At 37.7% G+C, this 1,153,433-nt stretch overlaps 3 protein-coding genes, 1 long non-coding RNA gene, 1 other non-coding gene and 1 pseudogene across 21 annotated transcripts; 3 read left to right on the top strand and 3 right to left on the bottom strand.

Annotated features, from left to right (window-relative positions):
* Positions 1–505: 505 nt before the first annotated feature.
* Positions 506–351,023, top strand: DCLK1 (doublecortin like kinase 1). Of its 5 annotated transcripts, none has more exons than XM_044249594.1 (18): positions 594–717; positions 5,340–5,734; positions 24,011–24,357; positions 180,938–181,037; positions 252,880–252,996; positions 270,002–270,096; positions 284,805–284,889; positions 287,721–287,829; positions 294,491–294,548; positions 295,055–295,174; positions 299,119–299,265; positions 310,825–310,958; positions 312,735–312,812; positions 313,183–313,279; positions 315,058–315,138; positions 326,549–326,662; positions 332,095–332,168; positions 345,243–345,384. In XM_044249594.1, the coding sequence occupies exons 2-18, from the start codon at positions 5,359–5,361 to the stop codon at positions 345,298–345,300; spliced, it is 2,190 nt and encodes a 729-aa protein (XP_044105529.1). In that variant the 5' UTR covers positions 594–717; positions 5,340–5,358; the 3' UTR covers positions 345,301–345,384. The 5 variants fall into 5 exon arrangements, with proteins under 5 accessions (XP_044105530.1, XP_044105529.1, XP_044105528.1 ...); XM_044249593.1 differs by having other exon boundaries at positions 595–717; positions 284,805–284,892; XM_044249592.1 differs by lacking the exon at positions 332,095–332,168 and having other exon boundaries at positions 595–717; positions 345,243–351,023.
* Positions 351,024–379,209: 28,186 nt separating this feature from the next.
* LOC122907433 lies at positions 379,210–379,900 on the bottom strand (annotated as a pseudogene).
* A 43,833-nt stretch (positions 379,901–423,733) lies between these two features.
* On the bottom strand, positions 423,734–1,091,713 carry NBEA (neurobeachin). 10 transcript variants are annotated; one of them, XM_044249587.1, is made up of 59 exons: positions 1,091,420–1,091,713; positions 1,011,347–1,011,578; positions 1,007,860–1,007,960; positions 1,007,524–1,007,619; positions 1,001,727–1,001,848; positions 999,765–999,891; positions 992,090–992,209; positions 989,285–989,431; positions 967,042–967,239; positions 966,265–966,398; positions 943,739–943,847; positions 932,887–933,039; positions 930,928–931,096; positions 924,204–924,283; positions 923,444–923,506; positions 923,250–923,347; positions 919,074–919,166; positions 891,427–891,535; positions 885,638–885,719; positions 884,640–884,763; positions 883,623–883,815; positions 880,646–881,662; positions 878,711–878,928; positions 875,054–875,207; positions 868,546–868,554; positions 866,024–866,204; positions 863,898–864,028; positions 860,680–860,787; positions 854,153–854,321; positions 852,593–852,688; positions 837,798–838,236; positions 825,560–825,714; positions 823,181–823,307; positions 808,056–808,183; positions 770,833–770,894; positions 749,692–749,756; positions 725,435–725,543; positions 721,604–721,770; positions 651,039–651,163; positions 633,762–633,905; positions 613,570–613,706; positions 535,800–535,917; positions 535,364–535,466; positions 529,168–529,283; positions 517,773–517,885; positions 501,115–501,255; positions 491,027–491,146; positions 479,114–479,266; positions 464,241–464,408; positions 448,819–448,881; positions 448,408–448,497; positions 445,820–446,012; positions 444,100–444,171; positions 442,045–442,200; positions 441,361–441,531; positions 430,669–430,770; positions 428,454–428,650; positions 427,328–427,479; positions 423,734–425,630 (listed from the first exon to the last, which is right to left on the bottom strand). In XM_044249587.1, the coding sequence occupies exons 1-59, from the start codon at positions 1,091,711–1,091,713 to the stop codon at positions 425,540–425,542; spliced, it is 8,904 nt and encodes a 2,967-aa protein (XP_044105522.1). In that variant the 3' UTR covers positions 423,734–425,539. The 10 variants fall into 10 exon arrangements, with proteins under 10 accessions (XP_044105522.1, XP_044105514.1, XP_044105515.1 ...); XM_044249579.1 differs by lacking the exon at positions 448,819–448,881; XM_044249580.1 differs by lacking the exon at positions 448,819–448,881 and having other exon boundaries at positions 445,820–445,997.
* LOC122907021 lies at positions 442,172–448,500 on the top strand. 4 transcript variants are annotated; one of them, XR_006384667.1, is made up of 4 exons: positions 442,172–442,256; positions 445,082–445,180; positions 448,148–448,227; positions 448,411–448,470. It is a non-coding gene; the product is annotated as an uncharacterized LOC122907021 (long non-coding RNA). The 4 variants fall into 4 exon arrangements; XR_006384669.1 differs by lacking the exon at positions 448,148–448,227 and having other exon boundaries at positions 448,393–448,500; XR_006384670.1 differs by lacking the exon at positions 448,148–448,227 and having other exon boundaries at positions 448,411–448,496.
* MAB21L1 (mab-21 like 1) lies at positions 609,520–611,625 on the top strand. Its single transcript, XM_044249590.1, has one exon. It carries the CDS (start codon positions 609,921–609,923, stop codon positions 610,998–611,000), a length of 1,080 nt encoding a protein of 359 aa, XP_044105525.1. The 5' UTR covers positions 609,520–609,920; the 3' UTR covers positions 611,001–611,625.
* Positions 688,588–688,729, bottom strand: LOC122907966. The gene has a single exon (XR_006384810.1). It is a non-coding gene; the product is annotated as a U4 spliceosomal RNA (small nuclear RNA).
* Positions 1,091,714–1,153,433: the final 61,720 nt, after the last annotated feature.

Raw genomic sequence — 1,153,433 nt, 5'->3', positions numbered from 1 at the left:
TAAATCATGAAGTCACATAAAGTGTGTGTCTGTGGGGTGGGGAGCTGTCAGGGGAGGAGAAAATAATTGTTTCCCTTGTCTCCCCTGGGGTGGGGTGAGGGGACTCTCCGTTGCGCCACCTCTCACCAATCCCCTCATCTCGCACTTTTCCTGGCTCTGACCTGGCCCCGTCCATGTTCTCTTCCGCTGTCCCCAGGCCCCCATCCGATCTTGCCCTATTTCCAGACAATTACTCCTGAGGAATGGGGAGCATGGGGGGTTCGTTCAGGCCAGCCGCACAGAGGTCGCTGCGGTCAGAGAGGGCGTGGGGGAGGAGGAGGAGGACCCCCGGCGCAGCCGTGGTAGGTGCGCCCTGCCAAGAAGGGCGGGGGCTCCGGAGCGCGCACGCGGAGGAGGAGAAGGAGGGAGCGGGGAGGGCGTGTGAGAGTGAGCCACAAGAAAAGGGAGCGCGCCCGCCGCCGCCGCCCTCCTCCGGAGAGAGGCTGGAGTGAGGCTGAGCGAAGCGCCGCATTTCAATGAGAGCCGGCAGAGGCGCATCCCTGCACTAGCGGCTGCAGCTGAGACGCCCGCGCTCCCCAGCTGCTGCAGCCCAGCCCCGGCCCCGCCGCCGCCCCGCAGCCCCACAGCCCCGGCCGCGCCCAGCCCGGTGAGGACAGCACCAGGAGGCGGCCCCGAGCGCGGCCACAAAGACCCCCGGCAGCGTCTCTCCGCGGACCGGTGCGTGGTTTGCCTTCGCTGGGGAAGGGAGCTGCGGGCAGGGCCGGCCCGGGCGGGTCCCTGCCGGGGGACTCGCAGCGTCCTCTGCTCCCGCCGCCGTGGGGTGCCGAGGAAGCCCGGGGCGTGCAGGGCAGGGCGGGCGCCCCCCTTGGCCCGGCGCCGCCGCCACCCTGCCCGCCGTTCCTCGAAAGGCGCTGCCCTGCGGTGGCCAGACTGGCCTCGGCCGGGGGCGGTGTGTACGGGCGGCTCCCGGGCTGCTGGCACCTGCCTCTTTTGTCTGGTGCCACCGGGCTTAAAACGGGAAATAGGGCGCGCCCCCTCCAACCCTCTCAGCCAGGCTTTTCGCCACGTTGTTAGTGGAGATGGAGAGCCAGGGCGGAGGAGCTGGGCGAGGTGTTTGTCATTGTCAGAACTGGCCGCGGAGGGAGGACCAAGTCTGCGCCTAGAAGGAGTGGCCGGGCCAGGCCTCTTATTGTGTGTGTGCTTTCTCGAGTGCCCGGGAGGGTGGTGTGCTTGAAGATGGGGCGATCTGTGCGTGGTGGGTGGCTGCAGTGTGGGTGTTACAAGTACATTTGCAGGGTCTCAAGTTCCTTCAGGGACAGCGAGGCTGCCTCATGTACAAATTAGTACCTGCAGTGCTAAAAGCATGCGGAGAGGAAATGGCATTTTCCTCCTAGTGGGAGCGCATGCACAGCCCTGCATTGCCCCACAAAAGAGGCTGCTTTTGAAAACCAGGTTTGCGCGGAATCACTGCTGAATTTGGAAAGCCAATGCTTGTAAGAGATGGAGCAAATGAAAGGTTTCGTTCAAACCGACTCCCTCTCTCCGCACCTGTGAGTGTGTGTCCAGGTTATGGTGCACACGCGGTGAGCGGCCACACTGCAAGGTGTTCCGTCAATATGCTTTGTGAATGTTCCTAAATATATCGCCTTTCCACTGGAAAGGAAAGTAGGACAGTCTTTTAAGTATGAAATGTCACATGAAGGCGGGTCAGAAGGGATTTTAAGAGGGGTTATATGTAGGCACATTATAAAAGATTGACACACATCCTGTGATGTCTGTGTCCACGGTGGTACATGCACTCTGAAGGTGTGTGTGCATGCCTCTTAGTCCACGCCTGCCCATGCACTTGCATCCTAGTCCCACTGGTAAAATATCCCTGGGGACTTACAGGTCCAGTGTCTGTTTAGATGTCGTAACCTTTATGCCAGATTATTTTTGGGGGTGTGTGTGTGTGTAGACCTCTGAAACAGGAACTCATATCCTTATCTAGAAAGGATGAACACAGAGGTTCCTCAAAATGGTGAGAAATCCCACAGAAGACAATTGAGGATGCTGATTTCTTGGCATGGCAGTGATTATAGGAAGATCTCAGATGGGAGCCAGGCCCCCTTCTTCCCTCTCAAGCGCCTGTGATTTCTGTGGCTCTGGCCCTTTGGTTACCTTCTTCGTACCATGACACCCATGTGCCCAGGCGCCTAGCCATTGATGGTCCGTGAATGTGTGTCTCTGTGCTTTAGCTATTTCCTGTGTGGAAAGCAAGAACCCGTAGAAGCCCAGGGAATCTTCTTTAGGAGCTGGTGGTTCAAATACGTGACTAAGCCAACTGGAGAGCTGAGCCAGCCAAGGCAAGAAAAGGAACACCTATTTTGATGTCGCACATAATTATGGAACATTAGGGTGTGTAGTGTGGTTTTTGACATTCCTTTAGTGGTAGCCGTAGCCTTGAAAACGATTTCACTTTGAGTGTGGTTTTTCTTTGTCCCCAGCATCATTACTTACTTTTGGGCAGGCTCAGTGAAGGGGGGTCAGAGATGTGCTTGTCCTGGTTGAACATATGATTAAGTTTGAGAAAATAAACAAATAAAACAAAATCAACTTTTATCTATTGTGAAATTGACTCCCCCCCCCTTTGGGGGTAGAACTCTTGGTTCCAGAAGCCTGATTTTTCTAGGGAATGCCAACAGTTGCTACATTATTTGCCTTTTGCAAATTGTGACTCGATAAAAGCCCCTTCACACTACATGGGCACTCTCTGCTGACACGGTTGTGCCATCCTTTGCTATGGTCCTGCCTGTTGTCCCTTGATTCATGTAGATTTGAGAGGAAACCCCTCAGGTTGGAAGATAGCTTACTGCCTTTAAAAATAAAACAGAAGCTTCAAAAGCCAACATGGCCTTCGTAATATGTGAAGTTTGAAGAGTTTAGTGAGGTGGTATGAGTACTCCTTCCTCCTCCACACACCCCTTTTAGAAGACAAAAGAGCTCATGTTAGGAGGAGATTAAGAAAAAAAGTGGGGGCAATGATACCATGGGCAAAATACTGGTTCTGTTATTCAGGTAGTAGCTGCCTGAGGAATTGGATCACTGTTTTGAAGTTAGCCAACTTCAAAATCAATGAAACCAGTTCCTATCTACCTACGTATGGTATCACTTTTTCTGGAAAATACAAATTTAGGCTATTATGAGTTATTAAGAGACATGACGTAGTTTTCATGTTTGGAGGAAAAAAAATACATTGAACTAATAATCAGTCCAGGTTTGAGGTCCCCCCCCCCACCCCCGCGGTCAGCAATAGAATGATGAGCAGGTGAAGATCTTATTGGCCGGGCCTGGTGACCACAGTCCCCTCTGTTTGCAGAGGAAGCCTTCCTCAGTTAAGTGGCCTCCTCAAGGTCACAGGCCTGGTTAAGAGTCAGGGCTTTAAAAACCCCTATTTTTATGGGGGAAGGGGTCTAGGGAGGGTCTCAGGGAGTCTGGCCTCTAAGACAAAGCACATGGGGCAGAAAGATGGGAGCGCCAGCCTCAGAGTCAGAGCCAACCTACTTTCAAATCCCAGCTCCCTCAATTATGACTCTGGGACCCTGCCTCTATCCCGTACTTGCCTTCAGTCATAATATTATTACTGACCTCACTGGGTTGTTGTGAGGGCTAGAAGGGAATTGTTAGCATATTACACAATTGATTGCTGAATAATAGTGTCAGGCATGCCATAGACATTCAATAAATTCTAACTTCTTCCACTTCATTTCAGGAGTACACAATCTCTAGCAGTGCTTTTAAACATGAACTTTGAGCCACTCTGAATGGATCAGACTTTAGTCTACTGGGGGTCAAGGAAAGGTCAGGAAGGCTTGGCAGTACTTTTGGTTAGTTTGGACTGACCTTCAGAAAGGCAGCATCATCTATGTGGTGGGATTTGGGGAGCACTCATAAGGTTCTTGTCCCATATTTTCTGTTTCGCTTATATTGTATTTCACCATGCCGGAAATTTTGTCATCAAAACTTCTTTCCTTTGAATGCTTTCTAGATTGACCTGTTAAAATCCGGATCCCCTGCAAGGGTCAACATCACAAGCCTTTCTCACCTAACCCCTTAGCAAGGATGCATTGATCCCACAGGCAGCTTGCTGATGACAGGGCTCTATAGAAAGTCCAATGGGGACCATGGGGGAGCAAGCATATCTGTCAGAAGGGTCGTGAGATGAAAACCAGCAGACTCCCAAGGAGCTTTCCTTACTAGAAGGGGGAGATTCAATTCCTACTAGTTCTTTCTGTGACAGAGTTAAGAAGAGAAAAGCAGATCTTATAATAAAAAACATTAATACTTAATACATGCTTGACACTCTCTCCAGTGCTTCATGTATTCACACTTAATATTAGTTAAGAGGTAGATATGCCTGGCGTTCCTATGTGTTGTTGAAGAAGCGAGGCTTTAAAGATGTTGATCCAAACTTGATACTGTACTAACCTTGAGAAATGTACTTGATCAACATCTCTAAAGTCTCAATTCCCTCAGCCATGAAAATAGAGTGGAAGGAAAGGCAGAGCCATCCCCAAAAGTAACTTTTATCCCTTCTGTTCTTTTTCTTCTTCCTCCGCAACCTTTTTCTGCTTTTTTTAACCCAGCTTATCCGAGGCACGAAATGTAAGCAAATGAGTTATGGTGAAATCATTTTTAAAAAAGCTGTTATCGAATATGTGAATATGTTGGAAAGTCTTAAGTTGGTGGAACCTGGGGATTGATTCAGTTGGCTCTCCATCTGGCAAGGGGGAGCACAAAACTTGGTGAACCGTTTTTAATCTGCTAAATGCTGACCCCCTCCTTTTGGTTCCCGGCCCACCACCCCGTCCTATCATCAGCCCTACGGTAATATGAAAGCTTATCTTCCATCTGCCACCAGAGTGAGCACACTGTAGGGAGGTCTGGACTTTGGAGTCAAGCAAACCTAGGTGGGAAGCTCTTGGTTCAAGCATTTCTCGATGGTACGACTTGGAGGAGTTTTTCCATGCCTTGTTTTCTTCATCTGTAAATAGGGCTAATACGACTTGGAAAGCTTTGCTGTGACTTGGAAGTAACAGCTATTCAGACCCCGAGAGGGGTTGGTGGTCCCTACATAGGAGCTGTTTCTAACTAAACTGGGGTTGACTGATAGGCTCTTTGCACAGAGCTGCCTCTTCTACTTCTTCCTTCTCTTCCAACTTGATCACGCGCATTAAATATACCATCAATTATGGCAGTATTTCCACCAGCTGCTCTTGAGCTGAGCCTTTCAAACCATGATCTTAAAATAACATCAGTATGTGTCTCTGTTTTTTCTTCCCCCCTTCTGTGCCTCCCAGGTTCCACTTTAACTCCATCATGTCCTTCGGCAGAGACATGGAGCTGGAGCACTTTGACGAGCGGGATAAGGCTCAGAGATACAGCAGAGGGTCGCGGGTGAACGGGCTGCCCAGCCCAACGCACAGCGCTCACTGCAGCTTCTACCGAACCCGCACACTGCAGACCCTCAGCTCTGAGAAGAAGGCCAAGAAAGTTCGTTTCTATCGAAACGGAGATAGATACTTCAAAGGGATTGTGTATGCCATCTCCCCAGACCGCTTCCGATCTTTTGAGGCCCTGCTGGCTGATTTGACCCGAACTCTATCGGATAACGTGAATTTGCCCCAGGGAGTGAGGACGATCTACACCATCGATGGGCTCAAGAAGATTTCCAGCCTGGACCAATTAGTGGAAGGTGAGCACTCACTCCTAAGGGACCCTCAAGGCTATGTTCTCGTTTTTTCCACCTGTTCTAGGCACCTGCCCTCGATTGATCTCTCAGAGGCAGCATTCAGCTCGAGGCCGTGATCCTGATTGTTCATACATTTGGGAGTTCACTTGGCTATACTGTGGTGTGGAAAGAGAAACAAAACAAAACAAAACAAAAACCACTAATGGTATTAGGTTGGGCATCTTATGAGAACAGACTGAGGGAAAAAGTGTCTTAATTCTCGAGCATTCTCTGTTCCTTTTGTCATTCTCCTAATACATTTTAAAAGTCCCTTTAATTACATTGTTCATTTCACATGAGCTTTTGCTGTCATGGTGTCTGAAATTACTTGAACTGAAAATAACAAATGGTTTGTGAAATTTCCGAGTGGAAAGGAACCTTAGACAGGTATCGAACCCATTAATTCTGTCACCGGAGACTGAGGCCCAGAAACTTCGAGTGACACGTCTGTGGTTATGTGGTGAGAGTGTGTTGATACTGGACTAGAAATTAGGTTTTCTGGCATTTCTTTCCAAGGTGGTGCTTCCTTTGAAGTTCAAAGGATTGTTGTCTTTCTGTGGTATTTGAAGATATAAAGGCATTAATCTGTTCACTGTATTGTTTTTCAAAATCGAGAAACTATCGATTTTAGCCATTTCATGTGGAAAGAGGACTGTTTGAGTCCACAGGTGAGGCCTGCTGTCTTATGCCAGCAGAGGATGTAGACCGCTTCAGAACCAGCCCCGTCTGAATGGCACGGAAAGCTCTAATCATCTTAGAAATCACAAGTAGAGTAAAATGATGTGGAGAGAGAGAATGGGTTGAATTCATGCCAAGGTGTAAATGAGGTTGGCTCATCCTCTTTGGAGAGTAGGAGTTCCTGAATCGGAGGTGTTCGGGTCATGACGGAGTAGCTCTAGCACAGAGGAGCATGGGAAAGGAGCTTAGAGTGTGGGGAGTGCCTGACTTCACCCTGAGTTCCTCTTTGCTCCACATACATGTGCCCGGGCCTGTTGTTTTTCTGGATCCTGGAGGAATGCCACGCACCTCATGTCTTCCCTCTCTGATGCAGGTATCAGGAAGCATCCCTTTCAGGGTCCCGTGGAGTCTGGGGTTCCTCGGCCCTGACCACACATAGGCGAACCCTCTTGTCCCTCTGTGGAACCAGGGTTTGTATGTGATTCAAGGCGAAGGGAGTCTTGTGTGTTTCTTCCTTCCCTTTATTCCTTGGCAGGGATGCCAGTCCAGTCACAGTATGACAGGACTTGAGAGGGTGTGGAGAGCCTGGCTTTGGTGTGTTTATTATGTGGGAATTCACATCTCTTTTCAATGACTTGTCACCCTGCCAAGATGCCTGTAGACTTGGCCTTTTTCCTTCTATTCAGATGTTGGCACTTTCAGTAAATTAAAGGGGAAGAATGCACGTGAAATCTTTCTGCATTAGCTTTGATTTTTGTGCTCTGCCCTTTTCCTGACCTTGGAAAATACCGGGATAAATAAAACATTTGGTGGGCTATTCTGAGGGGCCTGGATAAAGATGAAATGCAAAGTCAGGTGCACGATCAGTGACCAAGCCATCCCTTTGAGGACTGACGGTAGAAGAGAACAAAATAGGCCAGGATCTCCCAGCGCATTGGAAGGCAGCTGGGCTTGCCTTCTCACTCTGTTCTGGAGTCACTTGTGTGGCATCTAAGGGGCGGGGCCGTGTCTCTTTATCAATTTTCCGCCCAGAGCGGGTCTTTACTGAGAAGTGGCCGGAGATATTACCATGGTTCCTGTCCACCCAGGAGAGGGTGTGCGGGGTGGGAAACAATGGTTCTCTACACACAAGGATCAGCAACATCATGGCATGCTTGCTACCATCTTCTTTGTCGGTTTTTTTTAACACCATATAATGCCTGCTCTAAGAGACTGCCATCCTGAGGAGAATAATGACAGCTCACAGTCACAGAGCATGTGTCTTGCATGTATGAATATGTTTAGCTCACACAACGACCTAGGAGCTAGGTACGGTGACCATCCTTATACTGTGATGAGAAAAGCAAGGCACAGTGTGGTTAAGTGACCTGCTCAAAGTCACACAGCAAGAAGTGATAGAATTTGAACCCAGCAAGGCTAGTGCCAGAGCTTAAGCTCATAACTGCCACTGATAAGATACCAAGTGGGGTGTTCTTAGTGGCTTTTAAATGAAATTTTATGGTATTAGATTATTCTTGAAAACAGATGTTTTTAACCTTGACTTAATTCCGGGAATGACGGCTACAGCTACGACTCCCAGAAAAACCTTAATATTTTCATTTACCTCCAAATACTTTTCTCTCCAATCAATATGAAGCAACTGCCTATTGACAATTCTGATGTTCAAAAAAATGACTTTTTGGAAAAAAAAAAAGTGCTTTTTTTCTGATTGTATGAATGATAACTTCAGTACAGTGTGTAAGTTCACATATTGGCTGCGTTTTTTTTTTTTAAAGAAATCCAGTTTAAACATTTTTTCCTCGTTTATAATTCTGACAGCATGCAGCTGCACTTAGTGTTGAAGTAGCTGGAAATTCATTTAGATTGGCCTCTTTGTCAATTACATTTTTGCTTAGTCTGTTAAAATGCAAGCGGTTGCTTCATATTCATCATTAGGTTCATATCTCTCACTTTACATACTAATTTTATGTAAACGTCAATGCATGTTATTAGCTTCTCATTTCCCTTTCCAATATGCTGATGTTTGCATTTTAAATTAAATCCTTTTAGTGAATGCAGTGAAAAGTGTATTTGACTTGTAATTTTTTTTTTTTTAAGTTTGTTCTTTCTCACTTACCTCAGACTCCAAATTCTGAATTACAACGACATATGTGAGTTTCTTTATTTGTAACAGTTGCATGGTCATTTGCACTGTTATTATTATCCACAGATTATTATACCTAAATTTGGTTTCAGCTCATTGACGGAGCTGGTCTTTGCCTCAAGTGTAAATGTATGAGTGAGTGTGTATGTGTCTGTGTGTGCATGATTATAAGTGTGTCGCTTTATGCATGTACATATACCCACACAGACACACACACACATACGCAAGAGCAGACAATGGATTAGCAGTTTTAATTATTTGCTTTCCAAATGGCCTTAATACATTAAAAAAGTCAGGATAATTAATAAAGAAAGTGGAATTGCAGTCCTATTTCTGCAAGTGGTTCACCTTGAGACGTGGCCTCATTTTCCCAATATTGCCTCTTTTTTCCCCAATTTTACACTGTTTATGTTCCACCATAGGTATGTAAATGTTGTGAAGGATAAATGAAGAAATAACTTTAAAACCTTTAAACTCTTAGGAGAAAGATGTCCTGGGAATTCCAAGCATTGACTGATTGATTTTGTTCTTGATCAGATGCTGAAGCCTCAGTGACGTCTGTGTTGGGGGTGAGCCATCCATGCCCCCACTCTGAAATGGGCTTTATTTTTATTTTTTTAAATTCTATTTATTTATTTATTTATTTTTAAAGATTCTATTTATTTATTTATTTGACACATCACAAGTAGGCAGAGAGGCAGGCAGAGAGAGAGAGAGAGAGAGAGAGAGAGAGAGAGAGGAAGCAGAGAGCCTGATGCATGGCTCCATCCCAGGACCCTGGAATCTGACCTGAGCCAAAGGCAGAGGCTTTAACCCACTGAGCCGCCCAGGCGCCCCAAAATAGGCTTTATTTTTAGTTTAGTTTTAGGTTCACAGAAAAACTGAGCAGAAGGTACCGAGATTTCCCATATACCCCTTCCCTCAACACATGACCAGCCTCTCCCAGTGTCATCAGAGGGACTCATCTGTGATTGATGAAACTGCGCTGACTCTTCATTAGCACCAGAAGTCCAGAGTTTACATTCAGTCTCACTCTTGGTCTTGTGTGTTCTGTGGGTTTTGGACAACAGTGTAATGACATGTATGGACCATTATGGTATCATCCAGAAGAGCTTTATTGCCCTAAAAATCCTCTGTGCTCTACCGTTTCATCGCCATCTAATTCCTGCAAGCCACGAATCTATTTGCTGTCTTAAACAGGCATTCTTTTAACATCTTGTGTGAATGTAGGTATGAGAGGGCCAGGGCATTTCCTGTCAGCAGTAATATCAGGGCTATTCAGGTGTGCTGTCTCCTGGATATAAATAAGTTGATTTGTATGTCAGTTCTGTCTGTATTTGTAGTGAGTCCCTTTCTTTCTCAGCTCTCCTGAGAAAGAAAAACATAACAAACAGTAAAGGGGGGCAGTAAAGGTTAGACTGCCCCCCTTTACTGTGGACATTGTCTGACTCTGGAGCTGGAGTGTTTTGTTTTTAAAGGTTTTATTTATTTATTTGACACACACAGAGAGATTACAATTAGGTAGAGAGGCAGACAGAGAGAGAGGAGGAAGCAGGTTCCCTGCTGAGCAGAGAGCCCGATGCGGGGCTGATCCCAGGACCCCAAGATCATGACCTGAGCCGCAGGCAGAGGCTTAACCCACTGAGCCACCCAGATGCCCCCAGAGCTGGAGTGTTAGGGCTGTTCCCAAGTCCCCACCAGAGTTAACCTCTCAGGAACAACCCCACACTTCACCCCACAGTTAGGGAATCTCTAGCCACTATTTCCGGTCACCCAGTTCTCCTGGCAATATTTCTTCCCCTTGATGTGGTTTCATCGATTTCTTTCTGTAATTCACTGGCTTCTTCTGTGCCTCTTCCTACAGTGGTAAAAGTTTTAAATGAATTCTGGAATGGCTCTAATGCGTACTCTCTCTAAGGCTCCCTTCAGGCAAATAATTTACTTGTTTTGTTGTTGTTGTTTTGTTTTTGTTTCTGTTTTCGAGTATCAGCCTAAAAATACCAGCGCCTGTTAAGGATATACCTATGGTTTGCTCAGGAGGTAACTTACCATGCTTACAGTTCTGTGCCTTGCTTTGTGCACTTAACAATACATCCTATCATACAGCTAGAACTAGTGTCCTTTTTACTGACTTCATAGTATTCCTTCATATAAACATATCCTTGCTTATTTAACCTGTCTTTTATCAATGGGATTTTATTGATAGGTTATGATCAATATTTGTTATAAGACACAATTTTGCAGTGAATATCCTTGGATTTGAGTTTTCGACCCATGTAGGAGAGTCTTTGAAGGACAAATTCCCAGAAGTCATATTGCTGGATAGAGAGGTATAAGCATTAGATTCTTAAGAGCTGTGGCAGATCTTCATAGATGTGGTACCAGTTTATACTCCCATCAGTAACATATGAGATGGGCTATTTTCCTATACCCTCAACAAGACAGTGTTTTGTCTAATGTTTTGCTACTTGCCAACCTACTACGAAAAGAAAAGCATGTATCCACTTACAGTTTTAATTTTCATCTTTTCATACAATTAAAAATGCATTGGTATTTCTTTTTCTATGTTTAGTTTCTTCAGAGTTTTTGACCTTTTTTCTACCAGATTGGTTTTTTTTTTTTTTAATTGACTTGTAAGATTTTTTTTTTTTTTCTTTTAGAGATATTAGCTTTTTGGGATATTAATTGAAAGTTTTCTTTCCTGGATTGTTCTTTATCTAGTGATGTTGTTTGTTATGTTTTTTGCCATACAGATTGAAAAAATTTGAAATAATGAAATGTATCAGCCTTTTCATTTATGGTATGATTTTCTTTTTTTAAAAGTTTATTTATTTATTTGACATAGAGAGAGAGAGAGAGAGATCACAAGTAGGCAGAGAGGCAGGCAGAGAGAGAGGAAGGGAAGCAGGCTCCCCGCTAAGCAGAGCCCGATGCGGGGCTCGATCCCAGGACCTAAGACTATGACCTGAGCTGAAGGTAGAGGCTTAACCCACTGAACACACCCAGGCGCCCCTATGGTATGATTTTCATGCCTCCTGGGTCGTACTCTGAGATTATAAAGGTGTTTCCCTCATTTTCTTCTAGTATTTTTTGTTTTCACTTAAAAAAGTATTCTGATGAATGTCCTATTAGTACAGTGTGTGAGGTAGGGGTTCAATTTAAACTTTTTCCAGGCTACTTCCTCATTTTTGAAAGTTTATATTTTGAAACTAATGTAGACTTATTAGAAGTGTCATAAAAATAAGCAGTTCTCATATGCCCTTCCCACAATGGAACATCATATATAACCATCACACAATGATCAAAAATAGACATTACCTTTGGAACAATGGTAATAACTACAGGCTTTTTTTCAGCTTTCATCAGTTTCCCCCCACTGGCCTTTTTTTTTTTTTTGGTTCCAGAATCACATGTTGCATTCAGCTGTTCTGTCTTCTTTTTATCTGCCAAACTGTGACCGTTCTTCAGTCTTTCCTTGTCTCTAATGACTTGACCATTTTGACGAGTACTGGTCAGTCAGAGAATGTCCTTCAATTTGGGTGTAGCTGATGACTAGATTAAAGTTTGGTATTTGTGGCCAGAATTCCACAGAAGTGATGCTGTATTCCTTTTGGTGCATCATTTCAGGGTACAGGGTGTTGCCGTGTCTTATTACTGGACAGATTAGCCATGATCAGTTGGTAAAGATGGTATCTGCCACTTACCTTCATGCTGAAGTTACTATTTTCCCCATTTGCAGTGAATGCATATTTGGGGGAGAAACTTTGAGACTATGTGAATATCTTGTTTCTCCTTCAATTTTGCCCATGAATTTTGGCATTTCCTGGTGGGTTTGCCTATAGCAATCATTGTGGTGCTGTTTGAATGGTGAATTTCTATTTCCCTCTTTATTTGTCTCACCCTTAAACATAGATGTGCTCTACTTTTCCTGTCTTTGGAGCTACTGTGATGTCATCTAACTCTTATTATTCTAACCACTCTTTTAAGGCCCATTTCTTCCTAATAGTAATAAAACTTTTCTTCTTTACTCCTACCACCTGGATATACTTAACTGGTACTCTAGTCCTCAGTCCTTTCAAACTCAGCCAGCATAAATATGACCTCATTCTTTTCCACTACCCTGAATTCATTCCTCTTCTCATATTCCGGATCTTGTAAAATGGTGTCGCCATCTAACCTAACCTCCCTCTTGACTTCTCTTTCCCTTCATTTGTCAAATCAATGCTGTCACTAAATTGTGCTGGTCCTGCTTAAGACATTTCTTCAATCTGTCCTCTCCACCATCAGTGTCATAGTTTTCAAGTTCTCATCAGTGTTTTAGCAACTTTAGTATTTTTTCCTGCAGGGGTGATACATTCTTATACAGTGAGCATTGTAGAAAATTTGAAAGATGCAAGAATTTTTTTAAAATATTTTTATTTATTTATTTGATAGACAGAGATCACAAATAGGCAGAGAGGCAGGCAGAGAGAGAGGAAGGGAAGCAGGCTCCCTGCTGAGCAGAGAGCCCAATGTGGGGCTCGATCCCAGGACCCTGGGATCATGACTGAGTTGAAGGCAGATGCTTTAACCCACTGAGCCACCCAGGCACCCTGAAAGATGCAAGAATGTTTAAAAAATTCAATAATAACTCCTCATATTCCTACCACTTGAGTCTTGTGTGGTCTTCTCTTCCCTGCACTATTGCAATTGGCTCGTAAACTGAAAATACACATCTTAGTTTCTCTTTGACAATTTGTTTTTCTCTTCTTTATGCAACCTGTATTTGTTCCTGCTTTTCCATTCCAGAGTCTGTCTTAGGTCAGATCCTTTAGGACATACATGTGTCCCAGATGGTAGTGTTTTTTTTTTTTTTAAGATTTTATTTTATTTATTTGAGAGAGAGAGACAGTGAGAGAGAGCATGAGCGAGGAGAAGGTCAGAGGGAGAAGCAGACTCCCCATGGAGCTGGGAGCCTGATGTGGGACTCGATCCCGGGACTCCAGGATCACGCCCTGAGCCGGAGGCAGTCGTTTAACCAACTGCGCCACCCAGGCGTCCCCCAGATGGTAGTTTTTAAACCAGTTTTGTTGCCTATAACCCTGGCCACAGTCAGACCCCTTTGTGCCATACGTTTGCTTCATAGCGGCTCTCCACTTAGTTGTAGAACACAGCCCACAATCTTTAATGGATTTCTCTCAGTGACCCTGCTCTTCCTGCTCCTTCAGTTTTGTCCATTTCTCCTGTTACCCACTGAGAGGCTTAGCAGTGAGCTCAGCTGTATTCTTTGCTTGTGCTCTCCCATCTCTCCAGGCTCCCCTTCTCTCCTGTTAGGGCAGTAGATGGTGCTCTCCTGAAGGTGCATAATGTCATGGTTAAGTTATGGCTCTGGAGTCAGTCAACCTGCCTTTGAGTCCTGGCTCAGCCTTTGCTAGCCATGTGACCTTGAGCCAGCTGCCTCTCTCTCTGTACCTCATTGTACCCTGTGATAAGTGGTATATTAATACTGAGCTCATAGGATTGTGTTGAGGATTACAGGTTAAACAGCATGGGTTAGAACAGGATCTGTTGCATGGCAGACATTAACATAACTTCTTCTGCCAGTGGTGTCTGTATCCTCATCCCTCAGCCTACGGAGACACAAATCTCTCATAATCTAAAAAATTCTTGCCTTGCTCTTTCTGACCTGTCAAACCCAGAGGTCTCCTGTGCTTAGAAATATCTTATATGCCGTCTCTAGTTGTGTAGCTTCCAATCATACTTCAACTCCTTGATTAGCATCATGACATTATAATATACTTACTTAATTTATACCAAAGTCTTTGCAAGTCAGGGAGCCACTGGAATCCTCACCGCCTAGTGTGGTAGTTGTAAGTACACAATAAATATTTTGGGAAGAAAGCAGAAAAAGAATGAATGGATGGAAGAATGGATGAATGAATGAATGAAGGCGTGCCGGCATCACTACCCAAACAAAGTGGTCGTTATAGGGCCACACGTGGTCTTTTAGTGGCCACACCAGTGATCTCTCAGGAATCCTTATCATCATTGCTGAACCTGGAGCATTGGATGCTCGCATCTAGATCTCTTCCAGTCTCACACTTACCTTTCCATTTCCAAGGCATCAGGCACCTGATTTCTCTTCATTCCCTTCACTGGCTCCTCCATCTCTGGGCACTCTTTAGAGACTGGTGTCGCTCTGCATTTTTTCTTGTCCAATTGGGCTTGGTCTCCTGGAGTGTTCTTCAGTTCCATCTCTGCAGCTGCCATATGCATCACCCTTCAAACTCCAGGCTTATATTTCTAACTGCTTGCTGGAAATTTCCAACTAATTGGCTCCTAGGAATTTCAAATTTAGTATGCGCACAACCAAATTAGTATCTTCCCTTACCATCAAATCCAAACCTGGTTCCCTTCTTATTCTACGTATGGTGGTATATGAAAAGTCAACAAAATGGAAGTTCTGATGTCATCATTTCATTTTTGTCATTTTGACTCCAATTCCCTTGGTTCCCACATCCAGACAGTTGCCAATTCTACCATCTAGTCAACTGATTCTATCTGCTAAGTACTCCTTATTGTGCCCACTCCTCTCTGCTCCTGGTGCACATATGTAAAGCTCAATTCTCCGTCTCCTCTCCTGGTCTGTTATACCAGCTTTCTCATCTTCTCTCTTCCCACATCCTACCTTCACCCCTCCCTTTACATGGAAGCCAGTGCAAGCGTTCTGAATCCTGGTTCTGATCATGCACAAAAGCTTTGTCCTTGGACCCTACCACAGTCTTACTCTAACTTATTTGTCCATGGAACCATTTTTAATATCTCTCAGACTGTCTCTTTACTGTATCACGTGGAGGAGAATATTTTTATTTTATTTTTATCTGAATTGCTGTCCTCTTTCTTTTCTGCTACTGAAAAATCTTACCATCACTTCCAAGGCCAGCATGAATTCCATTTCTTCTTTATTGATTGCTCAGTGGGAAGTGGGAAGTGATTTCCTTCTCTCCTGAGTTAGGGTTGCCTGGACCCCTTACTTAGCAATTATTGCTTACTGCCTTGTGGTGAAGTCTTTTCATATATACATCTTGGTTTCTAAGCTCTTTTGAAGACAAGCTCTTGACTTAGGAGTCTTTTAACTCCTGGAGTGGTAAATTCAGATTTTGTACCTCCTATTGAAAATTTAGGAGTTTATAGTTCGTTTTTAGTTTTCATAGCTAATGCTGTATGTGCTTGTTGCAGTTTTGTTGTTTCTTAATTTTATTTTATTAAAACGTTTTTTTAATTTTTAAATTCTTTTGCAGTTTTGTTATTTGTTATTCTCTTATGTCCTTAGGAGAGTTTTAACAATGAGAATATAAATTTTCATGGTTCCAAATACAGTTGGCCATGTTGCTTTCAAAAAAGGTTTTTGCTGATTTATAATGGCACTAGTAATATATTCTAGTTTCTATATATTTTGTCTTTATCTTTTGTCATATATTTTGGTACCCTGTATTTTTGTAAATTATAACAAGCTTTGCCCAGTATAGTAACCCGTTGTTCTGTGTAGATCCTCAGTCTGTTTTTGCCTTTTTATTTTAGTTTCCCTACTTTTCAGAGTACTTTTAAATTTAAAAATTTGGATCTCTCATTTTTTTTAATGTTATTTTTCTGTTGCTTTGAATTTGAGAACTTGACATTTTCTATAGGTATGACATACACATTCAAATTTTATTTTCTGGAAGCTTATTTTTATATACTATGATATTATAAAAGAATTCCATGGACGAATGACCCAAAGTGCCTTTGAGGAATCTTTTCTCTTGCCTTTAATAGCACTATCAAAATTTTCTTCTTAAATCAGTGTCTTTTATTTATTTATTTTTTAAAGATTTTATGTATTTGTTTGACAGAGAGAGATCACCAGTAGGCAGAGAGGTAGGCAGAGAGAGAGGAAGGGAAGCAGGCACCCTGCTGAGCAGAGAGCCTGATGCAGGACTCGATCCCAGGACCCTGAGATCATGACCGGAACTGAAGGCAGTGGCTTAATCCACTGAGCCACCCAGGCACCCCAAGTCTACAGCTTTTAATGAGAAACTTTATTCCCTGGAAAAATGAAATTTTTATAGGTATCTCTCACCTAAGATTCTTCTGATTATGCCACGTTTGGAACTTAAAGAAGTCCTTGAGGAAGTAGCAACCAGAGATTAGGTCATTTTCAGACTGAGGTCAAGTGATGTTATATAGGACATTTACAAGTCCCTCTCTGAGCCAAAGAAAAAGCTCCAGCAGTAAGGGGAAAATGGAGCAAGCTTCTAGACTCTCCTAATATGTGATCTTGTGGAAGGATACCTTCCTAGCTCATTCATCATAGGCCTGGTCAACCAGGAAGCTGGTATCACATTCCTGGAAGTTTTCAGTAGTGACTTAGATAATTTCCTTTAAGTGGAAATTCTTTAATTTCATAATGGGAGCTCATGGCCAAATAGAATTAACTTTACAGGTTTTGAAATAATAAACTTTGTTAAAGAACATTTATTTCCATATTTTGAACTATAGCAATATAATAAATTTACAAATGCTTGTGTGATTTTTTGAAAACAAAGTTAAACATAGAACCTTCAGGATCTCAAAAATAATCTAATATGCTTACACAGAAATCATTCCATTTCTCCAAGATCCCCAAAATACTTAGATCTTTCAGGGAAGAAATTAACACATTCTGTTGTTTTAGTAAGCATTGGTTGGATCCAAACATAATATCATGCTTTATTTCCTTATTTTTTTTTCTTTTTAACTGTCATTTTCTTGATTTTTATCTCTGCCTAAAAGCAGATATTAGTTTTTTGACTTTCATAAATGCCACAGAAATCCAGACAGATGCTTCTTATACAGCTCTCTATTTGTTGGGGTGTCTTGGACACCCAGATTATGAAATTTCAAGTTGATAATCAGTCTTAACACAAAGATTTTTGGATTGAATAAACTGGAACAAAACCAGCAGTATGATAACCAACCAGCAAGTAAGTCACGATGTTTGGTAATTCCCAGCTTTACTTCTAAATAGACTGTTACACCATTTCCTTTAAACCATCTATGATCTTTCCATCTTGCCATCCTTATTAAGCTTCACCTACAGTAAATAATCCCAAACTTTCAAAGCACATTTGGGGTCCTAAAATGCTGGTCACCAATTCTGACCTGTGTGTGGGTCTTCCCCATATACCCACCAATCAAATCCAGGTGGTCACCTGTGCTTCTGATGGGTTGGCCAATAGATAAGAGGTTCCCATGACCCCTCTCCTTTGGTTCAATTAATTTGCAAGAGTGGCTCACAGAACTTGGGAAAACATTTTACTTCCTGGATTACCAGTTTATTATAAAAGTATATAATTTAGGAACAGCCAGATGGAAGAGATGCATCAGGCAAGCACTAGGGAAAGGGATTGGAGCCTCCATGTTCTCTGAGCTCACCACTCCCATTGAATATTCACCAACTGGAAGCTCATTGGACCCTGTCCTTTTTTTTTTTTTTTTTTTTAATGGATGCTTCATTTCATAGGCACAAGTGATTAAATCACTGGATTCAGCTACTAGCCCCTCTCCCCTCTCTAAAGTCAGGGAGGTGGACTGAAAGCTTCTATCCTCTCATCACACTGATGGTTCCCCTGGCATCCAGCCCCCATCCTCATGTGCTTTCCAGGCCTCCTTGTTAACATAAACTAAAATGTGGTTGAAAGGGGCTTGTTATGCATATCAAGATATCTTTATTTCTCTGATCACTTAGGAAATTCCAAGGGTTTTAGCAGCTCTGTGCCAGAAATAGTTTGAAGATCAAGTATAATTTTTTATTATAAATATAACATCAGACCATTTTGCTCAAATATACTTCGGTTTTGCTAAATTAACTTTTATTTTATTGTTGCAATATAAATTACACCATAAACCTTTGGGATGGCTTAATGTATATAGGAAGTTTATTACAGGGATTATAAGTATTACTTTATTTTTTAATTTTTCAGTGGCCTTTAATACCCGTATCTGTCAGGACTTGAATGCAACCTTTTGGTGATTTTCTAATCAAGAATATAACATATCCCTTAAGTTTTGGCCCCATTTAGGGAGAGATTAAACACTGGATACATAGAGCTATTTGACCAAATTAAGACGATATATTCTTTCCATTCAGAACAATTACTTTTGCTAATTTACAGTTGTTGATGATATTAGCACATTAATTAAAAAATTATTTTCTAACAAATTCAGAAAATCAACTTTAAATTGAGTTAAGACAAGGCAGTATCTCTAGAGGTGGGAAGAAGTTCAGAATTATCATGAAAAGAAAAGTTGTCAAAATGTGGGGTCAAATAAGTCTTTAATGTAAATATATTTGCAAAATGTAATAGAAGCTTTTTAGCATAAGGAAACCCATCTTGTCTTATTGAATTCCTGAGCAGTGTAGTAGATTCTAAATGGCAGCAGTGAGTGGTATGTGATCTTGGGTTTGGTGACCAGCTCTGTCCTCTTCTGAAAGTGCTGTCGCTTTCCATGTGGCACAATATCATTCTTTATTGGATCTCACACCCTTCCCCAAGATTCCTTTGCAGTCTTTGAATCTGGTAAGCCAGGCAGAGGAGACACTAAGGGACAGCACAGATTTAACACGTTTCTTCCAGTCGTTGTTGCTAAAACCAAATCAGCATTACCTTCTCAAAGATGTCATGCTTCAAATTTTTTCTCAGTGTTCTTTAGGAAGATGTAAAAAAAGTGTTAATATTCTTTTTTAACAAACCCACTCCACATTGTTAATGCAAGTACTTTAAATTCCTAGCTTTCCTAATTATATATTTTTTGAAGTTAAAAAGTTTTTTTGTTGTTGTTGGAGTATAAACTGTTGGGTCCCCCAATAATGGGTGCATGGTCAAAGGAGCGAGACTAATACAAAGCGAAGGTCAAGCAAAGCTTTATTTCACGCCAAGCATCAAGAATCAAACTGACCAACCAGGGACGTCCCTTGCAAAGAGGTGACCCCTCCCTGCCTTACAGACTAACGTTTATAGAACAAAGGCTATGTGGTTGGGCCTGGCCATACACAGGTGGCCAATGAAATTGTAACATACAGAGAAAGCTGCACAGTCATGCTAGGTCACACATGGGTGGCCAATTGAATTACAATTCACCCCATAGTAGCTATTTGAACTAACCTATCACTTTGGTCAGAATTGGCGCCCAAAAGGCGGGGCCCGCACTCCTTGGTAGCTGGGGAGACAGTATGCGTGCCCCATTGATTGGATGTCTCCACCTGACCCGACTCATCCCTGCATTCCCTGTGTTCCACCTGACCTGACCCACCCTTGTATTTGGGCTTTGTTACCTGGGGCTGGTTTTTTGGATTTGCTTTTAAGTAAGTTGGGAGGGAGAAAGGGGGAAGGGGGGACAGGGTCAGTTTAAGTTTTACTGCATAAACAAAAAAATGGCTGTTCAACCGAGGCAGGGCTGCTCTGGCTAAATAGGCCCTTACATAAACCACTCACTTTGTTTTGATATTAATTATTAGCTTAGGACGTAAACTTAGAAATAATCAGACAGTTGCATATCCCCGATTAGCACAGAATTCTGACAGATGGGTTTTGCCTGCTCTATTTTGGGCTGTGTCTGCTTTGTTGAGGACCGTTTGGGGCCCCCTCATATTGAGATGGACCCAAGGTGACATCTGCTGTAACTAGCTAGAAACAATTAATATCTTATAATGTACGACCTGCTCACAGATTTCTAGTAATTTTGTTTTTTAATTTTCCTTTCAGGCTTACTGCACAGTCAGGGTAATGCAGCCTTAGAGGGGGTTTCCATTTGTGTAGAAGTTTTGTATTTGAGATTACTCTGACCTCTGTCATCTAATTTGATCTTCACAAAAACAGAGTGAGATGAGTCTCCACTGAAATAGGCTTCATCAGATACACAGATAAACTACCACTGAGAAGACTAAGGGACTTGCCCAAGATCTTAAGAGGCCAGAACTCAGACTTCCATTTCTCTTCCCATCAGAACATTCCCCCATCTCCACAAAGCCTCAGAAGCACCACTGTCGTTGGGACCCCCCCATGCATATGTTTTTGATATCTACATACATCTTAAGAAAAGCATAGTTGGGACCCGTAATAACCTACTAGGTGAATAGAGAAGGGGTTTGCTGAATTTACTATGTGTGCAACTTATAGTAAGACACAATATATAAACACCCACTAGAATGTATTCTAAAAGCACTTACAGAGTAAATGTTTGAGAACATGTATAACAATGCTTTCTTATTTTTGAAACCCTGGTTCAATTATTTTTATGTGGATACTGTGGCTTTGGATGCTTGCATTAGTAATTTAAAAATAGAACAAGGATTTAGATAAAAGTAAATGGGCTGTGTAGGATTAGACCTAGGTCACTTTACCTGCAATTATGAAAGATTTTTAGCATTTTAACTACTCCTTATTATAAAGAATAACACACAAAAAAGCCATTATAAAATCTTTAACTTCAAAGTGCACCGACCTAACTTTATGAAATATTTACATATATACATATATATATATTCATTCATTTTATGATTTATCATCACTTGGTATGTGTGTTACTTTTCTTTTTTGTGCGAGCCACATCTATTTAATAGAGTATTTTCATTAAACAATTCTGTGTTAAGGAGCCATTTTTAATAAAATCTAATTTAATTAATTTCTTTCTTCCTTCTTCTTCTTTTTTTTTCTTTTTTCTTTTTTTTTACCCCAGCTTTACTGGAGTATAACTAACAAAACTCTAAGATATTTAAAGCCTACCTCGTGATGATTTGATATATGTATATATTGTGAAAGATTCCCTCCACCAAGTTAATTAACACATCCATTTATCTTTTTTCTTTTTTTGAGAAAACACTTAAGTTCTACTCTCAGCAAATTTCAGTTATACCACAGTATATAGTCACCATGTTATTCATTAGATCCTCGAACCTTATTCATTTTATGTAATTACATTTATTTTAGAGTCAGTTTCTGAAGCTACAGTTTATAAGTTAACCATGCTCAGAACTTTTTATCAGTAAACAAACATGAATTGGCTTCCTAGTGTATGCGGATCACTGCACTTGGCCCCGTGTAGATGGGAGGACATGCAGTGTGGTTGTTATGGGATTCGGGTCCTTGGATCCAGCAACAGTAGAAATGAGACCGGACCCAGTGTTTGAAAGCACAGGCAGATCAAAAGAAATCAAATCTTGCTATTTGCGACAACGTGGATGGAACTAGAGGGTATTATGCTTAGTGAAATAAGTCAATCGGAGAAAGACAACTATCATATGATCTCTCTGATATGAGGAAGTGGAGATGCAACATGAGGGGTTTGGGGGGTAGGAAAAGAATAAATGTAACAAGATGGGATTGGGAGGGAGACAAACCATAAGAGACTCTTTTTTTTTTTTTAAGATTTTATTTATTTATTTGACAGACGAAGATCACAAGCAGGCAGAGAAGCAGGCAGAGAGAGAGAGGGAGGCAGGCTCCCCGCCGAGCAGAGAGCCAGGTGTGGGGCTGGTCCTGGGATCATGACCTGAGCTGAAGGCAGAGGCTTTAACCCACTGAGCCACCTAGGTGGGCCCCCATAAGAGACTCTTAATCTCACAAAACAAACTGAGGGTTGCCAGGGGAGGTGGGGTTACGGACATTGGGGAGCGTGGGTGCTATGGTGAGTGCTGTGAAGTGTGTAAACCTGGCGATTCACACACCTGTACCCCTGGGGCTAATAATACGTTGTATGTTTATAAAAATAATAAATAAAAGCACAGGCAGCTGCAGCTGAAGGGACATACAGTCAGTACAAAGGTGTCAGACTGACTCCCCGAACAACAGCTTGAAAGGACACTGTTTAAGTGTGTAGGGCCAGAAATCCTGGGAATGGGGAACTCAGGCCCAGTGGACAGACCAGGCGGCTTCAAACATCAAATGTTTCATTTGCATGTTAAGTCTCCACCTCCTGGGGATGAATTTTTAGCATTGCAATGAGGTAAAGGTAACTGTGGGTCGCACCATTGTCCATCTGGGTGGGGGGGCTGATTTAGTGATTAAACTCTAACTGGTCTGGGTGGTTTGGATTTGGATGGCTCTTCTGGCAAACATCCATTATTGCTTGAGGGGCAGTTTTGGTTTCCTTCAGGGGATGCTGTGCTCCCTGGGGGCTTTTGCCTGATTAAGAGATAAGCTGGAAAGAAGTACTTAAGGAGGAACGTGGGACAGAGGATGGTGGGTCCAAGCAGGCGAGCAGCAGCAGGTGAGGTCTTGGGGTCTAGCTGGTGACAGAACTTTTGCTTGTTATTGGAATTTTACTTGAATTTACAAAATGTTCAGCACACATTCCCATCAAAATTATAAATTACATAGCTTTTTAAAAAAATTTTTTTAAATGTTTTTTTTTTTTTAAGATTTTTATTTATTTATTTGACAGACAGAGAGAGATCACAAGTAGGCAGAGAGGCAGGCAGAGAGAGAGGGGGAAGCAGGCTCCCCGCTGAGCAGAGAAGCCCAATGCGGGGCTCGATCCCAGGACCCTGAGATCATGACCTGAGCTGAAGGCAGAGGCTTAAACCACTGAGCCACCCAGGCGCCCCAACTTTTTAAAAATTTTTAAATTTGAGTATATTTGACACACAATGTTGCATTACCTCCAGGTGTACAACGTAGTGATTCAGCTTCTCCATACCTTTGTCATGCTGGGCTCAGCACAACTGTAGCTCCCATCTATCACCATACAGTGAATTACAGAACTATTCTAAGAAGCTGTTTTCTGATCCACTTTACGTTTTCAAATTGTGTTATTTACATTATTCCTAAATGTAGGTACTTCTGATTTTGAAGTTTCCTGCAAATATAAATAGCCCCAAATCCCAAAAAATACTTTCTTTTTTAAATTCAATTTTATTCTTGATGTCTATTCACTGTCTGTATTTCTGTCAGAAAAAGCAGTCGGTAAATGAAGAAAGGGAAGAATGATGATTTTTTCCCTCTCTAAGGTATCAATCTGGTGTTGACAGAGCCAGATTAGAAGTAAAAAAAAAAAAAATCATTCTTTTCATTAATTGTTAGTCATGCTTCCATTGTTCAGAAAGTCAAAACTTGCTCTCACTTCTGGTAGAAAAGGAAAAATCAGAGACTAGGAAAAAGGAAGAGTTCACCTTAGTGTAAATTTAAATATATTTCTCTCTTCCGGGGCACTTCAGTGACTCAGTGGGTTAAACCTCTGCCTTCAGCTCAGGTCATGATCTCAGGGTCCTGGGATTGAGCCCCTCGTTGTGGGGGGGCTGTCTCTGCTCAGTGGGGAGCCTGCCCCCCCACCCCCGCACTGCCTGCCTCTCTGCCTACTTATGATCTCTGTCAAATAAAGAATTTTAAAAATAAATAAAATAAATATATTTCTGTCTTCCATAGGAGAGAGCTATGTGTGTGGGTCAATAGAGCCCTTCAAGAAACTGGAGTACACCAAGAACGTGAATCCCAACTGGTCCGTGAATGTCAAGACCACCTCGGCTTCCCGGGCAGTGTCTTCACTGGCCACTGCCAAAGGGAGCCCATCAGAGGTGCGGGAGAATAAGGATTTCATCCGGCCCAAGCTGGTCACCATCATCCGAAGTGGGGTGAAGCCACGGAAAGCTGTCAGGATTCTGCTGAACAAGAAAACCGCTCATTCCTTTGAGCAGGTTCTCACTGACATCACCGATGCCATCAAGCTGGACTCGGGAGTGGTGAAACGCCTGTACACCCTGGACGGGAAACAGGTAAGAGGGGTGTCGTGGGAGGACTTCGACTTTACAGGAAAGAACCAGGGAGTTGGGGGATCTGTGTGGCACGGGGGGGGGGGGTCGGATGGGGGAGGGAATGTGAAACATGCATTTTGCTGACGTTGAGGAAGTTGGGTCACGTGCTTAACAAATACATAGCTGTTGATCTCCATCTAGACTGAGGATAGAGGTAGACAGGATTAACCGTAGGAATAAAGCGAAATACCTATCTCTGAAGCTTAAATGATTACTCACAGATTTCTGTTTTTTCAGTTATTAATTACTTAACATAAAGGTGCTTTTTTTGTCTTCTGTTTTAAATTTTTTTCATGTACTAATGTCTTATAGCCTTAAGCATGACTGAGACGTAAACTCTGACCATTAGAGAAAAATTTAATTTCCTTTCTTTGCTTTAAATAATACTTTATGTCTCATTAATGTTCACTAGAGAGATTTAAATTTTATGGATTTTACAGTACATATCAAAAGGATGAAATATTTCCATCTGAGTGGCTTTAAGAGGCATATTTCTAGAATATTATACATCTTGTACATCTTGTACTGAAAACAGTTTCAGAATTAATAGGGAAGGGGTGTGTTTCTTTAGCTATGGAATGGTCATTGGTTGACTTGGATGAGAGGGCATTTAAATGTGAGTTGCTCAGGTGAACTTAAAGGGAAGTCTTGTGTGGACTTTTATAAAGGTTTGACAGAACCCTGACAGTGGTATGTGTGTGTGTGTGTGTGTGTGTGTATCTATGTGTATATATATATGATATATAGATACGTACTGATACGTACTGATCACTGATACGTACTGATATATGTAGAGTGCAAGTTGCTGGTCTTTCAGAGTTTTTGTGTCTTTTTGTTTAAGATGATAATTTTTAGCGTACTCTCTTTGCTTGAAATTTAGTTTTCAATGTGCATCTGTCCACATGGTTTTTAAAAATTATTTTGAGGGATAATTTGTGTGAGGGATAATTTGTATGTAGAGTACATATTAAAAATCAATTCTAGATTCATAAATTAGAAGGTTAATCTTTAAAAAAATAAAAGATTAATCTTTATTAAATAGAAGACAAGTTCTTGAAGGCTAACAAGCATTCAAATTTTATGAATTAGAAATAGATGCAATTACTAGAAAGAGTGTTAGTCATGAAAGAATTCCTCCCCTAGGGAGCCATTCAAATGCTCTAAATTACAAAATTCATTAGGAAAGAAGGAATATCTGCCAGTTGTTCATTTATATTCACCAGTCTTCTGCTTGTCTCATAAAACTTGTCTCGTCTAAGTGTCATGTGAAGAAGAATGCTGAGGGATGAAATTCTCAGTCTTCTAGATCTAAGTGGGCGTAGCCTGAATGTCATTGATCAAGAAGTCCATTGCTAGCTTGTGAATTAGAGCAACGTAAGAGAGCAGGGCTCACATTTAAACATTTGAGCCCTTTGGTGGTTCCTTTCGTAACGAGTCACTCAACCATCCAGTAGTTCTGCATTTTTGTATATTGGAGTTTCTCAAGGTGACAGCTTACCTATTTTCACAAAAAGTAAAATATACAACAACGAATACAAATTGATATACATTCCTCTTCTCCCCTCGCTTCAGAATTTTGGGGGTTCCAAAGTACTACACAGTGAACCTAAAAACAAGCTTTAGCTACATTATAAGTTCTACCATCAGCTCATCATTTGCTTATTCCAAGAATGAATTCCTAAACTGGGTACGATGATGTTCTCAATCATTTTCTTCTTTTTAGGAGTTTAATCTAGTGTCTGTATTTTATAATAGTTGCTTTTGTTGTTGTTTACATGTAAATAATACCATGTAATGGAAAACAATCTAAGGTTTAGTGCCAAAAGACCACAATTCAAATCTTGGTTTGGCCAGATTATTTTTGTTTTCAGCAAATCACTTCACTGAGCCTCATACTTATCAATAAAACATAGATAAAATGATCATTTCTGTTTCATAGAGTGCTTGTGGGGACAACTATAATAATACATGTGAAAGCAATTTTGAACTATAATAATAATGATCATAGCTTTATTTGCATTATTCTAAATGTTTTGCATGTATTAACATGTTTAATCCTCATAACAGTTGATTCCAATCCCCATTTAACAGAGGAGGATGCCAAGGCACAGAACTTGTTATTTAAAAATAAAATGTCCAAGACCACACAGTTGTAAATGGCAGAGTTGTAAATGTCTCTGTCTAGAGATTATGCTCTTAACCACTGTACCACAGAAGATTATATTAAAACACTAAAGAGATGTGCATGTAATGTGCCTGTACTGAGAAAGAATTTTCAAGTGAGTAATTTGTCCAGGGACTATCATCTGAAAGTTTTCTGCTTTGTATTATTTTCCTGCAGTCATTCCGCTGATGGTTTTATTCAGAGGGTGTGTGTGTGTGTGTGTGTGTGTGTAGCATTCGATTGGCTGTTGTGGCATGTTCTCTTCATAGCAGGAGTGTGAAAAGCTGCAGAGGAATTGGAAGATAGAGTGGAAAGAATATAAAGACTTTTTGCTTGGGTTCCCAGTAGGAGCAAAGATGCTTCCTCCTGGAGCCCTGGAGTCTTGAGAATCATTTCTACTCATAATGGAAATCCACCCCCACGAGAGGTTTGTTAGAGTGCTTTGACAGCCTTGGCAGAGACCAGGGCTTGATAGGCCTCTGAGAATGAACCACTTTCCTCCCAGCCAGGTGGACTGGCAGCCCATGCCTCTGCCATTTCATCCTGCCCACGGTGGCGTCAGGGTCCGTGTGCTGTCGGCAGGATGTTATCCTTAAGATCACTCCTTTCACCTCTTTTTTGTTTGGATCGTGTAACAACTCTTGTATCAACTCCAAAAGCGCTATGGGAAATCCAGTGCCCAGTAAAGCTTTTAAAGGTAATTTTCTTTTTTGTATTGAGGAAATAGAACTGCTTAAAAATTAATAGGTTGAGTGTGTTGAATAAATGTGTAGAGAGCAAGCGATGTATGGGGCAGGGGTGGCTTTTCAGATCACCTTCAGGCAGCTTGTGGATGTATCTGTGGGATGGAGACTCGTGACTCTGGGCTCTTTGACAACAGAACAGTGACAAATGAACAGTGAAAGCACGTGCCTGCTGTTGCATCAGCCACCCAGGAATGGGCACTGGAAGGCGGAGACCACAGGCCCTTCTCACGTGCTCCTCCTACCACTGACCTCCCTGCCCAGTTGCCTTTGGGTGTGCTTTTTTTTTTTTAAGATTTTATTTATTTATTTGACAGAGAGAAATCACAAGTACACTGAGAGGCAGGCAGAGAGAGAGAGAGGGAAGCAGGCTCCCTGCTGAGCAGAGAGCCCGATGCGGGACTCAATCCCAGGACCCTGAGATCATGACCTGAGCTGAAGGCAGCGGCTTAACCCACTGAGCCACCCAGGCGCCCCTACTTTGGGTGTGCTTTAGGCCTTAACCAAGAGTTCATTATACAGTGCTTTTGTTGTTGTTGTTGAGGTTTTTAGGCCCAGATAAGGAAATCAACATATTGGAAACACTGCACCCTGTAGAGAACATTTTGTAGGAAGCTGCAGTTTCCCCAGCTGACCGTTGAGGCTCATAAGCAGCCTGCTGGTGCACAGACCCTTTCTAATCATTTCAAGTCCGTCCTTTATTCAGGGGCACTGAAGCTTCAGTAAATGGTTGCTGCAAACTTGCCTCCTCCTCCTTTTCACACCTTTCAGGGGGCTTCTGCTCACCCTGTGATCAGGCACTTTTGCCAGCACGGCTGGGAGGTCAAGGAAATGCTTGCCTTGTCTTCATTTCAGTGATGCATTATTTATCTGGGCCTCAATCAAGGGCCCCCAAAGAAAGAAAGAGGCCATTTTTCTAGCTGACAGTTCTAATCACATTCCTTTTCTCCATATTCGAAGGGAGCTTTTGCAGGGTATGAGTATCTTTTCCTCTTGCCTCAGTCCAGGCACTTGAAGGTGGGAATTTTCTGTGGGTTATTCACTTATCCGGCCAAGCAGCTACTTCCAGAGATCATTTAGGGTTTGACCATTTAGTGACTGAATTCAACCCAAAAGGTACAAAATTTGCTACAAAAGATACGGTCATGTATCTCCTGACTCCTTTTTTGGAACAGCTAATCTGGCTGTCTTGAGCTGTTCAGTCTTCTAAATCTGTGATTACTGGATCCTTGCTTAGAAATATAAACAACGGTAAGCAAGTCTTAGAATAGCCAGTGCCGAAGCAGGCAATTTATACTATCAAAATCACAGATAAGGCACTGCCCCGTGACCACCCCTTCCGCACTGAAATAGAGCAATGATAAATTGAGTTGCTCTTTAAGTAGAAAAGGTATGCACACGCCCATGCTGTCTGCCCTCGGTATTGCAGATCCACACAAAACAACAGCATCCATTAGTAGCCCAGGAGAAACTCACTGGAGATGTTACATTTTTATCTTACAGACATGTCACGTAGGTCGTGCACTTTGTAAAATCCCCCGTTGCTAGCGTGCTGGAGTGAGCAAGCCGCTTGTTGTCTTCCTAACAGAGAACACCCGGGGAGACACTGAGCTCGAGTGAAGGTACTCATAAACTGGTTTAGACTGGTCAACTGTGAGAACAGACATCATCACTGCTGCCTTAACTCTGCGTGGCTGTAGCGAAGGACCACAGATTAGGGGCTTATCTATAACAAAAGTGTATTTCTCACCGTTCTGGAGGCTGGAGTCCAATGTCAAGGTGCCAGCAGACCTGGTCTGGTGAGAACCCACTTCCTGGTTCATACAAAGTGCCTTTTGCAGTATCTTCACAGGGCCGAAGGGGTGAAGGTGTCCTTGGCCCTCTTTTGAGAGGGTACCAATCCCATACTTGAGAGCTTCGCCCACATGTCCTAATCACCTCCCCAAGGCCCCACCTCTTAACACTGTCCCCTAATGGGTTAGATCTCATTATATGGATTCTGGGCGGACACAAACTTTCAGACTTTAGTGCTGTGTAAAAGAAATCCCAGTGGCTTTCAGTAAGTTAATCAGTTACTACACTGTCTTCTCTGTGTCTTTTGATCCTTGAATCCCCTTGTCTACTACGAACACAAAGCTGGAAAGATGCTTATAAAGGAGTCATAATAATTGTAGCCATTTATTTTCAGTAATTGGTATATGACCTTATTGGAATTCAGGAAATGGTAATCTGGTCAATAGGAATCTATCAATCAGATATCACAAGGTAGTCTTTGATTTTTTCCTTTTTTTTTTTTTTAAGATTTATTTGTTTGAGAGAGAGGGCACACGTGCACATGCACGTACACGTGCACGTGCAAGAGTTGGGGGATGGGAGAGGGAGAAAAGCTCCAGCAGACTCCCTGCTGAGTGCAGAGCCTAATGTGGGGCTTGATCCCAGGATGCTGATACCATTACCTGATCCAAAGCCAGGATTCGGCCGCCTAACCAAAGGAGCCACCCAGGCACGTCTTCTCTCTTGGTTTTGAATACCTGTTTCTAAACCGAAGTAAGATTGATTTGGTTCAGCCTTAAGTTTGGAGACTTTAGAACGTTTCTTCCCCTTACACCTTAAAACAAAATGGTCTGTGTTGCTCCTGTATCTACCTTGACTATAGGAATGAATGAGCCTAGGAAATGTGGAAGCCGGACATTTTCAAGTGGAAAGGAAGGAATTGAGGATGTGTTGGGATTTGGTTGGACTAGAAAATGAGATTCTCTGTAGCCAGTAGTGCCTTTTCCCTTTTTTTAAAGAAATAAAACTTCTGTGACAGCTCTAATTAACTTCTTCGAGCATATTTAAAGCCTTCGTTCTTGGTGGACAGATTTTTTTTTTTTTTACTGTATGATTGGTATATTATCTATGTTGTGAAAGCGAATGTAACACCTTTTAGTTTTGTTTGCAATTGATATAAACACACAGTTGATACAAATAATTCAGCTTACATTTTAAAATGTCAAATTAAAATTTCCTGCAAAAACTCAGAGCACATGCTAAACCATCCTCGTGATTCGTTAGAGCTCTGAATTGATGGGAAATCTTAGCTGTTTTCAAAGAAAAAGGAGCTTAAGAGTAATTATGATACTTCACTTAGAGAATTAAAATGTCTGGGATTGAATGGGCTATTTTAGGTTACGTGCTTTCTGTTGGTATTTAGGATTTATAAGCTATACCTGTCCTTACATAGATGTTAACTCCATCAAATAGAGAAGAGTTAAGTCCTTTTGTTCCAGTTTGAGCAGCTCTGGTAATGTAACTGTGTGTTCTTGCAGTGATGTATATTTTAAGGCTTAGTCTCAGCAAGTCAGTTTTCTGTAAATTGAATACTGATTTTCTATAAAATGAATTCTGAGTTCCCCTGTGTCCCACTCTAGAACTGAAGATGTGTTCCCTGAGCCCTCTCTCCAGTATGCTGACGGTGCTTTGGGCACTTTCAGAGGACTCTGGGCTTGGGATTGTCTCCTAATGGTGACTTCTGCTTCACAAAGGCCAGTAGCCCTGATTTGGCAGTGAGTTTCCCATGCCCCGAGGGAGCATGTTGGAATGATATAAAGAGTCATTTAGTCAGCTGGGCCTGTGCTCAGGTTTCTGTCTGAGAAATTTCCCTTGATCTAGTTTCTTGTTTAGGCATGGAAAATTAACTTAGTTTCCCAGTTAACTGATTACTTAAGTTCAAAAAGTCTGTATATCCAATCTATTTGTAATGAGGAAATTTGCTTAGGTATGCTGTAATTTAAGCATGGATATGTGAAGTAACATAATATAGAGGAAGAACACTAGTTTTTATACACAGTTTCAAACACCTAGTTGTCTGTCCTGTACCCCTAGATACAGTGGAATCTATTCTGTCTCTGATTCTCAGTTTTCTCACCTTTACAATGGGAATAACAATACTGCTTTATTAATTGTCATAAGGATTAAATGAAACAATCCACATGACAAAACCCAGCACTGTGGTAGGTACTGAATTATCAGTATTTATTATACCTGAAAAGCTCAGGGTAAATTGTTTTTGAAAAATAAATCGTATTTTAAATGTGTTGAGGGAATGAACTATTTGAAATGATCTTTTGGAGTGCCTAGGTGGCTCAGTTGGTTAAATGTCCTGCTCTTGATCTCAGCTCAGGTCTTGATCTCAGCGTGGTTTGTTTGGGCCTGTGTTGCATGTAGAATCTACTTTAAAAAAAAAAAAAAGCAAGAAAAAAAAACCGCAACAGAAAACAAAAAAACAAAACAAAATGATCTTTTAGTAATGACTAATCATACATGAAAATGACTAATCATATGGCTTTTCACATGAAAATACTTCATAGTGTAATGAAAATAGCATGGAATTTGAGATAAAGTGCTTATAAGATCAAAATTCTGAATTTCTTACTCATTAGCTGTGTGGTTTTTGCAAGTCAGTAACATTATCTGAATTTCAGTTTCCTTTTTAAAATGGCAATGATAATATATAATAATATTGGTGGGATACTTAATTAAGAACATACACAGGGACGTCTGGGTGGCTCAGTTGGTTAAGCATGCATCTCTTGATTTCACCTCAGGTCATGAGCTCTGGGCTGTGTAACTGAGGCCCGCATTGGGCTCCATGATCAGCAGGGAATCTGCTGGAGATTCTCTCCCTCTCTCTCTGTCCCCTTCCCCCCCAAAGAAAGAAATAAAAATTTAAAAAGAAAATATGTATATAAAGGTCCTGGCTTGACCTGTGGTAGGTCCTTTGTAAATATTAGTCCTTCTCTTCTCTGCTTTCCTTGGCCAGGCTTTCTTAAAAGTATAAGACATGTATAGTTGCATAATTTTGTCAGTGTGGATTTGGTCATCTTGCATTGTTTCCATTGCCTGTACTATAACTAAAACTACTAACGACTATTTTTATCATTCCATTTATTGTCAGTCAGTTGTGAATGTAACCTAGATATTATTTTCTTTACTTGCTTCTTCAGTTGTTATTTCTTAAGAGTATCTTATTGGTGACCCATTATACTGATACAGTGATGGTAACATTACTATTACTATCACTGTATGAACACCTGTGTGCCTGGTGCTCTGAGCTAGTTGCTATATGTATATTTATCTCATTGAGTCATCACCACAGCTCTGCAGAAAGCAAGAACCGTCTCATTTGTCAAGATTCAATTCAAAGGTGGTCTCATCTACGAAACATTTCTTGACTGGCCCATGTAGAACTGACAGCTCCCTCTCCTTGGGAGAGGGCTCCATTCCTGTCCATTGTAGATAGCCCTACAGATCTCAATTATGCTGACATTTTGACTATCATGGTGTCATGTGTCATGTCTTCCCTTTAGAATTTAGAGATGAGAGTAGAGAAGGTGACTTCTTGGCCTCTGAGTCTCGAGGGCCTAACCTGGTAAATGCTTGTTCAATAAATGACTGAATGGGCCATCGACCAGTTGGCCATGTGCTGCGCATTTGGCATTCTTGCATTGCTTCCGGGGTTCTGTGTAGTATAGGTCATGGCCATTTAGAAACTCTGTGGCCATTGCAGGCTGTGGCTGTGTGTAGCTCAGCTGTGACCGTGCTGTCTGTAGTGAAACCACAGTTCGTAAGGTGCTCATCATGGTGCTTGTTTTCTTGCTCAGCGTCTTGCTTCCTTTAAGAGGCTAGGGTAATTAAATCCACCAATCGTAGAGCATTTCTGCTATTGAACAAACTTTTATGCTTTGGGAAAACAATATTTTGTTAGAGAATTTTCACTGTCTGAGCCAGGAGAATTGCTCTAAATCTTCCTGACATTGTCTCAGCCATCCAGTGAATAAAGAGAAGAGCTCATCGATTTAAAAATTGGTGACAGGCCAGTAAGAGATACAGATGAATAGCATCTGGCCCAGTTATTGCAGAGACGCAAACCTGCCGTGTTCAAGGGTGTTTGTGGTGGTCGAGGACACTATGTTGCAGCAGATTTTTCTGATTAGTTTAAATCCTTGAAACTAAATTATATGAAAGAAGGCAGTTTCAGAAATTAAGTGGAACTTAAAATATCCAATTTTAAATCTGAACCATGTTGTCAACAACATGCCATAGAAACAGAGGGAGAGATGGGAGATTTATGTTTTAATTGGCCTTTTCTGTTATAGGATTAATATAGATCATTGTAAAGAATTTTGAAATAAATGGGAAAATATTAAGATAAAATGGCCCACAGTCTCATTGATGAGGTGGCACTCATTAATATATTGGTTCTATTTCCTTTGCTCTTAAAAAAAAAATTCTGATCTATTCTGTATATAATTTTGTCTCTTGCTTATAATTTCTTATGATACTATGCACATTCATGTAGCGAAATACCTTGAAATTATTAAGCCATTTCCTCTCTAACTTTGTTATTGCCCAGTGTAAGATCCTTGGAAGACAAGTGGTCTAGTAAGCTTTCTGCTTTAGTAACTCATCTGCAGAACTTCTGTGTTCTGACTTATGGCTGAGAATAGTAGTGTTCTAAAGTCAGATTGAAAAGCAAACACGAGGGCACCTGGGTGGCTCAGTGGGTAAAGCCGCTGCCTTCGGCTCAGGTCATGATCTCAGGGTCCTGGGATCGAGTCCCGCATCAGGCTCTCTGCTCAGCAGGGAGCCTGCTTCCCTCTCTCTCTCTCTCTGTCTGCCTCTCCGTCTACTTGTGATTTCTCTCTGTCAAAAAATAAATAAAATCTTTGAAAAGCAAACACGAAATAGTGACTCTTGAGATGTTGTTCAATATAATCAGTTAATGGAGGTTCAAAGTGTCTCAGAATTCATCTACACTGTCTTGTACCCTCTTGGAAAAATCTACAGGCTTTTTCCAAAACCTGTCTGATGAAATAAGTCTAGTAGTTTTCCATAAATACCAGATAACTTAGGCTTATTAGGGCAGCGGGAACACAATAACCATGATCCTTTATGAGTCTTTCCCGGAGGAAAAAACACAAGGTAATTTTCCTTCCATGCCAAATCATTTCTTTTTTTGTGTTACAGCCATTTGTACACTTGTGTAAGACAGAAACGTCTTAGGGAAAGAACACAGTGCTTTATTGACTTCTGTATTCTTGGCTACCCTTGTGAGATGCTTAATATTTATTAAATGAAATTTCTTTCTTTTTTTTTAAATTTAAATTCCAGTTAGTTAATACACAGTGTATTATTAGTTTCAGATGTATGGTATCGTGATTCAACACTTCTTTGCAATACATGGTGCTCATCACAGGGAGTGCACTCCTGAATCCTCATCACCTAGTTAACCCATACCCCCACACACCTCCCTTCCGGTAGCCATGTTTGTTGTCTGTAGTTAAGAATCTGTTTCCTGGTTTGCCAGCCTGTCTGCCTTCCTTTCTTCTTTTCACTTGGCTCATTTGTTTCATTTCTTAAATTCCACATGTGATTCTTGATTTTTAACTTGTGGCTCAGAGTCTGATATTTATGTAGAATTACAGAACTTTAGGGCCGGACTGTCCCTACAAGAGATTGTTCTGCTCTTTCTTTTTCTCTACTTGGAAGACCATAAACTAAACTTACCTTGGCAGGTAGTAAGATAAAAATATCAATATTTTATTTTTAGAAAATCTTTTAGGAAGAAAAGAACTCAAGGTAAGCACTATCTTTTGTTAAAAAAAAAAAAAAAAGTAGCCATTTAATGTATTTTCAAAATAATAGCATGGGAACTTGTGTCCGCTTTCAAAGTAATAGTTTGGCAACTGGTAACTAGTTATACAATAGAAACAAGTTGTAAAAAGTCCTGCTGTATGCTCAAGTAAATGCTTTAGCCCTATTCTTAATAGCCTTGTTACCAAAAGTGGTCTCAGGACAGTGGCAGTAATGCCATCAGAGAGTCTGTAGAAATGCAGACTTTCAGGCCCACCCTAGACCTACTGAATCAGAATATGCATTTTAATAAGATCCTGGTGAGATCCATATTCACATTTAAGATGAGGAAGCAGTACTTAGGCCACTAAGCAATATGAATGGAACATTAATCCAAAGACCTAAGGATGGCAAATCCAGGCTGTTACTTGGTAGATGGAACGATGTCAATTTTAGCTTATTTAGCAGTTTTACTTGCATACTCTGAACATCAGTGTTAGCATCAACTAACAAGATACGACCACCATCCACAATGTTCTGGAGAGCAGCCAGTCCATTAGTATGAAATGTGTGCCCACTGCTATGTAGCCTCAGTGGGCTGCCAGTGTGCAGGGGATGGATGACTTCCTCTATGGAGAATAAATGAAAGTTAAGAGATTCGGAGTAGGCTGGGCAATTACTGTGGAAATGCTGATCCTGATGAGTGAAGAACGCACATGGTTGCCACAGAGTCCGTATGCGTGCTGTTAGAAGTTATCTCTATGCTTCCCTCCATGGGCTGCACAGATTTAATATTTTCCTCATGGTTTTTCTAAATATCTTCCACGGGGATGATTGGAAGTCATTAAAGCTCTTCCGGAGAGTTGGTTTTAGATCTCCCAACTATTGTCAGGCGGAATCTCTATGCACAGGAAAATTCTCAGCATGGACAATATCTGGAAGAACATGGGGAAATTTTTAATATGCACAGGGAATGGAGGGGTGATGTTGGAAAAGAATTTCTGTCTAGCATGCCTCGGGATTTAATGGCCAAGAGTCTTTTGTATCACAGACTGTGCTGCTGAGAACAACAAGGGATCGGGTAAACTAGTGTGAAGTAATCAGCTAGCAATCAGAATCATCCTGGTTTTCTTATAATACAGCCTGGGAGGTTAAGAGGCTGAGGTGATGTAATTCACTTGTCGCCTGGAATTGACTGCAAACCGCTTAGGCAGATATGGCTTTGTAAACAGTCGAACAATGCCCAGTGACCCCCATCAACAGGGGCTTGTTTGAATGGGAAGGTCAACTCTGTCTCTAGGGTTATGGCTCCAAATTGGGAGAAATAAATGGAGTCTCTATACCGAACCAACAGAAGTTGATTTTTGCCATTGGCTGATGCAGTGGATCTGGGAAAAATAAAATTACATATTTCTGAAGACTTTTCTGGAATTGTGTGCTGTGAAAGGAATAGCCTGGGCATATTGGCCATTTCGTCTTTTAGTAACCTCATTATTTCCTTCTGTAGCAAAAATTCCTTTTCTCCTTTATCTGCCTTTCATGACGAATTGGTAGATGAGGCCACCCTGTATTTAACAAATACATCTGTTCAGGGGTACCTGGGGGGCTCAGGCTGTTGAATGTCTGACTCTTGATTTTGGCTCAGGTCATGGTGTCAGGGTTGTGAAATCGAGCCTTGTGTTGAGCTTGTACTCAGCATGAAGGCTGCTTGAGATTCTCTCTTTCCTGCTCTCTCTGCCTCTCCTGCTCCACATGCCCATGTGTGCAGTCTCTCTCTCTAAATAAAATCTTAAAAAAAATACATGTTTATTAAATTCTTGTTGCATTTGGCTACAGTTATTAATCTTATAGGAAAAGAGAAGATCTCATGGCATGTACCAATGCCTCTGTGATGTTCTCAGGTAGAGGAAATTTAATCTCATACGTTATTTTATTATGTGGTGCCCATTGTTAATAGTGGTCAAAGAAGGGAGGACCTGTGGCAGAGTTGAATATCTAGGTGAATAGATTATTGACAGAGTAATCTTCGATTTTTGCAAAATTGAGTTCAAGAGTTTCACATGGGCTCTGTTGAGATGGTCATGCTTTAATGTATTATTTTAACTGCCTTCTAATATTAAAAATGTACATGTTCTTGTAGATTGGTGAGCTCAGTAGACATCTGTTGAGCTTGGGCTTTGTGCCAGGTGTTTTCTTTCACTGGGTAGCATGAGCACTTAGAAGAATTTCTCATGATAGGATAAGAGGTAGAGTCCTGGGGTGCCTGAATGGCTCAGTTATTAAGCCTCTGCCTTAGGCTCAGGTCGTGATCCTGGGGACCTGGGATGTGGTCCTGGAATCAAGCCCCACATCAGGCTCCCTGCTTGGCAGGAAGCCTGCTTCTCCCTCTCCCACTCCCCCTGCTTGTGTTCCCTCTCTCGCTCTCTCTCTCTGTGTCAAATAAATAAATAAATATATAAAATCTTTTTTTTAAAAAGTGAGATTTAAAAAAAAAAAGAGGTCGAGTCTTTTTAGGACTTTCTGGATTCACTCCTAGAAAAACACATTTTCATATTTTTGTGTTCATATAAATGGGAGATGATTGATATAGTTAATTTTATTTGAGGATATCCTTATATTCTTTGGAAATGTGATTGTCAAAAACCATTGTAAACAATATTGCCTTTGTATTTTAATTAACTAAAGGATGTATTCTATTTTATACTATAATAACACTTCTAGTACCTTCAGATTATAAATAATATTAAAAGCCTACTTTTGTGAGCCAGCATGTTAGTAAACGGCTTTACATTTAAATTAGTTCCTGTACTCAGAGCTTATGGCATATTTTTAGGAGCCTTGAAGCTAAGTAATAATGTATTAGCCCTCAGTTTTACCAGCCTGTACTTTGCTAGTGATGAGTACTAGGAGTCAGGTCTGTAAAATGACTATTTATTTCCTCTGTCAGTCAAAGTGAGATGGAGGTTATTGTCAGGACTTCACAAGATTGTCAGAATGTGTGGGAACTTGATTTGGGTTTTTTTTTTTTTAACCTGGACATGCAAACATTTTGGGGCACAACAGGAGAAGGAGAAGGACTAGGGGAAATATTAGTATGTTTTACGAATCATTGACAATAATAATACTGTTGTTCTCAAGGTTTTAAAATACTTTTTTTTTTTTCAAAAGGAAAAATGAGGCCTTACTCTGTGTATTTCAATGATTACATTAGAAATATAATATAGAAATAGAATATAGACAGAAATCCTCTGATGCTACTCCTCTCCTCTAGAAGGACCTCACTGGAAATGGATTCTGTCCATCTGACCTTTCTTTTGCCCTGTTTGCCTTGTAATTTGGTTTAACACCAGCTGAAGCAAGTGTGTCATACGCATTCTGGGATATAGCCCTGGCTCTGTGCCAGCAGATGAGCACTATTGAATTGTGTAATGAATCAACAGTTGGAAGATATTTTCGTTTAAAACAACTGGAAACAGTTGGCATGAGCTTTGCTGAGAAATTGGCCCTCCAGTGAGGTACAGGACTGGAGATGTTCCTGGGTGTGAGGCTTTGTAGGAAAGAGAACAAAATCGTCTTTCCATCCAACCCAACCCAGGGATAATACCATCAACAAGAACAGAACAGGAGCTAGCATCTCTTGAATGTTTCCTTTATGCCAGGCCCTCACCAAAGATTGCCCTTTTTCCATTTCAACAAAACTGTGTGATGGACACCATTGTTACCGCCATTTTACACGTGCAGGAACTGGGGAGGGGAAAGTAACAAGCCTACCCACATGGTTAATACTTGTTGGAGGCCAACCAACACTCACAGCCACAGTGCCATACCTGGCTTTCTGTGGTGTTTTGAAAATGTTTTGAGTATATAAAATTCATACGCATCCTTTTTTTTTTTTGTAAGAATGCTCATGATTCATTGCTGTTTGATCTACTTTTTGCATTGGAGTTTAAAAATACCTCCCTTCTGAAATTATCAAATTCTAGTGATCTGTCAATAGGAAAGATTGAGTGGGTTGCCAAGAGAGTAGTAAACGTTGAGAAAGCTACTGAAATGTCTTGCTTCCATTTCTTCTCAGTTTTTCTTCCTAGTTTGATAGTTGATTATGAAATTAATCCATTTCCAGTAATTTTAAAAAACATCCAAGACTTTTTTTTTTAAAGCTGTCATAAAGATTTTTATTCACAACAATGGAAAAAGAATGTTCTTAATGTAACTCATCACCAAGAAGTACAGCTATCTGATAGAATGGGAATACTGTTGAGTTTTTAAACATGTCAACTTCAAGGATTTAATTTATTTATTTGACAGAGGAAGAGAGAGAGAGTGAGAGGACAAGCAGGGGGAGCGGCAGAGGGAGAGGGAGAAGCAGGTTCCCCACTGAACAGGAAGCCTGATATGGGGCTCCTTCCCAGGACCCAGAGATCATGACCTGAGCCAAAGACAGACACTTAACCGACTGAGTCTCCCAGGTGCCCCAAACACGTCACCTTTAAGAAATATTTATAGCTTGGGGCACCTGGGTGGCTCAGTGGGTTAAAGCCTGCCTGCCTTCAGCTCAGGTCATGATCCCAGAGTCCTGGGATCAAGCCCCGCATTGGGCTCTCTGCTCCGTGGGGAGCCTGCTTCCTCCTTCTCTCTCTGCCTGCTTCTCTGCCTACTTGTGACCTCTGTCTGCCAAGTAAATAAATAAAATCTTTAAAAAATATATTTATAGCTTTATTAAGGTATAACTTATATGTCATAACATTTATCCACTGTAAGCATACTTTTCAATGATTAGAAATTTCGAGAGTAGTACAGCCATCCCCCCAGTCCCATGTTAGATTGCTTTCACCACAAAAGGTTCCTCATATGCCCACTGTCTGTCATCCCTCACTCCCAAACCCAGCCCAACAACCACGGAGCTGCTTTTAAATTGCCTTAGCTTCTAAGTGTTGACCTCACCTTTCAAGATGCATGTATAGAAAAGACTCTCTTTTACCTTTGAAGTCATGTGTATAATTATGGATTTACTAAGTACATCCTGCTTTAACCTTTCCCTGTGATCTTCATCCTCTGCAGCTCTGTGTGAAGAGACCTGGGTTTCACTGAGGTTTTATAAGTAATTTACAGCAGAGAAGATTATGTAGCCGGTTTTAGCACAGTGAACCATGTATTATCTTCGCACTCTTTGCACATATGGCCTTTCTGAATTAATTCCAAACTTAGGCAACTAAGAGGAAAAACAGTGAATGTTCATGGCAGGATGGAGTAATACTTGTCCTCCGATGCCCCCCGGGGTGCTCTCCTGCGGCTCGGCACGCCTGCGTTCTGCACGCTCCGTCTGGCAATACTTCGCTCTGGTCCAAAATACCATTTATAGTCTGATTAGATTTCAAATTATATTAACGTATTTCAAGCTGTATATCTTTTTGCTTTTCATAGTTAAAATATGCTTTCCATGTGCTTTGTCTGTTTCCTGGGTGAGATCCAATTACTTTTTAATCTCTGTCTTCTCTCTTCATGGAGGTTTTCCCACTTGTCCTTTCATTGCTTCACTGTTCAAGATCTTGGAGGGCTTTTTTATTACCTAGTTCTCTCTTCTCAAGGAAAGAGACTTCACTGTGAATCCCACTGTGCTGCCATACAGTAGAGCAACACCTGGGGGGCCGGGGGTGGGGCGGGATTCTGTTCACTGAACCATCATTGGGGGCTTTTATAATTCAGGGTTCAGGTGCTTTTGGCTTTTGGAGTGCAGAAAGGCTTTTATATTCACTATAATATTTAATATTTATTTACATATATTTATCTCCTAAACCATTTTTCTTGCTGTTCAAGGCCATCTCTAAACACAAAACAAGACTTAGTCTCCCCTGTGAGATTTCTTACAGGGTGGGGAAGTGAAGGGGCCCCTGGCCAAGATCTGGAGGCCCTGGGTTCATTTCTAGGCACAATTTTGAGGTGGATGAGATGTTCAGATTGCTATCCGGGGTTTTCTCACTTTCTTACCTTCTTGGTGATCTGCCCATCCACAATACCAAAGGATTTATGGTGCTGGGTGGCTACATTGGAAAGAATCATGTATAGAAACTGTAACTCTTTTACAGTTTTTAAGGTCCCCCTTTTTTGGCTCAGTCTGTTACTAAGATGAATGGTCTTTATTATAATTCCCTTCAGCCAAAGCTGACAACAAAGAATAACAATAAAAAAAAAAAAAAAAGAGTAATCCAATGATTTAAAGCAAACCAAAACCCTTTGTCTTTAACTGAGGTGTTTTTGTTTCATCGACAGCAGTGGCTCTTAAATTTGGGGGATCACCTTCCCCTTTGAGAATCTCATGAATGCCACAACCTGGGAATATTAACCCCAAGAGAATTGTACGTCCCAGGTGAGGTGGCATTAATTTTTCTATGTGCTTATTAGTGTTCAGTCTTTTATTCCTGTATCCTTTTGGGGGAAGAGAACTTATATGTATTTGATATTTACTGATCCTGTGATATAAATCAAATCTTATTTTAGATCACTTTTTTCATTTCCTTGCATTTAGTAGTTATTTCCTTGATACAACTAAGAGAGTGAACCCAAAAAGAGAGGAGAGGGTAAATTGTGCCATCTGCATTCTTTCATGCCTTCAATTACCCAAGGAAATTTCTGATTCTTGAGAAAACATTTCCTTTCATGGAGGGATTACTGAATTCAGTTGGGCAGGGATTTGCTTTCTTTGCCTCTTTATCAAAACAAAAAGTCTCATGCTTCTGTAGAAAGGAAGACACAAATGCAGTGTCCTTCTTAATACCATCTTCACTTTGTTTTTTCTTTTTTTAAAATTTAAAAATTGTTTTTTTCCTAAAGATTATTTATTTATTTATTTGACAGACAGAGATCACAAGCAGGTGGAGAGGCAGGGCGAGAGAGAGGAGGAAGCAGGCCCCTGCTGAGCAGAGAGAGCCTGATGAGGGGCTCAATCCCAGGACCCTGGGATCATGACCTGAGCCAAGGGCAGAGGCTTTAACCCACTGAGCCACCCAGGTGCCCTATTTTTTCTTTCTTTAAATATTTTATTTATTTATTTGAGAAAAAGAGCACAAATGGCAAGGGGAGAGACAGAGGGAGAGGGTAAAGCTCCCAATAGGGAGCTGAATATGGATGTGGGTCTCAATCCCACTACCCTGGGATCATAACTTGAGCCCAAGGCAGATTCTTAACCCACTGAGCCACCCAGGTGCCCCTCCACTTTGTTTTTTCTTCTCCATTTTCCTTCACACCTTAATTTTTTTTCCTTTTCTTCGAACCTTTAGTTTCTGTGAGATCATCTCATTTTTGTTCGCATCTAATTCTTGCCCTTCTAGGAAATTGCATTTCTGGCTTTAAATTGGACTTTCTCTTGCAACAGATGCTCACCAGGGCTCTTCATTTTGTTCTGGACAACACATTTTCAAAATGGTTAAGTGCTTCCCAGCTGATGGTTCTGGAAATCCTTAGGGGGCCCATGAATGTGTTCTAGTAATGGTGTTTGTTTTAGTATCTTAAAAAAAACTGCAAACATATTTACTACTTAAAAACTTTACTTATTTTTAAAAGAAGATTTTATTTATTTATTTGACACAGAGAGAGAGAGAGAATGAGCACATGCAGGGGGAGTGGCAGATAGAGGCAGAGAGAGAAGCAGACTCCTTACTGAGCAGGGAGCTGGGGCTCGATCCCAGGAACCTGTGATCATGACCTGAGCTAAAGACAGATGCTTAAATGACTAAGCCACCCAGGCATCCCTTAAAAACTTTACCCCTAAAAAGGAATCAGTTTTAGAGCCACTGAAGGTGTGTCCAGAATCCTTTCAGAGCGGTGAGTGGAGATCAGTTGAGAGTCCCCAGGACCTGTTTCTGAGTTGGCCTCTGATTCAGTGAAACGCTACCAGTGAATAGCACGATTTTGTCCGTTATATAACTTTAAACTGGCCTTATTCTAAACCATATATCATGAAATTTATATTCGTAATGAACCATTGGTTAATTATAGGCAGTTATTAATAAGGAGCAGAATATAAAGTGATAATAATACCACTTTTTATATAGTAACATTAAGGTGTTTCTAGTAGTTGAGCAAATGTAATGATAATTTTGTCCAATTTTAGTTTTTATTTACTGAAGTTAAAACTGTTGACTTTGACCATTACTAAACAGGGTGATATTTTTTGGTGCAAAATGTAAATCAGGTCACAAAGGCAGATATTTGTTTTGGGGGTTTTTTTGTAATGGATATTTTAATTTGTCTACATTATAATATAGAGTTGACTCTAATACCAAATAAGATATAGTCATTTTTTTGTGATCAATTATGTATTTACCTTATAAGTTTAAATTACTTGGAAACACATAACAAGGATTCATTGGGAAGAAAAAACCTTGTCTTCGTATTTCACAAGTATTATCCAAATTCTTTTGTTATTTCTTATTTACATTAAAACATTTTATTTAAAATAAGCATCATTCAAAAATGTCAAAATTATTTAACGCTTTCTTAGAGTGTTCAAGAAGTCGAATAGTTCTGGGAAGGGATTCTTGGGGAAAAAGGGATGGGTACATGGTAATGGATTTCAGAGTTGGCTGAATGTCGGGAAACTGACAGTACTGTGGGAATATCTTGAGCCTCGGTGTCTCTAACACGGTACTTTGATTTTATCATATGTTTGGTAAATGTTTATTCATGAAAGAAATTTATGTTTAACATGTGGTACTTAAATCATGTAGTACCATTTTCATTTAAAACATAGAAGTCACGCTACAATATATGGAAAGTTAACTAAGTGGCTCCGAGCCAATATGGGAACCCTCAGCTATAAGATGCGTGATAGCAAGATATCCTTTCACAGATCCCAAGACCTAGTACTGCTAAATGAGTCTTGGTTTTACACGCACGGTGACTTCTGTCCATCTAAAGGAAAAATATTTCTACTTTATTATTCCAGGAGATTTCCAAATAATTTGCCAATCTCTTGCCAACTCTTTAAAAATCAGCTATGTGGGCACTCTTGCCTCCCCTGTTTTCAGGGAATAGTAATGTGAAGCAATTATATATTTAAGGTTTGATACAGAAGTAAGAATTTCAAGAACTTCATGACCCATCATGTGAATAGTTTTGAAGCCCTATTATTGTTTCTGTCCCTTAGTCAATAAGACCTAATTATCAAGGATGTTAACTTTACCTTCCTATCTATAGCTGCTTTTTATCTTGACTTGTCTTATTTTCAAGGTCTCTTCTACTCGGTTCATGCCTATTTTGTGCGGCCTGGACTCCTGACTAGTATTCATGGGATGTTTAGAAGGTAGAGTTTATAGAATTTTGGGTCTGATTAGATGTGGACAAGGAGAGGGAGAAGTGAAGAAAAGGAAAAGGAAACAAAAGGCATCTCGGTGAGCGATGGCTCTGCTTTCGGCAGGAGGGTGGAGAGAGGTGGTATAAAAAGTTAAACAATAGGGCATGTCTAAGAGCTGCTGACACACAGTGAGCGGTTTGCTGCCTGCTAGGGACTGTGTTACCTGCTTCCTACCCATTATTAACTTAATCTCACACTAATCTTACGAAGTGAGTTCTATTTTTTTTTCTTTTATAGCTGAGGAAACTGAGCTTTAGATGGGTTTTGATACATTCAGTGTAACACAGCTAGAAAATCATTTAAAAGCCAGAGCTCTGACGTGCTCTTGCCTTCCAGTGGGAAAAATGAAGCAGGTTTGAAGTTGTGTATAGTCAACAGTATCACATGCTGCCAAGCAATTAAACAAAATAAAGTCTGCGGAATGTTGGCAAGAAGCACAGATAGAGGACGTTCTAGGCAAAAGGAACAGCATATGGTAAAGGCCTGGGGTAAGGAAGCAAGGGGACTGGCCTGGAATGATGAGTATTGGATTTGGGGAGACTTGGGAGCAAGTACAGGAAATAGGAAAGTAGATCAATAGGTGGAAAGTGAGAGCAGTCGGGGGAGGAATGGGTAGGTAGTGGTGAGAATGGGAAGGGGGAGCCGGAGTTACAAGACAAGACAGCTTTCTTAGTGTCTACGTAGACACTAAGAAATCATATGGAATCATATGGAACATTTCACACTAGGAGAGGTGACTGTTTTCTTTATGTACCTCGTTTCTTATACGTATTTGCACCTGGGGCATGTTGCGACTAAGGGAACTTTTCTAGGTTAACTTCACAAACATACAGAGAAGCAAACAGAAGATGTTTCTCTGAAGTTTGGGTTGGCATTTTCTGTGTTTATGGCCAAACGTGGATTCAAAGCTCAAGATGAGGCAGCTGTCACATAAGAAGATACCATGTGTCAGGCTTCGAGGATGCAAAGATGAGTAAGTTAGGACTCCTCCTTCCAGGTGGGGACCCTCTTCTTCCATCTCTTGCCTTTCTCCATGCACACCCTAAATTCTAGTTCTCTAAAAGCTCACTATTTCTAACCCCAGTGGTCTGTGCCCCCCTAATCCCTCTTCCTGAAGTGCCCTCCCGCTGGTTTTCCAAGTGACTCCTCTCTTAAGACAAGTTTCTATGGTGTATATACACGTGTCCTTTCCTTTTTGTCTCTTTCCTTCACCAGAGCAATAAAGTCCGAGTGCCTTTCCTTCCCACATCAGTAAATCAACAACTGTTTTATCAGCTGTAGGGCATCTGACGGTTTATCAAGACAAAGTGTGTTCCATTTCTTTAACAGCAATAGGTTGTCAATATGATGTTCATTCCCACAAAGCATGTGGCACATTTGGAGACTATGGTAATTGAAAAAACACAATCTGGATTGCTAATATTTGTTAATCCCCTCCAGTTGGAGCACAGTAATGATTAGTCACCAGCAGAGTAAAAAGCTTTGGTTCTTTCATGCTAGTAAGTGGAGATCAAAGTGTCATCAGCCTTTCCCACTAGCTATTGTGGTACTCTGGTACCAGAGGAAACAAGACTGTCTGGTTTCATAGCTTAACTGTTGGAGAGAAAAAAAAAATCCAATTGGGTTAAAGGTGTTATTGGTGTGCGGCAAGAGCCGGTGCCTCAGAAACAAAAAGGAAACTAGAGAAATAAGTGACCAGCACTGCCAGTTGGAGGTTTCTTTGTACAGAGAGGAAAAGAAAGAAAGAAAGAGAGAGAGATAGAGAGAGAGAAAGAAAGAAAGAGAGAAGGTGCTTTTGCCAGAGAATTGCAGCAGAAAGAGGTGGGTGATGGGAAACCTGAAGCAAAAAGGAACATTTCACAAATGTACGGCCTGGTGCTCTCATGACGGTCCTGTGGAGAAGGTTGTGAGGGAATGGAATAATTGGAGAGTGCTGCACAGGGAAGAAACATATACAGATTCTGTTTCCAGTAGGAGTTTGTGTTCTTATCAACTGCCCAACACACACTGGGGAAAGGCCTGTGTTTCTGTCCAGGGCTACCAGGCCAATGGGTTCCAGGCTGGTGGACCTGTTTCTCCTGCGTCACCCAACTATTTATAATATGGGTTTTTCCAGTCAAGCAGGGAGGAGCTTACCTATTTATTCATAAATAATAGGAGATTATGCAGAGGAAGAAGTGGGCCAGAAAGCAGGCCCATTAAAGATAGTTTTAGTAAAAAATATATAAAATCTACTCTAATTCATGTTAATGATTCTGGTAAAAGTCATTTAAACTGATTTTAGACTTTTTCTTTCAAACTTGCATATATAAGTAGCACCAATGACGGTAAATAAATTGGGAGTGTTTTTCAAAAATATAGACTAAAATTTTATTTCTTTTTTTTATTTATTTTATTGGTTATTGGTTATTGGTATTTTGTGTTTTTTAAAAAGTGTTCAGGGGCTCCTGGGTGGCTCAGTGGGTTAAAGCCTCTGCCTTCGGCTCCGGTGATGATTCTAGAGTCCTGGGGTTGAGCCCTGCATGGGGTTCTCTGCTCAGCGGGGAGCTTCCCCCCCACCCCCCACCTGCCTGCCTCTCTGCCTACTTGTGATCTCTGTCAAATAAATAAATTAATTCTTTTTAAAAAAAGTGTTCAGGAAAATGTAAAATCTATACAAACATGGGAATAGAGATGAGAGGTGAGAAGGAATATAACGTACTGAGGAAATGTTTGCACTGGAAAGCTGGGCTAAGAATCATTGGTGTTCTCCAGTTACTATGAGCTAAGACATAAACGGAAATGTGGTTGTCATAGGGCTCATTAACAACAGAATGAAGTATTTGGGTTTGTGGAGAGATACAGATATTTTCTTAGTGCCAGTGTTAAGATTCCACTCCCTCAGTATGCCCAGGTACCCCTGGGAACCCTTCCACATCCCGCAGGCCCCCTGGCTTTCTCTCCCCACCTCAGCTGCCTTCTGCGCGCCCTGCCGCTCTGCTCTCCTGCAGGGCGCTGCTCACCATCTTACCACCTGCTTCCCCAGATTGTGTTTCTCTGCCCTGCACTTCTTCCCCAGCATGGAAAAGAGCCCATCCTTTCACTCCACACAGCAGAGGGAAGGCCAAATGATGATATTTAACAACGCCTTCTGGAAGGCTTTTACATGAAAGAAAGATGTGGGAAAAGCCTTCAAACTGGACCCTCCACGGGACTGCCCCTGAAGTCCAGGGCCAGGTTCCTCTCTGGCATGGTGGGAGCACCTGCTCACCTGCTCAAAGAGGAAATGCCCTCCATCTGTCTGCCCATTCCTCCTGGGATGCAGGCCCCTGCCTGCAGACCCTCCCCTGCGAAGAAGAAGGAAATTTCCCTAAAAGCAAATGCTTTGTGCGGGGCAGCGCCTCACCTGACACCCTCTCGTTACCATGTGGGGCTGCTCGCTCCTTCCAGTCTTGACCTTTCTTCCAGGACAGAACATTGGCTTTGCCTTTGCACAGACACAGGCCCTTGAGGTGTTTTTCATTATATGTCAGTGATCAGTCTCCAGAAGTGAATTTGAATCTTCAATTCTGAAGAAACACCAACTTAATCATTTAACTGCATCACATTAAGAAAAAAAATGTTGGGCACTTGGGTGGCTCAGTGGGTTAATCATCTGCCTTCGGCTCAGGTCATGATTCCAGGGCCTTGGGATCGAGTCCCATGAGGGGCTCCCTGCTCAGCCTGGAGTCTGCTTCTCCTTTTCCCTCTGCCCTTTCCCCTTTCTGTGCTCTCTGTCTCTCTCTCACTTTCTCTCTTGCTTTCACACACTTTCTCTCTCAAATGAATGAATAAAATCTTTAAAAAAAAAATGTATTCAGACTCAGCCAAAGCATCCTATATGCATGGGCATCCTGGTGTTACTCAAGGGCTACCATACCATTTTTGCTAACATCAAAAAACCACAGGTTCTGTGTCTCTCTCTCTGATCTCTAACCACCTTCATTGCTTTCTCCTTATTTCCTGGGGACCTTTGTTCTGGACCCTGTTGGCGCCCTGGGAGAAGGGTGTGTCCGCAGCTGGACACAGTATCTACTTCACACTGCCAACCCCCAGCCAGGCCCTTCTCATGTTGGAAGAGAGTCAGGATAAGAGAAGAGCAAATGTCAGCCTCCAGGAGGCTTCTCAGTGGGACAAAGGTGTCGATATCCACAGAGTTCCTCCTGGCCCCAGCAGTCCACATGGCCTTGTCGGGTCACACATTTACACATCTCTATCTGTCATTAGACTGCAACTTTCTTACAGTCAGAGGAGGGGTCTTTTCATGTTTCTGTGCCCACCAATGCTTTCCCGTAGGAGATGCTCAGATATCGGTTACCCAATCATTACCTCACACCATTACCTAACACTTCATTGCCACACGGGTAAAGAAATCACATGACAAGAGCTTATTTCTTTGTGGCAACACCTTTGCTGGAAGATCAATGTCCTGTTTTGTTGCCCACTTACTTCCCACCTGGGTGATCTGCAAGCAGTCTCTATCACTTACACAGTGTTTCAAAAGCTGTCCAGAAAACAGTTTATTTCCAGCTGAAGTGTGAAGCACTGAAATCTTATGCAGACTTGTCTGGGGACTGTTTCTCTCTCCCCTGTGCTTTGTCCCAATTCCTGAGGCGTTCTGGAACCGAGGAGATCCTGGATTGTGCCAAGGTGAACTCCACACAGCTAGCACAGGTAGTGTTTTAAGTCACAGAAACAGCTCCCGACACTGACTTGATTTGTTGAAGGAACTAATTAAATAACGCTCATAACTGGCAAACCGTGATGTCGGGTGGGTAAACAGGGACCCTCGCTGCTGAGATGAACGGGGAATGAAAGAAACACAGGAAGAGGGTCCAGCTGTAGCTGGTGAAGGAGGAGCGCTTTCTACCTGATACAGAGTGGGAACAGGAATTTTTTATTAAAAGTGTCTGCTCTTTTTTTTTTTTTTTTTAAGATTTTTATTTATTTATTTTTTGACAGATGGAGATCACAAGTAGGCAGAGAGGCAGGCAGAGAGAGAGAGGGGAGGAAGCAGGCTCCCTGCTGAGCAGAAAGCCTGATGTGGGGCTCCATCCCAGGACCCTGGGATCATGACCCGAGCCGAAGGCAGCGGCTTTAACCCACTGAGGTTAAAGGTACCCCAAAAGTGTCTGCTCTTGAAGTGAGTGCCGCAGATATGGTTGTGTAGAGATTTTTCTCTTAAGTATTTCTTCACAAAAGTATCTTATTACTGGGTAACTCACTGAAAATAGACAATGTGCAAATGAAATATTCCATTTTGGGTTCCTGTCTATTCAGCGTCGCTAGAACATCGAGAAAATAAGAATCCAAAGGAATAATGAGGGGGCAGCTTCCAGAGTCAGTGCCAAGCGCTCATGAGATGCCCATTGGGCCTGTCTCACTCTCGGTTTGCCCTTTCCAGGCTTCATTAGCAACGAGCAAGCTTACTGTGCTTCATGGCAGATGGTAGCGTTCTTGGTGTATCCTGACTGTCATCTCACTTGATAGCGCAACAAAGAACAGTATGCAGGCATTTTGGGGCTTGAGGCACTGAGGGACAGTGTGAGGGTAAATGGTGGCAAACATGGGCGGTTATGGGAATTTTACTGTGGAAGCTTGACAGATGACTGTAGGTGGACTTTTACCTCTCTGGGGATGGTGGTACAGAGCTGGTGTCTAACCTTGGTTTATCAATAATTTTTACCTTTCAGGTGCCTGGGTAGCTCAGTCAGTTAAGTGGCTGCCTTTGGCTCAGGTCATGGTCTTAGGGTCCTGGAATCGAGCCCCGCATCGGGCTCCCCGCATATCAGAGAGCCTGCTTCTCCTTCTCCTTTCGCCTGCTACTCTACCTACTTATGTTCTCTATCTCTGTCAAATAATAAAAAAAAACCTGAGGCGCCTCAGTTGTTCAGTGGGTTAAAGCCTCTGCCTTTGGCTCAGGTCATGATCCCAGGGTCCTGGGATCAAGCCCTGCATAGGGCTCTCTGCACAGCAGGGAGCCTCCTTTCCCCCACCTTCCTCTCTGCCTACTTGTGATCTCTGTATGTCAAATAAATAAATAAAATCTTTAAAATAAATAAATAAAATATTTAAAAAAATAATTTCTACCTTTACTAAAGCAGTTTGTAGAATATGTGCAGTATGGTTTCCTTCATCATCATCATTATCATAATAATAATAAACACCCCTAAGAAGTGTATCCATGTGGAATAAGGTGAGAGAGAGAGATAGTGGGACTGAAGTCTATAAAGGGTTTATTTGTTTCGCATCATTTGATTTGTTTGCAATATACATATGTTTTAAGTACAAAGATAAAAAGTAAAATCTCCAAAAACAACTTTTAGGGCACATAGGCTTTCTTTCAGACTTTTCCAAGGGGTGGTGGAGAAATCAGTACATTTCATTTACATAAATTTTGAGGTAAAAAAATCATTATTTTAAAACATTGATAACAAATATTGCTTTGGGAGTCCTCAGGCATATTTATAGTATCGAGGTTTATCTAAAAGTGGATACTTCAAGAAAACATCAGTTATTAATAATTTATCTTTGGCAATAAGGTGATAATAAGACATTGGTTTTCCCTGACAGGTGGTATATATTTGTAGGGTAGTTTTGGCTTCAAAGTCTTATCTTGACTTATAGAACCATATAACTTTTTTTGAGAAAGGAATTGTAATTTGATTTAGTTTTTGATGGGAAAGTGGTATATGTAAATCTATGCTAGGCTTAGTTTAAAAAAAAATTAAACTAAGTGCCATATAATATAATCAATAGTAGTGAAGACTGTTTTGTATTGGTTTGCTGCTTTCACATCAGTTCTTTTTTTTTTTTTTTAAGATTTTATTTATTTATTTTTTTGACAGAGAGAAAGACAGGAAGAGAGGGAACACAAGCAGGGGGAGTGGGAGAAGGAGAAGAAGGCTTCCCACTGAGCAGGGAGCCGGATGTGGGGCTTGATCCTAGGACCCTGGGATCATGACCCAAGCTGAAGGCAGACGTTTAACGACTGAGCCACACAGGTGCCCCTCACATCAGTTTTTATTCCTTGTTTGGTTTATATTTTTCTTCAGGTGACACACCGATCCCTTGTTGTAATAGGGTTTCAGTGGGAACATAGATAATCACAGAATGATTGTAGCTTTCACAAGTGTAATTAACTTCTTGTAAAGTACAGTTCTACAGGACAAATCTTGAAATAGAATAACTATTTCTAGATCTGGGCTTTTATCCCCAGTCTTTATAAAGTTCCTCCCACCTCTCTGCTGTCAGCTTAGCAATTCTTCTAAGAAGACTTCCAGAGCCTCAGGTTGCTTTCTTGCCTCTGCTTTTTAACCATTTCTTTCAGCGGACGATACATAAGAATTTTTTCTTAAAGATTTCTGCAAGATCTGATTCCTGTGTTCCCAGTGACGTATATCAGACACTTGAAAAATCAAACATCCAGCTGTTGTCTGTGGAGTCCAGTTCCTAAATCCAAGGATCATGAACTGTAAAGGAATAAAGGAGTTGGAAGGAGGTGTCCCTAGCTACTATCCAGTGATTCTTGCATGTAGTCCTTTTCCTCGTACTTTTCATTCTGCCAGGGGAAAATCAGTCATAAATGTTTATCAACATTTCTGCATAAGTTTTTGAAAGCCTCAGGGATCATTTGACTTTTCCTTTGTGATAGTCTAATCCCAAGTGTCCATCTGCTTTAATCTATTTTTAATGTCAAGAGACAAATTTCGTTTTCCTTTAGATAAAAAGAGTTGTTTGAGAAAGGGGAGTCTCAATTTGACCTATCTCTCTGCTTTTCTAGCACATCCTAATTAGGTACAAAAATAACAACAGAGACATTTGGAGAAATCCAGGAGGAAACGAACCTGTTGACTTGGAGACAGCAGATGTATCTCACTAACTCTGTGCTTAATAGAATGCACAGAGCGTCTTAAAGAAACAAGTTTCCCATCCCCACTGTAGAAGACCAAGAGTAGGGATAAAAAGTCCAGATACTAAATACCACAGTGGATGACACATAAGTATCTGTTGAATTAGAAGAAAAAGGAATGAGAAAATGTAAGAGAAAAATACTCTTCGTAGGGGAGTTTCATGGATCATCTACTTGTTATGTGGTGATATTGTAGATTGGCTAGAATGTGAATAACACAATTGTACGTTTCTTAGAATCTATTCCATGTTCAGTCCTGTGGCATCACATTTGTAAAGTTTACAGCACCTGCGTTTTGATTATTGCATGGTCATTAATTGGCAGCATAGGCAATTGACATTTTATGACAGCCATTTAAATTTTCATTATCATCACAGACAGTGAGTCCCTCTTTGTTTGTTCCATAGGCTGGTCTGTCAGGCTAGGGGACTGGAGTTGAACTGACAAGGGGCCCAGCAGATTATTTAATTCTAACATGGCAGAAAAGTTGCAGAGACTTGAACACATGGGACAGTAGAAAACACACTAGAATTTTTCAGTATATTTTAGGTAGTTTTCTCACCCTTTGAGGTCACTGACCTAGGATTTATAGGCTTTGACGGAAACCACTTAGGGCTAGAGGCCACAATCTTAGTCTTTTACAATAACCTAGCCTTTTCCTCCTTGAATAAGATGCTTCCTTATGGTCTAATGAAGAATGCATTGTTCACTCTTTGAACTACCCTTCCGTAAAGACTTTCTAAATACCACTTTGGAATGTGTGGGTACATTGTTGAACATTGAATGTGTGGTTGGGAAATTCAGCTGAGATTTCAGAGGTTCTTATGTTCAGAATGTTTTTAAAGAAACAGCTTTTGTGGTCAGATCCCCTTTCCTATAACTGTGACTCACTAAGAGTTGGGTTTCTGAGGCAACTGTTGTCTTTCTAACTGTGGCATCTACTTGTATCCTGTTCTGTCCACATGGAAGCAAGGAAGAAAAGTGAAGGATTTAGAAGAAAAAATGCCATATGGGTAGCTGGAGTTTATCTGGATCAGGTTTTCATCTAATCGAGTACATGGATTTCTCTCTTTTTTATATGAAAATGTTTTAGTACCTTTAGTGCTTCTGGCCAATTTCCAATGCAGTGAGGTTTGAAAACTGAAAACTATGCTCTTAGGGTAGTCTAACCAAGAACTCTAACTGTTTGGCTGATGTTCTCAGAGAGGAGGCGTTTGATGACACCACCAGGCCTTGTTGATGCAGGGAGTCTGGGGAAATGGCTCGTCTGTATGCACTTTATGGAGAATTTAAGTGACAAATGACAAGTCTGAGTAATTGCTAAAATAGCAACGCTGGAGATAAGATCATCTAGAGAGGGCAGATTGCAAGCCTCTCCACCCTCATTAGCTAATGCTTACCCAGTGCCTGCTGTTGGTAGGATGCTACCACTTCTCTTCAAATCATTTTAATCTGATAGCTTTGCAGTTCCTTATCCCAGATGACTGGAGCAAATGCAATGATCAAGGAAACCAAGTTTGCTCTAAGGGATGCCTAAGTCAGTCTCTGCTTAATTTCTACAGTCTTTCTGCTTAAGTTGAATGAGTGTTATTTTTCCTGGAAGAGGTGAGAGCATAGTCAAACAATGGCTTGACGCTATCCTTTGTGCACCGTGTGCTTGTGTGGTGGGGATGGGAACAGGAAGTAGAGACCATGGTTCCCAGTGCCTTCCACCCAGACATGTTAGAATTCCTAGAACAATGAAACTTGCCAAGAAGGCCATTTCTGTGAAGTGAGGACCTACTTTTAAAGGCCACATTTTCCACATACGACTTTTAAATTGGAACTAGGAAAATTTGCATTTCAAAGCCACCCATTAGCCTTGTATACTTTTTTTTTTTAGATTTTTTAAATTTACTTAATTTGACAGAGAGAGGTCACAAGTAGGCAGAGAGGCAGGCAGAGAGAGGAGGAAGCAGGCTCCCCGCTGAGCAGAGAGCCCAATGCGGGACTCGATCCCAGGACCCTGAGATCATGACCTGAGCCGAAGGCAGCGGCTCAAACCACTGAGCCACCCAGGCGCCCCTAGCCTTGTATACTTTTGACCATTGGTGGTCTTCTTGAGTAGATATCAGCATACTTAATTTTTTTTTTTTTTTAATATGTGACTTTGAATGTTTTTCTGCTTCATTTGATCTTTTTATAATCTGGCCAAAAAGTTGTTTAATAAAATGCTGAGTAATGATTGTGTCTTCAAAATTCACATGATTTCCGTAAGGCTTTATGATATTAGACTCTATTAATGAGGTGTTAGGAAAAAAGGACTAATTTGAAGGAAAATAAATTTGAGTCAAATTGAGTGTTGGTTTCATGAATGTTAGCAATTATTTAATTCTATTTTTTCTCTTAAAAATAAAAAAAATATTGCTTTCATTCTAACCATTTAATTAATGTTATGCTCAATTTTTATATGCATTGAAATACTTATTTTGTGGTATGAGTGATACAGAGTTTCTACCAGAAGTCTCCAAATTTAAAGCAGGGTTTCGTGACCCCGCACTGTTGACATTTTCGGCCAGGTAAGTCTTTGTTGTAGGGGGCTGCCCTGTGCTTTGTAGGGTGTTTGCCAGTATTCACAATCTCTACCCAATGTAGTAAGAAAAGTCATGGAGATGCGTGGAGTCCTCACTGCTGCTATGCCAGCTGGCGCTAAAACCTTGCACTTTTTGTGAAATACCTTTTTATCTTGTACTGAAAATGTAGCTTTTATGTGGGTGCAGGATTCCTATAAGAAAGGCATATCAATAAACTCTGATATGATTTGAGACAAACTAAGGCCATTATAGGATAACTTAAAGCAAAATTGAGGTGAAGGAGCTAATGTTATCAAAGGACAGTTTGGTGATTTTAGTAAAAAGTTTGGCTTAAAAAATGTCAAGATGACCAGAGAAGCAGCTTCTGTAGACCAAGAGGCAGCTGAAGAGTTCCCAGATATCATTAAGGAAATCACTGAGGAGAAAGGATGTCTGCCTGAACGGTTTTTAGTGCAAACACAAGAGTCCTATTCTGGAAAATATTACCACAAATGATATTTATTAAAAGAAGAGAAGCAAGCAGCAGGATTCGAGGCAGGAAGGGATAGGCTGGCTCTAGTGTTTTTTGCCAATGCACTCAGGTTTATGATCAGCACTGCCCTTATTTATAAAGCTGTTAACATCTGAGCCTTGAAGGGAGAAGATAAATACCAGCTGCCTGTCTTTCGGTTGTACGACAAGAGGGCTTGGACAACAGGACCTCTTCTTCTGGATGGTTCCTTGGATGCTTGGCCTCCAAAGTCAGGAAGTACCTTGCCAGCAAGGAACTGCCTTTTGTAGTTCTTTTGATATTGGATGATTCCCCTGGTCACACAGAACTCCATAAGTTCACCACTGAAGGTGTCATCAAAGGGGTCTGCTTGTCCCCAAACACAATGTCTATACTACAGCCTGTAACTCAGGGGTTCATAAGGACCTTTAAGGCTCATTACACACTGTGCTCTATGGAGAGGATTGTCAACATTGTGAAACACAACCCCAGTAGAGAGAACACTGTGAAAGTCTGGAAGGATTACACCATTGAAGATGCTATTGTTGTTACAGAAAGAGCTGTGAGAGCTACCAAGCCTGAAAGAATAAATTCCCGCTGGAGAAAACTGTGTGCAGATGTGAATGGCTTCGCAGGATTTACGGCAGAGCCAATGAGGGAAGTCACGAAAGAGATTGTGGGTATAGCAGAAAAGGTTGGAGGTGGGGTGAAGGGTTTCAAGATATGGATTGTGTAGAAATTCAAATGCTAATAGACATCACACCAGAGGAATGGACAGAAGGCCGCTTGGTGGAGATGAGGGCTTCAGAACCAATGCCAGACGCTGAGAAAGAAGACACAGGAGAAGCAGAGCCAGAAAACAAATTGACATTAGAGTAATCCGGCAGAAGGGTTCCAATGATTCAAGGCCACTTTTGACTTCTTTTCGGACATGGGCACTTCTATGATATGGGCACTGAAATGAAAGCAAACCATAGAAGAAGACTTGGTGCCATGGAAAAACATTTACTTTATTGTAAGAATTCAATATACAAGACAGAAAACATACAAAATATGTGCTGATTGGCAGTTTATGCTATTAGTAAGGCTTTTGGTCAACTGTAGTCTATTTGTAAAGTTTTTGGGGAGTCAGAAGTTATATGGAGATTTTTTTGGCTGTGCATGGGGTCAGTGCCTCTAACCCCCACATTGTTCAAGGGTCAATTATAGTTGAACTTTGACTACTACTAAAGGATTACCTGACACATCAGATTCAAAATGCTATTGACCTTGATGACTCTTTCTTTGTAGTATTCTTGACCTAAGGAAGAGAATCCAAGATGGACTAGAAGCTTCTTGTTTTTCCTAATTTCTATGTTTTGATTTTTGACATTATCAGATATTTCTTCTTGATCTTCCTGCTTTGAGGTTTATTGGTGCCATATTCTCTTGGTTTTTACACTGTTCCTTTGATCTCTTGCTTCCCTTTCTCCCTCTCCGCCCTCCTATGGGGTATCCTCCACAAGCTAGTTAGCCCTGGTCTCCCTTTTCTTTCTTCCTTCTTCATTAACTCTCGGTCACCTTAAACACACACCCATTGATCCCTTTTGTGCTATTCCCAGTCCCCAAAAGCTGTGGAAACTGGAATTTTGTCATTACTCATTTGCTGGCAAAACTTGACCCCTGTTGATGTGAGGCTGTTTTATAGTCCTATTTCTCCCATCCAATGTTAATGTATACACATGTCCCTGTGGACTTTACTAATATGCCGATCATGGGAAACTGCCTCAGAAGTCACTGGCAGGGACAAGTAATGTGTGATATGTGTACTGTATCATTTTTTCTAAAATCCGAAAAATTCAGCTTCTCAAATGCTACGGGTTCCCCAAGTAGTGAATAAGGTGGACTGTATTATTTTCATGTGGAATCTCACGAATCAGTAGCTTTTAATGCATACTCTTTTTTTTTTTTTTTCCTTCATACCAAATCTCACTAAGATAATTTTGGACTATATCCTTTGAATGAGTATAACGGAAATTTTGGTTCATCGGTCCATTAACAAATGTGTAGCAGATGACATGGAATAGTACCAGATAAGCAACTTACTAGAGATGTAGGACTCATTTAAATGATTAAGAATTGATATTCACAAAATGAAGAAAGATATTTTATTCACCAAGGAGTAAGATCACGAGCTGAAGCTTGCCAAGAGCATTTACACCTGAAAAAGCTAAGACAGTCATTCATTCTACTGCCTTTCCAGTACATACTGATAAATGTAGGTTTATTTTTAGTTCTAGAACCCAAGAAGAAATTCTGTTTTAACTGACTCCTTTCTTCAAAGCTACTTAAACTTGTGCCACATTTTATATAAACTTGATATCTGGAAATCTAGATGTGGTCATAAGGAAAATGAGTGATCATTTATTTTCCAAAAGCATTCGTTGTAATCTCCCTTTAAATAGTAAGCTTCTTTAGTGTATTTTTTTAAAGATTTTATTTATTTATTTGACAGAGAGATTGCGAGTAGGCAGAGAGGCAGGCAGAGAGGGAGAGGAGGAAGCAGGCTCCCCACCGAGCAGAGAGCCCAATGCAGGGCTGTATCCCAGGACCCTGAGATCATGACCTGAACCGTAGGCAGAGGCTGTAACCCACTGAGCCACCCAGGCACCCCTCTTTAGTGTATTTTTAATTTGAGATATAATTGACAGAACACTATATTAGTTTTAGGTGTGCAACATAATTTGATAAATGTATATGTTGTGAAATGATGACTGTAGTAAGTTTTGTTAATATTCATCACCATATATTATTAATAATTTTTTTCCTGTGATGAGAACTTTTAGTATTTACTCCGTAGCACCTTTCAAATATTTAATACAATATTGTTGATAGTAGTCACCAGGCTACACATTATGTTCCTAGGACTTGTTTATTTTATAACTGGATGTTTGTACCTTTTACATGTCTTTTACTCCAATAGACTTTCAGCTGTCTGAGGACAAGAACTGTCTATTCACCTCTGCTTTCTCCAGCACTAGCAGCTTGGTTGGTATTTCATACCCTCTTAGTACACAGTTATGGAAATGCCTCAGTGACCCATTTCCAGGGGGATGTTGGTAAGCCAGTGTGCATTCAGAGGTGGGCGAGTAGACTGCTGAAAATTCCTGAATCCAAATTACATAGGAGGTAGTTGTGGAACTGGGATCATTTGGCCTAGAAAATAATTATGGGTACTCCATATGTTACAATTAGGGGAGCAAAGAACATGAGATACATAGGATATAAGGATAGGATATATAGGATATAAAGGATATAAAGCAAAGTGGTTACGAGTTAATAGCAGTGTGAGTCCAGGCAAATCTACGTATAACCTTTTGTAAAACAGGGCCGAACACGGTGAGCACCTCAGTAGCTGGTTGAGAAGTACTTAGCACTTGGAGAAGTCCTAGGACCAAGTGCTCAAGAAATGGCACCATTTTCTGTACTTCTCTGCCTAAATTCCTCTTGCCCTTTTCTTTCTCTTTCCTCCTTCACTTTAGCCCTCTATGGAAGGATTATTATATCTGTTTTACAGGCAAGAAAGATAAGGTTAGAAGGTTAAATGATTTGTTTGAGATTTCTTAAGAAGATGTGAAAGAAGGAAATGTAGTCTAGGTGTTGGTCCATTCTTTCTTTTAAAAGAAATTTCTTGGGGCGCCTGGGTGACTCAGTGGGTTAAAGCCTCTGCCTTCGGCTCAGGTCATGATCTCAGGGTCCTGGGATCGAGTCCCGCATCGGGCTCTCTGCTCAGCAGGGAGCCTGCTTCCTCCTCTCTCTCTCTGCCTGCCTCTCTGCCTACTTGTGATCTCTGTCTGTCAAATAAATAAATAAAATCTTTAAAAAAATAAAAATAAGTAAAAGAAATTTCTTTTTGGGTGGGGGGAGGAGGAGAGAGAGAATCTTTTTTTATTTTTATTTTTAAGATTTTATTTATTTATTTGACAGAGATCACAAGCAAGCAGAGAGGCAGCCAGAGAGAGAGGGGGATGCAGGCTCCCTGATGAGCGGAGAGCCTGATATGGGGCTCGATCCCAGGACCCTGAGATCATGACCTGAGCCGAAGGCAGAGGCTTCAACCCACTGAGACACCCAGGCATCCCCCCAGAGAGAGAGAGAATCTTTTTTTTTTTTTTTTTAAATATTTTATTTATTTATTTGAGAGAGAGACAGTGAGAGAGAACATGAGCGAGGAGAAGGTCAGAGAGAGAAGCAGACTCCCCGTGGAGCTGGGAGCCCCATGCGGGACTCGATCCCGTGACTCCGGGATCATGACCTGAGCCAAAGGCAGTCGTCCAACCAACTGAGCCACCCAGGCGTCCCGAGAGAGAGAATCTTAAGGAGACTCCATACCCAGTGTGGAGCCTGATGAAAGGCTCAATCTCATGACCCTGAGATCATGACCTGAGTCCCAATCAAGAGTCAGACACTTCATTAACTAAGCCACCCAGCCTAGGTCCATTCTTTCTTGGACAAGATGACCACCTTCAGATGTCTGAGAGACCAGTGCAGAAGATGGAGACAATTACAGCATGCTCTATCCAAAAAATCTAAGAGCAGATTTTTAACCCAGGTAAATATAGGGCAGCTAGTGCAATCTGAATTTCTCATCTTTGGCGCTGCTGTTGGAATCAGGAATTTCCTACTGTTAGGAAAGTGTACATGCAGTAGCTGGGGAAGCAGAATAATTGTCAACGGGGCTGGAATGAGGTAATTGACCCGGTGGGGCAGAGAACCATACTAGATGCCTCTAAGTCCCTTCTGAATTTAAACCTCTACTCTTATGTCTCTCTCTTTCCCTTGCATCTGGAATGGCACCGTGCCGATGACAGGGAATCCGCAGATCATTGAATTAATGTAATTTCAGTACTGATACAAGAACCGTGTCTTTTTCTATTCTGCTGGGGAGAACCAGGTTTGAAAAATATGTGGAGGAAGAATTCTCAAGACTACATGATGAGAATGGCATAGAATAGCAGAGATGGAAGGAGAACGCAAAGGCCATCAGAGCTTTTCAGGAATTGAGCAGATGACTACTTGCGTTAATTCAGATTGTTTTTGAGAATTGAGCCATCTGCACTTTTCACACACGGGTTCCATTCAATAAGGAAGACTAGGGAAGTGAAGATGATAGTTGAAAATAAGGTATGCGACAGTTGTGAATGTGCCCATAAATATTAGTGTAAGTTCTACCTATTCCAAAGAGACAGCAGAAATCTGACATTTTTTTACGTTACTGACATACTGAATTGATAATCCGATGTCAGCCAACATTTTTTTTTTTTTTAAGATTTTACTTATTTATTTGGGGGAGAGAGAGAGAGAGAGAGCATGAGTGAGAGGAAAAGGGGCAGAGGGAAAGGGGAAAGCAGACTCTCCACTGAGCGAGGAGCCTAATATGGGGCTTGATCCCAGGACCCCAGCCGGGATCATTGCATGAGCCCAAGGCAGACACCTGACTGAGCCGCCCGGGCACCCTATTGGTTAGCATTTCTTTGCATAAATTTCAAAACATGATTTTCTCCCTGTTGAACACTTGTTTTGTTTTGTTTTGTTTTTTTTCCCATGCAACAATTTCTATTCATTCTTTTTCCTTAAAAAAAAGAAAGTAGTCTTACGGATTAAAAAAAAAAGTGCGATAGATGTAAGACAACCAGGATCTATTGAGAGGGGGTCAGTAAGACGGCACTAGCATTTATTAAGCGCCTCCACTGTGCTTTGGCTATTATTCATACAATATCATTTAATTTTTATTAATCCCCTCCATGCTTTATGTCTGAGGACTTGAGGCTCACAGGTTAAATAACTCAAGGCTTTGCAATAAAGAAATGCTGATCTATCTTGAGAGGCAGACAATACAGAGAAATTTTTCATAAAAATGGTTCATTCCTTTGCCTTCATAAAATTGTGAGTTCTAAGTTATAAGGCAGTTGGTGGCATGTGACATATGCTTGATTTCCCAGAATAGTCAGATGTAGCTTATAAATAATGCCTCTGTTTATTGGTTTCATCCTCACTCATATTTCCCCTCATTCTGTGCTCCCATATACTACTCCCTACATGAGAAAAATGTGTTATTCAGAAAAACCATAGTAATAGTGTATAAAAAGTAATGGAAACAAACCTGACAATATATAACTCCTTGTTTTATACAGGAATGAAGTGTATAGAATTATTCTTGTGATATGGAAGGAATTTATATTTTGTAGATGATTCTAGAGATATTTTTTACCTTCAAAAACCATCTTTTTTTTAAACACAAATTTTTTATGCTATTCCTCCTTTGAATTCTAAAAATGTATTTGTCACCCTTTTTCAGAAAGATGCAGTGGATGAGGGTAATACTTGAAAAATTCACTTTTTCCCCTTAAACATTTAAAACTAAAATATTTGTGCCATTCCACTGGTAGGAATTCAGCAGCAATGATAAGAATAGAGTTACCTTCTGTGTCTAATATTGCCTTTATAGTTGCTTTGTTTCCTAGTTTTATAAATTGAGCTTTCTGGTTTCCATGGCAACCCAATTGTCGACATGGGTTGCTAAGGAGCAGCCTTTGCTGCACAAAGCATAAGGAGCTGTGAGTCTGCTACCGAGTGACTTCATTCTTGGCAGTGACAGGCGGTGGGAATCTAAGGACTTGTTCAAGTGAGGCCTCCATCTTGATTTTTAGCCTGGAGGATTCAGATGGATTTTCCTGACCTTTCTTAGCCTGACAGTGATGCTTAGGTATGGGTACTCATGGGAACTGACAGTTGTGTGGTATTCCAGAGCAGCAAAGCTCTCATCTCTGTTTCATCAGTCACTTGATGTCAATGACTTATTCAACAAAAGACAACCCACTGCTGCAGTTACAAGACACCAAAGAAGCTGTACGATCTTCTCTCTTAAATTTAGCATCGGGCCCTCATGAAAGGAAGCCAACTGGTCATTTCCGTAAATCAGTGTGATAGTCTGATACTGATGTTAGATTGTGTATGATCTACATCTTGTAATATTCCAGTTAGAAGTGGTATAAATTATAGTGCATGTACGGCTTTCCCAATTAAAAAAATAACCTAGAAACTCTAACTGACCTTTTCCTGTTGAGGTACAACAGATTGTAGTTCTTACAGAAATAATGTCTTAACTTGGCTTGTACAGATTCTTGACCATGATTTTAGAAACTATTTTAGGCAGAGTAATTCAGGTGCAGATCTGTCTGTCATGGTCCACATCCTTGTGTATTTCATGGGCGTGTGTTGCATTAGGACGGACATCAGCGATATGTGAGTCTTTGAGGTCAGAATTGGAGAGGTCCTCATTTTTAAAATAGATGCTAAGGACAAGTGCAGACTCCATTTCCATATCTCAGGTGTGAGTCAGCCAGAGCCACCGTCCTCAGCTGTCAGGCCTGGAGGGCTGATTTGTGTTATGGCAGGTGGTGATGCAATTAAATCCTGACCGAGCACCATTCACCCTCCTTGCTTGTTTTAGCTCATAGCATTCTGTAAATTCCTTATATTGTATTATCTGTCGGAGGCCCTCAAATATAAGCAAGTTATTCTGTGACCCCATGTAATTGAGACTGTGGGCCCTCATTGGACGCATTAGTTACCCTCTCACCCGCAAGTTCGTCATCTATAATGTTGGGCAAATAATAATATATTTATTGTGGGTTACCATAGGACTGAGTGAGATAATGTATGTGGAAGGTTTAGTTAGGTGTCTAGGCCATACGAGGACTTTAAAATTAGTATCTGTTTTCCAGAAGAGGCAAATCTATACCGATAGACCATAGATTAGCGGTTGCCTGGGTTTGGAGTTGGGAGCGGAGGATGACTGCTCACTGACATGAGGAATCTTTCTGGGCTGATAAAAGTGTTCTCAAACTGGATCATGGTGGTGGTCGCACACTGTATGTGTATTCACTGAAAGTCATTGTGCACTTACAGTGGGTGAATTTTATGGCCCCAAATCACTGAACTGTACACTTCAAATGGGTGGATTTTATCATGTGTAAATTAGCCTTAATAAAGCTGTTTTAAGAAGTTGTAACTATAAGTAATACCAGATCTGTTTTCCCCTTCCTTTTCTCATCAAGTTATTTGTTGCTTAACTTGAAATTATTTAAATGTAATTAAAGTGGAGATGGTATGTACATTGCTTTTTGAATGAATTTTAATGTGTGCATATATAAAAATGAATTTGAGGATGTTTGTATTTCTCCAACTATGCTAATCCCAAGGTGAGAAACAATTAAGGCATTTTAAGTTGACCAAATTCTTACTAACTTCTAAAATAAGTCACCTCAATAAGGTAAGATTCTTCCTTGTGTGAAGGGATAAGTAGGTGTGTCTGTGAATGATATCCTGACACAGTGGGAGGTCTTTGCTGTGCCGTAATTTGTTTCTCCTAGGCTGTCTTTGATGTCCTAATAATATCTTAGAGGCTGTTATTTAAGCCAGGGTGTTCCAGAATCCATGTAATGATGAGCATCGATAATAATGAAATTTGATTGTATATGTAAATATTATGCCACAACAGAACACAATTGCTTTCATGATTATCTTACAGAATTTCTAGTTATCTAGAAATCTTGACTTTTCATGACTGTGTGAGGGTAGCAAAATAATTACTGTGTTTTTATACCTGACTCAGATCAAATCCTTTTAAAGCAGTAGACCTGCTAGTTGCAGTGAATCTCACTGTCATTCTGCTTTTGACTCATGTTCCTTTGACTGGGCCATAGGTATTTATCCAGTGGCACCATTTTATTGCATTTCTATTATGTGTCAGTCAGTGGTTTTCTAGATGCTGTGGGTAGAGCTGTGAAGAAGATAGCAATTCAACTTTAGATGTGCTAAGTTTAAGACCTCAGCTAGTCCTTCAAAGAGAGATGCTTAAAGGGCTGTTGATTCAAGTCTGGAATTCAGGAGAGAGATGTGAGCTGAAGATATAAATTAGGAAGTGTTAGCAGATAATGTTTAAAATCATGGGGGAAAAAAAAAAACAGATGAGCTCACCAAAGAAATGAGAGTTACTAGAAAAGATTTCGAAGGAATAACCTTAATTTTGCTGTGCCCCAGAAACAACAGATCAAGAAAAAGACAAGACACCACATACAGGACTGAGGAGGGGTGACCAGCTAGATGAGGGAATCAGCAGATTCTGGAATCTGAGTGAAGACAGTACCCAGAGGGCAGTGACATCCGGACATAGGCTGCCAATGGCTACGAGAAGATGAGCCCCGAGAACCGATGACTGAATGTAATAACCAAGGGGTCACTGACAATCTTGATAAGAGCAGTGTGGGTGGAAAGGTAGGGCCGAAGCCTCATGTAGGTTGAGAGGCTACGAAGAAGCAAGATGGGAGAAACTGGAACAGACTGAGACAACTCTTTCTGGGAGGAATGGGGAGGAATCTAGTGAAGGAGGTTAGGTAATGTGGATGGCTTTAATCAGATATTTGAATCTGTGAACATTGAGCATTTGGTCTACATGGACAATGTAGATAATAATTTCTTTGTTATCCCTATCTCGATTACACATAATCACTAGTATTTTTTGAGTTTCAATTTGCAAGTTGTCAAATCCTATAATAAAATTCAAGTTATCATGTTGTATGTGGATTAATTCATATGAATATTCCCCACAACCAAAAAGCAGTATAATCTAGTGGTTGAGTCCATTTACCTTATGTCATTCAGCCTGGGATTTGGGTCTCTGTTCTGCTCCCTCTTGGTTGTGTGAGCCAGGAAAGTTGTTTAGTTGTTCTAAGTCTCGGCTTCCTCATCTGTAAAATTGCAGGGGCAGAAAGAAACCTTGTAGACTTTTGCGAACTGACATGAAATAATGCAGTTAAAGTACTTAGGCTCACAGTAGCACCCGTCCAAACTTCCCAGGAAAGGTTAACTGTTACTATAGCTGTTATTATTTTGACATGAGGTAACATAATGAAATAGTAGAAAGAACACAGGATTTGGAATTGGCCATCCTTGGGTTTCTACCCCATTTCATCACCCACCATCTGGGCATGTTCCTTCACATGGTGCGTTTCCTTATGTCTGATGATGATGATGGTGATGATGATGGTCGTGGTGATGATGATGATGATGATGACGATAATGATGATACTTAAAGGATTAAATGATATGTTTATAAGCACATTGTATCTTATAAAGTGCTGTACAAATATTAATTTCACTTATTTAAAATGAGATCGTCTTTTCAATGTATTTGGCTTCTTACTTTGATTTATATATTAAGAAAGAAAAAATCTTAACCGACTTCTGCAGTTTTAAGTGTTTAGTTTCAGGGGAGGTTTGGGTTCCAAAGAAAATGAAGGTATCCAATGGCAAGGTAAGGAAATATGTTAATATTATTTTTGGTAAAAAATTGTGAAATGTTAAAGATGCTACGAAAGAGAAGAATAGAAATGTGCCCTGTATTACACATATATGCAATTATATAAAATTTATTTCCCATGTGGACTGGCTCACGTGGGCTAGCCTACCTGGGGCCAAGCAGGCTGTCTTTTATCTTTCTATCAGAACACGACATCCCTTAGGCCTCTTTATAAAGATGGAGAAAAATGATACATAACAGCTGGTAAAAAAACAAAGATGGGAAGGGAGGTCAGCCAGTCCTCTAAGAAACCTTCCAAGTAAAAATAATCTAATGGGGAAAAAAAGAAGTTTAAGGAGCCTTGTTTGATAAAAATCTATCCCAACTTCATACAAATTCTCTGGGTGAAAACTGAAGTGATTCAAATCACTTTTGACCCCTCTTGGTCATCTTTCAGGAATGTAGAAGAGCTAATACTAGTGCTGTTACCACAAGTTCATGTTTATGTAGCACTCAAATCATATCAAGAACCACTTCCCTGGGCTGCGTTGCCCGAAATTCTCAGAACCACCTCATGAGATCATTTTTGGAGTTAGCATTATATCCATTTTAAAAGAAGCAGACTAGTTTCTATGGGAGATGACATTATTGTCTCTGGGTCAGAGCTGGGACTAAAGCCACTTGGGGAAGTTGGTGACCGAAAGGCTCGTGTTTTACCTTTTCAAGAGCTATGCAACAAATGGGAACTGTAAAGTTCTGACTTCCTTGGAGACTCAAGGATTTAATTTTTCTTAATAACACAAGTCTCCTGAGTCAAAATTACATCTAAACTCACTCTCTTTTCACCAGACACACAGTTGGTCCTCAAAGAACTCTGTGTTGACCATCTGAACGCAGTAGTCTCTTGGAGCCGAGGTGAAAATTCTAGTTCATTGCTGCTGCTGCTACTCAGCAACTTGTTTTAAAGGAGTAACTCCAGATTCTAGCATTTAAATCCTTGGAAATCGTGTATCCTGCAGGTCACTATGCAACTTTTTATTAACATAACAAGTTAAATACTGTGACTTTTCTGAGAGTGGTAGAGAGGGAACAAGAAGACAGCTGGATGGTAATCCTGAGGCAACATCAACAGACACTTTGAAGTGGTGACACAGCCTGAGTGAATGGAAGATCATGGTGGGAACAGGAGGCTGGTTGAGGGACAGGAGGCTGGACCTATTTTTCTGAAGGGGGTCGGAGTTGATGGGTGGAGAGGAAGGGAAAGGTGTTTCAGGGGAAGGGGACAGGGAAAGCAGTGGTGCCAGTGAAAGTGGGAAGGGGAGGTACGGCCATCTTGGAGCAAGAGTCATTTCCTATTACTTTCTCAGTGACTCAGTGTCACCTCAGAAGCAAACTCTGTGGCTTTCACATGACCTAATAACTTGGTGATAACCAAAATACATTTTAACATATTAAGTCATGTTCTCATTGAAGAAAGAGCGTTGAATAGCATTCTTGGCTTCTTCCTTTCTTGTCTTTATTTCTGTTGCATATTGGCTGAGTTAGATAGCTTAATTTGAGGTCAATCTAATATCATTTGGGCCCAGGAAGAGGATTGTATTTTAAAAGAATCAAAATCCCTGGGAGCTTTTCCCTCCATTTTAATTAGGCTTCAAAATAACCTTTTACAAGAATGATTTTCTGGACCCTACTTTTTCAATGAAACTTTGTGCTTGATTTCTTTCTCCATCATTCCTCAATTCTTATAGTACCTCAGTTTCTTCTGATGAATGGAGATTAATGCTAAGTATCTCATGTGAGTAAGAGGATGTTATTATGATGTCATGTACACTGGAAAGTGCTTTAGACTACCCTAAATTGAGACTTGACTGCTGTAGTTGACTAAACTACCCTAAAATGATACTATATTTTTTGATGTAAGTCAGATGAAATCTACACTTTTATTTGATTGCTATCTTTGGAAATAGTAGCATGCATTTTATTATTACTTTTTCCCTTGGTTCTATCTTATCTTCACATAATCCTGAAGTTTTTAGTTCATCCAAACGAGCTTAGTGTGTTTGAAAGACCATGTAACTTCATATCTTCCGTTACTCATGCTCTAAGAAAGAGGATTTGAAATACCCTGTTTTGAAACTAGTGATATGAATTATGGATTTTTCCCTGCATCTTTAAAAAAAGTAGTCCAGAAGGTTATTGTCAAGAACACATTTAATTTGAATTATTGTGTCTTAGGCCCTGTCATGAGAAGTGTTTTAAAAGCTTTCTTTGTTGATCAAGTTAACTGTTTGTTAAATATTGGAGTTTTCTTTGTAAAAGCATTATGAAAGTTTGTATAAAAGACTGCTCTGCCAAGATTCAGACAAAGAAAAAGCTTAAGAGCAGAATTAAAAAAACCCAAAAACCTAAGGATTTGATTTTTGGCCTGTAAAAACTGTATTATACAAGGGTTACATATAAGTCATTCAAAGCTGAATTGAAGATTTACTTAGAGTGGATTATATTCATTGAATACCAAGCAGTTCTTTTTATTTATTGTGGTTTTGTTTAAAGAGTTTAGGATTGATTTACATGGCCTCTTATTTATAACTTGAGACCAAGACAGTGGAGCCAGCCAAAATGATGTGCAGTGTCAAAAGCGTTTTAACTAGACATAGAGAAATTCATCTTTGTTGCCCAGCATGAAACAAACCAGGTCATCTGTTGCCAAAATAATAGGAACAATATGCTTTTATAGGCTTATCATCTTTGGCTGTGCTTTTTTATACCGTAAATTTTCAAGAATCACAATATAAAATGCTGGACTCCAAACTTGGTATTGTGGATTTTTTAAATGTTCATCAATTTGGTTATATTTTCTAATTATGTTCTTCTGAATATCTAATTTTTTTTTCTTTTTACACTTTAAAAATATGAACATTTTTTATGTAAGTAGTTCTGTGCTCCTTAATGTTCAGACTGGTAACCTTTTGTTTTCCACCAAAGCATATGCCCAGCATCCCTGCCTCTGACTGAAGAACAAAACTGATTTTGGGGAGCGAGGTTGGGGGATGGAGCTCTTCTCATTTAGCAGAGTGGTTTTGGATGAGGTAGCTGGGAATGTTTCATGTTGTCATCTCCTAGGGCAGAAGGGACAGCCTAAGAGAAGCAGATTGGAAATCTGATGGAAAGACAGAGCTCTGGTATTTTGGCTGCCCTGTAGGAGGTGGAGCTGTGGTATGGTACCAAGACCCATATTTTTCAAAGCTATTAGCCTTACTTGCTGAATTATGCAAAAAAGAAAGAAAGGATGAAAGGAAGGGGGGAAGAAGGAAGGGAGGGGAAAGGGAAAGAAGGAATGAAAGAAAGAGGTTATGAAGGAAGGAAAAAGAGAAAGAAAGAAAGAAAGAAAGAAAGAAAGAAAAGTCCAGAAGGGAAGGAAGGAAAGGAGGGACCGAAGGAGGGAAGAGAAAGAAGAGAAAAAAGAAAAGCCTTTTACCAGCACAGATGCTTTCCAGACCTCCCAATTTATGATGGAAGAAAGTGTAGGTGCCTGATTTATTTGAGCCATGCGGAGCTCATTCAGAGAGGAATGTACTAGTGGTTACTTCAAAGGCTAGTACAGTATCTCATTTCTTATTATGACAAGATGTGTTTGGGAAAGTAGTGCCATTTATTCCTGTTTTACAGTGCAGGAAAGTAATGTTGTTCCCAGTGATTGGCAAGGCAACTACAGCTGTGGATTCTAGTATTCTAGTATTCTGGGTCCATTCTGGTCCAGAATGCCCAGATGGGAAGAACTGTAACTTGGGTGTGTGCTTAATCTGCTTCTCTCTTCCTCTCTCTCTTAAATAAATTAAAAAAAAATCTTAAAAAATAAAGAAAATACAGAAAATAAAATTCTCATGATTGGAATTTCATTCCTTTTCTTTTTCTTTCTTTCATTTTTTCTTTGTTTTTTTTTTGTACAATAGACGCTGTTATTCCTTGTCCAGAGTAAGGACGAAGTTAGCCTTTTCCTTTGCTGTTTTCTGCCTTCTTATAAAGTTCAGTGGACCTTTGTCTTATCTGCAGCCTAGTGGCAGTAGTATTGCGCAAGAGCAAATTTATGATGAATAATTTGCTATACATGTTTCCCTCTAGCCCCTTGCTTCGTTGCGATATATTCAATGATGCTTAAAGCTTTGTAGGTTTTCAGATGAGTGGCTGCATTATTTTACCTTATTTGCTAAACCCAGTGAATGCCTCTAGCTAGTCTTGTTACAGCGGAAATGTGATATATGGATAGTATTCATGAAATGATGCGGGGCTCTTCTTGACATCCTCTTACTTTTTTTTGTGAGAAGTGTTTGGCATACTTTTATTACTTTTCATTTTACTAGATTATTACAGATTAATTACAGCTGTCAAAGCACCAAAACCTGCCCTGTAAGTCATGTTTTAAAAATGTAATCATCTGTTTAATGGATTTATGAAACTCTTTCTGGGGATTTCTTCCAACAACATCCACTAATCATTTCATGTATTGATGCAATAAAGATTTACAGCTTGTATTTTATGTGCCAGTGTGGATGCTGGGTCTGTGTTAATGAATAAGCCTGTAATTCAGATGCCTTTTAAAAAAGAAAGGAAGGGGAAAAAAAAAAAAGAAAGGAAGGAAGGAAGGTAGGCAGGCAGGTAGGTGGGAAGGGAGGGAGGGAGAAATGAGGGAAGGAAGGAAGCAAAGGAATGCTCACCTAATAGGAAAATCTTTATTGCAATCTTATTATCTTACTCATCAAACTTTCTTAAGATATTGATTATCTTAGGGGTGCCTGGGTGGATCAGTTGTTAGGCGTCTGCCTTCGGCTCAGGTCATGATTCCAGGATCCTAGGATCGAGCCCGTTATCTGGCTCCCTGCTCAGCAGGAAGCCTGCTTCTCCCTCTCCCACTCTCCCGTTTGTGTTCCCTCTCTTGCTGTATCTCTCTGTCAAATAAGTAAGTAAAATCTTTTTTTTTTTTAAAGGTGGGATTCTTCACTAGATACTCTGAAAATACACCAGATATTATTGTCCAATAAGAAAACAGTTCTCTTCAGCTCCTTCCACATTTTTTTCAAAAGGGCTGTGCCCTTCTTCCTATGAAACTAATCCCCTTATTACTGACCATTTCCCTAACTCCCATTTAGCAAGGTGGGCACGTTGGCAGGCCTCGCAACTTCTGAAATATTGGGCATACCTATACTCTTCTTAGACCTCCTTGCCCCTTTCCCGAGTGACTTATGCCACAACTTCTCCAAAAATAAGAGTCTCAGGGCCTTGATGTTGCTGGGAAGCAGAGCAACTGCATAATTTTTCTTTCATATATTTCGAAAATGGCCAGAGCCTAACTAAAGCCATAATCTGGTGATCTAACTTCCTCATGAGGCAGAGAAGTCATTTGGAGGGAAGACAATTCTGAATCCCCTTTGGTTTCTCCTTTCTTTTCTACCCTTTGTAACATCCCTGGGATGTCTGGGGGCACTGAACCTCCAGCCTGAGAAGGTGTCACCCAGAACCTCCCAAGGTATCTAAAAGTCAAATCTAAATGTCCTTTGTGGTATCCTCGTGACACTGGAGGACCTCTCTGTTAAAAGTTAATAATTTTTAGCTTAGCTTAGATGATGGAAATCATGATCAATATCAAAATCATTTTGTTTCCACATGCAGGAGGTGCCGTATTGGCTCCAGGCAAGTCAAATTAAACAGACATGGGCCCTGTTCTTACAACACTATTGGCAGCATTGTTACAGACAGGCAACCAAAGGACATCAGATGCAGACATCAGCAAACAAACGCATGAATGAAGACCTTGCATTGTTTGTGGTCATCTGAGGAAATGTACTCATTAAGTGTGTAGGTAACAGTTGGGTCAAGGTTATTGATTTTTGATATTAGGAGCTGTCAGAGTGAACATATTGGGAAATTGGAATGTCAAATTTGGACAACAGTTTGTATCTTCAACTTTCATTTAAGGTAGACCAAGGCTCGTCTCAAAGAAGTTTCCACATGGACTCCTAGCTGTGGCCAGTTCTCTTCTCTGTTGCTTTTTAATCTGAGCCATCAGAGTGTGCATTTGCCATTAGTCACCGTCAACAGCATCATCCTCACAGGCTATTATTTGGGTGTCTTTGTGCCTCAGGCAGGCACTTTATGTAATTACCTCTAATTCTCACAGAAGCTCTGCTGCAAAGTGTTATTATTTCCATTTTAACAATCAACCAATAGGTTTAACTTTCAAAGGGACATATTAAGTAATAGTTGAAACTTCCAACTGTCAGGACCCAGCGCCCATGCCCCTCTCATTCCAGCATGGATGGGGCTTCCTCACGCTTCCCTGTATTGTTCTTTCCTGGCTTTGTGTTTGCTCATGAACCCTGACTCTTCCTCTATGAGTCCAGAGATGATCCACTTAGGGAGTCATTTAGCAGTGATTCATTGGGTACTATTCTCAGCATTGACAGAAGGGCAACAAACAAGACAGCAAGTCCTTGACCCCACTATGGGTACCTACATTCCACTGGACGCCAGTCAACACCCAGGTGACAACATCCAAGTCAACATCCAAGCGATAGGAAGGCTTGGGGAAGGGGACATGATTAAGGGTTGTCTGAATCTTTCTATGTAGATCATTGATGAGTGAAGTTTAAAAGCAATTCTGTGACCCCTTGGGTTCTTAGAATTAAGTACAGTGTTTCTTAAACATCAAGACCACCATACAAATAAGTGAGGTTGAAAGAACTGGGGTGTTTCCAGACAAGAATGACATTTTAAGATGACGGGGAGATCAACTGAAGTGTGAATCAACCAGGACTTGAACAGAATTGTACCTGACAGAAGCATTCCAAATTTAGACAGAGTTCTCGGAGGGCTGCTTAATAGATGAAAAGTCTGGAAAATAGGACTTTTGGGTTTCTAAGGCATTGTGGTGATTTAAATGGTATTTTATGAAAGATGACACATTGATGGGGGACTTTGAAATTTACTATGGTATGATTTAGTGCCAAAAAAAATTCTCTGGCTGCCATTTAGTTTTGAGTAGATGCTAGGCTACTATATTAAATGTTTGGTTGTTTGGAATATTGATGTGTTGGGCTTCCTGTCAAGCACTAAACTGAGCCAAACCCTCACACATCGTCTCTTCACTTCTATCTGTGTTGTGGCATTTAAACTAGAAATTGTCTCTGCCAGTTCTTCCAGATATAATATTACTCTTATCAAGAGTTCTGCGGACTGGTATACCTACTAAGATTATTTGTCAGTCACTTTTTAGATGGAAGGAGAGTTGGAGAGACAGTAGCTAACAACAATAACAAGAACAAAACCAAAACCAACAAACAAAAGAATCCAACTTGAAATTTGTGGAGAATTGGGACTTTAAAATATTTTGGTTATACTTTAAGTGCTTTCTCAGTCATCAGAATGCATGGTGTGGACAACTAGCTGTTTAACCTAATTTCAGAAAAGAGAGTAAACATTTGTATTTAGATGCTTCTTATTATAACAAAAAGACACATGTAACAGGATACTTCTTCTTTTTTTTTTAATGTGCTAGGACTTATGTTAAGATTGGATCTTGCAACTAGCCATAGATGAAGAGAAATTTCAGTTCTCAATTCAAGAAAGTCACCGTGGAACTAGTTTGCTGTTGCTGGGTGTTGGTGGCCTCAGTTTTAAGACTTCTAACCAGCTTCCTGGCCCTATATGCCCTCCCTCAACCCTACCACCATGACCATCTCCACGTGCTTTTTCTTGGTTTTGTAGTTTTGCACCCGGTTTCTAAGCAGGTGCTGGATTCATCACAGCTGATTAATGATTACTTCCTCTTCTAGCCTGTGGACCATTTTTGCCAGTCCTTGCAGTCATTGTATCCTGGTATTTGCTGGACTCAAAGGAAATGCTCTATATATTTTCCTTCCTGCACTCTTGGCTATCTGAGCTATGGCCCCAGCTACATATTTCTTTGATTACCATCCTACCAAGTAAAATATGGAGTGTTTATGTTGGATGACCATCCAGAAGTCTGTATTTGCATACTCAAGGAGAGCTCAGTGATTAACTGCTCTGATAAATAAGGTTGGTAAAACAGGAAGAAAATATGCCTTCTGGTCATCGCACCACTGAAAGTGGGAAGTTTATTTTTATCTTTTAAAGATTTTATTTATTTATTTGACAGAGACAAAGCGAGAGGGGGAACACAAGCAGGGGCAGAGGGAGAAGCAGGCTTTCTGCTGAACAGGGAGCCCAATGCGGGGCTCCATCCCAGGACCTTGGGATCATGACCTGAGCCAAAGGCAGACACTTAATGACTGAGTCACCCAGGCTCCCAGGAAGTTTGTTTTTAAAAGGCAATCACCTGTAAGGCCATGTCAGAGTAACCTGATGCAAAGTAATTAATCAATGGTTGATTAATAAGCATTTTTTTATTAAAATGCTGGAATTCACCAGAAACACATTATGTACCTCATGTGAATTGAATATTGCTCTGATACCTCTAGGTGGAATTTTAAAATTAGGTCCTCTTCACTGCAGAAAACCTTATGTACTAATATGGAGTACTTCTTTAGACTGTGGGGTATTCTGAAAACCAGGGAATACTGGGTCAGCGCAATTGAAGCAAGAGTTTCCTCCTTGTTCCAACTACTTGCCGTCCATCTGTACAACTACCACGTATGGTGATGGAGTTAAGGATTACACTGTCAGAGCTCTCCTTCAGTTCTCCTTCCCTACTTCTGTTCAAGCTCTCCATGTTCTGGAGTTAAATCCCATAAGTAAAAACGAGGGTTTATCTTTTGTGTTTATATTTCTTTCCCCTGAAGCTGGTCGCTGGCCACCAGGATCTACTGGAAAACAGTTTCCTGGAACGACGAAGACCTTGATTTTATTTCCAGGCCCACTGTGATGGTTTCACAGAATACTGGCTTATATACTGCTTTTGGCTTTTTGGGAGAAAGGTATTACTTAAATGCCAAGTTTCTAAAACCAAGATTTCTCTGTGCAGCAGTAAAGTGTGTATTTGTGTTACTATGTGAAGGGAGAATGGATGAGTAAGTGGATAAGTGGAGCAGGACCATAGGGAATTAGAAGGAAAGAATGTTCCTAGTTTTTATCTTCATCTGATTTAAAGAATATTTTTATAGAAATGACCCCAAGCATACAGTGGCATCATTCTGGGGTGTAGCCCCTAGTTTTATTTGGTTTCTTGTTAGCAAATGAGGTTGTATGGCCATACCACCATGACTGATGGATTTTAATGATGGGTTTTGCAAAATGTGATTTACCATTTGATTTGGAGAGATCGTTCTAATAATTCTAATTTTTTTTAAGAAAAGTAATGGAATTAATCAAATATTACCATTATTGCCATAGGCACTAATTGAGAAATCTCCTAGATTTCCTAATCCTTAGTAATCTGTTTCTGAGAAAAATAAAGGAGACTGATACTATTTAGGGAGTTCAAACCCCGTATCATTGATAGACTGAAATAAATGTTGGCCTGGGGTTCAGATTCAACATAAATAAAATCAAAGGCTCAGTCAAGTTCTCTCAGTGGCCTTTCCTATCAGTAAGACCTTCATTCTTCTAAGGCTCAAGGCCTTGATATGATTCTTGCTGCTGTTTTTTCTCCAAATAGCCACTTAAGTACCAAGCTATGGGCCCAACTTTATATACTGCTTAAGTTTCTCCTGGCTGCCATCATCCCATTTTTTTTTTAAAAGATTTTATTTATTTATTTGACAGAGAGAAATCACAAGCAGACATAGAGGCAGGCAGAGAGAGAGAGAGAGAGAGAGAGAGGGAAGCAGGCTCCCTGCCGAGCAGAGAGCCCAATGCGGGACTCGATCCCAGGACCCCGAGATCGTGACCCGAGCCGAAGGCAGCGGCTTAACCCACTGAGCCAGCAGGCGCCCCTGCCATCATCCCATTTTATTTGCTGCTTATACCCATGGACCTCTAACATCCTCACCTTGTTCTCAGTCTACATCTAGAATTGCTTCACCCTTCCTCGATTCAAGCCTCACTCCAGACTAATTTCAGATATTCGCATCACATTTGTTAATTTGTTTTCTGGTTTTACCCTTCTCTCAGCCCTGGGTCCCGACACTGCCTTTGGCGCTGGTCTCTAGCTTTTAGCTCTTACTAAAACTCATCCTTGCTTCTCACACAGCCCTGCCCTTGGTTACTGTGGGAGAAGTTTACATTCTCGGTCTCTTGAGCTCCTAGAATTCTGTCCCAGCTCAGATATTTGTGACATTTGTGGCCAGTTTTGCAAGAAATTTGACTATGTCCACTGAGTGGAAATTGGACTTTATGGCCCTCCACAGAAATACCTCTACCCCATGTGTACTTGTATAAATTCTACTCTTTTTTAAAAACCTAGTTCAAATCCCATCTGTTCTATTAACTCTCTCAGTACCACCAGCCGGCCAGCCCACAGGTTTCCTCTCTCCTCTGAAGGCTTTCTGGCACTTAAGAATTGTCCTTTTGTATTGGCATTTATTGCTTCTGCTTAGGATATGTCTACGTACAAGGACAAAATGAAGTGACTATTTATATACAGCTTGTTTTACCCCCTCCCCCAATCTGTAAACATTTGGAGGGCAGAAGGCATGCCATGCATCTTCACATTCTATGTAGCCTTTATCACAAGGTTATACTTTTTGCAGACAGATATTCATGACTGGCTGACTCTCTAAGTTCTTCTCAAAGCCAAATGGTCATAGGAAGAAAGATAAACTCAGCCTGAATACAGAACTTTGAAATCCCCTTTTCCCTCGTGTTTTATTCTGCAAACGAAAACCCATGCTGTCTAAATAAAGAATATGGCTATAGTTCATTCCATAAATCCAATATAGTAATATTGAAGAAATTCAATCTGGTCCTCATCTGAACTCTATATGGGGTAAAAGTACAAATAATTTTTCATGGGTGCCTCACATAAAGCAAGGCCTGAGCAAAGATTTAATAAAGCAGGAAATGTTGTGGCTCGTTTTCCCTATACCAGGGGCTTTACAGTGGAAATTTTACACCTTACTTACCAACCTGATTGAATAATTGAGGCCTGCCTTAAGTCATGTTCATTTCCAATGTGTATGGTTTATAAACATAAATAAATGGATATAGTGTACATACATGTAAGTAAGCAATTGCTAATATTCAGGATTCACCCCTCTGGAACTTATTTAACCTTACCTATTTATGCAGGTCTTTTTGTCTTTTTTTAAAAAAATATTTTATTTATTTGACAGACAGAGATCACAAGTAGGCAGAGAGGCAGGCAGAGAGAGAGGGGAAGCAGGCTTCCTGCCAAGCAGAGAGCCTGATGTGGGTGGGGCTTTATCCCAGGACCCTGGGACCATGACCTGAGCCCAAGACAGAGGCTTAACCCACTGAGCCACCCAGGTGCCTGTCTTGTTTTGTTTTTAAAGGAAAGTGGAGATTGAGTGAAGTCACTCCTGTGAAAGGATAAATCTTTTTGAAGTGTTGGGAAAAGGGAGGGAAGGGTTGTGTTGCTGTCCATGGTCCTGATTCATGTTGCAGGAGAAGATAGATTCATTTGGCAAACACACCAATAGTAGTATACAGAGTAATAATAATGGTGGTGATGGTGATAAAAGATAATAAGAGAGAACTATTTTTTCTGTTATCACAATTTGTGTGTTTATTTTACACATTCTGATCTTATTTCATGTATTTTAATACCATCTCTCTAAACAACTTTTTAAAATTAATTTTTTAATAAACATGTAATGTATTTTTATCCCCAGGGGTACAGGTCTGTGAATTGCCAGGTTTACACACTTCACAGCACTCACCATAGCACATACTCTCCCCAATGTCCATAACCCCACTCCCCTCTAAGAGAGAACTATTTTAAAACAATATTAAAATTTTAAATTTGACCATATTTCACATGTACATATTTGTGTGTGTGTGTGTGTGTGTGCGCGCGCATGCACACACTATTTAGGCGTGAATTCGTGGAAGTGGTTATAAAGTAGTATTTTTGATCCTGAAGGTTTGAAAAGTATGCTGCCATTTATGTAAAAAGGGAAGATATAGGGGCTCCTGGTGGCTCAATCGTTTAAAGCCTCTGCCTTTGGCTCAGGTCATGATCTCAATGTCCTGGGATCAAGCCCCACACCTGGCTCTCTGCTCAGCAGGGAGCTTGCTTCCCCATCTCTGCTTGCCTCTGCCTACGTGTGATTTCTGTCAAAGAAATAAATAAAATCTTAAAAAAAAAAGGGTGGATATATACACACATAAGCATACATATATACACACATATGTAAGTATATATATATGTGTGTGTATATATATATACACACACACACACACTTGTATTATACATTTTTAGTATACTTTGATGTTTGAATGACATAACTTTATTACCTACTCAACATTAATTTAAGAAAGCTTATACCTTCTTGTATTTATGATATTCCCTATTTTTAAGATTCTGTGATAAACCAGAACTGTTTTAAATAGACATGAAATACCACCTACCCAACTTCAACCCCAGTGTGACCTGGCAAGCTTTACCAAAATTAGACTCAAGTGAAATAGTCCTACAGCTTACCCAAAGGGATAACATGTGACAAGGATTTATGACAGTGTGGTGTCTGAGTTTGTTAGACATATAGAAGTAGAGGAGAGAAATCAAACACGAGTATATTGGTGTTTTTAGGAACCAGTGAAGTGCTGAGAAAATTGTGTTTTTCTCCCTTATTATTATTCAGTTCCAAAGGGAAAGAAAAATGAAAATGCTAGCAAAAAATAGGCACTGAGCTCATACCTCAGTTTGTTAAAAGAAAGGGAGGAGGCTGATTAGGAACAACCAGCATGGGGCAGCTAATTTGCTTCTGCTGGTTTTCTAATAGGGTCCCATGCCCGGGATGCAGCTAGAGTTTGAAGTGATAAAATTAGCAGTAGAGAGCAAAGTCTGTGACACCTCAAATCTGAGGTAAAATTTCAAAACCTATTCTGCTAGTGCATCAAGCTTGGTATGCCAGAAATTGAATCATTATTTCTCCATTTTCCTATCTCTAGCCTGGCCTTTCCTCCTCGAACCTCTATGTCTGGTAATGGTTGTTCTCCCGGCCACTCAAGCTCAAAGGCTTCAATTCCTCTCAAACCTCTCTCTGTATTTGCCTTTCAAGTAGCCCTAGTGGCCAGTTTTGTGAAATCTGTCTCTCATACCTGCCCCTTTTCATAATTTCTACTGCATTTCCCATAGCTCTGGCCTTTATTACTCTTACAGGGATGAGTAGCGTCTCACCTGGTCCCCACACCAGGGAGAATAGTGTGGCAGTAGAAATGCTGGGGCTGCATCCAGATTCCTGGGTTCGTATCCCCACCCCATTACTCATTAGTAAGGATTTAATAGTGCCTTTCCTAGCTTCAGTGTCTGCAGCTCTCAAATAGACATAATGATAGTAGGTATCTCATTTTTTTTTTCAGGTCTCTTCTCATGGCCACCTCCTCTGAGAGGTTTTCTGTGACTCTCCTATCTCAAATAGCATTCCCGTCACTTTGTGCCTTCATGTCACTTTATTTTGCTTTATAATATTTATGACTTCTGGACATTCTCTCAACTCTTTGGTTGGTCGCTTGTCTGTCTATATTCACCCCTAGAATGTGAGTCCACAGACACAGATATCTTGCCTATGATTTTGTTTCTGGTTATAGCTCAATGCCCAAAGAATTCTCAGGAGATAGTAGGTACTCAATAATTACATGTTGAATGATTGACTAAATAAATATACAGTCTATTGTAAGGATTAATTGAGATCAAGCATCAAAGTGCATTACCCAGAAATTATGGCCCTTCACAGTCCTCATTGTCATTTTCTCTAGGTTATCCTAAACAACCCTGGTAATTTCATCTTACCAAACACTGCTCTGCTGAAAGCCCATCACTGCTCTCCCCTTGCCCTCTCCCAGGTCGGATGAATGTTCCTCAACTCTCAGTATAATAAAGACTCAGCTATGCTTTGAGGTTCTGAGATTTTACTTTACAGGCTAACAAGGTAGCCTGCAGCAGCTTCATAGAGGCGGGCTGAAGGCGAGCATCTCCTGAGTCACAGGCAGAGGGCTCTGTTATTCCCATCACAGCGGGCAACATGAGCTTCGTGTTCTCATTGGTTTCCCCACCAGTTCAGTGGAGGTGATGTGGAGTGGCCCAGGAGAAGGCTGTGCGTGCAGTGGCGTTGTGTCACTGCTGAGAAATCACAGGATTAGAAAACCCCCAATCTTAGAATAGGGCTGCTACCAAATTCTTGCTCCAGAAGGGGAGAGATATGCCGATCAGAAGCAAAGACATCACCTATCTCTTCCATGACTATTTTGCTCTATGAGTATTTTTGGAAAGATAGTTTATGACTAAACAGATGGCTAAAAATGTCATGGAGAATTGCTCCCCAATTCTCTCTTTCTATACTTATCTTCCGTGACTCTCACATTTCTCCTGCATTATACCAAATGGTAGCACATGCCTTTTTTTTTTTTTTTTTTTTGATTATGTGGTCTCCTTGCTTTATGCCTCTCTGTATAATTTTTCTTCTCAGTTCTTCCAGGTGAAACCTAGTCTAGTTTGCTGCCTGAAGGTCTGAGTTAAAGACCCCCTTAACAGAGAGGCCTTTCTCTTACTTAAAATAGAAGCCTGCCTCTGCCCAACAACACGATCCTCTTTACCGTTATCGTTCTGTGACATACGTTTCCTTGTTTGTGATCTGTCTTCCTCATCAAGAATCTAAGCTCCTTGGGCGCGTGGGTGGCTCAGTGGGTTAAGCTGCTGCCTTCGGCTCAGGTCATGATCTCAGGGTCCTGGGATCGAGTCCCGCATCGGGCTCTCTGCTCGGCAGGGAGCCTGCTTCCTCCTCTCTCTCTGCCTGCCTCTCTGCCTACTTGTGATCTGTCTCTGTCAAATAAATAAATAAAATCTTTAAAAAAAAAAAAGTTTAAAAAAAAAGAAAAGAATCTAAGCTCCTTGAAAATAAAGACTTTGAGTGTTTGGTATTCTGCTACAACCTCAGCCTCCCCACCCGCTTGCCCACAGCAAACAGTACCTGCCACATGTTTACCACCTGGTGAATAACTGTTGGTTGATTCTTTGAGTTGGTTTTTTATTTCATCCTCTCCATAGCTTTTTCTAGGTTTGCTAAGTGGAATGTGATCTCTCTGTCTGCTGAACCTTAATTCTATCTTTCTTATTCTTCTCGGTGATGATGATCCTTTTCTGCCTCTCATTACAGATATTTATTCTCTATCAGACTGAATTTGTTGAGCCTAAGCCTTTCTGTTACTTGAGTAGCTTTTTAGTACCTCACACAGTCCTTCTAATACCTTTTAATATAGTAGGCACTCAATAAATATGCATGGCATTTCATTATAAGTGAGGAGACCAAGTAGCCCAAAATACAGCACTCCTTTTGATCCTGGTTTACTTAGGTATGTGTCTTGGGTCATTGGAATGTTCTCTCTAACAGAAGTTCGAGGAAATAACTGATGTCAGTTGATAGAAACCAAGAGAAAAGAGGTTTTAGGTGAATATAAAACAAATGGAATTTTCCAAAGGTTGTGACTGCCTCAGAGCCAGCTGATGTCCTTGAATATGCTCAGTCACAGAACTCAAGCTAGGTGACTACTTAGCAGAAGACGGACAGCAGATTCAAGTACTGAATGGGGTCTGGGGAGTGGGCTGTGGTTTGACTAGGGTGTCAAGGAAGCCCCTTCCACCCACAGTTTAGATCCTGTGGCGTCTCTGGGATGTAATTTACCTGTTCATCACATAAGGATATGTAACCAGTTCCATACCATACCAGTTCCAACCAGTTCCATATCATACCTGTTCCATACCTGTTCGATGGAACCTGGCTCAATTCTGAGCCAGGAGGACAGTTGCTTTTGCATCTTTTAGGTGGGGCTTCAATTCTTTTGTATTTTAAATCCCACAGCACTTTGCATGTATCTCTTAAACTTCTCTCCTTTTATTTCAGTGTTTGTTTACATGCCTGTCTTTCTAGGAAACCATATACCCCTTAAGAGTGAAAACCGTGTCCTATTTAAATTCCCATTCCTCTTCTCTCACCTACAGTCTTAGGTGAGGTTCATTGGATTTTTAGTGAAGGAATGAATAATCATTTTGAGGCTGGCACTTTCTCTATCATTGATACTCAAGTTTTTGAGTTCTATTTTTACTATCTGGACTTGATGAATGACCCAAAAATAAAAGCTTTTCTTTCCCAAATGTCATCCCCAACTACTTTGCCCTTCTAAAGTGAATTCATCCTTGACTGTCTGTAGGATGATGATGATTTTTTTTTCCCTGCTGGTAGTGATGGCTTTCAAAGAGAAGGGTAGTTCTGTTGTCAGATCAAACAAGGACATTCAATAAAAGAAAGCATTTTAAAAGGCTATGAGTGGTAGAGTGATACTACAAAATTAATAACAATTGTACGGGCTACCTTTAAGGTGATAGGAAAGGAATAGCAGGTGAAATTGTATTCTGATTCACCTAGGAGACACAAGCTCCCTGAGAATAGCAAACTTTAATTCTTTGGAGGTAGTGGAACTTTCATTAAAGGTATTTTCCTCTTATGTAAGATAGGGTCCTTTTTTGAACAGATTAATTCCCTCCTAAGGGTCTTTTTTTTTTTTTTTAATTAATCTGTAAACATAGCTCTCTAGATCGCTATCACTATAATAAGGAAAGTATTGAAATTCAGAAAGCTGCTATTGAGAAAAAGAGGGCATTGTACTTTTCGTCTAAAGATGAAGGTGAACAGTACCTTAGTGTTCATTCTTGACGTTACTTTGATTTTTCACTTCTATAAAGCAAGCTGTCTTTCTTTTGCTCACATCTGAGTAATTTCAGAGGAAAAAAAAACATGGGCAGGATGAGATTTGGTGAATGAATGAGCAGAATGAAAAGAGCAGTGAATGTCAAAAAATTGTCATAATTATTAACAAATAAGCCTGCACTTGAGATTAGGAATGGAGATTAATAGACTATACAGAGGCTTTTATGACTTAACTGACAAGAGTCTGGTGAGACGAATGTACATATGTGTTGTTAAAGAAAAAGACATTTACTTGTCCATAAAGGGAAATAGTCTTTTGTTACCTGAATCTGTGACCTCGGTTGAGCAGCAAAGTGATCTGAGGTTCGAAGTGATCTGAGGTTCGTTATTCAAGTGGGGTGATTGGTGAGGTTTGGTAATTGAGGAATCACTGGGGCTTTTCATTCTGATGTGTTGGAGAACTGAGGAGTCTCTGGAGACCCTGATAACCAGATAGGCAAAAAATGAATCCTTAAAGATTATGCAAACATGAGCTAGAAGGATTAGTGTATAAGGTCAGAATATTATTTTCCCCCATTTTCTAAATTTCTGAAGTATCTATTTATTTATTTTGTAGCAAATGATATGAAAGGAAACAACTGGTGCTTTCTCATTAAACACAGGTCATGTTTTGGGTGGAGGCAAATGTGTTTCTGCCTCTGTAGCATCAGCCCGAGTTAGCTGAGTTATGATTGTTGTGAATGACTCGTGAAATATCACCGTGCTCACAGGCGAAATCTGGAGGCTTAACGTTTTGTGGTTTTTAATATGATCCCATTGGCATTTCTCACTCTGACGGGCTCACCTGGTTCACTAGACTTCCAGACAGCAGATGATCTGTCCTCCATCATCCTTCAGTCTCAGAACCTGATATAGTTCTTAACAGGCAGAAGATACTCAGTAAATGTAGAAATGAACTGAATTGGTTTAATCGCAAGGGACACTGGTCAAGATGGTGTGCACCAGTGCAAATCCCATAATTTGAAGGAAAACTCAAACCTCATGCATAATGGAGGAAGGGATTAACTTAATCCTTGGATATAAAGGGAAAGCACATTTAAAAGACAAATGAAATAATGGGGTCTAATCCTCACATGTCAAGACTGTTTGAATGTGTAGATTTTATGGCAGATAAAGGAATTGGCATTGGGATTCTTAAATGTTGAGAACAAAATTATGATTTTGACATTTTCAGAGATAGGTTTGTCATTACTCAGTGGTTTAGAAAGAGTATTAAAATTAAAATAAACTCTCCCTGATTTTCACTTTTGGATTTAATTTCTGCTCCATCATTGTTGCTGTTCAAGTCCATGAAGAATTTCACTTCCAAACGCGAACGGTCGGATTCATATGCTATGCCTGTGTTGAGACTTCTATTCGATGATGTGATTATTTAACTTGTGTGCTCTAAAGTAGCTTTTTTAGTATAGGAAGATATTTCAGGTTGACCAAGAAATCCTACTTTTCTCAACTTCCCAGATTCAATTATTTAAAAGTTATCATTAAGGAAGACCTGCTAATGGGCTAAAAGAGTCTAATGATGACACCAGACATGCAGTAAAATTTTATTCTGTGATACAGTGAAAGTTGAATGCTTTCAACACAATAGGCCCCAGTTATATAGTACAGCTTGCTAGAGCTGATTCTTAAAATTTCAAGGATTTTCTGAGCTAGTTGCTAAACAATTTTGATAGTTTGAAATTGGCCATAGCTTTCATGGTGGGAGTATTTGTATTACAGAGATCAGCAGTGACCATAAATCAAGACCCTTCACCCACACACCCCTACCTGGAAAATCAGTTGTTAAGCATTTACCAGCTCTCCACTGGTAGTTAAGTCCCATTTTTATTAAATGATTTTTAAATCAAGCATAGTATATTAGAGCACTTATTCTTTATTTTCATCATGACAACTCAACAGTTACTGCCGCGTTTGCTATCTTTACATGACCAACTTCTTTAAGGTAATAGCTTATACATTTTTTGAAAAGCACTTTTTAAAAACCACAAATATGATCTTAAAGAAAATTCGATTATAAAACTGAATAATTTAGCAGATCTTTTAAAGCATCTTTAGCTTAAGATAAAATTTTCAGGAGATAAAATCTGGTATACAAAAAATAATATACAAGGGCAATAGATGATGAAGGTAAAAAAATTTGAATTTTGATTTGATTTTTTAGATAATAATTGGCAAAGACTTCTTTTAGAGCACATGGGACAGTCAGGGATCTGCGTTAGGGGAAAGGAGCACTGGAAAGTAGGATGGACAAAGAATTGGAAAGTTTATTTTAGAAAATAATACTTTAATGGAAGGGATCTAGCAACAATCAGATTCTCACAGAGCATTAAATGTCTCCTGAAAGTTTGCTAGATACTTTCAAATATGCATCTGCTCTATCGGGTCATTAACGTTTGGGCATAGATTGGCGAATTCTTGGAAAATAATCAGAATATGGTCATGTTTCTTAAGCTGTGACACTTGCCCCAAATGGTCAGGTACAGCACAAATCAATCAAATAATTCAGTCTCTTCAGCCCAGCATCTTACAATCAGCCAGTGCAGACATGATGGCTTCCTTTCTTGCCAGTGCTTTGTTACATTTTCTTGGGCTCACTGTTGTCTTTGGAAAGTGTGGAGGAGAGTAAGATGCAAAGTGCATGGAAGCTATGAGATAAAGTTTAAAGGGAGAGGGGAGAAACAGAATGGGGTAAGAGGAGGAGAGTGAGTAAATAAATATGGGTAGGAAGTAATATGTGAATCCGCTCCCAGCCCCCTCGACTTACAGCCTGATGACCTTGCTAAATAGACCGACAAAGCCAGGGCTATTTCCATGGCAGGGGACAGAGGATAGAGTTCTGAGAACTTCGAAGTGATTGCTCACAGGTGCCATGACCCCTTGCTTACAAAAGCCTGATAATAAAGTTGTAAACTTGAACACTGTGAGGGCTCTTGGCCATCACAGACAAAGAAAGAGAGAAATGGACTTACCAAGAACACGCAGCTCTACACACAGAGTCTACAAATACCTGGAAATTCTTTTGGAGTTGAATGAAACATTCTGTCAAGTGGCTCTTACAGGCTCAGAACTTCACTTCTGTGAGGGAAAGACAAGACTGAGAATATGCAGTCTTTATCCACAGGGGAATATTCGGAGTCAGAAAGTCGAAATGTAATCTACATGCCGTAACCATGCAGAGGGAAATAGAAAGAGAATGACTCTATGTAAAGTAGAATAATACTGTCTTCAAGTATATATTGAGATATATAATAGTTGTTGATTCCTGAAGCAAAAGAAAAAGAATGTTTTAATCTTTTTAGTTGTTTCTTGGACTAAAATGTAAAATATTCTCAAGAGCTTTGTCAATAAATGCTTCTTCCCTGGTTCATGGTTTCCAGTTTTAGCCCCTACCCAGTGCTGAATATAACAGTTGGCTCTAGCTCAGCTACCATGGAATATTTAGCCAGAGAAATGTGTGAGTTTAGCAGTGAGGCATGGAGTTTAGCTGCCCATGCAAAATGCCGGTGGGCAGATGCAATTGCCTTCTCATTCTGAGAGCTGATTTTTCTGCACCTAAACTTGATTCTCGCTTTACCACCACTGCTGGCCTTTTTATGACATGTTTATGGGTTTGGAGTTTCAAGTTTCAATTTCATTCTGTTGGTCTGGTTTCATTAGTCCTAGTCTTTCTCCCTGAAGTTAGTTATGTTCTATTTTAAGTCAGGAGTTACTAAAAATAGAAAATGAAAAATCATTAATTTGAAAGGAATGGGGTCATCACACACTCCCCTGAGGGCTGTGAGTCTTGGATTTCTGTTAAAAGATTTGATGCAGGCACTTTGTAGGGTGTCCCACTTAATTTTCTTTGCCATCGCTTATCCCTCATATGCTCTCTGCTGGCAGAGCCATCAGATTTCAGAAAAAGGGTTAATGAAATTTCTAACTACTGGTTTACTTTTTGGCTTCCTAGAAGATGCGATTTATGGATCTGGGCAATGCCACAAAGTCATGGAATTATTTTAAGGGATGTGCTAGATTTAGCATTGTCTGTTAAGCCATATTCATAAAATTATCACTGTTCAGGCGCTTTTTGGCTGTGTATGTTATAATTTGCATTAATTTAGACATTATTGAATGATTAGAGAACGTAAAGTGCCATTAAAATTACTTCAGCAGTTTGCATTGTGACATTCAAATTAGTCACATTTTTCTAACTAAATGTTAGGCCACAAAAAATTGTGTGTTTGCTATTGCAAGCTTACTAGGGAAGGAGGGAAATATAAGAAAAGTAAGTAAATATTCATCCCAGCCACTTCTGCTAACTTCTTTTACTAAATCAATATCTAGGTTGTTGTGATAACACTTGAGGAACCTTATTATTTAATTATAAACTTAGGATTTGTTTAAAAATGCCACACTGCAAAATGGGAGCTAGTAATCTCTCCTAGAATTGGGCCATGAATTAACTAAACTGTGCTCAGACAGTTGAAATTTCAATTTACTTTAATATACATATACTGGGCTCCTTTATTGAGGATTGCATTTGACTCTGAGGAATACTTATTGGATGGGAAAAAGTTTAAAGCTGAAATATGCAAAGTCAGATTATGATGGAGAAGATTGGTACCTTACTGCATTCTCGTTAACCTCTATTTTGTTCATTAGTTTAATTGTTAAATTACAAATTTAAAAAATACATATATATGCTGAAGTGCCAAGAGGAAGTCTACTGATGTCTGAAGCTTACTTTGAAATGCATCAAAAAAGAAGATGGATTTTGGACAGGTAGAGCAATGGATAGATGGATAGATATTCATGAGACAAGTAGGACCAAATGCCAGTGGAAGAATCAGAGGGTGGGGTATACAGTTATTCACTGTAAAAATTTTTTCAACTCTACTGTATGTTTGAAAATTTCCAAAATACAATTCTGAAAAAAGATGGTCTCTACCTATTCAGTTTAAGAAGCTGAATATTATTCCTGCCTCTGAAGCCAGTTTAATTTAACTATAAGGGATATATCTATTTTTATTTGTGACAAAGTAATAAATACCTGTACTTAGAAATCAACTGGTGCTAAAAGATTTATTGCAAAACAAACATCTCCTCACCTTTTTGTCCAAATGTGGTACAACAGAGTTTTTTTTAAAAAGCTATTTTGGGGGCACCTGGGTGGCTCAGTGGTTTAAGCCGCTGCCTTCGGCTCAGGTAATGATCTCAGGGTCCTGGGATCGAGTCCCGCATCGGGCTCTCTGCTCAGCAGGGAACCTGCTTCCCTCTCTCTCTTTGCCTGCCTCTCTGCCTACTTGTGATCTCTCTCTGTCAAATAAATAAATAAATAAATAAATAAATAAGCTATTTTGGGTATTTACCTCCATACTTCTTTTAAAAAGGTGTTTATTCTGCTACTTCTTCATTTATCAAGTTTTGACATTTTTTTTTACTTTTTTGATAAGTGCAGATTTATTTTCATTATATTTCTCTTTATTTCCCTCCCTCCCTCTGAGTCATCCACATCACAAACTTTATTAAGTCAGGGGTCAGCATTTACATTTTATTCCTGAGTCAAGAAGTATAGTGTCACTGTTTCATTGCTTACACAATTTCCTTTTCTTATTTGGAGTTATTAATGGTTTCATTTTTAAAAATTTGCCTGGTTTACTGTGTACCTATCCACATGTTTCTGAGATATGTCAAACACTAACCAAATGATTTCCATATGCTTATATGCATCAGAGTTTCCACTAATCACATTTCTTTAGGAAGTTTCTTGGAAGCCTCCATTCTCCAATTCATTATGGCATTGAACTTTGGCTTTCAGCACAACCATCTTTCCCTTCACCATTTCTTAGGACCCTCCTTTTGACCTTTCAACTGCTCTATAGTGAAAAGGGATGTAAAACAAATTTAACTACCTAAATATTAAGCATGGCTATATTACTCCATCTGAATTTTTTAGGAAAGATTTTGTTTACTTATTTTACAGAGGGGGAGGAGGGGCAGAGGGAGAGAGAATCCCAAGCAGACTCTGTGCTGAGGGCAGGGCCCGACACAAGGCAGGATCCCAGGACCCCTGAGATCATGACCTGAGCCGAAATCAAGAGTCGGGTGCTCAACTGACTGAGCCACCCAGGCGCCCCATCTCCATCCAAATTTTAAATTGACTGCAAATTTAGTATGAGTTAATAAATATATGCTTTTATGGAAGAAAGTAAATAACTAATCTCAATAATTGAATATTAAATACATTAAATGTGTTTGGATGTTTTCTCACCAGAACTCAGTAAGCCCTAATCACAACATTGTTATTTGAACATTTTCTTTCCATTCTTCTAGAGGGGTTTCTGGGAGCCACCCGACCTTTATCAGTTCTTGATAAAGCTAAGTGCATATATTGAACAATGGATAGTATTTTTGATGGAAAGTAGAGACTGTTCGCTAAGGATGGGTAATTGTGACTTTCTAAGGCTAGGTGGTAGTGGTTACAACTCTGGCCACTGGTTTCCCAACCAAGTTAATAAACAAATATCCTTTCTTTAAATCAGGTTACAATTTTTAAAAAATGAAATATGAAAGTGATTTTAGGCATACTTTATTATGTGAGACATAGGTAGACACACATAATTGAACACTTATGTTTGGAAAATTTGGGTATGTTGAAAATAGCCTGTGACACAGTCACATAGATGACTGTCTTCAGTAAGTATATAAGACTGGACAAAGTTCCAGATGTGCTCGCTGTGTGGCCCTTGTTTATTTTGTATGTCACCATCCCTTATGGGGGTACAGACCTGAGCCCCTGAAGCAAAGCTCTGGCTTTGCATTTTGTTCACAGCCCTTCTCTGTCCAGTCTTCAACTCAATGTGTTCCAGCAGTGAAGAGAACAGAGTAGCCAAGGCGTTTCCCCTGCTCTAAATTTTTAAAGTAGGGAGAGAAAATCAGGAAAATCCTTATAGATGGAGCCATCTCTCAGAGAGTGTGTTTATATTCTTACATTCTTTCTAATGCAGAATTCTTTTTTTTTTTTTTCAGCTTTTCATTTATTTTTATTTTTTATTTTTTTTAATTAATGTATTATTAGCCCCAGGGGTACAGGTCTGTGAATCACCAGGTTTATACACTTCATAGCACTCACCATAGCACATACCCTCCCCAATGTCCATAACCCCACCACCCTTTCCCTACCTCCAACCCCCCACCCCCGCATTCCCTGCACAATGCTCTGAAGCTAGAACTCAATCACAAGAATTCTTTTCTTAAAGATGCAGTTTATCTCACTAGAATCTAAAATGTGAAATGCTCTAATGTGTAGATTTATAAAAGATTTATTATATTAACTAGGTTTAGTTACGGTATATGTGTGTGTATGTGTGTGTGAGAGAGAGAGAGAGAGAGAGAAAGAGAGAGCGAGCGAGAGAGAGAGAGAGAAAGAGAGAGATAAGCACCATGAATAAACTTAATGGCTGGAGAGATTAAACAGTGTTCAAAAACCTGGGAACCTAGAATAAAATAAATCCTATTTCAAATTCAGTAAAATTTAAAGTTACTGGCTTATAGGATAAAATAAAACAGCTTGATATATTTATCTTCCTTTTCTTTTTAAAGGACAATGGATATGACAGAACAATCTAACTGTATTACAAATGTGTGGAACAACCTCACTGCAGGGAGTGGGGGAAAGGTGCTGACCTCAGTGACTTGAAGAATGAGGGAGTCTGTAAGACTGAAGGCAAAAGAAATAGTGCATAAACACTGTCCTGTAGTTGATAAAATTGTTGCCTATTGGAGTACTGGTTAAGAATTCTGATACGGGGGGTGCCTGGGTGGCTCAGTAGGGTAAGTCTCTGCCTTCAGCTCAGGTCACGATCCCAGGGTCCTGGGTTCGAGCCCCACATAAGGCTCTCAGCTCAGCAGGGAGCCTGCTTCCCCCCTCCGCCCGCCTGCCTCTCTGCCTACTTGTGATCTCTGTCAAATAAATAAATAAACTCTTTATTAAAAAAAAAAGAATTCTGATACAGCTATACATATGTAGTGGAATCAAACAATTAGGTGAATGGATGGCAGATGGTGAGAGCCAGGTCTCTCACTATTGGCTTGGAATTTTACAGATAAGCAAGGGTAGAAGGCTAAAATGACCCAAGGACTTATGGATTAGAGTTAGAGACATCAGTATAACTCACGTTGAGCTTAATATAGATACAGATAATACATACAGAAATATTTATAGATATGTATATTTATGGGGGATACTATGCACACATGTATTTCCTTGATCTTTTAGTTAAGAAGCCTTAGAAACAACAACAGCCTAGTAATAATGAGTATATCTACTGCCCAATCTTGGATTTAATACCATTGTCCAATAAAAGGAACCAGGGCTTCTTAGAGAAATGGCTGATTCTAAGACTGGAACAGAATATACACAGATGAATTTGGAGCATCTTGTAGTGCCAGAAAGTGATGACACTTTAAACACAAAACAAATCCACAATGTCAGAGGGACAAGGAAGCCAACTGAAAGAGCTCCCAATGGCCAAATTGTAACAATTTGAACAATACATTAAATAGAGTAGTATTGGATTATAACCAAACATAGAAAGTAAATATACATGATTCTACACTGATATAAGTAATTGACTGAATAAGTAAATTAATCGTAGAGGAAGAAACAAATCTTTCATGCAGAAGGATTCTAAAAAAACTTATGGGGATATTCTGCTCTCAAGAAAATGGAGCATAACTCCCCAGTCCTTAAGTGTGAGCTGCAAATAGTAACTTCCTTTTAAAGAGGACAGTATGGAAAGAAGAATAAAAGATTAACTTTATGGTTAAGAAACCTGACAGGCACTACTTCAGCCAGGTGATCAAGGTCAACATCCACAGTGGTAAGTCATGTTGATAGTATATACTCTTAATATAATGTGGTAAGAACTCAACTGCTATGGTCTTCCTCCCCCCAAAACCCATTCCCCAGTCTAAACACAAGATCAACATCAGGCAAATCCTAATTGAGGGATATTCTACAAATATCGGCTAGTATTCCTTAAAACTGTCAAGGTCATCAAAACAAGGAAAATCGAATTAACTGCCATATCCAAGAGAAGGCTTTGAGTGACATAATGACTAAATATAATGTGGCATCATGTAGAGAACTTAGAGAAGAAAAAGTGGATAAGGTAGAAACTAAGAAAATTAGAATAAAGTCTGTACTTTAGTTAAAAAAGTTTGGTGTATTCATTGTAATACTCTAAGACATAATATAGAATATTAATAATGGGGGAACTGGAAGAGGGGCATATAGGAATTATCTTTGCATTATTTTCTATAACTCTCAATCTGTTCTAAAATAAAGTTTATTTTTTTAAGATTTTACTTATTTATTCGAGAGAGAGGAGCATGGCTGGGGGTAACAGTTGAGGGAGAGGGGGAAGCAGGCTCCCCACGGAATAGGGAGCCCTATGTGGGGCCTGATTCCAGAACCCAGAGATCATCACCTGAGCCAAAGGCAGATATTCAACTGACTGAAGCGCCCATAATAAATAAACTGAATAATAATAATAAACTGAAGTTTATTTATTTATTTATCTATTTATTTTTAAAGATTTTATTTATTTATTTGACAGAGAGAAATCACAAGTAGATGGAGAGGCAGGCAGAGAGAGAGAGAGGGAAACAGGCTCCCTGCCGAGCAGAGAGCCCGATGCGGGACTCGATCCCAGGACCCTGGGATCATGACCTGAGCCGAAGGCAGCGGCTTAACCCTCTGAGCCACACAGGCGCCCCTATTTATTTTTTTTCTTAAGTGGGTGTTTGGATGTTCATAGCAAAAGTCAAACTAATAAACAATGGTGTACATGTTCAGTTTACATCCGAGACTATCTCATTGAACACTAGAAAAAGTTGGGGCACCTGGGTTGCTCAGTTGGTTGAGCAGCAGACTCTTGATTTCAGCTCAGGTCATGATCAGGTCATGATCAGGTGATGATTTTAGCGAGGTTGTGGGGTTGAGCTGAGCCCTGAGCTCCAAACTCAGTGTGGAGTCTGCTTGGGATTCACTCTCTCCCTCTCCCTCTGCTGCTTCCCCTCCCTCTCAAATGAATTTAAAAAAAAATAAAACTTAAAAAAAAAACAACTAGTAAAAGTTGTTAAAGGATATTGGGGGACGTCTCATCTAAAAAATCCTATAGACTCCAATAGATGGAAATCCCTTCTAGATAATCACTTTTCTGAAGATACTCTCAGTCCAATAGATGTAGTGATTTAAATATTGTCATTTAGATGAACTAAAGGGCTGGTAGAGTACTGAGTTTTATGAAATTAACTTTGGTGCCCGAATCTAATCTCATAAATTTAAGGAAAAGGAAAGTTATTTGTGTTATATAAATCTTGCTTAGTAGAGTTACCTCAATTTTAAATTTAGGGCAATAATATATGCATTATTAGAGACTAAGTTCAGAAGCATTTTGCCAGTAAAGGATTTACTTTATGCAGCAATATGTAAATGGTTCTCAGGCATAATTTCAGAATTTTGTGATAAAATTAGATCTTTATTTAACTGAGTCAAAGGTCATTTTTTGGACTTGTAGCTTGTTTTGAAGCTAGAAGGGCAGTGTATCTGTGTGTGGACATGTGTGTGTACACACATGCATACCAACCTTGACTATGCCGCACTGTAAATACAACATTTTACCAAGAAAAATGACAGAATTTTAAATATAAAAAAGGAATTTTTAAAAGACTATGTTTGCCTCCCTAGTTTAGCTATAGAAGAAAGCAGTGCCGAAAAAAAAAAAAATCACCAATGTTCACACATTTTGAAGAGTGTGAATTTTATTCACCAATTTGCTTTTTATACCAGAGGCCAGCTGCTGCTTTTTGGAAGAGTGAAACATTTCCACCAGAATTGTCTGCATCTCAGTATAGTTCTAATGGCAGAAGAAATCCTACCAGATTATGTCCTTTGATTTTCACAGATTTTATTCAAAAGATCTAGCCATGAGTTACATTTTCACACTTCAGAAATACATGGTTGGCCAAGAGTTATTTCTGGAATTTTCTTTTAAAACCTTAATGTTTTTGAGATTCTCTGTGTTTCTAAATCAATTCCCTCGTCACTCCTTACCTGAAGTGAGATATTTGTGTCTTTCTAAAGTCACTTTTAAAGTTGAAAATGCATTTGCTAGAACTAAAGACCAAAAAGCCAGCTGAACAGTTGAAAGGGTTCTCCTTCCATAGGCACCTGCACTGATGACTGCTGAGTCACGTATAGGACCTTCTTTCTTCAGGGAGTATGGGATATGAGTTGTAAAATGTAAGACATAAATTCTGCCCACAGGGGTTTACTTTCCAAAATGGATGACAGAGATCATTGGCTCTGGAGTCAAAAAAACTTCTTTCAAGTCTCAAACCTGCCACTTCCTAGCTACATGGACTTGGGCACCTTTTCCTTAACTCCTCTACACTTCGGTTTCCTCATCTGCAGGGTGAAAAGAAAAAATAGTATCTAACACCCTGGGTTGGTTTTTAGTATTAAACGAGGTAGCTTTCTACTGTGCTTCTCATGGTACTCAGTAAAAATTAAGTAGATATCACCTCTTTTCATTATTACCCTGGCATTTATAGAAGACACACCAGGACCTTCCTGATTAGTGCCACCAAATACATGGCTTCACAAAGATCATTGTGTGTAAGTTGCATAAGAACACATACCACAAAAGCCTCCAAGATTATATGTTTGTTTAAATGAAAAAATGTCTGTGCCAAGAAATGCCAGTGCCTCTTTGGTCCTTAACCAAAGAGGTCCTCAGTATTTTCATTTCCCTTCCCCAATCAGAAACAGGCTCTGGAGTTCTTGCCACTGCGTTTGGATCTTGGGATTCTCTGCCTCTTGCCAGGAAGCTCTTAGTCCTATAACCGCTGAGCAGACAGACTCACCATCCTATGGTTCTAGCATAAGCCTCCGGGGGCAGGAGTGAACCGTTGCCCATTGCCCACTACCTTGGCTCTTGCTCCTCAGTGCACAGAGCCCTCCTCTACCTCTCTGAGCCATCCTGTCCCTATGGGCCCGGCCTTAGGCAAGCCACTGAACTTTTCTGGGACTTGGCTTTCTCCTTCAAAAGATGAGAAGGCTGCAAAAGATAATGTTGATGGCCTCTGGCCTCTCTTTCATTCTCTCAGGTTCAGTAAATTATTGGACTTCTATTAAGTAAAAGTAAATGGCACAGTGAACTCCTTCACGAGGCTTTCCATCTCCATGAAACCCTCCTTTCTCTGCCATTCCAGGCTACAGGTCACTCTATCTTAAGATTCTTTCTGTATACACAATTTTGTACTTTCAATGTATATTTCATTTCTCTAGTTCTTTTATGCATAGAAGCTGCATTTCCTCAGCAACACTAGAAGTTCTTTAAGGGAAGGGATAACACTTTTTTTTTTTCTTTACCTCCCTAAGGAGCTATACCAAAATGACATTCAAAACTAACTTATTCATTAAAATTATAATCCTAGGGGCGCCTGGGTGGCTCAATGGGTTAAGCCTCTGCCTTCGGCTCAGGTCATGATCTTAGGTTCCTGGGATCGAACCCCGCATCAGGCTCTCTGCTCAGCGGGGATCCTGCTTCCTCCTCTCTTTCTGCCTGCCTCTCTGCCTACTTGTGATCTCTGTCTGTCAAATAAATAAATAAAATCTTAAAAAAAATAAAATAATAATCCTATATAGTATGTAATGTTTAACATATGTGAAATGTGATAGCTTAACATGTAAATGAAATATGATTCTACACACATACACTCTTTTTGGTTCAAAACCACATAAAAATATAGGGAGTCATTGTTATTAAAATCTGTAGCAGATGGTATGGTATTTTGTAGAAAATCAAGATATTATTAGGTTTGCCATTCAAGAATTCCAAGAAACAACATATTATAACCATGGAAATAGTATCTATTTGGACAATATTATTATCTTTATAAGTGTCAACATATAGCCAAGGAAAGAAGTGATCCCTAGTCTTGCTGTACCACTTTTAGGTGGTATGTAACTCAAATTGCCCTAAAATCCGTGCTGACCGTAGTTGACTACTGCTTTTTTGGGAAATAAAAGGATACAATAAAAATAGTCCGTGGCGGAAGTAGCAATCTGATTTCCTTTTACAGCAAAATGATCAAAGCACAGACTGAATGTTAAATAAACAATTAGATTCAAGCTTTAAATTATTTGGAGCCCCCAATACTACTTGGAGCTCTATCAATGAAAAATGCTGGGAGAGGCAGAACAGGATAATTAAAAAGAAACTAGTTATCAGATAGTTTATGTAAGTAATAAAACTTAGGTCTCTGTTCTAAGTTAAGTTTTCAATCTTGGGAGGCCAGGAGAGACCTGAAAAGATACTCAAAGTATGACTCTATAAACATTGTGTAATAGATGTTGTCCAAAAAAGTGAGGGGAGCCCTTTGAGCAGAGACTGGGAAAGGAAGAGAAGGCCAGAGCAGCAGGCTTAGAAAGGGAGAGGAAACAAAGCCAAAGATGGACACCCAGAGAAACGAGTGAAGGTGGACAGATGGATGAATGGGGAAACAATGAACTAGATTCACACAGTAATGGGAAAAGAGGCAGAGATGGAGAGCAGCTGACTTTGGTGGGCAGAAGTACTTGAAGATGGCAGGGTTTTGTGGTGCCCCCTGACATTTGACTGATATTTTCATATTTTCCTACACTTGTACCCTATTTAGCAACACCTTTTATTTGAAATGGCAAGTGGTAGTGGTGTGCTTGCCCCCGGCCCACATTAAATATACAGTCATTAAATTTTTAGTAGTTTGGAATCAGCCAAGGTGGGAGAATATCCACCTTGGAAATTGGCAAATGAAAGTTTTTGTTTTGTTTTCTTTTGTTTTTTGTTTTTCTTCCCCTGGAGGGCCAGTGTATCAGCATACCAGTGAGACAAGGATTTGGCTGGGTAAAATTTGCATGAAACTCATTTTATTTTCCTGCTCACTTGTATGTGTGATTAATGTCAGGACTTACATCCTTCAAAATTTAGGGGATAGAATTGATTATTGGGCCAATTTTACAATTTAAAACAGCAATTAGGATTAACATTAGAGGTGTACTTATCATCACTTCCAGGAGATCGTCTCCAGGAAAACTGGATAAATTGAGGAGAACTGACTTCTGTTATTTCAGAAATAAAAACAGAAGTTCAAGAAAAGTATATTGTACAAGAGTTATCCATATTTATTTTGATGCGAGGATGTATTTAGTACTTTGGTTGTGGTGATGGTATCATAGGTGTATGCATATGTCCAAAGTCATCAAGATATGTACATTTAATGTAGGTAATATTTTGGGTATCAGTTATACCTCAGTAAAGCTAAAGAAGACTTACACAGTTTAAAATTAAACTCAAAATGCTAATGTCACTAGGCAATGACTTAAAAATTCTGATTTAATTATTGTTGATTCCATGTTGGGGGAATGCCCCCAGGAAGTCTTATGTTTGTTTGTTCGTTCTTATAGTTGCATTACTACATATGATACTTCTTTCTAGACTGGAGTTTGTTTCCCATTTTTAATAATCATGATTTCAGTGATAGCATCTTGAGTTGGCTTTAAAATATCTTGTTCAGGGATGCCTAGGTGGCTCAGTCAGTGAAGTGTCTGCCTTCAGCTTGGGTCATGATCCCAGAGTCCCGCCTCTGGCTCTCTGCTTAGCAGGGAGCCTGCTTCTCCCTCTCCCACTACTTTCCCTCTTGGTTATGCTCTCTCTCTCTCTCTATCAAATAAACAAATAGAATCTTAAAAAAAAAGTTATATAAAAAATAAATAAAATAAAATACCTTATTCACTAGCGGGCATGCCGGGATCAGTACCTTCACCTTCTGGTTCTTTGCTTTTTTCCATGATGTGTCACATAGATATAAAGGATGACTAGTTTGCTCATTTACTTATTGCGCTTATATTATTTTCAGGGAATGTTCAAAATACTTTATATTTGATGAAGTTTTGTATTTTAAAATAGAACTAGTGGTTATTGTCTGCTAACTCTAACAGGCTCTAGCTGACACTTGCATCCATTTTGTCTTTACAAAACTTCCCAGCAATCCCATATAGTAGGTATTATTATCCCCTTTTCCACCCCCAGAAAGTTAAGTTACTTACTTAAGGTCACACCCACAGTAAGTTTAAGTGGTTTAAATTCTAAAGCTTAAATTCTTTGCACTATAACCGGCTGCCTCCCATGTATTATGTGACCTTAATCTTCCTAATACCTCGTGAGTTGTTGTCACTGTTTTATAGATTAAGGTTTTACAAAAGCTTAGAGGCAACAAGTGACTTAAAATCAGAAAGCTAGTAAGGTCTTCTGACTCACTTCCAGTGCTCTTCCCCACAGGGCCAAAACGACAAGAGCAATAACAAAGTTAAAATGAGGTCATCATCACTAACTTAATGAGAAATTTCAGTAGGACATTATTTCAGACTCAGAAAAGCTTCTTCTGGATTGAGACTCATAAAAGCTTCTTCCCGTATAAATGTCTTTAATCGGTTCATATTTCAAAAGCAAGTGTGTAGGCCAAGAAAGAAGCATTTAGTTGCTGTTTGCCTGCTTCAGTCAGAGTATGCTTGGCACATAGTGTGTTGTGTTCATCAATCCTGTTGCTTCTGGGAAATACTCAGTTCTCAGCCATCTACACTCCCCTGGTACTGGGCCCCTGCAACCGCCTTAGGAAAAAGAGATTTTTTTTTTTTTTTTTACCAGGGATTATTGTTAGGGAGTTGAAAAGAATTCTCCTTTCCCAAGGAACTTTGAGTCACCTCAGTTCATACCTTGCATTTGTGACAAAAGGAAGTGGGAAGTAGAGACAAAAATGCATTGGACATCAAGAGTGTTTACTAAGATGGTTACTTCCCAGTGGGGCTGAACTAAGAGGAGCCCCTTCTCTGCTTTCCTTTCCTGGCATGGATCAAGGGATCGCTGGACACTGGGAGAGGGGCACTGGTTCTCCCAGGGAGTGTGACAAGGCCAAGTTGGAATCCGCTTGGCCAGTATCCCTCAGAACTGCTCAGCTGATGCTGGTGAGGGGGAGGGGGTTGTTGCCAAAGTGGTTAAGAGAGCCACAACTCATCGTCATGGTAGGAATCTTCAGATTTACTTTTTTTTCAGACTATAAAAATGGTTGTAGACATTTGGGCTTAAAAACTGATTTTTAGGGGCGCCTGGATGGCTCAGGGGGTTAAAGCCTCTGCCTTCGGCTCGGGTCATGATCCCAGAGTCCTGGGATCAGGCCCCATATCGGGCTCTCTGCTCGGCGGGGAGCCTGCTTCCTCCTCTCTCTCTCTGCCTGCCTCTCTGCCTACTTGTGATCTCTGTCAAATAAATAGATAAAAATCTTAAAAAAAAAAAACAAAACAAAAAAAACTGATTTTTAGAAACATAGTACCTAATTTCTCGTTGACAGCCCACTGTGGGGTTCTGAGCCACCCAGAGCACTGGAAGAAAGATTAATTGGTGGCTTAAAAGGGGCCGGCCCCCACAGACCCGTCCCCTGCCTTTTGTTTTCTTCTACTTCTGCCTCTCACATTGGGCTGCCTAGCCAGCCCCATGCTCAGCTTTTAACCCCTCCTGTCTAACAGGTGGGCCCTCCAGGGAGCCGACAGGGTGGTTCTTTCAGAAAAGAAGAGCAGCCAGGCTGTGCCGGAGTCACATGCAAAGCTGTTCATTACCCTGGACGAGATGACAGCCACAAATTTCAATAACAACAAAAAATTGCAGGGGAAACCAGAAGATCATGCCATGGAGTTTCATACTACCATGGAGTTCACACAGCACCCTACGGTTTAATGATCATCTGGTTATGTCACTACGAATAATACTGTGGTGACAAAATTCATTTTTGCAACTTAACAAATGATATTCTTAGTTGTCTAGTAATAATAAGGAACCTCCTTATATTATAAATTCATTATTGGGAAATAATTTAGGGTCTAGCAACAATAAAATGCATCTGATTTTTTAAAAACAAATTTGATGATGATGATGTGTGTGTGAATGTGTATGTATACACATGCATATAGCACATATTCTATATACATATGTATAATATACATACACATACATGTCATCTAAGCGAGCCCTGATTCTTTTGAAACCATCACCACCGCAGAATTTTAGCTTCTTGCAGCCGTGTTATAGAAAAGCAAAATAATTTTGAAGGTCCTCCTTTTCTGTGGTAAACATTGGAGTTGACCTCCCAAGGTCAAGACAACTGAGGGCCTCCTCAATTGAGACTGCCTAGACAATTACTATTTTGTATATTTATTCCTTTAGCCTAACTGGAATTATCCAGCTTGATCACACATATTATTTGCTAATTTGATTTTGGCTATTTTCCAAAGTCAAATCCATATTTAAAGGCTGATGATTCACCACTCTTCAGGGTTTTGAGGAAATGTGCCCAGCCTAGGAAGGCCTAAAATCCAGAGATGAGGCTTGAGGAATCGTAGTGGTATTGAGATAAGCGTAGGGGTGACTGGTTTGTATAGATCATAGCATATTTGTAATCATAAGTTGTTTAGAAAGAAGTCCTATGGCTTTTGAGTTATAATTGGAGAACACAGGGTAATTTTCTTTCTTTAAGGTGCTATGGGAACAGTACCTTCAAAGACAATAAGGTCTAAAATTTTAAGGTACTATCAGGGTATTATAAGAAGACTGGTGTAGCAAGATCTCACAAATGAATTAATAGAGTGAACTGATTCAGTGGTGAGGTTCCCAGGGACCTGTATTGTACTGCAAGCCAAAAATTGTGGAAAATACGTGGAAAGAAGTGTTACTAAGGCTAGCAGTCTGACTTCCCTTCCGTCAGATGTACAGCAGGCTGGGTGCCTGGTCAGGTTATTGTAGAAAAGGGGTTGGTCTCTGGGGCAGGTTGCTGTGGGCTTGGGGTCAGACTTCCGTTTTGTTTTTGTTTCTTTGTTTTTTTTAAAAGATTTATTTATTTATTTATTTGACAGAGAGAGATCACAAATAGACAGAAAGGTAGGCAGAGAGAGAGAGAGAGTGTGTGAGAAGCAGGCTCCCTGCTGAGCAGAAAGCCCGATGTGGGACTCGATCCCAGGACCCTGAGATCATGACCTGAGCCGAAGGCAGTGGCTTAACCCACTTAGCCACCCAGGTGCCCCCAGACTTCCATTTTTATATTTGTTCTAGCCAATGTCTGTTCAGCTGTTCAGTCTCTCACTGGGTCTCTCTGTCTGCTTCCGTCACATTCCCTGGTGTCTGGCGCTGAACAGGGCAATACTTGTTGAATGAATATGTATATCTAATAGTGGTTTACTATGTTCAGGTTTGTTTGTCAGCATTATGCCAAGGTATATTCAATGTTGTTTTAATAGTAAATGTTAGACTCAGCTAAACAAATAACTGCATATTGCTTTTATTTGAGATATAGGCAGAATTCCAACTATTTCAAAGAAGCTGATTTTGAGACACAACCATACAAAAAGAAAAACATAAAAGAATGGGATTGAGAGAGAGCTATTAGGAGAGCCCAGTGCTTTTTGGGGCCACCGTATTTTAGTTCTAAGTTTATCTACATTGTGTATTGGAAACAGAAAAACAGGAATTGCTAGATAGACTTTCCATTCCAAATAACGTTTTTAGGCATTCGTGTGTTTAGTGATGGCCACATTCTGTTTTCATGTTGGGGAAATATTGTCTGAAAGCCTCCTCCATGCCAGGCATTGTCATGTGCTTGCACAAATTGTTAAATTTTATGCAATCCCCACAATAACCTGGGGCCCCAAGTGATTAACCCAGTTCTAAAGATGTGGCTTAGAAAGGTTAAGTAACTTGCTCAAAAAAACATAGCTAGTGCCACACTTGAACTAAGTAAGTAAGGCCTTGATTCAGATCTACAAATGCAGAGGCCAGAAACTCTTTAATGAGTCATAGGTGATTGAAAATGGGATGCATTCAAAGGAGATGTCACCCATTCAAAAGCTTGCAAATATTGACTGAAGTAGAGAGTTAAACAATCACTAGATTTAAAAAATAATTTAGCATCTCATTTAGATCAAAAGAATGTACTTGTTTGAACCATACTTTCAAGCTCCCAGAGTTCATATTCAAACCTTTAAGAGTTATTAAGTGACCCAATGTCTTTTACTTTGTTTCTGTTTCCTGCTTCTTTCAAACAAAGTGAATCTGGATAGTGCTTAACCATTAGCAGAAGAGTATCTTAGTTTGTTTACACTTAGAGGAAAGTACCTCTCTAGAAGGAGATGTTAAATTCCAAAGCTGCCTTTTCATCAGAGAAAAGATTCCCTCTAAAGCTTTCCCATTCTTCAGCCTGCCATGGAGTTTTCCCAAAACACAAATGACAAGGGCTGACATTTTTTCTATAGCAAGCTCAGGATAAATGGTCTTTGCTTTTCTCATTTGGTTGGTCTTCCTTTAGTTTCACATCAGGCTCTCCTGCCTGGGGCACCGACATCCATTCAATACACGAATAAATGCATAGCTGTCACTGTGAGTGATGGGAAGGCTGTGAACCTGGTGCTGTCAGAGTGTGCAGTCCAGAGTTGGGACATGTGCAGGGAGGTCAGGGAGGGGATTCTTGAAATGAGGACTAAGAAAGGATAGGCATCAACTGGTTGAAGAGAAAGGAGTATTTCCCAAGCCAAGGGAACAGCATGTGTGAAGGCAAGAGGAAGCAAGGCACACAGAGGGACCGGGGAGTGTGGCAGAGTGGGTGAAGCAGGTGACTGGGGAGGGGGAGGGGCTCTGGTGCAGCTGGGGTGGGTGAGAGCCTGGCTGTAAGGGGCTCTGGGAAGGAGCAAAAGAAAGCCAGAGAGCCTTTCCGTTCATGAGTGATGTGGTCAGATCAGCATTTTTAGAAGACCTATCTGGAGTTTTCACTAGGGCTGTTGGGATTCTCATAGCAAAATATGTTTTGAATTTAACCAATCACTAAATAATAATTTCACTATGCAGTTGGAATTGAGAGAGATCAGATTGGAATTGAATATGGTTAATTCATTACAGATAGCCCCAGAGCTGTTTCTATAGTCAGTGGATAGGTCCCCAAAGAAATGTAAATTATATCTCATAGTAATCTAAGAATACCTAGAAAATTGAAAACAAGTCTTTAAAACACATAGTTTAAAACTGGGGCGCCTGGATGGTTCAGTCCATTGAGCATCTGACTCTTAATTTCCCCTCAGGGCATGATCTCAGGATCCTGAGATTGAGCCCTGCTTCAGGCTCTGTGCTCAGTGGGAGTCTGTTTGAGATTCTCTCTCTCTCTCTTTCCCTCTGTCTCCCCACCCCTGTACTCTCTCTCTCTCTAAAATAATAAATAAATCAAATAAATCTTAAAAAATAAAAATAAAAAATCGAATGTCAATCCATATCACCATGACCATCAATAAAAGATAAGTAGTTGATTGTCCCAGCCAAGGTACTAGTAAAGAAATATTTTTCTTCACATGTAGAAATTTGAGGGACTTTAGGGGCATCCGGGTGGCTCAGTCAGTTAAGCATGGACTCTTGGTTTCTGCTCAGGTCATGATCTCAGGGCCCTGAGATTGAGCCCCTGGGCGCTCTGTGCTCAGCGTGGAGTCAGCTTGAGGTTCCTTCCCCCTCCCTCCCTTTTCCCCTCTCCCTCTGCTACTCCCCCTGCCCATGTGTGCTCCCCCTTTCTCATATTAATAGATAAAATCTTTTAAAAAAGAGAAATCTGTGGGACTTTAAATATTGAACTCACTTGCTCTACATGGACCCCAGAACTACAGTAATTATCCTGGAGGGTCAGCCCTTGACACATTGATCCCAGTGGGCACATGCTGAAGCCGTCAAATTTATGCATTCATCCGAAGCTCTGTAATATTTCGGAGGTCATGCCTTAGCTATACATGTCCAATCTCATTACATTTAATGTTATCACAGAGAATGATGGTGCAGTGAAAAATCTTGCTGGGTGAAAACGGTTTGAAGACTTTGATAGTATCCCTGTTATTTTTGCTATTGTTTGAAAGTATAAAATTAGAAAACCAGTAAAGGAATCTTAATACCTCTTAAAGTTTTTTATTAAGTATTTGATTTTTATATAAATATAGCTCATTTTGGGTTAATGAAGCAAGCTTATATATTTTCTCTAACATATTAATAAATTATAAGGTAATATATTATTTCTGACAGTCAAGTGAATTGTCCTAGTTTGTTATAATGCCCAAGAAGCTGTTGACTAAGGATATTCCTGCTTATATTGAATTTTGAGTAGTTTCGTTTCCAAGGAAACTAGTTCGTTGTCAAGAAAAGATGCACCCAAAGCAATGCAAAAATATTTGTCAAAAGTAATCAAATCTGTTATAAAATGTGAATTCAAATGTCCCCTACAGCCCTAAAGCAGCAATTAGAAGAAGTTTTAAATTTCTTGCCGAATTGACTTCATTTAATAAACTCGCCATAAAATGTGTTTCAAACAAACATTTATGTGGTACAAAGTAAATGGTTCACCTTTAGGGTATATCTATAGTTTTCTGAAAGTTAACATCTTAGGTTTGGTATTGATCTGCTAATGAAGAATCAATTACAGAATTTTGCTTTCTTTACCAATAAATATATTTACCAATAATATATATTACCAATATATATATTATATATATCATGGTATATAGTGAAATCTCATTTGTCTCAAATTTGTGGAATTGGATGTGGGCTGAGTTATAATTTGTTTTGCCTTATGTTATAGAAGGTCTTTTGTTAATGTAAAGCTCTTGACATGTTTGAAGATATTTTTTTGCATGGCTAGTATTCAGTAGTTATGGCTCTAGGCATATTTAAAAAGAGAAAGAGAGCTGACAAATGTTGGGTTATTTCTAACTTGGATAGAGCTGAACTAGCACATTATTTCCTGCCCAGAGGCAAAAGATCAGAGAATTCTCAAAATACCTGGTTCACAAGCACGATCTCATAGGCTTCATAGTTTATGTGCAGTCATATATGTAATATGAACAGATGTGTTGGTAACATGATAGTTTCATTTAAATGTGCTTACACTCAGACAGATTTACCAATTAAATAGAACTGGTGGGAATCTACAGAAGGAAACCCACATTTCCAAATTCATTCCTTTCTTCTCCACCCTGCTGCCACCCTCGCTCAGGCCCTAATTATCTCTGATTTAGATTTTCAAATTGTAAGAATTGTCTTCATGCTTCTCCATGTTACTCCCAGAGTGATTATTTTTGAAAATATAGATTAAGTCCTGTCACTTTTGATTTTTTTTTTAAAGATTTTATTTATTTATTTGACAGAGAGAGATGACAAGCAGGCAGAGAGAGAGGAGGAAGCAGGCTCCCTGCTGAGCAGAGAGCCCTATACGGGGCTCGATCCCAGGACCCTGAGATCATGACCTGAGCCGAAGGCAGCAGCTTAACCCACTTAGCCACCCAGGCGCCCCTCACTTTTGATTTTTAAAAACAGTTCAGTTTTTCTTTAGAACAGTATCATCAAAGTTTGTAATCATGGTGTTCAAAGCTTGTCCCCACCTATCTTTTCCTCCCCTTTCCTTTGTCATCATTAGCACGAGCTATGCTATAGTTTGTCCAAATATGCCTTAACACTTTGCCTCTTCTGGACATTTCATATACATGGAGCTATGCAGTATGTGGTCTCTGGGTTCTTCTACTTAGCATAATATTTTCACAGTTTGTTCGTGCTATAGTCTACACCTGTACTTCAGTTTTTATGGCTGAATAGTATTCTATTGAATAAATTTACCTCCTTTTGTTTATCCACTAATCAGCTGATGGACATTTAGGTGGATTTTGTCTATGAGGAATGGACATTCTATTAGGAATGGATATTAGGTGGATTTTGTCTATTAGGAATTATGCTATTGTGACCAGCCATGTGCATGTTTTTGTATGACCATGGATTTTAAATTCTCTTTGGAATGTACCTTCATTCTTTTGCATGTGGGTATCTAGTTGTCCCAGAACCATTTGTTGAAAAGACTGTTCTTTTCCCCCAATGAATTGTCTCAGGAGTGTTATAAAAAATTAATTGACCACAAATGTATGTGTTTATTTCCAGACTCTCAATTCTGTTCCATTGAGTTATATGTCTCTGCTTCTGTCTTAATTGCTGTAGCTTCATAGTAAGTTTTAGACTTCTAAGTCTGAATCTCCAATTTTATTCTCATTTTTCAAGATTGTTTTGGCTATTCTAGGTTTCTTGTGTTTCCGTAAGAATTTTAGGATCTGTTTGAAATTTCTACCAAAAATATAAGAGAGGTAGGTTTATGGGGATTGTGTTGCATCTGTAAATCAATTTGAGGAAGTATTACCATCTTAGCAATAGTACATCTTCAAACCCATGAACACAGTCTGTCTTTCCACTTATCTAGGTCTTCCTTAATTCTTTCAATTATGTTTTATAATTTTCATTGTATACATTTTGCACTGCTTTGTTTTAATTTACATCTGGTTGTTTTTGTTTTGTTTTGTTTTGTTTTTTGGTGTCATTATAAATGGGATTGTCTCCCTAAATTAATTTTTGAATTGTTTATTGCTAGTTTAGAGAAATATGGTTGATTTTTGACTTACGATTTTCTATGTACAAAATAATGTCATCTACAAATAGAGATAGCTTCATTTCTTCCTTTCCAATCTGGATGCCCTTCACATCTTCTTCCTCCCCCCCCCCACCCCAATTGGCCTGGCTGAAACCTCCAGTCAAACAACTAAATAGAAATGACAAGAGCAGACATCTTTGTTGTGTTCCTGATCTTAATTGGAAGATGTTTTCCTAATGATGTCTGTAGTGGGTTTTTTTTGTAGATGCTCCTTTATTAGGTTGTTAAAAGTCCCTTCTGGTCTTCTTTTTTTCTTTAACATATTTATTATGAAAGGGTGTTATGTTATGTCAAATGCTTTTTTCCTACATATATTGAAATGATCAGGTGGATTTTTTCCCTTATTCTATTAATATGGTAACATATTGATTGATATCTGGGTGTTAAACCAATCTTGCATTCCTGGGCATAATTGCACTTGGTCATGATATACGGTCTTTTTATATGTTGCTGGATTCAGTTTGCTAGTATTTTCTTGTCATTATTGTATTTTTATATTCACAAGAGATTATAGTTTGTAGTTTTCTTGTGGTACCTATGTCTTGCTTTGAGATAAAGGTAATACTGGCCTCGTAGAATGAGTTGGGAAGTGTTCCCTCCTCCTCTCTTTTTTTTTTTAAGAGTTTGTGAAGAATTGATATTAATTCTCTAAATGTCTGATACAATTCATTAACGAAGTCATGTGATCTGCAATTTCCTTGTTTTTTTTTAATTACTAATTAATTCTCTTGTGGATCTAATGAGAATTTCTGTTTACTTGGTAGTTTTGTTGCCTAGGATTTGTGCATTTCATCTAGTTTATTGGCATACACCTGTTTTTAGTATTCCATTATAATCTTTTTTATTTCTGCAAGACTGGAGTGATGACCTAGAAATTTGAGGCTTCTTATTTTCTTGATAAGTCTAACTAGAGCTTTATCAATTATATTGATCTTTTCAAAGAATCAACTTGGTTTCACCAATTTTCTACCCTTTGGGAAATCCTCTATTTCATTTATATCTACTCTGAATCTTACTGTTGTGTCCCTTTTTGCTCTGAGTTTATTTTGTTCTTTTTTCCATTTTCTTTAAGTGGATGGGTAGGTCATTGATTTGAGATCTTTCTTTTTTTTAAGTATAGGCTTTTATGGCTATGATTTTTCCCTAAGTACTGCTTTATCTCCATCCCATAAGTTTATGTTGTTTTATCATTTCCATTCATCTTGAACCATTTTCTAATTTCCTTTGTGATTTCATTTTTGATACTTGGTTATTTAGGAATGGATTATTTAATTTTCACATATGTGTAAATTTCCTTCTTTATTAATTTTTCAATACCATTCCAGTGTGATCAGAGAAACTACTATGTATGATTTCAATCCTTTTACAGTTGTTGAGGCTTATTTTATGGCCTAGATATAGTCTGTCCTGGTGAATATTCCATATCCATATATGTTTATTCTGCTTTTCTTTGGTGGAATGTATTGTTAGGGACATGCCTATTAGGTCTAACTTTTATAGTGTCCAAGTTTTCCATTTCCCTTTTTATTTTCTGCCTAGTTCTATCCATTATTGAATGTGAAGTACTGAAATCTCAAAGATTCTTGCTGAATTGTCCATTTCTCCCTTCAATTCTGTTCATGTTTGCTTGTAGTTTGGGGTTCTAGTGATAGATACATGTATGTTTATAATTGGCATATCTTCTTGGTGGATTGACTCTTTTATCATTATAAAATGTCCTTCTTTGGCTCTAAGAACAACTTTTCTCTTAAAGTTTATTTTGTCTGATGTTAGCATAGCCACCCAGCTCTTTTGGTTACTGTTGGCATATTATATCTTTTCTTATTTTTTTACATTCAAACGTTCTTCATGTCTTTGACCCTAAAATATATTCCTTATAGACAGTATATAGTTGGATCATTTTTTATTATTAATCCATGTACCATTCTCTGCTTTTTGATTGGAATGTTTTGTTCATTTACATTTAATGCCTTTTTTTGTTCTATTAATCCATTACTGCCCTCTTATGTGTGAAATAGATATTTGCTAATAAATCATTTTAATTTCTTAATGTTTTTACTATACTTTTAGTCATTTTTATAGTGGGTGCCTCAAAAAATACACTTATTTTAACTTAAAACAATCTTGTTTAGTATAATGCCAACTTAATTTGAATTGTATAAAGAAATTTTGCTTCCATATATCTCTTATCCTTTTTCCTGCCTTTGTGCTATTATTGTCATACAAATTACACCTTTACACATATCAGCCTCATTAAGACAGTTTTATAATTGTTGCTTATGCAGTTATATTTTGAATCAGGTTGAAGAAAAGTGTTATAATCAAAATACATTTATAATTCTTTTTTGTTATCTATCTACTTTGATATTTAACTATGTACTTACTTACCTTTGCTGGTGCTCCTTATTTCTTCATGTGGATTTGAGTTAATGTCTTATGTCCTTTCATTTCAGCCTGAAGGACTCCCTTAGTATTTCTTTTAAAGCATGACTACTAGATTCTCTTGGTTTTTGTTTATCTCCTTTTGTTTTTAGAAGGTTGTTTGCCGGATATAGAATTTTTAGTTGACAGTTTTTTTCAACACTGAATATGTCATCCCACTGCCTTCTGGTCTCCATTGTTTCTGATGAGATGTTAATCTTATTTAGGATCCTGTTACATGATGAGTCACTTTTTTCTTGCTGCTTTCAGGTCTCTCTTTGTATTTGGCTTCTGACAGCCTGATTATGATCTGTCTGGATATTGAACTTTTTAATATTATTCTAGTTGGGGCTCACTGACCTTCTTGGATATGTAAATCAAAGCTTTTTGTCAATTCTGGAAATTTTTAACCATTATTTTTTCAAATATTCTTTCTGCCCTCTCTCCTTTTTCTCAGGCTCCTGCTATGAGGATGTTGGTATGCTTGCCATATCCCACAGATCATTGAGACTCTGTTCATTTTATTTCATTCCTCTTTTCCTTTCTATTCTTGAGACTGTATCTTCTCAGTTGACCTGAAGAAAAGTGGATGGGAATAGGGCCAAAAAAAAAAAAAAAAATTGACTCTCAGTTCTGACTGAGAGTCAGCCATTTTCTCTTAATCCTGCAAGCCTTTGGTTCATTTCCAGGCTTTTGAGAAAAAGTTGATTTTGATCATTTTTGTTATTGTTTTCCTTTGCTATGGAGGAGTCATTCCAGAAGTGCTTCCCCACCATACACTTACTATACTCAATGTCTGTTCTCATGATTCTCTCAATCTAAAGGCTGTGGCTATCTTTTATGTAAGTTATTCAATAATTATTTATTGCATAATACTACAAGCCATATACTGGATGTTGAGGAATACAGTGTGTCTGTCACTGGCTTTTCAAGCTAGGTACTTCTTACATTAATTCTTTTCATAGTTGTCTTTGTATATTATTAAGAAAGAGGAGGCACTGAATAAGAGGAATGTAAAGGAGTAGTAGAAAAATAAAATTTCTAGGGTAATATAGACACAATTTCTACATGAAATTTCATTAATCGTGTTGGGATTTTGATAACTGTTATCAGGTGCTTGAGTGCTTTATGCTATGAAAAAGAGCTGTAATGTGAACAAAGAAATGAGGTCGTTATTATATAAACCTAAATGCATAGATACACACTTTAGCGATGCATATATACTGTGCAGTAAAGCAAAGAAATTGGTTGACTTGATACTTTTGCTAAGACTCAAGATAATTATCTGTTCCTCTATCAGTTATACTTATTCAGGCCTAGCATTTGAAACTAGAAAAAGATCTATTTCAATAGAAAGCTTCAAAGCTTAAGATGCCAGTGGCCAAGAAAACGGAGTTCAGTTTGAAAACTGAGTTCAGTTTATTCTATGGGTCTGGACCTTGAGAATACAGAATACTTTGTTTTTAATCATGGAAATCATCTCATCAGTTCTTATGATAGCAAAAAGAACACAATCTGAGAAGGGAAAGAAGCAGTTTAATTAACATTTTGGAGAAAATGACAGAAAGAAATTAATTCAGAGGGTATCTTTGACATTAATCATGGAAACATACAGCTCATTTCTCATGGATCACTTAGAAAAAAGCAAAATGAGAATAAATTTACATGTCAATTTGATAAGAAGATACTACATATACCTCAAGATAAATTTAAAATCCAGAAACAAGCAATTGATATTATAATGTTCTAGAATATAACCATTTGAATATGTGCTATCTGCATTTTTAGTGAAAGGAAATGCATTCAATCAAGGGCATATAGAAACTGTTATCAATAATATTCTAAGAACTAAACTGAACTTGGAGAGGTTTGTGCAAGTTCACTTATAATTTATATGAGACTAAATTAAAGATGAATAAAGAAGCATGTGGGTGGGAAAGGGATAAAACTTAAATAAATTGTTCAATATTGATAGCTTATATTTTTCCTCTAAAAATATCTTAATTCTTTCATAAGTAATTCCACATGAGAAAACTTTTACATACAGCCTTTAAAAATGTCTGTAGTGGGGTGCCTGGATGGCTCAGTGCGTTGAGCCTCTGCCTTTGGCTCAAGTCATGATCTCAGGGTTCGGGAATGGGGCCCCGCCTCGGGCTCTCTGCTCTGTGGGGAGCCTCCTTCCCTCCCCGTCTGCCTCTCTGCCTAATTGTGGTCTCTCTCTATCAAATAGATAAATAAAATCCTTTAAAAAAATGCCTGTAGTAAATTTGCATATTTGAAATCAAAATTGAAAAGATCTGGTTTATATAAAAGGGAAGTATAAATTTTGAGTCATGAAATTTGTTCAGTTTAACAGCCGTGAAAAAAAGAAACAAACCTTTAACAGACTCAATTTGAGATTATTAAAATATGATTAACAATTTTTATAAATAGTCATGGAAAGATTTTTTAAAGATTTACTTATTTATTTTAGAGGGAGAAAGAGATAGTGTGAACAGGGGTAGGGGCTAAGGCGGGTGGGGGGAGAGAGAGAAAAGCAGACTCCCTGCTGAGCATGGTCCCATCATGGAACCTGATCCCACGACCTCGAGATCATGAGCCCAAGAGTTGGGCACTCAACCAACTGAATCACCTAGATGCCCCCGTAGAAAAATATTTTAAACTTACTTTTTAGGAATGCTTAAAATAATTATTAGTTAACTTAAAGTTACAGACTGCCCAAGAAAATAAATTACACATTTAAGCCATAAATCAAATTTGTTCCCTTAAAAGAGAAGTTTTATTTCTATTTCCTTGAAGAAAGATAATATAGGATCAGTAGAAAGGTTATATACAAAATATGATTTATATGTAGGGATATGTATAAACTCAGTCTGTGGGGCACACATGACAATTGATTGTAATTTTTTTTTTAAGATTATTTATTTATTTATTTGACAGAGAGAAATCACAAGTAGGCAGAGAGGCAGGCAGAGAGAGCGAGAGAGAGGAGGAAGCAGGCTCACTGTTGAGCAGAGAGCCCGATGCGGGACTCGATCCCAGGACCCTGAGATCATGACCTGAGCTGAAGGCAGCGGATTAACCTACCGAGCCACCCAGGTGCCTCTGATTGTAATTTTATAATCATTATTGTGTAGAGAAATCACAGGAATAGAAGAACTACCTTTAAGTATTAGAGTACTTGCTCAAATACATGAAATTCTTCTGTTGAAAAATAGAATTTAAAAACTTTCAAGTGGCAAGAAACATTATTAAGTTTTCCTGGCCATGGCAGAAGTAATGACCAAAAGTAAACTACCCCTTCCCTTATTAGTGGCAAATAGAATAAAAGTTGCCAATATCCTGACATTGACCTAGTGTACCTGTAAACAGAATCTCCTGGTTCTAATAACTCTCCCAAGTTAGGGAGAGGATGTCAGTGATGGGTCAGTGTTTAAAGTCTTTTCTTATGGCAAAGATTTTTTTTATTTTAAAGATTTTATTTATTTATTTGACAGAGAGAGATCATAAGTAGGCAGAGAGGAAGGCAGTGGGAGAGGAGGAAGCAGGCTCCCCACAGAGCAGAGAGCCTGATATGGGGCTCCATCCCAGGACCCTGAGATCATGACCTGAGCGGAAGGCAGAGGCTTTAACCCACTAAGTCACCCAGGCGCCCTGCGACAAAGATTTTTTAAGTGTGTGTGTGTGTGTGTGTGTGTGTGATGGGAATGTTCAGATGGTGAAGTATAAGAAATAAAATGCAGGAGCTATTTGTATAGAAAATCAAACACTGAATAAACATTAAATGCTGGTGCTTGGCAGGGTAGGTAAGAGGGAGTTCTAGTAATCCTTTGTTATGATTAGTGAAACATTATCATAAATAGCAATGACCAGATTCAGAGGTTGAGAAAACAATCAAATACCTACTGTAATATGACAGTGAACATCATTATATTTTTAAATTAAATTAAATGATTCTAAACTCACATTTGGCCCATTTATGCCTCAGAGTAATCACTATCAAATTAGTTGTTGAGTGGCACATTTTTGTAGATGTGTTGGTTAAAAGAGAATTCTGGCTTTCCAGAAAGCTGGATATCAAACTGTCTACTGCGCTGGGTTTTATTTAATTTCAAAGGCTGTGGACCTTCCTGGTTGTGTTACATTCAGTCTTCTTCCGTCTGAAATGACATTTTGTCCATGACATTCATTCTATGTCTAGCCTTGGAGTTCTGTCTTTCAGTTACCTAAGGATATGATCACTTCCTTCTGGAAGGTTGTGGAAACCATTACTCCATGTGTAGAACCTGCAGTTTGGAGATAAGTTCTTATATCATGAGCTCCAGTTTTGTATTAAAGATTACTATGATCGTTTTCAAAGACCGAGAATACGATTAAAAATTGTAATTGGTAATTGTTTTCTTCCTTTTTTTATTAATTCTGAAAAATTTATTACCTTTCCAAAAGACTTTATCTTCGCTTTCACTGGTATTAATGTGCTATTTTATCTGGTTTCTTGATATTAACCTTCTTAATGTGCTGTGCAGTTGCTGGTATTTTTTTCTGTAAAGGCAAAAAGAACAACCTTTTTCACTTTGCCAGATATTTTTGTGCAGAATTTCCTTCTCCAGTATGGTGGCCATTAGTCACTGTGGCTGTTGAACACTTGAACTGTGCCTTGTCTGAACTTTAAGTGCAATGTATAGACCAGATGTCACATGCTTCGTACAGGAGTGAATAGAGATGATTTCAATATAATAAAAAATATAAGAAAAGAATATAAAACATTTCAGTAATTTTTCTATTGATTATGTGTTACAATGATAAAATTTAAGATACATTTGGTTAAATAAAATGTATGTTCATAATTGATTTCATCAACTTATTTTTACTCTTTTAATGAGGCTACTAGAAAATTTTAAATCACATATATAGCTTACATTATGTTTCTACTGAATAACTCAGGTTTAGAGAATAATGTATTTGGGTTATTAAGAGAAAACCATGATAAAACTCATCGATTCACCTCTTTAATGCACACACTTCCACTGGCAGTCTCCTTCAGTGAGATGAATGCTAGGGAGGAGGGAGACCTAGTAAAAGAAGGTAATTATTGGCCATTCTTTTCTTTTCTACTGTTATATTTGGCCAGGATCTGCTTTGTTTAATTACTGGCTTGGGAAGCTTCTCTGTAGAGGAGGGAGTGGAATCACTGGGTTCTTTAGGGCTACTTTTAAAAATAACCCTTTGATTTTTTTTGGTCATGACTGGTTGACTCCTATGACTCTGAGAAGCATGATTGCAGAAGAAGAACACAGGTTAGCATTAAAATATGGCTAAATCACAAGTAAAATACACTACATTTCCGTGTATTATATAGAAGTTCAATTTGTCAGCTTCTTTTTTTTTTTTTTAAGATTTTAGTTATTTATTTGAGAGAGAGAGAGAGAGAGAGAGGAGAATGAGTGGAGGGAGGGGCAGAGGGGGAGGGAGAAGCACATTCCCCACCTAGCAGGGAGCCAGATGCCTGGCTCAGTCCCAGGACCTTGAAATAATGACCTGAGCCCAAGGCAGACGCTTAACTGACTGAGCCCCCCAGGTGTCCCTACCAACCTGCTTTACAGAAAAAATGTGTAGCAGTTTGCTTAATGATATCCAGAGGCTGAATTATATTAAATGTAGGAAACAGTAGTTTGACCAGAACAGTAGTTTTAGCCATTTAACATGAAATATGAGTTTTACTCACAACTGATCTGGTTGTTTCTATTACTATCTGTTGGGACGGCATCTGAAAGAAATAAACTACTGGTTGCTATGTAGGTGTTACCCAAATAAATATATGAAAAGTATTCAGTGTATTAATATTCTGATTTCTAAACACATTTAGATTTTCACAAGTGTGCCCAAATTTATGTGATAATGAGGGACAGTCTTCTAACCAATTGATATTTTTCATTTTTGATCTCAGTAAATACAACCAAGTCCTAAACTAGGCAGTGAGAAAGATGGAAAGGGTAATTGGATCAAAATCACTTAGAGAGTAGAGTCAGCTATTTTGGGACCAATTAGCTGTGAGAGGCTAAGAGTAAAGACTAAATCCCAGGTAAACCCCAGATTGGTAGCACTGGCTCAACAGTGAATGCTGAACCTTTTACAGAGTAAGGGCAGCTTTAAGGGGAGCAGGATTAGAGAGAGATTTGTGACACTCTTGGTGTTAGGCATGTTGAGATTTTAAAATCATAGAAGCTCTGCATTGGAAGAATACTTAAAGTTTATCTAGTCCCATGACTTACGGTCATATTGGTAGCTTAATATGATAAATACTAAATGCCCTGTTTCCAAAGTTCTGTGCCAGGCACTGGACTCCACCTTGGAGAGGGGGGAGCTGTGTGATTTGAGGCTTTCATTTAGTGAAGTGCTAGTTAACTGGGATTTTATTGTAAAACAAGTTTGGATGCTCCCTCCTTCCTTCTTACAGCACTGAGACTTGTCAGTAAAGAAGGAATCATACATGGGGAGTCTTAGCCCTCCAGCTAGACAGGAAATCTTTAGAATCTTTAGAAAACACCAGCTTCAGACGTCTTGCAGATGGGAGGTGATACTTCATGTTTAGGGATATGAGATTTGGAGGGTACTGGTATCATTAATCTCTATAAATGTATTGAGTATCTGTTACATGCTAAGGGCTGAGAATATATTGATGAGTGAAACAGACATAATCAGTGGCCCATGGATCAGATACAATCAAATAAAGAAAGTGTGTGTGTGTGTGTGTATAGAAGAGAGGTAGGAGAGAGGATAATTGGACATTAGAACTTGGTAGAGAAAGGTGATGTTTGAGCCAAGATCTGAGGGATTAGAAGAAGCTACCCACAGATGTGAGTGTGGGACATTGTTCTGTGGGTTACTGAAATGGGGCAAGGTTGAAAACCTGTGAGTTTTACTCGAACCATTCTGATGAATCTATAGTTTAAATTGAAGCATCCATTTTCTTTTTAAAATATAAATGAACATGGTCTTATACTGAATAATTTGATTATTTCTCAATAATATGTGTTCTTACTGGAAGATTTTTTTTTTTTTCAGGATAGTAAAAGATTGAGAATTATGGTCAATTTATACCTGACTTACCTGATGCTTCCTTGTCCCTCCCCCCCACAACAACCCCTCCCCGGCCACCAACTCCAAGAGATGGCAAATGCTTTGATAACATTTCTCCTGCAAGATCAATTTTTGGAAAACAGTTAATGAGGATTGGTCTTTTATCTCTGTTAGATTCATTAGTCATTCACAGGTTATTAGCTTACAGTCCTAGGTTACAAGCCTTTCAGGTGTGACAAAATAAGGTAAACAGCTTATCAGCTTAATTTAAAATTATAAGTGCAGCAAAATAGTTGCTCTCTGAAATACAGCTCTGAAGGAGAATGTGAAACAAGTTCTATTTAATGAGAAGTCTTTCAAATGGCAAAAATCAAAGCCTTTCATTCTTTCCAACATTTTGACCTTGAGCTCTCTATAAAATATTGGGAAGTTGGTTGCTGTTAAAAATAGTATCCCATTAGTGGTTAGGTGATTAGAAATGATCAGAATTGCAAATAAGTTTAACTGGAAATGTATTAGCTCATGAGAAGAATCCTAACTACATATGTGGATTTTCATAAAATAATGATTCTATCAATGACTCATGAAGGATTGCCTGTATAGTATAGATATTCAGGGTTTACAAATGACACCCAAAACAATTATTCCCAACTTCTTGCAAGTCAAAGATGAATAAACATACACTATGACACAGTTAAGTATTTTATCATATACCAAATGATGGGATGTGCATGCTATTTAGAACAAATCTGTTTCATTAGTTATTTGGAGGTAGTAATTGCTTATAGTTACATTTCAGGTTTTTTTTTTTCCTTTCTTTTGCTCTTTCTTTCTTTAAGAGTTTCTTGACCCATTAATAGAATGGATTTGGAAAGTATTTTAAGGGAGGCCTGGCTTTAGAGAATAGAATATATTCAATATCAATATTCAATATCCTTCAATACAGAATATATTCCACTTCCTTTTGTGAAGGACATCTGTCTTTGCTTGCTACTCTTCTTTTTCTTTTGTAAGATTTATTTATCTTAAAGAGAGAGAGAGAAACTAGGGGAGGGGAGTGGGTAGAAGGAGAGGGAGAGAGAGAATCCCCAGAAGGCTCCATGCCCAGAGCAGAGCCCAACATGGGGCTCGATCTCACGACCTTTGAGATCATAACCTGAGCTGAAATCAAGAGTCAGATGTTCAACAGACTGAGCCACCCAGGTGCCCCTGCCATGCTTCTTTAAGACTATTTAGATCCTTTCATTATGCAAAGTCCATGTCTACTCACAACCCCCTGACATTACGAGGATTCACGGATGGTGTATGGCTGGGATTTTGCTGGGAACATGCAGAGCTTGGATAAAGATTTTGTCAATTCAAGACTGTATGATTCTACCCTCACATGTGTTAATACAGCTGTGTACCCCTCTCATAAAACTCTAAAACACTCAAATTGCATTTGTTGGCTGAAGCTTCTGCCTGTGAAATAATTAAAAAAACAATTTCCATCAAGCCTCATTGATAAGAAGGCACTTCCGGAATTCATGGATTTGATATTCATGACCTCAGGTGTCTGAGTCTTTTCCCAAAGGTCCTTGGTATATAGGAATTTGGAATTTCTTTGAGATGCACCTGGAGTGGTGAGCAGTCAGCCCACGACTTTGTAGGCTGACACATGACACCCAGTTGACAAATGAGCCTTGCTGGACGCCAGGCATCCTCCTCCTCATAGGTAAGATTACTACTCTCCATGAGTGGTAGAAACTTGATGTCTTTGTGTTAACTTCTCATCAAGTGAAATAAAAATCACTGTGGAAGTTGAAAAGAATAATGTTACGGATATAAGTAGAGGAAGCAGCAAATCAAACATTTCCATATTTACAAATATTTCAATGTAAGAGACTGAGACATTCTTTTGAATATAAGCGCTCTTACCTGATTCTCATCATATTATCATTATTCCACTGTTACGGTTGGAGAAACTTAAGCTATGAGACTATAAATTACTTGACTGGGATCAGCTAGCTTTATGTACCAAAGCCAGGTCCCCTGGTTCCAAGAGTTTTTCCACAGTTGGTCCTGGATCCACGTCACTTCAGGTTCAAGGTTTTTCACTCAGGAGGCTGCAAGTCAATTTCTCAGACAAAAAAGTCAAGTAATATATTTCTCTTCTGAAGCATCTGCTCTTGGGTTCTGACCTTCCCTTTTCCCTTTTTTTGGGGAACCCTGTCCTCCAGTGTCCTGAAACCTGAGAAGCTGCAAAGCAGTTTTTATACAGCAGGCAAAAACGGTTTCACTATAGACTCATGAATTATTAAACATAAATCTAAACATATATACAAATTTGCTGATGTCATGGTATAGTGTATTATGTTTCTTGCTTGATTTGATCTGGTTTCCCACATAGATATGGTTTTTGTGGCCCTTCCTTGTTCTGTTTGCCAGTGTAAACTACAGGTTTCCACAGAATTTCTCAAATTTGAGTGTCTGTCTACACTCCCTACCCCACCTTTACTAGGATCTGCTCCTTGGTATTGCTCCCTGAAAGATGCACTTGCCTTTGAGCTTTCCTGTTCTTTACCCATGGTTTCTCTAAAAGTTTCTGCATCATTCAAATGTCCCTTCTCTCCTCCAACCTCACAAGTGGGCTGCTGTGCTGTGGGTCATTCATTTTAACAGTTACACCTTTTGCCACTGAATAGCATATTTTGTTGCTTTCTTTTATAACGTTTTATAACGTTTTCAAAAGGTACTTGACAAAATGCTAGCAGATACCCTTATAAAAGCACCTTGCCATCTTCTTAGTCTTTTGCTGTTGTTTCTGCTTTGACCTTTATTTTTTTTTAAGATTTCATTTATTCATTTGACACAAAGAGAGAGAGATCACAAGTAGGCAGAGAGAGAAGCAAACAGGCTCCCCACTGAGCAGAGAGCCCGATGTCGGGCTCCATCCCAGGACCCAGAGATCATGACCTGAGCCGAAGGCAGAGGCTTTAACCCACTGAGCCACTTAGGCGCCCCCTGCTTTGACCTTTAAAAGAAGTTGTTAATAGACATGTGCTTCTTGTGATATGAGGTTAAGTACTGAATTTTTAATGTATGTGATCGTAGTTACGTCTCCCTCTCGGGTTATGTCACTGGTCTCTGCAATAGGAAGGTTAATACGCAATAATGGCTTTTAGTGAGTTCTTTTCACACGTACATTTGTATTTGTTACTCTTTACATTGAGGGTAACAGTGAATGTGAGTCAGGATGGCAAAGTGGTGTCAGGTACAGCATTCTAGATTTGGGTGCCCCTTTGGCTCAGGATGATCCCAGAGATCTGAGATCAAGTCCTGCACTGGACTCTCTGCTCAGTGGGGAGCCTGCTTCTCCCTCTCCCTTTGCGCCTCCCTATGCTTGTACTTCCTTTCTCTCTGTTTCTCTCAAATAAATAAAAAAATCTTTTTTTTTTTTAAAGGTTTTTTTATTTATTTGTTAGAGAGAGAGAGATACAGAGCGCAAGCACAGGCCGACAGAGTGGCAGGCTAGAGGCAGAGGGAGAAGCAGACTCCCTGCTGAGCAAGGAGCCCGATGTGGGACTCGATCCCAGGACGCTGGGATCATGACCTGAGCCGAAGGCAGCCGCTTAACCAACTGAGCCACCCAGGCGTCCCATAAATTAAAAAATATTTAAAAAAAAGAATCATTTAAAAAGATAAATCTCCTTCGTCACAATATTTGTTACCTTTTCATATACTTAGCTCTTAGCCAGCGCTTCTAAATTATAATCTATTAAAATCAGCCACCATTCAAACTTCTTGTTTAGGTTTCATGATGTATAGGACAGTTATCTAATTTAGAGTCTCTAAATCAAGGTAGCTTTTGAAATTTATGTTCTGTTTTTCTATTGAAAGAATCATACATGGTGGCATTTCACTTAAGTTCCATTGGGTTTAACAGTCTCGGCAGTAGTTTTATGCTGGTTTTCAGTATTTCAGTGCCACAGTTTTCTTCTTAAATATTTTACATAGTTGTTGTGACCATTAAATTAGATAAAGTAAGTATAGCATTTGGTGTACAGTAGACAATAAATGGTAGCTGTAGGGGCACCTGGGTGGCCCAGTCAGTTGAGCGTCAGACTCTTGGTCTCAGTTTAGTCTTGATCCCAGGGCTGTGAGTTCAAGCTCTGCACCGTGTTCCACACTGGGCACGGAGACTACTTAAAAATAAATAAGTAAGTAAATGAATAAATGTAGCTATTATTACTGCTTAAAACTTATGAGTAGTTTTGTTCATTTCTGACTGTGTTCTTTTTAAGAGCTGCTTTTTATTTGTCTCCTTTTTTCTTTGGGTTTTTCTTAAATTCCACATATGAGTGAAATCATGGGGTAGTTGTCTTTTCCTAACTTATTTCACTTAAAGACTTTAATTTTTAATTGCAAAGCAGTATGTGCTCATTACCAGAAAAAAATAAGAAACATTTAGAAACTACAAATAATTGCATTTTTTAAAGGTTTTATTTATTTATTTATTTGGAGGGAGAGTACACATGTGAGTGGGGGGAAGGGCAGAGGGAGGGAAAGAGGGGCTGAGAAGCAGACTCTTTTTTTAACAATATAGCTCCTCTTGGCCTGGCGCCTGGGTGGCTCAGTGGGTTAAGCCGCTGCCTTCGGCTCAGGTCATGATCTCAGGGTCCTGGGATCGAGTCCCGCATCGGGCTCTCTGCTCAGCAGGGAGCTTGCTTCCTCCTCTCTCTCTCTGCCTGCCTTTCTGCCTACTTGTAATCTCTCTCTGTCAAATAAATAAATAAAATCTTAAGGGCGCCTGGGTGGCTCAGTGGGTTAAGGCGCTGCCTTCGGCTCAGGTCATGATCTCAGGGTCTTGGGATCGAGTCCCGCGTCAGGCTCTCTGCTCAGCAGGGAGCCTGCTTCCCTCTCTCTCTCTGCCTGCCTCTCCATCTACTTGTGATTTCTCTCTGTCAAATAAATAAATAAAATCTTTAAAAAAAAAAACAATATAGCTATTCTTTTTTTAAAATTCATTTACTTGACAGAGAGAGACACAACAAAAGAGGGAATATAAGAAGGGGGAGTGGGAGAGGGGAAAGCAGGCTTCCCACTGACCAGGGAGCCCGATGCGGGGCTCAATCCCAGGACCCTGTGCCGAAGTCAAGAGTTGTAACTTAACCAACTGTGCCACCCAAGTGCCCGCAGATATTTACATTTTTAAAATCATAACTACTTACACAAAAATCTCTGTTTTATCCTTTCACAATTTTCAGTGCATCCACACCTCTTTTTTAAAAATAGAATTATAGTGTACATATTATTATGTTACTTTTTCATGTATTGATGTATTATGCAGCTTTTTCTGCCAACAACCAATATGGTTTAATGTAATTTTTATAGGCTTTAGATTTTTATATGAATCTAACTTAACTTAGTTTGTCAATCATATTTGTTACCTATTGAATTTATTTCCAGGTATTTTCATTTTTATAAGCAATCTTGCCATGAATTCTAGTCTCATAGCAAATATTTTATATATGTTTAAATATTTCCCTCCAGTAAATTGTTAAAAGTTAAATTGGACATGTTTTTATGGTTCTTGTCATGTATCACAAAATTGCTTTTCACACAGATTTCTAACATTTACATTTTTCCAGCAATGTAGGAGAATATATTTCTCCTAATCCTTAATATTTTGACGAATATCAAGTACACACACACACACACACAGAATGGGAAATGCAGTTCCTCATCCTGCCTTTTTTTCTTCATGGCTATCTGTGGCAAAATGAAAAAAAGTCTTCAAGGTCATTTTTTGCTCTCTGGTCTCTAAGGTTTAACTCTGGGAACATTCAGAGCCTGGGAAATTGAGCTCATGGTCACCAGTCACATGACATTTTTTGGAATCAGTTTGGCATCAGAATATTCATTCAGTAGTTTATGCAACTGCTTCTCCAATATCAGATGAGATTAGATTGATTAGAAAGTCTGGGCAGAGAATTGAGAAGAGGACCCAGTAGTGCTGGCTAGCCTGACCTCCTTGGCTCGCACCTACCAGCTTTGGTCCCAAGGTGACCAGGAAAGGTTATGAAGGGGCAGAGGCCACAGCAGGGATCTGTCAAGCAGGGGTCTGTATCCCTTGAGGATACAGCTAAAGCTTTTCTTAAAATTGGAGTTGCTCCCTTTTTGATTTCTTAAGACCTGTGGGTCTTTTAGAATTTAGAATTCAGTCAGTTAATTTCCCACAGGATTTAAAACAATAGACAACGAAATCATGAAGTTAGTTGCCACAAGGGTGGGGGATTGTTGAAAAGAGCAACAATCCTAAAAACACACATGTACACATACAGTCACATGCACAGACACACATGCATACAATCATATGTAGGCCTGCACCCATGCATTTGCATTTTTGGCATATTTGGCAAAATATGGCATTTTTCTACTGACCTCCATATTTATTTTGCTATTCCTAATCCTAAGCCAGTATCATTTTCCCTCTACACTCCAATATAAAACTGCACTTGAATTTTCCCTATTGATTGCTTAAAATGCTTCATTGGAAAAAAAAAATTTAACATGGCATCGGCATTTCAATGATTTTTCAAATCTTGAGAAAAAAATAGCTTTCCATCTCTTCAAAGGAATATGTTGGTTCTTCATTGGAGAGTAAGCTTCAGGACACCTGGGTGGCTCAGTTTGTTAAGTGTCTGCCTTTCGCTCAGGTCATGATCTCAGGGTCCTGGAATTGAGTCCCACACTGGGCTTCTTGCTGGATCCTGCTTCTCCTGCTATCCCTCTCCCAGCTCATGTGCTCTCTGTCTCTCTCAAATAAATAAACAAAATTCTAAAAATAATAAGCTTAGCTATATGGATTATTTTGGAATGTGTTTCAAACTCATTTTATTCTCTAGAACATATTATTCTAGCAAATATTTGTTGCTCCATTTTATTAAAGAAATCCTGTGACTTAAGTTTGATGATACCAAATTGAAATTCAGTTTAATCGACTATATTTAATCATATTTAATCAATCATATTGTACATGGTTGGGAGAAAATATTTGTTATCTCACTTGCTAAGAAAAGGATGAATCTTGAAAAGACCAAAAAGCCTGTACTTAGGTATTTTGGTTCTTGTCTATACTAAGCCTTGAGTTGCCCAATGCCAAGAATAAAAATTGGATGTTCCTTTTCACACATACATTATATCTGGCCTTGTGAGTACAGCTTTTGTCTTTAAAAAGAGATTTTTTTTTTCTCCAAACTCATCATACTTCTAAAAAGGGATAAGGTAGATAATCAAAGCTAAACTAGTCTTTGTACAAAAACAAAAAGGCAAGAGTGCATCCAAGCTTCATCTAGCTAATACTGCAAAGAAACCAAGCAAAGCTTCCAATTAGTTTGATCCGTACAATGATGTGCTTTCTTTCCCAGTTAATTAAGAGAGATTCAATAAGATCCAGACCATGGGTTCTGACCTTTCATCTTCTAAGAAAAAAAAAAAAGTTACCCCAGTAAATCAAAACAAACTAAAAGGAAGGCTTTGTTGAAAGATTCTCCAGGGTGATGAGTCTTACATTTTTTTATCTTGTTTTCTCAAAACAGTTCTTTTGTGTCTTGTTAACTCTGACATTTGCAGAGAACGTAGCATATTCTATGTCACACATCTTCTCCATTTAAAGCCCAACGTCAATGCGATGTCTTTTTGCAAATGAAGAATGCATTATTAGTAATCCATGCTAAAGGAGTAAGACAGTCTTACAGTGTCAGAGACAGAGGGGACCAGATGTGGAGACTGCGGCCCAGGGAAGTGACATGACCAACACAGGATCACATTAAACCAAGAAGGTGCTGACACTCAGTCTCCTGATTCCTACTGCATGCAGTTTTTTCCACTAAACTCGCTTTGATGATGCTGAAAGAACCATTGTCCACTCAGACAGCAGCACTCTTCTCTGCTGTACACGTTTCTTTCAACATTGTGTTTTGTTCTGCTACTAAAGTGTCCCTGAGGTATACCTTTACTTTTATAGTAATGTGTAAGTATAGTAAACTTACTGTATTGAAAATACGGGTTATGTGAATAAATTCATATTTGCTCATCCAGATAATTAACAGGTACTGAATGGCATCTGTGTGCTAAGTGCTGGCAATAGCAAATCAAATGACAGATGATCTCTGTACTTACATAGAGGAAAAAGATTTTTTAGGGAAAAGGGAGTTTATTTCTATAAAAAATCCAATATGGTTAATATGATATGACTTTTCTAGAAGATTTTATTTTATTTATAAATGTCTAAATTTCTCAATGTGTTTCAAATCTCTTATTTTTATTATTTATTTATTTTAGAGGGGGGAAGGGGTAGGGGGAGATGGAGAAAGAGAATCTGAAGCAGGCTCCATGCTCAGCACAGAGCTTGATCTCAGGACCCTGACTGAGATCATGACGTGAGCCGAACTCAAGAATCGGATGCTTAACTGCCTGAGCCACCCAGGCACTCCTCCTATGACCTTTTAAAGACTTAGAAGTTATGTCATTTCCAGTAATTCCAAGAATGGTAAAGAATGGTATATAAATGGAATATAATGCTAACTTAATAGTGATATTTAAAAATGAGTTCTTTTCAGATATCAGCATGTGGCATCCTTCTCTTAGTGCAGCTTTGTACATGTGAGTTCTTACAAATCAAACAGTCTTCAGTTCCGGAGCTTGTCCTCCGCAGTGTCTGGTAGCTGCCAACGTATGGCTCAGTCAGATCAAGCCAGGCCTCTGGCTTCTTCCTTCATCCTCACCTTGGGACGGCCATCAGTGGGACATGCCAGAATCTGTGGTAGGACCAAAGAAAGCTGACTTGTGTCTGCCCTCAAGTCATGAAACTCTGGGAGTCCCAGGCAAAAAGAAAAATGTCAGGAGAGTAGAAGTGTCCAGTGAGGGCTTTAGAAGGAGGAAGTCATCACTGGGATGGGGACTGAGGGGTACATGTGGGATCAGAGATTTGCTTTGAGGATTAAATGGAAGAACTGAGGGAACAGGGTGGGCTAGACTCCTGGAATGGAGGGATGATGGTGGTCAAGGTTAGGAGTGAAATGGGGAAAGACCTTGCTCCCCTTGAGGCTAACAATTACCTCGTGTCCTTTCTTTGTCAGCCACAGCAAGTAATTGGCTGCTCTTCCCAGTATCACTGTCCCAGATGTAAAAGCTTTGTGCCCTGGAGTTTAAGACATTTGGGGGGTAGATTGGGAGATTTCAGCAATTACTGCTGTTAACTTTTGTAAACCAGTCAGCATTTCTGTAAGGAACATTCTGGGATTAGCTCTGACTGGAGGCCCCCAAGCGTCATTACCATTCCAGAAGACCTTCAAAGAGGTCTTCTTTTACTAATTTCTTTCTTTCTTTCTTTCTTTCTTTCTTTCTTTCTTTCTTTCTTTCTTTCTTTTTTTTTACTTTTATTAATTTCTTTAAGAAGAGTTCGGTCCTAGGACATGAGGTATCATTCACAAGAAGAAAGGAATTTAGTTTGTTTTAAGACTACTGTTTTAAAATTCCAGCCTCAGAATGGCTGTCTGCTTATGAGAAGAAAAACAAAGCCAGAAAGAATGAAAGTCAAAGGGCTCAGGATAAATGTTCTGTCTCCCTGACAGCAGAAGGAAGGCCTTGAAGGGTCAGGTGCAAGGAATACATTTTTGTGTGGGGCCTGAGATTAAAAAGCAGTGTTTTTCTATTTTGAAATGTTCTTGAAGGGAGAAAGACAGAGAAGAGAAGGAAAACAGCTTGAGGCCACCGATAACACCACTGACTTTGACCCCATGAAAAAGTGTTTTGACTTTTGAGAGATGGGAGGTTTGGGTCTAGCTCACCACAGCTATGAGCGTAATGACCAGGTTCCCCTTATGCTGAGTGAATCCAGTGTCCACACAACACGTCTAATCTTGGTAGCAGAGATTTGTTTGGGGCAATTTAAAAATCATACCAGAAAATCAAAATCCTCTATCACCATTAAAGTTTGTAGTTACCTTGTTCCCATAGATTTTGGATTTACTGTGGTAAATCCAGAAAGTGGTAAATGTTCGGTAGTAAAACCTTTACTAATTGCAACTTCACTTAATGCAACTCTTTCTGCAATGTTCATTTCATCTGGAAATATTTCACAGTGTATCTTAAAATTATAGACACCTTCTCTGTTAAAGCCTAACTACGAAAACTGAATAATCTCAGTTCGTACACTGCACATTTAATAAAAATATTAGTGATTTTTAAAAAAAAAACCTTATGAGAGATTTTCTTATAAAGCAAACTTAATAATGTATCATTCATTCAGCAATCCTTAAGTACATGCTCTCTCAAGCCCTATTTTGTATAACCAGTTGTAGGGGTGAAGCCCCTCACTGTATAATTATTTCATCATGATGGAGCTCACTGAATTTTTTTATACCTTCTGTAATACTATTATTTTTAATGTGATATAACATTTTCTAATATTTTAATAATGTCATTATTTTTAATGTTCATAGTTTGATATAAACCCCACAAGATACTTAATCAATATACTAAAAATATACCTGTGTTTACTTCAGTAGCTATTTAATGTCTATAATGTATTAATGATACGTTACTAAACGAGGTATTAACCTAGTTTCTATAGGAGGAGGGGAAATTGTAGTCGAAAGGATAGAGAGGAAAGAATTTTTTTTGGTTGCTCAGAAAAGATCAAGAAAGAGCTTTCCCTGACACCTAGACATTCAGTAAAATCTTTGTCACAAAGTGCTTGGAGACAAAGCAGACAGGCTCCCAAAGGGACCAAGAATGTGGAGCAAAAAAAAAAAATCTTTAAAAAAAAAAAAAAACAGTGGGTTAAGCCTCTGCCTTCGGCTCAGGTCATGATCTCAGGGTCCTGGGATCGAGTCCCGCATCGGGCTCTCTGCTCAGCAGGGAGCCTGCTTCCTCCTCTCTCTCTCTGCCTGCCTCCCTGCCTACTTGTAATCTCTCTCTGTCAAAAAAAAAAAAAAAAAAAAAAAGAATGTGGAGCAGGAGCCTGGGAGAGGGACGGGTGGGAAGAAATGGGGCAGGGAGCGCTTTAAATTGCCACGTGGTGGGGAACTGTGTTCAGTCCCAATTCAACCAGCCGGTTGGATGGAAGGCTTCTAGCTGGTGAGGGTGCAGGAAAAGTAGTGCAGAAGGAAGCCTGGATTTTAGAGGTTGAGAGGTGGAATGTAGATGAGGGAAATGGACAGTGTGCCCTGAGGGCTTGGTAGATGGAAGGAAACTTTAGGCGCAGGCCAGACTGAGGGTAGAGCTCTTCTTTAGGATAAGGGAGACGGAAGCAAGTTCAATGTCCGAAGAAGAAAGAGAAGAGAGAAAGAGGACTGCTGGTGAATAGAATAAGGGGACATTAAGGCACAGAATAAGGCTTTCACTTTTGGAAGGTGGGGGACATGTCATTTCCCAAAATCGGAAGAAGGGAGAAGAGAGAAGAGGGTAAGTTAGAATCCCAGGAAATTCCAGGAGGAGAGAAGGCAAATTTATGAAGATTAAGCTGAATCATCAGACTTACTTTTTGAGGGTAGGTAATAGAGGCTGTTATTTTTTTTTTTTAAAGATTTTATTTATTTTATTTGACAGAGATCACAAGTAGGCAGAGAGGCAGGCAGAGAGAGAGAGAGGAGGAAGCAGGCTCCCTGCTGAGCAGAGAGCCCGATGTAGGGCTCGATCCCAGAACCCTGGGATCATGACCTGAGCCGAAGGCAGAGGCTAAACCACTGAGCCACCCAGGCGCCCCTATAGCGGCTGTTATTTAAGCGAAAATGCTTAAAGAGTTGGTCAGTAACTAAAGTCAGTGAGAGGACAGTACATCAAAAGAAGAATTTATTGAGTGATGCTACCAGAACAATGGACTGAATCAGAGATTGGAACAATAGTGTTGATCTTCCTTAGCAAGGAAAGAGACTGATTGCTTGCTTGCTTGCTTTATTTATTTATTTTTAGATTATTATTGTTTTTTAAGATTTTATTTATTTATTTGAGAGGGAGACAGAAAACATAACAGAAAGAGTGAGCACCAGCAGAGGGAGAGCGGGAAGGGGTGCTCAGCTGGGATCCCAACGCGGGACTCTATCCCAGCTCCCAGAATAGATCCCAGGCTCTATTCTGACCTGAGCAGAAGGCAGACGCTTAGCCGACGGAGCCGTCCAGGCGCCCTTAGACTGGTTGTATTTTAGATAAGTTTTCAGTAATAATGCTTGGAGCAGGGATGCCTGGGTGGCTCATTTGGTTGAGCAACTGCCTTTGGCTCAGGTCATGATCCTGGACTTCCAGGATCGAGTCCCGCATCAGGCTCCCAGCTCCTTGGGGAAGTCGACTTCTCCCTCTGACCTTCTCCTCTCTCATGCTCTCTCTCACTCATTCTCTCTCAAATAAATAAAATCTTTAAAAAAAAAAATGCTTGGAGCAACAATGCTGAACTTCAGACTGTTGTCCTGAGCTAATCAGAACATCTCAGACCTGTGCATTTGATTACTTGAGGTATTTCTTTGTAACGGAGCAAAGCCATTGACAGTAATTGGTCTACGAAAAGCATACTTGTTCTTTTGTTTGTTTGATTTTTTTTAAAAAATCTGATTTAAATATTATTTCATGGCAAGCCTCATGACTAATAACTTTATTTGAAACTTTGTGTATTAGAATGTCTTTACTACAAACCAGTCATTTTCAGTCCAGTCAGAAAACCTAATCAGGCCAACACTACCTCATGACCAGTGATATTAAAAACTACTGATAGATATAAACATGTGATTGGCTGTTGAACTGTTTTGCTTTGTCAGAGTGAAGTCAACCCTTGAAATTAGAGCCATATTTGTTCTCTTCACAGTGGAAAAAGTCAGGAAAGTGAAAATGTCCTTTAGCCTTATATCAAGTTTTCAACCTTCTGCTCTACCATGATTTTTTTTACCCCTTAAAATGGAAGAGAAGAGAAGAGATTAAAAATAACCATATCTGTCTAGGTTTGGGTTGCATTAAGGCCTGTCTTCATCAATAATACATCTCATATTCCCTCATCGTTAAGAGGAACCTGACCTAGACAATATGCATTCATAGTTCATGGAGAGGATCATGAGATCAGCTATTCTTGGCTTTGCGTTTGTATGTGGATGGGTCTGATCTTGGAATTAATTTCAAATCAGAGATGTAACCCCAGGAGAGAGAAGCTGCTATGGAAACTGATTGGCTTTTTCCATCCTACCTTTTATTCATTCGCAGTTTCATTAAACTCCTTTTCTAGCTGAAAGGAAACTCTTCTCCCTCATGCAAATGCAGAGAAGTGGTTAAGGGGTTTTAAAGAATTTAGCTGCATGCAGAATACATAGCACAGGAATCACAGTGTTTGAAAAAAAAAAAGAAGAAGAAGCTCTAAGTATAGGTATACAACTTTGTGGCCAAGAGGTTAAATGCTCACTCTTAGTATTAAATGTGCAAAAATAAAGTTATGCTGTCCAAATAGATAAAAGCAACAGGTGTATAGAGGAGTTACAGAGTGGGTAATAATCCTTCAGATAAGTGATGTATTACTCAGGGTTCCCCAGAGAAACAGAACCAATAGGATAAGTATATATATAGAGAAAGAGATTTACATAAGCCTCACGTGCTTATGGAGACTGGTAAGTTCAAAATCTTCATAAGGGGCCAGCAGCCTTGGGACTCAGAGCCAATGCTGCAGTTCAAGACCAAAGTTGTGGCTGGCAGAATTCTCTCTTGCTCGGGGAGGTCAGTCTTATTCAAGCCTTCAGCTGGTTGGATAAGGCCCACCTGCATTAAAGAAGGCAATCTGGTTTGCTCAGAATCACCTATGTAAATCTCATCCAAAACTCCATCCCAGAAACATCCAGAATAGGGTGTGACCACATATCTGGGTACCATGGCCCAGCCAAGTGGATGTATGAAATTAACCATTACTAGTGGGAATGGAAGGTATTGGGCATGGTACCGTTTGCGATACTGTCAAATCTACTGAATTTCAAGGAAGAGAAGTTTCCCTCTATTTCTCCTACTTTGAGTACTGATGACTTGATTTAAATATCAAGTCGATCAAAAACACGATTGGCCTTAAGAAAAAGTCTAGTTTAGAAGATATTTTAGGCAAGCTATCTTAGTCTGGTTGTTCATTTTTGAAACATTTCTGCTAGGTTTACATTTATAATACCAGTGAGGAAACAGAGGTTTATGGAAAATACTTATGATCTCATACCTGGGCTAATTTATGTTCTTTCAAGTTTTGCGTCACAGCTTTTGCCACTAAAAGTAAGCAACTTCTTCTGTTTATTTGCCCACCTGGGATTTCATCAGAAAAGCCAGTGTATTCTGTCTAATGATTTAGGAAAAAGGGAAATTTTTATTACAAAAGATAATTTCCTGTTAATCACTGATGAACTGGGAGATCCCTTCAGACTGTTCCTCAGTGTTTGAATTGGTCTCAGTAAAAATAAAGGAAGACAAAGGAACATTTATAAAAAAGCAAAAATGTTCTTACTCATTCTGATTCGGTTAATAAAGTTACCAGATTAGGGTACCTGGGTGGCTCAGTTGTTAAGCCTCTGCCCTCGGCTCAGGTCCTGGGATCAAGCCCCACGTTAGGCCCCCTGCTTGGCAGGAGGCCTGCTTTCCCTCTCCCACTCCCTCTGCTTGTGTTCCCTCTCTCACTGTGCCTCTCTCTCTGTCAAATAAATGAATAAAATCTTTAAAAAAAAAAAAAAAGTTACCAGATTTGTTCCTCCTCTTTATTCCCTGAGTTCTTTTCATTCCTTTCAGTGTATTTTGATGTGTGTGTTTCATTAAAAAGATTGTCCCACATTAACTAGGCTGTTGAAAATGTATAGCATTTATACACTTGTAATGAGCCCTGAGTAATGGATAGAACTGTTGACTCACTAGATGGTACACCTGAAACTAACAGAACACTGTATGTTAACTATACTGGAATTAAAATGAAAAACTTAACACAAAATAAAATAGTTGACTTTAAAAAATAAAAAGAGATTCCTTAAAAAAAAAGAAAATGGAAAGCATTAGATTTACTAATAAAATGAGCTTCGTTCACTCAAACATTAAGTAATTTCCCTCATTTAATTCTTTTATATACAGGCACTTTTTTAAAAAATATTTTTATTTATTTATTTGACAGAGAGAGAGATCACAAGCAGGCAGAGAGGCAGGCAGATAGAGAGAAGGGGAAGCAGGCTCCCTGCTGAGCAGAGAGCCTGATGCGGGACGCGATCCCAGGACCCTGGGATCATGACCTGAACCGAAGGCAGCGGCTTAACCCACTGAGCCACCCAGGCGCCCCAGGCACTTTTTTTTTTTTTTAAAGATTTTATTTTACTTATTTGGCAGACAGAGATCACAAGTAGAGAGGCAGGCAGAGAGAAAGGGGGGAGCAGGCTCCCCGCTGAGCAGAAAGCCCCTCGATCCCAGGACCCTGAGATCATGACCTGATTTGAAGGCAGAGGCTTAACCCACTGAGCCACCCAGGCACCCCTACAGGCACTCTTTTATCTCTCCAAAGTGATACTGGGAAAACAGGGAATATCAGCAATTTGATATGAAAAAGAAAACCCTTGCAACTGAACACAGAAGCTCTATCCATTTTCTTGATCTTATTCCATTGGAGCAGAGATTTAAAAAGATAAGGAACAAACCCTGTGACTACCAAGCTACCTTTGAAAATACTTGGGAAAAAATTGCTCAGAGCATATGCTATTTGATGGAAATCCACAAATTACTCTTTATAAGCTTTCTGAATTTGTGGTGTATCTGTGTTTTCAGTTACAACCTGTGTGCTTTTGAAGGGATCTTAATGATGGGCCATTTCTTTCTGCTGTCCTCTGTGCTCTTCTTTGCTGATTTATGTCACTGGCTTTAAATGCATTGTGGTATTTGGGCAGTGGATAAGATAGTAATGCCATCACTTGCTGGTTGCTTAATGATGCAATTTCTTGAAAATTTTAAAGCCCATAATAGCTTCAGGTCAGGTTCAGAAGTTCATGTACAGTGCCAGTCATTTGAAGACTGAAATAGATCTTGAACTCTGCCAAAATAATGCCACATTTGTCAAGCCTGGTCTTGGGCAAAAGCTGCTGGAAGCCTCTCATTCATCTGAGCCAATCAGTGATAATGAAGCTTGAAGGAACATGAAATATCTTTTCTAAAGGAACAGACAACTCGCCAGTTGGCTGCCTTCTTTTATTTTTAGTATAATTACCAGGGGCAAATTGTCTTGCAAAATTGGTATCTTATATTAGTTTAGAGTCTGTATCTTTGCCAGTTGATGCAAGGTTGTTTTATTAGTTAAAAGTATGTGGCTTGAGGTCAGCTGAGCATTATTCTTTTAAGATTTTTCTTGTGGGCCATAACGTAATTGATGATTCTGTGTTGTGGGAAGCTTACAGAAAGAAAAGCAGCTTCAGAAGAACCACTTCCCTGCTTTCATGCTTGCATTTTATCTGACTAATTTGCTTGAGTTGTGCCACAAACACTCATCAATGCATAGGTTTCTGTGACGTGGAATGTTCCAGAAGAGCTGTGTAGTTGGAATACCTCAATCAAGCAAGGCACTGAAATTATAAAGTGGGGTTCATTCCAAAATTACATGCCCTCAATCTATCCCCGCCAAATGGCTTAGGGGTTTTTGTTGTTTTTTTGTTTTGTTTTGTTTTGGGTTGGCTTTTTTTTTTGGAAGCTGCATGCTACTTTTACCCCTCTTTCTTCTTTTCAAAGGGCTCATAGTACTGGTTCCAACCTCTCAAAAGGATGTTTTGCAGATGAGAGAAAAAAACTTGAAAGTAAGTCTGAAATGCTACAAGAACTGACAAGTGAGCTGGCCCTTTCCCCCCATTCTTCCTGCCTTTCATATTCCACAGTCAGCTCTTAAAAGACTTCAGCATTGAAAGAGGAAATGAGATATGGTAACCTTAAGACTGACACATTTCCTAGCGCCTTTCTCGTGAGTGTTCAGAGAAAGCAATTGAACTCAAGTGCTGTGATGCTTTCCCAGGAGGCTGTCAGCTCAGGTCTGAATGACCCCTCTTTGAGGCATCATGGGATAGGGCTTCTGATTAGGTTGTGGTTAGGTGTCCTTATTATTACCATTATCAAAAAACATTGGATTCATTCCCCACGTGCACAGGACCTTTTAGTTTCTACCAGGCTCACTTTATTGGCTTCCTCACACAACCTGGTAATGAAGGCAGGATGGGTATTATTGTCATTGTCACCATCCCCATTGTATCGATGTGGACTCAGAGACTGAGAGCTTAAGCCCCCTTCCTGAGGTGTCAGCATTGGTAATCAACAAATCTAAGACCAACCATGTTAGATCCTGTGCTTTTCCTGGCTTTCATATCGCCTCCTTTGTGCTGAACAGACTTTGGTGCCTGTTGAGAAGAGAACATTACAAGGTCCTTGCTCTCGCTGAGCTTAAGATGTACTTGGAGAGGCCAGATAGAAACATGGAGGAGACCAAGCAGGGTGTGAGGTAGGCTATGCTAAGTGCTAACCAAATTGTTCTTTGCTACAAGAATGTCATCTAGGAGAGGTGACTGAAGGCAGGGGACAGGAGAGAAAGCTTTAGGGAGCAATGAGATTTGAGTTGGGTCTTACAAGGAGAATCAGTCACAGATAAGGTCTGGGAGGAGCAGGATCACTCTAGCTGATCCTTATGATGGGGGAAAGCTGAGCAGCCCTTTTGTTGGACTCACATGTTATGTAAAGAAGTAATTAGAAACAGCCTAAGGGCCAGAATGGGAAAGATCTGGAATGCCTGGGTGTGCCCCTCATCCATCAAATAATGCAAAGACGATGAGGGCTTTAGAGAAGCAGATTCATGTGTGTAATTGATGAGAGGTTGGAGACCATACACAAGGGAGTATTAGTGCAGTTCTTAAGGATGGGGATTTGAAATGGAAGAGTGGGTGACCAAGTGTTGCAAGGGAAAGATCAATAAGATTTTTGGGGAAAAGAGGAAACCTAGAGTGATCATATAGTTTGTGGTCCAACCTGGAACTTTTTCCAGGACACATGCTTAAACTGGTCAGGATGCTGAGGAGAGAGGCATAAACCAAGACCATCCCAGGAAAACTGGACCTATGCTCATACTGGGCAAGAAAGATGCTAAGGTTTTGAGATAGGAACAGTTATGCTGGAGAGAAGGAAAGTCAGCAAGGAGACTTAAGTTTGTGGAAAGGCGAGCAGTCTTAGAGTTTAAGCTTTGGGGCGACAGTGGGATTTCTAGTAGAAAGTTAGAAATGTACAAACATTGTATATCCTTTTGGTTTCACCTTCCATTCCTCCTTGTTCTAGACCTAAAAGAACATTTTTTCTTAAAGCAGGAGAAGTTGGAAATGATGGCTTTTTCCTGGTGCTGCCGAAGTGTTTCACACTAACTCATTTTAGAAACTTGAGCCTTAATGTCCTATCAGGAGCTTGTCATTTGTGCGATGCTTCAGATTGCTAAAGCAAAGCCACGCACATTTTCCCACATGGAAGGGGCTTATTTGTCTCCAAAGTGGATTCAGACAACTTGGAGTTTCTAAACTGCAGAATTGAATGTGACCTGTGTCTACCTGTTTACTATGGAGGGTCCTTAGGAGGAACAAGTATGAACTGGAGAGATAGAGTGTAGGAACCAAGTTATTGGCTGTGATTTATTTGCAGATCAGAAAGGATCCGGCCGTTTGTTGTCAGTTGCCTTGGGACTTCTCACAGTGACAACTAAACCAACATATATTCACGCCACTGAACTTCTAAAACACAATGTCCTTGATTAGAAATATCATTTAGTTTGGTGTGTGTGTGTGTGTGTGTGAAAGAGAAAGAGAGAGACATTTTAGGTGACTTATGTGGCACTTTCCAGGCATTTTAAAAAAGCTTTACCAATGCCATGTTTAAGACCTTAGCATTTTTTCCGAATAGATGAGTAGCTTGTTACCTGAGGCTAGGGCAGGGAAGGCAGTTTCAAACTCACAGAAAGTTCTCGAACCTAGACCTAGATTTGCCAAGGAGAGGATATGTCCTCCCCACCTTCAGGAGCCTTGCTCAGGGAGAAAACAGAAGCAGTCATGACACATTGCAGGAATTTGAAAATGTCATTCTCCTTAGTGTTCTTTTTTCCTCCAGGCCTACTTTTTAGCCATCATATGTGAGAGAATCCTTCAAATTTGGAATAACTTGGTTGGAATATTCAGAAGTATCTCCCTTAAAAAAAAAAAATTCTAGCAATTGGTTATCTGTTTAAAAACCAGCAAATGAGAATGACAACAGCTACAACATATGCAAGTCTGCTTGGAGTTCAAAATGAGTTTAGAAACCATCTGCCATGGGGGCGCCTGGGTGGCTCAGTGGGTTAAAGCCTCTGCTTTCGGCTCGGGTCATGATCCCAGGGTCCTGGGATCAAGCCCCACATCGGGCTCTCTGCTCAGCAGGGAGCCTGCTTCCTCCTCTCTCCTCTCTCTGCCTACTTGTAATCTCTGTCTGTCAAATAAATAAATAAAATCTTAAAAAAAAAAAAAAGAAACCATCTGCCATGGTTTAATCGGGAATGGTCAGTGAGCATGGACAGGTGCTGTGAGGATTTCAGAGGTGGCCAAGCTTGGCCTTAAGGAATCCCGTAATTGCTTGACATTATGGAACTGCGTCAAGGAATCAGAGGGAACAGAGGTGTCTATGACACCAAGAGCCACTGTCTCTGAATACTTGACAAGGAGAGAGAGAAGGAGAGAAGGAGAAGGAGAACAGCACGGGGTTGGAAGGGCCCCCGGCTAGAGGCAGAAACTAGGGGCCCTGCAGGAGAAAATAGGGAGAGGAACTACCAAAGGCCCTTCAGGCAGGGTGGAGAGCAGTGGCAAGGGAGCCAAATGAAGCTGATGTTTAAGGAGGCATGGAAGAGTGTCCCTCTGTGGGGCAGGACCTTTCCCAAGTCCTGGGACATTTGGAGGTTTTTTGCAGGATGCCGGCAACTTTCCCACCTTAACCAGGGGTGAACAGTGCCTTCTTTCTCAAGAAGAAAAGGGCCCATTTCCTTTTCTACCTGTTGCCAAACCCTTTCTGTTGTCTTCCAGAACTTTAATGTCTGATGCTGAAGTTTAAACCCCTTTATTACTCAGAAATGGTCTCTGGCTTTGATTTATTAACAAAGCTGCTGAGCTCTGGAAAATCTTAGGCTGCCTTTAAAAGCCATGCAGCCTTTAGTACTCTCCAGGGCAGGATGTGGAAAGGATTAGTCCAAAATAGAAAGACTGGTGGCTGTGGGGCTGTGATGTTTTAAAATACAGGTGATGAGTAGATGCTATAATTTTTCAGTTTCGTGTGAGAAAACATGTTACTTACACTCAAATGTTAGGTTTTTAAAAATTGTGTATTTTGGTATTGAGTATTAGTACAGATTGTACTCTGATATTAAGCCTATTTAATGTCTTAAAGGGACAATTAAAACATGGTTTTAAAAGGGAACTTGGACCTCAGACCATGAACATGGTTTCCGTGCTTATTAGTGTCTTCACAAGTGTGAATTCAGGTATGATTTTCATATTTTTATTAGACATATATAAAAGGACACAAGACTGGCTGCCTCAGAGTTCTACTTCCTTTTAAAAAAAAAGGTAATTTATGATGTCATCATTTCCCTTTTTAAGTACGATGATTGTATCTGGTACCTATCCACTCTTTACTTATCATGTATCAGGTATTTTTTCAAGATTAAAGATTTTCTTCAAAGGTGAAAAATAGAAGGGTCATGTTTTGAAATTTCGGAGTGTGCATCTTTTACAAAAATTAAGTTCACATAAACTCCAGCAAACATAAATTGTGAGGGAGTCACTGGAGGGCAGAGAGTTGACTCAGGGTAGAAACACACAATCAGCATTAGCGACAGCAAATAGGAAATGGATACCTTACCCCATATCCCTAAATGATGGGGTAAATGTGTAAAGTTCCTAATCTATTATTCGTTGAAAATTTCGATTTACATTGTGGGGGATGTGACCACAGGCAATTGAGGGCTGGTGTGTCATTTCCGACGACTCTTTAAATCCTGAACTTGGCTTCCCTCCTGGCCACGTGCTGTCTGTGACCCGTGTGTGGGTCTGGGTGACCACGCAGATACAGGTCTCCTGAAATGCTTTGGGCCGCAGCCATTTCCTCACTGCACATGAATAATGAATGAGCTGTGGGGAAAGCTAATGGTTCAAGATAAAATCAGAGGCTCACTGCAAAATGGGTAATGTTCCTTTGTCATCTCCATGGAAACTGCTATTTATCAAGACATGCTAGTATTTCAGAAGACAGTGAGGAGGAACCGGTTTCTGTAACTTCGGGTCAGCTGTTGAAAAACAGACTTGCAAACCACAGATCAAGACCAGAATGCATAAAGGAAAAGACATCGGCAGGCTGTTCTTTTCAGATTTTCATAAATGGTGAAACAAATATTAAGCTGTAAGATGTGACTCAAAAAATGAGTTAATAATCAGCCCCCCCCCCCACCTCGAACACTTTGACTTGGCATCTGGGTGGGTTGCAGAGTGAATGAGAGTCAGACATCCTCCAGGTGGCTCTCCTGGGACGCAGGCAGAGGGCGGGGCAGTGGGGGGGGTGGCACAGGTGGCGGGAATGCTGAGAGCAGCTGGCTGCAGAGCGCCTGTACAAATCCCCCTCCCCGGCCTCCTGCGTGAATGACATGCGTTGCCTGCGGCCTGGCTGCGTTGTCCCCACTGCAGGCGCTGATGTCAGCCTGCTGCTCTCACACCGGGCGCTGGTCTGATGCAGCAGCCCAGCCAGACTGTGGGGAAGGCTGAGGCAGCAGAGCCCTGAGGACAGCGGTGCCCTAGTCCCTGAGAGATGAAGGGAAGAAGAACAGGGCTGGCTGAGCCCGGAAGTGCCAGGAAACTGATGAAGAAGGGGGCAGGGAAGACCCAGAAGTCCATCCAGGGGGAGATGAACCTGCCATCACTAGCCCGGTGTGCAGTGGGCTGGGCCAAGACCAAAGGCTCCCGGGGTGGGATGCTCATCGGTCCTCAGAGAAAAGAAGTGGCAAACAATGAGGAGACCATGCAATAAGAAATATGGAAATGTTCAGACAAGAATAATATTTTAGAACATTGGCTCTGCACACTGAACTTTTGGCCTTTGGACCATGTAGCTTTGGGTTACCTAAAATCTGAGAGAACAGAGCCAAGTTTAAAAGGCTTAGATTCTGTGTTGCCCCCCGCACCCCCTAACTTTTGGCCTCATCACTCAGGGTGGGTTATGTGTCTTTTCTCAGTTTCTTTCCATTTGGTGTGTGAAAAAAACAGGGCCGTGATCCTCCTTAGGGTCATTTTAAGTATGAAATTAGACAATGTGTGCAGAAGGGCTTAACACCGAGTCCAGCACTAAACTGCTATGAGTTTAAAACAAAACAAAACAGAAAATAAAAGGTATCTGCATAGGTGTCCCCCTCTCTGGAAAAGGGGGTGAGGGAAGAACCTCAGTTTGGTGCAGGAAGCAACTGGACCAGACAGATTCTGCAGGATCTTACTTTGTGGAGGAAGGAAGAGTGGGGGTGCTTTGACCCTGGTCTCTCAGGGACCTGTCCAAGTCCTTCTGTAGGGTTTGGCCCAGCTGCCCAAGGGTCCAGGCACCTGGCGATCTGTTGCTTGGCCATCTGCATGCATGCCACCTGCTCCGTGGAGAAGTCACCCTCAGTGTTTTGTTCTGATCGAGGCTCCAGCTCTAACTGGGCCCAGTCCCCACCCCTCTTCTCTGCTCAGTGAATGCAGCACAGGGAAGGCAAATAATTTTAAGGTTTTTCTGTACAAAATGCTGTAGGCAAATGGAACTTTCGCAAAAACCTGAAACATCTTAGTGCAAACGTAAATGACTTTTTACAAATGATTACCCAGACCTCCATGGGGCAGCAGAACGTGCCTTCCTATCGTGTTTCCCTTTACTCTGTAGGTCTCCCCTCTCTGTGTGTCCTGGGCTCAGTACACATTGAACACGTGATTATTGGCTAGTTTGTATACTGAAACACCAAGACGTAGGTCTACTTACAAAGGCAACCTGTTGCTTAGGGAGGGATCTTGGTCTTGGTATGCTATTAAGATCACATGGGTCCCAATGGTGTCTCTATTTCTCCAGCTCCTATCCCCGATCATTTACTTAGAGAAGGACAGTAGTGATCCCCACAAGAAACCATCCCAAGAAGCCAATCTCAGCCAAATAATAAAAAATTACCCTTTTTTTGTGAAAGAAGTGATCAATTCTGCCTTGCTATGTGCTTTTGACTTTAGCTGGCTATTCAGATCTGATTAAAAGTCTATATACAGGCTGAAATATAGCAATGAAAGCCAAATGCCTACCTGTGAAAAAGGTGTAATAGGAATAAACTATAGAAGAAAGGAAGGGGTCACTTGTAAGGCAGAGTTCGGGAATAAATCCTCAACTTCCTGGCCTTTGCTTGCTTCCTCTTGGAAAGTGGGAATAATGTACTTTATCCATCTTCGGAGTACAGCTAGACCTTATGAACTCTTTATGTCTTCTCCAGCTCTCTGATTATGATTCTTCAGATTTTTTTTTAACTTCTCTTTAAACCTAAGCATAAATACAAATACTGATGCTTCTGTGCTGAGGATGTGAATATCTTTCTGATAAAATATGTTTTTTTTTTTTCCATTGCAATAGATTATTTTGGGGTCAGCTGTGGGTTTTAGAATGAACTCTTAATGTTCTGCTGGTTGGCATTCCAGCGTAGCCAAAGGGAAGGAAGAGTCTGGAAAAGGAAGAATGGGGAAGAAATGGACAGCCTGACTAGACAGCATGGACTCGGGGTGGCCCATCACAGGCAGCGTGACCTTGGGCCTGCAGGCCACCAACTTCCTGACCCCCCGGGACCAAGGCTGCCATGCTTTCTCCGTTCAGTAACCACTTTACTGGTGCCTAGAGAGCTGTCAATTACCTTTTAGTCACTTACAACTTTGCTAATCACAGAATAAACAGATCCGGAAGTCAGCTTTCTTTCCCAGCCTCCTCCTCTACTTCCCTGGTATTTATGATTTAGTTTCTTTTGAATTGCATTACCCTTATCATTTCCTAAGTACTGTCTCTTCTCCTCATTTTGTATTTTTAAGTGTCCTAATTTTTTTTTTGAAGCAGAGAACAGGGATCAGTGTCAGATTTTCTAAAGGGACTGATGGTGCCACACCTGCTATTGTTGATCCTCATAACCTAAAAATCCCTAAGGAAGGCTAATCCCCCTCGCAGGAGGCATTGTTTCCAGGGAGAGCTGGCTTACTGGCTTTCCACACCTCTGCTGAGGAACAACAGGGAGAGATGATGTGAAAGGGAAGTCAGCTGGCAGCAGGACTAAATGAATCTGTATTCAGAAAAGATTTCCAGATTTCCCTAATTGCTGTTTTTATTCGCAGAACTTCTATTTTAAGCACACACACTCACATGTGGATTGACAAGCACTAGCCTCCGTAATGGCTGTGTCTGTCTGTAGTGCCTGCAAGTGCTCGTTTCCATGGTGATGGATGGCACTGCAGTGTCTTGATTATGGTGCTGCTGGGACCAGGGTGCTGACACACAGGGAGGCTTCTCGTCTGTGTGTGTGTGTGTGTGTGTTTGGGGGGGGGTGCTGTCGAGTGTGAGAGCCAAAGGAAGAAGGGACTGGGAAAGTAGGATAGGTTTGCAGGGGGCTGGGGGTGGGGGTGGTTTGTTCACTGAACAGCACTGGGGAGATGAAGAAAGGTGATACCTGGGTCAGGGCAGGTCTAGAAAGTCAAAGCAGACAGTGAATACAGATGGAAAAAGTAAAAGCAAATGGAGAATCTCCCTTTTGGCAGAGCATCTTTGCCTTCCTTTGAAAGGGTTACAGTGGCAGAATTATCCTACGTAAAGATGGAAAAGAGAAAAATCGAATTCAGCGAGCAAAGGCAGACAGTGCAGGTGGTTTGATGATCCATGTTTCTGGAACTCCAGAGTCAGTGGGTTGCTGCTGCCAGCCCTGTGGCACAACAGGGAGAGGAGGAAAACTGCTCCTCACCCACTGCAGGATTGGGGGGAGGGGGTGTGTGAAGCCATTACTTGGCCACCCCAACACTGGGGGAGAAACAGCTGCCAAGGTGGGGAGCACCCAGTGCTGGCTCACCCTGGTCTGAGTGAATGACATCATGGCTTCGTCTAGCTCTCACATGCGGTATGACTGTTAATCACAGAACTTGAAAAGATGTCCAGAGAATTACATTATATTAACATTTGTTTTCTGGGGGCGCCTGTGTGGCTCAGTCATTAAGCGTCTGCCTTCAGCTCAGGTCATGATTCCAGGGTTCTTGGACTGAGCCCTGTGTTGGGCTTCCTGCTCCGCGGGAAGCTGGCTTCTCCCTTTCCCACTCCGCCTGCTTGTGTTCCTTCTCTCGCTGTCTCTCTCTCTGTCAAATAAATAAATTTTAAAAAATCTTTTAAAAATGTTATTTTGTGAACACTGACTGAACCATCTCTTCAGGTAAAAGACAGATATCTACCCTAGGGGTCAGGAGCTGAAAGGGAACTTTCTGGGATTATTCATCTAGTCTCTGGCTGACTTTTGAGCATCTGTTGACAACCAGTTGTGTGCCAGAAGTTTTCACATAATGCTAAGATCTGTACCACTAGGGTTAAGTGGTATCTACCCCATTTTACAGTTGGGAATATAGAGGCACAAAGAAATTGAGATTTTTGCCCACTGTCAAGGAGGTCAAGTCAAACCTGGATTTCCAGATTGCAGTTCATTGCTATTTTCTGCATTTGTTAGTTCTTCTTTCCAAATCCTTATCTTCCTGATGGAAGGATTCAGGCTAAGGAATCTTCACTGACTAGACTTGGTTCCACTTATGGGCTTGTTAATGGAAGAACTAAGAGGTGGGAACCAGACCCAGCATGGGTTTGGCTTGGCTCCATGGCAGAAGTACTTTCCAGAGATGAACTCTCAACAAACCTTGGAAAAAGCTCTTGGGGTCGGGGGTGGGGGCTTCTTCTGTATCTCTGGACTCTTTAAAAGACTTCTGGACCTTACAGGAGGCTGAATAGATAAAACAGATGAAGAAGCCAGACACCCTAAAGAATGGACTTTGAAAACCAAACACTCCTAAATCATTTGTATCTCTCCTAAGTATGCGTGGATTTAGCAATCTGGTTTTAGATTTTTGAAAAATTGTATTCCAGATTTGAAGATTGATGAAAAACCATTCACTTGTGTTGAGTCATTTTTAGCGATTTTTGTTCAGTCTTGTTCATATCCACATTGTGCTTTTATTGTGGGCCCATTCTGGGCTTAGAAATTAGTGGAACTTGGGGCACTGGGGTGGCTCAGTGGGTTAAAGCCTCTGCCTTCGGCTCCGGTCATGATCCCAGGGTCCTGGGATCGAGCCCCACATCGAGCTCTCTGCTCAGCGGGGAGCCTGCTTCCACCTCTCTCTCTCTGCCTGCCTCTCTGCCTACTTGTGATCTCTATCTGTCAAGTGAATAAATAAAAATCTTTAAAAAAAAAAAAAGAAATTAGTGGAACTTTATGAATTCTGACTTCACTAAGCAGGAATTCACTTAAATTGTTTGTCCTCATGTAGGTGGTCAGATTCATGGTTCCTTCTTTCCCTCATGAGAACTGCACATGGGAGCTAAGACCCACCCTAACACTCCTCCATTTGGACCCAGCATCCTTTCAGGGGGTGTGTATAATCCGGAGGCAATAAGTGATTTAAATTTTAAATGTGTGATGTATTTCTGTAACCATTAAATACTACTGCAATGTTTTATAATCAGGACTTTTTCCTAGAATATCAGCCTTAGAAAGAGGTGGATTTATTTTTAAAGATTTAATTATTTAATTAATTAAGTTTTTAAAAGATTATTTATTTGACAAAAAGAGAGAAAGAGAGAGTGAATGCAAGCAGGGGGAGTGGCAGACAGAGGGAGAGGGAGAAGCAGGCTCCCCTTGGAGCAAGAAGCCCCTTTCAGGGCTCAGTCCTAGGACCCTGGGATCATGACATGAGCTGAAGGCAGATTCGACATGAGCTGAAGGCAGATTCTTTACTAACTGAGCCACCCAGGAGCCCTGAGATTTATTTATTTATTTGAGAGAGACAGAGAGAGAGAAGAGCAGAGGGAAGGGCAGAGAAAGAGAATCTTCAAACAGACTCTTTGCTGAGTGTAGAGCCTGATGTAGGGCTCGATCCCAGAACCCTGAAATCATGACCTGAGTTGCAATCAAGAGTTGGCTGCTTAACCAACTGAGCCACTCAGGTGCCCCAACCTTGAAAAGAGTTTTAAAAGGTCCACCTTACATCCACCAGGATGGCTGCTATCAAAGGAAACAACAGAAAATAACAGGCATTGGCAAGAACATGGAAAAAGTGGAGCCCTTATGCCCTGTTGGTGGGGTTATAATATGGTGCAGTTGTTATGGAAAACAGTATGATAATTACTCAAAAAATTAAAAATTTTTTTGATACTAAAATTCATTTACTTAATTAAATTTAATCCAATCTTAGCTAGCCCTGACCAGAGAAAAAAAATCCCTTTTCAAGGATTCATTTTCCACAGATCATCTATAACTTTTTTTTCTCAACAAGATCCATCTCCATTCCTGATGCTTTTTTTTTTTTTTTTTTTAGATTTTTTTTCTCTATTTATCTGACAGAGATCACAAGTAGGGAGAGAGGCAGGCAGAGAGAGAGGAGGAAGCAGGCTCTCTGCAGAGCAGAGAGCCCGATGCGGGGCTCGATCCCAGGACCCTGGGATCATGACCTGAGCCGAAGGCAGAGGCTTAACCCACTGAGCCACCCAGGTGCTCCTCCTCATGCTTTCTTTAATCAAAAACACACATCCTTTATTCCTTGCATACATAGATGTTTCCCTTACTATTTCTAGTAGCTTTAAGTATATATATTAGAATTTTTTTTTTTTTTTAAAGATTTTATTTATTTATTTGTCAGAGAGAGAGGGGGAGAGAGCGAGCACAGGCAGACAGACAGGCAGGCAGAGGCAGAGGGAGAAGCAGGCTCCCCGCCGAGCAAGGAGCCCGATGTGGGACTCGATCCCAGGACGCTGGGATCATGACCTGAGCCGAAGGCAGCTGCTTAACCAACTGAGCCACCCAGAATTTTAACCCTTAATATTTAATGAAAATAAAGATGAATTATGAATTATCTTTTGTATTAGCATTCTGTAGCTTGACAGATGTAAAAATACTTCTTGTAATTCTTAAGAGTAGATTTTCTCATAGTAAATTTTTCAGTATGGCACAGGACATGTCAACTAATGGAGGTAAATATCTTTGGTTCCTCTGTAAAAGGAAACCTATGTTCGGTAATTAGTGTTTTGGTATTCTGTCTTATTTGGAAATGATCTTAGATATTTAATGACTGTCCATCATTTAATTTAACTTAGCAAAAGCCTAAGCCTTCAGTTTGCCAATATATGGGTAAACTTAAAAAAATTTTCACCTAAATTTCTTTTATTCTATTACATCTATTTAATGTACTTGTTCTTAATAATTATGTTTAGATGACCCACAAAACCTTCATGGTGGTGAAGTTTTAGAATATAGGTGAGGTTCTGTAGGGTGAGGTCCAGAGTTGACGACCCAGAAAGAATTCTTGAGACATCTTTGGTGCAAAATGGTGGTTTATTAAAACCCGGGGACAGGACCGGTGGGCTGAAAGAGCTGCTGCCCCAGGTTGTGAGGGATGGCAGGTTATGTAGGAAGGGATTGGGGGAGGTAAGGAAAAAGGGAGGTTTCAAAAGAACTTTCATAGGCTAAAGAGGACCTACAAGAGATGGAAGGCCTTGAGGCCTCATCATTGTCAAGGGTTTTCCCTCTAACAAGGTATTAACACTAAGATAGTTGGGAGATTCCTGGAGCCCCTGGGTGGCTCAGTGGGTTAAGCCTCTGCCTTCTGCTCACTCAGGTCATGATCTCAGGGTCCATGATCTCAGGGTCCTGGGATCAAGCCCCGCATCAGGCTCTCTCTCAGCAGGGATCTTGCTTCCCTCCCCCTTTCTCTGCCTCCCTCTCTGTCTACTTGTGATCTCTGTCAAATAAATAAATAAAATCTTAAAAAAAAAAAAAATAGTTGGGAGATTCCTAAAGAATGTCACATGTCCCACCCAGGAGTGAGGGTGGGGGAAGGTTGCAGGGTGTCAGTTTTGTTTTGTCCTCAGCCAGTCTACCTTTTTAATTTTTTAAAAAAGATTTTATTTACTTATTTGACAGAGAGAGAGAGATTGCAAGCAAGTAGAGCAGCAGGCAGAGGGGAGAGGGGGAGGCAGGCTCGGGCTCGATCCCAGGACCTTGAGATCATGACCCGAGCCAAAGGCAGAGGCTCAACCACTGCGCCACCCAGGTGCACCGACTCAGCCAGCCTTCTGTTCCCTCATCAATGAGACATCAAAGTCAGCCATTATTCTAAGTTACTTTTTGACAAATTTTGTAACAGAGATAACATGAGCTTATTAGACTGATAAACCCAGGAAGAAGAAGAGTTGTATGTCTGCATTATATTTAATGCTGGTCACTCTGAAGACATGGCCTGTTTTAATGAAGCTAAACTTAAACTAGCTTTTCTTTGCCAAAGATTATACCAAATTGTGTGAAACTGAAAATTGGTTATTTTCTATTCTACTTTGGAGAATTTTTTAAAAGTTTTTATTTATTTATTTACTTGAGAGAGAGAGAGAGAGAGAGACAGAGACAGAGATAGCCAGAGAGAGCATGAGTGGGGAGGAGAAGGAGAAGCAGGCTCCCCACTGAGCAGGGAGCCAGACATGGGGCTCCATCCCAGGACCCTGGGATCATGACCTGAGCCGAGGGCAGACATTTTACCAACTGAGCGACCCAGGAGCCCCTATTTTTGAGAATTTTTATGAATACTTAATTTATATTAAGTGCTTGATTTTCTTTAAGCCAATTAAATAGAGCTCTTCTACAAATTAATTTGGGTAATACCATCCAGATGTAGAAAATACCACACATTTATAACACACACACACACACAGATGTAAACAAAGACCTTATAGCTTCCTTACACTTAAGATTTCCCATTAGTCCAGATTCCAAATGATCTTTCCCCCTTGTTTTTCTTCTAATAAGAATTGCCTCTCTAAAGTTTGTAATTTAACACTTAAATCTCAAAGGCATGGGGGAGAATGCAAGGCACATGCCTTTTTCAGATAAATCCAGGAGTTTTGGGGATTGGTAAAAAGGGATCGGTGAACTTTGAACTGTCCCTAGAGCTGCATTTCTCCTTTTGCAGAGATTTGTAAGATGAGGACTGTTGCTCTTAATTCCTCAAAGAACTGGTTTCAGCATAAATGACATCATATGTTGATCCACCCATAAACCCTTTTATTTAGAAGGTTTTTCTTTCCCTCTGGGTACAGTTAAGCTTAGGAGGCTGAAAAAACATTCCCATCAGGCTGTGAGTATCAGTTTCCAGTTGGGCCAAATTTCTGATCATAGAGTTAGAGTCATCAAATCCTTTCAACTATCTTGTCAGGTTTCAGCCAGAACTCACAGTAAATTATTTCTGGTAGTCTTGAAAAAACTCCATGAACCCCAGAGGCCTCCTCAAAGAGGGTGTAAAGGTTATTACCTTCCCAAAGTCCAGAGTCACTCCCAAAGACAGCCAAAGGAAAGGACTGACTTTATGTTCTGGGCAAGCAGAAAGCCACGTCAAGCTTTTAGAACACAAAACAAGACAAGCAAGAAGGCAGTAACTGTCCTTGGGAAAGAAAGGAGCAGTAACCAGTGGGTGTGGATTTGGAAAGGAAGGGACAACATGAAATTTATTTTTCCTTTGTAACTGGGCACTACTGACAGAGGTTTGGGAGAGCTGACTCTGGTAAGAATGCTCCCCCATCACGCGCTTCTGTTAGTTTTTCCAGGATCCCCTCTACAGACTAATTTTAAGTTCAGCTTTCCTTAACTGCCTAAGGGCCTAGCATAGCAGTTTACCAGAAAATCCCTCCGAATTTTGTCAACTCTGAAAAGGGCCACTTTAGGGCCCCTCCATTGAAGGTAGATAACATTGTTGTCTCTGAAGTATTAACTGGGTGGTTTTTTGTTTATGATCCTGTAAAGGCAATTCAGAGAGAGAGGATTAGTAGAATGAGTACTTGAATAAAGGGAGTAGGGGGAGTGGTAGGAGTCCTATCCCTCTTATAGTCCCTTCTTTTAGATACTTCGTGTCTTTAACTTCTCACTGGCTTTTTGCAGTAGAACTTTCATGAAGCTCTTTTGGCATTCTGAAGCCTTTTGGAAGCTTCTGCATACCGATTATGATAGGTATCCCATTCTGTTTGTTCAGTTTTGGAATGCTTACTTTTAAGTGTACTTCTTAAATGATCTTATCTAACTGGAAACTTCCTGCCAATGGCCATTGTCATTCTACTAAAGACTAGCAGCAGGATGAGACCCTAGCTGCAAATAGAGTTCAACCCACATTTCTGTCCAGCAATGTCTAGCCACAAATGCAGTCCAATCTGCATATTTGTCTGTCCATATTTTAGGGCCCCCAGCCTAACCATTACCAAGCCAGATTCTCAGGACACAGAATAAACTTGGTAAGATTTTGCCATTCTTGTAAATATTTATAACTTCTAGGACAGTATTTCTTAGATAGAAAATAAGCATGTGTACCAGAAAGTGGTAAAATTAACTCTTTAGATTTTAAGGATCCTATTTCTTTTAGCTAAGCCTTGGAATCAAGCTAATACCTAAGAGGGACATGCTTCTATGTCAGGGAGTATGCAGTGTTTTACAGTGTACCTCCCTGCACACAAATTTTCTTGAGGTTGATGGTTGACCTAGTGTCAGTCTGACCCATTCTGTGATCAACTTATCCTAACAGGAATCTTTGGGTTATGTAGTGAGTGTTCCAACAGCTTTTATTATTTTTTTTTCAAAGATATTTTTTATTTGGTAGAGAGAGAGAGGGAAAGTGTGGGGTGGAGGGGGGTAGAAGGTGAGAGAGAGAATCTCAAGCAGACTCCCTACTGAGCATGGAGCCTGATCCAGGGCTTGATCTCAGGACCCTGAGATCATGACCTGAGCTGAAACCAAAAGCAGGACATTCAACTGACTGAGCCACCTACATGCTCCCCTCCCCACCCCCGCCAACAGCTTTTAAATGCTCAACCTATGCTCAACAATTTTTCAAGTTTTTTACTTTTGAGGTTCCCATTAACAGTTAACCTGTATCTCCATAAAATAAGACAAACACATGCACCCTAACACACCAGCAGTAAGCAGTTATTGTGCCTAGTCAAGAAAAGGTCCTGTGCTCACTTCCAAAAATTCCCAATATAGAACCTGGGACTGCAGAATGGGTTGAACCAGCAGACCTCAACAAATGGGCACTGCAGACTGATTCCAAACAAATGAGGAGCTGCAGCTGCCACCAGCAGTCCCCAGTGTGGAATCTGGGGAAGAATTCCAAACAAATGGGGAACTGCAGCCAGCAATTCCTAATATGGAATCCAAAGGCTGGAGTTTCCAATCAAATGAAGAACTGTGGCCCAAACTACCAGCAGTTCCCAGTGTGGAACCAGTGATTCTAAATAAATGAGGGCTGACTGGAAAGCCAGTTAGATCGGGAGCTTGGCACAAAGAGATCAGAGTTCAGAACCAGGAGAAACTTACCCATGGCCCTCAGAAACAGCAGGAGAGACAGAACTCAAAAAGGTGTTTGCAGGTACTAAGTTATGCCTGTGTTTCTTGCTGTCCCCAAAGGCCATCTCAAGATTGCTTCAGATTCTACCACTGCCACCAAATCTGTTAAATAACAAAAATTTACCTGAGTAAATTTGAAGATTTAAGTACATTTATTCAGCAATTCGTGAATCAGGCAGCATCCCATCCAGCAAGTAGAAAAGAGTTCCAAGGAACTGTACAAAACAGAAGACTTTTATGGGCAGAAGAGAAAACGAATGAGGAAAGACTGGATTATGTCACCTTCCTTTGGGGGATGGGAAGAGTCTATGTGGCACATGACCTCATTGATCCTTGCTGGAAAATTCTAGACCTAAAGACTACATTCCTGGGGAAGGCTGAAACTACAATTAGGCTAGGGATTAAGCCCTAGCTTTGTGACATGTCCTGTAGCACAAGTGACTCCATTTTGGGTTTTGTGTTTCTTTTTAACAGCTACCACATGGGTGAAACTTGTAAGCATTATACTAAGTGAAATAAGCCAGTTTTGAGAAGACAAATACTTTTTTTCCCCACTTACATGAGGTATCTTAGTATATTCCAGTTCCGGGAGACAGGAAGTAGAATAGAGGTCAATCAGGGGCAGGGGAAAATGGGGAGTTCTTGTTTAATGGGTCCAGGGTTTCAGTTTTACAAGACCAAGAGTTCCGGAGATGGATTTAGTGATGGTTGCACAACAGGGTGAACATACTTAACACTCCCAACTCTACATTTGCAAAAGTTTAAGATGGTAAATTTTATATTACACGTCTCTTACCAGAATTAAAAACAAAAATACATGAAGAGGTTTCTCCTACTAGCCCTAAGCATATGAGATTTCATTATATTCCCAACAACAAACTTTCGGTTGTGAGAGGGTTTACCCAGCAGGACAAAAGAACCAGTGTGCTCAGAGCCAGCTGATCCGCTGCCAGAGTCGCTCAGAGAATCCTCCGCATCTCATAAGAGGAACCCACCGCCCACATGCGGTTGCCGCTGTGGAGACAAAGGTCATTTTCAGCCCGACGGCCGGGTAACACGTTGTAGACACTTGCAGCTCTCCAGCTGTTAAGATTTGAATGAGGTAAATGACCATGATTGGCCTTTCACCGCCAGCATTTGTTCCCAGTGAATCATCATCATTTGACCGAGGAGCCAACTCAGCAGCTTTTGGGGGGGAAAAAAAATTCAGTCCATTCTCTTTCAGCCCCAGATGCTCTGAGTCAGTATTTTGGCACTGGGAGTGGAAAGCAGCAAGCGATGGGTGGGCCTTTGGGGATCTACCGGGAAAGGAGAACTCTGGGAACAGTACCACACTCCTGCTCGGACTGTTACGCATCTGTCAAGCAGGGGCAGTGGCTGGCTGGCAGGCTCCTCACCCGAAGGCATGTTCTGTCTGGGTGTCTTAGTTCTGAACCCCCTGTGACGATCCCTTGGCATCCTGTAACTTCCAGGACGCCTCCGTGGTTGGCGCCAGGGGTCCTTGATCATGGGATGAATTATCTGGGTTCTAACTGTCATTGAGCAGTCTCTCAGCACTTGGTTTATAAACCTTGGACCACTGCCTTTTCATGCGTGAGCCTGCCTCTCAGCTGGACCCTTGTCTTCCAGGTCCGGGATGTGGCTTGCCCCTTTCTGTGGCCTCATTGCTTAGCAGCAAAGATTGGGTGTTGGAAAAGGTTCAGTAAATTACAGAATTCTGGGGGGCTCAGAGTCCTCGTTTTAAAAACAGGTATAACTAAGGCAAAGAAGGCAGTCTTATTAGGCTTAGATAAGACACTATACATAAAGCTTTTAGTACGGTGCATGGACTAGTATTATAGGTCATAGATGTGTATGGTGTTTGGGAATTAATTTGACTTTAGAACTCTCTTAGAAGACAATTTGTTATTCTTTTAATTCATGCCATTCTCACTTTGTAATCATTTTTCATGGAATGGGGGCATTTAAAGGAAAAAAAAAAAAAAATCCCTGGCCCAGAAGTCTGACGTAATCTCTCGGGTTGAGAATGTTCGACTTTCATGGGGTTCTAGTGACACCATGTGGACAAATATATTATATATCGTCTAGTGTTATTTTGCTGGTTTTCAAATTGCATTGCATTGGGAAATGGCAAATTATTTTGCTATGTATTATTTCTAATTTTTTCCTTCTTAAGTATCATCTTGTTTTAAGGAGTAAGGTTAAAAAATGTAAAACTGGTTAGGAAAGTAGGGTATGTAGACTTAACTTAAGAGAGAGAGGGAATGCTGAATTGTAGGAAGCCGAAAATCCATTGTCAGGTGGGCACGTGTTTTCTTCATGTATTATTTGTATCATGTAAATACAGTGATATATCTGAAATGGACACCAATTTATTATGAATCATTAATACAAGTCATTATGATTTCATAGTCTCTGTTTCATATTATCTACCTCAGTCTGCCCCTGGAGCTGGCAACTTGAGTTCTCACAAAATTATTGGCAGGGCAGTTGGCCTGCGGTGTAGAGTGGGTTAACCTATTCTCTGAGTTGTTTCTAAATTCCTTCTTCCTTCCTTGACCTTCCTTGTGGGGAAGAGAAATGAACACCTCTCTGTCTTTTCTACATACCTAGGATGACATCTGGGCATAGAGTAAGTCATCAAACATGGAACCATACTCATGGGCTTATTATTGCTTTAGTTACCAAAGAACCAGTCTGGGTGAACTGGATTTTTCTAAACCCGCTCATTTGTTCTTCTCGACCCCTTTTTACCTTGTCTCTGTCCGCACCTGTCTGTGGCTGTGTTCTGACCTCATGGGGGTTTCCTCTCTCTTGTTACTCAAGGTGCCCTGGAGAATAAAAGAGATATAGGTCCTCAGAACACATGTGGTGATCAGTATTCAATGCATGCCTTCAATCAGCAATCTTAATATTGGGGTCGTCAGGCAGTATGCTCAAGTCATCGGTGTTTTACAACCCTCCTCCATTAAAATGTAAATGGTTTATCAGGAAGAGGTCCTCAGACACATGACTCCTTTGCTTGCTCTCCGGTAACTTATGTGGGGTGGGCTGTGAGTGGCTAACACACCTTTCCCTCCTGCCAGTCCCCCATGAAGGAGTACAGAAGTGCAGAGGGAAAACTTGTTTGATTTGCTCAGACACTTTTAGAGGGACCGGAACCAATTGGAAGTTACAAACATGGTTTTGCATCTGCCTTCTTGGCATGCACGGAGTAGTTTATATATTTGGAACAGCTAATATCTGAACTCATATATATTTATGAAATACAGCATCTTTTATTTGTCATTTTGTAAATATCTGGAGAAAGTGTGAATTTCACAAGTGAGCCTTTTTTAATATTACCGACACAACTCTTTAAATAGTAATATCCAGATTCTACTAAAGACCCTTCTCCAGCTTTGTTCATTGTTTTAGGACGTTTCACTGAGGACTGGTCGGCTCATTGGAACTGCCTGAAAGAGTCGTGTAGTACAATTTCCAACAAAGCCTCATTCAGAACCTAAGAGAAGTTGAAGTACTGGAGAGCCTTTCTTATTACCACTCATGGAATTTGGCCTCAAGCTCATGGCTAAAGGTTCATCAATAACAGTGCACAGAAATGTCGCTGAGGCTGTGAGGGAGAGGAGGTAAACACTCTGCTAGCCTTGCACGGTGCTGATATAGGAGAGGCATCCCAGAACTTTCTTTTGGGCTCTGTTGCTGCACCACCCACCTGCTTTACTTATCTGTGCAGTCATTCCTTACCCACTGGGCCCCTCCTGTCATCCTGGGACTGACCAGAGCTAGTCAGGACAACTCCTCCCTCTTCTACTCCAGCCTCAAAACTCATCCCTTTCCCTGTTTCAGAAAGAACCTTTTCCATGTCTCCTCCTTTGGGGGCCTAGGGAAATGATTGACTTAATTGGATAAACAATTCATGCTATAGGGTGCCTCAGGGGCTCCCTGGAAGGCTGTCTCCTTGTCATTAACAAGACCGTGTCCCAGTTAACCTACTGGTGCCACTCTGGGTGGGGAAACTCAGGCTGGACTTGTGAGGCCCCCCAACACATTGCAGGAAGGAACACTTCAGGTTTAAGGCTGGTGTCCATTGTGAAAATTTCCAAATCATATTGAGTAAATGGCCACTGACTCTCAGAGTAGATAGGGCTTCCTGCCTTGGTGAGTTGGCACAAGAAGGGCTGAGAAAGGTTGCCTCAAATGACATTAGACACTGGGTTTCCACTTAGGCCTTGTATGAAATCCGTGAAGTGATTTCAGTTGAGTCAGGCTAGAGCAGTGGAAAGCAAGAGAAGAAACATAAGCAGATCTGTGTGATGCTTAAACTCAGGATATCAAAAAGCAAGCTCACCCTCTTGCTCATGGGTTACAGACCCCCCCTTCCCTTTTTCCAGTTTCAGAACCATTTTATACAAAGTGACAGTGTCCGCACTCTGGTAGAAAATGGGGTAGGGGTCAGAGTGACAGCCGGCTCAGGAGGTGTCCCTGGTTTCACCTTTGAGTTTGTTGACAAGATAGGTTCCCTGGCACTCCTTCACATACTGTGTGGAGCAGGCATCGTCTAGAAGTGGTGACTAAACATCTTGATGTCACATCCCTGCACTTCTGTGTCCTTGTTCTTCACAGCATGCAAGGATGGTGCCCTGATGGGCTGGATGTTGTAGTTAGCGGGGTCTCCAGCCCCATGTAGGTCAGAGCGCTCATCTCCTTGGTCATCTCTGGCTCTCCACCATGGCTCTTATGTGTCCTTTCCTGTGCATGCTCCCACTCACCTGATCCGTGACCCCTATGCCCCTTGCCTGGCCCACACCATAAGCCCCATCTGCCTTTTCTGTTCCTGTTCCTGGCTGGAGAGGTAGTTAATGATGGAGATTGATGCCTTTCAAAGCTGTGGTTTTCAACCAAAGTTGACTTGAGATATGCCCTGAATCAGCCTTTGGGCATGGAGCATTTAGTAAGGATTGAGACCCCTAGGGTGCGTCTCATGGGATCATACACAGCTTCTGTGTCCTTGGAGACATTACAGAGCCTCTTCCTCATGGCCTCACTGCAGACCAAGGATGACACCTGCCTCATAGGACTGTTGATTTAAATTAGATAATTGTGATAAAGTTCTTACTTCCATGCCTGGTGTATTTGTGAGCTTGGGCCGCTGGGACAAAATACCAGAGACTGAGAATTTATATCCTCATAGTTCTGGAGGCTAAAAAGTCCCAGATCAAGGTGTTGGCAGGGTTGGTTTCTTCTGAGCCTCCTCTTCTTGGCTAGGGGATGGCCATCTTCTTTCTGTCTTCTCATGGTCTTCCCTCTATATGTCTGTCCAAATTTACGCTTCTTATAAGATCAAAAGTCAGATTGGATTAAGGCCCACCCTAATGACCTCATTTTAATTTAACTGCCTCTATAAATCCCTATCTCCAATTACAGTCACATCCCCAGGTAGTAAGAAGTTACAACTTCCACATACCACTTGGGGCCAGGAGACACAGCTCGGGCCATAATATATAGTATATACCATGTGCTCAATCAATATTTTCTCCTGGGTAATTATTCTGAACTTCATCACTACTTCTACTTGTTATTTAAAAAAATTTTTTTTCTGTTTCAATTTGCTATTTGATATATGACTTTTTCTTTCATTTTACTCAGGGGTACCAGAGCATAAACTCATTCAACTTCCAGACCGTTCCTCATTCTCCCTCCCACAAAAACCTTATGTACATTTCCTCCTTTCCTTTCAGTCTCAGAAAGTGAGGTTTGGCTCTTCCTATCCCAGGCTTGCTTCTACCCCTGGGTGCCCTTGGTCCCTTTCCTGTGGGCCAGCTATTGCTCCCTCTTCCTTGTATCTTCAAACTCCTAACATCTTCTCCTTCATTTTAGCCTTCGAATGTGTTCCTCCTTGCACAAACATGTTTCCTTGGCACTGCCTCCTTCTATCTGTTGAGCTCTCTCTTCCTTTCTTATCCAAGTCTTTGAGGAAAGTTTCTATATTCATTTTCTTCTGTTCCTCATGTATTTCTTCATTTTTTGGAGCACCTTCTCTTTGCCACGCATGGGGCAACGTGTTGGGAACACAGTGATGCCCATTTGTAGTCCCAAGACAGAGAAAAACAGATCGTCACCATTTTGTGAGGTTTGTGCCCTGGTGAAGAAGAGCCCAGTGAGCCCTGTAGGAGACATGGGCACATCCAGTCCAGTCAGGGAGCGGCAGAGGTGTTGGGAAGAGCTTTCCAGAGGAAGAGAGCCTTGAATCCAGAGGAATTAGGTGGGTCTTGGGCATGAGGAGAGGTCTTTCCTACAAGCAAATGGACTTGGGTTCCTCTGGGTGGGTAGAGTTTTCTCTTCTCCCATTTATTCCTCAACTCACTGGACTGTGCATGTGCTACTCCACTGAAGGGATTTTCGTGGGGTCCCATTGGACCCATCGGTGGAGTCCAGAGGATTTTGTATGTTTTAATCTTGCTTGACCATCTTTTCTCCCTTGGCCCCATGCCCATTTGGCTGTCCTCAGCCCTTTCACATCTTTCTTTTGCTGTGTTCTCCATGGATATTTTGGGAGCTGATGTGGGCAAGTGGGTTAGTAATGATATTCCCAAGAGATGGGGAAGAGCAGGCACTGGATGGTGGGAAAAATCATGCATTTATTCAGTTTGGGGACTGCGAGTCCTATGACTGGTGATGTTTACTGGACAGAGGAGAGAAGGGAAGGGGTCAGACTTATAGCAGAAGGTGGAAGGTTATCAGTTTATAGAATGTGTGCTTGATGGGACGCCTGGGTGGCTCAGTTGGTTGGGCAGCTGCCTTCGGCTCGGGTCATGGTCCCAGCGTCCTGGGATCGAGTCCCACATCGGGCTCCTTGCTCGGCAGGGAGCCTGCTTCTCCCTCTGTTTCTGCCTGCCATTCTGTCTGCCTGTGCTCGCTCTCTCTCTCTCTCTCTGACAAATAAATAAAATCTTTAAAAAAAAAAAAAATAGAATGTGTGCTTGAGCCCCACTCAGCCTCCCTTTACTTTGTCCCTTATGCCTAATTAACCACAAAGTTCTTTTGTTTTTGAACTCTGGCCATCTTTTGAAGCTTCCTTCTCATTTCCATCTTCACAGCAGTATTCATCATTGCTTCCTTCCCAAATCTGTTTCAGTGGCACCTACTGCTCCTCCCCTCCCACCTCTGCCACCTGCTACCTCCATCTCCCTGACATCTTTGTAAAATGATGTCAGTTTACATCATCTGGTCACTGGCTGGTCACTTCTTTGCGTTTGGCAACCTACAGTGACTCCGCAACCCACACCGTATTAATATGGAGTGCCTCTCCCAGGCTTTCTTGAACCTTCATAACCTGGCCCCATCCTAATTATTTGCCTATAAATTCATTAGGAAATACTTATTAGCACCATGTGTGTAGCTCTGAGCTTAAGGCCTTTCTCTCTCTCCCTCTCCTGCATTCCCTCCTTCACTCCCTCCCTGTCTACACAGACAGACAGACACATACACACACAAAATACATGCTGAGCACTTAGTAGGCAGTCAATACCACATGTCCAAGGATTGATAGATCTGCATGACTGATCTATGGAGGAAGCATTTGTCAAAAGTTGTTTGGGAAAAAAAAAAAATAAATAAAGGTCCTAAGGGAAAGAAAGGGGAGAAGAATGTGGCCCGGGTTGTGGGCAGGATCAGGCTAGAGGTGTGCTGGTGCCAAACCAAGTGAAGGGCAAAACCTGTAGAAACATTTGAGCAGTGGAAAGGAGATAGGCGTCCAAGTCTGTGGTCAGCAGTCTGTGGATAAGAATTTTAATAATGTGGATGAAAAAGGAGACTCTCCTGAGAGTGCAGCAACGAAGAACTGGAAGGATTTAGTCTAGACATCGAAAGGAAGTCCAAGGTAAGACTATTATTAGAAGATAGGCATAGCTTGTACCTGGATCCCTGTCCTGGTGCTAAATGGGAGCGACATGCAATGATGGGATTTCACCCTTGTGTCCTGTAAGCAGCTCCAGAACCCAGCACTGGGCCCCCGGGAGAGCGCCTTTATTATGACTTCTCCATCAAAGCACACGTCTCCTGTCTCCTCACCTCTCAGGGACTTTCATCAAGGTCCGAGTCTGCTTCGCGGCCATGTCGTTCAGCGTGCGTGCGTGCGTGCGTGCGTGTGTGTGTGTGCGCGTGCGCGCGCGTCTTGTCCCTGACTGATGGTAGAGCTCCCGTCTGGGGTCCGGGGAACCCCCTTTGGCTCCTTTCCCTCCCTGTCCGTGCTCCAGCTACACTGCCGTCAGTTGATTATTCTCTGCCCGCCTCATTGCAGACGTCGCGCAACAAATTGTGGAAAGAGTGGAAATCCTATCATTTCAGTTGGCTGTGTGAGCTACAGGAGGCCGAACAGCTGGATTTGACCCACTTTTCTTTTTAACCGAACTCAGCGTATTCCTGGCACATTTGCTTTTCTTTACCCTACTGGGAATATAAATTGTTTCTCCATGACTTGGGAGCCCTCCTTCTAGTTCCATTCCCGTGGCCTGGAAGCTTCCCATACTGCCCAGTCTCCTCTCTGCTCTGCCACTGCCCTCTGTGTAGCCTGAGGCCCATCAGTGACATCTGGGGCCCTGAAATGGGCCACCCCTCTCCTGTTTCCCTACCCTGCCAGTTCTCGCCTCGCTAAAACACCGCTGAAATTAACTGTTTGTATCCTTTGGCAAAATATTAGAAGTAGGATTATTGGGTGCCGTGAGGCCTGGTCGAGGGCATTGCCCCACTAGGTTAAGGTTTGAACTAATGCAGGCCTAACCCTGCGGAGGGCGGAATCACCCCGCAGGCAACTGCCAAGGGCCGGGTAGCCCTGCAGATAAGCATGGTCTGTAATCTCTTGCCTTTTCCTCTGATCCCCATATCTCAAATAAAGAGCCCCTTGCTAATCTGCTGCAAACATCTCTCAGGCTTGTGGGCGGGAGCAACTCCAAGGAGATAAATTATTCTGTACCTAGGACGATGGAGAACTTTAAATATGTACCGCAATAGACAGTTTCCTACCTAAATTGATGTTTGCCCAAGGCTTTCACAAACCGAGCCATTAAAATACACCCTGCCTCCTACAAAGGTAACGCCTTCTCGTTCCTACTTCTCCCCTCCATACTTAGTTTCTTCAGAAAGCTTCTCGTTTTCCATTAACCTATCTCTTGTTTTCCGACAGTTCTTTGCTATCTAGTTTATCCCTAAAGCTCCTTGTTTTCCATTAACCTATATCTTGTTTTTCTGCAGACCCCGGAATAAGTTACCAGAAAACACACATTTGTGCTACCTCCCATGGCTTTCTGAGGGGCATGATTACTCAAGAAGCAAGACCCTGTCCCCCATCCTTGGCACCCATCTGTACCATTATGACTTAACTAACATGTGGTGAACAAAGAGAAATTATCTGATGAGTGCTTGTAACCCCTTATCCAAATTAAACTGCCTATATAAGAAGCTCGATAATCAGGGGTGCCTGGGTGGCTTAGTGGGTTAAGTCTCTGCCTTCAGCTCAGGTCATGGTCTCAGGGTCCTGGGATTGAGCTCCACATCGGGGTCTCTGCTCAGTGGTGAGCCTGCTTCCTCCTCTCTCTCTGCCTTCCTCTACCTACTTGTGACCTTTCTCTATCTCTGTCAAATAAATAAATAAATAAATAAAAATCTAAAAAAAAAAAAATAAAAAGAAGAAGAAGAAGAAGCTTGATAATCAGAATAAAATGGAGATACCTGACTACTGACCAGAACTTGCTGTGTAAGAAGAAGAAGAAGAAGCTTGATAATCAGAATAAAATGGAGATACCTGACTACTGACCAGAACTTGCTGTGTCGCTCTCCCATTCATCTCACTGATACCACCGTCAGGGACACCCGGACCTGCCAAGGCTCGACCCCAGCATAGGATTGTTTGGGAAATTCCTACCTTTCAAAAAAATGCAAATACCATTAGAGGACTGTTCACGTATTTAAAGAGAAATAAATAGTCTCAAATGTGGGAATGTGGATCATTTTAATCTAATACTGTTCTCAGCGAATTTATGGAGGAAGTCATGGTGGTTTTTTTTTTTTAACTTGCCAGAAAGACCAGAAAAAGCTGGGAAAGCTAAGCAGTTTTATAAAAAATAAAAGTGAGGGGTTTGGTCCCCTGAAGGAAAGGAAAAGGGGATCTGTATGGGGTGAGACAGGTCTCAGACAGTGACGTCATAACCGATTTTGCTCCTGTCACAGCTGAGTGAATGCGGGTTGGGTGGAGGCAAACACTTCTGCAGCTAAGAGGGACCCCGTGAGGAGATGTCCAGGCTCTGGTGCCCAGACTGTGTCCATTATCCAGGGCTGCCGCTGTCAGTTACCACAGACTTGGCTTCAAACAAGAGAAATTCATTCTCTCACAAATCTGGAGACCAGACGTCTGAAATCAAGATGTTAGTAGTGCCATACTTTCTCCAAAGGTTCTAAAAAGAGAATGCTGCTTGCCTCTCCCAGCTTCTGGTAACTCCAGACAGTCCTTGGCTTGTGGCCACATCACTCCCCACTTGGTCTCTGTCTTCCTATGGCCTCTCCTCTCTGTCTTCTCCGCTGTCTCTAGTAAGGACACCTATCCCTGGGCTTAGGATGGATAATCCCAGGTAATTCAGAGTGATGTCATCTCGAGATCTGAAATGGGTCTGAATAGGGTCTCATGCACAGTACTGAGGGTTAGGATTTGGACATGTCTTTTCGGGGCCACCACTCAACCCACAGCACAGTCATGACTTCAGACACTCAAATTATGTGTCCCCAATGTTAATTCCAGCACTAAACTCCTTATGGGCATAGGAGAAGTAAAAATTCCTTGAGGCACTGCTCATTTACCTGGTGTGATGATGTCCCCACTTTTACTTTCTTTTAACTTCTAGCATTTCACTGTAGACCCTGAGAAATTTAAACTAGAGGGTTTGCATTGTGTTGAACTGGTGAGGACTGTTTTCTTTCTTGTTGGCTGACTGTTAAGACTGCAGGTGGGAGAAGGTCTGGGGTTTGGGTGGTCTGTACCATTCTGAAAAGAAACTTCTTCTGTTTGTTTTAATTTTTAGATTTTATTTATTTATTTGACAGAGAGAGGGAGAGAGCACAAGCAGGGGGAATGGCAAGCAGAGGGAGAGGGAGAAGCAGGCTGCCCACGGAGCAAGGAGCCTGATGTAGGGCTCGATCCCAGGACCCTGGGATCATATCTGAGCCGAAGCAGACCCTTAGCTGACTGAGCCATCCAGATGCTCCTGAAAAAAAACTTTTTCTGCAGTGTGCGTGGAAGGGCAATAATTTGCAGAGATGTCCTCTGTACTTGATGTGGGTAAGGTGGCTTTTTTCCCCTTTCTTATTTTGTTCTTTTCACTCAGTAAGGAAGGCTGAGGATCTGTACTCTACTAAAAAACTAATTTGTGACTCAGAAACTTGGTATGGCACTAACCACACTTGCAACCCACCTATGTAAGAGAAGACCGTCAGCCGTCCCCTATTATACCTGTGTTTCAGAGAAATTCCAGTAGATTGACAGCCATGTGGGCCATAATAGAATGTCCTCTGTCTATGCTCAGTATGGCAAGCTGTTACTGTGAATTTGACTTTCTACCAAATACCATAGACACTGGTCATCGCAAATAGGAGCAGATTCATCTTGTGCTTGGGAAAGGGAAGCAAAGGGAAAATCTGCCAGGGAAGCTATGAACAGAGGTACTCTTGGCAGATGCCTGAGGGCCTTAAGCTTCCCACAGGACAAACTGTATCCCCACATCTTTCCTTTCAGACTGACCCCTTTCAGCACAGTGGTGGCGGTGCTGCTGTGGGAACTGTGGGAGGTATTCATCAAATTTATTTCCTGGTGCTTTAAAAGGGGGAGGGTGCTTTCACTTTTGAGATTTAAACAGAAATGTTTCATTCCCTCCAACTATATATATATATTTTTAAAGTTCACAGAACCTTAACAACTATGTCATATGATTTTCTTTTTTTTTTTTTTAAGATTTTATTTATTTATTTGACAGAGATAGAGAGATCACAAGTAGGCAGAGAGGCAGGCAGAGAGAGAGGGGAAAGAAAAGGAGAGAGCCCAACGTGGGGCTTGACCCCAGTACCCTGAGATCATGACCTGAGCCGAAGGCAGAGGCTTAACCCACTGAGCCACCCAGGTGCCCATGTCATATGGTTTTCTTATTAGAACTTATTCTGCAGCTTTGACTACAGTTTGGGAATTGATTTTCTTGCCAGTATCTTTTTTTTTTTTTTTTTAAAGATTTTATTTATTTATTTGACACAGAGGTAGAGACAGAGCACAAGTCAGCAGAGTGGCAGGCAGAGGGAAAGAGAGAAGCAGGCTCTCTGCTGAGCAGGGAGCCTGATGCAGGGCTCGATCCCAGGACTCTGGAATCATGACCCGAGCTGAAGGCAGCCACTTAGCCAACTGAGCCACCCAGGTGCCCCTTTGCCCATATCTTATAGCCATGTTGTATTATCATCCAATATTTATATGGTTAGGTATTTGCTCGAAATGTCTAGTTCAATCATTCAGACCTGTGGAGGCTGTAAGCATCTGTTTTCCTTCTTTTTCAGACTCCTATTTTAATGTAAGAAGACTATTATCTCTCAGAGAACTGTAGGGAGGTGTAGATCAAGTTCCCACTTGGCGGCTCCCCCATGCCGGCCAAGGGCAGAGGTTGTGTGGTTCAGCAGACTTCCAGAGCAGCACGTGGGGACACAGCCTTCTGCTTCTCTTTCATCGAGATCACACTTGAAAAGACTACTCAGACTGTTATTCATATGTCTTCATGATTTTGAAGTGAAAGCGTCTATTTCAGATTCTAGAATGTGCACACTAAATCCTACCTTTTATGGGTCTCTAATGCCAGGGCTGAAATACAGTGTGACTAAACATGGAACAAAACAACATAACACAGAAATTACCTATGAGAGAAAAAGAATAATGAGTGCAGAGACAGGGTGAGAACACAAAGAACTGTCTCAAAGTAGGTGCAAAGCTTATGTCCAACTTTCTATAGCTCCTGGCTGGCCTTCAGTGGCCTGCTTTATACATAACCCTGAAGAAGTCCCCAAGCCCACCCCTGGGCCAGTGGCATTCCGTTCTGGAGCCCTTGTTTCAGTAAAATTTTCTTTAAGATTTTATTTATTTATTTGTCAGAGAGAGAGAGAGAGGGAGCACAAGCAGGGGGAGAAGCAGGCTCTCTCCACTGAGCAAGGAGCCCAATGCAGGACTCGATCCCAGGAACCTGGGATCATGACCCGAGCTGAAGGCAAACACTTAACTGACTGAGCCATCCAGGAGTCACCGGAGCCCTTGTTTTTAAAAAAAACAAAAATCCCCCCAAAAAAATACCACACACACACACAAGGCTCAAACCTCAGAGCAGTGGTTGTGGTCCTCTGTGCCTAAGGGTCCTTTAGTCAGGTAGACAACGAGCTGATTCCCGGGCCCCATCCAGCAAGGTGAGTTGGCAGCACAGGGCGCAGGAAACTGACATTATCCAGGAGTCTACAGGAAATGCTGATACACATTTTAGAGAATCTGTAACGGGAAGAAGCTGCACGGTCTTGGGGAGCCGGTCTGGAGTTGACTCAAGGGCGACCAGAATTAGCACCGGGGCGTGAAGTGTCTTCTCACCTCCTTCCAAATTGTCCTCCCTTCACGTTGTTGCCTGGGAAGTTTTCACAGTGAAAGATGTGCTCAGCTTAATAAGCTTCCTTTTCTGAAAGTGCTGACGCTGGAGGGGATCGAGGGGCAGGGGAACAGGAGCATTCACATTTAAGATAGATGTTCCCAGTCAGTTTTCTTTCTTTCCTTCCTGACTGAGAGGTGCCTGAGGGGAGCCCCATGGGCCAGGTCAGGGCAATGGGGGCGGGGGTGCTAGGCCTACGGGCCCTGGACGGAAGATGGGGTGTCCAGGGGTTGGCGGAGCATATAAAACAATACCCCCTCAGATGCCTGTGTCAAAGCTGTGTAAGCCGCTGCTCCAGGAAATGGAGAAGGTTCTGTGGGCCTCTGCCCTCCTGTCATAGGGGACCACTTTTCAGTCCCCGGAGCATGGTTCTTGTGGTGTATTCACAGACCTGAATTCTGAGGGGCTTTGGGGGTGACCCTGATGCCTCCTTGAAAATGTGATGTGTTTTTAATAGGGATGCAGCTCTGCTCAAGGCCATCAAGGCAGGCCTCGTGTTCACTTCATTGTCCGAATTATAAGGTGCCAGGAGCAGGATCCCACACACGTTAGCTCATGCAAATTGGAGCTTGATACAGGAAAATCACTCAGAACACAACTGTGGAGCTGTGGGCTGGCGTCAGGAGGTCTGGCACTCAGAGCTAGTTAGAAGAATCACACTCTGTGTTTTCTCTCTGCCCCTTTCTCCTCCTCATTCTCCTGCCTACACTGTCTGTCTCCTGCATCACCTTCCCTCTCACCTTCCTGTTCTTTCTCTCTTCCCACACTTTGCTCATTCTCCTGCCTCCCACCTCCATCCCTGGGTTCCAGCTCTGCTATGGACCAGCCCTGTGATTCAGCACCTCTTAGCCTTGGTGGCCATATTCTGAATTAAGGAGATGCTGACACCGGGACTGGAAAGCTGTAGAATTAGATAAAACAACACCGTGCCCTTGATCACATTGGATTCTCAGTCAATGCTACCTCCTTTCCTGCCTTTGAGACCTTCAGGGGAGGAAAGCCCAGCAGTTGTTAAAATCATTTTATGAATTATGTTCATTTTAACATTCACGCACTGGCGGCTAACCATTTAGGTCAGCCCGGGACTCAAGGGTTTTTTGGGATATGGAACTTTCAGTGGCAAAATCTAGTAACAGCCTTCTCTCCTGGGAAGCCTGGACAAGTCAGTCACTTTTTTTTTTTTTTTAATTTAAAGATTTTTATTTATTTATTTATTTGGCAGAGAGAGATCACAAGTAGGCAGAGAGGCAGGCAGAGAGAGAGAGAGGAGGAAGCAGGCTCCCTGCTGAGCAGAGAGCCCGATGCGGGACTCGATCCCAGGACCCTGAGATCATGACCTGAGCCAAAGGCAGCGGCTTAACCCACTGAGCCACCCAGGCGCCCTTTTTTTTTTACATATACCATCTTGAAAAACACAGCTTTCCTTTATTATTAATTTTTTTTTGTCTTTCTCAATCATAAATAAATCAGTGAAACTTTTCCTTATATATATATTGCTTGCTGGGCATAACCACTATTTTGTCCAGCAGGTGGGGGTATACTAATGTTTCCTTGGAGGCCAATTTTTTTCTTGTTTGGTAAAAATATATGTAATATAAAATTTACAGTTTTAGCCATTTTTAAATGTATGGTTCAGTGACATTAAATACCTTCACGTTATGTAACCAGCACTACCACCCATCTCGAGAATTTTTTCATCTTCTCTAACTGAAATCCTATAGTCATTAAACAATAGCTGTGTATTCCCCTCCCCCAGGCCCCAGAACCGCCACGATTCTACTTTCTAGCTCCAGGAAATTGACTATTCTAGTTACTCATGTAAGTAGAATCATACCATCTTTATGACTTTGTAACTGGTTTATTGCACTGAGCATTATGTCTTCAAGACTCATCTATGTTGTAGCATGTGACAGTCTTTCCTTTTTAAGATTGATTATTTTCTGGGGCACCTAGCTGGCTCCGGTGGGTTAAAGCCTCTGCCTTTGGCTCAGGTCATGATCTCAGAGTCCTGGGATCAAGCCTGACGTAGGGCTCTCTGCTCAGTAGGGAGCCTGTTTCCCCATCTCTGTCTCTGTCTCTGTCTCTGTCTCTCTCTCTGCCTACTTGTGATCTCTGTCTGTCAAATAAAATAAATAAAATCTTTAAAAAAATAAGACTGATTATTCTCCATTGTATGGATATGCTGTATTTGTTCATTCATTCTTCGGTTGATGGACGCTTGCTTTATTTCTGCCTTTTGGTTGTTGTGAATAATGGCTGTGTCCATGAGTGTGCAAATATCTTTTCAGCTCTCTGCTTCTACTTCTTTTGAGTAGATACACAGAAGGGAAATTGCTGGTCATATAGTAAGTCTGTGTTTCCATGAGGGGGAACCCCCATACTGTTTTCCACCGGGGCTGCACCATTCTATATTTCCACAAGTAATGCACCCCTTACAGGTGGGTGGGGGCTTGGAAACAGGAATTGAGTTGTGGGTTGATTCTCAGTGGCTTCCAGTCGGTCCTTATAGAAAAAGAGAACAGTATGGGTTTTGAACTAGGAGGAAATTTCAAGGTTTCACTGAATAGGAATTTTTCTTTCTGTGCTTTGCACAGCAACTGGTAAACTAAGATATATATAGAGAAAGATATATAGATATATAAGAACATAAGATTATATATATAGATCTATCTTCTTATATTTTATATGTATGTGTGTGTTTGTGTGTGTGTGTATATATATATCTTATCTATCTATATATCTTTATATTAACAGGAAAACATCACTTACAACCAAAAGAATGAAATTCAGCTAAAAAAGAGCATGTCAGTGTCAGATGGAATTAGGGCTGTGTGTACCCAGTACAGAAGCTCCAGATGCTGGTGTTAATTCAATTAAATTGGAGTCAGAGCAAGGAATGCGTGTCAGTGATGGATTAGCTTGCCGTATGGATACAAATGGCCAGTGCTTTCCTAGCCTAGATCATTGGCCTGAACAGAGTAGCAAGGTATTGGCATCTACAGGATTATTCCTGTGATGCTCGCTGAAAGACAGTTGTGTGTATTTTTTTTTTTAAATTATTAGCAGTATGAGTGACACATTCATGAAATACCTACCTGTATTGAGGAGACTGCTAGGTTTAGAATGTTTATCAAACTACACCAGAGACGTAAGACCTGGTTATGGGAAATAAAGGAACTTACTGGTTTCATGTCAAAGCAATCTAAGTTGTGACTTACATTAGAGGTCAGCAAACTTTTTCTGAAAAGAGTCAAGATTTTGGGCTTTCTGAGCCATATGGTTTCTGAGGTAGCCACTCGACTCCGCCATTGTAGTTAGTGCAGTCTATAGGGAAACAAATGAGCATGGCTGTTTTCCAATAAAACTTTATTTGTGAACACCAAAATTGGAATTTCACCTGCCACAAAACGTTATTCTTCTTTTGATTTTTTTTTTTTCAATTTACTTTAAAATGTAAAAACCATTCTTAGCTCATGGACTCTCTAGAAACAGGCAGCAGGGACAAATCTGGCCCAAAAGTCTCAGTTTACAAACCACTTGGAAGACACAAGAATGTTTATCTTTGATGCTCACATTTTTGTATGTGTAGAAAAACTTGGATGCAAAAACGTTAAGAAGTATGTTCTGGCAAGTCATTAGTGAAGATTTAAATTTACGATATGAAGATAAGTATTTCCAGCCACATGCCTCAGTGTAATTTGGTTAGCTGCTTGTAATGGCTTCAAGGAGGCAGAGGTTTACGTAGCAAAGTGAACTGGCCAAATAGGAGAGGAATGCGGAGAGTTTTAAAACCCTGGTACTGTCTCTGAATTCTTAAATCATGCATTCATATAATTTGCAAGTTCATTTCTTCTTTTACAAAATGTTTGCTCCTGGAATTCTTATAGTTTCATTGTTAGTGAAAGTGGTTTCTTTTCTTTTCTTTTCTCTTCTCCCCGTACCCCCCAACCCTGTATTTTAAATTCTTAAAACCTGGCACTTTGCAGCATTATTCCTTTGAATGTCTTTAGTTCTGTAATTTTACACACCCCCTTATAATCTAAATTTAATTCGTTTTCAGAAGTTCTTTGCAGAAAAGGACCCATAATAAGTCGTGATCATTCCCAATTATCTTCTCATAATTTGATACAACAGGATTTTACTGCTTTCTAAAAAGTACTTCTTAATTTAAAAAGGACTGTTACCCCCAAGTTTAACTTTATAAAACAGTAGCCATAATTTAACAATTTCCTAGTCTTAGAAGTATTATCATATCTTTAACAAAAAAATGGTTCTTCCCAAGTTGTTATAATGCTGCAGTGATAATTTAACTATTTCACAGTTCTAGAAACACTTGGAACATTGAAGTTTTAAGCTTATCATTGACTAGAATATGCCAAATTTTAGTAATAGCCTTTCACTTCTCAGCATAAAATCAGTTCTTCACAATCACATCTTCCTACTCATAAATCATGCCCAAAACAAAGCTTCCTATTGGTATCCTACCCTAACAAAACATTCAATGAGCATCTAATAAATTGTAAAATCAATGATATTTTCATTGTTCCCCACTAGCGTCACTCTAGAGGCCCCTCAGTCTGGTGATAAACATGCCTTTTATCTTTAGGACCTTGGGCATAGTATGCTTGCAGTAAACATTTGCCTTCCCAGTTTGTCTATTGCTTGTGGTCCTTTCTAAATCTTGAGACATTGTTGCCATTCATTTAATATAATCCCTCTTTGGAGAAGACAAAATGGCAGTCAAGAGACATCAGGATCCCACAAGAGCAATTCAGAGCCAGGATTAAGGCAATCCAGTTCTGATTCAGCTCAGTCTGAGGTCTTGCCTGTTACCCACTTGTTCTTGGGAAATTGTCATGACTTGTTCTCTCCCTGCTTCTGTATTTGAAGTCAAGGAGGTGCCCCATAAAGGCTTTCCTGTCCTTAATACTCTATCCTGCATATATAATGTAAAACAACTGGCTGAGGATGAACAAAGCAGAAAAGGCAAAGAGAAAATAAGATTCTATATAATCCAGGGTCTGCACAACTCTCATAGAATGAGGAATTGGTCGTTGTGGCCTCAGAGCTGACGGGCATACATGAGAAAGGAATCAGAACCATGTGTTTGCCTTTCTTTCAGGTTAGTACAACATCTATAATATTTTAATAAAATGTTCTAGGCTTAGAGTTTGTCTCTAAAACTCTCTAGAACTAAACAATAGAAAAATGAAGCCATTGACAGTTGATGTTACTAAAAAAAATCTTCAGGTTAAAGTTTAAACAATAATGTTTTGAACCTTCCTTCTTGAACGCTCCTTGTAGTCAAAGTGAGATGAGTATGTTTTGTGGGAAAAGTTTATGTAATTCTTTATTTTTGTGGGCATGAAAGATATACACCTGTAATAAAGTACCATGAAGTGGGGGGCTTAAACAGCCAAAATTTATTCTCAAAGTTCTGGAGGCTAGAAGTCTGAAATCGAGGATCAAGCAGGATTGATTCTTTCTGAGGGCTGTGAAGGAGAATCTGTTCCATGACTTACTCCTAGTTTCTGGTGGTTTACTGGCAGTGTTTGGCATTCTTTGACTTCTAGGAGCATCTCTGCCTTCATCATCACATGGTGTCCTTCCTACGTGCATGTCTGTTTCCAAATGTCCCCTTCTTAGAAAGCCAACAGTCAGTTTAGAGGCCCACCCCATTCCAGCATGACCTCATCTTAACTAATTACATCTCCAATGACCATCATTTCCAAATAAGGTCACATTTTGAGGTCCTGGGAATTAGGATTTCAACATATGAGTTCAGGAGGGAGGCACAGTTTAAACCATAGCAACACCCCTCACTGAGACCATGTAGAAAATAACTATTCATTCCATTCACTGAAAAGATTCATACAAAGACATTTCTTGAGCTCAAAAAATACTGTTAACAGTTCATGTGTTTGGACACTGCAGGGCAGTGTAACCCTGCAAATAATGCAGAAAGAAGTTTTTAGCTCGTTTCAGAAATTAAATTATGGTGATGGCTTTGTTTAAGTACATTTAATGAGAATAACTGTTGTATATGGTGATTTTAACCTTACTTCTCTCTGAAGAGACTAGGAATAGGGGCAGATTTCAAACTCGAAGTTGTCTAAGTGACACATAAGGAGAGGACCTCAGTGTCGAGATTCCTGTTGAACGGTTATGCCTCTTTCATGGTTTTGAAGCTGTGAACGGCTGCTCTTCATGGCAGTTCATGCTTAGATTTCATGTCCCTTAACATCAAGGAAGTTGTGATTGGCATGGACAAATGTTTCAGCAGGGAGGGAATGTTTAGTCATCTACTTGTCAGGCACTTTCAGAGGATGTAAGGAGATAGCTTATATTAATAGAGCTATTGCATTGTCCTCTTCACATATGAAAGAAAAATGGATAATACACAGAGGGAAAGAGAATGTTATTTTCACACACTTTGGTTAGTGTTGATTGCAATTCTAATGTCTTATGTTTGTCTGAAGTCTGACATCCTTTAGATGGGATAATTTTCAGCAGAAACGCAGTACAAGGGGAGACAAATGAGGAATTGCTGGTTTATTCTGCCTTCTAGTCCATGATCATTGACTTTTCTGAGTGTAATCTTGGAAGTTTATGCTTCAGCAACATTAACTTAAGGCCTGTATACTGTTTTTTGCCTTTTTTACTAAACACATCCTCTGCCTGCCACAGGACCGCACATTATCTCAGTGAATTCTTTTTGCCGTCTTGTGGGGTGGATATATTATCCTCAATATCCGTATGTAGAAAAGGAGGTTTCCAAATGTTGAGTAATTGACCCAAGCCACCCAGTGAGTAATTAATGGAATTGAGATTTAAACCTGACTTTCTCTGGTTCTAGAGCTATTAGGCAAAGCTGTTCAAGGCCACTATAGTCTTTGAAAGCCCCTATTATGTGCCTTTCTGTACTGGTGCATTGTTAAATGAAAACTAGAACATTAGAAAGTGTAAACATGAGTATGTTCTCATCCAAACATCTAGAGAATCTCCCTGTGCTAGTATAAATGGGCCTAACCCTTTAAATACCATGAAGGATATTCAGAGCTAATCATCACATTTTGAGGGAAGGCCAGCAATATTAGACAAGTTTGGGAAAGGAAGGAAGAATCATGTCAACTTACTCCTGACTTGTAGAAACCTAATAAATTAGAAATTATTAGAAATTATTAGTGAAAGGCTTTGAGTTTTTCTTCTCACTTTGATGTCCTAGGCTGTTTCCCTAGATGGTTGAGTTTTATTTACTCTGCCCCTTTCCAACTAGAGCTGACATTTCTAATAGTTTTTAGTAACCATGGTTGTTTTTTGCAGTTGGTCAGAGCAGATGTGATCAAAAAGAAAACTACTGCTTATGATTGATTTTCCCTTTCTTTCTTTCTTTTTTTTTAAGAGACCTTTCATTTCTAAGATGAAGCTGGTAGCTATTGAAACCGTGATTAGACCTTGTAGTGTAGCTGGGAGATGACATAAGGGGTGGGAGAGAGAAGTGAAAAGTGCTTCTTCTCTTTATTACAGGGAGTTAATTTAGTTCCATCTCCACTGAGCTGGTAACATTTGCTCTGAAATTTCATGTTACTGATTCTCCAATGCTATTTCACTCCTCTTCTCTCCCAGGAAGGGGGAAAGGAGATGGTTGAAGAGAGAGGAAGGCACAAAAGGCAAGTTCAGCTGGCAAATCCACCCTTTGCCCAGGATACCCGTGTAAATGTATGTGGATGTGCTCATAGTATGCGTGCGCGCGCACACACACACACACACACACACACACACAGGTTGAGTTGTGTCTTTCATAGGCTCTAATTTTCAAGACATGTTGGGTCTTACCTATATCCTACCCTACCTTTGGAAATTATAGGTATCACAGTCTGCAGGGAAGCCTGGCTGCCTTCCTTGGGCCCTGGGCACTGCCATGGAGACCAGCCTTGAGCACATTAACCATGGCTAATGGCCACTTAGTGTGGAATTCTCCCCCAGAGATTGCAAACTGCCTGCCCACGGGTTGAATCCAGGACACAGGTGTGTTTTATTTGGAATGCACCATGTGTTTTTTTTTTTTTTAATAAAAAAAATGAATTTATTGCCAGCTTTTAAAAATCAGGGACTTTCAAATAAGAATCTGATTTCACTTTTTCTTAAAAACTTAGTAAGTTTAGTAGCCCTGGGCTTACTTTGCTACATGCCAAGTGTCAAGTAACTGCTGCTGCCCCATTTAGGGGAAGGGAGACTTCCAGTTTATTACATTCCCCACCGATTTCCTATTGTCTGCCTATGTTAATTATTGTTTATCGCCCCATTTGCACTGTGTTTTATTATGCTGACCTGCTTCACTTTATGTTACCTTCTAGGCCTCTAGGTATTAGAAGTCCTTATGTTTTACACTTAACCGCATTGTGTGGAAATGGCAACCAGCCCTATGTTATTCACTCAACTGTAAATTTAGATTAAAAAAAAAAAGAATAATGAAAACTCTAATATACATGATATAAGATGAAGACAAAGAAGAACTATTGGCCTAGAGTGTTTTGGTCACCATCTATGATTTTCTAAAAGACCATTGAGTAAGGGATACCCCCAAGTATGTATTCACAGTTGTATACCCATTTATTTATAAAAACAGTGTTTTAAACCAAGCCTTCAGTTTGGATCGTAGAACTTTCTATCTTACCACTGCCATCTCTCACTCTCTCTCTCAGTCTTTTATTAGCTGTGCTTGGATCTAAATACAATTATGCAAAAAATGGTACTATTATTCAGACAGTTCCAGGGAATGTTTTTATTGGCAGTTTTAAAAGCTGACTTACTCTAAAGTATATTTTTGGAAGAAGTGCTTTTCTCCAGTAATATTTTTGATGCTACATAAATGTTTTTATTAGCTACATTTGAGTTAGGATAAAGAAAAAAAGTAATTTTTCCACTTAATAGTTTTAGAGTGTAATTGTAGGTTGCATTTGTGCTAAGTACTCCTGGGGTTGTTATTCTCATTTAGAAGTGGTCAAGTATCTGAGGAGTAGAACCCTGACCAATACTGAACCCCCAGGAGATAAAAGGCTCTGTCCTCAGCTAATGTAAGAAAAACAAACAGGGGCGCCTGGGTGGCTCAGTGAGTTAAAGCCTCTGCCTTCAGCTCAGGTCATGATCCCAGGGTCCTGGGATCGAGCCCCACATTGGGCTCTCTGCTCAGCGGGGAGCCTGCTTCCTCCTCTCTCTCTGCCTGCCTCTCAGCCTACTTGTGATCTCTGTCTGTCAAATAAATAAATAAAATCTTAAAAAAAAAAAAGAAAAGAAAAGAAAAACAACAACACAACAAAAACTTCCTGAGTTTATGAGGGCCCCCACCATGGAGGTAGTGATGGTGACGGTGACCATGCTGTTGATGGTCAGGGGACAGTGCTTACGCTCATGCCAGTGTTGGTAATAGTAGCAGCAACCATTTTGGAGATTTTCACTCTACAGGATTGTCATTAGAAAACATCATTTGCTTGAGAAGACTAGTCTGAATCCTATTTTAAAACATTCCTTTTAATGTCAAGCCGTATATCCAGGCAAGTGGATTGGAAATAGATATAGAAATGTTTAAAGTGACGAATTCCATGCCTCAATGTCAAGCAACATTTACAAATGTTCCTGGCAGACACATACTTCCATAGGTTTGGGAATATCATTTTCTGCTTCCAACTGTAAGTGACAAGCCAGTGTGCAAGAATAGAAAAGACGGAGTGATTATCTTTATGTTTTTAGCCCCAGATACCCATTCTTTGGGGGGTGATTTTTCTTGCTAAACTTTTTAAAAACCAGGTTTCACCAAAGGGTCCTGATGAGGAATCAGTATAATGATGTGAGTGAGTCCAGTGTCTTCAGGGCATGGCACATCATAGATCTTGGCACTGGCCTCAGGCTCCTTTGAAAATACTGGAAGGAAATTCACAGCACTGTGATTCACTGGTCAGTGCAAGTTGAGTAAGAGTTAACAAAATTGCAAGATAGCAACTGGTTGCTTTACCAACGTTTCAACTCCTGATCCAGAGAAACTGTATCCGAGGGTGTTGGCCTGACACAGGTTTTGAGGGTCGGGTTTATTTTTCTGGGTTCGAAGCCCAACCATTGTAATGCACGTGTCCTAACTTTACTTGCTTGCCAAGAACCCTGACACATGCCTTACATTAGCTCATGTTTTAGTGCCTCTTTTTCTCTAAGGAAAGTGTGTTCTGTCAGAGTATGTCCCATGACATGCTGCCCTAGCTGCATGTTCATGTAGACCAGCAGCTGAGAACACGATCAAGGAATGAATGTACTTTTCCATTTCATAATTGTTGGTTGTTGTTGTTGTTGTTGTTGACTCAGCAAATTAAATGCTTGCATTTCAAAAAAGGATATTTTCTTTTTTCTAGTTTTTAAGCATCAGCATATTCTTTCAGTGTTAAGTACTAGCCATTTCAGAATTTCAACAGTATTATTTGCTTCTGCAAAAAAAGAAAAAAGTGTCTTAGACCTTCAAACTTGTGAAAAGTAGTTTGAGGATCTTTATTTTTCTCTCTCTGTTATTATTTGAGTAATTTATTTCTGTTCTTAATGGCTTTATTGTTCTCTGGGTGATAACCAGAGTTTCTTTAAGAGATTTTTCTTTATCAGAAATTTTTTTTTTTTAAAGATTTTATTTATTTATTTGAGAGAGAGACAGTGACAGAGAGCATGAGAGGCGAGAAGGTCAGAGGGAGAAGCAGACTCCTCATGAAGCTGGGAGCCTGATGCGGGACTTGATCCCGGAACTCCGGGACCGTGACCTGAGCCAAAGGCAGTTGCTTAACTAACTGAGCCACCCAGGTGCCCCTATCAGAAATTTCTTGCTAGAAGAACAATTGTAGGATAAATAATCATTTGCTAAGTTTATCATCAAAGAAATAAAAAGGTGATAAAGTAAGGGAACAATAGAGGATGTGGTTTTTTTTTTTTATTTTATTTATTTATTTGACAGACAGAGATCACAAGTAGGCAGAGAGGCAGGCGGGGGGGGGGGGACAGGCTCCCTGCCGAGCAGAGAGCCAGATGTGGGGCTCGATCGCAAGACCCTGAGATCATGACCTGAGCTGAAGGCAGAGGCTTTAACCCACTGAGCCACCCAGGTGCCCCGAGGATGTGTTTTTAATGACAATAACATGGCAACACATTCCTGATATTTGGCTATAAAACAAATTATAGACATATTTTAGAATCAGAAATGTATAGAATTACATGATTATAGAACAGAAAAATTCACAGTGTTTGACTTACAGTATCTTGTGAATAACAATGCTCAACGCTAAGAGTAGAGAAAAGAAGCCAAGTATGGAATGAATTTGGAAGAGAAACCTTATCAGAATTAGGTTTTGGCAGGATGAGAAGACCCACATGTGCCAAGTTTTAACTGAAAACTAATTATAATGGTCACATTATGAATTGTGCAGAAAAAGAAGTTATTGATTCTGATGCTTTTAGAGGCACAGGTGATTGGATTTTTTAAGTCTTTTTGGAAAAGAGCATTTCCTTAAAACTGAACCTTTCAGTCTGTTGCCTTTAACTGATATCAAGAAGAATGAGAAATTATAAATATTTTTAAAAGAAATTAAAATAGAAAGGGTATCCTGTACTCAGTGATTCCAGTACATGGACTGAATTTCTTGGCTTTTACTTCTGTGATCATAATCTCACTTAAATACATTAGGTAGGTGATGGTAAAATATGTTGGTGTTTCACGGAAGGGGAAATTGTGATAGGGACACAATGACTTGTGTGGCTTCAAAAAAAAATGAGGCTGTGGCTGCAGAGATATTCCATTTTGTTGGTAGAGGGCGCTCTTGTAAAGTAAATATAGCGACCGCTGAAACTCTCCCTGACTCTGTGATGTCAGCGTCACCATGGAGATCTCATTCCAGTGAGGGGGACTGGATTCCACAGTCCTGCTTTGGAAATGTGTAAATAGCAGATGCTTTTATTGCCTTTGTTTGAATCTCTGTCCATGCACAGCAACTCAAACCGGAAGCTCAGAGGAGGGGAAGTCCATATTTGTCTATAGTGGCTTTTTACTCCCTGGAAGCAGCTCAGTCTCTCCTGGGACAAGTGTGTGTAATGACAAGTTAATGGAAAAGATATAAATTCATGTTTTACATAAAAAGAGTCAGAAAGCCGAATATGTTTTCCTAGGATCAAAGAAATAATTCAAACTTCCTTTCTAAAAAACTCATTAGACACTTTTTGCTAGAAACAATTTATGTGCAGTATATGTGATAAGTATTATTAAAATGGTTTTATTAACTGAAATTTATAATGCACAAATGTAAGGATACATATTCCTATGCTTGGAATAGATTTGTTTTCCTGTAGCTTGGTATTTAAGAGCCTGCTTTTGAATTGTTTCAAACTTCTACACATCTTCTGTTGTATGTGGCTAAGTTGTTTTTTAAATGTGTACAGTTGGGATGTAAGTAACATCTAACTATGATAGAGTCTGTCTCCTTTACAGCAGGGAGGGTTCAATGCAATAATGTATACTGAGGATTACATATAATAATGTATGTAACTATTCTTTTAAAAAATATTTTATAAAAAAGTATTTTATTTATGTTTTGGAGAGTGAGAGAGAGAGAGAGAGCAGGGGGGAGGGGCAGAGAGAGAGGCAGAGAGAGAAGCAGCCTCCCCACTGAGCACAGAGCCCAACTTGGGGCTCAAGGTGGGCCTTTATCCCAGGACCCTGAGGTCGAAACCAAAGCCAAAGTCAGATGCTTAACCAACTGAGCCACCCAGGTGCCCCTATAGAACTCTTCTTATTGCTGTTATCACATCAAGAAGAATTTTCATCTTTTCTTTATAGCTTCACCATATAAATGGCTGTGGTAAAACATAGTAGAACCAATGTAGAAACTGATAACCAAGAGAACTTAAGGAACTGTTCCAAATGTCTACAATGTTTATGTCAAATCTAGTCTCAGAACCCAGGTATCCTGATTCTCAAAGGGCTTTTTCCAACACATCTGGCAATTATAACTACCCATATTTTTTGAGGTACAGTGGGTGTGGCATTATGCTAAGTGCCATCAGAGATAAACTCTGATGCAACAAATGGTGTGTCTTTCTTTGGGGTTTTCCTATAATAATCCAAGTGTTTCATATAATGACCAAAGAACTGGGTAAGAACTGCCAATTAATTGATAGAATATTAAGCATTGTATGCCATAAACTCCCTCCTTTATGAACTGCATATATTACACACACACACTTTCTTTTCTAATGTAGGGACATTTTGACAGGGATAGTATTTTCAGAGGAATACAAATTTCCGGAGCCCACGAAACTAAAAGTTGTGACAGATCCCAGGGGGTCCTGAGTTCAGACACGGTTTATAGAACCAGACCTGTGCTGGCAGGTGACCATAGTCATTAATGACATTCACGGCATCATTTCAGTGGAAGCCCGATGGAAAGCGTGTACCTTATCCCAGCTTCTCTGTTAGCAACTTCCACCAGCCTTGCACCATTTCTGTGATGCTAATTCAAAGTATGCTTTTCACCACAGTAATTATACTAGTAGAATTCCTATTTCCCTAAGTGAAAAGGGACACCTATATGCTGTATTTTATCCAAATTCACTTAGGAAGGAAGCCTGTTGTTATAGTGCCCAGGAACAGCATACTGTTTTATGTTTTATTTGTTTATACTAAGTATACATTTGGCTTATACTTATTTGGAAGTAAAAATGCATATGAGCTAATAAAAATAATGAAAATGGATTGAGGACTTATGCCCTTTTGAGTCACAGTCTTAACTCATCTAATCTTTAAAGCAACCAGTATGATGAACATATTTGATATGAGACACAAAGAGATGAACGCCTAAGTGACAGAGTTGCGTTAATTCAGAACCTGGGCTTCGATGACAGAGTATGCTCTTGGGAAATTGTGCCAGAGCAGATGTCTCTCTGGTGCTGAAGAATCCCACCCAACAGGAGGCCCTACCTCTGCCCTGACTAAACATGGGGTCTTTAGAAATGAGATGTGTTTCAAGATAGCTGACTGGGATTTTCTAACTCGACCAAGTCGGAGGTAGTCACCGTGCAAAGACTGCAGCTGAGCCACCTGATTCCAGTCCCATAACATAAACCTCTGGTAGAGAATGCAGTTTACTTTCTGCTGAATTAGTAATTCACAACAGTGTGCTGGGATTCTTTGGAGTGTAAGTCTATACACATATGTACTGGAAGAGAAGAGACGAAGGATGAGAACAGTTGTATTCTCAAGGCCCAGCACTGTGGTTAATAAATAATATGTGTTTAATAAACATTTATTGAATGGTGACTAGGGTTTCAGGGCAGGGGTAAGTCACTTTGGATTGGTGTGGATAGAAAAGGTAAGGCTTGAATCTTCAACTGAGCCTTGAGTCATAGCAGAGATTTGAAGAGTTAGGTAGGGGATACCAAGTGAAAAAAAAAAAAAAGTCATACAAAAATCCTTAAAAGTAGGAAGGAAGAATCCCTTTTTTGAGAAGAATATATAAAGCAGCTAAATTGGAATGTGTTTTAGGTGAGACCATAGTCTTTGCATTTGTCCTTATATCCATTCATCCATGCATCTATATCTATCCAAACATCCAGTCATCCATCCATCCATCTATCCATCTAAACGTCCAATCATCCATCCGTCCATCCATCCATCTAAATATCCAGTCATCCATCCATTCATCCAACCATCCATCCATCCATCCATCCAAGCAACCATCCATGCATCCATCCAATAAATGTTTATTAAGTACCAGGTACATGGCATGACTCCTATAGACTTGAAAAGTAGGTTGGAACCAGATAGAATGTCAGACTCAAGATGAACTTTAACTTGATGATGGCAAGCCATTGATGTTTTTCTGAGTCATGAACAGAGATTTTGAAAGTTTAAAAGAAAGAGTAGATTAGCAGAATTAAACAGGATGGATTGGAGAGAAAGGAGGTAGGAGTGAGAAAAATGGCACCAGAGGGAAATGCCAAGGTCCACAGGTAGGAGGATAAGCTCTGGACTGATGTGGTAATGGGGGTAAAGAGGAGGAGGACAGGAAAAGGCCTAGGTTTGAGAGATGTTAATACATAAATGGAATTTGTTTTTCTCAGCTGGTAATCCTGAATTTTGAGAACCTCAGATTTAAAAAGGAATACACTTATAGATATATAAAATCAGATCTTTATGCAAAACATTGGTAATCCTTTGATATTGTGTGTCCGGTAATGCCAAAGGAAACTCTCACAGTATACTGGCCTACAGAAGAGGGTTATACATCTTCTTCTGTTACTTTTTTTTATTAGATGGAATACATTACAGCTACCTTTGAATCAATGATAGAGAGTGAAAGCATGGATAATAGAAATGCATAGATTATCCTAAATCCATCTTTAAGCCTCCTTTTCTATCAAATCTTCTATTGAAGTTTCTAACAAGGAGCAGGTTTACAACTTTGAATTTGATTTACTGACCACACGCACCTTCTGTGCTGGGAGGTTGTGGGCAGGGAAATGGCTAAATGATGCCAGAGCAGAGAGCACAGAAGACATTACAGTTTCTGATAGTTCAACACATTCTTTGATTTTAGTCACTGAAGATTGAGAGGTAAATGAATACATGTTGCTTGGCACTGAAATGACTTTTCCCTGTCTTTCTGTGCTGGGTGATGACAGTTACTTTTCTTTAACAATTGCTGCATTCCTTTTATGGTCTTGGAATCCTGGAGTTGGAAACAACATCAAAAGTTCATCATGTTTCATTTCCCACTTGCCAACAGAATTAAACCTAAACTGTCCAAGCTGGATCATTGGCTGTTCTGTTCTTTGAGTCTCAGGCTTAGAGGACAGTCCTGGGTATATGATGAAAGGGAGTTAGTTAGCTGGCAACCTGCTTATTGTGTGCTGGAGTTTTGAGGATAGTTATCAGCCTGCTTAGCAATAGCATAAAACATGCCCACATAGATGAATGTGATCTGTGTGGCAATCTGATGTTCTAGAATACAAATGATGGTAATATGTGGAATGAAAGGACAATTGCCTTTGGAAAACAGTATTTTTCATCTATTAGAGATTTGTTTTCATAATGTTTGGCACACAGCATAGCCCAGAGCAGGCCCATGATAAATGTTTATCAGCTAGGGAAATATGGCTGCCCGGGAGAGTGCGTTATGTTAATTTCCATTGTGTGGTCCCTGAGCTCTTTTCCCTTCTGCCCATCACTGCAGAACCAAAAGGAGCCCCATCATGCATTAGTCCATATGATGCTGTGAGGAGAGAGTTCTAAAATCAAATAAGGTTGGGAAATACTGTATTTTCTATCTTCTCTTTGGAGTTGTGATATATGTGAGCACATGAAGGGTTTGCAAGGACCAGAAATAAAGAAACCTGTTTATATCAGATGAATTCAGTATTTGCCAAATCTATTTGGCCAGAGGACCCCCCTCCTTTTTTTGCACAAAACATATTAACCATTCATACTCGAAGAAATACTGCCTTTTAAGTTTAATTTTTCACATTTTTTGCCTGAGGGAGAGATCATGTTTTATTCATTTTTGTGTGTATATGCTCTATGTTAACTGGCGCATAGTAGGCTCAGTAAAGTGAGCTCAGTAAAGTCTTCAGTAAGGTGAAAATGGCCTGTGTGGGGTTGGTGGAGTTGGTATCAACTGCTGTTCATGAAGGCTGGGGTGGGGTGCTTGTCCTGAAGATAAAGATGGACAGGGCCATAGCTGGGATCAGACAGAAAGGGAGGAGTGACATAGAGTGGATTCTGAATTCAAAGGGCCTGGGTTTTTTTTTGTTTTTTTTTGGGTTTTTTTTGCTTTTTAAAATTATAGTGAGAGGGGGAACACAGCAGGGGGAGTGGGAGTGGGAGAAGCAGGCTTCTTGCGGAGCAGGGACCCGAATGTGGGCCTCCATCCCAGGATGCTGAGATCATGACCAAAGGCAGATGCTTAGCCTCTGATTCACCCAGGTGCAAAGGGCCTATTTTTTTAACTTTGTTTTGTTTTAAAGATTTCATTTATTTAACAGAGAGAGAGAGAGAGAGAGAAAGAATGCACAAGCAGGGGGAGTAGGAGAGGGAAAACCAGGGTCCCTGCTAAGCAGGGAGCCCAGTGCAGGGCTTGATCCCAGAACCCTGGGATGATGACCTGCACCGAAAGCAGACACTTAACTGACTGAGCCACCAAGGCACCCACAAAGGCCCTCTTTTTATCTCAAGTAGAAGATCGGAACTTCTGACACCACTCCTGAAGATCTTTATAGTCCATTTTCCTTAATTGTTACAACATCCCTCTTAAACCACCTATTTTTTCAAACTTTCCAGAAATACGTCATGGATGTACCTCATTGATACTTAGTGTTTATTATCAAACTATTCTAGAAATGTCATTCTTAAAATTTCAGCCAAGCGATTATTTGGAAATGAGAGCTTATTTGGAAAAACTATCTGAAGGCTACACATCATTGTCTTTGGGACCTCTAAGTCATGCAGTGTTCTCCCAGCTTACTGCTGTAAGTCTTACATTACCTTCCGTGTGTCAGGACAGTGCTACCAAGCATTGACCTAGAGCAGAACCCCCAGAGACGCCTTGCAGCCGACTACAAACCAATGAGGAAGGATCTGATTGTAAACCCAGGCCAAAAGGCTCTAACACGCCAGGGGGCGTTGTCTGTCGGCCTCAGACATTCCTGGGAAATGCTATTAGAAAGTCTGTTTCAGGGGCACCTGGGTGGTTCAGTGGGTTAAAGCCTCTGCCTTCCCCTCAGGTCATGGTCCCGGGGTCCTGGGATCGAGCCCCGCATTGGGCTCTCTGCTTAGTGGGGAACCTGCTTCCCTTCCTCTCTCTCTGCCTGCCTTTCTGCTTACTTGTGATCTCTGTCTTTCAAATAAATAAATAAAATCTTAAAAAATAAAAAAAAATAAGAATTCTCAGTTTTCTATCTTGTATCTAAGGTCTACTCATGTCTCTTTAAAAAAAAAAAAAAGAAAAAAAAAAGAAAGTCTGTTTCATGGCTGCTTCATGGTGTGCTCCAAGCAAAGGAAATTGAAAATAGAAATCAGCAGTGTTCCAGTGCCTTCTGTTGGCATCATACATTTTGCGAACAAAATATTTCACCATGTATCCAACAACAGAGAGCAGTATGCTGGAAATTACTCCTTTTGACCACATGTACCTGAAAAACAACAGTGAGCTCTCTTAAAGTTCTCATTGGAGAATAAGTTGAATAAATATCAAAAGGTGTTTTAAAACTTTGCTTTTGCCAATCTATGAGACGCTGGGTAGCACAGGAGTTTTCAAGTTTAGCCTAACTTGAGTGGTGGGCATACGGTTGCCTAGTGTCTATACCTCCGTCTCAGAAATAATCTATTTTGTTATTCCTTTTACGAGGACTTCTACTTTTCTTTCAACTGGAGGTAGAATGAGTCTAAAGGAGATCATTGTATTTATATTATGATACAGATAATTTTCTTCAGTTGTTATCCCAAACGGAGATCGCCGCATGTCTACTGTATTTGTTGCTAAAATCAGGCGTTGGCTTTTATTGCCATCGAGGAATATTACATTCAAATGGATAAAGGGGTGTTCCTTTCCCATGTGTCGTACTGCTGCATCCACTCTGTTATGAAAATAGAGAGCTCTTACCTCATGGCCTATTGATATGTCAAGTAATAAATGTGACAGTTACTGGTTCTATTTTCCCTATCCCGTCTTCCTGCACAACTTAAATGTAACATGTTTCTTACTAGTAACAGATGCTGGAAACCTTCTTTTGAAATTCCTCTGGAGAAGCTTTCCTGTTGATTCCATTAGATGTGGGGAAGTGGCTTTATGCAGATGTGGGCTTGCAGGGATGCAATGTTGTAATTGCTGTTCTGCCGACCCCTTGCTGAGTGCCATGCTTTTCTCTTGTAGGTGATGTGCCTTCAGGACTTTTTTGGTGACGATGACATTTTTATTGCATGTGGACCGGAGAAGTTCCGTTACCAGGATGATTTCTTGCTAGATGAAAGTGGTAAGGAAAAAAAAAAGTTCAAAACCAAGGGAAATTTGAGGCAGCTTTCCAAAATGAGCTGCACCAGGCCAAGATTATGTCAACCCCAGAGCTACCAAATCAGTTTCAGATCCTCGCCCAGCATGTCTTTTTCATATCTCGAATTTCTTTGATTTTTTTAATATAGAAAACAGATGAAATGATAATTGGAAAGGTTAAATCATTCAGAAGAGTAAATTACCAATGGCTAATTTATAACCACTTAATAACTAAATTGATGTTTTATAGAAAACCAGGATGCAGATTTCTACGTTTTTAATTCTCTGTTTTTGTCAACATGTGTAGTTGAGAGATTTGTGATCATAAAATTATTGCGTGTGTTTCTAGGTGGAGCTTTCCCTAGCCTCTTCTGGTTCCTAACTGGGAGGGAGAGTGGCCTGGCATCATCCCCTTTCCTTTAACTACTACCGAATTTGTATGTCATTAGCATCTGTGAGGGAACAAAGAGGAGGCGGGTAGCATCCTTTGGTTCAAATTGAAATGTGATTGTAATAGATGAAGAGGAGACAGTTGAGTAAGAGGGAAAGACCTGTCTCAAGAAGTGAATATGAAAGGTTGTGACTTCAAGAAAGATTCTTTTCTGATGCTATAGTCATTTCAGAATCTCACCAGCATCACAGGAAAGATTATTGCCCTGACAGAAGAGACCTCTCCTTAATCACATTACTTCTAATTTAATTAGGGGAATATCACATATTTATGGACAATTCAGACACTAGGTGGTTGGAAATGCTTTTTGAAGTGGTAATGAATTTTCTGCTTAAATGCATGCAGAAACAAATTAGTGAGCTTTTGATGAAGGGGATGGGAAACACTTGAGCACTGACAGGACTGGATAAATGATGGGATGTCAGGGGTCCCACCCTCCCACAGCTGAAGCTCGTTCCTTCAGTATCTGTATTAATACATATGTATGTAGATCATCTATATGCATTTAAACCTAGTACAATCATTTTATCATTTAAAAATGACTTAGAGTGTGTGGGGAGGGATAGGAATAAGAGAGATTGCCCCTGTTTGTGAAAACTTCAAATGCCCGATGAAAGTACATATATGACATAATATGTTAGATAGATAGATAGTTAATATGACAGAAGTGTCATTTGAAGAGATTTAAGTTATTTTGGTTCAAAGAACCTAACTGGAAGGTATCTCTTTCTCTTGAAAAAACTTTAAATACATTCCATCGTTATCTCTAGTTGATGTGCCCTTTGGGAGCAAAGATACTATGAAAATACACCAGCACAGGGAGCCCTCAGGGAGGGCTCTCCCCAACCCACCCCTTCCTTCTTCAGAATGAGACAGCCTTGCCATTTTGTGTAGAACAAGAGAATGTTAGGAGTCAGGCGGGAACCCACAGCACAGTTTTGAGGAAAATAAACTGCCTTGACTTTCAATTTAAAGAAAATATCTGCCTCTGATAGAACAATCTGAAGGAACCATGCGTTCTGAAATGAAAGTTTCATTTGTTGCTTTGATAGGAAACAACCTGTCAAATTCCAACTGGAATATAGTTGAGTTTCAAAACATCACTGTGGACCTGAGGATGCCAAGGCCTCTATCCAGCCCCCAGGGAAACTTGGGGCCTCTCCCCAGCCTAGCGCCCTGACAGTGAAGGCCCTGGACTGGGCTTTCCCTTCCCTACCCTGTGCTCTCACACCAGACACGGCAGCCTGTCCTATTCCCCGCCGACAGCAGGCAGACGGGCTTTCTGGAAAGTACAACAGAAAAAAGTACCAGAAAATCCACTGTGATTTCCCTTGAGAATCCTTTCTCATTAAAAAGAACGCAGGCAGAGAGATAGACAGATTGATATCCGCACGCATGCAGAATGGCGCACTGCAAACACGTGAATCGCAACACCTAGCCCATCGCCCGTGGTTTGGCACTTGGAAAGACCACTTCAAACTATTTCAGTGAAAAAGTCAGGACTTCACGTTCTTACCCCTGATGAATATACCCTAACCATTTCTTGGTGTGAAATCCATTTGCTGAGTAACAGTGTCCTCCCGCATCCTGAGAGAAACACGTGGATTGGGGGAAGGGGGTAGAGAAAGAATCTAAATTGAGATTTTACTTCCTTGGATGAACTTACTCTGAGACTAAATTCACACATTGACAACTGCAATTTCCCTGTTGCTTGTACAGCATGTTCTAGTGCTAATGTATTAAAATTTGAATCTTTTTTTAAGTGCTCTGAGATGATTTATCCCAGCTTATCTGTACTTGCTAAATGGTATTTGCACATTGAGGCTTCATTTGGCCTGTTCCATAGTAGCTTCCTAAAAGGAGTATCGGCGGGGGGTACAGACATCTTTGGAATTAATACTCAAGCAGGGCTGTGCTTGATTTAATGGCATCAAGAAATGGCCTTTTGCCACAAGGCAGCACTTTTATTTTATCTTTCAAAATTAACCCAGCTCCCGGTGTGCTCAGGATTAGCAATAATACATCCCCCTAATTACTGCTGGGAAAGCTCCTGGAGACTGCTCATAAGGTCTTTCCAATGAGGAATTCTGCCTTCATAGACTTATATTTCATGGGCTACACTGGACCCAGATCAATATTAGAAGCTACGAGGGAGGAAACTTCCTCCCCTAAATTTTCACATGGGAAGGAAAAAAAAAAAAGCCTTCCTTTTTCCATCTTGAACTGTAACTCATTTTAGCGATATCGTCATCAATCAGTGGAATCTTAGCACCTTCGAAAAATGGTGGCTACAGAACTATATATAGAGACAGACAGGCCAACAGCTCCTTCCCTTGCATGGGCTGCTGTCTCATTTAGAACGATGAAGCACAGGCAAGGAAAATGCCAAATTGGAGACAGGAATCTTAACATAGTTTTGCTTATATATTGATGATAAACTGACAAATTTGTGACTTTTGGTGCCATTAAAAAGTGACAGGATTTTGTTGAGAAATGCCTATCTCTCACCTGGGAGGAGAGGACGTTAAGTCCTTGGTGAGGAGCCTGTGGCAGCATATCACCTTCTGTCTGCCTGCCCCCGCCCCCAGCCTCAAGCCAGCACCCCCAAACTTGCTTGGCCAGTTTATTCACTCATGTACCTCACCCCTGCTGGGCCTGCCACCTGCTCAGGAATCTAAATATATCTCTCACTCTCTCTTTTTACCAGTTCCTGAGCGCTCTTGATTCTGATGTTAATAAGTATTACTTCAAACTTACACATTTCTGCATAGATGTTGTATGAGTTTCCTAAGCCTGCTATTAACCAATCACCATGAATTGGGTGGCTTCCAACAACAGAAATTGATTCTTCAACAGTTCTGGGGGCCAAAGTCCAAACTCAAGGTATAGGGAAAATCTGTGCTCCCTCTGACGGCTCTGAATAAGAATCCTTCAAAACTATAATACTAGCTCCTGCTGGTAGTTGGCGTGGAATCCTTTGGCTGCTACTGCAACATTGTTCTAGTCCCTTCCTTCAACCTCATGAGGCCTTCTCCATCTGTCCGAATTTCCCTCTTCTTATCAGGACACCAGTTATTGGATGAAGGTCCATCCTAACCCAGTATGACTTCATTTTAACATGGTTACATATGCAGAGACCCTATTTCCAAATAAGGTCACATTCACAGGTACCAGGGTTCGAAGCTCAACGTATCTTTTGTGGGGCACAATTCAACCCACAGAAAGATGTTGGAGGTTGTCTGGATTTTAGTTGAACTTGAGTTACAAGTAAACTCACTTTTATTTGTTTGTTTTGACCCGTCTTTCGATTTGTGCTGTTATAGTTTTTTATTAATGAGTAGAAGACATAGACAAGATTGCTGTGACAAGACTGTCCCCTCTTTTGGCCTTTTGTAGGTAGGGTCACTCACCTGGGATGTCAGAAGAATGCCCTGAAATGGTCTGAGAAGTGTACTGGTCAGCAGGGCATTTGATAGAAACTCTCTTGAAATCCTTCTGAATAAGATAAAAATATATGGTCTGAAGGCCATGGGATGGCTATATTTTTAGTTCATAGAACTGGCCTGTCCAAGAAGTCCTCATTTACAGGTTGATGTCTCTGTGTTGGAGGGGATGGCTATTGGAATTGACCCATGAGGTCCCTGAAGGGAAGGACTGTTTGTGTGCTAAGAGTCATGGCAATAGGGTTATTCTTTGGATTCTGTGTAGTTTAATGTGACAAGAAATGGCCATTTGAGAATGCGGGTGGTGTGTGAATGAAATTATCTGGTAGGAAAGCAAGGATCCACAAGGATTTTAGCGAAATGGATTGTATCCAAGAAGATAAAATTGAATTGGTATTAACAAAGAGTAGTGCTTTAGGTATTTTTTCATTGAAAAGAAACCAGTTTTAAACCAGCTTAGTCAGGAGTAATGTAGTTCTAACAGGAGAACATGTGAACATTTTAGTTCACTGCAGGCTTCTTGTGAGGTGTGACTCATTTTCGGTCTGGAATATAGGCATGTCCAATGTGATAATACCTTTCAGCCCCTCTGACTGAACATGGCAAATGTTGACTGAAGAAAAAAGTTAAAATGAGTAAATGTTCTTCAAAATTCACAAAACTACTACAGAAGTCTAGTAAGTATAGTGTAGAAGAATAGACCAAAAAAAATGGGTTTTCCCATGATTTTTGTAAGTTGGTAGCATCCATACTTTCGAAGTTATGAAAGTTCACAAGTGCACTAAGACTTTCAGGATACAGTAAATGTGTGTCCATGTGTGTGAATAATGTCCTGTTCCTGGGGAATGCCAGTCCAACTTCTCCCTGCATTAGACACCCCCATCTGGAATGCAATGTTCTTCTTGGGTATGTGATTCTAGTAAGAACATTTCCTTGGCTTCTCTTATGGACCCCCTGGTATCAGGTGCCCAGAATCCACTTGGTAAACATCTCTAAAAATACTCCATCATGACTACATTCCAGGGACCCATGTCCTCAATGAGAGGAGACAGAAGTTGTATTAGGCGCCGTTCACCGAGCAATGATCCCTGAGTGTTTTCCCACTTCTGGGTGGTAAGAAAATGGAGTTAGAACCAAGAATAGTAGAAACAGCATGTGAGTAGAGTTAGAAGACTGGTGTAGTGAAGCTCCATGTCCTTCTTGCTGTGTGGTCTTTGTATCTCCCAGCCTGCTTCCCATTCTGTGAAACACCTTTTTTTCCTGGGTTGTAATGGACCTCAAATGAGATAATAAATGTCAAAGCACGTTCAAAACTGTGTTCCTTATTACTTGGTGAATGATGATATGAATGACACTTCAGTTGAAATCTCCCTCCTAGCGGACTGCAGCTGGGCTCAGCCACATACATTCATTTGCAGGGCTTAATTGGAGGCAGATGTCACCAAGATTTGGTTTGGGTGCTCTTTAGAACCAAAAAGCAATTATCTATCTATTCCTTTCTTCCCTCTCTCAACTTTAATTCCTGTGGAGGAGGTAAGAGGGAGTAAAAGGACCTTGGAAAATTTCCACTCTTCTCTGGAGGGAATCTCTGGAAGATTTTTAAACCAAACCACGTTTAGATCCAGTCATACTTTGCAAATGGACCACGTTTAGGGATCCCAGCCTGTATGTGCCAAAGGACTTGTGTCAAAGGGATTTTGGGTGGCCCGCTGCCCTGTCCTGGGGCTGGCAATGCTGGGAAACCATGAGGTCATTGTGAATACCAGGAAAATGCTCAGAGTCTGGATAGAGACCAGGCCTCCTCACACAGTGGGTTTTGAGTTACTGCTAACAAAATTCATTCATTCTTTTATGCATCCATTCATTTATTCAATAAGCTAAGCTAACTTAGCCTGTGCCAGGGAGTATAGTAGGCGCAAATAACTATCAGCCTTGGCACATGAAATATGACCCGTTGTATGACTTTTAATATTGCCTGTGTCGAAAGATGTCAAAGGATCTCTGGTACTGAACTTTGACTCAAAATATTACTTGGTGCTCCTTGCTGTAGTGTATTTTATTCTTTTGGGAAAATACTGTGGGGAATAACTAATGGGGTCACAACAGATGGACTTATCTTTTTGGATTTAAATTTTAATTGAATTATGTGACCAGTTTAAATTGAGTCTGGGGGCAGATTTCCTTGAGGTGCATAGTACTTCGTGCTAGAAAATTTTATTGTTTCAGTAAATGTTAATTCTGGGAATGTGTAGTTCTTACTTAGAAAAACAAAACTAAGTGATAATTGTCTTATTGAATAATGGCCAAGTTTCTGTGACATTTCATTGTCGCGCAGAAAATCTGGTGTAATCTTAACTGCACTGATTTATAGAATGCATGCTGATGCTTGAAATAGAGGGTTTTATGGGTTTTCGTATGTTTGTTTGGAGCCCCGGAGAGCACATCGGTAATGTGCTCTGCTCTCGTTAGCAGGTTCCCATTCGCCTCTCAGCCGTGGTAAAGCTCAAGGGGTTTGTCCACGAGAGCTACACTTCAGCTCATGCCTAAATATAAAGTTCCCCAGAACATAGTGATATTTCCAAATTTCATAGCTGCCAAGCTACGGAGACATATAGAGTATTATCTTTTGGAGACAAGCTCTAACTCCAGCACAAGCTAGTTCCTTTGCTACAAAGAGATGATTTTCTACTCAGGAAACCAAGACATTGTATAACGCATACAGTCTTTCCTTTACACCTTCTCTTCTGGTCCGCACAGGCTTCCTTTTATTGTATTTAGTCACAGTGACACCTGAATTGTTGACGCAGAAATACCCCGCACATAGAATATTGGCAATGAGTGCCACGCAGTAGGAGTCTTGGAGGCCATCAGCTGGCAGCCCTGCCCGGGGCAGAAATCCCCCACACGCCATTGCGACAGCTGCTCATCCTTCCACAGCTAGAACCCTCTGTTTTGCAGCTTACATCCATATGAGAAGGCCAATCCCCCTGTCCCCATGGGGACGATCCAAGTCATTACTGTACACTATTTTATTTGCCTTCCCTTCTAAACCGAAATGTCTCTGTAACTTCTTCCCTCCTTCTCTCATGTCAAATGCAATGCTCTTGATTTTGTCTTCACTCTTCTTTGTGACCATGTCTTATCAGTGTTCCTTTCCTATCCTCCATGGGAATTTGTTATTTTACCCTATCTTCACGGTCTCTTTCTTTTCAAACTGCAGCCATGACTAAATTTTCCCTCTCCTCAAAGGGCCTTCAGTCATCTCTATCATCTAATCAAGCCGTAGTTCCCTTTCTCTCTCTGTCAAACAGCTTTAAAAGGAAAAATTTTTAAAAAAAACTTTTAAAAAAAATTTTTTTTAAAATTTTATTAAAGAGCAAAATTACCGCCCTTGAGGCCTCCACGTCCTCATTCTGACTCACTTTTTTTTTTTAAAAGATTTTATTTATTTATTTGACAGAGAGACATCACAAGTAGGCAGAGAGGCAGGCAGAGAGAGAGGAGGAAGCAGGCTCCCTGCTGAGCAGAGAGCCCGATGCGGGGACTTGATCCCAGGACCCTGAGATCATGACCTGAGCTGAAGGCAGCGGCTTAACCAACTGAGCCACCCAGGCACCCCTGACTCCTTTTTATACGTCTTTTTTTTTTTTCATTAAAAATTGTCCTCCACTAGCCTTTTAAAGGTATGTAGTAGTAGAAGTTCTTTTGCTACTGTATGATGCTGAGGCACAAATCTCAAGACTTTTCTCTTCCCTCCTGAGATAGCAAAAGGTATTATGGACTCTTCTAGCTACAAATCACCATCTCAATCTAGAAATGAAAATCACTAGTCCCAGGCAATAGTCATTCAAAACTGGAGCTCTTTTCCCATACCCACCCAGGGCCCAATGTAGTGAGTCCTTTCTCTGAGGGAAAAGGTAGGGTTCTCCTTTTTCACTTACCTCCTCCTTGTTGTTTTGATCCTTTCAGGGTTGGAACAGAGAAGGGTAGAAAGGAGCAGGGTGATGAGAAAGGGGAGGTGGGGAGTCCTTACATGACAGCACTGTTGTAAGATAGCTTCAGCCTGTCTGGGTTCCACAGATGTTATATTAAGCCAACTTCTCTTCTGGGTGTTTTTATGGGTTCTTCAGGGACTCTCACTGGGAACATTCCTCTCTTCTTTGATGTAGTCAGTTCAGTTTCTTCCAGTTTTGGGTGTTTCTCCCTTAGTCCTTGTTTTCCAGAACTCCCCCTGTTGGCCTCAGATGATCCTCTTAGGAAGAATTTAAATTAGCTCCTTGCCAGCTCACACCCTCAGATCCATCAACACACTCACATGTCCTCCCCCCCCAACCCCGACAACAACACTCCATGCAACCAGGCGTCCTTTACTCTGCTGTCAGTATTTCTCCAGTCAGAGGTGAACACTCAGCCGCCAGAATGCTGTTCCCCTCTCTCTGCAGATGACACCGACCAGTCTCTTCCGATCTGCAGTGAAGCCCTACCTGAGAGGAAGAGAAGTATCTCCCCTCTTTTGGAATGAGGGAATTCATAGCATAGCTCTCTCTGAAGAAGTCCTTCTTACAAATCCCCTTTCTCTCTGAGAACACGATGCCTTTTCCACTTTTGAAATGGGTCAGAAAACTAAGGCATGTAATTTGTTCAGATCTACTTTGAAATTTCTAGAAAGTGATCTACCTCACAGTTTACTTTAGTGTCTGAGACACATCCCCTGGCAGGCTGGGCAAAATTTCCATTTGGAATCCTGTGACGTTGGTGACTCCACTCCTACCATATAGGTAATAGGTCCATAAACAAGGATAACCTTCAAATCACTATACCCAATGCCCTTTTTTTTTTTTTTTTTTCTCTTTTTCCTCCCCAACTTCTTTGTGGCGTTAGACACTTTTAAGGATTCCCTCCTTGAAATTCTCCTCTCTTGTCCTTTATGGGATTTTGCTGTTCTGGTCTTTCGCCTCCCTTCATGACGGCTCCTGAGCTCCTTTCTAGCTCGTTCTGCCATGTATCCCTTAGTAACTGTTCCTGAAGATTCATTCCTCAACCCTTTTTTCTACTTAATTACTTTCAATTCCTAGCCAAGTTCATCTACCTTAATGGTTTCAGCAATGATGGTTATGGTGGACAGTGACGGTGACAAATGGTAACCAGATGGTACGCAATAAGCAAAGTCTTTGAAGTATGTATAATTCTCCCAATTTTATAATTAAGGAAATTAAAGCTTTGATGATAAATAATTTGTCCAAGGCCACACAGCTAGTTCGTGTTGAAGGCAGAGTTCAAACCCAAGTCTGTTTATGTTTGACAATACACTCTTGCTCTCTAAGATCTCCATCTCTAACCCTGATGCCTCTCAGGGGCTCCAGAACTATCTTTCCAACAATGCTGGTGGGAATTTCCTTATGGGTTATTCCACAGCCGACTGAAATTCAGCATTTCCCACAATTGAACGCATCAGCTTCTGAGTCAGTTTTATCCCTCCTTCTGTGTTTCCTATATTAGTTCATGGCATCAACATTCTCCTTAATACCAACGTTACAACACATGGAGGTGTCTTTACTTCCCCTCACCTTTACTGCTCACCTCCCACATTTTGTCGCCTGCTTTCAATGCCACCACCATTATTTTAAGTCATTTCCTCATAATCTCTTGCTCAGACTCCTACAGTGATGCGTTCACTTGCTTCCCTGGCTTCAGTCTTTAATTATTCCATGAATTTGTACACAGGTTGACTTGCCTATATTCCCTTCAATAGCCGTCCACTGCCCAGAGACTCCTTGGCATATCATTCTAGGGCAGTTGTAATTCAGTGTTACTGTATTTTTCCAGCCTTATCGTTCTTTATTCCTCTTCTGCATTCCAGCCTCGGTATTATTTGCTGGCCTCCCAAAAGCCATTTATTTTTAGTATCTCTGTCTCTGCTCATACTGTCCCATCAACCTGGAATGCTCTTCTTCCTTTTCCCCATCACCACCCAGCAAACTCCCTTTTGCCCTTTGAAGTTCCGTTCCAAAGTTCCCTTCCCCCATCTTGTTGGTTTCCATCAATTACTGACTTCTCATTCTTTTGACAGATACTTATCTCATTTAATCCCCAGAAAAATTCTGCACTGCTGCTTTGTAAATAAAAAACACCAAGTTAGGTGAGTTAAGAAGCTGCTGAACACATGCCCAGTGGGTAACAGGGTTGGAATGAAAACTAGAGATCCCAGACTCTTTGTTTTCGTCTTCCTTAATTGTTAGTGCCTTGAGGTTGGCCCTGTATCGCCAGTCTGTGTATCCCACAGCTCCTATCACAGTGCTCTGAATCTCGCAAAAGCTCATGAGATGTTAGCTGAGCCAGTGAATGCAGAAAGGATCTACTCTACCTGTCAACCTTGTAGATGCTTGAGGACTGAGGCGCGACACTTCCCCAGAGCTGGTTTTTCCAAATCTATTAGGGAAGTTCTTTCAACTGTTGCTCTTAAGACCCTCCACTCTCCTGATTTCTTTTTTCTGAATACTCTTCGGTCAGCAATATCCTCCTCAAAATAAACCCAGAACTGAATGCAGTACTCCTTAAAGGTTTCCAGTAGCATAGAGAATACAACTTTACTTAATAGAGGCATCAAAGTTGTTCAAATGCAGCTGAAATGTGATTATGGTCTCTTTAAGCACCAACCAAGCAATGCGAGCTCATGGTTAACTTGCGGTCAGCTGAGCTCTCTGGGGCTTTCTGATGTGATGTCAAGCCAGGTTCTACTTGTTTAAATGCATAGCTGCACCTCCATCCAGTACTTTAATTGTATTCATGCCGGAGAGCACCTTATTAATTTTAGTCATTAATTCTGGCCATTTAAGAGCCTTACGTATCCAAATTCTGCCTGAGGACAAATAACAGCAGAGGACAGAGTTGAAATAAGGTCTCTCTGATTTCTAGGTCCTTGCCCTTCCCAATAGGTTATGCTGCTGGGGACCTTTCTAGCTAAAGATCAGTAGCATAGCTTTCTGAAAGCTCTCAGGCAAGAAGATAAAGAAATGAAAAGCTATAATAACCTTTCTGTGTGTCCTCAGAGACGACAGTGGTGGGGCACCCTCAGGCCCAATGGCCAGCTTTGGCTGGGCCATTCTCTTTCCTCAGCAGGTAACAGTCCTATAAATGAGGAGAGGTTCTTTTGTCCCCTGCACTGACCAGCACATGCCTCCTCCCCATGCGCCCCCAGTACAGGAGAGTGCAGATAGGACTTTCCTTGTAAGGTGTGTCCATGGACCACATGCACTGAGATTTTTGTGCGGGTTTGAAATCTGCCAATTCAATCCCCCAAACCAAGCGCATGTGAAGAGCCCATTATGTGTCAGGCATTCCTGGGGTTTAAACAAAGGAGTTCTGGAAGGTTAAATATCTACTTAGGGAAAGCAGATGAAGTGAACATTATTGTAGAAAAAGACTTGATGTGAAAGTAATTCTGAAATCTAGTCCCACACTTGAGTAATAATTTGATATGTGTGTGGATATAGGTTGACTCTCTAGATTTTCATTATTGTGAGTGTTCTGAGTAACTGGAATATAATAAGATATTGATGTTATAGGACTCTTTGCTGCCTATAACTTAATTTTCTTTCACGATAGCTCTGGAAAAGAAACAAATGGATAAAACTTCTAGTAAAAAAAAAATGATCATGCGGGTGACTTATCTTTATGTTTCAGTAGGCAGAATCACTGAAATCATGAGTCCAACTTTTCTTGGAGACCTAAAACCGAGCTGAATAAGAATTTGTCTAAATTCATATGAGTCTTAATCAAATATTCAGAACAAAGCCAAAGAAAAGCAGCAGCCTTGTCAAGAAGTGCCAGGAATGAAATTGAAAGAAGCCATACCTGTAAGCTCAGGGCAGGGAGGTGAGAAAGCAAACTATTGTCAAGAGGTTAGGGTGAGGGACGCCTGGGTGGCTCAGTGGGTTAAAGCCTCTGCCTTCGGCTCAGGTCATGATCCCAGGGTCCTGGGATCGAGTCTCGCATCGGGCTCTCTGCTCAGCCGCGAGCCTGCTTCCCCTTCTCTCTCTGCCTGCCTCTCTGCCTACTTGTGACTTCTCTCTCTGTCAAATAAATAAATAAAATCTTAAAAAAAAAAAAAAAAAGGTCAGGGTGAAAACTGGCATCGTCCTGATCAAAGACAAAATCAAGCTCAGCATTTTGTTTCACTGTTAAGGTACTCGAGGGCCAACTGTTTCAGTGAATGCCTTTTGTTCGCTTTTGGGGTATCGCATCGACACGACAGCTGGGACATCTCACTGATATGACCAGTTTTCACTGATATTGAAAACTGAGGTAATAAAGCTTTTGAGTTTATTAGGTCTGGAGGACACAAAATTTCTTCTTTTACAGGTTTGCCTCTCAATCTTTGTGTCAACTTAGATAAACTTACATCTTAATACCTTTTTTTGGTGTCCATTTCATACTTGATAGCCTTTCAACTGAATTATTTTATTTTATTTATTTATTTTTAAAGATTTTATTTATTTATTTGACAGACAGAAATCACAAGTAGGCAGAGATGCAGGCGGAGAGAGAGAGAGGAGGAAGCAGGCTCCCCGCTGAGCAGAGAGCCTGATGCGGGGCTCGATCCCAGGACCCTGGGGTCATGACCCTAGCCGAAGGCAGAGGCCTTAACCCACTGAGCCACCCAGGTGCCCCTCAACTGAATTATTTTAAAAGAATAACATTAGAAGTCAGAAGTTAGCTTACATATAATTAGTTTTAAAAACCTATGGAAAAATGAATACTGTTCTTTCTTCTTACTTAAGTGAGATATAAAATCTTCCCATTTGCAGTGGGTTTTCTAAATATAAAGATCAGGATAGCTTAATATACTAAGTAGTGAGTTAATAGACAGTTAACATGAATTCAGTTTATTGTATCACTTATAATAAGTGTGTGTGTGTGTGTACATAGGTATAGATTCTACCCAATTTGGTTAATATTTAGTGAATACCTACTATGTGCCAGATGCTGTTCTGAGCATAGGCATTTAACAGTGAACTAAAGAGAGAAAAATTCTTGCTCACTTGGAACTTATTAGAAGAGGAAAATATTTATTAAGCAAGATCATAAGCAAATTACATAGCGTATCAGAAGAGAAGGAAAGAGAATGAAATAGAGAAGGGAAGTATGGATTTGGAATGTGGGAGGATGGGGCGGGGGGTGCAGTTGTAGGTAATGTAGTTGGAGAAGACTTCAGTAAGAAGGCAGCATTTGAGCAAAGGCTTGAAAGAGGTGAAGGAGCCAGCCATGAAGACCCCAGAGGAAGAGTGTTCCAGGCTAGGGTTAACAATGCAAAGAGCCTCAGGTGGCCAGGTGCCTGATGTACAGCTGGGAAGAGCCTATAGTAGTAGGTGGTCTGTAGGACTGAACTGTGATTCTGACAATAATGACCCAGAGTCAGCTCAGACTTCACAAGGTTAAGGGCACGGTCCTTAATCACAGCAAGACCATTCTAATTTCAGATGCTAGCTGCCAGTTCAGGGGTCCCCAAGCCATCCACACTTCTGACCAACTGGCTACAAATTCAGGGGTTCCCACACTCCCCTCAGGTTTAATAGTATGGTGGAACAACTCACAGAACTCAGGAAAGTGCTATGCTGTAGTTATGATTATAGTTTTATTATAAAGGATGTGATGAGGACCAGCCAAATGTAGAATACATAGGGCAAGATCTGAATGGGTCCCAGAGGAGAGCTTCCATGCTCTCTCCCTGAGGAGTCAGGCCACATCACCCTCCTGGCACACTGATGTGTTTACCAACCAGGAAGCTCCACTGAATTCAACATATAGGTTTTATTGGGGATTCATTACCATAAGCCTGGTTGATTGACTTCTTGACCACATGACTGAACTCAGTCTGTAGCTCTCCTACTCATAGGACGTCATATGGTTATCACATGGCTCAAAGCCCACCCCACCCCTCATCACAGGGTTGGTATGACCAACCCCCACCTCGGGTCATCTTTATAGCTTAAATTCAGATGTGACTTGAGGAAACTGTCATGAATGACATGGACATTCCTATCACTTGGGAAATCCCAAGGGTTTAGAATCTCCCTCCCAAGAATCCAGGAAGAAAACAGACACATTTTTAAAAATTATTTTTTTAAGAATTTATTTATTTATGAGAGAGAGAGAGAGAGAGGAGGAGCATGAGCAGTGGGAGGAACAGGGGGAGAGGGAGAAGCAGATTCCTTGCTAAGGAGGGAGCCCAACATGGGACTCAATCCCAGACACATTTTTTTTTTTTAAGATTTTATTTATTTATTTTTCGATTTATTTATTTTCAGAAAAACAGTATTCATTATTTTTTCACCACACCCAGTGCTCCATGCAAGCCGTGCCCTCTATAATACCCACCACCTGGTACCCCAACCTCCCACCCCCCCCCCCGCCACTTCAAACCCCTCAGATTGTTTTTCAGAGTCCATAGTCTCTCATGGTTCACCTCCCCTTCCAATTTACCCAAATTCCCTTCTCCTCTCTAACGCCCCTTGTCCTCCATGTTATTTGTTATGCTCCACAAATAAGTGAAACCATATGATAATTGACTCTCTCTGCTTGACTTATTTCACTCAGCATAATCTCTTCCAGTCCCGTCCATGTTGCTACAAAAGTTGGGTATTCATCCTTTCTGATGGAGGCATAATACTCCATAGTGCATATGGACCACATCTTCCTTATCCATTCATCTGTTGAAGGGCATCTTGGTTCTTCATTTTTTTTTTTTTTTTTAGTGTAACACGGACCCTGTCAAGATCTCAGAAAACATTCTTGCTAATTGTGTAGTGATAACTACCCCAACCACTTATAATGAGGAGAAAATGAGCAGAGAGTAGCAAAAACAATAAGCTTATCGAAGACTTTGGATCTTTGCAAACAGAGAAAGGCAACATGACCAGCTCCCAACCCAGAAGGGGCAGACCGACCCCTCTCATGGGACAGTCCCATCTCAGAAGTTGATTTCTATACAGGAAGTCATTGAAATATTTTAATAACTGTGTGGATGGTCCGTTCTTGCTGAAACCTGCTAAATGAGAGGGGCTTGGGGCATGCATCATCTGAAAATGTGCATAGTGCAAAAATCCCTTTCATCTTCTTGTTGAGCGTACTTTGTATCTCACACTGTACATTCCCTTCGGACAGATCATTTGGGAAGATTATTCTGCTCGGTAAAATTCCTAGTGGTTACATTTGAAAGAATCTTCGGGAGTGTCTTGTTCAGTTCCTCCACTTCCTATGTGAGGAAGTGGAGGGGAATTAAGTTGACTGGCCTAAGTCAACCAGCATGCTCATGTTAGAGCTGAGGGAGGCTTGGAGCCAGGCTGCTCGAGTCTAGTCTCGGACTGGTTCCATCGTGTGAGCTTGCTTCAGTTAGGTGGCCGGTGCCTCGACCTCGGCCTTAAATGCATCCTCAAAAGAGCACCAGCCTTGGAGAAGAAGGGTCCTGCCCTTACCACCTGAGTGATCCTGAACAAGTACTTACCCTCTTAGAGTCAGTGTCCACTGGAAAAATGGAGACCAAAGTAGCACCGTCAGAATAAGTTGCCATGAGGATTAAATGAGATGATGTGGGTGAAAATCACGTTGCAGAGCTGTAACGTAATAGGCAACTGTTACGATGTGGTATTATCATTATTATTTGGGTGCTTGGAAACCCTCATCTCTAGGTTAAAGTGGAACAGATTTTATTTATTTATTTATTTATTTATTTATTTAAATTTTATTTTATTTTTTCAGTGTTCCGAGATTCAACTGTTACGATGTGGTATTATCATTATTATTTGGGTGCTTGGAAACCCTCATCTCTAGGTTAAAGTAGAACAGATTTTATTTATTTATTTATTTATTTAAATTTTATTTTATTTTTTCAGTGTTCCGAGATTCATTGTTTATGCAGCACACCCAGTGCTCCATGCAATATGTGCCCTCCTTAATACCCACCACCAGGCTCTCCCAACCCCCCGGCCCCCTCTTCCTAAAACCCTCAGTTTGTTTTTCAGAGTCCACAGTCTCTCATGGTTTCCCTCCGATTTCTCCCAATTCACTTTTCCTTTCCATCTCCTGATGTCCTCCATGTTATTCCTTACATGGAACAGATTTTAGTCTTTATTTTAAGCTATTGAAAAATATTTATCTGAACGTATGTTAGTGGATATGGGAGATGCCAATTTATGATAAAACAAATTTCACCACCAGCAACCCCCTCACAGAACGAGGCCATCCACAGTCAGCAGCAGCACTTACTAGGATCAGACTGGAAAACTGTATGAGGTCTGTGTAGCAACCAGAAGAGGAAGGTTCAGACTTCAAGCATGTAATGATGCACTTTTGAGTAGAGTAAGACTCTTGAGGTTCCCTGACATTGAGATTAGATTTGCAAATAGTTCTTTCCATCTGGCTAAGAGACTCTTATGTTGTGCAGCTCTCTCTCCTAGCTCAAGGTATCTAACTTCATAGAGAAACTGCAAGTTCAGGTCAAGCATACCATTCTTCAGGTTTCTAGCATGGAATACAATAATGCAGAAGAGGGCTACATAGCTTGAGGTCCACGTATTGTCATATAAGCTATGGTATCTGCTTGCTTTGTTCTTCACACACATACAATTAAAGCTCACGTACATAAACTGACCTGCCAGGAAATGTAACAGAACGATGAGAGCTATCCAAACATCAACAGCAAAAAATATGCAAAAAATTATTTTTGACTTAATGATTAAAAAAATCACATACTTTTAATCAAAAAATGCATTGGACGTGGCTGTATACAACTTAAAAAACATTTTAGAATGGCATTCAACTTTTTCTTAATCTATTTTGCAGCCCAAGAAAAGTATTCTATCAAACTGAGAGATATCATGATTTTTTAAATGCCCTTAGGATGTCTCTCTTTATTTAGACTAATCCTATAGTCTAGTTAATAGATGGCATTGTTTCTGTACCTTTGCCTTAACATGGTGAGAGCATTAACACATTTTATATAGTCTTTTAAATCTGCTGCAGCTAATTATGTAATTTCTCATCTTTGGTTTGAAGCCAGCAGCAGGACTCTGTTTGAATTATTTAGAGTGATGTTAATTCTCTTGCTTAACTATCTCTTCTCTAGCAGTTTGCAAAGGAAGCTGGGCCCAAGATGCCCGTGGCAGGGTCACTTTGGAAGAATTCTAGGCAGCATCTCTCAGTCACTCCTCTGTCTAGCGGACTTCCAAGGAGGACAGAAGGAGGGCCAGCCTCTAGCACATTCGCTCATCTATGAGGTTGCCAATTAGGGCAAGGGAAACTTTGAGTCTAAAATTATTTGCTTGCTTTAATTTTTGATGGTGAATTATTAGCAAGCAACCGCTCGATTGTAGTGGATGGTTTTAAAAAATATTATCTAAATTGCGGGTCAACATCTTTGTCTGTAAAGCACCAGACTGAAAATATTTTTGTTGTAACAAATTATACGGTTTTTGTTGCAGCTTTTTGGCTCTATCGTTGTAGTGTGAAGACAGCCACGTAAACACGTGAGTGTGGCTTCATTTTAAGAAAACTTTGTAAGAACAGGCTGTGGGCTGGATTTGGCTTACAGGCTGTAGTTTGCTGAACCCTGGTCTGAAACCATTGAAGTTTAGTCTTCTGGGGAATGTGCTTTTTGTCAGATAGAATATTTTCTCTCCTAGAAAAATAAGCATTTCTTGCCAGGTATACACACATACACACACAATTCACACCCATAAACCTTCAATCTTAAGAAGTTCTATATCCCCAAAACTCCTCTGTGGATCCAGGTCAAGAACTCTTGATCTAGGTGGTATTTTCCTGACAAGAAGCCTTTCTAGTGACCTCCTGGATACTCCGGGACAACCATTCCTTTAAAAAAAAAAAAAAAGATTTTGCTTCTACTTCCCTCACATCAGAAACTCTAGACTTTAATCAGACTCTAGAGTTTATCTGGAAACACGGAAGTCCTGCACTGGAAGGAGCAGTGACATGCACTGAGAGCTTTGAAGGGAAGAAGTCACGGATGTGTTGGAAAAATGGGGGATATATGTGGAAAGAGATGGGGGTCAGAGGCAGTCGACGTGTGACACTGAAGTAAAGAGTAGGAGACTTGAGCGTAGGCCTGTAATTTTAGACATGGATGCAATATCCATACTCCTTATGACCCCTCTGGCTCTGTCCTGGCCCACATTGTTCTCTCTTTTAGTTAGAACAGGGGCTGGTCTAACATCTACATTTGTTCTACTTTTTCTTTTTCTCTCATTGTCTATGGGTATTCGTGTCAAGATTCCCTGACTTTATTGTGATATTCTTGAAGGCAAAGGGCTAGTATTTTTTTTTTTAGTCCCCCAATGTGGGGCTCAAACTCATAACCCCAAGATTAAGAGCTGCATGCTTTTCCAACTGAGCCAGCCAGGCACCTTAAGGGGTAGTATTTTATACTCTCTTTTAGCTCCCGAGTACCCAATGCTATTATCTTTGTGCCTCACCTCCCCTTCCCCAGTCTCTGCTCTATACCCAAACTCCCAGACATACCAGACCCTTGTTGTGCATGTGGCGTCTGTGTGCTTGTCCCCACTGTTCACTTGGCTCCCCCCTCCCACTCAACCTGGTGAATTCTTGGTCATCCTTTAAGAGCCAGGGCAGGAGGGCCTTCTCTGAGCAATCTCCTGCAACTACCCCAACCTCGACATGGCACTCATGGCTGTTCCTTGTGTTATTGCAGCACTTGATGCTCCAAAGTTTGTGACCCAGTCACAGTGGATTGTCATTGTTTGCATCCCTGTTGGTCTACTTGAGGAGCCCACGAGCAGAAACACAGCCCAGGCACTCACTGTCCGTAGAATAAATGGCTGGACAGACTAATGGTGGGTCCTCAGTAAGCAAGTACTTATTGGTTGAGGGTAACTACAAGATAGGAGGAAGGAAAATAGGAAAATAACTTTAAAAGAGGAGAAAATGGATAAGTATATTTATTTTCTAAGTATTTTCTAAGACTATCGCATCAACATTTCTCCTTTAATGACTTAAGGGTAATTATTTTTTAAAAGATTTTATTTATTTATTTAAAGGAGAGAGAGTGAGAGAGAATGAACAGGGGAAGGGGGAGGTGCAGACTCCCCGCTGAGCAGGGAGCCCGATGTGGGGCTTAAACCCAGGACCCTGAGATCATGACCTGAGTCGAAGGCAGTTGCTTAACCAACTGAACCACCCAGGCACCCCAACATAGCGGTAATTATAAAGAGAAATGTGTTGGACCAAGTAGGATGCAAGTGAGGCTGTGCTGTCCTCATGAATTAGCATCGCTGAGGCAATATCTGCCCTCTTCTGCACAGACACTCCTCACACAAAGGCTCCCACGTCCTGGCCACCCGGTGATGTTGTCGCTGTAAACTAAAGTGGTACAGCTTGCTGAAGGAGACAGGAGGCGAGATGTGGGAATCAGTTTTCCAGAAGTGATGGTCATGGGGTGGTGATTTGTTCATGCTCTGTGGCAGGTGGCCCAAGCCTCGGCATGACTATTAGGTGACTACTACACTTGGCTCTGAGGGAGGTCTCCCTACTTGAATCTGTTTGACTTCAAAGGGACTGAACCTAAGACCAGCTAAGATGGTGTTCTATCATCATCACTACCGACTACCACCAGGGTTGGATGGATACAAGCCCTAGTGTCAGTTTACAAACAGGTAGGCTTGAGTATGGGTCTTCATGGTACAGGCTTCCTCCCAAGCCAAAGGCTAGTGGTAGAATGGCACAGTGGCTAAGTTCATGGGCTCTGGATTAACTGGTTTCAATCCCAGCTCCAACACATACCAGCTTAACAGCTCTGTGCATCAGTTTCCCCCTCTCTAAGTTATGGCTCCCAACAGTCTGTACCTCATAGGCTTTTTGAAAGACTTAAATAAATAGACTGCATAAAGAAGAGTGCCAAGTCAAAGGAATGCTCAATAAATGTTTATTCTTGTTAATGCTATGTAAACTTGAATTTGGTACCTCTAGAGTTCTGCTTCTTAGAAGAACGCTGTAATAGCAAATGCAGTGGACAGAGGGTATGCTGATAGAACTCTCCAGCTATAACCACTGGCCTACTTAATCTACAAGGATTTGAACCTAGACACACAAACCTTTAGGAACATGAAGCGTTTGTAGACCCCCCAAGGGCCTAGTCTGGCTTTCAAGGGCATACTTCACAGAACTGGAACCCTTCTTAGACAGTTATAGGAGACTTCTGTCTAACACACTGATGCCCTGGAAATTCAGCAATTGCAACATATAGAAATACATAGCATGGAAACAATGTTGCTACCACTACTTCTAATAATAAAGTAGCAGCTGCCCTTTACTGATTGAATATGGTGCTAGGCGGTATGTATTCATTTATCTGTGGTATCTCTAATTTTCTCAAGAAGATAGGAATGAGGAATTTGAGGGTCAATAAAAACTCCCCCAAGAACACACAGTTAGTATATGGCAAATTGGGGTATGATCCCAGATCCATCCACCCCCACTCCCTAACACATTGTCTTTGCCATGAGGCCATCTCTTACTGGGATCAATTATAGCTCTCAGGGATTTAAAAATTGGCCAAAATATTTATTGCATGGCTTTTAATTAATACAAAAATGTAGCCTCTGTTTAATTATTGTTCTTTTTGCTTCTGATGTTCAAAGAGAACACAGAGACCTGAAAGATACCTCACTGTCCTTTTCCACAACACAGTCCAAGGCTGTGCTTCCTGCTCACAGACTATGACTCACTGGTGAATCAGGGGGCTGAGCCAGCCCGTGTCCTTTATGTTTAGTGCCACCAGCTTTATCATTTGTCTTCTAGACTCCCTGCCCCCCCACTGCTCTCTCGTAATAGTCCCGACGCCCACAGCATCAATTGTCTCCTCCTCCATAATGTTTCTGAGGCCAAGGGCAGCCCACCAGGTCCTGGCTGTCTTCCTGGTGACTCAGATGCCCTTTAAACAGCTCAGGGGAAAGGTCATGAAATAGTCAGGCTTGGTGGGGGGCATCTTGGACTCAGCTCTGGAGCTAGGTTAGGAGTCTGGGTTCTTTTCTGAAGCAGACTAGAGTGTGACTTCACACAGGTTCCTTGATCCATTGTCTAAGATCCTTCCTGGCTGTCCTCATCTGCTCACACTTCTCTTTGATCCTAGTGCAGAACTTCAGGAGATCTTCCAAGCTGTTTTCCCTTCCTGCAATCTTTTCGCCCTTTCACAGGTTAATTTACTGGCTTATTCCATTTCTTATTTCTTTTTTTAAGAAAATACTTTATTTATTTGACAGATAGAGACACAACAAGAGAGGGAACACAAGCAGGGGGGAGTGAAGAGGGAGAAGCAGGCTTTTCACTGAGCACGGAGCCCGATGCCGGGCTCGATCCCAGGACTCTCGGATCACGACTTGAGCTGAAGGCAGAGGCTTAACAACTCAGCCACCCAAGTGCTCCCGAGCTTTTAATTCTGAAGTCTGGTGTTGGAGCTCCACTCCTGTGTGTCGGTCCATGAGGCAGCTTCTCGTCAGGTCTGAAGCAGTTGGTGCACTGGGACAAGCCAGGAGGTGCCTGGAGATGACCATTGGCTTTGATGTCACTGGGGCAACTTAAGGCTCTGTGACTTCAGGAAGGTATCTAACAGCTCAGAGCCCCTTTCTTTGTAGAGTTTTATGGGGATTGAAAAAGGTAACACACAACCAAACATTTGGTGTAGTCCTTGATCTGGATCAATGCTTAATGAATGTCAATTTCCTTCCATCTCCTTCCATTCTCTTCCCTTGTTAAAGTTCCATGCTATATTAACAATGGAAAGCATGAAGTTTTATGTTCCTTACAACTTGGGAAGTGCTTTTATGTGTGTTATTTCCTGGTGTCCTCACCACAACCTTGTATAGAGATATGGAGGGTTTCGGTTACATTGTACAGCTGAAGAAATAGATTCAGAACCCAGATCTGACTTTAGGTCAGTACTCCATTCTGTGTCAAACAGTCAATTGATGGATATTTATTGATCATCTGCTAGAGGTTCAACTCTGAGTTTGGTGCTATGCAGAAGGTTTAGAGGACATAGTCCCTCTCCCCCTGGAGATCATGGGTGATAGGGGCCGAGAAGATGACAGATAGAAGATAGGTAAAACATGCTGCCATCACCCCAAGAAATATTTATGTGTGCAAGGCTGTGAAATTACAGGACGTAGTACTTACTTTTGAAAATGTGAGTCCTTTTTTCTGACACTTTTGTTCATATGGATCTTAAGAGAAACAGAGTTTGAATGCGAGGCTTGATTCAGCTCAAGTCATGATTGGAAGAAGCAAACAAACAAAACCTCCAGCTGTGTGTTTCAAGGGCAGAGCAGGGGTTCCAGGCTTGATAAATTTTTTTGGTGGATCGAGTTCATCTTCATTAACAAGGTCATATGAAATATTCAGGGCGGTGGACACACTATTCCTCTATTCATTTTTACCTCCTACCCAACATATTCAATTCCAAAAATCAGTTTCTAGTCCAGAAATCTGGTGCATTCATGAATACCATTTTCTCTCAGTTCCAGGAGTGGCAACTTTATCTCTGGATCTTCCCAAATGTTTTTAAATTCTTCTTTCGTTCTCTGAGTCACACTGCAGGAGCCTCTTAAATATCTTTATTCCTCTCTTCCTTCATTCACCAAGTATCTGTTGAGCATTCATTTGAGGTAGGCACTGTTCTAGGGGCTGCTACCACATTACTTAAAACAGGCATGCCCTTTGCCTGGGGGAATTTAAAGTCTAGTGTGAGGGACAGACATTAAAAGAAATAACTGTAGGAACAATGTGTACTATGATAAAGCAAATACAAGGGCTATGAGACCTTGCAGTGTGGACTAAAAGTCTGGGTTTAGGAAAGGCTTTTCTGAGGATGTGGAAGGTGAGCTGAGACCTGAATGAGTAGTAGGTGTCAGCCAGGCCACCAAGGGGGATGAATCAGTGAGTACAGTGTGGGCGTGGTATGGTGTTGGGGAGCAGTGGGGGTGGGGTAACATTGAGTGATTTCAGGAGGAGAGAAAGCATGTTTCAATACCAGAATTGAGGAATGGAGAGAAATCCAGAATGGTTGGAGTGGAGGGAAGAAAAGAAAAAATGGCAGGAAATGAGTTTGGGGCCAGATTGTGGTGTATCTTCTAAAACCATTCTAAAGACTTGGAACATCCTGGGAGTAATAGAAATCAAGGTAATGGGTGGCTCAGTCGGTTAAGTGGCTGCCTTTGACTCAGGTCATGATCCCAAGGGTTTGGGATCCAGTCCCACATCGGGCTCCCTGCTCAGCAGGAAGTCTGCTTCTCCCTCTCCCACTCCCCCTGTTTGTGTTCCCTCTTTCTCTGTGTCTCTGTCAAATACATAAATAAAATATATATTTTTAAAGATTTTATTTATTTATTTGACAGACAGAGAGATCACAAGTAGGCAGAGAGACAGGCAGGGGCAGGCGGGGGTGGGGTGGTGGCGGGAAGCAGGCTCCCTGCTGAGCAGAGAGCCCAATGTGGGGCTTGATTCTGAGATCCTCAGGACCCTGAGATCACAACCTGAGCTGAAGGCAGAGGTTTTTTTTGTTTTTTTTGGTTTTTGTTTTAAAAATTTTTTTTTTAGGGACGCCTGGCTGGCTCAGTTGGTTGGACGACTGCCTTCGGCTCAGGGCGTGATCCTGGAGTCCCGGGATCGAGTCCCGCATCGGGCTCCCAGCTCCATGGGGAGTCTGCTTCGCTCTCTGACCTTCTCCTCGCTCATGCTCTCTCTCACTGTCTCTCTCTCTCAAATAAATAAATAAAATCTTTAAAAAAAAAATTTTTTTTTTTTTAAAGATTTTATTTATTTATTTGACAGAGATCACAAGTAGACAGAGAGGCAGGCAGAGAGAGAGAGGGAAGAGGGCTCCTTGCCGAGCAGAGAGCCCGATGCAGGACTCGATCCCAGGACCCTGAGATCATGGCCTGAGCCGAAGGCAGTGGCTTAACCCACTGAGCCACCCAGGCGCCCTGAAGGCAGAGGTTTTAACCCACTGAGCCAACCAGGCACCCTCCCCCACCACCTCTTTTTTTTTTTTTTTTTTTAAGTTAAGTAGGATTTGAAGAAAGGCTCTCTTGCTTTAAAAAAAAAAAAAAAAAAGTTTGACATCACTAGGATTTCAGTTGTTTGGCTTGTTGAGGGAGTTAAAGAACTGGTACCAGGTGCTACTTAAGATGCTATAAGCCTAGGGGCACCTGGGTGGCTCAGTGGGTTGGAGCCTCTGCCTCAGGTCGTGATCCCAAGGTCCTGGGATCGAGCCCCATGTCAGGCTCTCTGTTCAGTGGTGAGCTTGCTTCCTCCTCTCTCTCTGCCTGCCTTTCTGCCTACTTGTGATCTCTGTCTGTCAAATAAATAAAATCTTTAAAAAAAATGCTATAAGCTTAGAAGGAAGGGTTATTTTATTATTCCCAAAGAAACGAATCCACTAACTCTAAATGTTAAGGCATTTTTTTTTTTAATATAAACCAGCAACAGAAATTGTTTACTTGTATTTGAAACTCTTGGGAGAGAAAATTAATAGGAGAACTTGCATGGCATCAACCTTGACCATTTTCAGAATGCTTTCATGAATTTATTTATTTGAGTCTTACAGCTGCCTGTGAAGTGGGTCAGGCCAGCCATTAGCCTGTTTTGCCCAGCCAGTACTAGACGTAGAAAGGTGAGGCAATTTGCTCAGAGGTGCTGCCTGTCTTATTCGCTGCTCTAATTCCTGCACCTAGCACAGAGTCATTCCCCAACAAGTGTTTGTTGAACCAGCTGAATGATTGAACACAGACAGTCAGTGATAGAGTTGGAATCCAAGCCCTTCAAAATGGAGGCTTGGGGAACCTATTAAGCATCCGACTCTTGATTTCAACTCAAGTCATGATCTCAGGGTCATGGTAGCCAGGCCCTGGGCTTGGAGCCTGCTTGAGATTCTCTCTCTTCCTCTCCCTCTGTCCCTTCCCTGCCCCTCCCACTCTCACTCTCTCTCTCTCTTTAGAAAACAAAAACAAAGGAAAGAAAAATGGAGGCGAGTTTTATTATCCCCCTCTGCCTAAAGCATGGTCAGTGTCCAGTCGATGCGAAGCCACCACTGCTAGTGAGGTTAAATACAACAGTGGAAGTCAATTAACTTTTCAGGTTTCATCTATCAATTTGATGTTTAGAACGCCCTCTTCCGAGGGCGCCTGTGTGTCCCAGTCAGTTAATGTCTGACTCTTGATTTCGACTCAGGTTGTGATCTCAGGTCATGGGATCAAACCCCATGTTGGGCTCTGTGCTCAGCATGAAGTCTGCTTGTCCCTCTCCCTCTGCCCCTCCTCTCTCTCTCTCTCTCTCTCTCTCTCTCTCTCAAATAAATAAATAAATAACATCTTAAAAAGAAACAAACAAGGATGCCCCCTTCTGTCACATGAGCTTGACAAATCTCTCTGACAGACGTGCTCACTCTTCTGCATTTCAGGTTGGAACCTGTACAGTGCCTCAGACAATCTTTCTGCCAGGTATTAGCTCTTACTGTTACCCCCTCTAACAATGAAATGTTCCTTTGATTAAAAACCTTGATGCAATTTATGGAGCAAATTTTATCTTGATTTAGAGGAAAGAGTCTACTTATTACAAATCTATTCAGTACATTTTTAGAAAGAAAAATCAAAATGTCATATATGAGTTCTGTGAGGATCTAGAATGGATTCATTCTTTCTGCTTGTCACTTGAAATTATTGCATTTTAGTACGCCTGTTAAGAATAAGCGTAGCATTTGACTGTAAGAATGTTTGGAGAAGAGAATAAAGATCTGTGGCAGGATTTGGACATGATCTCTGTTTTCTCGTCGGTCTGGCTTTAAGGAGCATGAGCTGGCTTCACTACTTCTCGTTCTGGTAATCTCCACAAAATCTGAAATGTATGTCGGGCCAGTTGGACAGTCTCCAGCCATCCGGAGAACCCCTCTCAACTGATGACTTCCCCTAGGAAAGTCTACTCCAATCTCTGCTGAAAATACTCTCAGGATAACGAATTACTTTAAAAAAAAAATTACTTTAAAAAATTACTTTAAAAATTACTTCCGTGATACATGGAACATATGGGTGGAGGGTCATGCAGTTGGGATTTAAATGAGGTCTCCAGGTTCTAAGCTTTCATTGTCTTGCTGTTTTCAGTTTGTGCTTCGTTTGAAACACAGTGAGAAAACCACCTCGCCAGGCTTGGCTGGCTTGCTCTTTTGCCTTTCCTCCTCCTGGCAGCTCTGCCCTCTACCTCCTAAATTCCCACTGGTGTCCTGTTTTAAAAGCAGGCTGGGAATTGCTGGGGAGCTTTCCCACGGGGGGGCACCGGGTGTGACCCCTGTCAAGCGCCACTGACCACAGGAAACGTGGACAGGTGATCTGAGAGCCACCACCTCAACAAACAGAGAAAACCAAACAAAAACCCTGCCCCACTGGGCAGACTAGCTGTTTTAGTTTTGTTTAGTTATAGTTATAGACAATCCAGTGATCATTTTCCTAAAAGTAGGGATAGATGGACTGTCATTCGTGCACACACACACATGAAATTTAATTTTATACTTTGGCCTATTAAGGAAAGACATCTAGAAGATTGTCGAGGGAGAGAAGGAGGGGAGCATCACTGTAGAAGAGGTGAAAGGGACCAAAGGGAGAAGGAGAAGGTAGGATTAATGATGAAGCTCAAATGTATTGACTGTCTACTATACACCCCTTGCTAAATTTAGGGGGCTGGGCATCTTACAGGAGAGGGAATTACTCCCAGTACTCAGGGATGGGGAGATAAGCTTAGCCAGTGAGGAGCAGGAAAGAGCTGGATTTCAAATGCAGAAGTTATTTATGGTGTGTTTTTATGGACGTTTTGTTTGCCTTTGGGATCCTCAGGATTTTGCTTCTTGCTCTTCTAGAAATCTAATGTGGCTTTCCCTGTAGTTGTCAGTTCATTTACCAACTGGGACCTGAAAGCCCATAGGCACCTCATCCCAGAGCCTGCAATTTAGATTTGAGTAAGGAGTGCATTGACCCACGACCCCCCTCCCCGACTCCCATCCTTATAATCAAACTGCTTGGATTTGCTTGCTTTTTTGTCTTAAAACACTACTTATTTCCTTCACTGTGGTTTTTATTGTTGACCTAGAACTGTTGAATTTCTGTGACTTTGAAAAAAAAAGGAAAAGAAAAGATCTTTCCTTTACTTCAGTCTGCAAAGTTGGGATATGTTCTAAGGATTAATGAATTAATTGCTTTAAATTCTTAATATGATACTATTATACTTAGGCTTAACTTATTATTATGTTTTCTCATTCAGGGAATAGAGCATTTAAATTCCTTATGGGAATTTGGGTACAATTAGTAGAGATTGCAGAGCATAATGAGACCATAAATGTTTCTTTTCAGTATTTATTTGCTCCTTAGTGCCTTATAAAACAATTCCTAAAATCACTGGCTTTCTTCAGTTATCTTCACCTTCTGAGTAATCTCTTTCTTACATATATTTGATTAAATTATGAGATATTATTATTTGCCAGGGACTAACCTGGATGCTGGAGGATATAATAATGAATAAGCTATTAGGGTGGCCTGGTCACTCAGTTGGTTAAGTGTCATACTCTTGATTTCTGCTGAAGTCACTGAGATCCAAGTCCTGCTTTGGGCTCTGCGCTGAGCGTGGAGCCTGCTTAAAGATTCTCTCTCCCTCTTCCTCTGCCCCTCCCCAACTCCCTGCTCTCTCTCTCTCTCTCTCTAACAAAACAAAACAAAACAAAAGAAACCTATGATTCTCGCCCTCAAAGAATTCCTGTGGTCTTTTTGTTGTTTGTTTATGAGATAATGCCTAATCAACCCTGAATTTGGCAACCTCAGAAAATGGTACATTAATCTTTTCATTAACAACCATTTTGCTACTATATCTTTTTCTTCTGTAAAAATCCCTTTCTCTTTTCTAAACTGACATTATCAACTTGGAATTAAAATAATCCAGGCTAGAATCAAAGGCAAATTAATCCCTTTCTCCAGTCATTCGGCTGTTGGGCTGAATGGTCACCTGCCAGTCACTAGTGTTGTTCTAAGCTATAATATTCTAGCCAACAGATTCTTCTATTGTGCCATATTTCTGAAACCTTATTTTCCTAGAAGCATGAGCTTTAACTTTTCAACGTTTCTAAAATTCTCACACACCCAGCATCACAGTTTTTGCTGGGTAAAACCACTTAGCAACAATTTATAACAAGAATTATATTTATCTTGTTTTTGCTTCACGTTGTGAGGAGCGTCTGGGCTGCCAGAGTTTTAAGATAAGAAAAAAAAAAGTGATGGAGTAGGCAAATTAAAACTATGATAGCCAAGGGGATATGCATATAACCTTTTTCTCTGTATCTCCACTAAAAATAATTTATTTGAGAAGTCGGTTAGGAAGAAAAAAATGAAAAAAAAAATTTAAAACTCTTATGAAACAAAAGTGACTGGGTAGCTCAGTCACTTAAGCGTCTGCCATCTCCTCGGGTCATGATCTCAGGGTCCTGGGATGGAGTCCCACATCCGGCTCAGTAGGGAGCTTGTTTCTCCCTCTACTGTTGTAGCTCCCCCTGCTTGTGCTCACTCTCTGTCAAATAAAGAAAAATGAAATCTTAAAAAAAGAAAGAAACAACAAACAAAGGTATTAATGGCAGTACCAGGTGATAAACACTGTCATGGTTGGACATGGTTTCACAAAAGTATTTATTCAGATGTGAAGTCAAGTGGAAATAATTTTTTTTTAAAGATTTTATTTATTTGAGAGAGAGAGAGAGAGCATGCATGGAAGAGGCGGAGAAGCAGACTCCCTTGCTGAGCTGGGGGGCTCTCAATCCCAGGACCCAGAGATCAGGACCTGAGCCTGAGGCAGATGCTTAACCAACTGAGCCACCCACCCAGGTGCCCGAAAGAGAAGTAATATAACATGAATACTGTATACTAAGGGACAATACATTTTATATGGGCTCTGGTGAAAGAATATGCACTCTTCTCCCTTTTTCCTTCTAAGTATCCGGGAAAATATCTGGGGACTTTGCTTTGAGGATGTTTTAGGGATCCACTTGGGTTATGTTTTTCAGCTGAGTCTGATGTGACACCAGGCCTGTTAGGCAGACATTAGTAAAAGCCATGGTCAGGACAGGTTCACATCTCCCTGCGTGGTCGGGAGCACTTCCTGGTATAAGTCACACACAGTCCCAGCTCACCACAGTCAGCCAGGCATGTCCAGAGAAACCCCTGCTGCCCAGCTCTATCCATGCTGAGGACTATGCAGAGGATGCCAAGATGTCCAGGAAGTCTTTAGGAAATAAAGGTCCTTGTGGAGTAGGTTTCACTGTGGGACAGACCCTGAGGGAAATGTATTTCGTTGCATTCCCATGACCACCCTGGAGGCAGGGACTATGATCCTCCTTTGCTCAACGTGGGAGTGTGGTTGGCAAGGCGAGGGGTCTGTGCAAAGATGCCGTGGCTGTGAGGGGGCTCCTGGGGTGTGCCGTCATACCATCCTGCTCTCCTAACAGTAAGCTTGTCAGCCCTCTGCAGGGGCTAGACACTGTTTTACCCTGTTGGTCTACTGGATGCCCTTGTTAGTTAAGGCATTCACGAACTCTGAGATGGTTGATCTGTATGGCCCTAACACATTTCCCATCTGATTAACATCGACACAAGAAACCATCCAGATCTGTTCTGTATCCTGGTCTCTACTTCAGAACACACAGCGCAGCTGAAATCGAGAAATTAGTTTTCTGTGTGGCAGAGGTCCCGGTCCCAGGAACTACCCCTCAGCCCCCTACTTCAGGCACAAATACTGCAACAGCAGGCTCATTCTAGAGTCCACGCCAGTAGGATGTGACCCCATGTGTGGGATACTCCCATATCTGAGGCTTGGGCCCCAGGGGAACATCATAGATACTCACCATCTTCTCTCAAAGAGCAGATCTGCCATGGGGGTCCCATGAGGGCCTGGAGAGGTGGGGCCGTTGCATGGGGCACCTTTCTTTTCTTTTCCATACCGCAGTTTATCTCAGGAGAGGTGGCCACTACCGACAAAACCTTCCAGTCTCTATAGATCTCTGTTCTAAAATTTGAAACCACTGATGATTTTTCACATAGTTAAATTTGAAAAATTTCATCAATGCTCACACCCCCCTATTGGCAGATTATGAAGCAGTGTCTTTTGTTAATCTCTTTAAAAAAAAAAAAAAAAGGTGATTAATAACACAAGGGACAGAGATAGCATTTTTTTTTTAAGATTTTTTTATTTCTTTATTCAACACAGAGAGAGGTCACAAGTAGGCAGAGAGGCAGGCAGAGAGAGAGGAGGAAGCAGGCTCCCTGCTGAGCAGAGAGCCCCATGTGGGGCTCAATCCCAGGACCCTGAGATCATGACCTGAGCCGAAGACAGAGGCCTTAACCCACTGAGCCACCCAGGCGCCCCCAGAGATAGCATTTTTGTGTGAACTATACACTTCTTTCTGCCTCCCCCGCTGCCCCCACCACCTATTTGTGGCCTATTCCCTAGAGGTTGGCTTATTGCCCTATTAGTGGGTCTTCTCCGCACCTTCCATGCCCGGAGGATACTGCCACAGTGGTCCCCCCAGAATGTCCTCACAGTGCCAGTTTTCTCTCTAGATCTACCCAAGATTGATCTGAGGGACTGAAACGGGATTAGATCCTTCAAGAAATGGTCTCTTCTAAGGAAAGAGTTATCGACCTTTTTTCCTATTTCCAGTATGGAAGGGAAAAGGAAAAAAAGGAAAGAGATATTCAGACTCTTTTGAAGATACCCTCTCATTTCTGTTCAGCACAAAATCAGTAGTTCCTTTTCAAATGGCTACTGACTGTGCAAAAACACTGTGTATACCCAGGCTAAATGATACCTGTGATTTTACCAAATTCTGTTGTCTTCTGTGCTCTCTCATTCATCTCCTGTAAAGAGGCAGATCACAGACTGATTTTAAAGGATGTGACAATGTCACGACCTCTGCGGAGTAATTTTATTGCTGCGGTGCTATTAGTGCCTTTCAGTTTATTATTGCTGGTTTCCATAGCATGTCATTTGCATCGGAAAGAAGGTTACAGACAGGTGAGGGAGCTGCGGGTCGCCTGTCCAGTTGTGTCATCATAGTAAACCAAACTCTGTGAGAAGAGCTGGGACCATGCACTGGGGTCAGTAGTTGGGCTGTGAACTCTGAAAATAGCATCCGGAGAAGACAAAGGAGAAGCATATGGATGTGGGTGTTTTTACCAAGGTAGAGGAAGCAAAATGACAGGTGGGACAGGGCCGCAGGGAGAGCCCAGGGAGGAAGGCCCTGGTGGCTGGCAGCTTCTCCATATGGAGCTGGAGATGCAAGCTTGTTTCTGGTGGGAGTAGCCAAGCCTCATTCCCAGAGGAGATTTTGTTTTCTTTTGAGGAGTAATAAAGTCTGGGGTAGTTCATGAATGTCATTTCACCCTTCCTGGAAGTTAAAGAGCACACTAGTTTTTACCCCAAATGCCTCCTTGCCCTCTGAATCTGTCGATACTCCCCTCCTTCCTCACCCTGGATTTTAAATTCCCTGCCAGATGCCTTCCTTTAAAGCCTTTGGCATCCTTTCCCTCTGTGGGGGGAAAAATAACAATAAGAATTAATAGCAGGAGTTAATTGAAGGTTTCCAGTGTGCCTGGCATTGCTTGATTATATGCACAATCTCATTAAACTCACCCCAAATGCTAGATGTTGGTTTTATCCTGCGTTGCAAGTGAGGAGAGTGAAGAAGTCTTGGAGAGGCCAATAAGGTGCTTGAGGTTACACAGAGGAGAGCCCAGATTCCCAGCAGGCCAACCAGGCACCAGGGCTAAGGGTTTTAAGCATTGGGGAGGGTGGGGGAGGGGTGTGGCTTTCACTGATAGCTTGTCTTCAGTTTCTTGTGCAAGTATTCGTTTCTAACCCTTTGAAGAAAGATGAAGTACAGAGTATTAAAAAAAAAAAAAAATCCGCAGAGTAAATTTGAAGTTCTAGTTTGCTTTATTAACTAATTCATGAATTGACAGATAGCATCCCATCTAGCAAGGAGAGGGGAGCTCTGAGGCATTATAAAAAATGGAAGGTTTTTATAGGAACAAGGGGGTGGGGGCAAGGAGTTCTCAGTAAAAGAAAAGAAAGGATTGTTTCAGGCAAGGTCACTTTTCCTCAGGAGGAAGAGCAGGGAGTCTTATCCTGCAAAGTACCTCGTCCTCTTGTGGGGCACAGAGAGGGTCTGTGCGGCAGATTACCGCTCTGAGGCTAATCAGGATATTCCTGACTGACAGTTAAGACATTTCTGGGGGGAGGTTGGAAGTGCTGTTAGGTTAGGTATTAAGGCCCAGTTTGATGACTTGGCCATTTTGAGCCTATGGTTTTCTTTTTAACTAACGAGAATTTGTAGGTGTTTAAATAGGAGCACTGACATTCAGGAGTAAATGGTCCAGCCGCCCTCCAGTGGGGGGGCAGTCTCAGCAGGAGAGCAAGAGACAGAGGGTCAGACCCAGGAGCTGCCAGCAGCCATGTTGTCCATCCTTGGACCTCATTTACTTTCCTGCAGCATAAAATCCTCTATGATCTCGAAAATGTATTATCTAGTGCTGACACAATAGAACATTTGTATTAGGGGTGCTCATGATGACTCAGGAGCCCCTGTCTCTGCTTACTGAAATATATATGCAAACTTGTGTAAGCAGGTTTCTTTTTCCTAGTACTTTGAAGAGATAATGTATTTTTTACCGCATAAGCTTTAGGGTTTCTTGTTCTGTGCATCTGAATATCTCTCAGCACACAATTGTAAGAAAGAAAAAAAAGCCCTTTTTTTGCTAACTCAACAATAGGAGTTGATTGCTTACATCATGCCCCCACAAATTATAGGACCACAAGAAAGGGCAAATTGAGAAGGCTATTGTCTTAAGCTAGTTTAGAATTAGCATAATACATGTTCTTTTTCTTTGTCCTTCACCCAACATTTTCTCCTGCCTGATTTGAATAATAAAATGGCCTGTCCTGTTTGGATGATAAGAAATGTCTTATCTTCTACTGAGAAATGATAGATAGCATTGGCCGAGACTTCCTAATTTCTATGCCTTATTCAAAATGTCTTAGATCTTTTATACTAATACCTATAACACGTTTTATTTCCTTCCATAATTTATCTGTTCCGTATTATCCATCTCCCACTAATTCAGACCTCATCAGGAAAAGAGAAACAAAGCTTATGCTAACCATTATTCCTTCTTGAGTTGTATTAGAATGTCAGCACAGTTCTATTTTAAGATCCTAAGCTCAAAAGCTCATTTTTAAGGGTGTGAATATGTCTAGACTACAAGCTCAAAGAGGCCCTAGAATGTAGAGAAAAAATTTAGTGTTTAACATTTCTTAGAAATGTTATTTTTAAACTTAAAAGATAATTTAAATAATAATAATCATTAAAGTCGGTAACTCCTACGTATAAATTAGGTAATCTCTAAAATTTTGTTTTTAAGCTATTCTTCTAAAAGTTAAAAAAAATAGTTTTTCTGTAGAAATGACATTAAAGGTGATGGTAAAGGTTTCAGGGTAGTTCACAAAAGGCTGTTTAACCTACACTGAGCCTGAATCCCGGTTTCCTCTGAGCCCTGATCTGCTGGGGGCAGAGGGAAAGGGAGTGGGGCAGAAGTCTTTCTGGTGTCCACAAAATCTCCCCATGCACCCTAGTTTAGGCTTCTGTGACTTCTTCCTTTGATTATTCTTCAGGCCACTGCCAAGTCAGTCTTTCCTGAAACTCAGACCTGGTTATGTCACTATCTTGCTAAAAAACCTCCAATGTGTTCCCAGGGACACCTGAATTGAGATAGGACTTCAGAGTCCCACACATGCTCTCAACCCACATTTCTAGACTTTATCAGTGGTTTCCTCCCCCCAACTAGCACGTGTTCTGTGTTCGTCTCCAACAGGGTCATCTCAGTTTGGTAGGGATAATTAGGGGTTTCATTGTTTTCCTTCAGTTCTGCCTGTGACTAGTTCCTGTCCTTCAAAATTTAGCACAAATGCAGAAACTGAAGTCTTTCTAATCTTTCAGGTCAGAAGTAATCATTCTGTCCTCAGAAATCTCTTAACACTTTAAATCTATTTCTTATGCATTGCTTGCATTCAATTTTATATTTCTTCAACCAGCTGTGCAAAACTTTGCTGTAATTCTATTATTCCTTGATTTTTATTTTTAAGTGGGTTATTTGCCCAACTAATAAAGTGAAAATTAGATAACGTCTATTTCTTTTTTTTTTTAAGATTTTATTTATTTATTTGACAGACAGAGATCACAAGTAGGCAGAGAGGCAGGCAGAGAGAGAGAGAGGAGGAAGTAGGCTCTCTGCCAAGCAGAGAGCCCGATGTGGGACTCGATCCCAGGACCCTGAGATCATGACCTGAGCTGAAGGCAGCGGCTTAACCCACTGAGCCACCCAGGCGCCCAGATAATGTCTATTTCTTAAATTTACTCCAGGGACTTTGTCTTTCATGAATCCCACTTATCAAGGTGAAGACAGGAATTCATGCTTTGTGGTTGCAATGCTGATTCTGTTCTCCTCTCTGGACCATTAGGTTATTGGGATGAGTGGAGTGGTTCTGGAAGCTAGCAGTGATGGTACTTAAGGAAGGAAGAGAACAATGAAACACAACTGTGTGTATTTGTTTCAATTTTTAGGTAAAAGCACTCTCTGGGGGAGGTAAATCTTGTTTGCACTGTGCTTCATTCAGTTAGTCAAATGATACCTTGCTGAAATTTGTTGTGGGAAATGGGACTTCTGACTGGGATAGGTATCAATTTAGAAATCTCACCAGTGACAGGCTTAAAAGCAAAAGAATGAATGAGCTTACCTAAGTGGAAAATCCAGAAGTGGCGCTAAGGGTGGATTTGAGCCAGAGGTTTATGAGGTCTCAGCACTGTGGCTTTATTTCTTTGAAAAGCTCTTGACTTTGTTGTCCTGTGTGTGCCATCTTTGACCTCATGGGAGTAAGATGGCCACCAAGAGATCCCAGGGCTTTTGTATGTTTCCAGCTCCTGTGGAGGAGGAGGAAGAGGAAGGGGGGAAGCTTCTCTTTGCCCAACTATTGAACAAAATCCCTGAGCTTCTCTCTAATTGTATTAAATTATACTACATGTCTACCTCCACAGCATGCGGGGAGAAAACAGTTGGCTTCAGCTAATCAAACCTGCCTTGGCACTGGGGCTGCTATTGATCCTCCAAACAACAGAGATACTGATATGGCAAGCACAGGGTCTGTCTGCCCCAGGCTGGTTTGGAGGTCAGGATGGATGGGGAGACTTGGACTAGCCTGAGGGCAGCAAGAAGTCATTGCCCTTGTGAGTTCCCCAACTGGACCAGGACGAGGCACGGAGGAAGCAAGGGACGCATTTATCTTTTAACAACCTCTCTTCTGCTCTGGCCAGGCATTTGTCCAGGAGCCGGAGGTCTGAGGTGAGCAACACAGACCACGTTGCTGCCCCTCACAAAACTTATAATCTTTGGAAAAGGAAACAAATTAAGTGAACAAGAGAATTTCGGATTGTAACTTGTGCTGTGAAAGGAGATGACAGAATGCCTTACAGAGATAGGGGTAGAGGGACTTTAGGAAAGATGACTAGATTTCAGAAAGAAGGGGGTGGGAAAAAACAAGCTTTGCCTGTTTACAGTTTTGCTGAGGGCATTGGCTGGCTTGCTGTCCTCTTGTGGCTGCCAGAGCAGAAGCATCCAGATCAATCTAGAAAGTCACAAAGGGAACTTCCCCGAGTTCACCTGGGTCTTCAGTTCCTGCTAACCCAGATCAGCCTTCTCCGCTCTCCCACTCTCTCTCCATCTTGGTCCACACTTTCTTTCTAAAAGGCAGAAGTGGCTCAGTGGGTTAAGCTTCTGCTTTCCACTCTGGGGTCATAGTCTCAGGATCCTGGAATCGAGCCCCGCATGGGGCTCTCTGCTCAGCAGGGAGCCTGCTTTCTCGCCTCTGCCTCACGCTTTGCCTACTTGTGATCTCTCTCGCTGTGTCAAATAAATAAATAAAATCTTTAAAAATAAATAAATAAAATGCAGAAGGGAAGGAGGTAGGTGTAGAAGAGAAGCTGAAACCATAGATAGTCCTTACCAGCCAGTCAGTACCCTGCCACTTCCCCACGCCCTTCTTATTAGAGCAGCAAGTTCAACGTTCAGTAGAGACCCCTGTTGAACAGACCTTTTAGAGGAGTCCCCTCCTAGAAATACTGCTTACTTACTTACATTTCCTCACTCCTGGAAATGTCACATGATATTTTGAGCTGCTCAAAATGCTATTTCCATAGTATTTTTCTTAGAATATATACATAGCTTTTTGATGTTATTTGTACCCTCAGCACGTAGACACACAGCTTTAAGCGTTTCAAAAATATGTGTAATGGAGTAGTCTTTCTTGGATTTGTATCTGAGAGTAAATATATAGACCCTGTTTGATCTTTGCTTCACTGGCAATGAATCTAACCATATGAAGAATTTTTAAGATCAAAATATTCTTTATATATGTATAATTCATGAACATACAGAGAAGAATTGATACTGGTATGTTCATCAATAAACTTGAGGGGAGTTTTGTTGTTTTTATTTTTGGCAAATGGATCACTAGTGATTTTGTGCTTTTGTATGGAAATTATGTTGTCTGAGGTTTAGTGGTTGGTTCCAAGACCATATTTGAATCGGTATTTTCTTAGGCCATGTTTCAAAGCTTGGGCTTTGGAGGGGTTGGATAGTCTTCACTGTAAAACATTTGTGTGTGAGTGTAGCCTTCAACATTTTTTAGATTGAAAGTAGTTCTGATTGCACTAACTGTAATATCTTATTTCTTAGAAAATATTAAAAGCTCTTTGTCTGACATTAGCCATATGGTGCCACATATGATCATTATAACTTGATTTTGTAACTTGACCAAACCATTCATAAAGTGGATGGCAGTAAAATGGGAATAAACAAGCTAAAGACCAAAAAAAAAAAAAAAAAAAAAAGGCCAAGATGAAACATACTAAATAATAGAAAACATGTTTGTTTTAAAGTTAGAAAATTTTTCAACAAGTTGTATTGAGGTTTCCATAAGCAGTATTCCTGCCTCTGAGTTATAACCAGACATTTTCCACAGCTTTCTCTTTAATTTGCCAAGTGTGTGTGACACAATGAAGTTAAATAACATCATGGGGCCAATAGAAGGCCTTGCATTTTTTTTTTAAGATTTTATTTATTTGACAGACGGAGATCATAAGTAGGCAGAGAGGCAGGCAGAGAGAGAGAAAAGCAGGCTCCCCGCTGAGCAGAGAGCCCGATATGGGGCTCGATCCCAGGACCCTGAGATCATGACCTGAGCCGAAGGCAGAGGCTTAACCCACTGAGCCACCCAGGCGCCCCACCTTGCATTTTTAATATTATGTTGAAGGACAACTGATAGAAGCAACTCAGCAAGACTCCCTTTAGGTAAAAATATCGTGTGATTAAGCATTTAAAGTGTAATACTTAATTTAGTTTGCAAAGTTCTACAGGAATTGTTTATAAATCTCATTGAGAATTGTAAGGTGCCAAGGAGAAATTTTCTTTTCACTATCCCTCTCTTCCCATATAAAAGGAACCTGGCACAGAGGAATTCAATTTTATATTTATTATTTGGTGATTATTTAAAATGTAAGAGAATTTTCTTGCATTACAAAATGATTCATAGCAATGTCTTTTATTTATCTTTTTAAATTAAAAAAAATTTTTTTATTAACATATAACATATTATTAGCCCCCGGGGTACATGTCTGTGGATTGCCAGGTTTACACACTTCATAGCAATCACCATAGCACATACCTTCCCCAATGTCCATAACCCAACCACCCTCTCCCTACCCACCTCCTCCGGGCAACCCTCAGTTTGTTTTGTGAGATTAAGAGTCTCCTATGGTTTATTTCCCTCCCGATCCCATCTTGTTTCATTTATTCCTTTCCTAGCCCCCAAAACCCCCACATTGCCTTTCCACTTCCTCATATAAGGGAGATCATATGATAATTGTCTTTCTCTGATTGACTTAATTCGCTCAGCATGATACCCTCTAGTTCCATCCATGTCGTCGCAAATGGCAAGATTTCATTTCTTTTGATGGCTGCATAGTATTCCATTGTATATATACACCACATCTTCTTAATCCATTCATCTGTTGATGGACATCTAGGTTCTTTCTATAGTTTGGCTATTGTGAACATTGCTGGTATAAACATTTGGGTGCACGTGCCCCTTGGGATCACTACGTTTGTATCTTTAGGGTAAATACACAGTAGTGCAATTGCTGGGTCATAGGGTAGCTCTATTTTCAACTTTTTGAGGAACCTCCATGCGGTTTTCCGGAGTGGTTACACTAGCTTGCATTCCCACCAACAGTGTAGGAGGGTTCCCCTTTTTCCGCATCCTCGCTAGCATCTGTCATTTCCTGACTTGTTGATTTTAGCCATTCTGACTGGTATGAGGTGGTATCTCATTGTGGTTTTGATTTGTATTTCCCTGATGCCGAGTGACGGGGAGCACTTTTTCATGTGTCTGTTGGCCATGTCTTCTTTGCAGAACTGTCTGTTCTGTCTTCTGCCCATTTCTTGATTGGATTATTTGTTCTTTAGGTGCTGAGTTTGATAAGTTCTTTATAGATTTTGGACACTAGCCTTTTATCTGATATGTCGTTTGCAAATATCTTCTCCCATTCTGTCAGTTGTCTTTTGGTTTTGTTAACTGTTTCCTTTGCTGTGCAAAATCTTTTGATCTTGATGAAGTCCCAGTAGTTCCTTTTTGCCCTTGCTTCCCTTGCCTTTGGCGATGTTCCTAGGAAGAAGTTGCTGCGGCTGAGGTTGAAGAGGTTGCTGCCTGTGTTCTTCTCAAGGATTTTGATAGATTCCTGTCTCACATTGAGGTCCTTCATCCATTTTGAGTCTATTGTCATGTGTGGTATAAGGATATGGTCCAGTTTCATTTTTCTGCATATAGCTGTCCAATTTTCCCAACACCATTTGTTGAAGAGACTATCTTTTTTCCATTGGACATTCTTTCCTGCTTTGTCAAAGATTAGTTGACCATAGAGTTGAGGGTCTATTTCTGGGTTCTCTATTCTGTTCCATTGATCTATGTGTCTCTTTTTGTGCCAGTACCATGCTGTCTTGATGATGACAGCTTCGTAATAGAGCTTGAAGTCTGGAATTGTGATGTCACCAACTTTGGCTTTCTTTTTCAACATTCCTCCAGCTATTTGAGGTCTTTTCTGGTTCCATACAAATTTTAGGATTATTTGTTCCATTTCTTTGAAAAAAATTGATGGGATTTTGATAAGCATTGCATTAAATGTGTAGATTGCTTTAGGTAGAATAGACATTTTCACATTTGTTCTTCCAGTCCATGAGCGTGGAACATTTTTCCCTTCCTTTGTGTCTTCCTCAATTTCTTTCATGAGTACTTTATAGTTTTCTGAGTATAGATTCTTTTCCTCTTTGGTTAGGTTTATTCCTAGGTGTCCTATGGTTTGGGGTATAATTGTAAATGGGATTAACTCCTTAATTTCTCTTTCTTCTGTCTTGTTGTTGGTGTAGAGAAATGCAACTGATTTCTGTGCATTATTTTATATCCTGACACTTTACTGAATTCCTGTACAAGTTCTAGCAGATTTGGAGTAGAATCTTTTGGGTTTTCCACATAAAGTATCATATCATCTGCAAAGAGTGATAATTTGACTTCTTCTTTGCCTATTTGGATGCCTTTAATTTCTTTTTGTTGTCTGGTTGCTGAGGCTAGGACTTCTAGTACTATGTTGAATGACAGTGGTGATAATAGACATCCCTGCCACGTTCCTGACCTTAGCAGAAAAGCACTCAGTTTTTCTCCATTGAGAATGATATTCGCTGTGGGTTTTTCTTAGATGGCTTGATGATATTGAGGTATGTACCCTCTATCCCCACACTTTGAAGAGTTTTGATCAAGAGAGGATGCTGTACTTTGTCAAATGCTTTTTCAGCATCTATTGAGAGTATCATATGGTTCTTGTTCTTTCTTTTATCAATGTATTGTATCACATTGATTGATTCACAGCAATGTCTTTTTTTTTTTTCAATTTATTTATTTTCAGAAAAACAGTATTCATTATTTTTTCACCACACCCAGTGCTCCATGCAAGCACAGCAATGTCTTTTAAATCAAGACTTTGAAGGGAAGCCTGGGTGGCTCAGTCAATTGGGATACTGCCTATTGATTTTGTTTTTGTTTTTTTGAAGATTTTATTTATTTATTTGACAGAGAGAGAGAGAGACACAGTGAGAGAGGGAACACAAGCATGGGGAGTGGGAGAGGGAGAAGCAGGCTTCCTGCAGAGCAGGGAGCCCGATTCAGGGCTGGATCCTAGGACTCCAGGATTATGACCTGAGCCGAAGGCAGATGCCTAACAACTGAGCCACCCAGGTGCCCCTGCCTCTTAATTTTCATTCAGGTCATGATCTCAGGGTTGTGGGGTCACCTGTCTCCAGCTTCATGCTCAGTGGGGAGTCTGCTGGAGATTCTTTCCTCCTTTCCCACTGCACCCCGCCCCCACTCATGTGCACTCTCCCTCTCTCTCTCTCTTTCAAATAAACAAATCTTAACAACAACAACAACAAAAATCAAGACTTTGAATAGTCCCTATTTCATCTCTCCCAAAAATGTCTGGCCAGTATCTTTTGGACATACACCTTTGGGATCCACAATTTCTATGGTTTGTGGAGCTGAGATCACTTGGAGATCCTGCCTTTTTTTCCCTTCCTCACAGACTCCTTCAGCTGTGATTGTGACAATTTTTCCCTTATTACAGATCAGATACATCTAAAACCACATATGATATATGGACACCAGCTTTATTATTTCTGGTAGTAGTGCCATGGTCCCCTTTGTCACTATGCCTAATGCCTTAGTCATTCCCGAGGTACATCCTTTTTTTGCTTCTGAATCAATTCCCATAGCTACCAGGTGGTAATAGTTCTGCCAGCAAAGCGTCTCTACTTTATTATCTCTCCTTCTGTTGGGTGAGAAGCCTGGTGCACTGCAGGATACAGAGAAGTTGGTTCGGGGGAGCTCTCTGGAGCCCTGTGTTCAAAGTATTTTGAGGCCATATCCAAGCTCTTGGGAGAAAATCAGCGTTTGCAGTGGTAAAGAAGTAGAGAGGATCAGCACATATGCCACAAGTTTGTTGCAATTAATATAGTGAATAAAGCCTTGGGTTTTGGAATTAAGGAGACCTAGGTTTTATCCATGGCTACAAAACTTAACCAACCGTGTGATCATGGGCAAGCCATTTAGTTTCCTTACATTAAACAGAGATCATAGCTTAACTTCAAATGAATTGAATTAAAGTCACCTGAACTAGTATTTATTAAACATTTCCTGTGCATAAAGCAAATCTGAATTTGTTGTTGATTGTTATAAGGAACCAATAACAGCTATTACCCTCCAAAGTATTGTACAAAATGTTAATGGTTCTATTGTGTTCAGTGTCTTCTGCCAGCACCCTAACTTAGCTCTCATTACCTTAGGATCTTCCTCACTCTTTTCCATGCACTTCCTCAAAAAAAAAAAAAAAAATGTTCTATATGATAAAGCAAGGCATTGATCATGCCACCCCCCAATTCCCAAACCTTCTGTGACAGTCATTGTTCCTTTCCTGGCAGTGACTCTCCCTTGTTTTCTAGTCTCTTATCTACACATCCTCCTTCATGGACATGGGGAGCAGCTGGTGAACCTGAAGAGAAGGATCTTGGCAGCCTGGGTTGAGGGGCTGGGCTCGGGGTCTAAAAGGAGAAGGCTAGGAGAAAGTAGAGTGGGAGCGAGGAGAAACTCCACTTTTAACTGCCAATCCACCAGTCTCTCCTTCTTCTAAAGTTCTGCCCCATTTCCACCTCCATTGCCACCCCACCTCCGCCATCTTATCTATTCTGTGTTCTCCTACTTATGTCTCCTCTGTTTTATCTTTCAGTTTTCATCTCTGTATTTAAAGCATAACATGGAACTCAAGTATATTTTTATAATCTGTGTTTACTGAATTAATTTTATGTCCTCTGTTCTTAATTTTACAAGCAAGAGAGAACATTTCCTTATTTCTGGTTTCTTTCTCACTCTCTCAACACCTACCCTAAAAAAAAAAAAAAAATACTTTGTTGAGTTTTTGCTTTTACTGAGTTTAATTTTTTCTTGTGGCTTGATAATTTTCGTCAAAGAAAAATTTCCCTATTCTTGTCTAAAATAGGGAATTCGACTAGTGTATTTAAGTTATGACTACATTAACAGAATTTTTTGTTTGTGTACATCTTTCCCCGTTCTGTAAAGCAGTAGTTCTCAACAAGGAGCAGTTTGACCTTCTAGGGTACATTGGACAATATATGGAGATATTTTTCTTGTCATTACTAGGGGTGGAAGGGAATGCTACTGGCATTTGCTGGTAGGGGGTAGGGATACTACTTACTGTCCTACAATACACAGAGCAGCCCCCACAATAAAGAATTATCTGGCCCAAATTATCCATATGCCAAGGTTGAGTAACCCCATTATAAAATCAGGTCAGCCTAGAGTACTCATATGGAAAGCTTGGTTAATAATTTCTATTAAATCTTTATTTATTTGAATCTAAAATCTCTTGAAGCTAAAGGAATAAACTCATGCTTTCCCCAAAGCCACATTTCTTTAGTCATATATTGAATTACTCAAATTATCTAGATTTTTCCATGGCTGGTATTTGGTGATTTCTTCTTCCCATTCCTGTGACATATTTTTCCATGATGTTGTATTCTACTTAATGAAGAAAGAAGATATTTAGTCAGTGGATTTAGTACTATTTATTGTAGAATAGGTATGATTTTAGAGAAAGATGAAGGTATTTTTGATGTTCTTTAAGAATTTGATTATAAAACTTACTAGATATTTACTCCAATGTGTCCCTATTTCCCCTCTCAATATATCTAAGGTAGATTTCATAGATAAACAACGTGTGATATAGAACGGCCAGCATATTTATTCCTAAGAGCCTCCTTCTTGTCCATATTTATAGATGCCATATTTCTAAAATTATTATTACTTAAAATATTCATTTGATTCCTTCTTCACCTTGTCATTTCATATAAGCTTCCAAGATTTTAAATTATGGGCCAATGAGCATTATAGAGGAGTGATAAATTATAAAGACTGACTATACATTAGCAGAGTTCAAGGTTGTAGTTAAAATGTGCACAAGTTAATCCGACATATAGTTAATGATTTACATATTCATCACAGAGCTGCCTGGTAATTAGGCATGTGGTAAGCAGTTCAGAGAAATTACTGTAATTAGTATTCCTTTTACACAGCCAAACTACATTTTTGTAAGGGTTTTTTTTTTCACCCTCTGCTTGCTTAGTTATTTCTCCAGTGTCTGTAATCAATGTCAGTGTTGACATTCGCCGTCCTGTGGAACTGTGGAACTGTGTATACTCTTTTTGTATACTTTAATTGTCTGATTGTCTTCTCTCTCTTACACACACACACACACACACACTTCTTTTTCTCATTCAGACATACTTACAGGAAAGATTACCATGTTCAAGCTGGTCCCACTCTCGTATTATCCTGGGGCTTGGGAATGTTAAGAATAAGGAAATGTTTAGGAGATGACACTAGTCACTCCTCTGTTTATCATAATTTCTGATAATATAGATGAATTCATCATTTTTGTTTAAGAAAAAGAAGGCATAAAAGATAGAAGGAAAAGGGCATGAGCCAGAACCTGTAGTAGACTTTGGTTCCAGTCATTGGATATGTGTGTCTCCCCATAAGCAGGGCATCATTTTCTGCCTGTAACTTAAGGAAATAAAACACCATGTTCTAAAGCACAAGGACTCAAAGCTGTAACTAGACCGTGGGACACAAACAAAATGGCACCATCGGTCATGTGTACCAAACAAGAACTGTCTTTTGCTTATTTTATCTATTGATGCTTGTAATGTAGGCTGGCTGGGTCCAAGGCTCAGAGGGAGTCCCAGAGGACCAGCCAGGAGGCCGTTGGCTTTGCACAGGATAGAAATCAAACTCGAGCTGAGAGGAAGTGAGAGCAGAGTTTATTGAATATATAGAGAGAGGTGCAGGTGCAAAGTATCTGGAAGACTCAGAAAAGGAAAGGAGATGGAGTCTCATTTTTGCTTGGAGTCTAGGGTTTTTATTGAGGATGCTGGTCTGGTATATGTTTCCTCTCAGGCATCTGGGAACTGGTTAGAACAAAGATGAGTGCCCAAATGTTCTTTATAAGTCACTTGTGCCCTGGAGCCAAGGGTGTTGGTGAGTCATTGGTCTGGAAAACATACATGATGACCCCACCTAGTCACTCCTTAGGTGTTAATTTTGTGCTGGAAGACTTAAAGAAATCATTAACTCCTTGCCCTTTACAAGGAGGACATACATTATCTGTACTACAAGGCAGGTGGAAAGTGGGGGTGCAGGTCCCAGCAAGAAGAGAGGCAGCAGAAAAAGCTGTCCTTTGTGGGGTCCCTTCAGTCTCCCTCTCTCAGCTGGACAGGAAGTTTTAAAATTATATTTCAAAATTTCCTCCAATCAGACTCTACTAAATTTTTTTCTTCCCTGTCATTGCAAATACGCTAAAATGGTGACAGAATAGTCAATTTTGATTCTCATTATTTACTAATCAAATCTTGGTAGTGTAGGAAATGTTTACTGCTAATGCGTCCTCTCACTCATTCATAAGAGCACGTCTTTCAGACCTTTCTATTTACACACACAAGACTTATTTAAATATCTTCTCAAGGACTTGGGGTAATGGGAAATATGTTTCATTTCTTTTGCAAAGCTTTTCCTGGAAAACCAGGCAGGGACCACTATTTAGCTGACAATTGAAGAGACTGTCCATTGTGGCCTACTTTCCCAGGATAAGACATTTATAGGCATTTTGTAGTTCCAGGAAATAATCTTGTACCTTTAACTGGAACTTATTTGGGCTTTCCCAGACTTTTATTTTTATTTTTTTTTTAAGATTTTATTTATTTATTTGACAGACAGAGATTACAAGTAGGCAGAGAGGCAGGCAGAGAGAGAGAGAGGAGGAAGCAGGCTCCCCACTGAGCAGAGAGCCTGATGTGGGGCTCGATCCCAGGACTCTGGGATCATGACCTGAGCCGAAGGCAGAGACTTTAACCCACTGAGCCACCCAGGCGCCCCTTTCCCAGACTTTTAAATGTGAGTTCAGTTAACCTTTGGAAGCGATAATGGAAGGGCGTAAAAATAAATAAATAAATAAATAAATAAAAGAACAAGCTTAACCTACCCAGGCATATCTGCCGCACTTTGGTGCCTTGTGCTGTTTGAATTGTATATGTTAGATCCAGTTAATTTAATGTTTTCATATATATTTGAAGACCTCTACAATATTAATAATCTTGGGGCGCCTGTGTGGCTCAGTTGGTGGAGCAGCTGACTCTTGGTTTCAGCTCAGGTCTGATGTCAGGGTCCTGAGATCAAGGCCCATTTCTCGAGTAGGGCTCTGTGCTCCGTGGGAAGTCTGCCTGTGCATTCTCTCTCTCTCTCTCTCTCCCTCAGCCGCTCCCTCAGATCCCCCCCTCTCTCTTCCTCTCTAAAATAAAGGAAGAAAGAAATCTTTAAAAAAAATAATCTCACCTGTTTCTTATGGAAATAGTCTCTCAGTTCTGAATGAATTGTAATTATTATGAACAAAAATTTAAGAAAAATTAAAATGTTTAAGATATACTAAGCCAGTCATCTAAGTACTTACATGTCAAATACAATTTTATCGATTACACTCTCCTTTGTCAGGTGTATCTGCTTTTTATAGTGTTTCCTAAGTCAAGTTCATTGTTGTTCTCAGTTTCACTGTATTTTTAAGTAAGTAATTTATAGAGTTTTTATGTTTCACTTACATGGGAGGGGAAGACTTAGCCCACCACCAACAAAATCCCCCAGTTAACTAATTATAAAAGTTAGTTGATGCAATACTTTAAAAATGTATTTATTTCTCCTTTTCCCTCTATGGTTTAATAGTCTTTGACAGGAGAAAAAAAAAAGTTTTCCTAAAAAGTTCATTCTTGGGGCTCCGCTTGCCTTAGTCCCAGCAATATCATCAAAGTGTTGCTTGTACACATCAGCTCATTCATCCCTTTGATATTCACTGAGCTCCTGAAGAGTCATATTGACTTTTTCTCACCCACAATCCAATCCAGCTAGTTTTACTCACAGATGGTCCCTGCCCTCTATTCTTTCTACAGAGGCTGGGTCAAGGCAGCCCTCATTTCTCATGGCACTGGGGGTAGAGTACGGTGGCTGGTTTCCTTGCTTCCAGCCTTACACTTTTCTTTCCTTTACAGTGCCTCGAATGTTCTCTCTAAAACGCAAACCTGATCAAGTCACTCTCATTCTTTAAAAGGCAGGACTTTAATAGAGCAAGGACCCTCCTTACTACCCTTTCCCAGTCCTCTAAGGATGAAGTCTGTGCTCCGTTAAGCGGTCCCAGAAACCTACATCTTCTGGCCTCTACCTGCGTCTCCACATTCCTCTTCCTTCATTCCACTGTTCCACTGAACTACTCAGTAATGACGGGCTTTAGTTCTCCACTCTGGGCTGCCTTTGACCTCCCCTGCCAGTGACTTTGTGTTCTATAGCCTGGAATACATCATCCTCTTTTTGGCTACTTTATTTCTACAAGTTCTTTACATTTTACCTAATTTGACCTCTTCTGTGAGCCTTTAACCCACACCCAGAACGTGTCCCTCTTCTGAGCATCCAAGCTCCTAGACGTGCCTGTGTCTTCTGTCCCTGCACCCTCACCACCTCGTGTGGAAATGATCTGTGTGTAGATTGGTCTTTCCCTCTGGCTGGAAAGTTCACCGAAGCTAAGGACCATACCTCTCTCTTGACATGCAAATGTTGAACTCATAAGCGATACAGGAGAATTTCTCTGTGGAGGTTTACTAGATTCCTTGATGAGAAGAACATTCCTGTTTTCTGTATACTTTTTTTTTTTTAAGATTGATTGATTGATTAATTGATTTAGAGAACATGTGAGTGGGGAGGGGCAGAGGGAGAGGAAGAGTAATTCAAGCAGCCTCCCCGCTGAGCTCAGAGCCAGATGCAGGGCTCTATCTTATGACTCTCAAATCATGACCTAAACCGAAGTTAAGAGTCAGAGAGCCACCCAGGTGCTCCTGTTTTCTGTATGCTTTCAAAGAAAATAGATCATCTTCACTTGTTTTTTTAAGTTCTCATAGCATATTAAAATCGTTTCACTTGCTTTTACTTTTCTTTATTGTTGCTATATACAGTTTAACCAAAGTCTCCCAGAGACCTGTGTGTTCTAGAACCAGATTTCATCAATTTTCTATCCTGTTTCAAAATAGATATTTAAAATATTTCTTTCCTTTGGGGGAACATATATGTTTAACCTCTCGTCTCTCAAGTTTTTCTGAAAGATGATTGATGTTAAAGTACAGTAAGTACTCTGGAGCTATTCTTCTAAGAATGTTTGGAAGTAATGGAATGTGATTAATTAAGTTATGGAGGAGAAAAAGAGTACTTTTTTAAAGAGAGCTTTAGGTTTGTGTGAACCAGGAAAAGAACATTCATGAGAAAGTCGAGCAGCAACTCACAGTAATCTGTAATCTTGGTAGTGCTTTGGAGTAAAGTGTTTTTTGGTATTTGTAGAATTTTTTAAAATATTTTTTATTCATTTGGGAAAGCGAGAGTGAGAGGGAGCACGGGGGTGGGGAGGGGCAGAAGGAGAGGGAGAAGGGAGCCCAATATGGGGTTTCATTGTAGGAGCCCAGAATCATGACCTGAAGGTGGATGCTTAACTGACTGAACCACCCAGGCATTGCTAGATTTCTTTAAATATGTATTGGTAGTACTAGATGTAATAACCCCCTTTTTTTTTTCATTAAGACTAATTTATTTTGCTTTCCCTAGAAAATGTATTTATTATGTTACTGTAGGCTTATTTGAAAGTTTATGCAGTGTCAGCAATCCTTGATTTTTTGGTATACTATATGGATACCAAGTTATGAAGATCACTGTAAAATAGTTATATTTTCTCATAAGATGGATGCTTTATTTATTTATTTATTTATTTGACAAAGAGAGAGAGAGAGAGTGAGTGAGAGAGGGAACACTAGCAGGGGGAGTGGGAGAGGAAGAAGTAGGCTTCCCACTGAGCAGGGAGCCTGATGTGGGACTCGATCCCAGGACCCTGGGATCATGACCTGAGCTGAAGGTAGACGCTTAACGACTGAGCCACCCAGGCACCCCAAAATGGTTGCTTTCTTATGTTCCTCTGTAAAATCTTGACATAAAATACTTCATAGAAATAGCTAACCGTGTGCTGTAAATGTGAAGATGTGAGTAACCCTCTCTGATACCATTTCAAGAGGACACCCAACCCAAAGGAAGTGAGACTAAGGGTAGTGTGTACCTTGATTATATAGAGGACTTGCTGTACTTTAGAATACATAGAGCTTACAAAAATACACCCATGTGGTAACTTAAGGGGGAGCCAATCCAAAATTAAATACTGTCTCCACAAACCATGAAACTTCTAGCCATAATTGATCTTCTATTGTTATATTTATAAATTCATATTAAAGATAATTCTGAATGACCAAAACATATTCAAGAATAACTGAACATGCCTGACTTTTTAGTCACTCCCCAGCTTGGAACGACTGTTTCCCATTAATCATCCTTGCAGCATTGAAATATTTGAAAATGAAGGTTATTGTTTGGTAGAGTTTGGAGATGAAACATTACTGAAATCTGAGGTCTTAGCCATCTTCTCTCTGTCCTCTCCGCTTCTCTGAGGGCCCATGTCAGCTGCAAGCTTAAGGTCTGGAAGAATCACAAAGGAAGAATGCAAGAATAGGAGCAGCAGGACCCCCAGCACTCTCCAGTGCAGGCACTTTGAACTTCACACCACTTTCCTGCACATTTTGGTGCCTCTGTCCCTTTCCTCGTCCTGCTTCCTCTTTTTCTTGAGCAAGTGCTTAACTCCTAATTCTAGGCACAGCTCAGAGATCAGCATGCAGGGAAGAGGCAGTGCTGTATGCACACTAGCTATCTTCTCTCCTTGCCCCCAGACTGGAGGAGCCCCACTCCTTTCTGCTAGGAGAGCCCTTCCCAGTGCAGGACTCTCTTGGGTTCTCACATTAGAGTGCACCAAGTTCAAGTTCTGGCTCAGACTTTTGTGGCTGTGTGGCCCCAGGTCCTTTGCCAGGCAAAGCCTTAATTTCTCCTGTATAACTAAGTCATACTTAATTCAATACTACATCATAGTGTTGAATGAAATCCTGTATATAAAGGAATTCACATCTTCCCTGGCACATAAGAAGCACTCAGTGAATGGACATTATTAATGACATCAAAGTTTATAATGTACACAGCCTTGTTTAAGAAGAGAGACAGGATTTTACTCTTTCAGTATCTACCATGTCTGGTACATAGACACTGGAGAAATGCTTACCAAGTGGATGACTTAGTGAATAAATTTGGAGTGGTGGTTGTGAACAAACAGCAAGACTGTTCCATATCTTTCTGGAAGAGCTGCCTTCCCCCTTCACCTCTTCTCCCTTTGTCTGCTGGAGTTTCTGTGGCCTCCTGGTAGTCTGGACCCCTTGAAAGAAACTACCGAGACAGAGTAGATGTCCTGGTTTTGAGTCCCGTCTGTTCATTGAGCGTTTATTAAACAAATACTGTTGAACTCCTCCTTTGTGGGCAGACACAACTTTACATCTGAAAGCAAAGTTTCACTTTTACACTGCTGCAAAGGAATCCACCTGGGCTGGTGTGTAGTTATATACATAACTCTATACAGTTATATACATGAATGCACCATGTTTTAGCATGTTTCAATTATGGTGGTCTCCCTCAGATGTCAGGGGCCTTCTATTTATCTTTCCAGCCAAGAAAAATTTCCTTGAATCATCCAAGTCTACTTACCTTATGCCTAAATCTCCAAAGAAGAGATAAAGATCCTAAGATGTTTAGGATGCCGGATATGGTTCCATGTGTGGAACAGGGAAATGAGAGGGGTCAAAGCAGAAAATTCCCATGTTAGGGAGACAATTGACTGTCCCCTTATCGTAGGAAAAACCTTTACATGGCAAGGGTGGACTAAAGCTCTTGATGGACAATGAACTCCTTGAGGTTACAGACTGTATCCTGGACGCTTTGTGGGATCCTGCAGAATACTTGACAAAAATCGTATTGTTTGGTCACTTTCTATTGGATACTAACTGACATCTGGCTAACATTTTCTGAAGTATAAGGTGTCACAAATATATTAGTAAATGGGATCAAAAAATATGACAGTGTTGCCCAGTCACGTATATTAAGGAGGATTCCACTGAATTAAATTAGTTTTAGAGATTTTTGCTCATCACTGACTCACTTCAGATTTGTGCAAAGAGAGAAAGGCAGTTTACATTGATTTTGACTCATACTCTGGGGGTTAAGAGTATAATGATTAAGTTTAAGAGTCATCGAGAGCTGTTAGAAATAATGTTATAATGTCTATAGTTGTATTCCTTGAATTGCATTTTAATGAACGATCCTAATGAAAAATATGTCAAAAGCAAAAGACTTTACCTCTGAATAATCAGTAAAGGTAATTAAAGGAGACGTGAGATTCTCCAAGAAACAGTGATTGTGTAACAGATTATGCCACACTCCCTTCAGCACATCAGAGCATTAAAGTCCCTTCTGATATGCTCCAGCTGGTGCTCGCCAAGATAAGTTTCCTTGAATCCTCCAAGGTGATTTACCTTCTGCTGAAATCTACACTGTAATGGGAAATGTTATCGAGCATCTACAGTGAGGTAAAATGGTATAATCTCAGGAATCAGAAGGAATAACAAAGACATGGAAGAGAACGTTGGAAAGGCCCCTCTATCTGCCTTGCCCCTTATCCCAATCAAGAGGATCTGAAAAGGGAAATAGGGTAGAAGAAAACAGACAAGGAGAGAAGGGAGTCTCCAAAGTCGAGCCCACTGGAAACCTGCTTCCCAATGAGGCTGCTTCCTAGCAGGTGTGGAAAATGCTGTGAGCAATGTGGTGACCCACCCGCCCCAGGGATTTATTTTGCACACAGATGTACTCAAAACGCGTCACAATTTTTTCTTCATAGTAGCTTTATTGAGATACGAGTCACATACCATACAATCCACCTACTTAAAAAACCAGTTCACTGGTTTTTAGTATATTCATAGCATTGTGCAACCATCACCACAATCAAGTTTAGACTTTCATCACCCCAGAAATAAATGCCATACCCATTAGCAGTCCCACAGTTCATTTTTATTCAAAAGGAAGGAGAAAAATCCTATGTTTCTAAACCTGGGTTTATAGCATGGTCATTTTGTTTTACAAAATACTGTTGTAATTGGGGATAAAGCAAGAAATGGCAATTTTAAAATTATGTAGATAATCCAGTTTAGTTTTTTGGTAAACATTTTTCTAATTAAAAAAAAAATTTGTAAAATTCAACATTTTATACTGTTTCCTTGGGATAGTCTACCTGAGTCATGATTGGTCATTTCCAGTACCTCTCGTGTCACCCATCTAATGAGAACTTTCTTTGAAAACACTTCGTGACCTTTTGTTTAATTATTATGTTGAATCAGTTCCTTATAAAGATTAATTCCCAGAACATGTAGAACACAAGTGTGGCCATTCAGAATGCAAAACAAGGAATTCTGTTTGGCAGAAGTGCCTGGATGGCTTAGTCAGTTGAGTGTTTGATGCTTGGTTTCGGCTCAGGTCATGGTCTCAGGGTTGTGGGATCGAACCCTGTGTCGGCTCCACACTCAGTGTGGAATCTGCTTGAGACTCTTTCCCTTTCCAATTCCCCCGCTATCGCTTCCCCTGCCCCTCCCCCACCTCACCTCTCTCTCTCTCTCTCTCTCTCTATCGTGCGCGTGCGCGTGCGCGCGCTAATAAATACATAAAATATTTTTTGAAAATTCTGTATGGCAAAAACATTACAAATTTCAAGTTAGGAGACAAAATATACTGTATGTAAAACATGTCTTAGGACTACATTTTATAACACAGAGTATGTGCTGATTAATAAAGAAAAGGGCAAATAATAGGAAAATGTATGGAGGGATGCCTGGATGGCTCAGTTGCTTAAGCGTCTGCTTTTGGCTCAGATCATGATCTCAGGATCCTGGGATCAAGCCCCACCTCAGGGTCCCTGCTCAGCGGGGAGTCTGCTTCTTTCTCTCCCTCTGCCCCTCTGCCTGCTTATGCTCGCGCTCTCTCTCTCTCTCGGATAAATAAAATCTTTAAAAAGAAAAGAAAGGGGCGCCTGGGTGGCTCAGTGGGTTAAGCCGTTGCCTTCGGCTCAGGTCATGATCTCAGGGTCCTGGGATCGATTCCTCCATCGGGCTCTCTGCTCAGCAGGGAGCCTGCTTCCTCCTCTCTCTCTCTCTCTCTGCCTGCCTTTCTGCCTACTTGTGATCTCTCTCTGTCAAATAAATAAATAAAATCTTTAAAAAAAAAAAAAGAAAAATGGATGTATATGAACGGTCAGTTCATACGAGCAAAAGCCCAAATGATTAATGAGGAAAAAAATTTTCAATTCAAGTAGTAGCAAAATGTAAAGTAACACAACAGCAAAATGCCATTTTTACTCAACAGGTAAAGAAGGCAAGAAGAAATTCATTCTCATACAAAGTTGTTGAAAATGTGCATAGTGCCAAACAACACAAATTTATAAGAATTTTAAAGACACATCTCTCTTTGATCATTGATCCAGCAACTGTGTCTCTAGAAATTTTATGTACAAAAGTTTACGTATAAAGGTTGTTGCAGTTTGTATAACCACAACAATCTAGAGAAAAAAGTAAAAGCTGTTAACAGAGGTCTGGCTAAATAAATGAAGATCTATCCATTTAGTGTAATACTACATTGTCACTAAAAAATATTAAGTCAACCTAAATGGGCAAGTATGGAAAGTTGCTCAATATGTATTGTTAAGTGGGGAAAAAAAAATCAAAATATCATTATTATATATTCTATTCCATTTGAATACAAATGGAATATATTATATAATATGTATGTTCATATAATATATATAATATATATGTTCACATATGGATCTTTCTGCATACTTATATATGCACTGACACTTTATGACAGATGCCCAAGAAGTTATCAGTGATTACTTTCTGGGTACTGAACTAAGAGGGGGAAGTGCGAGAGAGACATTTTTACTTTATGCCTTTCTTTACCATTTGGATTCATTCTAAGAAATCTAATTTTTGTAAAATTTAAGAGCATTTTCACATTTAAAAATCAATGTTCATATATTACAGAAAATTTAAAATCAGGAAAAAAAAATTTTTTTAAGTACAATTCTTTGACCTGGGGGAAAAACACTTTTAAAACCTTTTCATAAATATCCTTTTGAAACATTTATTTGCATACACATGCACACTCTACTCTTGATTTATAATCCATGTTTTTCACTCAGACATTCTATGTCATGAGATACTATTTTGTAGCATATTTTAAATAGATGTGTCCTTATTTAATTACATGGCTGCGATAGCATGTTTGTGCATTTTCTCTTAATTTCCTTTCATAAACAGAAAAAGGTTTGGGGAAAACAGTAATCAAGGTAGGAAGAGGTTTGTAAAAGTAAAAATGTTTTAGATGAGGATTGAACAATGACTCTGAGAATCAAAAGCCAAGTTCTTTCTTTCTTTTTTTTTTTTTTTTCTTTCTTAAAAAATAGCATGTATCACCAAATCTTAGAGTGGGGGCAAGGGGAGATGAGGAAATGAACCAGAATCACAAGATGCCTTACTATATTCCTAACAAAATTAACAGAAAGAAATTTAAATAAGTAAAAGAAAAACGAAAAAAAAAAATCAATAAATCTTCAGCTGTATCCAAAAAAAGAAAGATGACCAAGTCTACTTTAAAATGTTGTTGGCAAGGAAGGACATGGAAAATTCTAGTGTGGCCCAGCATGACTTACTCCTAATTTGAGAAGATTTATTGCTTTCTTTTAACTTTTTTTGCAGTTTGGATTCTTATAATGGGTATATATCATCTCTTGAAAAACAATAAATCCATTTAAAACATTTTGATGGATTACATTCAAAGAACAAGAGGAAAATTATGCATTAACTGTTTATATTTGGCATGTATGAACATGCTTTCCTCCCTGAGTAGAGCCCAGTAGACCTCATGTAGAATCGTGTGGTTGCTAAGAGATCATCATGTTTGATATCATCTCTGTTAGCCTACATGATGTTTAAGTCTCTTTAATTTTTGTCAGGTACGTGATGTGCCAGGAAGGCTGAGGAGAATGAGATGATTTTTCTGTTTTCTAACGAGAACAGGTTTTTAGCAATTATTGAAATGCATTTCTGCTAATATTTTCAGAAAGGAAAAAACAGTCCTCTCTATGTGAAATTGAATGTCTTTAAGTATGGCTTGACATGTTTTCTTTGTTTTGGAAATAAAGGGCCAAATTTACCATAAAAATACAAGTTTACCTTAGCTCAGCATTTCCATTTATTGGGTAAATATTTGAAGATGATAAGTCTAGCCACAAAAAGAAGTTATCTACTGAAATCATTCTGTCAATTACTCTACCAGAGATAACTACTGTGAGGATTGCGGTAATGACTCATTTGTCTGATGGCTGAGGGCCAAGTGCAAAGAGACTATCATCTCATTTCAGACAGCTTCCCTGCAAGTTAACTATATTATCTCCCTTCTAAGGAGACCCTTTTCACTAAAAGACCGCAATCCCTCTAAAATCCTATATGCTGTCATATTAGATGGCTATTTTCCTATAACTACAATATTTATTAGCCTTGAAATGTTATAACTCAGGGACTTACATAAGTATTGCCCAGGGAATTCATTTCAAGCTACATTTGACCCCTTGTCTTAAAGTTGATCTTCAAATAGGTTTAAGAGAAATAAATCAAATTTTCAACCCATAGTCTGCTTTCTCCTAATAAAAAAAGAAAAGAGGCTTTAAATGTTTTCTAACCTTTTTCTTCACTTTGGAACAGAAGATTAATCACAACTACACAGAAATGTAATTTAATGTCTGTCATTTGGAATAGAAGGGAAAATAGATAAATACCTCATGAAGAGAGTACTTGAAAATTAAACTATACAACTAAGGATTTGATTAGGCCGTTGATGGGGAGGATACTTCCTATTTAAAAAAAAAAAGTCAAGTAACAAGGAAACATGAGAAACAGGATAATAAATATTACACTTTTTGGCAAAAGTGAAGAAAGGGAATTTTGAGTTTTCAGGGTAAGAGATGGAGAATTACCCATTAAGAATTAATTCCCCCTTAAAATATGCCTCTCACATTGTATGACTGTGAAAGAATCTGGAAAGAAAAAATTGTCCAGAAGTTTGTCTGTCTAGGAAAACTTAGTCATACCTAACTTCACATGCCGTATATATGCGTAGGCATGTGTCCCTGCAAAGGTTTCTGTTTGTATGTGATATAACTCTGTCCTTAACAAAAAACATAGTTACAAGATATAAGTGATTATGTTATGCTCATGAGGTCAGTTCCTAGGAAACGGTCTACCTCAGGTTTTCACAGAATAAAAAACTGGGAGTTTTGTTTTAAAGATGATATTATTGACAACTCTCCCCACATTCCCATCTTCTCCTTCTTTCCTACACACAGCATCCTTTGTGATCTGTGAGCAGCCCAGATCACGCAGCCAGAAATCCAGTGATTAGCATAACAGGTCACAAAAATAATGGCAGCTATCTTGTCTGCTTGCACACTGTTTTAACTGTTCCCTCCAACACTCAAAGACCCATCTGAGTGGCTGAAAGTGCAGGTCTGACAACAGCTGGGGTATTCACCAGGAAGGTCCGTTCCACATTGGGTCAGCCATTTTCCGGGGTTCGCCTCCCTACCTTGTCCATTTGAACAGGTCATCTGCAGCCCTTGGACAACCTGTGATTTCCTCCCAAGACTTGAACACGTCACAGCATGAGCTGTGTGTGACAAGTGTGTCGTGTAAGTGATTGCTGACTGTAGACTAGCAGGATTTATCTACTAAGGCAAACTCACTCTGTCAAAGGTAGAAGCAACCCAGAAACATTTCTTCTTTCCAATCATATTGCAAGGTAGTGCTTGGGGAGTCACCATCCAACTGAAAACACAGTTGCGATCTCAGTATGGATGGTAGTACGGCTGAAGGTTGGGGGGGAGGGGGGCGGGGAGGGGGGAACCCTGGAGAAGTTGAGAATATATTATTGAAGCACAATATCTAGAAATTTATCTCTGACTCATATTAAACCTGTGAAATTTTGTCTCTGGGTTTTCAAAAAATTTTTTAACTTTAAAAGAAATAAACTGACTTGCTGTTTTCCCTGGAGCAGTGAAATAGTCAGGAAAACTAAGACTAAAAAAGTGGTCCTCATGTGGGTGTTGTCTGGTTCATGTACTGAGTTATTTTAAAAAGGAAAGAATTTATTTCATCCCTGTTCCCTGAGTTCTTTCATGCCACTATCTTCAAAGAGTATCCTAGAAACCCATAGGCATAACTGATTCACAGAAAACTAATTTATATGCAGCACTTAATTTAATTTTTCCAGTAGATCTCCCTGGTGGTGCTCTTCAGAGAACTTTAGAAAGAAGTATGGCTTGTGTGGCACCAATGGGAGACTCTTCCTAAGATCTTGTTTTCTTCAGGGCAGGTACTTCCATAATACACCAAGAAGTCACTAATTCTAAAGCTTTCTCATAGTTAGAACAACAGTTAAAACATTGCAGAAAAACGTAATTGGCTGCCAATGCTTTTAGGTATTACCTTGGAAGGAAATGAAAACGTTCCTTTTTTTTTTTTTTTTTTAATATTTTATTTATTTGACAGAGAGAAATCACAACTAGGCAGAGAGGCAGGAGGAAGCAGGCTCCCTGTGGAGCAGAGAGCCCGATGCAGGGCTCCATCCCAGGACCCTGGGATCATGACCTGAGCCGAAGGCAGAGGCCCTAACCCACTGAGCCACCCAGGCGCCCCAGAAATGAAAATGTTCTTAAGAACCTATTCAGCCTTTAGATAATATGTCTAGAGAACTTATTTTGTTTTGTTTTTTGTTTTTTTAAGATTTTTTTATTTATTTGAGAGGAGAGAGCACACAAGCAGGGGGGAGGGCCAAGGGATAAGCAGTCAGCGGGGAGCCCAACACGGGGCTCAATCCCAGGACCCTGAGATCATGACCTGAGCCAAAGGCAGATACTTAACTGACTGAGTCACCCAGGGGCCCCTGTCTTGGGAGCTTCTGCTATCATTTTAATTCCCTTTTTTAGGTGGCATATTATTTTAGATACAGAACACTTCTTTGCTATCTCCATAATAATTGTTTATGATGGAAAAACAACCACAATATATTTACAAAGTTTTATTTCTTCTGACTACAGAATCATTACTCTATCATTACTTTTGCATTCTAAGGCTCTGATTATTTTAATTTTGATTATGGGGTCACAAACTAGTGGCAGAATTACATATTAAAAAATGAATTTGAAGGGTTTAGGTAGGGTATGACTAATTCAATTCCTGATTTTTTTGCGCTCTGACAAATGTACACATTTGTGTTACCTGTTTCTTCCCCTGAAGTAGCTGAGTGTTATCAACCCCTGTGATTGTCCCTATTCCTTGAAGGCAAAACCTCTAAATTAAATTCTATCCCAATGAGACTTTGCTCAGAAGTAGGTTTGCATCACTGTTCTTGAGTACCAGAATAGCTTTTTCAATCCCTTTATAACCACGTAAGTTCAGCTTGTCATTTTTCGTGACAGCCTGATTATTTTATTCTATACCAGGATTGGAATATTTATTCCTGGTCCTACAGTTAGGGGTTTCCCCCACCCCGGTTTCCTTATTGAATTTTGATTTTTTTTTTTTCCTCTTTGAGATGGCAGTGCAGGCTCAAAGATGATTTTGGTTGGAGAATTATCTTCTCAAGTCTTGACTTTACCTCCAGACAAAAAGCAATGACTCCCAAATCTCCTTTACTCATTAGGGAATCAGGTTTGGATGTCCTTTCTCAGAATGGGGCTCTGAAGATTTCTCTTAAAATGCAGGCACCCCTTCCTGGTGGACAATATCTGTTCCCAATCAGGCTTCATATCCACTTCACAGAACATCTAGATGAGGGTTGGTGACTTTCTGGAAACTTCCTTTGTATGTAAGATCCTCCTTCACCAAAAACCTGGTCCTTCTGCTTTAACTGACTGGGTAATAAGCTGGATAGGACAGGCTCACCTTGCACAGTGCCATTCTTAACTGTACCATAGATATTTTTCTTGAGCTATGTACCTTCCAGTAAAGCAGTTCTAAACCTCTCTAGTTATTAAAAACAAAACAAAACCCAAAATACTTATTAAAAATATAAGTTTCTAGACCCATTGCATCAAAACATCTGGGGAAGGGATTTGGGAAGTTGAATGTTTACCAATAACTCTGAAGTGATTGTTATCTTTAGAGAAGTCCAAAAATGCTACCATAAAATATTGCTCTCTCAATAAGGTATAGGGCTATGTCTGTTATTTAATCCTTCTTAGAGCTACTAATTCTTACTTATTACCATCTACAGCCCTGTTTCTTAAATTATTCCTCGAGTGTTAGAATCACAGTCAGCTAAAGTGTTTGCTCGATATCTAGATGCCTGGCGTATGGGATTGGAATCTCTGGGGACTTGGGCTCAGGAACCTGTTGTTTTTTCACATGCTCCCTCAGATCAGAGTCACTGATTAAGGCTGCCCCTGTATAGTGTTAGCTTTAATTTGAATACAGACCACCAGGAACATTGGTAAAATGTGTATTCTGATTCAGTACATCTGGGGTGGAGCTTAAGATTCTACAAACTCCCATGTAATGCGAAGGCTGCTGGTCCATGGATCACACGAGCACAAGGTACGAGAGAACTTTCCTGAATAAAATGGCCCAAACTATTGGACAGCATAGAGCCTGTGACCTTGTTTTAATGGGAGAAGTATAGACCCCATGGTTATCCAAACTGTACTAGTCCTAATCTCATTCAGGGGCATAAGACAATTCAGAATGAAACCTTATCCTTTGTGAATGACATACCTGGCTTTCTCAACTGTCATTACTGTGTGTTGCCCACCAGCTCCACATCTTCACCTTTCCCCGTGAGCCTCTTCCAGACCTCCTGGCCCTGAACCACTCAGACTGTGCTAGACCATAAATTCTTACATGTAAGAATTTATCTTTGTTTCTGTGTGGCTGAGATAAAGTCCGGCACAAAGGAGACTTACCCAAGGAGAGAACTATCAAATTTAATTTCAGTTGATACTTCTATGTTCTTTTTTTTCTTTTGGCTTCTTTTACTTCTTTTTCTTTTCTCTAGGAGTTCATACTCATTTCCTAGCTTTCAGTTCTTGAGTAATTTATCTGTTTCTTATTTCTTATCTATCTTTCAGATCCTTTCTATTTTGTAGCTAATGGAAACCAGGTGGTGATGAGTTGCTCATAAATGTGAACTCTTATTCTTCTCCCAAAGTCTGCTTTCAGCTAGGTCTCAGGATGTTAGTTTATTGTTTTTGAACATTTGAGTTGGGACCAGATCGAAAGTGGGACAGATATTTGTTGCTTTTTCAAGACTGATTTGTCTTGCTAATTCATTTCATTGTTAGTTTAATCTTTCTTTCCAAATGCCACATTTCACAATTAACTTCAAACTCTGAGCCTCTGGATTTCCTTCAGTAATTTTCTTATCTGTATACCAGAGAATAGCAAAAGCTTTCTGGTCGATGGACCCACACCATTGGGATCGCCAGGGGATTTTTTTAAAGCCCCGGGTCTCACTTCTACTGATTCCAGCTGAGTAGGTCAAGCAAAGGACAAGGATTTGTGAAGAGCTGGAAAATCTGTTTTTTATCCTGCAGGAAGACCATGGGCCTTGGTAAGCTCTCACTGTCTCTTGCCCTTTTGCACATGGTGCTACTGCATGTGTAGGACTCAGCAGCACACCCGCCAAAGATCGTGTAGGCTGAGATTGTCCTGTCTACCCACACCCCATCTGGTCCATCCTTGAGTTTTATGGACTCGATCTTCGCCTCACTCCCCACGTTATTCTCTTCTGTCCATTTCCATTACCTCCACCATGGTCCAAACCACCATCCTTTCTTGCCTAGATTAGACCCTCTGAAAACCTTCCTCTACACAGCAACCAGGCTGACCTTTTGGATTCATGAATTAGATGCCTTTGCCTAAAATACTTCTATAACCCCCCCATCTTACATCATGTATAACCCGAAACTCTCCCTTGGTTTTCCCAGTCCTGACTTGGTCTGTCCCCTGCCTCCCTTTCTTTCCTCTACTCTACACGTGGTTGGCTCTGTCTTGTGCTCAGAGCTGCAGTGTCCTCTCTTCCCAGACACCTTCTCTGACCACCAGTAGAGAGAAACCACTCACTCAGCCACTCACTGTCCCATCATCCTTTCCATTCTTGCCTTATAAAGTGCTTAGAAAACCAGAGCTTCTCTTTGGTTTTGCTTTTTAAGACCGGTTTCCTCTGCTAGAGGATAAATTCCATGAGCCGGGTACTCTATACCTCGACTGACTGCTCTGTCTTGACACCTAAACAGCAGGGATGTGGCAAATATTTTCATAATGAATGAATTTCCTTCATACTTCGAGCAGGAAGTATGAGCAGCGGTTAGCCAGGTGAGGTGGTGGGGAGCCAACTTGATTCTTGTGGCACCGATATTTAGGTTCTAATGCCCAAAGAGAGAAAGATATTTAGGGCATGTTAAGAAACTGAAAGAATGTGTCCAAAACAAAGAAGAGACAGAGGCTGAGGTAGACAGGAGTCTTACAGAGCATGCTAAGGATGTTCTCGAAAAGCAGCAAGGAGTCATGGAAAGGTTTTTGGCAGGAGAATAACAACAGATTTCCTGACAAAACTTCTCAGGAAAGGCTTGGCCTACAGTTGTGTCTGTCACACGTGATGTAGCAGATTGAATAATGGCCACCCAGAGATATCAGCTCGGAAACATTACCTTGTTTGGAAAAAGCATCTCTGCAGATATAATGAGGTTAAGGATCTGGAGATGAGGAGATTTCTTTGGATTATCCAGGTGAGCCTGAACCCAAACGTCCTCCCATGAGCCAGGCAAAAGGGGATAAAACAGGGGCACAGAGCAGATGTTCATGTGAAGATGGAAGCAGAGATGACAGCGATGTGGCCCCGAGTCAAGGAATGGCTGGAGCCACCAGAAACCGGAGAAAGCAAAAAAGAGATTCTTACCTGGAGCCTTTGGAGGGACCACGGCCCCGCAACGTCTTGATTTTGGTCTTCTGGTCTTTAACACCATGGGTAGCATCGGTCAATTTAAACTACCACATTTGCGGTACTCTGTTACAGCAGCCTTCGGAAATTAACACACGCACTTTGCAAAAAAAGAGAAATAGAAATAGAAATTCAGATGATGTGCACTGTCACGCATGGGAAGCCACCCCATCAGTGTAGGCCCAGAGTGTGAGACTGGAGATGCTTGTTCATCTGCTGTTTCTTCAGTCAGCCTTTTTCCCTTGTGGATGTTCCCATGACTCTAATGGATGAAGGTAAGCCTGTTTCATGCAACATGATGCTTGACTCAAGCCGGCTACTTCATTCTATACTGGGAAGGGAGAGCTGTGTGTGTTGTAGAAGCAAAGACCAACCGAGCAAGACCATGCTAAGGCTATTTTATCATGAGTTTGCTAGAGCAAAAGTGTCAGCCGCCATCATTTGCATTTTGGCAGAGACTGAAAGCAGGCAGAGGAGTGGGAGAGCTGTAGAAATGGCGAAAAGGGAAGGCTTCAGGTGTGGGCTGATTGTTGGCGTGGGGAAGCTGTGGGTGGGCTAGCTATGTGACTGGCTGGGGTGCATATTAGCTTTTTTGGTTCAGAGATGGAAACAGGGACAAAAATTAGGGGACACTGTCAATTATTAATGAAGTCTTGGCATTTTGGGGCCAATTGTTGTGGGAATACCTGGTTAACTTCTTGATCGTTACTGGGGAATGCCACCCGACTTGTGGCTAGTGTAACTTACAGCAGGCTGGCTTCCTGGCTGGGTAGTGTAGAGGAGGCTTTGTCTTCCTGGGCAGCTTGGGGCAAGTAGTGGGTCAGAGTGCTCTTTTTACATGGTCCAGCCATTGCCCATATGTATACCCAGTCACTCAGAGTTGTCAGATTTCAGCGAAGTCCAAGAAGGCATCCCTCTTGAGCCGGAGGACATGTATGCATCCGTCAACAGGAACACATTGGGAGAAGAGCCCTCAGCATCTATGATTGTTTAAACCTCCCACCAAAGGCACACGAGTCTCTCTTTTTCTTTCTTTCTTTCTTTCTTTCTTAAGATTTTATTTATTTATTTGAGAGAATGAGAGAGAGAGAAAGCATGGTGGGGGAGGGTCAGAGGGAGAAACAGACTCCCCACTGAACGGGGAGCCCGATATGGGACTCGATCCTGGGACTTAAGGATCATGACCTGAGCCAAAGGCAGCCCCTCATCCAACTGAGCTAGCTACACAGCCGCCCCGACATGGGTTTCTGATGAGAAGCTCCCAGCCAGCCAAGGGGAGCTTCTCAGTTTTAGTAACTGCTTTACCTTCAAAAAGATGAAGATTGTTGGTAAGGTTGCATGGGCTAATGAAGAGGCAGCAGATCTCGGGCAAACAGCTGAGCACTGTCATGGAAAAAAAGGCTGTCATCAGGGACAAGTTTTCATGCTGACGAGGTTGGGCTTTTATGGAGAAAGGAAGTTTACCAACTACACTTATATTTTAGACTTCCAGAAAGACAAGATCCTGACTTCATATCAGTGAAAGGATACATGATTGTGTTGTTTTGAGGCAGTCCTGCTTGGCTTAATGCATAGGGTTGCCTATTCCCAGTCTCCATAGGTAACAGCAGGTACCCGTTGCACTCAACTAAAATGGCCCGGGTAGCACTATTTGGGGATGGGTTTCAAAAGCCTCACTGTGAGGTCAAGTGGTCTCAGCAAGGGGAATGATGACTTGGAGAGCAGCTGAGTATGGGCAGTGCTCCCAGCCCTTCTCCAACACTGAGATTCGTACAACACAGAGTGGAAGGCTTCTTTCTCAACACTGTGCCTCCGCGACCTTGTCCATTCTCCAAACTCTGAAGTGAGAAACCCCCAGTGTTGCAAGGCCCCGGGTCTCCATGTTCTCAGAGGTGGGTAAAGCAGTGGATACTGACCCAGGTTTAGCAGACAATTGGAAAACCTTCCGTGCCACTTGGACCATCACCACCGCAGTGAATGCACGGGAGCCTGAAACTATCAGTTCGTGTTGGCCAGAGCTGTAGAAAGAATGTGCAAAGTGCATTGTTTCGGGGACCCAGGCACGGGATTAACGATAGCTTCACGAACACCCTCAAGGAAGACTTTAAGAATTGATTGAAGACCGTGGGAAACATGCCCTAATGAAGAGAGCCCACAGGGCTCTCAGCCAGGCACAGTATGCTCCTGGGGGATCTTTGGCAATGTGTGGAGACATCTTCGGTCATCGCAACTAGGGAGATGCTACTCGCCTCTAGTATGTAAAGACCGGGGAGCACTAAGCCATCCAGTTGACAGGAAGGACAAAGAGAAACACAAAATCAGTTTCAGGAAATGAAGACTTGGTGGAACAAGGCATAGTGCAGCTTTTCTTGCCTAGCGTCTGGAGGTCTCCCTCTTTTTTTCCTTCCCCCCCGTGGCTGAAACTCAGAGACTGCACGACAGGCTGGCTGGGACCATATGGATGAGAACACTCTTGGGGGACAGAAATGAGACAGCAGGAACCTGGGTAACCAGGCGAATCTCCCAGAGCAAAACTGCCCCCCACCTAGACCCCCATATAACTCTCAGTTGTTAATGTAGGGAAAATTAACTCTTACTGGACTATGAGGAAGAAGGAAAGTATTTGGAGAAGAGAATCCTTCTGAGTGGTGACTCGTGCAATGTTAGTGCAGAAAATCCCAGCGCCATCAAGCCCTCTGCAGAGGTTACATAAAGGAGTCTCAGCCGGCGAGTGCTTCCAGAGCTGGTTGGTGTTAGTCTCGCAGCGAGCAGCCCGGCTGTGGGAACACGTGTGCGCCATCTGGAGCGCTTAGCCGGGTGTTCTGGAAAGTTGTGGTGGGCCAGTCTAGGTGCTGGGTTTAGACACGCGTAGCTGTATTTTTAGAAGGTCCTTTAAAAATCTCAATTTCTGGGACTTGACTCTCCAGCTAAACAACTCCAACCAGTGCCTTCACTTTCAGCTCAGTCTGCTACATACTTTGTTTTTTAAAAAACTATGTTTTAGAGTGTTTCGGTCTTGACGGCTTTTGTTCCAGACAAGCTGCATATGGAGCGGCGGGAAGTAACACTGGTTCCAAACCCCACAGCCAGTAGGGATGGGAATTTCGCTGTAGTGCTGGGCTTGTCTCAGAATCCAGGTGGCACAGAAATGAGAGAACGGGCTTCCTTCCTTGCTGGGGAGATGCAGACTGACCCCGCAAGGAGCTTCCATCTGGGTATCCGATGAAGCTGCCGTGAAGTGTGAAAGTCACGTTTCTACAGAAGTAAACCTTAGTTTGTGGGACGGAACCAGGAGCCAGCGCTGTTCATTCAGTTCACCCGCACTGACAAGCAGGATGGTGAAGGCTTCAGGACCATGAGACAGACATGTGAGCCCCGCAGGCCCCAGGGGCTCCTGAGAAAGCTGGACAACCACTTCTAGAGATAGGAGAGGATATTCATGAATTGAGTGAGGAGAGTGAGTTGATTTGGTAAGCACTGGTAACCTTGGGATACTCAGAGGACTCCTTCCGACTCAGAGCATAGGAACATGTAAGGACAACTCGTAGAGGTACAGAGTCCCAAGTTTTCTCGGTCATTGAGCTTATGCCATTTTTATAAAAAGTCTCTAGAACCAAATGTGCTTCCTGACTCTCTTTTGCATATCACCAACGAGAGGAATGTTATTCCATTTGGAGGCTTTGTGCCTGTGCCAAGCTGAGAGGAAGCTTGTCTTTGTAATCAGGATGGGGAGGAGAGCACAAAGCGTCGACTGCTCATGATGGATTCTTCCAGATGAACTTGCTCATCTCCTAAACAGATCTGAACAACTGAATTTAGAGCAGGTAGCAGTTTGAGAGGCCTCTGCCTGACGGGGCTTTTATTCTGGCTGGTTTTGAAAAGAGAGTAGAGGAGTAGAAACCTAGCTTGTTTAAAGAATATTCCCTAGGTGGTGTGTAGCATGTCACCGAGGCTGGCTGGACACTTGGGAGCTTCCCCTTTGCTCTTCAAGATTCTCCAAAAGGCACAGGTGGGCCCATTTGAATGCATGAATGTCCTTACTGTGCGAGCTCAGGTGAGGTGTTGGTTCCTGTGGTGGCTTTCTGTCACCATTTCTCTTCTTTAGCACTTTCCACAACACTACAGCCTACCTACCAACTGTTTCCAAGTGGGGGGGAGAGTCTGCATAAGGTTCTCATGCCACTGGGAACATGGCCAAAGAATTTATTCCTTTTCTAGTCTCTTCCTTCTACATCTGCATCTGGGTTGTCTTTCTAAATCTGTCCATTACAGGAGGCTCATTTCTTAAATTGGGGTCCAGGGTGAAGGTGGGAAATGTTTTAACTTCTGTCTTACCTAATCTTGAGGACATCTGTAAGGCAAACATTAGTCTAGACCTTATGGAGAATGATGCTTTTCCCTCTCACTGAACTGTGACTATAGGGACTTTCCCAAACAGAGATTTAACTAAAACTTGCTTGCTTACTATGGTAGGTCCAGTCTCCAGAGACCCATTTAATGTGTTTGATCTGATGTTCTATACTCTGGGGAGGCTTCAACGTTTAGTAGCAAGAGAAATTCCTATCTCGAAGCTTCCTTCAAGTGACTTACCTACATTCCTTCAATATCATCTTTTTTAAAAAAAAGATTCATGTATTTATTTTGGAGAGAGCATGAGCAAGCATGAGGGGGAGAGGGAGAGAGGATCAAGCAGGCTCCCTGCTGAGCATAGAGCCTGACTCGGGGCTGGATCTCAGGACCCTGAGATCACAACCTGAGCAGAAACCAAGAGTCTGACACTTAACAGACTTCACCACCCAGGTGTCCCCAATATGGTCTTTCTTAAGGAGTATCTGTGCTGCCCATTATCTCCATTACTAAAGGAAATGCATCCCTCAGAATACAAGGACGCCAAAAATATCAGAATGAATTGGTTACTCCGCAAAACAAATGACCCCGCAAGAGAGGGAGAATGGAGGGTGCTGTTTTCTTCCTTGCCAGAGGCTATGAAAATGTCTTTTTTGAGAACAAATAAGAGTTTCTGTTTTACTGGCCATTTAGATCACATTATTCATGATGTTTCTAAGTTGTGGTTTTAAGCTGACAAAGATTTTGGCATTCTCTTTAAAATAATGAAGCATTTGTCCTTCTTCACTGCATTTTCCTCCATTATAAAACACGATTCCCATTTAAACTAATTAAAATCTAAACTTTAATGGGAAAGATGGTTGGAGTCTTTTGTATTTTTTTTTCCCTAATTTATGGCTTGGAGCTACAATTTTCTTCAATTGGCTTTATTTTGACCCTAGGGAAAAAAAGCAGTTGCTGTCATTGTTTTGTTTCTGTTTTCTGTTATAGTCAACCCTAACCTTTCAGAATTATTCTAATTCTTTATATGACTTATGAAGCTTTATGCTTATTCTGAAGACAAGAGGTATGAGATTTGTAATATTCATAATGATCTTTCAGACTCGATGACCAACGCCCCCCCCAACCTACTACTTCACTGTAAGTCCACTTCCAAAAGAGAGTTCATTGTTTTATTTTGTTTTCTTTTAAGATTTTATTCATTTATTTGACAGAGAGAGTGAGAGAGAGTACAAGTAGGCAGAGCAGAAGAGTGAGAGAAGAGAGAAGCAGGCTTCTGACTGAGCAGGGAGCCCAGTGCGGGGCTCCATCCCAGGACCCTGGGATCATGACCTGAGCCAAAGGCAGATGCTTAACCCACTGAGCCACCCAGGCACCCCTTGTTTTGTTTTCTGATGCAATAGGCATCCTGATAGAGTTGTACCTTTAGTATCTTCAGCTTTTAATTGAAATGGGAACTGGTTGTTTCCCAAGCTTCCCATTTCCCTCCGTCACTCACTCAGTCTATCTGCCCCAACCCTGGGCACTGATAGAAATTTGTCAGCCCTTATGCACAGTGGGCCAGCTTGCTTAAGCGACGTCCGATCCTGGGGTTCTGAGGAAGCCCCCACTCTGAGACCAGGGTTTGGTCTCAACACCCAGTTGGGTCCAACACCCAGTTCCGCCCTCTGTCGAGTGAGATGTTGGAGAGGTCAGTAAATAATAAGAGTTCACACAAGTGGTTAACAGGATTGGTAGTAACTTGGGCCAATATTTATGGAGGAACTTTACATGATTTTTCCTGTGCCAGGACTAGTTAGTACCAAATGGAGTAGGAGACAGCGGCCGGGGGTGGGGGGTGCAGACTAATAAATGATGACTTTGGATAGATTAATAATATGGTGAGAACTAAGTTCAAGAGACACAAGAGGAGCTCTAGAAGCGTGGCGTGAGCCCACGAGTTCTTTTCAGTGCTTTGAAAATCAAACAAAACGCCTACACTGGCTCTGAGAAGGCTGAGCCGCCCGACTATAAAATGCCTGGTTTCTTTGCGGTAGCTGGAAAATGTCAACTGAGTGTGGTAAGACTGGTTCCACGATACCCATCCCGAGCCCTGGTTGGTAGTTGGAACCCTAACTAGCAATTCTGGCACCTGTGGCCAACAGCGTGCGACAACCCCTAAAATCAACTTTTTAATTCATGTTGCAGCTCACAGATGGGTGTTATTACCAATGTGCACCATCTGGTGGCTTTCTATTTTAACTTTTCATTCTTGCCCACTAGACACAAAGCTTTTTGAGTTATTATTTTAAATGTGGTGACCTCTAAACATTCATGACTTGGGACAGAAAGTCCTGGTCATCCTGCCCTCATTATGGTCCTGATTTTGAGTTCAAATGCACAATGTATTATTACTTAACAACAGTTGGTTTCCTAACCAATGTTTTTTAAGCATGAGATCCATGAAATAAAAATTAACAAACGAGAGCCTTCAGTTGCAAAAATGATTTTGTTAAAAATGGGTGTTGGCTAAAAGACTCTAGGCTGCACTGCCAGGTGGCAAGTTTTTTGAGTCCCCAAACTTTATGTGTTCTTCATTATGTCTGCCATGCTCAGCACTTAGCACATGTTGGACACCTGAAGCCTGCCAATGGACCAGCAACATCACAGCCATCCGATTTGGTTGCTAATATGTTTCCAAAAGGCCAGGACAGTATCCAAGGCTAGGACAAACTCCAGGATTCATTGTCACTTGTGTGGCTGGAGCCTTGAGCTAGTTGGGTGTCACCTTCACATGTTCCAAAGATCTGTTTTCTGAATTAAAACCCCTGTAGACACACCCATAGACACCATCACTCCATGAGAACACTTTTTGCGACTCTGGTCATATCTTCATTGTTACTCTGTTATATATCTTGCTTACTTCTGTCTTTTAATTTTTGCTGATATGGCCATATGGATAGAGTTCTCTCTCTTTCTCTTTTTTAAGAAATAGAATATATCAGGACCATCTGGCCAGGCTAAAGCAGCCAACAATGGCCCAAGTAACTATCAGGGAAGCCTGGGCACAGTAATGCCCTGACTCATTTCCTCTCTGCTTTTGACTGTGAAGCCACAACTACTAATACCTCAAGTGCAAGGAATTTCTTTCCTCTTCTTTTTCCATCTGAAATCCTTTCTCTTCTTTATGCCCTCCCCACCCCCCACACCAGTTCAATACATTAGGCTCTCCAGGAGACACTCTCCATTATCTCCTATTTGCAGGCTTGCAACACTTATATTTTATATATACTTACATGCCTTCTTTACTAGACAATATGAACAACTTTGTTGGTTTGGGAAAAAGAGGAAGCCATTCAGAAGTGTATGAAGTTAAAAAAAAAAAAAACATGTTATAAGCTTAGAAAATTAGATGTTGCATGAGAAGGGAAGAAAATTTCAAAGCCAAACTATGGAAAGAACCAAGATGCCCTTCAATGGATGAATGGATAAGGAAGATGTGGTCCATATACACTATGGAGTATTATGCCTCCATCAGAGAGGATGAATACCCAACTTTTGTAGCAACATGGACGGGACTGGAAGAGATTATGCTGAGTGAAATAAGTCAAGCAGAGAGAGTCAATTATCATATGGTTTCACTTATTTGTGGAGCATAACAAATAGCATGGAGGACAAGGGGCGTTAGAGAGGAGTAGGGAATTTGGGTAAATTGGAAGGGGAGGTGAACCATGAGAGACTATGGACTCTGAAAAACAGTCTGAGGGGTTTGAAGTGGCAGGGGTGTGGGAGGTTGGGGTACCAGGTGGTGGGTATTATAGAGGGCACGGCTTGCATGGAGCACTGGGTGTGGTGAAAAAATAATGAATACTGTTTTTCTGAAAATAAATAAATTGGAAAAAAAAAAGTCAAACATCAAAATTAGATCTGGAAGTATTATGATTTCTTTGTTATTGAAACATAAAATGATTAAAAAATGCATAAGGGGAAAGCTAATCAATTAGACTTCAATTTTAAACTACTATATTTAAAAAGAATACCACACAGGGTGCCTGGGTGGCTCAGTGGGTTAAAGCCTCTGCCTTCGGCTCAGTTCTTGATCCCAGGGTCCTGGGATCGAGCCCCAAGTCGGGCTCTCTGCTTAGCGGGGAGCCTGCTTCCCTTCCTCTTTCTCTGCCTACTTGTGATCTCTCTCTTTCTCTCTGTCAAATGAATAAATAAAATCTTAAAAAAAAAAATAAAAAGAATACCACATTTAAAGCTAACATGGTTCAACAACTACTTACACAGATAAATATTTATGACATGATAGACAAAGGGGAAGAACTTTAATAGAGAGTGCGTTCTTACAGACCAATAAGAAAAAGAACATCCCAAATGCAAATGGCCAAAAAGACATGAGCAAATAATACCAAAGGATACAAATGGTTAACAAGCATATGGGGGAAAATATACAACTTTACTGGTAATCAAACCAATTCAGATTTAAGGCAACAAAGTCCAATATTTGTGTAGAAATTAAAGATTTTTTGAGACGACAGAACGTAAACTGCGTGAGGGGGTTAGGCTAATGACGACTTTCATACTCCGAGGAAGTATGGTTTGAGTCAGCCTGTCTAGCGGGCAGTTGGTCAAAGCTTTTCAAAAGTGCTTCCCCTTGGGGCGCCTGGGTGGCTCAGTGGGTTAAGCCGCTGCCTTTGGCTCAGGTCATGATCTCAGGGTCCTGGGATTGAGTCCCGCATCGGGCTCTCTGCTCAGCGGGGTGCCTGCTTCCTCCTCTATCTCTGCCTGCCTCTCTGCCTACTTGTGATCTCTGTCAAATGAATAAATAAAATCTTTAAAAAAAAAAAAAAGTGCTTCCCCTTTAGACTCACAATCCCGCTTCCTTCAGCAGAGTTTGTTAAGCATCCAAAATGTGCCCCCTGGTTTCCAGTAACTAGAAACTAAATTTCAAGTGCTAGGGGCTAAATCTGTCCTAAAGAAATAATCAGGTACCTGCATGCTCATTTAGAAGGGTGTTATTCATGGAATTATTTATGATGGTGAAATACTGAACCCAAGTTTGATACCAAGCGGTAGGAATTTGGTTAAGCAAATTATGGTAAATCCATGTAGTAAAACGTTCCCTTGAAGACAGGGTGAAAATGCTCACAATATATCATGGTATGAAAAGGTTAGTAGCAGATCAACATATACAGACTAATCCCGAAGTTGTTTAAATAGAAACTGAGTAGAAAAAAATTCTAGAAAACTTTAGTCTGTATACCACCCTCCAAAAAAAAAAAAAAAAGTATCACCGGAAAGGGCTTTTTTAATATCCTCTATACTTTTCTACCCACAGTGAACACTGATTATCAGTACAAGCATAAAAATATTTTTTAGTTACTAAAAGTGGTTTCTTCAGAATAAGATGGGTAGATTTACACAACATTGTGATTGGTCAGTGCAGCTCACTTGGAAGGAAATAAAAAACTCTCTGCTATTTAAGATGTTTAGTGTTAAATTTCAAGAACACAAACACCGAAGATTTAAATCCAATAAAAGTAAAGTTGTTTTACATCCTCAGGCCAAGAACCGTCCTATAAGCACAGTTGTGAGACGGCGCACACTCCCACGGTGTCCTTGTAGCTGGGTGAAGTCATCGCTTCACCGAGTTTACCGCTTTTGAGTGAATGCTGTCATTTCTCACATAGGGTTAAAAAAAAAATCCATTGCTACCACTGCACGGATTCCCAAGAGCAGTACGTTGGGACCTGATGGGTGGAAGCCTCCATCAGCATATCTTGGTTTATGAGATTGACCTTTCGTCTAACATTTTTCTTGGAAGAAAAAACGATCTATCCTGAAAGAAACACATGTACCCAAATAACGCAGGAGGTGGGTGGAGAGAAACCAACAAATGCACCCTTCTACCAAGCTATTACCCCTAATCTCTCCAAAATATCATTGTAAACAAGGTAAACTAGAAGGCTTAGAATATTATTTACTTCAATGTCTAAAATGCCCACTGTGCCCTTTTCTCATTGTTTTCTTGGTTCTTTTGTTCTAGATAAGCAGTGGGCTGGCAGGAATTCGATAGGACTGAGAGGGGCCAGATATGTCTGTCTCCAGGTTTACTGTGCATTTTGAATGATTTGTTCCATGATCCTGTAATGACCTGTGGTTGTTGTTCTTTCCCCCAGAATGTCGAGTGGTGAAGTCCACTTCCTACACCAAAATAGCTTCATCATCCCGCAGGAGCACCACCAAGAGCCCAGGACCTTCCAGGCGCAGCAAATCCCCTGCCTCAACCAGCTCAGGTAAAACGTCAACAGAGATGAAGAAACCGTCTTGTTTCTAACGTGTGATGAGCAGAGGGTGTGTGAAGCCCAGAGTATGAGGTTTTTAAGATAGAGGAGATTCTGGTTTACAATTTTAGAACAAGTTGGAACAAGTTGGTGGAACAGATTTGCCAGAGTCTAACAGGTTAGCTTTAAGAAAAAGCACCGAGCTTGGGAAAACTTTACTTAGCAAAGACTTGGGAAACCCCGATTTGCCCACAAATAGAAGTATACCACTGACTTGCTTCATTTCTACTAAAAAAAAAAAAAAAGAAAAAAAAAATCAGTTTTTCAGGTTAAGAGCCCCCAACTCTACAAGTCTCCGGTCAAGACATTTATTCTGTGTGGGTCTGGCTTACGAGGAGTTTCCAATCTGTCTTTGCTAAACTTGCGTGTAACACCTGTTTTACTTTGGACCCCAACACGACTCTGGAGCTAAAAGCAGTGAGAACGCGAGCCTGGGGCAAGGAAAGCGGCAGCGGCTCTGGTCTGTGTCCTGCCTCTCAGTGGCTCTGGTGCTAGAACAGGAGGTAGACTCAGGAAATGACCATCTCAGCCCTGCATCTTTCTTCTTTGGTCTTAAAAATGACATGCGTCCATTAGGTGTCTGTTGGGTTTGGTTTGGTTTTTCCTTTTTTCTGTCTGATTTCAGGAATAAGGTGTTTTTCACTGTCGAAGGGAATTATTTATTAAATCATATAAACTGTTAAATGGGAAATTTTTTTAAGATTTTATTTATTTGACCGATAGAGATGACAAGTAGGCAAAGAGGCAGGCAGAGAGAGAGAGGAGGAAGCAGGCTCCCTGCTGAGCAGAGAGCCCGATGTGAGGCTCGATCCCAGGACCCTGGGATCATGACCCGAGCCGAAGGCAGAGGCTTTAACCCACTGAGCCACACTGGTGCCCCTAAATGGGAATTATTAAACGATACATACATCCAGGTGATTGTCCCTAATCTCCTGCAGACAGAGAAGCTCTTATAAACAGAGGCAAAGACCTTTGGGGCCTACATAGAGGCCTTCTTGTAACCACCAGTGTGGCCCCAGAGGCACATCCAAAGATTTCTAAGTTGGGGCTCCGAGGCCTGCCTCTGGCATCCTTCACCAGCTCTTACACTACAGTGTACGTTATACCTCCAGCCTTAAAAATAGAGGAGCTATGATCTGTTTTTCCTAATAAAAAATAATACTATAACCTCCAAAGTGAGTCTTGGAAAAAGGAGTTCTTCGTAAGCTGGCTAGCCGGAACACCCAGCTCAACTTGGTTCTCTGAGATTTACCTTCTCTCTGGACTTTTACTGGTTATAGCTCTTCCCTAGACAGGTGTCCAAAGATCTTCTCTTTTGCGTCTCCCGCAAAGGGTGGTAACAATGGGCAGCCACTGCCTCCTCACAGCGTGTCCTATGTTGTAACCAGCCAGGGAATGTGTCTCATATCATAGCTGGTGCTAAGATGCAGATTTTTGGCTCCTCCTCGTGTAAGGGTGGGCTGAGAACTCCTTCCTTAGTATGACGTAGCTCACCCAGACTGGATGGAACCCTGAAATGAGACTTGCTAACGGGTAAGGTATTGAGACTCAAAGTTCAGAGTGCATGAATGTCACCTGGGAGATCAGTAAAGTGCCATTCTGACGGCCGCCCCAGATTCTGACCGAGGGCCATAAACTTCCACAAACCTATGTTTTAAGCAAGTATTTTAGACGATTTTTAATCAGATGGTCTTTGCACCATATGATGAGAATCCGTGGGTTCAGAAAGTGGTTCCCAAAATGGGTCTCCCTGGACCAGCAGTAGCACCATCCCCTGAGCACGTGTTAGAAATGCAGTCTTGGGGCACCTGGGTGGCTCAGTCAGTTAAGTGTCTGCCTTCGGCTCAGGTCATGATCGCGGGGGGCCTGGGATCGAGCCCCACATCGGGCTCCCTGCTCAGCAGAGAGCCCGCTTCTCCCGCTCCCTCTGCCTGCTGACCTGCCTACTTGTGCTCTCTATCTCTCTGTCAAATAAATAAATAAAGTCTGAAAGAAAGAAAGAAGACAGAAGGAAGGAAGAAAGGGAAAGGAAAGGAAGGAAGGAAAGAATGAAGGAAGGAAGGAAAAAAAGAAAAGAAATGCAGTCTTGATGAGCCTCTTCGCAGACCCACTGAATCAGAAACTCTGGAGCAAGGGCCCAGCCATCTGGGTTTTCATAAGCCCTCCATGTGAATCCGATCGATGCTCGTCCAAGTTTGAGAACTAATGAATTACAGATATCAAGAGGGAAATAAATACATGGAGTCATCTGACTGTGCATAATCTAGTGAAAGATACAGCTTGCTAATCCTCCTTTATTGGCATGACAGGGATGACTTCCTTTCCACGCCTCTGCTTGCTTCCAAGGGGCAGTGTCCATCTTTAACCCTTGCAACCCAAGAGCAGAGCTCTAGACACCATGAAGTGTAGACCCAGGTTACAATGACCCACTTTCAGAGAACCGATTACCTGCGGCAAGAGAGAGTTTCGGTCTGAAGACCACCCTTCCCTGGAAACAGATATGGGGGAAAGTCTTTGCCTTCAAGAGAGATACCACCTACACACAGACCACATTTGTAGAGGTCCACAAATTAACCTTGTTGATTAAGCTTGTTCATAAACCAGCCCATAGGTTAAAACTGAGCTCTTTGGAACAGGTTCAGTCTGGACCAAAGAACACTGCTCATTTCCTTTGAGCAAACCTGGGCTATCCAGTGAACCCGCATGGAGCAGTAAGGAAGAAAGAGATCTTGGGCCTAGCCAGCCGGTTGCCCCTAAAATCTTGGCTCTTTAGTATAACATGGAAAGGAGAAAGAAGCTCCATAGTACCCAAAACATTAGCAATACTATTAAAAATAATGATATTAAAAAAAAACAAAATTAGTCCCCAATCCAAAACAAGTCTGACATTGACAAATTGTTTTTGGCTTTTCTCTCTTTTTTCTTAGTATATACCAGGTGTAATGGGGTAAATATCTAATAACACATGATTAGCCAAATTTTTCTGTCTTTTACAGTATAGCTATTTCAACGGAATCAATATGCATTATTTAAGCACTATAGCTGTTGACTTCTTGTTGTGATTTTTTTTTTTAAGATTTTATTTATTTATTTGACAGACAGAGATCACAAGTAGGCAGAGAGGCAGAGAGAGAGGAAGGGAAGCAGGCTCCCTGCCAAGCAGAGAGCCCAATGTGGGGCTTGATCCCTGGACCCTGGGATCATGACCTGAGCCAAAAGCAGAGGCTTAATCCACTGAGCCCCCCAGGCGCCCCTGTTGTGATTGTTTTTAACAGTTTTTAAAATGTTGATTTAGTTTTATTTTTTTTAATTGAAGTAGGGTTGACACACAATGTTGCATTCATCTCAGGTGTAGAGCATGGTGATTTGGCAAGTCTATACATTGTGATGTGCTCTCCACAGTGTGGCTCCCATCTGTCACCAAACAACACCATACAATGCCATTGACTACATTGCCTGTGTTGTGTCTTTTATCCCCATGACTTATTCGTTCCTTAACTGGAAGCCTGCTTCCCCCACTCCCCTTCACCCATATTGCCCATCCCCCAACTCCCTCCCTCTAGCAACCATCAGTCTGTTCTTGGTATTTATGGGTCTAGCTCTACTTTTATTTTTGTTTGTTTATTCATTTAACAGGTTTTATATTTAAGACCTGTGGGCTGGCAGTGAAGTGCTCCTAGGTTTGGGCAGAATTTTATTTTTCTGTTTCTATTTAGTCCTTATAAGTCAAGAAAGAGGGATAAGTCAGATTATCGTACACATGTTGAAGAATGTTATCATGAGATCTGGAGTAGTTACGGTCTGCTGCTGAGTTTTCTACTATAGATGCAAAAGAAGTGTCCTTGCATTTTCTGTCTGATTTGTGGCAGCCAAGATTGAATGAGGGAACGCAAGAGAAAAACATGGAGAGAGAATTTTTGCGACTCAGAAATAACTTTGCAAATAGTGAAAAACCTGTTCTACTCCAAAAATGAATCTAAAATTTGAGTTTACAAAAAAGAATTATGAATCTAATTTTAAGAAGATAATTATGAATACAGGACGTTTATTGCACTTTAGGATTAACGGGTAACATAATCACTACTCAGCATCTCTAAGATTATATAAGTCTTATAAATATAATATATCTAATATATCTAATTATAATCTTATAAATATAGATGAATGTATCATTTACCAAAAGTAATTTCAGAAACTCTAAAAAGCAGACAGGCAAATGTAATGAATGTATTTCTATTCGTCACTGCCAACAGTTGTAACTATCCTTTTTAGAAGTTTAAAATGGGAAGGATGATGGGGTGCCTGGGTGGCTCAGTGGGTTAAACCTCTGCCTTCAGTTCAGGTCGTGATCTCAGGGTCCTGGGATTGAGCCCCACATCGGGCTCTTTGCTCAGCAGGGAACCTGCTTCCCACTCTCTCTCTGCCTGCCTCTCTGCTTACTTGTGATCTCTCTTTCTCTCTCTCTCTCTCTGTCAAATAAATAAAATATTTTTTAAAAATTAATAGTCTAAAATGGGAAGGATGCATGAACCTCAGAATCAATAGATTTTTCTCAAACAAGCATTTTTCTTTTGTTTCCCTGCGCCCTTTCAACTTTAGTTAAAATCTGGTTGATCTGACCAGCACTAACTTGGAATTTATGATAGGTGTGCCCCTGCCGGGTACTGTCATTTCCATTAAGAGAGTAGAATCTGAATCCATTCTACCAACAGCAATCCGACAACAAAAAGAAATAAAAGGTATTCAAATGGGCAAAGAAGAAGTCAAACTCTCTCTCTTCGCAGATGACATGATACTTTATATGGAAAACCCGAATCCATTCTAAAATTAAACTTCACTCGAGGTATTTTTTACCTTCTAGGTCAAAATTAATTAAGGGGCACTGGTCGCATTTTGTTTAACGTAAGGCCTTTATGCATAGAAAGTTTTGTATTTTGATCTAGAAAGTATGCCATGCAACCATTTCTTTGTTGTGTAACAGCTTATAATAGGCAATGACTGTCCCTTGACTCTGACTTGCTGCCAAATCTTATCACCTTCCTCTGGATGATTCTAAAGAGAGAGGTTTACAGAGCAGCAATACCCAGTCACAAATTTGTGGCTTATGTCAACGTTCCCAAGACCACTCTATTTCCCTGAGCCCAGAGTTTAGGAAGTCCAGTTTCCATTTCTTTTCTGGGCAGTCACAGATGATAGGTATCAAGGGAATGCCTGCCTCAGTGCCCTCCACTGTGCTAGCCTAAGACTCCCAGCTCCACTCAAGCATGGCCCTTAAACCAGCAGAAAGGAACACTGAATTATCTCTACATTAATTGCATCACCATTTTCTTAAAATGGCCTATTCCCTGTTTTTCAGAAATCATAAAGACTAGAACGTAGATAATTTTACTTTCATACCCCTAAGTGCTGATGTGGCCCCAAACCCAATTATCACCAATGAACCTGACTTTCGAACATTAAAGAATCTAGGTTTCTCCCCCTAAAGCATCAACTCAAAGTTTGAAATCATTTTTGTTTCAGTTGTTCAATTTCTACTTCCAATATTCATCATCCTACATTATACAGAGATTAGAGCATAGTACAAAGTTGGGATTTGCTCAGTTTTTTCATGCCATGCTACCGTTCATGATAATACTCTTAACTTATATTTAAATACATCAGAGTTTACATGGGATTTTTCTGTCTTTGATCTTTTTTGGTTCTCCTAACCAACTTCCAACTACAATCAAGACATGATAATATTATTTGTTATATAATAATATAGCCTGTTTTTAGAAATGAGGAAAGAGTGAGGGCTGGGGTAACTGCTTGGTCCAGAGTGATAAGAGTTAATCATGGCAGCTCCGGGCTGGTGCCTGGGGCTGCCAGTGCTTCAGACCAGGCAGGCTAGCCATCCTTGATATCTGTTTATTCACCTCTATTTATGAGAGACTTGATCTCCAGAAAATCACTAATACAGTACCTAGTTTAACAGTGCAATTTACAACAACATAACACTTTGCAATAGAAGCCCAAGTATTCGTCCCAGGACCAGCATGCAAGGAGGTGAAATGAATTCACTCCAACCTCATGATGTATGGTCAGTGGTAGACAGAAACTTTCCCTTGTAAGTCAGTGGTAGAACAAGAATGAGAATCCCCTGTAAATCTTCCCTTCGTCCCTTACTCATTCTTCTTCTTGGAACTGAAAGAAGCTAGAGATGATTTATTAATGTAAGGTGTTCATTGACACATCAGAAGCAAGAAGTACAGGCATTTGCTAGGCACTGATAATGCAGAGATGAAAGAGACAGCCTGTATGCTCAAGAAGCACATAGGTCAAGCCCCCTAAATAATTTATAGATAGCATAACTCACATACCTGTTGAATTATTATTAATCTCCTTCACAGAGAGAGTCTGAAAAGGCAATTGAAACGCGAAGAAAAAGAGAGACCAGGAGACTTAATAACACACACGAAGAGTAATGAGCCCCCAGACGATTGAATGTGGTTATCACTAAGGAATGGGAAAAGTAGTTTTTAGTTGCTTCTTAAAGAAACAAGAATATATAAAAGTACCATAAAGAGTATTTAATATGGGTTGAATCTTTATTCATGTGTGTTTATCTTTGGAACACAGACGTCTCATAAAATGTGTAATTTAAAAGTGAAATTCTTTTAAACAAATTCTTTTATCTGCACAAAGAAGTTAAAACAAAATAACTCCAAAATAAAAGTATACTATGCACTAATTTTTTCAGTAAAAATGGATGTTTAGTTTTGCTTTATATTGGTTTCTTAATATTAAAGATAAACATTAAAAGTAAAGAAAACCACATTTACCTACCTTGAATTTTCATTATGGCAGTCCTTAAAACTTACAGATTTAAAAATTTTGACCTCTTCATGGATCACTTCTAAGAACTTCGGGGTTTTATGTTTGCTTTAGAATTTTTATTTCCATTTAAACAGATGGTCACCTTTTTATCATAAAATAACACCTCTTTAGATTCTCTGTAAAGCCAATGGCAAACATAGTGGAGACCCAGTGGGTGCCATCAATTCAAGCACAAGCTGATGCACTTTCTTGCCCTTTACAAGTTTGTCGTTTAAGCCAGGAACCCTCCTGCAACAACCATTCATTCATCCAATATGCACTGAGATTCCACCCTTGACCAGCTGTGCTGCGTGCTGGAGATACAAGGGTAAATGTAGGATGGAGGGAAAAGTTGAGTGACTTAGTTAATAACCTTCTACCATGACTGAAGCATCATCCTGTTCTCCCTGGGCTTCACACTTGTATATGACTCTGGAAATCCTGAAGTTTTCTTATTTATGCTATTCAGATTTTCCTTTTTTACAGTTATATAAAAATATTTTATGCAACATATGTAGATAAGACAGGAATCAAAGCTGGGGAAGCAAAGAGAATTTTAATCAGCTTCTAGTCCAATATGTCAACTTTTTTTGATCTGTATCAAACACCTTCAAAGGCAGATTTCTGACTATTATTTTTTGTTAGCTTAATCCTTTCCTACAATGTAGATTTCAGTCTTATACATTCTATGGAGGATCTTGGCTGTTTTAGAGTTCTGAGGGAATTCTTGAAAACCAAATTCACCAAGAAGATCAAGGGGGATTGATGAGTCATCCCTTGTGTTTTTAGAATTTTCTCTTGCATGTAAAGCTCAGTCCTCCTTCCATTCTCTTTCCCTGCACCTATCAATTCCTGCTAGTGCTCACCCTCAGCTGGTGAGTGTCTCCAAAGGTACTCTTCAAAGCTTTGAACCATTATCTTGACCCACTCTCTGTAGGGGGCAGGCAGCAGCCTATAGCAGTTGCCTTTATGAACTCCTCACTGGAAAAGCCCCATATTTATTAAATGAATATTTCCTGAACATCTGCCGGTTCCAGGTGTGTATCCGGTCCCAAGGATACAAAGATGATTAAACCACTGTTCTTGTCTTCAAGTTGCTTATACTCTGGCCTTCAAGTTGGGAGATAAGCATATATATATACACCATATAACTGTAATAGTGTAGAAAGTGCCATGACAGCCCAGAGGAGGAAAGGGTTAGGTCTCATTCGTGGGATCAGGGAAAACTTCCAAGAGAAAAGGACTTAACAAATTGAAGGATCCTGCCAGGATGGCATCACCACTTGAAGAAACAATGTGAGGTAAGGCCCAAAGGCATGAAAGTGTATGGCGTACTTAAGGAACAGTGGCTAGTCCGATAAAAACAGATGATAGATTGGAAGAAAGGGTTGGAGAAGATGGTGGTAGCCACGTTGGTTATGGATTGCGTGGGCTCATGAAGGCATGTCTTGTTGTAGATATTAGGGGATGAATGAGAATTTTAGTAAGACCATGATTTGATTTTTATTTGAATTTTAGGAACAGTGGTACAGTAGTAGAGAGAATGGCTACAGTAGCAAGGGGCCAAGTGTCATGGAAGGCTACATGAGGTCGCTGCAGTTATCCTGGAAAGAAATTGTCGGGCTGGAATTTAAAGAGCAATGATGGGAATGGCGTAGACTTTGAAAAGGAAATGAGTAGCAACATGGACGGGACTGGAAGAGATTATGCTGAGTGAAATCAGTCAAGCAGAGAGAGTCAATTATCATATGGTTTCACTCATTTGTGGAGCATAACCAATAGCATGGAGGACAAGGGGCGTTAGAGAGTAGTAGGGAATTTGGGTAAATTGGAAGGGGAGGTGAACCATGAGAGACGATGGACTCTGAAAAACAGTCTGAGGGGTTTGAAGTGGCGGGGGGGTGGGAGGTTGGGGTACCAGGTGGTGGGTATTATAGAGGGCACAGCTTGCATGGAGCACTGGGTGTGGTGAAAAAATAATGAATACTGTTTTTCTGAAAATAAATAAATTGGGAGAAAAAAAAAAAAAAAAAAAAAAAAGAAAAGGAAATGAATCGGGAATTTAACTGGGCATGAGGCCAGAAGAGGAGAAAGGAATCAGCGCTGAGGAGCAGGTTTGAGCATTGAGGCAGAGTGGTGGGTGAGTCCATTTCAGATGTGTGGAGTGTGAGTTGTTTTGGAAACATCAGTAGGCAATTAGGAATAAGGAGCTATGTTTGAGTCAGATTTGAACCAATGATAGATATTTGGGAGATCGTGGCTTATAATAATGATTTAAATACTAGAAATGCAGGATGCCTCTCCCTCCATTTCAGTGAAAGGTTCGTAGAGTAAGGATGGACACGGAAGCATGGTGACCGTCTGCAATTACAAGAGCACATCAGAAGAGACAGGAGAATCCTGACAGAGCAGTGACAGAAGGCACAGGGCAGAAAGTTTCAAGATGAAGGGAGAGGCCAGAAATGATGTTAAGTCTAGTAGCATGAGAACTGAGAGGTGGTCATAGGACTTAGCAGCAAGGACATCACTGGTGACCCGTGAAAGATCCATTTTAGCGGGCAAACCCATATGGCAGTGGAGGACCCTCCAGGCACGTTGTCCCTGGTGGGGGAGAGGGGGTCACTATAGAATTGCTCCAGGTCTGACTCCCAGGCTCAGCTGTCAGGGCAGGCCATCCTACAGAACCCTGTAGTGTGGGGGGCGGAGCACCCACTTGGGGACCAGAGGAGCTGAGAGCCCTTCGGTCCCAGGACCCTCATTCACCTTGATCTAAGGTACCCTTACACACCTAGTTCCTTCAAAATAACCACAGCCTGTTCTGGGATCCCAGCTGATGCATTTTCATAATTTTAACTTGTATTATTATTATTTTTAAAGATTTTATTTATTTATTTGACAGAGAGAGATCACAAGTAGGAAGAGAGGCAGGCAGAGAGAGAGGAGGAAGCAGGCTCCCTGCTGAGCAGAGAGCCCGATGCGGGACTCGATCCCAGGACCCTGAGATCATGACCTGAGCCAAAGGCAGCGGCTTAACCCACTGAGCCACCCAGGTGCCCCTTAACTTGTATTATTTTAATGATTCATTCATTTACTTTAGAGAGAGAGCATGCATGAGTAGGGAGAGCGGCAAAGGGGGAGAGAGAGAGAGAGACTGAAGCAGACTCTCCACTGGGCACAGAGCCCGACGCAGGGCTCCATTCCATGACCCTGAGATCACGACCTGAGCTGAAATCACAAGCCAGATGCTCAAGCTACTGAGCCACCCAGGTGCCCCACATTTTCATAGTTTTAAATCAGAGGTCTCCCAATGACCCTATTTTATTGCTGAATTAAATTTTTCCCCTTTTCCCCTGAAATCCTTTTCAACTCTCCCCTCCTCTTCTATATTCAGTTTGTCACTAATCTTCCTGGCTTCCTCTTTGCAGTGCTGTCCTAGAGCTCCAACTTCTCACAGGCTACAGAAACTGCTTGCTAGGTGGCCTCCTCCCTGCTTTTTTCCTCTGTCCTTTACATCTGCTTTGCACACTGATGTCAGACTCGTTGCCATGACTTAGTGTCTGCCCAATAAAGTCTAAACTCCTTATTCTCATAGGAAGAACTTTCTTGATTTGGCCACAGTCTTCTTTTCCAGCTCTCTCTCCCCCTTTTCCTCTGGACGTAAGCTTCATCCTGTGAGCTAATTTACATTGCTACCAGATACCCCTGGGGCTTTTGCACTTGCACCTTTCAGAATCCGAGGAGCCTTCTTCTGCCCCTTTAGCTGTCCAAAGGGCACACACCCAGTTGGCCCAGATGACCTCCATTGAAGGTGATCCCCTGATCACCTTGCTGTTTAGGTTCTTCTCCACCTGTGACATCTGTGACAATTGATTTGGCTCGTAGTCTGTAGGTGACATATCATATCACCCTCCTAGGTATAAGGTTTCTGAGAACAGGAGTTCTTTACACACTCTATGTTCTGTGTGCTTCCAAGTTCGCAGTAAGTACTGATTAAATGGACCAGATGAGTGAATTGAGAAGTACTAGGATCTGTTTAAGTTGCCTAGGTTTCCTGGTGTTCAAGGGCCTTTTTACAAATACTTATTAAAAAAAATTAATTCATAGGGACACCTGGGTGGCTCAGCCAGTTAAGGGGCTGCCTTTGGCTCAGGTCACGATCCTAAGGTCCTGGGATCAAGTCCTATATCAGGCTCCTTGTTTAGCGGGAGTCTGCTTCTCCCTCTGCCTGCCACTCCCCCTGCTTGTGCTGTCTCTGTCTGTGTCTCTTTGATTAAAAAAAATAATAATAATTCATAGAGCCAGGTCACTTCCCATATCTCCACAGTATCTGTGGACTCCCCAATTCCCATTATTCTCAGCAGACAGTCCATTTGAATTGGACCCATTGTTTCAGTTTAAGAAGGAAATGTAGGGGCACCTGGGTGGTGCAGTTGGTTAAGTGACCGACTCTTAGTGCCAGCTCAGGTTGTGATCTTGGGTCATGAGATCGAGCCTCAGGCTGGGCTCTTTGCTCAGCGCAGAGTCTGCTTAAGACCTTCTCTCTCTCCCTCTGTCCCTCCCCCACCCAAATAAATAAATACATCTTAAAAAAAAAAAAAAAAGAAATGTAGATATACAGAGAAATTTAGAGATCCACCTCACCTGTGGGCTGAGCATGTATGAAGATAGAATTAGGAAAAATCATCTTCCCCAAGAGTCCCCCAACCCTCCACTCCATGAGATAGTTGTCTGTTTTCTCTTGGCCTTATTTGACCCCATCTGCCTTTTGTTTCTTTTTCTTCTTCTCAATAATGTGGCAAGCAATGGACAAGGGCTGGGGAAAGAGAACTTAGAGTATCTATAGCCTCCTCCATGATCAGGGAATGAGAGAAAGTCTAAGGCGAGCAGTTAGATCTCAAAAACACGCCTGAATCCCTGCCCCCTAGATCCACAGCCGGGTTCCCTGTGCTGCAAGGGCAGCAGCCCAAATACACGAGCCACCTTATGTGCAGAAAGGAGGTAGGGGAAGGACAAGGTAGGTGTTTGTGTCTAAAAAGTGACCTTGTAAGGGGAAATGGGTGACTCCGTGGGTTAAAGCCTCTGCCTTCAGCTCAGGTCATGATCCCAGGGTCCTGGGATCGAGCCCCACATCGGGGCTCTCTGCACAGCTTCCTTTCCTCTCTTTCTGCCTATCTGTGATCTCTGTCAAATAAATAAATAAAATCTTAAAAAAAAAAATAAAAATTTTAATCTCACGAAACAAACTGTGGGTTGCTGGGGGGAGGGGGGTTGGGAGAAGGGGGTAGGGTTATGGACATTGGGGAGGGTATGTGCTTTTGGGTAAATTGGAAGGGGAGATGAACCATGAGAGACTATGGACTCTGAAAAACAGTCTGAGGGGTTTGAAGTGGCGGGGGGGTGGGAGGTTGGGGTACCAGGTGGTGGGTATTATAGAGGGCACAGCTTGCATGGAGCACTGGGTGTGGTGAAAAAATAATGAATACTGTTTTTCTGAAAATAAATAAATTGGAAAAAAAAATAAAAATAAAATAAAAATAAAAATTTTAAAAAGTAACAATAAAAAGTGACCTTGTAATTAGGTAATCTTGCTTGGAGATTGCTGGGATTTCAGAACCAGTTTGAGACATTTAAATATTTAGCTTCCACATGTGGTCTGAGACTTTTAAGACCAAAACTGTAAAGAGAGGAAACCCTTTAAGTTCACAAAGGCATTACTAAATTAATACACCTGTGGGTCTACTCATTTAAAAGGAACAATGAATTAGTAAAAATAAACCAATTTTTCTGAATTCTAGAGATTTTTTTTAAAGTAACTTTCTACTCAGTAAGTTTTGGGAATCAGGGGCCGATGAACAGAGTCGGACACCTAGTAAGTATGTGGTGCACACTGTGTGTGCTAACTGATTGATTATAGGGCCCCGAATTATGACTTCAGTGAGTAAAATAGAGTAGGATCATCTCTCTGAAATGATAAAGGGAAAGGTATGGCTGGATCCTTGGGGAGGAGTAACATCCAGTGACCAGTTCATGCTGTTGTGTCCCCAGTGGGCCCCGTTGGACAAAAGGCAGGGGCACAAACTAGGGCTTTTCATACACAGCTCTTTGGGGCCAGTTGCATGATTGATCATCATGGGATCTGTGAATAACCCAGCCTAAAGTTTAGCCCTTCTCATTCAGGATGTAACGAGAAGAGTGAGGGATTCAGGACTGACGGAAAATGAACCCAGACATACCCTTAGACCTGCTTGCCCACTTAAAAACAACCACACTGAGTTGACGTTTTCCCCCTTTGAAATACGGAATCCTTTAATAAAGGAATACTTAACTCTGTAAAGTAATGCCATTTGTTTCTTGAATTTTTAATAAGTTCTACTAAATAGGTGGCAAAGCCGTCTCTTTTGGCATTTGGACACTTTGGGTAGTACGGGACGAAAAACAACTGAACTCAATCCATGTGTCAGCCGTACTTATGAGATAAAGTTACGTATTCCGGCAGTGATTCAACAGTAAGGTGTGTGGGAGTGTCTGGATGTCAAGAACCGTTTTTCAGAGGTTGCAGATGCTTTTTAGGTGGCCAAGAGGAAGAGTCTGAATAGAAACTCTGACCCTAAGAATACAGGCCGTTCCGACTTGGAAGCAGGTTGTGTTCCAAGACTGGCTGATCGTAAATGGCTTGTTTGGCACTTGAGCTTTCTCTTTCTGGAGAGAGGGCAACAGAAGGAGAAACCCTGAGTCCAGGGGCTTTAGAAGAAGGAGGCGTCCCAGTGAGAGGAGAAGAAAACCCAGAGGTCCTTAGCCCTGAAGAGGGGGGACAAAAGTTCTAGACACAACCTGACGTGTCAGGACAGGCCACTCATGGAGAAAGTGTGCAGTTCTTTGAGAAGATATAAATGAGATCTTTCCAAATGTTCATCTTTGGGCAAGTTACTGCATTGAAAACAGGACAAATTCTACCAACCTTCCCTGCGTGATTGATGTCACATACATCATTTCAGTCCCACATGTCCAAATTCTCTGTGTCCTTCCCAACTTACTCCCTCTCTTCTTGCCTTAATCCTCTTCAACCAACTGACTACCACGTCTTACACTTTTGAACCTCTAAAATCTCTCCTGAATGTTTCCATTTCCCTCTACCCCCACGGCACTACCCTCGACCCCGCCACACTGTCCCTACAACTATGGGACACTTAAATGTGCCATACTCCCTCCTGCCCAGACGGTCTCCTTAGGGATAGCTCCCAGCCCATTTATTATTCTCCCCTAATCCATTCTTGACAGGCAAGAGCTCTTGAGAGCTCTTAAAAATACAAATCTAATCTCCTGGCTCCTGCTTAAAATCATTCAAGAGTATGTCATTGCTCTTTGGATAAGAATCAAACATGAGTTTTAAAGCCCTGCATTATGGGACCCCTACCAACTCCTTCACCTTCATTAGTAAGTTTCTTTGCCTCCTGCCCATTTCCCAGCTAGTGCAACTTCTTCAGGTCTTTTCAGTGCACCACACTCCTCCCTCCCCCAGGCCCAGCCACAAAACAGTCCCTGGCTTTGGAACACTTTTCCCTCATTGTGCCCTCTTTCACCTGCAAAATCCTACCAATACTTAGCTTGGGTTTCCTTACCCTCTCGATAGGGTGTAGGATGACTTTGACCCCATTGTTTGTTAGGATTTCAGAGGCAACACCCAAAACCTCCCCCCTCAAAATACTTTATTGTGGTTACTAGTTCTGTTTTCTGATTTCCCTGCAGACTAGCAGGCTGGCGCCTTAGGAAATGTGGTGGTGAGGAGTGCCAATTCTGGGTTGTGTTAGTTATATTTGGGGCTCTGTCCCCATATTTGTTGGTCAAGTTGCTTACCATTTTATGCCCCGGTTTCCTCTTCTCTAAAAAGAATAGTGCCCGCCTCATAGTTACTGTGTTAAATGAGCTAATGTATACACATATGCTTGTAAGTGCACTCGTAAAAGCCCTGCTTAATTAAGTGCATTTACTGCTGCATAGAAAATAAGTCTTTGATAAATTGAGATGCACACAGAACAGGTACTTAAACAAATGCAAACATGTTGCAGTTTTGTTTTGCTTTTGGAAAAGGCTAAGGCTGTCATCCTGGAAGCCACTTTCTCTTTTTCTTTGTTTCCCATTAGCTTTATAAAATTTGTGAATCAAAAGTAAAAAATGTTAATTATCTGCTTGCTTCCCCATTTGCTCCCCCCCCACCTCCTCCCAGTCTGGGTTACCTTTAGGTGTGATGTAGAGATGTAAAGTGGAGAAATGGACAAAGAAAATCTGACTTTCACAGAACCTGCTTTTCTGTCAACTCAGAGGGATCCCTTGCCTTGTTAGTTGTAAATTCTGCCCAGGCGCCAGGGTCCTCAGTCCTTGCCTGTGTCCCAGCCTGCCCTTGCAGAGGCCGAAGGCTGGAAGTCCAGTACGAGGAGGCCTGAGCACCCTGTTCTTTAAACAGAGACAGGGCGGTAGAAGGCAAGCAAATTAAAGCCTTCTCAGTGCTTCCCTGCCCCCCCCCATTGTTGTTTGTTGTTGTTTTGAAGGCTTTGCTAAAGGGAAAAGGACACATGAGGGCAGCATGGGTTCTGTGACATTTTGAAAAGATCTTTAGAGGAGATGACAAAACAAGGAGCTTCCCACGCTCTTGGGCACTAAGTTTTTGTGCAAACGTTGTGAAAACCCAATAAACACTGTACGGGACCACTGATGGTGTGCCGGTGTCCTAAGCACCTAGGTAGTTACCAGGTCTTAGAAGTTATTGTCATTTTGATTTTCGGATGAGTCACTGGGCCTCTTGCCCCCCAGGCACTTCATTCTGATTCAGAGCCAAGGACGGAGAGCTCCAGCTTCCGGGAATCCGTGGTGTCGGGGGTGGGGGCTGCCGGTGGCTCTGCTGTGGTATGAGGCTTAATTGACACCTTTGATGTAGCCTAAGACAGAACCCGCACCTCCCACTGCTGCTTGGAAGACGTCAGCCTTACGCAGAGAAGGCATCTGCTGATGAATCCTGCATCTCATTCAGCTTGCTCTGGGAGCAGCCTTAGCCATCCTTAACTAATCCAACTGCCTCCCCGTTCCGCGGGCGCTCGGCTTAGTGCTGAGAAGGGATCTCGCCTCTTGCTCTTGCCAGGTTAAACCCTAAGACTGTGTCCATGTTAGAACTCATAGAAGGTAAGTTCAATGCATTCTTGCTCTCCTTCATGGAAAAGATTTCTCGTGCACCCTCAACAGTGTGTGTGTGTGGCTCGTGGCTAATCATTCTCCTTCGTGGACTGTGGATATAAAACATGTGAAAATGTTGTCCTGTGTATGGGTGGCAGAGGGGCAACCTCATTTAGCTTTAAAAAAGCCATGTCTCCGGAGTGTGTGATCAGTTCCTAGAGGTGATGGGACTCAGAGAAGAGAATTGCTTACTTGAGTTCTGTGGCTTTGATGGCATTTAGTGATCATGTTGTATAAAAGTCTGGAGAGTCGGGGAGAATTCCAGTGATTTAAACCTATCAGAAAGCAGCTTTTCTTTTCAGGAGCAGTGAAGACAGACTGTAAGGAGTTCCTGAGTGTCTGTGACAATTAGTTTGTCCCGTCGAAGGCAGGTCCTTCAGAGTTAGGCCAGAGGGGTATATAGGGCACAAGTGGATACGGGAGCTTCTAGAAGTGAGTTCTTCACTGTAAAAAGAAAGGGTCTTTTTTTTCAACAAGGCACTAGGAAAATCACTTGTGAGCTTTTCTAATATTTACTCCTACTGGGTGGTGCTGGGAAGCTAAACTACAGAATTAAGGGTGAATCCCACTGAAAATGTCTCAGGACCTTAACCACATCTATCAGTGCAGTTAATAGATTCATCGGGAAAGTTGTCCCGAGTACGTGTTTAAGCATTTTTGTGTAACCTGATGCTATAATTAGCACAGGATTAGCAAAACCATGAACTTCTGAAGAAGATTATTCCCGGAAGCTGTTTTTCAGGACAACAGATAGAAAGGTGTCTGGAATTTTAGCAAATGTCCCTCTATAATTGCTTGTTTCTCGGAGAAGACGATGTGTCATGAAAATTTTTTAACAAGCCGTTTTTTTTTTCTCTCTGTGATTCTTCGCTTCTAGTTAATGGAACCCCTGGTAGTCAGCTGTCTACTCCACGCTCGGGCAAGTCGCCAAGCCCATCACCCACCAGCCCGGGAAGCCTGCGGAAGCAGAGGGTAAGGAACTAAGCAAGCTCCTTGTTTAAGACCTGCCTGAGCTTCCGTGCAGTATGACACAGGGGCCAGCTCCCAAGAGCCCTGCTTGTCCCTAAGTAATAACCAGGTGAGGGCAGGCGGTGACCAGTGGCGGGTCACTTACTGTGACTATGGTTTCTCTTAGCTAGAACTCGGGGTTTTTATTTTCTCTCAATTTGTCCGTAGCTTAACTCTGTGAAGAGCCAACGGTTGCTGCCTCACTTTTAAGCGCGGCACCTCTTTTTTGTCCTGAATGGGCAAAGACATTATTGGCACTGGTTTTTAAGCTTCCGTGGTTGTGATGAGTTTCATCAGACCTCATCGCTGACCATTAGCCTTCCTGAAGAAGGGAAAGGAAAAAAGGTGTCATTTCGGAGAAGGGGGCCATGGTGGGGAATTGCTTTCTGGCACAGAATGGTGGTCCAAGTGGCTTAGGGTCCGTGGCTCAGGGGGATGGGTACAGATGACATGTGTATTTGTGAATGAAACCCTCATCGAGCGCCTTCTCTTTCATCATTTATTTATTTATTTATTTGGCTTTTTGTGTAATGTTAGAGAAGTTGACTGAGCTTAGCTTGGAGACCAAAGTCAAAAAGTTACTGGAAAGAGTGTTCGTTTCTCCACGCCTAGAGATGGGGAAGAACTACAGTTCTTATCTCCTCGCACTTGCACTGTGTGTCTTCCCCAGTAATACCACGGCGGGATTAAAGGGCTGGGAAGGTGCCGAGGAGAGGAAGGTGCAGAGGAGGGAACAGAGGGCCTTTTACTGTCCTGATTTCACGAGCAAGGTGGGGAGGAACACGTGCTCTTGGGAGGTTTTCTGATGGCGCTCGCTGAACATTTTAATAAGAAAGGGCTCCTCGGAGGCTTCTGAACCCAGAGACTGGATTCTTAGTTTGCTTTCTTTTATTATGTGCTTTTAAATGAAACTTCTAAGTTCCATAACTTTAAACTGCATCCAGAATGGAAGCTTTTCTCTTAAAGCCTCCCGCAAGCTTGCGTCCACGTGCCGCCGTCTAAAAGCAGGGGCAGGGGACTCGGTCGGACCCTGGTCCCTTTGGCGCCTGGCCCACCAAGTGTCAGGTTGTGCTGTCTTTCTCCACGGAGCCTCCTGGCCTCAGGTGTCGACGAGGGTTTAGATTCTCTGACGAGGCCTGAGCTTTGGCACCGGGTCCTCCACTAAAAGACTGTTACCTTCGCTAAGTCTGTTATCCTCTCCGAGTCTCAGTTGGAAAAACAAAATGAGAAAGAGGCTCTCTCCAGATAGAAAACACAATTCTTCCATTCCATCTGAGTGTTTTCACTATGAGTTTGTTGTTGGCCACAGTCTGGTTTGGCGTTTTCAAGTACAGGAATCATTAGTGAACTACTAAAAGAGGAACTGGCAGAATTCATGGAGGCCCCTAAGCGTCTACCCTTGAGTGGAGGAAGGGGAAGGGGAGGGTATTCTTTTCTAGTAAATGTTACCCTGCAGGACCCTCCTCTGTAGGGGCAGTCATATACAGCACAGGTCATGCTCTTCCCAAGAATAGTCTCTCTTTTGAAGTGTCTGCTTTAGGACACCTGGCATACTAATCCCTCTCCATCCTTGGAGCAAATTAAACTCAGCTTCAGGATCACGTTCATGTTTAGTTGCTGAAACTAAATTATGGTGACTGAGAGTCCTTGCCATGGATTTGAGCTTCTCTCCCTGCTTGCTCATTGTGGAGACCTCCATCGTGGGGATACAAAGTGCTTTGCCCAGCTGTCCCTGGGTTGGCAGAATGAGGCTGGAGTTTACTTCTTCTGCCCTCGGTACTCTCGGCGTCACTGTGATTTTGTCCAGGTGAGGCAGGAAATTTCTCTCCGGTGACTAGCAGCTGTGTGGCCAGTGGCTTCTATAACTAACACTGCCAGCACTTGGGAAATGATTATAAGGGGTGGTTCTCTTGTAGCTTCTTCACTGTGGCATTTAAACTACCAGTGCAAGCATCTACTTGAGAGGGAAAAATAATCCCATTTGTTTCAGGGAGACAAAGGGTTGATCCCCATCTGAAAACATTTATTGAGCACATGTTGTAAGCAGAGCATTGGATAAGTCAGAGGTGGTTCAGTTTCCAGGCTTTTAAATTTAGGCCATAAATGAACATCCTCCATCTATGTACCATGTCAGTGCGCAGAGACATTCCCAGCTGCTTTAGCAAGAGAAGCTTTCATCTTGGTGTGGAGGCAACTACATCAAATAACCCCGCCCAGTTAAAATGGGCCTAGAATATCCCTAAAAACTGATCCTGTTTCAAATTTGGTTAATGTTCTTCTCAAATGGTTGGCTATACTCCTATGCAGGAAATACTGAAATAAGTGAAAGATGGCAAGTGCTAAAAGAAGAGACTTCAAAGAATAAATTAACTCTTTTTATTGCAAATTGGAAAACAGTAGCTAGTTCTATTTTTTCTTCTGTGTTGCCTAGCAACATGGCCAGGAAAATGAGTTGGCTGTGCACCTCCCAACACACACACACACACACTCACACATACACACTCTTACACTGCCTACTTCGCTTTAAAAAATAAAAATGTATTTTTTAACTTTTAAAGGACTATCAAGACATTTGATCACTTTCTTCACAATTAAGAAGAAACTATTTTATCTATGTTAATTATGATGACTTAATCAGCTTTTTTTTTTCCTTCAAAATCGTATTTTTATGTTACAGCTTTGGGGATTTTAGAGTAGTCATATACAATAAGAGTCTGCAGGCCAGATATTTTTCTTCATAAAAGCATTAGTGGCAATGTACCAAAGAACCTCCCTATTTTTCCAAAACACTGTTATTTAAATTGCTGTCCAGAAGCATTTAACTGGTCACAGAAGCAGGTCTTAGAGGATCTTTTCCATCCATGTATTTTCTGGGGTCTTATTTCTTAATACATCAGGAAGAAATGTGGTGTGGTGTGTAGGTTGAATGAAGCTCCCCATTATACTCCCACATGGCTGACTTGTGTAGATTATCTGATCAGTCAGATGATGTGAGGAGTGGGTGGTACAAAATAGAGAAGAAGCCAGGATTCTAGACCGTCTGCAGATCTGAGCTGGTTGCCTGGCTACCAACTGAGAGATCTCCTAGCAGAAGGGGGTGGAGGGAGAAAAAGGGAGGTGATTGGTAAGTGCTTGGAAAACCGGAAGAACATTGAGAAGGGAAGGCGAGGTCAAGCTTGCATTTTTTCTGTCTTCCAAATACAAAATTTTGGAGAGGCAGTTTTTACTGGGATAATGTTAACGCGCAAGGCAAATGAACACTTGGGTTACTGCTCTGTGACCAGAATTTGCTGAATGCCTTCTGGGGTTCCTGACATTATTTTGTGAGGTAAGCATACTCCTCTTACCCCCTACAATGGGAAGAAAATGTTCAAGGAAGAATTGGCCTAGACACGTAGTAGTGGAGTTGGCTTGGATAGCCATCAGGGGTTATAAAACTCAGCAGGACACAGAAGGCAATAGCTCAGAAGCAGTTCAAGCCAATAAGGCAAAATAAGCACCATTTATATCTGTTTAAATGGTTTCTCAGTCATTACCTTTCCTCTGACCCAGATTTGGAGATTAAAAGATCTGATGACATTAGAAACCAAGGATGCTCATTCATTGTAGCTCCACTCCTAAGAGAGCCCCAGGGCACCCAAAAAAGCCAAGTAAACAAATCTATACCGCCCTTCATCTTACAGGACCTGTATCGCCCCCTCTCTTCGGATGATTTGGATTCAGTAGGAGACTCAGTGTAAAAGAGACAATGGAGCAATGTATATGGTTTGTGATTGGGTGAAGGTGTTTCACATTTTCTAAGAAAAGTCTAACAGCAAAATACACAAAAGAGTTTTGCATACCTTGAAATTATGAACTCAAATCAGAGAAAAGTAAATACACACACATTTTATAGTCATGATGTTAATCCTTGGAGATTTTTTTATATGTGTATTTCCTACATTGATTTGATTGGGGGAGCTCAGTTGTTTAGGTTTTTTTGTTTGGTTTGGTTTGTTTTTTTTTTTTGCAAGACCTGGCTTTTGATGAATTTCAAGTATGGACCCAATATTGAGTACAAGAACAAGCTAATGATATAATATAAGTTCATAATTTCTGCAGATAGGGTTTTCAAAAATTTTCCTGTACTTTTGGTCAGGCAAATTAAAATGGCACCAACAGACATGTTTTTTTCCTTAAAGCTATTTTCTTTTGAAAATTTGGATTGCTGATTTTTTTAAGCTACTTCTATGGCAAAATAATTAAAAATACTCAAGTCGATTTTTTTTTTTCTTCCTGGACAGTAGACAAAGCTACCTAACGTTTTGTGAGTTGATATATCTGAGGAGAAACACTCATGTTAAGGACATATCTCATGAAGACTCTAACATTAGGTGTTAGGAACTTTCCTTGTTTTTTTTGCCAAGCAAATTTTCTTAAACTTACCTTTTTATTGGAAGCAGCATAAATATAGATTAAACAATATACCAACATGAAGAACTTGTTCAGTGCCATTGCTATGAATTACAACCACATATGTAATTTTTCAAATGTGAAATGGCTGAAACTAGAAAAAAAATTTTTTTTAAACACCAGGCTTTTTGTCTGGATTTTTTCTAAGAAGAATCAATTTAAAAGCAAAATTCTCTTAAATGGTGCTATAGAAATCAGGCCTTCAATATCCAAATCTCCATTTAGAGAAGTCCTGATGTTTTGGAAATTTTCGTATGCAAAACTCCCTTTGTGTTAAACCAAGTAAGTCTATGATTATAACCCACTGTCTAACATTAACCTACTAATTCTGCTCTTCTGGTCCTCTGTTTTAAAAATCATAGTCAGCTTTGTTTAAACATAAAATAATTATTTTAAAATCTGAATGTTAAAAATTAATTTAATGTGTATGGTCTATTGTATGTAAGCCATACCCTAGTGATCATTTAGTTTTACTAGTTCAAACACTAACAATTTAAGACTTGTGAAGCATGGTTTTGATATTCTACGGGCTTGACATATCTCAGTAGGTGATAAATTTAAAATGTATGATGCCATTTGGAGGCCTTTCCTTGAGTTTTTTGGGTTTTTTTTTTTTTTTCAAATTTTACTTGAAAACTGAATTTAAAAACAAACTGTTTGATTCAAGATGGAGAGAAATTCAGTTGTCATATACTGTTTTAAATGGTATCAATTTATCTCCTTGATAAATTGCTCAACTATCAAATTTTACCATCTGGTTTATAGTTACATATGTTACCATCTCACTTTCCAACTGAATAAAACATTTCAACCAAAAGAAAAAAAAAAGAAAGAAAGAAAAGAGTCCAGGCAATCTAACAGCATCTGAAAACTTAGCCTTATAATAATTAGTGCCTCATTATCCTGTCTGTTGGAGAGAAAGACAGTTCCCTGGCAGGTTATTCCAACCGCAGACTGAATCATTCCATCTTGAAAGAACAGTTCATAATAATACCTGTTCCAGACTTCAGGTTTTAAAACTGTTTCCAATAGAAATGAACAGAGACTCCTGCTGAGATCAAAAGGCTGCTTTGTTTTAGCTGAAACAGTAAACATCTGTGGAGTTGCCTATGCTGGTGTCTGTTCTAGTTATGTCTTTGTAAAATGCATTACTTAATACAGTTGAGTCCATAAAAGATTAGTATGTATTTGACTGAACTGTCAAAAATGCAAAGAAGGCAGTGGAACGGTTAACTTAAATCTGGCAAGGTCAGATGGTCCAGAACAAAAATAAATTCCAAAAATTTTAACTTCCCTGTACTGTCAATCTTAGGGACAAGTACTGCTTAGAAAGGTCCAATAAGGGCTATTTGTTCTGGATAAGCGGCAGATATTGCCAACTGATATGAAGCCCACGGCTTTGTTTAGACATGGCAGAAAGAAACTGTACTTGTGCTAATTGCCGATAGATATGGCCAGCTTTCCATTCAAGCAGTTCCAAAGGAAATGCTGTTCCACAGCGTTCAATCTCTTGAACATATGACTTTTATTAAAGGACTGTTCAGAGGCAATATATATCATTTACTTTTTGAAACTGAAGTCCCTCGGAGATGGAAACAACACACCATTTATAGACTTTAAGATCTCTTTCTATGCAGAGCGTAATTCCATTATACTAAAGCAGAAATTTTAAAACACACACACACACACACACACACAAAAACTCTTAGCAACAAAGCAGAAGTTTTCAGTTCATTTGTGGAATCAAATTGATGATTTATAGGCACTTAAGATTTACTTACGTACAGAATTCTTTTTCAAAAATTAGGCACTGAACTTTAAAATTGTTCTACCGAACTGGAGAGAGCTCCAGCAAAAGTCATGCATTTTTGTCCTTACGGTAAACCTTAAATGTGCTAGGAAGACAGTGTGCTCTAGTTAAAAGTTTGATACCTCTTCATTTGCACTCACCTTTTTTTCCCTTAGACATCGTAGAAAAAGATAGGATAAGTATTTCCCTGCTTTCAGCATTTTAGAAATGCAAACCAATAATATATCAAGTGTGAAGACTGGTTCTAAAAGCCGCGTGGTTTATTTCTTCTTTGTCTTGCTTCATCAGTCAAGTCGGGCCGGGGCAGGGTGGGGGGAATATCCACAATAATGTTTCTATGCCAAGTCATAGGCGTTTAAGATGTTTCAGGTCCACCCATCTGTACACATCCCTGTGTTCTTATATGGGCTTATCTAAATATTAAAAAATCAAATAATGCCTTCTAAAACTATTTGTGTATGTTATGTCCTCCCTATTGTTAACCAGCAGGGGTATTTCCTTGCATCCACTGCAAATCCACACATGATTGGGCTCGCTTTTTGTTTTTGGTTTTTTGTTCTCCATTTAAAAACAATGAAGCCTGAAAGCATATTTCTTAATGAAAATAGAGAGTGATATTCTTGAAAAATAACCCATATATTTGAGCTATTGGACTGCTAAATTTTTCATATGTGGCCATATATCTATACAGGCATGTGGGTGTCTGTGTAAATTTTGAGGGCTCAGTGTGTATATGGGTGTGCTTATATATCTGTGTACGTCATAGACCGTAAATAGTAAAATATGGTGTTTGTGACACAGCCTGATGAGTTACTGGCTCTTGAGGAATTGTATGTAAAACCTTCATGTCATAAGTTGTTAAATGTGATGTATTAGTTGGGGCGTTTTTAAGTTCAAAAGCAGTATGCTAAATTAGTATGCTAAACTAATAAGGCAAAATGGTTCCAAATAGACGTACTGATTTATTTAACAAACAAAAAAATTGGAATCTAGATACACAAAAAATGTGAAATCCAAACAAATCCAATATTGTGTTAATTATGAAATACAATCACACATTTATGTTTGTATTGTTATGTCTTGACATTCAGTTTTCAAAATGGGTGAATCCTGTCACTGATGTTTTCTCTAACGTGTATGTATTGATGACATGTATTGATTGTCAATCAATATTCACTAAAACATGAAATCTTGATTTATAGAGTCGTGAGTAGCTGAGTGTTGTATTGAAACATAAATATAAAAGAATCCAAACTGTGCTTCATTTGAAGTAAGTTGGTAACAAGGCCAGATAACCTGTAAGGCAATTTTGTATGTTTTCTCAAAACACTATTCTAACTGTTGATATTTTCAGTAGTAACCTTCCTATACTTGCTATATGTGTGTATATATCTATATAAATATATACACACTTGAAAATGTTAATTGAATGAATTTACTCTCTGCAGACATTTGCCCATTTATACCTATTTGCCTTAGCCTTGCTAGCATCTTTAATCATGCATGTGAGTGAGAAATGTATTTGTTTGAGATATCTGCAAGAGTGTAGTGTAAAAATTAGAGATATATTGGATTCAATATGCCAATTGCCTGATGCGGTTTGTTATACTGTCAGCTGAAAAATATTTGTAATTTTGTGCCTGTAACGCATGTGGAAAAGATAGGAAATCTGGGGCCCTAGCTGTAATTTCCAAGAGTGCATGATATATAGTATCTTCAAAATGTGGTTCATTTTAGTAAGGATGATGGATAAATTCCAAGATAGTATAAATGGTGCATGTAATACATGGGTGTTTGTATTATATATGGCCACCAAAAACGTTTTGAAGCTAGGACAGTAGGCATCTGAAAGGTCACAGGCAAAGACTTTTTTCTTGCAATGTGTACTTCTTAGTTTATATTCATCAACAAGCAAGGAATTGAGTTATTTGTTCTAAGGACTTTTCACTTCAAAATACATTATGAATGTAAATTTGGGTGAAATTTTTACAAAGAGGTTGACATACTTTCTGCATACAGTTTGAGTTGCTTGGATGTATATTCTCTTAAAAAGAGCATTTGGTGTTAAAATGTTTTAAACGGCACTATATTTTAAAAATCTACCAATTGAGGCCATCCGCAGAGTTTTATAGAGCTAAATGATGAGATGTTTCCTTGAACTACCCAGTTTTGAAAGTTCCATCACTTTGTGTTGTGGTTTCATTGTAAAATGTTATAGCTTGTATTTCCTGATGGACCATGTTATTCCCCTCAAAGTTAACTTTGTGACACTTACCACCTTAGAATAACTATGTAATAAACAGGAAAAACCACCTATGTTGTTCAGTGAGTTTCTTTCAGAAAACTTGTAAGTAGACATTGACATTGAAATGACTGTGAGGGGTAACGGTTACTTTTGGTTATTTTCATAATGATGGTTATGGCCTTCTTGTGATGTGATTAGCATCATGGCTTGGTACTGCACAATGGCATCCCAGGCCATCTAAAGTACAAAATACTGGCAATACAACAAAATAAGACTATCTGATGAAGTATTCTGTTTCAGCTGCTTATATTAAAATCATTAATACATTAAAACTCTCAGGGTTGTCTTAAGGGTGAATTTGTCAGACAAATGGTCAACTGATTGAAAAAAAGAAATTGACATGCATTTTTAAGACATACTAGCTGTCTCCTGGGTTTGAAGGCATCTTTCTCAAGGTCATCTCATATAAGATGAGGGGAATGATCATGTAGATACATATACGTGGATATCTATACAATAAAATAGTGATGATAATAAAATACTTGATCACCCAACTTCAAACCAGAACAAAAATCCATACTTTATTCCATTCAGAATGTGGTATAGGGAATACAGAAAATTCTGCTTAGTTAGAAAAACATTTTACATTAAAATTATTATAGAAGTCCAGAATTCTAGTTTTAAATCTAACATTTTTGGTAGGTTTATTTTAACTTTAAAGTTTTAGTCTGCTTTAGTTCACTTTATTATTTCCATAACCTAAATGTAAACAATGCCCAAAGCAATAATGGTACAAATGGAAGGAGTATTTACAAATGCATAAAATTCCAAATTGTATTTATGCTTTCTTAATATAATAGAGTTTAAAATAAACTGTAGCAGGTACCTAGGAGAGTAGTGAACTCCCTTCGTCACAGACTAGGAATCTCATTTGAGGAGTAAATCTAAGGATAATTATTTTATAGAGAATTGGTAAACTAGATGACTTTCTGGTCCCCTTCCAAACCATGATTTCATGAAGAGTAACTCGTAAGAGGAGACATTGTGTCCATCCCTTCCACCCCCAACACAGCAGTCTTCTCAAGACAAATGGTTCAGATTTTGAATGTATAGATCTTGGCTTAAGTGAGTATAGAGACTGAGGCAAGAGGCAAGAGGGCTGCCTGATAAAACAAAGTTGTAACTAAATACATTTATTTTTGAAATCTTGGCTCCCGTGGGTGGCTTCACCAACATCGATTTAATGCCAGTATTCCCATTTTCATTTTTCCTTCTTCTGAGTAAACCAGTTTCTGCAGCCCTTTAAAAACATTGACCAAATCTCTAAGGTCTACTCCAAATCTCTATGATACCATTTTACATTTTTCAATATTGATTCTTGTTAGGCACATGATTGCCTGTCCCATAAACTGTATTTGGACTAAACATGCTATGATGAATGCAGACAAGAATTTGGAAAAAGGAATTCCCTTTTCCTTGTTTCACATAATAGAACTTTATTAGTTATTACATATTGATGTCACCAACTTATTATTATTCTATACACACTTGGAAAGCAAATGAATGTGTGTTTTTTTTCTAGATACACATGGACTCCTCAGGTTTCAAACTTTCAATTTCTAAAGTATGATTTAATTTTTTTTTTTTTTTTTTTTTTTAAGTGGAGGTCATCTTTAGAGATTCTGTAGACCTCAAGTCAAGGTCACCAAGACAGTGTTTGAATTTGTTGAATATTTACTGGTTTCCTTTCTAAAGTTAATCCACTTGATTTTCTTTTCTTTTTTTTTTTTTAGCACATTTTTAAATCAATATTAACAAAGTAATAATTGTGCCAAGACAGAATCTGAAGGGGAAGTAATACAATTAACCAGTCAAAGCTAAAGCTAAACTTATCTGGTGAGGTTTTTCTACCTTGAGTAGATCAGTGGGATTAATTGTGTATTTTTGAAAACTTGATTCAGTGTAGTCCTCACCTGAGTGACACCATTAATACAAATGGCAGGGGTAACTAGTACCATTATACTTAAAATGAACTGGTTTTAAGTACATAGTCATCAGATACATCTTGGTAAAATGTGGTTAGAGCTGTTATGTCAGCTTTCTCACTTCCTTCAAAAAGTGTGATATGTTCTCCATCTGTTATATGATCCCAGGCTAAATAGCTACACTTAGGATGTGTTCTTACTTAGGGCAGTACTTTTATGAAGGTGTGTCATAAAACCATCCAGGTGCCAGCAACCTGCCCAGCTGGTTCCCATTTAATCTGCTTGGAGGCGATAACATTTCAAATGTCACAATGTCTCTTAGAGCACCTAATTGTATTAAATTCTAAAACAACTGTGTGTTCGGTACTATACACACCCAGATGCCTTAGAATTAGCAAACTGAAGCAAACACAAAATCTTACCATTATATATACTATAAAATGGTGTACCTGTTTAGAAAAAACAAGTAAGCAAACTGATTTCACTTGTAAGCATGCAAAAAATGCAAGTCGGCTTTTCAGCTTCTGTTTGTCATTGATAAAGACTGATTAATCTCTTTGGGTTAATTTTAAAGAGCAAGGATTTACACGTTATTCCCTTTACTATTTTCAAAATCCTTCAATCAGACTTATGAGCAGTAATCAGAGTACTCCAGCACTGTCTAAATTAGTATATTTAGGATTAGTAACTAGCATACACAAAGAGCCATACTGATTACTGAATCACTTGAACTGGGAGAGAGGACAAAAACATTAGGTGACAAAATCAGAGTCGACAAAATAACAGTCTGCAAGGATATCAATGTAATAAATAGGACATTTCACGTGAATAAATAAAAAACACCAAACCCCCAAATGCAGACTAGGGAGACCTGACATAACTGTGAGCTCAGTGTTAGGCTAAAAAGTTACGGAGCTATCTATCTATCACGAGGCCAGTGTGATCTTAAAAGTGCATTAATATTCCATTCACAAGGGGAAGGCTCTATCTGCTAGGGCATGCCTAGAATATTACATTTCTTTTCAGCCCTAGCATTAACAAGAGATTGGGAACTGGAGTGTATCCCCAAGATGGTAAAAGGGTCATGGAGCCCTGTTGTACGATGAACAATCAAAAAAAAAAAAAAAAAAAAAAACCTGGGCATATCCAAGTTGAAAAAGAGAAGATACTGAAGGGGTCCAGTAACTATTTCCAAATTCCTGAAGCACTGTCATAGGAAAAATGGATGAGACCTGCACTGGGTAGCCCCAGAGGTGAGAGCTAAGGCCAATAAATCAAAAATGTAGAAGGACATCATTTCAGCATAAGGAAGAACTTTTTTAGTCTCATATGAATAGTTAAGGGGTCGCTTTAAGAAATAATGTGTTCAGTAGTGGAAGTGGTAGAACTGAGGCCATTTGACTAAATGGCTGGGATTTTTGTAGTGGGAATTTGGCCTCTGGATGGAAGTAAGCTGGAATAGGAAATATTTAAGGTCTACTCCAATCCCTGAAATTCTTTGAATACAGGAATAATTATTGTCTTGGAAAGTGTATAATGCTAACTATCTTACCTCTTTGGGAAAAAGAAAAAGATAACACCATTAGGAATCTAATACATTTATTTTCACTCTATTTGAGCATAATAAAATGACAACTTTTCACTCTGTGTTCTCTATTTGTAAGGATATAAATTTTTCTCTTAAAATGGTCTGTTACCCTCAGCATGAAATTTGAAATTACTTGGGGGGTACATTTTCAAACCTAAAGTTGAAAATAAGCAATTCTAAATGTAAGCAAATTTGTGTTAATTCTACCCTCCCTTTTTTTTTTTTTTTAAACCGGAGTCTAAAAACCTTGAGGGGTTTTTGTCCATAAGGCAGAGAAAACACAGCTGGCATTGTGGCAAGCATTCAGGGCATCAGACGTTTGGTGGCACTGTTGAAAATGCAATTTGTTAGTTGATAAGGCACTTTAGTGAATAATATCCAGTCAGTTGATTGAACATTACAGTTTAAAAGATGTTTTCACATACTTTGGGTCAGAGTTCTGTTTTGAGTATCTGATGTTCTTATTAAAAGAACCAGCTTTTGGAATTGAGTGCATGAATGTGGACATCTTTGCTAGGAAACATGCTACTGGTCTATTAATTCGAGCGCTTGATGAAAGAATGTGTCTTTGTATACTAAAATTTAAAACACCATATGACAAGATAGCACCTGCCACCCCAAACCACAATGTGTCTCCATTATTAAACACCACTTGCTATGCTGCTGGAAGAAAGTCAAGGATCAGAAAGCCCAGAAGAGAAGGTCTACGTTTTAGACATTTACTTACTGCTTATCTGCTTGGAACAACATTACGTCTACAGCAAAAGCAATCACACAGGGGATAAAAGATCTCACTTTCTGAAAACACACACCTTTCCCTCAAAGTGGTAATGTTAATGTTTATTTTCTCCAGACAACGACATCATAAATCTGCCTTCTTTAAGCCTTGTATTCCAGTATTACAAATACAAGTTGTTCACAAACAGACATCCGTGAAAGTCAGCAAAGCATGACTTAGAAGCTCATACATTTCCAGTACCTTCGGCAGAGTTGGTTATGACCACATAGTTAGGGTCACTTCCAGAGAAAACTGTTTCAGGGTCCCAATCGGAATCCCTCTTTCTAGCCCGAGAGAGGAAAAATGTGTGCTCCTCATCACTAAAGGAGGCTGGATGAGAAAGATTGAAGAAACACCGTTTAAGTTGCCGCTGATTGGTGGCAGACTCTTACCATACAGGAACAGAAAGGACACAGCCCACAAACTACATGGGCTTCAAGGGTAGCCTAGAGTAACCCCAAAACTTGTAGAATGTCCTGTAAGGAAGCAGATGCAACCCAGCTGTGAATGTACCTTTCACCCCAACATCAACAGTCAGCTTTGACGAACTCAGCCAATGAAACGTGTGTGTCTTTGCCACACCCAGGAAAGCAGGCAGTGGACTTAGATGGCCTGCAATGATTTAAGTAGTATTTACCCAGTGATACTCATCTTTTTGGTGAAAACTAAGAATCTTTGCTTTTTTTTCTATGCAAGATACTGTTGGGGGTAAAGAAATTATATAAAATTTTCTCTTCCTACTTTGTGTACAGTTAAGGCTGGATGGAATGGGGAGGAGGTTGAAGGGAAACAGGTAAGCAGAGAACAAATAGGTCAACTTTGCTTCTCGCCACCTCTTCATTATTAATTCAACTACAGATGCTCTTTCCCTTCTCTCTGCTCCACAGACAGCCAGCACCATGAGCCAATGCTGCCCCCTCACCGCCTCCTGCTCCCATCAGGCCAACCAAGTGGATAAACCCAGGGAAACAGAAGGAAGATCTTTTAGGACAAGCTGTGTTCACTGTTTAGAAATAGCATTGAAATATGCAAATTGTGTTCTCAAGGAATAGAAGCAGAGATGGAAAGGTTCATTGTTTAAGTATTGCCCCGTAGCTAATCATAGTACTAAATATTTGGTATTATTTCATCCTCTGAGCTTTGTCATATAGTTGTTCTCCTGTCTGCTCTCACTGGTCTTGGGTCAAAATACACCAAAATGTGCAAGGGCATCACCAGGCTTAGGCTTTAGTTCCTGTCCTTGCCTCAGACTTGTTTTGTAACATTTAACATATTGATAACCTGCTTAGTGCTTGTGTCTTGATCTCAAAGTGGAATTAACAGACCCACTCTTTAACCTTGCTCCAAGAATGTGGTAAGCCTCCATGTTTTTCTTTTAGGCTATTCTGTTAAAGTGAAGAGATTTTCTTTTCCTATGGTAAGAATAGAAAACATTTTGGGTGAGATCAGAGTGGCGCCATATTTGAGGCCCGTTTGCAGATAGACTGTGGAAAAGTGAGGTGAGAGGCTTCAAATCTGATGAACCTGAAGAGTGAGCTAAGGGAGGCTGATTTTGAGAAAAAGGACTAAACAGTCCAGAAACATCCATATTTAGAATGATTATCCAGACACAGTTAAATTATCTATTAAGGTTAATAGGGTGGGAAAGAGAAGTAATCTAATTGAGTAGTCTAAGAACCTCCCCCTTCAAGTATTAAGAGCAAATCCTCCCTGGTGATGGTGCAGTTATACCCCAAGATTCTGGGCTGGGCATAGCACCTGCAGACTGGCGCTCTGACCGAGTGTTTTTATCCTTTGTTTCTGTTCCCTCACAGAGCTCTCAACATGGAGGCTCCTCTACTTCCCTGGCATCCACCAAAGTCTGCAGCTCAATGGACGAGAACGATGGACCTGGAGAAGGTGGTGAGCTTGGGACTTGGTGTCTGAGGAGAAGGGTTTCAGGGGGCAGAGGATGAGTTGGCTGAATTTACCTCAGGAAACTGTAACTTCTCAAGGATTATGAAGTAGAAGCCTAAAGCAACTCAGAGGGTTAGGATTGTATATGGTTTCCCCCAGGGACATATCTACTCTGTGGGAACAGGAAGAAGGAATTATTTTACATCCTTGGAGGCCATAACTGTTCTAAGAAGGCCAGATATTGCCTACTTTGAAAACAAAAGGAAGTAATTGCTGCCTTTGTTTTCCCAAATTCTGTTCATTTAAAGTACATTAAAGATAATTTACTCTCTTGATTGACTGTTATAGCCCTACAGATGTACTCTAACTAACGTGAGCTCAATATGTGAAAATACGGCTTTACAAAAAGAATTACTTGATGACAATTGCAAAAATATTCTTTGTACCTTAAGCTAGTTCATTTTAGAATTTCTCTGTGATGTGGTCAGATGACCTAGATTCTGGAATGGACTTTTCTACTAACTCACTGGATTGTTTTGGTTTTATTTATTTATTTGGGAGGGGGTTTTAGGGGAAGAGGAAGAGAGAGAATCTTAAGCAGTCTTCACCCCCAGCACGGAGCCTGACACAGGTTTCGATCTCAGGACCCTGAGATCATGACCTGAGCTAAAATCAAGAGTCAGAGGCTTAACTGACTGAACCACCCAGGCACTCCTCCCTGGACTGTTTTGGATAAGCCTCTTCAGCATTCTACATCTTAGTTCCTCTTCTATAAAATTGTATAAGATTGGAATATATGCCTATTTCCTCTCTGGGGGTCATTTTCAGACTCAAATCAATTATGAGAAAGTATTTAGAAAAGTGTAAGACTTACAAGATCAAGCCACTGTTAAAGAATCAGCATCCCTTATTTGTTTGAAGTGATATGATTAGATTTTCCCAAAAAAGTACCTTTTATTATGTCAAGTGAGATAAGTGATTTGCACATGAATTATTTCCTGACTACCGTGCCCTATCAGATTTTTTTTTCTTTTTTTTTGTATTTCCAAGAAGTATGAAATTCAACCACCTGGAAGTCTCTCTTGTTCTGCTGTGTTATATTTACCTAATGAAATGAAATGGTCTTTGGCTAAGATTTTGGCACAGCCTTCTTAGCCCAAAGTCTAAAGGATACATTTTATCAATACGGGGGGAAAAAAAAATCCCAAGCCATGCGCTCCAAGCAGTTATGCCCCCAGTAGAAGGAAGCATGAAGAACCACCTTTCTTTTCCCATCTGGAGTCAGCCTTGCTTCTGACAGCGAAGGATTGTTCTTTTTATTATCTATGTAGTAAAGAGCCTTAAGACCATGTCATCTGAGAGATGTTTTACAAATATGGGTGCTTTGCAGTGGATTTGAAACTTCTCCAACGTTCTCCTCTCATTCCCATGGAGTAGACAAAAATCCCCAGGCTGAGTCTTTCAAACAGAGGCAAAATTATTAGCTTCTTGGGGTGTGGGATGGTGGGGATTAGGGAGGGGGTGTTAATCGGCTGCAGCTCTCACATTTTATTCCAGAGACCACTGGGATAGCTTCTAGTGGGTAAAGACTAAAACACCACCTATGAAGCGGTAAGGAGACTACCTAGATCCCAAGGCCAAAAGAGCAGCAGCAAATGTCCCACATTTGTACAACCCTTTCCAGAAATCCCATCCACCCTAGAATCCAGAGTGGTGCAGATCACAGAACCAGCATAAGGGTCCTAAAGCAGATGTGTGATAATTGTGAGTTTCCATGTGTCATTCCCTAGTGTTGCAGGCTAATGGAGAAGACAGAAACCTAGGCACCACCTAAGGTTTTAATTTTATTTTGAGAAGAAATGTTTAGTCTCAGTTTATGATGAAAGGTCAGAATAGGAGCACATTTAGAAAGCACACTAGGTTTCCATCACATTTTGTATTCAGGTTGCCTGAGGGAGCGCTAGGATTTATAACTTTAAAGCATGTAAATTTTAGAGCCCAGCTATAAAAGGCTTTTTACACCGAAGATGTTAAAGGTTATCCAGTATATTTATGTGACCTACGTGTGGCTTATTTAGTTTTATGGCCTTAGATATTTAAAGCATTATTAGGCATTTGTAAAATATTTCAAAATGCATTTTAAGGGGGAAAATGTGTTATGTTAGTGGCACTAACATAATTGAAACTACAAAACTGTTCTGTTCACAGACATAATAAATATTGCAATTTTAACTCAACATCTGCTATGCAGGTTGCTGGTGAGAACATTTGTCTAAAATCTGCTCATTGATACTGGGGAGTTGGGGTTGGGGGGGCAATCAGGGCTTGGTTCCTAAGGAATTTTACGGAGATCTCCGTTTCAGGATGCAGTAACACTAAGCGTCCAAACAGCAGGCAGGCTTCATGCTTGTACCATGTCAGGCAGAGTCCCCCAGAAGCTCCATTTTTCCTCCTGAGCCATACCCAGGAAGGTCATGTCTCTCTAGACAGTGGGTAGTCCATAAACACGACGGATCAAATTGGCATGAAACACAGAGCGAAATTTCCTCCTCGGAGTCCCCACGGCCACAGAAAGTGTTGTTTGCCTTCCCATCGGTTTAAGTGGACTCCATAAGTCTTAGGTTTCCTTTCAGTTTATCATTCGTCTTGGTAAAAACTGTTGAGTATACAGCGTCTGCAGAGGGAGGGGAGGCAGGGCTTGTCCCACTGCATGGAACATAACATATCGATTCTGAATCAGTTCCAGTCTATTCGATGATCCTTCTAAATGTCTCTCTGGTGCGACATCTGTGTTCCCTTTTCTACCAATAAAAATGTACTAATGATTCTTTCAGAAGTGTCGGAGGAAGGCTTCCAGATTCCAGCCACAATAACAGAACGATACAAAGTCGGAAGGACAATAGGGGATGGAAATTTTGCTGTTGTCAAGGAATGTGTAGAAAGGTGAGAAGGATATCGTTTGCATTGCACTCTAAAGGAAGCATTTGGCATTATGTTTTCCAAGATTGTGTCTTTATTTGCCGTCTGTGGCACATATGGAATAGGTTAAGGTCTCAACTCCAGATGTAAAAAAAAAAATTTAAAGAAAGAAAAGCCCATCTCACAACAGATTTGAAAAATGTAGTGATTCCTGGGACAATCTATAAATTAAGTACTTTGATTTTTCCTTTTTAATGTACTCAGCAAAACTTTGCCAGATCTTTCAGGTGAGCCCTTTTATTGTTTAAAAAAACACAAAACATATTGAACGGTTTTTTCCGATGCTTTTCTGAGATATTTTGTAGAGGTCAGAACATTCTTGCATAGAGTGGATTTTAACTTACTATCATCAAATTAAATATAATAACCTTGAAAAGCTTTATAGTGTGTAGGTACTGATCTCAACAAAAACGGTGTTTTAATATATTAAAATGTTTTCAGATGAATGTGCTTGGTACTCTTGGGGGCCAAAGGCAGGAGGTTTGGAGTAAAAGGTTTATCCCTGAGGTCTAGATACCTAATCAAGGATAGTGACTGGTGGCAATTAGAGGAAATGACAACTAATAAAATCATATCCCAGACTAAGGTGGCCTCCAACCATCAGCCCGCTGTTGAATTTGGAGCTCTCTTCCTGAGCAGCTTCTTGCTCTAAGGGACCTGGTCAGCCCGCAGCTCCTGCTCAGAGCTGGTGAGCAGAGCATTGAAAAGTCGGGGGTAACCCAGTTCATTCCTTGAGGAAGGTTTCACTGCTGGCCTCTGGGGACTGGTTTCCCCATCACTCTTCTCTGCCCCCAGGAGGCTGGGCGCCCACCAGTCAGCGCTGTAGGAGAATAGCGCGCTACCCTTCGGAGAGAATGCCTTGGATTAGAAGCTTTAGCTGCGTCAGATCCAGAACTTGTTTTTCTCCAAGAGCTTTGATTTAGAAGCCCAGTACGCTGGAGCTGCAAGTCTACACAGGGCCTCAAGCATCACCAGGGTCCGGAGTTTGGCCAGTGTCCTCTCATTTGCTCCCCCGCCCCTTTGCCATCCTTAGGAAGATGTCTCCCTGACTGAGGTCGCAGACCCCTTGGGAAGATACCCTTGGGCACTAAATTTCAAACTTGCTTCCCTGCAGCAGGGCAGCTAGGATGAGATAGTCCCACCGGGACCAGCAATCCACTGTAGCAGCCCGTCCTGGAGGGACAGGCATGAGAAGAGGAGGGTGAAAAACCCCTTAGGAGTTACTGTGAGGCCACCTTTTCCCCTCGCTGCCCCTCAGTCACCCCACTGCCACCAGTTTGACCATTTGTTGCATCTCTGCCAAATACAGAAAGTTCTCCATGACTTTCCTAGGCCTCACACCTCCAAAAACAGAAACAACCACTATTTCCTGAGCATCAACTATATACAAAGCCCATAGGATATTTCTTGTAATTGTCATAATGATCCCATAATATCAATATTGTCTCCATTTTAAAGCAAAGAACCCCTTAAGAAGTTAAATGCCCAGAGTTGCTCAGTTAGTAATTACTTAGGAAGGCCAGGGTCCAAAACCCACACTCTTTTGACCACTCTGTTGTCGCCAACGAAGAGTCTCTCAGGAGAATGTAGCTTCGCTGGTCTAGAGTCACGCACACTGCATTTGTGTCCGTACAAAAAAGAAATCAAATCAGAAAAGCCACTGTTAAAGCAAAGGATGCAAGTATGTGTGTGTTTATATAATTTTATGTTTCATTTATACTTTTACAGAGAGTAAGTCAACTCTTTTAAACTTTTTTTTCACTGTAGCAGAAAATCCCATTTTTAGCAGATTGCCCGTGCCCTTCCTACATGGGGTGTCTGGTGATCTGCCAGCATGCGTCATCTGTTGAGACTGGTGTGGCAGCCACGTGCCGTCTCTCCCAGCTCGCACAGGGATCACAAGGGCGGCTTGGCCCAACAGTCACTGGTCTTCCCACAGTGAAAATGTCTCATGTCTCCGTCCAGAATTAATGTCTTTCTTTCCAGTTTGAATTGTGTTTATACTGCATGAGTTTGCATCTTGGGTTTCATGGTACGAACCTCCCAAGTCTACACACCAGATTGCTCCACCAAGTTTTCGTATTCCGCTCCTGCTGAATGAGGAAATGGGGCGTGTGACCTCTCTCCGTGGAGGCATCATGAGACATTCTTTGACAGAGGTCCAAGAAAATATGCAAGCTAAGCATGTGGTTAATGGCACACGTTGCTCGTGGGTACGTACCACCATATTTTGAAGGATACGTGTGTCTTAATGACCACATAAACATGTCCCTCCTCTGTTAAGAAGCCGCCGTCCCAGGGAAGGTCTTCCTACAGCAAAGGACGCAATGGTAGTGTTGCATAGGCTTTTTGTTCCATGGCCCTGTCCCAACATATCCTTTGGTGGTGGCTGCTGGGTCCATTATGATATATGCCTCTTCCCCAGTAGCAATTTCTCTAGTGGCCTCAGGAGCCCCTAGGACATGGCAGAGGAAGTGGGTGAATGGAGACTTGCTCTATTCCGAAGCTGTTTTCTAGACTACTTGGGGCCCCAAAGAAAAATAGAGTTGAAATGCACTAGCGAGAGGTCAGAGTATGAGTAGAGGGCTCCCAATGAGGGGCCCTTTGTCTTTGGCTTTCCTGTTCTTCATGGATTATTAGCACACAAACCAAGGGTCCCAGCGGCGCAGTTAAGAGCAATGACAGTGTCTCCTGTGGTTCTTGGCCCCCTCACCACCTGCACTGCTTTTCAGCATTGCATCTTTTAGCAATGTATGCAGCAGAATTGTATTAAAGTTCTACCTGCTCTTGATTCCGCTTTCCCTCCCTCCCCTATAAAACTGAGGATCTGCTCAAGGAAACCATTGGCTTAAGCAGTGAGTGTAGGTGGGCTCAAACCCATCCAAACATCCAAATGAGCTGAGACTTCAGGGCCACAAAACTGGGTTGCATCTACATAGAAAGTCTCCAGAATTCTCAAAAAACTCCAAAACCTTGTACCTGTAATTTGAAGGCATTACCTTCTGAAGTGTGATTTGGAAGCTGAGTCCGGATGGAGTCAAGCTGGGTCTCAGCTAGCTGGTGGTGTTCTTCCTTCTTTCCTTCCTGAGGATGCCCTGGTGCGGGGCTTGTGCTCAAATTGAAAATCAAACTCTACTCCAGAGATGTCCGAGGAGACAGTCTGGGAGCCCTCAATTCTCTGCTCTCCACAATGACCTCCTTAGGAAGAGGCTGAGATGGGCTTTGTTATGAATGACTCTGTAGCAAACAAAGGGTGGTGTTTACTAACTCCCCTTTGTTGGGGGCTCCTAACTGCCATCACCCTCTGGCATCTCCACCACTCAGCCAACATGCTTGGAGCCCCTGCTAGTTCAGGCCTACCCTGGACTCATACGGGGCTACAGAGAGGGCCAAGACCCCAGTCCCTCTGCTTGAGAACCTATCACAATGGAAGCATTGCCGTGAAATTCATCAAATGCTATGATGGGAATGCCCGGGAAGCTGTTTTTCCTTTTCCACATAATTTTTTTAGTACCTTGAAAACCTAGCAAACTCCTCATAACAGCAATAGCAAAAAGCACACTAGTCCCAGAACCCCAATCGATAAGCATTCTGCTACCCGCCTTCCCAGGGTAAGGGAGAAGGGTGGTCAGCATATTGGCCCTGGGCTGAGAATCACTAAGTTTAAACAGGAGAGCTTTCTCCAAACCATTGTTGTTGTGTTTTGTTTTGTTTTCCCAGCACAAACATTAAAAATTGGATTTAGTTCAAGTTTGTAAAATTTGGAAATTTCGGTCTTAATAGTTCAGGCTCTAACCTTGGTTCAAAGGTAATAGGAAGGAGACCTTACAAATTGAATTCCCATATAGGAGGGAAAGAAGCAAGCAAAGTTTGTCCCACTGCTGCTGCCTTTGCTGCACCATTCAAGGCTCTGTGATTCCATGCAGAGTCGTTTCAGGAACAAACAAGCAAATGACCTATAGTTTGACCCAAAATCCCAGTATCTAGTATTCTCACCACAACAAGCTGTAGACTCGGTGGGAACAAGGACCAGATTTCGCTTACCTGTGTCTAAAATGCCCGAGTTTTTCTCACCTCTATAGCCACCAAAGAACTACGCTTGTAACCACTTGCTGAATAATTACACGGGTACAGTGGTCCTTAGAGTTAGGGCACGCAGGAAGGCAAATACTTTAAGGTTTTATTTCATGCCAAGTGTTTTCATTTACCAACTTAAAGCAAGATATTAAACTTTCATTCTTACGGAATACATTTAGTACTAACTCCTGTTTTCAGGCTTATTTTCCAGACTCAGCTGCTTTCCTATAAACATATACTTCCAATAATGAAGGCTTATATTATGACTTTATAGTCTGTCCTCAAGGAATCAAGAAAGAAAACTTGCAGTATTAATTTTGGTGGTCCTCTACAGGACTCACTGTCTGATTAAAATATGGGTCAGTCTAACTTAGTGGTGGATCCTATTATTTAAGGTTCTGGGTTCGGAACCCATAAAGTCCCTTTTCCTAGTAAATCCTGAGGCCACTACTGCCCAGGCTTGCTTGCATTTTCCCTTCAGCCCGAGGCTCAGGATGTGACCTAGTTTGCCTGGTGTCCTGGGAGCCAAGGCATCCACTTGCTCCTTGGAAATTCTGCTCCTTGCTTGGCTGGCTCACAGGGAGACTTGGCCTTCCCAGTCCCACGCCAGCCCTTTGCTTTGAGTCCTGTGATGTTACTTATTCCAGGGAATCAAGAGGATCAAATGGCAACATGGGGAATGACAAAACTAAGAAAGCCCCTTCTCTTCTCATCAACACCATCCCGTCATCTGTCCCCTTCACTGGGGCCCGGAATAGAAGTGCCACCTCCACCCCAGCTCCTTGGTGCTGCCTGAGATCGCAGGCTTTGATCACAGTAGTCATTCCAATAGTCTAGTATTCTTATCACCTAAAACGTTCTAAACCAGATGGGAAAGGGATCATGGATTTGAATCTCAGATTTGTTTTATTTTATTTATTTATTTATTTTAGCGATGTGTGAAAAGTAGAACCCAGAAATTCTTCAGCGTTTAGTTTTCCTCTTGATTAAGGGTTTTCAGATTTGCAAACAAACTCTTGAGAAACCTCTTCAGAAGAGACACTTAAAAGGACCCTGTATTCCTTCTCTGATGGGAAGACTCCCCTTGCGTGTGCCTGACTTCCCTCTCCCGTCCATCCACACAGGGGCCTGGGAGTCTAGTGGGAGAAGTTTTAGCAAATGATGTGAATGGTGTCCAAAATGCCCTCAGGACACACTGCTAATACCTGCCCTCTTAATGTATGGGCAAATCACTCATACTCTAAACATGTAACTAGGAAGTCTCCCCTTTGATTCTTCATACTGAAGATTTTTAAATTTTTTTTTAAAGATTTTATTTATTTATTTGACAGAGAGAGATCACAAGTAGGCAGAGGGGCAGGCAGAGAGAGAGGAGGAAGCAGGCTCCCTGCGGAGCAGAGAGCCTGATGCGGGACTCGATCCCAGGACCGTGAGATCATGACCTGAGCCGAAGGCAGCGGCTTAACCCACTGAGCCACCCAGGCGCCCAATACTGAAGATTTTTAAAACTCTATTTTAAACTTCCATTCGTAATCAACCCCACTCCCACTGTATTCATTTGGATCTCTGAAGTTGGCTTTTATCGATGGGTAAAAAGCTAAGCTGTTTTGGTTTCCCACCAGAAACGAAGTGGAAATGCTTGTAAAATGGTTGTTTCTTAGGATTATTAAGTACACACCCTTCGACAATAGAGCTGTCCGTTTTGGCACTGCAGGATCTTGGAAATGTTAACACAAGTTAGGAAGCTATTTAAAGGTAGCTATATGACTAACACTCCCTCCCACACCCATCACAGAGGAAGGGCAGTGTTGGCTGGGCTGTATATATGAACAGAGTCCTCAAGAACTCAAAAGAGTCCTGTTTTATTTTGTTTTTAGGACTTATTTATTTATTTGAGAGAGACAGAGAGAGCATGCAGTGGGATGAGCAGAGGGAGAGGGAGAGAGAGGGAATCCTGAGGCAGACTCCCCACTGAGCATGACACCTGGCACGAGGCTCCATTCCAGGACCCTGAGATCATGATCTGAGCCAAAATCAAGAGTCGGACGCTCGACTGACTGAGCAACCCAGGTGCCCCAGTAGTGGTGGTTTTATTACAAGTATGGTAACATTAAACAGCTCAGGATGGGACACCTGGGTGACTCAGTTGGTTAACCATCTGCCTTCAGCTCAGGTCATGATCCCAGGGCCCTGGGATCGAGTCCCGCATTGGGCTCCCAGTTCAGCAGGGAGCCTGTGTCTCCCTCTGCCCCTCCCCCTGTTCATGCTTGCTTTCTCTCTCTCTCTCTCTATGAAATAAATAAATGAAATCTTAAAAAAAAACAACAAAAAAAAACCAGCTCAGGATGTTTCTATGCCAGCATAGGTGTTGTCCTTACACTTGGTCAGCCCTTTAAGGTTTACATATTTCTCTGAAAAAAGGAAAGAGTCTTTTACAAAATATATCAGTTTGATACAAGGTCTAGGGGTTAAGAAATTAGTCCTTAACAAAATGACTCAACAGATTTGAAATTAAGTTTGTTTCTCACAAATAACTTTCTCATTGCAGGTCAACGGCTAGGGAGTATGCTCTGAAAATCATCAAGAAAAGCAAATGTCGAGGCAAAGTATGTATAAGGCTTATTGTCATGGAAATACAGTGTTATGGCGGTGGTGGGGTGGGGTGGGGAGGTAGAAACACAGAGATCAGTTCCCAAATAAACATAAATTTACCCTAGGACTTGCATTTTGGTGGAATACAATGTTATATATTTAATGGAATATAACTTTATAAATATTCTTGGAATGAAAGTTAGGAGGAATGATTGCATGTTATTTCTGTTCCTTATTGTTGGTTTGCTTGTTTTACTTTCTTAATTTACTTTTGTGATCTGAGTTTCATTCCATCCTTCTATATGCAGTTTTAGTTCTACTGATAAGTCGCAAGCATCCTCTGAGGACCTTTAACCACTGTTGGCAATTCTAGGCTGAGTATCAGAATCTCAGACATACTCATTGTATTTTACCCAAACATAGCTCCTTTGATCCTCAGATAACACAGCTGCACTCTTGGAGTTAGCTCCTCATGTGTTGTGATGTGTATATTAATTAAGGTAACTTTTCGCTTAAACAGGAGCACATGATCCAGAACGAGGTGTCTATTTTAAGAAGAGTGAAACATCCCAATATTGTTCTTCTAATCGAAGAGATGGATGTGCCAACAGAACTGTATCTTGTCATGGAGTTAGTAAAGGTGTGTATCTTGGAAAAAGAATAAACCCATACAAGGCACCGCGCTTTCCTATCTGATAAAGGGAGCTGTTTCCTTTGTTTCCTTCCACCAAAGTTGAGTCTCTCCTTTCTGTGTATTGGCCTAACGGTTAAGAGTATGAACACGAGGGGGGCGTCTGGGTGGCTCAGTGGGTTAAAGCCTCTGCCTTCGGCTCGGGTCATGATCTCAGGGTCCTGGGATCGAGCCCCACATCGGGCTCTCTGCTCAGTGGGGAGCCTGCTTCTCTGCCTACTTGTGATCTCTGTCTGCCAAATAAATAGATAAAAATCTTAAAAAAAAGAGTATGAACACTAGAATGAGACCGCAAGCATTCAAGTCCCAGCCTAGACCATTACAGCTTTCTGACCTTGGGTATACCTCTCTGTACCTTAGTTTCCTCAATTGTAAAATGAGATGAATAATAGTACCTACCAGGAGTGTTATGGTGAAGATAAGATAAGAGGGATGACTTATACCATGTACTTCTTTTTTTAAGGAAGGTGGAGAGGGGCAGAGAGAGGGGGAGAGGAAGAGAAGCAGACTCCCTGCTGAGCACAGCACCCAATGTGGGGTTCGATCTCATAGCCCTGGGATCATGACCTGAGCCAGAATCAAGAGTTGGACGCTTTACTTGACTGAGCCACCCCGGTGCCCCCACTAATGTACTTTCTAATCCAACAGAAGTACTAGGTACCAATATGATCATTGTTTTTAATCATTGCTATAGAAATTGTGCCCTTTTTTGTGAACTACATCCAAAGGTATCAATCATTCTTATTTAAAAAAAAAAAGCTTTAAACTTTCACTCACCAATGTCAGAAAAATTGCACTAGAAAATACTCAGCTGCCTTTCAGTAGATGTTACAACCATGTCTTGTCGCATAAAATTACCTCTGTATTTTATTAGATCATAGAATATAGATATATTGATAATGGCTGTATCGACGTGAAAGGTGACTCACCTATTCCCTCTATTTTTATATTTAAAATTTTCAGTAACTAAAAGTTTTTACAAATTTAATATGTAGGATTCATGACGTGCTATTTTTCTCAAGCCTTTTTTCTATCATGTTAATCTAACTGAAGGTGTAACTAATTTCTACTTTAGTTGTAAAATGTCGTAAATTAGTCACACCACCCTCTGCATCAACTGTGTGCACCCCTCAGTGAGAGCCTCGGGCTCCAAACCGTGTTTGGAATCACACGCCCCAGCTGGTGGCAGGAATCAGCTCTGGGGAATGTGGCATTTCCTGCTGTAAAGACTTAAGACAAAATCAGCATGTAATAAACTAATCTGTTACTATATAGAAAAATGTTCATTCCAGGATCCTTTAAGCTTTTATTATTCAGAGTTGTTTTACTTTAGATCTGTTGGCCTTTTTTTTTTTTTTTAAGTGGTTATTCGTATTTACAAATGAAGCTTGCTTTTTTCCTACTTCCTGTTAGGATTTGTTTCTTTTGGAGGAGTGGGGCTTTATGGTGACACAAAGGTATTGTCACCCTTTGAGACCAAGGGAGATAAATATGGAAAACTGTTATTTTAACAAAGAAAGATTGCTTTCAATTATTCAGAAGATTGTCATATTGGTGCCTTATGGCCAAATAAAGTTTGGTAATTACCAATATTGTAAAATACACTTTCTCTAGCACCCAGGATAATATTTTTTACAGTGACTTTAATTTTGAGGGCAACAAATTCCCATCATTCCTGTTGCCTTTCTGTGTGCTGTTAAAAATTGATTAGTCTCCTTTTATTGGCTGATCTTTGAAGAGTGAAGACTAACTTAGATTTGAAACTGAGAAATGAAAGAGGTAAAGGCTTAAGAGTTCAGAACACATTGTGGTGGGAAAGCCTAGTCTATCACTCATGTGTAGCCAGGCGACAATAGCTAAGTTACCACTGGGAGGTCCTCGCTTCATTCAACAGGCTTTTGCAAATTCCCTCTGGGTGACCAAGAGAGCCTAACAAGGCCAGAGAGTGTCCAGCTTCCGGACTCCTCCATTGTACCACCAGATCATACCCTCAAATCTGGCTGACCCAGAACTGCTGTGAGGCCAGGTCTGGAAGCACCCCAAGAAGTGAAGGCCAACACCAGGCTTGACTTGAAAGGCTCCCACAGTGTTTCCCAGCCCCCTGAGAAATGTAGCAGAGGCCATGCTTCTCAAGAGTCCAGTGGTGTCCACGGAGTGCCTGCAGCTATAGGATAAACAAGGCCTGTATTCTGGAAAACAGTGAAGTAACAATAATTATGAATGAAATTCCGTAATTAGTAAGAACAGGTCTTTGTATTGCCGCCTGCAGCTGTGTGCACATGCACATTACATATGTGTTCAGAGGAAGGCAGGCTACATGGAGGAGGCGGCCCTGCGGCCAGGCCCTCACCGATCAGCAGGGTCACTGTCTAGCTAGTGGCAGAAGACTCAGTGAGAAAGGTTGGCATGAAGGGGGGGCACCAGGACATGGAGAGCCACAGGAAAGGAACGCCCACTTCCTGAAGGGAGGAGCAAAAGACCAACAACGGCGCGTTCGCTGTAAAGAGGTCGGAAGCAGCGTAGGGTCGGAGGCTGCCTGAGAACCAGCGAGGGCGAGCGCAGCCGAACCTCTTTGGCAGCAGATGGGGCGGACTGGCTGTGTACGCGGTTGGCTGTGTCGTCGGGGATGCGGGAGACTTGCAGTGCCAGGATGCCTGGAGCCGCCCTCCACGGCTAGGATGGCTGCGGTGTCGTGGCGGGGTCACCACCCACAGCTGCACCCCCAACCCGCTGCGCTGCGGTGCTGTTCATGGAGACCCCGGTGAAAATGCCACCTCCAGGCGAGGCCCGCAAACAACCTGGAAACCCGCCCCTGGCAGCCTTGCCTTTGAGAGAAACCGCGGAGGACGCGTCCCCCGTGACTCACGTGTGTGTGTTCAGGCTGGGGACTGCGGAGGCCGAGCGGACCGCGGGAGACGCCTCCCAAGCGGAAGTGGTGCGGGGCCACGGAGGACAGGCCGGCTAAGTGAGATCCGGAAACTGCCACCCACAAGGCCTGTATTTTGCTCTTGCTATTTAAAAAACAAAAATGAAACCCCTCACATTAGGCAACAGATGAACACAATTGGCTCCCGTGCTCGGCTGTTTGGCGCATTGTGTCCAAGAATGATGCAAACGTTGTTAGTAAATCGGACCACCTTTTCTGAAAGGGTTTCCAATAAAGAGAACTAAAATTGGAGCCTAAAATTGTTCTGTTTCTCCAAATAACAAGAAGTTAGCCAGGAACAAGGGAAACAAAAGTTCAGATGAATAATGGTCCTAGAAAACTTCCTTTGAAATTTCTCCACCCTCCTCCCTCCTCTCTTTTCTCTCTCATCTTTGGAATGACAGTTTCTGGTCCTTTGCTCCTTACAAAGAAGCACATTATTGGAAAAGAAAACACTACACCCACTCCAAGAGAGTGCAGTTTAGGGAATGAAGGGAATGGAGTGTGTGTGTGTGCGTGTGTGTGTATGCGCGCGCGCGCACGTGCGCGCGTGCGTGAACTTCATAAAGCAGCTGCGCATTTTGTTAAGGGTGTGGTCTGCTGGATTACCCGTTTCTCATTTGGGGAGACTTGGGGTTATGAACTTTTGCTCACCGTTGGTATGAGGCATGTCACACATGCCAGCAGGGCACCCCAGGGGCACCAGACCTCTGCCCTGGAGACCTGGCTCCATCTCTCCTCCCCAGCTGGGGCCGAAGAGATGACTGCATGTCCGATGGCATTACAGCAGGCAGACAATCACCAGATGAGGGCTGTGGGCCTTCAAGGGGAAAGTGGCGGGGACAGCCCTAGGAGCCCAGAGATGCTGCGCGCTTCTCTGTCTCCTTGAGAATGTCTCAGTTGCCTCTCCAGGCGGCCCCCCTGGACCATCTGCTAATAGCTGCTCCCCCTGCTGTTCTCTTCTCAGGGAGGAGACCTCTTTGACGCCATTACTTCAACCAACAAATACACGGAGCGAGACGCCAGCGGGATGCTATACAACCTGGCCAGCGCCATCAAGTACCTGCATAGCCTGAACATCGTGCACCGGGACATCAAGCCAGAGAACCTCCTGGTAAGAGCAGTTCGAACCTCACACATCTTGGGTCCCAAGCATTCATGAGTAAATATGATTTTTTTTTCCTTTCCTATTTTCTTTTCTTTTCTTTTTTGAAAAGAAATATACTTTAAAGGCTACTTTCCAGCTGGACTGAAGTAGCTGGAAATGAACCTCAAGTGTATCCATAAGGGTTAATGTGCCGTTAGAAGGACTTGACTAAATATTAGCAAATAAGAACCAGAGACAGGGTTGAGGGAATAGAGCTTGGGAAATCTAGGGCTGTGGGTAACAACACCCTAGGCTAGACCAGGATGCTCAGGAGGAACATTTATGTGTAGGTTTATTTCTCTACAGTACTTCGATGTCCAAAGTTTTTACTTGGGGGAGGGAGGAAGCTCTCAGTCTCCCAAATGTACTTTCCAATAGTGTGATCTAAAAGCTAAGACAATAAGTCATGAGTTTTAAAGATATCCGCCTTTCAACATAAAAATAATCATGATGACAGATTTTAAAAATCAGGGACACCCCTATCCCCCTTTATGACTATTTATTTTGCTTTTCATGAACTCCATGTCTCTGGGGGAAACACTTAGTGTTCTTTACGCAAATGGGGATGCTTTCATAGTCCAGTTGTTAAGGGGACAGTACTGGAAAGAATTGAGGAGACAGGGACTGGGCATTGGGGAGCTGTCACTGGTGAATATGGGAGTCACATCAATTTTGCTGGCTATCCAGGCTGGAATTTTAATGAAATCTATTCATTTTCTTCCCCCACTCCACCCAGCCCCAAGATGCTAGTTTTCTTTTACTATCATTACCCAGGCCTGAGAGTCATGTATTATATATGACTGTTAGTTTGTCCATCTCTTCAGAAATCCGGGAATTGAGGATTCTCTTTCAAAGGCAGCGTTTCTCCAAGGGTGGTCCAAAGACTCCCTGCATCTCAACTACTCCCAGATGCCTGTTAAAAATGCAAATTTCTGAGCCTCCCTGCAGCCCTAGCAAATCAGAATCTGGTGACTGGTGACAGGGTACAGATCTTCCTTGAAACAAGCTCCTCCACATGACCCAAATGAGCATTCAGGTCTAGAAGCAGATGAGCAGCCAACTCCCCCACCACAAGAAGGGCTGATGAGGTCTGCTAAGATGGCGACCCACCCAGGTGCTTGCCGTGAGTTCCTTTACCCTCATGATCTCATTTAATCCTCACAACAGCTAGATGGGGTAGGTTCTGTTACCGTTCCATTTTACAGGTCAGGAAACTGAGTGCCTACAAGTTTAAAGACCTATGTAAAGCCATTATAACTCATCTGTGGAAGAACAAAGATTTCAACCTAGCTCTGTCCTACTTCAGAGCCCCACATTTTAACCACTAGATGACATGAAGCTGTGCATTAGGGAGATTTATGGTGGGCTGGCTCTGTGCCAGGTTGTGACAGGGAACAGAGAGACCGATGCCTTCATGAAGTTGACATTCAAGTAGGAAAAATAGGCATTCAGGAAATAAATACGCAAGCCATTAGTTTGCTGTAATTATGTTCGTAACCTTGCATCTACTGGCTAATGAAGGCAGTCGAGGTCAAGCAATGGAGCTCTGACTTAATTGCCCCTCAAATTCCACATCTCTGCAGTAGCCCGAACATTCTCTTCTGCATAGTTGCCTCCGTAATCTGCAGCAATTTTCTCTTGTCTGCATTCATTATTCCTGTGTCCTGAATTATGTAGGATTGTCTCGTGGGAACAGACTCACAATTGGCCTTTGTTTCAAAACTTCTTTAAACCCCCAAAATTCAGTGATTGAAAATTAAAGTTTTGTCCCCACCCCACCCCACCCTGCTTTACAGTTTGGTTTTGCATGACATCGCCCCCTTATTTCTTACTGGAGCGTGGTCTGTTTCTGTAAATCCCATACAGGATTACTTAGCAATGTAGTTTTTCTAAAATTATAGTTTTTTTACAAAGTGCTGGACACTTCGAAAATATTGTGCTCATTCTAACATATTTTACTTTTTAGATTATCCAGAAAGAAAAAAAGTTCACTCTTTTCTTTTCCTTTCTCTCCTAATGTGAGAATGTGAAACACACACACAATATTAAAGACATTTACAATATTGGTTTAAAAAGTATATATGAGGGGCTTCTGGGTGGCTCAGTTGGTTAAAGCCTCTGCCTTCGGCTCAGGTCATGATCCCAGGGTTCTGGGATCGAGCCCCACATCAGGCTCTCTGCTCAGCAGGGAGCCTGCTTCTTTCTCTCTCTCTCTCTCTGCCTGCCTCTCTGCCTACTTGTGATCTGTGTCTGCCTAATAAATAAATAAAATCTTTAAAAAAAATTAAAAAAAAGTATATATGAATGAAAGTAATTCTGCTTCTCCAATATAGTAATTTTTACTCTCAGGAAGTATTAAGAGTTGGTGAGCTTTGCAGGGATAAATCTATTATAGTATAAAATAGGTAGAAGAATGGAAGAACTTGAACAGAATTAGTACTACATTACTAATTGAACTTGAGACTTCTGTTAATTTCACATTCTGTTGAACTCTATGTGGAAGTAAGAGAAAATTGTCATGGGAGGCACATTCACATCCCAAGGATTTATAGTCAGATAGACCAAAGTTCAAAACCAAGCGCTTCACTCTTCCAGTGGCTGGTCTTATGACCTTGAACAAGTTTCTTAACTCCTTCGAGTCTCCTTTAGGGGGATTTTATGAAGATAAAGAGATAACAAGGAACTATTAGCTTCCCACCTTTTTATTCCCTTTTATATGTAATAAAAATTAAATTATTCCTAAAAATAAAACTGTTTCACAACAAATTATGTTGTAAAAATCATCTTGCATCTTTTTTGACATTGCTTTTAAAATTTTACTGTTCACTCATGCATGGATTTGACATCTCCTCACAAAATGTAAAACTGGAGACTATTTTTGAAAAATGCTATGACAAATTTCATGTAAAGATTTCAAGTCCATTTTCTTACTATCAAATAAATAAACATACCAAATAAATAAAAAGGCCTCACTACACACTTTGCATTACTCTTTTATTAAGACACCTCAAAAAAGCCTAAGTTGTTGGATTGCTAATAAGATTTTTGCCAGTTAAGTGTTGTTTGTTACAGCTAGCAAAGTATTATTTCTAAGTGTCTAATTCAGCTGTAAATTCCATTTTATGTAGTATCATATATGTAGAACTTCCAGAGTTTTTTTATTTTATTTTATTATTTATTTATTTATTTATTTTTAAGATTTTTTTTTTTTATTTATTTGAGAGAGAGAGACAGTGAGAGAGAGCATGAGCGAGGAGAAGGTCAGAGAGTGAAGCAGACTTCCCATGGAGCTGGGAGCCCGATGCGGGACTCGATCCCGGGACTCCAGGATCACGCCCTGAGCCGAAGGCAGTCGTCCAACCAACTGAGCCACCCAGGCGTCCCCTGAGTTTTTTTATTTTTAATTCTTATAGAACTATATAAAAATATTGTAGCTGGCGTTAAGGATCTATATGGATCTATTGAAGTCTAAATATTTGTCAGGTCAAGGTCTTTTAATTAGAAAACATGATTTACAGTGATGTCCAGCCACATATGGTGTGAAAACTGGGAATTGACCCAATATAAATACCCGCTATAATTTTATTATTGTGTCACTTATAAGTTTTTGTCTGGTTTGTTTTGTGCTTTTCTTGTCACAAGTTATGCCAATGACCTTACATGGTTCTTTCTGCTCTGTCAGGCCTGGAGCTTAATGATCATATGGATGAGTGGCCAGTGGGATGAGAGGGTGGGTGAGATAAAAGAGTGAGTGAATGAGTGACACTTCTGCACAGACTAGAGGACAGACCCATCATGACAAGGTCCAAGTCATTCTTCAACTCATTCATTACACGGAGGGTTCACATGGGCCTTAGTCTAAATGCCACTGACTGGGGGAAGTGCAGTGTTTCCCCAGCTTTGCTTACACCCAGGACCTGTGTGTGTGTGTGTGTGTGTGTGTGTGTGTGTGGTGGTGGTATATAACTAAAAGAGACTTTCTGTTTTTTAAAAAACAAAACCACCAAAACTGTCCTACTGAGATCAGCCGCCTTCAGTTTGCAGCAGTCACCACTAGATGGCAAGCTTGCACCCTTGGCAGGAAAAATTCTCAGAAGCATCCTGAGTTTTCTCCTAAGGAGCTGGGAGGGTCTTTTAAAATGTATACGCAGGTGCCACCTCCTTAGGAAAGTTAAAGTATTTAGTGGCAAAAATATAACTTGCATCACTAGTTTTTACTAGATTCTAGAAATAAACAGTAATTCTCTTTTATATAAAAGTTTATGTTCAAAAAACTTTTTCCTTCTACACTCCCCAATACTCTCTGAGAGAAAACAGTTTCTCAGAGAATCTGCCTATCTTGGTCAGAAATTTTCTTTTAGAAACTTTCTGTCCAGGTGTTTGTACCTGCTCCTGACTGCCCATCAAAATGGCATGCCTAGCACAGAACCCTCATTTTCACTAAATGGATTGTACGTGGCAATAAGATATTGTGTTCTCTCCAAGTGATGACCGTGCATGACCTAGGGATGATGTGCTCCAGCTCCTCTTGGTTTCCAGATCAAGCCAGCCCCAAGCCCATGGGATGGCAGATTTCCTTCAGCCCATGACCCTTAATCTCCAAATAAATCCATTTTGTGGCAAAGGAGCTAACTGCACTGGTACACAAGGCAAGTGCCACAGATAGACTGCATCTAGAAGTCATAGGCAGAAGCACAGTTGAGTAGATCTATAGTCGATCCACTTATGATCTTATGGTCTTATGATCTTGAGCCAGCAGAGTGTTGATTAATGGTTGGGGGACCCAGAAGCAGGGAGCCAAGGCCCCTCAGGATTCTGTCACTGGCCCAACCCCAGTCAGCACTAGTGATGTGAAATGAAGATGTATTATAGCAAATGACAGACTTGACAACCAAAAGTATCTTTGGCTCTGTGATGGTCCAAAATCGGTAAGATGAAATTTGACAAGAGAGACATATAAATCCCAATGGACTAAGTGGTTTTGGTGTAGTTGTTTTAATGATCATTGTAGAAAAGCAGTAATGGAAAACTTGGCCAGACCATGTCAAAGGCTATTAGCTGAGCATAAGTTCAGGGTGAGCCTTAGTGGGATATAATTGCTAAAGAAGTACCCCTCGATTCCTTTCCCTGGAAGAGTGCTGCCATCAAGAGGGTCCTCTGCCTTGCTCATGCCAGTTACCACTATGCGGAGGAATGTGAGCACATCATGTCAGAGGTCTGGAGTTGAGCCCGCAGAAGGGAAGGAGAAAATGGAGCATGGAGGCTCTGGTCAAATATATGAAACACTGCCAGATGGGAAATGGGAAACCTTTTCTGTGCTGTATTGAACTCCAACTAAAGAGAAGACATTCATGGTTGAGAGATTCGAGGTTGATGTAAGAAAAAACTTTCAAACAGTTGTACCTGTTTGCAAATTAAATGGCCTTTATTATACATAGCTTGTGGTCATTGAAAATGTCTAAGCAGAAATTGAATCATTATTTTTTATAGGTGTTTAGGAAAAAAACTCCTCTCTGAATTTGGATAAAAGTTACAGGAAAATAGAAGAAAAACACTACTTTCCCAAGACATTATTTACTATAGTAATATACCAGTTACTTTACTGGCACCTTTGCTGAGGGACCCTCTTCCAAAGACCTGTGATTGCACATAGGAGAATCAGGAAAGTGTAGTGTATTGTCTTGTTTGGCCTGGGTATGTCTGCCCAATACTCATCCCTTTTGTCATTAAAGACTGAAATAATATCACTCATCTCAATTAAGATGACATGGTCTTATTGGACTAGCAAAGATTAATAAATAATAACATATAGTATTGGAAAAGTTATTAGGATACCAGTCATCTTCTATGTGTTGGTGCAAGAGTAACTTCGCAGAAAGTTTCTGAAAGGTACCTTGGTAATAAACAAGGAACTCTTAAATATTATGAGTATCCTATGGCCAAGTAATCCTACTTCTGGAAATGTCACAAAGAAAAAAATCAAATCTGTACACATATATAGGGATGTTCATCTCAGTAGTTTTTAGTATAAAAATATACATACATATATATGAAAACTTATGTCAGGGTACTAATTAGTTAAATAATGGCATGATGCGGGGGGAGGAGGACATACTGGTTAAAATCTTGGACTTAGACTTACATAAGCTTAAGTTCTGGCTCTGCCACTTAGTAGCTGTGCAACATTGGGCAACAGTGCAACATCTCTGAGACTCCATTTTCTCATCTACAGAATATCAGTAAGGTGATTTAATAGGTTGTTGTGAAGATCCACTAGGATAATGAGCATGAACTCCTCAACGGGAAGCCTGACATATCCCGTATGCTCAGTAAATAGCAGCCATAGTCATTGGAATTATTATGACGCTGCATCCATACAGTAGAATATCCAGTAACCACTGAAAATCGTGATGCAGATACACATGTCCTCACTCATGATATATTGTCCCGTGGAAAAAGAAAAGCAGGAGAGAGAGGTAAAGCAAGGGCTAGAAGTTCATACCCCAAAATGTTAGCGATGGTTATTTCTAGGTCTCAAGAATATGGGTGGGCTTAATTCCCTTCCCTCTATAATTATCTGTCGTTTCTAATTTTTCTACAGTGACATGTTGGATATTACTTGTGTGACAAAAATATAATATGAGTTTTAAAAATGTCAATGACATTGAGTTCCCATCGTTTTCGCCAAAGGCTAGTATGTACAATGGTTCCCAGATTCCGGAACATGCCTGTTGTGTGAGTCTCATTGCAGCTGTGTAGACCTCCTCTTTAGATAGTTTCATGACTATTTTAAAGTGAGGATGAGAATCGGGTTTCCTGGAGTTCTCACTCACCCTCCATCTTCCCAGATCTCTCTAGAGTAACATTTTGAAAGCTATTTTATTTCTTCCTCTGATATTGTTACTCCTCTTCTGACTTGGGCTATACAATGTTGACTCTTATTTCATTTAACCTTTGATTTCACAAAGATTTTACACCTGGGTACAAAGTGGGTTTGTTTTTTTAGGAATTTTTTTTTTCAGGAGATTTCATTTTAAAGTATGTGGACACTAACGTGCATTTTGTAAAATAATTTTCTGCATTAATGTCGCTTTGCTTCACTTCTTAAAGAGTAAAGATTTAAATTTAATTCATTTTCCTTAGAAAGGACTATAAAGACCATATACCATGGCCGGAGGAAGATCAATGTCTTTTTAAAGGAATACCATAGTTGAGAAAAAGTGAATTGACTTTTTTTCATGGCTTTGTCAATTTCATGCCACTTTTGTTCAGTTCTGTTCAATTTGGTGAAATTATTTTTTAGTACCTATTGAGCTCCTCTGTGAAAAATATTTCCGTGGATATTAATGATTCATTAGCCAGCATTTCAACAGGGCTATCCTTGAATTCACAGCAACGTTGAGAATTATGTTTGTTCCAACACATCTGTTATATTAGTCAGCTTTTAGTTTTCTATTATGGGAATCTCAGAAACCATTTGCTTGGGTTCAGGTTATCTGTGAATTTTCATATTATTTTATGGCCACCAGCTGCATTTTATGACTATATATTAAATCTTTTATTTTTTCAAATAACTTTTCCAAATGGTTTCAGTTTCTAATCCAGAGGAAATCAAGCTTATGCCCAGACATCTACTGTTCAGCAAGTTACAGCTACTGCAAAACCCCAAATAAACGAAAAAGAAACAAAAAGAAAACTCTTCCTCAAAAAGGAAAAACCCTGCGTAAAATGCCAGTGTGCGAAAAACTTCATACCTGACCTTCCCGTCTGTCTGTTCTTGGGGGACATGCCTTCAGCTTTTAATTGGAACCTTTTTCATAATTGTTGCCATTTAACACATTTAGTCTGTCAAATCACGGGATGTCTTTATAGCCATATAATAAACCCTGGAGAACAACTTCTCTGACTGTAGCCATCTGCAATGATCACAAGAGTAGCTTACAAAATACTGACAATCTTTATGGTAATAGGATACATATGGCAGGCCACAATTACGTGTAGCTGCATTCAATTAGTGTTGTACAATTACACAGTTTTATTGCTTAGTTAAAACAGTGAAAGCACTACATACTGGTAATTTGCACTAATCCCCGTCTCTTTAATAGCCCCTCAGTGTTTAAAATGTGGGGGAACATCTATAGTATTTAAAGGGCTTGGGATGAACATTAAATTATATCTCATGTTGTGAATACTCATTGACTGACAATCAGTGGACTCCCACTTCACTTGTGGGTCCTGTTTTATGGAGGCTTTAAAATACAGTTATAGCAAAAAGCACTTTTTTTTTTTTAACACCAGAACCCCACTTGCCAGATCGGGTTGCCCAAGCCTGTGCTTGCAGCCTGTTAAATGTCCCTCCTGGAAGATGGTCAGGACAGGGGGACAGCCAGAGGAACAGAGTCAGAATTGATTCAGGGGCGGTATAAGCCAAGGACTCCATATTTTAAATGTGAACTTGTTAGAAGCTTTTCCCATTCCTAACTTTTAATTAAAAACTTAGTTCAAAGTAAATTTATAGCTGCCATTTGGGAAAATACTTTCTGGAGATGGTTTTGTGAGTGAGTGTGTGTGTGTGTGTGTGTGTGTGTGTGTCCATGCGCACATGTGTGTTTGAAACAGATGTATGTAGCAATCTGTGATTTTACCAGAATTTTAATTACATTTTTCAGTGGCCTTCCTTGTGCCCTTCTGTAAGTGGCTTGGTAAGAGATAAGGCTGAGCCCAACTCAGGTTGCCCCAAGGGCTAACAGGGAACCCCAGTTGTGAGGCAGGCTCATTATACTGCTTGGGCAAGGTGTGCTCCCATTGGAGGCAAGGATACTCTGGAGTATGTTCTTCTGTATCCTTCTCCCAAAGTGTTGACAGAGAAAAACCCAGAGCAACCTTGTTTCCTGCCCTGCCTGACAGTAAAAAAGTTAAACAGAATTCCAATCGAGAGTCCTGGACATTCATTCACCCACAAAAACATTTTGCTGAAGCATTGCTAACATAGTGGTGTCTAGAAGTGTTTTCAGTTACGTGGATCAGGCCTTTGTCTCTCATTCTTCTTGTCTGTCATAAGCATCACGTTAACCTCTTTATGTCCATGAAAATTCTGTGTGCTTTTTCAAAGCAGAGGAGGGGGACATGGTGGAAGTGATAGAGATAAAAAGAGCATTAAGATGATGGATTCTGTGTATTTTATTTAAATGTTGTTGGTTTATTTGAAAGAATTATTACTTTTATGTAATCCTAATTTTCATTATTTTAGTTAAGGTTTTTTGGTGCTTTTTTTCCCCTTAGGAATAAAAACTTTGAACTTTATTGCTCAGTCTATTAAATGTAACTGGCATATGGCTGTCTGTGAGGTAGAATTCCTAGTCAAATGTAGATGCTCAAAAATAAAACCTTTGCTAAAGGAGAATTACATGGTCATTTTAAGAACCAAAACGGGACTTACGACTCCATCTGCCAACATCGCTTTTCGCCCAACTTTTACACTAAGTTAGGTGATCATAGATACTATGTTTAGAGGAAAACCACAGAATTCCTGCATAAATGGAGTTGTGTAAATTGAAATCTACACCACCTCCGAAAATAGGCACCATGGATGTTTGGACCTGTCAGAATATCAAAACCGGAGATGATTTTACATTTTAGGAAGTAACAAATGGAATTAAAGTAACAAAATGGAATTAAGGACGTAAACAGTTCTGCTCTGTCTGGGGAAATAAGCTAGATGATCTTCTAGATGTTTCCATCTCGGGTTTCTGTTCATGAAAAACATTTGCTTGTCACCAGGATGACCAGAATGGCTGAAGTGCTAAGATTATGATTTAGGGATTTCTTTTGCCCGTGAACGCGTAGCCTAAGAATGACATACATTGTGCTCTGCAGCCCCAACACCTCAGTTGTTCGGGCTGATGGGCTGGAGAGCTGCTTTCTGAAAGGAGGGAGGACCCTGTCCATCCCAGATGACTGCTGGGCAAAGCCACACCTAAGAGGGACACATGGCCATTTTTGCCCTAACAGCCTACGTGCAGGTGACTCCACCAGCCTCCGGACACCTGCCCGAGGGCTCAGACTAGATGGTGGTCAAGCCCTTAAGGAGAAGACTCCATGCACTGAGTGTGGAGAAAATGGAAAAGGATATTTTCTGCCCAGAAAAGACCTGGTCTCTCCAGAAGGGAAAACTCGAACTCCCTGCCTCTGCCAAAACAGTTAGATGCAAATGATCGATGCTGATGCTGCGGCTTCGCCAGCCAAACATCTGCACTTGAAGCTGCAGGGACAGGAGAAATTAATCTACTTTCCCCAAAGAAAGGGAGACGTGGTGTGTGAGCGGTCGTGGGGCTCCTGATGTGTGGAGATGTGTCTTGCTGTGTGAGAGGCTCCGACCGCTGTGTCACATACACGATCACAAGGAGGCAACAGAAGAACATGCAGGCTTCTCCTTGCTGGATGAATTATTTTGATGTACACGGAAAACTTCACCGTGTCCTCCAGGCATCTCCTGCGCCTTTGCTGGGAATACTAGCTTTTAACTGTGGTTTTCTTTCTCCTATTGATTCCAGTGGAGGGCCCTGAATTAGAATTCTGAATGCCCTTTGATCTTTTCTTTGAAATAGTAGAAGTGGATACTCTTTGGAGCAGACCCATTTGGTTTGATCATGGGCTGGAATTAAAGCGGTATAAATACTTGCCTATGGTCCCAAGCATCCTTTTCTTGATTTGTTGGGTGAAAGACTAGAGGCTTTTACTGCCTTAATAAGGAAACCTGGACCGATTGCTGACTCTGCACCTGATAAATCTTTCCAAATTGCCACAGGTGAAATGAAATGTTAATATTCCTTTCAATTATTAATAAAAAAATGTAAATAGATTTTGTTGGAAATGTGGGCCACTGGAAATGAAGTATTTTAATATACGTGTAGATTTTTTTTGTTCAATTACTAAAGAACTGTATTTTTAAAGCTTCTTACATATTAAAATGGAGAGGTAATTCTTTTCATAAACTGGAGGTACTGCATTGGAGACTTTCTGTATTTGTATTACACAAATCAATTTTAATTGTAGAAAACATTAAGTACAGATAAGCAAAGAAAAAAAGTCTCCCATAATCCTAACACCGAGAGACAGACACACTAACACTGTGTTCTTTCAGACATTTTTCTTGGCACATATTTTTTTTTTCTTTAGTACCCATTTCATGCAAACCAGTCTGAAATCTGCCCTTATTTCCCCCAAATAATTTATTTCAATAGACATAAATTCACATCACCACATTAAGGGTCATGTAGAGTCCCACTGAATCAACGTACCATCATCGATTATCGAATTTCCATTTGCTGGCTGTTCACCATGTATCCAGTTCTGCAGTAATCTAAAAAAAGATATTCTTGTATGTATATCGTTGCATAATTGCCTGGGGTTTTTTTTTTTTTTCCACTTTATGATAAACTTAAACCACAGTGCCCATCGTCCCTTCAAGAAAGATCTTCTGAGCTCTTGGTGGTAAGGCGATTTCACTCTTTACTTTTACTTTAGGTATACGAACACCAAGACGGCAGCAAATCGCTGAAGCTGGGTGACTTTGGACTGGCCACCATTGTAGACGGCCCCCTGTACACGGTCTGTGGCACCCCAACATACGTGGCTCCAGAAATCATCGCTGAAACTGGGTAAATGCTTTCCGCGGTTTATTGGAGTGCTGTGCTTGCCAAAGAACTAGTCTGCTTCGAGAATAGGAGAAAACAGCCCTGTCCCATCCAGACAGAATTAGCTATCAGATTTCTTTTAACTCCTTTTTTTTTTTTAAACTTTAAAGTGAGAGCCATTTTCTCTGTTTCTCCAATCAAGTTGCCAATTACCGCAATCTTGTTCAAGGCTTCCATGTGGCCTTTGTTAAAGGTAGAAAGAACAGCAGTTATTAACCCCAGAGTAAAAAAAAATGTTCGGACGAACAGAGAAACATACAGCGATGGTAATTAACTTGCTTTTGGATAAAAGAAACAGACACTGCTGTGTGCGGTGATTACAGTCTCCTGTGGTTATTTCTCTCCGCTATCCTTATTCTCCTGCCCCACTCTCATTTTGGCTCTCTTGGCAGTCCATTGATTATCCGTGCAGTACAAACACCCTTAGGCATCAGAGGGCCACTGGGAATTTTCTGGTGTCTATGTGCAGCGGTATCAGATGAATGAAAATCTCTAGACTGGGGGGAGAAGGCGGGTGGCCCAACACTTAGTAAGGACCTACTCTCTGCCAGGCGTAAGCTCCTTTGCTTGATTCTGAACTCTTCCAGTAGACAGTATGATTCCCATTTTGCACATGAATAATCTTGCTGCCGTGGTTGGGTATCCTGGAAGCTCATGACTGGATAGTGGCTGAGTCAGAATTTGAACTCAGGGCTGTGTGAATAAAGGGCTCTTTCCATAGAGAGCCCTATATCTTGCCAGGGATCATGGGCCAAGTTCTGAAGCACTAGCCTCACATAGAAGGACGGGGGAAGGGTCGTGCACCAAGGGGAAATGGCCTTACTTTTTCCCCTCCATGAGTGGCACCAACCCACACCTGAGGGTCTAGGTTGTATCCTCCCCTGTGACCCGTGGAAGATAGTTTTACTGCTTGACCTTTGACCAGAAAGGCAGAGGAACAGAATAGATGAGAAGGAATGCCAATTGGGAGATCCCTAAGGTGGGACTGGGGGTAAATGAGGACTTTTTTTCATCAAATTTGAGTGAGTTGGGAGCCAACATCTGTAAACTTGCCGACCTCCCTCGGGGCATGCTGCCTCCGGTATAGCCAGCTACATTTCCTAGTTTTCTACCCTGAATACTCTGACAGCCTGCTGGGAGGGAGGAGCCCAGGGGAGAAAGAGGATTGAATCAGGCTCTTGGAAACCCTGCTTGGAACCCTGCTCTGCCACTCACTAACTGTGTGATCTTGAGCAAGACTACCCCTCTGATCCTTGGTTTTCTCCTCTATAAAATAGCCAACAACACTTATCCCGTGTAATGTAGAGTGATGGAAAAACAGCATAAGATAATGTACATCAGTGCTTTACGAACTGGAAAATGTCCTAGATGTAATTATGTTTTTTAACATTGGGACTTAGATCGTTTCAAGGGTCCATCCCCATCTTAATACTGATATGACCGTAATAAACCTTTTCGATGAAACCTCTCTCCCTTACTGATACTTGGAAATGATCCTAGACATGCTTTACTTTTTTATTCATATGTCTTAGTCTCTCTCTCTCTCTCTCTCTCTCTTTTAATTATTCTTTCCTTGAATTCTGTTTAGCTGGTGGGTTTTCATTTAGTGTTTGTTGTTGGGTTTTAAATTTTGTTGAGTTTGGTTTTTGATTTAGAATAGTAGAGTCATCTATTTTGCCAGTGCCCCATAATTTGTCCCGGCTTGACTTGTGCTAACTCTAACGTCACTTACTTTTGCAGATATGGCCTCAAGGTGGACATCTGGGCAGCTGGTGTAATCACTTACATCCTGCTGTGCGGTTTCCCTCCGTTCCGTGGGTATGGGCAGTCATCTTTTATTCAGCACCAACAAAGCATTTCTGTACTCTCTGAGTGATCCATTCTGCCTTCTTGCACAAAAGAGCCTGAAGCAGGAAGTGGATGGAAGAACCTGACTTCCAGTGCCTGTTATTTTTTCTGTGTTGTACACACTCATTTACATGCCTTCCATAAATCTCCCTCATAGAATTTAAAAACTCATTCTTTCCTTGTCCAAAACAGTTCCATATTGACATTTTGAATAGCTTAAAAACACACATTCTACACACTTACGGGGAAAGGAAGGGCTCGAATGCAGAAGAGTGGAGAGACATGCCCTGGGTTAACATTTTAGTGCTGTGTTTTTCCTTGTTGTGGTTCATGTAAACAGAAGCGGTGATGACCAGGAGGTGCTTTTCGATCAGATTTTGATGGGGCAAGTGGACTTTCCCTCTCCATACTGGGATAACGTTTCTGATTCGGCGAAGGTAGGTTTCCAGTGCCTTTCTTTTTCCCGAGACCCTGTCTGTCTGAATGCAGTTATACCTAATGATGTTGTAGATAAAATTTCTGTCCATTTTTGTTTAATTACTGGGTTTGCCAGGAGTCCACGGTCATCAGTCATCTGTTTGTCGCCATCCGAACTTACCAAGCATCTCTGTTTTCTGGCTTCATTGCTTCCTGTTCTCACTCCAGTTACACTGTGTCTTGCCATACCAGCCAACCTTAAATTTTGATGTTGCTTGTGGCTTTACCTCTTTTGGGTCTCAACTCAATGTCATCCTCTCAGGGAAGCTATCCCAGACCACTCTGTTTTCAGATGCATTTTTAATCTACCTAGTTTGCCTAATGTTCCTCATCTGCTCTGTTTTTCTCTGGTAGCCCTTACACCCATGTGTCCTTCTGGTATACCATCTACCTACCTTTCTCTATCTGTTTATTTTCTGGACAGGTAGATATAGGTAGGTGTATACTCTTACTTATGTCATTTATTTCCTAGTTTTCCCTCACTAGAACACAAATTTCATCAAGACAAGGATTTTTGTGTGTTTTGTTTATTGCTGTATCATCAACCCCGATGTAGTGACCAGTATAACTAGTGCTTAGCCAGTATGTATACATGCTTAACATGTATTAAAATGAATGAATAGGAGATCAGCCTCTAAGAAAACTGCAAAAATCTTACGTGGAGACATTGGTAGAACTCGAGATAAAAAAGAAAACCTTTTAATTGACTCCTTAATGTCTCCAAGCATTGACTTAAATTTTTAACAAAGGGATGTTGATAAATAATTGACTTTTGATTATTCAGTGTATAAGCCTTACCTTTCTCTGTGTCCTGAGTGTGAGTTCAGTTCAAAACCTGACTTTTTCTGTGGGGGTAGAGGTATTTCTGCCTGTGAGCAGTCTCTTCAGAAACCTTTCTACCTCTCAGTGCCTTCACTCCATAAACGAGGGCTCCAAGTCATTGACAGATAGGACCATCTCCCACATCCCCATGCCATCTGCAAAGGGCATCACACCAGCTCATTGCTTGAATAAGTCCTGGCCCATGTTGGAAAATGAATGAATGCCTTCTTGCACAGAGGAGCCTGAAGCAGGAAAAGAACATAATGAGAACTTTATGGTAGAATCTCTACATCAGTGAAAATAAATCATCCTCATCACAGAATGGTAGTCAGACCCCATGACTGTAAGGACCTGGATAACACATATCTAACCATTTTGTTACACGGGAACTTCTCTTCCAAAGTGGACAAGTGTGTGACAGACTCATCATTAAAACTCAAGCTGTGCTTTCCTGGTTCAAATCATTTTGAACTCATGAGGAAGTCTCATTAATTTCCAAACCATTAAATCATTTGCCCCTTAATAGTTCCATTTTATTGGTATTGATTGATGTGGAAATTTTTGAAGCAATGTTAACAGATTTCTGTATTAAGCTAACCTAGAAATCTCCGTTAAAGTACGAAATTCTAGACAAAGGAATATTAATCCTTTAACTTGTTTAATTTATTTCTTCTCTACTAAATGCACTTCAGTGAAATTTATTCTAATCTTTCTTTTTTTTCTCACCATATGTTTATAATTCTAAGTATTGACCTTTTCTTTAACTTCTAAGGGTGTTAGATTCCTGTGGGTAAGCTGAGTTGATATATTTAAAACGTAGAGCTTTTCTAAACTAAAAGAGAACTTCGGCGTAGGAAAATGCTCAGAGTTTTGCCATAAAAATGAGACAAATGGAATCAAATGTTCCCTTCCACAGGAGCTCATCACCATGATGCTGTTGGTCGATGTCGATCAGCGATTTTCAGCTGTGCAGGTCTTGGAGCACCCCTGGGTTAACGTAAGTGACTTCCTCCTTTCCCCATGCACACTTCTAATGTTCCTTTCTAAAACCACCCATTTCCTAATGATATCGCCTCCTTTGTAAAGTGCTGTGTTCGTATTTATTCCGCACCACCACCCCCCCCCGCAAACATGCTGGAACAGTGACGGCATCTCAGACTTGCTCCTCTGAGTCCGTGCTGACGGATGCTCTCGCGGTCCCTTGCACATAGCCTTTTGATGCAGAAGGGGCTGCTTTCCGACTGGGGAGGCGCACGCACATGGACAGCCCCCCTGCCTCCAAGCTACATTCCGAATGCAGCAACAGCAGCAGATTTTCTGAGTCAGTCCTGCTTTTGCATGATGCCTACTAAAAATACCGTTGACCCAAGGGTTCCCCAAGAGGCTTGGAGTACTCCAGTGCAGCACTACTCAGTCTGGAATGCACTCACGAGTCACCGGGGGGGTCTTGTTAAAATGCAGATTCTGATGTCGTAGATGTGAGGCTCTGAATTTCTAAAAGCTCCCAGATGCTGCTGCTGCTGCCATTTGAGTGGTAGAGTCTAACAATATGAAATTCTTTATGAAAGAATTCCCCAGAGCACAGTCATTGTATGTTGTCCCTCTGTCTCTCCAAAACGGACTGATCAGGGTTTGAATCCTAATAAATATGCAAAGAGCGCTTCACTGACAAAGTCTGCCCAGGACTCTTCTAAGCCCCTCACATATGTTAACATCGTGTTCTTCCCAACAACTGGATAATCTAGGTCCTACTGTAACCCTCACGGACACGTGGAAGCTCTAGCATTAGGTTAATGGTTCTTACCTCCAGAGTAGAAGACAGACAGAGATGCACTTCTAGAGAGATGGACATGAGCACAGACAGGGACAAGTATAACGTGCTTAGCTCTCAGATAGAGATTTTGCCAGCCTTCCTACAGCTTCAAGTAATCTGGCTGTGAGTTGAAGGCAACAAAACATCCCACTTCTCTAAATTATCACCATAGTGATTAGTTAAGTAAGGTTTTTTTTTCCCCAAATCACTAATTTTAAGGATAAGGTATGATTGAAAGCACAGTGTTGAGACAGACTACATCCAAGGTGACAAGAGTGTAGGATCTTGTTCATGTTCTGACATGCCATGGCCATGGTCCAAGATTCTAGCACTTTATTTTATTTATTTTTTGTTGTTTTTAAATTATTATTAACATATGATGTATTATTTGCTTCAGGGGTAAGGTCTGTGATTCATTAGTCTTACACAATACACAGCAATCACCATAGCACATACCCTCCCCAGTGTCCATCACCCAGCCACTCCCTCCCTTCCAGCAACCCTGTTTGTTTCCTGAGATTAAGAGTTTCTTCTGGTTTGTCTCCCTCTCTGGTTTTGTCTTGTTTCATTTTTTCCTCTCTTTCTCTATGATCCTCTGCCTTTTTTCTTAAATTCCACATTTCAGTGCGATCATATGATAATTGCCTTTCACTGATTGGCTTATTTTGCTCAGCATAATACCTTCTGCTTCCACCCACATCGTTGCAAACGGCAAGATTTCACTTTTTGATGGCTGTGTAATATTCCGTTGTAGATATATATATATATATATATACACACCATATCTTCTTTATCCATTCCTCTTTTGATGGACATCTGGGCTCTTTCCATAGTTCGGCTATTGTGGACAGTGCTGCTATAAACATTGGGGGTACAGATGCACCTTCAGATCACTATGTTTGTATCTTTGGGGTAAATACCCAGTAGTGTGATTGCTGGGTTGTAGGACAGCTCTAACCCAGCATTTTATACGTAGAGAAGTAAAAACAGGAGAATATTTATAAATGTTGAATGTGTGTATAGACACACAACTAAGGTTTGTTTTAAATATTTTCATAGAGCAGAGCTTCCCGATTAGTAAACAAATGTATAAAGCTATCAATCCCCTTTTCCCTTGGGATAGTCAGGTAGGGCAGCTAGAATCTAGAAGTGATCACCTCCAACCTCAGAACCTTTGCATTTACCTCAGGGTGCTAAACAAAAGTTATCCTCGTCTATGAAATGGGCAAAGTTAGGAAGCATCTCAGGTAAGCCTAATAATAAACCTACAGGATAGGCAGAGTGGGTATTACTGTATGCATTTTACAGATGTGGAGCCTAAGTCTATGGTAAGTGACTTGCTCGAAGTAGCAAAATTTATGATTGAGCCAAAATTTGCAGCCAGGTCTCCTCACTCCAAGCCTATTTGCTTTCAAGTCCTATGTACCACATTATACCTACCCATCCTTTGTTATACATGAAAGTACCATGAATATTGGAAAAGAATGCATGTATTTATTGTATCATTATAATGATTGTTCATACAAGTTAGCAACATCTTCAAAGGAACTTACCTAGGTGATGGCACCTTTCCCTTAGATTTACAGAGAGGAAGAGGCACAGGTCAGCTGCTGCCTTTGTTGGTGGAAGCAGTTGATTCTGATTGATCTACATGCTAATTAAAAGCCCATGATCTACAAATTGTCAAATTGCATGATAGCACTAATAACAGTGGGACTATGATCCCACAGAATAAGCCAGAAAATCTGAATCTGAAACATGGCCTTTGAAGGCTCACAAAGCGCCACTGGGAAAAGAGATTTCACAGACTGCAAATAGCCATTTTAGATTTTTAAATACATTTTCTTTTTTTGAAGATTTTATAAATTTATTTGTGAGAGAGAGATAGAGAGGGAGAGGGTACAAGCGGAGGGAGCAGCAGGAAGAGGGAGAAACAGGTTCCCCGCTGAGCAGGGAGCCCAATTTGGACCCCAGGACCCTGGGATCACGACGTGAGCCAAAGACAGACACTTAACCGACTGAGCCACCCAGGTGCCCCTTTAAATACATTTTCTTCAGAGGACCACTGGCAGGCCTGCCCTCTAGAAGCCCTGATTCAACCAGACAGTCACAGGACAACAGGGGTGGGGGTTGAGAGTTGGGGAAGGCTACCCCAGCCAGCCTCTGGGTGGGGAGAGCAGTGCTATAAAGGATTTCCTGGAGAAGGAGATGCCACAGTCCCAACCTGAAGGAGGCCGGGAAGTAGGTGTCCCGCAGAGGATCTCTGGCAGTATATACATATTTGTTTTAAGATAACTTTGTGGATGTGAGCAAATTTGTCTATATATTCAAGGGGGCCAGAATGCAATGCGAAACAGCCTTACCCTGATTCCAAACCAAATGAGCCTATATCCATATATATCCCAATTCCATGGGATAAAGAAAAAATTAGGAAGACTTTCAGCTATACCTTTGAAAAACTAGGTTGCTCCTTTTCCTAAAGCAGCATGTACATGTCTCAGCATAACTTTCTGGCTTCTCAGCCTGCTTTGTACACATTTTTACACATGGTCCCACTTTGCTGGTAATTAGGGTCTACCACTCCCTCTAAAACAGGACTTCTGCTGTCATTTTAGTTTTCCCTCTCCGATTCCCTAAAGACATTTCTTCCCCCCCCCTACAGACATTTCTTAGAAGTGAGGATAACATTTAAGGAATTATCTAGGAGATTTAAAACTAAAAAGTACCCTTTATATCATTCTAACAGACCTTAGATTCTGAGGGAGAAAAATACTGAAGTTAGCAGAAACTTAAAAAAAAAAAAAGCTAAAAAACCCCGAAATGTATGAAATGATTGCTTAACTTTTGAAATTGTATTTGTGGTAACTAAATCAGAAAAATGATTATTGTCTCAAAACATAAATGAAAAACCATATATAAGCTTTCACAACCAGCATTTAGCATTTATCAAGATCTCCAAGTGCAACAAATGAACAACCAAGCAATCAAAATAAATAGATTAGGCATTTAAACGGAAGTCCATTTAACAAGACATTTTGCATTTGGCTATCAAATTATATCTGATCACCGCAGAGAAGTCTACCTCAGGGGGAAGAGGTAATAATAATTATCTGAGCCCTGAGGAAATCGTCAGAAAGCATTTCCTGTACTCTCATTTGTCCTAATTTTCTCTGTTGCTTATACAGTGACCTTTTCACTTGCTGCCCTTGGAATTGAAAAGGCAGTCTCTTATGAAACAGAGAGTAGACCAATAGAATCAGAAAATCTAGTCAGCCAAAGTCACTTGTTTAAACCTCACTCTAGGTTCATTTTTCCATTCATCCTGCCTGGGAATCCCACTGTGCACCTTGGTGTTCTGGGCTGCTGCTCTGTTTTTTGGTTTTTGTTTTTGTTTTTTTTGTGTGTGGGTTTTTTTGTTTGTTTTAAGATTTTATTTACTTGAGAGAGAATGAGAGGGAAGAGAGGGTCAGAGGGAGAAGCAGACTCCCTGCTGAGCAGGGAGCCCGATGCGGAACTCGATCCCGGGACTCCAGGATCATGACCTAAACTGAAGGCAGTCACTTAACCAACTGAGCCACCCAGGCACCCCTCTGCTCTGTTATTGGAAGATCCATGAGTCCTCAAGGCATCTTGGTGGATTGTTCTAACAAACCAGCTGAACAAAGGGAGCATCAGTGTGCAGCCAGGTGCTAGGAGTGGAACGTGGGCTTCCAGAAGGAGCAGCAGCTCACCCTCCTGTTGTAACCTTGGAACAGTCATTTCACTCCTTTGAACCCATTTTTGTGTCTGTGAACCCAAGATAATAGAATCAGTCTCTTAGGTTGTTACGAGGTTGGAGAAAGGAATATATATTTGAAGGGTCTGAGAAGACAGTCTTTAAGCACTAGTACTGTGTAGGTACTTGATAAATATTTGGGGAATTTGGGTCTGAGCGAGGCAACAACTCTGTCATCTGTTGCTATGTGCTGATGAAATGCAAATTGTGATGGATGTTGGCATAAGAGAAATTTGATTAAGAAGGAGAACCTTCTCATCCTAGCCCCCAAAATTCCATTAGTGTACCCTCAGCTCCATGTAGATAATGTGTACGTTATCTGTTGTCTTCTTTAGTATCACAGCTGTTTCCTTTACTGTGACTACAGAATATCAACGGGGATTGTCCTGGCTTAAGCTGATTTACCTTAGCACTCATCTAGTGGGGAACCACAGATTTTAGGCACATAGGAGACTGAAGTAAGCATTAATACATCTTGATCCTTCCAGGGATTGGGGAGAAGGTTGGGTCACTTTCCCTGAAATGATAATTTGTTGATAAAAATCATAGGTTAGTGAGAAGTTTCTAAACATAATTGACCTGCCCTCCCCAAATTCTCATTTATAAATAGGATTAAATTATCATCATTGTAATAATCCAGATATATTACTATTATTGCATTTTTGTTTTCAAAGTGTTAACCCACTTTATCCCATGTTATTCTCCCGATATGAGGGTAAAGGTCCATCTCAATGCTGCAATTCTATGGGTTTATGTTTTACCTCCAGTTATTTTCCTGGTTTTATTGATGAGGAAACAACCTTAGAGAAGTCTCCGGCATAAAGCTCAGTGGAGTTTCTAGCACAAGGTCTGATGCCTGGGTTTGCCTCTAGAGATTCTGATTTAATTCTGGCCTGGCATCTGAGCAGGCGGCAGGAATTTTAAGAGCTCTCAGGTGATTATTAAGGTGAAACCGAGTTTGAGAACCTCTGTCCTACTGGAAAAAATGGGTTTAAGTCAAGTGTAGGTATTTAGCCAATTCAAGACTTCCTATCACCTTCCTGGCCTTTAAATTTTATTTTTCTTCATTTATCTCACCTGCCCACTCTTTTTAAGAAGATAGTACTATAAATAAACAAACAAACAAACTACTAAGCCAAGATATTAAAAAAGAATAAAGAGAGGAAGAAGAAGAAGAAGAAGAAAAAATTATAAGAGGCTGGATAATCTACAGACATACTCCGTGCTAACTAAAAGCAACTCTCCCCACACAAAATTTATATGCATTCATCTTGGGCTGGCAGAATTTGTTAGAAATTAAGAGAGCCCCCAGTGATACTGTAATAAAATAAAACCAGCTATTTACAGTCATAAATTAGAAACGATGACATGGAAATCCACCTTCCATTTGGGCATCTTACCCTCTCCCTTCTCCAAGCTAGATCTCGATTTACTTCACATTTTCTCCTCCAGTGTGGTGTCAGGTATAGACAGAGAGGATGCCCCGGCCCCTCTGAACTGATGCTGAACTGAGTCAGAGGTGCTGGGTGCTGTGCAGCTGGAGATGGTTAGCAAGTCAAGAGGCCAAACCCTGGGATGCGGGATGGAGCCGCCATTCAGGAGTACTCTGATGTACCTGAGATTATCTAAAACTAGATCAGGATAGTCTGGTAGTAAACGTCTCAAGACTGCCGTACTTCTCATAAATTCACAGATATTACTAATAATGGAGTCTGGTAATGAATTGACTGCAAATGAGATCCATGAGTCGAAAACAAAAATCCACGAGGGGAGGAGGGTTTTTCTAAAGCGTGACCCCTGGAATGGTTTCCCTGAGGAAAGAGGGGAATTCACTGCACTGAGTGACTTCACATCCAAGCCCCCGCACCTCTCCCCACAGCTGCTCCCCAACATCCGCTGCAGAAATGGAGACCAGGAGGCTAGGTCTCCTACAGACAGCTGTGAGAGTTCATTTTCCATTTTGCAAACTAATTTCATTCTTGTCAGTTGCAATGCTCTGCCAAGTGGTAGATGGGAATTTCTAAATCAAAAACCACTAACCTCAAACCACAACCAGCCCATGTCAAACTTCAGAAACTACTCCCAGAAACTACATACCAGAACGTATGGTAATAATACTATAACTATTTGTAACATACTGCCAGGTTTGTCACGTTTAGAAAATTCATAGCACATTTTTGGCACACAATCTATTCAGAATAGCGGTGATAAAGATGTATATATAAAAATGTATGTTTTTAATGGCCCTATTTATTTTATTGATGCAAGACAGTAAGTTAGCTAAATCTCCATCATCCGTCTGTATGCTTCAGGTACAGATTAGGTCCCTGCAAAGCCAGTTGTTTATGTCTTTAATCCAATTATGCTCAAAGCCTTCAAAATTGATATAGAAGCTCTGCAGACTTTTAGTTGCTGTGACGGGTGTGTGTGTGTGTGTGCGTGCACGTACATGTACCCGTGCCCATGCTCACACACCCTCTCTACCTTCTCTGAATCACTTACTTCATTGGGGGGGGACCCTGAAATGCTTTAAGATTTATGAAGTCAGAAGCATCTCTGACAACTTGCGAGGGTTGTTTCAAGACTTTCATTGCTTCAACATGAACTAATAACCCAAGGGAAGCTGAAACCTTCACTAGAATTTAAAGCTGGAGGTCTGAACCCTCAGGACCCAATATCTAAAAGAGTTGCTAAGAGTCTTGACAGGAGATCAGGACCAGGACAGAGCTGGGAAATAATAACAAAGTCCATTCCGAAGGTGGTGAGGAAGCAGACTCTTAGCTCAGGAACTGGCAGGGGAAGAAAAGGCAGGTAGAGGAAAGTTCTGGCTGGGATGGCAGCGCTGATGGGGAAGTGAGGCCATGGTGGGACTGTGAGCAGGGGAGGAACCGCTCTCAGTAAGTCAGGATGGGGCTGTTCCTACGGAATTTCTTGTGTTTATTCTCTCTCTGTTTGCGCCGAGCCTGGTCTTCATAGCCTGCATGGCTCATAGGACCACGCTGTGACCCAGTGCAATTTCATGTCACCCAGGGTCAGCCAGGCCTTCTGGGGCTGCTTGCTCCACGGAGGATTCAAGAGCCGGGCCAGTGTGTGTCACATTGCCACATTTTGGCTTCACGAACACCCAGTCTTCTCCTTGACCTCAAAGTCAACTGCATTCCTCTGGGCCGTCTGAAGCGCTCAGCCTCCCGTTTACTGACCACCATGCAAACGCTTCCCCGGGCTCCACTGAGGCCTGTCCGGATAGTCTCTGGTTTTTTTCAGTCTCTAGGGCGATCCTTCTTTCTCCTTACCATCGTACCACTTTCGTCATGGGAAAGATGACTCCTCAAATCCTACCATTTAACTCTTACGGAGCCCTTCTGTAACCCATACTCTGAATGAGTGCTCTGAGTGTGATTTCCGTGTGGGGCTGCGGAAAGGATACTTTCAGATCCGCTTCAGTCCTGACTCAACCACTTTCTAGCTGTGTGACTTTGAGCAAATTAACTTAACTTTGCTAGGCCTCAGTGTGCTCATCTTCGAAATGGTCCTAATAATGCATATCATCATAGAGGATCATCTGAGACGTCAGGGGCTTATACGTGTGAATCGCTTGCCCGGGACCACACAGCAGTTAACTCCCGTGTCCCCTTCCTCTCCCTGGCTTTCTCTTTTATCTTTGCCCCACTCCACCTTCAAACTCGGGCCTTCCCTTTTCCCTCCTTACTTCATGGTGCCTCAGCTAAACCTGCACCTCCCCAGGACAAACAGCTTCATTTCCCTTACCTCCCTACCCCTCACTTGGATTAGCCCATCTCTTGTCTTTCAGCTCTTCCTTTCCAGCAGCTTCTGATCCCGAGACAGCAAATATGCTCAAAGTGGTATTGTCCTAAAGAGAAAAACCTTCCTTCAGCCTACTTCCCAATGATGTCTTTCACATTTGTTGATCATCTAAACCTCATACAAATCACTGCCCTAGCTAGCCTAAAAGTCTATTAAGAGATGATTACACATACAGGTATAATCTTGGGGGTGAGGCCCAATCGGGAACCCCAGTCTCAAGCTGCTCCCTTGTCCTTAGACAGAGCCCCAACCTGTGCCAGATACATGACACTAATATTTGGAAGACTAAGTAAAGGCCATCATTTCATCCCTCGTCCAATGTTTTGGTGCTTCTAAAATTCTAATTTAGGTTCCAGCGGCCTATTGTTTCCTCCACCATTAAAAAAAACATTTCACCCTTGTGTTTAAAGCTCTGGATCGCATAATTCTAATTCTTCGTGAGTTAAGGGTAGTTAGTCCTCTATACTTCCTGCTTATTAAAAAGCATTGTTTTTCTCCCTAATGGAGACTAAGGCTTCTATTTCTGGATCTTTCTGGTAGTCCTTTGTGGCCAGTCTTTTCCTGTTTTTTCGTTGTTTTTTTTTTTTTTTTTTTCCCAGCTTTCTCCATTCTTATCCTCTTAACCACAGCTAAACTGGTTAACTCACTATTTGGCAAACAGGCCCTGAGGTTTCCCACTCGCATCTGTGCACCGAAACAGCAGTTCTCTCGTCTCCAAGCCTCAGTGGCTCTTCCTCTTTAAGGACCGGGCTGAATCGCGGAGTCCTCCTCAGGTCCGCTCTGTTTGCAACTAAAAATACATCCTCTCTCCTCTGAAGTCCTTCCTTGTTCATAGCTCAGCCACAAGGCTCCAAGCCTTACGACAGCTCTTTCTTAAATTGTTGATCGGCTTTATTATTGGATCGTGTGTGTAAATACTTTGTCTCTCAGTTAGCCCGCAAGGTTCTGATGGGCAGAGACCATTTTTCTCCCATCCGCTGCCATCCCCGGCATAGCCCGGGACAGAGTAAGTACTTCATATGTCCCTTAACATTCCCTCCCCAAGTATTATCCCACTGTTACCCTAATTGACCTTCACTTTATTTCTGACTCTTTTCGCAATACAGATTTTTTTAAAATTCTGAAATCACTCTGCAATTCCTGGAAAGCATCCTTCTTCCAGATTTGATTTCAGATGTGACTTGATAAGCCTAATAATGGTTCCTTCTCTTAGCCATTAACAAATCAGTCCAAGAATATCACAAGTTCAGATCCACTGTGAGCAGGGCACTGAACCAAGGGCTTATATTAAACATTACAGAAAATGTGGAAGATGTGATACAAAAGAACAGGAGTTCAGAGTTGATGCTATATCATGTGTGTGTGTGTGTGTATCCCTAAACTCTCTCTATACATTTATTTATATGTTATATATATACGAAATCACTTAACACCGGAAAGAGTGTAAAGAGTGCAAATACATATAATGAAAAACGATTAGGAGTTTACAGAAGAACTATTCTACTGAATTATGCCTTTTTGGGGAAAAATATTTTGGAACAGGTGATTTGGAGAGGCCGTAGAGTCCATAAGAGCAAAGCCCATGGGGCACCTGTGTGGCTCAGTGGGTTAAAGCCTCTGCCTTTGGCTCAGGTCATGATCTCAGGGTCCTGGGATCGAGCCCCGCATCGGGCTCTCTGCTCAGCACAGAGCCTGCTTCCCCCTCTCTCTCTGCCTGACTCTCTGCCTACTTGTGATCTCTCTCTCACTCTCTCTGTGTGTCAAATAAATAAGTAAAATCTTTAAAAAAAAAAAAAAGAGCAAAGCCCATGCCTCTTTTTGCTCACCGTCTCTCCCCACCACTTCCTGCAGCCCCTGGTCCACGTTCACAGCACCTGAAGGCACGAATAGCCAAATGCTGAGAGAAGGGAAGGCTAGGTTACGTAGCAGAACGAGTGTGTTATGCTAGGGACACAGCCATTTATTTTCCTGGGTGGAGCCAAGAAATAACATGCAAAATGATGGAAGGGAAAAAAGAGAAGGAAAATGATGAATGGCATTGAAGTCTTGCCAGGAATTTTGGTTTTAACAGATAGTAACAAACACTTTATTATCCCTTCATTTATTTATTCTGCAAATATGTCTTAAGCATCTACCGTCTTCTAAGCACCGTGCAAAGAGCCGAGGGGTCTGTAGTGAACAGAACGCAGTCTCTGTCTTCAGGGTTGGGCAGCCTTTCCACCATGAGTGGTGTGGCAGCTCGCACTTACGGCTCTGGTTATTGTTGTCCTCATAGTATTTAGCAGAGGGGAGCAATCTTTCCAGCCTCCATCATAGACGGTGCCGGCGGAGAGCAGAAGCCTTCGTTAAAATGAGCCTCAATGTGAAATACGTCAAAATAACAGATGATTTGAGGGCAGTAAGGAGGATTGGAAACTTAGGGAGGAACTGTTTGCCTGGAAGGTTGTCTGGGATGATAGAATGGTCGATTGAGGACCCGTGGAACCAGCCCGAGTTTATTTACAGGCGCTTGCATGAGCCCAGGACTGTCAGTTGCCTCGTGTCGGGGCCTGAATGATGGGCTAAGAGGATAAAACTCTTGGTTCAGGAAAAAAAAAAGAAGATGTTAACATTGATTTTTTTTTTCTTTTGGTTTTTCAGATTTAACTTGCCCTTTGGCATATGTCCCTAGAGAGCCCTGGCTGAAATCAATTTTATTAGAAACCAAACACAGAAATAACAACTTTTATTTAGGGACAGAACTCTGGGAGTCAGAGGACACAGCAAATTAATTTTAGGGCAAATGTGGAAATGCACGAGACCTCAGAGCCCTACTTCCAACAATGATGTTTAATGAGAAGACACTGGTTCCTTTATTTCTGAGATCTTAGGAATTCCAGGATCCCTACTTGGTACTAGAAGATCTTGGCCTCATTTTCCATTTATCTCATTTTTTCCTCCCTTTTCTCCTTTTTTTTCATTTCTTTCTTTTTTTCTTTTCTTTTTTTTTTCCAGGATGACGGCCTCCCTGAAAATGAACATCAGCTGTCAGTAGCTGGAAAGATAAAGAAGCATTTCAACACAGGCCCCAAGCCGAACAGCACGGCAGCTGGAGTTTCTGTCATAGCAGTAAGCATCTGAAATATCCACCTATGACTTTTTAAAAGCCATCCACCTAAGAGACAGGCATTACTCAGGAGATTCCACCCAGAGACAGCAGAATGGGTCATTTCTTTAGACAGTTCGACCACTGAACGCGCTGGGGGAGGTTTGGGGCTTCTATATATGATGTGTTTTTGCCGAACATTTCCCTAGTAGTCATCTCATTATCCAACACCTCCAGGGTGTCTTGCAGTATATATTAATCTCATGATTTATTTTTTAAAGCTGAAAACCTCCCCCACAGTGGACTCTGTGCCAATGCAAACTTTGGGGCTCGGAGAAAAAGAGTTCCTAGTGTCCTTTTGCCAGAACCTGGAGGGAGAGGGAAGCCAAGAGAGACGACACTGCAGAGAGAGATTGGAACACTAAAGATCTTTGTTCATGCAAAAACCCAAATGAAAGCCAAAACATTAGCAGAAGGCTTACACATAAGATTTTCAGTGAGACTGAGCTGCTGCGAACACCCAAAGAAAAAAACGGTGTCTTGCTCCTTAGAAATTTCTGTTTTTAAAGTCGAAAGTCTTTTACCATTTACCATTTTATTGATGTGGCTGCACAAGGATTTTTTTTTTTTTCCTGTTCTATACATGCAGACATACACTATATGCAATTTGATAGCAGCTCTAGGCAAAGATTAAATTGGGCAGAGAAATAATGAAACCTCATACTTCCTGGTGTCATATTCTAGAGTAAATATATTCAAGTCCCAGATTACTTGAGTTTTTAATAATTTCCTCTTTTTTCAGAGTATGTAAATTTGAACAGCATATTCCATGTGAAATCACTTGGGCTGTTTTTCTTTTCTCGACAAAGAGTTAGACACTGCAATGTCGAATTTTAAAAAGTATATATGCTACAAAAGAGTATCTTGTGCTCAGGAGCAATACTGAATGTTTTACCACTTTTTCGGGTGTTTTATCCCCTTCCTCTTTTTCTTTTTTGGTTGTACAAGAGCTGCAGATAAACGAAAGGTAAATAGGTGACATATTCGATCCAATCCATTCCGGAGCTGGGTTACTATCTGATAGGAGTTTCCAGAATTTGCAGGTGGCACAAATGTACGCATACACTTTCTGGTACTGTTTGCATTCCGTGTTTGGAGTTACGAGTGAGTAACTGGCTCCTGAGCCCACTCACGGTGTTAAATCGAATGTAGGCTTTCGGATGCTCCTCAGTGCTGCTAAGGGTTTAAAATTGAAAGTCGTTCTTCCTTCCCTCTCTCTCTAGTTTGTTCTAAGGAAATCCAGTGTAGAAGTACATTGTCCTTCATGTCCTTCTAGATGTCAGCGTTCTTTGTTCTCGGCTAATATTCAGTCAGTAATTTGGGGAAGTAATAATCTCATGGCAATTCTCTACGAAATCAGACCTTCTACACTCTGTTTTCATCATTCATTCAAGATATAAGTCTATTCCAAAATGTTCGATTCCACAATTTGCTTTTGGAATGGACTGCCAGCACGCTTGTCCATGAAAAGGACTGCTTTCCTGCTCCCGCTGAGGGCTTACGGCTGTAAGAAGGGTGCTTTTCCACCTCTGTCATTTTGGTTTTTTTGTTTCTGTTTTTCTTGGTCTTTTATTTTAATTAGTCTCTGGTTAAGTTTGCCTTGGTTGCTCAGTAATGGTTTGTTCACAGTATTCTGGGAGTCTTATAATGACTAAGGGTAGGAACTTCAGGGCAATTTTCCCAGGGATAGACACCACAGATTTGAGGAGAAATCCTACTTTAATCAAACTGGGATAAATTCCAAAACCTAATCCATGCGGTTTATTAAAACTTTATCTAAGTAGATCTCCAAAAAACTCCAACTAGTATTTAAAGATCAAGGTCTATGGATTTTTTCCCCCCTAACTATCATGATTGGACCATTTTGAATACAATTCCATTATCAGTTCCTCCGTTCATCACTAACATGTTCCCATGGAAACTGTAAAAACTAGCAGTATTCTTATATATTGCAAAATGCATGGTGTAGGCCTGATTATGCATTAGTTATGTGTGTATTAAATCTTCTTTATTCACTACAAATGTAAAAAAAAAAAGTATCAACTTAACTGAGACTCAAAATAATTAACTATTTGGGGAAATACCTGGAAAAATGCCTTGTCCACTCTAAATCACGATTCACATGTTAATTAGTATTGTTGGTGTTTCAAGCTTGAAAGAGCACAACTGTAAATTTCAGGGGTTGTTTCGAAAGACTCTGGCCTGCCATGCACTCTGTCCAGAATGTTTCTCTCTCATAAATGTCCACACCCTCCATTAGAAGCTGGGAGAGGTCGCCAGTGGCAGGGAGGGGCTGGGGATCAGAAGTTGGCCAGTTTGGCTGCCTTTGTGATTAACTTCCAGAATAGCCTTGGTTAAGTCAGCTGATAATCCACAGCAGTTTTCCCATTCTTACAGGGGAAAGACTAAGTCTCAGGGGACCACCACAAGAGAAAGGAGCCCTGGCATTGAATAATACAGTTGACCCTTGAACAGCACGGGTTTGCACTGTGCAGGTCCACTTAGACATGGACTTTTTTAAAGTAAATAAATACAGGACTGTAAGTGTGTTTTCTCTTACGATTTTCTTAATGACATGTTCTTTTCTCCAGCTTACTTTATTTATACAGTTTGTAATACATATCCAAAATATGTGTTAATCGACTGTTTATGTTATCAGTAAAGTTTCCTCTGGTTAGCAATAGGCTCTTAGTAGTTAAGTTTTCGGAGGTCAAAATTTATACATGGATTTCCATGTGCTGGGCGTCAGCATCCCTAACCCTCTCATTGGTCAAGAGTCAACTGTATTCCAATTCAAACTAAGCTTTATCTGCAAAAGAATGATATTCTGCTGTAAGGCAGAATATAAGTGGTAGGTCAGAGGAGGAATCTTCACAAATGGTGCATTCTGTCCACACCATTTGGCAACTTAATAATGCAATATAATTATTAATTCACTATGTGAATATTCCTATAATTAATATAATTTTGTAATGACTTCTATTGATAGATATAGAAAAAAACTGAGTGCAGCATAAATTTCATTCAGACAGAATTTTGTCCCACGGGCATGTATGCTCTCCCCAGAGGCTATCAAATAATGTATTTTATTTTAAACTGTCTCTATGGGACTGATTGCTTGGAAATTACATACACCCTTTAAAATGAAAATTACATACACCCTTTAAAATGAAAAATTCTACTATTTTAGAATGTAGTGTCCATCACCTTGTATTTTCAGGAAATGAACAGTTAAATCATTAGTCTGTAACTGGCACTTCTCCTTCCTCAGTTAGAAATCTAACTACCCACTGGAGATGAGCAGTGCTTATAAAGGAATTCAGGGCGCCTTTTCTTTCCTAGAGTGACAAAGGAAAAAGAGGATACTGTCATAACAAACAGAATCTAGTCACAGATGTAAATTACGACATGAGCGCAGTTTAGCATGCGCTCATGGTTCTGAACCTCAGTGTTTTCTGTTCCTGTTGTCATTTTTTCCTTCTCTGCTCTCCACGCCCTCCATCATTAAGACCAAAGAAAGGACAAGTGATAACTTTATATGAAGGTTGCAAGAGGTCCTTAAGTTGACCAGGAGAGTAATTACCAGCTGGAGGCTGGCTGGGATCATCCAGTCCTTCTCAAAGGAGAAAGGGTGTTCTGACATTGAGGTCAGGGAATGTGATTAGGGGGAAACCCATGGCCGTCCTTGAAACTGCAACACTGCCTCTCAGAAAGACTCCTTTGTCCCTTTACTACCTTCCCCAGTAGTTGGGGGATTAAAACACACACACACACACACACACACACACACACACCCCAGAACAGAGAAAGGGAAACAAAAGGTTATTAAAATGCAATTTATAGACATAAAATGGAATTAGAGATGACATTTTAACGGTGGACTTCTTGGGAGCTGAGGAAGGGAGGGAGGCATTATTAGATTTGCTCAGCTTGATGAAGAACCGATGACTAAGATGTCAGTTCCAATTTATTTTTCCTCATTTAATTCTGTTTATTATTTTAACCGATAATTTTCCTAATGCTTTAAAGTTCTTCTTTTGCATTTTGCTCATGCAAATGGAGCATTTCCGTCTAATTGAACAAATCCATACTAATCAGTGTGCAAACAACAGTGATTCTGGGAAGCTGAGTTTACCCAGAGAGCCAGTCGTACTAGCACATTCCTGTGTGTCCTTGTTATGGGACAATTTGCCTGTAGATGGCAACAGAGGACTAGTTATCAAGTGGCCAACTCCACGAACCAAAATAGAAGCGTGGGATTTCATATATGACTCCCTAACCGCAAGGGGACTTGGATTTTTCTTTTCCCCCTAAATGAAACGAAATGCACTCCTTTTTTTTTTTTTTTTTTTTTAAGGATTAAAATCTCACATTGTTCTTCTGTGAACACTGGGATAGCCTAGTTTATTATCATCGAAACACCAAACCCTCCAAGCAGTTTTTAGTTCAAATGCCTGGTGCCCCCGCATGTTTTTGCAATGCCTTTGTGAATTCAGAAGTAGGGACTACAGGCATGGCACCGTTATCACACTTGAAAGCACTCATGAGCGTCTCTCGAAAGAAAAGCGTGCGAGGTGCATCCTGTCCTGGGTGGGATGGGGGAGTGGGCCTACAGCATGATGACTGTTTTCCGATTGGGGGGGTTGAATCTTTCATTCCTAGGTAGCCAAAGGCTGACATCTTATTCCAGGATGAACAACTTTGAGAACTTACCCTGTCTTCTATTTACCGTACCTTTTGTGGTTCATAAGCGCTTAACTGTACATACGCATTTTTAATATACAGTGAAAACTTTTTCCTTTTCTTTTCTATATTTTCAGAGACAAAACTGACTGACTGTTTTATATTATATCTTTTTATTAAGATTCACCTTTAAGAGTAGCTCTGCTTTTGAAGATTAACTCTTAAAGAAATCCAAACTGTTGTGTCTTGTGAGGGTCCTTTTCATCTTTTATTTCATATGCATGAAGCCCTCCGATTTAAGCCTGGTGGGGTGAGATGGGGAGGAGGGAGTCCAATCTGCTTTCTCTTAGGTGGCTAAAACGGATTTCAGTACCTTATTTAACTGTAACGCATTTTCCATTCTATGGCATATGAAGAGGTGTTTATATCTTTTGAAATTGAGAGGACATTATTAAATGTGCATTCAAAACCTTGTCTGACAAATTAGATCTATTCTAACAAATTGGCCTCTGAGATATTCATGAGGGATTAGTGCCTTTTCTTGCCTTTTTATTTTCAATGTGCAGATTTTAGGCTATTAGCTAGTCACCCTGCAAAAGAGGCATGGTGACTGTATCTCAGTGTATAGTCGGTGAAGAACGGCTTGGTCTGGAGTCGTAATTCTCTAGCACAATGTCGATCCACTGAGTTGCCCCCATTTCTCTCTGCTCAGCTGGACCACGGGTTTACCATCAAGAGATCAGGGTCTTTGGACTACTACCAACAACCAGGAATGTATTGGATAAGGTATGAGATGGTGCAGCTCAACAGTCAGTGTTTCCATGGCAACGTGCTGGCAGTCTCCATTAACCAGTTCCTTCAGTGGATAAACATGCTTTTGATTTGTTATCCAGTCCATATGCTGCTTTATCGGTTTCATTTTAATCTTGATTGAGATGCCACACCCCCTCATTCCTTTTTTTCACCCATTATTCACACTGACATTTGCCAGCTTTCTTTCCATTGCACATGCTCAGTATCAATTTTCCTTACAGTTAAAAGGACAGTATATTTAGCATTAATGCCAAAGCCTTTTCTTGATGTTGCTAATTAAAACCATGATTTCTGGTGCTCTTCTGTCCTGTAACAAATGGAAGAACAATGGCGCCTCAGTGTGCGTTCTATAGAAGTATATACTGTCATTTTAAAGTCATCAAGCCCGACCTTGACCTTACTAGATGGATGAAACAATGCATTTACACGTTAGCAGTAGAAGCTCCTCCAAGTACAATGAGCTATAGAATGCATTGTGTGTGTTGGTAAGCTTGTGTTTTCAAATTCTCCACCTTCTTGTTTTGTTTTGTTTTCGTTTTATTGTTCCCTCCCTCCCCCTGGAAATCCCTTTATGTACTAGCTATTGCATGAATTTATTTCTCAATATTTTGTAACTGTCAGATTACTTAGCTGGCTTATCTGCAGAAGCAAAAGGGACTGTGTATGGGAGGTATTGATTTTTTTTTTTTTTGAAACTGGGTTCAGAATTCTATCCCAATCATTTTCTATTCTAGTCAACTGCCCTGGCATTTCCTTCAAGGGGCATTGTTTGTGTCTCTTTAAGTTATCCACAGGCAGGATGGTTTCTGATGATTTGAAAATTTTACTGTGAGAAGTCCCAGGGAACTTTTCTCCTCCATCTTAATGTTTCTGAAATGATCTCCTGGTAAAGCTCCACATCTTTGTGTTTGCAAAGAAAGACTCCCGTGGTTTTTGTATTTGTTTCCCCCAAATGATGGAGTCCACGTGCAGTAATGTAGTGGCTACCTAATGTTTTTCATGGGTTAGACTACTAAATTTTACAGAAAGAGAAATATATATGTGCGTGTGTTTATACATGTGTGTATATATGCACTCACACATATAATATATAATTTTAACCCCCAATTAATTATTCCTGATTTTTGTTTCTACACTCATAACAAAGGACTTAAGGAAGCAGTACAGGGCACACTTTGACAAACCATCCAGTATACTAAAACCATGATAATTCCCAAATCTGTTTAAAGCAAGAACACACCTAAGCATAAATGAAATGTTTCACCATCAGTTTTACACAGAGCCCGTTTGTATCTTCTAGATTGATAAACATGCCAGAGTTGCAACACAACCTTTTTCTTTACTTTAGTAAAATAACTTTATAGGTATAGCAAGAACTTTGTTTTATTTTTAACCTTTCGGGGTGGGGATTAATCACGATTTGCCTTTATGCAGACTCTTTTTTGACGTTTTAACATAGAAATGGGTCCCTCCGACTTTTACTTTTTACTGAGAGATCATCTGCATTCAGAAGGGTGCAGATACCACAAATGCACGTTCCAGTGAATTCTCAAAAACGGGACCCAGATTGGGCACAGAGCTTTTCTAGCACCTCCAGAGATCCCCACCGCCTCTATCAGGGCCCTCCTGGGAGGGTCACATAGCCCTGAGGGTAAACACTGACCCGGACCAGGACTCTAGCCACATTAATTAGCTTTGCCTGGTTGTGTACTTTATATAAATCGAATCACACCATGCTCTGCCCTTATTTTTTTAATTGTACGCCTCCTAACCTCAGGCATAGTAGCCAAATACATATGAGTAAAGTTGATCTACAACTAAAAATATGCATCAGCTATGTCTAATTACAGTTGTGCATGTTTGTGTAATAAAAATGGCACATACAAATATCGAATTTCAAAAAGAAAATGCTAGAAAATGATGTTGTTCAATGTGAGGGAGTAAGAGTGGGAGCAAAATGCCAAGTAAACACAATAATTAATAAATGTAGCCGAGTATAAAAAGGCCATTTGACTAAGATCCTAGTGATGGTTCCCATCAGCAGACAAAATGACACATCCTTGAATAATGGGCAGGAGCAGATGGGAGATAATCTCTTTTTTCTTCCACACATAAACTGCTCTGTTTTCCAGCTGGGGGCAGTAACAACAATGTTTATAGTTAATGCTGTAGTAAACAGCACACCCAGTATGTAAAGTTAAATTGGAGAAACGATGCTAAAAACTCATCGGCATATATGCTTAATTAGGAAGTTTTATAATGCCATTTAGCCTCAGAACGAACACAGTCTCCTCACTGATTGCAAATGCTTGCCTTTTATCTCCACGGAAGTGGGAGCATTTGTCTAACCACGGTGGCAGCCAACTTGCAACATAAACAATCATTACAGGCAAACATCCCCACTCCCAATTGTTGTGTTTACAAGGGCTCATGGCTGTTTTCGCTACTCTGAGCAGAACACTTGGGAGTCCCGGTTCCTTTTTGTAAAGCAGCTCACATCAGGGCATAGGCTGGAAAAAAGCATCTCTTCGGGGTGCCCAGAATTGTCATGTCCCTCTTAATAGGCTTTTTGGTGATGGTGGAGAAAGGGCGGGTATCCATTTTCCTCTTTCTCCTTGGTTCTCTTGCCTCTGGACAGAGAGCTGCTGCTTCCAAGCTGTAGCCAAGGGAGCAGCACCATGCTTGGCCTGTTTTTCCAGGAGACCTTGCTCCTGTCTCCTTGAGTCCAGAGGGGACCCTGCCCCAAGAATGAGCTGCCTGGGCCATTCCACTCCCTCATGGCCTTCCTGCAAGCAGCTGGAAAACATTTACATCTCATTACATTCCCCCCCACCCCTGTCCTGAAGATGCGTCCTGATCCAAAGGGGCTGTGGTCACACGGATTTTGTGCCTCTCTCTAGTGAAGGTGTCCCTGTGGCAGGTGTCGTGGCCAACAGCACATGGAGAAGAATCCTGCATCTTCTACAGCGGCCAGAACGGGGGAACCCAATTAAATAAAACAAATATCAAAACAAGACAGAAGCTAAAAATGCTAAATGAGATAAAACGCGGAGGTGAGCTAGGACAAAAGGGTGGTTGAGTTCCCAGGCATGACGTGACTAAAATGTGCATATTGGATTCAAGCACCGTCCTGAAACAGTGAGTAATGAGGCAGAGCGGTAGCAGCCGTGCGCAGTCTTTGCGAGGCTATTAAACACTGTCATGCTCGGCTGTTAAAAGGAATGGGGTCAGTTAAATGCATCTTGCTTGGTGCGGGTTTGAAAGAAGAGTTCCCACGAAAACCAGGGTGGAACCCCAGCCTGGTGTCAGGAGGGCTCCCAGGCTAGCCTCAGCCGGCAGCCAACCGCCCACAGCCAGTTGCATGCCTTGCGGGTCGTTTCACTGCACGTTGCCTTGGCCTTGCTCTGCCATTGAGAAAGTGCTCCCCGGGGAGCGTCAGAGCACTGCCAGAAGGACGAGCAGATTCCCCTATTCCAGCAAGGGATTAACCACCCAACTCCACGCCTGACCCGAGGCTCCCTCTGTAACAGAGGGTAACACTTAAGAGAAGGCAGAGATTTAAACTTCAGAACCCACCCACGCTGTGATTACAGAGAAAAGGATCAGGCAAGTAGGAGGTATGGGTTTGCAGCCTTGATGTTAAAAAGTGAAGCCAAGAGGCTCAAAAGATGGGCACTGCTTTGCCCTGTCGTTCCACGAATGGTACTGAGAGAAGCCTGGGAAGAGTGAGACGTCTGCGTCCTTTCCCCACGTCAAACAGGTGGCTCACTGTTGGAGAGTTCCATCCTTAAGAGAGGATGCCCGCCACATCTCTCTGTCTTTTAAAAATGTCACTTTCTTGTTACTGAAATGAGCAGTGGCCATGGCATTCCAAGACCTACTGATTGGCTCTGAACCAAAGTGAGATTTTATACCTCTCCTGACATCCTCGATGATTCAGTATTGATCGGAAACTTGGTGGTATCCTATTTATTTTTGACCTTGCTTAGGAATCTCTTTTCCTCTTTTTGATTTAAAGGAAAAAAAAAATATCTGCCCTCATCTTTGTATTTATTCATGCCATACTTTGACTCCGAACGTTCCCCAGTGATGGTCACTGATGTACTACAGATTTTATTAGGTGTCTGCTTGTAGGAAAGAGGAACTTAATCATAAGTATTGACAGACTGTTATTTATCCAGAAAGAGTGTACATGTCGACCTGCTAAAGTTAGATGGTTCTCGAATCCGTGTCAGCCACATGATACTTAAACCAGAAAGTCTTGGAAAGTGAAGTGAATGAAGTAGGGTCAAGAATGGCAGCACAGCGCAAGGAGAGTAGGCGACTTGGCTGTCAGGAAGCCCAGGTGCCTGTCCAGGAAGCCCATGGTTCTTCCCACCCATGTGACCTTAGGCAAGTTACATGGTTTTCTCTGATTCTCCCTTTCCTCATCTATATGCACGAGAAGAGTATTACTGATCTCCCAAATCTGTGGTGAGAATTAAATGAGCTGCCTGTGCCAACGAGCTTTCACAGACCCCAGCCCAAAGGAGGTGCTCAGAAAAGATGGCTTCCCTCCCAGGGTCTCCCTCACTTCCATGAGAAAACCAGCCACTCCACACAGCAGACAGATTTTCCTGAGCAAGAGGATCTTACTGCAGGTAGAAGCATTTGTGATGAAACTTAAACATGAACTTTTTGATGCTCTGATTGGGAGAAACTGCTGAGGAACTTACAGGATTCATGAGGATTTGTGGCATTAATTTTACTTAAGGTAGTCTCTTCCAAAAATCCTAGGAAAGCCTAAGTTTTAAATGTAACCTTCTAGGGCGGAGATTGGCACACTATAGTCAATGGGTCAAGTCGAGCCCGCTGCCTTTTTTTGTGAAGAAAATTTTATTGGGGCACAGCCGCACTCATTCATTTATAAATTGCCTAACGCTGTTTTTCCCAGACAGTGGCAGAGTTGAGCAGTTGGGTTGAAGAACTGAATGTGCTGCAAAGGCTAGAGTATTATTAACTATTTGGCCTTCCCAGAAAAAAATTTTTGACTCCTAGGGAGAAAATGTTTCCAAGTTAAAAGATACCATCTGGTGGGCTTGTTGAAATCTGTATCTCTACCATTTACTGGAATGCCTGGCACATAGGGCACCCTCAATAAATATCTGTTAAATTAATGAACAAACAGTTGAACTGTATAATCAAGTGACCATTAATATAGAAGACCTTAATTTTGAGGATAAACGTGTTTGTTTTTTTTTTAAGATTTTATTTATTTGACAGACAGAGATCACAAGCAGGCAGAGAGGCAGGCAGAGAGAGAGGAGGAAGCAGGCTCCCTGCCGAGCAGAGAGCCCGATGCGGGGCTTGATCCCAGGACCCTGAGACCATGACCTGAGCCCGAAGGCAGAGGCTTAACATACTGAGCCACTCAGGTGCCCCAAGGATAAACGTGTTTTTGAGGATAAATGTGTTTTTGAAGGATTTGGAGTAAATTAAAGTGTGGATAATCAAATTACATAGGACAGGATTCCACTTATAGCAACTTGGGAGTAAGACTTTAAGTAAAGCTAAAAAGTTTTTTGTAAAAAAGGAATTACCCATAACTTACCTCCTTTAGTAAATTCTAAATTTTCATAGATTTCCATCAGATTAGTTATGGTTGTGGTTGTGCTTTAGTTTACTAGGATGATGAAGGAAAACCAAGATGGCAGCTCAGTTTAGCTTCCATTATGAAAAAATCAAGGTCTGTAGGGCAGAGGAAACACATGAATTTTGACCTCTAGAAGGCTGAGCTCAGTAAATGGCTCTAATTTTAACCCTCTGGTGGGAGGCCATCAGAAACCCATTGTAGAGAGCAAGAACAACTTGGGATTCTATTAAGAAGAGCAGCAGGAAGAGCCTGTGTTTAAGAAGATGATGGAGAACCAGGGGGGGGTGCTCCTTCCCAGAAAGTAAGGAATACTTTAAGAGAGACACCTAGAAATTAGCTTAGAAGCTGACTAGGTTTCATTCCATGAGATGTCCTTTTGCCATTTTAACAATCTTCACTTCAGGGAGAAATACCCTGTCGTAATGTCCAGATTCAGTGCAGTTCCTGGCGTGGCCCCAAAAGGGTATTAAAGCGAAACAAAACAGAATCATAACAAGCATAAAAGTAAGCCAAATAAAATGAGGAGGGTGGATATCTCAATTGATTCGGCAGTTTAATTTTACTAGCAGGCAAAACATTTCCAGAGTGGCAAGCAACTCGTAACTCAGTCCTTACAGAGTGAGGGCGAGCAAGGGGAAGGGTTCCTTAGATTAATGCCCCAACAGCTGTATCCTCAGTTCCGTCTCCTTGGTGGTATGAATAATGGATGGGCTAAAAGGCAAAATGCGCAGTAATGTTCTTTTATTAATGAAATGAAGACTACTTGTGATGGCCAGCAATAAATTAAGAAAAGCAAAAGTGGAAAAGCAGTCAACGTTTGCCTCAGAAAAATGCAGTTACTTAAAGGCAATAATTACGGCCGTGACAGAAGACATTGCCTCACAACCTAAATGAGGTGCATCTCTTGCAAGCCCTGCGCATACGTTGCAGAACAGAATTATTTTTGATCCACAGACTGCAAGGCCTATTGTTTGCCAAGAGAGGAATGTAATCCATTATGTAGACTGATGGCGATATTAAGCATATTCATAGTATTTCGGAGGTGAAAGTTTCCCTAGGGATCACGCACTGTACTTCCCCTTTAGTCTACGGACCAGGGAACTGGGGCTCAGTGTGCTTGAGAAACATGTCCAAGGACACATCATCAGCTGAGCTAGGACAAAAAGCTAGTTCTCCTGACTTACCCCTACTGCTGCTTCCAAGGGGATTAAGCCAACGCCAACCAGACGAGACAAGCGCAGCAAACATGGAGGTGTTGCAGACGGGCAGAAACAAAGCTGAAGTTCTCATTCATATTCTTGATTCATTCCTGACTTTCCTCCCGCATGCTCTGTTTTTCCCCTTCAACATCGCATAGATATGTAGATGGGTATGTCCTCCATATATATGCTGATTTCCAAATGTAACGTCAGAGATAAAGATTTAAAATATCTGAGTACTCTGTGGAGGATAGTATCATTTCATGGTAATACAAGAGGCCACTGACCGATTTCATTAGACGTCTCTATCGTCGGAATGTATTTCCTCAGTATTAGGCAAGGGCTGTCTTTCATTCGTGTGTGCCTGATATCACGGCAGGCACCAAAACCTGATGGTTATTAATTTCTCTTAAGATTCCCAACTATTACGTGTGCAGCCACCTGAGTTGCCAAAGTAACCGGCATGATTTTACCATTCCTCAGTTTTCACACTTGATCTACAGCTCATAAGAACATTGTGAGAACCAAGGGCTTACAGTCTCAGGTAGGGATATACCGTTTCTTCTGTGTAGGATAGCTTTATATTAGTTCCTCCTTACCATTTTATTTGGTCAACTATTCGTACTGTTTTCCAGGATCCCCCAGTACACAATTATTTAGCTGTAACTCAGTACACAGGATAGTTGTCCTTATTGGGTACGTATTTTACGTAACTAGATTAGAACTACATATTTGGTTCCTACTGGTCAACTCCAGAATCTCAAGAGATTTCTTGCTCACCTCTAACCTGTGGTAATGAGCACCAAAATGTGATAATGCAGGTTTCAGATTCTCTTGTGAGTTCTTAACAAAGTGATAACTTACTGAGAAAACACTTGGGAATTCTGTTGCAAGTCCATTCATGTCAACTCTAACAAACCTACAAACCATGAGCGAAATAAACTAATAAAATAATGAATCTGTTAGGAAGTCTTAAGTTTTAATGGAACATCAAAGCTCTACCTGAGGACGACTTTCCCTTACAGAGATAGGCAGTAGGAAGAAGAGACCCCATTTTCTTGATACTGGGAATTTTGGTAATTGATAAAGAGGACAGCAGACTTTCAGAAAAGATTGAAAGAGCCCAGAAATTAAACTTGTAAGGCAGCACTTCAGAGGAGAAATAATGTTTGGAATGCTTTTTTAGGGGAAAATAAAAATGATCAGTTGGAAAAAAAATACATATACATATATATTTATAGCAGTACCTTTATAAAAATTATGGAATAGCACTTTGTTCTATTTCCTTGCTGAATTCATCTGTCCTAAACTACAAATGGGGACTACAGAATTCAAGTGTAAAATTGGAACTGTACATACTCTAGAGGCAAGTTCATTTTATAGCCACAATTAAAATTTTTAAAATGTGGTATATGACAGTACTTACTGTGCTGAGAATTTCACGATAAATGGTTACTGAACAGATAAATATATAAGAGAATATTATGGGATGCAACCATTTGGTCACATACATCATATCCTTAAATATTGACTTGTGATCCCTTTAAGTTCTTAATTTTTTTGGTATTTTACAGTTGCATTGGATTCTGTTGTTGTTGTTGTTGTTATTCAGAAGTACATCTGAAAAAGTTTAATCCTGTATTAAGTAAGAAATGTTTAATATGTCTCTAATACGTGTGCCATAGTCTGCTAGGCATTCTAGAAAATGCAAAGAAGTTTCAGATTCTGCCATTGAGGAGCTTCATAGGGGTGGGGGGGGCATATTCACAGAAAGTTAAGTAGGAGGCAAATGTGCAAAAAGTACCAAAAGTTTGGTCAAGACAATACTTGCCTGAGAAATTTAGAAGGAGAAAGTGTGATGCAGGAGGTGAAATTTGATCAAATCTTGGAACATAGATAGATTTGAGTGGATGGGAAGGAGGAGAAGTAATTTCAGATAGGTGAGCACCTTGAACCAAGATGTGGGGCGAGAAGGATTGAAGTGTGCTCAGAGACACATCAGTTAAGACTTTTTTGATTGCAGGTGACAAACACCCAAACCAAACTGGCTTAGACAAAAAAGAAATTTATTATTTCATTTAATCCGGAAGGTTCCAGGGTGGGTCTGTCTTCAGCGACGGATGGATTCAGCACTAAGTCAGGGCCTGGTTTTTTTCCATCTCTCCACTCTGCCTCCCAATGTTGGCTTTAGTCTGGAGCTTCACATGTTACAAGGATGTGGGAAGCAATGCCAAGCCTACTATCCTTCAAAAATGGGGATTCATTGTAAAAGTGAGGTCCTGGTGAAAATCTCCTTGTATCCTATTAACTGGGTTTGATGCCCATCCTGAACCAGTAGTGGGTATCGGGGAATGCAGTAAGCTCACGCTTGCTTCTTTCATAAACCCATCCCATCCTTGCCTCACTCTCAAAGATGAGACTATGGTCATCTTCATTGGAACCACACAGTACAGGAATGGGGCATGTCCAAAGGGAAAGTGAGGTATGGTTAACTGTAACCGGAGTGGATGGGTACCATGTAAGAAAACCAAGTGTCCACTAATGGAGGATAAGTCTGCAGGTCATTTTGAGTAATTACAAGAACGAGACACTGGAAGTTCTTCCTGTGAGCACATAGTGAATGGTAGGACAAGGAGTTGGGCTTTACAAGGAATTGTAAATAAATTGGACCTGGGGATAATTGACCTGTCAGGATGAACTGGGGGTTGGGTGCTCAAGAGGGAGATAATGTGACCTCTGTGGTACTTCCCCATATTTCAAAAGCTGCCATGTTTACAGAGTATTTGTTGTGTGCTGTGAAGTATGGAGAACACAGAGGAGATGCCCAAGACTTGATCCTGCCCCTCAAAGAGTCTACAGTGTGGCAGAGAAGACAGTGAATTGGGGGCAGTTGTGGTGTAGGCAGGGTGCACAGGGGTAGGAAAACTGGGTTTCATGGAGCACAGAGAAGGAAGACGTTCTTAAAATGAACCAGAGTCATGGAGCTGGAAGCAGAGTGAGCAGGAACCCAGGGAAGAGAGGCCTATAGACAGGGACCCCCTCTGGAGCCTCTTTGAAAGCAAGTTGGTTGGGACCTCAGTCATTAGTTGTGTAGCCTTTGCGAATATTAGGAGGACATGGGTGGGTAGGAAACTGCCTCTCTGTCATCAGACTTAGGCCTCCCTTGGAGTTAGCAGACCCAGAATGGGATTATACATGCAGTGGACCCTGGCTTGCTCTCCCTGAAAGAGAGGGGTTCTCGGGCCATCGGCATGGGAAAGCCCTAGTCTTTGGGCATTTGATGCTGCCTGTGGCCAGTGTCTTCTCCCCAGCTCACTCTGGTTGGTCAAAGGAGTGAGCTACTGGCATGTGGTAGCTTCATTTTATTGTTTCAGTAGACGTCAGAGTAAATGGGGAAAAAATTCTCAGGCCTTCTGCAGGAGGAGAACTGAGTTCTCTTCCTGGTGAGCAGTGCTATTCAGGCAAGTCTCTCCACATGCCTGGGCCTCAGTCTCCCTGTTTATAAAGACAGAGCATTGGACAAAGAATACTTGATACATTTTTTTACAATTCTAAGAGTCTATAAATCCAACTGAAACAACCTTCACACCCTTATATTCCATGACATAGGGTCATGACATGATCTATTTCCAAAAATAACTGCTCTGAAATTACTGTTTAGTGGCACAACTGAAAGCGAGGGAGATTGGAACACCACGATTCACCCACTGAGGCGGCGAACATTTAGAAAGCTGCTAACTAGAGGAAGTGCCAGGAGTAGTGAGAACTGACTGGTCCAAGGGGTCAGGGCAAGTGTTGTTCAAGAAGAAGGATGAGTCAGGGAGAGAATGTGGTTGCCCTTAGGAGGATCTGGAGAAATAGAAGTGAAAAGCAGGGGAATGGAACCATCCAAGCATGGACTCGGCATTGAGTGCTACCAGCCCCCGCATTAGCTGTCTTGCAGAATTTATAGGGAAATGGCCCATTTCAGTGGCTGTAGCCAAGAGCATGCCTTGAAGGGATCACGTAGATTATGAGGAGACACAGTAAACATGGAGAAAGTGCCAAGGAGAGGAAGGAGGGAGGGAGGGTGCGCGAAGTTCTGATGTGAGCTTTGTTTTGCATGTTTTCCTCTGACCTGCAGTTATTTAATTTTAAAACTGTCTCTTACATCCAACTATGAAGGGGGAAAAAACAAAAACCAAACAACAACCAGGGCCTTCCATTTCTGAGCATCGCAGCCATTTAAAAAACATTTGCACATCCATGTTTACCTACAGCAACTCGAGGACAATGGGAAGGGATTATTCCTGTTCCTTATTTAACTGAGAACCGAGTAAATAGTTCCCATAGCCAGTGATGGACAGAGCAGAGTCACAATTCCTGATGACAATCCGGGTGTGCTTTTTTTCCCCACACCGGAAAGTCTCAGTCCACTACTTAGTATTTCGTCCAATGCCAATGACTTTTTTTTTTTTCTCAAGAAGATAGAAATAGAAATATTTTTTATGACCAAGAGGAGAGTTTATATTACTCTTGGATTAACTACAGAATGGTTTTTATGTAAGTCAGACTAAATAGACGTCTGTTTTTTTACAAACATCCAGCTCTACGCGCACAGAACATTTTCAGTTTGCTTTGAAAGCAAAATACCATGTGTCGTAACTTTACAATGTTTTAAATAAAGTTAGGAATTTGGGTTTATGATGCTGAAAATACCATAAAATCAGAGGGTAGAAGACCAGGAACTATATGTGTGTGTGTGTGTGTGTGTGTGTGTGTGTGTGTGTGTCCTTTAAAAAATTCTGCAAATAGAAGAATCAAAGATAGACATTTCCACAAGCCAGTTATTGAATCATTGTATTAACAATCTAGTGAAACGAGAAGTAAATTATTAAAGTTTATCTTCCTCGTTGATTTGTAACGCTGTTCTTCAGTCTGTGGATAGTTTTTAAAGCAGAGCAGTTCACCCTAACAAAGCCATTTACTGTACTGGTCCTATACTCTGGCACTCTTTTTCTCTTTATTACTTCATTTTGGAACTTTGATTGCCCTATTTGAGATCTAAGATTGCTCTAATGCTATACTGCAATTGTATGAGGGGCTTGGTTTTCACTTTGTTCTCAGAACCAGGCTGGCTATAAATTTATCTCTGTTCTTTGAAGAAGCTAACAGTAAATTTTCAAGAGGAAAAATGGTGGTATATATCCCTACAGAGGAAAAGTAATCTCTTAAAAGCAGAATAACCTCCAGGCTACATCCTTTTAAAGAGAGACTTTCAAACAAGGACGCCTTCAACTTTTATATGTGTTCTATATTTTTCTTCAGGCTTTGTACCTACTCTTCGCTCTGTGTAAGGTTTCTCCGTAATGACCCCGTTCCTCCCCACACCCATTAAATCTGTAATGAAGTCATGCCGTTCCCAATTCTGATGTCATAATAACTTCCAGAGCCACGGCTGGGTAGCACATCCTGGAGATGATCTGAGGTTTCATCAGGAAAAGAGGCAGAGAGACCCCGGAGTTGGAATACCCACATAATTGAATCTCTGTTTCATAAATTACCACATACTACAATGAAAATGAACTTTGTAAAGTTAAATCCAGGGGAGGCTTTCCGTTTGGTTTACTTGCAGTCAAAGCAGTCTCCAATTTCAGGGCACTGGTTCCCTTCAAGTTACAGCAGTCCTTCCCAGAGATGTGGTCACCCTCCCTCATCAACAGATCATAAGATCATTTCGAATGAGGAGGTGCTAAAAGAACGGGATGAGCCTGTGGCTCTGTTTCCATGTCTGACGACTTCATCACCTCTCATCTTGATTGTACAGCCGCCTGGAGCTGGATGTTGATGAATGAGGCATGCCTGGTGTCCTCACGTGTCAGACACACGGGCCTGGGGCTCCCGTTCACCGGGGGCTCTCTGGCTCGCCTGGGAGCGACCGAGGGGAATAGATGTGGAGCTTGGGGAAGGCCGGGGAGGGCTGGGGAGAGGTTGAACCCATCACATCATCCATCCTGCCTGTGTCTCCTGAGGTCATGACCAGGCGCTCCTAAGAGCTGCCCTGGGAGGGAGCAGAGAGCTCCGCCCCTGTGGTGACTGTTGTCCACACAAGTGAGCCAGAAATGGGCAGTTCAGTTGGCCAGCCTATGTTTCGGACCTCAGAAAGTTCCCGAAAGCGTTCCTTTCGCCCTTTCCTTCAGCCTAATTGTCCTCTTTCTCATTTTATGCCCCTGCTAGACCACCGCTCTTGATAAGGAGAGGCAGGTTTTCCGACGAAGACGCAACCAGGATGTGAGGAGCCGGTACAAGGCCCAGCCAGCTCCGTCTGAACTCAACTCGGAATCAGAAGACTACTCCCCGAGCTCATCTGAGACTGTTCGCTCCCCAAACTCGCCCTTTTAATAAGACCCTTTTACTCGAAGTCCTAGCTTAACCCTTTGAGACTCTGAGGTTGTTTTCCAAATTTATGTGAAACAGTTTCATCTGCTCTATCTAGCACTCAGTGCTTGAATGGCAGAACAGAAAGTGTGTTTTCTGGTATCTTTGTAGTGATTTCTCTTTGCTGAACGAGATGACCACATGGTGTTTGCGAAGATGGCAACTTGCTGCTAATAGGGTCCTCAAAGGGTTAAGGCTAATTTGCAACTTTTTTAAACATAGAAGCAATGAATGTGTTCGTCAGTCAAACTAGGATCTGCAGTATTGTAATATCGCACGTTAACCCTCTGAGTGCATAGGATTTTATGGAGAACCCCTGGGGAAGTTTTCAGGCCTTTGGATGTATACACACACGCTTCTTGATTTTGCTGCAGATCAAGGATGTTCTTAGATGCTGAGATGTCCAGACAAGAAGGACATCTAGAACGATAGCTCGCTTGTCGTTTTTTTGTGGGTTTAGAATCTAGCAGGCTTATAACTTAGACATAAGACCTCTCTTCTTCACAAATCCCATTTTGAAAGGGACTTTTTTCACTAGAGGTATGACTGTCCGCGGCCGCGAGTCCTGCATCCCGAGTGGAGGCGACTGGGTCTGTGGCCAACGGCCTGACCCAGGAAAGAGCTGGCGCCCCCTCCCCCACATCGCCTCCACATGAAGATGGGCTGACGACGCCCCAGAAATGCTGCTTCCACATCAGTTGCTGCTAGTGACAGCGCAGACCCTCGGAAGTCACCATACTTTGTCTTGTGCGTGGTGAGTGAGGGTCTGCCTGCTCAGTATGAGACATCTATAGAAAACAACAACAACAACAACAACAACTGGGGGAAAAGAGCAATAAATTGCCAGGTGCTCTATAGGGCTGGGATTTCAAACAGAAAGAGGAAACAAGATCCTGTTCCTTTTCTCACCTGCTTTTTGCGCACTGCAGTCTTCAGCGTGAAATCCATGTAGAGTACAGAGGGGTGCTGGGGCACAGGGAACTAGAGGCAAGTGCTTTGCAAGGTGACTGAGGAGAAAGCGCAAGGGAAGGCACACTCCAGAATGTTCTAAAAGTGGGTTTTAAGGAAATAAACCATCGGTAAGAGAATTACATGTGCACCTTTAGATTACTTATGTACAACCTCCCCGGAAGAACAGGATGGAAGACCTAGAAGATGCCCCTGAGAATAAAACTTATGTTCCCTAAGATGACCTTTTGATATGACTGCCTTTAGCTGTCCAGAGAGACATGTTTTTCTCCCTTTGGGCCAAGTCCTGTCTGAGACCCGTGTTTTCACTCCTGTTACCAAACCTTCCTGCCTAGTCCTGAATCCCCAGTGAATTTCTTCTGGAATGGTGTCCCATTTCAGAAAGAGGGCCTGTCGCCTCCAGTGTGTCCTGCTGGGCTTAGAGAAGAGGCTGGTCGTGACGTCTTGGAGACAAGGTCCGACCCAAATGTCCTGCTAAGGTTTGCTCAGTTCTCTGACCCAGGAGACAACCAGTGAGTGATGTCTCATGAAATTTGCATCTGGACAGCCGAACAGCACTCACGGTCTCTGTTTTAAATATACTTAGGTATCTGACAGTCTTCAAATTTGTATAGTCAGGTCTTTATTTTTGAATACATGTTGGTCTTTAATCACTGTTTTTCACTCTTCAACTCATAAACTTTGGTCTCTATCAATACACATTTTAAAAATCCCGACATCTCATGGCTTTTGCGACAGAGTTTCCCTGGTTTTTTGTTTTGTGTGTGTGTGTGTGTGTGTGTGTTTTTTTTTTTTTTGCTCTTCCACATTTTGGTTTGTCCTTTTGGTCTGTGTTGTCCTGACATGTAAACAGTAGATCATTTATTCAGAGGTTTCCTCGTTTCAGAGAGTTCTGTAATGGTAGCACATAACATCATGAAGTAGCACAAATCAGCTGGGTTTTTTGGCGGGAGGGGGAGGGCAGAACACCAAGAAGGGGGTTGGTGTGTAGTTAGATTTCATGTTGGTAAAACACCTTGAACCAGTCAGAAATTACTGCTTTCTCTAGAACTACGAAGCAAAGCACTGTTCTAAGACTAAGGAGTGGCTCTGTCGCTTGGCCTCAACTTTAAATGTGTGACTACAAAGAATCCTATGGGCAGAGACCTACCTGCCAGTAGCTTGTCACTTTCCTTTCTTTTCGCCGAATTACTGTCTTTCCTGTGGGCATTACGTACATTGCTACAGCATCTATGTACCGAACTTCTAGTGCACAGCTCAGGCCTTTTTCCATCTGAGTCTAGGGGGACCGCGGACCCTGTAAAGTTGGGGAGTGTTTCCCAGCACACCGCAGAGGGACATTCAGCATGGGATCCCAGCGTATCGTATCGCTGTAGAATTTGAGTGATCTGTGCTGAATAAACAGTGGAATGTGACCTGTCAAGTAGAAATATTGAGTAATCAGATGGAATGCAATCTTTAGCATGAAGCTATTGAGATTCTGAATGTCAGAGATGTACTCAGAGGGTTAACAGACAAGCACAAGGCATGCTGATTACATTGGTGTATCCAGACTGCTCTGCTTTTTAGCCAGTGCTTTCTAATTTTTTTCACAACATTCTTGGGATAGTTCAAGTTTGAAATAATTAAGTGGTGGTGTTCTTTAAGGAATTTCTATAACCAAATTGATCTTATTTTTTATTTCACTTTATCATAGAATAAATTATGTACCATTATGGCAGTGTATCTCTGTAACTATCGATTTCATCATTGCCACAGTGTTTCCATATTTTTTTTCCTAAGTATTTAATATAGCTCTTATGGTGGTGGCCTGGTGATGGGGACTGTCTTTCCTTTATTGATACATGACCAACCAGATGGTATTTTCAAGGGAATTTTTAGATTCATCATTTCAGTTGGATAGTAGACTTACTAAAGAAGAACTCCTTCATGACTTGCATCGTGTAAATCATCTCTGTAGATGAGAACTGTTCTTATTGATGAACACATTTTTTTCTCGGCATTGTAGCAGAAATCATTTTCTTCGTCATAATCGATGAATATGCGATTTGCTCCACATCATTAGAAGGAAAACTAAGGTTTCAGTCACTGAAAATGTTTTTACCGTAGCCCCCATCTAACTTACACGTGGTGCATATAAAAATAAGCAGAGAAAACAAAATACAAATAAACTGCTGAAAACACTTGGTGTTTTGTATTCAGTGAGCCCCTCCTGCAACGCTTAGCACCCCCGTGGGTGGTGGTTAACAGGCCCGTCAGATATTGTTGAAAGAAAGCAATATATCCATGAATGAAGGCTAAAATTGCAATCCTTTACCCTTTGAGGCATATTTCAGTTGGAAAAAAAAAAAAAGAAGAAGAAGAAAAATTGGTTTAGCTTAGAGGGTCATGGAGCTACCCTATGACCAAGGCTCGTGCACATTAAATCACCATTGTTTGCTGGCCAGCGGTACCCATTAGACAGCTCTGTTCCCTGCGCTGAACTGCGATTGTGCTTGAGGGACAGCTTTCCTAATGTTATTGTGTTGCCTGCCAGCCCTTCTCAGGGTAAGGATCTGTCAGCATTTCCATGATAAACTTCTGTTTTCAAAGGTTTTTAATTTGACCATAAAAAGGTGCCCCGGGCTGAAGTTTGCTATATAGGGCCTGTACCAAAGAGTGTGAAGGTTCACTTCCTTCTCTTTTCTGCCCAATTCTCCCTAGAAAAGGGCAGCAGCACAACAAATTTGGTGTGTCCCCTTCTTCACTGTAATTGCGGAACTGTGGAAAGCACCAAGATCCAAGGTGGTAGTTTCAGTGTAATGATTCATTTGGATGTGGGTTTGAAAAAAAACACGAGTGAGTCACCTGGCATATACTGTAGATAGCATATCTTTTCTATAATTTGTAAATTGTTAATTTTTTAAACTGCTACATGATCTTTTCTTTTCTTTTCTTTTTTTTGTCCAAAGATCTTTAAGAAACTTGAAGTTGGTCATTTCAAAGGTTAGCCTTTCCTGCGTGTTGTCTGCCATTTCCATTAGGAGTTTGGGAAAAATCCTCTCAGACTGACCCTTACTTTGCATGTGGTGATAGAGGGTCAGATAAACACTTCTTCTGGAGATACGGATTTCTTTATTTAATCATCAGGTTTCAGGAAGCCATTCATGTCTGTTGGGAAAAATGGTGATTAAAAGCACTTCCAAAACTAACATTTTTGTCAATTCAGATGTGAAAAGAGCATAAATTATCACACTTTACATGTTTTCTTTTGTTTGTTTAAAGGCAAATAAATCAAGAAAACTTGAAGACACTAAACATTTGATTACTCCAAATGTGCTTTAAAATTGGCTCAATGGTGCTTATACATAAAACAGTAACAAATGGGGTTCCTAGGACTGTCAGAAGGAGTCTTTAATTTGTGTGTAATTACATACTGAGGAGGAGGTGCTTTTAACCCCGTCTTTTATTTTTTAATCATCTCAAATATGCAACCATCCATCCAGTAACATTAAGGGTCATAAACTGGTGAGAAAAAGGAAATTCAATGTAGAGGCTTAGAATGCCTCTGGTTAGGGTGGGCTTTTCTCCCCTCTTCAGTTTTGATGTTATTGTTGATGGGCGTCAACACTGAAGCTGCCGTGATCATTTTTCAGTGATCGAGCTTTTAACTGGCAGGTGTTTTGATCATGAGGTTTGCAGTATCTTGCCCTTGGAGACAAGTGAGAAACCTAGATTCCTTCTTTTTCCCTAAAGGAAGAGTGATCTCTATAATTAAACTATACCTGTAAATTGCCTCAACGTTCTTTTTTGGTCAACCGAAATGAGACCCTTAATGTTGCTTAAATGTAAAATTGTATATTTTTGTCTGTGATATACTTTATTAATTTAAAGTAAATAATAGTTCTAAAAGCCTTCACCGTCGGTATTAAGAGAAAGTAGGATTTTAAAAGTGATGATAAAGATACTATAATGTCAATTCATTCCAGTCCAATCGAATGTGGTAAGAAAAAGACCTTAAATATTTCTCTAGGGACAATTTCTCACTTGCCATTGACATTAATCTTCGATGTAAGCTCAGAAAAAATAAAAAGAAATTGAAACTGGTCCAAGGTTAGAGTCATATCCTTGATAACTATTTTTTTTATTTTATTAGGAAATTAATAATAGCCTTTTTCATTCTGGCTGAAAGAAAATTATTAAAGGATTAGTTGAGTGTGAAATTAAATAGTATTTTGCTCATGCATACTAAAAAGATGGGCTAGGTACTTGATGCGTTTAAACAAGTTTCTGAAAGGTTTCAATTTGGTGCGAGGGAAAAAAATTCAATGTTTCCTTTGAAAATACTGAATTTATCAATGGCTGCATGGATCAGATGGCATAGGTTAATCTTTGATTTTCAGAATCTTAATGAAGTAACTTTCAAACAATTTGTATCCACGATTAAAGCTGGAATGAGATCCAATTTTTTCCCCTAATCTCTCAGTTTAAGCTAATAAATGTAGGTTAATGTGGAATGAAATCATCTGTGATATATTATGTTTATTTATCAACTGAGCTTTTTTGATGTTGCCTGTTTTTATGTAAAACATGTTCTTAAAGTTAATAAAATAATAGTACTTGGTGTATGAACTACTATGTAATACCCTAGATGCAGCGTCCACTCCTTGATTCCCTTTGCCATAATGGAAGAAAATTTCATTTTAGTTCAATTCATAATTGACACATTCAGTCCACGAAGGAATAACCCAGCTGTGTTCTTTGGGGGGGCATTCTCTCTATGCAAGGCTTTAAAAATTAGTCATGCGGTCAGAGTGTAGCTTTCCCACATGTCCCCCACAGCAGAGTGTATATTTCATGGGCATAATTCAAAAAACAACTATTTCAAAAATGTCCCTTTTCATATATTACCTTCCTGCCTGGGCCAGTGACTTGGATAAACACAAAGAAATCAAATACCATTCAGCCCTGTTTTATCCTTCAGCCTATGTGCACAAGCTCTCCAGAGAAGAGTGTTGTTTTATCCACTAACCTGTAATTAGCTGCCATTTTGATAGCAGTTCCCCATTAGGCATTCCACGTGCAATATTGACTTTCAGGAAAACTGCAAAACTGTACAGTGGGATCAAGTTCTTTTCTGCGTTAGGTTTTCGCTGCCGGGAGACTGAAGAGTCCGCCGGCCACAGAGCCTGCGGGTTCCCTGGTGTCCTGTGAAGGCACCAGGACCTCTCGGAGCGCTCCTAACGTTCACCGTCACCTTCCCTGCCGTCCGCAGGCTGTCAGGGGGGCTACTGTTGTTTCCCTTTTGTTCCTCCGGGTCCTTTCGGGGCTCTTAGGACACTGCGGTGAAACGCCAGCTAAAGTGATTGCTTCCTCAGGACCATTACCTTGTTTTATGAGGCTGGCAGCCCCGCCAAAAATCTGCCATCAGAAAAATGGGCCGCCGATGCGGAAGCCTCAAACAGCAGCAACTCGGGAACTGGAGATGAGAAAGCGGCCACAGGAGGAAACTGGGAAACGAAGGCTTCCCACGACCCCACAAGGGATTGGGAGGTGGGGAGGGGGGGCTTCTGCTCAGATAAGGAGATTGATGCAAACGGAAATTAAGGCGTAACAAGAAACGGGGAAGGAAGCACCCTGAGACCTGTCTTCTAACATCTCTTTACATGGAAGAAAAGCTTTGCTGTATCTTAGAAGGTAGCCGGCTCCGCCAGCTCCTGGAGGAGCAGGGAGGGAAGACGAGGAACCCCGCCCAGCCAGCTGGACCAGCCAAATCCACGCTGGCCATCGGCGCTGTGACAGATGTCCCTGCCAGCTTGCCTGCACATCCAAATCATTCATTCAAATGTGTCTTGAGTAAGTGCCAACGACATGGAAGGCACTTCATTTGGGCTTAGGAAAGAAAAGGGAAACTCTGCAGTCCGTTTTTATTTTTACTATGGATCAGAAGACTTCAAAGGCGAGAAAATATCTCCGGCTGGAAGGGTAGCCATTCATCCTGAGGCTCCTGGTCCAGAGGTCAGATAACGTAGACGGACACACCCACCCACGTCCGGTGAGACCTTGTGTTCATGGCAACTTGGATTTTCTCACTTGAAGATGTGTGTTTACCATCTGCCCGTTCACGGGGGCACACACCCTGTGGTACTCTTGGCTTTGCTCCTGGCTCCTGAGGTAGAGGGGCTTCCAGAGTCCTCTCTGTCATCTGTAATTAGCATGTGATTTTAAACCCTGTCCTGGACTAATACTGAACTGTGTCCATTTATGCAACAAGCATTGTCAAGGACCGACTGCGAGTGGTATGTTGTGGGGGCTAAGAGGAGTAAGTCATAATTCCTGTTCTTAAGACTCTCAGGTCTAGTGAGAAATCTTCTACTTTGGATGTCCCTGGATGGAGGAGACTGATTTATCACCCACAGATGGTGGAATACCCATTTGTCAGGGGCGCAGTGTCCCTACCAGCCGCCACTGGCCCTCTCAGCATGTGTAGACTGGGGCTGTCTGCAAGCCAACCGTCAGCCACATGCAAATACATTCGTGGCCCGCTCTATTATGATTCATATGTCACCCTTAGAAAACGCTAGAAGGAGGGGGAAAAGGATTGGGGGAGAGAAGAGAGGGAACGAGGGAGGGAAGAAAGGAGGACCTGAAGGCTGTTGGGATCAAAGGTGCCTCAGTCTTACCACCTGGTGTCTTATCTGGGGAGCTTAAAAGGAAAAATAATGTATTAATGGCTCACAGTGTGCTCCTTGAAACCAGTCTCGGGAGATGGTCTGTGGGAATCACAGAACATACCTTGGCAACATAGCTTTTTTCTCTTCCACATTCTTTAGCCAAGTGAATGGTCCCCTGTGATAGGGTGAGTAATAGTAAGATCTCATCAATGGCACCATCCCTGCATTTCTGTAGGAAGCAGGAGGTGGGGTATTTCCCAAGAATGTTCTAATTCCCATACTGTGCTCTCCATTCTTTCCTTGACTTCCAAGATCCCCTTGGAGGACCCATTCCTCCCCACCTGGAAGAGCGGTTTCTGAACCTTCATAACAAACGAAAATTTCAGCCTGAGGGATCCCCCTCCCCCATCTGCCATCAAGAGCAGGTCATCTCCCATCTCCAGCAATTTCTTATCAGGTCAATCCCTCTGTTGGATCCTAGTTCACAAAGTAAAACCCGTCACTACTGCCTCTGCCATGCTGGAGGTCCTGGGTAGGAAAGAAGGAAATAGAGAGGTACCATCCAGAACAATCAGGGCTGTGATAAAGAAAAACACAGGATGCTTAGGGAGCATCTGTGATGGCAGAATTCAGAGGAGGCTTCCTGGAGAGGACGCCCCCGTTGAGGGCCCGAAGTATAAGTGGGAGTCATCCAAGACAAGGAGGAAGATACTCCAAGCCATGAGAACATACACAGAGAACACAGAGGAGCTCAGAATTGGTAAGACAGAGGCCTAGAGTCTGCCCAGTGAAGCCAGGGTACAGCCCAGGGATCCGGGTCTCTGGATCTGCAGTTGTCGTGCCGGAGGACAGGCAGGGGGACTGACACATCCCCTCATCGTGTGTGCTAGGTGAACTGAAATATGAAACAGGTCCCAATGCAGGTCCCCACGACTTGGCTAAGGAGGAAGTAGGACAGGGCAAACGGCCCTTAAGGGCATTAAAGACACTTTCATAAATAATATGGACCCAAATCACCTTCCCCCCTTAACAACAATAGCAGAGGGCTACCTCCCTTTGCCAGCAAAAGAGCTGGTCACACATTAATCCTGTCCTATAAGGAATAGGATCTCCACCTCACAAAGCTTATCAGCTCATTGCTCACAGGGCAAAATCATTTTTCTCTCCTATGTTGCTCACTTCTGAAAAAAAGAAGAAAAGAAAAGAAAAGAGAAATTCACTGACCCTGAAAATAGCACTCTCTCTCTCCTTCTTCCTGGACAAATCCACATTGTCACCTCTCCCTACAGCAGGGTGATAATTAGCGTTCCACCCAAGAGAGGTTTCGTTATTCCATCAAAATTACCTATTAATTTGCTGGATTTTTCTGATTAAGTAGTGAACTTGTCACTGCCGGCACGTGGTTCAGAATGTGAAACACTCTTCCATTTTCAACAGGTAAATCAAGGCCCCAAACAACCCAGACATTTTCAATTTCCTCTCTCGACATGGTTCCCATTCTTCTCACCATTGTAGACGTTCCATTTTTTAATAACATTTTCCAAACCCTCTGGCCCCCTGCCGAGTAAAGTATTTTTGCTTCATCAGTAGCTTCTGTTGTTTCTACTTTTCTTATAGAGGAGGGTTAATGGTTTACAAGGTTTCTTAAATTGGAAGACTGAAAATTTTCTGCTCAGGTCGGGAGGGGAGCCTCATTTGCACACTTGTACGCTCTGATTTGCTCAAGGAACTTCTCCTTTCTCGTGGGTTTGTGGGTTCTTCTGACTTGCCCATACCTGGGAGTGTTCTTCTGCAAAAAGGTTGGCAGGTTACGTGTGCTTCTCACCTTCCTCTCTCAACATGCTTGCACTGAGATATCTGATGAAAATACACCATGGTGGAGAACAGGAAGGAGGCAGATATCACCTAGGCAGCCTGAGTCTCTAGAATGCCCAGAGCTGCATTCATAAAAATGGGAAAGTGAAGATCCACGGCCTGGGTGACCGAGTCACTGGAGGATAATTGCTGCTGAGCCTCGGGTCTCGTTAGCATCAGCTGAGCAGAGCCTCTCGGACTTGCTCTGAACTGGAGCCCTGTGTGCCGCGCTGGTGCTTACAGGAGCAGGGGATGCCCTTGGGCCCAAGGGGTCACTCCTGTGAGTCACTCAGGATTATCCTACTCAGCTCCAGCCCCAGCCTGACAGCAGGGCTTGCTTTCACAGATATGAGGCTGGCCAGGGTTCATGGGGCCAAGCGAGGCCTCCTGCCACAGACTATGCCCCCTCCCAGCGCCCAGCTTCTCTAGTCAGTGTTTTAGCCAAAACAGCCACGCAAGCCCCGATGTGACATAACTTCCTCCTGCTCTCCTCCCTCAGGGGCCCATCTGCCCCCGAAATCCATGTGGCTCCCCACCCCCCATCCCCATAAATACACATGGTTTCCACTTCTCCTTAACGTGGTCCTCAACCCAGATTGGCCTTTGGGCAACTCTGGCCTTGGCCTCCACCATGCCTCTGACAGTCTGGAGACTTGGGAATCATTTCCAAGAAGGTTAGCTTTCACGAGGGAGGCCGTGTACCCCAATAAGAGAAACAGGTACCATATCCAGGTAGTCAAAAGCACAGTTGGTGAGGAGGCTCTCTGCTGTTTCCCGCCCGGTGGGGCACGAGTATGTCCTGAGAAATGTCCCAACTACAGCCACTCATCACGAACCTCGTGTGAGCCAGGCAACCTGTGACAAAGCAGTGGAGCGTTCCCGCTCTGAAGTCTGTCGCACCAGCATTGAGGTTTAGAGCTTCCCGCTTCTGAGCGACTGGAGTTAGCTGGCTCATCTCCCCGCTCCGGGGGCTCAGTGGTGCAGGGGCTGTTACTAGAGTCCCCAGGGGTGCTGTGAACTAGTTCTCCTTAAAGTAGGTGTATGTGTGTGTATGGGAGGTGTATGGGGATGTATGTACATGGTGTGTGTGTGTGTGTACATGGTATATGTGCATATGGGGTGTGTGTGCACATGTGTGCATGTGTGTGTGGTGTCTGTGTATGCCTGTACGCATGCATGTGTTTATGTGTGTGGTGTATGTTATATATATGTGAATGCATATCAGTGGCGGGTGTGTATGTGTGTGGCGTAGGTGGTGCATATATGTATAGTGGTGTATATGTGTATGGCATAAATGTATGTATGTGTGCATGTGTATGCAGTGTGTATGTATGTGCTATGTGGGGTATGCATGTGTATATATGTATGGTGTATATGTATGTGGTATATGTGATATATACATATGTATATGTGATATATACATATGTATACAGTTGCATATGTGTGTGGATTATATGTATGTATATATGTGTGGTATATGTGATATATATTTATGTATATGGTTGCATAGGTGTGTGGCGTATATGTATGTATATGTATGTGGTATATGTGATATATATATGTACATATACACATATATATGTGGTATATGTGATATGTATATGGTTGCATATGTGTGTGGTATATATGTATGTATGTGTGCAGGTTGTGCGGTGTTTGTATAAGTGGGTGGTACATGTTGTGTATATATGTCCATATAGTGTGTGTATCTATGCATGTGGTTTATATGTGGGCACACACCTGTGTGCATGTAGTATGTGTGTATCCATGTGTGTGGCATGTGTAGTTGTATAGTGTGTGTGTGCTGTGTGGTGTGTGTGTAGGGGGGCGTGGTGATTGAAAAATGTGAGTTCACCTCCTACAGTGCGGCAAGCTTCCCGCTGGGGACAGCTTAACAATCTAAAAGTTTGCCATCTTATTATCCCCCATAAAGATGATCCTCGCTCTCCCACAGTGTCATTCCTGATATCTGCTCTAACAGGGGACTGAGCCCCTGGCCGGAGCCGGCCCCCTAGAGCTCTATTTACTCTCCTACGCTGTCTTCCACTTCATCATTTGCCACAAGCATGGGAGGCAGCTGCAGTAACTTTAGATTTGAGTCGTCAGCCTCAAAAGTCTTGCCGTAAATCAGGAAGGCACAATCTGGCACTTGGAAAATGAGTCGCTCTTCTCTTCAATACAAGTTACTATATTTTCCGTCCAGGGTAAGAGTTTCCTGTCTCCCTGCCTTCCCCAGGGCTGATGCTCTTCACAGATATCTGATGTGAAAGGCTGCCTGCTGGCTATTGGCATCTTAAAAATGTTTACATGTGAAATCACCAGACCATTATCTTTCTTCCACACGAGGCCCAGCTTTAACAATCTGCCAGTTGCCCTCGATATTGACTTTCTTTCTTCCTGTTGGTCTGGCTGACACTAGCATGCCTGCTGGGAAGGCTCCCGGCGTCTCCGCAGAGCGGAGGGAGCCCGCCAGGCCCCCTGTCTGGTGATGGGGTCACGGGAGGGAAAGGGCCATATTTGTAAGTATAAGCAGAGACTCACTCGGTGCAGCAGATGAAAACTTCGGAGGGCAAGGGTGTGAAATTCCCCTTCGCCTGAGAAAACCTAGATTCCTCCATTTGGTTTCGGCTACACCTGAGAAGCTGTGCCTTACAGGGAATGCCGTTTCTGAAAAGTGACAGATCCTAGAAGCCAGATTGCAAAGGGGGTTGGGGAGTGAGAAGCAGGACGTCCCCTCCTGTCCCATGAGTGCACCAATCTCCTTGTATTCTGGAGTTGTGCAAATGGCAGCGTGACAAGGGGTGAGTATGAGATAAGGAAATAAAGCCAGTCAAATACAGCTAACTCTTTAGAGAGCATTGGCTGAAAATAGGTAGCCAGAGATTTAAAAAAACAAAATGAGGCTAAAAGGGAATGAGTTAATTGTATCAACTCTTTTAAAATCCAGAGAAGAATGTATGTATTAAAAAGCTAAGCAGACAGATATATTGAGAGAAAGGAAATGACTATACAAAAGAGTCTCAACATCATTACTCACTAGGGCAATGCAAATCAAAATATCAATGAGATATGCCCCTCCACACCCAGTGGGATGACTAAAATAAAAAAGGCAGACACTAACAAGTGTTGGAGAGGATATGAAGAAATTAAACCCCTTATACATGGCTTGTGGGATATGAAAATGGCACATCCACTTTGAAAAACGGCTTGGCAGTTCCTCAGAATGTAAAAGATAGAGTTACCGCAGAACCTGGCAACTCTGCTCCGACATGTATGCCCAAGAGAATTGAAAACACGTTCACGCAAAGACCTATACACAAATGTTCACAGCGGCATTATTCATAATTGCCAAAAAATGGACATCATTCAAATGTGATTCACTGTTGAACAGATAAACAAAATTTGGTTTTGTTTATGTATATTCAAAATATCCACACAATCAATAGTATTCTGACACAATAGGAGAGGAAGTACTGATTTGCACTACAACACAGATGAGTTTGGAAACAATACATTGAGTGAGAGAAACTATTTACCAAAGGCTCCCTATTGTAGGAGTCCATTTATATTAAATACCCAGAACAGGTGAATCCAAGGATCAGGCGGAGCTGGTAGTAGGGAGAGACTGCTGGCAGGTATGGGGTTTCTTTGGGAAATGATAAAGGCATTCCAAAATGATACTGGGCTAAAAGTTGCACAACTCTATAAATATACTAAAATCCCTAAAGTGTACACTTTCATGGGGCGACTCCTATGATATGTGAAGGGAGACAGAGCTTCCTAAGGCAGCTGCTGATTTGCGTGAGGGAATTTCCACACAACTGGAAGCTCCACCTCAGTGACATGGGGGCCCCACTGGTCAGTCTCAGGAGGGCCCAGTGGCAACAGACATGGAAATGCCACTGCACTCAACTAAAACCATTATATTCTAGAAAAGCTGTTATTTTTCAAAATTAAGACTTTCTGTATCCCTGTTCTCGTTCTCTCCTGCCTCAACTGCTGCCTATGCCCCTCCCTTGCCCCAACACTCCCTCTTCCATCGGGTCAAGTTCTAGTATTCCTGTAAGACCCACTAGTGCAACTCCATTTGGTGAAGTCTTTGCCAACCACTCCCACCCTCACCCCCAGTAAGTCAACTGGGTCATTTCTGCTTTGAGCACCAGTGTACTATTTCACACTATTTATTATTAAAATTCACCTTGCTCTAGGGCAAGTGTGTGTTTGGATGCCTGTCTCACCTCTTTGGAAGGCCAGTTCGCCTATCTTCTCTCACCCACATTTTTCTCTATAGCTCTTAGTACTGCTTCTAAAAAGAATAGGTGCTTACCAAATGTTTGGGAGCAAAAGGATGGAAGGATGGAAGGAAGAAGAATGCCTTGATAAGCAACTGGGTTTTCAGTGAAAAAGAGAACGCTTTCAGATGTTAAAAAGTCCTGTAGCCCCTAAGTGAAATAAGTCAGAGAGGAGGACAATTACTATATGGTTTAACTTATATGTGAAATCTTAAAAAAACCCAAACAAATGAATGAACAAACAAGCAAACAAACAGAAAGCAGAAACAGACCCATAAATACAAAAAACAAACTGATGGTCCTGAGGGAGGGTGGGAGGGTAGATAAAATGGGTGAAGGGGAGTGGTTGATACAGGCTACTGGTTATGGAATGAATAACTCACAGCGTAGAAAAGCTAGTCAATGGTATTGTAATAGCTTGACTGGTGGCAGATGGGAGCTCCACTTATGGTGAGCACAGCAGAATGGATAGCCTTGTCCAATCACTCTGTTGTCCACCAGGAAGGAAGGTAACATTGGTGTCAATTCTACTTCAACTAAAAAAACGGACTCTGACTTTTGCATTAAGATACATAAAGAAATAACAACTCATGTGCCTACACACTGGTGAACATTCATCAATACTGTCTATTTCTTCACTACTAATGAATGTTCACCAGTGAGTAGGCACATGAACCTAAGGGTTATCTTGTTAATCTGAATCTGACTTTTAATAGCTATATAGAAAAGATGTTCAAGAAATGCATACGAACCCTGAGACAAAAAAAGTAAATACAGTCAAGATCTTGATTCTCCAACCAACAGACACCATTTCAATGTGCTAATAGCTGTGAAGAACTGGAGTGATCAGTTAACGCTAAGGAAAGGTGTTAACTGAATTTTAGCATGTATGGAACTGAAATAGCAGATCAGGAAAAGTTTTTGGGTGACAATTTCCATTGACCCATGCCCTAATGTAGGACGTTGTTCAGAGTTGATGTTTTCCTCTTGGCGGTGAAAATGATCAAATGTTTGTATCATTAACCCTAGAACTCCCAGATGCCACAAACATGAAAATACTTGAGCCCACAGTGTGGCAATGAGAAGGTATATCTCCCTAAGGGTAGTGTCTAGATGAGTCACATTTGCCAGGTTTGAGTATCCAAATGTTTTTTGACAAAAGGAATACATGTTCATTGTTGAAAACTGAACATTATGGGTAAACAAAAAGAAGGGGGGAAATCATTTGTAATTCTACCACTAGAAGATAAGTACTATGAAGATGTCAGCATGTATCCTTCCAATCTTTAAAAAAATAAGATTATCCCATATATACATACATTCGAGACATTTAACTACTATTTTTTGAGTCTTCTGGGTGGAAGAGATGTACCCATCAGTAAAAAAAGAGCTCCCTCTTGAAGCTTCTATTTTACTTGGAGGGGAATATACTATAAACATAATAAGAAAATTATTCATGTATCTCATTGAATTTCAGGCACCATTGGTATCAGTTATTATTACCTAATAAAAGACATTAAGTCACTATTCTGTGGGTCAGTTTTGTCTGGGCTCAGCTGGATGGTTCTTCTGATCTCTTCTGAGATGATTCCTCTAATCCACCATCAACTCCCCAGGAGCCCCCAGCTCTGCTTTCAGCATTTTATCTGTCCACTAGGATAGTAGAAGCACCCTGGGCCATTTGTCTGTCATCATCCAGCAGGCTAGCTTGGGGTTGTTCATATGGCAGAAGCAAAGTTCCAAGAGAGATCAGGCTTCTTGGGGACCAGGCTAAGAAGTGGCCCCTCACTCCTACCACAGTGTCTCTATCAAAGCAAGCTACTATACCAGGCAAGCAAGGAAATAGAGGAACTACAAAATAAAAGGGGGATATGCAAATAAGGGAATAATCACAACCATTTCTGCAAACAATCCATCACATGTCAACTCATGATGCACCATCATCCTATGCATGACTCTAAAAAAGAAAAGTGGGGCTGGCTCAGTGAGTGGAACATGTGACTCTTGATTTCAGGGATGTGAGTTCAAGCCCCACATCAGGTATAGAGATTACTTGGGAAAATTTAAAAAAAAGAGAGAAAAGCTGCCAGCTAGTTGTAAGACATAGTGACCGTCAGCTGCATCTCCAGATCAGAAATGTTTAACTATAGAAATCATAATGCATCATAAATCAATGAAAAATGGAATTAGAAAGTCATAAGTCTATGGGAAAAATATAGAACTGGGAAAAGTAATTGGGAATACTGGCAGTGAGGGAGGCAAGGTGCAGTTTTAAGTAAGGCAGTCAAGGTCACCCAGAAGGTCTGAGCAAAGATAAGGCTTGAAGCTAGAGTTTGGCTGGTGTGCCCAAGAAATGAGAAGTGTGTTGTGCTGAATCAAGCAAAGGGGAGAGCAGAGAGAGAGGTAATCTGAGAGGTAATAAGAGAAGAGTGAGGTGTGGAGGGCTTTGTAGGCTATTTTATGTGTTGGATTCTGAGTGAGCCAGGAAGCTATGAGCAGAGGAGCTCCGTGATGAGTTCTAATGCCTTAGCGGGGTCACTATGCCACTGTGTTGAGAAGAACTTGTGAGGCATAACAGTGAGAAGACCAGAGGAAAGACCACTGTACCCATCCAGCTGAGAGCCAATGGTGGCTCATACTAGGGCAATTGCAGTGACTCTGGTGAGATTCAAATTCTGGGTACACTTTGAATGTAAGGGCCAAAGGATTTCCCGAGGGATTGGATGTGGGCTGTGACGATCAAGGATAACTCCAAAGTTTTGTCCCGAGCAATTGGAAGGAGGGAGTTGCCATTCACCATGGTAGTGGCTACAGTAAGCATAGTTGGCAAATGGCTGGACATCAGGACTTCATATTTTTTAAAGAGTCGAGATTAACTTTTTAAAAGATTTTATTTATTTATTTGTCAGAGAGAGAGAGAGCGCGCGCACCCGGGCATGTGTGCTCACAAGCAGGGGAGTGGCAGGCAGAGGGAGAAGCAGGCTCCCCATTGAGCGAGGAGCCTGATGCGGGGCTTGATCCCAGGATCCCAAGATCATGACCTGAGCCGAAGGCAGATGCTTAACAGACTGAGGCACCCGGGTGTCCTAATCAAGATTAATTTTTGTCTATTAAATATCCAAGTGCATTTTAACCATCTTTCCTCAATTAAAATGTTATTATATCATGCTTGTCATTCAGTGTTCTTTTACATCTTTTTAAATAATTATACTATTCCTTGCATGGATATATCATGATCTTTTTAATTATCCCCTATTGATAAACATTTAGATGTGTCTAATATTTTATGAATACAAACAAGGACTCAGTGAATATCCTCGCAGCAAAATCTTTGTGCAGTTCACTGAATTTCTTAGTATAAATTCCTCAAATTAGAATTGCTGGTACAGAAAGTTTACATATTTTTAATATGTTTAGTATATGTGGTAAAATTTCTCTGTAGAAAAGTACCAATTTGTGTTCCTACCACAATGAGTGACTGTTTTCTTACACTCATGTGCAGTTTTAACTTCAGAGATTCAGATCAGAGAAAACATTTCCTGAGATAAAAATAGTTTTACTGTAAACCTAACAAACATTTATGGCACACCTACTACCTCCCAGATGTATTTTCTGTGCCTGCCCAGGCATAACCTTACCGAATTCGCACAAACTATATTAAAGAGCGATTAAGAAATGAGCCCAGAATTAAAAGGCCAGTAAGTGACAACATCAGGATATGAACCACTGAAGAGCAGTCATAAACTTAAATGCATTTGGGGGGCGCCTGGGTGGCTCAGTGGGTTAAAGCCACTGCCTTCGGCTCAGGTCATGATCCCAGAGTCCTGGGATGGAGCCCCACATTGGGCTCCCTGCTCAGTGGGGAGCCTGCTTCCTCCTCTCTCTCTGCCTGCCTCTCTGCCTACTTGTGATCTCTGCCTGTCAAATAAATAAATAAAATCTTTTTTTTTTTTTTTAAATGCATTTGGGACTCACTGAGAGTCACAGAACACCCTGGTGAGGGGTGAGCTGCAGACACACCAACACACAAAACATCAGAGTGTGAATAGTAAGGAGAAGATCAAGACAGGAGCAAAGGCTCATTTTGTGAGCACGGACAAGTAAGTGTTGTTGAACCAGAAAGAAAGGAGTAGTTCAGGGAACTAAGAACAAAGCCTAACCATTCCCTCAAAGAAAAGAAACAAGAGCTTAAAGGCATCTTAGTTCCATTGTCTTCCCACAATCGTATGGAGGAGAAGAAACAGAACAGTTGGCCAGAAAATACACATTATGTTGTGAAAAGAGATGATGATGTTACTCAGGCCATAGACACGAGGTCAACGAGGCTGGGTGATTAAATTGCCGAGGCCTAATCCCCCAGCTGGAAGGAATCCAAGAGGAAGAAGGAGGTGGGTCCGTATGTGTGAAAATAAAGCATTACCCTTAAAGTAAAGGCATTTTCAGAAGGCCTTCAAAGGGCAAATGGAAACAACAACGTGATAAGACCGATGTTACGTCGCACATGGCCTTGCATTTCACACCTAGAAAAAGTTAATAGATTGGGCAAAAGGAGTGCTGAGACAAGAGAGAAATATGCTATTGTCTGGTAAACGTTGAGTCACTCTGAGTGAGGCGGGTAGCAATAATCAAGTCCGCCTGCCCCGTCAGACACCTGGCGAGTTTGGTGGTCAGGTGCAGGCCAGACCGGCTGAGGACGGGCTCCTGCTGACGGTCCTTGAGGACCAGACTGGTGCAGACGTGAGCTCCTCCCGCCTCCCTTCTCACTGGACACGAGGCCCTTCTGCAGTGATACAGAGCGACCTTCAGGCCTTGACCTTGTGAGTTCCCTCTTCCTCTCTGGTGGCAACGTTCAGCCTTGAATCTCAGGTGTTTAAGTCATCTTACCCCAGCCTAGGGCCTGAGTGGCAATTAGCTGTTGTTGTTTTATTTTAAATTGAAGTGACATTCGCCTAGCACAAAATTATCCCCCTGAAAGCGTCCAGTTTGGTGGCAATTAGTACATTCACAGCACTGTACAACCACAACATCTCTCTAGTTCCGAAATGGCCGCTGGCTTTCTCTGAGTGTAGTTGCGGCTCCCATGAGCCCCTTGCTAAATGCATTAGATACGTTCATATCCGAATGTGTGTTAACTTAATACAGGTAAACAATGCCTGCACTTAGACTGGGAGCCGGGCACTGTTCTCTGCTCTGCTAAAACACACTTGGCATTTGTTCATTCGTTTTTTCAGAGGCTTAAAATTGAGACATGCCTTATAAATGAGGGAGGGAAAGGAAGAACAGAACATCGCTGTAGTTCATTCTTCTTTTTTTTTTAAGCTTAAGATAAAAAGGAACACCAATCATTTGAATGTTTTCTAGTGTATTCTAAACCCCTGAAAGTAGCGACCTTCTTATTTGTCTTTGTGTTCCTAATACCCAGCACAGCAGTGTCCCTGCTGTTAGGTCAATTCACGCCCACACACCTGTGTATACTATACCTGCTCAACATTTCAGGAAAACTCGACTCTCATGTGGTTGGTTTTGTTCTTTGGTTCCGAGATTTTTTTTTCCCCCCTTAAAAAATGATATCTCTTACAAAGATGAGTAAGAAGAAATACTACTGGGGGAAAAGTGGGTTTAGAGCTGGAAAGGACCCGAGAGAATTTTATGCCCTTCCCTTAATTTACACCTGAGTCCTGAGAGAAACGAAGTCCTGCGAGCTGGAGAGCACACTCCATCTGCCCATGGTAAGCAGAACTCACCTGGGAAATCAAAACCCGCATCTCCCTCCGCACGGAGCGGGGAGGAAGAGGAAGAGGAATTGGGCTTGTTGAGTGCAATCCCCCAGCAAGAAAGCCTCATCGGAAACATTCCCACCTGCAAGCATCTCCCTTGACTGGGGGGTTATAGTCAGCAACCCCGCAGGTGCTCTGTCACCCATGGCAAAACCGAGGCCAAGTTGGGTCAAGGACGCAGGACTGAGCAAGAGTTCAAGCGCACCCTGCCCCCAGCCCTCCTGCCGGGCCCCCGTTTCTCCAGTGTGTTCACCCGCTCGTTCTGCTGCGGCAATACCGCAGACTGGGTTGCTAACAACAAAATATATTTTCTCGAAATCAAAATAAGTAAGTTTATTTTTCAGGAAATGTTATTCTTGGACTTCGTGGAAAGTCCAGATTCAAGTTGCTGGCAGGTTGACGCGTGGTGAGAGCTCTCCTCCTGGGTGTCAGGGGGGTGCTCACCGAACCTTTCCTCTGCGCATGCTCCTGGAGCAGGGGCGAGGAGAGGGGGGAAGAGAGCGCTCTGCTTAAAAGCGAGCAAGAGTCCATATTTCAGGCGGCAGAAAGAATGTTTCCCAGTGTAGCGCAGTGGTGCCGTTGCAGTTTTACTCCGGCGCGGGTAGGGGATGGGGTATCGCTCAACACAATGGATTTTGTCTGCACTTGGGTTTTGGTTTGATTTTCTTTGCTTTGGCTTTAGTGTTTACAGCAGCACACGTGCATTCGATGGGCCCAGGGCCTTTTGTCCTCATAAAGCAGAGGCACAGGATCCATATCCCCTCAAGGCCCCTTCCACCAAATTTGAAGCCAAATTCCAAAGTGTAGACACCAAGCCCAGGCTTGGAAATGTTACAGTGAGATAGATGTTCCTTGTTCTGCTGAGTGCGGCTGCTGATATGAGTAAGGGACTGTCTTTCCTCCAGGTCAGTGACATCTGGGCCTCACTGGTCAGCCCCAGGGAGGGGGCAGAGACAGGGGACCCTGGAATGCCACTACACTTGGCCATTAGGCAAAGAGCTGGCAGCAAGCTTCTGGCTCAGGGAAAGACAATCCTGCCCTGACCTTGGCCCTGCCCATTACCCCTTGCCATTGTGGTGGGGGCTTCCAGTGCCATTGCGGGAAGCTGGGATGGTTCTTATTTTGGCAAATAAAAATCTGGTAATAAATAATAGGAAATGAAGATGAGAGCTATGTTTATGCTCACATGTATATGAAAAAAGAAACAGAGTAACCCCATCTTCCAGCTGAATGCTTTTTGCCAGGTCAGCCTCCCACACCAGAACTATCTGGAATCGACTGTGCCAGGTCAGCCTCCCACACCAGAACTATCTGGAATCGACTGCCTCCTTGTCCTAGGAGTCTGTCTCTTAAATACTAAGCACACATTTGGAGGGAAGATCGACAAATGCTCCCTTCGGTGGAGTAACCCTGAGCAACTTCCTCAGAATACTGGATCCATGTCACAAACATTTCCTCACAACCCTGTCCCTGGAGCTGTTTCCACCTCTGGACACAAACTCAGAATGTTACTCCCAGATCTGAGGATGATTTTCAAACAGTGGAATGCCAAATGCATGACTGAATTCAGTCTCTCCTTTCCCCATGGTCTCCTCAACTTTAGAAAGAAAAGAAGTCCTTTTCTTAGCCCTTTACAACAATGGTAACTTCTTTACACAATGGGAAAAACGCTTTTTATGCAGAATTAATCATTCTGACCAAATATGAAAAGTGCACAGTGATGTAAAGCCACTGACTCGAAGACTAGAAATTGAGGAGACTTTTTTTTTTTTTAAGATTTTATTTATTTATTTGAGGGAGATAGCTTGTGTGTGTGTGTGAGAGAGAGAGAGCGAGTTATCACAAGCAGGGGGGTAGGGACAAAGGGAGAAGCAGACTCCCCACTGAGCAGGGAGCCCAGTGTAGAATCCGATCCTAAGACCTGGGGATCATGACCTGAGCCGAAGGCAAAAGCTTAACTAACAGAGGCACCCAGGCTCTCAAGAAGATTTTTTTTTTTTTTAAGATTTTTAAAAATTTATTTGACAGACAAAGATCACAAATAAGCAGAGAGGTAGGCGGGGGGGTGGGGGGCTCCCTGCTGAGCAGAAAGCCTGATGCGGGACTTGATCCCAGGACCCTGAGATCATGACCTGAGCTGAAGGCAGCAGCTTAAACCACTGAGCCACCCAGGCACCCACAAGGAGATATTTTTTATGAAGGACTTTAAAGCAGGGCAGTTAATAAACTGCAGAGCCAGAGAGTGAGGGTTGAGTACAGGCCATAAGATCAGGACTTTATAGTCACATAGACCTAGGTTCAAGGCCAAACTCTGCTACCTACCAGCTACAAGATCTTGGGAAAATTACTTAAACCCCCAACTTCAGATTCCTCTTTGGTGAAAGGAAGATAATCCCTTGCAAGGCTGTTGAAAATACAACAAGGTAACATGATAGTTTCCTTAGCCCACAGGGCATGGAACAATCAACTGGGAGCTGTCAGAAATAGAAGTACCTAGGTTCCTGTAGTGATTGGAATAATGTCCCCCTTTGCCTCCCAGAATTTATGTCCACATGGGAACTCTGAATGTGACTTTATTTGGAAAAAGCGTTTGTGCAGATATAATTAAGGCAAGGATCAAGAAGAGATCATCCCACATTAAGATAGACCCCAATTCTAATGAGAGTGTCCTTATAAGAGACAGAGAAGAAGACATAGAAAAACATAGGAAATAAGTCCATGTGAAGATGGAGGCAGAGAATGGAGTGATATGTGTACAAGCCAAGAAATGTCCAGAATTGCCCCCAGAATCTGGGAGAAAACATTGGAGAGATTATTCCTGGGGTACCTGGGTGGCTCAGTCAGTTGGGTGTCTGCCTTGGGCTCAGGTCATGATCCTAGGATCCTGGGATTAAGCCCCAAACCAGGCTTCCTGCTCAGCGGAGAGTCTACTTCTCCCTCTGCCCCTACCCTTTCCTAGGGCTCTCTCTCTCTCAAATAAATAAATAAGAATCTTTAAAAAAAGGGGGGGGGGGAATTATTCCTGTGAGTCTCCAAAAGGAACAAATCCTGCTCACACCTTAACCTTGGACTTCCAGCCTCCAGAACTCCAAGAGAATACAATTCTATTGTTTTAAGCCTCCAAGTTCCTGGCAATTTGTTACAGCAGCCCTAGAAGACCCAGAGACCTTCGTTTAATTGTAGTCTTTAAATACGTACAGAGTCCTTGCCATGTGCCGATATTCTAGCTCTGCAGCACAATACAGTAGCCACTAGCCACGTATGGCGTTTGAGCACTTGAATCGTGGCCAGTGTGGACTGAGCTATGCTCTAAGTGTCGCTCTCGCCATCAAGAATGACCCAGGGGCACACAGGGTGGCAAGCTTCTTTATTGCGCCCTCTTCATAGCCTCTCTTCCTGCGCCGCGATCTGGGGGCAGCTCTGTCCCTGGGACGCCGCGCTCAAAGCAGCCCCGTCCGGGGGCCCCGGGGGTCTCCGCTGCACGCACCGCACCGCAGCGCCGGGAACCCGTGCTGGTCCACCGCTCCCACGGCCCCGCGCTCCTCCCCTCTTACATAAGCTGTCAGCCAATCACATCTAGTTCCTCAAAAGCACATGCGCCATCTTGTTCTTGTTCTGCCAGCGTGGCTCCCGACACTAAGTGTAAAATACACCTGGATTTCAAAGACTCTGTACCACAAGAAAAGTAAAATGTCTTACAATAACTTTATATTGACTACATGTTAAAATAATATTTTGAATATATTGAGTTAAATGATAATAGTATGGATTATACATTAAAATGAACTTCATTGGTTTCTCTCACTTTTTAAGTGTCTCTACTGGAATATATATGTATATATATATTAAGATTTTTTTTAAAAAAATTTATTTGACAGAGAGAGACACAGTGAGAAAGAGAACACAAGCAGAAGGAGTTGGAGGGGAAGAGCAGGCTTCCCGCTGAGCAGGGAGCCTGATTCGGGCCTCGATCCCAAGACCCTGGGATCATGACCTGAGCCGAAGGCAGACACTTAACTGACTGAGCCACCTAGGCACCCCTTAGAAGATATTTTTTAAATTACACATGTGACCAAAATCATATTTCTCTTTGACAGTGCTGTTCTAGGCATTGGAAATACACCAATGAATAAAATCCCTGCTGTCAGGGGCCTCACATTCTAGCACTTTCCCCTGGGTCAGGGCAGTGGGGAGTGATCAGGGAAGAATTCCCTATGGAGTATGTGCTGCACCTGGCAGGGCCTCTAAGACATTTTCTGAGCACCTGCTGCCTTGTGCTTCCAAACCCCCAAGCGGCAGCCCTCAGTAGGGACCATCATCTCATTCCAGGGACCATTAACAGCCAGTAACAGCCCCAGGACCAGACCCAAGCAAGACATCAGTCACTAACTCAGGTCTCCTTCCAGGGTGCCTGGAAGCAGAGTAGGTCCTACCTGTGGCCTCACTTCAAAACTCTGCGGGGCCTGCTTCTGGCTCAGTCAGGAAAACCTGAGGGCAGAGTGATTTGCCTGTTCGATTTCCTTATCAGTTACATGAAAATTTTAAGAAAAGAAAAGGACAGGGAGGCGTTATGTTTTAGTATTGTTTTGCCAATTGCACTCCAGAATGTATCGGAAAGAAACATTATTCAAATGTGAGGTGAACGAGGATAAGTCATGGGAATATTGTAAGGCAATTACATCACCTGCAAATAAAGTTTTACTTCTTCCTTTTGGGAAGTGCTTTTTATTTCTGGGGTGCTTTTTGTTTCCCTTTCTTGCCTCATTTTCCTGGCTAGAACCTCCTGTACTCGCTGAATGCAAACTTGGGCCAGGCGCGGGGCTAGTGTTTTACCTGCTTCGTTTCATCAAATTCTCCAAACAACCCTATGAAGTAAGTGTCACTATGGCCCGCGTTTTATGGATAAGTGAACTTGGCCTTCAAAGGGCTGAATGACCTACCGAGGTTACCAACCTTGTCAAGTGACCTACTTAGGTGACCTAGTCAGCAACTCAGCCTGGGGATTTGAACCTGCCTCTGTTGGATTCCACAGCCCAGGGTCTTAAATGACACTGGCCATGCGTTGCCGAACCAAAGCTCCCTGTGAGCTAGGAGGGAGCGACTCTGGCCCTTCTGGTGGCGACATGGCAGGAGGGCCCCAGCTGCCTTGCCTGACCGGCTGGGTTGCCAGGACAGTACTCCAAGCTCCACGGTACCGGACCTCGGTGAAAGGGACGTGTTCCACCCTCTACAGCCATGGGTCGTGCGATTCCTAAGAACTAAGAAGGAAGTGGGAGGAGAAGAAGGAAAACCCCACAGAGAGAAGGAGCTGAGGGCAGGCCTGGCTCCCCAAAGGTGTCCGATGCAGTAAGTCAAAGGGATGTGGACACACAAAGGATATTCTCTGAGTGGTACTGACTCAGTCCTGGTAGCAGAGGACTGTTGTGAGGTGTCTTGTCCCTAAGAGTTCTAGAGTAGACAATAAATGCCCCTGTAGCTAAATCCCAATCATCAATATTTCTAGAGTAGGAAAGGCGATTGTAGGCACCGAGCGTCCGCTCTTACACACAGGAGTCCTTAATACTTTCAGGAGCCCTGTGGGGGGAAGCAGCTTTAGCAAAACATCTTATTTTATTTTTTAAAAAAATCTTATTTATTTGACAGAGAGAGAACACAGGCAGAGGAGTAGAAGAGGGAGAAGCAGGCTTTCTCCAGAGCAGAGAGCCCAGTGCAGGGTTCGATCCCAGGAACCTGGATCATGACCTGAGCTGAAGGCAAACGGCTTACGGCTTAACCGGCCAAACCACACAGGTGTCCCTAACGAGCCATTTTATTTTATTTTATTTATTATTTTTTTAAAAAGATTTTATTTATTTATTTGACAGAGAGAAATCACAAGTAGATGGAGAGGCAGGAGGGAAGCAGGCTCCCTGCTGAGCAGAGAGCCAGATGCGGGACTCGATCCCAGGACCCTGACGTCATGACCTGAGCCACCCAGGCGCCCCCCTAACGAGCCATTTTAAAGACGAGGCAGCTGAGGGTCAGAGACCTTGGTTTCTCATCTGCCGAAGCCACACAGTTACCGAGCAGTAAAGCAAGCTTGGCGGACACCTCCACTCTCAACCCTGAGCTTTAAGATCCAGGCCTCTGACTCCCAGAGACAGAGGAAGTGTCGGTCCTCCCAGGACGATGCAGGACAGTCATCATCAAGCTGAAGAACACGTCTCCCTCGGGCTGCTGCAACCAAACCTTCCCGTTTGGTGCCTGCATGCGGATAATTTCAAGGAAATCTATCTCGACTCCTCAGCTTGCACGAATTCTCGCTCCTAAAAATTAACAGAGAACAAGCCTGTGTGTTTTCCCTCTGCCATTTCACCTGCCCACTATTCCTTCTTCTATTTTTTTTTGATATTTCTTTTTTTTTCCAATTTATTTATTTTCAGAAAAACAGTATTCACTTCTTCTATTTTTATAAGAAACAAAACCAAAAGCAGGCAACCACAACAAAATCGTCGTCTGCCGTGTTGTCCCAGGTTTCAAAACCTCCACGGCACCAAACAAAGAACGGGTCAAAACACCATAAATCTCTCTCATCTCATTAAGAAATATGTCCAGTAAAAACTTCTAATTTTATGCTCATTCTTATTTTTTAAGACGTGTGAAATCTTTATTTGGTTATGAACAATTGCTTATTCGTAATCATAATAACATCTCAATCCTGAAGAAACTTTTAAGCCTATAAACTTAATAGACAGAAACACATCCGTATTTATCACAGAAGCACAAGAAAGGGTATTTGTAAAAGATAAGCACACAAATTTAATGCAGTCTGATGGGTCTTTTTTTTTTTTTTTAGATTTATTTATTTATTTGGGAGAGAGACAGCGAGCAAGAGCATGAAAGGGGAAAAGGTCAGAGGGAGAAGCAGACTCCCTGTGGAGCTGGGAGCCTGATGCGGGACTTGATCCCGGGACTCCAGGATCATAAACTGAGCATAAGACAGTTGCTCAACCAACTGAGCCACCCAGGTGCCCCAGTCTGATGGGTCTTAAAGGGAACTAGAATGGAAATTTGATGTCAAAGAGAAGCACCTATACTTCTATTTTTAAATGGATGTTGGGGGGGCGGGATTCAATCTTCCAGTTGGACAGATTTAAAGAGTTCATTACAGTTTAACTTGAATTGTCCAATTTTACAATCTGCCCGAAGTTACCTCCTTTGCATTGAACACAAGCTTCTGATCAAAAAAGTCTCCAGATCATTGCCATAGCCTCTTCCCATCCTCTGAAAACTTGTCATCTATGAAAAATATCTGACTGCCTATTAACCACACACTCCCTACCCTTAGGTATTCTGCAAAGAGAGAGCGTGGAGAGAGAAGGGGGTGAGTGACCTCATCTTTCCCGAGACCACACTGAAAATTCCCCACCCACTGGCAAAAAGAGCACCCAAGCTGCTGCTGAGTTGCGCTCTTCCCAGGTGGCTTTGGAGCCTAATCCCTTCGAGGCTGGGAATGCAGTCATTGTGTCCTTGCTTTTTTACCATTGTCAGTGACCAGGTTCACTCCAGAGCACCCTGCAAATTATAATGCCTCACAGGTGTATGGCAATGGATTCCCCCCTGACTATTTGCAAAGATCTTTGAAGGACCCAAAGCAGAGCGTTCTCTTTATTATTCTACTCCATTAGGCGTGTTTTCTTTTGTTCTCTACAAGCACTGGGCTTTAACTTCTGGAATATTGAATTTCGTTTGCTTCTTCTCTCCTTCCCCAGGCTACTGAAATCGGTTGCTATCTTCAGCTGCTCTCCCCACCCCCTGTTCTTCTCCTGGTCATGGTGAATTTGGATCCGTAAAAGCCTTGTAGCAGCGTCAATTATTTTTTTAATAAAAGATAATATTGGTCTTGGCACCAAGGCTTGTCAGAAACGCTCCCTTTCGCTTTCTCTGAATGAACGACTTGCTCCTAATTATAGACCTCTTTTTTCTTGCTTTCTCAGGCTGAGTTCAGCTTGGTATGAACATCTTTTCTCAGGCCTTTCTGGTTCATGCTCTGGAGTGATGCAGAAGGATCACGTGCCTGGTCACTTCTTGTCCTCTTCCGAGGACATTCCAGAAAGACTTGTTTTGATAAACCTGCTGAGCCAGGCTCTTAAGTCTACTGTGAGCACGGGGCTCCCAGGTGGCTGATCACCTTGGATTTTTGGCAGAAGACCCAGGATTTCCCCTGGGACTGAGTTAGGCACCGGCCTGGGCTGGGATATTGGCCGCTCCACATGCCAACAGCATGCTCTCAGGGCCAGAACTCCCTGAACCTCCACGTCCCCATTCGGGGTCACGAGACTTAACCAAGACAGTGCTTGTCAAATACCCGATTTAGTGCTGAGAGGGCCAACAAATGGCCCCGTGCATTCCGAGAGTTTGTCCAGCAGGAGAGCTGTGACTTAAAAGGGTTCCTGTTCCATTTAGTGAAACTGTTCATGTAACTCGTTCCTCAACCAGATGCCATGACCTCATATTTCACTAATGTCACTTTTTGTTATATTTAAAATTCTCAACTGGAAGCCTTTTATATCCCGTTCTCTAACTTGCATAATGAGTTTCTGCGGAACTCGAAAATTAAAGTAGCATTTGCTTTCTTTTAACTGCGCTAAGCAAAATCATTTGTTTTATTTCTGCAATTTGAGTCTCTCTTTCAAAGGCTCGATTTTTGCCGATTCCCCCTGGGGTTTCCTTTCATCAGCGCATTCCCGGAGTGCCCCCCTCCCCCCCTCCCCAGCTTAGAAATCACAGGACACACTGGTCATCGTGTACATATTCAATTTTCCAAAAGGCGGCTGAGAAATCTCGGCCTCGGAGATCGGCTCTTCTCAGCTTTCAGCTTTGGTTTCTCTCAGCCCGAGGACCGTTTGGACGCGGGCCTAAGAACATAGTCACACAATGTCAGAGTATTAGCATTAAGTGGGCGATGCCCCTCTTCCTGCCTCGCGGCCTCATTTAGAAAAACACGAGAAAATAAATCTAATCTCCTCACGGTTCCCTTGCGCTGCACCACAGCCGGAATGTTATATGATTTCAAATTACTTATTAGAAATATTCCTGTGGGTATCATGTTGAGGATTACTTTTCCAAGGTTATTATAGTGCCTGTATCGTTAGGAAAATGAGGTGTAATTCTACCTGCTATCTCATTCCAAAGGCTTCCTCTACCTTTGGACAAAAACCAACTTCCAAGTCAAGGAGTGGGACATTTATCTTCTGTTTCACCCTTGCTTCCCATCACATTTTGGATGACAAGCAGAGGGTGGGAAAAAGGGCTTTCTCGAACCATTTGCTTCCAATAATAGAGTGCAGGCTTATCTCTTCTTTCAAAAGAGCTGATGTGACACCCAGAGGGAGCTTAGCGTTAGAAAAGGCCAGTGCCCCAGAGTTGAATTGTTGAAGTTTTTGCACTCCTGATCATTTGTGAGTAGAAAAACAAGGAAAATGCTTGTGGAAGGAATTCAGAGCAATGCAATGCAAATATGGGTGCCAGAGGGCAGCAGTCACGGAGACTCCTGCTGGGACTCCCTGAGAACCAAATCCCTGAGTGACCTTGAGCAAGTCACTTCACTTCCTTAAGTCAAACCGGAAACTGCCCTCCTTGTACCTACCGGGGGTGTGGCTGTGTCACGAATGCATGTATCAATTATCTGCATTTGGATTTACCTGAGGCAAATCTTTCAAATTCATTGACAGCACTCACCATTTAATTATTTTCCACAGTTGACAGCTCCCTCATTCTGCAAGAAACACTAACATTTCCACTCTTACTTTTCTGACATGCAGGTCTCTTGTAGTTCTCGCTTCCTCTATCTCATTGGTGTCGGGAAGCCCCTTGCAACATAAATTACATTGTCATTTTTGCTCCAGGGACATTTGGAAGGGCCGTACGTTCAGCTTTTCCTAGAACCTTCCAGAGAGCCTACAAAAAAGCCCTGTTTTCCGCCCAGGTTTTACTGAGGTATAAACAAAGAGAGGAGATGGGAAAGGAAATCTCTTCCCAGCATCTTCTAAATCAGTCTTCAAAGCAAGGGTCCTTGCTTTGTTGGAAGGGAACGTCCACAAAATTTTAAAGCACTGAATTTGATGAAAAGCACAAACCCAGTTCCAAACCAAATACCAGTGAGTTTTGAATAGCCTTCTCTTCTCCTGGTGCAGAAAATGGAAGGTTGACTTCATTTGCATTCACACATTTTTGTCCTTCGAGTTTGAAAGATGTAATTGCTCTCTGGCTATGCAAACACGGCTGATTTTGACCTGTCCAAAACGAATAAATCAAACTTTGAAAAACGTTTGGAGACCCTGAACAGATCAACCACATTTGTTTTACTCTCATGACTAAGTCTCCACAGCTAAAACAAAGTAAGAACATTATGCAATTATTTAGAGGAAATTCGGGACCTTTGGGACAGTCAATCATATAATTCAGGCGAAAGTGGATTTGGGGCCCTGACATTTGCAGATAATTGCGCAACCCTCAGCTGTGTGAGCTGGTCCTGGGAGAGCTCGCACCTTCGATTTGCCCCTTTTCTCCCATTCTGCTTCACTTTGTGCCTCTTGATTAGCAATAAAATGAATAAATCACACACAGACCCTGTCTTGGCTCTTGTGACATACGCTAAGAGAGACGAATACGAAAACTATAAAATACCAAACTAAAGGTGTCCTCCCCAACCTCATTTCTCATTTAAAAAAAAAAAGAAGAAGAAGAAGAAGAAGAAGAGAGACTCGTTCAGCAAACATGAGCTTCGAAACTAAGGCTCAGCCCAGATGTTATTAAGTATAAATATTTATAAGACCCATAAAGATCCTGGCTAAGCTCAATTTTGCCTTAATGTGGCAAATGTTTCAAATTCGGCTCTTTCACTGTTTGAAGCCTTTAGAAGGCAGGATACAGTAGAAAACGCATTACTGCTGGTGAGAGCAGGGGAGTTTCTCTTTTATGTTTTATGACCGGTTTTTCATTGGGGGGTATTGCTTTTCTCAGGAATCACTTCTCGAAGCCTGTCTTTTCCAAGAAGCCAGAAGAAGGTATGTTTGCTGTAGTCATGAATTCAAGCGGGCACTGAGTGAGGCCCCCACATGGTGAAACGTGCATCCTCGACACGAACGGGTGGAGGAAAGCCAGGTTCTCTTTGTTCTTTCCCCGTCTCGTTTATTATGAAACATACAGCAAGAGCCTAAAAGCCTCAGTGTAGTCATCCATTCAGTGGGTATGTGCTTATCACAACAAGCAGTGCACAGTTATCTCACGGTTTTAAATCTTGAATTTGGCTAATTAGTGCATGCTTTTCCACACAGAAATGTTGAGCCACACTACGAAAAATCACTGCTCTGATAACTTTTAGAGGCCTAAGTGAAAGAACTGTGGGCACAGAAGCTGTGATTCTGTGACGAAACAGACTTAACTCCATGATGGTTGGGGCTCCAGATTCTTGAACAGGGCTCGATGTATGAAATCATTATTATTTTTCATCCTTTTGTTTTATGGTAACTAAAATCATCTGCCCACAAGTCTTGTCCACCAACGAACTATGCAATGCCTAGTGATCTCAAACCCCTTTGGTTAAACACACCGTGTTAAGATCACACCCACCCACCTGCTGCAAAAAGGTTTATTAATAAATAGGAGGATTCATCTGTGGGTGGGGATGAAAAGAACCTTGAGTTTCCCCCTTAGAATAAGTCCTAATATGTGAAATAATTCGTACTTCGTTGGGAAAGTCTTGAGGCTCTTTCAGCCAACTAGGCCCAGCCCAGGTCTGGAGCCTATCCCTGCACATGCGGTGACAGGAGGCCTTCCTGTTGCTGAGAGCTCAGGAATGGAGGCCCACGGCCCTTCCCCAGCACCTGGCTTCCACTGTTTTAGCAAGTTCTCCAGGCGTGTCCATGCCAGCCCACCCTGTTCCCTACCCCCATTCTCACTGCTCAGCCCTTTTTGGCTCCTCAACTTGGCAATTTATGTTGACCCTGGGTGCGCTGTTCTCCTCCATAGAGGCCTTCATCTGCTGGACACATCTGGAAAGTGCTCCGTGGTGCTTACCTGGATTCCCTGATTAATGTAGATGTAAAGATTTTATCAAGGCTCCTGGCGGCTGGACTTCAAGATGTAATCACAAAATCAATCCACATAGACTAACTGGGCAGAGACTCACTAAGAAGACATCCCACAATGTCAGGCACTTAATTAAGGCACTCGGGCTCCCCTGCCCCAGATTGATTCTTTTCTCTGCCTAACAGGTGATACTGCTCCTCTAGGTGGACAGGCCACCAGGGGCTGGAGCCCTGCCTTCAGAGTCTTGCAGTTCATAGGACTGCCACCAGGGGGCACCTGCACATCATCCCACTCCCCAGGGAATGGACCAGAGAGGACCCACGAGATCCCTCTTGCAGTTGCAGCCCCCCAGCAACCTTCAAGAGGCAACTCACGGGGTTTGTAACATCTGCTCAGCTGCATTTTGTTTGCTGAGCTCCACGATTCTTCTCTTAGCTTCAGGCATCTACTGAGGATATGCAGAGGCTCCTCCCTTCCCCCTGCCTCCCCTCCCGTTCTGTGGGGTCCACTCCCATGAGTGGACACTAGGACAGAGGGATTGTCTGACTCCTGGGCACTCAGCCTGCTGCTCTGGCCTTAGCATCTGGGAACACCAGCCAGGCTGGCTTGCTTGGCATCGACGTTTCTATTGGAAATTCAGAGACTTCAGACATAGAGGTTATTAACAATGTAAGCACCTTGTGAAAAGTAGCGCAGATCAGAGATTATCAATTTCCTGCTGCTTGACGATACTGAGCTCAGTCTGTGCAGCCATTGCCTGGCCTTGATTCGTCAGGCTCATCTGGCGTGATTTTAGCACATTATCATTTAATTCCGCAAACATTTGCCAGGCATTGTGCTGGGGATATACTTGTCATGCTCCAGTAATTTACGGACTAGTGAGGGAAGAAAGTTAAGTCAACAGGCCATGATAAAACAGGGCGTTCTGGCAAGAGCTGAGGGTAAAGGGCTTCCAAAATCAGGCACTGTCTGACTCAGTCTTGGAGGATGAGTCCCCTCGCCGGCCCTCAGTGGCATCTGAGTAGCTCTGGGCCAGCTCTGGTGCCTGGGCCCCTGGGCACCTGGCTATAGAGGAGCATTTCTATTCCCCTGTAGCAGCAAGGGACTGGAAGGCTCCAGAGAAGTTCAGACTGTCATTTATTCATTCAGCATTTGCCGGAGTACCTACTACATGCCAGACAACAAAACCGGTCCAAACTAAGCCAGGCTGGACAGCACTCTTCATCAGGAGGCTCCTGACCCCACTGATGCCCACATGAGACACCAAAATCTTGAGTCCAATAGTCAGGTAGAATCCACCCAGTCCTGGCCTGAGAGACAAAGCTTCCAGTTCTTCTTCTCTGGATCCAGACCTTTGGCCATCCTGGGGGATTGTCTCTGCTGTGGCCAGAATGTGTCTCATCCACAATTCAGTGGTCTAAGAAATACAAATTTTTAAACATTTTCCATAACTTTATTTCTGTTTCACGTTCCTATTCCCCTGACAGAATCAGGTTTTCCATTTATTCTGGATTTCGTCTCCCCATGTTTTCCAGAGTGGCGTTGATGTTCCATGGACTTGGTTATACTGAGGCAGGAGAGTTGGGGGGGATTTAGTACAGTCTGAGGTGTCAGCTGAGCCTGTCCAAATAGCCCCTCAAGTCAAGGCTGTTTCACCGAGGAGAGACATTGAGTTAAGTTCCTCCCACTGCTCCCATGGGGCCCTGGCTACCTGCAAACTAGCTCTGCAGTCTTCACTTTCAAGACTCTGTCCTGGAAAACGATCAGGGCCTCCTCTGAGGCAGCCAACCTGGGACTCTATTCTCATTCCTGGGGGGCATTTTTTTTTTTTTTTTAATAAGCTAGAGGGGGAATCCTTTCTCTTTCTTGACGTTTTTCTCTCTGAGAGATTTCCTGTACCTTTGGGTCTGCTTTGGAGTCATGGAATAATACCTTTATTGGGTTAGGCTTTGAAAAACCAAGGTAAGAGACAGGTTTCCCTTCTCTCTCTCTCTTTTTTTTTTTTTTTTTTAAGGAAAATGCTTTATTTCAACTTTATTTCTGTTTTTTGTTGAAGAGTCTGTGGGAGAATAGACTGGAATGGTTCCTACCCCTCCTGTGACCTGAGCAGTGGGAGCCACAGACCAGGCTTCATGGCCAGCAGAACGCTCTAGGCGGCAGCCTCGGACAGGCTCAGATAGCCTGCACGGTCGGACAAGTCTGTGACCTTGGCTTGAGTAGCAGTAAACCTGGGGGCTGGAACAGTCCATTTGCCCTGAAGCTGCTCCTTGGTCCCAGCCTTCTCAGCAGCAGTCTGCTCTTCCTGCTCCGTCTCCTCCGGATCTCTGTGAAAGCAGACATCCGGCATGACCACGCATGGGTGTTCAAAGGAGACAGTGTTATGCATGCACTAGACTTTGCCCGCCAGCACCCAGCACAGCAGACCCGCTGCATGAGCTCCCTTTATGTTGCATGGGATGGCAATGTCTGCAGAGCACAGAGGATAGTCTGTATCATACAGAGCAGTGGTAGGCAGGCTAACATACAGTGCATGGGAGAGAGAAATCTCAGCTCCTTGAAAAGGCAGGATCTCATGAGTGAGGGTTCCAGGAGCAAAGCCTCCAGCGATGGGAGCAGATCCCATGGCAGCAGCAAAATTCAGCTTAGGCCACTGGCCAGTATTCCTGGAGCGTGTGACAACTGACATCAGCCAGGTTTTCAATGGCAGCAGTCGCTCAAGCTGTGAGCAGAAACTTCTCCCAGGTTCTCTTCTTATTTATGACATAGAGGCCATCACTTTTCCTTTTGTAGATGTACTGATCTGTTTGGAAGTCAGGGTTGGTGCCATCTAAGGGGGACATCCTCCCCTTTTGGTTGTAGGACATCAAGAGATCTGGACACTGTGAAAGAGACCCTCTACCCAGAAGAACACTGCGTGGCCTCCTCTCTGGGCATTGCAAAAGGGTGCACTTGCGGCTGTGCCATCCGCCTGGCCCTCGGGCAATGCAGTGAGGGGACACAGGGGAAGAAGGACGATTACCAGGAGAGAAATTTTAAAAATCAGTTAATATCTCCGTGAAAGTGTCAAAGATGTTATTCTACCACATCAAGGCATTCTTAGTTTTTAATCCCTGCCTAGACCAAGTTCCCAGTTCCCTTTAAGAACGATCTTTCATCCACCAGCTCTGTGTGGCTCCAATGTGCGCTGCAAAAAGGCTGCCTCCAGATTTATTTCTGCTCCTCCAACCCTGTGCCTGTCTCCCTGAGGGTAAGTCTCCCAGCACTGAGGCAAACGGAGGGGTGGATATAATATAGCTTGGTGGGAAAGCCTCAATGCCAGAGAAATTTGGGCTAACCAGATCCCCACACTTCTCTGGGTAAATCAACCAGTCTCTAGACTACAGTCACTTTGGAACGTCGCTAGGCAACTATCTCACTACGCACCCTCCCCCCCCAACAATAAAGAGAATTGACTAGTAACGAACCATAGGAGACTCTTTTTTTTTTTTCTTTTTTAAGATTTTATTTATTTATTTATTTATTTGACAGAGAGAGACACAGTGAGAGAAGGGACACAAGCAGGGGGAGTGGGAGAGGTAGAAGCAGGCTTCCCTCTGAGAGAGAGCCCAATGTGGGGCTTGATCCCAGGACCCTGAGATCAGGGCCTGAGTTGAAGGCAGATGCCTAACAATTGAGCCAATAACAGACTCTTGGATAGAAAGCAAACTAAGGGTTGATGGAGGTAGGTGGGTGGGGGATGGGCTGGAAGGGGGATGGGCATTAAGGGGGGCACTTGTGATAACCTCCTGGCGCTGTATGTAAGAGATGAATCACTGAATTCTAATCCAGAAACCAATATTGCACTATATGTTAACTAACTAGAATTTACATAAAAATTTGAGAAATACAAAAACAAAACAAAAGCATTGAGTTGGTCTGGAAAACACAAAAATCAAAGCCACAGACAGGCCTGCCCTTAAAGAGCTTACAGTAGAGGAAGAAAGGACACAGAATGTGTGTTTTGATCTAAGAAAAGGAGCTGAGGTTTGAACATGCACTGTTTTGAGTTAACTGGCAGAAATTTCTGGAACTAAGGATGGAACCAGTAAGGTATAGATGATGACTCAACACTGACAGGAGACAAGATCATAACAATTAAGAAGAGCTACTATATTGAACACTCTATGTCCCGGGTCACATGATACCCTAATGTCTTCACATGCATTATCTCTTTTAATGAGGTTGGTATTATTATTATTATTATTATTATCCCAAATCAAAAGTGAGAAAACTCTGCAAAGGTTGAAGAACTTGTCCAAGGCCTTGGGGCTGACAGGCGGGGATGATAGGAGTCAAGGTCAAGCCGAAGGGCTCGGAATGCATGGAACCAGGGTGCCACGCCTTTGACCAGTGTTTCCCTTAGGTGTCTCTACCATTCTGTTTGAGGGAAGCAGCGCCATCGTTTGTCTCTCAGATTTTCCCCACAGCACCTCGCACACCTGGCCTCCAGTTAGTGTCTTTGACCAACTGACTTTTTAAGTCTCCTCCTTTGTGAGGTGGCTGTGAAGTGTTATCCGAGACATTGAACTTTTTCCACACACTCGCATTGAGTATCTAAAGCAGGCAGGTGTGAGAGTAGGATTCAAAGATAAGTAAGATGTGATTCCTAGCCTCTAGGAATTTCTGATTTGTGTGTGAGGAGGAGGGAGAGAGAGGAAGAGAAAAACAACTCAAACCAGCTCCTGCCACAGTGCAGGCCCTGGGAATCTTCTGGGCTCCAGCCAGCTCACAGAGATACTATGACCTCGGAAGCAGCCTCAGGGAGACTTGATACAGGACTGACTTCCCACTAGGCACAGCGGGAGGAGTGCCTAGGACCCTTGATAGGTTTAGGAGTACTGAAAATGTTTCTACTTTTCTTTTAAATCAAAAAAACAATGGATAATAGTAATGAACTCAGCCTGGATTATGCTTATCTTCTGCCAACACAGGTATTTAAAATTTTTTATCTATTTAATTAATAATTAATTAAATTAATTAATTATTTGCTTCTTTGTTTACTCATTTGTTTATTTGCTTGCTTTCTTGCTCACTGACTTCCTTACATGGAGGTAGAAGATCACGAAAGCAAAAGTGTCCGAGACCCATGAAAGTCATGCCTCCACTGTGGGGGCCAGATTAGACGCTCAATGCATGCTGGTGCTGGATTTGCAGGTACTGGATTTTATAAGGTGCTAAAAATTGCCCTTGACTCTGAAACTTGGGGTAACGTTTTATCATCGATTAACATCTCAAGGTCCAAAGTTGATAGGAAAACAAACTTTAAACCATGAAATTTTGTCCTTATAAGACTAGGATGGGGGAAAAAAAGATCCAAACACTGGCATCCCTTTCCTAGACCCCAAATAACACCCCTGTGTGCCCCCAACCCTAGAATTATTCAGAATCAATTGCTAAGAACGAGGTCCCATCTCTCTCCCTGCCCCGAGGATGCAAGTGCCAAGAGCAAAAGCCACATTCTGGAAACACAGATGTAACCCACGCATGCTGCCGGTGACTGAGAAGGGAAGCCACGCCAACCCGCCTGCTTCAGTTTTGCTGCTCATCAGTGGGCATGGGAGGCCCTGCCGGCTACTGGCTGGGGAGTCAGACTGGAGCGGGCACCAGAGCTGGAGTCCAGAGCGGCAGCTGGTCTCAGGAAGAGGTGACTGTGGAGAGGGGAGTGCAGTCCCTGTGGGGCCACTGGTAGCAGAGCTGGCGGGAAAGGCAGGGCAGTCAATGCAACGCCAGAGCAAGGGTTAGCCCAGAGGCGGCCTGTTCCCCAAGCCACTCAAGGGACGGCTCTGGGTGTTAAGCTTCTTTCAAAGCCCCACAAGGACTTGGAAATCAGGGTGAGGGCAGTTAGACAAATTCTGTGAACGGTTAAGAAGAGACAGTGACTCATGCTTGCAAACGCTGACCGATGCTACCTCATACCTGAAGCGCAAAGTGACATTTCTCGCCCTTTCCCCAAATAAATCTTCCCTGTGCTGCATTCTCTGAGGACCTCAAGGCCTGTCAAGGACTTGGCCCCGAGCTCATTGAAACCATAGTAGATTGCCAAGTTTTGCAGATGTTTGCACTGACTGCTTTATGTTTTGCAATATTCTAGATCTGTTCCCAAGTGATGTTCATCCATTCACCAAGTTAATGCTTAATAAGAATGATCTACAAAGGGTGACAGCTCCAAAAGATGAGGAGAGGGAAAAGCACCTCCAAAGAGAATGGATGGGCAAAATAAATAAATAAAAACAGCGCAGTTCCCAATAGCTTGAGGTGCGGAAAAGGGAACTTGAGCAGGAAAAGAAAAGAAGACAACGGGGTTTATTTATGGACACATGGGCATGTTTCTTTTTCTCAGAAGAGCTGTGAGACCCCACCTGGGCCAGGAATGTTCCCGCTGACCCGATCCCGAGGGGGGATGTTGATACGGATGAGCACAGAGGAGCTGTGCCTGAACTCCATGATGTGGGCTCTTACGGAAACATGGATCTAGTCAGTGGCCAAGGAGGGGTTAGTTCCCAGGGCAAGGAAAGTTTGGCTAACTTTGAAGGAAGCAGAATGAGCCCAACCTCCAAAACTTGAATTACAATTCCTGCTTTTTAGCCCGCTTTTATCTACAGCATCTCATTTAATGCTGGCAAAATCCTGTGGGCGTCCATATTAGTATCTCTGTGGAAAGGCAGAGAGTTAAAGGCCAACTGACAAGTTAGCAGCAGACCGGGGATTAAAGGACAGGCCTCTTTTCCTTCCCTGCATTTTGTGTGATGTATAAAACACTAAGTATGCTTTATGGCTGCGATGTGCCGTATGGGCCACACATAGTGTCTCCAATCCTTCCCTCGATGCTACGGGAGTGGTGTTATCATCTTCATTCAAAGATGCCAAAATTAATGCTCAGGGAGAGATTATGCAACAGACCTGAGGTCACAATCCATTCGACAAAAAGATGAGGCCTCCGTTTTGTGCTAAGCCTGGGCTTTCTCAGATACCAAGCAAGGCAGGTAAAATTGAGAAGAAGGAATTACTAAAAGGTCTCAGTCAAAGAGAGTTGTATTTGAAAAAAAAAAAAAAATTTAAGGCAAAATAATCATTGGGTGCACTGTGGGTTTTGGTTTTTGGGGGGTTTGTTTTGTTTTTTTTATTTTTTGTTTTTTGTTTTGTGCTAACAGGCTGAATTCCATGGTGGAACGGGAGAAGAGCTGTAATTGCTTGGAAAGATTGCAGATGTACCCAGACTCATTTTATTAATTAAGCAGGCCTGGATGCTAATTCAGTTGCTGTGCACCAGAGCTCCCGGGACATGCACGCAGAAGCGGAACCTTTAAGGAGATTTATATATAATGCAGGTGGGAATTTTAGAAGAGGAGAGGAGGAATGTGGTTGCACAGCAGCGCTATGCTAAGCACAGAATCCAGTTTCTTAATAGCGTCGGTGGCTGATGCCACCCCAGCTCTCCACAGGCTGGAGGACATGAGGAGGGACATGGACAATTATAACAGTATATATAATAGTAATAATCATAGTAAGAAAGCATTCTTAAACAAACACAATTCTGGATCTACCCTCTTTGTAGGACCCCAGCCCGCCTCAGTGTCCCCCCAGCTTGCGACGGGGCCCCAGGGACCCCGGCAGACTTGCTGTCTCACAGTGGGCACCAGCCTCCTGCTGCCCCAGGTCCCTCCTCCCCCCATGGCAGCTTCTGTCTCTGAGCGGCCAAGCTGCTGATGCTGCGGAGGCCTGACATAGCCCTCCAGCTGGAGGCTGCCCCGGCTGACCCCGGGCTGCCCTGTCCCTGTCCCCGCTCCGGAGACTGGCCTCAGGGGCAATCTTGTCTTTAACACATGGCCTCCTCTGTTCCAGAGGTCACAGAAGACTGCGCCCAGAGCTCCCCACGTCTTACGGAGATTTTAATGAAACAGCTCTCCTATTTATTTGTGTTGCTGCCTCCATTGCCCCGGGGCCATGGCACCAGGCCAGGAGCAGGGGGGCTGAGCTTTTGGGGGTGGGGCTCAGCACAGCAGGGACAGCACACTTGCTGTCCTGTCCCTTAGCTCCCGGCTCTGCCGCTCAGCCCAGCATCAATTCTTTATCGTCCCCTCTGTTTCTCCCAGGCACGTCTGAATCCGGGGGTGAATACGGTTTAGCTTGTACCCTGCGACACTCACTAAAGCTAACCAGGTTTCCCCCCAACGTAGGAGATTCCGCCAGAAGGAGAACAAAGGTCAGTGCGGTCGTGTGGAATCTGATTAACACAAAGCTGCAGAAACACACTCCTGGATTAAATGCTTTCCCCAGCCACCCCAGCCCCTTGGGCAGCAGGAGCAGTTCTCGCTCTAGTGGAATATGGGTCAGTGTGCTTTGCTTGCCCAGTGGGGTGGGTTCAGCGCCCACATTTCAAGTCGGGTTCTCCTATTGTTATTTAAAAATGGTGTATGTTCAAGAAGGATGCTGTTGCTTGAATTTAAGAGGAAAGGGATTTAAACAAAGTTTATTACATTGGGATAAAGAAGAAAATGTTGCCTTTTTTTTTTTTTTTTTAAATCAAGACTACTAAGGCATAATGTACAGACCTCCTCTCCAGTATATAGTTGGGTGACAGATACACACAGTTGGGCATTAACCATGATCGGGTTTCCACTCCTTTCCCCCCAAAGTTTCCCCGTGTCCCTTGGCATACCCACAGCCTATACCCCAGCCCCCCACAACTATCAGTCTGTTTTCTGTCCTTACAGTTTTACCTTTCTGAGGATGTCATCTGAATGGAATCATACACTGTATATAGGGCTTTGTGTCTGGTTAATTTCACCTAGCACAATGCCTTTGAGGTTCATCCCTCTGGCTCTCTGTACCAGCCTTTCATTCCTTTTTACTGCAGAGCAGGATCCCTTATTTGGAGGCTCTGCAATTTGTATGTACATTCACCAGTAGACGACTATTTCGGTTGTTTCCAGTTTTTAGCTGCTATGAACACTTGTTTACAAGTCTTTGTGAAAACATATGTTTTCACTTATTTGGGGGTAAATACCTAAGAGTGGGATTGCCGGGCCGTTTGGCAAGTATATATAGAAGATTTTTTGGAGCTGAGGGGAGTCTAAGAATGTTGCTTGGGTGGCTTACACAGGGAGTAACATATCAAGGTGATGGATTTTAAGAAGAATTAGCTCATCTCCGGGGTCTGTCCTGCCTTCCAAGGCCCGAGGTGAGTCTGTTGACTGCTTTGTTGGGCTGGACACAAGGGACGGGGCAGGTGTCTTTCATTATTATTAGGGGGCTTCACCACTTACAAAGTTGTGACCTTGGGCAAGTACTGAAGTTCATGGTTCTTTTGTTTCCATTGCTTTAAAATGAGCTATAGCACCGTGCTTACTTCATAGAGACCTGTGAGCGTTTTTTAAAGTAAAGATTGGAGCGTAATGCCTGTCACCTAGCAAGGACTCAATAAACACCACCTATTTAAAGTCGACGGGGAAATCAGAACTAGCATTTAAACTGAAAATGATCATAGCAGGGATCATTTGTCTTCCTCAGGAGCTCTGGTATTTTGAACCAAATATGCTTGCCAGATACCACGAAGAACACATTCATGCATTCAGCACATATCGAGGGCCTGCTGAGTGCCATGAGAGGAAGACAGGCCCCGTTCCCATCCTTCATATGGAGTTTACAGTCTAGTGGGAGAGACAGGCCCATGAAAGGTATGTCTAATGTGTGTCATTATGACCCAGAATGAGTGCAACAAAAACCGAGAGGACAGGGGAGAGTGGACAACCCTGCAGGCCTGCCAACCCTACCCCTCTCCGGGCACAGGGATGACCCTTTACCACTTCCTTCCTTCTTTCTTTTTTTAAGATTTTATTTATTAACTTGAGAGAGAGCTTGTGTGAGAGAGAGCATGAGAGAGGAAAGGGTCAGAGGGAGAAGCAGACTCCCCACTGAGCAGGGAGCCCGATGTGGGACTCACTCCTGGGACTCCAGGATCATGATCTGAGCTGAAGGCAGCCGCCGTGCACCCCCCACCCCTCTGGCGCAGCCAACACTTGACAGTTTCTAACTGCAGCTCAGTGATTGCCTGTGCTTCAGAGGAAGGGAAGAGCAGCTCCTCCTGATCTCCTGCACTCATTTCCCCCTTGATTCATTATTCATCAGCAACCATTTGCCTGATGCCCTTTAGAATCAGGCTGCCGTCCTGGGCCACGTACACACAGGAGTAAAACAAGCTTCTCCTGCCAGGGGGCTTACAACAAAGTTGAGGACGGGACCAGGATGTATGCACAGTGACACCTCGTCTCCCCGCTGCAACCACTCCATGGAAAGGATCACGCAACTTTGATGAGTCCATGGGAGAGGGAGCTAAGCACGGTTTCCATTTCTGCTGGCCCAGATTTAGCAACAGGAGGATCCCGCGGGGATTTAAAGTTACAAACTTGCTGCCTTGGCTAAACATGACCCACAGACGTGGGGACTCGTCTCCTTGGGGGCCCGAGGGAGAAGTTAAAGCCCCTGAGGAGGAGGCGGTAGAGGACGTTAGACCCACCATCAGTCCTGTCCCTGAAGCCAGGTAGTGCTCGCCAAGACTTCCAGAGGAAACTGAGGGTAAACGAGCCACGGGGCTGCTGTGGAGATGGGGAACATGTCTTGGAAAATAACAACTGTTTCAGAAAATTGGAAAGGTACTAATGTGCTGAGAAGCCAGTCCTGACGTGCAGCAACCAGGACCTGCGTGGCAGTCTCAGGGACTAACAGATTGGCCTTTCTCATGGGTCTCATCCAGGCCCAGCCCAAGGCAGTGACTGGCCAAGTGGTGGTGTTAATGCCACCTGTGTGTTCCCCTTTTGTCCCTGCCTAAGTTTTCAGGTGCACCCACTGAATGCCTTCTGAGCGCTAGGCACAGTGCTTGGTCCTATGGGTAGATGTGGATTGCGTTGGCTTTTCCAGCACCCTCAATTCCCTTGGGTACCTGTTCCCTTCCCCCACCCCCAAATCATATGATCTTGCGGAGCTATCCATTTCAGGTTCATAGTCTCCTAGTCAAGAGATGGTCAATACATCCAGGCTCCACCATTCTACCCTTTTTTCTGGTGGCCAATATCATGTGAACTGGACCAGTTAGAGACTCTTCTGCAGCCCAGGTATGAAAGCTTTGTGGTGAACTATATATCCTAGAATTTCCTTTCCAGTATGTTTTTACACAGGGTGGGCTATAAGAGACATTCTGTTGGGAGATGTGAAGGACAGAAGGGAAGCGGTAGCCATTTCCTAAGATACACTTACCTTCTCCTACTTATTCCCTCAAACACTAATTTGGGTGCTGCTAAAAAGGGATTATACAGGGGCGCCTGGGTGGCTCAGTGGGTTAAAGCCTCTGCCTTCGGCTCAGGTCATGATCTCAGAGTCCTGGGATCGAGCCCCACATCGGGCTCTCTGCTCGGCAGAGAGCCTGTTTTTTCCTCTCTCTCTGCCTGCCTCTCTGCCTACTTGTGATCTCTGTCTGTCATATAAATAAATAAACAAAATCTGTAAAAGAAAAAAAAAAGGGGGGGATTTTACAGATGTAATTAAAGTCCCTGATCAGTTGACTTGAGGTTAGGGACATTATCCTGGGTTGGCCTAACTTAATCAGTTGGGAGTCCTTAAAAGAAGGCTTAGGCCTTCCCTGGACAGTGGCTTGCACCCATGCCTGTGGGTCCTGCCTGCTTCTGAATTTCCCCCTCTGTAGGCCCCCTCTCTGGATTTCTTATGTGCTTATCCAGCCAACTCCTCATGATAAATCTCCAAGGGTGTGTGTGTGTGTGTGTGTGTGTCCTATTGATTCTGCTTCCCTGGTTGAACTCTGACCAGTACAACAAAAAACAGGGTTTTATGTTTGGATTATTATTGCAGTCCTCCCGCTGTCCCATGCATCCGTTTTCTTCTCCTGTTATACTGGGACTTCTGATTTTCAGCTAGTCTCGCAGCCACCCTGAGGTTCAAAAGTCAAAAGGTAAGTATTGACCCAAGAGAAGTAAGAACAAATAGTCACAGAAAGATTTGTACACTGATATTTGTAGCAGCTTTTTAAAAATTATAGCTAAGAATGAGAAAAAAAAAAAACCAATTGTGCATCAAATAGGAAATGGATAAATGGACCACGTACATCCATATAATGGGGTATTACTCAGCAATGAAAAGGAACAACTACCATTCCCAAAGCAGCATGGAGGAATCTCAAAAGCACTCAAAAGCTAAATGAAAGAAACCAGTTTAAGGCCACATATTTGCAAATTATATATCTGATAAGAAAATTGCATCCAGAATATCTACATAACTCTTACAATGCAAAAATAAAGACATGTAATGTAACGGAAAAGCAGGTCTAACAAAATCTGAATAGAGATATCTCCAAAGATGATACATAAGTGCCAAGAAGCACATAAAAAGATGATTAACATCAATAGTCATTAGAAAATGCAACTTTAAAACCACAATGAGATACTATTTTACCCCCCCTAAGATGACTAAAATAAAGACAGACAATTACAAGTGTTGGCAAGGATGCTAAGGAAATGAGTACCTTCCCCAAGGCAGAAAGAGGACCTAGAGTTATCAACAAAGATAGGGAGTGGGGTAAGAGAGTCTTTATACTTCAGAAGAGGAGCAACTCTGGAGGAGAAGTCCACAGATAGCTACTTCAGGTGCTGCTAAGTGGTCAAGGAGGATCCAGACAAGTAAAGAGGGGCATGAATCAACCAGGTTGTCCATGTCCCCCAAGACAGCCCACTGGCTACACCACACCACTGTGACTTGCAGGGCTGGGTAAAGGGGTGGGAAGAAGACCTTGAAGAAGTCATAAGAGTGAGGCAAGCTCTTTAGGAAGACCTGGATGTATTTCTGGGTACAAGGGACTGCCCCAGAGAGTGCCGTGCAGTGTGAGGAGGCTGAGAGCCCAGGAGAATGGAGTGGGCTGGATGAGGAGTAGGGCTTATGGTCCTTTCCCCAAGCTACAACCCCTTCTCCTCTTTCTCCAGTCAGAATGAATAACAGACATCTTCACTGGATATTAGAAAACTTGGTTTCTCAGGCCAAAACCCTTTGGTATGATAATAATAATTTTAACTGATTTATTGGGGGCATAACTCATTGGATATAAACATGAAATGGTTTCTTCTTTCCAATAACTAGCCCTTGATAAAATCCATGTTGAACTCTCCCTTCTAACTAAGGACCAGATGCCCTCATCACACCAACCTGACCACATTCCATTAGTTTCCATCACTCTTGGTTACTAAAATGTTCAGTGTTGGCATCTAAAACTCAGTCTTCATCATGAAAATGTCTTCATTCTTGAACTGGGGCTATCACTGCTTTGAGAGGAGGAGGCAGTGTGATCCGGCGCTGAGACTCTCCCTTTCCAGTAAGACCTGGCTTTGCCACTGTCGTGCCCGAAGGAGACCGTCTCTGCTGGTCACTATGACGGTGGTACGTGGCTCAGTCTGGTTCCCTGTGCTCTGTGGGCAACCTCATCTGAGGTGTTACCCTCCACTTAGGCAGTGTGGGGGTCTCTTCTTGGAGAAATGTTCAGTTTCACCTCCACTCCTGAAAATAGTTCAGCTCCACTAGCAATGCCTATCTTCCACCCATCCTCAGATGTGGCGTCTCATTGACCTTGAAATGTCCCTGGCTCTCATGCCCTTGGTAAATGTTCCACTCTTTCATGGCCATAGAAACTGCTGGGCTCCTCTTCCATAACTTACGATGCTCAGGAATATTCACATCCTAACTCAACTGGGGCTCCCTAAGAAGTAGGGGAGCCAGCTAAAATAAGCCAAATATACTAGAAAATTATTCATTGTTCTTCTGAAATTCAAACTGACCTGGGTATTCTGCAGCTTTACTTGCTAAATCTGGCAATTGCTGCAGAAACAAACTCTGAGGTGAAGACTTGCATGCAGAAAGCTCATGGGGGAGTGCGCTGGGGATTGATGCCTGGGAGGGAGTGAAGCCAGCAGAAGTGGGCAGAGAAAGGAGTTGAACTGAGATGCAGTCACAACAAAGACCTCAACCCACCTTCCCGGGAGCTCTGGAGCACGGCAGATCCTTCAGAATTGCCCCGCATTGAGGGGAAGGTGGCTGGGGCTTTATACTCCCCAGATGACCCATCAGCAGATATGGGCTGCCCTGGGAAGGTGTGACCTCGGGCAGGGCAGGGCTCCTCAGCAGCGTCCAGTCTGGTATGAGAGGCTCAGCTGAGAGCTGTAAGCCGCCAGCCAGTCCGGCATAGAGAAGTTAGACCCCTCTATGGAGTGGAAACCACCTGCCAGTGGAACTCACCATACAGAGGTTTCACCTCCATCAAGCCGCAACTAGAATTTGAATGGTCATAGGGCAAAGGGCAAGAAGCCAAGGTAAGAAGAAGCTACACTGCCCAGACTGGACTATTTTTGTGAGGGAACCGGTGATTTTGTTTGGGCACCACACTCTTACCAGGAATATCGTGGGTATAAAATGCACACAACCGAGTTTAAAAGCTACGAGCCTAAAGTGTACAGCTTTATGACCACTTCAGAGTTAACAGTGGGGCTCCGTAAGCATCCTTCCCCTTTAACAGAGGTGCATGCGGGGCTCACATGTGCACCCACCACACAACGCACGCACCACACAGCGCAGGGGCTTTACAATACAGCAAACATCACGACAGAGCTCACATAGCTAAATACAATCAACAAGTTACAGAACTAAAAAAAAAAAAAGAAAGAAAGAAAATGCTGGAATGAAGCGAAGCTTTAAGGCACAGTGGGCCCTGAAGCCCTGTCCTGCGCTCAGTCCTGCACCCGTCCCCGCCCGGACCCCCTCCCGCTCGCTCTTTCCCACGGTCCCGGAGGGCAGGGGCTGACTTCTGACACACCGGACACTGCTTTGGCTGGCTTCAGCGAAGATCTCGGCGGTCAGGCCGCCCCCTCTGGTGTCCTGGAATGCCCCGCTCGGCCGCTCGGCTTCCTACACTCCTGCTGGCTCGGCAAATTCAGCCGCTCACACCCACAGCCGCACCCAGGCCTTGTCATCACCGGGCGGCTCTCGCAGACACTCCGCACTCCATCATCCCACTCGCTGGCCACAAACCCTGTTTTTCCAGTTGTCTCCTTCCCTCCCGTCCCCGGGCTGTTCTCCCAGCAAGGCAGGCTGCCCCGGGTCCCTCCCTACACCACAACTCAGCACCTCAGCCGCGCTCACAGCAGCGTCCTTGCCCCTTTCCTTCCATCCTGCCCACCTAGGGCATCGCACCTGGGGGGCTGCTGGAGCAGTGCCCACAAGATGGCGCTGCAGAGTGAGATCACACACCCCACCCCACCACCCCACCCCCTGCCAACCCGCGCCCCGCCACACCCCCATCCCCACCCCTGAGTTGGCTCTTCTTCCAAAGCTACTCAGTGGCCCTCTTCTTCCAGACAGTTCTCCCTCACTTCTCCAAGAACGTCCCAATTCCTCCTGCCCTCCTCTCCCCCTCCTTCCAGCCGGTGACCTCACCTGCTGCTTCACAGGAGATGGAGGAGGTCCTCAAAGGAGAACGCCCCAGCTTTCTGCTGCTTCCTCAAGCTCAGGCACACCTCTCCATTCCCTCCTCCTCGCTGGTCTCAGAGGAAGTTGCGGCCCTCCCTGTGGAGAGCCCTCTTCTATCTGGACTCCCAAACCTCTCTCCCCCCGTATCTTTAGTCTCCTGCTACCGTGGTTTCCTCTCTTACCAAATCACTTCCTTTCTGCAGTCTCCATCGGTCTGGATGTATAAATACACTCAAAATCCTGCCGGACTTTAAAACGAAATTACCAAATGACCCTAAAGTTCCAAGAAGAATCAGCAGGTTCCTGTTCTGTTGGCACTTAGATGACCTGAGAATGAGCGACGGGTAAAGTTTCCGTTTCCACATGCTCCACCTACAATTCAAGTCTCGGAAATATGGGTCCTGCCCCAGCCACATCCCTGCAATGCCTGCATCGTGACCCGTTTCAGTCTTAACTGGACCACACTCTAGTTCTTGGCTCTGTAGACTGTTCTCTCCTTGAATGTCTTCCCAGGATGCTCTTGCTCAGGTTCTCCCGTGGACATCTGACACCTTGGTGCTGTAAGCGTTCTTCTCTTTCCTCTTTGCTTCTTTCTCTGCTCATCCTCCTGTGGGTTAAACCCTTCTGAGCAGGCCTGTGACTCCCAAAGCATCATCATCTCCAGCCATCCGTCTCCTGGGACCTTCAACCCAGATGCGGAGCTGCCTCCCAGACTCTCCTCCTGAATTATCTGGAGAGAGGAGGTTCCTCAACCCATCACAGCCAGACCCACATGTCTTCTCTAGATAGGTCTGCAGGCTAAGTGTGCGTACCACCATTTACCAATGGACTCATAATCAGAAACCTAAGAAGTGTATTTGATTCTTCTCTTTCTCCTTCTATATCCAATCCGGACAGAAAACAAGTATACAGAACACCTGGCAACCACCTGACTAAACTTTTGAGTTTCTTAAGCAGTATTCTGATGAGTTTGCATCTTAGCATTCATTAGCAGTGTTTGTTCATGTCTTTATTCTTTCTCTCACTGCCTTATCCAGCCACAAACCAGAGCTCAGTGTCTTCTGGAACCAGTACAGCCTGGAGTGGCATAGGGGGTGGGGAGGGACTGCTAATGAGTACAGGGTTTCTTTTCAGGGTAATGAAAATACCTTGAAATTGGATTTTAGTGATGCTTGCACAAACCTATACATTTACTGAAAAACACTGCATTGTGCAATGTATGAATTATACCTCAATTTTTTAATTGGCTTACCTGTGTTTTAATTTTTGAGTTGTAAGAGTTATTTTATATGCAAGCTCTTTAACAGATGTGTGATTTGATAATACCTTTCCCCATTCTGTAGGCTGTCTTTTTACTTTCTTGATGGTATTGTTTGCAGTTCTAAATGTTTGAGTTTTGATGTCATCTTCAGTTCTCTATATATCTGTTTACTTATTTATTGTCACCTGTGCTTTCCATGTCTGGAAAACCATTTGCCTAATCTAAGGTCTTGAAGATTTGTTCCAAAGTTTTCTTTTAAGGTTTTCTAGTTGTAGCTGCTTTTCCATTGAGGCTTATGATTTCATTTATTGTGTGAAGTAGGGATCCAACTTTATTTTTTTCCCCCATTGAATTGTCTTGGCATCCTTGCTGAAAATCATTTGACTGTAAATGTATGAATTTATTTCCGAACTATCAGTTATATTCCATTACTCTAGATATCTATCCTTATGCCAGTATCACATAGTCTTGATTACTCTTTGTTAAAAGTCTTAAAGTTGGGAAGCATGAATCCTGCAACTTTTTCTTATTTTTCAAGGTCTGTTTGACTATTCTGGGTAGCTTGAACTTTCATGTGCATTTTAGGATCAGCTTGTCACTTTCTGCAAAGAAGCCAACAGGTCTTAGAAGATAACATAGGAGAAAAGCTACATGACCTTGGGTATGGTAATGACTTTCTAAATACAACACCAAAGGCATGAAATAAATAATTGACAACCTGGACTTCATTAAAATTAAAAACTTCTGTTTTGTGAAAGACAGTGTTAAGAGAATGAGAAGACAAGCACAAACTGGGAGAAAATATTTGCAAAAGACACATTTGCTAAAGGACTGTCACCCAAAATATGCAAAGGACTCTTAAAACTCAACAAGAAACAAAAATAACTCAATTAAAAAATGAGCCAGACATCTTAACAGGCACCTTGCCAAAGAAGATACACAGATGACCAAAAAGCATAGGAAAGGAAGCTCCATTTCCTTTCTATGTCATCAGGGAAATACAAATAGAAAAAACAGTGAAATATCATTATACATCTATTAGAGTGGCTATAATATGGAGCAATAACAACACCAAATGCTGGCAAATATGTAGAGTAAAAGGAACTCTAATCATTGCTGGTATGAATGCAAAATGGTACAGCCATTTTGGAAGACAGTGTGGCAGTTTCTTACAAACTAAACATGTTCCCATCAGTATAATCATCTTTTGTGCTTTTATTATGTACCCAAAGGGGTTGAAAACTTGCATCTATACAAAAATTTGCACATGGATGTTTATAGCAGCTTTTTAATCATTGCCAAAACTTGGAAGCACCCCAAAATATCCTTCAGCAGATGAACAGATAAACTGCGGTACGTTTAGACAGAGCAGTATTATTCAGTGTTAAAAAGAAATGAGCTGTCAAGCCATGAAAAGACTGGGAGGAACTTTAAGTACATATGACTAAGTGAAAGGAGCCAATCGGAAAAGGTTGCATATTGTATGATTCCATCTATATGACATTCTGGAAAAGGCAAAATGATGGAGACAGTAAAAAGCTCAGTGGTAGGGGGTAGAGGTGGGAAGGCATGAATGGGTAGACAATAGACGATTTTTAGGGCAGAGAAAAGACTCTGTATGATATTGTAATAGTACACACATTATCATCCATTTGTCCAAACATAGGATGTTCAATACCAAGACTGCACTATCATGTTAGCTATGGATTTTGAGCGATTGTGATGTATCATCATAGGTTCATCAGTGGTAACAAATGTCCCACTCTAGTGAGGGATGTTGAAAGTGGGGGATGCTAGGTGTGTGGGGGGCGGGGAATGGAAAATCAAGGTACCTTCCCCTCAGATTTGCTGTGAACCTAAAACTGCTCTGAAAAGTTGTTGTAAAAAAATAAAATACAATAAAAAGATGATGCCATGAGGAGTGTTGCTTTACAGCATGAGGAGGTATTGCTTTACAGTTGTAAATCAATTTTGGGACTATTGCCATCTCCGTAATATCAAGCCTTCTAATCCATGAACATCTTTCCATTTATTTAGAACTTTAATTTTTTTGTAACAATGTTTTGCAGTTTTCAGTATACATGTATTGTATTATTTTGTTAAATTTATACTTAAGGATTGTTAAATTTACATCTAAGCATGCTATTGTAAATGAAGTCGCTTTCTTAATTTCACTTTCAGATTGTTTATTGCTCAGGTATAAGAATGCAACTGATTTTTTCACATTGAGTATTATTATAGCAAAAGAGTGTTGGGGGGCGCCTGGATGACTCAACGGGTTGAGCCTCTGCCTGCGGCTCAGGTCATGGTCTCAGGGTCCTGGGATCGAGCCCCGCATCGGGCTCTCCTCTCAGCTCAGTGGAGAGCCTACTTCCCCCTCTCTCTCTCTGCCTGCCTCTGCCTACTTGTAATCTCTCTGCCAAATAAATAAATTAAATCTTTAAAAAAAAAAGTGTTGGATTTTGACAAGTATTTTATCTGTGTCTAATGAAATGATCATGTGGTTTCTGTCCTTTATTCTGTTAATATGATTTACTACATAGATTAATTTTTATATGTTGAGCCAACCTCGCATCCCCAGAATAAATCCCACTTGGTCGTGGTATATAACCTTATGTACATGTTGCTGGATTTGGTTTACTAGTACTTTGTTAGGATTTTTGCATCTGTATTGAAGAGAGATTTGGTCTCAGTTGATTTTCTTTTTAATTTGTGACGTCTTGGCTGGTTTTGGTATCAGGGTAATTCTGTGGCATTCTTGCCCAAAATGCATAACTTGAACTCCATCACGAGGATATCGGACATACCTAAATTAAGAATGACTCCACAAAAAAACTGGCTAGCACTCTTCAAAAGTGTGACAGTCATGGAAGAGAAAGGAAGCTTGAAAAAATGGGCCATAGTAAAGGCAACTAAGTTGACATGACAACTAAATGTGAGGTGTACTATTAGATGAGAAACTGGAACACAAAAACTACATCGGGGGGCAATTATTGAAGCTTGATGCAGGTATATAGATTAGATAATAGAATTGGATCAATGTTATTTTCCTGACACTGGTAATTGTACTGTTTCCTGTAAAATGTTAACATTTGGGGAATTCTTTTACTAGTTTCCCAACTTCTTTTATGTCTGAAATTACTACAAAATAGGGAGTTAAAAATTAAAAACGACAACAAAAATTTTAAGTGTATGTGTCTGAAGTGCCATTGGTTCAGTGAGGGAAAGAAAGTTTGAGAGCCAGAGAAGCATGAGAACCAAGGCCTGGTGTCTAGTATTTCTGGCACCTGTAAGTGACTGAGTAGTTTCTGGAACCCAGAGTGTGGAAGGGGGATGGGACCAAGGGCAGTGAGGATACCCTGAAGGCTGTGGGAAGTCATAATGGGAATGGACACGGATGCAGGGACAGATAGTAATACAGGAGCCAAGGGAGAGACTAAGGGATGGGAGTGATAGAAATAGAAAGAAATACAAAGACCCTTATGAACTTGCAAAGAGAAATTATTTTGCCCAATGGAGTTACAGTCCCCATAGTTTCATTGTAGATTTTATTGTAGATTAAAAAAAAAAATCTAATATTGGAGGGGTGCCTGGGTGGCTCAGTCAATTAAGTGGCTGAGTCTTGATTTCAGCTCAGGTCATGATCTCAGGGTCATGGGATCAAGCCCCATGTCAGGGTCCATGCTTAGCATGGAGTCTGCTTGTCCCTCTTCCTCCTCCTGCTTGTGTACTCTCTCTTTCTCTCTCAAATAAATAAACAAAAGTCTTTTTTAAAAAACATTAAAAAATGAAAATAAATAAATATAATACTAGAAAGAAAGAAAGACCATCCTGATGCCTGTATCCTCAACAATAACAATCTTTGACCCCCAATTCAATCTCAGAGAACTGAGGAGTGTGCTTGGGTAGGAATTAAAATGAATGGACTTTAAATGCAGGGAAGAGAAAGGACTTTCCTCACCATGCTAAAGAGATCTGGCTAATCGATCAGAAGATCCAATCTTGAGGAGCTACAGTTTCTTCCTTTGAGGATGGAGGATTCTCACAATGACCTCCAGGAGAGACTTGAGAAAATGTCTATCAATGGAGAGCTGAGGCAAACTGCATCTGGGTTGTGGTGACCTGGAGGAAAACTATTTTGACCAGAGAACTAAGGCGCTAGAAGGAAATGACAGTCTGTGATGGGAAGAGCAGGATAGGGAGGAAGAGAAGAAGCAGGGTGACTGTCTTCCTTCCGGTCAGTCCCTTGGAGTTCTAGAGACACCAGCCACTTTATTGGGGTCTCTGGTATACTTTTAAAAAGGAGGGGGAGGGGCACCTGGGTGGCTCAGTGGATTAAAGCCTCTGCCTTTGGCTCAAGTCATGATCCCAGGAACCTGGGATGGAGCATCGTGGGCTCTCTGCTTAGCAGGGAGCCTGCTTCCTCCTCTCTCTCTCTCTCTGCCTGTCTCTCTGCCTACTTGTGATCTCTGTCTGTCAAATAAATAAATAAAATCAAAAAAAAAAAAAGGAGGAGGAGATTTGAAACAAGCTTGCATACATTCTGCCATATTTAGAAATGTTTACACCCAATAATTATTTTTTTCACTAGCATGATTCCAACTGTATCTATCGGGTTGTACCATGTAACATTGAAAGTTGGCAGCAGTGTGTTGTGGGTAAAGTGGATGCTAATATGGGACTAGAAATAGTCTGAATAGGACACGGAGGAGATCAGGCAAGAGGAGAGCCTACATGGCTTGTTGGGTGGAATCCCTGGACCTGGCTCTTGAGCGAGCAGAGGGGAAGTGAGTCTCTAAGGAAGGGGGGTTCAAAGCACACAGTCGGCTGTACCAAATGCTTCTGCCAGGAGACGTGGAAACCGAAAGATAGCCAACAGATGTCTTATTGAGCAGTTCTTGAAGATTCTATTAGCTTCCTGTGGCTGCTATAACAAACGGCCAAAAACTTGGTGCCTTAAAATGTATTTTCTTGTAGTTCTAGAGGTCAGATGTCCAAAATCAGTCTCTTTGGGGGTAGGGACAGAGTGTCAGCAGGGCTGGGTCCTCTGGAGGCTCTAGCAGGGAAATGCATCCCTTGCTTCTTCCAGTTTATAGAGGTTGCTGGTGTTCCATGGCTGCCGGTGAACCTGGCCACTCTGGTGTTGGCTTCCGTTGTCTCAGTGCCTTCTCCTTCGGTGTCAGAGTTCCTTCTGTCTCACTCTTATAAGGATACTCATGATTGCATTTAGAGTCCATCCAGATAATCCAGAATAACCTCCCAATCCCAAGATCCTTGGCTAATCACGTCTTCAAAGTCCCTTTTGCCATGTGAGGTCACCTCCGCCAGGTCCAAGGTTTAGGATGTGGATGTCTTTGGGGGCCATTACTCAGCTTCCCACAAAGACCTTGGTGAGAACAGTCCCCTCACAGCCAGGGGTGTAGCAGCAAAATGCAGAGGGGCGATGTTGGCTGGGACCCTGGCTGGATGACTCATTTGAGACTGTGAGGAGATATATGGGTGGAGGGAACTAACACCTAGGAAAGGACTAAAGAACGGTTTATCCAGTTCTGGTACAGGAGCAGAGCTGAAGATGTGAAGATGGACATTGGTTATTTGTGAAGAGTGTGATTAACATGAAAATGGGAGCAAAAATCATGGCCAGGGTTAAGGATGAAGGGTCCCAGAACTTTAGCAGTGTAGGCAACACCAAAGCATGTGGAAAGTTGCCCAGCCTTCAGCCTTCTGGGTTAACAAAGACACTGATGGACGAGTCATGGTCCTGAATGATTCTATCTACCCTAACTGCTAAGATATTCTACTGTCTTCCATGCTCAGTTTCTTAAAGCTATGTACATCTGGAGCACAAAAGGACCAAGAAAAATTATGAGGGTTTCAGATTTGTGTGTGGTTCCTCTACACAGCCCCAGATACCAGGAAATGGCATGTGTGCAAGCCTGGGCCCAGAGATGGGATGAGATGACACCCTCTTCTCTGGGCAAAGAAGCTATTAAGTCAAGAAAGAGCTACTTTGAGAATAAAAGCTCACAGCAATGCCACTACATGGGCCAAACCCCTTTCTTTCTCCTTCTGAGTTTCCTTTTCTTCTCTTAATTGGCAAGAGCATGGCAGATGTTTGAAATGCATCTTCTCTGATTTGTCAGGAGGAATCACAATAATTTGATGTTGCTGTCCCTGGTCCAGCTTTCCTTGTGCCTTTTAAAACTGAAACAACTCTTGTCTTTTTAGTTTTCTATTCTTTTCTCTTCTTCCCCTGGCTCATCTCTCTGGTTCTAGCGAAGCTATTCTGGGGGTTGTGGTTGTTTGCATTATACCTTCTCTTACTTCTCCGTTCTCTACTCTCTTTGCTCCAGCCACAGCCCCCCACCGACTCCTCCCCACCGTGCTGGCCTCTATTGTCCCCCATTTTGAGAGGGAGAAGGTGCTCTCCAGTATCTGAAGCGGTGCTCTGACGAAAGCCTCAACATCCCCAGTGGCCTCCAGAGTCCGTTCCTGCCCAGGGAGGGAAGCTGGAGGCCAGTCAGGGCTCCTACCGGACACAGAGTAGGCAGAATCCCAGATTCCCAGAAACGCATTTGGGTCTGTCTTTGTGAAAGAAAATGATCCTTCTCCAGGCAGGTGGTACTATTTTGGGGCACATTTTAATGTGCAATTTCGAGTGCACATTTGACACACAGCTCAGACAGAAATAATCAGGTTAATGTGTGTCTGCACTGTCACGTGGTCAGGCTTGAGGTGAGAGCAGATTTACACACCGAAATCAAAAGGAAATAGCGGGAACCGTCTTCTGCTACATTCCATGACAATAAATGGTCGCGCGATGGAGGGCTGCCAACACCACTCTCCGCTCCTTTTACTCCCGCCCGGAACGTTCTTCCGTTTGAACGAAAGTGAGTTTCCGAGGTGCTTGAGTGCATCTGATAAATACAGATTTTTATTAACAGGGGCGCATGTAAACAAAGGCTACGTAAACAGAGAGACGCCTGGCAGCAAGGGAGACGTATGCTCACTGTCAGGAGATTTTCTTAAAATGAAGTGTAAGGAAGTTTATAGGAATTCTTGAGCAGATGTTTTGGTTCAAGAAGATATCCTGCGTCTCTGATGTCTGCTGCAGAACATGGTCAAACCAGAGGGCTTGAGTTCCACGGCGTCGGGCATTTTTCATTGTATGTTTTTGTTCAAGGAAAAGCGCTTTTTGTTTTCTTTTGTTTGGGGGGGGGGGGCTAGGATGCTAGAGAAACAACATATTAGATTCACAGCATGGTTTTTTTCTTTTCTTTTTTTTTTTGGAAAGTTCAACCTTCAAATGAAAGAATCGTATTGAGGGTTATTTTTTAAGTAAAACTGCACGGAAAGCGTCCGCCTGTGAACGCATGAAGAAGTAGAAGCTCCCCACATCCAGCCCACGGGGTAATATCCAAAATATGCGTGTGTCACCCTTTGGCTCCCTGAGTAATGAATCAGTGCAGACTTTGCAAAAGCAGCTGTATTGAGCCTGCAAGTCACCTCGGCCACAGCCTTCAGAGTTGAAGGGAAGAAACTTCGAGATTAAAGGGCAGCCTTTTCCCTCTGAAATGGAATAATTGTGATATGGGATTTGCTTTTTTCCCCCACGTTTTGAAGAAAAACAATGTTCTTCCTGCTGTGATGAATTTATTCAGGAGGTTTGAAAGGAAAGCCTAGTCCCAAGAGGAGGAGGACCCTGAGTCAAGAGGGTGAAGGCTGGGTTTTCAGCACATGTGTTCTCATTTATCAAGGGGCGGTGCTCGGTGTGAAGGGGGAAAATACCAGGGTGAAAAGATTCAAGGGGATCAAATTATTTTTCCATTTGTCTCAGAAGGAAAGGAAGAGAGGAAATAAAAGAGGGAAGGAAAATCATTTCATTATGTGGTAATCAAATGCAACGTGGGCTGGTCAGCGAGTGGCAACTTTATTTTTCAGAGAGGCTCACTCTAGGGTGTCCTGAACCTCCCAGGGTGAGGCTCTGACTGTGGAACTTGAAAACAGCGGGAGCACAAGAACAGAAGTTGCAGGGATGTCTACACTTGTCATCTCTCACATGACCTCTTGGCTACGGTCCTTCCTCGCCCCACCTGGATGAATCGGTTCGAGGGGGAAGAGGGAAAGGAAAACTGAGTTGAGCATTTACTACAAGCGAGGCATTGCGCATGCGTTTTCTCCCCCACGATAAACCTGCAAAGTAGACGCTATTATCCCTAGTATAGAGGTGAGCAAAAAGTGTCAGTATCTTGTGAGCCTTGTCCAAAGGGCCACTGCTAGGAAGACCTAGCCCCTATCAGAGCTCTTTTTAGGTATTCCTCACTGCCCTCCTGACAAGTGTCCCTGGCATGGGAGCTGCCGGACTGAAGGTCCCTTTGGCATCACAAGATAAAGTCCCAAACGATGTAACACATCACGCTTGCTGCTGGTCAGTTGCTTTGCCTGCTTTAGGGAACAACGGTGGTGTGAAAATCCCGGGTCCTGAAGCTATTTAGTCTTCCTGATCCCACACCCTTCCCATAAGCGCAGCACCTAACCTAGGGAATTTAGTCCCACATCCCCCCAAGGCCTTTCTCTCGGATCCTCGCACAGAGCGAAGGCCACTTATGAAATTCCTGCTAGCTGCCATGACCTTCCAGAATTCCTCAGGAAGGTCACAGATTGGGCTTCACCTTGACCGTGCACACTGTGCTCAGTACTCTGTACTCTGTACTCAGGCTCCCCAGAGCTGTGGGGAGAGAAGGAGAGAGTGGTCTAGAAGCTGAGCTTTTTGCAGATGTTTGAAACACAAGTCTCCTACTTTTAAGTTTAAATGTGGGCCTCTTGTTTTCTCCTGATAATAATAAACAGGGTAGGGAAAGAGAAAGACACAGAGGGAAAGAGGGGGAGAGGGCAGATGGCAGTCATGTCAAGCAAAATGATCCAAACTCAGTTCCAAAGAGGTGTAGATGCAGTTTTACGGCGTTTCCACAGTGTGGGCTCTTCTCTCTGTGGGAGTGAGGGCGAGCAGGTCAGATACCAGGAGGCCCCATCAGGGGGAGCAAACAGGCCCTCACAGGCCAGTTCCAGCCTCTGCCAAACAGCCAGCTCTGCTGAGAGGAGTGGACAGGGTAGATTTTGAAAAGAAATCCAGAGAGTTCAGAAATGCGATCACTAAGGGACTGGGGAGATGAGATCCTCAGTGTGAAGGCTCAGGGCCTGTGGTCCTTCCCGATGTGCAGGAGCCCAGGCTGGGGCCTCTCATCACAAATGTGATTACCCTGTCCCTCCTACCCAGCCAGGGCAGAAGAAAGTGACTTCTGTTCACAGGACCGCTATAGTCAGGAGGTGTCGCTGGCCTCTTGCAAATGGCCGCAAGCCGCAGGCTTGCTTGGTCTAGAACTTTCTCCTTGAAGTAACAGAAATAAACATTTGGAAAAAAAGATGCAATAAGCGTAACAGCTTGTGACCTGACTTCAGTGCCAGTGAGCCTAGGTGGCATGTGGGACTATGCCGTCGGGTCAGGCGTGATCTCTGCAGACTTACAGAGACAGGACAGCCCACCTCCGTTCACAGACAGACTCTCTTCCAAGGAGGACAGTGTGTGAATTGTCTGACAATAAAATGGGCCTCAGGGAACTAAAGCTGCTCCAGGCCAGGGGAAGATCAAAAGGCAGTAGAACACAAGCATCCTGGCATCAGGATGATGGAACCCAACACCAATTCCATACACAAAAAACAAGGTAGCTCTGGAAGTAGACAGACCCGAGTGCAAATCCATAGCCTCAGTCACCTTACTGTTTAGGGGATCTCCTGAATTTCAGCCAGTGGTTCCCCATCTATGAAGATGGAAAGAGTAACCCCTGCCTCTGGGGACTGAGGTTTGGATCAAATGAGACAACATAGAGGATTACTTCAATAGTCAGTTACCTGGCAATTATTAATACCATTATGCAAATAAAAATCAATGGAGAGGGGCACCTGGGTGGCTCAGTGGGTTAAAGCCTCCGCATTTGGCTCAGGTCATGATCCCAGGGTCCTGGGATCGAGCCCCGCATCGGTCTCTCTGCTCAGCGGGGAGCCTGCTTCCTCCTATCTCTCTTTCTGCCTGCCTCTCCCCCTACTTGAGATCTCTGTCTGAAAGAACTAACTAAATAAAATAACAAACAAAGAAACAAATGAATCTTAAATAAGTAAATAAATCTCTCTCTGATCTTAAATAAATTAAAAAATCTTTAAAAAAAAGTCTCTTAAAGAAAAAAAATCAATGAAAGAAGATTCATAAAGGTAACAGCCTTTCCCAGGGTCAGTCAGTGGAAAGTCAGGGATTTGAGCCCTATGTCTATTGTGGTAGGGGGCTTCCAAGATGGCACCAATGAGTCCTACCTCCCGGAAGTCACATCCTGGCTAATCTCCTCACGCACCGTATCCACAGGTACAGCAGAAGTTACAGCATGTCATGAGATGAAATTGTAAGAGGCTGTGGCTCAGAGTGGCGTGGTGGTTGCTGGGAGAGGGTGGAGGAAATGGGGAGATGTTCATCAAAGGCTATAATGTTTCACTTATACAAGATGAAGGAATTCTGGAGATCTAATGAACAACCTGTTGACTGTAGTTAACAGTACTATATTGTATATTTGAAATTGGCTTAAAGAGTGTATCTTAGGTGTTCTTACCACACATACACACAAATTAACTATGTGAAGTATTGTTGATTATCTTGATGGTGATGATTATTTTACAGTATTTATGCATATCAAAATATCAGTTTGTACACCTTAAATACATACAATTTTAATTTGTCAAAATACTTTAATAAAGCTGAAAAGAAGAGACTGTGGCTTCCATCTTGGCTCTGTCTCAGTTGCTCTCTCTAGGCGGAAGCCAGCCGCCATGTCCTGAGGGTGCTCAGGGAGGGAGCCCCACGTGGTGGTAAGATGTTCATGGCCAGCAAGAAGCTGGAGCCTTCCAGCAGCTACTTAAATGAACTTCATATTTTATTTTAGCCAGCCTCAGCCAATAGCGTGCCTGAAACCCAGCGGAGCTCCTTCCAATTCTTATTCCACAGAAACTGTGAGAGAATAAACTGTAAGATTGGGGGGTAATTCATAGCATAGTAGTAGATTAGTACATCTGTCTTTACATTACACCATTCAATATTATGTTCATTTATTTATTTTTTCAATGAATGTTAACTGAGTACCTGATACATGCCAGGATTCGAGTTAGGGGATCCAAAAAGACAGAATCTCTAGAGGGCTTGCAGGCAGCGTGTGTAGGAGTGAGGAAGACTTTTTTTTTTTTTTAAAGATTTTATTTATTTATTTGAGAGAGAGAGAGAACATGATCTAGGAGGAGGCACAGAGGGAGGAACAGACTCCCACTGAGCAAGGAGCCAGACACTAAGCAGGGAGCCCTACCTGGGGCTAGATCCCAGGACCCTGAGATCATAATCTGAGTCAAAGGCAGATATTTAACTGACTGAGACACCCAGGTGCCCCAAAGGAAGACTTAGAAAAGACAACTGAAAGAAAACCTAAAATGAGGAGTGAGGATAGCTGTGGGCATGGAGGGCACCTCTGGAGAGAGGAAGCTGAGTGGTCAGGGACCGAGCAAATCAGAGCCATTAGGTGTGAGGGTGGGGGAGAGAGGAGTCTGAAGAGATCTGCTCTTGTACTCCAAATATGTTAAGCCATCCAGCCTCACAGCTGCCTGGAACAACAGATGCTGGCTGGAGCACAAGGGGCTGATTCTCGTCACGTTTCCAGGAGATGAACAGAGAAACACTGCACAGAGAGGCTGTCATGGTGTCTTGGGGCTGCAATAATAACGTACCACAAACCTGGGGGCCTTAAACAATGGGAGTTTACTGTCTTGCAATTCTGAAAGTCCTAAGTCTGAGATCAAGGCGTCAGTGGGTTGGTTCCTTCTGAGGGCCATGAAAGAGAATCTATTCCATGCCTCTTGCCTAGTTTCTGGTGGTTTGCTCAAAATCTTTGGCCTTGGCTTGTAGAAACATCACTCTGATCTCAGCCTTTGTCTTCACGTGGCTTTCTGCTTGTGTTTGTCTGTGTCCAGATTTCCTCTTTCTAGAAGAACACCGGTGATATTGGATTAGAACACCTTTTTTTTTTTTTTTTGCTAATGACCTTATCTTAACCTGATTACCTCTGTAAAGACTATTTCCCAATAGGGTCACTTGCTGAAGTACCAGGAGTTGGAACTCCAACATATCCTTTTTTTGGGGCGGGGGGTGCCCACAATTCAACCCATAACAGGGACACTGCAGGTTACAAGAGTTAGTTGATGGACATCTTTGAGAATGACCCAGAAGTCCCTGAATAATTATACAGTTCCCAGATGGCTTTTACAACTCACCCTGGGCAGTTAAGGAGGTTGAAAACTAAGCAACTGCACTGGTATTAAGTTAAGAAGCCAACCTATTCCTTTCCTGTTGGGGCAGGCAAGAAAACTACCCACCTTTAGTGCCGTGGGAGTAGTTTTCCTCAGTAGTAAACTCATTTGCTAAAAGAGCCCTAACAAAATACCAATAGACTGTGGGACTTAAACAACAGAAATCTATTTTCTCTCTGTTCTGGAGGCTAGAAGTCCAAGATCAAGGTGCTGGCAGGCCGGGTTTCTCCTGAGGCCTTTCTCCTTGGCTTGCAAAAAGCTGCCTTCTTACTGTGTCCTCACATGGCCTTCCTTCTGCATGAACATATGACTAGTTCTAGTCTTCACCTTGTAAGGATGACAGTCCTATTGGATTAGGGTTAACACTAACAGGCTCATTTTTAACTCAGTTATCTCTTTAAAGACCTAATCTCCAAATATGGATACATTCCATGCTGGGGCTCGGGACCTCAACCTAAGAATCTGGGGCGGACACAATTCAAATTCTAACTAGTAGCTATAGGGAAAGTCACTGCTCTGACTTCTAGGAACAAGCCAGTAGTTTTAAGTTTGGTCTTTAAGATGAGCAGATGAATAGCTTTTCCTGGGGGAGGCTATGGGGAGGCTCCTGGAGAGATCTCTCTTAAATCCGGTCCATCCCCGAATATCTCCTGCTCCTTTAAAGTCCTGTCCCAGCCCAGCCCTTCACCTTGCAGTGCGTGGATCCCTTCCCTTCTCCCAGGTTCTGCCATCCGTCCTCGGGGCTGTGGGATGGCTCTCAGAAGGTGTCTTTCCCCCAATCCTTCAGCGGAGTGGCTGCCAGCCCCTGGGGGCCCAGCAAAGAGGACTTCTGTTTTGACTCTTCATTTTCTCACATTTTCCCTTTAAACCTAGTCTGTCTTATATCTCTCTTTCTTATTTTTGTTTCTAACCCCCTCTGTTCCTCTTCAATGTAATTTTAAAGTGAAAACACATGGCCGCAAAACCAGGTCTCTCCATTTACTCAGCTGCACCTACTTATTCAATTTAAACTGGAAGGCTAGTTTACAAACTTTCAAAAATAAGTCCTGGGCCAATGTGGAGAACTGTATAAACACAGGTCTAATTTCATTTCTACTTGTTTCGATCCCCCCCCCCCCCTTGCAAATAGCCTTCCTAGTATAAATGCCAGAACATATGCATGCACACACACATACACACTTTTTCTTTCTGGAAGTTCCTCCTTGATTTCTAATTCTGTAACAAAATAAACAGGTCTTGAACAGAAAATGAGAGTTTTTAAGAGACGGTTTCCAGCAAACTGTCAATTAACATTAGTGACATCATTCAACACAATATCAGTTTAAAGGGCTTCGGGATAGAGTGTTTGTTAGAAAAATGACTAACTGAGTAAGTGAATTCTGCCTTCTCTTCATGAAAGACACACATGCACTAGTTTTTCTAACTGTTAATCCTAATCCTTTTTCACTTTTGGAAGGAAAAGGAAGGCAGCTTTGGAAAATAGGGCAAAGAACCACATTTCTTGTAGTCCTGCTGTTCATGTTTTGGTACAAGGGAACCAAAATGAGAAAATTAACCCTCAAATACTCTGGGAATAGATTCACGTTGTTTTACCCTAAAATGATCGATAGTATAGCTTTAGAAGTTCCTTATTTGACCCCATCCAACCATACCATATTGATTATGCCCTTCTGAAACATATAGAATGATCAAGAAGGGTCATACCGAAGTAGAATGTTTTATTTATCTTCCACTTGTAGGGTTCAAGACCACACATTTTTTACACAGTGTCTTACGTGGCCCTTACAAAGACCCTGTGGAAGAACTTTCTCCCAAGACTGCTTTCACAGATAAGCAGTAGAAGATTCAAAATCATGTCTAGTGAAAGTAAAGGCAATGCATCTCTACTCAGCTGGGAGGGATACACAAGTCTGGGGTTTTGTCATATTCTCAAGTGTCACAAAATGACCCTCCATAAAGTAATATTCTTGCTGTGGAATGAATAGTGTTCTCCCAAAATTCCTATGTTGAAGCCCTAACCCCCAGCCCCTCAGAATGTGACTTTATTTGGAGATAGAGTCTGTAAGGACGTAATGAGGTATGAGTCTTAAGGTAAATGAGGTCATGAGAGTGGGGCCCTAATCCAGTAGGACTGGTATCCTTATAGGAATAAGAAGAGACAACAGAGATCCTCCACCCCTCCCCCTCCTCTGAGCACAAGAGAGCAAGGGCCATGTGAAGATATAGCAAGAAGGTAGCCATCTCCAGCCAGAAAGAGAAACCTCACCAGAAAGCATCCTTGAGGCTCCTAGCTTCCAGAACTTAAAAAAATTATTTTCTGTTGTTTAAAATACACAGTCTGTGGTATTTTTTTTAATGATAGCCTGAGCAGACTAACACAATTTTATTGGTGAATCTTGGTTGGAGGCTGCTTCCCTAATTTTATCCCATTTAGGGAACCAAACTCTTGTCCTTAATGGTGCCATAAATTTCTCTCTGTGCAGAGACCCCTGTAATAAAACCTGGAGAATTTCTTGAATTTAGGACTTTATGAAAGAAAGCAATGGTAAGACCCATGCTTGAAAATGTAAACCATAATTGCACAATGTGAAAAGTACTATTTCTTGCCTGACTGAAAAATTGGTGAAACCCTTCACGGGTGCAACTTAGGGAGTTACTCCAATGAGACTTGAGTTCTGCCCCTCTTGACTCTCTGTGAGGGTTCCCCACTCTTGTCCCGGTCCAGCCCATACCCCAAGGCATGCCTATACATCAGGATGTTCTTGCCCTGCAGGAAAATCTGATCCATAGATGTGCTATTATTAGGGTACATTTTCAGGATATCATCATATCAACATTGTCTCTAAGGAAATTTGCTCCTTGCTGTATTTTCAGCGAAACCCTTGAAACTGAATATCCACCATTTCCTTCTCAGTCAGACGGGTGATTCCTGTTCTTGCCACTTGATATTCTGCTTTACTTCTCCAGGTCTCCAGCAGAAGACCAACTCTTCACTGCCGTCCCCCAGAAAGCAGGACTCCTACCTGAGCCAAAGCCCTCCCTGTGTGATATCATTTCACATCCCTCCAGCTGCGTTCAGGAGTATTTTTTTTTTAAAGCCACTGCGTGCCCATTCTTCCATGGGGCACCCCCTGATGAAGTCCAGAAAGATAGCTATTCATTATTAATCCTGACTGCTTTCCAAACAGCTGTGGAAAATGTTACTTTTTCTACGGATACTTAGTCTTTGGATACTTAGTCTTTGAGTGTTTTCCTTACCCTGATCCTATAAGGACCTATAAGGATCTATAAGATCCTTAAGGATCTATAAGGACCTATAAGGATCTATAAGATCCTTAAGGATCTATAAGGACCTATAAGGATCCTATAAGGACCTTCTCTTTGTGTACATGGTCTCAGTCCTCTAGCTCTGAGTTTGGTAACAATTGGAGGTGACAGAACGGCAAGTACAATACCTAAGAATCTTCTTGTGAATTCATTACATTTAAGGTTTTTTTGCCTAAGGAAAACTTAGCATGTACAAGAGATGGCAAACGGAAGCCTGAACTTTGCTTTTTTTTTTTTTTTTTTTCCAACTAACAATCAAAATGGAATTGGGGGTGTGGTAGAGTGTGGTATGGTTTCAGTAACAGAGGTGTGGAAAGAGAGACGATGCTCCCTGGCAATTCTGAAGGCTCACTGATCCTGGGACAACGGTCCACTGAGATTCATCACTTTTTCTCATCTGATCAGCCATTTTAAACAAAGTCCCCAGAAAATAAACTTTGTGTTTATATTGCCTATCAGCTTTCTTTCTTTTTATTCACTTTTTTAAAAAGAAAGGAACAAAAGCAAGCTTTTTTTTTTTTAAAAAGAGAGATTTGATTTATTTATTTGTCAGAGAGAGAGAGAGAGAGAGAGCACAGTAGGGGGAGTAACAGGCAGAGGGAGAAGCAGACTCCATGCTGAGCAGAGAGCCTGACATGGAACTTGATCCCAAGCCCCCAAGATCACGACCCAAGCCCAAGGCAGACGTTTAACTGACTGAGCCACCCAAACAAAAGTTAATGTTATTCTTTTTGCTGCTCTATACACTGGAGGGGAGACAGTGGGTCTGTAGGCTAAGGCAAGGGATTAGGGATATTCATACCTCCAGGCAGGAAATGGCTTCTGCAGATGAGGGAGAAGTGGCTGGTCTCTTTGTTTTTGGTGATTCATTGTGTTTCCTGCTTTAGAAGATTTACGTTTTTCACCAATTTTGTAAGATTCTCAATGACTATCTCTTTGAATATTGCTTTCCTCCCATTCTTTGGAACTTCAGCAGGACATGTAGAACTTCTCATTCTATCTTAGACGTTTCCGTATCTTTTATCTCTTAGCTTTCTATTTTTAATTCTAGTTGATTTCCTCAGAGCTAAATTTCGATCACTAATTCTTTCTTTAGCCGAGTCTAATCTGCAGCGTAACCTGTCCATTAAGCTTTATATTTCACTAATTGCATTTTTCTTTCCTTGAAGTTTGATTTTTTTTTTTTTTTGAAACCAGCTTGGTCTTTTGGATAGTGTGTGTTTTTCATATTCATTCTCCTTTCCCCTTTGGGTCAACAAAATAACCATAAGAAATTCAGGATATAAAATACATATTAAAAGACACAGAACATATTAAACCATTTAAACTATTTTGATTTTGACAATTCCAATATCCATAATACTTAATACTTAGGTTGTAATTCTTCTGATGATTGATTCTTGTTTTTGTGGCATGCTTCCTGTGTGTCTGTGTATGCTTATATTCCATGCAAACTTCTCCATAGGAAGTTGGTGCAGACTCAGAGTCTGCTTGTCCATTTCTCCAGGAGTGATTTGGATTTATTTTTTGGTGCACAGGGAAATACCAAACCAGGACCTCTTTGTGTGTGCTTTCTTTTTAAGATTTATTTATTGATTTGAGGGGGGCAGGGGGAGAGGAAAAGCAAGTCTAAAGCAGATTTCCTATCATGTCCAGAGGCCAAGACGGGGCTCAATCTATCCACCCTGAGATCACAACCTGACCTGAAACCAAGAGTCAGATGCTCAACTGACTGTGACACCCAGGTGCCCCGAGGACCTCTTTGAATGGAAGAATTGGCTCTGGGCTTTAAGCATCAAACACCTAGTGGGCAGGGTTGTGATTACGAACTGTCCATGGAGACTTTTTTTCCCTCTCTACACAGAGCCAAGACAAGACAGAAAAATTTCTTGGCTTTTTGTTTGTTTGTTTGTTTTATTTTTATTTTTATTTTTTTCCTGGACATTTAAAGACTAGCCTTCCACTTTAAGAATTGGAATTCTGGCTTTATGGGAGGGTAGCTCTGGTCTAGCTCTTCACTTTGATGGGTCAAGGCCTTATCTTTTGTTCCCCATGGGGCCTTAAAAACTGGGGATTTACAAATGATCTTTGGGTCATTTGTAGAATTTACCTCTCTGGATTCATGACTCAGCTTTGTTTTTTGCCTTCTGGTGACCTCCCTAGGGTTTTTGTCAACTGCTGTATTTTTAGAAGTTTTGTAGTGCAATGGTGTTTAAATGGCTAAACCTCCATATTGCTAAAATAGAATCTAAATGATTTGCTCTGATTTTTGCCAATTTTTAAAATTTCTGTTTGCTCTTTTGATTCTGTACTTTTCTTTATAAAATAAAAGTGTAATTTACCCAATTTTCTCAAAGAGTTACCCCAATATCTCTGTGCCAATAGCTCACATGCCTTTTCGTTTACTTTACATAGTTTTTAGTTTTCTCCTCTAAACTTGTGCCAGTTTTCTCCTTAGAACTTCATGTCTGGATTTCTCATTATACTATATGAGGAACAACTGGATCTCATTTCCAAACAATGGCCACTTCCTTACTTCTTTTTACATTATGAAGAAATCTGGCAAGGATAATGCAACAACTATTTGCATTTTTCTTTGACCTGTCTGTGGACCAAACATCAGTGCCATTATAAAATCTGGATTCCACTTCTGTGATTCCACAAAACCAATATAGATACTCATGATCTCCTGACTTTGTAGATGGCCATTGGAAGTCCTCAGAAATAGGAATTTTTGGGTTTGTTTCTACCTCCCTTATTTTCAATTTATAAATAAGCGTTTGGGATTCACTTTTAGATGAACTGATTATGGGCTCCCTTGTCAAATTAGGTGGGGAGGTGGTATTCTACTAATTAATGGTGAGGTTTTTGTTGTTGAGTAATGTCATGTAAGCAATAGATGCTGTCCAAGGAAAATGGGGACTCCTGGTACTCCTGGTACTGCTGGAACAGCACTAGGTTTGTTCTCCTTTAAGGGGCAGAGCTATGGATAAGGTTGGAAGTCTCAGTGAGGTAGATTTATTTTTTAAAACAAGAAGAGGAAAACATTCCAGATCTCTCCAATCAAGGAGCCAGAGCTCTGTGCTCCCCATCCCTTACAGGACCGGATAGGAAGCAGTGACAAGGATGAAAACAGACTTTATAACGGGAAACACGGGGCTTGTTTCCAGCTGTATTATCACAGATTAGTGAAATTTAAGCATTAGGAAACAAACAACTTCCCACCACAACATAGGCAGCCACATACTGTGGCGTTCATTTCAGAGTCCCTAAAGGAAACCCACATGCTCAGAGTTGGGGGAATGGCAGAGACTCTGCTGCCTGAATGCAAAGTGTCATGGGATGCTCCTGAAATTCTGAAGGGCTGAGGTGGGCCCTGTACAATGTCTGCTTCCAGAATCATCCACATCGGAACCACCTCCCTCAGCTGCGTGTATGTAGCAGGTCAGCCCCTTAGGAACACCAGGCTTTGCCTGTGGTACGCCCCAAGTATGCTTCCCCAAGGGTGGGAGTCACTACTCTCTTCCTGTACATCCTCTTGGGGCTAAAATCCCCACCTGTCAGGCCCCAGCTTCCTGCTGCCTGTCTTCCAGGAAGGCTGCCCCAGCCCACACGGATCCCTGCTATGTTCCCCGTGCTCCTCCCACCACTGTCCTGAAGTAGTGATCACAGTATCTACTGGCTTCCAGCTTTCCCGATCCCTCGGTGATAGTTAAGGACAGGGTTACTGGAACTCTGGTTGGTGTAATACCAACTTCCCAGAATTTTCATCTGAAGTCACACTCATTTATACCTTGATATCCAATTATGTAAAATAAAGGCACTGACTTTCCATTTCAAGTTCAACAAAGGTTCTCCTGTGTAGAAAATGCTCTATCACATCCTTCCTCAGTGTCAAATGCTTTCCAAGAGATCTCTCTTTAATTCCCACCTTTCCTTCTGATGATCAGTTTGTTCATCCCCTGAACGCAGTTTTGGATTCCAACATACTTCACGTACTTCAGGAGGCTGGAGAATCATTCAGAATGAGAGTGGGGTGAAAAGGCTCAGCGCAGCAAGCAGGTGGAGGCTGCCTGGAGGGGATTAAGAGGCGGGAAGGGAGGGGGATGGGAGGGGGGAATAGGCTGTGGAGGGGAGGAGAGGGGAACGGAAGGGAAGGGAGGAAAGAGTTTCTAGGCTCACAGTCTTCACCGGGAGCCACCCACAGCCAGCCTTCTCCCAGAGGCGGGTTCCTTGCCTTCTCCACCTTCCACCCCGACCCTTCTGTTTTCCTTCTCAGCTGAAGCCGGTCCCCTAGGTCCCGATCTTTCCTGCCTAGGAACATTTAGTTTAGCCTGGACCTCTTCCCTGATCATCCTACATGAAGAAAGCTGCTGGGAAGGACCTCAGGCCTGGGCCCTAGACCTCTCTTGGCAGGAGTAGAGACTGAGGACTAATTTAGAGTATAATTATTTAGCTATTAGAGCACTGGTTTGGATTTGGCTTCTTTAAAAATAAAATAGCCTTACCATCGCTCTTTGACATCCATGACCCTCTTTGACACTCCATGACACAACGCTACAGAATGAGAGCTGTGTTGTCATTCTGCCTGTTTTGCCATCACGTTTCCAGCAGTGACACTTGATACGGAAACGGTGAGTGACTCCTTAGTTTCCCCACTGAACTGTCACCCCTGAGGGTTTGTTTTACTTACACTCTGAACCCAGGACCTTACATGGAAGTTGGCAAATGATAGAGGCTTAAAACTTCGTCACATGAATGAATAAACGGATGAAAGGGCGGCTTTCACTCCCAGCAAAGATACCAGTGAAGCTTCTAGACCCTCACGAGAGATCATGGTCCCCATTTCTTATATTCATGATTTTCAAAACCATCAGATGTGCCCTCACCACTAAATTGGGGGAGCACGGCCTCTGGCCCTGGTCCGGGAGGTCCTGGGCCAGGCAGGACTGAACTTTTCAGTGTGCCAGTGAGGGTGAGATTTCCAGAAGGCCGAAAACCTCAGTCCCGCTGAGTTAGTGCTTCCAAGGGTGACCCCTCATCGAGCTGCTTTCCCATTAAATCCTTGGACTTTACCCACTACCATCAGAGAGAAGGTCAAATAAAAATGGCATTTGCCCATGCTCCTGAAAAGGCAGAGCTCATTTGATTACTGGAGTTTTGATTTCTCAGTGTCTCGCACTGAAAGATGACTTAATTTCAGAATTTATGATGAGGGATCTCTTCTGTGTGTGCCTATGTCTCTGGGCCTCAGGTCTGTTATGTGAAAATAGGACGGATAAGGTTTCCTTACATGGCTGTTGCTGGGAGGGGAAGAAATAACACACTGAAGTGACCCAATGGTGTGGAGCCCCCACCACAGGCACTCAGTAGGAATATCTCCGTGTATTTCTTTTCTTTTTCTTTTTTTTTTTAAGATTTTATCTATTTATTTGTCAGGGATAGAGGGAGAGAGAGCGAGCAAGCACAGGCAGACAGAGAGGCAGGCAGAGGCAGAGGGAGAAGCAGCCTCCCTGCCGAGCAAGGAGCCCGATGTGGGACTCGATCCCAGGACGGTGGGATCATGACCTGAGCCGAAGGCAGCAGCTTAACCCACTGAGCCACCCAGGCGTCCCTCTCTGTGTATTTCTGATGATGCTTCTCCCCTTCTGCGTCTGGCTGGCCCCGCCTGAAAGCTCACCACGAAGTTAAGTCCAGTCACAGCAGCGACAACCCTCCTGGTTAGCAGAGCTGCTTTTTCTTCCCGGTTCCTATTGTTCTCTCTGTAAATCCCTGTGCTGTGGGCCTGTGCTTTGTGCCTGTTAACCAGCCTCACCCTCAGGCCTCTCTCTTTGAACCACTCCAGCTCTCCGAGGAAGCCATTGGTCTCCCGTTTCCTCACACAACACACAACAAAACCCAGCAACAGCCATAAACCAGCACCCCCACAGTCTCCTGCCACCACCGGGTCCTCGGTGCCTGGCAGGGCCACCCACTGCGCTGAGGACACTGCCTCACAACCTCCTGTCCTCCCCCCAACCCCACCCCCAAACAACCGGTGCCTTGTGGGCAACCTGCCTTCCCACTTTCACTCTGGGCTTAGCCTCTGGGGAATGTTCCTTTTGTGCCAACTCAGCAGATGCATTTCCACGAGAGCTTTTGTATTTGACCCAACATTCTCGTTGTTCCAATTTGAAAAGGGGGTTCTGGGCATCTGGCTTGCCACACGGCTTGAAACAGAGGAGGCTTTCTGACACTTCCATAAAACACTTTTCTGCTTTAATTCCCTAGAGCTGGATTCTTGCTTGTAAGAAGCCTGGCTGATGTGGAGGAGGCTCCTTCTCCAAGGCTTCTGGGGGCTCTTTCTCCTGCAGGTGACCCTGGGACAGAAGTGAGGGCAGAATTTATCAATGGAGTCAAGATTTGGAGGCTCACATCCCTTCTCCTGGCTCTGCACCTCTCAAGACTGGACTGGGGGAGCAGTGCAGACCGGGCGGGACCCCTTCGGAGGGGCAGGGGATTTTGGATGAACCCTATGTTCTCTATGGGCAGGGTTGAGCCAGTGGCTTGCTGCTGTGTCTGATAGACATAAACTTGGGTCTAAATGCTGTTTGCTAAGAGAGTTTGCTTTAGCTTAATTCTGGGCAGAGGATGGTACCCCTTGACCTCTGTACCTTTGGCCTCTGGGCCTTGGAACTGCTGCTTCCTGGATTTCTTTCATTTTCTTTTCTTTCTTTCTTTTTTAAAGATTTTATTTATTTGTCAGAAAGAACGAGAGAGAGAGAGAGAGAGAGAATGCACAAGCAGGGGGAGCAGCAGGCACAGGGAGAAATGGGCTCCCCACTGAGAAGGAAGGCCTAGGCGGGACTTGATCCAGTGACCCTGGGGTCTTGAGCTGAGCTGAAAGCAGACGCTTAACCCACTGAGACACCTGGGTGTCCTGCCTCTGTTTTGATTTCTGTGTCTGCTCTGTTTCTGAGGGCAAATGCCAGCTCTTAAATCAGGTGTTTGGGGATTTCAGGAAATAGCATTTCAGAAACATTCTGGATACCAACTTCATTTGATCAAGAAGGACTTGCACAATGATTGTTTACTGTTTCCTTAATTTCATTCGAAAGGAAATGTTTAGTGCACAGGAAGGCGTAGTCTCTGAGTAGGAAGGCTTGAGTGACTTAAGCTGGAGGACAAATCCCTTCCCTAGGTTTTATTTGTCTGATTTCACTTTAGACCAAACGTATCTTTTTCCTGGGCTTTCAGATCAGGCTTGGGGAGTGCTGATTTATTTCATGGGGTGTTTCCAGGCCTGCCCCCCCTCTTTTGCCCTCTGGGGGTACTGGCTACATTGTCCGTGGCTGGTGACCCTGGCAGTATGTACCCAGGGCCTCCCTCATCCCAAACTCTTCGTCTTCTGCACCCCCTAGCAGAGGATGGCCAGTCTCTCTCCAGCCTGCCCCATTCCCAGCTGTTCTGGGGTTTGGATGGTGGGCAGGGGAGCAGGGTGGGAACCTTGTCACTTTTGCCGAATGGATGGCTGAATGAGGCAGGGGTCATGACCTCTCTGGCCATCAGCTTCCTTGTAAGGCAAAGGGGGAGGGCTGGGAGGGATCTCTTGGGGCCACGGTCTGTCCCCCCAGCCCTCCCCAGGCATGGAGAACTCAACATTTCCCGAGGCTACCTGGGAAGTGCTCGCTCAGACCTGTCTAGCCAGAGCCCCTGGGCCTGCAGTAGCCACAGCCCGCTCTGCCCTCATAGCAGTTCTCATGGGAATCTTGCCACCAGAGGAGAGGACAGTCTGTCCAGAGGCGTCCAAGCTTCTAACCGCAGCTTTCCCTACCAGGGTTTTCGCTCTAGAAGCAAACAGGGAAAACATGTCATTGCCCAAGAGAATCATTGCTCAGAGAAGGTCTGGCTAAGAACTTGAATCTCCCAGTGGTGTTGAGTGGCTTCTTGTTTTTGTTTTTGTACTGACCAAGAAGGGGCATTATAAAAACAGACCAACCAGCCAGAATGAAACCAAACAAAATCTCTTGTTTCTTACCAGGTGCTAAACAGAGCTGAAATCCAAATTTATGTCTGCATGGGGTGTTGGGAAGCTGCCGCCTCAGCCTCTTCCATGGAGGGCTCAGATTCCATCCAAAAAGGTCCACAGTCCCTGCCTCCTCCGTGAGTTCCGCTCCTGTCATACGAGCCCTTGACTTGGTGCCTGGGGCTTCCTGGTCCGATAGTAACGCCTCACAGTTCTTTAACACTTCATGAACAGCAAAGCATACAACTGTGCAAAGGCTCTATCACATGCCTGAAAGCCCTGGCCTCAGGAACATTCAGTCACCTGCCCAAGGTCAGTCACCTGCCCAAGGTCACAGAGCTTGGACTCAGACCCAAGCCTCCGAATCCCAAGTCTATTATTTTTTTCCCAAACATGACCCATGCATTTACTTGTTCATTGGTTTATTAATTCATTCAATCAACATTTTCTTTTCTTTATTTCTTTATTAAAGAAAATATTTCTTTATTAAAGAAAGAGAGAGAGAGAGATAACAAGGAGGCAGAGAGGCAGGCAGAGAGAAGGGGGTGGGGAGCAGGCTCCCTGCTGAGCAGAGACCCCCCCCCCACCCCCGGACATGGGGCTTGATCCCAGGACCCTGAGATCATAACCTGAACCGAAGGCAGAGGCTTAACCCACTGAGCCACCCAGGTGCCCCTCGATCAACATTTTCAAGGGCCTAGCATGTAGGTTCACAGTCCAGTGGGAAAGACAGACACATAAATGACAGTGACAATACAGTTTTGTGCTCAATGTCCAGGACAGCAAAAGGAAAAATCCGCCAGTCGAGCTGTCTTGTAGTTAGGGAAGATGTGTGTCAGTGAGCAGTGAGAAGACGGGGAGATGGGTGCAAAAGGAGACGTGTGTGTGTAAGCAATCCTGTGCACAGAGATGGGCACCACCTGTGAGGGGAAGGGGATGTCCCTGAGGAGAAGGCATTGGAGCCAAGGCTGTCATTGGAAGAAAAACAGTGCTCATCAAGACAGGGCAGCCAAGATGGCAGACCTGCAAATCCCAGGAGAAAGAGGCTGCTGCTGGGTGCCAGGCTGGATCAGTTGTTAAGCGTCTGCCTTCTTCTCAGGTCATGATCCCAGGGTCATGGGATCGAGTCCTGATTCGGGCTTCCTGCTTTGCAGGGAGCCTGCTTCTCCCTCTCCTACTCCCCCTGCTTGTGTTCCCTCTCCTCTGTGTCTCTCTCTGTCAGATTAAATAAATAAAATTAAAAAAAAAAAAAAAGGCTGCTGCTGGAGGTGGTCGCCAGCTCTGACTTTGGGACAAGCTTATGTCTGACAAATCTGGAGTGGTCACAAGAGTCAGTGTGAGGCAGGGCACATTTTTTTTTTTTAACTTTTTTTTTTGTTGTTGTTGTTAAAGATTTTATTTATTTATTTGACAGAGAGAGATCACAAGTAGACAGAGAGGCAGGCAGAAAGAGAGGAGGATGCAGGCTCCCCGCCGAGCAGAGAGCCCGATGCGGGGCTCGATCCCAGGATCCCGAGAGCATGACCTGAGCCGAAGGCAGGGGCGTAACCCACTGAGCCACCCAGGTGCCCCCCCTTTTTTTTTTAACTTTTTAAAGTACGCTTTTACTCATGTATAACATACATATGGAGAAGTACACAAGTAATTACTGAACATACAGCTCAATGACTATCACAAAGAGAATGCCCCCGGGTAGCACACCCAGCTCACCAGAGACAACCTAAAGCCCCAAGATAGGACTCCGGCCCCCCAGGCTCCCCCTTCCAGTAACCCTTACCGGTTACAGTCTCCGACTGAGAGTAATCCCCGTTCTGATTTGTAACAGCCTGTGCCAGGTTCACCGGGTGTGGGACTTTGTGTAAACTCCGGTATATACTCTTTCGTGTCTGGAATTTTCTAGTCAACATCTATGTTCGGTCATTAGGAACAAAGTTGCTAAGGGCATTCCCCCTGCCCACCCAGATCTTGTTGATGGAAAAAACAGGCATTTCATTTGGGTCTTTACTTAAACATGGGATTGATGGGTCCTACTATAGGCTTGGAAGAGGCTTAGTTTTACTACCAAATGTAGACTGTGTCCCATCTTTTTCAGCAGAGGTAGGGAGCTTGGGACAGGGGGCTATATTAGTCAAGGGTGCTTTCATTTGCTCTCAAGCACCAAAAATACAGCTTTGATCAATTAGGGCAGGTGAAGGGGGATGTTTCTTGGTCATTGAGTAAAGCGGGGGTCCAGAATTGGGCCACCTATTAGAATGAGGGCAATTTAGGGGCTTGTGGGCTGTGGCTAATGGACGAGTGCACATAATCTTTCATTTCTCATGGCTTTATCCTCACCTATTGACAACAGGCTTTCTCTGTGTGATGGAGAACATGGTTGCTAGCAGTCACTGGTTTCTCAGTAACAGATTAGTGACACCAGAGGAGAAGACTTCTCTCTCTCACTTCCGCATATCCAAATTTCAAGGAAGGCTTTGGTCAGTCAACCCTTGTCCAATCACTGAACTCACCAGAATGGAGGTGATATGGACAGACGTGAATCCAGGAGGTCCCAAGGATTGGGGTCCAGTAAACCGTATCACAGGAAAGGGAGGAAAAGTATCCCTCCCAACCAGTGCATAGAAGACAAATGGGGGGGGTGCCTGAGTGGCTCAGTGAGTTAAGCCTCTGCCTTGGGCTCAGGTCATGATCTCAGGGGCCTGGGATCGAGTCCCACATTGGGCTCTCTGCTCAGCAAGGAACCTGCTTCCTCTCTCTGCTTACTTGTGATCTCTCTCTATCAAATAAATAAATAAAATCTTAAAAAAAAAAAAAAGAAGAAGACAAATAGGAAAAGGATGCCAAACAGATGAAATGAAACATGTTCACTAGACTGTGGAAGGCAATGTCCATCCGACCTCTACTGAGAGCCAGGTGTTCCACCAGGGGATAGATGTACGTTATGAAATCTGATTGTCAAAAACAGCTTGTAGGGGATGCCTGGGTGGCTCAGTTTGTTAAGCCGCTGCCTTCGGCTCAGGTCATGATCCTAAGGTCCTGGGATCGAGTCCTGCATCGGGCTCCTTGCTCAGCGGGGAGCCTGCTCCCCTCCCTGCCTCTGCCTCCCACTCTGTCTGCTTGTGTGCTCTCTCTCTCTCTGACAAATAAATAAATAAAAATCTTAAAACTACAAAAAAAACCCAACAACTTGTAGTGTAGATGCTATTATATCCATTTTAATTGATGAGGGAACTTAAAGTTTACTTCCGGAGTGAGAAGCCCCATTATTGTATCATGCTCTTCGGTGCTCGAACTGACCAGAATACCTCTTATCCCAAATCATGTCATCTCCCCCCCTTTTTTTTTTCCAACTGGATGAATGTGAGTAAAAAGCAGTAATTTAAAAATTTATTCCTTCTTTTATAGCTATGGGAATTGTTATAATCAGTGATTCCTTGAGCCCGGATGGATAAAGCCCATGACGGTGGTGATGACCACAGAGCGGGGCAGGAGAGGGCAATCCCAAGTAGTGGGGAGAAGTATCACATCCCAGCCAACTTTATCACTTTTATCTGGGGATCTGGTATTTGTCTGTTACGTTCAGCAAGTCTACATTTATTGAAATCTATGTGAATCCAACACTGTACTAAGGCTGTGGGATAAAAGGGTGCCATTGCCCAGGAGACTCACAGCCACCAGGGAAGAGAGACAAGTAAGCCATGACCACACACCACTCCGTGCTGCGAGAGGGACATACCAGGCTAGAGGAAGCTAACGCAGCAGGCAGGGAAAGCCTCACGGAGAAGGGAGCCATGAGCTGAATCTATAACAATAGGTAGAAGTATTATGATGTTGTAATTTACTTGAAAATATCCACGGTAGCCATTGTGATAGTATTTGCTAATTGATACTACATACTTTTTTTCTAAGATTTTATTTATTTATTTGAGAGAGAACGAGAGAGAGCATGAGAGGGGAGAAGGTCAGAGGGAGAAGCAGACTCTCCATGGAGCTGGGACCCGGACGTAGGACTCCATCCCAGGACTCCAGTAGGATGAACTGAGTCGAAGACAGTTGCTTAACCAACTGAGCCACCCAGGTGCCCTGACACTGCATACTAAGGGGTGGTCAGTTGCTCCGATCAGAGATTCACGCCCCCGATCATTTAATCAGTAAGGTCTCAATATATGTCAGGGCCTAGAGCTCCAACTTCCTTATTCCAAAGGAAACCAAAAGCTTTTGTTAAGTTAGGATAGTGAATGCCAAGAACTGCTTTTCAGTGGGGGAGATTTTTGCCGCCTTAATTAGCATAAGGGATGCTACAAATGGTCTCTCATTGATGAAATTAGTGGTAGTTAATATGTGTGAATTCAATATGCACTGGCCATGGTATTTTAGAGACCTTTCCTACCTCTTCACAACCAGGTATAAGAATCCACTGAAGACGTTAGTCTATACCCTTAGTTTGGGTGCCCGGAGCTGATACCCAAATGATTGGACTAGAGGATTCTGATGGCATCACAAGGCTGATAGGATCCTGCTCCTAAAATGTTGACACAAATGGTTGTCAGATCATCTAAAAAGGCATTGGAATTCACCACCCAGAAGAACTCTGTGCTTGGTTTTGTACTTGACTGCTAATGTATGTTTGTGAAAGGGGCCCTTGGGTGATGCCGTCAGTTGAGCACGTGACTCGTGATCTCCCCTCGGGTCTGGATCTCAGGGTCATGAGTTCAAGCCCCACACTGGGCTCCACACTGGTGAAAAGCTATCTCCACATGTGGCAGAATTTGGTCCTGAAAACTGTTTGCATCATAATATAGTGGGCACGTGCGGTTTGGGTGCTACCTTTCCCTGCCAAAAGACTGACCACGACCTAATTGATTTAGGTCAATTTGCAACAAGTTCAGATAGTAAACGCAATGAAGTGCTCTCTGGGTGGGGGAGCACTAGGGCCCAAGGCACAGGGAAGTTCTCAGGGATTTGGAAATAGGCGGGTGCCCCTGACGTATTGGGTGCCGGAGAGGGATAATGAGAATATTTCTCTCCTGAAGAACTTCTGTGCTCAATTACTGAGTTGGGATTTCATCCCTCCCATTAGTGATGTTGAAAACATGCCCAAGGATGGCCCACAGTGGAATCGCCTGGGAGAAAAGGGGCCTGGGTTCCACTCTTAAAAATAAGCTCCCCAGGCAATCTCCGCACCCGCTCCCCCTCGCCCCCCACCCCACCAGAGTTTAAGAATATAGAAAGCCTGTGCTAGGGTGCTCAGCAGTGGGGTGACTGGGTATGTGACTGGGTGGTAGTGAACCAGAGCCACCGGCAGCAGGGGCTTTGACTGGAGACGCCTCTACTGGTCAGGAGGTTTTGGTGACAGTTCAGATGATGGTTCTAGAAGCAGGGAGTTGGTTTAAAGAGCCACCAGTAGCCAGCCTGACTGAGTGACTGATGGGCTGCCAGAAGGCCGGTTTGAGGGAGCTGGTTGGGCTTATGATGACTGACAGATGTCTGGCTGGGGGACAGAGTGGAGAGTGATAGGAGCAAGCCTTTCTCAGGCTGCTGTTGGTTGTCCTTTTGGTCTGGAGTATGCAGATGGAAGCTTGCTTGCAGTTCTGTCGCTCCCTGGGCTGGCTGGGCTGCTACCCCACTGCCCGCGCCAAACCAGCCAAATAGAGTCCCCTCAGCACCTCCCTCCACCCCCCACCCGCACCCCCTCCTCTGCCCTGCTGGCAGCTGCTCAGCTCCTGCGGGTTGCTCAGTCCCTGCCCATGTCATGCCTGGTCCACGACAAATTCTAGAAAGCACGGATCGATTGAAAACAGCATTATTTGATAATATTCATGTAATGAGCAAATATACCCTTCACCATCACCTGCATTTAGTTCCTTTTAAATAAAATAAAAATAATCCAAAAAGTGGATTATGTGGAAGAAACAACCGGGCTGTTTCCCTCTGGTCACTGTTGCCCCAAATCCCTGCCAGATGGTCAAGCAGAGAAGCTCACGTTTCAGCAAATTACAGAACCTCATTAGGACTCTAGTTCATGTTTTGAGATGCCGTAGGCCTTTATATGAGGTGATGCTGATTTCTTAAACTTGTATGACAACATAATGAATGCATGTTAGTGAAGTGTCCAATGAAATGTGAAACAATCAGTGAATTCTTTGCATATTTTATTTTTCTTTTTTTGATTTCCAACTCACACACATCTGGCATATTTTACATCTTTGCAATAAAACATGGTTACAATAGCTTAAGGAATTTATATATCCAAAATATTTCACCATGATCTCAAGATGAAATGAACTTGTCTTCCAGATGTTCAGTATCCTCCCAATTCTAAGCTACAAACTCAAGATATTGCTTACAGCCTGGTGATGAATAACTTAATCATTACGCTGATCCCCCAGAATTTCAGAATATCATAAATACAAACAACAATGAAGAAGGAATTCAGTGCTAAAACTTACTAATACAAGGTGGATGACAAATAAGTAATCACGTCAATAAATAATGATATGTTTCCGGTGCAAAGTGCCAATACAAAGAACCCATTATCTTGTTGTATCTTTTTAAATAAATGACTGCAAGTGAGTATAAATTCTGAGAAAATTACATTCCTGGAACATGCCTCATAGCCCTACCGACACAATATGTACATCTATGACGATACAGCCACCAAATATACAAAGAAGAAACATGAATAAAGTGTATATACCCCTGGGCGTATAACTTGATCAGTACAAGGTATGGAAAATCATTTGATACCCATCATTTTATATCATAAAAGATGAAGTGCCTTAGGCTAAGAATGTGGCTTTAGGTGAGAATTGCACAAGAACCTAAAAGAATAACCTCAGTTATTGTTATAATAAAGCCAGACTCGTTATTAAAGAAACTAAGCTATTTGAGAACCAAGGAGGAAGAAAACAAACAAAAAAAAACCCCAAAAAACAAACAAACAAAAAAACCCCAAAAACAGAACCAAAAATAGTTAGCATCAGATTCTCCTCCCCTAATGTACACACACTAAGCCAGCAGGATGACTCTGGAAGAGATGTCCAGGAGTTGGGAAGTCATTACTATGGAACTAATGATCGTGACTCCTATTTATACAATAAAAACCAAGACCTCATCCCTAAGCCCCCTTTCTGCTGTGTCTTCAAATTATGAAGGGTAGGGCTGAATTTTCTTTGTATAAAGTAGCAAAAATGGCAAATAATGGCTTAGTATCCAAATGTTTTATGAGCAAATTTCACTTAGAAGGGATGAATTTAGATTAAAAAGTGCAAACCATATTTGGTGAGAATGTCAAAAATTACTGATTGAGCCCAAATTCAACCCTTTCATACAAGCTGTGTCCTTGGACAGATCTTTCTGTTTCATAGTGTGAATGCACCTGTTCCATCAAGACATCAGGATTAAAGAACATGCAAGTTGTAACTCCACAATAAAATTAAGAAACGTTTTGTTCTTTATACAAGGTTTTACTTTTACAAAAGTATCCCTTTAAATAAGATGCATCTGATGTACAAAGTATCAAACGTGTTTTTTTTTTTTTTTTCTCAGCTTGAAAAGAGGCTGGAAATGGGATGCAGGTTAGGTTCAAAGCTTAAACTTTGTAACAACTGGACACAAGGTTCCTCAGAATTGTCAAAAGTCTCTTGTGACGCGTCCTACTACCTTTTCTCAATAAACAACAATATATGAAATAATTACCAAAACATCTCCTAATTCATATAATTTACATGATATAAGCTTGCTTGGTAGCAGCTGGTGTTCAGTCGTGAAAAAACACACAAAGGAAAATGGCTGCTGACTACAATGTACAGCTATTGCTGGGTGTGATGGAATGTACAAACGGAGGTCGATGTAGACGAGTTTTTTCCACCAGAGATATTGCCTTTCCATGAAGCACTTGTGCTCTCAGCTTTGACTTGGCTTTTGGTTCTTCATTTGTCTTCAGTATCTGTTCTGATGCTCATAATGCCACCGATTAAAATCTATATTAAAAGCTACGATGCTCCCAGAAGCCATGCCAGTGATCAGCGTCCTGGAAGAGCAGAGACAGTCGTTAAGAGTGAGGTGAGCTCCCTGATGGGGTTGCTCCTTTCTACTAGACCCTGTTACCATCTCTGAGTTCCCCTTGGGTCTTAGTTTTGGGGCCATCGACACGGGATTACAACTTATTCCTGGTTCTCCCTGGAGAACTTGAATCGATCCTGCTCAGACCCAGACTGCCAGACTAGTGTTGTTTAGTTTTGGACCAGACGGCTCACCAGATAAGTATTTTTCGGGGAAGTAGCCTCAATGTGCGTATATCACTTCTGTGCATGTGCTTCTGCTCTAACATATCAGGGACAGTGTAAGACACAAAAATAACTGAAATTAGGGATGAGATTTACATAGAATTAGAAACCCGACCAGTGTCTTTCTTCACTCCTCTTTGGAGACACCGACCCTCTCTCCTGATGCCTAATGAATAAAGCCCTCCTCACCTCTCCAGAAGTCAGTCACCTCCTTCTCCTGACATGCCGTCCCTGCCTCCCTCATATACAGTTACTATGATTATTTGAGCTCCTAGGGGGTCAGTAATCTTAGTACCTGGTAGTGCTTACTCTATGATGATAGCGAATGTTGGCAGCATGAATACACGCGTGAGTAAGAATGTCAGGGAGAGCACTGAAACTACTGAAAACACAACTGCAATTACTTTATTTCAAGTACTTTAGAAACACTCAGGTATCCACACCTAATTACACAATAAAGCATTCCCATTTACTCATGAATAGGGACTGCAGCATTTTTGGAACATTGCTTCTTTTAAGTTTTCTTTAAAGACAGGCTAGGCTGCATATCAAAAATACCCCTTTCCCGAAGGGGTACTGTATTTTCTTGATGACTTCAGTACCATTTTACTAGATTGTGTAGGTGCTTTGTTAAGTTTGTGATATAGCCTTACTGTTTATAATATTTTGAAACTTCTATCTTTATAAAGAATATATATATAGTTTTAAAAAGTTGGTTAATAAGCTTTTCTTATTTCTGATAAATATACAGAAAAAAGAAGAAATTACATACCCCGTTAAGATTATAGAGTTCAAAATTGTTTAAATTGTTAGAAATTTTAGACTTCATATTCCAAGTATCCTTTTCCCTTTACAGTAAACCCCAAGGTGAGTTTTAGGGACTAGTAAAATCCTGTTGCCAACCGAGGGAAAATGGAAAATAACATAAATGAGGAATATGTGCATTAGAAAGTGGGGGGAGGGATGGTGTCAGTAACAGGTGAGTGTTTGTAGCTTTTCAAACAGAGGTCAGTTCTGGGGGCATTGCTAGCTACAAGCATGTCTTAAGCTGAAACACACCTGAGCAGAGAAGCATGGATCTCGTTTTCAGAATGGAAGCCAGGGGGCCTGTCTGAGATGGGGTGAGGATCTTAGAACAGAGACGTCGGTGGGAATAATTCTGTTTTGGGCAGTGTCTGCATGTGCCGATTCTTCCCGAGACCCATGTCTTCCTTTCTTGTTTCCACCCACCACCCCTTCTGACTTTCCTCCTCTGTTTCCTTCTGACCAGAATCCTTTCTTACAGCACTTCCTCCCCGCCTCCACGTACCCTTTCCGGTGCTAGTCTTTCTTCCATCTGGGTGCTGGAATCTTATTCACAGCACCTGTCACCCTTGGTAGAATGTAAAGAACTTTCAGTGACAGTCCTGACATGATTATGTTTCTCCCTGATGGGGCTCACCTCTGGTCATGGGACAAGTCCATTGCTCTAATGCCGGCATCACATCCGGGGTAAATGTACAGCTGCTTGAAGTCACAGGCCTGCCAGACCTCCACCACACCGTTGTCGCCTCCGGTCACCAGGTTCTGGCCATCACTGCTCAGGAGAATGGCCTTTGGAAAAGGCAAAGGAACAACAATTTCTCTCAGTTTTTCCCAGATGGTCAATGTTCATTACTGAAAAGCCCTCGATCCAGTTCTCTCGTAATTATTATCTACTTTTAGCCAGTTGTCCAAGTTGCCTGAAGTCCAGTCCACAAAATTTCCAATGTGGAATTCATCAGGGTTCTTACATAAACAAAGGGTCTTATTAAAACCAATTACGGTTACAAAATAACAGAGGTCCCAGAGAGAATATTATCAATCTAATTCAGGAAGAACTTGAGAATTAAGTAACATGATGTTTTGTTAAGTCCTGAACATTAACAATGTCAAGACTTTCAGAACAAATGGCAGAAGCATATTTCAAAACAGTTTCTAATAACGATAAAGCAACCATCACAATTCATTTCTGAGTGAACGGCAGTCTGGAACATGTAATTGTGGTCTGGGGCCCTAAAGGTAAGATTCTTTCTGGACAATCAACTCACTTTTAATGTCAGGGGTGCAGCCCTGTATATAAAGGAGCCAAAGAAAAATCTCCTTAGGGGTCTGACCTCTAATCAAACAAAAGCTATCATCTTTAAAACCCAATTCACTGAGTTAACTACTTGGGATTAAATGCACTTTGGGTTTGTTCAAAGCACTCATCTACATGAATTTACAGGCTTTTAAAACCAGCACACATTTGGGGCACCTGGGTGGCTCAGATGGTTAAGCTTCTGCCTTCAGCTCAGGTGGTGATCCAGGGTAGCCCCTTCCTCCCTCCATCCCCTCGCTCAGCGGGGAATCTGCTTCTCTCTCTCCTTCACCCCTTCACCCTGTCCATGCTCTTTCTCTCAAATAAATAAATAATATCTTAAAAAACAAACTAGCACACATTTATTTATCTGGATACCTGAGAAATTCTATTATAAATTGTTTAATGTAAGAAGGTCGGTCTATCTCTTGGCTTCAGTCCCTGTTTAGCACTGAATATGAAGATTTACCCTGGTTGAATCGTTGATCTCCATCTGAGCCAGAAGTTTCCCATTAATGCTGAAATTGCTGAATCGCCCTCGTTCATAGTATATGATACAGTGGCCTTCGCTAGAAACGGAAATCAAGCGCGGGAACAAGCAGTTTTCTGGTCCTTCAAGGGCTCGCAGCAAATCTCCAGTGATGGTGTGGACAAGGCAAGGGCCCTCTGCAGAAGGAAGAAATCCATGGCCACAGTCATTCGTGACAAGTCACATATGAACACTCACTAACCCACAAACCCTACCTGGCTATGTACACTCTGATTTGTTGCAAGAAGGCAGAAAGGAAAAGAGGTAAGGCTGGCAGAAGCCAAGCACAGATGGTATATTTAAACAGATCATAGATGCGACTGATGAATTGTTGAGCACTACATCTGAAACTAATGATGTACTATATGTTGGCTAATTGAATTAAAAAATATATATATATTTATATATTAAAACAAACAACAACAATAACAACAACAAAACCCAGATTGAATACAGGGAGCTGTTAACACACACAGATCTTCCCAACTTTTTATCTAGGGAAATACCTGGTCTTTTCCTTCATGAGATAATATTCATAAAAAAGGATACACCTCATAGATAATGTGACAAGAGAAGACTGTATGTCCCGAAGTTTTCTTTTTTAGTTTTTGTTTTTGGAAGTTTTCCTTTTTAGTTATGTTTCTCAAAAGTTTAGGAGAATGACCAAAACAACGGCTAATTTTCTTGAGTATCATCAAAACTTCAGCGTTGTATCATATAAATACATTGCTATCAAATGAATTTTACCTTCTCCATAATCCATACACAAAATGTAAAAGGCAAAATTAAGATACTTAATCAAGTAATTCAGACAACTGAAACACGTTTTGTCTGTAAATATAAGCAATGAAGCAAGAGTATAAAAGTCAGCTGGGGAGTGACTTATTTTCCTTTGACCCCCCCCGCCCCCGCCCAAGGAGAAATTGTGTTGATAAGATAAAAATTTCACTAGGCAAGTTGACAGAAATAACTGGTTCATATAGTTTGGTATTACCCGCCAACAAAACCACCTCACAAAGACAGTTAATGCATTCCATTTCTGTTCCAATTGACTCCAGTAGATATGTAGTTTACAAAACAAGTGGCATTACAAGGCTACGTTTTTTCCTGATTACCAAAAGAAAATTCGGGAGAAAAAGAAAATAGCAATCACCTCTAATATCACCTGCTGCCTTTAGAAAATACCATTTTTTCCCTATACTTACTATGTGTCTTTGTTTTCTTTTCCTTTTCACTTTACAGGATAGAATAACGTTACACATATTGTTGCTTTTTCCTTTTTTGATTAAAAAGACATTTATTGAAAATATCCTATGTGTCCACAGGGTCATTTACTCTTAGATACAAAAGTAAAAAAAAAACAGTCTCTAACCTTCAGGCATTACATCCATTTTCCATAAAGCAGCCAGGATAAGCTCCTAAAACCCAAATCTGATCATCACATCACTTTGCTTAAAAAAACTTTAGTGGCTTCCTACTACACCCAGAATAAAATACACATGGCAAATCCACCGGCCCGCCCGCCTGCCAGCCTTCTCTCTCCCTAGCTCTGCCACCACAAGTACCCACTCAGCCCCTCTGGTATTCTTGCCATTTCTCCTGAGCCCCAGGCTCCTTCCTGCCCCAGAGCCTCACCACGGAGAATTGGGCATCTGATCTGGGATGGGAATCTGAGTTTCCTGACTTTTCTTGACACAACACTTTTTCCACAAAAAGTCAACCCCCCCACCCCCAAGTAGTCATGTTTTCTTTCCTACAGCCCTGGGCCTTAGGAAGGAAGGGGCTCTGGTGGGAGGTGGGTCCAAGGTTTTGTCTGAGAAGCAACCTGATGCCCCCAGGACTCCCATTGCCTCATGGATACCTTCCCCCACCTTTTATATGTTCTTTTTAATGGCCGCATCGTAGGGATGTGCTGCAGTTTAATTTACCAGTGTCCTGGCTAGAATGCTGGTGACCACAAAGTACCACATAAAATTTTATGTATATTCCATATTAGTACTAGTAAATATTAATAAGAAAACAAAACAGTTACAAGGAACCCAAGGATTCCATTGTCTGTAGAGAGCCTCCCAAAGGCAATACATCATAAATCACGGTTAGCTTGAGAAAACAGTACCGTTTTAAAAGACCTAAAATGAAGGAAATGCCTTCTGACCTTTAGCACCACTGATAACAAGTCCAAGTTCGGCACAGACAGAAACACAGACAACTTCATGGTCATGGCCTGTGAGGACAGCTCTGGGTGCAGGATAGTCACCTGCAAGGAAACAGCAGCAGTGGGTTAGTACAGACCGATGCCAGAAACGAAGGGCTACACCATTAAATCAAACATTTAAAAATCGTTAATGCTTATTAAGAGCACTTACTAGCCGTGTGATCATGAGCCGGTGGCTTAACTTCTCTGCGGTTTTCTCACCTGTAAACTACTAACTACTACAGTAACCCTACAACATGGGTCATTCAGGTGACTTGAGTAAGTTAGCAGATATGTTGTAACAACATCATGACACATAGCTACCCTGCTTTCCCTATTGTTAAGAACAGACACCAAACCTGCCACAGCATTTATATGCATTATCTCATTTAATTATGGCAAAGGTCACACGAGACAGGTACTGTTATTATCTCTATTTTCTAGCGTAGAAACCAAGGCTTTGCAAGGTTATTCCACCTGCACAAATTCAAATAGCTAGCAAGTGCTGGAATTGAACCCAGAACTATCTAATTTTGAAACTCATGCTCTTACCCATTTAAAAATGTTCCCTACAATCTCCAACAACATAGGCTGAGGAGCTTTGATTTTGAGGGGAGGGGAAAGTAGTGAAGGGAAAGAAGAGATGATCATCTTAAGTTTCCACTTGACTTAATATTAAATCGAAGCTAGCCAACAAGTCCAGCTCTGTTACACGACGTAAGCATTTTCACTGCCAAGTGCTTTCACAATCATTAAGTAAATGATTTTTAAGTGACAGGCATTCTTCTAAGCAGGCTTGGAGCTGGAAGTGTAAAGAGGTGTAAGGCATAACATGGAACTCTTGCAAACTCATCAGTAACAACTACGGCCTTTCCCAGGCTTCCCACCGGATAATGCCAAGTGTGAGGAAGAACAGATTACGTGCACAGAGATAGCAGGGATCCAAAGACCTCTGCATAAAGAGCATCAGAATGTCTGGTGAGTAACCTGCACAAAGACAGTGTGAGAAGGATCAGCAAAGTTGAGAGGGCGGCACGCCCAACATTATCTTATTGGGTCAGACTGTTTGGAGAAGCCCATCTGGAAGAGAGATGAGAGGTCTCTACAGACTTGGGTGCAGACTTGTGAAGGGAAAGGAAACAATGGCAAGTCACAGAGGCACTGTGGAAGGCAAACGGGCTAATGGTGCCAACCTGTGTAGGGTTCTTGGTGGTTCCCTTCGTAGATGGGAAAAGAAAGCCCGTGTTGGCCATCCTGGGTGTGTGTGAGGACCTTTAAAAGACTCACTGTGGTGAAATTCTGCTGAAGGTGGGGTGATCAGAAAGGAGGATGTGAAACAGTAACAGTACAGTTTGGACCTGACCCACTCAATGAAATTCAACAAATTACTTATCAATGCCTTGTAATACCCCACTATTTCCATTTTGCATTAACATCACGCTTATTAATGTCTTATGTTGCCTATTTCTGTTTTTATTTGTAAACAGTTCCAGCTGACTCATATTGTCTGACATTGGTTTATACGGATGTGTGGTTTAGTTGACTCTACAGTATCAGCTTAGCAAAAATAAGGAAGTAGTACACATAAATACGCCTCTGCGCATATTTACAAATAAATTATTTCATCTTCAATGGATTATTGACCATCACTTTTTCTCCTTGAAAAGGCACGTTGGAACTTGATCTTGTAACTGCAACTCCCCCAGAATTCTTGGTATTCCTCACACTAGGGTCTGTGTACCGTGAGCTCTGTGGATGTTTTCTTGGGAGTGAAAAGTTCCATGGAAAATTTTAAATTCCAGATTTATACTTTGATGATTTTCTAAACATATTTGTTAACCAATTATTAAAGATGAGATCTCTCTTTGTTGTCAAAAATTTATGCTGTGGCGATTTAAAATTGACATATGCTTTAAAAATTAAGATGAACTAATTAATTCGGTATTTTTCAAACTTGTTTATGGGGTCCAAGAATACATTCTTCAGAGTCAGTTTTTTGTGGGGGTGGGGGAGGTTAATGACTACTTTGTTCTCCTTAAAAGGGGACAGTGTAATAGTGAAGTTTGAGGAACATTTTTGTAGATTAATTTTCTTCCTCTAAGGTCACAAATTCTTTTTGCTTTGGTAGCCTCCACAAAGCTACCTGATTTTCCTTTGTTTTCAGAAATAAATATTTAAAAACCAGTTATATAACATGTTAAATATTTATAACATATGTATAAAATTAAAAGAACAGAATAAATTCAGTTGTACTCACCTCCTAGTTTAAGAAATATGAAGCATTGCCAGTAACTTTGGTGCTCTTTCTTATATCTTGGACTTATGCCTTTATAGACACACACACACACACACACACAATTTTATTTATTTATTTGACAGAAGGAGAGGGACAGCGAATGAGGGAGAGAACACAAGCAGGGTGAGTGGGAGAGGGAGAAGCAGGCTTCCTGCCAAGCAAGGAGCCCGATGTGGGCTTGATCCCAGGACCCTGAGATCATGAGCTGAGATGAAGGCAGATGCTTAACAACTGAGTCACCCAGGCACCCCTATTTATACTTTTTTGAGAGAGAGTGAGAGTGTGCATGAGTGAGCTGGGGCTGGGAGAAGCAGAGGGAGAGGAGAGAGTGAATCTCAAACAGGTTCCATATTCATCATAGAGCGGCCTGGGGCTCCATCTCATGACCCTGAGATCAGACCTGAGCTGAAACCAAAATTAAGACGCTTAACCGACTGAGCCACCCAGGCACCCTAGATATGTGCCTTTAAAAAAAAAAAGTTCTGTATTTTTCTCTTTTGTTCATTCGGCTTCACCTGGTCGTTGAGTTTGTGATCTTTTTAAACAGTGCTTGCTTGCTTGCATGCTGACCTGTTTTTCCCTGTCAATTATATTCTGGATGGGGTGCGCCCCTCCCCCACTCCCAATTCTTGTCTCTCAGAAAGCCACCCTGTGCTTTGGGGATGGCACTGTTCTGAGCTCCTCCTGGGCTGTGATGTCTGGGCCTCACTGTGGAGGTGGGGGGGGAGGGGAAGCAGGGAGTGAATGTTCAGGGGCTGGTAACAGTGCCTGTCTCCTGGATAGCCCCTCCCTTGGCACCAATGTGACAGCTGCAGGGGCGCTACAGTTCTATGCCCCACAGTGCTGGAGGGAAGGCAAAAATAGATCTGGGGAAATTTTGGAGGAAAAGAGCTCCTCCTTAGCTCCTCTAACTAAGACAACTCATCCTGCAAAGCACGCAATGCGCTTCCCTCTGGTTTGCCAATACCTCCTTCTTCAGACCCACCCATCTTCTGTCTCTGCAGGAATTGCTCAGTTTTAGGTGAGCTTTCCCAGATCTGTCAGTTTCCATTTTGCTTTGGGGCATCTCTCTGATGGAGTATGGGAGAGAAGACAGCAGCCCAAGCGAGTGTGTCATCTTCTAAGTTTACGTACACAGCTATAATGTGTTTGCATATTGGCAAACTATCCATTTATATTGGTCAGCAGTCCTGGATTTGTCTGAAACGTATTTATAAAATTATGCTTCAAAGATGCCTTGCATTCCCTGGTAAAATGAGAATTAAGATTTTCTGTGTAATACCATCCTTAATTTTTCTAAGTGATTATTTTATGTTGGAGAGGCTGGTGAGCTGAAAAGTCCTGAAATTACATGCTTAATGAAATTTACATAAAGTAGAGTTGTCTAAACTTTTCCCTTATAGGCTACAGAAAAAAGTAGAAAGCAATTTAGTTCTCTTGCAGGGAACTGAAAAACATATATAAAGCTATTCCTTGTGTATGTAATCTATTTTCTATTAGGAAATAAGGTTTTCAAAGGCTTGCATATGATTTAGAAAGTTAAAAATTTTTTTTTCATTACAGTCTCCCCAGAGCATTTGAATGAACTGTGGAACTTAACTACTAGGGGCCATTGTTTAGGGCCCTGAAAACCAATGTTTCCCTCTTTAAACTAGAAGAAAGTAAATAACATGTTATTCAGGGGTTTCTGAGTTGGGAAACCTGCAGCAGGGGGAAAGCATATTTCCCGGCCAGGGACATTTCATTGCCAGGGACAGATGTCACATACCCCAACAATCATTCAAAATCTTGGGAATATTCTGTCACTGTCACATCACAATTGATGGATGTAGCTGGGGGTTAAAGGGCCTGTGCACAGGGAGGTGCAGGTGAGACCCCCCCAGGACAGCAGCGTTGTCACCCTTGTCCCCCCTCATCTCCTCAACACACGAGCTCTCCCTGTGATGGCATTACCACGTGTGACAGAGAACAAACACGCCCGACTTTGAGGTTGCTTAGAGGCAAGCATTTGGAAACTCCAAGTATCAAAGGCTTATTATAAACAGATTCCATCTCATTTTTAAGCAAAAGTCATTTCAATATTTTCAAAATGGATGGATGATGAAAACAGTACGAAGATATTAGATGTTGTTATTCACGTGGCACTGACGAGAACTTTTTCAGTGAGATGGTCTCTGCTTTTAGAGAAATGATCAAAGTAAAGATACTCATGGTTCTTATTATTTTAAACCTTATTTGTGGGACTACTAATACGCAGGGGGAAGCTTTGGTCCTTCTGAATTAAGATTTAAACAAAAACAGCCGAGTTTCTACAATCTGTGACCCTCAGCACAGTTCTGCTGGAGTCAGAGGATGAACGTCTCGATGATGTATGACATTCAGATTTTATCTGCCACCTTTGTTAGCTCTCTGCAGAATCCCTATGGAAGGTATTTTCACTCATGTTTATACCTACATAAAAACAGGATGACTTGAAATCCCCAAATACATATTTTAGTCAGTACTCCAACTTCAAGATTTATTAAAAAAAAAAAAAACAACTGTTAGACAATTGTTACGGTAGCTCAGAAGAATTGTGTCCATGAGCTGTCCCTTATGGAGACTCTGTCCTCAGCCACTTGTGGAGGTCTGGCCCAAGCACCAAGAATGCCTGGGCCCACATTTTCCACAGGTCACAGGTGACCCAAATAAAAACATCCCAGGGGTGGAAAATGCCCTTTAGTGTGGTTTCATTTTATTGTATACTCACACAGTACTCACTGAAAAGCAGAAGATAGCTATTCATTCACTCTAAGTTCTTTTTCTCTGGGAGAGAAGATACTGACCACCTTTGAGCATGGCCGCCGCAGCACCAATCTCTTCCCTTGAAGTCCTGAGCCTGGAGCTAGGTCAGGGACATTACTGTCCTGCCATTACCTTCCCCAAACAGTCAACCATATAATCCAAGGACGCAGAGCTTTGCATGATGCCCAGAGACACCTCCAACCCTCCTGGTGTGGATCTGAAGTTCTCTGATCCCGGAAACATATTAGTCAACTCCTGTGTTTTTCTATATTGCTTTTGACTCAAGCCAAAGAGCCTTCCAGCCTCAGTTCCATAAAGGGAGGAAAGGCACTGACCAAGGAGGCATTCAGCCCCCTTCTTAATCAGGAATCCTATAAAGTCTCCTAATGTTAGGCTGAGGGGATGCGAGGCTGGGAAAAGGATGTTATATTATAGACATCATTTTTGAAAGTCCTAGGAGTTAGGAATTGTTCACATATCACTATGCTCCCTCTGATACCTTTCATAAGCCCTAGATAAGATCCCTTGGTCTGGGAAGTGACGCAAACATACATCTATGTTAAAAATATCTGTGGGCTGTTCTTTGTCCAGGCTTTCATCTGGTACGATACCACCGGTTAGCGGTGGTCATGGAGCTGGGCACTAGGATAGCCGTAGTAAGAGAAGGCTGGATGCAAACAAAGAGAGGGGCAGGATTTGGCAGATGTTTAGTGACAGGCTGTGGCTGGCAGGACGGTCAGTGTCCAGAGCTGAAGCTCACACAATGGGAGCCTGGGGAAGGGATGTGTGCACAGCTGGAGTCTCCTTTTTAATGGGCTTCTCGTTTCATAGTTTGCATAACGCTCATACAAGAGCTAGAAGACTTATTTTTAAAAAGTGAAACTGAAAAGGCATAATAATGTCTTATTTGTGTCACTCGAATATCTGTAGATGTGATCTGAAAAGGCAAAAAGTAAATTCTCTTCCAAAGTTTCCTACGGCTAGGATTTTAAAAATGTCCTATGTATGTATCGGCAGACTCTCTACCAACCATCTTATGTCTGGTATAAACATTAAAACCACACACTTTAAAAGCAAATTGGATTTTGAGCTGAGGTCCTAGTGTATTTTAAGTGTCTGCTGAAGAGACAACAATGTTGACTTGCCCCTCTTGTGACTATCTTGTTGGAAGCTACAGCACGTAATGAGAAATGTCAAGTCCCAAGATCAATGAAATTTTGGGCTCCAGGGATTCAACAGGAATAGCATTGATCCTTTTAAAGAACACCAGTCAGAGATGGGTTGTAATATATTGCAAAGAGGGGCTCAGGAGGATAAGCGGCCAAGTCCAAGATACTTACCTGACAAAAAATTCAATCAGCTTTTAGCACAAATTGCCTGCTCTGCTCTCCTTTCTTTCATGCAGTAGGCTGCTTCCAATTAAAGTGCGCAAATTAATTTTTATCACTTCCAAATTAGTTTCAGAATTTGTGCAAAAGAGTGTTTCAGATGAAAGCATCTGTCCCTCACATCTCTGTGATTCTGTTATCTAGTCAGGGACCTATTTCAATCTCCAAGAAAATTTTCTAATGTCAAAGTCCCAAGTTTGAAAGAGTAACACTGGATATTAGCATTATAAAATATATTCATAAAACAACTGTAATTCAACTGAAACCTAGCTAGGTAGTACCTGCTTATTTCTTTTATGGTCTGAAACTCTTTTTAATGATCTGCCTCTAAATGTTCATTGTCTTTGTAGTGAATCCATTAAAAATATACAACTAATTAGGAAAAGACTTTCTGAAATGTCTGAATTAGCCACAATAATATATTTGACTCAAAGAAACCCTAAACACATTCTGCACCTACCTAAAAAAATCTACAAACATTACTCAGATTTTCCTCTGTGGTATGAAAAAGAGCTCTCCATTAAAAAAGAATAATGACAGTACAAAAGAGACACAAATATATTAGAGAGCCACTTGAATTAATCTTGAGAAAGTGATTAAGTGAATCCTTCCATTTTATGTTGTGCTGAATAAATATGATTCAGCCTCTGACATACAAAGAAATTCAATGTCCACACCAAGACCAAACCATGAATTCTAATGGCTACTGGCATGTTGTGTTTCACACTAGGACTTACCCCTTCAAGTCTAGGTTAATATATACAACCCTCAAAACCTAAGGGCATTGTGCTGCACACTTTAATATGAATTTAGATATAACCAGCTTTTTGGTCTTGAGTAGCAATGCATTAAAGATAGAAAACACATACAGCCCGATTCTCTGACCTGTGAATTGGTAGCTAGAATAGATTAAACTGGGACAGAAGAAAAAATCTTTTTCTTTCATGTTGTGAGTTTTCTGATGGCAAGGACTATGTCTATGTCAACACCCATGGCTGATCTCTGATGTGACAGTCAATTCAGTGTGCTTTTACAAAAAAAAAAAGAGAATTGACGAATGTATGTGGTCTCTCTCATCATGCGTATGTGTGTTACCAGGTTGGCTATTTTAACAGATTCAGGGAGACATGAATCAGTCAAGTCTACCAAATACTGGATATGACTAATGATTAATTTTTTATTATTATAATTATCCATATGGTAAAAAGCTGATACATTTTTAATGTAATTATTATTTGGTACCCAAGATGTTAAGATCAAACATTTTGTAGTATGATACCAAATATCATCTGATAGCAATTTATGATTCATGTGACAAGTATTCAATATGTTCAGGACATTCAAGCAGACAAAGCAGTTTGGTGATTAGTGTAATACTAGGCCAGAGACTCTGACTATCCCGCTTTCCCAGCGGCTAAGATCAGACCAGCACCCGGCAGGCCTTCAAGCATGTTTGCTGCTTGCCTAACACTTCAGGTGATCATCCTGTTTATTCTAAAAGAGCATTTTTCCCCCTTACATTAAGGATGATGGATGAAATAAAGCCATATGACGTAAGTCCATATTAAATGTCCAAAACTCTTGACAGGGTGGGTTTTACAAAGTCATTTACCAAGTCATGACAATAGTTTTGACCAAAAATAAATTCTTACAAATGGAGGCAAAAGTAAAAGATATGCATCAATAATATTCTTAATTTCTTAAGGATAATCTTGTCTTATAGAAAGCTTAAATAAAATCCTGCATCTTAACAAATATAATATTTATAATTTTGTTCTTAAGGGTCAATATAAAATTTTTATTTATATAGCTCCTGTTGTAAGGAACCTTATCCACTCTAAGTATTACTACATTTAATTTTTCTTGATAACCGTGGACTAAAGCAACCATCGTTAATCATCTTTTCATTTAAAAGATCATCAGAAAAATCACACAAATTAAGTAGCTAATACAATTACTATAATTTAACATGTAAAAAAAATTCTTTACCTCAGAGCAGTATGATATATAAAATATCTTATCTCAGCTACCAGATGGTAGCTTTCAAGAAATGAATCCTCTTTTTGGAAATATCATTTTCATCATTTCTGAGTGCCAGTTTGAAGATGTTAGTTAATGAGATTTAAAGCACTATTCTGTTTCTTAAAAAAAAAAAAACTGTTATCTAAAAACTTCTAATTTTTATCAATATAGATGGAAGATACTACACAGACCTGTTACTTAAGTTTTTCTAATGAATACTACACTACTACAAAAATGAAGATTTGTAAATACGCAATGATAAATTTACATGAAATACAGCTGATAATGTACCATGCTTGAGAATAAGAAAGCCATCCATGGTAGATCAAGGGTCTTATCCACACATGCATATGCACACACGCATACATACACACACTAGAATTCTGCTAAAAATGAAGTTTCTGGGTTTTTTTTTAAGGGTGTAGCTTTAGAAAAGAATAAATAAGGAGGTTAACTTTTTAGTAGTTAAGAGTATGATATTTGTTATAATGTGGATTTGGTAGCTAACTATTTGAGCTGGCTGGAAATCAAGCAACACTGAATATATTTTTCCCTTAAGCCAGTATCATATCTTAGTTCACAACTTAGAGCAGAGGCTGATGTGCATAACGCACACCCTTTCTCTTACTCAGTGTCTATGCTAAGAGCCGTTACTCCATGATGCACCTTGAGGTTCTTCATCTGCAGCAAGCGTGAAACCTTGCGTGATATTTGGTCTCATCTAGTTCATATCCCACTATCTTCATTCATATATATATATATATATATATATATATATATATTTCATTTCATTTTTTCTCTACTATGATAGAGAGTTTGTTCCTATCAATCGAAAGCCATTTCCTCTTTTTGCAATATTCCTGTCAAAATGTGTAAGAGCGGGGGCGGGTGGGACTTGAAGGACAGACAGACGTACACCTGGGCTTCCATCCTCAGCATTCTCACAGGCTGGAATGAACAGACCAGGGGTGGCAGCCTCCGACCACGCAGCTGAAAGAGAGTATCTTGCCCATTTGTCATCTACTCTTAAATATTTCAGTGGCAGACACACAGCATTCCTAGAAAACTCTTATTGCTGTCTTGTCATAAATAGAGCCAAACTCATGGTTCAGTTTGTTTCGGAAGTACTGTGTAAGCTGGGACCAATGTATGAATGGCCCTGGTTTATAGGTACTCACCATTATCAACACCTTACAGATACCATACTCTATTTCATAGGAAATATTTGCACTGAAACTACTGAAAGCTTGGTAATTAATAACAGCGATTATTTCTAGGCAATCTCTTATCTAGTCCTTCATTTAACAATGTTGAAAACCCTTTTATGTGTGTCACTATGCCAGGAACCAGAGATTTAAAATGGAAAGGGAGAGACTCATGATTCATTTTAGTGTTTCCTCAGAATAATAGTTCCAAAGAATAATTTTTAACTGTACTTCCATGAGCAAAAGATACCATGGAAAAACATGTTTGAGAAATTGGGGGTTAATAAACTTTCAATAGATATGTTTGTTTAAGTAAGACGTTCAGAACTTACCTAGAGAGTAAGAGTAAATGCAGTGTTTTCTAAAATTATTTTACTCTGCAGTCCCCCCATTTTTTTCTCTACAGGATATCTTAGGAGCATTGATGAATAAAAAATACTTAGGAATCATCACAAGCAAAGCAACTATCTTACTCAGTTTTTGCCAATCCAAAGCCTAGTTTGATGGGAGTACTCAATCATTGTTAAATGAATACACGGAGATACTAGACGTGTGGTAGAAAGTAATAAGTGTCCTCACTGAGACACAGATAAAACCTTTTAGGAATTCAGAGGAGAGAGAGAATATATTCATTTGAGAGAAATTATATGAAATTTAATGGACTAGATGATACTGAAGGAAATTTCTGAAGGATAGAGACATTTGGACACTGGGGGAGGGCTGCCAACGACAGGGTTGATGTGAGGGGACCTGGGACTTTCCCCAAGTTGAAGGTTACAGTAATTGCTCTTTTTTCACTTTGACCATAGCAACATTCTAACAAAGATTTTTGCCACTTAAAGCTTTCAGATTTTAAAATACTTACAACCCTAGGAAAAGCTGTTAGAAAAATTAAAAAAAGCAAAATATGTTTAAAGAAACTTGTAGTCTGATGGGATACTTCTAGACAAATACTCACTGCTATTAGGGTTGTCTCCTATGATATGGTGCCGCCCACTCCAGTACCAGAGAAGCAGGGTAGCATCTCGAGACCCAGACACAATGTAGCAGTCCCCACCTATGTAGGACTCAGACCTGGCCAGGCACGTGACCACATCCCAGTGGCCAAACACGATCTGAGTTAATTTCCCTGAAACACAGAAACACTAGGTTTAATTCATTTTGCCATTTTTCTTTAAATGGTAATAAGCTTAGCTTTATTTTACTAAATTTGTGAAAAGTAAATCTGTAAACATGAAAATTTATAAGCTAATTCAAACCTAGCCATGGATGCTTTCCTGAATTTCTTCTGGGAAATGATACAAGAGTGTTCCTTGGGATTTTTAAGGACATGACTTAGAAAACAACACAATCGTGATTTTCATACTTCAGGGGTTGGGCCAGACCAAGGGGAGGTTTAAGGTCATTTACTGGACTTGGTTTGGGGAAGGGACAACAGTCCCATTTGTCCTATGAAATCAGGACTCATGCAAAGGTCTGGAATGGATAGAATTATAATGGGTTACTTACAATGTGAACACTTAGTTTGAATCTTGGCACTCAAGATGAAAATGCCTACATTATTAAACATGATTTTATTTTAAGCCCTGGGTGTAACAACAGGCATTTTGAAGAGAATAAGGTACTTTGTGGTTAACCTTACCTGTTTCTGTAGAGTAAACTCTGAAGCTCTTATCCCAGAATCCACAGATGAGGATATAGCGATTATCGGCTGTGACCACAAAACAATGTGCGTTGATTTGTATACTCTGATCGACAAGGTCCGTGATCTGCCTTTTGTTCACACCAGAGTTATTGGCTACATAGACACAGAAAAAAGAATTTAAAGGAGGATTCCACAGGAGATTCATCAAGGTATATTTTTGTGCTTCTTTTACCTAGAAATGGGTTTTTAAGGTTATAAGATTATTAACATTTTAACATTCCCCCATGAGGAACAGAAGCTTAATTTTTAGTAGCTGTGGAAATTTATGAACCCTCTTACATATCTAAAAGTTGTCAGAAATTTCAGTTCTTTCTCCCCCAAGAAATAAAAACAATATGCAGACTTCAGGTAATGAATTGAAAATAAAAATATTTAAATGCCTTGAATTCTATCCACGTTCACTACACACAAGTTCATTAGTGTCCAACAAGTTCTGTAATTAGGAGGAAAAAATATTGTGTGAAGTATGGTATATAAGGGAAAAAAAAGTCTTACTATTTGCCCCAATCTGTCATTTTCTGATGGCATTTACAATTCATGTGGAAAAAAGAGGGGAGAGTTTTGAGCAAGGGATGTTGTTATGTGGGCAGCCCCACAGGGAGCTTTAGGTCAGCCGCTTTAAAGACCTGGATTGTCAACAAACAGAAGGCCTTTCCAGAATGGGCCGGCAGGGGAGGGGAGGGGAGGAAAGATGGGACTGGGGAGGAAGGAGACAGGCAGAGACTCCAGTGGATAGCACTGGGATTGAATCTGAACAAAGCCAGGAACTCGGAGACACCGTCTGATTTCCCTAGTGCCTGTCTGCATGCCAGCATGTCCCGTTCTCTGCGCTGTCCTTTCAGGCTAAGTCCCTGGGCTGAATTCTTAAGCAGGAGATGCAGACGGTCACCCACACTCTCTCACGCCAATTAGACTGAAGTGCTACTATTTGTAGAGTCCCACTAATGCTATAATAATAACAACGCTAGGGAGGTTAGCCAAAAAAATTATACAGAGAAAGGTAGCAAAGAAAAAGAAAATCAAAGGTTCTGAGTCACTTGAAAACTACATAATTGGTCCTTAATTAATTATAATAGAGCTGCTAATTGTTCCATGGTTGCTTTCCTGCTGTATGTGACACTGTTTATGTCTCTTGGACGGAGGAATAGCTGGACTAGACTCTAAAAATATTCCCAGTCCTGAATCTTATCTTCCCAAAGACATGTAAGTGTTGTTTTGTGTAGGGGTATAAGTAACTAACTCAAATGACTGCCCTTTAGCTTACTTCTGAGTTCAAAGATGAAGGGTGAATTAAGAAATATCAAAAAAGATATACCATAATTGGATATGCCTTTACACTTTTTTATGCCATTTTCATTTTTTTTTTCTAATTTAGTTCCCTACATGATCCCATGAAAAAGGCACGACACATATCCTGATCAGTCATTTTGCAGATAGGAAATTGAGGCCTAGGAAAATGAAGGGGCTTGTTCTGGATTATCTGCTTATTAGTGTGTATGTGATTTAAAAATATTTCCATTATCTGTTGCAAAGAGTTACAGTTCCTAAGTTTGCAATTCACATGAAATCTTTAATTAAAAAAACCTGGCCTTATTGAAAGGAGATTTCTAGAAAAGATGTCTTTCATGTTGGTTCTCTTTAATGACTTTTTTGAGTCCTTACATATTTTAAGTATTTTAAATAATATACAGTTATTAAAGAATTGTTCAGGCTGAAAGAAAGGACAGTTTAGAATGATTTTCCTTGTTTGGAATGAACTTAAATGACCTTAAATGAACTTAAACTTACTTAAACTTAAATGACCTCCTAAAAAATCAAGGAAATGCCAGATAGCATATTATGCTTTACACAGCACCTGTGGTAATTCAGTATTATTTACACATCAATTTGATGGCAGAAAAATTATCATTCAACTACCTTTTGTGATAAATAACTACATAGCAACCTGTGGACAGTCAGCATTCATGAAAATGTATTTTTTTGTTAACATACCAATCAGGGGGTCCATTTCAATGGGAAGATGATGAGCTTGATCCAAGGAGTATCCTGGAGCTCCTCTGAGGCCTAAAGATTAAACAGAAGGAGAAAACTAGCACAAAAGTCTGAGAGAGAAGGAACGTCCTAGTAAGCAGTGTTTTATGATGACTGTGGAAAAGGTGTACTGCTTAAAAATTATTTGGCAAATAGTTGTAAGCTATAAGAATGATGGTCATAGAAAACATCCTTGTGGATACTCTCAAAAGAAATCATCACAAAAAAAAAAAAAAAAAAAAAAAAAGAAATCATCACAACAGGGACTGCTAGCTTCCATGGAAAGAATGTTCGTATCCTAACAAGAAGAAGCCACATAGAATAGAAGACTATAACATTTCTTGAACACAACAAAGAGCTCAGATTTCTGGGCACCCACTAAGCTCGAAATCTACGAGGCTGTGCCTGCAAGCAGGGGTGGGTGTGAGCACAGCAGGGCTCACCTGAGCCAGGGCAGAGGGGAAGACAGGGCTTCCATCTTCTTTCACTAGATGGCAAGTCAACTGAAGGTTAAAACATGGAGCCAAACCTAAGACCTTAAGCTCAGGAGAAGCTGCTATCAGAGGATTAATATTTAGGGCTTGATTGAGTTCATTAGTCATAATATATTTACATGTGATTATATAACATATAAGATACTTTTGAACAATGCTAAAGAAAAATTAATCCTTTATAGTTTTTTTCTCAATGCAAATATTTCTAGAGGCTCAGACTTCTGTGAATAATAAAGTTATATTTTTTTTCTTAAGATGCTTGCTGCATCTTTCAGATCAAATGGGATTAGTTATACCTCATGTTGATAGTATCACCAATAAACATAAAATAAATGCATTTAGAAACTCTTAGATTAAGCTAGGATTTATATGATACTGTTTTTCAGAGCAATACAAAAGTTAGGAGAATAGAAAAGTTCAGATTAATTTACCACGGCTTATCCATTTAGTCCTAGAGACAGTGAGAGTCCTGGGGTTTCCGAGGAAATTGTAAGGGGTGAATCTGGCCAACTAAATCATTTGGTCATGTCAACTTCTGTCCTAGTTAGGTAAGTATCACTATGTCTAATTTTGATAATAGAATCCTATCACTTCAAGTTGCCAGTTGGAACTCTTGGGAATGAGTTTAAAGAAAACACACACGGAATCACTGAACAATTTAGATTTTGTCTTTTCTCAAAGAATCTCGGGTCCTCAAGGAGGGAGACCGTGTCTGTCTTGTTCATTGCTGTACTCCCGGTGTGCATGACTATTTGACACAAAGTGGCCATTCAAATATTTGCCAAATAAATTCGTGAAATGGAAGAAAGATGATTTGAAACCATTATCTAGGAAATCCAGATTTCAACTCACTTTTGTTTAATATAGCATAAAAGTGTTTTTTTTTTTTTTCCTTTTTTTTCCTGTGGGGCAGGCATAGAGTAGGGTGGGGGGGCAGAATTATTTGTAGACCTGCTTCAATTCATCGAATATTATTGAACATTTAACCCCCAGCCCAGCATTCTGTGAGGCCCCAACACAGAACAGCCGCGAACAAGACAGACAAGACTCCCCTCGTCAGGTCTGGCAGTGGTCTGCTCTGCCGCTGTCTGTAGATCTGGCATACGGCTAGACCCCAGCACACTTACCTTACCTTAACTGTAGCTCTTAAGAGCCCTCTAGCAAGTGACGCACTTGGACACACGTACCTACTGTGTTGTGCCACCGATTCACCGCAAACAGTCGGCTGCAGGTCACGGTCACCACCGCGGGGATGGTCAGGTGGGGCAGCGTGTTGGCTGCCACGTGGGTCACTGGAGAGTTTGATGGGAACTTCAGCACCATGATCACATCCTGTTGCATCTGATCTTTAAACATGAGTGGACTCTGTGGAAGGAAACACTGTTGAATAGAAAGGGAAGAGAGCGGAAGAAAACAGAAGGGATAACACAGTTAGTGAAAGCTCTGGGGAGACGGAGGTTAACACAGACAAGGCTAGCATGAGCAGCGAGCAAAGCAACCCCCACTTCCAGCCTGTGAGGATGGCACAGGGAAAGGGCCAAAGGCTCTCTCTGTGCAGCCGCTGACAGGGGACACCAGTTCACCAAGGACCCGCCTCAGTGTAAGCCTCGTGAGACAGCGGGGTGAGACGGGAGCTCAGAGACCGGTCTCATGACACAGCAGCATTGTTCAGGGCGGTGAAAAATCAGTGACCGACACTGTTTACATGAAAGATAACATGCATGAATTGATACTTTCATTTTTTACCTGGCTGATCTGGGGACATGACTCCAACCTAAGTAACTAAAATACACTAGCCTGCCCTGTCAGAGCTTTGCCCGAGTCTTGGCTGTGGCAATACTGACCGGTTGTGGTTGACGCCTCGTTTCTAGACTGTGCGCTTCCTGAGGGCTACCCCCTTTCCTTCCATCAGTCTTTGCTTTCATACCTCTAGCATGTGACTCGACAGAAGGCAGACACTATAAATGCTACTGTTCCAGCAACTATAAAACACCATAAATACTACCACACCAAAACAAAATGGGGATGCTGGAACTAGCCATTCTGTCGCGTTCATAACTGTTCTGTAACTGTTTCTACACAAGGAATCGTCTGCTCCACGAACTTAGAAGGGCTAGGGCTCCTTTATGAGCAGTTCCATGCCAATTTAGTCTCTCACCATTTTCCCCAGGAAAGCAATGAATCCTGCCTGGGCACTTCTCCAGGATAAGTATTTTTATTATTATTATTAAACAGAGACGACGAGCACGGGAATAAAACTCTTCTGCCAAAGCATTTCATAAAATAAAGTGTTAGAGATATTCTCCTGGACAGTTATTAAGCATACTTCGTCTAAGGCTTGGGGCTCCAAGGCCACATCCCCACGTCTACACCGTGACTACATGTTCTTACGGAACCGTGTGCTTGGTGTCAACCTCTCTGCTTCGTCACACGCGAGGACCAATTTCAATCACAAGAGATCATTAGTGACTAATCAAGGGGGATGAAGCTGTTGGAGCCATTGTAAAGAGAAAAAAACGTGTTTTCAAACAAACACATTTATTTATGTGTTTCACTAGGAGTTTGACTGTTGATTCCTTGACAGTCCCCTCTGTGTTGTCGGCGCTTAGCGTCATGCCTGACACACAGAAGGAACTCGATACGAATTTGTTAAGAAACTGAAAAAATAAATGAAAGGTCTCAACAGTACTTCTGCCACAAAATAACAGCTTATAAATTTGTTTGCAAATATACTGTGGACCATACTTCAGAGCTCTTTACTCTAAAATTAAGGTATTTGCTGCTTTGATAATTGCCTAGAAAAATGGATGAACTTTAATTCATTTTGAAAACATGTTCCTTTGCCTTCAAGCATTTTTCACTTCAGTAAAAAAAAAAAAAAAAAATCAGTGAAAAACCACAGCTTAAAAAATAAATTCCTTCTAAAGAAGTTTCTCAGGAAAAAAATTCACCATCTTCAAATTAAAGAGGGAAATGTTGTACATTTTGCTAATAAAATGAAAAAGGATGGTTTTGTTATGAAAACGAGCTTTTAAAATTCAGACTAAAATGAAAAGAATATTACCCTTCCCCTTGTAAAACAGGAATAAAAGTTTTAGTATGAGGAGCTAGCGGAGATGATGACACCAGCTAACATTTATTGAGAACGTATTGCACACCAGGTGCTGGTCTAAGTGCTCTACGGTATTAAGTCATGAAATTCTCAGGGCATATGCTTTGCTTTCATGGAACAGATGCTGCAACATAAACAGAGAGGTTAAACACCTTGCCCAAGTCATTCCCTAGCTAGAGGCAGAGCTGGTGTTGGACCCGAGTGGCTCTGGAGCTCTTTCTTAACTCTCCTGTCCTGGCGAATTACCTCTGTATTTCTGTCCTCTTCTTAAAATCAGCTAGTCCCCCTACCCGACCTTGCCCCAGAAGATTAAATTGGGCCATATCATACTGTGTTGATATTATATTTTCATCCTACTTTATAAATCAAATCTAATTCTGGTGCCTGGATGTGTCTGAATGAGTTTATGCAGGGGCATACAGAGTCAGAGAAGACCGCGATTTTTGTGAACCCCAAACTGGGCGAGCGTAGCAGGACTTAAAGGTAAGAACCGCACTCCCCTCTGTTTCTCCACAGGGTATAGGCATCCACTTAGCCTGGAGAGTTTAACCAGAAAATCGACAAGAAGCCTTTAAAAATGCTGCTGAAATGACGATTTTATTTGACGTGTTCCCAGGTACAGAAAAAGCAAAAAAACTTTTTGTTCAGGCGGCTCTGTCTTACCAGGTGCATGGCAGAGCTCCGAGGCGGATGTGGTTCGATAAGCAACTGAGAGGGCGTCTGTCCAAAGTTCTGTATCTGTGCCTCCATGGCCTGCAGGGGAAGGAGAGTGACTGTCACAATCGATATGCATCAACGAGAGAGGTCATCACGCTCCCTGCCAGTGCAAGTGGATCCCAAGTCAGCCATGAAAGACGTCCAGAAAATCCACCGGGTGCTCTTTCTCTGAGGGTGCAGAATCACCCACGTGTTAGTATGCTGTAGACAAGCTTTGCTTTCTCTTTCCAAACATGCTTCTGTTAACCAAGTGGCTATTCTTATGTAGAAGCCGGGGTTAAACGTGGGAGGGTTAGACGGTGAATGCATGCGGCTGAAGCCAAACAACACTTCTCACACTCACTACACCACGTGTACCTTCAGAAAGTCCTGTGTGAGGAGGAATGTATGGGGATCTCTAATGAAATAAGCTTCTGGGATCTTGGGGAAAAAGAATGATACATAAAATCCACCAGTGACAGGAAATAAAATTCAGGAAATCACATGTTCCAGTCAATACAGAGGGTAATCATTAAGACTGCTGTATAAGGATTGATTAATGCTGGCCAAATTTTCAGTACAAAAAAATATGTTTTAGCATGCTATGCTGTTTTAAGATCAATGCTGAAGTATTATCTAATGTTTATATGGTATGAATTCACATGTCTCAAAAATTCTTTGAAATTTTACAGCCCAAAGAGGAAATAATTCTTTGGGCATCTTGAGCTAGGAAATATTTCATTAAAACCTGTGCAGATAAGAAATATTAATGAGATTTTATGGCTTCCAATGAATAAAAATAACTTTGGATCTCAAGCTGTCTGGACTGTATAATATGCCTTTCTCTGTGTGTATGTCAAAGACACAATCTTACAGGAGATTTATGTATGTCTTCTATATATTAATCCTATAGGCAAAAAAATTTCAATATATTAAGCTAGACTAGCAGAAATATTTTTCCAAAATACTGTTAGCATGTAATTTAAGTCAACAAGGAGAAGCACAATATTTACAATGGTCATTACTCTGTTACCATGCTAATTTTTCCCCTAAAATTGTGTGCAATTTGGTTGCACATAAAAGTGAAATACGAAACTCATTGCTGAGTGCTTAGGAAGGCAGGTAAGGTGGTAGATGGCTCTCGACGCTGCGCTGCCACTAATCGCATCAGTATCTACAAATCTCATTTATAAAGTGCTTAAGTTTAACAATCTGTCTGCCCACACTGCATTTCAAGAAAATGTTTATCAATAAAAATGTGAATTTTCAAATTTATTAGCAATATTAAACATGAATGCATCGTTATCTGCCATATTTTAGCAATTGCACAAATGGGGCTTTGGTTCTTTTATTTGCAGAGGCAATAGGATGAATTATTAAATCTCTTTAAGTGCTGTCCAGTTTTAATGTGTCCATTTATTTGCATGGTGTCCACTCACATGCAAAGTGTGACTATTTAAGTAAATCGTATTCACATAGGTACCATCATACTTTATCTCCCCAGTGCAAGATTTACGATTATAAAAGAGGGAAGAGACCATTTCTGGTTAGGTTCACATCATGAACAATAAACTCTTGAGAATTACCTGGAAGAAAAAAAAAAGGTAATTTCATTGTTAAAGTTGCCCTAGCTAGAGACTTTACATAACATGAAGAGCTGAAGTTGCTCTAACAATAGGTCCTCTGGTTTGTGTTCCGACTTCTCCAGAAAGAGGACTGGGATGGGGTGGGGAGATGAGGGGTAAAATTAAACACAGTTTAGTCTCTAGGTCAGTGTCTGTACTTAGTAGGTAGCCTTTAAATGGCCATAGAAGGACTGAATCCACAAACATGCAGTTTGACTTGATTTTTGTTCTGAAAGGCAAGTATTAAAACTGTATCAGAAAATCTCTGGAGACTCACCTATTTTCCAGAAATCGGTACAGTTCTCTTTGGCAAGCCTACCCCTGTTCTCTTTGGACTGAGGCAGAGTACACACATGTATTTATTTTAAACTATTCTCATATGACATTAGGGTAAATATTAAGCTGTGATCAAGTTAATATTGTGATTTTTGCCCTCTCATTAAGACAGTCTATTTCCTACACTTACCATTTATTTATTTTTTAAACACTAAACTGAATCCCTCTTCCTTGTGATCCACATCACATGCCTTCATGACCTAAAAGTTCTTAGTCCAATGTTTACCTTTTGGCTCTCTTGTAATCCTGTCTACCAGTAATCCCTTAACCTCTGATTTAAAAATACACAGATCTTTCTGATCTTGAAAAAGCACGCTGCCTCTTCTAAGTGCTTCTTGGCACTACCAGCACTCGAGGAGTGAGCACCCACGGATTTTCTTCATTTCTCCCCGTCCCACGTTTTCTGTCCTCCCCACCTTTAGAAAGTCATCAATGTCTTCTTTCTGTTAAGAGGGATGTACTCTGGATGGGAGGGGGCCCGGGGATATACACAGGCTATTCTGTGATCTATGAAGCATAGCAGCTGAGTGGTTGTTCTGAGAACTACTCCCAATGTAGGAAAAAATGCCTCCCTTTCATGTGAACCTTGGGGCAGGTTTCTCAATTCCTCCCAGACTCCCTAAATCGCAGTGAATGTCCTCCATATTCTCATTGCACTTTTCTCCCTTCATCATGAAATGCAGTGCACAGCTCTTTACATAGGTCTGTTTGCTCAGACTGTTGATCTTCGCAGGTGAAGGCTGTGACTTAGTCCTAACAGAGTCCAAAAACATTCGCTGAATATGGAAGTGGGGCAACAGCGGGACTTTAGTGCAAAACTGAAAGGTGGCACAGAAAAGGAAAAGCACAGTACTAGAGAAAACATGGGAGTGCTTTACTTTTACAATTCAATACCATAAGAACAATGACGTTAACAAATACTATTAAATGCTTCTATCCCACTGTGTCAGGGATAAAAAATCAGATACCAGCCTGCCCTCAAGAAGTTTTCAGCCCATGAGGACATAAGATGAGTGAGTAATCAGGGCACACAGCAGGTGGAGGACCATGGCGATAGAGGGTAGAGGGTAGAGCAGGGCACAGGGACAGCAGAGCTGTTAGGAAAGGGGCTTCCTGAAAAGGGACATGAGCTGAGGTCTGAATATTAAGTCAGAATTGGCTAGCCAAAGGCAAAAAAAGACAATTGGAAATAGCATTTAAGAAAAAAACAACACATTTCTATTTTTCTCTACACTGTTCTGTGTGTGTCGAAGAGACTCAATACTAGCTTTATTTATTCATAAAATATTTACTTACTGAGCACCTACTGTGTACTGGGTACCATTTTAGATATTTGTGATATTCACCAAAGAAAACAGATAGAGATTTGGGCTCTTGGGAAGGTTAACACTCCAGCCAGGATGGCACACGAGCTTACATTCAGCCTGATGTCACAAGCCAGCAGCCCTTGGGCTACAATCAGCTCACAGGTATGGTTTCTATTTGAGCCAACATTTATAGGTCAGAAAATTTCATACAATAAATTGGATTTTTTTTTGGCTTCTCTCAAAAAAACCCAGAAGAGGTAGATCATCAGCATTCCTGCACAGCAACACCTGTCTGGTGCCAAGGCAAAGGGGCCCTTTTGTAATGCCCACTGGGCATGCATGCCTCGTGGCCCGCTTCACTGGTTTATTCTCTGACTCCTACACACTTTAGTATTAGTTAATCCTTTTAACATCTACTACCAAAATGTTAATTTGTATTACAAGGAAGCTATCGCTTTATAGGTCTACAGTAGTCCTGCCCTCTTCCTCGGGGTGTATGGTCCAAGACCCCAAAGAATGCCTGAAACTGGATGGTCCTGAACCCTATGTACAGTTTTTTTCCTATACATACACACCTATGATAAAGTTTAATGAATAAATCATGCACAGTGAGAGATTAACAGCAGTAGGTACTGATAAAATAGAATAGCAATAATATACTGTAATAAAAGTTACGTGAATGTGATCTCTCTCTCAAAATACCTTACGGTACCGGGCTCACCCTTCTCCTTCGGATGATGATGTGAGTAAAATGCCTGTCTGATGAGTGGGCACCTGGGTGGCTTAGGTAGGTGTCAGCTTAGACATTCAGTTAAGCGTCTGCCTTTGCCTCAGGTCAGGATATCAGGGTCCTGGGGTCAAGCCCTGCTTTGGGCTCCCTGCTTGGCAGAGAGTCTGCTTCTCCCTCTCCCTCTGCCCCACGTACCCCCACCCTGCTCATGCCCTCTCAAATAAATAAAATCTTTTAAAAATAGGATTAACTGATGAGATGAAGTGAGGTAATGAGGTAGTAGGCACTGCAACCTAACATTGAGCTACTGCTGACCTTCTGAGGCTAGGTCAGAATCACTGCTTCTAGAACATGGCTGACCTCGGGTCACTGAAACCATGGAAAGCCAAACAGTGACTAGGGAGCCTACTGCTCTGCACTTCCCACTGAAGCAAGAATGAAACGATAGTGTATGTGGGGGCCCACGACTTTTATAACATGTTTGACAGAAGAGCAAAACTTGGGATATAAGTCTGTCCATCTAGCTTCATGGAATCTCAGACGTTATCTATTGTGAGAAGCATCATTAATTTATATACTATTTAAGATGTAGAAAATGTTACTAATTAAACTATGATCCACTATTCATTGTAAGACACCCCACAATTTTGAGTGCTGAGATGCGGCAACGACAAGCATCTCAGAATCAGTAAGTGATCCTAACTTTTTACATATAATAAACAGTGACAGAAATCTTACACATGTCATATAAATCTAGCATGGATAATAGGCTTAAAACAGTAGATTTTTCAAAACAAATGTGACTGACAAAATCTTTGGTGTTTTACAAATAGGAAAGAAATTTTTTAGGGGTAAGCAAGAAGGAGAGAAAAATGTGACCTAAGTTATGAATAGCACCACAAAGTAAACCAGAACAGGACTTTCACATTTCATTACACACACAGGACACATAATTCAGTTTTACCTGCTTATATGTAATACAAAGCTCCCATTAGGGAAAGTTCCTATTAGGGACAGTTTCCTGTTTTTCCCCTCCCTACCTTCTAGTTAGGCCCACTTTGTAAAATCCTCCAGAACCCACCTGCCAAGTTACAAAATTACCCACATTTTCATCAAGCTCTCCTTTTTTTCTCACTTATTTTCAACAAGCTCTCTCTTAGTCTTATGCTACTCAAAGGTCAGGGCCAAGGGTACAACTGCATCAGCTATGTCCTGCACAGAGGTGCCCAGTTGGGGAGCAAATGAAGGACAGAATATACTTCAAATGCCAAAGGAAGGAGCACCTTTTATTATTCCTCTTTTAATGAGGGTTTCTTTTTTAATTTGCACAAAGGGGCCATCTGTGTTAGCGACCGCCGAGACACACACCTCACTCCTTCGACCTGCTGCACCTCTTGCTTAATTGCTTTTATCTCCTTCTTGCCTTCCCTCCCCGCCAAAAACAAAAGCTACCTCCTCTATAAATACAGATACATAGCTGGGATTTAATCCTCAGAAGAGGAAGTAAATATGCCGTGGCTAATACGCATTATGTGTATCCTGTTAATATGAACGTTTTCATAGCCAGGGTACAATTACATATGGGGACAGATAAGTGGTAGTTCAGAATGATGTTCAAATTACTGATAAATTCAAAATATTCTAAAAGAAAGATATTACTACTTAGGTGAATAAGCATGCTTTCTCCCTTCCCTTGTGTTTATTAGTTATCTAGAGTACACCTTCTTTGGTCTCCAAGAGATAAAAACTTCGGTTAAACTTGCCTTTTCCACAATGCAAAACTTTAACCCAGATACATTTTTCTCCTGTAGAATCTTTACAACTTCTCGTCTTTTTTGTAAATGTAATTTAGTATTGTCTTTCTGGTGAAGTGTCATAAGGTTTAAGTGATGAGAAAGACAGTGAGAGGAAGCTAATAAGGTAAAGCTGTCAAATGACCTAGTTCATCCATTTTGCTTGGTCTGTGTCATCTTTTAAATTGTTTTCCAGAAAAGTCAGCATTTTATAAAGTACGACAGGTTGTGCTACCCACAAGGCAAATATCAGACTATGCTGAAATTACTAGTTAATTATTGATAATTTTTCAGAAAATAAAAATAGCAAAAGTGATTCCTTGGGGACAAAGAAAAGGATTTTCTAAAAATTTCCTGTATTATCTCATTTTATAGCTCGTACTTAGCATGGTTTTATTTTAATGCTTTAAAGTGGATATTCCTTTTTTTAACCAGAAAATACACCTTTGATATACAATTAAAAATATATATGTGATTTATATCATCTTTCTGTGCTACCTCCAATTCTACCAATTCTATACCAAATAGGAAAAAGAAATGGAATTTTGAGAAGTCTGAAATGATAAAAGAAAAGATTACTTAATGGCAGACTGTATTTTAACTGATATGACTTTGCTTCTGGTTTATTGTTATAATAAAACAAGATCATATAAAGCATTACTTTTTAATGCTAGAAAAACAGGAGCAAAATAAATCAAGAAAATAATATCTGCATTTTATTATTTCTTGCTTTACAAACATTAAACTATATAAAAAATTAAAAATGCTATTTTATATTCAACTGCTTCTAATTTGTCATAGAAACTACACAATAGAAGAACAAACATGTTTCCTTTTGTTTTAATAATCAGCTGCATTAAGGCTAAGTCTGTACGAGCAAAATTTTTAGAATATTTCAGTAAGTACTTAATAACTCAAGTGAAAAAGAGAACCACATTTGCTGTAACTATCAGACTATGTTAGGCAATATTGAGGGAGAGGATTCTGGATTGTTCATTTACATGCTTCAGTGCTTGGTTTTATTCTTTCTTTTAAACCTAAAAGAAATAAAGAGGAGAATTATCCTCTTGCCGATTACTATTTCTGCCTTGGACTGATGAGTTATAATGATGATATTACATATCTCACTTAACAAATGAATGTGAACAGTGAAGGTGAAGAGCAAGCACCATATCCTTTGGATAAAAATAAATGCTCTGTCCCAAACATTTTTTCTTCAAATTAGGTCAGTGCCATTGGTGGCAAGCTCACTTAATTTTTATGTTTAAAGATAAGTATAAGTCAACTCAGGTAGGAAAAGTATATGTATTTTTCATGTGGCAGGTAGTGGCTGTTCCACCCTGGATGCCTTAAATAATTTGCCTAATGCAGGGCGCCTGGGTGGCTCAGTGGGTTAAAGCCTCTGCCTTTGGCTCAGGACCTGATCCCAGGGTCCTGGGATCTAGCCTCGCATCGGGCTCTCTGCTCAGCAGGGAACCTGCTTCCTCCTATCTCTCTGCCTGCTTCTCTGCCTACTTGTGATCTCTGTCTGTCAAATAAATAAATAAAATCTTAAAAAAAAAAATTTTGCCTAACACTGTGACTAACTCAGGGGGAACACAGTAGTGAGCGGGATCATCTTCCTTGCCCTGGGCAGACTGGCTTCCAGAGACTGCATCCTTGCTACTCTCTTGCTCCTCTATCTTCCCAATCTTTTTGGCCAATGAGAGTGCAGGATAGGAAATAGGAAGAGGACGCAAAACTTATCCTCTGGTCCTTCCTTGCTGGGTCCCAGTTTGCCAGTGTCTGGGTTGCAGGCCACAGCTCCACATTGTGGAGTCGACTGGGGCTCCATCTCATGACCATGAGGATCATGACCTGAGCCAAAACCAAGAGTCGGATGCCTAACAGACTGAGCCACCCAAGTGCCCATTGGGTTGACCATTAAGTAGTACCTAAGTAAAGGACTCAACCCAGAAATGCTTATGGAATGTGAGAAGAACCAGTACAATGTTCCTGCCTAATTCTCCCCAGTTGAATCAATGTATATAAAGAAATTCAATGCTGGCTGATGCAGGAAATGGAAGTTGGGGGAAGATGGTGGTGGAGGAGGAGGAACGAGAGACAAGTCGTAGTACCGGTGATGACCTTTCCTCACCATACAAAATAAGTTCACATGGAGTGTCTGATCATGGAAAGGAAATAATTTGAGAAGATTTGCCTGAAGTGGAATGACATCAAGACAAAGGTTTACCAGGTGGTGGTATAAACATTACAAAATGAAATCATATACTTTTATTAGGCTAAATTCAGATTAAAAAATAGTATTTCATTTATTTGGCAGAACAAAGTACTCTTTTTTGATCTTGACATAAATGGGAAACAGCAATTTAGATATACTGTATTGAGATTTCAAATGGCTTTAAATAGGCTCATTATCAATATGTTTAAAACCTTTAAAAATGAGCTCCCAACATCTAACTGAAATGCTTAGGTATTTAGATTGAGTAATATCTACTTCAACAAATTGAAGCATGCAATATGTTTTGAATAATTGTTAATTTATGCTAAGGTAACAACTGTGTAATATAACTGAAATCTATGTTAATAGAAGATAAGGAAATCCCTTCCAGCTATTTCTATTACAAACAGCAGGCTGCAATTTTCACCCTTCTTCCTTGTGTAAAATATGACTTTAGATTCTTGTGAAAGCATTTGCTGTTAATTTCTGAAAATCAATAATTAGCACTTCTCAACACTACGCAATAAAAATAACACAAAGATGAGAAAAAGCACATCTCACATAAATGACACACATTCCACTTGGACTAGCTGCATTATTTATGCTTTCCTAGTGGACGATTGATGACCATGGACTAGCTAAGCACTGCAGTAATTACAAGGAGAAAAGATAAACCTAAATTAAAGATTTATTCACTCATCAAAATTAAATGTGTGTCATTAATTTTCTTGATACTAATTTCTACATAGAAACTTCTTTATTCACTGATTCTCTGCAATGCAAGTCTCGCTGCTATGAGTGAGGAACACAACATACAAACAAACACATCTGAAACTACACTCTTTGTAGTTTTAGGGATTATAAAATTTTTCTTGCTCCCAAACGATTCTTTAAGCTTCAAAGAATACCTCATGTGTCTTTCTACTCCCATAGTTTAAAATGTAGGGGGTTTCTTCCTATTTTATTTTACTATTTTATTTTTCTTTCTTTTTATTTTGGCATTTGAATTTGCTGACATTTTTAAGTCAGTAAAACTTCCAGCAATTATCGGGCGAAAATGAAGATGGTTTTAAGAAATCTTTATCAGCCATTTTTTTGATCATTTGTTGCAATCACATCTCAGAATAAATGCCCAGGAGAAAAACCGCGAACATCCCCCACATGAAAACAATCAGGCATCATGGCCTTATAAATGGGCAACATTGTGCTACAACCCACTCAAGTGATCCACAAGGCAGGTGTTGCTATCCCTTGTTAGACAGTAGAAAGGAGTCAGATATGGGGGAAGGAAAAGACAAGGGATAACAAATTCACAGAAGGAATAAGCAATGACCAGACAGCCGTCAGTATCATCCCTACAAATACCTTCATTTACATCATTAGGATGAAAAGCGGATTCATTTTTTCCTTATAAATTTTATGAGCTCATCTTCTAGAAAAGCCAGCACTGTAACTGTTTTGGTTAAAGACACGTCTGTCTTGTGGTTCTTGACAGCCTTATCATGTCAGGTTTCTGTAGTAGCAGGAATGGTTCAGCAAGAAAATAAAGTGAAAACTGAAGGAATCTATCCTACTTCCTTTGGGCATATTCTCACTAAAGCAGGTCCAATGGAATGCTTTGCTATCCCTGTCAGATCAAGACTAAGAAATATTAGTAACAAGAAATTGGACTAAAAATGCCACACTTTTATAACTACTGGTAATATTAAAATTTAGTATTTAGTATTTTAATATTTCCAGCATAGATAAATGTGTACATATGCATTAATAAATAAATATCGCATGGCCCATATGTTCTAATAGTTTGCCAGAAAATAGCCTTTTGTGGTAGGCTTGTGTATATACCTCCCACTGTCAAAGAGAAGTCATTTAAGTCATTTTTCAGTTTGGCAGTATCGACGGCACATATGATGATATAGAGAAATGAATTATTAAAATGAAAGTTCTTCCAAGATAGTACATTTAATTATGCTTTTAGGTAATGATAGCCAGTATCTGTGTAGTGCTTTATGGTTTACAAAGTGTTTTCCCATATCTTTTCTGATATGATCCTCAAATATAGACTTAGGTATCATTTCTGCTGTCATTTTCTAGGTGGGAAAACCAAGGTACGTAAAAGTAAAGTGACTCACTTAATGTCTCATATTGTAACGACTAGCTGTGATAAAAGCTATTATCTGACTTCTACCTTTCTATCATCTTTTATTGCCTCTTACATACCATATAATCATACTTTAAGGAAGACAGGCTTGAGTAAGTATATCCATGATCAGAAGAGTGATCCATTTTAGAAACACTTGTAGAATGAAATGTTTTTCACTCATTATAAGAGTATAGTATATAAAAAAAGAATGTGACATTTAATTTGTAATCTCTACTAACCAACTATTGACTATGCCATAATCCCCTAGTGCCTTTAGAACTCTTAACACTGACAAAACAAGTTTTTCTGCAAAGTGGTTAAAATAAACAATGAATAAAACGGCTGAGAAAGACTTCCTTCTTCCTTCCTTCCTTCCTTTCTCTCTCTCTCTCTCTCTCTCTCTCTCTCTCTCGAGCAGGGGCAAGTAAGGGGAGGGTCAGAGGGAGACAGAGAATCTGAAGCAGGCTCCACACCCAGCGCTGAGCTCGATGGGGGCTCGATCTCCATAACCTGAGATCATGATCCGAGCCAAAATTAAGAATTGAACTTAGCCAACTGAGCCACCCAGGCATCTCACTGAGAAAGATTTCTTAAAACCACCTTAAAATTTGCCTTGTAATTCCTGGAAGTTTTACTGAGTTGAGAGTTTTAAGAAATTCAAAAGCACAAACAAAATAGAAAGAAAAACCTTACAGGTTAAATTAGTGAAATGGGAATACACATTAGGTGTCCCTCATTTTTAAGAATCATTTGGAAAGTAAGATGAATATCATCTCTAAAACTAGTTGTATTAGTAATTACTGTTATTTTAAAATCCCTAGGAAGTAAAGGGATTAAAGCAACCCCGACTTGAGAATCAGGAGACCTCACCCAAAGCTGACTCTGGCGCTACATAGACAGGTGTCCTTGGAAAAATTATTTTATGAGAGTGTTGGCCTAGATTAATGGTTTTTAACTGGGGATGTGTATGAAATGCTTGGAAAGGTTTTTGTTTTTCAAAATAAACCTGCTTGACCCCTCTCCCTGGATATCCTGAGATGCCTATGGGATGGAGGGACGGACAGTGGATACGGAGTTAGATGGGGTTAAATGGATATGGCAAGTGTGACTGAAAATAGTCAAGGGCTTAGGGATATAGAAGAAATCCAGTCAAAAGCTTGAAACTCGGTGATGGGTACATGGAAGTTCATCACACCATTCTCTCTCCTTTTATAGGAGAGAGAAGCTTTCCAGATCTTTTTTTTTTTTTTTTAAAGATTTTATTTATTTATTTGACAGAGAGAGATCACAAGTAGATGGAGAGGCAGGCAGAGAGAGAGAGAGAGGGAAGCAGGCCCCCTGCTGAGCAGAGAGCCTGATGTGGGACTCGATCCCAGGACCCTGAGATCATGACCTGAGCTGAAGGCAGCGGCTTAACCCACTGAGCCACCCAGGTGCCCTCCAGATCTTCTTATACACCTTATACACCTTAAACTTTAATGTCTCAGACAAGTCCCTGGGGATTTCCTTAAATGCATGTTCTGATTTATTAGGTTGGAAAGGCCTGAGAGTCTGAAGTTCTCACAAGTCCCAGGTGATGGTGTTACTACTGGTTTATGGACTATATTTGAGTAGAAAAGAATTAGAACACCATGGGACCTGATAATTACTAACTAGAATATTCTATTTCCTCAGTAGGTCATAGGATGGATGGACTTTCGTGGCCATCATTTGGTAAGTAAAAATATAAAGCAAATCACATCATTTTTATTAATATGTAAAATTAATTTTATATAGAGCTTAAAATTACTGCTCAAATAGTTGAGCTCATCTATGAAATAACATGTCTAGAAGATTATGATGTAAGCCAAGACTTAAGACAATTTAAATAATATCTAATATCCAACAGATCTAGTGTTTACATATTAAGAAAAGCTTTGTACCAGAACTGTTCTGTCATGTTTCCACCCAGAGGCTGTCATGATAAAGTTTATTATCAGTTACTGCTTTACAAGTATAAAATAAGTTAAGCTGTCATATTTTTCTCAGGCAAAGATCCTAAGCTGTCAGAGAATGTCAATTTTAAATCTGACATAGAGAAGAAAATTATCTGTTATTCTGACCTCTAATTTCTTGACATTTTAATGCCATAATTGCTGTGGTTAGTGCTGCTTCATGAGTTCACCTGTCAAGGAAGAATGAATCAATAACCTTAAGCCATTTCTCAAATTTTAGCCCTGACTTCAAAGCTCAAAGTTATACACAGATTAGAGGAAATACATATAATTTTTTCACAAGAGACATACTAATATTCATATATTAAATATTTATTGTTTAAATCAGTGTTTAATTTAAGCATCCAAAAAAATCACCTTCCTTAGGTTATTTGGAGTTCAGTATAAGATAACTATAACCTGGGGTGCCTGGGTGGCTCAGTGGGTTAAAGACTCTGCCTTCAGCTCAGGTCATGATCTCAGGGTCCTGGGATCAGCCCCGCATCGGGCTCTCTGCTCAGCGGGGAGCCTGCTTCCCCTCTCCCTCTCTGCCTGCCTCTCTGCCTACTTGTGATCTCTCTCTCTCTCTCTGTCAAATAAATAAATAAAATCTTAAAAAAAAAAGATAACTATAACCTTCCTCAGGTTTTACCTATATGAAATGTAATGATCTTAATATTTAAAAAATACAAAGACAAACATTATCAAATAAAGGAAATTCATTAAGCTACATAAGAGGGCTAACATTTTGAATAATGTTTTTTCCAAGAGTTTGTGTCCAACCATTTAGGTAGGTATCAACTTTCACAAGTCACGGTACCATAGCTAGTCCTCTGGGATCTCAACAGTGATGTTTTCATAAAAGATGCTGTGCCTCCTAGAGGGCCTCCTCACTGGGAAAATGTATATGTTAAGGGGATGCAAATGGCTACCAAATAATGAATATACTGCACTTCATTCCACATTATCTACATTATCTACAGAGTTCTCTTGGGTGACAGTAGATGCTAAACACTTCTCAGGTTGGCAAACATATGTCATGTATTAATCCTTCTTTATAGAGAGAGCACTTGACGTAGAGGGAGATCAAATGTCTTGGCCAACACTAGACCACTTACAGATTTTAGCTGGGTTCCCATCTGTGTGGATTCTTAAATGATAGTGCAGTACTTTTTTTTTTTTTCCCCACAGAATCTCAGTTTTAATTACTAATATGGTAAGAATGGAGAGCTATATCTCACTCAAGCCTTGAATCAGTGGAGGACGTTTTTGAAAATATGTTAGGTTTCTGGGGTAGAGGAGGTAAGTGTGGGGAATAGGAAGAAGGACAGTTAACTCATGTCCCTTGTTACCATTTAATCTGCTGTGGCTACAATGTAATAAGCATGTCTTAGCAGTCTTAAGGAGATAAAGTATCTTCCTAAGCAGACTTGAGTTGACAAAGGTCCATGCGGTCAGAGCAAATGTCTCTCTGTGCTGGTGTGTGCTTGGGGCTCTGCTGGCTGGCCGAAGAAAGGTAACCGTGTTCCAGGTGTGTGCTCCCTAAGGGAGTATTCTGAGAACGGATATCAGAGTTTTTGGGTCAGGGTGGCAGGCGAGGAGCTGGGGTAGAAGGACATATCTATCACAGAATGCCTCTGGAAGTTTTTCTGGTGGAACCTCCATATTCAACAATTATGTGCTTAGAATAAGAATGCTAGAAGGAGAGGGTCCTGAACTCAGGCTGCCTAGTGCTTGGCAACTGGCCTCACTATGAGGAAATCAAGAGCAGTAACATATTGTTCAGACCATCTTTATAATAAGCGAACACCATGGCTGAACCACTCTCATCCAATTAAAACTTTTAAAAAATTATACATTTTCATGTAGTATTTCATTGGGAAGTCCTATAATTTGATAAGTAAGGCCCATGCATAGTTTTTTCCCCCACTGTCCAAAGCAAGGATGTGAAATTTTACAGAAGCAGGTATTTTTATAGAATTCAAATAATAAACACAATATCTATGTAAAGAAAGTCTCAATTCTAATTCCATTTTCTTTTATTCCCATTTATCATTTTACTGACTCTCATATAAATATTAAAAACCTGCATATGTCTGTCAACTGTAATGCTGTCTTGTACTTTCATTACGTACAGTATGCTTAAAAATTATATTTTCCCCGAGAGGATTAATTGCAACTTTCTTTACAAGGACAGAACTCTATATTGGATAAAAAGGTATGATCAGCTATTCAGAAGTAAAAAGGTTTATGGTATTTAAATGTCAAAAACCAGTTTGGAGGTGGTCTTGGGATAAAAGGATAAGCTTACTCCAATCGTTGTTGTTTTTTTTTTTTTTTCTGATTCTAACGGTATTGGTTCTAAAAGGAGAATATAATTTGTAAGGTGTTTACGGAACTGGGAAAAGGTGTATTGTGAAAAAAGTAATTAAGCTCAGAATTATCTTCTATAAAATAATCTGATTACAATTTGTACAGGGGTTACTAAATCAGGCGAGTGTAATGGTTTGCAGGGAAAAAATCCCTTTTTTCACCCATGAATTTCATAATACCTGTCTTCTCTCTCATTCATTTATTCTGCATCTCTGCTCCCTTCTTCCAGCTTCAGGCACAATCCATTTCCTCACACGCACAACATGATCTAACACTGCACCTAATGACACGCTTACAATGTGTTCTCTGACTATTTAGCCCTAAGAGTCCAATGAGCACCGATCTCAAGTCTCTCTCCTCTCTTCTTCCCTGCTGGAAGCCATACAAATGGAGCCATTTTGTTTTTGTAGAGGTATGTAAGAAACAAGTTTATGGATGTAGATTTTTCTTGTAGAGCTTTACTTCCCAAATCTACAAGCTTTCCACTTCTAAAATTAAAAGTAAAAAAATAAAACAAGCATTCCACTGATGGGAAATGTAGACACGATTGCTTGTTTTGCATCCAGCAGATGGCCACTATCGGGGGAATGGAGGCTGGGACGTGGCTTCCTAGCAGCGACACTTACCCAGCAGCTGTTGCTCCGTTAGTCTTTCACCTCTCTGAAGTCATTTTGTGCAGTGGGGAAGTGATTTAAGTAATATTTTATATGAATATTTTCACTAAAAATACTTATGCACATAGTAGAGCACATAATTCCAAACTGTTAGCTATAAACTTTCAGGGTAAGAACATACAGGAATAAAAATACTCTATGCTCATCTATTTTATTGATGTATTTTGGAGAACATTCTGGAATAAAATACTATACCCTCATGTATTTTATCAGTGCATTTTTTTGAGCATTCTGTCTGGAAGTCTGTAATTTTGCTTTTATTAAGAAAATGCACACTAGCAGCTTATTTTAATGTGAAAAATTCTTTTTCAAATATTTAACTAGGTTTCATTAATAACATGCACAGAGCATTAAGCATTTTAATGAAGATGCTGAAATAAAACAAGTAAAATAGGAATACTGGAGTGCATTACATGTGTCTATAATTCAAAAGAGAAGAACACAGTGGTCTCATTACTTGGTTTTGACATATAATATTCATTTTCCTACATTTGTCAAAACTCTGAAATTTATGTATTATAAAAGTTTGTGTTTAAAGGAAGTTTACAGAGAAAGAGATGGAAAGCCAAATTTGTGTCTGAGAGATGACAGAAACTTTTGGAATAATATGGAACTTAACACCTACCTCCCTGAGCACCGGGTCAGTGATGCTATCCAGGTTCACAGAGCCTTCATAGGTTAAGTAGTGAAAAACATTCAGAGCACGGACGGCTTCTGGTCCTCGCTGTTTGTAGCCAAATATAAGGTCAATCCACTGATGGAGTTGGCAAGAAACAAATTCACTTTCCAGGGCCTGCAATGAATGAGTCAAGAAAGATGTAAGAGACTGTACAAACTTAGTAAATCTCCCTTTTCCTTAATTTGAAATACTCTATATAAAGAAGTACCATATGCTCTTTGCATTACATATGTTACACATATATTTTATCTGCACGTATTAGATGTCCGGTTCCTAGAAATGGTAAAATAATACAACACAGACCTGACTGAAAATTTTCTTTCAAAATGCTTAACTTTCTTGTGGCTCCATTATGTATAGGACACGATTTTTAAACATTAAATAGATTTCTTAAAAAGACACATTCATGTTTTCAACAAAACGAACTTGAAGTACCTGTTTTAATTTTACAGTAATTTCATTTCTCATTTTTAAATAATTTCATTAGAAACTTTGATATACACTTATTTTCCTGCCCAAAGTCTTCAAGTGTAATGCTAACACTACTAAAAGGGGATGCCTTCTCTTGGCTACAAATGAACTCTTGCTTTTACACAGCCTAGGAATCACTGGACAATTTTACATGTTGGCTAGCTAGTAGGAAATGAATGCAAATTACTGACAGGCAATGACCAGACGAAGCTTCTGTAAAGAGTCAGAAAAAAAAGAAGTCCTTTTCATTGCATAAGAAATATCATAAGCTTCCTGGAGGTATCCTGACATGTAGGCATGGAGTTCTGTTCATACCTGTGACATGAGCAGTGTCAATCACTTTATGGCTCTCTATGCCTCTCACTTACTGCATCCACTTGTCATCAATTTCTTATTGATTTTAAGAGCACACTGATTTCAGCAACATGAACAAAAGCTATAGAGATAGCTTCTTAAATTTCAACTAAGTGTAGCGTATTAAGCAATTTTCTAAATTACAGCTGTAACTAAATATGTGAATGAAGTCATTCTATGGCTCCATGACCCCGATTTCTAAGGCATTGACACCAATTTGGAATAACTTAATTAATAAATGATTTCTTAAATCAGCCCTCTGATAATTTCATTTCATTTTTTAATCTACAAAATGTCTGAATGATACTTTGTAACTTTTCCTATGATCATATTTTACTAGTAATTTTATTTCCCTCAACTTCTTGATTGACTTCTTTCAAAAATTTTGGTATTTTACTTATACCAATTACTGTGGATGTTTCTCATTCAGAAATATAACAGACTTTATTAAAGGTAGTTTCTGTACTAAAACTAAACATAATTCTATATTCTCTATCTTAGTTGTATTGATATAACAGCTCAGACTAGAATATAGGGAAGAAGACTAAAATATAAGAATGAAGTTGGTTAAAATTCTATATCTGTTATGTCAATACTGTTGATTTGGTCAATGTGTATAAATGATTCTATACATGCAGTGTAACTAGTTGATAAAGAAAAAAGTCAGTTTAATTATTTAGTAATGTTTTCAGTCCTCCGTACAATAAATGAAAGGACAAAAACAAAAAAATTATGGAGTAGCTATTGTCCAAATGTATTCATGGGAATTCAAAATAGTGAAATCAGATATGCTACTTAAAGAAGATTTTAGGGGCAACGGGGTGGCTCAGTCGGTTGGGTGACCGACTCCTGTTTTTGGCTCAGGCCATGATCTCATGGGTTTTGAGATCTAGCCCTGCCAAGGGCGACCTGTTCACCAAGGAGCTGACTTGAAGATTCTCTCCCTTCACCCCTCTCCACACTTGTGGCATGCTCTCTTCCAAATACATAAATAAATCTTTAAAAATAGAAACAAAGCATGATTTTACCAACACCATCACATAATCAGTTAAGCAGCAACCATTTCAAATAAATTTTATTGGTACCACTAGACATATTTGGAAAGTATTGATGAAACTTAATATTATTCTGTTACAGTAAAATAATCATTGACTAAAAGGCCAAATGTAGTTGTGAAAGGTAGAGGGAATAATAATTTTCACTAATTTGAATTTTAAAAATCGATTTGTTCTCTTTTATCTCCATCTCCTACTTTCACTTCCCTTCTCCACCAGAAGCAATATCTGTAATATGTTTGATGTTTCTCCTTTTGTTTGCCTGTGTTTTTATAAAATATTACTCTTTATATGTATGTATACATATTATGCATGTCTTTTTGATTCATAGCAACGGTACAGGGTTATAGATTTCACTTAGTTTCTTACTGTTTCCATGTAGCATTGCTTTTGAAGATCAGCCCAGGTCCCTGTGTTCATATGAAGTCCATGGTGCACAGAGCTGCCCCCAGCAATGAGCGCTAGACTGTCTCTAACTCCTTCAGACACAACGCTGGGATGAATGTCCTCTCTTGCATCTCATGTTGGATCTTGGTGAGAATTTCTTGGGGACTCATCATCTGGAGTACGACTGCTGTGTCACTGTAGTGGATGTGTACAGACTTAAGGACCCAGAAGTCAGTAGGGCTCAGATGCTCTTCAGGATGGCTGCCCCTGCCTCCACTCCCTCCAGCAGTGCATATAAGGTTCTATATGTCCACACCCCCATCAACTCTTAGTATTATCTAGATCTCTAATTTAGCCACTGTAAGATATATGAAACAGTATCCCATTGTTTTAATTTATAGTTCTCTAATTAATAAGGAGTTTGACATCTTTTTAATATAGCCATTTGGGTTTCCTCTTCTGTAGACTTCTTGTTCACATCCTTTGCTCATCATTTTATGGAGGGTCCTGTCTTCGTGTTGTTACTTTGCAGAAGTTCTTTATATATTTTAGGTAATAGTTCCTTGTTGGTGTAAAACATTGCAAATACATCCTCCAAATGTCACATGTCTATGAACTTTATCCATGTTGTTCTTTGTTAAATAGAAATTCTTAATTTTGAGTTAATCAAATTTTTTTCTCCTTATTTTTATGCTCTTGGGATTTTGTTTTGAAATTACAAAGATAACTTTCTATAATTTTGATGTATTGGCTTTACTTTTATGGTTTTACTCTCCAAATCTTGATCTTTAGTAGACCTAGAGTCTACTTTCACTCATATGTGGTATTAAATAGGGATCCAGTATTATTTTTGTTTATGTAGAAGTCAGTTTTTCCAGTACCGTCTATTAAATAAACACACCTTTCCTCAGTGGTATGTGATGCCATCTTTAGTGTGTGTATATTTGAAACAAAGATATAAAACTGCTAGGGTTTATAGATATGATAATCTACCTAGAAAAAGCAATACAACCAGCAGCCAAATTATTAGAACTAATACAAGGGTTGCAAGGTACCTTTTTCTTTCTTTCTCTCCTTTCTTCCGTCCCTCTTTCCTTCCTTCCTCTCTTTTTCCCATCCAACCATCCATTCGGATATGTATGAGTCTCTAGGTCTTTCCACTCTTTTTACTTCTTTTATCTTAGTTATCTTTATTTCTCATGTATCTTTACATTTGGTGAATTTCTTTTTTTTTCAGTCATTGCAGCTATTTCTGGACCTTTATTCTTCCCTATAACTTTTATAATAAGTGTACATAGATACATCTTAATTATTTTGAGAAGTCCAATAAACTTATGGATTAATTTGGGAAAATTGATGTTGGGTTTTCCCATCCAAGGTCCTAGAATGTCTCTCTACTAATACAGATTATTTTCTATGTTAAAAATTAGTATTTTCTTGGGATGCCTGGGTGGCTCAGTCATTAAGCGTCTGCCTTCAGCTCAGGTCATGATCCCAGGGTCCTGGGATGGAGCCCCACATCACGCTCCCTGTATGGTAGGAAGCCTGCTTCTCCCTCTCCCACTCCCCCAACTTGTGTTCCCTCTCTCTGAAAAATAAATAAATAAATATTTTAAAAAATTAGTATTTTCTCCATAAACGATGTGGGAATTCTTGCTTAAATTAATTTCCAGACAGTCCATAAGTTTTGATGTAATTATATCACTTCTAAAATTACATTTCATATTTGGTTACTAATGATGTAAAAAAATGCCATTGATTTCTTTAAGGTGATTTTGCTTCAGGCAAGTCTTATTAGTTGTAATGACAATTTCTTTATTTTCTCTTACAGAATTGTTCTTAACTTTGACGACTACATTAAACAATAGTGGTGATATGAAGCATCTTTGTCTTTTTCCTAATCTTAACAATTAGTCTTTTTGTAATACACATATATACACACAAATCTCATACATGCTATATATATATACACACCCACACACTTACACATTACATATGTACACACTCACAAATATTATATATATACATATATGTGTATATTTATGTATAATTGTACACATATATGTATATATGTGTGTATATATATATATAAAATTTGGGGGTTAGATAATATTTAACTACTTTTGGAATCAAGATCACACTAGCCTCATGGATGGCTTGTCATGTTTCCTGCAACTACTTTCTAAGAAATGACTTTATTATCTCTTAAAAGTTTGGGAGAATTTACCTGTAAAATAATATGGCCTTCGATAATTTAGAGATGGGAAGATTTTACCATTTACATTTCTTTAAGGCTTTTAAGTCTCTATTTCTTTTGGTGCCAATTTCAACATTCTCTATATTTTTCTCAGTATTTATTTCATCTCAGTTTAAAAAATTATTAGCTCATTCTTGTTTACAACACTCTTTAATTCAATTTAAAAAATCTCTAAGTCTATAGTTATTTATCCTACCCCAGTCTATATGTTAGACAGGCAGCAGAGGGAATCATTGAACAATTAATTATTTAAATAATTTTGCCCCAGCTTTTTGGGGGGATTATAAAAATTAAATGACAAAGAAACAATAAGATAGCAGATTCAACAGATAATGTCTTGTAGATTGCCTGTCTTGCTAGTCACTATGGGGAGAGAAAAGAAAATCTGGAAAATCTCTTTTCCAGAGAAAAGAAAAGAAAAGTCAGCCTTGGTACTAAATCAAATGCATACCTGAGAAGTGAATTTTAGATAGCCCGTGACAAAAGCATAAAGACCTATCTCAAGCTAAAGGCTGACACTGAGGCTTAACTATATTCTAACCAGTATCAGTCTGTTACTAAATACATGCTATCTGCTTATTTGTTCTTTACAGAAGTATATTTTCTCGTACAAACCCATTTTGGACTCTGAAACAAGATTTTATTGCAAATACTTACAATGGAAAAATATAAAGAAATACTTGATTACTAAGCTATTAGGGTTATAATGGTCTTAATAGCTTTCTTTTCCCTCTACTTGCATATCTAAAAGCAGAAGCAATTGTTTTAAGCCTAGATAAACCAATTCCCAATCCATAATTCTACCCTGGGGATCTGGGAGGAAGGAAATAAAGAGTGAGATTTAAGCCAGAGAGGATACCTCTTAGATGGGTAATAGTTACCTAATTCTAATTTCCATGTTGTCTCATGGGTATTCTGGAGACAGGTTTAGGATAAAGCATCTCCGAACTTATGAAAAAGGAAACTAGGCTAGGGGTATAAACTCTGAGGAAAAAAAATTTGTTTCTCCTGAATTCTTTTTATTTAGGAATAATGAATTTCCATCTCCTCTTCTAGATTAGAGCAAGAATATTTTCAAGCCTTTTCTCTTATTGCCTCAAAAATTTGCTTTTGATATTGAAAAAATTCTCTAAAGAGAGTTGCATCATGTAGTCAAGGGGATAACCAGAAATCATAGCACGACTTTTTCTGTAGGGGAACTTAAATTATTCTGGACTTGATTTCTTTCTTCTTCTTCTTTTTTTTTTTTTTTAAAGATTTTATTTGTTTATTTGACAGAGAGGCAGGCATTGAGAGAGAGAGGGAAGCAGGCTCCCTGCTGAGCAGAAAGCCTGATGCAGGACTCAATCCCAGGACCCTGAGATCATGACCTGAGCTGAAAAAAGAGGCTTTAACCCACTGAGCCACCCAGGCGCCCTGGACTTGATTTCTTACTGGATGTTTAACCCAGGGGATTCTTCTCCAGTCCCACTAGCCCTACCCTGGTCTTAGCTCTCATTGTTCTCTACATGGGTGGCTCCAATACATCTCAACCTCTCTCTCTAATCCAACTCATCTTGCACCCTGCTGGGGGAACAGACTTCTGAAACCATCACACTCACATTGTCCTCCTCTATTTCAAATATCCTAAGGTTCCTCCTAGCAAAACACATTAGGGTTAACTTTACTGACCCCTAAGGCCTTTTCAAACCTTGCTCCTACCTTCCCCCACTAGTTCTTAGAACTTCCGAATATACCTCATTGGCTCCAAGGAGCACAGACAATTCACAGTTACCAGCACAGAGCAGCTCATACAACCTTTGAGTCTCTGTTGCTCCTTTATCCCCTTATCCTCCTGCTTCTTTTTCAGGTCTTACCCATCCTTCTTACTCAGCTGCAAGGTTTGTCTCCTGAGTTCTCCAGCTCACACTCTATGAATTCTTCTATGACTTTCTATGATACTTGAAAGCCATACCCTCCTGTTTGATGGAGTAAGATAACGTATACACATTTACTTGTGAAAATCAATTTGCATATAAACTGGAAAGTGCTATACAAACAAATGGGGTTATTACCAATTAGCACTTATTGCAAACTGGCAACACTGTATCCTCAATTAGAATATAAGCTTTTTGAAGATAGGGATCATATCTAATGCTTCTTTTCCATTTGTCATAGCTCTTAACCTAGTATTAAATAATAAATATTTAATAAATATTATTGGTTAATGAATTAAGCAATGGGAAAGATATGTTGGTAACAAGAAGGAAGAAATGTCAGGGGTGGTAAAGAAGCTCATTCAGTCATTCAGCGAATATTGAGTGAGCATCTGTTATGCCCTGACACTATTCTAGATTTTAGGGTTATGACAGTAAATAAAAGAAACCAAGATCCCTGTTCAGCAGCGTTTACACTATAGTGGGGGGAAATCAACACAACCCCAGATAATTAGTAAGCTACAGAGAATGTCAGAAGGTGGTTAAGTGCTAAAGAAAAAAGAGTAAGGTAGGAAAGAGAGTTAAGGAGTATGTATTGATGGATTGGGGGGGGGCTGTTAATTTGGCAGAGGTGGTCAGAGAAGGCTTCTTTGTGGTTGTGACAATTAAGGACCACAATGAAGAAAGGAACTACAAAGATATCTGGGGGAAGAGGATTTCAAATGGAGGCCAACAGCCATTCATTCATTCATTCATTCAACCCTAATCCATTCATTATGAAGCATCTTATTATGTGCTAGAAAGTTATTTTAGGCAGGAGATACTATGATAACCAATACAAAAGCTCAGATCTCTAGGAGCATGCCCCACTGAAATGCAAATAAACAAGGTGAAAATACTGTAATCTCTCTCCAGCCCCAAATTACTAACTATCTACCCCAGAAACTAGCCTAGGAGAATATACAGATGAATAAGGATTCCATGTCCTCAAAAATATCAGTCTAGTGGGAGATAAACATGGCAGCTTGGGCTTTTCCTGGGCTCAAACTCTAAGCTGACAATAGGCACTAAACACCTAACCCCATCCCATTTCTAGCAGAAATTACTAAATATAATGATGCATCTCCACTGCTTTATCCATCACCACTCTGCACACTTGTCCCCTACCATTGACTTGCCTGTATAAGACTAGAGAAATCTGAGAGAAAATGGTCACAACTAGGAAGCTGCTGAGCGAGGCTATTGGCTTGAACTTTGTTATTTTTTAAAAATTATTTTTCTTTAAAAAATTTTTTTAATTTAAATTCAGTTTAGTTAACATCCACTGAATTATTAATTTCAGGAACAGAACTTACTGATTCGTCAGTTGCATCTAATAGCCAGTGCTCATCACATCATGTGCCCTTCTTAATGCCCATCCCCCAGTTACCCCACCCCCACCCCCAAGTCCCCTCCAGCAACGCTCAGTTACTTCCCCATAGTTAAGAGTCTCTGTGGTTTGTCTCCCACTCTGTTCTCATCTTATTTTACTTTTTCTTCCCTTCCCCTACATTCATCTGTTCTGTTTCTTAAATTCCACATAGGAGTGAAATCCCATGGTATTTGTCTGACTGACTTGTGTTGCTTAGCATTATATTAGCATTATACCCTCTAGCTCCATCCACGTTGTTGCAAATGGCAAGATTTCATTCTTTTTTGATGGCTGAGTAATATTCATTGATTAACTTCTTACTAACTTCACTGTTACCACCCTGGTCCAAGCCAACATCATCTCTCATAAAATCTGCTATCAGATATGCCTGATTCTACCCTGTGCCTCAACAGTTCATAACTACACTGTAGCCAGAAGGATCCTTTCAAAATGAAGTAGGATCACGGCAAGCTTCTGCTGCAACACTGCGATGACTATTTCACTCAGAGTAAAAATGCAAAGAGTTTATGATGGCCTTCGAGGCCTTCTGTGATCTGGCCTCATTGCTGTTCAGCCTTCTATTAGGTGCCCCCTGCTCACTCCACCCCAGCTCCCTGCCTTGCTTGGGAAGCACATCCCTGCCACAGGACCTTTGCTCCAGATGGTCCTTCTGCCTGCAATCGTCTCTCCCCAAGACAGTCACTTGGTCCACTCTCTCACCTCCTTCCAGTCTTTAATGCAAATCTCACTTCCACAGTGAGGGGATCCTGGCCACCTACTCTTGTATTCCTGGCCCCCTTAACCTTCCACTACTTCTTTTTTCCCATAGTATTGATTAATTTCTAATATACTATGTATTTTACTCATTTATTATTTTATTGTCTGTTTGATCAAAAGTAAGCTCTATGAGGGCAGGGATCTTTGTATGTTTCACCCATCTACTCCAAACACATGAAACAGCATGTGAAACACTCAATAATCATCTATTGAATGAATGGATTAGAGCACCTATCAGTGTTTGCTGGCACTGATGTGTACTTGTCAATGTTCCTACTAGAGTGTGAGCTCCTGAGGGCCATTCACTGTGTTGCTCATGCTTGGGTTTTCAGAGCCCCGAGCAGTGTGAACTGTGTACCAGGCCCTTCATGACTGGGATAAAAGAAGGAATTTCTCTACTTGAGTTTTCTTTCGAGTGGAATCCATGTTCAAGTCTTCTTTGTGTCTTCCATAATGCCTTCCTCAGAGCTGGTTCAAAGGTTTGTGGAATAAATAAATCCCCGGTTTTAGAGATAAGGAGGACCCTGAAGCTCCACTATATTAAGGGTGGTCTTAATATAGTGCATCCAAGGGGTCGCAGCTGGCCCGTGGCAGAGCAGAGCACGTAAGCACAAGAGCTCTGTTTCAGGAATTTGAGTTTGCCGCAGAACACTTCCACAAATTCTCATTTCCTGAAAATTCTTTTCAGGGCAGGGTGTGCTTTTTAGTATAAAGATATACCCCAAATGCAAATTGTTACCTATCGAAAAGAGACTTTTTCTTTCAAATATGAAAATCATATAAAGGATGTGATATAGCAAAAGCAAAACCACATTCGGTTCTGCTTTCTCTGCCTCAGTGCCCTGTGCTCTGCTCTGCAGATGGAGACTGTTCTACATTTGGTCCAGGAGCACCAGGGATCTGCTGGGCTGAGGGCCGGATGAGATTATCAGAGCACATCCGTGAAAGGCCTTTTTCTAAAACAAATTTTAAAAAAGGGCAGATTATGATTGATGAACCCAGCATTAGGGTAATGTTATCAGAGATACTTTCTCTTTCTGTCCTTTGTGGAGAGGTCAGATTATAATCACGTTAGAACCGAACACAGTGCTTTATTAATGTTTCATGAGTGAGTCGGCTGTAATCAGCCTAGCCGGGTGTGGGTAAATTAAACCAATTTTTGGTGTATGAACTCAGTGCACTTAGAATTTACTGAAATGTCTACCCAACGTGTCCATAACACTTTTCCTGTTTTTCTAATGAGATCAAATTTTGGATTTCACAGTTCTTCAGTAAAACACAGTCCTTGTCCCTGTATTTACAAAGTATAAACAACTGTAATTAATTATATATACTATTTCCCATAAGCAGAAAACCAATTAAGCAAAAAAAAAAATACATCCTTAAAAACCAAAGTACTGTCTCATTTTTAAAAATAAGAGAAGGAAATTAAGTTGTATACATATGCAAATTTCCACAAAATACATCAAATACCTTTTCGGTTGCTGCCACAAGATAATAAAACTGATTTATCATCAGTGATATCATCCCTTTTTATAGTATTACTTTTGTCTTCTTTGCTTGAATTTCTTAATGACAGCTTGAAAGAAGAAGGAGGGAATGCTCACGGATATAGAATACTAATCCATACAAAGAGATGAATGTTTTTTACCACTGTGAATGTCATTTCTTTGGGATATATGACATTTTCATTTTATACTTTAGGCTCATTACAAAGAACCCCTTCAAGTAACTGAAGATAATCCCAGCCCAAATTATACATATACTACAGTACATTTTCTCTAAACCCATTTCCTAAGAACTAAATCCTATATGAGCTACCCAGCTGGGACAAAGTTAGAAACTTTCAATGTTATAAAACAATTTGAAAACAATTTGCATTCATGGAATTTGTGGAAAATTTAAACCCTTCTGCACCTATATCTGTTACTCAGGCTTTGTATATTAGAGAAATGATCATCAAATAATGATTCCTTCAGTAGAAAAAAACAGAGAGAGAGGCACATGATTGATTAAGTTTCCTAGTGTTGACACAGGGGTCTTGACATGAATTCTGCATGACATCAGCGTGATCATTTCCCATCAGAATGACCCGAAAACTGACCAGAAGTTGGAGCAAAAGGTCCTGTGAAGGACAACGTGGGCTATGGAAAGCAGCGCAGGGGACACTGAGGGAGGACGGCAGCTGCGGAGACACGCAGCTACTCTTCAGAAGATGGCCTCTGACAGCGTGGCTCCCTAGCCCTGTTCTCAGGGGCAGCACCTCCCATTGCCCCTTCGCCGGAATTCTGACGCAACCAAGAATGGCAGCTATAGGTGCAGAGCCTTGTTTATACCAAGGCAGCCTTCCCTTCCCATTCTGCAGGGACCCTTCAAGGAAAACCCAGGCAAAGATAACAGGAAGAATAAACACCTCTCAAGCCACCCAGTCTGTGCTACAGGCACTGCCTACATATGGTCGATTTAACCTGGCCGTGCACCCCGTTGCTGCAGAGAAGCAAGATGGCGGCACTTTGATTTTTTTTCCAGAAGGCAGAATTTTGTGTAAAGCCTTTCATTCTATGGAGTAGAGATTTAGTTCAAGTCTTCACTGACTCATGAATGCTGATGAGATAACAGGAATTTGGTTTAAGATAGAGAAAACCCCCATGCCTTGCTTCTTTCATTTCTTCACAAAAGCAAGTTGGAAATTGTTATTATAATAAAAATGTAACATGTAATATGTATATAATTATACATGTAATATATAAATAAGAATATGTTATATGTCAATTACACCTCAATTAAAAAAAGAACTACAAATAAGTATGATGCATTTCTGAAAATGTTTTATGACATTTTCTGGAAAAGCACAAGTATTTATGTCTCATATTTCAGTCAGTTATAAAATTTACTTCTTTTGAATATGTAAGAGCAGATCTTTGAGGACAGTTAATTCATCATATCATATGCAATCTTTAAGTTCCTAGTACACTATATGTACTTGGCTTGACAACACAGTTGACTTGATAAATCCGTATTTGCAGTGACAGTAAATAGTGAGATTTATTTATTTTTTTATAAAGATTTTATTTATTTGACAGACAGAGATCACAAGTAGGCAGAGAGGCAGGCAGAGAGGAGGAAGCAGGCTCCCTGCCGAGCAGAGAGTCTGATGTGGGGCTCGATCCCAGGACTCTGGGATCATGACCTGAGCCAAAGGCAGGGGCTTTAACCCACTGAGCCACCCAGGCACCCCGTGAGATTTATTTTAAAGAAGCACTGCATTTTGTCTTAAAGTTTGCTCAGCAGCACTTGCGCTGATAGAAAGACAAGATACAGGAGGTATATAAACAGAAGTCAGGTAATTATCAGTCACGTGATAGTAACTGGTAAGGTTAGTATCAGGAGCAAATTATTTCTTGTATTTTATTTACATGCAATAGAGGTACTCTGGGCAACTACAGATATAAGTTATTACTGGAAAGTATTCATGGATCTAGGTAGATGAAGCCTTCTGATTTTTCTGCAAATTTAGTCAAGTGTATATGGTCTTTTTTATTTAGATTATATGAATACTAATTACCTGATGGCTTCTTATCCATAATAATTATCTTTCCCTATATTCACAAAGTTCTGTATTTGATGCTGTCTTGGGGATTTGCTTTTAGAAGCACAACTGCCTTTTCTTTTTCAATTAGGCATACTATTAATAAAATTATTAATTCTGGGGGCACATGAACTTCTTTCACTAATGAGGAACACAAAGGTTGTATCTATAATGAATCACTACTTAATGTTTTATTAATATATATGTAAAAATGTTCTAGCATCTAAAAAGCACATGAAGAGACACTCAATATCACTAGTCACTAGAAAAAAGGAAATTAAACTATAATGAGATTTTACTTCATATCCGCTAGAATGGTTATAATAAAAAAAAAAACAGGCAATAACAAGTGTTGGTGAAGATACAGGGGAGGTGAAAGAGTCACCCTTAGTAGGAATGTAAGATGGTACAATCACTTTGCAAAATAGGTAATTTTTTAAAAAGTTAAACATAAATTTACCATGGCTCAATAATTCTACTGTAGGTATATACCCCAAAACAATGAAAACCTATGTCCATATTGAGATTGGTATGTGACTGTTCATAGCAGCATTATTTGTAATGGCCAAAAAGTGAAAACCCACGTGTTCAACAACTGATGAATGGTCAACAAAATAATGGCCTATCCATCCATGGCTACCATTACAAAAAAGAGCCAACTACGGATATGTGCTACAACATGGACTAATCTCAGAAACTATGCTAAGTAAAAGAAGTCAAACACAGAAGAACACATATCATACAGTTCTAGTTCTATAAAATGTCCAGAAAAGGCAAGCCTATGGAGATAGAAAGTTGACTAGTGGTTGCCTGGGCTGGAGGTAGGCATGGGGAGTGACTTCAAATAGGCATATGATCTTTCTGGAATGACAGAAATTTTCTAAAATTAGACTCTGGTGATGGTCACACAACTCTGTAAATTAACTAAAAGTTATTAAATTGTACATCAAAGGAAAATGAATTTTATGGTAATGATTTAAAAAAATTTATAAGGTGGGGCACCTGGGTAGCTCAGTGGGTTAAAGCCTCTGCCTTTGGCTCAGGTCATGATCCCAGGGTCCTGGGATCAAGCCCCACATCGAGTTCTTGCCTGGGGGAGCTTGCTTCCTCCTCTCTCTCTGCCTGCCTCTCTGCCTACTTGTGATCTCTGTCTATCAAATAAATAAATACAATTAAAAAAATCTATAAGGTATCTATTCATATTTTATAGATGAGAAATATGAGGACCAGAGATGCTCCACAATCTACCCAGAGTAATGAAGCTAGTAAAGGGCATTGTGGTAATGGTTGTATAATTCTGTGAATAAATGAAACCCCTTTTATTTATTTATTTATTTATTTATTACTTTATATGGGTGAACTGTATGGTGAATTATATCTGTGTGACATATGTGAATTCTGTAAGTCTTACCAAAAAAATGGACTAAGGAATATGTGAACTCCATTGTAAATGTGGACTTTATTTGGATTCTGATTCAAATAAATTGGGTGTAAAAACAAAATAAAATATATTTACAGGACAGTTGGAAAAAATTGGGAGTGAGCGAACAGATTTATTTTGAGTCACTGACTTTCTTAATTCCTCAATTTACTAAGAATAATAGTATACTAGGGAGGTTGTTTGGCAAAGTGGTTCATTTCCATATACCATAACAACACTGAGATTAAAATCTTCTGAAATATGGTTCAAATATATAAAATCTTCTGAAATATGGTTCAAATATATCAAAATCTATAAAATACCCACATGCAAACATTCTATTTACACATTTTTTTACCTGAACACCTAGATATCTGCCAGATATCTGTCACACAGATTTAAAAAGTAATGACATTTTTCAATTTAAGAATGTTTACTAGATGGGTGTTCTCTTAAGGACAAGTATATTTTATATATATATTTATATATATATATATATGTATTTTTTTCTTTTTAAGAGAGAGAGAGAACGTGTGTTTGTGTGTGTGTGTGTGCGCGTGCGTGTGCACGTGAGTGGGGGGCTGTGGGGCAGAAGGAGAGGGAGAGAGAGAATCTTAAGCAAGCTCCATACCCAGCACGGAGTCCCGCAAGAGCATCAATCTCAGGACCCTGAGATCATGACTTGGGCTGAAATCAAGAATCGGATCCTGAACCAACTGAGCCACACAGGGGCCCCACGAGGATATTTGAAGATATGTTTCATAGCTTATGATTTCCTGCATGCAAATATGTTCTAAATGTAAATTATTTTGTTTTGAGTATTTTATGAGTAAAAAAGAGTCCAGATTTAGCTGGTAGACAAAAATAAGACGTGGACATTTATATCAAGCATTTTAGAATATATTTTCTTAGTCAACAGATGCTCATCTGACTGTCTTCTCCTAAGGGAGCAAATATAACTGAATTACCATTCCTTTATTAGTCTTCATGAAAGGAAAATCCACTCCACAATAAAGAACCATGTCAAAAGACAATAGTAAAATGCTTGCCTTCTTTTTTCTTAAAATTTTAACCTTGTATTTATAGATGTTAAATGGCAATTTGTTAATAGAAACAAAAAAGAACAACAGAATGTTTTTACTTCTTGATGACCACTCAAAGCAAAAATAAAATCTTTCTTACCATCCTGTTGATCCGTACAAAGTCTTCAGGTTTTTTTGCCCAAGGAGGAAGACCAACATCATTTACTACAACTTCATCTTCTCTGACTCCGAGATTGTATCCATTACTGTTGACAAACATCTCCGGTAGATAATAGAACTCTGGAATTAGTTCCTGCCAGGAATAAAAATGTGGCATGTTAAACCACTTTAAAAATGAGTTGAAGTAAACTATTATAACTTGTTAACTATGAACTGGATTAAATACTTTCTTTACTAAAATTCAATATTTTATTACCTAATTCTATTCTTCATTTGATTTTCTTTACATAAGAGGAAGAGAAGGAAGAGAGGAGAAGGAAAGAGAAAACAAATATTTTTCTTGAACATTTTATTTGATAGTTTATGTTTATAAGACTTTCAATCTTATCTTGCCAGAACTGGTTAAGAGAAATGGGTTACAGGACCCGGAGTAGTTCACAATATCATTCTTAAACAAATATGTAAAGCTATACCTACAAGTCTATGCCACTCACCAAACTTTTCTGAATATTATTAAGGAAAAATCCAATTAAAAAAAAAGTTGCTGCCACTATTGGTTAGAAATAATGTCATACCTTTTACTTTTATTTTTGATCACAAGGGCAATTACAATACATGATTTTTATAAAAAGATTCATAGTTTTATTTCATAATTTGCCAAAATTACTTTTGTACCTATCAGTAAACACAATGAAGAGATGACATACAGTGTGAGACTAATTTCTAAATATGTAACACAGCACCTGAATGGTATTGGTTTTTAATAAACTGGATGCAAAGACAACTTGTGTTACTTGGATACAGAGATGGCATAAACAACTTGATTCAAGGCAAAGTTCTGTTTGACACACAATGTCTAACATGAGGCTTCTGCTTCTGTGGAATAAATATGGTATAGAAATGAGCTGTTTTTATGACCCTTTTTGTTGTCCCTTTTTTTTTTTAAAGCAACTGGAAGAAAATGAAAACAAAAACCCACTATAGTTTTTATGTATACCATCTATACAATAATTTAAAAAACCCAACAACAATCTTCTCAAATAGCAAGATGAGGATTAAATTAACTTTAAATTATATTGTGAAAAGCATAAGATCATTTATTTGTGTCATGATCAATGTGGATAATGTAGTGCCTGAAATTCAACTCTCGCTTGGGTCTTCTCAAGAAATTCACAGAAAAATTAAAACAAAAAACAAAAAATACCACCAAACACTGATGTCTTCAAATAAATCAAATTATTAACTTTCAAAGAAAAGCGTACACAAAACCTTTCTCTCTATGGGTTCTCCTGCTAAAACCAACATTTGTCCGTGATAGCATAAGTGGGTGTTTATCTTTCTAATATTCTATGAGAATTTGGTTATTATCCATTCTGATGATGATAAATGTGAACCATAAAAAAAATAATAAAGTTTGAGTACAGGGCACTGTGACAGGTATGAAGAAGAACGAACAAGAGATGGTTTTATTTCAAGGAATTTATAATCTTGTCCACAGGGTAAATGCATAAACAGATGGTTATACTACATAATAATAATAGCTTGAAAGAAGTATGAACCAAGAACAAGGGAATGCAGAGCAGAAGGCAGGGAACTCGGGGCAAGTCTGGAAAGACTTCACTGGAGACCAGATATTTGAATTCAACTATGCCTGAAGATAAAGGCGGGGGGAAGGGGCAAGGGGACCATCAGGGAGTATTACCAGGAAGTGGTAAGGACTGAGTATGAGTAGAGTATAGGATATACTGGGGGATAAAGGTCAAGATGGGGGAAATGGGCTGGTAAGTGTTATATGGAAGAGGTGATGAAAGAAACTTCATGACAAGCTAAGCTGTTTGGATTTTATATTACTGGACAAATTTATTTTATACCAAGACTTTGAGTGTCAACATAAAGGATGGACTGGAGAGGAGAGACTGGGTGTCTATGTGTATGCAGGGAGAAGAGGAACCAGAAGCAGTAAGGGCAACGGGAGGGAAGGGGGAGAAGGGCAAGTGCAAGTGACAGTAATGGGACATGTTGTGGGACTTTACCAAGGAGGACAACCTGCAACAGAGGTGGGGATGGGTGTACAAAGAACAGACGGAATTAGGTGGCTCACACTGTGTGATACTCATTCATTAACAACAAACTATGTATAAGACATCGAGGCCATAACAGAGTGTGGGAAAGGAGAATTATGGTGAGATTAATACAAACTCATGTAAATTTTCGGTGACATGTATGTATAAGGGGAAAATGAGAAAGTGCTGAAAGAAAAACCAATAGGTAAACCAACACCCTTATTTACAAATCATGATATAGTTTAGTGGGTGGGCAAGGCAGGAGCTAAAGACTGCTTCAGAAATATTCTATCAGCAGTGACTATAACAAGCTGATTTCTGGGCTGGGTAAGCGCAATGGTGTATAGTATATTGCTTTGAAGGAGCAATTTGGTAAAGGCGTGTGTGGTCACAGACTAGAAGGTAGAAGTAAAGCATCATTCCAGCTCTCATTGATCTGTATGCAATCAGAAGTACGTAACTGTTATGATGTGATGTTTCTGTTCCTCTAAAATTCAAATGTTGAGGGTGCCTGGGTGGCTCGGGTTGGTTAAGCCTCTGCCATCAGCTCAGGTCATGATCCCAGGGTCCTGGGATTGAGTCCTGCATCAGGTCACCTGCTCAGTGGGGGGTATGCTTCTTCCCCCTCCTCCATCCTCCCGGCTTGCGATCTCTCTTTCAGTATCTCTCCCTCCCTCTCTCTCTGATAAACAAATAAAAAATAAAAAATTGGGTCACCTGGGTGGCTCAGAGGGTTGAGCCTCTGCCTTCGGCTCAGGTCATGATCTCAGGGTCTTGGGACAGAGCCCCGCATTGGGCTCTCTGCTCACCGGGGAACCTGCTTCCCTTCCTCTCTCTCTCTGCCTGCCTCTCTGCCTACTTGTGATCTTTGTCTGTCAAATAAATAAATAAAATCTTTAAAAAAAAATAAAATAAAAATAAAAAAATAAAAAATTAATTCAAATGTTGTAACTCTATCTTCTATGATGGTATTAGGAGGTGGGTCATTGGAAGTTAATTCGAATTAGATGAGGTCATGAAGGTGGAGCCATCTCGAATGAGATTAGTGTCCTTACAGGAGGGAGTCCACTTCTGCCACGTGAGACACAGCTAGACAATGGCCGTCTGTGAACCAGGAAGCAGACGCTCACCAGACATCGAACCTGACCATGTGGGCAACCTTAGTTTTGGACCTCCAGTCTCTACAACTGTGGGAAATAAATTCTGTTGTTTAGAAGCTTCCTCATTTATGGTAAAATATAGATGCCTAAGCTGACCAAGACAATATTTATTCACTTATTATTTCAGTGCATTAAGAGAAAACATAATTTTCTTTTGATCTTATTCTCATGGTTTGGGAAAGCATGAACAATTACTAAAAGATGTAGAGAAAGGTAAAGAATATCACTGTTTGCCCATTACCCATTCTTTATGTGACACAGCATGACAACAGCATTCCAAATGGTCCGGAAGGTGGGAAAGAATGTAAGCTCACAGAGTCGCTCTTTGTGGAGTGCGATTTATATGTCGTAGGCTAACAGGAGTCAGGGATTTCCCTTCCTGCCTTTTATCAGTTATTTGTGTTCATGTCCCATCTCTAGAACTAGATTGTCTAAGCTTCCTGGAGGGCACACAGAGAGATATAGCCACAAGGATAAAGCAATATAGATTTATTTTTTATTTAAACAGCTCAAAGAGTCTTAATTTATCTTCGACTATCTTGGTGCTTTATAATGTTTTCCAAATATATTATTTTCCATTCTTCCCTATGGCAAAGGGTCACATAAACTATATGGTTATTATTAACCTACTTACCACCATAATACTATTTTCCTAAATGTCATTAAATTAGATTCAGAAAGGGAACAAAGCCCTAGGATTTTACATTAACACCGATTTGGGTAAAAGCAGATTTTCAAGCCTGATTTTGTGAGGCTTATATTTTGTTGAACTCTCATAGTTCTTGGTGTTATAATTTGTATGCAGCAGGTACTCATTAAATATTAAGTTATTGATGATATTAGGTAAAGTTATTTTAATATAACTAGAAATCCCTTGGGGCAATATGCAGATGGTTGGGAAAATGCCTCAAGATCGGAAAAAAACCAATGAAGGACTTTATTAAATAAAAGAAAAAGGATGAACCCCATCATAAAATTTGTACCCTTTGAGGGGAAATGTTCGCAGTTTAAAAAAAAATGTTATCTTGCTTATCCTAGTTAGGTATAAAAGGTTTAATAGTGTAAAAGAGTTCACTTTAAAATACAGAAAAAGTTGGTTTTAAAGTTGCTGACGAAGTTGTACCCAAACTGCAGAAGTGGAAGAAACAAGACCTACTTTTTTTCAATTCAAACTCTCTAGCATAAGAAGGGGCTAAAAGCTGGTGGCCACTAAGGAGGAAAAGGAAGGCTAAGGAAGGTCACGCCTGATGATTACCTAGAAAGGTAGGAGGAAAAGTAAGGAGTTCAGCAGGAGGAACATTCTGGAAGGCTTTAATCAAGGCCAGTTACATGAAAAAGTAGCGTGACTAGGGTCTTCAGGATGATCCCTTGGTAAAGGCTGTGCTCTCTACTCCAGTCCGTCTGGGCAGCCATACTACGCTCACTAATCAGGGTGTTGATTAAGATGCTGGAAAAAGCTGTTAGACGCCTGATGTTTGAAGGGCTGAAGAAATGCTTTCAGATTTCTAATAGAGGGAACAGTCACAAACAGACACTTTTTTTTAAGGCAAATATAAAGAAATTCCTGAAGTTCAGCTTAACTGCAAGGTCCCTAAAAACTTCAAAAGACCAGAACCATGTGGGACTAAAGCTGTCTGCATGCTGAATCCTGAGCTGGGGAAGTTTTTGTTTTGTTTTGTTTTTTTCTTTTTCTTTTTCTGAAGGGGAAGGAACCGGTAAAATCACACAGTCTAGGGAGAAGCTGTTAAAGCAGTAGAGTGGGTGTAAATTTTAATTTTAATGCCTCAGTTTATTTTAAATCTTTAAAATTAAAAGATTAGAAGTTCTTGTTTCAAATAGCATTTTAAAATTTAATGCTGGCATATAAATACAGGACATTAGTATATCATTTATATTCATATTTATATAATTTAAAAGATTTGCTTATTTAAAAAAAGAAAAACCTCATGAATAAGTGAGTTTCATCTGGGATATTTAACTGTGAAGTCCAAGAAGATGACAATTACTCTATCTGTGCTCTAAGACAAGGAATGAGCTGAAATGTTACCTCTGGTCATTCAATCTTAAAACAGTACATAGAATTTATTTGTATCTTTTTAAAAATTTTATGTTATTTTGCATTTTATGTTTTTATTTATTTAATTTATTATTTTTATTATTTGTATCTTATGTTATGTCTTTGCACTGTTGTAAAGTGCTTTATATGGATTTTCTTAGTCATCACAAAAATTTTGTGAGGTAGGTATTCTCATTCTTCCCACTTTCTAGACATGAACACTGAGGCAGAGAGAACGTTAAGTAATTTGCTAATGACTACACTGGAAATAGGTGGTAAAGCCCCAAATCAAAACTGATTGCTTTAAATCCAGGGTCTCTGCTCTTATAGTCTCTCTTTTGCCTTCTGAAGAAGCGAGCCTATCATTCTGTATGACTTCATTCTGTTTTGGTTTCCTGCATAGCAACTATAATATATAATAATATAATATTATATATTCAATATATTCATATTCAATATTCATAAATCAATAGTCAATATATTCTTATCCATGAAATATACTATATATATAATATGTTATATATATATATTAGGCTCCTGTGTCACACTATACTGGAAATCTCATGACAATAGAGATCATTGTTTTGCTCACTGGTTCACACCACTCACTAGCTAGCAATGGTGTCTAGTACAAAAGAGATGCTCAATACAAATGTTTGAGATACAAAAAAAAAAAAAAGAAGAATCAATTACTGCTGTGTGTTTATCATCTCCTGAGTTTCAGGTATGAAATAGTAATAAAAACAATACTGAAGGCCACGGTTTTCAAGCTGTGTTAGATTAAGCAGAGGTCCTTCAGGTGAGTGGTTAGTTGAAGGTAAGAGGGAGGCAGGGCAGGGAGGCAGTTTTGGGATGGTCTCTTCTTCTACCAGGAAGAGCTATTTTATGTGCATCAGCATTAAATAGATATTAAACCTGGACTTTTTGCCAGCTTGGGCAAGATTTTTTTTTTAATAAAGATTTATTTATTTATTTTAGAGAAAGAGAGATTCCACGGTGCTGCAAATCAAATGTGGCCACAGGGTAAAAGGCGTGGCTATAAACCTCTTTATAAGGGCTCGGCAAAATTTAAGGTGGTGGTTTTAGAAACACTCAGCCACACAAAGGGATTCTGAGAATCCTAAGGGCATTGTAAACAGCATCTTAACTCATAGTCAGAAACAGAGGGGATCCTAACAAAAGGATTTTTTGGTGCACGTTTTTTCTCATAATGAACTATAATTTGATACATAGAAAGTCCACAAAATTTTAAAGGAGGTTAAAAGATGCCTTGGCCCCAACTTTCGATGATCAGGAAGCATTTGGAGAAAGCCACTCAGCTGCAGACAAGGGCTATTTTTTATGGAGAGGAAAGCTGATCCAGAGGGCAAAGCCAAGGTCTCAGAGGACCTGACCCCAGAGTCCAGGAAACTGGCAACAGGTGCCTGGCTGTAATTACCAAGAACCAGACGCTGTTCTGGACCTTCCACATCCCCTCCTTTGGAGTGGTCTGTTGAGGTTTACCTGGCTCACCACCCTATGCCGAGTGTACATGGGACCGCTAGGTTGCCTTTCCAGGTTCCAGGTGTCCAAATCAGAAATTTCTGCATCGTATCTGTATCTGGACCTGATACAGACCATGAGATACTAGATTTTGACCCTGATACAGTAATGTGGCTAACAAGTTGAGTATATTTTGCATCTAAGAGGAACGTGAATTGTGACCAGAGAAGGGGCTTTAGGAGACTATTTCCAAAGAGGGCCACCAACACGCCTCTAACCTCCATGTCCTATTGAAATGTGACTTTGCTGCTCAGCTCACTGGGAGGCAGAGTTCATTGCTCCCCTTCCTTAATTTGGGCTGGTCCTGTGACTTGTTTTGACCAACAAAATGCTGTTTTTCTCAAGTTTAGGCATTCAGCACCTTTGCAGTTTTTGTTTTGTTTTGTTTTAAACCTCTTATTAGCAAGCCACTGTGAAGAGAGTGTGATTTTCTTAGAAAGACTATTCAGAGAGAGAGTGCCAGCCAGGCTCCCGCAGTTCCAGCCATCCTTACTGAGGCAAAGGATAAGTGAGTGAGGTCACCTTGAATCCTCCAGACCCAGACAGGCCCCCCCAGTTGTCCCCAGGTGGATCAGAGTTGAGCTGTACCTGATGAACCTTACTCTGATTGCAGAATCCTAGGGAAAGAAACAGCTGTATTTTTTAAGCCCCTAGGGTTTGAGGTGGTTTGTTACACAGCAAAAAATGACTAAAGGAACACTTGATTGATCAGTGATTCCGAGCTAGTCCGAGGGGCTGGATGTGATGATACGGTCATGCAAAAGAATTAAAGCAGCATGCCAAGCAATGAAAAGGCACTACCAATAACTAAAGAGACCTTGGTGCTAGTTTTGGCTTCCTTCTTACCTACTGTGTGAACTTAGGCAGGCCACTTAATACCTGTGGATCTCCTTTACAAAACGAGAGCAATGATAGCTATCTCACAGGGCTGTTCTGAAGACTACCAAGTAAATGACCAAAAAGCATGTTTAAAAACTATTGAGAACCACTCCAAAAAACATGCATGCTCCTCTTGTAACTGGGAAGCATGCTCCTTCAGAAGGCACTTCAGAGACCAACTTGTCTACTTCATGTAAGAGCTCTCCTGCTTACTCTATTCCCACTGATAGATTTCTGTTAATTAGCTTCCCTTTAAGCAAACAGTCCAAGTAGTTTAAGGTTTCCTAAATGAAAAACAGTGCGGAAAGACACCAAATACTATCAAAGAAATGGCAAGATGAATATTATAACAGGCATTTTCTGTCCGTAAATGTGATTTCTGGTTTATTTTAACAGCTATACTAAAACCCTACGGTACAGTTAATAGTGCTATATGCGTTCTGTCAATAATAAGAAAATATCTTCAAACACAATTTCTAATTTACAAGCTTATGACAAGTTCAAGCTGCTGAGAAATTGGACTTGAAAGTATGTCTTAGAGTGATAGAAGACCACTATTAACACTATCATAATTGTATACCTATTGCATCAAATCTGACATTTCAGTTTAATATATTTTGCTGAGAGAGCATACCATTTTATGGCTTCCTAGTGAAATCAAATCCAACCCAGACGTTTTCACTTTTCTAATATAATTCACTGCAAGGTTTTAAAGCTGCCATCTCTTTTCTTCCTTTTTTTCAAAAGATTGATGCCCTGGCATTCGTTAATTCCACAAGAGCTCATAATGGGTCAATGAGTCAGTGGCGAGCACCTCCATTAACTGTATTAATTTACACTATGTCACCTTAATGACATTTTGTCACAGCTACCTTTCCTGACATCTACATAGCTATTCAAAAGTAATATAACAACTTTTGAAGGCATTAAGGAATCGTAGTGTGAGAACTCCAGTGAGTTGAATGTCATGGTTACCAAGACTACACGAGAGGAGAGAAATAAAAAAGAAAATAAAAATAAAGTAAAAAACTAACAAGTCTGACTTAACTCAGGGGACCTGGCTCCCGAAAGGTCACTTCACCAACACTCCGTCTCTGCCCAGCTTGTATGCATTACCACAGGAAGAGACTGAGGTTAATGAAGACAGACAGAATGAAACCAATCACTCCATTCTAGTTCTTTCTTATACGATTATCTAAGCTAGGAGATATATGGCAGACGTACTTTTCTTCATAAATGGAAACTCATTTCCTTAAAATGATATCCAATGCTTTATTTAACAGCTTGGGGATAAGAAATCAAAAGCTTAGGTTTTAACACACGGTTAGCAAAACTATTATTACTCTTGGTAACATATTCTTCCCTGCTAAATCGAGTATTATTTCAGACGGAAAAAATATCATGGGTTTTAATCAATATATTTAAATGTGAATTTAGAAAGTCTCAATTTACTACCAGTATTACCAAAAAACCTCTTTAACCTTTCCTTAATGAGAACCCTCAAATTCTGATGCCATACATGGAAAGACAGACACATTTGGACACATAGGCACACAGATACACACAACACAGAGGAAAGAAGACTGAGAAACCATACTTGTAATGCAGTTTGATGCGATTTCAAAGATCTTTTTCAAATCAATAAGAAAAAGATATTTGACCCAACTGAAAAATGGGAAAAAATATGACTAAGTTTAGGGGTCAATTATTGAAATATGAAACATGAAAAATGCTCAACTTCACTCACAATTAATGACATGCAAGCCCAAACAAAGACAACTCTATTTTCACTCACCAGATTAGCAAAAATTCCACTATTTATTATAACAATGATGAGGGGGGCGTGGGGAAGGAAGCATCTTCACACATGCTCTAGGGAGTGAATTATCATCTTTGGGAATAATGGTTTGGCAATATCTTTCCAAATTAAAAATGTATATAGCCATTTAGCCATTAATAGAAATTATCCTTTACACGTATACGCAAAGTTCATCAAGATCACGTGCAAGGGTGTCTACTGCAGCCTTGTGTTGAACAGGAACAATCGCAGAGAAAGACAAACTACCCATAAATAGGAGATTGTTTACATAAATTATCGTGTATGCGTGCAGTGTGCAGCCTTGAAAAAGAACGGGTCTACAAGGAAAGATATTCACAATATGTTATCATAAAATATGAAAGAGAACTGAATATGGGGGAAGAAAATCCCTGCAATGTCAAGCTGGGGAATGAGCTTCTTATGAACTAATTAAGTTCGGGGGTGGGGGAATAAGTCCTGTTTGTATTCGGCACAGCTGCTTGAAGATAAAAAATAAAAAACCTCCCCATCTAGCGACAGCCACATTGGTCTTTGTCTTTGATGATGTGACTCCCAGGAACCAAAGGAACACAACTGGTAACAACATGCAAGCGTTGCTTGAAAGTACCAGAACAGGAAAACTCTGGGAGAAATCCTAGCAGTTGTAGAGGGAAAAGCCTGATAGGAAAATATTGATCATTGGAGACTGACCTGCACCTTGGTGAGATATTTTTGGTGATGAGAAGCATCAATAAAGTTCTCAGTCTAGAAAGTAAAGTGTAACATTGTATTTACTCACATAAATTAGAATGATTAACTCTGATCTGTGTGTGGGTTTGTGTGGGTTTGTGAGGGTAGGTCTTTGAATTAAGCTGAAAAGCCCATTTTCTTTTTTGTGATGATGTCTGATAAGAGTGAGCAAGCATTTTCATTTGATATAATTTGGTACAATGTGGATACTGCTCTGAATTAAGATATGAATAACCTTAAATATGACAGGAAGCCTTAAAATATAGATAATAATATTTAATTCAAACACAAAATACTTATTAAGTGCTTTTTATGAACATTAGGCTAATTCTAGAAGCTTCTGGACTCCTCATTTTCTGTGTAAATTCTGAGTGTGTTACAAAAGAAAAAATGGACTCTCCCTGATTTCACTGGAAAGGAGTCAGTTTAAATGACAGTTCGCGGATGCTTTAGAGTTTAGAGTTCCTCAGCGAAGTTATAAGGCTGCTGGGAGAAAACTGTATGCCTTCAGAGTTTAGTATAGTAAGGATGCATGTTAAATTATCTTATTGTCAAATATGAATATGTTATATGCACAAATTAATATTCATTTATGCAAACTTTGATAGTAATCGGACAAAATACATGAAGAAGCCACACGGATCAATTTTGTTTGTTTTCTGCTTTCAAAAAGAACTGAACAAAGTTGTATTCAATCAGTTTTCTTACACTTCAGTAACACTGTGATTGCCTTTAAAAATGTTTGCAATAGATAAACACAAATATGAAAATGATAATTTTGACTCTAATTCACTGCCTTTTGTTGGATTAAGACCCTAAATGGAGTAACTCCGTAATATTTTTATATTTAATAATATGAATGGCAGTGACAGGGAAAAAACTGCCTTGAAGAAAGAGGCTTTAGGAACACGTATACGTGGTGCAATAACCTGATCAGATCAAGTATCAGAGAATAAATGAGAAAAAGGAGAGAACAAATGTATGTTACTGTTTTGAATAGAACCTTTTTTAAGAAACAAAAGCCCATATAAACGAATAACAAACATTAGTATCTAACAATAGTTAAATAGTACCAACTGTAAAATTACTCAGCGCTCTGGATGTTCCTGGGTATTGTGTATGTGTTGGTTTAATCTAATGTGTATTGTTGCATGGTATCCCCAGACACAGTCAAGTAAAAGCTAAGGCCGTACAGAAAAGCCTACATTTTAAATGGGTCTTGTCATTAATGCTTTATTAATTGCCCCAGGCTACGTAAACCCAAAGCTGGGCAAGCTATAACAATATGACACATTAAGGTCAAATCCAATTCCTGCTGTGTTTTATGGAATGGGCCAAATATTGAGTTAACAGCAGGAAAGGCAATTTATGGCCTTTTCTTTCCATCTCCAGATTATTCGATCTAAATTAGATAGGAATTTTTTGAAATTACGAAAACACCTTAACTGAATAATATAAATGAATTCTGAATCATTTTCTGTGATGCTCAAAATTATTTCCTCTAGTTTCCTTTTAGGTTAGATGTACCACATGCTTTTAAAATACAATGGAACAAAACTGTCTTATACATATAATTAAATTTTTAAAAATCAAGATTTCTGCATATTTTGAAATTAAATTACTATTATTGAATAAAGGAACCCACCTTTACATCAGAAGTATCTCTCTGACTAGTTCTCCAAGATCTTGCAACCGACGAGAAGGTTCGATCTGGATGGTCAAACTTTCCATCATTTGCATTGAGGAAGAAGGTTGTGAAAGGTTCCTAAGAGAAAAGAGGAAGAAGAATCAGGAATTTGACCCTCCTGAAGGCAGCTGCCTTTTTCCACTGAAAATATGATGGTCTTTGAAACCCCCGTGAGGTAGAACAGTGCAGGGTCCTGGAAAGATGCCTATGTTGAGGAGTCAGGGGGTGACTGACTGGGCCTGACTGGGCTACTGAGGGCCATTTTGCTTCTTGGGCTTTTATCTTCTGATCGGTAAGATGATGGCGTTCTAGTGCTCTAATGATTTAATGATGAATGATTTTGAATTATTATCAGTTTGTAAGTCAGATGTTCTTTCTCATAACTAAGGCCATACGTAATGTATTAATACCGCCGAAGAATATCACTCTGGCACTGATCACTGCACTGTGGAATTGGGTAGGGAATGGCCATCTTCTATTACCTATGAAAATCTATTAAAAGTACATGTACCACATCATGGTCTGATGATCTTTTTAAAATGCAAAGTTCTGCTGAAAATCTTTCAGTAGTTCTTCAGAGCTCTTCAGAGAAATTCTAAATCACTCAACTTGTCTTAAAAGATCCTGAATGATCTGGAAACTTACCTGTCACCTTCCCTTCTCCACATTCGCAGGTCGTGACACACTGCTCTCACTTTCTGTCCTTTGTAGGGGATGTTCCCTCTGCCTGGTACCAATTTATCCCTTCCCTTTACCATCCTTGCTTGGCTAAGTTCTTTCTATCCTTTATGTCTCAGCCAGAACTATCCTTTATGCCCCAGCCAAGATGTCACTTTTCTCCTGAAAGATTTTCCTTGATTTGCCAAGCTCTCCAGTATGCTCAAATACAACCTATATTTTCTAAATATATCACTACAACACTTGTCACACTGTTTTGTAAGTGATTTGTAACTTGTCTATCTCTGCCCCCACCACACAGAAACCTGTCATGCTCACTGTTTTATCTCCAACCCTTAGAACAATACCTGGTACACAGAAGTTGCTCCATGTATAATTTGGTGAAGAAATGAATGAAATAAAGTGAAGTGCAAATAAGACTAGATAACTCTAGTCCTTTTGGTACTCTGTCACTGTCACCTCATAGAAACACAGTATCTGCCACCCAGTACATGCCCATAGCAGGAAACCTAAGAATGACTATCACATGGTTCTAATGCACTTAGTTTTAATGCTTTCTGTATACTTTTTATGTTGGGAGAGAGGCATTATTTCTGATGCCATTAAGTTCACTTATGAATAACAGATTCTTACCAAGGATCTCTTACTTAACTACAAGTATAACACAGATAAATATCTATATTCTTTTCCATGGTTTCATTCTTTCTTAAGTCTGGGATGAATGACATGTCATCCCCTAGGTTCAATAATGCTAAGACGTCTACATGATGTTTTCCTGAACAGTTACATTTCTTCAGTATATAATCCCCATTATTCTTTTATACCTATAAGACATTACTGGGCCCCTTCAAACTTTTCTGGTTGTCATTGGCTGTAAGGGCCAGCTGCTGGCCAACAGGCATAACCATTCATCTTCCTCAGTCTCTTCCTGAAATTTAGTGTGGCTGGACATCAGTGTTAAAAGTTGGTAACAGATCACCAATTTTTTATGTTCACTATCAGATGACAGTAAGGTGTGATTAAAGAGATAGGATGAAGAATGATATAACAATATATGGAGAAGGTCTGTATTACTGATTCTCCTGAAAATCAGATCTGCATCCAGGAAGCCCATATTGCTGTCTAAGATTTTAAGTGATATGAAAGACAAATAGATGTCACTGAAATTAAGTTAGGAAGAAAAATCTTATGAGATGTCCTTCACTAATCAATTTGCTTTGCAGATTTTTTAGCTAACTAATAAACATTATGTAATTAATGTGGCATATCATGGCACAAAGTTCAAGTGGGGGTAAAAACCATGCTAAAAGTAGTAAATGGCAAATTGAATGAAATATGACAGATGTAAGTTGGAATCTTGGTGGAACAAACCATTAACCTCTTTTAGGCAAGTTATTTAACCTTAAGTTTCGTGTTAAGTAACTGCTTCAGGTCCTTCATCTATGCTAATTGGGAAGGACAACACCTACGGGATAATTATGGGCATTATAGACAATTAAATAATATTGAGAAAGCTTGAAGTGTCTCACCTGACACAGTTATAAAAATGACTACAGGTTTATGTACTGTGTCGAGTCCCCACTGCTGGGCTGGGCTTCACGCCAGACTGACAACCTGGCCAGACGCGTGCTGCCTTAGGTCCTATCCATGTCTGTATCCTTAGCACCAAGTACCTGGCTTGGCTCATAATCAGTGTTTAATAAAGGTTTCTCGAATGCACCTCAACATACAATTACTGTTGGGAGATTAGGTATGCCTTGGTAAGAGTAAGATAGTTTTTGTCAGTTTTTAACTACTTGTTTGACCAAAATGGTATAACTTCAGAATCCACTTCTTCATTGCTCTAGGATGCTGATGTTGGGTATGGGTTTTTTTTTTTTCCCCCTCTTTCTCTCTGCAGGTGTAGCCAGAGATTAATTTAGAAGAATGGCACTTGTCTCTACAATTTTTAACCTATTATACAGATGTGAGTGAAGACCCATTTATACATGCAAAGCCTTACTTTTTTTTTTTTTTTTTATCATCAGCCTGTAAAAGCTGATCTACCTCTATCCTGACCTAAATTATAAAATCCTTCCTGGTTTTCAACCTTAACAGAGGCATGCCAAAAATAGCACAGGTGTGCATAGTACAAAGAAATCTGAAATTAAAGAATTATTTTTCCTTCTGGTCATCAAGTTTATGAAACTGGTGGCACCCAAAGGTGGAGAAGATGAAAGAATTCCACATTTCACAGTTTTAAGTAGCTTTTAAGAAGATCTGATTAACAACTGTTTTAGGGTCACATACTACATTACTGACATATATTCTCATTATTCCTGAAGGCCTCCAGCTGCGACAGTGGTAGAATACGAATGGAAATTGATAACCTATTTGTTTCTAAGTGAGTATTGATCTTTCAAGCTCTGATTACTGTAGAGATTACCTTTTTCCATGTGTCTCCTTCTTACCTTCAAGGCACAGTGGAAGGCTTTTCTTTTTTCATTTGACTCACGCCTCACTAACAGAGACAATTAAGTGCTATATTATGCTTGAGAAACTTCTGTATTTTTTTACTTAACATATGCTGATTGAACTATTTTCTGTGTGTACATTAGCATATTAGATAATTTATCATTCTACCAGAAAAGCTTTTGGTTTGCAAGATGTACAAATGAAAAAAAAAATAAACAGAAATTTCAGAAATTAAAATGTGGGCATTTGTTGCATTTTACGAGCTTCCTGTTAGGTTCTGTCATATGAATGGCTGATGGACCTCCTCCTTCTAATTACATCTACCCTAAGGTCACTTCGTATCTTCCAGCCCTGTCTTAGTACTAGAAAACCCAACCAACCAGGCCTGCACTGGGTAGTTGTATCTGTCCTACTGCATTCTATCAGAACCTTATCCCCTGTGAGGACACTAACAACTTTTTTGGCCTTTCAATGATGACAGACCCATGAACTCTATCTTGGGCAATCTAACCTTCTTCCCTGCCCCTCTTCTCTTCGCTCAATTCCTCTATTCTTCTGTCTTCTATATTTGCAGAGTAATTTCATAAGAATCTTTTAAGTCCCTCTCTGCTATGCTTTTCTTCTTTGCCTTCCTTTATTTGGGGGGGATAGGCAGTGCTTGGAACACAATTCTACCAAAGAAAAATGTGTATCTTGGAGTGACATGAAGCGTAATAAAGATCAAAGGGAAGGGAACGAAGAAGACTGGGCACATTTTCTGTGCTCAGCCCTGTATTATTTCATTTAACTCATCCTTGTGATTATCCTTTAGAGTAGGTATAATTATTTCTCTTTAACATATGAGAAAATTCAGGGTCATATTCTAGGAAATGGAGGAGCTATTATTTGTACTGTGCATTCCTAATCCAGAAATTTGTTTTCTCCCATTCCTTTTGAAGGAATCCAGAAGTATCTTTCAGAATCTTCAAAAAGTCTCTTTTAATTGACCTACATACCTATTTTAAACCAGGCTTTTGGTTAAAAATTCCTTATCTGTTGGAGATTCTTCAAGAAATTAGGGATAGAATTACTATATAACCCTGCTCTTTCATTTCTGGGTATTTATCCAAGGACTACAAGGAGACTACTTTGAAAAGATACATGTACCTCTATGTTCATTGTGGCATTATTTACAATAACCAAGATATGGAAACAACTTAAGTGTCCATTGATAGATGAATGGATAAAGAAGCTGTGGTGAATTTATACAGAGCACTACTGTATAAAAGGATGAAAAAGGATGAAACCGTCCCATTTGTAATAGTATGGATGGGCCCTAAGTGTATTACATGCTAAGCAAAATAAATCAGATAGAGTAAGACAATATTGCATGATTTCACTCATGTGGAATCTAAAACACACACACACACACACACACACACACACACACACAAAACCATAAATGAAAAGGGTAAAACAAAACAAATTCGTAGATACAAGGAACAGACTCTAGTGGTTCTGAGGGGAAGAGCTTCGGGCAGTGGTTGAAGTGGGTGAAGAGGGTCAACTGTGTGGCAATGAATGGTAACTAGACTGCGGGTGGTGATCATTTTGCAGCAAACACAGATGTCAAATTATAAAGAAAGATGAAACTTGTATAATACCTGAAACTTATATAATAATTAAAAAATAATAAAAAACCAGAATTCCTCATCTTTAAGTAAATCTGCATTGTCCGTAAGCATCAGTATTCAAGATAAACATGACAACACTATTTTATTCAGGAGCATTATCTTTGGGCTTTAATTATAATACCTGCAGAAGTGTTTCTACTATTTTTTTCACTACAAACACATATTTTTAAAGATTCAGACTCTTGGGTAGGCTTTCCAAAAAACCCATAATTTATTTTTAAAAGTCTCAAATTCCACAACTGATTTATAAATGAACTTTTGTTGCACAACCTATTTAACTTCCTTAAAGATTATGATTAAATGTTTGACAAATGAGTTTTGAATAGTTCGGTGGAATATAGTGTATTTGGAAGGTGAACAGGTCGCTGAGGGATGTAAAGGTCAGAGGGTAAGATTTAATTACTTCTGTGTGTATGTTATATGCTATATATTCAGGGTAAGATTTAAAGTAAAAACATTCCAAGTAAAATGTGCCTTTTATACTAGTTAATATCTGAAGAAACTCCAAACTCCCCTCTAATATTTCATTCATCATTTGCCAATGGCAGCTACCAAGGAATCAGCCTTTTCAGAATCTTATAATTCAGATGAGTGATTTCACTGGTAGTTTGTCTAAAATAATATTTTTAATTAAAAGAAATGAGTTATGTAGTTGATTAACATTTTAAAACAGTTATTATCATTGTTGGTACTATATATATTGAGTAAAACTAATAGAGAGTTTAATGACTTTGGGTGCAAAAGGCTTGAAAGTTAAAAGGGCAAATACTTACTTACTCTGTATTTTGTTTTTATGAACAAATTCTAAGTGACATGAATTCTAATGCATTTTCTACTTCATAAACTCCATGGGATGGGAGTGAGGAAATCACAATTCCCTGGGCCATTAGGCTAAACACTTAGTAAGCTATTAGAATGGGATACTTTTATTTATAACAGCAGGACACAAGATGTGTTGGCTAAATGAGTCCCCATAAAAGCAATCCTATAGATCTTTTCTGTCTAATACAGTAGCCACTTGCCACTGTGACTATTGAGTACCTGAAGTATGGCTTCTTTGAACCAAATGTGCTATAAATATAAAAATACATTCTGGATTTCAAAGACTTAGAACCAAAAAAGAGTAGAATATATCTTCAAAAAATTTTATATCGGTTATGTGTTAAAAGTATAACATTCTGGGGTGCCTGGGTGGCTCAGTGGGTTAAAGCCTCTGCTTTTGGCTCAGGTCATGATCCCAGGGTCCTGGGATCGAGCCCTGTGTCGGGGCTCTCTGCTCAGCAGGGAGTCTGCTTCCCTTCCTCTCTCTCTGCCTGCCTCTCTGCCTACTTGTGATCTCTGTCTTTCAAATAAATAAAGAAAGTCTTAAAAAAAAAAGTATAACATTCTGAATATACTGGGTTAACAAATACATGTATTAATATTAATTCCACCTTTTTTTTTTTACTCTTAAATGTGGCTACTAGAAATTTTAGATTATGTAAGTGGCTAGCATTTTATTTCTATTGTGCAGCACTGTTATAGATAATACTGAAAGGGATTTATAGAATAAATAAGAACAGAATTTATGCCATATTCTTTTACTGATTCAAATTTGTACTCCATTTCACTGGAATAATAAATCAACTTAAGGATGAATTGTGATTTATGATTTGAGAAAGAATTTAACTTTATCAGGGATACACAAGTCTTAAATCAAGCTGTTGCTAGCAAGTATTTTTTTACAGATTTATTTATTTATTTCTGAGGGAGTGCACACATGCATGTGCAAGTTGGGGGGAGGGGCAGGTGGCGGGGGGAAGGGGGAACCCTCAAGCAGACTCCCTGTTGAGTGCAGAGCCTGACACAGGCTCAGCTCCAGGACACTGAGATTATGACCTAAGCTAAAACCAAGATTTAGATGCTCAACCGACTGAGCTACCCAGGTAGCCTAATAGCAAGTATTTTTATGGACTCACATAAGTAAGTAATAAATCTGACTTCAGACTAATTTGATTACACATAAACCATTGAATATCAACTTATATATGTCAAAATGTTATCACATATATACTCTCAATTAATTCTCAAACAATCCAGTTTTATGATAATGTTCTTTCTGAAATGATTTTGGACATTTTTTTTTTTTTAAATCACCAAAATAAGAGGTGTCTCACTCTCCCGATGGCCATGGTTCACTAGCAATGATTGTCCTTGATGGAACCCAAAGACATCCTTGATGTGAAAAGGCCTCCCAAGATGAGTATCTCTGGCTTCAGTGCTTTCTAAAAATTTCCTTCTCTAACAGTTTTGGAAGTCCCTTTGAGCATGAACTCTATGTCACCAAATAGCCTGGGCTGAGTAGGAAGTATATCTAAAAGGCAGTGTAAGCCTGGGTATGTCTTTCCTTGCCCTATAGAGTGAATTCTGGGCAGCAAATATAACTTGAACTTTACTGACACTCTTTTTCTCTAGGCTTTTTTTTTTTTAAATCCCTTCTGCTCATTTTGTTGTTTATAACATTTATAACATGCACTACTAATCACGCATTTCCCATTGGTGGTGGTAATGACCCAGAATTTGGTTTTATGATCTCACCATTTGGTGATCAGAGAATTTATTAGTCTTTTTGTTTTCTTGTCTGCCTATTTGTGAGCCCAAATCAAATAAGAAGATATTTTATGTCCATTGTAAAGGACACCAGCTCCTTGAGATCGTGAATGGTAATTTTTTGTCTTCTGTGTTTTGTTTTGGCCTGTGGCTGATATTACAGGATAGCAGCTATAAGTTCTCAATATACCAGTGTGTCTGTAATTCAGAAAAGCTTTTAACTCCTGTGTTAGTGTGAAGTATTTTCCTACATCTGGAGAGTATTTAAAAAATTATTACAACCCATAAACTAAAGTGCTCTGTTCTGATTGGTTTATAGGGGTAACCAGGGACCTATTTAAATCTTATATTCCTCAAAAATTAACAAAAATAGAAATTCTTATTCTTTAAAAGTGTTAGAGTTAAAAAATTTTCTTAAGAAACATTAGCTCAGAAACATTTTTATAAAAGAATCTAAGCTCGTGTAATTAAGGTGAACTTGTGGACAGATCAGACTAATAACTTCGGTCTAAAAAAGAAAGTTTTATGTATTTTCTTTTAGTTTATAATTACAGAGGTTATTTTTAAAATAAGACTTGGGCTTATTTTCTAATAGGCTAGTTAGATCTAAACTTTTTAAAACTACTTGTACTGCTTTAAGATGATAAAAATATAAAATTTCTGTTCAGTTAAACTGAGTCACAACTCTGACAAATCTTTTACTGTAATAACAGTAATTGTTTATAACATATTACCTTTCAGTGATTTAAAAGTTACTTAAAAGATACTCACACTTTATTTGTTTTAAGTCAATTTGTCCCCATAACAGAAAGAATATTTGAGAAGGACCTCCGAACTAAAGCTGTCAGTTAGGTAGAGGAAAAAAAAATCTTGGAAAATATAAAATGTGGTCTCACATACACACATTTTCATGTACTCTATCTATGTGTTTCTGAGGTAAAATCAGCCTCATGAAACAGAGTGGTCTAAGGTATATTTTGGTAAGGGGAGAAGACATTGTTGATTGCCCTGATTTATAGATTTGGTTTAACATTCTATAATACTCCTCAGTTGCTTATAGAAAAAAAAAATTCAGACCATCTGACTCCAGTAACTGTTCTTAACTAGACTGGTTTGAAGAAAGCAAGACTAAAGACTAAAGGCAAGAAGATTTGTTAAGGGCATTTTTCTCATCTAGATGAGAAAAATGGGAACCTAAACTAAGGAAATGCCAGAGTTAATAGAGCAAGGGGACAGATTGCAGACATACTTAGCTGGTAAAATCTAGCTGATGCGATGTCTGACTGGTAAAATAACGGGCTGGTAAAATAGAGAAAATATCTAGATCAGGCAACTGGGTGAATGATCACACCATTTATTTAGATTGGAAATGCAGGAAGAACCAAAGATGAGTTCATTTTTGGAAATTGTGTACATGGTCTTAGGAGGTGTTTAGGTAGAAATATCCAGTAGGCACTTTTGGAAATAAAAATAAAATGAGAATAAAAGCTGGGAGCCCAAGAAAAACGCTTGCAATGAAGACAGAAGCTGGATGGCGTTAGCTTATAATTAAATGGCATAGCCCAGATAAAGAATACAGAAAAATCCTGGGGCACACAAACATCGAGGGAAAAAAAAAAAAAACAATCTGAGCATGAGACTGAGTAGGGCAGTTAAGATGACAGGAAATGAACCAAGAGAGGATACTGTCTGAGAAGTCATGAGAAGGAAGAATTTTTTTTCAAGATTTTATTTCTTTCTTTGAGAGAGAGAGAGAGAACACAAGTGTTGGGAATGGGAGAGGGAGAAGCAGGCTCCCAACTGAGAGGGAGCCTGATGAGGGAGGGACTCCATCTTAGGACCCTGGGATCATGACCTGAGCCAAACGCAAACACTTAATCAACTGAGCCACCCAGGCACCTTGAGAGGGAAGAATTTTAAGAAGGAGAGAGTAAGGAATGGTGCCAAAAGCTTCAAATACACTGTGGTAAGAAATGGGAAGTTCTAGCCCCGTCACTTGTGACTTCCGCAAAAACAGTTCAGTAAAGGGGTGGGTGTGGAACCTAAATCAGCCCGGCTAAAGATTGAATGGGAGGTGATAAAGCAGAGAGGAGCACAGGACAGTGCAGTTTAGTGGAGGCTGTGCTGACATGTGGCTCTGAAGGAAGAGAACTGGAAAGTAACTGCAGGTTCAGCCAGGGTGCAAGGAAGCATGTCTGTGTGTGTGTCTGTGTGTGTACGTATGTATGCACGTATGTGTGTACATATGGATGTATACTTGTATTTGAAAGATCAGAGAGATCCGAATGTGTTAGGAGAAAGAGAAAGTCTTCAAAACATTTAGAAACTGTTCTTAAAGCATACTGCCCAAGAAGCAAGCTGGAGAGGGCCAGGGAAGAGAGCCAGCTTGCGACCATCGGTGAAAAAAAGAAACGGGACATTATGGATGCACTCCAAGAGTCTGGTTCCCTTTATAACTGGTTTAGGCTTAAGTAGCTCACAATAATCTATCTTCCTAACCCTGTTTTGTAAATGAGAAAACTCATTAAAAAAAAAAAAAAGGATTCAGGTTTTACTAGAGTTTGAAATCTCGTTTCTACTTCACTGGCCTCTAATCTTTGTTTAAAACAAATAACAGGTATAGTAACTTAATGAAGAAATGAAGAGACTCACAATTCGAACAAGCCAGGATAAAGTAGATGTTGCTGTTGAGTAGTGCGTATTATAATGGTAGGGGGGGCTTTGATCATCTTCCCATGTCTCATAACGCTCTGCATAAAATACAGCTCTCTTTGGGTTCAAAGCACCGATTGGCTGTAAGAAGAGAAAAGAAGCATTTCACTTAATACAGTTATATTAAGCATGCTATAACTCTTTATGCTAAAAGTACTTACTGTTAATTCATTTTAACCCTAGAGCATACAAAATTTTGTATTATATTTTATCAAATTTGATTTTAATATTAATTATGGATCATGACACATGTCAAAAATCTCTCAGGAAGAGACGTCTCTGAATTTTGCGAAGTTTCTGGATTTTACTAAAAGTTTCAGTAAACTGGATTACTAGGATGATCCAGTTTAAACTGTCAAGGCAAAACCAAAACTTTTACTGTCATTGTCCTGCCTACTTAGTAATAACCATAATGAACGTTTAGCTTGATCATAGGAAATCCAAGGAGGAGAAGTGAAGCAGTTGACCATGTGACAACCGTATTAGAGAAAACCTCCTTTTACCAGAGGGCCACTCACAGTGCGAAAGATAATAATCACCCACACGGAAACCCTGTTGGAATGCTGGTTCCATTTTTTTATTATAAAAATGGCGCATACATCTTCTTTATTAAGTGAAACTACAAACCTAAGGCTGATGAAAATAATCCAGACAATTCCCAATTTCCTAGAAAGCATTTTGTAAAGCCACTAAGACCTTCCTATCATCCCAATGATGACATTAATCCCTAGAGTGGAGCATACAGTAAAATGCTCAGGATACAATATACATAGATTTTTCCCCCCTCAAAAAAGTGTGGGTTAATTGGATCATTGCCTCAAACTTCTTAGCACACCTACCTAATTATTAAAAGAATTTCTAGCATATAGTCCTCATGATTTCGAATAAGAAACTGTTTTAGCTTCAATTTCTTGATTTTGGTTTATGGGACATGGAGTCCATTCTCATGATACCTAATAGCTACGTTATTTTGCTTTAGGATGCATACTATTATATATAAATATTTATAGAGAAAACAAGATGAACACTAAGTATAATATAGAACTCCTTTATTCAAAATTTAATATTACTAGTTAACTATGAAGTTTCCCCCAGGGCTTAATTTTAACAAGAGAAGTAGTAGAAAATTAGTGTTTCAATGGGACAAATAATGTTACACAAGAGAGAAAGATTCATTTATAAATTGTTTGTAAGCTTTTTCTTTTGGTCCTATGGGACTAATTCAAATAACACAATGATGTCAGCAGTTAAAGGTCTGTTAGAATTTCCATAATAAACTCTTATTTGCAAGGGCTCTTATCTTTAATACTAAAATTATTTGTAAACTACGCTCATTTTTCTTTAACTTAATTATGACTTAACAAAGACTAAACAATTTAATTATTTTTAAAAATTTTTGAAAATGTTTAATTTAAGTATTTAAAAATGTTTAAGAACTTTGGTTTAAATATACTTTTTAAATATTCTAAGGCTTACATTTTATTCTACATTAAATTTCACTGTTCATCTCTCAAATCTTTTTGCATAGATATCAAAAGGCAATATAATTTCATTAAATATCACATAGAATATTAATAACACTTAAAACAAATATATAAGTAATTTTTGGTAAAAGGATAGTTACCATAGTAGAAGGAATGTGAGCTGTTCCTGAATTAAAATAGTTTTTCATTTAAGAGAGCCAACATATCTTATACTTTCTAAATGTGCAGACATCTGTTTTTCTTTCTCAATATTAAAAGACTATTTTTTCAAAGCATTTAAAATGTTTAATACTTTGTTCTCTCTTGAATAGGCTAATGGGTCTTTCACATGCATAAAATGGCTTCCAATAGGTAAGGACTGACCTTATCTGATTTTTTGTTTGTTCACACAAATTTTCTTAAAAAAGGAACAAGTCCTCCCTTTAATCTTTTCCAGCTTCTCATCAACTACCAGAAAAAGGATAAAGTAAATATTTACACTTTTTATTTTACTTGAGTTTCATCAAAGTCATTGTTTTGGAGTGTTTGACAGAGAGTAATACTTTGTAGGAAACAGTTGCACAGTATTAAAGTATACACATGCCTCCATTAGTAAACTTCTTAAAATGAATTTCCAATTTTGAATTTTTATCTAATACATTTAGAAACTAATTTTGTATATAACAAGATGTAAATGATCTAGTTTGTACTTATTATTTTTCTATTATTTTGCTCTAGTAATCAGGAAGCAATAAATCATCTGAAGGCAAAATGCTTGAAAATGTCTGAAAAACAAAAATATCATCACAGATGATATATTTTCTTATGGGATCCAAACATACAATATCTATCTATTTATCTGCCCCCTGTCTACCTGTCCATCTATCATCTACCTGGCTATAGTGATCTACTTATCCTGTGTATAAACTGATATGGTTGTGTTTGTTATCCTTTTAAAATTTGAGCAAATAATGCAGTGTCAAAGCCATTTGGATATAGCAAACGAATAAGGTAGGAAATCCGGCGAAACAGTAAAACTCTGCTTAATAAAATGTAGAAGCTTATTTTGTAATCTTTTCCAATTTTTACCCTCATTACCATAGTAATGATTACCAGTTTTCTCTCAAAGAGTAGGCTTTTAGGAACAGCCACCTCTATGCTTTTTAAGTGTTCCCAGATGAAAAGGTTTACCTGAAAGTTTCGAACTTGCTATTAGATGTATTATGATTTTGTTTTTGTTGGTTTGTATGCCATGACTTGACACTAAGAAATAAAATAATGCAGATAACAAGGCAAAAATTAAAAACAAAAATTCCACCTATGTAGCATTTTTATTATAATTCAGTTTCTCAAACTACTACAAAGCCTACGTAGCTTCCAAAATAACTATTTTCAATATAAAATTGATGGAAAATCATACATACTAACATTACCACGTCTACATGAAGCAACAGAATTTATCGAAGAATCAGTGTTGAGGATATTCTCTACTTTATTACTCAATTTCCCCTGTTTGAATATTAAAGAGAGAAATTTGTCTCTGTCTTAAGTACCACAAAAAGCTTTGTTTTCCTGAAAACAAAAAAACAAACAAAAAGCAAAAAAACTGTGTCTTTATTATATGGAACAAAGATCCTGACAGATACTCATGGAGATTTACATTATGAAAGGCTCTGAGAAATGTTATAAACAGAATTAGTTAATCTTGTTCACTCCAGTGTTTACCATTTTTTATTTTTACTAGATCCTCATCATTTTTTGTTTTCATAATAACTATATATATATATATATATATATATATATATATATATATATGGCCATAGCACTAGGGATCCTTGAAAAGTTCTGGTTAGAATCCTTATGGTATGCATTTCTGAGTGTGAACTTTTTCTTTGATTATATTTTCCTATTTTCCTTCCTTTTCTGTTCTCTTAGTCTTGATTGATCAACACGATTCTCTTTCATGAAACCTTACAAGTTTTATCAAGTGCATTTTATGGGATAGGTATATAAATTAAAGAGGTGAAAACAACAAAGACGATTTAAATAAAAAATACTAATTGGGTAAATGGTACTTTATGAAGCATTCAAAGAACTTTAGGGGATGTGAAAGTCTGGGCACATAGCTGGATTATTTGAATAAATAAAGAAACCAAAAATAAATGTGGACTGACTTGAGGTGCAGTCAATGCCATTAAAATAGATTATAATTTCTAAGACTAAAAAAGGTTTTCAAGAGGAATCAGAGGTCCAATTAAAGTAATATTAATAAAACAATTCTGGTATTTCAAAAAAAACTTGAAAATGCTCACTATGTTGATGGTATTAGGATTCTACTTACATATATAAAATGTTTGTGAGCTCATTATTGCTAGTGTTTCTCTGCTGCAAATGCTGATGGTACTACATACTTATAACAGATACTGTTTTCACATCCATTTTCTGGATTGATTTTTGTAAGTCTTGAGGTGGGCAAGGCATTCATTCTGAACCTAATTTCATAAGAAGGAAACAGGTACGTGGGTCTCTACTCTTTCCACAACACTGCAGTGCCATTTCATGGCGAAATAGGAAATTCTGATCTTGATGTCGTTTTTTTCTTCTATAACCACGTACTTAATTCCTAAACCATCATGGATCTTCAGAAATTGGAGTCCACCCTACAGGCCTGCAAGTCCAGCTCCCTCACAGTATAGATGAGAACAATGAAGAAACGTCCAGTCAAGATTGCACTGCTAGTCAGAGGCTCTACGTTTTGCAGAACCAGCTGAAGCTTTGTGCCAGATACAGCTGGGAGCGGGATATAGCTGATTGATCTGTTTGACTTCATCTCAATACTCTCAACACATCTGAGCTTCTAACATATTGAAGCTATCTTGTTATCTTTCATTATAATAACCAAGGGCTTGGGAATCCAAAGATTCCCAAAGAATCCAAAGATTCCAAAGAATCCCAAAGAAGAGGCTTTAAGAATTCTTGTCCTTTCTTTTTTTTTTTTCAGTCATGAGCTATATATATGTATCATCATTCTTAAAATTCTCAGGACAACATAGAAATCATACCCACACATGCTTCTGTGCTCAAGGAAATTCCCTGCCTCTCTTCTTATCTGACCAGAGAATTTCAGTGTATTCTTCTCATAGCAGCTCAAATTTCATCTGTGAAGCCCTACATGACACTCTCTGGTAATAGGCAAATCTATAACTTCCTTTTACCAGTAGGCTAGCCCCTCAAGGCAATGGCTTTTACTCATTTCTATGTTCGGAGCACTTGATACACTACTTGGCTCTTTTCAGGTATGTAATAAATGCTGAATGAATGAAGATAGAACGATCTGATTATATAAGATTAATTAAGTATGTAATCAATTTCGTGGAGGACGAGGGGCTGAGGGAGAAGGAGAGAGAGAACCTCAAGCAGGCTCCACACCTAGTGTGAAGCCTGAGATCATGACCTGAGCCAAAATCAAGAGTTGGACACTTAACTGACTGAGCTACATGGGTGTCCCTGATGATATAACATTTAAATTTCAATAAGGAAGCTTCAAACAAAAATTTTAGGCAAAATCAAAAGACAAATAACAAAGTGAAAAATATTTATAGCGTACATGATAAAGGGCTAGTTTCCTTAAAAAGTGAGCTCTCACAAATCAGTAAGAAACTAATGAATAATCTAGTTGAATAAATGAGCAAGTGAGATGAACAGGCAATTTACAAAAGCAAATCTTCAATATATGTAGGAAAAATAGCACTAGCTCACACAATATAATTATATCCAATATAATGGATAGCTATTCTTTTTCTGTTCACCATACATTACTCTTTCTTCCTTTATGAACCACTCCTTCCCTACTCTTGGTATATCTGGTTCAGGTGGGCTGACTCCATTACCTGATTCCCTCAGTGGGCATGTGATCCAGATTTGGCAATCAGCATATTCTATCCACATGGCCACCAAGATTAGTAGAGAAATGGGCAGATGATTCAAGTTACTCCAATGAAACTCTGCTGAGACTCTCTGGGAAAGAAGCTTTCTCTTTTTCTATTGGAATTAGAAAGGCATCACTACTATAACATAGTGAAGCCTGTCTGAAAATGAAAAATACCATTTTTCATGGAAACGAAAAATGGAAAGGAAAAATACCAGAGATGCAGCATCCTATGACACTGGTGAGTTTCCTGAACAAACCAATCCCTGATTTCTAAGTTATGTGGGCCAATAAAAAATTTGTTTTTAAATTACAGCCAGTTTAAGTTGATTTTCTTTCCTTATAGTTAAAAGTCAGAAGTACATGGCAAGTTTTAAAATGTCAAATAAAAACGAGTTTTATTCATTAGGTTGTCAAAAATTAAGTTTCACAATACTCAGTGTTGGCCAGGAAATAGCAAAACATGATATGCCATAATACTGTTGGTGGGAATATAAATTGGTATACATTTCTCATGGGGCAAAGTGGTAATATTTTTTTAAAAATATACACTTGCTTTTGATCCAATCATTCCACTTCAAGAAATTTATAATATGGAAAGAATCAGATACAAGGATATTTATATTTCTTGCAACATTTCTCAAAATGGCAAAACAAAATGAAAACAGAAACTCCCCACAAAACTAGAAATAGTCTAATCCAGTAAGGCACTAGTTAAATAAGTGATGATATACTCATACTACTGCATACTATGCATCTAATTGAAAAGGCTGATTTGAAAAAAAACTCCCAGGTAAACTCATTCAATAAATATCGAGTGCCTACTATGTGTCAGTAATTACTCTAGGCCTTACAATAAGATAAATGAGGTTGCTGTTCTCATGATGCTTCCTGTGTGTGTGTGTGTGTGTGTGTGTGTGTGTGTGTGTGTGCGCGCGCGCGCGTTTGTGTGCGTATGGGCGCGCGCACGCCTTTAGAGACAAAGACAGAGGGAATCTAAATAAACAATTAGGTAAATGCGAAAAATACCAGAGGTAAGTGCTCTACCGGCAAAACAGAATGGGACAGTAGTGACTGGGCGATACAGACGGCATCTCCCAAGGAGAACCTCTAGGGCAGAGATTATATGCAGTTCAGAAATGAGAGAATTCAAGACAGAGGAAAAGCTAGTACAAAGGCTTCGTAGAGGCCTACCAGGCTCAGGGAACAGAAAGAGAGTGTGACTGAAGCACAGTAGACGAGAGGAAGGGATTAGGAGATGACATGAGAAAATAGGTAAAGGCATATCATATGGTTTTGCAGATCAGGGAAATAAACTATAAATGAAAATTTGATGGTAAGTGAAGGGGAGAGTCACTGAATGCTTTTAAGCAGAAGATAACCAAGATCTGAGTTAAGCTTTAAAAAGGTAACTCCAGGGGTGCCTGGGTGGCTCAGTGAGTTAAAGCCTCTGCCTTCCGCTTCGGTCATGAACCCCGGGTCCTGGGATAGAGCCCTGCATCAGGCTCTCTGCTTGGCAGGGAGCCTGCCTCCTCCTCCTCTTTCTCTCTCTCTGCTTGCTTCTCTGCCTACTTGTGATCTGTCAAATAAATAAATAAAATCTTAAAAAAAAAAAAGGTAACTCCAATAGTTTTGTGGAGAATGGGTTACAGGTAATATTAAATCATTGTTATGAGTACTAGGTTGAAAAAAGCTATTAGCATCATAGCAATATCAACACCGTAGTCTTATCAATGACTTTATAAAAATAGTATTATCACGCTTTCTAAAAATTCCGAGTACATAAGTAATATACTTTTGCTAACTATTCAGAGTAAAATTTTGAAGAATATACATAAAACATAAAATTATAAAATTAGTTGCCTCTACCTGTCCCTCTCCCTGGCTCATTTTCTCTCTCTCTCTCTGTCTCCCCCTCGCTAAATAAATAAATAAATAAATAAAATCTTAAAAAAAAAAAAAAAAGAATTTGGTTTATCCTGCATATAGAATGTTAAGGGCTTTTCTCAGTTATAGGACCCAGAAAAATCTTTCAAATATGAACATTTAAACTTTTATAAATTTTAGGGTTTTTTGTTTTGTTTTGTTTTGTTTTGTTTAGAAAAAGAGGAAGAGAGAGTGTGTGTAGGTCGGGAGGGGCAGAGCGATAGGGAAAGAGAATCTCAAGTAGGCTCCACACTCAGTGCAGAGCCTGATGTGGGGCTTGATCTCACTACCCTGAGAGATCAGAGAGAGAGAAGGAGAAACAGGCTCCCCAATGAGCAGGAAGCCTGATGAGGGACTTGATCCCAGGAGCCTGGGATCATGACCCAACCTGAAGGCAGACCCTTAACCTACTGAGCCACCCAGGGGCCCCAGAAAGGTTGTTATCTGAAACAGACAAAGTCCCCCTTTGCAATTTTATGCACAGAATGGCATCATCAGGTGAACTTCAGCTAATCACCATATAATTCCCACATACATGCATAAAAAATGGAACCTGAAGTAATGAAGTGTTAATAAAAGTCAGTGTTAAGATTTATACTTTGCTGGCTATCTTTGAGTGCAATTCTTTTCATATTTTTTCATAGGGTAAATAAAATGACTAGTTACATTATGGGGAAGCAGACTTTGAGCCAAAGTTGAATTTTGATGAGCATGACGTATTAGCATATTCACAGGTATGTCTGTTCCATGTAGGACTGAAGCCTTTGGAGGTAAAGAATCGCTGACTTGGTACATTTCTTTGCATCCTCTGCTTCTATCACATGGCTATCCATAGTGCAGGGCATTTAGAAAAGGTGGAGGGCACCTAGAAGATGAACTAATCACTGTAGTTTGGTTGTGTGTGTATTTTCTTAAAGTATATTCTACTTCCCTACTATAGAGAAATAATAGGTAACAAATGAAAGGAAATGCAACTTACAAAGCCCGTGCAATTCATCCTAATGTTGTGAAGATAAAATGAGAAGATCTATGGAAGATGCTTAGCAGGGTGCCTGGCTATATAATAAGTACCTGTCAGTAACTGGCTGGTGTTATCACTGTCCCAGGATAATTCCTAAGAAAATCAGTTTTAAATATTTTAGTGAAAAGTAACCAGTTTTGACATAAAAGTAATGGACGTATAATTAAGTACCTTAAATCTTCATGTGTCAGTTCTAAAAGCTTTCTAAATATTAAGTAGTACAATGATGAGCCTGTTGAGGAGTTTCAAGATCATCTCCACTGGATCTCCTGTTTCAGCTGGAAAGAAAGGTTAAAGGAGACGGACTCTGGCCTAGGTTTGCCTTGATGCTGCTGTACTTGAGATGTGACACCAAAGTGCACAAGCAAGCTCTCTTTCCTTCTCTGTAGGTAGTATCTAAGAGCAGACACTACAGAAACGCTCCTATTGTTTCCAGCTCCTCCTCTAACAGCTTAAAGTTTTCCTTTCTTTTAAAAATTTCTTTCTTTCTCTCTCTTTTCCGTCCTTCCTCCCTCCCTGCCCCTCTGTCTCTTTCTCTCTCTCCCTCTTTTCTTTTTCCCTTCCCCTTTCCTTCCCTTTCCCTTTTCTTTCTTCTTCCCTCCCTTCCTTCCTCTCCCCCTCTCTCTTTCTTTCCTCCTTTCTTTCTAAGTAATCTTTCACCTAACATGGGGCTCAAACTCATGACCCTGACATCAAGAGTCTCAAGTAGTACCAATACTGGGAGCCAGCCGGGCACCCTGACAGCTTCAAGTTTTGAAAGTAGTATGGGCCGTAGTATTCTCTCTCTCTCTTTCTCTCTCTCTGAAAGGGTAGAACAATTGGCTAAATGGGAAAGAACTAGAAAAGAGACTCTAAGGGAGGACCAGGCAGAGCAGGCGACCAGTTTGGGACTTCTGTGTAAATCCTCAAAATGCCCTATTACATATCTCCAACAAACAGTGGAGATAAAAACAAAGAGCACCTCGCTCTTTCTGGTTACCACAGTGTCTATGAACCAGCTCTGCTCTTTGTCTACACTTGGTTTTTTTCCTTTCAATTAGAAGGAAAAGAACTTAATATGCCACCAGGTAAACCAAACATGACTTGTAAACCCTTAAGAGCATGGACCAGTTCTTACTGTCTTTTTATCTCCTGTACCCGGCAAACACAGATGTGGAATAAAGGTTTGTGTAAGGAAAGAACAAATAAATGAATAAAATTATCTACTTCAAGAAATCCAATTTTGAAATTGGTACCTTTTTGCATTCCCCCCCCCAAGCTGGACCCTCGTCTTGGCTTGTTCCATGAGTTTAAGACAGTATTCAAATATTGCCAATCAATATTCTGTATTCAAAATTTCAATATAAGCAAGTCTAACAAAAACAGTTTTCAGGTTGGGTTGTATGTTAAGGGGACATTCAGCATATATTTAGAATATTTCAAATTTGGCAGTAGGCTTTTTGGCAGATGGTATAGAATAATTTGTCTTCTACCAGGTTTTCTATCATCATAGTCAGCTACTAATACACTTAATCATTTTGCCCATTCTTCACACGCTATTGTTAAAACCCAAGCATTAGGGAGATTGTTATACTAGGGTATATAGAATGAATTTCATTTTAGATACTGTTAGCCGAAGATGAAAAAGAAAGACAAAATAACTGCAGAAACTTGCACCACATTGCTGAATCGAGCACTCCCCACCTTAACGACGCACACCCTTCTCTATGTGGTATATAGACATTTGGCAGTAGTATCAGGGGTGGATGGCTGAAGAGTATTCACACTTCAGTGCCTCCATTTGCATTCTCACATTTCAAAGCCTCAAGGCATTATCACTTCCTTTTTTTAAGTGGCATAATAATTTGGGAAAATGGTTATGCTTATCATCATCTGTCAGTCAAACAACTCCTGTGTTAACAAAATATATTTTTTCCACTCAGTGAATGGGTGTGTGTGTGATGTCTTACGCTCATGTCAATATTAGCAGGACTTGGCTTTGTGATGAAACTATTTCATTTATCAGAGGGCATGACTGGGAAATAGGAAAATTCCATTTACACTTTAATGAGCAGAGGCTGCGCTTCACGTCAAAGTCTTGTAACCACTGTAATTTAAGAGCAAAGTTCATATGAGTATATGTAAATAACTCAAGCACTGGTGTGTATCATGTTTTAAGATACATTTCACCACGAGGTCACATCTCCATAAGGAAAATCTCGATACATGGAGGGGAAAATTGTCTACACCCACTGCTGGTTGAATATTGAAGAGATAAGTCAATGACATATTGTTTCATTTGCTGTCCATCATGCCAAACGAGAAACACAACCTCTAACCTGTACATGTAATAAATAAAACTTGAAAGTCTGAGGCCTAATCAAATGAGGGATCCAGTAAATTCTACTGATAAAGAATTTTCATTGTTCCTGTGCTCTTCATTCACTGAACTGGGTTAAGGAAAGAACATGAATATTATAAATATAATAAAATAGTTTAGTCTAAATAAATGTGCCTCTCAAGTTTCAATAAATATTTAACTTCAGCATCTCGATGTTTATAGTTCGGAGAAGTTGACAATTTAAAGAGATGCAAAAGCAATTACTTATTGCATGAAAATGTGACTTTATATTTTATTAAAAGGTATTGCTTTTTATTTTATTAGAGCAAAATTAAATCAAGCAATCTTTCCCTATATTTTTTCAGTTGCACAAACAACAGTGAACCCTCAACTGACAGTCACGGAAACTGGCTTTGTAGCTCCCAGTCACTGAATGCCACTAGCGAGCCACTAGGCTCGTGCCACTAGGTGCCTTTCCTACATTAGCGCATTTAAGTCTTTCAGAAACCGTGTTATGTAAGTACTACTGTGCTATGTTAAAGAAGAGGAGAAAGAAGTTCACAGAGCTCTCTCTAAGAGGGGCTCTCTAAGAGAATAAACCAGGACTGTGAACATAAAATGAGGGACAAGCTGTAAGAAGCCCCTGAAGCTTGAGGGGCTTTGAAGTTTAAGCTTCATGAGCTTTTTGGCAAATTTATCTCTGATTCCACCTAATATTCATATATTAAACTTGTATGTATGTAATAAAAAGCTACTGCCTATCGGCTATTTTTCCCTCATAACCAGTGACTATTCCTTGAGGGTTAGGACTATATTTTAAAGTCTTCTTAGCACCTTGCAAAGCTCCTTTTATGAAGTAGTTATGTGCATATAAGCCTGTAATTTATTTGCTATTCTCTAGATTATAGAAATTGGAAAGAAGAAGCTCTCAGATACACTATTTTTCACTTTATAACAGAGAGTTGTTTGCTGACCACAACTCAGTCCCCTTTCTTTAGGAAACAGAAACCCAAATTTCCTTTGGTCAACTCTCAGCCCATCCTTCTTTGACAGGTGTCTGGTGTGATCCTGACGACCACTGACTCCAACCATGGGAAATAATTGGCTTATCTCATCTCCAGTGAACATATTCTACTGCTGTTAAGCAGCATCAATGACACACTAGGAGGCATTTTTGGGGTTTCTAAAAAAGAAAAGTTTTTCTCTCTTCCGTGAGCTTGACTTTGGTGAGATGCTCGCTCTTTCATTGGGTTGTATGATGTGAGGTCTGGAACTGAAACACCTGTTTTACTTCTATACTGTCCACAAGTTCTAACTGATGACATAGAATTTCATGAAGCCAATGTCGTGTAGGGATATAAAGATGAAAATATTTTGACATTTTTTAGGATTGTATATTTTATTTATTGTATATTTCAAAGCTTCTTAATTTTTTATTCTTTCGAATAAAGAATAGATTCTAAAGATTTGAGAACATAAAAATTATTTGGGGCTTCAAATGTTGTTTAATGAAACAAATTCTAGAATTATTCATTACTAGAAATTATTCCATAGGTCACAATCTTTGCTTAGGAACAACTTCTTTTGCTCTTAGAAATCTTTTAGAGGGTTCCTGGTTAATAACATCATTCAGATATTTAAAATTCTTGCTTGAGCTTCTGAAGATTAACAAACTTTCCATTAAAAATTTCTTTCTGGGGGCGCCTGGGTGGCTCAGTGGGTTGGGCCACTGCCTTCGGCTCGGGTCATGATCTCAGGGTCCTGGGATCGAGTCCCACATCGGGCTCTCTGCTCAGCGGGGAGCCTGCTTCCTCCTCTCTCTCTGCCTCTCTGCCTACTTGTGATCTCTCTCTGTCAAATAAATAAATAAAAAATCTAAAAAAAAAAAATCTACCTATGAGTTTAAAAAAAAAAAATTTCTTTCTGTAGTACTGATTATACCTACAAGAATTTCATGTGCTTCTTAGTGGTCATCTCATTACATAATATTTCATTATTAATAGTTTGTCCTTCCAATTATATTATTATACTTCAAATGTCACTTTCCTGTTAGGTGTATAATATGACATATTTTCATACATTAAAATATTGTTTATTAATGATTTTTCTACAGGATAGTTTTGAGTTTCTAGCCCATTTGTAAGAAGTTCCTATTAAGAAATTCAATGAAGCATGGGAACAAAGCAAGAGTAATTTATTAACACATCAGGAGGCTTTAATTTGCTAACATTTTCCTATCATGTTAGTCTGACAGAATATAAAGAACAAATTACTAAAGCATGGAAAATAGCAGAACTGAAAAAAAAAAAGCTATCTATCTTTTAAGAGCTCATGGGTTCAAATGTTCACAACATGAAGGACTCCATGGTTAGTATTCACTCTGCCTTGTCTATTTACCTCTTCTACTTACTTAACATTATATAAACTCAGGAGAGCACACGTGAATTACAAATGGAAATATTCTGCCAAAAGGAACACAGATTAAATGGTTCAGCATTAAAAACCTGAAGAATGTTTACATATTCTAGTTACTTTAGAGTGATTTCCTCCTTTAGTTTATGTCATCTTTTCTATATGATATACTAAAATTTTCTGTATGATAAACTAAAAATCCATAATTACTAGTAAATACTTTACTGTATGCTTTCTCTTATCTATATTAATCATAATGAAGGCTGTACTTTCTTTGGTTGGGACAGTGTTGCAATAACACTGGAGTCCCGTGTCTTCGAGTAGTTAAGTATGAACTCTCCAATTTGGTACCGTCTCCACTACACTGTCGATATGCTGGCCTCAGATTTCTGGTAACTACCTGAGTTTTCATCTCAACTCTGGACTGGACTCTTCCCAAAAAGGGCTGTGACTAAGTCTGTTTTATTAACTCCTGTATATCGTTTCAGCTAGTACAGTGCTTGACATATAGGAAGTATGTAATAAACATTTATTGACTAAAAATAAGTAAATAAACAGAGGAAGTAAAGGAAACTTATTTGAGAATTTCCTATCACCACAATATTCTAGTTCATTTCAAAGAAAAAGACCTTCCTTCCCTGTTTTTAAAGTAATTAAAAAAAAAAATCTAACATAGCCATAGTGGTAGTCAGCTCTTGAGGTTTTAATACCATGTATCACGCTACTTGAGAATCTAAAAAATTGTACTGTATATATATTTTATAGTGACTAATGTGTAACAGTCATTTGAATAATGCTAAACAAGACTGTGTTAAAGAACTATTCTGACAGGGGCGCCTGGGTTGCTCAGTGGGTTAAAGCCTCTGCCTTTGGCTCAGGTCATGATCTCAGGGTCCTGGGATTGAGCCCCCATCGGGCTCTGCGCTCATCAGGGAGCCTGCTTCCTCCTCTCTCTCTCTGCCTGCCTCTCTGCCTACTTGTGATCTCTCTCTGTCAAATAAATAAATAAAATCTTAAAAAAATAAAACCCCAAAACCAAAAAACTAGTCTGACAGTTTTTATCCTCACACTGACGAGTTAGTTTGGTTTTGTTTTATACCCAAAGATTATACCGTAACTTTGGCAAGTCATTTCAAAAATGTCTATCTTCAAACATTAAGATCCTAATATGAATATAACAGTATGTATTTGTCATCAATATTTGAAAGGTAATTCAAAATATATGACCTCTATCAATGATTTACATCATTTTTAGATTTTTATTTATTTATTTGACAAAGATCACAAGTAGGCAGAGAGGCAGGCAGAGAGAGGAGGAAGCAGGCTCCCCAAGGAGCAGAGAGCCCGATGCAGGGCTCGATCCCAGGACCCCGGGATCATGACCTGAGCCGAAGGCAGAGGCTTTAACCCACTGAGCCACCCAGGCGCCCCTACATCATTTTTAAACATACAGTGTCGGTGTTCACTAATATTGATAGGCTAAGCACTATCCCAAGTTCTTTACACTTTTTTTGTTTAGTTCTTTATACTTATTAACTCATCAAATCCTCACAACAAGCCTATTATTATTGTCCCTATTTTAGGTGAAGAAACTGAGGCAAAGAGAAAATTAACCTTGTCTAAGACCCTGAAGCCAGTACGTGGCACAATTAAGACTTGACCCCAGTCCATCCAGCTCCAGCGTTCTCATTCCTAACCACTACTTACTGCCTCTTATGTAGATCTTCTATAAAATATCGGACCTTATTATTTTACTTTGCAGAGACTGGTTTTATGATTCAGATACTTTATAACTGGATTTGCTCCAGAGGGCAGACCCCATGAGTTACAATACTTCCATCTCTCTACCTGGGCCTGAATAATTAATTACTTGTCCATGGTAAATGACACAACATTTTTGTTCAGTTTATTTGAACTGGAAAAACTACTATATTTGAAAACCATATTGGAGTTCAGTTGCTCGTACTTTGTTTTCTCCCAGATGTGGGACTCTCAGTAAGGTGTGGACTAACCGACCTCTTATATCGTAAATAAAATTAGCAGTGAGCTAGCAACGGAGATTAGATAAGGAAGTCACATAAAATACAGAACGAAAGAGTGAATGATAGGTAAGGATATGCAAATATTAGTACACGGGCTTCAAAACGGGCTGAGAAATATTCCATGTGTAATACTAATAGCTAATAATCACGAAGTGCTTCAATGCGCCAAGAACCATGTCACATTCTTTATGCACATGTCATTTGACTTTTGCAACTGTGTGGCTTAGGAGAGTAGTGCTGTTCTCCTGTTACAAATGTGGAAACGCAGGCTAAGTGACTTCAGGTCACATAGCTAGTAAGCAGTGGAATACAAAACTTCAGCTTAGGCAGGTCTAGTTCTCAAAGGCAAGAGAGCAGGCAAGAGAAGGTGTGCGGAGTTAAAAACCATGTGCGGAATCATTTCTAAACCAGCTGCAATGGTTATGCTCTCAGCCCTCCCCCCACCCAACCCAAACATTCACCCGTACGCCTTGTATGGCCTTGTATGGCCACCAAGTATGTCCACCAAGTATGACAGAAAAGAGAATGAAGTGAGTTGGGAGAAATTGGAGGGGGAGACGAACCACGAGAGACTGTGGACTCTGAGAAACAAACTGGAGGTTTTGGAAGGGAAGGGGTGGAGTATGGGTGAACCTGGTGGTGGGTACTAAGGAGGGCACGTACTGCATGGAGCACTGGGTGTGGTGCATAAACAATGAATCTTGGAACACTGAAAAAATAAAATAAAATTTAAAAAGAATAAAATTCAGAGTGAATGGGGGCTGGGCTTAAAATGGCTGAAGTATACATATTAAACTTAATGGTCTGGCTCTGACATCAGCTTAGGCTACAGAGAAGTTTTTTGGGGGCTCATTTCCTAATCCTTTACTGCACTTTCAATAATTAAGTACTCCACTTAAGTCTCCTCTGGACAAATGAGGTAAACTAATAGCAAATTTGCTTTTTATTCTTATCCCCCATTATGTAATTTTTATTTTGCCAGTTTTAGGGCCAAATCTTCTCTCTTGTATCTTAACAGATCTGTGATGAATTATTGTGTCCTACTTTCTTTTCACTAGGATGTTCCCCTATGTAGTGTGTGTGTGTGTGTGTGTGTGTGTGTGTATGTGTGTTATGGTCAAGATTACATGTCTTATCACCTAAGAAATATATCACAGAAATAATTTGCAACCACACCTTGTTCTAATTTCAGGTTTTTTACCTTGACCTTTACAACGAAGGATATCTGAGCAACCTCCCCTTACATCTGCTTTTTCTTAAATACGTATTGCATTTTCCCTATACTAGTACTCATTTATCTTCTTGTAGCTTAATACCTATGCTAAGAATTGATGAGATTTAGATGTTGACCACAAAATGAGAAGACCCAGGTTTTCTTTCTTATAAAGATTAATTGGCTATATTGGATACATATACATACCTGGTAAAAATACTTCGAGAATAAAGTTTTATGAAGAAAATTGACTTCAATATATTTAAAAGTTACCTTTGATAGATCCCTGAAGTTTCCTGGAAGAGTCAAGTCCAATTCTTCTGATTCATAGTTTGTTAATACCCATGGAAACACGGGATATTGATTCAGGTCATTATATGTCCGTCCTAGTAATGAAAAAGAGAAATGAAAATCTGTATATGCACTAAGTGCTTATGAATTGTTCTTGTTCTTATATAAGGAAACTATTGGATTTCAGAAGAGAATAACTTATTTAATTGAACTATGTTTTGGTTTAATCAAAAGCACTCTAACAAAATGTATTTCAAGTGAATTCACTCAATAATAGTTAAGACACGAGTAACTAGAAGTACTTTTTAGAATATAGGCTTGTGGTAGAGACAGAGAGCTGTTTATTGTAATTCGTTTCTCTTCTTGGTCTGGACCACATTTCTCAGCCTTCCTTACAAGCAGCTATAGGCATGGTACTCCGTTCTAATTGATAGAACCCGAGCAGAAGTTGTATGTCCCACTCCTGGTCCTGACCCATTGCAACCTGCCACCTGGGGACCTCCATTTGTTTTTCTGTGGATTCTGATGAAGACATTACTGGCATCTGAAAGGCAGAGCTTCGTTGGTGAAGACCCCCAAAAGTGATCATGGATGAGGGATCCTGCCGATCTGTACATCTTCAGGTTATGTGATGGTATTCTACTACAATGATTATATATCTAGAAGTTACATCGCCAGTGTAAAGAATATTATATGAGCTTATACCAAGAATTACAAAAACAAGAATAACTTGAGAATGTACAAGTTAACAAGTCATCTGAAGCCAGTATGAGGAAGTTCAGAGGCAGATGTCTCATGTATTGCCTTTTCACTCTTTTAGGTTGGTTCACACATTTTCTTTTTGTGTTATGTTGTTTCACTTCAGTGGAGAGTTGCTGCACCTTAGGTTGGGTTTGTTGTTTATTTTCTGATAGAATGACTTAAGAGGCTCAGGTAGGTTATGGAAGCACAGTGGGAAGGTAGAAAGTTTAGGAAGCACATGGCACTGGCTCACTCCCATAAACTGGTACTGGAATACATAGGATGAAATTAAGAGAATCACTCTTAAAGAAACGGGGCCAAAGGAAACTTTTGTTGCACAAGTTTTTTGTTTTTTGGGTTTTTTTTTTGCAAAAATATGTTATAATCTGATCATGGGTAACTTTCTAAATTCCCATTTGAATTCATACAAAAAAGCGATTTCCCCAGTATTTAATGATACAGATTTCATCTAGAATGAATGCTTTGGTGCCCACAACACACAGAACCTAAGAGTAATATAGATATGCATACATTATCTCATTTGGCATCAAGAATTGTCATTAAATGATACCTACTTTTTTGTAGCAATTGGTTAACGTGGTTGTATAATAGGGAAAAAACCAACCCTGATCCAAGGGAGAACTAAATCTGCTACTACAAGCATCAGATAAAATTCATTCATTCATTTCCTAAACATTGTAGCAGGTGAATATTTTATCTGTTAATGATATATTAACATTTTATCCACATTTTATAACAAAGTAATATATTGCTTTAAATGTGTAAATTGATGGAGGTAACAGATAGAAAGCAAGACGTTCCTTCTACTTTGCACTTCCTGGACTGAGGTGAGAGGCAGGTTAGGGTCCCCTTTGTTCCCCTAGTACAGGGCTCATGCGGACACAACACAGGGGTTGCTGCTAATACACATCACTGTTTACTTGTCTGCTTCTGCATCACTCTGTGAACACGTGAATGCAGAGTCTAGAGTTTTGTTTCATTTTTAATCTCAAACATACCATCTGCCAATAGATGTTTGTTGAAGGAATGGATACAGAGGTGATAAAAATGGGATAAGATGAACCAAATTTTAGGTGAACAAATAGCCAAGTGAAAAAAAGGAAAATTGCAGGCTGAGGGCTATGTAGGGCGAGAGCAGTATATATGAGAGAGAGTAACTCTGTGAACCTGCATGATAAGCTAGAAGGAGACTCTGCAGCTAGACAGCTCAGCCAAAGAATGCACCTGTTTTATAAGTCCACTATGAAGATTCAGACTGATAAGAAAACACACAAGTTCGGAATCTTTATAAAGTCTCGTGCGTGAGAATGTTCTGGTAAAGCAGTATCACTGTAGAGTACAAAGTATAAAATTCTAAAATTTGGAATGTATTATTGACAGCTACATATATGTCAGCCTAGGATGCTTGATGACTCTCGGCAATTTTTTTTTTTTCTATATGTGTATGGATACAGAGAGTCCAGATTGGCTAGGCAGAACTATTTCTGGGATTCAAACTGGGCCCATGGCATTTTTAGGGCCCTGTCATTTTCTGGGTTACCATTCTACTTAAAAATCTGTAGGTTTCGGGGCACCTGGGTGGCTCAGTGGATTAAAGCCTCTGCCTTCGGCTCAGGTCATGATCCCAGGGTCCTGGGATCAAGCCCCACAGTCAGGCCTTCTGCTCAGCAGGGAGCCTGCTTCCCTTCTCTCTCTCTCTCTCTCGCCTGCCTCTCTGCCTATTTGTGATCTCTGTCTGTCAAATAAATAAATAAAATCTTAAAAAAAAATCTGTAGGTTTCAATGAAAAATAGGTCTTCCGGTAGGTAAGTGTATTTTTATAGAATAATGTTTTTATTATTTCTGTAACATATATTTATATTACTTATAGGAATAAAATAGTTGGAAATGAGATACCATAATTGTTTTTAAATTTTCTGATAAGGTTTAATTCCATATATACTAAGGGAAAAAAACCTATCAAAATAAAATAAATAATTGTCTTTCTCCGCTTGACTTATTTCGCTAAGCATGATACGCTCTAGTTCCATCCATGTTGTCGCAAATGGCAAGATTTCGTTTCTTTTGATGGCTGCATAGTATTCCATTGTAGTGAAATAAGTCAAGCGGAGAAAGACAACTATCATATGATCTCCCTGATATGAGGGAGTGGTGATGCAACATGGGGGCTTAAGTGGGTAGGAGAAGAATCCATGAAACAAGATGGGATAGGGAGGGAGACAAACCATAAGTGACTCTTAATCTCACGAAACAAACTGTGGGTTGCTGGGGGGAGGGGGGTTGGGAGAAGGGGGGTAGGGTTATGGACATTGGGGAGGGTATGTGCTTTTGGGTAAATTGGAAGGGGAGATGAACCATGAGAGACTATGGACTCTGAAAAACAATCTGAGGGGTTTGAAGTGGCGGGGGGGTGGGAGGTTGGGGTACCAGGTGGTGGGTATTATAGAGGGCACAGCTTGCATGGAGCACTGGGTGTGGTGAAAAAATAATGAATAATGTTTTTCTGAAAATAAATAAATTGGAAAAAAAAATAAAAAATAAAATAAATAAAAAACCCACTTATACTGTCTTAGTACTTAAATGTATCATATAACTACAAAGAGCATAAAAATAGAGACCATATTTGAAGACACCAGCTTCTTAAAAGAAGTGACTTTCTAATATAGGAAACAATATAATGGTATTTCTGCAAAACAGGCAAAGAAAGAAACCATCATCTTTAAAACACACACACAAAATTGATTGATGACATCAGTTACAGCTTATGGCAATTGCTCCGTCCTATGTTTTTTGCAATTCACTTTTACTAATCTATGGAAGTTTCCTTCAAAATAAATTCTAACAAAAATTTAGCAATATTTAAATTACTAAAGTTGATAGCACCATTCAAATTCTAATAAACAGAAGAAATTTTATCAATCAGTGTGCTTACATATAGCCAAACTTCTTTAAATAAAAATTTTCACATAAAACCTTTACTCCATGGATAGTCGATATAAATTTTTTATTTAAATTTAAAATGCACAATGTACTTAAAAATCACATGGAATGAAAAAGAATAAATGGTACTTTGGATTTTTAATTCAGGAATTAGCATTGTTACTTAATTATTTTACTGAACATCTTTGTGAAATGAACAAAAAAATGACTGTTTACTAAATTAGGAAAAGAAGTGAAGTATTTCCAAAGTAATACCTGTTACGTGGAGGTACCTATTTATCAACTGTTCTGTTCTTTGTTTTTTTATGTTTTATTATTTTTTTTTTTTAAGGATAATTTGAAGTTTAGTAAATAACCTTGTGCTATAATTGGTAGGGTTCTATCCTTTTTCAGCAGTGGTAAGTGAAGATTTTTTTTTCTTTAACCTAACTATGCTTATAAGGTTTTATCTTAGAAGATGAATATTAAATATTGCAAGCCTATGACACTAATCTACTCAAACAATAAAAGTGAAGCACAGTAAATGAGATCTCAGAAACATTGGATCTGTTTCTTCATTTAAAAAAAAAACTTTTTAATTAAACCATCCAATTTAATGTTTTTATATGGCACTTTAGTTTTGAAGGTAAAGTGATCTAGAGACAGCTGACAAAGAAATTATAACTGCAATTCCTTGGTGAAAATGTTAATGACAGCAAAATATTGTTTAATTAGATGATTGCAGCATCTGGATTAACACTCTTTAAGAGCGATGTTCCTGTGCTTGTCTGCTTCTTCACACTTTACAGACATTTTGTCATCTCTAGGTCATTAGGAAAGAATTTTTAATGATTTTTCTAGAAGCAAGCAGTTCAAGTTACATCTAATTAGATGACAATAATAAGCCCAACACATGCAGTAGCTAAATATATACATAATTAACCAGGGAGGGCTTGTACATCACAGAGTAAAAAAGTGGAAAATGCTAAACAGGAGAAAAAGGTTGGGGTTGGGGAAGTTGTGCTGAATTCATTAGCTGATCATATGAAACACAACTCGAAAACCTTAATTCTCAGACCTAACAGAATCATTTACACAAAGCTATGTTAGCAATCACTCTGCTATTTTCATAAATGCAAGAATGCCAGATTTTAACGTCTTGTTCATGGCAGTATCTAATAAGGTATAAAATGAAGCACAGGTTGTATTTTTCAGCACACAATGAACAAAAATTGGGTCTACGCCAGGAATTAGAGGTTGAAGCCACATTTTTATTTAAACTCTAAGCATCATTAAACTTCTTCTATGTGTAAAAGAAGAAGAAGAAGAAGAAGAAAGAAAAGAAAATAAATTATTCTACATAAATCTTCCAAAACTTAAGTTCTTTGAAAATAAAAAAAGGCATGGGTTTCAAGAATAGTTACATAGATTATTCCAGAGTCCTGAGCTAGACTTTCATGCAATTTTAAAAATCATGTCTTCCAAGAATATTTAATGCAATTAAAAAAGAAGAATCTGAACCTATAAGTGTAGCAAGTTCCCAATGAGATAGGACACATAGAAAAAGGAGAAAAACCACCAACACTGTTAAATGGGATGTATACACTGCTAGGCTTATGAGTAAGTTAATCTTTTAATTACTCTATCCCATATTTCCAATTTTTTTTTCTTTTTCTTTTTCTTTTTTGAGATTTTATTTATTTATTTGACAGACAGAGATCACAAGTAGGCAGAGAGGCAGACAGAGAGAGAGAGGAGGAAGCAGGCTCCTTGCTGAACAGAGAACCGGATGCGGGGCTCAATCCCATAACCCTGGGATCATGACCTGAGATGAAGGCAGAGGCTTTAACCCACTGAGCCACCCAGGCGCCCCCATATTTCCAATATTCTATAGTGAGTATTTATTAAATTTATAAGAAGGCCATGGAAATCAAAGGTCATGAAAATATGTATGGGCTTTTAGATGTCTTTAAGAAACAGTATGTTTTCTGAATTTTTGATAAACTTCTTTTACTATGTAAAGTAGTTTTACAAAACTCACCTATATAAAATAAAATGTTTATTTATATGTAATTATGTACATATACATATATCACATGAGGGTATAAGAAAATTTAATAATGCATCAATACTAAGACACTGCTGTTATATGCTTTATACAGAGTCTCATTTTTAAAAGCATCTAGAAAGAAGAACAGCAAAATTGGCCAAGATGATGGACCTCAAAATAATGGAGGGCAAGAAATGAGGCATAAATATACTTTGTATTTTATGTTAAAATAATATTTTGGAGAAAAAGGAAGTCTGAAAGTGTAAGACAGGAACCAAATTTTTTTTTTTTTACAGAAAATGTAGATTTACTAAGTGACAGCCTGTATTTTTAAAAATGTGAAGCCAAGGAAGATTGTTTCCTCTTTCCAGATTCCCATTCTGTAACCCTTCTCTTTAATCCAGGAAATGTAAAGAATTTCTCATCTAGCAATTCTAGTAAATTCACATAATAGATCACACAATCAAGCACAACACTTGCAAAGCCTAAATATTAAATCAGTTCAATTTGAGGGGTATTTACTTGGCAAAACTTTTTTTTTTTTCCTCTGTAGCATTATCGTAATCTCATTAGAAAGATGAAAAACAGACATAAGGGGTGCCTGGGTGGCTCAGTCGTTAGGCATCTGCCTTCGGCTAAGGTCATGATCCCAGGGTCCTGGAATCGAGCCCTGCATGGGGCTTCCTGCTCAGCAGGAGCCTTCTCCCTCTCCCACTCCCCCGGCTTGTGTTCTTTCTTTCACTGTCTCTTTCTCTCTGTGTCAAATAAATAAAATCTTAAAAAAAAAAGAAAAAGAAAGGAAGGAAGGAAGGAAGGAAGGAAGGAAGGAAGGAAGGAAGAAAGAAAGAAAATGCTAAGGCCACATTACCATAAATGTAATACAGACATGTGATACATACAGTGCCATAGAAGGTGTGAGTGCTATAGAAGATTAATACGATTATCTTTAGGTATGTCTTCTAAAGAATATAGATATAGTGCAGTGGTCCTCAAAGTGGGGACCCTAGAACAGTGGCATCAGCATCACCTGGGGATTTGTCAGAAATTCAAATTCTTGAGCCCTACCCTCAACCTACTGAGTCAGAACCTGTGGGCATGGGTCCCAACCATCCGAGCTGCAGCAAGCCCTCCAGGTGATTCTGGAAACCACGAGTATCCTGGATGCCGGGTTGGTGACCATGTTGCAGTCTTGTAGCTGGTGATACTCAGCTAAGTTCTTCTCCAGGAGTTGCCGTCGTCAGAAGAAAGCCCCCTCACCAGGGTCTGTCTCCTTCCCAGGAGCCTGCATCCAGTGACAGCAGTGTGGAGGAGGTATTGAAGGCCTGGCCCTCTTGTTTCAAGGCAAGATGACTCTGAAGAGATATCCTAGCTCCTGCATCCCTGTGGGACCTGCTGAGGCCTTTGCTGTACAACCCTGGGGTTCAGTTTCTCTTTAGTGAATCTTTATAAAACCATCACCTAAACCCTCGGTGCTGCTGCGCAATACAAGATGGCATTCCTACTTAAAATTTCAGAAGGACGGCCAGGGAAGAACTGGCAGGATATATCCACGGAGGGTTCCTTAGGATATTTACATTCATAACTCTTTCCAACTGTCCTTCTACTTCTGTATCAAGGTTCACGTTGCCTGCATCATCATTAACGTAGACAAAATCCTTGAAGAGCTAATTCAAAGCCCAGCATTTCTACAAGCTCCCCCTTGAGTAGACTGGCTCAGCCCATCTCCCAATTCTGTAAACTTTCAGGACAGTTAATGGCACATAACAGCGTGCCCTCTTGTATGTTCCAAATGTCTTTATATGCAAATAGTGTTCTGATAATCAGGCCTTAAATGGCTAGGGCAATGGTGCTCAAACTGCATATGCATCAAAACCACCTAGAAGGCTTGCTGAAGCGCAGAGAGCTGGGCCCCACTCCCGGGGTTTCTGAGTCAGTAGGGTTGAGGAGGAGGCTGAGGACAAGTGACACTGACACTGCCGTTCAGGGCGCCACACTTGTCAACCACTGAACTAGAACACCGCACTGTGATTTCTACTTTTTGTATAATGACACTGTCTACGGAGTCATGCACTTCTCTTTCCCTCTCTCTCTCATTCTCTTTTTGCCACACCTGCTGCCACTACTCTAACCCAGCTCTTCACCCCACATCTTCTTTTCTCTTGGAATGCCCTCTGTTGACTTTCCACTGAATTCTTTCTCATACTACATTTTCCAATTTAAGCGTTGTCTATGAGAAGCTTTTCCTGATCTCTTAGTTATAAGTAACGCCGTCTAGAACTGTGACTCCAAATGGCTTTGTAGATCCTCCCGTTCTAATAATGATCACTTCTCCTGGGATTTTGCTGACTACACTGCTCTCTCCAAAGGCAGAAACCATACCTTAGTTTTCCCTGCAGTGTCAGCACCAGAGTGTGTGTCCGGTAACTATTTACTAAAAGAACGGAACAAATTGACTTCGTATCTGGAGACCTGTCAAACTCTCCTACCAACAGCTCTCCCTAACTTTAGGCTATCTCATTCTGGTTCAGGCCATACACAGCTTAATTTTCCTAAAACTCCACCTGCATCCCCTTCTACTCCAAAATCACACTGACTCCTAAGATTCCAAGATCAGGCTCTTTACAATCTGGCTCTTTCTGATAGCTCCAATATTATCTGTTCTTATTCTCTGTTCCAGCCAAGATATGATTCTTATGTCCACTGAATACATCACATATCCGACTGGCAGAAATTTGTAAAGCTCTGCTCTTTTTTCCCTGCCCAGATAAACACATATTTAAAATTCCTCCACTCTACTTAGCTCTCACAGCATCCATTATTTACAGCTCTTATTCAGCACTTAATATCAGCTCTTAAAATGCTCTCTTATTTATGTATATTTCATTTACCCATCCAGTTGTAAGTGCTCTGCATTCCTAGTCCCGATTTTATACTTCTTTTTAATCCACTGTCTACAACAGACAGGCTTTAATGTTTAGTTACAATCACTGTAAAGGAGAAGCCTATTAAAAGTCTTTTAAAAAAAAAGCCAGAGGCCTCTACATTCTTTGTGTCATCAAAGAAAACAGACCCCAATGATCCAAAAGAGAGTAAAATGGCACTTAAATACCCCTATGACCTGCATGCTCTAGCTCCGAGACCCAAAGACTGTCTCAACCAGAAAAACAAGATGAAACAACAACAGTGTCTGTCTTGCTCAGGTGTAGCTTTCAGAAAGGATCACAATGTTATACCTCCCTCGACACTGCAATCTTTCCCAGCTTGACGGAGAAGCTCCCAGAAAGCAACAGGCCTGCGGCGGGCAGTGGCTGTAGGTGGTACTGTACCATTCTGTAAAGTACATCGGACACCAGTAAAATGTAGTGGGGAAGGACAGAAACCAGGTGAGTCCTTTAATACAATGAACTGGACCACATTCCAACCAGAAAGACGGCGAGAATCCCACTTTGGACTAGCAGAATAGCTTAATATGAATGCCAGCTCCACTGGAAACTGAGCCATGAGTGAGTCTGACCCTCGTCTTCCAGTTTTACATACGACAGCTCCAAGCAGCTTGCACAGCCAAGGAAAAAACCACATGACCATCTATGACACATGGTAGACAATGAGCATTGCTATATTTCTCGAGGATAAGACAAAAGCCTAACATATAGAATATGGAAAAATACTGCAGAAGACTGGAAAGAGAACATTATCCTAAAAATCAGGTTAAGTGCCATGTAGCTGAAAGTAATATACTGCACTACCAAGAAGAAAATTTAAATAGGGTTTGAAATCCTTCATAATATGCAAAATATATGGACTCCAAAAAGTAAGAGTTTAATAAGAATATGGATCCTGGGTAGTAAATCGTATTGACAGAGGTAGGCAAAGAATGAGGACTAAATTGAGTTAAAGTTGAGAATTCAATGTTGATTCGTTTTTGAGTTCAAAAAGAAGAGAAATATACTTTACAGGGTTTAAAAAATTTAAACCTGTCTCTAGGAGAATTAATAACAAGATGTCTACATTCTAAATCACTAACAAAGTGGGCAAAAATGTATAAGGTTAAAGAAAAACAAAATATAAAAACAAGGAAACATTTTAAAAACAATAATATAAAATGAGGTGATAGAAGACCAAACATACCACTTATTATGACAGAGGTGAACATAATTAAATATGGTTATGGAAAGACTGAAGTCCAAGATGGGGTCAAAACTTGACATTCCACCTGTGCTCTAGGACAAAGTTGGCACATCTGAGATTCTTTTTTCTCTTTGGCGCTGAAGCTTCTTTCTGCTACATTATGCTCTTAGCAGAATATGCTAATGAAGTTTTTTACATTTTGGATATTTAAGTTCACTCGATCCATGTAAGAAATGCTAATTAAACAGTATAACCCATTTCCTGTGTCTTTGAGTAAGTAAATAGGTTTCTTTAAGATATAAACATCATGCACACTGATATATATATATATATATATATATATATATACACACACACGTATATATACAAAATATGTGATGGAAATATCATAAAGATACGTGTGTATATATATATGTGCATAAAAATACTAAATAAATACTAATAAATACTAAAATTAAAATTTATGCAATAATCCTTTGGTTGTACTCTAGTTTCCTATTAGCAAAGGCATTAACATTACAATGTTTTAAGTGATTAAAGTGCAAAACCATTTCCAACAACTCTTTTATCCCTTTTTGTTCACAAATTGCGTTCTCCTGCCTATCTAATACAAATCTATATATCCCATATTTAACATGCATATCCCTAAAGCATCCATATTCACACATAGATGATCGATTTAAAGAGTGCTATTACACACTTATCCTTTTAAGCAATTATTCAGAGAACATGGCTCTAAATTCATGCTTCTGAGCCTTTATTCATAATAGAACAATAACCAAAGGGAAGCATGTGTATTTATGTAGTTACTTCAATTCATCTGATTCCAAAAAGTTTTTGTAGAGCCTGATTTATAGAAGTAAACTTCTTGTAATTCAACAAGAAGGGCTTCTGGAGCTTAATTTAGGAAAAAAGAAAGAGGTACTTAAATCTCATAAACATGTTTAACCACTGACAGCCTGTGATTTAGCAGAAAAACAAAGCCACTGCCTTCTTCTAATTTACAAGCATGGTACTGCTGAGGTTGATGGCAGTTACTCATCATTTAGAAATCCAATCTGATTTTATATTTTTATTTGAAGATTTTAAGAAAAAAAGATCCTGTAACCCAATCATGCCATAATCCAGGTGACATCTGTACTAGGCAGAATCCTGTTGTTATTCTCCTGTCTAGCTGCTATTGCTGAGAATGACAAAGTAGGGAAATTACATTTTCCCATTATTATTTCCAGACACTTTCTGGCAATGGTTTGTTGACTCTAATAAACCTTCAGACAAAGCTGTCAGCAAAGGAAATGGCAAAAGGAGAGCAAGGAAAAGCCTCTTCAACAACAAATGCATCTAAAACCTCAGTACCAGCCTGTGAAGTTTCTGATAACATTTAACGTGAGTGCTTCAATATTTATTCTAATGCCGTATTTGAATTCCAAGGGAAAAAAATGTAGTCCATCAAGTCATATTACCGTTGATTTTGATGAACACAAACATATTATGAAATGAAAGAATGAGATGTCTTACCTGCTATAGTGTTAAGGAACATCAAATATTCGAAGTTGGAAATTTCCCTTCTTTGCCAGCGCTGAGTCATGTTGGAAGATTTATAAAGCTGTCGAGGAGTGGCCAGTGATATCCTCCTAGCAATTAAGCAAACCATAACAAACGTAGTCTCTTTTAAGTAATGACTTTTAAAAATCAATATTAACTAATACATTGGTTTAATATCAATCCATTTAAGGTAATTTATGGTTTATCCTTAGGGAAATTTAAAATACATCTTAATTGCAGATATTAGCAATCTTCAAAAATTCTACTATAGAAAAGATACATTTAGAGGCTCAGGATAAACCACTATGAAAACACCTATTTGTATAATATGGCTGCAAATGGGTATTTTATAAGTCAACAAGAATGAAAAGGTAAAACTACACTCAAGATAATTAAGCAGGTTTTCAACAGTACAGCAAATCTTTTCCATGCTAATAAGCTAAGTAGGTATAGGTAGTCAGGTACCATCTTACAAGCATTTGACTGAAACTTCATAAAATCATGGCGGCCACTTCTACTCTTAACCACCGGCCCCCAACCCCCATACACAGAGTGTGCATCTGTGTACAGCCTCTACCCACACCACACATAGCCCTCTCATGATATAAACTACAAGCTGGGAACTTTGAAAACATAAGAATTCAGAAGGAGGGACACGGGAATAGCTTAAGGGAATAAAATCGGGACAGTTTGTGTAAATGATGAACGTTTTAAGGTTCACTGTGTTTATCTAAGAAATAATGAAAGTGAACTCTATTTGTAAAAGTATGATAAAGCTACTGAGTTTCTAGAATGATCATGTACCTATGACAAAGGTTCCTAAACTTTTTCAGTTCATTAGACCCTTAGTGTGTCAGGAATTTTTCATGTTATCCTGAGGTCAGGAGAAACACCCAACAGTTCTGTTTATTAATTAGTTATATCTAAATAATACTTAAGTCTTAACAACTCAGTAGCTGTTTGAAAATACTCCTAAACTGAAAGAAAAACAATACTTTTATTTTATTCTTAAATAACCACAATTACTAAAGGGCTGTGTGCCCCTGGTGGACACTGCAGAGCTTCTGAAGCCTCAGAGTCACATCAGACCCCACCACCTTCACCCCTGCTCCACATGGAGTTTCATGCAGCTCTTGTTTCTTTTCATAGCAACTCCCCAAAACTGGTCCACAAAGCTAAGATGTCACGGGAAAGAGTGCAGTGCTATCTAATGTTCAAATGTAGAACTAACTCCAGCTAATAGTCTGTGTATTGAGAGATGTTGCTGTGTTTCCTTGAAAAGGATGAATTGCCCTGCAGCACCCTGTGAATTCACGGTGACATCCCAGGCTTCCTTCATGCTCCGTTTGGGAACTGCAGACTTAAGACTATTTCTGTCTCATGTATTAGTAACAAATTTTTTATTCACATGGAATCCTAATAGGTACCATCTTGTACATAGTAGGAGTTAAAATATGTCTTAGCTGAAGAAAAAGAGGGATGGAAAGGAACTTTTTATCTCAAATTCAAATCTGAATTAAGAGTTTCAGAATAATTAGGAGTAACTTAATGTTTAAAATATTGACATTTTTGCAGAATTTTTTTAGCAACATATATTTGACTCCTACTGACTCCAAAGGAACTGTATGAGTTTAATGATTCACTTCAGTGCAATGGTAAATGATATGTATGTTTCATACTTCAATTCTAAAGTTCAGTACAGTCCTCAATTAATTTGCAATATGATTTTCACAGTGCTTCCAGATTTTGATCCATACTGGTACCGATATTCAAAATCTTCCCAGCTATACTTCCACTTACATAACTATTTCATGTTACAAATTTTAGCCCTGATCCTGATGTTGTCATGGCAACATGCAAAGCTAGTCTCTGAATTATCAAGGAATTAATAAGCTATGCTTAGTCCAATTTTCATTGTGCTACTATTATAACTGTATGCCTAGTCTAATTTGCACAGTATTACTATTATAATCATATTCTCACTATTCTGACTAAAATTTTTACCTGTGGCTAAAAGCAATGCATATAACAAAGTTTTGAATTCTTTTGTTGACATTTTGAACCCAAACAATTAAAGAAGAAAATTGTTGATCTGGAAATAATTCTGACCATCAAAAACACCACCAGATCAAAAATCAAACAAATCCTATCAAGTATAAATAATGGAAATTATGGGGGAAAGTTATTATGTCATTCTTAGAGTATGTGACGGTGAGGAGGAATGTGGCCATGGGAAACGCCTGGGTGGCTCAGTTGGTTGGACGACTGCCTTCGGCTCAGGGCGTGATCCTGGAGTCCCGGGATCGAGTCCCGCATCGGGCTCCCAGCTCCATGGGGAGTCTGCTTCGCTCTCTGACCTCCTCGCTCGTGCTCTCTCTCACTGTCTCTCTCTCTCTCAAATAAATAAATAAAATCTTAAAAAAAAAAAAAAAAAAAAAAAGCAGATCAGGGGAAAGGATCAGTTTTTCCTATTTACTGCTCCGTGTTTCCCACTATAAACTCATTGAGAGCAGGAGCCTTGTTTTACTTATTGTTATATGCTGAGCATTTAGCAATGCTTAGTATATAGTGGGCTCTCGATACTACATGACTTGAATTACTTGTCACCCTGAAAGAAAATATGGCTGAAGAGAAAGGTGATGATAAAAAATTAAATAAGTCAACCACATGAAGAAGAAAAATGGAAAACAGTAAATCAATAGGGCTTTCCCAAATAACCCATAACAACTTTAGATAGCAGAATGAGGATGGCTGGTATGTATTGGGGCTATAGTAGAATGCTTTTAGAAGCAGGGGATAAGGTGAAGACAAAATTGCCCTCCTGAGAATAAAATCTATTATGTACCATAACAAAAGGTGACCATTTAAAATCACCAATCCTATGGATACAACCAGGTGTATCCTTAGTGAGTGAAGAATCTGATTAGATCCAAAGTTAATTGATTGTACCATCTGAATAGAAAAATACATTAACCAAATGCTAATAATCAACATGGAATCTAGAATATGGGCATATTTTTGCCAGTATTTTTCCATCATTGTGCCGGGGTGAAGGTGTTGTTCTTATGACCAACATGGGAAACTGTGACAGATGACACAGGATAGAAATTGAGAATGAGCTATGATCTTGGGCAAGATAAGTAACTTATCTAAATTAAAGTCTTCTTCTCTGTAAAATGGGATACGAATCACATTGTTTTAGGAATGTGGTTGTTTTAAGAATTAAGGGCAAAGAGCTCCCTTTTGTCATGTAAGGACATGGGGAGAAAATGGTCATCTGTGAACCAGAAAGTAGGTTCTAGTCAGACCCCAAAATTGCTGGCATCTTGATCTTAGACTTCCTAGCCTCCAGAATGTCAAGAAATTAGTTTTTATTGTTTATAAACTAAAAATGAAGAAAGAAAGAGAGAAAGGAAGGAAAGAAAGAATGAACAAAAAGCAACAATCTGATCTGTAATGTGATCTCTTTGGTGGGCTTGCCCAAGAAGCGGCTTAAATGATAAGCGAAGTCAATTATTCAAGCAGTATACCTGCCTTTGAATTTGGTAAACTTTTTTTTTTGTTTATAAATCTTACAGATTTAGTTTAGAGTAAGTTCCCTAAAGTCTGATAAACTCTGTTTAAACTGCTATAACCCAATGTCAAGAAAACAAAACAGACAATGAAGCTCTTGGTGATTCTACCATGATACTCTCAGCTGGGAGGCTTCCACTGGTAGGATCCAGACATCGTCCCTTCTCTTTGACAATTCTCTAAATATAACAGGACTTACATATCACACACATGTTTATGGGACTGTGTGCATAGATCTATTTACCTACCCTCTTACCCACCTCCCTACTTATCTATATCTGTGTGTACATGTTGCATATACGTGTACAGAGTGTATGTGTTAATAGTTTATAAAATGTCTTCACTTTATGATCTCAAGACATTCACAAAACATCTCTTTTCAGGGATACCATCTCCATTTTATAGCAAATGAAAGTGTCATTCCTCTTGCCCAGTGTTTTTCATCCTTTCCACTAATATGAATGGAGTTTCTCCTAAGTACCAGGCTCTGTTAGTGTTACCCAGACAGTAAGGGGCAGGACTCAGCCTAGATTCAGTGTTTCTCCTTCCCCCATCTACTGCTTCTAAGGCTATATATCATAGGAAATATGTAAAATTGAACTTCTGAGAGTATCATTAGGAAACTAAGAATGAGTTGAGGGGAGGGGAACAAAGGACCAGAGGGGTTTATGATAGAATGGTTGTTTGAAGCCACAGCAAATCCCAAACTAATAACTATCTATTTTGTTTCCAGTTTTTCAGTCAAGAAGGATAATCTTCCAACAGCCAAAGGGAGACCAAAGGTGCTTAAAAGGGAATTACACTCATAATAGATAAGGGAGAGAAAACAAGAGCTTCCGTTGTTTTAAATGCACCCAGGTCCAGACAAGTCCAAAAGCATGGAAGGAACTTATACACATCATTGAGAAACCCCTACTGGTAATCTCTGAAGAAACATGATCATTAAGAAAGATGTCAGGAGGCAGAAGATCATTAAAAAAAAAAAAAAAAAAAGGATGAAATCTATTTGTCAGTTCTTAATGTCAATTCCCGGAAAAATTCTTGCATTGACAATTAAACAAGCAGTTTAAAAGCACTTGGGAAAGGAAGCAGTCATTACATGAGTTAGCTTCGATTCGGTAAGAACAAGTCTGGCAAAACTAACCTCATTTTCTTTTTTTTTTTTTTTTTTGGATAGATTAAATGCATTTTTCCTTTGACCTGTATTCTACAGAAGTACTTCTTCATTACCCACTAATGTCTTAATTTAATCTTGTCATTCTGCTAGTAAATAGCCGAGCATGTACATACACGTCAGTGAACTGGTCTTACACTGTGAGCTTAACACGAGAGCCGGTGCACTGAGATGGAAGGTAACTCCAGCTGAGTAGCACCTAGAAAGCACCTCAGCAATTAGGCACTGTGCTAGGTGCTTTGGATGAAAGAGAAGTAAGACACAGTCCGTGTCTTTTAAATGTCTGCAGCCTGTTTAAGGGAAGATGGACAAAGATTAGTTTTTCTTTCCCTCCATGCTGGGCTCTCCAATAATTCCCATGGAAACAGTGGGCCATGCAGAAGAAGACACTGCAGAAGAAGAAAGCTGGGTTCTTTCTTTCTTGCCACCAGGAAACCTATTTTGTTCAAGTAGGAGGTGGCAAGGAGTTCAGAGGTATAGTTTACCCTGAGTCTTACCCAGGGGATGATTGACCGAAGTCAGTCAACTCACTCTGCTTCGGCAGTGATTGTTTTAAGGACAGGAAGGTCACCCCATTCAGGCTGAGGGGACCTGAGATAAAGACTGTGGGAGGCATGTGACAAATATATTCTTTCCTAAAACACAGAAGTTCAATGAGAAATCCTTTGTGCCTTTTCCCCACCTAATGCATTTGGTGAAACTGTGGTGTCTGGAGCACTAGCGGTGATTTTGTGAATATGAAGTCAACTGAGGCTCCTCACATCACTGAACCTCTGAGCCAGGACTGACAACTCCCTAACTCCAGACCTTTTATAAAATAAGACTCAAACAGCAAAACATCCTTTTGTTTAAGCCATTTTTAGACAGGTATTCAGTTACTTGACTAACTGAATTTAGTGATACACATAATTACTGTGTTATCTATTAGATCAGTATCTTTCAATAAAATAAGATTTCAAATGATATTTTAAAATAATATGATGAAAGATTTAGGAAATGGCTAAAAGTACATAATCACTCACGACTATTAATCTCCATAAATTCTCATTTTCATAAAGAAGCATGTATACATAGCATTTACAAAAACAACTTACATGTGATTAAAGAAAATTTAATCACAAATACCATGAAGCTTTTGGCATATTTTTTGTAAGATGTTAAGCAAAAATGTGTTAATTATATGCTAGCTATGATATGCAATCAACTTTTTTGCTTTCTCATTTACATATGTGTTAAAGAAACCTATACACCAACTATTCTGTCATTCTTAAAATAGCTAATTTCTTTCCGTACAAATGGCTTACAGAGAAAAATTTCTTGGTTCTCAAAATAATTATAATGGTATAACCTTATTTATATTTGTCATATTGAGATTAAAGTATGTTAACGAACCACAGATAACGTGTAATATGATATAATTACCTGGCTTGTGGCAAACCATAGCTGGTCCCTACTCCAACCCGAGGCAAACTATAGACAACTTTTTTTACTGTTGCTTGGTCAGGGAAATTAAACATAACCGAGGCTGTGGTAAGAAGAAAAAACATGATTTAGAAAACCACAGGAGAGCTAACCATCAATTTCAGAAATCATTTTCAAGTTCAAGTGCCTCTTATGATTTATTTGTAGAGGTAATGAATCTTCATGGAAAATCAGTTTTCTGTATAACTTTATCCATGAGAAATCTAGGATTAACATTTTTAATTAAGCAAATTAACTTTTACTTTTATTTTTGTTTTAATGAGGGCATATCAAAGAGAGAAATATAGCAGGGAAAAATGAAGACTGTATCACACCATGTAAATAAATAACATCCAAATATGAGCACATTTATTTCCAAATACTTAAGGGGCCTTACTTCGGTTTGCCATAAATACTTCCAAAGCAGTGTTTTGTAGAAGATAACGTCTTGAAAATACAGCTCGTATCTCGCTGAACATCCATTTTCCATGAAGTCCTTCAGTGTACGCAAGAACCTAAAATAAATCGTTTAAAGGGAAGGGTCAATCAGTAAAATGTGTGTCTAAGACTTAGTCTGACAATATCTTAGACAGTACTCTATAAAAGTCAGTAAATTAGGGATTACCTTCCTGAATTCATGATAGATCACAACACTGTCAATCATTTGATTCTGTATAGAGTATTTGCAAAATTTCTACCTTTCTAAATTTTCTTAGTTGCCTCATGAAGAAATGAAGGAGCAGAAAAATTATATGTTCAAATTCACCCTGTGACTCAAGACAGAAAATATATTCTATTTTCATCTAGTATATAATCAGGTGGACAAGGTAACCTGACGTATGCTGTTGGTTCTTTTCCAACATTTGTTTTGTTCCTTCATCCTCACTTAATGGAAGCTCAGTTAGCCCCAGTACCCATGTGGTCTATGCCAGTCAATGGATCATGGTTGGTCTGTGGCAGGGGTAGCAAGTATTTTTGGTAAATGGACAAATAGCAAATATTTTTAGATTTTAAAAGCCATATGGTCCCTACCACGACTACTCAGCTTTGCCATTATAGAGTGAAAGCAGTCACAGACAATGTATAAATGAATGGATGTGGCTGTGTTCCCATAAAACTTTATTTATAACAACAAGGGTGGCCTGAATTTGGTCCTGGGGTCAATCTGTCTGATCCACAGTCTAAGCCAATCATGGCGAAGGCGTGCTTTCTGAAATTCCCTTGAAACTAGAGGTGAGGACATTTGACCCAAAACTGGCTAATGAGAACAAAACCAGAGTCACTTAGGGATGTATCAGCTGATAAAATGAGTTATTCGTAGCTGGGACACTCTTTTCCCCTTCTTTCTTGGTTGGAGATATAATGGCAGAAACTGTAGCAGCAGTTGTATAACCATGAGAGGAAAGCCAAGAATTACAGCGAGACTGGCCTGAGCACTGAGTTAGTGAAACATGCTCAGCAACCCCCACATCTGCACTTCCTGTTACACGATATAGTTAAGTCCATACTCGATAAAGGCACTGCAGTCAAAAATGCAACAAATGCATTCCCTCCTGATACACTGATATATAGTCACTATACAAAACACATTTCTACTTGCATTACTATATATAATCTACTACATTTACATTTGCTTCGGTGAAATCAAAACCGGTTGAATTCTACGTGCATGATATTTCTTAAGCTTTGCAAACAAGTTATGAATTCCCTTTTTACATTTCTTTTCTCTAGAAAAAAAAATATGATCCTTTAGTCTTGCATATTTTGAAAATTCCATTTTCTAACTCCTTAATTCAGTTTTTGTCTTTCCCTAGATGCTAGAAAGTTTTGGAGGCAGTCAGACATCTATTTAAATCCTGAAATGTTTTGGAGCCAGGCAGACTCCTATTGAAATCTTGGCTCTGCTATGCAGCAGTTATAGGACCTTGGAAAAACTATTTAACTCCATCTGATTTTCATCATCTGAAAAACAGTGATAATACTACTATTATTGGTTGGTCTAAGCAGAGACAATGAACCTTAAGTGCATGGTCTTAGTTATTATTTAAGTCCTGTTTATAAGTTTATGGATCTTTATGGTTGAGCATAAAACGACAACAACTGTTGCTTTGACTTCTAATGTAAAACTATACATTTCACAAACGGGTTATAGTGACTTGCCACAATTTATATCAATAAGTTCTTAATCTGATGCAATGTTCTCCAGACTTGAATTTCACAGACTGGTATAATTTTTTTTTTTTAAAGATTTTATTTATTTATTTGACAGACAGAGATCACAAGTAGGCAGAGAGGCAGGCAGAGAAAGGAGGAAGCAGGCTCCCCGCTGAGCAGAGAGCCCGATGCGGGGCTCGATCCCAGGACTCGATCCCAGGACTCTGGGATTATGACCTGGGCCGAAGGGCGCCACCCAGGCGCCCCTGGTATAATTTTCTTTTTAATGGGAAGAGTACTGATACAAGATTGATAACTTTTTTTTGTCAAGCAGGGAAAATTTTAAGACAAATAAAACACCCAAAACAACAAAAACAATCTTCCATATGAACATTACTTTGCTAAAAAATGTAACTATTAAGGTCTTTTGAAAACCCAAACAGTACAATGATAGTTTTGAACAGTTTTGAAAACCCAAACAGTACCATCTCAGAAAAAAGGAGAGAGCTTTTCACAAAAGCTGTGTTGGCATTCTAGGAAAGGCATTGTGCCAGGAGGATGGGGACAAAAGACCACACACACACACCCTTCACTCACATGTTTACTTCTTTTCCTCTTTGGGAATGATGCAATGTATATTTGGTCTGTATTCCTTCCCATTATTTTACTTCTAGCAGACAGGTAGTTCACAAACACATGCAAACACGCAGGAGTTAGTCTGACTCCTTAAGCACTCCCTGTAACCCCAAAGCTGGTCTCACCGACTTTGCCGGTTATCACTTGATTGTTTTCCAGCCTCACGTTCACCCTCAATTGCTCGTTCTCTGAAAATAAATCCGTACCCTTTGTTTTTGCTTTGCTAACTGGCATGATGTTAAGCTTTGTCTAAAGGACACTGAAGACACACTGCATGGCAGACAAAGGGGTTTTCAGTGCTGGTGCTGGCGAGCTCACTCGGCAGCTTCCGGCAGAACCTGGGGCTTCTCTGGGGCCTGGCCCCTGCAGCGTGTGATGGCCAACTGCATCCAGCCACTTGAAGGTTTTTCCTGTACTACCCTCTGCCCCGGGCAGTTTTGTAGCAGAGTGCCTCTGGTTAGAACCCCTCCCAAGAACAGTTTCAACGACTCCCTCGAAGGTAGATTTCTGTAAAGTTCTGGAGCGCACAGCTCCAGCAAGTACCTGAGCAGAGTCCTGGAGTGACTTCTCCATCCTTCAGTGAGCTACAGCCCCGCCTTCCCCAGGGAGGCCTGGGGGGCCGCTTCCTTGGGTTCAGCGACAGCTCTAAGGGTAGAGGCTGCTCCTTTCCAATACCCTTCTTAGAATCCTTCAGGTTCTTTTTGTTTCTTACTAACCATTCTCTGTACTCTAATCTCCTGGTATAATTTATGATTATTCATTTAACACTTTCCCTGTTTAAGTTGCTATGCAGTTTTCCTCTCCTGATGGATCCAGGCTGATAGACTCAATCAGTTCTCCCTCCAGCTGGGGCCACGACAGTGCTCAGGGGCCCTCAGAAGCCAGAAAAAAGGGAAACTGAGATAGTTAGAGGAACTCAGGAAAGTCTGATGCCAAGAAGGAAAAGGAGAATAAAACTAAACGAAAATTATTTTGCTAGTAGCTAGTAAACAGGAATTTGGAAGCAAATTCCAAAAAGACAGATCCAAAGGTACAAAGCTATTTCGAGTAAGGGCGGGATCACCTGAGTTAAGTGTTCAGCCCTTACCACAGGGACTGTGGGAAGAAAAATTATTTATATACATAACTACTTACAACTTTATAAAAAATCTTCCTAATTATTTTACAGTAACCTATGTTATATTTAAGCTTTTGAAATCCTTAACGACAGGCTGATAAAAGATAATGCTCTAAACTGGTCATAATTCCCTGCCAGGAAATCCACGAGAGCCTAGAGTCCTCTTCTTTTTTTATAACAAACCACCTCCTGCTTTCCCTTCTCATTCCCGTCAAAACTGCATATGTGATAAAACTCTCCTAAAATACTGTATTTAAACATTTTTATATGCCCTCGTGTGAGGTGCCTTTCCAGGCAAGCAATGTGGAATCACCACAGCTAACCTCTACTGTCTCTTCTATTGTATCACTATTTTAATTCTTTGCATAGCACTTATTTATTTTTATTTATATTTTTTATTTTTTTTTCTCTGTCCTCCCCCGTCACGTGAAAGTTTTAAGAGAACGGGACTCTGTCTGTCGCATTTATGGCTCAATACATAGTGCCTAAAACAGTGCCTGGCGTCGGGTGCTCCATACACATTTGTTTGTTGAACAAATCAATAAGAAAAATGGACAGAGATAACAAATATGGGGAAGGCCACAAAGAAATCTTACAATGTGTGGGCATTTCTGACTTCTTGGCTGAACTGGAAAAGCTTTCTATTTTGGCCCACAGACGTCTCAGGTACTATCTTCATGGTGGGACCCACCAAGCATCTCTCCTGACATGAGATTTAGTTAAGCTCCGAAAAAATAAAATAGGATAACTGGTTTCTCTTCTGTGGTAGTCTAATTTTCACTCTTGGGGAACCCTAGACTCAGTTATACCCCATCCTGAAAGACAACGCTCCCTCACAAAAAGGAGTCCTTCACGCTGGAGGGATTAGGGGAACTCTTTAGGCTGCAGTATTTTGACTTCAGTTTATACACTGACATCTCTCACTTTAAAAAAAAAATGTGTACTGAGGTGTGTCACGGAATATCACCCGGCACCCCTCTTGAGCATCAGTTTTATTTGTGGTAAGGAACAAAATTTTTTGTCATGAAATTCCTACAGACAGGATGGAAAGTAAAATGGAAAACAATGATGTACTATCAAGATAAAACACCAGCATTCTGGTAAATTTTCATTACCATGGGCACCCTTAGACTACACCACAAACTCCATTGCTCTTCCCAGCTCGTGGGCAACGAGAAAGCCCGCACACTCAGCAGAGGGTACCCTAGTGCGATTTTTATGACACAACGCTGTGTGGTACGCAGAAGCTGTGGTAAAAGGTTCTGGGACCGGAGGCAGAATGACCTGTTAAGATACTACTTCAGGCAAGTGATGAAGGGTTTAATCAGTTTGTACTCATTTCAGAAATGTAAAGAAACATCATTTATAGTTGGTTACATATTGAGTTTACAGCACGTTTCTATAAAAATTTGGGCCTCAAGCCCAGGTCTGAAATATGACCTCAGACTATAAAACTGATTGTATTTTATTTATACTTTTACTAGTTACATTATGTTCCATAAGTTTCAGGACCTGCCATAATAACTCTTGAAGTTCTTCATCACAGCCCCTGATGTCTTTCTATACTACATAGAACTTGTACTTTCTATACTATACTACATACATACTTGTACTTTCATCTCTGAGGTTTGTGGCTTTTGTTTTCTTTCCTAAATCAGCCTTCCTGTATCATCTGGTCTGTCCCTGCCTGCTTCTCCAAATTATTTAATGTACTATGAAATCTAATCAACAGACACTAACTACCCCAATTCAGTTTTGTTTTCTGAAAATTGAATAAATGTAATTTTCAGGACGTCATATAGGTCATAAACAAGAATATGAGAGCATCTTGATCCCAAATCTTAGGGAACTTTGTGGTTTTTTTCTTAACTGACCACTGAACCAGATTGAGCCACCTGCTTACCATCCAAAAGAAGTGAAGGGAGAAAGAGTTCATGCTGCCTCATACCCTGAGGTCTGCTCTTTTCACTTAGACTCTGAGGTGCTCAGGAAGCAATTTATAAAACAAATGTAATAGAGAGCCCTTGTAAGCCATCTCACCCAAATGTGTGCTTAACACAGATTATTTGATGATCCTGTTGAAGAAAAATCGGGTTGCTGTGCACTCATGTGTAACAGACATGTATATGTTGTCAGAAACATGTATACGGTTGTCAAATCAGTTTTCTCTTTTCTCCCCCCCTTTTAAGGCAGCGAATATTGTGCAACCTAAAAAAGTACTTGTTTAGTGGTATCTGTGCTGATCTCCAATCATCGAACACATCTGTTAGAACAAATACTACAAATACTTTATTTTTTGAATACAAAAGATCTAAATTTTGCTGCAGGTTTTATTTTCTGTTAAGAATTGATGAAAATGTTGCGGAAGGCTGGATAGACATGCCCTTTCCAGCGTTCATGAGGTCGTCATATCTACCCGACTGGCACTTGCAGCTTAATTAAAGGGGTTTAGTACAACGTAAAGTAACAAGTCCCCATTACTTTTCGTAATTCCGTATACGTGTTCAGTGATGTGGGCTATAACAGATATATTCAAGATGGAATAGTTCATACGTAATTTCAGGTTTACATTCCTACGTGATGGTGCATGTTCTTTTCCCATCCACCAGCTGAATGGAGAGAATTCTAAAGCCTGGAAGTAAAGCCGAATCACAAGACGGAGGAAGCTTGCTTTCTATAATGGCTGGAGCGCAAGATCATCTTGGACTGCTAACTGCTGTGGGGGCACAAGGGGCGAGGGCGTAGGGAGCGGCAGTGACAGTGAGACCTCTAACTGATACTCTCCCCTCTGTTTCCGCAACAATGTCTTGGTGATGCTACTTCCTCATTAAAGGCACGGAGAAATAGGAGATATAAGAAATAATCAGACATGCATGGAAGGACTGACAGAGAAACACAACGGAACAGCCTCTTCTCAATGGGCAATGCAATAACCTTCCAAGAGATAAGTTAGGTACACACGATTTAACAGAATAAATGTCCAAATCCTCATTTTTTTTTAAAAGGATTTTATTTATTTATTTGAGAGAGAGAGTGAGGGAGAGCACAAGCCAGGGTAGGCAGTGGGAGAAGCAGGCTCCCCGTTTAGCAGGGAGCCTGACTCTAGACTGGATCCCAGGGGGACCATGACCTGAGCCGAAGGCAGATGCTGAACCTACTGAGCCACCCAGGCATCCCCAGATTCTCAACTTCTTAAAATCTATCTGTCTAAGATTGAGCCTATCAGGGAAGTACAGGTTCTCTTTCTCATATCGTTTCTCCCCATTGTCCTTTCCTATTTAAAAAAAAAAAATGTTGTGAAGAAGACTCTCTCTGGTATACTGCCTGAGGTCTGAGATTTGTTGAGGGGGAAAGAGCCTCGAATAAGGGTAAGTTAAAATACTGACAGAGAGGTTGAAAAGCGGATGTCCTCAATGACCAGATTTTAAAAAATCCTTTTGCAAATTCATGATTTCTCGATTCACTTTCAAAGAGTGAAGGTGGATCTAACGGAGCTGACAATGGAGAGATAATTAAAAGTAATTTTTGATTACAGATCACTGGGTGATTTTTAGCATACAACTTAGAAGCAGTACAAAAAATTATACTATATTTTTATATATAATATATATATTTATATTATATACTTATTATATATTATATATTTATATATAATATATATTTATATATATATTTTAATTATACTACGATAATAAAACCTCAATATTCTATTGATTTATGTGAACGAGATTTTCCAACATATCTACAAAAAAGAAAACTAAGAGGAGCTATAATATCGATCCTAGTATTGTCCTAGCGATATCCATATGTGGATATATTAACCGTTCATCTCAATCAGAGATCAATTTCCAACAGCATTTTATTTTTGTGCTTAATAATTATTTTCCAAAGTTCATAATATGTTTGTGTTCTTCTATGGTTGTAAGCTCATGTTATTTATAATAACTTATTCTAGAATATAACTGTTAAATATTTAAAATTTTATGATCTTAGAAATTTAAAAATTAAAACTCTAATTCATAAATGTATATACTTTCTGCAGATTCATATAATATAGTAAGTAATAAAAGGCTTTCAAGAATAAGATATCTTAGATAAATTTTGGGGAGGGAATCAAATGAAAATATGAGCTCAAAGAGAAAGAGGAATTACATAAAATGTTCATTTGAAAAAAGAGGATTCATGTATTTTAACCGACTGAGCCACCCAGGCGCCCCTTATTATTCGTGTATTTTAAAATGGGTGATGACAGTAATCAAATCACTAGTTTATTGGATAGATTTGATTGTACTGAATCCATCTGAAAAGTGACTATGTGAACCAGACTAACCCATTCGGAGAAATCCCCCTGGACGACCATCCTGTGACCTGAAACCTTCCTGAAAGCAGCCCCCACCCACATTCTTTCTTTTTGTTTAACCACACCCTTAAGTACCTCTCTGGGGCATAACGTTCTTGATCTGCACTGGAGATATGACTATCACATACACACCTCTTCTTAAAGATCTCCTCCTGGGTGGTCCCTCACCAGGTACTCCCAGCCTCTAGGGCTATAAAAACAGGTGTTAGAGGGTTGTGGGGTTGCAGATCTAGTCCTCTTGCGGCTGCCCAGGACACTCTCTGTAAGTTTCCTTGAGAAACCATTTCTCAGGAAGCTGTATTGTTGACCTTTTTCTTCAGTCTTAAGGCTTCTTTGGCCTTTGGAAGTCATTTATTAGCTATCTCCCCTTCATGAAACAGTGATACAACATTTTACTTTAAAATAGCATTATTTGGAACATGTGGGATATTACATCTTTTAAAAATGTTTGAACTTACGACAAGATTTAGATATAAACTTAAACTTGTGCAGGGCGGTTTTTTATATTGAAGTGTAGCTGACATACAATATTAGGTGGTATATAGTCCTGTGAATATTTTTTACACAATAAATAAGAAAAAAAAAGGGGGGGGGGAGGGACGATTGCAATAGACCAGTAAAGAGAATAAAGAATAAAGAAACCTTCAAATAGTTGATGGAACAGTCTCACTTTAGCCTCTTGCCCAATTAATAATGAAAATAATCATCAAAATAAAACTGTCAAGGGCAGGCAGCATAATCAGTAATATCTAGTACAGACTGAAACATTGATCACAGACTCAAATCTTTTTGTGAATTTTTTCCTGATGAAAAGAAATAATTTGGTAATATAAAATTGAAAATGGGGCAAACTGTATATGGCTTAACTCCGAAGTAAGGGAAAATGCTGAAGAAATTAATTTGGCAAATGAGGAATTACAGAAAATATATTCTCAATGAAAATGAAACAATAGATCCTATTACTCCTATAGTTCTGAGGTTAAATATTCATAAACACAGCTATTATCCATATGTGGATTAAAACAGCAGGACTGCAACATCCTCCAACTGGGGGAAATTTAGGCAGCCCATCCACAGAGAGCTTTTTATTTAATAACCTTGCTTTTGTTGTAATTCATCAATGCACATATCTGCCTATCCTAGATTTAAAGTCACCCGAGGGTCGGTCTTTCTTACTAGTTGCGAGAGCTCAGGTAAGTTAGTTACTTTTCAATTCTTTAGTTTACTTAAGATTTGGGGGAAATAATACCTTACCACACAGGATGATCATGGGAATTCAATGGAATAAATCTTTTAAAAAATGCTTGGTACAGTGCCTGGCACACAGGAAGTGCTAGACAAATCTAACTTACAATTACTGCCCATCAGACACAGACACACAGAGACACACAACATTGCCAGCAAGGCAGTAGAAAAACCAGACCACAGTAAACAAACTTATACTAAGCTGACAGGTCACAGCTCTTTTTCCTTAGTGGCAGCTGGTACCCTAGAAATTCTCCAGAATCACAGAGCTAAGCTCTCATGAGAAAGCCCAGCTGTTTGGGACATGGAGCTACCACCATCAGTAGTGACCATTCTCAGAGGCTTCTTCCTACCTTCTCTTCCTGTCTATGGGTGAGGAGGCCAGCCCTTTTCTACCAAGCCTGTCCTCATGATGTATTTTATTTACTTTCAGCGACTTTCATTGAGCAGAGATGTATCGATTGACCTTCATGAGCTGATGGTGAGCAAGAGGGGAGGAATCCTTCACCTCCCATAATTCATGGTCTGCTGGAGGATCAGACAGTGGGAAGAGGGGGAAAGAAAAGGGTCTCAAGCAGAAGGAATAACACGTATGTAAGTATGGTGCTTTGGGGAATGGGTCCAGGCTGTCTGGAACACATACTGTAAAGAGGAGAAAGGTGAAAAATATAATTAGAATAATGAAGATGGGCAAGGAACCAGGACATGGGGAAATATGTGATTCATGTTAGAGTTGAACTTGCAGTCTGCAAGAAACAGATAGTCCTTATTGTTAAACAAAGAGCTGAGATGATCAAATTTGCACTTGAAATCCCTGCTGTGGCTACAGGGTAGACGAAGTCCCAAATAATCTATGCGAACGTTATTTTATAGTCATTAGTAGAAAACCGTGAACTCTTTCAAAAAGAGTATTGTTTGTACCTGGCCAATAGTGTCTCATATCATGGCAAATACTTTTAAATTTCCTTATTTTATTCCATACACCCCGTAAACAGTTGGAGACTTCTTGAGGGTAGAGACTAGGTTGTATTCTATTTTTTATTCCTTACAGAATCTGCACACGGAAGGAACTCAATCAGTTTTTGTTGAAGAAAATATTGAAAATTTAATTTACAAACAAACTTTGAGTTGCAGCTGGAGTCCTCTGTGACTACTTCATCCTCAAATGCACATGCTCAAAATTACGGTAAAATTCTTGAAATTAAAAAACGATATTGGCAAGGTTGCTTCATTTTTGTCCTACTCATGAATGTCCCCATGTGTAACTATTATATATTTGGCTGTGTTTTCTCATTTTCTCAAATTTGGCAAACTCTAAAATCTTGTATTTGTCTCTCTGCTGTTATTTAACAAAGGGGAGGAATGGAGTAGCGGGAGGGAGAACTCTACACTGTTGGAAAGAAGCTTATTTCTGGCTTCTAGAATTTCCTTTCTTTTACATACTGGATATTTTAACTTCCCCTGTATTATTCTGCATGGTGGCAAGTTTTAAACTAGTTATATATATATATACATACATGTGCATCCACTTGTACGTATAGCCTGTCATATGTATGTGTGTGTGTATATCTAGTATTTATGTATCTATCTATCTATATATATCTATATGCAGATCTTCTGTTTTTTAGCTTTATTTTCTTCTATGTGAGATCATCTGGTTTTCTGGATTACAGGTTTTTCTTTGAATCTTTTTGGTAGTAGGGTCTGATTTGTGGATACTATTAGTTGTTAGCACAAATTGTTTTCCCTTTTTTCAAATATTTCACATTCAAGTTCTAGGTGCAGTCAGAAATGATACAAGATTAGATGGGGTATTTGTATTAGCTGCATGTTGCATTAGTGAAATCATTCTTAACTTGCAGAGTAGACATAAAGGAGAATTGCTTTTGACTGGAGATCTAATTATGCTATGAGAGAAATCTTTTAACAAATTAAAATAATTTTATTTAAAATTTTTTTATCATAATAGAGTTTATACATAAAAATCATATATACTTATGGTACACAATATTTAATAAGTGCTAACTACTATGATTAGTAGTTAAAAATTAGTAGTTAAAAAATTCCATATTTAGCCACAATGTGCATTATGCCTGGTTCTTCTTCCTTTTTTTTTTTTTTAAGATTTTATCTATTTATTTGACAGACAAAGATCACAAGTAGGCAGAGAGGCAGGCGGGGTGGGAGCGGGAAGCAGGCTCCCAGCAGAGCAGGGGGCCCGATGCAGGCGAGGCTCAATCCCAGGACCCTGGGACCATGACCCGAGCCGAAGGCAGAGGCTTTAACCCACTGAGCCACCCAGGCGCCCCTATGCCTGGTTCTTAAGTCCTAACCATCTTGAACACTTTTCAGCTCCCAAATGTACCATGTTCTGTCATGCTTCTGTGTCCTCGTACATGCTGTTTCTTTTGATTAACTCCTATTAATGACTGAGCTAGAAGAGCCTGCTGCTACCTCTGAGGACCCTGTACCCACCTATGACACGTGCCAGACCGTTACTACAATTGATGGTTTACTTGTCCGTGTCTCTTGCTAACCTGTGAGCTCACTGAGGGCAAAAATTCTGTATTTTTGACATCTCTGTATTTTTCATACTTAGCACAGAGCCCAGCACACAGCAATAATTTAACAGTAAGTAGTAATAACTTATAAATGCCTCTGTTGATCAATGTTTAGTAATACACATGTGTAGGAAAGTTATCATTTATATGGTCTACATGAATTAAAAAGCAGTCAGGTTAAGACAGTCTAGAGTGATTCCCAATTCATTATATATTGGACAGGACATGGAAAGTTGCCCCCTCCCGAAAAGTTCCCTTTTACCATGTTGATTACCTATGACCCCACAACTCTGGCCATGGTGATTGAACTAGGATGGACCCCTAATATAAAAGTAGTATCTAAGCTGGATAGCCACAGTTCGTGGCTGTGAGAATCCTGTTGGTCTCTCAGAACCAGGCTGTCATGAATGTTGACTGGCTGACACCACTGATTATTTCTCTTGATGATGTGAATGTGAGACATTCAGAGACAACTCTCACAGGAAGGCGGGAAGAAGCCAAAAGACAGAGAAGGCAGTCAGTCACCAGAAATCATAAGCAGCAGGAGTTCTGTGAAGCAGAAGTCAAGACCAAAAGAGATGGGTCTAGTCGTCGATGTAACTATCTCTTATGCCAGACACATCTGGTACCACTTTGCTCTCCTGGCTCCAGCTTTCTTTTCCATACCATGTTGTTTCCTGTCACAGAGCCAATGCTCATATTCTTCCTTCTCTGGAAATATCTCCCCCTCCCCTCTTTGCCTACTTCATTTCTACTCATCCTTGAGCTTTCTTTACTTACTGTTTTCTCAGCTGACCTCTCTTGCTAGGTTAACCTCCCCCTAGCCCCCATGACATACTCTCATAGTTCCATATACAATAGAAGTTCTTTATAGCACGTACCACAAATTTTGCAAATTTATTATATATTTTATTAATGTAATGTCCTCCACTCTTTGACCACTTGTTTCTGCCCATTACTGTATCTCTACTGCTTGGCACAGTGCCTGTTACATTGTAGAAACTCAATAAATAACCTGCTGAATGACTGAATTAAAGGTGTATTTAGAGTGAGTTAGTCTGTAGGAGTGACAACATAAATAAAAATGTAGAGTACCTGGCACTGTAATGTTAATGGGTGTCTATGGTTTAAAGACATTAAAAGAACGGGGTCATGGAGCTTGGATGAAATTACAGTTTCTCTGAAGGCCTGATGAGAATTTTCCTTTTGAATATTACCATGCTTTCCTACAATAAACTCTGTAGTTGACGTTATTGCTTCCTCACTCAGAATCTACTTCTGCTTCCCCCATCTTCCACTTTCCTGATTAACAGAACACTGATTGTGTTTTATTGACTTCAACTCCATGCACTTCTGAGTCAGGACACAGTGACCCCCGGCCAGTCCCAGGGGCAGATCAAGTTAGTAAAAATGTCTCCATACTTAAAAGGAAACCAATGGAAGAGATACTCTCTCCATCCTGTGAACATTCCCGGGCTTACTTTGATTTGGAGAAATATTTGAGCCACACTGTTATCAATGTGAGAACGAGAACAAACCAAGGATGACAGAATGGAGATGGGGAACGAGCCTGGCTTCTTGAAAACATATAGAAGTATCTGAATCAATCAACCCTGGAGACCAGTATAATTCAGGACTTGCTATTTTATGATGCAAACACATCCATCCATGCATATAAAGCTATTTGAATTAGGACATGTGTTACTTGCAGCTGAAAATTTTCTGATACAAACTCTTACTGCTTGATGTAACCTTCGTGTCTGTTTTATCTGAAGAAGGAAAAAGACTAATACCACACACACACACACACACACACACGCACACGCACACACACACATACACCAGAAACACTGTACTCTCTGCTCAAGTATCTGTAAACCCAAATGGTTCAAAAAAATAAAGTGTACTAAAATTTCTTAAAAATATGCAAACATTAAATGTTTCCATATTAAATGTTTCCATATTTTGTATATGTTCTAGAATAGCTTTTCTTCCTTGATAGCCTGATGAAGTCCTACTTTTTACTAAAAGCTGACTGCTCAAAAAAACATCTCCTCAAAAGACATTGAACTTTTATCCTGTATCTGTCAGGTAGATACCAGGCTCATTGGGGACAGAAAAGACACTATGAATGTGAATTATTTTTCAAGTTTTAAAGACTTCTTTTTCAGTGATAATTGAAACTGAAAGCTATTTTCGTACTGCAGCTTTTAAGTATGTTTACCCTTGAAAACCCAAGTATTCTTGGGCACTCACAGGTACACCCACAGGGTTCATGAGAATTTTTCTTTTTCAAAGCTGGATCTCTTCTAGAATCAGTGTCTCTCAAAGAAGGGGTTAAAAAAATGAAGCCCAATCTTTACGTAGGGAATCTGCATTTGGGAAGTCCCAACTGGGGGTTATTTTCACATGTCTGCCTACTACAGTATTAGTGTTACCTTTGACAAATTTCCTTACATGACCAGTATGTACCAAAAAGTATGTGGTTTATTAGCACTTAGTCTGGTGGACTATGATCATTTTTTATAACCAGACTGGAGTTGAAAGAACTTAGACGTTTATAGAGGATGACAGAAAGACTGAGAGCTGAAGTAACCACTTCAGTGCTGTGTTAACACGAGAACATTCCTTAACATAACTGAGACACAGTTGGCACTCACATAAAATAAGAATGATCATGTCCACTTTACTGGGTTGCTGTATTAAGTGAAATAACATATAAAGTGTTTAGGGGAAAGGTCGGTACAAAAGAAGTACCACATAAATGTGCCAAACAAATGAACTCCCAATCCTTCCCCACCAGGACCTTCGTGAAACTCTCAGTCAGGACTGAATAGAGTGAGTCCCTGCTGTGGTCTTGGCCCAGGTCCTTCTCCAGTGTCCATTATTCTCTGCTTCTCCATCGTACACTGGTTCATCTAAATCTGGCTATTTCCAAGAATTGGTTCTAATATAACCCTTACTGGATGGCTTTGAGTGTTCTATGTTTGAAGTTTACTCTTAAAAAAAAAAAAAATCTTAACTGCTTCAGCTGGAGAGATTTCAGCACCTGAATTTCCTGTAGTATTTTTACTCCTACTCTACATTACCTGATAAATAACAGCTCCTCAAGAAATGCAACTCAATTTAAATGTAAACAGCTCAGTAAACATGCCTTGTTTGTACATGAATGTCTTTCACACAGATATTTGTAATTAGGGGGTAATAAGAGATTTTAGAGCCCTCCTAACTTTTATAGGCAATGAAAATTGTCCTTCTAGGGTTGGGTATTCCACCCCCCACCCCCGCAAAGTCTATTCTTCATTACCATAATGCTCCAAGACTATATTTATTTCTTCTATTTTCTTTATATTCCTTGGTTGTAAACCTATTTGCAGCAAATACTGTTTTGCTGAGAATTTGCCATTTATGTTCCACTTGAACAACATGAGAAAGTACTCTGTCCCCAGGGAAGGTTGTTAGCATCACATGTCATTTGTTTATCAAAGAACAACTTAGTCCACACCTACTAAGTTCCCAATGTTGTGCTAGGTGATGGAAATACACTAGTGAACAAGAGAAAGATGGTCGCTCCTTTTTCCCTCCTCCTTTTACATGGCTCATCCTATCTCTTTGTAGAAAGCCTTGATAATTGATTAATACAATTCGATTTCACTGGGTTGCTAAAAAAAACACCATTAAATAGGTTACTGTACTTAACAGATGTCTCCAGTATAAGTACTTGCTATAGGCAAGAGGCTGTCCAGAGCATTTACGGCAGAAAGGAATCACAGAGCCGTTGATTTTCAACTTAGTTCTCATTAAATGGTAGCTCTAACGATGACTGTGAAGCCATTAAAACCGGTGAAAGGAGCACAGGTATAGCATGAACTCTGCATTTTAGAACGACTGTTCTGGCAGTGGTGAGAAGGATCTGGAAGATGCTAGACTGGAAACTTGAACTCTGCCAACAGGAAGTAAAGGAGGTCCTATCTAAGAAAGATGCAGAAGAGAGGAAGAGGAAAGGAAAGATAGTAAACATATTTAGAATTAGGAAGACCTGTGTGTTTTTGTTTTGTTTAATACTGACACAAAAAAATGAAAGAAACTGAACCTTTGCAAGAGCTTCTGGCTCCAGGGACCGGGCGAATGGTGCTCTCCAGCACACTGTAGGTTTAGGGTTACTAGCAGACCACGACTGTTGTGAGAAAAGTAAGAGGTTCGGTCCGGTTCCAGATAACACAATCACTACGCTCATCATCACTCATTTAAGCATGAATTTGTGCAAATAAGATGTGTTAACAAAACAACCAACATTTGATCTACATTTGACTACTTAAAAAAAAGATAGCCTGTGAATAGCATATGAATAAATTAAAATAGCTAATTTTTATTAAAGTTTTGCTCTTCACTTAAAGTATAAGTAAACCCAATATTATTTACCCCAGAAACAGAGGTTATTTATAAGTCTCTATCAACACTGAATGTTTTCCCTGGCACTAGGCATTGTGTCTGGCACACAGCAAGTGTGTGTAGCTCCGTGGACGTCTACTGTATGTTTCTCCAATATTCATATCTTAGTAAAGAAATAAAAATGCATACCAGAGACATCCAGATAGCAAATTTATTTGCAAAGAAGATGGCCCGTGGGATATAGTATTCCATATAGTAAAAATACACAGATGTATTAATATACTTAACTATTATTTTTTATTTTTATTAAAAGATTTATTTACTCAAAAGAGAGTGAGAGCGAGCGAGAAAGAGCACAAGTGGGGGGTGGGAAGGCCAGAGGGAGAGGGAGAAGCAGACTTCCCACTGAGCAGGGAGCCGGATATGAGATTATGACCTGAGCTGAAGGTAGATGCTTAACCAACTGAGACACACAGGCGTCCCTAATTATATTATATTTCAAATAATGTCAGGCAGTTCATAATTTTTGTTTTTATGCCAAAGCAGAAAAATTCTTATTGGGTAGATAGGGAAATTTAAAAGATTCTGACCTTTATAACTAAAGCCACTAAAATGTGGGAAGGCATTCCACAAGAGGAATAACAAATTAATCTAGATGGGAAATTGGGGGGGGAAAGGATATATATATATATATATATATATATATTTTCATAATGTATAATAGAGGTCCATATGATGTCTAACACACAAAAATACATACATGAGACAAACTGTACTATTTATCAATACTTGCTTCCTATAGACATTGTGATACAGTACAATTTTGCTTAAAACATATTAAACAGATAAAGCCCAGAAAATACAGTACAAATGTCTCTTTGCTGGTTGAATACATGATTAACTTTACCTACAGAAGATTTAAAACTATACAGAGACATAGACATACTATTTTTATCTATGAGATTGACAAAAATCTAAATGTTCAATAATACTGAGCTTGCTGTGGGGAAAACAGGCACTCACTATATTGAGGGTGGGAATGTAAATTAGTGTAACTTATATCAAGGAGACTTTGGCATTAGCTATCAAGATTTCAAATATTTACACCCTTCACCCAGTAATCTCATTGCTAGGAATTTATCCTGTGCAAGATGAAGCAAGACAAAGTGTGTACTAGATTCTCGACTGCAGTACTGCTTATAATATCAAAAAAAAAAAAAAAAAAATGGAGGGAAATGCCCACCAATGGGGGGAAGGGGTTAATTCAGTAAAGTAATTAAATAAAATATGGAATAAGCTTACATTATTTAGGATGCTTTTTCAAAGAAAAAGAACACAAAGTTATAAATAAAAAATTAGGCATGTTATATAAGTGAATACTTATTTAGAATAAGAAAAAAAATCACAACAAATATTGGAGCCTTGGACATTACAGTGGTTTTCTTTTGAGGCCTCTTAAAACAGTTGAGTAAACAGCCCACTACACAATTCCCAGAAACTTGTCTTTCACAGGCTCTGTGGACTAAGGGACCCTGGTGCCTATGCTTCGTTAGCTTTACAGTAAAAACATAACAAAATCTAGAGGTATCTGTGATGATGTGTATACTAAACTAATTTCTAATTATTCTAATAATTTTACTTAATTTCTTAACATACATTTAAAATGTTTTAAAATGTGCCTATATATGTATATGACAGAATGACAGAAATCTCAGGTCTGTCATAAAGAGGTAATAATTTCCTCGAATTTACCTTATCTGTAACAAAGCTTTTTATCATCACAAGCATTATATTCAGTGTTCATTTAATTAATTAACATTGTGATTTTGTCATTTTTATTATAAATAAAATATCTAACGTATATTCAACATTATATTTCAAAATACTTAAAAGATCTTTGAAAAAACATGGAAAAATAAAAATTCATGCTTTCTTCATGAAGGATTGATGTGCCTGTGTTTGGCTGCTTTCAGCTTTGCCTGAAAGGCATTTTTCATGTGATGAAGAAAAGATATTTTAATGCATTTTGAAATAAAAACCCAAGCCTTTAATAAATGCCTAAGCATCTAAGCATTAAAATGAAATTCAATGGTAAATCAAAGCTAAATAAAAATTACACCACCCTCAACTTTTTAGCTCCAAGATAGGGTTTTACACAGTAATATTAAAAAGAAAGTTTAATATATGATAGCTGACAATTTCAAACTAATCCCTACTCTACCTTCTTTTTCTTTTATGAACCACTGAAGCAAAGTCCAACAGACAGCGCAAGATGAATCTCAGGTCCAGTACAAGCTTTTCAAGCCTAATCAAATGGGTGTAAAAACATATATAAAAAGATGAAAGTGCTTTGCTTTTACATATGGCAAAATAAATCAGTGAAAAGCTGAAGAAAGAAGTGAGATGTTCCATAGGGGCAGGTTAAGTCTGATGCTAATGCTTACTTAAAATGGTGACAGTCTGGAGTAGTGAAGCCTTGCTGGGCTGCTTTAATTTCTCCCTGGAATAGCTCCCTCCCAACCTTCTGCAGCACATCAAAGTCTCTGGAGCTCAATTAAAATTGGATTATATTGAAATGCTCTATCTATGGGAACTGTGTGCTCACTAACACTTTTCTCTCAGTAATACTCCAGATGACAGTTGCCCATCCCAATTTAAACAGTTGTCATAGAGACGGGGAACTAAAGCAGCAGAAACTAACAATACAAAGGAAAGGTAAGGGCTAAGATTTCTGTGAATGAGGAGCTTGCTTTTTTCAGCAACTCTGTTTATTACACCAATGACAAAGTACAGAGATACAAACAGTGTTACAGTTTGTATCTTGCATGAATAGAGAGCTAACCACAGTAGCACTAAGATCACATGAACATGTATGTCAAATGTTTTCTATCTGGGCATGTTCTGTTTTCTAAAAATTAAAGATCAAACGCTTCTCCCAACAGATAGCAGCTATCAGAAACTACAGATAGTAAAGGGACTATGGCTAGCAAGTTTATAAATAAAGATGTCAATATCTACTTTTTAATTGCAGGTACGACCCAGAAAGAAGAATTTCTTGGATGAAGATTATTTTTCCCTTCTGCAAGACTACGGATTTTAAAAGTTTAAATTTGGGCTTGAAAATGATAAATCATGACTCTGCATGCATATACGTTTCAAACGAGCACCAATTTTTGGCCCAGGCAGTTCACCTTAAAAGTGTTCTTATCGTTGACAAAGAAATACATTTCTAAATTTGATTTTGGAATTTATTTCTGGCTTTAATTAGCAAGTATTCTATAATCTTCTCTAATTTCTCTTCCTGACATCAAAGCGTATCAGCACAGGCGGAAAACTCTGTCAGCTTCCTAAAAGCCGAAGAATGAAGATTGCTTAAATTTGTGGCAGTTCTAAAGAGCAGTGTATCTGAGACTGTAGACTGCTAGTAACGATACTATGTTCTCACGGAGATGGCATGTTTCTGGCGGTAGAAAAACTCTTAACCTTTCTTGTAATTGGCTTATCCCAAGTCCTAAGATTGTTTTTCCTATCATTGTGCAGATCACCATGGAAATAAATGGACTATTGCTATTTTATAGAATATCGCACTGTTTTTCCTTTTAAGCTCTCAGTACCTGAGGTTCTTTTTCTCTTGGGAAGGCTATGTTGGGATTCTGAAGCAGCAACAAGGCAGAGTGCACAAAGTGCAGGCCAAAGGGGAAGGAAACAAAAATGTGTCAGAAAATCTAAAAACCGCACAGATCAAAATTTGTCAAAACAAGGCCCTGGTTTAAACCAACAAGAAGGGCCCCTACAGCTTGGGCCTTGACAAAGCACAGACTTTTTATTTATTTATTTATTTTTAGCCCAGCTGTAGAAAACACCATCTAATGAACCTGTCTGGGGCGGCTGTCCCCATCCTGTCAGGCATGTCAGGAAATGACAAGCACTGGGGACAGGCCGCCGCCAGTCATAGACAGGCCTGCCAGCTGGAGAGTCCAGCCCCAATCTAATCACACCACCAGAAAATAACTTTCATGCTTTCAGCTTGACAGGATGGACTTGAGGAAAAAAAAAAAAAATTAGGACTGGAAACAATGCTTTTGGTTTCAATTACGTATCATTTTTACACAGCAATTAAAAGTAATCTAACTAACACATGCAATCCCTGTTACTTCACATCGATGCAACAAAGTGTAAATGTCATTATTAGAGAGAAACACATATAAAGGTTACTTTGATAATATGGGCACGGTAAAAAAGGATATAAGACCACCTCTGCCTCTGTCCATAGAGAAGCTACAACATATCAGAAATTTAATATTTTTGATTCAGTTTATTGATATCATAATCCCTTATGTTCAAAGAATTTTCTTATAAAGATCACCAGGGAGCAGTAGTGCTGATTTTATTTCTTGTGTCTTGAGAACCAATAAATATGAAGAGAGAAACAGGATAAAACTGGCATTTTCAGATGGCTGTAACACATCTCTGCCTTTTGTGATGTTGGGAAAAAAGAGCCATTATGAATAAATACAACCCAATGAGAACATTACAACTTGGATCGTGTTTATATTATATAACCTGGCATAAAGAACTAAAGCATGAAGACTTGCAATTAAAAAATCATACTCTGATTAAATAATTTCCATGAATCAGATGGCTGTTTCAGCAGCATGCAGATCACCATATAAATGTGTCCGCCTTGCATGGAAGTATTTGGAATAAAGGTGCATGTAATATGTATAGGTTAACACTTCATTCAGTATATGCCCACATGTAAATAAATGATTATATAGTAAAATATACCTTACATTCATTAAGGTTTTTCACTCATTTTTTCCATAGAGTAACTGCTGGCATTAACACTGAGAGCAAAAAGAGCCAAATACAGCGCTCTGTGTGTGTTTCAGTCTACAAAAATGCATAGAACAGGCTTAAAGGACTACTTATTCTGTTATCTAAAGGTAGACTCCCACACCCCCTCACTTTTGAAGTCATGAATCATAAGATTCAATATGAATGGGAGCAATATCACATCACATAGTAATCTATTTGAAATATATTACTGAAAATAGGTGGCTGGTACATGATAACTGCCACTTACTGGCCTGGTCAATTTGGTCAACTTCTATAACCGTTCTGAGCCCATTTCCTCATCTAAAAAATAGTGAAAATGATGTCTGCCTCAAAGCATTGTTGTGGATTAGAGAGTGGATATAGAGTCTCTGTCTCCATGCCTAGAACACGTACATGATTTAAAAAGTTACTACCTTCACTTAAGAGAATGCAGCGAAGAGTAAACAATTTAAAATCAGGTTTACCCTCTACAAAATACTACTCCTTCTGAAGAGCATATGAGACTGGATATTGCTTCGATAGTATAAAGAACAGTCTTTCATAATAACCCAATCACACTGAAGTCACAGTAAGTATGCAGAACCCAGCAACCAAAACTATATATACCAAAATATATCCAAGTGATGGTTATGACCCTTGCCCCCAGAAAATGACCAGGAGATTCTTAACGACCCCAAGAGAAAGGGACTTAGTTTTCTCCTTAGACAATCGAGGTGAAGTGGACATGCATTTAAAATTTTATATTTTCTTATGCAAAATACATGTTTCTAACATATAATGATTTTATTCAAGCTCTCAGTATAATTTTGTCATTAGTTTGCTCAGTACTGCTTTATTGCTGCATTATTTAATTCATTTCAGTCATGTAGGAGCAAAGAGAGCTATGGCCTACTGACCTCAATTTTCACTTAAAGAAACAAATTTCCTTTTTGCAAACTAAGACAATTTTTCTCCTGTCAACCTTGTTTTAAAATATTAACCTTATTCCCATTACAGTAAATATTCATATTTGTCATCCAGATTTGCTTACAATTGCAACTTTAATCAAGTTATGAAATTGCTTCTGTTCTTAGTTTATCTATCCCCCAATACAGATGAAAATATACGTTTTCAATGAGCTATCTTTATTACTGTGTAAATGCACTTAAAAGAATGTGTTCTTTATTTTTGCTTAGCATCAACTAACATCTAGAAAGGGAACAAAACAAGCAAAATAGAGTCTGATTATAGGTTTTCTTGACAATGACTATATACAGTATTTCTGGAGATCTGTGTAATTGGCTTGCCCTCCTGTTAGAAGCCATCATAATGGATATACTTATTTCTGGAGTAAAACTGTTGGATGTATGAACAACTGTGAAAACTGAGGAAGTCTAAATTGAACAGGATCAAATTATTATAATGCATCCATAAAACAATGTGGAATTCCCAGGAAAGGGAAAAGAAAATGAAGCCACGATAGAGTACAACTTGTACTCATAAGGATTTCTTTCATAAAAAGGAACAGAAGGAAATATGGCAGAGTTTTATGACATGTTAAAGTTGGGTGTTGGGTACATGGCATTTGTTATATTATTCTTTGATTTTTTTGACTTGTTTGACTATTTCATAATAACATAATGTAAAATATTAACATAACAAAGTTAAAAGTATTGAATGTATGCTTTTATATCTGTATCTCTGTTTACTAAATATTGTCAAATATTCAACTTTATCTCATCATCACAGAATCACCATGTAATGCACAGAGATGAAGTTTTTATTCCCATTTTACCAGTGAGGAAGAAAAGACTCAGGGATGCTGATTTCCTCCCATCCAGTTCATAAGAAATCTGAATAATGGCAGAGCTGGGACTAGAACCCAAGTGCCCTGCTTCAGAGTTCTCAGAAAGTGACACTTCCCCATAAATATGGGCAAGTTTTCTCACATTTATTCATTCATATTGTAATATTTATGAACAACCTCTCTAGTCATTCACATATGTCTTTATAAACATTTGATGATTTGATATACAACTGTATATAATTTGATATATATATATAATTTGATATTATATGAATATAATTAATTTACGATAAGCATCAATTTGTTTTAAATACTTTCTGAAATATGGTAGGACCTTCAAAAAAAACAAAGAGTCACTAATAAATTTTGTGACTTGGCATAATTCTAAACAAAGGACATCAGGGGCAACTGGGTGGCTCAGTCATTAAGCGTCTGCCTTCAGCTCAGGTCATGATCCCAGGGTCCTGGGTTTGAGGGCCCTGCATCAGCTCCCTGATCCGCGGGGAGCCTGCTTCTCCCCTCTCCCATTCCCCTTGCTTGTGTTCCCTTTCTTGCTGTCTCTCTCTGTCAAATAAATTTTAAAAAATCTTTTAAATAAACAAATAAATAATATCAATTTTAGTTCTCCTTGTTAAAAAAAAAAACATGGGTCCACCTCAATGATTGGGATATATTATGCCCTACCTATATAGTGCTGTACAGATAAAAGCCTCCTACTCATTCATATAAGTAGTCTTCCTCAAAATACCTTGGGTACTGATGAGGAACATCTAGATAAATGTCTATAGTTCTGTTTACCATAGTGTAAAGGAAACTTTATTTGGAAGAGACATGTTTTATAGTTTTCTATGATACATCCATCAGTAAATTTAATTATATAATTTATATTTACATAGGCTATTTCATGTTATTTTTAATAATATAAAAATGAAATCTAGGTGGTGTATTACACCATTTTAGTTATCCTCGGAAAATATTTAGCTTTATTGTGTCTGCTGGTTGAGTATGAAAAACTCAATGTAATACACCAGGTCGAAATAAAGGGACTTAAAAATGACAATCCTGTCCAATGACACAGAACTTGATACAGAACTTTCTCTAACCAGAATAAATAATCTATGGAGTTCATAGGTTGAGGACAGTCCAACTAAATGGAGTTTACAGGAAACACTAGGAGGCACCTTGGGGAGGGGGTGGGAGAAGACAGTAAGTGGAGGTGAGGAGGTGAAGGGAGGCACTTCTGAGGCATTCCCTGGACCCTTTTCCTCACTCAGACTACACTGTTTATTGCTGACCATTTGTTTGGAATGTGTCCGAAAGATCTGGTTTGTTCTTTGGGAACAGATTCTCAAGGGAGGAATCCTTCTCTTCTGTTTTGACCTATGGCACAGATCTTCCTTATGGATTCTGTGTTGGCTGGCGGTGCACGGTGTACCTACAGGGAGCAAGTGAAACTCTGAAGTTTCCTCTGTCCAGTGCCCCCTAAAGAACTTATTACTAAAGACATCCTACCAAGGTTCATTTGGATTATTGCCACTGTTGGAATGAATACAGCAACAGAGCACTCAGGAAACAATAAATAAAACATTATACAAAATATGATGAATATGATGAAAACGTCAATACAAGTTCTTAGTTTTAAATGTTTCAACTGTCAAAAAAAGAGAAAGAAGATGGGTGAATGTGGCATTCAACTTAAATCTTTAAAAAAGGACAGAAAAACATATCGAAGGAAAAAGGCAGAAGGAAAATAGTTGAAGTAAAAAAATCATTAGAAAATTAAAAAGTGAAAATTTTATAAGTCTAAAATGGATTCTTTGAGAAGACAAGTGAAAAAGACAAATCCTTGGTAAATATCTTTTAAAAAGAAAAAAGAAAACCATAAAAAAGTAAAAAAAAATAGGGCTGCAATAACTAATACAGAAAGATGCTTAAAATTAAAAATGAACACTCTGAAGACTTGTATGTATTTAAGAATAATTTCTCTTTTACATTGTGAAGCAGCTCCCAGGAGAGGCAAGGATCTGCTTTCTCTACCAAGTAAGTGGCTATCCTCTCCCAGAGCGAGACCTTCCGCCCTCCTCCAGGAGTCCCCCTTTCAAGCCACCAACTCAAATCTGAGTGTCCAGCCCAGGCTCCTTGTAAGTTGCAATCCTCATTCCAATGTCCAAATGACCTCTTCAGCTGAATGTTTCATGGGAAACTCAATCCGATATGTCCAAAATAAAACTTACATTTTCCTTAAAACTTGCTCTTCTTTCTTAAGAAAAGTAAACGTCAGTGCTCCATCATTCCAAAGTCAGACAGAAATGAAGGTGAAAATTCACCTTGCATTTTTAGTTATATGAGCACGTGCAAAGTACCTAAATTCTTCGAAGTTTGTATTTACCTCTAAACTAGTGAAAATAATATAATATTCATAGATGAATAATAATCATTATGATGATTAAGTTAAATAACATAATAATAATAGAAAAGTCTTTAGCGTAGTACTTTTGGACAACACAAGCACTCACAGCAAGTGGTCACTATCATAGGGGTAAGTTCCTATCATTATCTCCGTGAATGGCACTACTATTCATGACGGAATCAAAGCTAAAATTTGGACTTATCTGTAAACACTCCTGTTCCTTCACTCCCTATTTCCAGTGGGTGGCTCGATCTTGATGATTTTAGCTCCAAACTAGGTTCCAAATCTACCCTTTCCTCTACACTTCCACTGGTAACACCCTCACCTGGAGCTTTTCAGATCTGGCCTCCATGGTGCCCTGGACTTGCCTGAGCCCCAGCCCTGGCATCTGATAGCTACACTGCCGCTGCCTGTCAGTTCCCTCCTCCAGGAACCCCTTAGTCCCCTCCAGCACCCACCCCTGTGCCCCTGCTTCACACACTCCATGGAAGCTCTGCTTCCAGAACCCATGTGCTTTGCCTCTCCCTGCTTTTGCAGCCTTGTTCCTTCTATCTGTTTGAAATGTCTTGCTTCCCTCTCTCTGACCCACTGCTGACAGCTCATGTTTGAATCCTGTCCTCCTCCAAACTGGGTTGCTTGTTCCTTCTTTCTTCTTGCATAGTATACCGAGGGAAGGAAGCACCAAAATAGTTAAAGAGAGGAACTTTCTGGAGCATGGGTCCCAACCATCCCCTTTTTCTCTGAGAAGTGCTCCCATATTGTCAGGAATATGCCCTGCAAATACATGGATGTGTGGCCCTGCCCCTCCTTACCCACAGCTGATTTAGACCAGGGTGAACACCGGTTGCGGATGCTAGCCTATGTGAGATCTCCTCTTGCTGGAATGTGAAACTGGAATTTTAGCTGGTGTTGGAGAGGCAGTGAACTGCAGAAAGCCGTAGTGGCTACTTTTGGGTTTTAGACAGGGAGATCTGGGGACACGGGATGTGTGGAGATAAGTGACAAGTAAGCAGCAGCAGAGACAGGAGACCATATCATCAAGAAAGGGAGAAATCTAGACCTTCCAATTCTTTGGAAATTTGGGTTTCCCAATTTTCAGTTCCAGTCTCTCGTCAAGCTCAGCTCTACTTGTCACTGGATTCTATGAACCACTCCTAACGGCTTAAAATAAATGATCTTTTAGATTAAGCTAGTTTGAGTTCTATTTCTCTCAACCAAATGCCCCCTGAAAGTTCATACTTGTGACAATAATGGAATTAGGATTAGAATTTCTCGGTGGCATTTTGCTGCCTAAATCCTATCATATTCTGCTTTCTCTGGTAGGGTTCTTGACTGAGAAAATATACAAGAGAGAATAATAACTAAATGCAAAGCTAAGATTTTTTTTTTTTAAATTAATAGCTGAGATTATCCTCCCCCCGCCCATTGCAAGGTTATTCTGCCAAGAGTTAGATTAAAGAATTTGGTATGGAGTTGAAGCCAAAGCAGGGCTTCCACCTCCCAGCATGAAAAGAGATCTTGGAGTATATGTACCTGAATATCCCTGTGGGGAAATATTTGGCTAGACTTCAAGAGGAATCTATTCAACTTAATGATTCTATGGAATAAAATGGAAGAAAACGGGCTGGCTAGCCTACCTTGAGGGATCAGTTCTGTCCAGATGTGTTTACCTCATGGGAGCACTGACAATTTAACATTATACCGACCCTACCAGTAGTGAATTTTTATGGCCCAGTGAATACTTCTGGCTCTGGAAAATCAGAGTAGAAATTCCTTTCCCATGGGAAGAGCAACAAAAGCTTGTGCCGAAGTTTCTCCTCTATGGACAAAGCAGAGATGTGAAGAAATAAAAGGATCCCTCCTTAAATTTGTCAAAAATCTAAAAAGTTGGCTTTATGGAATCTCATAAATAAATAATGAGTTTTAAGGGCAATGTCTCAAATTGAAACAATAAGGACACTTAGAAACTTCCAGAGAACTTTACTCATGTTTAAGGAAGAGAGTTGTGAGAAGCTAGAAGACTGTGTCCTTTTCCTCTGTGGGGTCAAGAGGGAAAGAAAATCAGGCTGAAAGTAATGTTTGGTCCAGGAAAACGGAGAGGAGGAGCCAATTCTTAGGGTTGTCAGGAGAAAAAAAAAGTCAACTGGTCATTTGGTTGATGTCCCTGAGAGCCTTACTGACAAGATGTCCTAGATTTATGGGCACTGGGCTCTTCTAACACTGGATGCCCTTACCTACTCCTCACTAGAGATACCACTGGCACATCTTCCCTGACAACCTCTCCAGGCCCTTATTCTATTCAGAATCCCCTGTCCTCAGTGCCACTGGAGCTAAGGGGAAGAAATATTCCAATCTTGGCAGTAACGGGAGAGATGGAGTTGCCTAATGCCTTTTATCACTGAAGCATTGTTATACATGGCGACTGTATCAATATTAGGCACTTGAGGCCTGACTTCTACCTAACGAAGTCATCAGATTAAGTTATGCTTTTTATTTCCTCTGCAAAGCATACTGACTCACGCTTACATTATACTGAATGCTACTGAAAAGGCTAATATTATTTTTTAAAGTAAATGAAACTGATATTTCATTCATGGATCCTTAGGAAATCTGAATATTAAAGGAGTCGACATTATCATCAAAAGCATTTCTGTAGAAATATTTGGGAATGTCAGTGTGATGGCCTCTATATAAAGCCCATTACAGAGACAGGAATGAGCTCACCTTTAAGTTTAAAAGTTGAAATATAAACTTAAAATAATCTATTAGTTACAAGCAATTAAATAAAACTAAAATCCTAATTTATCTGATAAAGAAGTATCATTTTGGGCCCTGCTAAGTAGACTAGAATTTTGAAATTTGGATAATGTGAGACCATGAGAAAATTACTACATTTTTTAAGAACATTAAAAAAAAAATTTATTTATTTTTGAGAGAGCATGCATGTATAGGAGCCCAGGATTGCAAGAGAAGGGGGAGGGCAGAGGGAGAGAGAGATTCTCCAGCAGACTCCTGCTGAGTACGGATCCTTACCTAGGGTTCCATCTCATACACCTGAGATCATGACCTGAGCTGAAACCAAGAGTTGGTCGCTTAACTGACTGAGGTGCCCCTCTATGTTTCCCCCCCCAAAAAGACCAGATTCATAAAACAGCTTTTAGGATGAGAAGACAAAAGAAGCCTTGAGAGTTAAGGGAAGTTTGAATTTAAATAGAAAGAAAAAGAAAGAGAAATCCAGGCATCCAATCTAACAAGCAGTTTGAAAAGTTGTTTAGAAGGCTAAGTAGCATTGTATTGGTCAATCCATTGATGTTCGTTTCTCCTCTTCACAGTGGAGTTCAAAATTTGCGAAGGTGAGAAAGGAGCCAATTCTGCTTCTTTTGTCATCTTCTGCACTTGATTTGGGTTTACAGTCACTTAAGAATTGCTTTCCTCCAGTTGTCGGAGTGGCAGCAAGTATAGAAGAAAGTGTCAGTTTCTATGAACTTCCCACAACCTGAGTCCCCCAAACGCTTGGTAGGACGCAGAGTACATTGTCCCTGACCCACATTACACCAGTAATCAGAATCAGGAGGCTAGTGCTAGCAAGAAGGGCAACTGGGTGTCCTCACCCTGACTGTGCATTTGTGCACAAAAGTAGTAAGTTGCTTTAGTTCTTCTCATAAAACCACAGGGGTGTGTTTTCCATAAGTGCAATAAGTATTACCATTCTACCTATTATGTAGTGTAATTATGACTAATGCTTCCTGCCTTCTCTAAAAGTCGAGGAACTAGATAAAGTCATGAGTCAAAGAACTCCCGTCATCTAACATCCCTTTTGCTAGAACAAAGACATGTAGAGTCCTGTGCCACAGGAGAAAAGCATGGACTTTGGCATTAAACAAACTTCAGTTCCACTCCTGGCCCTGCCGCATTACAGCTTTTGTGATTTGGAGCAAATGACTTGGACCCTAAGAGTCTGTTTCCTCATGTGTAAAATGAGGTTGTATAATATCCACATTTTAGGGTCATTATAAGGAATCAAGATTTAGGTATTTCTAAGTAAAACATAATAAAGTGCTCTATAGATCTGTATTCTTTCCATATCATAAATGTACCTGTAAGAGTTCAATGAAATTGATTCAAATGTCAAATGAAAAGAACACTAGTTCTTAAAGAACACTTAGTTTCCAACTAAGCAGGAAACTTCCTGAACACAGGGACGAGTTCACTTCGGCATACTCAGGACAGAACAAAGTGCCTGGTCCGTGTAAGCCACTCAGTAAGTCCATGTTCAACAAATGACAACTATATCAGGATGTACAGATGCAAACTCAACAAGAAAAAAAAAACCCTTGAAAATGTAAAATTAAAAATCACAAGGTTAATATTAAATTTTGACATGGGAAAGCCAAGTATAAGGAAAAGTGATATAAATTTAAAAATACCCGAGATTGTTAGGGACCTTGATTTATTTCAAGTCAACAAATATGACCGAGTTTCTTGTTAGGTTTCATGAACTTTGGAGCCAGGAAAAGTTGGGTACAACTTTTTTACATGTTTGGAAAGTTAAAGAAAAGAGAAATACGTACATCTGATGGGTTTGGGGAAAGCTTCCTATTAAAGATAATATTTGATGAGGGCCTTGAAGAGTGGCTGGTCTATAAAAGATGGAGAAGGGATCAGGGTGGACTTCAGCAGCCTAAAAGGGCAGGAGAGGTTTTAACTGGTTAAAAAATTTCTAGGGGAGGCTGGGTGGCTCAGTCCATTGAGCATCTGACTCTCGGTTTCCGCTTTAGTCTCAGGGTCATGAGACTGAGCCCTGCATCAGGCTCTGCACTCAATGTGATTTGCTTAAGCTCACCTCTCTCTCACTTCCTGTGCTCCCCCACCTCCATGCATGTGCTCTTTCTCTCTCTAAAATAAAAAAATAAAAATCCTGAAAAAAACAAAAAGCTTCTAACTAATTCCAATTGGCAATAATGCCTGGGTGATTAGAGGAAGATGGTATCTTCTAAAATCAGGAAGAGGAAATTTGGGAAGAAAAGGAAAATGATGAGTTTGGCTTGGGGCAAGCAAAGCATCCAGAGAGGGCTGTTCAGAGAGCAGGTAGCTAGTATATGTGCTGCCGAAGCGAGCACCAGAGAGCAGGTAGCTAATAAGGAAAAGGAACTACGGTGAGAAGACATGACTACAAAGAGGTATTTGGCATCATCTGCACAGAGAGACAGCTTACGGCATGGCGAGAGATTGAATCTCTACGGGAGAGAACGCAGGAGGTGGAAAAAACACACCTTGGAGAATGGGAGAATCACATGGAGGGCACAGCAGAAGGAAGAGCAGCTGGTGAGAAAGACTTCAGGGCCAGTGAATTAGCAGAGTAGCGCTCCTGAGGATTTTGGAAGCTCAGTGTCAAATACTGGGCAGAAATCAAGGAACGCTAGGACAGGAAAAAGCCACTGAATTTAAACATTCGGAAATCTAAAATATGGGATTGATGCAAAAAGACAGTATAATTTTGACTGCACATATATGATATAATGTCGACAAGAGTAAAGGGCCATATGGTGTTTGAAAGATCACGAGCTTCGGAGCCAGGAAAACCTGGGTTTGCATCCTTGATACTTCCTGGTTGTGAGCTTGACAAATGACTGAACATGTCTGAATTTTAGTTTCCTCTTTGGTGAAGGGGTGATAATGATATCTAACTCACTTAACTGTTGGTGAATATTAAGTTAGGTAATGTACGGCGTGTTTAAGTGTCTAACACAGTGTCTGGTATACATTAGGAACATGACAAATGTTAGTTTCTCTTCCTCACTCTATGGAAAACACAAGGCAGAGGAAGCTCCCTTAGTGAAGAAACACTTCAGACAGACATACATGAAAAGTAGTAAAATGTAATCAGAGTGTGGCATAAATAATGAATTTTAAAAAATCAAACAGCAAAAGGAAAGAACACTGGATCAGGTGTCTGAAGAGGTTGGGTCTATTCCTAGCAGCATCATTTACAATGGAATTATTTAGATAAACTCATTTAATTTTCTGCTCCTCAGTTTTCCCATTTAAAGAGCTGAAATAGGAATTCTGGTTCTGCTCATCAAAAGTGACTATTTCATGGATCAAATATGAAAAGTTGCATAGGAAGACAGTTTGGAAATTATTACACAATGAAAACATAGTAGTATTTGGTAACATTACTGCTCCGCACACCCGTATGTGTATGTACACAGTAAACTGTTGGTTGCCAGCTGCATTTTAACAATGAATAATTCTCAGTTCTCGCTGACACCCGAATCCTGACCCTTTGTTACCTTTCCTGAATATATGAACCCATTATGTAGACAAGGATGAAATTTAGGCTTCTTATACTCAAATTAGTCTTCAACTCTTGAGTACGTCCACTGGGTGCAGATTTAAGCATGTAATTTGATCATCTGACTCTCCTATAGGCTCAGTTCACACAAAAAAATATTTTTAAGGTTTCTGCAACATTTAAGGTTAACTCAGTACGAGGTGTAAATTACTATCAGAAGGGAATCCATGTCCCAAAAGGTTTCTCAGATTCCAGCAAAACACCTGTGCTACAGTTCTGCAACCAGAAGGGCTGTGGTTGCTAATATTATAATTGTACCTTAACTGCGTGTGATATACCGTGTGCTCTGGAATAATTGACCAAATGAGAAGTTATAAGAAACAGGTAATAGACGAAAATAGAAAGGAAGACGTTAGCATTTAAAATTTTTAATTACACCTTCACTTAAATGTATTTGCTCTTTACTGTTACCTAAGAGAAACCAGCATTACATGAAAGGGAAATGTGCTGAGAATATGAAAGGAACAGACAAAATGGATTATAAAAAGCATTATTTTCTTAACCTAATGATCTTAGGATGATCAAAATAACAACCTAATGGATTATGAAATGTTTCATCACTGAATGTGAATCTCTAAATTTAAAAGCACAATTTTGGGGGCAATACATGGAAAAATGCATTTTGAAATTCTATCATTTTTCTTTTTCAAGGTATAACTAATAATGAAAACTGCTGCTAACAGAAGGATAAATATTCTGCTGGATTTTTGTGGTGGCTTCAGAGCATTCAAAAGGTGATAGTGATTATGTGTTTTTTTGATAAGAGGGGAGGGGACTAAAAAGTGCCTTGTCAGTTCTCTTCTCCTTGCCAGCTGCATTAAAATGCAGCTCTGAGCACCTTCCCCCCCACCCCAGTCTGGAATTTCAGGAGCAAAGAGTACAAAAGAGCTGATGAGCAATGAATGCTTCACCCTTCCTCAATTAATCTTGTCTCTCTACCTTTGCTTTTGCTTTCCCTCTACATGAAGGTAATCATGACACCCTCATCCATTATCCTTTTATCCCTGTTATTCTCGTGAAATTGCTTAATAATATGTTACAGATTCGTCTTCACTCACATAATTCTTCCTGTCATTTGCAGTATATCATCCTACAAACATACAGCCCACTTTCACTGGCCGTTCTTTGAAGATTATTGTCAGTGACATCTTCAGGATGCGTTTAGAATCTGGAGCATCATTTCTGTTGCAACGGGGAATTACACTGACTTATCTGTCATTGCCAAAAGCACAACAAGCAATTCAGTGTTAATGCAAAGGTAACACAGGTTTTTATCCTGCTGCCAGAACGAGAGCTCTTGTAAATTTATGCTAATATAGCCCTTTTGGAGTTTAATAACCTCTTACCCTACTGGAAAAAGACCTCCCCCCGCCACACACATACACAAACACAGACGAACTCACACCCCCATATACTGCAACTAGAGCTGACCAACTGGTAATTACTCATTTTCAATCTTTTTTCTCCCGTGAATGTTAATTTCACTTGAGTATCACATAGACCGGCGACAGAAAATAAGGGAAATGGAAAGATGGCACTTCGATCACCAAAATACCAAATTCTTTTTGATGAGAAAATATTTTCACTCAAAGAATTAATAAAAGTTCCTCCGCGACTGCTGCTGTAGTTTGGTTTTCTATCAAGAGTTCAAGACCACTACAAATGAGCAGTTTTCCCTGATTGAGGGTGGCATTCCAGAGGGACCCAGGCAATCCAGCGTGCATGCCAAGTCTGACAACACATGACAAGCTGGTCGGCGTGCAGTAATTTGACTAATTATACCGGATTAGAGCATATTAATGCAAGCTGTTTTCTCCAGAGTTAATGACCTGCTGACTGGGTTCTGTTAGGCCCCACCAGGTCTACAGGCAGCTAAAAAACAAAACCCTGTTTTGTAAGCCCTCGTCATTTCACATCAGCAAATGAGTATATCAAACTACTGAACAGCAAAATGTAAGCGACATTCTGTCTGCTATAAACTCATACAGCCTTCCCTCAGTTTCCACCTCAAGGGCTTCTTTTAGATAAAATTGATGTCAGTTTCTTTTCTTTTCTTTCTTTTTTTTCTGTTTTAAAGAGGAGTAGCTGAAAAGTCAAGTCTGGGAGAAAAAGGAAATAATTTTAGGAGTATGTTATTGTTGGAGGGGTAGAGGCTGCTGTTTTGAAACCGTGTTCATGTGAAAACAATTTTAAATGTATACTAATTTTATTACACATCTACTTTCTCAATCACAATGTTACAAATAGTTAACGAGTGCCAAAAGCAGATTAATGTGTAATAAGATTTTTTCTATCTCAAACTTTATTTGAAGGATATTTCTAACCCCAAAGGGATTTTTGTATTTTAGAAAAGCATCTGGATGATTTTAAAATTACATAAATAGAGAAAAATGTGATATATTAACATTTTCAAATTATTTGTTCCTTTCTTTAAAATTAGGTCACGTTTAACTAAAAACTAGCTAGCAACTTTAACATGTCCCTGATTATGTTAAGGTTTACATAATTTATACACATAGCTTGCTTCTGCAAAGATGTAAAGTAACTTACCAAGGTACATAAAATGTGATTTGAATTAGAGGTCAAAAACAGAGAATAAATCTCGATATAAGACTGGTAACAACAATACAAAGCATACCATAGAATCATTTAAACTTCCTTTGTTTGGGCTCCAGATCCGTGAACTCCCAACAGCCAATTTGGAAAAAGAAGTAATAAATTCACAACAATGTTAATAAGATAAAACAAACTGGTTCAGGAATAACTGCATAATTATTTCTAATACAAAGCTAGAAATGACTTTATGCCAAGGGTTTTCACAAAAAGGGCACCGTATCGTGCAATAAATAACATCTCAACAATATCCTTACACTGAATTTCAAAGTATACAGTATTTCTCAAAACACAAGTTAGAAGCAAATGAGTGTTATTGAGAGGTAGTAAGCGAGACCCCCCGACCTGGCTTCTGAGAGCAGGGAGCTCATCCATAGTTTCTGTGCAAGCGGCCCACCTACAAGGACCATGAGGAGCCTCCCCCGGCAGAATCAATAGCAGCTAATCCTTAGGGTTGCCAATACTCTGTGGTTTGGCCTGGCTCAAGAATATGAACTCAGTGAATCAGATTCCCGTAGAGTACTGGAAATAAGAAACACAGAGAGAACGGTGTACCTGGCAGCTAGGAACAGATGTACTGAGAGGCTAGGAGAGCCGAAGTGAGATCTGGGCAAAGCTGAAAATTCAAGTGAACCAAAGCTATGAGTAAGTATAAGGAGCTTATCTGTTTATGGAGAAGAAAAAGAACGCATTCGTAGATTAGCAGACTAACTGGTTTATGGAAGATGGATGGAGAGAGCAGTCCCTAGAACCGACTTAGATTTTTAGTTTTATAACTCTAGACCGTATATCCTTGCAATAAAGTCCCTCTCTCTTGAGGTAATTTGAATGAAGTCTGTTCCACGAAGCCAAGGAATTTAACCAGAAAAGAGGCCAACATGGTGATCCAGGCTCACAGGTTTCTGCTAATCAGGTGTAATCCAGGAGTAGAGAATATTTAGGAATGAACAAACTCTTTAACATGTAGGCAATTCTCTATAAATAATGTTTCATGCAGCCCAAACTGGAATTGTCATCGGGGGGTGGGTGAAGATGAGGCTTCCTTTCATGTACCTATAGTGTAACTAATGTGTGTTAGAAATTAAAAGCAAAACCATATGCTTTCACTGACAGTTCAAGACAGGGGTGAACTTGGCAAGCTCTTCCAGAAACCTCGGGGTTTTGTTTGTTTTGTTTTGCTTTGTTTTGTTTTTAAACACCTACCTAAAGAGAAGACTACACTCCATTTCTACTCTGGGTAACCAGGAGCAGGGCTAAGATTCCACTTGGAAAACTCAGTCCGAGTCCCCTCTAATGCATAGACTGACAGGAGGTCGCATCTTCAGATCTTCACTCCATAGCTAATAGCCATAAAATTCTTTGTTTAAAATAAATAACACACTAGAAGAAGAGAAAAATATCAAAAGTTCTACACTGGGCATTAAAATAAGTTTCAGTGGCTCAGTTGGTTGGACGACTGCCTTCGGCTCAGGTCATGGTCCCGGAGTCCTGGGATCGAGTCCCGCATCGGGCTCCCAGCTCCACGGGGAGTCTGCTTCTCCCTCTGACCTTCTCCTCACTCATGCTCTCTCTCACTGTCTCTCTATGTCAAATAAATAAATAAAATCTTTAAAAAAAAAAAGTTTCAGTAAAGGTACCCACATACGGTCCAATTTCAAACAATATTGCTTTTTAGTGCCCTACTAGAGTAACACACCCCTTGGATGACTCCTTTTTATTGCTACTACCCTTGGTTAGGCCATCAAAAACCCCTTCAGCATTGTTGTCTTCAAATTCTTTCTTCGTACTAAACTCAGAGTGATTATTATTTGGAAAAGTAAATATGATTAAAATACTTTATCAGCTTCTCCTTCCTCAGGCCTGATAGGAAAGTGTAAACTTCTTGATATGGTTTACCGTCTCCCTCAGAATCTGGCAGTACCCTCTCAGCTAATGCTTGCAGGCGTCCTATCCTTTACCTCCTCCCAATATTCAGAGTTTCAAACCCTTGAATGTATCCTTTTCTCTCCCACACTTAAGTCTCCATATCTGGTCTCCCATATCTGGTCAGTGAAATTGAACAGATCTGAATTCTACTGCTTAGTTCTATTAATCTTTAGCTCTGTGATCTTGAGCAAATTACTTCACTTTGTTGAGCCTCTATTTCTTCATCTCCAATTGAGATAATCCTATCCATATTTAAGGGGTTGTGATGATAAAGTTGTGTATGAAGATGTTCAACAAATGATTGGAACTTTAGACGGGGACACCAATCTACCAACAATTAATATTTAAAAATTACTAGCCTGGGACACATGGGGGGCTCAGTCTGTTGAGTCGCTAGCTCTTGGTTTCAGCTCAGGTCATGATCTCAGGGTCCTGAGATCAAGCCCAGCATCTGGCTCCACACTCAGTGGGGAGTCTGCTTCAGAATTCTTTCTCTCTCTCTGCCCCTCCCCCCACTTACTTTCACTCTCTCTAAAATAAATAAATAAGACTTCAGAATAAATAAATAAATAAAAACATTGAACAAAATAAATAAATAAAAATATCTAGTCTACACTATAATATAACTCAAATGGTCCTTATAATCCTAAGACAAAATTATTATTTCTTAAAAGATTTATCTATTTATTTTAGAGAGATAGAGAGAAAGAGTGAGTTAGCATGAGTGGAGGGAGGGGTAGAGGGAGAGGAGAGACTCTCAAGCAGATACCTCGCTGAGCACAGAGCCTGATGTGGAGCTCTATCTCAGGACCCTGAGATCACGACCTCAGCTGAAATCAAGAACTGGATATTTAATCGACTGAGCCACCACTATGACAAATGATTATGACAGAAAAAGGATATAACTAACATGTTAATCAGGCCATTTCTGAGCATTACACAATAAAAGGTGCATTTAAAATTAAAGAGTATCCAGAAGACGCTGGCCCATGTGGTAGCTGTGGAGGTGGTGAGAAGTGGTAAAATCCTGCATATATTTTGAGGTAGAAACGACAGGATTTGCTAGGAGACTATATATATGAGGTAGGAGGGAGAGAGACAAGTCAAGGATAATTCCAAGGTTTTGGCTTGAACAATCCGGCTGATGGAGTTCCAAGAACTTTGATAAGAAAGACTGTAGGCAGAACAGTATTTTTGGATCGGGGCAGGAGGAAAGGAAAATAGTAGGAGGAAAGGAAAATAGTAGTTCAGGTTTGGACAAGGTGAGTTTGATTTACCTATCAGACACCCAAGTAGAAATGACAAGTAGGCAGCTGAATATCAGAGTTCAATACAGAGATTCAGGCTAGAAATATACATTGTGGAATTTCGGGATATAGAAGATATTTAAAGCCCTATGACTGAGTGGGATTACCAAGGGGGTAACTATAAAAAAAAAGAGAAGAGGTCCAAGAACTAAGTTTTGAGGCACTCTAGTCTTGGGTAGTTGGGGAGAAAGGAGGGTTCAGCAAACAGGACTGTAAAGGAAAAATAAGGGAGGAAAGTGTATTTTAGGTACAAGGGGAAACATTAACAGGAGATCCTTATTGTTTTACACATCTAAAATGACTGGGTAAGTATTAAAAAGAAGTCTTTCTATGTGAAATTAGATGACTTACACTCCTTTCTAACTCTATGGCAAACAGTTTCATAACTTTAAAAATGACGTAGAGCTGGGAATGAATTGGGCAGCGCTAGTTCTAACCAGTTGTATGACCTGAGACTATTTGGGGGCCTTATTTGTTCTAAAGAATTGCAATGAAATAATTTATTAGAAATGCTAACCCTAAATACCTAGGGGGTACTTTACTTAGGATTTATCCTCTATGTTGCAAGGAATGAATGAGGGAGTAACAGAATGCTAATTTTTTTTGGGTGCTAGGCATTTGCTACTTCTTAGTACTATTTAAATTTTCCAAAGATCCTATGAGGTAGGTCCCAATTTTTGGATGAGAAAACTCAAGATTTGCAAATTTAAATGTCTTTATATCTGGGCACCTAGGTGGCTCAGTGGGTTAAAGCCTCTGCCTTCAGCTCAGGTCATGATCCCAGGGTCCTGGGATGGAGCCCCACATCAGGCTATCTGCTCAGCGGGAGGCTGCTTCCTCTTCTCTCTCTCTCTCTGCCTGCCTCTCTGCCTACTTGTGATCTCTGTCTGTCAAATAAATAAATAAAATATTTAAAAAAATGTCTTGATATCCAAGCTTGCCTAACTGTGCAGCGTTGGCTGTTTTAATTATGAAAATTTTTTGGTCACAGTTCTGTGTAATAATTTCAAATTACTATTGCTAACTTAATATACATACACATATATATGATTTATCAAACACCACAAAAACCTAATAAGCGGGCTTATAAATCTAAAAAAAAAATCTTTCCAATAACTTAACAAGTGCCAAAAATAATAATAAATCACACATATTTAATAGATAAAATTGGAAAGATTTAAGAGAATAGGATGAATTGATACAGATCTGGTGTCAAGTGAGTACAAGAATTTGGTTTTTCAACTTCTTTTCTCTTCCTACTTGCAATGTCTGTCCAATAAATAAATAAAATCTTTTAAAAAATGTTATTTTGAATTCTGCTTCTTGCCCATTTGCTTTCTTTACAATAATATATGTTTTTATACATTTTCTTTTTTAAAATATTTTAATTATTTGACAGAGAGAGGTCACAGGTAGGCAGAGGCAGGCAGAAGAAGAGGGGGAAGCAGGCTCCCTGCTGAGCAGAGAGCTGGATGAGAGACTCAATCCCAAGACCCTGAGATCACCACCTGAGCCGAAGGCAGAGGCTTAACCCACTGAGCCACCCAGGCTCCCCTTTATAGGTTTACTTTTAAAAGTCAATTAATATAAGCCAGCAATTTATAATAAATTATGTTCTGGACAGTAGTATTTGTATTTATTACTGAAAAGTAACACTCCACTTAAAAATGAAAATTATACGTCAATAAAAGGATTATGTGTGTGTGTGTGTGTGAGAGAGAGAGAGAGACAGACAGACAGACAGAAAGAGAGAGAGAGAGAGAGAGAGAGAACAGGCACGCGGGGTCTTGTGAGCAAATGGGGAGGGGCAAAGGCAGAGGGAGTCAATCTTAAGGAGCAGGCTCCAGGACCAGCACTGGAGGGGAAGCAGGACTGGATCTCACAACTCTGAGATGACCTGAGCATAAATTATGAGTCAGATGCGTTTGACCGACTGAGCCACCCAGATGCCCCTCAATAAAAGGGTTTTTATATTTTATTTTTACATACTCAAAAACATAAGTTTCAGGGCGCCTGGGTGGCTCAGTCGGTTAAGCGGCTGCCTTTGGCTCGGGCCATGATCCCAGCACCCTAGGATCGAGCCCCGCATCAGCCTCTCTGCTCAGTGGGGAGCCTACTTCTCCCTCTCCCTCTGCCTGCCGCTCTTCCTACTTACTTGTGCTCTCTCCATCTCTCTGTAAAATAAATAAATAAAACCTCAAAAAAAAAAAAATAATAGAAGTTTCAAGTAAAGCCAGCAATGAGGCCGGATGGTGTGAGCCGATAGGAGGAGTCTGAACTCCGCCAACCTTCGAACTGAGCATGCTCAGTCCATGGGCAGCAGGTGCTCTTCAGCTCCACCGTCATTAGAGAAATTCTTTATACAGTAGTTACACTTAGGGGTAAAAATTTCATGTGTGTGTATCTGAAGCTTCATTAAGTTTTAGGTATAGGAACGGAAAACCAGTTTTAGTTAAGAACTGGTAAGGAACTATTTTGCATGGGAAGAAAGCCACAAAACTTTTGGCAGAGTTTCTAAATTGGCAGCCTTTTGGCCCAAGTTTGTTATAGATATGTTTTACTTGGCTTGTGCTGTGCTTTTGGTTGTGTTGTTGTTTTCAATTCCACTTAGCTGGCAACATTCTATAGTCCAGATGCTCCACATTCTTATTTTGTAATCCAAAACATTTCCTTTAAAATGAATATTCATTCGGGATTACATATAAAGAATGTGAACTATCTCAATAATCTAATTATAAATGAATATTCACATTTGTTGCCTTCATTCTTGATAATATAATTGTAATATACATCCTTACAGCTCTTTTACCTAAAGCTGTAGTCCTATTCCTTTACTTAAAATTTGCACATTTTGAATTGGCTTTTGTTTCTTTCTCTGAAAGAGTAATGATAATTGGACAATGTGTTAACACTTCACTAGAGAACTTTACGTTCACAATCTATTGATGAAAAAGAAATAAAGATTTTTAAGTATATCGCCAAACCATTTTGATAACCAGGTTACCAAAATTTAGTATCAGTGATAATATCCCATGCCGATAAGGGGTCAATGAAATGTGTGCATGTATATGCTACTTTATATACCGAGATACACTTTCAAGCACAGTTTTAAAGGCACGATGTACAAAAGCCTTTTACAAAACAAAACATGAATTCTCCATTCCAGCAACTCTGTTTCTAGGAAATTGTCCTGAGGAATAGGGGAACATAGTATAAAGGGGTATTTACAAAATTATTCATTGTTGAAAATAGAGAATAATTTAGATGCTCATCTAGAGGTGACTGGTTATTGTATTTGCACAATGAAATGTTCTATGGCTGCTAAAAAGAATGAAGTAGATAAATACTTACTGAAACAGAAATATGTGTCTCTATATTTTATGTATATACAGACATACAGATAACATGTATAAATAAGTCTATATATATGATACTGTTGTGTGAAAAAGCAAGTTAAAAATAATCTGTATACCATCATCTATAAAAATACATCTACTTGTATGTGGAAAGGTACTGAAAAGGTATGGTGTTATAAATGTCAACAAATTTTATTTCCAGGCTGTTGGACAAGGACTATTTTAAGTTTTTCTTTTCTCTTTTTTTTTTGAAGTAGGCTCCATGCCCAGTGTGAAGTCCAACGTGAGGCTTGAACTCATGACCCTGAGTTAAGACCTGAGCTGAGATTATGAGTCAGGTGCTTAGTGGACTGAGCCATTCCATGCCACAAATTTTAAAAACTATTTTAAATTGCCTGCATTTTAACATTAGCAAGTGTGCATGTATATGAAGTTAAAAACAATAAATGTGCTCATTTTGAAAGCAAAACAAACTTTTGATTCATTATAGGGAAAAAAGAAACAGTGATAGAGGGCATTAGTCTACAGGCTCACAATATACCCTTAACTTTATATTGTCTTTGATTACACTGGAAAATAGTAAACACGTGCAAAAGGCAGTTTTTATTTATTTATTTAGCTATTTATTTTAAAAGGCAGTTATTATTTTTTTAGAGATTTTATTTATTTATTTGGAAGAGAGAGAGTGCATGAGAGGAGAAAGGTCAGAGAGAGAAGCAGACTCCTTGCCGAGCAGGGAGCCTGATGTGGGAGTCGATCCCGAAACTGCGGGATCACCACCTGAGCCAAAGGCAGTTGCTTAACCAACTGAGCCACCCAGGTGCCCCAAGGCAGTTATTTTTAAAAAGGGAATCATCACCTCATTTGTGGTGAAGAGGTATTATTGACTGCTAACCTCAAAAGGTATACAGTATCAGCAAAATTTTTATATAGTGAGAAAATGAATTTAGTTAACTGTAAGTTTTGTATGTTCATAAAACTTCAAATAATTAAAAAAAAAACCCAAACTTGATTTGATGTTTTCTAATTTCCATTCCCAACCCCTGTATACAAATGACAGGAAGCTATGAGAATTTATGGACTGCCTCCCCAAATCGCCCCAGAGGTCCAGATCCCATGGACTACAGCGGATGTAACCGTGTGCTGAGAAACCATGTGCTGAGAAACCAGCGGGGGGTGGTGAGGCTCCTCTGGAGGGTTTGCCAATCCTTGTTGTATAAATACTCACACCACGGCAGATTTCAGGCTGCCAAGGTGAGGTCACTGAATGTGGCGCTGGGAAGAAATGAGCACATGCCGCTCTTCCAGTCTAAAGGAGGGGCTCAGGGCACCACCCGTTCCACACTAGCGGATTCCAATCTGTTGCCACATGGTAAGCAGATAAATCATGTACTAAGCCTTGTAGAAGGAATTAAAAAAAAATACACCAGAGAAAATATAACCAAGAAAGAAATACTGTTCGAGAAGAAGTCACTTGCTTCTTTACTGCCCACGAACATAGTCTAAAGCTGGCCTGAAGCTTTCCTCTGAACTTACAATTATTTATATCTTTTTAGATGCCTTTTTCTACATGTTCAATTAGTAGATGATCAGTGCAAAGATTCACTATGTCAGTGTTGAGTCAGAGGTGTATGTGCAAATGTTTTTGATTCTTTGGAATGAAAATACATAAGTACAAAAGTGTCTTCCACGGGTCAACTCAAAGTCACTTTCTTAGGAAAATCTTCCCCCCAACTCGCCAATCAGATCACATTCCCCAAGAAGAGTATATTCCTGACCGTAAATTTATGTATATTTGTGGGCTTATTTGATTTCTCCCCTCTCTCCCAACACTAAAGCTCCAAAGGGCAAGGTGGTGTTCTTTCAGCTCTCTACCATTTCACCAGAAACAGTACTCTCTGCACTAGTAGGTGACTCAAATACATTTTTAAAAATAAATAACTTGTTCACTGCAGAAAGATGTTTACTTGTAAACACTCACGTATGAGTGCATACCCACACAACCCATTGGAAAATGTGAACATTAAAATTCGGTGAAGGAATCTGGAATTTGAAAGAATTAACAGTCTTGTTTCACATACTGGAAGCTTCACAGACATACAAGAAGCTGAGGAAAGGGAACTCGGTATGGAATGCACGGGGCCACTATGAAAAGATTTGCAGACAGCAAGAAATACATTTACCATATCCCACTTTTTCAGAAAGACAGAGGTGTGTTCAAAAGCAGCTAAGCACACAAAAAGGGTGAAGTTGGTTATTAGCACTGGAAGCTCTTGTGTTCCAGGCCGCTATGGTCCAAATATAAACAAAGATGTAACTGACTGCATGTAATCTAGCCTGATTGCTATTTACCAGGCTCACTTTATAATTGGCCCTTAGTTCTTAGCAAACCAGAGACTAAAAATACAGCTTTGAGAAATGTCAACATTAAGAAGGCATTTACAATAAAAAAAAATCAAGCAAAAGCCCAAAACAGTATTTTTGAGGATTAAGAATGACATCATCATGACACTTTTTTTAAATTGGGAAAGCATATTATTAGAAAGTAGCAAAAATGGTTCACAGTAGACGCCCCACAAAACATTTTAGCTGGTATCTTCCACGCACTGCTCCAATGAAAAAGGGTAAGCGGTAAAAATGTGCTTCTGAGAGTTTTAAACCATATTGTACAGAAGTCACATCAAATTAATACTGAGGACCATTTAGAGCTTTTATTCTGAAAAGCTTTTGAGAAGGGATTAAACTATGAAAACTCTCATGATACTAAAGTACCTATTAATGGGTTGAGGAGGTAAGAAAGGAACAATGAAAGTGTTATTTTTAGATAAATCTTTACTTTGTGTGTCTCAGCACAAAGCTCTGCTGAAGGGCACAGCAACAGTTGTCCAGCAACAGCCCAAGTGTGGAAGCGCTGAGTCGCGGAATTCTGTTGTCTTTTATTTTCCAACGAGGTCATTTTCTTCACGGTGACATCACAGAGTTAGAGGACATGAGGAACATAAATATACCCCGATGGCCTCGGACAGGCTAAAACACCAAGTTATTCTAAGTATTTGCCAAACTGAAGAAGACGATCACGAGGTCCCTCTTTTCTCGAAGGGCAAGGAACGCATCTTTGCCAGACCTTAAACAGACTACTAGCTGAAAAAATGAGTTTCCACTCCCTATGATAATATCTTACAGAATGAACAATTATGTTTTCAAAAAAGAAAAAAAAAAGCAGGAAACAGCACGAGGAATGAGAACACAAACCACGGTAGTTGTCATCTCATCAAAAATAATGAATGCTCAAGAGGGTTCAACTTCATGTCTTCCCAGTCATTGGTCCAATCACAATGGGCTACCCGAAGAGAAAGGAGTAGGCGAAAAACATTTCTTCATCAGCCCTAGCTAGCACCCGTAACCTCCAAACAACTATATACCAGCTGATCTGACAAGGCAACAACCCCAAAGACAACTGGAAATGTTGTTGCTAGCCTGCTGAGCCTCCATCAGGGAAGGGGCACACCACATGGTGGATGACAGCTCTGTGTCTGTCCCATCTCGCCGCCTTTCCCCCTCTTCCCTGACACACAGTCATGCACTCACAGAACAGTCTTATGGCTAATGATGCAAACATGAAGTGTAAAGTCTCCTTAATTTGACCCTTGTTAAACTCCTAATTGGATTGAAGCAGGCTCTGAGTGGAAAGCAACCCTGGATTATTCAGGAAAGCCCTTACAAAATGCAGCCCAAATGACAAAGGGCGGCCCTGGCTGCAGGACGTCACAGAGAACAGGCAATGAATTGCAGCTGTCACTTAAGTTAAAAATCTAATCAATTGCCTTTTTTAAACAGGTAACTTTTAGAACAGTTTCTTCATTGTGATACTCTTCAGAGGACGCTTGACCCAAATTTAATAAGCCGCTATAAAGTAGAAGAGCAGCTGTAGAGCAAACACTGGAGAATGATACTGTGCATTCAGAGTCTTAATGATTTTAAAATGACTACAACCATTGCTTCATTCACGAGGAACAAAGCTCAGGCTCTCCGCTCAACAATGTCTTAACACAAACTGTCTGAGCAGACAGCGTTCATTTGTCCTTCATGAACTCCAGAGGTCAGCCGCATTCTGAGGATATCTCAACAGTTTAATTGTGTTTCTTCTGGAAGAAGTCTGAGGAGAGAAACTTAGGATTCCTTGTATATGAAAACTAGCTTTTCTGCAAGGAAATATACAGCTTAAGTACAGAGACGGTGGGGGGGGGCGGTGCATGATATGCAGACAGGTGTAAAACATGAAGTAATTATAGAAGCTCAAATTAGTTCTTAGGCCCGAGGCAAAAAAGAGAACAGTGCCTTGACAAAAGGGAATAGCAAATAAGGGTAGCAAACAAAAAATGGCTTGAATGTGTAAATTAGCAAGAAAAATGAGACAGAAAAGCAGCTTTACTCTACTATTATTCCCCACATGAGAACAGAGCAGCTGAACATGATCAAGAGAGCTTTGGAGAAGAGAGGCAGCCATCAGCGCGGCCTCGCAGCCAAAGAGTGGCAGCTCCGCGCTTTCTAGTCAGTCACTCATTATGTGCTGAAGTGCTCTTGAGAAGTGCCTCTTCTACTTGACCTATCATATGACTTCTTCTGTAAACACATAATCCCTGCTTGTTAGGTGGTGTCAACACTAGCATTCATTCACGAGGGTAGTCTTTTTGTGAATAGACACTTTAGAAGTGCTGCCAAAACCAAAGAATTGACACCATAATAAAACAATTTGAATTTCAACCAGGTAAACAGATCTTGTGCTTTTCTGGAGAAAGCAATGGCAAAGAGCATTACATCCATTTTTTCTCTCATTTGGGACAAAAAACAGAACAAAACAAAACTGCTTGCTGATGGCAAGACTATTTTTTTCCCCCCACAAGTGATTATGATTAACTTATGTTACAGATCCGAGCCGGGAATAATAGGTAATTTTAAATTGCCCGACCTGGTCACATACATTCCACTAAGGACGCCTGCTTTAAATACCAAAACAACACACAGATCTCAACCACAAGGTCATGAACAACTCATTAATAACATCGGAGAAGTGTAGGTCTGTATGTCTCTTGTATCAGGCATGGCTGACCGCAAGGTATCAAGGAAAAAAAAGGAAATTAATGGAGCATTTGGCACACTACATTTCCATTAGTGAAGACAGATATCATTTAATTAAAGTATAATAGGAACTGGGGCGCCTGGGTGGCTCAGTGGGTTAAGCCGCTGCCTTCGGCTCAGGTCATGATCTCAGGGTCCTGGGATCGAGTCCCGCATCGGGCTCTCTGCTCAGCAGGGAGCCTGTTCCCTCTCTCTCTCTCTCTCTCTCTCTGCCTGCCTCTCCATCTACTTGTGATTTCTCTCTGTCAAATAAATAAAATCTTTAAAAAAAAAAAGTATAATAGGAACTAACATTTAATGTAGCTGACAAATTTATTTTTAGTATTTGTAGATACTTTCTGTGAAGTATCTCATATTCTTATGGAATATTCTTATGAAGATGCGGATTTGAAGCAAAAAATAGTTTTCAGGTGCATGTGAGTAAGTTCAGTGGTCAGGGAGAAAGTACGATTCATTAAAGAGATTGGAACATTTGTTTTCTTCAACTTCTTCTCTTTCAATTATCCTGAAGCTTTTCAAAAAATGCTAAGTGCAATCCCTGGGCTCCTAGTGCTTTAAGAAGAGTGTGTCATCATCTAATATTGCTATAACCACCTCTGAAATAAATAAACCCTGATGTCTTCATGTGCCACAGTCATGATGTGTCAGTGAGATTTACCCACCAGTCATCGACACCGGAGGACCCCTGCCTTGGCCGCCTTGCCCTGGCAACTAGACTGGAACCAATGTGCCTGCAGGAGGAAGAAACTAAATAGTAACGAGCAGTTATTTGCCTCACCTCATGGAAGATATTTTGGTAATTCTTATTGGACACACAAAAGACAAGATCAGCCATAAAAAGTTTTCAACCCAGGGAGGACTGGGTGTTACAAGTGAAATATCTATCTCATACATAAACAAATAATTCTTCATGCCTAGGAAAATGTCTACTGAGCATCTCCAGGCCACTTCCTTCATGAAATTTGATTTATGTGACCTTAAAAATTAGAGTTTTCATACAAATAAAAATATGCTAAGATCAAGGTTATAAATCTGTCACTAAATAATTTGGCTTCTAAAATAACAATCATCTCCAGGAAAAAGCATGAATAAATAAAATGACACATTCAAGGCAAAAAATAGGAGTTAAAAATCTTACAATAAAAGTTTAGTAAGCCATAAACATAAATATTCATTTCAAGTGGATTTTAAATAGACCTCTCTAAACATCTGGTAGAAAATTAATGGAAAAGCATAAATATATTAGTTATATAATATATACGATTATAATTAAGTAATTTAAAGTCTCCTAGGTACACCGAATACTTTAGATTTCTTTAAAATGAAATCTCATTGCCCTCACTCAAAGAGAAAATATGCCAATATCTTTCTCATTTCTGAGGTTCTGAGTCTTTCTAAATTGGCTGGTATTTAGGAAACAAAGGGCTGAAAGATGCCATGCCCAGATTTATACAGACCTTCCTGGTGTGTAAATTAGCGCCTTATAGGTACACCAGAAAATTTGGGCGTTACCTTTCTCAGCACTCTAAGGGCATCAGTGACTTCACTGAAAGAATAATGTGCTAAAGGAACCCCAGAGTATAAAAGAATTTGCCTAGCTTACTCCACCAGTATAATTTATTTTCTGGGAGAATATGATAAATGAAACCATTTTTCTTATTAAAATCTTTTCGAAAATTCTGTTCTTAGATAAAAACACTGTCTGAATGAAGAGAATTACGGAAGTTAAGAATAGCTGATGAAATAGGTTTACACTTTTCAGTCCATTTGTGTGTGTGTGTGCATAGGAGGAGTACCTCCTCAATTTCCCCATAGAAGTTTCTTCAGAATTCCGACTGAATAACTTTGGTTGACAATGCTCTCTACTTATGAGATAATGTATTGGAGGTGATCTTGGTCTTTCATATCATTAATTTTGGTACAAATCTGCATTTTTGAAGAGTCTATATTAACAAGAGCTCTGAATTGCTATTTAAATAATTCATTTTGTATGATTAGAACATAGATTTAGGAGAAAGAATTGCTCATATGGTTCTCTAGAAATTCAGGCAATTACGAATTGGCTTGATAAAGTTAAGGAGAAGTTCAAAAGCACAAGGAAATTACACAACAATTTATTTAGAAATGTGTTAAATTTGGTGTGAGGGGAAGAAGGGGGTTTGATTTGGGGAAAGAAGGGAAATGGGCTGACTCGGGTTCTAAGCTCTTAAATTCAACCCTGTCTATCAAGCTGGGGCTGCTATTAAAGCTTTTCTTTGACTTTTTAAGAAAAGGTATTTTATAGGAATCATATTTGTAATTATTCAAAACTTTGTGGGAATGGAACCCTTTTCAAAACATTGTTTTATGTTATTGCTTGACCTTCCAATGTAGGATTTTTAAAACACACTTTAGGGGACACAATATATGAAAGTACAAGACTGCCTATGTCTCATTGGAAAGTACTATTAGAATATTCTTCTTTATTTTGTGCTATGACTTCCATCCACTGGTCTTACTTGTGTTCTTTGGAAGACCACATATAAATATACTCTTTATTATAAATGACAGGCTTTTTAGAGGCAACTGTTATGTCCTACCCCATTCCTATCTTTAGAATCCAAATTAGTCTCTTCAGTGGGCTAACCTAGCCCCAGTTCCTTCAAGTCACATGATGTGGTTTCTGTATCATTTATATATCTTGATGTCAAAGTATTCACTAACTCAGTTTTGTGCCATCTGTAGATTGGTTTTTAATTTAATTTCATTGTGTCAGAGAAAATTCTTTGTATTATTTAAATGCTTTTAAATTTATGGAGTTTCTTTTTTTTTTTTTTAATGGCCTAACATATGGTTTAGCCTAGAGAACATTGTATGTGCACTAGAGAAAAATCCTGTAATTGGGTGGAGTGTTCTTTAGATGTCCATTAGGTCTGCTTAGTTTATTGTTTAAGTCCTTCATGGATTTGTTAATTTGCTGTCTACTTAATCTACTTGTTAATCTACTATCTACTGTCTGTCCATAATTGAAAGTGGAGTATGGAAATCTCCAAACTATTATTAAGTAAATATTTCTCCCTTCATTTCAGTCCATTTTTGCTTTATGTATTTTGGGCTTTGTGTTGGGTGTCTACGCATTTATAATTGTTTTATCTTCCCAATGCATTAACCCTTTTATCATTTTAAATGTCTCTTAAATGACACTGTGCCCCACAGGGTTAATGAGGTTGAAAATAGCATAAAGTTTAAAGTTTGTTTCTCAGAGGGTTGTTTCCCCTGATCCCCTTTGTGTCTTTTCAGATCCCACTATCAAATCCACTGGTGGTTCCCACAGAAGCCTGGACTCAAGATCAACTGATGCAGTTCCAGCCCAGGAACAAGCAAGGCCCTAGAGCCCAAGACCCCCTGCAGTTTATACTAGCTCTGCAGTATATACTGCATATACTCTATATGCAACCCCTCTTCTGTCTGCAGTTAATCTCCTGAGGTCAAGGGGCTGAATTTTGTCTCATTCTGATATTGTCTTCCTCTACAGTGAACATGGGACATATGTTACATATATGTTTGCTCAGTGCACACACTCCATCTTTCCTCAGGAAGAGTCACAAGTTTCCCTGCCCTTTCCATCAACATGTATGTAATCTCAGCCACTATGGTTACAGAAAACTTGTTCTGTCCTCCTTGAGGATGAGGCTTGCCCTCCCATCTCATCTCCTCCTCCTTTGGCTGCCTCTTGAATAAACTCTTTCCTTGCTACAAAGCAATAATGTCTCAGTGACTGGCTTTGAGCACCTGGACTTGGGTGCAGTTATATTAGTTAAGTTCTTTTTAAGTCAAAACCTATTTTCCTGTTATTAGTATAGTCACTCCGATAGCAGTCTTTCAGGATCGCTGTTTGCATGGTATCGCTTTTTATCATCTATAATTTTCAACCTCTTTTTATCTTTAAATCTAAACTGGATCAAAGTATAATTGATTGCATGTAGTTGCAGGTAGAGAGCACATACATTTTGTTGCCTTTTTAATTAAAAAAAATTAAATTGAAAAAAAAGGCAGTCTGACTGTCTTCTTTCTGATTGGCTGTCTAGCCCATTCACATTTGATGTTATTATTCGTGTGGCTAGATTTATGTCTGTCATTTTGCTTTTTGTTTTCTACATGTCTCATATCTTATTCTTCATCTGTTCCTCCTCTACTGTTTTCTTTTGCATTAATATTTTCTAAGGCAACATGGTAATTTCTTTAATGATTTTTTAAACTACTTAAAGTTAGGTTATTTTCTTAGACACGACTTTAGGGTTTATAACATATATCTTATCAGAATACAAATGTGTTTCAATAAATTTAGAACTAGTTGCTTATCAAAAGGATCTGAGGCACTCTTGAGTCATTCTCCTAGGTCTTCATTATACCTTTACTAACAATGTTGAACAAGGCACCAAGTACAAAATTTCCTAGTATTTTGCCCATATCTGGACTTTTGATACATCTCGTTCTTTATAATCCCTCAACAATGATTAGTTCTTCAATCAAACCTACAGGTTCTTTTACTGCCCTGATGCAATGAATTCATTTAATGTGATTAATTACTTTTTTCTATATTTTATTTTCATTAGTTCTTACTCTTAATCATATTCACTATATCCTCCCCACAGCTATATAAAAACAAATATGTAGAGTTGTCTTTTTATTTAATTTTAATTTTTTAGGGTTTTTTTTGTTTTTTTGTTTTTTTAAATTCACCATTTGAGAGAGAGAGAGAGAGAGTGAGCACGAGAGAGAGCACAAGCCAGGGGGAGGATCAGAGGCTCCGGGAGAAGCAGACTCCCTGCTCAGCTCCGCCTCCAGGCTCCATCCCAGGACCTGGGATCGTAACCTGAGCTGAAGGCAGAGGCTTAACCATATGAGCTATCCAGGCATTGTTAGAGTCGTCTTTTTAAAAATTAGTAAGTAGGGGTGTCTGGGTGGCTCAGTCAGTTAAGCATCTGACTTTTGGTTTCAGCTGAGTTCATAAGCTCAGAGTCCTGAGATCAAGCCCTCCATTGGGCTCCTCACTTAGTGTGCAGTCTGTTTGTCCCTCTCCCTTTGCCCCTCCCCCTATTTTTTCTCTCTCTCTCATAAAGATAAAATCTTCAGAAAATTATCTAGTAACTAAAGTTTTAGTTTAAAAATGATACCTAATGAAGACATCATTAAAAGTATAGACCAATAATTTGTTTATAAAAGATTCATTATGAAATACATTTAAATATATTTCAAATAATAAGAATATAATTTACAGCTAACTTTCCAGGAATAGATATGCTACATTTAATGAAGTCTATTTTCAAAGGTAAAAATGCTGATATTTTCTGCTGACCTCAAAGTTAAATAAAATACAGAGAGCTAAATGATTTAGAAGTGGATGTGCAGAATAGGCTTCAGAAATCATGTATCCCAATTCTCTCATTATATATGGCAAGAAACTGGACAGAGGTTACCCTAACCCCCAATAAAGGTCATATAGCTTATTTGAAAAAGACCAACTCTAGAACCCAAGTATTCTGATTTGAGTCAAGTGCTTTTCTTTCTCTACTGAAACATCAAAGGAGTTAGCTGATAGCCAAAGACTTAAAGGAAAAGTATTTTTGGCAGTTTTATATAGCTTAAATGAAACAGATATGATGGAAACAGATATGCCAAGTTTATTAAGACTTGGATTGACTTCTTGGGTGCCTGAGTGGCTCAGTCAGTTGAGCCTCTGACTCTTGATTTTTGGCTCAAGTCATGATCTCAGGGTCATGGGATCGAGCCCTACTGAGGACTTTGCACTCAGCAGGGAGTCTGCTTAAATTTCTCTCACTCCCTCTTCCTCTGCCTCTCCCCCGGCTCATGTGTACCCACACTCTCTTTCTCTCAAATAAATAAATATATCTTAAAAATTAAAAAAAAAAAAAAGACTCGTGTTGGTCCCTGAATAAAGTTTCATACATATATCAGGGTCTTTTAAAGAAGCCTATTTTTTTCTGCTACAGGAGTAAATTAAAACTTTACTCATCAGCTGCTGATGAAAAAAAGGTAAAGTTTTATTAAAACTTTATCTCAAGAGTACTACTCAAAGCAATGAGTAGAAATGATTTTTGGATGTAGTCTTTTGGCTCCCAGTATTCCAGCAACCCCTCTCAGGCTCATTTATTTCCTTCTGTGCAGGCTCTGGTGACTCAGCCTCTTTTCCTCTCCATTCATTCAATTTGTGTTTTTACTTTTTTTCTTTTGCAAAGTTTCTTCTTTCCCCCCTACCCAAAATCTTATCACCACTGTTAGAGAATTCAATATTCATATATTCAGTATTCAGTCTATTCCAGTTTAATTTTAAAATTCCTTGACTTCTTTGAATTGCAACGATCTATGTCTGTGAATGGCCACATTCTGCTTCGTGATCTACTCGGCCTCCTACCTTTAATAACTCATCTCACTAGGCTTTTACTTGACTACATCTCACTCTCATCTCGGGTTGCCAGATACAGTACAGGATGTTTGTTCAGGTAAACAATGAAATGCTCATCTGAAACTCAAATATGATTTCGAGATGCTAAGATTTTAGGTGGCGATGAAGAGAACCTTTTTGTATGCTAATGAGAAGCCCTGTATTTCCATATGCTAAATATGCTAAACCCCACAAGACTTCTAGTTTCTTCATCTTTCCATTTTTTTTTTTTGCCATTTGTCAACCTGACTACATTTTCTTCCCTCCAGTTTAGAACTAGTAGTCTGTCAGTCTAATCATGTAAGTACCTTTTTTTTTTAATGTTCCAGTCACTGACATTTTATTTATTTTTAATTTAAATGCAATTAGTTAACATATAATGTATTATTGGTTTCAGAGTAGAGGTCAGTGATTCAGTAGTCTCATATAATGCCCAATGCTCACTACATCACGTGCTCTCCTTAATGTCCATCACTCTTTTCTTTAACTTTTTTGCATCCATATCCTTCAGCCATAAACTCTCCGTAAACCTTCATTCTGTAACTTCGTCTTTCCCCTCTTGTACGTTTTGGCTAAATGATACGGATAATTTTGACTTTATGTAAATGGACACCACTGCAAATTCATGGTTTCCATCACGGTGGGGCTTCGATCTTTCTCCTTCATCTTTTACTTGTTTTTGATTAGTGTATTACCTCCTATCCCTTTTAGTGATGATTTATACATCCAAGACCCTCAATCCTTACTGAAGTCCCAGCGCTTTCTACTGCCAAGAGAAAACTGAGGCCGACTTATATACTCCATCAACTATTCAAACAACCACCTATCAACTTCTTTCTCTCCACAATCACCTTGCAACAGGCAACAGCTTCTTCCTGGTATATTTCTAGACCTTCCTCCTGCCAATCCCAAACCAAAACCCTCACCATGCATTGTTTGTATTCTATATGGAATACAGTAAACAACGTGTAATGCTAGTAACTGTGCAGAGTCTACTTCCAAGGAAAACGGAACCATCTCTTCATTGCATCCTCAAGAAAATGATACCATTTCTTTCTGCTGGTCTTGGAGATAGGCCTCCATGAATTAGCCCTCTCTTTTCCAAGTTTAACCTTGCTTCTGTTGTTTCTTTCTGCTCTAAATAGGTGAAAGTCTTTCTTCAAATCTATCCTGCATCCCTCCATAATTGGCACAATATCTCTAACTTTTCCTTTATATCTCATTTTCTTGACAGTGTATTTTACACTTCACTTACTCCCATTTTCTTTTCAACCTCACTGGAATCTGCATTTGGTCTCTACCATTCTGCAAAAACTGGTGTGGAGAGACAAAGAACTTTTCATCTTACTTAAACTTCATGTGGTAGCTGAGTGGGTATCCACTACCTTTTTATTAAAACTTGCTTGTTTTTGGCTTTTAAGAGAATCCTGTCTCTTGGTTTTCCTCCTTACTTTTCTGAGCATCATCTCTCATTCACCTGTCCTGGATCATCATCCTCTGTTGGTATTCCTTAGGATAATGTCCTTGAACCATTTTTCATTCTATATTGTCTCCTGGTGTCTTTCAAGCACTGTCATGCTTCTCACTACACAAAATATGATGAAAATGTGACTTTTCTCCTAAGCTCTAGAGTCCTACATTTAGCTGCCCTCTTTACTTTTCCACCTGGATAACCCACAGGTTCAGTGGTTAAAACTGAATTCTTCACCTTCCCAGAAAACGTGTTTTTTGCTCCAATATTTCTCTATCTCCATTGGTAGAGTTTCTGTACCTATCACTCGGAGGCAGAAACATGAAAAGCAGCTTAAATGTACCCAAATACTCTTTTAGGAGTTTTCTATCTTTTCCAGGCAGTTGCTTTTCACAGTGGAGGCTATAAGCTACATATCCACTGTATTAGTTAGCATAATGCTTGAGAACAAAAGGATGGGAAGAGAAAAAAATATATATATGCTTGATAGGTCTGTTGATAGGACCAATCTACTCATCCTTGAGGTTTTTCATTCAGAAAGCTTTCCTGGGGGGCGCCAGGGTGGCTCAGTGGGTTAAAGCCTCTGTCTTTGGCTCAGGTCATGATCCCAGAGTCCTGGGATCTAGCCCCGCATCATGCTCTCTGCTCGGCAGGGAGCCTGCTTCCTCCTCTCTCTCTCTCTGCCTGCCTCTCTGCCTACTTGTAATCTCTGCCTGTCAAATAAATAAATAAAATCTTAAAAATAAAAAAAAAAGAAGCTTTCCTGGATTGTGTTTACATACCCCTGTCTTATGACCCCTAGAAACTTCTCCTTTTCTAATTACTCAGTGTAATTGTAATAATTGTAATTGTGCACTCAAGTTGTTTTTTAATTTCCGGTCAGCCTAAAATCCTGTGAAGGCAGTGAAGGTATCATCAGGACACAGTGAAGAGCACAGGGGATACTCAGTGACTATCTGATAATTGAATGACTTAAAAAGTTCTTCACCTGAGTCCTCTACCAGGAATTATAAAGAAAAGTTTTTGCACATTCCTGAGCTGAAGTTTAGAAAGCATTACAACTGCATTTTTTTTTGTTGTACTCTATACAGACACAATTAAAACAGGGCAAGCCTGTGCAGCTGTACGCTCATGCCAACATAAGATATCCATTTGCCGTCAACAGCCAGATGATAATTTTATAATTTTCAAATACTTCTGATATACATATTTAATACTAGAGATTTCATAACTCTCGAATACTGGAGTGCTAAAAATATTTATTTAAGATCTCTCTAGGGGCGCCTGGGTGGTTCATTGTGTTAAAGCCTCTTGCCTTCGACTCAGGTCATGATCTCAGGGTCCTGGGATTGAGCCTTGCATTGGGTTCTCTGCTCAGCAGAGAGCCTGCTTCTCCCTCTCTCTCCTTCTCTGCCTGCCTCTCTACCTACTTGTGATCTCTGTCTGTCAAATAAATACATAAAAATCTTAAAAAAAAAAAACCAAAAAACAAAAACCTCTCTAAATTCTCCTGAATGAAGACACTCATTTGAAATGCGTTGAGCAATAAGTGTCTTTAGGGAAGACTATCAAATGATAAAGGAAGATTCAGAACTGCCATGTGTGGCAATATAAGGCAGGAAAGAGCCCCAGGAATTGCTCCCTTATATCATTTTATGGCACCAGGTGAACAGTGGCACCTTGAGATGGCTGTGCAACCTACTTAACAAAATTTGGTTTTTAATAATTCTCAGGAAAGCAAATAGAAGCCAGCCAGTTTGTCCAATAGACTTATATGTTATATTATTAATAGTCTTGGATGAAATATAATGCTTGAAAATTAGTTTGCCCATTTTTTTGTGGGGCTGGTCTACAGATGAAATGTGTACTATGATCACTGTCATCTATTTTTCTTATAAACACCAAACGTGCCCTAATCTTCCTCCTACATTTTTGATACCTTAAGATTAAGTTAAGTTTCATCCACTCAACATTTATGTGTCAGTCATTTACTATGCATGCAGTCTTATGCTGGGTATTTTGGGGCAAGGGTAAGTAAGATAAAATTTTGCTTATCATCCAGGAATTTTAAATATATTTTGGGGACAAAAGACATTTACAGGGCGCCTGGGTGGCTCAGTGGGTTAAGCCGCTGCCTTCGGCTCAGGTCATGATCTCAGAGTCCTGGGATTGAGTCCCGCATCGGGCTCTCTGCTCAGCAGGGAGCCTGCTTCCCTCTCTCTCTCTCTGCCTGCCTCTCTGCCTACTTGTGATTTCTCTCTGTCAAATAAATAAATAAAATCTTTATAAAAAAAAAGACATTTACAAATTTAAATACTTTTTTTAGATAGCACTCATCTGCACTTGACTTAGAAAAGGCAAGTGATATAAGATTACTGAGAAGGAAAAAGCATTTTTATTTGGGAAAATCAGAGAAAGGATACATATGACTTTAAAAGAAAGGAATGCAATTCTGATAGGTGAAGAGTGAGAGGTAAAAAGGTAGAGAAAGAAATGTAAGAATTATGTTTGGAAAATAATCTGCAGCAGAGAGTTCAAGGTAGAGTGTCAAGAAGTTAATATTGCTATACTGCGGTGGCCCAATAGTGAAGAGCTTTGAATGCCAGGAGTGGCTTTTTTCTTTCCCTCCTTTTCCTCCTCCCTCCCTTCTGCTTCTGAGAATTGGGAGTCAAAGTAAGGTTTTTAACAGGGGAGTAGCATGATGGAAGTGTCTGAGAAAGTCTGTCCAGCAGCTTTCTTTATGATGGCCTAGAAAAGGGGAAGACAGCACTGGGAGCCACAGGCGAGTAACACGTTGATAAAGACCTGAACCTGGGTGATGGTGTGGGTATGACAGCAATACATGAGAAAGATACCAGGAAAAAATAAGAATCCACAAGACTTGCTGATGAACAGAGCACGGGGGTAGTAGAGAAAGAGCAAAGGGCGAGAAAGGAGTCAGTGATGACTCGGATGTCAAGTCTTTGCAATTACAGCAATGACTCAAGCCAATGACAGAAACAAAGGGAGAAATGAGATACAGCACTTCTCAGGAAAAGCTTTTGACTACTTGAGAAGGTGGCATAACAACATGGAGAGAATGGGGGGCATCAATCTGGAAAGTGTCCACCAAGAAGGAGAAAATGACGATGAAGGGGAAACAGAGGTCAGGACTAAAGGCACAGATTTGTGACGCATCTACACAGAGATGATCATTCAAGTTATATGACACAAGACGAGGAGAAGCTAAACAGTACACCCATATTTAAGGGGTTAGAGCTGACAGAGAAAGGGGAATCAAGTTAATGGTGAAAACTCAGAGTTAGTGAGGAAAAAGGCAAAACAGGGTAATGAATGGATACAGTGAGTAGAGCACAACCATTAAATGTATGGATGCTGAAGACACAAAGGACGGTTCCAAGTCCCAGCCCCAACCAGAGGCTCTTAATTAACTTTTCTAAGCTCTTCTTTTCTCATCTCCAAAAATGAGATGGTAATACCTACCTCTCAGGGCACTCATCACCAGCTGACATGTTACACAGTTGTTTACTTGCTTATATATTTATATGCTAACTTAATGTCTCCCCACTGGAATGCATACTCATTGTCTAGCCTCAACTGTTTTCAGATCTTTAGGAAATGAGACAGTAGTTGCTTCTTTGCTATGTAGCCCAGGATTCCAATTCTGGGACCACAGGAAAAATCCCACTGAGTCTCCTGCTGCATACCTAAAGTGTTTAGCGTAAGGCCCTGCCCAGAATAGCTAATATTAGTTCAATAACTAACATTATTCCCTTTGTGAAGAGAGTAAAATTTCAAAAACGAGGAAAAGGTCAATGATGTCAGGATGCCATTAAGATCTGTGAATTAGGTTACAACTTTTAAGTACAGTTTTCATAGCTTTTTGACAAACAAAATATGCAGCAGAATTAACTGGTGATCTCCTTTCATTCCTTCTTTCTTTCCTGTTTTTTTTCCCTTTATATACCCATTTCTCCCTCCCTCCACCCCTTCCCAACAACAGATATTTATTGAGTACTCATCATAAGCCAGGCACTGTTTTAGATCCTTGGTACGCAGCAATGGAGAGATAAAATCCTTGCCTTCATTAAAAGCTTAGATTTAAATGTGGGGAGAGAGATATTAATCATGATAAATAAGTAAAAACATATGTAGATAGTGATAAGTGGTGGGGGAAAAGGCGGCAGAGCGGGGACAGGGAGAGACTGTGTGGATATGTATTTCATTTTTAGATAGGTTAGCACCTGAAAGGCATAAGGGAAAATGTCATGCAGATACCAGAAGCAGAGAGAACTCCACACAGAAGAACCAGCAAATGCACAGGTCCTGGTGTGAGTGGGTGCCAGGGTGCTTGGTGAAGACACGTAATGGTGACAGTCATAGACAATGATGTCAGGAGGTGAAGGGGGTAGAAACAGAAGGGCAAGGTGCTGTTCATAGGGCTAATAAAGGCTTGGATTTTTTACTCTGAGGTGGGAAGCCATTAGGGAATTGTGAACTTGAGAGTGGTATGATCTGACCTTAGTTTTAACAGATCTCTCTGGCTGCCATGTCAAGAAAAGAGTATAGACAGAAGGGGATAAGGGAGGAAACTGAGGCACCTCTTGGATAACTACAAGCAAACATAAGAGATGATGGTGATTTGATCGGGATGGAAGCTATAACGTTGGTGAGAGCGAATCAGATTCTGGATGACTTGCTGACGCACCAGATTTGCGCTACGAAAGCACGAGGGGAGTCAAGAATGGCAGCCGACTTGTGGAAAAAGGACTGCTGTTTCCTGAAGCAGGGAAGACTGCGGGAGAAGCAGGCTGGGGTTGAAGAGCGGGGGTTCGGTTCGGAGAGGTTATGTTTGATACACGTCTTCCACACGTGAAAAGATGTGGGGGAGACAGCTGCGTAAATGTGTTTGGAGTTGAGAGAAGGGGTCTTGGCTGGAGCTATAAATTTGAGAGTCATCAATATACTGATTTTATTAGCGGTTATAGGATAATCATTCACTCCTTCAACCAGCATTGAGTGTCTGCTGTCGGCTATCAAAACAGCCAGTAAAATTAACAAATTTTTCCACTGGACAGATGATATTCATTTCATGATTCATTCAATAAAGATTCACCTCAGTGCTATGCTAGGTAAGCTCAGGGGTCTAGAGGCAGAAAAAGCAGGGTTAGAATTCTAACCTAATTTTGTACTTACTGTATGGACTTGGATAATACAAGTTAAGACAATAGTCTAAGCCTTATGTGTATTAATTGATTTAATCTGTGCAATACTAATATAGATATCATTACCCTTATATTACAGAAGGGAAAACAAACTAGGATAAGTGTAGTGGAATGACCAAGAAAGCAGGCTCTGAAGTCTGGATTCAGAGCTTTGGCTCTGCAAATTCATAGCTCTGCAAATTTGGAGGACTTACTGGGCTTTCCCCTGGCTCAGCTTCTCAACAATGAAATGACAGCAGCAGGTTCTACGATAGCGCTGTTCAGAGGAAGGTGCAGTAACACTGACCAAGGATCTGGCACAGTACCTAGCCTATGATAAGAACTCAGTATTTATTGACTTTGATCAAGCCTATTTGTCTCTTTTAGAGATGGAAGAATTGAAAAATGAGAAAAAAAGATGTTCTTCAAGCCCAAGAAATAACAATCACCTGCAACTTTTTCCTTTAGTGTTCTAAGACTATTATTTGAGGGTTTAGGTGACTTTCCAGCAGGGGTTAAAGATGAGGAAGAGTATTGCCTTAAGCCAAGGCTTAACAGTCAAGACTTGGATTTATCAGAGGAAGCATTAAACATTTTGTGATGAAGATCAGGGAATCTCTGACTGGTTCCTAAGTCATTACTTGGGCGGTGGAGCTGGCGATCTAACTCTTAGGTGTCTCCATAGATCCAGTGAAGTGGAACGGTACTTGGTCTCAAAGTATTTATTATCTGGGCTCTAGAGGAGGGGGAATTGTACATACTGGGATCACGAGATAAAAGTGGTAACTCAACAACGAATTATGTCAGAGTTTCCAGACAAAGGAGAACGAATCGGACACAGGCTACAACAACTACCTACTCGAAGGGACTTCAGTATCTTATTTCCTGAGCATGAGCCTTTAATTAAGTTATAGCCTTCTTGTGTTGGCAATGGTGTCTGTCCTCATTCTAGGACACCCTCGTAAGCTACCAGATCTTAACCTGCACAACAAAAGTGCCGCTCATTGAAACAGTTATAACAGGAAAGGAAAGCAAGTTGATGGGATTTCAAGTGTTTCAGGCCACTGAATCACTGACTACTTGGCGAGGGCACGAGAGAAATGTCATTCTCAACAGGGCTAACACTGTGCAGCCGTATCAGTGAACCGGTTTTGAAACATGAAGGCTGATTTTTAAAAATTTTCTTATTTCCTCAGGAAACCTAATAGGGAACTTCCATTAGAGATTTTCAGTTCTTTTGCTTGCAGGTTTATTCCCCAAGGGTACATAATTTTTAAAGAGGCTCTTATCACTTGATATCGTCTATCCCCTTATCTCTCACAGGCGCCGTATAAACTTTTTGATATACACACAAAAACAAAAGAGGATGAAGGACTGGCATTCCCCTCACCTCTGGGGACTAGCAAATACTACAAACTTTTACTCTGCACCATTTTTTCTCAGGATTTCAAATACACAATCTTTATTTTCAATGCCCATCAAACAAACATAAAAATCGAGTAGCAGTATCAACACAGTGCTAGCAAAAACAGAGGGCCTAGATTATGATTTGGAGAATTCTTAGGACTCAGACAAGAGCATAAGAATAAATCATTTAGAGAATTAGCTATGTTCCAGGCTTCATTAGTTCTAATTATCCCCCAAATATGCTCAGCAGAATGCACTTGGGTCAGCTGGGACTGACACACAATAGGGTAGCAACTTATAAACTCCTCAAAGCACAAAAAGAGTTCATAAAACAACTGCTTGTGCATTTAGAGTCATGCGATAACACCTCTTATTGCATAAGCCACCAGATGAAACAGATGGGGCCACTCTTCACTTGAGAATGTTTCTTTTGTAAAAACACTGGACTTCCTTATTCTCCATTCGAGACACAAACTGCAAGAAAGCCAAATCTGAGGCCAGCTCTCTCTGTGTTTTATTGCCTAGATGTCACAGCAATAGTAAATAATGTATTAATGAAATATCCTTATTTAGGGGAAAAAAAAACTTGGCAAATAAAAACATGAGCTTCCACTCAGAGAAATTTAAGGCTTTAAAATAACATATCACTTAAAAAGTTTTTTCTTTTTTTTTTCCTTACACAATTCACAGTGCATTTTATCAAAATACTTAATATCGGTTACCTTTTATTACTTAATCTTCTGGGTATGTTTTTCCAGCGATGTATTCATTACTTAAGGAGAGCTTCTTTACTCTACATTCACCAGTTCACTCTGGGTTATTATATATTCAGATTTAGGCATTGCTTTTGAGGAAAATGCTAGAGAAGAATGGGTCCTGATTGGTGAAACTACTTTAGCTTCATAAAATGTTTTCACATTGGCTTTAACTTATGAAATACATCACTCTTAAAAAGCATTTGCCTCTGTCCATATTCAGTTATTTAGAAACTATTGTTACCAAAAATTATCACCCAAATATTAGTGGATCAATATGAAAATCATTCCAATAACATTATAAGACTCTATGAACATATTTATTTACATTAAAAATTTATTGGTTTTTCTGTGCATTCTTCAAACTTATGGGAAACGTGTAGATGCTCTTTGTAGACAAAAAAAGGCTGACAAAGCAAAACTGATAAATAGGTCAAAATATATAAAGTACACTTTATCCCAAATGGGGCTTATTAGTTACATATTTTGATAACACCATAAGAAACTAGTATTGGGATTTCAAGTGTTTGGCAAAAAACTACATAAAGGCTATGGAATATTGGGTGAGTCTAATCTAGCCACATATCTTAAGTGGATTAGCCTCTTTGTATACTTAGCTGAGCAAAAACAGTAGATTCATTATAGTTAATTTCCATTTTGCTATGAATGTTCTGTAAAAAGCCTGTAACAACTTTTAAGAAAGAACCCTTATGCCTATTATTCTTATTCAAAACAACAGCATAACTTATAAGTCAAACCACAGGAGAAACAGCTAAAAATGGTAAGATAAAATGAGTTGGAAACATTAAAGAGTCATGTACTTAGGACTCCAAAACATATGTTTAAACAAATTTGGTATTTGCTGGCATATAGCTCAGCATTCATCAACAGGATTATGAAGACAACCCCCAAAAGCGAATATGAGTGTGTTTCACTTAACAGAAGCCTCTCCACTCTACATTTCCCAATCTACTCTGGGAGTGATAAATTTACACAACTCTCTTGAAGAAAATGAGGTATGAGAATGGGTCTTGAATGGTGAGATGATTTAAAATAGGTTGTGACGGCTGAAGGTCAGAGGATATTCAATTTGATACCTTAAATGATGAATATAAAGGACTTATTTCTGTTAAATGAGTAAGGCTAAGACAACAAAAGGTGAAAGTTTCAAGGAGAAAAGAGTTTGGTTCAGAATTAAGAAGAGTTTTTTGGGATGCCTGGCTGGCTCGGTCAAAGAGCATGCGACTCCTGATCTCAAGATCAAGAACCCCACATTTGGTGTAGAGATTACTTAAATAAATAAAATTTAAAAAAGAAAAAGAAGCATCTCTTTCTAACTATCAAAACTGTCTGTAAATGCGAGTACTTAGCTGAGTAGATAATAAAGTTGTCATCAGTGGAGGTAAAAGTAGAGGCTGGATGACCATTCCTTAGTAATGTTGTAGGGAAGATTCAGGCAGTTAATGAGGAGGGCTGCATTATGTTCTCCTCTAAAGTTTCCTTCTTGCCCTGGTATAAAATATCCGACTCATGGAGTAGAAATAGGTTCTTCCGCCTAGCACTAACTGCATAATATATTTTAATGAGATGGCCATTGTAAATTCTACATAATTTTTATATACAGTGAAATACTTGCAACTTACTAAGCATTAGTACTAATTAGTAATTATAAATAGAATTCTATAATTAAAACATATAAAGAAGGAGTGTTCACAACATGAACAGACACATCACTGATAAAATTCCTTATATGGTAGTATCTGCACCAAATAAAAATTTAGTAAGGAATAAAAACAACTGGCAAACAAATAGCTTTCTTAGAAACAAATGGTTTTTTTTTTTTAAATTCATGATGAAAGAGCATTTTTAATGTGTCTTAACTGAAAGATTTGCAATACCATGGCTGGTATAACTCACTGATATCACCAAGTAAAATCATATGTATAAAAAAAGTATATGGGTATTTTATTCAATTAATTGCTGAATTGTTTCTCTTCATCATTTTTATAAAAGTATATTCTATTAATTGTAGGTTTTATTATGAAATGTTTCTTTAGGTGAAATAGTCCAATTTGATGTTCATTAAACAGCACATGTATTTTCTAAATAGTTTCTCTCTATGTGATCAATACATTATTTTCATAAAATAAAGATTTATAACATACAAACAGCCTCACTATTTACTTGATTAAAAGCCTCCTAATAAAGAACTTAATCTTTAAAATTCATCAAATAATCATATGCTTAATGGAAATGTAAGCCTGGTAGTTTCTTTTCATAATAACACTTACTTATATCCCAGCAGCAGTTGCTAAAAATTACCTCTTAGACACAGACAGCACAGACAGGCATGCCTTCACGCACGCGCACAGACATCTACATCTCTGCCACATACAGTCTTGATATTGTGGTGCTGAGAGCAGCTGCAGTCAGACAAACCTCGTTCTGCAATTACCCTTGCTAACACACTTAACCTGTTTAAGCCTCAGTCGCTATTGGTAAATGGGGACTAATATTTGTTGTGAAGATTAAATGTGATCAAATACTCATAAGATTTGCTCCCCCTTTCTTATCACCATCTACTCGCAACTCACTGAATTATTTTAAGTATCAAGTGAAATAATGCATATAAAAGTTTTTTGTAAATCTAAAAGAATGTTGCAATTGTATTATCTCATTTAATAGGCAATTTATCCCCTGCATTGCATGACATCATGGTTAACAGTGTTCATTATTATTATTAATTTTTGTTGTTGTTGGGGGGTGTGGAGTACCAGAGGGAGAGGGAGAAAGAGAATCTGAAGCAGGCTCCATGCTTAGTGAGGAGCCCAAGGCAGGGCTCGATCTCAGGACCCTGAGATCATGACCTGAGCTGAAATCAAGAGTACGATGCTTAACACTTACTTAATGAACTGAGCCACACAGACACCATTATCCTTTTGAATAACTGTAATAACAAATTTCTATAGAAGAAATAAGCAGCTTAAAACAAAAGCTCAAGTTTGAAAATAGGAAAACCAATCATTAGCAACAATTATTTTCTAAATCGTTTTGGAATAATCCACAGTTTTAAAAAAATAATATAAAAATTTATCTCAAACAGGCTGGGCCAGTACACCCAGCAGAGAACAGAGGCTTTACCACTCTTTGCTCGATGAAGAGAAAGAAAGAATATATTTTTCCCTCAAAATTCCACCTATTCCAGCCTATTTTCTAGACTAAACAATTTGGATAATGCTCTCAATAATTCACACTACCTGAGTTACACGCAGAGTTCAAATACACATTCTGGTGCGGCTGTAAAGTATATTTTCCCTAGAGTTCCTCATTTAGGAGTATCCCGGCCTTCCAGGGTCAAGCCATGTAAATGATACCCAACTCGGAAAAATTTTTAAAAAGGGAGTCTGTGTTTTGACCCTGTTCTGATTTTTGTTTTTAAAGATACAGCTATTGGAACTATCGCAGCTGATAATTTCATTCTGACATGAGTTTAAAAGGTTAAGTTACTATCTGAGGAAAGGTAATCTGGTTGCCTTTCACGGCAGCCTGCAAACTCTGCAATCTGCATAGAGAGGGGCATTTGTCATCATTAGCTGAGCTGTGACAGCTGGCACCCAGGGTGTCCCAGAATCAAGAAGTGGCAGAGAGACTCTTGCTTTAGGTGGCCATTAAGTGTAGCAGGTTTCTGGAGGAGGAAGTATATTTTATGAAAAGCTTTGTGATGTAACTAACAGCAGTGAACATATTTGAATTTTCCGTAACATGGATAATACAATGATAGCACATAATTAGCAGGTTGCCTCTAGACAACAAGATGCCAGACTACAGTATGAATAAACATCTCCTGCCTGCCACTTAGAGAGGGAGAATGGTTTGCAGCATCCACATGGCTCGGGCACACTGTGTTTTTTCAAGGTTGGATTAGGGTGATCAGCGGGTAAGTGTACTCAAAGAAACAGACCCAAGACGGAGAGAATAGTTCTCAGTTGTCGTTCAAATTTGGTAGCAAACAATGCACAGTGTCTCAGGAGCGAGCTCAACCGCACACACCCATGATAGTGCCCATCCTTTTGATAACATGAATATGAAAACTGAAATCATTCCCACACATGCAATCCTCCAACTGTCTGAGGTGTCTGTAATTGGTACTAAGTCTTTAAAATAATCCTCGGCTGAAGTTTAAAATCAGAATCTTTTTACCAGAACGAGGGTTACTAACTACGGGTCTGAAGCAGTGGTGAGGAACACACCCAGAAAAGAATTCTTATGACTTTAAAATTGTATACGTTTGTCTTGTTAGCGCAAAACCATGTAGAGCAAAAGAAAATGTAAGTTAAAAAAATAGGTTGATCAGATCTTTGAAACATAAGAGTGCTATGACCCCTTTAAAAAATCATCAATGTTTGAAAACATAATCAATAACACTAGGTTTTATATTATTATGTAAACTAGTTTTCTACAAATAAAACTAATTTTTGTGTTAATGTAAAATCTATGCAAATACATGCAGTCATTTATCAGGAAAGCTGACAAGCATTCCATATTGGAGGGGGAAATGGAACTGCCTCAAGAATAGAGGCAATTAATTATTTCTGTATTTTTTCTTCTTCTGTCTTGAGGCACAAAAGTTATCCATCCAGTTAAAACAGCAAATGAAATAAAGAGATTTTTTTTTTATTTAAACACATATGGCTTTTGCCTGCAATACTGATCACCACAAGGTCTACAGATGCCCGTGGCTAAATTGTACACTGGCAGATGCACACAGGGGAAAACTGTGCTAATGCAGCGTGGAGAGCAAAACAAATGAAGAACTGAATTTGCTAGTAAAAAAAAAAAAAAAAAAAACACATACACAACAAAAAGCAAAAACCCCCAAACCAAAAGAAACCCTAAAATCACCGCCCCCCCCTGCAACCCCCCACCCCGGCTCCCCACCCAGGGAGTTATGCAATTTCCTTATCAAATACAGGTTCAGGTTGCAAAAAACTTGACCATCATCTGTTGCAGGAAAGCAGAAAACAATTTTAAATCTATGAAAGTGTTTTTATGGATACACATGCGTATTATGCGTGTGGGTGACTGAGCAGTATATTTGTGTTTAGAGAGAATGGCTAGCGAAGTTTTATATTTCTCAATTTTGCAATTAAGAGCTTATGATAAGCTTTTAATTGCCACAGTGTGTGTATCTGTATATACACTGTCAGAACTTCGGGTTATTATTATTTAAAAACTCTGTTTAGCGTCATCTCTGAAGATATTACTGAAAACTGTCTAGGTTATCATGGACCAATCTTGCAGATGTGATATTATGTCCTGGTGGCCACAAGAATCCTGGATTTAGTAGTTGCTTCCCTTTAATAGATTAAAATAAATGTATAGAGGCCAATTCAATCTTTTCCTATCTGAAATACTGTGTGTGTGTGTGTACGTGCACAGGCTATTTTGCAAACCATAAAAAGAGTATACTTTCTAAAAATGGTTTAAGATTATTAAGAAAGCAATAACTTCTTTCTTAATAGGCCTGTAAGCATGCATAACATTAAAATCTCTGTTGTAATTGCCAAATAAAAATATAAAGCAGAAAACGTTTAAATAATTTTATATCTTGGGGAAAATAACAGAAGACTAGTTGGACTATTCCAAGTTGTAAAAAAGGCAAAATACTTGAAAGAGCATCTTGGTCAACGAATACGTCTGCTTTCCTACAATTTAAGAATTCTTTGTTTGGAGTATTTATAACCATTGAAATTTAAATGACAATGTATATTTATATAAAATTAGGATTAGAAGCATATGTTCCAAGAATGTGCATACGTTAATTAATATTAGCTCTAACAAACTCCTTGGCCTTGTCCCCCACCATTCAAAGGGAGGATTAATTTACTGAAAATGTAAAGTACAATGTAATTTAAATACTGAAAGGAGATTCATTTCTCCAGTGACAGAGAGCTAGTAACATTACCAATATGCCTCAAATGTTGCTAACTTATATGAGGCATCCCTGTTTACTACGCATTTGGCATTCAAATATAAACTATATTCTTAAGTCTAATGCACACATTCATGCTTGTGTAACATATAGTAGCAGTTCGTTTGAAAAATAAATCTTTTACCTAGCATTAAGCTGACATACATTATATTTAAACAACTTTTACGAAACACAAAAAAGTGCAAATCGATTGCTTGCCTATCTGAAATATCATTTTGTACTCTGCCTCCACTTCAGTGCTACTAGATTAAAACTGGCCTTAAATTAGAAGTGAGATAAAATAGTAAATTCTAGAGGAATAAATAAAGATTTACAACCCAAGGATTTTTTGACATAAAAGTAAACCACCCAGAAGAATATAAACGAATCATAAAATTTATGAATTAAAAAGAAGAATAGGGGCACGAGGAAACTTTTGTGGCAATGGAAATATTCTATGCCTGTGCCAGATGATCTGACTCTAGATATTTGCTAAAATTCACAGGATGGCACATTCATGTGGAAAAACCATAGAACAGAATGGTACTGTACATAAAATACACATCAATAAACTTGCCTTAAATAATAAAAACAGATTTCACATAAAAATAAAATAAAGGTATACTTTCTATTTGATGGTTTCACAATTTTTTATTAGAAAGACTACAGTCTTACAAACTCTGCACTCTCATGCTTTTTGATCTAGATGTGCAGACAAAATGAATAAACATGTAGATGAAAAAGTATTAACTAATTACTAGGACTTTGATTTGATATTTTGATAAGTCATGGAAAATTAGGCTTTTTAGAAACGATATACATTTGTACACTAAAATGTGTATTACTAGAATAGTGAAAATAATCATAAGTGAAAATGAAATCATTATTTAGGTGGTGTATTCTCAGATGTTTATATCTCTATATCATATATATCTATATATATATGCAAAACTATAAATGAAATTCCTATTTATAAACTAATTTCCTTCTTTTTCTATAAAGCATTTATTACATAAAATATATATGATACAAGGTAATAGTTTTCATTTGATATAATTATTCTTTTAGATTATTACTCCAGTTGCTGATCATTTAAAAAAAATAAAATCCTAGTAGAGGAATTGCTTTGTTCATTAAAAAGTAAGCTCCAAAACTGTAAATTGGATGTAGAAAAGGTTACTTTAGACATGCAATCACTGAATGTTGATTATCTACATACCATACTCTAGTCTCAAGGTCATGTTGAATATTTCCTGTGGCTTAATCACATACAGTATGGGACAGTAATGAGAGCTCTGCAGTCCAAGATGACCCACTACAGATGTACAGATTAAGACACTAATCGCGTCGGATTCCATTGTTTTCTCTAAGAGCCATAAAACTCTAATGCGCTAAGAGTACTAAGGCTGTGGTCACATACACAAATGTCTATAAATCCGCGTGAATTATGGGTTGAGGAGTCCCTAGTTTTCATACATTCATAAAGAAAGGAACTGCGTGAGCCCATTTATCTCATCAGAATATTTCTACACTATCCGGATGAAAAACAGAGGCTGAAATCTCATAAAGTGAATTTGAATTTTCTACATCATAAAGAGGACAGTGACTTTCTGAAGGGTCTATGAGGAACTGGACTATTGGAACCAACACTTCCTCCATAATACTCAATAAATAAATGACTAACCCCAATATCCTTACATTTTTGGAAGAAAGATAACAATCTGTTTTGAGCAATAAGAAAATCTTTTGGCTAATAAACTTCCCCTCAGATTTTTCAATTTATGCATGCAACTTAAAATATCCTACACTTCTATGGATACATTCAAATGAAGTGGGGAAAGTGAGCCGATTACCTAAATAACCCAGGCTTTCAATTTCTTCTTCTACCAAAAGAAACATTTTTATCCAGAATTATCCAGAATCACTACAAATCTGCAAATCCACCAGTGGTCATAATTCTGGTAAGGTACACTTCCAGTGTCCATCTTTCATCTCAAATTTACTTTCTTTCCAACGTTTATTAGCACCAATAACAAATTTACTAAGGAACATTGTAGGGAAAAGAAGTGGTCCCCACAACAAATGCTGACTATAAGATGGGTACCGGGGGATGAGCAAAACCAAGGCCACAGCCCTGATCATTCAAGTGAAGGATTAAGGAAATAATTTTTTAAAGAACTGCAATCATCAGGATGCGCTGGCTGAAACAACAAAACAGGGTCTAAATTGTGTCAACAGTGACCTCAGTTCTCTGCTTTACTTTGTCATAAGCCTGATATTAAAATAAGAAATACGTGTTTTAAGAAATCATTGAAACTTTGGAAGCTCTCAAGCTATTTTTTTTTCAAGTGTTCTTATACAAGGAGTCACAACAGGAAAAAAGGTAGAGATGCCATCAAATTAGATTACCAGAGAAACTCCCTCTATTTTACTTTATTTAATGTGACACATAAAGAAAACCCTGCACAAATATCTGTCTTTAATTTCTCTAGTGTAAAAAAAGAAATATATTGTGTCTGGCAGAATGAAGCAGATGAAATAGCCTGGGTGCATTTAAAAAACGAAGTGGGGGGAGGCAGAAATCAGATGCGTACAATGAGCCTTCAAAGCCACTCCAGCAGTAGGGATAAATAATTTAATAAACTCAACTTCATATTCTTTTTATCTCCCCAGTGTAATAAGCACATATTAAAAAAATAAAACTTTAAGTTCATGAATACTTGTGAATAGAAGAGCAGCCAGCAAATATGAAAAACACAAAACAATATCTATTTGAGCATTTAACATGTATATGCATATTCCCTAACAGATACATCTTTCTAGATGAAAGGTCACAGTGGCTTAAATTTATGAACATGTAATTCAAATTTAAATTAGTTTTTAAAAAAAAACACAGAAACCTTGCATTCCTACATTTCTCAACACAATAGTTTTTCTTTAAACCTAATAAGGTGACTATTTATACATTACTTTGTGTATCCCATATAAATTACGTAGGTTTACAGAATGCAGGTAAGTTACTTAAGCAACAATACTTCAGGAAAAAAATATTTTGCCATTATTATTTTGAATGTCTGGAAATGTTAAGGATCACAGTATTTAATTGTTTTATATTCATTAATGCTACTAACATGTACGATAACGGTATTTGTGACTTTTTGGGATTCTTTTCATAAACGGTGCATTTTAAATCAAGGCTGCCTAGTATCCTAAGTAAATGAAATGAAAAACTCAAGTCAAATCCCAAATATCATTCAAACTATCATTAAATCATGAGATTCTTGGCTTTTTTTTCCCCCTTCAATTAGGTCAGTTTTCCTCAATTATCATTCTATTATTAGCTCGTGTCAAAGATGCCTGCACAGCACAGGACGAAAACAATTAAGCATTTATATCCTAAAGCATGGGACACACACAAGCTTTTATTCTAGTACTAAGATTATATTTATAGTAAAATATATATATAAGTAAGATTGGGATCATTAGAGTTCTTTTATAACTTCTCACATAAGTAAATAAATTGATTTTAAGCTATCCCCAGGTAGTGCATCCTCATTTGAAATAACCAGTTCAATAGGCCAAAGGTGTTTCAAAAAATTACTATAAAATAAGTTACTCCCACAAAACTATCTCCAAAGCCTAGATTAAAAGCGGCCGAATTACATAAAAATATACCATATATGTTAAATTCCTCTACATAGGTCATTTCAATTAAAAAAAAATTAAGGGATAGAAAAACATACTCCTCGGATAGTTTAATTTTCCCTTCCACAATGAGAGGTGTCTAAGATCACTGAAAGGTTTCAGCTACAGAAGGCAATTCATTTCACGTGTTCAGTGTAATAGAAAATCACTGTGTTGCAGCAACAAGCAGAACTTGCACTGGAGTATTATTCTAGGGCGCCCAGTTCACCTGCAGTGATAACAGCGGGTGGGTGAATCCTGTGTTATGTAAATCACTGTCAGCTCCCAGTGTGAAGGGTGCTGGAGGAAGCAGCCCAGAAAACACAGTCCCGGCGTCCTTGAAACAGAATGACTTCACTTCCCTGGAACATTCTACGACTAACGAGTTTCTTAGTCCTTTTCTCACCATCCATTTTTCTTCTTCAAAGTGCAAATCGTTAGTGAAAAGGCCCCGGTTACACCAATTAGTTTGCACAAAGTGCTTCGATGTTTAGCTTCGCTTTAACCCAATTAAGCCGCACAGTGAGCCCCGAAGATGCGCCACCTGCGCGCCTGGCTCCAGCGAGCCGGCCCGGCGCCCCTCGCGTCCTTCGCGTGAGACCCATCCGGACCGCCGCACCACGGTGCCCCCCAAACGGCTCCGGGGCCTCCGCGTCCCAGGCTGCACGTCCTCGGCAACCGGGGACACTTGCAGGTGGCCCAAGAAATCGAGGGACGAGGTCCTGGCCGAGCAATTCTGTTCTGAACCCCAGGGAGATTGCGCTGGGCACAGGGGCCCGCGGCCGGCGACGAGAAAGCGCGGGGCTTGGCTGCGACCTCAGGTGGGCCCAAGGGGGGCGGTCGGGGCCGAGAGGTTCGCGGGCAGGGGCCGTGGCCTGGAGCAGTGGAGAACCCGAGGACACCAAGTAAGGTTCAAAAGGACGGGCACACAGGGAAACAATCCCTATGGAAGAGAGAGAGGAAAAGAAGGATGGCTCGGGAGTGCGGACCAGCGAGAGAGGGAACCTGCGCTGGGTGAGAGCCAGACGCGGCTTTCCCCCCGAGGCCAAGGCACTTCTTCGCCTTCTTGGCCGAGGGTTCTCCGGTTCTGATTTGCCTCCTCTTCTTCTTCCAACTGCCAAAAGGTAGCAGTGCATTCACCCGAAAAGCCTGCGAAGTGGGGAGGGGCTGTTCGGGTTGCTCCCAATCCCTGCTCCTAAGGGAATAGAAGGTTCCTGGGGAAAACAGTAGATGGATGCCATGAGCCCCAAATCTCATGTACTATTTTAAGCTAGATGGGAATCTATTACTCTTGGATAAGGAGAAAAGGAAATAATAGATGGCTTTGTGAGGCTCATACCTGTGCAAAAACAAATAAACAAACAAATAAATAAATAAAAAAGCAAATGCTGGAGTAAAAAGTAGGAGCCTGGAACAAGATCTTGTTGAAAGCGGATCTGAAAGAAAGAGCCTACAGACCTGTTACCAGGAGTTATAGGATTTTGCTGGAAATACTGTTAAAGAGATGGCATCTAAATTAAAGGTAGGCATTAAAAATCTGCTTAGGTTTTAAAACCACTACATAATCCCTAAGTGGTATTTATTTCCTTTCCTGTACATTAAGGACACAACTGGTACCACCAGAAAAAAACAAAACAAAACAAAAACCAAAAACATATTCTATATAAATCCATTCTCCCCCTCCTGTTTCAAGTTTCCAAAATGCAGAAATGCTGATTTCTTTCAAAGTATTCCAAATGATATTTTAAATTTAAAAGCTCTGGATGACAGCAAATTAATTTTCTTTTAAAATCTTACCCGATTTTTTCCTCAACCAAATCACATGAAATCCTATAACAATTAGAAGTCTACTGTCAGGTCACCACTAAGGACACTTAAGCGAGGAGGTATAATTATACATCAATAAGCAAGCCAGAAACCCTAAACCTGAACATTTTCAGAACAGTTATCTGCCAGTAGGTCTCATCTCCATGATTTTGCTTTAATTTCACATATTAAAACATAGCTATGAACTCACATTGCAGTAATCTCTCAATCACAGAGATAAGTTATTTTTAAAATATTCCCATCAGTGCATACAAAGCTTACTGTCCTGATTATGTTGGGCAAGTCTACCAAAGTACAAAGAGGGCTGCAGTTGGGGAGAGGGGGAGTAACACTAAACATTTTTTAAACATCCTAACTTAAACTGGGGTAGACAACACCTAACAAAGCAATAATTTTCATATTCCTTTCAACAACTGCAAATGAGGGGGAAAAAAACAGAGATAAAACGCTGCATAGTGTTAAAAAAAAAAAAAAACACCAAACACACACGCACAAAAAACCCAACCCAAAACCCCATTCTAACATATAGGAACATCCCCCAAATGACACAGGCATCAGTCCATCTAAAGCCAACTTACATATACATGAAAGAGCAAACTCTCAACCTGCATTTAAAAAGACCTCAAGGATTACCAGACATTAATTATCTTACCCTAAATGCAAGTTACTGACTTTTGTTTTAGAAGACCCCATCTAGTTCACTAATTGATGGATGGCCATTAATACACCTGTATTTGCATTTCCCCTGCAAAAAGACAGGCAGGGTTTTCAACACAGAAGAGAACCACTTTGCCAAGTCTTTTCAGAACGTCAATATGCTTCAATTAATACCAAAGCTGAGAGATTCCTCTTGATTTCCAAAACTGTCTAGGTGGCCTGCGTGGTTTTCTGCCGGCAGCAGCAGCCTCCTACCTTTAGTTTGTGTGCCTATATCCATGAGGGGGGATTAATTAGCCGGGTTGGAGCTGAAGGAGGCTGTCGTGACGAGCCCAGTGGCGATTGGCCGCCAGCCTGCCTGGCCCTGCCTTTATAATTTCCACACGAGTGCATCTGGGCTCTTAGACAAACCAACAGCAGCTTCTTCTGACATATACACACTCACACTCACCCCCGACACACTCAGCACACTTTTCCTCCATCTGATTAACAGTCCAGCATACACAATGATTACGGGAAAGCGTAAATAAATACGGAAAGGGTTGATTATTTTGACTACTGGAAGAGCTTTGCTGGGTCTCAGCGCAACTTTTGTTTTCATTACTGAGAAGGTGATCTCTCCATGCGTTCCTCTCACACAAGGATTCTTTAAAAGAGGAAGAAAGACCGAGAGAGGGGGGAGAACAATCTTTCACTTTAAGACCGTCTGGGCTCAAAGATAAAAGGAAGGGGAAAGCAGCGGCTAGGAACCCACCGCTGCAACACATCGGAGAGCGTTTTGGTACATTTCTGAGCGCGGCGGCCCGTTTCTCCACCGAAGTTGGCTCCAGCGCTAGCAGCCGCATTGGATCCCACAGCTTACTGCGAGACTCCGGTGTACAATCCGGATCTCTGCCCCAACATGATCGCGGCCCAGGCCAAGCTGGTATACCATCTGAATAAATACTACAATGAGAAATGCCAAGCCAGAAAAGCTGCCATTGCAAAAACTATCCGGGAAGTCTGCAAAGTAGTTTCCGACGTGCTTAAAGAAGTGGAAGTGCAGGAGCCCCGGTTCATCAGCTCTCTCAACGAGATGGACAACCGCTACGAGGGCCTCGAGGTCATCTCCCCCACCGAATTTGAAGTGGTGCTTTACCTTAACCAAATGGGGGTGTTCAACTTTGTGGACGACGGCTCGCTGCCGGGCTGCGCGGTGCTGAAGTTGAGCGACGGGCGCAAGAGGAGCATGTCCCTCTGGGTGGAATTCATTACCGCCTCCGGCTACCTCTCGGCGCGCAAAATCCGGTCCAGGTTTCAGACGCTGGTGGCTCAAGCCGTAGACAAATGTAGCTACAGGGATGTGGTAAAGATGGTGGCAGACACCAGCGAAGTGAAACTGAGAATCCGAGATAGGTACGTGGTGCAGATCACCCCGGCTTTTAAATGCACCGGGATCTGGCCGAGGAGTGCTGCCCACTGGCCACTTCCCCACATCCCCTGGCCGGGACCCAACCGGGTGGCGGAGGTCAAAGCGGAAGGGTTCAATCTCTTGTCCAAGGAGTGCCACTCCCTGGCCGGCAAACAGAGCTCGGCCGAGAGCGACGCCTGGGTGCTGCAGTTCGCGGAAGCAGAGAACAGACTGCAGATGGGGGGCTGCAGAAAGAAATGCCTCTCCATCCTCAAAACCTTACGGGATCGTCACCTTGAACTGCCAGGCCAGCCCCTGAACAATTACCACATGAAGACTTTGGTTTCCTACGAGTGTGAAAAGCATCCCCGGGAGTCAGACTGGGACGAGTCTTGCCTGGGTGATCGGCTTAACGGGATTTTGCTGCAACTTATCTCCTGCCTGCAGTGCCGGCGGTGTCCTCACTACTTCCTACCGAACTTAGATCTGTTTCAAGGCAAACCTCATTCGGCTCTGGAAAACGCTGCCAAACAAACGTGGCGACTGGCAAGAGAGATCCTGACCAACCCGAAAAGTTTGGAAAAACTTTAGAGGACAATTTAATCGAGAGCCGAAATGTGATTACTCTTCTCAAAGATCTGATTCAGTGTAAACTTCCTGTTGGATTCCTAATATCCCACTTGTCAGTGCAAACAATTTCTTCCTTAAAAAGGAGTAACAATACAACGTGTAGGCATCATCTCACCCACCCCTCCAAGGGGAGAAAACGAAGTAGGGAAAGGGGATGGAGAAAAACCCAAACCCACAAGTATTAGAAGACTTCTTTACAAAGGATTTCCCTTGCAAAGTACACAGTAATACCGGGAAAACAACCTGGCTGTAATGCAAGACCACAGCGAACACTCTGCCTAACTTTCAAAGGATTATAGCAATCCTGGTGATTTAGGTGCATCTGTCTGTGAGTAAACACGATTTGGATATGCCATCTGAAGGAAAGTGTAATGTATATTTTGATTTGTAACAAATATTGTGATCTCACTTTGTCTTTGAAAGTGTGGATGTTGGTGTTTTGTGATTTGGTGAACAGAAGTTAAATTGCCATTTTGGAGACTGCCGGACATTTTCCACTAACAAAGATACCATTTAAAGGTAGATTTCCTCCTGGTACTTTTATCTGTCTTTGAAAGTGTCTGAACTTTAAAAAGTTTACATTTTGTTTCAAATATAATGCTTGTTCTATTTCTAACATTCCATAAATATACTTGAAATGTTATTTAAATATATTCAAAGAAATTTGAATTCAGCTTATATAATAACGCTTGAATATCTGAATTATATATTTGAAAAATGCACTTGAAATACACTGGATAACTACTTTTGTGATTTAGATTTTAATTTCTGTTGCTGGTTTTTATTTAATTAGAAGCTAATAAATGAAGTAAAATAAAAGTTGTTGTGTCTCACTTTAAATTGTTTTTCTATCAAAAAAGGTAATGCTCCATTTTGAAAATTCAACCCACTCGAGTATTTTAAACATTTTAAGGAGTATGCTAATGAAATTAAAAATAAAACCTTAAAATCCTGGAGAAAACTCTTTGTACAGCTACACAAGATAATGATTTACTTATAAGACTATTTCTTTCTACAACAGACACACTTAAATCTACCCTTGAAAGCTTGCTCTTCTAGATTAGTATTTCTGTAGCATTTTTGATAATATGAGGAAAAACTATGTCATGATGGTACAGACTGCTCAGTTAAAAATTAGACTAACTCAGAGAAAATGAACTTCAAGTCATAATGAAAGTTTCAAAATGTGTATAACTGTGCTAACCAAATAAAGATTATTTCTGACCATTTTATGTCAAATCTTATTTTATGCAGTAAGTGTTCCATTAGCTGAGGAAGTTAATCAGAAATCCCAAATTTCTTTTTACTTCAAAGGGCAAACTAATGATAAAAGCATAAAGACACACTTTCGATTATTTAACAATCAAATACACTACATTCATACCCATTTTAAACATTCCAGCCTTTGGGAGCTGGAAGTACAAGAAGTCCTATGACTGTCCTTCCAAGTATTTTAATATCAACAAGTGCTGAGAGCACTAATCACCTACAGGCCTTAAGGTAGGTGGTTAATTCAGACGGGAATGAATTTTAGAAATTCAGTTCCTCTTCTACAAAGTGTTTAATGATACTTTATCTCTATGTAAAAATTACATATAAGTAGTATAGTTCTGGATCTGTGGGCGCATTTGTCTTTGACGATATTAGAATAGTTCCTTCTGATAACACCGCACAGAAAGATCTTTATAAACTGATGCTTGAATATCTGGCATGACACTTGAATTCTTAACCTCAGGAAAAAAGTTTGCAAACTGCACAGGAACATAAAAGTTAAAACAACAATCAAATTGGTTTCAATAGAAAGAGCAGGGGTGTAGAGTTATCCTAATATCAGGTGTTAAAATCTATACATTAAGATATAATAAATAAATATTTATGTACTTCATCCTGTCCAACTAGGTATTTTTCTGGCATTGCACCCACAGAAGAACACGAACTTTAAACATCTGATTGCTAGTATATACCCATATAGCTATATACACTTTAAATCAACGCTTCTCAAACAATCAGTTTCTCTTATTCTAAATTCACATGTAAAACTCATTCTCATTTCAGGAGATGAAAAACTGATGTAATAATGGAGAGGAATTTATATCTAAATGCTGCTGCTCCCCAGTTTCTTTACAACCTTTCAATGAATAGTAATTCACATTGCAATTTACACTGTTGGAAAGTAAAAGTCATCTTAAAATATTTCAGAAGACCCCTCCTGATCTTCCCAGAGAGCCTGGGATGCTGTACCCCAGAGGCTTTGGAACAATTGGCTTACCTACCGAATTTACCCAAGCGCACACACAAAGGCACTCATGGAGAGACTGTAATGTGCATGCTCTGGTAACACAGGATTTTAAATCATTAATATATTTTTCAATCCCATAAAATAGAGCATGTGTTATTTCATTCATTTTATTTCCTATGACAAAAATGGAAATGTGCTCCCCTCCCCCACTGTCATTTAAAACCAAGCAAAATCGAAAACCACTTCCTGCCAGAAAGCCACTAGTACTGTACACGAATCACTCTGACTCACTTTCGTGTCGATCTTCTTGAAGGCAGGATCATCCTCATCTACCTCGAAGTAGATTTCGGTCGTGGTGATGGAGAGAGTCCCCTTGGCCACCACCACAGGAGCGATGAGCTGGGCTGGGGTGCTGAGAACCACTGGGCCTGAAAGACAAGGGCACGGGAGTCAGTCCCTGTGGCCCTCTCCCGCTCCCTCCCAAAGGGTGCCACAGGTCTTTATTTTTTAAAGATGCACTAAGAAAATGGTGCCAGTGTAACCCGGCCAGCTGCTTTCATGTGAGATAAGGTCTGCTTAGCTCTTGCACATTATCTTATAACAAGAGTAGAGATAAATAATCCCATAAAACCCCAAGTGGTCAAGATACCGAATAAGTGACCCTTAGCAAGCGAGTCTGTAACCTCCACCTAGAAATCCTATAAATGCTCGGATTCTCCATTCGGAGCACCACCGGCTGTCCGAAAGAGACCACAGGCAGTCAGCACTGCCCCCAAAGACCAGCCATCCTGTAAAGCCGTTCCACTCGGCAGCAGCGTTCCCCAAGGATGGGCGGGAGGATGTGAAGGGGTATGGGATCTAAATATATAAATTCCACTGTACTAACGGGTTTGCATCTTGCAGGAAGATTAATATCAGCGTCCTAGGTCGCGCCACATCCATATACACGCACACAAAGATATTAAGTACATTTCTTATATAGAAAAGAACAAAAATCGTTAACAGTGATCTTCTCACCCACAATCAAAAGTGATGAAACTGTAAGACGCTTGAACAAGAAGATTCTTAGAAAAGCGTCCGGAAAGTACTATCTCTCAACTTGGAAAACTAGAGAAACTAATCTCCAGTAAAAGAGATTTTTAGAAAGTGTGCCTACTGAGGTGCTTACTTCGAATTCCCTCAGTCTGAGTTAACGTTGAAAATTACGTCTTAGAATATAAATTCGAAGGGGATTACTTAGCTGCCCTTGAAGATTCCCCAAAAGGGGAGGCTTTTTTTTTTTTTTTTTTTTTTTTTTTGCTATACTGTACTTAAGATACAGACACGGAAATCAGAAATTACTTATTCTTCTTCTCTGCTCTTCTCTTTTCTTTCTTTCCTTCCTTCCTTCTCTCCCCCCGCCTCTTTTTTTCCTCTTCTTTTTTGGTAGCAAGGGCGCGTTCTGTTCCCTTCCACCCGCCCCCCGCCCGCCCGCTCTGAAATGCATATAGTCAAATGAGTCACATTAACAGTAGGATAAAGGCAATAAAAAGGCAGGTCTCCTGCGGCCGCTCAGGCTCGGGCCCCTCGGCGGCGGCTCCTCCCAGGGAAACCGGCTCCGCTGGCCACCGCCAAGGCCACTGATAGCAGGCCCGACCCCGCCGGGCGCGGGAACTGCCGAAAAGTTCACGTTTCCAGGGAGTAGCACACACTAAACCCGCGACCGCCCTGCACAAAGCCGGCCGTTCCTGCTGCGGGAGGCACACAGAGGAATCGGCCGGCTTCTGCCGCGCTCAACGGGGTGGACGGAAGCAAACTGTGTCAGTGTCGGCCTTCACCCCAGATCCTGACCGCCCGGCTCTAACGCCAAGCCCTTTCTTTCAGTTTACTGCTCCTGGTCCTCCAGGAGCCCGCACTGGGGGCGGTGGAGTGGGGGGGGGGGGCTCCGGCCCCGGGGCGCGCGGACTCCTGGCCCGGGTTTCCGCCGCGGAGCCCAGCGGAGTCGGGGTCCAGCTCGGCTCTACAAGGTTTTTCTTTCCAAAGGGCGAGGCGGTCGATCTGAAGCGCCACTTTAAAGGCTCATCAATCTTAATCTAGGTTGCTCAAGTAATTATGCCCGAATCTCTTGTACGATTACAAGTGGATTTGGGTTTCTATTCCCCAGGCCCTCCTTTGTGTTTATTGGAGGGTCTGTGCGCGCGCTCCGCGGCGCCTCCTGCCTCCCGCGCCCTCCTCGGAATCCCCCAACGCTCCGGCCGGTTCGAACCGCTCCCTTAACCCTTCCGCCACCAGGACGCTCTTCTAGATGCCACCTTCCCTGTTTCCCTTTCGGAGAAATCCAGAAAGCTTATTCTTGATTGGGGCGAGGTGAGAAAGAAGGTGCCGTGACTGACATCAAAAACAGTGTCTTCTTAAATGTCGCTGGGCCTTGCTAAAACCTCAGGAAAGTCGTCATTCTATACACTGGCGACTACTGATTTCTGGTTTAATAGAGGTTTCTGGCATTTGGAGACGTAGAATGGTCACAAACATTTAAAATGGCGAGCTATTCCTTGCTCTTAAAAAGTAATTTAACATATCCAAACAATTAAATTGGGGTGGCATAAAAAAAATCCCTGAACACATTATCAAAACCATACATACTGATTTACTGACATATATTACGAATTTTTAAGGACACATCTCGTGAACTTTTAACGGGGAACGCATTCTCTCTACTAAACTCTCTACATTTCTGAGAGAAGACTGCCCTCCTTTCTGCTTTTACTCCAATCTCATTCTGTTGAATTGAGATTTTCTGGGGGTTTATAAAAGGACTTCGAACTGGTCCTTATTTAAAAAAGACGCGTCATGAAACATTCAGCCTTCATAGTGTGTCATTTTTACCCCTGTCCTTGGGAAATCTCCAATTACAACTTCCAATTCCATAGTATGTTTAAAGAGCACTGAATCTTTTTGTTGTAGCCTTCAGGGAGCAAACCAGCATCAGAGAGAATACAGAGTTAATCCACTGCAGCAATAGAGAGAGGGGATTATGTTTTAATCCCTTTTGGGGGAGCCTCTGGATTTTAGGGATCTGATACTAAAATGTTTACATAAGACACCATCACAAACCAGCAGATCTTACATGGAAGATCTGGTTATCTGAAAGCTTGGGATCCCTGTTCAAATAAAAATAGTTTAAGAAGGGCAGCCTCTCTGGATGCCAGAGAGATGGCGATAGAGCAGATTTTGTTCTAGAAGATAACTGGGTACAAATTTAACCTCCTAACTTTTCTTGGTGTGGTGAGTTCAAGACTGAATGTAGATATATCCATTCCAATCATTACTAGAGTAATAAAAGGATACGTTATAATACTGTTCTCAAGCACACACTGAAGTCAAGTGATGGCTGTTAAAGTGCAGTTAAACAAATAGATGGAACCAAACCTCCTCCCCTGTATTGATGCATACAATACAGTCCTTTAAAATTCCACCATGCAAAGTGGTAACTAAAGGAACTCATAAGTGTTATTTACTTCTAGCACTGACAACATAGTGTTTAAGCAATATTGATCCATTACTATTTTTGAAAGGAAAAGGATATTACTTGACATTTAAATGCTAATTTAAAGTCTGTCCTAGAACAAAGATTACCCAAGCATAAGGAAAAGACTCTTCAAATGAATGAACTTCTCTTTCAGAGTCACAGCATCTTTAATCAGTTGAGATGGTAAACCTAGAGTCGAAAGTACATATGTTTTATATTTGAAAAGGGAACTATTCATCAAATGTATTTTAAAAGTAGAATGTTAAAAAATACTTGTGGGTTTGGATGATTCTACTGAAAACAAAATTCCAAGTCTGGAGATCTCACTAATACACCAACTTTTTAATAGAGCTTTAGAGTTTACAAGGTTCTTTTATATCATTTTTACTTAACTACTAGTTCAATATTCATAGTTTAGGGGGTATGGATGTGTCGATACTCTCCTGTCGAAGACCAAACGGGAACACATCTGTAGTTTAAGAGGTTGGGTTTACTGCTCACTGCAGTGAGTAAGACACAGGCAACCTAGAAAGAGTGTCAAAAAGGACTTTTGTAGGATCTGGGCTTTGGTGAAGCGATTCTGGGAAGGGTTCAAGGAGCATGGCTTTGCTCTGGATTGGGCTCTGTCAGGAAGCAGGGATAATTCTGCGATTATGGGTCTTAATAAATCTCATTTAGAGGGAGGGAGGACCAGATCTAGCTAATGCTATAGTTATCAGAGAAGTGGTAGTCCCTCATATTAAAAAGGAAAATGGGGGGCTGTTTGGTATTGAGGTGGTCTGCAGTGTAACCTTGCTTTTGTTATACTTCGATGACTTATAAAGTCGTTTTTTGCTTCACATCATCATCATGAGACCTTGTCTGATCCTGGTGTTCTGGGAGGTTGTTTATGACCAACAGGAGAACACCAAGGCCTAGCTGTGAGCTCTAGGCTAATTCCTGGCAATATGCGCTTCCTCTCAAGGCTCAGGGTAGTTTCCAGAGGTCAAGGACTGCTTTTGTTTTTCTTACAAAGAGAAATTAGTCATTTTTTAGGGGTGTCAATAACATTCTAGGTATTAACAGGCAATTATGGCAATTAAATTTTCAAACAAGGCTAAGATTCTTTATGAATTTCAATAAAATGTACCACAAGAGTATACAGGGACAAAGAATTGAAGTTTAAATAAAATTGGCAATTACAATTATTTGATAAATTTTAATTGGCCCAAACTGTATTTAGTATGTCTGAAGTTACAATGTATTTTAGAATCACTTGAATACTTCCTAAACTTAGTTTAATATTAATAAAAGTATTATTAACTATGTAGATTTTCTCTGACCTCAATTACTTTGAAACCACGTGCTCAATTTGCTTTACGGACACTTAAAAGACAATTATTTGGGAATAATAAACATTGACTAATCCTTATAAATTATTAAACTTAAAATCCTGACATTATTTAAAAGGAATAGAGTTAATCTGAAATCCTTTGTGTTTAGTGCAAAAGGATAGCATTCAAAAAATTAAAAAAAAAATAAAAATGATTCTTACAATTATTTCTATACTGTGATTCAATTTGTAGGAAAATAACTCCTAGCATGAGTGACTGAGCATATGTAAGATATCTATCTGCATTGGACTTCTATTATTTTTAAGTATGGCAATGTAATTTAAAGAAAACATTTCTTAGGGTGCCTGGGTAGCTCAGTTGGTTAAGTGTCTGCCTTTGGCTTAGGTCAGGGTCCTGGGGTCCTGGGATGAGCCCTGTGTTCAGCTCTCTCCCTGCTGGGAGTTTGCTTCTTCCTCTCCCTCTGACCCTTCCTCCTGCCTGTGCTCTCCCTTCTGTTCCTGCTTTCTCTCTCTCAAATAAATAAATAAATAAATAAAAATCTTAAAAAATTAAATATTTCTCCCATAGAATTAAAAGGATAACATGCATCACTCTCAGAACAACTTAAAAGAAACTAATGAAGAGTATGAGAAAGTTGGAACTTAGTTTTGAAATCCTAGGAAAGCTTTAGGCACAAAGAAAATGGAGGTGTTTGTGTGTGTGCCTGGGGGAGAGGGAGTTGGGGGAAATGTTGCAGAAGATCTGAGATTTCTATCATTTAGGATAGTTCCCTGGATTTCAGGCATTTGAAATGCCCCAAGAAAAAAGAAAGTATAGTAACAAAATCTCTAGACAATGTTTCTTTTCTTTATGTACAGAGAATATTGATAGTGGTCCAAATATACTACCAGAATAATAGTCCTTTGAGGTTTTCAAAAACTTCTTGCATGAAAGTAGTTTATGTTTGAGTTTGTTATGTTTATACTAGAGTCAAAAAAATATAAAGTGAACAACTAAGAGAATACATAGCTCAAGAATTATGAATTTAACTTCTAGCAGTATTCCCTCCCTCCCTAACACACACACACACACATTCCATTACAAACCCCAATTTTTAAAAATAGATTTTTATTACTTATTTGTCAGAGAGAGAGAGTTTCACAGGCACAAGCAGGGGGAGCAGCAGGCAGAGAGAGAAGCAGGTTCCTTGCTAAGCAGGGAGCCCGATGGAGCACTCTATCCCAGGACCCTGGGATCAGGACCTGAGCCAAAGGCAGATGCTTAACTGAGTCACCCAAGCATCCCTACAAACCCAAATTTTATACAAAGCTCACTGTGCCCAAGACGTGGTTTCTTTATGGTCTTTGGTGACTTTTTGAACATAATCTATCTTTAGATTGAGAGGGACAATAACCAATCATCTCCATAGTGCACTTAGTGTATTAGTTTATTACTGTACAAAACGAGACAGGTGTTTAAGAACCACATCAGTGTTTTCAGATCCAAGTACTCCTACCTCTGGTAAAACTCAACACGGTCTGAAACAGAAACGGAAAGAGTAGAACCTTCTATATAAGAACAGTTGAAGACTGCATTTAACAAAATATCTGTTCATCAGGGTAGAACACTTATTTTTGCACTAATATATTTTTAAAAGATTTTATTTTTATTTATTTGACACAGAGAGAGATTGCAAGTAGGCAGAGGGGCAGTCAGAGAGAGAGAGGGAAGCAGGCTCCCTGTTGAGCAGAGAGCCCCATGCGGGCCTCCATCCCAGGATCCCAAGACCATGACCTGAGCCAAAGGCAGAGGCTTAACCCACTGAGCCACTCGGGCACCCTATTTTTGCACTAATATTATCTAACATCTCATCTTATTCATTGTGTTTATAGTAAATAATTTTTTAAAGTAACAAGAGATAATCTGATAGGTTCTAATTTTAATTTACCATTTAGGCTTTCCAATTTATTTGTAGAACAGATAATCTTGTGTTAAAAATAAATCAACAAAAACTAGTGCATTTTCCATAAAGGCAATGAATGATTTTACTGGGAAAAAAGCTTATAAAGCATATATAGTCTAAGTAAAATACAAATGAGTTTTTAAGCACAAAAATATACTCAAAAACAGTGATAGTCTTAATGTCCATGGTGATAATTTGTTCTGCTTTTTGATTCAATAGGTGATCCAGATGAGATTTGTGTTTCTAGTTACATCACATTTAGTTCAACATATGGAATACATTTTTCATTTTCTGGAAGGGTAGTGACTCTTTTATGGCACTAGGATATCATTTAATGATTGAGAAGAGTAAATTCCTGCTAGAATAGATGAGTGAATAAACCGAGGAGATGATTTAAATCTATTGGACTAGGAGGTACTCTTTGCATCCCTTGGTTGGAGTAAGTGCCTTGCCTTCATGCTCCCACGGTTTCCTGGGTGCATCTTCACTCCAGCCGTATAGTATATTAAATATATGTGTTTTGAAGTCTATTTCTCCCACTTGGCATAAGTTACTTACAGAAAGGGGCGTTATCTTCTTATCTAACACAGTAACTGTCACATAGTATGCAATCTGTCTTTATGGAATTACAAACAGATTGTCACATTTGTATGTTAGAGCAAAAAGGCCACTTACATTAACAGATCACATCCTTTCTATTTTTCTGGAAATGACTTCAAATTATTCTTTAAAAATGTGAAAGACAATGCATTTCGGAGAAAACATAAATAAAAGATGCTGAAAACCAACAAGACTATTATGTAATTGGTCAATTTAGCTAGGTCCCAAGCATACCATTATTTTTTTTTTTTTAAAGATTTTTTATTTATTTATTTGAGAGAGAGAGACAGTGAGAGAGAGCATGAGCGAGGAGAAGGTCAGAGAGCGAAGCAGACTCCCCATGGAGCTGGGAGCCCGATGTGGGACTCGATCCCGGGACTCCAGGATCACGCCCTGAGCCGAAGGCAGTCGTCCAACCAACTGAGCCACCCAGGCGTCCCGCATACCATTATTTTTTAAACGGCATAATTTAAAACTGCCATATCGTTCCTACCAAGTTGTTCCTTCTTGTAAATTAAGTGCTTAGAGAGAGATATTCAACTCAGCATTCACTCATTCATTCATGTAGTCAACAAAAATTATTCACTGTTTTTGGTACTAAGAGAGTATATAGTAAAGTATAAGACATGGATTTTTCTCAAGAGCTTATATTACATAGTAAAGATAAGAAATACATAGGAATGACTAGGACATAAGGGAGGAAGGGTAGCTGAGGATTGTTAAAGCACTTTACATGAATTGATCTCACTTATTCCTCACGACAACAAACCTAGGAGAGAGGTACTGCTACTGTGTCCATTTTACAGATAGAAAATGAGATCAAGGGGTGAAGTAATTTAGGGAAGGCCATACAACTAGTAAATGGTAGAGACAAGATTTGGTCTGGTTATGTGACTTCAAAGTCAGAGCATTTAACTGTTATGCATTCTGCCTTTCAACAAGAGAGGGCCAGAAAAATATTCCAAAGACATTCACTGAACTGTGATGATTTCCATCCAGCCTTTTTTGGGGGTCGGTGGAGTTGGGACAGGATGATGGCAGTACCATTTAAAGTGAGATATAATGGGTGGGTTGGTGTGGACAGGCGATATGAGAGAGAAGAGCACTGTAAGCAGGGCAGAAGAGTTTGAACAAACACCCAGATGCAATAGGTGAACAGGAATAAGGAAGACTGGCCAGTGATTAGGATGTATAAAGTCCGGGGCCGGGCAGTGTGAGATGCAACTGAAAACACACGTACACCGGGGAGCCTCGGTGGTTCAGTCAGTGAAGTGTCTGCCTTTGGCTCAGGTCATGAGCCAAGGGGTCCTGGGACGGAGCCCCACGCGGACCCCACATCGGACTCCCTGCTCAGCGGGGAAGCTACTCCTCCCTCTCCCTCTGCCTGCTGCTCCCCCTGCTTGTGTTCTCCCTCTCTGTCAAATAAATGAATTAAATCTTGGAAAAAAAAAAAGAATAAGAAAACATACATAGCTGTGAACGTGAGATGTTTCTGGAATGTTTAAGGAATCAAAGATTAGAGTTCAGGTATTATAGTCTGTGAAGCAGTTATCCCTTTTAGTGGTCACACATCTTGTGGAGAAGATGCTGAAATACATAGCTCCTTCCTAGAAAATTCACATAGGAACATTTTTCCATCCTGACTATATAAAAAAATGAAAGTTTTGTATTTTGGAGGAAAAGGAAAATCTGTCATTGATCTTGATGCCCTCTTCTATCTAAAGACTCTTCTGCCTCTGCGTCTGTCAATACCTCTTTTTCTCCAATTTCAGAAAATGTATCTTCGATCCTGTGCCAAGCAGTTACTCACTCTACCAGGGGTGGTTTCCTACCCATCCTGCCTTGACTAGCAACTGTCTTATCTTTGTTCCTTTTCTCCTTTGTTAAGCTTCTACATATCAGTTTCTACCTCTTAGTTCCTCACTCCTATTCACTCCTTTTTATGTCACTCTCATCCTCTACTTGGGCCAGAGTGATAGGAGAATATACATGAATTAATATGTTAAAAGCTCAGAAAAGTCTATCCATCAATTTAAAAAAAAAAACCTGTGTAACATTTTATATTTAAACCCAGAATTTAGCTATACTTCTCCCCCTCATTAACACATTTCAAGACACCTGTGTTCCAAAGAATATCAATTTAAAAATGTTCAGCGAGAGATCCTTGATTTCTACAGCATACTCGTCTCTATTGTTCTTTTACTGCTTGACTTCCTTGGTATCCTTGGTGGACTCTGACTTTGGCCTGCTGCTCTTCTTCCTATATAGTCTCACTTTTCTTGGGTGATTTCAGTGGTTTTAATTGTACTCCATGCTCAACTTGGGTGTCAAATTCTAAACCTTTGTATTTGGCCAAACTGAACCAAGCGTCTTCATTCTCTTCTTCCCTGAAACCCTGCATCTTCACATTCTCAAACATATTTAATAGTATGTATATCATTCCTTCTCTCAGGTTTTGTTTCCCTCATTCTTACATTCTTACTCCTTCACACCCAGCCCGGCATCAGTCCTTGACATTTTAGTGTTCTTTTGAGGCTGTCCCCTTTGCTTTCTTGCCACCACCAACTGAAATTTAGTTCATGCTCCCATCTCTTCGAGTTCAGACAACAGCCTTTTACCTCAAATGTGGGCATCCTAAAATACTGAGCTACACAGTGGCCTGAGTGATTTAAAATAAAATAAAATAAAATTATACACACACACACACATATATGTCATGATCTCAGGGTCCTGGGATGGAGCCCCACATCAGGCTCTCTGCTCAACAGGGAGCCTGCTTTCCCCCCTCTCTCTGCCTGCCTCTCTGTCTCCTTGTGATCTCTCTCTCTCTGTGTCAAATAAATGAATAAAATCTTAAAATAAATAAATAAATAGGATCTTATCATTGCCAGCTTAAAATCCTTCATTGTTTCACTATGGCCTTCAAGATAAAAATCCAGGTTCCTCATGGCACATAAAGCTTCCCTAGCAAGCTTGTTAGTCTCAACTGCGGAGACTCCTTGCCTCATACTTGTACCTGAATGATTTAGAACTACTATTTCAGAGGGAAGGTGGTATTTTAGTATATGATGTTTTCCACAGTCTGCAACAAGTCTTTAAATCTTTCTAAATCCTTTACTTATGTTCCTGGACTCAAGATAGGAAACACTATTCTAGGAAGGCTTTCCAGAATACACATGGTGGTCAAGGGTCCTGTTTTGTGTTAACGTGGTTTCCTTTGTATATCTAGGTTGCTATTGTTTTTCATTGTCTGTTTTTCCTCTAGACTATAACGTCCTTGGAAGCAGAAACTTTAATCATATGTGTCTTTTTACTTTTAAGCACCCACCATAATGTCATTCATTTAGTAAATACCCAATATCAACACTTGTTTTGCTTGGATAACCACATCCAACCTCAACCAAGTAGGGATCTGGCTTCAGAGAATGAAGACTTGGCAGGTCCTTTCAGCTCTTATTTTTACTGTGTGCAATGAATTTTGACATTCTGTATTCAAATTTATTCTTTTCTCTTTTATTTCATTTACAAATAATGCTGGTAATGATCCATGTAGTTGATTTGCTTACACACCAATGGGTTGAAACTTGTAATTAAAAACCAAGCAAACACTGATATAGTAGAATGAACAAGGGATTTAACAAAGGCAGAAAAATGGGTTTAATAAATCTCAGCTCATCTCTGCTGTTAAGATGGCTATACCTTTCAGACATTAAATACTTTAATGTCCAAATCTTAATTTCCACATCTGAAAATGAACTGTAATACCTAATTTAGAGTTGTGAAGTTATCACGTGCAGTATCGTTTTCTTTCAACAAAGTAAATTATGTCTCCCAGCTTCACTTGCCCAACGGTGCATACTTTTTTACGACTACTATCAAGTTCATTTTGCTTTCCCCCTCAAAACTGGTTGGTGAGTTGAGACTCCTCCTCCTAGCCCAGTCTGAGATGCAAGATGTTTTAAGAAAGTTTTCTATGGTATCTGGTTCTTAATGTTCCTGTTTTATATACAAATTGAACTAGAATAACACTACAACTATACTTAGCAGTGTTATTTAGTGACTTAAAATGAAAGAAAAATTCAATAGAATTTTTGGGATTCAAAAAAGCATAAAACACTGTAGTCAGTCATCATCATCATCATCTTTTTTTTTTTTTTAAGATTTTATTTTTAAGTAATCTCTACACCTAATGTTGGACTCAAATTCACAACCTGGAGATCAAGAGTCCCATGCTCTTACTGGTTACTGAATTATTCTTACTGATTAAACCAGGTAGGTATTCTGTAATCAGGTCATTATTCTGATTAACCAAACTGCTTAAACATTCTATCTGGAAAAGGATGCTTAACAATATTTAGACAGGCAACTCAGTCTGAATTTCTCTTCTTTTTTGCTGATAAAATGTTCTACACTTATATTTATTGGGATGATGATTTGAACTTATGGAGCAGATTCTATTGTGATAACTAACTACTTATAAGTTGATTGCAATGTAAATATTGCTTAAGGACGTTTTGCACAAAGCCATGTAAATGAAATAAATAAATAAAATATTTGCACTATACAGAAAGACTTATTTGTCCTTTTGTATAGTAGGGCTCTAAATGTAGTGGTGAAATCCGTTTTTATATAGTGTTTGAATTCATGCCAAAGTCTTTTGGAGAGAGCCTTCTGGAGCAAGGCCTCATAGGTGTGGCAGTGTGCAATGATGGTTACTCATCTCTTCCTCTTCTCCACGTTTGGCAGTAAAAAAGTTTTATTACCTCACATTTCTTTTTCTCCAAGTGTGACAAACAAGGTGACCTGTATATTTCCAGTAGGTGATTAATATGTTTATATATATATATATATATATGATTTTTTTTTAAATGAGAATTTAGTCCCCTGCATGTAGGAAAGATCTGGTGTACAGATAAGATAGCTCTGTTCTTGATTGCCTCTGCTCTTCAGGTTGAAAATAAGTATAACTATAAGTCTTAGAAGAGTTACTTTATGGAAAATCCTCTGTACAGAGAAGCAAGTAAAAAATAAAAATGAGTTTCAATTAGAACATTGTATTAGGAAGAATAGGCATTGTTGTGGTTTGTGAAACACTTGCATGCATAACAAAGGATGGCCTCTTAAAAGATGTAAGAATGTTATATATGATCTGAATCATGGCTGATGGTCTACTAAATAATGCTTGAATTTGTCTTTTTATAATATTTTAAATCTACATAGTTTGGTTAGCAGGGATGTGTTATGATGAAGAGCCCTTTAAAAGTGTTCCTACAGACTAACTACATGGTTGAAGGAGACATTCATTTTTTTTTGGACACTAACAGAATATGGATTCTAGCAAAATGTTGCAGGCTATAAATGGCCTTGTGGACACTGTAAAGTTGCGAGGAGAGAGTAAAAAGGCTAGATAGTCAAGGTACAGCTTTTGTTTATTTTTAGAATTCTTAAAGTGAATAAAAAATTAGGTTAGAAATTTAAATATTTTAGCTTTTATAGGCAATGGGCATGCGTTATTGTTGTCTTCAAGAGCTCTGCGAATTCTGTGTTTGAAGCTGAATGTGACCCCTTTGGGTATACTATTTATGAGTGGCAGAGCAACTTAATTCAAAGAGAGAGAAAAAAGACTTATAAAGACTCATAAGGCTTTTTCAACATCAAATAGCTTTTACTAAACAATATTTTGATGAGTTAAGTGTGAGTGAGTCAGGGACATATGGATTAAATTTCCCTTGAAATACACATGGGCTTAAAAAATTAAGGGGGAAATACTGAGCAAAATGCATTTTAGAGAATGCAGAACATTTAAAAGACATTTTTCTCCTAAATACAAATATCAGATTGATTCAATTCTAGTTTGACTCTGTATCTAAAACTACATAAAATAAATATGAAAAAATCTTGTAAAAAATGCTAGTTTTATTAGGGAAACACTGTTCATTAACCATATTTGAATTGTATTGCAGAGCAGTTAGGCTTCAGCAGATCTGACTATGAGTTTATATATATCTATGTAACACTGAACTTGTTCCTTCTGTAGTACTTATTCTCTTATTCCATTAAACAATTATAATAATTTTTTTCTGTGTTTAGGTTCAAATGTATTTCTTTCTTAATCACGTATTTCTCTGAAAAACTCTCAGCTTTTAGAATTCTGCTTTTCCTGTATTTTGATTATAATTTTCTCGAATCTTGAGTTCTTCCTTCTTATATGCTGCATATTTTACTTTATCCTCTTTTCTTTGCTCAGTTTTTAGGTAACATTCAATTTGTATATAAACAACTTTGCCTCTGGTATCTGAACATTCCAAGTTAGAACTTTTGAAGGCCTAATTATCTATCTAATCATCTTAATTGTCGACTTTCATTTATTAGGGTAGACATTTTTTTTTTAAAAAGATTTTTATTTATTTATTGGACAGAGAGATCACAAGTAGGCAGAGAGGCAGGCAGAGAGAGAGGCGGAAGCAGGCTCCCCGTTGAGCAGAAAGCCCGATGCGGGGCTCGATCCCAGTACCCTGGGATCATGACCCGAGCCGAAGGCAGAGGCCTAACCCACTCAGCCACCCAGGTGCCCCAGGGTACACATATTTTATGTTCTAACTTCCTGGTTACTGAAGTTCCTGCGAGGTAGTGGTAGGTAGGCTAATTCTCTTGATTTTTTTTTCTTTCTATCAGTTTCTGAGTCCCAGCATTCTGCACCCTAAATATTGAATAGTAGGCAAATCAGTGTGTGAATGCAATAAAATAGAGATTTAGGGAGATAGGAATGGTTAACCTTAAAACAAATTCTAAGCAAGTTTCCACCCCCTCCCCAATTATTTGATATCTGCTTTCATTTTGTGTCTGTTTGGGTTTTTTTAAAAAGATTTTATTTATTTATTTGAGAGACAGACAGAGAGTATGGGGGGGGTGTGGGTGGGGGACGCAGAGGGAGAAGCAGACTCCCCACTAAGCAGGAAGCCCTTTATGGGGCTTGACACCAGGACCCTGTGAACATGACCTGAACCAAAGGCAGAGGCGTAACTGACTGAGCTACCCAGGTGCCCCTGCTTTCACTTTGAATTAGTAGAATAAAGATAAAAGAAAACAGACAAAGCTTTGACCAGTGAACAATAAGAAAAACAGTCTGAAAGGTATAGCCATCTTAACAACAGTGAAAGCAAACCTGAGAATTTTCTAGGGCATTACATGTGTGTCCTGCAGAGAAGCTGACCATCACTTTGGAGAATCTCCTATTAATTGCATCTTGTTTCTCTTAGTAGATGTCCTCCTTATTTCTATGCATTTTAAAAAAAGATTCTATTTATTTGACAGAGAGAGATTACAAGTAGGCAGAGAGGCCGGCCAAGGGGTGGTGGGAAACAGGCTCCCCACTGAGCCGAGAGCCCAATGGGGGAATCAATTCCAGGACCCTGAGATCATGACCCGAGCTGATGGCAGAGGCTTTAACCCACTGAGCTACCCAAGCACCCCTATTTCTATGTATTTTTATTCTTAAATTCATATAATTCTGAGTTTTGGATTTTTGACTCTGTGCATGGAATATAGTGTATATGTGTATGTGTGAAAAGGATTATAAATGTACCATTTTGAAAAAGCCATATAAAAAATCCAAGTCTTATATTTCAACACTTCTTTCCCATGTTGCTAGTTTTCTATACTAGTTAACTTTTATCCCCCCCTAGTTACTCTTTTTAAATATTCAAAATAACATTATAATCCTTTAATAATGGAATATCTTTTCCAAGTGATAAGGTGTTTTTTGGTTAAGAGTCACAGTGGTATCTAGACTTTTAAAATGGGAACCTTAAGAACATTTAGTTAAAATGATACAATCAGCAGAAGCTGGGATGGAAGAAAGATTAATTTAGTTCTTACCTGGAAAAGTCAAGTGATGAGTAATTTCAATAATTCAATTAGTATGAGCAGATGATCTGATAATTCAAGCCCTTAAAAACTTAATTTTAATAGTTCAGAATTTTTGTCTTGTTTTTTTGTTTTTGGTATAAATTAACTAGATAACGATCTCAGCTCTCTAGTTTATTCCAACCTACATTGAATTTTTCAATGGGAACCTTATTAGGACAAGTAATTGTATTAGAAGATTTCTTCATGGTTCAAAGGTACGTGGGATATGGTTGCCATACGTAAGGAATTTGCAGTCTAAAAGGAAAGAAAAAACATATAGAAAGGCATCTTGTGTAAATATCTTAAGAATGACATGATCAAAACTTTATAGAGTTGGCTATAATAAAAAAGACAGATAGTGACCAGCATTAAGGATGTGGAGAAATGGGACCCTCAGACACTGCTGATAGGAATGTAAAATGATGCAGCCACTTTGGAAAACAGTCTAGCAGTTCCTCAAAAAGTTAAAAATAGAGTTATTATTTGACCCAGCAATTTCATACCTAGGTATATATTCAAGAGAAATGAAAACATATGTTGACATAAAATGTTGTACATGAATGTTCACAGCAGCATTAGTCACAGTAGCAAAAAGGTGGAAACAAACCAAGTGTCCATCAATTAATGAATGATAAACAAAATGTGATATATCCATACAATGAATAGTCACCATTTATTCACCATAAAAAGGGACACTCATGCTAAAACATGGTTGAGTCTTGAAAACATTATGCTAACTAAAAGAAGCTAGTCACAGAAGACTACATATTATATAATTATGTTTATATGAAATGTCCAGAAGAGTTAAATCTATAGAGACAGAAAGTAGATTAGTGGTCCTCCAGGGCAGTGGAGGGGACATGGGAAAATTGGGTGGAATAGCCAAATGGTATGGAGGTTTCTTTTTTGGTGTGATGAAATGTTCTAAAATTGTGATAATTTGTTTTTAATAATTTGCTGAGCTGATAAACCATAAAGGACCACCATCATGATGAATTCAGAATTCCCCAATTTGGCAAAATTAGTAATATTTGGTAGTAACAATAGAGAAATCTGTACATATTCCAAGTCTGTTATGGAAAATATTTCTACTCTCAGTTGGTGTATGTGACAGAACTACTGCTCTAAAAAAGAAAATGAGGTACATTTTATGAGCAGAACACAATTCTACCAGTTGAATTATATCATTCACTTTTACTTCACATAAATTCTAGTTAATCTTAAATTTTAATTACTCAGTAATTGTTTGCAGAAATAACTTGCCACGTTGAGTTTCAAATTAAAGTATACATTGGGATTTTAGATTAAAATCAGTTGAATTATACTAATTAATTTCAGTTTTTAGATAACAATATAATTAGTAAATTGAAATTTTTAGTTATGTATGGCGTCTTAGGTGCTAATTCACTTTGGTGAGTCACTACAAACTAAAAAAGCAATTAAAATAAATTAAGTTAGATGTTATTAATATAATAATTGCTTAATTCATTTGCATACTTCTATATTATAATTATATTAGCCATTTGCTACAATGCATAATAAATTGAGTAATTAATAATCACACACATTTAACTTGCCTCTTGAGATGAACAGCTTGGGAAGAAAGGGAACTAAAAGTGAAACAGAAAATTGTATGACATTTAAGTCTGTAGAATTTGGTGGACCATTTTATCTTTATTAAAAATAGACAACTCCAAAGCAAATGGTAAAAAACATGAGAGTCAATAAATAAATAAATAATAAATAAATAAAATTGTGTTAAAATCTATCAGATTTTTTTAACTTACCAGAATGATTTTAGAGAACAGATACATAAAACTAAAATAAATTATTGTGCATATTCTTAAGACTTCTAAATATAGTTTAATGGAACTAGTGTAAAAATTGAGGTATAAGCTGAGGATCTTGTCTTTACATCTTTTTAGAAGAATCTTTAAGTATATACACATGCGTATTTAAATATACTATTTGGTATATTTGAATTCAAATAATAACATATGTATTTTTAAGGAAACACATTATTTTATTTTCTTCTTAACCTTATACAAGTTCCTTAATCTCTCTTGGTCTCTATAACCTCATTTGTAAAATTAGGGTAATAATAGTACCAAGCTCATAGAGTTTACTGTCAATATTAAAGCTCTTTGAATGCTGCCTGGTTGTTACTTAGTAAGATATGCTAGTTACTCTTCTTTCTCTTTTTTCTTTTTATAAACAGAAACTGATCCTACCTTTTAAACCCCCAAATATAATTAATCTTAACTAAATTAGTACTTTCCCTTAGTTTTCTATTATAATTAACATCTTTTTTTCCCTGAAATTTAACTTGACTATTAAGAAATATTGCATATTGACAAATTATAATGCATAATCTCCTCATCTGTGTGCTTGTCAGCAAAATAGGGCTTTTTAAGAACAGGAAAATGAATCATACTATTCAGCAGATTTAGATTTACCATTATTATTGTAAAAATGGTGTCCTCATTCATAGAAAATCTAAAGTCTAAGAAGTCTAACTACTTGTATATTTTTGAAGGTACATTTCTTACATTACTAATATGCAAGCCGTGTCACTGAGTCATGAAAAAAATAAACCTATAATTTTCATCTCAGACGTGGAAAATGGGCATTGGTTATTTTATATAATATTTCCAGATACCAAGTATAGATTATATTAATTTTGTGCACAGATTTTAGGATCTCCTGGATCTTACTGTAGACTTAGGTCTCCTGTGATCATGAAAGTGTTCTCTAGGCAGCTTAGCACTGTTTAGTTATTTAGAACAATAAGTTACCTATAAGAAAGCCATTATCCTTGAACAACTTTTAATTTCTGAGACAAAGACAACAAAATGGTTACATATTTATGTGGTCTGAAATTTTATTAACAGCTGATTTTTAAAAATCCAAGAATAGTGGTTTGTAATTAACTTCTAAAAATGATTTTTATGTGACGTCACTATCACACCAGTCTAGCTAATTAATAGGCCTCAGCATTTATAAAATGAATCTGTACATTCCTATATTATGCAGACTACTTCCTGTACCCTTACTTCTTTCACAAAACATCCATCCCTTCCTTCTTTTCTACTGAATTCAAAGCTCAGAGTAACATTTGTGGACTGCTATTTTAAAGAGGAACATTATAGACTAGATAGGGGATCAATATTTTAGGACAGTTTGTAAGATTTATCAGACACAAGGATTCCGCAAAAAGAGTATAAATTAGAACCAGGTGGAAATGGGTAGGAGTGGATCTGCTCAAAGAAAAGTCTACTTAAAAGAGAGAAGTTAAAGGAGTCTTGACAGAGTGAGTTGGTCAAGAGCCACACAATTAGATTTTTAAATAATTTACTGCAAGCATACTTTCATTATTCTTTAGATATTTTAACTTAATGCTATTTTGGGAATTTTGCTTATAAGCATAAATTAATAATAGTAATTACTCTAGCTACCATCAAAGGAGAGAAATATAAAGAAGTTATGAGTCTTTATTGGATTTTGCCTCTGGTAGTTTGGGGCAGATCTTATTACAATAAACTTCAGGGTATTAGCCAACTTTGTATCAACTAATTAATTACCTTTTTTTTAAAAAAAAGATTTTATTTATTTATTTGACAGAGGGGCAGGGGAAGCAGGCTCCCTGCTGAGCAGAGAGCCTGATGTGGGGCTTGATCCCAGGACCCTGAGATCACGACCTAAGCCGAAGGCAGAGGCTTAACCCACTGAGCCACCCAGGTGCCCCTAATTAATTACTTTTATAATGGGAACTAAGGATGAGAGAGTCTAAACTAAACTGTATAATGACTGAAACTATTTATCAACATATGTGGATGAGGAAAGATGACATATTATCTGAAAAGGTCATAAATCATGTTTATAAATTTTCTTTCGTTCTTTAGGATCAAAAATAAGACCAGAAAAAGAGAAAACAAATCCGTGGGCAAAAAGAAATCACAGACTTCATTTGCTTAAATTTCCAAATGGCCTCAGAGAAAATCTCTGAACTATTAAAACAAACCACAAAAACACTAAAACCAAACTTCAACATTTACTTAGGAAATCAAGGCAAACATTTGTTCACAGACTTAGGATTACTTTTATATAGGACAAATAATTTTCATCACACAGAAATGTTAGTGACATAGGTATATCTAGGAGCTGGCATTCGAGTAACTTATTAAACATTCTCCAGAAGAGAGAGAATAAGGTGCCATCTCTAGTTTACAATTAATAAGAACATCTCTTTGGTAAAAAGAGAAATCTCTAACTGACAGAAACATCATTGGAGGCTTTCATAAAGCCCGATAATTTCCAGCACACTTCTGGAAATAGGAGTGCAATTTTGTAAACTGAATGATGAGTACAAGTCCACTTTTCTATTGTTATCTGCCACACAGCAGTGTACAGGCTGGAAATACAGAATTAAGGTTAAGACTCAGCCACTACTTGAGCAGGAGTTTTTAACTTGAAATTTAGGATAGGATTCTATAGACTGGTTTCCAGGTGTCAGTGAACCCTCCAAAATTGTGTATAAAATTATACCTTCACCTTCATGAAGCAATGTGTTTTCACAGATTCTCAAAGGTAGTTTAAAACCCAAACAAGGTAATGGGCCCAGACCTATATCCATATATCCATATCCCACATGGTCACTGCAGGTACTGCTCTCAATCGACCTGACACCGGCACCAGGACAGGGTAAAAACAGTGTCTGCTAATGGTGGAGATCAGCAGTGTGGGTATACAGAAATACACCAGGGACATTCCAAAGAGTGGTAGCAAATTGGAGTGTCTGCTAGCTGAAGTGGCCATCTTCATGGCGGTTAGCAGGCTAGAGTCACTCATAAGTCAGTGACACTATTATTCTGTCCCCTTCCAATTATTCAGGCAGTTAAATGGGACTTCTGCTATAAGCTGTCTCTCCTATATTAAAAAGTTGCTCCTCATTCCAAAGAAAGTAGATGCAGCTATTCATTCATTAGTAGCAAAATATATATTTGTTTGATATGCACTTTCCTCTCTCTCCAATACAGCGATTGTGATGAAGTAAATTATTAACGGTCACATGATTCAGTATCGTTCCAACCACTGGCACCAACTCATTCGCCAGGAGATAGATTTTAAGTTCATAAACTTTGCATGTGTTTCTTACTTACAACAAACAGAAGAAAGATATTTAAACATTTACCTGCAAGATTGTCAATCTCTTTCTCCTGCAGGAGACTGACTGCATCATCATCTCCTTCCAGCATAAGTTCTGTCTCTGCGTTTTGATTCACTATTGCTTGACTTCTGAAGGCTTTCTTGGACTTCACCACATCTTCTTCAGTGCCTAGTCACAGAGGAAATATAATAATTTAGGTGATTATGATTATTTGGCTTTCAGTATTAAAAATAATCTATTACTTTCTTATAATTAAAGGCTGCATTAATGTATGAGTTTACAATTACAGAACATTTTTACCTTCTTTATCTTCGTTGCTGTTCAAAATAACTCTGAGAAAGGCGGGGGGCGGGAAGTAGGGATGTAATCAATCACCTACCCTTATTTTACAGAGGAGGAAACAGGCCGAAAAAGCTCATTCCTCACTGAGGGACCAAGGAGTTGGCCAGTGGTAGAGAAAAGACTATAAATCCACATCCTGGGGCTCTAACATCACCACTTTCTATAAAAAATCTGCACCTCATCACAAGCTTGGTTTTCTGATACATAAAAGTACACAATTTTGCATAATTATACTTTTATGTGAATTAGAGAATCAAATGATCAGATCATTTTTGAAAGTAGATAAGGATGAAGAAAACAAGAACGCGTCCACATCTGAAGAGGGCAGTGATTGTCGCTGCGAAGTTACAAACGGTGGAGTTAGGAATGACAGCCACACAAAATGGACTGCACAATAGCTATTTCCTTCACAGTCAGTGAAAGCAATAACGGTTTTCAGAACTGATGGCCTTATTTTGTTAGATAAAATAGAATAGAAGGCCAAAAATCCAAAAACAAAGTCATAAAAATTGAAATATCGCCAAAGCTGACCTAGCATTAACATATCAGTCAGTGTAAAGGTTAGAAATTATAATGCATTTGAATCCCTCGTGGATTTGACTCCTTAACAGATATAATTCAATATTTATATTTCAATATTACATTTCAATATTTTAAGGAATAGCCACTTCAGCTACCGGCTTTGGAGGTGGTGATGATTCTAAAATTATCTGAATAGCAAGTAAATTTATATATATACATATATATATATGTATATATATATATTTGTATTTCATATCACTTGAGGTTGGAATTCAGCCTGGAAGAGAATGTAATTTACTGTGTTCTAGCCATAGTATTAGTATATAGGCTTCAAGGAAGCAGCATTTCCTGGGAAAATACCTACACATGTCATAAGGTGTGGTGGATATATTCCTGAAAATGGGAGCCTAATAAATCACTCCTGCATGGTAGTGTTGTATCACAATTCTGGGGACTTATAAAGTGTCTGTGTACATACGCAATCGCTCTCCAAATCTTGCCATGACTTTGGCCAAAATGCCCTCCAGTTAACAATTAACAATCCTTTTGGTCATTCTCCCAGGCCCAATATAGGACTTCTGACAGCCCATTACAGTCTGTGGTATCTGCTCAACCATTGTTTTGGAAGTACATTTAGCTGCTGTAACACTTGCACTGTAAAAATGTTAGTCTCTTTCATTGCAACTTGCATGCTTCTTTTAGTTAGTGACGCAGAGCCAAGTCTGTTCACTAAAACATTAATAAGTTGGTTCAAAAGTAGCACATATAGGAGTAAAAAACACACGAGGAACACAGTCATGACACAAAGGCACCATAGAATGTAACTGTCACAGAGGTACAGTCTGTCATCCTAGCTCTGACTGGAAAACAGCAATTAGAAAGCATAGCTAAAATATAGCACCACAGCATCAAGTAATACATTGTTAAATATATATTTTGATAAGTACTTCAGAAACAAACAGTATTATTACAACTCAATGCTACATGGAAGGTGAGAGGCATTAAATGGGTTATATGTACATTTTTCTCTCACTGGCCCTCAGATAATTCTTACTTCTGGAATAAAAGACTGAGGACTGATTACTGAATGCTGCAGAACCTTATCTTAATTTTATTTGGTTTCTTGATAATATAAAGCCAGTGAAACAGAAATCTTCTGGGGGTAGGTATCCTTATAACTTGTTTGCTTCTTGGGTAGTAACTCAATTTAAGAAACTCAGAGCTTGCATCATCTGAGAACAAAAGAGGAGAATCCAATCATTAACAACTGAGAAGCCTCTCCTGAAGTCCTTATAGCCATATTTCTATTAGACATCTACAGCTGGATATTCGTAGCTCCACATTTCCCTAACTGAATGAATCATCTATTAGTTCCCCACCTGCCCCGATTTTGATCAACCCACTTAAGCCACGAACCTAGGGGTCATCCTGTGACTGTCATGGCCTGGGCTCAGGCCACCATTGTTTTGGTCTGGAGGTCTTCCATAGCTCCATTATTTACACCATCCCGCACATTTTTGTCAGAGTGATTATTACAAAGCAAAAATAAGTGGAGGATATTTGCCTTCTGCATAATGTTTCCTCCCAATCAACAATACTCAATGCAAGGCTTATATGATAGGAGTCCCAATCTAAACTCCTTAGCATGGCTGGGCCAGGCCTTTTATCCTCTCAAAACCAGCTTTGCGTTATCTTTTCTCTATCATCAGCAATATGAACCATTTATAGCTCCTCAAACTTTCTTACCTGGGCTAATATTATTCCTTCTATACGGTGTATTCCTTCCTTCCTCCTTTTTGGGGCTCATTCCTATTCTATCTTCCAAACTCACCTTTGTTGGGGGCCTTTCCTAGCCAACTGCTCTGTACTTTCACAGTTGACACAGAACTCTACCACACTGTACAGGTGTTATCTGTTATGTGCTTGTCTTCTCCACAGGGCTCCGGGCTCGTTTCTTGCAAGCCTCAGTGTGGGGCAACAAACACTGACATAACCCAAATGGAGTTCAGCTCTACCCACTCTGTTTTCTTGTTTCTGATTTCTTAAGGTAAATTTGTGTGTCCCTTCCTTGATGATTTCATCACACCTTATAAGTCCTATTACTGCAGTTATAGCAACAAGCTTCAGTCTTTGCTTCCTTAGTTTTCAGCACACTGCCTGGCACGGAGCGAGCCCTCATATCAGCTAAACAAATGGATAATCTGAGACATAGAAGTTACCTCTGGATATTTCTTAACCTGAAAATCCCAAGATTTTTCAGAAAGTCCTGGTGATTTGGCTCCAGTTTGGGGACCAATTGGAGAATTTATGTATTTACATGAAAGAGAACTTGGTTCTTTATATGAAATAATCAATAAAACTCCTTAAGTACGAGTCAGCCTGATAAAACAAATTGCCCCTTGTGGACAACCATGTTTAATCTGCTTTGTCATTAAGAAAAGAGATATACATTACTCGTGTTATTAAAATTAAAATCTACGAATAAAGTCAATGTAGTCAAAGAAAGGTGAGCTCTGAAATGTGTATTAAGCTTTCACTTTTATCCTCTCTGGTTTTAAAACAGTAAAACAATTATGTCTTTAAGAGGCATATAGTAAGCTGATCCATACCGACACTGAACTCACCATCCCTGTTGAAGTGTTATCAGTCTGTAGCTCAGTAAACTTTCTGCTTTTATGGTACTGCACGAAACATTTATCTAAATTAAAGTGTACAAGATCCAAAGGTGCATTTCAATCATAATATCTTCTATAAATTAGAGTTTCATTTATCAAAATTACAAGTAAAAAGAGGTAAGGTCTCAAAGGGCTGTCTCATTACAAGGCTTATAAACACTGTCCTTAGAAAGAATTGGTTTAACACCCAACAAATCAAAATCTGATTGGGAAGAGAATTTCCTTGAGATAATCTATCTTCACAAGACATGTTGGACTGAGTGCACTTCTTGGCCTCTTTAGCCATTCATCAAGAAATTAACAAGCGAATACTACAAACCACCAGATCTCCCTGTGATCTGAAATTGTGAATTATGTGAATTTGAAAATGTGGATTATGTGTAAAAAGTTGGATAGTATAGGCATATATACTTATTTACTATGAAGACATCAAAATGCCATAAATTAGGAAGGTTCAGAAGTAATAAAATACCACCAAATTATAGATTAATCCAAATCCAAAATTATTTTTGCATTATTTTCCATATCGTGTGACAAATAACAACTACAGAAAAACATTCTATACTCATAAGATTTCTTAGTCAATATATATGCTTGTAGCTCTGTGGGTAAAAACATTATCTAGTATAGAATAATGTATTAGACAAAACTAAATAAAGTTCTTCTTTCAATAAATTTATTTTAACAAATAGGATCCATAGAAACAAAGTGTATTTTAAAACCAAAGTAACAAGAGAACTAAAATGTTTCTAGGATTGTTATTATACTCTAGTAATTACTCTATAATTATATTATTATTATATTTTAAATAAGTATAAGTTAAAATATAGAAATGACAAGTTGGAAACATTAACTTATCTTAATAATATTCAGAGAATATGTCTACCTGGAAAGTGGACAGTCAGGTGAAGAAGTTATTTTATTTGTCCTTATTTATTGACAAATATAGTTAATGTAAAGAAAAAGACTACATGGTAGCTTATCTGTTTAAGGAATTATTCTATACATATTCTATACAACTCTAAAACATCTATACTAATAAAGATGAAAAGTAATTTATAGCGATAGGGAAACCGTAAATAATATATGTGTGGCTAATGCACACAGAGGAAAGATATAAACCTGTAAATGCCAATTTTATTTTATTTTTTAAAAGATTTTATTTATTTATTTGACAGAGATCACAAATAGGCAGAGAAGCAGGCAGAGAGAGAGGAGGAAGCAGGCTTCCTGCTGAGCAGAGAGCCCGATGTGGGGCTCGATCCCAGGACCCTGGGATCATGACCTGAGCCAAAGGCAGAGGCTTTAACCCACTGAGCCACCCAGGCGCCCCTAACATGCCAATTTTAGCAGAGCATTCGCTTCTTACCAGTTTTGCACTATTATTTATTTTGCATTAAGTATAGAAATATGGCTTTAATTTGTTTATTAAATTTTTAATTAAAAATATAAAAAATTATATAAAAATATGTATGTATGTGTCCATCTAATGTGAGTCTGTTGTGTAAGAATACATTTTCAATGTTATTTGATCTGTGCAATTAAATACATGGTCTATGACTCATGATCTGGCCCCTACTTCTTTAACCTCACTATTTTACCAGTTTGGTACCTTCACATCTTATATTCCCCAAGAGCAGGATGCTTCTGTTCCCAAACATGCAGCACTTTTTCAAGCGTTTAAATCTGACCTATGTAATTTCTCTTACATGGAATTCTCTTACTTGCCTTGTCCTTCAAGATTCAGTGTAGCTGATTACTCCCTTTTCTGTACAAACTTTTTATCTTACAAATAAGTCAAAATATATTATCATGATTTTTTGATATTTTTTCTGGAGTCTTTTATTTGGGTATTATCTTATTAAAAATGTGTCAAATATCAACAAAGTGGCAATCAATAATGTTGAATGAGCACGTGAAAATAGAAGTCTAATTCATATGGTCATCATTTTATATGCACACTACGTAAATTATTTCTCTTTATGTCCTTTATAGTCTCGTAAATGCTGGATATGAGCTTTGCAATTCTAACTTTATTTTCCTCCTGAACGTCTATTAAGAACTATATTTTTAAAAGATATTTAGACCAATCTCTGGACTTCTTTTTCTCAACCTGTGAAAGAGGAAGTAAGTATTTATCAACCAAACTCCCACAGGGTTACTGCAATGTTAAAATGAGACAATGGATACTAAAATACTTTGAAGTGTGTGAAAAGCTTACTTATATAATAAGCTATCAAAACGATTGTTAAGATTTTGGTAAAATAGATGGATTAAGAAGAAATATTAGAGGAGTTTACTAAGCGTACAACTCAAAATTGAACAAGAATACAGCCAGTGCTTTACTGCTTATAATAATGTTTCTAACATTTATATGAAGGAGGAAAAAAGCAGGCTGATGTGAGGATTAAAAAACTCAAGGTAATTCATGCATGTAAGGTCTCAGTACAGTGCCTAACAAACAACGGGTATTCAACAACTAATGCTTTCCTTTCTTTCAGTTGCGATTAATCTTTTTCCTTCTGCCATGCTGTCATTACTCTGTTTATATTCACTACAGTGAAATATGAGCCTTCATCTCCTCCACTGATGGTATGCTCCCTGAAGACAGGAAGTATAGCTTGTGGACAGGTCCCATGAAGTGTTTGTGAAATCAAATGGAGTGTAAACAGCTTAAATTAAAAAACTGTTTCCTCCCAATAAACATAATATTCATTTAAAGGTATTATTAAATAAAACTACACAAGCATCAGTATATTTGACATGTGTTTTTGATTTTCTATATCGGTATGTTAAGATATAAGAATTTTTAATATCTTAGATATCTGAAGGAAAAGAACAGCTTTCTCAACAAAGTTGTTATCAGAATTTGCTTTAGAGAATTATACATAGATAATGCATTTAATATATACTTTCTTTCTATCACTGGAAGAAAATGGGCAGAAGAGAAATTCAGTTTTATTTCAATTTTGTCTAAATGTAACATCAGGAACAATTCTAATGTTTCTAAACATCTGGAAGTCAGTTTCACAAAATGACATTCTTTTGTGAAAGAAAAATTCTTTTCAATATATACAACTTCATGATATTTCTAGCTTGTAAAATCTGTTTTGACAAAATCTACCCCCTATGTAAATAAGATAAAATGTTGCAATTCAATGTCAGTTATACTTCAATAATATAAAAAAATGCTGCAATTCATTTTCAAACCTAAATGATTTCCTTTAGAAGTATTAATGACATATGAATTCCTTGGGGTATTTTAAAATAAAGATTACTTTTTCCTCATTAAAGCTGAAATCAGAGCCACAAATACTTTTATATAACAGTGCTTTTAGTAACTTTAAGAGATATTATTTAATTTTCACTAAAAAGAAAAGATTTTAAGATAAATGTAACTCTCAACTAATTACATTAGATATGTGACATGTTACCATGCAATAAATAGGTACGAATCAATCTACTGTTGAGAACTTTATAATGTTGAACATTTCAAAGAAGTTGAAAGAACATTTTTTACTATATTGAGAAAACTATGACTCAAAATATATTATTCTGACCTTAACAAGAAAGCATGTGTGTGTGATATATATCACACATACACACAACATACTTTACTAGTAAAAAGTAAATTTGTTTCATTGTCAATTTTTTTTTAAAGATTTTATTTATTTATTTGTCAGAGACAGAGGGAGAGAGAGCGAGTAAGCACAGGCAGACAGAGAGGCAGGCAGAGGCAGAGGGAGAAGCAGGCTCCCTGCCGAGCAAGGAGCCCGATGTGGTAGTCGGTCCCAGAACCCTGGGATCATGACCTGAGCCGAAGGCAGCTGCTTAACCAACTGAGCCACTCAGGCGTCCCATCATTGTCAATAATTTAAATTCAAAATTAAATTTTGTGTTTGCCTTTATACACAGACGTAGCATTTCTTTCCTCAAAAAAACATAAATAATGCTGACATAGGAGAGACCCACTAAAGACTAAGGACTAAAAGAAATCATGTTTTAGATAGAACAGTATTCAAAAAACCCTCATACTTTGCGGTAGAAACATCCTAATGATAAAAGCCTGTTAGTGATACTGAATGAAACACTACTGATAGAATGACTAGAAATCTCAGGTATCTTTTTTTCTCTTTTATACCTAGTGCTGAGTCAGGAGACTCACTTCATCAACACAAAATCATTTTACGAAAGCAAGTATTTTCACAAATGAAATAGATGGTTTTTATTTGCTGTTTCAAATATACTTTAAGTAAAAATCTGAATGGTTATTGAACAGACTTAATAAACACAGAGAAGAAATCCAGACAGTTCTCAGCCACCAAATTCCTCCTTTCTTAGTTGTGGGTATTTTAATCTGAATTCATTAGATTTAACTGTGGTTCCCACTTCATTTTTGCTGACTGAGAATATATTTAATAACCAAATGAGGTATTATCCAAACTACCAAAAAACTAAAAAGCCAAGATACCAGGCTTCAAATTTATAATGAACTTGATTCCAAAATAGTAATCCTTGCCTAAATCAATCATTGATGTTACTTATGGTCCATTTTAGCACATCATTAGAGCACATAAAATCAGAGTTTGTGTTTTTACCAATGAAGAACTTGCACAGACTTTTGTTTCAAACTAGACAAACACTGTATCTGCAGGTATGCTTTTCTCAAAGAAAATATTCAGTGGAATAGTAAAATGCAGAATTAGCTGTATAGGCATTAATTAAGATAAAGTGTTCACAGAAATTATTCTAAGTGGTAAATTCTTACTCAGATTAGTTATGCTTGTAAACGATTTACTGGACTATAAGAAATAAAATAAGAAAATGGCTACCTAACATCAACAGTTATTGCTCAGTGGAAAAGGACATCAAGGACACTTGCAAGTAAAAGAATTGGATCAATATTAACGTGATTTTCATTTCATGCTTCCCCAACTCCAGTAAGCTGACAATATACTCTGATTATGTGAACTGCCTCAGAGTAACACAGAAAAGGTTATTAGAGCAAGAGGTGGAAATGGAATGCACTTTTTATATTGACAGGCCTGCTAATAGAGTATACTGATTTTCCAAGACATGCAATGCATTTTTACAATTTGGTTCTGACAGCAAAAATGGAATTTCATTTATTCCTAATTCAAAATATTCATATGTAAGCAATATTTCTTAGAGCAGACCAACAAAGGGAATATTCTCAAATAGCATTTTTGAACTGAAAAAAATGCAATTAAAAAGGTGCAAGAAAATATTATTGAATTTAAGTGCACCACTATATAAGTATAAAATGCTAACTTAATAAACTTCTTAATGGAGTGAATGCAGAAAACTGCATTCTGTGCTTTTTAAAGGAAATTTGATAAATCATATTTTAAGAATATACATGATGATAAATGTGGAATCCCTGCGCATTTTAGACTGGATATTACTTGAGAGGCTTTTGATTAGCCATGAAGTTAGAATAATTTTTAAATATTTGAACTAGGATTTTATTATATTAAAAATCACATGGCACACTTTACTTGTGGGAAAAAATGCTAAAACATATAGAAAACTTGGGGCAGTTTGGAAACCTCTAAATATCATACAAAGCAGAATGATGCATTATTCATCTTTGAATAATGGCTCCTATGTTAAAATGCGCTTAGAAAAAGAGTAGTATGAAATTAAGTCCATCGAAAAGAGCAAAATAAACTATGTTTATTTACATGGTTGTAGTGACCTTTATCCTTGTTCTGTACTTCTCTGGCATTTCCAGATTTTCTACAACGAGCATGTTTCTCTTCAGGAAGGAAAGAAGGCAGGAAGAAAGGAAGAGAAAAGAATTAAAGAATCTTTGCATGATGAGTCAGGAGGAGTAGATGAGTAGTAGAATGGAAGAAAGTTCTGGCTCTTCTGGGAATGAAAGAAAAGATGATTCGGGCAACTTAAAGGAGGGATGAGGGTGGGCACGCTTCCCCTGGCAGTGGGTGGTATCAACCTGGGGAATGATGCTTGTTTTTTCTTCGAAAAGCCTGTCACATACTTCTGTGTGCAAAATTTCCTTTAAAACCCTGGGAAATGGGAGTAGGAGGTATTTTGGCTAGATAAGCAACTGGCTCAGAGACATGGAAGAAAAAAAGTAATAAACAAAAATTTCTTTTTAGATATTAAAAAAATTGGAATAGCTAAGAGGTCGGAGCTGATATTGGTTATTTAAAGCACTTTTAAAAACACCCAGAACATTTTAAAGTACATTTTTGTAAATGACACAGAAGTGCATTCTATAAATGACACTAAGTTCATCTGTAGTGATATGATATGTCTTTATAGATTGTATATCTCTATAGGATACAAGAGTAAGCCAATATTTAACAGGTAAAGTTTAAAGTGGGGAAATGTTCAATAATGCTCTTGCAGTTAAGAAAGTTCCAAATGTACCAACAGGAACACACTGTACAGTAAGAGAAGGGTATTGGGACTGAGTTTTTGTTCTCTCTGCCACTTACTAGTTAGCATGTCACCTAACTTCTCTGGTCTGTCATTTTCTGAAACAAAAACTCGTTAATGGCTCTACCTAGTGAGAAGTCCTTGTAAAAAAATGGTTTCTAACAGGCCTTTCAGCCTCATTTTGTACTATGTCCCCACACTGTCCCGTGTTCCATCACACACCACCATCTTGCATTCCCAGGACACATTATGTCATGTGGTGTGGTCCCTTGCTCCACATGGCCACCTTCTCACCTACTGGCTCAGGAAGATCTCTATTCACCCTTTCAAGTCCAGCTAAAATTTATTTCTTCAGTTAGGCAAACCCCTTCACTGAGCTCAGACAGCATTTTATACACATCAGTAGAAAATATTTATCATAGTGCACTGTAATTATTCCTAAATGCCAACTGTGTATACACTTTGTGAAAAATTAGTCTAAAAGGATAAAAGATTATGAACAGTTCTATGCCACTCAGAAAAAATATAATTTTGTCAGCTCTCTATCTTAAACAGCCTTTGATTCTTTAAGTGGAAATAAAGTGCTGACATAAAAAATACATTTCAAAATTTGAAAACACCATATTTGTAGACCTATTTCACAGGACTCCCATCCTTCAATGTTATTACTGAAAATGATGAAAAGATGTGGCTAAAATACCATATGTATACCTTGAAATTAATCAATTATCAATTAAATTGAAAAAGCAGCAGCGAAAAAAAAAAAAAGAAACCCAGCAACTAAATGCACAAAATTGAATTAATGTGGATACTCTAAATGAAATAAATAGAAGATATCATTTCCTGTTTTCAAGTGGTTTATATCGCAGATTATGACACATCTAAAATCAGGTATTTTCTGAAATCATTATGAAGTGGCTGAGCACAAAATGCAAAATATTGAGGCCATTTAAAGGAATACATTAGGCTCTTTTATGCCTTCATGTCTTGGTAATTTAACTACTGCCATTCCTGGCTCACCTGATCTTCTCACAAGACGGTTCCTAAGTAGTTACTTGTGCAGTCTACTCCAACTGACCAGACTCAGAGTTAGTCACTCTCTCTCCTGTGCTCCTTTATGAACGACTATGACTACCTCTGTCTATGATAACTATTTCTCTCCAGTAGACCAGGATTTTTTAACCTTGGGACTAGTGACATTTAGGGTTGAATTTGTGTTGTCATTGTTCTGGGGAAACTCTCCTGTGCATGACAGGATATTTTAGCAGCAGTCTCTGTTCAGTAGATGCTCGTAACACCCGTGTACCTCCCCAACTGTTACAAAGCACCACACTACGCTGTGTGCTCCTAGAAGGTAGAAACTATCTCAAACTCTGAGGCCAGCATCTAGCACACGCTTAGCATGCAGAAGAAATTCAATAAATGCTCTTAAAGTAGTAAGGTTATTTGATTTTTTTCTGAATCTGTTTAAAGCCTACCATCTGAATCTTCAACACAAAACGGAGTTGTTAGAACATTTTTTTTTTCCTTTTTTTAAGATTTTATTTATTTATTTGACAGAGAGATCACAAGTAGGCAGAGCAGCAGGCAGAGAGAGAGGGGGTAGCAGGCTTCTTGTTGAGCAGAGAGCCCAACTCGGGGCTCGATCCCAGGACCCCGAGATCATGACCTGAACTGAAGGCAGAGGCTTAACCCACTGAGCCACCCAGGTGCCCCAGAACATTTGTTGATACAAAAATGCTATATAGTCTGTGAAGTGGATTTGATAAGAATATCTTATAACTTAGCAATTATATAATTTGTTTTAATTATTTTAAGAGACTATAAGAACCAAAGGGTAAAGGGGTGCCTGGTGGCTCGGTGGGTTCTGCATCCGGCTTAGGCTCAGGTCATGATCTCAGGGTCTCATCTTAGTGGGGAGTCTGCTTCTCCCTCTCCCTCTGACTCTCTCCAGTCTTGCTTTCACCCACTCATGTGCTCTCTCAAATGAATAAAGAAAAAAATCTTAAAAAAAGAATCAAAGGTTGAAGAGAATGCTATGATATTACAATATGACACTGGCACCAAAAAGAGCTGAAAGATGGTCCCCTACATTTCTTTTTCTCCCTCTCTTTTCGAAGAGTTTACATCATTCAATTTTCAGTGAATTATTTTAACCATAATCAGATCACCTAGTTCATTCTAAATATGGAGAGTCAATTAATAATACACCAATTAAAATGGAGTTATCGAGGAACAGTATGTTTGCTAGTGTTTCTACACAAGACAAACAATAGGCTATTAAGTAAAGAAATCAAATCATATTTCTCAAATATGATAATAACTTTAAACTCTTAAAAAAGAAGTCAGATAATTAGCTTTTTTCTGAACAATTTTTAGAGATGCATTAGAATATTTTATTCTCAGTGCTTTCCTTATTTCTGCAAGTAGCACATTACAGTAGCCATGCACATACCGCCAAAACTAATTTAATTCCAGATTCATTACAGAGCTGCTTTTTATTCATCAAGGTCATATCTTGATGGCTTCACAAGCTTAGATAAATCAGGTGTTAAGGAGACACATCTCTGAGGAACCTAAGGATGTTCTCATTTGCAGTTCTCAGCATATCTTATTATTTATTGCCAAAGAAATGACTGATTAACTTTGTCATCTTTGCTCCATGTTTTTTTTTCTTCCAGCTGAAGCAGTCTGCCCTCTTCTGCAATGCCTGATCAGACCTATTTAAGATGATGTCTTTGATCACAGACATGGGGGAGTTTGCGATCTTAGGCTTTGATGAAACATTGTTCCACTATAATTTTATGGAAGGGAAACAGAGTTTTAAATGATAATGGACAGTCACAAAGACAACCAAACTTATTAGGATTCTGCACTATCCTTTGACAGCATTATCTTTAAGCAGCAAAAATGTACCAGAAGTTGACCACTTCAGGTTTTATTTAAGCATATAAACAATATACAAAACCTCCCTTTTCAATCATTTCCTCATTAGCTAATTTGTCCCAAAGAAGAAAGTTAGAAGATGTATTTATGAATTTTAAAATATGTTCTTTATATTCTTCCTTATGGTCTGTAAAATTCAGTCATCAATAAAATTTGCACTTATATGAAATTTTACCATTAGAAAATACCTAAATAATATGCTGAATACATATAAAATTAGAACATTAAGCATCAGGAAAAAATCGCATGCCTCTAGGTTTTTATTAATCACATTCCAACACCAAGGTGGAAAGTATATCAAATCACACCAAATCTTTTGCACATGACAACCTCATAAATTATTCAACTCATTAGTATTACTAAGAAGCATGAAAAACTCCATCAGTATTAAAGATGTTTTCCAGCAGAAAAAGGTCAACCAAAAGTTTTAATAATGAACTTGAAGGGAAAGCTTTCCAAAGACAATATGAAACAAAATTATTATCCTTTTTGTCTTCTTGAAAATATAGCCAATTCTGATTATTTGCTCATATAAAAGAACGCCCTGTTAATATATTTTCTTTGTGACTCCACATAAATTGTCTGAAAAGAATGTTCAAATTATGGCTAAATGTTCCTGCCCATCCCATGAAAGTTAACTATAATTTAATGTAAATGTCTGAATTTAGAGAAAAATCAAATAATTAAAAAATTTTTAAAGAAAATATTAAGTCTGCTAGTTCAGATTTAGTTCTCTTACATGAATCCAGGCTCACAGTGTGGAAACTGAGTATGCTAGGAACGAACAGAGAGACCTGACCAGTGTTAAAATCCCAGGGGCTGCTCTGATGGCCATGTAAGTACTCCCTATCGATGTAATTGAAGATTACCTCCTCAGCTTGTACAACTTGTTTAAAATTCTGAAAACTTTGATCACTGATTCAAACACTTCTAGCCACAATGAAAGTTCCACTCATAATATTTCCTTCTGTTCCTAAAAGAATTTTTTTGCCACAATGTAGAGGAATACAAATTTTTTTTGACCAGAGATTATAGCAAAGTTTCTGTGTATTTAATGCTCAACTTTCAAGTTAGAATGCATAGGGAAACTGAAATAGTGTCAATATTTAAAATAGAGGAAGGAACATATTGAATTCCAATTTGTCCTACAAGTCCTCTCAAAATGTGGAGGTTTGTACAAAAAATATACCTTTTCTATATCTACACAAACCAAATCATTCAATCATTTGGGTGTTAGTCTACATACCACTAGACTCTAAGATACTTAAAACATATTTAAATGTTTAAAGGCAGGCAGAGTGGCCAGATGATGGGCAGAATTTTTGACTTTTATATGAATATTTTAGTAGTATGTGAATACAAAAGCTTTATTCAAAATACACAAAATATGTTTTCAATTAAGGTTTATAACACTTATTTTTATAGGATGAAGTGCTTTATAATAATTACTGATATTTGTTTCCTATTTCTTCTGAAGAAAGAACTTTATAGGTTAGGAGGCACATTAAGAGTTTGGAGGATGATTCAGTAATACATTTTTCTCTTGGCAGTTTGTAATTCCTCTTTCTTTTCTTCTTCTTAAAGATTTATTTAACTGAGAGAGAGACAGAGAAGCACAGAGGCAGAGGGTAAGAGAATTTCAAGCAGACTCCCCACTGAGAATGGAGACCCATGTGGAGCTCATGACCCTGAGATCATGACCTGAGCTGAAATCAATAGATAGACGTGTAACTGAACCACACAGATGCCCCACCTCCTTCTATTTCTTTGAACAGATCACACCAGGGAGTACTCTCCCACTCACTCTTCAGAATCCTCCACATTTTACTCCCTACTGTCTACATGATTCTAAAAGTCCGCTGATGTGAACTGTGATAAAGGCTGAAGGGGTATGCTCTTGAATTGTTTTGCAGGTAGAATTGTTTTAGTTCTCCTTTGTCTTCCATCACATGACCTTAATCCAGAAAAAGGATGTGATAATAACTTTGGCATGGGTACCATATAGCTTCCTTGGATATTTTATGGCATACATGTGGTCTTTGTTCTAGATATGAATAAAATAAAAACATGTCCCTGTTTCCTTCTATCAAAGAACCCAACTCAGTAGAGATAGTAAGTTCTGAATACTGATGATGATTCAGTATTTAAAATTCATATACTGCTACATATTTTAAAATACTCTCATACCACATACAGAGAATATTTAGTATCACCCAGAGCTTCCTTCAATTTCAAAGTTAGACTACTATTTTCAGTTTAGGTTCATTAACAATAGATACTATATTACCAAAACCTGACAACCAGATGTCTTAAAAGATTTTAAAATTTGTTTCTGATAGGCTTTAACAATGGTTTAAGAATAGAGATATTTTATAAATTAAAGCATCCACTTTTACAGAGAAACCCATTTTTTTTTCTAAGACACTCTTTAAAAGGACCTATAGAATGCTGAATGTAGTAAAATGTGGATCCATATAATTAAACCTTTGGCAACTCATCATCACAAATAATATCAATTTAGCCTAACTCTGTTATAAATTATCTCTAGAGTTTTCTATTTTCAAATGGGATGAATTCAAACAGGATGAGTTGGTGAAAAAGTCTAAGTTACTAGGTATATGCAATGAAGTTTAAATTATTTTAAGTTCATATTATAAAGCATGCCACTTGAAGTAGGTATTTCTAAGAATCTCTTTTGTAGAGCATAAAGATAATACCTCATGTTAAGCATAAATACAAGACCTCAAGTTAAGTGCTAAATACCTTAAGTGCTAAAATCCCTTTGGTGATCTCTCTTGCTGATTAAAGAAATCCTCTATAGTACTGGTCTACTGTAAGGTTTTTTCCTAATTTTTTCTCTTTTTTTCTAGTATATTCTTTCCATTAGTTACTTTTACTATATAAAGTTACGCTGTAATTTTTATCTTAGGCATAAGTTTCATATGAAATCCTCATGTATTTATTTAATTATGTTTGACTCTTACTAAGTTATATCAATTCACAGACTATTTGCACAACAAATTGCAAAAGCTTTGTACATTTTCTTTTTAACAGGATTAAGTATTTTCTCTGTTTAATCCATCAAGAACATGAACAGTTATGAATGTTTATAAATTACGCAAATTTTAAAGCAGATGGCTCACTTATCACATTCTAGTAAATGAAAATTAACATAGTAATAATAAAGTAATTGTAAGAATAAAAGTGGTTAATAACAAAAATGAATAAACAGTATTCATTAATGGTTTTCTGAGTGTATAGAATTTATAAAATTTTGAGATAATAAATCACACTTAAACTTATTAGAGAACTTAAAAATGGGACAAAACCATCCTATTTAGATTTCCAGGTAGACAGCAAATATTAATGTAATTTAAAAATGCAGTATTTTTATTAAATTATAAAAATATTTTGGTATTTTCTATTTATTATACCTTTTATTATTTATTTTTAAGGTTTTACTTATTTATTTGAGAGAGAGAAGATGAGGGGAGATGTCAGAGGGACAAGCAGACTCCCCTATTGAGTAGGAAGCCCCATGCGGGACTAGATCCTGGGACTCCAGGATCATGACCTGAGTTGAAGGCAGTTGCTTAACCAACTGGGCCACCCAGGCATCCCTGTAATACTTTTTTAAAGGACAAATTAGGGTTAGTTCTACTGTGTGATAATTGATATCTTTAATGTGAGATGGTCTTTTTAAAATTTTATTTGCAACCCAATGGAGGACTGGGAACTTAAATGGACATATTGTAGCAGGATTTATTTTATTTTATTTATTTATTTATTTAAATTTTATTTTTTAGACTGAAAAGAATAGAATAATAACACAAAATGTTACATAATAAGATTATTAATAAGGCATTTATTTCGGTTAAATACACAAATATGTGCATATATATTCCTAAAAACACCACACATATGTGTGTATATATTTCATATATATATATATTCACATAGTATACATGAGTGTGTGTACACATATACAAATTATACATAAAAATATTTAAGTCTGAATATGCGATCACAATTGTATATATTTTTTACACCTTGTGTCTAGGTCACCAAAGTTGAAAAGGCACTGAAAAAGAAATTCACTTTACTCTTGGTTTAGGCTGTAAGAGATGGATGGATGTTGGGTAATAATCAGTTATGCAGAGTCTTACATAGAGTTATATAAACTCTATTAAGAAGCTGAAAGTTCTAAAATACATCACAGGCGAAAAACTGGGTTAAGCATCACCTGCATGATGCTGAAGGATAAAGCAGAAGACAGTATTTTTGACTTACAACCTAGAGAATTTTAAATGCTAGGTAAGAAATGAATTATCAACCACAAAGAGTCATGTCATATCCAGAATATTTTTGTGTAAGAGGCATTGGTACTGACCATACTCTACTGCAGCTTTAAGAAGGGCTTCAGCGTGAGTGGAGCCAAATGCATTTCGAACAAACCGTCTCCTTCGGCGAAGATCATCTTCCCAGTAATCCAAACGCCAGAAATCATGCAGTTGGCTAGGAATGAGGAAATAAACAGTCATCACTATTAATAACAATGTAAAATGGGAAATATATTTTTTACACAACATTAAAGCTTTATTTCCTTGGTCTCAATGGAAAATTAAGATGATTTTGGAGATCTTTATCTTTTACATTTGTGTTTACATACGTTTCCTGTACAAATGACCAAAACTTAAAATAGTAACATTCTCGTATTTTAAGCATAGTAACACTCAGTTATGCTTTCTTTACAATGTTCTTCCATCTACTGAAAACATTCATCATGGGGGGTTTAGTAACAAATGCAGCATCAAATTACAAGTATTAATGGCACAGTTTTCATTCTTTTACACTGTTTTTAACAAGGCTTGTAAATCACAGGATAGACCTCACTACAAATAGTTTGCAATTTAATGACCATGGTTTCTTAGTAGACTGAATTAAGAACCATAAAATATTGCCCAGTTGGATTTGGTGGAACAATGATTAAAATAATGTGCTGAAATATTCATTGAAGTAATTCCCTGCTGCCCACAGCAACCTGAGAAAAGTGCAATTTTATCCATTATTAATAATACTGAATTAGAGCTGCAAAAAATTCCAGTATGTGGTAATTGTCTTGGTAAATTATTATTCTAACACTAACAGAGTCCTTGGATGATTTTACCGCTTTCAGCTAATATAAACCATTAACAATCATAGCCTTCATTGGGTAACATTGCCTAAACCATGTTACGCTCTAAACCAATATTAAAAATCCAAGAGATAGTTCAGAAGATACTGAAATCTGTTCATTGTATATCAGTGGAATGTTTCATGATATAATTTTTGCTTTCAAATTAATTTCAATAAACACTGGTGATAAATGCCACTGTTTGAGAAGTCTGTTTTTCTCTATTTACAGTATCTGGAGTAACATACTAAAGAGATAATATTCTAATTTTCCTGAGCAGCACTATTCATAAAAACACATAAAATGCTTTCATAGAAGATTTGATTTCATTTTTATTTTGCCATTTATTGTAAAAAATACTACATTTGATTAAAGCTGTAACTATGTATGTTTTGCTCTTCATTGTTTCTCTAGTGCAAAGACAGAACATACTGTTTTTTATACAATGTTTTTAATATATATTCAATGAATTAATTATACCAATTTGGTACTTTGGAGATATACAGACATGTACAGTCACTGAGAACAATAATTTACTTTTGAAAAACATTTTGGATTATATAACTATATAATTTTGTTTTCCACTACTTAATTATAAAAGAATGTAACAAGGTAAGGGCTATACAAAACGAAAACGAATATTAAAATTATAAGGTTTGACGTATATTTGAATATACTTGTTTTTCTATTCATTGTAATTATTATAACTGTATTTTTGTAAGAAATAAGGGTTTTAAGTGCCTCTGTCACTAATTTAAAATAGGACAATTTCTGGGACAGGGGGGTGGCTCAGTTGGTTAAGTGTCCGACTCTTGATTTCAGCTCAGGTCATAATCTCAGGGTTGTGAGATCAAGTCCTGAACTGGGCTTCATGCTGGGCATGGAGCCTGCTTAAGAGTCTCTCTTTCCCTCTCCCTCTGCCTCTACCCCTGTTTCCACTGTGTTCTCTTTTTCTAAATAAATAAATAAAATGAAATAAAATAGGACCATTTCTATCCTTAAAAATAAAACCAATCCTAGTGGTTTAAGGAAGACCCTGCTAAATCTTGCCATAAAGATTTTTCTTAAGAGTATGTTAAAGTTAAGTTCTGAACTCAGCAGGAGAGACAGATCTAATGTTATCTCAAATTTCCAATTATACACATACTTTTCTATATTCCTCCTATTAAGTATGAGAAAATTTGGACACTGTATGTAAAACAAATATACCAAGATTCTGAAAGGTGGAAAGCAGAAGACAGACTGGCTAACAACCCCAGGGCCTAAGAAACAACACCCATGGTCATCTTTTTGCCTAATATATCCTAGACTCTGAAGCAAAGAGGCTAACAACCCAGGCAGATTAATGGGAGTAGACCAAAATAAACAAACAAGCAAATAAATAAATAAATAAAATGCCCCCCCCCAAAACCTGGTTTCTCTAGCCAAAGAACCAAAAAAGGTATAGCCCAACAAGACAGAAAACTTTTAGACAACTATTGTACTCCAGCCAAACACCAAAGAGAAACTGTGGACCCACTTACTCACACCAAAATGTATTAGTGGGAAGCCTACATCTGAACCCTAACCAAGGTGGAATCCTAACATCCTCACCAGGGTGGTATCAGAGAAGGTCATACAGGGAACCAGGACTTTATGTCTGTTGACTGGTAACAAGGCATCGCACCCTCATGAGGTCGGTGGAGATCATGTGGAGGGCCTGGAATCCACCCCTCTCCCCTGCCCCAGCTAGACGGTAATAAGGTATCCTTCTCCCTCCCACTGTGGTGCTATCAGTGGGGGCCTAGTAGAGAGTTAGGACTTTCACCATTGATCAGCACAAATGAGGCTACCCCCATTAGTGGACACCACACAGGAGCTGGGAACTCCCACCCCTGCCAAGTAGTAATGAAGAGTTGCTCACTCTCTGGATGTCAGCAGAGTTCAAGTGGGGAAACTAGATTTCTACCTCCACCTGGCAGTAAAAATGCAGTGCTTCCCCATTTCTCCTAATAAAGTGATGTCAGAGAACATCAACTAAAATAGGAGGTTTTAATAAGATACAAAATATCTCAGAGAAGAATAAGAAAATATCCTGCTTCAATCCAAAGTTACCTGTCACACCAAGAACATGGAAGATCTGAAACAGAATGTAAAAAGTCATCCATAGATGCTAACGCTGAGATGACAAGGATGTTAAAATTTTCTGAGAAGGGTTCTAAACTATGTGTGATTTTAAAAATGCTTCACTGAACATTAGGAACGTGTTTGGAGCAAATAAAAAAATAGCAAGCCACAGGAAAGAAACAGAAAGTCTCACTTAGCAAAAAATTAGAAGATGTAAAAAAGCATCAAGTATTTTGGAACTGACAAATATAATAACCAAAATGAAAAGTTCAGTGGATGGGCTCAACAGAATGGAAGGGACAGATGAAAAAACTAGTTAAATGGCAGATAGAGCAATAGATACTGCCCAATCTGCAAAACAGAGCAAATGGACTGAAAAAAAAAAATGAACAAAGCTTCAGGGATCTATGGATTATAACATCTAACATATTTGGGTCACTGGAGTTCTGGAAGGAGAAAGGAAAGAGAGCAGGGATGAAACAGTCCCTAAAAAATAATAGCTGAATACTTCCTAAATCCAGCCCAAAAGCATAATGTATAGATTTAAAGAAGCTGACTAAACTCCATATATAATAAATCTGAAGAAATTTATGTCAAGACACATCTTGATTAAACATCTGAAAAGAAAGGATAAAGAAAAAAAAAATCTACAAAACAGCCAGAGAAAAATGACACCTCATCTATAGATATAAAACACTTAGAATGACAGCATATTTTACATCAAAAGCTATGGTGGCCAGAAGAAATAGCCAAGTATTTTTTATGTGCTGAAAAAAAGAACTGTCAACTCAGTTTCCTGCAACCAGTGAAATTATCCTTCAGGAATAAAAAATAAAGAACTTTCAGATGAAGGAAAATGAAGTATTTGTTGCCATCAGGGCTAGTCTAAAAATTGGCTATAGGCAGTCTTATAAACACAAAGGAAGTGATAAAAGGAACACTGGAACACCAGGAAGCAAAAAAGAACATGATAACCAAAATATGAGTAAATATATAAATTTTCCTTTTCTTTTTTTAGTGTCCTAAATTATGTTTTATCATTAAGCAAAAATTTCAACACCATCTGCTGTGGTTCTGAGTGTGCGTAGAGGTAATATTTACGACAGATATACTATAAATGGGGGAGGGTAAAGGGATGTAAAGGAAGTAAAGATTCTATACTTCATTTGGACTGGTAAAATGACATCAACAGTAGACTGATAAAATACATATCCAGTCACTAAAAAGGCAACCACTAAAAGAAGTTATATAAAGCTATATACTCAAAAACACTATGGATAAATCAAAATGGAATTCCAAAAAATGTTCAAGTAATCCACAGGAAGACAGGAAAAACAGAGCAATAAAAAACAAGGATAACCAATAATAATAATAATAATAATAATAATGTTTTAAAAAGAAAGCTGTCTATAAGAAACAGACTTCAAATATACTAATATAGACAGGTGGAAAATAAAAGAATAAAAAAGATCATTCAAACATTAATCAAAGGAAAGTAGGAATGGCTATATTAATACCAGATAAACACATACTACAGAAAAAAGTAAAATTACTAGAGACAAAGAAGGACCCTATGAAGACAAAAGGGCCAATCTACCAATTAGACACAAATCCCAACGTGTATGTGCCAAACAACAGATCTGCAAAACAAGTCAAGCAAAACTGGTAAACTGAAAGAGACAAAGAAAAATACACAGTTATAGTGTGTGAATATATACCCTTCTTTTCAGCAATTGATAGAACACTTAGAAGCTCAGCAAAGATATAGAAGAACACAATACCATCACAAACCAACATATTTAGAATACTCCAACTAACAATGACAGAATACACATTTTTTTCAAGTGTAGATGGAACTTATATTACCTATATTACCAAGATAGACCATATGCTGGTCCACAACACACATCTAACAAACTTAGAAGAACTGGTACAATCCTACAAAATGGAACAAAAAGAAATCAGTAACAGAAAGGCAAGAGAAAAAAATTCTCTAAACACTTGGAAACTAAAGCAACACACTATTAAATAACTCAGTCAAAAAAGAATAATCAAGGGAAAACAAAAAATAAAATGAATTGAATAAAAATTACAATAAAAATATCAAAGTTTCTGGGACACAGCTAAAATAATAATGATGGGAAAATTTATAGTACAAATACATACATTAGAAAAGATGAAATATTTCAAATAAATACTCTAACCTCTCACTTTGAGAATATAGAAAAGGAAGAGCAACAAGCAGAGGAAGGAAATAATAAAGATAAAATTAAGAATCGGCCCCCCAGTGGCTCAATTTGTTAAGCTTCTGCCTTTAGCTCAGATCATGATCCCGGGTTCTTGCATCAGGCTCCCTGCTCAGTGGGAAGTCTGATTCTCCCTCTACCTTGCCCCCCTCTCATGATCCTTCTCTCCCTCCTTACTCCTTCCTCTCTCTTGGATAAATAAATAAAATCTTTTAAAAAAAGGAATAAAAATAGGAATCACCAAGATTCAAAACAGAAAAACAATAGAGAAAAATCAATACAACAAAGAGCTGAGTCTTAAAAAATACCAACAAAACTGATAAAGGAAAAAGAGAGAAGACAGATTACCAATATCTGCAATGAAACAACATATATAATTACAGGCTCTGAAGACATCAAAAGCATAAGTAAATATATGAAATACTCTACACACATAAATTTGACAGCTTAAACAAAATGGACCAATTCCTCAAAGAGTACAAACTACCACAACTCACTCAATATGAAATAGATAATTTGAATAGATCAGTAACTATTAAGAAAATTTAATACATTTAAAACTGCCCCAAAAGAATCTCCAGGGCCATTTGGTTTTATTGGAAAATTCTATCAAACGTTTAAAGAAAACCGACCTCAATTATACATGATTTCACCTAGAAAAAAGAGAAGGAAATATTTCTTAATTAATTTTATAGCTAGTATTACCAAAATAAAAACCAAAGACAGCACAAAGGAATAAATCTAGACCAATATCCCTTATGGCTATAGACTAAAAATCCTTAATAAAATATTAGCAAATAGAATTAGGCAATGTATAATAAAAATTATACATGATGACAAATGAAGTTTATTCCAGGGAAGCAAGTTTTGCTCAGTATTTGAAAATTAATTAATATGATCCACCACATTAATGGCTAAAGAAGAAAAATCATATGACCACATTAGTCAATACAGAAAAGAATTTGACACAATTCAACATGCATCCATGAAAAGAAATTCTCAGAAAAAAAAAGAATAAAAGACAACTTCCTCAACTTCATAAAGCATCTACAAAAACGCTACAGCTAAATTATACTTAAAGGTGAGGACCGAAGGATTTTCTCCTAAAACTGTAAAAAATACAAAATATCTGCTCTCACAGTTCTTATTCAACATAGTACAGGAATTTTTAGCCAATGCAATATGGCAAAACAGAAGAAAAGGAATATAGAATAGGAAAGGGAGAAATAAAATTTGTCTCTATTTCCAGATCACATTATTGTTTATGTAAAAAATCACACAAAATCTATCAAAAATTCCTGAAACTAATGACTAAGATTAACAAGGTCACAGGATAAACACACAAATATCAGTTGTGTTTCTATATGCTAGCAATGAAGACATGAACAGTGAAAGAAAATTTTAATTTAAAATTACAAAAAAAGAGAAATAATGATAAATCTAAAAAAAAAAACCATGTAGAAGACTTGTGTAATGAAAACTACATAGTAATGATGAAAAAAGAGAATAATATCTAAATAAAGTGGAAAGCCATACCATGTTCATGGATTGGAAAATTCAACATGGTAAAAATATCAATTCTCCTTAAATTGATATACAGGTTTAACAGAATTTCTATCAAAATTCCAGCAAGGTTTTTAGTAGATATGAACAAGATTACTTTAAAATTTATATAATAGAAGGTTAAAACGGGAGGAACAAGTCTATTTGATTTCAAGACATTAAATAGTTCAAGACTGTGAGATACTGGCCAAGGGATAGACATAGATTAATGAAATAGAGAACTGAGAAATAAACCTACACAGATATGACCAACTTATTTTGATAGAAGTTAAAAACCAATTCAATGCAGGAAAGATATATTTTCAGTGAATTGTACTGGAGCAATTGAACATCCACAGGCAAAAAGAAAAAAAAAAAATCCCCCCAAATTAAAAAAAATAGAGACAAAAAACCAACCAAACAAACAAAAACCCTGACCTAAATCTCTTATCTTTAAAAAAATTAACTTAAAATGGTTCTGAATTATGTATAATTGTAAAACTATAAAAATTGGGGGTAAGAAAAGGAGAAAATCTTTGGTAAAGGGCTAGGTAAAGACTTTGTAGACTTGACACAAAAAGCACAAGCCTGGAAAGGAAAAACTGATAAAGGAAACTAAATAGAAACGTAAAACATTTGCTCTACAAAAGAACATATTAAGATGAAAAGAGTATGTGAAACTATTTGTAAACTACCTACCCGACAAAGAATTAAAATTTAGAATATATGCAAAATTCTCAAAACCTAACAGTAAAAAAAGTAAACTATACATATAGAACACGGGCAAAATACATGAAGAGACATTTCACCAAACAAGATATACAGATGGCAAATACACACATGAAAAGATGTTCAATAATATTATCCATTAGGGATAGGCAAATTAAAACCACATGAGATATTTACTATACACCTATCAGGATTGCTAAAATAAAATAAAAAGTGACAACACAGAATGCTGGCAAAAATACAGAGAAGCTGGGTCACTCATTTGTTTGCTGGCAAGAATGTAAAATAGAATAGTTATGGTGGAAAACAGTTTTCTTAAAAAATTAAACATGCAATTATCATTTGTCTCAGTAATTATACTCATGGACATTTATCCTAGAAAAATGAAAACTTATGTTCACAGAAAAACATGGACACAAATGTGTATAAGCAGCTGTATTTGTAATACCCCCAAACTGGAAACACCCCAAATGTCCTCCAATTGGTAAATGGTTAAACAAATGTGGTACATCCATACCACGGAATACTAGTAAGCAGGAAAGTAAGACAAACTATTGATACATAGGACAACCTGGATGAATCTTCACAGAAGGATGCTGATTGAAAAAAACCCACGCGCAAAATTACCTACAGTATGTTTCCATTTATGTAACATTCTTGAAATGACAAAAGTGAAGAAATGAAGAACAAACTAGTGTCTCCTGGGGTTTTAGGAAAAGAGAGTCAGGAATCGGGTGGGTTTTGCCAATAAAAGAGCAATGTGAGGGATCCTTGTGAAAATAGAAATGTTCTGTATCTTAACTGTATCAATACCCTGGCTATAATATCACACTGTAGTTCTACAAGATGTTACCATTGGCCGAAACTAGGTAAAAGGGATATGGGATCTGTCTTATTTTGTTTTTGTTGTTTGTTTTTTTAAATTATGTTCAGTTAGCCAACATATAGTACATCATTAGTTTTTGATGTAGTATTCAACAATTCATTAGCTGTGTATAAATAACACCCAGTGTTTATCACCACATATGCCCTCTTTAATACCCATCACCCAGTTACCCCATTCCCCCACCCCTCCCCTCTGTAATCCTGTTTGGTTCCTGGAGTCCAGAGTCTCCCATGGTTTGTCTCCCTCTCTGATTTCTTCCCATTCCATTTTCCTTCCCTTCTCCTGTGGTCCACGGCACTATTCCTTATCTTTCACATATAAGTGAAATCATCCTAAAATTTGTGTGGAATTCCAGAGAAATGTCTTATTTCTTAAACGGTATGTGAATCTACAGCTATCTCAAAATAAAGCTCAGTTTTAAACATGTCCTCACCATACTGAGATTTCAATATTTCGATATGTAAAATTGCCTATACATTCACACAGATAATGAAGTTAAATGAATCAACTTTTTAAATTTCCAAATTCAGCATATCCTATACCTCCTTTATATTTATTTACTTTTCATGATGAAAAACACACTTTTTCTCCACTGTCTCTGTTCCCCAAAGAACTCTTGATAAAGAAGGATCCGGGATCCTTTTCCTAAGATTAATTTCTATCTCAGTTGGGGAAGACCTTCCTGTACCAATGCTCAGGCAAGCAGCTATGTTTCTGTACCTGTGGTAGAGAATACTGCATATGGGGCAAGTGAGGTCAGGGATGGAATTGCAAGCGAATAATACAGAATACACCACTTTTCTCTGTGTTTGTCGGGGGGAAAAGGACATTGCCAGTTCATTTCCTTCTCTCCTGGAGGAACATAAACACTAACGGCTAGTAACCAAAATTCAAAGAATAAATGACGGAGTAAACGCTGCATTTTACTGGAAGTTCTTCTTCCTTTGAATATCACAAACTAGTTTAAATTGTGATTTGATAAAACTGCATTCTGTCATATCTTTTTTTTTCAAATCACTATTGTTAATGCCAAAATCCCATATCCTGTTCATTTCAAACTATTTTAAAGTATGTTTCTTTCACTGTTTTAAAGTAAAACGAACAAAAAAAATCCTTATGCTAATTAAATGAGTAATACACTTCTTGATTCACATAAAAATTTAAGCCTAAGTAACAATGAAAAATATTTATCTGTAACTTCTAAAATCTAAAATCCATCCTCTTATTTTTGTTGAAGGAGGAAGTTGGGAAGTTTGAGATATTTGTTCTCTGATTTGTTCTTCTGGTATTTTTCCCATTATTATGTGGAAATTACTTTAGATTACTGAGTCAGTCTTGGATCATATTTAGGGTTTTCAATATTTGAACAGACATCAACTCTTCTATGGAACTACTGGTTCCTTTTAAACCATGCTTATTATACTCTTTTTATTTTAAAGACTGTTGACACTGAACACTGATGAAATACCAGCAGATATTGAGAACTGTGCTTTCTTTGGATGATCTTCTAAAATTACTGTTAGTCCCCGACAACAGGCCAATCCCCAAGTTAACCTTTACCTAGACTGATGGAAATGGTGTCTCTGAACTTGCAAAGTGTGCCAGCAGCTCCCTCCTTGTCCTCCTTGCAAATCCACGAATGTGTGCCACAAAGCAGCTTTCTAGTTTCTTCATTACTCTGTTCCTTTTTCCCCCTCCCTCCTCCAACCCTAATAGAAAAGGGGACTTTTCCCCCCTCCCTTTCTTTATTTCTTAAAATGTAATCAGTTACTGCAAGATGGTCAATACTAGCAAAAAACATACTGGTTTGTTCAATAGATATTCTCCTCTGATGAGTCTGAAAACCCTAACACAAATAGGTCCCTAAAAATGTGCAAATTATACTGATCCAAAAAAACTCAACAAGAGGCCAGAATAAGCATCCCTATGGCCTTGGCCTTGTATAATCTTGAAGAAGCCACGTTCCTGGACGGTGCAGGAGAACATAGATCGTATAAAAGAGCACAGAGACAAGGAACAATGGACAGCTCATAAGAGGTTGATTACACAAGCAAATCGTGTACTTTGTAGGAAAAGTAAAGCAGTACTTTGCACCTACAGTGGCCTCTTAGGTCAACGCAGAAGAAAGTCTCTTCCCTGCCACGATGGAACCTGATGGAGGAGTTATATGATTTTTGTAGACTACATCTCTGCCCTTTCTGGGTTTTGGTCTTTCTGACATTTATCTCATAGTTCTGTGTTTGTTCCTTTGCACTTGTGTTCCTCTTTGTGTTTCTTCTTCCTTGTATGTGTTTTTCACTCACACTGGTTTCTTTTTTGTTGGCATTTTCTCTATTGTATTTTCACTACTATGTTTTTAAAACCTTTTATAAATACTGAAGTTTTTTTGTTTGTTGAAATTCTGGTCATGAGACTTGTACATATTTTCTTGAAATTTCTGAAACCTACTTTCCTGTATTATATCTAGCAGTCCCATTATTTAAAAAGGAGTATGTGGGAATTTATTCATCACTAACCCATGGAGGGCTTTTATGTGTGCACAAAGCTCCTGAAATGGTATCCAAAATTTTGTGGGATATGAACATATGTATTTTGGGGAAAGAGGTCCACAGTATCAATAACATTTTTCTCAAAACAGTTTCTGATCCAAAAATGTTTAGAAATTTGTTAGAGTATATAAATCATTCTCTCCTTGTGTTTCCACTTTTTTTTTTCCTGATCAATAATACTGTTTACCAGCAACTCAAGAGTTGTTAGAAGTACTTCTGTTGGCAGAATGATAGGCCTACAAAAGGCTTACATTTTAACACCATTATATTTGTCATCTGTGCCAAGCTACCAATTCAGAAAATCATCACTCTGTTTTCTTTACAATCTCTTATCCACTTTTTTCCTTCTTCAATGTTTTCATTCAAAAAAAGTATTTATTGAGCATTTATTCCATGTTAGGCAATGTTCTTTGTGCTAAAGATATATTCTAGTAGCAAAACATATATAATAGATATAGTCCCTTCCTTTTATTCTCACTTACATGTTCTTCACCATACTCCCACTGAAATTCATCAGTATACAGGATTGTAGATTCTTTAACAAAATCGATCCTCTATCACTCCTTCCATTTAAAATTTCAGTGTAATGAAACTAGACTACTTATTATACCATACACAAAAATAAACTCAAAATGGATTAAAGTCCTAAATGTAAGACCTGAAACCATACAGATTTTTGAAGAAAACTTGGGCAGTAAGCTCTCTGATATTGACCTAGCAACATTTTTTAAAGATCTGTCTCCTCTGGCAAGCAAACAAAAGCAAAAATAAACTATTAGAATTATACCAAAATAAAAAGCTTTTGCATAGCAAGGGAAACCATCAACAGAATGAAAAGGCAACCTACTGAGTGCTAAATGATATATGCAAGTGATATATCCAATAAGGGGTATACTGACCAAAATATATAAAGAACTTAGAAAAGTCAACACCAAAAACACAAATAACCCAATTAAAAAATGGGCAGAGGAACTGAATAGGCATTTTTTCAAAGAAGACATACAGATGGCCAGCACACATGTAAAGATGTTCAACATCACTAATCATCAGAAAAATGCAAATCAAAACCACAGTGAGATATCACCTTATACCTGTCAGTATGCTCAGCATCAAAAGATAAGAAATAACAAGTTTGGTGAGAATGTGGAGAAAAGGAAACCTTGTGTACTGTTGGTGGAAATGCAAACTGGTGCAGCTACTGTGGAAAAGTGTATGGAGGGGCCTCAAAAATTAAAAATAGAAATACTTGGGCGCCTAGGTGGCTCAGTGGGTTAAAGCCTCTGCCTTCGGCTCAGGTCATGATCTCAGGGTCCTGGGATCGAGCCCTGCATCGGGCTCTCTGCTCAACAGGGAGTCTGCTTCCTCCTCTCTCTCTCTCTGCCTGCCTGTCTGCCTACTTGTGATCTGTCAAATAAATAAATAAAATCTTTATAACAAACAAACAAAAAAACAAACAAACAGAAATACCACATAATCCAGTAATTCCATTGCTGCATATTTGGCCAAAGAAAATGAAAACAGTAATTCAAAAAGACATATGCACCCCTATATTTACTGCAGCATTATTTACATTAGCCAAGATAAGGAAGCAATCTGTGTCCATTGATAGATGAATGGATAAAGTATAGTGTGTGTGTGTGTGTACACTTGAATATTACTCAGCCATAAAAAGAATGAGATTTTGCCATTTGTGGAAACATGGATGGACCCAGAGGGTATTATGTTAAGTGAAATAAATCAAACAGAGAAAGACAAATGCCATATGATTTTACTTTATGTGGAATCTAAAAAGCAAATGAATAAGCAAGCAAACAAAAACCAAAAACAGACCCATAAATATAGAGAATAAACTGATGGCTGCCAGAAGGGAGGGTGTTGGAAGCAATATGGGTGAATGGGAATGCGGAATACAGGCTTCCAATTATGAAATGAATAAGACATGGGGATAAAAGGTACAGCCTAAGGAATATAGTCAATGATACTGTAGTTGTTGTATGGTGACCGAGGGCAGCTGCAATTGTGGTGAACACAGCATAATGTATAGCCCTTCTGAATCTCTATGTTGCATACCCAAAATGAATGGAACATGTGTATCAACTGTAATTCAATAAAAATTAAAAATAAAAAAATTCAGTGTACGTACCTATATTTTGCCATATTATTCTATATCCTGTGAGCCACTCCAGAAAAACAAAACAAAACAGAAAAGGAACCACTCCAATAAGTTTTTCAGAATCACTCCAGAAAGGACTGTTAGTAATAATTTATAATAATTTATGATAAAAAATTGTATTCTGTGATACACCTCTTTAGGTCAGTATATTCTGCATGCTCTGAAAATTTCAGGTGTACAGTTAGGTGCACAGACACTTCTTTCCATGAAGGAGGACTCACTGAGATTCCCTGCCCTGGAGAGCAGCCAGGTGAACACATACGGGAGATACTGTTCGAGCATCACCAAAGTTGTGTAGGGAGTCATGCTGCAGTCATGTTCTGCCTGGATTTGCCAGTTCACAGCAGTTAAAATGTCATGTCTGCTACCTCCAATTGGGCAACTAGGACGGTGAATGTGATATCGTATGTATTTCCATGTATTTATTTATTTTAGTTCTTGTAACCTTGTTTTTACCTTTCAAGAATGAATTATAGAAACACTAAATATCATATGTATGTGTTGTTCATGAGCATGGTTTTACAAGGAAAGTGAATTAATTGCTAGAAAAGAGTGGGTCAACAGCCAGTAATTAATGAAGAGAAGATCATCAGTTAGGTTGTATTATGATAATGAATGTTACTACAACTGCAATGGCATTCATTAAATTAAATTTGGTGTTATTTTAGCATAAACAGAGCTCAGGAAATAATTTTTCTCCAAGAAATTTTTGATAATTACATTTTAGACTCATGAGAATGCACTACATTCTGTAAAAGGGATCCCTCCTGCCCTCCCAGGAATGGATACCTTCATAAACTAGGGAGAAAACTGAATTTACCTGGTAAAACATGACTGTATTTTTAATTGGTTACTTGGTATTTGGTAACAAAAATTATCCAATGGAACTGAGAAAAGAGTGAAAGGCACAAAGGAATATTTTGCTAAATATACATGTAATATATAATGAGAACCTGAATTTTATACTTGGCTAAATAATTGGTGGTAATCACTGAGGTCAGGACTTCTGTGAATGACTTTTAGTCCTACCAGGATCTAAGAAAACACTAACACTAACTGGCAGACTAATGATTAAAAAATTGTTATCTTCTCTTCCTCTGGACACACTGGAGATTGTACTTCTCCATCCATTTTGAAATACAGCATGTCTATGTGACTTCCTCTCAGTCAATAAAATGTGAGCAAAAGTGAGTCAGTTCCAGAAGAAAGTTTAAGAGCCAATGAACAGCCTGCCATGTTCCCTTCCCTCCACTGTAGTGATCAAGAAAATAAGCACTGATATAGAATTTCCATCATTTTGTAACCTGAATGAATGACATCAGTGAAAGAGTTTCCCTGCAGACCCACGGTGGGTGTGGAGTAGAAGTGAGAAATAAACTTTTCTTGTGATGAACTGAAGGTAATGTGTATGTCACTGTAGTATAATCTAACCCAACTGGGCAAATTCCTAGATTAAGAATACTTTTTCAAGGTCTAATAGTTACGGAGTGTTCACTGTGTTCCAGACACTTTTCTAAGCACAGAATGTGGACAACTTCACTCTTGATCTTTTCCCTTTGAGAGGAGTATTATTATTAACCCATTTTGCAAATAAAGAAGTGGAGGCAGAGGTGAAATAACTGCCCAGTATTAAGCAACCAGTAGATGCGAGAATTAGGATCTGTCCCCAGGATGGCTGACTTCTTAACTCCGGCTCCCCTGCCTCAAACTGTAAAGAAAGCAACCAAGGAAATCAGACTATCTTGAGGATACCACACTGAAAGCAGCCACACAGCTGTTCCCTGCTTCTTTAATAAGCAGAACTAATTGTTGTAAATCAAAAATAATAACCATGAAATACCTAAAATGCTGTGTGCTTATTGTGTATGCTTATCATATAGTCAACAAATATTTATTGGACTCCCACCATAAGCCAGGCCATGGGCTAAGTACTAGGTGTGCAGAGGTCAATAAACTAACATGATCCCTGCCTCTGTGCAGCTTTCAGTCTATTTCATAGTGTAAGAAAGCAAATAAATCTATAGGTAACTTTTCTAAGTGTTAAGAATGAAAGAGATAAAAAGATATAGTAATAAAAACAGGGGAACCAACTGGCTGCTAAAGTATAAATACACATGTGGGAGTATGCTAATGCAACATCATTACAAAGTATGTTGGCCAAAAGAAGTCTATAGTTATTGGCACCCTTAGTTTTCCTCCATAAGAAAAATCATTTGCCTTTATTTCACATGCCTTGCGTGCTGTTAGTCAGTTCCTAGTGATATATATTGCCCTAATGCTTTAAGTGCATGTATGTGTGCACACACTCATATCCAAATATGTCTGCACACATACATTTAATATTATCTTAAGCCAATTTTACTGTTTTGACTTTTTCCTATGTATTACTGAGAATTACTATTCTTTAAAGGTCTTCTTTCTCTGACATGTTTGCATCCACTCTAACCTGAGCTTGCATATTATACCTGCTCATTTAAATTACAAATTAATTGGTGATGCTCCTGAAAAATGTATCCTTCCTGTCTTTGAAAAGTGCACTCTCAATCTGACACTGTAAAGTCAAAGTTCAGAGAGCCAAATCCTAATCGTCAGCCCATCCTTTCTCAGCCAGACTAGTCTGCTCCCTCTCCACATGATTACTGAACCTGGAAGGAAAGACAGGATTCCGTAACCAGGATGCCAGATACACCACTGGGGATGCATTCCAACCTTTTGGCTATATCATTTGTTCCCATGCATATCAGTGGGGAGTAGTTACTATGAATGATGAGTCTTGAGAAACTCTGTAACATTTTGGATTCACAAAGGAGGGAGACAGTGATTGATGAATGTATACGAATTATGCAAGACTCCCAATTAACTAAAATGAAACTTCAGTTGAAAAAATAATGAATATTACTAAAGCACATGTTAGACTGCTCAGCTGTACTTAACAATAAGAACATTTTTGTTAGCAATCAAATCAAACAGCTAAGACATGAAAAAGAAAGTAGGCAGTAAAGAAAACTTTTTGTCTAAAATTTGTTTCCAATATGGGTTTCTTATTTTTACTCAGTTTCGATCTAACTTTTGGTTTATATTGCTGCTCTCTTTAGATGACCCCATTTGTAGCTTTTGCTACCTTCTTCCTTCCTTTTTCCCATATTGCTTATGGAAGTGACAACGTATTGCACTTCTCATTAGTTTTGATCCTAATTTACTTTTTGTCAGAAGGAAAAAAAAGTAGTATCATTTGGTTAACATATCATAATATGTCAGCCACATAACATGAAAAGTAAAGCCTTTCAGCATAAACGACATTATACGAAAAAAAAAAAAACCCTCTTAATTTATTCACAATGAGCTTTGAAAAGCCATGTTAATATTACCTGGTAATATTGAAGGAGGATATTTTCTATTGTAAGTTTGAAGATAGATGCATGCCTATTTGATAAAGGGCTACTTGCCTATTTGATAAAGGGCTGAGCAAATCATTCAAGAAAAAAATCTTCATTCTGTTCTCAAAATAATTAATCATATCAGAAAGCTTATATTACTTTTTGTAATGTTGCAGAAAGAGAAGTCTTTTGATAGAGTACTAGATGTTTTATTTGATTTTTAATTTTTTTTTCTTTTCTTCAGGGACAGTAGTTTTCTGAAGATAAAAAAAAAATTCAGATGATTACTTTTGCCTTGTGGGTGCACCATTACTCCCTATGAGCCTGGTTTTCTGGTATCATAAGGAATAAAGTGGTTTTAGAGACTTTAAGTGATAGTTTTCAGTGTGAAAATGACAGATGAGGAGAAAAAGCCCAGCAGCATATGGTCAGGTTCCGTACATTGTCGTAAGATGGAAGAGCAGCTATTTTAAGTGTGTTGTCCAGGAAACTGGGCTCGATTCTCACAGAATACTTATTTACAATACTTGTGAATTATAAGTCTCAACTGAAAGAAGAGAAATGAAATTAGGGGTCAAGTAGCCACACAGAGCAGTGGAGTTGGTTTCTGAGTGCCCTTGATCTATAGCTAAAGAGGAAGCGCAACCCAGCTCAATTCCAGTACGTGTGGTTTCTTAAGGAGGTCACTAGGTGTGACCCTTCATAAAAGATTTGGTTGGAGTGAATGGAAAGGTTTTAACAGTGAAATAGTTTAAGGGACAGTTTGATATACAACTTTTATTTTATTAAGGCTTGTGGGGGAAAAAAGTGGCTCCAGTGTTATGAGCAATTAAACCAGGAGGCAGGGCTGGAGAGTAGAGCAGGGAAGTCATCTCCAAAAAAAAAGAGGAAAAAAAACCCAACTTCATTCAATGTGGTCTCTATTACCCACATGATGCACAAATGTTTAATTGCATTTTCATTCTTTCTTTCTGCACCTTGAACCAACTATCCTTCTGACTCAGCCTTTTTTGGGGGGAAAAAGGAGCAATAACATTCCAAGCTTTTTAGAGTTTATAAACACTCCTTTTCTTTCTCTCTTTTAGTAGAGCTAGACTTTCAATTTAAAGCAATCTTAGGACAGAAATAATTACCTTAATCTTAATTGAGAAAATTGTAAAATTACTTGTGAAACATCTAATTCTGTACAGCAATCATCGCACTTGAAGAAAATAGATATTCTTTGATCCTGATAATTACTGCTATGGTGAATAGGCTTAAGTATTTTTAGAAATTATAATTAAAAATTCTTCCCTGTAAGACTTCAGAAATTGATCACTATAAGAAATCACACAGAAAAAAGATTTACTTAAATTTGAAGGATATCATCATACTAAATTGTATAAATTTCGATGATCTTTAAAATTGTATCTATTACCGCTAAATAAGTGTTTTCTAAATGCTACAAAAATTTTATAAAAAAGGGGTTCCTTTGGTTATATAACAGTTACAAGTCTGGTATTATTTAAAATTATTTAGGTTTGTGATTTTCACTACTGCATTCTCTAAGCCTCAGTTCCTTCATTTATAAAAGGGGGTAAATAAAACTTACTTCATAGAATTGTCATAAGGAATGAATGTGAAGTATTCAACTCAGTGCACAGTACATATAAGCAAGAGGCAGAAATAGGAGGAAAAATGGTAAGAATTAGGTTCAAATCCCAGCCCTGTCACTTGTTACAAGAATGACAACTTGTTTGAGTATTACTTTTCTTACCTATATGGGGGTAATATTAATGTTTTCACCCACTACTTGTTAAAAGTCTACCAATAAACAGTAATTATATCACTTGGTACACAAAAGTGCATTTAGTTTTTCATTTCTATTAAACTAAAACAATAAGTTTCCAGAAATTCAGATATTTTTTAAGGTCTAATATTTTTTAATGTAACATTAATTGAGGTGACAGATATATGGAAGTGAATTCTTTAATCTTGCTTTGCCGGGTCACAGAGCGACCCTCTTTCCAATTTCATCACCCCTATCACATTATTTAGAATCTCTATTCTCTTCAGACTTTTGCTGTTCCTCTCATTAAAATGTTCACGGTTTAAAAAAAAAAGTTCATGCTTATCCAATTAGCAGTTAATTGTGTATTATTCTGTATGCTATATTTCTATGTTTATTTTGTATCACATGCCATTCTTCTCTTGAAAAATATTCTTGCTTATAAATTTGGCAATTAAACATTCTATTGTACTTTGGTGAATCTCAAGAACTTTTCATTTGCTATCTCATACATGTACACCTTCACTCTCTCAGACTATAAACAAGAGATCAAGGATCAAGGTATTTGTCTTAGGCAGATTGGTAATGCCACAGTACATTTTTCTTTTCTTTTCTTTTTAAGATTTTATTTATTTATTTGACTCAGAGAGAGAGTCAGAGGGAGAGGGAATACAAGCAGGGGAAGTGGGACAGGGAGAAGCAGGCTCCCCAATGAGCAGGGAGCCCAACCCAGGGCTCCATCCCAGGACCCTGGGATTATGACCTGAGCTGAAGGCAGACGCTTAAGGACTAAGCCTCCTAGGTGCCCCAATAATAGACTACTTTAAATGAAGAAAGACAAACTTCGAACAGTGTTTGCAAATAACAGCTGTGCAATAATATTTGTAATTTGATTGTTCTCTCATGGTGTTTTCTAGTGCTAAAAATTAGATTTAACTTTTTGAAAACAAATTTTGACAGAGAGAAACCTTCAAAGACAGAGCAAAACTACTAATTCTTAAACATGTTTGGCACTAAAAATATCACCTTGTAAGTGATATTTTTATAATAATAATACTGGCACTTAAAATATCACTTTCTTAGTAATAGCTTATCATCACATTGTAGGGGGGAATGATTTGCCAGTAACATATTTAACCCAAATAGGAAAACATAGTAAACTAAGAACACAGTGACTATTTAGTCTGCCTCTGTGAATTTGCTTTAGGCTATACAATTATTTCAGTAATCAAATGCAAGCTGGAGCATTTATATTTGATTCTTTCTGGTATTTGTGAGGCCCACCAAAGAAAAATGTCAACATCCAAAAAAAGTTATCTAACACATTTATTTTAAAACTAATTGAAAATGTTTATTAGTTTTATAATTAACTTTCTATTTTCAAAAGCTCTCAACTTTGTTGATGTTTTTAATTTTGCCCATTCAGAAAACAACCGAATCCTATGTTCCCTTCCCTTTGATTTTTTCCCTATAGATATTCATCTTTAAAAATATTTTAAAAAGTAATTTTATCTCCCTGATTTTTATTTGTTATACTAACAGTCTTATAAAAATAGACAAAACAGAAAAGCACCCCATTAGCTGAGTACTCATACAGCAAACTTTTCATTATATCTTTACTTCTCACTAATGTAGATAATATTTTGAAGAACTATATTCACAATAGAGGAATACTTTCCAAATTATTTTTAAACTGGTATTTAGGGGCAGTTGGGTGGCTCAGTTGGTTAAAGCCTCTGCCTTCGGCTCAGGTCATGAATCCTGGGTCCTGGGATCGAGCCCCATACTGGGCTCTCTGCTTGGAGGGGAGCCTGCTCCCCCACCCCCTGCCTGCCTCTCTGCCTACTTATGATCTCTGTCTGTCAAATAAATAAATAAAATCTTAAAAAAAAAATAAACTGGTATTTAAATATAACATTTAATTTTGAATTCATTTTTAGTGTTCTGGTAGAACATATTTTTCTAAAGGGTAGCATAACTTGTACACTTACATAACTTACATATATTTAAATATTCACCTCAATACTTGTGGCTCAGTTATTATAATTATATTCAAAGTGATTTTTTAATCAAAATGGAATAACTGAAATTTTTTCTTACTTTTGAAATAGTTTTAAATTATTTTCCTAATTTAGATAAGATTCTTTCTTTTTTTCTTTCTTTTTTCTTAGATTTTATTTTAAGTAATCTCTACACCTAATGTGGGGCTTGAATTCACAACCCTGAGATCAAGAGTTGCACGCTCAACTGAGGAACCAAGTGCCCCAAATTCAGATAACCTTCTGCATGACATTTTACTTTTCTTTATTTTGACTCAATTTTCAAAATTTAAATAGTTCACGTAAATTTAATAATTTGTACACTTAAAAAATAAGATTTGCTATACACATATTCACATCCTATAATTACAGATGGACAGCTGCTACTCAGCTTTACTCAATTTACATTTCTTCCTTTACATAAGAGCAGCATATATGCTGAAAACGTGACGTTAAAAAAAACAATGGCTAGAAAATGCAGCAGAGTTCACAATTCACCAATCTGTATCAACTGATTTGACCTCCAACAGAAGTATTTTTGAATATAAATATAAAAAATGAGGATAAAATGTACAATTTAGCTGATAAAAAATGGCCTCTATCTTCCCTAAAAGCATATTCTTTCCAAAGTAATTATTTAAAGATGGCAATAACTCTTAGCAAAATACCAAGAAACTTTTCTCTTACAGCTGTCTCAAGATAGAGATAGAAGCCAGTAACAAATGTTTCACAATACAGTTCCATACAGAAAGATTCAATTAACTGAGATGTTTGGGGGCTCTAGTGATGAGTCTTCTGCAGAAGTGGAAGTCTGCATTAAACAAAACTGTTTAATTTTAACTCAAGATCCCAACTCAACATCCCAAGCTCATTTGACCACATAACACTTGACTCAAGTAACACTGACAGCCCTCGCATCCTACTTTGGAATGTTTTCCGTGATATGGTGATTCCTCATTTAAAAACACTATGTACTATGAGCCAATGGCTGGTGGCTATGATAGCTGATTCATGCAACCTCCCCCTTGCTGATGAAGGCAGAGACCCTTGCTATTTTGATCACTGCTATATGGCAAGTGTTTAGAAATGGTGCTTGTTATAGTGCCTTGCTCTATAACTACCATGCTCTAGTAACTGTGTTTGGGAACAAAGGAAGAAAGATTAGTTAGGAGTATTTTCTGCTTAAGAAGCTTATGGTCTTATGAGAGGAGGACAAAGATAGAAACAATTACAATATAATGTGGAAATTGATGTTTGAATAAAGCACTTTGAGGGCATATGTGAAGGACTTACGAACTCCACTGGTGAGATCAAAGAGATGGAAACTAGGAATAAACCTTTAAATGATAAAGAAGGATTACTGGGTGGACAAGGAAAGGAGATATATTGACCCTTTAATACAGCTACACTGAAAAAGAATAATCTTAGAGTTTCCAACTCTAATAACAATGGTTTCTTCATGATTTTCTCCTCTTTTCCTATATTGGAGTGTTCCATAACTGAGCGAAGAGATAAATGAATTTTATCTTCATTTGATTGTCTCAATTATCTCATAGCTTGAATCTCATTCAAACATTCCCAGGAACCTTCTAGACTAGAAATTCAGACTAGAAATGGTAAAATACAGAAAAAGAAAGATTAGTGTGGGTTGAATGGTAAGAGGAAGTATTGAGCCAGATTACAGGCCTGCATGAAGTTTTTTGATCATCTTTAATATTCTAAACTCCAAAGTTCATTCTCTTCAAAGTCCTTTTCAAGGTTGTTATAATCCTTTAAAAATATATAATTTTTCTAGCTCTGAAAAAATAGGTTATAACAGATGTCTCTCTTTTCTTTTTTGTGACTCTCATTGTGCTGTTTTTTGAGCAACAAATATGAACCAAGAACCACATTATATTCTTTAAACATAACATTTAAGCCTTACAACAGTTCTATGAAATATGTATTTCAACCTCTAATTTATAGATGGAAAAGGAGGCTCAAGAAGTTATATACCAGTCCAACTTGCAGGTTCAATATTCAATAAATACATACTTAATGCCTATTTTAAAATAGGCATTATTTCTAGGAACGAGGGACTCAACAGTGACCAGATTGAAAAGGTATCTGTAGTCATGAAGTTTACATTCTCATATGGTGAAATTGACAATAAGTATGTAAAAAAAGTAACAAAACCTCACTTTGGATAATGGTAATACATAAAAGAAAATACAGCTTCGTTGTGGAATAGAGAGTGAGTGGGTATACTCTATACAATATGTTTAGGGAAAGCCTCTATGAGAAGTTAACATGTGAGCTAGTATCTCATTGATGAGAAAGACCAGCAGCCACCCAATAATGAAAGGTTCTAGACTATAGAGGGAGCTAGCTCAGAAGGCACTGCATTGGAAATGAGCATCGTATGTCTGAGTAACAAAAGGAATGCTAGTGAAGTTCAAGCTTAGAAAATAGCATCAAATATGTTCTGATATTTAGGCAGGGACAGGATCATTTGGGGTTTTGAAGGAATCTATAGAAGGAATAATAAGATTTTATTTATACTTCTCTTACTCTGGCTGCTGTGTGAGGAAAAAATGGTTTAAGGTTAAGTGAAACCTGAAAAACAGGTAAGGAGGATGTTGAAGGAGTCAAGATGGAGACAGGAAAGGAGGGCACATTTTAAATATATTTTATAGATAGAGCCAATACAAAGGCAGAGGCAGAGGCAGGGAAGGAGTGGTAAGAAAAAAAAGGGAATGAAAAATCATTCTTAATTGGAATTCTGTCTCTAATTTGGAAGAGTATTAACAAATTGAATGTTCCACAGATCACACCTGTAAAATCTGAGAAATTAGATATAACAATGACCTGAGAGCTGTGGAGGGTAAATGAAACAGTATGATTTTGGAAGGGAGTTAAAACGAGGAAGTGATCAACACAGGAAGAGTTCTTTTTTTTGCGGGTAAAATATGTTTTATTTAAAATATTTTTAAAAATACCCTCAAAATATTTAAAATATTTTGAGGGTATTTTTGAGGTATTTTTGTCAGGAGGAGAGCTACAGTCAGGAAAATGGTGCAAGGTGACTTGAACTCTAATAGAAAGTCTGCTTCTAGACATGGGACCAGGGGGAAGGAACTTGAGGTAAACAGAGATGCTGAAAAATAAGCTGGGAACCATGAAAAGGAGAATTCCTGTGAAGTAGAACGCCAATTCTATGTTTAAGTTCTGTTCAAGAGCCTTGCTAGCTCTTGAACTGCATGTGTAGGACAGACAAAAGCAATCTGAACTAAGATGTGAGCCACAACCCACTGTTTATATGACAGAGTTTATAGCTTGAGTCTAACCTAGCTAACTGCAAGCTAAAACAATAATCTCAACATTCTCTGAAGGAATATACTAGAACCCACAGTTCTCATCACATAACATTTGCAATTTCTGGGATACAGCAAAAAGCTACAAAGAGTCAGAAAAAATATGACCCATTCTCAAGAAAAAAGGTAATCAGTGAATGTCAACCACAAGATAATTCAGGTCTTGAAATTACTAGACAAAGGGCTTTAAAACAGTATAATAAAGTAAAGAAAAATACATGATTAATGAAAGACAGGAAATCTCAGCAATAGAAATGTAAAAGAGAATCAAATGTAAATTTCAGAATGTAGAAGTAAAATGTCTGAAATAATATTCACTGGGTAGATTTAAGAGTTGAATGGAAATACAGAGAAAGTGAACTTGAAGATAGATCAATAGAATTTATCCAACCCGAAAAGAAAATTGAAAAAAAAAATCAACAGAGCCTTGGGTTTCTGTAGCACAATATCAGAAGGTCTATCAAATATATAATTGGGAGTCCCCCAAACACAAAGATACTTGAGGAAAGAATGGCCTATAACTTCCCACATTCAGAATGATATAAATACAGAGATTTAAGAAGTTGAGTGATCTCCTAGAACATAAAGATCAAGAAAACCACACATAAGACAAATATCATATGATCTCCCTGATATGAGGAAGTGGTGATGCAACATGGGGGCTTAAGTGGATAGGAGAAGAATCCATGAAACAAGATGGGATAGGGAGGGAGACAAACCATAAGTGACTCTTAATCTCACGAAACAAACTGTGGGTTGCTGGGGGGAGGGGGGTTGGGAGAAGGGGGGTAGGGTTATGGACATTGGGGAGGGTATGTGCTTTTGGGTAAATTGGAAGGGGAGGTGAACCATGAGAGACTATGGACTCTGAAAAACAATCTGAGGGGTTTGAAGTGGCGGCGGGGTGGGAGGTTGGGGTACCAGGTGGTGGGTATTATAGAGGGCACAGCTTGCATGGAGCACTGGGTGTGGTGAAAAAATAATGAATACTGTTTTTCTGAAAATAAATAAATTGGAAAAAAAAAAAAAGAAAACCACACATAAGAACATCATAGTCAGGTTGTTAAAAACTAATGATAAAGATAAAATCGTGAAAGTGGCTGGAGAAAAAGAACAAATTACAAATTACAAATGGGAAAATAAGGAAGGCAGGAAACAGAGCAGAAACATCTTTACGGTACATAAAGAAAGTAATAAACTACCAGCCTAGAATTCTATATCCAGGAAAAATATCCTTCAAGAATAAAGATAAAATAATTGACTTTTCAGCAAAAGGAAAAGTATGAGTGTCCACTGACATCAGATGTGCACTCTTAGATGTGATAAAGAAAACTCTACAGTCTGAAGGAAACTTAAATCCTCTGAAATGACCAAAGAGTGCTAGAAATAGTAAATGCTTGGATAATATACATAACTATTTTATCCCTTAATTTCTCCAACATATATATGATATCAAAGCAAAAATTATGATATGCTCTTGTGGGATTCCTAATGTATGCAGGTGTTATGTATTATACAAGAAATACAGCACAAAGTATTTTGGATAAGGGATGGGGAAGATAAATGGATATTTATGGATGTAAAGTTTTTACATTTTACACAAAGTGGTAGACAATTAAATCGAGGTAGACTGAGAATTAAGATGCATAAAATAATCTCCAGATCAACCACTAAAAAAAATATAATGCAAAGAAGTACAGCTAAAAAGCTGACATATAAGTTAAAATGAAATTATATAAAATATTCAAATAATCCAAAAGAAGACAGAGAGGGGAAACAGATCAAAAGCAGAGAAGACACATGAAAAACAAACATTAAAATTGTAAACTAAATCTAATCATATAAATATTAACACACTATTCCAATTGGAAAGTGGAGACCAAAATGGATTAAAAGCAATACCCAACTATATGCTGTGTACAAGACATCCTTAAAAATACAAAGACGCAGCTAGGTTGTAAGTAAATGAATAGAAAAAAGGTATGAAAACAATAAGCATGAGAATCTAGAGTGGTTACCTTATTAACACGCAAAGTGCACTTTAAAACAAGGAATATTACTTGCAATAAAGAGGGGCATTAATCTCAGTAAAGGGGTCAATTCTTAAGAATACATAATATTCATGTGTATTTAGCTAATATTAGAACCTCATAATAGAGGCATAGCTTGGAGACTCACCTCCTCAATAAAGTGAGTATTACAAAAAAGTAAGTAAAGTGCATTTTTTGGCTTCCCAGTGCATGTAAGTTATGTTTACCCTATACTGTAGTTTATTTAGTATGCAATGGCATTATGTCTAAAAAACAGGATACATTAATTATAAGATGTCTTATTGCTAAAAAATGCTAACCATCATCTGAGCTTTGAGTGAGTCATAACCACTGATCACAAATCACCACAACAGCAATAATAATAATGAAAAAGTTTGAAATATTGTGTGAATTACCAAAATGTGACACTATGCGAGCAAATGCTGGAAAAACGGTGCCAATGGAGTTCCCCAGTGCAGGGTTTCTACAAACCTACAGTTTGTAAAAAACAAAACAAAATACAAAAAAACCCCACAAAAAAAACAAAACAAAACAAAAAAAACACGTATCTATGAAACACAATAAAGCAAAACACAATAAAATGAAGTATGCCTCATGTGAAGCAAAAGTGACAGAATTAAAGGGAGAAAGAGATAATCCCATTATACTGTTAGGAGATTTTAATACCTCTCTTTCAGTAGACAGAATGAGTAAACAAAAAATATCAGTAAAGGCACAGACCATCTGAACTATAGTATCAGTCACTTTGGCCTAGTTTAAATTTATAGGACACTATGCTCAATGACTAAAGAATGCATATTATCTCCAAGTGCACATGGTATGTCTACTAAAATATGCCATGCTTAGGGTCCATAAAACAATCTTTAAATTTAGAATAATTGAAATTATTGTTCTTTGATTACAATGGAATAAATATGTTCTTTGACTACAATGGAATAAATAATGGTAAGATCTATGAACCACTCCAAATATTTGTAAAATGAAACAACACACGTATACATGTTATTATACAAGAGATTTCAAACTTAATGATGAAAGTACAATGAATGTGAGATGCAGCTAATGCAATCATAGAAATTTACAGCTTTAAATACTTACATGAGAAAAAAAAGAGAAGATACATTAGAAAACCAGTAACCTAAGATTGTACCCCCAAAATACTAGAAAAATAAGAGCAAAGTAAACTTAACATAAGTAGAAAAAGGAAAACAATAAAGGTAAGAGCAGAAATCACAAATTGTTATTTGGCAGAGAATTTGTTAAACTATCAAGACCCAGGTTTAGCACACATTTGGAAATCTCCCAAGAATGTGCTTATGTTCTGTGTTTATGTGTATGCATATGTTATGTGGAGGAGATATCAAGATCTAGAACCATTAGCACAAAGAAAATGGCCAATTTTATAATGAGTTTGGGTAAATGGAGCTCCTTCTTGCTTTTATATCAAGAAAAATAAATTTGTTAATTCTTAGAAATATTTGGTAAATTGGTGTTGAGCTACTTTTCATTTCATTTGGAAAATCTTTATAACAACCAAAGAAAATCTGTTTTATAATATTAGCTTTACTGTGACATAGATTTTCATCAGTGATCATATATATACTTCAAGCTCCAATGTCAGATTATAAAAAAGGAAACAGAGAGAGAGGAAATGAGGAAAGGATGAAAGGAGAGAATTATGTCCCCTTTGTATCTTGAGGAGATAATCATTTTATTCAAGGATAAAGAAATACCTAAGTTTCTGTTCCTAGAAGCAGTGCTTTCAGATCTTATAATGCTCCACTGAAGTATTCCTTCATATGGTGGAGACAGACCAATCCATCAATGATAGGGAGCAAGAGAGAAAATTACTAGAACACTTTTGGTTTCAGTCTTCCAGTCCTTGGCTTTACAAAGAAGTAATGACCTTGTCCTTTTTGGAAGTGGAAGATGAGCTATTTTCCTAATATATCTGCTTAAGTATGATGATATAATATAGTTCAGATAGAAGGTAAGCATTAGTTACCTCGATATGCTGCATATGAGAATAGAATACCTACAGGGTGCCTGGGTGGCTCAGTTGGTTAAGTGTCTGCCTTGAACTCAGGTCATGGCCCCAGGATCCTGGGATCAAGTCTTACATCAGGCTCCCTGCTCAGTAGGGAATCTGCTTCTCTCTCTGCCTCTGCCATTTCCACCTCCAACTCCCGGTCATGCTCTTTCTCTCTCTTGCTCTTTCTCAAATAAATAAAGTCTTTAAAAATAAAATAAAAAAAAGTTTAGAATAGAATACCTACAATGGACTTCTGGTCTCTAAGATAAAACTCTTGGCAGGAAGAGTGGTAGTTGCACTGCTTAGCAAATATCCTCAGGGAAAATAAGCCAGTTAGAGAGATTTCTCCTAAAAGGTTATAACTTGAGTCTAGGTTTGCTATGTCTAATAAAAAACAAATCTAAATAGATGGGAGGCAGAATGCAAGGATAGACAAGGGATTTGCTGCTGTTTCGTTTCATTTGAAAACAGAGAAATTAAAATTGTATTTCCAATTATCTCAGTGTTCTAGGAACTTCTTAGCTCCAAATCAGGATATCAATGGTCATATTTATACAAAAAATTTTAAATAAAGACATTTTAGTGTGTCCTTAATTTTCCACAAATGCTTGAAACTAACCAAATAAAAAAGGCCTCTAAATTTAAATTACCTAAATATGATAATTGAAAAAGTTTTTAAAACAAACAAGTCTTTCAATGATGCTTTGAATACCAACTTTTACCAAACACATACTTCAAAGAAAAAAAGCATGCCAAAGGATTTTAATTAAAAGCTTGATAATGAAACCTGTTATCACTTATTTCTTATTCTATGATTTACATAATTACTAATTTTGCAGCACTGCATTTATAGTTCATTTCAGATAGGATGAAAGCAAAATCCAGTGGGAACTCTTCAATTTTAAGTTTAGGAGGCTATCAGAATTTTCAAAATCTATTTTTTTTTTTTTAATGTGCTAAGAATGTGTATTGAGAGGAAGCTTCTACTTCTGCTTTTGGCTAACTCTCTAAGGTACTATAGCGGGCAATTATCTGTTACAATTGCTATCTTTCAGTGTTAGGATAACTGGACAACTTACACTGACTAAGTACAATTGGAACCTAGTCATAGTGGTTGGGATTGTTTAGTGAGGTTGTAAAGAAATAGCTGCTCAGAAAGAATGTGGATTCTTACTGAATTTGGACTCAGCCTGAGGTCCCAGCTAGCTACAAGTGCTAGCTCTGTCGAGTCAACCAATACAACTATAACAGGAAACAAGCAGTGGAATGTTCAGCTGTGACCTAGAAGGTCGTTTACAATCACAATGTATTCTACCTGCACTTCTCTTCTGAATGCTGTTGACTCTACTGAGTCTTTAACTCTGTGTCTCAAAATGCCATTGGTTCTGGGTAAGATTACCATTCTTAATATGAAATTATGTAGGATAAAGAAAATCCCATGTATCTAAATACCTGACTTTATTTATTTTCACATATCTCCAGTCTCATGGCAACTTTGATCTGCTATTTCTATTGTTAGGATGGCTTTTATCTGAAACCCCTGGGATAGATTATGTTTTGCAAGCCATAATTTTTCAGATGTTAGAAAAACAGTATGTTGTGGCTCTTTGTATTATGGATGACTCCTGGTAGCATTTCGTTTGGGTTAGTATTTCCTGATCAAACAAATTAATATTTCTGCAAAGAAATGTACAAAAAATTTACTAAATGAGATAGAGAAAACAAATAGCCACATATTGGCTCACACTGTTTTGTCACCCAATATATTGTCCACAAACATATAAAAAAATTTACGGTTTTCAGAGCTTTAAAAGGATTAGATCTATAACAAATCCTAGAAGTGAAGCTTTTATTCTCATTTGGCCCAAATGCTAAGTGGATACAAAGTTTATTTTATTTTCCAATAGTATTACTCAGTCGCCATATTAGAGTCCTAGTAAGTAAACGTAAACCTTTTTTTTTTTTTTAAGATTTTATTTATTTATTTGACAGATCATAAGTAGGCAGAGAGGCAGGCAAGAGAGAGAGGGTGGGAAGCAGGCTCCCTGCTGAGCAGAGAGCCAGATGCAGGGCTTAATCCCAGGACACTGAGATCCTGACCCTAGCTGAAGGCAGAGGCTTAATCTGTTGAGCCACCCAGGCACCCTAAACTTTAAAGATTTTTTGCTTTCATTTTCATAAATGATGAAATCATAATCTTATTAGCCTTCTTGGGTTCCTCTAAATAAAATTAATGAAACATACTGCATATAAAATATGAGTAATGGCATTTGTGGAAAAGTTTTTCATTGATTTGTTATACAACATCCCAAAGAAACAGTGGGCTTGTGATGTCTCCTACTTGCTATTGTTCTTACATCTCTCTTACATACAGATTCTAGTACCAAGAATGTCTACAGTCAAATTAATGAAAGCAGCATTATATATGATATGCATACATCTGAGATCTAAAGAAAAACTAAATTCAGTTGCATATAATAAATTTATGAAACTAACATATGTAATATTTGAAGATGTAATTCAGTTAGAATTAAGAAATACTTTCCTGATGACCTAGTCTGATGAGCCATGACAGAGAGAGTCTTCAACTCATATGTGTAAATTTCTTGATTTCACTTTTTTTTGAAATTTTATTTATTTGACTGAGAGAGAGAAAGCAAACACACAGGAGGAGGAGCAGGCAGGAGAGGGAAAAGAGACTCCCTGGGAGAGCAAAGAACCCATGTGGGGCTTGTTGCTAGGACCCTAGGATCATGACCAGAGCCAAAGGCATACCCTTAACCGACTGAACCACCCAGGTGCCCCACTGATTTCATTTTTTTTAATGCTTTAGGTGTAGTTCTTAAAAGCATTATGATGACAACAGAAATTTCCTTTTTGAAATCCCTACACATTCCACATTTCCATAATTCTTATTTATCTACACACATCCCCATGGGGCCTACAATTCTAAATATACATCTATGAAAACCACTGGCATATATACACACATATACATACATATTATGTTCTTTTAAGCAAAGTTTAGTATTAAATTATTATGGAATTAAATAACAAAGCAGGGTAAATCTGTATAATGCATAAAGATTTTGTACATTTTTTTTAGGGGAGAGGCATTGCTTGATTCCACAACCCTGAGATCATGACCTGAGCCGAAATCAAGAGCTGGGTGCTTAACCAAGTGAGCCCTTGATTTTGTACACTTTTAACTATCCTCATTATTCACCAAGTCTTTCTAAATTATGTTTTTCTGTTTTATTATCACTCCATATCTATGTTAACTAGCATATAACTGCAATTTCAAATTCTCTGGTGTGTATAATGTACATGAAACTCATTAATGAGAAGGCTAGGCACACCCTTACACTGAGCTGTTTTTGTTTTTTTTTAAAGATTTTATTTATTTATTTGACAGAGAGAAATCACAAGTAGATGGAGAGGCAGGCAGAGAGAGAGAGAGGGAAGCAGGCTCCCCGCTGAGCAGAGAGCCCAATGCGGGACTCAATCCCAGGACCCTGAGATCATGACCTGAGCCGAAGGCAGCGGCTTAACCCACTGAGTCACCCAGGCGCCCCTACACTGAGCTGTTTTATCCAGAAACATTTAAATTACATGTAAAGCTTCCTTTTGGCATATGAAAAAGATTTAAGATTTCAGGTAAGTTGCAGGAATAAAACCATTGCTCCTACTATATGTCAACAATATCAACAAAACAATAATGTGAACACTGATGACATGGGATAGGTAGAAGTGGAGATAATACAATTCGACACTCTTCAAGTATATATAAAATCTATGATTGATTTATTTTTTGCCCTTTAAAAAACATTTTATTTAAATTTAAGTTAGTTAACATATAACATATTATTAATTTCTGGGGTAGAATTTAGTGATTCATCAGTTGCACATAAACCCAGTGTTTATGACAAGTGTCCTCCTAATGCCCATTACCCATTTACCCCAACTCCTCTCTCACCTCCCCTCTAGCAATCCTGTTTGTTCCTTATGTTTAAGAGTTTCTTATGGTTTACTTTCCTGTTTTTATCTTATTTTATTTTTCTATCCTATGTTCATCTGTTTTGCTTGGAACTGAGGTATTAAATATTATCTGTCCTGTCAGAGGTGCCAGTATAGGTAACAGCCTGAAATTCAGGAAAAATGGTTCTTGTGAAGCAGGTGACTGGGGTGGGGGGTGGTAATGCTATTTTAGAGATTATAAACTTCCTGAAAATTGCTCTTGAATATCAGCCTTTATCTGTAATGTCATTTGCAAATATCCTCTCCCATTCCGTGGGCTGTCTCTTAGTTTTGTTGATTGTTTCCTTTGCTGTGCAGAAGTTTTTTGTTTTGATGAAAGTTCATTTTTGCTTTTGTTTCACTTGCTTTTGGAGATGTGTCTTGAAAGAAGTTACTGTGGCCAGTGTTCTCCTCTAGGATTTTGATGGATTCCTGTCTCACTTTGAAGTCTTTCATCCATTTGAGTTTATCTTTGTGTATGGGGTAAGGGAATGGTCCAGTTTCACTCTTCTGTATGTAGCTGTCCAATTTTCCCAGCACCACTTATAGAAGAGACTGTTTTTTTTCCACTGGTTATTTTTTTCTGATTTGTCAAAGATTAGTAGACCATACAATTGAGGGTCCATTTCTAACTTCTTGAACTCAACACTCAAAAAACTAATAACCCAGCCAAAAAACAGGCTGAAGACATAAACAGACACTTCTCCAAAGAAGACAAGCCAATGGCTAACACACACACGAGAAAATGCTCAACATCACTTAGTCATCAGGGAAATATAAATCAAAACCACAATGAGATATCACCTTACATCAGTTAGAATGGCAAAAATTAACAAAACAGGAAACAACAAGTGTTGGCGAGGATGTGAAAAAAGGGGAACACTCTGACACTGTTTGGTGGGAATGCAAGCTGGTATGGCCACTCTGGAAAACAGTATGGAGGTTCCTCAAGACGTTAAGAATAGAGCTACCTTACAATCCAGCATTTGCACTACTAGGTGTTTACCCCAAAGATTCAGATGTAGTGAAAAGAACGGGCATGTGCACCCCAATGTTCATAGCAGCAATGTCCACAATAGCCAAACTGTGGAAGGAGCTGAGATGCCCTTCAACAGATGAATGGATAAAGAAGATGTGGTCCATATATATAATGGAATATTACTTAGCCATCAGAAAGGATGAATACCCACCATTTGCATTGACAAGGATGGAACTGAGGGGATTATGCTTAGTGAAGTAAGTCAAGCAGAAAAGACAATTATCATATGGTTTCACTTATATGTGGAACTTAAAGAATAGCATGGAGGGCATTAAAAGAAGGAAGGGAAAATTGAAGGGGAGACGAACCATGAGAGACTATGGACTTCGGGAAAGAAACTGAGGCTTTCAGAGGGGAGGGGAGTAGGGGGATGGGTTAACCTGGTGATGGGTATTAAGGAGGGCACATATTGCCTGGAGCACTGGGTGTTATATGCAAATAATGAACCATGGAACGCTACATCAAAAACAAATGATGTGCTGTATGGTGACTAACAGAACATAATAAAAAACAAAACAAAAACAAAAACTTTCTGAAAACAAAGATTACCTAGTAAATAAGTACTTTGTGCTGACAGGTATCTTGAGCATAATAGGTCTTCAAGAATATTTTTTAGAAAATTGTTTTCTTTTTTAAATCAAAGTAGCAAAAGAAGCACCACTTTTTAAATCACAGATTTATTTTTAATGAGTATAACTTAAAAGAAGAAAAATAAAATCTATAATTTAAAAAGTGGTATTTCTTTTGCTACTTTAAAAATCATGACTTCGATAAAAAAAATTTTTTTTTCTAAGATACCTAATAGCTCAAGATACCTAATAGCACTAAGTACCTAACTAGATGATCTTTGATTTCAGGAAGTTTATAATCTCTAAAAATAGCATTATCATCCCCCATCCCAGTCACCTACTTCACAAGAACCATTTTTCCTGAACTTCAGTCTGCTACCCACCCTGGCACCTCTGACAGGACAGATAATATTTAATGCCATAGTTCCTTTTCTCTATAGGCATGGATTCCCTAATGGTTGGTTTACTTTAGTAGTTGACCAAACATTGCAGATTCACCAGTCACCAGTCTGGGGGAAAAAAAATTGGAAAATCTACTTAATTGAATTTAGTATTTTTCAAAGTACTGTATCTTGAATTTTCTTGTGTCTGCTTCCAAATGGATAAAGTCTCAAAGGAAAAAGTGCTGTTATTCTCCAAATCTTTGTTTTTGAAGAATGAGGAAAGATCCAGTATATATTTAACCTGAGTGTCAAATACAAAGATTTTGATAGAAAAGATATTAGCACTGAATATGTCTGAAGTCTGCGAACTGTCTTCCTGTACTTATTTCATTGGGCCCATTTTACTTAAGCTTGAAGAAGAAAAATTAGAGGTGTTAAATGAATGGACTCATCTTATACACCAATAAATTAAAAAAATATATAAGTTAATACTAAAAAGCCATCTTAGGAGAGACAAGTGTACAAATGAAAATTCCAAAACAAAGATTACATATTAGAGAGTATTGAGTGCTATGTGTTTGTGAACCTTCCTTATTTCAGAAAACACACACAAATATATATAGAAACCCTACAAAAGAAATAAACCATAGAAGAGACTAAAGGACAGGTTCTTTATTAGAAAAAATTGTGCCCTTAGTCACATAAACTACCAAAGCAAATGAACTAAGATAGAATAATAAAATTAGTATACTTAGCTAGCAGTTGGACCATTTGCAAAAAAGGACCACTTTATCTGTGCTCTTTTCTTTGGCAGAATCCAATAAACTGCCATTATATTCTTTCTAAATGGTTCCATTACAAGGATTCTATAACAACAGCCTAATCTCTTGATAATTATAATAAATGCTTGTAATCAAAGTAGGAACCATTTAAAATAGGAAGGAGAAAGGCTGTTTTCCATCAAACTCATTGTAGTTCCGTGACCTCTGAAGCATTCAGCTACAATACAGCTTTCCACCCAATGGTGTTCAAATAAATATGCAAGAAAATACTAGATCAATGATGGTTGGGGTTGTGCTATTTTAGTATTTTTTTTGTTTCAGAATTTTAAATTGTGTTAACATTAAGAATAAAGAGACATCTTTGCTTAGAGTTTAAATGTCCAGAATTCAAATGATAACTGATTTGATTAGATTTGTAATATTTCTTTCAGGAGAACAAAAGTAATAGTTATTTTAGAAACCTATAATGATGAGCTATTCACAGTGTTTATGGCATTAAGGAAGTATTATTTTCCTAGAGGACAGCACATCTCAACACAGAAGTTAGGACTGTATTTACTTGAGCAAACAATGATTTCCAGAGATCACATAAGTAACTGAAGGCTGATAAAGTTACGGGAAATGACTATATACGATCAGAATGGCTTTCATCTGCATTTTGTTAGACCCAGCATTGATTTCACTTTTCAGCTGTGAACAGCGAGAGCCCAGCTGTGGCCAGAGTGGGAGCAAACTGTGAACCAGGGTTACATTAGAGGGGGATTGTTGAAAAAAAAAGAAAAGAAAAGGTAATGCTTTTTAATAAGTCTTGGTAAAAAACTACTCTTTGTAAACATTTGGAGAAATACATATAAGGGTTTCCACAAACTGTCAAGAGTGGTGAATCTAATTTATGACAAAATGAAAGCTTTGTGCTCAGTTATGGGAATAAACAGAATTATAGGGAGAAAATAAACAAAGAGAAGGAAAATATAAAATATACTGCCTTCAAGGCAGAAACAACTACATTTTACTTGGTATTCCCAGATGTGCTAAGAGGAAATTTATGACAGCACACTGAAAAGCAAGATTCCCTTTGTGAAGCCTTTCACATTTATTTAACTAAGCGCAATCATTGAAAATGACCTTTATCCAAACCCTTCACAGCAGTCTTAAAATGATCTAAAATGACTGCCAGATATTCTTTAAATAACATTACTTAACTAAAAGTCATTACCCAGGGGCAATATTAAAGTACTGGCAAGTATTTACAGATCTATTTTCAGCAAAATACAACATAGGCTTAATGAAAAATTGATAGCACATTAAACATCTTTGTTGAAAAGCTAACAAATAATACAAATTATTTGAGTTTTCCAGAACTGGTAGGAAATGTATGGTGGTTTTCACATTCAAGGCATCTTATTTACTTTTGAATGGAGATAAATGGCACAAGAAAAAAAATCTAAGAAATGTTTACTGCTTAAAACTGTAAAAAAAACAAAAGTGTTATGCCAAGAGAAAGACTTTCCAAAACAGTTTTAAACTAAATAAACTAAATTTTTATGTTTGTCAAATGTAGTAAATTTCAGAAAACTGGACTTATTGATTCTATTGCCAAAATAAGCACATAAAATTTGACTATTTCTGTTTTCCTTTTTAATTTAGATTCAATGGAAGATGAAAGTCTAACTACTAGTCTGGGAATGGAGAGATGGGTAAAAGCATAGGTGAGGAGTCATTGATAATTGATTTAAAAAGATGTATAATTGTGGAATCTGAATTTTTCAAAAAAAATTCCATTGTTTCATAATGCATTTGTTTCAGTTAGCAAAAACTGGATGTGCTCTGGGGGAAAGATTTTCCTCTATTAAGAGGATGATTAGTTCAGTAAATCATGGCTTTGAGATAAAGATGATTACTGTATCTCCTTGATGGGAAAAGGAGAAGGGTAGAGGAGGTTCATTTCACCACAAAGCAATTATGCTGAGCCAGAACGTTACAATTTATCATGGCTGAAAGATGACACTCACTGTTAGCCAAGGGAAACTGCTACTCAAATGCTCCCATCTAGATCAATACACCATGGTTTTTTTTCCCCCTTAGCAAAAAGTAATTATACAACAGAAACTTCACAATCAATACCTTCTCAGGCTAACTTAAAGTCCGCTATATAGGCATGAAGGTATGGTACTGTCAGCTGTCACTGAAGTCTACCCCATTAAATCCAAATTAAGCCTGTTATCCTGTGCTGTTAATCAAATCTTTACCAGTGTTATTTCAAGTCCTGAATATTGGTTCCTTAGAAATAAAGTGTTGTCAGGTTTTGTGTTTGTTTTTTTGTCACTAAAACATACCAAGTTACTATTGACCATGTAACAACATAGGAGAACTGCCTTTAATTAGCCCATTAGTATGTTAGAAGGAAATAAAAAGAAAAAAACGAAAAGAAAAAAATCATTTCACAAAATGAAAACAATCAATGTCTCTAACTCAGTGAAAAGTAAGTACTTCTGGAAGCCTGCTTCCTAATCTTCCAGTTGAGGCTCTGACCTTTGAACTGCTAAGATCCCTTAACAGAAAAATGCACAATTTTGTCATATGCGATTGAAGTTTTCTCAGGAAAAAACGAGAGACCTGCAGTTGTGGAGGTGATCGTAGATAATTGTACATATGCTTATTTTGTAAACATGGATAAAAAATAGGTGTCACAATCATTTGAAAATCTATCCAATGTCAATTTGACAACTGCTTTTTGTGAGATAGAGCTTAGTCTTATAAACCAATCTAATATATCAGAAAAGGTTAAAGGGCATGGAAAAATCACTCCTTTGGTGAAAAAAATTTTGACATCCAATTTTCAAGCTGATTTATCAGTAGAAAGCTAAAATTGATAGGTTGCCATTACTGGGGAGTAGCCTGTCTAAGAAAGCCGTTACAAAACCTCTCGTTTTGATTTAGCCACATTAATCAATACAAACCTATACTGTTTCAATTTTTAAAACATTGATCTTCTGCTATAAGCTGAGTACAGCCACATTTATCAACAATCATAAAAAAACTCAATCTATTTTTAAACAAATGTTCAGAAAATAAAATGATCAAATGAAATTCAGGTTTACTTGCCTTGTTGGTTAATCATTTTTACCAAGAATGGTTTAATATAGTTAATCGAGAAATTGAGTTAAACTTTTTTATATAACTATTACTTTTCACTTTGTTCTCAATTAGCAATAATCGCGCCTCGGATAAACCTCATTGGCTACGATACTGCCACTGCGCAAAGCTAGTCCAACATTATCTCCTGGGTTTCCCAGTTATTAGTTCTAGTTTCAGATTATCCTAGAGTTACTCTAAGTTACTCTAAATATTTACATTTAAGCAGTGATAAAAATTATAGAGTGAATTACTACTTAATACACAAAATGCTTCATTTGCTAATCAACAGCTAAAAATGACAACACAGGATGACAGACATTTTGAAAGAATTTTAGACTGCACAGTAGAAATATTTTGGGGGCACAGAGGACTTAAATATTTCTGAATTCATAACTATAGAGATGAAAATCCTGCTAATTTAAAAATATAGGAATTTTGCTCAAAAGCATCTGTCATGTTCTGGAAGATTCAAAGTAGAAAAAGTAAAAATCAACATGTTTTGTAAACAAAGTTTAAGTATTTGTTGTGGCACAATTAGCATTTTATTATAAGTGCTATTAAGAATCTACAAGAAATGAACAGAAGGAAATATTACTATGGAATAATCCTGCCTTTAAAATATTTTCCAAAATGAAAGCATTCAAGTTATATCATATATGTTAAATAAGTATATTTGTTTTATATTTAGAGACATTATATGTTTTCTATTATATATTTGTTAAATATATACTTATGTTAAAAATCTGTCACATTAAAATAATTATACATGAAATACTATCTCATTTGCTATGGATCTCTAAAGAAAATTATATAAAACATTATGAGAAAATGGAAGGGATGAGGAAATGAAGTAAATCATACACGTTAGCCGTTATTTATTAAGATACCCTTTCCATATGTGCACGGCATTATGGTAAAAGTTATACAAAGCGAGATAAATGGATTCAGTCCCTGTCCATTCAGTATGAAGCAGATAACATCAAAAGAGATTTTATCGTACTAGGCACATATTACAGATAAAACATTTCCAACTAACATGTTAAGTAAAAGAAAATATTAATTTCTTCAAGTTACAAACCTAGAACATATGATTTGTATTCTTTAACTGGCAGAAGTAAAATGATCAAAACAAAAGAAAAGCAAAACAAAAAAAATCAGTAACTATGAAAAACTGTAAAGTTAAAACAAAAAATATTTAAAATTTACAATGTAAATAATCAAAAAGAAGTACTCTGTAGACAATACATGTATATACTCATGCCAACCTTAATTTATCAAATTTACCAAAATTAGAACTCCCTAAAATTGTTTTTTTTTTAAGATTTATTTATTTGACAGACAGAAATCACAAGTAGGCAGAGAGAGAGGGGGAAGCAGGCTCCCCACCAAGCAGAAAGTCCCATGTGGGGCTCGGTCCTGAGCCGAAGGCAGAGGCTTTAACACATTGAGCCACCCAAGTGCCCCAAAACTCCCTAAAATTTTTAACATAATAAAGAGTCAAAAAGCTTTACCTGAAGAACAAAAATAATGCTAGAAGAAAATGTATGCCATCAATGCAGAGTTTCAAACATAAAATATCTGAGGCAACAGTGACTGGAGTGTATTTTTGAAAGAAAAAGTTACATGAAAAAGTAGATAAAATCTTCAGACTGAATTGTTTGGTGATCCTCAAGTGAGCTCATAATTAACTTCGGGAATGGCACAATATTATAGTCTTATCTCTCTAAAAAAGGTAGTCCATTTGCATAAGGGCATGACTGAAAGTGTATCAGTAATTTCTTAAAAAACCATTTTAAAATTCTAGTGTAGGTGCTAACATACTCTGATTTGTAAAGAAGCATAAGTAGGAAGCCTTGATAAAAACTAGGCTATAACCTACTGTGTGATGAAATTATGTCTCTTTTAATTATATATCAGGCACTTTTGGAGACGTCAAGGGTTAATGCCTAAGAGATGTAACTTGTACTTAGCGATTTTTACTAAAGATAGAAAGAATCTATTTAGTTACAAAAGTTTAGGATAAGTAAAGGCTCTCTAGAACATGAAAATGATTCAGTAACAAGGTACTAACATAAATATTTAAAATTGATACTCATGGGGCACCTGGGTGGCTCATATAATAAATAAATAATTTTTTAAAAGATTTTATTTATTTGACAGACAGAGATCACAAGTAGGCAGAGAGGCAGGCAGAGAAAGGGGGAGGGAAGGAGGCTCCCCACTGAGCAGACAGCCAAATGCAGGGCTCAATCCCAGGACCCTGAGATCATGACCTGAGCCGAAGGCAGAGGCTTCAACCCACTGAGCCACCCAGGCACCCCTAAATAAATACAATTAAAAAAAATGATACTCATAATGTTCATGGTTTTTCTTTTTATTCACTGACCTTATCTTTGATGTCTTAGTTACGTCACTGCATGCTGTCCCAAATCCGTGTATTTTGGGGGTCTGGATATTAGAATCTCTTTACTTTTCAATCTTTATCTTAGTTCTAAAAACCACCTGGGCCTTGTGTTAGATTTATCTTTCCAGATGGGACTCTCATAAGTCCAGCCCATCACATCACAGCCCAATACTTACCTGCTTGGCTGCTTCAGCACTATTCCAAACATAGAGGAAAATACCCATTCACCTCCAACATATAAAAATGTTTGAACATATACACATACTGATTTGACTCTTTTTCTGATATTCTTTTCCCTTTTCCTCTTTTAAAATACTGACAGAAATTTTACCAACATTATTCTTGTCATCAAGGTCAATTTTTAAGAATAATTTAATTTTCTGCTTTCCCAACTTTTTTTTTTTTTTTTTTTTTTTTAAAGTAGGCTCCATGCTTAGTGTGGAGCTCAATACAGGGTTTGAACTTAAGACCCTGAGATCAAGACCTGAGCTGAGATGAAGAGCTGGAGGCTTAACCAACCAAGCCACCTAGATGGCCTTGCTTTCTCAACTTTTATAGCTTTCTTATTCCTTTCCATGTCTTTTCAAGCAAAAGAGCTGTGTAAAATATATCCTGTGTACCAACTGTGGCCTCTGAGCCAGGAGAATGCCCACAGTAGACTATTCTCATCTCCCTGGCCACACCCTGACTTGCTGGCCCACTATAGTCTTTCAGTGCTCTTCTTGTCCTTTTTCCACTCCACAAGCTTACTTAAAGGCACTCTTTCTAACCATACACTTTGACAATTCCCCCAGACACGTGGAACTCTGTAATTTTCTGATGTAGACTCACCTATTTTACTTGAGTTTTAAGGACTTTTATTTTATTTTTGCACTCCCCCTAATTAACGCTATTTATAGTTTACACACTGATTAGGCATAACTTATTCCTGACTGACATTATTTTAATTTTTGACTTAAACAATATACATTTTTTCCTATTCTCCACTGTGACTGCTCTTAAAAATTCTATCAGCCATTTAATTGCCCTTCATTTTAAGGCTACCTGATTCAGGGAGGCTTCCTAGATGGGCAATTCTGATGAACGCTTTACTTATCTCTTCTAAAGGCTATATTTAAATTTATTTTCCATTGAATCATCTGAGAATTCAAATTTCCCCAAATCTGTAAAGTACTAGTATTCGTATGTGTGTGTATATATATATATATATATATTCTGCCAGTATGAATGTCTTTAAGGATAGAGGGCAAAGCAACTGTATTATGAATCTGTACCTACTGGTGCACACATTCTATAAAGGCATATGGCATGAGGGAATGATATGCTAAGGTGGCACGATTAATACTAGACTGATGAGTCATTTTTTTTTAATTTTTAAAATTTTTTAAAAAAGATTTTTATTTATTTATTTGACAGACAGAGATCACAAGTAGGCAGAGAGGCAGACAGAGAGAGAGAGGAGGAAGCAGGCTTCCTGCTGAGCAGAGAGCCTGATGTGGGGTTCGATCCCAGGACTCTGGGATTGTGACCTGAACCGAAGGCAGAGGCTTTAACCCACTGAGCCACCCAGGTGCCCCAGTCATTTGTTTTTAGTAAAAGTTCAAGCTTGAAATAAAGCCTATAAAAGTCTAAACTAGGGGTGTTTGTAAACCTGACTGAGGTTTTCTTTGTTGTTAAAGTTAAGCCATTTTCATTTTTAGTTCAACTTAGCTTACTTTTTAGTTGCTGTTACAAAATGTAGATATTTTTGTTATTATTAATGTGGGTATTATTATAAATAACTATAACATTTTTTGGAAATGTAAACCTATTGTAAAGTTAAGATAAAAGGAGAGTGAATAATAAAGGAATCATGCCTTCATTCCTCCCAGGTTTGTGCAGGAATACTAGTAACAATTCAGTTATTTTCTTCATTAATTCATTCATTTTAGAATTATCTAATTGACCATTTTCAGATGCATTAATGTTTTCTGAAATATACAACTTAATACCCATAAGGCATTATACTACATAAAAATAACAACTAATTACTCCAAATCTGTTTAGTACTTTCTCCTTTTATGTTTGCTGTACTTTTGACTAAAAAGTAAAAGCTAAGTAACTTTGTGGTACTTAGATATATGCTAAATAGAATAGAATAGAATAGAACTAAATGATCTGTTCTGAATATTACGACAACAAGGACAGTACCAAAAAGTAATAAGTAATGGCACTTTCATCATTCCCAATGACTCTCATGGCCATTTGCTTCTTATTTAAGATAGCACTGAGCTAATGGGATAAAGAAGCCATCATCAAGAGATTCTATGGGATTCTGGTATCATGACTACTATAGAAAAACCTTGTTATCATGTCATCAGAGTTTCAGCCTTACATGATAAATATCCTGGCTAGTACCCTATATAAGATGTTTCCCCTCACATTCATCACCCTGAGGTACTGTATTGCTTGTTTCCTTTTCTCTAGTGCCCTGTGACCTCATTTTAACATTCAGTATCATATGACATGAATGCCTATTATATCTGTCATGGCTAAAGAATAATTGTTCCCCCCCCCTCTGCTCCTCATCCATTTACTTTTGTCTGTGTGTGTGTGAATGTTAATTATTATTTTATTATTTATTTATTGGTGACTTATTACATTAAAATGTATTTTCATTATCATTACAGAATTATTTATTTATTTATTTATTTTGTCCCTGCCAGGCTTTACATTAACATATAATGCATTATTTGTTTCAGGGGTTCCATTTACTTTTATAACTGGGTATTAAATATAATTAGACATAGAAGAATACAAAAAAATTTAAAATGACAAGAAACAAACTATTTTTATGAATATAAAGTAATACCATTATAAAAATTAGTTAAATGAACTTGTTTGGAGGGGGTGGAAAATTTCATTAAAAATCTAGAAGATTGAATTCTTTTTTTAAAATGCACTCCCAGTTCTGATTTAGTATCACCAAAAGCAGGTCATGACCTCTCAAGACTTATTTCCTTATCTATAAAATTGAGTTGCCTACACAACCGGGTCTAATCTCTAGCTGGGCATTCAAGATCTTCCTTGATTGAATTTGGACTCGATTTTGCAGTCTTATCTGTAACTACTACCATTCTCATACTTTATTCTGAATAATTTAATGTAATGAGATAAGCCTGGCTGTTTCAGCACTGTGCTATTCCTTGGAACTGAAAAATCTGAGTATTCATCTATGTCTTTATAAAGCATACAGTCTAGTTAATGGGTCACTTAAATATAACTAAATACTGTTTGAGATGATCTTATAAACTAAACTACTTGAGGTGGCGTACCTGAGGCTGAGACTAATTTTTACACATCTTTGTATTCTACGCAGTGCACAGCACAATGGTTTGCTATGTGTCACTTCACAGAATTGTTGTCTAATATATATTAACTTGGATGGAAGAAGGCATATTCTCCCAAATGACATATTATTTGAATTACCAGTTAGCTAACAAACACAGCAATCTATGTGCCAAACACATCGCTAGAGGTTAGGCACTTGAACTTTTGAGAAGTTTTCGATCTAAAAAGTTGTTTTCTATTTTAATAATCACCCATTGATAGCTTAATATTATAACACCAATCAACCGACTCACTAATTCCATAGAAGAGGAGAAAAATCATATGAATACTGTGATGAAGAAAAAACATACAACAAAGTTACAAATTTATTTAGGATAAAAACTTTAAACAAACCAAAAGGGAAAGGGGAAGCGAACTTTCTTTTACCTAATAAAGAATACTTACCAAGCAACAAACAATCCTCTGGCAAATACCACAATCACTACAAAATACGTGAAACTTTCTCCTTGCCATTAGGAACAAGACAAGTGCTACCATACTTCAGTATTATACTGGGGGTTCTAGCCATTAGAATAAAGTAAGAAAAACAACCAAAAAAAAGTATGCAGATTAAAAAGGAAGTAAAATTCAGTATTTGCCGATGATACGATGTGTCCACAAGAAGTCTAATAAATATACAAATTATTATAATTAAGAACTGAATTTGGAAGTGGGTAAAAGTCTATGCAAGGAAACAACTATATTTTATGTGTCAGTCACAAGATCACAGTTAAATTTTTAAAACATTTGCAGCAGTTTCACAAAAAAATACCCAAGAATAAATCCTAGGAAAGATTTACACCTCCACATTAAATCCACAAATTACTACTGAGAGAAATTAAAGAAGACCTATATGAATAGAGTTGTAAGGTCATCTAAATGATATCATTTCAGTATTTTAAAGATGTCAATTCTCTTCAGCTTGTTCCAAAGATTCAATGCACTCCTAATCAAAATTCCAACACATTTTTTTTCTTGCAGAAAGTGGCAAAGCAAATTAAAAAACAACAACAACAACAAAAAAACTACAGTGGAAATGAAAAGACCAGGAATGGTCAAGTGAAGCTGTGAGAACCACAAAGCTGAAGGACTTGCTCAAGCAGGTGCCAAGACCTATTTACAGAGAAGCAGTAAGTAAGGCAGTGTGGGACTGGTGCAGGAATAGACAAAGTAATCAATAGTATTGAAGAGAAAGTCCAGAAAGTCCAGAGACAGGCCCAGAAATTGACATTTTAGTACAATGGAGGGAAAGAATGATCTTTTCAATAAATAGGGCTGTGTCAAATGAATATCCATATGGTAAAACATTGACTTCCACCACTTGCCATACATGATTCCAGATGGGTTTCAACTCTAAATGTGAAAAGGCAAAGCAATAAAGCTTTTAGAAGAAAACCTAGGAGAATATCTCTGTGATGCTGGAGCAGGCAAAGATATCTTAAATAAGAAACAGAAATCACTAACCATAAAAGAAAAAATGGATAATCTGGACAAGATATAGGAAAGCAAAAGGCAACCCACAGAGTGGAAGATTTCTGCAATATATACATCCAACAAAAAGGCCATAGATCCAGAAAACTTAATGAAGTCTTACAAATCAATAAGAATAAAAAGATAGCCAAGAGAACAACAGACAGACGACTTATACTGACATTTGACAAAAGTGGATGGGGAAACCTTTAAGTGGTCATTATAAAAGGTGCTCAAATTGATTAGTTATTGGGAAAATTCAGTTTAAGACTATAATGTAATATATTTAACTTTGGCCCGAATGGTTAAAATGAAAAAGGCCAAAAATGCCAAGTGTTAGAGAGGATATAGAATGACTAAGTAAACACTTTGGAAAACTGTTACACTGTAAAGCTAAACATAAGCTATACTATGACTTAACAACCAATCCTAGATACATGCATAATAGAAATATGTTGATTTTTCATCAAAGAAGTAACAAAAATGAAAACAAACACATACTAAAATGTTCACAGTATGACTCATACTAATAAGTTCAAGTATATTCACAAAATGAACTACTATCTATGCAACAGAGATGAATCTCACAAATGTTATACTGAGTAGAAGGTACCAGACAAAAGAGTTCATACTCTATGATTCATTCACATAAATACAGAAGTAGGTAAAAGAAATATATTGTCTTAGAATTTAGGATACTGGTTATTGGTAGGTGGGTGGGTAGAAGTACAAATGAGACTTCTAAGGTTTGGTGATGTTCTGTTTCTTTATCTAGGATAACTATATAGATGTTTTCAGTTTTTGAAAATTCACTGGTCTGTTTCGTGATATATGCACTTTTCTGTATGTGTCACATTTTAAAGTTAAAAAAAAACTGTCTCTGTTTGCCTTTTTTCACTCTGTGATAATCTTTTTTCACTCTGTGATAATCTGTAGTCTATTTCGCTGCTTATTTGAAATCCATATTTATCAATCTGAGTTACTTATAAAATAAAATCTATTAAAGATGCCCCAAACCCTGATTTTACTTGCATTCTTTACCAACACATGAAGAAAAACTACAAAACCAACTTAATAAGCAAACGATGTTAAATGGCCAAAGTCATGATATATTTAAATATACCAGGAAACCTCTAAAATATGTTTACAATGACCAGTTGTATTTTCTAGAGTTTGACCACAAACATTCATTCCTGTCAGTTAGAAACCTGTCTCTCTTTTAGCTTCCACTAGCAAAACAGATTTATGCTTATGGGGGAGAAACACTTTATTAGGGTTTTGTTTTTCAGAGGCCATGCCAGCCAACAGGGCCAGAGAAACTTCTGGAAAGAGAGACTGTGAAACACAAAACAAAATGAAAGAAAAACAGATTTAACTTAGTTTATGTAGGCCTACTCCTAGATTCACACACATACACACACACATATATATACATATATATACACAGAAGCTTACTCATCATTTTGTAGATCTAAACTTATTTTTTCCCCAAGACAGTAAGATTCAATGACATATCAATTCAATTTTGATAGATCATTATCAGAATTATTATTTTGTTCTTTTAATTTTGTTCTAATCCTAAAGCTACAGTGAAATCAGAATAACTATGATGGTTTTTAGAAAGATAAATGATAGGTTGACACTCTGTTCTCTAAGCTGCACTCTTAGAGTGATTAGTAAAGAGCTTGTGAAGATCAGAATAAGAAAAAGGAATTTCAATGAAAAGACACAAATGTGTGTTCTTGTTTTTGGCAGGGAATCAGTCTGTGTACTTGTATGTATGTTTGTGGTTATTTATTTATTTTGATAGCATAAATGACATACAGGCATGACAGAGGTCATAAAGTCAGGGCTGAAGTATCAGAATTTATCATGAAGTTACTGTAAAGACCCATGTCAGGTAGCTTCCAAGCAATATGATATGGTAAAGTCCTGGCCGAGAAAAGAACTGAAGTCCGAAGGCTAAATATCTGGATGGATCAGTAAAGATAATTGGGATCTGAGCTAGAGGCTTATTTATTAAAAGAGGTAAATTTTAACAAGGTTATGGAATGAGAGGCAGCACCTTGTCGCTTCATGATGGTTATGTGTTTCAAATGTACAAGTTTGGAAACATTTGCATTTGGGGGAAATTAACCACCCAAACAAACCATAGAGAATAGAGATTATTGCTGTACGGGAAGGGGATATCCTATCAAACCCTAATCCCCAAAGTATAGTTCCTTCTTACTGCCAGACTCAACAGTTTAGTCCTACCTTGGTAGGGGAATGGATTCTGCCTTGTGTTTCTCTCCACAATCACTGGTCAGTGTTTAAATCAGCTTTTTCCTCTACCTAGTGTTTCACCATTTCTGCTGCTGGTCCTTCCTGCTCATTAGCCTGATAGGGCTTTCGATCAACATCAGTAAGCCTGCTACCAGGGTAGCTCACTCCCACAGTTGGTAGGGATGTCTGTCTGTCTCTTAATCTCTGTTTGGTAAAAATGCAAAATAAGATAAGGTGAAATAAAATAAAATCCCCAAACACAGAAACCAACCTGTCAACAAACAAAATCTCTCGAAACATAAACTTGGTTCTTACCCGTGTTTTCCCTATTTCTTAGCTCTTTAAACCTGAAAACAAAGGGTACTGGATTCCCATGGCCTTTTCCTCACCATAGAATTTATCCTCTTACTAAGATGAACAAGGCCTGAAAATCTGCCAGGAAGAGACATTGTACATACTGCTCTGTGTATGAGCCTCCCAACTTCTCAGTGGGGTACTGCACTGTCCACCCTAAGCAGGATTGTAACAACTCTTCTGTGGTCTCTCTTTATTAAAGCATGTGCCCACAACTTCATACCCCCTTTTCCTAATTGTTCTGCGACTCTAAATCCCCCTCTTCTTCAACAGCTTAACCCATCCATGGGGAGGACAACCTATTTCTTCCACCCTCAGTGTCACCTGAAGACTCCAGCCTCCTGGAGACCTATCCTCAGGTCTTGCACAACTCTATAGACAACCGGGATAATTGCTAGAATGAATGAAAAGGAAGAAAAGAAGAAAAATGAACTGAACTTAGGCCATGTGTGACACCAAACTATATGTTTTCTTCCTCAAGTAGGATCCGACACATACAAATCTGGGCTTTATGAATAATAGTAACATCATAATTATATTGTAGTTTATGTGACAGAAATTGTAAATAAGGAAAAAAGTTTAGTCTTATAAAATTATTTAGAGACATTTCATCCACAGCAGTGAAATTAAATTTAACCAAATTTAAGATGAAAGAAACATTCTTAAAAATAATGAAGACTTTCACTCTGAAATGATTCCAGCATTCAAATATAGCAGCCACCTCAACGAACTAACACCAGACAGCAACTTCATAATGCTTAAGGGCTCTGTACTTTACTACAGAGCCCTTAATGGAAAAGTTAATGTTGCGTTGAATAAAAGTGAGCTGCTCAGCTGCTGTGGTAAAACCTTTAGATCATGGAGATAATAAGTCATTTTTCTTTCCCTATTCTTGACCAAAAACAAGAGTTTAAAAAAAAAGGAATTAAGAAAAAGATAATAAAAACAACAACAATGACAGGTTTATGCTTATACACCCATCCCCCACCCCCGTTAGTTCCTGACAAACTGCATCCTAGTTAGACATTTTCCCTTATAAATGCTTCTAATGTAAAAAAAAAAAAATGCTTCTAATGTAAAAAAAAGGTAATACCTTTCAAATATTTGACATACAACAATTTACCTATGAGGTAAATAGAAACAGCCATACTAGTTCAGTTATGAATAAAATAATTTATTTATTTATTTATTTTTTAAATTTAATTGCAGGTATTTATTTAAAATATCTGAGTTAGAAGATTCATATACTTTTCAGAACGCTCTCTTCATCTGCTCATAAATTTTAGTCTGTTCCATCCAAGTGAAAAAGAATTCTAGAATATAACACAAGAAGATTTTCCTAAGAAGATAGTCAAACAAAAACTTACAGTTTGGCCTTATTTCTGTGACCAATAATAAATTGCATTTTTTTTAATTTTTAATTTTTTATAAAAAATTAATTTAGAAAACATGGCTAGTTTTCCCTAAATTCCTTAATTTTTCTGATAACATATTCAAGATTTGTTGTTATAAAGCCAAAGATTTATCCTTTATTACAAATTCTGACTTCCAATCGCTATGATTTTGTGTACAGTTTCTGGGAACATAAGTTAACTTCCCACCTGGCTAGATATTTTCAAAAGAACATAATAAGGTGCATCCCTTGTCTGTATTACATAAAATCATTGTTGCACATACTTTTATGTAGTGGAAGTTAGGAATTAAACATATAAATGTGTCAAGTCAAGAGGATGAAGGCTTGATATAATTTTTTAAAAAGATTTTATTTATTTATTTGATAGAGATCTCAAGTAGGCAGAGATGCAGGCAGAGAGAAAGAGGGGGAAGCAGGCTCCCCACTGAGCAGAGAGCCTGATGTGGGGCTCGATCCCAGAACCCTGAGATCATGACCTGAGTTGAAGGCAGAGGCTTAACCCACTGAGCCACCCAGGTGCCCCAATATAATCTTATTCTTTGACTAAATAAGAGAGGATTTTCTAAGATTTTCTTTTTTTAAACCACTCCACAAAAAAGTGCAACTGTCTGAGATTTCATTTGGTAAATTTAACAAGAACCTGCTGAGCAAGTAAAAGGGCACATGAATATGGGATATGAGGTGGTACGACTGAAAACTTTAGAATCAAATTAGATGTTTTAGGTTCCAATCCAAAAGCAAAAGAAATTGGGGCACCGGGGTGGCTCAATTGATTGGGCATCCAGCTCTCTGATTTTGGCTCAGGTCATGATCAAAGGGTGGTGAGATCAAGCCCCACATCGGGTTCCAGGCTGGGTGTGGAGACTGCTCAAGATTCTCCCCCTCTCCCTCTGCCCCCTCCCTCCTCTAATAAAATAAATAGATATAAAAAAATTAAAAGAAATGAATGTACACCATGAGTTTCAAATCATATTTTAACTATGTAAACAAACACATAATCTAGTAGAAGTCACCAAAAGTTGTGTGTGTACTTCTTTGAAAGGCTAGGAAATTAATGCCAAAGTAATTAATAGGTAATACACACTTTAACTTCAGTATTTTTAACAAACCTTCCAGCAAGTTTTAAAGTCAAAGGTAGAATTCTTGACTTTACAGCATTATAGTTAATACTCTTTCACTTGGAAAAAAGGTACTAATGAAGAATCCTATCAGTTTTATTTGGGAAAGTTATTTCTACTAAATACTCTAGCCATATATTCCTATGTATTTGTAAAAGTACAAAACCAATGAGTATACATTTTCATTTAGATAACAGTGAGAAATATAAATGAAAACCATAAGATAAATAATGAGATCAGAACAGTAAAGATATCTTTTAAGTGTTCTGGGTCTGAAATAGGCTGATAATTATACTAATGATCAAATATAATTCTGTACATATTTAAATTAAAAACAGTAAAAATGCCAATAAGTTATTACTTAGGTTTGCTTCAAAATTATTACCAATTTGAGGTACTCATGTATTTATTATCATTTGATAAAATTATAAAATTTTGTTTTCTAATTTATGGTCCACAATTTTATGAGATGGTAAATATGTCACATTTTACATATGAAAAATATTGAGGTTTAAAGAGGCTAGGAAATTTGTCAAAGCTAAACAGATCTGAAGCTTTGGAGATAAAATTTGAATTCAAGTCTGTCTGAGTCTAAAGCGCCAACATAATGTCATTCATATAATTAATTAATACTTAAAATAATTTTAATAACAAAATTTACATTAAAGAAGTTTGTTTACTCTTATTATGTTCAAGGTTTACTAAATGATACACTGAAAATTAGAATTTTACCAAAATATATAAAATATCACAGTTAAATAATTAAAAATATCCTGAATAATATTATTCATTATTTCTGTACTTCAAGGCAAATCAGAGAGTTAAAGGTAGAAGCAGAAGCAAAATGTACTCATTCAATTCTTTATCCAAGCTTTTTTTTTTTAATTTTAAGATTTCTTTTATTTTAGAGAGAAAGAGTGTGCGCACACTATGGGGGTAGGGAGCAGAGGGAGAGAAAGACAAGAGATAAGCAGATTCCTGGCTGAGCTGGGGGAGGCAGACATGGGGCTCGATCCTAGGAGCCTGAGATCATGTCCTGAGCCAAATCAACAGTCAACTGACTGAGACACCTTGGAGACCCTTTTTATCCAAAGAGTAATTTCTGAAATGCTAGCCGATATGCCCAAATGATAATTACTTTATTATCCAATAATAATTATTACTTGGAGCCACTTGGTAACGTTTTGGAATTCTCTGAGACCAATCATTGATACACTGAACTCCTGTATTCCTCTATCCTTCCATTCACTCACTTCTTGACTTACTCAGTGATACTCATTTACAGATCACTTCTTATATGCCAGACACTCTGAACATACCAAGAACTTCAACTTCTGAAGAGAACAAAGTTTTTGACGGTAAAATAAAAAAAATATATATACAATATGGCAGGGACATAAACCAAGTAAGAAAGTCATAGAGGAACAAAGAGGGAAGACACTAAACCAAGAGTAGTAATACTTCAGCTCAGTTTTATTCACTATAAGGCCTCACAGGATAGTCAAATGGACAGTTGGAAATTCTGATCTGACTGTTCAGCATTTTAAACAAAGGCCAGTAAAGTGTTTATTCTTTATTTTTTAAAAAAGATTTTAAAAATTTATTTACTTGACAGAGAGAGAGAGAGAGATCACAAGCAGGCAGAGAGGCAGGGAGAGAGAGAGTGGGAAGCAGGCTCCCTGCTGAGCAGAGAGCCTGATTCGGGGCTTGATCCCAGGACCCTGAGATCTCGACCTGAGCAGAAGGCAGAAGCTTAACCCACTGAACCACCCAGGCACCCCCAAGTGTTTATTTTTTTAAAATTTTGTTTTTCTTGTGTTGTTGTTTTTTCCTGGGATAATCATTATGGTATTCTGGTACTCAACCAAACTGGGAGGCTCCCATAAAAATGCCTGGAACTAAAATACAGCACAGTTCCTTCCACATTAACAACAAATATATGTCTTGGATGGTATGAGTATCTGTTTACAGGCAGAGGCTGGAACAGTGGACCCTTCCAAACAATATTTTCTAACCCCAGCATCTGAAGCCAAAAACATACTGAGTTGAATTAATAGGCTGTTTTAGATATATGTTAGATACATTTAGAGAATTTTTATAAAGGTAAGAAGTTACCCCTTTCAGAAAATAGGCAGCAAGGAGTGACACAATTATAATAATAATAATAACTAACATATGCACTAACTATGTTTTTAATCTTCAGAACCTACTTAAGAGGCATGTACTATGTATTAATGTAAATGTTCAATGTTCAAAATAGATCAAAGAGATACTTTAAAATATCTGGAGTGCAGACTGTTTCAAAATATGAAACAATACTAGTGTTACTGATGGTAAAGGGATTTATAATAAATACCCAGAATAAAAACAAGTAATGTTGTGGTTGAAGGAAGACGGATGAGACATCCATTTCAATGACTGGCTTTCAAGTGGGACAGAATAGAGATACATACCAAAGAAATTCAAGGAATATGAAGAGACAAATCCAAGATATTTTATTCACCTAAATCCTGAATTATACCCAAATCAGAGCTCAGTCACAAAGAGTCAGAAGCATATGTAAATTGTGAGGTGACTATCATTTTATAGATTACAAAAGTTGAAATTTAATGCAGAATAATCTGGGAGATGGTAAACAAAAAGTAATTGGTATTAACCAGAGAAGAAAGTCTTGACTTTATTTTAAACTAAGTATCACAGACATGATGCTCCTCACGGGAATAATTACAAGGTCTTCATCACTTAAGTGCCCTTGAACTATTAATATCTGGAACCAATACTCACCCAACTCTGGCCATGACATCATCAAATTTGCAGAAAGGTGAAACTTTATCTACTTAATTATCATATATTTAACAAATGCTCTTAAAGAAGTTAATGAGTTATCTTGCTAGCTACTTCACATGTTTGTTACTTTACTGCTTAAAAAAATGTATCTTAGAGTGTTGTAAAAAACATTCAATTTATTCAGTTGGATAAATCTAGTTTATATACTTTAAAAATGCCTATATGATAGTTTGTGTTTGCTGTATTTTATTGTTTTGCTCTTAAAATCCTTCTTCATCCAGAAGCCAGCTATACTTAAGTCTTAATCTTTATGTTAAGACTGGAAATGCATAAAAATCTTTTATGTAATACCCCATATTCCCCGGCTCTGAATACTGTGTTTATCTATAGAGTGCTTGACTATAATTTGGTAGCTATTTGCTGAATATTAATAGCTAACAGAAAAGAATCCCACATAAAAGAAAACAGTTTCTGTCTTACCATTGTCCACAATCAAATTTTTAGGGGTCTTTATCACTTTGAAAGGCTGTTAAAATAAAAGGAGGTATTTTTAGGGTTTAGTTACCAAAACTTAAAGTAAAGTAGCTGATTATGTATGTAGTAATACATACCAACTTCTCTTTGTGGAAGATTGTTTTTCAATTTGATGCTAATGGTCAAAGATTTAATTAGTAAAGATATCTCATTCACCTTATTTTTCTGGGGTCTTGTGTCATATTAGTAATTGGCCTTCTTTTCTGACAGGCTTCAGAGCTTTCAATGTTCTTAATTTTCTGTCTAGGTCGCTGAAATGCTTATGAGGGTTTTTCTAATAGATGTGTTACCTATATTTTTTAATAACCTGTATAAAAATATAAATGTTGTGCCCCCCCCCATTTGACATTATACATCACACTTTTGGTGTTTAGAATTTACCATTATCATGCAAATTGGATTAATAGTAGCCAAAGTACAAAATCCTATTGGAAAAGAGGATTAGAGGTTTTACCATACCAAACTGACAAAAAGTTTTTTACATATGGAAATTGGGAGACAAATGTAACTTGCTTTAAGATCATTTCATCTTTAAGATTGTTTCATCCTATAGATCTATTATCTAAGCAATAAGAGTATTAACAGCATTCGCTTTTTCAAAGGATGTTGAAGCAAAATTTATTTTCTTCCAATTTGTGGACATGATCCCTGGAATATGGTTGAGTGAGAACTGGGTGTTAAGTTCTTTTAGTTTCTTCCATTAATGTATCTTAGTGCTGCATGTTAGTTTTTTTTTCTTGAATGTCTCAATGTCCTCAATTTTTTTCCCTCAATGCCTTAATAGTTGCTTACAAAAGTGAGTGGGGTAAGAAACTACTGAAGTAAAAAATTTACATTTGAGAAATTCAATAATTGCAAATATTTTTAAAAAGTGAATATAGAAAAAATGACAACGATGTAATACATTGAAAACACAATAGAAAGCTATATTAAAATATCCTTGCAGAAAACAATTTTAAAATTTTTAATCTTAAATACACCAACAAATTTGAACTGCCTTAATAATGTCATAATATACATTATTTTTATCTATTTTTTTCTTTTAATGATATGACTACTAGATACAGCAAATATTATCTAAGAATGGAATACAAACTATAATACATGATTATTTTCTAGTATTGCTTGTTAGACAAAGGGAGTGGTAAAATGCTTCTGTAATAGTACTATGCAGGCCATATTTATTCCATCACATAGTTAATTCCTAAAGCTGAAACAATCATTACATTTTGATGTTCATCTGTTTTATTGAACTACCCACAGGGAGATTTATGGGAATGCTATCATGTCAGGGTCACAAGATTAAGTGAATAGTGATGACAGTAAACAAGCCATTTCTCTATATTCCAAAGGGTTTAACTCAGTTACTTAAAATGCCATAAACATAAATAGTCTTCTCTCTACAATGTATCCATGACAGATGACTTCAAAATATAGCACTCTAGGGCAATGGCACTTTCCAACTAAAAAGGCAACCCTTATTATTGACAAAAGACAGTAAACTACTTGTGAACACAAGCAGCAAAAAACACTTCACAATCTAATGCATAAAACTGTAGCGTGAATATAATATAGAGAAATGCCACTGGAAATTAATTTACTCATTTCATTTATATAAACAAAAATATATATGATATGTGGTATCTGATATGCAGTTATAAAAAGATCTTTGTAGAGAAAAATACTGTTTGAATTCAAATTATTAAACATTTTTGTATGTCTCTTTATGATTTTCAAAAAGTTAATGGGTTGAACATACTATATTAGGGAATATAGTGGTATTTAACTAAAAATGTCTAACATACAAGCTTATAAAAAAAAATCACATTAAATGAGTCCAGAGATTTTTCTCAACAGCCTAGTAAGGTATCATCTTCAATGATCCCAGCAAAAACACCATCTGCCAAGACAGCAGATGTTACTGCTTGAGAAATATTTCCTACAGTTTCACAAATGCATATGGTAATTAGGAGCCCAATAAATGACTGAGGGATTGTGATCATCTCCCTTTAATTCCAGGCACTTGTTGCAAATGGTCAAAAATTTCAAACTTTATGCCATCTATAAATCAAGGAGAAGTTCCATTTATGTGAAAATCCAAAACTTTATTTTTTGTTTTAGACCTAATGACTTCCATGCTAAGAAAGTGAGACTTCATGAGATTTTTAATTTTATAATCTATTTATTATTTTCTTCATTTGTGTATTTTATACAATTCTAACTCCATATATTAAGCATTTTATAGAGTGTCTTATTTCCGAGACTTATTAAAATAATCATTTTAATTTTTAAAAAGCCTATATATGTTAGAGAAAAAAGCAACAGAAATAATTGGCTGGCAATCAACTGGGTCATAAAGGTTTTAGTGTAATCATCTTCATAGCCAAATTATAGACATTTTTGGTCTTGACCTGTGCAACCACTATGGGTTTATATCACCTCATCCTTTCAAATCATTGCTCTTGCCTATGTGATCTGCATTAGATTTCTATCAGAGAAAATGATCTGATAGACTTTTTAAAGTTCTGCCATCCATCCTATAGTATATTTTCTATTCTAGTTTATTTGGAGTTGCCAAATATTTTATATATATATATATATATATATATATATATAATTGAACTATCACAGGGAGTTATATATAATTATATTTATAGTTATAGCTATATATTATTTATTTATTTATTTATTTATTCATTTATTTATTTTTAGGAGAGGTGAACTTTGAACTTTAGGAAAGGTGAACTTTGAGACTCCTTTAAGGCTCTTGCTGAATCTGGCTATACCATCTATTCCTCTCTCCACCTGGAGTCCTATACCAACATTCTCTGCCATTCCTTTTATTTGCTGAAGTCTTAAAAGATGCTGACAATCATCCTTTCCATCCCAAGTAGTGAAATTATCTTGGGTAATTCAATATAAGTGCCAAATACAGGTCCCATCTTTTTTTCAGTTTATTGACCTCCTCATTACTATTATCTTCAATTGATTCCACATAACCACTTTCAGGACCACATTCTGGATTTGTTAATCTTGTACTGCTGTTGTTCTGAAATTTATATTAAAACATCCTAAAACTTCCCATTCTTTCAGCTTATCAACCTTGTATTCTTGACTTATTATCTGCCTATCAATCTCCTTCTTTCCCTCCTGAACTACCTTAGACTAAGTACACAATCTATCATTACAACCATTTTCTTACTTGTATCTTAATATCTTTGCTTCTTTCCCTTGATGAACCTACCCAGCAAAACACAACCCTGGAAGAATCTACTATTTTCAGTGCTTGGAAGACGAAAGCATATATATGTTGCTGACAGCACCTGTTGATGGAAAATCTGTGTATGTGTGCTGTATGGGGAGAGGGAGGACTGAAAGAAAGAAGTAAATCAAGGACGTCTCCTACATGTCCTTCGCTGGGTGAAAAAGAGAGATGAAATTTGTACTGCAAAATGTTTTGGCCATGCCTGAGAAAGTTATCACATGCATAACTAGTGACCTAATGTCAAATGGAGCTCTAGTTTCAATCTTGTGGTGGACATTTACACTAGAATATGCCACAGGCAAGGCAAACTCAGTAATCATTTTCCCATCTATACCAGTTCTTTGAGTGTTTTTCAATTCTAAGAATGGCCCCACCATTTACCCACAGAATCATGAAAGTAACATGGACAACATCCTTGGTTCATTCCTATCTAGTTAATTACTAAGTCATCACAACCCTTAGATGTATGTTTTCTATTAGAGCAATTAGAATTAGTAATCTCAATTAAAACAGTGAGTTGAAGTCAAAGGTTCAAATTACCAATGAAAAATAAAATATGTTCCATGATTACAGAACCTTTGCTCCAAACAGATGTCCCAGGATAGTTGTAGAAAGGTTTGGGCTAGGGAATCTACATGGATGAGAAAAATAAGCAAAATCTCCACTTCACTGGATGCCAGCCCCTTCAAAACAAGAAAGATTTTGAATCTAGGAGACCTGAGGCTACCTTTACCTTCTTAGGATCCCTAAGAGATACTCCTTTTAAAAAGTAGTTCAACTATCCCTAAAGAGATGATGGACCATAGAGGCTTGAATGGCGAAGAGACTAAAGTATCCAAGGTTTGAGTTTATTCCAAGACTAAGAAGATGATATATGAAGAGGGTCCTGAAAAGGGTTTGGGGGACATCTACTCCCAGTGAAATAGCAGGAACATACAAGGCTGTACCTTAGGTGCCACAGCTCCTTGCATTAATATAGAACCTCATCTCTCATTCTGTCCAGAAACAGACCTCCCTTCAAGCATAAATTAAGCATATCTCTAGAGCCCAGAGTGAAATGAGGATCCCAGGACTTTATATTAATAAGATTACTAGAATCTCTGCATAATCCAGGAATGTATATATAGGGACTTACTAATAACTGAGATTGAATTTTCTAACAGTCCCATGGAGGGGACTCAGAGCAAATTAGTTTTGAATTAAATAAATACCTGAGCAGTGGCTGTAGTTTCTACCCATTAGAGATGGCAACAGAAAATGTTTAAAGAGAAAGGAAATAGAAGTGAAACCAGGAAGTGAAAGTTAATGGGATTATTTCAGAATATTCTAAAGCCAAAATTTATTTCCAGTCTTCACTCCACAGCACTACTTGCTCATTCTTTATGACTTTATATTCATGATACAGTGAGTATGGGAACTGTTGTTTTGAAGGTGTAGAATATCAGGTTGAAATCCAATAAGTATGTCATTTTCCCACTTGAAAATGTTCATTTGCATAGCTTTAGGAAGCTAAGGGATAAGCATTCTATGAAACTTCATAGCCATTAAACAAATGTGGACTGTGATATAAATATATTTGATTTCTAAGCAGGTTTTTTTTTCCCCATCTTATATCTCACATTGTTATGGAGATCATAATTAGTAGATTTAGTATAACCCTTAACAATCAATACACCTGGCAGCACAGTTTGTAACAACTGTATTCACTGAGCATAGAGCACATTCCTAATTTAAATCCTGACACTTTAAACTACTTAAAAATTGCTGTGAGAAAGTTCTTTTTTCCTCCCTTTGAACATTTCATAATCTTTATTAGAGAATAATACATTTACTACATTTACTTTAGGATTTTAAAAACTATATAATTAAAAAAGTACATATAGTGGAAATCAATTCATTTATAGGTATTAGGTACAGAAAAATCTAACTTACATTCTTAAAATTATATGACAAATATACCTGCGGTGGCATGAAAATAATTGAGATAATCTAAGTTGTAATTTATTTAACTTTAAAACAGTAGATTAATAATATTTTATTATAATTCTCAATATTAAAAATTGAATATAGTTTGATAAATATTAGTATACACAGCTTGAGTCATCTATAAAGACTTCTCTGGGCCTTCGATTTTTTTAACTTTTTGAACATTTATTAATTTATATAAAGTAAAATTCACTTTTTTTGTTGTTGTACAGTTCTATGAATCCTGATAAAAGCATAGCCATGAAACCTACTGCAATTAAGATATAGAACAGTTCAATCCTCCCCTAAAACTCCCTCACATTATCCCTTACTCGTCAAATTCTCTTTCTACTCTTAACTCCTAGAAACAACCAATATGTTTTATTTGCCTACAGTTTTGCTTTTTCCAAATGTCACATAAATGGAATTATACAATTTGTGTTCTTTTGAGTCTGGTTTCTTTCATTTTTGTAGAATACACCTGAGATTCATTCAGGTTGTTGCATGTATCAGGAGTAGATTCCTTTATATTGCTGAGTACTATTCCATTATATGGATGTACTCTTTATTTATCCATTCCCCAGCTGAAGAACATTTGGGCTATTTTCAATTGGGGGGCATTTATTAATAGAGCTGCTAAGAGCATTCATGTGAAAGTTTTCTGTGTGAATGTTAAGTCTTCATTTCTCTTGGAGTAAATACTTAGGAGTAGGATTGTTGTGTCACATGGTACGTAGATGTTTGATTGTATAAGAAAAGCACCAAACAGCTTTCCAAATAGGATACACCATTTTGTATTTCCAGTGGCAATGTACTTGAGCTCCAGCTACTTCACCTGTTTGCCAGCTCTTGTATTGTAAGGTTTTTGTTTTAATTTTAGTCATACGAATAGGTAAGTATTAGCATCTGACTGTTGTTTTACTTTGAACTTTCTTAATAGCCAAGGATAGTATCTTTTCATGTAGGTATTAGTCATCTATATATTGTCTGTGCTGAAGTGTCCAAATATTTTGCTTGCTTTTTTATTGTAATGTTTTTCTTACTGATAAATTTGAAAAGTTCTTTATACATACATATCACATATATACAAATATACATATATATTTGTATAAGCACACCCCCCCACACACTTATAAATCCCTTGTATACTATTATACTTGGGTAAATATATATACTAATATTTCCATCCATTTATATTTGTAAGACCTTTGTAAGATTATGTGATTTGTAGTCTGTAGTTTTCCCAGTCTGCATTCTCAACAGTTTCTTTCACACAAAAAAGTTTTTAATTTGATAAAGCTTGCCATGGATTGAATGTTTTTGTGTCCTCCCAGCAGCCCATACTGCCCTCCCCGCACCTGCAATTTTATGTTGAAACCCAATCCCCAGTGTGGTAGTATTGAAAGTGAGGTCTTTGGAAAGTGATTAGGTAATGATGGTGGAGTCCTCCTCAATGGGATTAATGCCCTTATAAAAGGAACCTTATGGAGATCCCTCAACTCTTTCATCTTGTGAGGATACAGCATGAAGGCACCCATGTACATGAACTGGGATGTGGGCTCACCTGACACTAAATTTGCCAGTGCTTCTATCTTGGACTTATCAGCCTCCAGAATTGTTAGATACAACAATTTCTGTTGTTTATAAGCTACCATATGGTGTTTTTGTTATAGCAGCCCAAGCAGACTAAGATAAAGTCCACTGTAGCACTTTCTCTTTCATTTATCAATCAGGCTTTTAGTGCTGTATCTAATAACTCTGTCCAACATGAACAAGGCTGCAAAGATTCCCTCCTATATTTTCTTCCAGAAATTTTAGAATTTACATTGTATATATAAGTCTACATCAATTTAAATTTTGCATAAGATGCAAGTCATAGTTCAGGGGTCTAATTTTTGCATTTGAATATTTGATTGTTTCAGCATTATTTGTTGAAAAGACAGACTGTAATGTCTCCACTAACTTGTCTTTGCATCTTTGTGGGAAAAACCATAACAAAACAAAACAACTCTTTCTTCATTCCTGATTTCCAAGTTCCCTTATGTTTCTTTCTCCTTGTGCCTGAAGAACATCCTTCAACATTTCTTTGAGAACATGTCTGGCAGAGAGGAATTCTCTTAGATTTCCACCATTTGACAATGTTTTTAGTTTGTTTGTATTTCTAGAGGGTATTTTTGTTAAATAAAGAATTTTGGTTTGGCAATTGCTGGACTCCATGATTTCTGAGGAAATGCGATCATTATTTGAATTGTTTTTCCTTTATATGTAATGTTTATATGCTCTGCATTCTGTTAAGTTTTTTTTTTTTTAATCTTTGGTTTTTAGGAGATGGATTATGATGTGTCTGGATATAGTTTTTACTGAGCTTATCCTGAGCTTCTTCAATATCTAACTTGACATCTTTCACCAAATTTGTTAAGTGTTCAGCCATTTTTTTCTTTTAGTAATTGTTCTGCATGAATCTCTTTCTCCTCCTTCTATGAGACTTCAATGATATAAATTTTAGACCTTTTAATATTGTCCCACAGGTAACTGGAGCTCTTTCCCTTATTTTCCCCACTCTGTTTCTCTCTGTTCTTCACTTGTATAATTTTGGTGATCTATCATCAAGCTCATGGACTCTCTCTTCTGTCAGAATCCTCATTCTACTATTAAGCTCATTAAATCATTTTTTATTTCAGATACTACATTTTTTATTTTCATTTGACTCTTTTATATACTTTCTATTTCTCTTCTGAGATCTTCTGTCATTCCATTCATTTAAAAAATGTTAACTTGACTTCATGGAAGGTAGTTCTAACAGCTGCTTTAAAGTACTTTTCTCATACTTTTAATATCTGGATTATCTTGGATTGGCATTTATTAATTATCTTTTCTTGAGAAACGATAAGATTTCACAGGTTCTTTGTATATTAGGTAATTTTGGATTATATCTTGGATATCTTAAATATTATGCTGTAGGACACTGGACCCTGTTAGCCACCTATTAAGAATATATGTGTGTTTATTTTTGTTTGAGTAGTCAATCTACCACAGATTGCAAGTTCTATCTTGCCTTCTGTGGGCAGTAGTTCTATTGTCCATTTAGACCATTATCTTGGACTTGTAAAACTTTAAAAATACCTTCTAAAGCCCCAGATTTTTTAGTCTTATTCAGTTTAGTAAGTGTTTTTGTTTCATTATTCCAATCAATAATTTTTACAATAAATACAAAAATTAATTTCATTATTGAAATGACCACGGGCTTTAGGGTTACATGGATCTGGATTCAAATCCTGTTCCTATTACTTAGTTGTATAACTCTGGGCCAGCTACTCTACTTCTCTGAGACTCACATTTCTTTCTTTCTTTTTTTTTTTTAAAGATTTTATTTATTTATTTGACAGACAGAGATCACAAGTAGGCAGAGAGATGGGCAGAGGGGGCAGGGAGCAGGTTCCCCACTGAACAGAGAACCAGACGTGGGGCTTGGTCCCAGGATCCTGGCTGGGATCATGTCCTGAGCCGAAGACAGCAGCTTTGACCCACTGAGCCACCCAGGTGCTCCAAGACTCACATTTCTTACATGCAAATCGTAAAAAATAATACCTACCTTATAAAGTTATTAGAATAAAAATAAGATATTAGATGTGAAGTATCAACTGAGAGACTCCCATTACAAAGCTGCACTCAATAAAATCTTCTACTATACAAAAACTCAATAGTAATGCCTATATGAAAATGTACACTAAAAATTGGGATTATATGTGGGTGTGGGTGTGTGTGTGTGTGTGTGTGTGTTTATGTGCCCTTTTACTCAAGAGCCTATTAAAATCTCGAGTTTAATTTAGGTTGTATGGCTTATGCAGTTTTTTCCCCAGTTTTACTAAGATATAGTTGAAATCCAACATGATATAAGTTTAAGGTATATAGCATAATAATTTGACTTATGTGTATTGTGAAATGATTACCATAGTAAGATTAGTCAACATCTGTCATCTCACAGAGACATGAAAAAAGAGAAAAAAATGGTTTTTTCCTTTGTGATCAGAATGCTTAGTATCTAGTGTCTTAACTTTCATATGTGCCATATAGCAGTGAGCTAGTCATCATGTTGTATATTATATCCCCAGTACTTATTTATCTTACTACTGAAAGTTGGTACGTTTTGACCACCTTCCTCCAATTCACCCTCCACCAACCACCTATACATGGTAACTGCAAGTCTGATCTCTTTTTCTATGATTTTCTTTCTTTCTTTTTGGTTCCACATGTGAGATCATATAATATTTGTCCTTCTCTGTCTGACTTATTTCACTTAGCATAATGTGAGGTTCATCCATGTTGTTGCACATGGCAGGACTCCCTTGTTTTGTTTTTCTTTATGGCTGAGTAACATTCCATCACACACACACACATACACACACACACACACACACACACACACATTCCTATAGATATGACACAAAACTGGATCCATTTACAGATTGAAGGACAGTTAAATTGTTTCCATGTCTCAGCTATTGTAAATAATGCTGCTATGATCATGCGGATCCAGATATCTTTTCAATATAATGTTTTCGTTTCCTTCGAATATATTTTAGAATAGGAATTGCTGAATCATATGGTATTTCTATTTTTAATTTTTTGAGGAACCTCCATACTACTGCCCATAGTGGCTGCACCAATTTACATTCTTGCCAACAGTTGCTCAAGGATACCCTTTTCTCCACATTCTTGCCACATTTGTTCTCTCTTGTCTTCTTGATGATAGCCATTCTAACAGGTGTGAGGTGATATCTCACCGTGGTTTTGATTTGTGTTTCCCTAATCATTGGTAATGTTGAGCATCTTTTCATGTACCTGTTGGCAATTCTTATATCATCTTTGGAAAAATGCCTATCAAGTCCTTTGCCCAGTTTTTAAGTAAGCTATATAGTTTAAGAAACTGAAAATACGATCCAAAAATATAAGATAAAGAAAAGCTGTTCATACCTACTAAGGATTATTTTAAAACATTAATTCTTGAATATGCATTTTTAAAGGGCTGTCAGATTCTAGTTCCTCCTCAGGACAAAATAAAGAGCAATAATATTAATTCAAAAGCTGAAGTATGTTAGAGCCAGCATGACCACTGAGTCAAAAGATAAAAGGAATTTTAAGTTAAAATTCAATATTTTCTTGGGTAAGACAGCAATTATAATATTATAGGAATGAAATTCCTTCAGATTTAACATATATTTAATAACAGGGATGTAGCTGTACCATTTAATCCTTCCTCTTAGGAAGCTACAAGTCTATTGGAAGACATGTGTATCCGCACAGCTATAAAACATTAAGTGGTGTAGCAAAGATATTGCAATACAGATAATAACAAAATAGGAGGAGGTAGGGTTAAGAAAAATAGGGAAAGTCAGGGAATGCTACAGGAAGGGTGATATTTGAACTCAGATATAAATAGAGAGACTATACTTCCCTATTACTTCCAATATGTCTTTAAAAAGAAATAAGTCAAGCAGAGAGAGTCAATTATCATATGGTTTCACTTATTTGTGGAGCATAACAAATAGCATGGAGGACAAGGGGCGTTAGAGAGGAGTAGGGAATTTGGGTAAATTGGAAGGGGAGGTGAACCATGAGAGACTATGGACTCTGAAAAACAGTCTGAGGGGTTTGAAGTGGCGGGGGGGTGGGAGGTTGGGGTACCAGGTGGTGGGTATTATAGAGGGCACAGCTTCCATGGAGCACTGGGTGTGGTGAAAAAATAATGAATACTGTTTTTCTGAAAATAAATAAATTGGAAAAAAAAAAGCAGTCAGACTGATCTTTTAAAACATTAATCAGATCACGTTACTCTTCTGCTCAAAACCTTTCACTGCTGTTTATGCCACTTAGGATAAAGTCACAAATTTTTAACATGATCTATAAGACTTTAAATCATCTGGCTCATATGTTACTCTCCAGCCTTATCTCAAGCCACTATCCCCACTGCTCACTAAGCTCTAGAAATATGAGCCTCCTTACCGTTCATTTTATTATTTCTAAGCTGAGTCTCTGTTTAATATTTCTCTCTCTTGAATGTTCTATACCTCACCTGTTGTGATGATTCCCTGTTCATTCTTTAGCTCAAACAGAACTTATTTAAAGAAATCTTCTCTGATTCCCTGATCTAACATGAAGATCATTCGTTATACCCTCTCCTTTAGATTACCCTGTACTTTTCTTTCCTAGTAATTGCCAGAGTTTGTATTTACATTTTTTCTTTCTATAATCATTTGTTTTGTTTAATATCAGTCACTTCTATTTGACTATTATGAACTAAGTGAGGACAGGGAGTAAGTCTTCTTTACCACTATGCTAACGTGAGTTATCTGTTCATTAAATTAATAAGATCGATAAATTATAGCTATATATTACAAGTTAGAAGGTTCTGGGAAATCTCTTTTCATGAATTGATGGCTGATGGGAAATTACTTTAAAAAGGTCTTTGGAAGGAGAAGAATAAAGAGGGAGGACTAATGCTACTTGATTCAAAACTACCATAAAGCCACATTAACCAAAACAATATGGTATTGCTGGAAGAACAGACAAATAGGTCAATGGGACACAGAACCCAGAAATACAATACAGACTTCACATCCTTCAAAAAAAATTAGCTAAAAATGGATCACAGACCTAAATATAAAATGCAAAACCATAAAACTTCTAGAAGAGAAAACCTAGATGACTTTGGGTATATATGGGTGGTGCCTTTTAGATACAACACCAAAGATATTACCCATGAAAGAAACAACAGAAGCCAGACTTTATTAAAATTAGTAACTTCTGCACTACAAAGGACACCATCAAGAGAATGAAAAGACAAGCCATGGACTGGGAGAAAATATTTGCAAAAGACATATCTGATAAAGGATGGTTATGCAAAACATAGAAAGAATTCTTAAAACTCAATAATAAGAAAGCAAAGAGCTTCGTTAAAAAATGGACCAAAGACTTAACAGACACCTCACCAAAGAAGAGGTACATATGGAAAATAAGCACATGACCAGATGCTCCACATCATATGTCATCAGGAATATTCAAATCAAAACAATGAGATACCACTACTACATACACCTATAAGAACGGTCCAAATCTGGAACACTGACAATAGTTAAAGCTGGTGAGGAGGCGGAACAACAGAAATTCTCATACGTTGGTGGTGAGAATGCAAAATGTTATAGACTCTTTGAAGACACTCTGGTGGTTTCGTACAGAACTAAACATATTCTTATCATACCAAACAGCAATCATGGTTTTTAGTGTTTACCCAAAGGAGCTGAAAACCAATGTCCATACAAAAACCTGCCCACAGGGATGCCTGGGTGGCTCAGTTGGTTGGACGACTGCCTTCGGCTCAGGGCGTGATCCTGGAGTCCCGGGATCGAGTCCACATCAGGCTCCCAGCTCCATGGGGAGTCTGCTTCGCTCTCTGACCTTCTCCTCGCTCATGCTCTCTCTCACTGTCTCTCTCTCTCAAATAAATAAATAAAAAATCTTTAAAAAAAAAAAAAAAAAAAAAACCTGCCCACAAATGTTTATTCATAACTGCCAAAACTTGGAAGCAACCAAGACGCTCTTCAGTAGGTAAATGGATAAGTAAACTGTGGTATATCCAGAAAATGAAATATTATTCAGCACTAAAAGAAAATCAGCCATCAAGCCATGAAAAAATATGGAGGAACCTTAATTGCATGTCACTAAGTAAAAGAACCCAATCTGAAAAGGTTACATACTGTACGACTTCAACTATATAACATTCTGGAAAAGGCAAAACTATAGATTTAAAAACAAAACAAAACAATAAAACCAGTGGTTGCCCAGGGTGGTGGGGGGGGGAGAGAAATGAATAGGCAGAACACAGAGAAATTTTAGAGCAATTAAAATACTGAATATGATATTATAATGCTGGATATATGGGATAATTTGTCCCAACTCACAGAACCAATACCAAGAGTGAGCAGTCAGGTGGACTATGGACTTCGGGTGATTATGTTATACTGTGTCAATGTGGGTTCAGTCCCGGTAAAAAATGTACCATTTGGGAGAATGACCATGATTATGGGAGAGGGTATACATGTGTGTTGGGAGAGGGTATAAGGAAAATCTCTGTTGTGAACCTAAAACTGCTCTAAAAAAATAAAGTCTTTTTAAAAAGGCTTTTTTCAAAGAGCTAACAAAAAAGAAAAGAGACTAATAAATATACAAAGTCTACTCTGTGTCAGCTAACGTGTTAAGCATTTTGCATTATAATACTTCAGTTTACCATTTAAATAATCCAATGAAATGAGAATTGCTCCTCTCACTTTCCAGATGAACCCAAGCTTTGGTTTTATGCAAGGCTAAGTACATTTTGTCATTTAATAATACGATTTCATTCAAAATATAAAATCGTCCCAGACAACAGACTAATTTATTTTCCATTCCATCATCAGTATCGTTGTAAAAAGGGTATACATCAAGTGTTCATTTATTAATTTATTCAGTGGATATTTATTTAGCACCATGTATCAGGCATTATTCTAGGTGTGAGGTATTCTATGGACAAAAGAGAGAAAAATCCTTTCCATTATGGAGCTTGTATTCTCGTGGGAGACAAAACAATACAACTAATAAATAGGTACATAATATGTAAGATAGTAATAAATGTTGGAAAAGGAAAAATAAAGCAGAGAAATACAATACAAAACACATGAGGGTAAGAAGTGGCTACAGATAATGGCTTTTTTGAGAAAGTACCATTTGAATTAAAACTGGAAGAAAGTGGGAGAGGGAGCTGCATAGATTGGGAAAAAATATTCCAAATAGAATAAGCATGTCACTAAAAGCCAGAAAAACAGCAAAAAAGCCACAGTGACTGGAATAAAATGAGCCAGGGGAGAGTAGCAGGAGAGGAGGTCAAAGAGTTAACAAAGATCATAACCTCTCATCGATGGCTCACTCCAAGGCAGCCATACTGGTCTCTGCCTGCTCTTGGAACAGGCCAAGCACCTCCTTCTTTTGCAGGCTGTTCCCTCTGTTTAAAATGCTCAGAGAGTTCTTTGCCCAAGTGGTTCTTTATCTCTCTGAAATCCAATCTATCAAATCCACTCTATCAAAAATAGCACATTCTGTCCTTGTAGGTCATTGTAAGGATATTAACTTTTGGTGATACAGGAAACTTCTGGAGCAACACCGTTCAGTGCAACTTTGTGCAATAATGGAAACGTTCTGTGCTGTCTAATATGCTAGCTGCCACCCACATGTGGCTACTGAGTACCTGAAAGGTGGCCCTACATTTTTAATTAAATTTAATTTTTATTAAATTTCAATAGCCACATGTGACTAATGGTTACCATCTTGCGCAGCACGTCTGAGCAGAGGAGCAAAAGGATATACATTTTAATAAAATTCGCCCAGGCTGTTGTTTTGAGAATGGCCTTTAGGAGGATCAAGGCAGAAGCAGGAAGACTATTGAAAACGCTGCTGGGACAAGTCAAGTGAGAAATGATGGCATCATTTTAGATCAAGGGGACCGCAAGGGTAATGTGCTAGACATATTCTGTGACAGAGTCAGTAAGATGTGCCTCAGGGCTCAAAATGTGATGTGTTAGGAGCAGATAAAAGCCACATTTACGGCCTGGGCAAATTTAAGAATGGAGCTGCCCTCGGCTGAGGTAGAAATGGTTTGGGAGAAAGTCTTAGGAGCTGTTTTGTCACCTGAAGCATGGTATCTAAGTAGAAGATGCCAAATAGGTCGATGGATAAACAAGTCTGGAGGTGAGTGAAAGATCTGGACTGGGGATAATATACTAGGGAGTTATCAACGTAGTGGTTGTGTTTTTAAGCCATGAGATTTGTAAAAGCTACAATAAAGAGTGAATAAAACAAAAAAGAGAAGCAATCTAATGACTGAGTCTTATTAATTAGTCAAATACTAAGTAAGATTATAGAGAACAAAACCTATTCTTAAATATTTAGCGTTCAGTGACTTACTTAGGAAAGGATGATTAACAGAAAGATTGTGTGTTTTTTTTTTTGTTAGTCACTGGGAATTAATGTGCAGGAAAGAAGAGAAGCTACCTTTATATCTAAGGGGTCCTGCTGCCAGTCTTTCTGTCAGTCTAATGAAACCCAGTAAAGGATTAGCTGAGCAGAGGATGCACTTGACTCATGACTGCAGCTACGGAGGTGACTCTCTGTTAGCTATATCCTAATCAGATGATGAAATAATTAAGACCTCAAGTTCTCATGCATCTTTATACACTGAAGTCAATATCCTGAGTCATATCACCTGAATTATTAGCAATAATACATTACAGTCCTGATTGTATATAACTAAGAAGATAAATCCAATTCAGAAAACACAAAAAAGAGAGACAACGTCTAGAGCTGGGCAAAATGCCCATATTATTGCTACCATGTGTAATGTTATACTTTATGTGTCAAGTTGACTAGGCTATGGTGCTCAGTTATTTGGTCAAATAACAGTCTAGATGTTGCTGCGAAGGTATTTCCTAAATGTAGTTAATTAACATCTACAATCACTGGACTTTAAATAAAAGATAAAATGTGGGTGGACCTCATCCAATTAGTTGAAGGCCTTAAAAAAACAAAAATAAGAACAAAACAAAATAAACCTTGAGGTTCATTGGAGAAGAAGAAATCCTGTGTTAGGACTATAGCAAAACTCATGCCTTAGTTTCTAGCCTGCCAGTCTATCCCACAGATTTCAGACTTACCAGCCCTCATAATCATGTGAGTCAATTCTTTAAAATAAATCTATGTCTATTTCTATATTTATATTTATACCTATATCTCTATGTCTCAAATATATCCCATTGGTTCTGTTTTTATGTTTTTCTGGAGAACTCTGACTGAAACACTGTCTCTCCTTGTTTGATACTATGTAAGTTTTTATTTAACTTCTGAAAGCTCCAGTTTCCTCAATATAATACGGAAAACATTTGAGTACCAAACTAAATAGAGATGTTCTAAAGGTTAAATGAAATAAGTCATGCAAAATTCTTAATATGATGCTTGGCGCACAATAAGCATTCAATAAATCTAGGTGTCACAGTATCACTATTATTATAAGAAAGAAATATTGAGTGTTGATTATTTTTAAGGTCATTAAGATATAATTTTGCCTTAAATACAAAAATTATAAAGATTTACCAAGTGTATCTTATATTTGAAATACCAGGCCAGATGATCAAACAGTATCATGGTCATATTCTAGATGTTCTTCCCCAACTAAGAGAATAAGTTCTATCAGGAGTCTTCTTAGTAGTGTGCTGGTCACAGTTAACCAACCCCTAAACTCTGCCAGAGACTTAAAAGCATTTAATAGGATCAAATAAAATGAAGATCTAAAAATGAAGAACATTAGCAATCGAAATATTGTGACCTGCCTCACTATTATTTTTCTAGAAAACTTCATTGTGTAGAGGAAATAAAAAAAATTTTATGCCCACAAAACTTCTGCGAGAACATCTGTAATTCATAAACAACCAATTTTGATTTTACTTATACTATGATATCATAAATGCTCTAATCATAAATACTTTTACTATGATATCGTAAATGAAAATCTTTCCTAAGAAAGACTGGATAGAAAAATATGGAAGAAAAGTTTTAAAAAATGTGTTACCTCTACACAGTAAATGTTTCTATGACTACCTGTTTTTAAGAAAAATTAAGAATGATATAAATTTAATTACTAGGTAGAGTTGACTCTTCAAAGTTGAAAAAAAGCCACTTCTTATAATTAACACACATCATATAAGAGATAGTAGTCTAAAATACTTGCCTAATTTTTTTTATATTACATATTACTGTTAAATTAGAAATGGCTTGCACTGGAGCTTCTGCTAAAAGTTTAGATTATCTCCTGAAGGATTCTAACAAGGAATTACTAAAGATATCAGGGAAAAATTCAAGCAATTTTGTATGCTTTAAATCATTTTTTCTACATAATTTTAAAGTTTCTAATCTTTAACTTCTAAGTATTATAAATAACCTGTGAGTTATTATTTACTTGTAAATTTGTGAAACTCACCTATGAGAAACTGCTCCCCAAGCGCCATGCTTATTTGTGAGAATATTAAGGATCTTCTGTTTCAGTTGGTTTGCTGTAACGTGATCTCGATGTTTAGCAGCACTTATGAGATGATCACACATCTTTTCCTCCTCTCTTCTATCAGCAGCATACTGGGCACACTGCGACTACAAAAAATACGAACAATGCATAATGTTTAACAATGTATAACTTCTGCGGTGTCCAAGTAAGGAACGATATCTGAACTTAAATTGAAGGATAATAACACAATCTTATGAAAATTTAATTTAAGAAAAGTAAAACAGAAAGAATATGGTCACTACAATCACTTTTCAAACTTGTAAAAATGTGTTCTATGTGATTATACATGAAGTATATGGAAGATAATTTGGATGGTATTATATAAAGCAATTAATGTTCTTTAAGGCTCCTAAAATTCTGAGTCTGATTTTAATATGTTCCCAAAGTAATAATTTTAGAAGAATGGTTTATTAAAAATATAAATCTAATTATTATTTTAACAAATATGGTATATCCCACACTTAAAATGAGAATTACATTCTTGATAATTATATAGAGATCCAAAACTTGCCATTTTATTTCTAGTTTTCCAATTTCATGAATGGCAATGTGGTATACAAGGAAAAGGAATGACTTAGGAATTTAGATTTGGATTTATTCCACACTTTGTGAAAATTCTTTTCTTTCCCCAGTTTCATATTTAAAGAATGAGAAGCTAAAGTTTTCTCTATAATCTCTCCCAACTCTAGAATTTAATGTGTTCAAAGGTTCCCATGATAACAACCCTCTTATTCTCATCTTTTCTAATAATCAGTTGTTCTGTCCACTGTCCGCATTCATGCTCACCAGTATCAGTGACATAGCTAATCTATGTCTATGTATCAGACAGGTTCAATATGAACATGAAGATGAACATCTCTTTAATGAGGTTTGATTTTTTTTGTATAGTAATTTTTATATAGGGTGGACTGATCGTAAATTCTAACTTTACCAAGCATATAATATAACTAGAGGAGAAAAAGCCTCACATCTAAAAATACATATAATTGATTCACATTCATCTTTACTATGTAAAAATTTGTTTCATGGAAGGAATTTGAACATATCCCTTCAGTCTAGCTATTGATGCAGACTATTACCACAAGTCATCTCTTTCAGAGAAATAACCTTACAGTACTCTAAGAAGGATTAATTCATTTTCCAATTTATCTTTTTGTACAGGGAATCACCAATTAGTACAATGATCTGCCTCCATAATGAGGTTAATATTTCATTAGCTCATTGGAGAGCAAAATGAAATTTTCATTTTTCTTCCTTAACAATTACAATGGTTAACTAAAAAAACTGTGAAGTACCCATCTCAAATTAAATATACTTTATCTCTTAATCACAGGCTTATATGGGAGACAGAGAAATTCCCCAAAAATCTTAATAAAATATCATGGCTTTTATAAAATCTTTTACAATTTAAAAGTGGTAAGTGTTTGGTAAACCACTTAAGCGTGCACACGCACACACACACTCAAAGTCAATGCATTTACCAATACAGCTCTAACCTAAAAAGAACAAATTTAAACATTTCAGTTAAAAAAAATACATCCATTAAATAACAATGATGATACTCTCAAAATTTGATTTATGTAATTTTATTTTATATTTACATAATCTAAAAAGCCCTGAGTCTTCATGTCCACTTCATAGTCTCTTATCACTCTTTGCCATGCATCCTCAACAGGAATGAACTCATGCCCAGGGCATAAAAAGTGGTATTGAGGATGAGAAAAAACCATATCCTTTCTACATATAAAGCCCAGATGCATATATAGTACACAAACAGATATGCAGCATATTATAGAAATAAAATTTTACTGGGAGAGGGAGATTAGAAAAGATTCCTTAGGGGGCACTAATGAAAAAAAGGCTGAGAACCACTGTCCTTAGCTTAATTCCATTTTGGCTAAATATGTGTTAAAACTTGTCACTAATATCTAGCTGCTTAAAAATCTATTTTAAATGCTTTCATATAATAAATATTGACCTTTTTATATCCCCACAAAATTTCTTGATTTTCTTAGTAGATATATGAATGATTCAAAACTCATCCTGCAGGGGATTCAGCTAATATTCTAAATCTTATTTACTAACAGAAGTCACTAGTTAATTGAATATCCTTATTTTGTTTCAACTCCTGACATATCTCATATCTAAACATATTCTTCAAAGAACAGATAAGTCAAAATTTTCTTGACACCCAGATTATAGCAGGATATCTTGATAAATAATCAATAGTATTTACTCTTGAAGGGATATGATACTTTGATAAACACCCAATTGTCAATGTATTTTTATCAAAATTTAAAATATTTGGTATTTTTTTTTCAAAATAAGGTTGTTGCAATCTCATGTGACAAGTGTGTGCTGTCTCCTCTGACAAATGAAGCAGAGCTTGGGTATGAGAGTGACAACAGTTATTTCTCTGTCTTGTGCTTTTCAGCTAGCAAGGTCAGAGATTACTAGACTGAGGGCATCAACTTGCATGACTAAGAGAGCTGGCTTCCTGAGATAAAAACCTCATCAAAACTGAAATCTCGGACTCTGATTTCCAGCCGTGCCCCACTTGTTTGCATGTTGCATCAGGAAAATAAATTGATGGTTATTTATTATTTTCAAGGCCTATGTTCTCCTCTAAGATTTTTATAGATTCCTGCCTCACGTTGAGTGAAATAAGTCAAGCAGAGAAAGTCAATTATCATATGGTTTCACTTACTTGTGGAGCATAAGGAATAACACTGAGGACATTAGGAGAAGGAAAGGAAAAGTGAATTGGGGGAAAACGGAGAAGGAGATGAAGCATGAGACTGTGGGTTCTGAGAAACAAACAGGGTTTTGGAAGCGTTGGGGTGGGAGGATGGGTGAGCCTGGTGGTGGGTATTAAGGAGGGCACGTATTGCATGGAGCACTGGGTGTGCTGCATAAACAATGAATCTTGGAACACTGGAAAAATAAAATTAAATTAAAAAAAAATAAAGAAGAAGAGTATTTTCAGGGCCACTGACAGTTCAACCTAAGCCAAATGGCAGGTCACCTGAGTATTTCTGAAACCAAGTTTTGTCAAAAATTGAATGAATTAAGTAATCATTATAATTTAAAACACTGAAATCAAGATATTGAATTGAAGCAATTCAAATAATGGCAAATAATTGTTAACATGCTGGAAATATAAAAATATTTTTATAAAACCTATTAGTATAGAATATACAATATCTCAATACACTTTAGTTTTTGCACGTGAAATAGAAATGATAATTTTTTTCTTTAGCCAAGGTATTTTGAGGATTTTAAAATTATTCTATTCCCAATATATGATTAGATCTACATGTATATCATATAATAGCAAAGCTTAAGTTGTCAGTGAAGTATCGATTCTAACAATAAGACAACTGAAGTGATCTTCAGTCACTCTAAAGATGGATATATTGATAAATAATAAATTATGGAATATTTGGTAAAACTGAGGTTCTTCATATAACAACTTGATATGCCCATCTCTAAATGATACATAAACTAGTTTAAAAATTACTAAAGTAATTGCATCATAAAATCTTATTTGCCTTTAAGAGTACATCAGAACAACTTCAGTCTACCAAAGGGTTAGGCATATTGTAAGAAGAATTTCTGCATGTTGTAAATGAGGTAAAAATTAGTGCTCTGTGTTTGGCATTTACGAAAGCTTTAAAAAAAAAAAAGAACTGCTTTAAAACAGTTTATAAAAAGCCTTCTTTATAAAAACCTTCTTTATAAAAACCTTACCTCAAACTCTGCATGTTTATGTACATCCTCAGCTCTCTGTCTGTTCAAAATAAACTCAGCTTCATTTGCAACACGAACTATATGGTCCTTCATAGCATGGCATAGTAATCTAAAAAGGAAGATATCTTTGGAATTATTATTCTTAATAGCTTCAGTTAATACTACTTTTTAATAATCAAGTTTCAGTATTTGAAATATTATGCATAAAGTTTGAAGTTACATTATGACATTAAGATAGATGAAATTATAATTCAAAGACATTTGAAATACAGAAATATACCATAAAAATGTTACAACAATGCCTCTGTGTGGTAAGTACTGTGTGTCTTGTGAAAGAATGATTCACTTAATTTGATGTAGTTAATGCAAAAGAATCAAGGCTTTTCGACAGTGTTTTAAATGGTTAAAACAGAATTCACCACCTTTGAAGTAAATGGTTAAAACAACAGAATTCACTATCATAGAAGTAAGTTTTCACACAAAATCTAGATGGCCATATATTAGGAAATCTATAAATTTCATTTTAAACAAATTTAAAAAAGTTATTTGAATATTCAAATTGTTTTGAAAAATTATAGTAAGACATAGTGAAAAGCCTCCCTTTATCACCTAGACACATGATTTCCAAACACATCAGGCACCGTTTGTTATTAGTTTCTTGCATGTTTTCAGAGACTTTTAAAAATACATAATACAAATACATTCTCCCCCCCAACTTCCTTACACTATTGTTAGTATATTATACAGTCTTTTCTGTACCTAGCTTTTCTCACTTAGCAATATCCTTTGAAGACCTTTTCTTCTCTCTCTCTCTTTTTTAAAGATTTTATTTATTTATTTGACAGGCAGTTCTAACTTACACCAGTTAGAATGGCCAAAGTTAGCAAGACAGGAAACAACATGTGTTGGAGGGGATGTGGAGAAAGGGGAACCCTCTTACACTGTTGGTGGGAATGCAAGTTGGTGCAGCCTCTTTGGAGAACAGTGTGGAGATTCCTCAAGAAATTAAAAATAGAACTTCCCTATGACCCTGCCATTGCACTACTGGGTATTTACCCCGAAGATACAGATGTCGTGAAAAGAAGGGCCATCTGTACCCCAATGTTTATAGCAGCAATGGCCACGGTCGCCAAACTGTGGAAAGAACCAAGATACCCTTCAACAGACGAATGGATAAGGAAGATGTGGTCCATATACACTATGGAGTATTATGCCTCCATCAGAAAGGACAAATACCCAACTTTTGTAGCAACATGGATGGGACTGGAAGAGATTATGCTGAGTGAAATAAGTCAAGCAGAGAGAGTCAATTATCATATGGTTTCACTTATTTGTGGGGCATAACAAATAGCATGGAGGACATGGGGAGATAGAGAGGAGAAGGGAGTTGGGGGAAATTGGAAGGGGAGGTGAACCATGAGAGACTATGGACTCTGAAAAACAATCGGAGGGTTTTGAAGTGGCGGGGGGGTGGGAGGTTGGGGTACCAGGTGGTGGGTAGTATAGAGGGCACGGATTACATGGAGCACTGGGTGTGGTGCAAAAATAATGAATACTGTTATGCTGAAAATAATAAATAAATAAATAAATAAATAAAATCTTTAAAAAAAATACAAAGAAAAGATGTGAAATACATTAGCATATACATAGAACATGTAGGAGGGATTAAAAAACTTTTTTTTTTTCCTTGAATGTTAGCATGGAGGACATCAGGACAAGGAAGGGAAAAATGAAGGTGGGGAATCAGAGGGAGAGATGAACTACGAGAGACTATGGACTCTGGGACACATATTGAGGGTTTCAGAGGGGAGGGAGTGGGGTCATGGGTTAGCCTGGTGATGGGTATTAAGGGCATGTATTGCAATGATCACTGGGTGTTATATGTAAACAATGAATCATGGAACACTACATCAAAAATTAATGAATTATTATATGGTGACTTACATTACATAAAAAAAAAGTAAGGAAGTTACATAGCAATAAAGGAAAACAAAACAAAACAAAACAAAATAATAACCGAAGGACATTTGAAGTTACCCTTAAGTCTTTCTGGGTTTTTCTTTAAGGGAAACTTACAAAATAATGTCTATTCTTTTACCTATGTCCTTTCAAGATTCAATTCGAATACTTACCTCCATTCATGGTCCAGTTTTTTCTCTACTTAGATTTTTAACAAGAGTGCTGTTTTTAAGACTGCTGTTCTTTATTTCCACTGCTCATTAATGAAATGAATTATCATTTTTTTCTTGCTCAAGTTGTTGTAAATTTTAATCAGAATGGGAAAGATTGAACCTCGTTTTAACTTTTGTATATACTAAAGAGCAACTCCTAGTAACTATTCCTATATTGTTCACTACATTGTCTACCCACAGCAAACTCATCTTTTTCACTGATAAATATGAATAAGCAAACAAAAAACCATTACTGAGCATCCTGATATTTCTAAATTATTGCTTAAATATAATTTGTAAAAGCTCTATAATATGTCTTGGAAGTGAGTCAGTACTGAATTTATTTCTTCTTTGAAGTATATTAAAATTGAATTACATAGCAGTAAGTTTTACTATCTTTTCACCAAATTATGTGCGATAACTGTGTAGCATTTCTATAAAAATCAGCAGGTGAATGATCTCTATATTTCGTAAGGCAGTAATGTAGATACTGAATTCAAGATAGTTCTCAGTAAAAAACCTATTCCCCCAAAGTCCATATGTGGTCTGACATCATCACTCCATGAGGAGATTTAAGGTAAATAATCGCTATCACTCTCAGACCAGCAGGGACTTCCCACCGTATGACACAGGCACAATTAAAATCTTGCATAGCAGCAGAGTAAGTGGAAATATCACCTGGAAACATGCAGCAATATTCTCTCCAGTTACTTAAGAGGAACACAGGCACATTCCAATGGGAATATTTTCTTAATTTTTAGAACAAAAGTTAATGATAATAAAAATTATTCAAAGAACAAAAAGGTTAGGGGAATCTGTTAGAAACCACAATACTTGGAAAAAAGGCTCAGACTTCTCTATAATGTTAGAAGGCAAAAATCATACAGATAATCTTCAATTCACTGAGGGAGGTAGAAAAAGAAAATAAGTTAAAAAAAGACTGTAACTTAAACTCTGAATATTAAGTTTTGATGAAATAATTGGTCTATATTTGTTAGGCTGGCTTCAAAAGAGAAAAGAGATGTGAAATACAGGAATATTCTGTTCAATGGCTTTGTCTAGTGCATGAAAGCTGAAGAAAGCCAGGAGGAAATCTAATATGTGCAAATTAGTGTGGATTACAAAACTTAAATAGATTAACAGAAGACAGCAGGGAGGGAGAGGCCCTGGGTCTGGCAGTTAATAGGTAGGACTCCCCAGGAGCAAAACAGTGGATTGGTAAAGCAAAGAGGCATGGTGGCAGAGAGGGGCAGGGGTGGGGAAGACTCTTACCTCAGAAACACCAGAGAAATTGTATCAATTATCTGAAAGTCAGTCTGTCCTCCTAGCTCTGCTCTGACACTAATGAGTTCTGCATCAATGAACATACTTATGGGTTACACATCAACTAACATAGGTTGTTTTACTTCCATGGAGAGAAGGAATCTTAGTTGACTTAATCATTCTGGGTAACTTCATTATCCGCAGGGAAAACCATTCCCCAGAGTATATCACAATTCCTTGTCCCTTTTTAACAGGATCTAAAAATACCTAAATCTATGATTCCTTTAGAAACTTCAATTCTACTTCATTTCAGGAAATCACTCTACTGGCCCTAATTGTCTTCACTTCCTACATCTTTAAACTCCAACAATCTACTTTCTGGCTACAACCTCCCTACACTTATTGTTCTCTCTTGCCTTTATTTGTCCCTCCCCTGGATCCAGGCAAAAACAAGCTCTGAATTCTTCTAACTGCACTTGTTTAATCCCTCTATTTTCTCTTAATCCTTCTTCCACCACTCAGATTCACTTCTTTTCCCATTGAACTTGCCATCCCGTAGTTCCATGTTGTAACTACTTTCTTGCTGGCACTGCCATTCAATTCTTATCTACTTGCTACAATTGCTCAGGCCTCCCTAGATTAAGACATTGGTCTCCCTCCTCTGTCCTATATCTGGACTGTTGAGGAAACTCACAAAACCAAATTTCATTGAAGATGAAATTTCTATTTCTTTTTCACAGCCAATTTCTTTTACTCATGTTTTGAGAGTCCACAGAAATGTCTTTAGTATTCTAACTTTATTCACTTAAATTTTTTCTTTATTTAAAAAAATACTGTATTTACTCGAAGGTATGTTTGTAGTGATTTGGATATATATTTAACACATAAACACACACATTTATTAACCACTCTGCTGCACTTCATGTTTATCATTCTCTTGCCTCTTCATCGTTTAATCTAATCTATGTATATGGCAAAATATGTTGCCCAGATTAACTTGTTTTTAAGTTTTAGAAATAAAGTGGCATGTTTTCTGCACTCTTTTCAGATTAAGAAAATCCTTTTCTGTTTCTCATTTGCTAAGACTATTTTTTTAAAAATCATGAATGTTGAATTTTATTGGGTGCGTCTGAACATACTGAGAGGATAATAAGGATTTAATAGGATAAATCAAAGACATTTTTCGGAATTTTACAATAATGAACAACTTTGGCATTCCTGGGTTAACTTTCCCCCTTCTCCCTTCCCCAGTTCTCCACTCCCACAGACACAGTATATCTTTATACACGGCTGGACTTAGTTCTGCAAATATTTTAATTAGGATTCACACATCTACATTAATAATGGAGACTGGCTTGTGATTTTCCTTTCTCCCACACATCTTGTTTGCTTTTGTAGTCAGGATTAAACAGTCCTCAAAGAATGAATTAAGAGCATTCCCTCTGTGTTCTCTAGCAGTTGGTATATGGTTGGAACAGTGTTTTATTTGAACATTTGGTAGCATATACTTAAACTATTACTGTAGGAAGAATTTTTACTGATTAAATTTCCTTCATACTTAGAATTTTAGGGTTTTGTTACTTGTTAGTCTTTAGAACTTATATATTTTCTAGGAATCTTCCCATTTCATTAAAATTTTTATTTTTAATGGTAAAACACTTTGATAGCACCCTCATTATCTTTTCCAAGTTGTTTTTTTTTATTTAAAGATTTTATTTATTTATTTGACAGACAGAGATCACAAGTAGGCAGAGAAGCAGGCGGGGTGGGGGGAGCAGGCTCCCTGCTGAGCAGAGAGCCCCATGCAGGGCTCGATCCCAGCACCCTAGAATCATGACCTGAGAAGAAGGCCAAGGCTTTAACCTTTAACCCACTGAGCCACCCAGGCACCCCTCCAAGTTTGTTTTATCTACAATTATGTTTCTTTTTTAAATTTCTGATGTTTATTTTTCTGTTTTGTTCTTGATCAATCTTGGGATAGTTTGCCTGTGTTATTATTATTTAAAGAAAAAAACTTTGTATTTGTTCATCCACTCTATTGTAACTTATTTTTCTGTTCAGTGATTTCTGGTCTTTATTATCAACTTCCTTCTACTTTGTGACGGCTTATTCTGTTTTTTCTAACTGGGACATTATTTTTTTAGCTGGTGATTCAGCTCCTTAGTTTTAGGCTTATTCTCTAATATAAGCTTTTAAAGCTACACATTTATCGTCAAATTCCATTTTTCTTGCATTATATCCATTTTAGTATTTAGCATTTTCATTACTGTTTAGTTTCAAATATTTTTCTCTTCTGATTTTTCTTTAAAATATAAATTACTTAGATATTTAAATTTTTTCTATAATTATGAGGCTGTTAGTTTTCTTCTTGCCTTTAAATGTAAATGTGCTATCAGATATCACGGTAACACTAACTCTTAAAATTTTGATGAGATGATCTGGCTGTGTCATCAGACTCCATTAATGTGACTCATTTATTTGTGAATATGTATTCTTTATGGTTGGCACAAAGTTCTATACATGCCTATAATGTTAGGAAAAAGCTAGATATGACAGTGGAAGGAATGCCTGGAGGCAAACTCCCAAGACCTTGAGGGGGAATGATAGAGACCTGAGGTAGAAGCAAGGATGGTGATAGAGGGCTCACATTAGAAGCCCAAGGGTACAACATCTTGACCTTGAAGCTTCTAAGACTTCGGGACTAACAGACCAAGAGCCTCAGGTATGGAGCATGCCCCTCTCCTCTTCTACCTCTGCCCCAGGGTAGCCCCTAAACTCATTACAATGCATTTGCTTTGCAGTTATAGCACAGCCCCCAATGGAGAAAAGCTGCCATGATGATTCCAGTACAAACTGTGTAGGGTCAAAAACTACCCCTCCCAACCCCCAAATGACTGGAAGTAGTGTCCGTAAGTGATCACCCTACTCGACAAAACAGCTCCTACCGGCCCAGAAAGACCCAACAAATATCCAATCCCCAAACTACTTTGTGCTTGCTGCTTTCCTTCTGGCTGTCTTTATTGGAGCACCCATCCTCAAGTATATCTTTTTGTGGGGAATCCAAGAATGGAGACCTTCATTCACACAATGCAGACTCTCCCACTGATTAACAATAATATCAAACCCGCTAACTTATGTCACTCAAATCTCGTGTATTTCTTTTCTTTCTTTCTTTTTTCTTCTCCTTTATTTTTTTTTGGCAGGAGGTAGGTAGGGGAGAGAGAGAAAGGGAAAGAAAGAATCTTAAGCAGGCTCCAAGCTAGCTTCAAGGTAGGCATGGAGCCTGATGCAGGGCTTGATCTCACAACCCTGAAATAATGACCAGAGCAGAAATCTAAGAGTTGGATGCTTAACAAATGAGCCACCCAGATGCCCCCAATCCTGTATGTTTTTGTTAATTTTTTTGTGTGAAGGATATTTTGATGATTGATATCAGAGTATTAAAATCATTAAGGTGGAAGATTTGTCATTTTCTTCCTGATGTTCCATCTATTTTTGCCTTGCATATTTTGATGCTATTTTATGAAACATAAAAGTATAGACTGGTAGTACCTTACTGATAAAATCAATTTTTTAAAAACTATATGACCTGGTTCATTAATATTAATGAATATTAATATTAATGAATATTAAAACCTATTTTGTATCTTAGCATACCTGTGTAAGCTTTGTTTTGGTTACTGTCCACCATATCCTTGTCTATCTTTTTACTTTTAACATTCCTTAGGTTTCAGGAATGTCTTTAGTAAATAGAACATAAAATTAATTAAAACTCACAAATTCTTGGGGCGCCTGGGTGGCTCAGTGGGTTAAGCCGCTGCCTTCAGCTCAGGTCATGATCCCGGGGTCCTGGGATCGAGTCCCACATGGGGCTCTCTGCTCAGCGGGGGCCCTGCTTCCCTCTCTCTCTCTCTGCCTGCCTCTCTGCCTACTTGTGATCTCTGTCTGTCAAATAAACAAAATCTTTAAAAAAAAAACCTCACAAATTCTGTTCTTAATGGAAATTATTGTCTATTTGCCTTAATTGTGCACATTGTTATACAATGTACTTATTTCTAACACAATATTTCTGTGAGTCTCAGGTTTTTTTTTTGTTTTTTTTTTTTTAAAGATTTTATTTATTTATTTGACAGAGAGAAATCACAAGTAGGCAGAGAGGCAGGCAGAGAGAGAGAGGAGGAAGCAGGCTCCCTGCTGAGCAGAGAGCCTGATGCGGGACTCGATCCCAGGACCCTGAGATCATGACCTGAGCCGAAGGCAGCAGCTTAACCCACTGAGCCACCCAGGCGCCCGAGTCTCAGTTTTTTAATGTTTTGTTTTATTCTCATTTTTTTCCTTTCACTAACTGGAATTGTGTTTATGCAATTCTTTTCACTGTTATTCTTGGAATTTTATCAGGTATAGTTAACAAAGTATAAAATTAATACTGTAACTGTCTTCTACAACAATATGACCTAACAATTTTTGTCTTACACATTATTGTCCAATATTGTCCAGTTCAAACTCACAAATTATATATCATTATCACTTTGAAAAACCAATCCCTATTTTAGATGTATATGCATGTTTATTACATAAATACAATTTATTTGCACATTTTTTGTCTCTTTGTCTTTCTGAGATTATTTCTTTGAATCTGACATGTACACACTATAAATTAAGTAGTGGCCATTCTCTCAGTGGTAAACTCTAAGATTCTGGTTATCACTAAATTTTATTTTACCTTAAATTTTATAGCATTCTAAAAATTCAGATATATTTCACATTAATGCCATTTAAAAATGTATACTTTAGTGGTTTTTAGTATATTCACTATGTTGTACAATGATCAGCACTATCTAATTCTAGAACATTTCCATCATTCCTCAAAAAACCCCATATTAGATATTTTTTCCAAAGAAGATATCCAAATAGCAAGCAGGTACATGAAAAGATGCTCAACATCATTAATAACTAGGGGAATGCAAATCAAAACCACAATGAGATAAGAGATAACAAGGGTTGGCAAGGATGTGGAGAAAAGGGAACACCTGTATACTGTTGGTAGGAATGTACATTAGTTCAACCACTATGGAACCAATATGGAGGTTCCTCAAAAAATTAAAAACTCTACATCAAGATGATATAGCAATTTCACTTTTGGGAATACAACCAAGAAAAAGAAAACAGAATATCAAAGAGATACATGCATTCCCATGTTTACTGCATCATTATTCAGAATAGCCAGGAAATGGAAACAACCTAAGTGTCCATCAATGAATGAATGGATAAAGAAGATAAGGAGCATCTTTCAGCCACAAAATGGGAACATCATTCAGCCACAAGAAAGAAGGATGTCCTGCCAAATGCTCAAGACCTTGAGCATTTTATACAATTGAGATAAGCCAGACAAAGAAAGACAAGTATTGTACGATATAACTTATATGTGGAATCTAAAAAAACCGAAACTCCTAAAAGCAGAGAGTAAGATGATAGTTCCAGGGGATGGGGGATGGAGGTGTAGGCCAGATATTGTTTAAGGTTATAGACTTGCAATGAATAAGCCCTAGAGATCTAAAATTTCACATTATATTGACCATACAATATTTTATTTTAATAAACTGTGCTAGGAGACTAGAACTTAATGATTCCAACCACTAAAAAGAAAGGATAATTATATAATATGATAGAGGTGTTAGTTATCACTATGATAGCAATCACACTACAATGTATAAATGTGTTAATATGTTATATACCTTAAATTTGCATTATGTTATATTGCAATAAAAACAACACTAAAACAAAAACTCCCCTTACCTATTGGTAGTTCCAATTTCCCCTTTCTTACTCCTTCCACCCCCTGGTAACTAATCTTCTTTCCATATCTATGGAATTACCTATTCTGGACATTTCACATAAATGGAATCATATAATATATGGCTTTTTGTGTCTGGATGCTTTAGTACCATAATGTTTTTCAGGTTTATCCATGTTGTTGTATGTATAAATACTTTGTTCCTTTTGATGGCTAAATAATATTCCATCAATACAGCTTTTTTCACTTTGCCATTAGTGTTATCTACACTTAAATTTCTTAAATGTCTACTCAATAGATAAGATAATAGTTAGACTCACTATATACAGATATTAGTCTAATTTTCTAATCTTACTGCCTCTTTAACGTACTTATTCCATGTCCTAGAAAACAATCTTTGGAGCTCTTTTAAAAACTCACACTCTTTCAGGACTTCAAAAAGTGCCATTTCTTCCTGTAACTCTTTCACCCCCTCCTCCCAAAAAAGCTAAAAGACCTTCCAATTTCTCAAATGTGCTGGCATTATAATATTTATCACATTGTTTTATGTACTTTTTCTCTCTTAGACTGTGAAGTTCATAAAATTAGGTACAGTGCCTATTCATCTCTAAGGCCAACATGATTTGCAAGGTACCTGGTATGAAATATGGACTCACCAGTAACATATGGCTAAATGGATAAATGACTGAATGAATACACAAATATGTTATATGAGAAGGAGGGGCAAAGAAGAAATAGAATTTTAATATTAAGGTAATTTTTTAACACCATGAAATACTATGGTACATTTAGCACACAGAAAATGGTATAAATAAAAAATGCAGGGTAACTCAGAAATATCTATTACCGAACATTTTCTTCCTCATAGTATCTATATAATACAGAAAATGAAAGAAATTATCTTCATCATCATCTTCTTTTTTTTTTTTTTTTAAAGAAAAAGAGAGGTGGGGTAGAGGCAGACGGAGAGGGATGGAGAGAATCTTAAATAGGCTCCATGCCCAACACAGAGTCCAACACAAGGCTCCATCTTACAACTTTGAGATCATGACCTGAGCCAAAATCAAGAGTCTGATGCTTAACCAACGGCCATCCAGGCATTCCAAGTAGCCCTTATGGAAATAGAAAAAAACCCCATCAATTTGATCAATCCTATTTATTCCTATTTTTGAAACAGACAAGAGTTGTCATGGATATAGGAAAGAAGTCAAGAGACAAAACAAAGTAATCTATTCTAAATGGAACAGATATCAGTAGGACAAAATATGATATTCTAGAAAGAATCCAATTTTATGCAGTATTGTTATAATATAATTGCTTGTCTTTGACTTGAGATTAACAGATACTGAATTTTAAATATAAGCTCTGTAATTTGATGAAAGAAAAAAATCAATAGAAAAAGCAATACAAGAGGTCAGAAAAATTAGTATTCCATTATTTATGATGAATGAGGGGACAAAAGCAAATCTAGTTTATATTTAGGTTCTGCCTTTTATCAGTATTATGAATTGAGCAATTTTCCTTGTGTCTGAGTTTCAGTTTCCTGATTGGAAAATGAGGGTGTACTATTTCAGATATCTTATAAACTGTGGGAAAAAATGTATGTCCAAACTGTAAGATTAGATTTTTAGATCCTGATTTATTTAGCCAAGAAGACAGACTCCAAATGGAAGTTAAGTGGTCACACAGCATAGGAGCAGAATTGCGTTTGGCCCCACAATCTGGCATAGAGATTCTGGTGACACTGCAAGGTAGAGTCTGGTTGGGTCAGAGAAGCTCAATTGTTTCCTGTATGATACTCTTTAATAGACTATTTAGGGACACCTGGGTGGCTCAGTTGGTTAAGGATCTGCCTTTAGCTCAGGTCATGATCCCCAGGTGTCCTGGTATGGAGCTCCAAGTCAGGTTACCTGCTCCGTGGGGAGCCTGCTTTTCCCTCTACTGTTCTCCCTGGTTGTGCTCTGTCAAATAAATAAACAAAGTCTTTAAAAAATCAACTGTTTAAAAATCTAGAAAAACCCTATAATTTAATTTTAAATTTTAAAAAATTTTAGAAAATGTTTACAAACTTTGGGCTCTACTGGTTCCTGAAATATTTTAGTGCCAACAAGTCTTCACCTTATGAAAATAGCAGAATAAATACTATGTTGTTCCTGAGAAGTGTATCTCTGACTTTAACTTCCTTACATTCCCCAAAAGTACATTTTCTTTAAGGAGGGACAACAGCTCATAGGGTTGTGATGAGCACAAGTGAGAGAACACTTGTGAAGCGTCTGATATGTACTATGTGCCCCCCCATAGTAGTTCACTTTTCTAAAAGGTACACATTGATACATTGGTTCTTTTACATTCATTAAGAAGGAAAAACAATGGCAGATCTTGAAATTTGTTTATGAATCCCCACATCAGTTTGTGGTGGGACTCTCAAACTGATTCTGCATATTCAGACCTAGATTTGTAAGTCAGCATATTAGTTATGAACTGTACTACTCATAAAACTTTGTATTTTTTTAGGCAAGACCCAATTTACTCAATTATATGACTGGTAAAATACAAAGATTAGAAAACTGGGGCATAGTAGGGGGTCTCTGTAGTGGACGACCCTGAGTGTTTCTTTGGTGCAAAGGAAAGAAAAGTAGAAAAACAGACATTAGAGACTTGAAAACTCTCTCTCTCTACGGCTGTTAGAAAAAAAAAAATTACATACAGTATCAAGTTTTTCTTTTAAAACACTAAATCTTTCCCAGAGAATAAGATCTACGAATTATTCATGCTTTTAGATCAACTTACTATATGAAAACCTATTCTATACAAATATAATCAGACTTACCCTTGTCTCAGATTCCCTAGAAAACTGGAGTTTTGATTTGGGAAACGTAGAAAGAAGGAAGATAAAACCTAAAGGACAATTTCGGAGTTTGAGATTGACATCTAAGGACTAGAAATGGAAGGGAGGCATTAAAGAGAGAAAGGGCAGTGAGGAGAGGGAATTAGCACTGGTTGAAACCTACCCCCTTGCCTAATTAACTGTTATGAAAAAAGCCCTGGAAATTAAGTAATTATGTTGGATGAAGATTCATTTTCTTATCACCTACTTGAGGCTTCAAGTAAGTCTATCATTTCAAAGACATAAAGGTAGAAATTTATATTATAATCTGCCATGAACCTAAATAGTTATTATACTCCTTAGTGAAGCATAGGGGAAAAAAACACTTAGCTTATGATTATATTTATGTTTCCAGTTATGTGTAAAGATGGTGATAATTTTAGATGACTCCTAAGATGAATGAATAAAGTGTAGTAGTTCTCATAGTTCTCAAATTTTGGTGTACATTTTGGTGTACAAAATTTGGTGTACTGATCACTTGCAGAACACATTAAAAATGGTGATATAACTCCTATCCAGAGATACTGACTGCACAGGTCTGAGGTCAGACCCTAGCATCTACATGTTTCATAAACATCCCTGTGATACTAAAGCACATTGACATTTGAGGACCACTGAGTTCACACAGTGTAAATGATGGGAAAGTCTGGATATGATTTCTTAGAAATCTCCATGTCTCTCTCTTCACGTGGGGAATATGGCACTGCTTAGTTAACTTCATTTATTTGCACAATCCCAAAATCAATCCCCAAGTTAACTAGCTCAGAAATAACACCACTAGAAGGATTACAAAGGGCATATATACATGTATTTAACATTGTAGGTTAGGGTCATTTCTTAAGATGAGTCCCCAGGTATTCTAATACTAGTTTGGTCACTAGATTAAGTAAATCAACTTGTACGGTACACATGCAAAGGGAGTTACTTTTGATTTGTTCAAAGGCCAAAATGGTCAATTTATATAAAATCTCCTACTTTTCTCCTTTCCAATCTCTTCGGTCATAGGTTGCTTAGCTATTTACTCTTCTATGTAAAACCAGTCTCAACAAGCTAATACCAGTATGAAGGATTTGTATAACTTACTGAGATTATAGTTTAATATGGATTTAGAAACATTGCTATTAGAATAGGGTATGTTACGGTTGTTTTAAGGCACAAAAACTGTCAATTCAGCTTAGAAGAGTGACTTTTAAACTGTGTCTCAAAGTAAAATACGAGAAATATACTTCATATCACAACCCCACATACCCACACAACAAACACTTTAGCAAACAATATTTACCTGAACAGATAATACACCCAATTATTTTTTCTATTATTTACTATTTTCTATTTTGGAAAATGCTGATAGCGGTAACCCATTAAATTGATTTCATGCACTATTAATGGTCAAGAAAATAGTTTCAAAAATATTGACCAGAAGACTCACTCCTATTAGGGTTAAACCTGGGTCAAATAATCAATCTCCTAGCTTAAATTTTGGGCTTCCAGGTAAACAGCTCCAAATTGTAATGTCCAGAAGGACAGTCAATGCTAACAAGAATACAAGTCTGAAAAGCAATGGAATAGGACTTGGTGAATTGAGAAATACCAGCTGCTCAAGATCAGGGATGTGGCAGTGACTAAAGGAAAGAAGGCTTGCTTCAAGCCATTTTAGTCTACTTAACTTCTAATAATAGAAGCAGAGAAACATGGATTGATGGTCTGTAAACAAATAGCATGGAGGACATGGGGAGTTAGAGAGGAGAAGGGAGTTGTGGAAAATTGGAAGGGGAGGTGAACCATGAGAGACTATGGACTCTGAAAAACAATCTGAGGGGTTTGAAGTGGCGGCGGGGTGGGAGGTTGGGGTACCAGGTGGTGGGTATTATAGAGGGCACGGCTTGCATGGAGCACTGGGTGTGGTGAAAAAATAATGAATACTGTTTTTCTGAAAATAAATAAATTGGAAAAAAAAATCATTTGCCCGATTTATATTGGGTACTTTGTCTTTTTATTACTGAGTTGTAAGATCTTTTTTCTTCCCTTCCATTGATATACCTATCTTTATACCAATCCTTCAACTCTGTTCGTTTTTATTTTCGCTATCACAGGTCCTTTGTATTGTCACAGAAATTTAAAAATCAGCTTATTAATTTCTACCAAGAAAACTAAAATTGCCTGCTGGAATTTTGATTAGATTTGAGTCTACAGACCAGTCTGGGGAGCACTAACATATTAACCATGTTAGGTCCTCTGATCCATGGATACATATTTCTGCATTTCTTTATTTTTAATTTTTTTTACAAAAATGTTTTGTAGTTTTTATCATATAGATCTTTCACAAATTTTATTAAGTACAACAACCCTAAGTAGTTATTTTTGATACCATTATGGTTTTGCTTTATTTAAGCTTCTAATATTTCACATATATTATAAATACACATTATTATTATTGATTTTTGAATACTGACCTCATATCATCATGCAACTTTGTTAAATTCACTTATTATAATACCTTTTCTCAGCCACCTTAGAACTTTCTACTGGCCTAACTGAATTGGCCATGACCTCCAGTCCAATACTGAATACAAATAGTGAGTGAGAACATCTTTGCCTTGTTTTTGATCTAATGGGAAATCATGTAAGTCTTTCACCATTATGTAGGATGTTAGCTGTATGTTTTTTTGTAGATAGCATTTATTACATTAAGGGAGTTTAACGTCTAGTTTGCTGAGAGTTTTTTATGAATATATGTTGAATTTTTCAAATGTTTTTCTTATGTCTACTAAAATACCCTTACTTTTTTCTTTTTTAATCTGTTGATATGGTGTATTACATTGATAGATATTTTTGAATCTGAAACCAACTCTGCATCCTTGGAATAAACACCATTTGCTTATGATATAACTCTTTTCATATAGATTTAATTTGACAATTTTTATAAGGGCAATTAATATTGCACGTATGTTTACAATGGATATTGATCTGTAATTTTATTTCTTGTAATTGTTATTATTATCAAGATGATGAAATCACACTAAATGAGATGTAAAGTATTACTTACTCTTCTATTTTTGAAAGACTGAGTATAATTGGTATTAGTTTTTCCTTAAATATTGGGTAGAAATATTAAATAGTTTTTAAAATCAATCTACTCCTAAGAGTAAGTCTATTGTTTTTCTTTGTGCTAGGAATGAAAAAAATCTAGACTTTGAATGAATAATGGACTGTTTTGAAGTCTGCTCATAAGTCTGCTCATGTTTTTTATAAATATCTAAATATTTAATATATGCAAACATAAACAATGAACTTTTTCTTATTCCTCTTCCAGCTTGGACTGTGACCCTTTATAACAGTCATATCATAAAAGAAGTATTCTGGTTTGTCAGATGTTGGTCTATACAACGATAACTAAAGAATAGGTAAAGGGCTTTCCCTTTACCAACATGAAAAATAATCAGCCTATGGGGCACCTGGGTGGCTCAGTGGGTTAAAGCCTCTGACTTTGGCTCAGGTCATGATCCCAGGGTCCTGGGATCGAGCCCCGCATTGGGCTCTCTGCTCTGTGGGGAGCCTGCTTCCTCCTCTCTCTCTCTGCTTGCCTCTCTGCCTACTTGTAATATCTGTCAAATAAATAAATAAAATCTTTAAAAAAATTATTTATAAAAAAATAATCAGCCTATAGAATACACATGAGAAAATGTTCATCATCATTGGCCATCAGGGTAATTAAATCAAAACCACATTTAGATACCACCCTACACCAGTTAGAATTGCAAAGATTAACAAGGCAGGAAACAACAAATGTTGGAGAGGATGTGGAGAAAGGGCAATGCTCTTACACTGTTGGTGGGAATGTAAGTTGGTGTAGTCACTTTGGAAAACAGTGTGGAGATTCCTCAGAAAATTAAAAATACAGCTACCCTATGACCCGGCAATTACACTACAGGGTATTTACCCCAAAGATACAGATGTAGTGAAAAGAAGGGCCATATGTATCTCAATTTTCATAGCAGCAATGTCCACAATAGCCAAACTGTGGAAAGAGCTAAGATGCCCTTTAACAGATGAATGGATAAAGACGTGGTCCATATATACAATGGAGTATTACTCAGCCATAAGAAAGGATGAATACCCAGCTTCTGCATCAACATGGATGGGACTGGAGGGGATTATGCTGAGTGAAATAAGTCAAGCAAAGAAAGTCAATTATCATATGGTTTCACTTACTTGTGGAACGTAAGGAATAATGGGGGGGCATTAAGAGAAGGAAAGGAAAAGTGAACTGGGGCAAATCGGAGGGGGAGATGAACCATGAGAGTCTGTGGACTCTGAGAAACAATCTGAGGGTTTTAATGGGGAGGGGGTGGGGAGATGGGTGAGCCTGGTGGTGGGTATTATGGAGGGCACGTATTGCATGGAGCTCTAGGTGTGGTGCATAAACAATGAATCTTGGAACACTGCAACAAAAACTAAAGATGTATTTTATAGTGACTAAAATAACACAATTAAAAAAAAAAGAAAAAAAATCAGCTTATATGCAACACTTAAATTCCCCTGGCACCTTAGGAAGAGCTTCTAGACTAAAATCTATAGTTCAGGCCATGGCTATTCTCTTGTCTAACCAGGCTTGCTCATTCTATTCCTTCAGCTCACCTTTTACCTTTAGCATATCCTTGGACTGGCCATACACATTGTACCTTCATGTTAGCATGGTCCCTCCAGCAACCTGTTAGTTTGCCTATACCTGTTATTTAATCAACATATGACCCACAAACATCAATTCTAGGTTCCTCTGTCGCCGAGTTATGTCAGAATGGGATAGAAACTGAATCAAGGTTTCCTATAAAGAAATGGGTCATCTGAATCTTGATTTTCCTGCCAGAAGTAATTTTCCTGCAATAAGTAAGCTAAGATCAACAATAAAAAAATTAATGTCTTTAAGAAATAAGAATAAGCAGGGAATAAGGCATTATATAAATGAATATACTAAAAATTGAGCACTCTTGCCGTTTGTCTTTTAATATAAAGAACTGTGAGTGTTTTGTGAATTGTTACTTAACTCTTACCAAAGTTAAAATAATGTTGCCTAGGAGGAAAGCATATTTAAAAAGTTGTCCTCATAAAGAATCTCAATATATACACATATGCAGATATATTTTAAACATGGTTAAAATGTAATTCAAATAAAGTTTATGATGACTAAATTCTAAAATTTATTTTCTTATTCCTTGAAATCTAGCCATTATTACATAGCTTGCTTATCTTAGTTGTAGGTAAACATTTTATTTATAATCAATGTCTAAAATTAAGTCTATAAATTAGCAATACTATTTAAATGATACAATTAATTTTGTAAAAGCACAAGATTTCCCCCCTCGTTCATTTGCAAAATTCAGCATGATTTAAAAACCTATTACATGAGTAAAATGAGTAACACATAGTAAGGAAAAGATATAGATTAGGTTGGTTGGGAACTTCTGTTTTCCAGAAGTTTTCAGGGGTACTTGATTCAAAATTAAACCAGGATCTCAACTCTAAGAAAAAAAAGTTTCTTATCTTACAGTTTTGGAAGTTATTGTTTTTTTTTTTCTTTTTTAATACAGATGTTGCCAAATCAAAGATACAAATAGATAAATTCAAACTTTATTGCTTTGATTATTACATAAGCCAAACCAAAACTTACTGTTTTAATTATTATATAGCATTTGTTAAATTAAAGAAGATATTCAAATCAAGGCCATATAATTACTAAAGAATTATGTTAAGATGCAATATCCTTTTCCTTTTCAAAAACTAAGAAATGCAAGCTATATATTTTTCACTATTTTAAAGAACAAAATAAAAATTGGAATCTAATCTTACATTAAATTCAGTACCAAACACAAATACACACTAGCTCTTATATTATATCTTATATGGTTTCAAAAGAGTGATGAAGGTTTATTTTAGGCAAATGATAAATTCATTTCAAAGGATCACTCAAATTGATAATTTAAAAATGTCTTTCTTATTTGCTTTATAGTTCAATTCATATTTTAATAATTTAAATTCCAATTATTATTGCCAAGATATTATAGGCAATTTTACATCCCATTAACCTTGCTTTGTTTTAATTATAAAGATCCTTTGTTAGATTCCTTTAAATGATCCAGTTTATAATTTCAGCCTGTCCTAGGGAGTACTTTAATTCAGCTGCACATTCATCAACTGTTTTTGTCCTGTTAATTGTAGACAACTGCACAATTGCTTTCTCTAGCTATGATTGATGAATTATATTCACGAGTATAGCTGTTAAGTAGGATAAACATTTATAACAATTTCCACTTAAAGATTTTTAACTTCATTCCTACAAGGACAAATTAAAAACTAATATTCTAACGACCAAGAGAAAGTGTTTTTTTATATGCTTCATTTTAAATTATTAGAAAAAGTTAAGAAAAAGACTGTATGTCCATGCAAATGAGATAAGAGTGTATAAAGAATTTAATTTGTGTTTAGCAAATAGGAGGCCTCAACAAATAAAAGCCAGATAAATGGAGTAATGTGTATTTAGTATAACTACAGCTCAACTATCTCGTATGATATTTTTTTACCTGAAACTCCCAAGTTCAAATTTATGAAAGAGAAAGGCCTAAATTGAAAGGAGAGGAAACAAACTATAAAGTCAAGAGTCAGCAAAATTCTGAATATATGTTGTAAGTAATGACAACAATAATAAAACTTCCTTTTTTAAAGTCTGTGTTGCAGCAGTTATAATAAATGTCATATATTATTTCCAACCTTCAGAGAAAATGGGCAAGAAAGGTGTTACACCCTTCTACAGATATGAAACGATGTCAGAGGGAGATTATGTTACATGCCTAGAGTCTGACAGTTTATCAATACAAGAACTAGTATTTGAATGCCATACAAATGATACACATACGTGACGGGCTGTAATAGGCACTGTGGAAAGAACCCTACAAAACACAGGATGACAAAACAGGCCCTAACACTGTATGGAAGTACACACCAGGACAACTGGAAGGTGCTATGAGAACACAGGAGGGCACCTCATCTGGAATAGGGGTGGGGTATAGCTGTATAACCCTACAGGGATGGGGTCAAGGGTTGGCACTCAGTGAAGACGTTTTTTCACTGAAGTATGAGAAATGAGTGTCTTAAAGGAAATGCCCATCTTCTCTGTACTGTGGACGGCTGAGGAAAACATTCCAGTATCAAAGACTGCAGTCTCCATCTGGCCCCCCAACATCTGGACCAGAGGCCCAAGGTTCCTATCTTTTCTCTCCCTTGTTCTTTTACACTGGTTATTTTCAACAATCTCCTTTCTTCTCAAATGTGACACCTACTTCTCCAAATTTTCTTCATTTTCAGTAAATGGTCCTACCTGTCACTTCATAGAGAAGACAGAAGGTATCATCAAAAACCCCTTTGAGACCTGACGCCAACATAACTGTCTGCCTCTTTTCTCAGTGCTTTTCCACAAGGGGTCAAGCCATGTACCTCTATCTAAATGAGATGTATTCAGTGACCATTTAAAAAAATACTTGAGTTCTTCCTTTCTTCCAAAAAATACCCCATTACCTCAAACCCACCTCCAGCAATCACCTTATCCATCCTCTTCTTGACCAAACTCCTTACTTAGAGTTGCTCTATGTGCGAACAACACTCATCTCCCACACATTACTCAGCTCAGAACAACCTAGGTCCTGAACCCAGTTCTCTCATGAAATCACCACCTTCTCAGAAATCATTCCCTGAATCATCTGCTCCCCATTGTACCCTTGACTTTGGCACATTTATTGTATCAGTAATTGTAAGACTGTTGTACCCATGAGACTGTAAGCTCTCTTACAGCAGGGCCTGGGCCTCTACCCAGCATTTGAGCACACAGGAATTCACCAGCATACATATGAATGAAATCAACACTGACAGCCTCATCACTGAATCCGGTGGGCTCTTTCATCCTAGCTCGAAAACCCTTTTGCTGACTGCTCATTTCATCTCAAACATTCTAGTCACCATTCTTTCCTTCATTCCTCCAGTAAATATTTGTGATTGTGAACTACGTGTTGGGTATTATTCCAGAAACCAGGAATAGATCAGTGAAGAGGATACAAGTTCTTAAGGAAAGTACATTTTGGTGGGGAAGATAGATGTAGACAACGAAAATAATATGAGATGATCTTACTAAATGTTAAAACAGAGCCATGTGATGGAAGTGTGGTAACTCAATAAGACGGGTCAAGGGAGCCTCTCTGAGAGGGTGACATTTAAGCTGATTTCTAATGACAGAAAACAGCCAATAATGTACAGCTGTGGGGAAAGAGGATTCCCAGCAGGAACAGCAGTAAAATGGCCTCAGGTTCTCTGTTCGCTCTACACAGGTTTGCTGAGAATCACATCTGTATCCTTATCTACCATTTACACAAAGAAGCTGAGGATGCCTAAATCCAAATCCCTCTTCTCCTTGTCTCTTTGCAGAATTAGAGACCCACGTTCAAGATGTGTATTCAACATTTTCACTCAGAGATTTCACAGGTGCTACAAAATCAGTGTAGCCAAAGGTGAAACCATCTCCCACCCAGACCATGTCCTTCCTTCTGTATTGTTCTAAGTAAGCTATACTTAGAGTATAAACTATCTAGCTTTAAAGCCAGAAATCAAGTTTTCCTTGATTCCTTCTTTTCCCTCTCATACTTCAATCTATCAGCAATTCTCTAGACTTAATTTCTAAAGGATACTTTAATTCTGTCCACTTCTTCCTTCCTCATACCACTAGTAGTCAGTCTATGACATCATCATCTTAAATGAGATTACTGAACCTCTGATTAAATTCAGTCTAGAGCCCCTGAAGTCCATTTGCCACAGTGTGGATTATGCCTAGTTCTCTTCAATTCTACCACAGCACCCTTAGCATAGCTTAGAAACCCCCTCATGGCATGACTCTTGCCAGCGATCCTTGCCATGAAGGGATGACATTGCCTTTACATGGCTGGTATACAACAGGCACTTAAATAGCTCTTGGCTGACTAAAAAGAGATGTCCAGCAACATGTCTTGCTGTCTCTTGCTTCCAGGCTTTGATATCACACCATTCCCTTGGCCCAGAGAACAGAGAACCATCTCTCAGTTCTCAATGAAGAGCATTCTATTTGTATACACTTTTTTTGGGAACCTCCTGGATTTTTTTTTTTTTTTTACTTTTATAGACTATTTTTAGAGAATTTTAGGTTCACAGCAACCTTGAGTAGAAGACATAGAGATTTTCCAGATACCCCCTCCTCACACACAGGCTTTACCCCATTATCACCATCCCCTAACAGAGTGGTACATTTGTAACAAATGATGAACCTAACTTAATATAGTATTATCACTTTCACTATATCACTATATTATCACTTAATACAGTATTAACACTTTTGGTGTTTTACATTCTATGGGTTTCAATAAATGTATAATGACATGTATCCACTATTATAGTATCAAACAGAGTAGATTCACTGGCCTGAAAATCCTCTGTGTTCTGCATATTTATGCCTTCCTTCTCTCTAACTCCTGGCAACTACTAATCTTTTTACTGTCTCCATAAGTCTTGTCTTTTCAAGAATGTATATGGTTGGAATCATAGAGTAGGTTTTCAGATTGGCTTTTTCTACTTAGTAATATGCAACTAAAGTTTCTCCATGTCTTTTCATGTTTTGATAGCTCATATATACATTTTTTTTTGGTAAAGATTTTATTTATTTGACAGAGAGAGAGCAAGAGAGAGAGAGAGAGAGGGAGGGAGCCAGAGAGCACAAGCAGGGGGAGTGGCAGAGGAAGAGGGAGAAGCAGGTTTACCACTGAGCAGAGAGCCCAATATGGGGCTAGATCCCAGGACCCTAAGATCATGACCTGAGCTGAAGGCAGATGCTTAGTTGACTTAGCCACCCAGGTACTCTGACGGCTCACTTCTTACTATCACTAGATAATAAATATTCCATCATCTGGTTATACCACAATAGATACTCATTTATTATACTCAATAAATGAGTATCTACTTATCCATTCATCTACTGAAGGACATCTTGGTTGCTTCCATGTTTTGGCAATTATGAATAAAGTGGTATAAACATCTGTGTGCAGGTTTTTACATGAACATAAGTTTTCAAGTCCTCTGAGAAGATATAAGGGAGAATAACTGCTAGATCTGCAGTAAGAATATGTTAAGTTTTGTAAAAAACTAGAATAAATGAAACAAGATGGGACTGGGAGGGAGACAAACCATAAGTGACTCTTAATCTCACAAAACAAACTGTGGGTTGCTGGGGGGAGGGGGGTTGGGAAAAGGGGGGTGGGGTTATGGACATTGGGGAGGGTATGTGCTTTTGGGTAAATTGGAAGGGGAGGTGAACCATGAGAGACTATGGACTCTGAAAAACAATCTGAGGGGTTTGAAGTGGCGGGGGCGGGTGGGAGGTTGGGGTACCAGGTGGTGGGTATTATAGAGGGCACGGCTTGCATGGAGCACTGGGTGTGGTGAAAAAATAATGAATACTGTTTTTCTGAAAATAAATAAATTGGAAAAAAAATTTTTTAAAAATCTATAATAGAACGAATGTCATTATGGTGAACATTTTGAAGGTTTCTATAATTCCAGCTTTTTTCCTAAAAAACAAAATAAAATGAACTCCAACCTTTATCACTGAACAGTAAAATAGGATCAAAACTAAAACCTCTGATATCAGCAAATTTTCCCCCCTTCTCTTTTCTAAGACAATAGCTATAATCTTAAGTGCTGAAAATTCAATTATATTAACTCTTCAGAGAGTTACTGACGACAAGATAATTTCTGTTTTCTTCCTTCACAGTAGAAACAAATTGACAAAATTAGCATGTATGTGAATTGAGAGATTTCTATAACTGATATGAAAATGAATAGTCTGGGCAACATTTTTTTTTTCTATTTTTCATCCCCTTAAGATGGATAATAATCATGATCTATTTTTATCACAAAATAGTTTTATAAGAACTATAGTATGCTGTTATTATGTAAAATTCGCATTTATATTATAAAAGAAAACTGTTATTTCCCTGCATCTTTTGCTTTGTGGTGAATGTAAAACTTATTCTAACTTCTAGAGATGTGTTATTATGACTAAAAATAATTCAGTCATGGAATATGTAAGTGAGGAATATACAATAAAATGAATTATAAAAACAGAGGTTATGTCTCTGCATTATAATAAAGTGATAGGAGAAAACTATTACTAAAAAGGAATCCTAAAGAGCATTTAACTTTTTAAAAATAGGTTTCATTACCATATATAAACTAATTTTCAAAGAATATCTTGTAAAATATTCTTTCATGACATCTCCCTGGACAAAGAGAAGTTTTATATACAGTAAGCATTATTCCCTTATCATCAACTTAATTAAATATAGTTTCAAATAAGAAGTAAGTAGATTATGCCAAATATTCAGTTGTTATTTTCCAGAGAATACGTTATAGCATAGAAAAAACATTGTAGTGGATGCAGGTCATTGGCTGACAGAAGCCATACATCTCAAAATGGTGACAGTTAACATCTGTCTCAATGTATCCACTGCCAATAAAGTACTGGAAAAATCACAGTGAACAACTGTTTATCCTAAAGTGATAAGTATAATAATGGGCCCAAACACAAATTTACTTACAGCATCATCTTAACAATGGGGCATATGAACTCCTAACCTGACCATATTTAACATTCTTCACATTTTCAGTGGGATATCCAAGAGCATGATATGTTCAGGTAAAATGGCTTCACATGAACTGAGATGGGCTGAGGGAGCAAATACTGAGCAAGGCTTTGAAAACAGATGGAGTGGCAGATGGGACTGCAGACTGGGTTCACTTGATCTGTGTTAAACAACTCTACTACCCAGTAAGACGGGGCTCAAATCTTACAGAAGCCTTATAAAGTTCGTTCCTTTAGTTCATAGATGCTTTTCCCCACCCTAAAAATAAATATGATTTATATCTTAAACTTTGTTTCTTTTAATTACCTGTGTGATAAATTATTTAACTCAAGTATATTTTCTTACTCATTTTTGGAACAGATGGTAGGAGAACAGTTGCCTAGTGGAATAAAATGTACGTGGATTAATTGTCTAAAAATTGTAAAATTAATTACCTTCCTTCATTGATGAGTTCAATAAATGCAAGTCCTGCATTCTTCTGAATAGAATTCTGCCATTCCTAAAGGAGAAACCAAACCAAATATCAGAAAAATGAGCATGTAAACAAAAGTAACATCTGGTTTAAGGATCATATTGATGTTGTTAACAACTTCCATGTTACATTATTTCTAAATCTTTTTAAAATATTTCTAACATATGTTAAAATATTTTGTAAGAAATCGAAATTTTAAAAGTAGCTCTGTATCACTTAGTTCAGAAGATGCTTTTGAATATGAATTCCCAGTAAATTTCAGGCTTGACGTGGATTGAGAAAGTGAGACACAGGTTACAGAAGTCTCTCAGCACAAAGCCTCCTTCCAAAAGAAATAAAATAACTAGTCATGCAACTATACAAGCACTAGGATCATTTGGGAAAGAAAATATTAGCTCTGAATATAGAGATTTTTCACTGAGGCTGCAAAACAAAAATCAGAATTATATACAAGAGATTTAAATTGATTTGGAAATGTTCTAGTTACACATGCATTCCAAGTGACTGAAAACTATGTAGGAAAAAGGGTTATGAATGAATTCTTTTGAATTTGCAAAAAAAGGGGGGGAGAAAATAATATTAAAACTACATCCAAGTGAAACCTCTCTTTGCTAATCTGGTTTAGAAAATATTTGTTCATTTGGCAGTTCCACAGTGTCATCATTATAAATTTGTGATTGTTATAGTGTTTTGGATTAGGAAAGTATACTGCTTATTTTGTATTCTTCCAATGGCATATTTAGAATATGCCTTAGCCATTTTTTAAGCCATTTTTAAAGGGTATTGGTTTATTTTAGTGATTTCAATTTTTTATATACCTGGTAAGTTGCATTTTTTGGATTAAAAATCACATCCCTTTCAATAGTACTATAACTAAATGCCTCCTTAATACATTTTATACAAGTTCCCTATCGATCACTCACATCACTCATCTATAGGTAATTTTTCTCCACGAGAAAAGTTGCTAAGTTGCTATACACCATGGTAGTCAGCTGACTTGTCACAAATTCACCTTCACAAAAAACAGTCTCTATGTCAACCCTTTCCTCTACTCTTGATCATATTGCCTTTTTAAAGTTTTGCATATATACTGGGAATAAATGTGGTCCCCAAAAGTAGGTACTTGGATTTGTAAATATTTTCTGCTCGAAGTAAATCTGTGAAGAATTATAGAAGAATGCATCATGAATCTGTTTCCCCAGAAGGGAGAATCAACAACTTGGGAAAAGAGATGTGGAAGCCTGGGGACAGTAATGATCATACGAAGGCCTAAATGGTTCTATGGTTTGCTAAATGGTTTTAGCAAAGCCACTTTTAGCTATCATATATAATCTTTAATGAAAATTCATCTAAATGACAAGATCACTATAGCATTTTACAGTGCTTATTAAAACTTTAAAATCATTTCTGTTGAAAATAATTACAGCAAACTCTTTTTCCTATATTTTAATAAAATGGTTTCTATAATCATCATTTTATATATTTTGAATATTCCCATATATTTATTGCAAACCAATACCCCACAAAATGTGCAAATTTCTCAGGAAAACTTGATATTTATTGTGCTATTAGCTTCAAGAGAAAAGTGACTCTTATTTAACAAGAATCATGACACTCTGAAGAATAAATTCTTACAGACGACTTCTTAAACATGATTTCCTTTATAATACTGTTTGTACACCAATGCTCTTTTATCAGCAGAAACTTTAATATGCATAGGATTTTTCAAGAAGATATTTCAAAGTACATATTCAGGTACTACATATGCATCCCAAATTATACCGTGTCTAGAAGATCATAGAGTAAAATGTTTTCAAAACTCTGTTCAGATCAAAGATCAAACAAAAGACCTGTGAGGTGCCTCAGCCCATGAGACACTAATTTGCAATCTTTGATAAAGGAACAGCAGAAATAACTGAGTCAAGTCAAGGACATTAGAGTTTAAAGGATGAGGAAAGCCAATGAAAGTGTATGACTGCAAAACTTCATTCAAGAATATATGTTTTAGAAGTGTGATTTGTCATTTTTGAGTCAGAGAAAACAGTAGAAGATTGTTTTATATGCCTTTCTAGAAGAGAAAGAGTAAGGGCCTATAATGCACTGGTGTTTTGGATAGGGAAACGGAAATTAAGAGACAATACAAAGAAAAGATGTCAGGACTGGATAAGAAATTGGATTTAAGGGCTAAAGTAAAAAAGTGGAACAATATAGAGTTTAAGTTTTTAGCATGAATGATAGAAAGAATGGTAATATTACTATGCAAATAAGGGTACCCATTTAAGGAAAATCATAGGGTTGTCTTTTATTTTATTAACACATAAGGTATCATTTGTTTCAGGGGTACAGGCCTGTGATTCATCAGTCTTACACAATTCACAGCACTCACCATAGCACATACCCTCCCCATTGTCCATCACCAAGCCACTCCATCCCTCCCACCCCTAGGGTTGTCTTAAGTTTATATTTGTTGGATTTAGAGTGATGAAGGTATATCAAAACGGAATGTGGTGGAATTTGGAATTATTTGCACAAAAATATTGTTTAAGGCAAACCATCAGGCAAAAGTCTCTAAAGATGGAATGAGCACTGGGTGTTACAGGCAACTGATGAATCTCTAAATTCTACCTCTGAAACTAATAATATACTATATGTTAACTAAACTGAATTTAAATAACAATTGTTCAAAAAAGAAGAAACACAAGGAGGATGAAAAGATCTAGGTCTGGATGAATTTGGGGAATCATTCAAGCTTTTAAGATTAGGAAAAGAAGCTGAAAATAGGCATAAGAAAAGATCTAACAAGATTTAAGAATAGCAGCAAAGTATTATAGTACCATTTAAAAGAAAATAGTTCACTTACTACACAGACTTAACAAAACAAAAACATACAAATAAAACCCTTTGATCATTAACATTCTCTTTTTTAATGATTAAGGATTTAAGTTTTACTGTATGTGAACTATAAAACACAAAATATGGTAAAGCACAAAGTGCATGAAACATACATTGAAAAGCACACACACACACACACACACAAAGATGCCATTCCAAGGAAGGGGACAGAAAGCTAAAGCCACACCAGCTGTAGCTCAGAACTGGCAGAGGAGCTGATGCCTGAGCTGCCCATCTCTGATGCTGGTGGTGGATCTGGGAACGGAATTGGCACTAGATGTGTAGCTAGATCAGCTCTAGAGATGATGACGAATCTGGCTGTATCTCAGACTGCAATGCTAGAGGTGGTTGTGGAACTGACTCTAGCTCTGGGCTGACTTCATGTATGTTGCCAGACCTGATATGAAAACTGGTGATGGAGAGGACTCTAGTCTGGATCTGATAGTGTCTCTGGGGCTAGAACTGGAGCTGGAGCTGCCACTAAGTCTGGAGCTGGTACGAGAGCTCCTGCTGGTATTGGCTGTAGCTCTGCAGCTAGCCCTAGCACTATTTCTGGAGCTAGTGCAGAAGGTGGCTCTAACTCCAGAGTTGCTGGTAGGATGAGTTCTGGACTTGGCCCTAGCTCTGCAGGTGCTGCTGAAGCAAGTACTGCCAATTAATGACGGAACTTCCTCTATCCCTGAAGGTGGCTCTAGCTCTGCTCTGTAGCTGGGCTGGAGCTGATTCTAGCTCAGAACTGGCACTGCTTTCAGCTCTGGAGATGGAGGAGGTCCCAGAGCTGTGTGAAGCTCTAGAGCTTGTTCAAGAGCTGGCCCAAACTATAGGTGCTGCAGCTGGTGCCAGAGCTGGCATAAGAGCTGCTGCCTACACTACTAATAGCCCTTTTGAAGTCATTAGCTAGAGTTGGCAACCTGACACGAAAGACACAGACCAAGATAAGAGTACAGAAGAGATACTGGGAACAGCAACAGCAACACAACAAAAAAGGAAACCTGGAAAAGGAAAGACAGTGAAACAACAGGAAAAAAAAATCTGTAATTACACGGTTGAGATACATGAAGATATTGCAAACATCAAAAAAAAAAAAAAGAAAGAAAGAAAAAGAAAAAGAAAGAAAGAAAGAAAGCTTAAAAGACAAAGTCACAAGCATCTCCCAAAAGTATAGAAGAAAAGATAAGGTGCCAACAAAAAGATAAAGGGATGAAACTACAGTACAACAATAAAAATAAAGAAATAAGAAAATTAGAGGATCTCCAACAGAAAGACCATATACATTGAGTAGGAACTGTAGAAAGAGTGAATGGTGAAGAGAGAATGGGGAACACGGAAGAGAGGAAATTATCAAATAAATTTAAAACTGTTCCCAGAAATGAAATATCTGACTTAAAACCCCTAGCAAACCACATTATCATAAAATTCTCCTTAACATGAGGGTCAAGGAAAAGGCTAACAAGAAAAAAAGTTTGTACAAAGAATCAAGAATAAGAATGAAACTTAACTTCTCAAGAGTAAAGCTAGAAAAGAGAAGAAAAGGAAACACTGCTTGCATCGTTATGGAGAACGTAACACTCAGAACACAATATCCACCACAACTATCAATAACATCCAAAGATAGACTAGTTTCAGTCTATGCTGAACAAAAAACAAATGCATAAACATTTGTTTTTCATCCATTCTCTTTCCAGAACCTAGGGATGGTGTACTCTGCCAAAACGAGGGTGTCTCTCCCACAGGAGAGACAAGATTATGTTGTGACAGTTACTGAACCTTGGGGGCTTAAACAACAAAGATGTATTTCTTGCTCAAGCTCCATGACCATTGCGGGTGTTCCGCTCTACATCCTCATCAGCCTCACTCTGGGAGCCAGACAGACAACGCAGCCACTGTCTGGAATGCTGTCGGCTGCCAAGGTGGAAATAGATAATTTTTATCAGATTACAGAGAATAAAAAATTTTGAATGACAATGTATCATAGCCATATATATAGTTTTGACTTCAGAGTTGTTTTTTGGGTAAGCAGACAAAATAATTCCTTAGTTTGCTGATGACAATATAATGCTGTTGACAGGCTTTGTTATTTGGGTTCAACTTCTTCCTCAGAAAGGCTGAAGTGAGAATTGTTCTTTTCTCAAAATTCTTACCTAAATCAGAGCTCACAAAAGAGGCTCTATCTTGTTTTTCTGCCACCTCTCATTTTCTTTCTTCAGGCAGAAATAGGCATCAAATAGTTAAGTGACACAGAATTTTAAACAACATAAACTGAAATACCGATTTTCCAAAATGGAGTTCAACATTTGCTAGCTTAAAAGTATTGTTCTGTATGTCTGTAAACCTCAATTTACTCTTTTTATGTTTTATGTATGCACTATATGATTAGATCTTAGGTAATGCATCTTTGAAGGAGAAGCCACATTTTATTCATCTCTAGTAACTAAACAGCCAGAAGAAACAAATGATGTCATTTCTACAATGACTATACTACAGCATTAAGGCAACAATTAGGTTAGTGACATTGGATGGAAAACAAAGAAAAAAAATCCTATGAATAAAATGTAAGAAATATTGTATTCCCTAGTATCTATTTTCTAGGGTCTATTGATAGTTATTTGCTATCCACATTTGAGTATTTGCTTCCTTATGATAGAAGTCTACTGGGTTGCACATTAACATGTTATGAATGGGAATAGAGTGATTTTACAGGCTTTGATTTAAGTAAGGGTCAAAGTGGATTCCACCTAGTGTTAAATGAGTATAATTCAAGTTCTGAAGGTTTTCAAATTTCCCAAATAACTGTAACAACCAATATGCATAATTTCAATTTATCAAGTCAATTTCAGTTAACCACATTAACAACCAAGGTCACAAAAATGTTACCAATTGTCTTTCTTTAAGAGGACTTAGGTTTTCAATTTTCAAACTGTGGTATGAGATTAAAAAAAGTGCAAGGCAGGAGATAAACGAAGTCCCAGGATATACACAGTAATCTCTCTGGCATCTGAGGGAAAAAAAAGTCGAGTAATTTAATTCAAAATTATGAGTAATATAGGAATAACACAGTAAAATTTAAAATATAAGTTTTAAAACAGAAGAACAAATAATGTTCGTGCTTACAGTGGGCTGCATGGGGTACAGTTACGTCCCCTTCCTCTCCTTCCAACTATGCTGCATTCTAAGGGGCTGCTTCAATAGAAGAGTTGGGAAAGTAACGACCTAAGCCATAGAAATAGCACTAGAACTAGAGATTTTAAGTATGTTTGCATCACCAGTTGTCTGGGATTTAGAGAATTCAGTCTCTCCTGGTTTTGGTGAATTTTAAACAAACAGATTTCATAAGGCAATGAAGAAAACACAGAATTTTTTCTTCCAACTACTTAGAAAAACTAAATGAGAGAGAGAAAAGGGGATAACAAATATTCCTCACAAGATGAAGTATATTTTCCCTCTCAGAAAATGTGAGAAAAAATTCTATCAAATGTGTTTTTAAAACTTACATAATAATTTCTGAGTGACAGTTGTAAAAGCACAAATTATTTAGGCATCTTTATTTGAAAATTCCAAACTCAGAAAAATATGGTCCTAAGTACAGAATAGTAAATAAAAACACAGGCATGCAAAGAAAAATCCTGGAATGTGAAGGGAAAAGTGTCCTATAGGAAAACTATAACTTGTAACAACAGTTTATGTTGGCAAGACAATAAATCTTTTTTTTTTTTTAAAGATTCTATTTATTTGACAGAGAGAGATCACAAGTAGGCAGAGAGGCAGGCAGAGAGAGAGGAGGAAGCAGGCTCCCTGCTGAGCAGAGAGCTCGATCCCAGGACTCTGGGATCATGACCTGAGCCGAAGGCAGTGGCCTAACCCACTGAGCCACCCAGGCGCCCCTAAATCTTTTTTTTTAAGCGGGTAGCAGGGTGAGGAGCAGAGGGAGAGGGAGAAGCAGACTCTCGGCTGAGCAGGGAGCCTGATGCGGAACTCTGTCCCAGGACCTTGGGATCATGACCTGAGCTGGAGGCAGAAGCTTAATCAAATGCATCATCCAGGCACCCTGACAAAGCAATAAATCTTCGAGTGTTTAAAAAGAAATGATTATTTTAAAACTTTGGAAATGGGATCAATCCTAAATCATTATTTTCTCAATGCCTAATACTTTCATTAGTCAGAAAACAGTCCATCTGAAATATAATTCTTTATATTTTGTAGTGATTTGCTCATACATATGTCTCCCCACTAGATCATAAATTGGTTAATGAAAGGAAGGATCTTATTTTATTTAACTATACATACCTACTAAGCAGCAAGTGTCTGGCATACTGTATAGACGCCATGTATTTTTGTTATTGAACGGAATTTAATCCTCCCAAATCAAGGGTATCACTTAAATCTATGGTTCTCAATTTGCCTGAAGAAAAGAATCAACAGGGGAATTCTTAAAAAGTACTAATCGTAACAGAATAATCTCTACGGATAGGGGCCAGGCAGAGAATAACTTAGTCATGAGGTGATGTATATATTTTCTTTCAAGTTGATCGATTATTTAAGTTTCCTTTCTAAATTAGCGCACTACTGCATCATAATTACATAATTTACACCATAATCATTGAAGTATCCACATCTCTAAACTAACATCATTATGAAGGTCCTTTTCAGCTCTGACATGGCATTTCATTCCCATGAGTGGTATTTTTGTAAGCTTGAAAGTGTTAACTTATTGTGACTGTGTAAAAGAAATGTGAGTAACGAATGAGGCTAGGCGATGATCATATTCTTTTATGTTGGTGCACATTTGATTTTGTATTTCAAAAAGTGGGTCTTTAAAAAAGATTCATTTATTGACAGACAGAGAGAGAGCGAGAGGAAAGAGACAGAGAGAGTGTGTCTAAGTGCAAGGGGCAGAGGTAGAGTGAGAGAATTCCAAGCAGACTCCATGCTGAGCAAGAAGCCTGATGTGGGGCTCAATCTCATGACGCTGAGATCACGACCTGAGCCAAAACCAAGAGTTGGACACTTAAGTGATTCAGCCACCCAGACACCCCAAAAAGTGTTTCTTAAATGTACACTACCATGAAACTGGGATTCTAGGAGTTTCAAAAGAAAAATTAGGTAAAATATTGAAAAAATGACAAGAAAAGTACTTGCATAGAAAGGAACCAAGTGTTGTAGTTGCTAACGTATGAACTACATTGAGAGTTGATAAATGGGATATGGCTGGACAGGGAAGACACTTTAATCACTGTCTTAGCTTTCTAACAATTCCCTCTGACAGGTAGACTTAGAGAAATTACTTAAAACAAGGGAAATGGATACATGAGAATGTACACAGAGGGACAATAACTTATTGTCATTTCAACAAAGACAATTTTTGGACAATGTCAGGAAAAAAGTGTACTTTAAAATTGTGTCTACATATGATTCCAGAAAATCTTCTGACATTTAAGAAAGCGCACGCACACACACACACACACACACACACACACTCATCCAACTCCTGAAAAAAAAAAAAAGAACATCTATAAGAAAGGTGTAAATTAAATATAGGCATCAAATTTTTGTCTTCATGGGAAACATACTAAACTGGGTTTGAATGCCTGCAGAGAGCTGCCAAATCTTTAGACAGCTTTGTCATAATTTTTTAACTCTTCTGTATGGATGCATAAAATTTCCTCAAGATGAAGGACTTTTTCAGAGAAATGGATATCAAGTTAAGGATCCTTTGAAACTAAACACTTTGAAGACAAATAGGTTCCAGAAGGATGACAATGAAATCCCTATGTTCTCTTCAACAATCACTTCATGGTAGTTAGATGACCTAGTACAAATCTCAGACACAGGACATAATTTTTTTTTCCTACCAGTTTTTCCTCATCTATGTCAGCTCAATGCATATTTCTCTTTCCCTTTAGCTTTGTATACAATTAAGTAAACCAACTTAATGTCCTTCAAGACTCAATTAATCTCAAAATCTTTGAAAATATAGAAAATATTTCAAGGTTAAAAAGGGAGGTTAAATTGGAATCTTGTCTTCAGGAACTCCAGAACTGATTTTTACTTTCTATATCCTTAATGTCTATTTATCATTTACGGCCATTAAAAGAGGTTGGTAAGTGCCTCAAAATTTTTTTAGTGAATGTTCATTATAACTGGCATGCTTATTAATTCTCTGCAGTAAGAGAAATTAATAAGTACAAGGATCAAAGTAAAAATGTACTACATAGAGAGAGAACTAGATTTATGTCATGTGTTCAATGTATACAAAAATAATGAAAATAAATATTCAAGTATTCAACATCATCTGTTCTCATTTTCATTACTTTTGTTTTTTTGTTTAAGATTTTATTTATTTATTTGACAGACAAGTAGGCAGAGAGGCAGGCAGAGAGAGAGAGGAGGAGACAGGCTCCCTGCTGAGCAGAGAGCCTGATGCAGGGCTCAATCCCAGAACCCTGGGATCATGACCTGAGCTGAAGGCAGAGGCTTTAACCCACTGAGCCACCCAGACACCCCTTCATTGTTTATTTTTGCGGACATTTTACTAAAAGCATTATAGGTAAAATTGGATATAAAAAAAGAATAATCAATAGCAAAGAGATTAATATGAAGGTCGACCACAGAAAAATCATTAGGTAATATAGAAATACATCTAGTGGGTTACTAAAATTGGTGTATCATATAAACAGGTTTCCCTGGGTCCTAACAGATCACTAAATTATATAAATATATTTAACACTTTTTATTACAAATATTCATATATGTGTGTATATGTACATATACATATACACATAAACATATACTTGTATTTGTATTTCTAATGAAAAATAATCTAGGTTGTTTTACAAGGGACTTTTAAACAGCTTTTTTTCTATAACTGTGAATACATACAATAAAAAAGCCTATTATATGCTAAGTTGTTGAGGATACTTCTTCCTTGAGAAAACATCTGCTACTAGAAATGATCAGAAAAAGATCAAAGCTATTTAAGAAATAACTTTATTAAATATAAAAATAGAGGCAATGTTTAATATTTTCTATTTAGGTAGGAAAACAGTAAAAGCTAGGATAGGATTTAAAAAAAATTTTTTTTAAAGATTTTATTTATTTATTTGACAGAGAGAGAGCGAGAGAGCACAAGCAGGGGAGCTTCAGAGGGAGAGGGAGAAGCAGGCTCCCTGCTGAGCAGGGACCACCCCCCACCATGTGGGACTTGTTCTTAGGACCCTGAGATCATGATCTGAGCCAAAGGCAAACGCCTAACCAACTGAGCCACCCAGGTGCCCCAAGAACAGGATTAAAAAAAAAAAAACACATTAAAATTTGTGCCTTTTTAATTAAAAAAATTATAAATTTAAATTAAAAACTAAAAACAAATATGCAACATTTAAAATATTATGGTTTATCTCATTCAAATATGCAGTTTAAGATTTAATGCTAATGTGGTTTTAAAGGAGTTCAGTTTGCTAGAACAATAACTTCTAAAACTTGAAAATAAAATCCTGTACTGCTCTGTAATCAATGAAAGAACAGGACTATCTTTCTCTAATTTCCATGATTTATCATGGAAAAGGTATTTACTTCTGTTCAACAAAATTCGTTTCTGGAGAGCATATCACATGTTTGAGTCATGACTAATGTACAACTATTTTATCTTAAGTTGCACTGTATTGTTAATATTACTCTTTTGATGATCTTTGAGTGTCATATTTTTCTAGGGCTGAGAATTAGTATATCAGTAGATTGATTCTCAAAACACAATAACTTAAGAAAAGTATACAGTAAAATATAAATATAAAGGAAATTATACCATTAGCTTAAGAGCTCCAGACTGTATTTAACTATGGCATAAAAATGCTGGGTATTATTAAGCTACTATGCAAGTTTAACTTCTCAAAAACTGTTCATATATAACCTAATGATACAACAGACATTTGATATTTCTCAAAATGCACATCCTAAGACCTTTGCACTTAGTCATGTTTTGAGACTACCACCTAGGCCTATACTATAACCCACAATAAAAGATCATTATAAAAACTGCATTATTTTCAAGAATAAATAGAAAATAACCATGTTGCTTTGAGCTGTTGATGCTTTGTTGCTGCTTGGCTAATTCATTCCCACATACTAAATTTGTAGCACACACAGTCTCAATTCATGCCTTGGTAAAATAATAAATCACACTATTCCAGTCATCTATGTTACCACTTAGGAACAGAAGGAACTTTCAGTGTTAAATCCTGAATGCTAAGATCCTGTCATGCGTCACTGGCATAAAGCAGAATTATGTACAGTTACATTAAATATTTTATATTTATTCATGAATAATCACGTAGCAATAGGTGTATAAGCGAGTATAAGAATGTTAGTGTCGTAGAAACTTAGATCTCATCATTTTTAACCCACTGCAAGAATCTCTGACACACAATTAGCTGATTTTTGCTTGGACACCTATAATATTCTGGGATTCTGGAAAAGCTTATTCTACTTTTGGACTATACTAATATTAAACAACAAAAAGCACAGATATTCATATATGAAAGGGAGAGCATCCTAAGACCTTTGTACTTAGTCATGTTTTGAGACTACCACCTAGGCCTATACTACCTACCAGCATCTATTACTCACATGTGGCTATTACAAGTATGTGAAATGCAGCCAGTAGAAACTGATATGAGTTCTATTAAAAAGTATATACCTGGTTAATTTTAAATAATTGATAAACTTGTGTGGTGTTTTGACTTCTGAACAATGACTTGTAAAGTTGGCTCCCTCAAGGAACTGTTACTTGTGAGTAAAATTGTGTTTGTCATTATAATTAACACAAGCTAGTAACAAGGTCATCAAACCAATTTAAAAACAATAAAAAAAAGCACGTGGGTGGCTCAGATGGTTAAGCATCTGCTTTTGCTCAGGTTATGGTCCTGGGGTTCTGGGATCGAGTCCTGCATCAGGTTCCCTGTTCAATGGGGAGCCTCCTTCTCCCTCTACCTCTCTCTCTATTCTCAATCTATTTCTAATGAATAAATAAATAAAATCTTTAAAAAAATAAAATAAAAAATAAAAACAATAAAAAAGTGTCCACAAGTGTGCATGTGTGTGTGTTCACACACACACATCTATCTGATTTGAAAGACTTATAAAAAACAAGGATATAAAATCTCAACTATTTTTATTTTTATTTTTATTTTTTTTAAAGATTTTATTTATTTATTTGACAGACAGAGATCACAAGTAGGCAGAGAGAGAGAGAGAGGAGGAAGCAGGCTCCCCGCTGAGCAGAGAGCCCGATGTGGGGCTCGATCCCAGGACCCTGGGATCATGACCTGAGCCGAAGGCAGAGGCTTTAACCCACTGAGCCACCCAGGCACCCCTCAACTATTTTTATATTCATGACATGTTGAAATGATACTTAGGTTAAATAAAATATACTAAAATTAATCTCATCTGTGTCTTTTTTACCTTTCTAAATGTGGTGATTAGAAAATTCTAAATTGTACATGACTCACATTTCATTTTTTCAAACGATACTGCTGTAGAGTACCAATTGGGAAAACAATTTGTAAACCACTGCTGTTACAAGAACAATTTCCACTTATATTAATAACAAAAGAAATAACTTTGCATTTATGTGTAGAAATGTAGCTTGAAAGAATATTTATTCAGTGACTAATTGTTATTACTCCTGAGTAATGAAAATATGAGGTAAGGGCAAATTTTATATAACCTTTTACTATTCTAAAATTGTTTTTTCTTTAATGTACAGGAAATACTCTTGAATTAAATATCATCTTGGGCATATACACTTAAATGATTTTCAACAAGGGTATCAAGACGATTCAATGGAAAAGAATGGTCTCTTCAACAAATGGTGATGGGAAAATTGGATATCCACATCCAAAAGTATGAATTTAGATCCTTACTTGGATCATATATAAGAAATAACTCAAAATGGATCAAAAACCCAAATCTAGGAAATAAAACTATTAGAAGAAAATATAATGGAAAGTCTGTATGAACTCAGATTTGGCCATGGGTTCAAAAATATGATACCAAAAGTATAAGCAACAATAACAACAAAAGTAAACAAACTGGACATCACTGAAATTTAAAAAAAATGTGTGTCAAAAATCACTATCAAGAGAATGAAAATAACCTAGAGAAGAGGAGAAAATATTTGCAAATCACAGACTTGATAAAGATTTTATATCCAGAATAAAAAACACATAAAACCCAACAATGAAAAAACAAACAAACAAACAAACTCAATTAGAAAATAGAAATGGATGTGAATAGACATTTCTCCAAAGAGGATACAAAATTTGCCAATAGATGCATGCAAAGATGCTCAATATCATTAGTCACTAGGGAAATTAAAATCAAAACCACATGAAATACCATTTTCCACTCACCAGGATGACGATAATTAAACAAAAACAACATACTAAAACAACAACAACAAAAAGAGAAAATAATAAGAGCTGGGGCGGATATGGAGATATTGGAACCTTGTTCATTCCTTATGGAAGTATAAAATGTGCAGCCATCATGGAAAACTGGGAGTATCTCAAAAAGTGAAACAGAATTATCACATAGCTCAGCAATTCTACTCCTAGGTATATGTTTAAAAGAACTGAAAATAGGAACTCAAAGAGATACTTGGACACCAATGCTAATACAGCAGCATTATTCACAACAGTAAGAAGGGGTAAACAACCCATGTGTCCATCAAAATGTAGGTACTATACATAATGGAACATCATTCAACCATCAAAAAATGAAGTTCTGATGCATGTCACAACATGGATGAACCTTGAAAATACTACACTGAGTGAAATAAACTAGATGTAAAAGGACAAATATAATTCCACTTATATAAAATATCAAGAATAGGCAAATCAATGAGATAAAAAGTAGATTAGAGGTACCAGAATCTGGAGGAATGAGATATGGGGAATTACTGCATAGTGGGTACAGAGTTATTGTTTGGGGTATTGAAAATTCTTGGACATAAATAATGATAATGGCTATATAGCACTGTGAATATAGTTACTGTCATTTAATTGCATGCTTAAAAATGGTTAAAAAGCACATTTTATGTTATGTATGTTTTAGCACAATATAAGTATGTATGTCAAATCATCCTGGGGACCGTGTTTTCTCTTTAGTCATGCATTAGCTTAATAAGTAATAATACATATACTATGTGTTGGACCATCTGCTAGGTGTGGGTCACATAATGGTGAATGGAAAAATACAATGAACTTTGTTATGGTATAAATTTGCAGTGTAACTGACATGGATAACATCCATAAAGTGACCTTGGAAAACTTTAAGGCTCTGTATCATCCTTAGGAAGTCTTTCCTTTTGCATAGTTTGAAACAGATATTCTGTTATTTAAAACACTCTCCATAAATATTAAATATACTGATGACACTATATGTAACTAATTTCCTCTACTGGCTGAATGGAATGTTTCCCAAAGAGAAGAAATACTGGACACGATGTTTCTCCTAAAGGGATTTCCAATTAAATGGATAAAAACGATCATGCCTGTATCACATGTAAAGCATCCAGTTAAAACATGTAAACAGATACCTATATTTACTATCTAAATATACTTACTTCAAATGCTAAGGGGAATGATGGAGTGATTAGAACCACATAACACAAATGAGAAAAGCTTTATGAAAGAAAAGAGTTTAGAAATAAATGGAAGATACAAGGTAATAATAGCAATATTATATTTTGATAATGGTAGTAGTTACATCAATATAAGGAATGAACTTGCTTTGATCTATATACACACAAATGAATGCATGTAATAGCAAAATAGTAAAATAATGCTGTGGGAAGGGCACATGAACCTCTATGTACTATTTTTGCAACTTACCATGAGTCTATACTTATTAAAACAGTGGAAGAAAAAGAGGACACCAAAAATTACTTATCACATAATAGCCTTTAAAAATAAAATATGTTGAAATATACACAGGACGAATATAGCAAAACAAAATAAAACAAAACAAAAAACACCACCAAAAAGCAAGAGAATGTATAATGGTAGGGCTGTGAAATGCACACACATTGTTTTTGTTATTTTTCAATGTTGTGGTAATATTAATATGCCTGAAGAATTTATATAATGTAAACATTGCAAAATAGACATGGGGAAAAACAAACATACCAAAATAACCAGAAAGAAATCAAAGGGGTGGATATTGTGGCAAAGTATGGGAAGGGGTTTTGAATCAGGGAGGTGGTCTATCAGTGACCCAAGGAAATGGGTTTACCTCAATATGCTACCTTCTCCCTCCTTTCCTACAGAATTTATAGCTCTTAAGGATTATTCTACAGATGGCCAAGGCTTACTGATTTCTTTTTGTCTTGATTTTACCAAAATTGTAAGAATTCAGACATGAGAAAAGGACTATTATTTCTCATATTTTACTATATGCATACAGATGAGCTCAGAACTTCTGTTCAGTCATCATTTTTCTTCCACTTACAATTTGGGTTGGATATGAATTAATTAATATACAAGGATGAGATATCATGTTTGAGTATCACATATAGTACAGGTAGCTTAGAAAATAAATATTTTATCATATAAAAGTGATTAACTCAAAATTTATTATACGTCCTAACTTCTCTAGGAGTTGAAATAAAAGAAACCAATAGTGAAATAAATGAAAATAATCAAAAGTAATTTGATTTGTATGTTCTTTAAATCTTTGATTAAATTTTCATTGAGGGATGCCATAAATAGTTGGATAAATAACAGGTAGTTGAGTCTGCCCTCCTGTTGCAATTGTGCAGTAGGCATTGTCCCCAAGATATATACCACGGAAAGTTTCTGATTATTTCATACTTATGTGGTCTTTCTTTTTCCCTCAAAATGTCTATATTTTTTATATATTTTCTAATAATGTTAATGTTCTAATAATTTTATTATAACCCAAGTCGACAGTAATCTTTATACATCATTATATTTTCAATTTCCTGTTATACTTCTGTTTATTTTTAAGACATATTACAACCGATATATTCATCACAATTCCAAAAACTTTAAATGCCTAATGTGAGGCATTTGTGCCTAATGTGAGATGACATTATACCAGAGATAAAAGTTCAGGTCAGGCACTGTCCAGAGAAAAAGGCAGGGATTTATTAGATAGATATTCAGGAATGAAACCGTGGCTTTATCCCTTCTAAAAAAGAGAGGCAGAACTTGTGAAAGCAAACCAGGAACTACCCAATGCTAATCACAAGTTAGAAATTTCTCAATTTCTCAGCCTCAATTCTATGCTATTAACACACTACAATATTTTATATTAAAAAATACCCTTGATGATGGGATGCCTGGGGGGCTCAGTCAGCTGAGCCTTCAGCTCAGGTCATGATCCCAAAGTCCTGGGATCAAGCCCTATGTGGGGCTTCCTGCTCAGCTGGGAGCCTGCTTCTCTCTCTCCCTTGATCCCTCATTCCTGCTGTGCACACTCTCTCTCTCTCACTCTCTCAAACAAATAAATAAAATTGCAAAAAAAAAAAAAAGTACTCTTGAGGAAACATTGTTTCATATACTGCCTGGAAATGAGTTAACTCCCTACATCACAAATTAAACACAAATAGATACATTATATGGTTGCTTAATTTATCGAGCGTTTTATTTGAGTCTAGACACTACTCTAAGCATGTCGTAAGTCTGTTTCTCACCAAACTTTTGTCAGTTTCCCTGGCCTGAATCTCCTTTCTTGCTTATGCTGTGTAGAAAGTCCATTAGCTGCAACAGATCCATCTTTCTTCTATCTCAATAAAGCTTCCCACAAAAGTCTTACTATTGCTTCATGGGACCAGTTTTCTGAACCATATGTAGTATTTGATTATATTCAACTCAAAATATCATGTCATAATATTTTATTGTCATTGATTTCAAATTCAGCTACGTAACAGTTAAGTTTCACGGATAATACCAGACTCCTTTTAGAAATGGAAGAACATTACCAATAAATCTTCAGTAACCATCACAATGCTAATACTAAAGGCAGTCACTAACAAAATAATTGTGACATAATTTCATCAGACAACTAGGATTTCATATTTCCAAAGATGCTTTAAAAAAAATTCTAGTCTACCTCTAGTTTTCTTACACTTAAAATCTTACTATACACACCTGAATTTTTTTCAATACTCATGGACAAATATGCTTTACTAGGTCTCCATATTTAGCTCATCTATATATTTTTTTAACCACCCTCTCCAGTTTATTATAGTTAGAAGGAAAGTATGTATTTTTCCTTTGTACCATCTGAATAAACTGTATCAATTTGGAGAAAAAATGAAAAATTTCAAAGTTCAAAGGCCAAATCATTTGGAAAAGAAAGACTATTCTTCAGTTGTGGTTCTTTTGTAAGTGCTGTGTTTAGAAGTCCTGGGTCAGAGCCTTGATTACATCAGTACAGTCACTAAAGTCCTTTTTACTTAAGTATACGAAATAGTTAGAAAAAAATAAAGGCAAATAAAACCACAAAATAATTCATGTTAGTAACTCCATACACAAATCCTGAAGACACTTGCAAGGCTGACTTCTATTTTATATTACTTATACATTTGGGGGTTTCTAATGAGAATAAAAATGATTTATTAAGCATACATTTTGCTTAATCAGTACTTCAAGTCAGAAAGTCTGAATACTGGAAGACATTATTTTTACATAAAAGTTTCTCAATTTATAAAACATTTTCTATTGACAGATAAGGCACAGAAAAATCCAAGTGACATCTGCTAAGCTTTACTTAGGAAAACTTAAAGAAATCCTACGGGATAACATCACTCAATTTTTCCTGGAGTACCTCTGATGGAGACTTCCTAAAAAAAAAAATCTGGAAATAATTAGAAACTATTATAGTACCTAAAAAAGTTTACTTGAAAACTAAATCTGCTATTCATCAAAGACCATAATACACTCAGAATAATGTAATGGAAAAATAAGGTACACGTATAGAATAACATAAAGCACCTCAACCAAATCTGATTGCAAAACATAAAAAAGAAAAAAAGAAGGTTGACAGAACACAGTATCAGACCCATGATATACTGAAGAACTATGTTGGAAAAATTGCACTTAACTGATTAAGCAATGATTTTGTTAAACCAGTATATATTGATTATTTTACTTATTTTAATTTACTTCTGTTCATTTTACTTCCAAATGACAAGAAACCATTAAAAAAAAAAAAAGATACTAAGCACAACTTTAATACAAATTGAAAGGGAAGAAGAATTAATAGTTAATTCTTAAAGTTTACTCTTGTCAATAAGATCTGCATGGAAAAGAGAAGTACCCAAAATACATTAAAAAGTATTTTGGGTATTTCTGGAGCAATAAATGCGATATAATGTTAGTGCTAATAGCTTCTTAAACTAAAAATATGTTCTCTACAGAGACCTAAAATTCCACTGGGGGGTAGATTGGATGGCATGTCCCTTGGAGTTTAAAAGGCTGTCCATATGAACTGAATTATCCTTGACAAGTACCTTCAGACACTTGTAATATGATCTCATGTAAATTTAGACCATATTTTGCACACAAACCAATGGAGATAGTAAGTTTATTCAGGAGCTCAGATAAGAAGGAAAGAAAAACTGATATCCTTAATAACAGCTGTTCAACATGAAATTTCCAAAATGAAAAGCATAAAAATAAAAGCATCTAATGTGTTGCAGCAAATGAAAGAAAAACAAATATTAAGAAAAGTGTTGCATTTTTTTTCTTTTCAACCCTTAGCTACCTAGTGTTTCCACACAAAATTCTATCCTTCAATAGCTTATTTAAATTGGAAAAAGAAAAACACATTTTAAGCAAATAAATAAACTGGAAAATACCATTTGCACTGGAGTGATAATAACATAATATAATCAAAATATTACAATAAATCATAACACAGAGCTGTAAATGTTTACAAAAAGCTGACTATAAGGCAAAACAAAAGGACAACTCAGAACTCTGCAGCTTTAAAGATTGCTCAGGATTGCCTTCTGCCTTGGCACAGACAGCCCTACAAACTTTGCTAACTCTCCAGGGATCGGCTCCATCGTCCAAGAGACACATTAAGGCCTGTAGAAGAGAACCAGGCTTTGGAGAGGGCCAGGCCAGGCAAGCGCCTTAGCATCATTAACTGTATTTAGTTTTCTTTATCAGAAGTCTGCTACTGCTACGGTTGTCCTGCTAATGGATGAAAACAGAATATATATCATCTTGAATTTGAGTAGTAGAGAAAAATGAGAGATTATGTTAAGAAATTTTAAAGGCATGTATATTTTTTTGTGGGTCCTCAAAACCAAGATTTTATACATCCATGGAATAATTAACAATTGTCAAAGATCATGTTACAAGCTAATTTCACAGCAGAATAATCAAGTCCTCCCACTTGAACTGTATTAAAGGAAATTACTACTCATTTGTTTCTTTAAAAGTATTTTGTGGAAAGCAACACTTCAGTTTAACAAAATAGCAAAACAATTGGAAACCTTTACAAATATATATTTTGTATTCACTTAAATGAGGTATATTTAATCCATTAACCACCTGAAATATTTAAATACACTCTGAATTATTTAAAAAATTCAACTTAAAAATCAAACCAAGAGACATGTTTATAATACTGCTTTGCTGAAACACTGAAGGAAAGTGCACTGCATAGAGCGCTTAAATTTCTCACTCTTCCTTTCAATCAATATCTGAGGCAAAGTTTCATCTCTAGGGCCCTTAATGGCAGGAATTCCTGGAGCCAGCAAATGAGTAATGTTAAACCTATGATTAGATGATGAGGCCATCAAAGACACTAGACCCTAATGCTACATTCTTCTTTACTTCTCTGAACTGCAGTAAAACCCTGAGCTAAAGAAGAAGGAATTTTAAGCTACCTTTTTTTTCCCCCACAAAAGCTTTTTGTTTTTTTTTTTTAAATAAATGTGCATCATCAAGAACTTAAAAGGTCTGAACAGATCTCTCAGAATGTCTCTTGAACTCAGGACTCCAGCATTAGGAAACAATTTTCAAATGCCCTGCAGATGAACTCCTGCCAGGAATGCTGCTTTCTTTAACTTCTTCCTTATTAATATTCTTCTTATTTTTCCTGGCTGAAAAGGAAGGAATGGACCTAATGGTTTCCCTATGAATATATTCTTGAAGAAAGTAAACCTGAAGACTGGAAATCAATAGGTAAGTTTCGGTTGCTTTGTGTTTGCTAATATTTTAAAGGATCAGTTAAAGCCATATTGTTTATTTGGGAGTTAGTTGTGGCTTTGGGCAGACCTCAAGGTCAGTAACTAGAAAGAGTTTAGATGTATTTTGCTACTGAGGAAGCTAGGAATAAATGTAATAACTACTTATTGTAAACATACATAACCTGTCTTTCTTATTTTCACATTACAAAATATTTAATACTTATATGAAAATTAGGATCATTAGGAGACTTGGCAAAGCTAGTAAGAAAAAGACCACTAGGTCCCTAATTTCAGTTATCAGAAAAATGTTTATATATATATAGATATAGATATAGATAGTTTCTTATAACTGCTAAGAAAAAGCCAACAACTACAAATTCTATTTTAAAATCTGATTATTAAAGATAAATAGCATAAGTATATTTTTAGAATGTACACTGAAATGTACACATTACATCAAAAAAAGAAAGCAACAAGGTATTGTATAAAAGACCACTCACTAATGAGTTGTATTTTATACTAGGGCTATTGCATGAAAAAGACTTTGTTTTCATTATCTGTAATCAAATAGAAGAAACACTTAATAATAAATGTCAGAATAATAAATTCTATGGTACCATTTTTAAATGGTGGAATGTAAAGAAGGGTATCAAAAGATCTGTAATAGATCATATATATATATATATATATATATATATTTTTTTTTTTTTTTTGCAGATAGAGGACAATAGAAGGATAGGAAGGTGGGAAAGAATAAGATAGCTTATTCTCTTAAGAGAGCGGAAGAATGGAGAGGGAGACTGAATCAATATTTACAAGGTACTATCATCTAAATATATATCTTATTTTGTTCATCTGCAGGATAAGAAATGTAAGTTTTAAAAACATCTGAACACACACATATATAGGCACACACATTCTACTAACTAAATGACATTTAAAAAAAACCCAGCTCCCATAGTTTAATGTAATCCAGTGGAAGAGATGTCCTACCTGAGAACAGAGCAGCATGACCAGCTCAACCACAGACGTGCTGGACTTCATACAAACAAGGCCTGCAACAAAGAAAGGTTGAACAAAATGAAATTACAGTGGTAGAAATCATCACTCCAAGTTGCTTTACTATGTAATTTTAACTTACAAAACGTTCTACAGATTAGAACTCCTAAAATAAAACAAATAAAAGAAAGATTCACTAATACATTTTTTATGGCATTAATTTCAAAACATTCAGATATTCAAGATGTAGAAAAAAATACTAAAAACTGATTTCATGCTTGGGTTATTTATTGGTCAAGGCATTTTTTTATATTTAAACAAGATGGAAGTTAGTTATTGGAATTGGTGCGCTTGTTAGAGCTACTTTGAATCCAATGACATTTGCTATGTGATTGTCTCCTGGAAAAAGAAGAAATCATCAGTGAAGATCTGCCTAAATTTTCTTTAAAAGACAAAATTAATATAATTTACAAAAAAATAACTGCCCAAAGGTTATCAATTGTTAAATGTTTTTAAAATATTCAGAAATGAATTTCACACACAATTAATATGTTAAGCAATGTTCATAGAATCTTGAAATGTTGTAATTTGTACAAATAATGGCTACTACTCATTGATCACTTACTGTGTGCGAGGCACTGTGTTAAGTGCCTTATATTCATAGTGTCATTTAAATCTTATTTCTATTCTGTTACATACTACTATTGTACCCATACTACAGATAAGAAAATATTCTTCCTATAAACAGTTTAAACATTAATTATTCATTGGGACGTTTCCCAGTTGAAAGGATGACTGCTGAATAACATGTAATAAGAAAGCCAATCATGACTGGTAGTTTTTTTTTAAAGTGCCAACAATGGAGGAAGACATAACTAAGGATTAAGAACAATTCCTGGTTGAGAGTATATAATCATGATGCTTACTAACATAAAAAAGATTTTAAAATTTTTCATTCAAAAAAATAATGTTTTTTCTTTTTAAGGAGGACAAAAGTGATCAGTAAAAGCATGGGATAGCAGGAAATGCCATGGTCTTACATTAGTTGTTGCTAAATGGAAAGCTTAAGTGAAACCAGTTTTTCTCTTCTTTTCTTCTTAAGGTGATTTCAGTAAATAGTCTCAAATGCCTTCTAGGCTCTAGCATGTATATTTACGTAGGTTGTGGATAAATACCCTTTTGTGCCCACTCTGCTAACAACCCTATCCTTATTGTACACATGACAGAAAAAGCTGTAAAAGGCACTAGTATTCCATCTTATCAGATCTTTGGGCAGACAGTTTACTAATGAAATAAGAGGCAGATGTGAAAAGCTCATTTAAGAGACAATTGCTGTAATTGATCAGCAATTCTTATGCTCAGGAGCTAGAGAGTCAAAAAGATTAATGGGACATTTATCACCTGTTGGCTACTCAACTATTTGAAATTCTGACAAAGAAAAACTAAGGAAAAGGCCAAAGGACTATGCATAGCAAAAAAATCATAATTCTGATATGTACTCCATATAAATTTAGATTTTAGACTATAGGCTATATAAGGGATGACTATATAAAGAATTATTCACCATATTATTTATTCTGTGTATTAGAATTTTTTAAATACATAACAACTTAAAAGTAAAAATTAGGAAAAACATGCTATTATGTTAATTTCTCACAGCCTGATTTTTAAAATGAACTTCTAAAAAACTCCTGGGGCGCCTGGGTGGCTCAGTGGGTTAAGCCTCTGCCTTCGGCTCAGGTCATGATCTCAGGGTTCTGGGATCGAGCCCCATATTGGGCTTTCTGCTCAGCAGGGAGTCTGCTTCCCCCCCTTTCTCTCTGCCTGCCTTTCTGCCTACTTGTGATCTCTGTCTGTCAAATGAATAAATAAAATCTTAAAAGAAAATTTAAAAAAACCTCCTATGTAACAGGAATGCTCATAATCTTTACAATTTCATACAGAAAATATAAACAAATGTTCCATCAATGCTTTGTTCAAAGGACATGACAACAAATTGATAGGATCGCAAAACCACAATTTGCAAACAGTATGGCTTTTGTGATTTCAACTCCATAGATCCACACACCTTTACTGGTGTGTTTTGTCTAATTAGTTTTGAACACAATGAACTAATGGATTCTCCTTAAAAGGAAAAAAATAATCTACCATTGACAATGCGAACATAAGCAGAGGCAATTCTGGAAGACTTATCAACCTTCAAGTATTACACAATCACTTTGATTGGAAGTATTTCTAGGTGTTAACAAATGTATTACTAAAACAAATACCCAAACTCCAATGTTTTTTATTAGCGATACTAAAAATACAAGCAATGTCTGGTAATACTCTAACCTTGCACACTTTCTAAATAAAGAGATGTACCCACATTTGAAAGTTTAAAATGTAGAAATAAACATGGTATTATATTAACTTAAATCATAAGCTCAAGAAAGCCACATTTATCTCGTGATGCTATAAATGCCTAAGCTATACAAGCATAAGGCGAATATTTTATGTGTATATTTCAAAGAGGTTGATTTTATCCTTCTTGTATCTGGCAAGAAATTCATAATCAAATCAACTCATTTGGCAGCTACTCACATGAGCAAAGTATAGTGTTAGCACTGAGTAGTTTACAGTAATGGATAAGACATTATCTACTCCTTCCCATGTGTTCCATGTTTTATTTTATTTTATTTTTTTAAGATTTTATTTTTATTTATTTGACAGACAGAGATCACAGGCAGGCAGAGAGAGAGGAGGAAGCAGGCTCCCCTCGTGCAGAGAGCCCGATGCAGGGCTCGATCCCAGGACCCCGGGATCATAACCCGAGCAGAAAGCAAATGCTTTAACCCACTGAGCCACCCAGGCACCCCGTGTTCCATGTTTTAAATCAAATCTAAGATTATCTAACATTTACCTGGAGCTTTATCATTTACAAAACATTTTTACATATGCTATCTCATTTCATTCTCTTAATAACTCTTTGATTTAGTTATTATTACCTCATATGATAGATAAAAAATGAAGAGTCAGTGACTAGCCCAAGAGGTGTCATTCAGTTAAGTAGTAGAACTGGAACCCAAATTCAAGGAAACTAACTTGAATGTCCATTTGATGTCTGCTGCAGAGCTATATAAATAATTAAACATGAATAGGATGGCAATATGTCTCTATGAGAAAGGTCATAATGGTTCATTCCAACTGGGATGATTTTGACAGTTTTCTTGGAGAAGGTAGCATATGTTGGTCAGACATGAGGACAAAAAGCACTATCTTTAGCAAAAGCAAAGAGGGAGAAGGGAGAAAAAATGTGAAAGACCTTTATTATTTGGGGGAGTATAGGCAGTGTATAAAAGTAGGACTTAGGGCTATCATAAAATTCAAAAATAAATTAAGATCAAAAGCAGTAAATTTATGTTTTTGAAAAGGGAAGAATTTAGTGCAAGTTATATAATGAAGGAAATGATACTAGGGTTAAGTATTCCTATTTCATGATCATTTATCCCACGCTGTTAACTGAGAAGTCCCCAAAGGAGCTGTATACGTTTGCCCCATCATCAAAAATCTACTTAGACGTATTGGCCAGTTAATATTTACCAGCAAATATACATTCACCAGAATAAATATTCTGACTAGGAATACTAATCCAATACTTTATACCATACAAGTTACCGGTATAAAATTAAGACCTGGAGCAAAGTGAGCAAAGGAGGTTTGTATGTAAAGGAGGTATTTGACAGTGAAGAAACTATCTAGTAAGAGTTTTTTAATATATTATGAACTGCACTGTTGACAGATAAGGTCAACTGACTGGTTAACATACAAGCACGTGAGAAGATTAGATGGACAAATTTGAGGTGGTCCAGATGCAAGAAGCAAAGAATGAATAGAACTGAATAAACTAAACCATCATCCAAAACACTGGCAGTTCTTTTGGGAACCCCCCTACTAGGGGTAAGAAGTCAATTTGATTCTCAGAACTATGTGTCTTCACCATAAACAACAAAATAGGGGCGCCTGGGTGGCTCAGTGGGTTAAAGCCTCTGCCTTCGGCTCAGGTTATGATCTCAGGGTCCTGGGATCGAGTCCCGCATAGGGCTCTCTGCTCAGCAGGGAGCTTGCTTCCTCCTCTCTCTCTCTGCCTGCCTCTCTGCCTACTTGTGATCTCTGTCAAATAAATAAATAAAATCTTTAAAAAAGAAAACAACAACAACAACAAAATAAACAAAACCCCACCAAGGCCCACTAAAATGTAGGATGAGTATGAAGTTTTAAGTTTGACTTTGGGACAAAGCTATCTTTCTTAATACAAGGAAGACTGCAAGGTACAGTGATGCTGTTTTACTACAAAGCTTTCAGATTCTTCTGAGTTCATCTGTCAACCTGACTTTGTGTGTCTATAAAATTAGATCAAGTTAAAAGAGCCCTTCAGCTATAAAATATTGTAGGGAAATTCCATCTCAAGCAGGATGTTCCTCACAGTGAAAAATAAAGGGTATGAAGCCTTACAGTGATAAGCAAGAAATCACACTTCGAGCAAGAAATCACATAGATAAGGGTGCCTGAGTTGCTTAAGGTGGCCACTTGGTTAAGGGAAAACCTCTTGGTTTTGGTTAGGTCATGATCCCAGGGCCCTTGGATCTAGCACAGCTTCCAACTCCACCCTCAGCAGGGAGTCTGCTTGAGGATTTTTTTTTTCTCTCCTTCTGCCTCCCCCTCAGATAAATAAACATATAAATAAGTAAATAATATTTAAAAAGAATAATAATCACACCCATAGGTGGGACTCATCTTTTAAGCAGTATCAGAATTTTCTTTCAGCAAGGGCCCTCTTTCAAAAGAGGAGACCCCCAGACATCTATGACTAGGGCAGGGCTCTGAGTACACTCTCACTAAATGTCAATTAAATGAATAAATCTAGAGACCATCATTCACTGAGTAACTGTGTAGTTGGTGATAGAGAAAAAATAATTGGATTTTGAGAAAAAAAAACAAGCATATTTTCAAGGGGAATAAGACCCATTTCCTTCAAAAGGCATTTATTGAGTGTAATGTCTAATGTGCTAAATACCGTGTCAGGTACTAAGTATAAAAAGAAGTGAGGAAAGTGGCACAGATTTTGTAAACAAATAGTCATGACATAGAATCCTAGGAGATACTCAGAGATCATAAAGTGTTAGAAGCACAGAAAGGTAGTGAGCAACTCTGCTGAGGAGAATTTATAGGGTATGTGATATATCAGTTGGAAGTCTGGGCAAAAAAAGATAGAATGGAAAGTCATCCAAGGCGAAAGAAACATGAGAGGTATAAAGAAACATGAAATAGCTAGTAAAACGGGGTTGGAATGTTATGTTGGGTTGTTGAGAGGACAAAAGGCAAGGAGTGGAAATGAAGACAGAGAGGGAGACAGGGAGGCAGGGCCATATATGGTGTGGCTTCCCACTGGCAACAGGGAGCCAATGAAGGACTCTAAACAAGTGACAGACATAATTCCATCTATCTGGAAAGATCCCTTTCTGTCAGTATATAGGAAGAAATCCATAACTGTAAAGTCTAGTTAAGATAATGAAAGCCTGAGCTGAAGGCAGTGGCAACGCAAATAGAGGAAGACTTGAAAGCCATTTTGGAATGAGACAATACAGTATTTCAGACAATGGAGTATGAGGTTAAATTCTAGGGTAGAGGAGCAATGCAAGAGTGAATGATGACACCTTTACCTGAGCTAGATAAAACAAATGAAGAAGAAGGTATGTGGGAAGAGAGTGCTGACTTTCATTCTGGATGAAATTAGGAATACAGGCACAAAAATGAATGTTGAGCTTTAGAAGTGTTGTTTTTTAGATGATGTAACTCTGATAAACCAGATATAAATATAAACCATGCTATCAGACAGATAGCATGCTGTCGAAGAAAACACAATTGTGTAGTTTTTATGAGTCCCATTAGTAGACTACCAGTAGTAATCCTACAAATAGTTTTAAGATCTAGATTTTCCATTTTTCCTCAGAATAAAATATACAAATTAGTTTTCCGTTAAATAGACATGACTGTTCCAGTAATTTGAATTTTAAAAAACAAGTCTTCCCAGGACTACTTACTTTTTAAATAACTTTCTAATGATTTTAACTTTCTTAAATTCCAAAATTAGTAGAGATCAAGTGGCACTGAAATAGTTTCATCTTAGTAATAAATGTTGAATTAGAACCATTGACCTTGAAAGAAACTATACAAGCTCACTAGGTTTCATTGCTTTAGTGTCAGTGGGTGTATGGCTAGCTGGTAATTTCTTTGAAATTCTCTGTTCTATGTAGTTTTTGCATTGTGTTACAAAGCATTCTAAAATACAGTGCATAACCAAAAAACAGCCTATCTTTTATGATTTCTGCAATACTTATATATCTCTACCAGTATATTAACAATTTCCTTTGTTTTTTACCAGCCTTTTACTTTTTTATCTGCAATAAGCAATCCATTTCCTTATGTCATCACTCTGTATGCTCCTGTACGTAAAAGAGTACTTTTGGTTTTATTGTTTAAGTCATCTGAACTTATTAAGGTCAAAATGTTAAGAATTACCGAACCAAATATTTTGTGCGGCTTTCTCATTTAAAACAACAACAACAAAATCACTATTAAGCATCCTTTGAAATAATAATGGCCTGAATATTAATTATTATTGTTACAACTAATATTAATATGGGCATGGTAATATTAGTAATATAATATTTCAAGATTTGCCTACAGAGATTTTAATTTAAAACTGCATTACAAATGGAAACAATTATATTACCTTACAGAAACTAAAATAACATTAAGCTCATTTTCTAAGAAAAAGCTTAAGTGTAATTAAATCATTACAGCTTGTTTTTATATTTAGATTATAAAGTTTAAGTGGAAAAAACCCTCAAAATACTGTAAAGTCAGTGAGAGTTCATTCATTCACTGATTTACTCGTTTGTTAAGAACTCAGTTATCACCAACTTAGGGCACTCTTAATGTCTTTGGAATAGGAACAAAACTGAAGTCCCTGGACATATCACACATATCAGGGGTCAGCAAACTTTTTCTGTAAAGGCACAGATAAAATATTTTGGCTTTGGTGGCCAATAAGTTTCTGTCACAACTACTCAACTCTGCCATTGTAGGTGCAAAAGAAGCCACACAACACATAAAACCAATGAACTTGACTGTCTTCCACAAAAACTATTTACTTATTGCAACGTGTATGGGTACATGTGCATGTGTGTACATCTCTGTGTGAGAAGAGAGAGAACACATACATATACACACATACTCACATATGCACCTACAGAATTTTAAAACTGCAGGGGAAATTATTTTAAATATATATCTATGATGCTTTATAATTTCAAATCCAAAAAGCTCTGGAAAAATAAAAGCTTTCTTGAAAAACTCTCACAAACTCAATTATCAAGCAACATTTCACCTAATATGAAGCTGTTTATAATCTTTATTCCACTAAGTGTGAATGTATCTATGTAATACTGAAGACATATTAATGTGTTTGATTAACAAACTACTACATAATCCTCTGAAGATGCTATGAAATAACACATATCGGTACCTATTACCTTTCTTGAGTCCCAGCGTCTCTATATTACAAGACACATATGGCTCTAACTTTTGAATAAGGCATTGTAGGCAGTTATTAAAGTTTTAAAAATCTTTTTAAAAGTGAGAAATCAGTAGTACTCTCACATGAAATATTTTGAAAGATTTACAAATTAATATTAATATTAATTATAATTTCAAAGCAATTTGATATTGTGCCTTTCCCCAAGGAAATTCCATATATCCAGAACTAAAAATCTATTTCCACATGGGAATGGTTGTCTAAGTGCTTTTAAACTGTAAATTTAGAGTATGTAGATTGATCAAATATAAAATTAATTATAACTGTAATTACACGATACCCAAATAATCATTTTGACAGATTTATTTAAATCAATTCTAATTTTTGTTGTTGTTATTGTGTTGATACAGCCTAGTAATTTAACAGACTGTGGATTTTTTTCCTTTTTTTACACTTTTGTTTCTGCCAAGAATGTTTGCATAATGATAGGGCTGAAGTTCCTAAAACTCATAGATAATTCTTCTACACAATGATAGATTATAATAAAAAAATGAAGATACAGTGATGGTTAATACATGGATATTTATTAGTGATTATAACATGAGCTGAGATGAGAATATTCTAATGGCACTGTTAACACCTATTAAATATAAAACACTGCCACAAATTTACTCTTTTGTTACTTATGCTTTAGAAAGTATGTGCTAGACCATCAAAATGTCATATCAGGGGAAATATTCTGGAAAACTCCTAATGTCCAATGTCATCCTTTTTTTGTTTCCATATGACTTTAAACTTCTGTTTGCATGCTCCATTTAAGTATCATTTTTTATTTACACCTCCTTAAAAACAAACTACAATTTCCAAATCATTTGGGATTAATTAAGTTTTGAGTTGGCTATCTCTTGAGACATTTTCATTTAAATAATTTATTTATGGAACTATAAGTAAGCCATTGCTGTATGCACAGAGATGACACAGTCTTTGACCACAAGGAGCTAACAGCCTAGTTACAAAGATAATATATTTTGAAGGATTCTAGAGAGTATTATACTGAAAAAAATTACAATAAAGCACTATGCCTCAAAGTAACTTAAAACAATTACTTGTGAAGTTTTCATTAAGCATTTTGATTCACAGTATTAGACTCAAGTTTCCACTACATAAGTGATTGACCTGAGTGTCTTGCCCTTTTCTTGACTTCCTGATTTAATCACAACAGCAATGAGAAAGGATGAAATAAGGGAAATAAGAGACATTTTCACTATCATAAATCATCTGGATCCCTCAATTCTCTTTGGGTTAAATTTAATTATAGAACCAATTGTTATTCCTATCTCACTTCTTTGCACCAATTTTCTTCTCCTTTCCCTGCACACCTTCATATTCCAAAAAGCCTCAATTAAATTCTAAAACTACTAAACTATGTCTTGTCTAAATTTTGACATTACCCATGAAAAGACTCTAGTCCCAAATAATCATTAAGAATGATACATGTGTTTTAACCCTGTATTTCATCTCAAGAAATACTAATACTCAAAGGATAGAAAATATTTCAAGTTAGTCATACAATTAAATCACAGAACGGTTACAATTAAATCACATGAACGATTACAGTTAAATAAAATGGCTAAACTGATGCCTTCATTTTAAAAATAAAGCAATTTATATTCTGTAAAATATGAGATTCTCCTTTTAAACATAGTGTGTATAAATGTATAATCTGTATTGTTACAGTTCCAAACTACCCAAATTTTGACTTTCATTGATTTACATTCTCAAGTAAATATGTTCAATAATTTAAAGTTCACAAATTTAAATTTAAAGTAGTTTTTGTGGTTACACCTTTAAATTCTTTATTTTGGGGTTCAGATAAACACTGGCTCTTTTTCTTTCAAATACTTAAATATGATGCAAAATGGAAATTGTATGCCTTTCTTTTAATAATGCATTCATGAGCTTAAAATAAAAACTAAGACATGTAATTGGTAGAAGGAAATCATTTAATGATTATTGTGATTATGGCATACAGTGGGAAAAAAAAAGTTAAGACAGACTCAAGGAGACATCAGTCAGATGAACCTCACTTATATTCAAAAGTGCATAAACTTTATCCAATAAATATAGGTTTCAACTGTTGAAGTAATCTGGGATAATAAGGTTCACAAAGTTCCTTATCTGTGTCTAAAGCAATAAATTCTCCAATGTGACCAAAGCTGATTTTCTTTACTAAATTCTGCATTTAGGGCAAAATACTGAAGAGCTGAGTAACCAGTCCAGTTTTGTTCTTTCTTAGTAAAAAATAGGAAGTTCTTGGAACTTGGAGGAACTTGGAAGTTCCTTAAATTTTACAACATTGAAGCTATTCTAAAAAGTTACAGAAATTATTCATAAGCATATGATCCCATTTAAGCAATATTTATTGGGAATATATGCCATTGGTTATACAAAGAAGTACAGATTACTGAATTAACAAGATTATTTTGTCTATATCAGAAAATCCTACATCAAACTCACACCTATCCATAATTCAGAATGGTATCTTGGAGTCAAATTATATAGTCACAGAATATAATCCAATAATGATGGCAGTAAAGAAATCAGCATGGGCATTGCTTTGTACTTAAAAGATAACACTTGAAGTATAAAATATTAGACCTACTCATAAACTAAAAGTAAATGGTGCTGTTATTTCTCTAAGCCTTCCTGAAATAATAGATTATAAATAGCAATTATCTTTTGAAACAGTACAGCTGGGGAAATCAACAAAATGGAATCAAATAAATAACCACAAAAAATCTGTCAAAAACTGAAGAGCTAGTAATTTCCAAGAATTAATGATATTCATTGATTCGTATGTTTCATTGATACTGTATGCTTATTATATGCCAAACACAAATACGAAACAGCCATTTGTTTGAGAAGCCTATGTTGCAAGCAGATAAACAAATCAATTTAACGTGAAAAGACCAAGAGTTATCTCAGAATCATTATAAGATGTTGACTTAGAAGGCAAGAGAAATGATGTCATTAAAGTAATTCCTACAGTAATTACAAAAAATAGTGGAATTGAGAAATAACAGGATTTAGCTTGAAATAACGTGCAGTTATCAATTTCTTTTAAAAAAGACTCAGAGATCATTCCAAGATCAGCAGTCACAAAAAGTATTATTCAATTTGTAAAACAGAATCTGATTCACATGAACAAATTCCTCTAGTCCTGTCAGTGTATCTTGACTTAATGTGTCCTCTATCAAATAGAAAAACATGTTTAATTCAAGAATATTAAATATTCTTGAAAACATGTTTAATTCAAGAATATTCTCTAGTTTAAATGTTGCAAAGTATAGCTGCTGAAATGACCTCTATAGACTTTTTTTAAAAAGATTTTATTTATTTATTTGACAGATAGAGATCACAAGTAGGCAGAGAGGCAGGCAGAGAGAGAGAGAAAGGAGGAAGCAGGCTCCCTGCTGAGCAGAGACCACCCCCCGCCCCCTCCGATGTAGGGCTCCATCCCAGGACCCTGGGATCATGACCCAAGCTGAAGGCAGAAGCCTTAACCCACTGAGACACACAGGTGCCCCCTGTATAGACTTTTTAAGTAATTAGTTTCAAAGTTAAAATAATATCCTGACAGAAAACTATCTTTGATTGGGTTTAGTGTAAGGAGAATAAGCCTATTGAGTATGGGGAGAACCACACGTTAGGAATGGATAGTATCATGTAAATTATGCATCTCCTTCCGTATGCAGGAGAAAACGGAGACAATCATCCTCTAGCAGTTAAAACTGGTCACGAGTCTAAACTGTAGCTTTCATGGATTCCATTACACACATTAGACTCTATTTTATATCCAATCTAGTAAATTCTGTTAGCTGGATACCAAGGAAAAGTGGATTAAAAGTGCTGATATTATATGGAGGGGCAGTGTATATACAAAAAAAGCAGTGAAATCAAAGAAGCTATACAGGAAAATAGCTTTGAAGGAGACACAAGGGGAAAAGCTTAGTCTTCTAGAAAACATTCAGAGGCAACAGCTCTACACACCTACTGGCTTAGAAATAACTGAAACCAAACCAAAACCAAAACAAAACAAACCAAAACAAAAACATAAAATTGATCAAAATCCAACCATGAATGGCAAAGCTTACATAATCCTGGTTTGCATTACTGTATATAGAAACATTACGGAAGAAGTCAATATCTTATTGTCTTTTGCAATAATGGGCGTGAAACAGTAAATTATGAAATGCTACAATTTGAGAGACATAGTGAAATGTGGCCCATTTAGTTAAACGCATACTAGATTGATAGAGGTGAGGTCTAGGAAATAGTTACAGGAAAACAAAAATGGTCACTTGGTCAATGAGGAGGTTCCTGGGGAAAGTTACTGTAGAAAGACCTTATTTTTTATTTGTGGAGCATAACACATAGCAATGGAGGACAAGGGGTGTTAGAGAGGAGAAGGGAGTTGGGGAAAATTGGAAGGGGAGGTGAACCACGAGAGACTATGGACTCTGAAAAACAATCTGAGGGGTTGGAAGTGGTAGTGGGGTGGGAGGTTGGGGTACCAGGTGGTGGGTATTATAGAGGGCACGGACTGCATGGAGCACTGGGTGTGGTGAAAAAATAATGAATACTGTTTTTCTGAAAATAAATTAATTAATTAAAAAAAAAAAGAAAGACCTTATTTTGGGGGCGCTCAGGTGGCTCAGTGGTTTGGGCCTCTGCCTTTGGCTCGAGTCATGGTCTCAGGGTCCTGGAATTGAAGCCAGCATTGGGCTCCCTGCTCAGCAGGGAGCTAGCTTCCCCCCTCTCTCTGCCTGCCTTTCTGTCTACTTGTGGTCTTTCTCTCTCTGTGTCAAATGAATAAATAAAATCTTTTAAAAAAAGAAAGAAAGAAAGACCTTATTTTTCTTAGGATCCAGGGTCCACCTGAGTTGCAGCTACTTCAGCTAATTAAGGGGCATCTGTAATGTGGGAAATTGCTATCCGAGAAGGACAGACTGGAGACTGATGTTCAAGGGTGACATGCCCTGCACGTGACCTCATTATCAGAAAATAGAGACAAGGAACAACAAATGTGGACAGCAGAGATCATGGACGAGGAAAAAGTGTGCCTGTATGTATTCTCTTTGATTGTACTGGTATTTCAAATACCATGCAGGTGGACACAAATTATTATCTGAATGTTAAGTAACAAACCCGTTAGGTCCTTACACTTCTAAATATTTTCACACTTGGGTTTACCCAATTTTATTAGCATTACAGAATTCTTTCAGCTGAATCTAGTTTTTAATTAAGCCAAAGCAGCTCTGGACTGAAAATGTGAAGACCTAGTTTTAGCCGACAATCTAAACTGTTATGTAAACCTCAGCTAAGACACTTACCTTCCTTGACACAAAAACTCTTTGCTGGTGAACAGTAAATTAATTATTTTGAAGCTTTGAAAAATTACAACCAAAGGAATACATTTTACTTCATGATTCAGTACATATAACTGAAATAAATGTTTCATGAAACACTTCCTCTCACTGTGTGTTATATTCTAATCTATGTTGTACTACATAATGATATGCCATTAAAAAATACCATCGGGGTATCCTTTACTGATTACACCATACCATTAATGGGTCACAGTCTGCAGTCTGAACATCACTAAAGGTGAACTACCTCCTGTTTTTATATGGGCCACAAGCTAAGCCCATGGTTTTTACATTTTGAAATGTTTGGAGAATAAAAGAGAATAAAAATACTTCATGACACTTAAATTTATATAATATTCACATTTCACTGTTCACAAATAAAATTTTAACTTATAGCCAAGTTCATCCCTTTACATATTATGTGTGGCAACTTCCTCACTACAATGGCAAAACTGAGAACTTGTGACAAACTGTATGGCCACAAATTATTTATTTTTGGCTCCTTATTGAAAAAAGGTTTTGACTCCCGCAATAAAGGATACAAACAGTTCTTTGAGGCTTGACTACCCACGGTTCTAAGTCCTTCATGTCTTCCTGGGCTAACCTGGGAACAAGGGGAAGTAGGTGCATGATAGTGGAAAGGAAATGATGCGGGAAAGTGGGCTCTTGGTCAGTTATTTAGGCATTAGTTTTCTATTTCATTCCATAACTTGAAAATAAGAAGGAAAAGGGGGAAAACTGACAAGCAGTATTTGGTGATAGCATAAAGATTAAAATCATTTACAGAATCTGCTCCTGTGAGTTCACAGGGCTTTAACTTGTAGTCCTTAAGTCCTTCAGTTTTATGATGGGCCAGTAAAGGTTGGTAATTGTTTCAGCAAGGATTAGTTTGCACCTGAAGTGGTCAATTACGTTGCATTGTATTCATACGTTCACTTTAAATAATCATTGGGTAAGGAAAGTGAAGCCATATCTGAGTTGAAACTCTTTCAACTGTGCTTTTTAAATATTTCCTTATTCACATTAGACCTTTATTTAAACAGCACTTTTTCCAATAAGATCTTTTTATTCTTTTAGCCTTCAGAAATTTGATAGATTGTTTCTTAGTTATACTTGATTTTGTCCCTCCCTGTTCAAAGGATGACTAGGATCTAATTTTTTGTTTGTTTCTGCAGAATAGGTGTATTTGGCAAAGTCAATGCCCCTGCCTCTCCGTAGTTTTCAAAAGTAGTCATGAACAAATAGGTACTTTTCTGTCCCTGGTTTCTTCAGGTTTAAACCTGATCGACATGTCATCCATGACGTGTTTTTGTGCATTTAGTACCCTTATTTTACTTCTGTTTTAAGAGTATAGTTGGAAATAAAGCAGTATCAAGATAAAGAATACAGATAAAACTTCAAGAATTATAATGAAATATATTATTTCCTGTGCAATATCAAAAATTGGTCACAATCACTCTTAAAGTCCTCCAGACAATGTTGCAATAAGGTAATCCAGGAACTTTTGCTTTTTGCTTAAGCTAAATTATACCCTTCTCTCCGATTGTTAAGACCAATTACTGAAATCTACTTGAGTATAGAAAACAATCTCATTTGTTCTCCCACCTGCTATTCAACCACAGGTGTTTTTGAGGGTATGCTGGCAGGTCCTGAAGACCTGGTGGAGTCTGATCTGGTAAGTGATAGAAACACTATTAAGTAATTATACACATATAGGTTGCTTACTATAATTTTGATACATGCTCTAGAGAAAAAGCACACTGTGCTATGAAAGGTTTTAATAAGGGAACCTCACTAATTCAGTTGTGGCTAGATCTTGATATCCTTTCTGCACTAGTTTCTCTTATCCCTATCAAGTACCTTCATTTTTACATTTCCAAGATTTTTTTTTCCCCTTCTGTCTCCTAACAGGTCTAGATTTCCCCACCATGAATAAAATTCCATGCAGCCAAATGAACTTCTATCAATTTTTCCTCTTCTCTCTCATCATTAAATTTTTTCAATGACTGGTCTAGGTTCAGCTTTTACAAACACTTCCACATTCTACAATACTGTATCTGTGCCTACAACTCTTCTGCAATGTCTCCAGGATAACCAAAGGTGACTTATGAAACCAAGGAGTATGTTTTTAGACTTTCTCTTGACTTCCATAGAATATTTACCATTTCCAAGTATTAAGAATATATATGCATCCCCCATATTCAATAACAAAGTTGTTTTATTATTTTAATTCAACTTTACTAAAGGATAGTTTACATAAAATACAATGTGACCATTCTGAATGGACACTTCTTTGAATTGGGATAAATGTATATGTCCATGTGGTCACCAGTACAAGGTACCTGCCTGCCACCCCCACAAATTCCCTTGTGCCTATTCTCATCCTCTCTACATCCTTAACCCCAGGCACTTTCCTGCATTCTACACTATAAAAACAATGTGTTCTTTTCCAGTATTTCATAAAAATGAAAACACACAATATGAACTTGTTTGAGCCAGGCTGCTCTCTTGCACAGTATTTCTGAAATTCATGGATTTTTCTGAGTATCAGGTTTTTTTTTACACTTGAGTAGTAATCTGTATCATATGGATAATACAAGCATTTGTTAATTTACTTTTTTTTTTTACTTTTTGATGATTATAGTAGTTGTTTCCAGTTTGTATTTATTATGAATGTTGCTATAAAATTTTATATAAGTATGTGGACATATGTTTGCATCTCTCTTGAATAATAATTATTGTGGAATTGCTGGGTCAAATTGTAATTGAATATTTCACTATAAAACACTACCAAATTGTTTTTCAAACTTGTACCATTTTACATTGCCAATCAGTAAGGTATGAGATCCTTAGGATTTTCTACATACATGATAATTTCACCTGCATTTAAAAAGTTTTACTTCCTCCAGTCTGTGTATCTTTTATTCTCACTTCTAGTTTTACTCTAGTACTTTGATACTTCAGTAACATTTTGAATTACAGTGGTTAAATTGAATTAGAAAGGCAAAATCTTTCCCTTTTCAATCTCATTTTGATTTTTCACTATTACATATAACATCAGTTGTTGATTTTTTTATAGGTACCAATTTCAGGTTAGGTTTACCCCCTTTGGAACCTATTTTTCTCAGATATTTTATCATGAATGGGTGCTGAATTTTAATGAATGCTTTTTCTGCACCAGTTAAAAATGAGGAAAAAAATTATCTGCATATTTTTTGTACTCTCCTTTGTGTGTGTCTAAGTTTCCATCTGATATCCTTAACTCTACTTGAAAAATCTCTTTTGACAATTCTTATAACACAGATGTGCTGGCAATGAATTTTATCTTTTGTAGTCTGAAAGTCTTTCCCCTTCATTTTTGAAGATATTCATTAAAGAATTCTAGGTTGGAAATCTTTTCTATCAGCACTTTAATGAAGTTCCATTATCTTCTGGTCTGCATAATTTCTGACTAAATGTTGTTAATAATTTTTATTTTTCTAAGTAATGCATTTCTCCTCTGACAGCTCTTTAAAATTTTAATAAAAGGGGCATCTGAGTGGTTCAGTTGGTTAAGTTTCTGCCTTTGGCTCAGGTCATGATCCTAGGGTCCTGGTATCGAGCCCTGCTTTGGGCTCCTTGCCCAGCAAGGAGTCTGCTTCTCTCTCTTGTCTGCCCCTCCCCACCATTCGTGCTCTCTTTGCCTTCTCTCTCTCAAATAAATAAAATGTATTTTTTTTAGCAAAGCAATAGAATTTTATTAAATGAAGATATAGGAAAAGCTCTCAGGAGTGAGAGGGGTCCCAACAGGTTGCCAATAAATAAAACCTTATTTTTTTTAAATAGAAAATTTAATTTAAAATTTAAATTATTATGCATTAAAATTGGCTTTTTTCACTTTGTATGTAAATTTCTATGAGATTTAACATATATATTAACTCCTGTATGGCCACTATAATCAAAACACAAAATTGTTCCATCATCCCAAGAAATCCCTTGTACTATTCCTTTGCAGTGGCCTTCTCCCCCTACCCATAATCCCTGGCTACTGCTGGTCTGTTTCCCATCCCTAGTTTTGTCTTTTTGAGAATGTCCAAAAAGACAATGGGAACACAAAATATACAACCCTTTGAGATAAGCTTTTCTTACACACAACAATGTCATATGCATATACACACACACATATATACATATCTACAAACATACATACTTAACTGCTTGATTTATCCATAGGCTTTTGTGGCTCTGTTCCCCATTTATATATTTAGGTTGTTTTTGCTTTTTTTTTTTTTTCTGTTTCAGTTTGGAAAGATATCATTCTGTATCTTATAGTTCACTGTTACTACTGTAATCAGTGTATAATAAACTGTAAAATCCATCAAATTAATTTTTCTCATTTTTCTTTTTTTTTTTTTAAAGATTTTATTTTATTTATTTGAGAGAGAGACAGTGAGAGAGAGCATGAGCAAGGAGAAGGTCAGAGAGCGAAGCAGACTCCCCATGGAGCTGGGAGCCTGATGTGGGACTCGATCCCGGGACTCCAGGATCACGCCCTGAGCTGAAGGCAGTCGTCCAACCAACTGCGCCACCCAGGCGTCCCTCATTTTTCTTTCTTATATTGTTCATTTTTCTCCACATTGTGTTATTTTCCTTTAATACCTAAACATTTTTATGACATCTGATAATCCTTGTCTTTTAAACTCACCATCTCTGTCAGTTTTATCAACTCATTTCCTTCTGGTTTTGTGCTACACTACACTGCTTCATCTCAGGTCTAGTAATTTTATATGGATACTGGGAATTATGATTATTGCATTGTTAAGTGTTAGCATCTTGCTTTGTTCCTTTAAAGTGTGATAGGCTTTGCTCTGACAGTTAAATTATTGGTGGGTCAAGTTGATTCTTTTGAGGCTTATTTTTAAGTGTGTGTGTGTGTTTATGTGTTTTAAAGGGTGGATCTACACTAGAGTATCTTGTACTCTAAAAATAATTTAACTCTACTACTAATGTGTTTATCTTCTGAGCACTCTACACATTACTTCCAATAATGTGAGGACCAACCACTCTGGCTGGGCAGAGCTAGAATAATGCTCTCTCTCCTGTGAAGTAAAGAAAATACTCAAAGCCCCTTGGACATAATTTGCCAGTCTGCATTCTCCCTGTACATGTGCCATTTGGTATTCAGTAAAGATCCAAGGGACCCATTCACAGATTTCTGGAGCTATTTTACTGTGTAGCTACCTACTCTATGAAAATATGCTCCACAACTTCTTGACCTCTGGTTCCTATCTCTCAGTTCACCAAGACTACTGTATTTTACTTCAGATTTCCCTTCTTTCACATTATTTCAGAATGTGCCTCCAGGTAAAATGTTAATGGAAATCCCTGAACCCAACTTAATTATTTCCTTTTTTTCAGGGATTTCAGTTCACATTGACCTACTGTCAAAGTTCTAAAAACTGTTGGTTTATATACTTTGTTCAATTTTCTAATGGTTACAGTGGAGGGCAAGTCCACTCCCTGTTATTCTATCATGACAAAAGAGAGGAAACCATGCTATATATTTTAGGGTTTTCCTTCAAAACATTGTGTTACTGCTCCTTTCTTGTTCTTTTTGTCAACATCATATGCAGGACTTTATATTCGACTAACAGTACCAGAAGAGTATTAATCCTGACTAAAAACACCTTGTTATTTCACAGGTTTTAATATTATCTCCCTTTTCTGAAAGCGGAGAAAGCAAGATAGGATCTTATGCATTTAAAGTAAAATCCTTAAACATATACCATATACTATGGAACAAATACTAAAAGATAGTCTGATCTTCACAACAGACTATAATTTTTATATGACAGCAATATGGCTGTCACAATTATTAAACCACTGATTGTCAATGTTAAGTGATCTGGTGGATCAATCATGCACATCTCTTTTCCATCTTGTTTTGATTCATATGAAAAACTTTTTGAAGATATTGTTTCTGAAGGATCATTTCTTTAAAGTTCTGCTATACTACGATCTCTTGACATCCTTACATCCTAATTACTCAGGTATCTAACAATCTTCAGTAGCTACCTGAAAATTGTAATAAGATCCCTTGATAAAATGTGACTTTATCATATTTGTAAAAACAAGTGATCATCTTCTCTTTACTAACAAATACCTCCAAAGAATAATTCAGAAAGATAAAATTTCTGAATTACACATAAAATTTTTTGCTTGAATCAAAATCATTGATTAAAAATTCCTATTTTTTAAATATTTAGCACAATATATGAAGTATATTCCCCCAATACAAAAATGGATCATTTGCAAAAATATGGGATGTTATACAAAACATCACTGGTGTATGTTTGTGAAATTTTCCTAAAATGCTAGTGACCATTTCTTAAAATAACATCAATAACAACTCTAGGAACTAAACGATACACACTGCTGCTTACACAGAATTAGGCACAGAATGGACAGTGATACCTAGGTGTCAGTTAACCAAATTTATCAAAAGTAATAATCAAAAATAGGAAGAGAAATGCATTCTACAGTCCGTATAGTTCAATTTTTTAAAAAATATTTTTTTAAGAGAGAGAGTGCATGCACATAGAGAGGACAGGTAGAGGGAGAGAGAGAATCTTAAGCAGGCTCCACACCCAGTGAAGGGCCCCATGTGAGGCTGGATCTCACAACACAGAGATCGTCACCTGAGATGAATACAAGAGTAAGACACTGAACTGACTGAGCCACCCAGGCACCCAAGTGTGGTTCAAGCTTACGCAACACAGCACTGAGTTGTGGCTGGTCAAAAATTATACCAGTCGATCTTGGTTTTCAGCTAAAAGAAACTTATCTTTTTAAACAAAAATTTCGAAAAACAATTTGTATCCAGGACACCATGTAATGAACAAAATAAAAAGCAGTTTCCTATAACCATTTATTAAGGAAAAAATTTAATTTTTCTTTTGATGATGCCATTTGGCTAAAGTGAGAGATAATGTCCACAATCTAGACCCTTAAAGAACAAGTTTGCAAATTCTTGTTCTAGAGTACTTCTGGATTTAAGATACAACCAGAAAACAAAGAGAAATGCTGAATTCTTTAAAAGGAAAATTTGCATTATACACAAAATTCATTAGAAATAAAATATTAGAAATGAAAATCTGTAAAAGTTGTTCATAATTGCATTCTGTAAGAGATAAAACTTACGAATACTGAGCTTATGGATAAGGTATCTTCCTGCATAAGATAAATGCTGTTAGATTGTTATCTTACAATTTCATGTTGGAAAATTATAATTATTCATACAAATAAAAAAATTGGGAGATTTTTCCTTTCACATGTTAGACTACTGAATTTCTTTTTTATTAATCAGATCTCTGTGAAGCATAGAGACAACATAATTATCTTACCATTCACAAGATCAATACTACATTTTTTAAAAAATTCCTTAAGAATGAGCTGCAAATATGGCTAACCCTTTAATATATAACTTCTCCCAAAGTGGTTTTCTTGTTGTTGTTATTGTTGTTAGAGTCATCTGTGTCGAGGGTAGGACTTACCTAAGTTTGCTTTCCATTTCCTTCAGCTTACATCATCACCTTGTGCTTTAAGAACTCAGTCATATTTACGTAAAAATTCAAACTAACCACATGTTCTTAAAAATATCTCAAATAGTCTCTAGACATTGCCACAGTTGTCACAACAATTGCTACTTTTAAAACATTAATTTTAATAGAAATTGTGAGAAAAATTAGATGACTACTGTACCATGTCATCTCCTAGAAGCAGTAGGGAAATTAATCATATATACAATATTTTAAATAGATGATAAGATACTGGCACGAATCACCAAGACTAAAACCGAAAATTCAGGCTGTGTCAAAAATGTATTAACATCTATAATCTTTAATAAACATTTGACTTTTAGAATCCAGTTTACATATTTATCTATTTGAACTTTTGGAGATAACACTACAATAGCAGTGGGTTTTTGTTGTTGTTGTTGTTTTCAGGAATGAAATGTATTTGTTGCACTGATCCTAAATATTTTTAAATTTAAATAAAAGAATTTTAACTAAAAGTAGTATTTCAACAATTATCAGCAAAAGACATAATATTAAGAAAGTTAAACTATTACTTTTTAACTTAGAAAAAATTTGTCAGCTGATTCCAAGAATACCAAAGAAGTATTATTTCTATTGATACTGCTATCAAAAGAATAAATACTATAGAAACATATTTTTGAAGACTTTAGAATACAACTGTTTAAGAGTTTTACAATAAAAATATTACCCCTGACGATTCTAGTTAGAATGAACAAGTAACAACTAAATACTTTTATCTAGGAGTCAAGTTCTTATGTAGTATTGTGACCATTTACTCAAAAAGGTGGAGAAATAAGGTCATGTTTAATTCATTATCTTAGCTAACTAAAAACTTAGATAAGGACTTGGTTATAGAAGAGACATAGTAAATTATAGGGCATATTGGTGATATTATGAATTGAATCTTGAGAAAGAAATAATGCATGTGACCTGACTAATTTCCAACTCCATGTCTAAAACTAAATAATTGGGAACCAATCAACTTTATTCACTACATTTTGCTCATCTTGGACCACAGACAGCGTTTATGACTTCATCAAAAGTGTACACAAATCAACAAACAATCATAATACATCATTCTTTATTCTTTTTGTTGTTGATAGGAACAGTGAAAGGCATATTGGTATAGATTAAGGGTAAGCGATTTTTTTCTACAAGTCAGAAAATGTTTTAGGCTTTTGGGCTATTAGTCTTTGAATCAATCAACTCTGCCACTGTAACACAAAAATTGTTTAGATATGCATAAAAGAATGGCATACCTGGGTTCCAATAAGATTTTATTTACAAAAACAGAGGGCTGGTATATTTGGCTGGCAGGCCATAGTTTGTTGACTCCTGCTAATGTAATGATAATCAACACCCAGGTTAAGAAATAAAAATTATAGACTTGAAGCACTTGTGTAACCCTACTTGATCCCATTTGTCTAGGGTAAAAAAATGTTGTAAATTAACCATCTTGAATCAAATTCTAAAAATTCTACCATATACTAATGAATTTCTAAGTAAGATGTAGTACTATCTTTATGTATGTGTTAAGCTCTTTTGGTCAATACTATTTTCATAAAATTGCATTTCCTTATTGCATAGTACTGCATTGTACAACAATATCATTCATTTGTCCCCTCTTGTGTTAGTGAACAGTTAGTTTGCTTCCAGTTTGTCCTTGGCAAAAACATCATTGCTCAACACATTTTATATCTACATCTGCTTGTGTACATATGCAAAAATTACTTGAGGATATATATACACACGTGAGATTGCTGAGTCAATGTAACTTACAAATTCAAATTAATGAGAGTGTGAAATTATATTTCAAAGTGTTTGCATTAATTTATACTTGTAGAAGATTCTTTTTTTTTTTTAAAGATTTTATTTATTTATTTGACAGAGAGAGATTACAAGTAGGCAGAGAGGCAGGCAGAGAGAGAGAGGAGAAAGCAGGCTCCCTGCTGAGCAGAGAGCCCGATGCGGGACTCGATCCCAGGACCCTGAGATCATGACCTGAGCCGAAGGCAGCGGCTTAACCCACTGAGCCACCCAGGCGCCCCATTGTAGAAGATTCTATACCCCAATACACGGATTTTAAAAATATATTTTGTACCAGTGGGATGGGTTCTAAATATAAATTTTTAACCAACTGGATACAAATACACATTTTGTAACATTTACCTGATTAAAAATGAGGTTAAACTTTAATTTTTTTATAGTTCTTATTGACCATCTGCATTTTCCTCAACTGCAAATTATCTACTGGTCTACGGAATTATAATTTTCTTATTGATTTGTAGCTTTTTTGTAAAATGTTACAATTATTGATGTTAGAAGTACATCTTCCCAGTCTTTCCTTAAAATTACGGCAAAATTCATGTTAAATAAAAATTTCCATCTTAGCCACTTTAAAGTGGTAGGTATATTCACAATGTTGAGCAAACAATCTCTAGAACTTTTTCATCTTGTAATACTGAAACTCTATCACCATTAAACAACCTCCCATTTCTCCCTTATCCATTGGCAGCTACCATTCTACTTTCTATTTTCCTAAATTTCACTATTCTAGGTATTTCATATAAAGGGAATCACACAGTCTTTTTGGAACTTGCTTACTTCACCCAGCATAATGTCCTTGAGGGTATATCCATATGATAGCAAGTCAGAATCTTCCTCTTTTTGAAGACTGAATAATATTCAACTGTGTGTATATATCACATTTTGTGTATCCATTCATCCACATGTGGTCACTTGGGCTGCTTCCACCCTTTGGGTATTTTGAATGCCACTATGAACATGAGTGTACAAATATACCTTTGAGATCTGCTTTCAATTTTGTTTTAGATAATATACCTAGAAGCAGAATTGCTGATTCATTTGATAATTCTATTTTCAATTTTTTGAGGAACCACCATGCTGTTTTCTGTACTGCCTACAAGATTTTACATTCCCACCAACAGTGTGCAAGGTTTCCAATTTCTTCACATCATTGCCAACATGTTATTTTCTGGGTTTTTAATAGTAACCATCTTAAGTGATATGAGGTTTGAAAGTAGTCACATCAGTTTTTTTTTTTTAGAAAACTATTAAGAGAACTGGTTGTATTCTTAAACATCTGGAATAATGTACCAGTGAAGCCATCTGGTCCTAGGCTTTTTTTTGGTGGGAGATTTTTGATTACTGATTCAATCTCTTTATTCATTTTGGGTCTGCTCTGATTTTCTATTTCTCCATGATTCTGTATGTGTTACCCACTTCATCTAGGTTATCCAATTTGTTGGCATATAGCTGTTCATAGTATTCCCATATAATCCTTCTTATGTTAATAACACAGGATGCACTATCGCCTTTTTCATCTCTAATTTTAGTTATTTAAACCTTCTCTCTTTTGATTTTGTTAGTCTAACTAAAGGTTTGTCAATTTTGTTGACCTTTACAAAGAACCAAATCTTGCTGATCTTCTCTATTATTTTTCCATTTTCTATTTTATCTCTGCTCTAATCTTTATTATTTTCTTGTTTCTGTTAGCTTGAGGTTTAGTTTGTTCTTCTTTTCCTAGTTCTTTAAGGTAGAAAGTTAGGTATTGCTTTGACATCTTTCCCTTTCTAATGTAAACTTTTATAACTACAAATTTCCCTATGAGGTCTGCTTTGCACAAATCTTAGTTTTGGTATGTTGTTTCACTTTTCATTTGCCTCAAGATCTTTTCTAATTTCTTCTTTGTTGTCATGGTTATTTAGGGTGTGCTGTATAATTTCCAACATTTTGTGGATTTGCCAATTTTCTTGCTGTTATTGATTTCTAGTTTTATTCCACTATGAAGAGAAAAGATACTTTGTATGACTTCACTTTAAATACATTAAGACTTATTTTGTGGCTTAAGCAACAGTCTATCCTAAAACATGCTGCATGTGCCCTTGAGAAAAATATGTATTCTGTTGCAATGGGTAGGATTTTGCACATGTCTGTTAGGTGTAACTGGTCTGTAAGTATTGTTCAAGTCATCTGGTTTCCCTACTGAACTTCCATCTGGCTGTTCTACCCATTATTGAAAATGAGGTACTGAAATGTCCTACTATTATAGACTCTCCTTATTTTTCCCTTCAATTCTGTCAATTTCCATTTGATATATTTAGGAATTCTGATGTCTGATATATAAAAAACTAATTATTATATGTTCTTAGTAAATCGACCCTTTTATTCTTATGTATTATCCTTCTTTGCCTCTTTTAAAAGTTTTTCAGGTAAAGTCTATTTTGTCTTATAATAGAGTTCATCTACCTCTGCTCTGTTTTGGTTACTATTTCCATGGAATATCATTTTTCCACCCTTTCATTTTCTATCTATGAATTTACTTACATTTAAAGTGAATATCTTTAGACAGAATTTAACTGAATTCTGTTTTCCTTTATAATTCATTCAGCCAATCTACATCCTTTGATTAGAGCATTTAATACACTTCACATTTTAAGTAATTACTAATAGGGAAGAACTTACTATTGCCATTTTGTGAACTGTGCTCTGCATGTTTTAAAGCATTCTCGTCCTTTATTTGTTCTGTTACTGACTTTCTTTGCATTTAATTTTTTTAATGACGTACTTTAATCCCCTTTTTAATTTCTTCTACATGAATTCTATAGATATTTTCTTTGTAATCATGGGGATTACATGAAATATCTTAAAGGTATAACAATGTTTTACACTGAACTTAAATTGCTACAATACCTACAAAAATTCCTTCACATCACTGTGACTCCCCCCATGATTTATCTTGCTGTCACAAATTATATCTTTATATATTGTGTACCCATTAGCAAAGATTTAGATATTTGTATGATTCGCCTTTCAAATCCTGTAAAGAAGTGAAAGTGGAGTTATCAACCAAAATTATAATAATACAGTTTTTGCTATTTATCCAGATATTTACCTTTATTGGAGAACTTTATATTTTTTTGTGTCTTCAAGTTATTGTCATTTTGTTTCAAGTGGAAGGACTATCTCTGCCATTTCTTCTAGATTAGGTCTAGTGATCATGAACTCTCTCAGTTTTTGTTTATTTGGGGAATTTTCTCTTCTCTAGTTTTGAAGACATTTGGTGCTGGATATAGTATTTTGGTTAATGGTATTTTAAAAAATATATTATCCCACTGCCTTTTGGTGTACGAGTTTATTGCTGAAAAAGCTGTTGACATTCTTAGAGAACTTCTTTGTATATGACAAGTAGCTTTTCTCTCATTGCTTTCGAGATTTTCTCTTTGTCTTCAACTTTTCTTGGTTGAATTAGAATGTATCTTGGCATGTGTTTGTTTGGCTTCATGAAATTGTATTAAGTTTTCAGCCATTATCTCTTCAAATTCATTCTCTGTCCCTTTCTGTCCTCTCTTTCTGGTACTGCCATAGATGCCCATATTAATCCATCTGATAATATACCACAAGTCCCATAGATTCTGCTCACTTTTCTCATTCCTTTTTCCTTTTGCTCCTCTAAGTTAGTCATTTCAAATGACCTGTCTTCAAGTTCACTGACTCTCATCTGTCTTATCAATTGTGCTCTTGAACCCCTGCAGTGAATTTTTCAATTTAAAAGCCCAATTTTATTTAGTTCTTTTAAAATATCTCATTGCTGATGTTCTTCTTTTGTTAATAAAATATTTTCATGATTTTCTTGTCAGTCTGTGTTTTCATTTAGTTCATTAAACATATTTAAGCAAGCTAAAAAAAATCCTTTGTCATATAAAATCAAAGGACTGCATTTCTTTAGGATCAGTTTTTGGAAATTTATTTCAAAGGGTCATGTATCCCTGTTCTTTGCATAAATTGCAAACTTCTGTGGAAATCTGGGCATTTGAAAAAAAGTAACCTCTTCCAATCTTTATGAACTGTCTTTGTGTAAGGGAAGAACTTCACTGACTGGCTGGCTTAAAGATCCCCTCAAAACTTTCCCCATAATCTCATCCCCTCAACTGTCCACAGAACTGCATAGCTCCTGCATCAATAATGTGCCATGTTACCTATTACTTGTTTTAGTAGCCTTTAAACTATTAGCGAAATCGTACCACCATTTCCAGCACTGTTTTGAAACAGGCAAAACAGAAATTAGTCTTTTGCACAGCCACCAAACAATCTAGAATGTTGCAAGGAATCTGTACTCTTTTCTTGCATTCTAAGGGAAAAAATGGGAATTCAGTGATTTCCTCCTGACCATGCATGTCATGTTGCACTGGGGAGGAGGTGGCACAAAGACAAAATACCATGGGATTTCTAACTTTTGGAGTATTTTCTTGGTAGCAGCAGTTTTTTAACTGGTTCTTACAGTTAAAGCTCTTTTGGTCTGTATATTATTGTTTATTCAGTGTTTCTATGGTGGAACCAAGGTCTGAAGCTTTCTGGTTTGGCATCTTGTTGATGTCACTCTCCATCTTTTCACTTATTAATGGTGTCCTTTTGATAAACCAAAGTAATTCTTAGATGGTCAAATTTATCAACCACTAAACTTTATACTTTTTTGGGGGGGAGGTCTAATTTAAAAATATTTTGACTTTAGAAATATAGATATTGTCCTGTATTTTCTTCTACAGAATTTGAAGTTTTGCTTTTTCAACCATCTTAGTATGACTTTTTGTGTATACAGTGAAGAAGAGATTCAATTATTTTAATTACCAAAAAGTTTTCCAATTGATTTAGCTGTATTTACTGCATTGTTCATCCATCTCCTTTTGTAATGACAGCTCTGTCACAGCCCTGTCCCTCTGAGTTGGGATCTGGTTCTGGATATTTATTCAGACACAATGATCTGTTTAACCCTGGGCCATTATAACACTTTTAAAATTACAATAGCTTTCTCATCTTCAAAGTTATTTTGGTTATTTTCAACCATTCAACTATAGAAAATTAAGAGAAAAACTCATCAAATTCCATGAAAATAATCTGAGATTTCTGAAAACAAGTTCTTATTCAAGTGATGGATAATCATGGACAGAAATTACTTCTTTGTGAGATCATCTTCCTACCATGAACATGATATAGTTCACTATTACTTGTTTTTAATGTCATTAAAAGCTTTTTATAATTTTCTTCTTAGAGAACATTAAAATACTTCTGTAAAATATAACACAGATAAGTTAAATGCATAAAAGAGCTAATGAATTATTTTAGAATGAACACCCTTAAAACCATTACATAAGTTGAAGAAACAGACTTTTGCCAAATTTCCCAAAAAGTCTCCTTGTGTCTTGCACTATTCTCCTTACTTTCAACAAACTATTATCTAGTTTTTATGATAATCACTTCAGGGTTTTTTGTTTTTTTTTTTTTAAGAATTTATTTATTTATTGTGACAGAGAGAGATCCTGGGACTCTGGAGCTGACCTGACCCAGGACCCTGGGATCATGACCTGAGCCAAAGGTAGACACTTAACTGACTGAGCCACCCAGGTGACCTTCACTTAGTTTTTTTTAAAAGCTCATCACCAAAATGACAGAATTATATGTATAAACAACTCAATTTTACTGATTCTTTGAGATATCTTTTAGACCTGTTTTAACTACAGATCCCCTCATCTCTTCTTTTGCTATATAAATTATTTTGAAGAAACCAAGACACTTGTAGTGCAAAATTTCCACCAGTGTTAATTTTTTTAAAAGATTTTTTATTTATTCATTTGACAGAGACAGATCACAAGTAGGCAGAGAGACAGTCAGAGAGAGAGAGTGGAGGAAGCAGGCTCCCTGCTGAGCAGAGAGCCCGATGCGGGACTCGATCCCAGGACCCTGAGATCATGACCTGAGCCGAAGGCAGCGGCTTAACCCACTGAGCCACCCAGGCGCCCCACCAGTGTTAATTTTGATGACAGGATTCTCATGGCAGAGTTTATTTAACATGTTAGATATATAGAATTAATCAGATTCAGCTTTAATAATTAACTAATTAGGTCAGCTGGTTAGTCTTGATGGGTGATAGTGTTTTTTCCATCTGGTTGTCTATAGGTTTCTCCTCTGTGATGATAACAGCAATTGATGCTACCTATGATCTATTAATTCCTGATTAATAGATGTTAATGACCTAAACTAAATATCCATCACTTATCAGATACATTTATTTTTCTATAAAAAGAAGACTTTCCTCATTAGTGATTTGATAACATAAATAACTTACATAGGAATAACAGGATAAATTTTTCTTTTTATTGATCAGTTTTTAAAATAATGAGCTGGTTCCTTATATTCTAAATTCAACTAAGTCATTTTAAAAATCATTCTTATGACTTACATATTTAAACATACCCATGCATTTTGATACATTGCAGTTATTAATTTACTGATGCTCAAAATGCCCCATCTTTGGCCAAGAAGATTGTCTTCAAGTCAGCTCCTCATTCTTTTTGATAGTGTTTGGTATCTTCCTTGGTTTTGGTATCACCAAATCTTGCAGGCAAATCAAGAGCACTTACAGCTTTGAAATCACCCATTTCTCCAAGAAACTGGCTTCTTTCAACAGCAAATAATAATTCAAGGCTGCAATCTGGACTCTAGATATACTCAACTGCTACTAACTTGGTCATTGTTCCTAGGCGAAACAGTACATAGGACTGCAGTACATATGTGAGTGTGAGTGTGTGTATGTGTTTTGTGTGTGTGCACATAATAATTTAGCTCTTATAATGTCTCATTCAAATTCAAAACAGAATGATTTTGCTTAAACTGTATTTTATATCTGGATTTCCTTTATTTAATGAGAATCCTGATTGTCAAAATAAAATAATTAGAATATCAATAATTACTAATTGTTTTATAAAACATGCAATAGTTTTATAAAAATATCAATAATGGCGCTACAAATATAATTATTGTTCTAGCTTTTTCAGTTTTCAGAGCACATAGCCATTATACACCACATTCTCTCTCACATAACTAACTAAAGGGTTAGTTCTCCAAAATACATGTATATTTGAGGGTTATCATGAGTCCCTATGTTTACACTCTGTAGTCGCTTCAGTTGCCTGACACTTATTCTACAGTAGATTCCTCAGGAGAGCCTCATAGGAATAATATTTCCTGAATTCTTCCATTTTAATAGTTTATCTGCAGTCTCTATACACAAAAGCCAGTTTTGCCATCATTTTCATTCCTTGACTATCTTAAATATCCTACTCCATTTTCTTCTGGCAGAAAATACATCTGTCAAAAAAGTATGATGACAATTTGATTCTCTTTCTCCTGTAAGTTAATTTGCATTTTAATCTAGATGCTATGGGTTTTCTTTTCCTTTAAAGTTTATTAATTGTATTAGATATGTCTCAATGTTGGTTGCCTGAGTAATTTTTTCATTCAGTGTGCTTTTTATATATATATTTTTAAAAATATTTTATTTTTATTTTTATTTTTTTAAAAATATTTTATTTATTTATTTGACAGAGAGAAATCACAAGTAGACAGAGAGGCAGGCAGAGAGAGAGAGAGGGAAGCAGGCTCCCTGCTGAGCAGAGAGCCCAATGCGGGACTCAATCCCAGGACTCTGAGATCATGACCCGAGCCAAAGGCAGCGGCTTAACCCACTGAGCCACCCAGGCGCCCCTTATTTTTATTTTTTTATTGTGTTATGTTAATCATCATACAGTACATCGTTACTTTTTGATGTAGTGTTCCATGATTCATTATCTGCTTGTAACACCCAGTGCTCCATGTAATACATGCCTTCCTTAATACCCATCATCAGGCTCATTCAACCCACCCAAACCTCTTCCTTCTAAAACTCTCCATTTGTTTCCTGGAGTCCATAGTCTCCATGGTTCTTCTCCCACTCCAATGCGCCCTGCCAAATTCCAGGAGTTTCCTTGAATGACTGATCCTATTATTTTAGAGTTCTTTTCTTTGGTTTTCTTTTTTGGACATGCATACATATGTTCAATATTCTAAATCTATCCTAGATTTTCTAGTCTCTTTAGTCATTTTTAAAAATTTATCATTTTTCTTTTTTACCTTCTATGTCTTTTATAGCCTTATCTGTTGAGTTTACATACTTTATTTCTTCTAACTTAGTTTTCATTTCTAAAATTATTTTTCTCTTTATTTTCAATTATTTCCTAAGTTCTTTCACCACATTTGTGAGATTCTCTAAATTCTGATATAAATTGTTCTTTCATATCCTGTATCTTTTCTAATGTCTTTTCAGCTCATTTACATACTTTTGCCTTTTTTTCTGGCCTGCTTTCATGGTTTGAGGGGGTATATTCTACTTATTCTCATTTTTCTTACTGTAAAATGTGGGATTATGATCCTTTTTGTTACTTATTATTTTATGTTAAATTAATTTACCCAAACTTACAGGATAGCCCTTTTCCTTCTTTCTTCAGGTTCTAGAGATCCCTCTTCTGTTTTCATATAGTTTTCAAAAATACGACAACCTGTTTTCTGAGAACTATCAGCTCTGCCTGTGTTCACAACCCAGTTTTATGTGGACTTTCTCTTTGACTCTCTTGCACTTCTGTTGCTCAGTTTGGACTCTTTTCATATTAGTTTCTTCCCAATGAGGACCTTTGTCTTGGGAGAACTCTACTTGGTTAATTACTTATGGGGCCTGGACGGCTTAGCCCCATCCAGCCTTACCATGGAACCCTTGGAATCATCTGCTATTATAGTGTGCAAAAACCCTCTCTATTTTAGCTGCTGTTTTCAGATTGGCCCTCTGGGTTTACCAGTAAGTACTTATAGACTATTTTCCTCAGAGCCATCTTGCTTTCCACAACTTTCTCCCTCCCTTCTGCTAACCCATGAGTTATCTTGTAGCTCTTATATCTCAACACAGTCATATTTTGGAGGATTGATGGGATACCTTGTCACCTAGTTTAATTGTAACCATTCATTTGTTGTTGCTGTAGTTCTTGTTTCAACATCTACTGTTCTGATTTTCATGGAGGAATTCGGGGTTATTTAAAAAGTATGCCCCTCGTTACTGTCTATACTGAATCTTCCACGTACATTTTTTGGTATTATTGTTATTTTAATAACTTCTGAAAATACATTCCAATCTATAATTTTTTAATTAAGATAAACATATTCAAGTTTTTCTAATTATGTAGCTATACTGTTACTATGAATGATCCAAAGGTGAACTGGACTTCTTGATTAGGGTCATTCTTTTTATAATAACATTTCAATGATGTTCTTTTGGTTGAGTGGAAATTCCATGCTATTATTTAAAAAATGCTAGGGACACCTGGGTGGCTCAGTTGGTTAAACATCTGCTTTCAGCTCAGGTCATGATCCCACAGTTCTGAAGAGCCTTGAATCGAACTCCTTGCTCAGTGGGGAGCCTGCTTCCCCTTCTCCCTCCACCATTCCCCCTGCTTGGGCTCTCTTGTTCTCTCTGACAAATAAATAAATAAATCTTTAAAAAATAAAAATAAAGAAATGCTAGTCTTGGAAACTTAAATATTCTTGAGTATTATATAACTTCAATAAAACATTTATTAGTGTCACCAAAAGTATAATAGACACTTTAGTATAATATTTCCTGCACTGCCACCATCCCTTTCTAAGATGTTTCAACTTAAATGTATAGCTTCTAAAAGAGTCAGCCTATATATTACATCCAACTTCACCCTTCCCATCTACCCCAATATGTAACTGAGGTAGATACCAAAGCCAAGGCTGAGCCCCTCAGATCCTCTCTTCATAAACAGTGACTATAGTCAACTGATGAAAGACATTTACATTAAAAGCACATTTGGAGTCAGGGTGGGGTACTATACTGGGTCATGTTCTGATGACTAAAAATGTGAGGTTAGTCTGAGAAAGAAGTAAAAAATTGAGTTAATACACAGAGAGAAGCCAAGATAGAAAGCTTTATAAAGTTGCCTTGAGAGTCAAAGGGAGTAGGATATTGACTCTCCTCTCCCATTTTCAAGGCTGCCTTACACCTACCTGTTTTTTCATTTCCTATCTTTGGTAGCTGTAAGACTTTCTGCTGTATCCTCATCATAATTAAGCTACCTTTAATACTCTTGTGAGTTCTTAATCAAACATAAATAATGCTCACAGAATATAAACAGTGATTTCTCAGGGCCAATCTGCTGTGGTGGAATAAGACAGAGTAAAGGACATGAGATTAACACACACACACCCCTAAACATTTTCTCTTCTAATTAACTTAAGTGACTACTGATTCTTTATTACTAATGATAACTCTGGGTTCACTGTATTCCTTAGGACTCTTGAATAAAAATTAGCAAGATCTAATCTGCTTCCTGACAGCCTCCAATCTCCAACGACCCCTTCAGGACAACCTCCGTTGCTGCAGCAAACCAAGCAAATAACTGTTGGACCAAGGGTTGTTTTGTCATGTTGGGCTGGTGGATTTTGATACTTGCATACATAGCGACTTTAATTTTTATGCTTTAGTTTGCACCTTTGAAAGCTAGGATTTTTTTAGAGAAAGTTCACCAAGCTCCAAATAACCACTGTCTCCAAAAATCCTTAATTATTGCCATGAGAAAACACGTACACATCAAAAGGCATATAAAAATAGGTACTGTCAATGAATGACCTTAAAATGTTAAGAACTATATTAAATTAAGTACTCTAGAATCATACAATAATAATAAACACAGATTGACTAATAAAAGTGACAGACAAATTAAGAAAATGAAAGGATACCTTTTTTAGCTTGTATTTTAAAGGACATAGACAATACAAAATATCAATGATTACTTTATAAAAAAACTACATGAATACATGTATAAATTAAGAACAAATGAATATAAAACAAATAAAGATGCAATTCAAATATACTTTATGGTTACTTGAAACTAAGAATAATTGCCTTCTCTTTTCTTAAGACATAAAATATCTTCAGTTATCCAAATCCAGCTTTGTTCTTAACATTTAGATATACATGATGAAGTCAAAAGCAGTGGGATATATTCATCATAAGCATTATTTTTAAATACTCAATGGCTAACAAAAAATATTTTTATCATGTACATCTCCTGAGTCTTTTATAATAGTTTGACAGTTTTTCTTCTCAGAGGAGAACAACGGTGTTTCAAATGAGAAAAAGGAGGAAGATGGAGGAGGAGGAAAAAGAATGACCAAGAATACATGTTCAAGAATGAGAACATGAAAGGACATGTATTTCCAGAGGCTGGGTTAGAGAGCAAGAATAGACGTTGGATGAGCAAAGCAGTCAGTTCACAGTTACAGATGACTGAACAATACTGGGAATTCTTACCAAAGAACCCAACATTTTATTTGTCTGACCACCTCATTTCAAAAACTTACCTCTACCAATATCAGTAACAAAAATAATTTTCTAGTCAAGTATAAAAGGAAAAAATACTGACTATTATGTACCAAATTAAGCTAGACAATACAATATAAACAGTAAGATATTTCCTATTTATAAGTGATGAATAATTTTATCAAAATTGTATAAATAAAATGGTACAGGATCACAGTAGAGAAGACATTAATTAGACTTAAGGAATCTGAAACAGAATTCAAAGGATGGAAATAATTTGGGGGAGAGAAAAAAGGAAAAAAGATCCAATCCAGAAGAGTTATACAAAAACAAGGAAATGTAATACTGAGTAACTTTTTTTCATGTTTAATTAATGTCTTCCATACAAGAGGACAGAGACTAGTTGAGTCTGAAAAGGAAAGTTATAACTAAATTGTGAGGGATACAGAATGCTGTTCTGTTATACAGCAGATGTTTCTAGACTTTTAGATTGTATTGATCAGCAGAAATTTGAGGACATACTGTGTCAACCTTCTATTTAAAAAATAAGGACTTTAAAAAACTATCTGAGGGGTTTGAAGGGGCGGAGGGGTGGGAGGTTGGGGTACCAGGTGGTGGGTATTATAGAGGACACGGATTGCATGGAGCACTGGGTGTGGTGAAAAACTAATGAATACTGTTAGGCTGAAAATAAATTAATTAATTTTAAAAATACAACTCAAAATCTAAAATTCTGCCATTTACTATCATCATTTTATTAAGCACAATAATTTTAACACAAGAAAGGGATACCAACATTATATCCACATAGTTTTAAAAATGGGATATATTAAACTCTTTGGATGCAGAAAAGTTACAACATAAAATTGTATTCTGCTAGATGAACACAAAATGAACTTTCAACTCTTAACATATTCCAATGTTTCATTTTTAGCATAGTCACTTTTTTAAAAATCCAAGAGATATGTTCTTAAGTCTTTCAACTCAACTCAAAATATTTTACGTAAACTTAGGGAAGCCCAAGAAAAACAGCTCTCAATTACCTACCCAGCTTCTTCTCCTACCTTCTTACTGCAGTACTGGGAAGAAATAAGAAAGTCTACAGATGCCTGGTCATAGCAAATTCTGGAAAGGGGCTACCTATGTGGGGTCTTGCCTAACCAACAAAGAGCAGTTACGTGTTATCTGATAGTAATTCCTTAGAGCTTCAAATTGTCACAAACTGTCACTGAGGAACCAGGAATGTGGTTCTTATAACTTAAAATAATTCCTTCCTTAGCTTTGGCTGCCAGAAAACTTACTGCTGATTTGTGTCCCAGTTTTAATAGCACTATAAGGACCCATTATTAACATTTCTAAATTTGTTCTCTGTTTATTTTAGCATGTCTTGGACCACTATTTATATTTCCTTATATAAATTTGTCAAATCATTTTAGGAAAATATATACAGGAGAAATAAAAACTTATACTGAATGAAAAAACATTTTAAGATTTATTTTTTCAATAATGTTTATTAATTTTTTTTCTTATGGTAAAGTAACACATTATGAGGTCATTTTACTAAATATTCTCTCAGTCTAGAACACTTTTCTAGTAAGCTATATGACTCACCTCCTTTCAGTCTTTGCTTAAATGTAATTTTTACCATTGGTCTACTTAAAATTATAGAGCATGTTAGAAGATGGTAAATGCTATGTTAAAGGATAAGTTCAACACAGCGGTTTGGGATTCTAAAAATGGCAGAGACGGGCTGCAGTTTTAAAGAGAGTGATTATTTATTAAATAAACTGCAACCCGACACTGTCATTTTTAGAATCCCAAACCCCTGTGTTGGACTTACCCTTTAACATAGCATTGACCATCTTCCATCATGTTCTATAATTTATTTATTATGTTCAGTACTTATCTAAATGTCTTGTCCTTGCTGAAATATAAGCTCCACAAGGCAGGGATTTTTTTTTTTTAAATAAGGTTATTTTTTGTTTGTTTGTTTTATAAAGTAGAGCTGACACACAGTGTTACATTAGCTTCAGGTGTACAACACAGTGATTCAATAATTTTATATGTTCTACTATGCTCACCACAAATGTAGCTTCCAACTGTTACTGTACAATGCTGTTAAAATACTACTCACTGTATTCCCCTATGCTGTAATCTTTCATACCTATGACTTACTCATTCCATAACCAGAAGCTTATCTGCCACTCCCCTTCACCCATTTTATCCAGCCCCCATCCTCCTCTTCTCTGTCCACCACCAGCTTGTTCTATTTATGAGTCTGTTTCTGTTTTTGTTTTTACATTTGTTTCCTTTTTTAGATTCTACATCTTTGTCCTTTATATACTAATATATTCTAAAGTACCTAAGACAATGTTTGGCCTAAAACAAGAATTCAGTGTTTTAGAAAAAAAAAAAGAAAAGAATAGCTCACCTGTGTGTCCCTGTTCTAAGAACTTTATATGCATTATATAATTTAATCTTCACAAGAACCCTGGGAAAGAGGTGCTATCACTGATTATATTTTATAGAAAGAATGTTAAGTTACAAAATGGCTAAATAATTCAAAAAGTTCAGAGAACCCTGGAAGTAGTAGAACAAGGATTTAAACCCAGTCTGACTATTAACTATTACTGTCTCACCTAACAGAAAGAGATTGTGTAAAAGCAATTGAGACAATGATAGAATAATCATAGGAAAATGACACTAAATAGAAAGTGAAAAGCAAAAAAAACATACATAAGGCTGCTAAATTCAAGGAATAGTACCTATAGCCATTATTTACGCACAGGATCATCTAGATATGGATTACCCCTTTCTGAAGTTCTTGAATATTTATAAAATGAACTTTTTAAAGAAATAAGACTTCAGAGAACCGTATTTTTAAAAGCTGCTCTCCTAATACTGATACATAATAATTAATTTATCTACGTTCCTTTCTCATTCCATTTAAGCAGCTGTTGAGTAAAAAAGACAGTGACTTCATCAATTCCAGGTAAATATTTCTTTACATTTTTTCAGTTAAGAATTTTCATATTACAAATATTATAAGAATAAGAAATCACTTACAGAAGCAGGGCTCTTAGATTTGAAGGAGATTTTAGAGCATATTGCTTAGTAAACATACCATTCTCATGAAGGATACACTGCAGCCCTGGTAGACTAGGATTATAAGAGCCAGAGTCTCCTAGTCCAATACCTTTTCAAAATTCTCCATTCTATTATGAGAACATGTTATTTTTAAAAATGAATAAGAAGAAAGCATGTATGAATATCTTATTAGAATTTGTGGAAGCAATGTCTTTATATTCTTTTGGCAATAAATATTCCTCCAGAAGTACAGATTATATCATGAGTAATAGATACATTATAGGAAACTAAAATAATTAGAATAGAGAGAGAAATCATACCTTCTATCAATAGCTCTTGTCCATGACTGCCAAGAAGTGTACGAGATAGGAATGGGGCAAAGTCTACAAAAATTTCACGAAGAAGAGGAGCAACTTTTTCTAAAGCTCTTTCAAGTTTTGCAGTGATGCTGTTGAAATTAAGACATAAACACTAGTAAATATAATTCAATACAAAAGTCAAATAAAGTTAACTTCCAAATTAAAATCTTGAAAAATCATAAAAGTACAATTCTAACTCATGGAATAATAACAGCTTCAGTAGAGGGGACACCCTGTAGAGTTTCACATCAATCATAAGGCTACTCTAAAGACTGCAGCCAAAGTCGAATGAGCAGGGGTGCCTGGGTGGCTCAGCGGGTTAAGCCCAGGACTCTCAAACTGGACTCTGGTCATGATCTCAAAGTCATGAGATCAAGCCCTCTCTGTGCTCAGTGGGGAGTCTGCATGATATTCCCTCTCTCCTTCTCCGTTTGCCCCTCCCTGCCACGCTCTCTAAAATAAATAAGCAAATCTTAAAAGAAAAAAAAAAAAAGTAGAATATTCTGTGAAAGGCAACTGGGATTCTTTAACCTGCAGAGGCCACAGACTCTGCTCCTGGTTCTATTCTCTTCCATGACTATCCTTCTATCTATGAAAGAAAACTGTTTTGAACACCTACTACATGGATCATTGTGTCAGTTACAAAGAATTAAACTTTGTTCTCTAGAGTTGCCTAAAAATTCCCTGAAAAGCTGGATAAATAAGGGGATAAACAGAATTCAGTGTAATAAAATTAAATTGCTGCTGCTCAGGTAGGCATTTTTTATTTCTATTACTATTTTTTACTAATTCCTACATTATCATTTATATTCGTTCACTGTTAAATTTTAAGTTATATGGCCTCACATAAGCACTATTTGACAGTCTTGAAAATACTTCAAGTAATATATGTAAAAAAATAGTATATGTAAAAAAAATTAGTAAAGACTAATTCTGCTCAAGCAAATAAATAATCCGTTAACATCTAACTATCTCTCTTAGAAAATAAATGCTTTGAAATAAGACTGCATAGACTGAAATGCTGGTTCTCTCTTATGCTACCTAGGTGAGCTTAGGGCATTAGACTTCCTTTGCCTATAAAATGGAAATAACCATGGTGCCTACTGGTGAGAGTTAAATGCACTAAGGCACATAGAGTGTAGAGGAAACTACCGGGCACACACAGTGAGATGTCAATGATGGCAGCTCTTATAATAGCTACTTTGAATTAAAAAAAATCTATATTTACTCTTAGAAAATGTAGCTCTGATTAAAAAACAAAATCAATATAATAATATAATGTTAGAGGAACACACACTGTTCTACACAGAAGACATGTACAGCAAAAAACTAAACAATGCTTCAAAATAATAAAAGTGCCACCACAAAGCTGTGTAACACTTTGCTATATGCGAGGAAAACTTAAATGACAAAAAGGTAATTAATCATAGGATAATTTTCAATATACTACTAATATTTGAAACTAAAGTACTGCATTGTTGGTGACTAAATAGGGGTGAGGGAATAATCTAGGATTCCTTCTTTCCCAACTTGGAATCATGGAATCTGAATCATTTAAGCACTCAAAGCGTCACCATTAGCACTTCTATCTGACTTTGTCTCCTCTTACCTGGGTCAAAGCTTTAGAGAAAGAACTTAGAGAGGAAACTGGTGTGGCACTTCCACAAATACCTTAAGAGAATATTCCAGAGGAAAAATCTGAGCAAGAAAAAGGGAACTGGGTAGGGCTTTGAAGACATGCTGAAGATATAGAGAATTCTCAGTATTCTCCCTTACTCTGTTATTCCCGAACTAAGTCAGCACCTTCTTTATTTTTTTATCATGTTTAATTAGCCAACATGTAGTACATCATTAATCACTGGTAATGCTGTTTAAACACAGATTCCTAGAACCCCATCCCCCTAACTTCTGATTCAGCAGGTCTGGGTGTACTGTGAGAATCTGCACTTCTAACAAATTCTCAGGTGGTTTGCTACTGCTGATCCAGGAAACTCACTTTGAAAATACCTGTTTTAATGAGAGTACTTACTACTAGTAAATTGTAATAAAGCTGCAAAGGGAAGGCTACCTGAATTCATAAAATAATCATAATAACTTATCTCTGATTTTAGTGAATACAGACAGAACTCCTTTTTTATATCTATTAATTAATACATTCCTTCTAATCTCCAAGATCATGTCCCATAACTTCCCAGGTAACATAATCCCCTCCTCTAAGAAAAGATGAGTAAGAATGTTAAGAGCAAACCTATGAACAGGGGATAAATCTAGATGTTATTATTTGTTTCTGAACCTAAATTCTCAGTGAAGCATGGATACTTTTATTTAAGAATAATTAATAAGAATGAAATTAAATTTAGAAAATTCTTAGATGTATAAAGATTCACATCATAGTTATCTATTGTAATATATTATCATCTAATTAAATTCAGGTATATTTCTTCCCCAGGTTATGACTTTTTTCCATAATTTATGGGTTTCTATAAGACTTACAGGCTTCAAAATTACAACAGTACTGTTCTGGGTTACATATCAAATAGAAACCTCAATTAATTTAATAACTAATCACATAAGTGTGTGCATACATGTGTATTAATGACTTAAGGGTAAGGGATAAAAAAGAATCCCTACAATAGTATAAAAATCAATAGAATATTAAATGATGCTCTTACATATCATTCTGTAACCATAATTTTAATATTCTAATGGAGAACAATGTAACATTTTACCCAGCAAGAAATCAAAGGTTTTAAGTACAGAAAATCATCATCAAATTATACTGCCAGATTTAGCTATCAAACAACAGCCTATTCTAAGTGGAAAAGTTGCACCATCACTTTTTTACAGTGAAAAAAAGGACAAGTTTTAGTTGTTGTCATTAATATTTATAGATTCCACACAATGTATTTTAAAGGAAAGTAAACATCAGATAAAGTATGTGATCCTCATCTTTACACAATTTAAATTCTCAAAAAACATTATATAAATACAGATCTCAGCTTAATACCCTCCTTTATCACCAGGCAAAGAACACCAATCACCAAAAAAAACCCAAAAAACAAAAAACTGATATTTCATTTCTCATCTGAGAAAAGTACATAATATAGAACTTCCTTTTCTCAAGACATAGCTGAAAAATTTATCTGTTAACATGTAAAAAAAAAAAAAAAAGTTAACACTAGAGAATTCCTTGGCCTTATGTCCTATCAAAATAAATGAGTTATTCTCTTCATTTTGAATATAATTTTTTAAACAGTACATGTAATAACTACCAGAAAATGAAGTTCTTTGGCAAATTATTTTGTAAGAAAAATAGGCATATTTTACTTGATTTAGGGAAAAGATTAATAATTTTTCAGTTTCATTTGAAAGCCTACTTTCATTTATTCAAGAAACATTAATTCAGTAAAAGATACCTTATGCACAAAAAAATTTGAGGTTTCAGGACATGGGTAATTTGCCCTGTACAGTCTTGACTGAGATTTATAATCTTAACACTCTAGCAACTTCTTAGTATTTAGGAAAGTTCTTGGGCCAACTCCAGGCTGAAATGCATTCTCTTGAGCTTCTCATTTTTCTCCTCCTACTCAATTTTTTTTTATTCCCTTCAGTCACATTAATGATGCTTATGATGTTATTTTGACATTGGCTATTTTTCTTGATAGCTAAGCGCAAATTCTTTAAAGAGGGAGAATTAGTGATTTCCATGAAGAAAACTACTGTTGCAAGTTGGGTAATTTATCAACCACTCTCACAAATTTTACAACTACAAAAACAAAATATTCAAAGAAAATAATAATGCTTTAGATGAAATGTTAAAGCATCAATGCCTGGATTAAGATAGCATGACTTAAAACACAAGAGTTTTATTATTATGGTTTTAAAAAACACAATAATGTATTGGTTTTTACTTACATTAAGAAAATCTCATTTACAGAGATTTACAGATTCTAAGAAATTTTATGAATAAAGATATAATTGTTTCATGATAGGAAAAAAATGTGTGAAAATCCATCGAATCTTGCCAACTGTAACTGACCTCAGGACATAACAAAAGCTAAGGCGACGAACTAACTTAATCAGCAGAAAAAGGTAAGATTTTTGTCTCACTTTCTAAATTAATCTCCTTACAAACATGTTTCACTACAAAGTATTGATTATTTTCAAATGTTATATGCTTTAGAATTCTAGAAAAACACAGTAACTTTACTTTCATTTAGGACACTACTTATGTTGTGAGTACTATTTTAATAAGCTCCTTTACACTTATGCCACTTAATATATTAATAATTCTTACTTTTGGTTTTAACTTTTTGTATTCTCCTAGGTCCTTAACATATCATAAATATAACAAATACTTAATTTAATTTTGTACATTAAAGTTCTTAAATTTCTTCATTCCTTAAATCATATAAAATGGTTATATATAATAATAAAATCTAGAATGAAAATGATTATGTAACTTTAAGTACTGTACATAATAAGAGAGCTTAGATATAAAGGAAATTATTACACTAGTGAATTCCACAATAGATTTCATTAATCAAATGTTCCTGGGTAAGTTAGGAAATATGAGCATAGGTAAATGAAGTGATTTGCTTAAGTAAAATCAGATAAAAAGAAAAGATTAGGAGAATATTAATGACAGCAAAACTGTAAATTGTAAAGTTGAATTCTTGACTGATTATATACCATGACTAGGAAATGACAAACACTGACTTAAAATACTTTGTTTGGCTTTCACTAAGCTTCTAATGGGAAATATATATACATATATATTAGAGAGAGCAAGCACAAGTAGAGGGGAGAGGCACAAGGAGAGGGAGAAAGAATCTTAAGCATTGTCCATGCTTATCAGGGAGCCCGACCAGGGGATCAATCTCACGACCCTGAGATCACAACCTGAGCTGAAATCTAGAGTCAGACGCTTGGGGAGCCTGGGTGGCTCAGTGGGTTAAAGCCTCTGCCTTCGGCTCAGGTCATGATCCCAGGGTCTTGGAATCAAGCCCTGCATCAGGCTCTCTGCTCAGCCGAAGGTCTGCTTCCCTTCCTCTCTCTCTGCCTGCCTCTCTGCCTACTTGTGATCTCTATCTGTCAAATAAATAAATAAAAATCTTTAAAAAAAAAAAAGAGAGAGAGAGAGAGCGATGCTCAATGAATTCAGCCACCCAGGCATCTCTAAAATATAATTTAACATTAGATAGCTGATGAGTAAATGCATCATGAATCTCAGATTCTATAACCCTATGACCTACTGCTAAACAGTTTTTCTCACTATAACTTTTTATGGTTACCCTAATCAAAACATGAAGGTGAAAAAATGCTTGCTTACTTTACTTCCTCATGATCTTTTAAACTAAAAACTGACATTTTCTCCTTATTCTTTTTTGAAAGAATCACATACATTTTTAAGTGCATGAGTACAGGTGAAGAAAATAGATGAACTTAAACTAAAAACAGAAAACTAAACCTAAATAGAATTCTTCTGCATGCAAGAGGTTTACTCTATATGGTAAACTAAATTCCAAATACATACTTTTCAAGTTTTAGGAAATGTAATGCTGGAATGTCTTTAGATAAGTATAAAAGCTTTTTATGAAGTGCATGTGCGAAATTGCTAATTACATGTGTTTTAGACAGAAAAAAAACAAAACAAACAAATGGATAAATTCCTCCTTTCTAGTCAACTAGTCCAATAGAACATAACTGTTGCAGAAAAGACACAAAGCCCTGCCTGCACCTTCTTACCCATAACCTCTATGGAACAAAGGTCTTATACATCTTAGAAAAGAACAGCAAACCCTGCCCCTTCCAGGGTAGCAGAGAGACTGGTTTGAAGCTGGAGAAAGGAAGAGTAAAAAACTCTATTCTAATGGAGGGCAAGAAAAATTCCCAAGTTCTAATAATTAGAGATTCCCCAACTACTTGGAAATGGGCAGGATCAGTGGAAAATCCCACTTCCAATACCCAGGGCAATACCTGCCTAAAACCAAGTCTGAACCAGAAAAACAGGAAACAACTCCATGTCCACCAAAAACCAGGCTTGCAAGTGCTCAATACAAGTAACAGAAGCCTACTACTGTAGAAGGCACCACAGTGTAGAGGACTTCGTTAAAATGTAGGCTTAAAGGAAAGCCTAAAAATCAGGGTAGAATAGGGTAAAACATTCTGACAGACCAGCCCCCAGATAAAGACAAGGTACACATAAAAGAATTTAAGGCATGTGGTGCACTGAGAGTAACTAAAACAAGAAAACACAGTATCTCAGCTGCTGGGTAGAATGACTTAACCTATAACATTAAAGGCCCAGCATAAGAGGCAAGCCCATTTCCAGAATAAATACTATGAATGTCAGTTATTACCACCCTCTATATAATGTCCAGCTTTCAATCAAAAAGCATAAGACATACGAAGAAGGAAAACTGACAGATTCACAAACTAACAGAACGAGAATCACAGATAAACCATGTGTTAGAACTATCAAAGAATTTAAAATAACTATTATTAATATATTAAGAGTTAATAGTTGAAAAGATAAGTCCACAATGCATAAACTGATGGGGAATTTTAAAACAAAGTAAGAAACTATAAAAATGTTAGAAATTAAAAAATACAGTAAAAGAGATAATAATGCCTTCAATAGGCTTATCAATAGACTCAATAAGGTTAAAGGAGAATTAGTGAATTTAAAGATAGGCCAATTAAACAAACAAAAAGAGAATAAAAGAATATGTAAAAAGAGAGAGAGAAGGGAGTGTGTTTGCAAGTGAAATGAAGAACTATGTAAGAGTATCAAACAGTCTGTCATTACAATACTAGAAGCAGAAATGCAGTAGGCCAAATAATGGCTGCTCAAATGTGTCTAAACCATAATCCTTGGAATTTGTGAGTACAATAAAATTCAATACACATAATCATAGCATCTTGGTTAATTATAAACACAAGAGATGTCTTATATTTGACAGAGTATCTTTAGTAAATAGAGAGGAGGCATTATAATTAATCATGCTCAAACCTTTCCATCTAAGATGAAGAAAATGCTTTTTCTAACCACTTTTACAGAAAATTGCATTGGAGGTACTAGGTGGTACTATAAGACAAGAAAAAAAAAAGGTGCAAAGATTACAATAGGGGATAAAACTACCAATATTCTCAGATGAAATGACTGTGTATATACATATTTATTTAGAAAGAATTATAGATAAATAATTAGGAATAATAAGTAGTTAAAAGTTTCAGGATATTAGTTCAATACACCAAAATGGATTATATATGCCAGCAAACAATTAAAAATGAAATTTATAAAAGAAATAATTTACAATATAAAATATCAAATTCCATTTTTCACCTCAAAGGAATAAGATAGTTTAGAATTACCTCCCACACAATTAACCAGAAATAGGTACAAAATACAGAGGACAGCTGTTTTCAGGCAACAAAAGTAGCACAAGACCATAAACCTCAAGGAAAGAAAAAAAATGAATTGATTTCCACCATCATTCAGGTTTCTTGCGTGGAGGTATTTCCCTTATTAGGGCAAATACAGAATCCAGCAACCATTCTGGGTTGAAAAGACTAAAACCACAATTCAGGCAGGCCAAGGTGAATAGAATTTCCCAGAGGAAAAAGTTATAAAGAGAAATAATCCCAATAATTGGAGTCTTCACTTGAATAACAATCTATGTATGTGACATCTGAAAGCTCCCAAGGTTAGAATTAGGACAAATTCTGAGGGAAGAACAATTATGAAAGAGCTATAACACAAACATTTCCTATAGCTCACAAAGGGCTGAGAAATGTCTGTGTTCCCTCCCACCAAATGAAAAGACCTCATTAAATATATTGAACATTCAGGAGAAATCCCAGCACACTTTCTTAGTGTAACAAAATTAGCCCAGGAATAAAGGCCACTCTGGACTTGTCTTAAAATACCTTAAAAGCATGCCTCATATGGAGGCATAGCATTTTGAATAAATAGTGCTGGAGCAACTGAACAATCATAGACAAAAATACAAACCTCAATATAAACCTCACACCTTATACAAAAATTAGCTCAAGATGGGTCACAGACTTAAAAGTGAAACTGTTTATGAAGCCACGGAACTTTATGGAAAACATATGAGAAAATTTTTAGGACGCAGTGGGGGTAAGAATTCTTAGACATGACAGCATGGTAAGTCAGACTACAACAAAAATTTAGTGTTCCTTTGCCAAAGACCCTATTAAAAGGATGAAACAAGAAGCCACAGTCTGGAAGAAAACAACTGCAAACCACATTTCTGAGAAAGGCCTAGTATTTAGAAAATATGATGAACTCTGAAGGCTTAAAAATAAGAAAGCAATCCAATTATGAAATGGGCAAAAAATATGAACAGATATTACAATGAAGAGAAATTTCACTATTGATGACAAAAGGCACACAAAAGGATGTTCAGAATCATCTACTGGGAACATGACAAATTAGGAGCACAATGAGGTATCAGTACACACCTACCAGAATGACTTAAAAAAAAAAAGACACCACCAAACGTCAGTAAAAATGAAGAGAAACTGGATTATGTATACATTGCTGGTAGAAGTTTTTTTAAATAAAACTAATGAGGTACTTATCATAAAACTCAGTAATCTCACTCTTGAGCACTTATACTAGAGAAATGAAAACTTATGTTTACCAAAAAAAAAAAAAAAAAAAAAACTGTTCACTACAGCTTTTTTCATAAAAGCCAAAAACTAGAAAAAAACTGAATGGCCTTTAATGAGTGAATGGTTGAACGAACTGTCATATATCCATACCACGGAATACCATTAAGAAATACAAATGGGAGGACCTATTGAACAAGTTGGATGGATCTCACAGTTTTGCGTTTAAATGAGAAAAGGTCAATTTCAAAATGCACCTCTAAAACACCTATGAGTCAAAAAAAAATTATAGGGAAATTTAGAAAAAATAATGAAAATTAAAATATTACAATGAAATTTGTTAAACATAGGTAAAACAGTCCTTTAAGGAAAAGTTGTGGCTTTAAAAGCTCATATTAGAAAAGAAGATCTAAAATCAATGGTCTAAGCAAGGGGTCAGTAAATGTTTTCTCTAAAGGGTACAGTAAATATTTTAAGCTTTTAGACAATACTATAGAGAGGTTACAACAACTTAACTCTGCCATTGTAATGTGAAAGCAATCACAAGCAGTATATAAACAAATTATATGACTATATACCAATAAAAGTTTATTTTTGATCTAAACTGGTGGGAGGCAGATTTAACCCATGGGCCATAGCTTAGACTCCTATTATAAGTTTCCATCCAAAGACTCTAGAAAGAGAAAAAAAAGTAAGCCTCAAATAATGAAAAGGAATTAGTAAGAGCAGAATTCAGTTTAATAGAAAACACACACACAAAAAAATAAATGAAAGAAGCTAATAGCTAATTTCTAGAAAAAATCTAATATTGAAAAATAAATAGCTATTCTAATACTGATAAAATGAGAAAAAGATATTAATTAACAAAATCTGGAATGAAGGAGAGAACATCACTAGAGAACCTATAAATATTTTATTGTATTTTTTAAAAGAATGAATTTATTTGCGAGAGAGAGAGAGAGAGTGAGAGAAAGGGAGAGAAAACGAGCTGAAGGAGGCACAGAGGGAGAGGGAGAAGCAGACTCCCCACTGAGCAGGAAGCCCAAGAACCTGGGATCACAACCTGAGGTGAAGGAAGATGCTTAACCAACTGAGCCAACCAGACACCCTACAAATATTTTAAAATAATAAAATATTAAAACTTTATGGCAATTAATCCAACAATTTAGGTAAGATGGCTAAATTTTTAGAAGTCATCAATGACCAAAATGTGTAAACCTGGCGATTTACAGACCTGTACCCCTGGGGATAAAAATATATTATATGTTTATAAAAAATAAAAATTAAAAAAAAAAGAAGTCATCAATGACCAAAGCTGATGCGAATCAGTTTTGCAAATAAGCATATTTTTGCCAATAAGCAAAATATGAATAGTCACTGATCCATTAAAGAAACTTAATTTGTAATTTAAAACTCTCCCATAAAGAAAATTTCATTTTGATTTGGCGCCACTGGTGAATTTTCAAACGCTGAAGGATAAATATCACTAAAACTACAAGTGACACTACCTTAACCTTGAAAATAATAAGGAAACTACAGATAATATAATTATTGAGTTAAGAATAGTTCTAAACTACCACAGTCTACTAAAATTAAGTGGATTAAGCAAAGCTACAGGATATAAAGTCAAATATGCAAAAATAAATTATCTTTTTTTTTTTAAGATTTTAAAAATTTATTTATTTGACAGACAGAGATCACAAGTAATCAGAGAGGCAGGCACAGAGAGAGGAAGGGAAGCAGGCTCCCCACTGAGCAGAGAGCTGGATGCTGGACTCAGTCCCAGGACCTTGAGATTATGACCTGAGCCGAAGGCAGAGGCTTTCACCCACTGAGCCACCCAGGTACCCCCGAATTGTCTTTCTATACACAATAAAATCCAGTTAACATGTTTCATTTTTCTCTGCTCTACTGAGGTATAATTGACACAGGCAGTCATCAATTTACTCTGTGTTAAGATAAATTTACTTGCATTTTGTATAAATGGAGACATACAGTATTGGCTCTTTTTTGTTTGCCTTCTAATTCAAAATTGGAAATTTAAAGTAAAAAATTTAATTAGAATATCATCAAAGACAAGTAAAAATAATAAAAATGAAAAAAGTAAGCATAAGGCCCTTACAATGAAAACTACATTAAGTTGCTGAAAGTAAAGATCTCAGTGAATGGATATAGACAATGTTCAAAGATTGGAAGACTCAATATTATTAAGACATCAATTCTCCTTAAATTTAAAGATTCATCAAAATCCTAATTAAAACTATGGCAGTTTTCTTTTAGAAACTGTCAAGTACAAACAAATTCTAAAATTTATATGAAAATGCCTATAACCTAGGACAGTCAAGCAATTGTAGAAGGGTAGAGAGTTAGAAAACTTGTACTACCTGCTTTGAAGATTTACTATAAAGTTGCAGTGAAGAAGACAGAAAAGTATTGGCATAAGAATAGCCATATAGGTCATAGAACAGTATGGAATCTAGAAATAGATCCACACATAGGTGGTCAACTGATTTTAAACCAGTGTGCCAAGATAATTCAATGGTGCTGAAAAACTGATATGAAAATGAATAAAAACAAACCCCAACATTTTCCTCACCATATAGATAGAAATTAAGTGAATGGATCACAGACCTAATTATAAAAGCTGAAAACCACAATTTTAAAAGAAAATGTAAGAATATATTCATGACTTTTGGGTAAAGATTTCTTAGGACACTAAGACATATCACCACAGAAAAGACTTTTGAAACAATGGACTTTATCAAAATTAGAAAGTTCCTATTCTAAACACTTTTAACAAAATAAAAATATAAAAGTGAACAGAAAAATTATGCAATCTAACAGAGAACATATATTCAGAATATATAATGAACTCTTACAAATCAATGAGAAAAACAATCTAATTTTTTTTAAACAGCAAAAGATTTCACTGGCCCATAACACATACAAAAAAAACAAACCTTCTCACCATTAATCATTAGGAAAACTGAAAATGAAACCAAATGAAATATGCTTACCTAGCCATTATAAAGCCTTAAATTAAAAAGATTAACAATACCAGTGTTGACAAGAATGGAGAACAAATTGGCACTTTTACACATTGTTGACAGGAATATAATACAATACAACCACTTTGCAAAATAGCAGTTTCTTATAAGGATAAGCATATACTTACTATACAACCAGCAGTTTTACTCTAAGTTATTTACCCAAGAATGTATGTCCAAGACAAGCCTTATATTCAAATGCCCACAGAATATTAAATGTCCACAGAAACCAAAAAGATACGGATAAATCTCAGAATCACAAAAACTGAGTGGAAGAAGATAGAGACACACACAAAAATACATTCTGTATGATTCCATCTACATGAAACCCTAGAAAAGTCAAATTTAAGTTACACCATTAAAAAGTACATAAGTCCCTATGACCCTGCAATTGCACTACTGGGTATTTACCCCAAAGATAGAGATGTAGTGAAAAGAAGGGCCATCTGTACCCCAATGTTCATAGCAGCAATGGCCATGGTTGCCAAACTGTGGAAAGAATCAAGATGCCCTTCAACAGATGAAAGGATAAGGAAGATGTAGATATACACTATGGAGTATTATGCCTCCATCAGAAAGGATGAATACCCAACTTTTGTAGCAACATGGACGGGACTGGAAGAGATTATGCTGAGTGAAATAAGTCAAGCAGAGAGAGAGTCAATTATCATATGGTTTCACTTATTTGTGGAGCATAACAAATAACATGGACGACATGGGGAGATGGAGAGGAGAAGGGAGTTCAGGGAAACTGGAAGGGGAGATGAACCATGAGAGACTATGAACTCTGAAAAACAATCTGAGGGTTTTGAAGGGGCAGGGGTGGGAAGTTGGGTGAGCCTGGTGGTGGGTATTAAGGAGGGCACGTACTGCATGGAGCACTGAGTGTGATGTATAAACAATGAATTCTGGTACACTGAAAAGAAATTACAAAAATAAAAATAAATTTTAAAAAAGTACATAAGTGTTTGCCTGAGGCAAAGATGGATGAATTACATATGGAACAAAAGGGAGCTTTCTGGGGTAATGGGTGGTTTTATAGGTATATAAACTGATCAAAACTCATTAAAATGATAAAGTCCGTTGTTTCAAAAGTATACTCAAAAGGAGTATTTTTATTGAGTTCAAACAATATAAATAAATGGTCTCAATAATACTGATTTGAAAACTAACTAGAGAAAAACAATAAATACAAAATATTAAAATCCTAAGAATAAATGAAATAGGAACGTGCAAATTTCTGCTTAGAAAACTAAACATTGTTACTAGGAAAAACTCAGAAACAAAATGAAGAAATGGGAAGAATATATGATGCTCATAGTTTGAACATTTCAATACTGAAGGAGATCTATACATGCAATATAGATTTTAGTTGTACTAGATCCATGAATTCCATGCATAGCCAAACTCCATCAAGATTTTTTAAATATGGATACTGACAAACTGAATCTAAAATTTAAATAGAAATGCTAAGTATCAAGAGTATTTTGGACTTTATTGAAAAAGAAGTGGACAAAGTAGAAAGATCTTACTCAACCAGATACTGACCTTTATTAAATCTAAAGCTAATTATGACAGTATGGCACAAGGATACACAGGCAAATGGGGCAGAACTGAGTGGCAAACCATATCCAGCATTTAGGGGCACTTGATCTGTGACAGAGTGGCAGAGATAGGAGGAATGAAGAGTTTTTTAAGTAAGTGATGCGGGGTCATCCTGACATTCATATTACTCTACTTCCATTAAATTTACAGAACTCAATTCTAAATGGACTGTATGTATAAATATAAAAGATAATAAAGCAGCCAGGAGATAAGGTGGGGAAAATGTAGGCAAAAATTTCATCTATAATAGAAAAAGCATTAAGACTTGACAAATTGAGTTTCAGTAAAATTACAACTTCTGTGGACCCAGAGCATATAAATGAATAGAGAAGACACAGAATGGGAGAAGATATATATAAAACATATAGTCTTCAAACAAGCCATTTTCAAATACATAGAGAACCTTACAAATTACTAACAAGAAGAAAAACAACTCAATTTTTAAAAATGGGAGATTTCAATAGGCAAATCACAAAAGAATAAAACCAAAAGACCAATAAATATGTAAGAAGATGCTCACCATTAACCACAAGGAAAATGCAAACTACAAATATGATGAAATACTTCCACCAAAAGGGCTAAAATGTAAGAGTGACCGTACTAAGTACCATTGAAGTTATGAAGAAACAGGAACTCTCATATGCCGCTGCAGAATTAGTAAACTTTCATAAGCACTCCAGGAAATTGTTTGGGATTATCTAGTAAAACTGAACATGCACAGTCACGTGAATCAGCAATTCTACTTCTTGCTATTTAACCCACAGACATGCACACAAGCAAATATGTGGCACACTCAAGAGAAATGTCAAGCAGCATCACTGCATAAAAAGCAGCATTATTTGTAATAGTCTAAACCTAGAAAATTCCAAAATGCCCATTATCAGTAAAAAAGACTAGTGAATTATAGTATCCAAACACAATGGAATAAAAATGGAATAAAAATAAACTATTACTACATGCAACATAGATGAATCTCATGAACAAAGCTGAACAAAAGACACTCCAAAACAAAAGAACAGGTACTGTGCGATTTCATTTACATAAAATTCAAAAAAAGACAAAGATGCCCTCATATTAAAAGTCAGGATTATAAATGAGGAGCAAGATTACTGACAGGAAAAGGAACACAAGGTGGGGGCTTCTGGGGTACTCGGAACATTGTATTTCCTACATGAGTGTCTTCACTGTTTCACTGAGCTTTTATACTCTGCATTTGTGTAATTCTTGAATTTAAAACATGAATACACATCGCTTCTCAGCCTTTTGGCTAAGATCAAGTGTAAAACATGAATACACACACACTAAGACTAACTCTAAGACTGTGGACTAGTCTTCCAGGAATGCTCTGTGATGTGCTACCATAAATTTTTATCTATTTAGCATGAAGAAAAAGATAATGCTCATTTATTCAATTACATGTATTATATATAATTTTGCAGATTTATTTTGAAAGTCTGTATTTTAAACTTTTCATCACCACTGCAAAGATGCACAACGTTATCATGTTACCATTTGTGCATGTTTTTACTGTAACAGAAATAGTAACATGCTATATGAGAATGGATGACAAATCCAACACGGTCACTGAACATCAGTCACCACCTCTGTTAAGGCTCTGAAATATAGTGAGTGACTTTTAAAAATGCCAGAACAATACAATTATGCAATATAGCACAAAATCCATAATTAGCTCTTCTCAAGAATTCTTAACTATACCTTTGTATTTACTGTGTACTGTTTCACTATGTTTGAAGATGGTGTTGGAAAATGAGTATAAAAGATAGTTATGTATACCTCATGTTTTCAGCTGAGTCTTCTGGCATTGGAGCGACAGTTTGTACAGCTGGAAGGTTTTTGCTGGTAGCACCGTTCACAAAACTAGAAGAGGAGGAAGAGGAGGAGGACCCTGAATCCACGGCACCTGTTCCCAAAATAATAATTTTTAGCCTTAAGCATATTTAACAAAATAATTTTCATTATATCATTACTATCTGATTTTGAAGATTTACTCATCTGAATTTCAAAACAGAATTCAACAATTAAAAAATCATTTGGCCATTATACCCTAATAACTCTTTATAATTACAAATAATTGCACTAAAATCCAGTTGATTTACTTATAATAGTCTAACAGAAGTACATTATTACAAATGGGGTATAAATAAAAGACATCAACAAATGAAAATAATTTTAGATAAAATGAGGCCGATAAACAATTCAAATTTAGAAATGAAAATTTTTATTGCTATATTGTAATATTTTAATTTTCACCATCTAAGCTATAATTTACAACAAACTGAGCATAAATCTGTGGCCCTGAAGCATCAAATGCTTATTTTGATAAAATGATTGTTTTAAGAAGGGCTATAATGAATATAATTGTACCTGCTTTTAAAATAATGAGTTCTCCTCAACGATATCAAGATGACACTTTGGAACAGACTTTTCTATAATACACCATAAGTATATTAAAGAGCTGTGGAGTTGAGGGACATCTAGTGTTCCTGAATATTATCTTATCTCACACTAATTCTCATAAAACTGAACTGCTACGGGGATTCTGCTGCAACACTAACCTGCCCAAACTGCCAAAACACTAAACACAACTGCCAAAAACTAAACTGGACAATGGGCCCAGTTTAAGTATTGGTATAAAAAGTGTGTGTGTGTGTGTGTGTGTGTGTAGGTGTGTCTGTACATATTTCTGAGGAGGACATTTAATTACTTACATTTTATTTTCCACTGTAATATTATGTACTTTATACTATCATTAGTATGCTACCATCACTTTCTATATCTATTATTAATTCATAAAATAGAAATTATAAGGAAATATAACTTGTTTCATATAAAGATAAAAAAGAGGTAATTTAATTTTCCTTTAACCTCTCTCTCAAAAATAAGGAATTATTCATTAGACACTAAATGCAGACTTCTTTCAACTATACTGGCATATTTTCAAAATCTTAACATGTTTTTTGATACATATTTTGGTAAAACAGTATTTTTCTTCCTATTTCTAGAAAGCAGAATGAATATATAAAATGGGATTATAAACTGTATAGAAAAACTTTGAAGTCTTCAGACAAGCTGGATATATTTATTTATAATATAGATAAACTAAGGGTGTTATGTTCTTTAACACAATGCCATTAGTAATATTTATTTGCTAATATAAATATGCTTGATAGAGTATATTCTACTTACTAAAACCCCATAAATGTGTTGGTCATGATATGTCAGACTCAGGTGGTATGATAAACAAGATAGATACAGAAAGCACATAGAAGAGCTATGAAATTAATAAAAATGGGAAGAATCTAAGTAATGATAATAGATGGAAAATTCAAGGCTATACAGTTTGGAGAAGAGAAGGCTACTATAGTCAGGGAAGAAAAGTCAGGGATCATCTTGCGTTGTATAAATACCTAAAATGGAATCACAAAGATTTGGGTAAGGATTTATTTAGCTAATAATCAACAGGAACATTTCTGGAAATTTACATAAATAAAGGTTATTTTAGGCAGGCTTTTAAAATTTGTAGTGATTTGGAATTTTCTGTTCCTAGTATCATTAGGAAAATGTTGGACAATGAATTGGATACAACTGTAATCTAAGTACATAAATTAATTCAATGTCAAATAATGGTTCTTATTCACATGCATTTTTTTCCCCATCACCTTGAGGCTCTTGCAAACCATTCAGGTTCTTAGGGGAGCTCTGTCTTTCCTTAGAGGATTTTGCAAAAAATATACATTAAGTTTCAACCAGTAAATGTCACTAAATCTATTTTCTATCACTAACATATTTTGTGATATTCTTGATACTGTTTATTAATTTTTATATATCAAACTCCAATGTTTAAATTATCTTTTGGTCTTGCTCCCCAAATAACTTTCAGCAATCTGATTTAACTCTGAAAGTAAACAGCACTGTGTTTTGAGAGGACTCAAAACAAAAACAATAGGGTCCTCTAAAATGACCACTAAAAATGTCTTAGAAGTACAGACAAATTCTAAAAGGTGGTAACATAAAGTAGAACCTTCTTAAAGATTATGACAATCCCAAATGACCAGAGCAATTTAATTTTTAAGATCAAATAAGCAGAAAAATGAAGATAAAGAAAACAGAAAGAAAAAGATGAGGTATCACAAAAATATATAAGGACAATACCTGTTGTATTAATCATACTTTTTGGTGTAGCTCCAGTAGCAGCAAATATATTAGAAGTACTGCCGGTTGGCAGCCCACTTCCAGCAGCAGTGGCTCCCACAGTGGTTACAGCCAAACTACCTGGAGGTGGCTTCTTAACAGGTACCACAACACTCCTGGAAAGTAAGAAGTGATGGAAAATAACCAACACAAGGTTTAAGATGAAATCCAACCCTGCTATGACATATACAGTCAACATTTATTTTTTTTTAAGATTTTTATTTATTTATCTGACAGAGAGAGATCACAGTAGACAGAGAGGCAGGCAGAGAGAGAGAGAGAGAGGGAAGCAGGCTCCCTGCTGAGCAGAGAGCCGATGCGGGACTTGATCCCAGGACCCTGAGATCATGACCTGAGCCGAAGGCAGCGGCTTAACCCACTGAGTCACCCAGGCGCCCCTACAGTCAACATTTAATTGTCCTTTCTTTTTCTTTCTTTCTTTCTTTCTTTCTTTCTTTCTTTCTTTCTTTCTTTCTTCCTTCCTTCCTTCCTTTCTTCCTTTCTTTCCTTTCTTTTTATTTCGGAGTCCAATTTCATTGGTGAAAGGAATATGGACATTAGGATATATTGTGAAATGTGTTCACTTTTATTCATTTGGCAAATGTTTAAGTAGAATATGGAGTTTGCAAACCTTTCTTAAGATGGCTTGTAGACTATAATCATGAATCTGGAAAAACTGGGAAAATGTGTGCTCAAGTTAGAATATTTTGCATCTGCATAGTTTTTTGGCAAAATATGCATAAAATGTACTTCTTATCCATATTATATTCTCCATTTGTAAAATAGTCATAACATAAAAACCATTCCAAAAGCCAGATTCTGAAGCTTCTTCATAGTAAAGCTAAAAATTAACCAAGGACTACTGAATAACATCTAATGGCATAGTAAGGTTACAGTTTATTTTTCTGAAAAGAAATTTAGTTATTTTTCATAGTTGTTATAATGAAAAAGAACTCAATGATACACTCGATACTCAGTTAAAGATCTATTTAGCTTTCAAGACTTGACATTTTGAACACAGGTGTTTCCCATGTTACTTTAACATAGATGAATTTCACACTAAAAATTTCTGAATTTGTCATTGTGTTAACCTGAAGTAAATTTTAAAATTTTTAAAGTGAGTATAATTTTAAAAGATAAACTATTTATCTAAAATAATAAGTATGTTTATTTCTAAATAAACTAGTGAAGCTTCATTCTTCTCAAAGTATACAGACTGAAACTTCATAGAAAAAGTATTTACCAGTGTTACTCAACCATCACTGAGGTTTTTCACCTAGAGAGTAGATGTATGAGATGCCATAAGCTCAAATGTAATGCTTGAAAAGTAATGACTGACGGTACAAAACTCTCCAAACTAAACTAGTTCTCGTAAATATGCCTATACACATTGTAAAAATTTTAATTGTCCCATGAAAAAGCTTTATTTAAAATCATATTAGTGGCTTATCCTCAAGTAAGTCTATAGCTTAAGCTTCCTTAATAACATTGTTTTTCCTAGAAACACTTATGTTGCTGTCTTCAATGATTTCTTCATTATCAAAAAGCTAAATTTATAAGAATAATTACTCTCAATTTAAGGAATACTTAAAACTTTTTTTGTGAGCAAATGTATTGCAGTCTTAAATAATTTTACTCATGCCAAAAAATTTCTACATTATCTCTTTCTGGATATTTTCTTCTTTACTCTTTATAGGTGGAATCTAATTCATTAGACTCAATCTTGAACTCTTAACTATCTTATCAAATTTCCAAAAGTACACTTTATGCTTTCAACCCTTTCATTGGCCATTCCTCATCCAATGCCTTCATTTATTACATTGAGAAGCGTGTGACATTATGGAAAGAATACAGGACATGGAGCTAGAAGACTAAATCTTGAGACCTAAATCACTCTCAAGTTGTGTGATTTTAAATTTCAGTTCTTCATTGCAAATATGGCAAGATGAATGCCATATACTTCACATATAACTGGAGAAATTAAATGAGATTGTATTTAAAAGGTTTTTTTTTTTAGCATAAGCTGTCTTATAAATGTTATTATTACCACTGTGTAAAGTGAAATAATTCTCTGCCTACATCATATAAGGTAGGTGGTTATACTGATCTATCAAAAGAAAAAAAAACCTAGTATTTTGGGTTTATCATCAAAACTCTTCTCTAAACTTCTAAACTGTTAAGATGCACTATTTTCCTGGCTATCCAGTAAGAAGACAAAATTATCAACTCTCAATTTGAAAAAAAGTCATTAGTAATCTATAACACTTTTTTTTAAACAACTCATTAAAATCCCTGTGGATAAAATAAGAAACACGGGCTGGTTTATAGTGCTGTGAGACAGATTTAAGATTGTAGGAGAACTATCACCCAAAATTCCTAATTAACAGGCCATCACCAAATTTGGGCAGAAACTTTTATTAACGGACTACTACAGCATCTTGTCAAGTGCTGAGGCTATGCAAAATATATTATGAAAAACAGTTATATTAATGAGAGAAAAAAATTTTATCTCAACAACCTGTAACAATAGCTTGTAAATAAATACAAACAACATTAAATGCCAGTCTACTTAAGAACGGAAAGCATCTGGTTCAATAGCAATTAATGTGAAAGTCTTCAGACACTTCATTGACAGCGAACACAGCAAATCTGGTAGTGCAAAATGGCATTTAAATATAGTAAAACAGTGGCTAAAAAACCCAGTTTTCAATGACAGATGGATCAGAGTTAGAATTCTACCTTCCACAATTTCTAGTTGTGTGGTATTAGGCAAGTAAATCTAAGTTCCATTCTCCTCACCTTTAAAATGAGACTCATAATAGTTTGTAGCTTATAAGATTTTTAAAAAGATGGAATATATAATACATATAAAATGTTTAGCACTTTGCCTGGAATATCATGTGATCTATAGCAATTGTTAGGACTGCTGTGGCTTCCAAAAGTGCTGATGCAACCTAGGTCTGCAGCAGCAACACTACACAGTTTTGAAAGAAGTGATAATCCTGACATAGTTTTTGATTGTCATAAACAAAATCTTGTGTGCAGTTTTAGGCATCAGATTTCAAGAATAATGACAGACAGCATCATGCCCATAAAAGAAAAAGTCATGGGAGGGAAGGCTGAGAGACCAGAAAATTATAGTTAAACAAACAAACAAAACAAACAAACAAACAAACAACTTTTTTTTTTAAATCTGAAGGTATATGAAAAGGAAATAAGAAGAAACTCCTATATATCTCCCTATCAAATTAAAACCAACAGGAAGAAGTTTCTCTAGTAACTTTTATGAGCTCCAGTTTCCAACTACTGATGTGTTCAAATGACTAGGATGATCACGTCACCAGAGCTGGGTTGAGAGAAGTGGAAAACTAGCTTTGACTGACTTCTCAGATCCTGTCTCAATCTACAACTTCATGCAGCCTACTCTTTCTTCTTTGAGTATAATGGACAGATGGTTTACTAGAATCAGAGTATAGTACATTCTGTTCCTTCACATCATTCCTTCAACACTGCCCATTCCCTAACACATCAAAACATTCTGTGTCCTAACAATCTACTTTATAAATAATCTGCAAATTTACATTTATTAATATGCATTGATTAACATATTATGTGAAAACTGAACTTTTAGCTCTTACAAGATCTTCTATCGGTGATTCAACATGTTTTATTTGGTAACTTATTCTATCCGTACCAAAAGGCTTAACCTGTGCTCGCTTCGGCAGCACATATACTAAAATTGGAACAAAAGGCTTAACCTTACCTAGGAGTCTTCATATTGTGGGTACCCATTTTGATTCCATAAATATGCTAAAGTATACATAAAATTCTGAAGTGCATACACTTTTTCTAGGGTGAGCAAATAATTATCTGGGTTTCAAAAATACAGCCACAAAAAAGTTAAGCCACCAATATAGACTATTAACATATTCCACTCTCCTTCTAGATCTGCTATTCATACAGTTGCATACATAGAATCCTCTATACTACACACACATTACCAACTGCATTTTTCTATCTCAAGAACATTGTTTCCATGTTTTCCCACACAATTTCACAATTCTGCTCCACAACCTTAAGACAGGAAACTATAATTAAGTAGATGATTCTTCTGTACTACATAAAACTCATGCATACTCTAAAGTTGTGAAGGTTATCATCAAAACAGCACAAGCCAAGAAATTATTCAATCTAACTCACATCAACAAAATGTTCCATTCAGTGATTAACTATGTTTTGTGATAGAGTGAGTGATATATAATACATATAAGTGTAAATTCTCCATCACTGAATTTATCCTATCTCAAAACCAGAAATTTGGGCTGTAATCTGAGATTCATTTGTTCATTCATTCAACAAATACTTACTGAGCCTCTGACAGTAAGGTGTGGTTCTAAATTCTGACATATAGAAATATATAGAACAAACAAAACCTCTGCCTTCATGGAACTTATATTCCAATATGGAGAGACAGAAGATACAATAACATGAATGGGTTAATACAGTATATGATATGGAAAGTGCTATGAGAAAAATAAAGCACAGATAAGAATAAAAAGAATTGCTTAGATAAGACTTACTAAAAATAGTAGTATTTGAGGAAACACTGGAAGGTGCAGGAGGAGCAAGCTATAAGATATCCAGGGAAGAGTGTAAGACTGTCACAGGCATGGTTTGTTTCCTTCTCCTAATGTCATCCATGCTATTCCTTCTGTTCCACAAATTTTAAATGAAACCACATGAAAATTGTTTTTCTCTGCTTAACTTATTTCATTCAGCATAATCTCCTCCAGTTCCATCCATGGTATGCAAAAGTTGGGCTTTCATCTTTTTTGAAGGCTGAGTAATATTCCGTTGTGTATATGGACCACATCTTCTTTATCCATTTGCCTGTTGAAGGGGGTATCTTGACTCTTTCCACAGTTTAGCTATTGTGGACGTTGCTGCTATTGGGGCACCTATGGCCCTTCTTTTTACATCTGTGTCTTTGGGGTAAATACCCAGCAGTGCAATTGCTGGGTCTTCAGATAGTTCTATTTTTAATTTTTTTTAAGAATCTCCACACTGTTTTCCAATGTGGCTGCACCAGCTTGCATTCTCACTAACAGTGTAATAGAGTTCCCCTTTCCCGATATCCTTTCCAACATATGTTGTTTCTTGCCTTGTCAATTTTGGCCATTCTAACTGGCTAAACTGGTAAGGTCTCAACAAACCATGAAAGACTATGGACTATGGGAAACAAACTGAAGGTTTCAGGCGGGGGAGATGGGCTAGCCCAGACTTGGGTATTAAGGAGGGCATGCATTGCATGGAGCACTGGATGTTACATGCAAACAACGAATCATAGAACACATGGAACACATGGAACATCAAAAATTAATGATGTAATGTATGGTGAATAACATAATAAAATAAAGAAAAAAATGCAAAAGCAAAAGCAAAAAAAAAAAAAAAAAAGAGTGTCACAGGTAGTGGGACCAGGAAGAAGGCTAGTGTGAGTCTAGAAGATGTGGAGGCTTGTAAGAGGTGAGACCAAGGTAAGCGGGGTTCTGATCATAGGTCCTTATAGTCCATTGTAAAGACATTGGCTTTTTCTCACAGTGGATCAGAAGCTACTAAAACCTTATGAACAAGGGAGGAATTTGATCTCAGGTTAAGCAGGACCATTCTGGCAGTTGTATTAAGGATACACTTAATGGGGGAAGGGAAAGTAGTGGAAGACTTGTTAGGAGTTAGTTTTAGTTAGGAGTTTAGTGTAATAAACCAAGCAAGAAATGATGTAGTTTGGATTGGAATGGCAAAATATAGTCAATATTTTGACTATATTAAGAAGGCAGAGAAAACAGCATTTGCAGAAGACTGGATGTGAGTGTGAGAGAAAAGTCAAAGAAGATGTAAAGATTTTTGCCTTAAGCACCATGAAGGGCAGAGCTGCCATTAACTAAGATGGGGTGAACATGGTTGGAGCAGTTATTAATCATCCAAATATGTTGAAAAACTATTGGATACAGGAGTCTCTAATTGAGGAGAGAGGACTGGGCTGAGACATAAATTTGGGAATCATCAACGTAAATGCTATTTAATGGCAAGAAATTGGATTAAATCACCGAAGAAGTGAGTGCAAGTGGATAGGAGAAGTGGTTCAAGGACAGAGTCCTGGAGAGCCCATTAATTATTTCTGTGGCTCTTATAAAAAGATTCTTACTTTATCTGTATATTCAAGATTTGGCCTATGTATAAAATAAGATAGTGAAGATAAGGATTTTTCAATAGTGACTCATCAAGGCAAGTGAGTTTTGTAATTATTTATGACACCCTAAAAGAATCCCTTTCTTCTTTCTGCTCCCTCTCTCTTTTCTGTAACACTTATTGAGCACTGACAGGTTAAAGGAATACAACTTCCCTGACAAGTTTGAGGGATAAAAAGAAAGTAAGATATAACCCATACCTTAGAGATACCTGAAGAAAATACAAGAAACCAACAAATCAACTGTGCAATATATTTCAATAACTGCTTTGATCGAAGTTATGCACAGGGTCTTTCAGGAATACAATGGATGTGCATTATCTGGGAACAGTGAGCTGAATTTAAAAGTAGCACAATAGGAATTAGCCAAGAGGAGAAAAAGTTCAGTAATAAAGCCTTAGTGAGGCAAAGAGAAAGGAAAAAACATAGTAGATTGAAGAAACTGAAAATATATCCTTATCACTGATAAAAGGTAAGGACATTTCAAACTAAGAAGTTCATCATCTTTTGTTTTGTAATATATTTTGTAATAAGCAAAAATTATTTCAGAATTTTTATCAGTTTTGCATTTAAGAAAAATGACTCTGGCAGAAATGTGGAAGATATACTGGCTGGGGTGGTAGAGACCTGGAAATAGTGACGGCAATTAGGAGATAAGACAAAGAATCCACTTGAGAGATACTGAGGGCCTAAAGTGAGCTGATAGCTTTGGGAATAGTCATGTCCTATCTTTTCTGGAACTCAGGTCTTTTAACCAAGTTCAAAAATAGCTATCTGCTACTTTTTTAAGACTCATTACAAGATCATTTCATTTATGATAGGGTTTGGAACTTTATGGGACTTTTAAGGAATAATGCATTATTTTATATGCTGACAAAGCCAAACAGAATAAAAGTAATATCACACAACTAATTTTATAATCCATTATTATTATTATTGAGATCCATTATTAATGACCGATTCTCCTAATTTCCAGATTAACACTCTTCCCTAGCAAGGCTTATATAAATGCTAAACATTTATCTGGAAAGAAAAAATTGAAGCCTAGGAAAGAAACAATGCTACTGACTTTAGGCTGATACTATAATTTATTGCAGCTCATCAGAAATCACAAGGCTACTGCTGTGACATTTTCGTGTTTTATATGTCTTTATTTTGTAAAATATTTAGAATATCAATGAAAAAATATATATAAGAAATAATCGAGTATTTCATTAATCTACTCCTTAAAGAGAGATACTTTTTCAGCTCACTGACTTGTCTGTGTAAATGCCAGGAGAGACAAAGGCAACATTAGGGACATTAGGATACCATCATGCTTAGTCAAAACTGCATCTTCTGGCAACTGACTTTAAAATACTATACCCAGGACACTTGGAGCATAATGAAAGCTGGAATTTCAGTGCCTAGACTTCATAGATACCTTGAAATGTAAAGGTTGGCAGACTTTTAATCAATTTGGCTTACAATTACTTATTCATCCTTTAAGTGATACAAGCAAAACACTTCACAAAAATTAGTAAAGGAAGAGAAATTGAAGTCCTCAGCAGTAATTATAATTTTTAATAATCTTTAATCAATGTAGGTAGATTCCATCACGTATATCAAACATTTCTTTATTATTTTCCCTAAATTGTCATCCTTAGCATTAATGTTAAAAATGTTAATATTAAAAAGCTAGAGAGAAAATAGCTACCCAAATCTTATCCTTTAAGTTTAATAATATAAAGGCTATCTATATTGCATTTTTAGTCCTATAATATTTACAAATTTTATTTTAGAGATTTTCTTATTCAGAGAATAAAACACTTGAAAGTGAGGAAATTAGGTTTGGATGGAAAAATATACAGAACATTCTGCCTGAACTTATCAAACCCAGTGATTCAAATGTAAGTGGGATTGTAAAATCAAAAGAGATGAAATATAAATCATGTAAGATCAATGTTTGTTATCCAGAGAAGCAACACAATTGTGAGTTTTTTGTTATATCCCAGACATAAAATAAATTTCTAAAACACTGTAACAGTTAAAAGGAAGAAGCATATTGCCCTCTCCCCCCACTCCATCTTTTGTCCAAACTAAGGCGTTGGGGGGAGGTGCGGAGAAATAGCTTAGAAATCCCTGGGGAATTAAGACTGACCTAAATCACAAATATATACCAAAATCTCCAAAAATAAAATCATGTGGACATATAAGATTACAATCTTAACATAAAAGGTAGGATAAAACTTAATTGGTGGTTTTAGAGAAAAGCATTATACCAACCTAAAAGTTACACAGGTACTAATGTATAAAAAATATAGCTCAGCTAGAGTATTTTATAAACTATAAATCTGTATTTAAATCTATCAAAAGAGATTGCATTGCTGGGGAACTTCGCAATTTGGCTTATGTGTTCTATGATGAGATTATTAAGCACTTCTGTCCAAAATAAAACCATGATAATGTTATTATTTCCTAACTGTATTTTCTCTATATACAGTGTGTCCTCACTATAGAACAGTACCAGTGAATCGTTATCATTTTCAGCGCTTTGCAATCATAAAAACGAATTTGTTAGGGCCACTCAGTGTAATCAGACATTTATGAAAATCTGCACAGGTGATGACTGGAAGAAATGGAGGAAAAAGCATCAGTACTTTCCAGGTATGTTAATAAGACTATTTATACAATATTTCATAATACATTGTGAGAAAATAATACTGAAAGAAAAGTTTTATTTTAGGTAAGTCTAAATGTTTCTAAAATTGAGGTTGTAATTTAACTAAAGAAAATATTATAAATCTCACAACTGAAATTCATAAATGCTCCATCCCAAGTGGGGAGAAACACCCTATGTGGAACACAAGTTAACATAACTCAAATTACATCAGTTGTTTTAGGAAGCTATTTTCAAATTTGCTGTATAGAATGAGTATAAAGAATACATTGTTAGCATGCTTAGAATAAAACCAATAAACTGTTGGTTAACAAAAGTAAAATCCTAGGTGATCTCCATTGGGATTGAGCATTATTATCAGGAAGCATGATTTAGTTACAGAGAAATGAGCAACTAAGACTGTAGCTATTTTTCAACTAAAGGTAAAAATGAAAAATATATTATTGGTAGGTAGAGTAAGACCCATGATAATTCTGTGTTTGAAACTGGTAGTCATCAGGACTTTGTTTCTGAGTCCTGTCATCTTGGATCCTATTTTCAAGGAATTCAATCTGATGTTAAAAGACATGTCATAACTTGGATTTCAGATTTTAGTGCTTCAGAAATATGTTTATATACTTCATAATGTAATTATAGCTACCTTAAGACAGATAAGGCAAATGGTAGCAATATATTGGAAGTATAATTGAAAAATGCAGTTGTCCAGAAGCACTTGTGGGGATGATGCCTCTGAAAAGCTGCTCAAAGCTCTAGAGTTTGAAGTTAAATTTTTGATGTTGTCACTCTCAATCTATTGAATGGCTGACAGACAATCAAACCCGTCTGGCTGGCTGGCAGCTCATTTTGCTGGCAGGTGGCAAACAATTAGACACACCAATTTGTGCCTCCTGATGACATTAAAGCATGAAACTAAGTTGTATGCAGGGCCTAGTGATTTGTGTGAAAGCATTTCAAAAATAATACTCTTTGCCGTGGCAACTCATTTCAGACTGCCACCTCCCATTATGGCTTTGAGCAGTGAAGACGACAGACTTGAGTTACGTGCAGTGCAAGGCCGCTTCTGTTCAATCCGTCATCAGCGCCCCCTGAGACCTCAATCCCCTCCTTTCATCAATATCACCTCATCATTTACATTTGATAGTACTTGAGCTACTGCATATATTAACTACACTAGAGACCCTTTTCCTAAAAAGAACTGAAGTATGCTTTGTGTGCCTCGATTTCATTTCTACTTACGCAATTTAGAATAATGATCCCACTCCCACTGCACTTTGCACAAATGCTACAAGGAACAAATGGAAAGTTCTATTTTTTTTAAAGCAATATTCACAAAAGTGTAATAAATTTTGAGTAGCGAGAATATTAGCACTTTTGTTGTTTTAATGAAAAAATTGTTCTAAGAATAATTCAAATTAAAACAAAAAATGTTGAACTTAATTTTTATTTCACTGGATTCTCTTATGCAAATCAGAATAATTCTCTGTATTTATTTGTTTTGTATTCTAACAAAATTTAAATATGTAATTTAAAAGTAAGTGGAACACAAAATTTTTATGATCCTAACTTAAATTACTATAACATTTTTATAAATATATACAATTACAGATACTTACATACACATGTTTACATACACTTATAAAGACACATGCTCATATATCCAGGAGACATAAACCGAATACGTGAAATAGAGGACATCAATCTGAGATGACATAAGCAACATCCAAGAAACTCTATGAATGAATATCCAAGTATAATATTAACACAAACTGTTAGAAAAAATATTTTCCTATATTTTAACCCTCCTTTTTTCAGTTTTTTAAAATTCTGAGACTTAACACATTTTAACTTGTGTGACAATTTTTTGCAAACATTTCATCTCCATTTACCACTCTCTAAGTTCAATGTAGAGAACACTGTTTTTATCCATCTTTATATCAACATGATGACTGATGCTATTTATATTTTCACAATAAAATTTTCAAGAAGTATCTGTAGGACAGGTATTAAAATCTTTAAAGGTAAAAGTTTAATTAATATTTATATATAAAAAAGATAATCTGCCTAACTGAAAATGCCTTTACTGCCATACCTCTAACCCTTAATACTAAAAAATGTACAAAGCAGTATGGCTATCTTGGAAAAGTAAAACAGAATAGCTAGTACATTTTGATTATGCGTTTATTTTTGACACTCCAGTTTAAGAACCATTTGATTTTCTAACTTGAATTTTTCTCTCTAAAAAACAATTGTTTACCAATCATCTTACACACACATATAAATTTTGGGTGGGGAAAGTGGTTTTAACTTCAATCACAATTTAATTCAGATGGTAAACACATTCCTTAGTTTACATGTTAATATGTAAATATTAGTCCCAGTATCAATATTAAGTACTATTGTTAGTAATTATGACTAACCTCAAATAATGTTTCTAATGCTGTATAAGCTTTTTAAATAGTAGGATAAATTACATGAACAAATTCTTAGGTTCTAAAATGTTTTATCCTGCTTCTGTGGACTATCATTTTTATGGCATATATAATGGAACAGAATAAAGTCTGGTGGTCCTCAACTTAAAACCCTTGTATGATTTAACATTTGAGTGCAGATATATGAGCCACCTTATAGTTTAGAAACCTAAAATGCCTTTCAACAATATTTACTTTCAAACACAAGCCTCAAAATATGGCTTTTACATTGATTTTGAAAATTCCACACATATATTCAGATGATAATGCACATTTTCAAATTTTTTCCATCCTTGGATTTAAAACTCGAATTTGAATTTTATTACTTAAGGAAGCTTCTTTGGTCTCCAGCAGTTATTACAGTTTTTAGTATTATGATATAGGAACTTTAGAGCCAGATTAGACCAGAGAGATAGGACCTATCCCTCTCCCATTTTATCCATGAAACAATTAAATCCAAAAAGATAAAAGTACTTCCTCAAGGTAGTGTAGTCACTGATGATGGACTATAATCAGAATCTGCATTTCCCTATTCTGAATTTAACATGCTGTCTTGCATACCATATTGAAACTTCTTTTTTGAGATGTATTATTTAAGTGCTTTACTATGAGATCAATCTGGTTTTTATATTGATATAAATTGATATATATTGATATAAATTGATATTTGATATTCTTGTATTTTAGCATTTTAGTAATTTTGTATTTTAGTAATACTTATATTACTAAATATAAGGTTTTTGAGCTCCTTCTAATATTTTTAAAAATAAACTCTAGTTTTCCTTCTGTGTTTAGAGCACTATGAATAATAAGTTTGGTACCCACCTGTCAAAGGAATGAAACTGCATAGGAAGAATAGCTTGCGCTTCTCTCTTCAATGCTGGGTCTGGGTATGGAATAGGTTCAGGTCCACATTCTGCAATTTCAACTGGGGCAGCCACAAGACTTTTCAGGATCTCCTTGACATTGATGCCTTTGGTTTGACTAATGCTAGATATGGATGGTGCAGGTTTCAACAGTTCACTGGGGTTCTCAGTTAAGCTTTCCTGTGATTTTTTCACTTCAGATGACAAAGTGGATAACAGTTCACTCATGGCATCAGGGCCTGTGCCCGTCTCCAATTCTGCCCCATTCAGGATGCTAGCCACTTGCTCCTCTCCAATTCCTGAATCTGTATGTGGAATGGAACTTTCTAGCTGAATATCTTCACCGGGTGTTGGTGTTTCTTTTTCCTTTATAGTGTCTGGAAATGTAGCAGGAGTTTCTGTAATAAAAGAAACTGGTTTAAACAAAAAGCTTCACAAGTGAAAATTCAGTATTATTAATAAAATATCCTCACATATTGGAATAAAGAAAATAAGACCTGTGGGAAACAAAGAAAAATCTGCTAAGTGGATGTGCATAACAACACAACTGGGTTGAAACATATCATCCATGTACATCTGCCATTTTGTTCGGGAAGCCTCAACAGAACCTATTTCTTTTAAAAGCCACGTGGCATTTCAAAACTGATGTCTTTAAAAGTGTGGAGAAATAGTACTCACAACAATTTCTTATAACAGCTTACAAATAATTATTATATGAAGTTCCCCTTTATCCTTTGTCGAGTTACCAAACATGTAAGAGAAATTATTATACTTCTCTAATATTACCTTAAAAATATAAAGTCGTTTTATACCTTTTTTGGTATTTCAATAACCATTAATATAATATATAATTAAAATACTAGTTAAAATATTATTTTAATTAGTTAAAATATTAGTTAATATATTAACTAATAATATATTAGTTAATATATATATTAACTAGTTTAAAACTAGTTAAAAATATTATTTTAAAATCACATTATATTACACCTAAAATTCTGAAGTGTTAATAGCAAAAAGCATGCCAAATGATTATTTCAAAAGAATAAACACTTTAATAAGAAAATAATGTTCCTCAAGAATTTAGCTTATATGTGCCTTTTTTTTAAAGATTTTATTTATTTATTTGACAGAAAGAGAGAGATCATAAGTAGGCAGAGGGTCAGGCAGAGAGAGAGGAGGAAGCAGGCTCCCTGTTGAGCAGAGAGCCCAATGCGGGGCTCAATCTCAGGACCCTGAGATCATGACCTGAGCCGAAGGCAGCAGCTTAATCCACTGAGCCACCCAGGCGCCTCTATATGTGCCTTTAAGAAAACTTATTTTGGAATACTCATTCTTTGTGAATAAATATAAATTTCAATTTGTGAAAACTGAAGCAGATAAAATATATACAGATATGAAATACACATACATTATCAATTAAAACAGAAAAACATCTTTAAAATGTTATATGCCTATCATTCTCATTATACAAACATTAATACAATGAAGTTCCCTATATAATAAAATGTTATCAAATTCTAAATCATGACCTTGAAAATTGATGTAATCTAGGTATAATAGAGATAACAGCTCTTAATAAAGTGATGTGGAAGAAGAAAATAAGATACTATAGGTAAATTACTTGCAGGTCCAATATGAAGTAGATACGTAGTCAGTGTTAGGTACTTGATTTACTCTGATTTATATTTAAGTTTATCCTTTGTAAAACAAGAAGCGCAGAGGAAGTTATTTCTAAGATCTCTTCAGAATGAACATCTGTAAGTTCTATAAAACTGCCCTTAGATTTTTGTTACTTTGGCTGGTTGTTTCTTTCTTTTGAAATGTTTTTAGGACAGGAAATCAGAAGACTGCCCAACAGGAAATAGGCTATTTTGATTTCAGCAAAACATCTCATAAAACCTTTGGTGAAGTCTCTAATAAAAACACAGAGAAATGTTGTTTTGGTAATACTATTTTTTGGGTGGGATCATAATTTTTTCAAAGTTTTATACACACTGCCTTCGGCTCAGGTCATGATCTCGGGGTCCTGGGATCGAGTCCCGCATCGGGCTCTCTGCTCAGCAGGGAGCCTGCTTCCTCCTCCTTCTCTCTCTACCTGCCTCTCTGCCTACTTGTCATCTCTCTCTGTCAAATAAATAAATAAAATCTTTAAAAAAAAAAAGTTTTATACACACATGCTAAAGGATTAAACATAATGTGGAGGGAATTTCTTTAGCAACAGGGCTTGATTCTTAGACTCTATGACAGTTTTGTTGATTTCTTAAATGTAGAGTAATGTCATGACATCCAAATTTACTTAGTATGTGAATTTATTAATTTTTCCAGATTTCAGAATAATTCTGTCAAGTTCCAAAAGAAAGTTTTCTTTCAATTCTCCTTTCCTTTTGATTCAAACTGTATTAGATACATACATTACTTTAAAAAAAAAACATTTTCATATTATTCAACTTAATATACAGTATCCATTTAAATTGGCTAAAAATATACATCTCTCACAACTAAGTGTTTTATTGTCATTTTCCTTAAATAGTTTTATTTGTTTGCTCAAGGATGTTAGACTTGACAGGAAAGATTAATCAGTAGAACAAGACAATAATATTCAAACACCAGATGACCAACATGAAAAACAGGCAGACATATTAGAAACCTAATTGCTCCAAGACTAAAAATTAAGATAACTGCATGAAAGTTTTGAGAAGATATATAATTTTAATAATACTCCTGGCAAAGCACTGGAGAAGGAAAAGGTAAGAGGTAAGGTAAGAGTTTCAGATTTTTTATAAAACCTTGTGACAGAAAATTAAGACTTTGAATAATAGCATTTGGGATAAAAAAGAAGGAAAAGAATGAAGATGTTCCTGGAATATCTAGCTTAAGAAAAACAATGGAGACATACCACTAAGTGAGGAAGAAAGCAAAAGATAAGAAACTTTGTTCAGAAATATTAGTTGGGGGGGCAGTGCCTGGTTGGTTCAGTCAGTTGAGTATCAAATTCTTGGTTTTGGTTTGGGTCATGATTCAGGGTTTTGAGATCAAGCCCCGAGCAGGGCTCCATGCTCAGTGAGGAGTCTGCTTGAGATTCTCCCCTTCTCCTTCCCTCCCTCTCTCTCGTTCTGTCCTCCTGCTTACTCACTCTAAAATAAATAAATCTAAAAAAAAAAAAAAGAAGAAGAAAAGAAAAGAAAATTTAAAAAAAAATTATTTATATATTTGAGAGAGAGAAAGCATACATGTGTATGTGAGAATGGGGGTGGGGCAGAGGGAGAGAATCTCAAGCAGATTCCCCACTGAGCATGGAGCTCTACATGGGGCTTGATCTCATAACCCTGAGATCAATACCTGAGCTGAAACCAAGAGACTGATACTCAACCAACTGAGCCATTCAGGTGCTCCTGTTCAGAAATACAATGAGTTAAATTTTGAAATTAATTGAGTGCAGAATCTCTGAAATATTTATAGCTGTTGAGTCAAAAGAAATACAGCCATGTATTTTGGGATTATTCAAATTGAGATGATAATTGATACTTCAAAAGTTGATGAAGTAAGTTGGGAATAAAGAATGAGAACAATTGCTAAGGCAGTTACTGCCCCTATTGGAGGTATTACTGAATTTAATGCACGTTTGCATTTATATATTATATATTTGGGGAGAAAAATCAGTTGTGGTAGAAAATCAGTAGAAAATTAAATAGAAATTAAATACCTTCTACAACAATAGGACAGAAAATGTAAATGCAGAAACAAAATAAGAACTCTAACAAGAAATCACAGTGGCATGGTTTTACCAGCATGGGCTAAATTTTCTTTCAGAATTTAATTCTCAAAAGGCATATAGTCAAATCTAGCACCTAGTCTGAACTTGGCTGATTTACAGATTTGGCCTAGAGTTTCACTTTATCCTAATGTGACATTTCAGTGTCTTTATTTATGGCATGTTTTACATTAAGAACTACACAAAAATATAAATAGTATAGGAACCTGAAATATAAGAATTTTGCTAAAAACAGAATATCTAAAATAAAATCCTTGATTTAGTGTCCACAAGGTACGATATAATAAGATTTTCCCATCAACTACATACTTTTTTGATTTTCCATTCAATGAACTCTCAGGGAACAATGACAATCTATAACTCACTACTAGATACCTGAAACTCCAATATAAATGTTGACCTCTTAATTATAAAATGCAATTAAGTTTATTAAAATTGAATATTGGAATATTTTCAAATGACTCATTAAAATATTTACACAGTAATATAATTCTAATTTTATGTTTACTGAGGCTGGTAAATCAATGATTTCAAAATGAAGCAGTTTTTGATATTTTAATAAGAATTCTATTCAAATCAAAAAACTCTGCAAAGCATAGTTTATGATCATATTATGTAGAAATAAAAATACACACCACTGGAAAATTTTATAATGGTAATTGCAAATAAAAAAGAGATCAGTAGTTCAAAAGCCTACCTTAACTTCCCATCATGCATTAATATTTTTTACAGAGCATGCTCACAGTTGATAGCATCAATTTCAGTTTGAATAACTTATATTGCATTTCCAGACTGCTTCTCTGGGATAGTAAAGTACTCTGAGGATTTAACCCAAGTGACTTCAATAGGATGTTAAGCATGAACAAGAAAGTACAAATGATTGCAGCTGTGCCAGTTATATCAATGACAATGGATTTGTAATTTTTCGATCATTCTTCATCAGTTTCTACAGCAAGAGGCACGTTAGTACACAAAGCAGAAACATGACTGGTCTGAGTGATCTTAACCTTATAAGAAACATGGAGCTGGATGCCAGATGTCTCTTTTTCTTACTGATTTTCATTGAACCTAATGAATACATCTAATATATTTTAGGAAACATATAGGGTTAACTGCAGCAGATGATATGATTTCTGTATGGGAGCTCATTTATCACAATATTTTTTGAAAAATCTTGTTTTACAGTGATGTATAAAGGGTTTCAATGTCTTACCTATTAAATTATTCAAATTGTTATTTTCCAAACTACTTAAGAAATGACATTAAAGGAACATACAGCTCCTTTTTGTATATCACTAAAAATCTTATTTGCTCAAGTAGTAATACTAAGCAAATTAAATCACCTTAGAGTAATTTAAAATATAAAAAACTATATGTAACTTGTATTTTTTTATATTAAATCCCAAAATGCCAAGTTACACAAAAATTAACCTGAATTCCAAGAAAGAAAAAGCTGCCATATATAAGATTTAAAATTGTTATTATTCATTTTACACAACAAAGACTGCAAAAGCACTGAGTAGTTTTTATTTATATATGACTTAATTTTGTTTGTTACATTAAAAGTATAAGAATACAACTTCAGGAATTCGGTATTTTCAATGAATATACCCATAACAGACAAAATTATAATTCAGGAGAAACAATTAGGAGCCAAAAGGTATTTCTAATTAGTTCTTATTATAATGTATAGATCTGTTTGAGTTTATCTTAGTTGGAATACATGCTTTTTGGATGTGCATACTAATGATTTTCATCAAATTTGGAAAGTTTTCAGGCCACTTTTTCTTCAAAAATTCCTTCTTCCCATTTCTGCCTCTTGTCTTCTCTTAGGCTCCCATTATTTGTATGTTGGTTCACTTGATGGTGTCTCACAAGTCCCTGAGTCTCTCCCCTTTTCTCATTCCACTTTTCTTCATTCTTCTCTTCATTCTGTTCTTCAGAGTAAGATAACAGCAACTGACCTGTCTTCAAGTATATTGATTCCTTCTTGTGCCAACTCAAATATTCTGTTGAACCCCTCTAATGAATTCTTATTTATTGTAATTTTCAACTCCAGATTGCTATTGAATTCTTTTCTATATTTCTTTACTGATACTCTTTGGTGAGACATCACCCCCATATTTTTAATTCTTTAGAAAACTGTTCCTTTAATTACTTGAGCATTTCTACAACAGCTGGTTTAAAATATTTATCTAGTCAGTCCAAGATCAGGGCTTCCTCAGGGGCAGTTTCTAAGGACTGTTTTATCCCCCTGTGAACTGGCCATCCTTTCCTCTTTCTTTACAAGTGTCAGAAAATTTTTGTTGAAAAATTTTAAATATAATGTGGAGATCTTGGAAATCAGACCCTTCCCACAGGGCTCATTGTTGTTCTGCTTATTTATTGACTTCTCCAAAAAAATTCTATAAAATTCTACCATAAAATTTTATAGAATTTTGTTTGATATTTCTTGATATTCCCATAATACCTGCAGCCACAGAAGTTTCTGTTCAGTTAGCTTAATGATCAGCTAATGACTAGATAGAGACTGCTTTACTTATCTTGCACAAACAAAATCTTCCACTCTTTGCCAGAGGCTTTGGATGTGCAGTAGGGCATGCTTTCAATACTCTCCCTCAGCCTTCATTTCTTGCTTGAACAGAGCCTTCAAGGTTATCCAGAGATGAGTGACTGGGGCTTTCTCAGGTCTTTCCTGGACCTGAATACAGCCTAGAGTATGGACATCTCATTCTCAGATTTTCCTTTAGGCTTTTGGTAAGGTTCCTACTTAGCCCAACTGGTACTGCCACCTTGGGCAGTTCCAATATTTTTTTAAAAAGATGCTGCTGATTATTTCAAAAAATATCCAGGACTTTTCTCATCAGGCAAGCTCTGATCAGGTTAAATAATGACAAGCTCTGTGAACGAAGCTTTACCAGGGAGTTTCCAGACAGGTCAGATACAGTGCTCAGTGGACTTGCTGAAAACTTTCTGACCTCCTTCCAGTGCTGCTATGCTGCTGGTTTTCACAGCTACCACAGTTTTCTGGATATGGATTTTCAAGGACACCATAGAGCTGAGGAGAACTGGATACTAACAGAGCAAGCTAAATCACAAAAAGCCTGCTATTCTCATAAAGATTTCTGTAGTTTTTCTTATATTAGCACTCTCTGGATTGTTGCAAGCCTTTGGTTACTTTCCAGTGAATGGGAAAAGTGATTTTGACAATTTTTGCTAGTGTTCTCATTGTTTTTTGGAGGAGCAGTTCTTTGGCGGTCCTTACTGCATTCTTTCAGAAGTCCTACCTCTAAGGGATGTTTACAATCCCAATTTGTACATTTTGAGTAGAGTATCAATTATCAAATATTCATACATATAAATTTTGCCTTCCCTTTGACCTAGCTTGATGTAGTATTCTTTATGACTTCTCTTCTTAAAAAACAAAAACAAAAACAAAACAAATCAAAACACTACTTTCCTATTAAAATACATCATGTATTTCTGTAGTATTATGGAGGCAATCATTAACACTAATAATAAAATGCCAACATATATGCCTAAAAGTTGCCTTCAGTTGCAGAATCTATATGCTGCTTACAAGAGACTAGCTTTAGATGTAAAAACATGCAGAGAACAGAAGTGTCATTCTATTCGACCTTTCTTAACAGTATTGTTTGCTTTGATAAATGGCCATTTGGTCTCAGAACTTCAGACATAGCCAGGCACTATCTTTGAAAACTTGGTATACCCTATGCCCCACATCCAATCTATTACCAGATACTTTCACTTTTACCTCCAAGGTATGTCTAATTTATCTTCCTCTTCAACCTCCACTGCCACCACACCTTTGTGCTAAGCAATAGCATCACTTACCTAGAGAGCAACAGCCTCCAATTGGTTTATACAGATTCCCTCATTGCCCTCTTTAATCTATTCCCTCATTATACCCACAACGCTCTTGTAAAATTGTAAGCAGATTATGATATTTACAGTAGACAAAATAGTGAACACTCCCCTTAAAGATGTCCATGCCCTAACTCTCATAACCTATGACTGTCACCTTATACAGCAAGAAGGACATTAAATGGAAGGGCTTTGCAAAGGGAAGACCATCCTGGATTATCCAGGTGGGCTCAATCTAATCTGACAAGTCCACAGAGGAAGAAAACCCTTCCTCGCTGTGCTCAGAGGAGGATGTCACTACAGAAAAACAGTCTAAAAGATACATTGTTCCAGGTTTTAAGGATGGAGGGAGAAGCAAGAAAGCCAGGGGTCAAGGATTATGGGTGGTCTCTAGAAGCTAAAAGGTGAAGAAAATGGATTCTTCTCAAGAGCCTCCAGAGAGGCATGCAGTGTTGTTGAAGCCTTGATTTTAGCCTGGCCAAATCCGTATTAGACTTAAAATGAAGATTTTATTTATTTGTCAGAGAAACAGAGCACAAGCAGGGAGAGCAGCAGGAAGAGGGAGAAGCAGGCTCCCCACTGAGCAAGAAACCTGATAGGGGACTCGATTCCAGGACCCTGGGATCATGATCTGAGCCTTAAGGCAGATACTTGACTGACCGAGCCACCCAGATGTCCCTGAACTCATCTTTTTGTTGCTGGTTTAAATGTCTCTTCTGCGAAAAGTCATCCCAACCCACAAATTAAATTAGGTTTCTTATTTTGTAGATTCTTACAACAGTAGGTAATTTTATTCGTAGAATGCAGCAACTTGCAATTATATGTTTAAGTGTGTGGTTTCTATAAATGTATCTACCTTGCAAGAATATTAATTTCATAAAGACATGGACTCTTTGTTCACTATTATATATTCCCAGCAACTAGGATGTAACAGGAAACCATTCATTTATTCAACAAATATATAATAAAGGAATCATAAAGAAAGAAAGAGTAAATTAGAGATGGAAGAAAAGGAAGAAAGAGGAGGGAGAGGCTTTTGTTGGTACATATATTAATACCAAAACCAGACACTTATTTCAAAAAGTTGATGTAAAACTAAGAAATATTTGCTAGGAATACCTGTGCATGATTTTTACCTATAAATAAATACAATATATATTATGCAAACATCAGTACCAATAAAAGCTCTATAAATATTATGATGATAGTGTTTTAGAGTACTTATAAATTATAATGCATCCATATAATGGATTACAATGGATACATTAAAAATGATTTCAAAAGCAAGAGAAAATAAATTTGTAATATTGAAAAAGTCTGCAGTTGATATGAATGTAATAATTTACTTAATAAATATTAACTTTATTTCTAAACATACAATAAAAACTTAATGGTAAAAATATTTCTATACAAATTATTGGCATAACCTTAATTGTTTCCTTAAGATAACAATTCTAAATGTAAAATTACTAGCGTAAGGGTTATAAATATTTTTATGCTATGTAAAGAGCACATCTTTGCATTCTAACCCTTCAGAATTTTGTCCAAATTACAAATTATATATATATATATATATATATATATATATTTGAAGTTTTATTTCACACACACACACACACACACACACACACACACACACGGAGGGGAGGAAGATGGGCAGACAGAATCTCCAGCAGGGTAGTCTAATGTGGAGCTCTACCTCACGACCTTGATATGATGACCTGAGCCAGAATCAAGAGTTGGATGTTTAACTGACTGAGCCACACAGGATCAAGGTATATTCTTCCTTCAATATAAATTTGGTTATTAGATTTAAATATATTTTCCTCATCTGTACTGTACAATGATTTTCTTTTCTTAACTGTTTTGATGCTTTCTACATGTTTCCCTTAGCGTGATACATTCTTTTAATTGATCTTTAAGAGCTTTCTCTTCATTAAGGCTATTAACTTTCATCACATACATATAAAAGTTCTCTTGTTAGCATTTGTTTTAAATTTGGTTGATATTTTCAGACATGGAGGTATATAAAACTTTCATTTAGTCATATCTTCTACTTTAAACTTTAGTTTTTGATGTTACAATTTAAAATACCTTTTTATACAAATATTAACTTTAATTGTCTTGAATTACGGTCAGTTTCATTTTTACCTTTTTTTTTTAAGATTTTATTTATTTATTTGTCAGAGACAGAGGGAGAGAGAGAGTCATTTTTACCTTTAAATTTAATGCACGTGAAGTAGATCTGGCATAATAGATAAGGATATAAATTAACTTTTTCAAATGGTTGCCCACTTGGTAAACTAGATACCATTTGCCAAATGATACTTCCATTTGACTAGAAAAGTTGCATTTATAATATACTATATAACATATACAGTACTATATACTAATATATAGGATACTATATGTAATATACTAATTCATACAAATTCCAGCTTATTTATAGACCAATCATGCCATACACCTCTTCTTTTAACAGTACTATATTATTTTAACTATTTTATTTACAGTGTTAATTCTTTTCCCTAATAATGAATTGTTAGATGAAAACCAACATACTCATTTTATTTTAAAGATTTTATTTATTTATTTGACAGAGAGAAAGATCACAAGTAGGCAGAGAGGCAGGCAGAGAGAGGGGGAAGCAGGCTCCCCGCCAAGCAGAGAGCCAGACATGGGACTCGATCCCAGGACCCTGAGACCATGACCCGAGCCGAAGGCAGCGGCTTAACCCACTGAGCCACCCAGGCGCCCCAACCAACATACTTATTTTTAAGTTCACCTAAATATTAACTTTATTCTTATTAAACCTAAATTGAAATGATTAATAGAAAGCTTCTACAGCTTCTAGACTAAGTTATCAATAAAAGTTTCTTGTCCCTATTTTTAAAATGTTTGATAATACATTTTATGGCTATCATAAAATACATTTAATTTTTAAAAAACTGGTTAGCTTTCTCACTGGCTTACTCATCTACTAACAAATATTTGATATATTAAGTTCTGAGCACCATGCTAGGTCTCAGGGACTATGCTCTTGAAGTACACATTCAATAAGCAACTAAACAAATACATAAATTGTGTCAGTGCAAAAAGGAAATGAAGATGTAGTGGTAGAGAACATGCTGGTCATGTGGAGGAAGCTACTCAGCTACAGAAATCAGGGAAGACCTCTGTGAGGTGGGCGCCTTCAGGGAGACACCTGAAGGATGAAAATGCATCAGTTGTGCAAAAAATAGGGAAGAAAGCAAACTAAAAACCAGAAACAAAATACAAAGATCAAGAGGCAGGACAGTCCTTGTAATTATTAAGGAATGGAGAAGTCTATGTGATATTTTTACTCTAAATGCTACCAAAAAATTAAAAAAAAAACACTAATATCACTTACATTTTAAAACAAATTTTAGCAAAATTGCAATAAATCAAATAAAGATCAGTAAAAAAAGAGGTAACTACTTTGGAAGCAATTGTATAATCCAGGTAAATTAGAACTAAAGTAGTATGCCACTGTGAGACATTTTAATTTTGTTCTCTAAATTATAAGAAGCCTTTAGAAATTTTTAGAAAGAAACACTGCTTTATTATATTTGTTATATTGTATATTATAAAATATTTATAAGAATGTATAATATTAAATATAAAGTATGTTTCATTATTTTATTATATACATTAGTGTTACTTTTTACTGTCATCAGTTACAGACTAAATGACTAAAGAAAAGAAATCCAAAGAAGAAACTATGGCAATGCTCCAAAAAGAGATGAGACTTTGAACTGAGGAACTATCAAAGATTTAAATAAAGAGAGAGAGAGAAAGAGAGAGAGGCCCGAGAGCTAGTTAAGAACTTTCTAAAAAGCTCAATATGAGCTGAAAGGAGAAAGTAAAATGTGAAGGAGTTGAAGAGTAGTCCAAATCAGTGCTTCTCAAACTATCTGCGAAAATTCACCTTTTTAAAAATCCATCACTGACTGACATTCTGAAAATGAATTTAAAATAATTTTAAAAATTAAGTACACAAAACAAAAGCCCAAATGTTTTTATTTGACTCTCTAGAAAAAAATAAATTTCAATTTGATCAGAACAAAGATAACATTGGGAAAAGAAAATAATTATAAAACTGTTCATCATGCTGTTCACTGAAAGTGTGTGTATAGGTGACCAATATATAAAAATGTTATTATACTTGTGACTTTTTCCCATCACAAATCATAAACAAACAAAGTTTTAAGCAGAAGAGTGATTCTCTAAAATAGACTCCTATATAAATGTTTTATACAAACACTGGGAATATAAATATTTAAGGCTGATAATGTGACAGTGAGAGCTTTTTGCTTGTTAACTTATCTAATCCAAGTTGAACTGGCAATAATGCCACTCATGGGAATAACATATAGCAAGCTGTTTTTGTTTTATTTTAATATCGTGCAGAGTAGAGGAAACAGTGTCACAGAGGTATGTTCATGGAATGAAAACTCAGAAAGCTCAGAATATTTATTTTAAGCTTTTATCCAAAATGAAAATAGAAATGCTGTGTCTTCAAAATTTTCCTCAATGCTCATCAATGCCCAATTCCAGTAACTTATCTTGTACTGTTATAATCAAATACAAATTATATTTCAATGAAAGCAATGAATTGCAGTTTCGTGAATCTCTTACGTATGAATTTTCTTCTGGTGGAAAACTAAACACAAAACATTCTATCAAATACAAAAAATGTCAGGAGATAAGTTTTCAAGGATGATCAAAATCAAAATCATCCTTACAGATCAAGATAATTTCTTGATAATTATATTAAATAATAATTTTTAAGTAATAAAAAGTCATAGAAATTGTACACGTCTAAGATTCTAACTTTTTGTCCTTTGAGCTTTTCTGCTACTAAAAACACATGTTGCAATCATTCCCCATTTATAACTACTGAATTCATTAAAAATATTTTACAGGTCTGACCAAGAAGCCAGTTCTACTAGTCTTTAAAGAACGAAATCAAACTGGATTCTTACTCTGTAAGAGTAAACACCGAGAGCTGACTCTTGTTTCAATATCATCAACAAGATTTTTTGCCTTTCAATACCCATCATACCATAGAACACCGTACCAGTTATTTATAATCAGCTTCCACATTACTACACAGGAAAGAAAATAGCAAATTCACCACAACAGTCTTAAAGTAATTCAAAATTTTATTATGCCAGTAAGAACACTGTGCAGTTGAGCTAATGTGGTTTTCACAAGATTTCCTTGATAAAGAAAGAAGTACATTGATATTCTGATACAGGCTCTTTAACCTGGGTAACTATTCTAGAATCTTTTCCAGGCACTACAGCTAAGTCTTTGGAACACCTCTACACACACACACAAAACCCTCCAGATTTTTTTTTTTTTTTAAGATTTTATTCATTCATTCGACAGAGAGAGATTACAAGTAGGCAGAGAGGCAGGCAGAGAGAGAGGAGGAAGCAGGCTCCCTGCTGAGCAGAGAGCCCGATGCGGGACTCGATCCCAGGACCCTGAGATCATGACCCGAGCCAAAGGCAGCGGCCTAACCCACTGAGCCACCCACGCGCCCCAACCCTCCAGATTTTTAATCTAATCTAATTTAATCTAATTCTTCTTAATTCATAGCTAGATGTTTGTAAGCAATAAAGCTGAAAAGAATTTTTCCTTTATTTCATCATGATGTTCAAGTGTTGCACATTTATTGAAAAAAAAAAAATCTGTGCCTTCACCAAGATGTAACAAAAAATAGTTCACTGCTTTATGTGTTCTATAAATTGGTCTTCCATATCATTAGCCAATATATAGAAAACACTGAGCTAGGGTATCATCCGGAGTGCAGGGTCCTCTTTAAACTCATTCAAGTTACTGGAGGAATTCCGTTCTTCGTTGCTGTGGGCTAAGTCCCCCCACTTACTTGCTGACTGCCAGCCACGCAGCGCTCTCACGCTCCTACAAGGTGATTTTAGGTCTCCGAACTGCAGTCACCTTCATCTCAGCAACAAAGGACTTACTTCAAGTCAAATCACTTTCACACTCTCAGTCTCTCTGACTTCCTTTTCCGTAACCAGTACGAGAAAACGCTCTGCCTTTATGGTCTCATGTTATTAGGTCATGGATATGGACAATCAGTTTCTCTTAAAACTTTAAACTTTCTAAACTTAAAACTTTCTAAAGCAACTGTGCCATGCAATACAACATAGTCACAGGAGTAAGATATCCCCAGGAATCATGCAGGGTGTGTACACGGGAAAATCTTGGGTGGGATGGCACAGGGAGAGCAGAATTCGGCCTACTACAATCCTCTGTTTTGCAGAGAATAATCCTATGTCAACCTTACCCAGAGACATCATATCAGCTATTTTATTTTTTATCTCTATAAACTCCAACTGATTCTTTTAAAAAAAAAAAATTCCTTTTTTTCCCCTCATTACATTCACTATTTCTTTTAAACTGAAAAACATTTTAAACATACTTATAATAGCTATTTTAATGTTCTTATCTGGCAAGTCTGCCATCTCTGTCATTTCTGAATCTGTTTCTATTGAATTATTTTTTCCCCTTGCTTATATATCACATTTTCCTGATTCTTCTCATGTTTAATAATTTTTTTTATTAGTGCTTAACATTGAATTTTATGTTGTTTGTTGAAAAACTTTAGTCCTTTAAAGAGAGGTAGAACTTTGCTCTGACAGAAAGTAAAGTAACTTAGAGATCAATTTAATATTTTCAAGGCTTGTTTTTAAGTTTTTTTTTCTTGTGAGTCTACAGCAGCCTTCCTTTCAGGGCTATTTTAGTCCCACTACTAAGGTGTGACTCTTCTGCAATCTCTAGTGAATGCCACCACTGTGAATATTCTTAAAAATATAATTAAATATCCTTAATTTGCAGATGATACTTAAAGAAATGTAAAGAAATACAAATATAAAAACTGTATTTTGCTTTCAAGAGCCAAATGTAAATACAACATATCATATCTCCATGAAACCTGAAGTGAATACTTGTTTATAAACAATTACATTATGGATATTTATTGTAGAACAATTAATGAAATACAAATACCCAAACAGGTCAGGAGATGAGGTCAATATTACCTTTGTAAAATGAGTGGGCAAAGCTCTGCTCAGGAATTAACTTGGCAAGGAATCCATGGTTCAAACTTGGATGAGGGATAGATGGTATGACCACAACTGTAGAGAAAATCATGGAATCAAATTTGAGCCAGCATGTAACAACCTGCAACATGGTCCACTGGAGATCCATGACAACTCTGTATTATTGCAACATGCAAACAGTACTAGCAATAAAGACTGCATCTCTGGGGAAAGGAAAGAGGCTATGTATTAAGAGAAAGGAGAAATCAGACACTTGTTAAGTAGAGTAATTTTAGCAACATACGGGAAGACATACACATACAAAATCAGAACTGGAAGGCTGACTACAGTATTGCTTGTTTTATACATATAAAGCTGATACGAATGCATTAAAAATGAAGCAAAAGTTGATTAACATAATAGAGCCTTAGTGTTTTAAGTGGTGTTTTAAGACATAAACTGGAATGGTAGGATAATGTTTAATTTGAAGAATAAAGTTAAAAGTATACTACGATGAAGTAACACCATGTTTATGTGTTCAAAGTAAATACTGCATGCAACAATAAAGTATTATAGTTAAAACATAATCCATACTTCCACAAAAGCAAGGTAAAGGAGATATGATATGCTCAGGGAAAACAAGATGCAGAGATTTGACCACTAATTTCTACTCTCTTTTTAAAATATCCATTTTACTTATATATCATATGCATTTATTTAGGAAAGGCAATTTCAGCTACAAATTTGTCCAGTGGCATATGAAATTACCACTCGGTTACCAAGGATACATTGCAAACAACCAAGAAACAATCTTGATATAAACACATGGCAGGAAATGCAACTGATAGAAGGCACCCTGTGATATTAAAATACTAGCTACCAGAAAACGTATTTATTATTTTCAAGCAGAGTAGGCAAAGCTGATAATGCAAGAACTCCCACAACATGAACACCTTCTCTAAATAAGAATGATAATATGATCCAAGATGGTTCATTGTTGTCTTTAAGTCTTTGATTTTATTTAAAGGAACTTTGGTATAAAGTTTAGAATGTATGTTGGCTTATTATGAATCTCTGACAGAATATTTAGATATTTAAATAACTATAAACAGCAAAAGAAATACAGAGAACGAGAGAGAGAGAGAATAAGCCAGCAAGAAAGAAGCTATCTTTAAACTTGGCGGTAACAATTTATATTTTGGCTTATTCTGGGTCTTGAACTACTGTATAAGAATCTCCTACTTTCATGTTCATAATAGTTAAAAAGTAGTATATTTAAAATGTATCAGTTATTTGCATCTTAAATAATAAATGATTTGTATTAACATATGGAAAACACTAAAACCCAAACAGCACTGACAAAATGAGAATATAGCAAATATCGTGGAAATTCACACATTTTTGTGGAATTAAAGAGTATTAAATTGGCATTTACATACCACCTACTTATAAATACTTAAGATGATCATCAGTAGGACTAGTTTAAAACTGGGTGTAAAAATAAAACAAAAAGGAGATGAATGATGATAAAAATTCAAATAACTAAGAAAAAAATAGTACCTGTACTTGTTGGCGAATTTATTTCTTGTCTGATGTTTCTACCTTGTTGGCTTCCAGTTCTTGCAGTCTCTCGCTGGGGTTCTAATATGTCACGGTACTTGGAAACCATCAGAACCGAAATGAAGTAAACAACAGCTAGAGCTAAGAACTGTGCCTGCTTGCTATCATCCTGTGTAAAATAAAAAGGCAGTTCTGACATTCAAATTTTTAAAGTTATCAGTGTACAAGAAACTACTATTTCATTTTCTTTATGGAGGCAAAACATGACATTTAACTTTTACTAAAACTTTTAAGTATACATTGTTATTTAATTAGTATCTTATAGGTATAAATATAAAATTCCAGAAATATATCATGAGTCACAGATTGAAATTTAATTTCAAAAAATGAGAATGTTAAAATTTTGCTGAATATGCCACAAAATTTTATTCTTTGTTCTTGTCACCATCACTGTCTGTTATGTCCATAACAATAGAGTAGGTTTTTTTTTTTTTTTAAAAGATTTATTTATTTATTTATTTTGACAGACAGAGATCACAAGTAGGCAGAGAGGCAGGCAGAGAGAGAAGGAGGGGAAGCAGGCTCCCCGCGGAGCAGAGAGCCCAACGCGGGGCTCGTTCCCAGGACCCCGGGATCATGACCTGAGCCAAAGGCAGAGGCTTTAACCCACTGAGCCACCCAGGCGCCCCACAATAGAGTAGGTATTTTTATAAAATATACAGAAAGCAGAAGGCTGAAAGAATAATATCTGGATAAAAATCAATAGCTCCAAATGTTATAATTTTAAAAATGAATAGAATAAAATTATAATTGAGATACATGTACAATTCTAACATATTACTACCTTAAATACTGTACAAGTACAAAATAGGGGAAACAAACAATGGGGGAACAGAAAACTTTATACAAGCTCAACAGGAGCTGGAAGTGTGATATGGCAGCTTAAGAAATGCTAATCCAACTTCTGACTACTTAAATGGATAAAAATAAGTGACAGGCCCACACTGGGAAAATGACCTCTAAAACACTGCCAATATTTGAGACTTTGAACGTCAAAAGCTCATGACAAAATGGGAGTTTTTCCAGTGCAACAAATTGGTAAAATGTATGAAAACAATTGGTGAAGTTAGGATATAGAGAGAATAGTTTCAAAAAAGCAGAATGCAGGGGCACCTGGGTGGCTCAGCTGGTTGAACGTCTGACTCTTAATTTCAGCTCAGTCATGGTCTCAGGTTCTTGGACTCCACCCTCACAGGGGAGTCTACCTGAGATTCTCTTTGGCCCTCTTCCTTTGCCCCCGCCCACACCCCTTCTCTTTCTTTTTCTAATAAATCTTAAAAAACAAAAAAAACAAAAAAAAAAACAAAGAAATAAAGAAAAGAAAAGAAATGCAGACTGCAGTCTAGTAGAAAAAATAACTCTCTAAGTAAGCTTTGTAAACTATAAAGAGTTGTATGCAACCTTGAAAGCCTAGATAACTATATCATAAGGGAAAAATTGATAAAGAAGCAAACGTATAACCTCTAATACTACTTTGAAACTAGCCTGGATCGAAGGCATCAAATGTAAATGGTTATAAAACCCTTTTTCTAAGCTAGGTAAAGGTAGATCCTTCAAACCAGAACTACAAGTCATTACTGTATCCCCCAGATAACAGATAAAAAATAGTATGATATGAATATGGAAAGCGAATATGCATTAAAGTGTAGCAACTCCATTAAAGGCACTTTATATTTTTACTTCATTTAGTAAAATGCAAACAAGATTCAGAATGTATGTGCCTTTTGTCTATTGTCAGAAAAGAAAGCAAACAAGAAATATATAGTAATAATTTAATACTGTGAAATGGTATTAGTATAGAAAAATACCAAAACAGATTAAATTTGTTCTAAAATATTATAAATTTAGTATTTCATATTCTGAGGGTGACAGCTTTCCTATAGTTTCTTATAAAGTGTTTGAAATGCATACTCTGTTCACTATAATGCTGATGGGATAAATATACAGAGAAGGGACAAATTAAAATACTTAAATTATTTATTATAAAGGAAAATGAAGTACAATCCTATCAACAAAGATACTGACCAGGAATAAATTCAAACACAGCTCAAACTGTGACAGACTGTGATATTCTACAACATTTACATTTCTACCACTGTAAACTCAATGCCAGGCAATTAAAAAGCATGTGTGGAATGAATGCATGTTAACTACAAAGCTGCCGAGTTGCAAACAACAGATATTGTGAAGTGTCCTAGCCAAGCTAAAATCTCCCATATGTATGACATGAAAACAGCTGCCTTTTCTTTTCAAATCCAGATCTGCAAACCAATTGTGCTGCTTATTCCCAGCTCTTTCTTTAAAAATGAAGTACAACATCTGGAGAACTAAATTTTTATACAAATTAATTGCTTGCCTACATATTTTATTATTATGAAGACATAAACTCTTATGTTTCTCCCATCTGCTAAAGAAATGGGTCCCTCCACTATTCAATCTTGAATCAATAATATAATTAACTCTTAAATCCTTTAAAAATTTTAAAGCTTCGGGTGCCTGGGTGGCTCAGTGGGTTAAAGCCTCTGCCTTCGGCTCATCTCATGATCCCAGGGTCCTGGGATCGAGCCCCTCATCGGGCTCTCTGCTCAGCCGGGAGCCTACTTCCCCCTCACTCTCTGCCTGCCTCTCTGCCTACTTGTGATCTCTATCTGTCAAATAAATAAATAAAATCTTTTTTTTTAAGATTTTATTGTCAAATAAATAAATAAATCTTTTTTTTAAGATTTTATTTATTTATTTGACAGACAGGGATCACAAGTAGGCAGAGAGGCAGGCAGAGAGAGAGGGAGAAGCAGGCTTCCCACTGAGCAGAGAGCCCGATGTGGGGCTCGATCCCAGGACCCTGGGATCATGACCTGAGCCAAAGGCAGAGGCTTTAACCCACTGAGCCACACAGGCGCTCCAATAAATAAAATCTTTAAAAAAATTTTTTTAAAACTTCAACTAGGATGTTAAAAACTTTTTTTTCAAATTTTAAGGGTTAAAATTATTTCAGTTTATGTAATTTTGTATTTAAGGGACCACTAGTATAGAAGAATAATGAATTTGCTTTCAAATTTTAATTTACTGGGGAAACACTGAAAACAATGTTGATTTTTATTTTATTTTATTTAACAATGATGATAAGTCTAATTTTATTTCTTACACATAGCAAATTTTGCCATGTAAAGCTTTGGCCTAGATTTAAACAGTTCATGTGAGTTGAAGTCAGCAAATGTCTTCAAAACAGAAAACAAACAAGAGCAAGATATATAGTCATTTATTACATATTATAGGCATGTATATAAAATGTACACACATTTTTCCTTAAAAACCTAATTTTTGATCTCATTTGTTTTTAAAATCAAGGCAATTAAAAATGACTGATGATTCACAAAATTTTCAAAAAGTCAAGTAGAATTCTTAGCATGGTATCTACAATTGACTCTAAAATATATCAACTGTCAAAAGCCAACAGGTGATGGGAGGAGTGCACTCATTGTTATGAGCACTGGGTGCTGTAGAGAAGTGTTGGATCACTATATTGTACACCTGAAACTAATATTAAACTAAGAATCTAAATAAAAACTTAATAAATAAATAAATAAATAAATAAATAAATAAACAAAAGTGAAAAAGGTATTTCAGAATCTATAAAATATGGTGGTGAAAAAGAGAGTACTTTGGAAAGATCTACCTTAAAGTTCTCACCACCTCATACTACCTGGGTGATCTTAACATTTCTGAGTCTTAAGTTTCTCTTAACTCTTAAATGGAGGCTTATGATAATACATTTTAATTGTCTAAAACACATTATAAACTCAAGGAACACAAGTTATATTACATATTAATATTAATATTAATTAATAGTAATTAATTAATTAATATTAATTAATTAATTACTATTAATTACATATTGATGGTATTTGGAAGGTACCTCTGGGAACACTTAATTCCCATCCTTCGGGAAGAAAGCTAGGCACCACTGCTGAGTTATCCAACATATTTAACATCCAGAAGTCTTAGAAAATATTATCATAATTCACCATAATAACCAATGCAGAATTCACTAACAATTTAAACATAATGTTACACTTAACATAAACCCCTTCTATGTTAGATCTGAGTGCGCCTCTTGGAGATAAGGATATGCTCCATGTTTTAATCATTCTTCATTTGAAAAACATTCTTTCTACAGCATATTGTTTCAAGATGAATAATTATAATTTCTAAATGATAGACCTGTTAGTGATTTTTTTTCCAAGTCTGGATTAGAGTCCAGATTGTTGTAAGACTCTCACATCATGATTTTTATACTGTCATGCATTTTATTTCCATTTTTTAAAGATTACTTTATTATTTATTAATTACAAAAGAAATATGGGTTTACAACAGAACTTTTGAAAACACAAAAAAGTAAAAAGACTAAGGTACAAAATAAAAATTGTTTATCTGGAGATAATCATTAGTAGCACTTGGTATTTTTTTCTAGTCTTTTTTTTTTTTTAAGATTTCATTCATTCATGACAGAGAGAGAGGGAGAGAAGGAACACAAGCACAGAGATGCTGCAGAGGGAGAAGCAGGATCTCTGCAGAACAGGGAGCCTGATATGGGACTCAATCCCAGGACGCTGGGATCATGACCTGAGCTGAAGGCAGATACTTAACAACTGAGCCACTCAGGCACCCCTCTAGTCTTCTATTTTTAAAGGCACACATGTACATGTACATACACTCAACATAAAAATGTAGTATTTGTATAACATAAGTACTTTTGTGTACTGATGCTTTCCCTTAAAATATATCATGACCATTTCTCTATGCCACAAAATTTCCCTCGCAAATACTGTTTTATGGCTGCATAGTGTCCCACACAATGAATATACTATGATCTACTAAGCTGAAACTCTGTGAGGTATTTGCAACATTGCCAACCTTCCTGTAGGCATCTTTGATGAGCACATGATGTCAAATTACTTCTGGGTAGAACCAAAAGGTCATAGGACATCTCACAGGGTGTCAATATTTGTAAGAGTTTTAACACATAATGCTAACTAACTATTTAAAAAGTTTATCCAATTTAAACATCTACCAGTGCTATATAACAGAACATGTTTCAATGCACCCTTGCAATGCTGGGTATTATTATTTAAAATTTTTTATTTACCTAATACTAAAAATATCTCACTTATTTTAATTTGCATTCCTTTGACTATTAGTAATCCTGACTTCATCATTTATTTGTTACCTTATCTTCTATAGTTTATGTCCACTATCTAATTTTCTGTTGGTATGTTTATAATTTTTCTAGTAATTTATAAGAACAGATACATATTAAAGAGAGTGAAAATTTTTCTGTTGCATCTACTTACCATGCAGTATTATGCTGTGTGACTTACATATGCTTTAGCTACTTTCTAAAGTACAAAGTACTCATCCAATTTATTGTTAAATATAAATTTAAAATACAGACTTTCTTACTCTTGATCTCAGGTTCATGAATTCAAGCCCAATATTGGGCATGGAACATACTTAAAATAATTAAATAAACTTTCTTCTGTTTCATAAATCATCAATTAAAATAAGAAAAACGGAATGCAAAGTAGCTGGAAAATAATGACTATGTTAAGGAGTAATGTCAATATTGAATCTGCTGCGAAATACTATATACATCTCTACATGATTTGTGAAAAGTCCAATCTTATCTTCACTTGAGTAAGTGATCATATAGCTGGGTGTTCCAAGAAACCATTTCCATAAGCTATTTTTCCTTAAGCTTTACAAATCTACTTTTGTAACTCAAATTCTCATAAATACCTATTATTTTTAAAATGTAGATCTTCTTTCAAAAGTAATTGCTGCCCCTCAAAAAAGTAATTGCCAGTAAAACCTTAGTGAATTATTCCCTTTCATCCATACTACAAGGCACATTGATAATAACAAAATAGTACCTAGAAATGGAGCAAGGAATACAAAAGAAAAAAATGTAGGTGATTCAACACAAAGTGAATCATAATTTTTCAAGGTTATCCCTAGTCTTAGTATACACAGAACTAAATCAAAATTTCACATCATCTAAAAAAAATGAGATCTATCAATGAGCTTTCAGAGAAAGCAAAAACTCAATCATTCTACAATCAGAAGTATGTTCTAAACCTATAATTCCTGACATTGTGACATTTAGTTGTAATTTCACCTTTCTTTTTTTTTTTTTTAAAGATTTTATTTATTTATTTGAGAGACATAAATCACAAGTAGGCAGAGAGGCAGGAAGAGAGAGAGGAGGAAGCAGTCTCCCTGCTGAGCAGAGAGCCTGTTGTGGGGCTCGATCTTAGGACCCTGGGTTCATGACCTGAGCTGAAGGCAGAGGTTTTAACCCACTAAGCCACCCAGGCTCCCCTGTAATTTCAGCTTATAAAATTTAAATTATTTTACACAAATGACAGTGGAAGATTTTTTCCCTGGGAAATCAAGCAGGTATAACTTACCACATCCCGAAAGACGACGGCACGAAGACGATTAATATCAACATCCTGAAGAAGTCTATCAGGATCTTTAATAGGAGAAAGGTTACCTGGAACACTTTCTAATGGGGTCTTAAAAAAGAAAGAGAATTGTTAAAAAGAAAATAGCATAATGCAGAAAGGAGAGTAATTTCTAGTATCTTCAGGTATTTCATGAGCCATGGTCTTTACCTCCCTATCACTGAGTAACATTTATTGACAATAGCATTCTATTACAAGACACTTTCTCTGTTCTCTTCTCTACTCTTGTCACAGTTTCACTTACTTGTAGGGTTCTTGTTTTTCAACACCACAGCTACCACAACAGACTCAGAAAAGTAGACTGAGGTGGAAAAGAGACGGATCTTGGACTTCGAAGAGTTTGAGCTTAAACTCTGCTGTGTAGCCTTGGACTTGTTACTAAAATTTTCTGAGCCTCACTTTCCCAATATCTACTTAATAGATCTTTTTGAGTCACTTGTTTCATTTATCCATCATGCCTTTACAACATATGAGATTACTATATTATACTACATGAGATTTTATACATATAAATATGTTATATCTATGAAAAGCTAAAAAAGGCAAACAAAAATCAGTCATAGCCTTAATATTAAAACTGAAAAACATAAAAGATCATAACCACCGAAAATCCTTTTTAAAGCTGAAGATACAAAAACTGACAAATTTTAAGTAATGTATCACATAGCAAACCGGTCAAAGAGCTAGGCTCCCTGAAATTCACTCTAGTACTTCATTACTTACACAATATTTTAAGAATTGTTTGGATTAAATTAGGTCATATAGAGTACCAAATACAATTCCTGCAAACAGAGTAAGCTTCCTTTTAAATCTTCTACACACTTCAATTATGATATTTCACTCTTAATAAGATGTTTGATTCCTCTGCAGCACAGGATAGTGAAAAGAACATGGCTAAGTTATTTGGTTTCCATTATAATTCCACAACTTACCAGCCATATGACCTTAGGTGAGATATTAACCTCTCTGGACATCAGCTATATGATTTAAATGATAAGTTAATAATATTTATCACAGGATGATTAAAGAAAATAACACATTGTTTATAGCAGAGATGAAAAGAACACATTATACAGCTAAGATGAAGAAATATATGAATACTTTAACTTATATGTATCATTTTACATTTTATAAAGTGTTTTTACAACCATAATTGAATTTGATCTTTATAAAGACTTTTTTAGGGTAAAGCTTGTATTATTACTCCTTTTTACAAAGTATAGAAAGTGGGGCCCAATGAAGATGTATGACTCCTACAAGTCTACATGGATTAGTATTACATCAAAATTATCCATGGTTTACTTACTAAAGTCACATAAAAATGCATAAACACAGGGAGATAAAAGAAAACCCTCATTTGCTAGGTCCACTAACTCCCTTTCTTGAAATGTGTTTTCTTACAAAGTCCACTTTTCCTCTAATATTTCTGTATCTATCACTTATTAACCATGTCTTGTTGCCAAGGTTCTTTCTAAAGAGATAGTGACTAGCTCAACTAAATTACCACAAAATTCCTTCATGTTGGACTTTCTCTCCATGTTCTGTAATCAGAAAAATAGTTGGTTTGACAGTGTTGAAAAGCTCCCTATTATCTGGCGAATTAGCTACAGATTCCTTTAAGATCAAAGTTCTCAAAAATACTAATTTATTTATTCATTTCATGAGTATATAAACCCAGTAGAGGAAAATTAGTATTAACTGAAAGTTCACTGTGTGTCAGGAATTAACTAAGAACTTTAATTACTGTTTTTCATTTAGTTCATATAAACGCCTTGTAAATTAATATTTGCATCCATTTTAAAGACTGGAAAACTGAGGCACAGGAGACTAAGGAATTTGTTTCGGGTCACAAAACTAGTTACGGGGTAGAGCCAGCATAAAAATTCAGACTTGTTTGATTCTAGAGTTAGTGCTCTCTTAACAAAGTACTGCCAAGTGCTGTACATACATGCTCTAGAATTTCAAAGATGCGGAAGATATGCACATGCCCTCAAGTAACTTACAATCTACTACGCCTACACATACAACATGAGGCATTCTTGCTGAAGTGTTCATATTTCATTTTCTAAGCAATGGAGAACCCTTTGGAGACTTGTTAACAATAAAATATGGTCTTATTATTGTAGAAATGTTTTCTGATAGACGTGAAAAAGAGGCTACAATATAGATATATTAAATATGTGGTTGTTCTGTTTGAAAGTTACAGAAGTTTGAAGCCATAGAAATATTTAAATGAATTAAACTTATATTTCATGTCTTCGCTTACTGAGCAGTACCAAACATCTAATTACAAGTGTAGTGTGTGGTATGATACATACACAGTTTTATGAAAATATCAAATAGAGGAAACCTTAGATTGGGGTGGTTATAAGGCTATCTGAAAACATTTTCCCAAAAAGTAGCACTTAAGCTGAAGCCAAGAGCTGAATGAAATTTAACTGGATGAAAAGTAAGGATGGACCCTTCAAGTAAAGGGAAACTATGAAAAAGTCTGAAGGCAAAAACAAAAACAAAAACAAAAAAAACCTCTGATGAACTAAATAAAATCTATCATGTGACTAAAATGGCAAAAACAATGGGAAAGGGAATACAAGCTGCAGTTGGAGAAGTAAGACAGCGTCAGTCATGGAGGACCATAAAAGTCATGTTGATAAAACTCTGGATGTGATGCAAAGGGTTAATTAAACTTGTGATAAAGAGCTAATTTAAAATGAGAATTACTAGTATATTCCAAAATACATTATTTACTCATTTCCTGGGCATTCAATATATGTGTTTAATATTATGGGAGTATCCATCACCAAAAACATATCCACTTAAAAAGCATAATCCACATATTGAGTTCTGTGAAAATACATTTAACTATGAAAAATAGTAATAACTAAGAACTTTCAGAACTATGTATACTGATATCCTTATAAAAAACCCTATGAAGTAGAGATTATTAGTACCTTCATTTAATAAACAAAGAATGCAAGTCTCAGAGAGGTTTAATAATCTTGGTAACACAATTATGAAGAAGAAAAGCCAGCATCGAAGAAGCCTACAGCTGTCCAATTACCAAATGTTTGCACTTTCATTACAAATACCATGTTACTTTTTTCTCATACTTAAACAAATTTTAGAGTACATGATATTTAACATAGAAAATGCTTAATTACCTTTGAAGCTGCTGTGGCGGTCACACTTTGGGGAGCTTCCTGAGGTTTACTACTGCCGTGGGAAGATTTGCTCCCCCTGTCTCTCTGTCTCTGCCGACATTCTAAACAGTTTCTCACAGCAACACAACAAACTATTTAAAAACCAAAAGCATATTATTAATATAAATGCTTGACTCTGACATGTTGAAAAAAGTTGCTAGCTTTTTTTTTCTTTCTTTCCATTTTCTCCATTCATTATTCCTAGATAAAATATTTTTTAAATTATAAAATACAGTAATGAAAAGTACATTTAAAACGTGTGTAGTTAAAAAACAAAAACAAAACAACATACCCATATACTACCAATCAATCACAGGGACAGAATATTACTGAAGCTCCCAATATATGCCTTCCTTATTCTATCTCCCTCCATCATTTAAAATACTGAATTTCACAGATCAACAAAAATTTTTTTAAACTTCATATTCACATTTGATAAACTGTCTTGATTGGTAAGACTTCTTTGGTAACATGACTACTTGGTGACTATACGGAGCACAGTTCCCTATTTCAGGAAGTGACAACACCACAATGCAGTCCATCTCACAAGTCCCAACCCACCTTTCTGCATGATGGGAAAGTCGACAGCCTTGTCAATAAGCATTCCATACATATAAGCTTTTCACTTATTTACTTATTTTAAGAAGTCCTATTCATATAGTAATAAACATTACAAGTTCTGGAATCTGACTACCTGAATTTTACTCTTGGCTCTGCCCCTTATGAGCTGTGTGATCTTGGGCCAGCAGCTTAAGCTATGTGTGCCTCAGTTTCCTCATAAGTAAAATGAATATAAACATAGTAACCTCCTTACGGGATTGCTGTGGGGATTTATGGAATTGATATTTTTATAAAGTGCTTAGAACAGTAGACAGCACATATTGATATATTATTGCTTCATTATTATTCACTTATAAAACTTTCCTGTAGATGACAAAAAAGCAAATCAGCTAAGAAATATTGGGATAAAAATGAAATTACAGCTTTGAAATATATTCAGAACTAAAAGCTCAGAATAACCAAATAAATGCTAGTTTTAAGATACTGAGGTATTTTAAACATTTCTGTTTCAGAGTTCACTGTCAGCTATTGTTAATTATCAAAGGATATGTCCATACTGGCCACAGTAAATTACCCCACACCTACTGGTTGTCAGAGAGATCTCAATGTGATCAGTCTCTCCATTATAGTGAGTATGAAATGATTCCACTTAACCTGTCTGACTTTAAAAAATGCAAAAGAAAACACGTAGGTTTCATTCCATCATTCTTAAAGCAGTTATTATTCCTACCTTGGATCAGAACAATTTATCTAAAACTATACATGTGTAGATTCGTATATAATTTTAAAAGTTATGTTTAAAAAGAGTACACATCAGAAATGTCCTTCCTATTTAATGCCTTACTTTCTTGTGTCCTACTCTTGCTCCAAGGCAAGTATAAAAACAATTGCTTTCTGGTCCCTTGTAAAGTCTAAGTAGTATACAAAAATTTCCCCTTTAAGAAAGGTAGGCTATAGAAGAATGGATGTAAAGAGATGGATTAAATTTACTAAGAGTTTTCAATGCTAACTTTTCTTGTGACACGGGATCGTAAATGAACACTATAGGTATAGTAATGTTTGTTAGTGTTAACTGCTTACTCTGAGAAACAGTGACACTGGCATAGTCAGTTTTATCCTTTGGCATTCTGTGTATAAAAACTATGTCACTGGTCTTCTGACATATTTGTGGGTCAGTACAACTATCAACTATGGTACACTACATTAGTACCAAAACAGGAGTCCTAAGTGGATTTACATTAAAATCATGTCAATGAAAAAATATTACAGCACTTTTGATTTTGAAACAATTCAATATATATTTGACTTCATTTCAAATTATAATCCATTAAAGATGATCCATTTCATGAAATCTCCAATGTGATGATGCCACAATATTTTTAAGTTAGTAATTGTCAAGAATTACAAGGTAATCTCTATACAACATAATCATTAACTTGTTTCATCAATAGTTTACAAACCAAAGAACATCAAAAACTAATTGTAGGTAATTATTTAACATGCACCGTTATTCTTAACAAACTTACCTAGCCTCAGGCACTGTCTCATTAAACCTCCAGAAGACATGTTTTTTTCAGCTTCAATCTCACTAAAATTTAGAGAGCTGGCAAATACAAGTACATCAACCATTGCCATCAATCGGCTGAGGAAAGTTACTGCTGTCTCAGCTGACATGCCTTGTGTCACTTCAATATTTTCCAATTCCGTCTTTAAAAAAGTAGAAGATTTAAGTCTTGCTTAAAATTTGGAAATATAATACATACACATACATGCTATAGGTAAACAGTAGTTCAGCATATCTAGTATATTTTCTAAACAAAATAAATTATAGCTAATTCTACATATCAAAAGAGCTGGCTGTCAAATTTAACTAGTTTACCTATGAATTATCCTTGAAAAAAGGAAAAGTACATTTTTAAGATGAAGGTTAAATTTAAATGTTATCATTTGTAAAAGCTATATTCCAAACTTAAGGTCATTTCACAAAAACATCTAGGAATAATTATACAGCTCTATTTGTACTACTTTTGTCTTATTTTATTAATAAAGAGATAAAATTGATACTTTGCTAAAATCTTCACTCTCATTTATTAAGACAGGCTTTAATTTCTCTTTAGTATAAATGCATGATGAGTAATAGTAAAGATATATGGCACTTCCAATCAGCATCAAAATGAGATGACTGTCAAATGAGAATACATAATTTCTTACCCATTTCAGAATAAACTAAGCCACTAGGTATCTCATACATACAATAATACTAGGGTAAAAATAACCAAGATCATTAATTCCTCTAAAGATATTAATTTGTGACCTTTAAGACACTAGCAACAAGAAGAATCAGTAACAATTTAGTTAGGTGGAACTATACTTTCACTAAAGTATTGTTCATGATAAAATATAATTTCTTGCTTTCAAAGGAAATGTTAGAAAGTATTTCTGGGGATGTGTAACTTTGTATTTTATAAGCAACAGCAACATTTCTTATTTTAATTTTCATTCTGTATTATACAACATTTTGATTATTTTCATTCATTATAACTAGGCCTCATTTTCTCAATGCCACAAGGGGCAGAGAAAATTAAGTGCTTTATAAATAAAAAACACTACTCCTTAAATTTTCTGAAAATCGGCACACTAGCCATATTGATTAATCTTATTTCTTCACCCAATGATAAATTCAACTATAAGGTAAGCATATATTATAGGTATCTATTCCTATTTAATGTTCCATTTTGATATTGTTTATGCCCATCATTCTATCTAAACATATTCCTGGCTCCCATTAAAATGGAAATGTCAGCAGAAAACACTGACTGAAAAACAACAACAACAAAACACTTCTTAAACACTTCTTGAGCACAAGATGGGTAATAAAAATGATAGGTGACTACTGCAAGCACTATATAACTAACCTCAATTTTAAATGGAGTATAAAATGTAACAACCTTTCTTCCTTCTATTTAACAGCAAATAGTGTTAAAACCATTCTCTCTAAAATGAGCTTGAAAACAGACAAAAACCTGTTTTCAACTGCTGATTTATATTATGCCAATTCAGTATCCATGGTCTAACGAAATAATTCGTTACTTGGATTTCTTAACTACAGATTCCTTATTTCCTAGCACCTCATTGATATACAGCATTATTTCATAGCACAAATTAAAAATCTGTGATCACAACACAATAGTTTATATTAAAAAGCAAAAAAAAAAAAACCACAAGAACTCTTTTAAATCTCAGTAAATAAAAGTGTCTCATAATGGACTGGAAGATCTGGCCATTGCTTAGGTGTATCAAATACTCTCAACAAATTTTCAAAAATACTAGAATTCTAGAATAACTGTAGATGTATTCTCAAAGAAATTAATCGTTTTGAATTACTCAAATTATAAGATTTATTAGTTATCACTTTATTAGTTAACAGACTTATTTTCATGTCTTTTGTGGTCTACTAGGTCTAACCTTCAAAATATACTTTCATTTTTAAAATGACTGAATTATAGCAGAAATTACTAACAAAATTATTAATCAGCCATGTAATTAGCCAACCAAACTGTTATTTTTGGCTAAACAAAATAAAATTTTAAAATAAAAAGCATTCTTAACACAAAAACCAAAAAGGGAGTTCTTAATTAATTCCATATAAAAGTAATTTATAGTTTTATGAAGTGTTATATAAACATTATAACATATATTTAACAATAAAGATCACTCCCATATGATTATTATTAAATCTTAAAATAATATACATCCCATCCAATTTCCTTTCATTGGAATCAATTAACATCTGACTATATGTATGACTGAAATTTGTTTTCATTATATTACAATAGTTTAGTCTAAAGGTTATTGTGAATAAGATAATAATTCATCAATGCACTGAGAGAAAAATCTTTTTAATGAATATTTTAAATATACCAAAGATACGTCTAATCCTAAAGATGGTATGGAAACTCAAAATATAACCAAGTCAAAAATTTTATAAATAAGCAAAAATAAAACTTAAAACTGAAAACCTGAAAATTACTTAAGTAATAATACTAACCTTAGAACCCTGGACATGCATTAGACAAAACAGACAACAGATCAAAAAAGTACAAGAAAAGGAAATTATTAAAATTAAATGAAAATACAATGTAAAATTGAAACACAAAATAAGATATTTAAAATTTTTATTTAATTATTTTATTAGAAGTCAAGTTCTTAGAAGACGTATTCCTTTTATAAATTACATATGATTAAGATTAAATATCAAATATTTAGACTAATGTTTATTTTTTTCATTAGGGTAACTCTGCCCAAATAATATATATATATATATATATATATATATATATATATATATAGTAGGGTAACTCTGCCCAAATAGTATATATATTTCATACACTAGAAATTATGCATATTCTACTTTATAAAATAAATATATATTCCTAGCAGATGCCTAAGGAAACATTTTAATAAAAAACTGATAAGATTTCTCTGTAAAAGGCCTAACTCAGTACTGGTTTGAGCAGAAATGACTTAAGGAAATAAACTATTTATACCAAACTTCCAGAATTTTCATTTAGGAATCACGTTATAATTTGTTTTCTAAAATATCTGGAGTCAAAGAATAAAATAAAATACTGTAGTGATTATAACTTAAAAAACATTTTTCTTTGCTAGAATAGAACTTACTGATAGACTAATCAGGCCTGCATGTGAACTAAGCTAATTACATAGATATTACACTAAATTTCAGAGTCTCAACTAAGAATTATGTTCAATATATTCAGAAGTTTGGCTAGAATTAAATTTCACAATAAAAGTTCATCAATTTTCCTACTCTATTTTTGACAACAAATATAAGTGAGTGTAAATTTCAAAAAAAAAAAAAACCCACCATTTTCTTGGTACACTGTATAGGAAAATACATAAAAGCCTCCTCAGAATACCACAGTATGTTCAGTAGTATGAGACAAAGGAAAAATTAATTTTTCCAAGTCTATTAACTCCACATTCTGATAATGGTAAGGAAATATAAACTAAAATTAAGACTTTATCATCATTTTTTGACAAAAAATATTGCTCTTCTTTCATGATTATGAAACTATGAGGAAAGCCAGACATATCAGTCACTACTATTTTTCTTAACAGACAAAATGAAACCATACCTGACTCTGAATTAAATTCTAAACAAACATTGTGTTTTGGATGGTTGACCAAAATGATCAACTTAAAATCACAAAGTGATTATGCAATTTGTAGCTGGATCCATGTTCTTTGCCTCTCTTCATTTTTTTTTTCTACAACTCTTGCTTTCACTAAAGACCAACTTATATAATATATAGAGAATAAAAGAAAGGGTTCAACTGACTAGTCATAGAAACACTAACTCTAAAAAATCAACAACAACAAAAATAATTCCTCTTTCCAAAACCAAAGATTGATCAAACTGAATACTAAGAAGTTTAAATTTTTCCCTGGGTACTAAAGTTAAAACCATTGTTCTAATTTATAGAAATTATTTTGTAGTTTATTTTCTATGCCACAAAAGACTTCTTAAATAGTCCAGGCAAAGCTAAAATTCCAAAAAGTCCTGCCTCTTCAATGAATATTAAGTTCAAGGTGTTCACTAATATTGCATGTGTATACATTTTTCCTTAAAGTTTCCACTGAAATGTTACTTACATTAATCTAAACTTTTCTTTTTTTTGGTTTATTTATTTATATTTTTAAAATAATTTTTAAAATATTTTAATAAACATATAATGTATTATTAGCCCCAAGGTTACAGGTCTGTGAATTGCCAGGTTTACACACTTTACAGCACTCACCATAGCACATATCCTCCCCAATATCCATAATCCCATCACCCTCTCCCAACCCCTCCTCCCCCCAGCAACCCTCAGTTTGTTTTGTGAGATTAAGAGTCACTTATGATTTGTCTCCCTCCCGATCGCACCTTGTTTCATTTATTCTTTTCCTACCCCAAACTGCCCACGTTGCATCTCCACTTCCTCCTATCAGGGAGAACATATGATAGTTGTCTTCTAATCTAAACTTTTCTTGCATGACAATACTACAACAGCAATACACAAATGTTACTCCTAATGGGAATTAGTATATTCATATGAGATCTCAGAGCAGAAAACAGACCACCAATATGCCAATCCTACTGGGATGGCAGACAAAAAGACTATACCATGTAAATCTTTGCCATCAAAATAAATCACCCATTATAAGTAAATTTGCCTCAAATATCCTATTTTAGAATTCTGAATATGGCAGATTATTTTATAAATGGGAAAATTACTCTATCATGACACAGTTCTGAATAAACAGTTTCAAAAAGAACTAAATGAAGGAAACATCAAAAGCCTCTTCTCCATCTAATGAGCTTTACACTTATTACTTATCCTAATTTTCACAAACTCCCTGTTAAATAAGCATAATTAACACCTTTTCATAATGAAGAAATTGTGAGGTCCTATCTAGTAAGTGGTAGAACCCAGATTAAAATACAGATTTATCTTGTGCCAAAATCCATATACTTTAATATTGAATCCTAACTCCAAAAAGATTAAGTCTGAATCTGACTGGTGATGGGAAACATGTTTGTTTTGATGAAAATGAGATTTCCATACTTATCTGTGATCTATACTTATACTGAGAAATGGGAAGGACATATTCCTAAGTCGAGCTTTGTATCATAATTTTTTTCAACAGAGAACTATAAAGAAAACCTAGCATTACCCTGTTTATGTGAACTGCTTATGACGTATGTGGGGAAAAAAAATCGTGTATTTCGGGGGGATCCATTTCTGTGTTTTTGTTCTGTTCCATCAACTAAGCCTCTCTAAGATACCACAGAGTCATGGTTACTGTGTGTAATATATAATGATTCTTTCAAAAGTGTTTTAGGTATCCCTTGTGAATTTTTTTAAAAATAGTTTTTTAACTACAAAAAGTTTTGGTAGGATTTTGAGAGGAACTGTGATACATCTAAGTATCAATTTGGGGGCAAGTGTTACCTTTATTACGTTGAGTCTCCAACCCATAAACATGGTATAGTCTCCATTTATTTAGACCATTTTTGATTGCTTTTACCCATCTTTTGCAGTTTTTGGAATACAAATATGATGTATTTAGTGTTATTTTTACAACTAAATATTTCATATTGAGCGATTACATATGGTACCATATTTTAAATTCCTGTATACACATGTTCATTGCTAGTAGAAATAAATACAACTAATGTTATTGTTCACCTTGGTAAAATGGAGAAAGACGACTACCTAGCATTCTACTTACCCTCTCAAAATTAATACAATTTCAACAATAGACATGTCAAATGCTACAAAAAATTAGCATGGCTTATGTGAAAAGTTACATATCTTCTAATAGAACATAATGACCACAATGTTCAATGAAATTGTTCTAAAAATTAAAATTCTAAATTTCTAAAATTTCTAAATTTCTAAAATTCTAAAAATTCAAGTTCTTGTTTAATAGGAAATAATGAGTTTATCTTAAGCCCTAACTATTGAATTTTCAATGGTCAGTAAATAATAGCTTTCCCACTAAAACATTATACTATGATATTTGCATTTTATCTGAGGATTATGCTCTACGTCAGAGGTCAGTAAACTATGACCCAGAAGTCACCCTACCCCACTGCCTGTTTTTATAAATAAAGCTTTATTGAGACAAATCCACACATTCTGTTATATAACTGTCTATGGTTGTTTTTGCAAAAAAGCAGAGTTGAGTAATTGAGACAGATACCATTATAGCCCACAAAACTGAAAATAGTTATCATCTGACACATACAGAAAAAGTTTGCCAGTCACAGCCATCCATCATTATTCATATTTATTCATTAAATACACCTCTGCATTATTCATAATGCATAAGTATTTTTAAAACTACACAAACCTAAACAAAATCATGAGATCACTCAAACATCAGTATCAAATGTTTCTAGGATTGAAATTATAATAGCATCTACATTACAGTGTTTCCTTTTGCTAACCTGTATGCTTCCTTTTTCATGTTTGGATTTTTACAGGTTAAATCTAAACCAAATGTTCTTTATATATTCAGTTCTAATTTTCTTCTTTATTTGATCTCATCTTTCCCAACTTTCTCCCTCTACTACATTACAATTTTTAGCACAAATATTACACAAGTAAGTAAAGAAAAACAATGCTCAGCAATCAGCACTAGTCATGGTTCTACTAGTATGAAATAGGACAAAACGTCTGGGTGTTTCTTTTAAGGAAGCAACTTATTCAAAGAACATAACCAGCTGTTGTATAACCAGGCATAGGTACAATCAGTTAATGAACCAAAATGACAGAAATCTAGAGATAGAAATGAAAAAAATTTTCTACACCTGAATTCCTAAATCTGTTAAGAATATTCTAGGCAAGGGCGCCTGGGTGGCTCAGTCAGTTAAGTGTGCGCCATAAGCTCAGGTCATGATCCCAGGTTCCTGGGATTGAGCCCCATGGAGGGCTCCCTGCTCAGTGTAGAGCCTGCTTCTCCCTCTCCCTCCCCCACCTCATGCTCTCCCTCACTCTTGAGTAAATAAATAAAATCTTTTCTAAAAAGGAATATTCTAAGCAACAAGTAGTTTCAAACTGTAAAATACAGTGGTCTAAACTGTAAAGGTAATAATTTTGGAAGTCAAACCTCAAAATGTCAGTATCTTTATTATATATTCATTACAAAATAAAAAATAAGTAAATTTGTGCAGTGAAATAGTATGTAAATCATAACATTTATGAACAATTTATTTGGTAATTTCCTATTATCTCTATCTTGATGGAGATCTTTTAGCTTAAAAAATTGGAAGATTATTTAGTAATATGAATATTTTAAGCCTATACAAATTTTAATACTACTAATTTTATATAGGAGTCATTTTCAGTTCTGCACTAAATTTTAAAACAATATTGTAAAATGATTTCAATTCAACCTTTTAAAATTTCTTGATAACAAATAATTATTTAGAAAATATTAAAAATTTTTATATGATGAAGAAAAATGTCAGGAGAAAATAATGATTTTTTTTCAGTTTTTAATGTGTAGAAGGGAAAAAGACCCTCCCCTGTTTTAATGTTAGAATGCATTTTGACAACAACTCTCGATTTACCTGAATTTGGGATAAATCACCAGGAGAAATCAGAGACTGAAGAGAAGGCATGGTAGGTACATTAATCTCACAGGATATCTACATTCTTCACATACCATCATCTATTTTTCTTCCAGGCTCATTTCCTTGCTTAGCTGCTAATTTCATTAAGGCCCTAATAATGACGATCCATTTACTGCTCTCCCTGTTGATCTACACTTTGTCAACTTTTTGAGTAAATTCATGGGTGAAATGAAAGTGTATGTGCCTGTGAGGAGGGAAAGATGTTGGGCATGCAATCTTTTGTTGCCAATCTTTAAATTTCAGTGATACTTCGGGGATGATGGCATTGAAAAAACTATAGAGAGAAAAGGAATCATGTAAGATAAGCTGGTTAATAATGTAATAAAACTAGAGATTAATTTGGAAACACTGCTGCACCAAGTAAAAGATATCTTAACAAAAAGGCCAGTTTCTCTGGTGAGAGTACTTTTTGGGCTCATGGATTAGTTTCCAGTATAGTGGCAGGAACACAATCAATACGCTAAACAGAGTTCTACATTCTTTCCTATCTGAGCAAGCAGTATGGAGTCTTTTTTTAATATATATATAAATCAGAAATTTTTTTGAACTACAACTAAAATATAAAGTTAACATTTACCTACTATATTTTAAACATATATAATTAATGTTAAATGCCTTTCAAACTTATTAATATATTTCCATGTTTTATCTAGAAAGACAGCTATACTTTTTAAATAAACGATGAACTAGAATTAAGTCAGATGTAAATGTTATTACAGTCCATATGTCCATAAAAAGTTGAGTTTTTTGAGGATTATGGAATTGTTCAGATAGCATAAAAATGGTATGTTATTTACATTTTTTTCTGAGATGCCTAAGTTTTAAATAAGAATTCATTAATTTGGCTCCCTTTTGGAAGCAATTTGCTAGCTTCAAGATTAAATCTCAGAGAATTAGAATGTAAAAGTTCCACATATAGTTTAAAATAATACTAAGTTTAGAAATAATATTTCAATTCACATGAGGTTTTGCATATCTAATGACTTTTTCTAAATTTAGATTCATGACTCTACTTATACAATAACCATGTGCTTGTATTTAGAATGTCAAGAGTAATAGAATAAAAATTTTAAGGTCACCATAATACGTATTTGAAGAAATAGGCAATATATAGAAAATAAAGTAAGTCACTTATAGTTATGGCTCTTCTTCAAAAGTATTCATCAAATCACCAGAGAAATGTTTCCATAAACACACATAGCTGAAACCCAACACTGACAAAAAGAAACGGGGAGAAGTTGCCTTAGGTGAATATGTCTCCTTAAAATCTATCCGTTTACAACAGAAAACACGGACAGGCTCTAGTCAGGTAATTACAAAATATACCACTAGATGGAAGCAAAGTACTTACAGTTGGTGATGTAGCCGCAGAGAGCAAAGGTAAAATTCCTCCACAAGCAATAATGATGTTGTCTACCATTTGGGAAATGAGGTGAATTGTGTTATGTACAAAAATAATATTTTCATTGCTATTGACAAAATCCATTACAGATTTTGTGGAATGGCTAAAAGAGCAGAAAAACAAAACATAAATGAACATTTTCTTAGCTTAAGAAGTTAGCTATAACATAAATAAAGTGAAAAATGTTGAAGAGCTAGGCAAATTTAAAATGGAATTATTAGAAAAGAAAATAATTTACAATTGAGATAGCATATTACCCAAAACTTAACATTCATCCCTGCAGAGTTTCTTTGTGTCCAAATGTATTAACTCATTAATGGGAGTTTCTGCTTTAAAAATAAGTGTGTTGACCAGATGTAGGTCAATGGATTTAAATTAGCTAAAGTTTATTTTCACAAAAGCTGGTTATTTTATGTTGAAATCAGTTCTCCTTATTTACCATCCTCAGGTTATCTAGAACAACTGGATAGTTAACCCCAAGTTTACCTTTCAGGGAGTTTCTGTTTATCACCAAATTGCAGCCCCACCTGTGACCAGCCATACTGAAAATGTGTACTGCTAGTCACAGAATTGACATGTTAGGGAAATATAAATAAATCAGTAAAAATTCAAGAACTTGCTGAATAAAAAAATGAAAAAGATCTTAAAGGTCAGCAGTGCAGCTTTTCCATACAAAACATGCAACTTAGATACCCAGAAAAATACACTGCTTTAGTTTGATGTCTGTCAAGAATATAAACAATTTTCTAATGGAAAAAAAGAGATTACTCCATGATCAATTGTTCTTTTTTGTTCAATTTTCTCAAATTTGGTCTGTTTTCCAATTTTGAAGTTTCACTCTTTCCCCAACATCCCACAAACAGCTGTAGGCGTGAAATGGTGTCCATGTGTCAAAGGGTTCGTCAAGGAAAGCTGCCAGTAGGTTTCTGTATTGATGCCAACAGCCAGTCCCGTCAACCAAAAGGTTCAGTTTTAGGAAAGACTGAAAAGAAAGCTCATCACCCTATTTTTATAGGAAATCAGTGGTATCTGGTATGCAGTGGCTACTCCAATGTTGGAAACAGGGCAAAGTGCTATAGGACTTAAAACACTGTGACAGATCCAGTCAAGAAGACCATGAAACCCAACTGAGGCCTCATTCACTCCAATGACTCAGCATTAGTTCACTAGGAGGGGGTGTGGCCACTTTCTTCTCCCTGTGTGTGAAGTCAAGTAATGTTCACGGTATTTGCAATAAGAAAAAGGCCTTCCATTGCTCATGATGCATCTTACTGACAGAAAAAATAATCAGTCATTCTTCTTTTCATATACAGGATAGTGGCAAGATGAGAGAACATGCTTGTCTAAGGATGCTTGGTTTGGGTTTGTTAAGGATAAATCCTCTAAAGACAAAGCATCAGCAACTGAATGGAATCCCAGATATCAGTTCATCTTTAGTGTAGCTGATACTCAATCTTCAGCATGATCAATTAAGCCAAATGATTCTCACTCCTTCCAATTGTAAACTATCATCTATGACATCTTAGGTGTCAAGATGTTTGCCCAATCCTAAAAATAAGTGCTATCTTTTAAAAAAAAAATTAATTAGGGGCACCTGGGTGGGTCAGTTTGTTAAGCATTTGCCTTCAGCTCAGGTTATGATCTCAGGGTCCTGGGATGGAGCCCTGCATCAGGCTCCCCACTCAGTGGGGAGTCCGCTTTTCTCCTTCCCCCTCTACCCCTCCCTGTACCTGACTGTGCACATGCTCTCTTTCTCTCTCAAATAAATAAAAATAAAATCTTTTAAAAAATTAAGTAAAGTTATGTTTGGGGAATTTTATGAGAGCTCATGAAAGAGAACAGACACACATGGTATCTGTGTGCATGTTATGTTTCCATCCTATGTTAAAGAAAGGAAAGTGGACTACCTTTCATTTGGGGACTACTAATATTGTAATTAGTAAGTTATAGTATACATCTCCACTGATAGTCATATTAATAGTAATGTATTTCATTGTATTCCAGTTTCCTTACTTAGTATCCCTAGGTAATTTAGCATATAACAATTCCAGCACTAGCAATGGAAAGACCATTGTTTTTATCACGTAAGTAGACTAAGGACAAACTAATAAAATTTAGAAGTAAAAACATTCTATGGCAGACACTGATTGTTTTCGATAATAGTTATTCCTTCTTCCCTACTAACACAATCTAGATTTTGTTCTATTGTTGAGCTAGATCAGGTATAGAAAAGGTTGGTCTTTCTCGTTAGTAGGTTACTAACCAGTATTGCTCTATATAAACCAGTCATTATAACCCCATTTCCCCTTTGCTGGTGATTCCCCTTTGTTGGCACATGAGAGCTAAGGGGGAGATTTCTTGAGGAGCTTCTTTTAGAAAAGAAGAAGAGGGGAAGTAAGGAGTGGGAAAGGGAAAAAGTAGAGGAAGAAAGAATAGAGAAGAAGGAAAAGAAAATGGGGAGAAGAAAAAAGAGGAGACAGAGGTGGAAGAGGGAGAGGGAAAAAAGGAAGAGGAGGAATGAAGAAAGGGATGAAGGAGGAAGAAGAGCCCCTGCCTTCTAGTTTGGGCAAGTTTCCTATGTTGAACTGGTGCTGGAAGATGAATTAGACACCTTGAATCTCAGAAGGAAAATTAAGAGAAGGAGAGAAGCCTCCTTCAGTCCAGAGAAGACCACGCTACTGACTGTTTAAGTCAATGACAGCAGAGTATTGTAACAGCTGTCAACTTCCTAATTTATGTGCATGCACATACAAATGATGTACTCTCATAACTGCTTAATTTGTTGCATATTTGCTATTAGAAAATTAACAGAAAGTGAGGCGAGGTAATGATTTAACTTACGCAGACTTTGTTTTCCTTAAATGATGATTTAATTTATGTAGACTGTTTCTTTAAGTGATTATATATGAAGTGATACTAACTACTTTAAGGGTAAAGGCTCTAAAAATAGATGCCATAAGGTGATCTAGATTTTATTTTAACACTACATGTTATAATCTTATTGCCAAGAATATATTTAGTATATGGTACTAATTTTAACAGAAAAAGAATAAAAATGTGGAAACAGCTTGTAACAAAAACTGAACCTTTCTATTGTTATTGTTAAATATTTTTTTAATGATTGTGTTTGTTTTTTTTTAAAGATTTTATTTATTTATTTGACAGAGATCGCAAGTAGGCAGAAAGGCAGGCAGAGAGAGAGCTGGGGAAAACGGGCTCCCTGCTGAGCAGAGAGCCTGATGTGGGGCTTGATCCCAGGACCCTGGGATCATGACCTGAGCTGAAGGCAGAAGCTTTAACCCACTGAGCCACCCAGGTGCCCTGTTAAGTCTCTTTTATATAGGCAATACCAGATTTCAAAATTTTGCTTTTTAATTGTCTAAAGCCTAAATTCTTGGATACCTTTTGATATGATCCCAAGGCCTTATAACCTTTGTGAAAATATTCATGTTTCTATATAAAATTTCAATGTTGCATTTTTAATAAGTTCAATTTTTGAGATTATTCAGTGATATAATTCCCTTATGGATCAACTGATGTCACTAATTTAAAATATTCATTTTCTTAAGTGAAAGCTGCCTTATTTAAGAAAAGAAATATTTCTACCTCCTCCAAACATGTACATCTGTTTCTAATGCAAATAGTAAGTCGGTGAGAAGTCGCTGGTGCATTGGAGACCATTTAAACTCAGGAATACGGAACATCGTAGTGCGTGGGCCTGGGCTGAACTGGCGCCGCTGTTCCTCAGTCATAGGCATTCCTCGAAATCCTAAATCGACACGGAGATCTCTGTCCTGCTGTGTAATAGACCGGCCCTGAACAGCCTAGAGAAAGACAAGGTGAACTTTTGTAGACTGTGAAAGAAATGTCTCGTCTCAAAAAGGAAACAGCAAGTATAGTCAAGTGAGTGAGTGAATAAAGATTTGCATATTACTTTTGTAAGTTAACATATTTTACATATATTAGTCATCTGGTGATTCCATGGACAGAAACCTTTTTGAGCCGAAGAGGCCACTTTGATTATTTTTATTTTGCTGTTTCAGAAATTAGGCAAGGCATTCAAAGACCTTAGTTCCAACACCAAGGTTCACATTGAAAACCAAGTCCTCTTTACTCCTATTTATGGAGTCTTCATATTAGACCACATTTCTTCCTTAGGAAAGAAAGCATATAATTCAAATTTAAATGTACTGGATATATGTCATCAACTAACTATAACTGGAAACACAAGATTAAAAAAAATATTACTTGAACCGATTCAAGTTAATACAAAGTCTATTTCATTCACAATACTTCAATTTAGAAAAACAGTACATCTATTTGATAAGTTAGAAAACCAGAAAATGCCTACAAACTCTACTTGAAAACCAGGCAAGCCTAGTGATTATCATGTTGAAAAACAATGCACCATGCTTTCCTTTCTTTAAAGTCTCCTAATGCAGTATTTTCACTCCCTTTCAGTTATCACTGTGGTACAACTGCCACAAAAAATGGAAAACAACATTCAACAAAAAAAATTAAAATACCCTTCCCATACATAGAATATATTTTTTGTTTGTTTTTGTTTTTATTTTCCAAACACCAAATATAATACTATTATTAGAGTACAAAGAAAGGTATGGTTTACTCTTTATAATTCTAATGGAAACATGTTAATTTTGTCTTTGAGGACATTAAAGGTGAGTGGAAAACCTGGAAAACCACCAAAAAAACAAATCATTAAGGGTTAAAGTATGTTTCAACTCTTAACCGTAAGGTAATTTAGTCTAGAAAATAAGGAAGTAGTCTTAAAACTCCGAGCTCCACAATTAAAATTCGTATCAGAAAACATCATCTATTTTTAGCTTTATTCTGGTGAGGCCAGAACTGCAGCACTAACATTTCCTCACTGCCAGACCTAAGTCTTTAGTTTTCTCATGACAGATTCCTAGCCATGTCGTTGTAAAGAAAATTCTCACTGCTAATAAAGCAAATTTTCTCAGCCAATTACCTACCTCACAGGGTGGTTGTGAGGATTAAATCTGAAAACATACAGCAAGCACAGTGCCTGGAACATAGTAGGCATTTGCTAAATAACAGTTCCCTTTTCCCTTCCCCTTCATTTATCAGTTCAATCTGGGCTCCAAGTCCTCTTTTCAGAACAAGGTTGGGCCTGAAGCTTAAAAGGTTAAAATTAATCAAGTATTCAGAATGAAGATCTTGAGTACAAAATGTGTAAATTTAGTCACAGAGTCATAAGATATCAGAATAGGTAAAGCCCTAAAAGGTCATATTTTAATAGAGTACAACCTCTTGTACTGTATAAGGAAATGCAGGCCCAGAGAGTTTCAGCCAAGTTACACAGACAAAACATGGCAGAGCTCGAAATACAATTCAGGTATCTTAAATGTCTCTACCGTACTATTTGACTCCATATATTACTACAATACCATAATTAAGTATAAACATGGTGTAACTGGTAAGAAATGACTCTTACTGCTGTAATGTTAACAACTTGTTACCTGTTCGATGCATTTTTAGAACTCATGTAGAATAACTCACTTGCGTTGTAGCAGTGGTCTGGATTTTTCGAATTTCCTTTCCTGATTCCTTGCCATCGTCAGATCTTTCAGTGTCTGAAATTATACTTCCAGCATCAATATTTGGTACAATTTTGCTACCAGATGACTCAGTTTCCAGAGTTGTAGCAGTCATTTCAGCATACTCTAACCCTTTGGAGGAAGACGCTAAGTCTCTTTCAGAAATACTGCTCATTCCATCTGATGTTGTATGGATTTTGAACTCTTTTTCTTCTATTATACTTGATGTACAGCTTAAATCTACACTACCAGTCATATGAGCAAGCAATCCAAGATCATCACTAACACCCAGATGTACTTGTGTATCCTGGATATTTGGAATAATGTGATTGCTAGAAAGTTCAGGAAGAAGTTTCTCCTCCTGTTTGGGTATTTTATCAAAGAGAAATGATGTACTACTATTAGGAAGTTCATCTTTCTCATCTGCTAATGTTATCAATGGACCATTATCCTTCTCTTCATTTTTTTTAATGATACCAACACTTCCATGTACATTGTTCTGGAGTTTTTCAACAGCAGCACTATACACATTATCCAGCAAGGATTCAACCTCCACAAGGGCACCATTTTCTCCACCGACTAAAGTCTCCGGTGATAAATCCATATCATCAAGTTTTACTTCTGTTGCTTCTACTTTCTCTGCTTTTATATCAACTAAAAGATCGTGCACTTCCACATGTACACCACTTCCTGGTCTATCTGAATTTCCAAGAATATCATCTGGCACTTTTGTTGACATGAGCAAGTCTCTAGTATCTGTGCTGACAGGATAATCTGTCTCACTTTCTGGACTCTGACTTTGTGAAAGATCTTCTATCTCTCGAATTTCCATTCCACCTTTTGCTCCTGTAGTCTGTGATGAAAGGCCAGAGATGGTGCTCACATTCCCTTTTTTCCCCTTTTTAATGTTTTCCTCCTCTTGTCTCTGATATTCTTCATACATTTTGGCTAGGTATTCCTTATGTGCTTCATAAGTGACCTTAGGAATAAGTGAAAAAATTAAGCATTTTATATACATACTGAGAAGAAAAAAAAAAGTAGAAATAAAGTTATGATAATAGAAAAAGTATCAAAATTTTAATATTTCAAATGTAGTACATATTAATTTTAAGATAAGTTCCATTAAGTAATTGGAAATATCATCAAAAATAGATATGACTTATTATATGACCTGTAAACTAGCAACATTAAACTTTTAAGTACAGCAATCTTTTCTCCTAGATTAAGTCTTTAAATGTTACCTAACCAATGTTACTCTAACCTACTATGTCAGTTGAACTCCTACATATTTGAGTTCAGCTAAAACAGAAAATCAGCTAATAATATATAATATCCAAAGTACTATTGCTATATCAATTTTCAGCATCTATTACTCACATGTGTCTATTTCCAACAACTAAGATTTTTTTTAAATCACATATCTATAAATATATACATTTTAAAATGTTAAAACATCACAATTTTATCTTTATATAAGCTACTTTAATTGGTTACTTTACATAGACTTGTTTAAAAATAATTACGATATATATTTTTTCACAAAAATGCAATGCTTTTTCTTATAAAATACTACTTTAAACTTTGTTAATGTAATGATAAAAGGTGCCAATATATTGTAATATGTAAGTTTTAACAGAAATAAAAAAGCTCTTCTAAAATTGAAAACAATAGGGGTGCCTGGGCAGCTCAGTCTGCCTCCAGCCTCAGGTCATGATCCTGGAGTCAAGAGCTCCAGCCCCTATGCAGGCTCCCTGTTCAGCAGGAGTCTGCTTTCCCCTCTCCTCTGTCCCTACCCCTGCTCATGCTTGTGCCCGCATGCTCATTCTTTCTCTCGCTCACTCTCAAATAAGTAAGTTTTTAAAAACTTAAAAATAAAATTGAAAAAAAGTTCAAAATCTTTCCTTATAGGTACACATTATACTGACTTATATTTAAATGAGAATGGGATTTTAGGTTGAGAGGGATCTTCCTTTGGAGATTATCTTGAAACCAAACCCCCTTTACTTTACAAAAGAGGAAATCAAGACCCAAAGTGGGGGCTGACAAACTATGACCCATGAACCAGATCTGCTTATTACCTGCTCAGTAAGTAAAGTTTTATGAGAACACAGCCATACTCAGTTTTCTACATACTGCTTATGGCTATTTTCACACTACACGGCAGAGTTAAACAGTTGCTTCAGAGGCTGTACAGCTCCCAAAACCCAAGATATTTACTATCTGTACATCTTAAAAACATTAAAAAATTTTTTTCTAATCCTTGCACAAAAAGACTAAATGCACTTTCTAAAGTCACAAAACTGAACTGTGGCCTAGACTTAGAGTAAAAGCCAAACTTCTAACACCCATGCTTTTTCTATGGCTCCACATAATGAGAAATGTTATAGAATATAAAGTGCACATAATTGTTTATTGTAAGCTACTACTCTTTCTTACCAAGATCAGATAACATTTAAAATATAGATATACAAATTCTTAGAATTAAAAAGAAAAGATAATGCCATTAAAAATACCATTAAGCTTAAATACTGAATTATGATTCACTTGGAAATAAAGGCAATTTTGACTACTTTTTAAAAGTCTTAAAACATATATTTCAGAGTATATTTCATGAAATATTCTTTTAAGAACCAATAGGTATGTTTTAGGTAAAAGAGCTATTGACTAAGACTCAAGCTCTAAAATAAAGGTGGGGTAATTTGTGGGGTCTAAAATTCCTAATTCATAAACCTGGGGTTTCAGTTAAATTATCTACAAAACATTTCATGCTCTAACAGTTTATAAACGGAGAGAAAATAAAACCAAAAACAAGAAAGAAAGGTGAGATAAAGGAATGGGCCATGAAGTAAACTGTCCACAAGATGGCACCAGGAGAGTGTTTACAGACATTCAAACTGCCCTGAAACACAGATGATACAAAATACTGAAACTCTTGTTACCTTGGAATGGGCTATTGAGAGCGTATCCACCCAGACTCTCCATCCTCCCCATTCATATTTTATTGCATGGTACAACAGAATTCGGAAGATATTGTAGACCATCTCGGTAATCTTCTGTTCCTCAGAATTTTTAGGATTGATATAGCCAAGAGAAAACATCCAATCTTGCCATACTGAACACTGCAATAAGCATCTAGTGGGGAAAAAACTCATTAAAAACATCTAATTTATATTAGAATTTACTATTTTGAAATTTAGATAGTGAAAATATGATCTGACCTAGATAAAGTAAGGTGCACAGTCATTCTGCACATTCTATTTTCTATACCTGGAAAGATTTCCTCCCATTTTTCTACCTGGAAAAATCCAAATTATCATTTCAAATTGGTTTCCTAACACTCCCAGTCAGATTTAGCTACTGTTTCTCTACTCCCCATCAAATGTACCACTCACAATGCACTTAATACATTATAAATTAATCACTGTTTTATTATCTTCCCCACTAACTTGTACCAAGACTATATACTAAGATAACCTGTGCAGCACAGTGCTTTATACATACTATTCAATAAGTATTCGTGAAATTAAAGACTCATGAAGCCACCATAGCCTTAGATTGTATCCCATGTCTTAGCTAACCAGCTCAAAAATGCATGACAACAATCAGTTATCAGAAAAAAATTGAGAGAAGCATAGATGAATATGAGCAAATACACCTTGATTACAATAGATAGGTATCACCAAAAGGAATGGTGAATTTTAAAAAAGGGATTGTGAAAATGTATATTTACAGACACAATTAAAATATAATACCCACATAATCACATAAAAATATAATAATGAATATAAATATAATGAATGTTGATTACATCAAAGAAACATAAAATGCCTTTTCTGATAATTACAATTATTTAGCGATATGGGAAAAATTTGAAAACATTTTTTGAAAGAGACTAAAAATAAAGGAGAGAATATCATTACAGAACAAAGTTTTGTTATGGTATTGAAACTGCTTACCTTCTATTTTCACGGCTGTTACTGAAAAGTTTTATCATGTCAGATAAAAATAAACGACGAACTTCCATCAGTTCTGGACTTGGTGTGGAATTTTTTAACAGAGTTGCCACCACCTTAAGAATCACTGTGAATGAACAATAACAACAAAAAAAGAAGTCAAGATTTATAACTGCACCATAACTTCCCCTTAAAAAGTTTTACTCATTTTCAACTTAGCCTTATGATAAGTGAGTTATAAGTATCATGAACTATGGCAATCAGCAGTTATGCAAAGTTTTGATTTAGTTTTCCGTGTTACCATGATACTATTGCATTACAATAAAGAATGATTGGCTAGCTTCAAAAAATAATAATTACAATAAAGAACATTTGGCCACTATCAAAAAATAAGAAATAAGTTTTGGTGAGGGATGTGGAGAAAAGGGAACTCTCATGCACTGTTGGTGAGAATGTAACTTGGTGCAGCCACTGTGAAACACAGTATGAAGGGTCCTCAAAAAATTAAAAATAGAATTATCTTATGATCCAATGATTCCACTACTGGGTACTGACCCAAAGAAGATGAAAACACTAATTCTAAAAGATGCATGTATCTCTGTTCACTACAATATTATTTATAATAGCCAAGATATGGTACCAATCTAAATGCCCATCAGCAGACAAAAAAGATGTATATACACACAATAGAATATTAGTCATTAAAAAGAATGAGATTTTGCCTTTCAACAACATGGATGGACTTACAGGGTACTACGCTAAGTGAAAAATGCCAAGTACCGTATGATTTCAATTACGTGTGGAATCTAAAAAAACAACAAACAGAAATGGATTCATAAATATACAAAACAAACTGGCAATTGTCAGTTGAGAGGAGGGTAGGGAGATGGGCAAATGAGAGGTGAAGGGAATTAAGCTGCATACTTCCAGTTACAAAGTAAGTCATAGGGCTGAAAAGTACAACATAGGAAATATAAGAAAAAAAAATGCTGTTTGCTCACTTGGATTCTGAATTTTCACTGTAGAATCTGGCTCTGGATGTGGTTTGTGTACAACTTGAGTACATACTTGCTCTGTCAAGATCTGAAAGACGAAGAATTTGAATTTCATTGAGAAAATAATTTAAAATCATTATTTCAAAATATACAAAGAATCTGCAAGAAATGTCAATTCTGTCAAAATCAAATGAAATCTTCTTCTAAAGTGTCTTCTAGTCATTCCACATCTTCTAAACTCTTTAACTCTTTAGTTTCCAAATTCTGTTTATTATGGATAAAGACAAAAAAGAACCAATATCTATAGTAGGAAGGATTAATTAGGAAATCCAAAAATTTATTCTGTTTGAAATACCTTCACAGTGTACTTCCTTAATATACTTAAACTATGAGTTGTAAACATTTGACTCTTTATGCCATCATTAATTTAAAAAAAACTTGGAAAATAAGTAAATTAAAAAAATAATGTATGAGCCTGGGTACTAACATCAAAATGAAGTGTGGGAGGGGAAAAATCTTTATTAAAAGTGTGGCCCATTGCCATTTACCCATGAATTTTTCTTTAAACTTTTTTCAAAAACAAAATGACAAAAAGTTGACCAAATCAAAAATAAAATTCTAAAACATTTTTAAAATTTTCCACTAAAATGCAGTCTCTATGAGTGCTGGAGGCTGTTAAATAATAAAACATGATAGACTGATAGGATTCTTATACATCTTTTTTACTATTATGTTCCTAGCAATCAGCACAGTGCCTGACACAGTGCCAGTACTCAAACATTTATGAAATTTAAGCATGGGTAACTGAATTATATATATATAATGAATATGTGACTCTACACTGTATTTTAGGCTTTATCTTGTACATACCTCTATTCCTGCATATATTAAAAAATCTAATGGGACTATACTTAATAAAGATGTAATTTTATATTAGTGATTTAATTTCCTGTTTAACTTAACATACTAAGTTCTGAATGAAACTTTTGGTTCACCCCAAGGCAAGGTAAAAAAAATCTGTGCATAAGCCATAAAAGTTAGTTGAGAGCCTAGTTGTACCTAACTATTTTGTAAAAGTTGGGGATGCAGAAAAGTAAATGAGCCAGAGATGATCCCATCTAATTAGAAAAAGACCATAACAACAGTGGCATTTTTCTGACCTTTCCGCTCAGAATTGAGAAAAAAGAAAAAAAGGAAGAAGATAAGAAACTGACTTATTACATATCAGGGATGTTTATCAAAAAAGTATTGACTTGAAATAAAAACTAACCTATTACTAAAATGATAAATATAGACCACAAGGACCTCCTTCACTCTCATGAAACACTTTGTTGTTAATACCAAACAGGGCCTCAGAATTTTCTCAACAGAGCACTACAGACATGCACTACTAATTAGATTGAACTGACACATGGGACAGAAATTTCTTTGAAAACCCAAAGAATCTGAAAATGCCAAAGAACATTCAGTGGTTGGTATATGCTTACAAGGTTTTCCCATTGATCTGCCCAAAAAAGCACTGGTGTGGACCTACAGCTGAGCAGACAAAATCCCTAAAATTCTGGTTATAGATACAAAATAACTGTAGACAAGCTTGGAAAAGACAAGGCCATACCCTTCCATGATAGAGAATAGTCAAAACTTCCTCACCCCAAAAAGAAGAAACCTCATTATACAGAAAACAAAACTTATCTCAAGGAATCTACAGTTTTACATTTTCCTTTTTTTTTTTAATTTTTTAAAGATTTTTATTTATTTATTTGACAGAGAGAGATGACAAGCAGGCAGAGAGGCAGGCAGAGAGAGAGAGGAGGAAGCAGGCTCCCTGCTGAGCAGATAGCCCGATGCGGGGCTCAATCCCAGGACCCTGAGATCATTACCTGAGCCGAAGGCAGAGGCTTTAACCCACTGAGCCACCCAGGCGCCCCTTACATTTTCCTTTTTAAGTTCCTATTTGATCTTCTAAAGATGAGGGTAATAATTGTCTTGCCTATCTAATAAAAAACTGCTAGGAAGATCAAATAAGTAAGGCTCTACATGTGAAAAGTAGTTTGAATACTACCACATATTCACATAAGAGCTTTTTTAAATTACCAAAACATATTTAGAAACTCAATCCAGCATGTATTTAAAAGAGCCCTTTATGTGTCCACACTCTGCTCCATGTTTGGAATGAGAAAAGTAGTTGCTAGGTAGGACTATATTTCAAGAATCAATTACTTAATTAATACTCTAGAGACAGGCAAAAATATATGTTCCTGTTAAATAATAAAACATGATAGACTGTCATTAAGAACCTATGTGAGTTTTTAAAAGGGAGAGGGAAATAATGAGATATAAATAAGAAGAGATGAATATAAATGTAAACATTTTAATGAAAGGATATGACTAAAAGATGGGCCACGGAGGTTTGACTGGTATTGATTAGAGATATACATAGGAAGTAACCCAGCCCCTAAAAAAACAAAATAGTACAAAATAGACAGAGCCACATATGGACATGAAATCCCTCAGAGCACATCTCAATTCACATTAGCCACATTTTAAATGTTACACAACCATCTTTACATCTTTTATACAGTGTTGTCTATTATATACTGCCAAAAGGTCTAACTCATTTTGCCCTTTAATATTGTCACTTATTCTACTATAGGAATTATCAAATGTAGAATTTTAAAGTTCACAGTGACACTGAACTTGTCTTAATGGCCTCCTAAAAACTTTACAAAAACCTCATATTCTAAAATATCATTATCAAAACCATGGGTTTGACATAGTTCTCTATTATTTCTGTACTTGATTTTATGTTTTTCTACTGTTGGAGTGATCCGTATTTTGACACATTGTTTGGGGTTAAGGTCATTTCCCCAAACCAACACTGAAAATGAAAGTAAAAAGAGCTTTCAAACTGAAGATTATCAACCAAATTCTTCTTGCTGGGGTGTAAGTCCTGGCTGATGCTCACAAGAGGAATCAAACTCATTTCAGGCTGTAGGTTTTGAGGCTGAGTATTCTTTTTATAGTTAAATTTCACTTACTATGTTAATGAGAATTAAGTTCAAACCTATCACAAGTGTTAATTTTCTGCAACCAGAGGCCACCGTCCAAAACGGTGCAGTTTTTTAACTTTGTGATCTAGAATTAGTCATCCACTATCCTGTCTGATAACACAATTTGGTTTGTTAGTAGTAGTAAAGTTTATGTTGAAGACCCTTTCCACTTTTTTATGGGATCAACAGTGCTACTCAATCATATCATAATCATCTTTCTTTTTTATTTTTTATATACTTATGTTAATTTTTCTTTTTGGAGTATCATAATTTAGTCCATCTTTCCAATTAACCATGATTATTTTTCTACTTTAAAAGTATATATTGCCAAATTGGTCAGAGACCTTGTAAGTCAGTTCCTTCACCTGCATCACCTAACATCCAGTATCAGGAGATCCAAACTTCTCCAGATTTCTCCAACTAAGACATGGAATTAGCAGCAGTTTGGTTTTGTACAATATCATTAAAGACTAAAATCTGGACACTAAGAGAGTGCATATGAGTATAGATCGTAGGTAAAAATGCTGCTGCACTTGCTGTTGAGTCACTTTCAGCAAGACTAAACAGAAATACGTGTGTACACACACACACACACACACACACAGAGGGCATTTTACTTAAGGTTAAGAGTACATAATGTTTTCAAATTCTACATATCATATTGCTATGCTACATTCCTATTAATGTAAGTTTTCACTGACTACAAAGACTTTCTGCTCTATTGATAGAAATTGGTCAAAACAAGCAGAGGATCAAAAATGTAGACAAAAAATGATTTAAAAAACATGTACACAAATCATTAACCAAGGGATTTGTCTAAGAAAACCAAGATAGAAACAGATACAGCTCTAATCTGATACTGTAGCAAGGTTCTAATTCAGAGGACTTTAATGCTGTCCACTGAAGGTAGACACTGTCGTTTTTGGCCTTATAGTACGAACTGTGTCTATTTTATGACAATTTACTAGTGGTGAGACAGAGAAAATTGTTTAACCTGTGATTCTCAATTTGTCTGTTAAAAAGGCAAGAAAAACAACCCAGTTTCAGAGGGTTGTTGTAGGGATCTGAGATGGTGTATACAAAGTATTTACACCAGAGTGACTGTCACAGGAAATATACCCCTCAAAACAGTTACTGTCATTAGGGAAATATATCAGAATCAAGATGCTTTGCATAGGGTAGGCATTTCTATTCAGTTCTGTAGGCCAAATATTGGAGCAATACTAAAAAACTACTATTACTCATAAAAGCTGGGTTCTAGAGGATAAGAGTTTATAAATCATGTAATCAGAGGAATAATAGACATAGAGCTATAATATTAAGCTTAGAAATCAGTAGCCACAAGATTTTTTTAATTTATCTAAAAGGCAGCCACTCTTAAATTCACTGATAATAATAGAAAACAGAAAAAAGGTGAAATAAAAGTGAAGCAATGTGGCAGATCTGGGGTCAAAATATTATTCTGGATACCATCTGTTTTTGTAAACAGATACAGTGCAGTTTTATTGGACAGCACGCTCAATTGGTTCATATTGTCTATGGCTGCTTCTGAGCACCAACTGCAGAGATGAATAGTTCCACAGACACCACATAGCCTGCTGCTACAGACTGCAAGTTTGTATCCCCACAAATTCCTCTGATGAAATCTAATCTCTGGTGTGATGGTATTATAAGATGTGGGGCCTTTTAGGAGGTGTGTAGGGCCACAGAGCCCTCATTAGGAAACCTAAGAACTCCCCTAACGCTTCTGCCATATGAGGACATAGTGAAAAGACGGTTTGTGAACCATGAAGTGAGTCCTCTCCAGACACCAAATCTGCCACTGCCTTGATACTGGACCTGTTAGCCTAAGAACTGTGAGATAGAAACTTCTGTTGTCTATAAGCCACCCAGTGTATAGTATTCTGTTATAACCCAGACAAACTAAGATTACCATAAAGCCTAAAATATCTATTATCTGGCCCTTTACCAGAAAAGGTCACTGTCCCCACCTATGATAAACATTTGGCTTTCTGTATTTCATAGAAAATACTGAGCTCAAGTTATATGGCCATCTCTTAGAAAAGGTGAGAAAAGGATTTCTGAATTGAAATGATGAGATCTATAGCTTCCTTCCAGATAGTGCTTTTTACAAATCATTTTTACCTACAGTGTAACCCACTATCAACTCAAGGTTAATGTTGGTAATTGCAAAGGAGACAGAGATGAAAAGAATCAGCAGAGGGCAAGGGAGAGAACTAACATATAATACATAATGGGTGTGATTCATGTGAGAAAAGATCTGCACAAAGTCAATCATCAGCCAACTCACACTCAAAGAAAAGTCCTTGGACCAACACAAAAATATTGGCAAATAAATGTGCATGAATATGTTTTAAAATAAAAATTTTAAATGTTAATTATGTGTTCATTTAAAAAAAAAGAACGTTACTGCCTTTTTGATTAACTGACCAACAATGTGATCCCAATTACATAGAAGGTTTCCACTAAATACATTTTATTTTTTCTTTTCAAATATTTTATTTATTTATTTGAAAGAGAAATCACAAGTAGGCAGAGCATCAGGCAGAGAGAGAGAGGGGGAAGCAGGCTCCCTACCGAGCAGACAGCCCAATATGGGCTTGATCCCAGGACCCTGAGATCATGACCTTAGCCGAAGGCAGAGGCTTAACACACTGAGCCAACCAGGTGCCCCTCCAATAAAAACATTTTAAATTATCATCACACATTTTTTTAAAATTTTACCTCATAAAGTGTGTTGTATGTGGTGACAGTCACAGTGTTTGTATGCAACATCAGCCTCTCTCCAAGAAGAGTGAAAAGACTATGAGTATGCATAATTTCCACTTTTCTCCTGGAGAAAAAGGGGGAAAAAAACCACAAAAAACTATGAAATACATTGGATTTTCTAATCACATGACTTTGGGATAAAAGTACAATCCATTAAGCAGATATAGAATCATACAGGTAATTATTTTTACTAACTTCCATCTACCAAAAACAAACCAGTTTATACCACAGCTATCTTCTAAAGTTATAAAAATACTATTTAAATACATATATATATACTTCTTAAATAAAATGTAAAATATACAAATTATAAATTATACAAACGTTGACAGCTATTATTTTCAGATTTCTTATTAACTGTTTATGAGTTATTTTTATTAGGTTAAAACTACTGGTTTCCCCTAACAGAGACCAAAGAATTTTTAAATCCTTTCTGTGTAAATATAAAGTCTATAAAATAATCTGTGATAAGTTTTAATATCAAGAATTTAAAATTATGGCTAAAAATGAGTACTCCAGTTCGATGTTGGGATTACACAGCAAAGTAATTCAACAGAAGTAAAGGGGACTCATTCTTGCTTGTATTTGTGGCCTGCCATTGGATTTAAAACCAAACAAAGAGAAAAAATACCAAAAAACTTTCTTAGTTACTTACTATTGGTTCATTTAACTGTCTCTCCCCTACTCCCGACCCCCACTAAATCCATAAATAGGATAGAAGGCTCTACTAGAGGCTTTCTGCAACACTTGGCTCTAGTTCAGGGAATTGCTATATGCATCTCATTTGTATTACTGTCACAGAATCCAAGATCTGATCTTGGCTCTCAACCCGAGATATTTCATTTATTACCTTGATTTTTCTATTGTTCCCGTTCAGATCTGGCAACTACGACATAAGCTGCCTAGTATTCACCAATTCTTATTCCTTTCTTCCTGAGTCCAAAATTGTACTATTAATTTCAGCCTCTCTTACAGCCAGGTGTGACCATTTAACTGAACTTTAGCCAATGGGATATGAACAGAAAAGTCATGAACCATTTTCAGGCCTGGTCAATAGAATAGCACTCATGCATGTCTTCCATGCTCTTTCCCCAAGGCAGAAACACAGGAGTCACATGATGAAGACAGCGAGGCACAAGATGGAAGCAGTAGCCTGGGTCTCTAAATTACAGCTTGCAAGAAAATTGCCTGCTAAGTAATACTCATTTAGATTTTCAGTGAACAAGAAAGGAACTACTAGTGTGATAAGTAACTAGCATTTCATTGTTCGTCTGTTAGAGCAGCCATTGTTACCTTAATTAATACAGAAATCAAATAATCAACCATATATCTGGATATGACTCACCTGGAAATCCCCTCTTCTAAGATCAGTCTCCAAGCTCCACGCTGCACAACAAAAGACACAAGGCAGCTGTCTCCCCTCACCTACTCCTCCTCAGTTCAGGAAGGGAAACAGCAAAATAACCTAAACCCAAAGCTTAGGCATTTGTCTTGTGGCTGTGTTTGCAAAACACTTAATAAGTAAGATTTAAAAAGTCAACTGGTCATAAAAAAATAAACCAGGACTAATGAATACTATGGGATTATAGAGGGGAAGGTTTTATTTCTCTCCTAATTCAAGCTACACCCAAGGCAAGGAGAACTGAAACTTTCATTTGCTCCTAATCCAGAAAGGAAAAAAAAAAAAAAAAAAAAAGCCAAAGAGTATTCTTTAATATATCTCTCTGATACATGAAGCTGGTAAAAGTTACCCAAATTAGGCTATGTGGAATAGCCTAATTAAGAACTTACAGTAATCTCTTACCTGCAACAGTACAGTTTCAGTTACTAAAGAAATCCATGCCCTCCGGATTATCTCCCACATCGTAAATGTTTACAGAACAGCTATATTCTAGGCCTTGCAGGGTGGGGATGGGGGTGGGGAGACTTGAAGAATGCTCTGCATATACCAGAGAAGAGATGGGTCAGCTTCCTCCTGCAGTTTGCTTTAAAACGATGTTTACCAGTAAATTTTGCTGCACGGCAGTCAAAAGATAGCAAAAAATGCCATCCATTATCTTGGACAGAGTGTTGGTGTGCTATCACATGATTTTGTTTCCCACAGAATCCCTATGCATTCAGCTCTGAAAAGTTCAATAGGGCATTTATGAGAGAAACTAACATCCTGACCCTACTTAACTTTAAGACCTAAACAGACTTCAGGCCTATTTGTCCACCTCTGAATTTTATGCAATGTCTGTCCACTTAGATTAAGAATGTAATCTTTTTTTTAAAAAACATTTTATTTACTTATTTGACAGAGAGAGATCACAAGTAGGCAGAGAGAGAGAGAGAGAAGCAGAATCCCTGCTGAGCAGAGAGCCCGATGTGGGACTCGATCCCAGGACCCTGAGATCCCATGACCTGAGCCAAAGGCAGAGGCTTAACGCACTGAGCCACCCAGGCACCCTGAAGTCTTCTTTTTCTTTTTTTTTTTTTTAAAAGGGTAACCTTTTAATCTCATACAAATTACACATTTATTAGTTTACTGAACATTCCAATGAATACAGACTCCAATTTTCCTCTTGCCAAAACAAACCAGCTTTTCTTCTGGATGGTCAAAAAATATTTCTTGTAACAAACTCAGACCATATGTTGGAGAAAGAAAAAATAAAAGAGACCCATAACTCCATAACACAGAGAAAATCATTATAAAGTATCAGTTTAGGTTCTGCTAGATTAATTATTATGTATATAAATATAGATGACAAATACAGATGGTATCAATGCAATGAAAATAATTCTATATAAGGTAATATATAGCTCTTTTTTCCTTTAAATCAAGAATATATGCTATCTTGATTATTCAGTTATTAAATATAGTAAGTACGCAGCATAATATATGCATTCATTACTGTTGGCACGTATGGTATTTCCAATTTCTTTCTACCATCAACAGAATTCTGCCCTTGTAGGTAAATCTTTGAACATATCTATGACTATTTCCTTAGAACAAATTCTTGTAACTGGAATGATGGGGGTTAAAAGCTTTTATATTTAATTTTATGAGACTTTGCAATTTATGACCTCCAAAAATATGTACATTCATACTCCCACCATCAAAACGTAAACACAATTTACCAGCAGCTCCACTCACCAATGTAAACATAAAATTCATATTTTGTAAGTATATAATTTAGTGATTTCTTGAAAACTTTACAGGGTAATGTAGTCATCATTAATTTCCAGTTTTGAATATTTTCATTACCCTAAAAAGTTCCCTTGTGCTCATTTGTGGTCACCCCACTCCCATCACTACCACAAAGTAATCATTAATCTGTATCCTGGATATTTCATATAAATGTAATCATTTAATATGTAGTCTACTACATCAGGCATCTTTCATTTACCATAATAATGATTTTTAGGACTCCTTAATGTCATAATATGCATCAGCAGTTTGTTTCCTTTTAATTGTGCACTAGTGTTTCATTTTATGGACATATGATACCTCATCCATTCACCAAACCATGGATTTTAGATTATTTCCAGTTTTGAACTATCATGGATAATGGTATTAAGAACATTCTTGCACAGTTACAAGTGTGAACATATGGTGTCATTTCTCTTGAGTAGATACCCAAGCATGGAAATGCTAGGGTTTTCAGTAAGTGTTACATTTTTTAAGAAATTTGAAAATTCTTCTGGAACATGGCTGGAGTATTTTACATTTCTGTCAACAATGCATGGGAATTCAGGAAATTGTTACATGTTCTGGTTGTATGTTATATGCTATGGTTTTATTCAAATCAAGCCATTATCTATTTTTCTTTGTGATTCTTTTTTGACCTAGGGGGTTCTTAGAAATGTGTTATTTTCCAAATATCAAGCAATTTATCAACTCTCTTTCTGCTATTGATTCCTAATTTAATTTTGTTGTGGTCCAAGAAAATATTTTGTTTGATCTCAATTCTTTTAAATTTATTGAAAATTATCTTATGTTTTATAGTCCAGTACATAATCCATTTATACTAGAAAACAATTTGCCAACTTCATGTGGACTATTCTATGAACGTCAATAAATTGTTTAATTATGATCTTGAACAGAGAGGGAAGAACAGGCTTTTATTAATTATTAGTTATTGAAAGGGAATGCTTCTAATATTTTACTACTAAGTAGGACTATGGTAAATTTCTAGTAGATATACCTTATCAGGTTAAAAAATCATCTGTTCCTGGTTTCCCAAGAATTCTTATTAGGTACTGAATTTTACCCAAATTTTCTGTATCAATTGGTGTAATTATATAGCTACTCTTTAATGTGTTTTCTAAAGAGATCATATTAAAGGATATTCTGATGTTAAGCTGTCCTTACCTTCAGCATAAAATTAAACCTGGAGGGAAAAAAACCTTTCTTTTTTTTAATATAAATATTTATGGTTAGGGATGCCACAGTGGCCCAGTCAAGTGTCCAACTCTTGATTTCAGCTCAGGTCATGATCTCAAGGTTTTGAGATGGAGCCCTACATCAGACTCTGAACTCAGCAGGGTCTACTTGAGAGTCTCCCTCCCTCTCCCCTGCTCCTCCCCTTGCTGGTGTGTGTGCTCTTTCTCTTTAAAAACAAAACAAAACAATAAAATTAATAAATAAATAAAATACAATAATATTTATGGCTATAAGTTACCTCCACTACCATTTAGGCCAACTCTCAGAAGTGTAAATGTACAAAATTTTCAAAATTTTTGATTCTAAGCATTTCATAATGTGTACAATAATTTCTTGTTATTAATTATTTAAAATATGTACATTTCCATTGTCTTAGCTCGATTTTTATCGTTGATTTCTTGCATAATTGCACTATGGGTGAGAAGTCATCTTTATGACAATTTAAGTTTTTAGAAAATTTTATGGCTTCAAGTGACAATTTTTACAGTGTTATATGTGTTTGAAAAGAATGTGTATGTGAATCGAGCCAGTGGATTTTTTGTTCAAATTTATACTGTGAAATTATTTTGTAATTGCTCTTTTAAAAAAAAGAATATGTTAAAATTTCTAAACCATTTTGATTTCTATTTCAAATTTAGTCAATTTTGCTTTCTATACCTCCTCTATGCTGTCATGTACAAATGCATTTGAAATTGTTTTCTCTTCCTGGTGAATTGTACCTTTTTCCTTACATGGTACTGCTCTTTAGCCTCATCAACTTTTTTGTGTTAAAGCTTATGTAATTTTACTTAAATACTGATCTAGCAATTTTTATCATTTAGCTTTAAAAACAAATTAACACTTACATTGTTAAAAATAATAACATATAAAGATATAGAAAAGTTTCACATCCAACTCATACCACCATTCAGTCTCCACTCACAACATACACGTACACATTTTTCAGTTTCTTATTTCCCTCTCAGTTTATCCACCACTCTTACTCTTTTAAATAGATTTTATAAGGGCACTTTTAGGTATACAGCAAAATTGAGCAGAAAGTAGAGAGAGTTCCCATATATTCCCTACTCCATATATGTCATGTACTCGTGGTTTCCTCTAACTACCAACATTTACCCACAGAGTGGTACATTTCTTATAACTATCACCTTGATTCAACCCCCAGTTTTATTGGGCTACGACTAACATACATGCTTAAGTTTTAAGTAGTTCAAGGTGTACAACATAAAGATTTGATATAGGTATAAATTGCAAAATGATTACCATTATAAGGTGAGTTAACATCCCTCACCTACACAGGTACAAAATATTTTTCCTGCAGGCACCTGGGTGGCTCAGTAGGTTAAGCCTCTGCCTTCAGCTCAGGTCATGATCTCAGGGTCCTGGGATTGAGCCCCGTGTGGGGCTCTCTGCTCGGCGGGGAGCCTGCTTCCCCCTCTCTCTGCCTGACTCTCTGCCTACTTGTGATCTCTTTCTCTCTCTCTCTCTCTCTCTCAAATAAATAAACAAATCTTAAAAAAAAAAAAAATTTTCCTGTGATGAGAACTTCAAAGATCTAATCTCTCAGCAACTTTCAAATATATAACAGTTAACTACAGTCACCATGCTATACATTATATCCCTAAAACTTATGTCTTATAACTCCAAGTTTGTGCCTTTTGACTACATTCAACCACTCCCCATATTCCCCGCTTCCACCTCAATGTTCTGTTCCTATAAAATTGGTTTCTCTAGTTTCTATACATGAGATCATACAGTATTTGTTTTTCTCTGATGTATTTCTCTCAACGTAATGCCCTCAGGATCCACCCATGTTGTTGAAAAGGGCAGAATTTCCTCCCTTTTATGGTTGAACAACATTCCATTACATATATGTGTCAATATATATGCATAACAACCTATGTGTCCATCAACAGATGAATGAGAAAAGAAAATGTGGATATATAGGTTGTTTCCATGTCTTGGCTCTTTGTAAATAATGTTGAAATGAACACAGGGGTACATATTTCTTTGAGATACTGCTTTTGCTTACTTTGGGTATCTACCCAAAAGAATGGCTGGATCACAGGGCAGTTCTATTTTTAATTTTGTGAGGACACCCCATATTGTTTTCCATAGTGGCTGTAACTAATTTATATTCATACCAACAGTACACAAGTTTCTTTCTTTCCATATCCTTAGCAACATTTGTTATCTCTTGCATTTTTGATGATAGCCATCTGAAAGGTGTGCGGTGATATCTATCTACTGTGGTTTAGATTTGCATTTTCTTGATGATTAGTGCTGCGAAGCACCTTTTCATTCACCAATTGGTCATTTGTATGTCTTCTCTGGAACTTCAGATCTTCTCCCCATGATTTTTAAATCAAATTGTTTATTTTCAAATGATTTGCATGAATTTTTTAAATCTTCTGTGTATTACTCCTTTATCAGATACATAACTGGAAAATACTTTTTTTCATTCTGTAGGCTGATTTTTCATTTTTTGATCATTTTCTTTGCTGTACAGAAGCCTTTTAATTTGCTGTAGTCTTGATTATTTATTTTTGCTTTTGTTGCTTTGCTTTGGATGTCAAATCCAAAAACTCATTGCTAAGACCAATGTCTAGGAGCTTACTGCTATGCTTTCTTCTAAGAGTGTTATAGTTTCAAGTCTTACATTCAAGTCTTTAATCGCTTTTGAACTGACTTTTGCGTATAATGTAAAACAGGAGTCCAATTTCATTCTTTTGCTTTTGGCTATCCAGTTTCGCCAACATTTATTGAAGAGACTGTCCTTTTCCCATCGTAGATTCTCAGCTCCTTTGTCATAAATTAAGCACATATATACAGGTTTATTTCTGGATTCTCTACTGTGTTCCCTTAACCTACATCTGTTTTTAAGCCAGAATCATACTGTTTGATTATTATAGCTTTGCGATAGTTTCTTTTTCCCCCTTTGCTCATTTGTTTGGTCTCTTAAATTCCACATGAGTGAAATCATATATGTCTTTCTCCAACTGACTTACATTGCTTAGCATAACACTGTCGAGCTAAATCCAGGTCACCGCAAATGGCAAGATTTTACTCTTTTTATGGCTGAATAATATTCCATTGTATATACGTACGTGTGTGTATACATATACATACCACATCTTCTTTGTCCATTTTTCCGTTGATGGACACTTGAGCCCTTCTCAGTCAATCTTACTCCAGTCCCAGTGAGGCAGGCCTCTCCCTCAGAAGACCAGCACGTGTCTGCCCACAATATATCTCCCAACCTGTGAGTTCTGTGAGTTCTGTGAGCCTCAGTTCTGGTGGAGTTGGTGTCAGGTCTCATTTAATAAGCAAATCAGAGCACAACTAGTAAAAATTCACCACATTCTGGCCAGAGACCAAACACTGCCCACAGCAAGCAAGGAGGAGAGCCTCTGCAGATTACTAGCCTGAAGAACAGAGCAGCCAAGAAGAACAATGGAAAGCAAGTAGCACACACCAGAGATATTCCCTAAAGCACCAGGACCTGGGCATTACATGACCTCTTCTTCATAAGAGGGTATGCTTTGGGTATCTTGAGGTCTTTTGTGGTTACACATAAACTTTAGGACTATTTGTTGTATTTCTGTGAAAAGATGCCATTGGAATTTTGGTAAGGGCTGCACCGAATCTATAGACTGCTTTGGGTAATATGGACATTTAACAATATCAATTCTTCCAATATGTATTCACAGAATAACATCTTATTTCTTAATCTTTTCATCAATGTTTTACAGCTTCCAGTTTATAGATCTTTTATCTCCCTGGTTAAATTTATTCCTGGGTATTTTATTCTATGAAAACTTTAATTTGCTTTTTTTTTTCATCTCTTAACCTCATTCATTTTTTTTTTCATCTCTTAACCTCTTAACCTCCTATCTTTACTCTGTCATCTTTATTCTTGATACTACATTCTGTGTAATTTCTTCATTTTGAGTTTCCAGCTCACCATTCTTAAGTCTTTTTTTTTTTTTTAAAGTAGGCTAAACATTTGGCATGGAGCCCAACATGTGGCCTGAACTCATGACCCTGAGATCAAGAGTCAGGCACCCAATGAAAGGAGCCACTCCGTACCCCACCAATTCTTAAATTGTATCTAATCTGTTTAATATGACCATGAAATTGTTAATTTTACTTACTGCCTTTTCATTTCCATTAAGTTATATTTGATTACTTTTTTAAAGCTGCATGGTTTAATATTATCTTGCTTCTTAAGAACTATTTCTTCTATTATGATTTTCATTTTTAGCACATAAGAATTTACCTACTTTTGTGTGCTCAGCTATACGTCTGAAAGGATTTTTGTATTATTTTACCTAAAATTTAGAAACTTTTAGTAGTATAAATTGTTTAAGGATATCCTGTTATACCCATTATTTTTCTCCTCCAAGAATTCTTATTTACATTTTGTTTCTTATTGCCTATGTCTTTATCTTTTCTTTCACCTTATATTGTTGGACCATGCTTTGGGAGCTTCCAGTCCACTAATTTGGTTAAACTGGAAAATAAATTACAAGCTAACAAGGCAGATTATCAATTTTGGTGCTCTACTTGAATCTCAATTGCTCTTTCTAAAAATAAAATTCAATGGTTCCACCACAGCTGGCACCACTAGTTCTCTTTCAATGAGTACATAGTTTGATGTTTCTCTTATCTTCTGTCTCTGGCTATTAGCCTTTAACGAGTTGTTATATTTCACTTTTACACAGTTGAGGTCAGATGTCACTGCTGTGATTTTTACATGATGGAATACTTGCAGGTGGTGTAACGCAGAAGACCTTTTAAATATACTAATCTGTAGTACAAAACTTAGCTTGCTGTAAGTCCTAAGCCACCATCATGGCACTCCTGTATTCCCATACTTCCACAAGTTCAAGGACATTCTATCCTGACAGTTTTAGAGGACAAGAATGAAAATGGCAGCTTCCCAATCTCTGGCCCTGGAAGAGTGGAGAAGAACAATCATTCTATCATTTCAGGTAACTTTGCGCCTCCTGGTGGTCACCCACATAGAAGTAAATGTTAACATTACTCAGAGGGAGGGAAGTGCAGAGGAGAGAGAATAAGAGGCAGAGAACTTTCAGAGCAAAGCGATCCCTCAAGATTTGCTGCTTCTTAGTCTTTTCCTTAGGCTTCTAACATAGTTCTTCACCTGCTTGTCATTCCCATGGGAGAGAAAACCTGGCACCGGTTATTATCTCTATTCCTACTCCAGATACACACAGGAGCCAACATTCGCCTGAAGAAAGCTAAATAGCTTAGAGTTGAGAATAGATGGAAAGGAAACTTTTTTCCAACTCTCATACTCCCAGAACCTATATCACTACTTTTTGATAACAGATAACTAATTTTTCCAGAAAAACTGGACTAGTTCAACAAGTCCAAAAAGAACCAAACCATTAGGTTAAACAACGGTCAATGTATAACAAGCCAACATCATAGAGAGTAAGTTGATCTATTTACAGTGTGAAGAATGGAGAATTCACTCAGAAGTTACAGGGTTTGAAGTTAAGATATCAGAAAAATATACTTGGTTGAGAATTTTTATTTCCACAGTGAAAATTCAATAACAACTGTTTTAAAAATTTCCTCTGCAAGATGGCAGAGGAGTAGGAGACCCAAATTTTGTCTGATCCCAAGAATTCAGCTAGATACTTATCAAACCATTCTGAACGCCTAAAAGAAAAAAATAGCAGCAATTCTATGAACAGAGAAGTGACCACTGTCTGGAAAGTAGGACATGTGGAGAAGTGAATCTGAGGTGATATATGGGAAGATAGACCACTATGGGAAGGAGCCTCCATCAGCTGGCTACCAGCAAGTGATGGAGCAGCAGAACACAAAATCAGAACTCTGAGAAGTCTGCTCTGCTGAGGGATGTCGCTCCAGTGGCTTGGAAGACTCAGTGGGACAGTGTGGTCTCAGGACCCTCAGCATTACAGAAAAACCAGGGGTACCTGAATGTGGCAGAGACCCCAAGTATCCGAGCAGGAAAGCCAGCTGCAAAGATGGAGCCAAGGAGTGGGTTCTCAGCTCACGAATACCATAAACCATGATCCGCAGCCCAGTTGGGCCGCTACTCTTCAAGCAAGAACCCAACAAGAGGCAGATATGGAAGACTCCCTTTCTTTCCCTCCCACCCAAGGAGTGCCACAGGAGCACACTGCAGGAATCTGCTGGGTTTGGACACTCCAAATGGAGTCATATACCAGACACAGAAACACTAAGTCACAGGCCAGGTGAGCATAGAGTGTGGCCAGAGACGAGGGAAAAAGGAGTGACAGTTTTTCTCTAAGGGCTCACTGAGAAATCGGGCCCCAAGTTCTTCACTCTTCCAGGGCCAGAGATTGGGAAGCTGCCATTTTCATTCTTGTCCTCCAAACCTGTCAGGAAATCGTTCAGGGAACAAAAGCTACTGAGAAGCAAACCCAGCAGATTAATTATCTTGGCCCCTGGCAAGGGCTGTGCAATTCCACCTCAGGCAAAGAAATTTGAGAATCACAGCAACAGGCCCTTCCCCAGAAGATCAGAAAGAACATCCAGCCAAGACCAAGTTTACTGATCAATGAGAACTACAAAACTCTAGTGCTAGGGGCATAAATCACATAGAATTTATGGCTTTTTTCCTACGATTCTTTTATCTTTCAAAGACAAAAGGTTGATATCCAGGATCTATAAAGAACTTCTCAAACTCAACACACACAAAACAGATAATCATATCAAAAAATGGGCAGAAGATATGAGCAGACACTTCTCCAATGAAGACATACAAATGGCTAACAGACACATGAAAAAATGTTCATCATCACTAGCCATCAGGGAAATTCAAATTAAAACCACATTGAGATACCACCTTACACCAGTTAGAATGGCCAAAATTAGCAAGACAGGAAACAACATGTGTTGGAGAGGACGTGAAGAAAGGGGAACCCTCTTACACTGTTGGTGGGAATGCAAGTTGGTACAGCCACTTTGGAGAACAGTGTGGAGATTCCTCAAGAAATTAAAAATAGAGCTTTGCTATGACCCTGCAATTGCACTACTGGGTATTTACCCCAAAGATACAGATGTCGTGAAAAGAAGGGCCATCTGTACCCCAATGTTTATAGCAGCAATGGCCACGGTCGCCAAACTGTGGAAAGAACCAAGATGCCCTTCAACGGACGAATGGATAAGGAAGATGTGGTCCATATACACTATGGAGTATTATGCCTCCATCAGAAAGGATGAATACCCAACATTTGTATCAACATGGACAGGACTGGAGGAGATTATGTTGAGTGAAATAAGTCAAGCAGAGAGAGTCAAGTATCATATGGTTTCACTTATTCGTGGAGCATAACAAATAACATGGAGGACATAGGGAGATGGAGAGGAGATGGGAATTGAGGGATATTGGAGGGGGAGGTGAACCATGAGAGACTGTGGACTGTGAAAAACAAGCTGAGGGTTTTGAAGGGGCAGGGGGTGGGAAGGTAGGAGAGCCAGGTGGTGGGTATTAAGGAGGGCATGTATTGCATGGAGCACTGGGTATGGTGCAAAAACAATGAATTCTGTTATGCTGAAAAGAAATTTTAAAAAAAAATTTTTTCTTTTTCTGTATCTTTCTTCTTGCTTTTTTCAAACAACATCTTACCGATTCCTTTTTAAAAATATTTTTTTAACTTTACTACAGTCATAGTCTATCCCTTCATTTGTGTTTGAAATTATATATATATTTTTTTTTTTCTTTGTTTAAAATCTTGGAATAAAGTTTCTTCTAACAGACCAAAATATACCCTAAATATAGTGTTCTAGTCTCCTCCTCGATCACATTCTCTCCTTCTTTTTCTCCCTCCCCCTTTTTAATATGATTCTTTTATCAAGCAACTTACTGATTTTTTAAACCTTTTTAAATTTTCATCTTTACAGTCATATTCCATCCCTTCATCATACTGACCCTTATTTTTGTGTATATATAAGTTTTCTTTCTTTAAAATTTGGGGAGGCAGTTTCTTTTAACAGACCAAAATACACCCAAAATCTAGTGTATGGCTCTCTTCTGTTCACCAGCCTGACCATATTCCGCCTCCCCTGCCCCTGCTTTCTTTTTTCCCGGTTTCAGGTCTCTTCTGATTTGTTTACTGTATATTTCTCAGAGGTCACTGTTACCCTGTTAGCATTTTGTTCTCTCATTCATTTATTCTTCTCTGGACAAAATGACAAAACAGAAAAACTCACTTCAAAAAAAGAACAAGAGGCAGTACCAACTGCCAGGGATATAATCAGTACAGACATTAGTAAGATGACAGAAAAAGAGTTCTGAATGAAGATTATAAAGATACTAGGTGGGCTTGAAAAAAGCATAGAAGATACTAGAGAATCCCTTTCTGGAGAACTACAATAATTAAAATTTAACCAAGTCAAAATCAAAAAGGCTACTAATGTGGTGCACTAAAAAATGGAGGCTCTAACTGCTAGGATAAATGAGGTAGAATACAGAATTAGTGATAAAGAAGACCAAATGATGGAGAATAAAGGAGCTGAGAAAAAGAGAGATAAATAACTACTGGATCAAGTGGGGAGAATTCAAGAGATAAGTGATACCATTAGATGAAACAATATTAGAATAATTAGGATTGCAGAAGAAGAAGAAGGGGGGCAGAAGGTATACTGGGGCAAATTATAACAGAGAACTTCCCTAATTTGGGGAAAGAAACAAGCATCAAAATCCAGGAGGCACAGAGAACCCCCCTCAAAATCAATAAAAATAGGTAAATACCTGTCATCTAATCGTAAAACTTACCAATGCCTCAGAGACAAAGAGAAAATCCTAAAACCAGCTCGGGACAAGAGAATCTGTAACCTACAATGGCAGATGTATTAGACTAGCAACAGACCTATCCACAGGGACGTGGCAGATCAGAAAGGACTGGCATAATATATTCAGAGCACTGAACAAGGAAAATATGCAGCCAAGAATATTATATCCAGCTAGGCTGTCACTGAAAATAGAAGGAGAAATAAAAATCTTCCAGGACAAGCAAAAACTAAGAATTTGCAGACACCAAATGAGCCCGACAGGAAATATTGCAAGGGGTCCTCTAAGCAAAGAGAGAGCCTAAAGGTAACGTAGTCCAGAAAGGAACAGAGACAATATTCAGTAGCAATCACATCACAGCAAATACAATGGCACTAAGTTCATATCTTTTGATAGCTTCACTAAATGTAAATGGGCTAAATGCTCCAATTAAAAGATACAGGGTGGGGCGCCTGGGTGGCTCAGTGGGTTAAGCCGCTGCCTTTGACTCAGGTCATGATCTCAGGGTCCTGGGATCGAGTCCCACATCGGGCTCTCCGCTCAGCAGGGAGCCTGCTTCCCTCTCTCTCTCTCTGCCTGCCTCTCCATCTACTTGTGATTTCTGTCTGTCAAATAAATAAATAAAATCTTTAAAAAAAAAAAAAGACACAGGGTATCAGAATGGATAAAAATGGATTAAAAAAAACAAGACCCATCAATATGCTGCAGAAGACATTTTAGACACAAAGACACCTCTAGATTTAAAGTGAGGTGGGGGAAAATAATTTACTAGCTAATGGTCATCAAAAGAAAGCTGTGGTGGCAATCCTTATATCAGAAAATTTGTTTTTAAGCCAAATACTATAATAAGATGTGAGGAAGGACACTATATCTATATGAAAAGGGTCTGTACAACAAGAATATATGATAATTTTTAATATCTATGCCCCTAACATGGGAGTAGCCAAATATATAAAACAATAACAAAATCAAAGAAACACATCAACAATAATACAATAACAGTAGGGGACTTTAAAACCCCCTTCACTTGAAATGGATAGATCATCTAAGCAAAAGATCAAAAAGGAAATAAAGACCTTAAAAGGCTTTAAATGACACACTGGAACAGATGGACATCACGGATACATTCAGAACATTCTATCCCAAAGCAAGACAATACACATTCTTCCCCAGTGTACATGGAATATTCTCCAGAACAGATCATATCCTGGGTCACAAGTAAGGTCTCAACAAGTACCAAAAGATGGACTAATTCTCTGCATTTTTTCAGACCCCAATACTTTGAAACTAGAACTCAACCACAAGAGGAAAATTGGAAAGAACACAAATACATGGAGGCTAAAGGGCATCCTACTACAGAATGAACAGGTCAACCAGAAAATTAAAGAATTAGAAAATTCATGGAAACGAATGAAAATGAAAACATAATTGTTCAAAATTTAGGGGGTCCAGCAAAGGCACCTGAGAGGAAAGTATATAGCAATACAAGCTTTTCTCATGAAAAAAGAAAGGTCTCAAATACATAACTTAACCCTACACCTAAAGGAGCTGGAGAGAGAACAGCAAAGAAAGCCTAAACCCAGCAGGAGAAGACAACTAACAAAAATCAGAGCAGAAAGCAATGAAATAGAAATCAAAAGAACAGTAGAACAGATCAATTAAACTAGAAGCTGGTTCTCTGAAAGAAGTAATAAGATTGATAAATCCTTGGCTAGACTTATCAAAAAGAAAAGAGAAAGGACCTAAATTAATAAAATCATGAATGAAAGAGGAGAGATCAAAACCAATACTAAAGAAATACAACCAATTATAGGAACAAATTATGCACAACTATAAGCCAGCAAATTTGACAATCTGGAAGAAAAGCATGCATTCCTAGAGAAATATAAGCTACCAAAACTGAACCAGGAAGAAATAGAAAACCTGAACAGACCCATAACCAGTAAGGAGATTGAAGCAATCATCAAAAATCTCCCAACAGGGCGTCTGGGTGGCTCAGTGGGTTAGGCCGCTGCCTTCGGCTCAGGTCATGATCTCAGGGTCCTGGGATCGAGGCCCACATCGGGCTCTCTGCTCAGCAGGGAGCCTGCTTCCACCTCTCTCTCTCTGCCTGCTTGTGATCTCTCTCTGTCAAATAAATAAATAAAATCTTTAAAAAAAAAAAAAAAAATCTCCCAACAAACAAGAGACCAGGGCAAGACGGCTTCCCAGGGGAATTCTACCAAACATTTTTAAAGAAGAATTAATACCTATTCTCCTGAAACTGTTCCAAAATCAATAAAAATGGAGGGAAAACTTCCAAATTCATTTTATGAGGCCAGCATTACCTTGACCCCAAAATGAGACAAAGATCCCATCAAAAGAGAATTACAGACCAATATCCTTGATGAACACAGATGCGAAAATTCTCACCAAAATACTAGCCAATAGGATCCAACAGTACATTAAAAGGATTATTCACCATAACCAAGTGGGATTTATTCCTGGGCTGCAAGCTGGGTTCAACATCTGCAAATCAATCCATATGATATAATACATTAATAAAAGAAAGAACAAGAACCATATGATATTCTCAACAGATGCTGAAAAAGCATGTGACAAAGTTTAGCATCCTTTCCTGATCAAAACTCTTCAAAGTGTAGGAATAGAGGTTCCATACCTCAATATCATCAAAGCCATCTATGAAAAACCCACAGCGAATATAATTCTCAATGGGGAAAAACTGGGAGCTTTTCCCCTAAGGTCAGGAACAAGGCAGGGATGTCCACTATCACCACTGCTATTCAACATAGTACTAGAAGTCCTAGCCTCAGCAATCAGACAACAAAAAGAAACAGAAGGCATTCAAATCAGCAAAGAAGTCAAACTCTCAGTATTTGCAGATGATAATGATACTTTATGTGGAAAAGCCAAAAGACTCCACTCCAAATCTGCTAGAACTCATACAGGAATTTAGTAAAGTGTCAGGATATAAAATCAATGTACAGAAATCAGTTGCATTTCTATACACCAACAGCGAGACAGAAGAAAGAGAAATTAAGAAGTCAATCCCATTTACAATTGCACCCCAAAGCATAAGATACCTAGGAATAAACCTAACCAAAGAGGCAAAGAATCTGTACTCAGACACTATAAAGTACTCATGAAAGAAATTGAGGAAGACACAAAGTAATGGAAAAATGTTTAGTGTTCATGGATTGGAAGAACAAATATTGTGAAAATGTCTGTGCTACCTAAAGCAATCTACACATTTAATGCAATCCCTATCAAAATACCATCAATTTTTTTCAAAGAAATGGAACAAATAATCCTAAAATTTTAAAGAAAATACCCAAAATAGCCAGAGGAATGTTTAAAAAGAAAATCAAAGCTGGTGGTATCACAATTCCAGATTTCATGCTCTATTACAAAGCTGTAATCATCAAGACAGTATGTTTCTGGCATAAAAACAGACAAACAGATCAATAGAACAGAACAGAATGCCCAGAAATGGAAGTCCATGGTAAATTAATATTTGACAAAGCAGGACACCCAATGGACAAAAGATAGGCTCTTCAACAAATGGTGTTGGAAAAATTGGACGGCCACATGCAAAAGAATGAAACTGAACCATTTCCTTATACCACATACAAAAATAGACTCAAAATAGATGAAAGACCTAAATGTGAGACAGGAAACCATCAAAATCCTAGAGGAAAACACAGGCAGCAACCTCTTTGACCTCAACCACAACAACTTCTTTCTAGAAATATCACCATGGGCAAGGAAGCAAGGGCCAAAAATGAACTCTTAAGACTTCAAGATCAAAAGCTTTTGCACAGCAAAGGAAACAGTCAACAAAACCAAAAGACAACTGACAGAATGGGAGATGATATTTGCAAATGACATATCAGATAAAGGGCTAGTAACTAAAATCTATAAAGAACTTGTTAAACTCAATACCCAAGGAGCAACCAATCCAATCAAGAAATGGGTAGAAGACACAAACAGAGATTTCTGCAAAGAAGATATCCATATGGCCATTATACACATGATAAAATGCTCCACATCACTCAGCATCAGGAAAATACAAATAAAAACCACAGTGAGTACCACCTCACACAAGTCAGAATGGCTAAAATTAACAAGCCAGGAAATGACAGATATTGGTGAGGATGCAGAGAAAGGGGAACCCTCCTACACTGTTGGTGGGAATGCAAGCTTGTGCAGCCACTGTGGAAAACAGTATGGAGGGTTCTCAAAAAGTTGAAAATAGAGCTATACTATAACCCAGCAAGTGTACTACGAGATATTTACCCCAAAGATTCAAATGTAGTGATCCGAAGCGGCACCTGCACCCCAATGTTTATAGCAGCAATGTCCTCAATAGCCAAGCTATGGAAAGAGCCTAGATGTCCATCAATAGATGAATGGATAAAGAAGATGTGGTGTGCGTGTGTGTGTTGGAATGCGTGTTGGTGTGTGTATATGTGTGTGTGCATATATCTGTGTATATATACACATGTATGTATATATGTACATAGGTATATAGATGCATACATACATATACATACAATGGAATATTATGCAGCCATCAAAAAACACCAAAATCTTGCCATTTGCAATGTCGTGGTTGGAACTAAAGGATATTATGCTAAGCAAAATAAGTCAATCAGAGAAAGACAATTATTATATGATCTCATTGATATGTATAATTTGAAAAATAAGGCAGAGGATCATAGGGGAAGAGAGGGAAAAATGAAACAAGACAAAATCAGATGGGAAAAAAACTGTAAGTAACTCTTAATCTCAGGAAACAAAATGAGGGTTGCTGGAGTGGAGTGGAATGGAGTGGGGGTGATAGACACTGGGGAGTGTATGTGCTATGGGGAGCATTATGAATTGTGCAAAACTGATGAATCACAGACCTGTATCCCTGAAACAAATACTACATTATATGTTAATAAAAAATTTATAGAAGCTAAAATGATCATAACTGTATTACAGGACAGCCATTTAGGCATTTTGATCATATATCTGAATCGTTTGTTAGATTCTGTTCTGAGGATAGCTGTAATACTACTTCCATGAAAGAACAGTTTGGCTTTCTCCTCAAGCATACATCCAAGTTATGGTTCTCCATCTTTTGGGATGGGGGCAGAGGGAGAGAGAGAATCTTAAGCAGACTCCCTGCTGAGCATAGAGCCTGATGGGGGGCTTATTTTCATGACCCTGAGATCATTACCTGAGCTGAAATCAAGAGTTGGAATGCTTAACCAACTGAGCCACCCAGGTAACCTATGTGACTCATTTTTATGTACATTTTTATTTTGGAAGTTTTTAAGATTTACAGAAAAGTTAAAAATATAGTACAGGTAGTTCTCCTATATTACTCACCCAGCTTCCCTATGTGCTAATATATTATGTCATCATGAGACATATGTCAAAATTAAGAATCAACACAGGTACAGTATTATTGACTATACTATAGACTTTTTCTTAAATTTATTTCTTTTCAGTGTTCCAGAATTCACTGTTTATGCAACACACCCAGTGCTCCATGCTATATGTGCCCTCCATAATACCACCCACCAGGATCACCCTTTTTGTTTCTATTTTACTAGTTTCCCCTAATATCCTTTTTCTGTTCAGGATCCAATCCAGAATACTACCTCGAATGTAGTCATCATCTCTCCTTAAACTCCTCTGGTGTGTAGCAATTTCCCATTCTGTTTTTCATGCCCTTCAACAGTTTTGAAGGGTACTGGTCAAGTGTTTTGTACAATATCCCTCAATCTGGGATGTATGATGCTTTCTCTGGACTAGGCTTGAGTTATTTTTCTTATAAAAGAATACCACAAAGATGAAGTGTTTTTTTCATCACATTGTATCAGGAAATACATCGCCTCAGGATGCTGTATGACTGTTGATGTTAGCCCTAATCAATATTGAAAATCACTGCCAGGTTTCACTATCTTTGGAAGCAAGTGAGTAAGTCCATCTCACACTTCCATAGAGGAGATTTAAGTTCCATCCCCAGGAGGGAAGAGTAGCTGTATATACTATTTGGAACAGACTTCTCAATTTTAGTGACAGATTTCAAACCTATCTCTAGTTCAGCTGACAATTAAAGTGTACGGATTTAACAACCTATATTCCAGACACTTGATAGAAATTATAAACTAGGTGTTACGAGGGACCAATCCACCCGACTTCAGTGTAGCTTCATCTGTGGACTCATCTAAGATTTCCTGCCAGATAATTGCTCTATAAACAAATGAGACACTAAATTTGGTGATATCTCATTTCTTAAATTTTAGAGATGATTTTCTTAAGCTTTTAGGTATATAATCAAACCCTTCATAAATACTACCTATTTCCTCTTCCCTAATTTTTTTTCAAATCTTTAACAATAATAGTAATAATTTTAGTAGAAAAACTTATCTCACTAATCTGAATGCTGCTAGTATGTCATACTTAAAATTTTATATTGAAGATAAATATCTTATTGAGGGTATATTCTGCTTTTATCAGAATTACATGTTAAATTGCACCTATTACTTTTTGCTAACAATTTAAATTATCACATTGCAATATACTGTGATTAACCATTTTATGTCTACTTTATCATTTATCTTTAAAACTCAGTGAGGGAAGCAATATGGTTTTACTCATTTATGGGATAAAAACTGAAGCTCAAGGATGTTTTAAAAACTATTCAGAAAATGTATGACTAAGCCAGGATCCAAACCTATGCAGTCTAAATAGAAAGGTAATGAATTACATGTATTTTACTAACCATTATCTCTATTAACCATCAAATAATACATGCTTTGTTTTAAATATTATATTTTACAATAAGATTTAATTTTATAATCATATTGATGGAAATCATTTGGACTTAATTCCCTGTGTAGCTAAGTAGTTAAGAAAACACTTAATTTCAGTGTTACCTTAGTCCTTTTACTCCATGATTGCACCAATCAAGAACAACTCATTTAAACTAATCAGTCATTGATTTTTATTCAGTTCAACTCCATCAATAAAATAATGAATGAAAATTCTCCCAAGGTTTTAAGTTGCTTGTTTTTTTAAATATTTGCATTTTTTTTCCTAAACAATGTTATTAATATTTGCATGCCTAAAAGATTAAATTGATCCACATTCACCATCATTTCTACCAACTCCCCATTAGGAACCACTGGTTTTTTTGTTTTGTTCTGTTAAGATTTTATTTATTTGTCAGAGAGAGTGAGAGAGCACAAGCAGAGTGAACAATAAAGGGAGAGGGGGAAGCAGAGTCCCTGCTGGGGAACGAACCCAAAGTGGTGATCCATCTCAGGACCCTGGCATCATGACCTGAATCAAAGGCAAAGGCTTAACCAACTGAGCTACCTAGGTGCCCCTAGGAGCCACTGTTCTTAAGTTTGTTTCTTACATATGCTTCTAGATTTTAATGTAATATAGGAAGTACTATATTTTTATATCCTCTCTTTTATACAAAACTACACCCAGTACATATTCATCTATATATACTATTTGTTTTTAATCATGCAACAATGTAATTGTGATATCAACATAACTAAGACTTATCTCAATAGTTTTGTTTTACAACTGCTGACATTCTATTTAATGAATGAACGATACATGATTTAACAAATTCTCTATTAATAGAAATTTAAGATTTCTCCTAACCTTTCCAATTTTAAACAGCAGAACAATGAATAACTCTGAAGGGTCATGTTTTCAAATGGGTAGAAGCAATAAATTGCTGGGTTAAAAAGTATATGTATTTGTATTTTTGACAGACACTGATCAAAATTAACACGGCATTCCAAATAGTACCACAGTAACTTATGCTCCAGTTAGCAATGTATAAGAATGCTTGCTCCCCCCACATCCAATCTAATATATTGATGTCTTACTTTAGTTTCAGATTAGATTTCCCTTTTTTCTTAAGATTTTATTTATTTGTCAGAGAGACAAAGAGCACAAGCAGGAGAAGCAGCAGGCAGAGGGAGAAGCAGGCTCCCGGCTGAGCAAAGAGCTAGATGGGGGACTAGATCCCAGGACTCTGGAATCCTGACCTTGCCTGAGGCAGGTACTTAACCAACTGAGGAACTAGTGTCCCTTTATTTCTCTAATTACTAGTAGGACTCCATTCCTTTCAAATGTTTATGTGCCATGCATATTCTCCTCTATGAGCTGACCATTCATTCATATTCTTTTCCTTTTATCTACTAGGTTAGCTTATCAATTTCTAGGAAAAGCTGGGCAAAATTATTATGTAAAATTCTTTAAATTTTCTGTTTGTATATTAATTATGGAAATTATAATTTTGTACATTCACACTTTTGCCCTTTCTTGAGCTGATTAATGATGACTTATCCATCTATATCGGGAGTTTTAAAAAAAAAACAGTTTTTTAAATGATTCTTTGTGTCCTGAATCATTAATTCCTACCTTCCATTTATTTGGTTATTCATTTCCTAACTTACACATTTTGATTATTTTTTTCTGTATTTTCTTTTTATTGCTTTGTAACTATGGATATTTCCCTTAGGCACTTCTTTGGCTGTAGCTCATAGGTTTTTGAAGTTTTTTTTGTTTTTGTTTTTGTTTTAATTCTTCAGTGTGTCCACATAATTTTTGAGATTTTTTTGAGCTTTACATTGTGTTATACTGATCTGTGTATCTATTTTCATGCCAGTATTAGACAGGTTTAATTACTACTAGCTTGTAATCGAACTTGAAATCTGGAATTTAATACCTCCAGTTTTGTTCTTTTTCAAGACGGCTTTGTCCATTTGGGGTCTAATCTTTTGTGATTCCATATAAATTTTAGGATTATTTGTTCTACTTCTGTGAAAAATGCTTTTGGTATTTTGATAGGGATTGCATTAAATCTATAGATTGCTTTGGGTAATACAGACTTTTTTTTTTAATATATTTTTAAAATATTTTATTTATGTATTTGTCAGTGAGAGAGAGAGTATGCGCAAGCCAGGCAGAGCAGCAGACAGAGGTGGAGAAAGAAGCAGGCTCCCTGCTGAGCAAGGAGTCCGACGCAGGACTCGATCCCAGGACACTGGGATCATGACCTGAGCTGAAGGCAGCGGCTTAACGGACTAAGCCACCCAGGTATCCAGGGGTAATACAGACATTTTAACAATATTGTTTTCCCAACTCGTGAGTACGGAATGTGTTCCCATTTCTTTGCATATTCTTGAATTTCTTTCATCAGTGTTTTATAGTTTTCAGGGTAGCAGGTCTTTCACCTCTCCAGTTAAGTTTTATTCCCAGATACTTTATTGTTTCTGGTGCAACTGTAAATTATATGCTAACAATGAATCATGGAGCACTACATCAAAAACTAATGATGTACTGTATCATGACTAATATAACACAATAAAAAATTTTTAAAAAATAAAGTAACTTGAACCACCAACAGAGAATGGAAAAAATATTCCAAATACAGATTCAGGATAATATTAAATAAAATCTCACAGTTCTGCATCCAGAAAAAAAATTTGTAAATGGAATTGCTTTGTTAATTTCACTTTTTGCTACTTCATTCTTAATGCATAGGAATGCAACAAATTTCTTTACATTGATTCTGTAATCAACAAAGGAGGACTAACTATACAATGGGAAATTGACAGCTTTTTCAACAAATGGTGTTAGAAAAACTGGACAGCCATAGGCAAAAGAATGAAACTGGACCACTTTTTCATCATACACAAAAACAAAGTTGAAATTGATTAAAGACCTAAGTGTGAGACATGAAACCATGAAATTGCTAGAAGAGAGCACAGGTAATAATCTCTCTGACATCAGCCATAACATTTTTCTAGATATGTCTCCTGAGGCAAGGCAAATAAAAGCAAAAATAAACCATTGGGACCACATCAAAATCCAAAGTTTCTGCACAGCAAAGAAAACAATCAACAATACTAAAAGGCAACCCAAAGAATGGGAGAAGATATTTGCAAATGACATACCCGATAAAGGGTCAGTATCAAAAATATATAAAGAACTGATACAACTCAACCTAAAAAACAACTAATCCAATTAAAAATGGTCAGAAGTGGGCACCTGGGTGGCTCAGTGGGTTAAGCTTCTGCCTTGGGCTCAGGTCATGATCTCAGAGTCCTAGGACTGAGCCCTGCACTGGGCTCTCTGCTCAGCAGGGCATCTGCTTCCGCCCTCCCCTCTCTCTGCTTGCCACTCTGCCTACTTGTGATGTATGTCTGTCAAATAAATAATTAAATCTTTTTTAAAAAATGGGCAGAAGATATGAATGGACAATTCTCTAAAGAAGACATGCAGGTGGCCAACACACACTTGAAAAAATGTTAATATCACTCATTATCAGGGAAATGCAAATCAAAACCATAATGAGGTATCTCCTCACATCTATCAGAAGGCTAAAATCAAAACATAAGAAACAAGTGTTGGTGAGAATGTGGAGGAAAAAGGATCGCTCTTGCAATGTGGATGGGAATGCAAACTGGTGCAGTCACTGTAGTCAACAGCATGGAAGTTCCTCAAAAAATTAAAAACAGAACTATACTACAATCCAGAAATTGCACTGCTGGGTATTTACCCCCAAAATACAAAACATGAATTCAGAGGGATGCATGCACCTTTATGTTCATTATTTACAATAGACAAACTATGGAAGCAGTGCAGAGTCCACTGATAGATTAATAGGCAAAAATATTTATCTTTATAGACACACACACACAGGAATATTATTTGGCCATTAAAAATGAAATCTTGCTATTTGCAATAACATGGATAGAGCTAGAGAGTATAATGCAAAACAAAGAAGTAAGAGAAAGACAAATACCATATGATCTCACTTATATGTGGAACTTAAGAAACAAACAAGCAAAGGGAAAAAAAAGAGAGAGAGAGAGAGAGACAAACCAAGACTCTACACTACAGAAGATAAACTGATAGTTACCAGAGGGATGGTAAATGAGGGGGGATGGGGAAAATAGGGGATGGGACTAAGTGTACACTTACCATGATGAAAAATAAAATCCTGAAAAAAATTCTGTAAATTTGCATGCATCTTCTCTTTGACACAAAAGTTATTCAATTAATTTTAACTTTCCAGGTAGAAGAAACTTTGGTTTCTAATTTTGTTCCTATTTTCTAACTTTACCGTATGTTAATAAGAGAACCTTCTCGGTTTTATTTTTACATTTTAGAATTTTTCTTTGATGTCTACAATGCCATGTCAAATTTCCATAAATATTCCATGGCACTGATTTATTTTATTAACATGATACAGACTTCAAACTATATTAATCAGATTTATCTTATTATTTATATTACTTTCCCCTTTGATTTTTATGAACGAAGGTGAACTAAAATTTGCTTTAATGTTTTAAATTAATGGTAATTGTACTAATTCTCCTAAATTTCCTTTTCATGAAAGTTTCACCCTTTAACACTATGTGTCCTTCTTTATGGAATTTATTGCTTTCTGATTTGACTTTTAATTTGTCCAATGCTAAGATTATGATTCCTGCTTTTTTCGTTTGTATATATGTGGTATAACATTTAAGTATCCTTTAATTTTCAGCCTTTCTAAATCACTTTATTTCGGTATATTTCTTGCATATAGATCTGCATTTTATTACTGTGATGAACTGTTTTTCTTTTTTCTTAAAATAGGTGATTTAGAAAAACTTTTACATTTATCTTCATGGCAGATGTTTGGCATTAGAGTCATATTTTACATTATGCTTCCAACTTTCATAGATTTTTTAAAGATTCCATTACATGTATTATTCTTTGGTTTATTTATACTTATTAATATCTTGAAAGCATTATAATTTTGCCAAATTTCTTACTCTGTAGCTATAAAGGAATAAGAAGTCTTCTATATGTTTAGCAAGTGTATTTTCCCATTATGAGCAATGATAAATTCAATATATTTACTCTTAATTTTTCATCTCCCCTGTGCCATCAAATCTTAGTCAGTAAGCCTCTGTTTCTAATACATCATTTGTCAACTTCTTATGGATAACCTCTGACTCTTCGGATTTACTCTACTTTCTGTCTTTCCTTAATCCTTTCCCACTTCATTATAACTGTAGCATTTCTACATTAATAAGGTATATAAAAGTAAATTCTGGTCTGTCACTCTAATTCAAATGTTTGTTTTAGACTTAGTTTTACTGTTAAATTCATTCAGTGTTCACCAGTAGTACTTAGCTATAGTCTTCCCAGTCATCCTGATTGGCTGAACTTTGTCCCCAGAAATTTTCTCAATAATTATTCAGAAAAATAATTCCTTGTATGGTTAAAGATTGTTTGGCAGCATTCTTTTTGTTTTTTTAAAGATTTTATTTATTTATTCGACAGGCAGATATCACAAGTAGGCAGAGAGGCAGGCAAATAGAAAGAGAGGTGGAAGCAGGCTCCCTGCTGAGCAGAGAGCCCGATGCGGGGCTCGATCCCAGGACCCTGGGATCATGACCTGAGCCAAAGGCAGAGGCTTTAACTCACTGAGCCACCCAGGTGCTCCTGTTTGGCAGCATTCCTTTTACTAAAATGATACTTTGGCTCCCATTTTCTTCACTTCAATATCCTATGGGTGTTGCTTATGTTTTCTTTATTGAAAAATGTTATAGAAAAGTCCAATGCCCAACTCAAATTTTCCTCTTATTTCCACACTGCTGAATATTCTTGACTTACATTTAAACACAATAGTTTAATTCTGAACTGACCATTCTAGGAAAATTCTCTCTGGTACACAACATGACTTTTTAATATGGATGGCAAAATCTTTTATTAGGACTTCGCAGAATTATAGCTTTAAGTATTTGTTTAGTCCCATTGTTCTGCTTTTATTTGGAAACTCAATTTATACCATTTTTGGAATTTCTGTGCCTTCTATATCAATCATTTTCTCTTTGATCCTTCTGAACTCTTATATTTCCATCCATACATATTAATCATTTTGCTTTCATTTCTATCTTCTGTGTATCTCACTCTGCCAACCACACAATTTATCTTCCTTTAGGCTTCCTCTGATTTCATTTTTATTTGTATAAATTATTTTTTCTTCAACAAAAATAGAAACTTCCCTCCAAAGTTTTGTTAGTCCATGATCCAATGCTTCTGTGTTATACCATCTGCTTAGTAGTAATCCTTCCTCAGAAGCAATTCATTCCTTACATTTTAAACTTACAGTAAAATTTCTAATTGCAATTATTATGTACTCTGTAACAATATTTTTCCAGTGAATGTTTTTATCTGCAGGTTAGTTAGGCTTATCTTTTCCACAATGCTATATTTTTAAATGTACTTTCTTAATAGTTTTAGCATCTGGGACTGGAATCCTTTATTTAATTTCTCCAAGTCAATTTCTTTTACTTAACCAAAGTTACATGAGTAATCCCTCTCTCTTAATTTTGAAATTACATGTGCTTCTCATTCAGTAATCAAACAACTAGTACATTTACAGATCCTCATATATGCATAATTTTTTTCCTACAAGGGAGATTTTGTTGAACTATTTCCTCTATTTGTAGTATGTCTATTCTCCCTTATTTGACTATTGATTTGGAACCAAAATAAAAAGCATATCTACTCTTTCAAACTATTTAGCATGTTACAGATGTCTTATCTAGATCTTGTGTAGTTTTCATCAGTGTTATCAATAAACTCTTCATAAATCTAAGCACCAAAAAGAAATGGCAACAGTGAGGTTTTGAGAGGAACCCCATCTAGTGATAATTAAATGATACTTTCTTGGGTTCATTTGTATAGAAAGTGAATTTTAAAAAGAATAATTTTGTACTGGATAACATAATATGAAAAACATTCCTTATATCAGAAAGTGACATTTGAAAGTATCTAAATTCAGGGCTTTGGGGAAAAAAGAAATATTCTAGATCTTTAAATCAAAAACATAATAAGCCTCAATGCTACAAAAAAGTACAAATAATAAAATACTGACTTAGCATGTAAGCAAAAGAGCAACTCTCATATACATGGTATTCCCTGTTAGGAAAGTTTTGATCAAAATCATAAACAAAAGTGTTTTTGTTTTAGTTGATGAAATATTTTCCTACATCCTTTAAATGAAAGTATTTTCCAGCAAACAAATAAAAAGAAACTATATTACTTAAATTATGAATTTTTCTATAACCTATTGTTAATAAACATTCTTTCATAAAACAGTTTTATAACTTTAAGAGTCACTTATGGTTTGTCCCCCCCCCCAATCAATAGGAAGCTATTATTTTCTGCTGTAAGATTATTCAAGTCAATTTTCATGTTCCATTATATATGAAACTATAAAAATACAATTTCAACAGGTATTTCCACAATTCATTATTTTGAAAAACATCAACTTACTTGTGACCTAAATGCTTCAGAAAGTATCCAAGAACCTTCAGAGCTTGAACCCAAATACTTTCACTTTTAGAAGCCAATAATTTGTAGATTACTCTAAAAAATACAAAAATAAATGACTTTTTAAGCAATTACAAATATTAAAAATATAAGCACAATGAACTATAAATATAAAAAATCTAAAGTTCCTCTCAGGATTTTAAATTCTTTGGAAAAATTTAAAAACTAACAAATTTTACTATTATTTTTTTAAACTTGGCCTGCAAATAAATACTCAAAAGTTCAAAGTGATTCATTGCTCCTAAGTATTGCCTTCTAGCACAATGAAAAAAAATCTATCTTAAGTAAGATACATGCTTAGTTAGGCTGTATCTCCCTTTCTATTAGAACTGCCCCTGACATTTCTACTTGATGACCTTTTTTTCTTGCTTATCGCTAATTGGACCATGGATAGATACTTGCCCAATTATTTCTCTTTTCTAAGCACTTGGAGCAAGATCTGAGAAACAATATCTAGTACTTTTTAGGCTCCTGAATTAGAAAATTATTTAAAACAGAAACTATAAGCAGCCTTGTTTTGTTTGCAGACATGAGTCTGTACACAAAAGGAAGAATAAAGCAACCATATAGGAAGTAGCAGAGAAAGTAAGTTGTTTCCTTATACCTTTCCAATTCCTTATTCTTACCCTAATGAGATTTCTCTAACAAACACATCATTCTGTTTTTACTTAAATTGGCTTGAGAAGTCTTCTGGTACTTTGAGCAAAGAAGTCTCTACTAACATATACCCTAATTTAACACATATAGTCATTTTGAACATGACATAAGAACAAGGCTATATCCATTATAATTTTCATAAATATTTAAAAAATTTAAACTTTTTCCAAAACATAAAAGTAAACATTTTTTCCATAAGGTAGTAGGGGACAATAATAACTAACTGTTTTGCAACTAATTCTAGAATTTAAGAAAGTTCTTTGAACTTGGTGGTGGTAATGATAAAATTAGGATGTGCTTTATTGTATTAAATTCTATTTAAAAAATAAAGTATTGTTTTATGTTTTTAAGATGGAGTCATCTAGGCTAAACAGAAAGTTGGTATTCGAAGATACAGAATAATTTTTATATCGTTTCAGTAACATTAAGAAAAGAGAACACATTACTTAAAGCTAGTCACATTTGTTTTAACAGTGGCTTATACTATTATAAAAGAAGATAATATATTGTTGATACTGTTTCTTATTTGTGTGTTACTCTAAGGAAGAACAGATTGAAGTAAACATTAGAGTTACTATTTCTTTTAGAAGATGGATTTTTTCTAAAAGCCTCAAGTTCCTAAATATGTATTTACATTGAAATCTATTTTCAGAACTTTTATGAACCAAGATCAGTAATGGAAAAAAAAAAAAGCATGAGACTAGAAAAGTTACGCATATAAGATAAAGAACTATTCAGGAAATCATGAGAAAGAACATTCAACAGTAAAAATAATCTGGAGAACCAAAGTAAAAGCTCACAGTCTAAAAACATGACTATACTCAGATATGGAATCAGAAACTCCCACAGAATTCCTGTTTTCTAGAAATAACTTTAAACTGTAGGGATAAGAAAGGTTTAAAATCTACCCAGGACTAACAGAAATTATGATTAACAACTGAAACATGAAAACATCCGGGGTCCTTACTCAAGTACATTACATAGGATTTTCTTTACAACTAGACAGTTGTTCCGTAACAAAACAAGATATGAACACAGGATTACAATATAGTGTGAATGGGAAATTTACTGACAAATCAGTTAATGAATGTTCACCTGAAATATAATAAGATAGTTAGGTGAATCCTAATTCATCAGTTTGAGCTTACTATATTAAGCCAGCAAATGATCTAAATTACTTGAGACCAGTACTTATGTGTTCTTTTCTTCAAAGATTTTCAGATATAAATATATCATATTTTTAGCTGCTGGGTTTAAGGTTGTACTATTACATGGTCTTTCTTAATGCTGCTTAAAATATCACCAGAATTAAGTTCATTCTTTGTGCTCAGTAATTATTAGTATATAGTATATAATATACCATATACTATATAATATATAATAATTACTATATATAGTAATTATTAATACATAGCATATAATTATTAGTAAATAATTAATCAGAATTTTCCCCAGAAAATTCTGGGTAATTTTATATATAAAATATAAAATATTTTATATTTTAAAAATATAATATAAATATTAAATATTAAGTATTTTTATAAAATATATAAATTTTATATATAAAGTTATACATACAATAGCTATACATACATATAACTGTTATCCTTGAGTACCTAAGATGCAGACCTGTAAGTGTTCCATTTAATAAGACTATTTTTTCAATATCTCTAGTCAAAGCCTACATTCTTCACATTTTTTTGAAATGTGCATCTTTGTCACTGTTTTGAACACAATGGTAACAACAGGACATGTTTAACAGGTGTCAGTCATGAGCAACCAGGCTTTGGTATTCATTGTGTCTAATCATTCTACTCATACTACACATATTAATTACTATTTCAGTCCCCTAAAAATCTAACCAAATATCATTTTCCTCTGTAAGATCATATTTTCACTGTGTCAAAGTAACACAGAATTTTGTCTGAATTTCATACTAACCAATCTAAGGTTGGTATCATTCACAAGGATGATAAGGGCATTTTTAATTGACCCACTTATCAGTCAATATAATAAATAAAAGACATACTAGCATCTAAGGTCAAAGATACTAATTGTTCAGGGGCGCCTGGGTGGCTCAGTGGGTTAAGCCGCTGCCTTCGGCTCAGGTCATGATCTCAGGGTCCTGGGATCGAGTCCCACATGGGGCTCTCTGCTCAGCAGGGAGCCTGCTTCCTCCTCTCTCTCTCTGTCTGCCTCTCTGCCTACTTGTGATCTCTGTCAAATAAATAAATAAAAATCTTTAAAAAAATAAAAATTAAAATTAAAAAAAAAGATACTAATTGTTCAGTCTAAATATAATTTAAGAAGAATAACTTTATTATATGATCAGGTTGAACCATATGAAACTTATTATTTAGTAAACAGTTAAGTATCAGCAAATTCATATAGTTCAACTCATAGTAAGAAAATGTTTATAGTTCTTAATAATTAGATGTGTAATCCTCTTCTTCAAATAAAGTAGTAACTCCATGGCTTGTAAACTCAAAAGGTCACAGTGATAACTCAAACAGGACATCCAATAGAAATGATGTGATTGCTTCTCTGACTTGGAAAGGAGTCCTTAAAATCTAGAAAACTGTCATTTGTTGATATAAATGGCCAAGTAAAAGAAGCACTACTAACATCCCTTGGCAGGTGTATTATTTCCAAATTCTTCTACAACCTGTAGAAGTTCACTGAGTTTCACATGTCTAACTTAGATTTCCTCCTCTTTGTTCTAATAATTTAGACTTCAGAAAAATTAAAAAGGAGAATCCCTAAAGGGCTAGGTTATAGGCCAATATTTGTAAGAATACTAATCAAGTAATAATTAATTAAAATCATTATAACTAAACTTCAAACTCTCTTGGTTTTGTCCTCTTGTTCCAATTACATTGCCATTTCCCAACTCATCATCCCTAATACTGATGAATAAAATAATCTACTTATTTTGCTATATCAATTTTCTCCCTCTCTAGTTCATTTTCCACATTGCTGACTATAAATCTAACAAAATGGAAGTCTGAGCAAACTGGTACCCCATTCAAAATACTTTATTTCATCACCAGCAAAATAAAATCTTAACTTCTTTCTATTATGTATCTTCCAAATTTGGCCACTATCTAGTTCTTTAGCCTAAATTCATATAATTTTCTTGTGCTCTCTTTTGCTGAAATATACCATGATCTCTTGTCTTCCTGAAAAAAAAAAAAAAAAAAAGAAAAGAAAATTGTTCTTCACACTACTTGAAATCTTTACTATAGCATCAATAAATTAATTACTCTTCTTGAGACCAAGACCCATTCTTTAAATACTTCATCAGTTTGAGTATTAGAAGATTAATACTAGTTTTCTCCATTTATTCCTTTCTTAGTGAGATTTTGCCATATTTATTCAAAAGTTTCTAGAGAAGGAGTTATTCTAGAAAGCACAACTGTACTCAATTAAAGTTTGCTAGTAATACCATTATTATAATCATACCTTATTCCATTTCTTTGATCAAATGCTGGTATCATTGAGGCTGGGTGTTCTGACATTAAAGCCACTAGTAACTGTAACACATCATGAATATTTTCATCCTGCATAAAAAGGATCACCAATATTTCTTTAGTTAATATTTTATTCTAGTACTTTACATAAAATAATTAAAATAGAAGACCCAGACCATGTCCTACCTCATGCATGGTAAGTAGGTAATTTAATATACTCTGAAGTTCATCTTCCTTGACCCCTCGATCCTAATTTTAAAAAATATGTATATTATTTAAATCTAAAATTAATACCTTAAAGATAGACATCAAATGATCAGTTTAAAAGAAAATAAGAACTTACAAGTAGTGATGTTTTCATTAAATCTTTAAATATGCCATAATTCATAAACTCTCTTTTTCCACATAATTAAGTAAATATTTGGAAAACTGTACCTAGTCTTTTAAAGTTGCTAATATTTGACTGACCATCACTATCAAAAGTTCGTATATTTTGCTCACCTAACTGTATTCTTATTATTATTTTCTAACCATTTATTCTTTTCTTAATGCAAAACTTTATAGGACCAACTGATGTATATTTTACTTTTATTTTCCATTTTTCTTTATCTTAATCTTTTAAAAATCCTACTGTGATAAAATACATAATGTAAGTCCTCTCGAACTGACACACAGTTCATTTTCTAGAATAAAAACTATATGCTCATTTCTTATGCATATGTTCTTTGTCCATTTCTTATATCCCTTAGAATGGATGATCTCAAAGAAGATCAGCAAAAAGTGAAGTTTAACAAAAGTTAACACTAAGATTTACTTTAGGATTTTGAAAGCTACTCATAAATTCAAAGTAATTACCACTAATTTAACAATATTGATTTTAAACAATGCCAAAAAATTCCTCTTTATTTAATATACTACAATTCTAAATTATGTAAAATTATTTTACCTTTAGTATGAGCTGTTTCAGGAAAAGTAGCATAAATGCCCGTAGTGATATAATTTCTTTTTGTGACGGCCGGGGACCATCTAGAATAAAACAGAAAACATAAAGAAAAGAAAAAAAGGGGGGGGAAATGTCATGATATTAAATAAGTTTAATGCAATTATGTTACAATACTATGGAATTCTTTTCAAATTGCATTTATTAGGATTATAATATTTGTTAGTATTAATACTATATCATTTCAGTTATATCAAAGGGTCCAAACGTTAATTTTCAGATTTTGGCAATTTCAAATTATTCACCAAATGTCAGATTTGGGGGAAAGAATTATTTCTTAAAAAATTATAATATTACCATCCATTCATAAGTGTATAATCATCAAGTGTTTACATAAATTTTTCTACTTTTATTAATTTAATAGGTTCCCCTTTTCCCCAAATCCAAGTTTTCTCAACATTTCTTTCATCTCCAATTAAACCTTTCTTCATTTAAAGACTGTCTCCAATTTCACACCACACAGTATATAACAAAGCACAGAAAAAGTGACACTCTATTGAAATTATTTGCTTTGCAGCTTTTCCCCCCCATGTTACCTGTATATACCAAATACATATCATAATGGACACTCAATAAATGCTCATGAGTCAATAAATGAAAATGAATGTCAACAGTTAGTGTATCTATCAATTCCATCATAACATCTAAATTTCAAAGTAATTAATTGAAAATATTTACTTACCAATAAATGAGATTATTCAATGATATATATAACTTACAAAGTATATAATAATTAAATTATATCTTTAACTATTTAGCTAGAACCATGAAAGCCCTTAAATATCAAGCCTTTCTTGAAGCAATAAGGATTTATATAGCTTCTTCATAAGTTTTAAAATAAAAATCCACATATGTATAATTTATAACATCTTTTATTCACTCAACAAATATTTACATACAAGTTATTACTCAAACCATCCATTCCATTTATTCTTGAGAAAGAAATCTCTTTCTCATTTCCCAGACCGCCCTCAACATTTTTTGCTCCACTGCTGCCAACAGTGTACAAAATACTGTTTCCTTCCTTACCAACACTTGGTATTAATTTTTTAAAAATAATTTTCTTTGTGGGGGAGCCTGGATAGCTAAGTTGGTTAAGTGTCTGACTTTTGATTTTGGTTCAGGTTATTATCTCAGGGTTATGAGATCAAGTCCCACATCCAGCTCTGCACTGAGCATAGAGCCTACTTAAGATGGTCTCTCCCTTTCTCTCTCTCTGCCCCTCCCTATCTGCTCATGATCTTCATCCCAAAAACACAAACAAACCTGTTTTTCATTGTAAAATACAGCACACATACAGAAGATGTAAATGTACAACTTAATGAATTGTATAAAATGAACACGTGTATTAGGTCAAGATACTGAACACTCACAGTAACCTGGCAAAGAAATCCATTAACAATTGGTGTGCAGATAAAGGAACTACACGAGTGAAGGAGTGAGGTCCTGACTTGAATTGTTATATAAATATTCCCACTATGACTGAATTCAAGCTCAGGCTACCAATGGTTTTAAAAACCAGGTTGTAAAATCCCTAAATATTTAATAATTGGCTATGCACCAGCTTGTTCCAGCATACTAAAGTCCTCACCCTACACCAGTCCTCAGCTCTGAGCCATACCTTGATCACATGCTTCAACTCCATTCCAACCCATCAGAGACAGCCATTATTTTAGTAATAATTTCCTTACTTTCATTTAATGAAATTGGACAAGTTTTATATTATCTTAGTGAGCATTCTTTTTTAATTGGAAGGATGAGAGTAATAATAGTGCTTATGTCACAGGGTATTTTATAAGAACTAAACAAAGCAATACATGTTAAAGGAATTAGAATAGTGCCTGGTCCATTTTAATTATAAGTATTCGGTAAATGTTAGCTATAATTACTATTTTCAGACATGGTAAAATGTAAAGAGGATATTGCAGAAGAATACACACATATGTATGAGTCTTATTTATATACATAATATGAATCCTTATTTTATAAAATAGAATAAACAGATATTTTACAAATATAAAAGTGACATAAATCACAAATGATACCATTTATGTAAAGTACAGAAGGCTAAACAGTCAATTGCTTAGGAATACACATATAAATAGCAAAGTAGTAAAGCATACTAAAAAGTAATAAGCATTCAAGTAAGGAAAGGCATAATAAACATAAAAGAAAACATGAAACAAAATTGAGCATAGTGTTATCTCTATGGCTGGGAATGGGAGGAAGGTATGACCAAAGATAGGTAAATACAGGTTTATGGTAATATCCTCTCAAGTTTGGTGAGACCCATATGAGGTTTATTACATATTTACATATTTGCATTTATGATGTATTCAAAATAGAACTTTGATACACCTATAATTTGAAGCATCTACATATAGGCATGTGTAAGTTGGTGTTTGTATGAACAGAGAAAAAGAGGTAGATGAATATAAAACTGGTCATACTGGCTCCTTGGGAGATAAGTAAGTTTTTATTTATAAACCTTTGTATCATTCTACTTGTTAACTAAGATCATGTATTACTATGGTACCATATTAATATAAATAAATTTTTTATAATGTACCTGACAGAATAATAATTTAAAAAGTGTTAAATAAGAGCTAAAGCCAAAAGACCCTACTTCTCAAGTCAGTGCCTGCAAATGAATTAGTACTATGAAAAGCTAGTGTGTACAAATTATCTTTTACAGTGTCCTTAAAAGAAAAAGAAAGCATTTCAGTTCAAAATGGTATTGAAAAAAGTTGTTATGTAGAAAGCCGTGTTTCAAGTAAAAGCCTCTTTTCACTAAATATCGAAGTTAATTTCAGATAGACTAAAAAGTTAAATTAAAAAGATACATTAAAAATAATAAATAAAAAGATGCATTAAAAAAGAATAACCGAGGGGCGCCTGGGTGGCTCAGTGGGTTAAAGCCTCTGCTTTGGCTCAGGTCATGATCCCAGGGTTCTGTGATCGAGCCCCTCATTGGGCTCTCTGCCCACAGGGGAGCCTGCTTCTCTGTCTCTCTGCCTGCCTCTCTGCCTACTTGTGATCTCTGTCTGTCAAATAAATAAATAAAATCTTAAAAAAAAAAAAAAAGAATAACCCATAAAGAAAAAGAAATTCTCTTCCAGTTTCTTGTAACTTTTCTTTAAAATATATGTATTTGGTTTCTTCCCTCCCCTCTCCTTGAAGAAGCCAGAGCCAGCCAGGCTTGAGGGTCTAGGGATGGGAGAAAAAAGCAGAGGACAAGGAAACACCAGATGCTGGCAAGGCTGAAGAAGCAACTAAGTCTGGCAGGACCTTCAGGGTCAGAGTGAGGAGACAAAATGGGCTACTAGTGTGGTCAGCAGTGAAGAAACAATCAGGTCTAAAGAGGTGACAAGGATCAGCCAGAGTTAGAGGTGAGGGGATGGTCAGGGCTGACTGGCAATATCTAATCTGAGAAGGTGATGGCGCACATGTCAGAACACTGCGTCATAAACTAGGATAAGCAAATATATAAATACATTATTAAAGATCACCTAAGGCAGATTTTTTTCACTATTGAAAGAAGAAAGCTATAAATATAATAAGCTTAAGGCTTCTTTGAACGATGAGTTTTTAAACTGGAAAGGAAGGTTTCTATGTATAAACCTGTATTTCCTAGATCCACGCAGAATCCCTAGAAGCAATGCCACTCAAAGAGCAGTTAAGTACAACAAGCACACCAAACACCTAAATCTTGGTTTCCAAAACCCACATCTACTAAAACAAACCAGGGCTCTTTGGAGAAATGGTTGATTCCAGAACTGGGTAAATATAAAATGAAGCAAAAACATCTTGTGGCAGAGAGCTAGTACTAAATAATTATAAACATCTGTCATAAAGAACCAAATCTCATGTGAAGGTCTCCTACAAGCAAAATGTGGGACAACCTTAAATCCAATAAATAATGATAAAATCCACGGGATAGTTGCTGGGCTAAATCCATTAAGCCTTAACATTTCTCAAGTTTCACTAAAACAAACCATACCTATTCATTTACATACTACCTATGTCTCTTTTTGCTATACACTGGCAGAACTGACTACCTGTAACAAAGCCCCTATGACTTCCCAAGCCTAAAATATTTCTGTGTGGCCCTTTGCCGAGAAAACGTGCCAACTATCGATATAGTACACAGAATAAAACAAATCCATGAAATTTGTGTTGATATAAAATGAACAAATAAATGGAAGAGAATAAATACATTCCTTCTTATAGAATTCAAACAAATAAATGTCTTAGAAAATATTGCCATTTAGCAGCAATCATAATAAAGATCAATATGGCAAGAGTCACTGATGAACAAAAACCAGGAGGCAAAGGTTTGTTGAAGAACAGGATATTTACACAGTCTCAATGTATTTCTCTACCAAATACTTATTATTCCAAAAGGGAAAGTAGTTAATTTTATAATGAAGAACCCTGGCAAACACCACACTAATCAAATGAGCAAAATCAATATTCCCAGTAATAAGACAACTCCGTGTCATGTGCCTCTTGACATGATATGATGCAGCAGAACTGGTATGACTTTTAAGCGACTCCAACCAAAAATGAAAAACCTGGATCACCATGAGCAAATATCAAACAAATCCAAATTAAGGGACATTCTAAAAAGTAATTTGTCTGTGTTCTTCGAAAATATCAAAGTCATGGAAGACAAAGAAATACTAACAAAAAACTATTCTGTATTGAAGAATATTAAAGTGACAAGGCAACTAATGCAATACACAATCCTCGACTGGGATTCAGAGGAAAAAAAAAAAAAAGATTAAGGATATTATTGGAATAATTGTAAAATTTAAATGCGAGCTTTGGATTAGATGACTGCATTGTATAAATGTTAATTACCTCATTTTAATGGTTGCCCTTGGTTATCTAAGACTATACCTTTTAGAACACAAACAGTAAACTATCTGAGGTAATGCAGTATCACATCTATAATTTATTCTCAACTGATTCAGAAAAAATATATGCATGTATATATCACTATATTACATAAAAATGGAGAATGAGAAAGTCTACGTGGTAAAATATAAAATACTGGAAAACACGGTGGGAATATGGTAATTCTCTGTATAACTCTTGCAACTTTCTATAAATTAGAAATTCGTTTTCTGAAGCAGAAATGAATATGTATGAATATATGATCTGTTTGGGGTAAAGAAACTATTAGAGTACAGTGTTTTAAAAAGGTGTTGAATCACATAGACATGATTCAAATTTTAGTTCTGTTACTTTGTACCAACTTTCAGTTTCCAAACTGAAAACATAACAGTGATTCTGACAATTTAGTACATAGTCCAATGTGTATGAGGTAAACATGTCTATGCATATATAATTACATTATATATAAATGACTACACAAAATAAACAGGATATTTAGTGTAGATTCAAACTCATGGTGAACATTCAGTAAATTTTAGGCATTATCAAGACTAAAAGCAACAAAAAAGTCATGAATGACAGAATAATATACCAGATTGCAAATCACACGATTTTTAAAGTCCTATCAATAAAAGGCATAACATAAGCTAATAAATGAAAATTAAAGTAGTGAAATGTTATTTTCCCTTATTAAAAAGATTTTTATGAAGCAATACTTTTCAACACTATTGTTAGTAAGCTGAGAAAAGCACTCTCCCATACTACATGGTTATTCTCTCAGTAATTTTAAACAAATCAAAGATGGAAGTAAATGATTATATACAAAGGAATAGATCACTGTTATTTATAGGATCAAAATTTTAGAAACATGTAAATGGTACATTCTTTTAGATTACTATGTATAGTCAAGAAGAAAACAGAAAAAGATCAAGAAAATCTCAGTTCTGTAAGTTTAAATATTTCACATATTTAATACAATGAAAAACAGTGGAAGAACATACACCAAGCTTGTAACAGTTCTTATGTCCGGGGTTGGGTTATGAATATTTTTTTTCTCCATCATTTTATTTTCTATGATGAGTATGTATTTTTATATAATTAGGAAACTGGTGATTTTTTTTATTTTTATTTTTTAAGATTTTACTTATTTTATTTTAGGGAAAGAGAAAGTGAGCACACCCATGCACATGTACATGAGCATGGCACAGGGAGAAACAGAGACCCCCAAGCCGACTCTGCGCTGAGCACAGAGCCAAAGGCAGAGCCCAATCTCAAGACCTCAAGACCATAGCTTGAGCTAAAACCAAGAGTCCGATGCCCAACTGAGCTACACAGGCACCCTGGCAATATTTTTTAAACAATACAATGAAGTATTAAATTAGTTTCTACTACACTTACATTAAAGGGTAAAGTTTGGGGGAAAAACATAAAGAAAGGTAACTATCTCAAAGGGTTTAAACAACAGTATTAGAACATCTGTCCAGAATCAACTTCAGCTAATTTTAATATTACAAATATATCTTCCTGAGCACAAAAAGCAATCAGCTAAAAGGTAGAATATTATTTTTTACCCGCCTTTATTCTAAAAATAACTTAATATTTCAGAACTACGAACTTCTCTACCACAAAAAAATTCTCAATATACAAGGTTACATTAAGAAAGACAGTAGTTCAGTGATATTTTCATAACTGTGCACTTCTGGTGCCTATAATAGTACTCAGGATATAGAATAGTATTAGTACAATGAATGAGTGGTAGTACTATACTTACCTAATCCTTTAGGTGTAATGCCACTACTGTCAGCAGGATTAATGACCCAGTAATAATATTTCAATGTGTGCATTAGCTGTAATACTGTTCCTACTCTGCGTATGGTGGTGTAAATGGTAGCAGTTCCAATAAATTCAGCCGACAAGTAAGTGTATAGGGAAAGTTGAACCTAATACAGAATATTAACAAAGCATTAAAATAAATTTAAAATGTCTCAAGAGTTTATATTATATACATACATTCTAATTTAAATGCAAATTAGTAAAGACCAAGAAAGAACCATTTATTATGAGGTTAAAAATAACTATTTATTAAATAGTATTTATATTTTTAAACAAAAATAATCTGCAGCCAACACATTCTAAGAAAACTTATTTTAATAAAGATAATCTGTAGCTATTAACAATGAAATAATTTTAAATGAGTTAATTGATCAAAAGTAACTGATAGGAAGATTAAATTATTTTAAAAGTTACCTAATCTAAAGCCCTTAATCAAAATATATTTCAGCAGCTCAAAGGTACAGAACTAACACGAGTCAGCTATATCACATTTGGAAAAAATATACACAATCATATATCCTAAGAGTTAATATAATTCCAAATTTTCTTAACCCATTGTCAAAGTATCAGAATCTAACCATGTAAGTAGAGAGATAAGTCAAACAACTTGTTTAAAAAGTGAACAAAGTTAAAGTTTGAGCTTAGCACCACAACTAACATGCTGAACAATAATAAAAGTCAGACCCTTTATAAATTAAGCAAAGTTATGTGGAATCTGGAATCTGAAAACCATAAAAGGCAGCCCACTCTCATGAAGAATATCACTCCATCGAATGTTTATAGCAGCAATGTCCACAATAGCCAAACTATGGAAAGAACCTAGATGTCCATCAACAGATGAATGGATCAAGAAGATGTGGTATATATACACAATGGAATACTATGCAGCCATCAAAAGAAACGAAATCTTGCCATTTGCGACAACATGGATGGAACTAGAGCGTATCATGCTTAGCGAAATAAGTCAAGCGGAGAAAGACAACTATCATATGATCTCCCTGATATGAGGAAGTGGTGATGCAACATGGGGGCTTAAGTGGGTAGGAGAAGAATCCATGAAACAAGATGGGATAGGGAGGGAGACAAACCATAAGTGACTCTTAATCTCACGAAACAAACTGTGGGTTGCTGGGGGGAGGGGGTTGGGAGAAGGGGGGTAGGGTTATGGACATTGGGGAGGGTATGTGCTTTTGGGTAAATTGGAAGGGGAGGTGAACCATGAGAGACTATGGACTCTGAAAAACAATCTGAGGGGTCTGAAGTGGCGGGGGGGGTGGGAGGTTGGGGTACCAGGTGGTGGGTATTATAGAGGGCACGGCTTGCATGGAGCACTGGGTGTGGTGAAAAAATAATGAATACTGTTTTTCTGAAAATAAATAAATTGGAAAAAAAAAAAAAGAATATCACTCCATTACTGATTTCCACTAGAGTATAACAGGGCTAAATTTATGTATGCAAAATTTAAAAAAAATTATGTTGATATATAAAAAACAATGTATATGTTTATTTTAAAACAAAGAAATTTACAATCATGATATAAATTCCGTATTCACAATATAAGCAATTTTCAGTCACAATGATTGTAATTATCATTATATAATTAGTTGCCTATTACATTCTCTTTTCTTAGTCTTAATAATCAGTGTACCAAATTCTTTCTTGGAAAGATATGAAATACAACTACTAACTTGAGAATGCAGTTATTGTATCAATATAATAATTTTCAGTTATTTTAATATTTATATATTTAATATTTTGGTTGCTGATTCTAGTAACACAACTGTTTTGGGTTGACTATACAATATGCTGAAAAAAAAACAAATGCTTTCTACTGCATAGTTTAGATCGTATTATTAATTTTACACTAAAATAAAATGAATGAGAATGAAATTTTTACCTTTGCAGGTGTATGTATCCAGATGGCTGGGTTGAATAAAATATGATCGCAAAGCTGCTTTAGCAAAGGTGCTCCATGAGATAAACCATCAAGGTATTTTGCAAAGGATAAAAATTGCTCCAGGACAGCTCTAGTTATATGAACTCTTGATGACTAAAGAAAAAGAAAAGATTTTCAAGCTAAAAATACTCAGAATATCAAATTTTAAGACTGCTGACATAATAAATACATATGAATTTTTCATAATGCCATACCTAATAATTTAAACATACTATAAAACCATATATTTCTTTTGCTATTCAAAACTTAATTAAATTCAGAAACATTAGCTTTTAAGATAATTTTCTGAATGACAATTTGTTACCTGAAGCCCTTTCCAGAATAACTGCAGGTAAGTAACTCAGGTTAAATAATTCCACTCTCAACACAAACTAAAGAAATAAAATCAGTTATGAACAAAAATGGTTTCAGCCCATTTTTATATAAATTGACTAAAGGACAGATCTCAAAGGAAACTGAAATGGCATAAAACTTATTATCATGATAATACATACACACACACACACACACACACACACACACGATACTGGAAAAGAGAAGTGCTTTCACGAGATCCAAAACAATGGGTAAATAAATTGACTCCACCATTCCACTGAATCATTTCTTCATAAAGTCACAAATAAGTTGCACACGGATAAATGCAATGCATCTTACTTAGCATAAACCTTTCAACCTAGCCATTGTATGAAAAGTACGTCTTACTTTCCTGGAAATACTGCCCTTTTGGCTTTCATGATCCTCAAATTCCTCCCCAGTGCCCTTTGGTTCAAAGATGGGAACTGCTGAAACTTATTTATTTGGTTTCTCTTCCCATAAAATCATTCTCTCAGTGATATTTTATGTTTCCATAGCTTCATATAGCAATATCTCTTTGCTAAACATCCCCATCATGATTTTCAACTGCCAATAAGCAACCTACTACCAATGTTATTTAGATAAATGACAGACCTCCCAAAATTAAAACCAAACCTAAAAGTTGAATTGTCCAATAGAGAAGCCACTAGCCATGTATAGCTACTGAGCCTTGTAATGTGGCCAGTCCTAGGTGGTAAGTGTTATAAACATGTGCAGACTTGAAGATTCAGAATAAAAAATAAAGCAAAATATCCTTTATAATTTTTTAATTGAGTATATGTTGAAGTGATAATATTTAGGATATATAAGGTTAAATTATATACATTATTAAAATTAATTTCACTGGTTATGTTTTACTAGAACTTTTTAAATAACACATGAGGCTTGCATTATATTTTGAATGGAAAATTGGAAAATACCACCTTCAAGTATAATTTCAGATGAAAATATTATAGAGGAAATGCTGTTCTTTAAAAGCCAATAATCCTGATTTGACTGTCAAAAATATATTTTACTACAGAAATGTTTTCTTCCTCATCTAGTGATCCTTTTTGATACTCCCTAGGATAAAGAACCATCTACCACTCAAGCCCAGAGCTCAGGTCACATCACACTTTCTCTCCACTATCCAGTGACTAAAGTCCAAGTATCACTACAGGATAATTAAGGTCTAAAAGAGTTTAAATTGTCTTACCAATTTTATTTCCCATAGGTTTACTTAACAAGGGCAGCTCAATAACTTTCTCTTAAGCATGCTATGCATTTCACAGTTCTACACAAGGTATCACAAACTCATATGATCACAATATTCAAATAGTTAACTGTGTATGCCTTTAGGGTAGGAGACAATAAACAGTAGTGAGAACTGCCCAAAGTACCTAAAGTAAATAAAATTCATAACTAGAAAAGAAAAAAAAATTCTTTAAAAATTCATAACTAGAAAACTTTTCAGTGAGCCAAACAAAGTATTTCTTTGGGTAAATTTTGCTTGCACAACAGCAGTTAGCTTCATCTGCTTTCTCTACTATGTTCCCTCAACTTGTAAAACCCTTGCATCCATTTCCTTTACTTAAAGGCAGAGTCAGGACTTTTCATTTAGTCATTTGGAAAATTCGCAAGTTGAGTACTTACTATTTGCCAGGGACTCTCCTTGGCACTGTGGAAAGAACAGTTAACAAAACTGAAAAACTCCTGCCCTCACAGAACTCAAATTCTAAGGGAGGAGAGGACAGGGATATAGTATTACATAAAAAAGTAAAATATGTAACAAGTTAGATGTCAGTAAGTGCACAAAAAAACACAGAGGATAGCAAATTTGTAGAAGAGTGACTAGGAAAAGGATTTACTGAGTAGGGACCAATTAGTTTTAAGTATGATAAGGCTAGTAATGATTTTTTATTACTATACTTGTATGTCTGACAAAACACCAGTGGTAAGTAGATAAGCAATAGTCCCACAAAATTCAAACCAAGCCTAGAAGCATAACTTTACATGAAAATTTAATAAGAAGATAGAAAAATGATCCTAACAATGAGCTGAATCATTAAAGCAAGGGATGGAAGACAAAAGCAAATAAATATTTAAGTAAAGAGAAAAATCAAAGCTTGAACACTCACTTTAAAGAAACTTTAATAAAAATACAATACTTTAAAATTCTAAAACATTTTATTTGTAGGTGAAGAAAATTAGAACAAGAGATCAACGGTTATATAAAGCTTTAGCCCCTCCTTTACTAGCTATAATTTGACAAAGTTTATAATTACAATGATTATAAATGTCTTTTCATTCAGTAATAATGACTTTAAGAACATTATCTGGTAAATTCTACTTTTATGCTTAAAAACTCTGAAATAAAACAGTCAGATCATGTTCCTAGATAAACATTTTTGGAGATTAGATTTTACCCTATAAAATTATCATGTGTTGGGGTGCCTGGGTGGCTCAGTCCATTAGGTGTCTGCCTTAAACTCAGGTCATGATCCCAGAATTCTGGAAGCCCTGCATTGGGCTCCTTACTCAGCAGGGAACCAGCCTGTCCCTCTCCCTCCGGCTGCCACTCCCACTGCTTGTGCTCCCTCACGCTCGCTCTCTCTCTCCTCTTGCTGCCAAATAAATAAATCCTTAAAAAATAAAAATAAAAAAAAATATTGTTGTGTTTATAAAGAATACTAAAGCAATATAAAATCAGATTGGCCATTATAAAAATATTCATTTGAGGAAGTAATTCATAATTTGAATACAAGTTTTTAACTTGCTGTGTTATAAAAGGATATGCTGGAAGCATCACATGAGGTCTTCCTTCCACATTAATAAAAAAGTATCAGTTTTTTTTATAGCAATTAAACTCTTAGGTGGTAGTTCTTATTCTAAAATTGATCTTTAGGAAATACCTTTCCAAACTTGTTGTTTCTTATTGGCCTACTCAAAAATCCAATCAGGCAGAAAATGAAAGTTCCCTTCAATAGCATATTATCTTTACCATAAGTAGTACTTCTTCCTTCTGCCTTCCATTACTGTTAATTATTCATATATCTTTCTTTCTTGTAATAAAAGATGATATATCTTATTCATCTTTTTTTCTGTCTGGTACCTGCCATAATCCTCGGCAGATATTTAACTGAATTCATGTTAAATTTAAGAACAGAATAAGAATAGGACAGATAAGACAAAAACACTGATTAGGAGAAGATAAAAGATGTCCAATTCTGTTTTAATGTGTTTAGTTTACAAGATTGCTTTAAATTTTTTTTTATTTTGATATTTGCTTTCATTTCTCAAAGCTATTTTAAAAAGTTATATTTGTCTAATTGATAGTTACAAATCTGTAAAATGCATGCTCTGAAATTAAAACTATATGACATTACTTTTGTGTGATAACTAAGGATATAATCTGTATGATAAGCGCTATATGAATTGTGATGGAACATATCTGGAAATAGAATTTCAGAAGCCTGGAAAAAATAACATCCACTTCAGAAGTAACTAAATCAAACAGGAGCAATGGATGTTATAGGGACAAGTTGCTATTCAGTAAAAAGAGGTCTTTCACACATTTAGAACAGCCCACAATGGAAGGGATCACCAGAAATGTTCATTTTTATTGCAGAAATCACACACACACACACACACACACACACACACACACAACATACATTATATTATTAAGTAAGTTTTGGGAAATTGTTTTAAACAGTAGAGGCACATCATAAAGGAGGTGATCTTCAACATCTATTTCATTCCTTTCAGGATCCCAAAATTGGGCTCCAAAAACCTAATCCAACATGAATCACCTATGTGTTGTTGTTGTTGTTGTTGTTGCTGTTGCTGTTTTTGAGGGGAGAAAGGTAGACAATGATTCATCAAAATTTCATGGCAGCAAATAATTGAAAGTTAGGTCAAGACTTAACCTGAGCAATCAAATTGGAGGAAAGGATGTTGTTCAGTAATTGAGAGAAAGGAGCTCTTCTGTCTATCCTCAACCTGGATATGAGAGCCTATAGCACTAAACTGACCTGGCAACTTCTTAGGACCACAAAAAATAGTAGCTATAGCAGCAAATAAAATCACGAGTATGGGTAGCCGAGCAGGCATACAGGAAAAACCGTGGGTCCTTGATGACGTAATTGAGACTCAGGCAACAAAATTCTAAAGTCCAACTTAATGGACATGTTTTACTGGCTATACTGATCTACTCCCCAACTTTCCACATCTTATTTCTGTGCTTGGGAACTCCCTTGGCTATTGGCTTCCATTGGGTTTGACTGTTAGAGACACCAGCAGGAAATTAAAGGACAAGAAGAAAATGAAGTTGGAGGGACCCTGGCTTTACTCCTTCAGGCCAATATACTATATTCTTTTACTGAAGACCACACTCTGGTCAGGTACAATTTCTCCCACACTATAGTAACTTTCTTTTTGAGTTATGATAAACACTCACTCCTCTCACTTCGGCAAACCTTGCTGATCTCCCTTAACAAGGCTCACAACATTTTAAAGAGCCTTGCCTTAAACTCTTTTCCATAACCAAGTCTGAGTGTGCTGTTTCCTGCTGGGACTATAAGTGATAAGTTACCTGTCACTAGACTTCCAGTTTCATTAGCAAGCGTAATTGCTAAATGTTTAAGCTACTTTGAATCATTTTTTTTTAATTAACAACAACAAAAATACTGAATACATCAGATAACCTCTAAGTTTCCTTCAAACTCATATTTTGGCAAAAGAAAACAAAGTACCTCAAAATTTGTTCATGAAATAGTCTAAATGTAATGAGTAAGAAAGCCTCTCATCATTAGACTACCTTCCTTGATAACTAAGTTATACCTTCTGAGACAAGGAAATAAAGCTAAGGGACGGTTAACCATTAGCTAATTATTAGTTGATGATAAAATAAAAATGGAATCTTTATTATCTATACTATTAACCCAGCAACTGATCTTTATATTTTTTTAAAAGATTTTATTTATTTATTTGATAGACGGAGATCACAAGTAGGCAGAGAAGCAGGCAGAGAGAGAGGAGGAAGCACACTCCCTGCTGAGCAGAAAGCCCCATGCAGGGCTGGATCCCAGAACTCTGGGATCATGACCTGAACCGAAGGCAGAGGCTTATCCCACTAAGGCACTTAGGTGCCCCGCAACTGATCTTTAAAAATAAAAAAGTGTGACTATTCATCTGGGAAGGTAAAAAACATATTCTTTGAAGTACTCAGACAAGGATGCAAATGCTTTTCACTTATTCAATTAAATCCAACAAATATTTATTAAGGCAGGCACTCTTTCTTTAGGTGCTGAAGACGTGGCAAGAGAACAAAAGTGATACTGTCCCTGCTTTCATTAAGCTGAAGCTTACATTCCAGTGAAAAGAGGCAGAAAATAAGCAAGTACAAAAAGAAGTCAGAATCGTGATGTAAAAAAATTAGCAGAGTAGGGAGACAGTTAGTGATGGTTATGTAAGAAGGGGTGATATTCTATTTAGAGTGATCAGGGAAGACTTCTCTGATAAGGTGTCATTAGCAAAATCCTAAATGAAGTGTAGAACCAATCCATTTTGGATATCTACAAAAAGAATAATGAAAGCAATGGGAAAATGCAAAAGTCCCGAGATGGACTCATGCTTACACTTTAGTTTTTAAGGGAAAGGGAGAGGCCTTTGCATGGCCAGTGTCTGCAACAAAGTAAAAAGGGGCATGATAAGAGATGATGTCAGAGGTAAGAGAATTATTAATTTACCCTCAGAAGGATGGAGCAGTAAGGTCTGAGACATTTTAGGAAGACTAGTCTGACTGCAAGTGAAAAACAGATTGTGGATAACCGACAGTGAAAGAAAAGATGACTGTTTGAAATACGATGATATCAATGTGATACAGAAAGGAGTAGGGTTTTAAGTAGGAAGCAGTCACTCATTCTGGGTATATTTTCATACCAACATAATTAGTAGGGTATGAACTTAGTGTGTGAAAAGAGTCAAAAAGATTAAAATTTTTGGTCTGAACTACTTGGTGAATGGCAATGCTATTAAGTAAGAGAAAACTGAGGGATGAATCATTTGAGAGGAAAATCAGTCTTGAAAATTTAGAAAGAAGAGGCACTAGTAGGAAAGAATAAAACAGGAGACCAAGGAAGTAGGAAGAAAACAAAGAAAGAATGCCGTCACAAAATACAAGTGAAAAGAGCATTTCAAAAAGGAAAGACTTTTAGAACGGAAATGTTAATAGGTCAAATAAGATGAAAACTGAGAATCTTAAGATGTAAGAATGTAAGACTACTGGTGACACTGACATGAGCCATTTTAAGGAAAAAATACTGAATGGAATAGGGGTGGATCTAAAACTAAATAGGGCTCCAGGAATATAAGGATGGATTAACATATGAAAAGCAATTAATGTAGTTCACTAAACTAAGAAAAAATTGAAGAAACATCATAATTATCTCCAATAATGCAAAAAAAGGTGTTTGATAAAACTTACCACCTATTTATGATTAAAAAAAAAAAACTCTTAGCAAACTTGTAGTAGAGAGCTTCTTAATTTGATTTAAAAATCTACAAAAGTAACCTACAGCATAAGCCATACTTAGTGGATGATTACTGAAAGCTTTGCACATGAGATCTGAAATAAGATAGGGATGCTCACTATTACAACTTCTGTTCAGCACTCTACTGGAAGTCTTAGCAATATCAAGGGAAAAACATAAAAGAATAAATACTGGAAAGAAAAAATTAAACGGCCATTCTCCGATGATGAGATTTTCTATAAACAAATGCTTCTGAGAAATCAACGAACTACTAGAATTAATAGAAGAAGAGCAATATAAAAGAAGAGTATATAAAGGTCGATATAAATACCAATTATATTTCTATATTTCTGGGACAAATAAAAAAACCAACATTTGAAAAACCTCAAGTTATCTAGAAATAAATCTAGCAAAAAGAAAGTTTTCTACACAGAAAACTACCAAAGAGATCTAAATAAATAGAAGAAAACACTAAATGTATGAACTGGATGGTTTAATATCAAGATATCAGTATAATACAATGAAAATTCTAGCATTTTTGATGGAAATTGAAAGGAATATATATATATATGTGTGTGTGTATATGTGTATTTATATATATTTATATATATATAAATTTACATTTATATTTGTGTGTGTATAAATGCAAAAACCCAAGAATAGCCAAAGCAATCTCAAAGACCAATAAAACTAGATGACACACTATGAGATATCAAATACTATAAGATATCAAAATACACTAAAAAGGCATACAAATTATGATAGTGCTGTACTGCCTCAAATGGGAAAACCCACAACAGATCAATTCTGGAAATGATCCCATTTATATAATGGTCATCAGATTCATAGCAAAAATTAAATTGTGATACAGTGGGAAGTCAACTTCAATAAACAGTTCCAGGCCAGCTAGCTACTACATACTTGAGGTTAAAAGAGAAATCTGACCTTATGCCTCACGCCCTACACAAAATTTAATTCTAGATGAACTGTAAATACAAATGTGAAAAGTAAAACAAAACTTTAGGAAGAAAACATAGAATAGTCTTGTGGCTTTGGGATACATTAGGGTCCAAAATGGGATAATACTAAAAGAAAATGAAACATGACATCTATGATAATTAAGGACTTCCATTCACCAAAACGTCATTAACAGAACGGAAAAGCAAGCCACAAGAAAGTGATATTCATGATACATACCCAACAAAGATCTCATATCTGTCATAAAAACAGGATTTCCACAAATCAATAAAAAAATGATAGACAATTCAAATGAAAAAGGGCAAACACTCTGAACAGGTGTTTACCAAAAAAGGATAACTACCAAAAGACAATGTATGAAAATGTTCAACTTAATTTGTCATCAGGGGAATGCAAATTAAAACATAATTTGATCTATAGAATATAAGACTATCTTTGCAAATCATATATCAAATGAAGATTGGTGTACAGAATAAAAAATTGCTACAATTCAATAATGAAAAGAAAATACAATGTTTTTAATGGGCAAAAATTTTAAATAGACATTTCTCTAAAGAAAATATACAAATAGCCAATAAGCACATGAAAAGATACTAAACATGATTAGACATCACAGAACTGCAGACAAAACATGATATGTCATTTCACACCCACTAAGACAAGCTAGAATAAAAAAAAAAAGACAATTAACAAATGTTGGCAAGGATGTGAAAAAACTAGAAACCTGCTGATGAAAATGTAAAATGATGGAGCCACTTTGGAAAACAATCTGGCAGTTTCTCAAGTGTTTAAACATTGAGTAACGATAGGACCCAGCAAATCAATTCACAGATAGGTATCTACCAAAGAGAAATAAAAATATATGTCCACACAAAAACTTGTACATGAACATTCACAGCAGCTTTATTCATAACATCAAGGTGGGAAAAACACAAATATCTATTGACATTTGGATTTATAAACAAAATGTGTCATATACAACAATTAATATAAATTAAAAGGATGAAAGTACTGATACATGCTGCAACATGGATCAAAGTTATACACATTATGGCACATGAAATGAGACACAAAAAAACAAAATATATGACCTCACTTATATGAAATATCTAGAGTACACCAAATCAGAGTCCAAAGTAGATTTCAGGTAGCCTAGGAGTGGGGAGGTCTTCAAAGGAAATTGGGCAAACTGGCAAAAGACATAAATAATTACTCCACAAAAAAGAAAGAGTGGATGTACTATAAGTAATATGATAATATGTCCCATCTTACCCAATTTTCCACAAATACAAATTAAAACCACAATGAAATAATATTTTATACCAAACTTGACAATATAATTTTAAGGATATTAATTTTGAGAAAGAAGAAGAACTGATTATAATGTCATTTTTTAATTTAAAGTCCTTTTACTGAATTTCTAATTTTTAAAATTGTTTTAAGATTTTATTTTTAAGTAATATCTATGTCTAACTTGAGGCTCAAACCTGGAACCCTGACATCAAGAGTCACATGCTCTACTGATGGAGCTAACCAGGTACCCCTCACTGAATTTCTTATTTTAAGCTAAGTTTTAACTATAAAGGAATGCTCACTTTAGAATTATACTGGTAAACTCACAGCAAATAGATGAAAAGAATATTCAAGGGGTAGCTCCTGTTACTGATCTTGTCATACACAGTAAAATCACAAAGGCATTTCATAATACCTAATTCATGTAAAACATATTTCAACATAAAATCTTCTAAACAACTCTTAATACTCTAGATATAAAAAAATAGTTGTCAATAAAACCAAATATCTAATGAGAAGCTTAATTTTCCCTAAAAAATTGATCTATTTAATGACTGATTAAATGACTGATCTATTTAATAACATACCACTCCTCAATCACCAGTCCTTCGAGAAAGAAGAATACTTACTTCGAAGCAAAGATATAGGATTTGCTTACTTCGAAGCAAAGATAGGTTATAGGATTTCAAAGGCAGAGCAATCGGAGTTGAAAAAACTATCTCCAAAAGTCTTTTCAAGGGAAAAATAATTTTATTCCTCTAACTTGAGACCTCACCTCTATTATTTCTCAAATAGTTCATTTTCAGAGCAGCTCGGTGTTAGAGTTAACTGATAGAACAGGTTTGAGAGAACTAATGTGGATGACAGATACTCCTTAGGAAAGAAAAAGGCCAATACTTATATTCATGACCTTCCCCTTTAATTTTGAAAAGAAATCACATGATACAACCAGATTCTTATGAGACCATAATCAGAAACCTAGGATTCATTACCAGAATTAGTACAGTTGTGACTAAAGCAAAGAAGGTCATTAAAAAACAAAACAAAACAAAACAAAACAAAACAAAAAAAAACACACACAAGAAAAAAATGGCACAAAATGAGGAAAATTAAGTCCATCTAATTTGTATTGCTTATATTATGTAGTGATTAGAGAAAAGCTACCTTAAATAATCAGATATATGAAAAGCAGAGACAAATCACAAACTAATGTTTTGCTTATTACAAAAGAAAGATTGTTCACTTTATAACTGATTAAGGAAATCCATGTAAAATAAAAATTTAGAAAATCCATGTAAAATAAAATGGACAAAACTTTTCTAAGAAACCTAGTTTGAATGTAAAAATAGCAAAGAAACAACTAGATAAAAGAATTAAGGGGAAATACTTGTAACTTTGAAATAAAGACAAAGGAAAAAAGATTTGTTTAGTTTCTATCTTTACTCAAAATTCTTTATTTATATAGATTCCCTGCTCCCAATTTAATTCAATGTCTACATTTAAGTCTCACTACAAAATATAAAAGTAAATATTTGTGAATGAGCCAACAATAATGAGTAGTACATGAAAAGAGAAAGTATGGAGAAAATATAGTTAGGGGTTGTCAGTTCAGCTATGAACATAACACAATAAAACCATCAACACATATCACTTACCTTTTCAAGTAAGTAGCCAATGACTAAAAAGCCTTTTCCACCCAGCATCTGTTCTTGCATGGCTACTGAACTTTTAAGTAGTTCAACCAGGAATGCCAAAAGAGTAGCACTGCATGTAAAGTACAGATAATTTCATTATGTAATCATCAAATGCTGATTATAAACACAGTGTTCCATTTCAGAATTTTATTATGCCAAAAGATAACAACCAAATTCAAATCTAATCTAATTTTGCTGACAATGATTATTATATTTTATATTGTACAGGAATATATTTTCTCACAAGCATGAGAAAACTAGTCTCATCTCTTTAAAATTAAGTATCATAAATCAAAACATAAATGCATATTTTTTTATATTCCAAAGTCAAACACTGAAGGTCATCCACACATATGTACATTACCAGCTTCAAGTAAATCTAACATAAGAAACATACGCACAAATACATCAATTCTCCACAATAAAGACTTTCATCATAGTATTCTTTTAAAGAACATACTATCTTAGAGAATTTTAAATACGTATGTGATATTGCTTTGGAAAAACACACCTGTTTTTAAAATAAACTTTTCATTTAGACCTATTTTTCAAAAAATCTTATTTTTTTTTAGAAAATATCCAGAGAAATATGCAACATGTTATTTAATATGTCCATATATGCCCTCAGGAAAGCTCACAGGAACAGAAAAACAAATGATCTGTATAATATTGAAATGAAAGTGGCAGTTAATTACACAATGTATACACAAACACACAAAAGCACACAAAGATAAGTGCCCAAAGATAAAGCCCTTAATGTGTCTGTTGAATGAAAGAAGAAAACAAAAGAAAAATAAATGACTGCATTGAATTAAGCTTTGATAATATATTACTTCACAAAGTTATACTGAGATTTTTTCAACTAGCAGCATTAATACACGATGGCATTCCTAATTAAGAAAATATATATTCCTTCATTGTATATGGTTATTGTAGTTTATAATAAGTGACAAGCCAAACTTCATCAGCAATTAAAATATCTATTTGCTGTATTTTGTAATGTACCCTAAATTATCTATTTATATTCATAAGAAAGAGTAAAACCACAAATTTCTAAATATATTTTAAATTCACCAGTACTCATTACTGCAAGGAATTAAGAAAATCTGTTAAAGAGGAAAACTTGAAAAAACTAAAGTCCAAAAGTGATTTTATTCTCTCAAGTTATTCTCTTCTGGTTTCAATAGAATTGACAACACATTTCTCCGATAATGTGGCTATTCTTGTTCAAATCAGAAATATTCTCATTGAAAGAATCAATAGCAAAATTATTGTTATTATAAAAACTAATAGTTTAATGGGTTACATGACATTAGTCAGAAAAAACTGGAGTATATCTGGAAATAAAGTACTTCATTACAGGAAATTAAAATTGAATTACATTAATTGGCTCTATTTCTTTAAACCACACAAAAAAAGTTAACTGGTATCACAAGTCAAAGATGTCCTTTTACTTTGTCCTAAAGTTAGACATTTACAAATAAACCACAACTACCAAAGAATCTTTGGGGATTTTTTTAATATTTCTGTAAGGAAGAACAGTTATTAGGCAATCTATTCCATTTTTAATGAATTGTATCAATGATAAAAGCCACTTCACAAATAACTGCACAGGTATTACTACACAAAATATTTCTACCTAAATGTTTGAGAAGAATAAAGAAACTACTGCACAGAGATTACACAATGTCCTAATCTTTTCATGGAATTCTTACCTACACTTAACTTAATGATGTAGGGGGAAAGATGACTAAAATTCCTAAAAACCAGCACTGCCAAAAAGAAATGCCTATGGTTCCTATGGTCCATAAAAAAAAAAAATGCAAAAAAAAATATTTTTTATAAAACAATCACCCTCTATATAAAATTACCATGGATTTTCTTATACTTTTCTATCAGAAGCGCTACTTTCTCAAACATCTAAGGAATTAGCTCAGACTTCTCTTCACAGTGGAGTTCCATTACAAAATCAGAAATATTAATTTTATTCCCAAATCTTAACACATGACTATGCTAACCCATATAAAGTTAATTTCACTTCAGTTTTAGCTACAACAACAATTGAAAAGTCAAATGCATTCACTAGCGAAAGTATTTTACATTTATACCTAAAACTGAATGCAATAGCAATACCACATCTTTAAAAAAAAAAAAAATCTTTAAAATAGGTATATTTGACATGGTGGATGTAATAGTAAATAGATGGCCATCTTCGAAGAGTTACATTTTCAAACATAATTTAACAAACTTACCAGTAACTAAAATGCATCGGATTGCTGCGGGGCTCACAATAAACTTGCAAAATTCTGTGTACTGCCATACAAAATTTCTCTCCATTCTTGCCTATTTCCAACTCCCCTAGATACAAAGGCAAATATAAAGGATACTTCAGCCCATTCCTATATCTCCTACATACCACTTCCTGTCTAGACACATCAGTTCATCTGCAGAGGATCTAAGTATATAGGATAACCCAAAACCAAGTATCTGTGTCAGCCAAGACTAGTATACACAACATAGAAGATTCTCTTGAAAAGTATAGCAATACCTAGAAACAGATTTTCATGGAATCTTTTACTTGACAAACAAAAAGCATAGTAACTTTTAGCTCATAAAATAAAATTGCTAAACTTTTCAATAGACAGTGCTATAACATATCGTGTTCTATACGTAGCAATTCTACTTCAGGAATAGTTTAAGGGTGTTTAATAATCCTGTCTCCCTTTAAGGAAAACAACACTAACAATCTATACTGTTATTTTTAAAATATAATTACCATCTTCCAGTTCTTAGAAAGCTCCCATTAAATTAGACAATAGTATTCATTTCAAGTAACATAAAGTGCTAGGCCTTAGGAAAAATGAAGAAAATAGTATAATAATACCTCTAATGACAGCATATTTATTATCTCTCTAGAGCTTTCTGGTCCATATAATTAAAGAATCCCACATAGTTTTCACCCACAAATACCTGAGAATATTTAATAACTATGCATGAACATGACTAACTTCTGTTTCTAATGAAAAATATGTACTATATTTAGGTTCCATTAAAATTTATATATAGATTTGGATTTGATTTTAATGTAACTTTATCCGTTTCAGTTTGTCCATTATTTATTTTTTAAAAGTAACTAGTGTGGACAACTCATGTCATGTGATCCTAAAAGTTTTATTATCTTTGACATATTTCATTATTTAAAGATGTAATATATCATAAGGAGAGACCGAATATATGACAGAAATTATTAAGATTGAATATGTAACCTAAGTTCAGTTCAAAGACAAGTTCTTAGAATATAGAAACTGGCTTTTCAATCTGCTTTGTACTGAAACAAGCCAAGTACTTCAGTTAGATGAACTGCTTAAATATACTGATATAATGTAAATAATGTATATAATGTAAAAAATTAAAGACTGCCCAAGATCCAACACCTCTTCCCCTTTTAAAAGGGTGTTTTTAATATCTTAAGAAACACTATGGACTAAGTAATTGCCAGAACAAACTCAGAAGCAGATTAAGTTCCATTGAGATTAAGGTCCCAGTAGGGTAACTCTTGACTTTTTCTAAGGTTTCATCTTTCATGTAGCCTAATTTGTTATTGAGATATATTGAAATCTTGCAAAGGATGATTAAAATTATACAAAATATCTAATACCATTGTTTCTATGCTATGTTTTTGACTAGAAAACTTTTCTGAGATGAGAGTGATCACAGCAGGAACAAAACTGTAAAAGAAATCAACTCAAGTCCATACCCAAGATAATTTCTCACTCAAGGCAATTAATTTCTAGTGACACACATGGAAAAATAAGCCTCACAAAAGTTAGAAGAGTTAAATTCCTTCACAGTTCAAAATCAGAAAGCTCTAAACCAAAATTTCTAATTACAGGTACATCTAATGGTCACTTTTAGACAATGTATTCCTGAAGATGCGCTCTTAAAAGAACACTGCCTACCTCCTATGAATGCAATGAACCTGATACGCAAACTGTCACATTCATCAGTGGAAATCAAGTGGAGATACATGCTGAAATAAGTAAAATACATTTATCTGCAGAGTAAAATAAGGAAAACAGTGAAATGCAGCACAGTAAAATGTAAGGACAGATGGAATACACTGGTAGCACATGAAATCACTAAGCCTGCCTTTAGCCAGGAAATATCTCAGTAATTTCTACCTTTTCTTACAGCCTGATAAGGAAACAGGCAGCCTTATAAATTGGAATTGCTAATACTGTCATGGCTATTTAAGAGTATTCTTTAAAGGCCCTATTTTAATCAGGCTATTACACATTTTTACCTTCTTCTGGTAACAGATTATGACTTTATGTTTCATCTGATATGTTATTTCTGACCAAATATAGCCAAAAAGTCTAAGTTTATAAACTTATAACTGAAATATCTCAAAATCTTTCTTATGTAGGAAACAAAATTTTAAAATTTTTACTTCTAAAGGAACTTATTCTAAACCTCTTATGACGTAGTTGTATATTATATAGTATCTACTGGTATTAACATAGTTTGAGAACAAAATAGCCTTTTGATCAGCTCCATTCATAACTCTAAAAAAACAAAAGATACTTAATAAAAAGGCTCTATTGTAGCAGAAATAACTCTCAAAGTCTACTATTTTCAATTTAATCCCAACTGAAAAATGACCACTTATAATACTCTAAATGTGCTTGTCCCTTTATGAAAATTGAGTAGACATACTACAGTAATGTGTAATCCATGGATACATGAATACTTCAGAAATTTCATGATGTAACCTCCTAACACCCAAGTAGCTCAAAATTTCAAAAGTGAGACAGAGAGGTCATAATGACACATGTGTGACCTTAACTATGCATGCATCCTCCAATGCCATTCAAGATCAAAATATGCCACAGCAGGAAGGCCAAATGGCCAGTCCTTTATCCTGGTGCTAGCTCCATTTTCAGCCAAGCCCAGCCTATTTAACAGAAGCAGGGTTAAAAAGTCCACCCTGGAGGTGCTAAAATTATCCAATAAGGAAAATAGTAACAGCTGACTGCACAAAAAGCTGAAATACTTATTTCGTATTCAGGCTTTATAGGAATTTTCTGTTGTTTTTAATTATCTTTTAAATAATCAGGCAAAATAAGCCTGACTTTTTTTTATTCTTTCTTTTCTTTTGTGTTTGTGTATACAATTCTAAAAATGACAGAATTGTAGATTTGTATAACCGCACCACAATCAAGATATAGATCAGTTCCATCACACCAAGAAAAACCTTCATTTATCCTATCCCTTCTCAGCTTTATAATCACATCCTTCCAACTCCCATCATCTTGAATAACTACTCATCTCTTATCTATCACTACAGTTCTGACATTTCAACAATGTCCTATAACTTGAATCATACATATGCATCCTTCTGAGTTTGTCTTTCTGACCTCAATATATTGCCTCTGAGACGCATCCCAAGTAGCTGTGTATGTCAAGAGTTTATTCCTCTAATTGCCGACTAGTATTTCATTTTACAAATGGATTACCACATTTTGTGTACATCTGAGTTGTACCTAGTTAACAATTGTGAATAGGACTATTATAAATATTCATATAAAGGCTTCTGTGGGAACACAGTTTTCACTCATTTCTCATAAATACAAACCTATGAGGAGAGAGGCTGAATAAGAAGGTAACTGTGTATGTTTAACTTTGTAATAAACTGCCAAACTGCCAGAGTGGCTGTACCACTTGGCAATAGCACCAGTAATCTATTCCAGTTGCTTCTCATCCTTGCTAGCACTTGGCACCATAAGTATTTTCTATTTTGGCTATTCTACTAAGTGTGTAGCTATATCTTAAACTAGTTTTAATATACATTACCCTATTGATTAATGATGCTGAACATCTTTTCATGTGCTATTTTGACATCCTTATATCCTCTTGGGTCAAGTGTCTGTTCAAGTTTAAGCCCATTTTTTAAATTGAATTTTATGTTTTCCCACTATTAAAGCTTAAGGGACTTCTTTACATATTTTTGATATAGTCTTTTGTCAAGTAAAAATTTTTCTACCATCTTCCTCCAGTCTGTAACATGTCTTTTTGTTGCATCTTTGGAAAACTAAAAGATTTTAACTTTAATGAAGTCCAAGTCAAATTTATCAATTTTTGTCTTTTATGTACATCCTTCTATTATCATGTCTAAAATGATGTTGCCTAGTTTAGATCACAAAGATTCTGCCCTATAGGCTTTCTTCTATATGTTCAATAGTTTTATATTTTAGATTTAGAGTTAATTTTGAGTTAATTTTTTTAAGGTGTGAGGTTAGATCAGGAACCATTTTTTGGCATATAAATATCCTTCCTCTCTTAGACTGATTTTGCACCTTTGCTACAAATCAATTGTCCATATATGTGCAAAACTATTTCTGGACTCTATTCTGTTGTAAAGAAACATGTGTCTATCACCTTGCTGATATCATATACTATATTCTTTCTTAGAGCTTTATAGTACATCTTAAAGCCAGTAAGTATTATTTCCTTACTTCAAAGTAAGGGAATTCTTCTTCAAAGTCATTTCAGCTATTCTTGTTACTTTATCTTTTCATTTAAATTTTAGAATCACCTTGCGTATATCAACCAACAAAGCTAGCCAGGATCTTAATTGGTATTGTGTTAAATCTATAGGTCTCTTCAATGACATCTTTACTATTTTGTGTCTTCCTATACATGAGCACAATATATCTCATCATTTAATTAATACTTTCATTTCTTTCATCAGCAATTTATAGATTTCAGCACAAAGATCCTTACATGTTTTGGACATTGATATTTTCAATACTTAACTTACTTTCTTCAATTTCTAAAGCTATTGTTAAAGGTATTTTTCATTTGGTATCCTACTATACATTGTTAATGCACAAAAAATTTATTTTTGTATGAAAAACTGGTCTCTTGCAAATTTTCTGAATTTACTTACTAGAATTTTGAGTGTATTAATCCTTAAGAATTTTTTACATAGACAATCATGTCATCTGTAAAAGGGACAGCTCGATTTTTTTCCTTTCGAACCTGAATGACTTTTGATTCTTTATTTTGCTTTACTGTAATGGTTAGACCTCTAATTTGGATCAAAATCACAAAGGTACGGCTCAGAGCTGAATTCATACATAATGTTATTGAGCGACTTCCCAGGTTCTTCCCTTTCCATGATTTCCCCAATAATTTCTGGTTGTGGGGCCCTTCTTTTCATTTCTGTTGTCAAAACGCTAGTCCTTCAATTTCCTCACTGTGCTGCACACTTCTATAATGCTGTTCAAATTCAGGGCAAACCAGTAGTAAAAGAGAGATGAAACAAAGTAACATAGAGGTTTCTGGTTCTGAAAGTAAAAATCCTGGAATCCAAAAGTCCATGCATTCTATCAAGTAAAAAGCTAAACAAACTGATATATATCAACAGCTCTTCTAGGATCCAATAAGAGAGGAGAAGAACAAGGCAAACCGATGCCCTAAAGATTTGGGAGACAAAGAGCAAACTATAGGGAGTCATGGATTATTGGAGCAGAGACACACAAGTGGACATCACTATGGCAAACAGTGCCCAGGTAGGGAAAACTAAACTGTAATTGACAAATTGCCAGAATCTCAGTGATTTCAGCCCCTCCAGAGAGAGGACTCTACATTTGTAGTATGATTTATTTCCAGGAGATCAACCAGATTTTATTAAGCAACAGAAAAATCCTCCCGGGCTTTCCAGGGGAAAAGAAAATGAACTTGAAATATACCAGAGCAATCTGTTAACAAGGCCTGCCCTCAGGAGAAACTAGTTAACCAATCCTAACCTGCTGAGGTATTTTAAGAGCCCAAATGACTGAGAGAAGGGAAATATCTAACTATAGCCAACTACAGTCATCTTTTCCCACCCAATAGGGCTGAAAAAAACCCTGAGAAACACTTGTGAAGTTTCTAGTTCAGCGGCATAAACTGACTAAAAACAAACAAACAAACAAAAAACAGTATTTAATCACAAGGCTGAGGATGCTTTCTCTCCCCAACACCTCACCACCACATTCCTATAGGCCTTTTTATAGCAGTTCCTTTTACCAAGTCCATGGTGTCTGACTATCAAGAAAAAATTATGCTAAGCCCTTATGGTAAGGGCTCTAATGATAAAAGAGACATCATAAAAGAACAAATGGACAATGTAAAAGCAGAGAGATGGAATTCCTAAGAACAAAAAAGAAATGCTATCAGTAAAAAATACTGCAAAAGAAATGAGAAGTGTGTTTGATGGGTATATTAGTAGACTGAACATGGGTGAGGAAAAATCTGTAATCTCAAGTATATATCAACAGAGTCCTCAAAAACCCAAAACCAGAGAACAAAAACTAAATAAGAAAAAGAATACCAAGTGCTGTGGGACAACTACAAAATGTGTAACATACACATAATGGGAATACCAGAAGGAGAAGAATACTAGAAAGGAACAGAAGAAATATTTTTTAAAAACAATGATTAAGAATTTCCCCCAAAATTTTTATCAGAAACCAAACCACATATTCAGAAAACTCAGAGAACACCAATCAAGATAAAAGTCAAAATAAACTATACCTAGGTATATCATTTTCAAATTAAAGAAAATCAAATATAACAAAAGATTACTACAAGAAACCAAAGGGAAAAAACACAATACCAAGAATGGAAGTAAGATAAGAATTACATCTGATTTTTCCTCAGAAACCATGCAAGAGAATGGAGTAAAAAATTTAAAGTGATGGAGTAGGGGAGGGGAGGAACCCAGCAACCTCAAGTTCTCTACTCTGAAAAATTATCTTTCAAAAGTGAAGGAAAAATAAAGACTTTCTCAGACAAAAACTGAGGATATCTGTTGCTAGTAGACCTAGCATGCAAAAAAATGTTAGCAAAATTTCTTTAGCAAGAAGAAAAATAATAAAGTTCAGAAACTTGGATCTATATAAAGAAAACCAGAGCACTAAAGAAGGAATAGTGAAGGTAAAATGAAAACTTCTATTTTTTTTAAACTTTTTTAAAATTCTAAATGATCTAATATACAACAGTTTATTCAAAATAGTAACAGCAACACTGTATTTCATCATGTATACTTATACATATGTATATATGCCTATGTATGCTTCTATATGAAATTAATGACATATGAATGATACTAGGAATAAGAAGGAATGATTATTTTGTTGATATGAAGTACACACAATACCCATGCAGTTGTATATTGTTGATAGTAGAATTTAGTTGCAAACTCTGTGGCAACAATTTAAAAAGGTTAATAAAGTAATTTTAACTGATGTGCTTCTAAGAAAGGAGTCAAAATGGAATTATACAAAATGCTTACTTAAAATCAAAAAGGCAGAAAAACAGTAGAAGATCAAAGCAGGAATAAAGAACAAGAGAACAAATATAAAACAGTAATAAACATGGCAGCTATTAATCCAACTACAAAAATAATCAACTTGAATGTCAATGTCTAAATGCATCAATTAAAGGTCAGAAACTGTCAGGATAAAGTGAAAAACACAATCCATCTATATGTTGTCTAAAATAGACCTAGTTTAAATATAAAGACACATACAGATTTAAAGTATATATAGGAAAAAATATACCATGTTAACAATAATCAAAAAAAGTAGAGGTACCTACATTAACTTTGTATAGGGGAGTCTTCAAAGCAAGGAAAGTAATCAGAGATTAAGAAGGGCATTATATAATGATAAAGGTGTCAATTCTTCAAAAAGCATTACATTTCTTAAAGTGTCTGTGCCTAACAACAGAGCATCAAACTAGTGAGGCAAATACCACTAAAACTACAAGAAGAAACAGATGAATCTACTGTCACCCTTGGAGACTTCAACACCCCTCTCTCAGAAATAGACAAATACAGCAGGCAGAAAATCAGTTAGGACATCACTCAACTCAACAACACCAACAAATAACTGGAGATCATTGATATCTATACATGACTTCATCTGACAACAGCTGAATACACATTTCTGTGAAGCTCACATGGAACATTCACTAAGTAAGATCATATTCAGGGCTATAAATGGCATCTTACAAATTAAATTTTCTCTTTATTTATTAAGGAGAATAAAAAATCATATATGTCTACTATCAGATCACAATAAAATTAATAATTAGAAATCAAAACCAGAAAGATAACTGGAAAATCCCATAACATGTGAAGATTAAAAGCACATTTCTAAATAACATGAGTCAAAGAAATCTTATGATATAGTAAAAATATTTTGAAAGAAATGAAAATAATTGAAAGAAATGATAATAATTTTTGGAATGGAGTGAAAGCAATGCTTACAAGGAAATTTACAGCACTGAATGTTGTGATACTGGATTTATAATATCAGTATACATATTTGGTCTTCATCCCTCTTTCTGGCACAAAGCTCCTAAAACCCTTGAAATTTCCTAAGTGATGAGTGTGAGAAAGATGTCTTTTGTCATGTTAATGAGATGACTTTTGAAATTCAGCTAAGGACAAGACCTAGTTGCCAGTGAAGCCAACCATATGATAAGAAGATTGGAACTTTCAGTTCCACTTGCCCCACCCAGTCTTTCAGGAAAGGAGAGAACCTGGAGCTCAAGTTCAATCACCAAGAGCCAATGACTGAATCAATCATACCTATATAACAAAATCTCCATAAAATCCCAAAAGGACAGGGTTCAGAGAGCTGATCTGTAAGCATGGAGATGGAGACAGAGTGGCATGCCTGGAGAGGACATGGAAGCTCTGTGCCCTTTCCCCATACATTGCCCTATGCATTTCCTCCATCTGGATGTTCATTGAACCATTCTTCTGTATCTTTCATCATATCTTTTTATCACAAACCAGAAAGCCAGTAATTAAAATATTTCCCTGAGCTCTGTGAGACACTCTAGCAAATTAATTCAACTGAAAGTGGTGGTGGTAGGAACCTCTGATTGATAGTTAGTCTGTTACATGTCCAGGTAACACCTGGCATCAGAAGATCAAGGAGGGGGTCGATCAAATTTCCAATCTATAGTCAGTTGGTCAAAAGCACATGTGATAATCTGGGCTTATGAGTGGTGTCCTAAAGTCAGAGCAGCAATCTTCTATGACTGGGCCCTTAACATGTGGGATCTGACACTATCTCCAAGTAGACAGTATTAGAATTGAATTAGGGGCACCTGCGTGGCTCAGTCATTAAGTATGACTTCGGCTCGGGTCATGATCCCAGGGTTCTAGGAACAAGCCCCACACTGGGCTCCCTGCTTGGCAGGAAGCCTGCTTCTCCCTCTCCCATTCTCCCTGCTTGTATTCCCTCTCTCTGTGTATCTCTCTCTGTCAAATAATAAATCAAATCTTAAAAAAAAAAAAGAGAATTGAATTAAATTGTAGGACAACCAGCTAATGTTATAGAGAATTGTTTGGTGATGGCAGTGGTATAGGGAACCACCTCTCCACACACACAGGAATCCTTAGTTCAAACCTCTATTATGCACCCCTAGAAAAGAAGAAAGATCTAAAATAATTATCTACATTTCCACCTTTGGAAACTAGAAAAAGAAGAGTAAACTAAATCCAAAGTAAACATAAGAGAAGAAATAGTAAGAATTAAGGTATAAATGAAAGCAACTGGAAAGAGCAAATCAATAGAGAAAATCAATGAAACAAAAAGGTGATTCATTGAAAAGATCAATAAAATTGATTAAGCACCAAACCAGCCTAAGAAAAAAAAGAGAGAGGACACGAAATACTAATATCAGAAATGAAAGAAGAGATGTAACTAGAGATCCTGTGGAAATTAAAAGGACAAAAAGGAATACTAGGAACAATTCTATGCCCACAGATTTGATAACCTAATGAAAAGGACCGGTAACCTGAAAGACACAACCTGTCAAAGCTCACACAAAAAGAAAGACATTCTGAACAGATCTAGATCTATTAAAGAAACTGACTCAATAATTAACAATGTTCCAAAACAGAAAGCACCAGGCCCAGATGGGTTCACTAGTGAATTCTATCAAACAATTTAAATGGAAAGAAATTATACCAATTCTCTACAATATCTTTCAGAGGGTCGAAGCAGAGTAATTACTTCCTAACTCATTCTTTGAGCCCAACATCTCTCTAATACCAAAACCAGACAAAAAGATTTTAAGAAAACTATGGACCAGTACCTCCCACGAACTTAAGTACAAAATACCTCAACATAATATGGTAAATTGTATCCAAAAAAGCATAAAAAGAATTATACAATACAATCACGTGGGATTTATCCACAGTATGCAAGGCTAGTTAAAGATTCAAAAATCAATTAATATAATCTATCACATCAACAGCTGAAAAAGAAAAATGATGTGCTCATATCGATAGATGCAGAAAAAGCATTTGACACAATTCAACAACCATTCATGATAAAAAAAAAAAAATGCTTAGTAAAAAAGGAACTTTCCCAACTTGATAAAAACTATCTATTAAAACTCTAAAGGTAGGGGCACCTGGGTGCCTTAGTCAGTTAAGCACCTGCCTTCGGCTCAGGTCATAATCCCAGGATCCTGGGATTGAGCCCTGCGATGAGCCCTGTGACGGGCTCGCCACTCAGCAGGGATCCTGCTTCTCCTTCTCCCTCCACGTTCTCCTCCCCACCCCACATGTTCCCATGCTCAAGCCCGCTCTCTCTCTCCTGCTCTCTAATAAATAATATCCTAAAAACAAAAACAAAAACAAAAACCTACAGCTAACATCATACTTAATGATGAAAGCCACAAAGATTTCCCACTAAGATCAGACACAAGGCAATGATGTCTCCTCTCATCACTCCTTCTCCACATCATACCAGGAGTCCTTGCTATTGTGATAAAAAAAGAAAACATATACAAATTGGCAAGGAAGACATGAAACTGTCTTTGTTTTTTAGGTGGTATGATTATCTGTATAGAAAAATCCAAAAGAATATACAAAAGTCCTCTTGGAACTAATAAGAAATTATAGCAAGCTTGCAGGATATAGATTAATTTAAAAAGTCAATTATTTTCCTATAAACAAGTGAAATTTGAAATTAAACCTTTAGTATTATTAACTTTAGCAACCCCCCCAAAAGTACTTATGTGTAAATCTAACAAAATATATACATAATCTAAGTGATAAAAATTATAAAACTCCAGAATGATATAAAAAATGAACTAAGTAAATGGACAGTCCAGTAGATGAATAGGAGTAATAAATACTGCTAAGATGTCAGTCCTTCCAAATTGATCTACAGGTTCAGTGCAATACTAGCCAAAACCCAGTAAGTTATTTTATGGATAATCATAATGTATTCCAAAGTTTATATGAAGAGGCAAAAAATAGCCAACAAAGTACTAAAGAACAAAGTTGGAGGACTGACACTACCAACCTCAAGACTTACTATAAAGCTATAGTCATCAAAATAGTATGGTATTGGTGAAAGAACAAAAAATAGATCAATGGATAGAACAGAAGAGAGAGCCCAGAAATAGACACCAATAAATAGTCGGCTGATCTCTGACAAATGGAACAAAGTGTCTTCAATAATGCTGCTGGAAAAACTGATCAACCACATGATAAAGTAAAGTAAAAAAGTAAATCCAGAAAAAAGTAAATCCAGAAAACAGACCTTAACATGCTTCACAAAAATTTACTTGAAATGGATCACAAACCTAAATATGAAATGCAAAACTAAGTAACTCCTAGAAGATAACATAAGAAAAAAAACATACAAGACTTTGAGTATGGGGATGACTTTTTAGATACAACACCAAAGACACAATCCATGAAGAAATAATTGTTAAGTTGGACTTCATTAAAATTAAAATCTTCTCCAGGAAAGACACTATAAAGAGAATTAAAAGACAAACCACAGATTGGGAGAAAATATTTGCCAAAGACATATATGATGAAGGATTATTATTCAAAATATAAAAAGAACTCTTAAAACTGAACAGTAAGAAACAAATAAGATGACTAAAAAATGAACCTCAGGCCTGAACAGACACCTCACTGAAGTAGATATACAGATGACAAATAGAGATATAAAAAGATACATCACGTCATCATCAAAAAGATGATGCATATAAAAAAGATGCATCACATCACGTCATCAGGGAAATGCAAATTAAAACATTGAGATACCACTACACAGCTTCTACAATGGCCAGATTCCAGAACACTGACACACCAAATGCTAATGAGGTTAAAGAGCCACAGGAACTCACATTCACTGCTGGTGGAATGCAGAAAATGGTATGGCTACTCTGGAAGACAGTTGAGAGGTTTCTTACAAAACTAAACATACATTTATCATATGAACCAGCAATCACGCTCCGCGATATCTACCCAAAGGAGTTGAAAATTTAAATCTACTGAAAAACCTGTAAAGTGTTTGCAGCTTTAGTCATAATTGCCCAAACTTGGAAACAACCAACATGTCCTTCAATAGGTGAATGAATAAATAAACTGCTACATACAAAGGAATGTATATATTCAGTGCTAAGAAGACATGAACATTGAATCATGAAAAGCCATGGAGGGATCCTAACTGCATATTACTATGTGAAAGAAGACAATCTGAAAAGGTTACTTATTATATTACTTCAACTATGGCATTGTGGAAAATACAAAACAAGAGACAATAAAAAGACCAATGGTTTCCAGGTAGAGAGTATGAGCAGCAAAAGGATGAATAAGTGGAGCACAAAGAATTTTTAGGGAAGTAAAAATACTTTTTATGTTATTATATGATAGGTACATGTCATTATACTTTTGTCCAAACCCACAGAATGTAAAACACCAAGAGTGAATTCTGAGATGCTACAGACTTTGAATGATTATACTGTAATAATTTAGTTTCATCCTTGATTTAAAAAAAAAAAAAGTCATTCTGGTGAGTGACATTGAATAAGGGAGAGGGTATCTATTTGTGGGGAAAGGGAGTGTAGGGAAATCGCGGTACTGTCTTGATTTTATTGTAAACCTAAAACTGCTCTAAAACAATGAAGTCTCTAAAAAAATTAACACAAATTTTGGGGCGCCTGGATAGCTCCGTCGTTAAGTGTCTGCCTTCAGCTCAGGTCATGATCCTAGGGTCCCGGGATGAGCCCCAGGTTGGGTTCCCTGTTCCAGGGGAAGCATGCTTCTCCCTCTCCCACTCCCCCTGTGTTCCATCTCTGTCTGTCTCTCTGTCAAATAAATTTAAAAATCTTAAAAATATTTAAAACAAATTCTAAAATTTAAAAATAAAAAGAATATCAAAAGCAAAAGAAATTATGCAGAGAAGAAAGTTTGGGGTTTTTATTTAAGGCATGTTGATTTTGTGATACCTTCTACATGGTTTGGGTATAGGGACCTAAATAGAAGATAACTAGAAAAGAAGTTTGGGGGACGCCTGGGTGGCTCAGTTGGTTGGACGACTGCCTTCGGCTCAGGGCGTGATCCTGGAGTCCCGGGATCGAGTCCCACATCAGGCTCCCAGCTCCATGGGGAGTCTGCTTCGCTCTCTGACCTTCTCCCCTCTCATGCTCTCTCTCAGTCTCTCTCTCTCTCAAATAAATAAATAAAATCTTTAAAAAAAAAAAAAGAAGTTTGGGAGTTGTCAGCATAGGTAATAAGACCGTGGACCTAGAAACAAAATAAAGTAAAAACAAATATAATTACAATACTAAACTGACTAGAATCTCCTGATAATGACTTATTAATTCTTTTCTTAAAGATTCAACTCAGTGCACATACTGGTCATCACATCCAGGGAAGAGTAAGGAAAAAGAGCCTCAACAATGGGGACACTCTTAGTATTATACCCACTTTTCATCAGAAAATCTGGGCTTCTGAAAGTGAAGAGATCAGCGTGTGACAATAGTTCTTGTAAAAGCAAATAATATTTATTTTAGCTTTAGACTCTGATTATCACAAAACCAAAATGAATGAAGAATTTTTCTTATTTCTAAAAGGAATACAAAGAGAGAAAAGTTAGAAGAAATGAATGCTATTTCATGTGAAAAATAACAAGATTGTGTCGGACTGATTGAAATATCAAAGGAGAAATTACATGGATATACAAACTAGAGGAAAATTAAGGCAACTAATTCAGTAAAGATGTGCTTATAGTTGCCAAAATTTATGCAACAAATAATTTGCAGTTACCTTTTTGACAAAGCAATTATCTTTTTGGGGTGGGGGCAGCAAAGATAAAGCAAAAGCCTTGACCTCCACAGAGCAAAAAAAGGTACTAAAATGAAATAACACTCACTAACACAGCATTAAAAACGCATTTCACTAAATTTAAAGGGAACTTTTTACGAAAGAATCATTGTGAAGGCAATCACTCCTTATTTAAAAAAAAAACACACACTTTAAAATGGACAATAAAGCACCAGCTTATTTGAAAAGTCAATAAATCATAAGTCATAAATCTAGAATAAAACAAAACATCCATTCTTGTTGACAGCTGACAAATTTATTAAATTTCTAGATATACTAGGAGTTTTATAGAGACTCCATAGGGTATAAAGGACTTGCCTGACAAGAAGAAGTTATCTGAACATTAAATTAGTTTCCTTATGTTTCAGGCAGAATTCTGTATTTTATTTTTTACTTCTTAAAAATTAATTTTCACGGTAAATTCAATATAAACTCCACTTTACTGTATTTAATCTTACCAAATAAATTATTTCTTTGCTTTTTTCCTCCTCTATTAGTAGTAATAATATACATCAATTACACTTCTTGTGTCTGTTTTACTTAAAGAATTTTTCATCAATAATTCAGTAAACTAAAAAAAGGCAAACTAGCAAATATAAGAAGTGACATACATTCTTTCTGAAAAAATATAAAGGGAATATAATTTGATAGGTGTATATTTGAAAATACTTAAAAGCTTCTGGAAACAAAAATATTATATTCTACATATATTAACAACCTTTGTAAGAGAGACAGTCATTATCAACAGGTACTGATTTCGCTTCTTTTGCCTACTGAAATCAATCACATTTCATTTTTTTGTCAGTTGCATTAAAACTATACAATAAAATTTTGACACTGTATGTGTAATAGGTAATTTTCCCTGAACTAACAATCAGAAAACATGGTTGAACAAAGGATTTTTAGATAACTTCAAAGTGTAAGGGAAAATCTGGTTTAGGTACTCACTGAAATACTGAAATTTCCAGGCAATTCTGTTGGTTTACACATGGCAGCAGTGCTAACCAGGACTTTACAATGACTCACAATGAAATTTTTAATTAAAGGAATGGCTTAATTATTCAGAGGCTTACAAAATTCAAGATAATCATTGAAATAACTGATGAGCAAAATACATTTTAAGAAAAAGAAATCTTTGGGGAGCCTGAGTGGCTCAATCAGTTAAGCATCTAACTCTTCATTTTGGCTCAGGTCATAATTTCAGGGTTGTAAGATCCAAACCAGTGTCAGGCTCCACTCTGGGCTGGAGCCCGCTTGGGATTCTCTCTCTCCCTCACTTTCTGCCTCTTACCACCCCATTCCTTTCCCTCACTCAGGAAAAAAAAAGGAAAAACATCTTCATTTAAGTTCACTAAACAAATTAACGAGTCATTAACATCACATTACAAGAAGATTCTTAATGACAGATCACTGACATAAATTCCTTATGGATTCTCTAATTTTTTGTATCTCATGTTCCAACAAACAGTCTACCAAACAACTTGTGTCATAACTAAAAACAAAAGGAACAATTTTCTGAGAAAAATATTTATATATTTAAAAGAATTCATTTAAACTATCACTCAAAATTGAATTTTAGTTTGTAAAATTTTTTAGAGGTAAAACAGCATCAGAAATAAATTTTAGTAATACAAAATTATATCACACCTATAGACTAGTATTTCCTGAGGAAAGAGAGAAAATACATTCAGTGTCTATTATGTACCAGACACTATGGTGGATATTTCACATATACTATCTTAGATTAACTCATTTTGCAGTCAGATAAAATTGGCATTTCTAAAAACTCATTCCACAGCTGGCAAAAGTGATTTTCAGAGTTGTTCACAATGATTTAGAGTGAGGGCTCTGAAGTCAGGCTTTCAGGATTAGGATTCTGGTTCTAATCTCCCACTTAAGTCTTGTGCCTTGAGTTACTCAGTTTTTCTCTCCCTCATCAGTAGATAGTATTAGATGAGATACTGTAGTTACAGAGACTAGCACATAGTAAGTACTCAGTAAATGCCATGTACTACTACTACTACACACCCTTGAACAATCCCCATCACCCAAGATCAGATAGTACAGTACAGTGATTTGAGTCTTAATCTGTCTGACATAAAGGAAGTCTTGCTCATTGCATCACACTGTCTCTAAAGAGAATTTTTTGATTAGTGCATTTTTAGCTATTTGATATACGAAAGTCTATTTATACCTTGCACCAGAAAACGTATTATTTTCAAAGCAGATTCTTCCCATAATACACAATAAGGAAGATTTATTTCGTATCACATAAAGAATTTAATAACATATGTTCTGAAAAAAAGGAGGGTGGACCAAATGAAAAAGATCTGTCATTACAATGTATCTGATCATCCAAATCAAAGGAAACAATCTGAGGGGTTTGAAGTGGCGGGGGGTGGGAAGTTGGGGTACCAGGTGGTAGGTATTATAGAGGGCACGGCTTGCATGGAGCACTGGGTGTGGTGAAAAAATAATGAATACTGTTTTTCTGAAAATAAATAAATTGAAAAAAAAAAAAAGTAAATACAAAAAAAAAAACATCCAAACAGCTTTGATCACTTGGCAGAATTACTCAAGGAGATCTCAGAGCTTAAGAATCATTATGAATAGAAGAAATCACAATGGTAACTACATATTGGCCTAATTTACTTGTCAAAAATAGGTAACATCAAAAATACTGTTTGTGGGGGCGCCTGGGTGGCTCATTGGGTTGAGCCGCTGCCTTCGGCTCAGGTCATGATCTCAGGGTCCTGGGATCGAGTCCCACATCGGGCTCTCTGCTCAGCAGGGAGCCTGCTTCCCTCTCTCTCTCTCTGCCTGCCTCTCCATCTACTTGTGATTTCTCTCTGTCAAATAAATACATAAAATCTTTAAAAAAAAAATACTGTTGTGATGCCACAGGCTATTTAACTCAGTTCAGTAATATTTATCTACTCATTTTGTTGGTGAATATTTTTGTGCCATGATAAAAGCTAAAACTACATGTTAAAAGAAAAGGTGACAAAATGTGTTATTCCTGGAAATTTAAGTACTAAAGGGGATGCTATATGAGATCCAAAACCAAGCTAAAGAAAAATCATCTTAAACCCTTCTAGGCTTTTATTGTCTTGGCATTGACTTCAGAACCAATATACACATTTACACATCCTCTATATTAAGCCACCATATTTAGAAAATGAATAGTTCAAAACCAGTTTTCATCACTACAACTAAAATTCAAAATATGTCCTAATTAATTACTTAAGTCTCTATTGTAAATACGAACATTGATAAAAAGAAGTTCAAATATAAAGTAATACAGTCCATATTATAACAACCAATTTCCAAGATTAATGATATATAATTTTTTAAATATAAAGCCGTGGTATTAGAGAGGCTCTTATAGATCACCTAGCCCATTGTCATGCTAACAAAACCCAACATGTACTGAGTGCTTACTATAATGATCTGCATATTTTATAACATTTAATCTAAATAATCCAATGTGCTATTATTATTGCAATTTTGTAACAGTGGAAACAGAAGCATAAAATTGTTAACATATTCAAAGGTGCACTAATAATACAGTAAACTCGGAATTTGAACCCAAGACTATCTGACTTGAAAGTCCACACATATAACAACCATAATACATACCCTTCATGATTAAAAAAAAAAATTGTACACAGAGCCTATTTATAAAGACTCCAGAAAATAAATTATTCCTTCAATAAATTATTTTAATACTATGCTCCCTAGGTAGAGTAAAACTCATCAAGATTTCTAAGGAAAGTAGAATAGTGCCACCAGAGAAACAATAAAGTTTCGTAAAAAAGGACTACTGAGTGGGGGGGGAAACATGGTAACTAAATGCTTCACCTTAAAACACAGAAGACAGAGAAGTAACTGATTATACAGCCTAGTTCAATTTCTCCAAAAAGTAATGAAATATTAGATAACACTATTATTGCTGGCGTAAGTTTTTATGCAAACAGATTTTCAAAAAAAATTTCTCTGGAAATTTAAAAACTTCAAATAGGTTCTCATTCATCTAGAACAATAATAACTAAAAATAAGATGATATATCCTATTTCAAGATTTCATTCATGTATATGAATGAAATATATGATATAGCCAGAAAACAAGAAACTCTATCAACTCTGGCCTTGCAACTAAGAACCTGGGTTCTTCAAGTAGAGACAGAAGTCCCATTTAATAACTTGGTTTTAACATTTTAAAAACCAAAAGACTGTACCACTCATGTACACACTTATCTGTAATGGCCCCCTTCAAAATTTGAAATAACAGAAGACCTTATTACTGATAGACACAATTTTCCGCAAAAGAGCCAACCTCAGACATCAAGGGCTTTGATATAATTAATGCAAAAGTATTAGATAAGAATTCAAAATAGCACATAAATGAATGCAGGGTAGCTTGGAATTGGGTATGTGTTATTACAAAGAGCACAGTGATACTTTTCTTATTATATGTTTTCTGTTGGATTTAAACTAAGAACATGTATATCACTGCAAAAGTTGGAAGTTCTTTATTACAGAGAAAAATTAAGATGAATGATATAAAATACTAAAAACAAATGAAAATGAAAATCAGAATACTCTCCCCTTATATTATCTTCTACCTCCATGATGAAATAAATACAGTTTAAATACCAAAATATAAACATTTAAATGAGTTTTGAAGACAGGCAATGAAAAATATCCATGTGCCCTGGATGAATGGATCAGATAAACTGTTAAAATATGATTTTAGCCCTAAGATTTTATAATAGATATTCACGTAGATATAAATTATTATGATAGTTTTAGTTATAACATTTTCAAACTATATAATCTTTCTAATTTTTCTTCACAAACAACAAATTCCATGGTTAAAATGATTATAGACAATATTAATTCATAAGGAATATTTAAATTACACATGGGAGTTTGCTACAGACTACTTCATCCCCAACTTCTTTTCATAGAACTTACTAAGTTTTTAATTACTGATCACAATGTATATTGATGATTCACTTAGATGATAAAGAGCAAAACATTTTGAATTTAGACCCAGGACTGAAATTTAAAGTTTTATTTTTCCACCAGGTTGAAATCCACCCTCACCCCGGTGAAATTATTTAAGATCTTATAGCAAAATAGTATCACAGCAGGGCATGATCTCAGGGTTCCTTTTTTACCTCAAAGCTTTTTACTTCAAGACTCCAACCTTTACACTGATATAAAAGAAAGAATGACCCATGGATAAGAGCTGGATGTTGTAAATGTACAGGTCCATTTATATTCATGTTTATACTGTACATAAAGGTGGTCTCAATACAGGAACAGTATTATTAGAAATTAAAATAGAATTTTGTTAATAGCTTATTTAGATAATAAGTAAGAAAAAATCATGTTACATTCCAATGGACTTTTAATTTATTTTCCCATCTTTGCTTTATTCCCTAGGTTTTCCAACAATTCAAAATTGGATAACCCATGAAGAACTTCAGTATATATGTGCATATTAGGGAAGCATTCCTATATTGTTTCTGGAGTAAAAATGAATGTTTACCTATATATTTTTTTCTTGAAATTCTCCAAACATAGCAATGTACAGAGTAAAAATAGTTAAAAATTCACATTTAACTTCTTATAGAAATGATTGTTATAAAATTAAATCAGCATTTGAAGCATTAGGTATGTTTTTATAAAAAGCAAAGAAGCTACAGAATTGCACATGAAATAAGCCTAATTAGAAAATAACTGAATTTTTATATAAACACAGATATACCACTGGGTAGATTTAGATTCTCATATATGAATTATATATAAAAGAAAGCTAATGTCGATTAATATTATCCCAATATTATGATAACATAAGTATAAAATAATACTAATATATAATATATAAATTATGTGACTGTTATCAAATACATTTTTTCGGAATGAACTTTACCCTAGTAATTTTATATGAGTTAAGAGGATTTCATGGATGATCCAAACCATAAAGCATTTCTAAAGGTTAAAGCTGGGACTAGTGTTTCTCCTCAATTTGTATTAAAATCATGCTACATCTGGTAAGAAGTTTTGATTTATTATCAAGGAAGTCATTCCTTTATGATTTTAAGTGTCAAGTTTTAATATTGTGTAAATATATATCTGCCTTAGTCCTAAAGAAACTTTTATTAGCACTTCAGGGATAAAAACCAAATATTGTAACACATTTACACAGCATTGACTATGCCAGGCATAATCTAAGCGTGTAAAAATTACAAGAAATTACACATTTAAAGAAAACTTACCAGACAGTTGTTTCCACTTGACTGTCATTGAGTTGCCGATTGTCCAGTTGGGCAAAAAGTGGAAAAAGTACTTGAATTCCTCCAATTGAATGAATTGCACTATGAATTGAATGTGTTACTATAGCTTTCACATCCTATGTTCGAAAACAAAAATGTGTATTAACCTCTGAAGCATAAAGTTATCACTATTTCCTTGTTCTAAGTAACTCTGAAAAAATTTAAAAACATAGACATTTTAAATCCTTCAATTATAAAATTTTTGATACACATATAAAATAAAAACTTGAAATCTTTGTCAACCACTTTCAAATTTGAATTTGAAGTTGAGATTTTTATATGGAAAATGTGAAGCTATAAATCAAAAATCAATTTAGAATAAGAAATATTATTAGTAGATTTAAAGATTTTCAAGTAATTTTTATTTGGGGTATTATACTAGTACATTTTTAAAGCAAAGTATATATTTGTGTCTAACAATTTTCTGTTCAGCTAATCAACCAATTTTATTTCAAAGGTTATAGAACAGACAAGATAACAGAGATGACAGATTCCCTACTAAGAAGACTGACTAGTCCAGGGCAAAGTATATTGCCAAAAAATAAAATAAAATAAAATAAGAAAATAAGGGAGAAAGGAAAAATGTCATTCAAAGAACTAGAAAACAAAAAAAAGAAAAAGAAAAGCAACTATAGATCTACAGACTAGCAAGGTTTAATATGTAAAATACATACTGTTAATGCTTAATGAGAATATTACACTAAGCCACTATTCACCTACCTGGAGCATTAGAGCATGTGGGGAATGAACAAAAATTGATGCATTTTCCTTTGGTGATGATTCCAGGCATAGCTGAGCGTCAGTGGCCTTAGCATTATATGTAAATGCAATACTACTCGCAAGTTTCCCATCATACAGAACCTGTTTATGATGTTCTGCCAAATGAATGTCACTCTCGGACTTAAATTTGAAGGTGCTCTGAAAAAATAAAACTAAACTAAATACTCTTTTTAAATGTAACACAATAAAACTCTAAAGTTTTAAAGCAGAGAAACATTTAAGATAATAGACAATTTGTTTGACCCTTCCAAGCATCAGGCATTAGTCAGTGGTATTATTTTGTTATTCTTACTTCAATTCCAGGAGTTAAATTTTACTCATCATGTTAATAAACACTACTCATCTGCATATTTTGGTTTATATTTTTAAAATAATTTTATTAGAAAAAATATAAAGCCAGATGCTATTAAATCTGTAGTAAAAGGACTTTGATTTAATACTTCATAACATAAATTTAATTTTCCTGCTTAACACATTCAAAAGTATTTACATGACTAAACAGCACCTGGTATAGAAATCACTTATATAGAAAAACAATTATCATTTAAGACTATGAAAAAAGTTTATAAGCAAAAATATTTATACCTCTACTATAAAAATTTTATCAACATATTGAGTAACAACACTATCCACAAAAAAGTATCAGATAGTCATGTTAAACCCAGAAAAAACTTCATTAAAACACGTCACTGCTTTATAAAGAAATAACAAAGATGTACTAGTTGTAATCAGAAAGGTATTGTTAGGGCGCCTGGGTGGCTCAGTCAGTTAAGCTTCTGGCTTCAGCACAGGTCCTGATCCCCAAGTCCTGGGATCGAGTCCCACACTGGGCTCCCCACTCAATGGGGAGTCTGTTTCTCCCTCTGCCCCTCACCCTACTCTTGTGCTCTCTATCAAATAAAGAAAATCTTAAAAAAAAAAGAAACATACTATTGTTAGAAATGGTCAGAATTTCTCTGCAGATAAAAACCTGACAAACACAAATAATATTTAACCTTTGTAAAAATCACATGATGTTATTATGATTATTTTCAACTTACAACTATGAAAACTGAATGTTAGATTAAGATCTGGAAGGGATAGTGCCACGACACAATGTCAAGTCTTCTCTCTCATAGTATTAATGGATTAATGCTGACGTGATCTGGATTATAATCCAGACTCTATTACTGATTATCTCTGCACCTTTATTTATTTATTTATTTATTTTTAAAGATTTTATTTATTTATTTGACAGAGAGAGATCACAAGTAGGCAGAGAGGCAGGCAGAGAGAGAGAGGAGGAAGCAGGCTCCCTGCCGAGCAGAGAGCCCGATGCTGGACTCAATCCCAGGACCCCGAGATCATGACCTGAGCTGAAGGCAGCGGCTTAACCCACTGAGCCACCCAGGTGCCCTCTGCACCTTTATTTAATAAGAGTCAAAGAAATCATATAACCAATGTGCCCCATTTCATTACTCTAATGTTACAGTAAGTGTAAACTGAATGTTCCAAACTCGGACTCTTACAGGAGGCAAACAAATACGTGTATAAATGAAGCAGATTACACGGAGATTTCTTCAGTCTAGACAATGTATATCCTGTCTAAAAGTGCTCAATGGGGACGCCTGGGTGGCTCAGTTGGTTAAGCAGCTGCCTTCGGCTCAGGTCATGATCCCAGTGTGCTGGGATCGAGTCCCGCATCGGGCTCCTTGCTCAGCAGGGAGCCTGCTTCTCCCTCTGCCTCTGTCTGCCTGTGCTCGCTCGCTCTCTGATAAATAAATAAAATCTTAAAAGTGCTCAATGCTCAGCTCAAATCCATTTTTGTACCATGTTGTCAGTTCTTCAGTATTTTTCAAAAGGAACATGAACTCTGGACATCTTTATAAAATATCACCTAATTTGTAATTTAATGCAAATGTTCAAAAACACTGTGCAGACCAAACATGTCGGGCCAAATTTAGCCCATTTTCTACTTTTAAACTAGTATCAGAGAGCCTCCCTTCCTTGAACTTGGACACAAACCACTTACTAAGCATCTACCAATATAAGAGCAACATAATAAATGAAAATTTATATATATTTGGTTATGGCTGATACTTTTTGTCCTTTAAATATAAGCACATTTACATATTTTGATATAAGAAATAAGCTAACAGAATTACAGTACTTTGGATTGAACCTTGCCTGCTCTTCCCAATTAAATGGAATATAGAACTTTATCTGCCACCTCAGAGTTTCAAAATTTAATCTGTTTATGTAACTCACAGATTCTTACTTCCTAATCTAGAGGTAACAGTTGGGCTTAACACATGTTCTGGTTTAAAATAAAGATTGTATTTCAGTCCCTCCTGTACTAAAGAAATAGGCAACAACTACAATAAAAAAAAAGAATTTTTTAAAAAGTAATATCTGAATGAAATTATGAGTAAACTATATTAGATAGTAATATTGGCAACATAAAACCAATTTAATTTGCCTTCTTCACTGGTTGCCTTGGTATTAAAAAAATAAATATTTTAATAGTCATTTAGGTAGAATTATACATACTCAAAATGTTTAATATTTATGTTACTAATCCAGTAATTTTGAAGTAAAATTTCACAAATAAAATTTGATTATTTACTTATGTTGCAAAGCACAGATCAAAAGAAGGATTTAATTATCTTGAAGGAGTAAAACATAGCAGTTAGTTTGTAAAAATAAAAGTATTTAATTGCAGGAATTTGGGAGAAGAGTTGATATGACATTAAAACACTACAGAAAAGGGGGCACGTGGGTGGCTCAGTGGGTTAAAGCCGCTGCCTTCGGCTCGGGTCATGATCCCGGGGTCCTGGGATTGAGCCCCACATCGGGCTCTCTGCTCAGCAGGGAGCCTGCTTCCCCCCTCCCCTCTCTCTGCCTGCCTCTCAGCCTCTTTGTGATCTCTGTCAAATAAATAAATAAATAAATCTTTTTAAAAATAAATAAGTAAAAATAAAACACTAGAGAAGAAGACCAAATAAGGAAGAGGAGAGTCAAGGAGTTGGATGACCCAAGGGGAGATTCAAGTTTAATCACGTAGAGTAGTGGTGCTTCCTTATGCTGATGACATCATACTGAGAAAAGCAATGTGTAAATGATGGGAATAGCAACTGCAGGAAGAGGAACACAGACTTTACCCAGTAAAGTGACCTTATATTAAGGAATATTTTGGATTTGACAAAAACAAAGGTAACAAAAGCAAAAATAAACCAGTGGACCAATGGACTACATCAAACTAAAAAGCTTCTGCACAGTGAAGGAAACCACCAACAAAATGAAAAAGCAAGCTATCAAATAGGAGAAAATATGTGCAAATCATATACCTGATAAGGGGTTACTATCCAAAATATATAAAAAACTCATATAACTCACAAAATCTGATTTAAAAATGGGCAGAGGATCTAATAGTCATTTTTCAAAAAAAAGACACATTGATGGCCGAATGGCACATGAAAAATGCTCAGGATCACTAATTAGGGAAATGCAAATCAAAACCACAACCCTAACCCTAACCTCACACCTGTTGGAATAGCTATTATTGACTACTACCAAAAAGACAAAATATATAACAAGTGTTGTCAAGGATATGGAAGAAAGAGAATCCTTTTGCACTGCTGGTGGGTATGTAAGTGCAACAACTATGGAAAACAGTATGACATATTCTCTAAAACTTAAAAAAAAGAGGGGCACCTGGGTGGCTCAGTCTGTTCAGAGTCTGATTCTTGGTTTTGGCTCAGGTTATGGATTTGGGGTCTGGGATTGAGCCCCGCCTTGTGTTCTGCACTCAAGTGGAGTCTGCTTGGGATTCTCTCCCTTTCCCTCCGCTCCTCCCCTCTCCCCCTCACACAAACACATACAGGCATGCACATGCGTATGATTGTTCACTCTCTCTCTCTAATAAAATTCTTAAAACTTTAAAAAGTTTATAAAAAAACTTAAAGATAGAACTACCTACCATATAACCTAGTAATTCCACTTCTTGATATTTAGCCAAAATACCCCAAAAACATTAATTCAAAAAGATATATGTATCCCCATGTTCATTGCAGCATTATTTATAATAATGGATAAAGAAAATATGGTGTGTGTGTATAAACACACACACACACACACAAAGGGATGTTATTCAGCCATTAAAAAAATTAAATCATGCCATTTGCAACAACATATAGACTTTAAGGGTATTATGTTAGGTGAAATAAGTCAGACAGAGAAAAACCAATACTATAGGACCTTACATGTATGTGGAACCTCAAACAAAGAACTCATAGATACAAAGAATGATCAGAGATGGAGGCTGGGGGTAGATAAATTGGTGAGGGTAGACAAGAGTATAAACCTCTACTTTGAAGATGAGTAAGTTCTGAAGATTAAATATACAAAATGTTGATTAGATACTTTATTGTATATATGTAAATTGCTAAAAAAAGTAGATTTAAAAGTTTTCAGTACACACTAAAAATTTTAACTATGTGAGTTGCTATATGTGTCAACTGTCATCATTTCACAATATATACATACATCAAATCATTACATTGTATGCTTTAAACTAATACAATGTTAAGTGTCAATTATATCTCAGTAAAACTTGAATAAAAGCTGTGAAATTTAAAAAAGTAAAAATGACTGTATTGTCAGTTTTATACAGTGCAAAACCATTAGGTTCAAAATCAGTTAGACTTAAGTCTGAATCCTAACTCTATCACTGACCGGATGTGCATCCATCTACAAGTTATCTACCTCTCATCTGTTACACACTTAACAGGTAAAATAGTAAGTAGAGTACTTTGAACAATAAAAGGACCTTTAAAAAGGCAACTCAAAATGGTAGCTGCTATTACTGTGTCTTTTTCTACTTGGTATTATACGAATTTTTCTAGGTTCAATATTTTTTTCATAAATGTTACTCATAAAACATTTACTATAAATTTTATGTAATGGCATATTACACTTATCTTAGTGAACATTCAGATATCTGTAACATAGTTGCTAATGAGGCAAAGTCTCATTGGGAAGAACCCTAATCACCTAAACTGGAATTACTTAACAAGAATATCAGAACATATTCCAAAATACTGCGAAACTCAACCAAACTAAGTTTATCTGATTACTACAAGAGCAGAGACTTGTTATTTTCTAATACTAACATCTGAAAACTTCATCAATGCCAAGAATATAGCCATTTTCCATTGAAATTATGTAAGAATAACATATATATGGCAATACCTATTGCTCTTCCAGGATCTCTATGTGAAAAGTGTTGCTGACTTTAATAGGGAAAGACACTGCAACATTCTATGAATTATATTTCCTGATGTATAACTAAGAGAATGTTGCTACCTGTGCATGGTAGAATTTTCCCTTCCAAATGAATTATCCAACTGAACTCATTAGAAATAATTCGGACTCTAGTATCTAAATTTCCAAACTTCTCTAGGAAAGTACTAAGTATGATTAATCCTTTCTTCTGTCACAATTTTTTTTATAATTCCAAATGACTAGAAACTAAGTCATTGAGGATTTTGATATTCAAAATGCTCAATAACTTGGTTTCAACCTATCATAATCATCCTCACATTCCACCATAAACCACTCAGCATACCTACTCTATATTCTGCCAGGAAGCCATGCCTGATTGTGGATTAATGGCTTAATGGGTTAATTGGTTAATCCATAAACACTTCCTTGCTTCTATCCCTATGAGCATGCCTGCTGTCTCATTCTATCATCACATCCTGCTCATCCTCTGAAATTCATGTATTTTTCAAGAACCATTAAAAAACTTTTTTTTAAAGATTTTATTCACTTATTTGTGAAAGAGAGAGAGAGAGAAAGAGAGCACACACAAGCAGAGGAAGCAGCAGGCAGAGGAAGCAGGCTCCCTGAGCAGGGAGCATAGTGTGGGGCTTGATCCCAGGAGCCTGGGATCATGACCTGAGCCAAAGGCAGATGCTTAACTGACTGAACCACTCAGGCATCCCCTAAAAAACTTTTCCACAGAGTTCCTAAAGCCTTTGTAGCTGAAATTAATCATCCTTCCCCAGAACTTTAATAGCATTTGCATTATATCTCCTTTCGGGTACACATAACAACTCTCAATCATAAACATTTAGGGATATTCTCATAAAAAGTATAACCATGATCATTTTTAATCCTAAAAGCTTAGAACAGTTCCTTGAATATAATAAATATTTGATATACTAATGAATTTTGTTTAATTGCATTCCCTACAATCATTAATTACAACCACCTCTTAACAAGAGTGTAAAGAAAAGACTATAGTCACAAACATATGTCAACAAATGGCAACTAGATCAGCAGAGAAAACTTCAGTGCATGAAATTAGTACTTCAACACAATGGATAACTATTCACCCAATCAAGTCTTCTTTTTAAAGATTTATTTATTTGAGAGAGAGAGAGAGAGAGAGAGACCAAGAGCATTCAACCAGGGGGAGGAGCAGAGGGAGAGAGAGCTGACTCCGCACTGAGTGCAGAGCCTGCGACATGAAGCTTAATCCCAGGACCCTGAGATCATGACGTGGTCAGACACTTAACTGACTCAGCCACCCAGGTGCCCCCACCAAATCAAATCTTTAAAAATTATGATAATGGCAGAAATACCAAGAATGAGCTCTATAAGTACAATATTTCAAATATTAAAAGGAAACATTTCACTGATACCAACCAATATCCAAGAGAAATATTTAACAATGGTACTGAGAAACGACTTATATCAAATTAAGTAATCATTTCCCAATATTAAGCAATTTCATGTAACTCATTCTTCTAATATGAATAAAAGTTTTTCACATGCATGCAGTTGCACAGAAGAATGGATATTTTGAAAGGCTAGAAATTTTAAAAATTAATTGCAAAAGCAATCAATATTACATAATCATAAAAGATACACTTTGTAGATATGATCTGGTTGGACACATGTTTAAGTAATTATAATCCAGCAGAGTAAAACTCCAAAACTTCTGTGTCACTACTGTCATTTATTCTTATAATAATTACTGCCCACCAAAGGATTTAGAAATAAACCTTCCCTCATCGGGGTGATACTCCACAGTCTCAAACAATTGTGTGACCTCTCCTACCTCTCTTCTGCTACTAGTGAACACCTGCTTTCTGCTAAGGTTCATGGAACCACCACCACCACCCCCCCACCCCACCCCACCCCCGACCCCACCCCCCGCTGTTAATGTACAGCTCTACACCTGGCAAAGAATGCACAGGAAATCCTCAGAAAGACTTTTGCCCCTACCCCAACAGCTTGCTCCTTTTGCCCCGTTCCATATATTCAAGCTGTTTCAAGCCGCCCTGAATTTCTGATCTCAACATACTCAGCTCAGCTACCTCCACAGCTAAAATATGTGGAAGTATTTTATTGGTTCCAGTCAGATCTCAAGGGTGAATACCAAGTTCATTAAATATATTCCTACTCTCAATATGATCTCAGGCCTGTGCTGGTATTGACAAGTGTCAAAAACAGATGTTTTGTATATTTTGCCCATTTTTATAATTATTTACAGTAGTCCAACACATTCAGTACCAGTATTTCAACACTGACAAAATCAGAAATCAGATTGACTATTTTCTGAAATTAATTAAGCTAACACAGTTTTACTTGTTTTTTTATTTTAGCCATAGGTGTAAAGTGATATCTAATTGTGGTTTTGATTTGCATTTCCCTAATGATTAGTGATGTTGAAAATCTTCTCACGTGTCTGTTGGCCATCTGGATGTCTTCTTTGAAAAAAATGTCTATTCAGGTCCTCTGCCCATTTTTTAATTGGACTTTTTTTTTCTTTTTTTTTAGAGTACAGTTGCATGAGTTCCTTATATATTTTGGATATTAACCTCTTATTGGTGATATCATTTGTGAGTATCTCCTCTTGTTCAATAGGTTACCTTTTCATTTTGTGAGTGGTTTCCTTCCTACATTGTGCAAAAACTTTCTACTTTGATGCAGTCCTAATACTTTTTTTTGCTTTTCTTTCCTTTGTTTTAGGAGACATATCTATAAAAATGTTATAAACGCCAATGTCAGAGAAAATACTGCTTGTGTACTTTCCAAGGATTTTTATGGTTTTCAGGTCTCACATTTAGGTCCTTACTCCAATTTGAGTTTTTAAGTTTATTTTCAGCCACTGTAGAAAACAAATATGGAGGGTCCTCAAAACATTAAAAATAGAAATACCCCATAATCTAGTAATCTCACTACTGGACATCTACCTAAAGAAAATGAAAACACTAATTTGGAATGATATATGCACCCCCTATGTTTACTGAGCATTATTTATAACAGCCAAGATATGGAAGATAATGGTTGCTAGAGGGGAGCAGGATAGAGGAATGGGCAAAATGGGTAAAGGGAACTGCAGATACAAGCTTCCAGTTATGGAATGAATAAGTCACAGGAACAAAAGGCACAGCATTAAGAATATAGTCAATGAGGAGCCTGGGTGGCTCAGTGGTTTAAAGCCTCTGCCTTTGGCTCAGGTCATGGTCCCAGGGTCCTGGGATCAAACCCCACATCGGGCTCTCTGCTCAGGATGGAGCCTGCTCTTCCCTCTCTCTCTGCCTGCCTCTCTGCCTGACAAATAAATAAAATCTTTTTTAAAAAAATGAATACAGTCAATGATATTATAATAGTGATATATGGTGACAAAAAGCTACAGTTGTATTGAACATAGCATAATGTATAAACTTGTCAAATCACTATGCTATACACCTAAAATGTATGTAACATTGTGTTAACTCTACTCAAAATTTTAATTAAGGAATTTTGTAATTAGATTGGTTTTTTTTTTTTTTAAAGATTTTATTTATTTATTTGAGAGAGAGTGTGAGAGAGAGCATGAGCGAGGAGAAGGTCAGAGAGCGAAGCAGACTCCCCATGGAGCTGGGAGCCTGATGTGGGACTCGATCCCGGGACTCCAGGATCACGCCCTGAGCCGAAGGCAGTCGTCCAACCAACTGCGCCACCCAGGCGTCCCTAGATTGGTTTTAAAAGACTGTTTTGCAAATTCTAATTGTCATCCCCACAGGAAAAAAAAAAAAATCAAAGATTAGAAGCTTCACGAGCCTGACTGAACTGTCATTAAAACTATCTTTCTCTATGAAGCATTTCTCAGTTCCTACAATCAGAATCCTTTTCCATGATCCCACTGGACTTACTGTTCTCAGATTATATCATGATTATAAATTCAACCAACTTTACTTTTTAACTTTTTGTATGTTTTTCTTCCTTATATGGTTAAAAAGTTCCTTAAAGGTAATTTACAGCTTTGCATGTTCCATAATGCCTATAACAGTGCTCCATGCATAGGAATGCCTTAACAAATGTTCTCTGAATTTTAAAGTTTTATAAGGAAATTCATCCAAATAGAATCCTTTCAGTTTTTCCTTTCGTCATTTTAAAGCTACTTTAAATGACTTTTCCGTATTCAGGGAAAATTCAGAATTTAAAATAAAATTATCCATTCCTCTTTTTTTTTAACACTTTGGCACTTTTATTTTCTAATCTCTTTTTGACAAAATACATCCACTTTATATTTAATTGCACTCATAATTTTAAGACTAAAAATACATTACCCATATTTCTTCCTTGATTTTGGTTTTCTTTCTGGATTCAATTCAATCACAAAACTTTTGTTTTCTACCATTGCTTAAAACCTACCACTTCTCAGTTCTTATTTCTTTAAATATCTTTCTTTGGCTCTTTTTTGCTTCTTTCTGCTTTTTTGTGCCCTTTCCTTTACTTAACAACATGTATAAAAGAGTTGGTTGCTTTGAGAAACACAGCAACCATTAAATATGACTATGAAATCACCAGTGTTGTTCACCACACACTGAACTTAAGCAGTAAAATCTTTTTTCAGCTGAAAGTCTTATACCAGTAATTACTAATATAATGCGTTCTTAAAATCTTCAATGAATTTAAGTGAAAAGTACTAGAAAACATTGAAGATATCACTCTCTTTGGCTCATGGTTACTATTATTTTTAAAGCAATATCTGAAACAGGTAATTAATTCTTCCTATTTTTTTATATGTCTATCTTGCTTAAGAACTCAGAATACCTGCTTTCTAAAAATAATGATTGAAATACTGACAAATGTATTGTTAAATATTGTAATTAGCTTTTCCACATTGGCATTTTAACAATTCTGAAATGTATGTACATTCTACTGTCTGGAACAAAACCTTTATTTTCATTTTGTTCCTATTACTTACAATGGAATAAATGATGTTTAATATATTCTCTGGGAAATCATAAAATCTTTTTGGGAAATATAATGTAGTCTAATAAAACATTCTTATTTAAATAATGACTGGCCTTAAGTTTCTCAGTTTACAATGTAAATAACATATTCCCTACTTTGGTTTGTAGAAGCAAAACAACCTTACATCATAATTAACTAAATATAACATTTTTAGTTTTTTTAAAATTATGATGCAATTTAAATGACTATAAAGATAATCTATTATTAAAATATGATAATTTTCTTATATTTACCCCATTTTTGGTATTTAGATTACTTCCAGCATTTCAAAATTATATATTAAGGCATAATAAGCATGCTTATACATAAATATCATTACTCACTAAATTATTCCTTGAAGGATTTTCAGAAGCACAATTGTTATATAAAATGGTATGAGTAGGATGGGGATGAGAATGAGGAGTGACTGCCAATAGGCATGTTGGGTGACAGAAATGTTCTAAAACTGGATTGTGGTGATGTCTGTACAACTCCGTAAGTTACTTAAAATAATTTACTTGTATACTTAAAGGAGTGAATTATATGATATGTAAATTGCATTTCAATAAAGTTATTATAATTTTTTAAAAGAAAAAAGAGAGTAGGGACATTTTCCAACCAGACACTGAGAGACATGGAATGGGACAGGAAAACATAACCCATACATATGGGAAAAAGCAGGCAACAGAAACTGCCAGTGAGAGCAAACAGATGTCAGATTTAACAGAAAAAGACTCCAAAGTAGCCAATAAAAATACATTCTAAAAACTAAAAGGAAACTGTAACTAGAGAAGTAAATGTAGGTATGGTGACAATGTCATATTAAATAGAGACTATCAGGGAGCCTGGGTGGCCCAGTCAGTTATGCATCTGACTCCTGGTTTTGCCTCAGGTCTGATCTCAGGATCTAGAGATCAAGCCTCACACGGGGCTCAGCATGGACTCTGCCTGAGTTTCTCTTCCTTTGCCTCTGTCCCTACTCTCACTCTCTCTCTCTCACTCATTCACTGAAATAAGTAAATAAATCTTTGAAAAAGTTATTAAATAGAGAATATCAATTAAGAGAGTAATACTATAAAAAGAATCCAAATGGAAATTCTAGAGCTGAAAAGTGTAATTGAATTGAAAATTTTTCTATAGATGCTCAACAAAAGATCTGAACAAGCAGATGACAGAATTAGCACACATGAAAATAAATTAATAAAGATTATGTAATCCAAAAACCAAAAAGAAAAAAAAGAGTAATGAAAAATTACTGGAGCCTCAGAGAAATGTGGGAAACAACTAAATATACCAACATATGCAGAATGGGAATAGCAGAAGTAGAGAAGAAAAAGAAAAGAGAAAAATATTCAAAAACTTGATGAACTGAGAACTTCCCCAATTTTTGGAAAACTCTAATTTGCACATTCAGGAAGCCCATGGACTCAAAGAAAAATAAAAGCAAAGAAATCTACAAACAGAAAAATCATAGTAAAAGTGCTGGAAGCCAAAGACAGGGAGACAATCTTAACAGCAGCATGAGAAAAATGACTCTTCACCTATAAGATCAAAAGTTGACTTCTCGGGGCACCTGGGTGACTCAATGGATTAAAGCCTCTGCCTTTGGCTCAGGTCATGGTCCCAGGGTCCTGGGATGGAGCCCTGAGTCAGGCTCTCTGCTCAGCGGAGAGCCTGCTTTCTCCTCTCTCTCTGCCTTACTCTCTGCCTGCCTCTCTGCCTACTTGTGATCTCTGTCTGTTAAATAAATAAATAAAATCTTTGGGTGGGGGGTGGGGGAGGTTGCCTTCTCACCTAAAAAAAAAATGGAGGCCGGAACACAGCGAAATAAAACATTCAAAGTGCTCAAAGAAAAACCTTTCAACCAAGAATTTGTATCCAGGAAAGCTATGTGAAAGCAAAATGAAATATATTCACAAAAAAATAAAAACTGAGATAATTTGTTGCTGACTCACCCTACAAAAAATAACAGAGTCCTTCAAATGAAAAGAAACCCAAAAAATAATTTGACTACACACACACACACACACACACACACACACACACACAGAATGACAAATATTAAAGATAAGTAAATCAAACATGTATAATCAGGTCTCTGAAAAGGAAAACCAAAGTAAGGAAACACAAATACTAAACAATGTAAGAAAAAAAAATTGAAATATAAAAAGATGCAAAACTACATACTGAAAGTACACACCACTCATCTGAGAAATCAACTCCAAATGACCAAGACATATCTAGAAAAATGACTAGATATAAAGAAAAAAAAATCCTTTGAACACATAGGCAAAAAGAACAAGTGTCCTATAACAGGATATTAAAACTGTCATCAGACTTTCAACAAAACATTTTAATCCAGAAGAAAATCAGTAACATATTTAAGACATTCAAAGAAAGGTTAGTCAAGGATTTTATAAGCAGGCAAATGCCTTTCAAGTGTAAATACCCCTAACAAACTAATAATGAAATGCAGTTCTTAAGAAATACTTTTCCCTGGGGTGCCTGGGTGGCTCAGTGGGTTAAGCCTCTCCCTTCAGCTCAGGTCATGATCTCAGGGTCCTGGGACTGAGCCCAGCATCAGGCTCTCTGCTCGGTGGGGAGCCTGCTTCCCCCTCTCTCTCTGCCTGCCTCTCTGCCTACTTGTGATCTCTCTCTGTCAAATAAATAAATAAAATCAGAAAAAAAAAATAAAGAAAAGAAATACTATTCCCATAAGCCCTCCTAGAGAAACACACTACAGAATAAGCTTCAGATAGCCAAAATGCATCAATATAAGCAGTATGATGAAACTTAAATATGTAAATACTCATAGGACTACAATTAAAGAATGTTTAAAATTGAGAATAGTTATGTAATAACTACATATACTCACAGTGTAGATCATACCTGTATTAGTCTGCTAGGTAGAGTTGCCACAACAAAGTACCAAAGTCAGGTAATTTAAGCAACAAAAATTTATTTCCTTACTATTCTGGGGGCTAGAAATCTAAAATCAAGATGTCAACAGACTTGGTTCCTTCTGGAACCTCTTCTCTTCCCTGTATCTTCTATACTTTTCCCTCTGTGCATGTTTGTATCTTAATTTCCTCTTATACGGATACCATTCATATTAAATTAAGACCCACTTTAATAGCCTCACTTAAGTTTAATTACCTCTTTAAAGACCCTATCTCCAAATATCACATTCTAAGCTACTAGGATCTAGGACTTCAGAATAAAAATTTGAGGGAAATACAACTCAGCCTATAATATATTTAAACTATTAAGAAATGGCAAGGAGAATGAAGAGAACATATGCCCCCCCCCAAAAAAAATCATTTTCAGTAATAATGTCAGTAGAGTAATACTGGTAGTGCTATTCAGAGACTGTTATATGTGTAACTATGGGCTTTCCTAATCCTATTACTCTCTGTACATTTGACAACTTGTATTCTCAGTATAGAAAAGAGATACAGATTTAACTTAGAGAAGGTCAAATTAAAACACAGCAAAGTCCTCAATTTCACACTAATAGAAACTAAGGATTCATGGAATAATGGCTGATTCCAGGATTGAAAACAACAAAATGTTCAAGATGAGTCTGAAATCTTGTCATGGGAAATAGCAAGGAATCTATTGAAGACTACAGGGTCAGGTCAAAGAACTAAGGAACCAACTAGAACAGACATTCATCACTTAAAGGTGGGACAATTTTAATTTCAAAAAGGACAATAACTGATATAGATTAAAATATTTCAAATATATTTAAATCTATGAGTATATAATGAAATTTTAAAAACAGATAATTCAAGATCTTTGAAAATGAAAAAATGGCATTGGGTTATACATTTCCCCTCCTGACCACTAGGAAGCATTATCAGATTGAGTTGGTAGAGTAAAAACATGTTAGTACACACAAAATGATCCAATAATTGAATACAAACATTGTAGAAATTACAGATTTAAATTTAGGACCAGTAAGTAAAAATTATTTGAACTGGATAATAAAATCAGTCTAAAGGCATTACATTGGTGAGGGGAGATAGGACCAGGTCACTGGAAAACACTTTTCTCACCATTCATTGATATTCTAGTATTTTAGGTATAGTATGGCTTTAAGGTAATATACCTGATATATTTTAAGATTTTATTTATTTATTTATTTATTTATTTGAGAGAAAGAGAGGACTTGAGAGAGAAAGAAAGAGTGCATATGAGAAGGATAAGCAGACTTCCCACTGAGCAGGGAGCCCAAGGCCGGGCTCAACCCCAGGGCCCTGGGTTCATGACCTAAGCTGAAGGCATATGCTTAACCAACTGAGCCACCCAAACACCCCACCCCTAATATTGTAAAGCAAATATTACTAAACAATATGATCACAAGTCGTATATTTTCCAAAAGAATTACCTTAGAAATACACATAATAGAATGTCTATTGCTCAAAACATTCCTTTTATCTAGGATTTTTTTTAAGGTTTTATTTATTTATTTGACAGACAGAGATCACCAGTAGGCAAAGAGGCAGGCAGAGAGGGGGGGGGTGAAGCAGGCTCCCCAAAGAAGAGAGAGACCGAAGAGGGGCTCGATCCCAGGACCCTGAGATCATGCCCTGAGGTGAAGGCAGAGGCTTTAACCCACTGAGCCACCCAGGCACTCCGCCTTTTATCTAGAATTTTTAAAAACATTTTCAAAATCTACAACATTTTTAAAGAACTTTATTAAAAGGTGTTTGCAGTTTGTTCAGTTTTTTGGAAAAAAAAAGTTGTAAACATTTATTATAAATTAAAAATGGGGTTCTTAAAAATCTCAACTTTTTCAGACATGAGACAAATTAAAAACCTTTGTAACTGTAGTGAAGAAAACCAGGCTTTAAAAAAAAAAATTTTGCCATTACCAAAAAGGAGACATCTTGAGGTAAAGATAATAAAAATTCCAGTCTGCAGAGATAATGGAGAAAGTTTAACTATCTGGTCAATGAACAAAAATCAAGCATTGTAGCTCCAACCTTCTGTTATTTTTCATTGTAGAAGTGTCATATTCACATCCTCTTTTTGGATGATCAAACCAATGGTGGGATGATGGGAGAGATAGTAAGCTTGCAGTTACTCAGCCCTACCCTGTACAGCCTTGGTAAGGGGACTAATTCTCCACTGGTGGACCAGCAACTTTGTCTCTTTGCATTCTTGTCACTTAGGGCTTTCTGGGCTTCTGTGTTCCGGTAGTTGAAGTTGTAGTAGTACAGAATGTTGAGATGGCTGCTGACCTTGGGTCTCATCTCCTTTATTCTCCTTATCTCTTTCACTGCCATCCTCTTTAGTCCGTCTTTGGCAAGGAGAGCCCCTGTGGAATGATCCTTTATAACCCCAATGCATATTCTGTCTCACTGGTCAACCCTGCTCTCCTGCATCCTGGTTGTCAGCACCCTCCATCACTTCTCCCCGTACAGGAAGATTGGAATACTGTGGTCAACATACATAAGGTCTCCCCATGTAGTAAAGTAGGCACCATGGCCTGAATTAGGTCCTGGTCTTCAGGAGTACTTTCTGATCCTGCATTCTTTTCCCCATTCTCACTATTCTAGAAATACTACTGGTAATTGCGTGGAGGCCCCTGCAATGTGGATAGTGTCTATAATTTAGCAGGTTACAGTCTGCCACACATTTATTGCCTTTCACTGGAAATCTACCAGGACCTGTAACATTTGCTGCCTCTGCACCCTTTTTATCCTTTCAACGATATCAAACTCGACAGACTTTTTATCTTCTACACTGCAAAGGTACTTCCTGGTGTACAAATACATATTCTCTGGTGTCATTCCTGTTGATTAAATCTTATCTGTTTCTTTCACTGAACCATTTTATTGTTCCCAAAAACTTCCTTGGGATGAACTTGACCCTTCAGGCACTGCCACTATGAGGCTGCCCTTGCTGCCGCTCACTTAGAGGCTAGATCTTGGCCTCACTGCTAAGGTTGCAGTGATGGTGAGTGGGGTCAGAAGCAGCAGTGGTGATTCCTGAAGGGGAGAAAGTGGAAGGAGAGCTACTCAGGGCTCTCTGAGATCTGCTCTCCACTCCCACTATCAATCAAACATTACAGCATTTAAAAAATTTTTTTTGAAAGCAAACTGTCATCCTCAAGGGATAGATTTAATTTTTGGAAAAGGAAGAGCAACTTGAAGCCATGTCTGATGAATTAATAGGTATCACAAAACCATCTATTATCAAAAATATAGCGTAGCTCTAAAGTAATGAGAACTGTTTTCTTGTGTCACGTAAAAACTGACCTTTCAAAAGCAATTACAAAAGAACTGCAACTAACTTGAGAAATGGTAGCATACATTGAATATGTTCGTATCACCCTAAAGATAGTGACTAAAATGAAAATAAAGCTTTACTATTTTGCAGAGAAGGTATGTAACCATATTCATATGCACATGAGTACATATTACTCAGATGTTTTCCTATAAAATTTTTATTTACACATATATTGAACATAAATAAATGTATAGTACAGTAAACGCAAATAACCAGGAGACCAGAAAAAAAACAGCTACATATAAACAATTCTTCAAAAGGACAAAATGATGGAAATGGGAGTTACAGAATATTACAGAGGCAGAGAGGTAAAGCCTTCTCACACAATGTATTAGAATGATACAAGCAAAACTAAATAACATACTTTCAATCATAAACTAATGTTTCTCTTTCAATTCTGAAAAAATACTACTGTCTTCATTAAATGAAAGTACTTTCACCCACTTCAGCTAACATAAGTGTGATAATCAAGATCACCCATGACTTCCATGCTGCTAGATGCAATAGCCATTTCTCAGTCCTGAATTTACTCAACCAGGCAGCAGCATTTGATAATCAATCACCTCTTCTTCTTTTAAAAACATCCAGGACACCACTCTCCTGCATTTTCCTCTTACTCCCTTGCTCTCCTTCTAATTTCCCCTTACTAGGTCCTTCTCATCTCCACAAACTGCAAACTTTGGCTTTTCCAAGGACCCATTACTCAGTCATCTTTTATCTCTGAACTCATTTCATTGATATCAAAATCCAGTCTCAGAGCTTTAAACCCTGTCTATACCCTACCAATGCTAAAGTTCCATCTCCAACCTAGACTCCTCCCCAAACTCCAGGCTTACATCACTTCTCCATTTAGATGTCTAACTGGCATCTCAAACATCATATATCTATAAACAAACCTTGACTTTTCTCCCCAAAATTTAGTCTTTCCAAATCTTTCCTATCTCAGTAAATAAAAAGCCCATCAATTCAGTTATTCAGGCAAAAATAATTGGGTCACCTCTGAATCTTTTCTTGCACCTTTAGTCCATATTCACAGGAACAGAAAATCCTCCTGGATTTACCTCCAGATTTTATGCAAAAGCCGACCTCTTACAAGTATTATTTTAGGTATGGCTTATCAAAACTCCAAACAAGTTCCATTACTTTCTGTTGCTATCAGTCTTGTCTAAACCCCTCTATCCTAGACACAGTAAAACACAATCAGTGTTTGTTAATCTATCAAGTAAGATCCTATTTTTTTTAAGATTTTATTTATTTATTTGACAGAGAGAGACACAGAGAGAGAGGGAACACAAGCAGGCAGAGTGGGAGAGGAAGAAGCAGACTCCCCTGCAGAGCAAGGAGTCCAATGTGGGGCTTGATCCCAGGACCGGGGATCATGACCTGAGCCCAAGGCAGATGCCCAGTGACTGGGTTGACAGGTTCTGCTCCCACTCTGTGGTTTCCCTGACTTTATTTTCCTTGGAGTTTACAAAGTTCCTTCAATCTATAAATATGTTTGTTTTTGTTTTTGTCTTTGTTTTTAATGAAATTTGGTAAGTTTTTTACCATTATTTCCTCCTATATTTTTTCTTATACATTGCATATGACATTTCTAAACCATCCCATTCATCTCTAAGGTTTTCTTCTTTCCCCCCTAATCTTTTCTTTTTCTTCTAATGGTTCTGTCAAACTATATCCAAGTTTATTTCTCTATCATATTAATTTTCCTAATAATAAACCTATACAGTGAATTTTTCTTTTTTTTTTTTTAAGAATTTATTTATTTATTTGACAGAGAGAGATCACAAGTAGGCAGAGAGGCAGGCAGAGAGAGAGAGGAGGAAGCAGGCTCCCCGCTGAGCAGAGATCCCGATGCGGGACTCGATCCCAGGACCCTGGGATCATGACCTGAGCCGAAGGCAGCGGCTTAACCCACTGAGCCACCCAGGCGCCCCAATATACAGTGAATTTTTCTTAACTTCAGATGTATTTTCAGTTCTAAAATCTCCACTTCTTAAAAATTTTGTGGCTGATAATTCCTAGTTCCTTACAAGCAAAAGTTTTTTAACCTCACTAGTTATAATAGCGTCCTAAAAGTGCTCATGTAATAATTCCATGTAATAATTCCCAGGACCCTGGATCGTGACCTGAGCCAAAGGCAGACACTTAACCAACTGAGCCACTCAGGCACTCCTCCAAAGTGATTTTTAACTAACTAACTAACTCTGTATATTTTTTCTATATCAGTTAGATCTTTATCATAATATAATAAACTGATAAAGAATCACTATGCTATCATTTTATTGAAGGGAGGACAAAACACAAAGCAAAATTTTAGTACTGAAAAATTTAGCAATGCAGACAAACTGCTTAATAATTAGGAAATGTACAATAACAATTATAAAATATCAGAACTTTAAAATCTGTTTTGCAAACTTATGTCAAAAAGCCACTGTATAAGATACTTGTAGCCACTGAATAACCACATCAAATAGAGCTTAACTCACAATAAATTTTTCCATACTAGAAAAAATTACAGTGAGAAATTTTTTTGTTTTACAAATTATTACCAAATCTAATGCTTTGTTTGATTAGTAATACCCTCCTTTTATTTACTGTTTGCCTAAAATAACTAAGTGCAAAATATTCACTGACAAGCTATATTGCTCAAAACCAGACATTTCACAGAAAGAAAGTTGCCTAATATTCCAACGGTCAACAAGTCAAAATTACGTGGGACAGGCTGTACAGTATATATAGTTTGAGGACATTATTTTGGGGGGATTTATTTTATCTCAGAGCCCAGATGTTGACATGCTATCGACATTAAGCCCAGAACCACAGAGAATACCAACTGACAATCATACTTATTAGAAGCTCCAAATAACCTGCATCAATGAATATAAATACATTATTATATAACAATAATTCTAGCTTCATTTGTGATTTAAGCCAAATGTCAACTGATTATTATATCCTAAACACCATAAAAATTCCACTGCAACTTTCTACCCTTCAACTCATAGGAAGTGACTTTACCTCCTATTTTACCCAAGAAAATTGAGATCATTATGTGTGAACCACTTCAGCTTTCTCTTTGTCATAACACAATCTGATCTTCATTTGTATCCTCTCCTCTTTCCTTTCATTCTCTGAATTTCTAGAAAACAACTTCAATGTCAAAAATTTTTATAGATGCTTGTCCTGATTGTAATTCTACTTTAGTATTTACAAATTGAGAAAATACATATACACCCATGGACTTATACAGTCTATTTCCATTAATAACATGGGGCTCAGGGGGCACCTAGGTGGCAGAGTCAGATGAGCATCAACTTTTGGTTTCGATTCAGGTCGTGATCTCAGAGTTGTGAGATTGAGCCCCATGGGCTCCATGCTCAGCAAGGTCTTGGCCTGGGACTCTCTCTCCCTCTGCCCCTCTCCAACCCCCCTCCCCCAAAATAAATAAAACTTTTTTTTTTTAAGATTTTATTTATTTATTTGACAGACAGAGATCACAAGTAGGCAGAGAGACAGAGGGAAGGAAGCAGGCTCCCTGCCGAGCAAAGAGCCCGATATGGGGCTCGATCCCAGAACTCTGGGAGTCATGACCTGAGCCAAAGGCAGAAGCTTTAACCCACTGAGCCACCGAGGTGCCCCTAAAATAAATAAAATCCTTAAAAACCAAACCAAATCAAACCAAGGGGTTCAGTGGGCTATACCCATAGGTTGGGAAATTTCAAAGCTTAATGAAATACTTTTTCATGCAATGCCCAAAATTTCAAGGTACTTTCTTTTGAAAGTCCTGATTTGATATAGGTACTCTATTGTCTGTATTAGGATGCTTGGAATACATTCTCTACCACTTGACTATTTGTATACAGAACATAGTGACACAGGGTTACTACTCATTTCCACTTCTGTTGTAAAAGACTATGATGAGAAAGAGCCACGTTACAAATTACTAAGTCTGAAAAGTGGTTCAAGACAATGTTTGCTCCTTTCCAAATAAGAGAATTACATAACTTGTTTATATTTAGTCCTTTTCCTTTTTCCTGCCAGGAAGCTCCCATCATTTCTAAAATTTCACTATAATCATCATATTGGATTTATAGCTTACAAAACTGGGTTTTTTTTTAATTTCTTTCTTAATTATGCATCATTGATTTGATTCACTTAATATCATTCTGGCAGTACTTGAAAAAAACCACTTCAAATATTTTAAGCCAAGCCAAAGTATAACAAAAGGAGGCAGAAAGTACACTAATCTAAAAATCTGAATTACAAGGTGCCTCGTTAGTGCAGTAGATAGCGTGTCAGTCTCATAAAAATCTGAATTACAGAAACATTCCCATGCAAAGCCAACACATGGCAGAACCATGACCCAAACGAAACTAAAGGAATAACAGAATAAAAAGTGCTGTGTAAGCACAAAGTCGTTTCTAGGGATAGTAAAATTAATGATATGGAAAAAAGATCGTAGCAAATATTTTCACATTGACACAAAAATAACAGCATTATTGTCATTTAATATTATTCTGATTATTTTATATATACCGGGAACAGACTTATTTTTGTACCCCTGTTTTCATAATATAGTCTTCATACTGATTATTTGAACACTGTTTTTAAGAAAACAGCTCTTCCATGCAAGATATAAACTTCTTCAAAATTATAAATACTTTGACTTACACCCCATAATTTTCTCTCAGCTCCTAAATGTTTGGGATGTCACAGCCCCTAATGTGATTTAAATAAAACTCTTATTTCTTATTATTACAGGTATACTGTACATTAAAAACTAATTTATATATGTGAATGCAGTATCTTGCCTAATTCAGTCTTCGTTTTGAAAGTTAAAAAACAGGGGCGCCTGGGTGGCTCAGTGGGTTAAGCCGCTGCCTTTGGCTCAGGTCATGATTCCGGGGTCCTGGGATCGAGTCCCACATGGGGCTCTCTGCTCAGCGGGGGCCCTGCTTCCCTCTCTCTCTCTCTGCCTGCCTCTCTGTCTACTTGTGATCTCTCTCTGTCAAATAAACAAAAAAAATCTTAAAAAAAAAAAAAAGAAAGTTAAAAAACAGGAAGAATATGATAAATCATATTAAATAATTGATTTTGCAAAACTCAGATACTCACTACTATACTGACCTTCTCCACCTATTGTAAAGGACGAGCAAAAGTAAAAACTAAAACTGAATTAATTTCAGTCACATGTAATTTTACACCATTTTCCTCTTAAATCTTTATTCTTTCAAAATTATCTCTAATTTGAACAATAATGGTCATTTCATGTGTTCATTCTGTATTTCAAAATTTGAGAATTTAAATTCCACATTAAGCAATATGCTTTTATAAAATTTAGTATTTCAGAATTATGTTAACAAAAGCCATGGCTTTAATATTAGAAAATACTCTGAAGAATTTTAAAACTTCATGAAAATAGTGAAAAAGAGAAAAAGCATCTTGGAAACAAAATGAAACCTGTAATAACAGCTGAGTTCCAAACAGCAGAGATAACTCTGAAACCACATTGAAGGAAGATTATTGCTATATATTATATAGTATCACATTTCACATAGAGTTCACATAAAACTTTCCACAGAATTTATAACAAGATACTTATTACTACCTTATATCCAGGTCCTAACTGATGAATTGCAAATATCTGTGCAGGGTTGAGCGCTTCACTGAATACATACACGGCACCAAGTTGACCACAGAACACCCTATTTGCATCAGCAGTTTCTGAAGATCCGAGAAAGCACTTGTCATAGCTCTATTTTTTAAAAAGTCACAAAAAAAAAAATCAATGTATTATTTTGCATTGATAAAATATTTAAAGACAACTGCCTTCACTGTCATGAATACCTTAAAATATAACAATAACAACAGAAGAAAGCATCACTTAAGACTTTATGGAGTATTTAAGTAATAAAGGCCAGCTAAAGACTTTTAGAAAAAGTGTATCAGTTAAATATTTTATATGTATACAAAAGCAAAACAAAACAAATCATCTATTCAATAATCACTTAACCACTATAGAAATGTTTTCTTAAAGGCAAAAGGGCTTATAATTTTATTTACAAAAGTAAAACTAATTTTAAAACTCTAATCATTTAACAATTGTCCATATATAGAGAGATTCATCTAAATCAGAGAATGACTATTCCATATGTTAACCATAAACACATAAGCCCTAAATTTTTGAAACTAATGTCTCCCCCAGGGATATATATTCCTCTATCTCTCCACACTAAGTCAAGGACACAACAAAAATCACTTCCCTCTCTTCCATGAGTAGGCATTATGCAGAACCAAATCAATATTGATCACCAAAATTTGCCACCTAAAGCACGTGGTATGGTGCTCTCCATCGGGAGAGTTCAAGACCTTAAGAAGCCACATTTATGAAGACCCTTCCCATCTCTGCTTCTTAAAATCTCACCAAATATTAGGCCCTGGTTTCCTTCCCCCATCCTCACAGGATATTACACACCTTAGCACTAGTAAGCAAGACATTAAATATTTATGGTTTTCCTTTGGTGCCTCAATAAAATGACAAAATATCTGTGAATGAATTATGAAGACAGAAACTCATCAACAGATACCCAATCTGTAATTAAAACTATAGGAACTGAAGAATTTGTTGCATAATGTTATGTGCACATATGTGTTTTGCCCAGACCTCTCCATTTCTTGGTACACTACTGCAAATAATTTAAAAATCTAAGTCTTTTTTTTCTTTTCTTTCTTTCCCTCCCTTCCTTTCTCCCTCCTTCATTCTTTCCTTACTTCCTTCCTTTTTAAATATAACTGTAGAGTTAGTGAAAGTCAACAAAATCTCTTGGGTTTCTTCCACTCTATAATAAAAAGCCTCCCCTTTGGAAGGCAGATATGAAGTAGAATTGCATCTATGTAATCTAACTCTGCAAAATCATTCTCAAAAATTGACTGTTTCTGGCCAAACTATGAGTTTCTAGGGCAGAAAGAGCAAACTTGTTCTATAAATGAATAGACAGTAAATATTTTAAACTTTTCAAGCCACATGTGGTTTCTACCATATAATCTTTTTTGATTTTTGTTTGTCTCAATATTAAAAAAAAAAAGAAAAGAAAAGAAAAACCTCTAAAAATGAAAAAAAAAAAACCACAAAGATTCTTAGGTCATGCAAAAACAGGTCAAGGTTCAGATATGTTCTTCGGGGGTACTCTTGACTTAGGGCAAAAGCAATGGACTGTGCATACAGCATTATGTGGAAGAAAACCAGAGAGAACAAGAGACCCTGCTCTTGAGTAAATTAAAGTCTGGCGAGATAAAGACAATACTAAGAAGTGAATTTTGTTAAAGATGTAAGTTTTTGTAAAACCAGGAATGCTGGAATGCTCGTACATTATTGGGTTTGGAAGTACTTTTGGCACTAGAAAACATATTTTCCTTTGGTTCTAACAGGCCAGGATAATGACAGGGGAAAGCTGAGAACAGAGCTCTTGAGGTTTTAACTCTAGATATTCTCTATCCGGAATCCAACTGTGTTACCTCCCTCACTGTTAACAGGCAAGTCAAAACTAGTATTGTTTGTTATTTACAAAATAAATCACTTAATTGATCTCCCTACTTCTGTCATTTTTTTTTCCCTTCAGAATATTCTCAATACTGCAGCCTGACTGATATTTTTAACATATGCACCAGCATCACATCACTCGTCTGCTCAAAACCTTCCAGAGATTTTTAATGTTGGGTAAGATGGGAAAGTCCAGGTATTGTGTCTGCACATAAGGACCTGCATGATTTCACCCCCTGCTGTCTACCTAACCTTATCTCTTAAACATTATTCTGTCCATTCCTCCCTCTGTTCTAGATAAAGTGATTGCTTTTTTCTTCAATTAACTTCTCAGTTCTGTCTCAAAGACTGTACTCACTGCTTCCAGCAAATGGGATATCTCTCCTCAATATTCACATGACTTGCTTCCTCAACTCTTCTAAAATCATCTCCTACCATCTGGCTTCCCACTTCCCTACACCTATAATTTCTATACCTAGTCCCACTAAAATTTTTTCCACAGCATTTATCATACTGACTAAATGTTATATTTATTCATTTTGTAATTAAAATCTTCTTATCACATCCAAATAAGGTACAAGACCCAGTTTTTAACTGACTGAAATTTTGGAAAGAATAGAATACTGCATAGATGTTTTTGACCTAATACTTAATTTATTGAGCAATTTTCTTTTTTTTTTTTTTACCACTAATTGTCTATTTTAGCAACTTAATTATATTAAAGACCTAAAAATTCACTTAAAATAACTTTCAAAGTATAACTATTAAGTTCCTTCCAAACTATTTTTAATACAATTCATGTTATGAACAATGACAGATCATACACTCAAAAACATTAAAGCACAGATTAAAAAAAAAAAACAAAAAACTTACATCATTTGTGTTAACATGCCAAGCCATATCACCATAGGATACCAGCTGCCCATTAACATAACACCGAATTTCACTGTTCCTCCATCGATTATAAATGTGGACAATGCTGATCATGTACCACTTAAATAAAAAAAATTTTAAAGACCTTAATATGTCATGTTTAGTTATTGTCTAAAAAAGCAATCATAACATTCATACACAATACAAAAAATGCTTGAAATAATAACAATTATACATTACTATTTCAAGTTCCCCCTTATTTCTCATTTTGCAGATGGAAGAAGTGACTCATAAAGAATAAATCTGTGATGAAGACAGACCTAGAACACCTTGAACTCTGGAATGATACTCCTTTCATTATACTAAGATCCAAATATTATGGAAATACAATATATTTGTGTTCATTCATTTAATAACATGTATATTCTGCCAGGCACCACAAATGCCCAAGTTTGACCAGACAGAGCATAGGTCCAACTCTCCTGAAATTCATGGTATAATGAAAGAGACACAGATTAGATATATAAAGATATATAAAATGATGAACAATGAACTCTACAAAGGGGAAAAAACAAAACCACTGTAAACTGAGAAAGAATAACCTAGGATTCTACTTTGGATTGTATGGTCAGGAAAGACCTGTCAGAGGAACAACATTTTAACATTTATAATGAAATGTAGGTGATTTCAATTCCACAATTTAGATTTATTAGGTCCAAGTATAATTATATATTTTTAACCTGATAATGTGCGACTATGCATTAAGAATCTAGGAATGAGTTTATATTAAGTTCTAACTTTATAGCTCCTAAGTTCAACCAAAAGCATTTTAAGTGTATACTGTGATACAGAATGGTTTAAGTTCTGTAACAATTTGTGGCTCCAACCCTTACTCTAAGGCTGAGAATAAAAATTCAAAAATTTACAGATACTTGAACAAGTATGCCTTCAGTGGTTAAGGAGGGAAAATTAGATTTAGTTTCCTCCCCCAAAATAAAAATATATAATACACACTTTATTTCCCAAATTTCTTAGAAATACTATTCAATTATTTCATATAGCATATTTTCAAAAACATAAACCTATAGTAATAATTCCCAACCACTAAAATATTAGTTATTTCAAGGTGTCTGAAAAACTTTGAACAAAATTCAATTTCTTTCATTTTGATTTAGAAAATAAAAATTGTGCACTCAAACGTAATGGAAGACAGTAACACAAACAACACTGTTCCTCAATTATAGAAACAAAATGTCAGGTCAAATTGCTGAACCCCTAAAACATGGGCCTTTTTAAAAGTTGTTTTCATTTTAGGTAATCCTTAACTCCAATTATTGCAAACTGAACCTTCACTGGATCAGAAACCAATATATATGTTTGTCCTGACTAAAAGCAGAAGAAAATCTTTAAAGTCAGTCATTTAACAACTTGTATTTCTAAATACTATGAAATTATCAGGCAAAAGCCATGAAAATGGAGCTTTAAATAAATTTAAGAAAAATCTTTCAGTTTACATGCGTCAGAAATCAAATTTACCTATGTTACCCTCACTGAGTTTGAAAATTTTCCATCAGAATGCCATCTAGGTAACACAGGAAATAAAATCTTTATATTTTGGAGTAAAATTTTTAGAAATTTCAAATTTCTAAGCAGAATACACATTAAAAAATGTCTTGAAATAGAAGAGGACTTCCGGCTATCCAAAGACAAGTTTAAGATGAATACTATTAGGTGTATTATTATAGTTACTGAGATACTTAATATAGAAAAGTACTTATTTAATAAATATTTATTGAGCTCTTTTTCCTGTGCACCAGATAATTTAGTGTACTGGGCTGGAAAATACAAACTGCGAATTCATACAGATATAAACTGAGTTCCCAGGTTACCAGCTCTATGGCTTCTGGCAAATTATTTAGCCTCTCTGAAAAAACTTCCATGTCTAAAAAAGGAGGAATAATAATGCCTGCTTTATGGAATGACTGTGAATATTACACATAATAGACAATATATGAAAATTATAAGGAACAGTTCTTAATACATATTTGGCACCCATATAAATAAGATAACTAAATATATATTCATTTTTTTATACACTATGTCCCCAAATGAGATTTTTTTCTGCTGGAATTAACACTATTTACTCCTCAGGGTCATTCCCTCATTCAAAAAATTTACTGAGCATCTGTTTCATGCCAAGTATCACCCAGATTGCGGGCATACGAAGATAACATATAAACCCTTAAGGAGGTTTCACCAGAAAAACAAACATAAAAACAACCATAAAACCATCACAAATATCTAAAACACAGATTTGGGAGCAAAAGAAGTAATGACTAACTGAAGGCATAGGGAAAAGACAAGACAAATGGAGAAGGAAGGCTAGCAAAGAAGTCACTAAAAGAGTAAAATGAAACTTAAAATATAGCTTAAAGGACGAATACAAACTGTTGCAGAAAAAGGAGGGAAAGAAACATTCCAGGCAGAAGAAGCCTAATACTTCACATTATAACACAGAGTCCTGACAAAATTTTTCTCCGTGTTTAGATTTAGCTGCAATAACAAAGGCCAGCTTGTAAAGAGAAGTGTAGACACCTTTAGTAATTGGACTTTGTTTCTGCATAATGTGGTACCACTAGGAATTTTAAGCAGGAAAGTAAAATGATCATCTTCACAATTTAGGAAATAACCAGCTATAGTGAGTGAGTGGGATAGTTAGGAAAATGTGGTTAAAGATAAAGCTGAAAACTACTGCAAAGGTTCAGGTAAGAAAACTATAAAAGTCTAAATTAAGATAAAGGCATTTGTAATTAAAAGAAGGGGGATAGGGACTAATTAACAGAACTGATTGAAAGTGATGATACAAAAAAGGCAAATGTAAGATGGTTTCCAATTTTTTACTTAATTTGGTTGCGGTACCATTAACTTGAGATAATTAATATAGTTAGCCACTTAATTAGCCAAATAACAAGATGTGGAATAACAGAGTTTGCTTTTGGTCATAACACTGATATTTGATAAAACTGATGAATGAATAAATGAATGCAGAGTTGAATGAACGAACTGATCTCAGTGAAGATCAAGATAGTTTCAGGAAAATTAACTTTTCTGTTCTCTTTTCTTGGTATATCAATATATCCTTTATATATAATAGACAAATGCCTTTTCAATTCCAAAGAGCTCAACCTTTGACTTGACAGTTTTGACTAATGTTTTGAAAGAAATGGGACGAAAGCTGGAAACTGTGTATCATATGATAGTATGTACATCTACTAAGGTCTGCATTTAATTAAGACTCAAAAATAGATCTATAAAAGAAGAACAAGAAAAAAACCTGTAATAAGAATTCACAGAAAAGGGGCGCCTGGGTGGCTCAGTGGGTTAAAGCCTCTGACTTCGGCTCAGGTCATGATCCCGGGGTCCTAGGATCGAGCCCCACATCCGGCTCTCTGCTCGGCAGGGATCCTGCTTCCCTTCCTCTCTCTGCCTGCCTCTCTACCTACTCATGATCTCTATCTGTCAAATAAATAAATAAAATCTTTAAAAAAAAAAAAGAATTCACAGGAAAATATAACATGATAATTATACAAATACCAACAGTAGCTAACACATAGGTATTAACACAAGGTCAAACATCTGTAAGTGGTACAGATAAGGAAGCGAAAGTTTTCATATAAACATTTCTTTTTGAAAGGTCAGTTAAATATCTTATTAAATGATAACAATTTAGCTAGGGCATCTTCTGGAAAAATAAGAAAAAAAAGAATGTATTTATCTTGAATAATGAAACAATAAAATAAAATACTATGGTTTTCAAGGTTTCTGAGAATCTTGACAGGTTTTTCAAAACCTCTATCACTCTATGGCCTTGTACCGGCCAAGACTCCTTAGAATCAATGTATATAGAGCTGCTACAAATGGGAATGTATCTCTCATAAGGAAATAGCGTAAAAACAAAAACAGAACAAATGGGTTAAATTGCTTTTTATTGGTTAATGACAATTTTATTTGGTTCTTAACTTCACCCTAACTTTCCTTATTTATACTCTTCAAACCACTGTTATCTAAACTTATCTGATGAAAAAAAAATCACCTAGAGCATTTGTTAAAAACATATTCCTAATATGAAAATTCTAATTCTAAGACGCTGTATTTATTACAAATTCCTGAGGAAATTCAAAATAGTTTGGCACATTTGGCAAACCCTCCTGGGTGTCATCTCAAATCTAGTAAGTCAGAATTTCTGGTGGAGGGACAACTGAAGTTATAGGAACTAACTGTGATTTGTATCAAGGAAAAAAGAACCTCTGATCTAATATAGAAATTTATATTGAATCATTGCTTTTTAAGCTATTTTCCAAGTATATATTAATGAATGATTGTTACACTGATATTCTTTAATAAAAATAGCTATTACTATTGCTTAAACATAAAGCAAATATTTTTATTAGACTCAGGTAAAATTTTTAAATGTATACTTGAAAACCCCATCCTAAATCATAATTTCATCAATACATGGCAAAACACACATGGGATCATAAGCAAACAAGAAAACAAACGAAAAGAAAGAAAAAGAAATGGCATCCCTCTGCTATATGTGGGCTCATCATCTCTGTTATGGTTGTTCCTGTGGATAAATATTCCCATGGGTAAAATGTAGAGTGTGCCCTAAAGAAGGTAGACAATCTCACTGTCATACATATATCCAAAAGATCCTTGAACCTGGAAGGGGTAACTGGCCTTAAACATGTGGAAATAGGAACTCTATTAATCTGTCCTTTTTTTTTAAAGATTCAGAACTTTCAAATGGTTAGTTACTCTTACACAAAGATGGAGTCCATTAAAATATTTTATACACACACACACACACACACATATATAAAATGGAACATCTCTCTAGAAAAATCCCAGGTAATAGCAAATTATATCTCATAAATCTAGTTACACAGTTACACATTTCTCTGCATTTTCTCTTGTTATTTTTTATGTTCAGAGTAGGCTTTTAAAAGTGCATTTCAACCTGGTCTCTGAAGATCCATATTCTACTAGATATTAAGGAAAGGTATATTTAATGGGCCAAAACATTAGCTGTAGAGCAACATTCCCTCCTTGAAGTCAGCATTATTGAAGAAGCAGAAATCACTGCAACCTTCAATCTCAGGAAACACGATTCAGGACTACCAGGATTAACTAAAACTCCCTCAAGAAAAATCTCTCTGTATTACCAAATCTAGAGGTTTAACACCTGACCTTTTGAAAGAGCTAATTATCTATAAATCCATAGTGCATGATATGTACACATATAAAAACTACTGTGAAGTCTGAATCTCCAGTCTAAAAACTGGTTCTAATATCTAAATAAAATGAAGTCAGAGGAAGAAGAGGGAAGAAGAACAAGAAAAAGGAGGAGGAGGGAAAAGGGAAAAAGAAGGGGAAACTTAGGGGAAGATGAAAAAGATGAACAAGAGGAATTAGAGGCAAAAGAGCGACAAGAGAATATTGAGGAGGAGAAAAGCAAAGGAAGAAGAGAAATAAGATAGAACTGTAATTAAAGCAAAATTTCTGCAAATACTCTTCATACATAATTCCTCAAAACTATCATTAAATAACAAAGTTCATATATAAGTTTGCCTTTGAATAAACTTTGAATTAATAATGTAATTGTTAAACTCTTTAATACTGTTTTCATAAACATGCTGAAAATTGAAAAGACACTGTATTATTTCTATACAACATATAGCAAATTTATATATTCCATATATTATTATATATGACATATACAAAATTATGTACCAAAATTTTAGGATCTAAATAAAGATATAAGAATGTGTCAGTAGTTAGGATTCTAAGTGACTATATTTTCCATTAAACCTGTGTAAAACACCTTGTCAAAAAGCATAAAATCTCTCTTAATGCTCATGGATAATACTCTAATTCTCTATAAATCCGATAATTAACTTAGTTTTTGCAGTGTACATTACCGTGCTAGAACAACAAGAAAGGCTGGTAAACTTTCGATTTTAAAAATGTATCACATAGTAACAACCACATTACTTGGCCTTTATTGCCATGACTACCTTTCTTACTCCTGCCACATGGAAAAGGTCCTTGGCATACTGCCCCAGAAAGAGCAATGACCACAACAACACCCAGGCCTCCTTTCTCACTTTATCAACAGTAACACCTCATTTATTTTACACCACTAGAAAAGAAACTGCCCAACAGAAATTAGCTGTCCAGATAAATAGAACCTACTCCTTCAGGAAACAAAGGTTCTCTTTGGTTGTTAAAGCATATTTTATTTACTTATCCAACATATATTATTAGCAATCCACCAAGATCAGAATTCTGTGGCAAGTTTATGAAGGAATACAAAGATGAATCTAACACATAGCTTAGTTTCAACAGTTACTAAATAATGCACATATAAGTGAGTAATAAAGATTTAAGAGAAATAATTGCTATAAGAAATACTGAAATAATACGCAATGAGAGAGATTATAGTGGAAAGCAAGGAAATCAAGGAAAGATTCCACGGAAATGGTGTTATATGGAATGGAACCTAAGAATAAGGTGGGATTTGAAGACCAATAGGCATAAATGAGGAGACACATAAATGTTTTCACACCAGAGACTGAACATTTGAAAAGGAAAATTTAAAAACTGAAACATGGTAGAGTAGTTCAGTTTTAACAGAGTAAAGAGGATAAGTAAAAAGCTAAAAGTGAAATCCAAATCATGAAGGACTAGGCTAAGAATGTTAAGTTATTCTATAGTTAGTGAGAAGCAAATGACTGGTTTGAGCAGTGGAATAATATGATCATGACCATAAATCAGATATTAGTATATAAATAGTTTGGGAGAGAAAGAGACAAAGGATCCAAGATAAAGAGAGAACAATATGAAGAATTTAAGCAGCAATCAAGGAATTTTTCTAAAGACATATATTACAGAGATACACAGTAAAGGAGTGGAAAGTTACACTGATACCATGATCAAAAAGGGGGTGAAGAACAAAGACGATTCAAGTCCCCACTATCATGAAGACGGTAGTCTTTGGCTTTGATTAAGCAGCTTAATCAAAACAGAGGACTTAAGAACATACTGAATATGGGACTGGAAATGTAAATACAGTGTTACATTTTCTGTAAATAAATGAGGGGCCAGAAAGACATTTACATGGCAGTATCTTTGGTAGATATAAGAACAGAGCTATAAGATATAACAGAGCTGTAAGATATAAGAACAGAGCTTGGAGGTAAGAATAATAGTGGAAAGCTTATCATGAAACTGAATAAAAATTTTCAAAAAATTATATCCTCCACAAAAGCAGGAATGTTATCTGTTTTGTTCACTGTCATATTTCTAGTCCCTACAACAATGTCTGGAACTCAGTAAGTACGCAGTAAGTATTTACTGTAAGAATGCCATAGAATAGATCCCAGCGAGCAAGTAAGTGAGACAGACACTGTGAGAGGTCAAGAGACTGATCTTTTTATGTGAATAGTTAGATATAAAAATAAAAAGAAAATGCAGACAAAAAGAAGAGAAAAGCACTATGAGTCATAAGAAAAATCAATGAAAGAGAATATTACAGAAGTCATAAAAGGCGAATTTTAAGATGGGGGAATGGTGAATTGTGTCATTCTCAATAGAAACATTTACTTATACCTACCTTACGTGGTTGAAAATCATATTTCACACAGTGCTGAAAACCTTTTCCTTTAGACTTCAGTGATGTGACTATTAAACAGTTGCCAACGAAGTGAGCAGAGTAACCAACTCCTTTGCTAGTACGAAAACTGTAAAGAAAACAGAATAGTATAATATCCTCTGATACAAAGAACTATATTTCTAAAAATTAGTAAATAAATAAAATATAAAACATTATTATAAAAATGAAACTCATTTCCCCATAGAGTAGAAGAGTATTACATGTACCAAAGAAAGATTAAACCATAAAAGGTTTAGAACAACTAAAGAAGAACTTTAAATTGAGAAAATAGACTACAGATCAAAAACCTTCTGAAATTTCAAGGTAAAATAGCACAAATACATAAAAACAGATTAATGGCCAATGAAAGCCTACCAAGTAGACTTCATTTACCTTCCAGGACCCCTGAAATTAGCAAATACAGACACCATTTACACAGCTACTCTTTTCAAAACAACTTAATCCCAATTCTATTTTATCTTTTAAAATAGCTTAGGGGCGCCTGGGTGGCTCAGTGGGTTAAAGCCCCTGCCTTTGGCTCAGGTCATGATCCCAGCGTCCTGGGATTGAGCCCCACATCGGGCTCTCTGCTCAGCGGGGAGCCTGCTTCCTCCTCTCTATCTCTCTTTGCCTGCCTCTCTGCCTACTTGTGATCTCAGTCTGTCAAATAAATAAATAAAATCTTTAAAAAAAAATAAAATAAAATAGCTTAAAAGTTATAAAAAAAAAAAGTTAGAGCCAAGTTTGATAAATGATGTAGGTAATCAAATAAAGGAGTACATTTAAGAAAGAGAACATGTCTATGAAATACAGTTATTTTCTTCTAAGGGAGCACTCCTCCTAGCTGTGAATTTAAGCACAGTATTATAAAAATTGCAAATGCTCTGCAAAATAATGGTATTATTAAAATATATGTATGATCTGCCAAAATGACCATTCTGAAATTCAACCCATTTATGTTTGGAAGTTCAGACGTTTGTTTAGAACTCCCTCTCCCTACTATCCTTACATAATCTTTAATAATAGAGCTTACGATCTGTTAATAGCTCAAATTTTTCCACACTCACATTTCTGAAGCAGTCAATGTACAAAAGCACTTAATAATTATCTCATTAAATCTGATGTGACAGGTACTACTGTTATCTTCACTTTACAGTTGAAGGCACCAAAGCACAATATGTAGTGAAGACTTAACCCCAGGCAGTCTTACTTCAAAGCATTGCAAACATTAAATGAGGTAATACATGTAAACATTTACAATGCCTAGTGTATGGTAAGGCAGTCAATGAAAGTTTGATGTTCTCATTACTGCGCATTATTGGTAAACTAAAACAATCAAGCTCTTGGTCTTTACAGGTCAACCTATCTGGGTTTATCAACCTATTCTGTTAGTTATCTATCAAATAATTACTTTTATTATTTGTTATTTTCTTGCACAGTAGTTATCACTAATATTTTTAAAGCATATCTTAATTATGTTCATAAAACAAAGAAAGTAAAAAGGCAAAGTAATGAAATCTAGAAGAAGTTCGGTTTTTTTTTTCCTCCCCTGGGTTGGGGACTTGCATGTCCACTAACAATCCCCTTACTAATATATATAGATGTGGACTGGAGAAAGAGCCTTGTAAACATCGACTTTCTAATGTTACCATTAGAAAAAAATAATGAAAAATAAATAAATAAATAAAAATAAAGGAAAAAAATAGTGACGCAGGTTGCCTAAAACCAATAGCAAAAAATGAATAAACTGACATATGTCTTTATAGTTTTAACATATACAAATATATATTTTTTATATATATTTTAATATACACACACACAAACACATATACATTCTATTTGATATGTTGCCTTAAGACTGTTACATATTTACAAAACTGAAATACTTAAGATGAAAGTATGAAAATTAAATATATCACTTACCAATAAAGATAAGGTTTATCCTTATCAACATTAATGTTATTTAATGGATCCATACGAAACCAAGTATTTAGGGTGAAGCCATTCTGATAAGGCCACTTTGCAATAGGAGGCAATGCAATTGCCTACAAGGCAATGAAAAAAGAAAAGTATCAGCTTAAGAAAATGTGATGGTAACCAAGGCCAAACATAGCCTTTACAGATCAAAAAACAAGGAGGGTATAAATATCAGAAAATCATGGACTTATCCCCAGCCAATACACTTTTTGTATCACCAGTTTCAACATCCAGTCCACTAAACCCTAAATCAGAACTTAAAGATTGCATTAACCTAAGAGATAAAGGAAAGAATTTGAGTCAAGCTGCCCTTCAAGTTTTCTAGACCTACCACTACTCTTCCACTAAGAAAAAGGCAGTCCAACAGATCATTTGTTATTACCTCCACAGTAGGACTGAAAGAGCCCCAAATCACATAGAGTTGCAAACACTAGTGAACCAAATTACAACGGGGGGGAAAAAAAAAAAAAAAAAAAAAAAGTCTTACAAAAGAAAAATATAATCTTAAGTGATAATGAAATAATACTAATTTTTGTTGATCTTGCTACAACTGGTACAAAACACACACTTGAGAGGCTCTAGAATAGCATTTGTCTCGGTTTCATTGTGGACTTCCAGTATCATGCTCACCCAGAATTAAATTAGCAAAAACACTGTAATGGTAAGGATTTTAAAGTCAGTTCCTATCTGAATTTTTCAGTAGTTCAGTACCAAAGATAACACACCTGGAAATAAGCCAATCCATTGCTTAAAAAAACAAAACAAAACACTGGATTTAATTAAGGTCAAGCAAATTTTAATTCAGGCTGTGACTCTGCTTTATGACCCTGAACCATATAACACTGCTGAGGCTCTTTCCACAACAAATTTAATAGCAATAATATCATTTATCTTATACATAGCTTTTATGACCCAAATGAAATAAGAGTTGTAAAAGTTCTAGTTCCTTCTTTGCTTCCTTTCCTACACAGACTATATTCCTAATTGATAATACCCTTCATGAAAATGAGTGATACAGGGAAAACCAAGAAAGATGGAGTAGATAGTCTAAGTCCATCAAAATTCCCTGAATGAAAATAACTCAAAACATACACCCCTAGCAACATATAAGTAAAATTCTCTGTGTGTGTGTGCATGCATGTATGTGTAAAATGTATTACATACTGATAGAAAATATTCACAGACTTCTGGTAAATGGATCAAATATCTAAAAACAGGATGACATGCAACCCTATTGAAGAAATTCAAATCATTTATTAAAACAGTTTAAACATTGTTTTAGCTAGTTTTGTTGATTCTATCAGTAGGACAGTAACTTGATTATATTTCTATTAAAACACTTGGCTCTTCTCACTCCTTAAACTACTATCTACTAGATGCCAGATCAAGAACACTTTTATAACATATATCAAAATATATGTATGTATGCAAACAGAACTATTACATAAATCTGAGAAAACTGATACCTTCTTAGGGACAGTGACACTGTTTTCTCTGCTAAGCACCACAACGTACATTTGATATGTGATCCACTCTAACAATCTGATATGTAAAATTATTAACTTTCATCTGGAAAGAGATTTTTAACTTTATTATTTTTGCTTCAAAATTTTTAATTTTCCCATTTTTGTTTCACAATTTTGTTACAATGGAAAAATATAACCTTAAAAAAAGGGTTAGTAACAAAATATTAAGGAAAAAAAACTAGGGGAATGGTTGATGAACTGAGAGACTACAAGGATACTTATGCACTAATAACCAAAGAGCAAGAAATATTTACATGATCTGTACAACTTATATAGTACTTAAATATGGAAAAAGTGTATTATTTCATTACAGGCTCACATTAACACTCTTCCATGAGAAAGTACTAATATTTTACATGAAGGTAAGCCAAGAAACATTAAGGCACTAGTCCTCCACAGTAAGGAAGTAGAGGATTCTGAAATCAAAACCAGTTTTCTAGTCAAAAGTTAGACATACTCTCTACAATGCTACAATGTTAGATAAAAACGATGAAATCAAGTAGACTGAGAATGTGAATTCTTTGAAAAGAACAACAAAATGCATAAACTTCCAGCTAGATTAATCAATAAAAAAAATCCAGTGTCAAGAATGAAGGAGGAGTGGGGCAGCTGGGTGGCTCAGTGGTTTAAAACCTCTGCCTTCAGCTCAGGTCATGATCCCAGGGTCCTGGGATGGAACCCCACACTGGGCTCTTTGCTCAGTGGGGAGCTTGCTTTCTCTTCTCTCTCCCTGCCTGCCTCTCTGTCTACTTGTGATTTCTATCTATCAAGTAAATAAATAAAATCTTTAAATTAAAAAAAAGAATGTAGAAGGAGGCATCACTAAATATCCTACAAACATTAAAAGGATAAGAAAGATATGATGATAAACTTATACCAATAAAGTCAACAACTCAGATTAACTGGAAAAATTACTTGGAAGACACAAACTACCAAAGCTCACTCAAAAGAAAATAGAAAACCTCCCTATGTCTATTAAAGAAATTAAGTTCATAGTTTAAAACCTTCCCACAAAGAAAACTCCAGGCCCAAACAGCTACAATAGTGAATTCTAGCATACATTTAAGAATAAGTAATACCAAATCTACATAAACTCTTTAATAGAAAGAAAGAAATAATTCCAAACTCATCATATGAGGAATTACCCTATCACCAAACCAGAAAAAGATATTATAGTAGAAAACTACACCCCCAAATCACTCATAAAAATAATTGCAAAATTTCTTAGCATTACATTAGCAAATCAAATCCAGTGTTGGACAAAAATATTAAAACATAGCAACCAACTAGTTTTGATCCCAGGAACACAAAGGTTGGTTTAACACTGAAATATCGATCATTGTAACTCACTGCATTAATAAAGATTAAGAAGAAAATCCATATGTTCACTTCAATAAAATCAGAAAAAGCACTGGACAGAATTCAACACTAGTATCAACACACTGATGATTAAAAAACCTCCCCGTACATAGGAAGAGAAACAGAAGATATTTAAAACTTAACGCTAAAAACTGCAAAACACTGAAAAATCATAGAAAACAAAGATAGAGATATAGTATGTTCATGAACTAGAAGACTCAATAATCTCTCCAAATTGTTCTATAGATTTAACATAATAAAATCTAAATCACGGTAAGCATTTTACAAAAGTTGACAAGTCTATTCACATGTATTAAAATGCTATCTAGAATAGCCAAAGTTATTTTAAAATAAAGATCAAATTTGGAGTATTCACACAACCTGATTTCAAGAACCACTTACTATACAGCTATGAAAATAAAGACAATCTGATATTGGCATAAAAGCAGAAACAGAAGACAAAGGAACCAGAGTTCAGGAACAAATCCACATACCCCCTAACCAGATAATTTTCAAGAAAGGTGCCAAGGTAATCCAATGTCAAAGGACTCTCTCTTTAACAAATGGTCAAGAAAACAATTCAATATTCTTATGCAAAACAAACAAAACTTTAACCTCCAACCTTCCGTCATATCATATTTTAAAAATTCACACGAAGAGAATCACAGACCTAAATATAAGAGCTAAAACAAAAGAACTCTTGGTAGAAAGCGCAAGAAAAAAAGGTCATGACCTTGGTTTATACTAATTTCTTGGATTACAAAAGCATATGCCATTTTAAAAAGTTTAATTGAACTTCACCAAAATTAAAATCTATTTGCTTCGGGACGCCTGGGTGGCTCAGTTGGTTAAGCGGCTGGCTGCCTTCAGCTCAGGTCATGATCCCGGCGTCCCAGGATCGAGTCCCACATGGGGCTCTGTGCTCAGCGGGGAGCCTGCTTCTCCCTCTGCCTCTGCCTGACACTCTGCCTGTGCGCTCTCTCTCTCTCTCTCTGACAAATAAATAAAAATAAATTTAAAAAAATAAAATAAAATAAAATCTATTTGCTTTAAGAAATACTGTTAAGAGGGGCGCCTCGGTGGCTGAGTGGATTGAAGCCTCTGCCTTCGGTTCAGGTCATGGTCTCAGGGTCCTGGGATCGAGCCCCAAGTCAGGCTCTCTGCTCAGCAGGGAGCCTGCTTCCTCCTCTCTTCCTGCCTGCCTCTCTGACTACTTGTAATCTCTGTCTATCAAATAAATAAATAAAATCTTTTAAAAAAAAAAAAAAAAAGGAAATACTGTTAGGAAAGTAAGAGAAAAGCCAGACTGGGCAAAGATATTTGATAATTATCCATCTGACAAATTAAGTTATATACCAAATACATAATGAACACTTAAAGTAATAAAACAACCAACTTTTTTTATCTGAACAAAGATTTGAACACAAATATCACAAAAGATGTAAAAACAACTAATAAACATGAAAAAATGCTCAATAGCATCAGTCATTAGGGCAATATAAAAATTATAACTACAATGATATACCATTACATAACCATTTAAATGCCTCACATAAAAAAGATGGACATTGTCCAGGATGCAGATCAACTGGGATTCTCATACACTATTGATGAGAATGCAAAATTTTCCACTATGGAAAGCAATCTGCCCTTTTTCATGAAATGAAGCAAACACTTAGCATAAAACCCAGCAATTTTGCTTTGTTTCATTTTGTTTTATTTTTTTTATTGTGTTATGTTAGTCACCACACAATATATTATTAGTTTTTGATGTCATGTTCCATGATTCATTGTTTGCATATAACACCCAGTGCTCCATGCAATCTGTGTCTTCCTTGATACCCATCACCAGGCTCACCCATTCTAAAACTCTGTTCCTGGAGTCCATAGTCTCTCATGGTTTATCTCCCACTCCAGTTTCTTCCCCTTCATTTTTCCCATCTCCTAATGTCCTCCATGCTAGTCCTTGTGTTTCACAAATAAGTGAAACCATATGATACTTGACTTTCCCTGTTTGACTTATTTCACTTAGCATAATCTCCTCCAGTCCCATCCATCTTGATGCAAAAGTTGGGTATTCATACTTTCTGATGGCTGAGTAATATTCCATTGTGTATATGGACCACGTCTTCTTTATTCATTCATCTGTTGAAGGGCACCTTGTTTTTTCCACATTTTGGCTATGGTGGACAATTGCTGCTATGAACATTGGGGTGCATATGGCCCATCTTTTCACGACATCTGTGTCTTTGGGGTAAATACCCAGTAGTGCAATTGCTGGGTCATAGGATAGCTCTATTTTTAATTTTTTGAGGCAATTTCACTTGTGTTTTTACTTAAGAGATGAGAAAATATGCCCACAGAAGATCTATGTTCAAATGAGCACAGCAGTTTTATTTAAAATAGCCAAAAACTGAAAACTCAAGTAGTGAGTTGGATAAACTAGTGAATGGATAAACTGTGGCACATCCATAAAATGTAACCAACTCAGAATAAAAAGGAACAGAATAAACTACTTGGAAGCTATAACATGGGCAACCTCAAAAGCAGTACAGTAAGTGAAAGAAGGCTGACGGAAAAAAATTACATACTGTATGATTTATTTGAAATTCTAGAAAAGGCAAAATCATAAAAGCACAAAATAAATTGGAAGTTGCAAAGGACAGAAGCTGGACAAGGGACTGGTCAAAGACACACAAGGGAACCTCAGAAAGTGATGTAATTGTTCAAAATCATGACTGTGATTATAATTATAAACTTTAAAACGCATCAAATTATACTTTTAGATGAGTGAATTTTATGTGAATTATATCTTAACAGAACTAAATTAAAAATAAACACATGTATTTAAAACTCACCGCAGCACTACAACCAGGGAAATTGAAAAAAGTATCAGGACCATGTCTTTGTGGCATCTGATTAAGAACTGATAATAATTTTACTGCATGTCTTGGCTAAAGAAACAAGAAAAAGAAATGTCACTGTACAAATTTAGCAAAAATACCCAATATATCATGTTAGACACTAGACTGTTTTCTAACTAGAGAGAAATTAATTTTACATCATTTACTAAACTCTTTAAGGAGAACAATTTCCATTACAAATTCAAGTTTATAGCTCTCTAGAGACAAATTGTTGAGCATTAAGTATTAATGCACTAATACTGAGTACTTTTCCCTCTGACCACAGCTTACCCAGATTCCACTTTCTCCTCGAAGCATGCTGAACAAAAGCTTCAACTCCTTGACAGTGATGCTGTAGCTGGCAAGAACCCCCAACATATCAACTAGAAGATCTTCAAAGGAAAATAAAGTTATTCTGAACTCTAGTCATGAGCTGCCATCTGTCAAGGTAATACACTTTTTGAAAGACAAAAGTTATCAATTCTCATTTCTACACACATATTTATCTAAACGTCCTCATGAATAGTCACTCTAACAATTTTTAGGTCCTCAGATAGCCAAACACACTGTATGCGAATTTTAGGACTTTCTCCCCATCAGATTTACCATTACAATTGTTTCATTAGAAAATATATAAAATAGATTTTATAAATTCCCACAATACATACACACATACACACACACACACACACACACACACACACCTGCTATATGCAGGGAAAGGAAAGCAAAAATACACAAAGGTACAATGATTTAACGTTGTAAATTAGTTGTTTTCAATAAAAAAGTGAGAGTCGACCATATTTTATTTTAGATTTATCTATTCTTAATAAAATATATTCTTGAAATATTCCTTGCCCCATTAACAATTCCTTGCCTGGCATTATTCCAAGTAGTTTACAGTTATTAAGTACACAAATCTTTGTAACAGGCCTATGAATAAGTACTATTATTAGCCACTTCCTAAAATGGGGAAAGTGAGACATAAATAACCTAATCACCTTTTCCAAGAACACACTCTGCTAAGTGGCTGGGTCAGGATTAAAGCCTAGGCTGTATGGCCCCAGAGACTAGTCTCTAAATCAAAGTATCACTTAAACACATTACTAGTGGTATCCATTCTGCTCATGTGTTTATGTGCATATAAGAGACACACCAGCTCACCAGATAATAAGAAAATTATACATTTAATCTATTGTCCTTGATTTCTTTCTCATCTAGACACTGTGAGTAGTACTTCTATCAATCATTCTTTGTAAGAAATTAAAGATCTGAATATTTATACTTCATTTTCTTACTCTAAAGCTCTTCCTAAGGATTAGAAATACTATAAAAAGAATTATAATCAATACACATATATATTCTAAATAACGTATCATTAATTAGTTTAAAAAAAAGTGAGTTAGGGTAAGTTTAAATAATTAGTTACTAATTAGTATCACAAATTAATACCTGGCATTTGAAAGTTTAAAGTATTTATTATGTACCCATTTCAAAACAGAAATTTCAAATGGTTATTTTCATCAATAAATAATTGAATAATCTTGGTAAATGCCACAATAAGTAAGCAATCCCTATGATTAAACTGTCACTTTTTATATGCCATTTTTGAGAGATCTTTTAATGAAACAAAGTGTTTCACCACTCAATAAAAAAGTTTATAGTTACTACATATCAGTCAGAAGATTTTTTAAGAAAAAAGTCTACATAGAAATCAAGCTCCTTAAAGCCCTAAGTTAGTAAGAAGCAGTTTCAGGCAATTAGCTGCAATGGCAAATTCATAGATATCTTAACATTTACCTACAAATACTTTCCTAAAAAATTAAACTTCTTTTTCTAAAACTTTATCCCATCTTCTTTGTGGGTCACAAAAAGTAGCCTATTAAATTCATATTTAATTACACAGTTATTAAATTTCTTACTTATTGTATATATAACATAACAAGTAGCTCAGTTTAATTTTTTTTATAACAGGTGTTTTTTTCTGAACAAAATTTTTAAAGAAGAAAAAAGACTCAGACTATGAAATTCTCTTATCAATTTAGTATATACAGATATTTACTACCTTCTAGTAAAGCCTATAAGTACCTCTGAACATGACATGGTATAAATATCAAGAGTGAAAACTTAGTCATGGTTTTTGGTACTTCATTACTATGTTATATAAATTTTATTTTCTCTACTGAAAAGTAAGGTAGATGTATTTATTTGGCATTTATTCAATGATAAAATAACAAAAAGTGAAAGTTTGTGTTACCAGTATTATTATTGAAAAGCAAAGATAAGAGAATTAAGAAGCTTTATATAATAGAAAACATGAACATACGAACTTTTGCAGTACTAATCAAGCTTACTATCATCTTATATCTCAAAGCTTATGAATTATGTACCAGTAAATTACCATGTATGTAATTGTGGCTCATTTTCTAAAGTGCACTTTATAAAGTGGTAGCCACTTTATTTCAAAAAACAAACAGGCAAACAAAAAAACTTCAGGGATTAAACCCTGATATGAGGACTCAGAGATCACATGATATTCTATACAACATGTAAGCACCAAACATAAAAGCTTATGCAAATAAATTCCTGTTAAACAGTGCTAGAATTTACAGAATGGTTTACAGATGGTACATATCATCATTAAAAGGTTTTAAGTTTGAACTTCATTTTTCATCAAGATAACCATTAATAACCAATATAGAGAATGCTAAATCACTCTAGAGAGAGATACCACCTTGAAAGCAATCAGAAATTATTTTAATATAGCTCTATAAGAAAAACAAAAATGTTTAAATATTGTTTAAGAGACATTCATCTTTAACTAATTCTTCACTCCATTACTTCTTAATGTTTTGTTCTACTAATATTAAAATTAATTATGCATAAATCAAAATACGATAGAGGATTCTCCAGTATCTGAACTACTTGTTAAGAATCAGATATGAGATTGTGAGGAATCATATTAGCACTTTTAAAATTATGAAAACTCTTTTATATCAGAAGAGACATATGCTGAAGATTCATGGCTTAAAAGAATGAACATTTTAAACACTAAGCTTATTTTCTGGGAATAATGTTGCTCTGAGACCATATCTTTCAAAATATTTCTATTGAAGTGCATCTAACAATAAAGGAGAATGAACTTGCAGGGAGATAAAGGATTGGCAATGAATAATCATAGACTTCATATTTGAAGTAACACATAACAAGGACGAAAATTAGTATTTTTATCTTATCCAGGCAAATTTCATGCTGTATTCTATATCTGTTTAATACAAAAGTTTCTCTAAAGAATATCAAAGTAAAATGGAGATACTTTCCAAAAATTCAACACACTTATCCTAAAGACATTAGTTCCTCCTGTCATAGTTCCATATATGCAAAACTGAAAAGCGTGGAGCTTGAAGTTGGTAAAGTGCACATAGACAGAATTGTAATACATATTGTAAAATTTTAATTATGTAAAATTTAACTAAGTACTATGTTAAAAGGTACTGTTTATTTTTCTGATCGATTTCGTGGTTATTTATTCCATGTAATGAGATTTTCTAAAACCTGGAAAAGCAAAATCAGAATTATGCTTGTCTAATAAAGAAAAAGGTATTTTCCATTCTTCAAGTTTTCCCTTAATATACATGGCAAATTTTCCATACATTTCTACTATCTATTTTAAATCAAGTTAGCTCCAACAAATCCATATTACCAATAGAATATAAAGAGAAGTACGTGACTCTTGATAAACACTTTAAGTATATTATCCTGTCAGATAACCTCATACCTGCTATCATGTCATCTACAGCACTCATTTTCAGCAATACTTGTTCAATTAGCCCAACTTCTGTGCTAGTCTGTAAATTCCGAACACTTTTTCGTAAAATGGCTGTAAACATGCTCCATATTTCTGCTTGACATGTTACATCACAGTGCTCCAAAAGCTCTGTCATGCATGTTATACTCTCAGCATCCTGGATAATAAAGTTCATCTCCAAGTCAAATTCTCCACCAACCAGCTGAAAATAAACAAAAAGAAACAATAACTAATGATAACATGAGAGATTATTTATAACAATAAAATAAAAATAATAATTCAACCTGCATGATAGCATAGCTACTCTAAAACATTTCAAGTTTTCTAGTCAAACACTACTTTTAATAAAAATTTGAAAGCTACGGATTAAGGGTGCTATAAGAACGAAAACTAGCAATGTCTAGTTTTTTAAAAATGGAAAAGGATAATTTCAAATCAAATGGAGCAAAATGGTGCAGAGGACTACTGGATAGGATTCAGGACAAATTCCTATAAAAGAGAATTTGGCTCCAAAAAGTGATAATCATTAGAAAATGCAGAACTCACAAAGGATAAATTTTAAGACATGAAGTTCATTTTCTTTTGTGATATTACTAGACTAACAAATGAGATGTAACAGAAAAGAAACAAAGGGCCTAATAACCATGTACAGAAGATAAAGAAATATGACTGATACTAGCAAACTTACAGTAAAAATTCAAATGATAGAATCAATGTTTAAAATGTTTAAAATATACCTACTATCTTATAATATTTTACTTTAAAAATTGTGAACTGATATACAAAGATGATTTAACAGCAATGTATTTGACTTGTGGCATTACAACAAGTGAGTCAAAAGTATTACTGTCCTCTGTATCTAAGAATTCGGTTTGTTTATTCCTTTGTTTTTTGTTTATTTCACATCTGCCTCAGTTGCCAGACAGATGGTGAGCAAGGAGATGGGCCAAATAGATAAAGGGTATTGAGAGGTACAAACTTCCAGTCATAAAATAAGTAAGTCAAGGAAACGAAAAATACAATAGTCAATAGCCAATAATATTGTCAAGATATTGCGTGGTTACAGATGGTGACTACAATGTGGTTAGCATTGAGAAATGCACAGAATTGTCGAATCACCATGTTGAATACCTGCAACCAATAAACACTGTACGTCAACTCTACTTCAACAGTAAACTTAAATAAAAACTTTTTAAAAAGTATTACTCTTTCCTACTTTAAGTACAGTGATAGACAAATATTCATAGAATAAAAAATTAATGATATTCTTATTCTCTATTGTTCAAATCACACATGACATATTAATTATATTGTTATAAGTACTATTCTTAATGAAGAACATTGAAAAACTAGGCATCTTTCTGGTCTATAGAAGAAAATTTAGGAAGAAAATAATAGCCACATACAAAATACCTAATAAATTTGAAATCATACATGCATTATTCATTCATTCAGTAAATATTTTATTTATTAAAAATTAGAAATTACTGTTCAAGGAACTAGGGATATATCTATGGACAAGAAAAACCCCATGTGCTAATAGTGTTAAGTTCCAGAAATAAAGATGTGTGTGCGTATACACACACACACACACACACACATACACACACGTGTGTATGTATGTATATATATATGTATGTATATATGTGTCTATATATATATATAGACACACACTCTACCTTATTCCCCCAAAAGTTGAAATTGGTTCATAAGTTACAGAAAGCATAAAAGAAGATATAAAGTAGTCAGGAAAATGGAAATAAGGGGGAAATAAAATTAGGGGCAGATAGGTAACAGAAATTAGGTTCACGAAATAGAATTTTTTATCAAAGAAAAATGTTCATTATAAGGGTAGATATATGGGATAAATATAATTAATAATAATAATAATAATACCATAAAGTAAGCTTACATACCACTTAGCACTATTCTAAGGGCTTTTCATATATTAAATAATTCCTAACAACTTATGAGAAAGGACCTATTATTATCTTCATTTTACAGATAAGGAAGAATAGGCACAGAAAAGTTAACTCAGAAAAGATCACAAAACTAGTAGATAGAGGATCCAGGATCAAAACCCAATAAGTCCATCTTCAAACAAGTCCATACAAGCAATAATCTCATTTAAGAATATTTTTAAAGTCTTCAAATTTAAGAATTTAAAAACAAAATATCCTCAAATTTTAAAATTATACTCGGTATTTCTCTCTGTAAAAGCTGTAAAACTCAACTATATGAGAAACTAGCCCTCATCCTAACTCTGACTTTTTTTTTTTTTTTTAACTGACCTAGATATTCTCTTGGGTTAAAAGCTGGTTTTACCTCTGTGTATGAAACAACTTCAACTCCTCTTACTATTTCGGTCTTATTAACAAAAAGAGCTACGAGAATGGTTAAGAGATTGTTTCTGAATTCAGACTTCCTGGATTCAGATTTTAGCTGTACCACTTACTGTGTGACCTTAATGACTCTACTTCTCTAAGTCTCAGTTACTTTATCTAAATATGGGAATAAGGGACGCCTGGGTGGCGCAGTTGGTTGGATGACTGCCTCCGGCTCAGGGCGTGATCCTGGAGTCCCGGGATCGAGTCCCACATCAGGCTCCCAGCTCCATGGGGAGTCTGCTTCGCTCTCTGACCTTCTCCTCTCTCATTCTCTCTCTCACTGTCTCTCTCTCTCAAATAAATAAAAAAAATAAAATCTAAAAAAAAAAAAAAAAACAAAAAAAAAAAACCCAAAAATAAAATAAATATGGGAATAAAAGTTCCTATCTAACAGTGTTGTAGTTATGAGGATTAAATAAAGTAATGGCGTTTAGGTGCTTAGGAACAAAATTAGCCATGTAGCTAACATTCAGTTGAGATTAGCTATTAGCAGTTCTCTTATGACCCTAACTTTAACAACAACAACAACAAAAAGTGGTCATATAATCATGTATGTCTGAAGTACCACAAAATTAATAGCTTGAGCCTTATGTTTCCAGCAAGTTAAACTATTGTGGATCATGTACTCTCTAAGATATTAACTGTAGATTTATAAGAACCAACTCAAACATCTTTTCACCATACCATGGTCTTATCAAAGAACTGGTGACTTTTCTACTATTATATGTCCAACTGACTTGGGTCACTACTTAAGACCCTTGTAGACCAATGGTTAGTAACTCAGAAGAGATGCTCTAAAAGGGAACCATATAGAGTGGGAGGAAAAAAAAAAACAGGTTTGAAAATGATGTGGACAGAACTAATAAAAGGAGATAACTAAGGTTTAAGCCTACATATCTCTGAATAAATGTGCGTAAGAATTAGTATATACTAAAATGGGAGAATATTGAAGAATTTTTTAGACTAATCTCCAAAATGAACTGTAAGTGCTTCCATAGAGTCTGGCATAACCAACAACCATTATGTAATGTGTAAATAACAGAGATGGGTTCAGTTAGAAGGAAAAAAAAGTCTGCTTTTAAAGGAATCAACAATTAATATGTATATCTCTAACAATGAGTCCTCTGTTTTAGGAAGCTTACGGTTTCATCTTTCACAGTTAAAAAACAATGCTCCTTTCTATGCATCATTTAATTACAAAAGAGTACAGTTTGGATTTCTGACTTCTTTGCCAGAAGCTTCAAAAATATTTATTGTAGATGTTGTAGTGACCTGTATTTTCAGATGTTCTTTCTAACCTCACTGTAATTTTTAATACTTTAGTGTTAATAAGGTTAAATACTTACAAAACTATCATTCCAAGATTAGAGAAATATTTATTCCCTACTTATAAATGAGTGGTTTCACATTTACCAACTAAAGCACATAAGAAAAAGTAGAAATAACTGGCTTTCATTATTTAAACTATTCTCTAACAATCCTTTGAGAAAAATGCATAATTGTCTTCATAAAAGTGAAAATAAATGAGGTTAAACAGCACGAACAAGGTCACATATAAGTAAAATGACAGATCCAGGAGTCTAATCTAGATGAAAAATGAACCTAAATACCTTCCTATGAAGTTAGAAGTATAGACTTAAAAATAAATAAATAAATAACACAAGGCGTATCATAGTAGATCTACAAAGAAATCAGTGTTGTATGAACTGCATGTGGAATAAAAGAAGAGAAAATAATTTCTATGGGTAAGAAATAAAACACCCAGAGGTAGTAAATAAAATTTTTAAAAAACAACTAATTCATGAGAGACTATGGACTCAAAAACAATCTGAGGGGTTTGAAGTGGCGGGGGGGGGTGGAAGGTCAGGGTACCAGGTGGTGGATATTATAGAGGGCACGGATTGCATGGAGCACTGGGTGTGGTGAAAAAATAATGAATACTGTTTTTCTGAAAATAAATTTTAAAAAAACTAATTTATTTACGGTTATTTCAACAAGAAAGTAGAAGACTTTGAAGGCTCAATTATAGGAAAATTAGCAATAAACACTAAAAAAGAAAACTCAGGGGGCAACCTTTAAAAAGCAAAAAAGCTGAAAAAAAGAAGTTAAAATCACTGTTACCCTAATATAAAAGAGATTTATAAATCAATTAAGACTTCCTCTAATTATGAACATGTCACTGCAATACTCTATTTGTACAGTTAAGAGAGTTCTTTTCTTCTAGGCCTTTTTCTTAAAATTCTAAAAGGATGGTGAGTGCTGTGAATTGTGTAAGAAAGACTGATGAATCACAGACCTATACCCTTAAAACAAATATTATTTGTTAATTAAAAAAAAAACTGTGGTGAAATACACATAACATAATATGTATCATTTTAACCATGTGTAAGCATATAATTTAGTGTGAATACATCCACAATGGTTTGATGTTGTTACAGTCTGAAAATCAAAACTTTTTAACTGTAACCTCCAAATCAAAATCTATCTATGGGAAGAAGGAAAAGATAAACCAAGAGTAAAAAAAAAAAAACGAGTGGAAAATGATGGAATAAGCAAAGTTGATTAAAACTAAGATTTTTTTTTTTTTACTCACACTGTAGTTTTTCTATTTTGTTTTTGGTTTCATAAAGTCATAAAGCACTATCCTAAAATTAAAAAAAAAAATTCTAAAAGGTATTGCCACTATAAGAAAAGTGGTCCACCATGGTGCTTCCTACCCAAGAATTGGTCATAGAGGAATTTATATAAAATAAATACCATAGCTGAGCTTTTTAAATGAAGTTACTCTTATTTACATAAAGAAGTAAAATTTACTATATAAAAAGTTAGAATATAAAATCTAACTGACTTGGAAAATACCTTCTGAAAGGACTAAGTTTGTAATTACTAGCAATTTAAGTATCTTTTATCTTTTTAAATATAGAGTTTTTAAATGCCTTTATTTTGAAATCTTAGATTATTAGAATCATATGAGATAATTCTTTTTCATTAATTAGATCAAACTGGGCAATTAGTAACCATTTGGATTTCTTTGCAACTTATCCTTCTGGATAAATTCTAAACTAGATAACACTGCCTATAAAGTCACAATTTAACGCCTCAGCTCCAGCTTCCTCTACTTCCCATTTGCTAGCTACAGTCATAGGAATACTTCTGCACTGCACATCTCTCACTTCATCTAAAACTTTTCATATATATTATTCCCTATACGTGACACAGAATTCTCTTCCAACCTTTACATTTGTTAACATTGTTAACATCCAGTAAGCCTCCAAATACCAGTTTAGATAGCACTTAATCCAGAAAGCCTTCCCAGAACCCACAGTTTGCCTTTCTCTGAATTCCCAGTAACACCCATGCACACCATAGCAATCATGACATAATACCATAGATGTTCACAGGTATCTTTCTATCCCCCACATTAGTAAACTTTGTTAGGGTAAGGACCATTTCTAACTACCCCCTTCATCTTCACATAAGCACAGTGACAAGCCAATGAAAATTATTCAGTGTTTAACAAGGAATGGGAAGATGGCAAGATGGGAGTTCAGGAGGGTGGAGCAAGAGGGTCTGATTCATGGCCAATCACCAAGTTTTAAGCGAGATTATTCAAGTTTTTCCCCTTCAGTAATGAATGCCCTTACTGCCACATAACTTTTTTAATGTTCCACTGGGGATTACAAAGCCAGAGATACTTTCTCTTTCCTAATTATGTCTTCAGCTGCCTTAATTTTTCTTCTATTATTACTTGGAAAATATATAAGGTTTAATAAGTAAAATTCAGAAGACTTGTACACTTGACTTAGTAAAGCACTAAGTATACTATAGTGTATGTATACTACATACAATTTTTAGTTGTTAAAATCAGGCTTAATCATATTTCCACTTCCAGTTTCTATTTTCAAGTGAAATCAGTTTAAAACATCTTCCTTTGAAAAATAACACCACCACCAAAAAATGGCAGAATTGGAAACTTTAAGGCTATGTTCTCCCTAAAAAACTAATAAGCTGACAAAAACTGTCAAAATCAACTTCTGAAAAATTCTGGAGTCAAGACAAAAATGTACACCAGCCAGGGGAAGAAGTAGTGAAGAAGAAGCTATTATTCTTTGTCCCACCTATAATCCCCCAAACCCTGGAGGGCAATAGTCATGAGGGCAGCATCCTGTACAAGTTCCAGAGGAACTGCTTTCTAGTTCCAGAGAAGTAGCAAGAACCTTATATTCAAGCTTATGGGTCTCAACCAATCTGGCAGCTCCCTCAAGGACAGGTACAAAGAGCTGTCTTTATTTCACCAAACTTAGAACACCTCCAGGTCGGGGACACCTGACCTGCTGAAAGCATGTACAGGCACAGATATTAGCTGCAGCAGCCTGAGCTAGAGACAACACTTGGAATACACAAAAAACATACCTGGAAGCCTGGGAAAGAAGATGTGCAGAAAGAAGGTATGTGTGGGCATAAAGACCTAGATATCTCCTGGGCAGCCTGCACATAAAAGCCTAAAAAGACCCTAAGCCTTCACTTGGAACTGGCCTTTAGATTCTACACAAGTAGGAAGTAAATGCTAAAAGAGAGCTGCAAATAGCCTGACTAAGCATTGCAGGAGTGCCCCAAGAGCAAATCTACAAAGGCAGGAAGAGTATTTTTTGATTTTTCATTTTTTCTTTCCTTCGCTCGAGGCATTGAAGATAACTGTGTCAAAACATCAGCTGAGGGGCACCTCGGTAGCTCAGCAGGTTAAGTGTCTGCCTTTGGATCAGGTCATGATCCCAGGATCCTAGGATCAAGCCCTGCATTGGGCTGCCTGCTCCATAGGGAGTCTGATTCTCCCTCTCCCCCTGCCCCTTCCCCTGGTCATGCTTTCTCTTTCTCTCATTCTCTCTCTCTCTCTCTCTCTCTCTCTCAAAAAAAAAAAAAAAAAAAAAAATCAGCACCACCAAACAAACAGAACTTCAATGGCTATACACAACAGAGAGTACAGACTTAGAAACATATTTTAGAAAATCACTAAGCCAACAACCCAAAACAGCAACAACAAATACAAGGAAAAGGAAAGAATATGATTTCCAGCCTTTCCATATGACAATATTCAAAATGTCCATTCTTCAACAAAAAAAATATGAGACATACAAAGAAGCAAAAGTATGGTCCATCTAAAGAGAAAATATTAATTTAATGTTCAAACTTTGATAACTACATTTGTTATCATTTCCTTCCTCTACTCTGTCCTCCTGCTTACATTTTATTTTCTTCCTCTTACTACACAGATGTCTTTTCCTATAAGCCAATCAAATTACTTTAGAAACAGATAAAATCTAAATTTAAAAGTATTGAGTTATTAACCTCTAAAGAAGGAATCTTTGAGATAAATTTGTCTATAATTTTACAAAGAAAGTGGAAACATGATATTTAAAATGACCACTCCGTGACCATTTATGTGCTGAATAATTTATTTATCATCTCATTTAATTCACCACAATTTTGTAAAATAGCATCTCAATCAAGGAAACTGAGGTTAGCATAAGTTACCAGCCCAAGGTCCCAAAGCTAGTGTCAGCATCAGAATTTGTCTAGTCTTGTCAATTTCATATAGAATTAAGAAGTATACCAAAACTAAAGAGACCATCCCCCACACATAAATACATACCTCTACCAGTCATTGAATCTTCAAGATCTGATACACATATCATAAATGACTTTCAGATAAATTTTTAGTATGTAACAGGAAAATATTTTATAATTTGGACATGAACATAATAAAAGCTAATGATCTTAAACCCAGCTGACAAACTCAAGTGAGAAAAATAGAAAATTACTTGTTTCCTATTTCTTTCACGATAGTCCTTGAAAAATTATTTTAAAAGTAATTCATATTGGTAATCCTTCTATGGTATAGAAATAACTATACCCAGGAATATAGCAAATACTATAAATATAGCCCATAAAAATTCTAAGGATTGGAGGAGAAAACAAAAGTGAGTGACTTTCTTTTTTTTTTTTTTTTTAATCTTAAAAGATTTTATTTATTTATTTGACAGAGATAGACATAGCAAGAGAGGGAACACAGGCAGGGGGAGTGAGATAGGAAAAAGCAGGCTTCCCGCAGAGCAGGGAGCCTGATGCAGGCCTCAATCCCAGGACCCTGGGATCATGACCTGAGCCAAAGGCAGATGCTTAACTATCTGAGCCACCCAGGCATCCCTCAATTACTGTTTAGCATGATAATGTTTTGAGGGAAAGAGTGCCTTTATTGCTCTAACTTCAACATTAAATATTTTAATGCTTTCTTTTTGACCAAGAGGTGATATGTTCTATTCTATTTATTTATTTTTATGATTTTTTTATTAACATATAATGTATTATTAGCCCCAGGGATACAGGTCTGTGAATCGCCAGGTTTACACACTTCACAGCACAGTGAGTGACTTTCATATAATAACTGACCTCTTTAAAATATATTTAAAATAGGGGCACCTGGATGGCCCAGTGGGTTAAGCCTCTGCCTTCAGCTCAGGTCCTGATGTCAGGGTCCTGGGATTGAGCCCCGCATCGGGCTCTCTGCTCAATGGGGGGCCTGCTTCTCCCTCTCTCTGCCTGCCTGCCTCTCTGCCTGCTTGTGATCTCTCTTTCTGTCAAATAAATAAATAAAATCTTTAAAAAATAATAATAATAAAGTAAAATATATTTAAAACAACATGCAGTTTTATCAAAAGTGGTATAACCACTTTTATAATTACTTAATAAGATTATAACAGATGATAAGTACACTTAGATGCTAGCAGCAGTCATCCAATGAGTAAAAAAAAAAGTAAAAATTATAAGTCTTAACTGCCAAACCACTTTATACTTTTAAATTGTAACTCTAAGACTAATACTAAAAACCCGAATCCATCTCATACATAAAAGCAAAATAAAAACTTCTACAGACAAATAAAAGCTGAGAGAATTCATTGCCAGCAGACTTTTACTACAAGAATTGCTAAAGTAAGTTCTTTCAGCAGAAGGAAAATAAACCAGATGGAAATATGAAATAACAAAAAATGAAAGAATTCTCGGGGCGCCTGGGTGGCTCAGTGGGTTAAAGCCTCTGCCTTCGGCTCAGGTCATGATCCCAGGGTCCTGGGATCGAGCCCCACATCGGGCTCTCTGCTCAGCAGAGAGCCTGCTTCCTCCTCTCTCTCTCTGCCTGCCTCTCTGCCTGCTTGTAATCTCTGTCAAATAAATAAATAAAATCTTTAAAAAAAAAAATGAAAGAATTCTGAAATTGTTAAGTTTGTTGTTAAATACAAAAGACTTGTTTTCTCATTTTGAAACTCTTTAAAAAATAACTGGGAAAACTAACAATGATGTATTAAGGGACTTATAAACATACAGAAGTAAAACCAATGACTGCAATAGCACAAAGGACAGCAGAGGAAGAAATAGAAGTATACATTTAAAAGGTTCCAACCGGGCGCCTGGGTGGCTCAGTGGGTTAAGCCGCTGCCTTCGGCTCAGGTCATGATCTCAGGGTCTCGGGATCGAGGCCCACATCGGGCTCTCTGCTCAGCAGGGAGCCTGCTTCCTCCTCTCTCTCTCTGCCTGCCTCTCTGCCTGCTTGTGATCTCTCTCTGTCAAATAAATAAATAAAATCTTTAAAAAAAATAAATAAATAAAAATAAAAGGTTCCAACCATATACTTGAAGTGATATATTATTTGAAGATGGAGAATGATAAGTTAATAACGTATATTGTAAACTCTAGGAAACATTGAATGTGAAAAAGAAACAATATCAGGGTACCTGGGTGGCTCAGTGGGTTAAAGCCTCTGCCTTCGGCTCAGGTCATGATCCCAGGGTCCTGGGATTGAGCCCCACATCAGACTCTCTGCTCAGCAGGGAGCCTGCTTCCTCCTCTCTCTTTGCCTGCCTCTCTGCCTACTTGTGCTGTCTGTCAAATAAATAAATAAAGTCTTAAAAAAAAAAAAAAAAGCAAAAGGTTATAGAATTACCTAAAAAAAAGAAAAGGAAAGGAAAAAAAAGGTCACTACACAACTATTAGAATGGCCAAAATCCAGTACACACTAACAATAACAAATGCTGCAGGGATGTGCAGCAACAGGAACTCTTACTAATTGCTGATGGGAATACAAAACAGTGCAGCCACTTTGGAAGACAATTTGGTGGTTTCTAACAAAACTAAACGTATTCTTACCATATTGCACTCACTGGTATGCACTCAAAGGAGCTGACAACTCAGGTTCATGCAAATATCTGCACACAGATGTTTATAGTATTTGTAATAATTAATTTAATAATTAACTTAAAATTTTATTAGATTAAATTAATAATTTGCTTTTAATAACTACCAAAACTTAGAAGAAACCAAGATGTCCTTCAGTAAGTGAATGGATAAAATTGTGGTACATCCAGACAATGGACTATTATTGAGCACTAAAAAGAAATGAGCTATCAAGTTATGATAAGATACAGAAGAATCTTAATTGCATTTCACTAAGGAAAGAAGCCAATCTGAAAACACTGTATATTGTATGATTCCAACTATATGACATTCTGAAAAAGGCAAAACTATGGAGACAATAAAAAGATCAGTGATTGCCAGGGGTTGGTGAAAGGACAGATGAATGGGTGGAGCACAGAGGATTTTTAGAGCAGTAAAAATATTTTACATTGTATATATGGTGGATATTTGTCTTTATACACTATCACATCCAAGAGTGTTTAAAACCAAGAGTGAGCCACAGTGTAAACCACTAGACTTTTAAATGTTTAAAACTAAGAGTGAGCCACAGTGTAAACCACTGGACTTTAAATGATTATGATGTATCCAGGTAGGTTCATCTATTGTTAACACATGTCCACTCTGGTGGAAGATGTTGGTAAGTGGAGAGAATATGCATGTGTGGGATCAGGGGATATGTGGAAAATCTCTGTACCTTTCCCTCAATTTTGCTGTGAATCTAAAACTGCTCTAAAATGCTAAAGTCTTAATTTAAAAGGAACTATTTTAAAGAAAAGATAGGTATAGTTAATAAATCAATAGTAATACAGAATGGAATCATAATATTCAGTTAATCCAAAACTAGACATGAAACAGGAAAAAGAGAAACCAAAAAAAGATGTGAATATTAAACAGCAAAAACAGCAGAATGAAATGTTGCCATAATGATTACATTAAATGTAAATAATATAAAACCACCACTTAAAATACAGAGATTATAAGAATGTATAAAATGTAGCAAGACCCAATTATATTCCATATACTATATATATATGTATGTGTATATATACTGCCATATATATATATATATACTTATATACATACATATATATGTGTGCCCACATATATATATATGTATATATATATATGGAGGTCAGCAAATGTCTTCTTGAAGAGCTATACAATAAAGATTTTAGACTTCCAGGACCTTATGGTCTCTATCATTACTACTTAACTCTGAGTTTGTAATTTGAAGACAGCCACCTAAATGATATAGCATGGTTGTGTTCCAACAAAAAAATTTATAAAATCAGGTGACTAGCACATAGGCAATAGTTTGCTGACCCCAGAATTAAAACAGAAATAGTTTAAAAAGAAAAGGATTAAAAAAGATACACTATGTAGGGGCGCCTGGGTGGCTCAGTGTGTTAAGGCCTCTGCCTTTGGCTCAGGTCATGGTCTCAGGGTTCTGGGATCAAGCTCCACACTGGGCTCTCTGCTCAGCAGGGAGCCTGCTTCCCCCTCTCTCTCTGCCTGCCTCTCTGCCTACTTGTGATCTGTCTATCAAATAAATAAATAAAAGCTTTAAAAAAAAAGATACACTATGTAAATACAATAAAAAAGAAAATGTTGTAGTGATATTGGTATCAAACAAAGCAGACTTTATAAAAGAAAAATAGAAACTTTCCATAAGGAGAAAGGGGCTAATTCATCAAAATGACATAGCAATCCCAACTATGAATGATTCTAATATGAGAACAAAAGAGAAAAAACAAATCTACAATTTTTGTTGTAAATTTTTTTTCAGTTTTTTTTTTAAAGATTTTTATTGATTTATTTGACACAGAGAGATCACAAGTAGGCAGAGAGGCAGGCAGAGAGAGAGAGGAGGAAGCAGGCTCCCTGCTGAGCAGAGAGCCCGACGTGGGACTCGATCCCAGGATCCTGAGATCATGACCTGAGCCGAAGGCAGCGGCTTAACCCACTGAGCCACCCAGGCGCCCTTTTGTTGTAAATTTTAATACTCCTCTCTCAGTAGTTGGGAGAACATATAGACCCCCCCCAAAATCAGTAAAGATATAGAAATAGCATTAATCAGCTTGATCTAGTTGTTAGGGAGGCATATAAAACATGCCATCCAGAAAGAGCAGAAAAAAACATTGTTTTAAAGTGCATATCAAATATTCACCAAGATGAGACTAACTTGGACTACAAAAGGAATCTCAATAAAGTTTAAAATTCTGATCAAAATAAAATTAAAATCACTAAATATACATCAGGGAAAAAATACTAAAGTATTTTGCAATTTATTCTTAATAACCTGTTGATCAAAGAAGATGTCACTGGAGAAAGCAGAAAAAAAATTTAACTGAATAAAATTAAAACATATGCCAAAATTTATGGGATGCAGCTAAAAAGGTGCTTCAGGAAAATTTACAATATTAAATATCCATTTACTGAAGAAGAAAGATTTCAAATCAGTCACCTCAGTTTCTACATTTAGAAGCTACAAGGAGTAAATTACACATAAAATAAGTCAAATAAAAAAATATAACAACAAAAGAAAAATTAAAGATACAAAAACCAGCCAAAACAAGAGAGAATAATGAAACCAAACGGTTCTTCAACTTATTTAGGAGATGAATCAAAGGTGGGGGTCGCAGAGAGCTCTGGGAAAGGCTAGAGTGGAATACAAATTAGCACTGACACAAAGAAAAGTCACCACTATAGATCCCACATACACTAAAATGATAATAAGCAATTCTTCTAAATAATTTTATGTCTACCAATTTGACGACTTAAATGAAAAACACAAATTATTTGGATGCAAACTGCTAAAGTTTACTTTAAGAAGAAAGAGAACATCTAAACAGTCCTATGTCTATTAGAGAAATCTGTAGTTACCAAGTTTCTCAGAGGGGTGCCTGGTTGGCTCAGTCAGTTAAGAAGCTGCCTTCACCTCTTTGGTTAGGTTTATTCCCAGGTATCTTATGGTTCTTGGTGCTATAGTAAATGGAATCGATTCTCTAATTTCCCTTTCTGTATTTTCATTGTTAGTGTATAAGAAAGCCACTGATTTCTGCACATTGACTTTGTATCCTGCCACGTTGCTGAATTGCTGTATGAGTTCTAGTAGTGAAATAAGTCAAGCAGAGAGAGGCAATTATCATATGGTTTCACTTATTTGTGGAGCATAACAAATAGCCTCTAACAAATAGCCTATAACAAATAGGACAAGGGGTGTTAGAGAGGAGAAGGGAATTTGGGTAAATTGGAAGGGGAGGTGAACCATGAGAGACTATGGACTCTGAAAAACAATCTGAGGGGTTTGAAGTGGCGGGGGGGTGGGAGGTTGGGGTACCAGGTGGTGGGTATTATAGAGGGCACGGCTTGCATGGAGCACTGGGTGTGGTGAAAAAAAAATAATGAATAATGTTTTTCTGAAAATAAATAAATTTTTTTAAAAAAATCTATGTAGAATGAAAAAAAAAAAAAAGAAGCTGCCTTCAGCTCAGGTCATGATCTCAGGGTCCTGGGAATCGAGCCCCATATGGGGCTCCCTGCTCAGTGGAAAGCCTGCTTTTCCCTCTCCTTCTGCCACTCCCCCTGCTTATGTGTAAGGGCACGCACACACTCGGTCGCGCTCGCTCTCTCTCTCTCTCTCTGTCAAATAAATAAATAAACAACTCCCCCAAAACGAACAAACAAAAAAATCCCAACATCTCAGATCCAGACAATTTATTTAACAAAGAATTACCATGAATTATACGTGATCTCTCCCAGAAAATCTTAAAAGAAGGAACACTAACAAATTTATTTTATAAGCCAACAGTACCATGACAATAAAACCAAAGAAACTATCAGAGAAAGAAAACTAAAAGCAAATAATCCTCATGAAAATAGACACAAAAAACCTTAACAAAATATACAGAATTCAAATACAGCAACGCATGTTAACAACAACAAAAATGACCAAGTACATTTTATCCCGGGAATACAGGTGAACTTACCAATCATAATATCAAACAATGTAATTCACCATATCAAAAGACTAAAAAACAAAAGCCAAGTGATCATCTCAAAAGGTAAACAAAAATCATTTGACAAAATTCAAAAGTGGTCATTATGAAAACTTGCAGCAAACTAGGAATATAAAAGGAACATCCACAAACCTATAAAAGTCATCTGTGAAAACTTATAGCTAACATCATACTTAAGGCTGAATGACTGCATGTTTTCCAGAAATAGGCAAGGATATTCCCCTCTCCAACCACTTCTATTCAGCATTCTCCTGGATGTTCAAAGCAATGCAAAATGCCAGGAAAAGTAAATATGTAAGACATACATATTGGGAAGGAAAAAGTAAAATTATATTTATTCACAAACCTGAGAATCATTTACCTAGAAACTACTAAGAAATCTACTTAAAACTTCTCAAATTAATAAAGAATTTTACTAGTCTCAGGATTTAAGATTCTGTACACATAAATCTATTAAATTTCTCTGTATTAGCAAAGAATAATCAGAATAAATTAAAACCAAAACCAATAAAATAGTATAAAATATGAAATCCTCAAGATAAAATTTTACCTAAATATGTGTAAGGTCTGTACAGTCAAAACTACATGGGGCGCCTGGGTGGCTCAGTTGGTTAAGTGTCCAATTCTTGACTTCAGCTCAGATCATGATCTTAAGAGTCATGGATGGAGCCTCAGGTCAGGCTCTAAACTCAGCAGGAAGTCTACCTGAGATTCATTCTCTCTCTCTCTCTCTCTCTCTCTCTCCCTCTGCCCCTCCCCCTCACGAGCTTGCACACAGTGAATTTCTCTCTCTGTAAAATAAATTTTAAAAAATACAAAACATGGCTATGTTGGTTTTTGTTGTTGTTGTTGTTGTTTTTTAAAAGAGAGAGGGGAAAAAAACCTAAGCAGATATAGAAATGTACCATATTCAAGGATTGGAAGATGTCAATTCCATCCCTATTTTTATACAATCAAGGCCACAGTTGTGGCTGTCGTTTTGTTAGGAATTCATAGATTCTAAAATGTATCTGGAAAGTAAAGGAGCATATAATAACCAAAACAATCTGAAAAAGAAGAATAAACTTGAGAGACTTCATAACTTACTAGACAATACGGTATTGCCATTAGAATAAACATATGCATTAACAGAACATAACAGAAAGTCCAAACATAGAACCAAACAAATCAGAAAACAAAATCAATACATGATCCAGTGAATACAGACAAAGGTGTCAAAATAAATAATGGGAGAAAGAACAGTATTTATAAATAGTGAGGAACTGCTGGACAAGTAAAACTTGTCTCTTTATACTATTCATAAACATAAGGGTTAAACTTATAAAACATCTACGAAAGAAACTTCTTGACTTCAGATTAGGCAAATATTTTTTAAACAGCACACAAAAGGACAAGCTACATTAAAAAGTTGATAATTTGGACTTCTACAAATTAATATACTATTAAGAAAATGAAAAGAAAAACCACAGCCCCAGAAGAAATATTTATAAATCACATATCTGATTAAAGACTATCCAGAATATATAATATATAAGGTACTCTTACATTTTGATAATAAAAAGACAACCCACTTTTTTTTAAATGGGTACCTGGGTAGCTCAGTTGGTTACGCGTCTCAGTCTTGGTTTTCAGCTCAGGTCATGATTTCAGGTCATGACAGCAAGCTGAATATGGAGTCGGCTTGTGCTTTTCTGCTTCTCTCTTTCCCTCTGCCCCTCCCCCCGCCCATGTTATCTTTCACTCTCTTTAAAATAAATAAATAAAATCTTTTTTTAAATGTTCTATAAGCCCATGAAAAAAGATCCTTGGTACATCATTTGACATTAAGAAAATACAAAATAAACCATTGTAAGTTACTACTATACACCCACTAAAATCAAATAAAAACAGACTGATAATACCAAATGCTAAAGAGGATATGAAATAATTGGAACTCCCACATGTCTCTTGTGTGAATACAAAATGACATAATGATTTTGAAAAACAATTTGCTAAGTTTTTCATTATGTTAAATATACATATACCTATATATCCGGGTAATTCTACTCTTAGATAATTTACCCAAGGTAAATGAAAACCTAGGTTCACCCATTTTTACTAATACTCTACAAATGGAAACAAAGTTATTGGAAACAGCAAGAAACAAACCTCCTGCTTAATTCTAGTTTCATCATTTTAGTAATAAAAAAAAAATCATTGTATAGCTAATAGTGAACAGAATACTACATCAGGTATCACTTCCTTTACTCCTATATCTTTCCACTGCAGCCAGATGACCCTTTCACAACACATGCGTCACTCCTGGAACTGAAAGCCTTTCAATGGCTTCCCACTGCTCCTTTAATGGAATCCAAGCTATTTCCAATAATCTGTAAAACCTGAATAAATTTTCACATCTGCCTCACAAATTTCATCTCATATTGCTCTCTCCTTTGCTCATTACAGGCTTCAATCACTCAGATTTGATCAGTTCCTAGATAGGCCTTTTTTCCAACCCAATTCCTGGGTCTTCTGCTCACCGTTCCTTCTGATTGCAGTGCTCTTTCACTGGCTACTATGCCTAAAATATGTCTTCGTTATTCTGTATCAAAAAACATTGCTTCACTCACAACACTAATTACAGTCTGTATTTTATGTGTATGTTATCTGTCTCCCATAAAAAATATAAACTTCTATAAGACAGAGTCCTAGCATTGCTCTCTACTGTAACTCTTAGTGTCTTCCTCAGTGCCTGGTACATAATGTACTAACTTGCATGCAAGAGGCCCAAGAAATTCAAGTAGCTAATGAATCAATCACCTAAAATGTATACTTCCAAACTAAATATATTAATAGATTCTAATGCAAAGTAATAAATTCCATTTTTTACCACAAAACATAAAAACCCCTTCAAAATAATCTTCATTATATATTTTATTGTGTTTATGTACATGTACACACAAACATACGCAGTAGTATCTATTTACAAGAAAATTATATAGAAAATCACATCAAAGTCTAATGCACAAAAGTTATATGAGAGCATAATGCATTTCATTTCTAAATTTTAAGTTCTAATCATAAATAATACTTGAAATCTGAGTTGTTTTGAGTTTTAAGAGTTGTTTACTTTGATATAAAAATGTAACTTTATTCTAGTTATTTACTTCAATTTAAATGTAACTGTAAAATGATTGATGAATTTTACACGGATGAATAAAGGTCAACCAAAGATTATATAAAAAGAAAAACACCTACAAAGATTATATAAAAAGAAAAACATTTACATTCCATTCCAATCTAAAAGATTATATAAAAAGAAAAACATCTACATTCCATCACAATCCAGTCATTAATATACCTGAACTCTGTGAGAAGAAAAATAAAACTTGCATTCATAAATCTGTTATACATAGTCAAATAAGTATTATGTAAGTTCTCTCACACAGCACATAAAATTTTGAGTCTTACTCTTATACATATGAAGAAGTCTTAAAATATAGAATTTAAGGTCTAAAATATGTATAAAATTAGAAAAAATAAAATATTTTTACAATTAAAACTATTCTTTATCTTCATAAGAATCTTTCTTAAACCTGAGCCAATCTTCTTTTATCTTTCTTAAGGCTTATTTTCTCATGATTTTTGGTTTTTGCAGGCCACATGACTTGAATTAATTAGCATTTATTACACATCCCTTAACGACATTAGTTGTGACATAATGCAATAGTTCACATAAAAGAAAACTAAAATACTAATACTGAAAAAGAGTAAAAAGTAGTTCTATACTCTGTTGGCTTTTGGTATTTGTTTTCTAAACATTCTTGGGATCAAATACAGAAGCAACATATTACAAGAACAGCTGAAATCATTTATAACAATAAATACATTTTTATGTATTTTTTATATTGTTATTTTAAATATTTTATTTATTTATTTTAAAGAAAGAGAAAGAGACTGCTTGAGCTAGAGAGCAGGGATAGGAGCAGAAGGGCAGAAGGAGAGAGATAAGCAATCTCCCTGCTGAGCATGGAACCAGATGTAGGGCTGGAACCCTGAGATCATGATCAAAGCTGAAACCAAGAGTCAGACACTTAACCAACTGAGCCACTGAGGTGCCCCAAACATCTATATTTTTTTAAAGTAAATTCTGCATATGTATGAGTGTAATAAAGCTTTAGTTTGTGGAAGGAAAATTTAAAAAAATATTTCTACTCTTATTTAATGTTTCATTATCACTTTATTAATGTCTTACATGATTAAATTATCTTAGAACTCTAGAACTCAGAAATTTTTTTAAAAATCACTAGTTACATGTGCTACTGGGTTCATTTTATAAAAAATAAAGTTATTAAGATGGATTAATCCAAATCATGGGTTATTGGTAGTCAACTACTATGTAAAATACCCTTAATAAAATAATCTTCTTGAACTGCTCAAGGTTTCACAGGCCTCACCAATCCCATTCCTTTCTTTACAGTTTTTTTCCCATAGAAATAACATAAAATCTATATTCTGAATGATAAATTAAAACAAGAAAAAAAAAGTTTTAACTGAACTTAAGAGCTGATTTTTAGCTATACAGAATGCATTTATATACACATGCATGCGTGTGTGTATGTATGGACATACATTTACACATACATAAACAGAACACACTCCTCAAAATTTCAACTTTTTGGAAAATGACTATCATCCATTCTGCAATACATAGTGAATAAAAAGGGGGGAAAAAAACCTATCTCCCCAAAATAAAACTACTTTCTTGAAGAGCAAACCTAATCCTCCCTCTTCATACAAACTTGATACTTTCATATTACCTTTGACTTGTCTGCGTTTTTCTCTATTCCAATTGTCAAGCCCTACTTCCTTTCTTCCTTGCTCAAATTCTCAGATTCAATCCTTCATTTTCTTCCTTGTTCAAATATCTCACATTCAACCCTTCATTTTCCCTAGCTACACACCGAAGAGTTTCAAAATTCTTACTTTGCATCCTTACAGTATCTCACTACTTCAAGTCACCACTGAATATCACTGCCAAATTCATCTTCCTAAAAAACATTTAGCTCATAACACTGTTTCTCAATAACCTTTTTACTAGATGAATTTTTACTTATTTATTATCTGAATATCGAAATTATCTGAATCCACCATATGAAATCCTACAATAGCTTCTCACAGAAGTACTGATCAAGCCCAAAGGGATAAAATGAAAGGAGAGACCCCTGCTTTTAAATCAAAGCTCTGCTAAAACCTCTGAGTAGAAATAGATTAGTTTAATAAGCCAGGTACATCAGTTTATTTCTCCTCTGAGCCCCAGTTTCCACATCACTATATATAAAAGAATAGAGCAAAATTATATGATCTCTAAGATCTTCTGGCTCTGGAATACAAAGTTGTACAATCCCTACTGAGAAGACAGCTGTGACGTATGAAAAAACTGTGGTGTTATAAAGCAAGGGCAGAATGTATAATCCAAAGACCCAAGGAGGATAAAGTAACATTTAAAAGACTATAAATAAGGCACTGGATAAACTGCCAGGATTACCTGATGAGGTAAATACAGAGAGGAAGATTCACCAGTTCAACCAGTTTGTTTGAAAGAAATAAAAAATATGTGACTAGAACAATAAAACATTACTTTCTGATTCCTAGAGTTCACAAAGCTACTTGAGATGACTTCTATCAGTACTAACAACCAGGACAAGAATCTGAATTTTCAAATAACTGTTTATATCCCAATGAGAAGGCATTCCTACCGTAAAAGGCTTTAATTAGGAAGCAACAAAGAAAAATGAATGAATCAAGCATTTAACTCAAGAAATTGGGAAAAGAGTTTTAAAAAGCAAACCTGAAATATTTACACAGAAAGAAATTTTAATTGTTAAAGCAGAATTTCATGGGTTAGAAAATTTTAAAATTGTACATTTGGTTAAAAAATCCACAATGTGATTTATAGCCAGAAAATGAATAATATATACAACCCTCAGAGAACGAGAGAAAAGACTGAAAATAAAAGCGAAATATAGCAAGTAGACCTTTCATCTCATGAGACATATGTTCAATCTGTACTACTAAATTTATAGAGAAAAGGAACTAAATCAAAATTTTTTCTCAAAGTGTAGCTCTGAGTTAGGGGTTATACATTTTTTTATCTTTACATATTTTCCAATTCTATGAATTTTTTAAAAGAACTTTTTAACTTTTATTATCAATTATATTCTACCCTCCTGAACTTATATTTAGGAGGGTATAATAAGTCTCAGATTCAGGGGTTATATATAAACACTAGACCATAAACTGCCAAATGATAGGACCCACATTTGTCCTATTGACCAATCCATGAGCAACACCTATATAATATGCACTGAAATATCTGAAAACATCTTATATCTATTAAACAAGTATTTAACCTAGTTATGGGGATACCAGTATTTTAAAAGTAGATTTAAATAATATGTAAATAATAATAAATAAAACTTCTAGCCCTACAGCCTATTTGATAAAAGAACTTCTGCCAATTCTTCTACAAAAACAACCTATCTCTTAGGTGCAGAATCCAGAGTGAACCTAGTGTCATTAAACTTTCCATCTCTAATTCCATTCCATAAGATCCTAAGTACTCCCTTCATTAGAAATTTCTTTCTAGGGACGCCTGGGTGGCTCAGTTGGTTAAGCGGCTGCCTTCAGCTCAGGTCATGATCCCAGCGTCCTGGGATCGAGTCCCACATCGGGCTCCTTGCTTGGCGGGGAGCCTGCTTCTCCCTCTGCCTCTGCCTGCCACTCTATCTGCCTATGCTTGCTCTCGCTTCTCTCTCTATGACAAATAAATAAAATAAAATCTTTAAAAAAAAAAAAAAAAGAAATTTCTTTCTAAAACATGGAAGTTTATCAAGTTCCCAATCAGAAAATAAAATGAAAAATTAAAGAAAGGTGACAGAACCCAGGAAGATACTGATTAAAAAGACACTTGAAAAGATGAGGAGAAACAATTCACTAGCATAAGGCTAGTGAATAAACCATCACTTATTATTCAATATTATGTAAAAAATGCTTTTTACTGGCCCACAATTAATTAATGCACAATCTTTGGAGATAGGCTAACTTGGATTCAAATCCCAATTTTGCTACTTATTGAATTCATGACTTGACAGGTAACTTCTCAGTTAAGAGATAATACCACCTATCTCACAGGGATGATGGATCATTAAAGAAGCTATTTTATGTAAAGTACGCAACAGTGAATAGCTTAGACTAGGTACTCAATACATGTTAAGTTTACCTTCTTTTTCCAGTATAGGATGGAGAGCCAAAAAAAAAATAAAATAAAGAGAAATACTTAGCAGCACAGAAAGGAGTAATATCCATGACTTTAACTTCATTAGCACTATGTGCTGATCAATACATCGGAATGACAAGAGGTTAATATTACTAAATATCAGAAGAATATTAATTTAAAAAACAAAAACCTTGAGATGGTTTAAAAAAATCACAAAGTCTATGCTTTGTGTTTGTTTTTATTTATTTATTTATCTGTTTATTTATTTATTTTTTTAGGGAAAGAGAAGAAGAGAGGGAGAGAGAGAATCTTAAGGAGGCTCTATGCCTGGTACAGAGCCCCACAAGTGGTTCGATCTCATGACCCTGAAATAATGACCTGAGCCAAAAATCAAGAGTTGGATGCTCAACTGACTGGGCCATCTAGGTGCCCATGTTTGATCTTAGAAAACATAAACACACATTATACACACAGGCATAAAAATTAGTAATTTTCCTTATAACTACAATATTATAACCATGAATTATATTATATATTATATATATAATATATAATATATATTATATATTATAACCAAGAATTAAGCACAAGTTAAACATCAACTAAACTAAAATGAGTAATTCCTGAAATGAAGATACAGACTTAAGCTAAGCTTCTATAAATATTTCTTAGAAATTCCTACAAGTATTAAGATCAGTCTGTACTTCACATAGGAAGTCCCACTAGGCAATCAACTTCCTTAATATATAACTTAAACTATATACAGAAATCAATATCAAAATAAGATTTGCCGGAAACAAAGTTTGCGTTTTATGTCACATTTATATCAATTAATATTACATTTACCCACAATTTAGTTTAATATTATATCAGTATCAAAGAGTTGATTTTACTGTTTGGAAAGTAAGCCACAGCAAATAAAAGCAATAATCTATATAGATTCGGGGTGTGGTAGTCAACACTTATTCATACTGAAGGGGGTCAGGAAATGTCACCCAAAATATGCCACTCTGGCATAAGAATTATTTTAAATTGATGGCAATTAATAAGCAAAAAATATAGGAAATATAGGAAAATATAGGAAGAGTATTCTTCTCTCCCATAATCTGTCTAAAAGCAGGGCATAAATATATCTTTGTGAAAGTGGTATAAATATCCCACCTCTCCTATGCTAGGATGAGAAGAGCAACTCTTATCCCTGGAGATGGAAAGCCCACACCAAAATGAGTCTGCATAAACAAACGTTACCAAAATAACCTTTATCTCCATTAGCTCGCCCATGTATTTCCTAGTCACTTCCCCACAATGTAATGTCCCTTGAATTCCATACCCTCTTTCCTTCGTCAAGAAGGGTAATAATCTCTCTTTGAGTTTCACTTCATTTCTGTGAATCATGCATGTAAAAATACCAAGAAATTGTGTATCTGTTTTCTCCTGCTAATCTTGTTTGTCAGTTAATTTCACAAGCAACTTGGGGCTAGAACCTTGGTGAGTAGAAAGAAAATTTTTCCTCCCCAACAATATCATAAAAACTTTAGAGTTGGATCTAAACTCTTTCAATTTATATATGAGAAAGTAACATTATCTCAGTGCTCTTCTTCCACCCTACACTTCCAAAGACTATTTACTTTCCTCTGTAACCATATTATAGCTTCTCTTCTCTGTTTAAACTTCTAAGACCTCCTGCCCCACCCTTACTCTAGCGATAGCTAGCTTCCTTTTGCACTAACAACATAAAAGCAATCAGGAAATAACTGTCATCTTTATCACATTAACCGTGCAAGTATACCCATATCATCTCCCTTCTCATCTCTTCTTAGGGATGAACTATCCAGACTCCTACATAAACCTAACTGTAGGAGTGCTAATACCACTGACTCCATCTCTATACTTTCATCTCTTCATGCTGGCTCCATGACTTCTCTCAGGAGTCTTCTACTACATTTTCTGGCCCCTGGGAGAGTAATATACATACTTTAGAACCCTCCAAGGTCAGGATTGGAAGATAACACAGTCATTCCAGGTGGTGTCACAAGATCTAATTAAAGGTTAGCTGCCAACTAATCTTTTGATTCACTATGATGCCCTCTATTGTCCCCTCACTCTATAAAACCTGTCAACTAAGGTCCAGACTTTGTGGAGAATAACTACGCAACTACCATGGATTGCCATCTACCTGATTCCCCTGTCAGTTATTTACCCTGAATAAAACTCTGTGTAAACTATATGGAGTTGCCCACTTCATTTTTCTGATCTCAAAGTGCCATCTTCATTTGAGGGATATTTTACTGTTCCTTCTCCAACTTCTTAACAGCTAATGCTTCCATCTGTGCCTTCTATATTCCATGCCCATTCTCTTTCTCAAGTAAATAGCTCTAAGAACTATTCTTGACATCTGTATCCCTGCCTCATCAGGGGCTGGATCATTCCCTCTACCGTATCAGTCTCATCAGCATGCAAATCTACTAAAATCTAACCCATCTTAAAAAAAAAATCATTGACTCCACCTCATCCTTCAACCTACCAACCTATTTTTCTACTTTTTGTTATTGAATCCTCCTCATCCCTGGAACTTACAAAAGCTGAACTGTCCTTGGTGCCAGTACTTGCATCACTTCTCTGTCCATACTCATTCCTAGATAATGTCATTCATTCTCATAGCTTTTAGTACCAAGTAGATACTATTGCCTCACTAATGTGTATCTTTAGCTCAACTATTTGCAGCCTCATCTATCAAAAAATTTCTTGTCATCTTCTCTTATATGGGAAATGGACATCTATTTAACAGGTTCAGGAACAAATTCCTGATCTTCTCGCCATCCCACCCCCATATTATATCTTCTAACAAACTTCCCAGTCTCAGTCAACGATAAACTCTTCATCCTTTCATAAGTTTCAGTCATCCTTGACTCCTCTTTTTCGTACATGCCCAATTCCAAAAAGCCAGCAAATCCAGTTAGCTCTTCCTTCAAAAGACATCTAGAGGGGCGCCTGGGTGGCTCAGTGAGTTAAAGCCTCTGTCTTCAACTCAGGTCATGGTCTCAGGGTCCTGGAACGAGCCCCACATCGGGCTCTCTGCTCAGCGGAGAGCCTGCTTCCTCCTCTCTCCCTGCCTGCCTCTCTGACTACTTGTAATCTCTGTCTATCAAATAAATAAATAAAATCTTAAAAAAAAAAAAGACATCTAGAATCTAATCAATTTTTACTACTGTACTGGTACCACCATAATCTGAAACAATATCTATCGTTTGTCTGGGTTACTGAAAGAATCTCCTCATGGATTTCTCTCATCTACCCTCATCACCCAGGCCTTATTCTCAATACAAGTTTTAACAGGATCAATGCAATCCTAAACAGATGTGATCCTAAACAGATAATATCTCTCTTCTGCTCAAATCATTGCAATGGCTTCCCAAGCCAATAAAACCCAAACTTATACAGCACTTTACATAATCTGCCCCATCCTTCACCTCTCAGATCTAATCCATCAACTTCACTCTGCTTCAGCCACAATCTTGACATTCTCCATTCATTTGTGCCTACTTGCTGTTCTCTCTGCCTGTTGGGTCTCCCCCTGGTATCCACCTGGCTCTCCCCTCAAGTCTCTCTTTGGATGTCACCTCATTAAAGAGGTCTTCCCTAAATTACTTTACTTAAGATAGCGAATACTCCAGAAATCTATCCTTATCCACATTATTTTTCTCCATAAAGTCTCACCATCTGACATACTACGTATTTTAGGTGTGTGTTTATTTCCTGCAGCCTCTCCCTAAACTGCCACCTCCATGGGAGCAGAGACTCTTACCTGTTTTGATGTTTGCTATTATCTCCAGTACCTAGTATACATTTGCCATTCAATAAATATTAATTGAATAAAGGAATTTAGTCCTTCACCAAAATTTCTAAAACCCAATCTCATTGTGCTCTCAAGCAGAATTTTAAAAGGTAGACAAAATATAAAAACAATATTCGAGGGGCGCCTGCTTGGCTCAGTGGGTTAAGCCGCTGCCTTTGGCTCGGGTCATGATCCCGGGGTCCTGGGATCGAGTCCCGCATCGGGCTCTCTGCTCAGCAGGGAGTCTGCTTCCTCCTCTCTCTCTCTGCCTGCCTCTCTGCCTGCCTGTCATCTCTCTCTCTCTGTCAAATAAATAAATAAATAATATTTTAAAAAAAAACAAAACAAACAAACAAACAAAAAACAATATTCGAAGACATCAGATAGCTGCCAAGATAGAAGAACTGCAAAGCCAGGTCCATAGAGGAAGAAAGTCCCTAGAAATAAGCCCAGCCCAGAATTAAATGTATTTTTCCCTTCAAGGCAAATGCCCAGTACAAAAGCAACAGTGGAAAGGCTGAGAACCTGAATATAAATTCTGACATATCCATGGAAAAACTGGTTTAAAGACTTACAACAGAAGAACCCTTTCAAACACCACAAGTTTTTTGCTTGCTACCTTGAAGAGCTATTTCCCTAGAGTAAGGGTGGAAAAGAAAATAACCCAAACATGCTAAATTAAAGAAACCAGTCACAAAAAAAACTACATATTGTATGATTGTGATGTAAATGAGTAGTTGCTAGAGGATGGGAAAATCAGGAATTCAGAGATACAAGAGTTTCTTTTAGAGTGATGGAAATATTCTGAAACTAGAAAGTGCTAATGGCTACACAACATTATAAATATACTAAACACCATATCGTACTGATGTTTGAATCGTACTGAATCCATACCCTTTAAAATGGCTACAATGAATTATAAATAATGTGAATTTTATATCTGTTAAAAAGAAAGAAACAAACAAGCCCTTACAGAGACCAATTATCAATTCAAATCATCTCAGCAATCTAAGACTGCTAGGGTCTCAGGCCTAGATGCCAGTGTGAACCAAAAGTCATCATCTCTGGGGGAAGATAACAGCACCCAAAGTCTCAAATTAGCTCTACAACTTTTTGATGTACTTTATTCAAGCCTCAATAAAAAACAGCCAGACACACCACTAAAATATAAGATGGGAATGAAAGCCAAGGAAAAGAAAACATGTATTAGGTGACTAGATGTGTACACTTCAACACACAGATGAAAAGATAATGGAGTTATCAGGCATAAAATTATAACTAATACTTTCCACGAATTTAAAAAAAAACAAGATTGAGGATTTCAGCAGCTAACAGGAAACTATAAGAGTACTGAAAAATAACTGAATTCAGAAATTCAATAAGTTTGACAGCAGATTACATACAGCTGGAAAAAGAATTAGTGAGCTAGAACATGTATTAAAAGACATACGCAGGGGCACCTGGGTGGCTCAGTGGGTTAAGCCGCTGCCTTCGGCTCAGGTCATGATCTCAGGGTCCTGGGATCGAGTCCCGCATCGGGCTCTCTGCTCAGCAGGGAGCCTGCTTCCTTCTCTCTCTCTCTCTGCCTCTCTGCCTACTTGTGATCTCTCTCTGTCAAATAAATAAAATAAAATCTTTAAAAAAAATAAAAATAAAAAAAATAAAAGACATACGCAAATAGTAAAGTAAGGATGAAAGCAGAGGGGAAGAAAGGATGTAGAATACAATGAATAAGTCTATCATATGTATAAGTAGACCTCCAGAAGGACAGGGGGAAGAAATGAAGCAGGAACACTATCTGAATGTATAACGGTAAAGAAATTTCAAAGCTATTTTTAAAAAAATTAAGCTTTCAGATTATAACGAGGAGACCTTCAATAAAGAAAATACTAAAATGTATTTTTAGGCAAAAAATAAATAATCCCAGATGGATGCTTAGAGATGCAGAAAGAAATAAAAGTCAGTAAAATTATACAGGTAATTCCAAACAATTGTTTACTGTGTATATCAATAATGACAATGCCAAGATATAAGATATTAAGATAAATGAAAACAATAGCACTAAATGGGGGAGAGGGATAAAAAGAATGGATCTATTTTACCCTTCAATTAATCAAAGATGTATGTTATAATATCCAGGGTAACCACTAAAAGAATAGCAAAAGAATATATTCCTAAAAGTTAATAGGGGTGTTGAATAATTATGAAAAATATTTAAATCCAAAAGAAGTCAAGAAAGGTAAGGAAAAACATACTGAACGGACACGACAAACACAGTAAGTATAAATCCAAACATATCAATCATTATATCACATGTAAAGAAATTAAACACTCCAATTTAAAAACAAGGATGGGGCGCCTGGGTGGCTCAGTGGGTTAAGCAGCTGCCTTCGGCTCAGGTCATGATCTCAGGGTCCTGGGATCGAGTCCCGCATCGGGCTCTCTGCTCGGCAGGAAGCCTGCTTCCTCCTCTCTCTCTGCCTGCCTCTCTGCCTACTTGTGATCTCTCTCTGTCAAATAAATAAGTAAAATCTTTAAAAGAAAAAAATAAAAAATAAATAAAAAATAAAAACAAGGATAGTCAAACTGCATATATTTTTTAAGACCAAAATCAAAAACAAAAATCCCTCAACTAAATGTAGCTTACAAGAAATAAAGAAATATACCTTTATACATAAGGATCCAGTACAGAATGAAACCTGTGGGGGATATGAAATGGGGTCCATCTTTCAGGAGTTTAACATATGATAGCAAGGTAACTCACAGACACAAAACAAAGAAAAGCCTAAAGCAATTATACATATATCTTAAGAAGTATAAACTTTTTCCCAACCCTGTCTTTTCCCTGGGTAGCTTATGCTTATCCTCCAGTTCTTATCATGTTACTTCCTCCAGAAAGCTTTCCTTACTCTCCCTAACTAGGTTAACAGGGTCAAGTGCTCCTGCTAGGTAATTCCATACAAACTGTGCTTCATCATAACAATTATTACAGTATATAGTAAGTAACTGTTTGACTATTCCCTCCACTAGAAAACAAATCCTGTAAGATCAAAACCCAGTCTCTACTGGGTCCAGAACCGTGAAAGTTCTGAGACCTTCTACTTGCAAGCTAACCAATAAGCTGGTTTTATAAATGCTGGCAAAATAGGTGATTCCCAGGTCACAGACAAAAGATTTTATTATTCAAGCACAACCGCCTATATAAGCTTCCCACCTCCATTGGTTCCCTCTGTCCTCCAAAGTCCACAGGGTTGATGCACAGGCAAGCCCAAGTGATGGTGCACATATAGAAACTCCAATCTTTTAAAGGGGCTGTGGCAAGCCTGACACGTTTTTGCCTTAGACAGAGATACCTTTATTATTATGGTAAAAAAAATAAGTCTGCCCTATCCCCTAAATATCTCTTTCAAGACTATTTCCTATATAAAAATCCTTGAAAAGATACTCAAGAACAAATCCTAATGAAAAAAAAAATTTTTTTAAAGAATTATTGCAACTCAAGAACAAATCCTGATAAATTTTTTTTAAAAAAAGGAGAATTGCCCCAAAATACAATTCACCATTTCACCTGTAACACTTAGCACAATGCCTGGCATATAAATGGTAATCAACATTAGCAGAATACTATGCATTCTACTGTAGTATTAGAGGCAATAAGTATTAGACTATAGTATTATAGACATATAATACTATATAGACTATAGTATTATAGACAATAAGCATTATGATAAAACACTGAATCACTTTTAATTCTCTTAAGATTCTTTAAATAGCTCTATTTTGATTCTATCGTGTGCATAATTGCATTGTCTCAACTTTGTAAATTCACATACTTTGTTCTATTACTCTCTTTTTAAATGAGTAATTTCTAAGGTCTAGGCAAACACTGTATATTCTAAATTCTCTTTATTTGGATCTTTAATCAGCTAGGATCTTTATCATGATATGCACCCACTGGAAATACCATGACCATTTTATTCAATGGTAGACTTACCGAAATAAATAAACTAGTGTGTAGATCAAATAGCACTGATATTTTCTATAGAGGCAAAATATGGAGATATTTTGCCTAACCTACAAGAATTGCTTCCCAAAAGGCACAAGAGGGCCTTAAAGAGCATTAATGAAACAAGTAACTTCTCAAGAGGAAATGACAAAGCTTGTCAGTGGTAGTGACATACACCACCAGTCTAACTGCCCATTGTTGTTTTTTCCTTTAATTTCCTTTCTCATCACAGCAAACATTCCAAACATCCTGCAATTCACAGAAGATAGGAACACAGTCTTTAGCTCTTGATTAGAAGATAAAGCAACCTAACCAACTCTAAGTTAGACCAAAATTCAAGTTAAGGAATAAAATGTACATGGATGAAAATTTCATAGTATAACTATAAGGGAACATACAATCACATACTTGGTGGAATTAAAATTACTTACATTCTTTCCACATGAATAAATGAAAATGTAATCAGCTGATGACTGTCTTAATCCTTTTTATCTTAAAGTCATATTTGTGTATTTTTAATAAATTGGTATTTTGGGGAGGTAGGAAGAGGGAGAATGAGGATTGCTAATTACCTGGTTCATTTGCTGTCCTTTTACCACTTATAATCTCTTGTAAAAAAGCATACACAGAATTTTATTTTCTTCCCCATATATAATTTCAATCATGTAGTTATACACACACACACACACACACACACACACACAGAGTACTGTCACTTACTTTGATCACTAATATATCAAGTTTTCTCTATCATCTGTGTTTTCTGTTGTTGAAATAAATTCCTAGGCCCAAGATGAAATAAATTTCTAGGGATACCTCGATGGCTTAGTTGGTTGAGCATCTGCCTTCAGCTCAGGTCATGATCTCAGGGTCCTGGGATTGAGAAGCAGGGAGTCTGCTCTTCCCTCTCCCTCTGCCCCCTTATGAATTTTCTCCCTCTCTCTCAAATAAATATTTAAAAAATAAAAAAGAAATTTCTAGGCATCTCTGCCCAGAACACTACTTCAGCAAACTGAACTTTTGTTATTCCTGTAAATGCTACTCTTGACTGGAAATACAATATATCCAGTCATCCCATCCCCAAATGCCAAGCCAATTCTGGGCTCTACTCTCATTTCCTTTCTCCTTAATTTTTCAAAATAAGCTCAGACATGCAACTTAGGCAATAATGCCATTTCCAAAATGCAAGTATTAATCCTTTATAAAAATCCTTCTTAAACAAAACTCTTCAGGAAGTGTGTTCCCCTGCTTGTGAGGTTCTTTACTCACCCAATTCATGGATTGTTTCCTTTGAATAAAGGACATCAAACTCATTACTAAATTATTTTAGTTCTGTCATCTGATGGTACTTATCCAGGGTTTTCTGTAAATCATTTTACTCCTTGCTGTTTTTGGAATGAGTATGTTCATTCTCAACATTTTGCATTATGATCAGAGAATGCTGTTTTTATTATTTCCCTTCTTTGGAATTCATTGAGATTTTTTTTGTTGGCTTTTAACATGTTCAATGTTCATTATTGTTTAATGTGCACTTAAAAAGAAGATACGGGGGGGCGCCTGGGTGGCTCAGTGGGTTAAAGCCTCTGCCTTCGGCTCAGGTCATGATCCCAGGGTCCTGGGTCTACTTAGATCCCAGGCTCTCTGCTCAGCGGGGAGCCTGCTTCCTCCTCTGTCTCTGCCTGCCTCTCTGCCTACTTGGGTTCTCTGTCTGTCAAATAAATAAATAAAATCTTAAAAAAAAAAAAAGAAGCTACGGTCTACTAACGTGAGGGTTTAGAGTCTGATATAAATAGGATCCATTCTTGATTATATTTTAAGGTACTCAATACACTTGCTAAATTTCATGAATGTAATCTTCCTTGGATGGAGAGGGAAGTGTTAAAATCTCCAATTATTTATGTGTCTGTCTCTTGAATTTATGTGTCTGTGTTGAATTTATGTGTCTAACTCTTGAATTTATGTGTCTGTCTCTGACCTTGAATGTGTCTGTCTCTGACCTTGTAGAAACTACAGTTTCTACTTTCTGAGAGCTGACCTGAGGTGATAATGTGATTTATAATAATATATATATGTATAAACAATATATATATTTATTTATTTGTACTTTGTTCCCATTTTTGGCAGAGGCTCCTCAAACCCTTAAAATTTCCTAAGAGAAGAGAGAAATAAAGGTATCTTTTGTCATTTTAATGAGATGACTCTGAGGAAGCCTCTAGGTAACCTAATATTGAGGACTGGTTGCCAGGGAACCAACCTTGGGACTAAAGGGTTAGAACTTTCAGTCTAGATCTCCCATCCATTCCCAAGTACAGGTCTGAGGAAATAAGAAGGGTTAGAGACGGAGTTCAATCACTACTAACGGCCAAAGACTTCATCAATCATGCCTATGTAATAAAGCCTCCATAAAACCCCAAAAGGCTGGGGTTCATGGAATTTCCAGGTTGGTGAACACTCAGAGATTCAAGGAAAATGGCACACTTAGAGACCACACAAGCTCCATGCCTTTTCCCCATATTTTGCCCTGTATATCTCTTCCATTTGGTCATTCCTAAATTACGTCCTTTTGTAATAAACTGGTAATCTAGCAGGTAAACTGTTTGAGTTCTGTGAGCCACTCTAGCAAATTAATTGAACCCAAGAAAGGGGTCGTTGGAGCCTCCAATCTATAGCCAGTTGTTGAGAAGCAAAGGTGTCAACCTGGACTTAAAATTGGCTTCTGGGGTTGGGGAGAAAGCAGTCTTGTGAGACTGAGCCCTTAATCTGTGGGATCTGACACTATCTCCAAGTAGATAATGTCCAAACTGAGTCAACTGCTTTGTGATATATGGAAAAACATACATCTGAAATTGAATCAGAATCTGAATTGGTGTCAGAATTATAATTGGTGGCAGAGAAATGAGACGTACTAGAATGGGCTTGGCTCACAGAAACCTGTGGTTCAGGAAAGGATGAAAGGGGAGGTGGGGGGGGGAGAACCTTTGATTACTAGGTGGCCATATGTCACCCATTGTATGGAGCAGCAGCTATGCTGTGCTCAGTTGCTAAAGGGAAAAGTTAACAAAGGAATATACAGGTGAATCCAACTCCCTGAGAACTAGTTCCCTGGATGCATAAAGAAATGCAAACTAATAAGAAAAAGACAAAATATACAATCTCTTGGTTACTGTTATCTGTAATACCTAAAATAACATTAGTAAAAAGTGTTGAGTCAGACCTTGATGAGAGACCAAACTCAAATTTCAGTCAGTCTGGGCTTAAGTCACTAGCCTCAAATTCACTCCTCAAAGGAAAAATTATGCAGAAACAATAGAGAGTACCTCTAAGAACTTTGGTCATGAAGAAGGTAGTCCACATGGAGGGAGGACAAAACCAGGAAAGTAATGGAAATAGTGTGAAGTTGTTTCATTTTGTAAGCTGGTATCATTAGCGTCCTGAAGAACATTTAATAAAATTATGAAAATGCCTAATTTAGGAGTATCTGGTCTTGAATGATGCAGAGTTGGAAGAGCCTATGTAGGCTGATATTGGATCCATAGCTCACCACGGAAGAATCACCAATGGCTATCGGTAATCCAGACATACCCACAGGAAGTTATTCTTGAGGGAACAGCTAGCATGAAGACTGGATAAAAGCCACTATAAAGTCTGTTTACCCTCAGAAAGACAGCCTGCCACTCCCCATAAATGCTAAGTGGAACACCCCAGAAGAAGCAGCCAATATGCTTGACATACAAACTATACTAGACTAGCTTTTTGATGACCAGGACACTCATCACTGAATACACCCATTACCCAGGTTGTGGAAATGCAGGTAAGGGGGACTCTTTCACATGGCCACCTCATATAACATGATTACTGCAAAAACGAAAAACACTTCTAGAAGCTTTATTAAATTTGGTGACTTAGCTTTCCCTTATGGGTTTTACAGATGCTAATAAAAACATCAGATTAATTAGAGAATGGGAAGAGGCTAAAGGGAGAGTCAAGGGACTTCTCCCAACAAGCTGGAAATTTTAAGCAGGTATTAAGAAATAAGATGAATAAAGCAAGTACTGATAGAGATAAAACAAAGAATCATCCTAAAGGGAAGAGTCAGAGGATTCAAACTAAGAGGGTAGAAATCTTTAGATGGTTATTAAAATGTGGGATAAATAAAATGGACAGTGATGAGGTTAAAATACAGGTTTTAAGGGGCACCTGGGTGGCTCAGTTGGTTGGGCAGCTGCCTCCGGCTCAGGTCGTGATCCCAGAGTCCTGGGATCGAACCCCACATCGGGCTCCCTGTTCAGCGGAGAGCCTGCGTCTCCCTCTTCCTCTGCCTGCTGCTCTGTCTACTTGTGGTCTCTATCACTCTAATGAGTAATAAAATCTTAAAGAAAAAAAAAAACAGGTTTTAATACAGCACTACCAAAAGCTGGGTGGGCCAAACACATCCTCTGTCAGTCTGCCAACATTATAGAGACCCAAACAAATCCACCCCAATTTACCACATTTTGAAAAAATTTTTAAAGTCAGAAGGCAGAGATTACAATGAGAAACTTTATCTGCTGTACCCTGGGACAGTTGTTAGGCAGATGAATCAAAATAAAGATTGACAAAACGGCAGGGTCCCTTGGATCAATCCCTTGCTGGGAACCCAAAGACTTTCACACTAGAGTGGATAAAATGATAAGAGGGTAAAAAAGAGAGGTTTCCAGAACTCCTTTATACAGAAATCCTATAAATGGTGATACTAAAACCAACAGATAATGCCCTGACCTGGGCTAAAATTAGATTAAGATAACATAAAAATGTAATGGATGACATGATATAACATGATATGAAAGTTGAAATGTTTAAGCAGTTATGAGGTAAAAAAGTTGTATCAACTTTGCCTGAATGTTTAATAGGAATGGATATTATGTCTGGCTGGGGAACACCTTTCCTTATCTAACATTACAAAAACTAAAACCTATGGATAAAGTCCTAACAGAAGCTACATTAGAAACATAAGAGTTGATGGAATTAAGATAAGGGTCTGTAGCAGAGCTGGTATGTCTGAACAGGCTTTATGTGAAGTGGTTGCATCTTTTTTATTGAACTGTATTATGGAGATAGACATTATATCTGACTGGGAAACACTTCCCTTGAAAACCACAAGGCATGTAAATCTTGCCCTCCAAGCAATATTAATTGGACATGCTAAATAGGAACCAATAAGATTGCCTGAGTCCACACATCGTGGAATAGAAGCTGGAGTGCTGGTAGCAGCAAATTCTCTGTATAATAGCCCCATGTGGAACACAGACAAGGGCTTAGGGCAAGAGCCTGTGAGTGCCTCCCAGCAATGTCTACTAGAACACTGGACTAAAGAATTTCCATTTGAGGGGCATTCAGTACCTTGCTATTGGACATTACTTACTGAAGTCACCCCTATGATTGAAGGACGTAAAATGATCTTGGAACCTGAAATAGCCATAACAGCAAGGATGATGTCAGAGAAACACACTAATGGAGATGGCAGTATACAGAAGAGTAACAAAATGAAATGAATATGGTTTATACAGGATCATGCTGCCCAGGAAATGCAAAGAGGGGGTTCTCAGGAGCAGGGAGTTTCTTTTCCCCTAGGGCTGACTCTGAAAATGTGTGAGAAGGAACTGGATTTTATTGCCACTTGGACAATGCTATATAAGCAGTTCTTGACTAACCAACAAAGACCTCCTTTATTTGTATATAGCAGTTCCAAGGTGAATGGACAACATCCTGTTTGGAAGATTATCACTCTGAGTGAAGAAAAGGTAAAAACAGATCAGCTTGGTACGCCGAACTGCATTTTTCCTAGTAGTGATGGAAGAATTGAACATCGATAAAAGCCACTATGTTTGGGTATTTACTGACTCACAGGCAATGGCCAGTGGCCTGCCCCTATGCTTTGGCCTATACAAGGGATGTTCACATCGGGCATGGCCCTATGGAAGTCACTATCAGAATATCAGAGATGCATTAGCGTAGGACACGTTGAAGGCCATCAGAAGAACTCTTTCAGATTTAGAAGATGACTGGAGTCGATAAGCAGATATCACTGTGTACTCACTTAAGTTGGCCATCTGGACCCATGAAATGAGTAGACATGGGGGCACTATAGCAATGCAGAGTTGGTCTAAATCTAAACATGTTACTCTTGTACCCTCTGAAGGGTACAATGACAATAAATGACAATAAAAACTGTTCTGCCGGTCAATGAGACAGAGACTACAGATGACTATGTGGCAGATTCCCTAGTGGGAAGGCCCTAACTGGTGGCAGATCAGACTGATGCTAGTAGTACTGGAGGTTAGAAAGGGAGGTCTTAACAGAAATAGACACTGCCTCTGGACTGGGCTTTGCTTACCCAGGGATAGATGCAAATGCTCTGAGTACTATAAAAGAACCAGAACAGATGATATTGCACCAGCTTGAAGAGCTGATGGTCATTTCTTCAGACCAAGGAAAACACAAATTACAGCTCCTAACGTCTAACAATGGGCAGAGAGATATCCTCCTCAGAGTCACAGTTTGATACTGGAATGCACAATTAAAACACTGGTTGTCTAAGAGAAGAAAACAAAGGCAGGAAGGACTGACTTACACACCTTCAAAAGTGTGTACTCATATTCAAGATATATGTATATCTTATAATCCATGTAAAATTTTTACAAAATATCTACTATATGCTAAATGCTTAGTAAAATGTAGATTATCATTAGTTATTTTTTCCTAGCCGAATCTGACATTAGCAAGTGTATCTATCCTTCCCCCCAAAAAAGATAAGAAATATAGCTTACTATTTTGTTCTTTTCTATACTTCTTTCTCTTCCAACGCCTATGTAACTTTTTCAATTCTATTTAGATTTAATAATATGTTTTACAGCTTTCTTTGTGCATCATTATATCCTGTATCCCACTATTTTATATCAAGTCACTGCTCTTCTTGCTAGAGTACATCATTAGTAATTCTTTCAGCAATGATCAACAGACAGGACAGTTTCTGATCCCTGTATGCCTGAAATTGTCTTTATCTCTATCTTATTCTAAAATGTAAATATGTATGGATAAGACATTGGTTCATTCAAAGTTACTTCCCCTTAGTCATTTTATCAGTGTACCATCTTAGGGAATCTGATATTGCTGATAAAGAAATGTACTGTCCATCTGATTCTTAATTCCCTGTAGGTATCTGTTGGTATTTTAAATACAGTAAATACAGAGAGAGAGACAAAAAGAAGATAAATATATCTCTGATTAGCAGTGAATGTAAAGACCATGTAATGGTTAAGAGTCTGGACACTGAGATACACTTCCTGGGTTAAAATCTAGACAGTGAAACTAACTGCAGGCATAACCTCACGCAAGTCACTTAAATATACATCTGTGCTCAGCTTCCACATCCGTAAGATCTGGATAAAAACAGTATCTATCTCATAGCATTGTGCAGAGGTTTAAGATAGTCAAATGAATGAATTCAAACTCATGATGTTGAGTCTAAAAAAACAAAAAACAAAAGAACAAAAAAACCTTTTTTCAGAAAATCACATATAGGCTTCCATTTTATAAAGCTTATTTTTAAAAATCATAGTAAGCAACAAACAGCTGATGTACTCATATATACATATATATGTTTTTAAAACCATATGAAAGGGAAGAGAATGGTAAGTATAAATGTAATAATCAAAATGAGTTATTCTGAGGAAGACAGGATTGGGAAGTAAGATACATGGGGCTTCAACAATACTGGTATTATTCTAGATGACAAGTTGGAGAGTGACTCACAAGTATTATTTTATTATTGAGAATGGGGACTGGATGAGAAACAGCAGATAATTACCAAATGCACAATATCTGAATTCACCTTATTGCAGCATACCTGATCACCAGTCTTCATATGCACTGGAAAAAGACTGACAGCATATATACTAAAACTAGAACCATTAAAAAAATTATTGGGAGACACCAAGAAGCCAGAAGTATTTAAAAACATGAGTTTCTAATAAACCAATCAAGATAATTATAGGATTTTTCTACCCCGCATTGCCAAGCTAACTTACAACTAACATATAGAACATACATGTATGTATTTTTATGGGATTATCAAAAAATAAGAGTGCCAAGGTCAAATAAGCTAAAGACTCTCGTGTATGTGCATATCTGTAACAATATTCAATTGCATCTGAATTTGGCACAAAGAAGAATGAAGGAAAGAGATTTAAGAAACCAGATATCAGGGCAAAAGTCAGGTTATTGGAAATGAAAACATAAAAGATATATTGATATCAGAATAAATAATTATAGCATTTAAGATTTTTAAAACAACAGCTCTGGTGATTCTGAAGTTTGATGTCTGGCGGGCCAGTTGCTAGAGTGGTATGAAAATGTAAGTTGTCAGAACAGGAATGAACTGAGAGGCATACTCTGCAGGAAACTTTTACCTATGAGGTGAAATTATCCATGACTCCTAGAAGACAGGACACAAAAGAAAATGGTGACAAAAGTCCTTGAGGAATATTCTACAGGTTAATAGATAATGGAACAAGGATGATATGGCAGGTAAAGCACAGATTTCGAAGTACAAAGGGATTGCTAGAAAAAGGTAACTTTTAAAAAGTGATCTAGAAGCAAAATATCTGGAGAACGCCAGATTCTCTGCTCATCTTGAGGCACACCGGAACTTGGAAAAAGAAAAAGCACTTAATAGATTCAGGTAAGGACGTAAAAGAACTGGAGGGAAAGGGTGAGAATACAAAGAAAGTTTTTTATGGGAAAAGATCCCATGACGGAGAAACGGGACAAAAAAAGAAAAGGTTATGTTTTCTCACATCCCTAAGCTTCTGCACATGCCTGAAATGCCCTTTTTAATCCCCTAGATCCGGGTAACAAGATTCCACTCAGGAGTTATTTCTTAAAGAAAAACATTTTCTAACCCATCCCCCAATTCAGTGCCATTTCCTAAGGTATACCTTGTGCTTATCTTTATGAAAGCATTTATCTATGTATAATTGTTATTTTTCAATTTCTGTCTATAACTACATTAATGTGACCTAAGTGGGTTTTGTTTGTTGTTGTTTTTTTTGTTTGTTTGTTTGTTTTAAGATTTTATTTATTTCTTTATTTGAGAGAGAGAGAGAGAAAAAACAGCAGGGGGAGCAGCAGAGGGAGAAGGAGAAGCAGGATCTCCGCTGAGCAGGGAGCCTGAAGGGGGGCATGATCCCAGAACCCACTTAACCAAGAGAGCCACCCAGGTACCCAAAAGCCAAGTATTTACTTGCTATTTCCCATCACAGTGCCTGACAAATAAGTATGCAATCTGGTGACCACATACAGAATCAGTGCACCATACCAAGTTGACAGGAGAGAAAACTTGTTCACAGAGGTTTGTATGTTGAGCAATGCCCAAGGAAGAATGCCGTGCAGAACTACAAGAACCTGGCTTAGAAATAACCTCAAGGTATCTAGTGTTACCAGTAGAACAGCATTTCTGTCAAAGTGAATACAACTCATTTTAATTACTAAATGTATTTTAATTCTCAAATCTGAAATCACATTCTAAAAAGTTGAGCTTAACCAAAACTAATAATAAAAAATGATAATAATAAAGGTATCAAAAGTATTAATTAAAATGTTATTTTATTATTCAAGTATCAATTAAAATTGCTAAAATCATTAACTTAATTTCTATGCCCCCTTTTTATATAGCTTTGTCATCCCTGAGTCAGTGAGGACACAAACAATAGATTAAATAAATATATTAATCAAAAAAAACTTTTAGTATTATTCTTACAAAGAAACTATTAAAGAATAAATGCAGGACTAAATTTTACCTCAGTTTTATTTGGTTTTTATCAGAATAAGCATTTACAATATTTCTCTAATACTACAGTAAGGTAAGAGACATGCTGTTTTTAGTTACATGATTTTATCAAGTCTACACTGAAAAATATCTGATAAGGATGAAACTGGAGGTGTGTCTACATAAAAGAAGTGAAAGTAAGCCAAACAACACTCTGAAAAAGCTATTATGTATCTCATTGGTTTCATTATAATAATAAGGTCAGCTGGAGCTGTACCAAACAAGTAAATATAAAACCTGTAAGATATCAGAAAGTCCATTTGTTGGTATTTACCACTGGTAGTACCACATACAAGCTTCAGATAGTAGAAACTGATGGATATGTTGCCAAAAATTACAACAATGAATGCAACTTTGAAAAACAGCTTCATAATACTCTGCCTCAAAGTGAGAACCTTAAAATGCAAACACATTTTTTGACAACAGCTTCAGTAATATTTGATTAGGGTAAGATTGGTAAAAATACAAAGAATATATTTACTTTCAGTTTCTCATAAAATGGATATTAGGCAAAAGAATATGGTAACTTTGAGTGATATCATGTCTGCAACTCAAATTAGTCACAGTAAAATAACTATGTTCACGTGCAAGTTTTTGATATATTAGCTTACTGGTCTAGAAAGCAAAATAATAACCATTTGGGGAATAATAATAATAAGGAAGAAAGAGTTCATACCAACATGCAATGGAATCAGGGTATCAGCATTTTAAACCTTAAAGGGTTTTACTACAGTGCATCTACTCCAACTATTCCCTTCATGGAGACCCTAGGCCTTTATAGAGTCAAATGGGCAATGCTCAATCCATTTTTAATACCACAAAAAGTCTAATATACTAGGTACCCCAGAATTAAAAGTATATTAGCTAACCTAAACATCATCTTCCTTTGTTCTTCACTGAGTGTAGATAAATGAATTATTGTTAAGCTATCCCCTTATAAATCAAAGTAATATTTATTTATTAAAAATAATTTAGTAGAAATTGGGAAAGAAGAAAGGGTAAGAAAAGGGAACATTCATGATTTAAAAAAAAAATGGGGGCGCCTGGGTGGCTCAGTGGGTTAAAGCCTCTGCCTTTGGCTCAGGTCATGATCCTAGGGTCCTGGGATGGAGCCCCACACAGGGTTCTCTGCTCAGCAGGGAGCCTGCTTCCCCCCTCTCTCTGCCTCTGCCTGCCTCTCTGCCTACTTGTGATCTCTGTCAAATAAACAAATAAAATTTTTAATTTTAAAAAATGGTAATAAACCCTACAACCAAGGCCAACAACTAAGGTAATGGACCAGCAGAATATACATGTTTCCTTATTTGCAGTCTTGATTCTACAGCATTTTGAATAGTAACATATATGATGGTATTAACAAATATACTGAAGTATTTACAGTGATTCATATAGAGTGAAGAGATTACTGTTAATTTTTAATTTCTTCCTTCACATAAACTTTCAAAATGATCTTCAATGAGCATATATGCTATTATAATCAGAAAACACACACACACATTCTTATAAACACTTAAGAGTAAACTTTTCTAAAACCAAATCTGTTAAATATACAAATCTAAAAGCATGATTTTCCAATGTGCCCCTATCATAACCTCTGGGTATGTTTCCTCATTTATAAAATTAAGGACAACTGTTAAGTTCTCACTCTTATTTCAGTAATTATTACTGTAACAACTCAAAAGAGCAACTGTAAAAGTTAAGTCTGCCACATATCACTTCAAAAACCAAGCTGATCTTCACTAGAATATAAATTCCATCATGGTCAAGATTATACAGATATACAACTTTAAGAGGCCCAACTCTTCTGACTACCATTTCAGGTTATCAGCATTCATTCAACACTTAACCCTAACATCGCTAGAAATTCAATAAAATGGGGCAAGCTAATTCCCATGGGATGAAAATTAAAGTAAAATAAATAATAAAACCATACCAAATTTTTTATTTAACGCAACTGCGTATTTGTATAATATCAAGATTCATCTATTCAAAAATGTTTCTCCAAGTTGTGGTTATCTTTTAGATTTTATAGCAATAATCACACTTTGTGAAGTAACTATGAGGTTACACTTAATCTTAACATTCAAGATGATGTTATACAGCCAAAAGCACTAAATTAGAAAAGAAGAGAGCATTAAGATGTAGATCACAATTCTAACACCAACTCAAATGGAAAATACGATCTTGGGCAAGTGACTTATCTAAGGTTGAATCCCTACTTTCCAAACCCCAACAGCCTCAAGTAATAAAGTCTCAGCCTCAAGCCTAGCAGAGTATTAAGGACTCAGGTCCTGCTAACTTCTAGTAGCAGGTAAGACTGAGAAACATTCTTTCTGCTTTGTGCTCTAATTCAGATATTTGGGGAATAAACTTTTAAACCCTAATGCTCACTGAGTTTATCTGGTTTCAAAAACGGGATTCTCTGTTGGTTTCCTGAGCTAACTCTGGTTTCACTGCCAGAAGGTCAGGGGCAGAGAAAACCTACAGCTGAGGTCCCCGACACCTAACAAGCTTACGAAAGTCCTCATCTCTGGATGTGTGCATTCATCTCTAGCCACTGACTGAACTTCTGTTTCAGTATATAATAATTATTTTTTTGTAAGCATTACATTATCAACTATCAAATATAAACATTATCATTTGCCCATACTACCCAAAACCATCTCAAATGCACCAGAAATAGATACAGTGATTTGAACTTTCAGCCACCTGCCAAAAGTCTAAATTCCTACCTTACAGTTTCAGTTGATTTCCCTGTTGCACAAGGTCCCTTCCTATAACAACTAATCAATGAAATATCTGATGGTCAAAACTTTAAGTAATGCAAATTTTACATATATGTTAATATATATGTTATATATAATATGTCTTTTTCACATATAATGGTAAAAGGAGGGTTTTTCTAAAATCAAGGGATGAAAAAAATTACTAACAAAAAGATGGGTAAGCTGCAGCTGAATAACCACCATTAAAATTATGCACATCAGAACAAGTAACAATAAGTACTGTAAACTGGGTTCCAAATTAGAATATGTAAGAAAGGGACGCCTGGGTGGCTCAGTTGGTTAAGCAGCTGCCTTCAGCTCAGGTCATGATCCCAGCCTCCTGGGATCGAGTCCCACATCAGGCTCCTTGCTCAGCGAGGAGCCTGCTTCTCCCTCTGCCTCTGCTGCCACTCTGCATGCCTGTGCTCGCTCGCTCTCTCTCTCTCTCTCTCTCTGGCAAATAAATAAATAAAATCTTTAAAAAAAAAAAAAAAAAAGAAGGGCGCCTGGGTGGCTCAGTGGGTTAAGCCGCTGCCTTCGGCTCAGGTCATGATCTCAGGGTCCTGGGATCGAGGCCCGCATCGGGCTCTCTGCTCAGCAGGGAGCCTGCTTCCTCCTCTCTCTCTGCCTGCCTCTCTGCCTGCTTGTGATCTCTCTCTGTCAAATAAATAAATAAAATCTTTAAAAAAAAAAAGAATATGTAAGAAATAATTCCTTTGAAAACTGTACAACTAAAAAAAAAAAATGAAAACTGTACAACTCTTTTGTAAAACACAGTATGAAGAACCTTGAAAGACATTTCATTACTCTAAATAATCCTAATGGTGGAAACATATTTATGCACAAAAGTGTTCTCTGTAGCATGACTGTCATGGTCAACAACTGGAAACAACCTAAATATCCCAAAATAGGAAAGTTAGAAAAATGCATTATATACACAAATAGGATATAATACATCCATTCTAAATTAGTTGACAAAGCTATGTAAGAAGTAAATTTTTGTAATAGATTAGCTAAAAATCTTAAATTTATATACAAAAACACACATGACTATGATTAAACAAATAGACCAGTTCTCTGTATAGGTGAAAATCTAAAAGAAAAATAATAAAAATAGTAGTAGCTATAGTGTTTCGGTGATGGAACAATAAGTAATCTTGTTTTCTTCTTATACTAATTATCTTATAATATGGTTATATTAATTTTAATATAAAAATTCTAATTACATAATCCAAACACACAAATCTTTTATATATAAACATTATATAATATATAAATATTATACATATATCTATCAAATTCCAAGATCATAAAATAACCAAGTTCATCCAGCTAAAAAAAAAAAAAAAAAGCCTAAAATTAAATACTTTCTCCCCAATTCCATATTGGACAAAGTGCTGCTTCTACATAATTTCTTTTAATCAAAAGCATGCCTATTTGTATCACACAAACATCTTTTACATCTTATACAAAATGCTATAGGGAAAGGAAAGATAGAGAAATATTAACCAGATCTCAAGTAATGTATAATTTAGTTGGATTATACCCAACATAAGCAAAGAAACAAATATAAGAAAACTTCAAAAATCAAGATATAAGGTAATTATAAAATTGCTGTAAGGCAATTTTATATGTATGTATTAGTTTGCTAAGGTTGTACTAACAACATACTACAAACTAGGTGGCTTAACCAACAAATTTATTTTCTCACAGTCTGAAAGTCTGAATCAAGGTGTCAACAGGGTTGTTTCCTTGGGAGGGGTGTATGAGAGGGGATCCGTTCCATGCCACCCTCCTTGGCATATAGATGACTATCTTCGTATCATCTTCCCTGGCTCCCTTCACATCAGCTTCTCTCTATGTATGTCTGTGTCCAGATTTCCTCTTTTATAGGGATAACCGTCATACAGGATTAGGACCCTCCCTAATGACTACATTTTAACTGTAAAGACCCAATTTCAAGGTCATAGTCTAAATTACTGGAGGTTAAGACTCCAACACACCTTTTTGTTACCATTGTTGGGGAGATGGCAGTAAATTCCACCCATAACAACATGGTTTCAACATCCCAAATACAAAACAACATGGATGAGGTATTTACTTTGCCTAGTGCCTACCAAAGCCAAAACAAACAAATGAACAAACAAAAACTCAGAAGGAACTTATATCAAGTTATAAATATAGACTTTTGATGACACTATTATGGATGACTATTACTTCTGATAAACTGAATTTTTAATTAAGGGAATATATTTTTTAAATCAGAAAATATTTTTAATTAAATTGTGATTTCACTGGTTTCTAACCCCAATCTATTCCTAACTATTAATATCTTTAGCAGAGGCTCTTCTTTGAGAAATGAGTCTCAAAGTCGTAAGTGTCCCTCTGCTGCTATGACTCTCTAAAGAGAATAAAAATCACGTGGAAGTTCTTCTCCTTTTTTCAAAGATGTACTTCTTTGAGGAAGCATAAGGGACACACAGGCAAAGGGAGAGAATCTTTCAAGCAAACTCCCTGCTGAGCAGGGAGCCAGACACAGGGCTCAATCCCACAACCCATGAGATCATGACCTGACCCAAAACCAAGAGTCAGACTGAGCCACCCATGCACCCCAAAATCATGTGAAAGTTTTAAAGACTTCAGATAAAATGCGATATATTATCTCAAATTCCAAATAAAAGCAAGTCTTACTTAAAAAGTAAATCTTAAAAAAATAAAAATAAAAATAAAAATTAAATCTCATTCTTAAAATGTAAGCCCTTTATGCCAGGCATTGTAAGGAAAGAGAGAGAGACAAAGCACAACATTCATTCATGCAGGTATGAATCACACTCTCAGGCACACATAAAAAGAAAAAAAAAAAAAGTGAAGGGGAGGTGAACCATGAGAGACTATGGACTCTGAAAAACAATCTGAGGGGTTTGAAGTGGCGGGGGGGTGGGAGGTTGGGGTACCAGGTGGTGGGTATTATAGAGGGCACGGATTGCATGGAGCACTGGGTGTGGTGAAAAAATAATGAATAATGTTTTTCTGAAAATAAATAAATTGAAAGAAAAAGTGATTGAGCATTGAAATAATTCTATGTGGCCCATTGAAAATAAGTACAATAAATGAAACTAGGCAATCACATAATCACAACTGGAAGTAAGTAGGAGATCTTGTCCAAGCTAGTTGTCTTTATTCAATGAAATATTTTTGCAACTAATATTTTCTAATTTTCTTTTTAAAAGGTCTTCAAGGATGAACTGTCAACACCCTCACTTCCTAGAGTATTTCTACGTCTGTCTCACTCTTAGCCCTCATCTGAAATAAATCTTTCTTATTAAAGGCTAACTTTTCTCATCTTTTCATTAAAGTCAGTAAAAATCATTTTAATTTAATATAGGTACCCCTTCAAAGTATTTCATATAAACTATCAAACTTCATCTAACATATTTTTAATAGCTTTAACTGTATGAACCTTTACTGGTTTCTGCATATCTCTTTGGAAGAACGATAATCAAAATGCTGCTCAAACCCCTAAGGAAAAACATAATTTTTTAAAAATCTAACTAATGTAGAGTGTTGAAAGAATTACAATGCTTCTTACACATAACTATCTTTGTAACAGTCTGAGTGAAAAGCCAGACATAGCATTATTTATTATAGTTCAATTTAGTGTATGCACTGGGCATCATCTATATAACAAGTACTACAGCTTGCGAGGCATTACTCATTATAACTAGGGATCATACTCAAACAATGAGACCATAAATCTCTAAAAGCAACTGGTTATTTATTTCTGAAGATTTACTTCCTCACTTTAATAGGAAGTGGTAGGAATAAATTCTTCACACTAATTTTTGGCAGATTTATTTCTCTCTGAAAATTAACTAAATGGGATTCTGAATAATCCATTCATCTCTGGATTTATTCATTCATTTATTCATTCAAATATTTACTAAGCACACACCATATGCAAAGGCCTAGGGTAGGTATTCAAAATACAGTAGTTAAGATGAAAACTCCTGGTGCCATAACGCTTATATTCTAACACAGTGAGATTATTAATGCATTTTACCTTATTTGGAGAGGCCATGAAATATCTGAAAAATTAATTTGGGAGAGGAGAAAGTAACTAGGAGGAGATAAGAGGGAAATGAAGAAAAGAATCTGAGGCAGAGATAATAGGGTTTACCAAAGCCCTAGGATAATAAGAACCTCTAGTTAAAGATAATAAAAGAACACCAGTGTGGCTGGAGTGCAGAGAACAAGGGGGAAGAGGAAGGAATAATGAATGGAAGAGTAGCAAGAGATGAGACAAGTGAGCTCTGCTGGTATTAGATCATGTAGGGGCTTACAGGTCATATGAAGAATTTTCAGCTTTACCTTAAGAATAACTGGTAACCACTGAAGGATGCTATTCCTTTCTCCAATATCTGTTAACCACATCAAAAATTTAACACTTGCTGATTTGTTCATTTCATCTTAGCTCCTTTTCTCCCAATTAAGGGACTCCAGGTTTCAAAATTATTTGAGGCTAACCCCTTCCCCAGACGGATGGTTAAGATTTTCTTGGTTCTTAGTGCCAATGTTCTAAGGGACTCAGCAACTACAAACTTGGACAGTTAATCTAGACATTAAGATGAGCCTGGAACTATTAGTATAAGTAAAATGAATTAATAGGCTTCTAATGTGCATCTATTAAAATTCTTATACAAATAGAGCAAAGATCCCTGACACAAGTAAATACTTTAAAATAGACTAGCTGATAGGGGGACTTAACACTGTTCATTGATCAATTCTTTTTTTTTTTTTTAAGATTTATTTATTTGACAGACGGAGATCACAGAGAAACAGAGAAGAGCAGGTTCCCCACTGAGCAGAGGGCCAGATGTGGGGCTCAATCCCAGGACCCTGGGACCATGACCTGAGCCAAAGGCAGAGGCTTTAACCCACTGAGCCACCCAGGTGCCCCCACTGATCAATTCTTAAACAATAATTAATTCTTACCAGGAGCTTACCAGTGTGATCAAGGCCGTTGCCTCAGCTATTTGAAATGCTGAAGAATTTCAGGACCAGGCTAAAAACCTAGGGGTTCTTTTTTATGTTCTAGCTCTCAACTCCTCCCAGTTAAAGAGCTAATGTTAAATATTTGTAGAACACAGAGAAAACTGGTCAGGTCACATTTGAATTTAGTAAATCAGCAGAGCAGTCACCCAATGATTTAAGTGGAGGAAATCTTAAAGTCAGACATAACAGAAGGAAGAAAGGCAAGAGAAGTTAAAATTTCCAGCTGAACTTGGCTCTATGTTTTACATCGCCTCTTTATAACATCCTTATGTTGAAACTTAAAAGCATAGTACATTCATCCCCCTCTCTGTTTGCCTAAAAACACCTATTAACATTTCAAACTCTAAGCAAGATATAATATTCCTTCAGAATTCATCCCTTAAACTCTCTGCCAGTGTGTCCATATTGCCTAGCCCAGTGAGAATCAATCACTTTCTCCACTATTGTCTTTCCAAGCAGGTATTTCTATTACTGTATTTCTCACACTTGTTTATATTTATTTCTCCTATGGACATGTGAAAACCCTGAGAGGAGGGGTCTATGTTGTCAAGCACACATAAGAGACTCTATAATCGTTGGGCGAACTAGTAGGCACATTAAGTTTTGTCTTTTATTTTAATTTAGGATAGAAGCAGAATCTGCTAATAATGACCTGGTTCTTTTTTTTTTTTTTTTTTAAAGATTTTATTTATTTATTTGGTAGAGAGAGATCACAAGTAGACAGAGAGGCAGGCAGAGAGAGAGGAAGGGAAGCAAGCTCCCTGCTGAGCAGAGAGCGCGATGCGGGACTCGATCCTAGGACCCTAAGATCATGACCTGAGCCGAAGGCAGCGGCTTAACCCACTGAGCCACCCAGGCGCCCCAATGACCTGGTTCTTAACACAGCACAGATCAGAACTATAAACTCTGGACAAATTATTTAAAAACAGCTTTCTGAAGGTGCTGAAGAGCAACCAAAGGCAGACATGTAAAAGAACAGAAATGGAGTTTATAGGTATAAAACAGTAATGGTATTATATAAAATTCCCTGTTTCTTACAAGTTTTTATTTAGGGAAAGCCCTAATCTACATCATGAATTAACAGGCTTCTATTAGGGACAATCCCAGCAGTTTGAACGTAACAGAAACAATTCTTGAAACAAAAGCACTAGAGAAAAGAAGCCCTCAAAATAAATTCTGGATAAATGGCTGAACCAATAACTACTCGCATTCATGAAATTTCAACTGTTGCCAACCACTGAGTTCTGCAGTTTGAGTTTATCCAAGTAAACAGAAACCTTAAAGTTTTTCCAACAAAATTCAGAAGAGCGTAACAAAATGAGAATCTCTACACACCATTATTCACAGTGTTCAGGATACGATCCAAAATTATTTAACATACAAATAACCAGGAAAATTCATAAGATAAAACACAATCAATAGAAATCAACACAGAGATGACCCAGATGCCTGAATTAGCAGATAAAGATTTAATTTTTTTTATTATGTTATGTTAGCCATCATAGAATACTTCATTAGTTTTTGATATAGTGTTCCATGGTTCATTATTTACAGATAAAGATTTTAAATCAACTATTATAAATGTCTTCATGGAAGTTTAAAAAAAAAATCTCATAATGAATGAAAAGATTGGAAATCATAACAGAGAAGTACAAACTACAAAGCTCCAAATACAAAATCCATAACAGAAAGCTATGATACTTAAAGTAAAATGTTCACAAGACAAGCTAAACGCATATTAGATAAAAAAGAGTCAGTGAAATTAAGGATAAATCAATTTATCTAATCTGAAGAAAAAGGAGAGGGAAAAAATTGGGAGAAAACAAATAGAAACTCGGAGGCCTGTAGGACAAAATCAAAGATCTAATATAATTGTAAATGCAGTACCAATTTAAAAAAAGAGGACTAGAATAGAAAAGTAAAAATATTTATAGAAATCAGTAAGGGGCTCCTGAGTGGCCCAGTTGGTTAACTCCAACTCTTTTTTTTCCTTTTAATTTATTTATTTATTTGACAGAGAGATCACAAGTAGGCAGAGAGGCAGGCAGAGAGTGAGGGGGAAGCGGGCTCCCGGCTGAGCAGAGAGACTGATGGGGGGCTCGATCCCAGGACCCTGGGATCATGACCTGAGCCGAAGGCAGAGGCTTTAACCCACTGAGCCACCCAGGCACCTCAAGTCCAACTCTTGATTTCAGCTCAGGTCATGATCTCAGGCTCCTGGGATTGAGCTCCCCATTGTGATCCTCCATTAGCAGGGAATCTGCTTCTTTCCCTCTCTCTCTGTCCCTCCCCCTGCTTGCATGCTCATTCTCTCTAAAATAAATAAATCTTAAAAAAAAAAAAAAAAAAGAAAGAAAAGAAACCAATAACAGTAAAAACTTTAGAAATGCCTCCAAAAACAATATACCTAATGTCTCTGATCAAAATCCTGTATGTTGTGAGATGAGCTAAAACAGTTCTTAAAGAGAATTATATATCATTAGAAAAGAAAAAGCTCTCCTTGACCTAAAGTTTCATTTTATGCATTTAAAGAAGAACAGAACAAGTAGAAGAGTAGAAATACAGCACAGAATTCAACGAAATAAAAAACAAAAGAAAAATTATCAAAGCCAAATTTTTTCTTTGAAATGAATTGATAAAATTGATAAACCACTAACTCAAATAAATGAGAAAGAAAAAAATGCAAATTGTCAATGTCTGGAATGGATTATCACTACAAACCCTACAGACATTAAAAGCAATTACAGAAATGTTTATGAATGACACTATGTCAACAAATTTGATTACTTAGATAAAACAGACAAATCCTTTGCAAAACCCAACTTTCCAAACTGACACGAGATAAATGAAAATCCAAATAGCCCATATTTATCAACAAGTTAAGTTCATTATCAAAAAGCCTTCCAGTAAATAAAAGTACAGACCTAGATGTTTTCATTGGTGAATTCTATGAAACTTATTCACAATACAGGAGAAAGGAACACTCTTCAACCTATTTTATGATAATCCCGGTAGCAAAACCCAACAAGGACGTTACAAGAAAATAAAATTATGAACCAAATTCTCTCATGAACACAGCCATAGAAATCCTTAAATATTGTAAGCAAGCCAGATCCAGCAATATATAAGATGGAAAATACAGCAGAGTTATCCTAAGAAGTAAAGTTGTTTTAACACTTAAAAAATCAATTTAGCATTGCCACTGGGAATGTAACATGGTACAATCATTCTGGGAAACAATTTGGCAGTTCTTAAAAAGTTAAACACACATTTACCATATGACCCAGCATTCCACTCCTACATATCTACAGAAATAGATGTCCACATAGACTTGTACACAATTATATAAAAGAGTATTATTAATAAAAGCTAAAATGGCAACAATAATTCAAATGTCCATGAACTGGTAAAGCGATAATCAGATGTAAAGAAAACACAATGGATGAGTATTTGGCAATAAAAAGGAACATGAGTAAACCTCATATGATGAATGGCAAAAGTCAAACATATAAAAGATGATATGCTGTATGACTCTCTTTTTATGAAATATTCAGAAAAGGTAAATATAGAAAGAATAAATTAGGGATTGCTGGAGGCTGGAGGTGTGAATATATAAGTGCACTTGAGCTTTCTTTTGGGGGGTGATAGAAATGTAATAAAAGTACATTATGGTTATTCTGAGAATGACCATGGAAAAATAATGTCATTGACTTTTATGCAAAAAATAGATTCATTTTATGGTAAGTAAATTATACCTTATGAAAGTTGTTTTAAAAAATAACTATTACCATACTAATACAACAAAGAAGAAAAACCAGATGAGCGTATCATTCAACACAAAAAAATTAACAAAATCTACCCACTCGTGATAAAAACTCTTTAGAAAATAGGAATAAAAGGAATTTCTTCAACCGGAGAAATGGTTTTTAGAAAAACCTTTGACTAATACAGTATTGGTGAATGCACCTAATCTTCAAATAATGAGTATTTTCCTCCTAATATCCTGAAAAATTAAAGGATGCCCACTCTCTTCACATAGTCTACAATGTACTAAAGATCCTAGCTTGTGTAGTAAGGCAAGAAGAAAAGGATAATGATCATAAAAGGAAAAGTACAACTGTCATTGCTAGATACATGTAGACTTGACTGTTTACAGAAAATATCCTAAGTGCTCTACAAAACAACTATTTAAACAAATATGTGATTTTAGTGAAGTAAGAGACTATAATATATAAAAATCGATTTATTTGTGAGTACAAATTAAAAAATGAAATTTTAAAATTCTATTTATGGGGCGCCTGGGTGGCTCAGTGGGTTAAGCCGCTGCCTTCGGCTCAGGTCATGGTCTCAAGGTCCTGGGATTGAGTCCCGCATCGGGCTCTCTGCTCAGCAGAGAGCCTGCTTCCCTCTCTCTCTCTCTGCCTGCCTCTCCGACTACTTGTGATTTCTCTCTGTCAAATAAATAAATAAAATCTTTAAAAAAAAAAAATAAATAAAATAAATAAATAAATAAATAAAATTCTATTTATAATAGCAGGTAACATCAATAAATCACTTAGAAATAGATGTAACAAAAAATATATAATGCCACTAAATTATAAACTCTAAAACACTGCTGGGAGAAATTTTTAAAAGACCCAAGCAAATAAGAGATACACCATATTAATGAATCAGGAAACTTAGTATTTTTAAGAAGTCAACTCTCCCAACCCCCCAAATGAAGCTATACATTCCTGCAGACCTATGTATAATACATCCTCTGGGTCTCCTTGCAGACTGACAATGGATTCTAAAAAGTTTATATAAATGAAACCATAATAACAGCAAAAACATCTTGGAAAAAGAAAAAAATTAACAAAAGTTAATTCAAAGCTATCTTGGAAAAAGAAAAGTAGAGAATGTACAAACTACCCATTTCAAAATTTATCGTAAAGCTCTGGTAATCAAAATATCATAGTACTGGCATAGACTGACAAATAGATGACTGGAACAAGACAGAATCACACTTACACATCACTCAATTTTCTACAAAGGTGCTACAGCAATCCAAAAGAGAAAAGTAAGTCTTTTCCACAAGTAACAATGAAACAAATGGATGATCAATATGAGGAAGATATAAAACCTGAATCCATAACTCATATCACAAACAAGAAATTTTATATAGATTATAGATTAAACAAAAGAATTAAAACTATAAATCTTCTAAAAGAAACCACAAAAGAATATGTGCATCATCTGTAGTGAGCACAAAATTTTCTTAAGGACACAGAAAGAAAAAACCATAAAAAAAATTGATGAATTAGATTTAATCAAAATTAAAAAGTCTTTGCTCATGAAGACAGTTACAGATAAAAAAATTCAAAGACTGTGAAAATTTTTCAAAAAATAAATCTGACAAAGGAATGGTATCTAAAAATAAAGAACTCCTAAATATTTTTTTTAATTTAAAAATGGCAAAACATTTGAATGGCTCGTCAAAAAAATATGCACAAATCACCATGAAAAAGTGTTAACCATCATTAGCTACCACAGAAGTTCAAATTAAAACCACAATGAAATAATATACATCCATGAGAATCACTAAAAGTACTGATTACATAAAATGCTGGTAAGAGCAGGAACTCTCACATAGTGTTCGAAGTACAAAAGACTTCAACCATTTGGAAAAAGGTCTAGCAGGTTCTTGTTAAACCAAATATACATCATCTCTCTGACCCAGCAATTACCTTCTTAACAATTTACCCTAAGTAAATAAACTGCAAATCCCCAAATGACTTGTATAAGAATGTTCAAGGAAGCTTTATCCATAATGGTCCCAAACTGGAAACGCCCAGAGTTCCAACAACACAAGAGTGGATAAAGGATGGTATACTTATATGACAGTCTCAGCAATTAAAAGTAACAAACTTCTGAGAAACAACATGAAAAAAATGCAAAAGTACCATGTTTAATGAAGAAAGCTTTAATAAGAAGTGTTCATTCCTATTGTCAGATCCCATTTAAACAAATTCTATGACAGTAATCTGTGGTGGGAAAAAACTCAAGAGTAGATGCCTAGGGGGATACGGGGTAGAGGATAGGCCAAAACTTTCTGAGGTGACCATAATATTCTTTATCTTGACAGGGGTTTGGGTTATCCTCATATAAGCATTTGTCAAAACTCATTAAATATTATACTTAAGATTGATGTTTTCATCATATGTAATTTGGGGGAGGGAGTGTATAGGGAGACCACAACTGATTTAATAGATACATATGTATGGCTACAACCTAATTTGAAATGTATATATAAAAAGCAACAACAACAACAACAACAAAAAGCCAAGATGGACTAATGGATGGATACATATGTGATAAAACAAGTTATAGAAAATGTGAACAGTAGAATCTAAGTGGTAGAATGACAGGCACAGGAAATCCTGAACTTCATGAACGTTGGTCTGGAAAGGTAAATGCCTCCCAATTATCAAGATGGATTACAGTTCCTTTAAAGTAGCAGTTAATATTACCACCTATTCTGCTTAAGATAATCAAGTATAGGGGCACCTGGGTGGCTCAGTGGATTAAGCCGCTGCCTTCGGCTCAGGTCATGATCTCAGCGTCCTGGGATCGAGTCCCGCATCGGGCTCTCTGCTCAGCAGGGAGCCTGCTTCCTCCTCTCTCTCTCTCTCTCTCTCTGCCTGCCTCTCTGCCTACTTGTGATCTCTCTCTGTCAAATAAATAAATAAAATCTTTAAAAAAAAAAAAAGATAATCAAGTATAATCTACATCCATTCATATTTATGCTTAAATACATATTGATAGGCATACAAACAAGTAGAGTAGAAGTAAAAAAGTTCCCTAAAAGTAAAATACCACAACTACAAAGCCTCAAAAATCCAAACATTTTCTCCAGAGAAAAAAGCAGTATGAAGAGTTTGCAAAAGGCCACAATGAACGATCAACTTTATGTCTCAGATAACTTTCCATATTGTGACCTAATATTCTATGCCCTTCTTACCCAAGACTCACCTTATATTTTCATTTCACCTTGCGTGTCTCTCCTTTATGAAGCTTTCCCTGAGGCTCCACTTCCCAAAGATACTATCCACCCCTCCTCAGAAATGCCATTAATTCTTTGTATTTCTCTTATAAGACTTAAGAAATTTACATCTACTAGGAAAGAAAAAACTGTTTAAAGGATTGGGCATCAGGAAGCCAACTCTACCTGTGTGACCTAAGATAAATTACTTAATCTTGTTTCCTTATATCTAAATTGCAGATAACAGGACTTTCATCTCATAGGATTATTATGCTTAGCCTTCTGCATAAAGTACTGGATAAAAATTACTATTATTATTATTCTATTATTAACTCCATATAAGCCTAATTCAGTACCAACAATATTTAATAGGTATTCAATTTTTTAAAAAATATTTCAGTTGAAATAGCAAGTGAATAAGCTATTCATGTGTTACTGATTGATAGACTATTGCTGTGGCCCATATACAGAAACATACTTAAGGAACTGCCCCTTCAGTTTAAGGATGATCCTAGTAAATCATCTGTAGTTACTCACAAAAACAAATGAGCTTCACGTTGGTTCTTCTGAACTTTGCTTTTATTTTATCCCAAAAAGATTAGATTTTTTTCCCATTACCCTCATTTTCATCATAATTTCTAAGGGCAATTCTCTTCATTCCCTACCCTAAGCTTGTGGGCACATCATCCAAACACCTGGATAACAGTAAACCCAAACCCTCCCCTTGCCATCCCTGTTAAAACAGTCAGTTATAGCCCATTTCCAATATTCCTTGTTTAGAGGCCTTCCAAATGCTTATCTTTATGCACATTTGAAACTTCAGACATACTAAGACATAAAATTAACAAGATAAATTGATAAATTATCAGCATGATCATTCTTTCCATGTGAAACCTTCATGCAACCAAAGTATATGATTCATACTCTGGAAGAAAGAAAAAAAGAGGCAAAAACCAAAAGTTCTTAAATGTTCATGTCTTAATCTCCATTATTTAGCAGTAAATGCCAAATTTCTATTCTCTTGTTGAATAGCTCTCATAATGTGGAACTCACACAGCCTCCCTTAGTCAAAGGGATAAAACTCAAATGCAAGTCTCCAAATCCTTTTATTAAAAAAACAAAAAAGTGGGATTCAACATAAAATAGATGGGAAACAACATCCTAACGACAACAGATTAGACAAAATATTACTAATCAAGAAATACGATAAAAATCATGGTCACTCAGCAGAATAACTACCAGTTGTTATCTGGCAGACAATATTCAAGCCTTCTTAATTATAGGAGTGAAAAGGAATTAATGTCTGAGAACTGAAGTCTTCCTCAAAGAATACTAAAACACATTAGTAATCAGGATACATGTGTGGAAAAATTTCCTTGGTCACTCACCAAGCATCCTCAAACAAGAATTTCTCTATGGGTAGTACCACTGTAGTACTGAACTTTTCACTAAAATTACATCACTAATGTTGTAACATATAATTTTTTAAATTATGCAAATTAGGGGTGCTGTGGGTCATTCAGTCAGTTAAGCATCCGACTCCTGGTTTCTGCTCATGCTTAGTATGGAGTCTGCTTCAGGTTCTTTCTTCCTTCCCCTCTGCTCCCCTCACCTGTGATTTCTCTCTCTCTCTCTCAAACAAATAAATAAGATCTTTTTTATAAATTCTATAAAATTAGTGTAACATCAACAAAAAAATTTTGAAGAAAGAGAAAATACGGTTCAAATGTCATCTTCTTGGAGAAGTCATTCCCATTTTCCTAGAGCAAGGGTCTACAAACTACTGCCACCAGATCAATTCTAGCTTGCTTTTTTATAAGTAAGATTTTATTGAAAGACAGAGCCATGTCTGTTCATGGACATATTGTTTAAGGCTGACTACAGTATAATTAAAAATATGTATTTGGTCTTTGCCCCCAGTTTCTGGAACATACCTTCAAAACCGTTGGCATTTCATAGGTGTCTTTTGTTATCCATTATTAGTTCCTTTTTATTATACCTAAGGTTATGCTAACAAGGTGACTCATAGTTCCTAGATAGTTTAAAAAGAGGGGCTAGCTGTAAAAGACCAAGCATGTGACCAAAGAGCTAGAGACTGAGTTCAATTATGTGGTCAATAATTAAATCAATCATGCCTACATAATGAAGACTCCATAAAAACTCCTGAACAATGAGATTCAGGAAGCTTCCAGGTTGATGAACACATGATGCACTGAAAAGGTGCTGAGAAAGGGGACGGAAGCTCTGTGCACCCACTCCCCACCTCTAACACCTTGCCCTCTACATCTCTTCCATCTTGCTATTCCTGAGTTGTTATGAAACTAATTGTAAGTATGGTGCTCTCCTGAGTCTGTGAGTCATTCTAGCAAATTTTTTTTTAAAGATTTATTTATTTACTTATTTGACAGAGAGATCACAAGTAGACAGAGAGGCAGGCAGAGAGGGAGAGAGAGAGAGAGAGAGAGAGAGAGAGAGAAGCAGGCTCCCTGCTGAGCAGAGAGCCCGACGCGGGACTCGATCCCAGGACCCCGAGATCATGACCTGAGCCGAAGGCAGCGGCTTGACCCACTGAGCCACCCAGGCGCCCGCAAATTTTTTTTTTAAAGATTTTATTTATTCATTTGACAGAGAGAGATCACAAGTAAGCAGAGAGGCAGGCAGAGAGAGAGGAAGGGAAGCAGGCTCCCCGCTGAGCAGAGAGCCCGATGCAGGACGATCCGAGGACCCTGTGATCATGACCTGAGCCGAAGGCAGCGGCTCAACCCACTGAGTCACCCAGACGCCCCCATTCTAGAAAATTACTGAACTTGAGGGTGGGGATGTACTCAGCAAGGCAGAAAAGTCGGTAGCCCCACTTATAGCTAGCATCTGAAATGGAGACTTGTGGGACCAAGTCCTTAGTTTATAATGTTTGTACTAACTCTAAGTTGTTAGTGTCAGAATTGAATTGAATCACAGGACACCTAGTTGAGGTCAGAGAATTAATGATGCTGACTTTCCACTACAACAAGTTGAGTAGCTGCAATAGACACAATATGGCCCACAAAGCCTAAAATGCCTGGATCTTTATATAAAATGTTAGCCTCCTGTTTTAACATTTTGGGTACAGATCACTAACATATTACCTATTATATTATATATTTGTCTATCTCCTCCAGGATATTACTACTTATGAACAAAATAATGTTTTATTATCATTTTATCTTTAAGACCAACTTTTTGGCATACAGTTGACAGGAACTTAATAAAAATACTGATTTCGGGGGGAAAAAAACTTCCTAAAGCATGTTTCTATCTCAGTGTACTTTATTTCCTACATTAGAATCAGTCCTATGTTCTGATTCTAAAAGAAAAAAAAAATTGAAAGATGATGGATTATTAGCATGCTTAAGGCTGAGAGGACCACAAACATTATCTAACTCAGTTTTTATTTTCAGTTAGGCAAAATAAAGTCTAGGACACTTACATGAATTGCCCAACTAGTTAGTAACAAGGGACACCTGGGTGGCTCAGTGGGTTGAGCCTCTGCCTTCAGCTTGGGTCATGGTCTGAGGGTCCTGGGATCGAGCCCCGAAAAGGGCTTTCTGCTCAGCAGGGAGCCTGCTTCCTCCTCTTTCTCTGCCTACTTGTGATCTCTCTCTCTAGAGAGATTTATTAAATAAATTAATTAATTAAAAAATATATATTGGACTCCAAGTCAAAAATCAATAATCTTTTCACTAACAATAGCAAACCTTTTTCACAAGTGAGAAAAGAATAACAACATAACTAAACTTTATTCAAAATATACCATCCAAAAGTGCTCTCCATTCATGCTACTCGGAGTACCAGCCATGAATGAAGAGACTGAATCACTCAGAGGGGAGCCTGCTTCCTCCTCCCTCTCTCTCTGCCTGCCTCTCTGCCTACTTGTGATCTCTGTCTGTCAAATAAATAAAATAAAATCTTAAAAAAAAAAAAAAAAAAAGAAGAGACTGAATCAGAACATGAATCAATGTTCAGCTTCTTTCAAAAGCAAGCTTTGTTATGGAAAAAGAAACAATTATTTGAAATAAACAATGTACCTACAAAGTTGATTTATATTCTGGCACAAGCTCCTTATCTCCTCTTAGACCAAGAAACATTTTACAAATACACAAACCTGTTTTGGGGGCCACATTTTCCATAGCAACGTATTAAATAAACATTTGGTACAGAAGCAGAAACTGTTAATAATATAATGATCTGTCATATATAGAATTCACATACACAGTTCCCACTTGAAAGGAATAAGAAGGAAAATAACCTATTTCGTTTCATATTTATGGATTTTCATACACACACACACACATATGCAGTGTAGTTACAAACATAAAGAGAAAGAGAAACAGAAGCTCAGAAAGATAGAATACTTGGCTCAAGGTCACAAAGCAAAGAAAAGGCAGAGTCAGGATTTGAATTCAGATTAGTCTTACCACAAAGGCCAAGCTCTTTACAGAAAACCAGGATACAAAAACAGACTTGACGCAAACAGCATTTACACATTAATTCATAAATCTAAATACAGTCAGATACATCAGCTCATAGGTATAAAAGGCCTAAAATGAGCAGGTACACAATGGAGCTAGAAGAAACACTGACTATTTATATACACTTCCCCACTGAACAAGTCATCTTCTCTGACCAATCCAGTTGTTTCAGGAGAGAAACAAGAAGTACTGAAAGAATAAGACAACACTATTCTATCTTACCAAATCAATTTACAGGGAATGTATGGATTGCTTTGCTCTTGTCACTCTCTTGCCAAAACTTCTTCCTCCACATTGCCCAAAGGCCTTAGCTTCAAATTCACCCAGCTTCACTTATCTCATGTGTAAAACGGGTACAGAAGTGCCTCTGTCATGGAGTTGCTGAATTAATTGAGTCAGAGAAGAATCCAGTAGACACAGAAGCTTAAGCTAAGTTCTAAAGGATAGGCAGTAATTTGCAAGGAGAGAAAAACACTCCTAGAAAGAAGGTACTACTTTAAACATACTATGTTGATTCAAATTTCCAGACGGAGAATGCTCCCACTCCACTCTATCTACTCAGCAAACTCCTGCTCACCCTTCAAAGCCAATCTCAAAAGGATCCTCCACCTTAAAATTTTTCCTGACTTTTGCAAATAGTTTGTCACTTTCTCTTCTATGATTTGTATTCTAAGACACATTTTGAGTCAAGATCATAGGAAAAATAAAAGAAATAAAAGAACCCCAGGATCTGAATTCTGATTAGTCAAACCACAAAGGCCTGATCACATTACTTACTACTTTTTAATTTACTGATGGGTCTCTCTTTTTAGAATTTGAAGAAATGAATCATCTTTCCAATCCCATTCTATCCCAGATTTGACTATACTATCCCTAGAAATGGGCAAATTTAGGTCCCAAGAAATAAAAATATTTAGATTCATCTCCTCCTTCAAGGTTAAAAGCATCCAAAAATGTTGCTGAAGTATATTCTAAAATTATAATGAAAGACCACAACACACACCACCAACTCTCAAGAACTAGACAATTACCCAAATTGACAGTGCTAGCCTTTAGCCAAGTCAGCCCTAGAACACTGCTATGATGGGTTCTCTACTCTGGACACTGCTGTGAATCACCATGAAGCCACTCACAACAGTTCTTTGCCAATCCATGATTTCTAGCACCTGTTGGTCCCAATTTTGTTCCAGTATTAATTTGATCTAGAGGGTGTCAAGTGTTTGCCAACTAATCACCTGGTAAACTAGACAATGCTCTTCCCCTGGCTATTCTTTCACAAGGATGTGAGAAAATAAATTTCTGTTGTTCAAGCTATCCACTTCGTGACATTTGTTACAGCAGCTCTAGCAAACTAATACACCAGCCAAATCCAACAACCTCAAGTTGAATATAATAGAAGGAGTAATTGCTAGTCTAGAAATTCAGAGACCTGAAATCTAGTCCTAAGGTATGGCAATTTAAAAACTGTGAAGCCCAGATTAGATCAGTAACTTCCCTATGCCTAGGTTTCAGTAGCTGAAAATCAGATAATCTTTGAAGTCCTGATAATTAATACTAAAATTAGCTATCTAAATACAATAGGTGACCCTGATTCTGATAAATCAAATAAATAACAAACTGTATATCCTATTTTCCAGGTAAAAGTAAGATTACTTCTTGATTTCTGATTTTGGTAAATAGAACAAACATGATTTCCAAAAAGTATATTTTCACATATATTTTAAAATAGTAATTCACAAAAAGCAGTCATTTATTTTATTAAGAAACAGTCTAGCAAATAATATAAGCAACTACCTAGCAAAACACATTAGAAGTAACAGCACTTTCATCCAACTCCTACAAAAAAATTCCTACATTTTATTGTAATTGTTTCTTCAACTCTGAAGCAATGTTTACAATTTGCCTTCCAAAGTATTTGCTGACAATAAAATGCATTTTAATTTGTTGCCATATTGATCTCCATGAATTATTTAGGCAATTTTTACCAGAGCAGGGAGAACAAGGTTTTCCTCAATGATATGTGGTTTTTAAATTGTTGCTATTAAGTCAATGCATTAGCTAGGAGGTGGTGTACTGACACATAACAGGAATACCCAAAATATGAGTGGCTCAAACAATATAAGATTATAGATATGCATCTGTATGTACAAGTATATGTTATATAGGTATACACAGACACCTATGTATATACATATCCATACATATGAAGAAAGAAAACATACTAGCATATTAGTTTATTTCTATATTCCCAATGGTTCATTTATTTTTGAGATGTTCCCCTTTAAACTAGAGCTGCCCAGTAAAAATGTAAGCCACATACGTAGTTTTAAATTTTATTGATCCTATTATAAGAAAATGTAAACATGAGAAATTAAATTACATTTTTTAACCCAATATATCTAAAGTAACATTTCAACATGTAACAAATATTTTTCAATTACTAATTTTACATTTTTATACCAAGTCTTCAAAATCAAGTGTGAATTTTATGCTTTCAGAACATTTCTTGTGGTCACTAACCACATGTGGCTAGTGGCTACCAAAAGACTACACAGCTCTAGACAGACCTAGCCATATTTCAAACCTCAACTCAAGCACCACCGCTCGTATGAAGCCCTCCCCTGACTTCATCAGTAAGTCACTCTCTTCAGTGTGGCACACTATACCCTCACTTATTTCTATTATAGGAATTTAAACATTTAATTGCCTGTATTTATCACCTGATACAGTATGAAAAACTCCAGGGTAGGGTACTGTCTTGATCACTGTATCCTCACTGTATCCTCAGTGCCTAGCATTACATATATACATTACATACATGAATACAAATATTCAATAAATATTTGTTTGAACAAAATGGATACACAGTCAGAGATGGAGGCGAGGCTAAAAATGAGTATATATAGTCAGATACCATAGACCAATATATAAATAGGGAAGGGAGGAAGGGCAAACAAAAGAACAAAAGAACTAGATAAACTACAAATTAAATATTGTATTCTAACTTGAATAATTTAATCAATCAGAAAATAAAGTCAACTATAGAATGCTATAATTCGATAACAGTATATATTAAACTTTACTGAGTATCATAATACAAAGCAAAGCATTTATAAGATCTCTGGTGTTTCTTCAGGAATAAACTTCATTAACAGAGTCCCTTTTTAACAAGTAGCAACATATATCACAAATATGATACATCTAATTATTAAATTGTATTCCCATAAGCTACCTCCCCATTAATAGATCTTTATTCCTTTTACATACAAAGATAATAAATTAAGGCTCTAAGATACGAAATACATTATCATATTGATCCAAAACCTCAACCACTCTCTCTCTGGAACTGTAATCTATGTTGTAAATGTCTATATCCCATATTTTCTAAGCAGGTCATCTTCAATTTATTTCAGTTTGGCAGCACAATTGTTTAATGTAAGTGGGTTCAGCTGTCATTCTGAATGACAGTTTGTCATGCAGTAACTAAAATACTTTACCTTTCAGAGTGCAATCACTAATCAGGTTGAATGTTATCTCTAGAATTAAAAAAGCCCAATATAATTAATTTTAAAAATCAGCAAATTTGACTAACATAAATTTGCTCAACATAATTCCTAAAAAAGTAGCTAAATAGTATTTTCACAGAGAAAAATGCTTCTTCTACAGCTACTCAAACCATCCCCAAAATAAGTCAATTATCCCAAAAATGAATGTTCTTGATTCTAAAGCCCAGATGAGAAAATGTTAATAGTTCAAAACAATTCCATGACCATTCAGGCAATCTGTTGAACTGTGACCACTTAGTTCACTCAGTCTCTGTGTGATACTAATGAGACTAAGAAAATGGATTACCTTTCCATTTGAATCTAACCTTAGTATAGTCAATGGTTAAAAGATTGAACCTACAATCCCACCCAGTTAGGGCCTGCTGTCTGCCAGGTGGAGGACTTCAACAATAATAGCAATGAAACAAGCATGTAAATATGAACAGATTAACAGCTAGGGAAAAAATTCACAACTTAGCATATTTTATTCATAGGTACAGATACTCCAAAGAAAACTACATTGTGAAAAGTCACGCTTTGGTAAAGATGAATCATTAAATCTCAACTTTTAAAAACCAAGACAAGTAAATATGTTGCCTTATAAATAGCTGGTGCATTATTACATATACTAATACTTGACCTAGCTGCTAACAGTTTTGGGGGGAGGGGGGGTTGGAACATTCTTTCAATTCTGAAATGCTGGTAAATGAAAAACTATAATTTGATGTGCAGAAAGGAAAAACCGGCATCCTTTCAGTGGTGGGAGGGAACAGAATTTCCTCAGAGGAAGAAAAGTTCAATATAGTACTAAGACCAAGCCAGTTAAAGGAAAAGCCTTATTTATGGTGATCCTGATACTGAACTGTCTCAAGCCAGTTTGAATTTTCCTCTACATTTCAGAAAACCATTAACTCTACTTTGATAAAATATTGTAATTTTTAGAATTCTGTTTTTATGAGACTGAAAAAATTCAAAATAACTTCCAACACCTGCAGTTCCGTTCCTTTCATCTCTTCCTCCACCTTCTCTCTTATTCATGAACTACAAATGCCCAGAGAGATCTAGCTCCTCCCCCTCAAGACAGTAGGTAGGCACTGAAAACCAAACTCACCTACTCTCTCCACAGGGCACAAATTTACACAGGTATATTTAAGCTACAGCTTTACTCAATAAAATATAGGTGTCATATACCCTATCATCAACTACCTTTTCAAATCTCAACCTAAACATTTTTTTTAAATTAATATTCATTGAGTGCTTACAGTGTATCAGACCCATCACCAGGCATCAGGAATCTCTTCTCATATCCCTTCCCTCAATGAGAGCTTAAAAATGTGAATCTATCATCTCCTTCTTACTGATGAACATACTCTAATAGCAGTGTTAAGCATAAATCTTTTTTTCTCCAAAGATAAAGGGTAAGTAACTTATATGAAAATTTAGAAAATCATGCAAAGTATAATTTACTTCCCAAAGTTTTCAATTTAAGACCTACAGGACCTAATTACTGAGTTAGTTGCATACCCAATATTTAAGTTAGCTATAGACAAAAAAATAAGAGAAATATAATGTCAGCCACATATATAATTTAAAAATTATCTAATAGCCACATTAGAACAAGTAAAATTAAACAGGTGAGGGTAACATATATATATATAAATATCTGTATATTTATATATATATATAACTTATTTATAATAAAATAACCCAAGAGGCAATATAACTAAAACTTTCATTTCAACATGTAACCAATATAAAAATTAATAATAAGAGTTTATATTTTTTTCCCCAAACTAAGTCTTAAAAATCGGTGTGTATTTTAAACTTAAAGCCCATCTATATTCTTACTAGCCACATTTTAAGAAGTGCTCAATAGTCCCAAAATGGAGTGACTTCTACACTGTATAGTATAGCTACAGACAAGCAAAAAGAGATGGCACTTCAAAACAAGTAGTAAATATATGAAAAGACAAGCTTATACAATGAGTCATAGTTTTCATTAGACTTTAAAATAGCATAAATAGGGGTGCCTGGGTGGCTCAGTGGGTTAAAGCCTTTGCCTTCGGCTGAGGTCATGATCCCATTGTCCTGGGATTGAGCCCCATGTCAGGCTCTCTGCTCAGCAGGGCACCTGCTTCCCTCTCTCTCTCTGCCTGCCTCTCTGCCTACCTGTGATCTCTGTCTGTCAAATAAATAAACAAAATCTTTAAAATAGCATAAATATAGTCATGATTGATAAACCTTTAGTAAGTTATTTAAGATGAGCTAGGCCTAGGGGTGCTTGCATGGCTCAGTCAGTTAAGCACCAGACTCTTGATTTCAGCTCAGGTCACGATCTCAGGATCTTAAGATCTAGCCGGGCATTGGGCTCTGAGCTCAACATGGAGTTGGCTTGCCTCCCCATAATCTCCCCACAAAACACACACAAAAGCTTGCTGTCTCGCTCTCAAAAAAATAAAATCTTTGGAAATAGAAAGATAAGCTAGACCTAAACTGAAACGGTATAAAAGAAGATAGCTAAATTATGTTATTTGTTAAAAACAAAGGGAAAAGGGGTTAAAAATAAAGTCATCTTCAGAAGCTGTATATTATATAAAATGACTTCAAACAGATATGGGCATGCTCTCTAGAAGCTTGTAACTAGGTACGTAACATGACAGAAAAATTTTAGAGATAAGAAAAATTGAACAGATTTTTTAAATAATTTATTTATTTGACAGACAGACATCACAAAAAGGCAGAGAGGCAGGCAGAGAGAGGGGGAAGAAGGCTTCCCACTGAGCAAAGAGCCCAACACAGGACTCGATCCCAGGACCCCAAGAGATCATGACCTGAGCCGAAGGCAGAGGCTTTAACCCATGGAGCCACCCAGGCGCCCAAACAGATTTTTTTAATAGAAGCACATTTTTTTAAAAAAAAAAAAAAAAAACCTCTCAAGGAAAAATAAGATACAGGTTGTTGTTTTTTTTTAAATGAAGGAGGAATTGAGGTAAAAATCACTACTGAGTATTCCATAAAAAACTGAAATCACTGTAACAAATTAGCAGCCATCTTCCATAATTAATTAATTTTTTAGGTGACAAGAATTATTCATATGTGAATGTCCCTGGTCTTTCTTTCCCTGTGCCTACTCCAAGAGAATTCTGGCTTGGCCTGCTGAGTCTCTTCCCTTCCCCCACCCTCTGAGACTGTCTTATCAGTGTAAATGTAAATTATTTTAGGCTTTATAATATAAAGAGAAGAAAGAGAAACACTAAGAATTTACAGGGTAAGAACTCTATGCTGATTTTCTGACAAGTTCCAAAATAAAAGGATCAAGAACAGTTATACTATGGGAGTAAATTTTTAAAGAACTACTACTACTATAGTCTATATATCTCTATTCCACGTAATATTCAAGAAATAGGAGTAAAGAACCTGAGTCATATAGAAATTACTTTTTCTTATTGGGGACTACGTTCTTTTGGTTCCATCAACAAAGAGACTGATCATGCAGATCATGAATTTATAAATGTAACATACAAATATAGTCTCCAGAGTATCTTATCTATGTTGCCAATGGAGACTGGTTTGAATAAAAACTCTTACTCTTTGAAGACATATGGTAAGTGAAATAAGCCAGACTCAGAAGACAAATACTGTATGATTACACTTACATGAAGTACCCAGAATAGTCAAATTCATAGGGACAGAAAAGTATAATGGTGGTCCCCAGGGCCTGAGGGAAAAGGACTGGGGAGTTACTATTTAATAGGTACAGAGTTCCAATTTAGGAATAGTTAAGAAGTTCTGGTTATTCACCCGGTTTTTATTGAATGCGTACTATGTGTACATCATTATTACACAATAGTGTAACAGTCAGACGAAAGGAAAAGTTGACAGGAAAAAGATAAGCCCCTCTATGTCAAAGACCCAATTTATCAGAAGTCTGGGTAAGTATAAGTAAGATACCTATATACATTGAGCTCCTGAAATAATTAACTGAACTGGACTCTAATAAATTTTATACCTCCCCTGAGAAGCCTGAGAGGGGGGAAAAAATGTGAATACTCATGGAATAAAAATAGAGGGGTTTCTATAAAAAGAAATGAAGTTGATCTAACAGTAGATTATAGTTAACAGTAGAAAACAAAACCATGGAAACACTTCCTCATGACCTGTGTCCTTATGCAAGCTACCTCCTCTTTATAGAAAGCTTTTCCATTCTTGCCCTTTATATCCTGGGAAACAGTTGCTTATCCTTCAAAATCCAGTTCAAAAGTCACCTAACAAGGTGACCTTCCTGGAATCCTCCACGGAAAGTTAGTGGATCCATTGTCTCTATGGCATTTTATGTAAATCTTTATAATATCACTATTTACCATTGTAATGTATCTGCTTATTCTATTTCCTGGTGCTGAACATCTAGTTACTGAAGGGAGGGACTACGTAAAAAATTCTTTTTTATATGCCCAATGAGTATCTTTACTCTGACAATAGAACACTAGGTTAGGATTACTCAGTAATTTCTTGAATGGTCATTTAAGTATCTTGAGCTTGCCTGAGTGAAAAAACAAAAACAAAAAAAAAACAAGCAAACCAACAAAAAGCATGCTTCTATTTGATATGAGCTGGGGCAAAGCAGAACTGTAGGCACCAAGATAAAATGGATGAAGCACTGGATGAAGAGTCAGGGAATCTAGGTGTTAATTCCTAGTCTGTGAAAGACCACAGGATCTTAATCTACCTGATTCTCTTTCCTCGCCTAGGTAAGAGATAGAGTTAGACTTCTGCCCAGATCTGAAGACCCTATAACCCATTTCAAATTTAAACTTTCTTTTAAACATAAAAACCATGCATATACACACCTAAAAATCTTTATCTACCTCCTGCCCCAAGAAAAATAAAAATTGAAATGTTACAAAAGAGGCAAACATAGAAATTGAAAGAACCATAAAAGCTTGCGAAGACAAGATTTATACCCAAATCAAAAGTGTCAAAAACAAGCACACAATATCAAAGGTGAAAAAAAAAATCCTCATTCCAAAAACAAGTTCAATAAGCAGCACAAAATTCCAGATTCTACGATAAGTACTCATGAAACCAAGGTGAATAACACAATGTTCTGATCTCAAGGGATTCAGAGTCTCTAGGGTAGTCTGACAAGTAAACAAATATTTAAAATAGAATGTGCAAGTGCTGACTCTGAGGTATGTACAAAATGATATGGGAAAGCACATGATTGGAGGAAGAGCTTTTAGGGGGAGCTCCAGGAAGGTATGGCCTAAGTAGGGGATGAGAACTAACTCTTGAAACACAAGTAGGTGTTTTTTAGAGAAAGGTGGAAAAATATGATGACTTAAGAAATGCAGTAATTATTTAGCAAGTAACAGTCAATATAATATAATAAAAGGAACACTTTTCCAGCGATGACTCCTATCTCATAAGATTTTTTAAATAATTTAAATTCAAGGACTTCAAAGGGGTAATTAAATTATACAAAATTAGTACAAATCAAGTAAAATAGTTTTATGACATTTTATAATAAAATATTGCTTAACTGAAGCTCAAAACACTTCCCTTTTAAGATATCAGACGTAGTGTAACTTAGAAAGAAGACTATTTGTATTTCACTGAAGATTTTACATTTAACATCAAGATGATAAAATGAGATAATGCATATCATATGCTTACATACTGCTTGGCATGTAAGGATTTAATAAGTGTAAGCTGCTATCACTGTCATCATCATCATTAAAGGTTTCTATATTTTTTTTAATTTTTTTAAAATTTATTTGACAGACAGAGATCACAAGCAGGCAGAGAGGCAGGCATAGAGAGGAGGAAGCAGGCTCCCTGTTGAGCAGAGAGCCTGACGCGGGGCTCCATCCCAGGACCCTGGGATCATGACCTGAGCAGAAAGCAGAGGCCTCAACCCACAGAGCCACCCAGGCACCCCAAAGGTTTCTATATATTTTAAACAGCAATGAACCTGGAAATGGGACCTCTGGCTTTTAGTCTCATTTCTCCAACTAAACTGCTTTGCAAACTTGGACAAGCCACTTAACTTCAGCCACAGTTGACTTATTATATTAAAATAAACCCACATTTACTTCAATGGGGTTGGGAGAGAAAATTAAAAACATAAAGTATGAAACCAAACCCAATCTATAAATGCCAATCCCTCCCCACAAGTAAAAAATTTTAAGATAACTGTAGAAATACATGTATGCCATCTTTAAATCAGCTGCAGGTTATATCTCTCAGAATATGGAGGTATTTGCTAAAGATAAATGTATCTAGACATCTACACTTCCATAAAATTTGCTATTAATCAATGTTTGCTTTACTTTCTTAAACTGAAAAAGGAATCACAATTACTGGAACTTATATTACCTAGACCCTAGAATAATTCCTTCTATAACTCATTTGTTTCATCCAAGCAAATATGATATATGTGGTGGTCCATATAATTAATACTAACATATCACATATCCACTTTCTCTATATAAGATAAATATATTAATGTATGCTACTATTCTGGTTCAAAGTAGCCTAAGAAAAGGTCAACAATTCAAAATTAGTTACCATTTATAACACTGTATAATCAATTATTCCCAAAAACTCAAAAATAAATAGTTCACAATAACTTTTGCTAAAATCTTTTTTGTATACAAATCCATCAAACCGTCCTACATTCATTTTGATTTCCTATAAACAGCTAGTCCTGAGTCGTCCAAGGGCAGCATTCCCTACCAAAGCAACAACTCACTGAGACTGGCTGGACCCTCCCTACCAACATCACTCTCCGTATGGTGCTGGCCTTTGGGATGATTTCTAAGTAGCTTCACTTTGTTTAATAATGAAAAGGACTCTAGCTTTTTTGAATCTGAAAGCCTGAGTCCCACCTCTGCTACTTAATACCTAGACAGTCTTATCTAACTACCTCACACACATTTCCTGCAGCCTTAGTATCCACATCTATAGAGCGGTATCCGAACAAGAAGTTATTCTGAGGACTAGTTAACAGTACAATTTCACAAATGGATTTTAAACAGTTAAGAGCTGTTAACCTATAGGCTAATATTGTTTTCCAAAACAACAGATCACAAAGTAGTTTTTAATCCCCTAACTTCCCCTTTTGGCTTGTTGCTCAAGAAGTCTTCTAAATATTTAAGATAATACTCCCAGAGGGAGGAATTACTTACTAGGATCACCAATCATGTCCTACTACATCTAAATGTAAAATTCAGCCATGTGAGGAAAGGAAGAGATAGAACTGATTCTAGGCAAAGAAACTTGTGTTACCTCCTATCTACTTCCTTCCCCAGTTTTCCATCTACCTTACTCAAAGTAGGTAATTAGGAAAAATATCTCAGGCACTAATACAGACAATGCAGGATGCTGGAGAACAGACCTCCTGTGTTTCACCAGAAGAGCCTGATCTGTAAGTACCTATGATCCCTTCTCTGACAGGTTCATCAGGGTCAGGTACTCCAAACTAAAAGAGAACAGCTCAGTTTTATTTAGATCATTGTCTTTTTTCTATGATCAGATGATCCTCAGGCTCAAGATAAGAATAAAGTTAATAATAGTAAGCCCTAAATAAACTGTGTACCAAAGGCTTTACATACACTATTTCATTTAATCTGCCCAATAGCCTTGAGGTAAATATCCCCTTTTACCCATAAGGAAATTGAGGCACATAAAGTTTTAATGGCTGTGTGATAGCCCATAATATGGATGTAAAATAATTCATTTAACCTTTTCCTACTGTTGAACTTTTAGGTTGTTGCCAATTTTTTCTTATATCATAAAACTACATTTATCCCTCATACCTGTCCCCAGGTAATTCTTCCTTAACCTAAAGAACTAAGGATTAATGACAAGAACATCTTTAAATCTCTTGATACATAGGGTTAAAATGTCATTCAGAGCAGCTGTTAACATTTTGCATACCCTACAACATCATTTAAGACTACTTTATCCAAGCACCTGGGTGGCTCAGTGGGTTAAGTGTCTGCCTTAAGCTCAGGTCATGATCTTGGGGTCCTGGGATCCAGCTCTGGGGTCAGACTCCTTGGTCAGACTCCTTGCTCAGCACGGAGTCTTCTTCTCCCTTTCCCTCTGCCCCTCCCCTGGCTCATGCTTACTCACTCGCACGCACTCTCTCTCAAATAAATAAATAATCTTTTAAAAATGATTATTTTAGCATGCCTAGGAAACAATGGTAATTTTTTAATCACTTGTTTTTCATTGTACATTATTATTATGTTATTAGTGAAAATAAATTTCTATATCAATGAGCAATATGTATATCTTCTTTCTTGAAATATACCAAGTCCTTTGCCAAGTTAATATTTTTCTTATGACTCGTCCTATAATACTTAATACCTAAGGCTTTGGGGATTTTTTGGGTTTTTTTGTTTTTTAAATTTAGAATACTGGTCAGGAGTCAGTGGGGTGCAACTCAAACTGGCTCAAGCAAAATAGGAAATTTATTAGCTTAATGCATTGAAAGGTCAGGGGATACAACTGACCTGAACGGTTCCAGAGATGTTGTTGATAATCTATCTCCTCATTCTAGGTGCCTCTGTGATAGGTCCATTCTCAAGCATACCCTGATTCATGGTGACAGACTGCCAGTCAAATACAGACTTATATTCTAACATTTTGTCAACACTAATGGTCAATATCTTTCTCTGACAGAATTAAAGAAGTTACCAAGCTACTCAGATGTGCAGCTAGATTTTTAACCGAAAGTTTTATTGATGAGCCAGGTCCAGTTTCTGCTTCTGATTCAGGAAAGCAGAAAGGAATCCACAGAAACCCCAAACCATATAAACAAAGAATTAAGAAGGGATGACTCCGAGAGGAGTCTCAAAAAATCTAGAACTGTTAGCAGCAGAAAAAATCGATGTTATACAGCCAAAATGTCAGAAAATTGTAACATTCTAGCCCTTGGCTGCCCATAAGGTATGTATACATAATTTTTCATGTATATATTCACTTCTCTATATATACATAATTCTTTAATACCCATGTTTAACAATGTTACTACTGGGCACCTGGGTGGCTCAGTTGTTAGGTGTCTGCCGTAGGCTTGGGCTGTGATCCCAGGGTCCTATGGAGCCCCACACCCTGCTCAGCAGGAAGCCTGCTTCTCCCTCTCCCACTCCCCCTGCTTATGTTACCTCTCTTACTGTGTCTGTCAAATAAATAAATAAAATCTTTAGAAGAAAAAGATGTTACTACCATAGCCACAATAGGAAACATACTCATCACCTCAAGGAGGTGTGGGGTGAGCAGGGAGTGAGGAAGAGACAAAGACAATGTCAAGTTAATGCATCAAGCTACAAGTCTAATAAAACTTCATGTTATGAATTGGTCAAGTCCAAATGTGCATTCTTTTTGGTGGTACCTCATTACCTGACAACATGTAGTTATACAATAAATTTAACTACCTCCCTGATACTTAATATAGGATGGTAAAGAACATAAATAATAATTTGCACTTAGAAGAGTGGCAAAGGTAAACCATGGTCACTAATTTGAAGCACACACGGTACACTACTGGTTAGAGTAGCAATAATTTCTTATCCTGGCAATGCAGTTGCTTGTTCAACCAATTCAGATGTACTCATTCCTACTAACTCAGAAGACCTCACTTGTCTGCTCACCTTCATAGCTTAGATTTTCCATCCAGCAGCTACACTGCTTTAGCAGCCAACTTCCTTTTACTAAAGCTTAGAACTGCCTTAGAAGGAAAGGAATACAGATCTTTGTTTCCCAGACTTGAAGTTATTCTTGAAGTCTTTTTTTTTTTTTTAAGATTTTATTTATTTGAGAGAGAGAGAGAGAGAGATTGAGAGAGACAGCATGAGAGGGGAGAAGGTCAGAGGGAGAAGCAGACTCCCCATGGAGCTGGGAGCTCAACGTGGGACCCGATCCTAGGACTCTAGGATCATGACCTGAACCGAAGGCAGTCATTTAACCAACTGAGCCACCCACGCGCCCCTCTCAAAGTAGTTTTCTCAAACCTAACAAATTTTTGGTCAATTACCTTCAGTCAACTGGTTCAATTAGCATCAGAGCCAGAAATCTTGTCAAGATATAGCTTAATCCAGATTTCCATCTTTTCAATATCCTAACAACATTCAGTCTCCCAGTATTTTCTTCCCTGTCTGCTTTCAACCATGCCAGCTTGCACCAAAGCTAGCTGCCCTCCTATAAAACATTATCAAAGGCCACAAAAAAGTGACCAAAAACTAAAGTATCTCCCTAAAGTTACCAACTCAGTAATTCCATGGGCAAAGATACCCAGGTGACAATTTAAAGCAGCTGTTCTGTAATTCCTTAAAAGGAATTGATAGGGGAAAGCAAAGTCCTCATTGCCTTACACTCCATTTCAACATTTAAAGTTTATTCCTTACTACATACCATTTCCATTTACTAAAGTCTATGCTAGGAAGGATTCTTTCCATTTACAAGTGACAGAGCCCCAATTTAAAATGACTTGAAGCTAACAACAATAATAAACTTTAAAAGAGAATTTAATGGTTAGAAAACAATCTCCATAGGCACAGAGAATGCCAGAGGTTCAAGCAGAATCAAGAATGTATTTCTCTCTCTCTTGGGGCACCTGAGTGGCTGTCGGTTAAGCATCCACTCTTGATTTCAGCTCAGGTCATGATCTCGAGGTCCTGGGATTGAGCCCAGCTTGGAGCCCACCATTGGGCTCCATGCTCAGCAGGAAGTCTGTTCCAGGTTCTCCTTCCCCCTCTGCCCCTTCCCCTGCTCATGCACATGCGCAAACACTCATGCACAAACATTCTCTCAAATAAATGTTTGTTTTGTTTTTTTAAAAAGGACATATTTCTCTCTCTCCCCATACTAAATCAAATTCTAATACAGGCTCCCACAACTATAGGATGATACCAATTTAGCATCCCCAAAAGAATGAGTTTCAGCACAAGTCCTATGACTGACCCTATGACTCCCCTTGAGTTAAATGTTCAACCCTGAGCCAATCACAGTGATTCTGGCCATGCCTGGGTTAGATACCCAGCCCACCTAAACCGGCTGAACTAAAAATGGCAGATAAGTGCTTCCTCAAAGGCAACTACAGGGCCCTTATCAAAAAGGGAAATGTATGCCAGAGAGACAAAAACAAAAAATGTCCACTATTCCTGGCAATATGACATACTGCAAAAACACTTTAATTTTTTTTAAGATTTTATTTACTTATTTGTCGTGCTCGCTTCGGCAGCACATATATTTACTTATTTGTCAGAGAAAGAGAGAGAGAGAGAGAGTGCACATGAGCACAGGCACAAGCAGGGGGAGGGGAAGTCAGAGGGAGAAGCAGGCTACCCACTGAGCAAGGAGCCTGATACAGAACTTGATTCCAGGACACTGGGATCATGATCTGAGCCAAAGGCAGACAGACACTTAACTGACTGAGCCACCCAGGTGTCCCAATAACTTTTTAATTTCTATTCAAAGCATTATATGTATTCTTTGCTAATAAGAACATAATCTTTGTCATGTGCTTATACATTTGACATATACATAGGTTTATTGAAATGAAAAGTTCTTATCAGATACTTACTTCTTCCAATGTGTCAGTTTAAAAATAACATTTACCTATATAGTAAGGTCTACATAATGCATACCTATTTAACACACATTTCTAGTTACAAAACTAGGTAATACATTAAATGAGTCTCATTTATTTCAGGATCTTGGGTCTGGACGTTACTGTTGACTGTTGAGAAACTGGTCTTCTACTGCCTAATAATTGGGTCCTTCCTACTCAAAATGCATTTAACTTACCCAAGAGCCAAAACATAAAAGATAAATATCTATCTTCAACTTATGATGTTATGTTCTGATAAACCCATTGTAAGTTGAAAATATCAAAAGTCAAAAATGCATTTAATACATCTAACATTCTGAACATCATTGCTTGGCCTAGCCCACCTTAAACATTTTCAGAACACTTACAGTAGCCTACAATTGGGTAAATCATCTAACATAAAGCCTATATTATAATAAAGTGTTGAATTATCTCCTGTAATTTATTGAATACTACACACTGAAAGTAGAGAAAAACAGAATGGTTGTATGGGTACAGAATGGCTGAGTATATCAGTTGTCCACCCTCATAATCCAGTGGCTAACGGGGAGGTGACTTGCTGCCTAGCATCACGAGAGAGTATCATACTACATATCACTAACCAAGGAAAAGATCAAATTCTAAGTATGGTTTTTAATGAGTGTGTTTTACTTTTTTTTTTTTGTTTTGTTTTGTTTTTTTAAAGATTTTATTTATTTATTTGACAGAGAGAAATCACAAGTAGGCAGAGAGGCAGGCAGAGAGAGAGAGAGGGAACCAGGCTCCCTGCTGAGCAGAGAGCCCGATGCGGGACTCGATCCCAGGGCTGAGATCACGACCTGAGCCGAAGGCAGCGGCTTAACCCACTGAGCCACCCAGGCGCCCCTGTGTTTTACTTTTGGACCACTGTAAAGTCTAAAAATCACTGAGCCATCAGTTAAGTCAAGGACCATCTGTATGCATAAAACAGCCTCCTGCCCTTGTGGAGTTCACAGCATAGGAGGGGTAACACACATAAATAACAACAGTAGAAAAATAAATAAATAAAAATATTTGAGAGTGATAGGTGTATCTCTGTAGAAGGAGATACTGGTTCCCCAACTACCCAAAAGTAGAGTGTTCTGTGAAACCTTTCAAAAGCCGAAATGCATAAAATGAAGAGTATCTCCCAATCTCCTCAAGTTGGCAATATGCTACTTCACTTTTACAAAAGACCTATTACTGGTACAGTAATGGTTTTTTTTGTAAAAGCAAAAATCTTCTTCAGATTTTTTTTGGTTAACAAAAACAGGTACTAACATAGGTCTTTCATAAAAGTGAAATGGCAAAACATCAACTTTTGGAAAGCAGGGGATACCTGTATGCTGATAATGCATGAAATATGAAAAGTTCAGGCAAAAAATTAGAAGCCTATGAAACTGATGCAAAATAATATTTAAATAAACAGTCAAAAATGTGGATGATTGAATTTTAGGATACAGTAGCACATCAGTGATCCAAAATGGGGGGGTGGGGGGGATAAGACAAATAGCTCCCTTTGTCATATAATCTTTTCCCCAAAAGTTTCCATTTAAAGACCTACTGCATCTTTAAATGTACAAAGAAATTTTAAACCTAACTTTTTTTATTCCAATTGAATAAATTCCAATGAATTTCTCTATACAGTGTTTGGGGAAAGCATAGCGAAGACAGAACCTTGAGATACATTTATTCAACAGCATAGTATTTGCCAAAAACTGACTAGCAATATACAAAATACTTATTTAAAATTAATATACCTTGATCATAATCTGGCTATAGAGTATTTGCACTTTGCTCTTTTTTTATTCAACTATAATTAACATACAGTGTTACATCAGTATAATGATTGAACAATTCTATACATTTCTCAGGGCTTATCCATACTGCTTTGGTGTCATTCCATGACTAAATGAATCTTTCTGTGGAAAATCTCAGAACTCTTGATGGTGTAACTTCCAATGTTTACAAATGGATTCTTAATTTAACTTGCAATACTCAATAGCAAAAATAAAATAATTCAAGTTAATATGAAATGACTTACATGCCAATGTAAATTAAAATGCAGGAAATTCTCTTTTAATATAGGTAAATGTAATTTTGTTAATATTAAGGACTTCCATGATTCCAAGATGCAACTACATATTTTTAAAATAAATTTAGTTCAAATGCAGAATATACCTTTTGTTTGTGAAATTCTATGTATCTTTAAAGGAAAAATGATTCTGATTTTCAAACTACAAAGGAAAAATCTCTAAGAAAAGCTATTGTCCCATTCAATCACAAGAGAATCACTTAAAAATTCCCTATGATTCATATGCAAGAGAGGAGAGGAACTTTGCCCACAAAATCCCGGGTAAGTATCTTATATTGTTTTCAATATAACATGCCATTCACATGTAAAAAAATGAAATTATCAGAGGAAATATTTTTTTTTTACAAGATACACTGATATAGCATTGTAATTTGGGGAAAAATTTTTTTAATCAAATGCTATAGAATTATACTACCTAAGACAACTATTCAAACCTGAATTCTTTCACTAAGTAAATATCAATCCTCTATTTTATCTTTTCTAAAACTATGTTTATATTAAAATCTTTGATAAAAAGAAACTTTCATTTATAAACAAAGAACACATGATATTTACATAGCATTTACTTCAAGAAAAGAAAAACCTTATACAAACATATGTTAAGGGTGTTTACAAAAGAAGCACTCGATTAAGCAGTATGCCTATTTTATAACTGAAACAGGCAACCAAATTCCTTATCTAGAGTTAGGACTCTCTTGTACTGCTACATTAAATAATTCTTCCTAAAGTCAAAGTTTGTTGATGATCAGCTTCTTTCACAGCTACACTGCAAAATTCTTGACACTATAATATCATTGTAACATTATTTATAAATTAATTTACTCATCTTCCTGATTCTGTAAATATAAATATTGGGTGCTATATTTTAACATTTCAAGTTATCAATATCATTATACAAAATATATCCATCTACAATTTAAATTAATCACTTTATTTCTCTTTACATTTGTGATTCTTCGACAAATTCATAACCCACTTCATTAATGGAAACAGCTCTACCTTGGCAAACAAAAGCAGAAAAATTACAGCTATGACTGTGTAGAAACCCTATATTTTACTGCATACTTAAACTTCACTCAGCAAAACTTTTAATTCTTTGGGCAGGCAAGAGAAAAATAACACCTGAAAACCAAGTATTAGTATTCCTATTTTATCTAGAGATATAGAATGTACATGAAAAATAGATAAACATTTTGGCAAAAGTGACTGATTAAGACTGTTTAAGTAGAAACTATTTTGTTTTGAAGTTTCATCAGTTTCCCTCCTTTCTTTTCTGTCATAAATGGCACTGTGATAGAGATTTCACTATTTCTACCTGCTTTTTTAATTTAATATTTGAAATTAAGATTGAAAATTGAAAAAACTCACTTTAGAGATAATACTAGAAGCCTCTAACTTCTAACTAGTCACTAAGCTCCCTAAATGGATTTTACTGATTTACTTATTAAGTAAATAGAATTGTTTTGATAATTATTTTCTAAATGCCTATGATTTCCAAGTATTTTCAGAATCAGCTTAAGCATGACTTTTTTTTCATGAGTATATTAGAAAGATAAAGCCCTAAACCTACAGCTCAAGAAATATTACCCTTCAAGTGATCAATTTGCATTCTAAAATCAATATAATTAACAACTTAATAGCAAATAGCTCCCTTTGTCATATATTCTTTTCCCCAAACGTTTCAAGAACTACTGCATCCTTTAAATATGTACAAAGAAATTTTAAACCTAACCTTTTTTATTCCAAAATCAATGAGTTACAAGATCTTATGTGGATTTGAAATATAACATTTCAGTATTACCTTATTTCTGATTATTCCAATTAAGCTTAACAGTAAAGCTAATCTCTAACATAATGTTTGCATACTGAGACTTCACGCCAGATTTTCACTGCACTATAAGAGAGTTAAATTTCTTTTCTATCTCAAAAGAAGTATTTCACTTCCTTTCTTAACCTAACTGTATATGTATAGAACCCCATCTGTTAAGAACTGATCTGGCATACATCACTACTGCTGCAGAGTCCAAACTGGTTACACATTCAAATCAGTTTCCAGCTTGTGAGAGCTCTATTGCCTCTTATCATGTTAAAATGTACTAAGCATACAAACACTTATTAAAATAACCTAATATCACATCACCTAAGGTTAAAAAATGGTATTGGTTAGGTGAAAACTGGAAAAAAAACTTTATATGTGTTCTTTTAAATTTACAGAAATACAGTACCTGCTAACATACTAATATATTTTGAGATTTCATCTTGCTTGTTTTTTAAAAAGGCAAGTACTGACCTCCTATTTGCCGCTGGTTAAAAGAAACAATATTTCTGTCATTGTTTTGAAAAGAATTTGGTTATATCCAGGTGACATTCCCCCAAACTTACAATGACTTTTTTGGTGATTTATTTGACAGGTGGAGTAGAAAGAGGTGTATTCTATTTAAAAAGTAATAATATAACAAAGCAAACACATATTCTTTGACTTGACATACTAGCAAAAAAGGGGGAAAAAAGCAGCTTTAACTTTTCTGTGAATTTAAGAGCTTCATAAGACCACAGACATTAATCCACGTCTCAGGGCACCACTGCTGTAGTTGCAGCTTTCTTTCAGTTTCCCAATAGATGAAATAAAAATAATTGCTTGGCTGAAAAATCAGACTATATAGGTGTTATAAAATCTCCTTGTAAACGTATTTTTACATTTCTGTGACTCCACACCAAACACAAGCCAACTGATCCGCTCCTGATTTAAGCCTTGTCTTCCAAAACCCCTACCTTAACAGTGTATCAAAGACTAGATATTGCAGAGGAAACTGCTTTAAAAGCTTTGCTGCAGCAAAACTGCATTTGCAAAACATTAAAAATGAACTACTCTTAATTATCCGCAATTTATGATTCTGCTTTCTTTATTTCTTCTCATTTCTTCCCCTGACATCTTGAACGCTTCTTAGCCTCTCTGTAGATAGCGCAAAACATTAAGTCATACACAGTTCTGCAGTAACTCTTTCTTATCATGAAAGAAACCAAAACCTACGGCTTCATTTAACACCTTGCCTTTAGTCTTTATCCACATGCCACGCTCTCGGAAGGCAACCATAGAAACCAACCTGTATGATTGGGTGCCCTCACATTTTAACACCTTGTGTGCATTTAAAAAAAAAAAAAAAAATGACTAAGAGGTCAGCATACCCAGGGCAATATTACAAAGAAAAAAGGCTGCCTAAAAAGAGATGGGGCGGGAAAGGGGGGGGGGGCATGCAAAATACAGCCACAACACTCTCCATCACAGCCTCTGAATATATTTAAAGGCAAATGCAAAACTGCATCATTTTCCTCATTTGAAAACATCACACCCCAGCTGCTCAAGTTAGAGCTAATGCGCTTCTCACATTTCGGTAGCACGGGGGAATTTAGGCTCCAGGGGCAAGGCTTTCATCCTCGGAGAGCGACACCACAGACAATTAAGAGTGTAGAAGAAAGAACCCCAGAGAAAAAGAGGCCTCCTCTCCCCCTAACTCAACTCTCAAGTCAACCCAAAACCTGCACGGCAAGGAATAATTTCTGCTCATAGTCAGAAGAAGTGATAATAAGCGGTGTTAAGTTGGGCACCGCACTCAGGAGGCAGGAGAGGACCAGAGGAGAGCTGGGAGGTGGCGTGGCTAAGGCTGCGCGCAGGCAGGTCACCCGCTGGGCAATACCCGCCCGACGATCGGGGCTCCCAGGGACGCGCAGCGTGTGCGACCCTGGGGGTGGAGGTGTGTGGGAGCAAGAGGCTGGGGAGGCAAGCTACGGGGGGCTGGGAGGCAGAAGGAGAGCACGCCTTTTCCCTTACCAGGTTGAGCACCGTCTCCACGATGTCCCTGTTGCTGACCTCTCCGACCTGTATGAGTCCAATCAACACTGCGAATTTCATCCGGATGTTGCGGATCGGCACCGAAGGGTTAATCATCCCCGCGGGCAGCACCACCGAGCCGGAGCCGGACGCCCCCCTCAGCTCTCCCATCCCACTGCCCCCGCTGCCGCCACCGCCACTGCCCCCGCCGCCTCCGCCTCCGGCCCCGACGGCGATGAGCCCCACGGGCTGAGGCTCGAGCCCCGGGCCCGGGCCCGGCTTCTCGCTCGCCATTTGCCCCCCTCCTGGGGAGAAGGGAAGAGCAGAGGCGCTGCCTCCGCCGGTACCGTTATACCTGCCTCGGCCCCCGCCCCCCGGCCGTCGCCTCGGAGCCCCAGCATCCACCAGCGCCGCGGCGCCGGGCCCGCTCCCGCCTGCGCGTCAGCCCGGCCCGCTCCGGCGCCCTCCCCGGCGGAGGCGGTGGGTTATTCCCAGGCTTATTCCCGGCGGTGGCTGCGCCGCTAACCGCTGCCCGGCGAGCGGCAGTGCCCGCCCAGCAGCTATACCGCTGTCGCCGCCGCTACCGCTGCCTCCTCTCTCTCCCCCTCCCGGTCCGTCCGGCCCGGCCCGCCCCCCGCGGAGATGCGGCCGCCGCTCCGAAAAGCCCTGGGGGGCGAGCAGCTGGCCACGACGCTGGCCGGTGCTGAAGCTCAGGCTGTGGCCGACGCTACTGACGCTGCTGCTACTGCTGCTACGGGCGCCACTGTTGTTGTGAAGCCCCGACGCCGCCGCTCACTCCGCCATGTTGCCGCCCCCTGCCTGCGGTAGCGGCCACTGCGCCTGCGCAGAGTCTCCGGGGGCGGAGCCCTCGGTGCACCCCCTCTTTTGCCCTGCCCTCCTTCTCTTTTCCACCCACCCACCCTGACACCCCTCGTCCCTCCCCCAACCACCCTGAGCCGATAGACAGGTGAGCAGGTGCATGGGGACCAATGCCAGACCCTGGGGCAAGCTGGTAGAGGCGGGACAGGTAGTGGCTTCCTTGTACTTTTTCCCTAGAGGGTGGATTCTCCCTTTGGGGAAGGACACAGTGAGTGTGTGTCTTGCCTTCGTTGCCTCCTCCTCCTTCCTTCAATATCCTTTTGCTAAGAGGAGGTTCATCATCTTCGTCTTCATCATTGCATCTAGCAGCTGCCACTGCCAGTGCCACGTGCCTTGTAAGGTAGGGGAGTGGCAGACGACCTCTTTCTGCCCCTCTTCGTCCTTCCTCGCAGTACTACCCGCCTAGCGCCCCCCCATCCCCCAATTTCCCAAATAAAAAGTGGCTGGCAAAGCAGAAACAAACGCTCCATGGGGAAAGATCTTGCATTGTCGGGGAAGGATACAGATGGAGTGTAATGGGTCTTTTTCTACAGCTATGAAAGAGGCTGACACCTGCACACACAGGCACGACTTAAAATAGAACTTGTCAAACAGTGATCCGCTCTGGATGGAGCTCTGAACAACAAACAGCTCTTGAACTCACCTATCAGCCTAAAAAGGCTGCACTGAGTGACACTATATGGTAGTTTGGTGGGAGCTACATATCCCATATTTCAGAAATCTCTTGAGATCTTCAGGTATGATGCCAACTAATGATGCCTCCCTTTTCCTTAGTCATGTACAGCTCAGAGGTTTTTGAAAGTATCTAAAAATATAGGTAATCCTCATCACCAGTCTTAATGTGCAAAACAAAGTAGATTACTACAACTGTATAAATATAAAACAAAAATATTATTGCTTAAGAAAGTTAAACTGTATACAGTAATCTTGCTGCTAGTCCTGAATTAAAACTAAACAGGTATGACTGCTGTTTTCTCCTTTGAAATGAAGGATTGATTTTCTTTACTATTTCATGAAGTATGCCCTTTTCAATAAAGATATATTACAAGCCACCAGAAATAGTTGGTATCTGGAGGTATATTCAAGTCATTCTAATTGTCATCTCAAATAAACAGAGTCAATATACAAATCTATCATAACCCAGTTATTACTCATATTTACCAGCCAACTAGTCAAGTTAACTTTCAGGATATTGGGACCTGGTAAAATTCTAAGGTACTATAGGTTATGTATAACAAAGCTCCTCAAAACCAGCACTTAGGATTAGTTTTTAGTTGTTTTAAATTTGCTCTGAATTGGTTGAATTAGCAAATTGAATTGAATTATTAGCCAAAAAAAATCCTTTTGAAAGAAGTGGTAATTGGTATGTCCATTTATATTAAATAGCAATTGAATTATAAAATGCTTAAATGATTGAAACTGTATGGAAAAACTTGCAAAACCAGTAACTTTTAATAGTGTGACTTAGATAAGCTATAATTTAAAAACCCTGCAACATATATAACTGCCTATAGTCTTTTATTTATAGTGTTATCTACTTTTATGAGCACAATTTTCATTTGTAAATCAAAAATGATATAACTTCAATATGTAAATCCAGACTGAAAGATCATCACACTAGCTTTTTTTTCACCCTGCTGTGTATAAAAAAATATGGCAGCAGGTTCTACCTCTTGCTATTTTAAGACTTCTTGCATGAGTGCTTTGAGAGACAGTGACAACCTGAACTTTCTATTTCCTTTCCAAATGAATAGCTTAACATCATCTTAATATTTTCACTTTAATTTTCTCTGTTTTGTTTCTTAAGCAGTATGTGTGTGCACTTTGGTTTTGTTTTTCTTATTCATTTTGTATTTGTTCATTTTCCTTTAGTGGAGACAGGGAGTGGGTTAAAAGGATATAACCTTTTCAAAGTAGGAAGACCCTACTTCTGTTGCATGCTTAATTCAATATCAGAAATATTTAAAAGAGCTTACCAATCCAGCATGCTGTCAGCTCCTTGAAGGCAGTATGGTAGTGTGGAAAGTGCACAATCATTGGAATAATTCTCAAAACTTACCACCTGCACAGTCTACTCAATTTACCAAGCTAGTCTCCTAGCTCCTAGAATACCTACCCCATAAGGAAGTGAGAATTCAGTGAATCACTTGAACTCAGCTGCCAGCACATAGTAAATGTGTCCTTGTACCTTTAGTATACAGGCACAATATGTGTTGAATGACCTATAAACACATGTAAAACCAATTATAACCACATACAAGTCTTTATAATTGCACAGTTATGTGTTTTCAATACTATCCCGAAAAGCATAAAGTTTAGAAAAGACAGCAGGTATGTTTCTTTTTAGCCTATAAAGCCTATTTCCCGGTAAATGTACAAATAGCTTAGTGTTTGCATTAATAATATTTTTGAAATAAAAGCAGTTACATAATAATAGAACCTACCTAAAATGTTTTTAAACTCTCCAGATTAAAACCATTGTATGTGGTGAATATTAATTTTGTGTACATTTTTACTTGAATAGATGCATACCTCTATTTTCAAAGGGCAGTTTTTCAAAGATAAGAAGCCCATGCATCTGAGTTCTAAGGAGCAATATTTTTTTAATTTTAATTCCAGTATGTAATTCCAGTAACATACAGTGTTAGATTAGTTTCAGGGGGTACAATATAATGATTTGGTATTGCAAATAACATATCAAGAAGCAATATTGCATAGTGGTTGAGAATACATGCTTGGTATAGTAGAACCTGAGTTTGGATTCCAGTTTCTGAGCCACTTAACCTGTGTAATCTTGGACAAATGACTTATTTTCAAAGCCATAGTTTATCCAACCCAAAGTAGAGATTCATAGGATTAAAGGATGAAAGGAACTAATACATTTAAGGTATTAATGCAATAACAAGGGTCAGTAAATAATGTTTTCATTCATTGGCTGTGGGAAAACACAATGTTGTGGTTTTCTTTGTGTCTTCAGCTGCTAACATGGCTGGCTTATAATTTCCATTGAATAAAGGTGTTAAAAAAAATGAATGAATGAAAACAGCAATTCTCCAGGCCAAATATCCCCATTCCCTTGACCTATTCTTTAAAGAACAGGTTTCTAGCTATCCTCTAAACTTCATCTGAAAAGGTGTTCAGGTAAATAGGTTTGGACCAGTATAATATAGAAGGTAACTCTTTAGAAATATAATTCCTGTTAATGTAACCCCAAATCGATTCTGTTTAGTTTGGCTCTAGGTTTTACAGCAATGTGACACTAATGATTCATTTAATGCACCAATGATTCCTGTTTGGCATATTGTAGAAATTCCAAATAATTTCAGTTCCATCCCCTCATTTTAAAATTCTTATCAAATGAAAAACCAAGATTTTTGTTTCATTGTTATCGTTTTGTTTTGTTGTAGACATGCTGCTGCTAAGCAGCAACACTCACATATAGATTTTGAGATATAAAGTGCAGAATTGTATGTACATATTTTAATTTAATTTAATTCTATTTCTATCTTATTCCATTTTTCTGTTTAATTTTCCATGTAAATTTAATTTGTTGGGAATTTCTTAATTCTATTTTTATCATGCAAAAAGTTTGTCTTATTATTATATTATCTGCAAACTTTAGCACAATCTTTATATATCTTCATCCAAATATTTGATGAAACAGGATACAAGCAGCTGTTTTGTCACTAGAAACATTCTGATTGAAATCAATTTACATTTTTCAAACTATAGACCTCAACCCATTAGTGAGTAGTGAAATAGAATTAGCAGGTTGCAACCAGCAGTTTAGTGAAACAGAATGTAAAATATCAAACAGAATGTAAAATATCTATTATTTTAATTACATACACATAGATACACATATATACACATAGATATGTACATGTGTGCTCACTAGATAATCATGTAAAATGAATCTTTGACTGTAAGTCATAACCAAAAGTTTGAAGATCACTGATTTAAGTTGTTTATAAGTACCTGTTTTATATAATCCTTCAACTATTAAATAGTTACCACCTTATGCTAACAACTAGCTCATGTTACTGTAACTTGTGCAGAAGAGTATCATAAGGGAACATGACAACTGGCGAGCTGAAATCCTGATTTACTGTCTCTGTGTCTGGGAGAAATTTAAGTAAAAACTATAAAGAGATAGGAATTATTATCAGTTTTTCCAATAACTACATCATAAACAAGAAAATGTGTTTAATGTGATGACACGACTTAGTGCTTCCTTTTCTAATGAATGGACCATTCTGTAATCTTACTTGTAGATAATACTCAGCTACCTGCTGTGGTTTTTCAAGAATTTATCTCCTTTTTCTCCCCTTTGGCACTTTAATCCTCCAGCACTTCTCCAAGACTTCTTCAAGACCACTGAGCGTTGTTCAACATGATCTAGTTTTCAGATTCTGTCAGGACCAATGTATATAATTTGCCCTGCCTTGGGAACTTGAAATCATGTAGACTAGCTAAGTGCCTTTTTACAGTTTCTTCACCAAATTTTAATTTCAACTTTCCTCCAACTACTTAGTTCTATCTTTTTCACCTGACTAGTTTTCACCTGAGCAGAAAACACACACACAAAATAGAAATTCAATATTTATTAACAAATTGGACCTGGATTTGGAATGGCTAAAATGTTGATGCTTACCAGCCAACAAATATTTGATGGCCTACTGTGTACAGGAAAGTAGACTAGCTGAAATAAATTGTTTTCCATGTAATTAGCAAGTCAAAACATTAAAAGTAACAAGTGAGTGGTACAGAAATAATAGGTACTGTTGAATTTCAAAAGCATGCAAACATCATACTGCATACATATACCCTCAAATATCCACATAAACATATGTACAAATGCACACACACATACATGTTCACTATCAGATTGGTCAGACCTTAGTCCCTTCTTCCTTGGCAATATGCCCAGCATGTGTCTCGTTCTTTTTATCCTCAATGAGATCCTACTCAATTCCTATGCTCTCCTTGTCTCCACATTCACTCTTCTTCAGTTCATCCTGTACATGGTAATTTTCCTAAAGCTCCACTTTGGTGGACAGAGTGGTGTGGTCAGAATTTTTAATATATTAATCACAATAACGTCTATGTGTGTATGTGTCATCTGCTCAAAAAGTCACCCATAATTTTCTTTACCAAATAAGGGAAGCCCAGAGTCCTTATCTTACTTAGTACCAAAGGCCCTCCATTCCTAAACTTACTTTCTAGTTTACTTCATTCTGTTCTGGACAGGAAATTTACAACAATAACTCTCAACATTTTTAAGTACAACTCTTTGTATCATGAAAAAAAACTGTGGACTCCTGGACTCTTCCCGGAGAGATTTATTATTTGAATGTCCATTGAGAAAATATGGTATTAAAAAGCTATATTTAATTCAATAATGCTATTTAAATAATTTCTGCTTTTTAAAAATCATAATAATTATATATATTTGAATACACACACACACACATACACTGTGTTAGGGGTTGAATTGTGTCCTCCTCCCTCCGACAAAATATGTTCAAGTCCTGCCTGGGATCTGGGTATGTGACCTTGTTTGGAAGTAAGGCCTTTGTAGATCCTATCTAATACAAATGAGGATCTACTGGGATTAGGTAGGCCCTTAACCAAATATGACTGGTATTCTTATAAAAAAAAAGGGGAAGAGATACACAGCCAAACAGGCACGCAGAAGGATGATGATGTGAAGACAGACACAGGAAAGAAGGCCATGAAAAGACAGAGGCAGAGATTGAAGTTATGTTACTCTGAGCCTAGGAAATCTGAGGACTGCTGGCAACCACCAGAAGCTAGGAAGAGACAATGAAGGACTTTTTTTTTTTTTTAATTGAAGTGTACTTGACATATTTTTTATATCTGTTTCAGGTATACAACATAGCAATTTGACAATTTTATACATTACTCTGCTACCATAGAAAGTGTAGTCACCATCTTTCACCATACAACATTATTACAATATTATTGACTATATTCCCTATGCTGTACTTTTCATCTCTGTGACTTACTTATTTTATAACTCGAAGTTTGAACCTCTTAATCCCCTTCACTTATTTCACCCATTTCCCCATCTACCTTCCATCTGGCAACCACAGTTTGTTTTCTGTATTTAAGTCTGTCGTTTTTGTTTGGTTGTTCCTTTGTTTTGTTTTTTAGAGTCCACATATAAGTAAAATCAAATGATAATTTGTCTTTCTCAGATATGGAAAACAGTATGGAGATTCCTTAAAAAATTAAAAATGGAAATACTATATGATCTAGTTCTACTACTGGGAATTTACTCAAAGAAAACAAAAACACATTCAAAAAGATATATGCACCCCTATGTTTATTGTGGAATTATTTGCAAAGCCAGGATATGGAAGCAATACAAGCATCCATCAATAGATGAACAGATAAAGAAAGTATATATCTGTCTGTCTATCTAATAGAATATTACTCTACTCTAAAAAATAAAGAAATCTTGCTATTTGTGACAACATGGATGGACCTAAAGGGTATTATGCTAAGTGAAGTAAGTCAGACAAAAAGAGGCAATATTCTTTTCTAGAGCCTTCAGGAAAAGCATGATTGTGTTGATACCTTGATTTTGGACTTCTAGATTCCAGAACTGTGAGAGAATAAATTTCTGTTATTATCAGCCACCTCGTCTATGGTAACAAAAGTTACAGCAGCCCTATGAAACTAATATACATACATGCAACATAAATGTGTTTGGTGTTTGCCCATAAACAATATCTGGTATATATAAGTAATATAAGTATTCATGGATCACTTTCTTAGGTCCCCAGGTTGGGAAACAATGCTTAGCCAAACTGAATCACTCTGTTTCCAATTAATAAATTGTGCTTTCCTATTTTGGTGCCTTACTCATGTTCTTCCTCCTATCTATAGCCCTGTCCTCCTCTCCCCTCCTATTGAAATTCCTTCCAGCTTAAATGCCACCTTCATGAATACATTTCAAAATACCACCTAGGTGAAAGTGACCTGAAATTGGTACCCATTTCCAGCATTTAAAAAAAAAAAAAAAGATTCTGGCTTTTTTACTGTTGTTTTCAAGTAGCCTAGGTTGACAAATTTTCATTTAATAAATTAATAGTTTCTGTCTTCTGTGTCATTTTCCAAAGATAAGAAATTCACATGACAGTATATATAGCTACCTATACTCCCTTCACTGAAAAAAAAAAAAATTTTAAAGAACACATGTAATTATTTTCATACTAATAAGCACTGAACATACATTAAAGATGGAGTTTATGGGGGCGCCTGGGTGGCTCAGTGGGTTAAGCCGCTGCCTTCGGCTCAGGTCATGATCTCAAAGTCCTGGGATCGAGTCCCGCATCGGGCTCTCTGCTCAGCAGGGAGCCTGCTTCCCTCTCTCTCTCTGCCTGCCTCTCTGTCTGCTTGTGATTTCTCTCTGTCAAATAAATAAATAAAATCTTAAAAAAAAAAAAAAAGATGGAGTTTATGGCTGATTGTTGTCAACCATTATAGCTGTCATAGACAGTTCATTTCCTATCCTATGTACTTCTACATGTACTATTTCTATTCCTTACTATAGTCCTGAAAGTAAGGTCTTATTGTTCCCATTTTTCAAATGAGGAAGCTAATATGAAAAGAGTTTGTCAGTCGTGCAAGGTCATACTTCAAGTGACAAAACTGGGATTTGATCCCCTAGGGTATAGCTGGCCAAGGCTTCAGATCTTTTCACTAATCCACATGGCTTATATTGGGACCTGGACTGAGGCCAGTAGTTCCTTTCTACCAAATTTACCAAATGAAAGATAATGAGATTGGGGAGTTTATTTTAAAAGAACAAAGTCATCACGTTTTTGCATGTTTTGGTGAAAGCTACCCACTGAGAGGTGATCTCCAGAGTCAGTCTGGTTTTATATCTCTATGTCTATGAAGGTTAAAAAACAAAAACAAAAACAAACTCCATTAGCCTTTCTGTTTCTTGGGAATCACTTTAATTCTAGACAAAAATTGCTTAGGGTGACTAAATTGTTTTTAATTGTATTCATTAAGATTAACCTAAACTTAATTTCATAGTCCATTAATATATCACTCCTTATTATGCTTTTCTGGCAAAGGATTTGTTATGTGTCTCAGTCTCAATCTCCTAGTCTCTATTGAAAGTATTATCATATGTCTACATAATTATAATGAAAAACATATACTCTGAGTAGAAGCAGGAAAAGAATGTTTAGTAGATGTCCAAGAGTCCTTTTGAATAGTTATCTCATTAATAGAATCTCTTCAAAGTCAGAGATTTTTAGGAAACTTTAGCTCAACAGGAGATGGGGTATAAAATCGATTTCAGACCCCAGTAGTAGTGCATGAAACTTTGGATTACAGCCTTTCTGTATTGGTGCCAGTAACTATGGAGTAACCAGTGGAAGAATGGCTTGAAACTACCTCAATGGTCAATTAGCAGGTAGTACATTGAGACAATCTCAGATTTATGTTTGATTTCATGGGACTATCGTTTATTTCCTTTCACTTCTTGAGAGTTTAATTACAGAATTTGAGATATATATTGTATATAGTCTCTTGGGTTTTGATGTGAAAACAATTATTAAATCACATAATCATAAGGTTAAAGAACATATTAAGTGATCCAGAAGCTTAATCACATTTAGCATTTGAATATCTGTTAAGTGTGCATGAATGTATATATTAAACTTTCTCTTTCCTAATCTATGCTTGTGAGAAGTAGATGGAGTGCCATATGTTGGCCACAGCTTTATCACTAGTGTCTTTGTTTAATAAAAACAGACTCAGTCTGATTTATTTAGCAGCAGCAAGAAGATATAACAGCAGGTTTCAGGGCTAGTCACATTCAGCAAGCACATTAGGGTCATGGCCACATGATTTGCCCTCATAATTCATATCGCTCTATTTTTCCTTCGTAAGCACAACAGAAGGCTCCCATGGTTACCTTGTATAATACAGCATTTCTCCCAAACATTGTTTATTGTTTCACCATTCCCACCCTAATCCCAAATAATCCTTTGCAGTATGGGATAGTGGCTAAAGGAATGGTTTTGAAATCAGATAGATTGGGTTCAAATCCAGACAAATTGCTTTTGAACCCATTTCTGCACCTGTAAAATCAGTCACATATGTATTGCCTGGAAGATTTAAAGAGATAAAACATATAAACCAGTTAAAGCAATGTCTGTAATAAGTACTCAACAGATGATAGAAGTTGTGCTTCTCTATTAACACAAAAAGACAGTAGCATTTTGTGAGTGTTCAGATTATATAATTCAGTACACTAATATCCACTTGTATCTCTTGATTCATTGATCTGACTTCCCTTTCTTCAGAGAGGGAAAGGACAACATTATCTTCTTTAGATTTTTTTTTAATAGATAAATATACAGAAAGATATATAGAATATATATACCATATTTGCTTACTTTGTAAGGCTTTTAAGAATTTTGTGTCTCAAACTTGAGTTTTTTATCTCTGCTAAAAACATTAAGCCGAATTAGCTATGTATTTTTTTCTTTGTTTTTCAGGGGTTTTTTCACTCCATACTAGAGGAGACATATTACAAAATAGGATTTTTTTCTCTGAACCCTTATAAAAGTAAAAAAGTCAAAGGAATAAGCAAATAATAATAGCAAAATAATCCTTTAAAATTTACGAATCCACAGAAAACAGTTGACTAAAAAGTTGACCAGAAGTTGACCAAAATGCACCTGAGGTTTTAAACTACACTTTTGTTCTGTTGTTTCAATATCTGATTTTCTCTACCTTTCATTTTCATTGAACTTTTGTGTTATTGATTTTTTTGTAAATAAAGTTTAGTACTTTAAGTTCCGGCCAAGACAGAGTTTCTTCCTTATTTTTATTTTTTTAAGAGACAGTGGAACTTCATGGGGTTAATTTTTACAAATTATTTCTCAGGTGTGTGTGTTTAGTTTTAACATTGACAGGAACCCACACCACTACTGGCATTATGCATATGCCATAAACTACTTCTTTTTAAAATTTTTTTTATTTTTTATTTTTCAAAAGATTTTATTTATTTATGAGAGACAGAGAGAGAGAGGGAGAAAGAGAAGCAGGCTCCCCACTGAGCAGGGAGTCTGTTGGGGCTCGATCCCAGGACCCCAAGATCATGACCTGAGCCAAAGGCAGACTCCTAACCATTTGAGCCACCCAGGCATCCCATATGCTGTAAACTTAGCTATTACTAAGGTTATCCATATAGCTTCCAGGTATTAAAATGTAAATTGACTGGATATTTCTATAATTCTACTTTCTTTTTCCTATCTATTAGTCCTTTGGAATTGTCCTAACTCAGAATATTTATAAAATTCAAAATGTCTTTTATTGTCTCAATACCTCCACTAATGCCTAAACTGAAAATGTGTTATATTGAATCAACATAAAACATATATTAGCTTTTCTCAAGTAAGCAATCCTGTTAATTATTTTGAAAGCTTACTAGGGAGACATGGCTTCAGTACTCTGGAATTGTAAAATGTAATCTATTTGACGTTTAAATAAGGGAAATGCCAAAGGAAATACAATCACCTATAAAACAGAACACAGAGCAGAAATGTAGTGGAAGTTAGAACACCACAACTATAAACGTAAAATAGTGAATATAATTGAAACATCAATCCTTTGAGCTTTTTGGCCATCTACTACTCAATAAGCATTAACAGGAAATGAAATGTCATATAGACTAATAATTGGATAAGAACTTAATTCTCCAATATTATTACATAAACAAGTAGCAACTCTGTAATTTCATTACAAATTCACTTAAAAGCATTCTAAAGAGTCTCAAATAATGAAACCATGAAATAGGACGACTTCAAGGAGACATTATATATTTCTAGCAGTATGTATTTCTCATTAAATAAATGAAAGGTAGTCTATATTTAAAAGATTGTATATCTAGGGGCGCCTGGGTGGCTCAGTGGGTTAATGCCTCTGCCTTTGGCTCAGGTCATGGTCTCAAGGTCCTGGGATCCAGCTCCACATCAGGCTCTCTGCTCAGCGGGGAGCCTGCTTCCCCCTCTCTCTGCCTGTCTATCTGCCTACTTGTGATCTCTGTCTCTCTCTGTCAAATAAATAAATAAAATATTTTTAAATAATTAAAAAATAAAAGATTGTATAATCTATTAAATAATATAACTCAAATGGCCTGTTTGATAAAGACAGAAAACTTAAAAAAGAAATTCTACTTAAAAGAACCAAAACTTGGGGCGCCTGGGTGGCTCAGTGGGTTAAAGCCTCTGCCTTCGGCTCGGGTCATGATCCCAGGGTCCTGGGATCAAGCCCCGCATGGGGCTTTCTGCTCAGTGGGGAGCCTGCTTCCTCCTCTCTCTCTCTGCCTGCCTCTCTGCCTACTTGTGATCTCTGTCTGTCAAATAAATAAACAAAATCTTTAAAAAAATAAAAAAAAAAAAATAATAAAAAAAAATAAATAAATAAAAAAATAAAAAAAAAAATAAAAAAAAAAAAGAACCAAAACTTTAGGAGAAATACATTGAATTTGTGTATTTAGTAGTCTTCAATCCCTAGAAACATAATATGATTAATTATTTTTTTAAGGCCTAAAAGAAAAGAAACATCTTCTTCCTTACTACACATATCTATTGTGTTCTCCAAGCCATGGATAGTTCCAAGGCACCAGAAATATAGTAATGAATAAGACAAAGTCCCTGTCCTCATGGTGCTTACATTCTAATAAAGAACACAGATAATAAATTAGCAAAATTTATGTTAATATGCTATTTTAACATAAGATGATATTTTAATACAGTAATTATTTTCATATTAAAAATATATGATGGTGTGGTCATTTATTATGTGGGTTTTTTGTTTGTTTTTTGTTTTTTGTTTTTGATTGAGACCGAGAGAGGGAGCATAAGCAGGCAGATGGGCAGGCAGAGGGAGAGGGAGAAGTAGGCTTCCTGCTGAGCAGGGAGCCCTTTGCTGGACTGGATCCCAGGACTTTTGGATCATGACCTGAGCCAAAGGCAGATGCTTAACAGGCTGAGCCACCCATGCACTCTCTTATGTGTTTTTTCCTCATTGGGTTGGCAGCTACTTGAAGGCAGGGACTTCATCTTTTCTTTAAAATCTTCAGCAGTGTACTGTGATTATTGGCTGATACATGGTAAGTACTCAATAAATGTTTAGATAAAGGAAAGGAGGAAAGAAAAGGCAGAAATTTAATAATTCAATAAATTCAACAACCCAATACAATAATTGCTTATCTCAACACTTAAAGAAAGAAGATCAAAGACTTTAAATCAGAATGAAATCATTCCTCTATATAGCTGTTAAATTCCTTAAGACATGAATTTTGAGGAAGGTTAAATTCCTTAAAATTAGCATTCACATTATTGAATATTCACTATTTAGTATTAAGCAAACTATTTGAGCTCTTCAAGTCTCAGTTTTCTTACCAATAAAATGGGAATGGATAACTCTTGTTCTACAGTAACACTGTTGTAAAAGCAAATGAGATAAATCGTGATCATGCTTTGAAAAGTAGAGTATTACAGAGGAAACAATAGCATTCATTCTGGCAGCTATCTGGAATGAATACTACTCTTTCAGTTCTGGTAATGCAGGAAGTAGTGAGTCATGACTGTGGACTCAGAGCAGGAAACTGATGTTAATAAAGTATCTGACAAACTGTGGGGAGAGTTAAAAGGAGGATAGAGAGGTTCAATGCCCAGAGCTAGTAGTCAGGAATCAAATGATTAGGAATCAAAACTGGTGAGATAAGCTACAGTTGAGGCAACTTGAAAAGGAGAGTCAAAGCAACCACAAATCTTCAAGAACGCATCAAGAAGGCAGTGCAAAATTGGGCAAACAGTCAAGAGTCTGAAAACATGAAACCAAAATTGAGATACTCAAAATACCTTAAAACAACTCTTGTGCCTCAGTTTCAATGCATTTATACATTTCCTTTGGAGGAAAGTCCCTCAGGAATGGATAGTCAGGAGTACATGGCTGAGGTAGGGAATATTGGTGGAGCCAAACAGCCAGTTTCTCTGCAGATAATTTTGTCAATAAATATCTTTAACCAACTAGAAGACTCTTTCCTATAATCCATTTTCTAATTGAACAGTAAGGTAAAGCTTTGTCAAATTTCTAAATAAATTTCCTTTGGGATTTGCAAGCATGTTTTCATGATACTACAAAATATTTTGAAAGGAAAACAACCCTATAAATTAGTGATTCATGCATTCATTACTAGATGCTCAATATGTACGGTTTCATTTCAAATTGAACTTGCTGATTCTGTTCATTTTCCATGTCCCAAGTTTACTAACTTATTGGCAAAAGGTAGTTAATAGATAAATTATAATGTAACACTGTGTTTGTGAATGCTAGGCAAAACTCTTGTCCCCTTGTGTTTAAGGACAAATACTGACATCAGGTATCTCTATCTCTGCATTCAACTGTGACTAGTTAGATTTTGACATGATCACCAATGAACGTCAGGCCAGACCTATTGAGGATTGGTTCTCATCATGTTGGAGAAATCGCATGCCAGGAAGGGGTCAGGCTCAGTATCAAGTTGTTTCTGCAAATATTGTGCACTTGTTTTCCCCAAAACTTTGTGCCCCTCAGTTTGTGGGAGATTTTCTAAGCTGTTGGGTTAATGAAACTTTGGTTTATATACCTGTGTGTTTACTGAATTCTGGCCATTCCATTATGTACTCCTGGTAACTGGGTTTTTGAGTACTAATTTCCCAGGTCCAGTATCAGTCTTAGATGCCAATTAACTATAAATTGACATAATAACCATGATATATCAACATAGATGTGAATCCACCCATTACAAATATGTTGGGTGTTGGTGGCCTCAAAATTTTTTTAAAATTGTTGTTGGCATATAAGCAAATAAATGGCCATGTGCAAAATTGTCCAAAACCCAGATTACTTAGCTTCTAATGATGAATATGTACTAATTTAAATATACCTATTTATATATTAATGGCTTTTTTCCAAATTGACCAACTTTTTTGGAACAATTATATCTTTAAAATTGCACGAATTTACAGTTATTCATGGGATTGGCATTTACACCTCTTGATAATTTATGTGGATTACTAATATACTTTTTTTTAATGATTTTATTTATTTATTTATTTGTCAGAGAGAGAGAGAGAGCGAGAGCGAGCACAGGCAGACAGAGTGGCAGGCAGAGTCAGAGGGAGAAGCAGGCTACCCGCAGAGCAAGGAGCCCAATGTGGGACTCGATCCCAGGACGCTGGGATCATGACCTGAGCCAAAGGCAGCTGCTTAACCAACTGAGCCATCCAGGCGTCCCCAAAGATACTTTAACTTTCTAGAGCTTTTGGTGGTTTTTTTATTCTAATTTAAAAATGCATATAATATTAAATATATATTATAGTTAATCAACAGTTCACTAATTGCTTTATTCTTCAGAGCACGCAGGGAAAATATACCAATGAAAATTCATGAACATTTACAATATACAGGAAACTTATGCCTATGTTTGGGAAGATAATATTTCTTTAAAATTTTGTGCTTTCTCTTTTTTTCCTTCTGCAATGCAATTGCAAGTTTGCAATTGCAAATCAAATTTTAATTAATAATTTTTAATGTTTTTCTTTCTCATATTTTGCTAATATCAAGAAATGGTGATCGATTGTGCTGTATTTTAAATTAACATGTATGAGACAAGAAATATTTAAGGTCATGGGACGCCTGGGTGGCTCAGTTGGTTAAGCAGCTGCCTTCGGCTCAGGTCATGATCCCACGTCCTGGGATCGAGTCCCACATCAGGCTCCTTGCTCGGCGGGGAGCCTGCTTCTCCCTCTGACTCTGCCTGCCTCTCTGTCTGCCTGTGCTCGCTCTCTCTCCCTCTATCTCTGACAAATAAATAAATAAAATCTTTAAAAAAAAAAAAAAAAGAAATATTTAAGGTCATTAATTTTCCATATTTTATTGGTGTCTATAACTAAGAAGAAATTTAATTATCTTTTTATTGCATCAACTTCACATGTAACAAAAATAATAGCACAAACAACAAAAAAAATTTATGGAATCTTTCCCTGTGCTTATGCTCTTAACTATCATGTCATACTGACTCATATAAACCTTGCAAGTAATTTGAATTTAGACCCTTAGCCTTTATTCATCTGTATCATGGCTTTCATTGTTATCCAGTAGGATTACTATCCCTGGTGCTGAAATTGCTCTGTGCAGTCCTTGTGGTTGAACAATGTAACAGCTTTCTCCTAGTCATACCCTTTAATTGAAATTTTGAAGGATAAACGTTAATACCTTAACAGAATATTAATTTTCATACATTAACATCTTGATTAATGATTATGAGATTAATATTTAATCTTCTACTTACTCTTACTATATTATTGGAAATTTTTTCTATAAGATAACAGTTCAACAAATTTTAGTACACAGGCATTAAGGTCTAGAAATGTTCCAGAAGAAACATGAGGTCTATAAATGTTCCAAAACGTATTACTACCCACCAAAAAGCTGACCTTGATAGTGATAAGTAGCAGTTGACTTAATGTGTCAGAATTAAAGGATTTGTTTTAAAAATAAATACCTACAATCAAATTCTCTAAGTGTGCAATAGTCCTCTTGACTTTAGGTAGTTACCACTTGTTCAATGCTTATAATGACTTAGGAGTATGGTAAAAATATGCTTCCCCTAAGAGAATTGTTTTGTTGATTCGGAGTAAGGGTCTGGAGATAGCTATGCCTTTATATATTTCCAAAAATAGAAGTATAAAAAGTGTTAGTGTAATTCCTCCTTAGATAGGTAAACCCAGAGTAAGTATAAGTCATTGACAAAGCAAGAATAGAACATTATAGGTCTAATGAGACCCTATCTTGGTCAGACAGTGTCATCAGCATTTATATGGTCACATGGGGACTTTGGGAGACAAGGGACTCTATTCTGGGATATGCAGCAGTTACTCCTGCTTGATATGGACACCCAATTTTGCACTCTTGACTAATAAAATCATAAATATAATCTAATCTCTGTATGTATTCTCTTTTTGTTAATTTATACCTTACTTAAAAATTATTGTGTTGGGAGAGGTATAAAATATAAGTTGAATGTGAATGACATTAAACCAGTTGTTAGTTTTATCCAATAAGATGTTAGCTTAGGTGTTGTTTTGTTTTGTTTTGTTTTTTTTCCTCCATGACTAAATTAGTTGATAACAGGGCTATTCTTTTTTTAACTTTAAACCTCAAGCACAATTTTCCAGGTCACTCTTTCAAATAGAATAGTACCTGTATTTTACAACTGAATAAATTAACTTCTTTAACTGTTTTAATAAGACATGAGGTGCTTTGCTATAAAAACTCCTTTTCCAAAGCCTGCTTCTCCTCCTATATTCCATGTCTCTGTGATTGGTACCACCAACCCCTCCAGCCTACTTCTGTTCTCTGTGAGTCAAGTCCTGATGATTCTATTTCCTAAATATTTTTTAGTCCTATTGTTCCTCTTCATCACCACTGAGTAAGTTCATTCAGATCCTTATGGTACCTTCCCTAGTTTATTGCATCAATTAGAGAGTCAACCTCCTTTATTCAGGTCTCATTTCTTCTAATTTGTTTTTCACACTGACATCACAAAGATTTTTTAAATAAATTAGAACTAGTTTTATATAAAACAAATACACACATAAACACAAACTTTGGATCCTCAATGATGTTCCCAATTATATGTAATAGGAGGCACTTCATGATCTGGCCTTGACCTTTCAACTCTAAACATATCTTCTATCACTATTTCCCTTGCACATTATAATTCCAGTTATTTCAGAACATGTAATATTCATGGAGCTCTCCCTGGGTTTCAGCCACTGCATAAAATATTTCATATATATTATGTCATTTAATCTCAGCAACTTTATTAGGTAGGTCTTATTATTATCCATATTTTATAATTAAGAAAAGAGAGGTTAAATACTTGCCAAAGTTCTACATCTAAGAAGTGTAGCAGCTGAGGTTTGACTCTACACAGCCTGCCTCTAGAGTCTACAGTGACTTTTTTATGCTAAAGTACTTGCAGTTCCTTAAATTTGACATTTATCATAAGTCTTTATGTCTTTCACATGCTCCTCCCATTGTCTGGAAAGCTTTTCACAACTGTATCTACCTGTATGACTAATGCTTATGCCACAAGACTTGACTCCAGCTGTCTCATTTTCATGGAAGTGTCTCTGTCTCCTTCAGCATTTAAGGTCTTGGTACCTGTAGCACCTTGCAAAGCCCAGAGAGGTCCCTGGGTGTGTGGATAGGATGCAACTCTGATGTGAGACAAGCCCAATTTGGATTTATGGATCTGTTGCATATTGGTTTTGTGACTTGGAGAGAGTCACTTAATCACTCTGGATTTTAGTGTTTTTTTTTGAATTAATAATACTTTTTCCAGGAAGTTGTTGTAAGAATTAAATTAGTTAGTTTTATGAGTCACATCAACCACAATAATCAGGACACAACAAAAATGCATTCGTCTCTCCCCTCCCTCCTTCCACTGCAGTGCTTGGAACCTGGATGGTAGTTGTTCTTCTCACTTGCAGTGCCTGGTAGGCACTTGTGAAATGTGTGAAATGGATGAATGAACAACTGAATGTTCCATACTTCATGGCATGATTAAATGAAACCTTTTTGCATCTTATGGCCTGCAAATTAGTATAATTAAGAAGTAACAACTGGCAAAGAAAAGAAACTCCAGATATGCATTGTGTTTTCTTCACCTAATATTTAAAACTTTTTCCTCCTTATTAAAAAATTAAAACTGAGCAGTCTTTTTGAACATGACTCAGGTTTTATATAAATAAAACAAGTGATCACAGACCAGTGTAACATTAAAAAATTATGTGATTTAAAAAAATCAGTTCATAAACGTAAAGCCTTGGGATAAAAATATATATTTATTTATAGACATATATAATATATATTTATATATACATATAATGTATGTTTATAGATAAATATATATAATGTATATTTTTATATATATAATCTTCAAGTAAGTTGAAGCTGCCACAATTCTGAGGACATTCATTATTTCATTTTTAAAGATATTTGGTATTGCCTGATATATTGGTTATATGTATTTATGATGAGAAGAGACATGCCAGAGACAGCTCCCCAGAATTTTGAATTATGAGATATAAAAGTAGTGCGAGAAGGCAACCAAGGTGGTGTGTTTGAGAACACTATGTGTTACAACTTCTTGTGTCAACTGCCACCCTCCTTTTTTCATACTTGTTTATTGCACATTCCAAACCCTGTGTATTTGTGGGCTCTTGAACTCAAACAAATATTAGAAGATGCCGTAGATGAAAAACCATAGAAAATGTGAACAAGTTAGAGATCTACAAAATTAGAGGTCATTATAGCTGGGTTCCAGACTGGCTTAATTGTTTTTCACAGAAATTAAACCATAGAGAATCATGTGACAGGTTGAAAATGATCATGATTTCTAGAAATACCTTTATGTAAACTACCTATGTAAATACATTAAAATATGAATTATTTGGAAAATGAATAACAGTATACAGTAAGAGCACAGGTTTAGAAGCAAAATTCTTATGAAGCTCCCAATCATGGTTTCTTCAGTAAGATTCTGCTGTTTTCTGAAACTATCCATTACGTTCCCATTAAGTGAAAAAGAAACAAACTTCCATCTTGAGAACATACTGTTAAACATGTAACATATCAATGAAAGCTGTTTCTTGTAATTAATATGACTGGCTTAATTAAGCATCTATTAAAAGTGAAAAAAAAGTCCCTGGGAAGAATCTCACAGAACAGAGAACTCTCACACCAGGATTCCCATTACCTTTTTGGAGTAAGTATTATTCTGGACTGAAGGTAAAACTAGGAAGTTGAGAGCACATTATCATTTACTTCCTGGTTTGCAAGTTCATTTGTGTGAGCTTTCACTCTCTCTCTCTCTATCAATCAATAAATAAAATCTTTCAAAAAATGTTTTTTTTTTAAAAGAGAGAATGGGGGTGGGAAAAGAAGCAGAATAGGGTCACATGCAAAGATTATTGTCATTCCTGAGGATGCCGCTGAGATCAGAGTTTGTATATTTGCAGTTAGCATCGGTTTCTTGGTTGCTGGATGTTCCCCAGCAGTATCCGACAGCTTGAGTATAGGAGGGGAAACATTGACAATGTATCCATGCAGGATTAAGATTCTTCCAGGCATTCCATGTCAGATGATAAAGAAAGCTAAAGATCTTAGCTTAAGCATGGTTGTATCAGGCATTATATCACATATCATGCAATTTAGTCAAATAGGAAAGTTAAGACAGGAACAGTTGATAAATTTGGAAAATAGGAAAAAGATCATTCTCAGCTCAGAGAGGAAGTTAAATAGAAGTAAGGAATAAGATATTTTCAAGGATCAAAATAAGAATCAGAGTAAGGATACTAAAACTTACGAATTTTGAGATAGAGCAGTTGGGGTGATACAAATTTCTAGGATACAGGTGGTGGGAGGCTGAATTCAAGAAGTACAGGTTGTCAAAGCCTAGAGAATCAAGAACATATGAGGTTAAGACGTTAGATGAGTTAATCACATAGGCATTGAAGGGAAGGCAAATAAAACAATGATGGGGATTTGGGAAGAGAGGAAGTCCTGGAAATTAATGTTGTGGTGGTTGTTCAAATCTGACTACAGGTAGATGGAAAGATCCTCAAGGAAGGTCTTCACACAAACCTGAGGAGCAATGACTTGAAATGATTTGGAATAGGTAATGTTGAACTAAAAGCGTGCAAGCCCGTTTTAAAATTCTGTGATAACCTAGCTTTTGGAAAAATGGTCAGCCTCCACTTGAGTGCATGTCAAGGGAAGCACTGTGTCCATAGAGGAAATTGATTTTTAATTAAAATAACAAAATGGAGCAACTGTCCTGCAAAGAGGTTTTCAGATGTCACAGTGGAAAGGTTTGGGAAAGGAGTTCGATTCAGAAGTAAGGCCCAGAGAGGTGTGGGGATAAGAAAATGCAAAGGATAAGTAGCTGGCAGTTTGGGGGGGGGGAGGGGGACAACAAACAAACAAACAAAAAAAAAACCACACCAAAACCCTAAAAAACAACAAAAAAAACCCCACCCAAAACAGAACAAAATGATTTTGTAGTTGCCTATTGTCTTCCCTGATGCTTTTTAAGGAGATGTAACTGAAGACCTCTAAAGAAGTAATTATAGAGCCCCTAAAGAAACCCTATCTATAGGATTTCTATCCATAGGATACAAAGGAAGTTCTTTTCCAAGAACCCCTCCTGCACGAATTATTTGTCTTTATGACAGAAGACTGAATGTAAATAACAGCAAAATTCTCTTGGATATTATTGTAAAGAATAAAATAATGCCACTTTGTATATAAAGTGGAATCATTTCTACGAAGAGTACTGACTCAATGTCAGTTTTGTGGCTAGTTTTAAAATTCAGATATACCTTTCCATATCCCTTTATTGTGCCTTTTTCAGCGAAAGTAAAGTGCTGCCTTCAGGGAGCACACCTCCCAAGAGATCACTAAAATCAATGAGAAATCCAATGTCTTTTTGTCAGTAAAGACATGTGAAGTCTGATGGGTCTTTTGGGACTCGGCCACTAGTTAAAGATTCTAAAACAAAATTAAGTGGAGCAAAGATGCCAAAAATCTCAAGAGATCCTTGAAGAATGAAATGTGGGAGATGGAGACAAATTTCAAGAATTGTTGCTGTTGTAGACCTGACCTTCCAGAAGAAGATGGGGATGAAATAGCATACACACACACACACACACACACACACTCAAAAGACAGGAGAAAATGTTAGTCCCTATTGGCAAAAAGAATATGAGAAAATGTTAAAGAAAGACCTTTAAACATGTGCAAATGAATAAAAATGGATGCAATTGGAAAAGAAATATCCTTTTGGTACTTTTAAAAATCACTCTTTAGGGGCGCCTGGGTGGCTCAGTGGGTTAAAGCCTCTGCCTTCAGCTCAGGTCATGTTCCCAGGGTCCTGGGATCGAGCCCCACATCAGGCTCTCTGCTCAGCAGGGATCCTGCTTCCTTCCTCCTCCTCTCTCTCTCTGCCTTCCTCTCTGCCTACTTGTGATCTCTGTCTGTCAAATAAATAAATAAAATCTTTAAAAAAATCACTCTTTAATAGCTAATGCCATGATTGTGAAACCCTTTGATGAGGACTGATTTTAAAATGGATATTATTGTAAGTTAAACGTAAATAACTGTGCAGTCAGGGTGTTACAGAGTCTTAGTATTCAAAAAGGTAAATCTTTCTTTAATAATGTAAATTAGGAGAAATATTGATCCTTTTAAAGATGCTATAAGAAACGTTTGGATCAACTTATGAATAGGTGTTCACGATCTGACATGGGTGTTTCTAGGCTCTCATCATCCTAATGATCTCCACCTCCTGACCTGCTATGGCTGTAAGGCATGTGTACTCTTGGTGTCTCTCTCAGAATCCAGTATGCCTTAGAGTCCTCTTTTTCTTGTTCATAGGTAATAAACTATAGCCCTCTTTTGTTAGAATAATTAAAGAAGAAATATTACTTACTTAAAGTAAAAGACCAGCTTAAAGGTAATCCTTTTGTCACAGTAAATGGGCTCACCCTAGCAACTCTAAAGTATTAAGAAATTTAACACAGTTTAAAAGTGGGTAACACAGTTTGAGTCCAGACTTAACTAGGCAATTTACAAACTGTGCAGTCAGGGTGTTACAGAGTCTTGGTCACATCTTTCTGCAGGCAGCAAGGATTGTACCACATATGGTTCTTTCAGATGTTCTGTTTTCCTATTACTGTAGAGGGGATTCTTTTTTTTTTTTTATTTTAAAGATTTTTATTTATTTATTTGACAGAGAGAGATGACAAGTAGGCAGAGAGGCAGGCAGAGAGAGAGGAGGAAGCAGGCTCCCTGCTGAGCAGAGAGCCCGATGCGGGACTCGATCCCAGGACCCTGAGATCATGACCTGAGCCGAAGGCAGCGGCTTAACTCACTGAGCCACCCAGGCGCCCTGTAGAGGGGATTCTTGAACCACAATCATGGCATGCCTGGTTTTTTGTTCATATTCATGCCCAGCACTAAATAAGATAAAATCTTCAACAAAGAGCTGCTAGAAAGAATCCCGTCTGTCATCACTGAAGTTGTCACCAAAGCAACTCGGCTGTGAAAATAAAGGACAGCGGGATCTTTGAGTTTTTGCTTCAGGATCCGCTAAAGTGAGAAAACTAAGTAGAGAAAAAAAAAAAATCCACAAAGATGTGGTCACTTACCACATGAGTCTGTATTTCCCCATGTGCAAATCAAATTAGAGTAAATTCAAAGGTGTGTGTGTGTGTGTGTGTGTGTGTGTTTTGTTTTGTTTTGTTTTTTATTATTATTATTATTTTTAACAAATGTTTATTGCAACCTCTCTTGTGTCCCTTGGTGCTGACCCCCTTCCTTTATTCACTCAATAAATATTTATTGGAGGCCTACTTGTCCTAGGCACTAGGTGTCTAGTGGTGCATAGGACAGAGGAGTTCTGTGCTTTCATTGACCTAACAGTCTATGGGAGCAGACAATGAGCAAATAAATATATCAGACAGTGATAGGTGCAATGAAGAAAGAGAAACATAGTAACAGGCTAAATGGTTATGCATGAGTTGACATTCCTTTAGACTGGAGTGTCTCTCTGAGGAGAGCCTATGGAAATAAGGAATAGCAATAGGAAGAACTGTTGAAATGGCATACCAGGCAGAGGGAACAGTTAGTGCAAGATCTAAAATAAGAGTCAGTCTGGTTTGTTCAAAGAACTAAAGGAAGGCCAATGACTAGAGTACTGATTAGTTTACTAACCTACCAGTTGTCTCAAGAATCATGCATATACCAAATATCACAGAAAGTCTCAACCATGTAAAAAAAATATTAATTTTATTTCAATGAGCATTATTTAGGTTGTGCAAAGTATTGGGGATGTAAAGATGTAAAAATAATGATCTAGGATTTTATGTAACTGGAGAATGATTAGGACTGAAAAAATCTGATAAATGCTTTGTCAAACATGTATACAGTGTGTTGGGAGCAATTACGTGGGATTCTGCCTTATATGGGTTAGTAAAAGCAAACATTTGAGTTGGGCCCTGAAGAATAAACAGGAGCTTACTGTTACAAGAAAATAAATGGTGTAGATTTCTTTACTGAGTACCTGACCCATACACCAACGGCTTCCTGGTTATCTTCATCAGGATACCTCACTCCATCCAGATACCTCACTTCATCCAGATTTAAGATGCTACCAGAAAGAAATTTCCTTGCCCCAAACATGCCCTACCCTATCTTTTGCATTTTAGTGAACAGTTGCTCTGAAAAATGGTAATCAGCTCGACTCCCTCCTCTTCCCAGTTTCTGCAACTGCTTTGTAACCAAATATTGCCAATTCTATACCTAGATCGTCAACCTTTCTCTTCTTCACCATACCCATCCTTTGTAATTTTCCATATGGATTCATTTTTTTGCCCCAGAATGCATTTCACACCTCCAAGCCAAATTTCAGTTCAAGATTCACTATAACACTATACATGACTGCCTTTGACCAAAAAGTACATAAAGGCTTAAGATATAGGGCATGAAAATTCTTCCATTCATCTTCCAAGGTCTATTTCTGCCAACCCTCTTCTTGGTTCTCTGTCTCCCAGAAAGAAGAAATAAAATGAAATCTCAAGAAACAAATTCATTCTTTAGATCATGGTTTCCTACTGAGCAGAATTACTACGGTGTTAGGAAGCTCTACCCTTAGAACTAGGAATTCAGCCTTGTTTACCTTCTTGTATATTCTTTCTCTCTCATCTCTCTCTAGGATGTAGACTGGATGGGACCCGTGTCTCTGGGCTGCCAGACTCGGATTTCTTTCTTTTTCCATTTCTGATTCCTTCTACATTTGTCTCAGGCTGATAGATGAGACCAACTTAATAAATTAAACTGAAACCTACCTTAGCTACATAGCCAATATCTCTCCTTCTTTCCCTTTATTCCCCAAGTCAGCCCCTTGGAAAGTTATGTCTTTGTTTATGGGAGTGGAATAGGAGTAGAAAGCTCAGCATAGGCTGCTGCATATAAACTTTAATCGTCAATCTGAACTTTTAATAAAAACTCTCCTTGATATATCAGGCATTTGTTCAGCCATTTATGAAGTGCTATTTTGACCTCCATTTTGTTATGATTCTTTCTGTGTATCATGCTTTCTCTGACCTCAAGGGGTAAGGGGACAGAGAGGGAGCAGGGTGATGATGGATAAAGACAATTTGCAAAATTCCTATTACCTTATGGGAGGGAACAGCATGTTGAGCAGGGAGTGATTCATTGGGGATCTAGGTCTGAATTTCTGCCTCCCTGGACCAGAACAATAAATGTGTTATTATATCAACAAGCTCCTCTCAGCTCCTCATTAAAACAAAACAAAACAAAACAAAAACACAAGGCATGATGGTAAGCTGCTAAGGGAAATAATTTGGTCCATTCTGCTAAAGTGCTTGGGGCTCTGTAGTACACTTACAAATAAAGACATCAAGGGGTGCCTGGGTGGCTCAGTGGGTTAAGCCTCTGCCTTTGGCTCAGGTCTTGAACTCAGGGTCCTGGAATCCAGCCCCGCATAGCATTGGGCTCTCTGCTCAGCAGGGAGCCTGCTTCCCCCTTTCTCTCTAGCTGCCTCTCTGCCTACTTGTGATTTTTCTCCTGTCAAATAAATAAATAAAATCTTTTTTAAAAAGGTATCAAAAGAAGCAAGTGGACTATTAGCTTCTTAGATGAGAAATCTATTCTGTGAGAATATCCCCCAAGCTGTAGAAATTTTAGCATTCCTGGCCTGCTCTCCACCCCCACCAAATGCTATTGCTCCTCTGCAGTCATTGTGACAACACAGACGACTACACATTTCCATTTCCATATACCTTCTTGGCGGGGGGGGGCGGTAATACCTCTCAGCATTAAGAACTACCAAAAGGAGGAAAGCAGTCATTAATCTGCTTCAGAGTTTCAGGCTTTACCTGGAAACAGCATGTTAGATGAGAAATGGATATCAGGATATAATATCAAACAAATTACCAAATTTAAAAAAAATAAGGCTGGAAACACAGAAGAAAGCAGAGTCCACCTAATCAATTTTAGGAAGACTGGAAGTCAATGAAAGACGGTAAGGATGATTTATAGGGCCAAAAACGAGAAAGTTAAGATGAACTAATTACTAACATTAAAGAGAAATGAAGCATCTTAAGTATCCCCGGGTTTTTCCTCTTCAACCTGACCCAGATTCATAGGTGAACCCTGCTTGCTTTAGCAAGTTTCCCCCCAGAGGATTCCCAGGTATTTTGCAAACAGTCTGCATCTATATGAACAAGGGTTTAATCTTCCACCTCTTAAATCTGAAGGAGATAGATGAGAATAAAGAAGTCCATCTAGATTTGTGGCTTATCACTAAGGTAGAGATTGTTAACCCTCTAGAAATACATGAAGGTAGAAATAAAAGTCATTTAGGTCAATTAGAATTTCAAGACTTTCTTATGTTAACTATTCACAGCTCCTTTTTTGTTGAAGTATAATTGACATGCAATATCCTATTTGCTTCAGATGTGCATCATAGTGATTCAGTATTTTTACACATTACAAAATGATTACAAGTCTAGCCACTATCATCACCACACAAAGTTATTATATTATTGACTATATTCCCTCTTCTATACATTATATTCTCATGACATTTATTTTATAACTGTAAGTTTGTATCTCTTAATCCCCTTCATTTATGTCACCTGCCCCTATCTGGTAATCAGTACTTTCTTTCCTGCACCTATTAGTCTGTTTCTGTTTTGCTCATTTTGTTTTTTAAATTCCACACATAAGTGAAATCAGACAGCATTTATCTTTCTCTGTCTGACTTCTTTCACTTAGCATAAAACCCTCTAGATCCATCCATATGGTAAAAAATGGCAAGATTTCATTTTTATGGCTAAGTAACATTCCATTATATATAGATCTCATATCTTCTTTATCCATTCATCTATCAATGGATACTTAGGTTTCTTTAATATTTTGGCTATTGTAAGTAATGCTGCAATGAACATAGGGGTGCATATATCTTTTTGAATTGGTATTTTCATTTTCTTCGGATAAATATCCAGAAGTGGAATTGCTGGATCATATGGTAGTTCTATTTTTAATTTTTTTGAGGAACTTTCACACTATTTTCCATAGTGGTTACACTAATTTGCATTCCCACCAAATCATAAAATTCCTGGAAGAAAACACTGGCAGTTAGTTCTTTAATATTGATCTTAGCAATGGTTTTTGGACAAGTTTTCTCAGGCAAGGACCAAAAAAAGCTAAAATAAACAAACCAAAAAAAAAAAAATTGTGTAGTGAAGGATACCATCAACCAAACGTAAGGGCAAACTATTGAATGGGAGAAGATACTTGCAAATCATACAGTTTCTCAGAGATAGTTGCATTCTTGTGCTTCCAAGTCCCCTCTTATGGCCCCCTTCCACCTGCACTTGCCTTTCCCTCCCTCTCACTATCTGTCCAAACCCATCCTCCAAGGTTTAGCTCTGAGGCCACTTCCAACAAAAGCCATTTCCAAACTCCCATGGTTCTTTGCTTTTTTCTAAATCACAGATCTCGAAGTGTTTTGCTTCATTTTATAGTTTTTGTATATAGGTCTTATTTTCCTGACAGGGATTGGAAATTTCTCGAAAGTAAGCGCTAATGTGTTATTCACAGTAGTTGCTACCATGCTTGTGGTCATCTGCTACTTCAGATGACAACTTTCACTGGTATGGCACCAAATCTTCAACAACATGTAAAAATTACGTTACTGTATAACTAAGGATGCATATGGTTACAGCAATCAATGTCTGCTGTAATGAAATAGTTGAGTGCTTGGGACCCTACAGTAAAGGGCAAGGTATCATTTGCAGCAATTGAGAAGAGGCTTGACGTTATGAAAACTGCATCAAAGAAAGATCATTTGAATAACTGAAAGAAGAAATGACCATTTAAAACAAAAATGGACTGCAATTGCTTTTTCCATCTAGTGCAGTTGGCAAAATTCATTTCTGTAGTTTTAAAAGTACTTTGATGGGTAAGGGTGAGAAAACAAGGAAGCTGGACTGCTCTGTCAAGCGAAGACCGATCCACAATCTTCCAGGAGGTAGAAGTGAACTGGGAGACAGAGGCAAAGAGTATGGGATATAATCTGGGGAAGAGGAGAAGGGCTGCCGGAAACAGAGCTGGATGGACTTTGTGCATGGGAAAACAAACAAGGCTGGAACCTGGAGTGTGACCAGGAGAGAACCCCTATGAAAGTGTTTACATGTATTTTTCCCCTTGGTTTGTGGGAACAGTCACAATTAGTACCTAATTTTGAGATTTTTTTCTCCCCTGTTATTATGTAAATTATACAAAACCTTCCAAAAAGTGTGCTGCACACAACAGCTTGCTTTTAGTGAGATTTGGGGAATAAAAAGAGTAAAGCTGGTTCTCCATGAGGGACAAATTATATGAAAAAAAGAAAGTAATCATAGGGGCTGTTCTGGTTATGTGGCTGTTGGCTCTCTGCCCCATTCCTAACTCCTTTGAATCGCAGGGGATCCAAAGACGGCAAAGGATATTTCCCAGATTCTCTTGCCTTAGAGCTTATACGAAAGTCCTGCCCATGGCCCACCCAAGGCATTGGGTGGGAGAATGGACGAAGGGCGGGAAGAGGGAAGAAGTCCTTTTTTCCCTGCTTGTGGCAGCACTTGTGTAGAGAAGCAGCAGTAAGCAGGCAGATTTAGGGTCCTGGGTTCATGCCCAGGCAGTGCTTTCAGCAACAGAGCACGTGTGGGCTCTGGCTTCAGCCGCAGAGCGACGACGGGCATCTCCCGGCCTCCGTGCTCCCGCGGTTTCAGTGGGAATGCAGGCGCGGGGCTCTCTGCTGGGTGGAAGCAGCAGAGCGGAAGAGCGGAAGAGCTCCCAGAAGCCTCAGCGCCACAGGGGCGTGGTTTCTGTGGGACACTAGATCCCCCTTTGTTCTTGCCTCCACGGGTGAACGCCTCTTTCCGTATTTGCTTCGTCAGCTCTGCCACCAGTTTTGTGACCGACTCCTTGTGGGACGCTCCCTCCGCTTGAGAAGCGGTGGTGAATTCTGCGGGTCTATGGAGTTCCGTGGCGCCCAGTATTTGGTCCAATGTTATTCTGGGTGTGTCTGTGAGGTGTTTTTGGACGAGATTAACGTTGCGTGCGTAGACTGAGGAAAGCAGATTGCTCTCCCTAGGGGATGGCCCTTATCTAATCAGTTAAAGGCGCGAAGGCAACGGAAATGCTGACCTGCCTGAGAGGAGGTGGGGCTCCCCCTGCCGGACTGTCCTGAGTCGGGACGTTCGGCTTCTCCTGCTTTCGGACTCCCAGCTGAAGTGCTGGCTCTGCCTGGGTCTTGAGTCGGCTCGCTTTCGCATCGGAATTCCCCATCAGCTCTCCTGGGACCCCAGCTTGCGGACTCCAGATCTTGGGACTCCTTGGCTTCCAAAATCGTGAGTGCTTATTTATAACAAATAATAAATGCATTATATTTTTGTATAATCATAAAATCATGATTTTGGTACTGGGAGATGGGGTGCTGCTGTAAACAGCTAAAGAGGTACAAGAGGGCTTGGACGTGGGGAGGGGGTAGAGAGGCTGGAGGAGTTTAGAGGCGCATGCTAAAAAAAAGCTGACGTTTTGCCATGAACAGTTGGTAGAAATATGAACATTGTTATTCTGAACGCTGTGATGACTATATACTTCTTTCCAGGTTTACTGAGATATAATTATCTTAATAGTTTTAGGTGCACTGAAGTTACTGTTTGTACGCCTATTAAGTGTTAGTTTTAAGTGTACAAATGAGGATTTGATAATGTACATATTGTGACATGGTTGCCACAATAATTTTAGTCAACATTCATGTCACATAGTTACAGTTTTTTCCCTTGTGATAAGAAGTTTTAAGACCTACTCTCAATATCTTTCAAATATACAATACAGTATTGTTAACTATAGTCACCATGCAATCTCTACATTACATCCATAGGATTAATTTGTCTTAAAATGGGAAGTTTGTACCTTTTGATCCTCTTCACCCATTTTTACACCCTCTCACCCCCACAAACCCCAACTCTGGCACCCCCTAATGTGTTTTCTATATCTCTGAATTCAGTTTTCTTAGATTCCACATATAAATGAGGTCATACAGTATTTGTCTTTCTCTGACTTATTTCATTTAGCATCGTGCCCTCAAGTTCCATCCATGTTGTCACAAGTGTCAAGATTTCTTTCTAATTTATGGCGGAGTAATATTCCTTTGTGTGTGTAATATATATATATATATAATACAATACACACACACCACATTTTCTTTATCCATTTGCCCATTGTTGGACATTTAGGTGTTTCCATGTCTTAGCTATTGTAAATAATGCTGTAATGAATATGGGGTACGAATAGCTATTTGAGATAATGATTTCATTTCCTTCAGATATATGCCTAGAAATGGAATTGCTGGGTCACATGGTAATTCTTTTCTTTTTCTTTCTTACTTTCTTTTTTTTTTTTTTTTGAGGAAGCTCTATACTGTTTTCCATAGCACGGGCCCCAATTTACATTCCCACAAAGAGTGCACAAGGATTTCCTTTTCTCCACATCCTTGCCAACACTTGTTTTTTTTATTCTTTTGATGACAGCCTCCTATTGGTATAAGGTGATAATGACTGTACACTTTCATAGATACTATGAGACATTATATTTTGGGATTGCAGTATAATTTGTGGGATATGTTTAATCTCTTCAAGTGTGTTGCTTAAACAGCTGGTTTTCAAAGTATTCCCCTCAAGCACAAAAAATGTTGAGAGCCATAGCTTTACATAGTGGACATTTAACAAATATTTGATTTAGTGCTCTTTCAACTTTGCATTATCTAAGTGGTTGGTGATTACCAGCAAAGCATCAATGTATCTTTTGTGTTACGTAAAAAATGTTTCAATATATGCCTTGGTACAACTGACATTTATAGTGCACAATAATAATCAATTATGTTACTGTGAAAATAAAGAGAAATATAAAATGTTATTAATTATAGCATATCATGGCATCAGAGTGAGTAGTTAAAATGTCTATCTTAAAAGTGAAACTAGGGCGCCTGGGTGGCTCAGTGGGTTGAGCCGCTGCCTTCGGCTCAGGTCATGATCTCAGGGTCCTGGGATCGAGTCCCGCATTGGGCTCTCTGCTCGGCGGGGAGCCTGCTTCCTCCTCTCTCTCTCTGCCTGCCTCTCTGCCTACTTGTGATCTCTCTCTGTCAAATAAATAAATAAAATCTTTAAAAAAAAAAAAAAAGTGAAACTAATGGTCAAAAGGAACCTTTGAATTTCACTTAAAATACCACAGGTTTTTATTTTTATTGAATGAGCTAAATTGAGCATTATAAACTAATAGAAATTATTTAAAGAAAATTGAAGTTTAAGGCAGAAATAAAAACACCAACTAACTGACAATTATAGTTTTTAGAGTCTGTGAACGAATGGTTACAATATAGCAGAAGACTTTTGGGAAACTGGAGGAAAAGAAATGTAAAAATGCTTTATATCAGCTATTAAAATGGCTGGCTACATAATCCGTCATATTTAGAAAATGTGATTTTATTTGTGGACCCTCTAATAGCAATGATAAATAACTCACACTGTTTTTTCCTGTTGGTAATAATTTTTGGTGTATCACTTTTTTTCTTACAGATTTTTATTGCAATATAATTCACATACTGTAAAATTGACCCATCCAAAGTGGTACAATTCAGTGGCTTTTAGTATATTCACAAGGTTGTGCCCCCATTATTACTACATTTTTATCAGCCCCAAAGAAACCTGTATTCATTAGAAGTCACTTTCTATTTTTCTGGCTACTGGCCACCATTAATCTACTTTCTGTAGCTGTGGTTTTGCCTATTCTGGACACTTCATATAAATATAATTATATATTATATGACCTTTTGTATGTGGCTTTTTTCCACTTAGCATGTTATAGCATATATCAAGATTTTTTTCCTTTCCATGGTTGTGTTGTTTTTTTATTACTGATATTACTCAAGTATCTCAGCAGCTAGAGTAATTATAAAGCTTATTGATGCTTTCCTAGTTGAATGCCTCATACCGTAGCCCTCAGTTTTCCTTACATATAGATGCTGGATGCCCACTTAATGTTACTTGAAGATTGCTAAGAAATCTTAGTAATTTGTCCTCCCAACCTTATCCTGCTACACTTCTTCCTACTGCTATACTCCTTTAAGTCTCATCAGTAAAAGTTCATTTCATTGTCTTAACAAGTGCTGTGTTTGAAAATACAAATATCCTTTAGATACATACTGAACTGTAATTATCAGTTGGCTTGCTCAGTTTCATCATTGATAGTGAGCTAATAGCACTGCTTAGAAATTGGGATTTTTAATAGAGGAAGGAATGAGATAAGAATAATTTTGAAGGTGTTTTTGGGAAGCAAAGTTGGCCTGGTGTCTCTGAGCACCAGATGAAAAGAAATTTGTTTTTTTAATTCACCCAGCAATCATTTATCGAACCCCAGCTCAACAGTGTTACATGTTATTCTTGGAACTGCTGCCAGAAAGTTGTATCCTACCATTAAGAATCACACAGTCTTACACAGGAGACAGACACGTAATCAAGTCTAATGCAGTGTACTGAGTGCTGGGATAAATGTATCTAGGAAGGGCTATGAAAGCACAGTGCAAGTTAAATGAGATTGAAGTGGAAACATTAAGGAAGTCTTCCTGGAAGAAGGGACATGAGAATGGTTTTTAAACTGAGTGTGTGTTAGCTAGATAAAGGATGGAGAATAAGGCATTCTAAGCAAAGGCAACAGCACTATGAGAAAGCCAAAACAATAAAATCACAAGCTGTTTTCACAAATGTCAAGTAGACCAGTATGGCCAAAGAGAAAGGAAGAAAAAGCTTAGAAAGGTGGTAGTAATAATACCTGCAAAAAACCGATTTGCCTATTATGTGCTGGGCACTGCCATAAGTACTTCATATGTCTCAACTCAATCAATTCTCCCAATAATCTTCTAGCTCTATTCTCATGGAGGAAACTGAGGCTTAGGAAGGTTAAGTAACGTGTCTGCATTCTCACCTCTAGCAAGAGAAGTATGATGCTAGAGTATTAAACTCTCTCCATTGGATCATGATGAGTCTTGTGTGGTAGGCTGAGGGATTTGACCTTCATCCTGAAAGTCATGGGAGCATGAAGGGCTTTAAGCAGGAAAATGACCTCCCATGAACAGATTGACAGTTTTAGAAAATCACTCTTGTGCTTGGGAAGGACAAAAGGTTTGTGTAATCTAGAGGCTGAGAGAGCAAAAAAAAAAAAAAGACAAGGGCCCGAAATTGGCAATGCATTGGAGGAGAAGAAGATAGCTCAAGATATATGTAGGAAGGAAAATCAAACTCTCAGAAGATGAAGACAGAAGGGACAGAGTCTAGAATGCCTGAAATGCTAAGTCACTGGTTAAACAATTATGCTTTCAAGTAGGAAAATACAGAGGGACTAGGGATCTTAATTCAGGTTGAATATGGAGTGAGTAGGCAATGTTCAGGTAGAAATGCCAAATACAGAACAGAATTTGCGGGTCCAAAGCCCAGCAGTGATGTCTGAGCTGAAAACAAGGAGTCAGAGGCACTGGGTCATAAGTGGTCACTGAAGGAAAGCAGAGACTTAAACATGGCCAGTCGGTGAGGACATATGTGGCTGGAAGAGCACAGAACAAAGAATCAGGCTCTGAACAGTGATGGCAGCATCGCTGAGGCATCATTGGAAGATCCTGCATGCAAGAGATGAAAAATGGTCAGAGAAGGAGGTGGGCAAGTAGATAGGGGTGGTATCACTCATGCTAAGGTGAGTTTTAAGGAGGAAGTGGGCACGGTGTCAAATGCCACCATGAGGTCAAATAAGATGAAGACATAAACTATCATTGAATTTGACAATTTGAAGATAAATGTGAGTTTACAGAGAGGAGTTTCAGGGATTGGAATCAAACTGCAACAAAGAATGAATGTGAGGGGGGAAGTAAAGAAAGTGAGCACAGAACCACTCACTGGGAAGTTTTGTAGGGAAGGAAAGCTGCAAGAGGGTATGCAAAGGAGAAGAAGAGGGCATTTGAGCGCAGATTTATTCTGACCACACATCTGTACATGGGGAACATATTCTAAATCCTCACTTTTAAGTCTGCAGCTGAAGGCAAATAAGTAAAGAATTGGCATACCATTTCTAAAGTTTTCTGAGCAACAGAATCTGCAGGGCCTTCTGTTGCCTTTGGAGTGAGAAGGGTCCTGATAAGACAGCAATGTGAATTAAGAGAAACAGAAATCACCTTTAGCTTCCTCTGGAGCCAAATTCAGGCTGGGCAAATTTGGAGGTTTCCTGTTGGTTTGGGGTCAGCTAGGGAAGGTAGCTGAGATCTTGGCGGGCTACCCAGCTATGCTGCAACAGGAAGGTTCCCAGGGGGGACAATGCCTTATATACTAAGACCGTGGTATAGACCACTCATTGGGTATTGCCCAACCAGGAAGCTGCCCTAAGGCCTTTCTTTCATAACTGCTGTAGACCATCTAAAGGACCACTCCAAAGAAGCTGGAGTATTGAAACACTGGTGTCAGTGAGCAGACGAAGTAAGGACTTAACAGCCATATTGTGCTAAAGAAAGGTCCCAGTACAAAGTGCAGTCAGTCATGTAACCGAATCTCCTTTCCTCCTTGGCTCCTGCTGCTGCTGCTGCTGTTGGGTGTCTTAATCTCTTATTGGTCCTGTTGGTAAGAGGATTCCTGCTTTAGAGTTATAGGGACAGTCAAACACAGGATACCGGACACTGGACAGCTGAAATGCCCTTAGCTAATTAGTTACACGTACTCACAGCCCAGGGAAGGAGGATATAGCCTGTCTTGCAAAGCTGCATCGGCTGCACTAGGACTAGAGGAAATAATCAGGGGTGGTGGGAGCCAACTCTTGTAGTATCAAGAGAAGGAGGGTGACCCTGGTTCCTGGGGCGGATGTGATTGGCTTTGAATACTTCTAGGGGTGGGCAGGGAACAGAAATCCACTGCTCAGGGATAAGCAGCTGCTGTGCCTAGTCCCCTTGGTAAGGCGGGTTTTCAGCTAGGGACCTTATACGTGGAGCAGAGTAAGGAGGAGAATTTGGGGATTAATTTTATCATATGGTAAAGAAGCATGTAATATTGGATCTTAATTTTAGGTATTACACCACAGGGGTGATGGACCAGGAGCCCCTTACAGGTTCCTGAGAGTTAGATGAATAAAGACGGCCTCAGTCCATTTGGCTATTATAACCACATGCCATAGACTGGGTGGTTTACAAACAACACACATTTATTTTTTACGGTATGGAAGCTGGAAGCCTGAAGTCAGGGTGCCCACATGGTTATGGTCAGGTCTGTGTCTGGTGAGGGCCTGCTTCGTGGGTCATAAATGGTCCAACGTTTCACTGTATGCTCATAAAGGGGAAGGTTCTAGGGAGCTCTGGTTGGGGGGGGGTGTCTCTTTTATAAGAGCACTAATCTCATTCACAATGCTCTACCCTCAGGACCTAATAGTCTCCCAAAGACCCACCTTCTAATACTGTCATTTTCAGGTGAGAATTTTAACAGATGAATTTGGGGGGACACAGACATGTAGTCCATAGCAGAGGAGGAGGATTATAGGCAGAGAGAGAACACTGAACTGGACAATGATCATTCATAATGATAGTTGCATCTGATTGAATATTTACCTGAGAGATCTCAATTTTAAATCAGAAGCAACTAGAAAATTTACAGTTTGGGTTAAGTTTTCTGACTGAAACTAATTCAGTTTTTCTGGTACTGAGCAGCAACAGGGCTTGTCAAAGAAAAGTATGTGTAGTCATAAGAATAAAAGGAGTTTATGTTTCCACAGGACTGATTGGTGACATCCAATTCATACTTGCAATGTCCACTGTTAAAAACTGCAAAGGGGCTACAGAGAAGGTTTTTCAAGAAGCCTCATGGGAGATATTACCTTTGGTGAATTTAGCAAGGCCCCCGGTCTGGCCCTCAGCCCTGTCAGTTTTTCTGAGCCAAAAAGCCTAGGGAAGATGATTCATGGGAATCTACTCACAAGAGACCTAAGCGATTTAGTGTGAGAGATTCAATTCTAGTTGCTGGAATGCATGCATTCTCTGTCTGGGGTGTCCCTGTGCTGGAATTAGGGTACTCAAAGAGATAAACTGATAATCAAGAGTATTGATTAGTGAGCACCAGGAAAGATTTCATTAGTTTGTGACGGGCCTGATCAATCATCTCTTCTCCACTTACAGAGGTACTTATCCAGTGACTGTCAAGTTCATCTTGGCCACATTTGGTGCTTCTCTTTGGATCCTGCTGAATACACACTCTTCAGGTCTCCCTTAATGCTACCTTTCTTTATGCTTGCTCTGCACTGACCCAGACTGGGATCCATATATCTCTTATGGGCTCCCTTAGCATGCTTTGATCTTGTGCAGATCAGATATTTTAGTTATCTGTTTGCTGGTATGTCTCCTTCATGACTTTAGTACTTTTAGGGCAGGAGTGCTGTCATCTTGCTAATCTCAACCTTCAAGTTATTCTCCCACATTCATGAAAGTATTCTGGCCTCTGGCTCTAGGTCTTCCTGTCCACTTCTAATCCTGCTTTATTCTGGGGAATTTTGATTGCTCTGTGGCTAGTCAGTTGATGGTCTTCACCTCTAATTTCACTCATACATCATTTCAACCCACTTCCTTCACCACACCATGGATTTCTCCATCATCTGGAACCAAGTGAGCGTAGAGGGCTGATGTTGAAGAGACTGAAGTTTCAGCTGAATTGGACGGCGCGTTTACCAAAGCAGCTTGGGACACTGGTCATGTGACCCTGTTAACATTGATGTTACATGGGAGGAAACTCTTCGAGGATTTAGAGTATGAGCTTTGACTGACTAACTTTGCATGGGATGGTCAATATCATAGAGGTGAATTTGTTCTTGGATGGCGTTTAAAAAGAGATCTTCAATAGTGAGGCACACACCAGATCCCTTGGCCCGATATATGAATCTGTTAGTATACTAGGACTACCATAATGAAATACTGCACACTGGATGGCTTAAACAATAGAAATGTATTTTTCACAGTCCTGGCTGGAGATCCATATCATGGTGCTCTCAGGGTTGGTTCCCTCTAAGGGCCATAAGTAAAGGATCTTTACAGGCCTCTCTCTTTGGCTTGCAGATGAACATTGTCTTTTCTGCCTCTTCACATGATTGTCTCTCTGTGCATGCGTTGTATCTCTGATGTTTCTTCTCATAGTGATATCAGTTATTGGATTAGGGCCCCACCATAATGGTTTCATTTAATTGAATCTCTTCTTTAAAGACCTCAACTCTAAATACAGTTACATTCTTAATTATTAGGGATTGGAAATTCAATGTATTAATTGGGGTGAAGAGTAGGGTCCACAGCTAGCCTATAACAATGAATAAAACTACAATAGAGCAACTCTCAATAATTGTTTGTTGCATAGTTTCCCCCCTACAAATTGTTTATATTCTTTGTTGCTTTGTCTAAACAATGATGTGAAATAAGATTTTAAGTATAAAAAAGAGTGGAAATCTGCCCAGTTGCAAAATAAACTCTTCAGAAACGGATTTTTCAATGGAAGTTCTGATAGGATAAATAAAATCACAAAAAAACCCACTTTAATCAGAATTGGAGGCTTAGTTTTTTTATAAATGTGGATAGATATTGATATTACTTATTAAGAATTGTATTTACATTGATCTAATAAGTAAACTACTAAAAGATAATTTTCAAAAATAGGGAAAATCACGACTCATATAAATATAAAAGAAACATTGCTTAACTATCTGAACTAACTCATTGATCAGTGATAAAACAGATGTTATAAGCAATTCAGAGAAGAATCCAAAAGAACAGATATATTTCTAGATGAGAACTATTGAAATGAATATACCAATGGAAACAGACTGTGTCTTTCCATAGGTAGGAGTGTGGGTCTCTCCATCAGTCAGAGTTTACTTGCATGTCTACAGACAAGAAATATTTTGCAGTGCTGTCAGCTGCCTGCAGCTTATAGAATTGGAAATAAATCTCCTATAGAGTCAGAATCAAGTAAGTGAAAGAGCATGCTATAGACAATGCACAGTTTTCTAAGGAAATGCAAACATTTCCTTGCAGTCTCAAAAACATGGAAATTTTATTTTATTTTATTTTTTATTTTTTAAAGATTTTATTTATTTATTTGACAGAGAGAGATTACAAGTAGGCAGAGAGGCAGGCAGAGAGAGAAGAGGAAGCAGGCTCCCCGCTGAGCAGAGAGCCCGATGCGGGACTTGATCCCAGGACCCTGAGATCATGACCTGAGCAGAAGGCAGCGGCTTAACCCACTGAGCCACCCAGGCGCCCCTCAAAAACATGGAAATTTTAAAGTTTTAATACTCCACATTTAATGATATTGTAATAAGAAGTTGTTAAAATATATTCAGAAAGATTGTGATCAATGAATTTGAGGCCTTGACAGCATGTTAATGGGAAAGAAATTTGGGGGTTAGGAAGAGGACTTGTTATATCAAACTCCTTCATCATATAGGCCATTACCAGCTACCCAATTTTCTCTAGGAGTTTATGTTAGTACTGAGTTAGCTACTATTGGAAATGGAATTTGTGGACCTTTCCTTATTTTGAATAGAATTTTGGTAGAGGATTTATTCGAAGGAAAACCGAGTGAATTAACAGAAAGAACCAATATGATAGATTTGCTACTATTTTTCTAGAAAGAAATTCCTTCTAGAGTTAAAAATAAATATGTATGTTTTAAAACATATTTCTAGACACTTGAATGTCCTTACCTCATGGAGGATAACATTTTTCAATTACTTTGTTGGTTTCGTTCTCCCAGTCAAGAATTAAAACACCAAAAAGTAATTGTCTTAGGGTTGCTTTCCAGTGTTGGATTTTGTTTCACTTTAAAATAAAAATATCTAGACTTTATATTAAAGTGCCTTCTAATTCTAAAGAACAACTCATTTTGGTAAATAGTTTAATAGCTAATTTATTTTGGTAGTAAACTGAATAGCTAGATTATCAACACAGATTAAAATATTTAATGACCTGACACCTGATTGGTCTACAGTAATAAAATTCTGCTCTGATAGTTTTACATCACCGGAACTCTGAATAAATTATATCATAGGTATTTGACTGATAAATCAAATTGATTATCTCCCCTTCATCTTAGTGCTGAATGTGTTAGCTTTATTTGTGCATCATGAATTACAAGCAAAGACATCTGATTATTGGCCGGGCTCTCGTGTTTATTGAAAAACAACACTCTATTTTCCCAGGTTCTGGAGAACTTGAGAGAAAAACACCAAATCGAAGAGTTAAAGAAGTAGGGGTAGCTGAAAACATTTATTCTATCACCAATCATAACCATCATGGGGAGAGTGTGCCTGAAGAATGGCCAATACATGTGTTATGTGCCATCATTCAGAACTAATAATGCAACACAGTACTTTTTCGGCTGACCCAGAACTAGCCTCTGAATCCTAAGCACAACGCTCAGGGTAACCATAACTAATAAATCAGAGTTGGCATGCAATTTAGAAATTATTTGCTATCCTTACTCCTTCTCTTGTTTTTGAATTTCAGTTGACCATGAACACCATGAAATAGGAAATGACTGATGAGATCAAAGATTATTCTTCTGCATTTTTTTTTTCTTTTTTGAATTACTAGTTGCCAACATTCAAGGGTCAGGAAATTTCATACAAAATACTTGGATTTCTGTCTTTTCTTTAAAAATCCAGTTTGGCATCATTAAGAGTTTCTTGCCACATGTCAGCAACTGTCTAGATCTGAGAATTGACTCTTTCCTAAAGTATGTAAGCTCACAAATTTGCTGTGGATTCCACCCATCCAGTTGGGCTCATTTGCATGCTGAACTTTGCACATACACCTCCACTTTGTTGTACAGTGACTCTAAGTCCCCTGTCCCTTAGTGCTGTTTCATCTCACAGAATTTTCAAGCTCAGTAGTCAGGGGGCAGGATCTGCCTGCCCTTCATGGTGCCAAGGCAACTTCAGAAGTGTAGAAAGAGAGCAATAGAAACTCCTCTAGGTTAGCTTTCCCTGTGGTTCAGGTCGTCCAAGTAGGGCACGCATTTCTCAGCCTGAACTGAAGAATCCAGAAGGCCAAGATACCCTCAGGGTGCTGAATGATTTCATTTTGGCGAGATTGGTATGGGGTCTGCGGCCTTGCAGCTGTCAGCGAGATGTCACCTCTGAGCAATTAAGATCACAGCAGGGGGTGGAGAGAGGGGGGCTAAGAAAACCCAAATAGATCCAAAAAGTGTTTTATTATGGTCTACACATTCAGAAGAAGTAGATCTAAAATGGTTGCTTTTAGAATAACTGGCCTAATCTGCAGGTAAAGTGGAAGAAAGCTTTTAAGGCCCTCTGTGTGCTCAGAAGTTCTTAAGACAGCTCAGTGATACCAGATACAATAAGGGTCAGGAAAGCTTAAGAAAATATGAACTCTTATACTTAGCTTTATATCATATTTTTCTTGATTTGAGGAAAATATTAGTCATGGGAGATCTAAGTGCTATAGATTCTGGGTTCTTATTTCTAGGCCCCTTGCTCTGTCTCAAGGCCCGAGTTTGCTGTTCGCTTTGCCTGCAACTCTCCTTCCTTCCTTAAGGCTTTGAGTGACGCCTCAGAGCCATGGCCACGTCACCTCCCCATCTCCCTTTCCTCCTTAGTTTTTTCCCCTAACACCTTTAACTGTCTATCGTAAATATTTAACTCAATCATCTTGTTTAGGGTAGGTGTTCCTTCCATCACTGGATGAGGGGAGGAGTTTTTGTCTTGGTTTTTCATAGCTCTATCCCAGACAGAGCCACATACAGAGAAATTACTCAACAAACGTTGGTGGAATAGGGGTGGAAAGCATGTGGGTGCAGTGATGCAGAGCACCAGGTCTTGAGGACTATGAGAAGTTGTATCTGGTTTCCTAGACCCCCTGAATTTTAAAGAAAGCTAGGGGCAGGATTACAGAGTATAATATCCCTAATCTCTCAAATTTCATTATTTAAAAACTAGAAGATTTTATTGGGTGAGAGATGGAAACTCCGATACAGCCTCCAAGCTGTTTATTATGCAGACAGACACTTCGAAGTTATGCAAATATAAAGAAAAGACCGTAAAAGAGAGATGGTGGTCAAAGGAGCTTGCATTGCTTTGGGAAGGACCATGTGGAAGGGCACAGTGGTCTGGGGCAGATTTGTCACTTTCTTTGCTTGAAGGATAAAGACGCAGGAGGTCTCTTTGTGAGAGAAACACCATTTTAACCTCTAGAGCAGGGTCTATATTTTATATTTGCCCTACCTGTTCTCTGTAGTTTGAGTAAAGAAGAAAGACAGTTGGTAAGAAAGGACATTTCAGCCTTCCTGCTTACATGGCCAGGTAACTGAGGTTTGAAGCTGCAGCATCGGTAGGGTTCAAGGCTGAGTTCTACCTGGTTCGGGAATGTCCAGTAACTACAACTCCCAGCATCAAGGTAAGGGGGTGACAACTATACTGTGCTCTAGCTAAGAAAAGTTGGTAGGTTGAAAAAGATTGTCTCTCATTTACTTGGAAATTCTACTTGCAGAGATCTATGAGTGTGAATTATCTTCTGTTATTGGCCATTATCATTTAGTGTTCAAACCTGAAGCACCAGGCAAATCCTGTTGGAGGACTAGAAAATACTTTTAAAATGATGTGTTGATCTATTTTAATACATTGTGCAATGATCATCATAAGAGGTTAACAAGAAAAAATCAAGCATGACTATAAAAAGAAATCACTGTATTAAGTGGCACATGACATTCTAGAAAGGTGGTATAGTGGAGGAAATAGCATCATAGCATCAGTTAAAAAAAAAATGTGTCAGCTAAAAAGAGAAAATAGCAGAATTCAAGAATTTAAGTTCCCAAACAAAGAAGCATGTTCAAAATTCTATGCTCTGTGAACAAGTGAGTATTGCAACATCAAAGGGGAAGAGATGGAAAGAGATGGAAAACGTGATGCCTAAAATAATTACTCAACACTGACCTGAACATTGACTCAATATTTTTGAGAAATAATGCAAGCAAAAACAAGGATCGCAGAGAAGTAATTAGCTACGACAATGAAAGACAAGTTCTAAACCAGTGAATACTACAGATAAACCCAACATACTTCTGGAGGATGTGAAGAGCAGTAATAAAGCAACTAAGAGAAACTGTCCAGAACAGTGTGTCCCATCATGGATAAAATATGTAATTACAATGACATGGGAGAATACAACAGGCCTAGAAAAGTTAAACCTTTACAAATATTATAGGTGGCTGATGAGATTTTTTTTAAAAATTATTTTATTTATTTATTTGACAGAAATCACAAGTAGGCAGAGAGGCAGGCAGAGAGAGAGGAGGAAAGAGGCTCCCCATGGAGCAGAGAGCCCAATGTGGGGCTCAATCCCAGGACCCTGGGATCAGGACCCTAGCAGAAGGCAGAGGCTTTAACCCATTGAGCCACCCAGGTACCCGGCTGATGAGATTATTATAGGTGGCTGATGAGATTTAAAAGTTCTGTAAATAGGACGTCTCATTTGAGGAAAAACTGGAATTTTTCTTGAACTGGAAGGAGTACCTGGACGACTTGAAAATATCATCAAAGACAATAATGATATATTTGGATATTATTTACTGAAATAGAGTAAAATAATTATTAAAAGAAGACTAACCAAAACTTAAACTGTGCTTCATAGAACTGATATGAGCTTTTACTTAATAAATATTTTTTTGCCATTTTTATATGTGAGATGATGAATATTTAGAATCCATGTGAGAAATTGTCAAGAGGGGAAAGAGATTTTAGAATCTTAACTTCTCAAAGAGTAATGGTATGCTCCTTTTTTTGCCTGTGGAAGACACAGAAACCCAAGGTGGGAGGAGAGGGAAAGTTTCAGACAGAACATTTTTCAAAATATTCATGATGTGCAGTGAGAGGACATTGTAAAGGAAATGGGTTGTATTTGTGAATGGTGTGGGCCAGAAAAAATAAATAAATAAAAGGCAAAGAATATCTGGCTTTCACTCAAGAACAACTAAGCATTAGAAGAACACCCTTAAAGGGTTTCAGTGGCAGATTGCTTTCTACTGTGGTGACCCTGGATGGGTGATCTTCTTTATCTCAGTTTGAACCTACTCATCTGTAAAATTCATCCTGGCATATAACAAACATTTGAAAGATGTAAGCCACTGATGCTATCGTGCTAATCAACATCTCTCCCAGTCTGGGTAGGAATAAATCATTGTAATAGTGACTGGTGTTTGAGCGCACAGTGCTAGACAGTGCTGCCAGGCCTGATATAAGATATGATACTGTATTTGTAAAATTGCATATATTCTGTATGTGAGAAAAAGTGAATAGCTTTTTTTTCTTTTTAAGATTTTATTTATTTATTTGACAGAGATATAGAGCCAGAGAGTATAAGCAGGGGAGTGGAAGAGGGAGAAGGAGAAACAGGTTCCCTGCTGAACAGAGAGCCTGATGTGGGGCTCCATCCCAGGACCCTGGGTTCATGACCTGAGCTGAAGGCAGATGCTTAACCGACTGAGCCACCCAGGTGGCCCAGGTGAACAGTTTGTTGACTATTTATATGCATATTAAAAGTTAAGGTATAATGAAGTTAGCAATAAATTAAAGTTCATTATTTTAAAAGCTTATGTATGTATATATTGATATTCAGAAGAATACAGCAACATGAAAATCTAATTTAATTACATACAAGTTTTTAATTCATATATGGGTATATATATTCATATGTGTGTATGTATATACATACATGGAGAAAGAGATGTTTTCTGATTAGAGAAATAAGTAAGCAACAACGTTTTCACAACCTTTATGGTCCTACTCTAGTAATATTTTCCCCTGGCACTTTCCTATTCCTTTATGCATGAGTTATAATCATGAAAGTGATACTACAGGAAGAGGAAAAAGGATGGGAATGCAAATATCACAGAGCACTAAAATAACTCCAGGAGTGTTTGGGCTGTGGCTACACTGGCTGGATGTCAGAAAATGTTTCCCTGAGGCAAGTGTCCCTGAAATGCTCCAGGAAGAACTCTGAAGACAGCTTAAAATCATGCCCTTGTAATTTACCCTAATGATGAAATTCATCTTTTCTAAGGCGTGTGAAGGGATTTTATAGGTGGTAGAAGATATAGAAACTTTTTGGTGTTAAAGGAGTAATCCACATTTTAGTTTAAGTGAATTCTGAATGGTGACTAATTTGTAGAATAGGGGTTGAAACAACAAAATTGAATCTAATAGCTTCATATGTTATAGTCAATTTCATGGAACGAGCCTAATGAATGGAAAAGATAAGAGCCATTCTGAGGAATTCCTACTCATTACTCTGACTGTACCTGCTCAAAGTTTGCAGACAGGAGTTCATCTAAGACTTGGTGAATTTAATTTACAAAAGGTCTTCCATTGTTTTAGAGTTTGACTGAGAAAATCAGTTACTTGTTTTGACTAACTCTTCATTGCAAAACAGTATTAATCGTTCTTTGTGAATTTATTTCTGTTTCAGTTATACAGAACATAGCAAAAGTACCATTTTTAAAAAATAAGGGAAGGGTGGCAAGCACCCTGGGTGGCTCAGTTAGTTAAGCGTCCAACTCTTGGTTTCAGCTCAGGTCAAGATCTCAGGTTTGGGAGATGGAGCCCTGCGGTGGGCTCCGAGCTCAGCATGGAGTCTGCTTGGGATTCTCTCTCACCCTCTCTCTGTCCCTGCCCTCTACTCGCTCATGTGAGCTGTGCTCTCTCTCAAATAAATAAATCTAAAAAAAAAAAAAAAAAAAAAAAAAGGAAGGGAAAACAATAGACCATATAACCATAGGAAAAATTAAAAAATATGTTAATGATGATTTTGCATTATTAAAAAAATAAAATAGTACACAAAATTTCTAAGCAAAACAAGGATTCGTAATGATCCTAAAAATGTATCTGCTATACTTTAAGACAACTTTGATTCTCTTTTGCATCTTTCCTTGAATTGAAGATGTTCCATAGGTAGAAGAGATAGTTATGAAATGAAAATAAAGACAAATAAGACTTTCTGCAAATATCCTGGGATGGAAGAAGCTGAAAGGATAAAGTAAGTTACCAAGGAACTGCAAAGTATGATTATCCTGCTGAGGAAAATATTTATAGTTACAGATTACATTCTTGAATTTTAAAGAGCTAACCAAACCTTAGTGAAAATAGAGAAATATTGGTCCAAGGAGATTTAAAAGGCAATCTTGAGTTATAAAAGGCAATCTTGAGTTATAAAAGACAGAGGAGATTCATAAAGACATGCCGTAACAAGTCATAAGATGAAATTGTCTGTACTGTCAACACATACGCTCAAGGAAGTCACTTGGGAATTTTATGGAGTATGCAAATTATACTGGAATTTGAAAGCTAAAAGAGTTAAAATGGGAATAATTTATCTGAAAAAAAAAAAAAAAAGGCAAATGTGAACTGTTGTTCTGTATGAGGATTAGTTGAGCTGTGAGTCTTGGTTTCTGCACCGAAGCAGCTTCAAATTCGTCTCTAGAAGTTGCATTGGTAATGTTTTGGGCAGAACAGGTAGCTTATGCTGGAATCCAAAGGCTTCAGCACTTTGTTGTTAGCTGAACTATATGATTCTGGCTTTTGTGAATTTTAGTTAAGCCAAAAAAATGAGGGAGCAGGACTAGATCATTTCTAAGGTTGTTCTTAGGTGTGATTCTGTGTGTCTTTGGTTTACTTATTATAAACCTGAGCTGACACAAACATTCTTGCCTTTATTCATGAAACCAATAAAAATACCCTCAAAAAGAAGTCTCATTGTACTGCTTCCTGGAGTCAATAATGGTTTGAGAATATTCTTTTTAAAAAATTAAGGTCTAGGGTTGATTTTATAATCACAGAGATAAATTATGGGTACTCTGCATGGCACAGTACTTAACATAACTGCCTAGATTTTTCAGTTGCAAACTTTTTCACCCCCAGCTGGTTAAAACTCTCTAAATCCTTAAGCACACTTAGTCTTTTCTGGTGGGACTCCAAGGTTCAATCCCCTGGTATTTAAAAATCAAAACTGTACACTTTGCAGCCACCTGATTATGAATTGAATTCTTTGCATAGATCCTAAAACCATAACACTATGTTTGTTTTTATTACTCAGATCTTTTAAGCTGGGTCAAGTTTCATAAGAAGCTTCTTTCATTTAGCCTTGACTCTTAAAGCTTCATCAAACTCCCCTATTCTTGTTGGCTTACTGGAGTTCCTAAATTCATGTTGATTTACTTTTGCCTGTCTTAAGGCTACTTCCATTGATGTTGTCTCCTGCACATGCATAAAGGAAGTCTGTTAACTTCCCGTCTTCTCCCAACAGCCTCAAAATTTCCTGATCTGGTAGTTTTATCCCCCTCTGCTCCTAATGGCCTGATTTGGTCATCATGCAGAGGTGAAGAAGGCAGTCCAAATGCAAATAGATAAAACTTAAAGGTTAGGTCATTACAAAAGTTGGACTAGAAATTTGACTCTGATCTTAATGATAGCTGTAATTATGTGCTTATCAGTGTGCAGAAGGGAGAGACATATTAGCTCTTTAGAGAAACAGATCTTTCTGGTATTAGGTTCTGAGGGAAATTTCTGGAGTATAACATCACACTGAAAAGGTGTCCCTGAGTATAATACATTTTTAGTCTATTATCACCTTGATATAAGTTAAGGACATACAGCTCAAGTGAAACTCAGTGAAAGAATTTCTGGGGAGCAAGACAAATACCAGCTTATGAAGTTTTCTGTTCTGATTTGGCCTAATCTATAGGAAAATAGAAAGTCTATTCTTCAGGCACTCTTCTGTATCATTTCTCTCAAGTAAGGTTTTGACAGAAATTGGGCAGCAAACTGTTTGAGGTTGCTCAGATCTATACTGGTGATCTGCAAATATTATGAAGAGGATTCAGCACTTCTTAAAATCCCTGCCCTATATATTTTATGTTAATAAAAATAATTTTAAAAAAATTTCCCCCTCTGTCACCAATGTACTTACTCTTCTTCTGCAGGGGTTGTCAGACTTACCTTTCTCAAAGTCTTCCTGAAAAACGTGTTCCCCAGCCTTAGTTTATGTACTCTTTTCTTTCTATGCTTTCTGTCTTTTCTTATTCTGCACCATCAGATTCCAAATAATGAACCAGGCATAGGCAGAATTGTCCTTGGAAGACAAGGAAAGAAAAGAAGATGAGATAGAAAGACAGGATCCTCTTCAGCAAGTCTAGTGGCAAAGAGCCATACTTTGGTATTTTTATTCAATCACATGTATATTATCTTCATTAAACTTTATAATAATTCAGTGTGATATTTATTGTTTTTCTGCTTGCAAAAAGGAAACCAAGGTTCAGAGGTTATGAGATTTTCTCAGAGTCTTAAAATTACAAAGGCTTCAGCTGGCATTGTGAACTCTGGTTTTGCAAGAGCTTGGAGAACAAGTTTTCTTTGTGACTGGTTAAGGACAGGTCCACGCCCTGTAAAGACTGGTTGAGCCAATGGTAATATTCATATCCTTTCATCAAAAATGGGGGTCCTGGCTTAAGGTCTTACCAATTTTTATGACTTGTCCACTTATATGTGGGCTTGAGAACTTTTCACATATGTATTATACACAAGCAAATGTAATAGAGCACAGTACTATAGATTGATCACATGTATACTCTGTGGAGAAGTGACTGATCACAATCTGACATTTTCCAATGAGGTATATTTGCACAAAGAGTTATGTCTTCAGGGGTCCCCAAGACCACCCTCACATTCAGTGATTTGTAGAAAGGCTTGCAAAACCTGCCTACCATTTCTTCAGCCAGAGCAGGTTTTTTTTGTTTTTTTTTTTTTTATTCATTTGAGATAGAATGAGAGAGAGGGGGAGAGAGAGAGAGAGAGACCACAAGCAGGGGGAGCAGCAAGTAGAAGCAGGCTCTCCACTGAGCAGGGAGCCAGACACAGGGCTCAATTCCAGGACTCTGAGATCATGGCCCAGGCGGAAGGCAGACAGTCAACTGACTGAGCCACCCAGGTGCCCCCAGAGCAGTTCTGTTTTAAATGATTTTCTGACTGATACTTCTGGGTAAAAGGTTAGGTGAGGTCATACTGCAGAAGGCAGTATGTAGGGGACGCTTCATCCAGTATGACTGGTGTCCTTACAGGAAGGGGAGAGAAATCACAGGGTGAAGGCAGCTCTGTGAAGGAAAATAGAGACAGAGATTGAAGCTGTTGCAAGCCAACAGAAGCCAGAAGAGGCAAGGACAGATTCTCCTCTATGAGTTTCAGAAGGAGCATGGCCTCCCTGGCAACTTGATTTTGCACTTCTAACCTTCTGGACTGTGTGACAATACATTTTTGTTGTCTTAGGCCACCCAATTTGTAATACCATGCTACCCTAGAAAACTAATTACACCCATCAGTCTCAGTTCGTCCTGTTGAGCAAAAACCAAGACCAAAAATGTTAGGCCCGCTCGCTCGCTCGCTCTTTCTTTGTTTCTTTCTTTCTCCTTCCTTCTCTCCTTCCCCCTCCCTCCATCCTTCCTTCCTTTCCTCCATTCCTTCCTTCATTCCTTTCTTTTAGTATTATTTATTTGAAAGAGAGAGAGAGAGAGAGAGACAGCGCTCGCGCACAAAAGCTGGAGGAGGGGCAGACTGAGAGGGAGAAGCAGACTCCCTGGGTGAGCAGGGAGTCTGACCAGGACTTGATCCCGGAACCCCAGGATTATAATCTGAGTTGAAGGCAGAAGCTTAACTGACCGAGCCACCCAGGTGCCCATTTAGGCAATCAGGTCAGTTTCTGAAGACTGAGAGTACTAAAGAGGTTAAGAATTTGCTGTATCTGTTCAAAGAATATTTTGTAATTCCATGTGTTTTAAATGGATTGCATTATTCAGTCAGCAACAACAAAATACCTCTTTAAGGATACATCTCTTAAGAAACAGCCTTTATTGGGCACCTGGGTGGCTCAGTCCGTTAAGCCTCTTTCTTCAGTTCAGGTCATGATCCCAGAGTCCTGGGATGGAGACCCATATTGGATTCCCTGCTCAGCTGAGAATCTGCTTCTCCCTCTCCCTCTGCCGCTGGTTTGGTCTTAAAAAACCAAACCAAACCAGACTTTATCAAATCAGCTTGTTGTACACGTTAAATGTATACAAGTTTTATTTGTCAGTTATACATCAATGAAACTGGGGGAAAAGAAGGAACAGCCTGGCGGATGAAGTTAAGACTGCTGATAGCAGTACAAATTTTACAACTGTCATAAGGAGTGGGATTGCAGGGCGATTCACCTCCCCTGTGTTAAAAGAAATCAGGCAAGTAGATTCTTAATCCATTCAAGTGCTCATTCATTGCTATTTTCACTGGACGAAAAAGGAATGAGGGTGGGAGTAAAGGCAGTGAGCAATGTTTTTTAGTCATTGACTTAAAATTTTCAGTGGAATAAGCAAAGGAGATGCAGGGGAAAAAAAAGCATAGTCTTATACTGGATATTAACAGCCCTATTTGGGGAATGGATCTAATGTTAGATTTAATGTTCAAATCAATTCACTATTACTTAGTGGCTTAACACAAACAACATATTGTTGCTTATATCTGCGGGTCAGCTGGAGGCCGGGCTTGGCTGGAGTGGCTCTGCTTCCAATGTCTTTCATGCTTCTTAAACCAGCAGGAAATTGTTCTCATGTCAGTCAAGAGCTGTAAGAGGGCAAGTGGAAAAGTGTGAAGTGTTTTAAGGCCTAGGCTGGGGACTGGCGCACAACTGCTTCCAGCCATGCATCACTGGGCAGAGCAAGTCACAGGCGGTATTAGTTTGTTAGGGCTGTTCTAACGAAGTACCATGGACTAGGTGGTGCATGGAAATTCATTGTCCCTCAGTACTGCGGGCCCAAAGTCCAAAATCAAGGTGTTACCTGGGTTGATTTCTTCTGAAGGTTGTGAGGGGAAGATTTTTCCAGGTTTCTGTCCTTGGCTGGTAGATGGCTATATTCATACTCTCCCTGTACACATGTCTGTCTTCAAATTTCCCTTTTTTATAAGGATGCCAATCACATTAGACTAGGGCTTACCCAGTCATTTGAATTAGATTACCTCTGTAAAGACCCTTCTCCAAATAAAGTCACATTCTGACATATTGGGGGTTAAGACTTCAACATATGAATTTTTGGGGAGGGTAGATAGGCCACAGTGTAACTCATGATGTAGGGATTATACAACCTCCCACAATGAAGTCATGGCAAGGGTATGAATGTAGGAAGGGGTGAAGAATGGGGCATGCTCTTAATAGTCTAAACTTTAAACCAGGCAGAGGGGTTGACAAACTATGACCCATGGGCCAAACGTGGCCTACTAACAGCTTTTTTTAAAATAAAGTTTTATTGGAATACAGGCATGTTTATTTTTTAATGTATTAATGGTGTCTGCTTTTGTGCAACAACAGAATTGAGTAGCTGTGACAAAATGTTGTATGACCTGAAGAGCCTCAAATAATTATTACCTGGCCTTTATAGAAAAAAATGTGCTGACTCCTGATCTTGCCAGAGCAGCAAGGCCTATGGATAAAAACTAGTATGCTTTTCCTAAATCCAGGTAGCTGTGACAACGGAGCAATGGGAAAAACACTGTTTTGGAACTGGGAAGTTTTGTCTTTTGCCATCAGTTCTGCCATTAGCTGGCTCTGTAACCTTGAACCTTGACTTTTTCTATTTCTGTTTCTCATATAGGAAATCAAGGAATTGGTCATGTTGCCTGTCTAACTTTCTTCTTAATTATAACCAGATAGTAATTATAACCAGATAGTAAACGTTCCCCCCAAAAAACCCCAAAATCAAACATAGCATTGTTGTAGAAAAATATAGTTCTCCCCCCATGGATCTTAATCTCTTATTTTAATGAAGTAAAAGTTACTTTTACTTTTTTTTTTTTTTCCCTGAATTGAAACCCTGCTTATTCTGGAATTAAATGAGATCTAAAATCATTTTTTATTTTTATTTTTTAAAGATTTTATTCATTTATTTGTCAGGGAGAGAGAGAGCAAGAGAGCGCACAAGCAGGGAGAGCATCAGGCAGAGGGAGAAGCAGGCTCTCTACCTAGCAAGGGACCCCATGAGGGACTTGATCCTTTCTTCTTCTTAATATTAGGGTTGTACAAAATCAAATATAAAAGGAGGGCAAATGTGTGAGTTGCACTCTTAGAAATAAGCTTCAGTGTGAGAATTATATTAAACCAACTTCTTATCCATTGTGGCCACTGTGGGTGTCAGAGAGACCATCTGGTCCTGCTATTCATAATAATTTGAAGAGCTTAACTCAGGATTTTGTGAAAGAACAGAAGAATGTATTAAATAAAGCTACAACTCCATCAGGAGTGGCAGATTGAAAAGATGTCCCCAATATCTTGCAGAGCTGTCCATCAAGAAATGGAGTCTTCTTTCCTACCCCTTGAATCTTACTTTGATCAGTGGAATGTAGGTAAAGAGGGGTGTAAGTTCTGTTTCAGCCTCAAACGGCTTGCGGGTTTAGGTTTTGCGGTCTTGGAATATCTACAAAGACCACCGTGTAAGGAAACTGGTCTAGTATCCTGGGGGATGAGAAACCACATGGAGGAGAACCAAGGTGGGCCGGGTGATAGTGCTAACTACCAGTCATCAGAGTGTGGCTAAGGAAAAAGTTGTGGTCCAATCTGGATCACTTTTTTGTGTGCCCCTCATTTCTCTAGTCCCATAGCAGCTGCCCCAAACTCTCTGCTTCAGGCTTTGTTTTCTATAAATGGTAGAAAGGTTTTTTTTCTATTTCCTTTGGCATGCACTCAAATTAGTCTTTAATTACAGAATTTTATTGATTGATTTCTATGGGAATCTTGGCTCTCATCCCAATATGCTATGTGGAATGCCGACCACATGCTTTGGATAAGACATGGCTTGTTGCAGTTCCCTGAATCTCTAACATGCACACATGGCTTAACGTTCCCTCTGTGAGATCAGCTAACTCCTCGCTGCAGTGATGGGAAGGGTGTTTATACCCCTGGAGAGAAGAATAATTTCCTGCTTGTTGTCTGAGCTGGAAAAAAACATCTCCTAGTGGGCTAAGAACCTCACATAGATTTCATCTTGTCTGCTAACTCTGATTTGTAGTGACTGCCTTGAGCAATATCAGGAAATATTGCAAAGCCGCATCTAGTCTTAGCTATAACTGATTGGCAATGTCTTTCCTAGAAAGGAAGAGGGCCCTGTATATACCAAATATTTCCTCCCGTTGACCATGGTACTTTCTAGAAAAACAATTAAACAGTTATTCTACTCTAGTAGTTGTAGCACTAGGGAATTTCTATTTAATCACTTTGTACCTAGTAGGCATACTTTATAAAGTTATATTAGCCTGCCTAGATAAAGTGTAATTAAATCCCCTAATAACTGACATCATTACAGATGGTAATCTCATCAAAAGTACATAGATTATTATTTGGGTCATTCTTATTTACGCAGTTTCTTTAATAATCATATATAATAGTTACTTAGTTATTTAGTCCATGGCAATATTTTTGCATTAAATAATGTTTTGAAACTATGAAATAAGACTACAACAATAAAATTGCAAAAGGCTGCAAGAGTTGAATTGCAGGGTGATATACTGAAAGATTTAGCAAATTATGACTAGTAGCCGGCAGCCAAACCCATCCACCACCTGTTTCTGTAAATAAAGTTTTATTGGAACATAGCCAGGCCTGTATGTTTCATCTGGTCTCTGGCTGGTTATGCATACAATGACAGGATCCAGTAGTTGTAATGGAGCCCAGCAGAATTAAGTAATTGTGGTAGAGACCTTATGACCTGAGATATTTGGCCTATTACAGAAGAAGTCTGCCAACCCCCAGTGGGTTGAAACAGTTGAGAATCTAACTTATTGACCACTCTTCATCTTCAGGGAACAGTGAACAACAACAACAGTGAACAATGCCCTTGAAAGGCTCTTTACTTTAAAAAAAAAAAAAAAAAAGTTGTAGCAGAAGCAGTTGCTTTGAATTCTGTCTGCACATTCAAGTCATCTGGGTAGAGTTAGTAAAATTATTAATACTAGGACCTGACCTGCACAGGACATGGGTATTGCATGTTTCTGAAAGTTACTCAGCTAGATCTATTGTGCAGCAAGTTACAAAACATTGATCAGGGTTCTTATTTTACACTTCAACTCTTGTTCTTCTACAGGTTAGATGGTGTAACTACCCAGTGTGACTTGGATGTGATAGAAAGGAAATCTGAAATAGCTCAACACAATGAAAAATAAAAATTTCAAGGAATGTTAGGTGTTAATTCTAATTGGGTGAACCTCTGAAAATCCTAAACCAAAAGAATTCTTGCTGGTCTAAGATTCTTATTTGTAAAATACCATCATTTCCTCCACAAATCCAGATTTAAAATGCATTGTTAGACTAACAAAAAAGTCACTGAAGACTAATTTTTTTTTGGAGGGGGGGTTTACTTTCCTACCAATCTCAAACCACCTACTTCAGAAGATAAAACTTCACATAGCTATAGTCTGTCCTGCTGTCAGAACTTTTTTTTCACATTGCAATCCTTAGAAAGTATTTGGGAGGGGCGCCTGGGTGGCTCAGTGGGTTAGGCCTCTGCCTTTGGCTCAGGTCATGATCTCAGGGTCCTGGGATCGAGTCCCGCATCGGGTTCTCTGCTTGGCAGGGAGCCTGCTTCCTCCTCTCTCTCTCTCTGCCTGCCTCTCTGCCTGCTTGGTCTCTCTCTGTCAAATAAATAAATAAATAAATAAATCTTTAAAAAAAAAAAAAAGAAGAAGAAAGTATTTGGGAAATTGGGTAAAATACAAGTAGATGAATTGTGATTAGATAAAATGATTTTTTCTGGTTCAACATGGGGCACATTATAATGACTATCCCAGAAACAGGGGATCAGGAAGCTCTCTTATAGCTTTGGTTTTAAGTATTATAAGGGTGTATGATTTCATTGACTTGTCTAGTGGACAACTGATTTTTTTATGGGTTTAAAGAATAATAATTTAAATAAGTCATTAGCCAAAATTTTCCAAAGGCATCTGAAAGTAAGACTTGTGTGAATTATTGGAATTACACATAGAAGTTATTTATAGATGGAAAAACTCACACTTTCGGATGTTTTTTTCCAAATATAGATCGTGAAAACTTCCTAGGCAGGTTAGTGCACCAGTACAAAAATTATACATTTATAATTTAATATGTTACCAACCCAACAGCTAGTTTGAGCATATGCAGAGATAAAAATTTCCATCCATTTTGCCCAAATCACACTTTCCTCAGTCTGCAAATTCTATTTTGGCCCCACCCACCCTTTTTGGTGCCAATTCTTCTTTGTTACTATCATCTCGAAGCCTGAAATTTCTTCTCGCAGAAAACTAGGACAAACATGGAGATCCCTCCAGGAGAGATACTCTTACAGATCCTTAAAAACTTGCAATTCAGACAGAGAGAATATAAGGATGAGAAGACTCTATCCTATTTTTGAAAATTATTCTTTTATTCCCTCTTTATGTTCTTCTGCTCTTACTTTCTATAGAATTGAATTGGCAGAAGCACCACCATGAAAGCTATTCTGACCCTCATGGCCCATGAATTTCTGTTTTTTACTGAGACTCACTTTTCTTTAAAAATGACACATTATACTTTTCCTTTTCAGAATACTTCAAAGCCCTGGTTCTGCTTCCCTCATTTGTCCCTGTCTTGGAGCAGGACCCTACACTGTACCAGAATCAATATTCTCCACAGTGAGATAAGTACGTATTTTCTGACATACTCTTACTCTCATCGTTAGAAAGTACCAAGAAGCACAATGTAAATAAGTACAGTAAGATACACAAGAAAGAAACAAATATTTATTTAGTATGTAATATACATAAAGCGCTGATAAGCACTCCTCATAAGTTATTTAATCATCACGGGAAACCATCATGTGGGTATTATTACCATTTTTAGTGATGAGTAGATGAATTTCTAAAAGTAACACAGCTCGTAAACAATGTTTTTTATAGTCCTATATGGCTAACAAGTGATCAATTAATGTTATGTATAAATCAGTGGATTCCTATATCATGAGCTTTTTGCTCATTTGATTTGGAAATCAGTTTTAATTTTCATGTATATGTCTCAGAATGTATCATTGGCTTTTACGGATGGGCAATTTCCACTTCATGTGACAAATATAGGTGACTTTCCAAAAATATCTACCCACTTGGAGTAGCTTCCCACTATTTCCTAAGAGTAAGTTAGGTTTGTTTATGATGTCAGTCTCTGAAGCTCAGCCCTTTCTCTTTAGTTGAAGGGTGCAACTTTGAAAATGACTGCAGTTTGATGTCTTACAACTTATTGCAGTTCTCTGCAAGTTCAGACATTTTTTGAGGTGAACAGAGAGTACAAATGTAGCTAAGTGTTAATTAAAAAGAACATCTTGAGTGTAAACATTAAAAATTGATCACCTTCTGTGAGCAATTTAATTTATGAGCATTAACATATTCTAAGCTGATGTCTTGAATTTTACTAGAACATCTCTTAGTGCATAATGATGGGGAAGAAGGAAGAACTTAACGTGAATACATTTAAATTTCTCTTTTCTCAGGCACCATGGGTGTGCCAATTTTAAGGCCAAAGAGGCAGCTCCTCTAGGATGGCTCCAGCCGCAGCAGCTGCAAAGAGCAGCGGTGGCCACAGCAGCCTCGGCCCCCCACAGGCGGGTTCGTGCTGTCAGTCCTGCACTACTGTAATCGGTACTGGCAAAGTGGGAGACCTGTGGAGTGGCTCCGGCAGCTTTCCTCTCCTTTTGGGTTACACAAAATCATTAATGAATGTATTTATTTATTGAATTTTCAGCTTGTTCAGGAAGGTGTAACAGAATGTGCATAGGAGAGAATGGAGAAAAGAATAAATTACATTTCATTGCTGAAGTCAGCCAGCTATCTCCATGAGCTTAATTAAGAGAATAATCCACCTCCCCCTACATAGTTCTCAATGTCTTCTGGATCCTCATATACATTTTGAAAATGTCACTAAATAGAATTAATGCTATCTAAAATGTGAGGTTGGTGAAAATTTTTGTGGGTTTTTTTGAAGGTCCTTTTACCTGCCCCACCTTGTAGCCCCTTCCTACTCTGAGTCTAGTGGCTCAGAGCTTTCCTGATGCTCCCTGGCTGCTCAAAAGCTCCACAGGGTCATTTTGAACTTTCTTCCTGCCTCTCCACTTTCCTACCAAAACACATTGATTCACTGTTCCATTCCTTTAGTGATTCACGCTAACAGGAAATCTGCTTTGTTAATCCATGACCAGATGTTAGCATTTGACAGTGATAATGCAAAGAGGTACAAAAGTGCCTGCTCTCAACAGTATTAAGTGATTTAAATTTTGAGAGATGAGGAATCTTCAAAATCCTGTTGCATTGACAATACTTTGCACACAGAACTGAGTCTACTGTCTCTGTATGTTATTTCACGTTTAAGCTTTGGGTAAGTGAGATGGAAATAAATTCAGAAAAATTCTTAGATAGATTTAGCTTAAATTAACCAAAAAAAAAGGGGAGGATGTTCAGAATGGATTTAGTAAAAATTTCTAGATTTGGGACGGCTGGTCGGCTCAGTGGGTTAAGCCTCTGCCTTCGGCTCAGGTCATGATCTCAGGGTCCTGGGATCAAGCCCCGCATAGGGCTCCCCGCTCAGCGGGGAGCCTGCTTCCTCCTCTCTCTCTGCCTGCCTCTCTGCCTACTTGTGCGCTCTCTTTATCAAATAAATAAATAAAAATCTTTTTAAAAAATTTCTAGATTTGTTTCTTTTGCTTCATACAGTGATATTTTAATGAAGAAATTGTGGTTCATGAGCACAAATATGAAGATTTAACAAATGATACCAGGATATCTTATGGGCAACAAATAGTAATATTTATACTTTGAAATAAAACTTTAATTAATAGCTCATCAAAGTAAAAATGAGTTAAGTGGTGATGATGTCTGGCTTATTTAGCAGGTGACTTAGTGGAGGGCTTGCATTTGCAAAACTGATGGTATCATTCTTCAAAGATGGACACAAGAAAACAAAAGACTATCCAAATGGAATTCTAGGGGACTAAAATATAATGGAATCTGAAAGAGAGAGTTTCATTTTATTAGGTTGTCAAGAAAATAAAGTGCAGTGAATTTTAACATAAATTTAATCATCAGTGAAATTTTAAAATAAATAATATTTTAAATGTTCCAATCCAAATTTATTATTTCTTTGGCATATTTTAGAGTAATGGAGCAAAAAATTATTCTGTTCCCTAAATCCTACAGCTTTAAGGACCAATCTCTCAGTAGAACAGGAAATTTTTCATTTCAAAATAAATAGTTTCAATTTTCTTTGTTTTATTTTTTTGCTCAGGACTTCTGTATTCTTAAGAGAAGGAATCTGGATAAAATAATATTTCTGTCTGTCATCTGATGAATACCTATGTGTGTTATTGCCGTAACTATTTTCAGATATTTTTGCTGAGTTTCAAAAAATATGCATTTATTCACTACATTAAAAAAAAAAAAACTTGGCGTGATTTAAGGTTCTTAAAAAATCTGATTATAATATTAACTTATCAAAAATTTGCATATTAAAATTAAACTGTAGCTGAGTAATAAAATTTATGCTATGATTCTAGTTCTTTGAAAAAGATAATTAAATAGATTCATAATTTTCCTGTGGGCATTTTCCAGTTGATACCTCAAGGGAGTAGGGCTGGAGCTGGAGGCTGATTATAGTGGCACTGGCATGGGAGGGGACAGAATCTAGAGGGAGTAGGAATCTGAGATGTGGAATGGTGCAAGAATGCCTTTCCAGGTACTAAATCAGTCACTTTGTAGCTAATCAACCTTGGAACACCACTAAAAAATGGCGGTAATAATACCCACTTTACAGAAATTGTAGGAAGGCCACAGGAAAAAACCATGTGAGGAACTGTCACAATAAGTATTCTGCAAATGAGTTACTACAACCCATTTGTTGTAGGAAAGAGTAGGGAAAGATAGGACAAGGACAAGTAAGTTTTGTCTTCCCTGTCCCCAAACACACTAAGCCATTTGGATCAGAGATAATTTGTGCACAGAACGGAAATTTATTCAGAAATAGCTGTATTAATAAGGATGCTCTTAGTTGTGACTGAAAGCAACTCATTTAACTTTAGAAACAAAATGAATATTGGCTCGTGTAACTAGAAAGCCTTAGAGATACTTAAAAAGATGTCATCAGGCATCTTTGTCTCTTTCTGAATCTCTCTTCTCTGCCGTCCTCTGTGGTGTCTTCATGCTCAGGCAAGCCCTCTCCAAGTGTGGCAAGGGTGGTCCCAGCAGCTCCAGCCTTAAAAGGTCTTTTGTGCTTGAGATCCTGTAAGGACAGAGACTCTCTCTCTCCATTCTCTTCTATCAGTCCCCACAAAAATGATTCTGAGTCCCCTGGACAAGAAAGGACATTTCCTAAAATGACAGCGTTAAAAAGATTATGGGGCAGACAAAATGTATTAGGTATCTAGTGTGCTGGTTCAAGTGAAAATAGAGCTTATTCTTGAAGAGATAAAGAGGAATCTCATAGATGCCAAAGGAGAAGAAATAAGATACAGCTGGACCACAAAAGGATTGGATCTGGAAAGTCCAAGGGCTCGATCAGGTTGGGTTCCCCAGTTTTATGTTCCCATAGTATTCTGAACTTTCCCTATCGTAACATTGATGAAACTTCATCATAATCAGTTTCTTTCTTTTTTTTAAAAAATTTTTTTATTTGACAGACAGAGATCATAAGCAGGCAGAGAGGCAGGCAGAGAGTGAGAGAGGAAAGCAGGCTCCCCGCCGAGCATAGAGCCGATGTGGGGCTCAATCCCAGGACCCTGAGACCATGACCTGAGCTGAAGGCAGAGGCCCAATCCACTGAGCCACCCAGGTGCCCCCATCCATAATCAGTTTCAATCGGTCCTTTTTATAGGACATCAAGCCCTATGAAAGCAATGACTTTCATTGTCCTATTTGCTCGTGAATCCTCAGGAAATATTTGAATAGATACATAGATAAATGAGGCTGCCCTCTTCATGTCTTATGGTACTAGATAATCTGTCATCTCTGCATACTTGCTTCATTTATCTGCTTCTTTGTGCTATGCATGGGCCCTTCTGTTCTCTCAAGTTAAGGCTTGTCATTGGCTTTGTCCTGCTATAGCAATGATTTGGCCCTGATTTTGTATATTCTTTGGCCCTAGAGTCTCTCAGTTTCACAATTTCAAATTTAGGAAAGAAAATAAAATTAGACGTGTTTAGATCTGGTGTCCATGCCTTATTTATAGATTGGGGGTCAGGGGGATGCGTTGTCACAGGCTATATAGGATTGTGGAAACCAATCTCTTCAGCAGTAGCTCTAGTTATAAGTATATTCATCCCTCAACACTCAAGTGGTTTACAGAGGAAAAATGTCTCAAATCAGACTTAAGTATGACATATTCTAGTCCTTAAAAGTTCTCCTATTCTCTTAAACATCATAGATGGCCTGTCATCTTGAATATTCTCTAAGTCTGCTCTATCTAGTTCTTTTTCATATCATAACTATGATACTTCCTATCATGTATCCATATACTCAATAAGTAGTCCTTGCAGTAGAACCTGACTCCAATCTCAGAAGTGGAGGAAGATATATATGAAGTAAATGATTGGCTGTATCCTTGAGAATCTTTTTTTTTTTTTAAAGATTTTATTTATTTATTTGACAGAGAGAGATCACAAGTAGGCAGAGAGAGAGGAAGGGAAGCAGGCTCCCTGCTGAGCAGAGAGCCCAATGCGGGACTCGATCCTAGGACCCCGAGATCATGACCCGAGCCGAAGGCAGCAGCTTAACACACTGAGCCACCCAGGCGCTCCTGTATCCTTGAGAATCTTATAAGGGAATTGTTTGCTCATTCAATTGATATTGATTGAACTTTGAGCCCCTAGTATGTGTTAGAAGCTATGTCAGAAGCTGAGGGTAAACAAGATGGATGTTCCCTGGTCGTACATGCACTATAACATGTCAGGAGATCTGTGATCGAGGGAGAAGATGTAAGGAGCCAAATAAGAAGGGGACCTAAACTCAGCTTGGGGACTAGGGAAGCCTAGTGGCCTGAGAAAGTGGCCTGATAGTGGGGATGGGAAGGAGACAATTGGAGGGAAGAGCATTCTAAGCAGGGAATGTCATGTGCAGAGGGTAGAGGAACTGTAAGAAACACACACACACACACACACACACACACACAGTATATAGTAACCAGGGTTTTAGGAGAGTCATTTTCATTTTAAGAAAATGATATTCTATCATATACAGTTTCACTATGCCTTCCTCATTTAACTATACGTATTGGAAATCCCTCCAAATCAGTTAGTGGAGATCTAATTCATTCTTTTAATGATTTTCACGGTGTTACATATTGTAGATGCACTGCAGTTTTTTCATTTATTCCTGAATGGATCGGTCTTTCTTTGTTTCCATCTTTGCCACTAAAACAATGTTACATAAATATCATATTCTTATATATACTGGAAGTGTTTATTTTCTAGGACTATTGCTACTGGGCCAAAACATGTGTATTTTAAATTTTAATAGACATACCAGTTGTTTTCCCAAAATGTTATAACAGTTTGTATTTTTACCAATTTGTTTGTAGGTAATTTTATATGGGATCTTTTTATTTTTTTTTAAAGATTATACTTATTTATTTGACAGACAGAGATCACAAGTAGGCAGAGAGGCAGGCAGAAGGAGAGGAGGAAGCAGGCTCCCCGCCGAGCAGAGAGCCCGATGCAGGGCTTGATCCCAGGACCTAGGATCATGACCTGAGCCAAAGGCAGAGGCCTTACCCCACTGAGACATCCAGGTGCCCCTATATGGGATCTTTAACAGCAACAGATATCATCATCATTTTAAATTACTGTTAGTTAAGTGATTGTTACTTTAGTTATTTATTCCTGACTTCTTTGGAGGTTAAACCTCCTTTCATATGTGTACTAATGATTTTATTTGCCTTTCTGAGAGTTGTCATATTCTATTATGTTTTTATGATTTTCTATGAGATCTTTGTTTAATGAAGATATTAATCTGTTATAAATGTGCAGAATTCCCCAGAGACATAGAACCAATAGGATAGATGATAGATAGATAGATAGATATAAGAGGAGATTCATCAGGAATTGGCTCACATGTTATGGAGACTGAGAAGTCCCATGATATGCTGTCTGCAGGAAAGCCAGTGGTATAATAGAGTTTGAGCCCGAAGGCCAGGAGGTCCAAAAATCTAAGAGTAGTAGAAGGTGAACATGCCAGCTTAAGAACAGAGAAGGAATTGCCCTGCCTCTCACTTTTTGTTTTATTTTGGCCCTCAAGAACTGGATCACACCCTCGAGTATTGGTGAGGGCAGATCTTTAGTGTAATGGATTCAAATGCTAATCATGTCGAGAACCATTCTCACAGACACACGCAGGAATAATGGTTTACCAGCTATCTGGGCGTCTCTTGGCTCAGTCAATTGACACATAAAATTAAACATCACACTTATTTAGCTCTATCTTTCTTGACTTTTAGAGCTTTGGGCTATTTGGTTTAAAACATCTTCCCAACCCTTAAATTTCCTTTTATAAAATAATTATTATATTATTTTTACATGTAAGTCTTTTATCCATTTTAGATTCCATGTCAGCATTGTAGGGGATAGGGGTCTTAGTTTATTTCTTTCAGATGGATTGTCAGTGTTACATTATTAATTGTTTAAGTTATACTTTTTTCATAGATTGGAAGTTCTGTCTTTATAATAGATTAAATTCCTTATATATTGGTGTGTATTTCAGGGTTTTTTTCTCTGTT

The sequence above is a fragment of the Neovison vison genome, chromosome 5, assembly GCF_020171115.1.
Source record: "Neovison vison isolate M4711 chromosome 5, ASM_NN_V1, whole genome shotgun sequence".
Lineage (NCBI taxonomy): Eukaryota > Metazoa > Chordata > Mammalia > Carnivora > Mustelidae > Neogale > Neogale vison.
Note: the sequence above shows the minus strand (reverse complement) of the source record. Positions and strands in the feature narration are given on the sequence as shown.

What these genes read in the sequence shown, in the direction of transcription:
- DCLK1 (XM_044249591.1), top strand. Translation starts at nt 5,359, where the DNA reads ATGTCCTTCGGCAGAGACATGGAGCTGGAGCACTTTGACGAGCGGGAT. An exon ending in GAAGCCTGCGGAAGCAGAGG is followed by an intron (nt 270,097 to 284,804) that starts GTAAGGAACTAA and finishes GTTCCCTCACAG; the next exon opens with AGCTCTCAACATGGAGGCTC. An exon ending in CGATGGACCTGGAGAAGGTG is followed by an intron (nt 284,893 to 287,720) that starts GTGAGCTTGGGA and finishes TGATTCTTTCAG; the next exon opens with AAGTGTCGGAGGAAGGCTTC.
- MAB21L1 (XM_044249590.1), top strand. Translation starts at nt 609,921, where the DNA reads ATGATCGCGGCCCAGGCCAAGCTGGTATACCATCTGAATAAATACTAC.
- NBEA (XM_044249587.1), bottom strand. Translation starts at nt 1,091,713, where the DNA reads ATGGCGAGCGAGAAGCCGGGCCCGGGCCCGGGGCTCGAGCCTCAGCCC. An exon ending in CACATGCTCTAATGCTCCAG is followed by an intron (nt 966,399 to 967,041) that starts GTAGGTGAATAG and finishes TTTCGAACATAG; the next exon opens with GATGTGAAAGCTATAGTAAC. An exon ending in AGATCAACGATTCAACCAGG is followed by an intron (nt 427,480 to 428,453) that starts GTAAATCTTCAT and finishes CCTTTTCCAAAG; the next exon opens with GCCATTCTCCTGAGCAGTGA.